At 40.0% G+C, this 1,153,433-nt stretch overlaps 4 protein-coding genes, 1 non-coding gene and 1 pseudogene across 8 annotated transcripts; 2 read left to right on the top strand and 4 right to left on the bottom strand.

The window, feature by feature from the left end:
* Positions 1–39,079: 39,079 nt before the first annotated feature.
* LOC102278198 (proteasome subunit alpha type-7 pseudogene) lies at positions 39,080–39,813 on the bottom strand (annotated as a pseudogene).
* An 8,681-nt stretch (positions 39,814–48,494) lies between these two features.
* On the bottom strand, positions 48,495–107,183 carry RALA (RAS like proto-oncogene A). Of its 3 annotated transcripts, XM_070369340.1 has the most exons (7): positions 106,941–107,183; positions 92,251–92,352; positions 86,496–86,694; positions 60,357–60,509; positions 57,974–58,182; positions 54,129–54,303; positions 48,495–50,474 (listed from the first exon to the last, which is right to left on the bottom strand). In XM_070369340.1, the coding sequence occupies exons 4-7, from the start codon at positions 60,468–60,470 to the stop codon at positions 50,352–50,354; spliced, it is 621 nt and encodes a 206-aa protein (XP_070225441.1). In that variant the 5' UTR covers positions 60,471–60,509; positions 86,496–86,694; positions 92,251–92,352; positions 106,941–107,183; the 3' UTR covers positions 48,495–50,351. The 3 variants fall into 3 exon arrangements, with proteins under 3 accessions (XP_070225441.1, XP_070225440.1, XP_005888211.1); XM_070369339.1 differs by lacking the exon at positions 86,496–86,694; XM_005888149.3 differs by lacking the exons at positions 86,496–86,694; positions 92,251–92,352 and having other exon boundaries at positions 106,941–107,182.
* Positions 107,184–149,814: 42,631 nt separating this feature from the next.
* YAE1 (YAE1 maturation factor of ABCE1) lies at positions 149,815–154,011 on the bottom strand. Its single transcript, XM_005888150.2, has 3 exons — positions 153,843–154,011; positions 152,291–152,412; positions 149,815–150,419 (listed from the first exon to the last, which is right to left on the bottom strand). Exons 1-3 carry the CDS (start codon positions 153,969–153,971, stop codon positions 149,990–149,992), a joined length of 681 nt encoding a protein of 226 aa, XP_005888212.2. The 5' UTR covers positions 153,972–154,011; the 3' UTR covers positions 149,815–149,989.
* Positions 154,012–233,973: 79,962 nt separating this feature from the next.
* POU6F2 (POU class 6 homeobox 2) lies at positions 233,974–738,953 on the bottom strand. Its single transcript, XM_070368781.1, has 10 exons — positions 738,849–738,953; positions 622,072–622,243; positions 500,757–500,845; positions 497,507–497,735; positions 355,672–356,030; positions 286,352–286,498; positions 257,137–257,343; positions 247,541–247,709; positions 237,982–238,150; positions 233,974–234,478 (listed from the first exon to the last, which is right to left on the bottom strand). The coding sequence occupies exons 1-10, from the start codon at positions 738,951–738,953 to the stop codon at positions 233,974–233,976; spliced, it is 2,151 nt and encodes a 716-aa protein (XP_070224882.1).
* A 59,730-nt stretch (positions 738,954–798,683) lies between these two features.
* On the top strand, positions 798,684–798,811 carry LOC138987671 (small nucleolar RNA SNORA44). Its single transcript, XR_011464055.1, has one exon. It is a non-coding gene; the product is annotated as a small nucleolar RNA SNORA44 (small nucleolar RNA).
* A 27,418-nt stretch (positions 798,812–826,229) lies between these two features.
* VPS41 (VPS41 subunit of HOPS complex) lies at positions 826,230–1,019,202 on the top strand. Of its 2 annotated transcripts, XM_005888154.3 has the most exons (29): positions 826,230–826,278; positions 838,419–838,457; positions 867,985–868,092; positions 877,382–877,459; positions 909,557–909,631; positions 920,506–920,568; positions 923,913–923,978; positions 945,195–945,314; positions 946,545–946,691; positions 952,915–952,981; positions 970,726–970,823; positions 974,474–974,603; positions 976,259–976,374; positions 977,792–977,848; positions 980,180–980,241; positions 981,077–981,158; positions 983,500–983,592; positions 989,725–989,852; positions 991,280–991,424; positions 993,526–993,567; positions 993,705–993,755; positions 998,585–998,722; positions 1,004,764–1,004,818; positions 1,005,456–1,005,596; positions 1,006,822–1,006,958; positions 1,013,809–1,013,908; positions 1,014,296–1,014,340; positions 1,016,638–1,016,717; positions 1,017,312–1,019,202. In XM_005888154.3, exons 1-29 carry the CDS (start codon positions 826,258–826,260, stop codon positions 1,017,390–1,017,392), a joined length of 2,565 nt encoding a protein of 854 aa, XP_005888216.1. In that variant the 5' UTR covers positions 826,230–826,257; the 3' UTR covers positions 1,017,393–1,019,202. The 2 variants fall into 2 exon arrangements, with proteins under 2 accessions (XP_005888216.1, XP_070225438.1); XM_070369337.1 differs by lacking the exons at positions 826,230–826,278; positions 838,419–838,457; positions 867,985–868,092; positions 877,382–877,459 and adding an exon at positions 893,344–893,348.
* The last annotated feature ends 134,231 nt before the right edge of the window (positions 1,019,203–1,153,433 follow it).

The following is a 1,153,433-nucleotide window of genomic DNA, read 5'->3' as shown; positions in this document are numbered from 1 at the left end:
TCAATGTGCATCATCTAAAAACAAGAATACCAACCACAATATAGTTATCAAAAAACAATGATTAAAAACAAGATATTAGTTCAGTTCGGTTCAGTCGCTCAGTCATGTCCAACTCTTTGTGACCCCATGAATTGCAGCATGCCAGGCCTCCCTGTCCATCACCAACTCCCGGAGTTTACTCAAACTCACGTCCATCTAGTCAGTGATGCCATCCAGCCATCTTATCCTCTGTTGTCCCCTTTTCCTCCTGCCCCCAATCCCTCCCAGCATCAGAGTCTTTTCCAATGAGTCAACTCTTCTCATGAGGTGGCCAAAGTACTGGAGTTTCAGCTTTAGCATCATTCCTTCCAAAGAACACCCAGGACCAATCTCCTTTAGAATGGACTGGTTAGATCTCCTTGCGGTCCAAGGGACTCTCAAGAGTCTTCTCCAACACCACAGTTCAAAAGCATCAATTCCTCAGCACTCAGCTTTCTTCACAGTCCAACTCTCACATCTATACATGACTACTGGAGAAACCATAGCCTTGACTAGACAGACCTTTGTTGGCAAAGTAACGTCTCTGCTGTTCAATATGCTATCTAGGTTGGTCATAACTTTCCTTCCAAGGAGTAAGCATCTTTTAATTTCATGGCTGCGATCACCTGAAGATATTAAACTTGATATAAAAACTCAAGTTTTCTTGATTTCACTATATATTTCGCTAAAAAAGCTATAGATTTCACTAAAGGTCCCAATAACACCTTTTATAGGGGAAAAAAATCATGGGTTATGAATTGCTTCTATTGTCAGTCTCTTTAGATATTGCTGAATTCTCCATAAGCTTGTAACATTTTGCATTCTCTGCCAGGAACATATTATAGCAGTAGCTGTATTCTTACTCCCACCCAAGGAGAAAAAATAGGTCCAGGTAAGCCACCAATGGGCTCAATTTTTTGGTATTGAATCTTTTATGCCCTGATTGGTCTCATTTGATTCATGTGTTCTTCTCTGAATCAAGAACAGTTGTCAGGGGACATAGGTATGCTGTTCAACTTAGCCTGGATCACATACTTCTTTCCAGGAGCCATGGTGGATTCACTGAAGCATGTGGGCTCAAAGTGTGGGAAAGGGGCAGTTCCCCAAAGCAAAATTCAGGGTACCATCACCACAGAGTAAAACTGTGTAAAAACAATGGCAACTACAACAAATATCCAATACATTCTCCCCTTAAAGGATGTCCAACATCTGTACCAAAACAACAAATGTTTACTGAACCCAGCAAAAGAAGAACAAATATATCAAAACTCGAGTGTAGGTAGTTGTTGGTTAGTCCCTAAGTCGTGTCTGGCTCTTTGCAACCCTATGGACTGTAGCCGCCAGGCTCCTCCATCCATTGGATTTCCCAGCAAGAATACTGGAATGGGTTGCCATTTCCTTCTCTAGGGGATCTTCTTAACCTAGGGATCGAACCCACATCTCCTGTGTCTCCAGCATTGGCAGGCAGATTCTTTACAGCTGAGCTGCTAGGAAAGCCCAGAGCTAGGTAGACTCCAACCTAATTTTTCATTTTCACATATTAAAATTTTAATTTTATTTATTTATTTAGGCCACACCATGGAGCATACAGGATCTTAGATCTCTGACCAGGGATCCAACCCATGTCTTCTGCATTCGGAGTGCAGATTCTTAACTACTGGACCATCAGGGAAATCCCTCATGCAGTAAATATTTTCATCTCTCTTCTTTTATTCATGTTGTTCAGTCACAAAGTTGTGTCCAACTCTTTGTGATTCATAGCACAGAGATATTTTGACCTAGCCACCGCCTCTGTTTTGTTTTATTTTGTTTGTCAATTTAATTGATTCTCACAACAGCTCTAGGTAGCACCAGGAAAGGTCCATGCCCCACCTGACCAGTGCTGCTTGCTTCACCTACACCATATTCACCTGACTGACCTTCCTACATACTTGCCCCAGGCTCTAGCTAGTAATTTTTTTTTTCAAAGGATTGGTGGTTTCCTAGGTAACCCGTGAACCCACGGACAATCTCCTCTTCCCCCAGGAGCAAGGCCTGCTGCTGTGTCCTGCCCGCTGTCGGCTGCACACAGTGAAGACTTGCTACAGGTCCAGGACCCTGCTTCAGATGTGCAAGCTCTCTCATCCATTAAACCACTGACATCTTTGTCACTGAGTTGAGACTCTTACTTTCTCTTTAAAAATTATTTTCGCCATGCTGTGTGGCATGTGAGATCTTTAGTTCCCCGACCAGGAATTGAACCTGAACCCCATCATTGGAAGCTCAGGGTCCCAACCACTGTACCCTGAGAGGCAATTTCCCTCTTTCTTCTGTCTTAAACCTGGCAAGTGCAGTCCCTGCTGGCCCATGGGGTGCAGCCCAACACATATTCTTTCTACTTTTGAAAAGTATGTCTTAGGAAAATAAAAGTATGTGCTTAAAATCACTTTACTAAGTCTTACGCAAGTAAATAAACTTAAACCAGGTTTTTTGTTTGTTTTGCTGTTGGTGCAAGCCACAGCTCTTCTAAGATTGTGACCTTTTTAAAGTAGCTTCGATGCTATTTTCATCCCTGTTTCTCACAAACAGAAAATCTTAAGAATTTTCATCATTAGAATGTTTATTTTTTTCTGCCTTTTCAAATGACAGAGAGTTTTCATCTTTCATAGAAACTGGAGGGCTCACTGTGTAGCATGGTGATTTGTTGCTGTTCCATATTTCTTCTCAAGCTCATTTTTCTTCTGATTGTACAGATTCTAAATGGTCAGTTGCTGTCACAGCAGGTCTTCACATTCTTGTTGTCCTGCTCTCAGCCCCGTCTTCTGGGCAGTTTCTTTAAGGTCAGAAACATTAACCCTCCCAGACATGTCACACAAGGACAAGGTGAATTCTTGTTTTAGATCCAAAGAGTATTTGGCAAAGTGTTTTCTGAACCTAAATGCTTAGTGTAGTTTGAAGTACACACATCTTATTCTCCTAGTCACTAAACCTCAAAAAATATCCTACCATTCCTTAACATAGGAATGAACTCCTTTTTTATTTTGTATAATTAACTTCTAACTTTCTGCCTAACAGAGACCAGAAATACCATAAAAAAAAAAGAAAAAGTCGAATTTAAATGCCTCTCTCCATTCTTAGCCAACAACCAGACTAATAATAACCAGGGGAAATTCAGTGGTGGCCTGCCTGCCTCTTCTTGTATTTAAAGAGAGAAAATACAGGGGTTCCCTGGTAGTCCTGTGGTTAGGACTTTGAGCTTTCAATGCAAGGAGTGTGGGTTTGATCCCTTGTCAGGAGACTAAGATCCCACATGGTGCACAGTGTGGCATAAATAAATAATAATTAATTATGTATTTTTTGTATGAATAAATGTGATCACCCCAAGGAGGCAAGGTGAACCCAACCATCAGGTATCAAGCTGGTGACTACTACCTAGGGTCTCTCTTCTCTTCCTTTGGCTTGTTACCTGGTGAATGAACTATTTGTGGGTATGACTGGCACTTGTTACAGGAGGAGAGAGAAAAGAATAGAGGAGAAAATCAGAGCTATCACATGATAGATGGAAACTATTGTTTTGTGAGACTCTTGCTTCATTTTTACACAGATATACCAGCGGCTCTGTTGCCTGCTGGCGAGCATGCGTTCTGAGCATTACAGGCTGGCTGGCCTGTGTGCTTCTTTGACCTGTTTCTGTCTGTTGGGGCACTAACACCCTGAGCTGTGCTGCTTTGTGCTGCATTTCCTGAGTCCTCCCAAGCCTCCTTCACACTTGTAATCAATGTTTGTTGTAAGTTTTGATCATTGATGTTTAGGGTCTGGAGAATAGCTTTGAGACCCCCTTTCAGGTTAGCCATGGGTCAGATGTCTCATAGCTTTTGCTAGATGCTACCATGCTGGAGGAGGTCACCCCTCTCCAGACCCCTGTGGCTACTTGGGATCCATACAGTGAATAGCAACGGAAGTTTGAATGGTTTACAGACAGCATTGCAGTCGGTACACAAGATGGAGCTTGCTGGAGAGTTGCTGCTTTTTTTCCCATCACAGAGTCATCCCTAACTAAGGATGGACACAAGGATCAGCATAATTAGCTATACTTCAGGCGGTCATCTTAGCCCTGGCCCCAGCTGCACATGTTTACAGACGTGTGAGTCATTCGTTTCCAATGGTCAGCCATCTGGTCCAGCCGATGGCAGCAACAATTCCTGATCCAAGGTTGCATCCTTATAGGTGAAAACTCTAGGAATCTGTACCTTCACTAAATATTATAAACCAAGGTCACACATACCTCTGCACCTACAAAAGCCACAGTGTGAGGGCTCACCAGGATACTTCTTACCTCATTATTGCAGTTTCAACTATTATTGATAATGACCAATGCACACATTTCATTTTGCGAAATATACAACACTGAACTCAAACAGGTATTCAACAGAACTCTCACCTCCTAAACCAATCTCAGGCTGCAGGCTTTGTAGAACACCACAATGGACTATTCATTACAGGTTCAAATTCAATTAAATGAAGCATGGCACATTTCAGTCACTGGTCCAATATCAGGAGTGAATTTTAGTAAGGAGTCTAACTCTGTCGTTGCTATTTGACTGTTGACGTCTTTCAACCTCTGTCCCTTACCTGGCCCTCTTGTCCTACAATTGAAGGCAATAACAAAGCACAATGAGCTGCCTCCCTTTGCACCAACAAAAAGTTCAGACCACAGACAATTTGGCCCAGCTCCACCCCGAACCACCAAAAAATTCCAAATCCGTCACCTCTCTCTGGTTTCGTAAGCTGTGTTTGGACCTTCCTTGAGAGCCTGCCCTGCTCTTCCCAGAAAGCCTCATCATGTGCAGTAATAGAATTCTTTATACCCTCTTGGTGTGTGTGGTATGTCAAATTGTGAGCCAAATTTTTATACATTAATGTATTTATTTTAATTGAAGGCTAATTACTTTACAAGATTGTAGTGTCTTTTGTCATACATTGACTTGAAGCAGCCATGGGTGTACGTGTGTCCCCCATCCTGAAGCCCCCTCCCACCACCCTCCCCATCCCATCCCTCAGGGTTGTCCCAGTGCACCAGCTTTGAGTGCCCCGCTTCATGCATCAAACTTGCACTGGTCATCTATTTCACATATGGTAATATACATGTTTCAGTGCTATTCTCTCAAATCATCCCACCCTCACCTTCTCCCACAGAGTCCAAAAGTCTGTTCTTTATATCTGTGTCTCTTTTGCTGTCTCACATATAGGGTCATTGTTACCATCTTTCTAAATTCCATATATATGCGTTAATATACTGTATTGGTGTTTTTCTTTCTGTTTTATTTCACTCTGTATAAAAGGCTCCAGTATCATCCACCTCATTAGAACTAACTCAAATGTGTTCTTTTTAATAGGTGAGCAATATCCCATTGTGTATATATACCACAGCTTTCTTATCTATTCATCTGTTGATGGACATCTAGGTTGCTTCCATGCCCTAGCTATTGTAAACAGTGCTATGATGAACATTGGGGTACACATGTCTCTTTCAGTTCTGGTTTCCTCGATGTATAGGCCCAGTAGTGGGATTGCTGGGACGTATGGAAGTTCTATTTCCAGTTTTTTAAGGAATCTCCACACTGTTCTCTATAGTGGCGGTACTAGTATGCATTCCCACCAACAGTGTAAAAGGATTCTCTTTTCTCCACACCCTCTCCAGCATTTATTGTTTGTAGACTTTTGGATAGCAGCCACTCTGACCGGCATAAGATGGTGCCTCATTGTGGTTTTGATTTGCATTTCTCTGATAATGAGTGATGTTAACAAACACTTTTCATGTGTTTGTTAGCCATCTGTATGTCTTCTTTGGAGAAATGTCTGTTTAGTTCTTTGCCCCATTTTTTGATTTGGTTTTTTATTTTTCTGGTATTGAGCTTCATGAGCGGCTTGTATATTTTTGAGGTTAATTCTTTGTCAGTTGCTTCATTTGCTATGATTTTCTCCCACTCTGAAGGCTGTCTTTTCACCTTGCTTATAGTTTCCTTCATTGTGCAAAAGCTTTTAAGTTTAATTAGGTCCCATTTGTTTATTTTTGCTTTTATTTCCATTACTCTGGGAGATGGGTCATAGAGGATCCTGCTGTGATTTATGTCAGAGAGTGTTTTACCTATGTTTTCCTCTAGGAGTTTTATAGTTTCTGGTCTTACATTTAGATCCTTAATCCATTTTGAGTTTATTTTTGTGTATGGTGTTAGAAAGTGTTCTAGTTTCATTCTTTTACAGGTAGTTGACTAGTTTTCCCAGGACCACTTGTTAAAGAGGTTGTCTTTTCTCCCTCGTATATTCTTGCCTCCTTTGTCAAAGATAAGGTGTCTATAAGTGCATGTAGTTATCTCTGGGGTTTCTATTTTGTTCCATTGACCTATATTTCTGTCTTTGTGCCAGTACCATATGGTCTTGATGACTGTGGCTTTGTACTATAGTCTGAAGTCAGGCAGGTTGATTCCTCCAGTTCCATTCTTCTTTCTCAAAATTGCTTTGGCTATTCGAGGTCTTTTTGTATTTCCATGCAAATTGTGAACTTATTTGTTCTAGTTCTGTGAAAAATACTGTTGGTAGCTTGGTAGTGACTGCATTGAATCCATAGATTGCTTTGGGTAGTATACTCATTTTCACTATATTGATTCTTCCAATCCATGAACGTGGTATATTTCTCCATCTATTTGTGTCATCTTTGACTTCTTTCATCAGTGTTTTTTAGTTTTCTTTATATATGGGTCTTTTGTTTCTTTAGGTAGATTTATTCGTAAGTATTTTATTCTTTTCATCTCAATGGTGAATGGAATTGTTTCCTTAATTTCTCTGTTTTCTCATTGTTAGTGTATAGGGATGAAAGGGATTTGTGTGTATTAATTTTATATCCTGCAACTTTACTATATTCATTGATTAGCTCTTGTAATTTTCCAGTGGTGTTTTTAGCATTTTCTATGTAGAGGATCATGTCATCTGCAAACAGTGAGAGTTTTACTTCTTCTTTTCCAATCTGGATTCCTTTTATTTCTTTTTCTTCTCTGATTGCTATGGCTAAAACTTCCAAAACTATGTTGAATAGTAGTGGTGAGAGTGGGCACCCTTGTCTTGTCCCTGACTTTAGGGGAAATGCTTTCAGTTTTTCACCATTGAGGATAATGTTTGCTGTGCATTTATCATATATGGCTTTTATTATGTTGAGGTATGTTCCTTCTAGGCCTGCTTTCTATGCCTGTTTTTTTTTTTTTTTTTTTAATCATAAATGGATGTTGAATTTTGTCAAAAGCCTTCTCTGCATCTATTGAGATAATCATATGGTTTTCATCTTTCAGTTTGTTAATGTGGTGTATCACATTGATTGATTTGCAAATATTGAAGAATGCTAGCATCCCTGGGATAAATCCCACTTGGTCATGATGTATGATCTTTTTAATATGTTGTTGGATTCTGTTTGCTAAAATTTTGTTGAGGATTTTTGCATCTATGTTCATCGGTAATATTGGCCTATAGTTTTCTTTTTTTGTGGCATCTTTGTCTGGTTTTGGTATTAGGGTGATGGTGGCCTCATAGAATGAGTTTGGCATTTTACCTTCCTCTTCAATTTCCTGGAAGAGTTTGAGTAGGATAGCTATTAGTTAGCTCTTATCTAAATTTTGTGAGCCAAATTTTAAGTGTGGGGTCCATGTACTTCCATGGGAGAGACCAGAACAATACCAATAATAAACCCATTTCATGTTAGGTAAAACAGTGACACATTTTTTAAAAAAATAGAAAATAAACATCTTCTTCAAAATAGAAAAGCATTTAGTGAGAAGAATGGATTTTTTAAATTAAAAATGTTTTAAGGCCTAACTTAATAGAAGATAGTTGATCTTAATAGAAGATATTTGATTCTCATCTGATTCTTTATTCAGTTCAGTTCAGTTCAGTCACTCCATCATTTCCGACTTTTTGCAGCCCCATGGACTGCAGCATGCCAGGCTTCTGTGTCCATCACCAACTCCCAGGGCTTACTCAAGCTCATGTCCATCAAGTCAGTGATGCCATCCAACCATCTTATCCTCTGTCATCCCCTTCTCCTTCTGCCTTCAATCTTTCCCAGTATCAGGGTCTTTTCAAATGAGTCAGTTCTTTGCATCAGGTGGCCAAAGTATTGAAGTTTCAGTTTCAGAATCAGTCCTTCCAATGAATATTCAGGACTGATTTCCTTTAGGATTAACTGGTTTGATCTCCTTGCAGTCCAAGGGACTCTAAAGAGTCTTCTCCAGCATCACAGTTCTTTATTAGTCTGTTGCTATTTGTTGCTCTGGTTAAAACGTTTGAAGAAAATTCATCCTCACTGTTATGCAGTTTGAAAGGGGAATGATATTTTGTTTTTAGGTGATTTTTATATAATTGTGGCTGTTGTTTCATACTACCCCAACACTACATAAGTGGTAGTTTCCCAAATTGTAATATGTAATCCAAAACTGTATCAATGAACTTTTCATATTCTGCTACATTAAAACCCATTTTGTACTTCAAATAGATCTTTTTACCCATGCGTGGTTTCTTAACATCATGGATTGAAAATGTGGAAAACACTGATTTACTGAGTTCTTAAAATCTCACAAAATTTGACACATTTCATTATGTAATATAAAAAATATCACCTTTGTTAATACGGCTATAGATCTTATCAGAAAAGTTTTTATATATTGCGAAACTGTCAAGTGCATGGTGGTAGGCACAAGTTTCCCAGACTTCTGATTGTTATTTGAAGGATCAGATTTTATCATTGGCAACAAATGCTGTCAGTTGTCTTCATTTATTAATTTTTGTGGAAATACCTGCTAAATACTCAAATGTGAATAACTAGTTTGGCAGGTGTTCTTTTCAAGTAAAAACAATGTTCCATGGAAACGCAATTCAGTTTGCAATTCAAACAATAGCTCAACTGCTCTTCGTGGACAATCACTATATTTCAGTATGCCATAAAAGTGCTTTATACATGTTTATTTCATACACAGGATATTAAGAAGATGTGTAGGCAAGTATCAAGATTTGATAACATTTATGACTTTATGCTGCTTTATGACTGCTTTATGACTTTACTGGCTTTTTTAAAAAGTGTATGGAAGACTTCCTGGCTGTCCATCTGTAACCTGCAAACATAACCTTGTTTGGAAATAGGGACTTTGCAAATGTAGTCAAATTAAGATGAGATCCTGCCAGATTGGGGTAGGGCTTCTGATAAGGAGAGAGACATTTGGAGACAGAGACACAGATACAGAGAGAGGAAGGTTATGAAGCTGTGGGGGCAGAGACTGGGGTCATGAAGCTTCAAGCTGAGGAATCCGAAGGAAAGCCAGTAGCCCAGAAGCTAGAAGAAGCAAGGAGAGGTTCTCCCCTACAGGTTTCAGGGGAAGCCCGGCCCTACCAACACCTTGATTTCAGACTTCCGGGCTCCAGAACTGAGAGAAAATAGTTACTCTAAGCCACCTCACTTATGGTACTTGGTTACAGCAGCACTAGGAAATTAATACAGTATCTTAGAAAGCATCCATTTGAGAAAAGTGAGGGTCACTAATTCTAAATAGTTCTTAGACATCTCTAGGTCTGAAATTTAGGTGGAAACATGGCCTTGTGCATGTGACCTTTACAGATATGAGTTTTTTTTTTTTTTTCTTTTATTGGCTGCACAATGCAGCATGTGGGATCATAGTTCCCCAAACAGGGATCAAACACCCCCAACAGTGAAAGCGTGGAGTCTTAACCACTGAGCAACCAGGGAAGGCCTAAGATACGAGATTTTAAAGATAACAGTGAAAACTTATTGAATTGCCATGTTAAGTCAAGAGGCCTTATAGATATAACCTGTGTTTTTCTGACATTGGCCACTAGCTCCAACTCCCTGGAAAGACCCATTTTTCCTCCACACATTTTTAGGAGTCTCTAGGGCAGGGCCTGGGCTTCTCTGGTGGCTCAGATGGTAAAGAATCCTCCTGCAATGCAGGAGACCTGGACTCGATCCCCGGGTTGGGAAGATCCCCTGGAGGAGGGTAAGGCAACTGACTCCAGTATTCTTGCCTGATAAAGGAGCCTGGTAGGCTACAATCCGTGGGGTTGCAAAGAGTTGGACACAGCTGAGCTAAGCGCACAGCACAGTGCAGGGCCTGGCCTGGGGTGAGACAAGGGGGACAGGGCAAGTGCTTCCCCAAGTGCTATGCCCAGGGCTTGCTCTTACTCTACTTCCAGCCCTGCCCCAGAGTGCTCACAAGTGTGCATGAACAAAAGGACATACGTCCAAGGGTGTCCAAAGACAACCTGGATGAGGCTTTCTGGGTGAGAAGTTAGAATCTGCATTTTCTTGACACTTTCTGGGTAACTCTGAGGCTGACTCAGGTTGGGGACTGGGTCACAGCCAGGCCCAGAAATATGATTTAAAATGTTTCTTTTTGCTTTAAGCTGCCACATTTATATGGGTTTACAGCATAAATTTTCCAAGGAAAGATAACACAGTGTCACATTTGTAGCAAGGAAGCCTGGGGGACCTAGGGAAGAGGAGAGGCTGGAAATGAAGAACAAATGAAATCAAGACTGAATAATAAGGAAAGTACAAAGAATTAATGAGATTCCATTTGTATGAAATATCCAGAATAGGCAAATCCATAGAGACAAAAAGTAGATGAGCATTTGCCATGGGCTGGGAAGACCAGGACTTGCAGAATAAGTGTTTAATGAGTACAAAATTTCCTTTTGGGGAGATGAAAAAGTTCTGGTGAATGGATAAATTATGGTATATCAGACGAAATATAATTCAGCACTGTTAAGCAATGATCTATGAAGCTGTGCAAAGAAATGGAGGAAACTTAAATGCATATTACTAAGTGAAAGAAACCAACCTGACAAGTCTACATACTGTATGATTCCAAGTACAGGACATTCTTGTGGAGATGGTAAAAGATCAGTGGTTGCCACGGGTTAGTGAGTGGGGAGAGATGACTGTGTGGAGCACAGAGGTTTGGAGGGCAGTGAAAACATTCCAGATGATACTGTAATGGTGGATATGTGTCATTACAAACATGTCCAAGCCCATAGAACGTACAGCAGTGAGACCGGACCCTAAGGAAAGCTATGGACTGAGGTGGCACTAATTCCCTGATAGCCTGCATAAACAAACTGAAACCTAGGCCAGGGTTAATGCACTCAATTCCCAGAAAACAAAATTTAAGGACAAACAGCCAAGTAGATTTCCCCCCAAAAGGCAACTGCTCAGGCTATAGCCAATGAAATCATTGCTTTATTTCTGCATCCTCCTATAAAAGCCTTTCCCCAATTCCTGTTGGTTCTGTGCTCCTAACTGCTTTGGGTTTTGTTGTTGTTGTTGTTTATTTCTTCAGTCGTGTCCAACTCTTTGCGACCCCATGGACTGTAGCCCACCAGTCCATGGGATTTCCCAGGCAAGAATACTGGAATGGGTTCCCATTTCCTTTTCCTGACATTGGGATCAAACCAGAATCTATTGCATTTCCTCCATTGGCAGGCAGATTCTTTACCACCGTGCCACCTGGGAAGCCCGCTTTGGTTTGGTACTGCCCAATTCAAACTGATGTTTGCTGAAATAAACATTTCAATGGTGTCATGTGCATTAGCTTATCTTTTAACAATCTTGGTGTGCTCAGTGTGCACAGAGATGGGAAGAAATCACTAGGACACCCTCCAGCTCCAGGATGCTGTGATAAAAGTGATCAGACAATCAACCAGATTCAGAGGAAATCTCAAGTTGTTAATCAGGTTTTCTGAATCCACAGATACTTTCTCCACTAGCTTACTGAGATGCAGCACTTTTTTTTTTTTTGCACCTTGGTTATTTCACTCTACAATTTATTTCAAAGGTATTTTCACATCAGCACATTCTTAATTATGCATTGCAGTCAGCCCTGCTGTAAGAGGCACAAATTTGTGCACACAATTGATATATTAGGGAACAATCTGAGCATAATGGGAATTTTGCATTTGCTTATGTGTGATTTCTTCTGTAGGAAATGCTAAATGCACACAGAAAACAGCACATTGCTGGACTGAAGCCATGGAAGGGAACTGCACACGGGTACCCACCACAAACATCCTTCAGGACTGCAGCTTTCTGCTGCACTTTGAGTCACACCCTGGCAGATGCAGTGCTTCTGAAGAAAGGACTCCACTCAAGGAAGAAGCGATCCACCCAACCTGCATTTCACTTTTACCAAAGAAATGCTTGAACCTGTTTTTCTGGAGAGTTCATTCCAAAACACCAGAAAGGCAAAATCACAAGTAGCTGAGACATTTAAAGAGACACTCAAACTTCTTAAATGCAAGAGAATCTCATTCCCTTCTGACATTAAAAAGATTCTGAACACAGATGTGGGAGGATCAGATTAACACCACTGGAGAAAAAAGGTGACAAAACTATGTGGCCAGGAGGTGGCGCTTGGCGTGCATGTGGCTAGGACTCTGCCAACCCAGAAGCTGCCTTCTGGAAAAGTGAGGCTGGTAAGTCATGACCTTCCAGAGAATTGAGGTTTCTCCAGCACTGCTGGTGGTAAGGAGACTAAATTGAGAGCTTAGTGGTCCAATAGCAAAACAGAACAATGAAGAATGACTTTTTTTTTTTTCATCTTCCACTCACTCCTCAAACTCCTTGGGGTACCCAAGAATCACCCAAGATATATTAAAATGTATAAAAATTATATATTAGAGACACTGATGCTGGGAAAGATTGAGGGCAAGGAGGAGAAGAGAGTGACAGAGGATGAGATGCTTGGATGGCTCAAACTCAATGGATATGAGTTTGAGCAAACTCCAAGAGATAGTGAGGTACAGGGAAGACTAGTGTGTTGCAAACCATGGGATTGCAAAGAGTTGGACATGACTGAGCAACTGAACAACAACCCAAGGTTCAGAACTACTGAAGTCTGCATTAAAAGAAGCATCCCAGGGAGTCCTGGTGTAGGTGAGGTTCTTAGGTCACAGCCATGATAATTCTGGGAAAAATAAACACATTTTACAATGTTAAGTTTGGGCATGATAACTGACATTGAGTCTCACCTCTCGGTTTACACATCACAGGTATTTTTTTTGACTCAGAATGATCCTTGTCTCTCTCTCTCTTTTTTTTTTTTGGCCTCACACCGTGTGGCTTGTGGGATTTTTGTTCCCTGACCAGGGATTGAACCTGGATGGACCTTTGGCAGTGAGAATAAAGTCCTGACCTCTGGACTCCCAGGGAATTTCCCCAGATGACCTTTTTATTGTGATAGAAAATGAGGAGTCACTCAAGTCAGCCCACAAGCACAGTTCCAGCTTCCGAATTCCCCATCCTTCCTCAGCCACAAGGCCCCTGTCAAAGAGAGGCCAGACCTGGGTCACTTCAGTTCTCAAAACATGAGAACCAAGATAAGCAATAAGCTCCAAGGATATATTGTACAATACAGGAAATATAGCCACTATTTTCTGATAACTATAAATGGAATATAACCTTTAAAAATTGTGAATCAGGACTTCCCTGGTGGTGCGGTAGATAAGAATCTGCCTGCCAATGCAGGGGACACAGGTTCAATCCTTGGTCTGGGAAGATTCCACATACCATGGAGCAACTGAGCCCCTGTGCCCCAACTACTGAAGTCCAAGCTTCTAGAGCCTGTGCTCCGCAATAAGAGAAGTCATTGCAACGAGAAACCTGGGCACAGAAACAAAGAGTAGCCCCTGCTTGCTGCAATTAGAGAAAGCCTACATGCACCAATGAAGATCCAGCCTAACTAAAAATAAATAAATACATTAAAAAAAATTGTAAATCATTAGAATTCCCCGATGGAACAGACTGGTTCCAAATAGGAAAAGGAGTATGTCAAGGCTGTCTATTGTCACCCTGCTTATTTAACTTATATGCAGAGTACATCATGAGAAACGCCGGGCTAGAGGAAACACAAGCTGGAATCAAGATTGCCAGGAGAAATATCAATAACCTCAGATATGCAGATGACATCACCCATATGGCAGAAAGTGAAGAGGAACTAAAAAGCCTCTTGATAAAGATGAAAGAAAAGAGTGAAAAAGTTGGCTTAAAGCTCAACATTCAGAAAACTAAGATTATGGCATCCGGTCCCATCACTTCATGGGAAATAGATGGGGAAACAGTGGAAACAGTGTCAGACTTTATTTTTTGGGGCTCCAAAATCACTGCAGATAGTGACTGCAGCCATGAAATTAAAAGATGCTTACTCCTTGGAAGGAAAGTTATGACTAACCTAGACAGCATATTCAAAAGCAGAGACATTACTTTGCCAACAAAGGTCCATCTAGTCCAGGCTATGATTTTTCCAGTAGTCATGTATGGATGTGAGAGTTGGACCATAAAGAAGCTGAGTGCTGAAGAATTGATGCTTTTGAACTATGGTGTTGGAGAAGACTTTTGAGAGTCCCTTGGACTGCAAGGAGATCCAACCAGTCCATCCTAGAGGAGATCAATCCTGAGTGTTCATTGGAAGGACTGATGCTGAAGCTGAAATTCCAAGATTTTGGCCCCCTGATGCGAAGAACTGACTCATTTGAAAAGACCCTCATGCAGGGAAAGATTGAGGGCAGGAGGAGAAGGGGACGACAAAGGATTAGATGGTTGGATGGCATCACTGACTCAATGGACATGAGTTTGGGTAAATGCCAGGAGTCGGTGATGGACAAGGAGGCCTGGTATGCTGCAGTCCATGGGGTCACAAAGAGTCGGACACAACTGAACAATTGAATTGAACTGAACTGAACTGATGGTTCATTGGTTAGGACTTTTGGTTTCCACTGCAGAGGGCACAGGTTCCATCCCACACATCGCATGTGCTGGGTTCAGTCATGTCCGACTCTTTGAGCCGCATGGTGAGAGCAAAAAAAAAAATTGTGAATCACTATGTTGTACACCTGAAATTTTTATAGTATCATGCAGCTAGACCTCAATTAAAAACAAACCAAAAAAACAAAAACAAACCAACCCTGAGAACTGGATCACCTGGGAACTTGTATACAATAGAGTTTAGGGGGCTCTACCCCAGACCCATAGACCCCGGAGGAGTGCCTCAGTAATCTGTGTTTAACATGGCTCCTCAGGTGATGCTGAGGCTTGAAAGCCGCACTTGGTTACATTATCCAGACCCTAAAACTTACCAGCATCCTCAGTGTGCAGATCTCACCACACTGCTGAGCACAACCAGCGGTGGGAGACATTGTGGAGGGTGGAGCGGGTGGGACGGGTAGACTGGAGCCAGCCTGCTTGTTGCTCAACCTTGCTCCCTAGTCAAGCATGAACCAGTGCCTTGGAGCCTGCCTATCTTTTCTGCTTCTTGGAAAGGCCACACTCCAGTCCATATTTTCCACACTTTTCCCCAGGAAGTGTATCTGATAGCAGATCAATTTTTTCAGAGCCTGCCTGATTTGCAGCCCCACCCTTCTCTCCCTCAGGCCATCTGGATGCCCAGACATGCGAACCTAGCCCCAACTTAGGGCCTAGTACAAGCTGTCCCTAAGAAGAAGGTTTGGAAGGAGGACCAGCCCCACCCTCCATGGACTAAGTCATCTGTGTTCTCATCTGCCAGCCTGGGTCCTACTGCTCACACAGACTTTTTTTTTTCAATTGGAGTATAGTTTCTTTACAGTGTTGTATTGGTTTCTGCTGTAGAGCAAAGTGAATCATCTATCAGATCAGATCAGTCGCTCAGTCGTGTCCGACTCTTTGCGACCCCATGAATCGCAGCACACCAGGCCTCCCTGTCCATTACTAACTCCTGGAGTTCACCCAGACCCACGTCCATCGAGTCAGTGATGCCATCCAGCCATTTCATCCTCTGTCATCCCCTTCTCCTCCTGCCCCCAATCCCTCCCAGCATCAGAGTCTTTTCCAATGAGTCAACTCTTCGCATGAGGTGGCCAAAGGACTGGAGTTTCAGCTTTAGCATCATTCCTTCCAAAGAAATCCCAGGGCTGATCTCCTTCAGAATGGACTGGTTGGATCTCCTTGCAGTCCAAGGGACTCTCAAGAGTCTTCTCCAACACCACAGTTCAAAAGCATCAGTTCTTCGGCGCTCAGCCTTCTTCACAGTCCAACTCTCACATCCATACATGACCACAGGAAAAACCAGAGCCTTGACTAGACGAACCTTTGTTGGCAAAGTAATGTCTCTGCTTTTGATGTGCTATCTAGGTTGGTCATAACTTTCCTTCCAAGGAGTAAGCGTCTTTTAATTTCATGGCTGCAGTCACCATCTGTAGTGATTTTGGAGCCCAGAAAAATAAAGTCTGACACTGTTTCCACTGTTTCCCCATCTATTTCCCATGAAGTGATGGGACCGGATGCCATGATCTTAGTTTTCTGAATGTTGAGCTTTAAGCCAACTTTTTCACTGTCTGCTTTCACTTTCATCAAGAGGCTTTTTAGTTCCTCTTCACTTTCTGCCATAAGGGTGGTGTCGTCTGCATATCTGAGGTTATTGATATTTCTCCCGGTATCTTGATTCCAGCTTGTGTTTCTTCCAGTCCAGCGTTTCTCATGATGTACTCTGCATATAAGTTAAATAAACAGGGTGATATATAGGTATATATTATTTTTATTCAGTGGCTTAGTCGTGTCCGACTCTTTGTGACCCCATGGAATGCAGCACGCCAGGCTTGCCTGTCCTTCACCACCTCCCGGAGCTTGCTCAAACTCACATCCATCGGGTCAGTGATGCCATCCAACCATCTTATCCTCTGTCGTTCCCTTCTCCGCCTACCTTCAATCTTTCCCAGCATCAGGGTCTTTTCAAATAAGTCAGTTCTTCGCATCAGGTGGCCAAAGTATTGGAGCTTCAGCTTCAGCATCAGTCCTTCCAATGAATATTGAGGACTGATTTCCTTTAGGATTGACTGGTTGGATCTCCTTGCAGTCCTAGGGACTCTCAAGAGTCTTCTCCAGCACCACAGTTCAAAAGCATCAATTATCGTGGGCTCAGCCTTCTTTATACATATATACATATATGTATATATGTATACATATACCTATATATATTCCCTCTTTTTTAGATTTCCTTCCCATATAGATCACCACAGAGTATGGAGCAGAGTTCCTTGTGCTATACAGTAGGTTCTCATTAGTTATCTATTTTATAGTAGCGTATATATGTCATTCCCAATCTCCAAATTCATCCCACCCTCTCCCTCCTTGGTATCCATACATTTGTTCTCTACATCTGCTCACACAGACTTCTGATCCTGGTTGTTTGGCTCTTCAAAGCTGAGAATCCCCTGCCCCTTACAAGGAGATCTGTGATACCTTGTCTTGCCTACAAAGCCCAACTCCAGCAACGCCTTTGTGACAACTTTCCAGGTACCCATCTCAACCCCTTCCCAGGAAAAGTGAGCCAGCTTGCTTCTTCTGGGCTCCTGGGACCCCTTGGGCTTAATTCAGGATATTTACCTCACTGTATTATGTCATCCCCTCTCCTGAAATCCTTTTCGGATTCCCAGTATCTGTCTACTCCCGGCCCGAAGGAGAATGTCAGTAAATGTTCCTTAGATGAGATGAATGTCTGATTCCCTTTGATTGGTATACTGTGCTTTATGTATCTAGAGTGCTAGTACTCAGGGTAACAGAGCTGGCACTCAAACAAGGATGCCTGGGGCAGGGAGGTGAGCCAGAGCATTACCATTCCTTCTGCCTCTGTCTTATGTTAGGCCGAACAGTTTGGACCCTCTGCTGCTCTCCCTTCTTTTTACCTTTTGGGAACCAGTCCAGTATCCCTGGATCCCTGCTCTTCCAGACCTCAGGCTTCCGTGTCTTGCTAACCATTGAGACCCTAGTTGGGTTTGTCAACTCAAAAATATTTTCACAACCTGAAAGTTGAGAGTTCTGCTTCATTGAAAGTGAGAAAGAAAGTGAAGTTGCTTAGTCATGTCCAACTCTTTGCAACCCCATAGACTGTTGCCTACCAGGCTCCTCTGTCCATGGGATTTTCCAGACAATAGTACTGGAGTGGATTACCATTTCCTTCTCCAGGGGATCTTCCCAACCCAGGGCTCGAACCCAGGTCCCCCGCATTGTAGACAGATACTTTACTGTCTGAGCCACCAGGAAAGTCTTCATTTGGCAGGAATTTTTAGGACTTCAAACCAGTAAGTCAGCATCTCAAGTAACCCTGAGAGAACTGCTCCATGGAGGTGAGTGGGGAGCTAGGATGTATAGCAGTTTTGCAACAAAGGACAGGTAGTCTGAACATCAAAAGATGATTATAAATTAAAAAAACCCAGATATCCCAAATTAAGGAATTTCACACTTTTCTGTGTATAGGAAAGATGCAAGAGTCTGGACTCACTGACATTATTCCTTTGCTATGAAAGTGAATCTGTTAGTTGCTAAGTTGTGTCCCAGTCTTTGCGATCCCTTGGACTGCAGCACACCAGTCTTCCCTGTCCTTCAGTATCTCCTGTCCTTCACTATGTCCTTGCTCAAATTATGTCTAATAGATTTCCATTACTGGAAACTATATCATGTTTTCTTTTTTCAACATATTTTAAATATAATTTTTATTGCAGTATAGTTGCTATACCACATCATATTAGTTTCTGCTGTAGTACAAAATTTTGGCTGTGGACAGACCAGCTTAGGAAAAAAATTGAGTTTTACGGGTCTTCTTTGACTTCCAGCTGCCTCAGTCATCTCCTCAGTTTTGACATTTCCTCCACTTTCTCGGTGGGTTACCTGTTTCCCCAGATGCTCAGGGGCCCCAGAAAGACCCTCAACCTGATTATAACCCCCAGCCTGTCTTGCTCTGCAGTTAGAAAGCATTTCCCCATGCTTTATCTCTTTGGCATCACACAATAACTTTCTGGGAGGGGAGTACTTGGAATGCCTGGGTGTCTGTCAGAGAAACACAAGACACCACAGAGTGTGAATCAGAGGAATTCTATGTGTACAAAAATACCCTCTCCCTCACTGGGCTGCCTCCTCCAAGACAGAGCCATTTACTTGCTTACTGAAACTGTGTAACTCAGATTGGGACTTGAACCCACAGTCTTTTAACTGAGATCACACACCTGATCTCAAGACTTCAAGAAGCTCAGGTTCTTGATGTCTCATGGCAGAAAGAATTCAGTGAGAGATAAGTGATAGGTAAGAAGTGGATTTATTTATAGAGAAACATAGACAGTATGGTCATCTCAGGTGAGAGTGGCACCAGGGTACAGGGTTGTCAGTTTTTACAGGGGTGGGTAAATTCATAGGCTAATGAAGGAGAGTACTCCAGCTCTTTTAGGGAAGGAGTGGGAATTTCCAGGAACTGGGCCATTGCCCACCTTTTGACCCTTTATGGTTGGCTTCAGATCTCTCCTGACACGGGGGCGGGGGCAGTCATTTATTGTGCTGCTGTGTTACAATAATTTTATACTGAGGCTCAAGGTCTAGTGGAAGTCAACTTGTCTACCATCTTGGCCCTATTTGGTTCTAATCAGTTTATGTTGTGTCCTCTGGCTATGTCATTCTTTCAAAAGTTGTGCTCCATATCCTTCCCTCCTGTTTCATTGAAAAAAAGTGAAAGTCAAATTTGCTCAGTCACATCTGACTCTTTGTGACCCCATGGACTATACAATCCTTGGAATTCTCCAGGCCAGAGTACTGGAGTGGGTAGCCGTTCCCTTCTCCAGGGGATCTTCCCAACCCAGGGATCGAACCCAGGTCTCCCGCATTGCAGGCAGATTCTTTACCAACTGAGTCACAAGGGAAGCCCATGAATACTGGAATGGCTAGCCTATCCCTTCTCCAGCGGGTCTTCCTGACCCAGGGATTGAACCTGGGTCTCCTGCATTGCAGGCAGATTGCTTATCAACTGAGCTATCAGGGAAGCCTCATTACTGCATCATATTGGAGGGTGATGTCACTCCCATGACAAAAGGTTTGCCCATATTTCTAAAAGGTCCTTTGAAGAAGCTGCTTCTCATGTACTCACTTACAGATGGTTAAATGCTTAACAGGGAGAGGAACCAAAAGCTGCACTGTTCCAATTTGCTGCTTATTGTAAATGTAATTTAAGAATAAGATAGGACTTCTCTGGTGGCTCAGTGGTAAGAACCCACTGGCCAAAGCAGGAGACATGGGTTTGATCCCTAATCTGGGCTTCCCTGGTGGCTCAGATGGTAAAGAATTTGCCTGCAATGTGGGAGACCTGGGTTCCATACCTGGCTCGGGAAGATCCCCTGGAGAAGGGAATGACAATTCTCCTTCTCTTGCCTGGAGAATTTCATAGACAGAGGAGCCTGGTGGGCTACAGTCCATATATGTATATGTATATATACATAAATATGTATATTCTTTTCCATTATGGTTTATCCCAGAACATTGAATATAGTTCCCTGGTCTATACAGTAGGACCTTGTTGTCTATCCATTCTATATGTAATTTATCACCAGTAATATTTTTTATGGAATCAAATAGGAAGCTACAATGCCAGATGTCCTGTTCAATATGGAGCCCAGGGAGTATTCAGACACTGGGCTGAACTGCCAGTGCAGGAAAAGTAAGAGACCGGGGTTGATCCCTGGGTTGGAAAGATCCCCTGGAGGAGGATCCACTCCAGTATTCTTGTCTGGAGAATCCCATGGACAGAGGAGCCTGGCGGGCTATATAGCCCAGAGTTGGACAGGACTGAAGCAACTTATCAGGCAAGCACACCTCATTCCCACAGCTAGAAGGAGGCAGCCCTGGAGCTAAAGACTCAGTATCTCTGGATCCACACCACCGTTCAGCCAGAGCCGCCCGCTTGCCAGTCCCCAGCTTGTTGCATTCATTTGGGTCTCTTCCAATCAGCTAGAGTGGGAAGAGCATTGTGTCAGCAGATAATCCTACTTACGAGTCCCCATTCATGACTTGTCTCTGGACACACCCTTCTCTCACTACAGCCAGCAGCATTCTTTTCCCTTCTCTGAATGTGCCTCCCACCTCAGGGCCTTTCCCTTTGTGGGTATCCTGCTGGAAATTTCTTGCCGTTACCTGGCTTACTCTTTCTCCATAGGAAACTGAAAGTTCTATAGGTGTCCTATAGGATCAGCTATCTGTCTTCTTCACACTTAGTAATACCCGACACATAAAAAGTACCTGCAAAAGCACCCAGGCTTTAGGTGTTCTTCCCCATCAACGTGAGTGGAAAACTACAGCGACTCCTGAGATGGGAAAGCTTCCAACACCGCCATGCAATTTTAGAGTTCTTCAGAATTCTATGTTATCTTTGTACCACCAGGAATAAAAAGCCAAGGGGACATGTTGCTAAGCAACTAAATGGTTGTTCTAAGTAGTTATTTACAAACAAAGGAGACAAATAGAATTCCTCTCATTTCTTTTTCTTTTTTTGGTCACTCAGCATGTGGGATCTTAGTTCCCGGACCAGGGATTAAACTTATGACCCCCGGCACTGGAAGCACAAAATCACGACGATTGGACTGCCAGGGAGTCCCGAGATGGGTAGAATTTCTGTAAGATACTGAATTTAGGAACTGTATTCATTTACTTCTTTTGTACAATGTCATTGAAAGACCTCCCTGGAAGAAACTTTCATTCACAAAAGTGACGAAAAGTATAAACTACCGAGGAATAAATTTTATTTATAAAAATAAGTGTGTAAAAGTGACATGAAGAAAACTATAAAGCTTTGTTAAGAAACATGGATTTTAATAAACACAGGGGAATTCTGAAAATTAAGATAGTAAATCAACCTGTGTGTCCTGCACTATCCAAATCAAAATGCTAACATTCATTTCCCTAAGATTTTTAGCACATGATACTAAAGTACATCTCTATGAAAATAACATGCAAAGATACACCAAGAATTGGGAAAATGGGAGAAAGTGTCCCTTTCTGGAAAGAAATGACTGATAGAAAGCACAAAGTTTGCTTCTGGTATGATGGCGTCACATGAGAATTCATCTGCAAAAATTCACTATTAGCATGAAAAAACACATCAGTGAAAATAAGTTATTGCTATACTTGACCTCATAAGCTCACAAAGATCATACTGAGTGAGAGAAATCAGACACAAATGTATGTACACTGAATGAAAACGTTTACATAATGTTAAGAGTCAAAATCAATCTGTGATATTAAACTTTAGAAGAGTGGTTACGTCTGGAAAGGTGAGAGTAAGAAAGGTTGAGAGGAAGCATGAAAGGGGTTGGGGGTTCATAGTTTTCTGTTTGTTGTTCTGGGTGATATTTACACAGGTGTGCTCCTTTGTGATGCTGGGTCACGCTGTCCACCTATGATTTGTGAGCTTACTGTATACATGACATGTGCGTGTGCATGGTAACTCGCTTTAGTCGTGTCTGACTCTTTGCGACCCTATGGACTTTAGCCCACCAGGCTCCTCTGTCCTTGGGATTCTCCAGGTAAGAACACCAGAGTGGGTTACCTTGCCCTTCTCCAGGGGGTCTTCCCCACCCAGGGATTGAACCCGTGTCTTTTATGTCTCCTGCATTGGCAGATGGATTCTTTACACTAGTGCCATACTTGAAGCAAAAAGTTTGTTTTGGGGGAATTCCCTGAAAGTCCAGTGTTTGAGACTGTGCACTTCCAATTCAGGGTACAAGGGTTTGATTCCTAGTTGGGGAACTAAGATCCCCCATGTCACACAGTACAGCCAAAAAATTGAAAAAATTAAAGTTTGTTTTTGGAGCCTTTCTGTTTGCCTCCTTGCACTCGAGAAAGCAAAACAGGTCACCAGCAGCTCTACCGGAGCCATCTAAGAAAATTCAGCCAGGGTTCTTGCTCTTGCTGCCTCTGCTCAAACCAGCACAGTCTGATCCATCAGTACATGAAGGATATTGGGTTCATTATGGATACTGGACTAAGTGAACATCCTCGAATGGTTATCCAGAACATCCTCATGGCCAAAACAACATAAAATAAAAATTTTAAAAATCTTTCAAAAATAAAATCAAAAGTTTGTTTTCCAAGAAAGTTCTGTGCATTCCCTTTGACTTTGCAATTTCCAGAAATTTTTCCCCCTAAGAAAGCTATAATAAAAGCACCCAAATATGTACAAAGATATTCATTGAACACCATTTGTAATAAATAAAAATTAGAAACCATATAGATATCTAATGATAGGGAAACTAGATAAATAATTTAGGAGACATGTATATACTGAGATACCACCCAGCCAACTGTAGATGATATAAATCTGTATTTAGACCTAGAAAAATAACCTCACTATAAAGGCTCACATGACAAAAACAGGGAAACATTAATACTTCCAAATATTAATACAACCCCAAAATGTTTTCTGTGGTAACTTGGATGGTCATGGCAAATGATTATTTTTCCCATTGCTCCTATGTATTTTCTGACTTTTCTATAAAACCCTTATCTTTAAAAAGACATTTAGTCATTTTATTCGAGGAGGGCATGGTAACCCACTCCGGTATTCATTCTGGAGAATCCCATGGACCGAGGAGCCTAGCAGGCTACAGTCCATAGGCTTGCACAGAGTCAGACATCACTGAAGCAATGTAGCATGCATGCATTTTATTCAACCTTAGACAGCCTCATTGTCTTGGGTAAACAGATGACTTGCCTCCCCTGAGAACTCAGGGTCTATGGACAGATCTGGAATGATGTTCGGCCCCAACCTTGTGTTAGCCATGCTACTTTGGAGGTGTTACCTCAGTATAAGAGCTTCCTTTTACACACAAATAAAAAATGAGATACCTTTTAAGGGTTAAGAATTAAGAGTATTTTAAATGATTCACATATGTAAAGTGTGTATCCTTGAGCAACACACACAAAAAGACATCAATAATTGTCACTGCCCTGCTTTTGCTAGGTTCCAGGAACTTAATTTCAGAGTGTGGATTTCAGGTACAAGAAATCATTTCAAAAGATGCCTACTTTTCCACGGGATTAGAAAATAGTCTACAGTCTCTCTTTCTCTGATCAAGTTTGTTTTTCCCCTGTGTCAGTAGCTTTTAATCAGAATTGTTGACAGTACTCGGGCCGTTTTTCTTCATGAGAGAAATGGGATTGCCCTTCGAGGGCAGAGTATTCTAGTTTAATTCTGTCAGCAAGTGGAGTGGCCACGCTGTGTTCCCCATTTCATACCTGAAGAGTCAATACCACAAGGGGCGGAGGAGGTGCTCTGGTGATACTTCAGACCCGATTTGTGTAGGTCAGCATCCCTGGAGAACAGCAGGTGGGTGCCTTCACCATTGTATCTCTCTATGGGACAGGTAACCTAGTGACCTCACACAGACAGGACCTGCCATTCCCCACTGACCTGGCCTCAAAATTTCAGCCTCCTTAGTGTCTTTTTTCCAATAAGCTGAACAAGAAGGCCAGGCTGCAGATATAAGCACAACATTTGGTTGCTAGAGAGAAACCTGGGTTCCTTCCAAACCCACTCCATGGATCCAGCATGTTGAGTTGCACTCCCCAACACAGCAAGACTTCGTATAAACCCCAATGCCTTGCTGATGTTCCAAAGAGGAAAATGCAGTGATCAGAAGCTTGCCAGAACAGGAAGCATGTTAGGACATGAAAATTACATGATTTGTGAAGCTGAAGTTCATTTACTCTAAGACGGTACAACATTACAGTTTTTTAAATTATGATAGGAACTAAAAACAATGTAAACTGTGAACCTCTTCATATGAGGAGATTGGTCAGGGAAGAAATATGTGTAAAAAATCTTATTTTATCCACTGAAACACTGTCTTATTTCCTCACTGTTCCAAACCACAGTAGCAGTGAAGACTTATATACCCCTTAGTAAGATTTCATATACATTAAATGGTTTATTCTATGTAACTACTAACAAGGCAGGTAGTATTTATTTTCCATTATGATTTAGTACAGGATATTGAATATAGTTCCCTGTGCTATACAGTAGGACTTGTTGTTTATACTTTGTTTATATATAATCGTTTGCATCTGCTAATCCTAAACTCCCAATCCGTCCCTCTCCCACCCCTCCTTTGGCAACCACAAATCTGTTACCTATATCTGTGATTCTATTGCTGTTTTGTGATTAAGTTCATCTGTGTCGTATTTTAGATTCCGTGTATAAGTGATATCGTATATTTGTCTCTGACTTACTTTGCTTAGTATTGATATCATAATCTTTAGGTCCATCCACATTGCTGCAAAGGGCATTATATCATTCTATTTTATGGCTGAGTAATATTCCACTGTATATATTTATACCATTTCTTCATCCTTTCATCTGTTGGTGGACATTTAGGTTATTTCCATGTCTTGGTTATCGTAAATAGTGCTGGTCTGAACATTGGGCTACATGTATCTTTTTGAATTACAGCTAGGGTTAGAGTTGTATGTATGCCTAGGAATGGGATTGTTGGAACATATGGCAATTCAATTTTTAGTTTTTTGAGGAACCTCCATACTGTTTTCCATAGTGGCTGCACCAATTTACACTCCCACCAACAGCAGAGGAAGGTTATCTTTTCTCCACACCTTCTCCAATATTTATTATTTGCAGACTTTTTGATGATGGCCATTCTGATCATTGTGAGGTCATTGTAGTTTTGATTTACATTTCTCTAATAATTAGTAATGTTGAACATCTTTTCACATGCTTATTGTTCTTCTTTGGAGAAATATCTATTCATATCTTCTGCCCACTTTTTGATTGAATTGCTTGTTTTTCTGTTATTGTGTGAGCTGTTTGCATATTTTAGAAATTAAGCTCTTGTTGGTTGTGTCATTTGTCAATATTTTCTCCCTGTCCATAGGTTGTCTTTTCACTTTGTTTAGGTTTCCCTTGCTATGCAAAAGCTTATAAGTTTAGTTAGGTCCCATTTGTTTGTTTTTGCTTTTATTTCTATTGCCCTGGTAGGCTAACAAAAGTAGACATTGGTACAATTTATGTCAGAGAATGTTTTGCCTATATTCTCTTCTAGGAGTTTTATGGTGTCAGGTCTTACATTTAAGTTTTTAAGCCATTTTGAGATTGTTTTTATGTATGGTGTGAGGCTGTGTTCTAACTTCACTGATTTGCTTGTGACTGTCCAACTTTCCCAGCACCACTTGCTGAAGAGACTGTCTTTTCTCCATTGTATTAATATATTCTTGCTTGCTTTGTCAAAGACTAACTGACACAGATGTGTGGATTTTATTTCTTGGCTCTCTATCCTATTCCATTGGGCCATATGTCTGTTCTTGTTCCAATACCATGCTGTTTTGATTACTGTAGCTTTATAGTATTGTCTGAAGTCTGAAAGAGTTATAAGAGAGGTAGTATTTTTGTTTGTTTGTTTCACTGGGTCTTCATTGATACACAAGGGCTTTCTCAAGTTGTAGTAAGTAGGGGCTACTCTTTCTTTGTGGTGTACGAGCTTCTCATTGAGGTGGCTTCTTTTGTTGTGGAACACAGGCTCTAGGAGCACAGGCTTCAGTAGTTGTAGTTTGCAGGCCCTAGAGTGTGCAGGCTTTAGTAGTTGTGATGCACAGGCTCAGTAGTTGTGACTTGCAGGCTCTTGAGCTCAGGCTCAGTGGCTGTGGTGCGTGGGCTTAATTGCTCCTTGGCTTGCGGAATCTTCCCAGACCAGAGATTGAATCCATGTTCCCTGCACTAGTAGGCAGGTTCTTATCCACTGTACCATCAGAGAAGTTGTGGGTAGTATTTTTATCAACATTTTAAAGCTGAAGAGACTGAGATTGACATTTGCACAAACCTGGGCAGCACAAGCCTCCTTATTCTGCTTTGTCCTTATTCAGCTCTTGCAGCTGCTTTTGTAGTCTGACTAAAGATCAGTCTCCCTTTCTAGGCCTCTTGGTGATGAGACCAGAGCTGGTTTTCTGCCACCAATTGAGGTTGGTGATCCTAGGTTACCTGTAGTTGTCTAGAACTGTTATTGCTGAAATTGCTGGCACTGCTCACTGCCAGTCAGATTGCCAGTGCCAGTAATGTGTCACCCAAATGGAAACCCACTCCATTGTCCCACCAGGGCTGTTGTTACAAGTCTGCCAGGAGGGAACACTGATGATGCTCTGCTTCAATCTGACAGGGATTCTCAACTTTAGCTGCACATTGGAATCACCTGAGGAACTTTCAAGAATCTGTTGCCCAGGCCATGCCCTAGACCAATTGCATAGAATTTCTGGGGATGAGTATTTTTTAAGACTTCCAGGTGAGCTACGGTTGAGAATGACTGTTGGTTGTCACTGGAATAGGGCAGGCCAGATCTCTATGGAAACAGTCTTCAAACTGAACTGTTTGTAAACCCAACACAGGGCTGTGATCTGGCCTCCCTTTTTTTCTAATTTCTTTACAAAAAGTACAAAACTTTGAAATGGGCTGGATTCCCATTTTCTTGTTACAGAGAACATAAAGATAAACATTCTGTAATAAACATGTGGTATGCATTATTCCTTCAAACTAGGAGGGACAAAATAAAAGATAACACTGTCTACCGGATAGTCATTATCAGAAAGAACAGTCACAGATTGACCATTTAATTGTTTTAATTTTTTTTCCTGCACTGCATGGCTTGCAGGATTTTAGTTCCCCAACCAGGGATCAAATCCAGGTTCATAGCAGTGAAAGCGCTGAGTCCTAATCACTGAACTACTAGGGAATTCCTCATTTACAAAAAACAATTATTTATTTGGCTGGACCAGGTCTTAGTTGCAGCCCTCAGGATCTTTGATCTTTGTTGTGGCATGGTAACTCTTAGTTGAACGATGCGGGATCTAGTTTCCTGACCAGGACTGAACTCAGACCCCCTGCATTGGGAGTGAGGAGTCTTAGCTACTCGATCACCAGGGAAGTCCCCCCCACCATTCTTTAAATTTAACAAGTATTTATAGAGCATCTATTCTATGCCAAGTATTATGCTTGATACTGGGGAAGACAGATAAGCAGTTAGTTCAGGAAGCCTTCCTAGAGGAAGTGATGTCTAAGCTGAGATCAGAAGGATGGAGAACAGCAAATAGCCTGGTGAAAATGTAGGTGGCACAGCTGGAACAAGGAGCAGGGTAGAGTCTAGGCAGAGGGAAGAGCTTATACAAAAACTTCAAGGTACATTTTGAGGATCCATGAGATGTGATGAGATCCATGAGAGATGTGATGATGTAAACTGTGGCCCTTTCATGAAAGGTTTTGTGAGCTTTGGGTTCCAGAAGCCATAAATTAACTAGAAGAGTGAGGAAGGTGAACACAGCACAAGGAAAGATTTCTCTGTTCCACATGGACCCCTCTTGGACCAAGGCTTCATTGCTCTGGGGTCTACTTTCAGTTGATGCTGAAGCTCCAATACTTTAGCTACCTGATATGAAGAGCTGACACATTGGAAAAGACTCTGATGCTGGGAAAGATTGAAAGCAAAATGGGAAGGAGGCAGCAGAGGATGAGATGGTTAGCTAGCACCACTGACTCAATGGACATGAATCTGAGAAAACTCTGGGAGAGAGTGAAGGACAGGGGAGCCTGTTGTGCTTCAGTCCATGGGGTGGCTAAGAGTCGGACACAACTTAGCAACTGAATAAAAACAACTGAGGTGGGAAACAGAGTCCAGTGGTTCTCAAAGCATCATCAGAATCAACAAAATCTGTATTTCAGGGGACTTGGATCTCTTACATAGCATCCTTATTCCTGTTGGAAGAGGTAGATTGGTTCCTGCCTAGTTCATCCCTCTCCAGGCTGCTAGATCAGAAGTGGGCACTGGACTTTCACTGGCTTATTCCTTCCAAGACCTACCCAGAGAAGTGGAGAGAGACACATGTTCTTGAGTGAAAGAATGAAGACATTACACAGTACACAGTTGAGGCCACAGGTCAGGAGAGATCTGAGCTGGCTACAGAGATTCAGGAATGACCTGTAGAGATGGCATTTGAGCTGAGAAGTGAGCCTAGGCCAGTACCCAGTGGGATGCCTGGCAGAGGAGTCATGTTTCATCTTGGTATCATTTTCCTGAGCTTTGTAATTGTCCTGATTCCTTTTTTTCTTGTCCCCAACTGTATTCCTATAGTAAATGTTGTTTAGTCACTAAATCATGTCTCTTTTATGACCGAATGGACTGTAGCCCACCATGTTCCTCTGTCCATGGTATGTCCATTTCCCAAGTAAGAATACTGGAGTTGCCATTTCCTTTCCCAAGGGATCTTCCCAACCCAGGTATGGAACTCAGGTCTCCTGCATTGCAGGCAGATTCTTTGGCACTGAGCCAGTAGGAAGCCATTTATAGTTTTTATAAATGTAAATTTATAGTATTTATTTTATAGTATTTATAAATACTATAAAAGCCATTTATAGTATTTATAGTAAATACTACAAAGTCCCTAATGTAGTAAAGTTGTGTGGCCTTGCCTTAAGCATAGTGAAGACAAGAAGAGAGATAGGGTTTAGGGACTTTCCTAGCTGTCCAGTGGTTAAGATTCCATACTGCCAGTGCAGGAGGTGCAGTTTCCATCTCTGGAAGGGAACTAAGATCCCATACGTCTTGCTGTGTGGCCAAATGATTAAAAAAAATAAAATAAGATATAGGGTTTTATTCAGCTCTACAGCAGGCTGGAGTAAAGATCTCAAGGAGGGGGCTGTGAAGTGACCCAGATGAGAGAGAAATAAGCTGAGTTCCTGGGAATTACAGAAATGGGGGAGGGATGGGGGAGAAGAACTGGAGAAGCCAAACTAGACAACGGGAAAAAAGAATTAACAGAATAAGCTTAGGGACACAACACTGAATATACTTAATAAGAATATATTTTCTTTATTAAAAATTAAATACACTATAGTGATTTTTTTTTAATTAAGTGCCGTGTACTTGGCACTTACTCTACACATTTTTTCCTAATTATAGGGACACACCATGGAAGAGGGGTTCACAGTCCTCAGTCTGAGTCTGAGTGACCTTTCAGAGCCTCAGTTTCCTCATTTGTAAACTGAAAGGTCACTCAGTGTCTTGCTCATTAGAAGCACTGGAAATGACCTAGGTTCTGATTCAGTTACTTCCTAAGCAAGTGACCTGAGGTTGGTTCCTTCATCTGAAACCCTCAAAGACAACTGGCCATTGAAAGAGATCCCAGGCTTAGAAGACAGGCTGGAAGGGGCTCTAATCACCCTCCACCCCTTCTCCCATGTTCCAAGTCTCAACACTCATATTTTACAGATGAAGAAACTGAGGTAGGATACAAGGCCAGGTCAGGAATCCAGGCTCCTGGATGAACCGCTCATTCCTGATTCTGAAGCTGAAATTGCTTCTGGATCATCTCCAAATATCTTCTCTGTGATTTGAGGAGAGACTAATCCAAGGCCACGATGTGAAAAACAAAGCTAGTGGCCACAGACTCTAGTGCCGATGGAGGCTGAGTGCCTCCTTTCTGCGCTGGTGCTGCGGATGGACTAGGGAGCAGGGTGGATCCGGTTTCCGGTTTTCAGGCACGACAGACGGAGCAGTCTCTGCCCAAGGAGATCCCATCTCCTAGAGCGGGCTGGGGGAGGCCCACGTGGGCGCCTCGGGTGCAGCCAGCTTACAGTCACCAGGGAAACAGCCTTCGAGATCTCAAGGGACTAGGCTCTCCCTTCTTCCCACGCACGGGCAGAGGAATATCGACCAATGAGATAGCGGGAATCCCAAGACGTCAATGGTATCTAGGCAGGTGTGAAAGAGTTGGCCGCGAGCAGAGGCAGACGCCGGAGCCCCTAGTCAGGAGTTTGGAAAAATAGTACCTGGCAAGGAGTAAGTCTGAGATGCGCAGCTTCCTCTCCTCCTAGATGTTCCACAGGCACGTCCTCTCATGCGGTCCCCAATTTCACTTCTCCCCTCCCCTCAGATGATACTCTTGAATTCAGTTCATACTTATCATACTTATCAGTAATTACCTTAAACGTAAATGGGTTGAATGCCCCAACCAAAAGACAAAGACTGGCTGAATGGATACAAAAACAAGACCCCTACATATGTTGTCTACAAGAGACCCACCTCAAAACAGGGGACACATACAGACTGAAAGTGAAGGGCTGGAAAAAGATTTTCCATGCAAATAGGGACCAAAAGAAAGCAGGAGTAGCAATACTCATATCAGATAAAATAGACTTTAAAACAAAGGCTGTGAAGAGAGACAAAGAAGGTCACTACATAATGATCAAAGGATCAATCCAAGAAGAAGATATAACAATTATAAATATATATGCACCCAACACGGGAGCGCCACAATATGTAAGACAAATGCTAACAAGTATGAAAGGAGAAATTAACAATAACACAATAAAGTGGGAGACTTTAATACCCCACTCACACCTATGGATAGATCAACTAAACAGAAAATTAACAAGGAAACACAAACTTTAAATGATACAATAGACCAGTTAGACCTAATTGATATCTACAGGACATTTCATCCCAAAACAATGAATTTCACCTTTTTCTCAAGCGCACATGGAACCTTCTCCAGGATAGATCACATCCTGGGCCATAAAGCTAGCCTTGGTAAATTCAAAAAAGTAGAAATCATTCCAAGCATCTTTTCTGACCACAATGCAGTAAGATTAGATCTCAATTACAGGAGAAAAACGATTAAAAATTCCAACATATGGAGGCTGAACAACACGCTGCTGAATAACCAACAAATCACAGAAGAAATCAAAAAAGAAATCAAAATTTGCATAGAAACGAATGAAAATGAAAACTCAACAACCCAAAACCTGTGGGACATGGTAAAAGCAGTCCTAAGGGGAAAGTTCATAGCAATACAGGCACACCTCAAGAAACAAGAAAAAAGTCAAATAAATAACAGTTCTCAACGCTGCCCATCCGTTTACGCTAGGAGTGGTGGCCATGGTACCGGAGGGTGGAATCCATCGCTGTGTTTTGATTCTTCCTGGAAAAGCTGAGTGGGGTTCAGGTGGCGATGGGAGAGGGGCCCTTTTCATGAATGTGGATGTCAGAGGAGGGAAGTACCATCCTGGGAAACAACAGACTAAAGTGTACCTGAGGGGAAGGGAGGGCTAGTTAGAGCCAAGTTGTAGGGAGAGGAATGCCAGCTGTATCCACTTTGTCCTGCTAGACATGGCCAGCACACAGTGGAAGATGTGGGTATGTAGCCACAGAGGCCAGGCTGGACATTCCTACATGGCATGCATCTACTTACTATTTGTGTGTCTGTGGGGTAGAGATGGGGGAGAGGTATCTTTTGGACCCAAAAGGCCAACGTACTATTCCTCAAATGACTGCAGAACCTGGTTCAGCCTAATCTGGGGAGGGTTCCTGAAAGGAGGTAAGTCCTCCTCCTTTCCTTTGTTCAGTGTGTATTAAGGGTCATCTTTGCGCCAGGCTTTGTTCCAAGGACTGGGGATACAGTAACGAATAAATCAAGGTTCTAGGCCTTAAGGAGTTTGGATTACCAGAGGCATTAGAACTGCAATTCTAGACTTTATAGCTCAGCTGCTGCTTTGATGTAGCTTAAAAGTCAGAAATCTAGATCAGATTTTTTGTGTCACTTTTGTGTCTTTTGTACTTTTCTGTCACTGTACAACTCGGCCCCACCCCCATTCTCTGGGACTATGAGCCCAGAACGTTGTAGCTGGGACCTGAAGAGGGAAAGGATCACAAGGGACCGGGGATGTCCAGGAATGAAGACATGTTCACTAATTTATCAGCTATGACCGACCCATCTATGTCAGTATTCACCTAGATGGTGTGCCTGAAAATGCCAGCACTAGAAGTCTTAAAGAATTTCCCCCAAAAGAAAAGTTCTAAGTTCAAAAAGTGTGAGAAACAGAACTTTTTTTTTTTTGAGTACAGTTAATTTTCAATGTATTAGTTTCAACTGTATAATAAAATGATCCACCTAAATATACATATATATTCTTTTTAAGTGGAGTAGGAAATGGCAACCCACACAAGTATTCTTTTTAAGGTTTTCTTATTATAGGTCATTACAAGATAATGAGTATAGTTCTCTGTGGTATACAGTAGGTCCTTGTTGTTTATTATATATATAGTATGTGTTAATCTCTTAATTTATTTCCCCCTCCTCTTTCCTCTTTGGTAATCAAAAGTTTGTTTTCTGTGTCTGTGAGTCTGTTTCTGTCCTGTAAGTAAGCTCATTTGTATCATTTTTTTAGATTCCACATATTAGTGATATCACGAGTATTTGCCTTTCTCTGTTTGACTTACTTCACTTAGTATAATAATCTCTAGGCCCACCCTTGTTGCTGCAAGTGGTACTATTTCTGTTTTGTAGCTGAGCAGTATTCCATTGCGTGTGTGTATACCACATCTTCTTTATCCATTCATTGTTGGACATTTGGATTGCTTTCATGTCTTGGCGATTATACTGAATAAATAGTGCTGCTGTGAACACTGGGGTGCAGGTATCATTTCACATTAGAGTTTTCATCTTTTCTGGATATATGCCTAGGAGTAGGTTTGCTGGATCGTACGTCCACTCTATTTTTAGTTTTTTAGGCAACCTCATTCTGTTTTTCATAGTGGCTGCACCAATTTACATTCCCACCAACAGTGTTAGAAGGGTTTCCTTTTCTCCTCAGCCTTTCCAGCATCTGTTTGAGATTTTTTTTGATGATGGCCATTCTGACCAGTGTGAGGTGATACCTCATTGCAGTTTTGATTTCATTAATGATTAGTAATGTTGAGCATCTTTTCATGTGCTTTTTGGCCACCTGTATGTCTTCTTTGGAAAAATGTCTCTATCTTCTGCCCATTTTTTTTATTGGGTGGTTGGGTTTTTTTTTTTTAATATTGAGCTTCATGAGCTGTTTGTATATTTTGGAGATTAATCTCTTGTGGGTTGCTTCATTTGCAAATATTTTCTCCTAGTCTGAGGGTTGTCTTTTCATTTTGTTTATGGTTTCCTTCACTGTGCAAAAGCTTTTAAGTTTAATTAGGTCTCATTTGTTAGTTTTTGTTTTTATTTTCATTACTCTAGGAGGTGGATCAAAAAAGATCTTGCTGCGATTTATGTTGAAGAGTGTTCTGCCTGTGTTTTCCTCTTAAGAGTTTTATAATGTCCAGTCTTACATTTAGCTCTTTAATCCATTTTGAGTTTATTTTTGTGTATGGTATTAGGCAGTGTTCAAATGTTATTCTTTTATATGTAGCTGTCCAGTACCACCTATTGATGGCCATTCTGACTGGTGTGAGGTGGTACTTCATTATAGTTTTGATTTGTGTTTTTCTAATAATTAGTGATACTGAGCATCTTTTCATGTGCCTTTAGGCCATTAATCCCTTCTTGGTCATATCATCTGCAAATACTTTTTCCCATTCTGTGGGAGATCTTTTCGTTTCATTTTGTTTATGGTTTCCTTTGCTCTGCAGAAGCTTTTGTTTGATTAAGTCCAATTTGTTTATTTTGGTTTTCATTCTCATTACTCTAGGAGACAGATCAAAAAAAATATTGCTGTGAACACTCAGAAATTTTAATATGCACTATGCAGTAGATAGGGTGCAGCATGTCCAAATGTTTCTTTCTCCCCAGAAGCTTTTACAAGCACATTAAATCCCACAAGGGTCTGTGTCTTCTAAAATGCATCTCTACATGAGTATATATGTGTGTGTTATTGCAGAGAGTTTTTGGGAGGAAAAATAAGCTGATACAAATGGTGGCCTCAGGACGTTCCTGGCAGTCCAGTGGTTAAGACTCCATGCTTCCACTGCCAGGGGCATGGGTTCAATTCCTGGTTGGAATGAAGATCCCATATGTGATGCAGCATGGCCAAAACAACAACAACAACAACAAAACAAAATACAAAAACCAAATGGTGGCCTTTGGGGAGCTGGGTGGGAATTAGGCTTTCTTTACACTGAACAGCTTTCAAGGCTTTTGGCTTATGATTACTATGTGACTAAGATGGTTAAGAATCCACCTGCAATGCAGGAGACCCAGGTTCAATCCCTGGGTGGGGAAGATCCCCTGGAGAAGGAAATGGCAACCACTCAACTATTCTTGCCTGGAGAATTCCATGGGTGAAGTCCTGATAGGTTTCATGAGATCACAAAGAGTCGAACATAATTGAGCAACTAACACGTACGTTAAAATAGATACAATAAGTTTGTGGAAGCTTAGATGAGTCTCCAAGCTGGATGTCTGGTTGACATCATATTTAACTGAATCCTCCTTAAGAATGACAGCTGTCACCCTCCCCTGAGAACCAGCGTAAGAAATATCCCTCAGAAACTCATCATCCAGCCTGATGTAAGAATGACATTGAGGATGCTATAAAATAGAAAAGCAAAAGTGAAAAAGAACACTCCAAACGGATTTAACTACTTTTAGTATAAAACTGGATCTGCCATATTTCTAAAAGCTCTGATGTGCTGCCAGAGTTGAGACCCACGGGGACTGGGAGTGATATGAAAGACACGCTCCTCTGCTAGCCATTCCCTTGTGTTGGGTGAAGCCCTGGGCATGGGGAATTCTAGAGGGAGTGAGATTCAGTCTCTATCTTCAAATGGCTCCTGGAGCAGGAAGTTGCTTTTTATCTTAGGAAAAGATTTTCCAGACAGAGCCTCAGCTTCACTGGAGCTGGGTTTGCCCAGAGAGAACTGAGTTTGTCAAGTCAGCCTTGGGAGATAAAGAGCTTTGGGTCACCTGGAACCAGAGGGTAGCCTGGCCCATCCAGGCATTTCTGAGAGCCTCCATGTCCCAGACCTCATTCTCAGGCCTAAAACTGTAAGTAGGGACAGGGCTGGCTTGTGTAACAGCTGGATCTGGAATTTGCCATGGAAAAAAGTCTTTTCAATTGCCAGCCCTCTACAGTTTTTAGTATCCCAGATACAGATTCACCCAACCTTTAAAAAATTTATTTATTTTTATCTTATTTTTTATTGAAGCATAGTTGATTTACAATGCTGTGTTAGTTGCTAATGTTCAGCAAAGAATATATTTGTTTCCATTATGGTTTATCATAGGATATTGAATATAGTTTCCTGTGCTCTACAGTGAGACCTTGTTGGTTATCTATTTTATATGTAGGGTAGTCTGTATCTGTGAATCCTAATTTATCCCTCCCCCACCCTCCAAAGAGGGGAAACACTTTTGTAACTTTAAGTTTGTTTTCTATGTCTGTGAGTCTGTTTTTGTTTTATAAATAAGTTCGTGCGTGTATGTATGCTCAGTCGCTTCAGTCGTGTCTGATTCGTTGTGATGCCATGGACTTCAGGCTGCCAGGCTCCTTTGTCAATGGGATTCTCCAGGCAAGAATACTGGAGTGGGTTGCCATGCCCTCCTCCAGGGGATCTTCCTAACCCAGGTCTCCTGCATTGCAGGCAGATTCTTAACCCACTGAGCCACCTGGAAAGCCTGATAAATAAGTTCATTTGTAACTTATTTAAGTTACAAATAATAAGTTCATTTCAATCTAACATTTTAGATTCCACATAAAAGTGATATCATATGGTATTTGTTTTTGTCTGACTTCACATCCTATGATAGTCTCCGTGTCTTGGCTACTATGAATAGTGCTGCTATGAACATTAGGGTGCGTGTATCTTTTTGAATTTAGAGTTTTATCTGGATACATGCCTAGGAGTGGGATTGATGGATCATATGGCAACTCTATTTTTAGTTTCTTAAGGAACCTCCATACCGTTTTCCACAGCGGCTGCACCAGTTTATATTCTTATCAACACTGTAGGAAGTTTCCCTGATATCCACAGCCTCTCCAGTATTTATTATTATTATTATTTAAAATTTTTATTGGAGTATAGTTGGTTTACCATGCTGTTTCAAATATATATATACATATGTACATATATATGTGTACATGCATGCTAAGTCACAACCCCATGGACTGTAGCCCACCATGCTCCTCTCTCCATGGGATTCTTCAGGCAGGATCACTGGAATGTGTTAGCTGGGCCCTCCTCCGAGGGATCTTCCTGACCCAGGGATCAAACTCATGTCTCCTATGTCTCCTGCATCGGCAGGCAGGTTCTTTACCACTAGTGCCATCTGGGAAGCCCACATGTACATATATCCACTTTTTTAAAGATTCTTTTCCCATTTAGGCCATTACAGAGTATTGTGTAGAGTTCCCTATGCTATTCTAGCATTTATTATTTGTAGAATTTTAATGATACCAAGGCTTTTTAAAAACTCTGGCAACAGAGAAATCATTCCATGGGAGAAAATGTTCCAATTTTGGACAACTGTAATTCTATCTTAAGTTTTTATCCTGAAATAGTTATAGGCTTGTAGAAAACTGTAAAATTAATCCAACAAGCTTCCTATACCTCTTACCTATTTCCCCCAGGTAGTGACATCATATGGGTGTAGTACAGTGTCAAAGCCAGGAAATTGGTACATTACTGTTCTAGACTACATGCCTTATTCAGTTTTAACCACTTGGAAAAAAAAAAAAGAAACACTGTATTCATTTGTGTGTATATATATCGACGCAGCTTGATCACCTCTGGAAATTTCTGTCATCACCACCACAATCAAGATACAGAACTGCTCCATTGCTGAAAAAGAACTCCCTCCTGCTGCCTTTTTGTATTTACACCCACCCCTCCCCCTCCTCTTCCTGGAAACCACTAATCTGTTCTCCATCTCTAGATGGAGAATGTTATATAAATGGAATCATACAGTATGCAATCTTTATTTGAAAGATAACAGCTTTATTGACATATAATTCCCATACCATGCATTTCATCCATTTAAAGTGTTCGGTTTGATAGTTTTTTTCACATATTAACATTTGCACAACCATCACCACAGTCAATATAGAACCTTTCATCACCCTCCAAAGAAACCTTATCAGTCACTCCCTATTTTTCCCAAACCCCCAGTCCTAGGCATGCGCTAATCTACTTTCTACCTCTATAGATTCACTTATTTTGGACATTTCATATAAATAGAATCATATAATATGTGTTTTTTTGGTGACTGACTTCTTTTACTTAGCACAAAGTTTTCAAGGTTCATCCACGTTGTTGCAACTGTAGGAAGAGCTGAAACAAGTCGTACTCTGTCAATAATAAGATACTGAGCTGTTTTTCAAAGACAACAGAGCAAAACCATAAATTATGCACAGAAGAGAAAATTTTGACCTTTAATAACACTTGAACTAAAGTTCCCCCCAACCCCCTTGTGTTGGGTGAGGCCCTAGGCATGGGAAATTATAAAGAGAGTGTGATGCCCCCCAAACCCCAGAACTAAACTATGGAGACATGACTGGAACTTGAATGCTAGAACCCTTTCAGAACCCAGAAGATCCACTGCCGAAGCCTCCTCCCATATCTTCCCATAAATGCCAAGTTCCAAAGCCCTCCATTTGAAACCTGTCCCACCAGCATATCTGCATACTAATCCATTCTCCCCCAACTCATAAACGTTTGACTGAATCCCAGATTTGGGAAGCAGATTTGAGCTAGGCCTCCTATCTCCTTACAGGTTCATGTTGCAATAAAGCTTGTTCTTTCCTCAAAAGCCAGTGCCACAGTATTGGCTTCTATGCACGTGGGGCAGCAAGCCTTTTGCTCAGTATCACTATAGCATGTACTTGATTCCTTGTTATTGCCGGGAATATTCCCTGTGTGGATAAACCACTTTGTTTATCTAGCCATCAGTTGATGAACATTGAGTCATTTCCACTTTTTGGCTGTGATGAATAATGCTGCTGTGAACATTTATGTACAAGTTTTTGCATGGACATATGTTTCCAATACTCTTAGGTATACCTGAATGAAATTATTGAATCATATGATCACTCTGTTTAATCTTCTCAAGAATAGCCAAACTGTTTTCCAAAGCAGTTATACTATTTTACATTCTCACCAGCAGTGTATGAAGATTCTGATATCTCCACAACATCACCAATACTATCTTTTTGATTACAGCCATTCTTTTCTAGTGAAGGTGAAGTAGGATCTCATTGTGGCTTTGACTTGAATTTCCCTAATGTGTAAAGACATTGAACATCTTTTTGTTTCACTTGAAAAAAAAAATAGGCAAATTTATTGTAGAATACTTAGACAGTTACAGATAAATGGAATGGAAATACCTATGTATCATTTTGGAAATCAGCCATGATTTGAATTTAAAAATTGTTACAAGCAAAATTTAATCTCATCATGATGCTTTCTTTTGTTTCTTCTTTTCATTTTTTCTTTTTTTTTCCCCCAATCTCAGCAATGTACTTCTCAATTTCTTCAGGATTTAAAATCTTGAGGGGTTGATCTTGCCTCACAACAGCAAGCTCTATGTTTTTGCCACCTGACTGAACCATTTCCAGAAGGACCCTGATAGCCAGCTTAATAGTCAGATGGTTTCAATGGCTTCCTCAGTATAATTCTCTAGGAATTCACGCACTGACTTGGCAACCTGGCCTACAGCATTGGCTTTCCAGGCATGGTATGTGCTGGGAGGTCAGTCTGATAGAGTCGGGGGTGCCATCAAAGTCAAAACCCACAAGGAGGGCAGAGATGCCAAACCCCCAGCGCTCCTTGCTCTGTGTGTAGCGCTGCTTCAGACTGGCGATATAACGGGTGATGTACTCCATGGTGACTAGGTCCTCCACAGTCAGCCGGTGGCTCTGGCATTCCACCCGGGCCCTGTTGGTGACTATCCTTGCGTTAGCGTGAGTCTGCGAATGCCATGCAGACATTATCATCCAGAGCACAGACCTTCCGCACTGTCCTTTCATCCTGCAGTTTGGCCACTGACTTCTCCACACCAAGAACAACAATGTCTTTTCCTCGAACACTGACCATGGTCCAGCCCTTCTTCATGGCCTCCTGCAAGTACTCCACTGGGAAGAGGTGGCCGTTGGGAGAGAAGACGGTGATGGAGCGGTTATAGCTCATGCCTGTGGAACGTCGCTGTTGGGCTGGGAAAAGCGCACACTCACTGCCACGCAGCCAGCGATTTACAACGTTGCTGCGCCAGCACCGCACGCCAGCCCGCGCCCCCGCCTTTGTTTTGCTTTTATCAAGACTTTATTTCCATCAGTAGTGTATCAGACTTCTAGTTTCCATATAACTTTGCCAAGCCTGCATAGTATATATGTGTATGTATTATATATCCAGTATAGTTGATTTACAATGTGTTATTTTTTGGTGTACGGCAAAGTGATCCAGTTATATATATATATATATATATATATATATATAAAGAATATATATATATATGTATATACAAAGAATGTATATATATATATATATATATATATATTATTTTTTCATATTTGCCTTCATTATGGTTTATTACAGGATACTGAATATAGTGCCCTGTGCTATATAATAGGACTTTGTTATTCATTCATACTATATAATCCTGAATGCCCAATCCTTCCTTTCCTTTGCCCTTGACAACCACAAGTTTGTTCTCTAGGTCTGTGAGTCTGCTTCTGTTTCATGGATAAATTCATTTGTGTCATATTTTAGATTCCACATATAAGTGATATCATATGGTATTTGTCTTTCTCTTTCTGACTTCACTTAGTATGATAATCTCTAGATCCAAACATGTTGCTGCAAATGACATTATTTCATTCTTTTTTATGGCCGAGTAGTATTCCATTTATATATTCATACCTACACACACACACACACACACATATTACATATTCTTTATCCATCATCTATCAAGGGACATTTGTGTTGTTTCCATGTCTTGACTATTGTAAATAGTACTGCAATGAACATTGGGGTACATTTTGTTATTTCAAGGGAATTCTCTTGATTTTTAAAAATTTATTTTTGACCGTGCTGGGTCTTTGTCGCTGCACATGGGCTTTCTCTAGTTGCAGAGAGCTGGGGCTACTCTCTAGTTGTGGTGCAAGGGCTTCTCATTGTGGTGGTTTCTCTCGTCGTGGAGCATGGGCTCTAGAGAGCACAGGCTTCAGTAGCTGTGGCTCCCAGGCACTAGAGCCACAGGCTCAATAGTTGTGGCACATGGGCTCAGTTGTTCTGCAGCATGTGGGATATTCCTGGATCAGCCTGCATTGGCAGGCGGATTCTTTACCACCAGGAAGCCCTTCTTTTTATTTTTTTAAGGTTTTTTTTTTTTTTTGGTGTGGATTATTTTAAAAGTCTTTATTGAATTTGTACAATATTACTTCTGTTTTATGTTTTACTTTTTTGGCTGCAAAGCACATGGGATCTTATTTCCCTGACCAGGGATCAAACAAACCTGTACCCCCTGCATTGAAAGGTGAAGTCCTAACCTCTGGACCACCAGGCAAGTCCCAACAATGAGATTTCAGTGGCCGTGTCAAGCCCACTGTGAGCCAAGAACAAGGCTCCAGCCCCTTCCAGCTGTCTCTGTGCAGCCCATCCCAGTCTTCTCCCCGTGTTTGTCCGCTGAAGCCAGAGTTTCAGCATCCAGCATCCAGTGCCCACATGCACTAGCCGATGTGCGTCTCAGTCTGGAGAGTGCGAGGAGGTGGCACAGACCACCTATGCAGGTCTTGCTCTGTTCTGTGTGCTGCAAACTGCCTGTTTCACTGAGCCTCTGAAACTCCTTTTCTGTCCTGACTGATCACCCCACTGGTGAAAGGCCTTCCCAGGCTGCGGGAACTTTTTTTGTCTTTCACAGCCCCCTCCCAGGGGCATAGGTTCTGTCCTGATTCCTTTCTCTACCCTCCTTTCATCCTACCTGGTTATATGGAGATCTTTCTTGCAGTTTTGGGTGTCTGAGTTAGGCCAGCATTGAGTAGGTATTAGATGTATTTTGATGCATTTGTGGGAGGAAGTGACTTCCACATCCTATTGCACCATCTTGATTCTGCCTCTGAGCATCTTTTCATGTGCTTATTGGCGATTTGCATATTTTCTTGGGGGAAAAAATGTTTATTTGGAACTTTTGTGCATTTTTAAATTGGGTTGTATTTTAATTGCTGAGTTGTAGGTTTCTTAATAGTCTAGATGCAAATTCCTTATCAGATATAAGATTTGCAAATATTTTATTTTGGGGGTTGTCTTTATGCTTTCTTGATGGCATTCTGTGAAGCACAAAAGTTTTAAATTTTGATGAAGTTCAATTAATTTTTTTGTTCTGTGTGTGTTATAGCTTAGTAGGCTTTGTTGAATCTAAGGTTACAAAGATTTACTTCTCTTTTCTTCTAAGAGTTTTGTAGTTTTGTCCTCATATTTTAGGTCAGGGATCCATTTTGAGTTAATTTTGTATATGGTATGAAGAAAGAATACGACTTCATTCTTTTGTTTGTGGATATCCAGTCCCAGCATGATTTTGTTGAAAAACTACTCTTTTTCATTGAATTGTCTTGGCACCTTGGTCCAAAACAGATTGGCTCTAAATGTGAAGATTTGTTTTGGGACTCTAAATTCTGTTCCATTGTCTATTTGTCTATTCTTATGCCAATACCACAGTTTTTTTTTTTTAACAGTTACTAAGACCTGCAGGAGGTCTTAGTTGCAGTCCGTGGGCTTACTTGCTTTGAACCATGTGAGATCTTAGTTCTCCCACCAAGGATGGAACCCATGTCCCCTGCATTGCAAGGAGGATTCTTAACCAATGGACCACAAGGCAAGTCCCAAAACTTTATTTATAGTTTTGGAAGAAACCACCAAGCTGTCTTCCAAAGGGTCTATACCATTTTGCATTCCCACCAGCAATGAATGAGAGTACGTACTGCTCCGCTTCCTCACCAGCACTTGGCGTTGTCATTCTAACAGGTGTGTGGTACTATCTCCTTCTTGCTTTAGTTTGCATCTCCTTGATGACCCATGATGTGGAGTGTTTTTTCATGTACTTGTTTGTTATCTGAATATCTTCTTTGGTGCGGTGTCTCTTAGGGTCTTTGGCCTATTTAAAAAAAATTGGGTTATTTTCTTAATGTTAAGATTGAAGAATTCATTGCATATTTTGTACCACAGTCCTTTAACAGATGTGTCTTTTGAAAATATTTTCCCTCAGTCTGTGACTTGTCATCTAACTCTTCTGACAGTGTCTTAAATTTGCATTTCCAAATGGCTAATGATGACGAACATCTTTTCATGTTTATTTGCCACTTAGTGAAATGTTTCTTTTGTCCATTTTCTAATTGTTTTTTCTTTAATGTTGAGTTTTGAGCGTTCTCTATATATTCTAGGTATGAGGACTTTGGCTACATGTAATCATATATTTAAGAAAATTAATTTCAATTATGTGAGTAATACATGAATGCATCTTTCATTTAAAAATGACAGGATAGGACTTCCCTGGTGGCTCAGTGGTAAAGAATCTACCTGCCAATGCAGGAAACACAGGTGTGATCCCTGATCTGAGAAGATCTCACATGCTGAGGAGCAACTAAGCCCGTGCACCACAGCTATTGAGCCTGTGCCCTAGAACCCGGGAACCGCAACTACTGACGCCCGCGCGCTCTAGAGCCTGTGCTCCACAAGAGGAGCCTGTGGACCACGACTAGAGAGTAGCCCCTGCTCACTGCAATTAGAGAAAAGTCCATGTAGCACAAAGACCCAGCACAGCCAAAAATAAATAATTTTTTTAAAAAAGCAGTCAACCTGACAATCCCCCAGGTTGACTTAAAAAAAAATTTTTTTTTAAGGATAAAGTTTAAACCCTCAAATCCGTTCCCTTTTCATTATTCTCTCATGAGTAACCATTATTATGTATTTCAGGTATATTCCTCTAGATTAAAAAAAATGAGCTTTCTCAAGATAAACAAACTTATACAATGTATATGGTGTTGTTTGTATATGGGTTTTACAAAAAAGTTACAATGTTTGTACCATGGTCAAAGATGTATTTTTAAATTTAAAAATTAAAAAAGCTTTTGGCAGCATTGTGTGACATGTGGGATCTTAGTTTCCCGACTAGGGATTGAACTCATGCCCCCTACATTGGAAGCACAGAGTCTTAACCACTGGACTGCCAGGGAAGTCCCAAAGATGCATTTTTGACCCAAGAATATTGTAAAGACTTCTCTATACTGATAAATATCTCTAGTCTGTTCCTTCAAACTGTTGTATAGTATGGATTGTCTATGTTTCTTCAGCCATTCCTGAGTTTCTAGACATTCAGGTAGTTCTCAGAAGTGTTCTTCTAGTAAGCAGTGCTACAGTGAACCACCGTGGGCATGACTCTGGGCACATGTGCAGTTATTTCTTTAGAGATATAGAAAAAGGGAATTTTATGAATGTTAAGGTATGTGGTTTTCATATTTGAAGACTCTGCCATACTGCCCCCTCCCCCACCTGGATGTGTTTCCCCACATCTTGGACAACAATCACTTATCTTTTGACTACAAAGTCCACCCACTATTTTATATCCCAACTATCTATTAAGTGCTGCACTCAATATGCCAGCAAATTTGGAAAACTCAGCAGTGGCCACAGGACTGGAAAAGGTCAGTTTGCATTCCAATCCCAAAGAAAGGCAATGCCAAAGAATGCTCAAACTACTACACAATTGCACTCATCTCACACGCTAGTAAAGTAACGCTCAAAATTCTCCAAGCCAGGATTCAGCAATATGTGAACCGTGAACTTCCTGATGTTCAAGCTGGATTTAGAAAAGGCAGAGGAACCAGAGATCAAATTGCCAACATCTGTTGGATCACTGAAAAAGCAAGAGAGTTCAGAAAAACCTCTATTTCTGCTTTATTGACTAAGCCAAAGACTTTGACTGTGTGGATCATAATAAACTGTGGAAAATTCTGAAAGAGATGGGAATACCAGACCACCTGACCTGCCTCTTGAGAAACCTATACGCAGGTCAGGAGGCAACAGTTAGAACTGGACATGGAACAACAGACAGGTTCCAAATAGGAAAAGGAGTACGTCAAGGCTGTATACTGTCACCCTGCTTATTTAACTTATAATGCAGAGTACATCATGAGAAACACTGGGCTGGAAGAAGCACAAGCTGGAATCAAGATTGCTGGGAGAAATATCAATAACCTCAGATATGCAGATGACACCACCCTTCTGGCAGAAAGTGAAGAGGAACTAAAAAGCCTCTTGATGAAAGTGAAGGAGGAGAGTGAAAAAGTTGGCTTAAAGCTGAACATTCAGAAAACTAAGATCATGGTATCTGGTCCCATCACTTCATGGGAAATTGATGGGGAAACAGTGGAAAAGTGGAAACAGTGAAAGAGTGGAAACAGTGTCAGACTTTATTTTTCTGGGCTCCGAAATCACTGCAGATGGTGATTGCAGCCATGAAATTAGAAGACGCTTACTCCTTGGAAGGAAAGTTATGACCAACCTAGATAGTTATATTGAAAAGCAGAGAGAAATTACTTTGCCAACAAAGGTCCATCTAGTCAAGGCTATGGTTTTTCCTGTGGTCACGTCTGGATGTGAAAGTTGGACTGTGAAGAAAGCTGAGTGCCAAAGAATTGATGCTTTTGAACTATGGTGTTGGAGAAGACTTTTGAGAGTCCCTTGGACTGCAAGGAGATCCAACCAGTCCATCCTAAAGGAGATCCATCCTGGGTGTTCATTGGAAGGAATGATGCTGAAGCTGAAACTCCAATACTTTGGCCACCTGATGCGAAGAGCTGACTCACTGGAAAAGACCCTGATGCTGGGAGGGATTGGGGGCAAGAGGAGAAGGGGACGACAGATGAGATGGCTGGATGGCATCACCGACTCGATGAACTTGAGTTTGGGTAAACTCCAGGAGTTGGTGATGGACAGGGAGGCCTCGCGTGCTGCGATTCATGGGGTCGCAAAGAGTCGGACATGACTGAGCGACTGAACTGAACTGAACTGGAGACTAAGGAGACCTGAAGACTAAGTTCAAAGTGAATTCCAAGCTCCTTCTAAGCCAACTTCCAGGTGTCCAGGAAAATCATCCAAATACTTTTTCACCAAATTGGCACCCTTTGCAAAGATCAGTCTGTAAACAACAGAGTTGGTATCAGTTCAGTTCAGTCGCTCAGTTGTGTCCGACTCTGACCCCACGTACTGCAGCATGCCAGGCTTTCCTGTCCATCACCAGCTCCCAGAGCTTACCCAAACTCATGTCCATTGAGTTGGTGACACCATCCAACCATCTTCTCCTCTGTCATCCCCTTCTCCTACTGCCTTCAACTTTTCCAATGAGTCAGTTCTTTGCATCAGGTGGCCAAAGTATTGGAATTTCAGCTTCAGCATCAATCCTTCCAATGAATATTCAGGACTGATTTCCTTTGGGATGGACTGGTTGGATCTCCTTGCTGTCCAAGGGACTCTCAGGAGTCTTTTCCAACACCACAGTTCAAAAGCATCAATTCTTTGGCACTCAGCTTTCTTCACAGTCCAACTCTCACATCCATACAGGAGTACTGGAAAAACTATAGCTTTGACTAGACGGACCTTTGTTGGCAAAGTAATGCCTCTGCTTTTTAATATGCTGTCTAGGTTGGTCATAAACAATAGAGTTGGCATATAATGGTGCAATGCTGAGGGCGCCAGCATACAATTCCTCGGGCAAAGGCCCAGAAGTTAGCTCTCACACCTGCTCCTTTCCCTTCTAATTCAACAAGTCTTGACTCTTACTTTTGGGTTGTTTCACTTTGCCCTTAGGAGAACTTTCTAGCTGCTAGGAGCTTGGAAGCAGCTGTTTTCGAGAAACTTCAGCTGTTTTCTTTCCTTAGGGCTTTTGATAAAAGTGATCTTGTTCTTCTATCAGATTAGCTGTGTAAGTTATCACAGTTCTCACGGCTTTTTTTTTTTTTTTTTTTCTTTCTTGGCTGCACTGCATGGTTTGGAGGATCTTAGTTCCTTGACTGAGGACTGAACTTGGCCCCAGCAGTGAAAGCTCCGAGTCCTAACCACTGGACCGTCATGGCCTTTCTTAAACAGATGTTAAATGCTCTCTGGGCCCCTCACTCTCCCCAGAAATGGTGCTTCTGTAAGGATTGAGAGTATGGATGGCTGAACGTCCCTCCCCACCTACCTTCATGCGTTTCCAGGCAGCTGTCCACAACAGCTGCAGGCAGTGCTGCTGGAGCAAATGACTAGGAAATTTTTTGCAGTTAAAGAAATGTAGGATACAGGCTTCTTGCCTGCCAAAGAATGCTGCCTCTTGACTGATGTTATGGAAAAAGCACTGTAAGGCTGACTCCACAGCTGAGCTCTGCACAAGGTTTTCCCTCCACACTTGATTTCTCTCTTAGCAACCAGGCTGTATGCCCAGGAGGCCTCTTGGTTCACAGCAACCTCTGCAAGCTCTGAAGGAAATCAGCCTGGGGAAAATCCTGGATGCTTCCCCCCCGTAGTACAGGCCCCTCTATCATTAACTCTATCCTCTCCTCCTTCACCTGCAGGGATTCAGAGCATGGACTTGGGACTGGACTACTTTGTTTCCAATCCGCTAATAATTTTGCCATTTTTTTGGCTCTGGGCAAGTTATTCAACTTAGTTTTTCCATCTGGAAGATAAAGGCTAATGATAGCAAGTACCTCAAAGAGTTAATATTAAAAAATATACAGTATCTTGCATATAGAATGCACTGTTTGCTATTACTCTATGAGTTTACAATCATAAGAAATAGGGTGTCTGGCCCAGGATAAGGAGACCTAGACTTAATCTCTTTTTAAAACTTGCTTTCCTTGTAACACATAGGTACTTTGCTCTGTGTGAATCTCTATACTTGTCCTGAACTCATCATGCCTGTCCTTCCACCTGTTATATTCGCAGCAGTGCCCACAGTAGGTGGTTCATAAGAACCTATCACAAACTAAGGGCATGAATGAAGGCTTCCATTGGTCTGTCCACTCTTGACTTTCAAAGCAATTTGCTAAAGGGGACTTTTAATGATGGATTTTTTTTTTTTAAAGGATTAGTTTGAAAACTGTTAAATTCTGGTAAATGCTTTGATAGTTTTAAATTTTACCTTCCCTTATAAAATTTTGAAAATGACATTCTGATTCACTTTGAGACAACTTAGTCTAACCTTTGTTTAGTATATAATGTTCAACATCATGCCCCTGATTGGTGTTAAGAATGGGTCCACACAGCAAGATTAAAATTATGCCAATTATAAATGTGCTCACTGCTTATGAATTAAGAAATTAAAGTGAATCGGATCTTGAAGGGTTGTGTTCAATGCTGGGGCAGATCATTTCCAGCCCAGGGGCTGTGTGACAGCTAGTAGGCCACTGTTTTCCAGACATCAAATGTGAGTGAATGCCTGAAGTATGATGAGACGGCAGGGGGAGGGGGGATTCCTCCTGCCAGTTTGGAAATGGAGTTGTCTCTGGGGATCAGTCTGATTTACAAAACGAAGATAAAGCTGCCACCTACCCACTCAGGAGTCGAGTAGTATTCGAAAAGTACGTACAATGGAGGACTCTCGTGACAGCAGAAGAGTGCCTTCCATGCAACTGTGCATGTCGGGGCTCTGCCATTTCGGAGCCTTGTTTAAACCTGAGTAATGATGGCCCTGTGACCGAGCACATCTGGCTCAGGACTCTTCTCACACAGAAGTTCCTAAACTGATAGCTCAAAAGACTGAGGTGTTTTCAAGTCTCTGGTAAGGATGCCCAGGTTGAATTTTACATGTTCTACTGTAAACATCAAGTAACACCACAAACATTTAAAAAAAGGAAGTTTATTGGTCTTTAAATGGCTCAAATTGCAAATAAACCAGTCGGGTAGTGGCATCAGCCTAAGACATGTGATGCATCTTTGTCAGTTGGCTTCATAGCACCTCAGTACCCAGGAGAGGAAAGGTCTCAAAGCAAAGTCACGACATTAGTGGTCAGGACCCCTGGTTAAATGAGACTGCAACACGTACACATGGAGACCGCTGGGCCCGCGGGGCAGCGCTTATATGGGGAACTTTAATTCTGCACACGGCACAGCCTATGAAAAGTAGGAAATGAAAGATGTACATCTCAAACCCTTTAGGGACACATATTTAACATGACAAGCTGGATGTAGTATCTAAAGAGTTCAGTTCCTAAATAGCCTATTTGTGTTAACTTTACGGACACATCTGTTACCTGGAATGCCTGAACACATCTTTGACTTGCTGAGATTAAGACTGAGCATAAAGAAAGCAAAACTTTATTGAAACAACTGCCCTAGTCCCATTCCAAAGAAAAGAAAAATCTGATAGTGGTATTTTTCCCATTGAAATTATGTCCCTTCAGTGGGTATGCCGTACAACAGGGACAGAGCCTACTGTTTGGTGGCAAACATGTTTTCTGCACTATCCTCAGGTTTGGCTGTTCGATGTTAACTTTAGGAAAATGTAACTACAGTGTTCTTCATTATGAACACAGACTACAAACACTCCTAGTAACTCCCGCACAGCCAAACTGCAACCTCAGGAAAACAAATTTAGAAGTTAACAGATGGCAAGCACAACTATTTTCCTGAAGTGGTCTAGTGCAAAACGCATTAGCACCGTGGACACTTTTCCTATGCCCTGCTCCAAAGAGATCAAAATCTTAACACATATTCACCACTTGCATAAAAGGATTTCCAGGGATCAGCATCTTAAAGAATAAGGGTTCACTGAGACATACTGAATCCTCATAGTCTAAAATTATCTTACAAGTATATGCTGGTCCTTCATTTTTAAACTACCTTACAGTTAATTAAAAGCAATCAAGGAGCTCTGGAACTTCATTTTCAAGAACCAGAGTATGGCACACATTTTACATTTGGACAGACTCTAGCAGTTATTTCTTGAGCATCTTCTATACAAAAGTTGTCCTCCATCCTGACATATATTCTCTCACCAGGACACGTGGGCAGTGGGCCCACGGCACCATGAGGATGCCAGATACAACCCAGAACGATGTAACCAGGTATCTTTCAGTTTCTAAATTAAGGCATATTAAAAAATTTCCATGTACAAGTTTACACCACTTTTCTAAGTTAATCACCAGGTAATTAATGCAGGTTCACAGATGAATTACTCTCAATTGAACTATATGCAACAATCATGCCAGTCACTTTTTCTTCTATATTTTGCATAACAATGGTTAAAAAAAAAGTGGTACAGTTTAACTATCATGTTCACAATTGTCATTTCTTTTTCAAGGCAGTAGAAGACCAAGCCATTTTAAAATGATTATAAAATTTAAGCTTTATAATAAACCAGAGGAAGTAGCCTTTCCTCCCATTGTCCACCCCCATTCTCACCTCTCGAACAGTTCAAGAAAGACTGCCGGCAAAACACAAGCGCCCACGCTACATTCAGGACCGTGATAAATGTAGGCAATTATGAAATAAGTTGAACTTTGCTTCTTGGTGAAGCCACACTAATTTCTTTTTAAGTGAATTTGACTTTCAGTGCAGTTCCAATTCATGCTTTTAGAGATACATAACAATTTCCAAAATGTTAAAGTAATTTCAGTCAATTGAGCCTTCAATGGCAAAGCTTATAAATTATATTTATTAGTATGGTCAAGATAAGAAAGGAGTTTGGGCTCTGATTATAAAATGCAGCATCTTTCTCTGATTCTCTTGGCTAAACTTTTCCTCTTCTTTTTTCCATTCTTTTCTTTGCTGTCTTCCATCTTTCTGGCCCGAATTTCCCTCATTAAATCAAAAAATACCTACAAAGAAAACAGAATAGAGCAAGTGGATAATTTGTGCCTGGTACATCTCTGAATCACAGCAGTAAACATTGGGAGTACTATATGAATATTAAAGAGCTCTTCTTTGGGGAGTACAGGGACAGGAAAGTATAGAACTAAAGTCTGCTTCTTCCAAGTACGTTAAAAAAATGGGAAAACAGGAAGATTTTCTGAATTACACTTTAGGGTAAAATCTGCTTACATAATATAACCTAATCTTCCATCTGACTTTTCAACATAAAAATAAAGAAGCACTGCAAGTGATAGCTCCGAAGATGTAACCCAATGGATTACATTTGAGTAATTAATAATTAGCACATATATTTTATCAATTACAATTTTAAAGTAATTTAATAAAATTTTCACTTATTAACCTTTCTTCAGCCCTTTTAAAAATGGAATTTAGAAAGATGGTAACAATAACCCGGTGTACGAGACAGCAAAAGAGACACTGATGTATAGAAGTCTTATGGACTCTGTGGGAGAGGGAGAGGGTGGGAAGATTTGGGAGAATGACATTGAAACATGTAAAATATCATATAAGAAACGAGTTGCCAGTCTAGGTTCGATGCACGATACTGGATGCTTGGGGCTAGTGCACTGGGACGACCCAGAGGGATGGTATGGGGAGGGAGGAGGGTTCAGGATGGGGAACACATGTATACCTGTGGTGGATTCATTTTGATATTTGGCAAAACTAATATAATTATGTAAAGTTTAAAAATAAAATAAAATTAAAATAAATAAATAAATAAAAACAGCTGTGGAAAATGACTGCTTCCTTTATTATTTTGATACCAGGCACTAGAAAACAATTGCTTGTTGCACAGTATTTTAGGATTTATCAATTTTTGTCTGTCTAGAAACTGGCAAGTAATGGGAGATATTAGCATAATAATTTAAAAGCTATTAGTGTAATAATTAAAAAGTTCAATATCACTAACAAGTGTCTGTGCATGCATGCATGCTAAGCTGCTTCAGTTGTGTCCGACTCTGTGCAACCCTATGGACTGCAGCCCACCAGGCTCCTCTGTCCATGGGATTCTCCAGGCAAGTGTCTGAGTGCACACTGAGTAGGGCCTGAAGGATGTGGACTCACGCTGTGGCTGAAGAGTTGCTGCACGTTACTTTTCTGCAGCCACTGAGGTGCTTGTGAAAAATGCATCTACCCGGTGGCAGCCACAGGTAGTAGATTCTTGCATATCCCCCTGATACACACAGATGTGTGCTTGTGTGCATGATGTGTTTCAAACACAGATGGCAGCAAACTACAGTTACTGCTACTGTTCTATATTTCATTTCTTAATGCTGAAGATCAGCACATTTAGCTCTACCTTCATTTTTAAAAAAATACTTATTTTTGGCCTCCTGGGTCTTCACTGCTGCTCGAAGTTTTCTCTAGCTGTGGTGAGTGGGGACTACTCTTGGTTGCGTTGCACAGGCTTTTCTCACTGCAGTGGGTTCTCTTGTTGGCGAGCACAGGCTCCAGGTGTGCGGGCTTCAGTAGCTGCAGCTCCCAGGCTCAGCAGTTATAGCACACGGGCTTACTTGCTCCGCGGCACTGTGAGATCTTCATGGACCAGGGTCGACCTGTGTCCCCTGCACTGGGAGGCAGTTTCTTATCAACTGTACCACCAGGGAAGTTCTCCTCATTTTTTTTTAATGGCTGTACAATATTTCATTATATGGATGCACCAGCCTTTAAAATAGTCTGTTATTGGACACTTTGATATTTCCAGTCTTTTGTTTCTACAGATAATGCTTCAGTGACTACTGCTACATGGATGTATGACTTTATATAAATTTTTAGAACTTGAATTGGCGGGGTCATAATTTTGATAATTACCAAATTGCCCTTCTACGAACATATGAGAGTTCCTTTTCCCTCCTCCCCATACTCCTGTCAACAGTATTATTATCAGTCTTGTTGCTTTATTCCCCAATGTAACAGGTAAGAAAAAAGTCCTATTTTTAAACTGTGCTTCCTATTATAAGTTAGACTAAGCCGCTTTTAAACTTTAAAGTAATTTGTAGTTCTCTTCTATTACAAGGGTGTCTATATTTTTTGACTGTCTTCCCATTGGGTTGCTGGTCTTTTTCTCACTGTCCTGTGATAACTCTGACAACGTGCATGACTGTACTTTCCCCGGGCCTCTGATGCCAGCAGGTGACACCACAGGACTGCTGCAAGCCTCAGAGCCGGACAGTTACTGTTCACCTCTCCTCCCCACTCCCCTTAGTTCAAATAGGTTTTAGTGTGTGTTCTACCATCTGCTCCAGATATTAAACAGGAGGAAACAAAGTATATATATGCTATGATACTGTTCTGTGGTGCCTTTCAAAACCCCATACACACTGAATCTTAAACTATATTTCATTAGTATTTTGAAAAACATTTGCTGTAACTAGCGGAAACTGGTTCACTGAGTAGAACTTTTGTAGCATGTTGTAAAGATATCCTGGACTTAGAGGAATCTGACTGTGTGACTGGAAAAAAAAAAAGTGAGCTTAAAATGACAATGCCTTTAAACCTACAGTAAACAGGCAGAAAGAACCTCTAAACTTTTAACATCATGATTTCTGGACCAGGGTTATGGATCTCGACACAGCAGACTAGTCCACAAACACCTGCAGACACCTAGGGCAGCGTTACTTCAAGTGCGGTCCACCACCCCACCTGCACACCCAGGAGCTAACGAGACCTGCAAATTCTTAGGACTGACCCCAGAGCAAATGAATCCAAGTCTCTGGAGAAGACCCAGGAACCTGTGTTTATCAGGCTTTATAGGCAATCCTTCTGCATGTTAGTTTTTCTGAGGCACCTGTAGGGCTGAGATACTCGGGGACTGAAAAGGTCTCCCTGGAAGGGCTCCCCCCCCAGAGCTGCTCCAGCCCCACCAGCAGGCTTCCTGAATGCTGACAGTGGTGTCAGGGGGAGGGGGAGCGGTGGTGGGCAGCTGAACGGCACCTGGGAAGGCTCCAAAGTGTTCCTCACCTGGTCTCTAGGAAGGGCCCAGCTGCACAAAGTGCAAAGATGAGGGAAGAGGGCAGAGGAGCTCTCTTTCCCTTGGGTGGAGAGGGGGGTGAGGGGGTGGAGAACAGAAGTGGAGGGTGGGGAGTGCAGCTGTGGTGACAGAGATTTCTAAACCCTCTCCCTCCGGGCTCCTTCATCTTGGGAGCCACCTTCACTTGGGAGAACTTAAGTGGGGATGGGCAGGTGTCAGCGCAGACATTCTCCAGCCAATCAGGAAAAGAAAAGGAAAGAAAAAAGAAAAGAAAAGATTCTCCAGCCAATCAGGAAAAGAAAAGGAAAGAAGAAAATAAAATATTCTCCAGCCACAGGAAAAGAAAAAGAAAAAAAAAAAAAAGAAAAAAGAGGAGGGATTCAAGTCAGGAATCTGGCCAGTGCTTTGCTGTGGCTGTCTCGTGTTTTTGCACCCTTTGGGAACCTAAGGACAAGGTGAAGTCAAGAAAGTCCTAACAGCGTACTTGAGCATTCAGGGCTGATAAACATCAACGTGTATTAAATTTCTCTCTGAAAGTCTCAACAGAATCTCTAGACACAGATGGAGCCGAGTTAAGCAAATCAACCTGTTTTAACACGATGTTGTGGTGAGGAGGGTCCCCTTTTACCTTGTCGACATTGGCCCGCGTCTTGGCAGATGTTTCCACATAGTTAACGTTCCACTGATCGGCTCTTGTTTTTGCCTCTTCTACGGAAACCTGCCTTTTATCTTCCAAATCTGATTTGTTTCCAACGAGCAGAAATGGAACATTCTCATCTTCTTTTACTCTTAAAATCTGCTCCCTGGATAAGAGGAAATGAGCAAGAAATATCTCTATGTGTTAAAATAACCAATAACGCATGCAGGCATTTATTTATGCTTCTTAGCAATGAACTCATTTATTACATGGGAGGAAACAAGCAGCATGTCTTCCTTTATCTACCCTCAATCATTTGAGCTTCACGTTCACTTCATTGGTGGAGGAAAAATACACCAAGGAAGAGTACAAATATGGCAGTAGAGGCATGAAGTGAAAGTATCAAATGCAACTTCATTCTAAATGCCTTGTTTTTAAAACCTTTTTTACGTTCTGAGAATCTCAGATGGGATCTTAGTTCCCCAATCAGGGGCTGAACCTGCACCCCCTGCAGTGGAAGTACAGAATCTTAACCACTGGACTGTCAGGGAAGTCCCTCTAAAGGCTTTTTCAAAACAAACTCTTTACATTAGAATGATTTCAGATTTACAGAGAAGGTGTGAAGAGAGGACAGAGATCCTGCATGTCCCCACGCCCAGATTCTCCATTGTCAACACACTTGATCACAATTTATGAAGTACTACTGATACAAATATACCTTGTTACACTGCAGTTAGCTTTACTGTGCTCTGCAGATACTGCTTTCTCTTTTGTAACAGACTGAAGGGCTGTAGTCGCCCTGTGTCCAGCTAGTCTATCGGTGCCACTTTCCCAACGGCATTTGTTCACTTTGTGTCACTCTGTCACACTTTGGTAATTCTCACAATATGTTAAACTTTCCCATTATCATTAAATTTGTTAGGGTCATCAGTGACCTTTGTGATGACTATAATCATTACTGGCATTTTTGCTTAAAGTGATGCTCCCTTTGGAGTTGGAGAGACAATTATAGAATTTTAGAATAGAAAAGCACCTTTACAAACTGGTCAAGCTTCATTTTTATCTTGAGGAAAGTGAGAACCACAAAAAGCAACAGGGTTTTCTAACATTTCTATCGAACCCTTATAAGCACTGTAAGTTATATGCTAGCAACTGTGCCAAACGTGGGTATCAGGGATACTGAAATGGGTAAGAAATGGGTTCTGCTCTCAAGTGTTTTTACCTTGTCAGGAAAAACACACAGCATACAGAAATCAATCTCAGTGTCAGAGTGTGGTGAGTGTGCTACTGGGGCTGTGCAGAGTACATCACAAACACCGATGAGGAAACAGTGGATTCTGCCTTCGTGATAGGAGGCCCAGGAAGGCTACATTTAGGAGCTGACAATTATTAGAGAAATGCAAATCAAAACTATACTGATGTACCACCTCACACCAGTCAGAATGGCCATTACTAAAAAGTCTACAAATAGCAAATGCTGGAGAGGGCACGGAGAAACAGGAGTCCTCTTCCACTGCTGGTGGGAACGCAAATCTGTGCAGTCGTTGTGGAAAACAGTACGGAAGGTCCTCAGAAAACTAAGAATTACCATATGATCCAGCAACCCCACTCCCAGACATATATCCAGACAAAACTCTAACTCAAAAAGATACATGTGCCCCAGTGTTCTTAGCAGCACTAGTCGCAATAGCAAAGACACAGAAACAGCCTAAGTGTCCATCAACAGATGAGTGAATGCATAAAGAAGATATGGTGCCTATAAAATGGACTACTACTCAGCCATAAGAAAGAATGAAATGATGCCATTTGCAGCAACGTGGATGCAACTAGAGACGATCATACCACGTGAAGCAAGTCAGAAAGAGAAATCCCACATGGTATCACTTATGTATGGAGTCTAAAATATGACATAAATGAACTTATCTATGAAAAAAGACTCACAGACATAGAAGAGAGGCTTAGGGTTGCCAAGGAGGAATGGGTTGGGGGAGTTTGGGATAAGCAGATGCAAACTATTACATGTAAAATGGATACACAACAAGGTCCCACTGGATAGCACAGAGAACTACACTCAAAGCCTATGATAAACCATAATGGAAAAGAAAAAGAAAAAAAAAAATTAGGTATGTAAAACTGAATCACTTTGCTATATAGCTGAAATTAACATGTCATTGTAAATCAACCATACTTCAATAAAAAATTTTTAAAAATCAACTACAATAAAAAAATTAAGAAGAGGAGCTGACATTGTGCTACACTTTGCAGGTCAGATCATGTGGAGTGCCTACTATTCTATTACCATTCAAACCACCTTAAAAATGGCTTTCCTACTGCTGGTCAGTTACCAGGAACATTTTTTATTTATGGGAAGGGCAACACATTGGAGGTAGGACAGAATGAATGATTCACTTATTTTCTGTAATAGCAACAGCCCAAGACTTTTTCTCTTGGCATAAAAATACCTCATTCCCTTGAGATACCACTTTGGCTTTGGTGACTATGGTGACAAAATGTATTCCATTACTTAGAACAGAATCTGCTACAGAATAAGCACTCAAATATTTTTTGAAAGAATGAATAAGCACTGACACGAAACTTTCAGTATGTCTCCCAGGGTTACAAGTTACCAGAATCTGCCACTCTTTGCACTTTATCACGTACAAAAAACTTTTCCTTACAGAAACCAACAAACTTAATTTTACAAATAACTTTACATTTCCTAGGTTTCTCAGTGACATGCTCTTTTGCAAAGAAGGTTCTCTTAGAATCTTTTGAGTTCCTGGGACTTTCACGTATACATGACGAGGAATGCTTTGTGTAAGCCCTGGTTCAGTTTCCTGCCCAAACACTAGGGATGACGTCTTTCCTCATCTTTGGAAATCCTTGTTGTCCTTCAAGGTTATCTAGCTCTTGAAGGCCTCCAACTCCTCTCCTCTCTTGGATCCCCTATAACAATCGCTGTCCATATCTTCTTTATCACTAACACTGGGTTTCATGCCTTATTCAACTCAGCTGTGTGAACGTTGAAAACAGAGGATATATTATATGCTTCTTTTGTGCCTGCCCCCCACACCAAAGCAGACCACGTGTATGTGGTAATAATAATAATAATAATTTTATTATTATGTGGTAATAAAATAAAAATACATAAAGAATATTTGTTTTTATTCATGCTGTATTTATGACACTACTCAAGAACTTATTTATGCTATATTTGTCTTATGTATAGAGAGAACATCTCTCCCCTTTTTCACTTCCCCAATCCCCTGCCCCAAATCAAGTGGAGGACAGATTTCGATTAAACAAACAGTAAATAAGATATTAAAAAGATTGTATAACAAGACAGTGTGTCAATCTATGGTGGTATTATTTCCACTAAAAGTTCAGTGTGTGTTATCAAAGTGTCTACACTGTGAGGAGGATGGCGACGTGCCTGCTGGGCACGACACAGGTTCCGAGACACCCGTGACTAACACAGAAAGACTCAGAATCTGGGTCATAGATCCGTTATGGGATCCAGGCATCTGCTTTTACGGCAGCAGTAGTACTGTACTCCAAAGGGAAATACTTCAGTAACACATAAGGAGACTCTGCGTATGCAGGCTGTCACACACTCAGGCTGCACTGCAGCTGGCGCTGGCAGAGCTGGCTGTGAGGTTAGGTACAGTGCACTGAATATGTGGGTACAAGCGCACAGAGGACAGAGTCACACTGATGTCAGAGAGGGACTAAACACGGTTAGAGGGAAAGACAACCAGGTTAAGAGCCTCTAGCTGTCCACTCGTTGCTGAGGAGGCAGTTGTTCTGCAGTGTCATGACACGACTCCCTGACATACCTGAAGTCGGCTGTGGCTGCAAAGGATTCCATTTCTGTAATGGAGAAGACACAGAGGAAGCCCTCGCCGCTGCGGAAGTAGTTATCTCTAATGGCAGCGTAGTCTTCTTGCCCAGCTGTGTCCAGGATGTCAATCTGCACTTCCTCCCCGTCCAGCACCACCTTCTTCCGATAGCTGTCGGCTTTGGTCGGCTCGTAGTCCTCCACAAACTGGGAATGAGGAAAAGCACTTCCATTTCTAAATCATCTTCACTTTTCAAAGGTTCTTATTTTGAAATACAGATTCACATGAAGGTGCCAAAATAGTACTGAGAAGCCACATGTAACCTTCATTAAGTTTTCCCTAGTGGTAAAAGCTACATTCGTTTAAATTTCCTTTGTAGACAATTCAGAGGTCTTTTCTTTTACAAAAAGTGGAGGTTGAACAGCTCTAGGTCATTGACAGCTTGAAAACCATGACTCTTTTCTGCCTTAAAATGTTATACCTGCAAAAACTATTACATAGGTATTTTATCAAATGTTTAAGAATCCTTTTTTGTGACTCCAAATATAAATTTTCAAGTCAGAATTGTAGAAAATGACTTCAAAGTAAGTCAATATTTAGGTAAGGATTGAAAGTATGGCTAAATCTTTTCTTTCTCCAAAATGAACCGAGTCAAAAAAGTGCCTTATACCACTCTGTAGAATGTCAAATCTTGAACTTTGAGATTTTCCCCCAGTCTTCCCATTTTTAAAAATAGCACAATTAAACAACTTTACAATTGTACTTCTAACTTTTACTCTCTAAATCTCACCTTGATATTTTTGATCAGTGTATCATTGTTGGTGTGTGTGTATATAGATATACACACATACTTTTGTGGGCTTTTAATTAGTTCCTATAAATATTTATCTGATATCTTATTTATTTGCTCAATGTCTAAATTCCCATACTAGAATTTAACCCCTGGGGGCAGGGACCTTGACCAGTCTATTCATCAATGTCTCCTCAAAGCCTAGAAGAGTGTCTGGTATATGGAGACACTCAACAAATATTTACTGAAAAATCAAACACAGTGTATTTGTAACTGTAAAAGATATAGAACATTCTACCATAATTACATGCTATTATTTCACAAATATAAAATATTTATAAACATTTATGAATATTTAATGGATATATTCAGTTATTGTATCTGATAATATTATGACTATTAAATGAAAGCTTAACCATTCATCAAACATCAGACATATGAACATTCTTACTTTTGACTGCCTTACTGTCAAGAAGGGTACTGACTTCAGGATTAATTTAAAGAAAAGCAGCTATTCAGGTGACTAGTATGAAGAACAGAACTGAATAGATAAATTAGCAATTCCATTTAAAATACCATTTCAATTTTCCCCCTCCAAATTGTTTAAGCAGGACAACTGGAGGATTTAAGTGTTCTGTGTGAGAAGAAATTAATACAATATTGTAAATCAACAATAAAATTTTTTAAAAAATTTCTGTGTGTATGAAAGAAATGCTGATGAGCAGGCAATGAAAAGAGACATTGGGTGATAAAAAATCTGCAGGATATTTTTCTCAGAAGACTAGGTTTAACACTGAGTTACTCATCAGAGGTCACTCTACATGGGCAGGTTGGGTAACTTCTGCTTTCTCATCTGTAAAATGAGGATACCACTACCTACCACACAAGACTGTTGTGAGGACCAGGTAAGAAAGAGTAACCATAAATCCTTACTTCTATTTGGGAGGCAGAAGAATTGAGGATAAATGCTAAAATTTGATTAGCAACTCAAATCATTTAGCCTTAATAACAATGCTCTATGGAAAAAATACATTGCTGTATATACGCTGAGACCTTAACTTTGGGGCCATAAAGTCTAATACAAATACATGCACACAAATCTATAACCTGTTAAGTAATTTTATTTCGGGGACACAGCCTTCACCTGCTTAGTGGTGACTGTAGTACCAGGCCAAATATATAATAAATTACTGATTGTTTTCATTGAGTTATTAAAGGATATATATATGTTATATATATATATTATATATGTTGACCTCAAGTCTCAACTAGGTACTATATCTACCAGTTCTATTAATTCAAGGTGGGTCTCACTATTAAGACACTAAAAATTAAAATTAAAAAAAGGCACATATTGCTCAGAGAAAGGTACTGTTTTCACTTTTGTTCTGTTTTTTAAAAGCATACGTTTTTAAGGACCTTGAATTCTCAACTTGGTAAATCAAGCTGCATACAAATGTTGGCTCTGAATTTAAAACCAGGAAAAAAATGATCAGTAGCTTTCAAAGACTCAAACACAACCAAAGCTAAGCTAGAGAAATACTCTCTGAAAGCCCAAACTTTGACATCCATGATACAATCAGCACTTACCTCATCATACATGAACTGCAGAGTCAGAGCAGACTTGCCCACACCACCACTGCCCACCATGATGACTTTGTGTAAGGCCAAAGAATTCTGACCCTTGGGCTTATTTGCAGCCATCTTGTGTCACAGAGTTTTCACCAAAGGATTAAGAAGAATCTAAAAAGAATGAAAGAACAAGTAATGCTCAATACATTCTTTGTCAGAATTCCAGTGTATGAAAGAGATATGAAGTCCTTAGGCTTCAAGTTACTAGTTCCCATTCTGCTAGGATTTTAAACAGATGGCAAATGAAGTATGCTCATTTGTGGGAAGAACCACTTATCAGAAAACACCATGGCAATAAGACAAGTATATGACTCAAGGGCATTTCTCTTATAATAGTTTTCAGTCATGAGTTTGCTGACCGAAAGTGAAAACTTCCCAGGACAACCACATGCTGACAGTAATGGAGTATTAGCTGTACAAGAATATGGTCACGCAGATTACAAAGCAGGCTGAACGATCACTTTGTTTCCACATTAATCTCTGTTGGCAATAACTAAAGAGACGTTTCTTCTAACTTCAGAAAAGAAACCACATCCTGACAACTTGGAAGTTGAAGTATAAGTAGAATCTAACACTGTGCACTCAATTCCCGAGGATCGTGTTGCTGGAACACCTGCATATACTGTGATGGGATGGGTAACCTAACTTAAATACATGAATCAGCGTGCCCTCACTTTCCTTAGCACATGCATTTGTTTACCACATTTGTGTGCTCAGTGCAGAAAGACCAGGTTCCCCCAGAAGCTGGAGTGGTGATGCACACCAATGGTACCCAGTTACCTTCGGTCATGGTTACCAGTCCTTAGAAAAAGAGGCGGTGACATCAGAGCAAACACTGAGTCTGTGTGGAGGCCCATGCAAAGAGACTTTTTGTTTTTAGAGGTTGGAGGGGGGTTCCTTCTTTAGAGGTACCTTCTCAGCATCTCTGACTTGTTTCGGTCACAGCACACCTTTCACAAGCTGCAACTCGCAGGAACACCCCTCACGCTGCCCACTTCTCCATCTCATGCTCATTCATCTCGCCCAGTCTGGCTGCATCAGACCCACACTGGTCTCCCTTGATTCTTCATGTGCTCTTCTCTGCCTCCTGGCCTTTATCATGCCGTTTCCTCCATTTGGCATATTCTTGGCTAACTCCTCTCAGTTTTGAGGTTTTGGCTTACCCGAAACTCTCAACCTAAACTAGGCTCTTCCCTGCTCTGTGCTCACATGGTACATGATACCTTTCCTTCATGACCATTACCACGAGCTGAAACTGCTCAAGTGTGCTCTTCCTAATAGAGGTCTTCTTCCTAAAATACTGGAAGCAACTTGAGTATGGGCGCTATGTCTGCTGGTTTACTTGGCAACATCAGTACATGTGTGTCAAATGAACAAACAAATGTCGGAGTCTGACTTAACCTGGGGAGTGCTTTGGATGGTACTGGTATAAAGCAGTTACTGCTACTAGAGATTCCATCACAAGTTCAGGTGAGGACAGTCTGCTTTGGGTTTGTGCTCCACACACTGGTTGTGCAGGGCACCCAAGAGCTGGGTGCTGCTCAGGCCGCCCCAGAAATCATGCCCATATTCCTATCTGCCCAATATAGAAAAGTCTTCAGGAAAAAAAAAAAACAAAACCCAAATCTTGCTATCCATATAACAGGAATAAGTTGAGACATATTTGAGTCACAGCATACCTTTCACAAGCTGTAACTTGTGAGCATAACTGAGATCACACTATATACGCAATTTTTGATCCTATTATTATGTCATAAACATTTTTTAGTAGAGGCAACCTGAACTGTGACGCGTATGATAAGGAATCCACATTTGGAGGCTAACAGTTCAATTTAACTCAATAAACAAGGATTGAGTCTCTCTTTTTCCTGGACACCGAGGACAAAATCATTGGATTCTAAATGATTACCACTGCTCAGAAACAGTGAACATTAATAGTGTACTTCAGATAAGTAGAAGTCTAAAAGACACCTCATCTAAGAAAGCTTATGGAGCATGCTGTTGCTGGCATTCCTAATGAAGGCAGGAAATGACTTACTTCTCACTCTTATGATCTTCACTTGCTAGAAGCTGTAATCACTTCATGGCTACGTAACTACCATTTTATTTTTAAAACAGTTATACCACAAGAGCTGAGGGTGTTACTGTATCAATTAATATTCTAAGAGTTGAGTATGTATGCTTTTAAAGCAAAAAATTAGTTAGCAGTTAGACCAACTGGGTTAAAACACTTTCCCTTTCAGAAAAATTTACAATTCAGTCTGTGACTTAAAAAATGCAGAGATTCCCAAAGACATTTTCCCAAAGTGCAAACATTCCTCAGTAACTATGAGGTGCAGATCCCTTACTTTTAAAAGGCTATCCAGGAAAAGATCCCACCAAGGAGACACTCCTCAGCCCCAATGAAACAAACCTGGCTTTCCACAGCTCAGGTCCCAGTCCCTGGTCTAGATGTTGGAGCCGAAGACAACACACACAGAAACAGACTCTCCCACTGGTGGCAAGTGCGCCGGAGAGCACAGGGGCACCGGGCCAGACAGTGGGGACGGGCTGCTTTAACCAGGACGCCCAAGGGTGACTCCTGTGATGAGGCAGCGTTTGAGCTGAGATCTGAATTTTATAAAGACACCAGCCAGCTCTGAGGGAAGAGCACTCTAGACACAGGGAAAGAGGTCCAAGACAGGAGAGGGTGTGCCACGTTCTCGGGGCCAGACGAAGGCCAGAGTAGATGGAGTCTACGAGTATCAGGGAGCGTAAACAGGAGGTGAGACAGAGAGAGAGCAGAGACTAACTCATAAAAAGCCTTGAAGGCCATGGAAAAGTGTTTGAGTTTGATTATAACTATAATGGGAAGCCTCTGGAGAGGGTGTAAGCAAGACTGTGACATAATTTCATCTATTTTTAAAGATTACCATGGCTGGTGTGTAGAGAATGAATGGAAGAGGTGCAAGGGCTGAAAGCACAGGAATCTCTCCCACAGGCCATGACTAAGTTTGGCAGATGGAGGCTGCCAGTGACCTGGGGAAAAGTCATTTCATCAATGAGACAGAAACCACAGCCGAATGGCTTGGGTTGAGGAGAAAACAGAAGGTGCAGAAACAAACTCTGAAGACAAATGGAGAAACTGGGCCATAGATGAACACAGATTTTAGTGTAGGTTGCTTCTTAAATATTCTTAAGGGATATGACAACCATTTAGAAGAGGCAGAAATTAATGATGAAGAAGAGACAGTGCCTCTAGGAGCAAAGTGACCATTAGTTGCAGACCAGAGGAGTAGGGGCCCAGGGCACACAAGAGCAGGGACACTGCCTCCTTCGTACCAGGTGTGGTGGTAAAGCAAGACATACAGACTGCAGGTAGATCTGGCTATTTATTTAACTGCATCTGTATTTCCTCAATGAAATATGACTCACAGAGCAATTTAGTGAGGGAGTTGGAATTTAAAAGTAAGCCTGTCTAGATAAGATCAATGGAACATTGATCAGGATATACAGAAATAGATCCAAGTACAGACTATAGTTTAGTGTGTAATAAAGGTGGCGTTTCAAGTGGAGAGTGGGGGAAGGAAGCATGGAGGATAATTCACATGGTAATGGGACAACTGGTGAGCTCTGGGGGAAAAAAAAAAAACTGTTAAGTGTATCAGAGGTTTAAATGACACAATGAAATCACGAAAGCACCAGAAAAAAAAAAATCCCACAAAATTTCCGTTTTATAATCTTAGAATGGGAAAGGCATAAAGTACTATCTAAAACCCAAGTCATAAAATAACTTTGATAAGTTTTACTACTTAGAACAATTTCTATGTGACAAAAACGTCTATAAGCAGAATAAAAAGATAAACGGAGGCAAATATTTTGTGATCCATTTCAGAGAGGTAATTTCTCGATATAAAAAGTTACTACAAATAAAATCAATAAGATACAAATGGCTCTAGTAGGTTCAACCTTGCTTATAAAAGAAATACAAATAATAATCTTAATAATAATCTAATTGATGGAGACTCAATTGTTTTACCCATCAGATTGCTATTAATATGTTTGCAAGGACCAGTAAACTATTGCCTCCTTGGTCTACTTTCTATATGGTCTGTGGCTAAGAATGGCTTTACGTTTTTAAAGGGTTGTAAACAAAAGAAAACTAAGAAGAATATGCAACAGAGAACGTGGACAGCAAGTCTAAATAATCTTTTCTTTCCTCTCATCTACAGAAAAAGCTTGTTCCTTCCTGGCAGACAAACAGGCACATTCCTTCTCTGCAGTGGAAGTATAAACGGGAAACACGAGCTAATTAGTAACCACAGGAAAAGTTTGTGTTGCTGTTGTTTAGTTGCTAAGTCGTGTCCAACTCTTCTGCGACCTCGTGGACTGCAGCTTGCCAGGTCCTCTGTCCAGGCAAGAGTACTTCAGTGGGCTGCCATTTCTTCCTCCAGGGGAACTTTCTGACCCAGGGATTGAACCTCTGTCTCCTGCGTTGGCAGGCAAGCTGTTTACCACTGAGTCTCCAGGGAAGCCCACACAGAAAAACAGATGCTCTTTACCCACTGATACAGAGAGAGCCAAAATATACTGGTAAAGTGAAAAAAGATAAGATACAGAACAATACACCTTGTAAGCTATGAACTGCATAAAAAGATGAGAAAAAGGGGATTTAGAAGTTCACTTGTTTATCTACCTGAAAGAATATAAAAAATGGTAACCCAGGGTTGCCTGTGAGAATGGAAACTAAGTCACTGGTGAACAGACCTGGGATAAAGGCATTTGGCTAACCACCATTTTGATTTTTGTATAATGTGAACATACAACTTGTTTTTAAAATCAAAATTAGTCATACAATAAACTAATAACGTAAATCTGCTTATTTCCCACGTCCACTTGGTAAAAATATTATTAACTACTTTCCTGGCACATTAAACAAACTAGGAATTAGAGAACTGTACCTGAATTTTAACTTCTTGGAGAAGTTAGACTTCTCATGGAGAAATACGACTTCTCCATGTATGTGTATGCATTTGTGCTTTCCCTCTGCAAGTAAAGAGTTAGGGATCCCTGAACTTCAAATTGCTTCATTTGGTTCCTCAATTACTTTCTACCTCTTACTGTTTAAAAAAAATTATTTTTTAATTACACAACTGCCTCCTCCCTGTCACCTCTGGGGTAACATCTCATCCCCATGACTTACTTTTTTCCTGCAAGTGTGTACCTGTTAATCCCTTCACTGTTTGTTCCCTCACCCCCAGCCTGGCAACCACCAGTCTGTTCTCTGTATCGATAAGCTTCGTTTTGTTTTTTTTTTAGATTCCACATACAAGTGAAATCCTATAGTATTCATCTTTCTCTGACTTATTAGCATAATGCCCTCAAGGTCCAGCCATGTCACAAATGCCAAGATTTCACTTTTTTTAATGGCTGAGTAATAGATTACATTGTACATATATGCCACATTTTCTTCAACCATTAATACACTGATAAACGCTAAGGTTGCTTCCACGTCTTGACTACTGTCAGTAATGCTGCAATGAACGAGGGGGTGCATATATCTTCTAAGTATTTTCATTTCGTTTGGAGAAATACCCAGAAGTGGAATTGCTGGATCATATGGCAGTTTGAGTTGGTCAGATGGCATCACCAGCTTGATTGACATGAGTTTGAGCAAGCTCTGGGAGCTGGTGATGGACAGGGAAGCCTGGCGTGCTGCAGTCCATGGGGTCACAAAGAGCCAGACACGACTGAACAACTGAACTGACAGCAGTTCTATTTTTAAAAAGTGATGTCCCAGAACAATACTGTAAAATCTATGGTTATGGGTGGCCTTCAAGTTCTCAACCTTACTGCATATCTCTGCTTCACCCAGAAGCTAGATACGTACACCATGCTCACAATGTTGATTTAAATGATCAATTACATGATTTTTTCCCTCCCTATCTTCCTCCCATCCTCCATTAACAAATACACTCAGTGCTTGCCTTATTAAAATACATAAGGCACAGTTCTAGGGTCTGAGGATGTGAAGCTGAATTCCACAGGCCTAGGTCCCTGCCCTCCTGTGTTTAGTTAACAGGTACCCATATTGTCTTAAGGGACTTCCCAGGTAGCGTGGTGGTGAAGAATCCACCTTCCACTGAAGGAGACACAAGAGATGTGGGTTTGATCCCTGGGCTGGGAAAATCCCCTGGAGTAGGAGATGGCTACTAACTCTAGTATTCTTGCCTGGGAAATTCCATGGACAGAGGAGCCTGGTGGGCTACAGTCCATGGGGTTGCAAAGAGTTGGAAAGGACTGAGCAATTGAGCGCACACACATTTACCGAATTAAGTTTCCTGTCACTGTAACAAATACCACAAATTTATAGGGGTTTTTTGGGGGGCTCCAAAATCACTGCAGATGATGACTGCAGCCATGAAATTAAGACGCTTGTTCCTTGGAAGAAAAGTTATGACCAACCGAGACAGCATATTAAAAAGCAGAGACATTACTTTGCCAACAAAGGTCTGTCTAGTCAGGGCTATGGTTTTTCCAGTAGTCATATGGATGTGAGAGTTGGACTATAAAGAAAGCTGAGTGCTGAAGAATTGATGCTTTTGAACTGTGGTGCTGGAGAAGACTCTTGAGAATCCCTCGGAGAGCAAGGAGACCCAACCAAACCATTCTAAAGGAAACTGGTCCTGAATATTCATTGGGAGGACTGATGCTGAAGCTGAAACTCCAATACTTTGGCCACCTGATGTGAAGAACCGACTCACTGGAAGACCCTGATGCTGGGAAAGATTGAAGGCAGGAGGTGAAGGGGATGACAGAGGAAGAGATAGTTGGATGGCATCACCGACTCAATGCACATGAGTTTGAGTAAGCCCCAGGAGTTGGTGATGGACAGGGAAGCCTGGCACACTGCAGTCCAAGGGATTGCAAAGAGTCAGACACGACTAAACAACTGAACTGAAAACAACACAAAATATATCGTCTTAAGAGCTCCTGTTGTCAGAAGTCCGAAATGAATTTTCAGAGGCTAAATTCAAGGTGTCAGTAGGGCAGGTTCCTTCTGGAGCCTCCAGAGGCGAATCTGTTCCCTACCGCTTCCACTTCTAGGGACTGGCTTTCCTTGGCTCCTGGCTGTATCACCACCACCTCTGCTTCTGTGGTCATGCAGCCCTCTCCTTCACTGCACTCAAACCTTCCTCTGCCTCCCTCTTACAGGCAGACTCATGAGGAGGAGACTTGTGATTACATTTAAGGCCCACAAGGATAATCCAGAAAATCATCCCCAAATCCTTAACTTCATCACACCTGTACCCTTTGCCACAGGAGTTAATAGTCAAAGGTTATGGGAACCATGGATATCTTGTAGTTGGGTCATGATTCACCTTGCCACACCAGTAGGAAGTTGGTCACAGTGCTTTAGACCACAGATCTCCAACCGAAACTCTAAGGTCTCTATTTTAAACTTTATGAAAATTTCTAAGAAGTGATCAATCTAGTTCTCCAATAAGGAATACTCTACCAAGTAAGGTCTCAAACAATACTCCTTGTCCACTAAAAACAATAAACTCAATGATCTTTTTATTTCCAGAGTTCATTACTACCTTTTTTAGACTTTCAAAATAGAGACACTTATCATTAGACTTTAGTTTAATAAAACCATTAGCTAGTAGAAATTCTTACTGAGAGATTCCTTGTTAAAAAGAGATTAAATGAAACATCTCTTTCCCCTCCAATTTGAATAGCCCATGAAAGGCTATGATCATGGAAGTTCAGTTCTGAGCGAATCATTACAAACCATTACTAAGCACAAGTAGGTAGAGGCCAAGTTAGTGACTCATCCTCCAAGTGAAAACTGGTTCATACAGACAACTCCCAAATGACGATCCCTATCTGCATTAAGAATACCTGCTCAATAAAGAAATTTAGTAGAAAATAAACAATTGAGTTAAAATATACTTGACCAAGAAAGCAAGTTACACAATTCTAATTTGAAAGGGATTTGAATCTATTCAGGTTTATTACCAGGCTCAGATACAGATAGTATCACTGGCGTATTTTTCCAACCATTTAAAGAACATCTCTTATAATACAATTTAATATTTCTCAGCATACAGAAAGCCTCCACATTCTTTTTTGAGAGCTAAACATTGATGTAAAGTTCCTAATAAACAGAGACTAAAGGAAAAGCAGACTGGTGATCTATAATGTAAATATGATGCAAAAATTCCAAATAAAAAATGTTAGAATTCAGCACATTAAAAGAATAAAAGTAACCAGGTGGGATTCAACCACATTCAACCAGATACACAGGATATCTTTACATTTTAGAAAATCAATCTAATTCTTTACATTAATAGAAAAGTCACAGATTATACGATCTGGAATGATATCTGATAAAATTCAAAGTCCACTGCCTATACCAATGATGCTTTCATAGTGAGGCGAAAAGAATCAACTGAAAAATTACTACAAATGAGAGATTTCAAAGGTAAATGGTTATATAATCAATACATTATGTGAAAAATAAATTTCTTTTCAAATAAGCAGTTAGAATATAAATGGAAGGCTCAATTTACAACAAGACTCACAAAAGAACACATAACTAAGAATAAAATGAACAGACTGTAAGATATTCATGAAGACAATTTAATAACAATACTTAGGTAACAGAAAAGGGGACTAAATGAAAATAGATCCTGTTCTTGGGACAAGACTGTATATTGGTAAAGGGACAAAACTCTAATAGGAAAGATGATTAATTTCTAATATATAAAAATTACTTCACAATGAAAAAAAATTTTGACCATTGAGTCAAGACACAAAGGACTTGACTTAGGAGTCATCTGAACTATTTCCTAGCTTTCTTTGCCCTTAAATTGGTGAAGATAATTTCTGATGTTAAAAGCCGACTTTAACATTTTCTTTTAAGGCAAGCTGATTACATACAATAATATTGCCCTTTTTCTGAGCTTTGATAAATGTATACAGTCATGTATCACCACCACAATCTAAGCCACACAACAGTTCTATCACCCCAGAAGGTTTTCTCTTGCCTCTTTGCAGTCAGTTTCCTATGACCACTCCATCCCATGGCAGCCACTGTGGCAGCTACTGACCTTAGTTCCTATTTTCCAGCATGTTATATATAAATGGACCATATTGTGCATAGCCTTTTGTGCCTGTTTCTTTCACCCAGCTAAGGGTTTTGAGATATTCATATTGTTATACGTATCAGCAGGATGTGCCCTATTTTTTTAACTGTTGGACAGTATTCCATTGTCTGGAAGTAGCATAATTTATCTATTCACATTTATTCAGGGCATTTCCATTTTTAAAATTTTATGAATAAAGAAGCTATAAACAGAGGTGTACGGTCTTTGTATACCTATCTGCTTTCATTTCTCTCGGAATACCTTGGAGTGGGATTGCTAAACTGTATGGTACGTAAATGAATGAGACTTCCAGTTGCTCCCCGTCCTGGTACAGTCACAGCCTCAGGCTTTTCATGTTAAGTGGTCTATTGGATGTGTAGTCATAATTACATTGTGGTTTTTAATTTGCATTTTCCTAATGACTAATCATGTTTGGCATCTTTTAATGTGGTTACTTGCCATTTTATGTCCTTGGAGTTAAAATCTTTGGCCCATTTTTTTAAATTGGTCTTTTTTTTTTTAAGTGATTCATAAGAGTTCGTTGGATATTCTGGAATCGAATCTTTTACCAGAAACATTATCTTGAAAGTATTTCTCCCAGCCTGTGGCTTATCTTTACATTTTCTTAATATGTTTTCTGGAGAGTAAGAAGCTTTTAATTTTGATGAAGTCCAATTTATCAATTTTCTGTGTTTCATATTTTGGGAGTCCTAATCTTTGATAATTTTTAAATGGCAAAAAAGCTACTATAATTTGAATATTTATAAATAAAATCTTATTACTTAGTTATTATTAAAAAGAGAAAATGGAAGCACATCCAAGTGAAACATAATATAAGTAGTAACTGATACCCTGAACTCTTAGAAGGTCCTTCTTTATTTTAAGGTATTTGATCAGCTCAAAAGAAGCAACAAAGTCAGCAAGTCCCTGAGGCAATGTTTTACTTCTGAAATGTAATAACTTAGTATTTTCCAACAATCCAAACTGCAATGAATAAGGAGAACACAAAATTATAACAAAGACTGAACTAAAAAAAAAAAATTACATTCTGTTTTAAGGGTTAAGATGACTTAACAATTTGCCTTGTCTGCACAATAAAATTTATTTATCTGACTTGCCAGACACGTTGTCAGACATCAAAGCATAGACTCACATTCAGGGAAGGCTCAAAATTGCTTTATTTCCTTCGATCTCAGTTTGTTTGTAAAACTAAGGTTAAGATGAATGGCACCTGTAAGATGTCTAAATACACATCAATTAAGTATGGGTAATGTGAACATTCAGGCATCTTTTTAGAAGGCCCTACCTTTATATGCCAGGTATATTCAGGCCCCATCAGTATTAAGTTACTACCAGCAGCACAAAGGTAAAGCCCTCACCACAGTTAAGACTAACAAAAAATGTCTAGAGCTCAGGAGAAAGTCATGACTAAGCTGACATTTGAAAGACAAAGCATCAGCAGATGAGGTGAACTTTGGGGATGGTGGTGAGAGATGAAGCTGTAAGTAAAACTGACTAAAAACAGAAGTTTACATGCCAGGAATTTCGTTTTTTTCCTCAGTGATAAAGAATCTGCCTGAAATCCAGGGTTTGATCCCTGGATCGGGAAGATCCCCTGGAGAAGGAAATGGCAACCCACTCCAGTATTCTTGCCTGGAGAATCCCATGGACGAAGGAGCCTGGTGGGCTACAGTCCATATGGTCACAAAGAGTCAGACACGACTGAAGCGACTGAGGACGAACGCGCTCAAAGAGAACCACCAGGAGTTTTTAAGTCTAAGAGTACGACTCAGAAGGCAGGAAGAACAGTTGCAAGGCTCCACAGCAACTGTGACTTGAGTGTGGACTAGGGAGAAGAGGGTGATGGATTTGAGATGTTAAGATAAAAAACATCAATCAAATCTGGGGACAGATTAAATGCGAGGGGTGAAGGGACAATTCAATCCAAAGTACCCAACTTCCCTTTTAAGGCTAGAGTTGATCGGGGTAAGGAAAGGAAGAGAAACAAGCGGCCTTTTTGGGGGAGTGGGGGTGTGTGAAAAGAGCTGGTGCTAGGAAATGATGGAAATCGATACTGATCTTTTACTAGATCAAAATATTTTAAAAGAAGAATATAAGTATAGTATAGTATAAGCAGTTTAGTCTTATACTAAGTATAGTCTAAGTACAAGCAGTTTTCTCACTCCAGTCCCAGAGGTTTCGCTACCATGCTATGACTTGATTTCAGCAACGCTGAGAAATAAATAACAGGGTGGAACCTGAAAGGTGGAAGAGAAACACTGACCAACTACTATTTACAGCTATTTTAACATTTGTCTTTGAACCCCTAAATGTGTTTTAAAAATAAGATTATGTAGAAACATTTAATAATTATTAATTATAAAGAATATATGTTTTGCTTCTGCATTCCTATGCTAACTATGGCAAGATACATAACAATAATCTTGAGTTCTGAACCAGGTTGAGTATTTTACCTATTTGAAAATTCAATACATATTATTTACTGAACTTAACAACTACAAAATTAGATGAATAGTCAAAGCCTAAATTTAATAGAATAAAAAAGTATGATTTATGTAATTTATACCTGCTTTAAATTCTACTGCATCTGAGCTATAAATTAGGTGTATAACTACTGCTATTTTGAATTTCTCTGATATATTTATAAACCTGATATTGGCTATGAAAACTCTAATTAAAAAAGTGGAACCAGATAAAAATAACTGAATTACCCATGTCTTAAGGATCCAACTTAAAAATAGGGCATTTGATTAACTGAATGACATTAAAGTGTAAGTTGCTCAGTCATGTCCGACTCTTTGCAACCCCATGGATGTAGTCTGCCAGGCTGTTTTGTCCATGGAATTCTTCAGACTACAATGCTGGAGTGGGTAGACATTCCCTTCTCCAGGGGATCTTTCCAACCCAGGGATCGAACCGAGGTCTCCTACATTGCAGGCAGACTCTTTACTGTCTGAGCCCCATATCAAACTACATACTAGAAGAAATACTGACAAAAAGTTTTAACCGTAAACAGCTGTTAGCAAATGAAATACTTTAGAAGAATCTAAGTATGGCCTCTGGTTTACATGAAGACATCTGTCAGTGCCCACTTTGCAATTCATGTTTCATTAAGTTATTAGCTCTCTCTTTGTACAGTGGCTTCCCTGATCTTTTGGTTTGCTTTTGGATTTTCTTTCTGTTTCTTCTTCTTATGTCCATTTTCTGAGTCAACATATATTTATTAAGGACCAGATACTGTGCTAGGCATTGGGGGGGGGGCTGGTGGGTGCGTATACAGATGAGCAAGTCAGAATCCCTGACTTTAAGATCTTACAATAAGTGACAGATGTGGGGGGAGGATGTTATTAAGTTGCAACACATAAGTTTGCCCTCTGCATCCCTTTCCACCTGCTTTTTCTATGTTCTTTTGGTTAACTTTATAGCTGCCATTTTTATTTTTGAATTTAATTTAATCCCATCATCCTATAGATACAGAAAGTCTACTTTAAAACTCTTATATAAGACATTATGGCTGTTTAGAGTTCTTCTAAATGGATAACCATCTATTTCTACATTTAAAATACTTTCCATGAGGCATATTTTAAGGAACTGTAATGAGTTAATGGATTGTTTAAGGTTTATTAGATACACTGGCCAATGCTTTTCAAAAGTGCTATACAGTCATTCACAACATTCCTATTAGGAATGAATATTCTTTTAAAAAAATCTGCTAATTATATAATGGGGGAATGATCTCACTGTTTCTAATTACACCTTTGATTACATGATGAGGGTAATCATTTTTTCCATGTTCTTATGAATTCTGTGAATCATATCCTTTACTCATCAGGCAATAGTATCTCATATTACACTTCTTATTCTTTCACGTCTCCCCTGGCTAGGCTTTCTTTCCTCTTATTTCCCAGTTCACTGTAGCAGGTTTCTTCTGTAGCTGGGTAGATCTGCTACCATGACAGATCAGCAGAAGTAATAGACTCTATTATCACTGGCATTTTAGTGGAAATGCCTTACTTCAGGGTTCATGGGCAAGGAACAGGTTGACAGGTAGGATCATTTTCCAGATATCAAAATAAGGAGGGTATTATCTGGGGCACTAGCTCGTGCATCAGAACTCCTAGTCCTCCTCAAGTTGAGAGTTTAAAAACAAGGTTTTTTGAAAGCAGATTTCCAAAATCAGCGTGGTAAACAATGTTGCACAATCTTTGCATGGATTGGATGAGTGGGCAGCATATCCAATTAGCTCTTAATATATCCTCTTTTACTTACTACCATGTCCTAGCATCTCTTCTGCTCTCTGCTGCTACAGACTCAAGTTGGAAGTCTCTTCAGGAGTCTGTGGGGAAAGAGAGACTGCATTGGCAGCTTCCCTCATGGCTATGCTTCACTGGGGCTTTCTCCACTCTGGTTCATCCACCAGTACCATCTGTCTTCTGTCTTCTGGAACCTGGAAAGTGTCTGCTTTGCTGATGGTCACTCCATCTGTTCCCACTCTCAGTTATGGATTTACAAATTTCTGCCTGTAAATTTTTCCCCTCTGTCATTTCATAGGGAGTTAGGGCTACAGTGGAGTAGGACACATTAGTTTAGTCTGCTGGCCTTCCCTGTAAATGACTTAAAACTCAGAGTTGACTTGACTTGGAATCCTCAAATATTCCAAATTTTAAAATTATGAAAAGCTGTATTAAAGACATCTAATTACAAGAATTATAAGAATGTTCATACTACCCTACAATTACGCTCATTTCACACACTAGCAAGCTCATGCTCAAGGTACTTTAAGCTAGGCTTCAAAAGTACATGAACCAAGAACTTTTAGACATACTAGTTGGGTTTAGGAAAGGCAGAGGAATCAGAGATAAAATCGTCAACATCTATTGGATCATAGAAAAAGGGAATTCCAGAAAAATATCTACTTTTGCTTCATTGACTATGCTACAGCCTTTGACTGTGTATAGTAGTCACTCAGTCATGTCCAACTCTTTGCGACACCACAGACTGCAGCCCACCAGGCTCCTGTGTCCATGGGGATTCTCCTGGCAAGAGTAATGGAGTGGGTTGCCATGCCCTCCTCCAGGGGATCTTCCCAACCCAGGGATTGAACTTGGGTCTCCAGCCCTGTAGGTGGATTCTTTACTGACTGAGCCACCAGGGAAACCCCAAAGATACAGGCTGCAGATTGGTGGTGGTGGTTTAGTCATTAAGTTGTCTGCCTCTTTTACCCCATGGACTGTAGCCTGCCAGGCTGCTCTGTGCATGGGATTCTACAGGCAAGACTACTGGAGTGGGTTGCCATTTCCTTCTCCAGGGGAATCTTCCTGACCCAGGAATCGAACCCAGGTCTCCTGCACTGGAGGCAGATTCTTGACTGTGTAGATCACAATAACTGTGGAAAATTCTTAAAGAGATGGGAATACCATACCACCTTATCTGTCTCCTGAGAAACCTGTATGCAAGACAAGAAGTAACAGTTAAATCAGACATGGAACAACAGACTGGTTCAAAATTGGGAAAGGAGTACATCAAAGCTCCACTACATTGTCACCCTGCTTATTTAACTTATATGCAGAGTACCTAATGAGAAATGCCAGGCTGGATGACTCACAAGCTGGAATCAAGATTTCTGGGAGAAACAACAACCTCAGACATGCAGATGATACCACTCTAATGGCAGAAAAGAAAAACTAAGATCATGGCATCTGGTCCCATCGCTTCATGGCAAACAGAAGGGGAAAAAGTCGAAAGTGGCAGACTTTATTTCCTTGAGCTCTGAAATCACCATGGATGGTAACTGTAGCCAGGAAGTTAAAAGATGCTGGATTCTCAGAAGAAAAGCTATAACAAACCTAGGCAGTGTATAAAAAAGCAGAGACATCACTTTGCTAACAAAAGTCCATATAGTCAAAACTATGATTTTTCCACTAGTCACGTATGGATGTGAGAGTCGGACCATAAAGAGGGTGAGTGCCAAAGAACAGATGCTTTTGAGCTGTGGTGCTAGAAAAGATTCCTGAGAGTCCCCTGGACAGCAAGGAGATCAAACCAGTCACTAAAATGTTCACTGGAACTGTTGCTGAAGCTGAAGCTCCAATACTTTGGCCACCTAATGTGAAGAACCCATCCACTGGAAAAAACCCTGACGCTTGGAAAGACTGAGGGCAGGAGAAAAAGGGGGTGACAGACGATGAGATGGTTGGATGGCATCAATGGACAGGAGTTTGAACAAACTCCAGGCGATAGTGAAGGACAGGGAGGTCTGGCGTGCTGCAGTTCAGGGGCTGCCAAGACTTGGACGGGACTTAGCTACTGAAAAACAACAATAGCCCTTTCGGAGACCACCTGCTGAGTTTCTGTTTTTGTGGAATTGTGGGCAATCAGTCGGACACAACTGAAGCGACTTAGCAGCAGCAGCAGCTAATTCTTTCAAAGGAATAACAAGGAGCTGCTGAAAAAACAGAAAGAAAGAAAGAAAGTATAAACTACTCACCTTTGAAATTCTGACTTGCTACGCATGGTACCACCCACCTCTCCAGACAGGTTAACATCTTGGTATGTTCTGTAAGATGCTCACTGTTAAGTGTGGCCTAACAAATATACAGGAAATACCACTTTTTCAAATAAAAACCTCCTTTGACAATGAATATATTATCTGAACTCATTTAATGACAACCTGAATATTAAACTTGTTTACCACAGGTTCACTTCCAAGGGCTATCTATCCTGAATGCTGTTGAATACTCCTCATCTTACCCTTAGTGTTGATCACCTTGCCACGAATGTACGAAGTACACAGGCGTGGATGAATAGACTTAAGCTGCCTCATCAAGTTCTCACGATCATAAAAATAACATGTGGTCATCATATATAATGTGGAGAGAAAAGAGAAGAGGGGAAAGGTCACTTCTGTGCTCCTGTCATCCAGGGTTAGTACTTCTCAATTTTTATCTTACAGGTCTATCTTACAAAAAGCATTCAACCAGTCAAGAAACTAGGAGGAATATTCTAAGAAGAACAGAAAAGAAGAAAAAAAAAGGAGATTAAAAGACTCATAATACCTGGAAATGGTACAATAAACATTGGAGGAGAATGAATAGTTTCACTTAGTGAGACACTTTTTCAATTACCTGATTATCTCATGAACTCTCAAAAGGCTTTATAATCATTATTTCTGTGAGAAAATTCACAGAGTTTCAAACTAACCACACACATAGAGTTTCAAATTAACAAACCCCAAATCTCATTGCTGATATGAAGCCAGGATTTTTTAAAAAATCCAGATCCTAAGTGTTTACCATCTACAGTTTACTACCACTATGGAAGAAAATGTAAGAATGATCTTTGTACAAGATTTGGGGCACAGACAGGTTAAGATGCAATTTCTTTTAAACATAAAAAGATAATTTTCATGGGTGGCACAGAAAAGGTAGCCAAATCATTTTATTTGGGTAATAATAGTAGTAACAAAAGAGCAGCAACTGTACCCAAAAAAGCCATATTACAATTGCATTTATGAACACAGAAATTTTATAAAACATGAACATTTGAATTTTACCTCTTAATAAAAGAATAATTCAGTGGAGTCAAATGTGTTTTATCCTAGGAATACAATAATAGCTTGATACTAAGAAAGCTATAAAATAACAGTCACATGATTAGGCCCAATGAGAAAAGCCATACAATTACCAAAAAAAAAAAAAAAAGAAAAGAAAAAGGCATCAGAAAAATTCAGGACTTGTTGATAAAATATTTATGAGTTCAACACCAGAGGTTACCCACTGTTGGTGCACATATATATTTCTAATGAAATGCTTCATACACAGCTTTAAGAGCCATTTTTATACAGAATTCATTTTTATACAATATACTTCTCTCTTTTTTAATATATAAAGTGTATTTGCCACTAGAGCAAGCTCATCTCATGTGCAGAGAACATGATAGGGGGAGGTAGAAAAATGATTCGTAATTCTCTTTTCTGGGTTTTAATATTCTTGTCTACAGCCACCAAGGAACAAAGTAAAAAATTTTGTTCATTATTTTGGCCTTACCTAGAGCCCACTTACCCAGATTTCAAAACGCTGGTCAATCATAAGAGTACAACACACAAATTACCATCCGTGAACAAAGACAGATACTTTCAAATGAAGCTGCTTCCATTTTTTCTTGGTTACATTAAAATTATGAATCATGTAGGTATGCTACACTGTAAGTCACGTGAGTCAGGATAAGTTACTACTCAACTGTAGCCTGCTTACTGCTGTTCATGCTCTTTTCCATGAAAAGGCAAAAGTGCATTTGAAAAGTACAAAATTCTAAGTTATATGAAAGATAATGTGGTGCTACAAACTAGGAGGAAAAAAAGATTTTGGAATTCCCTGAAAATCATGAAAGTGTCTTGTAGCGCTTAGATTTTTCTTCCCAAGATTGAGTATTGATAAATCTTAACCTGAGGTTTGATCATATCTCAAAGTAAAAAAATGACCATAATTTGTAGAGCCATAAAATTAAAGTTTCAGTTAATGATCAGACAACTGACTATATAAAAAACATACAGGTCTGTATTAAAAAGAAACTTCTACATTAAAAGAAAAATCACCTGAAGGAAACATTCTCTCATAGGTGGTTTTAAGATGGAATATGAATTAGAATCATCTGGGGAGCTTCATAAAAATGTTATTTACCCAGGACTCATGCATGAAGCTTCTCATTCACTGGTCTAAGACGGGGACAGTGTATACATATTTTGTAAAAAGCTGCCTCGGTAATTCCAGTTGCATCCTAGTGATGGCTAAGAATCATTGCTCTCTATGTCTATCGATAAAGTTGAACTGCATGACACTGCCAACATAAGGTTTCCCTTTTTACATACAAAAATAGCAATTTCATATGATTCATCTGATAGAAAGTGGTCAAGTGGCCAAGGATTAAAAACAGCCAACACTGTATGACTTTGTACCAGGCACAAAGTTCTTTATACTTGTTGCTGAAAGTCTGGTAACACCAGTCAACACATGAGCAAAAATAAACCCAAACTTCACATGACAAGGTAAGAGGGACAGAGGGGGAGCTGAGACAGAAGATGAACTGAGTTAGAGATGAGGCCACAGGGCAAATTACTGTTATGATTGGGATAAACAACACTGGAGTGGGAGTTCCCTGGTGGTCCAGTGGTTAGGCTCCTCTGTCCATGGGATTCCCTAGGCAAGAAAAGGCTTCAATTAATACAGAGGACAATGATCCAAGAGATAACATTTGGAAGGTCCATGCTCCAGAGAAAGTGAGATTTTTCCTGGAGATCTCATTCAATACAATATCTTTTGGTATAGTAATCTACTTTTTCCAATTTTACATGTGATATGATTTTAACAAGTTACTTTCATTTTTACCTAAAAGTTTTACCACAAGATATTTTTTAAAGTCAGGTAAATGAAATGTAACTGAACCACAGATGAATTCTTAAAATAATCCCCTCATTTTTTCATATGAGGAAACAGGGCTTGAGAAGAGTTAAGTCACTTGCAAGAAACTCAGCAGAAACCTGCGACAGAGTTAAAAATGGCACTCACCCAGGATGGCATGATCCAGCAGATTCTATGTATCTGTGCCAGTGTAGTTAGATCAGATGTGAAATCACTGTGTTCTCTCAAATGACATTTGAAGCAAATATCCCTTATCCACTCTCACTCTTTTACTCTATCCCCAAATCTGGGGTTCAGTTCAAGGTGTGGGTTGAGCATGTTTGTTCCACTGAGTAACTGGTACCCACTTACAGGTCTCCACGTTCACCAATCCACCATACTGGAGGGTTGAGTTAAAACTAATGGAGAAATTTAACTCACCTGAGGGACTGGCTTCAAAGTGATATAGTGGTTTTATGCTATGCCAGGTGTTCAAAAACATGGTCTTGGTTACACTGTGACAGGTGTTGAATGATGACAAAGAGACTTACTACAATAGACTCTGTAACAACAAAGCATTCTGGTTGCCAAAGTGGCTGCTGCTCATAAATTACCCTTTTTCCTTTTTGGGTTCTTGCTGTAGTTAAGAATCAGTAGTGGCCTCACAGAGAACCATAACTAACCAAATTATTGAACCTTAACTCTAAAGGTTTGAAAGGAGAAACATTTTAAGGCTCTTACATGTTATTTTATAAGATTTCATATTGGGAACCAGCCAGCATGAACAGATGAGACCTGCATTTGTTCCAGTTCTAGCAGACTAAATTCTTAGGCCTAAATATAGTTGTCATTCTCATAAAATCAAGAAGTAGTCAGAAGCGAGAAAATTCAAATAGTTCTGAACTTTGAATTGCTAGTTATGTTTCAGTTGACGGGCTACAACTATAACGTACAAAGCACGGGAACAATTAATTTAAGATATAAGAATAGGGTGATCCTGTCACCCCCAAAAGCTATATACATACTAAAATACCAAAGGGACTGACACAAATACTCTTATTATTAATACTGTCTGCCTTTTATATAAGCACCACCTACCACAATAAAAAGTAAAATTAGTTTGACATGGCTTACTTAAAATTCTCCAGACTCCATGCTGCTTCTGGGTTAAAATTTAAATTTCTTAATACTGTTTTACCTATATTATCTGTCCCTTTTCTACTCTTCTCTACTAAACCTCATATACCTGAATCCTGATGCATTTTTCAATTTCTACGAGTAAAATATGTTTGGACAATTTGGGGAAGTTTGAATTAAGTGATAACGAGTAAAGTGGATTTGTAGGTAGTTGAACAACATGGTACCAAAGAAAGTTAACAGATCCTACAGGGACTGGCATGACATACTACTGTCTTGAATAAAGAAATAAAAAGAATGGTTGAAGTGAGTTTATAATCATCACAACATTTTCTGGATGTTATGTTCAGACTCACATATCTGTTTTTTAAACAGCAGTAATAATCTGGAGTTCCAGTATGAAGAAACGATTGAGGAATAGGGGTAGAAAAATTGTGGCTATCAAAACTTTATCCAACTACTGTGTTAGCCTGTATCATTTTAAGAAGTTTATTTTTAACAGCTTTGAGGTATAACATAATAAACTGTACATATTCAAAAATTTGCCTTATTATAATTCCCTCCTTCCCACTCCCCCACCAATACATCAATCTGCTTTCTGTAACTATAAATAAATTAGCATTTTCTAGAATTTCTAGAATTACGTAATATGTACTCAATCTGGCTTCTTTCGCTCAGTGTAATTTTGAGACGCATCCCTGTGGTTGCTGTATCAATAACTCATTTCTGCACAGTATGCCACCAGTATGGGTACACCACAATTTATTTATCCACTCACCTGTTGATTTACATTTGAATTTAGTTTTTGACACCCCCTGACAAAGGTGAAAAAGGAAGTGTGGTTAAAAAAAAAAAAGCATCAACAATGATAACCACAGAACAAATTAGATATCCATATACCAAAACAAGGACTTAGATCCATATCTTCCGCCACACACAGAAATTAAGTCAAAATGTACCCATTCCCATATATAAAACCTAAAACTAACTACAACACTTCAAGAAGAAAGCATAGGGTTAAACAGGTATGTGGTCTTGAGTTAGGCAAATTTCTTACATATAATACCAAAAGTAAAACCCACAGAAGAACTAGTACTAAACTAAACTATATCAAGTATGAGGTTCTGTTTTTTTCTCTGACTGGGTCATCTGTATCACTACTAGCTTTTGTTCTGTTATTTAAATTCTTTTTCTTGTGTTTAGAAGCAAGGCATGCTTGTAATGACTGTAACAGACTAATTTGGATTCCTGAAGCTGATTCCGCTCGAGAATAGTGGTGTTTTTCCTCCTTTTCTTTTATTTTTGAGAGGAGGGAGGATTTTTGTTATCAGTCCTTTTATTAAAAAATAAAATACTGAACAATCTTTAACAGGAAGGCAGATTGATACTGTATTCCAATTCCTGTATCTAGTTTAGAAAATGCGTTCCCCACCTGGTGCTCCTGGGAAGGAGTGCAGGAGACACGGTATGTAACTCTGTCCTTTGTGAAGCTGCCTCTTTCCCCCACGCCCGAGTGTGTCCAGTATTTGATGAATTTCATGAAAGTAGGTGAAACTTGACTTGCCTCTTTTCTAGGATGTGCTATATATGTGACTTTCAAGGAAATTTGTTTGTCACTGGACGATCTTTTTAAAATTTCTAACTTCTTTCATTGATAAGTGAAGGACAGTACTGCACCTTCTGAAATATATTAAATGGATTAAGCTAATTAAAAAAAAAATTCCCTGTCCAACAACAACAACAAAAAAGGGAAGGTAAGCCACAGACCAGGAGAAAATTTTTAGAATTTAAAACTAAAATTACTGGGTAAAGAGAAAGGCAGACTTTGGCTTACTGGCAGGAACTCAAAAATGAACTGAACTGTATGTAAGCTACCATCAAAGAATTCAAGCAAAGAAAGAAAGGGAAATAGAGGAGACTGAGCTGATTAAATTTAAATTCCTTCTTACTCTATAAATATACATTTTAGCTATTTATAAGATGACCAACTTAATGCATATTTGATATCATATTAAATCAATGGTGAAAGAAGTTCTTGATCCATAAAACCTGATAAAAATGTTTTCAGTTAGAACATTTTTTGCCTAATAGGGTGATGTAAATAAATGTGTAAGTAAAGATAAAGATTCTTTACCATCTGAGCCACCAGGGAATCCCTTAGAGGTTCTATCTAAACGGAACCTCTTAGTGAAGCATTCCTGGCCTTCTCTCCAGGCCTAGGTGGGTAACTCCTCACTGCTCAGTAGTCCAGAGTATTTTGGACAAAACTTCTTCTAGTTCTTCCCACCACATTAATTATTGGGAGTTTTTCGATAGCAAAGAGCACCCCACCTCCAATTTTGTAATCTCAAATTTAGCACAGTATCTAGCAAATAACTAGTATATACATATACAGTTGAAAAAGAAATTAAACTCTTGAAAATGACCTTGGAGAACAGGTAATCAGTACTGGTAAAATTCTGAGACATTCATTCCCCTTGGAAGGCTGGCACTAGTTAAGAACTGACTGAGGTGATGGAGAAACCAGCCACAGAGAAAGGCAGACTGCTCCCATATCTGACAACGCCTTGTCGTATTACCTGGAATTACAATGCATTATGCAGTATGGACAAACTGAACACTTGTCTCAGAGGCTAAGTTAGCTTTTATGAGGCTAATGTTTAAAAAAAACCCTAAAAAAGAGAAAATGGAACTGTCAGAGATAATTCTGCTGAGCTGAGCTGATCTGTCACGCAGTTTTCTTAACAAATACAACCATGTCAATGTTATACAACATTTGATTACAAAGAAATTCAGTCTTCTGACGATAGTGATTTACTAAAATCACTATAGCAAATTGCAAATCTCTACAAAATTTTTGCGCTTCTTACCTTATATATGTATTACAAGGTTATATATGGATTAGACCCGTGTTCTGTTCCTATATCCAATCCAATAGTTTTACTTATGTAAGCTATGTTTACAGTAACTGAATTATTTTCACAAATTAACTTGACATGTAAATATCCCATTCCCCTTTGAGAACCCAATAAAGTTCATGGAACCTCAACACAGAAGACCCACTATGGTTCTAGTTAAAAATTAATCTAAATGCTATAAAGCTTATACCTAGTTACTGCTTTTGCTGAATTTTTAGTGGATTATCAGCAATAACTGCTTTAAAGAAATATGGCTGGCATAGAGAATTGGTAACGAGGATATTTACTGTAATATTATGCGTAACAAAAAATGAAGAATAGCTGTAAAACAGAATTATAAAACAATTATTAAAAAGTGACACTGACACTGAAAAATGTTCACAAAATATGTGAAAGTAGCTTACAAATAGGATCTATGTATAAACTTTTAAAACAGGTATGTACTAGTACAGACAGGAAAAACATTAGATAGCAAAATGAAAATCTGGTACGAGTAATCTGAGGGCTTCCCCAGTGGATCAGCAGCTAAGAATCCGCCTGCAACGCAATCAAGATGAGGGTTCGATCCCTGAGTTGGGAACATCCCTTGCAGGAGGAAATGGCAACTTGCTCCAGTTTTCTTGCCAGGAAAATTCCATGGACAGAGGAGCCTGGTGGATTACAATCCAAGGGATTGTAAAGAGTCAGACATGACTGAGTGACTGAACAAGCATGCAAGAATAATCTAAACAGGGGAACATGAAAAATGTTTAATTTCCAGAGCTTTTCATTTATTTCTATGCCAGTTTTTTTTTTTTTTAATACCATGAATACTGCTTTTACAACCAGGAATAAAAAAGCTTATTAAAAAAACAGAAAAAATATTTAAAACAGTGTCTGACTGGGCTTTAAGAGACTCAAACCATCACAGGCTGCTTTGGGCAACTGTGAGGAGAGGGACACACACAGCAAAGCTGCAAGTACACAATGCACTGAACTCTGTAGACAGTCAAGTGGGTCTGTGGTAGGCAGCCTCCAGGAGGAGGCCCAACAACTCCCACTCCCCGGTATTCACACCCTCATGTAGTCTCTTCCTATACTATACCAGCCTTGATCTGTGTGATCAATGTAATACAGCAGAAATGAAGGCACGTCACTTCCTAGAACTGGTAATAAAAGACTGGAAGCCTCCATCCTGGACTCTCTTGTAATTCTCTACATGGGAAACCATGCTGTGAGCAGTCATATGTGAGAAGCCCAAGTGGCAAGGAACGGAGGTCTCCTGCCAACAACCCTGTGAGCAGGATAGGAAGCCGACCCTCTGGACTTAGACAAGCCTAGGTGCTCGCAGTCCTGGCTGCCACTTTGATTACAGCCTCCTACGAGCCTGAGTCAGAACTACACAGCTAGAGCTACTTCCGATTCTTCCCCCACAGAAACTGTGAGATAGTTAGGAGTTTGTTGTTTTAAGCTGATAAGATTGCAGTCATTTGTAATGCAGGAGAGCTGACTATATACAGTTAGCTTACAGCTTTGGAGACTATAGAGTCCTAAGAACTCATCTCAGGATAAAGAACCTAGGCTATAGCTCATTTTGCTCAAATTCATGGTTCTGATTTTTCTCTTGGTCTGACCCAAATCAGAAAAGATATTTGAATACCTTTGCAAAAGGTTCAGCTCCTTAGATTTGACTTCTACTTCCTTCCTTCCCCCACTCCTATTTCATCCCATCTTCTCCTTTAGTTACTATAAATCTAGGGTCACCAGACTCCTGTAAAGAGCCAGATAGTAAATATTTTAGGCTTCTCTGGAGCAACTACTCAAGCCTGCTGCTGTAGTTGGAAAGTAACCATGGACAATATCTAAATAATTGGGCACGGCCTTGTTCCAATAAAAGTTAAAAGCAGGCAGCAGATGGAATTTGGCTGCAGAATTGTGGCTTGTCAACCCTTGCTATAAATGAAACTGATCAAGATCCTGTAAGACTAATGCTTCTGCTCATGCAGCACATCCCATTTCCTCTGTTGGTTCAACAGATACTGTTCCAGAAATCCCCCACCCTCCCAATTTGCCCCTCTGTACTGGATGCAAACATGTTATTCTCCTATCTTAAAAAATTCTCAACCCTACTTCCATTTCTTAAACTCACTGTATCAAATTCTGCTTCTTTCCTCTCCCTAAGCCTGCTCTTACCCAAGCTTTTGTTAAGATCATCAATGATCTTCAAATCACCAAGTGAAAAGGTCAAAGTGTTAGTCACTCAGTCATGTCTTGACTCTGTGACCACATGGACTATAGCCTGCCAGGCTTCTCCTGTCCACAAATTCTCCAGGCAAGAACACTGGAGTGGATACCATTCCCTTCTCCAGGTGTTCTTCCCAACCCAGGGACTGAACCCAGATATCCCACATTGCAGATTCTTCACTGAGCCACCAGGGAAGCCCAAACGCAACCAGAAATTCTCAGTCTTCAACACACGTTGCTTAGCAGCAGCGGCTGAGATAATCACTCTTTCTTAAAATACATTTTTTCTTTGACTTCCAAGATACCTTAATCACACTGGTTTTTGTCCCCCTCGAATCTCTTCAGCTATTACTCTTCCATTACCATCATTTTAAATTCTGGTCTTATCTTAGGGTTCATCTTGGACCCCTTTTGGCTAGCTATAGTCTTTCCTTTCATGCTCTCACTCAGAATACTTTTTTACATGGAAAGACACACAAATTTATATCTTCAGATTTCATTTCTCCTCTGAACACCTGGCTCATATTCAACTACCAATTCAATATCTTCAACTGGTTGTCTTAACAGGTAGTCCAAACTCAACTGCCCAAACTCCAAACTGTCCAGACTCTACTCCTATCTAATTTACCTACCCCAAACTACCTCTCTTAGTTATCTCTTTATCAGTAAATGGCAATTCATTCTTTCTCAGAGCAAAACTACTGGAATCATTTTTGACTCCTCTTTCTTAGGCCACACCTGATCTGCTGGCAAATTTAGAGGCTCCATCCTGAGAATATATCCACTCCTCAGAAGACCTCCCATGATACTCAGAATAAAATCCTTACTATGGTTCTAACTTTTCTTGCCATTCCTTCTACTAGAAGATAAACATATGGCCCACGTCCTCATATCCTTCAGGATTCTGGTCTGTAGAATGTAAGATCCATGAGCGCAGGGAGTTTTTGTTTATTGTTGCATCTCCATTACCTCAGCAGTACCTGACACATACTAAGTCCTTAAGAAATATTTGTTGAATGAGTTAACTGTGAAGAGACTCCCCCTGCAAAAAATCCCCCAAACCAAAACCCAGATCACTTACAAAGTTGATGGAAAACTTATTAGCAAAATAAATTGTGTATATTAGCTTTGTCCTCAATTTACATTCTCATAGTGTTTGTAAAACATAACCAGAGCCCCTGATAACTTATAGCAAAAAGGATGGAATATGAGTCAACACACTGAGATTTTGCCACACATTAGCCTGCAAAGACTAGTTTTTCCGACACTTACCTAACTTCTGACGACCATGGTTTTCAGATCTGTAAAATGAGGACTAACCCAGGAGCCTTGGACTCCTTTAAAATCTACAAACTTCCAAAAGTTGACATATAACTTTAGGCTTGTGTGATGACAGATGCTTCCAAACCCACAGGGAGCAGACCACAGCTTCTATAAAGGTGTGTTGATAGGGAAGTACAATTCTGACTTCCTGGAAAAAATGACATGGTATATAGGAGAAGTATCATACCAGCTGATATAACCTGGTGACACAGAAGTGAAACAAGTTTCACTTTTACAAGATGAAAAGAGCAGTGGGGATGTATGGTGGTGATGGTTGTACAACAATGAGAATATACTTAATACTTACTTAAGGGCTTAAAATGTCCAAGGTGTTAGGTTAGATATGGAAAAAACTGTCTTCTGGTTTCCAACAATAACAATGGCAAGTTGGTAGAAATTTTCATTTTTTCAGATTTCAGTAGAAAACCATGTAAATGAGTCCCTAAAGTTATGTAAGATGTGTGAGGTCACACAGCTAATAAATGGCTGTGCAAGAATTCAAATATAGGCCTATGAAACCCCAAATCTACACTATTTCCAATGTACTATATACCATAAGATTAAGTTCAAGGACACAGTATATCTGAGATAGTCACACACACTGATGGAATTCTGATTAGACACACAATTAGTTGGATTCTACCTCTAGTATATTTACAAAAATCATTTTTATAGCTGAGTTATAGGTCATTATGAAGATATTTCCAAAATTCATGGGTAAGTCCCATAAGAGCAGAGGCTATGCAGATTTAGTACCAAAAACAACCTGCTTATAAACTAATAGGAATATACTCAGTTATATTTCTGAATATAAACTAATAGCTTATATTAGTTTAAATAATAGAACCTTAAATAAGTTCCTGCTTATTTTTAAAGGAAAAGATGCTAAAATTTATGGATGAATACTTACAATATTCTAACATTTTATGATATTTGTCAAAATGATTCTATAAGATACGCATCAAACAGATGAATAAAAAACAAGACAAGACTGTACAAGGGATTATGCATCTTCAATATTAATTAACGGAGAACTGAAGAGAGTCCATCTGATGCTTCCAACTGCTACTGCTTATAATGACATGGATATTCAGAGAACTCAAGCTGAAAATGATTAAAATAGCCTGTTCTTTCTCCTCTGTTCCTCATTTCAGTGAATGACATCATCACCCACTTGGGCTCAAGAATAACTAACTTCATGGCTATTAGGATGGCTGCTACTACAAACAAAACAAAACAAACACAAAACAGAAAATAACAAGTGCTGGTGAGGATGTGGAAAGACTGGAACCCTTCTGCACTCTTATTGGGAACACAAAATGGTACAGCTACTGTGGAAAACCGTATGGTGGTTCCTCAAAAAGTTAAAAACAGAATTACCATATGATACAGCAATTCTACTTCTTGAGTATATATACCCAAAATAATTGAAACCTTCATAAGAAAAGAGAAGAAAGAAAGAAAAACAAGGTAGGGTCTCAAAGAGATATCTGTACACTCATTCACAGAGCATTCATCATAACAGCTAAAGTATGGAAGAAACTCAAGTTCAATGGATGAAGAGATAAGCAAAATGTGGTATAAACATACAATGGAATAATACTCAACATGAAAAGCAAGGAAATTCTGCAGTCTGCTACAACATGGATGAATCTTGGGACACTGGGCTAAGTGAAATGAACTAATCACAAAAAGACAAATAGTGTATGATGCCATTTAGCTATGGTACTTAGCATAGTCAAAATCATAGACAAAAGGTAGATAGTGGCTACCATGGGCTACAGGGAGGGAAGACTGGAGAGTTATTGTTTAATGAATACAGAGTTTCAGTTTTACAATGAAAAGAGTTATGGGGATAAATGGTGGTGATGGCTGTAGAACAATGTGACTGTATTAATACCATGAAACTGTACACTTAAAAATAGTTAAGATGCTAAATGTTACGTTACTGTATTTTACTACAAAAAAGGTAGAAACAAAAAAATAATTACACAGAATTTAAAAATTAAAAAACAAGTACATTACTAGTTATCTATTGCTCCATAATAAATTAATCTAAAATTTAGTGGCTTAGAATAACAAACACCTATTATCTTAGAGTTTGAGCAGCTTAGCTAGTGTAAAGTTTTTTGTGGTTTAAAGGATAGCAACAACAAAAAACTACACAGAAAACTATAAAACACTGCTAAGAAAATGTAAAGACCATCTAAATACTGCTCTGAGTCATGTTTATGGACTGGAACCCACATTATTGCAAAAGTATCAATCCTCCCCAAATTTATCTACAGACTCAACTCGATCTCAATAAAAATCCTGGCAGGGTTTTTCTTTTTGGTGGAAACCAACAAACTGATTTTAAAATTTGTATGGAAACAGAAACATCAAGAATATCCAAAACAGCACCAAAGTATGTAGAAGGTTGTCAAACTAGACTGTCCTGCCAATAAATCTATTTTACTTTTAATGATATATACATTTAAGATGTCAAAATAATCTCAAATTTATAGAAAAGTTGCAACTATAACCCAAAACGACTTTTTCCCTGTGCTATCTGATAGTAAGTTGCTCACTCTATATCACTTGAACACCTCTGCATTTATTTTCAACAAATGAGGACAAGCATCTACAAATCATAATGCAGCCACCATAACTGGGAAATCAGCATGAACACATTTCTACCAGAGACTCCTCAGACCTTATCCAAGATTCTGCACTGGATTAGAATCATGCACTGCATTTAATAGTCATATCTCTTTGGTCACCTTCAGTTTAGAAGAATTCCTAATATTTTCTCTGACTTTCATTAAGTTGGGAATTTTAAAGATTACTGACCAATTTTTTCACAGAATGTCCCTTAAGTGAATTGTATGATGATCAGATTCAGGTTATGCATCTCTGGCAGGAAGAACAAAAAAGTGATGCTGTTTTTTTTCTGCCTTCATCTCTTTTTAATAGGTTTCATTTTTTTAGAACAGTTCAGGTTCATAGCAAAATGCTTCTTTGTATATAAACTTGCACTGGGACATAGTAATTCCAAATTATTTATGTATTATCTATGGCTGCCTTCTATTTACAGTGGCTAAGGTGTGTACTATAACGGACCATTTGGCCTGCAAAGCCTACAACATTTAACACTTGGCGCCTTATGAAAATATTGCTGACTCTTATTATATTGACTAAGAAGACTTATTAGAAAGCTATAAAGACAGTGTGGTATTAGTGAATGGATACAGGAAGAGTTGATAAGCTTGTAATATGCCCACTTTACATCTCACCTGAATACCAATTTGAAAATTCCTAACCTGTTTAAATCTACAGTTTCACTGGATTTTGAATACACTGATTAAACACACACACACACACACACACACACACACACAAAGGGAAGACATTCTGATGAGTTTGTAAGAACTGACATCAGGGGAAAAGAAAATAAGCAAGACAAACTTCATTAAAAATCTGTCATTAACTGCTGGATGAAACTGAAAACTGAGGCGCATTACCAAGGAAACCCATCCAACAACACAGTTCTCCCATTCTAATCTATATACTTTATAAAGCATTGATTTCAACTATGACAGCCATACAACAAATACAAAACAAACTCAACCCTAAAACCAGGCCTTTGAATCACGAAGTGTTAATAACCTCCACCAGAAAGAAGCCCCATGTGTGTAGGGGTGCTTGTATATATTATGGTCTGGCATCATCTGGAAGAGAGCTGAGCCAATTTATTTCTTACTTAATTTTTCCAGCTTTATTGAAATATAATTGACAGTACACTTATATACAAAGTATACAATATGATCATTTAATACACTGATTACTTTTATGAATGAACCAAGTCTTTTAAAAGCTGTAATGAAGTATTCAATTATACTGCTCTCACTAAACAATATTTTAGTGCAAAGTATTTTTTTAACTACAAAGAATAAAACATTTTCATTTAAAATAGTTAATAAAGTCTGTTATTTTTCAATTTGTATTTACAGTTTATGGCACACATCATATAATTGCACAGTAACACATGTACATGATTTGAAAGTAAATATACACATGAGAGTTTCCAGAACTCTGTACCGATGGAGGTACACGATCAAAAAGAGATTACTCCTCTGCAGGAGAGGTACTCAAAGCATAACTAGTTCAAGAATAGGAAAGAACCAATTTTACAGTATACATTTAGAAACTCAAAGAGGAACTTGACAGTAATTTTATGTTTGTTCAACTTAATTTTTAAAATGGGCTTGTTTTCTGTCTTCTTAAATTTTCATTTTTCTAGTATTTTATTTTTTACTATATTTTACAAAAGTATCAGTCTGCTGTATACAGAAAACTTAAAAAATAGACCTTTATCAGAGATTATTTCAGAAGCACTGCTGCAGAGAACACTCAAAAGGCAAACTTGATCATGATGCTTCCTAAAATTTTCCAATGGCTCCCCAGAGGCCTGAAATGAGGGGCTTTAAGATCTGCCCACAACTCTCCCAGTCCTCTCTGCCCTGGGCCCTTTCTGGAACACCCCTCAGGAATACACCACACTCGCTCTAAAGTACACGGCATGAATTTTATTCCCTAGTTCTGAACACTCGATGTCCAACTCAATGTGATTCATCTCCTTTATCAAAGTCCTGTTCATCCTCCTGTGGTCACTTCTGGGGAGTGCTCCCTGTCGCTTCAGTGGGGGTTAAGTGCCTTCCCTCATGTGTGTCTAGCACAGTGCCTGGCACACAACAGTGCTTTTCACTCAATAAATATTTTATTAAACAAAACTTATGTTCAATATTCAATATACCTGTCTCCCCCAAAATGTTCTATACTTCTATTCCAAACTTTACACTGTAGTGAGAATAAATGGATGTCTATGAGCTTCAAATATTAAAAAAAAAAAAAAAAAAAAACTATAATTTCTAAAGAAAAAAAACTCTCAATTACTGTCTTTCTTCTCTTTTTCACTTCATTTATGAGACCATTTTTGCCATCATGTCCCAGTTTTGGAATGAAGAAAACACACATTAGTAACAAATTTCATCTCAAAATTACTTTCATATGACTGCCTTAAAAGGGAATGTTTCTTTTTGAACCCATCTGCTCGATTGTGACACTGTGACACAGATTTCAAACAGAGGTTTATTGACTAATATAACAAAAATAACCTACAAAAAGGAAATTTATCTTCTATTTATCCTTGGCCTAAGAGCTTTATTGTAACTGATACTACTTTATACTGACATTAAGTTGAAAACGAATTCTGACCCAAATGATGTTACAATTATAATCAAAAAATCACTTCATGTTTTTAAGATTTAAGGAAACCTGGTCATATCATACTTCTTGATTTATCAGTAAAGAAACAGCAAAAGGCAATCCATAAGCAGAAACAGTTTCCTACATTTTGCACAAATCTGTCAGATAATGACATACATTCTACACTGCACAAGATGTTACTAAAATTTCACTAAGAACACAGATAAGCTTACTATCTTACAGTTCTCTACGGCAGTAATGCTCTGATAAGGATTACTCCTGAGTTTTAAACAACCAAAAAAAGACCCTATAAATATTCCGGACTGTACATTTTAACTAGTCTTTTTTGATTGAAGAACACATTGTCGATATTTGTATCAAAGCTTTAAAGATGTAATAAAATTAGATACAGTTTAAACTCATAAGAATAACAAAGAGTAGTTATTTCACTACTTACATTGAAAGAACAACCAAATGGACAGCTGGGATTTGGAGGAAAATGAGATGAAGGCTGAAACTAAAGTATTTCTGGAGTAATACAATCTTCTTCCTTTACTTCCTAATTTAAGAAAAAAGCAAGCAACGGTTAACTAGATAATCTTAAAAGTATTCACATATATTTTTATTTAAAACTTTAAGTTATGTTTCACTTAGTCTAGTAACAGCATTCTCTAAATACTTAGTAACTGACAGCACGGGACGTGGACCAGTCAAGTTGTGATAAACCTTAACACATCCACGATGGGAAAACCCTGGGAATTCAATCAAAGCTATAAAAGATAAAGTTCAGCTCCCCAAATCATCAAAGAGCCATATCTCCTGTTTACCAAGTATACTTAACACTCAATATACACACACCTGGTGCAGTGGTAAAGAACCTGTCTGCCAATGCAGGCGATGCGAGAGACATGGGTTTAGTCCCTAGGTTGGCAAGATCCCCTGGAGTAGGAAAATGGCGACCCACTCCAGTATTCTTGCCTGGAAAATCCCATGGAGAGAGGAGCCTGGTGGGCTACAGTCCACAGGATTGCAAAGAGTCGGACACAACTAAGCACACACACACACATGTATACGCACATCAAAAAATAATAGTAATAACCATGAGAATTTCTCAACAAGCCAGTAATCAAAATAAGCAACTGAGCCATCAGAAGCAGTATTTGGATAGGATGATATTTTAATTTCTGAGTTGTATTTGACAAAAATTGAGTTCAGAATTTCATGTCAAACAAATTCTTCAACTTAACTGAACAGTTAAAATTTTTTTTCTTGATAACCCAGAATCATAATGATCAACTATTACCCTGTTCTCAGAGGTGACTATGAATTTAGGGCAGTTTTCCCTAGATTCAATAGCTCTGGAAGATGGAACTCTAAATTCTAATGCCACGCTGTAGTCTTTCTTTCTGCCTCATCCTTTCACAGTTGTCCCTCACTGATCACTAACTGCCTACGTGCCTTCAGAGCACCTCTCCATCCCCAAAAACTGTCTGGAAGTAAATTACCAGGCTTATTGCACTAGATATAAAACAAGAATAAGTAGGTTCTGAAAGACTTATTACTATGCTCTTGAGCACCGGACACATAATAGCCTTTAGCATTAGGACCTTACCTTTCTACTTTGGATGTTCAAAGGTATCTCCACCCCCCACCCTGTATGTTTTGAAACCTTACTTTCTAATTCTCAATGGGGAGCATCTTCTACCTCATAGGGTTGTGTTTGGAAGATTAAATGGAAATAATGAATCTGAAGTGTTTGGGTGAGGGCCTGGCCATGGAAGGAAAACTACAAATTCCAGTCATTTCCTTCTCCCTAAGTACATTTCATATTTCAAGTTGTAAAGTTTGACCCCAGATAAGTGAATGTTGCTGTATTATTTTTAGAAACGTGTGACCAAGATGGTTAGGGAACTAACTAAATACATGAAGGATGTGTCTGAACAGGCAGATGCTTGGGAAGCTGGCAAGGGAGTTGCATGGCTGCCATCTTCAATTATTTGAAGACAGGTACATGTGAAAATGACTATTCTTGATTCTGTCAACAGATGCACTGTTTAACAGGGGCTCAAAAACATATTTGTGTGCTAAGTGCTTCTCCAGAGAAAAGAGGAATAAAGAGAAGCCATAAGGTAATAGACTACAGTTCAAAACAAGGATGGATTTTTAAATTAAGACATCCAGAAATAACACATATTTCCACAATACCACTACAAGTGGTTAAGCAATGGCTAGTGGCTAAGGAGTTTTTGAGGAGATTTTTGTAAACAGTGGAAGAATGATTAGCTGCCCTTTGAAGACCTGTTCTAACTCTGTAAGAGATGATACATTTTATACAGTCCAAAATCAGAAGCTCTTGTTTCTGCATTTATTTTCACACTAAAATAACTCCTAAAGAATACTGGCAAAGTATAGACGCAACACAAGAGCCACAGTGTCCAAAATTATTTGCTTGACTTCATGATTGTACTTACATATCAGTTGTATGACTACTCAAGAGTTTAGATTAGAAATGCTCCGAGTGATGAAAAGTATTCTTTTTTGAGCAGGGAAATCACAACTGCATCAATAGCATCGTCACCATCACCATACACTCAATGTCATGAAAAGGAACTGGGAACAAGCCTTACTTTAGGAAAAAAAAAAAAAAACCGCTTTGAAGATGAATCATGTAACATATGGACACAGACAGAGCTTGAGAATCCAAGTAAATGAAAGAAGAGAGGAAGGAAACTAATTATAAAAATGCGTTTCAGCAATCTGTAGGAATGCAGGAACTCCAAGAGAGTTGGCTATAACCCCCACTCAGACAGCTAAAGAAAACTACATAAAAAAACACGCAAGAGAAGTACAGAAATATCAGCCACAATTATCAAGTTATCACTGTTAATGTAGGTCCTCCCCTCACTTCCATGGGAGAGATACCTGGAATGTTTTAGCTTAAACCAAATATCACCTGTGTTTGGTTAGGTAAGAAAAAGTGCTACTAGTAAAGGCTACTTTAATCAGCTAACAAATGTGATTTCCCCCTTAAACTTCAGATATTAATATCCTATTCATTACTTTTGGTTTAATTTCATAAAAGTGAGCAAAAAATGACCCGTTGCCCCTAAAGAGGCATTAAACACAGTTTGTCTGCCAGCACGCCCTCTTCTTGTGGGAACCATTCTCTCCTATTACAGTTACAATGGACTATATATACAGGCAGGACTACAAAGCAGGACAAGAGACACAGGCCGGCCAGAGTACTCTACTCCTTAAACAAGTGAGATAGACAGGCTCTTTGATGAATCTGGAGATGAATGTGGCTACCACACAGTCTGCCAGTACGAAAAAAGAAAGAAGCAGAGCTGGGGAAGGAGACAAAGCCTGCACACTTCTGTTGTGCTTAAGGTAGCCTAAACCAGATTTCTGACTCTGACAACTGAATGAATGCTAACGGTTTATAGGGTCTCTATTTGCTTCTTACAGCTTAGAAAGGAAGAGTTTCTCACTGCTTAATGGCAGAATGAAGATAAAGGGGTCTACGCTGTCTTTGATTAGTCTTTAATTAATCTAGTACTTCAGTACTAGACATGTGGAAGAATTATAAACAGAAGATTTAGCTTTTATTCCAACTCTCCAAAAAGCCCCATGGCAAATTAGAAAAATTAAGCAAGGCTTGTGGTTAACTTCATTACACTCTAGGAGAAAATCTTTGAAAATCACAGATCTTAAGGACCTGTATCCAGAACTCACAAAGAACTCTTAAGACACAATGAGAAAAATAATCCAATTTTTAAAAACTGGGCAAAAGATTTCAGTAGACACTTCACTAAAGAAAACAGGTGGAAGACTAATAATAAGCACATGCAAAGATACACTATCATTCACTAGAGAAATGCAAATTAAATTCTCAACAAGATACTTATTTATACCCAACAGAATGGCAATACATTTTTTTAAAACATGATTAACAATTGTTCATGAAGATGCAGAGAAACAAGAATTCTCAAATATTGCTGGTGGGAATGCAAAATGATGCATTAAACATACGGCTACCACACAACCTAGAGGTTTCACTCTACATTACCAATGAGAAATGAAAACGTATGTCCATTAAAGACTTCTACATGAATGTTCATAGCAGGATTATTCACAATAACCAAAAACGGTAAACAATCCAAATGTCCATCAACCAGTAAAAGGATAAGCAAAATGTAGTATATTCATAGAATGGGAATTAACTACAAAGGGGTATAAGAGATTTTATACTAAAGAGATGAATATGTTTTAAAACTGCATTATGGTAATGATTTATACAACTCAGTAAAGTTACTAAAAAATCACTGTAAATCTAAAATGGGTGAATTTATGGTATGTAAACTATGTCTCAAAAGTTACTTAGAAAAAGTGAAAAGAGGCTAGAGAAGTCAAAGTAAGCAAGCAGAAATTATGAACCTTGACTGGGTCCTGGTTCAGAAGGAGAAAAACAGCCATTTAAGATGATAGGAGACAATTAATGAAATCTGAACTTGGACTAGATATTAGATGATGTAACGAAATTATTGCCAATTTTCTTAAATATTACAATAGTATTATGGTAATACAGGAGAATGTCTTCATCTTCAGAAGATGTAAACTCAAGTACATAGAGGTGAAATTTCATGTCTCCAACCTTCTTTCAAACAACTCAGAAAAATAAAACCATCTACACTTAAAAAGGTAAAGCAAATGTAGCAAAACAATAACTGGTGAATATAAAGTGATTAGTAACTACTGGCTTTCAACACTGTACTCTTATTAACTTTTTTGTAAACTTTTCAAGGCAGCAAAGACCTACTGTATAGCCCAGGGAGCTATAGTCATTGTCCTGGGATAAACCATAATGGAAAAGAATATAAAAAAAGAAAGTGTCTGTGTGTGTGTGTATATATATATGAATTATTTTGCTGTACAGCAGAAATTAACACAACATTGAAAATCAACTACACTTCAATTAAAAAAAAGAAATCTTTCAAAGCACAAAGTTGGGGGAAAAGATTACTCATTTTATATTCTCTCTTTAAACATTGTTTTTATTGAGGTAATACTGGTTTACAACATTATATAAATTTCATCTGTACAACATATGTTTCTACTTCTATATCCTACAATGTGCTCACCAAGAATTTACTTTTCATCTGTCGCCATACAGCTTATCCCCTTTATCTATTTTGCCCTCACCCCTGCCCCTTCCCTTCTGATAACTAGTACTCTGTTCTCTGAATTCGCTTTAGTTTGGTTTCTTCACTTTTTTTTTCTTTTTATATTCCACAAGAGTAAAATCAAAAGATATTTATCTTTCTCTGACTTTAATGTTGTTACAGATGGCAAGATTTCATCTTTTTCATGGCTGAGTATTATCTTGTGGTGTATGTGTGTGTGACTGCATGTGTGTGTGTGTGTCTGTGTACACCACATCTTCTTTACCCATTCATCTGCTGATGGGCACTGAAGCTGTTTCTAAATCTTGACAATCATAAATGAGGCTGTGATGAACCTAGCAGTGCATACATGTTTTTGAATTCGTGTTTTCACATTGTTTGGATAAATACCCAGAAGTGGAACACCTAGATTATATGGTAGCTCTATTCTAGACTTTTTGAGGAGTGTCCATACTATTTTTGATAGTGGCTGCACCAAAAGACCGGAGAAGGCAATGGCACCCCACTCCAGTACTCTTGCCTGGAAAATCCCATGGATGGAGGAGCCTGGTAGGCTGCGGTCCATGAGGTGGCTAAGAGTCGGACACGACTGAGCAACTTCGACTTCTCACTTTCATGCACTGGAGAAGAAAATGGCAACCCATTCCAGTATTCTTGCCTGGAGAATCCCAGGGACAGAGGAGCCTAGTGGGCTGCTGTCTATGGGGTCGCAGAGTTGGACCCGACTGAAGCGACTTAGCAGCGGCAGTAGCAGCACCAAAAGACGCTTGTTCCTTGGAAGAAAAGCTATGACAAACCTAGAAAGCATATTAAAAAACGGAGAAATCTGTTGCCAACAAACCTTTGCTAACAAAGGTCCATATAGTCAAAGCTATGGTTTTTCCCGTAGTCAAGTATGGATGTAAGAGTTGGATCATAAAGAAGGCTGAGAGCCAAAGAACTGATGCTTTCGAGCTGTGGTGCTGGAAAAGACTCTTGAGGGTCCCTTGGACAGCAAGGAGATCAAACCAGTCAATCCTAAAGGAAATCAACCTTGAATACTCATTTGGAAAGACTGATGCTGAAGCTCCAATACTTTGGCCACCTCATGCAAAGGGTCAACTCATTGGAAAAGACCCTGATGCTGGTAAAGATTGAAAGCAAGAGGAGAAGGGGATGAAAGAGGATGAGATGGTTGGATGGCCTTACTGACTTGATGGACATGAAGTTTGGCAAACTCTGGGAGATGCTGAAGGACAGAGAAGCCTGGAGTGCTGCAGTCCACAGGTCGCAAAGAGTCAGACTCGACTTAGTGACTAAACAACAACCAACAATGTGTAAGGATCCCCTTTTTTCCCCGAATCCTTGCCAACACTTGTGGTTTCTTGCTTTTTTGATAAAAGTCATTCTAGCAGGTGTGATGGAGAAGGCAATGGCATCCCACTCCAGTACTCTTGCCTGGAAAATCCAACGGACAGAGGAGCCTGGTAGGCTGCAGTCTATGGGGTTGCGAAGAGTTGGACACGACCAAGTGACTTCACTTTCACGCATTGGAGAAGGCAATGGCAACCCACTCCAGTGTTCTTGCCTGGAGAATCCCAGGGATGGCGGAGCCTGGTGGGCTGCCATCTCTGGGGTTGCACAGAGTCGGACACGACTGAAGCAACTTAGCAGCAGGTGTGAGGTGATATCTCACTGTGTTTTGATCTGCATGTCCCTAGTAACTGATGACACTGAACATCTTTTCATGGAGCACTCATTTTAAAATGCAAATGTAATAGGACTCACCAATATAGTTCACTGTGCATTTCAGAAAGAGGCAGAGATGAGTTATACTGTCATCTCTTTGGCTGATACAAAGATCAAATGAAATCACATACACAAAAGTGCTAAGTGTCAATTTTAAAAAATTTAGTCACTTACACTTTGTGCCTTCCTAGAACAGAAACACACAATTAAATCTAGCATCACATTTGATCACTCCTGTCTACAACTAGAGTTCCTCAATTTTGTAGTCAACACTGTACAAACAATTCTTCAAAGCACTGTCAGTGTTCAATATGAATAATTCCCTTTCACCACTCTAATTTGGGTATTTTGTCTTTCTACTCACTATACCACAATCTGTTAACAGTGTACTTTTAAACAATTTAGAGTTTTAATGGCTTAAATTCAGACACAGTAATGTAAGACAGGGATCCTGTTATGAATCAAAAGGACTGTTCACCTGGGAAGTTCAAACAAAAAGCACTGAATTAAACACTTTAAAAGTAAATTTATTGGTATGTGAATTATACCACATAAAATTGACAAATTCATTAAAAAAAAAACAAACCAGCCTCCCCATCCCCACCCCAATAAGCAAAGGACATAAAAAGACAGTTGATAGGATTAAAAAAAATCAATGACTAATGAATGTGCAAAAAGTTCAAACAGTTGTAACCAAATATATGTATATATATAAACTTTAACAAAACATAAGAACAAGGGTGGGTTTGATAATCTGGCCAAAGCAAAGGACAAGAAAAGATAGAGCAAATGGTCAAGCTTTATTTTATTCTGAGGGATCAAGAAAGCTCAGCAAATAAGAATAAATGAAGTAAGAGACATAGAGAATTATTTTAGTTGCAGTGTAGACACATGAAATAGGAGAGCTTAGAGACTGACAGGGTAGTAGTAAAGTTACGGATAGTCCAAGCGCTAAGAGACTAGGGCTGGTGTCCCAGAAACTTAGGATCTCAGAGGACAGGGAGTTTCTGTCACAGGAAAGTGTTTTAGGCAGAAAGATGAAGGAAGACGAAATGTCCTCAGACTAAAAAGATGGGGCAGGGGAAATAAGGCAGAAAACAGAAAAGATCAGCCAACTGCAAGCCCAGATATCAGGGTAGCAGCATGTAGCAGAGGATGAGACCTGAGGATCTTCGGGGCAGGAGAGCCCCCAACCACCACCTGCCCAAGGTAGAACTGTGGATTAGGAGGCAACAAGACCCACAGATAAAAAGGCAACATAGATCCCAGGAAAAAGTGGAGACAGATGACTGGCCACAGACCAAGAGTACTCAGCTGGGGGGCGAGAGCTCCTCAACCTAGAGACCTACCAGCGTTTCTGGGACAACGAAGATGGACTTACAGGCCACAGACTGGGATTTGAGGGGACTTCTAGGGAAGCACAAGGGACAAGAAATTAATAAATATCCCATCACCCTGCACTCCTGGGAAAGGAAATAGAATGACTAAAACAGAAAATGAGATGTGGACTGCAAGTTCACAAAAAGGACCTAGACAATCTTGAAATTATAAGAATCTACAGAAAATATGCTACTTGAACTTTCTGGGTGAAGTAGATAGCAGTGAAATGAACGTGTTCTCCAGAACATGGGAGACTGAGCACTGGTAAGTGTCCATCGCTGCCATGGGAATGCAATGTGCCCAGGATCCCAGCATCTGATTCCACACCAACATATACCTCCAGCCAGAGGCCTAGAGCATTTACAAATGAATTCTGGAGGCCAAATGGACCCAGGCCCTACAAACTTGCCTACAATTACCCCATATCTGTGTACCATGGGCCACCCCATGGATTACTCATCTAATTACAAATCTGACTTGCCTTATTGACTAAGGACTTAAGCCATAATCACATCAATACAAGGTGAGCCTAATTCATCTGCTAGGCACAGAAACCACTTAAAGACCATGAAAGCCTAGAAGGAAGCTCTTAGATTTTCATAGACCTATGGCTGCTTTTAACCTGTGGCACCCATGACTCACTGAGTGAAGATTACAGTGGGGTTTGGAAGAATTATATGGAGAGGCAGGAACAGAACTCAGGAATGGTTGTATGAACTGGGAAACTAAGGATCAGTACCTCATCTCGACTGTCATTACACTTTGCTGCTGCCCACTAGGTAAGTCAAGCTTCCTGCCTCTTGTATCTATCGACATTAGTATCGCAGAAATAGTGAAGGACTGTAGTCATGGCAAGGAATTTCCAGTTAAATTAATATCCAATGTAATGTTTATCTTTGTACATGCACAGGGAAGATAATACAATGAACAATCAGCATCTCTATCAAAGACACTCTTAACACTACTATTTAACATAGTTCTGGAGATAGTAATCAATGCAATTAGATATGACAAACAGAAATATAAACACTGGAAAAGAAAAGGATAAAACCTTTATTTATAGGTGATATAACTATATATTGCAAAGAGTCAGACACAACTGAGTTACTGAACAACAAGTAACTGTATATCTGGGCCAAAGAGAAGCGATGATAAAATACAATGGATAAGAAAATTCTGTTTATAATAGTAACAACAAAAGACAAAATAAAAAATATGTAGGAATAGACATGAAATGTTCAAAACTTATGTAAAGTAAATATAAATCATTCTGCAGAGACAAAATAGTGGATGTAAGAAAATGAAAAGATTTCGCTTATTTAAGATTAAGGTGTTCCAACATCATCAAGAGATCAGTTCTAAGTTAAATAGTAAGTTTAGTGAGATCTCAATAAAAATAGTGAGCTTTTCAATGGACTTAGACAAACTGATGCTAGAGTTCAAATAAAAAAAATAAGACATGCAAGACTAGTAAAGCCCTACCAGATACTGAATCATATACAAAGCCTTTATGATTAAAACAGTGAAGTACTTACTGGTACAGGAATAGTCAGACATACAAAAGAATGAAACACACCCAATTACATATGGAAATCTAGCACATGATAAAGGGAGCAAAGTTTTTTCTTAAAAGTAGCATTAGAACAACTAGAAAGTCATGTGGAAAAGATAAAATTAGATCCATTCCTTACATCAAAACAGAAATATACTCCAAATGGATCACAGAACTGAATGCTCTCTATATTATAAATAAAACTGTTTTAGTACTGAAGAAAGCATGGCTAAATTCCTCTCTAACCTGTGGGTACCAAAAAGGCTCTCTATGACTAAAAATCTAGATGCAATAAATTTAATATATTTTATTACACAGAAACAAATTTTTGCAAGTCAAAAGAAAAAAAAAACAAACACACGTACCACTAGCAATGCCAAAAGATAACTGGGTAAAGTATCTGCAATACGTGGCAAAGCTAAATGACTAATATTCATAAATATAAAGAACTTTTAAACTCTGAGGAGAAAAGACCAAAATTTATTTAGAAAGTGAGCAAATAACGTGAACAACTTTAAACATACAAAGAAATGGCCCTTAAACATATGAAAAAATATTCAATTCACTTGTAATATGAGAAATACAAATTAAAACTACACTGAGATACCATTTCTCATCTTTCAGATTAGCAGAAGCTGCAGTACTCATATACCACAGGTAGGAATTCAAAATACTACAATCCTATAGAAGAAAAATTTGGCAAATCTAACAAATCTTACACATGCATTTACTCTGAAGATATGCTTTCACAGTACAAAGAAACAAAGATTAGCATTATAACATCATCTGTAATTGAAAGATACTAGATATTACTTGGGGTTTCCCTGGTGGCTCAGAGGTTAAAGCGTCTGCCTCCAATACAGGACACCTGGGTTCTATCCCTGGGTTGGGAAGATCCCCTGGAGGAGGAAATGGCAACCCACTCCAGTATTCCTGCTTGGAGAATCCCATGGACGGAGGAGCCTGGTAGGCCACAGTCCACAGGGTCGCAGAGTCGGACACGACTGAGCGACTTCACTTCACTTCAGATATTACTTGTAGTGTAGTGTGTTAGTACTCAGTCCTGTTCACATCTTTGTGACCCAATGGACTGTAGCCCCTCAGGCTCCTCTGTCCTCGGAATTCTCCAGGCAAGAATGGAGTGGGTTGCCATTCCCAACCGCGGGATCAAGCCCTGGTCTCCTGCATTCCAAGTAGATTCTTTACCATCTGAGCCACCAGGAATAAAGATGTCATTAAGAACTGAGGAAATTTGGGAACTTCTGACAAAGTCCTGTGCAGGCTTTTAAGAATGCATGGGTACGTGTAGTTATGAGGTTACTATAGACTGTGGTCAACAAAATTTATAATAGGCTAATGAAGGCACTGTCCATAGTAGTTTAAGGTAGATTTTATGGCAGATCACAAGGGGAGTAACTAGCCCAGTCTTGAAAGCTGTTTTTTTGCGTGTTGTTTTGAGGGATGGAGTTGAGAGAAAAAAAATCGAATCAAGATACAATTTTTGGAGAGGTATAAGTTAAACTTATATATGAAATTAAGGATAAAAGGAATTTGGATTTTTTTAATTAGCAAGAAGGAGGTGTCAAAGGGTTTTAAGCATGGGAATATCAAGACTGCTCTAACCCCCAAACTGTGGCAAAAAGACTGGGCGGGGAGACCCCAATCAGAGGCTGAAAGGCTGCTACAAGAATCCAGAATAGATCCAGATAGGGCAGCAGAACTAAAGCATCTGCAACCACTCAGTAGTGGGGCAGCCTCATTTTCAATGGATTACTATGCTAGCTTCTCAACTGCACAAGAAAGCAGAGATCCTGTGGTTTAAAGACTACAATTATGATCTATTTAGAAACTGGGGATCTTTGCCCCACCTTCACAGTGTATTTGGGGGTAGAAGTCATTTCATAATCTTGCTGTGTTTTATTCTCCAAGATGACATTGACAAACCCCAATATGTAGTTTCAATAAGTGAATTCTGCAATGAAACTGGATCCCAGACTTCAAAGAGATTATGTGTGTCAAGCATTATGTCCGTCTACTCAATCTGATACAGGACTCTAGTTGTGGTGTATTTAAGAATACTCATGTATTTTATGGAAGCCTGCTTTTTGGGTCAGAGAGAATACCCTCTGATGTTGAGAAATTAAGTTTTCACCTGCAGATGTAATAAGTCAAAGATGCAAATTCTTTTCTATAATTTATTCAAACATCTTTAAGAACTCAAAGCTTTAATTTTGTTTTTTCTATATTTTAACCAAATCCTTATGAGTGCAATAAAGTAGTAAGAAAGATGTTTCAGAGCTAAAGAAAACAAAACGAATAACTGTCACTAATGGGGGCTGGAGGATAAGTTCCCGTATCTCCTTCGGTCCAAGAAAGAGCTAAAAAACAAGATTTCAGGAAAGGTCACCACAAACAAGCCTCCAATAGTCTTCTCAAATAGGCACTATTCAGCTACTTGAAAGGTAAAAAGTAATCATCAAACACCAAAGTTGAGTTCCTAATAGTTTACTCTCCCAGGACATTTACATGAACAACACCCAACCATTTTTTCATCATGGCACATGCAGAAGGGGATGACATATGAAATACCATAAACAGATGACTGGCTGCTGTCTGAAGCCACCTGGCCAGGGTCAGTGGTTACCCCAGGCCCCATTTGATGGGCAAGAATACTGAGGAGATCAATATCTCTGCTTTCTTAAAGCTCAGCTAAATCAAAAATTGAATTTTTTCCCCCCAGTCTTTTAGGATTAATTGCAATAGCCAATGCTCTCAGCAATCATTACTTCAAAATCCAGATGATATTACTCACTAGTGGCCCAGCTTCCAGCAATTAACTTCATTTAGCCTTAGTAAACTATGGAAAAGTTACCTCCTGTAGTGTAGAGATTAAAAATAATACAAGTAAAGTTCTTATCACAGTGCTTGGCAGGCAATCAATGTAGGAGGACTGCTAGGGTTGTTAAAATAAGGGAAATCTGACCTCTGTATAGTGGTTATGTCACTGAGATAAGAAACTGCAGGCTTCGGTCTCCTTAGTGTCTAAAATGAAAAATTTCATAAAACAATGAAAACCATGAACCGTCTCCCTAATTCTTCAAAATCACAATCTTTTCCCCATGAATACTCACAGCCTCTTAATTCAATATTTTAAAAGTAACTGTCTTTGCAATCCATGTACATGTGCATATTACACTGGTACACACAGATACAAGAAGTGATACTGATATATTTATTTCTGTTCTGCAGAAGCTAAGCTTGGAAAACCAGTGCAGGACCAGACATGAAGAGAAAAGAAGGTATCAGCGCTTTTTTATCTGAACCTCACTACAGTGAAAATAATCCAACCATCCACAGGCAAAAATTATCTCCCTGCAAAAATAGTAGACAACATTCTTTCCTATAATTAGCCCCCTTTCACTGAAAGCCCCGCAAAGAAAGTGTTGTATGAAGAATTACTTCAAAATAATTGATACAGATGACTGCACACTCAGCAGACACACTGGAGAACAGCATCTGGATCGCTGAAAAATCGTGTGAAAGTGGCTAATCGGTAAGTCATGTCAAGGTCATAACAAGAGAACTTGTTATGTCAGACTTCATGCACCCATGGGGAAAAAAAAAATGAGCCATTATAAGCAATTTTGCAATGTACCACACTATCCCACAGTGGTAACTCCCAATTCTCTCTGTTTGATTAAGATAGGGTATGGTTACAAACTCCAAACACAATTTACTATCACCAGGAAATCCTGATAATCCTGGGCAAAAAAAGCTCAAGTGTAAACATTTCCCACTGAATACAAGTTATTATAATACTCAATCACAACACCCCAAATATAATTTTAATCTTTCATGGTAGGATAGTTTTGGAAGGATGGCAAAGGATTCTTCTTGATTTGTCCTTTGACCATGCTAAAGAACGGAAAGACAAAGCAAAATCTGCATGTGCCCCCAAACTGAAACAAAAACACACAAAAAAACACCTTAGCCCAACAAAATAAATGACTACTAGAAGGCAACTGTGAGATCACCTACACATTCATTCACTCGGTGAAGAATTGTGTGAATAACTTCTATATTCTGGGCACATGCCATGTAAGCACAGGGATGAGAAAGACATGACTCTGACCCTGAAGAAATTCAAAAACTAAAAATAATGTTTTAAGAATCACAAGTCATTTTATAATATTGCATTAATAGAGACAAAAACGTAAGCTAATAAGACACACTGAAATACACTAATAAACATAAGCTAAGAGGAATACCTTTCCTTTAGTGGAAATGAGTTTACTAATGAAATGTGTTATTCAATATGTGGAGCATGATTAAAGTCGGAATTTATTTCCAGGACAAGAATTAACTCATGACACATATTTTATAACGATCCTCCCCCCCGCCTCCCCGCTCCCGACACAATTCGTAAATTAGGTGCTTTTTAGCTTGACAGGTAGGGCGTGGTCCTGGAGTTCTCAAACAACGTCAATGACACTTGGATGAGCTCTCACAAGTCTGGACATTCAGGTTCCCAAGAAAAGGCCAGTCAACTCCCTGATTCTCCCTAAACCTTGAAACAACACTGCCACCTCTCTGCGCCCTCACCTCCGCCCACTTACACACAGATACCCAGCCTGGAGCACACACATCACATCTTTCACTTTTGGAAAACCTTTAGAACGAACCACGGAGGAAACACCCCCTTGCTCAAAACACCCTTATCGCGTCCTCGTTTCAGAGGCTTGATTCCTGACTATTGGCTAAACCTGTGCAAGAGCCCTGGACCAGCTATTTAGTTCAGTGCGGACCATCTAATGACTTCAACCTGTAAAACCCGTTCCTTTAACTGGCACAAAACGCTACCAGAGATGTTTAAAAAGCAACTGCCCGCAAACAGACAAGGAGTGGAAGAAAGGGGAGGGGAGAGGGGCGGAGTGAGGCGCGGGGACTGCGGCGACGGGTCCCCCAGGTCGCGGGCACCGCCCAGGCGGGGACCTCGGCGCGGCGGGCCAGAGATGCAGGGTGACCTTCCGACGAGGCCAACTCAAAGGGGTGCCGGGCTCGGGGGACCCCGCCGCAACCGCCTGCTCTCGAGAGGTGCAATAGTCCGCACAGCGGCGAACACGGCGCCCCGGATTCCAGCTCGGGCTCGTCCCGCAGCTGGTTCCCGGGCAGAACGCGGGAGGTGCAATCTCGGCGTCCGGGCCCTGCGCCTGGGCCTCGGATCGCCGCCGCCCAGACACACCCCCGCCGCCCGGGCGGGCGGCCCCAACCCCTCCCGGGCCGGCCCGGGTGGGCACCGCTCACCTGCACCGCAAGCCGGTCAGCCGCCCCGTGGGCTCCGGAAGCCGCGGCTGAGCTGGCTCCAGCCGGACAATGCTCCGCTCTTGTAGTCTAGGAGGCTCCGCGCCGGGAGCGGCAAAAGGAAGAGTCCGACAGGAGGCGGTGGAGCCTGGGCGGCAGGAGGAGGTGGAGGAGGACTCCGGGCGCTCCGCTCTCGGGAGATCCACCCTCCTCCTGGCCGCTCTGCAGCAGCTGCCGCCGATCACTTCCGGGGCGCTGGGGAGTGGGGCGGAGCCGGCTGGGAAGCAACTTCCTGTCTGCTAGCTGAGAGGAGGGTGGGGGGCCGGGGCTGGAGAACAATGGCCGGAGGGCGCGGGCTCTCCTGTGTCCACTCTCTGAGTGTTGAGGGCGGGCTTCACGGCCTTTAGGGCGACTCCACCCCCGGCTCTCTGCGCCGGCGAGGTGAAGTCACCTCCCGGGGGCCCGGGAGTGGCCGCGGGCCTCGCTGAGTTTCCCGGATCTCGGCGCCACGACGTCCTTGTCTGTCTTCTGGGGACCAGGAGGGGGTTTTTGGAAGGAGGGGGAGAGCGGAGGCCGCCATCTTGCTTCTAGAGGGCAGCCCCTTCTCCCGGGGCGTCCTAGGGTGGAGGCAACTCTAATGTGACCGGGGTTTCCCGAATGGAGCCGGCGACGTGGCTCGTCGCGGGCCGAATCCCGGGAGATGAATCAGTCGCCTGCTCTGCCTGGAGGGTCTGGTGGCCGCCCTGGGCCTCCTTTCTCCTGCTGATCCCTAGAGAACTCTCATCGGCGGATAGCCTGGGATCCTTTCCTGAGGATTCCTGAGCCTCCTACGACACTGCGGCTCTGATGTCTTGGTGTGGCATTGAGATCAACCCGTAGCTTCATCGTGTAATTTGGGAACCTAAATTGGAAGTAGTTCCACTAAATCGTTTGTTTTATTTAATCCATCCACAGGTTCGAAATAAGATCGTTAGACTAACATCCGTTAGCAGCTACAGTCTTGTCTCTTGACACTTAACTCCCTTCTCCAGCCTCCCCACCCTCCAACTGAGTATCAACTCTGCGCTTGACACAGTCCATTCAAAGGATGCCCAGTCTAATGAAAACAAATAATTATGGTTGGAAGTGTAGTATATCAAGATGTAGAGAGAAAAGAATGGGTGAGTTTACTGAAACTGCTTTAAGCTTTTAATGTGGGGATTTTACAGCACCAAAAAGGGGTGGAGTGGCAAATCCAGATCCTGACGTGCAGCAAAGGAACAAATAGTATTGAAAAGTCTGAGAAGTAATTCGATTTCAAGCCTGGGCTGCTGAAAAAGATGAATCTGAAGTAGTAGACAGGAGCCAAACATGAACCGTCTTATGCTGTGCTGAGGCAATGCATAGAGGAATGACCTTGGACAGATTGATAATACAATTTAAGTTGGTGGATAGATTAGCTGAGGGGAGGAGCAGGGCAAGCAGAGAGCTTGTAGACCAGGGGCCATTACAGAAATCAAGAGAAAAGAACCATAATGTGCGTGGCAGTGAAAATCCAAAGATGAATTCCTAAAGTACAGGATGCCAAGTGAACTGGTTATGATAATTGATTCATGGGGGGCAGGTGCTTGCTGGGTAAAAGAATAGAAATGACTATAAGTATGCCCTGTCCTGCTTTTGGGGGGAGGATAAAGGTGTATTTTACAAATAGGGAAGGATTGGGATGGGGTAGGATGCAGAAAATAAGTGCCATTTTGGACCTGGTGGACTTTAAGCATGGATGGTGCTGTCTAATGGCAGTTGGTATATATATCTAGAGCTCTGGGTAGGATGTGGTATGAAGTAACAAACACCACAGGCTTGTATTACCACATTCAAGCCAACTGTGCAGTCTCACTTCATTGAGCACAGATTTAAAACCACTTCTCCTTTCTCCCTACTTTTTCTTGGGAAAAATGGTGAAATATTACATTTAAAAAATCCCCATGTGGTGATATATGCCTAATGGCCTTCTAAGGACAATAAAAGTTAGGCTTGTGCCAGTTGCTAAGTTGCTTCAGTCATGTCTGACTGTGATCCCATGGACTGTAGTCCACCAGGCTCCTCTGTCCATGGGGGTCTCAAGGCAAGACTACTGAAGTGGGTTGACATTTCCTTCTCCAGGGGATCTTTCTGACCTGGGATCGAACCCACATCTCCTGTGTCACTGCATTGCAGGCAGATTCTTTACCACTGAGCTATCTGGGAAGCCTATAAAAGTTAGGTTTACAAAAGCTGAATATGACAATTATAACTAGGATAGCATAGTATTTTTAAGAGTCTTTGATTTTTATTAAAAGCAGATGAGTATTTATTTATTTGGCCTCATGGTACACCATGGGGGATCATAGTGCCCTGACCAGGGATCAAACCTACGTCCTCTGCTTTAGGAGTGCAGAGTCTTAACCACTGAACTGCCAGGGAAATCCCTATCTTACTTTAATTAAATTTTAAAAATTTAATAATTGACAAGGCATTAGTTAAACTGGCCATAGATGGAGGATTGAGGATGGTAGACTGCAGAGATACCTGTTGAATGGAGAACTAGAAGGAGGATGACTTTCAGAAGAGTGAGCAATGGAAACACAATGAAAGACAACTTCAAGTTAGTCAGCCTGTCTCAGCTGCTTCTTGGTTGTTTACAGCTATGCTAACCTAGCTTAAAACAGTCAGAAATAGAATGGATCATTTTTGAGCAGAGGCTTCAGAAAGCCACAAATAGCAAAAGCCCTATAAATAATAGCTACAGCAACAAACCAAAGACTAATTATTAGTTATTCTATATTCCTGTATAACAGCATTTTTTAAATACACAAAAAAATAAACTCTCACCTTTAGTTCTTAGATTATTCAAATACATTATTCTCAATTTTCCTGGAATAGAATTACATTTAGGTGTAGTAAACAACCATGTAATGGATAATATACTTAACTCTAAATGAGAACAATGATCTTGAGGTCCAAAGTTCTTTTCACCATATGACCCCAGCAAAGTCATTTAACCTCTCAGTGCCCTAGCTTCTTTGACTATAAAATAGAGTTAATAATAACTTTCTACCAGTCTGCCTCTCAGAGATATTACAAGAAATAACATATATTGCTTTAAAAGCTCTTTGAGGTACTTGGATGAAAGGGCATAATGGTAAGTATATGTTATTAATAATCAGCACTAATATCCAGTAGAATGCATGAGCATTTCAAAATTTGCTGCCTGAACAACTCAAAGAACAGGAAGGATTCTGTTTTAAAATATACTTGGATTTCTTCTTGACTTGTTCATTTAATTTTTATTGTTTATAAACCTACCTTATTTATGAGGAAAAAAGGTAAGTTTTAGTAACTATAATTCTTACATTTGCTTGTAGCTAATTATGCTTTTGGGAGAAGTATAAGGTATGTATGCTTTTGTCAGAATTACATTTTAGAATTAATGATCAGTTTACTGCAGTCATTTAACTGGAATTTTCTATTAAAGCATTACTCACATCCCCATAGAATAGTAATTTACATGTAGTTACATGTTTGAAGTATGAAGGTAAGTGCATAAATCTGTCATTTTCATCATTGTTTAATCAGAAGGTCTTGTCCAGCGTCTATTTCCAAAGTAGATGAAATTTTGCCCCTTAGATTGCTGCCCTCAGTATTTCTCTTTTGAAAGGTGTATGTGTATATAAACATTCATTTAAATATATTCATGGCTATATAATGTGCATATTTATTTTTATATACCTGCTTATATATCAATTTATAAAAAATATATTAATGTACAATAGCTATACATATTGTAATGACAAAAGCCGCCTAGATGTATTGGGAGTAAGGTGAGAAAGTTGTTCGTTACTAGCAGTTTGTCCCTATTGGTGGAAAAAGAACTCAAAATACACGTTTTATTATTAGTAGAGTTCTAAATATTATCTGTAATACCCGTGGTATATTAACATTTGTATTTCGTTTTGTTTTCATAACAACTTTGTAAGACATGCATTGTTAAAAAAAAAAATAGGCTCAAAGGGTTTGAAGATTTGCCTAAGAGCTGAAAGACTCGCCATAAATTGTCATGTAGCCAAGTCAAACTCAATCTCTTATCCTGAGACTCTCAAATTAGCCTTCTTTCTAGGACTTCATAGATTGCTACCAGCTTGATATGGCAGTTATTTGCATTTCTGGCTTATGATTGATTGCCTGTTAGAATCTCAGAAATCTAGCCAAACTTAAATTTTTAAAACTTCAACTGCTATTCTTATGTTTATAGAAATGCCTTTACCACCTTGAAGACAGACATTTTGTTTTATTCATCTTCATGGTGTCAGGCGTAAGTAATTAAAATATTTTAGGGATAAAAATAAAAAGTATATTGTGATGATTAGTTGAATATGAAAAATATGTGATCACCTTAGAAGCTTTTAGGTGTGTGTGTCCATTTTTAGCACATTTAGGTAAAATTTTGTTTTGATTTGTTTTTTAGCTTAAGTTTATGAGACTCATAAGTTTATGAGACTCTGTTTCCTGCTTCACTTTTGCTGACATTAGGCCTAAAGGGGTAGGTTTATATAGGTACCATGACAGTCACTTGTATAATGTTTCTGCCCTAATGTTGTGGCCACTCTAGTGAGAATGCATGAAGAATGGAGGTCTGACATTTAGACTTTATAATCCTGCCCTTCATTTCCACTTTTGTGGACCACATATTTCCATACTTGTTCTGTTGGAATTAAAGGCTAAGACCACTAGATCAATGGTTCCCAAGTGTGACTGCTAACCTTCAGAACCACCTGTACAGACAGTCCCTGATTTTATGATGGTGTGGAAGCAATACATGTTCAGTGGAAACCATACTTGGAGTTTCGAAGTTTGAGCTTTTCCTGGGCTAGCCATATGGGTACAATACTCTCTCTCATGAGGCAGCTTCCAGTCAGCTGCGTGAACACGAGGGTAAATAACTGCTTTATCTCCAACCATCCTGTGCCCAGACAACCATTCAGTTTTTCATCTTAACTACAGTGGTCAATAAATTACATGAAATTTATAAAATAGATTTATTATAAAATAGGTATTCATGTTAGCTGATTTTTCCCAACTGTAGGCTAATGTAAGTGTTCTGAGCATATTTAAAGTGGACTGAGCTCAGTTATGATGTTCAATAGGTTAGATTTTTGACTTATGTTATTTTCAATTTATGATGGATTTATTGAGATATAACCCCATCATAAGTTGAGGAAGATATGGTTAGCTTTAAAGCAAATTCAGATTCTTGAGTCCCATTCTAAACAAAGTAAGTCTTGGGTAAAACCTTATATGTATATTTATATAAATTTAAATATATAACAAATATAAATAGTTCTGTTTATAGCTATAACACCCTCCTTCAAATTCTAATCAGTTAGGGTTGGGAAGTTCTGGTTTACTAACTTACCCAGTGTCACCCAGAACCCTAAATAGAGCTAGAAATGGACTCAAATTTTATGAATCTGAGTTAAGCACTTTTCACTGGACTTTTTCTGTCCTTTCACTGACTATGTATGATGGGGTGGAATGGAGAAGTGAAGGAAAAAATAGCAATTTCAGTTTAAAATTTTTTCCTACCATATTCTGTTCCATGGTTTTTGGATTAAATGAGTTAATATCTGTAGAGTACTTAGAACAGTATCTGGCACATGTCTAGTACATGTAGGTGAAATGTTAAATGAGTAGGTTAAATGTTAAATGAATGCTGTTGTCTAATTAGAGCATTTACTTTGCTCAGGGTTAATAAGGTAAAATTGAATTAGATATAAACATTTTCTATGTAGAAAAAAATGTGTATAAATAACAGTGGCATCCTCCGCTTTTGTGTATGTATGTTTTGGAAACCCTGAATTTGTATAGCTGAAAATATCTCTATGCTGCTGCTTTTCATCTTTTCTGACACATTAAGAGAAATGTTAGTAATTATTGAATGAACTTTGGGATTTGCAGCTGTGTAGTATTTTTATATTCTTTCATTTAAGATGTAATTACAGTTAAAGTGCATTGGATGATGTATTTTGGGCTTCCCTGGTGGCTCAGACGGTAAAGATTCTACCTGCAATGCGGGAGACCTGGGTTGGAAAGATCCCCTGGAGCAGGGCATGGCAACCCATTTTAGTATTCTTGCCTGGAGAATCCCCAAGGCCAGAGGAACCTGGTGGGATACAGTCCATGGGGTTACAAAGACTCAGACACAACTAAGTGACTAAGCACAGCACAGCAGAGCATGATGTATTTTATACTGTCCTTCTATCACTGAATTAGCTCTAAAATTGATTTTTACTATTGTGAAATCAAGTATTCATTTTTTAGAAGCCATTGTCTGCTTGGATTGATCTTGCAAATGAAATATTTCCCTTGAATTAGGGAATAGATATGCTTAGTGCTATTTAATGTCTGTCCTCTTCAGGTTTCTTTCATAATCTTTCAACCTTGAATAAGTTTTTATACTTTTTAACTATAAATAAAATTGTGCATTTTTCTCACCAGTAAATGAAGAATCTATTTTGATATTTTAAAGAGCTCTTGATTACATTTTGACAGAGTCTGTGAAAATATACCTCTGGTCAGAATCTATCATTGTGAAAATAAATACCCACTTTAGTTTTGTTCAGTTTTATAAGTTGTATTATTTTTCAGAAGAATCACTGCATACCTATTATCAATATCTAGTGAAAGTGAAAGTGTGAGTTGCTCAGTTGTGTCCAACTCTGTGACCCCATGAACTGTAGCCCACCAGGCTCCTCTGTCCATGGAATTCTCCAGGCAAGAATACTGGGATGGGTTGCCATTCCCTTGTCTAGGGGGTCTTCCTGACCTAGGGATCAAACCCGGGTCTCCTGCATTGTAGGCAGATTCTTCATCATCTGAGCCACAATTCTTGGGCTTCAATGGCTTCTATTAATATATTCTTGTGTGTCTGTGTGTGTTTGGGTGTGCGGGTGAGTGTGTGGGTATACAAATACACAGAATACTTTCATATCTTCCTGTAGAACACAAATCTAGTCTTTAATATACTTCATTAAAATGAATTATTGTATTATAAACAAATTGATTTGTCCTGGAAAAGAGTAAAGGTGGGGATAGACTAGAACAAAAAGGTATTTATAAAATCAGGAGGAATCTGGTAGGTAGCAGGGATTACACCAGAAGATACAGATCTAAGAAACCAAAAGAAAGAATTAGATGCCATCCATTGGGAAGCAGTTGACTATCTGAGTCCAGAGTCAGCCAAGGAAAGGGAATTAGATTACCATTTATTGAATATTTACTATATTTGAAACATTGTACCAGGCACCTTACAAAAGAAGGGATGTCTGGCTATGTCCCATGAATCTGGATGGTTTGAGTCTTGGGGAATCAGAAAGAGGCATAAATCTCTTTCCTGGTTTTCCACTGAGAAAGAATTACACTATACAAGTCAGTCCTCCTGTAAAGGTTAGTGGGGTACATATTACGGTCAAGACGCAAATCGCCTGAGTGTTCTTATTTTTGCCACATTATCCTTTCTTTGTTTTCTTTCTCTTTTTCTCCATTTAAAAAATCACCCATTAAACTTCCTCTACTTCCCATTCCTTCTATTCTTCACTTCCTGTCTCTCCATCTTTACCTCTTCTCTCAAGTCATTTGCTCAAGAACTTTGCTACATGTATCAGCCCAATTTTTAACTTACCTAGACTACTGTGCTGGGTATTTTATAGACATTCAAGAGATTATTGGCTATGAAAATATTTTATAAGTATAAGCAAATGGCATTTCACTTATATCCTGGGATCTTAAGTGAAAAACTGCATATCTTTATACTCTTAATAGGCATTTTCGTTGACTTCAGGATTATTCCATAGTTTCATTAATTTTCTGACAGAAAGAAATCAACGGAGGATGAATAGATACTATGATCTTTGGGTTTGGCCTGAAGGTTATTAAGGATTTCAATGAAAATGGAATCCATGCAGAGGAAAGGCCTAAAACAAAACAGATGAATTAGTTTTCTAATGCTGCTGTGACAGTTATCATAAACTTAGTGGCTTAAAACAAAACACACTTATAATCTTACAGTTCTGCAGATCAGAAATCCTACCCAGTGTTCAGTTCAGCTCAGTCGCTCAGTCGTGTCCGACTCTTTTCGACCCCATGAATCGCAGCACGCCAGGCCTCCCTGTCCATCACCAACTCCTGGAGTTCGCTCAAATTCAACATCCATCGAGTCGGTGATGCCATCCAGCCATCTCATCCTCTGTCTTCCCCTTCTCCTCCTGCCCCCAATCCCTCCCAGTATCAGAGTCTTTTCCAATGAGTCAACTCTTCGCATGAGGTGGCCAAAGTATTGGAGTTTCAGCTTTAGCATCATTCCCTCCAAAGAAATCCCAGGGCTGATCTCCTTCAGAATGGACTGGTTGGATCTCCTTGCAGTCCAAGGGACTCTCAAGAGTCTTCTCCGACACCACAGATCAAAAGCATCAATTCTTTGGCGCTCAGCCTTCACAATCCAACTCTCACATCCATACATGACCACTGGAAAAACCATAGCCTTGACTAGATGGACCTTGTTGGCAAAGTAATGTCTCTGCTTTTGAATATGCTATCTAGGTTGGTCATAACTTTTCTTCCAAGGAGTAAGTGTCTTTTAATTTCATGGCTGCAGTCACCCACTGCAGTGATTTTGGAGCCCCCAAAAATAAAGTCTGTCACTGTTTCCACTGTTTCCCCATCTATTTCCCATGAAGTGATGGCACTGGATGCCATGATCTTTGTTTTCTGAATGTTGAGTTTTAAGCCAACTTTTTCACTCTCCACTTTCACTTTCATCAAGAGCCTTTTTAGTTCCTCTTCACTTTCTGCCATAAGGGTGGTGTCATCTGCATATCTGAGGTTATTGATATTTCTCCCACAATCTTGATTCCAGCTTGTGCTTCTTCCAGCCCAGCGTTTCTCATGATGTACTCTGCATATAAGTTAAATAAGCAGGGTGACAATATACAGCCTTGACATACTCCTTTTCCTATTTGGAACCAGTCTGTTGCTCCATGTCTGGTTCTAACTGTTGCTTCTTGATCTGCATACAGATTTCTCAAGAGGCAGGTCAGGTGGTCTGGTATTCCCATCTCTTTCAGAATTTTCCACAGTTTATTGTGATCCACACAGTCAAAGGCTTTGGCATAGTCAATAAAGCAGAAATAGATGTATTTCTGGAACTCTCCTGCTTTTTCGATGATCCAGTGGATGTTGGCAATTTGATCTCTGATTCCTCTGCCTTTTCTAAAACCAGCTTGAACATCTGGAAGTTCACAGTTCATGTATTTCTGAAGCCTGGCTTGGAGAATTTTGAGCATTACTTTACTAGCGTGTGAGATGAGTGCAATTGTGCAGTAGTTTGAGCATTCTTTGGCATTGCCTTTCTTTGGGATTGGAATGAAAACTGACCTTTTCCAGTCCTGTGGCCACTGCTGAGTTTTCCAAATTTGCTGGCATATTGAGTGCAGCACTTTCACAGCATCATCTTTCAGGATTTGAAATAGCTCCACTAGCTTTGTTCGTAGTGATGCTTTCTAAGGCCCACTTGACTTCACATTCTAGGATGTCTGGCTCTAGGTCAGTGATCACACCATCGTGATTATCTGGGTCGTGAAGATCTTTTTTGTACAGTTCTTCTGTGTATTCTTGCCACCTCTTCTTAATATCTTCTGCTTCTGTTAGGTCCATACCATTTCTGTCCTTTATCGAGCCCATTTTTGCATGAAATGTTCCCTTGGTATCTCTAATTTTCTTGAAAAGATCTTTAGTCTTTCCCATTCTGTTGTTTTCCTCTATTTCTTTGCATTGATCACTGAGGAAGGCTTTCTTATCTCTTCTTGCTATTCTTTGGAACTCTGCATTCAGATGCTTATATCTTTCCTTTTCTCCTTTGCTTTTCGCTTCTCTTCTTTTCACAGCTATTTGTAAGGCCTCCCCAGACAGCCTATTTGCTTTTATCCCTGTCTCCTGTACAATGTCACGAACCTCCGTCCATAGTTCATCAGGCACTCTGTCTATCAGATCTAGGCCCTTAAATCTATTTCTCACTTCCACTTCCACCCAGTGTTCACTGGACTACAATCCATCTGTTGGCCAGGTACATTCTAGAGTCTGCTTGTTTCCCTTGTCTCATGGCTTCCTTCACCCTCAAGGCCAGGAGCATCGTGGGCCTGCCATCTCTCTGCTTCTCACAATTCTTTTTTCTACTTCTAAGGACTCTGGTGATTACATTGAGCCCATCTGGATAATCAAGGATAGCTTCCCTACCTTAAAATCAGCTGATTAATTCCATCTGGGACCTTAATGTGCCTTTGCTATGTAACCTAACCTAATCAGAGATTCCAGGGATTAGAATATAGACGTCTTTGGGGAAATGGGTATTATTGTTTTTTATGTATTTACTTATTTTGGTGCCTCAGGCAATAAAGAATCTGCCTGCAATGCAGGAAACCCAGGTTTGATCCTTGGGAAGGGAAGATGCCCTGGAGAAGAAAATGGTGACCCACTCCAGTATTCTTCCGTGGAGAAATCCATGGACAGAACCTGGCAGGCTACATTCCATGGGGGTCCCAAAGAGTCAGACATGACTGAGCAACTAACACTTTCACAGTTGAGTTAGAGAGAGGGGTGTTATTCCATCTACAACAAAGGAGAGGATCCAGGCAGTCCTTAAAAAAGGGACAAATTACGGCTTTAAGTAAACATCATACTTTGGAGGAATAGATGGCAACAAAGAAGTGCTAAAGACAGGACAGTTCATGACACTGGAAATAACATTTTCATAGATTGGAGGAAAGAACTTGGATATGTCATGTAATTGTTACAGAAAATAACATCAAAGTCAATTTGTACTGGCATAAAATATTAAAATTTCAGGAAAGAATTCAAAGTGTACCACTTAGCTCTTGAAAGACTCAAAAATAATGACCTTGGGCAACTATATGCAAGTCACTCAAACAAGAAAGCCTGTTTCTCTGAAGTTTAATAAAAATTACAAAAAGGATTTTACTCCACAATTACACAATTTGATGAATTTTGTATTGTAAAGTGCTAAACAATTTTATACGTCTTCTTATAACTCCTAGATAATGTACTCTTGGAGCTTAATATTTTAGTTCTATTTTGATATTCTGTCTGGGATCTTCTAGTCTGCTTCTAAACCTAGAGAGAAAACCCTGGGCCTGTCTTTGTGTATGCACAAACACAGCAACTGGGGGGTTCTTGTTCCCACCACTTACCCCATTCTTCCTCCATGCTCAGAAAAGGCCATGAGGGTGGAGTAGATTTATGTAGCACAGAATAACAGTTTCACTTTTTCCTCTCATTCTTGCTGGGCCACAAAATTATCATTATCAGACAGAGTGAGATTAAAAGTATCTGTTCCTTTAGTATTTGCCTGAGGTTTTCTAATGTGAAAAACCTAACTACAGGTGGAATGTAATACACTAGCCTTCTTTTAGTTGCTGCCGCTGCTGCTGCTAAGTCGAGTCAGTCGTGTCCGACTCTGAGCGACCCCATAGACGGCAGTCCAATAGGCTCCTCTGTCCCTGGGATTCTCCAGGCAAGAATACTGGAGTGGGTTGCCATTTCCTTCTCCAATGCATGAAAGTGGAAAGTGAAAAGTGAAAGTGAAGTCTCTCAGTTGTGTCTGACTCTTAGCGACCCCATGGACTGCAGCCCACCAGGCTCCTCTGTCCATGGGATTCTCCAGGCAAGAGTACTGGAGTGGGGTGCCATCGCCTTCTCCCTTTTAGTCGCTAAAAACCTATTAAATGAAAAAGTCTAAATCTTTAGTTTCTGTGTATTTTTGAAACGGCCATTTAAAAACTACAATCTATGGCTCTCCTCTCTTCTGTTTCTGACTCACTGTGCTTATATTTTCTTTTTTCTGAGCACAAAAAATCTAGATGTCCCAAAGAAATAAACATGGAAGAAATAAATTAATATAATAATGGAATTTTAAAGTTGTAGAAGACTTCGGAAGTGGTCTAAACTAGAGAATCTCTTTAAAAATGGTTTTACTATAATCCATGGTGTATGTGCTGTGTCATAAGTCACTTCAGTCACATCTGACTCTTTGCGACCCTATGGACTGTAGCCCACCAGGGTTGCTGCCCATGGCAGTCTCCAAGAGTGCAAGAATACTGGGAGTGGGTTGCCATTTCCTCCTCCAGGGAACCATCCTGACCCAGGGATTGAACCCGTGTCTCCTGTGTCTCCTTCACTGCAGGCTGATTCTTTACCACTGAGCCATCAGGGAAGCCCATGATCTGTGGAGGAAGGGCAACGGTCCTGAAGCCCACCAGTTTCCATTTTCTAATGAAAAGAGATCAGGGCTGGTAAATGCATCCATAGAAACTGAAGTAGAACCAGAATTCTAGTCATCCTCAAACCAGCTAGTCAAAAGGATAATCTACAGATAATCTACACTCACCTATGAGAACTGAAGACAGGTGTTGCTTTCTGGGGACCCATGGGAGCCAATGGTGCAGTTCCAGTCAAAGTCCAAAGTACCAAAAGAGCTAATGATGTAAGTTAAGTCTGAAAGCCAGCAGAGCAGAGACTCAAGAAGAGCCAGTGTCTCAGTTTGACTCTGAAGGCAGGAAAAGGGCTGATGTCTCAGCTCAAAGGCAGTCAGGCAGGAGGAGTTCTCTCTGATTTGCAGGAGCATCAGCCTTTTTATTCTATTTAGATCTTCATCTGATTGGATGAGAGCCATCCACATTAGGGAGGGCAATCTGCTTTACTCAGTCTATTGATTGAAAGGTTCATCTCATCCAAAAACACTCTCACAGATACACTCAGAATAATCTTTTACCAAGTATTATGGCACCTCACAGTCCAGTCAAGATGCCATATAAAATTAAGCATCACAACCCAGGAAGCAGGGTGACAGCTCGCAGTAGGCTGCAACTCATGCTTACAGAGTTACTTTCACCTGGTCTGGTTTCCCACCAAAGCAAGAATCTCAACATCGTTGCTGGATGGCCATGTTACATTGACTTGAAGAGTGTCTCACTGTAATTTCAATTTGTCATACTTCTGTGGAACTACTCAGAATAAGTCTGTACTCTGTTCCATAGTATAGGCTATGCTAGCCTTTCAAATAAATTAAGACCCCTGTTATATTCTCCCAAGTGATTTTTTTCTAAGTTAAATATTCCCAGCTTATTCTTCTAATCTGTTATATGATTTCTCTGACACACTGCCATTTTCTCAGTTTTCACAAAATGTGATGCCTTAACCTGAACACATTATTCTAAATGTGTTCTAACTCCTTTATACTGAAAAATAAAACTTTGAGTCCCCACTTAACATTCTTCCCATAAAAGGAATTTTTTGTTGAGAGGATCACTGAAACCATTTTTTTTACTATAATACTAGTAATGAAACTAGCCTTAATACAAGCTGTCCAAGTAGTTTACATAAATGAGCCTCACATACACACACACACATATATATGTGAATCTCTTGACTGAAATATATATACATCACATTTCCTGCAATGTATCACTTTTCTTGAGACTCAGAGTCAGTGGATGTCACACCGAATACCTAATCATCCTGATTTTCTTAGGTGTCTACCCATCTCTTGTGACTCATTCCTAGCACAGGAGTAAATCCTGATGGGTCTAAGCCAATTAGGATGTTTCCAAATGGGAGCAATCCCCCTTCCAAGGAGATTTGTTTAATGGCAGGCATGTGATACAGTTCTGGCCAATTAGACATGTAGGAAAGTTGGCTGGAGTTGCTTCTTAGAAAAATTTTCTCATTTATAAACAGGAGATCCCAAGAAATGGCCTCTTTCCTGCCTCTGGATGTTATAACTGGATGTATTACCAGGAACTGCTATAGCCATTTTACTATCAGCTGAAAATGTCAGAGTGAAGATATCGAAGGAACTGGAGTCCTTGAGACCACCAAAGCCCTCCTCTAAAATTTTCTGCCCTTAATCTGTGAAAAAAGAAAGTGAAAGTTGCTCAGTTGTGTCCAACTCTTTGTGACCCCATGGACTATACAGTCCATGGAGTTCTCTACGCCTGAATACTGGAGTGGGTGGCCTTTCCCTTCTCCAGGGCATCTTCCCAACCTAGGGATCAAACCCAGGTCTCCGACATTACTGGCAGATTCTTTACCACTTGAGCCACAAGAGAAGGCCACCCTTCCTCTGTACTTCCAATCATACGAGACAATGAATTCTCTTATTGTTTAAGTCAAACTAAACCAGGGTTTTTGTTGTTGTTGCTGCTGCTGCTGCTGCTAAGTCGCTTCAGTCGTGTCCGACTCTGTGCGACCCCATAGACGGCAGCCCACCAGGCTCCCCCGTCCCTGGGATTCTCCAGGCAAGAACACTGGAGTGGGTTGCCATTGCCTTCTCCAATGCATGAAAGTGAAAAGTGAAAGTGAAGTCGCTCAGTCGTGTCCGACTCTTCACGACCCCATGGACTGCAGCTACCAGGCTCCTCCGTCCATGGGAGTTTCCAGGCAAGAGTACTGGAGTGGGGTGCATTGCCTTCTCTGAGGGTTTTTTTGTTACTTGCAGCCAAAGTCATCTTAATTTACAAATTCTGTCCCTGAACACTTCAAAAACTGAGTTAACCGTTGACTCACAGTTGGTGGGAAATCCAATATCTTCCCAGTTTCTCTTTGAAATTCTTCAGGCTGACATTCTCCAAGTCCAATGTTTTGATTCTATTGAATGCTTGCTGTCTCATCTCATCTCTTTTTATGTCCTTTGGGAAAGTGTTTTCTTATGCAGCCATGAAACATGACTTTTCTTCAATATTAAAATAAAATCCACTTGCATAAGACACATAAAGTTGTGTGTACGTGTGTGTGCATGTTCCAAACTTTACTGAAGGTTTAGGGTAATGGAATAGAGTTTACATTATTCAAGTAAAACATCTTAACGTGGATTATTAGACATTCTTGTTTTAAACATTCTCAGCAATTCTATTGGAATATTTCACTGGTTGCCTTCCATAGTCACTGGTCTCTGGTTTCATTCTTCAGGCTAATCTCTTCAAGAAGAAGCACTTCATCAAAATTCTCAGAGCTTGTTTTCCGATCAGTTTAGTTTTCCACCTACTTAGGGACTCCAGTTTACTTTTGCATATCAAAATTCAGCACAGTTCAGTTCAGTTCAGTCCCTCAGTCCTGTCCGACTCTTTGCGACCCCATGAATCCCAGCACACCAGGCCTCCTGTCCATCACCAACTCCCGGAGTTCACTCAGACTCACGTCCATCGAGTCAATGATGCCATCCAGCCATCTCATTCTCTGTCGTCCCCTTCTCCTCTTGCCCCCAGTCCCTCCCAGCATCAGAGTCTTTTCCAATGAGTCAACTCTTCACATGAGGTGGCCAAAGTATTGGAGTTTCAGCTTTAGCATCATTCCTTCCAAAGAAATCCCAGGGCTGATCTCCTTCAGAATGGACTGGTTGGATCTCCTTGCAGTCCAAGGGACTCTCAAGAGTCTTCTACAACACCACAGTTCAAAAGCATCAATTCTTTGGCGCTCAGCCTTCACAGTCCAACTCTCACATCCATACATGACCACTGGAAAAACCATAGCCTTGACTAGATGGACCATTATTGGCAAAGTAATGTCTCTGCTTTTGAATATGCTATCTAGGTTGGTCATAACTTTTCTTCCAAGGAGTAAGAGTCTTTTAATTTCATGGCTGCAGTCACCCACTGCAGTGATTTTGGAGCCCCCAAAAATAAAGTCTGACACTGTTTCCACTGTTTCCCCATCTATTTCCCATGAAGTGATGGGACCAGATGCCATGATCTTTGTTTTCTGAATGTTGAGCTTTAAGCCAACTTTTTCACTCTCCACTTTCACCTTCATCAAGAGGCTTTTAAGTTCTTCTTCACTTTCTGCCATAAGGGTGGTGTCATCTGCATATCTGAGGTTATTGATATTTCTCCCGGCAATCTTGATTCCAGCTTGTGCTTCCTCCAGCCCAGTGTTTCTCATGATGTACTCTGCATATGTTAAATAAGCAGGGTGACAATATACAGCCTTGACATACTCCTTTTCCTATTTGGAACCAGTCTGTTGTTCCATGTCCAGTTCTAACCGTTGATTCCTGACCTGCATACAAATTTCTCAAGAGGCAGGTCAGGTGGTCTGGTATTCCCATCTCTTTCAGAATTTTCCACAGTTTATTGTGATCCACACAGTCAAAGGCTTTGGCATAGTCAATAAAGCAGAAATAGATATTTTTCTGGAACTCTTTTGCTTTTTTGATGATCCAGCAGATGTTGGCAATTTGGTCTCTGGTTCCTCTGCCTTTTCTAAAACCAGCTTGAACAACTGGAACTTCACGGTTCATGTATTTCTGAAGCCTGGCTTGGAGAATTTTGAGCATTACTTTACTAGCGTGTGAGATGAGTGCAATTGTGCAGTAGTTTGAGCATTCTTTGGCATTGCCTTTCTTTGGGATTGGAATGAAAACTGACCATTTCCAGTCCTGTGGACACTGCTGAGTTTTCCAAATTTGCTGGCATATTGAGTGCAACACTTTCACAGCATCATCTTTCAGGATTTGAAATAGCTCAACTGGAATTCCATCACCTCCACTCAGCACAGGCACTGCTAAATTAAGAGATATCAGTCTATGTTGGGTCTTATTTTGGGGGGTTATAGAAAAATTGGCATTTTAAAAAGTTTTAGTCTCTCTATTCTTCCTATTCTATTAGAATTTGCAAAAGGAAGGAAGCAATACAGTGAGTAATTTTCCCTCTGATATGGATTCTACAACCCCACCTTAGACAAAAGAAGCAGCTACAGTCACTCTGAGTTTTAAATAACATTATCTTTTCTGTGATACACAAGGATGTGTATCATCTGTAATACAGTAGTTCAGTAAAGTTGCTCAGTATTGTCCAACTCTTTGCGACCCCATGGACTGCAGCACGCCAGGCCTCCCTGTCCATCACCAACTCCTGGAGTTTACCCAAAATCATGTCCATAGTCGGTGATGCCATCCAACCATCTCATCCTCTGTCATCCACTTCTCCTCCTGCCTTCAGTCTTTCCCAGCATCAGGGTCTTTTCAAATGAGTCAGCTCTTCACATCAGGTGGCCAAAGTACTGGAGTTTCAGCTTCAACATCAGTCCTTCCAAAAACACTCAGGATTGATCTCCTTTAGGACGGACTGGCTGGATCTCCTTGCAGTTCAAGGGACTCTCAAGAGTCTTCTCCAACACCACAGTTCAGAAGCATCAATTCTACAGCGCTCAGCTTTCTTTATAGTCCAACTCTCACATCCATATAAGACTACTGGAAAAACCACAGCCTTGACTAGACAAACCTTTGTTGGCAAAGTAATGTCTCTGCTTTTGAATATGCTATCTAGGTTGGTCATAACTTTCCTTCTAAGGAGTAAGCATCTTTTAATTTCATGGCTGCAGTCACGATCTGCAGTGATTACAGAGCCCAGAAAAATAAAGTCAGCCACTGTTTCCACTGTTTCCCCATCTATTTGCCATGAAGTGATGGGATCGGATGCCATGATCTTAGTTTTATGAATGTTGAGCTTTAAGCCAACTTTTTCACTCTCCTCTTTCACTTTCATCAAGAGGTTCTTTAGTTCTTCTTCACTTTCTGCCATAAGGGTGGTGTCATCTGCATATCTGAGGTTATTGATATTCTTCCTGGCAATCTTGATTCCAGCTTCTGTTTCATCCAACCCAGCCTTTCTCATGATGTACTCTGCATATAAGTTAAATAAGCAGGGTGACAATATACAGCCTTGATATATTCCTTTTCCTATTTGGAACCAGTCTGTTGCTCCATGTCCAGTTCTAACTATTGCTTCCTGACCTGCATACAGATTTCTCAAGAGGCAGGTCAGGTGGTCTGGTATTCCCATCTCTTTCAGAAGTTTCCACAGTTTGTGGTGGCCCACACAGTCAAAGGCTTTGGCATAGTCAATAAAGCAGAAATAGATATATTTCTGGAACTCTCTTGCTTTTTCAATGATCTAGCAGATGTTGGCAATTTTATCTCTGGTTCCTCTGCCTTTTCTAAAACCAGCTTGAACATCTGAAAGTTCACGGTTCATGTATTACCGAAGCCTGGCTTGGAGAATTTTGAGCATTACTTTACTGGTGTGAGAGATGTGCAAATTGTGCAATTGTGCAGTAGTTTGAGCATTCTTTGGCATTGCCTTTCTTTGGGATTGGAATGAAAACTGACCATTTCCAGTCCTGTGGACACTGCTGAGTTTTCCAAATTTGCTGACATAGTGAGTGTGGCGCTTTCACAGCATCATCTTTTCGGATTTGAAATAACTCCACTGGAATTCCATCACTTCCACTGGCTTTGTTTGTAGTGATGCTTCCTAAGGCCCACTTGATTTCACATTCCAGAATGTCTGGCTCTAGGTGAGTGATCACACCACTGTGATTATCTGGGTCATGATGATCCTTTTTGTACAGTTCTTCTGTGTATTCTTGCCACCTCTTCTTAATATGTTATGCTTCTGTTAGGTCAATAGCATTTATGCGGTGAGCAGTGGCTGCGGCAAGTGGCGGCTGCATGCCAGGCGCTGGAGCAGCTTAGAGGTGATACCCCACATCCAAGGTCAGTAGTGGTGGCTGTGAGGAGATACTTACATTCAAGGTAAGAGAAACCTCAATAAGACAGTAGGCACTGAGAGAGGGCATCAGAGGGCATACAGAGTGAAACCACAATCACAGAAAACTAACCAATCTAATCACATGGACCACAGCCTTGTCTAACTCAATGAAACTAAGCCATGACGTGTAGGGCCACCCAAGATGGAGGGGTCATGGGTGGAGAGTTCTGACAAAATGTGGTCCACTGGAGAAGGGAATGGCAAACCACTTCAGTATTCTTGCTTTCAGAACCCCATGAACAGTATGAAAAGGCAAAAAGTTAGGACAGTGAAAGATGAACTCCCTAGGTAGGTAGGTCCCCAATATGCTACTGGAAATCAGTGGAGAAATAACTCCAGATAGAATGAAGAGATGGAGCCAAAGCAAAAACAACAGTTGTGGATGTGACTGGTGATAGAAGCAAGGTCTGATGCTGTACACAGCAATATTGCATAGGAACTTGGAATGTTAGGTCCATGAATCAAGGCAAATTGGAAGTGGTCAAACAGGAGATGGCTAGAGTGAATGTTGACATTTTAGGAATCAGTGAACTAAAAATGGACTGGAATGGGTGAATTTAACTCAGATGACCATTATATCTACTATTGTGGGCAAGAATCCCTTAGAAGAAATGGAGTATCCATCATAGTCAACAAAAGAGTCCAAAATGCAGTATTTGGATGCAATCTCAAAAATGACCCAATGATCTCTGTTCATTTCCAAGGCAAACCATTCAATATCATGGTAATCCAAGTCTATGCCCCGACTAGAAGCTGAAGTTGAATGGTTCTATGAAGACCTACAAGATCTTTTATAACTAACACCCAAGAAAGATGTCCTTTTTATCATAGGGGACTGCAATGCAAAAGTAGGAAGTCAAGAAACACCTGGAGTAACAGGCAACTATGGCTTTGGAGTACAGAATGAAGCAGGGTAAAGGCTAATAGAGTTTTGCCAAGAGAACACACTGGTCATAGCAAACAGCCTCTTCCAACAACACAAGATAAGACTCTACACATGGACATCATCAGATGGTCAACACCGAAATCAGATTGATTATATTCTTTGCAGCCAAAGATGGAGAAGCTCTATACAGTCAGCAAAAACAAGACCAGGAGCTGGCTGTGGCTCAGATCATCAAATTCAGACTCAAATTGAAGAAAGTAGGGAAAACCACTAGACCATTCAGGTATGACCTAAATGATTATACAGTGGAAGTGAGAAATAGATTTAAGGGACAAGATCTGATAGACAGAGTGCCGGATGAACTATGTATGGAGGTTCATGACATTGTACAGGAGACAGGGCATCAAGACCATCAAGGGATCAAGACCATCCCCAAGAAAAAGAAATGCAAAAAAGCAAAATGGCTGTCTGAGGAGGCCTTACAAATAGCTGTGAAAAGAAGGGAAGCGAAAAGCAAAAGAGAAAAGGAAAGATATACCCATTTGAATGCAGAGTTCCAAAGAATAGCAAGGAGAGATAAGAGCCTTCCTCAGTGATCAGTGCAAAGAAACAAGAAAACAATAGAATGGAAAAGACTAAAGATCTCTTCAAGAAAATATATTAGTAGTTACTGTAATATTATACCAATTATTTGGGAACTAGTTATTTATTCAGATATTATTCATTCTTAAAATTTTATAGTTTGGTATATAAATTGTATATAAATTGGTGTATAAATTGGTATATAAAGCTGTTAAAGAAAAGACATTTATAGTGTATTCCAATGTCTTTCCCCCCCAGAGACCAGCAGAGTTTGGCACATAACTGTTTCTTGCATTGAGTTCAGCGTGTGGCCTGACTCTGCCCCTTTGCAGTGTCCTTCATCTCCTCTGGAACATGTCCCAGGGTGACATGTTCCTCCTTTCCTGGTTATACCATTGGATGTGAACTTAAATCTCCTTTATTCAGAAATTTCCTGTGCAACCCTCCAGAAACATTCCATATAAATATCCTTGTCAATAAAAAGAGAACAGTTGAATGGAATGCTTGGAAATGTTCCAAGGTACTTCCTCAACATCAGGAAAAAAATCCCCAGTCTATAATGTTTCTACTCACGAACCCAAAGAAACAGAATTGGAAGGGTAAGTCAAGACAAATATAAAAGTCCTACTGGTAGGGAGGTCTGGAGAAAAGTAGTGTGGCAGCTTCTTTACAACAGAGAATTGAGACAGGTACACCAGAAGAGGATAAAGGAGGCAGTCCTTTTTCTAAAAAGGTTTATCTCTAAAAGGTAAAAAAAAATTTAAAGCATGTTTTGATGGGGAATAATAGGGTTGGTATAAATAAATACAATACAGATGTCTAGATATGGAGCAGATTTTTCTTGAGTAAAGAAAAATGAAGTTCTACTTCTGTTAATGGTGAGTAGCTTGTATCACATCAACCATTCCATAGGTAACATTTAATAAAGTCTGGACAGAACAGAAGAAAGCAACTATATGAAGGCACTGAAAAGTGACCAAAGCAGGCAGAAATTGGAGGGGAGTCAACAATTGGAAGAAAGGAAGGACATTGGGTGAATTCTCCCCTTTTCATAACTCTTTACCTCAGGGCAGGCTCCAGGCAGCATCATACAGAGAGCTAAGGCTCAGAAACTTGTAATCTTGAGTATTCAAAGTTAATGCTTGGAGCAACCATAGCTGAAATGTTATGGAGAATATTCCAGAAAGGAGAGAGCCACAGCAAGGCCCCCACTTAGGAGTACAAACTCTGGCTGAAAACCTGGCTCAACTCTGTACAGGACAGAATCCAAGCAGCTTATACAAGGCTAAAAGAACTGACAGTTTTCAGCTGCTGCCCAACATGGAGAGGTAAAGTTTAGAGTTTGAGTTCTGCGAAGCGGTCAGCTAAAACAAAAATCAATATTCTTGAGAAGAACATAACAGAGTTTACAGTCTCTGCAATGTATTATTCACCATGTCTTGGATACAATCCAAAATTACTACACAAAAGAAGAAACAGGAAAATATGACCAGTGCTCAAAGGAAAAGACAATCAAGAGATCAATCCCAGGATGCTTCACATGTTGTAGTTAGCTAACAAGGATTTTAAGGCAATTATTATGACTGCACTTAAGGATGTAAAAGAAAATTTAATTTTAATGGGCAAATATATAGGAAATCTTAGCAGAAATAGAAAGTAAAAAGAAATAACCAAATGAAAATTCTAGAATTAGGTGTTAAAATATCTGATATAAAAAATTGACTGAATGGGTTTAACTGCAGATGGTGATAGCAGAAGAAAGAATTAGTACCCTTAAATACAGGTCAACAGAGATTATCCAATCTGAAAAAAACAGTGGAAAGCTTGGGAAAAAATGTGCAGAGCCCCAGTGAGATTTTGAACAACATCAAGCAGACTCTGTATAACTGGAGTGTTGTAAGGCAAGAGAGAGAGAGAAAGAGAGAATAATTGATCAAAAATTTGAAGAATCAATGGCCAAAGTAAAAATTTGAAATTTCAAAATTTCAAAAAAGTGCATTTCCAAATTTGGTGAAATATCCAAGATTCTTGGCAAACACCAACCAGGGTAATGAGGGCACATCATACTGAAACTACTGAAATTAAAAATGAGACAACATATTTAAAGCAACCAGAGAGTCAGTACATTGTGAACAAGGCAACAATGATATGTAATGCTGCTGCTAAGTTGCTTCAATCATGTCCAACTCTGTGCGACCCCATAGACCGCAGCCCACGAGGCTCCCCCGTCCCTGGGATTCTCCAGGCAAGAACACTGGAGTGGGTTGCCATTTCCTTCTCCAATGCATGAAAGTGAAAAGTGAAAGGGAAGACGCTCAGTTGTATCCGACTCTTAGTGACTCTGTGGACTGCAGCCTACCAGGCTCCTCTGTCCATGGGATTTTCCAGGCAAGAATACTGGAGTGGGGTGCCATTGTCTTCTCCAATCACAGCTGACTTTTAATCAGAAGTCAGAAGGTAACTGAATGGTACATTTAAAGTGCCAAAAGAAAGAAAACACTAGAACTCTATACCTATTATATACCTAGTAGAAGTATCTAGAATTTTACACCTAGAAAAAATACTCTTTAAGAATGAAAGTGAAATAAAGGCATTTTAATATGAAAGAAAACTAAGAGAATTAATGGCCAGTAAGCTAGCACTACCAAGAATGCTAAAGAAATATTTAATACTACATACCAAACAGAAACCTTCATATTTTAAGTAGTAGTTTGTTTGCCAAGAAGTCAAACCTGGAACAAAGTTTCAATTGAAGTAGTTTATTGGGTAATATTATGTGCTGAATTATGTGCCATATCTCCTGCCCCCTGCCAGATTTATATGTTGAAGTCCTAATCCCCAGCACCTCAGAATGTAACCTATTTGGAGGTAAGGGCTTTATAGTGTTGATTAAGTAAAAATTAGGTGTTCAGGGTAGGCTCTAATCCAAAATGATGGATGTCCTTATAAAATGAGGATATCTGGGCATGTGGAAAGACAGCAGGAATGTGTGTGCACAGGAGTGACCACATGAGAACACATAAAGAAGCAGGCCATCTACAAGCCAAGGAGAGAGGCCTTAGAAGGAACTAAACCTGCTGACACCTTCAGCTCAGGTTTCTAGTCTCCAGAACCATGAAAAATACATGTATGTGGTTTAAGCCATCCAGATGGTTGTATTATATTTTATTATGGCAACTTTAGCAAACTAACGTATTAGGGGATACTAGGAAACATGGTAGAGAAGTGGGGATGGAAGAGAAAGGCAGCCAGTAAAAGGTATATTATTAAGCTCTGTGGGTACTCCTTTGTTGAGGTCTGAGGGAATGGTGCTAAAGATCAAAGTAATTAAGGGGACAAGCTTTTGGAGTCTGGCAGATATAGATTCAATCTCACTTCTTTATTTATCTATAAAATAAGGATATCACCACTTAATGAGAATAACACAGTCCACTTAAAACCCTTAGCCAGTATTTGACATATTTTATGTGCTCAATTAGTATCATTATTTTATCATTTGATTCCATGACAACACTGTGAGATTAGTATATGTGATAATTTATTTACAGTAATTAAAAATCATTAAAATTTAAGTTATGTTGGGAATCTGAACAGTATTGTGAGTGATTTATAGTGTTTGGTACAGTGTCTTAGTAAATATTCAGCATATTAAATACTTTATTACATTCAATAATAATTCATTTATATATGCATGATTGTCATGTCAGTGTAACTGAGCCATACTGAAATTATATTTCTCTGTGTTCTGAGTTTCCTGCTGCTACAATCATATTCTGTAAAGTATAATAGATACATATTGTATTAGTGATGCTTTTCAGGTCTTTCTTCCTCTAAGTGCCAAGGTTTGGAAGGGGACTCTTGGTGAGTCATCATCTTGGTGTCTTGTGGTGACAGGTGACCTTATTGTCTGCCTACTGCCTCCAAGCATGGCTTCCTGAAATAAGGCTACAGTTCCCTAAATGCTGACTGGTTGCAGTGGTTTTGTTATTGCTGTAGACGCTGCCACATTCTTGGAATTACCCTTGATAGACCTCCTGGCAAACAGGAAAATATTTTATAACAGATGTCAGGTACTCAAGTAAATTACCTTTAATTATGAAAAACACATAGACTCAGAATTAGTGATCAAAATAGGTTAATTTTTTATTAGCAGTAAAGAGGTATATAATTTTAAGTACAGAAATTTTATCTTCACATTAAAAATACTCAGATCATATAACTGAGACTGAAAAACCCAAATTACTTCAAAATTTTATTAAGGGCCTGTTGAGAGCACATTTTTTAATAGTTTTATTTTTATTAAAGATGATTTTATTGATTTCAAAAAAGATAAAATCAATTTATATATATAACTGGTAGTAGGAATAGGAAGATTAAAAAAGGAAGGACTGGAGGGACTTCCCTGGCAGTCCAATGGTTAAGACTCTGAGCTTCCACGGTAGGAGGCACAGGTTCAATGGGGAACTAAGATCACATGCCATGGCACGGCCGAAAAAAAAGAAAAGCATTTGATTTTATGTTCATTCATTCACTGAACAGATATTTATTAAACAGTAAATACTACCAAGCACTACTCTAAGTATTATAATCACAACTAAAAAACACTAAAAAAGAAAGAAAAAATTACCACCCTTACATTTGAAAATGTCAATAAACAACACATTCAGAAAAAATTATGAAAGAGTAATGACCAAGAAACAATCCCTTATGTTAGCAAATGTCAAAGAAACAATCAGTTAAACCCTCAATGATGAGTCAGTGATAGCTTATTTTCAACTTGGAAAATGATTTACCAAAAAACAAAAAACATAAAAAGAGAAACAACCACATTACAAATCCTAATAAAACCACTAAGGCACTATTCACAGAATAGTGAAAGAATGGTGTCTATTTAAAAACTTTTAAACCACATGCCAACAAGCAATCCCAATTTATTATGTATCTGTTCCAATAAGATAAGATTCCAGGAATAGAACCAAATAAAAGTTAAGAGAAAAATGTAACTGTTACTGAATATTCTCACATGTCCGGTGGGTTCCCTTGGATACTTGTTATACCCCTACTGTGTGTTCAGGAATTCTATTTCTTCATTCAGTCAGAGGAATCAGGCTCTGGCAAATCGAGTCATATAAATTCAAGAGACATAAACAAGCTAGACTGATTGCGTCACTTTATTTGTTAATATCTTTACAGAGGACAAAATCCCCCTAGACATTCAAGACACCCTTCCCAGAACAAAAGGTACTTCAATGAATTTAAGGAAATCTCCTTAAGACTGTGGGAAAATGAAAAGAATTATCCTGTGGAATGTTGTTACATGTCTATTGAGATTGGAGGGCATCATGGACTTAATGGACATGAGTTTGAGTAAACTCTGGGAGTTGGTGATGGACAGGGAGGCCTGGCATACTGCAGTCCATGCGGTTGCAAACAGTCCGACATGACTGAGCGACTGAACTGAACTGATTGAGCATTTACTCAATGTGTGTCCAGCACTTTACTAAATGCTGAGGAGCCAGATTTTGGTAATATCTATTCAACCCTTCAAAGAGCTCACAAGCTAATGAAGCAACACTGAGGAGTACCTGTAACAAGCTCTGTGGTGGGTAAGAGGTACCAGGGAAACACAGTTATTATCTCAGCCTTGGGAGAATGAGTAATGGTTTTCCTAGTGATGATACTTTAGTTGAATTGAAAGGAGGAGACAGTGGAAAACATTCATTCCAGCAACAGCAACAAATTTACAAGCACATGGAGCTTTAGGAAACAGCATTTGTTATTATCACTGATGTGTGAGGTCACCTGGCAGATGATGACATTGGAAATGAAGGCTGGGACCAGTTGTTTCAGTCATGAGGAGACATGCAAGAGAACAGTAAGATCAAACTTGTGTTTTAGAAAGATCTTTCTGGCAATGCTGAGTGTTCAGCTAAAGGAAACTTCCCTGCCCTCCCCAGGACAGTGTTGGCTACACACCAACAAATATATCTGCACTGATTCTTTTTCTCAAAGCCATCCAAACAATAAGCAGACAATTAACTCCACGTTTGTCTCTTATTAGACACTAGATCTCTGTCTCTTCATGGAGTTCAGGAGAAAATCTAAATAAACCAATGACAAGATTTTAAGAGAGTACACACTAATAATACTACCTATTATGTATTTAGGTCTAACAATCGCCTTACTAGGTAGGTATGAAACCGACCTTTCGTGACAACAGGATTCCTCAGGAGTTTGGGGGTCATGAGGATTATTCTGGAGGTGAGGGTGGAGTAGGGGGTATGAGATGGGTGGGGGATTTGAACCAACATGGTTAAACAGAGAAGAAAATAGGATTTCTTATACAGCTAAAAACTGGGTTTGAGCTGTATATGCTGAGGAATGTGAGGGATTTTTTTTTTTTTTACTAACACCCAATAGGATTTAGGGTCCCCAATTATGTAAAAGAAGATAATTTATCTTTAAGTATTTTTAAAGGTTAGGACACTGCGTATTCTAATTAAGCAACCCAGGTACTGCAAAACTGACACCCCAGCTGAAGAACACATTTTAGATTTGGAACACCAACAGTTCTCTATAAACCATTAAATCAACAACTGACAGTTTCAATTTTGGATTTCAGATTCTAAACTACATGTGCTCTTGAGGTCATTAAACTAGCTATACAGAAAACTATGTAGAAAATTTTTGGTGAAAAATAGATTTTATGTTGTCAAATATAGTCATACACATTTTCTCAGCAAAGCTTTTGACTTACATGGGAACTTTTATCTATAGCTATCACTTTTCAACATTCATCAGTTTATAAGGTAAATTAGTTTCCATTTCTTCTAAGATTACAAGTGACGTATTTTTTATTATAAAATTCCTTTATTTTTGGCCACACCTCGTGGCATGTGGAATCTCAGTTTCCTGACCAGGGATTGAACCCATGCCCCTGCATTGGAAGGGCAGAGTCTTAACTACTGGACAACCAGGGAAATCCTTGTTGTTGTTGTTGTTCAGTCACCACGTCATGTCCTAATCTTTTCGACCCCATGGACTGCAGTACGCCAGGCCTTGCTGTCTCTCACTATCTCCCGGAGTTTGCCCAAATTCATGTTCATTGCATCGGTGATGCCATCCAGCCATCTCATCCTCTGATACCCTTTTCTCCTTCAGCCCTCAATCTTTCCCAGCATCAGGGACTTTTCCAATTAGTCATCTTTTCTCATCAGATGACCAAAATACTGGAGCTTCAGCTTCAGCATCAGTCTCTTCCTGTGAATATTCAGGGTTGATCTCCCTTAAGATTGACTGGTTTGATCTCCTTGCTGTCCAAGGGACTTTCAAATCCTTAAAAAGCCTTTTATTTTAAACTAAAACTAAAATTGTATAATGTTTAAATTTCTAAAGTAAATTCTAAAAAAGGAATGTGCCAGCAAGGGAATAAATAGGAAGCTTTGTTTAATCTGTTAATAACACCAAGTAAGTGGATATAATCAGTGAACAAATTCTAACCAAATAGCCACATACTTAATAAAAGTGGGAAAGCCTTCTCCTTTGAGAGGAGACTATTATTATTAGAAAAGAAACACTGTGGAAATTTCTGCCACTGCTGTGCAATAGGTGGGGTAGCTATAATTTTTCCTACTTCCAAGCTTTGTCAAGCTTACAGGCTCCTTACATGTACAAAGGACTAAGTAACACTAACTTTTCAAAACCAAGCAGTCCACAGTAACATAGTAATTAAATCTAGGCTGGAATAAAGAAAGATTGGAGAAATTTTAACACCTCTAAAAGACAAGTATAGTGGTTTGGAGCATTTAAAAAGTCCTGGAAATCAGCAGTGAAGTGTTAGTCACTGAGTCGTGTCTAACTCTCTGCTACCCCATGAACTGCAGCTCCTCTGTCCATGGGATTCTCCAGGCAGAAACCAAGATAAATTGGAACCACTTAGCCAAGAAAACAAACAAACAAAAAAAAAACCCTGAAAGTAAATAGTGATTTTAAAAAGTGAGGGAGATACAGACAGAAGTTTGTGCTTTTAGAATATTTTATTCTAAGTTGTTATCCTTAAAGTAGTGGTTTTTAGACACAACAGCCTTTTCCTATTCACCTATTTAAAAAATTATGATAGGGCCCTAATTATAACCTAAAGGAGAAATGAAAGGAAGAATATTATCATCAAAAGAATCTGTACTTCTACACGTAATGCTTGGGCACAACTCCACTAAGGCATAACAGAGGAGTCTGATGGAGACAAGGGGGCAGTCTGGCAGGTGAGTTGAACTGGTGACTTGATACCAGGAGCAGTGTAGTTATCAGTTCCAAACACAACACAGTACAACATTCTCTATTAATGCAGTAGTCACAGCCCCTGAAAATTCAGTGTGTATTAAATTTTACTCCCACTCAAATAAAAATATCTCATGATTTTAAAGAAACCACGTACAAGGAAGGTTAAAAAAAAAAAAAGGATTGTTGAAAAAAGATAGAACTAAAAGTTAGGACACCTGACTTCAAGTCCTGAATTTTCCCCTCCATAGTGGACATCAGGACTTTTGGGTACTCAGCATCTGAGTGTCCTTTCTTGATCTGGGGGTCCTCTGCAGGGTGAGGCTTGTTGGGAGACAGGACTTTTCCTCCTAGTGTGACATACCAGATATCCCCTCTCTGGCAGAACAAGTAATTGGACAATCTTCCCTGGGACTTAGAATTGGAAGAGGTTCAACAAAATCTTGGAGTCACAGTGGCAGTGGTGTTGCTGAGAGTCCAAGTGGCTAGAAGTGTCTGGGGGAAGCACTGCCCCCTCCTTTAACTTTCTGGGCTTGGTTCTCCCTTGGTTCCCGAAATCCTGCAAGAAGTTATTCTTTTGGCTTCTGCTGTCGAGAGCCAATTTGATGATCCCATCTAAGGGTCACAACAGGTTCTGTTTTCTCGGGGCCTCTGACATGTTTCCTGACATACACAGTAATTAGAAGCCCTGACTTATTAAGGTTCCTTCTAGGCCTGATGTTTATCAGTCAGTAAATCTCTGAAGGCTGCAGTCAGGGGTACATCCTTTATATGTAGCTTAAGCTTCAGAGTTTCCAAAGGCTTTCAAGCCTATCATCTCATTTGGCTTGGAGAGACAGGGGCACTTTAACACACTGTAAGCAAAGTATTTACCCTCAGTGCCTGGAGATTATAAAGCCTTTAATAAATTATGGTTATCATTACTGACACAGATACATTTTTAAGTGAAAAAATAAAGCTGCTTTTTGTATATCTGGTATGATCTCATTTCAGTAGGGATTTGTTTTGCATGCCAATGAAACCTCTCTGAAGCTCTGATGAAACAATGAATTTCTAGAAAATAAAACTGTCCCATTTGCTAACGTGTATAGAAAGATTCTGGAAGAATCTGGAGGGGTGTTTTATTAGTTTGCTATGCTATGCTAAGTCCCTTCAGTCGTGTCCGACTCTGTGCGACCCCATAGATGGCAGCCCACCAGGCTCCCCCGTCCCTGGGATTCTCCAGGCAAGAACACTGGAGTGGGTTGCCGTTTCCTTCTCCAATGCATGAAAGTGAAAAGTGAAAGTGAAGTCGCTCAGTTGTGTCCGACTCTTAGCGACCCCATGGACTGCAGCCCACCAGGCTCCTCCGTCCATGGGATTTTCCAGGCAAGGGTACTGGAGAGGGGTGCCATTGCCTTCTCCATTATTAGTTTGCTAGGGCTGCCATAATAAGACACCACAGACTGGACGATGAACAGCAGAAATTTATTTTCTCATAATTCTGGAGACTAGGTATCTGATGGCAACAGGTGTGATTCCTTCGGAGGCCTCACCCCTCGGATGGAGTGCAGATGGCTGCCTTCTTGTTGTGTATTCACATGGTCTTTCCTCTGTGCACTCATGTCTGATGTCTTTTTGTGTGTCAAAATTTCTTCTTCTTAGAAGGGTACAGGTCAGATTGGATTAGGGCCCATCCTCATAGACTCATTTTAACTTCATCATCCCTTTTTTTAATTTAATTTATTTTTAATTGGAGGATAATTGGTTTACAATACTGTGTTTGTTTCTGGCACATATCAACATTACTTCATCATCTCTTCAAAGGCCCTCTCTCCACATATAGTCACATTCTGAGGTTCTTGGGGCTAAGGTTTTGACATGAATTTTGGGGGAACACAATTCAGTCCATAACTGGTAGCAATATGGAAGATTTACTTTTCCCGATATATTTTTTTTTTACAATGTTTCTGTACAAGGAACCTAATTATTTTATAACTTCAAAAAGTGGTTAGAATAAAGCAAAAATACTTTGTGTTCATAATTAAAATATAGCTGTATTCTAGGCTTAGATAATTACAAACTGCATCTTCATTTACATGAATGTCTCCTGGGCTGTGTGAAATTCGAGGGCTGTTGGACAATTCTTTGTTGCAGGACCAACCTGGCAGGGCACGATGCACAGCATCCTCTTCCCAAAAGTACTGCCAAGGAGCATCCTTCCACCATCACTTTGGCAACCAAAAACTTCACTGATCATCATCACTTTAAGTAATTTTATACTAACGTTTGCAAATGTTTGGAAGTGTTTTCTTCTTTCTCTCCATCTCCCCCTTTCTTTTAAGATAACATAGGGAGAAATCACACTAATTACCTTTAGTTATGTCAGTGGGAAGCCTGGCTGTGTCCCAGTCATGGCAGAGTACCATGATAGCTAAAGGTATCCAAAGACAGTTAAATCTCTTGCTGCATTTTATCTAAATTATAGGCATGATGCTCAGGAGCAAATATAATAATAGCTAATGTGTCGTGCTGAAGCTGCTGCTGTGAAGAGCCAATTCGCTGCAAAGGACCCCGATGCTGGGAAAGATTAAGGAGAAGAGGGCAACAGAGGATGAGATAGTTGGATGGTATCACTGACTCAATGGACGTACGTTTGAACAAACTCAGGGAGATAGTGAAGGACAGGGAAGCTTAGCATGATGCAGTTCACGGGGTCACAGAGTCGGACACAACTTGGCGACTAAACAACAATGTGTTGTGAGCACTGAATATGTGCCAGACACTGTCTTTAATGCTTTATATATAAAATTCATTTTTTTTACAATAAAACTATGATAGGCACTAATATTTGAAAGATGAAGGAAGAGGCACAGTAAGGTGCTGCTGCTGCTGCTGCTGCTAAGTCGACTTCAGTCGTGTCCGACTCTGTGCGACCCCATAGATGGCAGCCCACCAGGCTCCCCCGTCCCTGGGATTCTCCAGGCAAGAACACTGGAGTGGGTTGCCGTTTCCTTCTCCAATGCATGAAAGTGAAAAGTGAAAGTGAAGTCGCTCAGTCACGTCCGACTCTTAGCGACTCCATGGACTGCAGCCCACCAGGCTCCTCCGTCCATGGGATTTTCCAGGCAAGAGTACTGGAGAGGGCTGCAGAAAGGTGCAGTGCCTTGCAAATGATGGTGCTGTGCTTTGAAGCAGACAATCTGGCTTCAGGGCTGCCACGCTGAGCCACCACAGGGTACGTGCCCTCCCTTACTGAGTGCTCACTGGGTGCCTGACACCTAGTAAGCACTGTTCTTATGTTATTTCATAGCATGTGATCTTCACAGAAACAATGAGATTGCTATCATCACCTCCATTTTACAGACTTGGAAACTAAAGAGGCTCAAATCTCTTTGGTGAAGTAGACAGCTTATACACATACAATTCATTAACATATACAAAATAATGGCAAACTTAACCAAAATTATTACCACAATCAAATCAATATCGAGAACCAAATAAATTATGTAAATATGTATTCTCTTTCAAATCTATTTAAGTTAGCAGTCAGTCACTTCTCATTGAGCTTTCTGAGGTTTGAAGTGTCTTATTATTGGATATTATATATTGTGTAGAATTGATTTACATGTGTGATATCAGTTTCCCCCAAGAATGAGTGCAAAATAACTCAGCTGGCTAATAGTAGTCTCAATTTTATGAACTGATTGATCTTTCTCTTTTAACACAGAAGCAATAGTAACAGATTCAATAAAGACTTCATTTTATCTGTTTTATTTTGTTAAGAGAGTAGCAGCCCCACAGATTTTTAAGAAAGCTAGTTTGCTCATGCTACCAAGAATGTACCCACATTCTCGGGGCACCACCTCAGTTACAGTTTGGTGTAATTGTTAGCATCAGCTGAAGTAAAACCTTACAGTGACTCTCAAAAAATGTACTAAGGGCAAATAGGAATGGTTTTTCTTTTTTACATAGTTGGAAAAAAATATAAGCAAAATCTTCTGATTTCTTGTATTCCCCCTCCTTACCAGATAGTTGTCTGGGGATCTTCTTCTGATCTACTGTTTTGAATTAAGTGTATCTACCTTTTCCCCAGATTTTGATTTTCATGATAAAGTACATATTGTTCTTTTTCTTAAAAACCAATGCCTCTACAAATATTTTTCTTTTCTTATTGTAAAACAGCACAGTGACATTAAAGTAAGTTCTGAAAAAGGAAAAAAAAAACCCTCTAATCCTACCGTATTAGTATCTTAGTATATTTGAGACTCATATTCTAGTTTTTATCTGCAAAAACATTTTTTACATAATTTGTACACATACATAAGAAACATTTTACAGTGACTTTTACTTTTGAAATACCATAATTATTTTCCCTGTTTCTATAGATCTCATAGTGATCATCTGTAATGAGTGCATTCACATTTCTGAGTGGATATATCAAAATATCCTTAGCAATTCTTTTACTGTTGGTCATTTAGGTTGTTTTTAATCATTATCTACTTTGCATAGGCAATAAATATCTTTTTGCTGAAGTTTCTTCTACGTGTTTAATTACTTTCTTAGATCAAATTCCTAGATACGGGTGTTTCTGATTTGATTCATACTCTGCTATATCAAACCAGAAGCTATACTGATCTTCAGCACCCATGTCTGTCTCTCTGCTCATTCTTCCCACTAATTGAACAGGATCTATCACGAGTCACTCAGTTGGTTAGTGGCCTGACTTTCTCAAGTTGTCCCTTGGTTACTTCCTTGGTGACAGCAGTATCCTGTGATGAGGTCAGGAGCCTCATGTTTACTAAAGAGGTGGGGCCTGTGAGCAGCTGAGTGAACCTGGCTCACACCCCTGACCCCAGCTCTGCTGCTACCTTCATGAAGGCAGTCCTTTGTTCTAGCACACAGACAGAAAGCAAAACAGTCTCTGAGCTGGGGTCACAATACTATGCCATATTCTAGACATCCAATGAACCTCATACAGGCCTATAAGGTTAAAGTACAGACTAATAATATGTTATTTGGCATCTTGAATAGCAAAACAAAGTGACTTCAAATGAAAGTAGTTTAACTGGCTCCCACCTTGGATTTAAATGTCTAAATGCATTAAATGAGTTTTGGATCATAATCAACTCTATGGCAATGATTTCTAGGATGTGTGTGCTCAGTCACTCAGTCACATCCGGCTCTTTGTGAACCCATGGGCTGAGGCCCGCCAGGCTCCTCTGTCCATGAGTTTTCCCCAGCAAGAATACAGGAGTAGGTTGCCATTCCTCCTCCAGGGGATCTTCCCCAGCCAGGGACTGAACCCATGTCTTCTGTGTCTCCTGCATTGGCAGGTGGATTCTTTACCACTGTGCCATCTGGGAAGGCCCTGATTTTTAATATAGCAGATAGATTAAAAATTGTGGTTAGTTTATACAAAGTAAAGACTTCATCATTGAAGGTTCTCAAAGTATGATTTGATGTTTCACTGTAGTTTATCATCATAAATTAGAATTTCTGGATATTGTAGGATCTGATATTTGAAGGAAGGTGTTTTATAGTATAGTTTCCAAATAAGAAAAAGAAAGATTTTATTCTCAGGTTATTTATGTTATATCCTCATTCCAGTCCAGCTTTACTTTATTGGCAAGGGCTGTCAGTATGATTACTGTCAAATCATTCATATTATTATTACAAGGGACTTGAAAAATCACTTTAGCTTTATGTTAAAAATTCTTTGTAAAACCTTACACTTATTTTATAAATAACAAAGCAGTATGATATTATGGTGACTCTGCAATCCATAAGGAAATAGACTTAAATATTAGCTGGAATGAGTTGTGTTTAATGTGAGGAAAATGTACCTAGTTGTGTATTTGTTGACTTAAAAAAGGAGGGTTGTGACCTATTTGATAGGCTAAAAAAGTAAGCTGCTGTCTCTGTCTTACTATCCCTAAATCCTGAGTTGTTTGTATCTGTGTATGTGAGAGAGATTAATGTTTGAAACAGTTTAGGCACAGTCCTGACAAAGTAGAAATGCTTCATGCATGTAAAATTGTAATCTTATATCACTTCTGATTGAAGGTTATATGCTTTGAGTTCTAGGCATTTATTTTTAGGTCTCAGGGATTTGGAGAATAAATGGTGCTTTTTTCCTGCCACCAGGTTTTCTTATGATTGGTTATTTTGATTGAGAAAAATTCTCAGCCTGAAGTGTGAGTTGTTTAGTCGTGTCTGACTCTTTGTAACCCCATGGACTGTAGCCCACCAGGCTCCTCTCTGTCCATTGGATTCTCCAGGAAAGAATACTGGAGTGGAGTATCCAGAACCAGGGTCTCCCTTTTTTTAAAAAAGCAGGGGGAGTACACCTTACCTTTCTGAGTTTTTTTTTTAACATACTCCAGAAACCTCTCCCTATCCTTCCAGTCTTACAAAAGACTCAATTTGTTTGGCACAGATAGCTTCAGGAATAATCACTGGCTTCCTGTCTTGAGAGCACAATAGGTATCAGGATGCACCAGCACCACCCAGTGGCCTTGAACTAATTCAACAACTCTTGGAAATAAACCAGATCCAGAAGTTCAGGGTCGGCCTCTCAATTGTGAACTGTCTACAAAACAAACAGGATTCAACTTCTGCAGATCTGAATTCGTTGTGCGTAGTTCTTATTATACTTTAATCTTCATGAAAGAGCAGAATATAGGGCAAGAAAACGGAGTTCGGTGTATGGTAAGGACTCTAGGCTCTTTTTGGCAGATCTGTAGCAATACATATTCTTGCCAGTGATGAACTCACACTCTGTATTTGAAAGTTAAGTAGGAAATTTATGAAAGCGAAAGAAACATTATGGCAACAAGTGACACAAATTATCCTCTCCACGAGGACTCTAGAAAGTCTGAGTCCATGGAGACTTTAGTTTCTGTATATGCAGAACACACCTTTCATTAACACTTTCTAGATATTCTCCCAGTAGCAAATGGCATTTAATTTCTTGTTTTAGATGTATAGCAAACAAATTTTTCTCTTCTTGTAAATGCTGATTACTATACATGTTATAGAAATAATACTTGCTGACTAGGTAAGACTGGAAAAATGCAGAAACATAGAAATTAACAGCAAGGGGGAAATACAGTTCATAGTCCCTTCACTAAAAACAGTCACTACTGCCGTGTTATTATTTCATACACATTTACCCAGAGCACCAACTCTGCAGGTACAACTGCTTTGCTTTCAATCTCAACTGGCCCGTTTAATATCTGTGATTGGATAAGCCAGTCTTCTTGGGCTCTGGTTTCTTCATCTTTAGGATGAGGATAATGAATAGTCTTGATGCTTAGGGACATTATGAGGATTAAACAATACAGGCGAAATTTTCAGGACACTGCCTGTATATCCTGTATACCACGTTAGCTCTTAACTTTCCACTCCTCTATTTCCTCCAATTCCTTCCTATTGTCGTTAGACACCATGTACCAGGCAGTCTGCCAGAAACTATTTATATATCCTTCTAGTTTTTTCTTTTGTAGTATCTTTCTGTCCTTAATAACTAAAACTGTTCAAATAAAATTTTTATCACTAAAAATTATACTGTAGTATGCCGGGGTCCTGCCCCGGCTGATCCAGGGTATTCGAAGCGGGGACGGCGTCAGCGACCTATTTATTTAAATATTTTATCAAAGATATACAGAGTAATAGGATGAGGATAGCTCAGTAGGAAAATTCAGTGGAGAAAAGAGGCTGAGTAGCTTGGTTTACGCGGGAGACCAATAAAACTTCAAGACAAGAAGTTTGCACCACTTACGAAGGCCGCAGGCGTCCTTCCGTTCTCTCCCGAAGGAGAGGAGACACTGAGGCCTCCCCCGGTCGGAAATTAGAAGCCCAGGCATAATTAGTAAGCATGGTGGGTTCCGCGCTCCAGATGGAGACTCAACCAGAGTGAGAGAGAGAGCGACATGGGGAGACCAGTATTTCGAGAAACTGATCCCAAGTCTTTATTTTCCATGGTCTACTTTTATACACTGAGATGTTATGCAAAAGTCACGCGGGGTCAGCAGTCCTGACTTTTATCAAAGTCAGGTGCTTCATACAAATGTATACAGAGGTCTTAGGGGTGTTACATCATCTTCTGGCCAGGGGGGCCTGCTGACAATTTACGACCCTCTCCTTGTGACAGCGGTCAGTCAATCAGGACATTTATTTCTCCAGGGCTGATTATTCTCAAAACAGACGCCACCCAAATAAAGTTACATTCCTACAGGGTGAGGGTGTAGTGGGTTTTAGTTAAGGAAAGAATTTACTTAGCCCAAGGTCTAACGTGATTAATATCAAAGGTTAATACTTATTCCTTCTATATATTCATTAATGTGTGTAAGGGCAGGGGAATATGGAGACTTAGCAACAAACATTGGCTCAACAAATGAAAAACCCTTCACCAACACAATTTCTAATTAGCCCACTATACTTATAGTTTTCTAACTTCTCTAAAGAACCTGTTTTTAGAGGGTTTAAAGCATCTCGTGCCTCTCACGGTTGGGAGGCTGTGAGCAATCACATGTGGCCCGACGAGCCTGTCAGGCAGGCTAGAGAACCTTCAGAGGAGTTCGTAGGTTAAAACACTCTTGTCACACCCAAGAGTTTTTATTGACTGGAGCTCTAGGTTAACTCCTTCTCCGAAAGAGGTGGTGGGGGACAGCCCCCCGTAAAGTCAGAGGTGTAGGTAAGAGCACAAAGTAGTAAAGTAGGCAGGCTCTGGTTATGGGGGTAGACGCTCGAGGATTTCCAGGGGGACTCCTGAGGCTCGATCCCGCCTTTGTGTATGTCGAGCCTCCTTCCTCATGACCTTTGCCATGGGCGGAGTACCTCACTCTGGCCCCCGACAGTAGTATTCATTTAGCAATTGGTAAATAACATTGTCTTAGTGCCACTATTTAGCTTAGTACAAGATAAAGACAGAATTTGTATATGTGGATTCTTATTAACATGTAAAATGAAAAAAAAATTTAAAAGGCAAACATAAAGGTTTGTTTTCTCGTCTAAAAATAAAATATGTGATGTATTTTGGAATTCTAAATTCCTGATTACATTTTCATTGTGGCTAGCAGATATAGTTATTTTTTCCTCTCATCAAGCAGCACATATACATCTATAAACAGGGTGTGATGGTTAAGTGCTGGGGATATAATGATGAATACGGTACTTCCCTGTAAATTTGAAGTCAGAGGTACTCCAATTGATACAGAGGGAACACTGGAAAGGGCAACCACCTCTGCCTAAGATAGGTAAAATTTGAGTTAGGACTGACAGATAAATAGGAATTTGTTGGGAGAGAATGATGTGGAAGGAATGTTGGGAAGGAATGATGGTCTTCTACTCTTCCAGGTAGAGGAGTCAAGAGTGAGTAAATTTAGAAGTTGGGAATTGTCCACGTAGAACTGCAGTATATAAAGAAGTGCAGAGTGTCTGTGTGCATAGTGGAGCAGGATGCAGGATGAGAAAGACAGTGCTGCTTGGGTCTGGAAATGAAATTCAAGTTTATAATTTACCCAGTAGAAGCAAGTAGTAATGAGCAGGACAAAGAGGAAAAGTGCTGCTGCAGAAGGCAGGTAGGGGGATGTAGAGGTAGATGCCAGTGATGGAGGAGACAGGGGAGAAGACTAGAAACCAGTCAGTCAGGGCAGCTGTATGACCTAGCAGCCACCAGAGACCTCGGCAACAAGATGAGGAGCGGGTGGGGAAAAAATAATTTGAGACAGTGACAGCAGACTCTTCTTCCAGGTTCGTTGAGAAAAGGCAGTAAATGAGGGCAAAAGAAAGAAAAGTAATTATGGAGGTGAAGTACTGATATATTAATGACAGAGACTTGAGAATTTCTGTACAGCAAGAAATCTGAATGGTAGTTTATTAACATGACATATGATATTCACTTCATCTACTGGTCGGAAATTAAGAATCTCTCTCTAAAATACAAGTGAAAACTCATAGCGGTCAGAAGGACCATCATTAAAAAGTCTACAGATAACAAATGCGGGAGAGAGTGTGGAGAAAAGGGAGTCCTCCCACACTGTTGGTGGGAATGTAAATTAGTGCAGCCACTATGGAGAACAGTATGGAGGTTCCTAAAAATGGAGCTATCGTATGATCCAGCAATCCAGTAAATGCCCTACTCCTGGGCATATATGTACACAGAACTATAATTAAAAAAGATACATGCACCCCTATGTTCATAGCAGCACTGTTCACAATAGACAAAACATGGAAACAACTAAATGTCCCTGGACAGATGAATGGATGAAGAAGATGTGGTACAAATATACAATGGAATACTACTCAGCCATTTAAAAAATGAAATGATGCCACTTGCAGCAACATAGATGGAAATAGAGGTTATCAGACTAAGTGAAGTCAGAAGGAGAAAGAGAAGCATCATATGACATTACTTACGTATGGAATCTTAAATATGACAAAAGGAACTTATCTACAAAACAGAAACAGACTCACAGACAAGAGAATGGACCTGTGGTTGCCGAGGGAGGGGATGTCGGGGAGGGATGGATATGAAGTTTGGGATTAGCAGAGGCAAACTATTATATACAGAATGATAAATAACAAGGCCCTACTATATAGCACAGGGAGCTATACTCAATATCCTGAAATAAACCATAATAGAAAAGAATTTGAAAAAAGAATCTCTCTATATATTTATTTCTCTTTCTCTTAGACTGGAACACAAAGCTTTAATTAGTTTGAAGATAGGTGAAAATCACAGCTTGGACTTGGTTCAAGGCTTTTATTTTGGTGTACCACAAAAGCAGTTAATGAGCAGTGCTAAGGATATAAATGAGGTAAGGATGAGGTAGGTGAATTCAGCTGCCCACTGTCCACTTGTCTGTGTATCACAAAGATTTTGGTGGCTTCAACAGCTCTGTCAGAGAAGAATAGTATTATGGGCTTTAAAAAACCCAACAACAAATAAAAAACTCCAGGTATGTCAGTATCTAGAAATTACTTATTTAAGGTGAAAATTCTGTTTTTAAGGAAACCACATCACCCAAGCCTAATGTCTGGATCCTGGGTCTTGAAACTCTTGGCTATATCTGCTCTGGGGCAATCTTGCTTTATATTTATGTTTATCTAGGGTCTTTTCATGGCGAGAATTGGTAAGCCTACAATATACAAGGCAGGGTAAAAGACACAAGGCAAGGTTTCTTGCTGGTTTTAGTACAGAGGCTCAGGAAACACAGGTATAAAATGAGCATTCCATTACTTTTTCTCTGCATTTCAGGAACTGTTGGGGGCCAGAGTGAGGTACTCCACCCATGGCAAAGGTCATGAGGAAGGAGGCTCGACATACACAAAGGCGGGATCGAGCCTCAGGAGTTCCCCTGGAAATCCTCGAGCATCTACCCCCATAACCAGAGCCTGCCTACTTTACTACTTTGTGCTCTTACCTACACCTCTGACTTTACGGGGGGCTGTCCCCCACGACCTCTTTCGGAGAAGGAGTTAACCTAGAGCTCCAGTTAATAATTCCTGGGCGTGATAAGAGTGTTTTAACCTACAAACTCCTCTGAAGGTTCTCTAGCCTGCCTGACAGGCTTGTCCGGCCACATGTGATTGCTCACAGCCTCCCAACCGTGAGAGGCACGAGATGCTTTAAACCTTCTAAAAACAGGTTCCTTAGAAAAGTTAGAAAACTATTAGTATAAGTATAATGGGCTGGTTAGAAATTGTATTGGTGAAGGGTTTTTCATTTGTTGAGCCAATGTTTGTTGCTAAGTCTCCACATTCCCTGCCCTTACACACATTAATGAATATATAGAAGAAATAAGTATTAACCTTTGATATTAATCACGTCAGACCTTAGGCTAAGTAAATTCTTTCCTTAACTAAAACCCACTACACCCTCACTCTATAGGAATGTAACTTTATTTGGGTGGTGTCTGTTTTAAGAATAATCACCCCTGGAGAAATAAGTGTCCTGGTTGACTGACCGTTGTCACAAGGAGAGGGTCATAAATTATCAGCAGGCCCCCCGGGCCAGAAGATGATGTAACACCCCTAAGACCTCTGTATATATTTGTATGAAGCACCTGACTTTGATAAAAGTCAGGACTGCTGACCCCACGTGACTTTTGCATAACATCTCAGTGTATAAAAGTAGACCATGGAAAACAAAGAATTGGGATCAGTTTCTCGAAATACTGGTCTCCCCATGTCGCTCTCTCTCCCACTCTGGCTGAGTCTCCATCTGGAGCGCGGAACCCACCATGCTTACTAATTATGCCTGGGCTTCTAAGATCCGACCAGGGAGGCCTCAGTGTCTCCTCTCCTTCGGGAGAACGGAAGGACGCCTGCGGCCTACGTAAGTGGTGCCAACTTTTTGTCTTGAAGTTTTATTGGTCTCCCGCGTAAACCAAGCCACTCAGCCTCTTTTCTCCACTGAATTTTCCTACTGAGCTATCCTTATTCTATTACTCTTTATATCCTTAATTAACGTTTAATTAAGCAGTTGTTTCCTGATCTTCGCCTACGCCGTCTCTCCTTCGAATACCCTGGATCAGCCGGGGCTGGACCCCGGCAAGGAACTTCTGTTTTTCAAAAGGCAATGTAAACTTAAAGAGATGTTTTCAATCAAACAGCCTCATTTAACTCACCTAATTCTCTTGGCTCCCTTTTCTGTGAACATCTACACAAAACACCCTATTTTCAATGGCGCCAAAGGTTGTTATCCTCAGGGAATGTCAGGGTGAACCCAGATAAGATCTCTAGATTTGCTGCACTCATGAAATTTTTATTCAGGGTGACTTTCTTGAGATATATTATTAAAGATGGGTATATTTCATATCTAAGAGGCTGCTTATAATATTCCAGGTGGATTTGAGATTTTTGCTGCATTCATACATATGGTAGTAGTATCTGTATAACAAGGCAAATTACTAAATCTCTGAAATAATATTATTTACATCTAGAGAGATGTAATCAAATACTTTTTAAAAACCAGCTATCAAATGTCACTTATCTTCAGTATGTTTTAGTAAATTCTAAACACTTTGTGGTTTTCTAATTTCAAATTTGTTGCCTCAATTTCATAATGTTTGGTGAACTTTAAGGAAGTTCAAAATTGCAGTAGTACATTTTCTTGATCTCCTGAAATACCTCTTTTATCAGATAAGACTGTCTTTTAGAGTAGATGATAGATATAAGTTAAGGCTATCAATGAGGGGCAATCATTTGGGTGTCTCCGAAGTCGGATTTGTTATATAAATTTGTGTTTCAGGCAAAAAAGTGATGAAAAACTTTTTCCTGATCTTACATGCTTAGGTCCTAGAGCAAAAATTTGAATCTAATTTTGTCTATGCTAGACTAAGAATATTGCTACAATAAAGAAGTCAGTGGCTTCAATGTTTTATTACTAAATAAATAAAAGGAAAACTGCAGTTTAGGAGTAATGTGGCGCACTGTCAAGCAATACTACTAACTGGTTACAACTTGGAAAAGCCAGGTAAGTACTTGAGCATGGAATGGATTTTCTGTATTTTCTTGGAATTGTGTCCTTACTTCTAATCATCACAAAACTGAAACAAACTTTAACAAATATCATGATATCACTTATATGCGGAATCTAAAAAAATTATACAAATAGATACAGACTCACAGACATAGAAAACAAACTTAGTTACTAAAAAGAGAAAGGAGGTGGGGATAAATTGGGAGTTTTGAATTAACATGTACATACTACTATATATAAAATAGATAAAAAGAATCTACTGTATAGCACACAAAACTATATTCAATATTTTGTAATACCCTATAATGGAAAAAAATATATAACTGAATCACTTTGCTGTGCACCTGAAACATTATTAAAAAATTACACTTCAACAAAAAATCAGTAATACTTAAAAACTAAAGCAAACTTTAGAATTGTTTTTAATTATCAGTATAAACATGTCTTCAGTTTTATACTTATTAGCCTCTTAATTTCAAATATACTACATATACTATCTATCTATCTATATATATGTATGTGTCTATTTACAACTTTGGCCATTAGGTTATTTTTTGTAACTTTGGTCTGATTAGTTGATGAGGTCCTAATCACAAGACAATGTGACAGGAGCAGAAAGCAGGGCTAAGTCCTTACAAAATAACAGTTGATGCTTGAACACATGGGTTTGAACCCTGAGGGTCCACTTCCACTTGGACCTTTTTCAATAGTAAATATTACAGTACTATATGATCTGAGGCTGGTTGAATCTGAAACTCATAACTGCAGATATGGAGGGCCAGCTATAAGTAGTATGCAGATTTTTTTACTGCATGGTGGATGGGTACCTTTAAAACCTGTGTTGTTCAAGGGTCAACTGTAGTCTGATTCTTGTTAATTTCTGATAGTAATGAGTCCCCAGAAATTTGAAAATGAAGACAACTGGAATTTTTGAGCATATCTTAAACCACATAAAAATTACCATTGACAAAAAAAGAAGGATTATATTACCTTTAATATATTAATTTTGAAGATGTTTCAACATTACATGAAGGGATACCCTTACAAGTGAAGTGTAGAAACCAGTGCAAATTTTGGTTAGCTTGTTCAGAAACAAAATGTTCTAAGAATGTTCTGAACATTGCCTCCATTATTAAAGGGAAGGTAATTTTTACAGTTGTTTGAGGTGTTGTAATATGTCTACTGATACTCCCAGCTGTTTTACCAAACTGGCTGTCTGTTCTAAAATCCAAGTGAGGCTTGGGTTTTCAGGGCATGCATGCTCCTGGGCTCTACAACATTCTAAAGATGAACAATCTACCTGACTACGATTCTTACTACAGTTTTTGTTAAACTCAGCATTATTTTCACAGAATCTTTCATCTTTAACTTCATCAATCTTTTCCTCAGCTGGAGCTACATGACAAAGGTCCATATCCTGAAGGGAGTCCAATAAATCTACAACATGTGGCTGTGAAGTGATTGATTTCAGATGTCTGAGCACATACTCTTCACACTGGCCAACTGCATCCAGAAGATTATTTATTTTACTGATCAAAGCCGAACTATTATCATGAAGGTGACACCAGGAGAGCAAAGCACTGAACGAAAATATAAATAAGAGTTAAAGAGGAAAAAATTAAACAATCAAAGGCTTTTAGAATTTTTGAAGCTAAGGCTTACGTTTCTCTTCTAGATAAAATCATGCAAAAATTAATAATAATAGCAATGTGAGTCAAAATCAGGAAAGTAATGATGGTAAAATAAGATTATAAATATAAGGACATTATCTTTCAACAGAAATTAAACAACTGGAGTTAATCATATAAACTGTTTATAATTCATAACCCCTCCTTCACAGGTCCTCATCTATTTTTCCTCATTTTATTTTCCCCTTATAGCTTCTGTTGAAGATGGATACAACTCAAGAGAAAGAAAAAACCTGAAAAATTAGTTTTTCTTTTAAAGGCAGCAGCCAGCTTCTAAACTAGTGATTCTTAATCTTGGATGCACATCAGAATTACCTGCAAAACTTTTAAACTTTATCAAGGTCCAGGTCACACCCGAGACCAATTAAATCAGAATCTCTGGGGGTGTTATTTTTTAAAAGCTTCCCAGCTGATAACAAGGTGTAACCAAGGTTAAAAATCACTGTTATAACCGTATAGCTGCTTGACATCAAAACTGAAGGTGAGGGGAAAAAAAGTTTTGAGACAACTCACTTTTCCAACTTTGTTAGAGTAGATACTTTACTAACAATTTTATTGAAGAAGGTTAGAATTCTTCCAGTCCTAATAATTATTTTTCTTTACTTTTTTTTTAGTATAGAAAGTACTTTTACTTTCCTACATTCATATTATTCATGTCACGAAATAATGGTTGTTGTGAAAAGCAGTAATGTTAGCAAGAACTGTTTTTTTTTTTTTTTTTTTTGCCAAGTCACACAGCTTGTGGTAACTTAGTTCCAGACCAGGGACTGAACGCAGACCGTGAAAATGAAAACATGAGGTCCAAATCCACTGCATTGCCAGCAGATACCCTGCAATAAGCTTTCTAAGCTTATAAAAAATTAATTTAACTTGATGTGAAGATGAACACATGATCATTTTCTTACTATAGTATACTATAAATGCTGATTCCTGACAGCTGAATTTTATAAAACCTCAAATGTAATGAACTTTTGTATTGATAACTTTTTTCTAATTTTATTTTTAATTTTTATTTTTTTCTTGGCTGTGCCACCTTATGGCATGTGGGATCTTCATCTCCTGACAAGAGATCAAACTTGCATACCCTGCATTGGAAGTGCAGAGTCTTAACTACTAGACTTCCAGGGAAGTCTCGGTCCTGTTTTGATAACTTTTATTTTATACCTTGTAAAAATCAGTGATTCTTTGAAGCATTTATGTTTTTCTCTAGAGAGGACTGTTTAAAAGGTACAAAGCATCAAAGAGGACAAGCCTGTCGTGCTCCTAGCTCCATGTGCCTTTGGACCACTTGGTTCTAATACATGCCATTATTCCTATGAAATCCTGACAGGTGTTCAAAGTTCAGGAATAAAGTAAATGGAATAATTTTTCTGTTACTGGCTATACTCTTCATCAGGTACTTCTAGTCTAGACATCTGTTTTATTGTGTTCTGTCACATGTGCAAGAATAAAAACGTTACCCCAAACCTGAAGATTTTTTCAATTACTTTGAGATACAGATTGGTGGTAGTTCAGGTAGCAAAAAAGAAGACACCTTTGTATCATTTCTTTGCAATAAAAGACAACATCTGGCTTACATATTAAAGTGGATAACTGCTGACTTTTTGAAGGCAATTTTAGTCTATGCTCTGCAGTACCCTTTTGTGGATTTAACACGAGGGGAAACACTTCAGCTTACACTTTATTTTTACATATTACTTTCATCAAAACCCTCCACTAGTACAAAGGTTAAAATAATTCAGCATTTAAGTTTTAAAAATTACCTCAATGTTCCTCTAAGTTGTCCATAGTTTATGAATTCTTCTGCACCTTCCTTATAACCTTGATTGAAGCCTTTTTGAAGAGTAACTGCTTTGCCAGCATCTATTCCATCTCTGTAGCCTTCCTAAAAATAAGTAATGAAGAATTACAGCTGTAACTTAACACCAAGTAAACCAGTGTAGGTTTTTCTAGAAAGTCACAGAACTAATTTAGAAAGTGATGAAACAGGCCTCTATTGTGTTATTTAACATCATGGAGAACCACGATGGCATATTAAACATATGGCATAATCACACAACCAAAGTAGACTATGCTTCTCATAAAAGTTTATTGTTGGTTTATCCCATTTTTGTAGTCTAGATTTATTGGACACATTTTAAAATACTGAATCTACATATTAAAAAAAAAAATCCGTGGTAGCAATAGCTCCACAGAAAGGAAACATGGAGAATTAGGTGTCTGGTCCTTTAGAAACTGGTTTGGTGTGGGTGGGTAAGGCAGGGCAGGGTTACCAAGGTCTTGGAACTGGAGTAGGGAAAGAGGAAATTGGTATAGTAAAATGAAGATGAGAGGTCTGGTTTTAGAAATTTTGCTTGATTTAGAAATTTACCTTAATTTAAGTAAACTGAAAATCCTCTGTGCGCAAGGATTTTGTCCTGCCACAACACTCAAAAGGTGCTCAATATTTACTGGTTTAGCCTCAGCTTCACGTAAGGCATTTCTGAAGTTGACAACATTGTTGTTGTGCTAAGCAAATATTACTTTACTGAGACATTAAACAAGGGCAGATTTAATGGCAATTTAATGGTTGGCAAGGACACTAGCAGGCACAGATCTCACCATTTGGTCCTCACCCTGAACTAAGCTCCGAAAGCTCCACCTGGAGACTGGGTGTGTGGTATTAAGCTGAGACTCAATGAATAGTAAGACAAATTAGAGATGGATAATTCACACCCAACAAATTAAAAAAACACATTAATACTCCCTTACGTAGCCACCACCATACCTTATTTTGTTCAGTCGCTCAGCCTTGTCTGACTCTGTGACTCCATTCCTTATTAGCTTTCTCTTATTGCCCTCTGACAACATTCTTAAGTTCATTTTCCCCATCTGTCCTGATTAACACTACTCCTAACTTTAGGCTCCCCACTCATTCAAGCAACCCATGTCAACTGCCTACATGTCCTTGGACAGACATAATTAGAACAGTGTAAATGTTTCTCGTCCGCCCCTTTCCTTCTGATGCCCATCAAACTGAAATCTCTTCAAAGTCTTTGACAAAGGTTATTTTGTTCGGTCCCCGGTGTCCATCCAACACACTCCACGGGCGCTCGAGGAAAGCATCCTGTGGTGTCGCACGGTTTCAAGTAACCCACTGGGAAACCGTAGCAGAACATGGGCCAGACTGAATGGTAAGGGAGAGGGAGGGCAGCGCCAGGCCAGGCCGCGACCACTCCAGCCTTCATCCAGGGACCCCACCTTATCACAACTCCCAGCTCCAGTGCTAACAACCCGGTACAGCAATGGACCCCCGCCCCCTCCACGCAGATTTACTTTGACTCGTCTCTGCATGTGGCTCCGCCATTCCCGTTGCACCAGGAGCGACTCATCAGCTTCCTCGTCAAACACGTCCCTCTCCTCTTCAGGACCTTGGACCAAAGAAGCAGCTTGAACCCACGACATCACTGAGGCAACCACAGGGCCGCCGGACGCCGGAAGGGCCGGCAACTCCTTCCGGTCCGAGGGGCGGGACGAAGACAGGCAGCCGGGCTCGCGGCACTGCTGCGCGTGCGCGTAGTTGTGCACGGTGTCTGAACGTCGTGACGGGTTCACAGGGTGGTCGCGGGTCCCAGGAAGGTCCTGGTTTCCCCCTGAGGCTTTTGTTCCCTGATATTTGGAAGTACCCATTACTAAGCTGGAAATGTCACCGTGCACTTGTGGGCGAGGCCGGTTCCTCCCACGTGGAACCACTCTGACCTTGACTGCGGAAGGCAGCGCCAGCGTTCAGTGAAACACTGCACTTCTACCGTGGTGTCTGCTGGGGTCTGGGTTTTGAAGACGCGTGCATTGGCAAAACCCTTCGAGGTAGTTCTTTTGAGGCACTCCGTTATTTTAGAATCCCTTTCAGTGCAATTAAAGGTTTGGACTGCCCGACTGTTTCAATTGTTAAGAGCGTGGAACAAAGGACATTAAAGAAGTTAAGATATTGCAGCCCTTTTGAGATCAGTAAATATAGAGAGCGTTTATAAAACGAAATGTATTTCTCATTGATTCACAGCATCCTTCTCTGACTCCTGTTCCTTCTGAAATGCCAGAAAAGACTGGTGAAGATGGAGACTTGTCTTTATATAAGAACTCAGCACCAGCACTGTTCCAAACTGTAGTAGGTGTTGAAACAAAAGTTAATGAATGAATGGATACCATCAGTACTCCTGTTTGGCCCTTTGCGTGCTCATGTGGTAGTGTGTGTTCATAGTTCAGTCCTGTGTGACTCTGCAACCCCACAGACTGTAGCTCTACAGGCTCCTTCCTCTGTGCATTGAATTCTCCAGGAAAGAATTCTGGAGTGGGTAGCCATTCCCTCTTTCAAGGGATCTCCCCTACCCAGGGATGGAACCAGGGTCTCCTGCATTGCAGGCGGATTCTTTACAGTTTGAGCCACCAGGGAAGCCCATGTGGTAATGATGATTTACTTAACCAACAAATTTTCTTGAACATTTGCCTCGTGCCAGGCACCGTTATATGCTTTTGAGATACATCAGTGAACAACACACGGAAGTCCCAGCTCTGACATTCATGAGGAAATATAAGTAAATTATACCGTTTGTTACAAGATTATGATACATGCTATGAAAAAATGTTTAAAAACAAACTAAGTAAAGAGAGCTATGGGTATGTGTGTGAGTGAGGGCAGTTGGGTAGTATATGTTATCATTTTAAATGTTCAGAGAAAACTTTTTGTATATATTTAATATATGAAAAATATACACAATACTTGGTAGGTCCATGGAATATGTATACAATCATTGTATACTTTGTAACAAAAAACCTTAGTAAACTAATCATAATCCAATATAATTGATAATAAATAAAAAGTTACTCCAATAATTTTAATTTAAATATAATATAGGACATAAGCATCTTCCTAAATAACATTTGAATCAAAAAGTAAATAAAAATTAAAACAACATAATAAACAATAAAAATCAGAATAATTCGTACCAAAAAAACTTGAGAACAAATGAAAGCTGTCTTATTAGGCAATTCTGGAGGCTTTAATGTTTTTATTATTAAAGAAGAAAGAAAAACAAGACAGAATTACTATGTATCTTAGTTAGAAACAAACTGATAGTAAGGGAAGCAGTAAAGAAAACAATTGAAATTAATAAAATACGAACACCCAAACTTGCATAAGTAATTCCAAAAACTGGTTGTTTGAAAACACCAATAAAACAGACAATCCTTTTCTGACCCTGATTAAAAAAAAATTACACAAGATAAAAATGAGAAGGAAGGTAATGATATGGAAAAAAATCAAATATTATAAATTACTAACTAAAACTTGTGACACATTTGAAAACAGGTGATATGAATGACTTCCAAATAAAATTTATCAAGCAAGTAGAAAACGTGAAGAAACTAATTATCATAGAAAAATTGTAGATTAACTATCTACTATAAAAATAGCACAGAGATGAGAATTTTACAGTTAAATGCTTTAAATCCTTTTTAATCTTTAAAGAATGATGGATAAATAAATATCATTTTTTCACTCTTGTAGGACACAGAAAAAGAAACTCCCTAAATCATTTCACGAAACCATCTTTACTCTCATCTGCTAAAATTAATATGAAAGAACTCCCAAAGTTCAAGTTGGCTTATGAATATGTATTTAAAAGAGAATCCAGTATCTTATCAAAATAATAATTCAAGAGGTTTTATTTCATGAAAGCAAATTGTTGCAATATTAGGAAACCTATATTTCACTGCATCAACAATTTAAAAGAGAAACCATGTATTGTACTAATAAAAGCAAAAAAGTCAGTTGGGCTTCCCAGGTGGCTCAGTGGTAAAAAATTCTCCTGCCAATGCGGGAGACTCAAGAGACACTGGTTCAGTCCCTGGGTTGGGGAGATTCCCTGAAGTAGGAAATGGCAACCCACCCCAGTATTCTTGCCTGGAAAATTCCATGGACAGAGGAGCCTGGTGGGCTACAGTCCATGGGGCCGAAAAGAGTCAGACATGACTGAGCACACACACACACACACGCACACACACACAAATACACACATACACTTAAAATTTAAAAAAAAGAATCATTCTTAACAAAATAATATAGAAAACACAAACTGATAAGGATTTTATAAGAAAGTCCAATAGCAAGTACTATTCTAAACATTCAGATGTTAAGCTATTTCCCTTAAAGTAGGGAAAAGAGAGAACATCTGGTGATCACCATGATTATTCAGCATTCATTTGGAGATTAATGAATGCAAAAGAGAAGTAAACAAAGTAATCTGTATAAATGTTGGATAATAAGAAATGAAGTTATTTTAATTTTTTGCTGTTTATGTGATAGCATGCCTAAGTGAAGTGAGTGAAAGTTGCTCAGTCATGTCTGACTCTTCGCGACCCTGTGGACTCTACAGTCCATGGGATTCTCCAGGCCAGAATACTGGAGGGGGCACTTGTTCCCTTCTCCAGGGGATCTTCCCAACCCAAGGATCAAACCAAGGTCTCCCACATTGCAGGAACCCAGGTCTCCTGGATTCTTCTCCATCTGAGCCACAAAGGAAGCCCAAGAATACTGGAGTGGGGAGCCTATCCCTTCTCCAGTGGATCTTCCTTGACCCAGGAATCAAACCAGGATCTCATGCATTTCAGGCAGATTCTTTACCAACTGAGCTATTAAGGAAGCCCAAGACTAAGACTTCAGTTAAAAACAAAATGAATAAAGGAATTCGAGAAGTTCTCTGGATATAGGAAAAATAAATTGATCAATAATAGCCTCTTTACTTTTTAGCAATAACCATCTAAAAGCATAGATTAGATAAATATTCCAGTTGCAATACCAATGAATACTATTAGATATAGTGTTTATATATTCAGTATTTGGTGTTTATTAGTATAGTATTTATAAACACTGGGAATACATTTTAAAAAGTCAATTTTATTAAAGTATAATTTACATGCAGTTCTATGCATAGGGTCATGGAGGAGAGTTCTGACAGAATGTGGTCCACTGGAGAAGGGAATGGCAAACCACTTCAGTATTCTTGCCTTGAGAACACCATGAACAGTATGAAAAGGCAAAAAGATAGGACACTGAAAGATGAACTCCCCAGGTTGGTAGGTGCCCAATATGCTATTGGAGATCAGTGGAGAAATAACTCCAGAAGAAATGAAGAGACAGAGCCAAAGCAAAAGCAACACCCAGTTGTGGATGTGAGTGGTGATGGAAGCAAGGTCTGATGCTGTGAAGAGCAATATTGCATAGGAACCTGGAATGTTAGGTCCATGAATCAAGGCAAATTGGAAGTGGTCAAACAGGAGACGGCAAGAGTGAACATCATCATTTTAGGAATCAGTGAACTAAAATGGACTGGAATGGGTGAATTTAACTCAGATGACTGTTATATCTACTACGGTGGGCAAGAATGCCTTAGAAGAAATGAAGTAGCCATCATAGTAAACAAAAGAGTCCAAAATACAGTACTTTGATGCAATCTCAAAAACGACAGAATGATCTCTGTTCATTTCCAAGGGAAACCATTCAATGTCATGATAATCCAAGTCTGTGCCCAAATCAATAATGCTGAAGAAGCTGAAGTTGAATGGTTCTATGAAGCCCTACAAGAGCTTATAGAACTAACACCTAAAACATATGTCCTTTTCATTGTAGGGGACTGGAATGCAAAAGTAGGAAGTCAAGAAACATCTGAAGTAACAGGCAAATTTGGCCTTGGAGTACAGAATGAAGTAGGGCAAAGGCTAATGCCAAGAGAACACACTTGTCATAGCAAACACCCTCTTCCAACAACACAAGAGAAAACTCTACACATGGACATCACCAGATGGTCAACACTGAAATCAGATTGATTACACTCTTTGCAGCCAAAGGTGGAGAAACTCTATATAGTCAGTGAAAACAAGACTAGGAGCTGACTGTGGCTCAGATCATGAACTCCTTATTGCCAAACTCAGACTTAACTTGAAGAAAGTAGGGAAAACTACTAGACCATTCAGTTCAATTCAGTTTCTCAGTCATGTTTGACTCTCTGTGACCCAATGATCCTCAGCATGCTAGGCCTCCCTATCCGTCACCAACTTCTGGAATCTACCCAAACCCACGTCCATTAAGTCTCTGATGCCATTGAATCATCTCATCATCTGTTGTCCCCTTCTCCTTCTGCCCTCAATCTTTCCTAGCATCAAGGTCTTTTCAAATGAGCCAGCTCTTCGCATCAGGTGGCCAAAGTATTGGAGTTTCAGCTTCAACAACAGTCCTTCCAATGAATATTCAGGACTGATTTCCTTTAGGATGGACTGGTTGGACTCCTTGCCAGGCAAGGGACTCTCAAGAGTCTTCTCCAACACCACAGTTCAAAAGCATCAATTCTACAGCTCTCAGCTTTCTTTATAGTCCAACTCTCACATCCATACATGACCACTGGAAAATCAATAGCCTTGACTAGATGGACCTTTGTTCACAAAGTAATGTCTCTGCTTTTCAAAATGCTGTCTAGGTTGGTCATAATTTCCTTCAAAGGAGTAAGCGTCTTTTAATTTCATGGCTGCAATCACCATCTGCAGTGATTTTGGAGCCCAGAAAAATAAAGTCAGCCACTGTTTCCACTGTTTCCCCATCTATCTGCCATGAAGTAATGGAACTGGATGCCATGATCTTAGTTTTCTGAATGTTGAGCTTTAAGCCAACTTTTTCACTCTCTTCTTTCACTTTCATCAAGAGGCTCTTTAGTTCTTCTTCACTTTCTGCCATAAGGGTGGTGTCATCTGCATATCTGAGGTTATTGATATTTCTTCTGACCATTCAGGTATGACCTAAATCCCTTACGATTATACATTGGAAGTGAGAAAGAGAATTAAGGACTAGATCTTATAGACAGAGTATCTGAAGAACTATGGATGGAGGTTCATGACTTTGTATAGGTGACAGGGATCAAGACCATCCCCAAGAAAAAGAAATGCAAAAAAGCAAAGTGGCTGTATGAAGAGGCCTTACAAATAGCTGTGAAAAGAAGAGAAGCAAAAGAGAAAAGGAAAGACATAACCATTTGAATGCAGAGTTCCAAAGAATAGCAAGGAGAGATAAGAAAACCTTCCTCAGTGATCAGTGCAAAGAAATAGAGGAAAACAATAGAATGTGAAAGACTAGAGATCTCTTCAAGAAAATTAGAGATACCAAGGGATCATTTCATGCAAAGATGGGCACAATAAAGGACAGAAATAGTATGGACCTAACAGAAGCAGAAGATATTAAGAAGAGGTGGCAAAAATACACAGGAGTACTGTACAAAAAAGATCTTCACGACACAGATAATCATGATGGTGTGATCACTCACCTAGAGCCAGACATCCTGGAATGTGAAGTCAAGTGGGCCTTAGGGAGCATCACTATGAACAAAGCTAGTGGAGATGATGGAATTCCAGTGGAGCTATTTCAAATCCTAAAAAATAATGCTGTGAAAGTGCTGCACTCAATATGCCAGCAAATTTGGAAAACTCAGCAGTGGCCACAGGACTGGAAAAGGTCAGTTTTCATTCCAATCCCAAAGAAAAGCAATGCCAAAGAATGCTCAAACTACCACACAATTGCACTCATCTCACACGCTACGAAAGTAATGCTCAAAATTCTCCAAGCTAGGCTTTGGCAATACGTGAACCATGAACTTCCAGGTGTTCAAGCTGGATTTAGAAAAGGCAGAGGAACCAGAGATCAAATTGCCATCATTTGGTAAATTGCCAAATTGCTGTTGGCTCATCAAAAAAGCAAGAGATCAAATTGCCAACATTTGGCAAATTGCCAAACTGCCGTTGGATCATTGAAAAAGCAAGAGAGTTCTGGGAAAACATCTATTTCTGCTTTATTGATTATGCCAAAGCCTTTGACTGTGTGGGTCACCACAAACTCGAAAATTCTGAAAGAAATGGGAATACCAGACCACCTGACCTGCCTCTTGAGAAATCTGTATGCAGGTCAAGAAGCAACAGTTTGAACTGAACATGGAACAACAGACTGGTTCCAAATAGGAAAAGGAGTATGTCAAGGCTGTATATTGTCACCCTGTTTATTTAACATACGAAGAGTACCTCATGAGAAATTCTGGGCTGGATGAAGCACAAGCTGGAATCAAGATTGCCAGGAGAAGCATCAGTAATCTCAGGTATTCAGATGAAACCACCCTTATGGAAGAAAGTGAAGAAGAACTAAAGAGCCTCTTGATGGAAGTGAAAGTGGAGAGTGAGAAAGTTGGCTTAAAGCTCAACATTCAGAAAACTAAGATAATGGCATCCAGTTCCATCACTTCATGGCCAATAAATAGGGAAACAATGGAAACAGTGGCAGACTATTTTTTGGTGCTCCAAAATCACTGCAGGTGTGATTGCAGCCATGAAATTAAAAGACGCTTACTCCTTGGAAGGACAGTCATGACCAACGTAGACAGCATATTGAAAAGCAGACACATTACTTTGCCAACAAAGGTCTATCTAGTCAAAGCTATGGTTTTTCCAGTAGTCATGTATGGATGTGAGAGTTGGACTATAAAGAAAGCTGAGAGCTGTAGAATTGATGCTTTTGAACTGTGGTGTTGGAGAAGACTCTTGAGAGTCCCTTGGACTGCAAGGAGATCCAACCAGTCTATCCTAAAGGAAATCAGCCCTGAATATTCATTGGAAGGAGTGATGTTGAACCTGAGACTCTAATACTTTGGCCACCTGATGTGAAGAACTGACTAATTTGAAAGGCCCCTGATGTTAGGAAAGATTGAAGGCAGGAGGAGAAGGGGACGACAGATGATGAGATGGTTGGATCATCACCATTATCACCAACTCAGTGGACTTGAGTTTGAGTAAACTCCAGGAGTTGGGGATGGACAGGGAGGCCTGGCATGCTGTAGTTCATGGGGTTGCAGAGAGTCAAACACGACTGAGTGACTGAACTGAACTTAATTAACTATTTACATTAATTAACATTTTGAGGGTGCAGTTTGATGAGTTTTGACAAATACATATATATCTGTGTAACCATCACTGAATCAAGATATAGAAATTTCCAGGCTTCCTCGGTGGCTCAATGGTAAAGTATCAGACTGCCAATGCAGGTTCAATCCTTGATCTGAGAAGATCCCACACTTCGTGGATCAGCTAAGTCTGTGTGCCACAAGTACTGAGCCTGTGCTCTAGAGCCCTGGAGCCACAGCTACTGAAGCCCATGTGCCCTAGAGCTGGTGCTCAGAAACAAGGGAAGCCACTGCAATGTGAAGACCAAGTACGGCAACTAGAGAGTAGCCCCTGCTCTCTGAAACTAGAGAAAAGCCTGCTAAGCAACAAAGACCCAGCACAGCCAAAAACAAAAATAAAATTATGATATAGAAATTTCCGTCATCCTAGAAAATTCCCTCATACTTCTTTGCAGTCAATCACTAATGCCTCACAGAGGCAACTCCAATCTAATTTATATTACTCAAGAATAGTTTTGCCAGTTTTAAAACTTCACAAAAATGGAATCACATATGACATTTTATGTATTTTGATTTTTTGACTCAATATAATGTTTTTGAGATTCCTTTATTTGGTTGTATGTACCAGTGTGCACACTAAGTCGCTTCAATCATGTCTGACTCTTTGTGACCCCATGGACTGTAGCCCGCCTGGCTCTTCTGTCAATGGGATTCTCCAGGCAAGAATACTGAAGTGGGTTGCCATTCCCTTCTCCACCTACCCAGGATCAAACCCAGGTCTCATGTCTTCTGCATTGGCAGGCAGGTTCTTTATCACTGGCCCCACTTGAAGAGCCCTGCACGCACCAGTAGGTTGTTCTTTGTTATTGCCAAGTTCTCTCTTCATTGTATGGATATAGCATGGTTTGTCCATTTGTTGGACATTTGGATTGTTTGCAGGTTTTGGCTATTGTGAATAAAATTGCTATGGACATTCTTGTAGAGGTCTTTTTGTGTATACATGTTTTCTGTGGGGTAAATATCCAGAAGTGGAATTGTTGAGTCATATGGTAAGTATAAGTTTAACTTTATAAGAAACTGCCAAACTGTTTTCCAAAGTGATTGTACCACTTTATGTTCCCACCAGCATTGTATGCGAGTGTCAGTTGCTCCACATCCTGTTCCTCACATGGAACTGTCAGGCTTCTAAAAACATCTTTTAAAAACTAACTTTAAAAACCTTAAAATTATTTTTAATTGAAGAATTGTTGATTTACAATATTGTATTACTGCTAGGTGTAAAGCAAATAATTCAGTTATACATATGTATATAATCTATTCATTTTTAGATTCTTTTCCATTATAGTTCACTATAAAATACTGAGTAGAGTTCCTAGTGCTATACAGCAGGTACCTGTTGTTCACCTATATTATATATTTGCTGTGGTTGTTTAGTTTCTGAGTCACGTCTGAGTCTTTGCGACCCCATTGGCTGTAGCCTGCTAGGTTCCTCTGTCCATGGGATTTCCCAGGCAAGAACACTGGAGTGAGTTGCCCTTTCCTTCTCCAGGGGACCTTCCTGACCCAAGGATTGAAGCCACATCTCCTGCTTGGCAGGCAGGTTCTTTACCATTAAACCACCTAAGAAGCCCATTTTGTATTTAGTAGAGTGTATACATATATGTTTTAATCCCAAACTCCCAACTTTTCCTTTTCCCTGCTTTCCCTTTTGGTAACCATAGGCTTGTTTTCTATGTCTGTGGGTCTATTCTGTTTTGTATATAAATTTTTTTGTATCATTTTTAAAATCTCCCTTATAAGTGATGTTGTATGATGCTTGTCTTGCCTTGTCTGACTTACTTCATTTAGTATAATGATCTCTAGTCCATCCATGTTGCTGCAGATCACATTATCTCATTCTTTTTTATGCCTGAGGACACGACTGAGCGACTTCACTTTCACTTTTCACTTTCCTGCATTGGAGAAGGAAATGGCAACCCGATCCAGTGTTCTTGCCTGGAGAATCCCAGGGACGGGGGAGCCTGGGACGTGGGCTGCTGTCTATGGGGTCGCACAGATTCGGACACGACTGAAGCAACTTAGCAGCAGCAGCAGCAATATTCCATTATTAAATAGACCACTTCAGTCTTTAATATTGACTCTTCTGATACGTATGTAGTGATCTTACTGTGGTTTTAATGTTCATTTTCCAGATGATTTATGATGTTGAAAATCTTTTCATGTGCCTATATGTCATTTGCATATTGTAAAAATGAAGTCTTTGGCCATTTAAAAAAATTGGTTGTCTTATTATTGTATTTTAAAGTTTTTTTTATATATCCTGGGTGTAGGTCTTTTGTCAGATATGTGAATTGTAATTATGTTCTTTGCATTAGTTGTATCGATCAGATGGTTATAAAGATAGAGTTAGGAGTTCATGAAGTTTTGTGGGGAGAGGAAGCGTCATGCCTGTGAAAGATAAGAAAAGGAGGAAGTCTGATTAGGCAGGAAAAGCCTATGTAAAGGAGTACCTACCTGATCCCTATGATGGGATAGGAAGGGGGGAGGAAGTGGGATTGGGCAGAAAGAACTTCGGATTGTATGTAGATCTGGCAAAGTCTTAGCCAACATGATGGGGCGCTAGAGCAAAGGGCACAGAGCAGTCCTGCACTAGGCACACACGGCCAGGCCTTGGTACTCCTGCCATGCTCGGAATTGGCTGGGGAGTGCCCTGGAAGAGGATGACCTTGGCTTGAAATCTGAGGGGCATCCTGTAGGTGCTAAGAGCTGAAGGCTGACAGCTGTACTTTTTGTCAAGAAACTGATGATCTTTTGGGTCCTTTTAAGTGTGTGCTTCTATTTTTTTCCAAAAGAGTGCTCCCCCCTTTTTAAATGAGCTTGTAAATAACAGTGACATCTCCTGCATAAATTTTGGTGTCACAGTGTGAACTTACTGAAAGTATTTAGTAAACTTATCTTGCAGCTCAATATCTCTTACATAAATACTCTATGATGAGGTCAGCCTTTGGGATTCACTCAGTTGTTTTCCTGTTCTTCTGCTTATCGTTCATCCTTGTCTTTTCTTTCAGAGCTTTCAACATTCTTTTTTATGTCATATTTCCTATCTCCCGCTAAGTTTCATTCTTTATCTCAGTCTTCCACACTTTATTCTCACCTTTTGCAAACTGCTATTTTGTAGTTGCTATAATAAACTCTAAGAGGGCACAGACCTTTTCTCAATTCCACTTCAAAATTTCTAACATACTGGCTTTAATCATTAAGTCTCTGGAAACCAGCCAGGAAAACTCCAGATTTCTGTATGCCAAGGGAGATAGTTGTCCATTTTTCCTTGTCCCTTCAAAACTGTCATATGGTCTATGAACCTCTATGGTATCCAGTGACTAAGTCTTTGAGTGCTATCTTTTAATTGCTTATACCAGGCTGTAAAATGTGTCTTTGAATAATAAAATTGTTGCTTGTGGTGATAATGACAGGAAAGCTTTAAAAATATGGCTTCTAAAGAGAGGAGCTTAGAATAAAGACTGTTTATAATAACAAGATCCTGGACAGTGTTGCCCCTTTTATTTTTAAGTGTTGTATCTGTTGAAGACCCTAGTTATAATATAGCTGTCTAAGCTAAGAGGAAAATTGTTAGTCTGATATAGAATATTGTTGACTATTAGAAAGGATGAGGTAGACATTTCAGACAGGAAGCCTGATTGATCTTTCTAATGGCCTGCCAATGGATGGCTATGTCTAATAGCATTTCAGCATGTTCAAATCTGTCGAATGTTTTAAAAAAAAAAGTCCTTCCTCAATCCCAACCTCTCCTCTAGCTATTGCTCTCTGCTTCTCTTTTCCTTTATAACTGAAATTCTTGAAAAAGTCAGTGTCTCCACTTCTGCACCTCTCGCTTTTCAATCCACTGCAATCTGGCTTCCAACCCCATATTCCATTTGAAGTGGGACTGAAGGAGGAGGGGCAAGTACTACAGTATTTTTGCTGATGACTCTCAAATCTCCTTCCAGCCCAAGTTTTCTCTGCATATCAGACTCATGTATCTTATTGTCTATAGGGTGTCTCCTAATAAACTGTCTATAAATCCAGATTAAATTAAGTAAGAATTGATTAACATTAGGATGTAACAGGGGAAGGTAAAGTAGGTGAGGCAAGACACAGAAAGCTATAATAAAAATCACATTTCATGGATTTTAAAAAACTTTTCAACTTTGTAACTGTGTTTCAATAGTAATTTATCCTAAGGTATAAATATTTAATTGATCTCAGCCTGCACCAGGGTCCCTGGTGGCTCAGGCGGTAAAGAGCCTGCCTGCCATGTGGGAGACCTGGGTTTGATCCCTGGTTTGCGAAGATCCCCTGGAGAAGGAAATGGAAACCCACTCCAGTATTCTTGCCTGGAAAATCCCATGGACAGAGGAGCCTGGCGGGTTACAGTCCATGGGGTTGCAAAGAGGCAGGCACAACTGAGCAACGGACACAAACAGTAGGCATAGTGAATCTTATTCTTCTTAGTCTTTCCCATTTTCCATCCTCTTTGATGTTAGTGGAAATGAGAATTGGAATGAGAGTTGAAGACTACTGCCCATTGGAAGTGTGGTAGACATTGCTGGCACTCACCGTTACCTGTTTCTCCCGTTTCTGGTTACCCACAATACTATGTTTCCAAACCTGTTAGCACTTAGGTCCAAACATGACTTATTTTGGCTAGGGGCTAGTAAACAGCAATGATACTCTTCATTTCCCAGCTTAGACTCTTACGGCTCCTGCCTTCGCTCCAGCTCTCTCTTAGCACTCCCCAGCAATCATAGTGGTCATGAATTAGGATGGTGAGGTCACAAGACGGAGCCAGCCTGGATCTCTGAATTATCACTCAGAGGGAATGTCTCTGGAGAACCAAAGTGTAAGGTAGAAATGAACTCCTAAGGACTTAAACTAAGGACTTCCCTGGTGGTCCAGTGTTTAAGACTTCATCTTTCAATGCAGGAGTTGTGGGTTTGAACCCTGGTTGGGGAGCTAAGATCTCAAAACACCAAAACATAAAGCAGAGTTAATGTTATAACAGATTCAATAAAGACTTTAAAAATGGTTCACAGCAAAAAATTAAAAAAATTTTTTTGTTAAACTAGTAGGAATAAATAATCTACCTAGCTGCTGCTGCTAAGTCGCTTCAGTCGTGTCCAACTTTGTGCGACCCCATAGATGGCAGCCCACTAGGCTACCCCGTCCCTGGGATTCTCCAGGAAAGAACACTGGAGTGGGTTGCCATTTCCTTCTCCAATGCATGAAAGTGAAAAGTGAAAGTGAAGTTGCTCAGTCGTGTCTGACTCTTCTCGACCCCATGGACTGCAGCCTCCCAGGCTCCTCCGTCCATGGGATTTTCCAGGCAAGAGTACTGGAGTGGGGTGCCATTGCCTTCTCCGAAATTGCCTAGCAGAGCCATACAAATGTAAGTACTAAATGTGCTCTCTCTGATCTTTCTGGGTGTTTTCTTACACTCCCATGGTTTCAAATAGCACTCAGTTTATTCAACGCTCTCTCTCCGCATCGATATCTTCACACCAGAAATTGCCTCCGCTTTAGACTTGCATGCTGCTGCTGCTGCTAAGTCGCTTCAGTTGTGTCCAACTCTGTGCGACCCCACAGACGGAAGCCCACCAGGCTCCCCTGTCCCTGGGATTCTCCAGGCCAGAACACTGGAGTGGGTTGCCATTTCCTTCTCCATTGCATGAAAGTGAAAAGTGAAAGTGAAGTCGCTCAGTCGTGTTCGACTCTTCTCGACCCCATGGACTGCAGCCTACCAGGCTCCTCCGTCCATGGGATTTTCCAGGCAAGAGTACTGGAGTGGGGTGCCATTGCCTTCTCCGCATATTTAACTATAAACTGGACATCTGCAGAGAGGTATCTCATACTTAATGTGTCTAAAACTGAACTCATTGTCTTTCTGTCCCAAACCTGGCCTTCTTCCTGTAGTCTCAATATCAGATGGTAGAACGACTGTGCCCTCCGTGTTTTGACAGGAACTGTAGCAGAGAAGTTGAGTATGGGCGATGAATTGATAAACAAAATAGATTATATACATCTATATGATGGAATATCTTTCAGCCATAAAAAGAATGAAGTACTTGTACATGCTATTACATGGGTAAACCTTGAAAACACCATGCTAAATAAAAGAGGCCAGTCACAAAAGGCTACATACTGTGATACTATTATGTGAAAAGTCCAGAATAAGCAAATCCACGGAGTAGAAAATCAATTGTTTGTAAAGGGTCAGGAGGAGGGTGAAGGGGAGAGTGACTACTAATGGGTATGAGGTTTTATTTTGTGGAATAATGAAGATATTCTGGAATTAGATAATGTTGATAGTCACGCAACTTTGTGAATATAATAAAAACTATTGAATCATATACTTTAAAAGATGGATTTTTATGGCATGAGAATTATAGCTCAACTTTTAAGAATTGCCAGAAGAGAAAAATGAAATTTTTAAAAATTAATAGCTTATACTTTTAGAAGACTGAAGGCTAGTTTTGAAGATAGTGTGTTATTTTATTGCACAGACTTCATTGAAAGACCACAATGCACCATCAGTGTTTGAAAACCATGGTGTCTCTAATTATGATATAACATCCATTTTACAGTTTTTTTTTTTTTGCATTTGAACATTGATTTTAACAAATATTTTTTGAATGTCACTGTTCTAGGCATCAGTGATACAGCTCTTCAGAAAGCCAAGGTCCAAGCCTCCTGGAGCTTATATTATAGTGAGACAGACAGAAAATTCAAATAAGTGTTAATAGATAGATGCATACCTCCAAGGAGTAATGAATGTTCACAAGCACTCACTCACGTAAAGCCAACTCAATGGTACAGTTTATACCAGACAATGTTACTTCAACATGGTGAGAGAGTCAGTTCCTAGATAGGTTGATAAGAAGTTCAGGGTTCCCGAGGAGGAGAAAGGGGTCCGGAGCCCTTGCGAAGGAGAAAGGGGTCTGGGGCTCTCAAGGAGAAAAGGACAAATGTTCTTTTCTACATTGCTTTGTCTTAGTCAATATAACAATGTATCTTGCTCGAGGACACGTTTCTCCTTAACAAGAACTTTCTGACTAATCCTGTCATCTTAAAATGTACACTGTGGGAGTGGGTCTGGCAAGATCTTTCTATTGTTCATTCTAATCTTGTTAATTTAAGATGTATGTTGTGGGAGTGGGTCTGAAAAAAGTATGTAAGGCCTTGATAAGGCTAGCTAGCGGGGCACTCTCCGTCCCCCTTCTGTTGTCTATGTCAGAAGCTTTCTCTGTCCCTTTTTCATTTTAATAAATTCTGCTACACAAAAGCTCTTGAGTGATCAAGCCTGGTCCCTGGTCCCGAAGCTAAATCTTCAGAGATCAGGAATCTGACATCGTTCACCATAAGCTATCAATGGCTAGCAGAATGAAAATGGAGAAAGAGGAAACAGTGTTAAAAATGTGTTAAGTTGAAACATATGCAAGTGTAAGGTTAAAAACTATGTGATACACATCAGGAAATAAAAAATATTTTGTAGAATGTCAAAGTTATACTCATTTGTATAGTTATTATAGTTGTAAAGTTATCTTGGGCTTCCCTTGTGGCTCATATGGTAAAGAATCTGTCTGCAGTGTATAAGAAGACCCTGGGTTCGATCCCTGGGTTGGTATGATTCCCTGCAGAAGGAAATGGCAACCCACTCCAGTATTCTTGCCTGGAGAATTTCATGGACAGAGGAGCCTGGCCAACTACCATCCATGAAGCCGTTAAGAATCAGACATGACTGAGCCATGAATATGCACATAGTTATCCAGTTGGTCAAAAACAAAACATAAAAAGTATGAGCTCTATTGTTAGACTGCCTGGGTTCAGTCAAAATTTAGCCCTCCTGGGATTTCCTTGTCGGTCCAGTGGTTAAGACTATGTGCAGGGGGTTCAGGTTTGATCCCTGGTCAGGGAACTAAGATCCTGCTTGCTGTGTGACCCCAAAAAATTCAATAGAGAAAAGTAAATAAAATTGCCCTCCCACTTTCTAGCTATGTGGCCTGGGGCTTAACTTCCCTATACTTCAGTTTTCTCATCTATAAAATGAAGATTACACCATAAATTGTAAGATGTACCATTATATTCTGTAATCTGTGTGTGTGTGCTCAGTCGTGTCTGATTCTTTGCAATCCTATGGAATGTAGCCCACCAGGCTCCTCTGTCCATGGAATTTTCCAGGCAAGAATACTGGAGTGGGTTGCCATTTTCTATTCCAGGGGATCTTCCCAACTCAGGGATCAAACCTGCATCTCTTGCACTTCCTGCATTGGCAGGCGGTTTCTTTACCACAGTGCTATCTGGGAAGCATTACATCATTAATATGTACCACTGAAAACAAAGGCTGCAATCAGTAGGTATACCTACTAGATGGCTTTAATTGAAAAATAACTGAGAGACTGATTTTTGGACTGGCACATAGGAATTCAGAAGTTGCCACTCTATCCTAATAAGAATTAAAACACTGAACAAATGGAAAAATCAACAATTCTTCTCAAATCCATTAGAGAAGTGAGGTTACAGGGCAAACTGCTGTCTCCCAATTTGGAGAGACAGAAAGTGGAAGCAGAGAATAACAACTTACTGGAGCACAAACCCCAAAGCAGAAGCCTCCTTGGACACCAGTGCCAGGGTAGGAAAACCTGAACTGCAACAGAAAAATTCCCAGAGGCCCATGGGGACCCAGTAATAAGAGGACCCTCACTTGGAAGCAACCAAGATGTCCTTCAGTAGGTGAAATGTTAAACTATGGTTCATCCAAACAATGGAATATTTTTTAGCAATAAAAAGAAATGGATTTTCAATCCTTGAAAGGCCATGGAGGGAATTTAAATGTGTATTAAGTGAAGAAGTCAGTCTGAAAATGCTACATTACTCTAGTTATATGACATTTTGGGAAAGACAAAATGATGGAGACAGTAAAGATGAATAATTGAAGCACAGAGGCAGTGAAACCACCCTGTATGATATTTTAGGTATCATGGTGGATACACACCATGATAAATTTGTCCAAACCACAGAATGGCTCAGTGGTAAAGAATCTACCTGCAATGTAGGAGATGCAGGTTAGATTCCTGGGTTGGGAAGATCCCCTGGAGAAAGAAATGGCAACCCACTCCAGTGTTCTTGCCTGGGAAATTTCATGAACAGAGGAGCCTTGTGGGTTACAGTCCATGGGGTCACAGGAATCAGACACGAATAAGGGACTAAAACCTCTACCACCAAACCACAGAACGCACAACGCCAAGAGTGAACCGTAAAGAAAACTATGGACTCTGATAATGATGTATCCATGTAGGTTCATCAGTGTAAGAAACGTGCTACTGTAGTTCATGGAGGCCAGGGGAGGGGCAGGAGTTACATAGTAAATATCTACCTTCTATTCAACTTTGGTGTGAATCTAAGTCTGCTCTAAAAAGTAAACTATTATTTAAAAAATACTGAAAAAACTTCTTGCAGAAAATTTGAATTTTGTTAAGAATGGGAAGAGAGGTTGTAGGGAGAAAAAAGAGGTAAAAAGTTTTTCTCCTGATATGACCCTGTACCTCAACTTTTGAGGCCCTTATAAAAACATGCAGTGCAGAAGGTTAGAACAGACATTTCATCAAAGAAGATACACAGGTGAAAAGAAATTCAACATCATTAGTCCTTAGGGAAATGAAAATCAAAACCACAAGAAAGCAACACTACACACCTATTGCTAAGTCACTTCAGTCGTGTCCGACCCTCAGCGATCCCATGGACTGCAGCCTACCAGGCTCCTCCATCCATGGGGTTTTCCAGGCAAGAGTACTGGAGTGGGGTGCCATTGCCACACCTATTAGGAAGTAGGAAATGGCATTCCACTCCAGTATTCATGCCTGGAAAATCCCACAGACAGAGGAGCCTGGCGGGCTACAGGGGTTGCAAAGAGCCAGACATGATTGAGTGACTGAGCATGCACTCACACACCTATTAGAATGGTCTGTATTAAAAACACTGGCCATAATAATTTCTGGTGAGGATATGAAGGAACTGGAACTCTCAAGTACTCGCCTCATGATATCACATGCTAAAAAGGTTACATGTCATATTATTTTAGGACATGATACTACTAGTAAAACGGTCTGGCAGTTTCTTTCTTTCTTCTTTTGGGGTGTGCTGTGTGGCATGTGGGATCTTAGTTCCCCAACCAGGGATTGAACCTGTGCACCCTGCATTACTGGCATGAAGTCTTAACCACTGGACCACTAGGGAAGTCCTGAGAAGTACCCTTTTACTCACATCCTATCAGGGATAAATGACATCCACCTGACATACTGCAAATGTTAACCGTCATCACTTGGTTAACACAGTGTCTTCCAGGTTTCACAATAGTTAAAGGTATTATTCCCTGTCTTCACTATTGGAACAGAAGATCTCTGACACTAGAGATGCTATAAGTTTTGTTTAATCCTATGTTCTCAGTGTCTAGAACAGTGCATGACCTATAGGCACTCAATAAATATTTGTCTGACTCTTTGTGATCCCATGGACTATACAGTCCATGGAATTCTCCAGGCTGGAATACTGGAGTGGGCATCTGCCAGGATCCAGCCCCAGCTGATCCAGGGTATTCAAAGGAGAGACAGTGTAGGCGACCTATTTATTTAAATATTTATCAAAGATATAAAGAGTAATAGAATGAGGATAGCTCAGTGAGGAAATTCAGTGGAGAAAAGTGGCTGAAATAAGGATAGCTCAGTAGGAAAATTCAGTGAAGAAAAGAGGCTGAATAAAGTTCCAAAGCAGGGAATTTATGTCACCTATGAAGGCCGCAGGCGTCCTCCCATTCTCCCGAAGGAAAGGAGACACTAAGGCCTCCCCGGTCAGAGCTTAGAAGCCCAGGCAAAATTAGTAGGCTTGACGAGCTTCCCCACCTCAGAGGAAAAATTCAGCCAGGTGAAAGAAAGAACGACATGGGGAGACCAAATTTCGGTGAACAAAAAGAGGCGTACTTTATTTTCCAAAGTAGTTTTATACCTTAAGTTGTGCATAGAGGATAATGGGGGAAGGGGTGGAGTCATGCAAGGACAGCAGTTCCTGGTCCTAATCGAAGCCAGGCTTTCAAACTTATCATATGCAAAAGTTCAGGTGATTTACATCATCTTCTGGCCAGGAGGCCTGTTAACATTTTAAGAAACTTATTTTTCTCTAAAGGTGATTATTCTAAAGTCAGGCACCAGCCTCCAAAAAAGCATTGGACAAAGCTGCATTCCTATAGGGCAAAGGTGAGGTGGGCTCAATCAAGAAAAGAATTAACTCAAGGGTCCAAGGTTACAAACATTGAGGCTACTACTTACATTTCTATACACCCATTATATCAATCAATACACTGCCAAGGACACAGTAGGTAAGGGGTGTGGAGACTTAGCAGCAAACATTGGCCCAATAAGTGAAAAACCCTTCACCAATACAATTTCTAATCAATCTTTTAACTACTCAAAGGAATCTGTGTTTAGACAGTTTAGAACATCTCCTGCCTCTCACAGTTGGGAGGCTCTGAACAATCACATGTGGCCGGAAAAACCTATTCAGGCAGGCTAGAGGATTTCCAAAGGAGTTTGTAGGTTGAAACACTGTCACACCCAGGAATTATTAACTGGAGCTGTAAGCTAACTCTTTTTTCAGAGAGAGGTAGTGGGGGACAGCCCCCCGTAAAGTCAGAGGTGTAGGTGAAAGCACAAAGCAGGCAGACTCTGGTTTTGGGGATAGATGCTCGAGAATTTCCAGGGGGACTCCTGAGGCTCGATCCCGCCTTTGCGTATGCCGAGCCTCCTTCCTCATGACCTTTGCCACGGGCGGAGTTCCTCACTCTGGCTCCCAGCAGTGATAGAATTCCAGTTGAGCTATTCCAGATCCTGAAAGATGATGCTGTGGAAAGTGCTGCACTCAGTATGCAATATGCAATATGCAATATGCACTCAATATTCAATATGCCGGCTCCCGGCAGGCATCCATTCCCTTTTCCAGGGGATCTTCTCAACCCAAGGATTGAACCCAAGTCTCCCACACTGCAGGCAGATTCTTTACTGTCTGAGCCACCAGGAAAGCCCAACAATACTGGAGTGAGTAGCCTATCCCTTCTCCAGCAGATCTTCCCAAACTAGGAATCGAACCGGGGTCTCCTGCATTGCAGGCGGATTTTTTTTACCAAGTGAGTGACCAGGGAAGATCCAATAAATATTTGTTGAATGAATAAATGAACAAACGGAAGGATGAATTAGATAACCCTTAGCTTCCCACTCAACTCTTTAAAAAAATTCTTCTAACCATACCTGTGATTATGAACAGCAGTTATATGAGAGCATATAGTCTATATGCATGAATACATGTGGGCATTGGTACAAAACCCAGGGCAGGATTATCTAGGCCACTTTGATCCAAGTTGGCAGTTAGCATACAGCATTTGAAGAAGGTAGGTTTTCATAAGATCTGGATTTTCAATTCTCATTTCTGCCACTTCTGAGCATTGTGTTCCTGGGCAAGTGTTTTAGCCTGTTTGACTGCTTCCTCTCTGATATGGGGGTAGTTGTTCTTTCCTTGTAGATTGATATTAGGATTTAGTGAAATCGCATAGTGAGTGCCTACTCAGTGTCTGGCATTTCCCTCAATAAGTTCTGGTTTTTACTTCACTTTCCACAATCTTCAGAAGCATGTGGTTGAATTAATTCTATTCTGCAACAATCATTTTCTAAAAAACAGCATCTTTTATCTGGAAGATCAGTGTAGACAATTCCATTTCACTAAAAAGCTGGTGATTTAATAATTTACTTAGAAACGGGCTATGGCTTCCATTATAAAACTCATCTGGCATAAGTGCAAAGAACCGCGATTATTTTTCCGACAGGCAAGAAAGCTGGTGGAATAGAAATACTTTACAAATGTGCATGGAACCGCTTACCCTCCTGCAGTGTCGGCGCCTGAAGAAATATCATATGGTGCCCTGCAGTGGATATGGCTCAACATAAAATTTGTCACTTCCCAAGCACTTGAAATATTGCCCCATTTCTTATACCCCTGCACTTCGTGTGCTTATTCGGTAATGCTGACTTGCCTCCTTATTTCAATAGCTGAAGTGACATAGCAATGTTTTATAATTTGCCAAGTGATTGAAGGAGTCAGGCGGATCTGTATTGCCCCAGTAATGTCACTGATTCCTACTTCTTAAGGAAGAAGAAAAGACAGGGAGCATTTAGCTTGAGGGCGATGTGTTCTGTGGGAATGTATATCCTCCGCAAGTGGTTTATGATTTTTTTTCTTCTGTACAGCCAGAGGAGTGGAGGGACATATTTCAAATCCCCATTGGCAAGGCTCCTGGTTCTTTTATAAAGATTTGTAAAATCCCATCCCTTTGAATCTTGTCAGCAGTCTGTGGACATCCTCCAGGCTTTCGTTTCATAAAGCTTTCAACACACAGCACTGGGTGGGCTGGCCAAGGGACGTGTACGTGAGAGTGTGCGCTTGCACATTGTGTGTGTGTCTCTGTGTGTGTCTGTATGAAGCTACCTTGATTGAAATGCTAATATGCTGTCACATTTTGGTCAGAATTTATGATAGCAATAAAACGGAAGCATCCCCCTGCATTGTGAAGTGTAGCAGTTGAGTCTCACTGTTTATTTAGTTGAGTCAGCTTAATGTAGATCAGTATTCTAGTCTTCCTTTTGCTTCTTTTCTTGTTTCTCTTCTCTAGGGTTTCTCACCGGCCACTGAGTTCAGGGGAAAATAATTTTCCCAGAGTTGTTCAGCAGTTCTTCATGTGGAGAGAGGCAGGGATTGTGTTCAATCTCTGGGGATGACAGGTGTGAGTGGAATTTGCCAAGTTTCACGGTTTGAAAATGTCTACATTTTCTGTTTTCAACTCCTCTTAGAAAGCATAAATCACCAAATATTGGCAAAGTTTTCACGTCTTCCCAAATCATTGGATAATGGATAATGGAGATTGCCTAGCCACAGAAGTTGGTTTGTGGTCTACGGGTTTGAGAAAGCACTTTAAAACTGCTCTCAAAATCTTTGCAGGTTTGGGAGCAAAAGACTAAAGCAATAATCATCTTATTAGGAGGAAAATTTGAGCTGTTTCTTTTATTCTTTGTGGGTTGATTCTGATTCAAAAGTTTCTAAACCAGGATTCTAGGCAAAAAATAAATTGAGTGGTCAGTTCAGTTCAGTCGCTCAGTCGTGGCTGACTCTTTGCGACCACATGAATCGCAGCACGCCAGGCCTCCCTGTCCATCACCAACTCCTAGAGTTCACTCAGACTCACGTCCATCGGGTCAGTGATGCCATCCAGCCATCTCATCCTCTGTCGTCCCCTTTTCCTCCTGCCCCCAATCCCTCCCAGCATCAGAGTCTTTTCCAATGAGTCAACTCTTCGCATCAGGTGGCCAAAGTACTGGAGTTTCAGCTTTAGCATCATTCCTTCCAAAGAAATCCCAGGGCTGATCTTCAGAATGGACTGGTTGGATCTCCTTGCAGTCCAAGGGACTCTCAAGAGTCTTCTCCAACACCACAGTTCAAAAGCATCAATTCTTCGGCACTCAGTCTTCTTCACAGTCCAGCTCTCACATCCATACATGACCCCAGGAAAAACCATAGCCTTAACTAGATGGATGTTTGTTGACAAAGTAATGTCTCTGCTTTTGAATATGCTATCTAGCTTGGTCATAACTTTCCGTCCAAGGCATCTTAACACTGCCAAATAGATTTAATATCCCCACGAACCCTGTGATGGTTAACTTTTTGTGTCAACTTGATTAGGCTTAAGGGATGTCCAGATAATTGGTGAAGCATTATTTTGGGTGTGTCTGTGAGAGTATCTCAGGAGAAGACCAGCATTTCAATCAGGGGACTGAGTAAAGAAGTTTACCTTCCTCAATGCAGGTGGGCATCCTTCAATCTGCTGAGGACCAGAATAGAACAAATTGGTGGAGGAATTTGCTCTCTCTGCCTAAGCTGGGCCCTTCATCTTCTCCTGTCCCTGGACATTGGTGCTCCTGGTTCTTAGTCTTTCTGATGTAGATTGGAACTTATCCCATCAGCCTCCTGGTTCTCAGGCCTTCTGACTGGGGCTGAATTACCCCTGCAACTTTCCTAATTTTCTAGCTTCCGGACAGCAGACTGTGGGACTTGTCAACCTCCATAATCACATAAACCAGGTCCTAGAACAAATCTCCTCATACCTCTCTCTATGTATGTATCCTTCTGGTTCTGTTTCTTTGGAGATCCCTGACTAATGCAAGCTCCATATGTAGAAAGGAATACACCTTCTACTTCACTTAGCAATCTTCACATGTTCACTTCAGGTATTAATTGCTCTCTTTAGTCTGGTGGGTTTCACTATAGTGAGATTGACTGATTTTCATTCATGTCTTCATTCTGTGAATACTAAGCGCCAAACACCATACCAGGTTGTGAATACAAAGATAATTCAAAAATGGATCACAATATATCTCTGACTTGAGTGTGAGCTTACCCTTTCATAATAGGGGTAAGCTCCTTGCCAGCAAAGAGCTTATTATCTAGCCAGGAAAATAAGTTATGGACTTCAGAAAACCATAATATAAGATAGAAAGTGAGATGCCATTAAAGCATACAGATAAAGAGAGGGAAAGAGTCCCCCAGTCGTATCCAACTCTTTGGGACCCCGTGGACTTCAGCATGCCAGGCTTCCCTGTCCATCACCAACTCCCGGAGCTTACTCAAATTCAACATCCATTAAGTCGGTGATGCCATCCAAACATCTCATCCTCTGTCACCCCCTTCTCCTCCTGCCTTCAATCTTTCCCAGCATCAGGGGCTTTTCAAATGAATCAGTTGTTTGCATCAGGTGGCCAAAGTATTGGAGTTTCAGCTTCAACATCAGTCCTTCCAGTGAATATTCAGGACTGATTTCCTTTAGGATTGACTGGTTGGATCTCCTTGCAGTCCAAGGGACTCTCAAGAGTCTCCTCCAATACCACAGTTCAAAAGCATCAATTCTTCAGCACTCAGCTTTCTTCACAGTCCAACTCTCACATCCATACATGACCACTGGAAAAACCATAGCCTTGACTAGATGGACCTTTGCTGGCAAAGTAATGTCCCTGCTTTTTAATATGCTGTCTAGGTTGGTCATAGCTTTTCTTCCAAGGAGCAAGTGTCTTTTTAATTTCATGGCTGCAGTCACCATCTGCAGTGATTTTGGAGCCCCCCCAAAATAAAGTCTTTCACTGTTTCCATTGTTTCCCCATCTATTTGCCATGAAGTGATGGGACCGGATGCCATGATCTTAGTCTTCTGGATGTTGAGTTTTAAGCTAACTTTTTCACTCTCCTCTTTCACTTTCATCAAGAGGCTCTTTAGTTCCTCTTCACTTTCTGCCATAAGGGTGGTGTCATCTGCATATCTGAGGTTATTGATATTTCTCCCAGCAATCTTGATTCCAGCTTGTGCTTCATCCAGCCTGGCATTTCACATGATGTACTCTGCATTATAAGTTAAATAAGCAGGGTGACAATATACAGCCTTGACTTACTCCTTTCCTGATTTGGATCCAGTGTGTTGTTCCATGTCTGGTTCTAACTGTTGCTTCTTGACCTGCATACAGATTTCTCAGGAGTCAGGTAAGGTGTCCTGATATTCCCAAATCTTTAAGAATTCTCCACAGTTTGTTGTGATGCACACAAACCACATTCTTAAAGAAATGGAAATACCAGATCACCTTACTGCTCAACTCTCAAAACTTTGTACAGTGAGAGTTTATGCACCAGGCAACTGTTTCCACATGTAGTACAGTAAGATAAAAGGCATAACAAGTGGGATGAATGCAATTAAAGACACATATGGTAAGATAGATTAGGTGTTTCATAAAATCATTTTGGGGTAAGTTGAGTTCATGAGGTTGTGAAAATGAATCACAGTGAGAACAGGGTCCCTCTGGCAGAGGATCACTCCCTGCAGAGTTATTCCACTGTTGTTGTGGGGCTCTGTGACAATAGAATGTGGATTGATGATGATCCCTTCTTTATTGAGATTTTAGGCTCCCATCTTGTTTCTGCTTATGCCAGCCAGATGGGAAGAGCCTTTATTTGTCATTTCATTTCTCAGTCGTTTCTTGATCTCTGAGGCTCTAGTGCATAGATGCTGAAGTAAGTACGTCTGGGAACTGCATCAGTAAACACTAAGAGAGAAGACAGTGAGCAGGAGCTTATGCCACAGGATAATGGAGATGACGTTAAGAAAAGGCAAGATGGATGTTCAATGTCAGGAAAAACACCCTGGCTGTTCAACTTTAAGAATAACTTCCCAAGGGAAGCTCTGAAAATCCCACCACCTGAGGCTTTTGAGAATAGATTGGGTGATATACAGGAGATTATCCTACAGGGAGTCAAATGGACTCTGGTCCAGGGAGTGAACTAAAATAGCTACAAAACCCACAAAATGGTCTTTTGTGGTTAAGAGTTGGGAGTCCAGTCAAGTCTTGCTTTATTGAATCCTTTGCTACAACTAGTATGAGTTTCCTCAGGTTGAATTGAAGAACTGAAGCATTGTAGAATTTGAGCCTTGGCGGGCACGCATGTCCATGGCTTGTCCAGTTAAGACTGTTCTGTGTGGCATTTGTCTTACGTGTTGCACTGATTGGTCGTGCAGTCCCTACCTCCTTTCCTCCCTTCCTTTCCTTCTCAGTTGATTAGAATGTGCAGCAATTTTTCCCACATAGTAGACTCTGGCCATTTATGATTGTAACACTTAAGTTTAAGTCACTTGAGTGTGATCTGGAAGTCCATTCTATACGGCTAAGTGCAAAATATTGCTGAGGCATGAATCTGAGTTACCAAACTGCCAGGTAGTGTGGCTCAGAGCCAGTTACTTCGTGACTGGACTCAGCTTATTGCCCAGTCTTTACTTCTTATAGTAGCCCTTCCTGTCCTTTCTATGTTGTTGTGTGTGAGAAAGCTTGGAGGCATATCCTTGATGAATGCTGTGATCTTTAAATGCCTTGTGACTACAAGCCATCACCCAATCTGGCCCAGCCCAACCTTCCTAAACTTTCACCAGCACAAGAAGACCTAAGGAGCTGTCAGTTGAACAAATTTGAACCTATTAAACTCTATTCATTAATCTTTTATTGTGGGCCAGGCCCTGTGTTAGGTATAATAAGAATTATAATGATAAATATGACCCAGGTTTTACCCTAAAAAAAAATTACAACCAATAGGAGGGAAAAACCAGCACAAATGACTATAATCCAGGGCAGTGCCAAATAACCACTCCGGGGTGTTTTTCACACCAACTGTCAATTCTCTGATTCTTCAGACACTAGCTTGGTGTTCAGTGATTCAATTCAATTCTGATACTACTTGGAGTAAGTGCAGACCCCCTAATTCAAGGACTCTGTCCCATAAGTCTGCACCCTGCTTTAGATGCCAGTCACAAATCCTGGGCCTCCCATACTCCTGACCTACTAGCTCTAAACTGGGAGTTCCCACAACCTCCTCCTTAGGTTTGGTAATTTGCTAGAATGGCTCACAGAACTCAGGAACACACTTATATTTACCAGTTTATTATAAAGGATATTATGAAGGATACAAACGAATACCAGGTGAAGAGGTACTCATGATGAGGTTTGGAAGGGTCTTGAGCATGGGAGCTTCTGTTCTGTGGGGTTGGGGTGTACCACCCTCCCAGCACATGGATATATTCACCAACCCGGAAGAGCTCTGAACCCTGTTGTTCAGGGATTTCATCATACATGAATGGTTAAATCATTGGCCTTTGGTGACTGGACTCAGTCTCCAGCCCCTATTCTCTCTCTGGAGGTTGAAAGGTGGGGCTGATAGTTCCAAGCTTCTAATCCAGGCCTGGTTTTTCTAGAGTCCAGCCCCCATCCAGAAGCTAGCTAGAACCCCTTCCCTCATTGCAACAGCCTACAAAAGACATTCTTATTACTCTGAGAATCCCAAGGGTTTTAGGAGCACAGGAACTGGGGACAAAGACCAAATCTTTATTTTTTATTACATCAAAACTGCCATAAGGAAATTACAAGTAAAGTGTTACATGGCTTCAAAGAAAAGAATGATACGATCTATTTTTTTAAGACCGCATATTGTGATATCAGGATATCATGAAATGTGAAAGCACTTTGATTCTGGAGTCTGCCAACCCTGGTTTTGACTTCGGGGGCAGATCTTATAGCCTCTCTTTTACCCTTTCATCACAAAGCTGAACAATGCCAATTCCCTCAGAAAGAATGTGAGTTACCTCAGATCTCTTACAGAACAGGGACTTCTTGCCTGCAGTGTTATCTTGTTTGCTTGTCTGTTCAGCTCTCTATAGAATTGTGTTGCCTTTTTTTTCCCTTCTTCACAATCAGATGAGGGAGAGTGCTGCTTGAAACTTGCAATCCCATTATCTGTCAGCCTGTGAAAGATAAAAAGTGCCACTAGTATATCCAGAAAGTCATTTTTCAGTAGCCATGGATGACAAGAATTACATTTCTTTACCAGGACATCTTGATGTGGCATATCATAAATATTCAGTTTTTGTAGACTTCTAAAAAAGATATAATATCTCTTTTTGTGTGTGTGTAACACAACTTCAAGGTCAGAATCAGGAAGACTCAAAAATAGGAACTAGGAATTCTTATATAGGAGAAAAAGGGAGTAGTAGGGGAGTAGGCTGAAGGAGATTGAGGAAGTAGAAACTGAAAAGTGAAGTAGAACCTGAAAAGTGAAGTAGAGCTTGGCATGTGGGTTTAGAAATTATAGGGACAAGTGTATTATTATTAGGCCTAGGGAGATGGGCCTCTGATCTGGTCCCATTCTTACAAGGGCCAGGGCTGGCCCTCTTTGAGCTGTACCTTCGCCCTGGGATGAGAAGTCCTGGAAGCCAAGGGAGGTGCCCACATGGAGCCCATGCCACCCTGTTTCTACCAGGGACACTGCCTAAGAATCAAGAGTCACATGAGTTTCTTCTGCAGGTCTGTCCTTTTGAGGGTTAATGGTACCTGCTACCTAAGTACCCAAAGAGTGGCCAAGGAGTGGCTGTTTGGCAGGGGTAGTGGGATATAGAGATTGACTGAGTGAGCTGGGATATCCATATGCACATGGAAAAGGTCTTTCATGATCTGGGCAGAATCAAAGGAGGAACCAGAGAAAGGAGTGAGCTGTGGGCCAGGTGCCTCCATTCATATTGTTACCCTAGGTCTGCAAATGTTAGGGGCAGACCTGCACTGGAGTCCAGGTATGTTATAAACAACTTTCCAAGCAAAAACACTGAACTCGCAATAGTTCCTGGTAGAATTAAACTGGCTGACCCCTCTGTCCTAGATTCAGCCCTAACTGTTTTTATCTCTATCTGCCATGTCACTAATTGGGCAAATGGTAATAGCATTAGGAGGGAGAGTCCTATGGACAGAGGAGCCTGGAGGACTGCAGTCCATGGGGTTGCAAAGAGTCGGACATCATTTAGCAACTAAACAACAACAACAGCAACCCATAGCTTTGGTCCTTGAGATATTAGATAACTTAAAAAGGAGAAGAATGTATGGCCTAGAATTTAAGAGAATGTCATGATGTTCATTCTTTATGAGAGGAGGGAGACAGTGTTCTTTCTGGGCCTGACACAGAGAGGGAAATTTCCATACAGAGTTTGGAATCAAATGCAGACCTATCCTGAGACCTGGGCAAACAGGGTCCCTGGACCAGTGCTGCCCCTTGGGGGTGTCTGGTCTTTGAAGTTCCTACCTTGAACTTTTCTCATTTCTCCCTTGATACTGGAGAGTCAGAGTTGGCAGTGCCATCCAGATGGGACTCCTTGACCCTGTACCAGGCAGGACCCATTCCTCCCTTTAGGGCATCTTCCCATCCTCTACTGTTCTTTGGGGTTGACCAGATGCCCCAGGAGACCTGAGCCTCATGTTTGTGATGTCCTCCTGGAACCAGGGACCTTTTGGGGGTGGGCTGCTTGGAAAGAGGATAGCTCTTGTTGATTGGTGTTTCTTTCACTGGATCACAAGGAACTGAGCCACCAGCTGTGCTAATATACAAGTTTTGGTGACTCAAATTGTTTATACAGACAGAGGCCCCTGGACCCCACAAACCTTAGGAACAATCTTACTTAACTGCTTATGTAAATGTCAATCTAGTCCTCTAGTTTTTCTCCTAATTCTGCTGTCTCCTAAATCCCATAAAAAGATTCAAATTCTATAAAGAGCAGAAACAAAGAGGAGGAGGGGAGTCCTGAGTGTTTAATGCCTCTATCTTCCTTGACTTGGACGGCAAGACTTCTTGCCTTCCTAGCTGCATGTAACCTTGCCTTCAGTTTCCATGTGGATGCTGGCCCAGGTGAATCCTATAGATGGGGGCGGATGGAGAGGGGGAGGCAGCAATGGCATTAGATGGCAGTTGGCAAGGGCTTTAAGGGATTATGTCAGAACCTTGGCAGTGGGTAGGGGAGGAGTGACTTGGAAAGGTTTTCTGTCAATAAAATGGAGTTCCTAGTACCTCCTGCGAGGTCCATAATGAGTCCCGTCACCACCCAAAACCTCTGTTGTGTCAGCCCTAAGAAAGGACACATAGGAAAAAGAGGATAAACACCCATCTGAAGGATGGGGCCATGGCTGCTGCTAATGATGTTGAGAGTAGCAACTCATGTTCACAGATTACATTATATCCAGTATCTGGTTTAATTGTCATATCAAAGTTTGAGATGGGTACTGTTATTATTTGCATCTCACAAACAAGGAGTTAGAGGCCAGAGCAGTGAAATAATTTGCTAGAGATCATAGAGCTAGTTTGTGGTGAAGGCAGGATTGGAACTCAGGTCTGTCTGACTGCTTGGATCTTCAGCAAGACCTGAAGGCCTTGCTGCTGTTGTGGAGTGAGGGAGAGCTATCTTGTACAAGAAAATCTGGGGCATCACTGGGCTCCTTTCAGTGTTTTGAAAAAAGCCCTCATTTACTTTCAGTGACCAATTCCTCATTCAGAGTCAGCAGTTTTGGAGCACAACAAATTTCAGCTGCTCTTAAAAGGTAACTGAAAAGTAGGTGTGAGGTATTGACATTCAAGGGAAAAAGAGAGAGAGAGAGATGTATTATGGTTCTTTTCACCCAAGCACTTCAAAACCTTTCTAAAACACCTCGTGGAAAATCCTGTTATCACATGTTGTACAGTAACAACTGACCAGACTCATTCAGGAAACCTGTGGCAGGTCAAGTCTGATTTGGAGAATGCAGCCAGGCTTAGGCCCCTCTCACAGCCCAAACCTAGATCAATCCTCCACCAATGTCCTTGCCATTGAGCCATCATGGTCCTAGGAGATTTGGAATTTATACTGCTGCATATTTTAAAAATTAGTTGGTTTATACATTTTTTAAGGAGTGTTTTTAAAAAACAGATTCACAGAGACTTTAAAGGATACTTAAAATATGACTGGATAGCATAGGAGTATAGGAAGGAAGTGAAACCAGAGCAGGGAACAAAAGGAGTCTGCAGTGAGGCAAATGCGACACTGCCTTCCTTCAGGGAGCTCTGCGCTCAGGCAATCTCTACGTGTAGCACCCCTGTCCCGGCTCATCCCACACAGATTTCTCAGTTCCATACTCACAACCAGGCAGATTGGGTTCCCATCTGGTTCGGAGCTAACTGGGTGCCTTCGGACAAATGATCTAACATTCCTGAGCCTCTATTTCCTTATCTTCAAAAGAGGATAATAAATCTACCTCCTTAGATTGTTTTTAGAAATAAATGAGAGGACGAATGTAGAACTCAGTGCAGTGGACCGGCTGTTCATGCTCCCCCACAATTCAGAGGCTGAATGTCCAAGCCCCAAGGTGACGGCATTGGGGTTAGGTCTCCAGGGTGGAGGCTGGAGCTCTTACTAATGGGATTAGTTCCCTTATGAAAGGGACCACAGAGAGATCTCTCACTGCTTCCCACTTCCAGAACTGGGAGAAATTAATTTTTGTTAGTTAGAAGCCACCCAATTTGGGATGTTTCTGTTATAGCAGGTTGAATGAATTTGGACTCTTAGCATAGCATGGGCACCTTGCAGGCTCTTAGTGAGGGTTATATATTCCCCGCCCCCGCTCTTCTTCTGTTTCTCCTCCCATCTTTCTTTCCTCAAGTTCTGTTTTAAAAAGTGAGGTAATCAATTAGAATTGGTCAAATCTTAAACTGCTTTCTTGGAGTATATAGGATTAAAAAACAAAACAAAACTTTTTTTGTACTTTTATTAGAATTTCAAGGTTCCCAAGGAAGAGAAAGCCCCAGGAGGATCACTACAGGGCAAAGCACAGGCCACAGATACTAAAAGAGATGAGCTGGGGGTTGCCTAATGGAGAGGTATGAGTGTATGTGTGTGTGTGTGTGTGAGTGTGTGTGTATTTGTGTAAATGAGCACTGGTGTGGGTATATGTGTGTGAGTGTGCAGGTGTGGCTGTGCATACATAATGTTTATGCCTGAGTGTGTGAGAGTGTTTGCGTATATGTATGTGCATATGACCGTGTGTGTGTGTGCGTGTGTGTGTGTGTGTGTGTGTGTACCATCAGAGAAAGAGGTCTGTCTATAGCACAAAACTTGCTATTCACTCTGGAGGTTAAGAAATTAATTAAAAAGAGTCCTTAAACTTTTGGAGTTCATTGAAGACTGGAGGCTTTTCCCCTCTCAGAAATCCCTTTTGGGAAATGAGACTATAAAAGAAAAAAATGTAAAGGCTTCTTTGAGAAAGGCCCTCTTTCTTCCTTGTGAAGGGGCTCCTGGGGAGTCCCGGCAGGAACTCGAGGATGCTCCTCACCCCTCCTTCCCTTGGTCCTTCTCCTCTCTTTACTTCAGTCCCTTGATCTCCGTTCTCCAGCCTCTCTCTCTCCCCTGCCCCCATTCAAATTCCTTCCCAGCATATCCCTTCTCTGGTTTCTTCTTTGAAACCTCCCCTCTCAGTTTTCTTCTTTGCTTTTCATCCAGAATAAGGGATGCTTGGGAGAATGCACCTTTATTTTTCTTTTACTCATATTCCTGCTCAACACCCCTGTGAGCTCTGTCTGAGAAACGTCTGTTTCTTGGTCTCCTTTTCTGGAAACCATTATTTATTTATTTATTTTCTATGGCTTAATGAAGTTCCTATTCTTCTGTGAATATTCCCACTGACAGAGTTCAGAGCCTGCTGTTTAAAAGCACTGCTATTTCCTTTTCTTCCATCACCAAACAATTGACAGCTTCCTTCAGGTTAGCAAAAATGAAGTAAAGTGAAAGTTGCTCAGTCGTGTCTGACTCTTTATGACCCCATGGTCTGTAGCAAAGCTCCTCTGTCCATGGAAATCTCCAGGCTGGAATACTGGAGTGGGTTGCTGTTCCCTTCTCCAGGAATCTTCCCAACCTAGGGAAGTTTCTTCCATTGCAGGTGGATTCTTTACCTTCTGAGCCAATGGGAAAGAAAGAAACACCAGCACAGCAAAACCAACACCAAACCCACAGCCCCATTGTGCTACCAGCAACTCGGGTCTTTCCCAGGAAGCATGCTGGGTCAGCTGTACACAGGCTGCTAGAGGGTTACTCTGTTTCTTTTGATGGAAGTGAGTTCATATCCAGCTTTGCAATTAACTAGCAAAGTCCTGTAACCTCTCTCAACACGGAGTTTCCTCTTCTCTAAATCACTGAAAGAATACACTGCTGCTACTGCTGCTAAGTCACTTCAGTCCTGTCCGACTCTGTGCGACCCCATAGACCGCAGCCCACCGGGCTCCCACGTCCCTGGGATTCTTCAGGCAAGAACACTGGAGTGGGTTGCCATTGCCTTCTCCAGTGCATGAAAGTGAAAAGTGAAAGTGAAGCCGCTCCGTCGTGTCCGACTCTTAGCGACCCCATGGACTGCAGCCCACCAGGCTCCTCCCTCCATGGGATTTTCCAGGCAAGAGTACTGGAGTGGGGTGCCATCGCCGCTGCTGCTGCTAAATCACTTCAGTCGTGTCCGACTCACTTACAGGAAAAGTTCTGAGGAAATACTGAGACATCATACGTAAGAAATGATACAAATGAACTTGTTTACAAAACAGAAACAGACCCACAGACACAGAAAACAGTTTTATGGTCACCAAAGGGCAAAATGGGGGTGGTTAAATTGGGAGTTTGGGATTAACGGATACACACTACTGTGTATAAAATAGATAAACACAGGTCCTACTGTATCACACAGGGAAATATATTCATCATCTTGTAACACCTGTAGTGGAAAAGAATCTGAACAAAGTATACTTATATATCTTAATAATCACTTTGCTGTACACCTGAAACTAACACAACATTGTAAGTTAACTATATTTCCATTAAAAAGAAGAAAGAAAAAAAATTAAGTGTGGAGCTCAGTGTTGGCACCTAGAAAATGTTTAATGAAGAGCAGCTATGCAACAAATAGAATGAATTTGAACCACAACTGACATCCAGCCCTGGGCTGTGATAATATGAGTTAAGGCAAGTATTCCTAAGATTGTAGTCTTTAATCTTCCTTGAAAAATGAGAGAAGTTTCCCTGAGATTCATGCCCAGTGGCTGAAGAGTCTCTGAGTGGCACTGAAGGCAGATGGATCAACATCTCGGTAGTGGAGAGAGGGCAGTGTTTCTGGGATAGCCAGTGACACACAGCCAGACTGAAACTACAGAGCAGGGTGACTAAATGCACAGTCAGTGAAATCTGTGTGGACTCCGCTTTTCCTCTTGGTCTTTCATCTCCTGCGTTAGGTCATTCAGCAAGTTCTGCCTCTTTCTTCTTTCAAACATCGCTTGTGTTTTCTTTTTTGACATTGTTCTTGCTCTGGTACAAGCTCTGTGTCTCATTTGTTACCAAAGCTTTTCCCTACTTTGACCTATTTTTCATTTATAAAGCAAATCAAAAGTAACAATTGCTTTTTATTATAGAAACAAAGAAATTCAGTGTAGAAAAGTAGGAAAATAATAAGTTAAAAGGAGAAAAATACAAATAGTTTCTCCACCTAGAGATAGCAGTATCTATGATTTGTTTTCTACTTATGCCTTGATATATTCTAAGCAAAAAAGGAATCAGAGTGTGCATGTTTAGCCACTTGCTTTACTTATATATTTACTATTGCTATATAATAAGTTATCCCAAAATTTAGCAGCTTAGGGCAACAGACATTTATCATCTCACAGGTCTGAGGGTGAGGAGACTGCAGGAATGGCTTAGCTGGTTGGTCTGGTTCAGGGCATTTCTGAGGTTACAGTCAAGATGGGGCCAGGGTCTTCCTTGGTGGTCCAGTGGTTAAGACTCCACAGTTCCAATGCTGGGGATGGGGACTGGGGGGTGTGAGGGGCTTGGGGCAGGTCTTATCCCTGGTCAGGGAACTAAGATTCCCACATGCAGTATGGTGCTGCCAAATGTTTTTTTTTTTTCTTCTTTTTTTTTTTTTTTTTTTAAAGCAAAACCTGTAGCCAAATTGTGGCTTCCTCCTACAGTTGCTGTGTGATCTTGGAAAGATTGCTTAATTCTTGGTGCCTCAGTTTCTTCAGCTGTGAAATGGGAATGATGATGGTATATCTTTCTGCCTTAATCTCACTTATCATCTACTCATTCCTGAAAGAAAAAAATGTGTTCTGAAAAATCATGTACTAAAAGTCACCTGGGAAAAGTAGGGTTGGGGCAGACAAAATATAACCTATGAAACTGTCATCACAGCTCTAACAAAAATAATAACAATCCTAATAAAATACTAGTGTCGTTCTCTACAGGGATTGGCACCTAGAATTACAGTTAGCCAATACTTTGCAACCTTAACATTCCTCCTTCCAGTTGTGGGTCCTTCAGACCATAGGTTATGGATCCTGGAGGGCATTGTTTCTAACTGTCATTAATGCACAGTTTTAATAAGGAAGATATATTTCACAGCTTTTTCATTAGCACCTGAAGCTTCACCAATTGCATTAACACAATGGAAAGCTAGTGTTTTTTTTTTAAAATTGGAGTGTAGTTGCTTTCCAGCACCAGGGATGCTGGGAAAGACTGAGGGCAGAAGGAGAAGAGGGTGTCAGCGGATGAGATGGCTGGATGGCATCACTGAAGCAATGAACATGAATTTGGGCAAATTTCAGGGGATGATGAGAGACAGGGAGGCCTGGTGTGCTGCAGTCCACGGGGTCACAGAGAGCTGGACATGACTGGGTGACTGAACAACAGCAGAGTTGCTTCACAACGTGTTAGTTTCTGCTGTACAGCAAAGAGAAGCAGCTATACATACACATATATCCTCTCATCCTTGGTGACCTTCCCGTTTAGGTTACCACAGAGCACTAAGTGGAGTTCCTTGAGCTTTACAGGAGGTTCTTATTAGTTATCGATTTTATACATAGATATGTATGTCAGTCCCCATCTCCCAATCAATCCCACCCAACCAGTGGTTTTTGAAAACTCTAAATCAGCCTCCATTTGAATATATGTTTTCTTTTTTCTTGAAGTCTTTATTTATTGCCAAGCCTCCTCTTTCATTGTGAGAAAGCTTGTTTCTGGTCACTTAAAAACCCTAATATGCTGGGAAAAATCAGGTATGAAACAGCATATGTGTTATGCACATCACCCCCATTCACCAGTTGTGTGTGAGCTAATCAGTGACAAGGAATCAGAAGAATCAGGTGTGTAACAGCCTCATGAAGTGCTTGTGAAGATGAAATGAGATGATACATGTTAAACACTAAGAACAGTGCTGGCCAGATACTATTAATAAATGGTCCAAAGTTGATTATATTGCTTTTGTTTAATAAATTCCCTCTTAGTCTCCATACTCTGTTTAGAACAATACATTAGGGACAAACTTATTTTTCAAATGACATGATGCTTGTCATCCTATAGCTCAGAGTTGTCACTAATTTCTTTCAGACCTTGAGCTGTTGGGGCAGGTTATATGTGAGAATTTGCAAATACGTATTCATTTATAAAGTGCGTTCCTGTGTAGCAGAGCCTGGTTTAATTAATAGAGAGGTTTGTGGCATTCAATTTTGGGAAAAAGTATAATAATGAAACATATACATTGGCTTTTGATGTATGCATATACAACACCTTGAGTACTGAGTAGTTTTTGCCTTTTGTAGAAACAGTTTTGTTTTCAGAATGGTAATTTCAAGGTCCCTGAGATAATTCTGAAATCATCACAGCTTCCATTATTTCTTGCAGTTTCCTTTCTCATGGAGAGATGGGCACAAACATTGTATTTATGGGATTATCCTAAAATATAAAAATAAAAAGGAAACATAACTCTTTGTTACGGATAATGAAAAGCTTGCTTTTTATTAAACATTTTAATTACTTGAGTTATTATCTTCTTAACAATGCACACTATACTCATTAGATTTTCTATTAAATATTACTTGTGCCTTAGCAAGTGCAGTTCATTGATAATTTGAAAAAGTTGCCATATCTTAGACACATTCTCTTAAGTCCCCTTCTTTGGAGTTCCATTGGCAACAATGATGACACACACGAAAAATCACACCTGTGATTCAGTGAACGGACGGCCATACTAATGTTGCTATTCAGTCCAAATTTTACCTTCTTCTGTGAGCTTAACAGACTTTTATGTAGTTGGGACTTGAAATACATAATATAAAGGCATTTTTCATTTTATTGGCTAAATGAGTGATTAGAATAGTTAGCACCAGGTGGCGCTAAAGGACTGAACTTGGAAATGGACCATTTGGTGCTCTAACCTGTGGACTGGGACAAGCATAACGATGATGCTCGTTATTTAGTGGGTGGATTACAGGGAAGAAGGGCAAACATTGTCCCTGCTATGCCCTGTTACCCGTCGATGCTAAGGATAGCCGATGTTGAATTGTCTAGATCCCTTCTCTGGAGGGGTGACACTCTCCAGGTATGGATTACATCGTAGCTTTCCTGAGGTGTCAAGTGGCCAAAAAGTACAGTTTTTCTAAAGGAAAAAGAATCTCATGTGAAGTTGCTTTTTGGAGTGGACAGTCTTGGTCGCACCATTGTAGGTAGCCAGGAATGTAGACCTGGGAAGCCCCAGTGGCTCAAGAGGTAAAGAATTACCCTGCAGTGCAGGAGATGCAGGAGATGTGGTTCGATTCCTAGGTCAAGAAGATTCCCTGGAGAAGGAAACGGCAACCCACTCCAGTGTTCTTGCCTGGAGAAATCCATGGATAGAGGAGCCTGGCGGAGCTAGAGTCCATGAGTCAGACACGACTGAGCATGTACATGCAACAACAAGGAATGTAGGCTGGACGAGGGGAGCAGGAGAAGAAAATAACACGCTCTGAAATTCCATCTCCAGGAGTAGTTGTGCAAAAACAGCTTTCATCACTCCAGGCTCAAACACCATAGGGTGATGGGGCCATAGTTCCCGCCAGTTCAGCTTTTATTGTTTAACCCCAACCCCTACCCCTCCCAGAAGTCTCCAGTGTGCTCAGAATTGTTTTTCTCTAGGGTCAGGAGAAATCACATCTCAAAACTAGAGATGGTAGATTAAAAAATTAAAGGAAACGCCTTCCGCTGGGCCTCCAAGAGGACAGAAAGGGGAGGAGCAGAGGTGACATGAAAAGATCTGTTACTGAAATGGAGCAGGACCCTGCGGTCCTTTCCCCACCATGTCTTCAGCCTGCCTTTTGTCTGAGAATAAGATTAATCAGAGAAGTGAGAAAATTCAGAAACACAGGAGAACAGTCAAAGAGACCAAATAATAATAGTGCTCATTAAGCACAGTCAAGTCCTTCTCAAGGGCTGTAGATAGTATTCTGAGCCATATCCTGTGAGCTGTCTTATAGATATTGAAACCCCAGGTGAGGAAGTTAACTACATGATGATCAGACTGTACCCATGACATAAGCTGCCATAATTCCAAGAGTCGGCTTCAAAGAAATGGAAACAAACCGACCCAGAAACTGAAGATTAACCATATCTAAAACAACCAAGATGATGCTGGTCAGACCACCAATGACCAATCTGAAAATGACTGTCAGAGACGACCATGCTATTTCTGCATGTAACCCCCTCCCTCTGTCTATAAAAGCTCTTACCCTCTGCTTATCAGGGCTTCCCTGGTAGCTCAGCTGATAAAGAATCCGCCTGCAATGTGGGAGACCTGGGTTCAATCCCTGGGTTGGGAAGATCCTTTAGAGGAAGCTGTCAACCCACTCCAGTATTCTTGCCTGGCAAATCCCCATGGACAAAGGAGCCTAGCGAGCTACAGACCATGGGGTTGTAAAGAGCTGGACATGACTGAGTGACTAAACACAGCATGGCACACCCTCTGCTTGTCGGTGGGGGTGGGGGGAGAATCAACCTGTGGGCAGATGTCTGCATTCGTCCCCACAGTTGCTGGCATCTGAAATAAAGCAGACTTTCCTTTCCACCAACTTGGCCTGTTCATTGGCTCTTAAGCAGCAAGCAGCCAGACTCTACCTTTTGGTAATACTACAACTACCCTGGAAAACAGGCTACCAAGTTAGAAAATGATGAATATTCCTGCAGGGAGTCAATCACTTGGAAGGAGCTTCCTTAGACAGAGGTCTTGGAGAACATTGAGAGAGAGGGTCTACAGGAAGTTGCTTTTGGGAGTGGGATGGGCAAAGAGGGATAGTTTTAAAATGTCTGAAACTGCCACTGTTAGCTTTTTCTTTTTCTGCAGTCAAGTTCACTAAAAAAGGAGGCCCAGAGTTAGGCATCTTGCAGATTGCTTGATTTACATGCAATTTTTGTGGACTGGTTGTGGGCCCCCCTTTTAGAGGAATAGGAAGCATCATCCCCACATTTGGGGACAAATTTTGAACCAAGTAAATCACTCTGAGTGGATACTTCACCATCTTGTCTAGCCTGATCTGACCCTGGCATCCACACAAAGTGTGTTCTCGTTGTTATTTGTATTATTTTCCTCCTGTTAGAGGGAGGTTGAGAGTGGAGCCTCCTGAGTGGGGTCACCCCCAAATACAGTAGCACCAGGAACTGAGTTGCTGACTTAAACTGAAAAGAGTTAATGCCCTATCCTCAGTCCAACTCCTCCCTGTTTCAAGGTCCTCCCTGAGACAAGGGAGGGGAGGACAGGAGGGTTAAGTGTCCTGGTGTCGTGCTTCTTCCTGCTGCTGCTGTGAAGTTGCTTCAGTCATGTCCGACTCTGTGCGACCCCATAGATGGCAGCCCACCAGGCTCCCCCGTCCCTGGGATTCTCCAGGCAAGAACACCGGAGTGGGTTGCCATTTCCTTCTCCAATGCATGAAAGTGAAAAGTGAAAGTGAAGCCGCTCCGTCGTGTCCGACTCTTAGCGACCCCATGGACTGCAGCCCACCAGGCTCCTCCTTCCATGGGATTTTCCAGGCAAGAGTACTGGAGTGGGGTGCCATTGCCTTCTCTGGTCCCGGTGTCCTTAGCTTGGTTCTAATCTTTTTGCTCAGTGTAACCTGAACAGTCATAGGGGACAACCTTTTCTTGGCTAATAGGGGACAACCTTTTCTCCTGGGCTTCTGTGTTTGCTTCGTTTATTTCAACTTTCTCTTTTTGAACTGGTATTTAGACACTTAGCTGCTAATTGACACTCATTCAACCCATGAGAGCAGTGAAACCAAAGAAGGGATATTATGAGCTTCTTCAGGAATTGAGTCTAAGGTTAGAATGTGACTAAGGTAATCTCTTCCCACAGATAGCCAATGATTCTACAAGAAAACATTCATTACTCCACACTTCTGCAATGTCTTTCTAAAAGCCCCTAAACTGTTCTAGAAAGATGTGTTTATGTTGTCTGAGGCATAAGATAGGGTTCCCCTACTAGGTTTATTGAGATATAATTGACAGATAACATTGTATAAGCTTAAGGCATCCAACATAAATATTTGATATATATATATGCTTGTGTTGCAAATGATGACTGCAATAAGTTTCCTTCATGATGGGTTTTAGATGGGAAGATCATATTGAAAAAATAAACACAGTGTTTGTGGACTAAAGTGTGTCTTGGCATTATCAATAACTTTCTGTGCTACAAATCAAATTCTCTCTCTCTCTCTCTTTTTTTTTTTTTTTGGCTTGTGGAATGTTAGTTCCCCAACCAGGGACTGAAACTGTGGTCCCTACCGTGAAAACACAGAGTCCTAAGAACTGGACACCAAGGAAGTCCCAACTGTGGTGCAAACTCTTTAGGTGTCAACTTCTCATCTGAAAAATGCATGTAATTCAAGAGAGGTGAATTACATGCATTTCAAGAGAGGTGACCCCCTACACTAGTCAGTACCAGGAATGAAGGATGACTCCCTTCTTACTGACAGCTCCTATTTCCCTGTCCTCCATCCAGCTTCAATCCAGGACAGGGAGATGTTCTATTTACTGTCTAGGGTGTGTTACCCCAACTCACTGGTGCTGGTATTGTCAAATTATCCTGCTCCTGATAGTAGACTCCCTGTTTCTCCAACAAGAGTGCCTGGGGCTCTCCACACCTTACAGAGAGGAGCTGGAGGGTCTCCTCTCTGGGTGAATTTTCAAGGACAAATAGTGATTCTCCACACTGGCAGGGGCTGAACCTATAGGGGCATCCTTCCCTGACTATTGTGATAATAGGCAAAACCACTTCTCTCATAGTGGCCCTCAGGTTGTTCTTTTTAGCAGAGTTAGTCTTTTCATGCTTTTGCACCGTGGTTTCTGTTGGTGCAACTTAATATTCAGTGATTTTAAAGGAACACTATTCCACTAGGGGGCAGGGCAGAAAAAGCCCTGAGGGTGTGTTATCTGGAGGTGGTCACAATCAGCTAACTTCTCTTAGTGTACCCGACTTAGTGTACCAAGGTGTGAGGCACAGGCACACCACGCTGTCACCAGGAAAGGCGACTTGATTCCGACTTGTGTGGTGACGGGGTGAAGCCACTGCAGACAGTCTTGAAGGGAATGTCTTTCATTCTTTCAAAGGCAACTTTCTTCATATCAGTAAACTCAGACAGAAACTTGATGCTTTCGGAGACTTCTCCGTGGGTAGATTTTGGTAAAGGTAGGACCTGCCATATGAATTAGTATTGTACCACAACACCACTTTAAAAAAATAACTTGGTTTTCTTTTTTCTTTTTAATTTTATTTTATGAAGGATCTTAGTTCCCTGGCCAGGGATCAAAACCCGTGCCCCCTGCAGTGGAAGCACAGACGCTTAACTACTGGACTGTCAGGGAAATCCTTACAAACCCACTTCTACCCAGAAGGAGATTTGATGCTGGAAACTTGGCAGGGACAAAACAAAGACCTCCAAGAACATAAGCCTCCCTTTTGTCCACTTAGAGTCCAACGGAGCAGAAGCCCCACTGTCCACTGTGGACAGCACCAGGCAGCACTGTGCACTTAGGATCAGAAGTACTTAGGAAACATCTAAAGACATTGAAGGGATCGTTACAATTTAAAGCAGCACTTTGGTAGTTTGTATGTACTATCCAGGTCTATTAATAACTCTGAAGTCTTAAACATAATGTGCTATTAAAAAATTTCCACATTCAAGCTACTCTGTGTATGTGTGTGTGTGTGTGTGTGTGAGTGCTTAATGCCCACTTATTGTCAAGCTGCTTGTAGTTTAATGAATGTATTTGTAATGGCAGAGGGGTATATTACAGTTGCATTTTCCCTTTGGTCACGGGAAGCTTTTAAAGCGTCAGAAAATTTGAACTAATAGAGATAATGTTTTATGTATTCCCTTAGTGCATCTGTTTAACATGTAGTCAAAGGAGTTCATTGAAATAAATGCTGCGGTTGAATTTTTAACACTGGTGGCATAAATACATGGCCATCTATAACCTTTATGCCCATGGGGGCCAGGAAAATGAGCTGTGTAATTAACCCCTTGATTGATCTGGTCTTTCAGCTGCCAGGGAAAGTCTGATTTCTGACGTAGAGTGGAATGTCCCCGTGAGGCTCAAGGTAGCGCAATGCTTTTGTGGGGAAAAGCTTCTTTTGAAAGACTAAGCAAGCATCCGTTCAACAGAATCCTAAAATTATATCATCCCCTTAAATGTCTCAATTTATGCTGGAGAGTGGGGAGGTGTGGGGAAACAGTCTGGGATTTCAGATTATTTACTCTGATTCAACAGGTGTGGTGGCAGATTGTTTACTCTGATTCAACAGGTATGGCGGGTAGAATCCTGAGATGGTTCCCAAGATTCCCACTCCCTTGCAGCATTTCCTACCCTCGAGTGTGGGCAGGGACTGCGGATATGATGCTATGTCATTCCCTTGACTAGTTTTTGTTGCATGGCAAAGGTGATGAGATAATCAATACATTACATTGTGTTATTATGCTGGCTAAAAAGTCCATTCAGGTTCTGCTGTAAGATGGTACAGAAAAACCTGAGTGAACTTTTTGGCCAAATTCCCTGGTGGCTCAGACAGTAAATCGTCTGCCTGCAATGTGGGAGACACAGGTTCAATCCCTGGGTCGGGAAGATCCCCTGGAGAAGGAAATGGCAACCCACTCCAGTACGCTTGCCTGGAAAATCCCATGGACAGAGGTGCCTGGTGGGCTACAGTTCATAGAGTCACAAAGAGTTGGACATGACGACTTCACTTTCACTTTTAAACATTACAATGTTTTCTATGTCTTCGTCTTAGCAGACCGGAGAGATTCAAAGCAAGAGCTATCCTGCTGGCCCCAAAGAAGCAAGCTGTCACAGTGTGGAGAAGACTATGTGGGCAATCTCTAGGAGCTGGAATGTCCCCCTGCTGACAGCCAGCATGAAAGCAACTACAGTCCTTCAACTCTAAGGAACTGAATTTTTCCAACAGCTAGTGAACTTGGAAGAAGACTCCAAGCTTCAGGTGAGATCACAGCCCTGAAAAACACCTTGATTTTCAGCCTAGTGGTGTCCTGAGCAGAGGACCCTACCAACTTGTTCTTGACTCCTGATCCATGAAGACTGTGAGATAAATACATGTGTGTTGTTTTGAGCTGCTGAATTTATGCTAACTTGTTAGGTAGAACTAGAAAATTTTAAACAGTAGTGCTGAGAGAGTGGGAGGCAGCTGAGAATTTGCATTTACAGGGAAGTCTGGCGTGCTACATTTTGTGGGGTTACAGAGAGTTGGACATGACTTAGCGACTGAACAACAATAATGAGTTCTCAGATGATACCCAGTAGCTCCAGGGGCCATTGTTGAAAACCACTGTTATTCAGTTTCCCATGGCAGTTGATTTGATTAATGATGTCGTGAATGGACACTCATGTGTACACTTCTGGACTATAAAAAAGGTGAGCCAAAAGGGATTTAACAGTGTATTTTAAGGCACAAATAAATATGAGAATTATGGATTAAGGCTTTAAAAATAATCTAAATAATCAACAATAATAGATACGAGACACAATATTAGAAAAGCAATTAGGTGTGGTCCAGTGACGAAGATTCCAAGCTTCCAATGCAGGGGGCCCAGGGTTCAATCCCTGGTCAGGGAACTGGGTCCCACAAGCCTCAATTAAAGATTCCTGCATGCTACAGATAACACATGGCACAGCCAACTAAATAAAATAAATAAATAATTAAAAAAAAAGCAATTAGAATCAGGGCTTAGGAAATGAAGTGGAAAAAAACATGTAAAGTGAGTTGTGAAGTTGGCATGCACACTGCATACATCACTTTTAGTTCACACTTATGTGGCAAGAGAGACTTAACTATTAATTCCTGTTTCTCTTTTCAAGAATCAAACCCCATGTATATCGATTATGAATAAACTTCATGTTATGACTCTTATAAACATTGAGTGGAGGTTTTTAACATCTCATAAGCTTTCCAGTTTTCACAACGATAGAGAGGAGTATGAAAGATGGAGCATCTTTTTTTAATTATCAAAAATATTGGTAAATTCACCTGCATGGCACAATACGTGTGGTTAATAAGAGCGCCTCCTTAGTGGGTTGAAAAATAGATTCAGTGTCTCTAAGTCTGCATGTTACTATCTTCAATTGCTTTCCAACTCTTTCCCAACCAAATTCTACCCTCTCCCCATCTCTCTCCTCATCTTCATTTTTTTTTTTGTTGAGTAATTTTTGAAGTTAAGAACATTCAGCTCCACTGAGGTTTTCCTAGTAGAAAACAGCTAGAGCCTTGCTTAATCCTGAGGCATTTTATTTCTCTTTTAGTAATCTCAGTCCCCCCTGGTAGAATATAGGCTTACTGCTGTGACTCCATTAGCTGAACCATCTGTATTGTTGTTGTTGTTTTAATACTGTACCTACCACCCAAATCTGAAGTCTCCACTCTCTCCAGGCATTTCTGTATCATAAGGAGTTTTATAGCCGTGCTAAGGGATTCCAAAGAAAAAAAATATGAAACTTGGTTTTGGTTATTTTGAATGCTGCTTGGTGTAATCACTGCCCTGCCCAGGTCTGGTGGAATAGGAAATAGGAGTATGAGTGTGTGTGAGAGTATGTGTGAATGTGAGTGTGTGGCAGTTGGGGTGGAGGGTAATAGTAGTCCAGTAGGATTGATGGGACACTCAATGTGATGGGACAGAGGGCCTGAGTAGCACTGTGGAGTCGTGTGTACTTCCAGGAGATATATTGCATCCTTTTATTTAGATCCAAGGGCTGGATACCTAGATAGGATCTTTTGTTCAGCCCCCTTGAAATGGTAATGTTATATATATATATATTTGTCTTTTTGGAGATAACACAGACTTTTTTTTTTTTTTCCTGCAGCTCAGATATCAGCCAGAAAGTATGAGTCTCCAAGCCTTCAACCCTGATGTGGCCTCATGGGCTGGATTCTGTTTCATTAAGATATGAGGCTCTCTATGCTCCAGCTGCCTTGTTAGAGCCATGTGCCTTATTCTCTGTGTTAGGCTAGTAATTGAATATATATATATATAATATATATATATATTTTTTCCTGGATAAGCTAGGAGATAGGGAAGAAAGAAACCTTAAGTGTGTTTCTATTTTAACTTTCACTGTCTTCTTCCCCTTAGTAAAACTTTATAAATAAATAAAAATATGTTTGGGACAACTCCTGGGGGCTGGGCAATCATATAGACTTGTCAAACGTGTATTATTTTTTAAAATCCAAAGTAGAGGGCATATATATGTATATATATATTAGCATTCAGAATCCTTTCACCCTTCTTTAGGTAAAATAGTGGTCTAAATTGTGTATAATTCTTATGTGTAGACCCTGTAAGGTAACTGACATGCTTGTGATGCTCTCTGTTCTGTAGATTAGAAAATGGAGGGGTTGTCAGCTTCTCAAGTTAGTGATGGGACTCTGGTCCACATTGCTAGCCTGCAGATAGGCAGGAATACCAGTAAACATATAGGCTGAATGACTTAGCCTGATATTTATGGTTTAAGTAATCTCAAACATGGGAAGCTAAATTATATTTTCATTCTAAAGCAATTATGGATCCTTAATAATCATGTTTTTTTTTTTTTTTTGTCTGTGCTGCGTGAAATGTGGGATCTTAGTTCCCTAACCAGGGATCGAACCCTCACCCCCTGCAGGGAAATATGATGTTTTTACCACTGAACTGCTAGGGAAGTCCCAGTAATCATGCTCTTGGACAGTGAAATTTGTCTAAAAAAATATATATTCAAATTTAAAGATATTTATCATGTTCTAACAGGTTAACAATGGTGATTTGAAGGCAAGTAGTGTTAGAGCCGTCAGCGGTGGTTAATAGAGATTATATTAATAAACTCTATTGAGAAGTTTTGGGTTCTTGTAAATCCAACTCATCTAGCAGAAGTAATCTTTGTAGGAGTAACTTCTCAGACAATGGCTCCTTGTCAGCATTGCTCCAGGTTTGTCAAACTGTTGCCACTGAAAATATATTATCAGCTGGCTAAGAAGGATAATGGGCTTCCCTGGTGGCTCAGATGGTAAAGAATCTGCTTGCAGTTCAGGATACAGAAGAGATATGGGTTTGATCCCTGGATCAGGAAGATCCCCTAGAGGAGGGAATGGCTACTTACTCCAGTATTCTTGCCTGGAGATTTCCATGGACAGAGAAGCCTGGTGGGCTACAGTCCATGAGGTTGCAAAGACTCAGACACGACTGAGTGACCAAGCACACACACAAGAAAGGTAATAGGCTATTTAAAGTGTGAGCTGGCTTTGAGGGATGAATCTCAAGTTTGAATCTATTTGTTAATTAGTCTTACAAATGGTCCATTGATCCATCAGTTCAGTTCAGTCACTCAGTTGAGTCTGACTCTTTGCCACCCCATGGACTGCAGCATGCCAGGCCTCCCTGTCCATCACCAACTCCTGGAGCTTACTCAAACTCATGTCCATTGAGTTGGTGATGCCATCCAAACATCTTATCCTTCTTCTCCTGCCTTCAATCTTTCCTAGCATCAGGGTCTTTTCAAATGAGTCAGTTCTTCACATCAGGTGGCCAAAGGATTGGAGTTTCAGCTTCAGCATCAGTCCTTTCAATGAGTATTCAGGACCAATTTCCTTTAGGATGAACAGGTTGGATCTCCTTGCAGTCCAAGGAACTCTCAAGAGTCTTCTCCAACACCACACAGTTTCAAAGCATCAATTCTTCAGCACTCAGCTTTCTTCATAGTCCAACTCTCACATCCATACATGACTACTGGAAAAACCATAGCTTTGACTAGATGGACCTTTGTTGGCAAAGTAATGTCTCTGCTTTTTAATATGCTGTCTAGGTTGGTCATAAATTTTCTTTCAAGGAGTAAACATCTTTTAATTTCATGGCTGCAGTCACCATATGCAGTGATTTTGGAGCCCCCAAAAATAAAGTCTGACACTATTTCCACTGTTTCCCCATCTATTTCCCATGAAGTGATGGGACCAGATGCCATGATTTTAGTTTTCTGAATGTTGAGCTTTAAGCCAACTTCTTCACTCTCCTCTTTCACTTTCATCAAGAGGCTCTTTAGTTCTTCACTTTCTGCATATCTGAGATTATTGATATTTCTCCTGGCAACCTTGATTCCAGCTTGTGCTTCATCCAGCCCAGCATTTCTCATGATGTACTTTGCACAGAAGTTAAATAAGCAGGGTGACAATATACAGCCTTGACATACTCCTTTCCCTATTTGGAACCAGTCTGTTGTTTCATGTCCAGTTCTAACTGTTGCTTTCTGACCTGCATACAGGTTTCTCAAGAGGCAGGTCAGGTGGTCTGGTATTCCCATCTCTTTCAGAATTTTCCACAGTTTGTTGTGAGTCACACAGTCAAAGGCTTTGGCATAGTCAATAAAGCAGAAATAGATGTTTTTCTGGAACTCTCTTGCTTTTTCAATGATCCAACAGATGTTGGCAATTTGATTTCTGGTCCCTCTGCCTTTTCTAAATCCAGCTTGAACACCTGGAAGTTATTGGTTCATGTAGTGTTGAAGCCTGGCTTGGAGAATTTTGAGCATCACTTTACTAGCATGTGAGATGAGTGCAATTGTGCGATAGTTTGAGCATTCTTTGGCATTGCCTTTCTTTGGGATTGGAATGAAAACTGACCTTTTCCAGTCCTGTGGCTACTGCTGAGTTTTCCAAAAAGGTAAAAAGATAGGACACTGAAAGATGAACTCCCCAGGTCGTTAGCTGCCCAATGTGCTACTGAAGATCAGTGGAGAAATAACTCCAGAAAGAATGAAGAGACAAAGCCAAAGCAAAAATAATACCCAGTTGTGGATGTGACTGGTGATGGAAGCAAGGTCCGATGCCGTGAAGAGCAATATTGCATAGGAACCTGGAATGTTAGGTCCATGAATCAAGGCAAATTGGAAGTGGTCAAACAGGAGACGGCAAGAGCGAACGTCAACATTTTAGGAATCAGTGAACTAAAATGGACTGGAATGGGTGAATTTAACTCAGATGACCATTATATCTACTACTGTGGGCAAGAATCCCTTAGAAGAAATGGAGTAACTATCATAGTCAACAAAAGAGTCCGAAATACAGTACTTGGATGCAATCTCAAAAACGACAGAATGATCTCTGTTCATTTCCAGGGCAAACCATTCAATATCACAGTAATTCAAGTCTATGCCCTGTCCAGTAACTCTAAAGAAGCTGAAGTTGAATGATTCTATGAAGACCTACAAGAGCTTCTAGAACTAACACCCCCCAAAAGATGTCCTTTTCATTATAGGGGACTGGAATGCAAAAGTAGGAAGTCAAGAAACACTTTGAGTAAAAGGGAAATTTGGCTTTGGAGTACAGAATGAAGCAGGGCAAAGGCTAATGGAGTTTTGCTCAAAGAACACGCTTGTCATAGCAAACACCCTTTTCCAACAATGCAAGAGAAGACTCTACACATGGACATCACCAGATGGTCAATACCGAAATCGGATTGATTATATTCTTTGCAACCAAAGATGAAGAAGCTCTATACAGTCAGCAAAAACAATATGGGAGCTGACTGTGGCTCAGATCATGAACTCCTATTGCCAGATTCAGACTTAAATTGAAGAAAGTAGGGAAAACCATTAGACCATTCAGGTATGACCTAAATCAAATCCCTTACGATTATACAGTGGAATTGACAAATAGATTCAAGGGATTAGATCTGATAGACAGAGTGCCTGAAGAACTATGGATGGAGATTCGTGACATTGTACGGGAGACAGGGATCAAGACCATCCCCAAGGAAAAGAAATGCAAAAAAGCAAAATGGCTGTCTGGGGAGGCCTTACAAATAGCTGTGAAAAGAAGACGAGTGAAAAGCAAAGGAGAAAAGGAAAGATATACCCATTTGAATGCAGAGATAAGAAAGCCATTCCAGCACTGCACAGCCCCACTGATAAAGTGAAGTTCCACAGTCATGTCCAGCTCCTTGTGACTCTGTGGACTGTAGCCCACCAGGCTCCTCTGTCCATGGGATTTTCCAGGCAAGAGTACTGGAGTGGGTTGCCATTTCCTTCTCCAGGGGATCTTCTAGACCCAGGGATCAAACCCAGGTCTCCTGCATTGTAGGCAGACACTTTTATGTTCTGGGCCACCAGGGAAAATAGGCACACCTTATTCTTAACCTTAAGCCTTGTGTTAAGTCATCATAGAATATTTACCCAAGAATAGCTTTGAGAATTTTCCTTATGAAGAGACTTCCATCAGCTTGTGTGGAGTTCAGCCTGGAGGCATGCAGTATCTAGAACATGTGAGCTCTTTTGGAATGAGTATTTGATGATGTGGCGTGAAACAGGGCAACTCAGTGCTTCTCTGGTGGAGATGGATATGCTCCAGCCTGGGCCAATCAGCCAGAACTAAGAGGAGAGAGATATTAGTATCCAGGAAGATGACTGCCACTGGGGGCACATTTAACTTCATGAAACCAGTTTGTGGTTTCAGCTCTTGGTGTGCAGTGGTGCTAATGGTGCTGATTAGAGTATGGGGAGAAGACTGTGTGGGAGAACTAATATCTCATTTCAATCTCTCCAGGGCACCATTTCCTGAACTGTATTTTTGCCAAGTATTAGGATTTCTCAAGATGTCAACACATTGCTGAGACCAAGTAAGTTTGATAGACATTTTATATAATATTCCCATTATGAAATCCATAATGCATATTAGATTCCTAATGATTCTTGTCAAAATTCTGCAAAATGCAAACCTAATTATTTTGTCTAATTTACTACACTTCTCTGGCCATGAAAATGCCTTTTATTCCTAGCTGATTGGTACAGCAAGAAGACCTACAGATGTTCAGCAAGTGACCCAGCCTCTCCTGGTTTATGTTTACAATCTCGTGTTTGTCCTCTGATTGTCTCTAGATAATTCTAGGAACCACAGGCATGAGGGATCATTTGCGTAAAATCAGAGCCAAAATATCTAAACAGTGAGAGTCACTCTTTTCTCTTCACCCTTCCAATCTTGTTGCTGTTGTTCAGTTGCAAAGTCAAGTCCGACTGTGGCTTAAATTTTGTTTGCAATCCCCTCAGGCTCCATTGACGAAGAAGAGCGGAAAATTTCAAAATTCTAGAAACTGGGATCTTTGCTATCAAACGCTATTCTAAGATGCTAAACAAGAGCATTGGGAAGAGACTATAAAGACCATTGTATACATCAAGGAAGAGTGCTTTAGTTGGGGGAGAAAGAGGTTTCTCTAACCTGTTACATAAAATATAACCTAAATGTTACCTGTCTATTACAGGATTCTACTGCTCACTCAGATTCACTTCTCTTCTTTCTGGGCACCCATGTGGATATTTTTCTCCTTGAAGTTAGTTGGGTCTACAATTTCCCAGCCAAAGTTTTTAATTGCTGGTGGAAAATTTTCAGGCTTCTTTCTTCTCTGCTCTTTTGAGGCTTTATGTTCCAGACTATGCCTGGGACAGAGTCTCTGTGTGGAGAACAGTGGCCATGGAGAGTCACCTGGACTCACAGCTGACTGTGTGAACAGGAAACACACTGCCGCGTGACACCAGTGAGTTCTGCTGGTTTCTGTTACTGCCTATCCTGAGTTGCTATGAAACTAAATGAGTAATCCAGGCGAACTTTTCCAAGATTTATTTTTCCCTTTGTAAAATGTGGCAAGTATTTCCTAACACACAGGGTTGTGAGGATTAAATGTCAGACAGCATTTAGCACTATGTCTGTCCCTAAAAATTCTCTGTAACTGCTAGGTGTAAAAATATTATCCATTGGCATATTTTCTAGATACAAGTCCTTTTGTAGATATTGAAAGTGAAAGTCACGTAGTTGTGACTGACTCTTTGCGACCCCATGGACTATACAGACCATGGAATTCTCCAGGCCAGAATACTGGAGTGGGTAGCCGTTCCCTTCTCCAGGGGATCTTCCCAACCCAGGGATCGAACTCAGGTCTCCCGCATTGCAGGTGGATTCTTTACCAGCTGAGCCACAAGGGAAGCCCTTTTTATGATTTGCAAATATTTTCTCTCAGTTTGTGGCTTGTCTTTTCATTCTCTTAACAGTGTCTTCCAAAGAGCGGAAGTTTCAAATTTTGATGAAATCCAGTTCAGTTATTCGTTTCTTATGTATTGTGTTTTTGGTTTTGTAATTTAAAAAGCTCTGCCTAACTGAATGTCATAGAGGATTTTCTCATATATTTTCTTTCCAGAGCTTTGTTTTAAAGCATGTATTTAAGTCTATGATCTATTTTGAATTAATCTTTAAATATAATGTGAGATGTGGATTCAGATTCATTTTTTCTTTTTCTCTTGGCATGCTGCTGCTGCTAAGTCGCTTCAGTCGTGTCCGACTCTGTGTGACCCCATAGACGGCAGCCCACCAGGCTCCCCTGTCCCTGGGATTCTCCAGGCAAGAACACCAGAGTGGGTTGCCATTTCCTTCTCCAATGCATGAAAGTGAAAAGTGAAAGTGAAGTCGCTCAGTCGTGTCCGACTTAGCAACCCCATGGACTACAGCCCACCAGACTCCTCCATCCATGGGATTTTCCAGGCAAGACTACTGGAGTGGGGTGCCATTGCCTTCTCCGTCTCTTGGCGTAGGGATGTCCAATTGTTTCAGGATATTTGCTGAAAAGCTATTGTTTCTCCACCAGTTACCTTTGCATGTTTGTAAAACACTCAGTTGTTCTTGTATGTGAGGGTCTATTCCTTTACTCTTTATTCTGATCTATTTATTGATCTTAATACCAATGCCATATTGTCTTTATTGCTATAGCTTTATGCTGTCTTCCTGGAAAAGGGATGGCTACCCACTCCAGTATTCTTGCCTGGAGAATTCTGGACAGAGGAGCCTAGAGAGCTCCTGAGTGACTGAGTGACTAACACTTCACTTTTACAATGTATTAAAATCAGATAGTGTTAGTTTTCCAAACTATTGATCTCTTTCATAGTTTGGTGATTCAAGATAATATTAATATTTTGTACTTCTCTACGAATGTCAGAATTAGTTTTTCTATTTCTAAAAAAAAAAAAACCAACTGTTGAAATTTTATTGGAAATGCATAGAATTATATATCTGGTTCTGGGAGGCCAGTTGGATAACAACTTTTATCTGGAGTTGGAGTCATCTTAGGGTATTGCTCAAGGACTTTGTATCAGTTAGGCTGGGCAAAGTTATGCTGCAATAACAAATAACCCCTAAATGTGGATGTTAAAACAACAGAAGTTTACTTCTTGCTCATGTTGCTTTCATAGTAGGCCAGCTAAGGGCTTTGTTCTGTATCACTGCCTCATTCTAGGACTCAATCTAATAGGGAAGTTGTTTTCTAGAACACCACTGGTGACCTGGCAGAGGGGAAAGAGATGATGTGGGACATCAGGGGACACAGTGATGTGCATTTGACTATAAAGGCTTTTGCCTGGAAGTGATGCAAATCATACATCATTGGCTAAAATAAGTCAGGGGACCACACCTGAGTTTAATGGGGGTGGAGTCCTTTAGGGTGCAGAGAACACTGATAAAGAGTAATAAGATCTACTACATCTGCTGCTTTGGGGACTCTACCTCAGATGCATTTAGGCTTCAGGACATTGCTATGAGGAGGTGATAGGAGGCAGTTCTATGGATTAGTTCCAGGCATTTCTCTCTTCCTCTGCTACAGTAGTATCATTATATTAAACTTATTTTATTTTTAAGCTTATTTAGGCATGCTGTTCTAGCTGTTCCATATTCCTAGAAAGCTTTTCTCTCGGATGTTTGCAAGAATGGCTTTCTCTTGTCATTGCTTTCTTTCTTTCTTTGACTGCACCTGGTCTTAGTTGCAGCACACAGGATCTTTAGTTGTGGCATGTGAACTCAGTTGCAGAATGGGAGATCTTTGGTTGTGGCATGTGAGATCTAGTTCCCTGACCAAGGATTGAACCTGGGAGCCCCCTATTGGGAGTGTGGAATCTTAGCCACTAGACCATCAGGGAAGTTCCTCTCTTATCATTTAGACGTCAGCTTTAAAGTCACTTCCTCAGAAATGTTTATCTTGTGACACTGCCCCACTTCCCCTACCAGCTCTCATAATTTTTTTTTAGCTTTACTACCTTCTACTTTCTTTGCAGTTAAGTACTGTGTCAGCCAGAAAACACACTTTATCTGATAATTTTGGTTTACTGCTTATTCATTTATTGTCTGTATTCCCTCACCAGAACACGAACTTCATATTTATTACGCTCTGCTGTTTCCATCAACCCAGTTCACAAGCTTTTATGATGGGGTAGAAGAGACTGGGCTAGTGGTAGAAGGAAAAGGAAAAAGAAAAGGGAACAAAGGCCAAAGTCTTCATGGCTGGGGGTGGGTGCCAAGGTAACCTGGGGCAGAGTAGAGAGAAGGAGGTCTATAGAGTGAAGAAGGGCTATAGAGTGCTCATGTTCCTTGAGAGAGTCAAGAAAAGCTCAAAGTGCTCTTTTATTATCTTGATTGGTATAATGTGTGTATTTTGTCATGGTTCCGTATATAAAGAGTAGCCTGGATTTCACAGGAGAAGGCACTGGCCACCCACTTCAGTACTCTTGCCTGGGGAATCCCATGGTTGGAGGAGCCGGGTAGGCTGCAGTCCTTGGGGTCGCTAAGAGTCGGACACGACTGAGCGACTTCACTTTCTCTTTTCACTTTCATGCATTGGAGAAGGAAATGGCAACCCACTCCAGTATTCTTGCCTGGAGAATCCCAGGGACGGTGGAGCCTGGTGGGCTGCTGTCTATGGGGTCGCACAGAATCAGACACAACTGAAGCGACTTAGCAGCAGCAGCAGCTGGATTTCACAACCCAAGGGCTAGGCATTGTTAGAACATTGTCCTCTGCTGAAATTCTAATCTCTGTATCTCCATCCATAAAGATAGGATCTAAAATAATTTCTGGGTTTCTATAACTGGGCCATGGTTCGAGGATTCTCGAACAACCCTGCAGTTATGCTGCCCATGGGGCTGGAGCAGTACTGAATGCTTTCATATGATGAACCTTTTCTTCAAATGTCAGCTCCTAGAGAAGCTGTGTGTGAAGCCAGGGAGGGAGAGGGCGAGGGTGGTATTGAGAGATGGTTGATGCTCACCTCTCTTCCTGTGATGAGAGAGAGAGAAAGGAACAGAGAGGAAGAGAGAGAGGGAGGGAGGGAGTGCGTGAGGGAGGGACAGACAGAGAGGGAGGGAGGGAGAGGGGCAGAAATCTATCTTATTTGAGTAATTTAAGTATTATCATTGAACTTATACTTTTGACAGAGTACATTGATTGAGAAGAGCACATTCTAGAAAGCATCTATTTGTTGAAATAGGGACAGAAGACTTGATATACCTTTACCCTTCACCCTTTTAACTTGTAAAGTCATGGGTTAATATGCAGGCCCATGAATTGTGGGTCTACACTGGGCATTTCAGAAGTTAAGTGTTAAGTAAAATGCCTTGATGGCCTGCGTGTGGGATATTTAAGAGAGGGCCTGACTGAGTAGATGGATCTCAGCCCAACAGCCTGCTGATGAGGGAGCACTTATTTTAGCAGATGGCCAGGTGAAAAGGGTTCCAAGTCTAAGTGGCCTTGATGACTGCTGCTGCTGCTGCTAAGTCGCTTCAGTTGTGTCCGACTCTGTGCGACCCCATAGACGGCAGCCCGCCAGTCTCCCCCATCCCTGGGATTCTCCAGGCAAGAACACTGGAGTGGGTTGCCATTTCCTTCTCCAATGCTTGAAAGTGAAAAGTAAAAGTGAAGTCGCTCAGTCGTGTCCGACTCGTAGCAACCCATGGACTGCAGCCTACCAGGCTCCTCCATCCATGGGATTTTCCAGGCAAGAGTACTGGAGTGGGGTGCCATTGCCTTCTCTGGCCTTGATGACAGCATCTCATTATTTGAGATTAAAACTCTAAAAACTGAAACTTTTTGGTGCCCCATTGGTATTCCTGGTTGGGACAGACTTAAGGAAGAGGGGCTTTTTCCAACCCATTCAAGTCCCAGCCCATCTTTCTGACTGGTCTTGACCAGGGGCAGCACCCACACACCATGTACAGACACCAGTAGACCACTTGTGAATAAGGGAATCAGGCTAGAAGAGGACAAAGTCTGGTAGTTTTCATGACCAGATATGAAAATAACATGAAAATGAAAGTCACGTGCTGAAGAGTTGGAGGATAATTTTATTTTAAATTCTTTTTGATAATAGCACATCCTCAAGACATCCCTAGAATTAAGTATTTTAGTCAATTATTTAGTAAGTGCCTAATTTGCTCTTGCTAGAGAAGAAAATTGCATGGCTGTTCCTAAATTATTAAACAATATTTTGATGGCATTGACAGAGCAAGCAGCAAAGTATTGACCAGTCACCTCAGTATAGGAAAACTCTAGTGCAGCTCACTTTTATCTTAACAGGTGAAATTGAAGAGAAAAAAAGTCATTAACTCCTGGGAACTACATTTGCAAACTAATGGAAAGTCACACGTAAAGTTCATTGTCCTTTATCAGACAGAGTAGAAAAGCCCACAAACGAGTTCCTTTCAGAAATGTCTAAATGAACTTCAAAACTGAAACTTCTGCAGGGAGATTTAGTTTGGTGAATACCAGGGGACAAGAGGTGGGAGGCATAAGCTGGGAGACTGGAGTTGATGCATACACACTACTGTATATAAAATAGATAACTAGTAAGAACCTACTGTATATGGCACAGGGAACTTGGCTCAATATTCTGTAATAACCTAAATGGGAAAAGAATTTGAAAAAGAATTGGTACTTTTATGGGTATAACTGAATCACTTTGCTACACACCTGAAACTAACACAATATTGTAAATCAACTATCCTCCAATAAACATTTCTAAAAAAGAATATACACGGGCACTGTTATTTAGACTCTGTTGTTAGACTCTGTTGTTATTTAGTCAACAAACATTATTAGTCAATCAAGAATGTTGGCATTAAGTTGCCTTAGAGTTGACAGAATCAGAGAGAATCAGTGTTTGGGGTCATCATTTGTTAATACCAGTGAAGACTGATCACATTTGGAGAACTAACAGATCTGATCTTTTTTCATATACCTCTTTATGCCTGTTCAAGTATCACATCTTCAATGCATTGTGTGTGGAAACACCTCTTTTTCAACGTGTCTGCAAAAGGGGATACCAGAAGTTCTGAGAACAGGATTTAAAAATCTTTCCAGTTATCTGCAGTTTAGAAAAGTTCTATGCTTTGTAGAAGGCCCTAGAATTCTGGAACTAGTAGACAACTTGGCCAAAGAGTCCACATTTCTAGGTTCCTTATTCAGGGTTCCAGTCCCTGTGTTATACTGTGGTAAGGTTGGATATACTTCTAGTGTTTGGAGGTGATGTTCTAAGGTAGAAATAAAAGACAGATTTTCAGTAACTGAGTCTGAATGTTTAAGATCCTTAAGGGAAGGTGGAAATATTTGGTGTAATCAATTATGACACCAACTTCTTCAATCTTCATCTACTCGGGGAAAGATTTCAGAAGTTATGGTCTTAATTTCAGTTGAAACTGTTCTTTCATGTCTAGTGGGGACTGGATATTCACAGTTCTCTTTCCATTTGCTAAGAAATCTTATTTTCTGATGTCCTAGCATATCTGCAACAATGCAAAAAGGAATAAGCAATGCAAAAAGGATTAGTGTGTGTTACTGGAACATGTGGATGTCTGATGTGCCTTTTCTCTCCCCATTTGCAAGTGAGGGTGAGGAAACGTCATATAACTTTGTTTAGTTTCCTAGTTTTATTTAGTTTTACAATAATCCACACTTTTATTTTTTAAGGAGTGAAGATTCACATTATCATAATTGTGCCCTGGGGTCACTAATTTGGAGGCTTAAGGGGCTAGGGGCTGCTCAAGGAAATTGAACTATGGGAATTAGATGCTTTATGTGGGACTTCAGGCTGGCGTGCTATCCATTGGGTGCTTTCGTCTGTTTTTTTTTCCCCTCTAAGGTCCTTTTTCTCTCTGAACGTTGGATATTGTCAACATGAGCCATAGTCCAGAGGGTGAGCTGTTAAGCTGGGATAACAAGGAGCTCTCAGAGCATTTGGAGCCTTGGCGCCTACATGCCAATTTTGAAGCTTTTCTTTTTTAAATGGGGTTTCAAGACAATCTCCTGCCATCTCCATTTACTCCTGAGTAAGAGGATTCTAATGAAGTCACCGTGGGTGATGAGGCTCAGCCCCGCGGTCCTCTCCTGCAGGGACTGTTTCTGCTGCCTGGTTGTTAGCGGCGCAACTGCTGTCTTTATCTTTGGTATCTGCAGGGAAAGACACTCAGAGAAGGAGGTGAACTTCACCTTGGAGATTCCTCTCCCAGCGAAATGAATACAAACATCCATTGTCGTGACCCCCCCTTCCCGTTTTACACATTCAGCATGTTGGACGCTGTTAGCAGCCATTGTGCGGGCCCAGAGACATCAGCAAGTAGATTAGAATGTCCTTTTGCACTGGGAGATGAGGCCTATGTCTTGGCGGGAAGGGGAAGGGGCAGGGGCAGGGGCAGGGGGCTTCAACAGAGATGGGGCAGGAGCATCCTTCAGGGTGTGTCTGTGGATGCATGGATAATTATTGACATATTCGGTGGGTTTTGTCTTCCTTTGGTTCTCCTCTCCTATTGCCACAAGCTAACCAGGAATGTGTGCGTCTTACCAAGCAGAACGGAAAGCTTGGTTGTTTGAAAACAATCCCCTTTCCTTGCCTTGGTTTTGGCAATGATGAGCTTATCAAGAAGACTCAGGGAGGAGAAGGAGAGAGGTATGTATCTTTTAGGGAAGATGGTAGAAAGCAGAGAAATGAGGGAAGTCTGATTCTTGGCAGCAGAACAACAAGGCTGGCAAAGTTGTCTGTCCCTGAATGAAAAAGAACCACTTTCAATGGACTGTGTGGGCTTGGACTCTGAGGCTGTTGGTGGTGACCAAGAAGGACAGAAGGGTGTCTTTTTTTTATTAAAGATTTTTTATGTGGACCATTTTTAAAGTTTGTATTGAATTCATTATAATATTGCTTCTGTTTTTTTGTGTTCTGGTTTTTTGGCCTCGAGGCATGTGAGATCTTAGTTCCTCTACCAGGGATCAAACCACACCCTCTGCATTGGAAGTTGAAGTCTTAACCACTGGGCCACCAGGGAAGTCCCCCAGAATGGTGTGTTTGAACATGTGGTCGGTCAAAACTCATGGGCCCTTGTCATCACTCTGGGGGGTGGAGAAACAATCCTAATGATGACTGATGCACCTGAGAATCAGACTTCACTTGATAAAAGGAAATAAAGCCAGTGATATTTATGTGTCTGAGGGTCCATGGAATGAACTTTAGCTCTGTTGCGGATCTGACCACGCCAGTTGGGAAAAGTCCTGAAGACTGATGACAATAGCACGTGTGAAGAGCTGGAACTTGCCTCTTGCAAAAGTTTTTAGTTGAAGAAACCTAAGAGACAGAAATGGGAGGAGTGTTACTTTATATATGACAAAGGCATTACATTGTCATTAATATTGCAGGTCATTGCTTTGGGGGCAAAATCCTTGTTTTATTTTAAGATTTTTAGTAGGGTTTATTCTGAGGCTTAGAAAACTCAGGAGAGTCAGGCCTTCCAGACAAATGCACTTGTCTTGACGAAACACATTTGCAATAGCTTTCCAACAATGGCCTGGAGACTACTCCCAATTCACATCGGACTTTAGTAGAATGTATTTTTTTTTATCCTGTTTTGAAAATGGACCAGGTTTGGGGCACTAGTTCACATAGCTACCACACCCGCTCTTTCTGCCCAGAGAGTGAGGAGAATGAATGGGTCAATCAGCTGACATATTTCCATCCAATTTCAAGGATAGAATGTGTTCATTTTCTGACTAATGGCATGTCATTTTGCAGAAGCCTTTGGTCGCGAATTAATCCTGGAATCAAAACAGATTTTCCGGGGAGCAATCTTCCATCAAGTATTGATTTTTTTACACTCATGGAGTCTGTACTCCCTAATTTAACCTGACAATGATTCTGCACAATGGCCTGGGAGCACCTTGGCAGCTCGCTGAAGGAACTTTTACTGTCTTTTCTTTCTGCAAAGTAGAAGGGTAAAAACTTGTACCAGCTCTCCCAGTCAGTCACTGGGGGGTATTTACAACTTGATACTTCACTTCTGGTGATTTGGAATGGGCAGAAGACTGCCTTCTAACTTTTAAAGCAGGGATGGGAGAGAGAGCTCTGACTTGGAGGAGACCGTTCAAAAGAACATTTTATTTTTAAACTGCCAATATTAAACAATCTCTAATATATTGTTCAGTCATGGCTGATGTCTTCAAATGATGCCATCTTGCTGTGCCCGCTAAACAGGAGCAAATGAGGAAGCATGAGATTTTTGTTTTTGAATTTCAATAAACTTTGCTACTCTTTCCCCTCTTTGGTTTCCTCAAAGGTTCTTTCGGATTTCTGCCTTCTCTTGTCTCTAATTCTTGTGAATTTAGCAAGCATTCTTGAGCAATGCTAGATTTTAAAAGGGGTCTTAAAGAGCTGAGTATGTCATAGTCACCTCCTTCAAGGAGCTTAGGGTTTGAAAAGTTTGGGTAAAACAAGCATATTCCATCTATAGCAGAGTATACAACAACTATGGAAAATATGGACAGGGACCAGTGAGTTGTTGGGAATTTGGAGCAAAGATGAGACCACTTTTATTTGGGGGAAGATTGGGGAAAACCTTGTGGAGGAAAAGGTATCTGAGTTGGGCCTTGAAGGATGGTGTGTCACAGACTGTTAGTAAATGTTTACTGAGAGTCTATGTGCTTTCTGACATTTCCCAGCTTCCCTTACAAGTGGGTTGGGACCATGTGACCATTTCTGACCAATGGACTAAAGTGAAAGAGACATGAGTCCTTTTTAGGGGCAGGCAGTGAATTCTCCTCCATCTGTTCTTGACTGGATGGAGGAGAACCTTGCTCACCAAAGCAAGGACTTGTGTGAGCCAAACCTAAAGTTTTATGCTGCATTAAAACCACCAAGAAATCTGGGTTTGTTTGACATCACAGCAGAGGTTAGCTGAAATAATACAGATGGGTAGAATTACTTAATGAGAAGTGATGTCATAATTTAAAGAGATGTAATCAAGAAGGTTCATAGACCAAAATTTTGGTGGACCCAGGAACTCAGAGCTCATAAAAAGTGAGTGCTTTAGTAGCTCATAGAAATCTGTGAGAGGTTTTAAGTGAAGTTGAATTATCTATTTACTGAGATATTGTTTGGAAAGACTGAATGTACATTTATTACAGATGGGAAATAGAATCAATAAACTGGCTGAATAATGCATTAAGCAGTCTTAAGGAGAGTCCCTGAGTCACAGGTATCTTGATTGATTAGTGTGGTTTGGAAGTCATATCCTCTGCATTCAACATCTTTAACCTAAAGGAGAATAAAATTATCATGAGTGCATTAATTTAACAGGCACCTGGAGAGATAGGAGAAGTAGAATTCTGGCCCTTACAGTCTGGTTGTGTAACTTATAGAACTGACAGTCTGGTTAGGTAAGCACGATTCCAAGTTCTGTAGAGTATGATGAAAGAAAAAATGAGGAGTGATCAGCAGATCAGAAAAGGCTTTCTAGAAGCTGAGAGTTGGGTCCAGGGGAAGTGATAGTTATAGATTGCTGAAGAGGAGGTGAGCAGATAGTCCCACTGGAGTGACTGAGGGATTGAATGACTGATGGAAAGAACTAATGGAGAATTTGTGTGAAAGCAATCCCAATTGTCCTCGTCAAAGGAGGAGGGCATTTAAGTAAGGGAGAGTGAGGAACCCTCCCTCCCAATGTTTTCCCAGGATAAGTTGTTTCTCGCTGACCTGGAGATCTTATGAAATGTGACACACGGTTGGCCATGACCATGCTGCACTTTGCAGAGTGACTATCCTGCCAATTAGATTTGGCTTGCTTTCTTTCTCTCCATCAGCTCTGCATCAAATTGTGACTACCTGTGACAGCCATAAAATTACTCCATTAGATCGACTACCTATTTTAAATAAACCAAAACCACGACCTAACCAATATTTTGTGGTGTGTTGGTTGGTTGATTCCTGGTTGGTGCTGTGATACTCATGAGCATTAGTTTCTTTATACATAAAGTGAGAATTAAATGAGATAATTTATGTAATGCATTTAGTATAGAATAGGCATATGGTAGAGTCTTAATTCAGAGAAGGCAATGGACCCCACTCAAGTACTCTTGCCTGGAAAATCCCATGGATGGAGGAGCCTGGTAGGCTGCAGTCCTTGGGGTCGTTAAGAGTCGGACACGACTGAGCAACTTCACTTTCACTTTTCACTTTTATGCATTGGAGAAGGAAATGGCAACCCACTCGAGTGTTCTTGCCTGGAGAATCCCAGGGACGGGGGAGCCTGGTGGGCTGCCGTCTCTGGCGTCGCACAGAGTCGGACACGACTGAAGCAACTTAGCAGCAGCAGCAGCAGAGTCTTAATTATTGGTAACATCATCACCAGTCTACTGTTTTCATCATTAAAGCAGAATGTATTTGTGACCACAGGGAAAGCTCTTTTGGTTGGTGGTAAAAAAATGAAAATGGATTTTGCCTTAAACTATTTTGGGATGTGTTTATTTGCCCTGTTTGAGATAACAAAATTTCAAACTGTTCAGGACAAAGCCACTACTAATATTTATGGCTTTTAACAATTTACTTTCTTTACTTTTTCCTTTCTTCACTATCAAAGCAGGAAAGTTGTTTCCATGTACTCTGAAAATGAGAAATGAATTTACTAATTCAAGTTTTTAATAACTTCTCAAAAATTATGAATTTTAAAAAATGAGCAAAATACATAAAGTACTATTTTGGAAATTCTCAGAGACTCCATCTTCCTATCTTAGTGTCTTCAAGATAGGAGATTGTCCAGCTCTTTTCACCCCTCCTTTGCTGTAGGATAGGGGAAAGCTGTAATTATGCCTGATTCTGTCTTTTTTTTGTGTGCTATGCCACAAGGCTTGTGGGATCTTAAGCTTCCTGACCAGGGTTTGAACCCAGGACCTCGGCAGTGAAAGTATGGAGTCCTAACCACTAGACCACCACGGAATTCCTTCTTTTTCCTTTTAAAATTTCACTTTAGTAATATATGTTATAATGAAAAATAGATCAAAAGTCCTTTGAACAAGTAAACAGTAGGGAATGAGGTTTGAGGAGGTTAAACTACAGGTTGTAACAAATCAGTTCAGTTCAGTCTCTCAGTCACTCAGTCGTGTCCGACTCTTTGCAACCCCATGAATCGCAGCACGCCAGGCCTCCCTGTCCATCACCAACTCCCGGGGCTCACTCAGACTCACGTCCATTGAGTCAGTGATGCCATCCAGCCATCTCATCCTCTGTCATCCCCTTCTCCTCCTGCCCCCAATCCCTCCCAGCATCAGGGTCTTTTCCAATGAGTCAACTCTTCACATGAGGTGGCCAAAGTACTGGAGTTTCAGCCTTAGCATCATTCCTTCCAAAGAAATCCCAGGGCTGATCTCCTTCAGAATGGACTGGTTGGATCTCCTTGTAGTCCAAGGGACTCTCAAGAGTCTTCTCCAACACCACAGTTCAAAAGCATCAATTCTTCGGTGCTCAGCTTTCTTCACAGTCCAACTCTCACATCCATACATGACCACTGGAAAAACCATAGCCCTGACTAGACGGACCTTTGTTGGCAAAGTAATGTCTCTGCTTTTGAATATGGTATCTAGGTTGGTCATAACTTTCCTTCCAAGGAGCAAGCGCCTTTTAATTTCATGGCTGCAATCACCATTTGCAGTGATTTTGGAGCCCCCCAAAATAAAGTCTGACACTGTTTCCCCATCTATTTCCCATAAAGTGATGGGACCGGATGCCATGATCTTTGTTTTCTGAATGTTGAGCTTTAAGCCAACTTTTTCACTCTCCTCTTTCACTTTCATCAAGAGGCTTTTCAGTTCCTCTTCACTTTCTGCCATAAGGGTAGTGTCATCTGCATATCTGAGGTTATTGATATTTCTCCCAGCAATCTTGATTCCAGCTTGTACTTCTTCCAGCCCAGCGTTTCTCATGATGTACTCTGCATATAAGTTAAATAAGCAGGGTGACAATATACAGCCTTGACGTACTCCTTTTCCTATTTGGAACCAGTCTGTTGTTCCATGTCCAGTTCTAACTGTTGCTTCCTGACCTGCATATAGGCTTCTCAAGAGGCAGGTCAGGTGGTCTGGTATTCCCATCTCTTTCAGAATTTTCCACAGTTTATTGTGATCCACAGTCAAAGCCTTTGGCATAGTCAATAAAACAGAAATAGATGTTTTTCTGGAACTCTCTTGCTTTTTTGATGACCCAGTGGATGTTGGCAATTTGATTTCTGGTTCCTCTGCCTTTTCTAAAACCAGCTTGAACATCTGGATGTTCATGGTTCACGTATTTCTGAAGCCTGGCTTGGAGAATTTTGAGCATTACTTTCGTAGCGTGTGAGATGAGTGCAATTGTGTGGTAGTTTGAGCATTCTTTGGCATTGCCTTTCTTTGGGATTGGAATGAAAACTGACCTTTTCCAGTCCTGTGGCCACTGCTGAGTTTTCCAAATTTGCTGGCATATTGAGTGCAGCACTTTCACAGCATCATCTTTCAGGATTTGAAATAGCTCAACTGGAATTCCATCACCTCCACTAACTTTGTTTGTAGTGATGCTTTCTAAGGCCCACTTGACTTCACATTCCAGGATGTCTGGCTCTAGGTGAGTGATCACTCCATCGTGATTATCTGGGTCATGAAGATCTTTTTTGTACAGTTCTTCTGTGTATTCTTGCCACCTCTTCTTAATATCTTCTGCTTCTGTTAGGTCCATACCATTTCTGTCCTTTATCAAGCCCATCTTTGCATGAAATGTTCCCTTGGTAGCTCTAATTTTTTTGAAGAGATCTCTAGTCTTTCCCATTCTGTTGTTTTCCTCTATGTCTTTGCATTGATCTTAGGAAGGCTTTCTTATCTCTTCTTGCTATTCTTTGGAACTCTGCATTCAGATGCTTATATCTTTCCTTTTCTCCTTTGCTTTTTGATTCTCTTCTTTTCACAGCTATTTGTAAGGCCTCCCCAGACAGCCATTTTGCTTTTTTGCATTTCTTTTCCATGGGGATGATCTTGATCCCTATCTCCTGTACAATGTCACGAGCCTCCGTCCATAGTTCACCAGGCACTCTATCTATCAGATCTAGTTCCTTAAATCTATTTCTCCCTTCCACTGTATAATCATAAAGAATTTGATTTAGGTTATACCTGAATGGTCTAGTGGTTTTCCCTACTTTCTTCAATTTAAGTCTGAATTTGGCAATAAGGAGTTCATGATCTGAGCCACAGTCAGCTCCTGGTCTTGTTTTTGTTGACTGTATAGAGCATCTCCATCTTTGGCTGCAAAGAATATAATCAATCTGATTTCAGTGTTGAGCATCTGGTGATGTCCATGTGTAGCGTCTTCTCTTGTGTTGCTGGAAGAGGGTGTTTGCTATGACCAGTGCATTTTCTTGGCAAAACTCTATTAGCCTTTGCCCTGTTTCATTCTGTATTCCAAGGCCAAATTTGCCTGTTACTCCAGGTGTTTCTTGACTTCCTACTTTTGCGTTCCAGTCCCCTATAATGAAAAGGACATCTTTTTTGGGTGTTAGTTCTAAAAGGTCTTATATGTCTTCATAGAACCATTCAACTTCAGGTTCTTCAGCGTTACTGGTTGGGGCATAGACTTGGATTACTGTGATATTGAATGGTTTGCCTTGGAAACGAACAGAGATCATTCTGTCATTTTTGAGATTGCATCCAAGTATTGCATTTCGGACTCTTGTTGACCATGATGGCTACTCCATTTCTTCTAAGGGATTTCTGCCCGCAGTAGTAGATATAATGGTCATCTGAGTTAAATTCACCCATTCCAGTCCATTTTGGTTCGCTGATTCCTAGAATGTCAATGTTCACTCTTGCCATCTTCTGTTTGCCTTCCAATTTGCCTTGATTCATGGACCTGACATTCCAGTTTCCTATGCAATATTGCTCTTTACAGCATCAGACCTTGCTTCTATCACGTCACATCCACAGCTGGGTATTGTTTTTGCTTTGGCTCCATCCCTTCATTCTTTCTGGAGTTATTTCTCCACTGATCTCCAGTAGCATATTGGGCACCTACTGACCTGGGGAGTTCCTCTTTCAGTATCCTATCATTTTGCCTTTTCATACTGTTCATGGGGTTCTCAAGGCAAGAATACTGAAGTGGCTTGCCATTTCCTTCTCCAGTGGACCACATTCTGTCAGACCTCTCCACCATGACCCACCCATCTTGGGTGGCCCCAGGAGCATGGCTTAGTTTCACTGAGTTAGACAAGGCTGTGGTCCTAGTGTGATTAGATTGACTAGTTTTCCGTGATTATGGTTTCAGTGCGTCTGCCCTCTGATGCCCTTTTGCAACACCTACTGTCTTACTTGGGTTTCTCTTAGCTTGGACGTGGGGTATCTCTTCACGGCTGCTCCAGCAAAGCTCAACCACTGCTCCTTACCTTGGACGAGGGGTATCTCCTCACTGCTGCCCCTCATGACCTTGAACGTGGAATAGCTCCTCTATTGCCCCTGTGTAGCCACGGCTCCTTGGACGTGGGGTTGCTCCTCCCGGCCGCCGCCCCTGACCTCGGGCCTGGGGTAGCTCCTCTCCGCCGCATTATGTGCACCAGTCGCAGCCATACAAAATCCTTTGAGCTTGAAACAGATAGTGCATCTCAACAGTGTCACACAGATGTTGTTTTAGAGACGAACTCCCTTTTTCATTCCTACAAATTAAAGAAAACTTCTGCTCAGTTCTCACCTTTTTTGTTCCTTGAAAGTTTTTTTTAAATCAAAGTGGATCTGTACATTAGCAAAGCACTTTAATGACCTTGTGCATGATTGCAAAGTGCTCTATCATATGCAAGTGCCATGGAGGGAAATAGCGCTTTTCAAAACTGTAAATTTCCAACTTTTTCCTTTTTAAAAACATATCAGTGATTTTTACTGCAATAAATACCTTTAGATTTGCATGAAGCCACTTTCTGACTCTCAGAAGATGCTAAAGTTTTATCGTATTTTGTGGTTTGAGTTGTGTTTGGAACCAGGCTTTAAAGTAGCGAAAGGAACTAACTATTCCTCTGAGCCTACAAGAAAGGTTGAAGAGATGTAGACACTGGTTGTTATTATTTCATTTCTTTTCCCCTGACTCCCAGGTATGAGTGATTGTCAGAGAACATATGCGGTGTGTCATCTCCAGTGCCATGTAGACCTCCATGCTGGGGAATTCTAGAAGTGCCTGAAAGCTCCAAAGTTGAAGTTTTGCTTTGGGTTTCCAGTAGAATGGAGACCTTATGCCAATGACTCTGGGGCTGGAGACCCATATTCTTGAGTGAGAAGCACTTGAGAAATAAGGAAGATAAAACAAATACAATATGGGCCTTTGGAGGAGAGATTCAGGGCATCGACTATTAATCAGATAGGCATGGGATTAATTTCTACTTCAGGCATTTTCTTAGATAAGTTACTTAAACTTGGCAAGCTTTATTTTTCTCATGCTTATAATGGAGGTAGTAAGACTCCTTAATGGCATTGTTATGAAAATTAAATACACAGAGGTGCATGTATGTATGAGTTCACCCATGTGCATTGACATGGCAGCCTGAATGTGGTTGGAAAAGAATTTCCAGACACAGAATATTGCAGGAAGGAGTGAGTTTATTAAGAACAAAGAGCAGAGATAACGTGGGCACTCCGAAAGCGGGTGGCTGACACCTCTTGACAGGCTAGGGAGAGTTGACCAAATACTATAAGAACAGTGGGTGGGCTCAAGGGAAAGCCAGTGCTTTCATGGCTTAATAGCCAGTTTTTATAGTCTCAAGGTAAACAAAATTCCTGCTGGAATGGTGGCATTAGGTGACTGGTTAGAGTGCCATAGGCGAGTACTGGGGTAGGCATTTTTTACTAATGTGGGGTCAGGAAGCCTGCTGGTGATGATCAGGGGGCTTTTGGCAGTGATTACAGAGGGGCTCAATCAGTTTCAGAGGTGACCTTGGTTCTGGGCTCTGCTTCTGTAGCCTTGATGCAAGGCCTTGTCCCTGTGGCCTTGGGGCAGGACTCCACATGCATGTACACATGGATGGGCACACACACACACACAGTTTTTGGTGAAGCACTTAGTTCAGTTCCTGGAAGGAAGAGATTAATAAGTAGCAGCTGTTATTTTTGTTACGGTTAAATAGCTTTGTCCACACTGCTATGGTGGCACACAGGAGCATGTGCTATACTCAGATAAAATACAAAAATCCAGAGGTCTAGTCCTCAGCTAAAGTGAAATGGAGAAAAACATTTTAGATTTTCTTGGCCAGGTAACTTCTGTGGGTATGATGGAGAGCATGCTGATTTGTCTTTCCTTTCTGGAAGTTAGGATGAGACAATTTGGGAATAATTTCTCCTCCTACTTCAAGACCTGACTCTAGAATAGTTTTTAAAATATATATATATATATTTTTTTTTCTTTCTTTCTGAACATTTATATTAAGTATTCATCATTGGTCATGACTTCACTGGTCATAACCTCATCGGTCATTGCATTTAGATTGTTGAATAAAATCAAGTAGAAAAAAGTGACATTTTGTATGAAAGCATGGGATCAATTAGAATGTATGTGTTTCAGTGAGTAAAACAAAAGGTTTAAGTTTGAGTTTCAAGAACTTAAAAGCCATTTTAAAAAGTGCATTAACACATACAACTGATTTACATGGTTTCAGTTCAGTTCAGTTCAGTTGCTCAGTCGTGTCCGACTCTTTGTGACCCCATGAATTGCCGGGCCTCCCTATCCATCACCAACTCCCGGAGTTCACTCAGACTCACGTCCATCGAGTCAGTGATGCCATCCAGCCATCTCATCCTCTGTTGTCCCCTTCTTCTCCTGCCCCCAATCCCTCCCAGCATCAGAGTCTTTTCCAATGAGTCAACTCTTCACATGAGGTGGCCAAAGTACTGGAGTTTCAGCCTTAGCATCATTCCTTCCAAAGAGATCCCAGGGCTGATCTCCTTCAGAATGGACTGGTTGGATCTCCTTGTAGTCCAAGGGACTCTCAAGAGTCTTCTCCAACACCACAGTTCAAAAGCATCAATTCTTCACAGTCCAACTCTCACATCCATACATGACCACTGGAAAAACCATAGCCTTGACTAGATGGACCTTAGAAATGGGAAAAAAGGAAGAATAAAAGCCTTTTATTTGTTTCTCGATCTGGTTATTTCTATGGTTTGAAATGGGTTTCCCAAGTGGTTCAGTGGTAGAGAATCCTCCTGCCAATGCAGGAGATGCAAGACACCTGGACTTGATCCCTGGGTTGGAAAGATCCCCTGGAGGAGGAAATGGCAACCCACTTCAGTATTCTTGCCAGGATAAGACAGAGGAGCCTGGAGGACTATAGTTCATGGGGTTGCAAAGAGTCGGATATGATGGAGTGTGAGCGTGCACGCGGACACACACACACACACACACACACACACACACACACAGTCTGAAAGGAACTTTAAAATGTATGTTAAAAAATAGCATAAGGGCCTATAATTTTGTTCACTGTTGCCTAAAAGATTCACCTGTGCTCACTGAGTAGTAGATAATAATCATATGAAATAATGAGATTTAAAAACCTCACGTTAAAAATATGTAGCCACTCAACAGTAAAGGATATCCAAATTTTTTGGTGGAGGTTTATATTGGAATGGGAGCGGTGTGATCCCAGAAAATACATTTTCAGAAAACAAAAACCAGTAGATCTTGGTTGCAGCTTATCAATATGTACAAAGCTGTATAATAATTACATAATAAAACACCTTGCAGTTGTTATGCCCTGAAGCCATTTGCTTTTTAACTTGAGAATTTTGGATCCTGTCTTATCAAAATTTCCCTAACAAAATTTGGTGGACTTGAGCAAATTTCTTATGTGCAGTGGGAAAACAAGAATCTCAAACAGAAAGCAAATCATCTCTGTGGATTTAATTGCCATTGACAGAAAAAGGCCATTGGGCTGGAAAGATAATCATCTTTCAGCCAAAAGGCATTATATAGTTGGAAATCAAGGAAAAAATTCTATTAAGTTAAAACAGCTGGAAAATGAAATCAAATAGAGAAAATATTTAATTTAAATGATCTGCTTTATTTTTTATTTTATTTTTTGATCAGTGAACATTTTTACTGCAAATGTGACACGTATGACTAAATAGCACATGTCTAGGCTAGGCATAAACTGATATTTATTGATAAATGTCAATCTTGAGAGAAAAAATAATGGACCTACTGCTTTTAAGTTTATTGCCTTTCCATACCAAGCCAATTTTTTTTTTTTTTTTTTTGGCCAAAGCTGAAGAAGAACCCTGGTTATCTTATCTACAGGCACCTCCCCAAATGACCTCTGAGGTCATTTTGATCCAATAGTTCACTTGTAGAAGGATTCAGACAAGATCATGGCAGGTGGAACAACCTCTGCCTTCCTGAGTTGGACTCTGCTCTGATGAAGGCATCTGTTCCTCCCAGACTGGTTTGGTTCTGAGTTTATGAAGCCTGCTGCTTCTGCTGTTGTCCCTGCTGCTTCTTTGCACTTCACTAGCTTTGTAAATGTCCTTTCAAAGTCACATCCACTGCCCTTTGCAGGCCACTCCCCCCCAGCCCTCAACCCTCTCAATGGAGGACCACGGGAGGTAAGGGTTTCTCAAGTGGGTCATGCAATTAAGGAATATTGTAAAGTATTGATATAAACATGGTCTGGATTTGAGTGAGTTTTCCTACTTCCCTAGAATCTGAGCCTCTGTACTGACGACAGGCAGCAGCTCCTGTTCCCTTATTCATGCATCTAATAAGGTCCCAGGGCCAATCGTATTTCAACTATTAAACCTCTCTTTCTCAAATCTTTTTTCTAGGAGACATCAAGTCATCATAGTTAGGAGATTTATTCATTCATGTACTCATTCATTCAGTTCTTCATCTTGCTTTTTATTGGGTGCCAGTCACTTGTACTAACACTGAAAATACAAGGGTGATTAAGAAGGAAATATTTGTTTTTTGATTTTGGCTACACTGGGTCTTTGTTTTGGCATGTGGGCTTAGTTGTTCCATGGCATGTGGGATCTTAGTTCCCAGACCAGGGACAGAACCCATGTCCCTTGCATTGGAAGGCAGATTCTTAACCACTGGACCGCCAAGGAAGTCCCCTGATTAGTTCTTTACATTGAGTTGGCATTTAGAAAAACTTACTTACATTGACTTTTTTCTAACTTTATTTGGATCAGTGAGAGACTGTACACCATGAGTTAGTATTTGGGTAGTCTTTTTTTTTTTTTTTAATTGGAGGAAAATTGCCTTACAATGTTGTGTTGTTTTCTGCCATACAATGACACCAATCAGCCATAATTATACATAATATCACCTCCCTCATGAGCCTCCCTCTCCTCCCCCCATCCCATTCCTCTAGGTAATCGCAGAGCGCCAGGCTGGGCTCCCTGTGTTATATAGCAACTTCTCACCAGCTATCTATTTTACACACTGGGTAATCTTAATGGCTCTTCTAAGACTATGATTCTTTGAATTTCTCAAGGCTGGGGAGAAGCAACTTTGTATAGGATTTTCATTGGCACTGTAAACATTTTCCTTTTGATCCCTGAGCAAATCTTGTTTGAAAGACCTCCAGTGCATGGCATAAAGTCTGCCTTTTAATGTGCATTAAAAAGAACCCTTGAATGGCAAGAAGCCCTTGGGACAAGAAACATCCACCTCTTAATGTGACTGTCATAGAGGTGCCCTGAGACCTTGGCAGTGTGTACATTTCTATAAATCTTAAAAATCAATCAACTGATCAATACACAGGGAGGACTGGTAGTGTGCCCACTTAGTTGACTGAATGCCTGGTCCAGCTTGGTCTTTCTCAGAGTTGCAGAGACATTGATAAAGTGGGTATATGCAAAGGATCATAAACATGACCCTTCAAAATCATACATTTTGAAGACAGCTGGGATCGAGGGAGTTGAATATGCACATTTTGAAGGAAAGAAACTACTGATGCATCTATAAATACCGAGGAACAATAATGGAGGGAAAAGGGACAAGTTATTGACTGTGGTTAAAAGTGTAGCACAGAGTAATGGACCTCATCAGGATGAGGGAAACTTTTCAGCTATAAGGATTCAACTTTAACGATGGGGAATGGGCTATTTGAAGACTGAGGCCCTTCTCTGGATGCTCAGAGCCAAGCAGATGAAAAACGAAAGGGTTTTAGTGCAACGGACAGCACAGCTTTCCCCAGAGGCTTTATGTGGCCCTAGTGGTTTGTTTTTTCAGCCCTAAGATCTATAATTCTGCTTTTCTTTGTAGATTTTGTGTTGATTCATTTTGATTCCTCAATTTCTTCCCTCTCCTTGCCCTTCTGTGCCTGTGGTTGTCTCTTTTTAAAATTTTATCTTCTGAGTCTAGTTTGCTTACTTCTTTGCGCCGATCCTTTTGGTTTATTGAATGCATGCCTATGTTATTCATTCTGATGTTGTTTCTTGCAACTTTGTCTTGCTGGCGTGGATGCTAGGCTACTTGAACATGATAACTCCCCTTTAAAGAAGTCTTTCTTTTCCTCACTTTCTTAGCCCAAGTTGCCTATTGCTGCTCTTTGCAAAGCTCATGACTAAGACAGCTGGTTAGTCATATTGACTTTGTGTACACAAGGTGGTATTTTATATGTGGGTACATTTATCCTGGGACTATGAGATGAAAAACTGATTCCTGGGATGTCCCTGGTGGTCCTGTGATTAAGAATCTGCCTTCCAATGCAGGAAACTCAGGTTCAGTCCCTGGTTGGGGAACAAAGATCCCGCACGCCAAGTGGCAACTGAGCCTGCATGCTCCAGAGCCCATGTGTCACAACAAAAGGTCCTGGAAGCTGCAACTAAGACCTGATGTAGCCAAATAAATAAATGTAAATAAATGGATAAATAAGAGAGCAAGTATTTTTTTAAAAAGGAAAAAAAAAAACCACCCGATTCTTAAAGAAATACACCAGCATACAAAATAGATTTTGCTTACAAAATATAAACAGCAAAACCAAAAAATTATCCCTCATTATAGCTTCCTTAATTCAATGTTACTGACAAAGGTTAAACACCTTCTGGACCCCTCTTTCAAATTGCCCTTTGAGCCCATCTGTAAATCACACCAGAAAAGTGATCTTATTGCTTAAGAATCACAGGCCTTCAATCTCAGATGAGGTGGAAGATACGGAGATACAGTAGGAATCTAAGAAATATCCCTTTTCTGCTTTCATCAGCATCTTAAAGCATCTGCGAAAGATCTCTGTGTTACAGTTCACCAAATATGTTGTCACTGAGATGGGCCCCTTGCTTTTTGACTGCAGTCCACTTTTGGGAGCAACACAGTTCTGGATCTGTGTGATTATACTGGCCCTCCCACTATTGCATATGTACACATAGCCCAGCACACTAGGAGCATCCCCACTTACAGAGATAATGCAGCAGTGACCTCAATAATAAAGTCCAGTAACACACACCAGGGCTGCCATGCAGATACCAGACTTGAGTAGTACAAATACAGCCATGGGAAGAGTATGACTTGCTCCTAAGTGACAATCTCAGCAAGTCTGGTTAGGAGCACAATTAAAATCTTAGAAGCGACATTAGAGTATTAAAGAAGGTTCTGGAGTAGACCCACCAGTCTAGGTCCTGGCCCAGCTTCCTGTTTCTATACTCATTGCATGTTATTCACTTGCCTATACTTGTGTATGTGCTAAGTTGCTTCAGTTGTGTCCAACTGTTTGTGACCCCATGGACAGTAGCCCACCAGGCTCCTCTTTCTGGTGAGGGGATTCTCCGGGGCAAGAATACTGGAGTGGGTTGCCATGCCCTTCTCCAGCAGATCTTCCTGACCCAAGGATCGAAGCTAGGTCTCTTAGGTCTCCTGCATTGGCAGGTGGGTTCTTTACAACTAGCGCCACCTGGGAAGCCCATCACTTGCTGATGGAGTTAGTCAAATAACCTGTAGGATTCATTGACTTTCTCCTTCACTTTTCTACTGGCTTCAACTCATTTGCCTTTGGAATGATTAGAACTCTCTGCATTCTTATCTGGAGCCCCTAATATGGAAGCACACAACATGTATAGGCATTTCTAATTTTCCTTTGAATAGTGTTTACTATTTCTGCCAAGTACTCATCATTCAGACTATGTTCACCTAAATCACAGTGGACTTAGTAGTTAGATAATTGGAGTTTATCGTCAACGGCAGTAAGACTCTCCTGAAATATATCATATATCACATACTGTACACAGGGGATTCAAAGACGGGTAGTGGGTGTCAGACACCATTTCACCAGAGTTTAGTGTGTATTCATCTTGGCAAATACTTTAATTACTGGTGTATTCAAATTCCAGCTTTACTCTTGTGCTTTGGAGTATTGGTTAAGTTTATTGAATTTTTAGTCTATAAAATCGGAGAAGGCAATAGCACCCCACTCCAGTACTCTTGCCTGGAAAATCCCATGGGCAGAGGAGCCTGGTAGGCTGCAGTCCATGGGGTCGCGAAAAGTTGGACATGACTGAGCGACTTGACTTTCGCTTTTCACTTTCATGCATTGGAGAAGGAAATGGCAACCCACTCCAATGTTCTTGCCTGGAGAATCCCAGGGACGGGGGAGCCTGGTGGGCTGCCGTCTCTGGCGTCGCACAGAGACGGACACGACTGAAGCGACTTAGCAGCAGCAGCAGTCTATAAAGTAGAAATCATCACTTCCAAGGGCTTATGTTAGGAGCAAATAAAAGAATGTACAAGAAAGACCTCTGAAAACTTATACAAATATGAGATTATTGTTACTCTTATTGGACAGGGAAGATCTGCTGCACACAAATGACAACTTGCTAGAAGAATATGTTTCCATACTACACTTATCTATAAGCTGAGTCTATAGGTCATTCAGCAGTGTCTGGCAGTGATGTTGAAAAACATGAGTGATTACTGATATACATGCAGACTCAGTAGTGCTGTGATGAAGGCAGCACAGGGCCTGACACATAGCACAAGTCTGATAACTATTTGTGGAATTGAACAGAATTGAGTCTTAAAGAATAAGTAGAAGTTGGATAAGTCAATGGTGTAATGGATGATTTTCTGAGCAGAAGGAACAGCACTGAAAGTGCTTTGAGCATTGGAGAAATTTTAGAAAGTTTGGTGAGGCTACGATGAACTGGGAATTGATGAGAGCTGAGGTTTTCGAAGTAAGCAAGGGCCAGATCATAAAAGATACTCTGTGTTAGGCTGGAGTTTGTTTTTCATTCTGAAGGCAAGGGTAAACACTAGAAAGATTTTAAATAAAAGATATGGTCATATTGACCTTTTAGAATGATTTCTCTGGTGGCAAGTACTTGATGGATAGAGAGACTGGGAGGAAACTATCTTGATGGTCCAGGTGAGAGGTGGGTGGGTTTGAACTAAGTATTGGCAGGGCAGCTGGGGGCCAGGGGGCTGCTGGAGGCCAGGAGACAAGTCAAAAGAAATTCATGAGACAGAATTCCCAGACTTCCAGAGAATTGGTGTATGTGTGTGTGTGTGTGTGTGTGTGTGTGTGTGTGTGTATACAGGGATCAGGATGACTTGCAGACTTCTGTTTTGGAGGGCTGACAGAACTATTAATAAGGACAAAGTAAACAGAAGGAGAAAGCCCATCAAGAAGAGGGTAACTTATGTCCATAATCTAACTTAAAGAAAACACATATGTTATACAGAGTTTCATCCAATATCCTGAAAACCTCCTTAGGTGCCATCTTCTTTTCCTAAGCATGGCTTTCTCCATGGTTCAGTAGATCAGTCAAATGGGTCAGAAGAGTTATTTGCTTGGAGGCCTTTCAGAGGGTGGAAGAATGAGTGGATGAGGCGTCTGGACCTGTGTGTGTTAGTAAAGGGCTGCTTTCAACTATTTTATGACAGACTGCTTCTAAATTCTTTCCAACCATGGATTTTTGACAAAATTTATCCACCCACTGGACTGACACTGAATAGATTATGTGTATATGGTTGGTTTAGTGAAAGATTCTTGGTGGAACAGCTTTTAAACTCACTTAAAACAGGTACCAGTGATTGTCCTGTAAGTTGAGGCTATTTCTACCCATTGATTGGCTGTTTCAAAGGCAGCTTCAAAACTGTTTTTTGTAATTTTAATTCTTAAATTTATTTTATTTGTAAAATATTGCAGTATAAAAAGCGTGTGATGATTCTCACTTATGGAGAAATATTACTGTTTTTCACAGAATGAATGTGAGTTTCTTGAAGGCAAGGATTCTGTTTATTTCTCTTATGTGCTATAAGTCCTCAGCACATAGAAGTTTCTGGCACATATGAAGTGCTTAGCAGATATCTGTGGAACATGGAATGATAGAATTTACATGATGGGTAGTTTTTTAAAGAAGACATTTCAGAATTTTCTAAGTCAAACATATTTCATAGTAATAGGTATAATCATAGGCAGGACCTTAGCCTAGAATACTTTTTAGAGTATTTTAGATGGAAACAAAGCTTGAAAATGACTGTTTTGTCTTTCTCCATCCACAAGGGCAGAAGAATCAGCTTTTTTTTTTTTTTTTCTGCTTGTCTTTAAAGTTAGCCTGGGAGTTTCCTGGCACTTTCCTTGTCCGTTTGTAGTTTATGGGCACTTGGGAGTTTTAATTCTGTTGCTTTCCCCAAAGCACTTCTTATCAACCATAATGTAAAGTTGATACATGGAGCTCTATGTAGCATAAGAAATGTTTGCTAAGCATTACTAAAAGTATAGCAATAGTGATTCTAATTTTAAAAAATTCCTGGTATTTTTAGGCAAGATTTTCCGTTTTCCCTTTGAATTAGTAAATTACATAGCAACATTAACTTATCCCTCCTACCCACATAAAACTTCAAGCAAGAGCATCTTCTAAATGCTAACATTTTTCCAGAACATTTAATTACAAGGCATTGCTTAAGAGCAGCAAAACTCCTTTCCAGTAGAATTCACTGTAATACCTGGCAGACAACTGGCTGTTAGTCATAGACTGTGATGTCTCTGGGGTTTGCCTATCTTTTATGGTTTCTCATCTTCTGTCATCTGATTCTTAGGAAGACTTCCTCCTTTACCCTTGTGGTCCTTCAGGGTTGTCATTAGGCCCCATCCCCACTACACAGACAGGTGTGAGGCTGGGACCCTGAGTGGCTGATTCAAGTACATCATCCCCAATACAGTGCCAGCTTTAGAGACAGATGTGTGATTCAACGTCTGGGTGCTCTCACCTGAGAAGGAAGTTTAGGAGGACTGGCTGATGATGTTCTCGGAGCCACTGTGTCCAGCTGTGCTTGATTTCCCTGACCAGACTTCCCAGGCTGTGTTTAAATAAGTTTGAGTTGGATTTCTATAATTTGCAATCAAAGGAATCCTAACCCATATATTGTGAATTATTAATAGTATGTCATTTGAAAACTTTAAATAATCATGATATGAACTAGTATGTCACAAAACCCCTCCATAACATTTGGGATTGTACCACATACTTATTTCCAGGATTGCAATTTAAATTACCTATCTTGAGTTCAAGACACATTTAGCCTAGAAGTTCATGTCAAACAATTCTTTATTTTTTTATGGTACAAATTAAAAGTGACAGATCTGAAGCTGTTAAGAAATACACAAAGTGCAGCTTAACTGACCATACAGATATTGCTCTAGATTAAGTACAGTTTTGTCAGTTTTTTTTTTTTAAACATTAAGCAACCTGTGCAGATAAATCAGCTTTGGTTTCAATGTCAGAGCAAGTAAGGAGCTTTTAAATATCCAGTTTGGTTTCTTGGTCACAAGTCCATCATGTCAATGTCTCATCATGATGCTTTTTTCAAAACAACCCAGTCTGTTTTCCTGCCCTCCTTTCTGCTGCCTGCTCCAGGTGCAGAGAAAGCAGCTTTCTTTGCCATGTCTCATCAGTGACTCTGGTAACCAGTCTGGATCACAGCACGTAGGACAAAAAAAAAGAAATCACTTCCTTAACAACAAATAAACAAATTGTGCCTCACAGAATTTCAAGTTGAAGTCAGGCAAATCACGTGACAAAAAGCCCATTACAAAATGTTATCCAAACAGATATTCCAGTCAAACCTTGAAATGAAAATCAATTTCCTTTTTCTCCTTTTTTTTTTTTAAACTTGATCATTAACTGGGTACAAGTAGAGTGCTGAGGTAAAACATTGATGAACAGTTTGTATTTCTTTTTTTTTTTCTTAAAATAGGAACAGTTTAGTATTGCAAGATTGTCAGCAACGTTTAGCCATATCTATACAATGTGCATATACCTACAAATATTGAGCTTTGGTCCAGCGTAGAGAAGATGAGCAAAGGCATTTTACAATTCTTTTTGGTTATAGCTTGAGTTCTTTGATACACCTCTACTTGTTTTTTTTTTTTTTTTTTTCCCTAGCTCCTTTTGCTTTTTTCTCTCTTTCTGTGGAGTGTGTGTGTGTGTGCATGTGTGTATGTGTGTGTATATTGTGTGACTACAACATAAAGAAACCAAAAACCTTGCAATGCATTTAAAACTCTCAACTGTTCACAATGTTTTTTTTTTTTTGATTGAAAAAAAAACCCCACAAACAAGTGTCAAGTATAACATCAATCATTTTTTCTTTTTCATTAAACAATGAAGAAAATGAAGATGACAGTCATTTTAAAATACGTAAGAAAAATACTGAAGCTTGAAATACAATCACATATGCCTGAAGCGGCTTTTACTTTTGTTAGTGGCAACCTTAACCTTCAGTTCATGGAAACCTAAAAGACACTTAAATGCTACTGGCATATGAAGTTGCTCACAAGTGGAATAAGAAATACAGTAATAAAATTAAGCAGTAGGTGTGGTCCCAAAGACTTACGAGTTACACAGTATAATTTATATTCCTAAGAATCTGTTCAGGCACCTTTTTATGCCTTGTAGCAAAAAAGTTATCTGTAAAAAATTAATATAAGAAGCATTACAACACCTTATAAATAATTTATAAAACAATACAAAATTATAAAACTATAAAAAAAATCACTGCACATGAATGGTTTTACGACTGTGGGATGAATATATTTCTTTTTCATTCCACTCTGGAAGATTATTTTATTTTATATTTTCACTGTCCTAGTTATACCCTCCCAATTATAGATCTCCAAACTGAGCAGGCCTTATGTAAGTGCTGCTGGCATATGTTTAAACATTTAGCATCCATCATATGTTATCTTGTTAACGTCTCTTCTTGGGGAGCTTTTCTTGATGGAATTTGGAGCAGGTCCTAGGAGAATACAAAATCTGTTTAATCGATACATTTTTGGATTTCTGCATTGTTAGTATTTGTGCAGTTTTTGAGGTGGCCAAATGGGTACCAGGATGTCACTGGCACTGAAGATCAAGTTAGCTGTGGTCCAATTAGCATCAGATCAGAGAAAGGGAAACAGCTGTACAAGCTTGTGTTTCATTGAGAGTTTTCTTGCTGGTGGTCCCCTGATTCCTGCATGAATTATGTAGGCAGGGGGGCATAGGGTGGGAACAGTTTTACCATTGAATTGACTCCACCAACACAGAGGTCAAACGGTAGAAGAAACTCAAACTCCTTACAGGGGAGGGGAGTATGTTAGGGGAAGATGGCATTTCTAATCAGTTGGGCAACTTGAGGTTTTTTACTTTCAGAATTTACTTCTAGATAGTATTAATTACTAATTAATTATTCAGGACTGTTTACATCCCAACAGCAGGGAAACTGACACTCTTCTTTGCCCACATCTATAATGGAACACTTTTTGCCTCTCCCTGAGGAAAACATCAACTGCAGGTCCCAAGTGTTCATCTGCACTGCCATCCTCGCATCTTACCTTTCCCCTCTGACTTATTAGGTTATTTTCTCCCACAGATCTTTGGAGTAGGTTATTTTGAAAAGCGGAATAATCCCCTACTGCTAAGGGTGAAGGCTATTCTGATGTACTCGATAACCCACTTCTATATTTTTCCTGTTAGTGGAGGCACTTCCTCGTTAAAACTTCCTATCCCCTCAAGAATCCAGCTGCAATTCCCACTGTTTAATTCATCTGCCAACCCTCTGCTGCCTTTTATATCCCCAAATAATTGCTCTTCCCCAACTCCTGGGAAAAAGTCGACCATCGCTATTGGAACGAAAGTGGTAGCAGAAAAGATGGAATTGACAGGATGCTCGATGGCCTTTAACAGTCCGGTCACTCTCTCTCTCTCTTTTTGGCCTGTTTTCTCTGTGTGTATATGGGTGTGTGCATGCCATGTGTGCATTTTGACTGAAATCTTGAGACATTTCTTTGGCTATCAGACTTCTGAGAGAAATTGCTTTGCACAGAAGCATAACATAGACGTAACTATTGAACCAAATGTGCAGCTTATGTTTATATTACAAAATTAGTTTTGGTCAGCTCTCCATGTACGTGGCCAACAGACTGAGAAAAATCCCAAGCTCTGGTGTGGACAGTGAGCACAATTACAGCTTATGCCAGTGTTGATAGTTCATTGAGCAAAGCCCTAGGTATTCTGGAGTCTCTCCTGCATTTCACGGGGGTCTGGGTGGAAAGACACCGGGCCCACTCTGTGGCCTTCTGGCAGACCCTGGTAGCCACATGTGGGAGAGATGGAGAGATGGAGGAAAGTGAGAAATTTTCTTTTCTCAAACCCACAGGTCATAGTGAAAAGAAAGAAACGGATGCTTTGGCACACGATCCAGGATGCCCACCACCCCCCCCCAAAAAAAAAAACAAAGACAAAAACAAAACAAAACCCTCCCCCCAAATAAAAACCAATAGTGAGCCTTACAGAATGGCTTCAACAATGGCACCCACCCCACAGGTGGTGACAATAGATAAGAAAGATGGGAGAAATCAGGCTTTCTATTTTTCCATTAAGTACAAATGTAAAATCTCAGAACACAACTTGACAGGCAGAGAAGAATAGACTCATGGTCGCGTTTGCAATGCAGTGTTTCTGACTTTGGTTAATAGGTTTCATAGTGAATCAGCACTTAGAACCTGAAAGAATGCCGTCCATAGTTCCTCCTCCAGGTGGCAGGCTTGTATTCGCTTTGAACAGAGAAAAGTTTTCGTTTGTTGTTGGTGTTTTTTTTCTTTTCTTTTTTGGTTTAATTGTTTTTCTTTTTCCTTAAAATGTGTTCACATTTTCATAATGTACAGAAAAAGAGTTTGTGGTTATTTGGTTTGCTTTAAATCCATTAAAAAACTGGCTTTGGGGAGACAGGTTGGGGAGGGACCTATCCTCCTCCCGACACCTGCAATGTGGTGTACTCCTTGTTTAAAAATTTTCAAAAAAATTCTTTTTTTCTTTTTTGGAAAATCCCATGGAGGTGTATAAACCATCCTGTCCACTTGGTAATTTTCTTAGTCTTTTACTTACAAGGGTGATGACTGGGGCTATCTTAAAATTTATTTTTAATGTAATTTTTTTTTCTTTTTGTGGGGAGGGGTTGGTAATGGGATAAAGTCCCAAGGGTGGAGTTTAGTTCCCGTGGATTTTTTTTTTCTGATTTTGAGAGGATGTCTCTTTAGGAATTTTCTTCCAGCGAGTCTGTTAAGGGTTCCAAAGGGACCGCCGTGGTCGGCTCGTGCTGTTTTAAGCGTTTAATCGTGTTCTTCAGGGCTTGCCTCTTATTGCAGAACCAAACTCTAACTACTTCCCGGTCATAGTTCAGCTTCTCGGCAATTTCGGTCATTTCCTGCCCAGAAGGGTGTGTGTTCTTCTCAAAGTGGGCATTGAGGATCTCAAGGGCCTGGGGCGTGAAGGAGGTGCGCCTCTTGCGCTTTTTGGACGGTTCACTCCCGATAAACTCGGTCAGGTTCTGCATACCTGCTCGATGGCGGGCCTCAGCCTCAGCCATCCACCGCTCAAGCACCGGCTTGATCTTCTGGGCACTTTTAGGAGTGATGTCCAGCTTTTCAAACCTGGCAGGATACAAAAGGCCAGGGTTCAGTTTGGCTGTCAGACTGCTAGCTATAGTGTTCTCTTGGGCTTCCTGTGGTAGGAAAAAGTGGCTTCTCAGGATGGTGTGTCTGGGGGGAAAATTGAGAAAGAACAGTCTTACACTGAGTCCTCTGCCAGGGTGGGCCTTCTGCCTGCCTGCCTGCCTGACTGACTGGCAGAGCGAATTCACTCCAGATAAGCAGCCAGCTGCAAGGTAGCCCACCCTGCTCAAGCCAGCGCCCACTACCTGCATGCTTCATGCCCCCCACATGCAGCCCGCACACCCACATGAGGACCAAGTAAGCACGGGTGGACACAGCACAACACAGCAGCCACCATGACAGAAACAAAAAACCACTCGTGGATCTTTTTCCTGCAAATGCTTGAGATCTGAGCTTTGCTTTGAATCCACCCAGCACCAATTCCCCCAAACTTCAGAATCCTTTAGGCAAAAATTAATGCCAGGAAGTGACATCAAAGACAAGAGCTGTCATGTTCTTTTGCTTAAAATGATTCTTTGTATGTTTTCCATTTGGTTTCCTTCAATCCCCGCCATTGACTTGGTGATAAAAAACGTTCTATCCATTGTAATCATCAGTGATGGCAACTGGGACACGTTTCTTTTATGATTCTCTTTTCATCTCTGTTTTGTGTCTCATTTTAATCTCGTTCTCTTCCCCCAAGCCCACCTCCCATCTCTGTCTCTCTCTGGTAACAAACAATTTTCACCATATGTAAGTTAACAACATGCTCCCTTTTCAGGTAAAATATAACCCCTTGTTACTCTACTGTTGGACTCAAACAGCTGGACACATTGTAATTACTATGAACACCCCCACTCCCTGGAAGCGCTAGGGCCACCTCAGGCCTTTCAACACCGTCCAGTGTAATGGTGTACTTTTGCACCAGGGTATCAAGCTGTGTTTAATGTGCTATATCTGCAAACTGTACTTGAATGATATCATTTTCTGTAAATGAGGTCTTCTATATATCAATTGCCATCAGCAATTCTTAGCAACACTGACTTAAAAAATATGAAGCATCTTGGACAAAATTATATACAGTGTTTTAAGAGGTCATTCTGGTATCAAATTCATACACACTCTCAATGGAATACAGTACCCATTCCTTTTGTTTGTTTGTTTATTCTAATACTAAATGCACAGCCCTCCAGGATGACAACTTTGGATCCGTAGCATTCTCCTCTATCTTTTCAAGTGCAATGCTGTTGAAAAACAACCTTCTGACTGCAGAGTACATCTTATTACAATTGACTGTTTTCATAGAGTGAAAATGAACCTGCTCTTGTCACAGCATGTTTTAGGAGGATGCTTGCAAAAGGACACAAAAGGATAGGCTTCCTTTATGTGCCTTAATCTTATTTTTTGGCATCCCATTTTAGATATCCTATGTTGTGATAAGCAGCACCAATAGTATCAAATTTTAATGTGATTCCCATAGCATTCCCTTTCACATAGAGATCAAGAAGTTGTTTATCTAAAAAAAAAAACTCCCAAATTTTGGCTGGTCAAAGAGGAAACAGCTTTTAAAGTGCTTCCACTATAAAATGAACTAATTATTTATTATCATTTAACGAGCTGCTCCCTGGGGCAGGCTCTGTTAAAGCGCTCATTGTTGTGTTCATTTGCCACATACCACACTTGACCATCATTTGCTGCAAAACTTCCAAAGGTAAAGTCTTGATAGTATGACAACAGGCTTTATAGCACTGTGGGATGGGGGTAAAGGTTGTGATAAGGATGTCTGGTTTACTGATGGTGTGTTTTCCTCTGTGTCTCTGATGTGGGGGCATTTGTCAAAGCCTTAGGGAGTCCCTGCAGCTAATAAGGGGAGAGTGACACTAGAGCGTGTGCAGAAGCAGAGTCCTCCCCACACTTATTCACTGGAGTTGTTCCATTGTCAGATCTTGGTCTCTTTCAAGACTTCCATTTTCCCCCTCTTGGTAGTTAGCTCTAAAAACTACCCTGTTGAAACACTAAGAGCTAGAAAAGGGCCCCAAAGTCCCCATCTGCCATTTTCTATTAAACAGTGAATACCCGCCAAGTCACCTTTTCATTTCAGCCATAGTTTTTTTTGGCTTCCAAAAGATATTTTAGAAATCAACATATTTGATTGGCAATGCCCAAGAAATACTACGTGTGTTAGTGAAAACCTTACACAGCACTTCAACCACGAGAAGAAAATTGCATTTTAGGACTAAAAATAAGCCAAAGAGGACTTTAGCAACAATAGTACATGGGCAACAACTTCAAAACCTGTGGCAGCCTTTATCACCAGCCTGTCGAGATGAAACAAAATTAATGTTTCCCAACAGGGAGCAACAGTATTCATATCATTTGATGCTGCTTGTTAGTGTTGATGCTTCGGTACATGTTGTTTGGAATAACATATACAAGCCTGGAAACAAATTTCCCAGCAGTAGTAGCCTTGTATAGACTGAATAAAGGTTATTTTCTACAGGGAGGTATCTTATAAGAAAAAACAGTAGGGGAGACCATAGAAGTGAGAGGATCCTATGGTGCTTTTTGTATTTAACAACAATCAATGGGTTTTATGGAAAATCATTGAGCAAAATGTGAGCTGCAAGCTACTACCCCATACTGATGTTATTTATAACCTTAGTCTTAAACTGCAGGAAAAGTACACTTCCGTCCTTTGGGGAATACATTAAAAGTATAAAGAGCAGATAAAAAGACAGCATTTCATGGATCACCAAGAACAAAATCCACTTAAATGAGTTTAGAGTTGGTTTCTTGGCTTTTCCTGATGGAGGAGGACTCATAAGACATTGCCCAAGAGGAAAAAGCTCTTACTGAAGTGCCTTTGTTACCTCATGCATAAACATGGGATTAGTGCAACACACACATGCATGCGCGGGGTCTGCTTCTGGCGGCTTGACCCAAATCAACTCGAACACAACCAAGGCTGGCTTCTGTCATTAATGTATTTAATTTGGGGAGGGAGTGGGCTAGGTTAGGCCAAATTCACACTATGCTTTTCTGAGCTATGTAAAGCAGCTGCTTCTTTTTTAAAATATGCTTTTAAAGTTGTGTCTGGTGAGATGAGTTAGAAATATCCTTTGTGGTCACAAGATGGTTCTTCTTTTTTTTTTTTTTTTTTTAAGGTGTGTTTTCTTAGAAAATCTAGAAAGCCATTCTGAAGCAGAAATGGTGAGAGTATTAACACCATCTGGGACTGGCAGCTTTACAACATCAGTCCACAGACAGGAAACAGTAAATCTCAGCTATGTAGGGCTGAGGGTCCTGAAGGAAGCCTCTGGCTCTGGCGAGGGGCGTGGAGGGGTGGGGGTCGGCAATGGGAGATATATTTCCAATGAAACCACCTTGGAAGTTCTTTGTGAGTTGATGGGCATTATCAAGCCAGCCCCCCCCAATCTGCTTTAGCAACTTCATTTCCATCAACATCACCAATCCCAACACATAGCTACCCGAAAGTCTGTTCCCACACTCTACCCTTCCAGCTTTGCCCACCCGAAGAAGAAAAGCTGAGCCGAGAGGACAAACGAGGCCCAGGCCGGCTGGGAGAGTGACAGCATGCGAGCACGGGTTACCTGCAGATGGCCGACTGGCTGTACGCGGGGCCCTCTGTGGCACTGAGGGCCTGGCCCACCTGAGTCTGGGTCAGGCCAAGGGACAGGCGCCGGATTTTAAAAGCTTTGGCAAATTCTCGGATCTCCTCCAGATTAACCCCATCCACCTCACCCGCAGCCGTTTGAGGATCTGTGGAGATGTTTTTAAAAATAGGATCAATACATCAACGCACATCCGAGTACTATGTGTTCATGACGGCTGATGAGAAAGTGGCTCGTTTTATAATAGCAGAGCGGTGGGGAAGCCACATGGCAGAATGTTCTTTGTCTCCCTGGCGTGGAGCTCAAGCCCCTATCCGCAACTCATTTCCACCTGCACCAATCATCCTTTGAGATAGCTCTGTCCCAGATGAAAACCACAGTGAACCCATCCAGCCACTTCTACAATGCAAGAGTGAGTTCCTTAGAGCTTAGCAAATGCCACCAGTGCCAGGGGTGGAGGTGGTGGGGGTGGCAGAGGGCGGGGGGGCAGGGTTTACGACACACCAGTCATGGGGGAGTGCAATTCCATTTTGCCCATAAATATGTTTAGATATCATGCAAAAATAGAAAGATGAAAAGATTTCTATTTGGTATGTCTTAACTGGACTGTTCAGTGCTAAAAATTGCCCTAGGAGAAAAATAGTATTTTGTATTTCCCTTTACCTGATCACCACTGCAGCCAGGCTAACAGATGCCTAATTTCTTGTGTTCACATTAGCCCCTAAGAAGAGCATACTTATGAAGCTGTGGGAATAACACTGTCCCTCGCTCCTCCCCCGCCACCCCGTAGCAATTTACTGACACAGATGTCTTTGTCCCCTGAAAGGGCACATAATAAAAAATGCCCACCGCAGGAAGGCTCCTTTGGTGCCAGATAACGCAGTCAATTTAGGACTTATCAAGGGAAATGACACAACAGCTGGAGAATGAAACTCTTCCCCCGACCCCCCCAGCCCCAGCTACTGATCCCTGGATAAATGAAAGCGTACACCAAGCTGGAGACAGCATGAATTGGGGATGGTGGAAGATTTCAAAGTGCAGCTCCATCCTTCCTGGAGTGAAGCCATTCTCCCTGCAAGCTGACTCTATTGTTCTTCACCTCTCCCCTGGACTTAGGTGAAAAGTTTTTCTTTTCCTTTTTCTGCACAATCACCCACCAGTTTCAGTCCATTCCAGGACTTGTCTAAGGAACTGGGGTGGACTCTATCAGTCTGGGTTTAGGGTTATAGAAACTGCTATTATTATGAAAAGAAACAAACATTTGTACCCCCAGGGTCAATTTTTCAAGAACCCTGAAATAAAGATGTTAACATTTGTAGGGGACTTGGAGCTTCCTATATAGATTCTCACATTACAGGGCAAATGGAATCTGTCAGTAAAATCAGTTGTGAATGTGTACACTGTACCCTATCTTCTCATTAAAAACAAAGTCCTGTAGAATTTTCACATGTCACTAAACATAATTTCATGGAAGAAAGATGTGTGAAAAGTGGTATAATCACTGCCTTTAGCCTCTAAATATTTCTACTTCTTTCTTTATGTTTTGTTTGTTTGTTTTGATTTTGGGTGTGCAGCTTGCAAGATCTTAGTTCCCTGACCAGGGATTGAACCCTGGCCCACAGCAGTGAAAGTGTAGATAGAGTCCTAACCATTGAACTGCCATGGAATTCCCTCTAAGTATTTTTTAAGTGACTCCTGGGAATCCTAATAAGTGGAGAGAAGGAGCAAGAGAAAGAGAATAGGTAGGTCCAGCCTCTATGGAGTTTGCTGTCTACAGGGGGTTGGGGCTCAACATTATGAATGAGAAATAGAGGAAAATACCAGGCTGCCTACGGTTAAGAACTAGTAGTGTGGCACCCATATTGAAATTTTAAGAGAAGGGAGAGGTGACACGAGACAGGATTCATCTGGGTCTTACCCAGTGGGCAGCTTTCAGAGAATATTCTGGTCCATAGGAGCAGGGTACAGATAGGCATGGGTGTGGGGAGGAGCTGAGCACTGTGGGGGCCTGCAGGGAGCTTGGTAGCGGGAGGGAGAGCTTGTGTTGTGAGTGGTGAATATTTCAGTTTAGAATAAAGAAAATCTATGTCCGTGGACAGGGCAGAAGATGACTATAAAACTGATTGGCTGTTGAGATTAATTATAATCCCGCTTTTTCTCTCCCAACTAACCCAGAAGCCTGGTATCACTTGGTCAATGAAGACTTTTTAGGCTGTGCCTGGTGAGGGCTGCCCTCTGGATCTTAATTCCCACCTGCAGTGCACCTGGAGCAGCTGGGAGGATTTGCTAAGGATTCTGGGAAGTCCTGTCCATGCACATAGCAGTTTAGAACCTCTGCTGTTTCTTCCTTTAAAAATTCCTAGAGCAGGAGTTGCAAATGAACATCTTGCAAAGAAAACAGCTTTTTGAGTGCGTACAATTTGGGTGAATTACTTGACAACATTAAACACTGGGAGATTTCGAACGAAAAATTTAGATTTGTCATTTTTTTCTTTGAAATGTTAGAAGATTTGGTCCATGAGGTCCACACTTACACTTGGACACAATCAGTCAGCTGGCCCTGCTTCAGTTTGTCCATTCAGCTCCTCTGCATCCTTTCCTCCAGCCCTCCTCAGACCTTCTGCCTTGCTGAGCCTGTCTTGTGACCCTGCCTTTAGAGCATGCATTCCCAAGGGGGTGGAAGTTGGTTCTGAGGTGGCAGTGGGGAAGGTGGAAAAGTCTTAGGTAGCACGATTGTTGCACTCCCGCAAAGGGCTGAGGTACATGAACAGAGCCAGTGTGTGGCACACCTGTGGTGTTAACATTTCACTGAGGAAGGGGGCCAGCTAGGACGGAAAAGTTTAAACGAGTTCCTTGTGGAGGGAGGAGGCAATAGTAAACCAATAGTCGAGAAGCTCTGGTGCAGAACAGAGAGGGACACCTGGTACAGAACAGCACAGGAGCACAGGGAGAGGGGGCTTAGGCTCTCTCTAAGAGGAAAGGAAGAGGAACTGGTGGCTTTGCAAGTATGAGCAGTGGAGGTTCAAAACTGAGGATAAAGAAATGGAAGCTGGACACTTTCCTGTAACAACATGGCTTTAGGACAGTGGTTTTCTTTCTTTTTTAATTTATTTGGCTGGTCTGAGTCTTAGTTGTGGCATGTGGGATCTAGGTCCCCAACCAGGGATCAAACCCGGGGCCTCCTGCATTGGGAGTGCAGAGTCTTAGCCACTGGATCACCGGGAAGACCCAAGGACAGTGGTTTTCTTAATTCAGTAGGTCTAGAAGTCACCTGTTAAGACCTGGGACATGCATTTTTAACAGGTACCATAGGCAACTCTGATGCAGAGGACCTACTGACCCCAAGGTCAGAAGGTTTCTCTGTAGTTGTGGCCAGTCCGAGTTTGGATGTGGCATCCACTGCATGGCTCCATTTGACGCTTAACCATCATCATTCACCAGGTTCCACTCCACAGAGATCGCTACCACCTTGTAAGATGATGGGCCAGAAAGACTACTCAGTAGGCGCCCCATCCTTGCCTCCACTCCCAGCTCCACCGTTCATAGCAACTGACAAATGTCTGGGAGTCAGTGGGCTAGGTGGCCAGTGGAGTCTGGAGTTTAGAGGAGAGTTTTTCTCTGAGCAAAGCTAGGTAGGGAAGTAAATTTGTTGCCTTACATTAGCCCCATCTCTAGACCAACAGGAAGCAAGAGAGTTAATCTGGAAGGATTTCTGGGGTCGACTCTAGTCCCAGGGTCCACCTGAGTTGGCAGTGCAGTACCAGGCAGGTTTATGATTTCAGATGCAATTTTGTGCAAGACGCTTCCAGCTTATGTCTTCCTTGCCTTTATTGTTTATCTCCTTACTAGTTACCTGAGACCAGCCATGAAATCCCTGTGTGTGACTGTGCAGGTTGCTCTTGACCAGATTGCTGAGAATAATCAGGGTTGAAAGGAAAGCTATGACCTCTTACTTGCTTGCACTGACCAGTTGTGTGAATTATCTAAAAAGCTCAGAGAGGTGGGTGCCTGGCCCCCTGAGTCCACAGACTTCTATGAGACACCAAACAAACATTCATCACATCTTCTTCCTCGTCTCACCCATTTCCCACTCTTGTCTTTTTCCTGGTTCTACTTAGAGAGCTGATAAGATAGGAATTATGGTGAACTTGAAACAGGTGATGGTCTATTGGACAAAGGCCCGGGGAGGGAAAATCAGTATTTCATTGTTTGTGCAATTTGTTGATTGCTGGAGATGAGCTGCTTGGCTTTCTTTATATTATTGTTCTCATCCATAAAAATCAGATGGCAGATGTATTATGATGGTTTCATTTCATGAATCCCAAGACTTATGCAAGACAGTGTTTGCATGGATGAATATTAGTTTTCTCTTATTGCAACATGTGGGACTTGTTTTCCCACATTGGGAGAATGCATTAGATGGTGTCCATAACATGTTTTGAATTAATAAAAAAACTAATGCAATTTTTTTTTTTTTTTTTTTGGTTCCAAAGTTTCTGTTTTAAGTGCTTGAGGTTTTCTCTCCACTGTTGGACTGTTGGACAGTTTCCCTTCATTAATGGTTATATGCTTTTCTGTTTGAAGAGAGGAAATGAAGGATGAATGGTGAATGGTAAATGGAGGCTTCCCTAGGGAAGGTCATTATAGCTCTCAATCTGGCCCAGAGGTTGACAGTCCACCCTGGGATCAGGCAGTCTGGCTTCCCTTTCTCCATCGTGTTATACCTTCTCCTGGCTCTGAGGAGGTTGGGTTAATTCTAAGGATGAATCTCAGGCCTCCTTGACGGGGACTTCAGAGGGAACCCTCAGGTCCCCCCGGAAGTGAATCCAGAACCTTGAATCCAGCTCTAGGGAAACCCAATTTGGTATTTCTCTGCATTGGGAAGGAAGTGCAAATGTGTCTCTTATAGAAGTTTGCTCCGGATTAAGTCAGTCCAGTACATTGGATTGGCAAGAAAGTTCAGGTTTTTTGTAACATCTTAATGAAAAAACCTGAACGAACTTTTTGGCCTACTCAGTGTTAAATAGATTCAGAAAGCAAAGACTTCCAGGCTTCACCCTGAATGAGCCTTGCTAAAGGAGCCAGAAGATCAGCCTATGGAGGGCTTGGCTCACCTGGCATTGAATGTTGGCAGCAATGCTTAAGTATAATGATGACATTTCCCAAATCTGGAATGTATGGGCTGAACAATAAAAGATTTTCATGGGAGCTAAATGCAAAGTGTGTGAAAAAGAACCTGTTCTGTAGAATCAGATTGCTTGTTCACTGAGCCCATACTGAACTGAGTGCTCAGGATGGGCCAGGACTGTTATTTTGTTTACTTTTCAAAATTTAGCTCCTTCCAACTGTTCCCCTGGACATCAGTATAAGGGGTTGCTAAAACGGTTCAACAGTTTCATTCCACCCACACGCCCCTTCTACGCTCTCTGCTTGTGGGATTGTTACAGAAGAAACACGTATCTAATATAAAGAAGGTGCCAAATCTGAATCCACTGCCTTCTAAATATCCATCTGCTTTTTAGTGCTACTCTCACAGCAAAAAACGGGCATATTTACCAAACATTTCTGAGACATAGGAAACCATTTGGGAATGTGCAATGTAATTTGGGAGAACAGCCTGCTTACAATGTGGTGACTTTATTGAGCTGTAGAAAATGGCGTGAAATTGATCAAATGAATCGCGGGTCCCACTGTGCCGTAGCTATCACCAGGCATCTTTTTTTTTTTTTTTAAGTTTGTTAGTTGTTTGGGATCCTTAAACATGCAAACTTCAGAGAGTCCACAAAGGAACCAGGGCTGTTTTATGGCATCCAGTACTACCATATTGTTACTTCTGTGTAGCAGGAAAAGTTCATTTTCAAAGCAGATACAATTCAGTCTTCAGGTGTGAATGGTATGAACGACAGTCTTTTTTTGTGTTGTTGTTTTTAAAAAACTTCTTAGCACCAGGCATCTTTAGGTTCACTTTATAGTTTGGGTTTTTTTTTTTTTTTTTTAATATATTAGCTCTCAGTCCTTTTGCTGTCTGAGAATTGAGTTTACAGGCCAAACCAAACCCAGAAAAGCCTGCTTTTTTGTGTGTGTGTCCTGAAAAGCCAAACCAAACCTAGAAAAGAATACAAAAGTCCCACGTCTACTTGTTTTTGAAAAGTACTGTGTAAATCTTAAGTTGGTTTGGGACTTTGTCATTTGTTTGACTCTTCTAGACTTTCCAATAACTCTGCTTATGGAACCAGTAGTTACCCCTGGTGACTGTGGAGACTGAGCAAGGTTTGACACAGGGCAGGCTGTGCAGTGCTGTGAACAAGAATGCCGGTGTTTTAAGGAGTGTGCATCCCTGGGTTGGGAAGATCCTCTGGAGGAGGGCATGGCAACCCACTCCAGTATTCTCGCTTGGAGAATCCCATAGACAGAGGAGCGTGGCGGCCTACAGTCCGTACATTTAGAGAGTTGGACATGACTGAAGTGACTTTCTGTTCAACCTTATTCTGCAGATAATAGATGGAGGGTACGTGTTAAGTTGCTTCAATCATGTCTAACTCTTTGCAACCCTACGGACTGTAGCCTGCCACACTCCTCTGTCCATAGGATTCTCCAGGCAAGAATACTGGAGTGGGTTGCCATGTTCTCCTCTGGGGCATCTTTCCAGCCCAGGGATCGAATCCAAGTTTCCTGTGTCTCCTGCATTGGCATGTGGGTTCTTTACTACTAGGGCAACTTGGGAAGCCCAGCATGCATGCATGCTTGGTATTAACTCTGTATTTTTTCACCTGGAGTAGGGCAGGTTATGGATGCCCTACCCACTCCCATTCATTTGAAGCAATGGCAGGTTGCCCAGCATCATGCCACTTTGACCATGACTTAGGAATGTTCACTCACCAAGGTTTTGACCATAGGTTCAAATCCAGTTTGACCTGGTTCAAACTATAGCCTTGGCTTAGTGGAGGGATTTGTTGATCCATTAACCATCCAAATTAATTGAAGGATTATTTACTTCAGATGTCCTTCTGTTCTGTCTCAGTCTCCAAAATTGAGATCACTGTCTACTGTACTGCCATAGACCTTATTCATATGTTGACCATAGCATTTTATTTCCCTTTGTTGTAACTGTATTTCTTTGCTATCAATTCATGACCTTCCCCCCAGAGCAGGGACCACATCTTGCTTATTTTTTCTTTCTTTGTTTCTATTTCTGTGCTCACTTATATGTGGTGCTCAAAAAGTAAGTTGTTGTTTTTTTTTCCACATTTAAAATTTTTAAGTTGACACCCTCTGACTAAAACACGTTTTCCTTCCTATAATTTAACCTGTATATAACAATTACATCTGAAATATAGGGTTGGGTCTCCCTACATTAGGCTATCTGCAAAGTTGGTAAAGTTTAATCCTAGACAAAAGTAATTTTAAATGCATATTGCATGCTTGAATATACACTTCAAAATACGAACGTTGTCTAGGGTTTCTCTTCATGTTGGTTCAGAGAAAAATCTTGTGCTTTAATTACAAGATATGGGTTCAAGCATTTAACAATTACTTGAAGACTATTTAGGTGATTTGATGTATTTTATCATTCAAATTGCACTGGATAAAATTTATGTGAAAGCGTCCTGTCTTTTTAAGGCAGCACTGGTGTGTAGAAAGTGTATGACCCATTGAATCTGACTGCCTGGGTTATCATCTTGGCCTTGTCACCCAGGAGATTTGTCATACAGTGTCAAGGTCCTTAACTAAGACTGAATCTGGCCTCTCTGACATAAGATAGGTTGTATTTTGCAGGATCTATTTGATGCCAGCATCAGCATCTGAAAATGATAATTTATATTACTTTTTGTGAGTATTCAAATAGGTAAAATATTGAAAGTGCTTTGAAAACTCTACTTTACAAGTGAAGTCTTTTTTGTTGTTGTTTTTGCTGTACCACATAGCAAGTGGGGTCTTAGTTCCCTGACCAGTGGTTAAACCTGTACCCCTTGCAGTGGAAGCATGGAATGTTAATCACTAGACTGCCAGAGAAGGCCACAAATGAGATCTTAAATGGAAGTTTGCTGGGGAATAATCAGTATCAGAAGATGTTCCATGTATTATTTATTCTATATTGGGTTTATGCTCAAAATGCTCAACATGCTCAAAATCTGTAGCAGTCGTAAGCCCAGCACCGGGTTTGTGTAAAGTCCAAACCCTGGTAGGTGTAGTCCTGGACCTTCTCGTATCTCCCAGAGAAGGTACCTCATTCAGGCTCTGCATATGAGTTTGGAGTTTCTTGCCTCGAGTGTCTGTGGTAAAGGAGTCTCTTTTCCCCAGTTTTTAATATTTCCTCTCAAGGACATGGACTCTGGTTCACTCATTATGCTCATAGAATGTCCCACTGGCCTCTGTGTAAATGAAATTTCATTTGGTCCATTAAGTAGCTCTGTAACTGATTTCTGAAAAAGGCTAATCCTTCTCTGCCCAGCTAGAGACAAATGGCAAGACAGAACCAAGTGCCATCCATACATTTATGCATGCATATGTATATATGTACATGTATATTTTTGGGGGGGCTTGCTTGTGTGTGTGAGGGAGACACGGCAAGCCTCCCTTTTTCTAGACTTGGCATCTCTAGACTTGGCCCATGATATGGAGAATCCCTACTATTCCTGTTATAACAGGTCACTCATGACCCTTGACCAAACACAGATACTCACATATATCCTTGTTTTATGCCACAGATGCCTCTGCAGTGCTGTAGCCCTTTAAACCTGTAGTTGTTGGGTTTTTGGTGCCTGGAGAATTATAATTCATGCACTATTCTGTGATTTTATATACAGGTAAAAATTGTACTAAAGGTGAACAACTAACATTAAATTAGATCATTGTCACATTCATCTCAACATTTTCTATTTGCATCTGATACATACGTTGTCTTCTCCTAGGGCCACTTACCATTTCTAAAATACGTCTACATGGCCTGCTCAGGGAGGCAGACCTGCAGGCTCACGTTATTTTATGAATGGTTGTTCAGAGGTTTCTCATCAGATTCCAGCCCATGCAGCTTCCCCCTCGCGCCACTGGGGGCAGCTCACGGTGCACACACCACCCGCCCATAGGCACACTCTCTTTTATTTCTTCTGACACCTACAAATAGAATGGCAGGGACTTCAAACACACAGAAAAGCAGCTTGACCTGCCGGCTGAGTGCCTGTTGTTGGTTATTTCAGTTCTGAGCTATGTGGCTCATGCCCTGAAAGCTGATCAGTTTCTTCCTTCTGAAGTGGCCAGACTGACTCAGCGCCATCAAAAGGCATCTTGGGGTGGAAATGGCCCCTCCATGCATTCACTGATGGGGTGTGGAGGTGTCTGCTTCCCCAGTGAACCACTGGCCCTGGGCATGGACTTCATCCCAATATTGACCTACCAGTGCCAGGAAACTTCTCTTCTGTTTGAAAGATCAGAGGGAGAAAGAGGGAGGAAGGGATAGGAGGGATGAGAGAGAAAGAGGCATTGCAATTAGGCAACAAGAAGGTCACCACGATTTAACCGAGCCAGAAAGGATACTTACTGCTGACTAACTGGCCCACGCTCAAAGCTGAAGAAGAGGAGGATGAGGAGGAAGAGGAGGAAGCCTGCCGGACGGGGCTTTGAGACATGGATGCTTGGCTGTGAGCCAGGTGCAGAAGACTGCTTTGGGAGGCTGCTTGACCCACTGACGTCTGGGAGGGTTGGTGGAGCTATGCAGAGGGATGTAAAAAAATACACAAAGGCATGAAAAATTAGGAGGAAAATGCCAGGGAATAGAAGTGTTATCAGGGCTGAATCATTTTATTTCTAAGAATATATACTTCTCTGGAATAATGCACACCCTGCACAACAGGCAGGGTTTTGTTTTCTTTCTTTCTTTTTTTTGTATATATTATGTGACTGCTTCCTTGACAGGCATTTTATTAGTATTTCTAAATATATTAATTCCCTACTTGGCTTGCTGAAGCATCTAGTTTTCTACATTTCTTGACCGCCACATGTGATTGGACTCTTTCTGCCTGTTCATGCAACTCCAGGGCGCTTGACAGGCTTCTCGAGTACATACAGATAAAATATAACACCTGCCATCAACTTAGACTGCAAGACTCAAGATCAAGGGTGGGTTGTGCCCAATCATTTTGTCTTATGTAACTGGTGTTTTTAGGAAAGTTCCAATTTAGGCTGAGTGTGTATGGGAACTTCCTGCTCTCTCAAACCAGAGTCTGGGTGTATTCCTGTGGAGCTGGGAAAAATAATTCTAAGATCCTATCGAAATTAAGAGAGAAATGGGGGCAGTCAGGACAAATGTATCGATTGATATTTGTCCCTCTTGGTTGTCACTTTCTTACACTGTGCCAGCACTCTGTTCGGCATTGTCATGCCCTCGCATTTAAAACTTTCACATCAGCCTGTGGAGTGGGTGTTATTCTGACCCCTCTTTTACCACCAGGGAAGCTGAGGCATAGAGACTTTAAAGGATTTGGTGTCTTCCTTCGGCAGGTGCAGAGGAACTGGTCTCCAGGCCTATGAAGTCTGATCCCTGGGCTTGAGCTCTTAGTCACAGCGCCACAAGTCAGAATTCACTTTAAGTCTTGTGTGCAGTAAGGAAGGTAGTCATTGTATTCATGACTTCTTTCCAGGTTATCAAAGTGCTACGGTTCTGGGAGGTGAGAACCTCGACTGAAGGGAGGAAGGAGAGAGAAAAGGAGGACAGTCACAGCTTCTGGGTCCACCTGGACACCTGGGAGGGGTCTCTCTCCATCCACGTGTTGACCCTCTGGGAAGCTGGCGAATGACAGCCCTAGGCCTGGCACAAGGGCACCAGTAGCCTCAGCAGTGGCTACCTTTGTTGATTAGACGAGATTAGACAGAGTACTTTCCGGAGTGCTTTCATTTCCATCATCACAGCTTCCAGAGGTGTAGGAATGGTTTCAAAAAAGGTTTTTAACAAAAGGAAGTCAGTCTGGGAGTGGAATCAGGCCAGGCCCTGAACTTTGGTGAAAAGAGAGCCAACTACAAAACAGGCACTGATCTTTGACCACCTCCTCAGGATCTAAGAGTCAGCCTGGAGATTTCAACATCACATTTGTCTGTGCTTTCCCAGTGTGTGTGTGTGTTCAGTTTTTTAAATTCAACTTTTTCAAGATATAATTTACACATAATAAAATACATACATTTTATGCATACAGTTTGATGAATTTTGTCAAATGTATACATCTGTGAAACCACCATATTATCAAGATATAGAACCTTCTTATCATTCTATAAAGTTCCCTAATTGCCTTTGTAATCAATTTTCCAGCTCCTGGCCCCAGACAGGGACTGCGCTGCTTCCTGCCACATGTACTCATTTGGCATAATTCTAAAACTGGAGTTGTATGGTATGTACTTTTTTTGCATTTGACTTCTTTTGCTCAGATACTGTTTTTGAGATTTACCCAGTTTTGTTGGATATATCAGTAAATCATTTTTTTAATTGCTGAGAAATATGTATAGTATTGTTATACATCTGTATGCATATCTGTGTCAAAAATTGTCCGTGCATTCATTTGTTGATGGACATTTGGGTTATTTCTGGTTTGGGGCTATGATGAAGAAAGCTGTTATAAACATTTATGGACAAATTTTTGTGTATCCCTGTGTTTTCATTTCTTATATGTAAATACCTATGAGTGGAACTGTGGAAATGACTGAGTCATACCTTAAGTGCACATTTACCTTTTAAAGAAACTACCAAACTGATTTCTAAAGTGGCTGGAGCCATTGCTATGCTCACCAGCTATGTATAAGAATTCCAGTTGCTGTGCAGCATCACCAACACCTGTGGTCGACAGTCTTTTTAATTCCCTAAAGTGTTTTTAACCATCAATTAACATTCTACTTTCACACAATTGTTAATCATGTGCTACTTTGGAAATGTGTTTAGGGACCTATTTCCCTTCCCATCCCACCCTCCCCCCCTACCCCGTGGTAATGCTTTTGCTCTCCAGATTCACAGGCTAGCTCTCAGATCAGATCAGTCGCTCAGTCGTGTCCGACTCTTTGCGACCCCATGAATCGCAGCACGCCAGGCCTCCCTGTCCATCACCAACTCCCGGAGTTCACTGAGACTCACGTCCATCAAGTCAGTGATGCCATCCAGCCATCTCATGCAGCAGATATAGCTGGCCCAATTATGGGAAGTAAGTGACTCTCCCAAGCCCATGAGTCTGCCTTAGAATCTAGGCTCTCGCCCCATAGTTCAGGGCTCTTTCCAGGATGCCAGGCTGTCCTGTTCCACAATTTCCTGCAATTACATCTCAAGGGAAGATCCTTATTGTTACTCCACTGTGCTACGATTGTGAAGTAAGGTAGTTGTAATTGACATGGAACTCAAATTAATATGCAACAAGCATCTGCCTAAAGTAATTAGCCAATCTGCTGAGCACATAATCAACAATCGAATCCAGTAAATTTTATTCTGTAGGAACACACACTGAAGATTAAATCTATTTTTAATTTGCTTAATAAAATGTGATGGATATTTGCATGTCAGTCTATCCCCTCTAACCTATTGAGTTGTCCTTCTAAATATTGTTACTTGACAAAAGCTTTGCACAGTTTTGAGTTACTGAATCATGAGCTAGTCTTTGGTTTTACCATTTCATCAATATTTTATTGGCCCTGGGTGTGGCAAAGTACCATCAAGGAACTGGATAAGACAATAATCAATTTAAATTTCTTTTTCTCATACACAACTCAGTAAAGAAAAATTACTAGGCTTCAGTCCACACAAGAGAAGGAATTCTAGAGGAAAACAAAGTAGCTTTATTGAGAGTTTGTTCTATGTCTACACAGTCAAAGAAAGAGATGAATGTAAGATAACTAAGAATCTAGGAAAGATGTATTTTGTCCAAAGGAAATGACCACTTTTTTTTTAGAACACTGGGGTCCTGCTTACCTTCCAGCGTTTAACCAAACAGTTCAGAATAACCCATAAAAATTCTAAAAAGTTCTTACTTGGAAAGAATCAAGATTTTAAGGTTATGGCATTTCTAGCAAATTAATACAGGCATAGAAAGTCCACCAAAAAGGAGGAAAAGGAAGGGGCAGTTCGTGTTAGCCTGGGGCTCTGCTTCATCCAGGGACGGAGAGAAGGATGTGAGGATGTTCATCCCACACAGGGGATGAGAGACAGGCAGAAACAGGATTCAGAGTCCCTTAAGCTTTACGCTTCTTACTGCATCTCATAGGCTGGCTTTGTTGGTTTGTTTGTGTTGGTTGGCACTGCTGCTATTTACTGTATTCAACAAAAATAGATATAGGCACACTTTGAAGGCTTTCTGGATTTTCTGTGCCAGTGCTCCTCATCTGTCTTCCTTGTGTAACACAGTATATCCTTAACAATATTATAGTTTCTGGAATAAAGCATCTTCTAATTAAATTCACAATTGATATACAAATAAGTGAAGGTGACAAGCATATTGGAAAATGGGATAAAATGAAGAACCAGAATGTGATAGATGAATTGGAAAAAGTTAATTTATATAAACAGTAAAATTCAAATGGGATTAAATACAGAGAAATTCATTTGGGTAGGGGGGAGAAGAAACTTTCCAAACAGGTAGAGGCAAAGTGGGTGCAGAAGAAATGAAATCGGTGGTTCTCAAGATTTAAGCACTCTCAGAATCACCCGGAGGGCTGGTAGAACACAGATCCCTGGACCCTACCCCACAGTGTCTGGTGCAGTAGGTCCAGGTGGGAGTCAATAATCTGCATTTCTAACAGGTTCCCAAGTGAGGCAAAGGCTGCTGGTTGAGGGACCACTTAAGGTTTTGGAAGGATCTTGTCTTAGAAAAAGGGTAAAGAAAGTAGATTTATTGCGTCTAGACAAGAGAAGCCAGAGCCTAGATTTAGTAAGAACTTTTAATTAGGAGGACATAAAGAATACCTGAATGTTATCAAGGAGTTCATTCTACAGTGGATGTGGCCAACTGTGCAGGTGTTAAATTTGCTGGAAGGTTCAGGGTTGACCTTAGGACAACCTAACTTGAAAACTTTTGAGTACTAAAATTTTGAAAAATTCTGATAGTTAAAAACTCCCTTGGGTATCATATCTAGAACATGATAGAACTCTGCATCTTAGTGCAGAGGAAGGGGTTAACAGAGAAAGAAAGAGAATTAGGGAAGAGAGTGCTGTGTGGAAGTTCTCCCCAAGCTGTTGGCAGGTGCTGGTTTGGAACATACTGGAAAATGGCAAAAGACACAGAATCAGAAAGCCACGGAAGGGCCTGGGCTGGGCTCCTCAGGGAGCATGACTCTGGAATCTGGTGTCCCTGATAGGGAAACACTACCATTTGGTAGCAGTTAAACACGATGGATGGAGCACGCAGCATAGGCTGGGTCCTGAGCAAGGCTGAATCTGTCTGGCCCCTGCCTTTCAGGTGTAGACAGTACAGACTGCTGACAGTGAATGGAGTGAGGGGAGAACCAAGATGAGAGCATGATAAATGGGAGCTTCACAAAGGAGGGATCCTGGGCAGGGGGATGGTGGTGGGAGTTTGCCAGACAGAAGAGGTGGGAAAGGCATTCCAGGCTAGGGTGGGCAGGGAGCACATGCTCTGTCAGCTGAGCTCGACTGGGAGCGACCAGGGGAGACCAGAGAGGTGAGATGCCCGGATGTGTGTCTGGAAGGTCAAAGGTCTGTTTTGTATTGGGGTCACTGACACACATTTCCTTTCTCTAGGAAACACTTATGGCTATTTTAGATCCTGTATGGGTAGAAATACCTTATTTGTGTCTCATTCTGGATGGCTCCAAGAAAAAATTGAAAACTACTGATTTAGGTAACAGCTGGGAAAAAAATGGTGACTATATTTTTTTACTTGAAAAAAAAAATAAAAAAATCAGATGGATTTAGAGAATCATGTAGCATTTTAGGGGCTTCCCTGTGGTGCTAGTGGTAAATAACCCACCTGCCAGTGCAGGTGATGTAAGAGATGTGGGTTTGATCCCTGGGTCAAGACTATCCCCTGGAGGAGGGCATGGCAACCCACTCCAGTGTTCTTGCCTGGAGAATCCCACAGACAGAAGAGCCTGGCGGGCTATAGACCGTAGGGGGGCAAAGAGTTGGTCACGACTGAAGCGACTTAGCATGCACGGCATTTTAGACAGCTAGTTTAAATAAATCATTTTCCTTTGGCTTCCTATTAGCATCAAGATTACATTTTGAAGAACAATTGAGTGCCTTCATGGATGGCAGTCTCCAAGTATTATAGCCATAGTATTTAATTTTTGAAAAATTTCAATGCTTTGATTTTACAAATCACATTTTCCCTTTTCCGTGTCTCTATTTTCTTAATGACATTAAAAATCTCCCATAAACTTGTTGGGATTTAGTCAGAGGAAGAATAAACATACACAACATGATTTCTGTGCTGCTCATGAAGAAATCATGAATTCACAATCACAGAATAATAAGGGCAAACCCTGGCATGTGGGTCACTCTGACTTTTGGAGCTGCAGAATCTTATGCAGGAAAGGAAAGTTTACTTTCAAGCTCTACCAAATATTTTTGTATTAAGTTCTTTGTTCCATGCACAGAAAGATACTTCTCTCTCCCTCATATTTTTTTTTTTTTTTTGTGCAGCATGTGAGATCTTACTTCCCTGACCAGGGATCAAACTCACATCCCCGGCACTGGGAGCAGAGAGTCTCAACCACTGGACCACCAGGGAAGTCCCCCTCTCTTTCTTATCTAGTCATTTTCTGACCTTTATCTCTTTGCATTGCTCACCAAGAATTCCCGATTCGATACTATGGAAGTGATATCTAGGACTATCAGATACTGGTTTATGTTTTTTTAAAAAAAATACTGTTTGTATTTCAGATGATAACTTTGCAGGTTCTCAATCTTTCATCATTGGAACAAAGCATCCTCAAGAGTAGTTGACTCTTCACTCCTCGATTTTATCCAGGTTCTTTTAACTAGTGGTAGGCATGTGTAAAAATTAAGATTTTAAAATTATTTTTATTAAATTAAAATGAATCACCCCAGGTCATCTAGCCCAAGAGGCCTGTACTTCACTCCATAAAAAGTGGACTTCCTTTTGAGTGCGAGTTAGGGATTTCTCTGCTTTTGTAATTTATGACATATTTTACTGCTGGAACTATGCTCTGGTGAGATCAAGCATTTGTCATAAATCATATGAAAAAATAAATTGAGAAACTTCTCTACTGTACAAGAGAAATCCTTTATTTTTTAGTGGTTGTCCATATTATATCTCTTCAATGTAAAGGGTAATATTTAAAGAAAAAATTGAAGACCACTATTCTTATATATATCTCTAGGTCTGAGCTTTTTACTTTTGGACTCTCGGCATTTTATGACCCTCTATACTCAGAATTCCCCCTTTTACATCTGGGACTCAGACTTGAGCATTTCCTGTTGATTCACCCAACTTGTTAACTTTACTACACTTTCCGAGGTGTTTCAATCAGAGCTGATGCCAAGAAACAGTATGGCACTCTTCTCCTGATATTTCTCACCAGGTCTGTCATCAGTTCCCTTGACCTTTCTAGGACTTGAGTAGACCCCTGGCATGTGCCTTGAACAATGGGACAGGCCCATGGGTGCCTGCCGTGACTTGAGGATTCAGGAAGGTTTGAGTGTCACTCTTTTCAGCTGTGCACACATGTGCTCTCAGCATGCACTTTCATGAGAGATGCATGCACATATACTGGCAAGGCAACTCCTGCTCTCTGCGATCGTTGTAAATGGCATGAGTTGGATGGGCAAGGCACATCCCCTAGAGGCTGGCTGTTTCTTCCCAGTTGCTAGATCTCCAGTTCTACCAACAGGGTTGATGGCAGTGGTTAGACTAGCAGAGGACCAGACATTCCCACTGTGATAATGAGGTTTCATTCCAGGGGTCAACAGGTAGGGTGTGAGCAAGATTCTGAGGTGCATCTATGCTCACAAGAGAGACTGTGTAGATGGATTCACACTGTTGATAGTGGGTGAGGGTTTGAGGAGGACCACCGTACCTCCCTCTTACTTGCCGTTTCTTAGTTAGGTCCTTCTGGATCAACACTGTACTACCTCAAATATACAGCTGTCATCTTGTATAATGGCAGTGGTCTATCACCCACACACCCTACGCAGAAATTCAAAGTGAGAGTGAGAGCTACTTGTATTAAATGTTGATGATCTCTAATTAATTCATCACCTTCTTGGCAATTTACAACTTGGGTTTGCTGACAGAAATAGTTTTTTAGCAGATTGTGCAAAAAGATTAATTTTCTCATTTCTGCGCCCAGAGATAATTTTGAACATAGGTTTGAACAGATAGAACTAGAGATTAAAAAGCCAGTGAAACATTTGGGGGAACTACTTATTCATTTTTTTGGCCACCCTGTGTGGCATGTGAGATCTTAGTTCCCTGAACAGGGATGGAACGCGTGCCTCTTGCAGTGGAAGCTCAGAGTCTTAACCACTGGACCAGCAGGGACCAGTCCAGTTCCCTTGGGGGAACTATTTAGAAGGTTAGAGAATACAGTGGAATCCTGTAAATAGTAAAAGAAAGAAAATAGCTGAGAGACAGGGGCAGAGGGAGGGGGTAGAAGTCTTCATGATACATTTGTCAGGGGCTGTCCCACTGCCTGTGAGAAAGCTGGGGAAGAAGAGGGTGGTGGGAACCCTGGCTCACAGGCAGTGGTTTTGATTTAGAGGGAGAACCACGGGAGTAAGAGAGGCCCCCCAGCTGCTATGTGAGGGAGATACTGACATTTCCCCATTTTATAGATGAGAAAACTGAGGCACAAAGATGAGGAATGCCTCAAGATCATACTGGGACAAAGCCACCCTTTTCAGTTTGAATATTAGGCCCCTTCCATGACTGTTCTCAGATTCACTCTGCCTTTCAGTCACATGAACCTTTGCCCTGTGTTTTAGCACTCCAGGCTTCTTTGTGTGTCCCTGCCTCTGTGCCTGCTATGCCCACTGTCTGGAATGTTGTTGACCCATCATTCACCTGGCTGACTCCAACCCATCCATTAAGATTCACTTCCAAACCATGTGAGGACTCAACACTCTCTGGACAAAGTCAGTCACTTCCATCTTTGTGATGATACTAAACTTTGTGCATACCTGTCCTGTTACAGGACATGCTGTCTTATTTATTTATTAAAATTTTTTAATAAAGATCCATGTCACTGGATCTTAGTTCCTCGCCCGCTCCACCCCCCCTCCCCCCACCCCGTCCCCCGCCTCCCCGCAGTGGAAGTGCTCACGTGGTTTGGAAGTGAGTCTTGATGGATGGGTTGGAGTCAGGTGAATGATGGGTCAACAACATTTGTAACCACTGGACCAGCAGGGAAGTCCCAGGACATTCTGTTTTATTGCACAATGGGGCTGTGCTCATACATCTGTGTCCTCTACAAGACTATGAGCTCCTTAAGACAAGAAACTGTCACTCTTTCAACCCTGTTTCTTATCATTAAGCAGGGGCTCAGTGTATAGTGGGTTATCAAGAAAGGTTTATTGAAGAAAACAATTAACCAGAAACTCCATGAGGTCAGGGACCATGTTGTTCTTCTTCAGGGCTGTGTACCCAGCTTCTAGTATAACACACAGAAAGTGCTTGATTGATATTTGAATGGATAAAACATACTGGATTCTCATGGCTTTAATAAAATTCTGCCAATTAGAACCTCCTATTTTTCATTCCCTAATTTCTAGGAAGCACTTTCAACAGCATCAATTTGGGATCTCTTAATGTGTAATACTTTCCCCCCCCCATTTACAGATAAGTCATTAACTGGTCTTAGTTTCTTGTTGACCCCTTTTAAAATTGACTGAAAGTTAAGTATCATAAGCTGTGATAAATAAGAACACAAATTTATTGAACTTTAGGCAATTGTCCCTGTTGTAACTGAATATATTCTTGTTTATAGATTAGCAATTATTTAGTTGTCACTCATATTCACTAAGAATGAAAAATAAAGCTACTTGCTTTTTAAAAAAAAACAAGTATCGATATGTTAGGATTAGTGAGATTAAATATTTTCTAATTTAAAAATTATTTTTCATTGATTGAGCCCAAAGAGAAGAAGGACGGTAAGGAGAGGTGTCCAGCTGTCTGGACAAGAGGCCTTTACCTGCTGGCCGGGCTTGATGGGGGAGAGCGTGATGCCCTGCGTGTTGATCACAGGCAGGATCTGGTTCCCGATGACTGTGGCAATGATCTGGCCCTGGGCATTCGTCAGGAGCTGGGGGGTAATCGGCTGCACTTGAAGGCCCTGCGTGCCACTTGCTGTTTGGCTTGAGGGCCCTGGATTCGGCATCAGAGGAATGGTCCCAATAATCTGCAAGAAACAGGCCCACAGGTGAGGCTCCAGGCTCTGCTCAGAGTTGGCACAGGCACCTGAACCTCTCTCATGCTCTGGTCTCTGTTGGAGGCTCTCTGAGAGCTGATTCAGAATCCTCAGACCCATCTGGAGAAGAAAGAAAGTGGCAAAGGATGAGCATGTAAAGGAGAGAGAAACACATGTAGACCGAGTGCCTGGACGAAAAGGAAAAACATCTTATTTAAAACTAAAATCATGGATTAACAGATATACCCTACTATATACAACCAACAAGGACCTACTGTATAGCAAAGGGAACTCTACTCCATACTCTGTAACAACCTATCTGCAAAAAGAATCTGAAAAAGAATATATATATATATGTTTCTGTATATCTGAGACACTTTGCTGGACATCTGAAACTAACACAACACCTAATACTATACTACACTACAACTATACTCCAATATATATATAAAAAAAGGAAGGAAACTCAGGCATCAGTGAGGGCAGAAACATGTGACTTCTGCCAGTGCAGCAGACACACCTGCTCTGTCTCAGAAGCAGACGGAGCATCAACGACTCATGCACTGAAGGCCCTGATCTGGCTGGGGAGCTGTGCCCCTTCCCCACAGGGCTCCTCACACACAATGTGCTTCCTTATACCCTCTCCTCTGCTTGGGTCTCTCCTGCCCTCTCCAGCCCTCCTTCCCTTCCCCACCCTCCTGCTCCTCTCTCAGGTCGGAGGTTAGCTCCCTGACATCCCAGCATGACTGGATGCCCCAGCAGCACCCTGGTGATCACGGTGGTGGAGAGCCCGGACTCTGAAGTCAGGGACACAGAAGTCCATTCCCAGCTGTGCCGCCTCCTCTACAATATCGTCAAGGAGCCTATGCTTTCTGAGGGAGAACTGGGATCATTAACTGATATTTGAAACTCAAAATAGAGGTGAAATGATGAGTGAGGACTGAACATTTTTCAAAGAGCATTCTGTTTTTAATTTTTTTTTGATGTGGACCATTGTAAAAGTCTTCACTGAATGTGTTACAATATTGCTTCTGTTTTAGGTTTTGGTTTTGGCCACAAGGCATGTGTATCATAGATCCCTGACAAGGGATCAAAACGGCAGCCCCTGCACTGGAAGTCAAATTCCTAACCACTGGACTGCCAGGGAAGTCTCTGAAAGTGCATTTTAAAACATGGATTTTAAACTGGGCCCTAGAGGTGAGAGGATCAAGGCTTCTGTGGCAGGTGGGGGAGGCTTTTCTCTGTATCTGGTAGCCTCTGGTGTCAGTAAAGAGCTCATGCAGGGCATCACAAGAGGGCCTGGCTGGATCCAGTCCCCGTGGTGGGAGAAAGGGAGCATGAACAGAGGTGTTCATAAGATCTGGAAACAGACACATTCATAAGTTGACAGGGACAAATCTAATTGGTGAGAAAAGAAAATACAACTCTCTTTTCCAATGTCGTGGACTCTCCCAGGGAGAGTCATGGAATTCAGGTTGGATGCTGTCCCCTCCAGGTACCCCAGGATGGTTATGCAGCTCTGCTCTGTTGGTTGTCTTCCAGGGACACTTCCCAGACGTGAACTGTGGTAACGTGACCTGAGGGGGGCCACCCCGACATATTAACAATACTATCTCAGGAAGTGCTTTCATGGGTGTGGTTTTCATTCATTCCACATTCTCACAACAGCTCAGTCCTGCGGGCACTAGTCTCACCCTTTTTTAGCAGGTAAGACAGTGGAGGTTCAGGGAGGAGTTTGCAAGTGGCAGAGCTGGGGTCCAGGTCTGCAGGACCCCCAAATGCTCACTTTTCCATGTATCCCCTGGCTTCCACCACAGGGAGGACCCAGGAGGGCACCTGCTCTTAGGAAAAGCCCTGCATTCTGTTTGCAGTTTCCCACCAGACGCTTAGCTGCTTATATACTAAATTTATAAATGATTCCATTTTCTGTGCCCAGAGTGCCCCAGGCAGGGCTTGAGACATAGTTTCTCAATAGCTATCTTGGGAAGGAGTGGTTTCTGGGTTCAGCTGTCTCTTGGATTCCAGATACAGCTGGCATTGCAGAAGACCTGCAAGACCACAGGATTCAGTCCAAAGATCAGGGTTGAGAGACATCCCTCCCCACTCGGCAGGCCATGCTTCCACCACAGAAGCTCCTGTGGGATGGCGCTAATGGAGGAGCTGTGCAAATATCAGGTATCCATGGCAGTTGTCAATGGCAGACAATCAAGGCAAGTCGTTCCCGAGAGAGTGGTCAGTGGTCCTGCAGGGAGTTTGTAGCTCCACAGTCTCACTGAGCAAGACTGTGCTGTCCCTCCAGCAGCACTGGCCATGAGCCTGTCCCATCAGTGCCGGCAAGCTCAGCAGGAGTCCACATCAACAGATCAGGGCGCATAAGTACTTTATTGATGACTGGTCTTGCGTTAACATCCAAAGGGTCCAAAGGCTTTGATTCCACAGGCAACGGGGGGAGCAAGTTCCTTGTCTGATTCTGATGCAGGCTACTCCCACTCTCCTCACCTGCACCATGAAATGTACAACGCCCCTCTCCTCAATGCACTGGGAAAGTCCAGAGGCTCACCCATCCTGTCTGACTTCCCTGGGCCTGGGAAGCCCCACTCCTCCTGATTGGCCCCAGATGAAAGCCTGCAGAAGCTGGATTCACTTAGGTGGCAGGGTTGTGGGTTCTATTTTAGGCAGGATGTCAGCGTGTTTAGCCCGGGAGAAGGCTTCAGAGGAGGCAGGCACCTGACAGCTACAGAACACACTGGGATGTGGAGTGAGGCATTCTGCTTCCAAGAAGATTGACACGAGTCTGTGCTCGCCTGGCGGTAATGAGATGCTCTGCCTGTGTTCTGAGTGCAGAGAAGAAAAGGCACACACAGCGTCTCACCAGCCTCTTCCCCAAGTGCAGTCTTGCTTGCCAACACCTCACGGTGACATTACTAAAACATGGCGTCACTTTTGTCCCCCTTTGCCCCTCCTTCGCTCCTCTCTTCTTTCCTGGGCCTTAGCATCCCTTATTGAGGGGAAGGCAGTGCTAATGTCAGAGCCAGAGGGACCCACAATGGCCTGACGGAGGGAACCCTTTAATGGGAGGCTTTGTCTGAGAGGTGGAAGTGTGGGGTTGGGTGGTTCTAAAGTCAGGATGGCTTCTGTGAAGTTGAGCGTTTTTCATTTTTGTTCTCCTTTCAGCACAGTTGGGAACACCATCTCAGCTTGTCAAACCCTTGGCAGTACTCTATGGGGAATTTTTTAATATTCCCCAGTGCCTTACAACTCGCTCATTTTCATTTGCTCCCATGCATCCAAGTGTGGAGACCATCACATACTGTGTTGTTGAAAATTTGTCAGATGTGCCAATTTTGCTTACATAGATCTCACTGTAACTTCTCTTTAGACTCTAACTTCCAAAAGGTGGTCACAAGGATGTGCGAGGAGCCAAGGCAGCAAGGTGGGAGGTTCACTGACCTGGAATACTTGTGTTTTAAATGAAAAGCTTTTCAATATTCAAAGGAAGTATTTGCATTCACATATCCTTCAACTGAATCAGGAAATCACAGCTGAGGTTTGAAAAGGCAATAAGGGGGCTTCCCTGTGGCTCAGTGGATAGGAGTCCACCGGCCAATGCAGGGAACATGGGTTCGATCCCTGGTCCAGGAAGATTCCATATGCTGGGGAGCAAGTAAGCCCATAAGCTGCAACTGCTGAGCCCACATGCCACATCAACTGAAGCCTGCATGCCTAAAGCCTCTGCCATGAGCCTATGCACTGCAATGAAGAGTAGCCCCTGCACACTGAAACTAGAGAAAGCCTCACAAAGCAACGAAGACCCAGCACAGCCAAAAAGAAATTTTAAAAAAAAGGCAATAATGAAATTGATTTGAGGACAAAGATAGAAAGAAGCCCCTTTCAAAGCATTTGTAGTCCAGGGACTAGCTTTTGGAGTTTGATTTTCTGGTTCCTAGGCCTAAGGATTTACCACAAGGAGATGTCCTGATGGAAGCACATGTCACTGAGCAAACGGCCATTGTGCTGGGACTCTGGATCCAGGCATCAGACACACAAGAGATATTCTTATATTCCAGCTCTCCTGAGATGCTGAGGACTCTGGCAGAGCAGCCTCGTACCACCAGACCCTTCTCTGGTAACACACAGTGTCATGTACCATGGAAGACACCAGGAAGACACAACTGGGGCAGGGGAGTGGGTGATAAAAAATATAGGCTCGTTGCATGCAAAGATTCTAACAACCTGATGGAGAAATGATATGTGTCAAAGTGGCAAGGACTCTCTGATAAAAACCTCTCTACTCATGTGGTCAGTGCTCAGAGGAATATTTGGAATGAATGAATGGTTTCAGAGGAAGAAAGATGAGGATGATGGCTAGGAAGACTTCCTAGAAGAAACAGAGGCAGAAGAGCGTCTTGGAGGTTGGGTGGGATACGGCAAGTCAGAGAATCCATTTCAAATGGGCGGTGAGAAACGTGGCAGTGGTGAGTTACCTCGTTTCATGCAAAATAGAGTGCAGACATTGGGCAGTGACAGGTTGGCCTGGAAGGGTCAAATTCCAGGGGAGAGTACTGAAATGGAGCTATTTCAGATGAGAACGTGACTGCATAGCGAGAATGGACTGGAGTGTCAACAGGTGATTGACCAGGAGATGAGTCACTGGGATATTATTGTAGTCCTCCAGGTGTGAAGCAAAAGGATTCAATGAATCCTTGGCATAGGGGATGCTTGATTCGTTGCCTTCCACTTCAATTCAACAAGCATGGTCTACTTTATGCCTAGGTTGCAACATTAGAAATTTTTGAGTGAAGTTATTGGCCCATCAATCCCACAGTAAATAGCTCAGGCATCATTTGCAATGATCCCCTCTGTCTTTTCCCTGACTCCAACAGTAATGATTCATCTCTGATGAATGCTTTAACCAGGACGAGGCCCATACTGCTATTGCAATGATAATTTGTGACCTAAGAGTTCCAGCTTCTCTGACAGGGGACTTATTTGGTTGTTGCTGTTCATGTTCACTTGTCTCTTTGCTTAAAAGGGTTAAAAGCATAAACCATAAGGGAGAATAAAGTCCATGTTGTAAGAGTAACTAAAAAGAATCACTGAAATGATTACTAGTGTTCATTAGCACATCTCCCTATTTCCATAAGAAAGGGGATGACTTGCACATAAGTGTGCTATTATTATCCAGTAGCCATTATGATTTAAGCCACCATAAAGATTATCTTGTGATTGTAGCAGACCCCAGCAATTCAGAGCCCTGTAATGCCTTGGGTTACCACGTTATCATTGCAATGCCCTTATGGACCTCGGTGTAGTTGAGGTGTTTAGCAGAGATGCATTATGACTGATGGAGGGGAATGGGTGCTGAATTTATTCACTGCCAGCATGTAGGTGTCATCAGCAGCAGTTGAGGGGGTATCACAGAAGCCTAGGGCATCCAGACAAGTCATCTGATGGGCCACATGTCGTAATAGTCTATGACATGCTGTTAAACTCTGCCACAGAGAATGTGATTGCAGATGTCAATGTGACAAGTAATTCTGTTGCACATATCTTTAGGAAAAGGAAACCCATCAGTGCTGGAAATGGGTGATTTTTCAGGGCTTTCAGTCCATCAGCAGAGACAATTCTTGGTCAAATATTTGTGTAACCTCAGCACTTTTTGGTCAAAAGGCTTTTGTTAACACCTGGCATCACTTCGTCCATTCTTGAACATAGAACTCTAGCTTCTGAGAGCTGAGGAGCTGGTAGCTAGTGATCACCTGTCTCCTTCAGTGGCCACAGCCACTGTTCTCTCTTCTTCCAGGGAATTTTTGTCTTCTTTACATAATATGTTGACTTCAGTCTCAGGTCCTCTCAAGTTTAAGGTTAAACTTGGTTGTTTTGGCAGTTCCAATTAGGATGCTGATTTAGGAAGAATAGGGAAATATATCCATTTACCAAACAAAAGTTATTTTTGTGACATGAATCTAGTGCCTTCTTGTACATAGCTGTATCCAAGGAGGGAAACATGAAAAGTATGAATATTTAGAGGTCTTCCTTTGGAAAATCTGAACCAGAGATAGAAAAGGCATGAAGATAAGCAGATCAATGAGTTTAATTAGAGGAAGACATGCAACTAAGGATAAATAGATTTAATCTTCTTGCAGGCAACATCAATCAATCAACCAATTGGCTATGGCTTCCTGGAGCTCTGAAGGTTCCAGTGTTCAGGAAGAAACAGTGCCACGATTGATTAACAATGTCTGGCAAGAGTATGGGCATAGGGAATGGAGGTGTGTCTGAAGGAGGCATAACTAAAGCCCAGGACATGAGACAAATTATCTTAGGTCAAACTGCAAGAAACAGATGACACACAATTTCTTAATGAATGCGAAAAGAGCTTTTTATAGCATACAGTTTAATGCTTACACTACGGGTATCAGTAAGTATTCTGCCTCTGGGAATATCTACCTACTCAGTGTTTCTCACTGTCAATTAGAATGAGGATCCTTGTTGCTGAGTGCTCTACTACTTGGCTTCAACTTTAGAAACACACTCACAGACAAGAGTCAAGAATTGAAAGTGTCATGATCTTTAAAATGTCACTTTGACTCACATTATGAGAAGGATAATTTGCATGAAAACTAATGCTGTAAAAACAGCAATGACAACAATAAGAAATTCCTCTCCCCTTTAATGGCTTCTTAAAAGCCATTAGGGCTTCCCCTGTGGCTCAGCTGGTAAAGAATCCACCTGCGATTTGGGAGACCTGGGTTTGATCCCTGGGTTGGGAAGATCCCCTGGAGAAGGGAACAGCTACCCACTCCAGTATTCTGGCCTGGAGAATTCCATGGACTGTATAGTCTATGGGGTCCCAAAGAGTTGGACACGACTAAGTGACTTTCACACTCACTTAAAAGCCATTAAAGGTAATTTTTCTTAATAGTGTTCATGAGATAAATGTATTGAGAGAGGGAGAGGAAAAAAATTCCCCACTGATTGGGTACAAGTCTAGGTTTTCCCACTAACTAGTGGAAAATCGTTGGTGATTATTTCACCTTTGTGGCACCCCACACCAGTAGTCTTGCCTGGAAAATCCCATGGATGGAGGAGCCTGGTAGGCTGCAGTCCATGGGGTCACGAAGAGTCAGACACGACTGAGCGACTTCACTTTCACTTTTCACTTTCATGCATTGGAGAAAGAAATGGCAACCCACTCCAGTGTTCTTGCCTGGAGAATCCCAGGGACGGGGGAGCCTGGTGGGCTGCCGTCTATGGGGTCGCACAGAGTCGGACACGACTGAAGCGACTCAGCAGCAGCAGCAGCAGAACCTCAGTCTACTCATTCTAGAAAATGAGAATAATCGTGTGCACTTTATAAGATTATTGTGAAGACTCATTAAGTTAACATATGCAGAGCACCCAACAAGGTACTCTAACAACCAAAGAGGTATTCCATAAATGTTTGTTCATAACTTCATTTTTCTTACACGTTTTTGTAATCCCTGGGCCTTTGCACTAAGTTGCAAAAGCTTTTTTGAAGTTTTCTGTGTGTTATCATTTCATTATGAAAAGACTTTACCCTGAAGAACAGAACATGGTATTTTCCCATGAAAAAATAATTAAATCTTCCTTGTCCTGTCACAATGCAAAGTTGGGAGTTTCGGTGGAGGCACCAAGGTTCAATAGATGCTGTGTTCCAAAGGAGGGGCTAGATGTTTATGCTTTTGCAAAAGAGGTTTGTGAAAACCAGTTAGATCACTCCAGAACTCAGGTGCTCATGATAAGGGTTGCCTCTGCTACTACTGCTAAGTTGCTGCCATAAATGGCAGCCCACAAGGCTCCCCTGTCCCTGGGATTCTCCAGGCAAGAACACTGGAGTGGGTTGCTATTTCCTTCTCCAGTGCATGAAAGTGAAAAGTGAAAGTGAAGTTGCTCAGTCTTGTCTGACTCTTAGCGACCCCATGGGCTGCAGCCTACCAGGCTCCTCCGTCCATGGGATTTTCCAGGCAAGAATACTGGAGTGGGTTGCCACTGCCTAGATAAAGAGAATTCTTGAAATTCTGCATGTCTTTCTCACTCTAGGGATGGGGAAGGAAAGCTTTCTCTTCTCTTCAACATGAATGAACGTGGTTGAATAAATATTGTCCCCTCAAACTAGGGAATATACACCCAGAGAATCTAGAGGTCAGACAGTGTGGCTGTAAGAGCTGAGTGGGGAAGAAAAAGGCTGAGAGAGGAAAAAGGTGAAGGAGAGAGAGAAAGAGAGAGAGCCTGGTCCAGCCCCCCGTGCCTAAGCGTCAGTGCATTAACACCAGCAATGCTCCTACTGATAAGTGGAATGAGTGTATTTTCTTGGACTCATTGTCATGGGTCTGAGCTATTTAAAATCCTTGTCCCATATATTAATTAACCTTAAAAATGCATTCCAATATACTTTAGTTGCAGATAAGCACTGTTTGACTCCACTTATACGAGGTATCTGGAAAAGTCAAATTCAGAGTCAGAAAGTACGTTGGTAGAAGCTAGGTGCCAGGGGTTAGGGGGTGAGGTGGGGATGGGGGATGGGGAATTAGTGTTTATTGGGGACAGAACTTCAGTTTAGGAAGGTGAAAAATTTAGGAGATGGATCATGGTGAGAATTCCACAATGATGCGAATGTACTTAATGTCACTGAACAAATAGTATGCTTTATATTATGTGGCTTTACCACAATTTAAAAAAAAATAAAAATAATTAAAAACAATTAAATCCTTGTCCCAGAGGAGCCCTGAGCTATGGGCACTGGGACAGCATCACTGAGAGAGGCTTGAGGAGTGGAAGAGAAAACCAAGAGCTGAGAGGGGAGTGAGGAGATGGAAGAAACCACTTTGCCATAGCAACATCCCCTTGGAATATCCCAGCAGGGCCTGGGAAGACCTCAGGAAAGTGGCCCGCCCGGAGAATAGCTTTTATACAGGGAGAGGGTCAGGATTATGGCCACCTGGAGGATTGAAAGGGACCATGGGAGCCTTTGATGATGATCCTCTGAGTTTCAGTTCTGTCTTCTTTCTCCACTTATATGGCAAGGGGTTTGATAATTGTAAACTACTCCATAAAGAAATTTAAACTTGTAAATCTCTCCAAGTCTCCCACCACTCTGGGCTAACTCACCATTGTACGTGCCAGGGGATCAAAAACAACCTTTTCATATTTAAATTTAATTTTAGCATTTTGGGTCTATAAGTAGCTCATCTAAATTAAACATGACCTTATTCATGAATATTATTGAATATTTTCTAAGGCACTGCTATCTGTTAATTTTAAAAACAGGTAAAAATGGGGACTGTCCTGACCGCAATGATGGAAGGTCCATCAATAACATGAAAAAAGGAGATTTTGTGGATCATACTGTCATGAGTTTGTTAACTAAGGATGCTTGAAAAATAGAGGAGAAAGGTAAACAAGAAGGGGAAGGGAGGAGAAAATTTAACAAGCTAGCAGAGGTAGAAAATTTAAAATTGTGAGCAGGATATACATTTCCCCCCATAAACTATGAATTTGGTTTATTTCTGAGAAGTAGGTGCTGCTGCTATTTATAACACTATTTATAAACTTGTTGAAGTTTCAGGACTTAAAAAATGGATACTATTCAAATGTCTTAGTTGCTGAAGTTCTTCTGAAGCTTTTGAAAACCTGAAAACTCTAACAAGAAAACAGTTTTCTCCACCAAAGGAGAAAACAGTAACAATATCTAGGAAAAGGGAAGGTCAGAAGGTTCAGGACCATTTAGACATGGTCATTTGACAATAATGTTAGCAAGATTATTCTCACTAGTAATCAGCAATATTTCTAAGGTATAGTAATGATGTGCTTTGATGGGTCTCTATTTCCTCTCTCATCTTTAATAAAAGCCAAGATTCACCCTATATTCCCAAACACACTGTAAATAGTCTTTTAATTGTTGAGAAAAAAGAAACCTAATGTGTATGCATTTGTTTCCCACTTACAAATGATGAGGGGGGGTGGCAGTGAAAAGATTCTATTCTCAATGATGTAAGACAGGATGAATAATGTCAATTCCAAAGGTGTTTTACAGGAACGATTTGCTTATGGAGCACAAGCTGAACCCTAGTTATGCAGCCCATTAGCAGTAAACATTGTGGAAGGAAATCCACATCTCAGGGAGCTGACAGGTCTCCCAGGTAAGAGTCAACTCAATTGATACAATGATCATTCTTAGTGGACCTGAATCTTTCTTGAGTCCTTTGGCAAAATGAAGTTAGCAGCTGCAGCCCTGTTCTGAGCAGTTGACAGTTCCTACTACAATAATTCTACAATTGAATCTGGCATACGCTACACTCTAGAGTTGTTTTTTAAATTTATTTGCTTTGTTTACTTTAAAGTTTTAAGATGAGTTATATCTGTTCTTAAATAGTTTACTGTATTTGTGAGATTTGCTATTTTCTCTTTTATTTTGGTTCCCACTCAAGTGTTAATAAAAGCTTTGATCCAGAGTATAATCAAAAGATTAAATTTATATAAGATGGAATTACATGGACATGAGAATGAAGTGAGGAGGCATCGTAACTGCCCTCATGGCTTATTCCTGGAGTCGGTGGTGGGCAGAGATCAGTGCCCAGGAAACAAACCCTTTTCTTGAACACAGTATAGGGACCCACCATGAACCCAAATTTCAAAAGTATATCTGAGTTATATACGTATGGAAAAGCATATTGTCAAGCTCTGGATTATTTAGAGATTCTTGATTTCTCTAAGATGTTGTTTTTCCTTTACTACTCTGCTTGCTTTTTACTCAATTAGAAGGTGGGATGAGGAAGACAGAAGAACGGAGAGTAAATTTTGCAAAATATTAGCTCAAGGTTTGATTGGGCATGATGTTGGAATCTGAAATTGACTGGCTTCATCTGTAACTGGGAAGAAATTCTCACTGATGCAAAGTAGATTCTCTCAGCAAAGGTCATATAAGCAAGATTTTCACCACTGATGCAATTTTCTCTGGGCAAAGGAAGTGGAATTTGGAGAGATTCTTTTGGAAATGGACAGAGAGCTTGTCATTTTGTTCTATGCATGTCTTCTCCTTCGAAATGTATATAGCTAGCACACACCCAAAGGCTTAGAATATATGAGTTTGGTTGTTTATACAAATATTAGTACTTTACACATTAAAAATATGCCTATGTGAATGAATAATACAAATATACTGGCAGAATTTTCAATGTCAAGAATGGAGGATTGATGTAACCATGTAGATAATTCTAGAAGAAGGGAAAGAATAAAAAAGTACCTCCTACTTTGGAAAAGGTAGGCAATTATCTAAACGTATCTGCTTTGTTCTGAATGGTGTAAAATTAAGAATGTTGGTTTATTTGTGCATTTACTCATACAAATTGATCACTCACATGCTCATTCACCCACCCACTCACTCAGCAACTTCCAGTGCCCAGCTGTGGGCCACACCACATTGCTCTCATTCCCACTGTAGAAGACTGGGGATTATCTTGCTATCTGAATCCACGAAAGTCTTTGGGATTAACGGGAGCATTCTGTATATCTTGCCAACTATGGCACCAACAACCTGCCAATGGAAAAGAAAGCCTAGGTTCCCAGTAGTTAGGATGGTCAAGATTGCAGAAATTTACGCAAAACTAGAACTCCTGCTGTTGACAATGGTCTTGCTGGCTCTTCTCTCCTCCAGGGAAACTGCTGTAATTGTCAATGGCTTGAGGGGATCTCCCAAGTTCCTCCTTTCAAGGACTGACTGCCTACTCATTTTTGTCATTGGATGGCTGAATTCACTCATCATTAAAATAGGTTCTTATATTCTCCTGAAAAGTGTTAGTTAAAAAAAATTTTTTTTGAAGAAGAAGTCTAATATATTAAAGATAAAGATTGCCGGGAGAAATATCAATAACCTCAGATATGCAGATGACACCACTCTTATGGCAGAAAGTGAAGAGGAACTAAAAAGCCTCTTGATGAAAGTGAAAGTGGAGAGTGAAAAAGTTGGCTTAAAACTCAACATTCAGAAAACGAAGATCATGGCATCTGGTCCCATCACTTCATGGGAAATAGATGGGGAAACAGTGGAAACAGTGTCAGACTTCATTTTTTTGGGCTCCAAAATCACTGCAGATGGTGATTGCAGCCATGAAATTAAAGGACGCTTACTCCTTGGAAGGAAAGTTATGACCAACCTAGATAGCATATTAAAAAGCAGAGACATTACTTTGCCAACAAAGGTTCGTCTAGTCAAGGCTATGGTTTTTCCTGTGGTCATGTATGGATGTGAGAGTTGGACTATGAAGAAGGCTGAGCGCCAAAGAATTGATGCTTTTGAACTGTGGTGTTGGAGAAGACTCTTGAGAGTCCCTTGGACTGCAAGGAGATCCAACCAGTGCATTCTGAAGGAGATCAGCCTTGGGATTTCTTTGGAAGGAATTATGCTAAGGCTGAAACTCCAGTACTTTGGCCACCTCATGCGAAGAGTTGACTCATTGGAAAAGACTCTGATGCTGGGAGGGATTGAAGGCAGGAGGAGAAGGGGACGACAGAGGATGAGATGGCTGAATGGTATCACCGACTCGATGGATGTGAGTCTGAGTGAACTCCAGGAGTTGGTGATGGACAGGGAGGCCTGGCGTGCTGCGATTCATGGGTCTTGAAGAGTCAGACACGACTGAGTGACTGAACTGAACTGAACCAAATATACTAAAATTTGATTTCTGCATTCTATTTACTAAGTGCCCATTATATGCCAGGCACTGTTCTAGATTTGGGGAGTCTGAGAAATACCTCAGACTAGATTTTATTTGATCCTAGATTTTATTTTTAAATAACTTTGATCATGGAAAAGAAGATGGCTAAAGGGTCTGCCATCTTGAAGTCAGTTATCAGTAAGGGTTGAGTTATTCATGGTGGGTGTTGGGGGGTAGATGGGAAGTAGATCCCTTGGGACATCTGGTTCCCAAGAACATAATTGAAACTGCCCATTTCCCATAGCAGAGTAGAAATGACAGGCACACAGTGGGGAATGCTCCTCAGTTTTCAGAAGACAATGTTTCTCCTCAGTGACCACACCACAGTCATAACCTCTGCCGTCTTGATTCCACCACAAGGATCCATGTGAATTCATTACATGGTTCTACCACGCTCTCAAAGATTTCCACTTCATCTGTGACTATGTTATGATTTTGCTATCTACTGAGTCCTAGTTGGAATAAGAACAAAAGTATATTTCAATATGCAATTATTTATAACAGGGACAAGTGTGACACTTCACACAAAAGCAAATGCCTTCAACCCATCATGGCCTTGGTATCAAACTTGTAGCTTCTCACTTTCATTTTTAGATTTATTTATATTATTTATTTTTGGTTGCACTGGGTCTTGGCTGCTGTGTGCAGGCTTCTCATTGTGGTGGCTTCTTTTATTATGGAGCACAGATTGGAGGTACAGGGACTTCAGTAGTTGTGGCATGTGGGCTCAGCAGTTGTGGCTCCTAGGCTTCAGAGCACAGGCTCAATAGCTGTGGTGCACGGGCTTAGCTGCTCTGAGGCAAGCTGGATCTTCCTGGATCAGGGATTGAACCCTTGTCCTCTGCATTGGCAGGTGGATTCTTTACCACTGAGCCACCAGGGAAGCCCACTCATGTTATTTTCAATGGAAGAAATGAAAATCTTTATAAGTAATATCTAATGCTTCAATTTCCAATTCTCTTTAGAGATGTTAATTGTCACTATAATGTTCATTGTATTTGTCCAGTCAGATGTTCCATGTACCAGAAAACGAACTCTTAAATATGAACTGGAAACATTGTTTTCATCATCCCTTTCATCTTTTCCCCAATGACTACAAATTTTTTTTTTCTTTACAGTTGCCAGCACTGTGGAATTGCTAAAACACCTTTTTTTTTCCTTGCAGAGAGAATCACAACTGTGGTGAAGCCATCATTTTGCAAGAAGACAAACTTTGTAAGCATTTACATGGCTTTGCCTAAGATTTTAAGTTTTGATGCCATCAAAAAAATACCTAGAATGTGAAGAAGTATTTCTGGTTTTGCCTGTTGATACCAGTTTAAGTGACTAAATCAGATTAAAGTTAGCTATTGGTTTTTAGTTTGACTCAGCCTTAGCCCTAAGAAGCTGTAGTAAACATTCCTAAATAAAGCCCTGCACCTACATACTGTTTATTACATACTTCCCTGGTGGCTCAGACGGTAAAGCGTCTGTCTACAATGTGGGAGACCTGGGTTTGATCCCTGGGTCGGGAAGATCCCCTGGAGAAGAAAATGGTGATATTTCTTCCCAAATGAGAGAAGAAAGAGCTACAGCAATGATAGCAAAAAACCTAAATCACGGACCAGTGATCTGCATTATCCCAAATTCTTTGGAGCAGTGGGAGTCAGTGAAGGCACTTGCTCAAGAGTATGCTCATGGAGTTTGGGTTTTTTGAGCACAAGCCACCAGTACTCCTTGCTTGGCCCTGTAACAAACTTTTTCTGCTCTAAAAAAAAAAAGAAAAAGAAAAAAAGAAAGTGCTGCATGCATTTATCATCACCTAGTACTGTGAGTGCATTCAAGCATTCAGGCTGTGAAGTTGAATTTAAATTAGTATAACAAGCCTCTAAAAAAAGAAAAAAGGGGGGATGGGGTGGGGGAATGAAGCCATGCCAAGTGTCATTAAAGAGGCATCTGTTTACTACCACCCACTTTCATGAGTACAGGATGATTCATATGCTTTTTGTGAAGAGAATATCTATTGTTGTGGCAAAATTAAATGTATTTTGATACTTGCATGCAAAATTTATCTATCTGTTCAATCAGAAAAAAGTTGTCTTCATCACTTCACCATATTTTACTTTTTCGATTTCCTCTTAGTAATGTTTTTTCAATGTTCTTTAGAGTGAGACCACTGAATTTCTCATTTCTCACAACAAAGACTATAACTCATTAGAATTATGCTGATGAATTTTTCTCATAAAATTGCATCCTCATTTTCATAGGTGACCAATTTTCACTCACTTACCCCTAACCATTGGGCAGGTTTTGATAACTGTAAGGACAGAGGGCCATTGCACTCTTCTAGCTGTTTCTCATAATTTTCTGGTTCCTATTTTAAATGTCCCTCAAAGTATATACATATAATATATATACAATATAATATGTGTGTCAATATGCATAAAATAAATATGCATAGTATAATATATGATATGGGCTTCCCTTGTGGCTCAGATGGTAAAGAATCCACCTACAGTATAGGAGACAAGAATTCAATCCCTTGGTTAGGAAGGTCTCCTGGAGAAGGAAATGGCTACACACTCTGGTATTCTTGCCTGGAGAATTCCATGGACAGAGGAGCCTGGTGAGCTACAGTCCTTGGGGACGCAAAGAGTTGGACACAACTGAATGACTAACACTTTCACTTCACTTTCAATATATGATATATATACTATATATACATCTGATACTTCAAATTTGGTCATGGGACAATGTTAATTTATTACTAAATTTATTACTAAAAATAAACCAGGACTTCCCTGGCGGTCCAGTGGCTAAGACACCATGATCTGGTGCAGGGGGCCTGGGGTCAACCCCTGGTCAGGGAATTAGATCCCACATGCTGCAATGAAGATCAAAGACCCCATGTTCCACAACTAAGACCTGGTGTAGCCAAATTTAAAAAAAAATTAAAATAAAGTGGCAAAAGATCTCACTAATGTAATGATTTTCCAACTATCCTGTTCTAAGCTAAAGAAATCAAAATTTATGCCAATAATACAAATTTTGGAATTGCTAATTGTGAAGCTATAAGTACAGCCTTGTTAGGAATGTGTTTCTCATCATGCCAGATGAATTCATTCATATATATTGTGTAAGATTATTAAATCATGTAGAAGTTGGCATAGTGATACTTACATTGAAGAACAATGGAGATATTTAGTCACAAAACAATAAATTAATCTACTCAGAACTTAAAAATAACCTGTTTAACTTCTCTAAAAATTTGGGGGGCATTTCTAACAATGTATGTGGTACCAAGATTCGGTTTCTGAGAAGGGCACTTTCTTAGTTCTTTCTAATTCCTCTAGATTAGGATGGCAGGAACAAGTTTAAATGTGTAAAACCATCGACATTATCTCCATTTCTACTATGTTATCCCCATGTGAGCTGAGGGGGAGCAGAAACTCTTGGTAATATTTTAAAATGTATATACTTTGTGATCTCAAAAATTCAGAATAAGTTCTTAGAATTCTGAGTAGCATGCCATCTCACTCCCTTCTGTGTTCATCTAAGCAATTTGTATACCACTTTTTTTTTTTTTAAGTAAGAGACTTTTATTTTATTTTTGGCTGCGTGCATGATTTATGGGATATTATTTGCCCAGCCAGGGATTGAACTGGCACTCCTGGCAATGAAAGTGCGGGTTCCTCACCACTGGACTGACAGAGAATTCTCTGTGCATCACCTTTTAAACATAAATGATTTAAGCATCTTTCTGTTTAAGGATATCACCTTTTATATTACAAAACTTTCATTGTAACCAATGATACTGAGAAGATCCTCACATTAAAATCAGTTTCAACTTGCAATCAAATCCTCAAATTCTCTGAACTTGAAACAGATTTTTATTTCTCTAGCTGTACATACATATCACTACATCTCTTCCTTTTGGTGGTATGGGAGAGCTTGCTAATATCACCTGCAGATTTACTGAAGGTAGACAGAAATGTTTCTATTCTAGAGCATCATAAGAAATGAACGATAGTTTAATGAACTCTGCAGGTAAAACCCTTGTGACTCTGCTTTTTGATTAAACAAAGTACAACATTTTGTTATGAGGAAAAGTGGACACTGTCCTGTCCTCAGCCATGTAGTCATGTTACAGAGGCAAGCTAGACATCACTTAGCCTTCTGTTGCTGATAATATGGAGAAAACAAGGTAGTCAGCTTACTTGGTTATTAGTAGTGTGAGCAGTGGACTGGAAAATCATCAAACTGGCCCTCTCTGCATGCTGGGGTGACCATGAGTTTCAAAACCCTGGTGGTCAAGAGTGAGGGAGGGAAGCAGGGCTTGCTTGGTACTCAGTATGTACCTGGAGCTGTGCCAAGCATTTAATACCCTTTATTGTGTTTACTCCTGACAACAACCCTGAAATGTTAGTACAGTGGTTTAAAAAATTGAAGAAAGCTAAGTAAAATAGACAAATGCCATTTTCATCAGGTACGGTAATACTGGATGGCATTATGCTTAAAAGCATTTAAAAAAAAGCGTTTCCATGTAAAACTTCAATATACTAAATAGACCTTACTTTGGAGCAGTGGATAAAATATATAGAGGTGGGGAGAGCATGATCTGTATGAAATGACAACTATATGGCAGGCGTGGTAGGGGGCACTTAGACATGTGATGCTGCAAGCAGCTTCCATCGGAGGACAGCAATGCCTTCCATTGCCAGGAAGAGAAAACTTAACTGAGTGAGATTAGGGGCCCTGCCTGGCGTTGCAGAGCTGCTTGGGGATGGAGTCTAATTTGGAAGCTTGTGCTCTTTACCACGGACTGCCTTCCAAATGAATACACAGATACTTGCACGTTTTATCTCTATCACTCTGTGACTGGACTATTGTGAATATCTATTGACAAGTGTTAGATCAGGGATGTGTTAGTGTTTTTCCTTATGTGCCTGTGTGCTGCTTGATTGATGCCATTTATTAGTAAGTATAAATTATATCACATCTTGACTTTACTGGCACATTCTTATGTCTGTACCTTATGACAACTTCTTGGCATCTAATGTGTATTGTTATTTTTACAAGGTGGAATGTGTTAGGTGGTGAGATGAATAGCAGTTTGGAGCAATGTTCTATGGCTAATTAGAACTGGATATGGAACAACAGACTGGTTCCAAATAGGAAAAGGAGTACGTCAAGGCTGTATATTGTCACCCTGCTTATTTAACTTATATGCAGAGTACATTATGAGAAATGCTGGGCTAGAGGAAGCACAAGCTGGAATCAAGATTGCCGGGAGAAATCTCAGTAACCTCAGATATGCAGATGACACCACCATTATGGCAGAAAGTGAAGAGGAACTCAAAGCCTCTTGATGAAAGTGAAAGAGGAGAGTGAAAAAGTTGGCTTAAAGCTCAACATTCAGAAAACGAAGATCATGGCATCTGGTCCCATCACTTCATGGGAAATAGATGGGGAAACAGTGTCAGACTTTATTTTTTGGGGCTCCAAAATCACTGCAGATGGTGATTGCAGCCATGAAATTAAAAGGCGCTTACTCCTTGGAAGGAAAGTTATAACCAACCTAGATAGCATATTCAAAAGCAGAGATATTACTTTGCCAACAAAGGTCCGTCTAGTCAAGGCTATGGTTTTTCCAGTAGTCATGTATGGATGTGAGAGTTGGACTGTGAAGAAAGCTGAGCGCTGAAGAATTGATGCTTTTGAACTGTGGTGTTGGAGAAGACTCTTGAGAGTCCCTTGGACTGCAAAGAGATCCAGCCAGTCCATTCTAAAGGAGATCAGTCCTGGGTGTTCATTGGAAGGACTGATGCTAAAGCTGAAACTCCAGTACTTTGGCCACCTCATGTGAAGAGTTGACTCATTGGAAAAGACCCTGATGCTGGAAGGGATTGGGGGCAGGAGGAGAAGGGGACGACAGAGGATGAGATGGCTGGATGGCATCACTGACTCGATGGATGTGAGTTTGAGTGAACTCCGGGAGTTGGTGATGGACAGGGAGGCCTGGCGTGCTGCAATTCATGGGGTCGCAAAGAGTCGGACATGACTGAGCGACTGAACTCTATGGCTAATGCATTGTATTCCACTGGATCATATGAAGGCTTACTTCTGTACAGTTGAACTTGAACCTTGCTCCTCTAACTGTTCTGAGTTGAGACTTTTCCATTGCTGGCTATCTCTCATTGATGATATGATGCTTACATCTCTAAGAAGAATGCATCATGCCAAGAACTTGTGGGCCAACAAGAAAGTTGGGTGCATTATTGGGGCATATGGTGTAGTAAATGGTACAATGAACAAATTGAGAAGTTGACTGAGTCTCCTATGTGAATTTGATATTTTCCCCTCTCTGAGAATGTTCTGCTTAACCGTAAAAATTGCTTGCAGAAAAAGCTGATGTTGCTCTAGGGATGCTAAGTCAAAATTCAGCACTTCCTCTCTTTCATTGCCCATGACCCCAAACAGGTTTACTTTTCACCCTTTATTTGGAAAAACTGAGACATAAATGGCTGCTACTTTCATCTCTGATTTTTCACTAAAAATTACTAAAAGGAGAGCCATCATCAACAGCCTAGTCTTTCTCATGCTGGATTTGGTTGATGATTTACCAAATAAATAACATTTCCTCAATTACACAAGCTCCATAATTTTCACATTTTTTAATATTTGTAAAATTAAGCTGCCCCTAACAACTGATACATTTGTTTAATTTTCTTCCATTACAAAAAGCTGTTATTAAACTGAGGGTGTAACTTAAGATCAGTAGTTTCTCAGACTCACAGTACAGAATTACCTTTTAAATAAATGGTCCTTAATTTTGCATATGGGTTGGGAAGATCCCCTGGAGAAGGGAAAGGCTACCCACTCCAGTATTCTGGCCTGGAGAATTCCATGGACTCTAAAGTCCATGGGGTCACAAAGAGTCTGACACAACTGAGCAACTTTCACTTTCATTTAAGATTTGGGCTTCCGTGATGGCTCAGTAGTAAAGAATCTGCCTGCCAAGCAGAAGACACAGCTTCGATTTCTGGGTTGGGAAGATCCCCTGGAGAAGGAGATAGCAACTCATTCCAGTATTCTTGCCTGGAGAACTTGTTCGACAGAGGAGCCTGGCGTGCTCCAGTCCATGGGGTCGCAAAGAGACTAACATGACTCAGCGACTAAACAGCAGCAGCAGCATAGCTCTTAACAGTTTCCAGTGTGTGAGGGTTTGTGTATCATCAAGAGAAATTTCTGAGGTTGATAGGAAAAGAATTACAGTTCCCCTTTGTAGATGGGGCAATGCAGTTTCTGGATTTGTGACAAATCTATGGAGCATCCAGAAAATGAACCTGGGTCTTTGAACACCAGAAGGTGAAGTAGAAGCTGCAGGATGGATACAGATTTGTGGCTCACATCTGCCACTTACTAAAGGCATCATCCCAGGGAGCTGCCTGAACTCTCCCAAGAGTTCGCTCGTCTGCACGTCTGGGATCATCAAACCTGTGGTGAAGTGCTCCCGTGGGACCTCATATGACACCTGCTCCACGGTGAAGCCGCAGTGCATGGGGAGCTAGAGTTCCATTTTGCTTTTCTAGAAATCACTTAGCCTAAAGGAGCATTCAGCTAAAACCTAGCACCGCTCTAAGACATAAGATGGCTGAAGAGTTTTGCACACTGAAACGAATCCCATGAACATTAGTCAGTGATACTCTTTTGCCATTAAGTTTACACTAATTGGAATGTAAACCATGTTCTTGAAACAAAGATTGGAAAAGTCAGACTAGCTCTGAGGGAACTTGGAGTCTTGTAACTTATTGCCTTTCTAGAATCACAGCTGTTATTTAGGTTGCTCCCTTAGTTAATTGGCTCCTTTCTTATTCTTTAGCCAAAAAGATTGCCCAACTGTCTTACTCTAGGAGTCTACACAAGAAAACATTTCCCTATTTACAGAAAAATGTCATACTCATGAAAGAAGAATTTCTTTTAAAAAATGTAGTGACCTGAGTGGGGGAAAATAGTGTCAGCACTGTAATCCAAATCACTGCTTTAGATGAGAGACACCTTGGTTCTCTCAGGTTTAGTCTTTAGAAGGAATCCCCCAAACTGGATTCTTCCTCCTGTTTCTGTACATCTGTCCATCCCTTTAGTTGTACAGGACACGCTGCCCTGCTGAGTTCTGCTCTGGGAGGAAGGTATAAAGATTTCTGAGGGTGCTTTATTTTCCAGCTCTTTAACTTGGCCAGCTCTTTGGGAATGATGACACTAATGGGATTAACCCTTTCATTTCAGAAATGGTTCAGAAATGGGAGCGTAGGGAGGGAGCCAGAGAGGGAGAGAGGAGCTGACCCTTGGCCAGGCAGCAAGGGCTGGCCTGAACAGTTCACTGTCACAATAAGGGACAGATCGGAGCTTCTGCTGGTGGCACTGACCACCTCTGAGACCTGATTAGGTCCCATGTGTCAGCAGCTGAGCCACTGCAGAAGCAAGGCCTTCATCAAATCCATCTCCCTGGATCACTGCAGGCCATAGGGGCTCGTTAGCGCCGTTTCCCATGAAGGGCACCTCCCTTCTCAGAATGGTGAGGAACGCTTCATCCTACCCCTGCCCAGTCACAGCAGGTGCCAAAGCTCCAGCCGGCGCACTGCAGCGGGAGGCCTGGGGGCCGCCACCTATTTGTCTGTCTGCCCATGGTGCTTGGATTGCAACCCCTGGGAGTTCTTCTCAGCGGTGTGGGATCCCTTCTTTCTGCAAAAATGTGCAATGCAAGTGTATGCACTCAAAACAGCAGCGCAGAAATCACCGCAAAGCCTCACACTCCCAACCCCGTGACAGAGCAGAACGTTCCTGGAGGTAGCTCCTTTTTGATTAAAGTCATTATTCAAAGGGCTTCCTAGGTGTCGCTCCTGGTAAAGAATCCGCCTGCCAATGCAGGAGACGCAAGAGACAGCAGTTCAATCCCTGGGTTGGGAAGATCCCCTGGAGAAGGAAATGGCAACTTACTTCAGTATTCTTACCTGGAAAATTGCATGGATAGAGGAGCCTGGTGGGTTACAGTACATGGGGCCACAAAGAGTCTGAGGCAACTGAGCACTATTATTCAAAAATGTGGATAGGGATGCAAGTAAGTTACTTCCTGCACCATTTTCCAAACTGTAAATTCGAAGGAGATGGCGGGTGGCAGGGAATTTGGGAAAGCAGGGTTAAAGAAATTAAAGGGATTTTTGGCTCATCTGCTGGGTGGGGCAGGTCCCCTGCCGGGCCTCATGTGTATTCATTGACTGCAGCACCTCCCACATTTCCTCAGAGAACCCCCTTTTGTGAGGAGTGTTGAGGGGCACACTTAAGGAAGCACTGCTTTAATGCAATGGCCTCTCCTGAAATGAGGAAATAGAGCTCTTAACTGGGCTCAAAGGGGAAATTTGATATGTTAGTGGAAAGATTGAGGTGGTTTATTGTGGTTATTGTTTTATCTTTATTACTCGGATGAAGCCAGGGTAAAATTCGTATAATGTTACTAACCCCATAAACATAGATTTCCCAGTCCCTAGAATGAGCTGTTATTCTATTAAACAATGCTATTTTATATGTATTTCACTGAATGTGATTGAATTTTTACACCTTAAAAAAACCTTCATATAATGATATTTGCAAATGAGAAGATAAAATCTTCTTTAAATTGACGTATAGTTGCTCACAATACTCTAAGTTCCAGGTGGATTATGTATGAGAAAATAAAATGTTTTTTTTTTTTTTCACATCGTTTTGAGTTTTGATTTAGAAAACATGGCCAAACTCATTGGTTGAATGTATTACATGTGTCTATTGCTCTGTTCATAATATTTGGGGGCAGGGGTATATGCAGATGCTTACTTGGAATTTTTAGATACTGACTGAGTTTTTTTAAAAAACGTGTTTGATTCTTATTTGTGCAAAGTTTCTAAATAATATATTCTATTTGTTGTATTAAATGGTATTCTGTAATGATTTTGCAGCTTTAAAAATCAATATTTTGTAGTAAAAATGCAAAATTTGCATGAAAGGAATCACCGTTTTTATCATAGTAATCACCAGGGGAAGGCAAGGAGAGGAATGGGAGGAGTTTTAAGGCCTTAGCTGTATCAGGAATGTTTTATTTCTTTTAAAAATAAGCAAAAGAACTTAAGCTTGTATGGAAAAAGGTTACTATCTGAGTGGCTTATCAAGAATGTCTTTTATACTATTTTTTATGTAAAAAACTTTTATTTTTTTCTAGAGTTAACGTGTTTCATTATAAAAAATGAAATACAGAAGTTGATGTGAAATTCCTAAATTCCCACTCAACTGGTTTTAGCTGGATACATCGAACACATCTCACTGACTCTAGTCCCATTGTTAATGTAGACTTACCATCGATTTGTTCCTTTGTGTAAAGTTTAAAATTAGTTTTACAACATGGGCAGCTGTGGCTTTGTTATTTGTCCTACACAGACAGTGTATAAGTTCATTATATCTCAATCCTTTGGCTAAGATTTGCATTTATTATAACTATATTCATTCATATTATAGTGATTCTAAAAGATTCTCCTTTCTAATTAAATTATGTGTTGAATTACTTTATTTAATTTAATTTTTTTTTTTTTTTTTGACTGTGTGGATTGAGGGATCTTAATTCCCAGACCAGGGATTGAACCCTGGCCCTGGCAGTGAAAGTGCTGAGTCCTAACCACTGGACAGCCAGGAAATTCCCATAGTATTGAATGATTTTAGCAACTTATAGTTCAGTGTCAATTGCTGCTTTTTCATCCTAAAAACAATAGCTACAGCACTAACTTATGGATCAATGAATACAATTTATTAAATGCTTAAGACCTAGCAGGCACTGCGTTTAGCAGTCTCCCTGCTGTTATCACGTCTAACCCCACCACAAAAGGATGTGAGAAATCTTATCACTTCTACTTTGCAGATGAGGAAACAGAGGCCCAGGAAGGTTCTAGACCTTATCCAAGGCCACAGAGCTAGCAATGTGTTCCCATCAGACCTGTGTCCTTCAAAGTCAATGTTCTTAGCTACCCCTCTTGCCTTCTAGAGATTCTAGGGAGCTTTACTATTATTATAATTCACAGGGCTATCCCAATGTCAGCATCGCGTTTCTTCACTCTAAGACATGTACTTCTCACCACTTTAGAAAGCTATGATATTGAAATGGCCTTCCAGTTGTTACCAGTGGTGGTCCTGCCTCTTCATCCACCCCTCTCCAGCCTAGGCTACTGTTAGGATCAGCAGACTGTTTTTGTTTAATTATGGCCTTGGGGTCACTTAGGAAGCACCCCCTACTACAGCACATCCTTCCTTCTTGCCAAACCAGCTCTGCTCAGCCATTGTTTATTCACAGGATGCTGTGTGTATTCTTAGTTAACCTGAATGGGTAAGTCCTTTAAATTTTTCTTCTTTATATATATAAAAGGGTAATATTGTTTAGCTGATTTTTTTTCCACTTGACTGGCTCTTTAAAGACTGAAGGGAGGGTTTTTGACTTGCCTTGCTGCCACTTAAGAAAATTTCACAGTGGTCGAGAACTAATTTCATCAGGAAACATTCTAAGCTTCAGTTAAAATGTAAAATGCTTTCTTTAGCCCCAGGATAAAATAAAATTTCATTTGCTTTTACTTTTCTGCAATAATGCCAATAAGGAGATATTGCCGGGGGCCTGAGGGAAACCGATTCTATAGCTGAACAAATCGATGGTAAATCTACTTGCCAAATCCTGAACAGACCCACTGAATAAGTGTTAGGAACACACACACACACACACACACCCCTATTGAACTATACAGGGTAGGGATGACATTTCTCTAAAGGAAATTAATGTCCTACTATTAAGATTTTCACATTCTTAAACTCCTCACACACTGCAGAATTATGAACCAGTGCACAGCTATAAACCAAAAACACAGCTCCTTGATTAATCCTAATAGGTTACATTTATTGAATGATGGTATTATTGAATGATCATTATGTGCCTGATCCCGTTCTAAGCACTTTAGTCCTAGAAGCTGGTGCCATAATAATCCCCATTTTTCAGATGCAGAAACTGAGGCACAGAGAGGGTAAATCAATTGCCCAAGGTCTCACAGCTGGTGAACAGCAGTCTAGTTACAGAGCCTGTTCTCTTTGCCTGAGCACTGCACTGCCTCTGCTGCATATCTGAACCAAAGAAACATTCCAGAAAATGGTAGACAAACTCTAAATGATGACGAACATTATAATAATCATTTATTGAGTCTTTAATGTCATACTGAGGTGCTATAGTAGATTTTTTTTTCACACACATCTCATATAACTTCATAATCTAGGGGTTTAGTTTTGATTATTTTTATTTTAAAATAAAACTGAGGCCAGAGAGAGATCAGGTAATTTGCCTAGGGTCACAGAGCTAGTAATTGACTGACTTTGGGCTCAAATGAGCCTATAGCTAGCATTCTTTCTATTGCCTAACTTTCCCACTTGTGTGGAAACAGAAGGAACCAAAATGTTCTTCTCAGCACTGTGACAGCCATTGTCAATTTCATTATCACTAACTATCATCAAGACACTTGGTACCTTCCCACCTCATAGTGAAATTGTGTGTGATATAATTTAAAATAAGTTAACATCCCTGGGTAAGATATGTGCTTTGTGAATTTAGAACATAGTAGTTTTTTTAGGGACCTCTCTGTGGTTCCAATGGCTAAGACTCTGCATTCCTAATGCAGGGGGCCTGGGTTTGATCCCTGGTCAAAGTATTAGATCTCATATGCTCTAACTAAAAATCCTCTGTGCCACAACTAAGAGCTGGAGCAGCCAAATGAATAAACGAATTAATTAATTAAAAAATGCAAAGAAAAGAATGAAGTATTTTGTTAGTATTATTCACTCTTTGGACCAGTGTCTGACTTCTGAATTAACTGCTATTCTGAATGAATGGCAAGGTTAGAAGGGTATGAAACGTCTGAGGTTTTCCCTCCATATTTGCTTCAAAACTACTACTTGGAAAAAAAAAACTGTAAAAAATCCTTAACTATATTGAGATGTCCTTTAAGTTTACTGAGATTTGGTAAATGAAAACAGTCAGATTCCAAGCCTGGGAAGCAAAACTGCAAGTCTCAGGTGGTAGAAGCTTAGAGACTGAAGGAAGATCTGGGAAATGTCTCCCTATGTGGGCATCTGCCAGCCAAGGAGGCAGACCTAGGACCTCCTGCCCTCTGAGTTGGAGCCAGTGACCCAGGATGCCTCACAGGAGTTGTGTTAGAATTCACAGGATGAGGCTCTGGTTGAGGAAAGTTAAATCATTACCTTTACGTTAAAAGACAAAAAAGAGGTGGAGCCTAAACCCACTCTCAGGCAAGTAGGTCTGAATTCAGCCAGGACTCAAAACTACTGTGTAATCCCACATTGGCTTCCAGGGAACCAAGAGAATCTCAGCAGTGGGGATGAAGGATTAGAGCATTTCTGGTAACACAAGGTCCCTGTGTGCCTCAACAGACCTCCTGTAGCAAATTATCAGTGGAGTGAAACATGCTTTTCTAACTTAGTTTAGATTTCAACGTTATGACTTGCACGTGAACTCCCACATTTAAAAAATAGTTGATGTCAAGAACTCAAATGAAGGAATCTCTAAATATATTTAGAGTTTTCTTTTTGTATCTTTTCTGCAAAAGCTCCATAGAGATTTTTAAGGAGCTGAAAATGGGCTGCATGCTATAATCCTAGTTAACATGGCAGTCTGAGTATGGAAATTGCAATCACCCGATTCCAAAGTAGTCTTAACTTCTGTACCAGAGTAACACAAGCCAAAGGAGTATACACACACACAACAAATAATATTTGCCTTTTTGGGAGTATAATTTGACTTCTTCATAAAGCTCAACCAAGTATCTTGATGCCAAGAGATGCAAGGCATGCACCTTTTTCTGGGAAGATGACAGTGTTTAAATTACAAAGATTAAAAAAGGCACAGTGCTGTATCAATGTGGCCAATTCCTCTACTTTGGAAATGAGAGCATCTTGGTCTTTTCTTGCACTGGGAGGAGGACATGACGACCCTGGGACATGTCTAAAACTCTCAGGCAAGACTTCACATGTGGGCATAATTGATTTCTCTGTAAGTTGTTGTTGTTGCTGTTGTTTTTTACTTTAGAAAGTTTGTGTACCACGTCAAATCACCTATCCTAACACAATTTTTAAAATAAAAATATTATTATTAAAATCAACTTTTATTCAATAAATGCAGAGTGCCAATTAAGCTTCAACTTTGAATTCCATTTCCTTAGGAGTACTTATGGGTTGGGAGAGCCATCCCTGAGATGAGAGCTGGCAAAACCTACAAAAAGCAAAAGTCATAACTCGAGTCCCTGAGAAGGAGGCAGGTTTGTAACTGGCAAAAAAGATCAGCCATTACATCATCAGAAGAATCAGCTCCTAATAATTCCTTCTAAACACTAAAGCATTTTCTCTAGCACAAATACTCAAGAGGTGGAGCATAGTAGTATATTTCACTTGGACATGGGGACAAGAGTACAAGTTAGTGGTTATGGTGTCTATCTTAGAATTTTAAAATTTACATTTCAAGAGTTAGTTGCCTTGTAGAAAGGAATCAAGGTGTTCTATTTTGGGCTCAACTGCAGGAAACAGCCTCCAGGATGGACTTGATCTGTGTATGAGTTACAGATATTATAACCAACTTTTCCTCTACATTAATACTCCATCCCTCCAGAAATCTTAATAGGCTTTTTGAGAGCCTCCATTTAGAGCTGGCTGCATAAAATGATTCTTTGATGAAAAGGGATTGGAACAAGGGTTAAAGCCGACATTGAAAGGTGACTGTGGAGGGCACGGTGTTCATACATCCCTCCTTTAATATGTGTGGTGTGCACCTGTGGTAAGATGATTCATTACCTGGGAATGCTCTTTGACAAGCTCCATCGTTCAGGCCTCGGGGTTCTGACGGGACAATCCTGCACCCGCCCAGGAAATATAACAAGGTCAGCTTTCCCCGCGCAGCCCGCCCCCCCACCCCCCCAAGGGATGTGGTTGGAGACGGTTTAGCTTATAATGCATCTCTGTTTACTCTTTATGTAAAATAAAGCAAGGTTCAAGACATCACAATTCCTGTTCCCCCAGAGCAGGCCAAGCAGAGAATAGTAACCTTGCTATTGGGAAAATAACCCTGGGAGAAGAAAATATTAGCAAGGATGCAAAGCTGCTTCTTTCTTGCATTTCATCATCAGACACAGGAATGTTTGAGAACCAGATGCCCTATGCAGCGAGCCCGGGCTCTGTGTCAGGCCTCTGAATGAGAGGGCACCCCTGACACCATCAGCTTCACCCTCTTCTGTTCTACATGAAGCTTTTAGGTTTACTGGGGTCTTGAAGAGGGACGACTTCCATCTGAAGTTCTGTCAGAGTCTTGGTGGCCACAATGCAGGCCCACGTGCAGTGGGAGGGAACAAATGTGCCTGCTGGTGACATGAGGAAGGTTTACTGGCCCTGGCAGGTTGAAGTAAATCGACAAGCACACAAGAAAGCACTAAGCTCTTGGGAGAATCAGCAAGAGGCCGGGCACATGCGTTGACTGACAGCTTTATTCTAATTCACACCTTTTCTTTGTATCCTTTACAGAACATCTTGAATTGTTTCCCATCACCTCCCCATACATTCAGAAATTAACTTTCTTTTCTTTTTTAATTAAAAAAATTTTTATTTTATTTTTTGGCTGCACCATATGGGATCTTAGTTTCCCATCCAAGGATTGAACACTTGCCCCCTGAAGTGGAAGCATGGAGTCTTAACCACTGGACCACCAGTGAGATTCCCCAGAAAATGGCTTTCTCAAGGCTAATTAGAAATCTTAGAGCAATTAAGGAAGGAAACTTGCCAGTTTCCTCCAATACCCAAGTTTCCAAAAAATGAAAAAAAAAATAAAAACAAAACAGAAATCTTACTTGTAAAATGTAACTGATATTTTCTTAGCAAGAGTCTCCCAGTCCTGAAAAGTAATTTCTTTAATTAAGGTCATAGCACAAGTCATTGTACAGAAATAAAACCCACATAAAACTTAGTAGACATTCTAGGGGAAAGAAAAAAAAAAATCTTGTTTCTAAAATAGAGAAACACCTCCCAAGCCTTCTTTTCTTCTTGACATTGCTGGTCAACATTATTTATTTGACATAATGACTGTAGTTACATATCACTGTCATGCAAAAGAAATTCATTTCTTTTCCGAGTTCAAGCTGCCATACAAATTCACTCTTGTTTCCACTCCCACTCACCTGTCCTTGTGCATTAGTAACTAGTTGACCTGTGACCCCCTGCAGACTGGAGAGGGTATTGCCAAAGGCCTGTGAACTTGCTATGGAGCCCATGGCTGCTGCTGCTGCAGCCGCTGCAGCCTGACTTGCTAGTGGATTATTAACCAGCTGCAAAGAGAGAAAAGATCAGGGTGAAACCACCACACACAGGCACAGCACAATGGAAACAACATTCACGTTGGGAGGGAGGTTCTCACTCCAAATGGCTCATGCAAAGGTCCGGGAACCCAGCAAGGGGGCCTGGGGAATGTTGTCTCTGAAGCTGCAGAGTTTGGGAGAGGTTGGAAACGGGCTGGAAGGGAAATATTCTCCATCAACACTGGGCTGCTTAATGGAGCCTGAGTTTGGGAGGAGGCCCAGGAGGGAGAGAGGTGAGCCCCAGGAGGGAGAGAGGTGGGCCCCAGGGGTGAGGTAGGTCCTTAGGATCTCCCCAGGTGGAGAAATAATTTTGGAGAAGTCCCTGGGTTTTGTTTGCTAGGCTAAATAAAACATTGAGAAAATGTCTACTTTGCTTGAGGCAACCAGACCAAAAGTGGGATTAAAATAGGATGGGAGTAGGGGTGGAGGAGGGGAATAGACTTTAGGGATTTCTGCAAAGGAATTTATCATTTTCATTTGTGACTTGCAAATTCACATCCAGTAAAGAAGATGCCTCATTCCACTTCTTTCTCCAAAGGAGAAGGAAACCAAAGTCTGGAGGTACTGACTCCTCTAGCCTCTGTGCTCTCTGAGAGTGAGTCTAGAGTTGGGGCTTTTGGGGGGGCCTCACTCAAACCATGGGATTCAAGGTCAAGGAGGAAGATCCCTTGGTGAATGGTCAGGGTGACATTGGCTTGCTGTTTGAGCTCATATATGGCCTTCCCTTGGCCTCTTTCCTGGGGTAAGAGTGAGCTAGGGAGGAAAATTTGATGGGGCTGGTGGTGGGGGGAGTGGCCCAAGGAGGAGGTTATGGCTGCCAAATTTTGTTTTTCCATGGAGGCCAATTCAATATTCTTTATCCTGCCAATTTTCCACGTCACAGGTTTTCAGGCCTCCTGACCATGAGGCAGAAGTGTAGCTTGAACTAAAATCTGCATTTAGGTTAATGACTAGATATAAATGCAAGAAACATTTAAATTTTTTTCACAGTATTGGTTTTGATACATGAATTTCATTTGTATTTATTCTAGGGTGTTATTTTTCCCATATAGTTCCTCTCAAGTACAACAATTGTTGTGTATAATAATGCATTTTCCATCACCAGTTCCTGCATCCATGAAATTTCTGCATTTAGGGGAAACCTGCCAAGACTAAGACTTGGTGGAAAAAAAATTAATGCCATACTTAATTCTAGTTTAGAAGCTCTTTTAAAGATGATTTTTTTTTTAACTTTCTTCTTTACTTTCTCTTTTTCTCTTTCTTTTCCTTCCCCCCACCTCCTTTCCCTCAAAACATATTTTATGATTTAATTCCTTTGGAAATTTGCTTAGCATTAACATCATCTGATGAGGATGGAAATACTAATTGTCAGAGGAAATGTCAAAAGGGAGAGGAATTTAATAATTCTTCCCCCTCCATTAATGTGATATCCTTATCTTATTGGTTTCCTTATTCTTTTATAACCAAATTTCACAGCACTAGTTCTACAGAAATTCCATTGACCCAGCAGGTTTGGTTAGAAATGAGAATCCATTTTCAGCTCATTACATTATGTGTCTTTCACCTTTATGTCTCTCCTCAAAGATGAAAATGATTTTCTTTTTAAGGAGAAAAAAAAATCTCATTCATCAGCCTAAAAAGAAACCCTGTCTTATCCCAGATTACCACCATGGGATTTAAGATTCAGATTGGCCTTGATCTTGGTTTTCTGAATATATTTGTATAGTGTATATGAGGCAAGTAATGGTATATGTTGAATGGAAATTTTTCTTATTGGCTTGACTCCCTGAAGTCAAAGAGTTTATAGTGTGTTCTTTTTTTCACTTCCAAGGTGAAAAGACCCCTTGAGGAATACCTTCCCTAAATGACCAGGATGCACACTGCCCTGTGGCACACAATTCTCGGGTCATCTACCAGTTGCTATGTTCACATTTATTTTCATGCAATACAAGTTGAAATCATAATGAAATTCCTGAATTTCAAGGAGGTCTCAAAATAAGCTTCTTAATCTTAAAGAAAGATTAAATTATGTACAATTCGGTTTTAATGCTGAATATGCAATTTTGTCCATGAATTTTGAGTGAAACATTTAAATCAGTACCTACAGAATGCTTTCTGAAAAAGATAGTGCTTCCCATTTAATGACAAGAATATATTTTTAAAAATTGTAAGACATTTTCCTAACATCTAGGTCAATCAAAAGTTCACATGAGAAAATTTGGAATCACTCTCTGGATATATTCAGTAGTGTATTGGGAATTCTCAGTGTTTGGGACACTAGTGTGTTTCAGCTATATCCTTGTATTTGCAATAAATTCAGGCATCATATAAAGGGTGAACTGTTCTGAACAAAAAAGCACCTACTTAAAATCAGGCCCTGAACCTTTGTGCTATGGGGTCAGGAATGGGTACACCTCTGTTTTGGAAGATTTCTTCAGCAACCACAGATGTACGGATTTTTTTTTTTTTTTTTTCTCTATATCCTGGTCCTAGATTGAAATCCAATGTGTTCCTCTTTTTGCCGCTTTTCCTTCTTAATGAAGCAAATGGTGACTCGATGACTCTCTTACTTCCTATCCTGCATCCTTAAGTCTTTGTGAAGATGTAGGGGCTCTGGGGAGATGTCTTGCTGGCCCCTGGAAGCAGAGTTAGACGTTACGTGGGGAAGTGAGTGGTATATGCAGACAGTTGGGTACAAGTCAGTCTGTAAGCTGACAGCATTTCTGGTGGACCACTGATGTTGATGGATGCAGCTTCATAAATACCTTTTGGCTTTTCTGTCTGGGCCTGCCAAGGCAGGGATGTTAGTATGCATTAAGATATGTGGCAGGGGTGGGGGAGGGGCTAGTCAGGAAACCATAAGTGTTCTCTTCATCACCTCCGGTCATGTCACTCTGTATTGTCCTCAGTCATGTCATATTAGCAGTATTCCTCTCAATACTTCTTCTTGATTGGGACTCGGGGGAGATTTGGACAGTGGGGAGCCTGGGCACAATAAATGCACATAATGAGCATGTTAACATTCTGGGACCAACTGGGCATTTTGAAGTCGCTGCCAAGTATATGCCTTCAGATCTCTCACTGCCAGTGTACCCAACCAGCAAAGGATGGCCCCAGTGAGGTCTGACTGTGTTACATACTCGTGTTTGCAACAGTCCAATTCAAAAGACAGGCTGCATTCTGGTGTATGCTTGATTATAAATGTGGAAGCTCTCAAAGCGAGAATTTGCAGACAGACAGCATCCTCAAGTCACATTCACATGGATTCTGGGCCTTGAATATATCAAGCTATAGCTCTATACATCTTAGATAGCCTAAAAACCCAATAGGAACACAAATTTCTTAAGATAGCCCCCTCAGTTTTAGAGAATACAATACTAGAATAATAGGAAATAATTCTGTAAGCAAGGACTTCAGACCTCACAGAGCCTGCACATCCATTCATGCAGCTGAGGGCATCAACTCTGAAACCAGATTGCCTTGGCTTGTGACTTTCAGTCAACCCGGCCTCATGTTCTCTTAGGTTAAGTGGGTGTAAACAGGGCACCACTTCTCATAGAGTAACGGTGAAAATTAAATGGATAACAGATGCAAAAATGTTTTAGAACAATACTTGGCATATATCAAGTTCTAAAAATAATGCTAGCTATTATCCTCACAGTTCATGTTGTGCATCAGGATTTTAAACTAATTAGTTGATCAGAATAGAACAGACCTCCACAAATACCCTTTTACTCTGGAAAGAATGTGAACACAAGTGACTGCATTCTCCATTTTTACATTTTTAACTATTTTCTATAACTTTATTTTGTTTATTTTAAAATTTATATTTATTTATTTATTTTTTGGCCCTGATGCACAGCATGCAACAGCTTAGTTCCCAGACCAGCGGTCAAACTGGTACCCTATGCAATGGTAGCAGATTCTTAACCACTGAACCACCAGAGAAGTCCCTATTTTGCTTGTTTGCAAAGAGTAGCCTGAAGAAAGCTATTAGCAAGTAATGTGACTGTTAGATGAGGTGAGTTGCATAATTTAAAAGATAATATGCTGTTTGAAAATATTTCAGACTGGAGAACATCAGGAAGAAATAGTTATAGCATGATGTCACCTGCTTTTCTTGAACTTATATTGGATCATGTACAGAGAAATTTTTAGAGAAAGCAGAGTTTTGATTCTGAGGACAGGCTAGGCAGGTGGCAGGCCAACAGGAGAAGACCTTTTTTGTCTGATCTGTTGTCTCACACTCGGTTTACAACATTTGTTAGCATTCCAGCACATCAATTTTGCAGTCTAATTCCTTCCTCATGTCAAAATATGGTGAATGAGTCTATTTCATAGTTGCTGATTTGATAGTGAAGGCATGCAGGAAGTAGATTTATAAAAAACATTTCCCTTAGGATTTGCAGTGGTTGATTTCTACCTTCACATATCGATGAGGATATTGAGTTCTCATCTCATAAAGAGAATAAATCCATGTTCCCAAATCTCTAGTGCTCTATGCACATCCTTGTTATCTGTGGACCCTAAATGGTGATGGAAAGAAAAGCTTTAATACAGTTTCTTCAAGGAGGACTCTTAGATGACATCATATGTGTGACATCACATAAATGTCACCATAGATAATGTGGTGGGGTGTCCAAGTCTCGCCCCAGCTTCTCTTTCTCTGAAAGACTCACATTCTGCAGCCTGCTAAAGAATTCAGGTTTCTTGAATCTGAGCATCAGCAGCACTCTCTTTTTCATGAAAATTTGCTGACTGCATTATCCTAATAATGTAAATCTTATTTACAAAAATCTGGCAGCACGAGGCGGCAATTTGGCCATAGTGTTATATTCTATGTCTATGTCTTTATACCAAGAGGAAATAATGGGTGCAGCAGGCTCAACCTTTCTTTGCGGCATAAATGCCCATGATCTATAGTTTTATCATTCTCCTCATGAGCTATGTGAATTTTATAGACTATGGATTTTGGAGCAGTTCTTTTTGCTACTAAGTTTACAATTCAAAACACTGAAACTGTGGTGCCATTTGTTTTTAAATGAGGATGTTCATAAATACATTGATCACCATTCATTCCCCATTTAAAGCCAGAAATGACTAGCAGTGGCTGCCTAGAAATAGGGTAAACATGGCTCTTCAAGTTCATTGCTATACCTGAGGTCCTTGACTTTTCTTATCCTGTGAAACATGTTTCTTAATTCATTGGGACTCTTAACCAAATCCGTACTTCCACTTCTTACCCTCAAGTCTCCTCTTAAAGGTCAAGGAAATACCAATAGACAAATTCTGGAAGGGAAGCCATATTCACCTCAACAACCCACTTGTGTGTTTTGTCCAACTATACCTTTCGCTTTGGTCTCATGTTTATTAATGTGTTATGAGAGCCTCATAACTGTTAGAAATCAGTTTTGTGAGTTTTAATATTGAGCCAAGCTTTGCTGCTTGCTCTCTGCTCATCTCCCTGGAGAGACAGTCCTAGAAGCTGACCATCCAATTCTCTGCCTACCAGAAGTTTAAGTCACCATGTCTGAGACCCCCCAGACTGGAGTGTCTGAGATTTTTCGTGATGACTCTAAGGCACTGCAACTTCCTAAAATACTTTTGAATCATTAAGGTAATTCAGTCTAGTTTCAGAACAAATTATATTTTATTTTCATTTTGTGGCTACACTAAGTACACTAACTTTCTATGAATGCACTAGTTTTCCATCAACACCCAGGCATACTATCTCACAGACGAATTTTGAAAATGACCTGAAGTCTGAGATTGAGTTTCCCAGAAACAGGGTGGAGCGGGAAGGGAAGAATCCCAATCTGGTAGGGGTGTGAGTTTCCACCCTGGGGCTTGGAAGCTTGGTGTCCACCCTCCACACCAAACAGTCCCAATTCACAGCCCTGGGATAAAGGAGAGGCTTGGGAATCAAATAGCTGGGTGTTGTTGGCTCTTTGCTCTTGGGGCAAAGTCTAGTCTTTGGAAGAAGGGCTGCTGGTGCTGGTTTTTGAAAGCCCCCAAGGTAGGGGTGGGCTTCCTCTGTGGCTCAGTGGTAAAGAATCTGCCTGGCAATGCAGGAGATACAGACAGGATTGGGAAGATCCCCTGGAGTAGGAAATGGGAACCCACTCCATTATTCTTCCCTTGAGAATCCCATGGACAGAGTAGCCTGGTGGGCTACAGTCTACAGCATTGCAAAGAGTCAGACACGACTGAAGTGACTGAGCATGCAGGCACAAGGCGGGAGCAACTGACAGAAAAGAATTCCAGGGATCTGGGTGGAACACAAACACATTGCTACAGGGCAACTCTCACTCTCTCTTATTCATTAAAGTCTTCACCCTGCATGCAGATGTAGAGAGCAGACTCTGGACACACAGGGTGACGGGGGGTCGGGGAAGGAAAGGGTGGGATGAATTGAGAGAGCAGCATTGATTGCATATGTACTACCACGTGTTAAATAGATAGCTAGTGGGAAGTTGCTGTATAGTACAGGGAGCTCAGCCTGATGCTCTGTGATACCCTAGAGGGGTGGGATGGGGCTGGGGAGGGAGGCTCAGGAGGAAGGGGATATATGTACACATACGGTTGATTCTGCTGTACTTTGTTGTACAGCAGAAATTAACACAACATTGTAAAGCAATTACACTCCAATAAAGAAGTACTATTATGAACTTAAAGGGTTCATAAAAACGTCTTGGCTCTAAGAAAATAATAAATAAATAGTCTTCACCCTGCAAACATTTAATCAGTACCCACTATGTTTTGGGCACAGTGTGAGGGAGACAATGTGAAAGATAGAATGACATGTTCCCTACCCTCTGTGGGCTTATAGTCAAAGAAAGAATGAGATCTGGTGGGAAGAGATGGGAAGTAGGAAAAGATGAGCTGTCCAGGGAGCAGTATCCAGATCTGAGAGAGTGGCAGTCTGGGGTGGGGTCTGTGAGAGAGGAGGTGGTGGGTTCAGAGTCCTGGGAGGGCAGTTCTGAACCTGTCTACCTTGTACTCGCTCAGTTGCACAGAATGTGACTGGTAATGAATGAGCCATTCTATATGAGAAGGGAAAGGGGAGCAGTACAGTGTAAGGATTGTGTGTGTGTGTTAGTCGCTCAGTTGTGTCTGACTCTTTGCGACTCCATGGACGGTACCCACCAGGCTCCTCTGTCCATGGGATTCTCTAGGCAAGAATACTGGAGTGGGTAGCTATTCCCTCTTCCAGGGGATCTTCCCAACTCACGGATCGAACCATGGTCTGCCACATTGCAGGTAGATTCTTTACTGTCTGAACTACCAGGGAAGCCGAGTGTAAGGATTAAGAGCTTGCATTCTGGAACTAGATTGCCTGGGTTCTAATTATGAGGCTGCCAGGAACTCAATTTACCTTTCTGCTAAGGTCTGAATGTTTGTGTAACCCCTCTCTCTAATTCATATGTTGAAATCTTAACCCCTAACGATGGCAGTATTAGGAAGTGGGACCTTTGGAAGGGGCTTATGTCAAGGGGGTGGTGCCCTCATGAATGTGATTTGTGCCCTTATGAAAGAGACCCCATGGAGATCCTTAGCCCCTTCTACCACATAAAGACACAGTGAGAATCAGGAGAATGCTCTCAACACAACTCAACTGTGCTGGTGCCTTGATCTTAGACCTCCCAGCCTCCAGAACTGTGAGAAATAAATTTCTAGTTTATTAAACCACCCAGTCTGTGGTATTTTGTTATAGCAGTCCAAAAGGATACAAACACTTCTGTATCTCTGTTTTCTCCAGTTTTAGGAAAAGGGGAATAATAAAGGAAGTAATGAAGTCACAGGGATGGTGTGAAAAATACATGAGTTAATTAATACATAAAATACTAGAAGAGTTCCTGGCATATGGTAAGCATGATGCAAGTTTTGCTATAATAATTCTGATTTCTTCCAGGAACTTCTGGACATACTGTTGTTTTAGAGTTGAGTCCTCTCTGTCTCCTTACTCCCTCGAGGGGAGTCATGCTGGGCCTTTCAAAGATCCTTAGCTATTCTGGGGTGTTTGCACTTGCTCTTTCTATGTCTGTAACCCTTTGCCATTCACTTCTTTTTTCTCCCGGGTCACCTCCTTAGCAACACCTTCCTTGCTACTTTATCTAGAAAGCACTCCCTTTCTTTTAGAGATTCATACCAAAACTTGTACAAGGAAATGATAGAGGGGTACATTCTGAAATAATCAGAGAGCTGGTGGGGATATAGAAGAGTGTCTGGGTGGGGCTGGGGCTGGGTGGGGGCTTAAGCTCCAGGTTTGATGTTATTTGGGAACTGAAGGACAAGGAGGCAGTGAATGAAGGCTTTTATTGTTTTTATCCTTGGGCCATGTTGGTGGAGATGCAGTTAGGCTATGGGTCTACATCCCCAGCCCAACCTTGCGGACTAGAGTAAAGCTGCTGCAGATGGCATCAGGGGCAGGAGCAGAAGGGGCTGCTTCCCCCCAGATAAGGATGGATCCATGTGTCCCTCAGAGTGTGACTTTGGTGAAGGAGGGGGACATACTCTCCCTTTGTGAGGCATCACTATGGTGGGACTTCAGGGGGTGTCGGCCACTTGGGCATTTAGATGGTTTATGGTTCCCGGAGGTCACTGGAGACAGGATCAAAAGTGAGGTTCTACTCAGATAGCTTTGCAAACCCTGGACATCATTGCTGGTAAACAGAAGGGAGTCTACACACACATGAATGCCCTAGAGTGCTCTAGAAGAACACTGGAGAAAGAGGTGGAGTCTGCAGAGGGCTGGGGTCCAGGTTCTGTAGGATGATTGATGTGTCTGTGCTGAGGAAACAGGGAACACTCAATGGAGGGGAAAGAAATAAACAAGTCTGGCCAGCACACTGTGATTCGGCAGAAAACTAGTAGAAAGCTCTCTGACGGGATGCATTTAAGTTTTATTTTAAAATTTACTGATAAAATTTTCAGGCCCAGAGCTGAGGGGAAAAACTTTTTAACTTACCCCAATACATTTGATTTGGAAGCAGAGAGGTTAGTATTAAGGAAACCCACCACTTCTAAATCAGATTTTATCCAAGTTACATGTAGACCAATACTGTATTACCACAAGCTTACACATCTCATTTCCTCTTCTGTCTAGTCCTCCATTTAATAACCTGAAAATCTATCTTTTTATTGAGTTTCATGCTATTTTCTGACTTACATACAATAGCGCTCTTCTTACCAATTGCCTATTGTCATGGCACATTAGTTAGGTGAATTTGTTGATATTTCAAAATTACTCTTTCTTATTTTTTTATTCTATCATCCAGTTTAAACAAATGATTGGGAGCACTCCTGAGATGAAAGAAAAGAGGCTATTTTTTTAAAAAGAGAATAAATTGCTTCCCTGGTACAGCAGTTGGTATTATTCTAGTTTCTAGCAATTGGAAAGCACAGCACATTCTTGCCACACCCACATTTAACTACTTAAATTGCTCCCTAACACTGGTTGACTCCCTGCAGATAAAATAGGTCTACTGAGGGCAGAAGAAAGACAAGAAGAGAAGATGTGCTCAAAGAAAGACAAGGCATGGTCTGCCTTAGGGAGCCTCAGGACAATTCTGTTCATCAGGTATTTTCCCATAACCCTGGAGCAGACGATGAGTCAGGCCCCAGGGATACAGAGGTGAACAAGGCAAGAGTCTCTTGCCTTGAGGTGTTTCCAGTCTAATGGATGAGTTGCCGATTTCCACCCTGTGTAGCCAGTGCTATACGAAAGGGGTGCCCAGAGCCCAGATAAGGGACCCTCAGTAGACCTCAGGCATGCAAACCACTTAAGATCTTAGAATCAAAAAGGATGATTAGAAGTTGATTGGGGAGGAGTTGGGAGGGGGAGAGAGAAGGCTTCTCAACCACTAGGAATAGCATGGAGACCAGAGACACATTTCGTGGGTGTGGAATCACTGCATTAGTGCTGGGATATTTTGGGAAGATGAAGTGGGGGAGGGGAGTACATGATGGGGTATAAGATTATAAATGGAGTACTTTGTATGACACTTTATGGGGCTTGTCCTTCATTCTGTAGGTGAGAGTGGAGGGACATAATCAGATCTCAGGTTTAGATTGGTCATTTTGGTGACTGAGTTGTTCTGGGGTGGGAGTGGGTCAACTTGGAGGCAGAGAAGATCAGGAGGCTGTTGGAGCAAAGACTATAGGCTGCCCTTTAGTGGGAGAAGGGGTTTAGCTTGGGATAACTTTGTACATAGAATATAGTCTAGCTTGTTCTCCATTGATTCAGCAAACACTGAGCACCAACTACATGTCTCTTCCCCAAAGAGCTTCCAGTGGGTGGGAAAGACAGATCTGTAGACAGATAAATTAAGAGCCAGTGGTGCAAACCCAGATCACAATGAGAGATACCTCATACCTGTTAGAATGGCTATTATCAAATAGACAAGAAATAGTAGGTATTGGTGAGGAGGTGGAGAAAAGGGAACCCTCATGCACTGTTGGTCAGGGGGGATGTAAATTGGTGAAGCCACCACGGAAAACAGTGTGGAGGGTCCTCAAAAGTCAAAAATAGAGCTACCCTATGATCCGGCAATTCTACTTCTGTGTATTTACTTGAAGAAAACAAAAATACTAACTTGAAAATATATCTGTAGCCCCTGTTCGCTGTAGCATCATTTACCATAGACAAGACAAGGAAGCAAGCAAGGATGAATGAATAAGAAAATGTGGTATATATGTATATTTATATATACACACACATATTCACATATACAATGGAATATTATTCAGTCTTAAAAAAGAATAAAAATCTTGACATTTGCATAACATGGATGGACCTCAAGAGCACTATGCTAAGTGATATAAGTCAGAGAGAGAAAGGAAAATACTGTGCGATGTCACATATGTGAATTGTCATCAATAACAACTACCTAAGTTTTTAGATACAGACAGCAGATTGGTGGTCGCCAGAGGTGAGGATAGGCCAAATGGATGAAGGGTGTCAAAAGGTACAAACGTTCAGTAATAAAATAGATAAGTCATGGAGATATAACATGCAGCATGGGGACTCTAGTTAATAACACATGTTGTATAGTTGCAAGTTGCTAAAAGAGTAGATCTTAAAATTTCTCATCATAAGAAAAAATTTTCTAATGCTTTATGGTGATGGATGTTAATTAAACTTATTTTGGTAATCACTCCTCAGTACATACAAATGTCAAATCATTTTGTTGTACACTTGATACTACTATAATGTTATCTGTCAATCATACTTTAGTAAAATACAAAAGGAGCCACAAGTGCGGCAGCAGTGTGATAAGTGACCCAGGGGAACGTTGCGGAACTTGCTAGCTCCCTAGGGGGAGAGATGGATGTGAGGGAAGCTTCAAGAAATAATCGACAGGAGGAAGATGAATTAAGCAGACAGGAGAAGAAGGGAAGTTAGAGCCAAAGAGAGAATAAGTACAAAATTACAGGAACATCAGAATGCCTGGTGTCTTGTGAATGGCCAGAATTAGGGCAGGAGATGGGGCTAGGGAAATTCAGAGAAAGAAAAAATCCAAAGGCAGAGAAAGAAGGTAGAATAGTAGAAATTAGGAAGTAGATGTGTGAATGGCACGCATGTGTTCATATAAGGTATACAGCATCTCCTGAGAGATTCCTTTGCAAGCTGTTGCTTCAAAAGCACCTAATGATTCCTCTCCTTTTGCAGTATAATGGAGATAGCCCTGACAGCTTGTCAGTTCAGGAAGCAATACTAATGGACAGTCATTAAATCACAAAATACTTTCATTTATTTTATGTTTATACAAATGGGAATCTAAACTGGTGACTGACAAACCTCCCCCCACTGCCCCCAAACAACTGAATTTTGAATCATAAAAACAAGTCTTCATCTTTTAAAATACAGGATGTTTTCTGTTATAAAAAAAAATCACAAAGATGGATTATAAGTGATAAATTGTATTTCTGTTGTTGTTGTTCAGTCGCTATGTCGTGTCCAACACTTTGTGACCCCATGGACTACAGCATGCCAGGCTTCCCTATCCTTCACTATTACCCGGAGTTTGCTCTCAAACTCTGTATCCAACCATTGTATCCATGGCTGGGTACACAAGATTGAGCTGTGAGTTTGTAAATTTTAATTTTATAAATTTATTATAAGGGTTGTATTTGTTTACAATAAAATTTCAGGTCTCTGAGAATCTACCCAAAGAAGATGGAAGCCTTTTACTTACTCTGGGCCTATTTTACTCCTAAATATGTATATTTTCTATATATTAATTTTACCATTGAAACTCAAAAACTTCTTATAAGTCCAAACTAGTGCAATCTACTACTTATAACTGAGCTTCCCTGATAGCTCAGTTGATAAAGAATCCATCTGCAAAGCAGGAGACCCTGATTTGATTCCTGGGTTGGGAGATCCCCTGGAGAAGGTATAGGCTACCCACTACAATACTCTTGGGCTTCCCTTGTGGCTCAACTGGTAAAGAATCTGCCCACAATTTGGGAGACCTGGGTTTGATCCCTGGTTTGGGAAGATTCCCTGGAGGGGAAGGCTACCCACTTCAGTATTCTGGCCTGGAGAATTCCATGGATTGTATAGTCCATGGGGTCGCAAAGAGTTGGACACAACTGAGTAATTAAGCACATGTATATTCTCTATAGATATTAATTTTACCATTGAAACTCAGCAACTTCTTATAAGTCCAAACTAGTTCAATCTATCATTTATAAAGAACAAAACATATGCCTCATCCTTCTTCCATCTCAGTAACTACATTGGTTATTAAAATATGCTTGTAACAAATGTTATACATAATAATCTTCATTTTATTCACCCATGGGCAGTGGAGAGCCTTGTCTAAACTGTTACTGAATTTTATTATTATGCATAATGGCTTGCTTGCCTCATAAAATTTATTCACTGAACAGCTGTTGTAGAAGAGGGCTAGTCAAAAGATATTCTTCTTCCCACAAAACAATACTACATTTGGATCAGGCATTAATTTCTCCCAAGGACCAGCAGAAATCAACCTATTTATTGTTGGTGTGTAACCTTTCAAACTTCTATTTTCTTAAATTTATAGTGGGACCAGATTAACCATTCTTATTATAGGGAGAAGGTAAGGAATTTCTGGTCATATCACATCCATCTTTAGATGATGTTCTTAAGCTTTCATGCTGGTTCCTTTACTGTCAAGAGTACAAGGGTACAGAATTCAACTCCACAACCACATCAGATGTGCTGTAGCCTCAGTGCCCGAAAGAAAACTTTGCCATTAGGAAAAACAAACGGTCCAAATTATTAGAGAAAATACGACTCTGTAGAAAGAGATAAGTACAAGAAAGAGAAAGAAAGAAAAAAAAAAAAAACATAACCAGAATGCTCAGAGGTAAATAAAATCCTCTGCGTTCACAAAATATATTGGTTATAGGTTGTTCTAAAAACATTAAGCTAACAGTAGAACCACTACCGGTAGGAGCCGTAAGCCACGAAAATATAAAAAGTTGTTGTAGAGATGGTTTGGGAAGTTTCCATTAATAAAACTGAACATAGGTTAAAAAACATAAAGCTTAATCTCACCAAGAGCAAAAGCAAGGCTGTGTTGGAATTTTCCACATTTCAGGAGAAAAGAGGAAGATATTACCGAGTGAAGAAACCAATCTACCCAATCAGCACAGAGTAAAATATGCTTAAACCATTCTTGCAGTACAGATAGCGACTGAGAAAAGCCTGGCTGTGTCTTTATAGGCAGAAACTAGGTAAACGAGTGATGGAGGGGGGAATGTGGAACTGCTGGAATTCAGGGCAGCAGAATCTCTTCCTGAGTCAGCAGCCACCTGGGCGTGGCCACTTGGCCTGCCCTAGCTCCATTTCCACCCGGGGCCTCCCAGGTGGCCCCAGTGGTAAAGAACCCACCTGCCACTGCAAGAGACATAAGAGACACGGGTTCGACCCCTGGGTTGGGAAGATCCCCTGGAGAAGGAAATGGCAACCCACTCCAGTATTTGCTCTATTTCCTTGTCTGTAAAAGGAGAAGGTTGAACTGGGTTGTGCGTGTGCTAAGCCACTTCAGTCGTGTCTGACTCTGTGCGACCCTATGGGCAGAAGCCTGCCAGGCTCCTCTGTCCATGGGATTCTGCAGGCACAAACACTAGAGTGGGTTGTCACGTGCCCTCCCCCAGGGTATCCTCCTGACCCAGGGATTGAACCCGCATCTCATGTCTCCTGCATTGTGGCAGGTTCTTTACCACTAGCGCCACCCTGGTGATTCCCCAAATATGGCCCCTGATGGGCAGATAAGCCTCAGTAGTTTCAGGGATGTGTGCTATGGAGTTAGCCCCTGATGAACACCCCTGATAAACACCCCTGATAAACACTGAAGTCCACCAAGCCATCACCCCTGGTGCTGCTCCAAGACCTGGAGGAATCACAATTTCCTTCCTCCCCTCTCTGATAGCTCTGCAGGGTTTGGGTTGCAGGCTAGCTCCAGGTAAGTTCAGCATCCCTGGAGCAAGCTGGAAGAAAAGGCTATTACCACAGGGTCTAGGGTCTAGCAACATCAGCATGACCAGGGAACTGAAAATGCAAATTTTCAGCCTTCACCCCAGACCTGCTGAATCAGAAACTGGGGTGGCAGCGGCAATCTGGGTTTTAACAGCTGAATTGCAGGCGATGCTGATGCACACTCAAGCCTGAGAACCCCGAACTGGATGATCTCTAGAGCCCCTTCAAACAGTAAAATTCCATGATGATGCTCAAATGGGAGAAGAAAACTTAACAAGAGTGCTATACTTTTGTGAGTTCTATTTCTGTAAGCGTTACTAAATAAATATGTTAAATGAAAAATGTTTTCTAAATCTGCTCTAGCCAGTGGGGACATAAGGCTTTTGGGGCTTATAGCAAGTTTTTGAAATGACTGTGCTGTTCACTGACTTTGGGGCAGGCTCCCAGCAGCCAGTGAGCTGAGACTGAACATCCTGGGCTGAGACCGGGGTTACATGGCTTTCTCGTCTGATCAGACCTGGCACACTCTTCCACCATAGGAACCAGCAATAGAATATGAAATCAATAAAAGATTGAATAAGTAACTGCAAATCAAGCAGGCAAAGGCTTTCAAGGATGAAAGCAAAGACTCAGAGCTGGCATATCCCAGTTTGTCTAAATACTGAAAAAAAAGAGAGAGAAAAAAAAAGAAAAAAGCCACTGCAGAAGGAATAAAAGGGGGCTAGTCATCACTATGAAACTTGGGCAGAGATACAGCTGCTGGGGGTTTGTACCCCTGTAACTTTGGATAAGGCAATGGCACCCCACTCCAGTACTCTTGCCTGGAAAATCCCATGGACGGAGGAGCCTGGTGGGCTGCAGTCCATGGGGTCGCTGAGAGTTGGACACGACTGAGCGACTTCACTTTCACTTTTCACTTTCTTGCATTGGAGAAGGAAATGGCAGCCCACTCCAGTGTTCTTGCCTGGAGAATCCCAGGGACGGGGGAGCCTGGTGGGCTGCTGTCTATGGGGTCGCACAGAGTCGGACACGACTGAAGCGACTTAGCAGCAGCACCTGTGTAACTTCAGTATGGAACTCCAGAATCATTTGGGCTTTTTGAGGAGTGGCATATATTCTGGTGTCTGGATAGTAGAAAGTTTTATTCATGCTTTATTTGATTTTTCAGATACTCATGTACATTGTTTACTATGTGCTCGGTATATCACTTAAAAAAATAAGAGCACATTTTAAAATTCTCTGTGCTTTTTGCTTCTCTATTGCAGTAATATAAAGAAAAAAAAAGGAAATTTATATAACTTTAGAGATGATTATATAATCACTGTCTGGAAAATATAACTTAAAATATAGAAGTAGAAAATGAAAAAGAATTAAATAAGCAGGTTTACTTTTCCAAAATTTTGGTTTTAAGAACTTGGACACATGGACCAAGACAGTCACATGGATTTTGAAGAAAAAGCCATCAAATAACAAGTTGAAATGTAAATTTCTTGGAATTTATCAAAATATACTGGAAGTTTGGAATGTGTCTATAACAATGAATTTTGGGCTTGTGGCTCTACATGCTAGCAAACAATGATATTCTGGTGGAACACTTGAAAATGACAGCAATTCTGAAGTGTGTTTAGTGGAATCCTGGTTCTTGATTGGAGAAGGCAGTGGTGACCCACTCCAATACTCTTGCCTGGAAAATCCCATGGACGGAGGAGCCTGGTAGGCTGCAGTCCATGGGGTCGCTAAGAGTCGGGTACGACTGAACGACTTCACTTTCACTTTTCACTTTCATGCACTGGAGAAGGAAATGGCAACCCACTCCAGTGTTCTTGCCAAGAGAATCCCAGGGACAGGGGTGCCTAGTGGTCTGCCGTCTATGGGGTCGCACAGAGTCGGACACGACTGAAGCGACTTAGCAGCAGCAGCAGCAGGTCCTTGATTGGCTCTGGAATAAAGGTGTGGGAAACTGCATGAAGCATCTACGTCTTGATGATTACAAAAGAAAGCCTGCTCAGCCTGCTTCACTCTCTGTTTCTCACTAATATTTGATCATGGTTCCCCCTTTGCATGTGATACTGTTCCCTGGAACTTGCATTGCATGCTATGCACTCGGAGAAAATCTGGATGATGTATTACTTTGTTATCCATAAATTTGACAAATAGGCCAATGGAATAAGCCTGTAATCCGCTTTGGCTATTCTCATCAACTATTTTTTTTAAGGTGGCTTTTTAGTGTTTTAAAGTCTTTATTGAATTTGTTACAATATTGCTTCTGTTTTATGTTTTGGCTTTTCAGCTGCAAGGCATGTAGGATCTTAGCTCCCTGACCGGGAATCAAACCCACAACCCCTGCACTGGAAGGCAAAGTGTTAGCCACTTCAGGGAAGTCCCTCTCATCAACTATTTTTACAGGAAGGACTTTATAGTCAAAACCTAGATGCTCTACAAGCCATGTGGGTCTGAATAAAATTCCTTCTGGTGTTTTTGTTAATGTTCATGCAAATTGGCTAAGATAAAATTTATTGATTGCAAAAGACCCTGGAGACTGTACAAACTTTGACTGTTCACAAACACAGCTCCATTACCACTCAGTGAGCAGGATGACAATATTTTTGAGTGACTGTTGGATGAACTATCAGCATTAAATGAGCACAAGGGTGTCTGAAGTTGTCCTCATTGCTACTACCTGACATAGTTCCTTATATATCCCAGAAAGAGTTCAGATTGGAATGGAATCGGAAAGCAAACACATGTGTTAAAAATGAAAGCCTCAAGAGTGGAAAACTTGAAGGTGCTTCCAGTACTGGTATGTGGGGATTTTTATTGAAAGAGAGCCATGCTGTCTATTTTAAAGGCTATATGTTTTGAACTCAACCTGTGGCTGACATGCCTAAGTCTAGCCTGAGAATAATACATATTGTTTTGGCCACCCTGCTTGGTGTGTGGGATCTTAGTTCTCAGACCAGGGATCCAACCTTCATCCTGGGAATTGGAAGGCAGAGTTCTAACCAATGGATAGCCAGGGATGTCCCAAGAATAATACTCTTTAATTTTCTATTGTATGTAGATAATTGCTAATCAGAGAGAAAAAAATGGCCACTAAGGTTTTCATTTTGTCTTTAAATCCTCAATGTTAACAAGACCAAAAAACACATATTTTCAAAGACACAAGATATTGCAGTTAAAAAAATCTTTGTATTAAGAAGCAAATTTACCAAGTTACATTTGATTTTTCATTTTCCATAGTTTCTGCAACCATAGCATTTTTTGTTAACCTTAGAAATGTGCATGCATGCTAAGTCATGTCCAACTCTTTATGACCCCATGGACTGTAGCTTGCCAGGCTCCTCTGTACATGGAACTTTCCAGTCAAGAATACTGAAGTGGGTTGCCATTTCCTAGTCTAACCCCCAAGCTTAGAAATATTGCCAGTTGAATTTATTTGAAGGCTTCCCAAGTAGCTCAGTGGTAAACAATCTGCCTGCCAAGCAAGAGATGCGGCTTTGATCTCTGGGTCAGCAAGATCCCCTGGCGAAGGAAATGGCTACCCACTATTCTTGGGTACTCTTGCCTGGGAAATCTCATGGACAGAAGAGCCTGGTGGGTACAGTCCATGGGGTTGCAAACAGTTGGACACAACTAGTGACTAAACAACTACAACAACAACAAATTTATTTGCACCTGCAGATGGGTTGCTTTGCCTCCCACTTATGACGAAGGCAGGGTATGCACAGATATTGGTCTGGCACTATCCTATCCAAAGTTCCAAAAAGGGAGATCTAGGGGTATCATATGAACTTGGGCAATTTTAGGAGATGATGAGGGACGGGGAGGCCCGGTGTGCTGTGGTCTATGGGGATGCAAACAGTTGTACGTGACTGGGCGACTGAACAACAACAATCAGGGCGCAGCACACCTAGCCTCTCCAAGCCTCAGTTTCCTTCAGTGTACAAGGGAGTAAGAAGAGCGTTCACCTGTGGCATCTGTGAAGTTCAACGCCCAGGCACACAGCAAATGCTAAAAAACACACTGTGTGTGTGCTAAGTCACTTCAGTCATGTCCGGCTCTTTGCAACCTATGGACTGTAGCCTGCCAGGCTCCTCTGTCCATAGGATTCCCCAAGCAAGAATACTGGAGTTGGTTACCATTTCCTCCTCCAAGGGATCTTCCCAACCCAGGGATCGAAACTGAGTCTCCTATGTCTCCTGCTAACCTGGCATTAGCAGCCAGGTTCTTTACCACTTGTGCCACCTGAGAAGCTCCCCAAAACTACATTATTATATGCTTATCACTGGACTCTTAATAGTCCAACCACTCTGAATAACTTGCTGCTTCTAGAACCTAATGTTCTCTCATCCTTCCCAGCTTCTGACTAGACTACTTTTCTCACTGGCGAGGTTCCTCCCAATGCAGAACCAACATGATCTGCCTTCTAAGGCTTACTCCTGGCCAGAATGAATTGCTCCCTCTCTGTTAATCTCATAGCGCCTTTGTATGTGATTCTAATATACTATTTTCAGAGTATAATTAATTGGAGCCATGTCTGATTTTCTCCTCTTCCTTCAGGACCATGAGCAACTCAAGAGCAGAGACACATTTTACTCTTGAGTGCCTTGTGAGGCAAGTGATGTGTGTTTGTTGAATGAATACAGGAAAGAGAGGAGAGGTCATTCGTGACATGGAGCTTCCTATTGCAAGGATTTGAGATTTACAGAATCATTTTCTACATTTACCCAAAGAAAGTCCAGGGTGTTTTTTTTAAATGAGCAATTGTATTTCTTTTTGCAGTGCAGCATTTTGGATCTTAGTTCTTTGACCAGGGATCGAACCTGTGCCCTCTGAAATGGAAGCATGGAGTCCCAGTGAGCAATTGTAGAAGTGATATTGTGTGCACTAAGTCGCTTCAGTCATGTCTGACTCTTTGCGGCCCTATGGGCCATGGCCCATAGGATGGCCCATAGGCTTCTGTGTCCATAGGATTTTCCAGGCAAGAATACTGGAGTGGTTTGCCGTGTCCTTCTCCAGGGTGAAATGATATTAGCCTAGGCATTTGCTGTCTTACTCTCCTTTTACTCTGCACGGATTAACTGTTTGTTTTATTGATTCTGCTTACGAGTATTATACGTTTTTAATCATAAGCCTCTCAGGCCATTTTGGGAGCTGGCAGATTGTGAATTAAATATATGCAAATAACATCTTCTAAAGTTTGGCCTTCAAAAACACTTAGGTATTACTATCTGAGCAGAATTGACCGTGCTACTTAGAAGGATTTATTTATAGAATGCAAAGCTTCCAACTGTATTCTGAATCACCTTAACCCAATATAGTTGGCTCCCATTCTGTGTTTACAGGGATATAGCTAAGATGTGGAAAAGAGCCTTCCTAGATGTGGTCCTTATAGCAGAAATACAGATGCTGGAACAAAGGGGAAAATAAGTGGGATCACTCATTCAGCATACATTTATCGAGTGTGTGTCACATACCTACTACTATTCTAGGTACCATCGGTACAGTAGGGAACAAGATTGACCTGGGGCACAGGGTGCCTGCAGTTTGGTGGGGGGAGACAGAAGTAACTGGGTAAATGATAGACAAGATAATTTTAGGTAGCAGGAAGAACTAGGAAGAAATTAAAATAGGAACTGGTGGGGGAAGAGGAAGAAGATACTTTGGATAATGTGGTCAGGAGAAGAGTTCTCTGAGAAGGCAAGACATGAGGTGAGAATTTAGACAAGAGAAAGCCAGCGTGTAAATAACTGGACACAGGACTGGCCAGAGTGGGGAAAGCACGTGCAAAAGTCCAAGGGCAGAAATAAGCAAGGCTGTTCATAAGCCCAGGTTTGAAAACAATTTGTAATTATTTGAATATTGGTTATTTTAGTTTATACTCAACACACATGGCAGATTTTTTGGTAAATAAAAAAACAGCACAGGGAACTCTGCTCAATATTCTGTAATAACCTAAAGGGAAAAGAATTTGAAAAAAAAAAAAGACACATGTATATATATAACTGAATCACTTTGCTGTACACCTGAAACTAACACAGCATGGTTAATCAACTATGTTCCAATATAAAGTAAAAAAAAAATTAAAAAGAATCACAAAATAAATGCAGACAGCAAGCAACCCTTCAGTGTTTAACTCCTTTGTTACCCTACATTTCTACCAACTACAATCACAATCACCATTGTGAGCACACTTTGAGTTGCAATGTATTTTGCTAAAACTTTACAAGGCTTTTAACATAATGATCTGTCACTGCTATTGCTAAAAGGAAACAGCCCAGCCACGGTGTCTGATCCAAGCCCTGGAGCATTTGATCTGAAAAAATTGTAAGTATTTTTAAGAATGGAGTATCTATTATTTTATGCTGCTGCTGCTGCTAAGTCGCTTCAGTTGTGTCCGACTCTGTGCGACCCCATAGACAGCAGCCCACCAGGCTCCGCCATCCCTGGGATTCTCCAGGCAAGAACACTGGAGTAGGTTGTCATTTCCTTCTCCAATGCATGAAAGTGAAAGGTGAAAGTGAAGCTGCTCAGTTGTGTCCGATTCTTCGCGACCCCATGGACTGCAGCCTACCAGGCTCCTCCATCCATAGGATTTTCTAGGCAAGAGTACTGGAGTGGGGTGCCATTATTTTATGAGCCACAGCCAATAAAGTTCCTTTCTCCAGACATTCAGTGGAACAAATGAGAACCACTGGGGCTAGTTGGGATTCATCCCCCACTCCCTGACCTCTCACTGGGCAGTGTTTTGGATTATTGAATCAGCCTTTGGATTAAAATTTCTTGAGTTCCTTATGTTTGAATGATTTATTTATCACATATATTAAGACCCTCATCTGGGGAGCATATTTGTTAGATTCAAATTTAGCATTTTTGGAGAGGATGACAGAATATAACATTCTTCCTTTGAGGAAATGGATGAGAGAAAACAGCAAAGTTGAAGCTGTGTCTCCATGTGACCTCATGCAACAGGAAAGCAAGAAGAAACTGAAGCTCAAAGAAGTTGCCTGGATTCTTACAGGTGCAGAAACCCCTGACTTTTTAAAACACGTACAGCTTTCCCTGTTCTTAGATAATGGCTATGGTTTCATGTAAACTTTCTGGGATTTGATCAAAAGATAAACATCCCTGAGTGACTTCTATGGACTCTACTGTTTGATACCCCACTGGTAAAGAGAAAAGAGGTCAAAGACAGCTCATAATGCTGAAGTGTTTACACCATTATAATAGTCTAATTAGGGCTCTTTGAGCTCCTGATCAAAGGAAATTTAACATTTTCCTATAATAGCAACCTAAAATATTGCAGGAGATAGTAGTATAGAAAGTTTCTGTGGTTTAGACTGAGGTTCTCATTTCACAGGTAGAGGAAAATCTCAGGTGTGACTGGGGTCTGTTCTATTCACCTGCCTCACCCCATCTCCTCTCTCACGTTGGTTCCTCCTGCTTATCCAGACCTGGGGCTCTGAGTTGCTGTGCCCCCTTGGGTACCAGACCCTTGGCTTTACCCCACAGGGGCCCAGAGTCTGTGCTTTGTGACTTGCATGTTTCTGAACCCTCCCATCCTGATAGCAGGGACACTTTTCTCAGCTGTCTTCCAATTTGCTTCTAAAAGCTCCTCTTTCCCTTGTGACTTATTGCTTATAATCTGCTGTGGATTTTATAATCTTTTTAACTCATTTTTTTGAATTAAAAAATTAAAAATAATAGCCAATCTGGTTGGGTTAGGTGAGGGTTCCAATGTTTTTTTCTCTCCTCTAAATAATATGTATGGGTATTTTGACAAAGGTTTTTGCAATTTGTATATACTTATGGGCGGATGAGCCTGGTAGGCTGCAGTCCATGGGGTCGCTAAGAGTCGGACACGACTGAGCGACATCCCTTTCACTTTTCACTTTCATGCATTGGAGAAGGAAACGGCAACCCACTCCAGTGTTCTTGCTTGGAGGATCCCAGGGACGGTGGAGCCTGGTGGCCTGCCATCTATGGGGTCCCACAGAGTCAGACACGACTGAAGCGACTTAGCAGCAGCAGCAGCATTATTATTAGTTTGGGCTTTCCAGGTAGCACTAGTTGTAAAGAACCTGCCTGCCAATGCAGGAGACGTAAGAGATGCGGGTTCGATTCCTGGGTTGCGAAGATCCCCTGGAGAAGAGCATGGCAACCCACTCCAGTATTCTTGCCTGGAGAATACTATGGACAGAAGAGCCTGGTGGGCTACAGACCATAGGATAGCAAAGAGTCGGACACGACTGAAGTGACTCAGCATGCTTGTACATTATTAGTTTATCTCTTGGTTCTCAACTGTTCTAAGGAGTCAAGTAGCTGGATAGAGGAGTTTCCCATAGGAGATTTATTATCCTGAACAAATCTGTTTTTCTTAGACTGAAATTACGAAGCTGTGAGTTCAGAGATTTCTTAAAAAGGTAAATAGGGTCTAGGTGAGTGTATATAATCTTCCTAAAGACATAAACTGGGTTAATAAAAGGAAATCAGGAATGGAATCAACTGATTATGAGAATCCATTTCATAATTGGGTCATATTTCTGTTTAAATTGGAACAGGGTCCTGGTCCCCTGCAATCATGCAAATATCCCGAGGAAGAGAAACACCTGAATATACAAAATCAGCCTTTTGTAGCCTATAATGAAGACCTTACTGGGGTTCTCTTGAAAGTAGCTTTGGATGGGCTGGTGAGAAGTGACTCAAGGTGAAATGCCACTTGCTTAGTTAGGGAAGGCAAACAGAGAGTCCACCATGTTCGTAAAGACAGGAGAGATGGGAGCACAGTTTGCTGATCATGTTTTTCCTACGTTATTTATGTGCCATGGGCTCCCACATCTGAAGGGTGAGTAACTGGAAGACATATGACTGTCCCCCCTAAATGTTGCACAAAGCTTCTACCAGAAACCCCAGAGTACAGTAGAGGTCTGAAAATGAGTAGAATTTCTGATGGACCTGGCACCATGAAGCAGGATTTGGGGATCTGTTGTGAAATCCATCTTACTCAAGACATTTCTAAATATCTCAGTGAAGGGAGTCCAAGTAGGGAGACTTCTGGAAATCAAACAGTAAGAGTCAGGACTTCAGTAATGTCTAATTGTTTGCCTCTGCACAGACAGTTATCATAGAGGCAGATACATGCAAAACTGATCATCAAAAATATTACGTAAAAGAGGGTTCAATTTAGTAATAATGAAGCAGTTTGTTTTTTAGTGCCAGCATCTAGCACTCTCACACTCACAGTGTTCTTATTTTACTGTAATTTAAAAATCCCCTGCAATGTGCAATACAAGCAGTGCTGAGCTAAGAACAGAGGTGTGAAGCAGAAAGTACCCCTCATTAGATTAGCAGAATCATGTACATCCAGATACCAGAGATGCAAAAAGATTCCTGCTGAAGATGACTTTACACCTCTGAGAATATTTCCCGTATAACATAGTATATGCCAGATGTTTAACTTAATTGCACAGCACACTGAAAAATAGATTCTATTATCCTTGAAGTTAAATAACTTGTCCAAGGGATATGAAAGCAACTGCAATTAGAATGTGGGTCTCACTGACTCCAGGGATGATGCTGCCTTCTTTGAGTATAACAAATAAAAAAAAGAGTTTTGTAGACCAGGTTTATATAGCACAAATTAAATGGAGCTCTGAAAATATTCAGTGGGAGCATCAATGCTCCTCATGTGAATAATATGGCAATTTTTTCTGAGTTATCTATATTTCTTCAATTGGGTTGGGATGAATAGATCATTTCTAAATAAAACAGGAGAGCATAAAAAAATGAAATGAATGGGCTCAATCCCAGTTGAAGCAAGAAGAGTGAAATACATTTCCCTGCTTGAAAGAAAACGATTCATCTATTTGAGGTTCTATAAATGCCCTCTTTTAGAAAGTCATACAGCTCTGTCTAGAAGGGCATTTTCCCTCGAAATGACGGGGGCTTTCATTTTGTGAAGGAATATCCTTTCATGCACTGACCCAAGTGAATAGTTTGCTCTGCAAACCAAAGAAGTTGGTATTGGTGATACAAAGGGGAGGCAAGATGGTAGAATCAGGAGGAGAAACCAGCCTTGCATTTCTGTTGTTGTTTAAACATTTTTTTTTCCCCAAAGATAAAAGGAGAGTAATAGTAACCATTGTGGGAAATAGCAGAGATTGTAAGCTGTCTGGCTCCACTGCAGGATTAAAGTGACTGGGCAGACTTTTACCTGAAGAGCATTTAGTGATGGGTGATGCAAAATAAAGAAGATAATTTATGCATGTTCCTTGACAACTAGGTTAGGAGGGATGGATTTAAGGAACGGAGCTGAAATGATACTGAAAGTAAGTAGGTACAGAGTGATCAGGGATGGTTGTTTAAGGGGCAGAAGGAGAAAGTGGTGACATCACTTTCAAAATGGGACACTGGCTATAAAGCCAAGAGTATTATAAAGCCAAGAGGGGAGTGATTTCTGGAGGAAGAGTAGGGGGTCAAAGGGCATGTTCACCCCAGGAGAGATTTTAGTGACCATGATTCCATATGAAATATGGTTCTAGCTGCAACCGTGGCCTGCCTCCAGAGAAATCCCAACAGGATATCGTGTATTTCCATGAAGTGATGCACAGCTTCAAAAACTCATCTTGTTCAAAACAAAACTCAGTTTCACCTTCTAGAGCCCCTCTTCCTCAGTCCCTGCATGATTCTTCTCTGACTTCTTGCTTTCCTCACCTCTAAGGTTCAGTTCAGTTCAGTCGCTCAGTCGTGTCTGACTCATTGCGACTCCATGAATTGCAGCACCCCAGGCCTCCCTGTCCATCACCAACTCCGGAGTTCACTCAGACTCACGTCCACCGAGTCAGTGATGCCATCCAGCCATCTCATCCTCTGTCGTCCCCTTCTCCTCTTGCCCCCAATCCCTCCAGCATCAGAGTCTTTTCCAATGAGTCAACTCTTTGCATGAGGTGGCCAAAGTACTGCATTTTCAGCTTTAGCATCATTCCTTCCAAAGAAATCCCAGGGCTGATCTCCTTCAGAATGGACTGGTTGGATCTCCTTGCAGTCCAAGGGACTCTCAAGAGTCTTCTCCAACACCACAGTTCAAAAGCATCAATTCTTCGGTGCTCAGCTTTCTTCACAGTCCAACTCTCACATCCATACATGACCACTGGAAAAACCATAACCTTGACTAGACGGACCTTTGTTGGCAAAGTAATGTCTCTGCTTTTGAACATGCTATCTAGGTTGGTCATAACTTTCCTTCCAAGGAGGAAGCGTCTGTTAAATTTCATGGCTGCAGTCACCATCCACAGTGATTTTGGAGCCCCCCAAAATAAAGTCTGAAACTGTTTCCACTGTTTCCTCATCTATTTCCCATGAAGTGATGGGACCAGATGCCATGATCTTCGTTTTCTGAATGTTGAGTTTTAAGCCAACTTTTCACTCTTCTCTTTCACCTTTATCAAGAGGCTTTTTAGTTTCCTCTTCACTTTCTGCCATAAGGGTGGTGTCATCTGCATATCTGAGGTTATTGATATTTCTCCCAGCAATCTTGATTCCAGCTTGTGCTTCTTCCAGCCCAGCGTTTCTCATGATGTACTCTGCATATAAGTTAAATAAGCAGGGTGACAATATACAGCCTTGACATACTCCTTTTCCTATTTGGAACCAGTCTGTTGTTCCATGTCCAGTTCTAACTGTTGCTTCCTGACCTGCATACAGGTTTCTCAAGAGGCAGGTCAGGTGGTCTGGTATTCCCATCTCTTTCAGAATTTTCCACAGTTTATTGTGATCCACACAGTCAAAGTTTTTGGCATGTCAATAAAACAGAGATAGATGCTAAGGTTCAATCTAAGGTTCAATCAATGACTAAATCTTATCATCTAGACTCTGAAGACTGTCCACTTCTCCTCCTCCTTATCACTGCTGTGGCCTAGTTAAGGTCCCCAACTCTTCTCATTTGGATAATGGCATGATCACCCTCCTGGCCCTCTCTTTAGTACTTTCTATGTTTAATTATTCTTCCCCACCAGAGAAAACCTTGAATAACTACATAATTCAGTCACAGTGTGAACATCAGACATTCCTCTGATCACATGTCTTGTCAAGAATGATTTATTTAAGTCTTGATACTTTTGAACTGTGGTGTTGGAGAAGACTCTTGAGAGTCCCTTGGACTACAAGGAGAGCAAACCAGTCCATCGTAAAGGAAATCAGCCCTGAATATTCATTGGAAGGACTGATGCTGAAGCTAAAACTCCAGTACTTTAGCCACCTGATGTGAAGAACTGACTCATTTGAAAAGACCCTGATTCTGGGAAAGATTGAAGGCAGGAGAAGGGGACGACAGAGGATGAGATGGTTGGATGGCATCACCGAGTTAATGGACATGAGTTTGACTAAGCTCTGGGAGTTGGTGATGGACAGGGAAGCCTGGTGTGTCACAGTCCATGGGACTGCAAAGAGTTGGACATAACTGAGCAACTGAACTGAATTATCAGAAATGATCTAATAAGGATCTCATACTGGTCCTCCTAGAATGTGAAGCGTTCCTGCCACATTTCTTTCTTTCTTTCTTTTTTTTGGTCATATTGTATGGCACACAGGATCTTAGTTCCCCAACCAAGGATTGAACCTGTGTCGTCTACACTGGAAGCACAAAGTCTTAGCCATTGGACCACCAGGGAAGTCCTTCTGCCATTTTTTTAAGGACCCAAGTTGAAACAAGGATAACCCATAGTCCATTGGAGAAGTGTCTTAAAGTTGGAGAAACAAGGGATCTTACATGTGAGCAGTGGACAGGCTAATTTTTAAGAAATGGAAAGTGAAGTCCAAGGATGGCAACAGATTTTCAGGACAGACTGTGAAAGGCAGAGTCAAGATGTGCTTACACTGAAGCAGGATCCTCCATGACCCACCTCCCAGAGTAATGGAAATAAAAGAAAAAATAAACAAATGGGACCTAATTGAACTAAAAGCTTTTGCACAAGGAAGGAAACTATAAGCAAGGTGAAAAGACAGCCTTCAGAATGGGAGACAATAACAGCAAACAAAGCAACTGACAAAGAATTAATCTCAAAAATATACAAGCAGCTCCTGCAGCTCAATTCCAGAAAAATAAATGACCCAGTCAAAAAATGGGCCAAAGAACCAAACAGACATTTCTCCAAAGAAGACACAGATGGCTAACAGACACACGGGAAGATGCTCAACATCACTCATTATCAGAGAAATGCAAATCAAAACCACAATGAGGTACCATCTCACGCCAGTCAGAATGGCTGCGATCCAAAAGTCTACAAACAATAAATGCTGGAGAGGGTGCAGAGAAAAAGAAACCCTCTTACACTGTTGGTGGGAATGCAAACTAGTACAGCCACTATGGAGAACAGTGTAGAGATTCCTTAAAAAACTGGAAATAGAACTGCCATATGACCCAGCAATCCCACTGCTGGGCATACACACTGAGGAAACCAGAATGGAAAGAGACATGTGTACCCCAATGTTCATTGTAGCACTGTTTACAATAGCCAGGACATGGAAGCAACCTAGATGTCCATCGATAGATGAATGGACAAGAAAGCTGTGGTACATATGCACAGTGGAATATTACTCAGCTATTAAAAAGAATGCATTTTAATCAGTCACCCTGCTTATTTAATTTATATGCAGAGTACATCGTGAGAAACGCTGGGCTGGAAGAAGCACAAGCTGGAATCAAGATTGCTGGGAGAAATATCAATAACCTCAGATATGCAGATGACACCACCCTTATGGCAGAAAGTGAAGAGGAACTCAAAAGCCTCTTGATAAAGGTGAAAGAGAAGAGTGAAAAGTTGGCTTAAAACTCAACATTCGGAAAACGAAGATCATGGCATCTGGTCCCATCACTTCATGGGAAATAGATGAGGAAACAGTGGAAACAGTTTCAGACTTTATTTTGGGGGGCTCCAAAATCACTGTGGATGGTGACTGCAGCCATGAAATTTAACAGACGCTTCCTCCTTGGAAGGAAAGTTATGACCAACCTAGATAGCATATTTCAATATAGAGACATTACTTTGCCAACAAAGGTCCATCTAGTCAAGGCTATGGTTTTTCCAGTGGTCATGTATGGATGTGAGAGTTGGACTGTGAAGAAAGCTGAGCACCGAAGAATTGATGCTTTTGAACTGTGGTGTTGGAGAAGACTGTTGAGAGTCCCTTGGACTGCAAAGAGATCCAATCAGTCCATTCTAAAGGAGATCAGTCCTGGGTGTTCATTGGAAGGACTGATGCTGAAGCTGAAACTCCAATACTTTGGCCACCTCATGCAAAGAGCTGATTCATTGGAAAAGACCCTGATGCTGGGAGGGGTTGCAGGCAGGAGGAGAAGGGGATGACAGAGGATGAGATGGCTGGATGGCATCACCAACTCGTTGGACATGAGTTTGAGTGAACTCCGGGAGTTGGTGATGGACAGGGAGGCCTGGCGTGCTGTGATTCATGGGGTCACAAAGAGTTGGACACGACTGAGTGTCTGAACTGAACTGACTGAATGAGGTGGATGAAACTGGAACCCATTATACAGAGTGAAGTAAGTCAGAAAGAAAAACACCAATACAGTATACTAACGCATATATATGGAATTTAGAAAGATGGTAACAATGACCCTATATGCGAGATAGCAAAAGAGACACAGATGTAAAGAACAGTCTTTTGGACTCTGTGGGAGAAGGTGAAGGTGGAATGATTTGAGGGCAGCACTGAAACGTGTATTTTATCATATATGAAGCAGATCGCCGGTCCAGGTTCAATGCATGAGACAGGTGCTCAGGGCTGGTGCACTGGGATAACCCTGGGGACGGGATGGGGAGGGAGGTGGGAGGGGGGTTCTGGATGGGGAACACATGTGCATCTGTGGCTGATTCATGTCAATGTTTGGCCAAAACCACTACAATAATTAATTTTAAAAAATGTGCTGTCTTCTGCCTCTCTGGGTTCATGCCCTTCCATGCCACACCATGGCACACCATATCACTTTACAGTATGTATGCCACACCATGGCACATCAGGCCATCAACATGAGCTGATCATTGCTCAAGTTTCAGGAAGGTTGTCTTGATCTGTAGACGGGTTGGGAGGTGCCTGGGGGAAGCACAGGGTCAGGGAGCCTGGGAAAAAGATCCAGAGCTCTTACAGAGAGTAGAAGTAAGCGCTGAAACCTAGAGTGTGGCAGTAAGGAGAGAAAGAAGGGAATGAACTTGAGAAAGAGAACATGACTTTGTACCCATAATACCCTGTTGTTGCTCAAAGATATTTCTGGAACAGAGATTGTCTTGAAACACATTCTCATCATTATGAGAAGTGACTGTCTTCCAAGGTATAATGAGTAAGCCACTCATGAGGTGCCAGCAACCGTGGGTCAGAGGGCTGACTCCACAAACTCACTTGTATCATTGGACCAATGAGTGAAACAAAATATCTTGAGGGACTCAGATTGCTCCAGGAATTGGTGATGGACAGGGAGGCCTGGCGTGCTGCAATTCATGGGGTCGCAGAGAGTCGGACACGACTGAGCGACTGAACTGACTGACTGAACTGACTACATTTCATGTGGGCTTCTTCAGTGGCTCAGTGGTAAAGAATCTGCCTGCAATGCAGGAGATGCAGGTTCGATCCCTGGGTCTGGAAGATGCCGGGGAGGAAAGCATGGCAACCCATTCCAGTATTCTTGCCTGGAAAATCCCATGGACAGAGGAGCCTGGTGGACGACAGTCCATGTGGTCACAGAGAGTTAGACATGACTGAAGTAACTTAGCAAGCATGGATGCACTACATCTCATGTAAGGTTCAGGTACTAGGCGGACTAGAGAAAAATAAAGTTTCAGTCCCAAACCATGTATCTCTTCATCTGCCAAACTAAGGCAGGCATCCAACAGCACCCCGTTTTTTAGAACACACCACTGAATGGATTAATAGTGGAGGGCTGCTATGATGTGTGTGTGTGTGTGTATTAGTTGCTCAGTTGTGCCCGACTCTTTGCAATCCCATGGACTGCAGCCCACCAGGCTTCACTATCCAGGGGATTTTCTAGGCAAGGATACTGAAGTGGTTTGCTATTTCCCTCTCTAGGGGATCTTCCTGACCCAGGGATTGAACCTAGGTCTCCTGCACTGCAGGCAGACTCTTTACTGACTGAGCTACCAGGGAAGCCTGGCTTCTATGATACTATATAGCAAATACATCAATTTACAGTCTATTTAATGAGAGAATTGAGTTAATAACACAAGCTACAGTTTAGTGAGGGCATATAGCAGGAAACATGCTAAGTGGGTTTTTTTTCTCTTTCAAATGAAAAAGCCTTAAGAGAGAGGTATTATTATAGCTTCATTTTACAGATGAGGAAACTGAGGCTCAGAGAGTTTAAGTAGCCTGCTCCAAGGTCACACAACTAGTGAGTGGCAGAGTAGAATCTAAATTTAGAGTAGTCATGATGATGTCCTACTGCCAACCTGAAAAGGAGGTAGACAGAGTCTGAGGTCAGAGAAAAGTAGCTACGAAATATTCCCCCTCCCAATAAATTACTCTCTGTGCCAAAAGGAGCTTTCCTACTCTGTTGGTGGGAATGTCAGTTGGTGTAGCCACTATAGAAAACTGTATGGAGGGTCCTCAAAAACTATAAATAGAGTTACCATTTGAGCCAGCAATCCAAATCCTGGGCATATATCCTGACAAAGAGCCCATTTATCTCACCATCTTGGTAAAGCTCAAGGTGAGGACTAAGCAAGAGGCCAAGCAGAAGAAGCACCATTTGGCTAGCTCATGGGGGAGTCCCATTGGGAGGTCCCAGAGGCTAGAAGGGATGGGGCAGGGCTCCAAGGGCATCAAAGACTTGAGGGGCATGGCCTAGATGAAGGTTGAATTTCCTCACCCTCCTGCTTATCACCTGAGTAAGGGCTGGAGAGTAAATGAAAATAGCCATCCTCTGGAGAAAAATATTTATTCATTTAGTGGCTGAAACAAAATGCCATCTCTGTTGTGATAACAAAAGATTTCAAGTGCCTTACTGTCGTTTCTCAATACACTCGTGGTCTGACTCCTGGGTCATAGGGTGCAACAGTCCATGTAATCCCCTGAATGGAAAAAAATTAGGCTCCAAGTACCAAATGGACACTCACGACATAATATCAGGTAAAACAAGCATATTCTTCCTTCCCCCCACCTTCCCAAACCTCCCCAAATGTTAGAGAAATAGGGAGAAATTCCAGTCATTTCTTATTACTGTGAAGGTCAGCCTGGCTGGGAAAATTGTTTCTGCTTTACAATTCCCCAAACTGTAGAAAGCAGTTAGACTTCTGGACAAAAACTAATGTTGCATTCAAAGGGAAAAGAGGCTGAGACGGCATTGCTGCAGTAATAAGAGAATTTTTTACTCTTTCCACTTCCCCGTGAACCTAATCAACTGTGACATGAGAAAATATACTGGACTCACCCAGCCAGAATCAGAGTGCCACCTGAAAATGTCCTCAATATTCCACTGTTTGGGACTTTACAATGATCCTTCCGACATCAATTTTGTGCATGTACATCAAAATGCCATTAGAAATGCCTACCCGTTGCTCTGTTCACAGGCCTGCCCTGGGCCTCCCATCCCAGTCTCCCAGTCAGGAAGCCCGGGCTGGGCCAATGGTTTCTTTTACTCATCTGAAAGCATTTGCTTAGATGAAAAGTTGTGTTGGGGGAAACAGGAGCTCTAAAGATCTCTATGCTGACCTCTCCCTCGAAGCACTCTCGAGGTTCATTAGGTGGGGACCTGAATTTGAGGGGATTAAGAATCTGCCTTGAGACTTCCCTGGTGGTCTAGTGGTTAGGATTCTGAGATTCCAGTGCAGAGGGCACGGGTTTGATCCCTTGTCAGGGAACTCAGATGCTGCAAGGCTCTCAGCACAGCTAAAAGAAAGTCTCCAGCCACTGACACACACACACACACACACACACACACACACACAAAGGCCTTAAACTGTTAATGAGGATTTGTTGATTTACTGAGTTCTGAGGCTTTCTCCCAGACTTAGATCATTGGTCAGCATCCCCCAGGGGACTGGAGTTCAGAAAAAAAGCGAACCTGAATGAGTGTATGCACAGAAGCCTTTGAATAATCCGAGCAGTTGATTAATCCTAGCATACTGTTCCTGAATAATCCTAGCAGCTGTCACTCACATGGCTGCTATAGAGCCCGTGGAGGTGGAGAGGCACACAGATCACTCTTCACTCTGCTTCCTGTCACATGTGTGTGTGTGTTTTCTGGGTTCATCCACAAACACATCAACATACAAAAATGACGTGCAGCGGTTTTTGACAAGTGCCTGGCATGTGTAATGAAATTCTTGACGACACTTTTATTACTTTTCAGTTTTGTAAAGTTGAACAAATCTGATGTGACTCTTCACAAGTGGCATTATCATCTTTTCCCTTTGCCCTAATATTTACAGGAAATAATACAAGTGTTTGACATATAAATCCAGCATTTGACTGACTTTAATAACCATGTGATCAATAAGAAGTGATATTTTTATAGTCCAAGTTCAATATTTAAAGGGTCACAGGTGGTGAGTCTTCATCAAAGCAATAAGGCTAGATTTTTTTTCAGAATCTCTTACTTCTTTTCTAAAAAAAACTCTTTCGAGTGAGTACAACTAAGAGTTAAGATTAAGAAGTTGGCCACATTACAAAGGATGTGGGCATTACAGGGGTACAGACACTTTTGCTTTCTCAACGACTTGATTTTTGGATACTAAGAAATTCAACATGATGAACATAGATAGAAACTAGATAGAAAATCAATGAATGTAAATCTGGGAGCTTATTTTTTATTCGATACGAACACCAATTCCCTGCCTCTTTGTAAAATTATTGCTTCTCCAGTAAACTCACAGTTAGCTCGGACTGGGTAGTCAGGTCTCCGTCTCCTGTGTGCTGGGTTCTAGAATAATTTCTGAAGGTAAGTACCAAAATTTTCCCCCATTGCCCCATTCTCCCCCGTTGCATACTCTTCCTAAGCTGATGGGTATTCAGAGTGCAATAAACACTAATAATCTTGATGGCTGGGCTACAACACATGACCACGACTCTTGGTGCTTGGAGTACAAGAGCATGTTTGAGTTGTTGGTTGAGACTGGTCAGTCTCAGAGGTCAGCACATCATATTTCTAGTAGCACTCTCAACCTGTAGAAACCACTCAGTCTCCTGGCATCAGAAAGATTTATTTCCCATTTTCTTTGGGCTTCTCTCTCCTTTCCTCTAATCTCATCAGCATCATACTAGCATCACATCTACTAATAATATAACACTCACCACATATATCAGACATTTTTCTAAGAGCTTTGCAGATACCAATTTAATTTCCATGGCAAACTTATGAGGTTTATACTTTTAGTTGCATTTTAAAAGAAGTAAACTGAAGCAAAAAGGGTTAAACAATAGGCCTACAATCACGCAGCTACTAAGTGAGGGAGTCAAAATTCCAACCCAGGCAGGCTGGCTTCAGTTTCCTCTCTCAACTGTATAATATACTGAATCTTATTATCTTTATTTAAGGGGATTACTATCATTATTATCATTAAAGTATTATCCTATAGCCAGGTTTGGCAGACTACTTCTCATGGGCCAAATCTGGTCCACAGCTTGTTTTTTTTTTTTTTTTTTTTTACAGCCCACCAGCTAATACGGTTTTTACAGATGAATATTTGCACTTGCTTTGATGATGACAATGACTAATTTTGAATTTTAATAAACTGAAACATTATCCTCCTTGATGGTTAATTTTATGTGTCAACTTGACTAGGCCAGATATTTGGTCAAACATTATTCTGGATATTTCCAAAACAGTGAATTCTCATGCCTGTAAATCTTTGAATTCAAATTGGATGGAAATCAGCTCTTGCAGACTTCAGACTTCTCAGCCTCCATAACCACGTGAGTCAATTCCTTATAATAAATAATAAATCTCTCATTTTTCTCTTTGCATTGACCCTTGAACAACACAATGTGGAGGTTGGCAGTTGAAAATCCACTTATCAGTCCTCTGTATCCTTGGTTCTGTATCTGTGCATTCAGACAACCATGGATTGTGTAGTACTGTGTTTATGCATTCATGTATTTATTGAAAAAAATCTATGCCTCATTGGGCCTGTGAAATTCAAACCTCTGTTGTTCAAGGGTTAGCTGTACATATGTAATATAGACATATATGCATATCTATGTATGTATCTATCTAATCTCCACATATGTATGTGCATTAAAACTACTGGTTCTGTTTCTCTCCAGAACCCGGGCTAATACACTCCCCCTACCAAGAAAAGAATTCCATTCTCCTCATTAGTAACTGGTATAACAAAAAGTTCTACTCAGTTACTATTAATATATTTCAAACTTCATCAATAAGGAATTCATGGAAATTTGTTCTCTCTTGTTATATAAGTACATAAAGAATATTCTAAATGTGGTCTCAACCCATAAAGCCCTAATTATTCATTATTTGACTCTTTACAAAAAATGTTTCCCAACTCCTGCACTATGGCGATGAGCCTGTGGTTGAATCTGAACTATCTAGTTTGACTGATTGTCCATCTTGATTGAGTGTTTGGCAGAATTATCAGTGGAATCACATGACAGAGTAACCATAGTGTATCCAACACAATTCTGCCTTGGCTGGTGTTGGGCAAGGTCAGAGCTGGCTCAAGAAGAAAATCTATAGGAGATGTGAAAACTGGTGAACTGGCTCTGAGCAGAACAGTGAGGGCTTGTAATGCTCTGGGTTTCTCCCAGAATGAATTTTAAGAACCACTTCTTAGAGTCTGGCTTCTTTTGCCCTGATAAACTCAGGAACATCCTGGATCCTAAAGACTTCATGGGTAGGAAAAGTCTTTTTACCCCTGAACAGGTCCATACTCTGGAGAATTGTACCCCTTTGCCCTTTAGGAAATTCATGTAATTTATGAGAAAGAGACAGCATTGTTCAGGGCTCTTCTGAAAGGAAAAAACAAAAACAAAACTAGAACCAATAGGATAAGGAATTGATTTATGTGAATACAGAGGCTGCTAAGTCCAAAGTTTGCAGGGTGGGCTGGCAGGCTGGCGATCTAGGGTGGGCTTGAACAGCTGATGTGGAAGTTCAAGTCTGAAGGCAGTTTGCTGTAGAATTCTCTCTTGTTCAAGGAAGGTCAGCTTTTTGTTCCATTCGGACCTTCAGCTGATTGAATGTAGCCCACCTACATTATGGAGGGTAAACTGCTTTACTCAAAGTCCACTGATTTAAATGTAAATCTCATCCCAAAACATCCACATAGAAACATGCAGAACAATGTTTGAATACATCCAAGCATCATGGTGCAGTCTAACTGACACATAAAATCATCCATCTCAGGGAATAATTTAGATGGCAGGGGAAGCAGTGGGGAGTGGGCAAAGGGTAATGGTATTCATTTGCAGCAAAACAGAAATCATCTAAGTGAATAACTTCTACTGATGTTCCAATATCCAAGCCACACACTTACTATGTCTTCCTCTGGATCTTCTTACCCTCATAGATTCTATTAGAACTTTAGAGCCCTGTTCAAGTTTTACCACCTCCAGGAAGTCCTCCTGGATATTCCAGTCCTCAGCTGGCTCCTCATTGGGTCTCTGAGAGCACTTGCTGTCCGCCCACACAGTTGGATCCTTCATTGTGTTTTCTTATATTGCATGTAAGTCCTGCCTTCTGGGAACATCCTTATGATTGATACCAACATAATGACCCAAAGTCATCAGGAAGTTGCAGTTATGTTCCCTTTCACACGCGCTGGGCAATTCACACCCCTGTGACTGTCCAACTCAACCATCTGTCAAATCTTTGAGATACTTTACAAGGATCTTGGAGGATAATATGAGATAATGTTTGTAAAAGTACTCTGTCAACCACAAAGTATGAAACAAATAGAAGAATTTTATTATGATGATATTCTGTTTAAGAAGGCAGGAGATGGGAGTAAAAGGCTTTTAAATGATTTACATTTTACAAGTTTTATAGTTCTACTCTAAAAGCTTTAACCCTTCACTCTTCTGGGAAAATTCAGCTATCAAGAGGTACTTATTTCTTTGAGGGTCCAAAGGTTAACAATGGATAGCCAAGATTTCCCTGTGCTAGGGACTTCCCTGGTGGCCCAGTGGCTAAGACTCCATGCTCCCTTTGTAGGGGGCCTTGGTTGGCTCCTGGGTTCCTGGAAGGGAACTAGATCCCACATGCTGCAACTAAGACCTGCCACAGGCACATAAAAAAATAAATGCTAAAAAAAGATTTTCCTGTGTTATCCCGATATACTTCTATTCTGTGTTTTTGAAAGTACATGCTTTCTCAGATTTTAAAATTACATTTATTTGCATGCCATGGGTGGGTATCTATTAGATAAATAGCTTGCCAGCTTCATTATATATTCAAATATTTAAATTTGAAGATTCAAATTTCATTGTATCAGGATCTTCTAATTCATCATCCTTATAAAATAAATTTCTATCAGATAAGAGTTTGGCATGAGTGACTAGAACCTGAAAGCCTCCTTGTGATTCTCAAAATGTTGCCCCTCTCCTGGTCTCCATTTCTATCTTTGGGGGTGAAGATGAGCCCTCAAACTTCTTACTTCTGGAAAAACCCCACCTCTCTGCCCCTGGGTTTTCAAAGCTCCCACCATCATCTGCCTTGGAAGTCACCAGGAGTAAGCCATCATATCCTGTATCCTTATTTGTTTCAGTTACCCAGGAAACCCAAGAATCCCAGCTAGTCCTCATCATCTGGACAATCTCCTCATATAGCGCTGCAGAGCCCATATCTCTCACCTTTTCTGTTTCTGACACCCTTTCTTCCACTGCGGTCCTTCATCAGCCAAACTACCTCCTCAATGTCTTCTTGGAAGGCTCTGTGAGGCTTTTGCACTAGCAGACATCCAGCTTTCCCCTAAGGACACTGCTTCCCTGAAGACCTTGTATGTGCTGGCTGTTATCTTGCCACCTCTGGGCCTGGAGGTGGGTGGTGTCAGGCCACTCTGCCTCCCATCTCCTCAAAAACCCCAGCTTTGAAGCTCATGCCTTGACTGTCCCACTTGCTACTCTTTTAAGTCACCCTACCTCATTCCTTCAAACTATTGTTCCTGGACCTTTGTTACACGTTATGGAATTAAAACTGCATCTCTGTGTGTGTGTGTATAATTTTTATATCTTCTGATACCCTGGCCTCGTAGTGTTTGACTTACTCTCCTCTAATGAGCATGTTCTTTTTCTGAAGGTCATACTCTATGATTGTCAACAACAGCAACTTTTCCATCATCTCAGTTACAAGCATCTCATTTCTAGCTTCTCTCTCATATGATTATTTAATTGATTTATTTAATAATTTATTATTAAAATTATTATAAAATTATAATTTTATAATTATATAAAATTATATAAAATATAAAAATATTATTATAAAATTATTTAATAATTTAAAATGAGATTATTTAATCTCATAAGATTAAAGAGCTATTGCAAACTTTAATAGCTCTTTAATCTTCCTGGAATCCATAATCCATGAATCCTATCACTGTTCTACTACCCCTTACCTCCCCAATTTGAGTCCTTCCTTCTTCACAGAGCTTAGATTTCATAATCAAACTCTCTACCTACTCTGTGCTGGTGCCCACAGAACTGAACCTGGTTGGAGAAAACCTCACAACTGTACTGACTGGCCTTACTTAAATACAAAACTATGAACCTCAGGTAGACAGACCCTAGGTACCACCTAGCGACCGTATGACATTTCCCCATCAGATCACTCTACCACTCCCTAAAAGGACTGCTTTCTATCTTCTTGTTTCTACTCAACCCTCCAGCACCTGCCTTCCCATTCTTATCCTCAGCTGTTGCTCTTGATCTTTCAGTTTAGTCAGTTCCGTTCAGTCACTCAGGCGTGTCCGACTCTTTGCGACTCCATGGACTGCAGCACCCCAGGCTTCCCTATCTATCACTAACTCCCCAAACTTGCTCAAACTCATGTCCATTGAGTCGGCGATACCATCCAACCCTCTTATCCTTTGTTGCCCCCTTCTCCTCCTGCTTTCAATCTTTCCTAGCATCAGGGTCTTTTCCAATGAGTCAATTCTTCACATTAGGTGGCTAAAGTATTGGAGTTTCAGATTCAGCATCAGTCCTTTCAATGAATATTCAGGACTGACTTCCTTTAGGATGGACTGATTAGATCTCCTTGCAGTCCAAGGGACTCTCAAGAGTCTTCTCCAACACCACGGTTCAAAAGCATCAATTCTTTGGCGCTCAGCTTTCTTTATGGTCCAACTCTCACATTCATCCATACATGACCACTGGAAAAACCACAGCTTTGACTAGATACACCTCTGTCAGTAAAGTAATATCTCTGCTCTTTATTATGCTGTCTAGGTTTGTCATAGCTTTTCTTACTTCACTGAGAAAAAAAGAATCAATCAGGAGAGAACTTGTACACCTTCTTCTTCCTGCATATACCCACCCAGAGTATCTATGTCTGTGTTTTACCTACCTGTGTTTTGTCTCTAAGAGTGAGCATGCTAAGCTCCTTTCCAAAGACCCCACGGATGCTTCTGATTTTGCTCTCTAAGCAGTCATGCCCAGAAAGGAGGAGCTTGCCAAAGGTCCTTGTAAACTTGTTCTTCAACCCATATATGCATTGGAATCAATGCTCTCACTTCTTCTTCTCCCCACTCCCCTTTTCCTCAGAAAGTTATTGGCTTTCAATAGAAAATAAAAGGGCATTGTATAAGTGTATGCTCTCTAAATTTTGGTCTAAACTGGAAACTTCAAGATGTATTAGGTTGGCCAAAAAGTTCGTTTGTTTTTTTTCATACTATTTTATGGAAAAACCTGAACAAACTCTTCAGCTAACCCAATATTTTAGTGGAAGGTGTTTTTTGAGCAACTTAAAAGATTTCTTCCTGGAGAAGGAAATGGCAACCCATTCCAGTATTCTTGCCTGGTGAATCCATGGACAGAGGAGCCTGGCAGGCTACAGTTCATGGGGTCACAAAGAATCAGACAAAACTGAGTGACTAAGCATAAAGATAAGATTATAATTTTGTTTGGATTTACTTTAAATAGCAGCTCCATATTGCCAGACAAGGGCCAGCAAAAACTGCTGTAGATTTTTAGGCTGAGTGAACTGAGTTACACTCTCAGACCTTGGGACTGGGCGTTGGCAACAAAAGGGAATCTTGTCACTTGTCCTCTGTGGACAGGTGCTCTGTCCACTGGCAGCATGTCAAGCACACGCTGTCCCCAGGTGACACTTGTTGCGGGCTCTTCCTTATTGTCTGACCCACTTGGTCCTTTTTTTAAAAAATTTTATTGGAATGTAGATGTTTTACAAAGTTGTGTTAGTTTCTATCATATAGCAAAGTGAGTCAGCTATATGTATACATATAATCTCCTCTTTTTCTGGATTTCCTTCCCATTAAGTCACCATAGAGCAGTAAGTCAGAGTTCCTTGTGCTGTATAGCATGTTCTCATTAGTTATCTATTTTATATATAGTAGTGTATAAATGGGCTTCCCAGGTGGCGCTAGTGGTAAAGAACCTGCCTGCCAACGCAGGAGACATAAGAGATGTGGCTTCAGTCCCTGGGTCAGGAAGATCCCATGGAGGAGGGCATGACAACTTACTACGGTATCCTTGCCTGGAGAATCCCGTGGACAGAGGAGCCTGGCCAGCTACAGCCCATTGGGTTGGACACGACTGAAGCGACATAGTATGCAATGTATATATGTCGATCCCAATCTCTCAATTCCTCCCACTCCCCTACCCTTGGTATCCATACATTTGTTCTCTATGTCTGTGTCTCTATTTCTGCTTTGTAAATAAGACTGTCTATAGCATTTTTTTTTTTTAGATTCCAGATATATGCATTAATATACAACACTTGTTTTTCTCTTTCTGACTTATTTCACTTTGTATGACAGTCTCTAGGTCCATCCATGTCTCTACAAATGACCTAATTTTGTTCCTTTTTTATGGCCGAGTAATACTGCATTGTATACATGGACCATATCTGCTTTATCCATTCCTCTGTTGATGGACATTTAGGCTGCTTCCATGTCCTGGCTATTGTAAATAGTGCTGCGATGAACACTGGGATGTATACATCTTTTTGAATTATGATTTTCTCTGGGCATATGCCCAGTAGTGGGCTCACTGGGTCACATGGTAGCACTATTTTTAGTTTTTAAAGGGACTTCCATACTGTTTTCCATAGTGGCCGTAACAATTCACATTCCCACCAACAGTGCAAGGGGGTTAGTGCAGATAACTTCAGGTCTTCCCTAAAACCAGAGCTCAAACAACTGTGGGTGTTCTTTCTTCAGACCCCAGAACTTACAATTTCCCATGGCCTTTTCAAACCACGTGAGTGGGGTGAAAGTGGTAGAGAAACACGTCTTTTCACACTGTTTCCGGGTTCCCAGAATAAGTTACATAAAAAGGGAAAGAATAAGCTTTATAATGTTTTTTGAACTGTCATTGGATGTTTTCCACCATCTTCAGAAAATAGGTACATGTCACCAGGTGGTTCAGAGGTTAAAGTGTCTGCTTCCAACGTGGGAGACCCGGGTTTGGGAAGATCCCCTGGAGAAGGCAATGGCACCCCACTCCAGTACTCTTGCCTGGAGAATCCCATGGATGGAGGAGCCTGGTAGGCTGCAGTCCACGGGGTCGCAAAGAGTCGGACAAGACTGAGCGAATTCACTTTCACTTTCACCACCACATTAGGAAGAAAATAAGTTAAATAAAAATTTTCAGCAGTAAGCCTGGAGGCTATCATCTTGTCACTCAGTAATCTGCTTCTGAAAAATCCCCAAATGCATTGTAGTAGGTCTGCAAGGTTTCAACTTTCTGGATCACATACCATACACAGTACACCCAAAAGAAACAGTCAAACTGACAGACTCTAATTTAGAAACTGAAAAGTGAATCTTCTATTGTTTTTGAAGGTAAAAATGACAATCTTGCCTCTTCTCTTGAAAACTTACCTATAATTATGCTCTGTGAAAACAACCTACTTGCGGCACACAACATTTGAGTTTTGAAAACTACTGTTGATTAATTCGTTCCTATTTTTCATCAGTAGGTCAAGGAGTCTGCTTTTCAGAGCTCACACCCACAGTTATGCAGCAAATTTTGCTTCATAGGACAAATCAGAGCTGAACGTAGGGAAATCAGCACATACAAACAGTAAGTTTTACAGTGAAGGCTTCCTCAGGTTAAAATCTTTGGATTCTTTGTGGGATGTTTGTTCATATTGAATTTCTAAGTTCTCTCTGGTCAAGAGAAAAATCCAGACTCTCTCTACCCCTCAGACTCCTCTTGCATTTCAGAAATACTAATGGGTCAGATTTGGTCAGGCTCTTGTGCTTACGTGGAATGCAGACTTGGATACCTTAGCAGGGTCTCCAAAGGCAATATTGTGGTCATGAGAATGGACCTGTGAGTGGCCACTGAACTCAACCAGCAGAGAGTGAGAAAGGAAAAGAACTGAGATTCACTGGTGATTTTTACCTCCTAGGTGCTGAAAGGTGCTTTATCTGTATTATTTAATCAAATAAGTCTCATACAAGACAAACGGGCACACCACGTAATATTTTATAGTTGCAGAAAGTCTCAGAATGTTTATATGTTGATTTATATGTTTATTTTATGGAGGGACACTTTTACTTTTTATTTTATTATGTATTTTTTGGCCTCACCACAAAGGATCTTAGTTCCAGGATCAGGGATTGAACCTGTGCCCCTTGCAGTGGAAGGGTGGAATCTTAACACTGGGCTGCCCAGGAAATCTCTTTTCTCTTTCTACTTTAAACCATATGCCTTAAATTTACAGAAATTGTTTACATTTGATGCTTCTTTTTTATTTAATAACTGTGTGTGACTGGTACCTCATCTTTCTTTCTCTATAGGAATACATTCAGTATACAGGTATACTTTGTTTCATTGTGCATTGCTGATATTGTTTTTTTTTTTTTTTAACAAACTGAATGTTTGTGGCGACCCAGTGTCAAGCAAATCTATCTGTGCCAATTTTTCCCAGCAGCATCTACTCACTTTGCATCTGTGTATCACATTTTGGTGATTTCCACAGTATTTGAAATTTTTCATTATTATTATATTTCTCATGGTGATCTCTGATCAGTCATGTTACTTCTATGACTCACTGAAGGCTCAGACGATGGTTAGCATTTTTAGTAATATTTAATTAAGGTATGTACATTGACTTTTTAGACATATTCTATTACACACAAGAGACTATAGTATAGTATAAATATAACTTATATATGCACTGGGAAACCAAAAAAATTGTGTGACTTGCTTTATTGAGATATTTGCTTTCTGTGCTGGTCTAGAACCAAACCCACAATATCTCCAAGGTATGTCTGTATTCATTAGAAAATCTTTGCATAATTCTATGGGATTAATATTAAGAAAATCTTAATTAATAGGTAACTACATTGTGTATGGTATCTCAAAAGGGACATTTTCCCTTGGTTAATATTTCACATGTACTTTAACAGTAGGAAGATATTATCTGGAAATGCAATTTTGAGCAAGGATGTTAAGTAACCCCTTGAAAAGTACCTGAACACTTCACTGCAAACAAACGTTGCGTGTAAAATATAAAAACCCTCTGTGTTGCATTTGGAATCTGATAAATATTTATTATCAACGTTGTTTGCTTTTAATCTGTTCAGGATATCATTTCTCCAGCTTCTTAGTAGTTAAACAAAAATGCCATTTACATTACAATATTGCTTGCCAACAATCTCATTTTCTGGTTTAGTCAGCAACCTTCCATGCTTGATTAGTCTTTAATTATACAAATACCTACATATTAAAAAAAGTTTTCTTTTTTCCATACTTTGAGCATGTAATTATTTTCTCTTGCATGCAATAACCTTTAATTTTAGGATTAAGCAACTGATTCTTTTTAGTATGGATGGGCCTTTTCAAGTGTTAAAGCAAATTTAGTTATTGTGTTATGAGAAAAATTAACTTTGGGAAACCTCTCATCAGCGCATTTGACAGCACTCTGATCAGCTGTTACAGAAACTACTGGGAATATGGAAAAACAAAACAAGATTTCATTCCTGTAGTTTTTTTCCTACTTCTCTCTGTCTCTGGTCTAGGAAAGAGCTAATTTAAGCAACTGAAATCTACAATATGCCTATATTCCTATTTCCATAAATTAGGGCTGAGAGCACATGTTATACATAAAAATATTTTAATATAGAAGCTTTTTAAAGTTTTAGTAGGGAAAACCACAAACTGTAAACTTTTATAATCCAGGATTTCTTTTTTTTATAATAAATTCACAAATTTTTTAAAAATATGGGAAAATCTTGTTGGGTTAGATGCTGTTTCTCTCTACTTGCCATGCCTAGTACTTGGGGCCAATGAGAAGGTCAAACATCAATGAGACTTTCTAAAACCAAACAGTATAGATGGGAAAAATCCTTTACATACTGAATGACACATTGCTGGGCCCTTATTCCATATTAGGTTCCCTCTCTCTCCTTTCATACCAAACCCAGGAAAAAAATTATCTCTTTCCTCATGGGAGTCATCTCCAGGAGCAAACCAGTCTGAGAAGTTCACAACATTCAAATGGCCATATTGTTATTGCATTTTTACTACTGGCATATAACTGCTTTATAATGTATTAGTTTCCTCTGTACAACAAAGTGAATCAGTTATATGCATACATTTATCCCCTCCCTCCTACTCCCTCCCCCCATCCCACCTCTCTAGGTCAGCACAGAAGACTGAGTTGAGCTACCTGTGCTATGCAGCAGCTTCCCACTGGCTGTCTCAAATAGCCACATTAAATATGGTCCATTCTCTAGGCTTCATATTAGGTATGAAGGACACAGGCAAATAAGATGCACAGATGCATTAAACCAAGCCTCATGCAGTTAGACTTTCGCCCGTGTTTAAAGCACTGCCAAGAAGATAATTTAACTTTCCTCTGTCATCTATTCCAAAGCTTAAGTCAGCTGGTGATGAAAGCATATTCTTCTCATGCCCAGTTTTTATACAGAAGTACATTTCCTTTTTGTCTTTTTCTCAGTGTTGGCCACAAAAATCTCAGAGTTGGACAGGACCATCAAGTTCACCTACCTAAATGCAATGATATTCTGATTCCCTATTCTCTATATTTAATATATAATTTTTTCTCTTTGGAAAATTTTTATAATGATGTGTTTGAAAAGGATTTTTTCCCCATGTATTAGGTTATGCATTAGGGCTTCCCTGGTAGCTCAACTCTTAAAGAATCTACCTGCAATGCAGAAAACCTGGGTTTGATCCCTGGGTTGGGAAGATCCTCTGGGGGAGGGCATGGCAACCCACTCAAGTATTCTTGCCTGGAGAATTCCATGGACAGAGGAGCCTGTTGGGCTACAGTCCATGGGGTCTCAAAGAGTCAGACAAGACTGAGAGATTAAAACAGGTTATGCCTTCAATGGGACTTTACATGAGGTGACATCCTCCAAATCTGAAAATTTTTCTTGAATTTTTTTGATATTTCATCTCTATTTTTATTTGTTCAGTTGGTTAGAATTTGGATTTCCTATTCTCCCCCTGATATTCCCTCACTGTGTTTACTGATTTGTTCTTTCTTTCTTTTCCCCAATTCTCTGTCCTTTTGTTCTACATTCAGAGCAATTTTCTTGATTTTTGAAACTGTCTATTGAAATTCAAACTTACGCTTTAATTGTTTCAACTGTTATCTACATGATTGTTTTCTAGATGTTACTTGGATGTAGCATCTATTATGTGTTTTGTATTATAGACACATTGTCTTCTCTATGAATATTCTCTAGGATACTAATTTTGAAGTTTTTACAAAGTTTTCCTCCTTTCTGTGTTGTCTCTATTTCCTATGAACTTCTTTTCTCCCACTCTGTTTTGGTTTGGTTTCTGAGTTCAGGCAAAGGCATTTCTGAAATACTGAGTCATTTTGTGGTGTCCTTTCATAAAGAAGAATACGGCAGATACCTAGCTGTATTTTTGGAGATATTTATAACTGAGTCTTTGCTCTCTGATTAGCCATGTAGTTTCTCCCAAGTAGAATCCATGGATTACCTGGGTGGGGTATGAAGTAGGGAGGTGGTGAGATGCCTGCACATTTGAACACCTGTGTATAAATCTGAGTGGCCCAGTAAGGCCAGGTCCCATCATTCAGGATGCAGACTTTCCCTCAGTGACCCGCTCATCAGTAAGGGCTTCACTGCTACATACAATCATGTCTGTGTCTCCATATCTGGACTGGCTCTCAGTCAGTTTCTCATGTATTAAGCTGCTCAAGAGATAGTTGACTGTCTGCCTGAATTGGGGAAGGAGCTAAGGATCTCAAGGTCCATCATATAGTCATTAACCAATCCTCCTGTTTTTCCCAACATTCTCTTCCACCCTCATCTTTCATAGCCACTGCTGTCTCCAACCCCCAAGACTGTTGAGGGCTCCAGAGCTTTCTTGCTTCTCATCATATGTCTCTTTCAGGTCCTTGGTATTTAGATTTTTCTGCTTAATTAACTCCTTCAGCTGCTTTTCCAAAAGTTTATTGACACTACTTGTCCACTGTTGTCTTTTCTCCATTTCTCTTTGCCCTTTAGATTTATAAAATTGCAAACTGTTTTCCTTTGGTGTCATTTTAGTGGGAGAGTATGGAGATAAATGTATTCAGTGTATTCAATCTGCCCCAATTGAAGAGGAGGTCCTCCCTTTTTTTTTTTTCCTTTGTGAGAATTGGAAAGACTTTTTCTATTTTTGGTTCTCTAGTACTTTTCCCAGTCTTTACAGTTCCTTAGATATTCACAACCATCTTCAGTTGTTTAATCTTTCAGCTGAAAAATCTGTTAAGATACTGTGTCTTAACCCATCAGCCATTTTTAGTATACTGCCCCTGAGCCTTAACTAACCTATCTTGATCTAATAAATTCTTCACAATTCTATAGAGCAGGTGCTCTCAAACTTCATTGATCATTGGAATCACTGTCTCCACCACAGAGACTCTGATTTTGTAGTTCTTAGGTCAGGTGAATGTAGTCTATATTACCAAATGATCAAAGCTTTTTTCTTTAATTTTTTCTCATGCAAAAAATTAAACAATATAAAAGAAGACACAATAGTATAACTCCCATGAACGCATCACCCGCTTTAATAATTATCAACTCATGGTCAATCTTCTTCCATTTATACCTCACCCAACAACTCTCAGCCATATATTATTTTCCTTTCCCTATCCTTTTAAAAAATGTTCCAGACATCCTATTATTTCACTTGTAAGTATTTCAGTATCTTCAAAAGACATTCTTAAAAATATAACTACATATCATCATCATACCTAAAAATATTAAAAGTAATTCCTTAACATCATCAGATTTCCAAGTCAGTAGTCATATTTCCATCTGTGTCATAAATGTCATTCTTTTTGCTTTTTTGTAGCTTGCTTGGATCCTAATCTAAACAAAGTTCATGTAATGAAATCAGTTGCTATGTCTTTTGACCTACAGGTCCAATCCTCCAGGTCCTCCTCTCTGTCTCTTTTTCTTACAATTTACTTGTTGAAGGAATCTCTCCATGGAGTTTTGATGTGTGGCCAATCTGGGAATCAGGACTGCTCTGATGCACCCCTAGGAGCCACCCAGAGGGAGAAAGACTGGAGCAATCAGTGCTCTGGAGTCCTCACCTTTGTTTATGAAACTCTGTACTCTTTCTCCTCCATGTTACCTGCAAACCTTTTAATAACGTTGCATTTTTGGCCATTGTTCACCTTGAGATTTTTTTTTTTAAACCCATTATTTCTACATTCATATGTATGTGATTTCTTTTCCTCACCTTATAGTATATGTGTCTATCCTTCTTGAATATCATCTTTCTGGAGCTTGGGGAACCTCCCTGTCCTAAAGTATAAACATGGCAATGGGCATTTCAGCCAGGATCCAAGAACAATCCCATTAGGTTTTTCCAAATCATTTGGAGGAAGAAGGTGTCTCCTATGGCTCTTCATCCATGGATTTTCTTGTCTCAGGTAAGATCACATTTTGAAAACTTTTTAGTTAAGTTGTTAGGTAGTAAGAAGACAATGTATTTATAAGAACTACTCATTCCATCTTCTCAGTAAATTAAGAAGACATCCAAATGTTTTAACTTTCATGGCATATAGAGGAGCGAAATCAGGTGGACGAAGTCTAGATAAAAGTTGGAAGTGGCATGACATGGGATGAGGTGCCCAGATAATTTAAATGTCCCAAACAGGACTGTTCTGAGAATGGAATGGGTGCTACTGGTAACTACACTGGGCAGACAGACACAGAGACCATTCTGGTTAAAATAGCATGTGCGGTTGCCCAGGCTGGAGCCAGACAGACTCAAATCCCAACTCCATCTGTGACAAGTTCCCAGCTTCTCTGAGTCCTGGTGTCTTTATTCCTGTAACTGATCACCAAGCAATGTCAGAATGCACATACAAAACACCTAGCATGCCTTGAATGCTCACTAGTGTTTTTATTTTTTAACGCAGATTGTCATTTTTCTACGAGAGATTCTGGATGTGTTTGTCCACTTTACTAGTGGGGCTTGGGGCAGCCAGAATGTGTCATGTGAGAGTCTCCAGTATCCACTGTTGGGGGCGTGAGGTGCACCCATGGTGGGAGAACCACTTTCCTTATCCTTGGGTTTTTCTATCTGCTTTGTGACACTCTTATGTTTTGAAAAATATAATTTAACTCACAGATCAATCAGACCTATAAAATACTAAGAAAGCCCACTCCTCTATTATATTCTAAATAACAAGACCCATCAGACATTGTTGAGACGGTGGGGCAAAAGAAACAAAAGATTAATTAGAAAATAGTGTTCCTTGCTTTGATTGTAAATTTCATCCCAAATGAAAGGAACTGATTTCAAGCAGTCTAAATGAAGACTGCATTTCCCAAAGCCCATTGATAAGACAGTGCAAAGAAGAATAGGGTGAAAAATATTTCAAAGAAATCATGGTCGTAATAAACTCTATTTATTTATGGCCTTTACTCTATGTGCCAGGCATTTTCCTAAATATAAAAATAAATAGGCAATATTTCTTTCATTAGGAATTGTTATCTTCATCGAGTCATTTTGCAAATAAATTTAAAATAGGTCACAGGCACTTCCAGATTTGTGAAATGAATAGCTGTTAAGTGAGAAATCATCACTCATCACAATTATTGACAGTGCCGGGATGTACAGAGGTGTGAGACTTAGTGTCTGTTCTTAAGGGGCTTATAATTCAAGCAGGATAACAACTTTGTCCATGAAAAAAAAGGAAAAAAACAAACCCAGAATGACTAAAATTGCATACGTTAAGTGTTCATCATGTGAGTTCAGAGAACAGAGCAATTATTGAGCACTGGGCAAGTGTGGGTGCTATGTGGAAGGAGTAGGAGGTAACAGGAGCCAGGAGGGATCCGTGGTGAGAAGAGTGGGAGGTCTTGGCAATGGGTCTGGCACTCACAGAGTCAGGAAGGTGGCTGCAGGGCCCGGGGAGTGGCGGGTGGAGGGCAGTTAGGGCAGTGGAGGGAGGAGGGAGATGGGTGAAGAGTAGGCAGGTTATGAAAGTCAAAAAAGAACCTTGCGAATGAGGGCGAATGCGAACAGAGTGTTCTTTCAGGAAGTTTTGCTTGCCTGTCATTTGCAAAGCAGACAGAATCAGGGAGAAAACAGAATTACAAAAGACCAGAACAGGGAGGAGGAGAGCCAGACCAGGTAGGAGAACTGAGGAAAATTCCAGACGCCTTGGATGTTCCAGCCCACGATTCCTCTGACCAGGCCCCAGGGACCTGGCTTCTGGCCTGCAACTCCTAGAAAGACTTTGTCCCATGGTGAATCCTAACAAACCTAAAACAGTCAGTTCATCAGTGTGGGGCCCTATGCTTTCTCACAGCCATTTTCTCCCCCCTTTCTTGTTCTCTTTTGAATCATCTCCTCATTTCTGGTGGGATAACTTAGCTTTTAATATATTATTTTGTTTCTCAATTAATTTGTTAAACTCTTCATTTTGTGTGAGTTTTCAGTTGCCTGGATAGTGGTATAATGTTGAATCTCGAATTTCCCTGCAGTTCAAATGTGTGGTGGCTGGAAGTGAGGGGTTTGCATTAATGTTTTGGTCTTTTAACCACTGGGGATGATGTTTAGCATTTAGGAGCTCATCAGCACATTCGGTTTGTTGAAAGTGAAAGTGTTAGTCGCTCAGTCACATCTGACTCTTTGTGACCCCATGGACTGTAGCCCACCAGGGTCCTCTGTCCATGGAATGCTCCGGGCAAGAATACTGAAGTGGGTAGTCATTCCCTTCTCTAAATCTGCTTCCTGAGTTGTTAAAGCGTGAAAGTGAAAGTGAAGTCGCTCAGTCGTGTCTGACTCTTTGCGACCCCATGGACTGTAGTCTACCAGGCTCCTCTGTCCATGGTATTCTCCAGGCAAGAATACTGGAGTGGGTTGCCATTTTCTTCTCCAGGGGATCTTCCTGACCCAGGAATCAAACCCGGGTCTGCCATATTGCAGGCAGACGCTCTACCCTCTGAGCCACCAGGGAAGCCCTGAGTTGTTATATGTCTAAGAATTCCCACTTCTGCCTGCTTAAGAGCTAGGTCTTTCAAAGAAGTGTTTTTCAAATTCTTCCGATCTTGCCTTACAGTAAGAAATACATCTTATAACTCAAACCAGTACATACATGCATACAGAAATATACATATACATGTGTGTGCTTAGTCGCTCAGTCGTGTCTGACTCTTGCAACCCCATAGACTGTAGCCTGCCAGGCTCCTCTGTCCATGGATTCTCCAGGCAAGAATACTGGAGTGGGTTGCCATCTCCTTCTCCTGGGGATCTTCCCATATATATACATCAGATCAGAGCAGATCAGATCAGTCGCTCAGTCGTGTCCGACTCTTTGCGACCCCATGAATCGTAGCACGCCAGGCCTCCCTGTCCATCACCAACTCCCGGAGTTCACTCAGACTCACGTCCATCGAGTCAGTGATGCCATCCAGCTATCTCATCCTCTGTCGTCCCCTTCTTCTCCTGCCCCCAATCCCTCCCAGCATCAGAGTCTTTTCCAGTGAGTCAACTCTTCGCATGAGGTGGCCAAAGTACTGGAGTTTCAGCTTTAGTATCATTCCTTCCAAAGAAATCCCGGGGCTGATCTCCTTCAGAACATACATGCATATAAATCTCTCTCTCTTCTCTCTATATCTACATATCTATGCCTGTATGTAACTCTATATATCTACATGTATATAATTTAAACTGAAGCTTTTGTTTTTTTTACAAAATTCTGGTTACAAATTACTAAACCGATAAGATAATCACTCAAAATGTGGTTATTTTAGCCTTCCCCAATCTGGGCATGTGGTCCCACCTGATTCTTCATCAGGCACCATAAAAAGGTCCAAAAAGTGTAGCCTGTTGAGTGCCAAGACCACCTGGTGTTCTATGACTGCCTCTCTCTGTCATTTACCAGATTCATTCTCAATGGGATGGAGAAAGGATGGGGGCCTTTTCAGACTGGAAGTAAAAGGGTATAAGCATCTGGTCCAGGGATGAATGAGTCGGATTTGGACAACCCATCACAGGGTCAGAGAGAAAGGTCTTATAACTACTGATTGGGGAGGAGGCCTCCTTCTCCTGTTCCTACTTGGTCCTACATTGCACTTAAAATCTAACCATGGAATGTCTATACTAGGGTGCACTTTAAGGCCCCTTTCTCTGTATTGCTAATGGAGAGACAGGTTTTGTAAACACTGAATGAATCACAGCTCAGTGTCAGGGCTAGACACTGAAAAGAATCAGGACCCTGATTTGTTTTCTTTAATAAAGAAGTATATTCCACCTCCACCCCAAACACACAGCATGGGGTAAAATGGTGTTTATTTTAAAATTAGAATACCAGGGCCATGCCCTCAAGGGAACAATCAGCTTGTACTGGCTAGGTTTCTTCCTCCTCTGTTGTGACACTTTAGATTATTTCAATCCACACCAGAGTTGTAGAGACAGGTTGGCAAGGAGATTTTTCTAAAGGTTTTTCTTCTGCTGGCTTGGAGCCAGAGGTTTTGTCCTCTGACCTTTTGATTCTCATTCTGCATCTAATCAATGTCAGGTCACTGCAAGGAAAACTAAAAGGAGGTTAAGTAGAAAAACCAAAAGCCTGAATCCCGACAGGCACAAAGGCCCAAGCCTGAGGGCCCAGTTTTAGAAGCTCACCATTCTTGAAAGAGTATGATCACTGGGGTAAGAGAATATTTCTCGTTTACCTCCTCCCATCCCTGCATTTGTTTGGTGCCTGATTTGTTTCTAGTTGCTGCATGGAGGTCAGAGCAAGCCAGGAAAATGAATGGAATCAGCCTCCTGCTGGGCCGCCTGGAGCGGGCGGGTGTTACGGATCAGCATAAAACCAGCTCCCTTTCCTGGGCCGGGGCCGATGTAACTCACTGGACTGGCAAATTACATCAGACCTACAGCTGTAACCCGACATTATGATTAATTTGATCAGTAATTTCTCCTGTTTTTCATTTTAATCGGTGTGACTATTCTGCTGTGGCAGGTCTTTCAGATCTAATTAAGATAAATTTCCGAGTAAAAGACTTGGCAGACTTTCGGAGTCAAATCCAGGCATCAAGTGTGAAGACCTGCCGCCCCAGTCAATCACCTTTGGGGAGGGCTGTGCGGCACCCAGCCATCACCCATTCACACTTAAGCAAACTCATAATCTCCAGCACTGCTTAGTCATTCTCTCAAAACATCCTGGGCAGAAAAGTGAAGAAAAGAAAGCTCCAGACAATGTCATTTCTCCCCATGTGCTCACACTCCACTGATCTGCCCAGACTCCGTGGATAACCTTGTAAGTATGTAAGTGGACACTTGACAGAATCCCTGAATTGGTGTTTATGAAAAAGATTTTAAATATACAAGTGCATACGTATGTATCAAAGAAACACAGAGATGTTCACACACAAATATGGAACACACAGACATATAACTATGAAGATTTCAAGTCTATACACACACATAGAGCCTAACCTTTTAATGCAAGAGTCCAGCCAGCCTCTATGCATTGGATTTGCATTGGCAGGATTTAAGGGTGTACTTCTTCAATTTGTTTTCTTTTAGGTCAACCTGTGCATTCATATATGCTTCCTAAGGTTAGGGGCTGATACTTGCACAAGTCTGGTAGGTGGTCTCTGCCTTCTTTTTTTAAAATATTCATTATTTATTTATTGGACGGCACTGGGTCTTAGTTGTGGATCTAGTTCCCTGACCAGCGATTGAACTCAGGCCCCCTGCATTGGGAGTGCAGAGTCTTAGCCCCTGGACCAACAGGAAATCCCCAGTCTCTGTTCTTTGAAGATGATGTTAACAAGCAAGACCTGCCTGTCTGACCCGGTACAGACAGACATTGGACTGGTGTCAAGGATGTGCCTGGGTTACTGTGTCTACATGGTTGCTTACAGGAAGTACAAAACAACAGGCAAGAACTTCAAAAGAGCAGATGCTTTTGAAGACTTATTTTGCATTTTATGGAGCAGACAACGCCTCACCATGATTGCACAGCTTTCAGTGATCATAAAGCAAATTCTCTATTCTGATAGGAATGGCCTCTTGGAAAACAAATGTGGCTGGAGTGAAGATGCTGCGTTTGAACGTCATTTTGTACCCCTGATTAAGAGGGTTGAGAAGTTTTATAAGCTGCACAATAGGATTCTTCACCATTCTGACTCTGTCTGAATGATTCTGTTACCTGTTTCGCATGTGTGTGTTAGTCATTCAGTCATGTCTGACTCTTTGTGACCCCATGAACTGTAGCCTGACAAGCTCCTCTGTCCTTGGGATTCTCCAGGCAAGAATACTGGAGTGGGTTGCCATTTCCTTCTCCAGAGGATCTTCCTAACCCAGAGATTGAACTCAGGTCTCCTGCATTGCAGGCAGATTCTCTACCATCTGAATCACCAGGAGAGCAGCTTGGCTTTTGCTTTAAAAAAAAAAAAAGTGTATTGAGATGATGATGGAAGAGGACACTCCTTCACCCGCTACCAAAGGAGACAGTCTCAAGTGCACTTTCATGCTGCATGCAAGATGGAGGAAGGAAAGTAGGTCGGCGTGATCTTTGTACCTGGTTCTGTAGCCAGGTGATCTTGGGCCTAACGAGTGGAATGAGACTCTGCCTTCTCACAAAGATCCTGCTGGCTCCCTCAGCTCTAAGGTAGTCAGTGGTCACACACCACTTTCATCTCTTGAGTTTCAATTTGGTGGAAACAGTTTCAACAAAACTAGCGCATTTATTAAATAAAGAGAAGATGTGGTTGAGACCTCAACCCCAACCTCAGAGTTACTGGTTCTCGAGCCATGATGAGATCAAGACTGAGATCAGGAAGAAAGACCAAGACAAGAAAGTAAGAGTCTTTCTGCCAGCAGAGCCTCTACCTCCATCTTCATCTGAAAGGAGACAAATCATTACATGATTTAAGTAAGATCTCTTCTAAAAGATGGACATGCCACAGTGGAAAAAGACACAATGAGGCAGATTCGCCCACTGGACAATGTTTTAGGTCAGGTAGACTTCGGTTTAAACCTTGCCTCTCTTAAGTCTTTCCTCTTAACTTCCTCATCTGTGAAATGAAGCTAGTGGGGCGCTGAAGGTTTATGGTGTAGAGTTGGCTACACCAGAGCATCAGCCTCACTTGAGAGCTAGTTGGAAATGCAGACTCTGGTGTGCACTTTATACCTGAGAGCTGAGTCAGAGTCTACATTTGTCAAGGTCCTAGGGGGATTCATATGTAAACAAAAGCTTGGAAAGCCTTAGTACAGATTAGATGAGTCAATGTTTTATCAGCATTTGGAATATCTAACTAGTTTTCAATCAGTAGCAGTTGCTCTTTTTGGGGAGAAAAGGATTATGCATTTTGTCTGTTATATTTTGAGTATCAGATGTGAATCACCAGGTTTGAGATTCTTCTGCAAATATTGGCTAATAACTCAGCTTCAGAATTAGGGAGACTATTTAGTGGATCAAAAAGTACAGATACGGTTCTTTTCATTCTGTGATGGTTGTGAATCTGGGGATGGCACAGGGTAGAAGTAACATGGGCTCATTCTTTTGAGAAATGTAGAGCTAGTTTTATTGTATCATAGAAGTAAAGTTAGCGCCAACTCATGCAACCAACACAGCCAGTAAAAAGTATTTTGTATAAACAAGAGGTAGGAATTTGCTCTTTTAGAAATGAACAATTGGGTGCCTATTTATAAGACAATAGGTAGTTGTCTGGAACTCTGGCCCCACATTGGAGTCTCCTGGGGAACTTAAAAAATGCTCATATCCATATTTTACACCACTCAGTTTCCATCAGAATCTCTGAGGGGGACCCAGGCATTGGTATTCTTAAAAAACTCCTCAGGTAATCCCAAAGTGTGTCCAATGCAAAGAATCACTGGCATTGACTTTGGAAATTTTTTTTTGGAAAAGAAAGTAAAGATTGAACAAAATATAGTGGGTGGTGTGGGCATGCCTCCAGCTGTTTGGAGATGGTGTGACTTCAGGGAGTCAAAAAGAGGGAGAAAGTTAAGCAAGGCAGTGAGATGATGGGCCCTTGGAGTGTAGAAAATATTCAGGGGTCTTTCTTTCTGGTATGAAGATCTCCACTTTGTCACTTAAGGATACTAACTGCCAATGAAAACCTGGTATGCAGGTTGTGCCTTGAAGATGCTTAAAATGAATCCACTGTGATTGTTACAGGGAGTTTGGAAAATACCCCATCTTTGCTTTGTGCCTTTAGTAACTCCTTGCTGTGTCCAGGTTGCTTCCAAGAACCATTTGGTTTTCATCCTCAATTGTTCAAACTTCTTTCATGGGGTGCAGAATACTGAAGGTAATAACTACTCTAAGAATGTTACTTCTTAGAACCATAGACAAGAGCACAAGGTTATTTTCCCTCTGATTTAAAATATTAGATGTTTACAAGCCAGCCAGACACAGGAGTGCTTTCCTTGGGGGAAGTGAGAGGGTTTCTCTGAAATCTTATCCTCTCTGAAGCCTTTCACATCACTCTGCTTTCTTTAAACGCCACATTGGTAACCTCCCAGTGCCAAGGACAAAGAGTTCAACTCTGGAAAGAGCAGCTAGCCTCTGGGAGGGTATGGAGTCCAGCTGAGAAAAAGAAGGAGATCCCTAACTTTACTTCTTTTCAATGTCAGCTAAATATCTTCTGGTGTAGAAATCTAAGTGGTGGCGCCAGGTGGATCCCTGACAAATGACAGTTCAGACAAAGTGTATCAGGCTGGAAAGGCGGCATTGACTGGAGCCCAACTGGGCCTTCAGACATTAGTTTCCAGAAGAGAGCCGTCAGCATACAAATCCACCACGGTGTTCACCTGTGGCCTCGCAGGCCTCCCCACTGACAAGTGGCTGAAGAGACAGAATTGCCCTTTCCCGTGGACGGCCACTCTGAGGGGCATCTGAGGCTTTGACATGTGGGTTTCTCTTATGCATGAAAGAAGAGGCTCTGGAACTGGTCTTCTCAACATGGTGCGTTTGAAGCCAGAATGCCCAATTTACTTCTCAACAGTGGGGGATAAAAGAGAAGGAAAACACCAGTGCCTTGGAGGGTTTTTTTTTGTTTGTTTTTGTTTTTCTCTTTTAAATAGGAAACAGAAAAAGAGCCAGGACAAGAGTCTTATAACTGTAAGAATGCCCCCAGAGACACAGGGCCTAGTATTCTAGAGGACTTAACTGCTGTAGATTTTAGACTGACTTGACCTGTTGTTTGGAATCTAACCCCTCTTAAAACACAGGGATGGAGACTGAGATTGAGGGTACTAGGGACTCTCTTGATCCCTGGAAATTCCTCAGTCACAAGACAGGATGGTAGAGGTGAGGGGAGGGGAGGGTGTCCCTTCTGGCTGTCCTGTTGGTTCCACGGACTTGCCAGGGGCTCTGGGGTCCAGTGGTCACTGTGTGGCCCTGCTGTGGGGAGGAACGACTCCAGGTGTAGTGTGTGTGAAGAGAAGAAATGATGGCAGTGAAGAAGAGGAGATGGAGGAAGGACCACCTGAAGGAGAAAGAATCCCTAAGACCTCAGCCCCAAGAGGGGGCACTCCAGTCAGACCTTTGTTTTTTCACTTAGTGATTTTGCTTGCTGTCAACTGTGAAGACCACCCTTGGTTTTGGCTTTCTCTGCTCTTGCTTTGGTTTTGAGTTTTTCTTTCTTTCCTTTCCCCATCTTTCTATACTTTCCTTTTCTCCATTGTCCACTGGATTAGATCTGTGGATTTTTCCATGAAGTTCTAGGTAAGCAGATGCAAGGTTATTTTAGTTGTGTAGATACTACAATAGAGAAGGAAGCCTTGAAGTACTGGTTCCTGAAAGATTTTCTATGGGATTTTAATAAGTGTTACATGAAAAAAAAGGTTCAATGATTATATATTTGGGTATTTCTTTCTAAATTATTTCTTAAATAATTTACACTAGACATCTTTACTACAGGATGTCTTTCAACTTTTAGTATTCTAATATTCATCAAGAAATATCGAGGAACAGCATACACTGTACAACAGTGATGTCTATCTGTCTGTCTATCTATGTATCTCCCTCCCTATCTATATGGCTTCCCAGGTGGCTCAGTGGTAAAGAATCCTCCTGCCAACACAGCATGTGCAAGTTTGATCCCTGGGTTGGGAAGATCCCCTGGAGTAGGAAATGGCAACCCATTCCAGTATTCTTGTCTGGAAAATCACATGGACAGAGGAGCATGACGGGCTACAGTCCATGGGGTTACAAAGAGTTGGACACAACTGAGTGACTAGGCACACACACAGACACACACACACACACACATCTATTTACCTACTTACCTACCTACCACAGAATCCATTTTCAATAAACTCCCTTTGGACTAGAGTTTTGTGGAAGACACTTTGAGAAATGCTGCCTTACAAAAATGCTGGCAGCCAAATTAGGAAATAAAAAATTTTGGCCAACACTCCAATGAACATTGCAGAGACAGTAAAATACAAATTGAAGTGCCTTGAAGTCTGACAGTGATGCTGAGGAAGTTGCTTCAACTTTCTAATACTCTTGGATCTGAATAAAGATGATTTTTTTTCTTTTCTGGGTTGTTGTGAGGAGAAAATGAGAAGCTGAAGTCTTTAGAGAGTATAAGATACATTTGAACAATGATAATGATTATTTCAATCAGAACTGTGAACCTGTGAGGCTAAATGCATGAAATAATGTATGTAGAAATGTACTTCAGGGCTTCCCTGGTGGCTCAGTGGTGAAGAATCTGCCTACCAATGCAGGAGACCTGGGTTCGATCCCTGATCTGGAAGATCCCACATGCCAAGGAGCAACTAAGCCTGAGAGTCACAACAATCTAGCCCGCGCTCTAGAGCCTGGGAGCCACAAGTACTGAAGTCAGTGAACCCCAGAGCCGGTGCTCTCCGACAAGAGAAGCCACGGCAGTGAGAAGCCCGAACACAGCAACTGGAGAGGAGCCCCTACTTGCCACAATTAGAGAAAAACCTGCACAGCAACAAAGACCCAGCACAGCCAAAAATAAATAGATAAATTTTTAAAAATGTACTTTGTAAATTTCAAGACACATGGCAAATATTAGCCAAATACTATCAAGAGTATCTCTTGAGTCCTGCATGTGTGTTGTGGGTTATGGTGTTGTACATATATACTTCAAATCACTTTATTTGTGCTATTTCATAAACAGAATGTAAAACTAAAATGAACTTAAAGGTCATCTAATGCAAACTTTTCATGTAGTAAGTGACACATTGAGTCCCACAGACTAGGTGGCTTACCCAAGGTCACAGAGCTAGTTAAGGGCAGAACCAGCATCACCAAGATGCTTCCTATTTACTCATGTGTTAAAAACCACAACATTGGGAATATAGAAGGAAAGAAGAATTTTTACTTTTTAATAATATGGATGGTGAAACCAAGGTTATGGGGGTTGAAGTGAGAATTCTTTAAGATGATACAAGCACAAGGCTCCAATTCTCTCTCTCCCTGCCCTCCGCACATCTCCCAGGTCTAGTCCTGGCCTGTGCTGTGTTCCACCCTCCCTCTGCAATGGTCCCCTTTTCAGAAATCCTCCTAGCCTCTTTCATGTATACAAAAACTACAAAATGCATTATCATTATTAGCTGCATTCTAGCTTATATGGGGTTTTACGTAGTGTGCCGTGCATCATTTTATGGTGTACACATGCATTATAATTCCCATGATTATTTTCTTTTTTTCAACTTCGAGTGGGTCTGTTTGTCTCATAGTCCTCCTTGGATTATAATATCTATTGTCAAGGAAGCAAAAAGGCAGGCAGGACACTGATATTTTTTGAAAGCCAGCTATCAGGAATTGAATTAGATACTCTCATAAAAGTAATCTCATTCAATCCTCACGTCAACCCTCCAACCAATGAGGAAACTGAGACTCAGAAGAATGGGCGGACCTCACATAACCACCCAGCAGAATCAGCATCTGAGCCCAGGTGTGTTCACTTCTAAACACAACTTCTTGTCCTATGGCATCAAGCTGTTCTTCGAACATTCCTTAAGGGCACAGTGCATCACATATGAGCTTAATAAACACAGATAATGGTAAAAGTGCTTTCTTTATGATCTGGAGGATTATTCACTTGCAAACCTGTACTTCAGGAGTCAACTAAAAACCTTGTAGACTTTTAAAAACTATAAGGAAATATCACCTCACACCAGTCAGAATGGCCATCAAAAAATCTACAAACAATAAATGGTACAGAGGGTCTGAAGAAAAAGGAACCCTCCTATACTGTTGGTAGGAAATTTGGTACAGTCATTATGGAGAACAGTTCAGCAGTTCCTTGAAAAACTAAAAATAGAGCTACCATATGACCTGCAATCCCACTCCTGGGTATATATCCAGAGAAAAACATGATCCAAAAGGATACATGCACCCCAGTGTTCACTGTAGTACTGCTGACAATAGCCAATACATGGAAGCAAACGAAGTGTCCATTAACAGAGGAATGGATAAAGAAGATGGGGTACATATATACAATGAAATATTGTGCCGTGCTTAGTCACTCAGTCACGTCTGACACTTTGGGACCCCAGGGACTGTAGCCCACCAGGCTCCTCTGTCCATGGGACTCTCCAGGAAAGAATACTGAAGTGGGCTGTCATGCCTTCCTCACAATGGAATATCACTCAGCCATTAAAAAGAATTAAACAATGCCATTTGCAGCAACATGGATGGATCTGGAGATTATCATCTTAAGTAAGTTAGAGAAAGACAAATATCATATATCCTTTGTATGTGGAATCTAAAAAAACTATACAAATGAATTTATTCACAAAACAGAAACAGACTCATGGACTTAGAGAAGGAACTAATGCTTACCAGGCCGGAAGGGTGGGGAAGAGGGACAGATTGGGGAGTTTGGGATTGACATGTATACACTACTATATTTAAAACAGATATTTTAAATACAGTTTATTTTTAAAATTAAATTTTACTTAATTACATTTTATTTAATTAAAATGAAAAATTAAAGCCAACAAGAACCTACTGTACAACACAGGGAACGCTGCTCAATATTCTAGAATAACCTGAGTAGGAAAAGGACTTGAAACGGAATAGATACATGTAAATGTAAAAAACAAACAAACAAACCACAAAAGACCTGTGGAAGTTTACCACAATATTTACCTTAAACAAATTGAGCCTAAACTATGAGAAATAACACCTGATTATGTCTTGCTAATTGAGAGCAAAATACCAGCCAGCACATTTTGGGCTGCTCCCATTGCCACTCAAACCTGGAACTATGCACATGCAGGCAAAATTGTTTTAGAAGCATTCTGAACTAGACTTTGGGGTCAGCCTATCAGTTACATCCAGCAGACAGTGATGGGACCTGGCGGGGTGTGTGGCTCCAGGGTTACCGCTGAACTCACTGTGGACAAGCCAGGAATCTACCCCACTGTAGTGATCAGAGCAGTTTCCTTGAGAAGACAGAAGCTGCCAAGTTCAAATACTGCAGGAATCTTTCCATGCTCCCCACTTTGAGTCTGGCCCTCTCTCCATCTATTGCTACTTGACATAAGCTTCCACAGTCAGAGCTGTGAACACACCACCTGCTTTGTTAAGCTCCTTTCTACATGATTTGACTAATTTACAGAGCAGTACCTAGGAACGGTACATCTAGACAATGACAAAGAAGCACCCCAGTATATAAGTATATTCTTGCTAAACTAATTTTTTCCCCTGCTACTCTCAAAGCAATATAAACTTTGTTGTTCCTCCTGGATCTCAAATGCTTGTAATAAATTCTTTGAAATGTCAGTAATGTTGAACTGAGGGGTTTTTTTAAAAGGAGGTTTTCTTTCTTTCATAAAAGGAAAAATTGTACCTTGCAGAGAATGTAGCTAAACATGTTTTGTTTATTGTATTCAGGCCTGAATATAATTGGGTAAAGGGACTTCCATTTCTTACCCGACCTCTTGCTGAATGAGGGAATCGTGAATGAAGCCCTCAATTTACTGTACGGTCATATAAACAGAAATAAATTCATACTCTTTCATATCTGTAGTGTTATCAACATTTGCTTAACAAATGCATACCCTACAAAGCATTTTCATTAGTATATCATATTTAATCTTCCTGGAAACTCACCGGGCTTGAATAGATTTTTCTTATCCATTATAATTAAATTTCTTTTGGCTTTTTAGCCCAGGAGGAACCCTTACTCACTCCCTGTGGACAATTCCGGTTTTTAAAAGATCCTCATGGCCTGGATTGCTCTGGAAGAATGCTGTCTACATAATGATACTTTTGTCATTTTTACCAAACCTACTTAATCTTATAAAACTGTAAATTAGTTCAGTGATAAATATGAGCCAAAGAAGTTTTTTGATTGCCATAACACTTTTTTTCAGGAGTCATTAATTGTATTTGTATTGCTAAATTATATTTCTATTGCTAAAGCAACAAAGAAATATATATTATATAATTCAAAGATTTTACTCTGAATTATATATTTTTTTTACTTTGTGGAACTAAAGTAAAAATATATATATATTTTAAACTGTAAGAAATTTTACATGCAGCTCTTAGTAATAATATGCATTTTCTTTTTTTTTTAAATAAAATATTATTAGCTCTAGTCACTATGATGTATATTACATCCCCATGACTTCTTTATTTTATAACTGAAAGTCTGTACCTTTTGGATTGTCATAACATTTCAATTCAATAAAAAATGATTGTTTATTAGACCTGTGCTATTTTACACAGGGAGGATGGGTTTCTACTCCACCTCTCCACCCCAATCCATTATCCAACATACACCTCTTTTTCCATTGTGCAAAAATTTGGTGCACTTTTCAAGTTCAACTAGAAAAAGACATCCAAGACCTAGCTGAAATTTCCAATAGACAGAATGCTATTGACTTTGGAGAGTATTTGCTAAGTAAATCATTTACATAGCTGGTAGCCAATGTGAGACAAGAAAGGTACTCATCTCAGGCACAAAGTTTAAGGGTGTGTCCCAAATACACTAATCAAGATGAGTAACATCTAATGTGATTTTAAACAAAAATCCAAAATGAATGCAAAAAATTCATGACCAACAAAATCAGTGTTAGTGTATTTTTCCTTTTGCCTCAGACTTCAAAATGGTTCATTATTGTTATTGATCTTATCTTTTAAAATGTGATTTTTAGGTCATCATGGATTTTGACATTCATTTTGATTTTTTATAAAATTGTATTAAAATATGATCTGTCTTGATGACTGTATTCTTGGGTGCACCTGAGATGAATTCTGCATCTGAGATGAATGCGTCATTTACCTTAGTCTAGGTGAAGGGAGTTTTATGCCTGATTCAGCCTTGTGTAAAGAGAGTTCTACTAGAACTTACAATGGCCACAAGGGAGTTATATAACTATACCTACAAAAGGTAGCAGAATATGTCACCTCAAAACATGCCCACTTCGGCATGAGGATTATTTTGAGCTGAAGGCAATTAAGTATCAACAGATACAAGAAAAGCTCTCTGCCATCCTCCTATTGTGCCTAAAAGCAGGACATAAACTTGTAAAGGTGTTCCCCCAACTCCTCTTCTACCAGGAAGGACAGAATTTAAGGACTGGAGACAAGTCTAGACCTGTATCAGTCCAGAGATGGCAACAGAAAAATGTGTATAACAAATCTTTCTTATCTACTCTTAGTTTCCCCATATATCATCTTCCCACGATTTGCCACTCTTAGAAGCTTATAGTCCTTTTCCTCAGTCTTGGTATTCCTGGTGTTCTTTTATTAAGATGCTGGTTAAGCCCACGTTCTAACCACCCCTTTGAGTCCCTCATCACTAAGTGCTCCTATGTATATGCAGGAAGCACATGTTATAAAAAAACGTTTTTCTCTTCTTAATCTGTCTTTTCTAGTCTAATTTACAGATCCCCAGTTTGAGAACCCAGAATGAGTAGAGGGAAGAAGAGTGTTTTCCCCTGCACCTGCATAGGTCACCCAAGGTGAGTTTTAGAGGTTTGTAACCTAGAATTCCAAATAGAAGGGAAGGAGTTTCAGGAAGTATTTAAGTTTACCGCCTCCACTGATAGATGAAAAAAACTTAGACCCACCAAGCTTTGACTAAAACTGTGTTAAATTAAGACAGGACATGGAAGCAACCTAGATGTCCATCAGCAGATGAATGGACAAGAAAGCTGTGGTACATATACACAAAGGAGTACTGCTGCTGCTGCTGCTAAGTCGCTTCAGTCGTGTCCGACTCTGTGCGACCCATAGACGGCAGCCCACCAGGCTCCCACGTCCCTGGGATTCTCCAGGCAAGAACACTGGAGTGGGTTGCCATTTCCTTCTCCAGTGCATGAAAGTGAAAAGTGAAAGTGAAGTCGCTCAGTCGTGTCCAACTCTTCACGACCCCATGGACTGCAGCCTACCAGGCTCCTCCATCCATGGGATTTTCCAGGCAACAGTACTGGAGTGGGGTGCCATTGCCTTCTCCAAATGGAGTATTACTCAACCATTAAAAAGAATACATTTGAATCAGTTCTAATGAGGTGGATGAAACTGGAGCCTATTATACAGAGTGAAGTAAGCCAGAAAGAAAAACACCAATACAGTATACTAACGCATATATATGGAATTTAGAAAGATGGTAATGACAACCCTGTATGCGAGACAGCAAAAGAGACACAGATGTATAGAACAGTCTTTTGGACTCTGTGGGAGAGGGAGAGGGGATGATTTGGGAGAATGGCATTAAAACATGTATAATATCATATAAGAAATGAATCGCCAGTCCAGGTTCAATGCAGGATACAGGAAGCTTGGGGCTGGTGCACTGGGATGACCCAGAGGGATGGTATGGGGAGGGAGGTGGGAGGGGGGTTCAGTATGGGGAACACGTGTATACCCATGGCGGATGCATGTTGATGTATGGCAAAACCAATACAGTATTGTAAAGTAAAAAAAAAAAAAAAAAGACTACTGGGGAGAGAGGGGGTCGGCCCCAAGCACTGGGTCTGTTTTATAGGAAGGAGACATGATTGGAGATTATTTGCTTTAAAAGGACAGAAATCATGTGGGTCTAACTCCTTCTCAACGGCTTGGGCTCTTGGTTTTAAAAAGTGATAATACATCATCCTCTCCATCACTCTGGAAAGTAGTACTGAAACTTTGCTAGGGGGAAAACATCCTATATGAGAAGAGCAAGAGGCTGGGCCTGCACTGTAGCAGAGGTGGAATTTGAATGCAGGTTTACCGCTGATGCCTGAGTGGTACCTTTACATGAAGAAATGCACGTGGTAGAGGACAATTTTATGCTATCTCTCGAGCGACTTCACCTCTGAGAGGTGACTGTGCTCCTCATTCCTCCTACAAGCTTAGATAGTTTTCTCTCCCCTAATTGCTTCCACTGATTTCTCTCTCTCTCTCTCTGTGTTTTCTCATTAAAATGTGCAATACAACAAGAGGAAAAGATGATCCTGCTTCCTGCCATGCAAGACGGTATGCAAAAGGCCAAGGTTAAAAGCACCATTTGGTTTCTTAAGCTTCTGTAATGTATAGGTGTGAAAAAGCAATCTGGGACCTAGAGTTTACGGCACTGACTCTCTGAGGATGAAAACTTGACTTTAACTTTGACTCTCAGGCTAAGATACAATCTGCTTCTGCTCTCATTATCCCATTTAGGCTTGTCCTCACTCTCTTTCTACTCTGCCACCCAGCTGAGTGGGAAGAAATTCACCTGACCTTGAAGAATACTCAGAGAATCTTCAGGAACATTGGGTTTTCAGTATCCAGTAAAATTCTAGAGGCTTACCAACATTTGGATTATAGACTCAAAGACCCAAAAAGGATCTGGCAAATGATATACACCACACAACTAACAAAGGAAACAAAGCCCAAAGAACTTGTCCTAAGTTGTGAATTAGTTGGAAGCAGGGTCAGAATTAGAATAAGCTTTCTCTTCCCATGGCACCATGACTAGGCTCCAACCATGCCCAGATCATCTCCAGACCACTCATGTAGGAACACACTAGACTTTTACACAATGTTTGTATTTTCTTTAGTGAAAGTTAAAAACTCCCAAGGAACAGTCTCAATACTGGATGCTTGGGGCTAGTGCACTGGGACGACCCAGAGGGATGGTATGGGGAGGGAGGAGGGAGAAGGGTTCAGGATGGGGAACACATGTATACCTGTGGCCAATTCATTTTGATATTTGGCAAAACTAATACAATTATGTAAAGTTTAAAAATAAAATAAAATTAAAAAATATCGAAAAAAAAATAAAAGTCATCTCAAAGGTCACAGAAAGGAGGTATTTTGTCATTCTTAGGCTTATGGGGTGTTTATTCAGATAAATATCATACACTGAAATTAAAACTGTATATTGTTCTTTCTACCCAGGAATGATTAGACCATATCTTTCCCCCACAAAGATTGCTTCCATCTATGTTCTGATCTGTTTCCACTCAACACATACTACATTTCTAGTTTTAGATTCTGGTGCAGCCTGTGGCAGGTGGGTTAGGACAAAAATAAAGAGCATGGATTGTTATCTATCTGGAGCCTAAGGGTTAACTTCAACTCACATTTGTTTGTCCCACCCACCGTTTCCAAAATTTCACTTGAATTTTATATTCAAGTCTGCTTTACTTGTTTATGTTGACTGCCTGGCCCCTAAATGTTTGCACTTAAAATCCTGTTCAGAACTTCTCCCTCCGGAGAATGAAGTTGTGGGTGAGCAGACCTTAAATCCCATGAAGAGTTTAAAGATAGGCTTCCAGGGGCCAGCTTCTGATATCCATCTTTGTGGATATCTTCTGATATTTTTGTGACCCCACGGACTATACAGTCCATGGAATTCTCCAGGCCAGAATACTGAAGTGGGTAGCCTTTCCCTTCTCCAGAGGATCTTCCCAACCCAGGGATCAAACCCAGGTCTCCCGCATTGCAGGGGGATTCTTTACCAACTGAGCCACAAGGGAAGCCCTTATAGTCAAGTCTGCTTTACTTATTTATACTGACTGCCTGGCCCCTAAATCTTTGCACTTACAATCCTGTTCAGAACTTCTCCCTCCAGAGAATGAAACTGGGTGAGCAGACCTTAAATTCCGTGAAGAATTTAAACACAGGCTTCCAGGGGCCAGCTTCTGATATCCATGCCGGACCACCAGCCCCCCTATAACTCTAAACCATCAAAATTAGTTCTCTGAGGTGACAATACTTTAGACTCTTATCTATCTTAAAATAACAACCTGGTTTTGGATATGCAATTCATTTCATGGAATTGAGTAAAAGAATGAAAAAAAATTTCAGTATTAGACAAAAACCTGACCAGAACTATTTGGAGAACTTTAGTCTAGAGTGTTACTACCTGTCAGCACTTTTATTATTATTTTTTTCATCTCAAGGAAAAACCTCACCAAATATACCTACATAAGCTACTTTCATTTATTATTTTTTTCTGAAGATATGACAGTATCTGTACAGTTTTAGAAATGATTATTATCCTTTCTAACAACCTAGGTTGCATATTTTAAACTAATATCTCTCTGACAGATTTTGAACAATGTAAAAAGGCAAAGCCCACATGAAAATAGATAATTGTAAAATAGAATTTAAGCTGTCATATATGAACTTAGTTGATCATTATTCTCTTAATAACCTTCAAACAAAAATATTTTATTCTAGTTCATAAAGATCATTACCTTTGAGGGTTAAATATCTTTCATATCCTCTTAAATAGCTTTCTTTTTCAAAAGTTCAAACATTACATGTTCAACAAACTCAAAAGCCCTTCAGCTAATGTAGAAAAAAATATACTATTTCAGAACCACAGAATTCTTCATTTCCTTTACACATGCCTATAGTGAAAGGAAAAAATCCTTTTATTCCTACAGTTGTGGACTTTTCAAAATTAGTTCTCTATCTACTCAATAATATCTTAAAATTTCACCAAACCACTCCTTCAGTGGTTATTCATTAGATCCACATAAGAAGATAGAGTATTATCAATGTACTTAGTAAGCTTACAAGTTAAAACTTCAACAGTGAAAAATTAGAATAGTCTCTCAGGGTTATAAAGAAATAAATGTGATTTTGAGCCTTCATTTGTTGCAAAAACACAAAATGAAATACCTCCCAGATTTCCATGGGAAACCTTTAGGAGAATGTCTGGAAATTCTCCTCACAGAATTAGTTTTCAGGAGGCTGAGTGGTCACCTCTTCTAAAGCCCTGTCAACAGCCATTCAAGTGGGTTGTCTACACTTGTTTTTTACTGGCTGATAGAGATCTATACAATGTTGACAGTGTTCTGAGAAGACTGATGTCCACAGAACTCAAAGCTTTCACTCAACTCTATAGAATACTGGATTAAGTTGAACAACAGCAGGCAGGGCTTAATAATCTCATCCTTCAGAGCGGGACACATGGTTTCTTTGGTAATTCATCTACTTTGATGGTTTAGATCAAGGAAGTGTTTAATCACTTGGTGCTGAGGTATATCTAATTTAACTGCTCTTTAAAAATACATTAAACCCATTCTTTGGAATAACCACTGTTTAAATGTTGAAAATACGCTCTAATCACGCATCTGGTAAATCTGATTAGATGTACTTATATATCTATGACATCTCATAGATGTCAAGTCTACAATCAAGACTTTTTTAGCCTGTGTTCATTTCAATCTAACTTATGTCAAAGGTATTATGTTGTTTCATACTTGTAATATTTTAAAAATACACCTTCAAACTCAACTGGGGAAAATGTTCAAATTGCCAGGTAGCCATGACACAAGTGCCAAGGAAGACACAATTACTTATCTCACCCAAATGTTTCCATTTCCAAGAAAACTCTGAGCCACCACTGAGAAACCAAGCTCATAGAAACAGGGCAACAAATTAAACCAGTTCTAAAATACTAAGTCTCTAATCTACTCGCCTTTCTGTCTGCGGGCCAACCTATTTTGATTCTGCGTGTTTAGCTACTTAGGACCTAAGGATAACATCACTTTTGTGGTCCTCCGGAAGGGCTGGGCTAAACTGACTGACTGTGAGTCAAGGACCCTCGAGGAGGGAGGTGAGTTGGTGTTTGAAGTAAGTATAGGCTTTCTACTCTGTGGGAATTTGTCACTACACTACAGATGTACTAAACCATCGGAAATCTCATTGGGGAAAAAAAAAAATCCTTATTTTTTTAAAGTCCCAAACTGAGTTTTTACTTTCTAGGTCTGATGTGTTGGCATTGGAGTCGTTATCTTTTGAAGCTAGTTTATTTAAAAGGCATCTAAGTTAAGAATGAGTTTCTGAACCACTAAAGTTATATATTCCTGAATGCTCCTGTTCATTGCTTTTCAATGATAGTAGATAGAGATGAGCTTTCATGATTAGCCTGAAATTCTATTTTGGATGCCCTCAGCTTCCCTGCAATAAAGTAAATATAGAGAAGCTTTATTATTTTATAAAGATGCATACTTGTTGAGGGTTTTGGTGTGAATTTAGAGCACTTGTTAGTTCATGGAGTAATGGTTGGAATCTGGGACATAAGACTGGGGCTAAATTTCTTTACCCTCCTAACCCCAGAGAATCTTTGGGAAAATAGAAACAAAAGAGCACTGAAGTACTTAAGGTGAGACACTACTGTATTCATAATATAGAGAAATAACCACCATGCCTCATGGACAGGAGATGTAGTTCTCCACGGGGCTACAAAACTCTGCTAGTAATAATTTTAATTGGATGCTATCTTTGCTGCCTTCAAAAAGTATCATAAAGTGGAGTTATTACAGGCTACAAGTGCACTTACAGTGCCGGCCTCTCACCGGAGGAAACAGATAACATTTATCCTTCGGAGGCAACATCAATGGGTTTCTATTTGTTTCGTTTACATGCATCCCCAGTTGCCTGCTATCTGCTCCCTCTTCCCTCCGTCTAAGAGATCAATTTGAATTAGACGCTGCCCAAGTGGATGCTGAGTCCGGCGGGCCCTCTGCCTCCAGGGAGGGCGCGCCACCCGGCGGCCGGGTCCCCTGTGCGTGGGCGGGACGGCGGGGGACGTACCTGCAAAGGATTGGGTGGCGTGAGCGGCGACGGGAGGCCGTGTCCCGGAGACTGGCTGGCTTTCTGAGGGGGGCTGGCGCTCTGCTGAGTCGGAGACGGTTGGTTCTGGCTCTGGGGGTGAGGGTGGGCTGGAGGCTGCGGGGGCTGCGCGGGCGGAGCCGGCAGTGGCTGGGAGGCGGGCTGCGGCTGCTGGGACGGCTGGGCTGGTTGGGGCGGCTGCTGCTGGGGCTGCGGGGGCGCCTGCGGGGCGGGCTGCGGGTGCTGGCTCCCCGGCGGAGCCGGGGGCGGTGGCGGCTGCTGCTGCTGGAGTTGCTGAAGCTGCTGGAGCTGCTGGAGTTGGGAGTTCAGGGATGAGGTAGCTGCATGGAGAGAGAGCGAACGTGGAGTTGAAACGCACACGTGGAATTGGAGTTGAAACAAACACGTGAACCTGAAACATACACGTTGAGTTGAACATACACCACCACACCGCTGGCTGTGGATTTGACAACCGGTCCCCTGCGAGCTGAGAAGGCTCTCCTTTAGAAAGTGTTAACCCTCATGCCCTGCAACTCCTTGATGTCTTAGAGGGTTTGGGGGCACTGGGAGTAGGAGAGTCAGTTCTTGGGGAAATTTTAAAATTTAGGGAGGACCAGAGTGTAACACACCAGGCATTACATTCTAAGGGATAGAGCAGGTGCAAAACCAAGGGGATGGACTAGGAACAGAGGTAATTTTTAAGTAATTTCTCCCTCTCTTCCTTTCCATCCTGCTTGGGAAATACACTTAGACTTTCAAGGTCTGATTTAGATTTTTAAAGGTCAACTCGTTTAAATCTTTTTGGCAAATGCTTGAATGGAGTTAAGCACAGAAAGCTAAAGTGTGTGCAATCTCCTTTTCATCATCAGTGCCACTCATTGTGTAATTTCTACTTGCATCAGACCTCTGCTAACTTTCTTAAATATGTGAGTTTTGTTTCTACAGTGTTTTTTTTTTTTTTTAATTTATAGATAGTACATGCATCTCAGTTTTGCAGAATCAAAAGTCTCAGTCTGAACTTTTTGCCTGCTCGTTAAAAAGACGTGCATGTGTGTTTAGTCACCAAGTCACATCTGACTTTTTGCAACCCCATGTACTGCAGCCTGCCAGGCCCCTCTGTCCATGGGATTTCCCAGGCAAGAATCCTAGAATGGGTTGCCATTTTCTTCTCCAGGGGATCTTCCTGACCCAGGGATTGAAGTCACGTCTACTGTGTCTCCTGCATTGGCAGGCAGATTCTTTACCGTTGAGCCACCTTGGGAGTCCCACAGAGCCCCCCATACCAGAAGGGGTATAGTCAGCTGTGAACTGTGGTGACTAGTCACATTGGGACCTCAAAGACAGGCCAGCAACTGAGAGAAGGAAATCATCTTTCCAGATTTTCTTATTCTGTGAAAAGTAAGAGTTGGTAAGATAAACTGTCTTAACATTGAGCTCATTAACTTTGTTTTCATATGCCCATCTAGCCTTGAACAATTTCTCCAGCAGGAAATCAGTTTGGCTGAAGAATGGTCTAGAGAAAATTATTGCTACAAGTTCACTTTCTTCTTTGCCTGAATATCAGTCTGAAAGCGTTCCCATAGGCCTACAAATAAATGTAAGGAAACCATAGGCCTTGGCTTCTCTGCTAGTCCATTCCTCCCCCACTTAGAATTCACCAAGATTCCCAAAGGTAGTAACTACTGTTTGCAACATTAAACTAGTTCCAATTTTAAAAAATACTTCTTAAAAATATATAGTGGCTCTATAAAGTGACATCATATACCCACCTTCATATGACAATGATGGTCTTGAAAAATATATGTACATGAAACCCTACGTTGAGCACATCTGAAGAAATTTCTCTGTAAAGAAGTCAACTAGTGACTATTTTTGTAAAGTTAAGAATCGTTTTGTAAAATATAAACACCAACTAGGTACCAGTGCTGTTCTGATAATAGGTAGGATTTAACAAGGGGACATAGTCCTGCCTTTAGGCAGTTTATAGTGGATTTGTGGAGGTAAGAGGAACTTATAAGAAATGATCAGGCTTGGGATGCCTATTATAATCTTGCTAATGGTAAGTGCTTGATATACATCAATTGGTTGTCTAAATGGTCAACAGTGTGAAAATTGACCAAAAGGGCCAGGAGAATGAGGAGAGAGGTTCCTTTGTGGGCTAGAGAGGCTAAGGCAGTGTTCATGGGGGATGTGGAATGAGGGAAGAGAGGGCTCAAGAGAGTGAATTCTACACCTGGACGGGAGGATATTCCAGGCAGGAATGCACTCAGATGACAGCATGAGTTAGGTGATGTTTCTGAAGGACAATGTGGAGAATGAACTGCCTGGAACAGAAGCTTTGATGATTTTAGACCTTAGAGTGGTGGAAACCTGACTTTGAACGTGGTGGAAACGTGGATCATTCCCAATTCACCTCTGGTATAAGTCAGATTTTAAATATAATCAGGTTTGTTTAAAGCAAGGCATAGCTATACTGATGAAATGATAGTTTGCTGTTTCCCAGGGGCATCAAATACCTTTTTTTTTTTTTTGCTCTCAGGTACATGGAGAGCTTCCATGTTGGACCGGTGGGGGTGACAAATGTCCCCCTGGGTCAGTGAGTTACTCTAGGTCTGTTCAAACACTCAGACCAGTGTGTGTCCTGCCTGTGATGTAAATGCAGAGTACTCTGGGACTCTACCAGTAGAGACAACATGTGAGAGAGAGGGCTGGAAAATACCCGGTCAAGGGGAACTCTGAATTTTCAGCTCAATTTTGCTTTGAATCTAAAACTGCTCTAAAAACTAAAGTCCATATTAAAAAAAAAAATACCCATTTATAAGAACTTTAAAAGAATGATCTGATTTTGCTGTTTCCCCCTCTCCTTGCTCCTATTGTACAAAGCCACGTTTTATTGAAGACCAGGGAGCCCAGCTCAGTTATGACCCCTGGGATCTTCTGTAATCCGGAGGGGGCTAGATCTCTCCTTTTGTGGAGTTAGAGACTTAGGAAACCTGACTGCATCTGGCCTCCTGCCAGATTCAAATCAAGCCTGTCCTGATTTCTTTCAGGGTAGGGGGCATATATGTCAGTGCTTATTTTCATGGTTGACTTAAATACCATACTGTTTCATTTTGGTTAGAAAATCATTTATCTAAATCAGTGTTTGAAAACAGGAAAGACTGGGAAATATTGGCAGATAGATATTGGCAGACAGGTAGGTGCAGCAGACCCTAACCTACTAATGAGACGTGGGTCCCAAATGTGTCTTTGCTTCTTGATGTTGGTGAGTTCACGTTGCTTGGCTATTTCTTCCCTGTAACCCACACCCTCCCTGGAAAGGCATTAACCTAAACTAAACCTTTGAGTTACATCAACTAATTTGGCATCTGCAAGCCAGGAATGATGGACAGTAAACTATGTTCAGGTACGTACTGGACGCAAAGGAAAGTATGAGGGGGCTGTACAAGAATGTAATTCTGGTCTCAAAAATGCCAAAGGCACATACACAATGATATGAAAAAAATAGGAAAGAAATACTAAAATATGGAGCCTCTAAATGGCTCATTGTGTAAAGCACACAGGTACAGACATAAGTTAGGAAAATAAAGAGAATGTTTGCAGATAAAATGATGATTGTTGGGTGATTCTATACTTTGGTTCTATGCATAGCAATTTAAAGATTTTATTTTCTTCCCTGATATTTATGTCCTTTAATGATTATTTCCTCTATGCCTGGTTACTATACACTCCATGGGCCAAAGTTAAATGTAAAATTTAACTACAGTAACAGTAGATATGGAAGAACTTAAAGAGATGCACAAAAATTTATATTAGGATGTTTTAAATTTTAAGAACTTACAATTTTGAAAACAAAACACACAAAAAAATTCCATCAAGAAATCCCCTGGTGGTCCAGTGGTTAGAACTCTGTCCTCTCACTGCTGAGGGTGTGGGTTCAACCCCTGGTTGAGGAACTAAGATCCTGAAAGCCTGGTGGTGCAGATTTAAAAAAAATTTTTTCTATTAAATTTTGACTTTTCTAGAGAGAAAGCAGTAAGACAAGACCAGTGGGTCAGAACTTCCTAAATAAATAATTTAATAAGACAAAGAAGTCTAGAAGCTTGCACCTCTCCATTTGTTCAGTTACTATGTATCAACTGTAAATTAGAAAAAAAAAAGTCTTCTTTAGGATCTTTGATAAAAATGTTCTCAGGAAACCACGCACATAAAAAAAGCTATTCCACAGAGGCAACAGAACTATCATGGATGGGCTTTACATACAATTACTTCTGAAGCAGGGAAATGGAAAGGAAATTCGGCCCATGAGCATGGCCATGAATGATTCGGGAGAAATACAAATGTCTCTTGTACTTTGCAAGGTACTCAAACACCTTGGGATTCACTGAAAGTGGAATGGGACTCAAACGCTAAAGGTTGTGTGATTCTTAGCAACACGCTCACCTTTGTTAACACAAAGTGCAACTCAAGACTATTATAATCATTCTAGTTGGGGGCTCAGTATCAGCATTTTCTGGGACTATCAAGTTAAGGGATCTTTGGGCATGGTTGGCAAACTGGAGGCTTGGGTTTGAGAATATGCTGGGAAGGATTACAAGCTCCCAGCATGGCTGGGACCTGAGTCACCTCATAGCAATATGTTTTCAGAGGTGAGAGGACCGGTGCTAAGGAGGAAGGAAGCAGGAAGGATTTATCTCCTGCAAGAGACCAGGAATCCTGCAAAGTGTGATGGTAATGGCTGTTCGAAAAAGCAAGAGAGTTCCAGAGAAACATCTATTTCTGCTTTATTGACTATGCCAAAGCCTTTGACTGTGTGGATCACAATACACTGTGGAAAATTCTGAAAGAGATGGGAATACCAGACCACCTGACCTGCCTCTTGAGAAACCTATATGCAGGTCAGGAAGCAACAGTTAGAACTGGACATGGAACAACAGACTGGTTCCAAATAGGAAAAGGAGTACGTCAAGGCTGTATATTGTCACCCTGCTAATTTAATTTATATACAGAGTACATCATGAGAAATGCTGGGCTGGAGGAAGCACAAGCTGGAATCAAGATTGCCAGGAGAAATATCAATAACCTCAGATATGCAGATGACCCTACCCTTATGGCAGAAAGTGAAGAAGGACTAAAGAGCCTCTTGATGAAAGTGAAAGAGGAGAGGGGAAAAGTTGGCTTAAAGCTCAACATTCAGAAAACTAAGATCATGGCATCTGGTCCCATCACTTCATGGCAAATAGATGGGGAAACAGTGCAAACAGTGGCTGACTTTATTTTGTTGGGCTCCAAAATCACTGCAGATGGTGATTGCAGCCATCAAATTAAAAGATGCTTACTCCGTGGAAGGAGAGTTATGACCAACCTAGACAGCATATTAAAAAACAGAGACATTAGTTTGTCAACAAAGGTCCATCTAATCAAGGCTATGGTTTTTCCAGTGGTCATGTATGGATGTGAGAGTTGGACTCTAAAGAGGGCTGAGCGCTGAAGAATTGATGCTTTTGAACTGCGGTGTTGGAGAAGACTCTTGAGAGTCCCTTGGATTGCAAGGAGATCCAACCAGTCCATCCTAAGGGGAATCGGTTCTGGGTGTTCATTGGAAGGACTGATGTTAAAGCTGAAACTCCAATACTTTGGCCACCTGATGCGAAGAGCTGACTCATTTGAAAAGATCCTGATGTTGGGAGAGATTGAAGGCGGGAGGAGAAGGGGATGACAGAGGATGAGATGGTTAGATACCATCACCAACTCAATGGACATGAGTTTGGATAAACTCCGGGAGTTGGTGATGGACAGGGAGGCCTGGCGTGCTGTGATTCATGGGGTTGCAAAGAGTCGGATACGACTGAGCGACTGAACTGAACTGAACTGAATGGCCATTCAGGCCCATTCTGAGTACAGTCCCCTGGTGCAAGCCTAGTCCTACGGAAAGAAAGAGCAAAGGGTAACCTTGAACTTGCTGAGGGCAAGAAGCCAGATGCCAAGGACCGTATACTCTATAGTTGCATTTATATGGAATGTGCAGAATAGGCAAATCCACAGAGGCAGAAAGCAGGTTAGTGGTTGCCAGGGGTGAGAAGGGGGAGGACTGGAGAGTAACTGCTCCTGGGGATGGGGTTCTGGCTGAGGGTGATGAAAAAAGTTCTAGAATGAGATAGCACTGAGGGCTAGACAACATGGTGAATGTGTTTAATGCCACTGAGTTGTACACTTTAAGATGGTTAAAGTGGCAAATTTTATGCTATGTTTATTCTACTACTACTACAACAATAACAACAGTAATAATAAATAGCTGTTTCTCCATATATATACCCTGGAGACCAAGCAAGGGGTTCCCAGATGGTGCTAGTGGTAAAGACCCCGCCTGCCAATGCAGGAGACACAAGAGATGTGGATTCGATCCCTGGGCTGGGAAGATCTCTGGGAGGAGGACATGGCAACCCGCTGCAGTATTCTTGCCCTGGAGAATCCTCGTGGGCAGCGGAGCCTGGTAGGCTACAGTCCATGGGGTCACAAAGACTTGTACACGACTGCAGTGACTGAGCACACGATCAAGCCACATTGCTCTTGGGCCCCACAAGGGAGGAGAACAATCCTTCTCTCCTCTGTGTGGCTGTGCAGTCCCTAGGGCTATGCCTGGCAGAGCAGAGGGAGAGATACGGGCAGGGCTGCAGGATGCCCCGCAGCTTTGGGAGGGAAGTGCTGAGTCCACTGAAGATGGAGAGGCACAGGCTGGCAGTGGGAAAAACGGATTGCTCTCAACATGGACGGTGAGTTCAGTCCTGGGCGCACCCAAGACACCCCTCTAGAAATGTCGAAGCTAGACTCTGAGCTGGCGGAGAACAGTGATGGCTATTTGGGTTCAAAATAAGACAGAGCTTCCTAGCTTGAAAAGCACTTTCATTTAATATGGATAAATTAACTTTTTAGGAACAACTTTATGAATAGATAATATCACTGCCATGTTAAAACTGTAGAACCTGGGCTCAGAAAGTTTAAATGGCCTGCCTGAGTTCAGCTGACAGGTGCTATGGACGATTCAGTCTTAAGTCTGCCACTTCCCAAAGCCTTTTAACATAACAGCGTCAGGGGTAACCTACTGCCCCCTGAGGGCTGGAACAAAGATAACTATTCCCTCATCGAGGGATGCCCTCCATGGCACCACTCTTGAGAAGAGGTGGCACAGGTCCTCAGCTTACAGAGGCTCATTTGAAGGCATTGGTTCAGGGATGAATCATTCAGCTCCTGGGGAAGTGTGTATAGTTGAACCTCTGTCAGGCAAAACATTTTTAAAATGTAAATGTGCATTTTGAAAAGAAAGATGCTAATTTGAGTGTGAGCCATGAGTTATTATAAGAACAGGGACATGGAATAAAAGGAAAGGGGGTGAGGGGTGTATGTGGACAGGAGGTGGGGAAGGCCATAGTACACTTGATTCATGTCGCAAGTTTGCTTTGATGGTGGAAGAATGTTTCCTTTACACTTAGACACTGGGCGGCAGCAGCACTGTGCGGAGCTTAGGGCATCATCTTATGTTGTCCATGGAACTCTGTGATGTGTTGTCTCTAGAGTATTGTCAGGTAGCAGCTAAGAGTTCTCCAAATGGCTTTCTTCCTTAACTGGGGACAGTGACTCCCAGATTGGCTCCAGTCTTACAAATCAGTGGGCTCACGGGCCACTGGAAAGAAAATCTGTGCTGCCTGATGTTTGGAGCCTTTGCTTCCCTAATTCTGCATTTGCTGTTCATTTTTCTTGCCTAGCAAAATCCCTAGAAGAAGAAAAAAAGTGAAATCTAGAACAACCCATCCAGAAGAATTTGCGTTGGTAAAATTGGACATCTTCCCTCCCAGCAACCCCCCAAGTATTAACATCTAAGGTAGCTGAAGCAAGGAGGCAGGTCAGGAACTCTTCCTGGTACTCTCATTAAGAGCATCCCCAGCCTGCACTGGCGGAAAGAAGTTTCTGCAACGTAGATGGAAACAGTGTGTTGGGGACTTGGGATTTTGAAAAAGTGCAGAAGGTGAAGATGTTCTGGAAAATTTGCCTTTATTTTTGGCAACTATGACCCAAACAAGCAAAATCAGTTCTGCCTCAAAGATTATGATGTGTAACTATTTCATATGTGGTCAGTGTCATCAGTTCTTAAGTATTGCCATACCTATCTGTGACCTGTCATTTTCTTCTTTTGCATTTAAGGCAGCAATCTAAGTATCTCTTGAGATATCAGGGAGAAAATAGTGAGAAATTCTTCCAATGAAAATCTCCCCACTAATTTCCACGTATTGGCTGAACCACACAGCTTCTTCCTTAGGTCAGGTGTTTTCCCCTACTCTATCTCAAATTATGGACCAGAACCACCTGGGGAGCTTGTTAGACAAGTGGATTCCAGGGGGTAGGATGAAGTCTGCATTTGAAAGCCCCCACTCAAGGGCATCAGGAGCCACTGGCCTTGGGGCTCCTGGCAGCCTATCCGGGAGGGGAAGTCTCTTCCCTTGGCCTTCAACCTGAGCAGCTTGTTTATACATCTCCATCACTTTGAGAATATTGCTTTGTGAAAAATCAACTTGTTCTTTCTATTAGCAAAAAATATATGGAAACAGAAAGCATTGGTTGGAAAGAAAACAGACACTGGGAATTTTCCAGTGTTCTTTAGCTCCTTATTTAGATAGTAGAGCCATTCACCACTCATTACTGCCTTTGTTGATATTTTGGGGAGCACTCTTGCTGGGATATCTTAAATGTGAGACATATTATTAGCTTTTAGATGCCCCACTGAATAGGGAGGATAGAAAAAAGTGAGGGAAAGCTCCAACTGTAAAGTGAAGGGGTGAAGTGGTGGCATGGGTCATCCCAAGGGGATTGTACCCATCCAACAATGTAGCAGGCAGGGAGGCTAAGGAGTTCCCTAAATCCCCAGAGGGGTTGGCCAAGGCCTTTCTCTGGACCAGCTGACCTCTCAACATCTCTGCCTGCAGGACGGCCCCCATTGAGGCTTAAACTCTCAGGAAAATAACAGAAAGGATCTCCTATTATGAAATAGAAAAAAGTGGGGAGGACTTAGGATTTCTAATGTGGATGTGACACCCCAAGGTACACACTTCTCTTATTTACCTCGAAGAAACCAGAAAGTTCATAGTCTCACCCCAATACACAGAGCTCTTAATGGTTCTTCCAAGTCCTTAGGAAGAGTTCCCACTGAGTGCCAAGCAAGGCGAAAGGAAAAACCCCCCATGATACTGATACTTCCCCCATGGAGTTGCAGAACACTAAAGATAAAGATTTTTTTAAATCCTAAATACAATTTCAGAGAGAGAAATAAAAGGCCACGTACAAAGAGACATAACTCAGGGACTTCCCTGGTGGTTCAGTGGTTAAGAATTCGCCTGCCAATGCAGGGAATGTGGGTTTGATCCCTCGCTGAGGAATTAAGATCCCCCATGACTTGCTCATCTAAAGCTTAGACTTGAGCAACTAAGCCCACGTGTGCCACTAGAGAGAAGCCCACAGACTGCAACGAAGAGCCTACGTGCTGCAACTAATACCTGATACAGCAAAAAATAAATAAACAAATAAGTAAATATTAAAGAGACACAACTCAAATAGACCTCATACTTCTCATTGCACGCATGCTAAGTTGCTTCAGTCGTGTCCAATTCTGTGATGCTATGGACTGTAGCCTGCCAGTTTCCTCTGTCCATAGGATTTACCAGGCGAGAATACTGGAGTGGGTTGCCATTTCCTTCTCTAAGGGATCTTCCCAACCCAGGGATCGAACCTGCGTCTCTTGTGACTCCTGCATTGACAGGCAGGTGCATTACCACTATTACCACCTAAAAATCTAAAATCAGTAGGGTGATACCTTCTAAGTTCTGAAAGAAAATGATCTCTAGCCAAGAATTCTATTGCTGGTTAAACTGTTATCAGCAAGAGTGGAAGAAGGCCCACATCGGAACTTACAAGGATTTACCTTCCCTCGACTTACTTTTTCTTTGGAAGCTGAATAGATACTTCAGTAAAATAAGGGGATGAACCAAGAAAGAGGAAGATTTAGGATGCAGAGAGCGGTGTGTGTCCTCCCTAAAAACAATACAAGGGAGCGCCACTATGATAGATGCCTGGAAGTTCTAATACCCAGTTGAGACTGCAGCATAAAGAAAGGGCTCTAGAGAGATATGTCTAGAAAAAAAAAAAGCACAGTTCCATAGAAGTGATACAATATTTAGAAGAATTTGAGAGTATGATATAAAAGAGAAAGGAAACTATAAATTTCAAGCAAAACAAAAGCTGCTTGGGAAAGCCACAATCTCGAATGACCTTTCTGTTACTAACTAGGACAACCTGGGGCCTAACAGGACGCTCCGTCAGTGGAAAAGCATCAGTGTTGGGGATTTTTAGCTCTGAGGAACCTGGTGTGGATGTTGTTTCTTCAAATGAGCATGTCACATGGGCCAAGAAAATGAAGCTCCGTCAATGGTAAACTTGTAGACATAAGATCTTCCTTCAGGAAAAAAAAACAACAACAACAAACCCCTCCTGCCTGTTGCCATCAGATTTTCAAGTCTTCTTCAGGTAGTAATATCATATAAAATTAGAACTTGTAGGGTTTGAGTGTGCATTTTGAGTATAGATTCTGTTCTTTGATTTTGCTTGATTGATTTTTCCCTAACCTGCAGGGAATCACATTGTATATGGAAAGATTCACTCTTGATATGAAATCAGGTTATTCAACAGAGGAGACCAGATTTATTCATCAGAGAATCCCAACCCTCCCATAAGAACTGGTTTCCTTTTCTCATGGAGTTTGGCAGAGGCTTGGTTGAAACATTAGCGATCTGGTTGAAACATCAGAATCTCCTTGGATGTCAGTTCTCTCTGCTCTGCTCATTCTTCAATACATGGATAATCTAGGGTTTTTTTTTTTTTTTTTAAGAGATTTGAGATTAAGAGTGCATCACTGACTATGCCACCTTTCCTTCTTAATACCATATCTGTTTAATGCAATTGGGTGAAATAGAAGTGCCTGTGTAAAATTCAATCCCATTATTTTTCCTTCTTAGATATGGAAAACAATTATTTACATCTTTGATAACTTCTTCTCAGACCTTTTAGCTGGAGGGCAAATGGTTTAAAATTACAGCTAACATTTACTGAGCATGGTTTTCCTGGGTGTATTTAAAAATTATTAGGGTAGAAGTGAAGCCATATTTACTAAAAATGAAGCCATGGATATGGGGGAAAGGAACACGTGCTCATTTTATATTTCTAGGCTAATAAAATAATATAATTTTTTTAAACTTAGCAGAGCAAGTAAGATGTACCCTGCCTTTCAAAGCATTGACATTTGCCCTTCCCTTCAAATGGGAGTTTGCAGGAGAAGATGTTACAGGCAGTTCAATGGATACTGTGCCAGGCTTAAACACAGGACTGTGTTCACTCAAATTTCTTTTAGGCTATAGACACATGGGCCAGTGCTTATTTTCATGGTTGATTTAATCCATCCCCTCTGCCAGTGTAGGGATTATTCCCTACAGTTATTCTTCAGTGGTCTGTCAGTTCAGATTAAAAAAAGTTAAGTGACAAAGATGCAGTGGCTGATTCCTTTAGAAGCCTATGCTGTACAGAAAGAGATTTCTTTTTAAGAATCTGACTATGTTCTCTTCTTTTTAATTTCCCTCTGATCACCACAAATCTTCCTTATCTAGGCTGAACTTTAAACTCCATAAACAGGCAATTCAGTTTTGTTCCTCTACGACAACTTCTGGTTTGCCAAAAGGCTTTATAGATCTTACCTTATTGGTTCTTGCTTATTTTTTGAAAAGAAGAAATAGCGTATGTCTCCCCTCACTTTACAGATGAAGAAATCTAAACTCAGACATGATTCTGGGATGATATGTATCCTAGCTTTGTGTGGCCTGCATAATAAATGATAAAACTTTCAATAAGCTACATCTATTTTTGTATTTTGAGAAAGATATCAAAGATATGCCCTTGTCAGACTTGCAATTCTAGTCTGGATTCATAGAAAAGAAACCAATAACAGTTGATTTTAATTGTGTACCAAAATGTTTACTATTTAAAAGTCCCTCATGATATATCACTAATGTTATTACTCTTCTCATTCTTTTTTTAATATTTTTTTTATTTATTTACTTATTTGGCTGCCCTGGGTCTTGGTTGTGACAAGCAGGATCTTTTTAGTTGTGGCATGTGGGAACTAGTTCCCTGACCAGGGATTAAACCTGGGCCCCTTGTATTGGGAGCTCGGAGTCTTAGCCACTGACTACCAGGGATGCCCACTCTTCTCATTCTTATTTTCTCTCTCTGTCTCTACAAGTAGAATTCTTTAGCAGGATCATTAATATACTGCATGGGTAATTTGGTTATTTTGTATTGATATGCAAATCAGCCATTCAATTCATATTATTTTATGCTTTCATATGTAACAAACAAGAAGAAAACAAATAGTTTTAGTGAAATAATTAATTACATTAATGATAATCCTACTGGAAGAAAAGAGTCATCAAAAAAAGAATCCTGGGAAATTTCATAGAAAGCAATAGATGCTGGAATATCAATGGAATTAAAATGTAATGAGGTCATATCACCTACATAAGTATAAATGTTTTTGCAATTGTCTCATGGATTTTTACCAGGCTGGTTGATCTTGCTATGGGAAGTAAAGTGATATTCTTTTTACTTCATTAATGCAATGTGGACAAAAGAGGTGAACACAAATGTATCAGTCAGCACAGGTTAGTTATATTGTGGTAACAAGCAGTCCCTAAACTCATTGGCTAGCCCAACAAAGATTTTTTTTTCTTTTAGTGCTATAATAAATTTTGTCAGGAGGGTCTTAGCTTAGTATAGTCACGTAGGTACCCAGCTGATAGATCTGTCACTATCTAGAACACTGCCTATGATGTGAAAAAGACAGAGTTTTTTAGGGTGGGAATTAAATGCTCTGATTCAGAAGTCATCCCATCACTTTCTCTCACAACTCATTGGCCAGCAGTAGTCACAAGTCTACTTGTGGCTAAATGCAAGGGGACCAGGAAGTGTCATACTATCAAGTCCTAGAGGGGGGAGAGTCAGAAAAAATTGGTAAATAGCATTAACAATCTCCACAAAAGCATCACTCTGCCCTCCAGATAGTTTCTGTATATATTACTTTCTTCCCATTTTCATTTTTGTCTGAATCATTGAAAGAGCTTATTAACTGAACTCTTTTTTTTTTTTAGTGGTCTTTTATTTATTTATTTTTAAAATTATTTTAAATTTTATTTTATTTTTAAACTTTACAAATTGTGTTAGTTTTGCCAAATATCAAAATGAATCTGCCACAGGTATACATGTGTTCCCCATCCTGAACCCTCTTCCCTCCTCCCTCCCCATACCATCCCTCTGGGTCATCCCAGTGCACTAGCCCCAAGCATCCAGTATCGTACATCGAACCTGGACTGGCAACTCATTTCATACATGATATTCTACATGTTTCAATGCCTTTCTCCCAAATCTTCCCACCCTCTCCCTCTGCAACAGAGTCTATAAGACTGTTCTATACATCAATGTCTCTTTTGCTGTCTCATACACAGGGTTATTGTTACCATCTTTCTAAATTCCATATATATGTGTTAGTATACTGTATTGGTGTTTTTCTTTCTGGCTTACTTCACTCTGTATAATAGGCTCCAGTTTCATCCACCTCATTAGAACTGATTCAAATGTATTCTTTTGAATGGCTGAGTAATACTCCATTGTGTATATGTACCACAGCTTTCTTATCCATTCATCTGCTGATGGACATCTAGGTTGCTTCCATGTCCTGGCTATTGTAAACAGTGCTGCGATGAACATTGGGGTACAGGTGTCTCTTTCCCTTCTGGTTTCCTCAGTGTGTATGCCCAGCAGTGGGATTGCTGGATCATAAGGCACTTCTATTTCCAGTTTTTTAAGGAATCTCCACACTATTCTCCATAGTGGCTGTACTAGTTTGCATTCCCATGAACAGTGTAAGAGGGTTCCCTTTTCTCCACACCCTCTCCAGCATTTATTGCTTATAGACTTTTGGATCGCAGCCATTCTGACTGGTGTGAAATAGTACCTCATAGTGGTTTTGATTTGCATTTCTCTGATAATGAGTGATGTTGAGCATCTTTTCATGTGTTTGTTAGCCATCTGTATATCTTCTTTGGAGAAATGTCTATTTAGTTCTTTGACCCATTTTTTGATTGGGTCGTTTATTTTTCTGGAGTTGAGCTGTAGGAGTTGCTTGTGTATTTTTGAGATTAGTTGTTTGTCAGTTGCTTCATTTGCTATTATTTTCTCCCATTCTGAAGGCTGCCTTTTCACCTTGCTAATAGTTTCCTTTGATGTGCAGAAGCTTTTAAATTTAATTAGGTCCCATTTGTTTATTTTTGCTTTTATTTCCAATATTCTGGGAGGTGGGTCATAGAGGATCCTGCTGTGATGTATGTCAGAGAGTGTTTTGCCTATGTTCTCCTCTAGGAGTTTTATAGTTTCTGGTCTTACGTTTAGATCTTTAATCCATTTTGAGTTTATTTTTGTGTATGGTGTTAGAAAGTGCTCTAGTTGCATTCTTTTACAAGTGGTTGACCAGTTTTCCCAGCACCACTTGTTAAAGAGATTGTCTTTAATCCATTGTATATTCTTGCCTCCTTTGTCAAAGATAAGGTGTCCATATGTGCGTGGCTTTATCTCTGGGCTTTCTATTTTGTTCCATTGATCTATATTTCTGTCTTTGTGCCAGTACCATACTGTCTTGATGACTGTGGCTTTGTAGTAGAGCCTGAAGTCAGGTAGGTTGATTCCTCCAGTTCCATTCTTCTTTCTCAAGATTGCTTTGGCTATTCGAGGTTTTTCTTAACTGAACTTTTAAACTCTTACCTCCCCTGTTCCTTCTTTCTCTCATTCATTAATTCATTAAATGTTATCAGATCATGTGTCAAGTGCCCCTCTGCCACCAGAGTTAATTTTCTAAAATATAGATGGGATTATACCACTAATTAAAAAATTAAAAAGGATTATTATAGCTCCTACTCATCAGAGAATGAAATCATACAGCTCAGCCCATATTGGAGTATGACTTTGGCTCCAGCCCACCTTTCTAGACTCATTATAACCCATGTTGAGAAGCCTCACTTCTAGTTCAGAGGTAGAAGCTGTTGATACATTGACGTAAAGACCAGGATGCCCCATTCCCACATATACAAAAATAGAACTTTTAAAAAGTTTGAATTAGTTGACAAGATTAAAAAATAAAGAGAGTCAACATAAAATATGCATTGTCCACTATTCTTAAAAATAATCCAGAAAGTCTGGCCACATGACTCTCATTCCTGTATGGGAACCAGAGCTGAGTAGCAGATGCTCTGCCAGGCAGGGCTGGTGCTCACGGTGGCTAGGATGAATTGTTGTCCCCTGTACTCCCATAAGGGGACATTCATGGGGTCTTCTGTACTACAATGAATAATGTGCACTCAGTTGGCTCTTTTACCAAATAGCTTCCAACAGAAGTGAACCAGGTTTTAGTCAGTTCCTTTCCCCTCCTTAATCTTCCTGCCTTCTCTCAGCAACCTGCATATAGTAGATGTTTACTAAATAGTTGAGAAATGACTCAACATCACTAATTGCAAATCAAAGCTATAATGAGGTATCACCTCACACTGGTCAGAATGACCATCATTAAAAAAAATCTACAAATGATAAATGCTGGAGAGGGTATGGAGAAAAAAACCATCCTATGTTGCTGTTGGAAATGTAAATTGGTACATCCACCATGGAGAACAGTATGGAGTTCTTTAAAAAACTAAAAATAGAGTATCATATAAATCAGCAATTCCATTCCTAGGCATATATTTGCAGAAAACCACAATTTGAAAACACACATGCAATCCAATGTTCACTGCAGCACTATTTACAACAGCCAGGATGTGGAAGCAACCTACATGCCCACCAGTATAGGAGTGGATAAAGAAAATGTGGTACATATACATAATGGAATATTACTCAGCTATAAAAAGAAGGAAATAATGCTATTTACAGCAACATGGATGGACCTAGAGATTGTCATACTGAGTGAAGTAAGTCAGAGAAAGACAAATTTATGACATCACTTATATGTGGAATTTGTTTTTAAAGGGTACAAATGAACTTATATACAAAACAGAAATAGAGTTACAGATGTAGAAAACCAACTTATGGTTGCCAGGGGGTAAGACAGGAGAGGGATAAATTGAGAGATTGGGATTGACATATACACACTACCATGTATAAAATAGATAACTAATAAGGACCTACTGTGTAGCACAGGGAATTCTACTCAATACTCTGTAATGGCCTATATAGGAAAAGAATCTAATAAGTGGATATATGTATATGTGTAACTGATAGTCTTTGTTGTATACTTGAAACTAACACAACATTGTAAATTAAATATACTCCAATAAAAGTAATTGAGAAATGATAATTGCAAGGAACTGTAATTTGATTTGCCTCTTGCTAATTTTGTCTTATTCTTTTTCCCCTAACTGTGTCACATGGTCGCTATGAGTTGGCTCACAAAGGAAGATATATGTAATGGTAGGATTCTTGAGTTTAAAAAGATCCACTGCTTGGGTTTCTAGGTGAATACATGAGAGTTATGTGATTTCTGAGCATGTAAGGATTTTCAGTTAACTTTGAAGAAGGTTATATATTTATATAAAAAACTAAGGCAAATTTCTATGATTCCTATGTTCCTTTTTTTATAGTTATACAGACAGAGATAGCCATTCTGACACATCTGAAGCTATGTCCTAAAATTCTGTAGTATAACTTTGTTAATCAACTATTCATAATTTTGCTTATGAACTAGTTCACAAAGTCATAAGCAAAACATAAATTTGCTTATTCATAATTTTATTTATAAACTAGTTCACAAAGTTCATAAAGGAAGCAAATTAATATTTCAGGATTCAGAATTTGAAGGTGTGCTATAGAAATTCAACATGAAATACTTGTATATAAAATGTGGTCAAAGAGGAAATGACAGGCTTAGAGTGCCCTGAAAGGTTATCTGCAAAAACAGAAAAGAGCTTCAGGTGGGTGTGAGATGGGCAGATTAAATCATAATCTTAGAAGAGTGAAAAATGTCATCAGAACCCAGGCTGACCCAAAATCTACCCAATCTGGGGAGAAACATCACAGAGCATATGGATTAAGAGGGTTTGAGTTAAAGGTCAGGTTCTTAGGATGTCTGGGCTAGCAGGATGTGAAAGTCAGTCAGATATAAACAAGTGTTGCCTTGTTAGGGGAATGGGCAAAATCACGATGTAGATCCAGGGGCCCCTGGGTCCTTTTCTATCTCCTTGTTCCACAGCTGTACTCTACTCCTAGTCATCAGTAAATGCATACTCTGTTCATCACAGAAACTGGGCAAAAGCTTAGGATAGATGAGCACAGATTCATTAACAGTATTGGTAAAACAACACATACAGGTCCTTTCTGCTTATACTGAGTCAAATCATTAAATACAAACCTTAAGCAGGTTATAGAAGAGCTGTTCAGACGAAGATGAGAAATCAAATTTTATGGCAACTAAGCATCTCATAAATATGTTACTCTCTCCCTTCATGAATGCTCTCATTGCTTTTGGCCTGCAACAGCCTTGTGTTTTCTCTTCCAGTTCCTCTATTTGTAAAGACCAACTTCCCCTTCCTCCACCTGTCTTTTCTTCTCTCTTTCCCGCTCCCATCTTCCTCCTGTCTTCTTCCCCTACTTTCTTCCCTCCATTCCTCTTTACCCATCTTCTCTCCTTTCTCTAAGAGGTTATTAAGCACCTACCACATGCCAGGGGATATTCAAGAAGTATAAACCTGAACTAAACTCCGATTCAGCTTTCCCAAAGTTCATTCATGTTCTATCTGGGAAAATAGACATGTAGGTGCCCAATCATGATACAACGATTATGTTAATGCTTCTATTTAAAGCTTTTTATCAATTTCTTATGTCTCCAAATTAAGTCCTTAGCATTCATATTAGAGCCATTCACACCATGGCCTCATCCCCACTTTGTGTCTTGGGCTCCGCCATTTACCTACATGTACCCTCTGTGCCCATCACACAACCTGCATGTCATTTCCCCCGACATACTTGGCTTTCCTTTGTCCATGCTTTTGTTCATGGTTATTCTACTTCTTGAAATGGTCTTTCCCCCTATCCCTGTCTGTCATGATCCTTTACTTCTTTCAAAACTCAGCTCATCTTTCTGTGTAACCTCTTCTGCTTCCTCTTAGCACCTAGTAAAGTGAAGTGAAAGTGAGGGTCACTCAGTCGTGTCCGACTCTTTGCAACCCCATGGACTATACAGTCCATGGAATTATCCAGGCCAGAATACTGGAGTGGGTAGCTGTTCCCTTCTCCAGGGGATTTTCCCAACCCAGAGATAGAACCCAGGTCTCTCACTTTGCAGGTGGATTCTTTACCAGCTGAGCTACCGGGGAAACCCAAGAATACTGGAGTGGGTAGCCTATCCCTTCTCCAGCAGATCTTCCTGACTCAGGAATTGAACCAGGGTCTCCTACATTGCAGGTGGATTCTTTACCAACTGAGCTACCAGGGAAGCCCCTAGAAGGTACAAAGAAATACCTGGTTATGCTACACGTGTGTCTCTTTTACACCTGTCAGGAATGCCGTGTTATGACCATGTAGAGATTTGAAGGTTGAGATGAGCTTTTTTTTTTTTTTTTGGATCTTGACCTCCTTGAGAATCTTATAAAAAATACATCATTTCCCCAAGAGACATGTTTATATTTGTAAATTTAACATACTTTTTTGGGGGGTTTCTGGCCCCTCTGATGCCCATCCATAGTTTCTTACAAAGGCTAAGAACTTCTGTTGGGGGATCAGGCTGTGAAATACATAGCCTTTGATGGTATGCCTTGATGGAGAGAGGTAGGTCCTCAGAAAAGAGATCTAGAATTTGAAAGGTAGGCCACAGGTGGTTGAGGGAACTCTGGCCCTTGGGTGGTTTTTATTCTCTGGGGTAAGATCTTGATGATTCCCAATTGGGCTTTGGATGTCCCAGTTGGGCAGAATAAAAGGCTCTCTGCCACATGGAGATTCATTCTGAGTGAGCTCAATTACTCTCTGAGCTTCTACTAAAGTCATGTTTAAATATTTTAGTGCCATCTCATTCTGTTATGGGGACTTAAAGTCATTCTATGGTGCCAGATGTCAGACACTGCAGTACATTGCTGGAGCAAAGTGCAGAGTTTTAAAGAGATTTGGAAATTAAGTGGACACCTCTTAATTCTTCACCTATGTTACAAAGGCATACAATTTTATTTTTTTATTTGTTTCTGTTTTTATTTCTTTGGCTCATCATGAGGCCTGTGGGAACTTAGTTCCCTGACCAGGGATTGAACCAGCATCCCCTGCATTGGAAGTGTGGTCTTAACCTCTGGACCACCAGGGAAGTCCCAGACATAGGATTTTAAATCACATTTTTGGAAAGAGCTATTGGTGTTCTGTGAGTCCCACACCCTCCAGGGAGTAGGGACTCTTTCTCGTTCACCTGACATCGAGAAGGAGGGGTTTCCAAGGAGGACAGCTTATTATGTCCTTGCGTTAGGGGACACACAAGACTTGTGTCAGGCTTTTGCTTGGAAAATGCAAAAGGAGAGACACAGCCTGGTTAGCTGCTCCAATGTGGAAGCTAGTGAGAGATGGAGGCCCTGGTGACTAGTACTTCTGGTGTGAGTGAGAATTTCCTAGGGGCTGGATGAGAGAATCCTGGTGTGGACATCTGAGACCCTGCCTGAGGGCTCTCTGAGGAGGAGTGGACAGATGTCAGCAAAGAGACTGCGGAGGCAGTTCGCTGCTGCCACCAAGGCATCTATATTTGAGTGGCCAGCACTGGAGGTTTCCCAAAAAACCACAAAATCACTCCCCCAAAAGTCTTAAAAGATATAAGTATTTCCCAGTCCTATGAGCATGAAGTCAGCTGGCCGAGTGCCTGTAGGACCGTGCCCACTTTCCTCACTTCTGAAGGGGTCAGAAACTGATGACAGAGGAGAACGAGCCCAAGCTTCAGGTGGAAACAGAGAACGTTTTTGACTCCGTTCCCCAAACACAGGCTCTCTGCTCACCATTTGGCTGAGATGTGGGAGATGAGAAAGATGGAAACTTCAAATCAAGCTGGAGTTTTAACTATTACCTTCATCTGTACTTTGTTTTTATAGAAATGAAGTGTTCTTTTGTTTTTGCAGTGTACCTAGGAAGGGTGGGGCCTCCTTGAATTGTCAGTTGGGAGCAGCCCAAATCAGGGAATTTAAAGTGACAATGAGGTCAAAATAAACTTGAACAAAGTCTCTTCCATTCAGTCTATGGTTCCACTGACCTTAGAGAAGCAGAGCCTGGATTTGCATTTTCCTTAGACTGCAGATAGGTTACTTTACAGCCTATACTTAATCACTACTGGTTTAAGTGCAAGATGTGTGTTGTTTTTTTTTTTCTTCGGTGCCTTTGCTCCTTGGTATTGTCTAAGACCTTTTTTGGGGAAAGGATAAGTTTCCCTTGCTATGGAAATATTTATTCATCATTGAAAACATATTTATGGGTGGTATACTGCAGAGATTGTCAAACTTCAGGGTGCAGAGGAATCCCCATGGATGCTTGTTGAAATGCTGATTCCAAGGCTCCACATTCTGAGATTTTGATAACATAGATCTCCAGCAGGAGCTTTGGTGGGGGCAGGGGGTGGTGGTGAGAAACTGTCAACTTTTCAACAAGATCTTGATGCAGAGGGTGACTAGTCCATACTTGAGTAGCTCTGGTCTCTACTGGATTCTAGACACAGTGCTAGGGGCCTATGATGGCACAAACAACCAAGTGTACATCTTATTCTCAAAAATTCAAAAGTCTGGTGGCATACACAGATAGCCTTCAAATTACTGACATATTAATGAGCATACACTTATTTCGTTGGAGATATATACCAATCATGGGACAGCAACAGGATTAGTTTAAGAAAAGAGAAAGAGAAAACCCACTCTCAGTGCCAAAAAAGAGGGGCATTCATACTGGTATGAGAGTTAGGTTTGCTGAGAAAGGGAAATCGAAGGGTGAAGTCTTTAAGGGGCCACCCACAGTGAAAGCATGACTTCTAATCTGCTAATTCTTCTGCCAAGATTCTGCCAAATGTATAAGAATCAGAGCTGGCAGGGTCCTTGGAACTCATCACACCCAACCTGACCCTTGAGAAATAAGAAAATGAGATCTGGAGACCTTCAGTGATTTGCTCAAGTGAACACAGAGGAAAAGTTAGGATTGCTTATCCATGTATTTTGGATCTATCTTGAACCAATAACCATTTTACCAAAGGGAGTCTTTCATTGGCTTTGAATTCTAGAGGCAGTTCTAATCTAATAGTTAATTTTCTTGTAAATATGTGACTCAATGACTGAAATAATTAGGGATCCAAAACTTTGTTTTAAAAGAACTATTTATCTAGGATAGTACAAGTGAGTGGAAAAAAATCCCTATGGTAATTTATCCTCTCTTTGCTTTTGACCATAAATTATTAAACCTGAAAAATATCATTGGCACAAAAACTGAACTGTGTATACATCTTTATTTGTTGAGGCCACACATATTGAGTGCCTGCTGTATTCCAGGCAGTGCTTCTCCCAGGCAAGATTGGAATATTAAAGAAGGAGAGACTCACATTAGAAAAGACTGCAGCTTTCTCTGGGTGTGCTCTGGCTTTTTACAAACCATCACCAAGTGGCGGCCACATGGGCAGCCAGTTTCTAGATCCTGCCGATGGGTAGTCGCTTTTACATGCTACTGAACTGGGGGTGGGGGTGTCCTCCACGAATGATTGTCCCTGCAATGCATTCAAGGATAGGTAAAGCATTCTGGTGATATCTACTTCCTTCTAGCTTAAAGGATGGCTTAATGTAGAGGCATGCATTCATGCTTAGTCGCTCAGTCGTGTCCGACTCTGCAACCTCATGGACTATAGCCCATCAGGCTCCTCTATCCATGGGATTCTCCCTTAGCCAGGGGATCTGCCTGACCCAGGGATCGAACGTGGGTCTCCTGCATTGCAGGTGGATTATTTACCATCAGGGATTCAAGAAAGAGAAATTCCTGCTCAAGAACAGAGCATCTTCCTTATCCCAAGAAAGAAGATAAGTTCTTAATCTTTCCTTTGGGAGTGTTTCAGAGGCATCCCACTAGGACTGAGACAATCTGAAGTCACCAAGAAGCGTTCATACTCTTGGCCATGCTTAAAAGTGTACCCTCTAGGTTTGCTCCTCCCTTTTCAAGGGAAACAATTTAAACAGACGACGGATATTTTAAAAGACTCAAAGCTACATTAGTTAAATTTTTTCTATTTGATTATTGGACCATTAATAAAATAAATTTCTACTCTGAAGGTCAATTGCAACAATATTTCATCTTCCTTCAGCTTCAGCAAAGATGAGCAGCAGGCTGGAGGAACCTGCTGCTGACTGTCTTAGAAATATGTACTTGGAAAATATGTGGATCCAAACTTGGGAAGGTGATTAAGAAAGTGACAGTTTGGGGGCTTCCCTGGTGGCCCAGTGGCTAAAACTCTGTGCTCCCAATGCAGGGGGCCAGGGTTCAATCCCTGGTCAGGGAACTAGATCCCACAGGCTGCAATTAAGACTTGGCACAGCAAAATAAATAAATATTAAAAACAACAAAGGGAGAGTCTTTCAGATAGTACCTTACACAGGGCACTTGGTGCTAGACTGACTGACTTTCTTCTAAGTCCTAAGTCTTCCTGGAACAGAACACAAAGAACTTTGCAAAGGTGGGGGCTGCTTGCTATCCCCTAACCCCCTTCCTACTTTCACCCCCTGATTCTCCCTACATCCTCATGGTATGACTTACATCACAATCAGCAGGTACTGGCCAGGAGTTCAAAGGAGCCTCGGGGCAGGCTATGTTCTGGGGTATTTCTCAGTCACAGAGATCATAAACTTTTTGTGTCAAATCTTCTTCTTTAAGACCCTGGATCCATGGGGATAAGTGTCAAATGCAGCCCCGAAAAAGATAACAGATGCTCTGTTAATGTTAGAGTTAAAAATGGAAAACAAAACACCGTGTTCCAACTAGTGTCCAAAAAGTCCCTGGAAGCAAGATAAATCCGAATTCATAAACTCAGGGAACTTATTGGTACTGTTTGAACATCTAAAACATGAAAACTCAAAAGACACAAAGCTGAATATTGAAGTCTTATCAGTAGGTCAAGAGACAGATTAGTAGTATTTCTACCACTATCATTACTATGGTTACTACCACCGTTCCACTACTACAATTACTATTCCCACTGCTGTTATTTGCGTTGTTGCCACCATTATTCCTAGAACACAGGGTTAAATAGAACTCGAATTCAAGGAATTCAAACTATGGTTTTTCCAGTAGTAATGTATGGATTACTAATTATATAGAACAATACTGCATAGGAACCTGGAATGTCAGGTCCATGAATCAAGGCAAATTGGAAGTGGTCAAACAGGAGATGGCAAGAGTGAACCTCAACATTCTAGGAATCAGCGAACCAAAATGGACTGGAATGGGTGAATTTAACTCAGATGACCATTATATCTACTACTGCGGGCAGGAATCCCTTAGAAGAAATGGAGTAGCCATCATGGTCAATAAAAGAGTCCGAAATGCAGTACTTGGATGCAGTCTCAAAAACGACAGAATGATCTCTGTTCGTTTCCAAGGCAAACTATTCAATGTCACAGTAATCCAAGTCTATGCCCCAACCAGTAATGCTGAAGAAGCTGAAGTTGAATGGTTCTATGAAGACCTACAAGACCTTTTAGAACTAACACCCAAAAAAGATGTCCTTTTCATTATAGGGGACTGGAATGCAAAAGTAGGAAGTCAAGAAACACCTAGAGTAACAGGCAAATTTGGCCTTGGAATACAGAATGAAGCAGGGCAAAGACTAATAGAGTTTTGCCAAGAAAATGCACTGGTCATAGCAAACACCCTCTTCCAACAACACAAGAGAAGACTCTACACATGGACATCACCAGATGCTCAACACCGAAATCAGATTGATTATATTCTTTGCAGCCAAAGATGGAGAAGCTCTATACAGTCAAACAAACAAGACCAGGAGTTGACTGTGGCTCAGATCATGAACTCCTTATTGCCAAATTCAGATTGAAATTGAAGAAAGTAGGGAAAACCACTAGACCATTCAGGTATGACCTAAATCAAAACCCTTATGATTATACAGTGGAAGTGAGAAATAGATTTAAGGGACTAGATCTTATAGATAGAGTGCCTGATGAACTATGGATGGAGGTTCGTGACATTGTACAGGAGACAGAGATCAAGACCATCCCCATGGAAAAGAAATGAAAAACAGCAAAATGGCTGTCTGAGGAGGCCTTACAAATAGCTGTAAAAAGAAGAGAAGCCAAAGCAAAGGAGAAAAGGAAAGATACAAGCATCTGAATGCAGAGTTCCAAAGAATAGCAAGAAGAGATAAGAAAGCCTTCCTCAGTGATCAATGCAAAGAAATAGAGTAATACAACAGAATGGGAAAGACTAAAGGTCTCTTCAAGAAAATTAGAGATACCAAGAGAACATTTCATGCAAAGATGGGCTCGATACAGGACAGAAATGGTATGGACATAACAGAAGCAGAAGATATTAAGAAGAGGTGGCAAGAATACACAGAAGAACTGTACAAAAAAGATCTTCACGACCCAGATAATCACAATGGTGTGATCACTCACCTAGAGCCAGACATCCTGGAATGTGAAGTCAAGTGGGCCTTAGAAAACATCACTACAAACAAAGCTAGTGGAGGTGATAGAATTCCAGTTGAGCTATTTCAAATCCTGAAAGATGATGCTGTGAAAGTGCTGCACTCATTATGCCAGCAGCTCAGCAGTGGCCACAGGACTGGAAAAGGTCAGTGTTTATTCCAATCCCAAAGAAAGGCAATGCCAAAGAATGCTCAAACTACCGCACAATTGCACTCATCTCACATTCTAGTAAAGTAGCGCTCAAAATTCTCCAAGCCAGGCTTCAACAATACGTAAACCGTGAACTTCCAGATGTTCAAGCTGATTTTAGAAAAGGCAGAGGAACCAGAGATCAAATTGCCAACATCTGCTGGATCATTGAAAAAGCAAGAGAGTTCCAGAAAAACACCTATTTCTGCTTTGTTGACTATACCAAAGCCTTTGACTGTGTGGATCACAATAAACTGTGGAAAATTCTGAAAGAGATGGGAATACCAGACCACCTGACCTGCCTCTTGAGAAACCTGTATGAAGGTCAGGAAGCAGCAGTTAGAACTGGACATGGAACAACAGACTGGTTCCAAATAGGAAAAGGAGTACGTCAAGGCTGTATATTGTCACCCTGCTTGTTTAACTTCTATGCAGAGTACATCATGAGAAACACTGGGCTGGAAGAAGCACAAGCTGGAATCAAGATTGCCGGGAGAAATATCAATAACCTCAGATATGCAGATGACACCACCCTTATGGCAGAAAGTGAAGAGGAACTAAAAAGCCTCTTGATGAAAGTGAAAGAGGAGAGTGAAAAAGTCGGCTTAAAGCTCAACATTCAGAAAACTAAGATCATGGCATCTGGTCCCATCACTTCATGGCAAATAGATGGGGAAACAGTGGAAACAGCATCAGACTTTATTTTGTTGGGCTCCAAAATCACTGCAGATGGTGATTGCAGCCATGAAATTAAAAGACGCTTCCTCCTTGGAAGGAAAGTTATGACCAACCTAGACAGCATATTGAAAAGCAGAGACATTACTTTGCCAACAAAGGTCCGTCTAGTCAAGGCTATGGTTTTTCCAGTGGTCATGTATGGATTCGAGAGTTGGACTGTGAAGAAGGCTGAGCACCGAAGAATGGATGCTTTTGAACTGTGGTGTTGGAGAAGACTCTTGAGAGTTGCTTGGACTGCAAGGAGATCCAACCAGTCCATTCTGAAGGAGATCAGCCCTGGGATTTCTTTGGAAGGAATGATGCTAAGGCTGAAACTCCAGTACTTTGGCCACCTCATGTGAAGAGTTGGCTCATTGGAAAAGACTCTGATGCTAGGAGGGATTGGGGACAGGAGGAGAAGGGGATGAAAAAGGATGAGATGGCTGGGTGGCATCACTGACTCGATGGACCTGAGTCTGTGAACTCCGGGAGTTGGTGATGGACAGGGAGGCTGGCGTGCTGCGATTCATGGGGTCGCAAAGAGTTGGACATGTCTGAGTGACTGAACTGAACTGAACTGAACTGAATGTATGGATGTGAGAGTTGGACTATAAAGAAAGCTGAGTGCCAAAGAATTGAGGCTTTTGAACTGTGGTGGTGGAGAAGACTCTTGAGAGTCCCTTGTACAGCAAAGAGATCCAACCAGTCCATCTGAAAGGAAATCAGTCCTGAATAGTCATTGGAAGGACTGATGCTGAAGCTGAAGCTCCAATACTTTGGCCACCTGATGTGAAGAGCTGACTCATTTGAAAAGACCCTTATGCTGAGAAAGATTGAGGGCAGGAGGAGAAGGGGATGACAGAGGATGAGATGGTTGGATGGCATCATTGACTTGATGGACATGAGTTTGAGTAAACTCTGGGAGTTGTTGATGAACAAGGAGACCTGGCATGCTGCAGTCCATGGTGTTGCAAAGAGTTGGACATGACTGAGCGAGTGAACTGAACTGCTTCTCTCTTACTTAACTGGAAGGATTTCCTCATAGGACAAGTATAGGAAAAGGATGAAATAACTAATTTGGGTTAAATTGTTTAAGCAAATTTAGGTCTATATGGAATACAAAAAAATGGTACAAATGAACTTCTTTACAAAACAGAGAGTCACAGATGTAGGAAAAAAATCTATGGTAACCAGTGGGGAAGGCTTGTTGTTGTTACTTGTTGTTTAGTTGTTGTGTCCAACTCTTTGTGACCCCATGGACTGTAGCCCACCAGGCTCCTCTGTCCACGGGATTTTCCAGGCAGGATTACTGCAGCAGGTTGCCATTTCCTCCTCCAGGGGAGGGATAGAGTGGGAGATTTGGATTGACAAATACACAGTACTATATATAAAGTAGATAACTAATAAGGACATACTATATAGCACAGGAAACCCTATTCAATATTGTGTAATGGCCTATATGGGAAAAGAATCTTAAAAAGAGCAGATGTATATGTAGAACTGATTCACTTTGCTGTATACCTGAAACTAACACGACATTGTAAATCAACTCTACTCCAATAAAAATTTTTAAAAAATAAAAACGAGAGACTCCACAAAGGTGTTAGAAAACTAAAATGATGTAGTGCATGTAAAGCTCCTAGCTTGGTGCCATCCATGAGGCAGGACCATCCAACGCGTTCATTCTTTCCTTCTTTTCTCCCTAACCCTCCACTCTTCCTGCTCTTGAGGCTTCAACCTGGATGGAAGCAAGAGGTACGTGGAGTGGATAGAGGAGTTTGAAGGAGAAAGAGGAATAGAATATAAAGAGAAATAGAAGGAAGATGTTCCTTAAGAAAGCAAGGCTGCATGGCTCCAGGAACTGTGATGCGAGGCCATTGGTTCAGGAAGGCTGCTGGCCAGAGCGGGGGAGGAGAACCGTCCATGAACTAGTGGGCATTTATTTTTCCAAGAGTACAGAGTAATCAGTCTGAAAACACCAACTGACACAAACAGAAAGTTTACTGATCATTCACTGAGTGCTTACTATGTGCCATGCTCAACCTCCTATAACCCTTGTAAAAACCCTGATGGTTAACTGGCTCGAATGGCTTAAGGACCTTTGCCAATGGCCAGCCGTAAGTCACACCAGGGAAGTCCTTCTCACAGTGATCTGAGTCTGTATGTACCTCTGGAAAAATTAACATTGTGTGTCATTATGGAAACATTACCAATGGAAAGAAGATTCTTTCAGACAGCCTCTCAGAACAGAACAGTCAGCCTCTCTCAATAGTCCTAACCTGTACACAGTTCTCCCCGACTCAGCAATGAATGGGAAACATGAAGCTTTCTTTCGGCGGCTGTAAAACAGGATGCTCAAGCTGACAGCACCATAAATCTTAATCACAAAAATGGTGAGAAACACAAGGAAGTATTGTACTTAAGATCACAGAGGTTTGGGGTTTTGTTATGTTTTGATTTTGATCACCCAAAGCATCATCCAGACCGTCTTTTCAAAGGTGATCACTGTCATGGTTCTATGGTCAAAGAGTCTTTTAAAAATTTGCCTGCTCTAAAGCTCAGGAGGCTGATTGTTGGGACTTCACAGTGTATTTCTAAAGAACTATTGTGAATAATTTTTTTTTTTTCAGAGCTTCAAGTCTTTCCAATGCCTTTGTTACAATTTGGTTCATATATCCTATAAAATAAGGTCACAATTAATTTAGCATCCAACTTTCCAATTCAAATAAGTATTTTTTATATAGGAATGAGTTTTAAGTTTTGACTGTTGGGATGTATGTTAATGAAACAGCAGGATCCTATAGTCCTTGTCTCCCATGTCTTCTGCCTGCCTTTTGTCTGTGGAAAAACTTTAGCCAAAAACTAAGTTTAATCAGGGAAGGGAGAATATGCAGAAACAAAGAAAAACAAAGGAGACCAAATATTAATGTGATCATTAAGCAGAGTTAATGAACTTTAGTCCCTTTTCGAGGGGTAAGGTAATATTCTGACCCATACCCTGTGAACTGGCTTAGAGATACTGAAACTCCCACCAGGTGGAAGAAGTTAACTACACCATGACCAGACTGTAGCCTTGACATCAGCTGCCACAATTCCGAGAACTGGCCTCAAACAAATGGGAACAAACTGACCTTGGAACTGCAGATTAACTATACCTAAAACAATCAAGATGACGCTGGTCAGACTAGTCTCAATGACTGTCAGAGCTGACTATGCTGTTTCCGTATGTTGCGTCCTCCTTCCCTCCATCTATAAAAGCTCTTGCCCCAGATTGTCGGAGGTGTAGGGGGAGTCTGCCCTCACCCTCAGTTGCCAGCATCCAAAATAAAGCAAACTTTCCTTTCCATCAATCTGGCCTCTTTATTGGATTTTGAGCAGCGAGCAGCCAGACCCTGCTTTCAGTTACATTAGTATGAATTCCATGTCTTTTCAACTGTATTCAGAAATAGCAGTAGCCACACAAAATATGACTCTTCGGAAGATGATAACAAAATTAGAATGCAAACTCACAGAACTTTTGTCTTGTGCTCTTCCTTCTAATGCCCCAACAAGAATGTGCCCTCTTCCCAGTATGCCTGGAACTAACTCAACTCTCTAGAATCTTTCATTCCTTCTTGTAACGTCTTTTGTCTTTACTGCAGAGAAATGTAGAATCTTGCTTTAACCAAGGCCTATGTCTAGCTTGAAGAAACTGCCCAGAGATCGTATTAATGAAGTCATAATTTTTGAAAGAAATATGATGTGACCTCCTTACTCAATTACAGTAAACAGATTTCTCCTGTTGGTATTACCGCTGAACAATAAATCTCTTTGAGGAAAGCCAGTCAACCTACTCTGCTGAGATCCTGCCTGTTGGCAGTGTTGTGATTCAAAGCACAGCCAGGAGGAGCTGGGGGAAATGGCCAGAGAGACCTGCAGTCAGGAGCAGAACTCCAAATCCCTGAGTGTAAATGTCTTCAAAACATAACCATACAGCTTGGGGACATGGAAGCTGCCTGTAGGTTGGAGAGGAAATTGGGACATCTTTCAAAAGAGCTGGACTAAATTCCCTTACGTGGTGGGAATTTCGTCTGCAGGGTTCTGGCCAGAAAACACCCAATGTTTTCCAATCTCCACTGCCAGGGAATCTCCTCAGCACTCATCAGGAGGCCAGTTCCGTCGTTAATGCTGACTGTCAGGTAATTTTCTTAGAAAGCAGAAGAACTATCTCTCTGTAAGTGTCCAAATTCTATTTCTGTAGTAATGCCAAAGAAGCAATAAGAGATTTCTTTGATATTTAGGGTCCATTAATACATTTAGGCGGAGAAGGCGATGGCACCCTACTCCAGTACTCTTGCCTAAAAAATCCCATGGACGGAGGAGCCTGGTAGGCTGAAGTCCATGGGGTTGCGAAGAGTCGGACATGACTGAGCGACTTCACTTTCACTTTTCACTTTCATGCATTGGAGAAGGAAATGGCAACCCACTCCAGTGTTCTTGTCTGGAGAATCCCAGGGACGGGGGAGCCGTCTATGGGGTCGCACAGAGTCAGACCCGACTGAAGCGACGCAGCAGCAGCAGCAGCAGCAACACATTTAGGATCAATTAACAGAAAGGTTTCCCAGGTGGCACTAATGGTAAAGAACCCACCTGCCAATGCATACATAAGAGATATGGGTTGGATCTCTGGGTCAGGAAGATCCCCTGGAGGAGGGCAGGGAAGCCCACTCCAGTATTCTTGCCTGGAGAATCCCATGGACAGAGGAGCCTGGTGGGCTACAATCCATGGGGTTGAAAAGAATTGGACAAAACTAAAGTGACTTAGCATGCATGCACACAAGTATTAGACTGTCCTGACAAAAAACCTTGCTCATCACCTTCTGGGTTCACTCTGAATCCAACATTTGAAGGGAATGGATGGGAAGAGATGGATTTTTACATCAAGGAATCGATTCATTCATTTAATGAATATCTGAATGCTTCTATGTCCCAGGCACTTTCTGGGGATACAGAAATAGGCAAAACAGATAATGTGTCCTTAGGGAAATTTATATGCTAGTGGGGGAAACAGATAAGAAACAAGAGATAAGAACAAAGTAGATAGAGTATGTTAGATGGTGATGTAATGAAACAGGACCCTGTCAACAAGGCCCCGCCTGCGGTGGGGCAGGGGACTTCTGCCAGGGCCCTCTTCCTGCTGTTTACTCTTTGGGCTTTCTTTCAGCCAGTTCCATGTTTCTAGCTCTGGCTGATCATAAACCTGGCTTCCTCCTGGCGAGGAGAACAAAACTAGTGTGCTACACATAAGTTATTGGGTATTACCATTCAGCACCACCATGTATAAACTGAGTGGTGGTGTTCTCTTAATTTGGAAAAGAATCAGGCCTGTTTAATGGGACTGCACCTTCATTTTGAGAGGTAAGGCACTGATGACATTTTTCATCTGCACTTGAGGATTTGGATTTCTGTCTCAAGACTGATTGTGGGAATGAGGGTCTTTTATGAATAAGTTTGTGCTTATGGATGACAACTGCCTTTTTGTTCCTGAGTCTCATGTGTGCTAAGTTACTTCAGTTGTGTCCAGCTCTTTGGGACCCTATGGACTGTAGCTTGCGAGGCTCCACTGTCCATGGGATTCTCCAGGCAAGAATACTGGAGTGGGGTGCCATTTCCTTCTCTGGGGGATTTTCTCGACCCAGGCATTGAACCCACATCTCTTATATCTCCTGCATTGGGAGGTGGGTTCTTTACCACTAGTGCCACCTGGGAAGCCCCATGAGATGAAAATATAGACATTAGCGTATCGACCAATAAGGACACATTCCTTGCATACCTTGTATTAATATACAAAGCTGTTATTTTCCTAAGCATGTGTAATGTGTTGAAACTTACCTCAAGCTACTTTTCAATCTTGGAACTTACGTTTCAAAAAAAAAAGATTCAACGCATAGATCTGAAAGGCTTCCCGTTTTTTACAAGATTTTTTTTTTCTTTTTCTTTTTCTGCTCATTGTAAAACACTGTGAAGTATTACGCTGTGGGGCTATATACTCTGCATTGCCCTAGATTCAGGGAATTCAGAGTTAAGGCTCCAATGGTAACCTTAACGTTACCTTCTCAAGGGGTTACAGCAGTCTTTTGTTATGTGATCACACCATCCAAAAGAGCTAAATTCTCCAGCGCTTATCTGCTATTCCACCTGCAAACCCCTCTTTGAAGTCCTTGGGGCTCTGGGCATGGGGAGGGGGCAGACATACTACAGGAAAATTAAGCCCTGAGCATTCAAAACTACAAAATGACACATATGTGTGCATTTCTTATCTGTGAGGAAAGGTTTTAAAGGCCACCATTTAGCTACTTGATGGTGCCTTCTGGAGGAGCTATGGGCGAAAAAAGAGTGTGAGCTCTCCCGTTTATGTAAGTCACATTCTGTGTCATGTCACCGACTCGTATATAGTTGTTGGATAAAAGCCTCTATTGTACAGGAAAGGTAACCTTGTAAAAATGACAAGCGTAGGCTTTCTCGGCGTTTTATGCAATTAAAATGTTAACCTTGACATTACACTAGCCCTTCGGTTTTCTTTAAATGTCCTTCAGTTTGTGAACCTGAGGGAAAAAGCTTTTTTAAAAAAACACTCTCTATAGTGAGGTAATCTCCTTCTTACCTGTGTTCTTTATGGATAGCCATGGAGATTGGTGTCTAGCCAGTGGCCATGGCCACTACTGGGGGTTTCCTTCACCATCTCCATTTCTTCCAAGAACTTTCCATCTCACCCCACTCTGCCTCCCCTGTTATTCAGAGACTAGAGTGATGGGGTAAGGGATGGAGATGATAGACAGCAAAGATTGTTCCATCCACCATTCCTCCATAGCATGGACACCATATTCTCACTCACGGAGGGTCCTGGCTACCTCCCTCCTGAGAGGAAACTTCTGGGAATCCCCTTCAAGTCTGATTTTCCAGAAATGGTAGTTGAGTCTGTTTCAATTCTCTCTCTATTTTGTGCCTCTCCCCTTCTTTGTTCTTATCTATAACCATTTCCTTCTCCAGAGGGTCTTCCCTGACCCCAGAGATCGAACTCAGGGCTCCTGCACTGCATGGAGATTCTTTACTGACTGAGCCACCTGGGAAGCCCTGTCTATACCCAGGAGAGCTTTATTTTTTATCTACATAGGGAAAAAACAAACAGGATGTGGGTGACACGGAAGGGGCCTTTTCACAGCTGCCTGCAGGCAGCAAGGTCCTCTTTGAGAGACCTCACAAAGGTAGCATGTGTACAGGTGAGTGTTTGAGCGATAGAACCTGAAGGGAGAAGCTGTGAGACAGCTTCCAAAACAGCTATCAATACCTAGGGCTGAAAATTTGCAACAACATGGATGAACCTAAAGACGCTCATACTAAGTGAAGTAAGCCAGACAGACAAAGACAAATACCATGTGATATCACTTACATACTGAGTCTAGAAAAATGATACAAATGAACTTATTTATAAAACAGAAATAGACTCATAGACATGGAAGACAAACTTTGGTTACCAAAGAGGAAGTGTGGGGGAAGGGAAAATTAGAAGTTTGGGATTAACAGATACACAGGTGCCTCAATGGTACAGTCTCTTCAAAACTCCTGGAGGGAGCCTAACATGGAGTTCACCCGATGACATGCTTTACTTTACTGAGATACTTTAACAGCAGCTAGCTTGTCCGCTGAATTTTTCCATTTTGATACACATCCCTCCCCCTTCACTTTCCCTCGGTCAGGTGGTGCTTGGAGTGGTTGCGGGCATTTGTAGGGAAGTTGAGTTGGGACTGTATTTAGTATTGGTTTAGTGGGATGTCTTTCAGTTCAGTTCAGTCGCTCAGTCATGTCTGACTCTTTGCGACCCCATGAATCTCAGCACGCCAGGCCTCCCTGTCCATCACCAACTCCTGGAGTTCACTCAGACTCATGTCCATCAAGTCGGTGACGCCATCCAGCCATCTCATCCTCTGTCATCCCCTTCTCCTCCTGCCCCCAATCCCTCCCAGCATGAGTCTTTTCCAATCAGTCAACTCTTAGAATCAGGTGGCCAAAGTATTGGAGTTTTAGCCTTAGCATCATTCCTTCCAAAGAAATCCCAGGGCTGATCTCCTTCAGAATGGACTGGTTGGATCTCCTTGCAGTCCAAGGGACTCTCAAGAGTCTTCTTCAACACCACAGTTTAAAAGCATCCACTCTTCGGTGCTCAGCTTTCTTCACAGTCCAACTCTCTCATCCATACATGACCACTGGAAAAACCATAGCCTTGACTAGACGGACCTTTGTTGGCAAAGTAATGTCTCTGCTTTTCAATATGCTGTCTAGGTTGGTCATAACTTTCCTTCCAAGGAGTAAGTGTCTTTTAATTTCATGGCTGCAGTCACCATCTGCAGTGATTTTGGAGCCCCCCAGAATAAAGTCTGATGCTGTTTCCACTGTTTCCCCATCTATTTGCCATGAAGTGATGGGACCAGATGCCATGATCTTAGTTTTCTGAATGTTGAGCTTTAAGCCAACTTTTTCACACTCCTCTTTCACTTTCATCAAGAGGCTTTTTAGTTCCTCTTCATTTTCTTCTGTAAGGGTGGTGTTATCTGCATATCTGACGTTATTGATATTTCTCCCAGCAATCTTGATTCCAGCTTGTGCTTCTTCCAGCCCAGCGTTTCTCATGATGTACTCTGCATATAAGTTAAATAAGCAGGGTGACAATATACAGCCTTGGCATACTTCTTTTCCTATTTTGAACCAGTCTGTTGTTCCATGTCCAGTTCTAACTGTTGCTTCCTGACCTGCATATGTCTTTATGTGGTCTTAAATTACTCCTGTGAATAGTTACATAGTTGCTAGATATCTTGACATAGGAAGAACTTTGAAGCAACATCCTTACCACCTTGTAATATGGATATACATGGACATAGGAAGTTGTTCAATGGCACTCAGCACTTGGAGGTATGCGGATGGCAGAGGCAACAATTACAATGTACAAAGCTAGAAGCTAGTTTGTGAAAAATTCTTCTAAATCTCTTTAAAAAAACTAACTCAGTAAAGGCTTTTCTCAAATTTGACAATAATTCTAAAATTTTACCCGTAACAAATGAAGCTCTAAGAAACTTTTCTAAAGTATCACTTAAAAAACAGAGATTATCCATGACAGAGGAAACACTGCAACATCATTCAATAATTATAGAAACTGACCTTACAAAAGTGCCATGAGAAGAAGCAATAAAAAATATTAACGAAGAATGTCAGAGATATTAGAGAATATGATATTTGGAAATTTGTGATATACATGGTTTTTCCCCAAGTTTTGTATTTGTAATACATTGTGACTTCTTTCCCCATTCTAAAAATATTAACTTATTATATAACTTTATATTCTTAATTTTATGTACTATTTCTTAAAGAGAGCTTTAGGTTCTATAACCTGAGACCTGCCCTTGAAGAGAGATTCTAATTTGTTAAATATTGACCTAATAAAAAGATATTTGCTTTTTAAAGACATGGCTACCTATCAATTATTTTAAATATGTAACAGTAACTGCAGAAATAGTCTTATGAGAGCTTTGTAGAAAATCACCACCATTTGAATCATTAGTTAGTAGGTCTCTTGAACATCTGAACAATCCAGTGACCTCAAACATCTCCTTCATGACTGACTCCTTCTAAACCCCCTCTAAATGATCTTCCAAAATTCTGAACCCAAATCAGAACTGAAAGTTTCTAATGTCAAAGCTGATTAAAAATAGGAGCAAAGAAGTCAAGGGACAATCTAAATCCCAACTCTGATGGAAACACCCAATAAATAGGTCCCTCTGGCACAGAAAATAAAAACCATCAACTCCTATTTTGACAGAAGTCCTTGATATAAGAATTAACATAAAAAACAATCTTTCACACACGTTGAGAATATACCCAAATAGCATGCCTTTCTGTTTGGAATGGAAACCCATAGGCTTTTGGTTCTGCAGAAAAATTTAAATTCCTGACCTGTTTTTCTGAATTTGGTTAAATATTCAGATTAGGTAGTAATCCCTAAGGTAATGCTGGAACTGAAAACCCCAAAGCAATGATTACAATGAATTCCAGAGTATAATAATACTCTGGAATTATTGTATTATGTATAATACAATACAATGTCTGGAATTAATGTATTATTATTATACATTTTAGAAAGTGGAATCATACAGAAGAGCTCAACTGGTACCTCTGTAGTGATATAAGGGGAACATGGACTTTGAAGCCCTGGGTTTAGGTCTCTAATACTTACTAACTGACCCTGATGATGTTACTTAACCTCTCTGAGCCTCAGTTTCCTCATCTATAATGCTAGTTTAATAATACCCACTCACAAGGATGTGCAAGCAAAAACATATAGCTGCAGTGTCTGGTAGATACTCAATGGATAACAGGTATGATTTCCTTTGTGGGTTTAAGCCACTCTTCTGTTTGAAGGTCAAAGTCTTAGTCTCAAATAATAGCTACTTTATAAACAAGTGTGACTATATTTTCAACAATGCTAATTTATTGACCACTGACAAGCTGGCAGTTCTGGTTGATTTAATGGATTGAGCTCTCTTGATTTGTGAACTTGGTTTCTATCTGTTAGAAGCCCAGAAATTTTCAATATTGTTCATGTATCTAGGACTTCATGGACTGAATTTGCAAACGTAACGTTTCTACAGATAATGAGGGTTATTCTTTTTTTAATTAAAAAAATAAAAAAAATTTTTAAAAGTCACATCTGTCATATTTAAAAATGAACCGCAAAAAAGGAAAAAGATAACCTGTAGAAAAACAAAAACCTTCATGATTTTGAAACATGGGGTTATATTCTCTCTGATGCTGGATTTTCAATTTGATAATAATTAGAAACTTTGGGAGAAGGCAATGGCACCCCACTCCAGTACTCTTGCCTGGAAAATCCCATGGACAGAGGAGCCTGGTAGGCTGCAGTCCATGGGGTCGCTAACAGTCGGACTAAGCGACTTCACTTTCACTTTTCACTTTCATGCATTGGAGAAGGAAATGGCAACCCACTCCAGTGTTCTTGCCTCAAGAATCCCAGGGATGAGGGAGCCTGCTGGACTGCCGTCTATGGGGTCGCACAGAGTCGATATGACTGAAGCGACTTAGCAGCAGCAGAAACTTTGGGAAGAATATTTATTCCTTTATTGTTGTTTTTTAGTCACTAAGTCTTGTCCGACTCTTTTTCAACCCCATGACCCCATGGACTCGTGAGGCTTCCCTGTCCATGGGATTTCATACAGGCAAGAATACTGGAGTGGGTTGCTATGCCCTCCTCCGGGGGATGTTCCTTACCCAGGGATCAAACCTGCGAATGAGGTTTATTCTTAAAGGAAAGGAAATTGAGCCATCCTCTGGGTGGTTAAAGAATTTACTATTTCATTCTAACAATGAAAACTATCCATTGAAGCTTTCTGGGAGTAAATTGAGCTCATTTCTTTTCTTTTACAAATATTCAGTGTGAATCATGTACTTGACAATTCAAGGTAGCATGCTTCAGGACATTCTTTGCACGCTGAAGAACATTAGCAAGCCCCTGTTTACCATCTTACATTTTCTGAGATGTGTAATATTGCCAAGTTAAGCCAGCCTTTCCCCTTCAGGTTACACTTGTATATTCTCACTGGAACTGCACAGCAGGGAAAAACCTCTACAAGAGTCCCTACGTGTAAAGATGATGCCTGAAAATCTTCTCAAAATTTCTACCTCAAGGACTTTAACTCCTAATAAAAACCACAAATGCTTCCCGCACATCTGTATAAACCTCTTGATTACAGCGTGAACACTTGTGACCAGTCTGTTTATACTGGTCCCGTGTTAATAAACCCGTAATAAAATCAGAGTGCTGTTCTGATTTTTGTTACTTCTAAGAGTGATGGGGAAGGTACTTTAAGCTGAACCTGTTTTTAGTTGAATCCGTTTTAGAAAACAACTGGATAGGCATTTGTCATTGATTATAGAGTAAGAAGTGCAAGATTAGTGATGTTATTAGTAATTGTATGCCTTTGGGCAAGTTACTTGATTTCCTTAAGCATTAGATTTTTCAAGAGGAAAGGGGAAGAATAACATCTTAATAAAGTTACTGTGAAGATGAAATAAAGTATCTAAAGAGCTTATCTCAGCACTAAATGTTCAAGAATGATAATAATAATAATTATTTTGGCTTTTAAGACTCATACTGACTTTTGGAATCAAACATGCTTGTCCAACTCTTTGCAACCCCACCGACTACACAGTCCATGGAATTCTCCAAGCCAGAATACAAGAATACTGGAGTGGGTAGCCATTTCCTTCTCTAGGGGATCTTCCCAGCTCAGGGATTGAACCCAGGTTTCCTGCACTGCAGGTGGATTCTTTACCAGCTGAGCCACAAGGGAGAGACTTTCAATTAAATGATAGTCTATATGATTCTACTTTCTAGAATTTATTATCACATTCTGGCATTCATAGTATGAAAAAGCAAAAGAGTTCCATAAAAACACCTACTTCTGCTTTACCGGTTATGCCAAAGCCTTTGACTGTGTAGATCAGAACAAACTGTGGAAAATTCTGAAAGAGATGGGAATACCAGACCACCTGACCTGCCTCCTGAGAAATCTGTATACAACAGTTAGAACTGGACATGGAACAACAAACTGGTTCCAAGTTGGGAAAGGAGTATGTCAAGGCTGTATATTGTCACCCTGCTTATTTAACTTAATATGCAGAGTACATCATGCAAAATGCCAGGCTGGATGAAGTACAAGCTTCATCAAGCTTGCTGGGAGAAATATCAATAACCTCAGATATGCAGATGATGCCACCCTTATGGCAGAAAGTGAAGAGGAACAAAAGAGCCTCTTGATGAAAGTGAAAGAGGAGAGTGAAAAAGCTGGCTTAAAACTCAGTCTTCAAAAAACGAAGATCATGGCATCTGGTCCCATCACTTCATGGCAAATAAATGGGGAAACATTGGAAACAGTGACAGAATTTATTTTCTGGGGCTCCAAAATCACTGCAGATGTTGACTGCAGCCATGAAATTAAAAGACGCTTGCTCCTTGGAAGAGAAGCTATGACCAACCTAGACAGCATATTAAAAAGCAGAGACATTACTTTGCCAGCAAATGTCTGTCTAGTCAAAGTTTTGGCTTTTCCAGTAGTCATGTATGGATGTGAGGGTTAGACTATAAAGAAAGCTGAGCACCGAAGAATTGATGCTTTTGAACTGTGGTGTTGGAGAAGACTCTTTTAAGAGTCCCTTGGACTGCAAGGAGAGAAAACCAGTCAATCCTTAAGGAAATCAGTCCTGAATATTCATTGGAAGGACTGATGTTGAAGCTGAAACTCCAGTACTTTGCCCACCTGATACAAAGAACTGACTCATTGGAAAAGACCCTGATGCTGGGAAAGATTGAAGGCAGGAGGAATAAGGGATGACAGAGGATGAGATGGTTGGATGGCATTATCGACTTGATGGACATGAGTTTGAGTAAGCTCTGGGAGTTGGTGATGGACAGGGAAGCCTGGTGTGCTGCAGTCCTTGGGGTTGCAAAGAGTCCGACATGACTGAGCGACTGAACTGAATTGGCAGTCATAGTAATCATTGAGGGATTTCAGCTCAAGGCTTACATTGGTGTGTGTGTGTGCGTGTGTGTGCGTGTGTGCATGTTAGTCGCTCAGTTATGTCCTACTCTTTGCAACCCCATGAACTGTAGACCACCAGGCTCCTCTGTCAATGGGATTCTTCAGGCAAGAATACTGAAATGGGTTTCCATGCCCTTCTGCAGGGGATCTTCTCGACCCAGGGATGGAACCCAGGTCTCCTGCATTGCAGGCAGATTCTTTACTGTCTGATCCACTAGGGGTCACTCCGTAATCTAAGTGGGCTTCCCTGGTGGCACTAGTGGTAAAGAAGCTGCCTGCCAATGCAGGAGACATAAGAGATACAACTTTGATCCCTGGGTCAGGAAGATCCCCTGGAGGAGGGCATGGCAACCCACTCTAGCATTCTGGAGTGGTTTAGTGAAAGGACTGGTTTAATGAAAGTATTGGATATCATATTTGGGAGAGTTTGAAGTAGATTGAAGAGAAAAGAGGGGCAGTGTTGAGTGTAACATTCTTAGTAAGAAATAATAAAGTTTGATGTAAGTCTTCGATGAGTTATATTTCCTAACTACTTTTTTCTCTAAGAGGAATTGATGAGATTACTTCTTAGGACTTATGTGCATTTTGTTCTCTCTCCCTCCTCTGTTTTTCTGTAAACATGGAGACCTTGTGGTCATTCTGAAGGCTGCAGCTTTCTGGGACTTGGCTGTATAGGACAAGGTTGGTACCCACGTTTTGTTTCCATGTTTCCTGAAGGAAGGGAAGTCAGTCCCTGATACTTTCAGAGTATCACTCACCCCATCCAGGCTACAAGATCGATTCCTTTTGCATCTCTCAACAGTCACAGGAACGAGACTATTGTGAAAAGATACAGGATAAAGACCGTTATAAGCTGAGAATGTGAGGTGTTCGTACAAATCCACATAAGATATCCAAATAGAGGAATGAAACCATAAAGCAGGGTCAGTAGAAAGGGCAGTAACTCTTATAACAACTGTTGCCTTTGCAAGCACATTGGCAAGAGCATTGGTTCCCTCAGTGTGGTCCCTCACCAATCGAGCAGCATCAGCATCACTTAGGAACTTAGAAGCAAATTCTCAGGCCACATCCTAGATCACCTGATAAAAAACTCCTAGTGGAGCCCAGCAATCGTTTTTTAACAAGCCCTACTCATTCAAGTTTGAGAACCACTGCACTAGATTAGCCCTCAGGTCTTGATCACTGACAGTCATGCATCACTCACCTAACATTGAATACCTACTATGAGTTCAGTTCTGCAAGCTCTTTATGCTCTGCCTATAACCATCTCTAAGATGGATGCTTAAGTTACAAAGGAAGGAAAGATGCAGGCACACATGTCATGAAAAACATAGTTTGGATTCTACCCTAGTTTCTTGGTTATTAACTGTTTCTTTCAAGTTCAGACAATGATTATGTATTGAAATTCTGTGAGTCTTGGGCTGAGCTGGTCATAGTGGAGGCTCCTAAGGAAAGAACAGACATAATTCTGCCCTCAAGGAACTTGAATTTCATTGGGACCAACTGAACATGTAGGAAAGAGGCATGATCAAGATAAGATGTGGATTAAACACTCATTTCAAACTTGGAACAATTGAGTTTCTCCTTTCCCCTGTACTAATCTTCAAATGATGGTCTTATCTAAGACATTGGCTTTGGAAAAAAAATCCACAAGAGGAAATAAATACCATCTATAAAAGCCCTATTTCTGGTATTGGGCCCATCTATTTTGATTTTTCTTCCTAGGGGGCAGATCTGCCCCTTTTGGTGAGTTCTTAGGTTTCAATAGTTCAAAGCTTATTTGACAAAACTTGCCTCACAACTTTTGAATTTGCATAGGAGAATGGAGTGTGAAATTGAGAAAATGTGGTAATTTTCAAAAGGGGAAAGAGGGTGGTTTTGGAAACTATCGATGGGAATAATTGACGTTATTCTCATGCAAAACTCACAGCTAACGTATTAAATAGGTGATTTGTAACTGCTTAAAAGGAGCTGTGTTGATAACTGAAAGCTAGCACATATTAACCACGAGCAAATTAAATGAAAGAATTCTTTGCTCCCCCTCCAACCCCTGAAAAACTTAGCTTTGTCAATTTGGAGGAAGCTGTATACAAAGTACTATTATTATTTGGATTTAGGCAGAATTAGTCAACAAAGTCACTCATATGTCTATGTGAATAAGTTGGAAAAATGTAGGCTACATGGTTATAATGTTTAGTTGAGTCTAGTAGAAGTCAAACTTTACAAAATCAAATTTATTCATCTTTTTCCTAACAACCTTTTAGTGAAGGATGTTCTTCTTGACACTTGGTTTGAGAGTCTTGTTAGTGACTGAAGAGCATCAGTTTTGGGGAAATGTTCCAGGTCTTCCCTGTTTGACTGGCTTTTGGAGGGGTCCGAGGGCTTTGGCTCTCCAGTCTGAAGTCAGGGAGGCTGCTCTGGGACTGCCAGGAGAGGCAGGGAGGGTGCTAGGATGGAACCCTTGCCTGCTGGCTGGGGAATGAAAGTGCAGTAGCTAACAGCAAAAAGCATGGCCTGAAGGAAGTTGCCTAGGGCAGATGCCTGCATGCTAAGGTAATCATGTCCTGCTCCCCACCTTTTCCCAGCCGTGAACTCTCCAGAGTCCTGCCTGGGGGACCTTGACATCTGCAAAGGCCCTTTGGCATTGAATGAGGACCTACATGCAGAAACAGCACAATGTCAGTGAGATGGGGAGCCTCTGAGCATGGTTTAGGTTTTAAGCAAATGCCCCTTAAATCCATTGTATGTAATTCTCACAATTTCTAGATTTCAACATTCAGTGATGAATGAAGCCTGGACCCAGTCTGAAAACAATTCCAGCTCCTCATTACCTATTTACTAGGAGTTTTCTGCTGGGAGGGTGCTCTTCATGGCCTGCTGTGAAATTGACACACTTCAGGCTGGTTTGGTTTTGTTTACTTTCCCCGTCTTTCAGAAGTACCAGCACTATGGGCACCATTCAGGGAATGGGTTTATTAATTATTTGGGCTCCCTCTCTAAGTGAACCCAAACAGATCTTTATGAGATAGATGAAATACACAGCAGGAGCCAAAAGGGTCGACAGATAAGATTGTCTGTTTATTCAAAAAAGATGAAAAGAAATATGTGAAGTAAGTGATGAAAAATAAAACTGCAAGTATCTGACAGGCCAGGCACAGAAAGTAGGTACGGGGTAGTTTAATTTGACTGTTCTGGATTCCAGCCCACACTGCCACTGACATATCACAAACAGGACTGCTCCAGCCTTGCGGCTATTTTGTAGCAATATCTGCCAGGACACCTACTTTTCTTTAAGAGCAGAATTTAGAGGAGGGTAATGTGTAATCAAAGTGGTTTCACAAACAAATTCAGGCTGTGATCACATAAAGCAATGGGTTTTGGACCCCCAACTTTCTGGTTCTAAGAACAGATAAAAGATTGATCTGAGGCAGAACTATATACTTCATAAACTTTTCCTTTTAGTATAATAATGTGGCCCATGTCATCACTTGTTAAATGTGAGTTGCAAGTGACTTCTGTCTTACAGTGAAGATAAAAAGAACAGGAAACTGATGATGGATATGGTGTCATGGTACAAATTTCCAGACTTTCTACAGGCATGTTTCATTCATTCCAAGGAAAGAATGTGTGTGTATATGTGTGTGTATGTGAGGGAAAGTGTGAAAGTATGTGTGTGTGTGTGTGTAAAAACCCTTATTAAAATAATTAAGCACAGGGACTTCTCTGGCAGTCTAGTGGTTAAGACTCTGTGCTTTCAGTGCTAGGCATGTGGGTTCGATTCCTAGTCAGGGAACCAACTAAGATCCCAAATACCATGTGGTGTGGCCAAATAATAATTTTAATAATAACAATATGATTAACTTGAAATTTATTTTTAAAATAATTAAGCACAAATATTAAAGAATATAATTTAAAGAGAATTTTCATTAGAGATTTTACCTTAATCATTAATTCTGCTTAATTTCTCTTTAATGTAGAAACAGATCTAGGCTCTTAAAAGTATTTGAGTTAAAAACTCTCTAGGCTTTACATATTGTGATACCTTAGAGTTTCAGAGCATGTCACTGTTAAAAACTCTTGTATCTTTTCCTAAAATTATGCTATGCTATGCTATGCTAAGTCACTTCAGGTCGTGTCCGACTTTGTGTGACCCCATAGATGGTAGCCTACCAGGCTCCCCTGTCCCTGGGATTCTCCAGGCAAGAACACTGGAGTGGGTTGCCATTGCCTTCTCCAATGCATGAAAATGAAAAGTGAAAGTGAAGTCGCTCAGTCGTGTCCGACTCTTAGCGACCCCATGGACTTCAGCCTACCAGACTCCTTCATCCATGGGATTTTCCAGGCAAGAGTACTGGAGTGGGGTGTCATTGCCTTCTCCGCTCCTAAAGTTATACTCATCTCTAATTATTAGAGAAATGCAAACCAATGCATTTAATACATTTGGTACCACCTCACATGGGTCAGAATGGTTATCATTAAAAAGTCTACAAATAGTAAATGCTGGAGAGGGTGTAGAAAAAAGGGAACCCTCCTACACTGTTGGTAGTAATGTAAATTGGTGCAGCCACTATGGAAAGCAGTATGGAGGTTTCTCAAAAAACTAAAAATTGAGTTGCCTTATGATCCAGTATCCCAGTCCTGGGCATATATCTGGGGAAAAGTATAATTCAAAAAGATACATGCACTCCAATGTTCATAGCAGTATGATTTACACTAGCCAAAACACAAGCAAGCTAAATGTCCATTGACCAATGAATAAATAAAGATGTGGTACATATATACAATGGAATGTTACTCAGCAATGAAAAAGAATGAAATAATGTCATTTGCAGCAACATGGATGGATCTAGAGATGTTCATACTAAATGCAGTAAGTCAGACAGATAAAGACAGATACTTTATGATATCACTCATATGTGGAATCTAAAATATGACACAATGAAACTACCCTATGAAATAAAAACCGACTCACAGACATAGAGAACATACTTGTGGCTGCCAAAGGGAAGGAGGGTGAGAGAGGGATAGATAGAGAGTTTGGGATGAGCAGATGCAAACCATTATATATAAAATAGATAAGCAATAAGGTCCTACTATTTAGCACAAGGAAGTATAGTCAATATTCTGTAACAAACCATACGGAAAATAAAAATACTCTGGTGTTTTTCAGTGACATTGGTTCAATGAAACTTTATGGAGCAGTAAAACTCATTCATTAATTTGCCTATTCATTGCCAGACACTGGCCAGGTATGGGGAAATGAGAGTGGACCAAACCAGGCACAGAGCCTGTTGTCACAGAGCTTTCTGTGTTACAGACTTTCAAGAGGACAAAACACATACGAGCTCCGTAACCACATATACAAATGCAAAATGACACCTTATTTTCTTCTGGGAGTGGTGCAGGCAGCAAGGCAAGCTGCCCTGAGGTTGAGTCTGGGTCAATGAGATGAGGAGGAAGGAACTTCCAGGTAGAGGGACAGCACATGCAAAGATTCTGAGCAGGACGGAATGGGCATAGCTGAAGGTGAAACTGGAGAAGGAGGCATTGGGACTGTGTTTAGGGACGGGATGGTCATTGCACCAGACCTATAAGGGTGCAATGTGCTCAGAACTGCATCTTAAAAAGATTATTTTAGGTAGGCTTCCCTGGTGGCTCAGATGGTAAAGAATCTGCCTGCACTGCAGGAAAACTGGGTGTGATCCCTGGGTTGGAAAGATTCCCTAGAGAAGGGAATGGAAACCCACTCTAGTATTTTGCCTGGAGAATACCGTGGACAGAGGAGCCTGGCAGACTACAGTCCATCGGGTCACAAAGAGTCAGACATGACCGAGTGACTAACACTTTCAGTCCTTTTTTCACTCTAGGTGTAAAGTACAGACTGGTTTTGGGAAGGAGAGAGGATGGTCACTTATTTAAGTGACGAGACATGGGATCTCGCTCACCAGGGAGCTTCATAGGGTAGGTAAAAATTAAGACTAAAGCTTAGTTACGGAAAATAAAGGGGAAAGTGATTAATTTTAGAGTTCTTACAATTAACAAGCCTCAACTAACTCTTCTACTTTCTTATGTTCTCACAAAAGTTCCCACAAAAATTCCTGAATAATTGACTTAGCCTGTTACTAGTTTTTACAACTAATGGGTTCTATTAGCAAACTCTCTCCTCGTTTGAATACCAAAAATTGTTGGCTTATCTTTTTTCCTTCTTCCCTTTTACCTTTCAAATATTTTGCTCCATTCTTGTTTACCCCAAGCTGTACATCTCCATCGAGTCTTCCCTGATAATTTGGGCAATGATGATTTCTATACCAGGGACAATACAATTCACCTCCACCTCATAGAATTATGACAAGAGGAATATTACCATACATTGGATTTAAATGGATACTGGACTTTAAAAAGAAACTGCAGAACTTATCTACAAAACAAATGGAGTTACAGATGTAGAAAACAAATTTATGGTTATCAGGGGGTAAGGGGAGAAGGGACAGATTGGAAGACTGGGGTTGACATATATACATTATTATATATAAAATAGATAACTAATAAGGACCTACTGTTTAGCACAGGAAACTCTACTCAGTACTCTGTAATGGCCTATATGGGAAAATAATCTATAAAAGAGTGGATATATGTCTAACTGATTCACTTTGCTGAGCATCTGAAACTAATACAACATTGTGAATCAACTATACAGCAATAAACATTTTTTAAAAAGAAATTGCAACAAGTTTTTTCAGATAAAAATTTTAACTTAGGCTTAAGATGCTGTCGATTGGATTCCACATTTAGATTTTACACAAAATTTGACCCAAGGACTGGGTCCATATAATTCTCCCTTGTCACCCTGGTTCACACACAGTGCAGGGAGCAGCCCATCCATCCCTATGAGGAAGGGAGACCATTTACCCCGGCTATGACGTCATCCAAAGTAATCATGATTTCCTGTGGATCAGAAAGGGAGGCCAAGGAAGAGCCAACCCACAGAACAGGAAGGAAGAAAGGACAGCAAATTCAAGGGGAGCAACGACGGGCCCCCAGTGGCCTTATTATATGAATAGACTGCAGATGACTCCATCTTTCTACCGCAGCGCTTCATAAATTCTGTCATCTTGTTAGGACTGTCAGAGCACTGACCTCACTTCCTCCATTAACGAGCTCACCCTGTTTTGAGGGGGGATTCTTTATGAACATACAGCCCAGAAACCTCTCATAAACAGCTTGTCAGCCTTGTGATACTGGAAGGAATGAAGTCCAGTCCAAGGAGAGGGGTGGTCACACCTCGGAGACCAGTTGACTAGCCAGATGGGGCTGCGGGATGCACCTGGCATGGTCATGGCCAGAGAAAGGTGGGCATAGGCCCAGGTTTGGGAAGAGGTTTAGGGCTAAGAGTGATGCCTATTTACTGAGAAAGATGTCAGCGACAGATTGGTGGCTTTTCACATCATATTTGGGCTTCTTTTTATTTTCTAGGATCCTTTGTCTCTTCAGTAAGATGCAAGGCAGTCGGAACCTATGACTCAGGTTTGGAAATGTGCTATCCAAAGGGCCAATTTGTACACCACCCACTCCAATGTTTTGTTTCTGTTTTTGACAACTATTGCAAGTCTCCATTCATCTTCCCACACCCTCCAACCTGGCTCTCTTATTTCAAGCCAGATGCAGAAAACAGCTCTGTGCTCCCAGTGATCCAGGATGGATTAAATGGTCAGAAATTGCATTCTGCTTCTAGGAGACTGTGCTTGTGCTGATAGTCTCCAGCACAGCTATGAAAAAGCATCTCAACTCTATAAAGGCAAGAAGTCCCTGCGGCCAACTTATGCACCGGGCAAGCTCCATAAAGTTGGCTTTTGCTGACGAGCCCGGGTTTGAGAGTTTCGGGACAAACTGCATCAAATTACGTAGAGAAACAAAGCACTTCCAATGCCAAAGAAGACCTTATCTCTTATTCCTAAGGTGTCTCCTCTTCCTCCCCAGTGAGATGTTCCTCACCCCTGCTGATTTACGCAAGGTGGACAGAGCACACTGCTTAGTGCTTGCACTGGTGCTGTTAACACATCCTGAACACAGCTTGCAGCCTGCACGCACCGCCCTTTCTTTCCTATGATAGTGGCACTGAAACCCTGGCCAGCACACACTGTAATCAGAGCCTGTGGACAGGGAATGGATTCATCAAAATTCATTTGATGCCTTTGGGGGTGGGGGTAGGTGGGAAGCAGAGGGGAGGCAGGCTTGGATCTCACCCCCAGTCTTCGGGGTTTCACATCTAGACTGGGTGGATGGGGTCATCCTTTATTTCCAGTTGCTATTTTGGTCAGTCACATAAAAAACATCCCTGACAATTCTGAATTGCATGTATAAACCATTTTATGACTGTTGGTCTGGTTGTTGCTCTCTTCTCTCTTTCTCAGTTTTTTTCCCCCCTTCTAAGTATCCCATATTTCCTCCTCTCTGCTATAGACAACATAAACATTTATCTTCTTGGACCATGTATTCAAAAAAAAAAGGTAAAGGGAATAGTAAAAATCCAGAGTCAAATGTGAGTGGCAGAGCTATAATTCTTTATGAAGTAGCAGGTAAGATTGATTGTCAAGGGTCAAAAGGCTAGGTCAAACTCCGCTCATTCGTCAGCTGAATGTCATTTTTGTTTTCCCTGTCACCAGATAGCTTTAAAAAAATTGCAACTCCTTCCTCATTATCTGGGACTTGGCTCCTTTTCTGCCATCCAGTATTAATGAAACTGTGCTTCAAGCGTGGCCCTCATCTTCTGAGGTTCTCCTGCTTCCTGTCCTTTCTCTAGCGCTCCAGAGAAAGCACTGTTTTAAAGGCCATTTTCTCCCACAGCCACCTGGGGAAATTGCCCCTGGAGTGAGAATAACTTGAAAACACACACGTGGTATCAGTGTTTGAAAATGTAATTAAATCTTAGCAGGTGGAAAGCTTGTGAGCCAATGTAATTGGAGGATGGCAAGATCTTTGCATCTCATAAAGAGAAAAACAAAATGGAATGTAATATCTGGAAGCCATCTAAAATGATGTGTCGTCTATAAGGGAAATTTTTTTTCTCCTTATAATTACAGCTGGTCACAACAACATAATGAGAAAGCTAACATAATACACCAATTTTGCTGGGAATCTCATATGCCATCCACAGTGGGTCAAATGTAGGTTAACACTATCAAATGATTCCACCTCCCAAAGACTCAATTAGCTCATGTTTAATTTTCCTAAAGTGAAAGAAAATGATGACTAGTTATATGGGGATTCATTTGTGAATTTTCAAAGCATTGATCTGCCAAATGCTATGTGTCATCAGCAAAGAGAGGTAATTCATGAACCACAAATTTATATCCATCACTAGATAACAGTTTAAAGTTGAACAATGATGATGATTTTTTCAATTTGTAACCCTTTGGTGTATTGTTTTCCATTCTCTTTGCCTCTAAATATTGTTACAAAGACCAAAATAAATTGATAAAATCTAGGTTAGAATTTGCTTTATGGTAGTGACATTATTTAGACCAATCATCTAATGGTCTCTACAAGATTTGTAATTTCATTAGTCCAGCCCATTCCTATTGGATGGCAACTGGATTGTGTGACTAAAGTCTTAATATGGTCTGGTGAATTTCACTTTGTTTCTATCTCATGCTCACAGATCTGCAGTCTCTATAGAAAGTTCTTCCAAGGATCTCAGGAGGTTGGAAAGAGAGAACAGGGATGGATCTGTATAAGATTAACACACAATCTCCTTCTTAGAGAGGAAAAATAATAACAGTAAATAAAAACCTTTAGTGAAATTCTAGGCTAATTTCTATTTGCCAGAAATTATGATTAACTTCTAATATAGCATATATTGATTTTGTAGCATGGTATGTTTGGTCCTTGAAAAAAATGGCACCTGCAAAGCCATTTGCCAGGTTCAGCTTGAGGATGTGGATTCAATGGAATATAGCACTGCTGTGTTTAGAACCTGGAATATAAGAACAAATAGCTCAAAGAAAAAAATATAGGTGGAGTGGCTTGGTGTAGAGACTTATCCAGGCAGCCTAACGCTGTGAACCTGACTCCAGGCAGATGCTCCAGGTAGAAGCTGAGTGGGCTGCAGCACAGGAATCCTGGAAGTGAAATCTGGATTCTGAAAGGAATTGGAGGGGGATGGGCAAATCCCATGGATGGAGGAGCCTGGTAGGCTGCAGTCCATGGGGTCGCTAAGAGTCAGACACAACTGAGCGACTTACTTTCACTTTCACGCTTTAACAACTCAGGAAGCAGATTTAGAGAAGGGAATGACTACCCACTTCAGTATTCTTGTCTGGAGCATTCCATGGACAGAGGACCCTGGTGGGCTACAGTTCATGGGGTCACAAAGAGTCAGATATGACTGAGCGACTTCACTTTCACTTTCACTTTCACTTTCATGCATTGGAGAAGGAAATGGCAGCCCACTCCAGTGTTCTTGCCTGGAGAATCCCAGGGACGGCGGAGCCTGGTGGGTTGCCGTCTATGGGGTCACACAGAATTGGACACGACTGAAGCGACTTAGTAGCAGGGCAACCCTGGGGGTACTAGTCTTGAAGAACAATTTAGGCAGTTCTCCCATGAGGAAACAGAGCAACGTGAAAGAGGAAGCTGATAACCCAAACTGTGAAATGGATCCAAAAAACCCTGAAAATTCATACATATAAGAAGAGATCTAAAATAAACTTAACATGTTATGCAAAAAGTATATACATTTCCTTATGTTATAGTTTTTCCAACTTTGGATGCTATTTTACTTGATAATTTCTAGTAAAAAGAAATGGCTTTACATTTGTAATTATGAATGCTATTCTTTGTGAGTATTGTTGGGACTTTGTGGTGGTCGTTACAAAGGCCAAAGCCCGTGTCATTGAGCTAAGATGCTTTATAAGGAACAATTTGTTACTGCTGATGGAGAATCTGAGGATGACATATCCAAAGGTGACATAATAAGCTCCCTGAAGATTATCCCAAACTACAAACAACAATGGAAATGCAGTGTCTCTAATTGTAAATGACCTAGCTTCTTGCTTGTGAGTCTAGGGTATTTGTGCTAATCAGCTACTATCAAAAGCAGTAACAACTTTTTTCAACCATAAATTCAGATTATGGAGAAAACTGTTAAAAATTGACTATTTCCATTTTCCTTTGAAGGACCATTTTAATGATGTTGAATGATCAACAGTCATACTAGAATTGCACACAGCCAGAAACCAGATCACTGATAGACATTACCAACGAAAAATGATAGCTAGTATTCTCCACAGTCGAAATGCTGGAAGACCTTGATCGACATTAAAGTGGGCCTCAATAGAAAAAATATGAAGTCCTGCTTTTTTGGTTTTAAAAAAAAGATCTACAAATGTAAGACCAGAAGAACTTAGCTTTATAGTAGTGCATAGGAACCAACCAAAGGGTTTTAGTTGATTATAACCCAACTATTTGACATGGTTAGAAAATGACCATGTGGTGGGTGGTTTAACAGTTGGAGTGGTGTCTAAATCAAGGGTACACCAGCCCTTCTGGGCTTGGTTGTCTAGTTCCCAGGGCTGGGTTAGATGGCCTGGAGAAGCATAGACTGTGTCAGGTGAGGCTAGAATGAGGGGGCCTGTCAACCAGAGCAGCCAGAGGGAGGCACTAAGGTGGAAGAGATTTGGGGGAGAAATGATGAGCAGAAAAGAGAAACATGAGTGCTGTCCTAATGTATGTTAAGATATTCCCCTGAGTAAAGAAATTATATTTGGGTACAGTACTCTTGCCTGGACGGATGAGCCTGGTAGGCTGCAGTCCATGGGGTCGCTAAGAGTCGGACACGACTGAGCGACTTCACTTTCACTTTTCACTTTCATGCACTGGAGAAGGAAATGGCAACCCACTCTAGTGTTCTTGCCTGGAGAATCCCAGGGATGGCGGAGCCTGATGGGCTGCCATCTATGGGGTCGCACAGAGTCGGACACGACTGAAGCAACTTAGCAGCAGTAGTAGCAGCAGCAGTATAGCTCTAGTTTAGGGCAAGATCAGAGTCACAGTTAGGAAGCTGGAGGAAAGTGAAGTTTGGGATCAAAATAAAACCTTGGGACTTGGGAGCTAAGATATTTAGCCTGGATTTATGGCTTGTCTTCCTTACGATTTTCTTCAGACATTTGGAGAGCTGTAGGTGGACAGAAAGGTGGATTTATTTTATGTTTATTCGGATAAATATTTGCAAACACTACTTGCTCGGCTATTAATCTTGAGAAAGGCTCTGTGGAAACAACTGATGCTGGGATCACAGACTTGCCTTGTGCCCACTGCTCAGAGAGATTAACAGCATCTATTAGTCTAGTCAAGGCTCTGAGAAGTCCCTGAGCAAGTAGGATATTTTGATATCTTTGAAGTTAGGATTTCATTCTTTTTTGACCACAACACTCTTTGCTCCCTTTAAAAAATAATACTTCTTCACATACCATGCAAGTCATATCCTCAGGACACTCTCTGGAAAATGCTGATGTCAATAGCTGAGTTAGGGCCAATGAATGAAAGTCGCAGGGAAGCCAATACCAGAGCAAAATAAATGCATGTAATTTCACATTTCTTTCCTCTATGGCTGATTAAGATAGATATATTTTTTCAAAATCTAATTCATATGATTAAAAGAACAGTTTTAGTTCTTTAACAGGGGAGTGTTTTAGTTTTACAAAATGTTAAGATTGATACACTTGACATCCAAATTTTTGGAAACACTGCATAGCAATTCAAGTCCTGCCCAAATAGCATTTCTTAAAACAAGTTGTTTTAGAAACAACTATAGTCCTAAGTTGGAATTCCTGAATCTTTGCTACTGGCATTGGAAACAAATCTCATATTTTAAAGGCCTTTTTGATAGTTTACAGGTAAGAAATCTATCACCCAAAGAACCACCGGTGACTAGTGCACAAGTACAATGGACATAGTAGCTGTGCACCCTAAGTTTCTGGGGCAGTCTTGAAAAAATGCTGTCTCATTGTCAGTCAATGGATCATACACATAACCAGTCATAGCATCAGAGATTTCAGAGGGATATAGGCTATCTGAAGTGAGGGGGTGTATCACAGATGAGTTACGAACACTGCAGGGGGAAAAATCCAACGAATATAGCTGTGACAAAATAGGAAGAATTGTTGATTCAGGATCTGAGAGTAAAAGCCAGACTTTGACATGTTCTGTATGACCACGGCAAACCACTAAAACAGTGGGCTTTCCTTGTCTGTAAGATGGGAGGTTATCTCCTGTGAGGGACCCCCACCAAACACTGTGGGCTCAAACGCTATGTGGAGGTACCCATGCTCTGTGGAGATACTTGATAGAGAGGAAGTGAAGCCTTCAGCCTTCATTTGAAAGGAGTCCCACAAGCCTGGCCAAGAAGCAACAGCTTCTAGGTCCATCCATGTCTCTGTAAATGGTACAGTTTTGTTCCTTTTTATGCCTGGGTGATATTCCATTGCCTATATTTGCCACATCTTCATCCATTCCTCTGTTGATGGACATTCAGGTTGTTTCCATGTCCTGACTATTTTAAATAGTACTGCAATGAACATTGCGGTGCGTGTATCTTTTGAGACTGTCGTATAGTGTGAAGTAAGTCAGAAAAAGAAAAACAAATATTGTATATGCAGGCATATATGTGGAGTCTAGAAAAATGAGGCAGATGACCTATTTTCAAAGCAAAAAGAGAGACACAAATGTAGAGAACGAATGAATGGACACCAAGGAGGGAAAGGGGGAGTGGGATGAATTAGGACAATGGGATTGACATATATACACTTCGATGCGTAAAACAGATAACTAGTGAGAACCTACTGTATAGCACAGGGAACTCTACTCAATGCTCCGTGGTGACAAAGGGGATGTATGTAGATACGTGTATACACATAGTTGACTCACTTTGCTATACAGCAGAAACCAACACAGTGTGAGTCCGTGCTAAGTTGCTTCAGTCGTGTCCAACTCTTTGCAACCCTGTGGACCATAATCTGCTAGGCTCCTCTGTCCATGGGATTCTCCAGGCAAGAATACTGAAGTGGGTTGCCATGCCCTTCTCCAGGGGATCTTCCCGACCCAGGGACTGAATCCCTATCTCTTAGTCTCCTGCATTGGCAGGTGGGTTCTTTACCACTAGCGCCACCTGGGAAGCCCATTAACACAGCATTGTAAAACAACTAAACTCTAACTAAGAAAAAGAAGCAACACCTTCTGAGAAGTCCCCTAATTGAGGACCCAGGTCAGTGTTGAGAGCTACATACACCCAGGGATCTTATATGGTCAGAAGAGGAGGAGACAGCCCCTAAAATGACTTAATATCATATTCTTACCAACCTTGACTGCATTTAACTTAGGGAGGAAAATCCATTTCTTATTCCTTGAGCAGCATGGAGAAAGTCAAACTAGCTATGATTTTAATGTTGAGCAATTCACAAACAAGCAAGTATTTGAAAGCTAGCTCACAAAAAAAGAGATGGGTGTTTCTGCAAAGGATATAGTATCTTACTCCTACTCTGAACGCAGTCTCACTATTTTAAAGAACAAAGATCAAATTAAATGTTCAACGCCACCATGTGCTGTCGCCAAGTATGTCAGTATATTTATGAACAATTTATAATTTGAACTGTTTTCCAGACAGCTGGTCATATGTACGTTAAAGTAGTCATAATAACCTGTCAGGAGAAATTTCCTATAGCACATTCATAGGAGAAAATACAGGAAAGCGTGGCAACCCTTTAAAGCTCTACCAGATCCCTTTATCTTGTGAATAGCTGCCTCCACAGCTGCAAAACCCACGGAAAGCCCAGAGCTCACAAGGCTTGATTGTGTCCCTGGCTTGTAAGTTTGCTTCCTACTGTGAAAGCTTTGGGCTAAATATGCATTTATATATACAGAGCTGTACCAGTCCTGCATGGAATCAAAGAGAGCTCCAACATCCACACTAAGGATTTATTTTAATCATAGGCTTGAAGGCAAAATTGATCTCAGTTACCAAGGCTCTTTTACAAAGGAACTGTCTGGCTTCATGAGACTGTAAGATCTTTTTTTTAAATTACACTTATTTAATTATTTGGCTGTGTTGGGTCTTAGTTGCAGCATGTGGGATCTTCAGTCTTCATTGCTGCATGTGGCGTCTTTAGTTGTAACATACAACTTAGTTGTGGTATGTGGGATCTAGTTACTTGGCCAGAGATTGAAGAGGGAACATGGAGTCTTCAGCACTGGACTACCAGGGAAGTCCCCAAAGCTCTATGATCTTGATGAAATGGGTAGGGCTTGGATGGTGGTGTAGGGAAAAGACTCATACTAGAAGTTACATAGACAGATTTGCATCCTGGTTCCATCAGTTACTAGCAGATGTATGTGGGCAAGTCACTTAAGTCTAAACTTTTGTATCCTCATTTGCAATAATTGCAATAATAATGTATGTCTCACCTTTTGAGAGGGTTAGGTACTAAACTTTTCAGAAGTCAGGTAGGAATATTATTAACTGTTAACTGAAACTGTTTTTAACTGAGCTATTCAGAAACTGTGTTCATTTGCCATGATTAGTGGATAAAATCAGTGGGTTCTGGCAGTGAGTTAAAGTAAGCTTAAAAAGTCATGAATGGCAAAATTGCAATGAGATATCACCTTACATGGGTCAGAATGGCATCATTAAAAAGTCTAAAAATAACAAATGCTGGAAAGAGTATGGAGAAAAGGGAATTCTCTCATACTGCCGATGGGAATGGAAGTTGGTGCAGTCATTATGGAGAACAGTATGAACGTTCCTTAAAAACTAAAATAGAATACCATATGATCCAGCAGTCCCACTTTTGGGCATATGTCCAGTTATAGCTATATTTCAAAAACATGCATGTACCTGTATGTGCATAGCAGCACTGTTTACAACAGCCAAGACATTGAAGCAACCTAAATGTTTATGGACAGGTGAATGGTTAAGAAAAGATGTGATATATATATACACACACACACACATACATGCACAATGAAATATACTAGCCATAAAAAGAATGAAATAATGCCACTTACAGCAACGTGGATGGACCTAGAGATTATCATCCTAAGTGAAGTAAGTCAGAAAGAGAAAGACAAATATCATACATCACTAATGTGTGGAATCTAAAATATGATACAAATGAACTTACTTATGAAACAGAAACAGACTCACAGACATAAAACAAACTTATGGTTAACAAATTTATCAGGGAGGGAAAAATTAGGAGTTTGGGATTAGCAGATATAAACTACTAGATATGAAATACAGAAACAACAAGGTGCTTCTGTATAGCACAGGAAACTATAATCAACATCCTATAAAAAACAACAATGTAAAAGGATATTCAAATAAATAATGCATATGAATATATAGTATATTATAATATATATAACCAAATCATTGTCATATACCTGAAACGAACCCAATATTATGAATCAACTGAACTTCATTGAAAAAAAAGTCATGACTAGCACATGAGCCAAAAGGTAGAAACAAGTGTTCACTGATGAATAAGTGGATAGACAAAACATGGATAGATAAAAACATTAATGGGATATTATTCAACCTTTTAAAAGGAAGGGAATTCTGACACATTATAATATGGATAGAACTTGGACACATTATGCTCAATAAAATAAGCCAGATATAAAAGGACAAACTCTGTATTTATATGAGGTAACCAGAGTAATCAAATTCATAGAGGACAAACTCATAGAGACAGAAAGTAGAATGGTGGTTACTAGGTGCTAGGGGGAGGGGGAGATGGGAAGTTGGTGTTTAATGGGGACAGAGTTTCACATTGGGAACGTGAAAAAGTTCTGGAGATGGATGGTGGTGCTGGTTGCATGCCAGTGTGAATGCACTTAATGCCAATGAATTATATACTTAAAAATGGTTAAACTGGTAAAGTTTATGTTACATACCTGTTACCATGCTTAAAAGAAGAAACTAAAAAAATAATCCATGATTTGTAAGTGAATCTGTTCTCATACGTCTTGCCTTCTCTATTTCCATCGTTTTTTTCCATTAGTAAATGTAACACTAAAACTTTTAGAAGATGCATTTATCTTGCAAAACATCCTTTAGTGCAGCCCTAAGAGATTTTGTATCAGGCTGCTCTGGATTCTAGAAGGATCGTGGCTCTCTGGAACTTCACTGGTGTCTGCCAGCTTGTGAGGATCACTGCGTTGCAGGGCCCTAAGATAGTATTTGATGATCATTAAGTACGCAGACAATGTCTTAACACCCAGATCTTTCCCAGCGCTTCACTTGTGAGATTCTAGCGAAATCTCAAAGCAATCAGCATGTTAACTTATATTTTCTCTTGGATGTATTATCTTATGCTCACTTATGTCATTTTCTTCCTCCATTACGTCGTTCAATTATCTAGTGTCTGCTTTCAGTGAAAGAACTCACCTAGCCCACTTCACTGGCCCCTGAAATTACCTGTGAGAAATATAACAAATACATAATTTCAGTAAGTAGTCATAATTATTTCCATTACCAACACGTGCCAGTAATTGCATTTTCAGCAATTTTCAGGAGCAATTGAAAGTAAAGTTCCAGAGATATGGTCCATGTGAATCTTTATCTTTGGGCTGGTATCATATCTAAGTGGCATAGTTTCTTTCTTTCTTTAAAATATTTATGTATTTATTTGGCTGCCTCAGGTCCTGGTTGCAGCACGTGGGATCTTCGTTGCAGTGCAAGGGCTCACTAGCTGGGGCTGTCTGGCTTGGTTGCTCCATGGCATGTAGGATCTTAGTTTCCCAACCAGGGATCGAACCCCTGTCCCCAGCATTGCAAGGCTGATTGTTAAACACTGGGCCACCAGGGAAGTCCCAGTGGCATAGTTTCAGATTCTGGGGTCCCTAAAGGTCCACTGTAAATGCACACTCGGTGGAGGGAGTGAGACTTCTGAACACACTGTGGGAAAACACAGGCTTAGCACATACTCAAAACTTTGTATTATTTCTCATGGGCTGAATTAATTTCCCCTTAAAAAGACACATGGAAATCCTAACCATCAGTACCTGAGAATGTGAACTTGGAAATAATGTCTTTACAGAAGTAAAGTCAAAATGAAGTCATGAAGGGACACTAATTCAACATGATTGGTGTCCTAATGGATGCAGTCCCTAAGGGGACATTTGGACACACTCAGAGGGAAGATGCCCGGGTGAAGAAGATGGAGCACTGCAGCGATGCATCTATAAGGAAGGGATACCAAAGACTGCTGAAAGTTAGGAAGAGGCAAAGAAGGAAAATGCAAGGAAAATCCCCCCTGCCAGCACCTTGTTTTTGGACTTCTAGACTCTAGAACTGCGAGACAACGAACTTCTGCTGTTTCAAGCTACCCAGTTTGTTCTGCAGGCCAGAAAGGAGTAGCACAATGTATTTAAAGTAATGAAAGGGAAAAACCTACAACCAAGAGTACTCTACCCAGCAAGGCTCTTACTCGGATTTGACAAATCAAAAGCTTTACAGAAAAGCAAAAGGTGAAAGACTTTGGCATCACCACACCAGCATTACAACAAATGCTAAAGGAACTTCTCTAGATGGGAAAGAAAAGGCCACAACTAGAAACAAGAAAATTACAAAATCGGAAAGTTCACTGGTAAAGGCAAACATACAGTGACGGTAGGAAATCATCCACACACAAATAAGGTATTAAAACCAGTCATCGTGAGAGGACAAGAGTATAAATGCAGGATATTTGAAATGCATTTGAAACGAGGAGACCAGCAACATAAAGCAATCATGTGTATATAGAGACTGCTATATCAAGCTATCTGGTTTGTGGTACTTTGTTATGGCAGCCCTAGGAAACCAGCACATTATTTCATCTCGAGACATACAACTATGGAACAGATGTTATATTTTTCTCCCCTACTTTACAGATGTGGAAACTGAAGCTCAGAAACATAGGACTTGAACACAAGTCATATGAGTGTCAAGGGAACTTCTGGTGGCGGTGGGTGGGGGAGCTGCTTGGGGCGTCTGGGAGGTTTGGCTTGTGGCATCTGAGTTGGGTTTATTTTGGGTGATATCAAGAAAGAGGATGCTGGGGATGAAGAAAAGTGCTTGATGACTAGAATACAGGATGTGTGGCACAAAGATGAGGCTAGACGGGGTGGTTGGAGCCCAACTCTGAATGGCTCTGTATGTCATGCCAGGTGGTTTAGAGAGACTAGAGTCAGAAGGGAGGAGCTGGGAGGTTGGGTGGTTCCTAATACCAGGTAGAAGCAATGAGGGTTTGGATTTAGGATATGAGAATGGAATTAGGGAGTAGGAAGTGAATTTAGAGATGGAATCCAGGATATGGGTATTCTTGGGTTGGAAGCAATTCTTCTCAGGAAGGATTCTCAGGAAGAGAATTCTTCTCTTCTTCTCAGGAAGAAGGAGGTTCAAGATCCAGCTTTCCAGCCTGAAGGACCCTGGATGGTGATGCCTTGACTGAGAAAGGGGACACTCAGGAAGCAGTGCACAAAAATGCTTCTCAGCTGAGTCCCATGCTTTACTTGGTGACAGGCACTTAGCACATTGTTCATGCCTGCAGAGCCACCCCTGGATACGGCTGTGAAGAAGGGGTACAGACATGGTGTCCTTCTGTGAAGAAGCTTTCCTATGTCAGTGAAGCTTTCCCTGATCAGTGATGGGAAAGAAGGGCCCCAAAGCAGTGATGGGGATTCTGCCACTTGGAACAGAGAGGACCAAGTGCAAGGTGGGAGCTCAGATTTAGCCACCAGCAACCTAGTCACCCTTATGAAGATGTGGGAACCAGTATCAGAATCCACTGAACAGCCTTGGTTCATTGCATCTCCCTATATACAGAAAGTTTGCAAACAATCTCATCAGAGAATGTGGGCTCAGCCATTCTCCACTAACTTCTTTTTTTTTTTTTACATCATTCTAATTTTATTTTATTTTTAAACTTTACATAATTGTATTAGTTTTGCCAAATATCAAAATGAATCCGCCACAGGTAGGACAGAGCTGAAAAACACTGGAACCTGGGCCATGCAGACCCTGTCTGGCATCTATGGAGAATGAGTAAAACAGGATGAGCAAGCTTCCCTCACCCTCTAATACCACACAGAAGGTGGATGTAAGCAAGCTCAATGTCATTGGCTTGTGCTTCTTGTTGCTATTCAGTCACTAAGTTGTGTCCAACTCTTTGACCCCATGGACTGCAGCACTCCAGGCTTCCCTGTCCTTCACCGTCTCACGGAGTGTGCTCAAACTCATGTTCATTGATTTGGTGATGCCAGCCAACCATCTCATCCTCTGTTGCCTTCTTCTCCTCTTGCCCTCAATCTTTTCCAGCATCAGGGTCTTTTGCAATGAGTCAGCTCTTTGCATCAGGCAGCCAAAGACTTGGAGCTTCAGCTTCAACATCAGTCCTTCCAAGGAATGTTGTGCTTCCTGGACTTATATATACGGAGCTGATTTTCACTGTCTGACTTTTCTAATGCTGAAGTGTCCAGAGGTTCCTATTTCAGGTGCTTTTCTGAAAACTCCTTTTTTGCCGTAGCCAAGAGTCCCTCTTGCATATGACCTAGAGGAACTGTTCCTTACCCATGGTTCCCCTGTCCTACACCATAAGGCAGCTTGATGTCAACAGCTTCCCTACAGAGATTTCACCCTGACCATATTGGTCCCCTTCCCTCCTCCTCACCCCTGAAATCTTATGAAAGGAAATCCAACCAGGGCATAAATATCATAAATATCATAAATATTTTCCTTTTTGCTGAGTCTGTCCTTCTCAACTGATGATGACAAAAATTCTGAGGTCTTAGACACTCCATACTTTTCCAGGCCTAAAGCAGAGCACCAGTGCCTGGAGACTCAATCCTATGTGTTTTTCTGATTGTGTTGATCTGTTAGTTAAGGGGTGCGAAAAACAGAGACTTTCCTATCTACCTTTGTTTACTTGAAATTGTACTGTTTGTTAAATCTTATTGTTTTTCCAATTGAAATACAGTTTCTCCAGAAGTTCAAGGCTGCTAGCTATGTTTTGAAAGATAATTTCATAAAAATTAAATGCCAGTGGGCAACAATAAATATATTGGTAGGTAGTTTGAAGGTGAAGTGAGGGGTTCACCCGATTCTTCTATACAGCTGCTATTTATGTTAAGCAAATTAAATTTGTTGGAAGTAAACCTGCAAAACTGTTATACCTATATGCCTGTTGTTCATATTATTCATTATTTTTCTTTTTACCCTTTGCATCTTATAAATGAATTTCCAAAAAGTGATTTAACTATATCATATTTTAGTCATTTACATTTTTGTCATTGTTTATCACTACAATTGTTGCCAACATAGACTTCTTTTTTTGGTAAACATTGTTAAGAGAATTCTTCCCCTCCAGTTAATTAACACATTCATCATCTTTTCTTTTTTTTGGTGAGATCATTTAAGTTCTACTTTCTTAGCAAATTTCAAATATAATATAATGTCAGCAACTATAGTCCCCTTGTTTCACATTAGATCTTTAAACATTTAAAAATTGTAATTTTCTTTAACTTTTCTGAAACAACAGAAGTGTTATATTGAGAAAGTAGTTGATGAGTTGTAACAGTTTGTATCTATTCTGACACTCCTTCCCGCCCCCCCCCCCCCCTTTTAAAGTAAACTCTAGGCTTTGTGTGGCTTTCACTAGTTTTTCCACTGATGGTCTTTCTTTCTCAGGATCCAATCCAGGGCACCATATTACATTTAGTTGTCATGTCTCCCCAGTCTCCTCTGGTCTGTGACAGTTCCTCATTTTTCCCACATTTTTTATAACCTTAAAGTTCCAAGGGGTTCTGACTAGGTATCCTGTCGACTGTCCCCCAGTACAGATCTGCCTAGTGTTTTTATCTTGATTCAACAGTTATGGGTTTGGGGAGAAAATGCTGCATGGATGATGAGCCCTTTTCACCACATTCTATCAGGAGATTCATGATATCTACAAGGCATTACTGGGGATGCTCACCTTCATCACTTGGTTAAGATAGGGCCTGCCAAAGTTGTTCACTGTAAAGTTCTACTTTTCCCTTTTCATACTCTGTTCTATGGAAGCAAGTCATAATATCCCTGGAGGGTAGGGTGGGGAAAAGGGCAGAATTAAGCTCCACCTCCAGGAAGGTGGGGGAATATGTGTAAGTTATTTTGAATTCTTCTTTAAGGAAGATTTAAGACTTCTTCTTGTCCTATTCTTACCTGTGACTTGCCTGGGTTAGTATTTAAGGATTCTTGGTTAATATCCTGCAAAGTATCATATTCTCTTACTTTCCCCCATCATCTCCCATTCTTTCAATCCCTAAAATGTTTATAATTTGCTTGAAGTCATCTTTCATCTTCATTATCAAGGAATTCCAGAAGGAAGTTAGTGGCTCTAATTGTCTCACTGCTTGCTCTTTAGTGTTAACTGCTTGTTTAGTAAAGTGCTCACTAACTCCTCTGCTACTTATTTTAGAAAGGAATAATTTTGGGAAGGAGAACTATTTTGCCACTAAATAAATCACTTTAGGTAACACTGTCCTTTCTTCTTAAAAATAGATCTTTCTAAAAGCAAATAATTATAAATCCACAACAAATTGACTCTTTTTTTTTTTTTTACTGAGGTGCATTGAACCTCAAACTGAGTTTAAGAAAGTCAGTTCTGAAATTTAAGTTTGAAAAAATGTTTTGTGCTGTAATACTTAGTTTCTTTGTCTTCAGAGAGATCCAAAATGCAACAAGAAGTTCCTCCTCTCCCCACCCTCTTGGTATTTGGCTGTGTTCAGTAAACATTTTATTTGTTGGGTTCTACTATGACTCTGGCCTGCACGGCAGTCCTTGGATTCACTGAAGAATAAAACTCTGGTTTCCAGGGGTTTCTAGGTTGGTAGAGAAGCAAGACCTATCAACAGAAATATTGAATGCAATCTGACAAGTGCTGGCCAGAGTGTGCTCCTTGTGCTGTGGGAGCACGAGAGAAGGTCCCCTGGCCCTGAATGAGGCTGGCTGGGAAGACTCTAGCAGCTGACTGCAATGAAAGTGAAGTAGGAGCCAGCCTGAACTCTGAACCTCTTTGTGGTTACTGAGAGGATCATGAATTGACAAGTTCTTAACAAATTTCTATTTGGAATTTATGGCTCATCTTTATCAATGCCACTACTTAATACAAAATAGATAACCAGCAAGGGCCTACTGTATAGCACAGGGTATATCAAATATCTTGTAATAACCTAATGGAAAAGCATCTAACTGAATCATTTTGCTGTATATACCTGAAAATAACACAACATTGTAAGTCAACTATAATTCAATTTTAAAAAGCATGGAATAGAATAGTAACCCTGTTACCCTGGGTTATCTCTGGACCTTCCCCAAATTGTCTGCATAGTCATCATAATATTTAAATTTATCTCCATCTCTACCACCTGAACTGTCTAGCTTTTTTGGAGTCTAGTCTAATAACCACCACCACCACCACAACCACTACCACCACAACCATCACCACACACACACCACACACACACACACACACACTCACAATTACCAGTTCCTCATTCTCTTCATATGCTTATGGACTAAATCATGCCAGCCTCCTATCTGATCAGAAAAAAAATCATCAGATTTTTTTCTTCCACAGCAAATTGGCTTTCCTGAAAACATTTCCATTTCCAGGATTCTTAGTTGTTGTTGTTGTTTTTTTTTTTTTTAAATAAAATAGAGTGAATGACTGGCTGAACTACTCCTGGATTTCTTACTCCCACATTACAGCAAATTATCCCTCCAGGCAGAGATAATGTTTGGAAATGAGTGTTTAGGCATGTTACTGATGGAAAGCTGTGGCACATCAAGCAGGCTTCCTCGACCACCAGAGGGGCACTTTGACAGTCTCCCACTGCTGAGATAATCTGCAAATCCCTGCCGCTCACACAGCCACCATGGCCACTTGTGTGGGCAGGCTGCCAGCACGGGGCTTTCTGTAATTTCTTGACTCTGGGGACTGCTCCCCAGTCATCAGGGTTATTTGTTTCACTGACTGAACACGGGACACAATCTGGATTTCCTTTGTGAAAGAAAAGCAGAACAAAGCTAAACCTGGAAACATTTTCTCTTGTTGCTCATTGAGATCCAAGGTTGGCAAACTTTTTTGGTTAAGTGCCTGATAGTAAAGGTTTTAGACTTTGTGGCTCTCTCTGTTGCAACCCCTCCGCTCTGTCGTCAGGTACAAAAGCAGCCAGACTTAATATGCAAACAAATGAGAAAGGCTGGCTTCTGATAAAGCCATTTAAGGATGCAAATCCGAATTTCATGTCATTCGTGTGCTATGAAAAGGTGATTCACTTTTTTATTTCTTTTCAATAATTGTGTGTGTGCGTGTGTGTGTGTGTGTGTGTGTTTGTTAGTTGTTCAGTCATGTCACCTCTTTGCAACCGGCCAGGCTTCCCTGTCCATGGAATTCTGCAGGCAAGAATACTGGAGCCGGTAGCCATTTCCTTCTCCAGGGGATCTTCTCCAGGGATTGAACCCAGGTCTCCTGAATTGCAGGCAGATTCTTTACCATCTCAGCCACCGGGGAAGCCCTTTTCAACCATTAAGAAATGTTAAGTGATAAGAAATGTTAAAAACATTCTTAGCTCAGGGGTGTAAAAAGCAGAGTTGGACTGTTCTTGGTGCAGGACTCTAAAAGAGCATCCTTGAACCCTCAAGGGGGAAGGGGTCTCAGAGATCATTGAAATAGAACAAGCTTATTTTACAGGTGAAGAAAGCAAGTCTCAGTGAAGGTAAGTAGCTGACCTGAATGAAGCTGGGTGACTAATTGGGAACAGAACACTAGTGTGTTGACTTTCTGATCTAGAAATATTTTTATTTTCCCACATTTTAGCAGATGTAAGATAACTGATAGGAAAATGAAGTTTGAGTGGCACAGTGACCAAGTCTCTTAGTGGCCTGCATGGATAAATATTGCATCATAGCTTAGCTTGTTACCATGACAAGATTCAGGTCTGGGCAGTGTGGGCTGGGGAAGCAAAAGCCTGCAAAGGCTATGCCTCTCTGCTTCCCTCCACCACATAGGAGAAGGAAAGTGAAAGAAAAGGGCACACAGTAGTATAGCTACCACTCACTATGGGCTTCCCTGGTGGCTCAGATGGTAAAGAATCCACCTGCAAGGCAGGAGACCTGAGTTCAATCCCTGGGTTGGGAAGATCCCCTGGAGAAGAGAATGGCTACCCATTCAGTATTCTTGACTGGAGAATTCCACGGACAGAAGAGCCTGGTGAGCTACAGTCCATAGGGTCGACACCTTTCCTAGAGGCAACAGAGCATAGATGTTGGAAGCAGAATCTCCAAAGTCAAATTGTCTGGGTTCAAGTCCCCTCTCTATCACAAATTCCTACTGGACCTTGACCAGGTCTTTATTCTAATTGTGTGCCTGATGTTGTACCTATAAGGTGCTTAAGATAGTACTTGGTACACTGTAGATGTTTACACTCTCTCATCATTCTCCGAATGACCCTTAAAGGTGGGTACTAATCATGTGTCACATATAAGGACACCAAGACTTGGGCAAATGACTTTCCCAAGGTCACCTCCATTGGAATTTGAAGCGAGGTCTACTCATTTTCTTCACTGTGATGCTGCTTTCTCTCTCCTGAAAGGAAAAACTGGGATAAATGAACAGGGGTTGCCAGGGAATATTCCAAGTACTCTGTCTTGGTTCCTCTCTTAATGATTACTGTTTCAACAATACTGATAAGCCTATTTCCTACTTTTAAAAATACTTTGAGAGCTCGCCTGGACTTTGTCTTGACATTGAGAGTCCAGCTGATCCTGGAATGGGATGCTATGATGTCCTTTTATCTGCTTTCCTTTATCTTTGATGGACTTTACAATGGCAACAAAAACATCATCAATATGGCCCGTGACTATATGACTCTCACCCTTTCTTGCCTCATTTTTCCATGTAAATAATACAGAAAAGAGAGCATCCCAAGCAGTGAGTTTGCACCAAGAACTGAACACAGAGCTTTAGCCCTCACTGCTGTAACAGACTCAGGGCCTTCCCGAGATGTGCCAGGTGACAAAGGCCTGCCTCATTCTCTTGAAGATGAGACATCTTGCAGAGGCAGAGACTGTGGCTGGAGTTAAAAGGAGCTGATGAAGAACCATGTCAATGGGGAGAGGATGTATGATGAATTAGAGAGGACAGCTTGACCCTGGATGACTGACTTGTCTTGCCCAGGCTGGGCCACAGAGGGCTGTGTCATGGGTTCTGGAGTGTCCTGGGAAGAATGTAGGGAATGTCAAGGCCTCCCTCCTGATGCCTGAAGCACCTGCATTCCCACAGTGGGAGGAGTCTTCCAGGGATAATCAATACCATATGAAAATGACATAACCGAGGTGCCCTGCAGTGGCCAGGACCACAGCTTTCACTGTGAAAGCTGCACATCATGAGCTTTATGCCTTCCTTTCCTTGCACTGGGCCATTGCATCAAACCCACACCTTCTTATTCATAAAAATTATTTTTATAGCATTGGCCTTGGCACTATACCTATCTATACACTACATTTCTTAAAAAAAAAAAATCAATATAAACTTTCAACTATACCAGAAAGGAAAAAGAAAAGAAGCTGATTTATAAGAAAAAAAAAACACATGTATTAAAAGACAAAGGGAAGCAGTCGGATTTTCGTACCAATAGGGAGAATCCCATGAAGATTACATTGTAAAGAGAGTGGTCCAGAAACATGAGATAAGCATCATAAATACCACCAGCAGCATTTGAAACTCTTGGTGAATTTGGTGGCAAAGCTGAACAAAACAAAGTTCAGTCCTCATTTGATGTCAGCACCAAGCAGATGCATTCCTGGAAAATTCAATGTGTATTTACTCTGTACCAAAATGTATCTGGATTCAGATGTCAAATGGATTTATCAGCTCAGATCACAATAAACACGACATTTCTCATGAATGTGAATGTCTGGCAGGACAGGTGAGAGCCATGCTGGGTCAGGGGACACTTCACAGTGCAAGGCTGGCCCCTGTGTTGTAAGACATCAGCTTCGCTGTCCCTCATCCATTACTCTATGGAATATGAAGCGACAGAGGAGCTCTTTTTAAACACAGTCGTTTGGAATGCCCTGTAGACACTTTTAGTTCTATCCCTTTGCTTAAAAACATCCACTAAAAGTCATCACACACCTTTTGCCTCAGCGTTTTATGGACTTCCCTTCTGTGATCATCCCGCAAGTACACTCATAAAGATACCATCAGGCAGATCTAAACTGGCACCAATTAGTGCCTCGGCACTGAAATTCCAGCTTGGGTGGGTGCAGAATGAGCCTGTGATTTTATTTTATCTACTTTCCATTATCTTTGATGGACTTTACAGCAGTCACAATACCACAGTCTGTCTGCCACGTGACTCTGTGACTTTCACAGTCTGTTGCCACATCTCCCTATGCAGACAATACATAAAAATGTGGCATATTAGCTCAGAGGCTGAAATGAAGAAAGTCACCAAGAGCTGATGCTTCTCTGGAATTCATATATTTTAAAGAGAAGTCCAGCATTGCCGTAGGATGTACCTGAAGGATCAACCTCAGTAAAGCCGCCTATTCAAACTCTATTCACAAGCAAACTGTGTTATTAGTTACCTTATTGAATGACCTGATGGATGGACAAATGGCTTGGGCAGAGTAAACCTCATCATATGAATAAATTAAGTATTGGAAAAAGTCTGACAAGAACTAGACTGTCAGTTGACTAGCTCTTTATGGTTCATCGTATATGCTCAATGAAACTTTAATAATTTTATGAAAAGTCAAAGCCAGTACTAGTTAGGGATATTACAGAAGCATCTCTTTTCCAAATCATTCAAATTACAGAAAGTCACTGGGATTCTCCCCGTATCAGGCTGAAACAAACTATGTCTTCAGGATATGTGGTGACAGGCAACAGATGTGGGGTCCTTGCTGCCTTCCCAGGGCCTGGCTCATGGCTTGTTTGGAAGAAGCCTTTCAGTAAACATGTGTTGATGATAGAAATGAATTAATTCATAAACAGATCAAAGTAAAGGGTGGCTCAAAGATGTTAAGACTACAGAAAATCCCACTGTACACCTGAAAAACAGAGAACCCAGAGGCCCACCTCCTTTTATTTCTATAATATGATTTTTAAAATAGATTTTATTTTTCAGAATAGTTTTAGCTTCACAGCAGAAGGTATGGGAATTTCCCATATTCCCCTGCTTCCATGCATATATAACCACTCCAATTACCAACATCCCCCACCAGAGAGATACACTGGTTACAACTGATAAATCTATGTAGGTGCTTTATCATCACCCAAACCCCATGGTTTATGTTAGGGTTCACTCTTGACATTGTACATTCTACAGGTTTGGACAAATTTATAATAATATATATCCACCACTATAGTATTGTGGAGTATTTTCATTGCTTTAAAAATCCTCTGTGCTCTGCCTCTTCATCCCTCCCTTCCCCTAACCCCTGATGACTACCCATCTTTTTTACTGTTTTTATAGTTTTGCCTTGTTGTGTGTGTTGGAACCACAGCGTGTAGCCTTTCAGACTGGCGTCTTCTTTCACTTGGTAACATGCATTCAAGTTCCCACCATGTCTTTTCATGGCTTTATAGCTCATTTCTTTACAATACTGAATAATATTCCACTGTACAATGTACCACGCTTTATTTACCCATCAACCTACTGAAGGACGTCTTGTTTGCTTCCAAGCACAAGATAATTTTCATGTGTGTGTTCTCTTTCTTATTCCACATCCTCCTCAAGCACTGTTATTCACCTTTTACTTTCAACCTGCCTCTTTTTTCCTTTTCTATATTGCTGCCATTTCACTCTCTGGTTATGCTATTCAAACAAGCCCTCCAGCCCTGGCACCCACCAATATAATCCTTGGTCACGATAATAATGAAATACAGGAAGCTTGTGTTCAGAATATGGAATCTTCATCTCAAAATCAATTCACAGGGAAATGTAAAGGCCAAAGCCTAGATCTGGGTTGAGGGTGATTCATGAAGGCCTGAAATAGCGTGGATGAACAGGGCCTGAAGGATGCCCCTCTGTCATATCCTGGGGAAATCAGCTCGCTCAGGAATTCTCGGCTGACAAACCTACTGTCCATATATCCTTGCTGTCTGTGCAAAATTATGTCTGATGACCTTGAACTCTTCTTCCTGGTCAGTGCAAGCTTCTCTCTGACCCTGCTCACAAGGCTATCCCCCACCTCCAATTAAAGTTATCTTCGGACACTTTTTAACTGTAAAAACTTCATTAAAGTCTGCCGTGGCTCTTTGCCAAGGGAGCTCAGCTGATGGGTCAAATACAAACCCAGCTGGATACCTGTCCATGAAAAGGCACGGGGATTCTTCTTTCCCAGTGGGGAGAGATGCTTTGATGCATCTGAAAACCCACACTTGGAAAGAGAGGGCAGAGCAGCCTTTCTCTCCCCATTATTACTTGATATTTTAACAATTAGAAGATGTACAGGCTTTGAACATGAAGCTTTAAACAGACTTTAACTGATAAGGGAGCATTCTTCCTGGAAACTCCTTGGAGACACTTGTAATTAATTTGATCTTCTTCAGTCATTAACTCAGGCCCATAGCGAGTCATCCACACACGGCTCTATTAATTCACTGGAGATCACTTCCTGGGATTCATTTAGTTAAGCAGCACTGTTGGATTATATTTTAAAACCCTTAAAACTGGTTGTAATTGATGTCTGTTTATAGAAGCTTATTTTAATGGAGTCAAAGTCAGATGGAAATCTCGCCTGCCAGTCTTATCACATAAAACCCAGCTCTGGGAGGACCAACTTGAATAAAAACACTGCTGATGAAAAAAGTCATTATTAATATTTTAAACCCAATAATAGGTTCTAAACTGGGGAGTATTTCAATTGCAATATGGATAACTTAATTAAAACGGCATGTTCCTCTTAGAACACACATGTAAACATGTGTAAATGCATGGACTTCCCTTTCAAACAAACTAAACTACTAAACATAAGTATTAATAACATGGGGTTAGATGTTACAAAGAAAAGCCTCGGGTCTGAGATTTGTGGAGTCCTGATTTTCTCCCTGAAGGAAGTCAGTGTAGAAGGCCAGTGACACCCCACCAAGCCGTCCCCAGAGTCACCCGGCTCTCAAGCACACTACAGGCCGGGCTGGCTCTGGGCAGACCTGGACTTCCTATGCCAACCCTTCCTATGCCAACCCTTCTCCAGAACCTGAGAAGGGTTTTCACTGGGCAGGGTGGGTGGGGGGCTTTATTTTTTCTATAAAACAGCAAATCAAGAACTACCTGAGGTCCCCATTCTGACATTTTCCATTTATTTCACCAGGCCAGCCTTTCTCTACCTGACCAAACTTGACCTTTCCTTGAAAGCTCACCTTGAGGCCTAGAAACCTCTCGTAATCCTTCTCTGGCCACACCTGATGATAAGAGCAAATGCTTTTTTTTGGAAAGACATTTGCAGCTTATTCAATCAGATTTAGATTCCTTCTTTTATTCTTTAGCACAATTCTTTGTGGTATACATGGAATATGTGTGTGTATATATACACATATACACACGTATATGTGTTTATGTGTGTATATATACACATATATGTGTTTATGTACACACACGTACATATTTATATACACACAAGTACACATATATATAAGCACTCTTAACATCTAGATTATTTATTGAATGTATTATTTATTGATCTATTCATCCACTGAATATTTATTTATTGAACTGCAAGCATCCAACAGGCCCCAAGATAGGTACCAAGGATACAGGTTTATGGGGGAGCCAGATGGGTAAAGACAACTGATGACCTTATCCTTCAATCCCCCAGACATGACCATACTTGGCAGAGTCACAGAGGTTAGCACAGTTTAGGCACAGGTGGGGCCCTCACCGCACCCAAAACAACACACTCAGGGAATAATCTTGTGTTCCACAAGCCCAGTCTTGGGATCAGAATGGTATTATTCCCAGATTTTTCATTATAACAGTGAGACTTAATTTTCTAACCAGGAAATTCACTCTGTTTGAAAAATGACCATTTCCGCATGTCCAGACCTCAGTTCTCTACTTGTTACCTACCCTCTAGGGGACACACACGGCAGCATCCCTCTCTTGTTCAGTGACATTTTTCTGGAAGAGACAGGCTAAAGTGAGTGGAGGCTATGACAAAAACTAGCTGTTTAAGTCCATTGGGAAAATGCACCTGCCTTCCTACTTCCCAGCTCTCTGATTTCCTTTAATAACAACTGACTCTAGTAGAGCATCTCCTATGTGCCAGGCCTTATTCTAAGAGTCTCACGGATATTAAATCATTGACTTCTCACAGCAATTGAGAGACTGAGGAACTGCTCACATCCACACAGGTAGGAAGTGAGCAGAATGGAGTCAGACTCAGAAGTCAGCTCCAGAGCCCATGTTCTGGATAGCACTTTGCATGACCTGAACTTATTGCATAGAGACCATGGGACTGTCCAGAAGTACTTCCCAAAGTCAGTCCTTCCTGCCAGTGAGCAGAAAATCAGCAAGCTGGCCCCAGATGCCAGACCCAGGGGTAGCATGAAGGACAAGAAATGGTCCAGTGCACATCTCTACCCCGTGAGCACTTGTTGAAGACCTACTATGTGCCAGACACTGTTCTAGGTACTGGAGATATCATGGTGAAGTAAACAAAGTTCCTGCCTTTGTAGAGCTTACATGCGGGTATGGGAGGTGGTGATAGTGGTGGGAGGTACAGACAGTAACCAATGGGATGCAATGTCCTGTCCGGTTGTAATGAGGGCAATTAGGAATGTGCAGTGGGCAGGGGACAGTGCATGTGTGTGTAGGGGTCGGGGGGCTACCGTTTTATTTTATTTTGCCAAACAGTCTGTAATTTTTTAGTTTCACCTCTTTCCAAGGAGTGAAGCTTAACCTGAGAAAAGTGAGGAGTGAGCCGTGGGAATATGCACAGGAAGAAACTTACAGGCAGAGGGGATAGCAAGTGCTAAAGCAGCGATCAATGCAAAGAAATACAGGAAAACAACAGAATGGGAAAGACTAGAGATCTCTTCAAGAAAATCAGAGATACCAAAGGAACATTTCATGCAAAGATGGGCTCGATAAAGGACAGAAATGGTATGGACCTAACAGAAGCAAAAGATATTAAGAAGAGATGGCAAGAATACACAGAAGAACTGTACAAAAAAGATCTTCACGACCCAGATAATCACGATGGTGTGATCACTCTCCTAGAGCCAGACATCCTGGAATGTGAAGTCAAGTGGGCCTTAGAAAGCATCACGACGAACAAAGCTAGTGGAGGTGATAGAATTCCAGTTGAGCTATTTCAAGTCCTGAAAGATGATGCTATGAAAGTGCTGCACTCAATATGCCAGCAAATTTGGAAAACTCAGCAGTGGCCACAGGACTGGAAAAGGTCAGTTTTCATTCCAATCCCAAACAAAGGCAATGCCAAAGAATGCTCAAACTACCGCACAATTGCACTCATCTCACACGCTAGTAAAGTAATGCTCAAAATTCTCCAATCCAGGCTTCAGCAATATGTGAACTATGAAATTCCTGATGTTCAAGCTGATTTTAGAAAGGCAGAGGAACCAGAAATCAAATTGCCAACATCTGCTGGATCATGGAAAAAGCAAGAGAGTTCCAGAAAATCATCTATTTCTGCTTTATTGACTATGCCAAAGCCTTTGACTGTGTGGATTACAATAAATTGTGGAAAATTCTGAAAGAGATGGGAATACCAGACCACCTCATCTGCCTCTTGAGAAATTTGTATGCAGGTCAGGAAGCAACAGTTAGAACTGGACATGGAACAACAGACTAGTTCCAAATAGGAAAAGGAGTACGTCAAGGCTGTATATTGTCACCCTGTTTATTTAACTTATATGCAGAGTACATCATGAGAAACGCTGGGCTGGAAGAAACACAAGCTGGAATCAAGATTGCCAGGAGAAATATCAATAACCTCAGATATGCAGATGACACCACCTTTATGGCAGAAAGTGAAGAGGAACTAAAAAGCCTCTTGATGAAAGTGAAAGTGGAGAGTGAAAAAGTTGGCTTAAAGCTCAACATTCAGAAAACGAAGATCATGGCATCCGGTCCCATCACTTCATGGGAAATAGATGGGGAAACAGTGGAAACAGTGTCAGACTTTATTTTGGGGGGCTCCAAAATCACTGCAGATGGTGACTGCAGCCATGAAATTAAAAGACACTTACTCCTTGGAAGGAAAGTTATGACCAACCTAGACAGCATATTCAAAAGCAGAGACATTACTTTGCCAACAAAGGTTCGTCTAGTCAAGGCTATGGTTTTTCCTGTGGTCATGTATGGATGTGAGAGTTGGACTGTGAAGAAGGCTGAGCGCCGAAGAATTGATGCTTTTGAACTGTGGTGTTGAAGAAGACTCTTGAGAGTCCCTTGGACTGCAAGGAGATCCAACCAGTCCATTCTGAAGGAGATCAGCCCTGGGATTTCTTTGGAAGGAATGATGCTAAAGCTGAAACTCCAGTACTTTGGCCACTTCATGCGAAGAGTTGACTCATTGGAAAAGACTCTGATGCTGGGAGGGATTGGGGGCAAGAGGAGAAGGGGACGACAGAGGATGAGATGGCTGGATGGCATCACTGACTCGATGGACGTGAGTCTCAGTGAACTCCGGGAGTTGGTGATGAACAGGGAGGCCTGGTGTGCTGCGATTCATGGGGTCGCAAAGAGTCGGACATGACTGAGTGACTGATCTGATCTGAACACATCAGCACTCATGTGTTTGTGTGTGTGTATGTGTGTGCAAGTGCATGTGTGTAATTCAAAGCATGTTTAATAGGTTTCACGAATCAAAGGCTAATATCAGTTATATCAGAATCTCTTTTGACTCTATTTTTCTTAATTCATATATTGTATCCAAGAGATAGCCACATTCTATAACTGTGTGTACCTTAAGGAAACACATTAATCCCCAATCTACACAGATTAACTTAAATTCAAAGCTGAAGGCACAGCTTGACGAATACATTCAAAACAGGATGCTAAATTAAAAATCCTGACTACTATAGAGAGTGTGCTTTAAATGTTTAAATATACAGACACAATCTATATGAGTAATTAAAACGTAGATAGGAAGAAACACCAGAACATTACCAGTCGTTAACCGGAATTCTAAGATACCGAGTGATTTGAAAATGAATTTTTAGTTTTAATAATACTGAAAATAGAAACAGGGAAACACTTTTTTCCCCTAATCTCATGATGAATTAGAGGAGTATTGTAGTTTTCTTTTTAATACTCTTCTGCAATTCTTTGAATTTTCGAGTTGTGCATGGTACGTCTTTATAATAATGAAAAGCACACAAAAGAAGTCTCTAAAAATGTGATTGAATTTCTGGGGACAGCATGTGGTTTCCCAACAAGAGGAAACAAATTGCCACAATCATCTTTAACGTGATCTCATATCAGATGAGCTGAGCACCCTACCTTAGGAAGCCCATAGAAACTTGGCTGTTTTCAGTCAAATAAAAGTGAGAGGGGAGGGTGATTTTCTGAGCAATAGCACTCTTGTTGTCAGAAAATAAGGGGAAGAGAGCGGGATACTCTTCACAGAAAATGCACTAGGTAATTTTGTTAAGTATATGTTATAGGTTCCAACGCATTTTATATTTTAAAAAAGTCCGACTCTACGATTCATGTAGGCTGGAAAAAAACTACAACTATGCTATAAATAAAATGCATACTATAAGACTTGAAATTAAGGATGCTTATGTTCTGATAGAATTCTACATATTTCTGGGCTGATAACTTGAAAGTTTTCCCAGTATGGTGTTGATCAGTATATTATTATGCTTTTCTTAAGTATTAAAACCTAGTTATTTATTTTTTTAAAAAGTACAAAATTTCTCTATGCAGTTGTATAGCAGCTGGGTTTGGCATGTATAGGATGAAATGAACAAGGATCCAAAGTGAATTCCATCAGTGAAGTTTTACTAATATAGAGGCACAGGGGGAAAGAAGATGGGTCTGAAATCACAGCCAAAAAGCATCTGTTGAGACTTGAGCATGTTGGAGTCTCTGGCCACTGTGACTATGCATGCAAGTCATTGGGACAGTTGATGGGTCACTCATTCCTACCCTGTTAGGCTGTCCTTTCCCCAAAACTGACTGTTGGCAGTTGGGTCTCTTCCTCTTGATGGCTCTCTGAAGCCTAAATACAACCCTCTTTTCCAATCATGAGTGGGAATCTTCTGGGCCACTGTCTTAATCTTAGTTATGTAATGTATGAAGTTCATATTTAGCTATAAACTTATTGAAGGTAAAAGATTTTGAACCTTTAGAGGTGCCCCCAAACTGATACTGTTGAGCGATTTTCTTGTGTCCCAGACCCTCTTTCCAGTGTTACTCCGTTTTTGTAAACTACTTCCAGCGACAGCCAACTCAGAAAACTCACTTTAAGCTCTTTCTCCCCTACTGATTCCCGGAAAGCCTAACATCGAGACGAGAGAAAAAACTGAATGTGTTTTAGATTTACTGGCTCATTTCTTTTGCATCTACTCTGACTTCTTAAAGACATAAATACTAGTGAATTTTCTGGTTAAGCCAATCTGCATAAATATGACAAAATAAAAACTCATTTACCTGAACAGCATAGTCTGAGACAGATCACAAGCTATAGAAATGAAGAGGACCTTTGGGGTAACTAGCTACATTTTGCAGTTGCTTAGATGAGAAGTGACAGCATAGTGTAATGTGGTCTGGGCCAATTTTAATCCTGTCTCTGCCACTTACTTGCTGAGTGGTCTTGAACAAGTTAAAAATGCTGTGCCACAGTTTTCTCATCTGTGAAACAGGGTTAATAACAATACCAACCTCAGGACTGTAGGGAAGATTCAGTGAGACACTTCAAGCAAATTGATGAGTACAACACCTTATAAAAGTCAGATCCAAAAAAGCTAAACCTTAAATGATATGGCTAGTAAGGGGTTAACATCCAAAATCTATACACACTTCTTGATGAAAGTGAAAGAGCAGAGTGAAAAAGTTGGCTTAAAGCCCAACATTCAGAAAACTAAGATCATGGCAACCAGTCCCATCACTTCATGGTGGGTAGATGGGGAAACAGTGGAAACAGTGGCTGGTTTTTTTTTTTGTTTTTTTTTTTTTTGGGCGGGGGAGGCTCCAAAATCACTGCAGATGGTGATTGCAGCCATGAAATTAAAAGACGCTTACTCCTTGGAAGGAAAGTTATGACCGACCTAGACAGCGTATTAAAAAGCAGAGACATTACTTTGTTAACAAAGGTCTGTCTAGTCAAGGCTATGGTTTTCCAGTAGTCATGTGTGGATGTGGGAGTTGGACTATAAAGGAAGCTGAGCAGTGAATAATTGATGCTTTTGAACTGTGGTGTTGGAGAAGACTCTTGAGAGTCCCTTGGACTGCAAGGAGATCCAGCCAGTCCATCCTAAAGGAAATCAGTCCTGGGTGTTCATTGGAAGGACTGATGTTGAAGCTGAAACTCCAATACTTTGGCCACCTGATGCGAAGAGCTGACTCATTTGAAAAGACCCTGATGCTGGGGAAGATTGAGGGCAGGAGGAAAAGGGGATGACAGAGGCTAAGATGGTTGGATGGCATCACCGACACAATGGACATGAGTTTGGGTAGACTCCGGGACTTGGTGATGGACAGGGAGGGCTGGCATGCTGTGGTTCATGGGGTCACAAAGAGTTGGACACGACTAAGCAACTGAACTGAACTGATACACACTTCATACAACATAATATCAGAAAGAACCCAACCAGATTTAAAAATGGGCAGAAGACCTGTCTATACCTTTTTTCTCCAAAGAAGATATACAGATGGCCAACAGGTACATGAACAAATCTAAATGTCATTCATCATCAGTGAAACACAAATCAAAACCATGATGAGGTATCACTTCACACCTGTCAAAATGGCTATCATCAAAAAGTCTACACATAACAAAGGTTGGCGAGGATGTGGAGGAAAGGGAACCCCAGTACACTGTTGGTGGGAATGTAAATTGGTGCAACCACTATGGAAAACAGCATGCAGGTTCCACAAGAAACTAAAAATACAACTACCATATGCTTCAGCAATTCCACTCCTGAAGAAAACAAAAACATTAATCTGAAAAGGTACATGCGTCTTTATGTTCATAACAGTACTATTTATAGTTTCTAAGACGTGAAAGCAACCTAAGTGTCCATCAACGATAAATGGATAAAGAAGATGTCACATACACAGACACAGACACATACACACACACACACGCACACACACTAAAGTACTATTCAGTCATAAAAAAGAATAAAATCCTGCCATTTATAACATGGATCGATCTTGAGGGTATTATGTTTAGTGAAATGTCAGAAGAGAAAGGCAAATCCTGTATGTTATCACTTATATGTGGAATCTAAAAAAAAAAAAAAGAAATTAATGAATATAAGAGAACAGAAACAGACTCACAGATATAGAGAACAAACTAGTGGTTACCAGTGTGAGAGGGAAGTGGGGGTAAGTACAAGATAAGGGTAGAGGATTAAGAGGTACAGACTACTATGTATAAAATAAATAAGCTACAAGCATAAATTGTATAGCACAGGGAAATATAGCCAACCTTTTGCAGTAACCAAAAATGGAGTATAAGCTATAAAAATACTGAATCACTATGTTGTACAGTTGAAACCAACCAATATAATACTGTTATCAACAATTCTTCAACTAAAAAAACAGAAAAGCTAATTCTTCAAGACAGCCAGAAATTTGAAGTTCATTCCAAACAAATTGAGAAATACATATCATGGCTTGGACGAGTGTTAAAAGGTAATCATTTGAAGTATGTACTTTAATAATAAAGTGACAGGAATCACCTGGTGGTCCAGTGGTTAGGACTCCTTGCTCTCATTGCCAAGGGCTTGGGTTCGATCCCTGGTCAGGGAACTAAGATCCCACAAGCCATTCTGGCATGGCCAAAAGAATAAAAGGTGACTAAGGCATTAGGGAGGAATTTGACATTTTGGAGACACCTGTCTGATGGGAGAAGAGCTGGCAGGGCAGGAAGTGTCCCATCACAACAGGATGCCTGTAGGACAGACAACCTGGTTGGGTCTTAATTGGCTGTGGGACTAGTGGCTCAAGCTTTGTCCGGGATTGACTCAATGGCAGCTTTTATTGTTGGCTGAAGGAGGCAGGAGACAGACTGTGTGTGTGTGTGTGTGTGTGTGTGTACTCTTGCACCTGGGCTCCCAGCCCCACTGGCACCCACAGGTCCTGAGGCTGCAGTTATGCTCATAAGTTGGGGAAGTCCAGTTGAGGGTGGGTAAATGGCTGAAAGGAACACTCCCCAAATTTCCCTGAGGATTAGGGGAAGCTGTTGAAGGATTAAAGGAGATACACAGAGCTATAATCTGGAGCAGCCTGGTGAGGGGCTTTGAGACAGAAATTTCCAGTGCATATACAAGTACACCCGTGACAGGAAAAGGCCAGAAGGAATTGGCATTGAAGTGGAGGGATGGGAGGCAGTGGTTGAAGAGAAAGGTGTCATTCAAAGAAACAGCGGCATGGGTAGGAGCTGATTTAGTGCTTGAATGGGCTTCTATAGACCCAACTTCTGCTCTCGAGGCCTGGGAAACTTGGGACCACACAGTCAGACTACTTCTGTGGCCGTGGTCATTACTGGCATCAGAAGAGCTACACTGAACTTGGAAAGTCCTCAAGGAGGAGTCTGGTCCTAAGGGCTTAGACCTGGCTGCACACCCCTGGGACCTCCCTGTCTGCAGTCGGGCTGCCCTCTAGCCTTTGACCTCACCACACCATGGGAACAACACTGTCACCTCCCTGGGGGCCCCAAAGGCCATTTAGTTTTCTCTCTTCTCAAGGGTAAGTAGTGGTTTGTGCACACTTTAGATGGATGGTCTATTTTCAAGGGCCGGGAAGCCCTCAACCCCAAATCAAGCTAAAGCCCTCATCAAGGGTTACTTCTGATAAATTGTGAGTTGGCTTCAAAAGCTGTCCACTGTTGTGGAAACAAAACCAGCCACTCTGAAGTTCAGGGACTGTATTGTTAGGAAGCCAGAGCAGTTGGCTTGTTGGTTTTTATCAAGTTGTGTCTTTACACATCTCTGTTTAACATGGCTGCTAGTTTCATCACCCAACTTTGGATGGAGTGATTACCAGGTAATGTTATCAAATAACAATCATGATTAAACAAGTTACATGAGCCCTCAGGCCCTGAAGCAATTTCTATGAAGAATGAGTTTGTCCTTCAAATGGCATAATAATAAAAAAATTAGGTGCAATTCACCCAGAACAGTATGTTATATCAAGGAGAAGGGTAATATGTTTACCCATTCTTAGCAGTTCTGAATGCCCTACAATTCACTCGCTTTCTTTTCAGCGCCCTTCCTTTCCATTTCTGTTTTACATTCTTTGTCGTGTGGAAGGAACAAGGTGTTTTATAGCCACTGCTGTGATTTTCTGTCCACCTTGATCACTTGACAGGACAAATCCTGGCCTTTCCCCCACTTTTTTTAACCATGTAGAGTAAAAATACACAAAGCAGCAAGAAAAAAACAATTGTGACTTGATTTTTACACTTCCAGATGTCAAAATGCTGTTAAACATGGTTTGAGCCCAGTAAGAAATTAGCAAGTGACAATTGTGTTACCGTATTCCAGTTGCTGCAAAATGAAATGATCAGGAAAAAGATGAGTTGATGAATTTATTATATATGAGGTTTAGGCGTAAGATTGTTCAAATGTAAAGCTTGGGGCTCACGCCAGCTACTAATGAAGGCAGAACATGAAGCACCAGGTAAAACTGACATGTAAATCCGCTGGATGAAACCCAAAGCTCCAGAGTAAAGATATGGTTCATATTCCTTCCTATTTTTCTCACTGACACCCAGAGTTTTCAAAAAGTAAAAGGCAGATCTGCTTCCTTCAAATCTCTCAGAGTACAGTCTAGTGCTCTTGCCTCTAAGTATTTTTTTTCTATTTAATGAGACAAATCAACGAAAAATAAAACTATGGAACTCGTGTACATTACAATCATAACCAAGCCATCTATGCAGTATTATCTGAGAGTTAATTCCCTGACCCAAGGATATGAAAGCTAAAAATATTTGATGTCCTTACCTGTGTTTAGTCTCAATTTACATTAAATTTCTTCTGCCCAGCAAATCCGACATTGGTATGAAACAAGGGGATGCACTGACAGACCTAATAATTTAGTTTCAAAATTGTGGATGTAAATAGTATTAAGTATCAGTATTTTCCTTCTAGAATTTTGTTGCCTTTGCATAAAAGTTATAGGTGTCTGAAAGCTTTTATGTGTGTGAAAGCATCTCTACAGAAAAGAATAAAAATAGAATAAGCAAGGGGGTACAGAGTATGTATAAATCCTCTTTGTGCTGGCTCTGCTTCCAGGCACACAAAGGTTCAATGATGTGTCTTTTCTGAGTGGAATTTTTCACGCTACGTGTGATTTTTATTCAGATGTGTAAATATTATCTTTTTATTTTAGGTATTTGAGGCTTGGAGTTTCAGCTTTAGTCTCTATTTTAGGCCCATTTCCCTTGTCACCTTCGTTTTGATCTTTATTCCCTAGTAAGCTTCTTCTCAAAGCTTGATTCCTATGTACAGAGTCCAAGCTTGCTCATTTCACACCTCCCACAGCTGGTTTGTAGGGGTATAGTCATGTGGAGACACTGTATAGATGGTTTATTTTTTAAATTCATTTATACTGGAGCAGAGTTGATTTACAATGTTGTGTTAGTTTCTGCTGTATAGCAAAGTGAATCAGTTATACATATATTCACTCTTTTCCAAGATTCTTTTCCGATATATGCCATTACAGAGTACTAAGTAGAGTTTCCTCTGCTATATAGGTCCTTATTAGTTATCCATTTTACATATAGCAGTGTGTTTATGTCAATCCCAATCTCTCAATTTATCCCTCCCCTCTCCCTCCTTTCCCCCGTGGGAACCATAAGTTTGTTTTTGTGTAGATGTTTTAAAGAAGGCTGATTATCATTTTCATTACTGGATAACACATAATGATTTTCAGAGGGGCAGCAGAAGAAAAAAACACCCAATACAAATAGGAGTGTAAAATGCTACTGTTTTAGTAAGATTTTCAGAAGTTGAAAATTATATCCAAGCACTTTAAATGATTTGAAATACTAAGTAGGCTTTACGATGTTAAGATTATCTGGGTCTTATAGAACTTAAAACTTACTTCTATTTCCAGGCACATATATTGAATATTTTTCCTAAAGTGTTAGAAAGTATGTTGGTCATCCTTGTATCATCTCGCATCATCATGACATGAGAAAGTAGAGAATCTCCATCTGTTTCTTCCCTACTGTTCTCCTTTGTTATCTAGGCTAAGCTCCCCAACTTGTAAATGTATGTGGTTGATGAGCTTAGCTTTGCTTGTGGAAACAAACAGATGGGAAAACCTTCATCTGACAGGGTCTGATGGGAGTTCCACCTAAGAGAGCTGGTGAACTTGTAGGTACACACGTGCCATTTCCTGATAGACTCCCATGGTAGGTATTAGTTTTCTGTTTGCTGCTGTAACAAATTACCGCAAACTTAGCAGTAGACACAATATGAACTATCCTAAATTACTGGATTAAAATCAAGGTGCTGGCACAGTTGCATTCTTTATTCTGCCTTCTTTCCTTGGGGACAGTCTGTTTTCTAGCCTTTTCCACTTTCTAGGACTCCCACATTCCTTGGCTCATGGCCCTTTCTTCCATCCTCAGAACCAGTCTGTCTTTCTTACATCCTATCACTTTGACCTGTTTCTGTCATCACATCTCCTTCTTTAACTCTGACGCTTTCACCTCCCTCTTCTGCTTAAAGGACCCTATTGATTGGCTGCATCCAATAATCCAGGATAATGTCCCTCTGTTATAGTCAGCAGATTAACAATACCTTAATTCCATCTGCAACTTTACTTGCTCTTTTCCGTATAACACAGTATATTCACAGGTTCCAGAGATTAGGACACAGACATCTTTGGGCAGGCATAATTCTGCCTACCACATGGAGAGTTTAATATGGAGTATGTTCTCTTCTGGTCTTCCTGACTCATCTCCTTCCCCCTAAAGAATAAGTAACCTCTACCACTATATCTATTATTCCTGCCCTGGAAATAGTTTCATCTGCACCATTTTTCTAGATTCCACATATATGCATTAAGATATCATATTTGTTTTTTTCTTTCTGACTTACTTCACTCTGTATGACAGAATCTAGGTTCATCCACATCTCTACAAATGGCCCAATTTTGTCATTGATGCTTTACTACATTGTAAAGCAAATATATTCCAACAAAAAATAAATAAATAAAAGTGGATAGGGTGCCCTGAGAATGAAAAAACAAAAAGAATAAGTAACCCCTCTCTGTTTGCTCTTTGTCCTATGGCATTCTCTTTCACGGATTTCAATATCCAGGTTTTCCTTTGAGCACATTGTTCTTTTGCTCCTTCAGATTCCATCCTTCTTGTACTAAATAATTGTTGAGGGCCTACTATGTGCAAATTCATGTGCTTTATTAAATAGGAGTGCTGCTGCTGCTGCTGTGTTGCTTCAGTCGTGTCCAACTCTGTGCGACCCCATAGATGGCAGCCCACCAGGCTCCACCATCGCTGGGATTCTCCAAGCAAGAATACTGGAGTGGGCTGCCATTTCCTTCTCCAATGCACGCATGCATGCTAAGTCACTTCGGTCGTGTCTGACTCTGTGCGACCCCATGGAGCCCGCCAGGCTCCTCTGTCCACAGGATTCTCCAGGCAAGAATACCGGAGTGGGTTGCCATTGCCTTCTCCAAAACAGGAGTATATAAATGCAAATCATATGCTCAGGGTGATGAAAGCAATGAAAAAGAAAATGACTGGGACCAGAAAAGCAGAGCACGTCAGATGATCTTTATGTGGAATGACCCTGGGAAGGCTAACAACCGTTCCTATAATTGTAGCTCTCACAAGTGCATCAACGCACTGGGACCCTATTTCTATCCTCCTAGGTGATTTTTAATTTTGTCCATGTATGGAAAAATGTATTCATTCAGCAAACAAGTACTAGGCACTGTCCAGAAGATGGAAAAGCAGAGAGATACAGTTGTTCCCCTGAAGGAACTCCTGGTCCCCAAACTGGGAGAGTTGAGTAGGGAAGCTGTTTTTAAGGGGGAAGAAGGGGACACATATACACACGCCAACTTCCTCAAATGAAATCATCTAGAATCTCTCAGAGTGCCCTCAGCTATGGATGGACAGCCTGCCCAAAATATCTTTCCCTGCCCCAAACCATGACTGTCACTTCTGAAGTTAAGACAGGTTACAGGCTAACTATGATTTATCTGGAGACTGCTTCACTCAAGCCAGGCATTTAGCTGGTTTAACTTTTAAGTAATAGGAACTAGAATCTTTTTACTTCTCAAAGTAGTTTACATTCTGCTGCATTTCCCAAAATATTAAGGCCATTTTCATTTATTTTTAATTCCCCAAACATTATTGGCACAAATAGGTGTCAGGTTCTAAGCTTGACACCAGACACACAAAGATGAAAAAAAGGCATGCTTCTTTGTCCTGAAATATAACATGGGAATAACATGTTTTCTTTCTGTTAGGCATACCTCATAATTTAGTGAAGTGCATTCTTATCTACTCTGTGAAGGTATACTGTTATAATTCAGTTTTTTATTTAAACCTTTTAAAGATTTTCTTCTAATCTAGCAGCTGTGACTTATTGATTCCCAAAATCTTATTCTCAGTGAAAATTTTGACAATAGTGAACATTTCTCATTAAGTGAGAATGCCACTTGTACTTCAGTTTAAAGAATCCAAGTTGATTTTCAAAACTTTTCATGAAAACTAAAAAATGAAAACGGAAGTTTCATTTTTAGGAGTATTTCAAACTATCTTTTATATTTATATACTCAACTATTAATCAACTGATACAGTCAGACTCTCAAAACTGTCTACATATTTTACAAATTTTCCATATTATTTATATCTTCTGCAGATTAATCTATGTAGCTGTTCTTGGGCTGCTGAATGACCTGAATGGGTTGAGCAGAATTACAAAATTTTGCAACGTTCTGTGTCTGAACTTTGTGCCCCTTCTGAGGCCTTGAGCTGGGCCCACTTTCAGGAGGAAGCCTCCACAGTATTCTAGCCCACAATTAATTCTATCTACCTGAGAAGGTGCGTGTGTTGTGACCCAAATAAATGATCAGAGCCAATTATACTTCTCTTTGAAATGAGAAATTAGGGTCTGAGAGAGCTGTAGTCATGAGCACTGAAGCTGCATTTACAAAAGGAATCTGCAAAAGAATAGATATATGCATATGTATAACTGAATCACTTTGCTGTTCACCTGGAACCAACAAAACATTGTAAATCAATATACTCCAATATAAAATAAAAATTAAAAAAACCCAACCCCCATAAAATGTTAGCGTGCGTGCTTAGTCGCTTCAGTCATGTCTGGCTCTTTGCGACCCTATGGACTGTAGCCTGCCAGGCTCTTCTGTCCATGGGATTCTCCAGGCAAGAATACACTTGAGGGGGTTGGCATTTCCTCCTCCAGGGGATCTTCCTGACCCAGGGATCAAACCCTTGTCTCTTGTGTCTCCTGAATTGGCAGACGGGTTCTTTATCACTAGCGTCACCTGGTAAGCTCCTAAAATGTTAGGTTAAAAAATAAAAAGAGGATGGTCAAGATGACTGTAAAAAGCCAAAAGTATAGAGAACTGTGAATAATTAGAGTCCTCCAGTTTGTAGAGGCAGTGGAAGAGGCAGATCCATGGAGAGAAGTCGAGATGCTATGAAAAAAAGCCCCTGGCAGGATGACATGGGATCCCAATGGCTTCTCAAAGCTGGTTCCCTGAGCTCCACTTGTTTGGCAGATTCTCAAGAGATCCTCATGGATACTTATAATATTATATTCATAATAGACTCCCTCTGACTTGAAGCAACTCCGTGTGTCTGCTTCTCACACTAAAGGAGCCAAACTAGCATGGAAACTTATTTTATAAACTGTGATTCTCCCATTTGACAACTTCTGGTCATGCAAGAGCTGCACTCTTTTTTGAAGGAAGGGTGCACAGAAGATTATCGTTTGATGGGTATTAGGCTGTTGGAATATTTTAGCAAAAAGTATGAAGTAAATCTCATTGTCATTGACTTTCAAATTATTTAGTCTTCCATCTTTTCTACAAATATTTGGGCAGGGGTCACAAATTCAGAGACAAAGTAGCCAGTGCCTGCCCTGGAGATTCTGGGAAGGGGACTACACAGTGAGAAAACTATGACACCAAGTAGCATATGCCATGACCGAAGAAGGCATAGGCTGATGAACATCTCCTTTCACTAGCTTTCTGATGACCTTAAAGTATGCCCTGGCTTTTTTTCTTTTATGCTAAATAGTTTTATTTCAAAGTTTGAAATATGTTGTGTTATCAGTTACTTACAAAAAAGTATAATATTAACCAAATTCAGAAGAAAACTAAAAACAAATCCTGTCATTGATGCTTTTACCAAAATGTGTTTGGGGAAGTTACTTCACCATTCAATACCTCAGTCTCCTTCTATCTAAGATGTGGGTAATAACAAATGCTATGGCAGATCAATGTCATTCCTGGTCAGGTATGTAACATTCTAGGCAAGATAAATTTTAGAAAAATCAATGGAGATGAATGCATCCATAAACAGGAAGAATTCTGATAATGAGTAAATTCTAAGGGAAAAAAGTAACAGTTTGGTTATCTTCATGCAAATCATAATAGGTACCAAATAGTTAAATAACTTCATTGTAAACTTACAAGAGAAAGGAAATAGAGGTTTCTTGGCAGTGGCCCATTTTTAGTGGTTGCTTTAGGCATCTCTGTGCCCACTTTCCCATGCCTTCCTCTACCTCCTCCTCCACTTTGCATGACACTGGGGTCCCCAACTTCTCAATACTGTGACCTAAATTACATGCTTCTCATTTAGGCAGCAGGCAGTAGTGATCGGCTGTTGTTCTGTGGTTGGTAGAGATTCTGTAATTTCATTCCCTCATTAGAAGGTGTGTGTTTATTTATTAAAGTTTCACTGTGCCCAAAGGCAATGTACAAAACTATAGAAATACCAAAATTAAATAAAGGCTATTATTGCTGTTATTCTATAAAGCTTGTCTATCATAAGCCACTGTGTACCTTTATAGAATCCAAGCTCTGTTAACCAGGTGCTCCCCGGCACCTTGGTCAGCAAACTTTTCACCTACCCTGCTTCCTGCCTCTGTCAGCACACAGGTCCCCTCTATCTGAGGTGAAGAAGGGGACAGACACATTTAGAATCCTGCATCTTTTAGGGAGGCTCCAAACCAAGTGGGTACAAGGGTTCTTCATGGAGTCTTCCTGTTTTGCTCAAACTGGGGACTTTGTCCTGAGCAGCATCCTGGGATCAAAGGGATATCTCTATTTCTAGATGAGGTCTCTCCTCTGTTGGATAGGGAGATGGAGAGAGTCATTTATGCTCGCTTCAGAGTAGGGATGTTGATGTGCCCATGGGGGCAGTGCCTCAGGGGCTTGGAGACCAGCAGAGAGTACACACATCTATTACCTTCTGGGGCTTACATTCCAAAAGGGAGGCAGGAAATGGACAAATACCCAGGAGAATGCATGGTTTGTCACTTGGTATTAAGAGCTGTGGCTAAAATAAAGGAGCAAGTGGGCTTAAGGTGTGCCAAAGGTGTAGGAGTTGGAGGGCGCTATTTTTGCAGGGTGGTTCAAGCAGATCTGGCTAATAAGATGCCAAGAGCAGAGACTTGGAGGCAGTAAGTGAGCCATATGGACACTGGAGGGAAAAGCATTCCAAGGGAAGGGAACAGACATCACAAAGACTCCAAGCACATGTGTCTGTTTCTCCAAACACAAGTGTCCCACCTCTGTACACAGGAATAACCTAATGGAAGAAGCATTTCCACGGCAGAGAAAGCTGTGCAAACACTGAAACATGTTTTGAGTTAATGTTTTTATTTCATACTGGCAATATTGCCTCTACTTCAAGCTGCTAGTCGGTAGATTTATTTTCCTACAATCTGAAATACTTACACTCCAACCAGGGGCAACTTAACCAACTGTGCCCCCAGCTCAGCCTGCGCAGACAAGCCTCTTCCTCCTCATTTTTTGTGCTAAGTTAATACCAATGTTTGTATCATGAGGCATCTGCTAGTGTAAAGAGGGCTTCTCTATGACACAGTGAAAAGAACATGAGTTTTGAAGTTAAAGAAACCAAAATGCAAACCCCGAGTATGTCATTGGTCATTTAACAGCTGAGAGATCTTGCCAAGTCAATTCCTTCCTTCCTCCAAATCTGTTTTTCATAAAACTTAATTTTTAAATAAAGAGAATGCTAAAATGGCAACCCACTCCAGTATTCTTGCCTGGAAAATCCCATGGACGGAGGAACCTGGTAGGCTACAGCCCATGGGGTAGCAAAGAGTTGGACATGACTGAGCAACTTCACTTTTACTGACTCGAAGGATGATTATAAAGATTAAATCATGCAGCCATTATAAATACCTAGCTCCCTGTCTGGCACTTAGTAAACAAGAGTCTCCTCCTGTCCTCCTGTTCAACCTTTCTTTCTCTTTATTGCTTTTTCTTAACACACACACACATACACACACACACATCACCATGACATCTGGCCAGATCTGGGATCAGAAGAGGCTGTTTGGTCAGTATCACATAGTTCTCATTCCTAAATACCCACTGAACCTAGGAAAGTGCTAGGAATGCTCAGAAGTATGTGTGTATCTCTGTATGTATCTGTTTCTGATAACTGTGGACAGTCTATAAGACCTATGGATCTAAACTTCACAACTGATCTATGGATAATCCTAAGCTCCCCAGGGTCCTCTCAGTGGAACCAGGTTCACATTCGGACTGAGGACCAGAGAAAGGGAAGCAAGATAGGGTATTTGCCACATGATGAAAAATCCCCCCAGAGCTCATGGGAAGACTCTTGCCATCAAGTCTTCTGGCCTCCTTTCCCATCATGAGATGGTCTCTCCACAGAGACTTAAGGAGAATGAGAGGAATATACGGACAGCACAGGTCTGGAAGAATGTAGAGCTGGCCACTACATTTCAGACAGGCCACTGAATGGACAGGAATCATTTTTAGACAGGGGGTGGGTTTGAGGCAATGGGCATGGAAATGACCACTGCAAACTCTTTAGCAGCTCTTCCATGTCTCTCAATCTATTTTTTCCACTTGTTGTGTAATCAAAATATGAGGGGACAATGGTGGGGGTGGGCATTTAAAGACAGATAAAACAAAGAAAAGAACAAAGAGAAGGAGCTCTCATCCTCTGCTAATGGTCAGGTAAGCAGATTCTAGTTTCTGGGTGCACCATCCTGGTTCATCTGCCAGGCCCTGTGTCTCTGTGTAACATCTCTCAGGATCCCAGAGCTGAGAACGCATTTCCTAAAGTAAGGGAGGAGCTTCAGCAGTGGGTGCTCAGCTGAAATGAGGAGCCATCTTCTCATTTGTATGGCTTTTAATTTAACATGAAAACATCCCCCCATTTAAAAAAATTATTGACATATAATTACTTTACAATGTTGTGTTGGTTTCTACTATACAACAAAATGAATCACCTATATGTATACATACATCCTTACTTTAACCCGTTGGTATTTGACTCAATTTGAAGGGGAAGAGGCCATTCAATAAAGCATTACCAGGTGGAATTTGCTCTATTTTCTCCACGAAATTTCTGTTTCCTGTAAGAACAAACAAACTAGGCCTTCCCCTCACACTCCAGCTCGGAGAACAAGCTTAGACTCACAAGTGTCATTTTGCTCACTCGCCTTGGCCAGAACTCATTTCAGAGAACACTGCTCGCTATAATAACTTTGGTTTTAAGTAGAAATATCTCCTGTGATGCCATCAACTGGAAATAAAAAGAATAATTTTCAAAACTCTTTTCAAACAACGAGCAGCGTTGATGAAGCCGATCACAGAAAAAAAGCAGTCAGCCGCCTCCGGAAAGGGGAAATATTAAAAGAATTAAAAATGGCAGAGTCCATATCTCCCTATGAGCCATGGGAAGATTCCAGGTGAATGCAAACCTCTTCTGTTTAAAAATAAATCAGATCCTGCTTACACTCACCATAAGCTAATGCTGCCAGTGTGTGAGGTTTATATCCTTCCTAAGACACTCCCAAGTCTGGAGTGGTTTCTACGTGGTTCAGCACTGCTCTTCCTCCAGGTTACCAAGCTTCATGGTGAACGCTGTCACTGTTATTCCTAATGGTTACCTAAAGAGAAAAACTGAATGCATCTGCAATTATTCATTAGTGAAAGTTTTTGTCTGCACCATGATTTTTATTTAGAAGAAAATGGTACTTCCTTCGGGTTGACTCTGTTTGGCTAATGGGAATTTTTAGTTTTAGTAGATAATTTTCCATCCAGGCTAATTCAACTTAGTGATGAGAATTCTTCATGCTGGAATATAAATTAATTACATCAAATGGCCCAAGGGTGTGTGACAGGGCAGGGTAGCTGGATCTGAGTTATGTGAGCAAATATGCCACTTAGGATAAGACACGTGAGGGTAGGATTATATTTGCCCCTTGTTTCCACTAAAAAAAAAAAATCTCCTAATAGAATGATTGTGCTCCATACTGAACATTTTAAATCGTAAAGATGTAAGATAAAGAACTATTAACGAATAAAGAGATCTCCAACAGGGCCAAGGCAGGGTGAATAGAACATGACTATTAGGTTAAGCTGGTGTTTCTTGTTCCTGGGTATCAACGAACCACATCTTTAGATAAGGCTTTTTTTTTCAGGCTGATCCCAGATCTTATCAAATGTCGTTATACACTGTTTATTCTCCAGGGCCAACACAAAAGAAATGCCATTAAGGATGGAATACAACCCAACAACATGGAGAAAACCAGAGGGAGGTGCAGGAAGCGAGGTTAGTCACCATCCCAGTGACTCCCTTCATAAAGTCCGGTCTTACCTGGAGTGAGTAGAGATGGGTCAGATGCTTGTGAATGAGTGTGTATGTGTGTGCGTGTGTGTGTGTGTGTGTGGCAGGGATTTTTAGAAAAGAAGATGTGAAAATACAGGAGGGAAGTAGAAAATACAATTGCACTCAGGCTGCCAAGATGGAGATGATATTTGTTTTCTCTGGCCCTGCGCGCCGAGGCGGCACACTTCCCAACCCAGCTTTTGTCCTTCAGAACTGCAAGAGCCCACGCTTTAATGCCTGCAGGTTGACCATGCATTGTTATTATACAGGCTTCATGTTCACATCATGTGTCATCTGACCAAAGGAGAGTCTACAAAGTGAAAGGCTCATGCAAAATTTATGCTTATATGGCTGTTTCAGTCAGTGGAAAAATCAATACTGCGGGCTTGATGCACAGAAATGACTGAGTGCTCTCTGACTGACACTAAAAGCACAGGGAGATTGAGAGCCGCTTTTGCTGTTCAAGGAATCGAGTGTATTAGAGCTCTTATAATAGTCTGCTCACCTTATATTAGCCTTTCCTTGGGATTATTTTTTGATAACAATTATGATTGTGGGGTTTAAGGCAATTACACTATTACAAAGAAAAAGCTGCTTTTTATGTCCTGTAAAGCTGTCATATATTTCACACCGCAACTGCCTTCCAATTATTTTGCTACAATGCACTTTGGAAGCAAAATGTCCTAACTGATATATATTAGTCCTTTACGTTTTATAAATAAAAATCAAAGCCGTAATGTAATCCTTCAAAAGGAGCTTCTCAGTTTCCCCAGACGTGATTTTAGAAAGCTCAGAAATGGAGTAGGTGCCAGATGTTTTGAAAAAGGCAGAGCACAGCATCTGTGGTTCCACAGGCAGACCATACACGCGCAGGGGTGATGCGGAGGATGGAGAGGGAGACCGGGTCCGAGCCCTGGTTTAAAACGCTACTGGCATCTATCAAGTGGAAGCTCAGGAAGGCTTACAAGTTGGAATTTAATGATGAAGAAAAAACAATCCTTGAAATTAATTCAGTCAGAAAGGAAAGCAAAGACATGTTGTGCAGCAATTAGCAGTCAGCAACAACATGGAGAAGATTTTTCTCTTACTTTCAACCCTGTCGCAACAAAGATTTTACAGCTCCATGGGGGTCCAATGTCAGAAGGGTGGGTGGGTGGAATGCAGAGACTGGGACAGGGGACCAGGTAGAAAAGCGAAGTCATGGACCAAGATGACTCATCCTAACAAGAATCTGGAGGTTAAACCGTGGCAGGAGAGCATGCCTTGTTGGTGAGCCATGAAAAATTGTGCTTATGTGGTCTTGCCCCGAGGGAGAGTGGGAAATGCTATTGTTTCCAACTCTGAAAAGCCTCCAGCGAGGTGGGCAGAACCCCCAGTGGGGATAGAAGAGCTCCTGTGTGGTAAGTGACAAAGCTAGCCTGTCCCTTTCACCATGTGACACACACCGCACTGAGGCAGCCAAGGCAAGTGAGTTAAGCCTCTAAATTAATGGTGTAAAGGTGGCTTTATGTCTGCATACCAAAAACAAAACAACAGAGTACTGAACACTGCCAGGAGCACCACGGTTATTCTGATGATAAGGATTTAAAATGTAGATATGGCATGAACTCTGGATGTATTTCACAAAAATGACCCCCAAAGAATTTTATCCATGCATACATTTAGAAGGACCTTTGCAGCTTAAAACTCAATACAAAAAGGATTTCCATGATCATGGGGCCAGCATGACGCAGCAGAGAGGTAGAGACATCTGGCAATCCTAGAAGCATCCTCATGCTGGAGTTCTGAGGATGTTCTTTCATCCTCTGTGCCTTCCCAGGTGGCGCTGGTAATAAGGAACCTGCCTGCTAATAATGCAGGAGGCATAAGAGACGCAGGTTTGATCCCTGGGTTAGGAAGATCCCCTGGAGAAGGAAATGGCAAACCACTCCAGTATCCTTGCCTGGAAAATCCCATGGACAGAGGAGCCTGGAGAGCTACAGTCCATAGGGTCGCAAAGAGTCAGACACTACTGAAGCGACTTAGCATGCATGCATGCCTTCCTGAACATGCTTAATCATTTTGAAATACCTTTCTGTTAGCTCCCTGGTAAGGATTCTTCCCTAAGTTTTGTTTTTAACTGGGAAGATACTTTTTCCCTTTGCTTATGCTTAGTTTGAAAGTGGGCTCATTGGCCAGGAATACTATTTTAATCCTGTATCCTGTTAAGCATCTTTCTGACACTTGAAGTGTCAAAAATACCTCTTAATAAGTCAATACACCCACTTTTCCCAGAGTGGTAGACAAGACAAAGCTTCTTGTCTCTGAAAAGAGAACATGGACTGTGAGGTCTATTAGAATCAACACACGCAATTCACCTTTAATAACGGGTATATGTACCTTATAATGTACCTTATGATCTCTTGGGAAAGGATTCATCCCAGACTGCCAGGAAAGACCTAACTTCTATTCCAGAAATAGCAGTGGAAAATAAAAATATTCTAGAGTGCTTAGAAAATAGCAGAGGACTTTCAGAATCTCACAGAATTAACTCCTACCAGATGCTTTGGGTTGCTGTATCAAAAATGACCATGGACTTGCAAGTCTGTAGCCTCTTGGTTTTGGCTGAAGCACAAACTAGCTTAGGAGAAGTGGGTGATTTCTGAAATTCCTTCTTGGATTCTTATGGGAATTAGATTGGTCATTAAATAGGTGTTGATAAGTACCTGGTACATCAATGATTAGACTGATGTCTCATTGACTATTTTAGACTAGAAAGGGCATTGGACTTCAGTTTGGATAGCTTTGATCTCAGTCCTGCTCTGCTATTTATTAGCTGTATAACACTAAACAACCTTCTTGAGTCTATTTGAGCCTTCATTTCCTCATATGCACAGCAGAAATAATAATTCTAGACCAACAGTGGTTGTGAATAAATCGTAGCAACTCTAAGAGAAAATACCTAACACAGAGCTTCATCTGCTAGGAGACAGTGAGGTAATGTTAGTTCTTTGGCTTGTTCCCCAGTTAGTGATGACTGGCTGAAAAAAGCCATCCTCGATTTGAGGTGAGCTAGAATGTATCTCAAAACTGAGTAGAAAGATGACTTTTTTATCTCTCTTTTTGGTTAGAAATATCCACAGAACAAACTGTTAAGGAGAAACTGAGTGCAAGAGTGTCTTGATTTCAGGGGTCTCAGTTTACTACTATTATCACTGCTGGCAGCAACCACACCATTGATGATGGTGGTGGCAATGGTGATGATAACTGCTACTTATTAAACCATTTATGGACTTCCCTGGTAGCCCAGCTGGTAAAGAATCTGCCTGCAATGCAGGAGACCCCAGTTCGATTTCTGGGTTGGGAAGATCTCTTGGAGGGTTAGGCTACCCACTCCAGTATTCTTGGACTTCCCTGGTGGCTCAGATGGTAATGAGCCTACAGGGCGGGAGACCTGGGTTTTATCCCTGGGTTGGGAAGATCCCCTGGAGGAGGGTTTTCTTGCCTGTAGAATCCCCACAGACAGAGGAGCTTGGTGGGCTAGGATCCATGGTGTCACAAAGACTCAGACATGACTGAGAGACTAAGCACAGCACAAACCATTTATAGGAATTAGCTCATTCTCAGAGAACCATGCCATCATTTTCATGATACAGGTTATTTTGTCATTCCAATTTTACATGACATAACCACAGTTCAGATTGGTTAAGTAAATTTTCCAAGGTCAAATAACTAGAGCTGGAATTGAGACCCAATACAGGCAGCTTGGCCTAGTCACTCCATCACACTGCCTTCCATGAATGTTCTTTAAATGACACTTTCAGGAGGGGGTCAACCTGAGCTATTTCAATATAATTATATCCCCCTATTTTCTCTATCTGGACACAATATTTTCCTTCTTCACACTATCGGTAAGTACTATGCTGTCCAGTACTCTTACCTGGAAAATTCCATGGATGGAGGAGTCTGGTAGGCTATAGTCCATAGGGTTGCAAAGAGTTGGACACGATTGAACGACTTCACTTTCACATACTGTCTATGGTCTTACATGGCTAAACGACTGTCCTCCAGTAGAATGTCCCTTGGGAAATCAAGCTTTTTGGATCTCCTGTTATAGTCTTAGTGCCTATCTCAATGCCTGGGATGTCAGGAGGACTTAGTGTATATTATACTTGCTGATCAAACAAAAACATGATTTCATTGATAGTGTTTCTAAATGTTGACCAACAATAATCCAATTAGACAATTTTAAAGGGTGGTAGCAGGTGGTAAAAAACCCTGGGTTCAGTTTTTATCACCTTAAAGTCTTCTTTCTTTCTTTCTCTTAGCAGTTCTCCCAAGACTTAGGGATAGGCAGGTTCCTGAAATTATCAATAAAGGAGAAGGGAAGAAGGTGACTTATAGATAATATTTAAGTTCTTCTTCTATAATCCTATTGCTTATCTTCAAATGCTATCTTTGTGCCCTTCACATGTTTGTAGGAAAAGGGCTGGAAGTCTTTAAGGCAGCAATAAAGGCCATCAGAAACAAGATACACTTGGTCAAATGGTTTGAGCTTCTGCTTTCTATTTGTTTGCTTTGTTTTTAATTAATCTTATTGGAGTACAGTTGCTTTACAATGCTGTGTTAGTTTCTACTGTACAGCAAAGTGAATCAGCTATAGTATACATATATACATATATCCTCTCTTTTTCTTCCCACTTAGGTCACCAGAGAACACTGAGTAAGGTTCTCTGAGCTATAGTAAGCTCTTACTATGTTATACATAGTATCAATAGTGTACATATGTCCGTTTCAATCTCCCATTCATCTCACCCTTCCCTTTCCCCCTCTGGTGTCCTTATGTTCATTCTCTGTATCAGTATCTATTTCTCTTTTGCAAATAAGATAATCTATACCATTTTTCTAGATTCCACATACATGCATTAATATACAATATTTATTTTTGTCTTTCTGCCTTACTTCATTCTGTATGATAGTCTCTAGGTTCATCCATATCTCTATACATGACTCAATTTTGTTCCTTTTTATGGCAAAGTAATATTCCACTGCATATATATATATATATATATATATATATATATATATAACATCTTTTTATCCATTCCTCTGTTGATGGACATTTAGGTTGCTTCCATGTCCTGGATATTGTAAATAGGGCTGAAAAGGAGAACACTGGGGTGCATGTGGCTTTTTGAATTATGGTGTTCTCTGAGTATATGCTCACCAGTGGGATTATTGGGTCATCTGGTTGCTTTTAAAGGATAATTTCTTCTCCCATCAGTGTCCTTCACTGAAAATCTAGGTGGAATTATATGCAACCCCTTATGCTATACTTGGGACAACAAAGGTTTTCACTGGGGATGGTAACATAATTTCCTGCAAAAACTAAGATGGAAAGAGACTAGCATTTGTGTTCAATCCTAATCCAACATGTAGAATTAAAAGACTCCCAAACACAGAAGGATAAATCAGGGACAGCTGTATTTTGCTAATAGGTTTAAGGGGAAGGTGAAAAATTCATCAGAAAGCAAATTTTAGGGAACAGTTTTCTTTCAAAGGAGTGGGTATTGTTATTGAGACAATATTTTGGCCTAATGCCTTGACTGATATTCTCCTAATGGGTCTAAATGATAAATAGAATGGACAGGCCCATTGACTTGTATAGAAGTGAATGGGTAAATCATTTTGGGCTTCCCTGGTGGTTCAGTGGTAAAGAATCTGCCTGCCAATGCAGGAGACACGGGTTCAATCCCTAGGTTGGGAAGATGCCCTGGGAAAGCAAATGGTAACCCACTCCAGTATTCTTTCCTGGGAAATCCCACTTGGAGCCTGGTGATCTATAGTCCATGTGGTTGCAAAAGAGTCAGACACAACTTAGTGACTAAACAACAGCAACACAGATAATCGTACATAATTTATACTTTACAGAATTCAGGGCAAAAGGAGAGCTGGGCAGTTCTCAAGAAAATGTGAGTCAAGTTTTAAGTGAATCAAGTTTTATGAAGCTGTCTGCTAGCTTTTAATAAATTAATTTTGACATTATCTTCAACTCAAGATCCTAAAATAGGGCCAGATATTTTCTCCAAGCAAGTCTAACCTTTAAAGATATTTATTTCCATGATTTATAGAACCAAAGCAGACTTATCTTTGCTCAATAGTAATTCACTCAACAAAATTCTTAACTTTGGTGATTCATTATCAAAGCCCCACGTTATTTCTATGAAATACCTACAAGGTTATAGAATTTGGACGTCTTCAGGACACATTCCCCTCTACCCCCCCCCACCATGGGCTTCTATTAAATTCAGAGATTCTTAATATTTCTTTGGCAATATTAAAGGTTATTTGGAGCATTTGTGGCTGCTACTGACTTCTGGCTCATTAAAAGAAAAAATTTTTATAAATCAAATCTTTTTCAATGGAAGAATCACTTCTGGGCTAGGGGCAGCTATAAGGCAATGCTGAAGAAGAACAGCTTTAGGGACCCGAGATGGAGATGGTGGTTCTGTTAATGGTAAGTGTAAATGGGAACCATGACTGTAAACACTTGGCTTGGATTGGGAACTTTACATGGTAGATTTTCTTAGACTAGGATCTCTCCTATATGAACATGATATGGCTTGTTTGAAAAGTGTGTGTGTGTGTGTGTGTGTGTAGGAATGAAAGAGTACATGAAATTCCTTGTGATATTATGATATAATTTTATAAAAAAGAAGCTATCAATGATTTAGCGACTATTCTGTTATAGGTATTTCACAGACATTAATGTACTTAATCCTCATGATAACCCTAGATATTAAATATTTGTATACCCTGTATCGGAGAAGGCAATGGCACCCCACTCCAGTACTCTTGCCTGGAAAATTCCAGGGATGGAGGAGCCTGGTAGGCTGCAGTCCAGGGGGTCGCTGAGTCGGACACGACTGAGCAACTTCACTTTCACTATTCACGTTCATGCATTGGAGAAGGAAATGGCAATCCACTCCAGTGTTCTTGCCTGGAGAATCCCAGGGATGGGGGAGCCTGGTGGGCTGCCATCTATGGGGTCGTACAGAGTCGGACACGACTGAAGTGACTTAGCAGCAGCAGCAGCATACCCTGTATATGGAATCTAGAAAAATGGTACTGATGAACCTATTTTTAGGGTAGGAATAGAGACACAGATAAAGAGAATGGACTTGTGGCCACAGTGGAGGAAGGAAAGGGTGGGATGAATTGAGAGAGGAGCATTGACACGTGTACACTACCGTGTGTAAAATAGACGGCTAGGGGGAAGCTGCTGTCAACACAGGGAGCTGAGCCCAGCGCTCTGTGACAGCCTAGAGGGGTGGGATGGGGGCTGAGTGGGGGGCAAGCTCCAGAGGGAGGGGAGATATATATATATATATATATATATATTTATGGCTGATTTGTGTTGTATAGTAGAAACCAATACAACACTGTAAAACAATTATCCTCCAATTAAAAATAAAAAATGAAGGTAAAAATAAAATAAAATTTGACGAAAAATAATAAATAGTTTTATGCCCACTTTATAGATGAGGAAATTTACTCTCAGAGAAGGAAATTTGTCACGGCCACATAAGCAGTGAGTAGCCTAGTACTTGCCACTTCCCACAGTTAACCAAAAGGTGGAAGTCTGGGATTTTCTGCAATATTAATATGTACTGGGGGATAAAAATGTTGTTTTCTGTCTTTTTAGAAGCAATCTAAAATATGACTATGCCTCAGAAAGACACTGCACAATCTGAAGTTAATAGTTGAGACTTACAATGATATCTCATAACAAAATTGTTTTTTTTTTTAAATCTAATGTTTTAGGGGATTTCAATTTTTCAATCTGTAGTCCTGTTGTTTCTGGAAATATAGTAACCCAAACTTTCCTCACCGAGACAACCTACTTCTGAACTCATAGTAGACATTACTGTGGAAAGACTAAGTCAATTAGTAAGAATTTATCAAATGCTGTTGCCTTTTTTATTAAAAATTTCCTTTAATCTCCTTTCTCAACAAGCATTTCATGTTAAGATGTTGAAGACTGACGTTTTATCAATGGACTGAAAACTGTCTAGCACCAAAAATAGGCCTGATACTTTGCTATAACCTCCCATCCCATCATTGTCCATAGATGAACTTTACTAGAGCCTAGGGTCAAATATGTTTCAAAGAAGGTTCCCAGTTAAAAAAAAAAAAAAAAAAGCAAATTCTCAATTTCCTGATTGACTGAGAAATGAACTAGATGGATCCTGGGGACTTCATATCTGGGGCTTAATGTTCTATCCTGACAAATCTGGGCTTTTTGCACTCTTGCAATATAAAATCTCTAAAAATGTATCTGTTTTGATCTAGTAGCACAATTTGCCATGGTCCCTAGACTAAATTATTGATAGTACAATTAGCACCTCTTATCTCTTCTTGGGGCACTCAATGAAATAACTCCTAGAGCTGAGCCATGAAATGAGAAAGGATTAAAAAGGCTTTCTGTTGTGCTTTTCTGCTTGTTTTCCCTCATCCTTCAAGCTCTGTAGAAGTGGTTTCAAAGGCGGGTGCTGCCACGCCCCTGAGGGGCATAAGTGCTCCCCCAAAGTGATGCTGGTCTTCCACTAGAGCATGATGTGGAGAGGGCATGCATCTTGCCAAGTGAAGAAATGACTTGAATATGCACTGGCTCAGTGAGGTAGGGTGGCAGTGGGGGATAAAGTGGGGTGTCTCTCCTTTCCATCAGCAGGAGGACAGATCTGAGACAGAATCACAGAAAATGGATAAAGAACCTTATAGTGTCTGCTGTTTTGGGACTACCACTCTTGATTCAGGTGGCACTAGTGGTAAAGAACTTGTCTGCCAATGCAGAAGACATAAGAGAAGGGTTAAATCCCTGGGTCAGGAAGATCCCCTGGAGGAGGGCATGGCAACCCACTCCAATACTCTTGCCTGGAAAACCCCATGGACAGAGGAGCCTGGTGGGCTATATAGTCCACAGGGTCGCAAAGAGTCAGATACAACTGAAGCTACTTAATGCACACAGACTCTTGATCCAGTTGGATAAATAAAGAAGAATATTGTTATTATCATTGTCCAAACAATATAGTACATGTGCTGTATATCATTGAGACAAGTTTCATCTCATGTCTTTGTCAATCAGTTTTTATTCTAAATAGGTATGACTGGTGACTATTTACAGTTTATTTATGCACGCTAAGTCACTTCAGTCCTGTCTGACTCAGTGCAACCCTATGGACTGTAGCCTGCCAGGTTCGCCTGCCAGGTTCCTCTGTCCATTGGATTCTCCAGAATACTGGAGTGGACTGCCATGCTGTCCTCCAGAGAATCTTCTTGACCCAGGGATTGAACCAATGTCTCTTAAGTCTCCTGCATTGGCAGGCAGGTTCTTTATCACTAGCACCACCCGGGAAGCCCTTAGTTTATTTATTCAGTTCATTCAACAAACATTAATGGAAGTGCTTCTCAGAGGGCAGTATCATGTGATGGGCACAGAGGCAGACAACCTGGGTTCAAATATCCTTGTAGTCACTTAGTGGCTGTATGATGATCTTAAGTGAGCAATTTTGCTCTTTGTATCTCAGTTTCCTCAGATGTAAAACAAGGGAGAGAACCAGAATTCCATGGTGGTAGGAAGGTGAAAGGGTTCACAGTTGTAAGGTGTATGAGTATGCCTGCACGTGTCTGGGCATTGTAAACGGCAGTGCAAAGTGTTTTCAATGTTTGTTTTCAATGTCTATTGGTGAGGGTTGCCCATTTATAGATACCACTAACTAATACACTGGTTAGAGATACACTTGGAGAAGGCAATGGCACCCCACTCCAGTACTCTTGCCTGGAAAATCCCATGGACGGAGGAGCCTGGTAGGCTGCAGCCCATGGGGTCGCTAGAGTCGGACACGACTGAGCCACTTCACTTTCACTTTTCACTTTCATGCATTGGAGAAGGAAATGGCAACCCACTCCAGTGTTCTTGCCTGGAGAATCCCAGGGATGGGGAAGCCTGGTAGGCTGCCGCCTATGGGGTCACACAGAGTTGGACACGACTGAAGCGACTTAGCAGCAGCAGCAGCGGAGATATACTGTCCCATTCATCACCTCTGATTTGACTTAGTCAATAGAACCCATCCCATTTCTATATTACCAATAGCCTCCTTCCAAATTCAGATTCATCTTTCTAAAGTTTTGCTTTCACCATGTCATGATCCAAAAATAAATAATAATAAAACCTTTCTCATTAGACACTTAACTGAAGTTATATGGAAGGAAGAAGTTATATGGAAGGAAAATAAGCAGATGAAAAGATGTTCAATATCATTATTGTTACAGATGTTATTAGAGAAATGAAAATTAAAGCCACAATAAGATACCACTACACACCTGTAAGTAGAATAAATTAAAAAAAACAGAAAGAAAAGAAAGGAAGAAAATTGTCAATTCAGGTGCTCACAAGGATGTGGAGTAAATAGAATATTCATATGTTGATGGTGGGATTGTAAAGTTGCAAAACAACTTTAAAAAACAATTTGGCAGTTTCTTATAAAGTTGAATGTACACTTACCATACAGTCCACCAACTTCACTCCTAAATATATTACCAAAGAGAAATGTAAATTTATTCACAGAAATACCCATAAGCAAATATTTAGAGTGGCTTTATTTATAACTGCCCCCAAATTAGAAACCATTCAAATATCTTTCAATTGATGAATAAACTGTAGTATATCCATACAATTGGAGTGGGTTGCCATTTCCTCCTCCAATGCATGAAAGTGAAAAGTGAAAGTGAAGTCGCTCAGTCGTGTCCGACTCTTAGCGACCCCATGGACTGCAGCCTACCAGGCTCCTCCGTCCATGTGATTTTCCAGGCAAGAGTACTGGAGTGGGGTGCCATTGCCTTCTCCCATACAATTAAACCCTAATCAAATGAAAAAGGAAACAATTATTGCTACACACAGCATGCAGGAATCTTTGATGTCTGAATACTAAATGAAAGAGACCAGATTCAAAACGCCACAAACAACTTTTAGGAAAAGGCAGAACTATTGAACAGACAACAGAGTGGTGGTTTCCAGGGGCCGGAGGTCAAGGAGAGGTTAATTACAAAGAGACATGCGGGAAAGTTTTTGTAACTATTCTGTCTTGATTGGGGAGGTAGTTATTACTGGCTGCATGTGTCTGTCAAAACTCCCAGAACTATACACTAAAAAGAGTGAATTTTACTTATGTAAAGTTCAATGAACCTGTCTGAGAAAGAAATCCTTCCCATTATCAACTGAATAAAATCTAGAGCCAATTAGCTGAGTGATAACATCTATCCTTCTAAATTGATCCTTAATTACTGTCCCCTATTGACCCTTCCTCTCTTCATTCAACGTCCCCTTGGCTATTAATACATGCTAGACGTATTTCTGTCCCCTCAAATGAAATGACTTCGCCCTGAGCCACACCAAACCATCCAAGTTCAGGCCGTGAGCCTTCATATCAGAGGCCCCTTCTTGCTCACACCAGTTTACAGCCATGTCTCCTAGCATTTAAGCTTTGGATCACTCATTTGGAATTTAAACATTTGGCTTTTTATCTTCACATAATTCACTTCTCCGTTCATTCACTTACTCTTATTGTTGATCAGATACTTACTACACAAATATTTAATACTGGGGTGATCACTACTGGTTGACCACATTAATCTATTCTCATAGTTTCCTTCTGTCTCAGAGAAGCTTAATTTTGTACAGGGTTCAACCATGTGCCCTAAATTATCTCAGACAGCATAAATATTGGCACTCTTGCCAGTGATAGATTAAGGGTGGATATCTGACCTGATTTTGGCCAATGACAAATGAGATGAAGTCTGCTGGGATATTCTGGAAAAGATGACACCTGGAAATGAAACAGCTATTTTGCAACCAGAGGCAAGGCAGTTGCAAGAAAACTAGCATGCCAAAGACAGCAGAGCCTAACATGTAAGAATCCTGGGTCTTTCATGACTTTCTTGAGCCCCGAATATGCCAGTAAAAACCCTGTGTACCTCTTGAATTTTTATTAAGTGAGATAAAACTTTTTCCTTGTAAGTCATTTTGAGTTGTGGTTGTCTGTGTGCCTGAAAATATCCTACCATGATTTGCAAGAATCATGAAAATAATATAACCTTTACTAGTATTTATTTATCAAAGAAACTATTGTTGCCTTAACATCAGACTTATCACTAAAATAATCATTTATTTCAGCAATACATTTTGGGTACCTACTTTGTGCCTGGCAGTATTTCAGATACTGGGGTGCAACAGTAAACAAAGCACTTATTTATTTATTTATTTTTGGCCATGCTGCATGGCTTGTGGGATCATAGTTCCCTGACTTGGGATTGAATTTGAGCCCTTAGCAGTGAAAGCATGGAGTCCTAACCACTGGACTGCCAGGGAGTTCCCAAAAGGCATTTTTAAAGCCAGTTCTTTTATGAATTTTGTCATGTCTAGAGCCTCAGGTCATGTCCTGTGTAAGATTTTGAAATGATTGGTAAGAGCTGGTTTCTAGCCTTCCAAAATTAACAATCAATTCATAGAATTGGGAGGAATGTTAGAAATTAACTTTAAATCTACAATATCCCTTCAATTTATAAATGAGGAAACCGAGGCACATCCAAGGTTGTCAAGCTAATAGTGGCAGAAGCCAGGGCTGGTGTTTGGTATGTCTTTCCACAGAAGCAGGAGCATTTTCTCTGGATGAGTTCCAAGTGCTGAAAATCCTTCTGAAGAATCCATTACACAGTTTGCTTCTTCAGTTAATTTTTCCTTCCCATGTTCTAACTTGAGAGAATTTCCCAGCTCACTGCCACCTTAATCCCAGCAGAATCAGAGAGGTCAGGGACAGTGGAGTCCTTTCAGGGGAGTGCTTCAAATCTGCACGACCCCGCTAGAATGCTATAAATGGTGTAGTTTTTAAACTCAGGTAGAATCAGCACTAGATAAAATCCCTCTCCTAGTCCTTCAGAGAAACCCTCATACCCTCTTGAAGGACACTTAGCAATTTCTGTTTTAGTGGAAGAAGTAGCCACTTGAAGATGTGGTAGAAAACAGCCTCTTTTAAGAGAGTCTCATTTGTGAAGTTCCCCTGGTGATAATTCAGGGCTTTTCCCCTCCGTGAGTTTTTTACCTCTTTGCCATAAAGTTTGCTCAAGGGAAAGTTTATAGACTCTGGTCCTCAGAAATCAGGCTCATGACTGTTTTTTCACAATTGGTGTCAACTGGCCCCAAGGAAAACAACAGTCACAGGCTTTCTTAGAATGTGAACAGAGATCACAGTAAATAATAATATTAATATTTGTTGAGTGTTTCCATGAGATAGGCATTGATTTAAGGGCTCTTTAGGTGTTACTTTATTTAATCAACTCCATGAGGCAGATACAAATCTACAATCTTTTATAAAACATGAAAATTTGGGGGGGCATATTAGAATTTAGAATTTTTTTATATTTTAGAAAGTTAATATGGAAAATATACACCATACATCACAGTACAATCTAGAAAGCGTTCCATAATCAAACACATTACTATTTCTATAGCAAAATCTATAGTGGTATTGATAAAAACGTGAAATATCCCAGTACTGGTTAAGCTCAGTTTTGTTGCTAAATAAATTAGGGACACACTTTCGCTTTTCAGAGATTCTGGATTTGGGAATTATAGATAAGAAAATTTAGACCTATGCAACTATTCTGTCATTGAGGAAATTGATGTACCACAAAGACAGAGGTCTCAAATCCCAAAAGTAGTTGGTGATGGAATCAGAACTGAAAACAGTTCAGAGCATTCTCTTTCTCTGTTTCCTTTTCTCTCTCTCCCTCTGCCTCTCTCTCTCTCCTCTCATTTCATTTCGGATATAACATACCAGGTATGGAAAGTGTGCTGCTTTTAAACATACATCTTTTTTTTTACATATGTAACTATAATCTTGAGTGGTGTGATCAAGGTACAGAATATCCAGCAGCTCAGCAGGCTTCCTTTGTACCCTTTCCCAGTGACCACCCTGTTTTCCACTACTCTGATTTAGCACCATGAATCAGTTTTGCAGATTCCAGAACTTCGTTAGATGTAGCCATATATGTGTGCTCATCTACACCCAGCTTCCTTTGTGAATCCATGTTTCTTCTCACTGATGGGTCCTGTTTTATTGTACAAATGTACCATGATGTATTCATCCATTTTCCTAAAAGTTGAAGTGTAGTTGGTTTACAATGTTGTGTTAATTTCTACTGTTGTAGCAAAGTGATTCAGTTATAAATATAGATACATAGTTTAAAAAATTCTTTTCCATTGTGGTTTATTAAAGGATATTGTGCTATACAGTAGGTAGGACCTTGTTAATCCATTCTGTCTATAATGGTTTGCATCTGATAACTCCAAACTCTCAATCCATCTCTTCCCTACCCTCCCTTCCCCTGGCAACTATAATTCTGTTCTCTGTATCTGTGAATCTGTTTCTGTTTTGTAAATAAATTCATTTGTGTCATATTTTAGATTGCACATATTATGCTATCATATGGGGGCTTCCCAGGTGGTACAGATTCTAGTGGTAAAGAATCTGCCTGCCATTGCAGGAGACCTAAGAGACGTGGGTTTGATCCTTGGGTCAGGAAGATCTCCTGGAGGAGAGATCTCCTGGCAAGGCAACCCACTCCAGTATTCTTGCCTGCAGAATCCCATCGCCAGATTACAGTCCATAGGGTTGCACAGAATCAGGCATGACGGAAGTGACTTAGCATGAAATCACACACGCTATAATATGGTATTTGTCTTTCTCTTTCTGACTTGCTTCACTTATGATAATCTCCAGTTCCATCCATGTTGCTGCAAATGACATTCTTTTTTATGACTGAGTAGTATTCCATTGTATACATGTACCACATCTTTATCCACTCATCTGTTAATGGACACTTAGGTTGTTTCTATGTCTTGATTATTGTGGTTAGTGCTGCTATGAACAATGGCAAGCATGTATCTTTTTTCAGTTTTGTCTGGGTTCATCCATTTTCCTCTTGATGGACATTATAGTTGATTTCAGTTTGGCGTTGGAGTCTTCACTCTCAGATCTTATTGCCACCGACTGTCATCATCTACCCCACATCCTACCTTCAAAGGGCAAAGTCATAATAAGGATAAACAGATTTCTCCAATCAAAATGAAGGGAACCAGCTGCAACTGACCTTGACTTTTATTGGTAGCTCTATAGCAGAGGTTGGAAGACTTTTTTGGTAAAGAACCTGATAGTTAAGTATCTTGGTTGTGAGAGCCACATCATCTCTAGGACAGCTACTTCACTCTGCCATTGTGGTACAAGAGCCATCACAGACAATGTAAACAAACGAATAGGATCATGTCCCAATAACGCTTCATTTAGAAAAGCAGCGTGCCCGGTCAGACTTGGCCCTGCACTGCTTCCCAGTGGACGACTGGTTCCCGTAACTTCATCAAAGAAAGAAAAGAAAACCAACACTGACTAAGCAGCTACACGTGTCTGGCAGAGTTTGTCCTCGTTCACTTATTGTTTTATCTCATCTCCATGATAACCCACACAGGCTTGTTTGTACTCTTTCTGTGCTCATTTTACAGATGCCCAAACTGAGTTCTGAGAGGCTGAATCACGTGCTCCAGTTAACAGCTAGTGATTTGAACCCAGCACTCTTTCTGCCACATTCAGGGATCCACGGGTGAGCCTCAGAGCACTTGTACCCGATGACTGATAAGCAGACCTCTGTATGTCCCAGGGCATGTGCCTTTTTCTGTGGAGAAGATCCTCACTTTCATTGGCATCACATAGACTTTGTGATCCAAGGAGCAGGAAGAACCAAGGCCTAGAGTCTTATCAACATAAGAAATGGAGACAGTCAAATGGTTTGTGACCAATTATCTAGATGAGGTGTTCGTTTGGTGGCAGAAGGGATGTGACATTTAAATTCTGTGTCCTCATTCTAGGTTCTAAAAAGGGAAAGTCTTTATAAAACAATAAGTGAGTTTTAATTTGAAAGGCATCTGCCCTTTTGTAGTAGCATGTCCCGTAACACAGGCCCACCTGGGCTGTGTTGACATGTGGGCAAGTGAGCTTGCTGCTGGAATATGCCATGGCCACCATTTTTGTTTCTTCTTTCTCTCTCTCACTTTTAATTTTATTGGAGTGCAGTTGATGTACATTGTTAAGTTAGTTTCAGGTGTACAGCAAAGTGATTCAGTTATACACACATACATCTTTTTTTTTCAGATTTTTTCCCCTTATACATTATTACAAGATACTGAGTATAGATCCCTGTGCTCTATAGTAGGTCCTTGTTAGTTACCTATTTTGTATATACTAGTGGGCGTATGTTAATCCGAAACTCCTGATTTATCCCTTCCCACCACTGTTGTTTCTGAAGGACAGCAGTCCTATATAAACAAGAACACCTAGGCCTTGATTATATTTATATCTTTATGTGCCTATAATCCTTGCTTGTCCACATGGGTTCTATTCAGCTAAAGTACTTAGACTGTAAAGACTAGGGAGACAGCAACTGCATAATTGTTAGCTGTATTTCATGCGCACAATTCCTTTGAGAAAGGGCCTAATTAGTCTAAGCAGTGTTTAATGTAAATCAAGTTTCACTTTCAAAATTTCAAGGGCCCCATTCTGACAGGATGTAGATTTTTTTATGCTACACATAAAACATGGGTGCTACTAAAGGACTGTAATGACAGGCAGGGGAAGAGCAGAAATCAATACATGAAAAGTTACTGAAATTAAGTAGGTTTGACCTCCTGAAGCAGCCTTGGAAAATAACCCTCAAAAGAAAAAAGACTGTCTAGGGTAAATGCTTGGAGCTTTGTTTTTCTTGCTTTCATTTCACAGATGCCCATCTCCTCTCTTCAGCCTCATTCAAACTTCTCAAAATGTTGGTTCTGATGGATGGCAGTTTTCGCTTAAGGTAACAGAAGGAAATGTTGAAGGGCTTCCCCCAAGGAGAAGGGTGGCACCAGAGAACCGTTAAAACACTGCTGAAATTCCTAACACCCTGATTTATTTCACCATGTAATTCAATTATTGAAAACAGATGGCATTTTTATATCTCCCAATTCTCTTATGCACCAAATTGCCAAAGCCAGATCCTTTCTATTAGTGTTTGATAGCGTGTGGTTAGTAGTGTAATAAAAAAAATAAAAGATACTTCCAGATTTAGTATAAACTATGATTAATTTTTATTAAGAGGATACATTTATATATCATAAATGGGCAATTTATTTGAAGATCTTTGTGTGTGTGTGTGTGTGTGTGTGTGTGTGTGTGTGTGAGTCGGGTAGTTCCCCTCTGTGCAGAATGCAGAATTGTTTATGAGATATTTGAGTGTCTAAAACGATATATGATAAATGAAGTAGCATGCTACTTATACGCTTATCATGTTTCCTGACTAGCAACAGGTTCAGCAAAGGGCACAGCCAGTAAATGAAATTTTCCACCAGGACAATATATCATCACAAGAAATGGATGCGCTGGAAACTTACAAGCTTGCTCAAGATGCGGACAAGGTGTGAAATGGTAAAAAATGAAAAGCAGAAGCATCATATAGTAAATTTCAAATTCAACTGCATATTGGTTGGAGCTGATGCTTTAACTGTTTCGAACCACAAGGATGAGAAAAAAAAATGCAAGCACCTTCCAAAGGAAGGAATAAGTTTCCATGATTACTGAATGTCTAAATGGTTTTTATCATAGGCACCACTGAAGCAGAGAAAAATAAGGGGTGCAGGAATGTATAGAACTGCCATGATATTAATTTGAGAGAGAGAGACACTTTCATTATATACTTGAGGAGACTTCACCACATTTAACCTTGAGCAAGTCCTTTAATATTTGTATACCTCAGTTTCTTTAGTTGCTAAGTAGAAGCTGGGGGACAAATAATTTCTACACATGTATACCTGTGGCAGATTCATTTCGATATTTGGCAAAACTAACACAATATTGTAAAGTTTAAAAATGAAATAAAATAAAAAAAAGAGAAAATTTTGTGATTTCCTGATTCTTATCTTTGAGTACTCAAAAGGAAATGGTCAGTGTCCTGTGTTTTTCAGTACATATTATGTTCATAGCTTTTTTTTTCAGAGAAAATTGCAATTGCATTTTGCTACTAAACACCAGAATTATTAAAAAAAAATCTACTAGAGGGAAATGCAGATGCACTCATCAAATATTTTAGTTCAATAATGATCATATCTTAGGGGCTAATCCTCCCTTATCGTTTTTGCCAATGTCATCAAATGATGCTCTTTTTGGGAAACAGGACATCTATGGATATGGGATATGAGATATGAGAAGGCTCATATCTCCCCACGTATGTTTGCATCAGGTAACAACAAGGCCTCAGTGGCTAGGCACCATGCATATGATTTCTTTTGCTAGCTACTTCTGGTGACAGTGGAAAGCGAGTTTGCAAGGGTGAATTACCTGCAGTGAAGTGTCAATAGGTATAAATTACAATGGGCCCGGGTGACAGTTATTCTAAGGCAAGGATCCCTGGATGTTAAAACACTCTGTGGAGACAATGCAGAGGAAATAAAGGGATAAGTTGAAATCTGACTGAGGTTTTGTCAACACTAAGGACCTCAGAGAGGAGACAGGCTGGAACTTGGACTTCTGGGGGGAAGGCCCAGGGAACAGGAAGAACAGCCAGTGAGGTGCAGTGGTTAAAGCAGAGAGGGACTTAGGTTTTTTATCTGAGCATCATGACCACTAGCTGTGTGACCTTAAGCAAGTGCAGTGGAGTTGATGCTAACAACTTCACGAGATGATTATGTGTATAAGTGGGGCACTAAATGGTAGTTCTGAGCACAGTACTTGATACTTGGGAGCTCTTTCTATGATGATCTGCCCAGATACATATATTCTATTTCGTAGGTTGCTTCTTTCATAAAAATGAGTGGCTACCAATCTGGGTCAGAAGCTGCCAGGAGAAGTAAGCAGGAGAGCAACAGGTATTTATAAAGTGAGGGACAGAAAAAGATGGTGTTAATTACAATTAATTAAGGTAAAAGTGGCAATCATAGAATGTCCAAGGTGGAATCAGAATAGCCGTCTTGGTGGTACAGAGTGTAGCCTCAAAAGGGCATCAGAGTAGGGCTCTACAAGCATTAAGAATGCATGAATTAAAAGTAGGAAGACAGATTTTGTGTTGAATTAGCATGGAAGAATTGGCTTCTGAACACAGTGAGAAAGCCAAGATCAGGGAGTTATGCACAGGACAGCATTTATTCAGTTAGCAGTCTGGCAAAAAATAATAGTTATTTTGTTGGCTGCTGCCCTATCTGGATAGTTTTACTTCTAGAAAAATGTTATGTGTAATAGAAATAGATGGGAACAATGGCACTAATGATGCATGGAAAATTCAATGTGTCGGCAAGAAAATTGACATTAGCAGAGAATGAATTTAAGTCTCGATTAACTAGTAGTTTTGCTCATGTGAAAAAGGAGTGAGCGGTTTCATTGGAACAAAAGATGCTTTTGCATCTGCTGAGAGGTTGCCCATGAGGCAGCCAATAGACAAGCAAAAAGTATGAAGAGAAGTATTTCCAAAATCATAACAGTGTGATCTCATTCCCTTACTGTCAACCTCCTTCCCAGAAATGAACACACAGTGACGTGGTTGCATTTTGTGTTCACCAGAAAATATTAGTAAATCCAATAACTGATAAAAATAAGCCTCTGCACAAAATCCATAAAGACAAAGGCTCAAGAGTCCACAGGCTACATTGCATAATACCATGGGCACCATTTATGCTGTGTTTCCTTTGATGGGAGGCACTCACTAGAATACAGGTCAACGGGGCCATGTTGATAGCACCCATGCCCTAATCAGAGGTGCACCAAGTATTTTTATTCAGACTCCTCAATAATCTAATTTCAATTGCAAGAAATCCTTAGAGTGTCATCCTGTTCAATATTTGAACAGGCCAATTTGTCACTAAATGGGAAACATGCATTTTATCTAACAGAGATGTGACAATACCCTTGAATTACTTTCTACAAGGGGAGGGGGGAATCTCATGGCGCTGTATGCTCGGCATATACTAAAAGATGTAGTCTCCATCAAATTTATACTAAAACAAGTGAGACAGGAAGCCCACATATTTATGGGGAGATGAACATTAAAGATTCAACACTGCCTTTCTCTGTGCTGAATGCCATTTAATGACAAATCTCAGAGGACGTATCCACATGCTCTGATTTCACAACTGGGAGCCTGGAAAACACAAGTGGAGGACAACTAAGCAGATGGATTGATATAATTAAAGTTCTCGGGTTTTATGTTTTTTTAAAGACAGCTATGCAGGAGAAAATGAGTCACCAGGAGTAATGTCACCATATTGTGTACGGTGGCTCTCACTCACTCTCTTTCTTCTGGGGATGGCTGGCTGGTGTTTGCCTAACCCTGGCCATTGGAATGAGCAGTGCGGCCATGATGGAGAGCCTGGGAAAGGATGCTGGGACCCGGGTCCTCATCCTGGCTTTCCAGAACCCACTCATTGCTCAGCCCCTTGGACATGCTTCTTCCTCCAGGTAGTGAGGGATGGGGGGGAAGGTCATCCTTGGGACAGACCCTCCCTACAATCCCAGAGAACGAGAACAAATAGCAGTGCAAGAAGCTTTGCAGTAACAGAGTTCTACAAATATTATTAATTATTGGCCATTGTTGTTGCTGTTTAGTTGCTAAGTCATATCTCTTTTGTGACTCTGTGGACTGTAGCCTGCCAGGCTCCTCTATCCATGAAATTTTCCAGGCCAGAATACTGGAGTGGGTTGTCACCAGGGGTTCTTCCTGACCCAGAGATCGAACCTGCGTCTTGTGAATTGAAGGCAGTTTCCTTACCACTGAGCCACCACAAAACCCCTATAAAGGTATAATTAAACATACATCATAGTATTCTGATGATTGTATGCTTATAAAGCATAAAGTAAATGCCTAACAAACAGTAGGTGGACAAAAGGTGCTCCGTATTATCATTGCTATTTTCCAGGAACCCTTGTGGCTCAGCTGGTAAAGAATCGGCCTGCAAGTGGGAGACCTGGGTTTGATCCTTGGGTTGGGAAGATCCCCTGGAAAAGGGAAAGGCCTCTCACTCCAGTATTCTGGCCTGGAGAATTCCATGGACTCTATAGTCCATGGGGTCACAAAGAGTTGGACATGACTGAGCGACTTTCATTCATTTCACTTTCCAGGAATTCAGCTCCATCTCGATCGAAATTTCTTAGGAGGCTAATCCTGTTAAACTGTGAAAGACACTGAAATACTTTTTCAATCAAACTCCCAATACTGAGACTCGTTTCTTATTGCAATCTCTAGCCAAAACACACTTGCCCTTTGAGATTATAAATTCAATCAGATTTCTTTACTCTTTGTCATTTTTTCCTCTAATATTAATCCTTCAGTGTTTCTTGGTCTTAGCACAACTGATGTTTGGGCCCCAACAATTTGTGTGTGTGTGTGTGTGTGTGTGTGTGTGTGTGTGTGTGGAGGCTGTGCTGTGCCTCATAGGATGTTTAGCAGCATCCCTGGTCTCTACCCTCTAGATGCTAGTAGCAACACCACCCTCAATTGTCACAGCTAAAAATGCTTCCAGATATTGCCAAAGGTCCCTTGGTCTGGCATCTTCTCACCCCATTAGCACATACACCAATTTGGGTGAGGTTTATACACTAAATTAAAATTTTTTTTAAAGTTTTAAAATTTTAACTTAAAAATTTTTAGCAATTATATTCATTGGACACAAAAAGGTCACATTAAGTATATTAAGCAGTACTGATTGACATTTTTCCATTACTTATTTATATTATTTTTTTTTTTTTTTTTCTGTTCAGTAAGCATTGTAATTGTCCTACTATGACATACTACAAGGCTATTTTATTAGCATTATAAAATATCTTTCAAATGTGTGTTTCCTGAACCTCAGTTTACTTTGTGGTTCTTTTTTAGGTCAGAGAGAAAGAAAGTGATTTACATAAGTAACCACTGTAATATCTGATTTTTAAAATTTTTTCATGTGGTAATTTTATTTAAAAACATTAAAAAAAATTGGAGTATAATTGCTTTACAATGTTGTTAGTTTCTTCTGTCAAGCAATGTGAATCAGCTATAAATATACATATATCTCCTCCCTCTTGAGTCTTCCTCCTACCCCCTCATTTCCATCCCAGCCCTCTAGGTCACCACAGAGCATTGAGCTGAGCTCCCTGTGCTATCCAGCAGCTTCCCACTTGCCTTCTGTCTTACACATGGTAGTGTATATATGTCAATGCTATTTATTTTTAAAATGACAGAAAATATTTGAATCAGTACTGATACTACTGTTGGGCCCCAGGTGATTCCCTCCCTGTCTATATTCATTTGCAAATTCTTCCACTGCTATGGGAAGAAGAAATGCTATTATATATTAAGAGGCATGAGGTGGTTCCAGTTAATTTCATCCATCCTTTTATTGAGCATTCTACCATAATAGCAGAATTACCTAATCCAACCATGCTACCTTGGACTAGAGCTTATGGGAACCATTTATAACCTTCTAAACTAATGGCAGGTAACATAGACTCTCCAAATCACTTCAGCCTTATAGTGGAAGGAATAAAGGAGTCCCATCCAGAAAGCTCAAGTTCAAACTCAGACTCTGCGGCTTCCTAGTGGTATTGATACTGTCTTGAGCAAAGCTCTGCATCACACCTGCGTCTCTTTTAACTACTGTGCACGGTGAGAAGGGTCATGCCAGGTTCAGAGTGTGGGTGAGTTTTGAGTGCTCAGCACATGCTCAGTAAATGTGAGCTCAATTTAAGTCAGAACACCACCATCAAGATCCTCAAATTGTTTGAGTTAACATCTCCCCTTCTCTCATGATGTCCAACATCACATGGGTTGTTCAGGGCAAAGATCACAAGGCATATGAGACACATATTGCTATTAAAAAATGCCCACCTGTTTCCCTAACATGTACACTTGGAGAATGTGGATGTGGATACACCTTTTGTGTAAATATATTTGGATCATTGCTGAGAAAACTTTGATCAGCCATGGTTTTTCATACATCATGCACACATCTGCTTATACAATGAGTAAATAAATCAATGACTCTATTAAGAATCGGCTTCTCCATAACTAATATCTCCTCAGTGAAATCAATCAGGCTCCAGGATGAAGCTATAATGTGGAAGGTTTTTTCCTCCCTTTCCAATAATTCCCAAATCCAGTTATCTGAGACCTGACTTATGCCTTTGTTTCCCTATAAATGTTTCTGGAAGCATTATTGGGAATTATACCTCAGAACACGCAAGCTCATGAGAACCTTTTCTGAGACAAGTTTGGACCAGAAAAGGAAGTAGAGGGTCTTAGTGGCTTAGACAGTTGATGGCAAGTGAGGAGGGCAGAGAGTGAGCATCACTAAAGACGGCAAAGGAAACTTGAGGGCTGGTAAACAAGCTTGGCCTTGTTCAGTTTTGCCTAAGCCTGATCGTTCAGACAAGAGTTTATCTTGAAGAGATAGTGAACTTGAAGTACAGCTAGGTGGAGGAGACACAAACAAAAACTATTATATTCTCTCTCTTGGGTTCTTTATCAGAGTCCCAGGCAAATGTCAAGAGGGCTACTGTCTTCCCACCAGAGCTATCAATCCAGTGGAAGTAGCGTACATATAAGGCTCTCTTGGCTAAACAGGAAGTTAAGGCTGAAATGGATCTCTTTGTCCTACTCCACCACCACCACTCAGCACTTTGTGGTCTGTGGAGAGAGCTATCTGATCGCCAGGGATGTTCTTGTGGTTAGAAAAAGACAGGGGTCAGGAGGCTTCTGAGAGTCTGAACCTGGTCCCCTGAGTCTGTTTACCCCACTGACACTTTTTGCAGAGCCCAGAAGATATTCCCAGGACAGCAATTCTGAAATCACCCACATGCCCAGGGAGCAAGGGTGCAGGTTTAGCAGCTATTAATTAGGGTAATGATTCCCAGGGCTGCAATTACAAACCCAGAGATCCACTTAGCATCTCTTCTTGAATCTCTTATTTCTGTAATGGTGATGTCCCTAAAAGATTCATTTGCAACCACTTACTGATTACATTTACTGTAGTATATTGTTTCGGATGGACAGGACGGAAAGCCAATATGGAATATTGACCTCGGCGGCATCCTGTGATTACTCGGGCTGCCCTAGCTATCATTAACCACCCCGTTTTATTTTCTGAGTGCCACAAACACTGCTGGTGACAGATCCATGACCTTACCCCTAGAAATGCTATGAACCAAATGTGCAGCAGAAATGACAGGAGGGATGGATGTCAAATAGTGGTTTAAATGCTACGTCAGCACCCACAGCGACAGTCTTGGTTTCTGACATTCGGAGCTATGGTGGTAGGGGGCTCACTGCTTTCCACTTGAGTGAAACAATGAAAAATCAAGCTTCAACAATGGAAGTAGTAGGCTTCCATCTGCCTATAAGAACAGACCCTTCTAGCTAGATCTCAGGAGTCAGTTTCAAGGTTTTTACAATTTCATTTTGGGGTTAGGGAAATCAGAAGTCTCCATTTAAGTCATCAAAGAACAATAAGCTAACAGATCCAAAGTATCTTTTGAGTATACAGTTGAATATGCAAATTAAATAAGCAACACAGAACTCTCTTATATTCTGTTTTGCATACATTTGGGTTCCATGCTCAAATCCAAATATCATGGGCCAAATAATGATTTCTGGGATGCTAAAAATGGCACACAGGAGAAGGTGGAGTTGTGTCCCTTGAAAAAGCAGGAGTGAATCCAGTTCCACCTCCTCCAATTCTCCCCAACTCTTCGCCCACACCCAGCACAGAGTCACTCCACAGGGAGTATCCTATGGATGTTCCTATGGAACCATAGGCTCAGCTCTGGCTGCACATTTAACTCAACCAGGGAGTTTTAAAAATGTACCAGTGTCAGGAGGTACCCTGGATCCTTTGAATCAGAACTCTGAGATGGAGCCTGCTGCTGCTGCTAAGTCACTTCAGACCTGCCTAGGAGCTGATATTTTCTACAAAGTTCCCAGGTGATTCTAAAGGGCAGCCCTGCTTGAAGACCCTGCTGTAGTTAAGGGGATAGAAAGTTATCATTCTGGCTGAAATAAATATGATATGATTTTAACCTAAAAATAATGAGGTGTTTCCTTATTAGAGCAAATCATAAGAAAAGTACAGTTGAGAAACTTGACAAATGAAAAATATTAATAGTTGATGAAAATAATTTAAAATAAAAGGATATACAAAACTGCCAATTGTAAAAGATTTCTCACATCTAGTTGATTTGTTTAAATATAGTACAAGAAGGATCAAGTCAGCCAAAGACCTTAATCTTTAGAATTTTTTAGAATTTCTACCTATATTCAGCTGTGGATCACAGAGGCAGAGATTAAAGGAGAGAAAAGAAAAGACACAGAAAATGGATTTTGAAATTCTAAGGCCTATAATTTCATGGCTTATGCTTTAGCACAGGGTCAAAGTATTTAAATGATACCAAATGTTTAAGGTACAGTAATTCAGATGCTGCATACTTTTGAAAAATCATGACCATCTGCCAAGCAGAGTAAATGCACAAGGGAACAAGAAAAACATGGAATTAAATCCACTATGCTTTCTGCTTTGTAAGATTCACATCAGTTAATAAATGCTGAACTATGATGGACATTCCTGATCAAAGAGAAGAGTCTTCATCTTTCTTAAACCAAACATACTTCTCTGACCACACAAACAATTGTGATTGCTTTTATAAAATAGGAATAAAAAGGGAGAAAATGGACAAATTTTGAAGGACTCATTTCTAGGAAGATATAAATCTCCATTATGCTAATATATTCTAGTTTTGGTGAGGTGTTAATCATATTTTTAAGACAAAAAAGGGAACAGGTTAAGGTAAAAGCTTTACATTCAGTGCACTTGACACTCTCGTGTACATTTTGAAGGTGCTTTCTTGGACATTACCTAAACAATGCAGAACTAGGGGAAGCTGCAGTGTTGCTTTTAAATGTGAGGTTAGATTGTATTTGTGAGCGTTTGATGTTCTTCTTTAATAACCTCAAGTAAAAGGCTGAATGCATTCAACAACAGTAGCTGAAAAAAGTGCAATGAGTCATATTATAGGAAAATGGAGAAAAGGATACAGGACTCTCCACTGAACACAATCCTATATTGTAGGCAATCTGAGATAACACCCTTTTCATTTCAGTTCAGTCCCATAAAATTACCACTAACATTACAACTCATGCAGAACACAGATAAATGTAAAAATGTCACAGAATTCTTCCAGATGGGACTTTTAGTTCCACTAGATCACCATCTACTTTTTTACTTGTCTAATATTTCATTACAACCTTCCATAAGTTAATTTTCTTTCCACTGACCATGTAAATCACAAATCAATTTTCATTTAAAATGCCTGACTCCAGATTGCTCCTGAAAGCTCAAGGCATATGCTTCAGTGAACTTCTCCCACATCCTTAATGTACATTAGAAAAATGTTGTGTTTTTAAAAACCTTTTTTTAAGGAATTAATTTTACATTAAAATCTGGCATGAGACCCAAGGCATCCTATTTCCCTCTAAAATGTAGATGTAGTTTTAAAGCATGCAATCACACATGGTCAAGCATGTGTCACAATAAAATTAACAAATATGGCAACATTTTATACCAGCAAAAACCAGAGCACATTTGCTAAAGAACACAGACAGGCACATAAAGCTATTCCATACACAGGCATGTGGGTATACTGTCTAGTTTTCAAAAATATAATGATGGATCAAGTATTAGATCAGGACTCTTTATACCCAACAGTTCTGTGAAGGTTTTAGATGTGGAAATTTGCCCTAATGGGAACACACTTTGGGAATGCAGGTTTCTCCTTGATGGAGAAGACAGAATCCAACCTCAGTACACTGAGAGCTTCTTAGAAATATCAGACCAAAAAGGTCATCTTTTGCTTTTGTTTTGAGAATGTAAAATACCCTGATTAAAACAATAATATGGGAGAGAGCTGGGAGATTATGGAACCCCAAATCATCATAAAATAGATCTCTTATTGAATTTTAGCTCCTTAATTAAAAGTTTATTATTTTAATGGTATTCTAAATTGAAAAGGTTTTTACATTGGATAATATTCCTAATGTATTCCAAGAGCCTGTGAAATTCAAAGTGGTCTAACTTTTTTAAAATTCATAAATGGTATTTTTATGTGAACATGATTGAAATATTTTAGGTGAGAAGTGCTTGGAGTTCTCAGTTTTAAAACACAGCTGACAGATGATTGTAATTCCGTACATCACATGGTCACATAATATTCTGGAACATTTAGGAAGCAAGAGACAAGCATGGAAGCCTTTCCCAGGTTTCAAAGGGAAAACTGTGCTTATACTCTCAGTCACATTTACTGAGGGACTCCCAGAATTTCTGAGAAGCTGTGATGGTGATTGGGCATGTCCTTTTCCTGTACTCACTATGGGAGTGAATGTGTAATCATAGAGATTCTCAGGCCTGATCAATTGTTATTTGTTTTTCCAGTAGCAGTGATTTTTTTTTTGTTTGCATTTCATAAGATTATCAGTCTTATAACAGATAAATTATATTTTCAAGTTGTTAGTTGGAATTAAGCGGCTCTAAGATGTGTACTGGAGAACGGCCATGGGAACCCTGTGTACTCTCTAGCATCCTGCCGCAGGTGCCTCATCTTCATCCCCATGAAGCAGGGGGTTTAGCCTAAGGCATAACTGAGCTGAAGACTGGATAGATTAGCCACTTCCATAGCTGCTTTTCCTCTCTGCATTTTTTAAAGTGAGGAAAAGTGACAGCACTCGTGCTTTAAACTGCAAATATTCTCGGAGCAAAGCTTTTCCACTTGGAAAAGCACTACCTGGGAAACACAACTTTGTGCCTGGAATTCAGCCAAAAATTAATGCTATTTTATGACCCATTCATTAATCTCCTGAAAAAAGTGGGCAATATAGTTTTATGAGCACCAATAACTTTGTGGTTTTGAGGGGCTTTTGTACACTGACTCTTTCCTTTGAGGCAACCTGCCCACTTTATCCTGCATGCTGTTCTCTGCCAGAGTATAGAGCAAACTGTATATTAAGAAAATGCAAAAGACAAAAAAACTTTCAGGTAAAGTGTAGCTCTGCTACCTGCAGTCATCACTTAGCTTAAACCATACCATCTATTACATATGAAAATGCAACAGAAATGTCTAAAAAAACCTATTAGGCATATAGGATTGGATAGAAAAGCTAAAGGAGAGAATGAACTTACTTTTTAAAATATACCTTGAAGTTTTGAATGATAAAAATTTAGACTAGAGTAAAACAAGAACTGGAGCATAGCATTTACTCAAAAAGTAAATGCCACACTCCGATTGATTAGAAAATCGTCCTAATCAGACCAAACCACGAGTATGGTAGAAACATTCATGGCATAAAAAGTAGGAAATAAAGCAACACTCTAGCATGGAAGAAATTCTTATGACTCAGGAAGGAGTTTAGACAGCCCTCAAAGGTGGGGAAGATTTTAAGACTAGAAAAACAGAGGGAGGCAAATGAGATCTGAGAGTGTTACAAAGTGTACTTTAACTGTATTTGTAATGTTTTTCTAATAAACAGTATACAGCAAGAGGACTTCCCCAATGGCTCAGCAGGTAAAGAATTTGCCTGCAATACAGGAGACACAGGAGATGCAGGTATGATCCCTGGGTCAGGAAGATCCCCTGGGGTAGGAAATGACAATGCACTCCAGTATTCTTGCATGAAAAAGTCCACAGACAGAGGAGCCTGGCGGGCTATAGTCCATGGGATCACAAAGAGTCAGATACAACTGAGCATGTAGCAAGAAAGGAAAAACGTTAGAATTTTCTAGAACTGTGTGGTAGGTACATAGGTGTTATTTTGTTATTCACTGTACTTCTATGTAATGGTTTAAATATTTCAAAATAAAAATATTAAGAATTTTCTAAAATGGAGGATTAATTCAGAATTAAATTCCACATCTGTAGTAAATTAAAAATTTATTAAATTAATACATTAAAATTGATTTTAATTAAAATTTTAAAATTAAAAATATCATGTATGTTTGGAATTCACAGATTCCTTAACCTATTTCTGATCCATGTTTGTTATTTATTTTCAAAACCAAAGGTTAGCTGAGTAGCTTTGGGCATCCACACAGAGTTTGGTTTGTTTAATAAGAACCTAGGACACACCTTTTACCTAAAAGAATATCCTAGGGGGAATGTTAGAAAACAATATTGGATATATCTGTAATGGGTCTACTACTTTCTTATTGTGCTGGGAAAGTGCTAAACTCAATATGCCAGCAAATTTGGAAAACTCAACATTCACCACAGGACTGGAAAAGGTCAGTTTTCATTCCAATCCCAAAGAAAGGCAATGCCAAAGAATGCTCAAACTATCACACAATTCCACTCATCTCACACGCTAGCAAAATAATGCTCAAAATTCTCTGAGCCACGTTTCAATAGTACGTGAACGGTGAATTTATAGATGTTCAAGCTGGATTTAGAAAACGGAGAGGAATCAGAGATCAAATTGACAACATTTGTTGAATCATCGAAAAAGCAAGAGAGTTCCAGAAAAACATCTATTTCTGCTTTATTGACTATGCCAAAGCCTTTGACTGTGTGGATCACAACAAACTGTGGAAAACTCTTAAAGAGATGGGAATACCACACCACCTGACCTGCCTCCTGAGAAATCTGTACGCAGGTCAGGAAGCAACAGTTAGAACTGGACATGAACAACAGATTGGTTCCAAATCAGGAAAAGAGTATGTCAAGACTGTATACCATCAACCTCCTTATTTAACTTATTTGCAGAGTATATCATGAGAAACACTGGGCTGGATGAAGCACAAGCTAGTATCAAGATTGCCGGGAGAAATATCAATAACCTCAGATATGCAGATGACACACCCTTATGGCAGAAAGTGAAGAAGAACTAAAGAGCCTATTGATGAAAGTGAAAGAGGAGAGTGAAAAAGTTGGCTTAAAGCTCAACATTCAGAAAACTAAGATCATGGCATCTGGTCCCAACACTTCATGGCAAATAGATGGGGAAACTATGGAAACAGTGACAGATTTTATTTTTTTGGGCTCCAAAATCACTGCAGATGGTGACTGCAGTCATGAAATTAAAAGATGCTTGCTCCTTAGAAGAAAAGTTATGACCAACTTAGACAGCATATTAAAAAGCAGAGACATTACTTTGCCAACAAAGTAGTCTAGTCAACAAAGTTTGTCTAGTCAAAGCTATGGTTTTTTGAATAGTCATGGATGGATGTGAGAGTTGGACTATAAAGAAAACTGAGCACTGACAAACACCACTGATGCTTTTGAACTGTGGTGTTGGAGAAGACTCTTGAGAGTCTCTTGGACTGCAAGGAGATCCAACCAGTCCATCCTAAAGGAGATCAGTCTTGGGTGTTCATTGGAAGGACTGATGCTGAAGGTGAAACTGCAATACTTTGGCCACCTCATGCGAAGAACTGACTCATTTGAAAAGACCTTGATGCTGGGAATGATTGAAGAAGGGAGGAGAAAGGGATGACAGAGGATGAGATGGTTGGATGGCATCACCGACTCAATGAATGAGTTTGAGTAAACTCCGGGAGTTGGTGATGGACAGGGAGGACTGGTGTGCTGCTGTCCATGGGGTTGCAAAAAGTTGGACATGACTGAGCAACTGAACTAACTAACTTTCTTACTAAAAATTTTCAGTTATTCCACAAAGGATATTTGTAAATTTTTGAAAATTCCAGAAAAAACTGATTTAAGTCACTACCAAATGCAATTGAATGCTTGAAATTTTTAGGAATTATCTATCTGCTAAGGATTAGTTATCCAGACTTGATATACCTAGAGAAATGGACAAAAGGAAAAAGAAGAGACTTTTCATGGCAAAATATTAGACTGACCCTACACAGACAAACCTCCTACTTCCAATATGTAGAAATTATGGATAAATATACAATGTATATTTAAATATACAAGCAGAAAAGGAAATTCTCAGGCATCAGAATTCAAGAACAGTGAGACCAGGTACAGGCCTGGCCAGCCTGGAGCTGATGATTGATCATGAACACAGGGAGGGGATCTCAGACCCTGGGCCCATGCAAAGAGATCCATTTAGACTGAGTCTCATAAAAATTCAGCACCCTGAAAGGACTACTCCAGCATTGAGAAGAGATGAGACAACCCCCATTCACTTGCCCAGGAAATTAACAAAGATGTTATTCTGTTAAAGGTTCTATCAGTTCAGTTAAGTTCAGTCACTCAGTTGTGTTGACTCTTGGCAACCCCATGAACCAAGGCACAACAGGCCTCCCTGTCCATCACCAACTCCCAGAGTTTACCCAAACTCATGTCCATTGGGTCAGTGATGCCAAACAGCCATCTCATCCTCTGTCATCCCCTTCTCCTCCTGCCTTCAATCATTCCTAGATCAGGGTCTTTTCAAATGGGTCAGTTCTTCGCATCAGGTGGCCAAAGTATTGGAGTTTCAGCTTCAACATCAGTCCTACCAATGAATACCCAGGACTGATCTCCTTTAGGATGGACTGGTTGGATCTCCTTGCAGTCCGAGGGACTCTCAAGAGTCTTCTCCAATACCACAGTTCAAAAGCATCAATTCTTCGGCACTCAGCTTATGACTACAGGAAAAACCATAGCCTTGACTAGCTGGACCTTTGTTGGCAAAGTAATGTCTCTGCTTTTTAACATGATGTCTCAGTTCAGTTCAGTCACGCAGTCGTGTCCAACTCTTTGTGACCCCATGAACTGCTGCACGCTAGGCCTCCCTGTCCATCACCAACTCCTGGAGTCCACCCAAACTCATGTCCATCGAGTCACTGATGGCATCCAACCATCTCATCCTATGTCGTTCCCTTCTCCTCCTGCCCTCAATCTTTCCCAGCATCAGGGTCTTTTCAAATGAGTCAGTGTTTCACATTGGGTGGCCAAAGTTTTAGAGTTTCAGCTTCAAAACCAGTCCTACCAATGAACACCCAGGACTGATCTCCTTTAGGATGAACTAGTTGGATCTCCTTGAAGTCCAAGGGACTCTCAAGAGTCTTCTCCAATACCACACTTCAAAAGCATCAATTCTTCAGCACTCAGGTTACTTTATGGTCCAACTCTCACATCCATACATGACCACTGGAAAAACCATAGCCTTGACTAAACAGACCTTTGTTGGCAAAGTAATGTCTCTGCTTTTTAATATGCTGTCTAGGTTGGTCATAACTTTCCTTCCAAGGAGGAAGTCTTTTAATTTCATGGCTGCAATCACCATCTGCAGTGATTACAGAGCCCAGAAAAATAAAGTCAGCCACTGTTTCCACTGTTTCCCCATCTATTTGCCATGAAGTGATGGGACCAGATGCCATGATCTTAGTTTTCTGAATGTTGAGCTTTAAGCCAACTTTTTCACTCTCCTCTTTCACTTTCATCAATAGGCTCTTTAGTTCTTCTTCACTTTCTGCCATAAGGGTGTGTCATCTGCATATCTGAGGTTATTGATATTTCTCCCGGCAATCTTGATACTAGCTTGTACTTCATCCAGTCCAGCGTTTCTCATGATGTACTCTGCATAGAAGTTAAATAAGCAGGGTGACAGTATATGATCTTGACATACTCTTTTCCTGATTTGGAACCAATCTGTTGTTCATGTCCAGTTCTAACTGTTGCTTCCTGACCTGCGTACAGATTTCTCAGGAGGCAGGTCAGGTGGTGTGATATTCCCATCTCTTTAAGAGTTTTCCACAGTTTGTTGTGATCCACACAGTCAAAGGCTTTGGCATAGTCAGTAAGGCAGAAATAGATGTTTTTCTGGAACTCTCTTGCTTTTTCAATGATCCAACAGATGTTGGCAATTTGATCTCTGGTTACTCTGCCTTTTCTAAAACCAGCTTGTGCATCTGGAAGTTCATGGTTCATGATTTTGAGCGTTACTTTACTAGCGTGTGAGATGAGTGCAATTGTGTGGTAGCTTGAGGATTCTTTGGCATTGCCTTTCTTTGGGATTGGAATGAAAACTGACCTTTTCCAGTCTTGTGACTACAGCTTAGTTTTCCAAATTTGCTGGCATATTGAGTGCAGCACTTTCACAGCATCATCTTCTAGGATTTGAAGTAGCTCAACTGGAATTCCATCACCTCCACTAGCTTTGTTCATAGTGATGCTTCCTAAGGCCCACTTGACTTCACATTCCAGGATGTCTGGCTCTAGATGAGTGATCACACCATTGTGATTATCTGGGTCATGACGATCTTTTTGTACAGTTCTTCTGGGTATTCTTGCCACCTCTTCTTAATATCTTCTGCTATTGTTAGGTCCATACTATTTCTGTCTTTTAGTGAGTCCATCTTTGGATTAATGTTCCATTGGTATCTCTAATTTTCTTGAAGAGATCTCCAGTCTTTCCCATTCTATTGTTTTCCTCTATTTCTTTGCACTGATCACTGAGGAAGGCTTTCTTATATCTCCTTGATGTTGTTTGGAACTCTGCATTCAAATGGGTATATCGTTCCTTTTCTCCTTTGCTTTTTGCTTCTCATCTTTTCATCAGCCATTTGTAATGCCTCCTCAGACAACCCTTTTGTTTTTTTTTTTACATGGTAGGGGGCAATTTCTGTGAGAAATTGAAACCCAGGTCTGATTCTTTCATAGTTTAGAGTCTAAATTTTACCATGTACATGATGCAGATATTTCCTAGCAGGGAGATAATTTGTGAAATCAGTTGGGCATTTTTCAGAAGCAAGTGCAAAGCCTCTTATTAGCAATGCTCACACAACTCAAAGTTTAAAGGATTTCTTAGGTAAAAAGGCTTCTGTTTAAAGTGAGTTCATAATTTTAAAAATTGCTTAAATCATAAGGATGAATTCTATTATGAGGAAAAGAGAGACAGCCATAAATAATAGCTCCTCAGGCACTCAAGCTAAAAGGCAGTCTGAAGAAGATTATAGAATAAGCATATTTAAAGTGATTAAGGAGAATGAAAAAAAGGAAGACATAACGAAAAAAATACAACTTTTAGAGGTGAAAAATGTAGTCTTTAAAATGAAAATTTAAGGTTAAACATAAGATTAAACATACTGCAGAGAGAATTAGTGAACTGGATGACAGATCTGAGGAAATCATACAAGTGCAGTGCAAAATATAAAGAGACAGAAAATATGTGAAGGAAGTTACAAGACATGGGAGACAGTGTTTATGTAATAGGAGTCCCTAGAGGAGAGAACTGAGAGAATCTGGGAGAATAAATAAGGACTCAAATGTGAGGAATCACAAGTCCCAAGGAGGATAAATGAAAATAAATCCATAGTAAGGTCTTTTAGAATAAAACTAGTGAATCCCAAAGACAAAGAGAAAAATCTTAACATCAAGAATTATTTAAAAAGACATTTTCTCTATGAAAGAATGACAATCAAACTGACAGTATATTTATTATCAGTGAAAAATAGAACCCAGAGAATAATTTCTTCATTTACTAAAAATAGTAAGCATTAACTTATAATGCTAAGTCCAACTAAATAATAAGACAAAAGAATCACTAGAAGAATATGAAAGCCCTGTACAGAACGGAATACAAGACATAATGAAGAGTAAAAAAGAAAAAAATCTTGCAAATGGAATGAAAGCTAACTGAGCTTATAACAAAATAATATGAAGAATAATCCTGCTGGGTAATAATAAATAGAAGAAGAAAGGAGGTGATCAAAAGTTTGTGACTGTCATTTAGGAAGAAAGATGAAAATAATGATTTGTTTTTTTAAGGTAAACACATTTACAATATGTGGGTAACAACTAAAAGGATAAAAATAGATGTTTAACTTCTAATCCAGTAGATGGAAGAAAAACCCTATAACAGTGGGAATGTAACGTATAGCACACAGAATTCAACCAATAATATTACATCTTTGTATGATGACAGATGGTAGCTAGACAGAATACTGTGATTATTTTATAATGTATAAAAATATGAAATCACTGTGTTGTTTACCTGAAGCTAATATAACATTGTAAGTCAATTATACATCAATAAGAAAAATAGAAAATGTGACAAATCCGTTAGAATGCAAGAAAGCAGGAAAATATGGTTTTAAAAAACCCATAAGATAAGATGATCAAAATGAGTTCTATTCCCTATCTATGGGTATAAACATGGATAAATCTCAAAGGCAAAATCTGAAAGAAAAAAGCAAGATAAAAAATATATCTAGAATGTGCTAGCATTATGTAGAATTTCAATACTTTCAGAATAATATTATGTATTTCATGTATATGTATATATGTGTTTATACATGTACACACATACACACACATATATATAATGTATATATACTTATAGTAAATTTATACACAAATGCACCAGAAGGGTAGTGGTTACTTCTAAGATGGAGAAAATGCCATGGAGTGACTGTGGAGAGAGAAGAGATCTTAGCACTGTTTATAATGTTTCATTTTTTAAAATAAAAATCTTAAGAAAATGTGGCAAATGTTATCTGCTGTTAATCCTAGGTCATGTATATATGATATATATTTCTTCTTTATTTCAAAGTACAAAGTATAATAATTTTTAAAAGGAAAGAGAATTTTAGATTCTGATCAATAAAAGTTGCTCATAAAAATTGTATCATTTTTCTCTATATATTGATAAAATTCCAAGCAGTTCCTCAACTATAGCCAAGAATCTACAAAGTGTATTCTTTCTAACTTTTGATACTAAAGAGGATCCCATGTGATTTTCTGCCTGGGGTCCAAAGTTTGAATATATGCTTATTATTTCTATTTTGAACCAACATTTCTTTTAACACATGCCACCTGTGTAAGAGTTTATAGCCTTCCAGGTTAGTCAATGCAATCCAAAAGAAATATAATTTGAGCCATAAATATGAGCTACACATATCAATTTAAAATGTTCTAATATCCACATAAAAAAGTAAAAAGGAAAGGGTAAAGTTAATTTTAATAATATATTATATTTGACATAATAAATCCAAAGTATCAGTTTCAACAGGTTATGAAGATAAAAATATTAATGAGATATTTGGCAACTGGGTTGATTTTGCACCTACAGCATATATTAATATGGACTAGGTACTTTGGAAAGGCCCCATATTCACATGTGGCTCATGGCTACCATATAGGACTTTGTGGCTCTAAGTAATAAAAGTGGCTCTCATTCATCTGAGTTTCCCAAATGGTGGCTCAGAAGATAAAGAATCTGCCTGCAATTGAGGAGACCTGGATTTGAGACCTGAGTCAGAAAGATCCCCTGGAGAAGAGAATGGGAACCCACTCCAGTATTCTTGCCTGGGAAATACCATGGACAGAGTAGCCTGGTTGGCTTCAGTACATGGGGTCGTAAAGAGTCGAACATGAGTGAACAACTAACACTCATTCATTTTGCACTGAAGTGTCAGGCACTACACGAGGCATGTTCCAATAAGTATCACATTTATTCCTTTGGTAAAGAATCCATCTACCAATTCAGGAAACGTGGGTTTCATCCTTGTGTTGGGAAGATCCCCTAGAGAAGAAGATGGCAACCCACTCCAGTATTCTTGCCTGGGAAATCCCATGAACAGAGAAGCCTGGCAGGCTGCAGTCCATGAGCTCGCAAAGAGTCAGACATGACTTAGTGACCAAACAACAATAAAGTATCAGTTCAGTTCAGTTCAGTCGCTCAGTCGTGTCTGACTCTTTGCGATCCCAGAATCGCAGCACACCAGGCCTCCCTGTCCATCACCAACTCCCGGAGTTCACTGAGACTCACGTCCATTGAGTCAGTGATGCCATCCAGCCATCTCATCCTCTGTCGTCCCCTTCTCCTCTTGCCCCAATCCCTCCCAGCATCAGAGAGGTAAGCAAATAAAAGAAAAGCTCAGAAGTCAGGTCACAGCTAACAAGTGGTAGAGGTGGAATTAAACCAAGCCAGCGTGACTCATGTTTCACTCTGTGAATCGCTGTGCTCAAGGGTCACCTACAAACAGAGCCTTTCTCCTAATGAATCCTCCCCTGACCATTTAGCTTCTAAATTCACCCAGCACCTCAACTCTGATGCTTGCCAGGCATTTGAATTTTCAGTTGGGTAAGCATCTGTTATCTGGACCCAGAGATGGTGCTAAGCGTACCTGTGTCTTTTGCTCATTTCCTGTCTAGGGGCTGGAAAGTGGGATCTGGTATTTGCCATGACTCAGAATCACTTTCAAATGAGGTAAAAATGCAGGACAACGGCAAACTTGGAGAAGAAAGGGAGCGGCTGCTGTCACTCAGCTCAGCACACGGCTGCCATGTGCTGTCCTTTTGTCTGCATTCATTGTTCAACTACTTGACAAACTTCTATTTCTAGCTCCTCTATAAAAGTCTCTCTAGTTGGAGAAGTCATGCACCTTTCATGGTTTCATAATAAACTGGAGGTGAGTACCAGTTCGGAATCAAAGGAAATAAAGCTCCACTTGTGGCAGCTGCTGCGGTTGCCTTCTGAACGTGGCTTATACAATATTTCATCTGTGCTGACACCTTTCACTCTCAATTATTTGGCTGCTGTCAAAACAAATCAATCAAATTATAGCACTGTGTCTTCGTGTTACCATTCCATTGTAAGTTAGCGACATTAGCTTTGAAATGTATGGAAGTATAAATTTTATCTCTATTATTTATTTAATGCAACTTTCTCCCCTGTGAGTTATTTTCCAAACACAGCAAACTCAAATTATCTTATGTCAAATGTTGAATATATAGATGTTTTGTTAAGGAAACCTAAAATAATAGCACACAGGGGAACAGAGATGCATAAGGGTGTGTTAATGAACCTGCATATTCATGCTAATCCTCATCTAGTGACAAATGGCAACGGTCCTCAGTTCTATTTTTTTTTTCTTTTCTTTTCGAGTTTGGGCTATAAACTTGGTGAGTATAGTTGATTAATATTATTTGGGAGAAGAAGACACTAAAACAAAGAAAAAGATGAATGTGGAACCAAAATGTTTTTGGAGGTTAATTTTGCTTACAATAAGACAACAATTTCCAGGATAAATCATTTCCCAAAATTAATGCTGTATTATTTAAACTACAGTTTTTCCCAAGCTCAGATGTCCTCCAGGACTAAGTACAACCTGCTCCTTCTGCTGTCCAGTGTGGTGGCTACAGTAGGCATGACCCAAAGTGCTTTAACAGGAAGAAAGGAGGGGGAAAAAAGGACTCCAACATTTCACTTTGAGATTTTAAGGTTATAGCTACATTTTTAAATAATAGATTTAAATCAATTGAGTAACTTTTTAGCAAAAGAGCAAACACTGTTGAAGCTTTTATGTACAAGCTCTTAAAATAGCTTATTTCTACATGGAAACTTGGCATGTCTTTAGAAGATAAAAAGCAAACTGACAGATACATTTTTTTTTGCCTCCTGTTCGTGGCACTCTGGCTGTATAAGGGGTAGGCAACAATCAAAAGTGCCAACATGAATGTGTAGATTATGTCCAGTGAAAGAGAATCTGAACACAGAGTATTACAGGAGCCCCAGTCAAACCTGAAGCAGAACATTCACGTTGGGCACTCTTCCTTCTTCCTCTTCTAGTGACTTGAATTGTGTTCCTTCTCTAATCTCTTTCCCCCCAGAAATTTATTGCCTTCCTGGCTTTAGTCACATATTGATGATTTCTTCATCATGACCTCTGGCACCAACCCCATTCTGAGTTTTAGATCCATGTATTTCCAACTGGCTACTTAATTACTTTAAATTCCAACTCCATTTAAATTTCCCACAAGAAACTCGAACCAGTCATATCAAACTCAACCAACCATCTCCCTCTTTCCTCTGATCCCTCCACATTTAATCTATCACCAACAGAACCTTCTTACACTACTGGTGGGAATGTAAATTGGTACAGCCACTATGGAGAACAGTACTGAGGTTCCTTAAAAAGCTAAAAATAAAACAACCATATGCTCCAGCAATCTCACTCCTGGGTATGTATCTGGAGAAAATCATAATTCCAAAGGACACATGTACTCCAGTGTTCACTGCAGCACTATTGATAATAGCCAGGACATGGAAGCAATCTAAATATCCATCAACAGAGGAATGGATAAAGAAGATGTAGTACATGTATACAATGGAATATTACTCATCCATAAAAAGAAATGAAATTGTGTCATTTGCAGAGATGTAGATTGACTAGAGAATGTCATAAAGAGTGAAGACAGAAAGAGAAAAACAAATATTGTATATTAACGCATATATGTGAAACCTAGAAAAATAGAATTGTTGAACTTATTTGCAAAGCAGAAATAGAGACACAGATGTAGAGAACAAATGTATTGATACCAATGGGGAAGGTGGGATGAATTGGAAGACTGGGATTGACATATACACACTTCATATTGTTATTATTTAGTCACAAAGTCATGTCTGACTCTGCAACCCCATGGACTGTAGCCTGCCAGGCTCCTCTGTCCATGAGATTTCAATAATACTGGAGTGGGCTGCCATTTTCTACCCCAGTGGGCTGCCATTTACTACCCCTGACCCAAGGATCAAATTCGCATCTCCTACATTGGCAGGCTGATTCCTTACTGCTGAGTCAGCAGGGAAGCCCATATAAAGATAACTAATGAGAAAATACTGTATAGCACAGGGAACTCTATTCAATTCTCTGTGGTGACCTAGTGAAAGTGAAAGTGAAGTGAAGTCACTCAGTCGTGTCAACTCTTTGCGACCCCATGGACTGTAGCCTATCAGACTCCTCTGTCCATGGGATTCTCCAGGCAAGAGTGCTGGAGTGGATTGCCATTTCCTTCTCCAGGGGATCTTCCCAACCCAGGAATCGAACCCGGGTCCCCTGCATTGCAGGCAGACGCTTTACTGTCTGAGCCACCAGGGAAGCCGCCCTAAATGGGAAGGAAATCCAAAAAGAGGACCTATATGTACATGTGTAGCTGATTCACTTTGCTATACAGAAGAAACTAACACAACATTGTAAAGCAACTATCCTCCAATTAAAAAAAAATATTCCGTCTTCAAGTCGAACCAAACCCATCTTGTCAATGTTGCCTAAATCAGTCCTCTGCTCTTCATCACTGCTACCAGGACCATCTTCTTCCAGATTACTGCCAGAGCCTCCTTTCTAACTGCACTGGGGTGCTTGCCACAGTGCCTGGTAAATTAGTAAATCTTTGTGAAATTGATCAATCAATCTTTGTGCACAGTCATGGCAGAAAATGAGGTTTGGCTTTTCCCTACAGGGAGCTGATAAATAATAGTTATACCCTCTCACTAGGAATCTGTCCTGCAAGTTATTACACACATAAGAGAAGACAGGACTTTTTTGGAGAGCATTAGCTCTCCATTCGGAGAAGGCAATGGCACCCCACTCCAATACTCTTGCCTGGAAAATCCCATGGACGGAGGAGCCTGGTGGGCTGCAGTCCATGGGGTTGCTAAGAGTTGGACACGACTGAGCAACTTCACTTTCACTTTTCACTTTCATGCATTGGAGAAGGAAATGGCAACCCACTCCAGTATTCTTGCCTGGAGAATCCCAGGGACGGGAGAGCCTGGTGGGCTGCTGTCTATGGGGTCACACAGAGTCAGACACGACTGAAGCATCTTAGCAGCAACAGCAGCAGCAGAAGCTCTCCATTATCTAAACAGGCAGAGGAAACTGAAGACCACCTCCTATTTCCCTATTTTCAGTACCTCCCCATTCCTTGCTCTCACACACTTTCCTCAGATACAGAAATCATCTTTATTTTAGTGCCAGAGGAAATTGGAATAAATAATCCCAATTCCCTGTCATCCTTGGTAATGTAGGGAGATTGTGAAGCATTTCAAGCAGTCTTTTCCATTCTAGTCTCCACCATCTTGGAAAAGTGCTCTGATCACCAGCTTGGAATCTAATCCAGTTTGCACACCTTAGTGTAGACACATGGATAGATGCCATCAAGAGCCCAGATGGATTTACAGACTTATTATGTGCAAACTGGAGATCACATTACTTTCCTGCCTTTTGCTTTGAAAATAAATGCTTTGGCTTTGCTTTGACATTTATGTGGCAGGTGGAAACCATTATCCTTTGACAATGCTTTATTCCATTGACAGTATCTCTTAAATACACACTATACTAGTCATACTTCTCATTCATGTGCTTCCAGTTTAATCCATGCCCCACTGCCTCAGTGAAGCCTGCTTCAAGGATAATGTACTCTAGAACGAGCTCTTCAGGTATTTTAAATAAAAAGTCTGAAGCCTCTGAGATATAGAGGTTTGAAAAACTGCCAAAGTAAGACGTTGCAACAAGTTTTCATAACTTCTTTATGGCAGATTTGGTATTATTGTATAACATGTGTCATGTGGGGCTCCTCTGAATAACACAGCAAATATGAATTTATGCTCTAGGTATTTTTAATATTGGACTTTGAGACAGCAAGCCACTTACCAGAGACTGACAAATCACAGCATACTAAAAGCTAGAGACTGCTCTTCTGTGTCTGTGGCAGGTACTGAGTTGCTCTTCCTGGGAGGGGTATTAGATTTCTGTTGTATGTACATCACACTCCTAGGGATGCAACTTTCTTCTGAGTGTGGGCATCACTAGACTAGCACAAAATAACAGGGAAGCCAGTGCACACATGGTCACCTAATTGTTTTATCCTTGGGAAGGATACTCCTCCCCATGCCCCACCCACATGTTTATTCTCCTTGGGCCAATAAAATCTAGTACATTTAAAGGCAACATTATAATGTTGCTCATACATAATAAATCCACAAAGAGTTGCTTTGTGGTTGTATTGTTTTTAGTTTGAAAATTAATTCACTTAGAGTTGAGTGATGCTTTTTAAAAAAGATAGTCAGAAAGTCAAGACCACAGACCCAGAGATTTAACCTTGTCAATGCTGGTAGTGCTTTTTTCGATATGACCTTGTACCTTCATGGATTCAAAGCATTCTGATTTTGCGATAATATTTAACACAGAAACTTTAAGAAAGCAAGCAATCATCCATAATCTCACTGTCTAGAGTAGCACTTTGTTGTATATAGTTTTTTTTCTTCTCCTCTGTCTGTGAGGAGTGTGTGTATGTTTGGGCTTTTAAATGATTTGGATCAAACTGTGTACATGTGAAATCTTTTTATTATTTTAGTGTTATTAGCTTCTGCATCTATGAAACGGAGCCACAAATGTTTTCTTTAATGGCAAAATGAGGGTCTTTTGTTCCCATGAAGCTTTATCTAGCTTTCATTCCATTAACACACACATTTTTTTGTACTCACCCACATTTTTAAATGTTTTAAAATAAATTTGTATTTTATTGGTGTTTCATAAGCATCCACTTACTTCTTTTCTTTTTTGAAAAATGTTGAGGTTTATTTAACTTAAGTACAATTCACCCTTTCTAGTGTGCAGCTGTCCAAGTTTGACAAATGCATATAGTCCCCCAAATTCCCTATACTCCTTTACTATCAACTTCCACCCCCCTGTCTCCAGTCACCACTAATCTCCTTTCTGTTCCTATAATTTTGCCTTTTCCTGAAGGTTGCATCGATAAAGCTGTACTTTTACATGTGCTTATTTGCAATATTAAATAGTCCCCAATTGGTCCATACATTTATTATCCATTTTTATGTTTTTCATTTGAATGGTACTACTTTAACACATTGTTAATATGCTACATTCTAATCTCTACCTGGATAGTCCACATTTCCTAATGAGTTCACCTAATATAGAATCTCAGTGTTTGGAAGGATCCTTAAGGTCACCTAAGTCAAATACTCATGCTATGTATCTTTAAGGCAATGACCTCTGAACACCACAGCCCCTTGTAATGTGGTTTCCATTATGTGCTCTGCCTTCCACACCTTAGAAGCATCTTCATTCCATTGGCAGCAGGTTGACCAGGTGACACTCTGGCTCACAGGATGTGAGTAGAAGTGATGTGCACTGCTTCTGAGTCAAAGCTTTATGAGCCATTGTGGTTCTGCTAGTCTGTCTTCCCATTCTGAGAAGAAAGCCCTGTTCTAGAGAGAGGCTGTTCTTTCAGCCTGTATCCAAGAACAAAGATGTGCTACAGAACTACTGCTTACCTGCAGCCCACATGTGTGATGAAATAAACAGAAAAAAATTAACTTTCCTTGTCCGTCACTGAAATTTGTGCCTGTTTTCTCTTCAAGCACAATTTTGGGAAAGTTAAAAGATAATGTCTTGTCCATCAGGTTGTTTGATATTTCTTCCCTGAGAATCTGTATCATTAACTTTTCTAAGCACCAAGGATTTACTCTGGGACATGCTTTTTCCAGATGTTGTAAAGCTTGGTCCCCCATGTCCTTTAGGGTTCTGTCTAGTGGGGAGACCGACACTAGTGATCTTGTGTAAATACATCACATCCCTGTTCCTGCGACCCTTCATCCTTCCATCCCTTTACTCCCCCACAAGCATAGAAGTGCCTTTAGGGACTCTCTTTGGTTTGTTTACTGGTATATCGCAGGTCAAGATCACAGCCTAGAACATGATGAAAAGTTCAATATGTATTTGTTGAGTAAATTAATAAACTTAGTAAAAAAGAAAAACAAAAATAAATAAGCCCATTTCTTGTTAAGCTGGTATGATTCTTTTTGAGGATGAGATGGTTGGATGGCATCACTGACATGATGGACATGAGTTTGAGCAAGGAGTTGCTCAAAGGACAGGAGTTGCTAATGGACAGGGAAACCTGGTGTTCTGCAGTCCATGGGGTTGCAAAGAGTTGGACACAACTGAGTGACTGAACTGAACTGATTCTTTTTACTGTCAGATAATTACAACTACATCATATGATGTGTCTCCCCTTTGACTTATCCTCTAGTTCTAAATCTCTAAGTTTCTTTTCTAATAAACAGCTTTTATCATTCATGCTTCTTACAAGATGCTTCGAATCCTTAGAATCACACAAGCACAAGCAAGTACACACAAACCTACATGCACGCAAATATCATAGCATAATCGCATTGCTTTAGGTATGTTTGTCTTTAACACATCAGACCTCAGAGCAAAATCTTCTTAAAGACAATGCTATTATGTACTCATTGTGCACAAGAAAGGCATATAAGATTCCCCCAATATCACCCCTTCCTTCCCCTCCAGTCAGATTTCTTGTCATCTCAGACTCCCAATCTTCATTTCAACAACAGCCAGAACCAACAAGAGAACTCTGTAGAATCCATATTCCTCATTCCTCTTCTCTACATTGGATGTTCTCTTTACTATTCTTCACTCAGTTAACTCCTACTATTTTTTTTTATTTAAGTATAGTTGATTTACAGTATTATGCTGGTTTCAGGTATGCGGCATAGTGTTTCAGTTTGCAGATTACACTCCATTTAGGCTAAGAGAGTGGCTATAATCCCCTGTGCTATACAGTATATATTTATTGCTTATCTATTTTATATATAGCAGTTTGTGTCTTTGAATCCCATACCCTTGCTTCCTCTCCCTTTTGATAACCACAAGTTTGTTTTTAATATCTGTGAATTTGTTTCTGCATGTGAATTTGTTTCTATCCTGCATATAAGTGATATCATATGATATTTATCTTTCTCTGTCTTATTTCACTAGGTACAATATTTCATTTTTTATGGCTCAGTAATATTCCATTGTGTGTGTGTGTGTGTGTGTGCGTGTGTGTATCACAACTTCTTCATTCAATCATCTGTTGATTGGGTTGCTTCCATGTCTTGGCTATTGCAAATAATGATGCTATAAACACTGGAGTGCATGTATCTTCACTAATATATCCATCTATCATTTATTATTGTTTACCTAATGAGCCAGCACTGTTCCAGTTCTTGGACCACAACTAACCAAAGATGCCTATCACAGGGCTTACATTCCATGACAGAGCCAAGCACAGACAATACATATTGTAAATACTTTATATGCAATAACACCCTCTAGAGCATGAGGGCCAAGCATCACAATGCTGCCTCCACTGCTCCACATGCTAGAGTAGGCATGACCCAAAGTGCTTAAAAAGGAAGGAAAAACAAGAATCAACCATTTTTTGAGGTTTTTAAGGTTATGTAGAAGGCAATGGCACCCCCCTCCAGTACTCTTTCCTGGAAACTCCCATGGAGGGAGGAGCCTGGTAGGCTGCAGTCCATGGGGTCGTGAAGAGTCGGACACGACTGAGCGACTTCACTTTCACTTTTCATTTTCATGCATTGGAGAAGAAAATGGCAACCCACTCCAGTGTTCTTGCCTGGAGAATCCCAGGGATGGGGGAGCCTGGTGGGCAGCTGTCTATGGGGTTGCACAGAGTTGGGCACGACTGAAGCAACTTAGCAGCAGCAGCAGCAGAAAGTAATAAGTGTTATGGACAAAGGACCTAAGGGAAAGCAGATGAGGGGGAAAGGAGTATTGGGGTGGGGACAAGGAGGTAGGTAGGCTTGATGCTTTCTAAGGATACAGTTTCTGGAGAACAGCCTGTGCAAAGATCCCTGGGTAGGAGTATGTTTAAAGAACACCAAGGATATCAGAGACCCACACAGAGACCGACTGAATTGGAAGAGAACCATGTGGGGCTGAGAAAGCAAAATAAATTAGACTGAAGATGTATGTCTCAGAAAAAACTCTGGTACATGGAACCGACTGGAAGCAAAAAGGTCAGAAATATTCTCAGTTTCATAGGGAACTTGATTCCCAAAGAAGCTACAAATTTTTAATAGTTGGAAACTTCAAACAATCTTCAACCCTCAAAGAAAGGTATATTCCTCAACTTTCTCTTCAAATATAGCCAAGGACCAAGGTGAACAGTGACTAAGGGTGCTTTTTGAGAAATTCCCATTGGAGGAACCTCTTCTCCAACCCCTCAAGGGAGGAGACCGTCTTGATGCTGCCTCCTGGGATGTGGGAATGGCTATGGATAAACAAAATGTGGTGCATTCTCACAATGGAACACTCCTGGAAAATGAAAAGAAACTATCGACATATACAACAACATGTATAAATCTCAAAAACAGACTTGCTGAGATTATGCTGAGCAAGAAAAGCCAGACAACAAAGAATACACTCTCTGTGAATCCATTTATATACAGTTCTAGAACACACAAAACTATGGATAATGACAGAAAGAAGATAGGGAGTTCTCTTCCTCCTTTGGGAGGAAGAAGACTGCAAAGAGACATAAGGGAATATTTGGGGGTAATGAACTGTATTGATTGTGGTGGGTGGGGGTTGCACAGATACAAACAATTATCAGCTCATTGGATTGTGCACTTAAGATCCATGCATTTTGTTACATGTAAATGATACCTCAATGAAATCAACAATAACGGCACAAACAAAAAAGGCAATGTAAGCCACTTGAACATAAAATTCCTAATCCCCAAAATTCTTCCCATATATTTTAGCTTCTATAGATTTTAATTTGTAGAGTTGGAGAAAATCAGGCCAGATTTCCTGCCACTGCTAAGGGCAGGAAAACCATCCTTGGCCTTGATTTTCCAACTTGCCTTGAACTTAATTGCTTTTCCATGTTCAGGGAAAGCAGCACTCTTTAATGTATTCTTAGTCATTAATTTAAATGTTATGCTTGACTTAACTGGAATGTTCACACTTTGATATAAATCTTCTACATAGCACATTTATATTCTCCATTTACATTGCCCACAGTGATGAGTGGGTTATCTTGGCCTGTGTGATGGGAACAAGTCACTAACTTGAATCTTCAACACAACTGCTGCCCCATTAAACCCTCAGCTGTTTTCATCTCTTGTGTGGAGGTTGTTTTTAATCTATATTTTCTACCTACATCTAAGAAAGCCAAAAATCCAACACATTTGCATGAGTTCCCTAATGGGGACTTTGTCACATAATCATAATCCATTTGTCAATAATAATTATTTGGCATATTTTGTTAAATAATAATCTCATTCCCACATGAGGGCAACTGCAAATTATATTTTTAGTATAGCTATCTGTGTTTCCAAATAATAAGAAAGATGGAAGACCCTGACTTAAAGGAGTTCATAAAGTATGTCATGGAGAAACCTTAGGCATTTTCTTTCCTTGAGGTTTATGACCACGATTAATCTTATTTCACAGGTTGTGTTTCCTGACAGGTGCTTGAAACCAAAGTCTTATGAACACACAACAGACAATGTTCACAGGAATGGAGGGACCCAGAATAACAATGGTGGGAGGTACCTGGAAGGGGAAAAGGCGTATAAAGGTAAGAGAAAAGAGAATGCAAAACTGCACCTACTTCATGTAAGGACACATGATGTCGAGGAGTAGGTTATTTCCTGGTCTTATATAAGTATAGAGAATTTCTGGGCTTGCATCCCAGCCAGGACATTCAAAGACTTTCCTTAAAACATTCAGAATCTAGACCCCAGCTTTGGCATCTCCCAATTCAGAACATAGGAGGTCCCAGTGGTTTCTTAAATAAGTTGCCCGTGTATGATACCATGTCATCCTGGCTTCCCTCCTATCCCCACATTACAGCTGACTGGACAGGAGAGGATACTTCCACCTGGGTAGTCAAGCTCCAGAGTGGCCAGGTAGGCAGTCTAGAATGCAAAGGGTCAGACTGACAGAAATATGAGTTTCAGGGAGCTTAAATTTTAGATAGAAGTGGAGACATGGATAAAGATAGAGGTGATGGAAGGAGAGATATCAATGGAGAGTTCCTGAGAGGTATATGAGCTGGGAAGTTGCACCGACTCCAAGAAGACAGAATTGAATATGAATGAACCAAAATTATGGGTTAACTAAAAGTCATCCAGCATGGTAGGGAAGAGTCACAAGGAGGAACAGGGGAAGAGAGCAGACAGGTCTCATTCCATCATTGATGAGACAGGAGTGTATCTCTTTCTCACTTGGAAGCATCTGAAGACAAAGAGAAAATGATCCCTAAGCCAAGCAGATGGGTTTTCTGCAGGGCAATATGGTCTCTTTTTCAGGATGCAAAGCTTTTGCTGGATAAAATCTCAGAGCAAAGGCTTCCATATGTTTTAATTATGCAAGAAAATGCCTCTTGGTCTTGGGGATATGACTGTCTTATGGAAACAAAAATGTTCTCAAATAAGTTATTCCTTTTGGTCATTATCCTCATTTAGAGGCCTGGCACGGTAAGAGAGAGCAGGAGAATTAATGAAGGTGCTTATCATAGTTACATGGCTCCCGGTGATCTTAAAATACTCAGAGTCCTGAAGAGGTTGCTGGAGAGAGCAGAGGAGGGGCCAAATGAGTTTTGAAAATGTTCCTTGAACCAGGTTTTCTTAAACTCGTGTGTGTGTGTGTGTGTGCGCACGTTAGTTGCTCAGTTGTGTCTGACTCTTTGCAAACCCATAGACTGTAGCTCACCAGGCTCTCTGTCCATGGGATTCTCCAGGCAGGAATACTGGAGTGGCTTGCCATTCCTTTCTCCAGGGGATCCCCCCAACCCAGGGATCAAACCCAGGTCTGCATTGCAGGCAGATTCTTCACCATCTGAGACACCAGGAAAGCCCTTAGTGTACATTGGGATCCCCTTTTAAGAATGTAGATTCTGTTCAAGGTGTCTGGGATACAGCCTTGATAAGATGCTGAAGCTGCTGGTCTGGAGACCACACATAGAGACAGACAAAAAGACGGTGATAGGACCCCTGCTGCCTGAGCAGAGAGAAGCCGCTCTCATGTAACGTATCATTAGTACTCATTAAAATACATGCAGGAATCAGGCCTCTGAGGCTCTGAGAGCTATTTCACATCACTTGATAGGGAACTTAAATGAACCAGCTCTTGATCCTTTAGTAAAGAGGAAGATACTTGAAAATTTATCCCTCGGATTCCAAACCATTAAGAAATGGATGTCAGTATTTTTTTTTCTTAGCAAACTTGTGGCTTTTGAACTTGAAGAACAGACAGGCTGAAGGACTAGGCAGGAGAGCTGGAGAATAATCAGAGATAATTCCAGCTGGCAGACTCACTTGATGAATAAGATCTTAATGCTTCACAAGGAGGAAAAGGGGAATCATCCAGAACTAAGTGCCTCCTATGGAAACAGGCCCGACTTCAGACCAGGGGTTGAACACTTGAGCCTCTCCCCCTCAGAGTGATGAATCAAATCTGTCTTGTAAAATTATGGGAGAAAGTGGGCTAGCTATTATAGGTGGGCAGACTTACTGGTTGTTTTAAAAGACTCTTAAAAAGCCCTGGGCTGAAGTTCCATTTTCATTGTCTAGAAGCAGGCCATAAGGAGGAGGCAGAGCATTCTATTCTGTTGGCTATATAAACACGTGTAAGCACTCCTTCTCAAATACTGTCTCCCACTTACAAGACCATTACCCTTGAAAAAGGATGAAACTTTAGGACTTCTAGGACTGGCTCAGTCTCAGAGTCAACCAGGACCACTGCAGATGACTTTCTGGCTGCCAGCCATTCACCCACCATCCTGAGTCCCATAACCTTCCGTGACATAAACTGGGGAGCTATACAAGTCACAGACACAGACAAGGGATTGGCTGTAAGGACCATAGTAGGTTTCCTTAAGGTGGTGAGATCATCTTCAGCTTGGCTGCTGGGCAACAAAGTGACCGACTGGCATTGTCCTTCAGGTGGTGGACACTGATCTTGGATACCTTGCAGAGATGAGACTTTCCCCGACTCCTGTCCTTATTATCCTTGGATGTTTTGTAGGATGATCATCTCTTTTTGGTTTGTCTGGGACAGCAAGAAGATCAAACCAGTCAATCCTAAAGGAAATCAGTCCTGAATATTAATTGGAACGACTGATGCTGAAGCTGAAGCTCTAATACTTTGGCCACCTGATGTGAAGAACTGACTCAGTGGAAAAGACCCTGATGCTGGGAAAGATTGAAGGCAGGAGAAGAAGTGGACGACAGAGGATGAGATGGTTGGATGGCATCACTGACTCAATAGGCATGAGTTTGAGCAAGCTCCAGGAATTGGTGATGGACAGGGAAGGCTGGCGTGCTGCAGTCCATGGGGTAACAAAGAGTCTACACGACTGAGCAACTGAACTGACTTGCTGGTTTCAACAGTGAAAGTCCTATGTCCAAGAAAAATCCCCAGTGCTCTGCAAACAGGTATGGTTGTTTTTTTCTCAGGCTAGTGAATTCTGGGTGGTGAAGAACTTATGTAGGAAGATGTGACAGGAACAAAAAGCCCAAGGAAACTGGGAGAGAACTTTCCCAGGCTCTAACAGTGACTTAGAGTTGGGATTCATTCATAATGATATACAAGAGAAAGGTGTTTGGAGGAAGAGTTTGAGTGTTAAGAATATATAGGAAACTTCCTATAACTGGCTGACTTACAACTGGGAGGTGTTTATTAATGACCTCCTGGTCATTAACATGGAGAAAAAGGGACAAATGTCCCCTTAGAGAAGAACTTGACCATCAGTTTTAATACTCTTCTGAAGAGGAGCGATATGGAAATTGTGTGAGAAGCACCCACCAAGGGATAAGAAGAGCCAGCACTGTTATGGAAACTACTTAAACAGGATACAAATCTTAGGATTCATCTTCTGAAACCAAAGGTGCCAAATTCCAAAGAACCAAATTCCAAACTAAAAGCTAATACTAAATTGAATAATTAAAAAGAGAGACAGGGGGAAATCTTGACGGGAGTCCACACTGGACCAGTCACTCATACTGAACCCTTAAAAATAATCAGGCACTAAAATCCTAAGAACACCAAATCATAATAAAGATACAAAAAGGCTGGCCTTTTTAGACTCTGTCTTTGGCATCCACTTTAACCAAACAAGATTAATTCATGACCTAGGAACTCCGTGAGCTTATGTTTATTTATAATATTCAATATTCCCACAAGCGCAAATGTTCCAAATGGAAGATTGCATTTTGATAATGCCCGTTTCTTCATTAAGTTTTCATCATCCACCTACATTAAAAAGCCTCTCCCTACACTTTGTTGCTTTAGCTTTCACCTTGTTTATTCCTGCCTTATTTGCTTAATCTTGAGATCCTGGCTTCCCAGGCACTCTCAAATTTGAAACAAGCAAAGTTTGTGCATTAGCGTGTCCTGAACATGCATGATTTATGAACGGCAGGTTTCTTGGCACAATTTAATGGTATAAGAGAGACTTTGTTTTAAACATTAAAGTGAAAGTCAAAAAGTGGCCACAATGGGTGGGACACTAAAACATAGAGTGTGTAAAGAAGTTTGGGTCAAGAGTTAACCAGGTCTTACTTGGTCTGTTCCTTAATCTATGGACTGACACTGACTAATTTAATAGGTTTTAAGGGGCCCTGACTTTTGAGCTACAAAAAGTACTTTAAATTTGTTATTCTGATAACTTGCTCAACCAAACTCTCACTCCATAAAAAATTCAATTGCTAACATTTATACCAATGGAGAAAACAGAAGCCCTGACTTTTGACCAACTAAAAAAGTACTTTATATCATTATTCTGATAACTTGCCCAAAGTCTCACTCTGAAAAAAAAAAAAATTTGCCAACATTTATATTAGTGGAGAAAGCAACCTTCTTTGACCGGTCCAAAATAAATTTGTTTTCTCCTTTTTAGGCATCGTCATCATATTCAAGCTATTTTTCATCATAACAGTTCTTCCTCTGACAGTCTTTTGTAAATCAGTCTATCAGTCAGTGTTACCAAATCTTCTAATGAAAAATAAAAACTTTCATGCTATCAAGAGAACTACTCATCCTGAGTAAAGTTGGAGTTCAATTCTTATTATATGCTCGTGATTATATAAGAGTTCTCTATATGTCTGTTTTCCTATTATAAAATATGATATCAAATAACATAATTTTTATTTAATAATTATAACTAAAATATATTAAGAAAAATAAGTTAATTATTCCAAATGATACCTTTTATTTGAGATGTTCTAAATACTTCACACACAAACAAGTAATGTCTAACCTTTCTTTGCAGGTGGCTAAATTGAAGAACTCATGAGATTACATTTCAAGTCCTCAAATAATGACACAATCATCTGACATCTAAGTTTTTGATGTGTCATTCAATGATTGCTCATAAATGCTTCCAGAAGCCCCGAAAAGACTCAAATCAATATTAAAACATAAAGACTGATACAGCCCATGACTTGAGCAAACTCAGGATTCACAGACAACCTGAAACTTTGCTTCCTACATAAACCTTCCATTGCCTTTATGGTGAAAGCAACTTTAAACCACATTCAACATTCAGAGCACTTGTCTACTATAGAGAACAGGGGTCAGTGGATAACACCCTATAGGACACAGAGACACAGTGGGTTACCTTGTAGATTTTGCAATGGCAGAGTCATAATGCCTCCGGCTGCAGCTGCTGCTACCAGCCCTTGGATGTTGGTGAGATTCGCAGTAGGCAGTGTGAGGACCAGTCCTTGCTGCCCCCCTAGCTGTCCGGCCATGTTGAAGGGGATGAGGATAGGCTGGTTGAGGGCCGGCGTGCCTCCGGGCATCACACCAGCAACTGCAGAGGCTAACTGCTGTGCTGTCAGAAGTGGCTGCAAGGGAACAGACAATCCCAGCTCACTTTCCAGTGGAACTAAGATATGGGCTTTTAGAGCATTTTTCTTCCACTTAAGCTCCATCAGAAAGTTCCTGAACAAGTAGCAAAGAAACAAGTCCTATTCCAGAGAAAATGAGTGACTTGTAGAAAAAAAATCGAAATTGTATTTCATTAATTTTTTGGAAACTTTTATTTGGTTTGGAAAGCACAAATATATTTCAAAGTAATACTCTACATTTATATATTATTCTTTAAGTGGATTTTCACTTACATATTTTCTTCCAATGAACCCTACTCTTATATATCTGAAACTCTCTGTTAACTTATTCTGTTGTTTCAAAAAGAACTCATTAGAATCAGTGGAATTTGTTGATTCAAAAAGAGCAATGAAATACTATTTTCATTTATTACATTAGCAAAAAATGCAAAAGATTTACCCAAAGCTGGTAAATCTATAGTGACATCACTGTATGGATTTAGGACATGTGGACTGGCATAAGCCTTTTGGAAAGCAGTTTGAAAATCTGTATCAAGAGCTACAAAAATATTCATCCTCTTTTGACTCAGAAAATATTCCTGGGATATATTTCTGAAGAAATAATTTTTTAAAAAAGATAAATGAAAATACGCATTACATTTAAAAATACATAAATGTTGAAAAAGTTTGTTACAGTACTAAACATGTTAAGATATTACATAGTCTTTAAAATGGGTCATCTGACATCTCTAGAAAAATAGAAAATATTTATGAGAATATATAAACTGGATAATAATTAAGTAAATGATTAATAAATCGCTACTAAAATGGTAAAATTACACATTACACATGTATAATGACAAGATCTAAAAAGGAATATAGGAAAACAAAGACATTTGATGAGGATAAATTTTAAAAGCTTTAAAAAATTTCTTTGGCTATTATGCTAATATTCTTTGTCCAGTTAAAACAACACTAAAAACATATTTATATCCACTACTTATCCAACAGCCATTGTTTGACATGGCAAGGCAGCTGCACAGGTGTGGAATTCTCAGCACCAGATGTATCTGAGCTCAGGTGTGAGCACAGGTGCGGCTCTTCAGGATGACTGACGAGTAGGAAAGACTCCTTGAGCAACCAGACCAGATAACCAGAGGGTGATATATGGGACTTTCATTGCACCCCTGAAGGAGCAATGGACCTAATTCCATGCTCATTTTTCTTCTAGAGGAACCAATAAAAAACTCTCATTGGGGAGTTTCAACTTTTTTGTTTTTAATGCAGTATGATTCTATAAAGTAAAAGGTAAGCATAGTACAAAGCCCAATGCATAATAGCCAGACATGATTCTAACATATATTAACTCTGATGTCCTACCAATGACATATGAGAGTTAGTAACATGCTCAAAGTTACATACTCAGAGAAGTGGGGTCGGGGGTTTCAGATCCAGCCAGGATATTCCAGAGCCCATACCACACTCCCTTCTCCACACACAGAACAGATTTGGAGAAGTGGGGTGGCTTTATCTCAAGCATGGTGGGGAGAGCTGGGCCCACTTTCTGGTTATTCCCTAAAGTCACCCCTCAAGAGCCCTTCCAGAGAGCCCTCTGAAGAAGCACTGGAACCCCATGCACCCTGGTTTTAGAACCACTCCTCTGAACTCCACGGGACTAGTACCTAATACATCTGCTAGACTTCGCTAAATTCTCACAAAGTAGCTGTGCCTCTCTTTAAAAGTTACACTAAAAGACAAAATAAACATTTTTTTAGGAATAAGTACAAAATGATAAGCTGATCTTCAGATTGCTGGTGTCATATCGCTGCCAATAGTAATATCAGGATGACAGGGTAGGCAAACAGGCAGTATCAGACTGTGTACAGGCCACAGATTTGGTTGATGCAGCCTGTAGCATTTTTAAAAATTGAGTTCATGGGATTACAGCAGGGCATGTACTCTTAGCTTGTCCCAGTGTCTCTCGCTTCTCACTGGGTGTGTTGTGCTCTGTTTCTAACCTGAGGCCTTAGAGTTGTTACACTTGGTATGTTCATACACACACACACACAATGTCACAAGCATGAAATTAGAAAGGGCATGACCAAAAGAAGTTAGTTTCTGAGACGCCCAGTAAAATTCTCTCTGGGCTCCATCAGAGTTCAGGCATCTCCCCAGGCTTTCTGTCTGGAGCACAGAGGTATCCATGCTCTGAGATGGATGTTGGAATCTGAGGCCACAGGGAGATGTGATGGCAGCTGGAATAAGAAAATCAAGACCAACTTAAGCTCTAAACGTGGGTTTTCAAGCTTTTCTTGGACTGATGAGCCCCAAAATGCTGAAAGTGACTCATTTTCAGGAAAAACTATCACAGCCAAAGAGGGAGAAAGGCTCAAGGATCAGCTTCTTTTTCCATAAAAGTGGGTGAACTCTAAGAGCTTCACACTAAAGGACAGATTTTTTTTAAAAATGCCCAGCCTTTTATAATTGCGTTCTACATCTTCATATAACCACACCAGGCGGCAAAAAACAAATATTGGACTTTAAAAAATAATGAATGTATTTCTTTATTAATGCAGGAGCTATATGTGATGTACAATATTGTCAAACCCAATAAGCTGAACTTGCATTAAAATTGCATTAACTTTTTTATATTAAATCATGTCTTGTATTTCAAAAAACGGCTATGGTAAGGTTGAAATAACTTAATTTTCTTCACACTCCAGTCATTAAAGTTTTACTTTCCAGAAAACTGAATGGTAACCCACAGCACAACTGTAGTGGGTTTTAAGGAAAAAAAGTTTCCAAATGATTAAAATCAAGATCCCCTTGAAAAAGAGAAGAGTTCTGCTAACACATTCTTTTTTCTTGATGGTATTTCATAAATAATGTAGTCATATAGCTTCCCATACAAAAATTTATCACCATCTTTGCTCTGTTGGAGTTAATTGGTTTTAACTCATTCTTATTTTATTTGTTTGGTTACTTATATGGTTAAACCATCGGAAATGCAGCCAAATGCAGCAGTTGAAAGATACTGACCTGTGGTCCAACTGGGAAAGGGGGGTGGGTCTGACTGGCCTGATGTTCAGGAGTGCCTGGGTCTGACAGTGCTGGGTTTCCTCTGGCCCCTGGAATTCAAAAGAGAAGTGCGCCCTTAATATAAAATCCACCCTGGGAACTTCACATGACCCCATTTTCCTGTGATGTCACATAACATTAAGGCACAGATGATATGCCAGAGTGCTTTATCAATAGCTCCAGAGCTCAAATCACTTGTCAGCTGCATACATTATGCTAACGGACATTCGGGATGGACAAAGTCATTCCAGGAGGGACAAGGCCGGCCGTGACAGCAGAGAAAATGACACCATCATCTGTCGTGCTAATAGGCTTGCATTATACATCAGCTTGCAGGGGGTGTGCCAACGCGGCCCCTGTGTGCGAAACCGCATCCTTTATGCACAGGCGGGCAACACCTAATCTAATTTCCCAAAGCCAGGGAAAGCCTGATCTCAGACATGACCAAGCACATCTATATTATCCCTTAACATGGCTTCATACCCTTAAGCTCTTTCTCCATACATACTTCAGACATTGAATCTCATGGATACATTTTCCAGAAAACAAGAGCTTTTTCTTTTTTAAATTGAATTATAGTTGATTCACAATGTTGTATTAATTTCAGGTGTGCAGAACAGTGATTCAGATATATATATATATATACACACACATGTATATATATGTTCTTTTGCCTTATAGGTTATTACAAGATACTGCTGTACAGAAGGTTCTTGTGGTGGCAGTTAGGTCCTAAAAAGTTCATGTGTCTCCTTAAGCAAATTTCCTCTGTGCTAACTGACCATCACCCTACCCTCAAGGAGCCCCACTGTGGTGAGCCTAGAACATATTTGTTTTGCTAGAATCCTGTTGGATGCTAAAGCATGGGAAACAAAATTCAATCAAAATAGCAGATCTTTCAAATCTTCTTAAATCTTATCTGAGTATATGCTTATATGCTCTTTTTCAGGACCAACCAAAGAATGTGATATAGTGGCTGTAACAATAAATACAGGAATAAATGAACAAGTAAACAAATAAATAAAGCTAGCAGCCATTTTTTAGGGTTCTTAGTTGGAAGCTTTTGTTTTCTTGGTGGTTGAAATCCAATTCCAAGCCATCCTTAACAAGATCCTCTTTTCTGATGTTTGTCATATGAATAGCAAGTGGAAGACAATTCAAGCCCTGTTTACTGGCAGGCCATGGATGACCAAGAAGAAAAGATATGATTCTGTCACACTTATAAATTTTAAAGAAGGTGTTATTGGCTCATTTAAAACGAATTCTTCTATATATTCTCCAAAGGGACAGACTTATAAATAATGGAAATGGGGAAAAAAATACTTCAGCGCATTAAGCTACAAATAAAATTGACTGCTACATATTATTCAATTGACTTCTATCTCCACAGCCATGTGTCAATCATAACAGCATTTTATAATAGGATTAAGCAATAAATGTGCAAATCCATTATGCAGAAATCTGAAAATCTGATTAATTTGTAATATTTTTTTTGTGTGCAGAAAGTCAGGAATGGACATTGCTTGGGGAATACTTACAAGCATTCTATTGAAATTTCTAAATTGATTTGGAACAAACTAATAAAAACACAGACTTGCTGACATTTTATAAAGTGAATTCTGTCAAAATATGTTTGGCATTTTAATGATTGCTGTCATTTAATAACAAGGGTAAGATGACCCATCATAAGATGCCCACAATTTTCCCATAATGTGCAGGAGAACTTTCTTCTAAATTTTTTATATGTGATTTATTTATTATGCTTGGGTAGCAGGGCACTTTAAACTGGGAGGTGCATTATGCAGTGTAAATCTCACAACTTCAGTTCTTATACACTCAAGTCCTATTTTGCCTTCAAATTTTCCGTAGAGCTTTATCTTCTTTTATAGAGCTAACCAGATATCTAGTGATGATCAATTAGGTAAATTCTCAAATGGTTAAAAACCTTTGATGCTTTTTATGAAGATGCTTTTAAAAATTGATTTGTTCTTTATATTTTCCTGACGTGGATTTTTACATCTAACTGTAAGAAGGAAGTTTTACAATGCACAGAAAAAGAGAAAAATCTGTGTACACAATTTAAACATACATATCTTGAGTAAGGAGGGAACAAACCTCAGCCATTGATTCATTCTCCTGTTGGAATGCTCGAACTATCTCATTTTCAGAAAGGAGCAATGATTGCCTGCAGGACTTTTGGATGAAAATAGGAATGATAGCTGATGTTGATCATGTTGATATTGATCATATCATGATCATGATGTAGGTATGTTTCTTTCTTTATATCTTTAGCTCAAGTTATCTGCAAACACATGCCTCGTTTTTATTTTGCAGTAATGACCTCAACATATCTTTATGCTTTCACATTAAACTCTCTTAAACCACATTCCCCAAAATACATATATCTTAATTTAAAATTTTTTCTATACTGTGCCAGGCCCTTCTGTCTCATACTTCTTTCATCAGTACTGGGACCACTTTTTGATTCTGTTTCTAATGCCACATCATGTAATGTTTGAGATCTGTCCCATTCAGGCACAGTGTCACAAGATGGTGTCTTTGTTACCCATAACTTGACACAGATTACATTTGCTTACATTTTATTCTCTGTTGCTGGAGGCTCTCACCAGCGCACAGCAGCTTGTTTTGAGGCTGGTTATTCTCAAAAACCATGTTCAGTGCGGTCCAGGGCAATTCCACACAATTTCATGTGTAAAATGAAGTCTTTCACAGGCTCTAGAGAAGATTATGTATGCTCTTCTGCCTGGATCAAAAAGTAATGTTTCTCCTTAATGCGCATCTTCATTTCCCCCAAACGTATGTATCACGCACAACCTTGCAGGACCATAAACTAATCAGTCCGGGTCGTAAGGCAGCTCCCAAATCAGGGGCCTTCTCAGAAGTTGGAGAGGGGATACAGCAGTCAGATTGAATAAATGACATTGGCTAAGGGTTTCAGAGAGATTTGAAGCAGGGCTCAGCTGTAAGTTAGCAGAGAATTTGAGGTTAGATATGGGCACAGATATGAAAACGTGAACTTAAATGGGTCGGGCAGGTTACTCCTGATCACAGTCCCAGGAAATATGCTACCTCTCTGGAGATCAAAGAAGCGCAGAAAGCTCTCTGTGGCCTGTTCTGAATTTAATAGTCTAGACTTTTCAGGCAGGAACTGTGAGATCTAGAAGGGCAAGGACTGTGTTCGCTGGTTTAATGCTTTATGTCCAGCTCTTAATGTAGGTATCATTCACATTGATTGAATACTCACTCAATGGAAACAGAGGTTTGGCTTTTAATTGGGAACTGGTTTAATTCCTTTAAAATAGGTATGGGCATCCACTTCACTAGTTACTCTTGTTTAGCATCAATTTTGGAAATATCTCTAAATTATTAGCTTCTTGGTAAATTCAATCACAATTCCAATTTTTGTTTTGTTTTTTGCTTGTTTAATTTTATTGGAGTATAGAGTATTGAGTAGAGTTCCCTGTGCTATACAGTAGTTCCATATCAGTTATATATTCTAGTTTAGATATTAAAAGCAGTTTGGTGGACAGGTTAAAAGCAAGGACTCTTAAATTTGAAACTCTACTTGGGTTGAGATTTAGCCTGGCCAGTTAACTATCTGTGTGAACTTGGCCGATTTTCCAGTTTCTTCGTGTGTATACACCAGTTTCTTCTTGCAAAAACCTGGGGAAATAATTCTATGTCTTTTCATAGGGTTGCTATGGTGATAATTAAATGAGCACATATATTTGTAAATATCTTAGAAAAGTGCATGTTTGTCATAAAATTGTTATTTCTCTTGACTAGTTATAAGATTTAATTTATATTCAATACAATATTTAATGTTATTTAATTTGCCCATCATATCTTCTTGCCCCAAGTCAACTCAGTACATACTCCCATGCCTACGTGTGCTGTCCCCATTAACTCACACCCCACCCTACCTGTATGCTCTGTACCACTTGATAAATGTTTGGATCTGAACTAAACGGTCAGGTCTGTAAGAGCCTACGAAGTGAGATGTTCATCAATAATGCTTCCTTTGGTCCACGGTAACATGACCAGGTAATAGGGCACAAAGACATTGGCTATTTGCTCCCAAATTCTCACCAAGACCATAGCTTAGATCAAAAGTTCTTACCGAGGCCCGTGAATCAGAATCCTCTGTGGAGATTCCTGAATACAGCCTTCATAAGCCTACTGCAGACTGTCTAAGAGGCGGCCAGTGTGTACATTTTTATAAAACCCCACTGGTGATAGAAGACCACGGGAACACACAGTGGCTCAATGCTGTCCAGGCAAGTCTGAATCTCTCTGTGCCGAGGATGTCACGTACAATCAGTTTTACAACAGCAGATGGGTCATCAGCCAGCATTACCCGCTTGGCCCTCCAAGTTCCTTCAGCTGAAGCATTCCTCCACTGCAACCCTGGTGGCATTCCAGCTTAGCAAGGGGACAATCCATGTCAGATGCACCTATTTTATAATGTTCATAGGTACCTCAAGGAGTCTAAAACCTGATTTTAAAAGGGATCATAACATAAAATTTAAAATAGCTATATTCTATTTCTTATTTCTTTTGTAGCTTTCTCAGATGCAATTAATGAATGTTGTTGACTGAAAAGCAAATGAATTAGTCTCCTATAACATTTACAGTTTGGGGTCTTCATTCAGTTTTTTTTCCCATTGTCAAAATATATTAATGGGCTTTAATTTTTGAGTACCTAAAGTTAAAAATAATAAGATGATCAGGAAATAAAATAAAATAGCTATATAATAGGAGTCACTTCTCTAAATACAGGGATCCCTGATAGAAGTCTGCCAAGGAAAGGATAAGTCATAAATGTTGGAGACACTGAAAGACTGATCAGGAGTTTGGCTGAAATACCACAATAAAACTTAATCTTAATCATTAGGATGCCTGCTTATCAGAGCATTGGTTCATTTAACACTACCTTTCCAGTATTGGTCTTGTATCTAATATCTGCAAAGCTGCTGGCTGCTCTTTCTGCTCTGGAGGGCCTGGCCATCCACAGAACTGGGGAGGGGGAAGGTGATACCTCTTTAGTACCTTCTGGATTGAAGGAGTCTCAAAAATTGCATGCCTCCCCGCCCCCAAGTCAAGGTCAGAGTTCCTGAATGACCATCACTGCATTCCTTATAGCAAGTTAGCTTTGCTTTTGCAAATTAAAAAAAAAAAAGACTGTTTTGTATAATGATTTTTATTAATTGAGGCAAACAAGACTTAGTACGTCTTAGCAATTCTAAGAGTAAAACAGATGTGCGCTCCAGAATAAAGGAGCAGATGGAGGAGAAAACAGAGTTGCATGTTTGAGTGGCTCATCAGAATATACCAGTTCCACTTTCTCCTCGGCCATCCCTCGAACAGTCAGTTTATGAGATTCCCTGGCTAATGACCAATGCATTTTTAATGAATCGGGTTCTTCAGAGGGAGAGTTTGGGTTTCTGTCTGTGATGCATTAGCATAAACATAATCACACGAAGGTCACAGGGATCCCTTAGCTTTTTCTGGCATTTATACCTTTCCTGCCCATTGTCTGCTGTTTTCACCAGGGAGTGAGGTGATGCAGAGGTTGCTTGTTATAAGATGGGTGGTTGAATGCATTATTATTTCATGTTGGGCATGTGAACTCAGCTAAGCAGGGCAGAAGCCCCCTCAAAATTAAACTTCCCTTTCTTTCAATTTCTTCAAGATTCCTAAATGCCAAAAGGGAGCGGAGGTTGTCTATAAACACCTTTCCAGAGCCATTGCTACTGTCTGCAATTTTTTTTATTGCCTGTCAAGTTTTCTTTAGGATACTGGTCACACATGTATTTATGTCCAGAACACTATACAGATCCCCAGTGGACCTGGAGACTCTAAAGTAATAAGCCGCACTTGAAAAATCTAACATTTATTAATTCACACAGGGTTTGTGCATTTTTGCAAGTTCTGTTGTCAAGTACTTGTAACTTCACCCACTGAGGGAGGCAAGGAGAACAGTAAATGTCCATGACATTAATGGGAAGAATGGATCCCTTTAGTCTGTTAGCAGGTGACTTATCTGGCCTTTGGTGGTAGGAAATTCAGTTATCTTTGAGTGAGGGGTCTAGATCCTTGATGGTTTTAAAAGCTATATTTATGTAAAGGCTGTACAAAAGCATGAAAAGTTAAACAGAGATTCAAGATATCCAGGTAAAGGAGAACAAGAAACCCTACAAATCCCTTATTTGGACTTGACTATCTGAAGATGCTTTTGTAATATCTATCAAAGTTATTCAATAATTGCTTCAGTCCTCCATGTAGACTTACTCCATATGTGCTCTGGAAACCTTTACAGACATTTTTTCCCTCTCAAAATTTCCTAAATCTCCCTTCAGTCTTTGTTCAACAATTTTTACCATTTATTTTCACATCCATCTCATAAAAACAGAGCTGAACTCCTGTGATATCCAGGCCAATAAAGTTCTCAATTTCTGTAAATGCTTCCTCTCAGAAAAGAGATGAAAAAAGAGACAGTCATCAAATATACTTAAGCAAAATTCCACAACACACTGTTGGCATGTGGAGAGCTTTGGGGTACGGATTATCCCTTGAGCACTGCTGTCTCTACAAGAGTATAGATTCTTTCAGGGCAAACACTCTTTCTCACTCACCTTTGTGTCTGCTGCAGGCCAGCTCTGGGCTTGGAATGTATGTATGCTCCTATGTATGTATGTATATAGGTATGTTGGTGTTTAGGTGTGTGGTTCCTAAAATGAAGAAGATGTGTATCAACATGTGCTGAAACAGTTTAAAAACAGATTTTAAGACACCTGAAAATGATCTGTCTCATTTTAAAAATGTCTTTCCTGATCTAAGAAGCTTTACTAACTTCAACACCTTTTTGCCAATAAGTGGCCACTTCCTCTGGCAAGGTCACTACTAGGGGGTCATGCTCAACACTTCACTGGACTCAGGGATGATGGCCTTGCTCTCAACCTACTGAGGGGATCCTGGCACAGCCCCTCGGGACACAAAGGTTGTGTCCATCCTGTGTTTCAGCGTCCATCTAGGGAGTTGTTTCCGTGCTTAGGAGGGCTGCCTACATAATTTACGGTGTTCAATGCCAAATGCAAAGGCAAGTCCCTAGCCTGGGGCTGAGAAGTCAATCTCCCCCTTCCTCAGGATTGCTGCCTTAGTCCATGGCAGATGGGTAAACCCAAGGGATTGCGATCTCCACACTGGGATGCATTGGACACCTGGATTGTGGTGAGTTGCATGTTGATTGTATGACTCTCCCCACACCTGAGCCCAGATCGCCAAAAAGGGCAGAAGTGTGAAGGCAACAGTTACGCTCCAGCTTTCAGGGTTCCCAGGGCACCCAGGCCAGAGAGCAGGTGGCTGAGAACTGCTGTGTCCTGGGGAAGTGGGGACATAGTGGCTGGACCCCCAGAGCTCCAAGCTTCCCGGCGTCCCACCCATGTTCTTGTTGTCCCATTGGACCTGACCACAAAATACAATTTCAAAGATAAATTATTAAGAATTTCAAGATGGTGACCTCAGAGCATTAGGTTCCAAACATGCGGCCCTGCTGGGAGCTGAGATGCGTGTGCCTGCGATGGCTGATGGCCCATGAAGCAGGCCCTGCCCAAGGGACCTTCTTGTCAAAGGTCTTTAAATTTTGAAAATTGCATGTAAACTTACAACTGCTTTGAGGGCCATTTTCCAAATCAGCGCAAATTCTGATAAGAGTGTTTGTGTCCCCAGAGGAACTTAGACATGGCTTTTTTCTCCCCCCAAAAAGACTGAATTCACAAATCAGCATGTTAATATCAATGACCATGTAAATATACCATTTGGTGGAAAATTAAGATAAAATTTTGCTTAGTTTTCTATCAGTTCTTAGTAACTATCCCTAAAATGGGGAGACAGGGCATGAATTGCTTAAAGGAGAAATCATAGAGAAGATGTATTTTCTCAGTTGCGGACCTATCTTACTAACAGTGTTATACTTTCACTAACAAAAAACAGATTTTTCCCCCTCCTGACCAGTTTCCAAGTTTGATGACAAGGGTCTTGGAATGAGATCAAGACACTCTGAGGTGGAATCACTGGCCTAGTTTTAAAGGTCGCCTGGGTTACATACCCATGGTAAAATATGCATGAATTACTGAGAACTAACCTTAAATAGGCTTGAACTGGTCCAAGCTGATAATTTGCTTTAAAATTTTGGTGCAAGCTTATGTGAAGAGTGTGTGTATGTGTGTGTGTGTGTGTTTGTGTGTGCGTGTGCATGCGTGCATGCATGTGCTAGGGTGGAGATGAGGCAGAAGGGAGGGAAACTAGTCTATTTTTCTTGCCATCGTCACAGTACAAGTGGAAGGGTCAGAAGTCGCTATGGTTCTTTTTGCAATAGCCCTTACAGCAACTTTTGTTTGTTTCTAATATCTGCAAGGCTTTCCTTGCAGCTACCCTGACCTACAGACCTGCCCCATCAAAAGTCTCATTGAGTTTTTAAACTGTTTTCAGTATATTAAGGTTCTTAGGTGAGGAGCCCCCCAAGATGGGCAGACCTTAGGAACACTGTGGATCCAGTTCCAGACCACCATAACAAAGCAAATAATGCAATAAAGCAATTCACACAATTTTGGGGGGTTTCCCAGTGCATATAAAAGTTATTCTGACACTATACTGTAGCCCATTAAGTATGAGATAGTATTAAGTCTAAGAAATGTATACATTGTAATTTTAAAATACTTATAAAAATGCTGACCATCATCTGATAACACAGGGTAGCCATAGATCTTCAATTTGTAAAGAAATGCAATGACTGCGAAGCATATTAAAGCACAATAAAACAAGGTGTGCCTGTAGATACTTGGACCCCAAGTATGAGAAGGAGATGAGGGTGAAATAGAGGGAGCTATGTCGTGGTTACACGAGCTCAAACTCCTGGCTCAGACGGAAGTCAGGTGGAAACCACAATGATGTATGGGTTCCCTCTTCTCCAGACCTACATGCCTTCCAGAGGTCTGAACTCTGCACAACCTTTCAGCAGCAAGAAGGCTGCTGAACTGACATTCAGAATATGATTTAACCATGAGCCACAATGGAAGAAATCATTTCTTCAATTGGAAATGATGGCCTCTGGGTGCAGTCGCTTCTGATAACACATGCGGTACAAGATCTCAGAGACCCTCAGTACAGTAAGCGCATGGCCCTAGATCCACAGTGACTGCAAAGAGCAGGTGATTAGATCATCACAGACTGTTGACTTTCCCAGACTGAGATTTCACGGGGCAGTCCAATTAAAGCAGCCAATTAATGATTGTGAGAATAGAAAGATCTCAACATTTCATTTTGCCAAGTACAAATATTTTTTAAATTGCTACATACTCTCATGATCTGATAATACACACATTTTAAAGCCTTTCTCACACCCCAAAGGGTGTATTCTCCGATTAAAGGAAAATCCTTTAAATTGAAGCAATTCAGATTAATGAAAAACTCATTGCATTGGACATTTTTTCCCATTCTCCCTTTGTCTTGTGTCTGCTTTGTTGCAGAGGGACACTGGTCTGTCCCAAAGCATTCAGGAGCTTCTGGGTGACCTGATAGGATTTGAGGAGTCATAGCAGTTCTCTCTTTTCACTCCTCCAGGCATAAGAAATGTCTGACCAACTCCCAAAATGTTTCTTCTTTTGAATAAGTAATTCTTTTGCCTTGATCATTTTATAGAGATATCGGTATAATTTGCTTGACATATAAAGTTCTATGTGCCAAGTAATACATTAATTACACACATATATGTGTATAATTAACCCTTGGGCTTCCCTGGTGGCTCAGATGGTAAAGAATCTACCTGCAATGTGGGAGACCCGGGTTTGATCCCTGGGTCAGGAAGATCCCCTGGAGGAGGGAATGGCAACCTTCTCCAGTATTCTTCCCTGGAGAATCCCATGGACAGAGGAACCTGGTGGGTTACAGTCCATGAGGCCACAAAGAGTCCAACACGACTGAGCGAATAAGCAGCATCATTAACCCTTATGTGTGCATGTGTGTGTGCTCATTCACTTCAGTCATGTCCAACTCTTTGTGACTCTATGGACTGTACCCGGCCAGGCTCCTTTGTCCTCTGGATTCTCTAGGCAAGAATACTGGAATGGGTTGCCATGCCCTCCTCCAGGGGATTTTCCCCACCCAAGGATCAAACCCACACCTCGTGCATTTCCTGCATTGAAGGCGGATTCTTTACCCACTGGGCCACCTGGGAAACCCATTAACCCTTATAATAACCCTATGGGGTGCTTATGATTATTATGTCCATTTGTACAGGATACTAAGGTTTATAGAGGGTAACTCACTGCTATGTACATACCTAATTAGTGACAGTTGTTATTGTTCAGTTACTAAGTCATGTCCAACTCTTTTGCAAGCCCATGGACTGTAGCCCACCAGGTTCCTCTGTCCATGGGATTTCCCAGGCAAGAATACCGGAGTGAGATGCCATTTCTTTCTCCAGGGGGTCTTCCTGGGCCAGGGATTGAATTCTTGCCTCCTGCATTGTTAGGTGGATTCTTTACCTCTGAGCCACCTTGGAAGCCAGTTAGTGACACAGACATGACTATATCCCAGGATATCTGATAGATGGAAAGCCCACATCTGTATCAGCTAGACTACTCCACTGCTCAAATATTTTATAATAGCTAGAATCCATGGAATACTTACTTTAGGCCAGACACTTTGTTTAGTATTTTGTATACATTTTCTCATTAAATCTCCAAAGAAGCCCTGTGTTACAGGATTATCATTCCCCTTTAACAGATCTGGAAACTGAGGTTTAGACAGTTAAGCAACTCACCTGTGGCCACAGTTAGTGAATTTGAAATTGGGATTTGAACCCAATTCCATCTGACTCCAAGACTTACACTACCCTATAAATCACATGAAATGTCCCAGAGAGACAGAACACAATAAATCCCAACATCATGATAGAAACTGTATTCGGGGGATATTTTCTTCTGTACCTAGTGGACCCCGGCTCCAGAGACCTCTAGGTACCCGGTCTGGGAGGGGTGATGGAAAAAAGAGAATGGAACACAGTGAGGGAGAGCGACTTCCACCAGAGAAGTCCAGTGACTTCCATAGGTCTTTCCTGTGTCCCATTTGTTCCCAGATATATCCTGACAAGTTCCTAAGAAGCATCCCAATCTACTTTAAAATAATGTTCATAATCAGCAAAAAGACAGCTGCATTTAGTTTAGGATCTCCGTATTCAAGATGTGATCGCTGGACCAGCAGCATCAGTATCTCCTGGGACCTTGCTAAGAAGGCAGACCTGCAGGTCTCAGTCCATCCAGGGTCTCAGACTCCCTGAATCAGAACCTGCCTTGAAAGAAAATCCCCAGGTGATTCATACTCACAATAAAGTGTGAGAAGCACTGGTTTTGAGTTTATAACTCCTTTCCTGCCTTCTTCCTCCCCTCCCTCCCTCCTACGTTCCTCCCTTCCTTCCTCCCCAACTTCCTTCCTTCATTCCCTTGGGTGGCATTTGAAGTGTAACTGCACGTAAAACGCCCACCTTTTAGCAGACTTCGGCAGTGGACTGTTACATCCTCTCTCACGGAAGCTGGGCGGGGACAGGTGAGAATGCAGGGAAAGCAAACATTCCAGAGACACACTCTCTCACAGTAATAACCTCGGAGCACGTCTCACCCGTGCAACCCGGTGGGAGGACTCCCAGTGAAGAGGTTCACAGCGGGAAGAGTTGCTCCTACATTCTTAAAGGGAAGCGTATTTGTCCTTTTAAAAACACAACAAAACTGATGCCAGATGTAGCCCAATATCCGCGCTCTGTGATTTATGGCAATTTTCCTGACACTTTCTCTTTCCATATCCATATCTTTGCTTTTCCATTTGTGAGGTTCCGTGAAGATAAGAGGCTGCCTCTCCATTTCAGTTATTTACTCTCAGAACAGCACATTCTTTGCAAAAGTAGCCAGAGCACTGCTTTTAAAAAGGGGGAATAAAAATTTTAAACCCCTTAAAGCTGAAATAAAACTGCATTTCCACACAGATACTCCAAAAGGGTAGCAGCATTTGCGATCATTCTTGCGTGCAACTAAAGATTGGTGAAAGTGGGGTCATTTAGAACCCAGCAAAGGACAGGAAGGAAATACCCCGGAGGAATTACATTGCATGAAATTGTAGCATCACACCTAGTTAGCAAGCCCTTACAGTAATGGAGCTTCTATGACAGCATGACAACACAAGATTGGGCAGGAAGAAAAGGAGGTTGCACAACTCACTGTACAGATTGCTAAGTGCTGCCAAAGCTTTGGAGCTGGGGCAACAAAACACTGCCCCTGTAATAAGATGAAGTAGACCCAGAATATGGAAACTCAAATTAATGACCCATCAATAGATTGTTGGTTAGATTTCTGCCCCTTGAGAATTGGTTATAAAAAACCGAACAGTCAAACAACTAGTCCAATTCATGTGTCTCTGACCATTTTTCTCTCACTTAGCCTATTTATTTCTTAGCATTACTGTAATTGAAAAAGTATCTATTGCTAAAAGATGCTATTAACTTGAGTGCATTCATAGAGTGTTCTGTCACTAATAGATTTAGGTCATATTTTTTCATCCTTTTAGCAAAGCATTATTTTGTTGTCCTCTTGTTCTGAAGATTTTGCTCCACTTAAAGTCAAATAGAACAAAAGCTTCACAGAACTTGTTCAGATTGTTTTTTAGCATTATTTTAACTCCATTACATGACAGGATCAAATGCGTAGCGATTTCCATTTGCTATATTAACTTATTTTTGGATCTGTGTCAGAGCTCATATTATACAAATATGTCTACGAAACATGACTTGGACTCAGATGATAATAGCAAAGTTTTAAGTCCAAATACTTTAAAAACTCAACTTCTCGAGCTTACATTTGGCTTTACAATGGTAGTTAGTCTCCGAATTTAAATAGAAAGCAGAGCCAACCATTAACTACAATGGTGAAAAGGTGAAAGAGTGGAAGAAGAGCTGTCCAGTCATTTAAAAATATATACCACATTTCATCAAATCTAGGGTGCTGTGATATAAAATTCATGAATATTATATGTTCTACCAAGAACAAAAAAAAAGCTGCCAGTTAAACCAAGACATGACACTGATTATAAGACACATCCCAATTTTTATCCTAAAATCTTCCCTTTAAGATGTCACATTAAAATATGAGGGAGAATGCTGTGTATCTCAGAATGAATAAAATGCATTAGTATTCATTGGCCTTAATATATCTATAAATTATGGCATAGAGAATTGGTTCAGTTCAGTTCAGTTCAGTCACTCAGTTCTATCCAGCTCTTTGTGACCCCATGGACTGCAGCACGCCAGGCTTCCCTGTCCATCACCAACTCCCAGAGTTTATTCAAACTTATGTCCATTGAGTCGGTGATGCCATCCAACCATCTCATCCTCTGTGGTCCCCTTCTCCTCCTGACTTCAATCATTCCCAGCATCAGGGTCTTTTCAAATGAGTCAGTTCTTCGCATCAGGTGGCCAAAGTATTGGAGTTTCAGCTTCAACATCAGTCCTTCCAATGAATGTTCAGGACTGATTTCATTTAGGATGGGCTAGTTGGATCTCCTTGCAGTCCAAGGGACTCTCAAGAGTCTTCTCTAACACCACAGTTCAAAAGCATCAATTCTTCAGCGCTCAGCTTTCTTTATAGTTCACTCACATCCATACATAACTACTGGAAAAACCAAAGCTTTGACTAGACGGACCTTTGCTGGCAAAGTAATGTCTCTGCTTTTTAATATGCTGTCTAGGTTGGTCATAACTTTTCTTTCAGTGAGCAAGTGTCTTTTAATTTCATGGCTGCAGTCACCATCTGCAGTGATTTTGGAGCCCCAAAATATAATGTCCATCACTGTTTTCACTGTCTCCCCATCTATTTGCCATGAAGTGATGGGTCCGGATGCCATGATCTTAGTTTTCTGAATGTTGAGCCTCAAGCCAACTTTTTCACTCTCCTCTTTCACTTTCATCAAGAGGCTCATTAATTCTTCTTCACTTTTTGCTGTAAGGGTAGTGTCATCTGCATATCTGAGGTTATTGATATTTCTCCCAGCAATCTTGATTCCAGCTTGTGCTTCATCCAGCCCAGCGCTTCTCATGTTGTACACTGCATAGAAGTTAAATAAGCAGGGTGACAATATGCAGCCTTGACGTACTCCTTTTCCTATTTGGAACCAGTCTGCTGTTCCATGTCCAGTTCTAACTATTGCTTCCTGACCTGCATACAGATTTCTCAAGAGGCAGGTCAGGTGGTCTGGTATTTCTATCTCTTGAAGAATTTTCCACAGTTTGTTGTGATCCACACAGTCAAAGGCTTTGGCATAGTCAATAAAGCAGAAGTAGATGTTTTTCTGGAACTCTCTCAGCACAGAGAATAAGTAATAGCATAAACTAGAAATTTTACATTAATCTCTAAATATCCTCAAGATTTGGTGAATCAGACTTCATGACTAGAATATGATAGTTGGATAAAATGCCTTATTTAGAAGAAAAGATTCAATCAAGAAAGGATCAGTGAAAGAAACTAACATTTCTAGAGCATCAGTCTGGCAATAGACTAGAATATTCTACATATGTCACCTCATTTAATCTTCATACCAACCCCACCCCCCAATCATGATATGAGAACTCATGTTCAGAAAATTTCAGCAACAGACATACATCCACAGCTTATTTTTTTTTAGAGGAGGAGGAGAAAGAGAAGATGGGATTCAAACCCACATTTGGTCAAGTCTGGGGCTTCAAGACACACTGTAAGCAAATGTATGCTGCTGCTGCTGCTGCTGCTAAGTCGCCTCAGTCGTGTCCGACTCTGTGTGACCCCACAGACCACCAGGCTCCCCTGTCCTTGGGATTCTCCAGGCAAGAACACTGGAGTGGGTTGCCATTTCCTTCTCCAATGCATGAAAGCGAAAAGTGAAAGGGAAGTTGCTCAGTCATGTCCAACTCTTAGTGACCCCATGGACTACAGCCTACCAGTCTCTTCCATCCATGGGATTTTCCAGGCAAGAGTACTGGAGTGGGGTGCCATTGATCTAAGAATATGTATGATGAGGTGTGTTTAGAAATGTCAACATGCTTCAGCCAAAGACTACCATGTAGTTGAATTTGATTTACAGACTCATTGACAGAAGGGAGACTGCAATGGGGTATCACAGTAAGAAAAGATGACATCCATCTGGGCTTGGGTTGAGTGGTTTTTAGAGAGGGTTTGAGGAAGTGAAGCTTTGCTCTGGACTTGCTATCTGGAAGTCAGAGCAATATTATGATTGAATATTTTAATAATTCTTGTATAGAAGATAGGAAAGGAGGGATTAAAGCTATAATTGGAAAAAGAAAATATTCACTGATTATTAGCCAGGATGGGTGACTAGTTGGTCATTTTGTGGTCTTGACAATGTTCTTGTTTTTGTCTGTCTTTGGACATGATTATGAGGTGATCTTGGTTTTATCCCAGTCCGTCCTGGTCAGAGTGACCTTGTCTGACGTTATTCTGTGAAACTGTGTTCAGGAAGAGGACACCGAGGCCTCCTCTGAGTGCCCAGACATTGTATTCTGCCAATACAGCCTGGAGTTAGAAAGAATTGTGTCTTCATCTTTGCTTCACCTGTGATGTCTGTGTGGCTCTGGATAAGTTACTCAACCTCTCTAATCTTGAGTTTCCTCAACTGTAAAATGGAGGTAGTCATGGCACCTGTATTATAGTTGTGATAGGGAAACAGATTACAGAGTGAAAAGAGCCCAGTGCTGCGCTTGGCAAAAATAAACTCTCAGCAAAGTTGGCTTCACTGTCAGTTATTAGTGGAGCATTATTACAAATGATTATCCACTCACAGGTGATCTTGATGAAGAAGCAATGAGGAAAGCACAAGACCACAGAGAACACCCTTGAGAGGAACCTGTAAAATCAGACATATGCAACCAATATCCAAGAATGAATTCAGGTGTAGGAAAAAATGCAGGAAGACTGGAGAATGAGGATGATGCCTGAATCTAAATTGCCATATCTAAAAACTCCTCTGAAGTATTGCCCAGTGATCTGAACACATTTCCCTCAAGTCTAAAACAAACAAACAAACCAAAAAACTCATCATCTCCCCTCTCAAAAGCTCCAGTTCCTCCCAAATGCACAATTCCCATTCGTGTTCACCCTTCTCATCACACATGCTCCAAAAGCAAATCTCTAAATTCTCTTTGCCTGTTCTTTCTGCTTTTACCCTTCTCCCCGAGAGATAGCCAACCAGCGTATCCCCAAATCTTGCACTCCAGCCTTGCATGCCACTCCCCCTTCTCTGTTTCAGCTGCTCTCTTCGTCACTCAGACCATGGGCACAGTCATCCTGCCTCTGACCTGTCCTGTTTCTCATCCATCCTACACACTGGTGCTGGTGAGCCCTATAAATACTGGAGATACCCCTGCCTTTGGCTTCTACCTCTAGGATCTGCAGATGGGGGTGGTGAGGACTTGGCGTGAGCATGGTGACACTTTTGTCAGGAAACCTGTCACTGGTAAAGGCCAGCTCCAGGGAGAGACGTAAAGGGAACAGGAGTGCCTCATGGTGGGGAGCACAGGCTCTGAAGCCGGATTGCTTGCTGTCTCTATCATGTACCAGAGATGGGAGCTCAAGTGACTTATCTTCCTCTGCTCAATTTCATCATCTGTAAAATTAAAATAAGAATAGTGCCTCCCTCATAAAGTGAGGATTATGTACACTAATCCACATAATCAAAGTTTCTGGTACATAGTGAACAGTCAAGTTGAGCTTTCTTATCATTGTCATTGTTGTTGTTCTTATCATTACTGTTACACTTCAAGGGAGACAGAGCCCTATGCTGCAGTCCACATATCTGAGTGCATCGTCCAGAAGGGCTGTTGTACACAGAGTGGGCAGTGCTCTAGACAGCAGGCCTGGGAACTGTGGCCACAGCTGTTTGATCTGACAAAGATGCTCAACATTAGCTTCAAACATTGTCAATGCCTCAAGGGCAGGGTAGAGCTCGCAGGTGAGTCAGGAGAGAAGCACAGAGACAAGATGGAGCAGGATCCGACAGCAACCTCCCCTAGAGGTTTGCAAGGGCTCTGAGGCACAGGGAAGACAGGCACTGCTCCCAGCTCTGACCCGGGGGAGAGAGAACTCAGGCCAGAAGGACACACAGGCAAGTGTGAGCTAGGGTACAAAAGTAAAAAAGAAATTACACTTCCCAAGTGGAAGGTACAATTTTTAGGGCAATGTCTGGCAGAGATGGCTTTGGCCACAATGGTGCAATTGATGCCTGGGAATCTATACATGGGCTTGGTGGCATACAAACATGAGTCCAGAAAAGAACTCGGCTCCTAAGTGGATTCTAAGCACAGATGTATATATAAGCGGACTCAAAATCTGAATAGACACAGCCACAAAGGAGGTAGTGACTGCCCTCACGAGTGCGTAAACAGCAAGTGACTGCTCAGGGCACAGCCTGGATTCTGTTTGTATTTTGTTTTACTTTATTGTGGTAAGGACACTTAACATGAGCTCTACCCTCAACAAAATTTTAAGTACACAATATAGTATTGTTACGATAGGCACAATGCAGTACCTATATAGAACTTATTCATTTTGAATAACTGAAATGTTAAACCCACTGAGGAGCAAATACCCTTCCCCATCCCATCTCCTGGCAACCACCGTTCAACTCTCTATCAGTTTGAAAATTTAAGATACTTCACATAAGTGGAATCATGAAGTGTTTGTCCTTCTGCGTCTGGCTTATTTCACTTAGCATAATGTACTCCAGGTCTGTTCATGTGGCATACAGAGGATTCTTTCTCTTTGAAGAGTATTCCATTGTATGTTTACATTTTCTTCATCCATCCCTGGATGAACATTTAGGTTGTTTCCATATCTTGGCTATTGTGGACAAAGAGCTATCATCTCACACCTGTTAAAATAGCTCAAAAAAAAAAAAAAAAAAAAAGACAACACACGTTGGCAAAGATGTAGAGAACATGGAAATCTCATGTACTGATGATGGGAATGTAAAATGGTGCAGCTGTCATGGAAAATAGTATGGAGATTCCTCAAAATAAAAACAAAACTACCATGCAATCCAGGAATCTCATTTTAGGGTATATACTCTAAGGAAATGAAGCAAATTCTACACTCCCATGTTCATTGAAGCAGTAGCCAAGATATGTTTGTATTTTCTTATAGCCGCCATTTATCTGCACTTGCATCGGGAGCAATCAGGTTCTTGATCTGTAGGGGAGTTATTCTTGTGGGATTCTGAGTCCTAAAATCTGGGTCTGGGTTCTGAATCCAAAACCAAATGTGAGCTCTAGCCACCTCATTTGAAAGTTGGGATCCTTAACCCTACTCTGATCATTCACTCGTCATGACATTAAGTTCTTGATAAGCAGCAGGTCGGAGAAAGCAATAGCACCCCACTCCAGTACTCTTGCCTGGAAAATCCCATGGACGGAGGAGCCTGGTAGGCTGCAGTCCATGGGGTCGCTAAGAGTCGGACACAACTGGGCGACTTCACTTTCACTTTTCACTGTCATGCGCTGGAGAAGGAAATGGCAACCCACTCCAGTGTTCTTGCCTGGAGAATCCCAGGGATGGGGGAGCCTGGTGGGCTGCCGTCTCTGGGGTCGCACAGAGTCGGACATGACTGAAGCGACTTAGCAGCAGCAGCAGCAAGCAGCAGGTATTTTATAAGATGCTAGGGACTCATAAAATAGTATTGCGTTGTCCTACTTCTCCTGCTCACTCATTCCCAACAAATATTGACTGAATAATGACCGGATATGGTTCCTGGGCTTCTGAGGCTTACAGCCTAGCAGGGAAGCTATGCATTAAACTAATAGTTAAATAAAGACTTGTTTCAGGAGATCCCTTGTACAAGACTTCCTGGACCCTTGGAGGATGAGGGGCAGCCTCAGGATGTCAATCTCCATTTCCATCAGTTGCCCCCCAAGAGAAGATGTTTGGGAGTTCTTGACCCTTTCCATTAGAACTTCCTTTGAAATATATCCTTCATTTTTTTCCCCTAAACCAAGATTTGTAATAGAATCTTAATGGCTTGTATAACAAAATATAAAGGAAAGTTTTAAGACCTTGGTCCTTGAACCCAGCTGTCTCCATTGACAGCTTTCCTGCACTGGCAGGAAGGAGGAGACTCTATCTGGATCTGATGAACCCAGGATTATTTACTATATATTTTAGCTGTGCTGAGACTCTTGTCCTTATTTCCCTCTTGTTCCTTGCCCCCTCCTTTCTTTTCCCCAAGCCTATCACGATGCTGTTCTAATGACTGCACAGAGGTATGTGCATAGCCATCACCACTTCCCTAGGCAACAATGGATAAACATCAGCTTGAGAAATCCCAGCTCTATATTATTTATGAAGCTGCAATTCTCCTGTAAATAACCCAGTTGTTAAAATGATATGTATCTATGTAATTGAGTCTTCTGTATACAAATAAATAAGACTTTATTGCAATGTCAGAAGTTAACAGACCAGTCAATAAAATCAATAACTCACTTTTTCTTGCTTATATATCTAACTTTTCTCCACCTTTCCTATGTCCTCTGTTCTGGTTACATATTACCACTCACACGAAAACACAGCTCTTGTGCTTCTGTTGCTGAAATGGTAGGTGAGAGGCGAGATGGCAAACAAAAGGGAAAAAGAAAACCGAGAAACCTTCCACCCAGGTAATGTTTCAGATTTCACGTGTATTTATTTAATCAAACTAAAGAGGAGGGAAAAATGAATGCAGATATTTTTAATGTGAGTGCCCCACCAAAGTGAAAGTCACTCAGTTGTGTCCGGATCTTTGCGACCCCATGGACTATACAGTCCATGACATTCTCCGGGCCAGAATTCTGGAGTGGGTAGCTTTTCCCTTCTCCAGGGGATCTTCCCAACCCAGGGATCAAACCCAGGTCTCCCACATTGCAGACAGATTCTTTACCACAAGGGAAGCTCTTAGTGCCCCACCAAAGGCACAAACAGATCAGGTCACAGCATGGGAAGCATCTCCAGGCCAGTGTTGCCTTGTTCCTAACCTCTGTCACAACAGCCCTGCTGGATTAAAGCTGCACTCTTTCACCACCATGGCTGAGATCATGTCAGCATTTCCCTTTCAAATCCCCTGCATTGAGAAATGGGTAATTCAACTGGAAAATTTTTCTCTGCATAAACCTTGCCATATACTATCTCTGAAGTAAGGAAGAGGTTTATTTGGAATTGGTAGGTATTTTTGAAAGCAATTTGCTTAATTGATTTGGCTGAGTTCACTATAAGAGCTTAAAAGAACAGCTTGATATTTTTGGTGCTTATTTAAAAAATCCAGTTAAACAAATTGGCATTGACCCAAAGTTTCTGCACCTGAGGGGGGAAAGACAACTGAAATTGAGAAAAAGAAAAATTAATAGATTGAGTGACTCTAATCTTCATGATGGTTCTATTGCTGTGCAAATAAGTCTGTGACTTAATGGTCCATCCACATGGACCAGTTTGTCCTTTCTCATGGACTAAACTGTCCCTCTTTATTGTCTATCAGAGAAGGACTGAGGCTTTTGGCATAGGAGGAGGCTGGCATTTATGACAACTGACAAGGAATGCAAGTGTCATCCTGGACTTGCTATCAGGTCAGTGGAATACTGGATTCTTAGAGGTTTGATGTTGAGAATATGGTAACTCTGGACTTCAGTTTGGAGTGTGTAATAATAATTGAGATTTGTATATCATCTTCTGTATTATAATAATAAGGAATTAGGAGTTTGGGATTAACACATACACACTACTGTACATAAAATAGACAACCAACAAGGACCTATAACACAGGGAACTACAGTCAATATTTTGCAATAATCTGTACACCTGACACTAACATAACATTATAAGTCAACAATACTCCAATAAAAATAAGTTTTAAGAGGAGAAATTATATTCATCATAGTGGATCATGAATAGAAATCCCAACTTTTAAATTCATTCTTTGGCAAATGGAAGCAATGGGACAAGGTAGTCTACAAGAAGTCTCAGCATCATCAAGGCCAAGCAAACATGAGAATTATTGCTCTAACGGACACTGCCAACTGCTCCTGACCCAGGTTACAAAACCCATGATTTTCCTCATTGTATTTTTCCTGGAATAAAATGTTCAGGTTTGGAAATAATACATCCTACGTGCCTCTGGGACTCCAGTGGAGAGGTTGACACTGCCAGATGCTCAAGGAGGAGGATGTAGGGTGGAGACATAGGCCTGGGAACCATCAACAAACAGGCAGTATATAAAACTATAGAGTGGATGGACTCCCAGGAAAAGTGTATTGAAGAGCAATGACTTAAGGTCAGAATTCTGGGGATCAGCAACAGTTTACAGCTGTGGCAGAAAAGAAGAGGCCAGGAATGAACCAAGAATAAAACACTCAATGAATGAGATAAGAACCCAGAGTTCAAGACCATCCAGTGGCCAAGAAAGAGATTTGCAGGAGGACAGTACAACTGGTCATCCCAAATGCTGTGGAAGGAGTCAAGTAAGAGGAGAAGAGAAAAACATCCACTAGACTCGTTAATATGTTAACATATACCAGCTAATTAAAATACTGGAAGAAGAAATGTTAGTATGAGCAGTTTCATTGGAATAATGGACCTTGAGGCTGCACTTCAGTGAGTGGAAAATATATAACAAATGAAGACTATGTGTTTAATCAGGCAGGTTGGGTTAGATCAGTGATTTTCAAATTGTGGGCTGTAGTCTATTAGTGGGATGTGAAATAAGTTTAGTGAGTTGCAATCAGCATTTGAGAAAAACAGAATGTGATAGAAGACAGTAGAATAAGATTGCAATAGAATGCTTGGTGGCTCCCCTGGTGGCTCAGCTGGTAAAGGATCCATCAATGCAGGAGACACAGGTTCGATCCTTGGGTCAGGAAGAACCCCATGGAGAAGGAAATGGAAACCCACTCCAGTATTCTTGCCTGGAAAATTCCATGGACAGAGGAGCCTGGAGGGCTACAGTCCATGGGGTCACAAAGTGTCGGACACAACTGAGCATGTGCACACACACACACACAGAATGCTTGGCACACATTATTATTTCAAGAAATAATAGGGCAAATATTATTTCAAGAAATCTTAGTTTCAGTTACATATTATATTTAAGTGTATTCTAAGTCCCAATATGAAACACCTCTTGTCCTGGAATTTAATGTCAAAAAAGTTTGAAGTCCTCTGGAATAGAAAGAAAAAAAAATTCTATGGCAGCCAGGATGGGAGGAGAATTTGGGGGATAAAGGATACATGTATATGTATGGCTGAATCCCTTTGCTGTCCACCTAAAATGATTACAACATTATTAATCAGGTGTATTCTAATATATAATACAAAGTTTTAATAAAAAGATAATATGGAGTAAGGTTTTTACCTTTCCTTTTATGCTCTTTTTCTCTGTTTTTTGAATTTAACATGTCATCAGTTCCCTGGGATGGAACCCTGACTGATTCGCTGTGGCTCTCAAACAGGTCCACACACAGTGGACTTAGCTGCTTCCATCTTTGTGCTGTTTGCTCCATTAGCAGTTACCTCCATCTAGCCCAAGCTCAGAATTTACTCTTCTGGGGAGCTCTCCGTCACCAACCGGCCCCTCCTTCTGCTGCTATTGATCCCTTTACAACTGGTAGCACTTTTAATTTTTCAAAGAGCTTTTCACGTACATTTTCTCATTTGACCCTTACAACAATCCTGTGAAGTAGCTAAAGCAAGGATTATTATCCCCATTTGGAAGATGGGGAAAATGAAATACAGTGCACTGAAGTGGCAGGCCCTAAGTGACAGGACACGCAGCTGGTCAATGGCAGGCGCAGGGCCAGAACTGAATCCTCCCCAGGCCCTGCCAACTCTGGAACTTTCCAGGACACAAGGAGTGATTCTAATTGGGGTTATGTTAATTCCTCTCTCAGTAATAACTTCTGGTGACTAACAGAAATAAACATGGTGCTTCATACGCTCTAGACCCCTAGTGCTGAAAGTATGGTCTATAGGTCAGCAGCAAACACAGAATCTCAGATCACCCTGGTCCCTCTGGATCCCAATCTATGGTTTAAGATACTCAGGTGGTTTCTATGTGTATCGAAAATTGAGAATTACTGCTATTGGTTGTGTGTGTATGGTCCCTCTGAGTCCCACAGTTAATAATAACAATAGCAAGGACTCACACTGGATTTTCTAGGCACTTTGACTCTTCTAAACTCGTGACACTAACTCCATTGATCCCCATGACAACACTAGCTAGGGTAGGGGAAAGTTTCGCTCTGATCTACATTTTACAAAGAGCCAAAGCAGTGCCCAATCTTGTAAAAGTGGCAGCACTGAGGTTTGAACCCAAGAAGTGTGGCACCACCATGCATATTCTCAATGCATTTTCCCATTCCATTTCACTGATGAAATAAGAGCATCCTTGCTGGTCTTTTGGGATCATCCACACCATCTAGGACAGTCTTGAAAAAGTAGCAGTGACTGAGGTTTTCTTCATTGATCAGTAATGCTATAATAATGTGGAATTTGGAAAACTCAGCAGTGGCCACAGGACTGGAAAAGGTCAGTTTTCATTCCAATCCCAAAGAAAGGCAATGCCAAAGAATGCTCAAACTACCGCACAATTGCACTCATCTCACATGCTAGTAAAGTGATGCCAAAATTCTCCAAGCCAGGTTTCAGCAATATGTGAACTGTGAACTTCCTGATGTTCAAGCTGGTTTTAGAAAAGGCAGAGGAATCAGAGATCAAATTGCCAACATCCGCTGGATCATAGAAAAAGCAAGAGAGTTCCAGAAAAACATCTATTTCTGCTTTATTGACTATGCCAAAGCCTTTGACTGTGTAGATCACAATAAACTGTGGAAAATTCTGAAAGAGATGGGAATACCAGACCACCTGATCTGCCTCTTGAGAAATCTGTATGCAGGTCAGGAAGCAACAGTTAGAACTGGACATGGAACAACAGACTGGTTCCAAATAGGAAAAGGAGTTCATCAAGGCTGTATATTGTCACCCTGTTTATTTAACTTCTATGCAGAGTACATCATGAGAAACGCTGAACTGGAAGAAACACAAGCTGGAATCAAGATTGCCAGGAGAAATATAAATAACCTCAGATATGCAGATGACACCACCCTTATGGCAGAAAGTGAAGAGGAACTCAAAAGCCTCTTGATGAAAGGGAAAGTGGAGAGTGAAAAAGTTGGCTTAAAGCTCAACATTCAGAAAATGAAGATCATGGCATCTGGTCCCACCACTTCATGGGAAAGAGATGGGGAAACAGTGGAAACAGTGTCAGACTTTATTTTTCTGGGCTCTGTAATCACTGCAGATGGTGACTGCAGCCATGAAATTAAAAGACGCTTCCTCCTTGGAAGGAAAGTTATGACCAACCTAGATAGCATATTCAAAAGCAGAGACATTACCTTGCCAACAAAGGTTCGTCTAGTCAAGGCTATGGTTTTTCCTGTGGTCATATATGGATGTGAGAGTTGGACTGTGAAGAAGGCTGAGCACCGACGAATTGATGCTTTTGAACTGTGGTGTTGGAGAAGACTCTTGAGAGTCCCTTGGACTGCAAGGAGATCCAACCAGTCCATTCTGAAGGAGATCAGCCCTGGGATTTCTTTGGAAGGAATGATGCTAAAGCTCAGACTCCAGTACTTTGGCCACCTCATGCAAAGAGCTGACTCATTGGAAAAGACTCTGATGCTGGGAGGGATTGGGGGCAGGAGGAGAAGGGGACGATGGAGGATGAGATGGCTGGATGGCATCACTGACTCGATGGATGTGAGTCTTAGTGAACTCCGGGAGTTGGTGATGGACAGGGAGGCCTGGCATGCCGATTCATTGGGTCGCAAAGAGTCAGACACGACTGAGCGACTGATCTGATCTGATAGTCATATTATCATAATGCCATTGTAATTCCAGCTATTTGGCAGCAGAACCCTAGAAACTCAGGCTTCCAGAAGACCTTCAGAGCAGAAGACCCATAGCTCTTTAATTATGAAAAGACAGCCTTGATTCCCCCTAATAAAACTCAACTGAGAAGGCCATGCCCCAGAAACACACTTGGTCAAAGTACCTTGGATACATGAAGAAATGCTCTTATTGAATAAAAATATCTGGAAAAGGGCCTTTTTCTACCACAGCCATAAAAAGAAGTGAAATGAGCCATAGACGGAGAATACCAATGTGTGTGCTCTGCCCAGAAGGGCCTTTGTTGATGTCAAGCCCCTAGAAAGGTGGGCAGGCTCTCCCTGCCAAGCAGTCCCATTGGTGAGGTCACCACAATGAACTTGAGCTGGCTCAAACTCCAGAAGGAACAGACCTTTTTATCTACTGCCCACTCCATGTCTCTACAGTTGCCCCATTCAATACAGGGAGCCACTAGCTCCCTGTAACTGTTGAACTCTTGAAATGTAGCTAGACTGAACAGAGGTGTGCTGTAAGTATAAAGTACACAGCAGCTGTCTAACAGTTAATATAAAAAATATAAAATATCCCCTTCAATTTTTTTATATTGACTGAAGTGAAAATATGAAAATATTTGGAGTAGACTGGATTAAGTATATTATTTAAAATAATTTCCTGTTTCTTTTTATATTTTTAATGTGGCTACTGAAAATTTCAAATTATATCTGTGCCTTGCATTTGAGGCTCATATCATATCTCCATGAATTATGAAGCCTTTGCTAATTTTTATCTTCAATTCTCTGGAACATGGAGGAGAGTTCTGCAGCAACTGATCCTCAGATATTATTTTAACTATGCTTCATTGGTTCAAATATCTTAAAAATAATAATACCTAGTTAAGAATCATGTTCAGTATATCAAGTTCTATAGAATAATCCAGTACATTCTATGGAGTAAGCTACTTATAGCTATGTGAGCAAGGAATTAAACTGATGTAGAAGTTCAGATCTAACACAGTGTTTCGTGAACAACTGGTAATGGTTTGAATGTCCAACAGTAGAGATGCTTACGTAAATTATAGACTATATCTGAGACTGAATGTTAAGTAAAATATTAAAAATGATGCTTCTACAAAGATTACAGTAATACAGAAAAATGTTTTTGATCTTGATCTAATGTCAGTTGCCAGTATTATCTGAAATATGTGAACACCAAAATGTTAACAATTCCTCCTCTCTTGGAGGAAGTGAGGCTTGGGACCTTTTTTTTGAAAAAGAGACAATCTCTTTTTATCTTTCTGATTTACTGATTATTCTAAAAAAAGCAAACATTTTTTTTGTAAAAATGCAACTTTTGTGAAGTCAACCACCGTTTCTTTTCCAGATTCCTTCTGCTCCCCTTCTCCACTCCCAATAAAAACCAATAAGCAAAAGAAAAAAAAAAAAAGGCAAACATAAAACTTGTTTGATGGTCCTACTCTTTAACAAACCATTGAGCAGGAAGGAAGGAAGGTAAATTCTTCTGACTTTGAAAGTTTCTAACAGTTGAACATGTTAAAAGGCTGAAGTGATTTTCAAAGAGAAGACTGGGTATATGGGTCTGCTGCCTAAGACAGAGCCAAGGACAGGGCACCATCTCTTCCTTTCTAACACTACGTGAAAAGAAACAATAATAGATATCCTAGGGCTAAATACTGTGAAATTTGGATTTCTTGCTGGAGTCTATTACTGCCATTAACCAATTGAAGGATTATTTTTGTTTTATAGTTGAATTTTAAAAACCTAATAGTCTCTTTTTCTTCTTTTTTTAATTTGATTTTTGGGGGGAACAAAAATAATGTTCAAAGATAGATGCTTGCTAAAATGTCTAAGAAAAATCTAAATCTAACTGATAGAAATTTTATAATTTGCAGGCTCTTTCCCAAATTAAAATGTGCTCTGATATTTAAAACTCAGATGTTCTGTCTTTAAATATAACTATGAAAATATCTAAGGGAAATTGTTAAATTTGAAATTAATAATTTAATAGAATTCACAGCAATATTTTATAGTAGAACTTATAGGATAAAATATATTATAAAAACATCTAAGATACACACGAACTCCATTTCAATTCTGATTTTTGTTCCATAATTGCTGAAAAGTCATTTAAAATAGCTAATCATTTTATAGGAGTATGTAGGTTCTTGGATTAGGTAAATGAAGATGAGGAAGGTCTTAATATATCTTCTGTCTCTATGGTTCTTAGTTTATGATTAAATACATATAAAGATATTGCAATATTGAAATTGCATGGCTATGCTGTTCAAATACAGGATATTAGAAAATTCTAGTTCTCCTGGCCATGTCAACTCGTCCATGATACACAGACCTAATTGTTTTAACAAAATTTTTATTACAGTCTATTGTTGCTGTTATTCAGTCACAAAGTCATGTCTAACTCTTTGCGACCCCATGGACTGCAGCATTCCATTACAGTCTATATCCAGGCTATATTTTACAAAAGATTTTGGGCATCTTTTAGGTTTAATATCAGTTTTTCCTTTGCAGAAGATAGACCAAATATAAGAATATGCATTTTTTAATCAATACAACTCTCTAACATGCCAAGTTAAAAGTATAGTAAGTGGGGCTTCCTTGGTGGCTCAGTGGTAAAGAATCCCCTGGCCAATGTAGGAGTCATGGGTTTGATCGCTGGCCTGGGAAGATCCCACATGCTGCAGAGCAGCTAATCTCATGAGCCATTACTACTGAGCCTGTGCCCTAGAGCCCATGCTCCAGAAAAAGAGAAGCCACAGAAATAGGAAGCCTGTGCACCGCAACTAGAGAATAGTCCCCCCGGTTGCCACAACTAGAGAAAGGCTCGCACAGCAATGAAGACTCAGCACAGCCTAAAACAAACAAATAAATAATTTTTAAAAGTATAGTGAGAGGCAGAAATATGCAGACCTGAAAAAAAAAAAAAAAATTTGTAACAACCAACAGGATATTTTATCTTTTAACTCAATTTTACATTCACAACACGTTACATAACATTTTATAAAAAATAATTTCATGGCAAGACAAATACATATTTTGTTCTGAGCATTCACTTTTATTTCATGAATTTATCCAGTCATTTAACAAATAATTGTTGTACCCTGCTGGACACTGTTCTGTGTGCTATTACAGGTCAGATATCGAGTGTGTGGGGTAGAAGGTCTAGGTGTATTTAGTTACAATCTGACTGTATGTCTAGAACAGGTGCACGACAAACACGTGATAAAAAGTTCTGAATGTGGTATAATTTGATGGCACTTTACTCATCAGAGTGGATATGTATTGATACCTATGATATGTCAACTCTATTCTGTTCAGACAAGTTTTGTTGCTCTGTTTTTTTGTCATTTGTTCATTTGGTGTGGGGGGATGACAATTTTTGACCATGTCTGAGCTCATGCTTATGCTTCATAAGCCTAACAATTCTCCCCTCAAAGCATTCTCAAAGCAGCATGTCCTTTTAAAATTAAGTTTAAAAAAGAGAGAAATTAAAGAGGATTTCAGTTCATCCCAGAATTTTCTCTGGGAATAAAAATCAGTGGTCATTAAACTAATGGTGTGAAAACTAGATGCTGGATATAATCAGATCTAAAGAATAATTGATCTAAAAGAACACTGGACCAAAAGAGAACTCTGTCCTACTGTTTAAACTTTTTCTCCCCTAATTTGCATTCTTTTCATGGTTCAGACTTTCTTTGGGGACACTACTGAAAGCTACAACTCAGTTAATTTAATGATACAAGAGTGTTAAACATAAAATAATGTACAGAGATAGAGCATCATACCATCCATCCCAACAGACAACTCAGAAAACAGAAAAGCACTGCATTTTCAGAGTAAAATGCAATATAATGACCATTGCTTTGAAATGGATCAATCTGGCCACACCGGCGCAGCTGCACGGCATTCAAAGCAGCAATCACTGCTGGCTCTGGTGTGGTAGTTTTCTTCCCAATGTCATCTCATTTTATCCCCTCGGAAAATGACAGTGGGGACAAAAAAAGATGCAGGAGAGACACATCAGGTTTTCCTTCAGAGTCCTTTCTATTGTGTTAACAACTCTCAATTGTGCGAGCAATTTTCCACTGTCTTGTATTAGGAATTACACTGGCACAATTTGCACCTCTCCAGTTAAGCCTGCACCCGGCACCCAACCCAGTCTCATTTCTAGAAGGTTGGTAACTCAGTCACAACCATTTATGTCAGGCCAGACATGGGAAGAAAGGGCTAGTGACCAAGGGTTTTAACAAATCTACATTGCTTAACTTCTTTTACTTTTATTATAGTCCAGACATTCTGCCTTGGATTTTTTTTTCTAATGCAGAGTAATGCTTAGTGCACAGATTTTAATTGTTATAATAGTAGAAAGAGTACTGGGAAGTAAAGGGAGCTGGTTTCTAGTATCAATAAAACCATGAATTATCTTGGAGACTTTAGATAAGTCATTCATTAAAAACAAATAATAGCATCTGCTCTATCTCCCTTAAAAGGCTGTAACGATGCTAATAAAGAGAAGACAGACACAAAAATGTTTGGAAACTTTTAAGGCACTACTCAGACATGAAGCATTTTGTCATGTTATAACTCTGGAGAAAATAGACTTACTTTATAATTGGTGCTTGGGCTTCCCAGGTGGCACAGTGATAAAGAATCCACCTGCCAATGCAGGAGATATGGGTTCTGTCCCTGGGTCAGGTAGATCCCCTGGAGAAAGGAACAGCTACCTACTCCAGTATTCTTGCCTGGAAAATTCTATGGACAGAGGAGCCTGACAGGCTACATACAGTCCATGGGGTCACAAAGAGTTGGACACTACTTAGCAACTGAGCACACAGGCATAATTGATGCTTGGCCAAAATATCTAATTTTATTATTACTAAGGTTTTAACAAGTCTTTTATAAAATGTAATTAATAGTTTTACAATTGTAAATATGTGTTCTGTGGTATTCTTCTCAACATGAAAATTCCTACCATAAGCCATCCACAATATAAATTACAAACAGATTAAATAAATTTTAATAAAACATATTAAGATGGAAAAAGTCCTGTATGAAAATATGAGTATGGTTTTATAGGTCTGAGTTAGAAAAAAGCCTTACTGTCATCACACAAAATCTAAAAGCCAAGAGAAAAAGGGTAACATGTGTGGTTACATACAAATATATAACAACTCTGAGGCACAAATACATTTTGAAGACAATGAAGAATTGGTTTAAAATATATCTACAAATGTAATAGACCATTAACATCTATAAAGTATAACACTGCCTATGACTCAACAACAAAAGAGAAATAATTTAATAAAACAAGTAAAAATATGAATAAACAATTCATAAAAGGAATACAAATAGCTGACAACAAATGAAAAGAAGTGCTTAGCATCACTAATAATTGGAGAAGTATGTACCATGGTACAGGATTTTGAAGGGAAAATTTATAGTATCTATTAAAGTGGAAGATATTCATACATAAGACAGCAATTCCATTTCTAGATGTCCTTCCTATTGTAATAGTCACACTAATACAAAGATGTTCAAGCTACTCATGGAGATATCAACTTTATAAGTAAATATTTTACAAATGACCCAAAGATAAATCGATCAGAAAGAGACTGTTTAAATAAATTATGGGTCATCAGAAGATCTCCTGGAGTAGGAAATGGCAACCCACTCCAATATTGACTGAAAAATTCCATGAACAGAGAAGCCTGGTGGGCTACAGTCCATGGGGTCACAAAGAGCTGTACATGACCAAGCATGCATGCACACACACGCATGTAAGAGATACTAGGATACTATGCAGATGTTAAAAAGCAAGCCTTGCCCAGAAAGATGTTTATGGCTTTTGTGGGGTTATGATATTCATAGGATGAGACTATCAGGTAACAAAACAACTGTATTTATATACTATACATTATCTATTTCTTTATTGTCATATGTATCAAGTTTGTTTGAATATGTAGAGAGGTTTGAAGAATTTAAACTAACCTATTCAAAACATTTACTGAGGAACGGATGAGGCAGTGAATAAAGATACATATGATCTGAATATGTTACTAAGCACATCTCTTATTCATATGTCAACAACAAAGCCACAGTGATTTCCCAACATGGTAAGTTTCTTTCTACCTGTAAAACTTACTGTGGGTTTCCCAGGTGTCCCTAGTGGTAAAGAACCCACCTGCCAATGCAGGAGATATAGAGACGCAGGTTTGATTCCTGGGTGGGAAAGATCCCCTGGAGGAGGGCATGGCAACCCACTCCAGTATTCTTGCCAGGAGAATCCCCTAGACAGAGGAACCTGGCAAGCTACATCCATAGGGTGGCAAAGAGTCAGACACGACTGAAGCAACTTGGCACATGCACACACTTAAAACTTGCTGAGCTAATATTAGTCTGTAGGGAAATCCCGCTCATGGTTGGGACACCAGTGGTCACAGAAATGTCTCCTTTATCCTCTAGAAAGTAAACCTACTTGCAGAAAAGGCTTTTGTCTTCCTAGGATGAGTCCAACGTTCCAATTGTATATTCCACTATTGGGTTTACCAGTTTACAGTTACAAACAAGGATCAGTTAGAGTAAACAAGGGTCATGTAGGGAAAAAGCTCCAGAGAGCCCAGCACTGGGAGTAGGTAGGGACAAGGTCCCGGTTCCCTTGGGTATGATTTTTCTAATCCCTGTGAAACTTGGACGACCCAAGTTTCACAGATAATAAGCTGATGGTGGGTTTTGCCAAAAATGAAGCTCACTATACCTCTTGCCAAGCACATTCAACTTCTCTGAAGGCCTGTTTCCCAACCAGTGTCTTACAGAATCTGAATTCCCTGGGAACAATTATTCAGGGGGAAAATAAAGTTTCCATGACCAAATAAGTTTGGGAAATTCTATGTCAAGCCAAGTTTAACTTAGTGAGGCTGTCTAACTACTTTTAATACGTAAAATGTACTGCAAATATTTCTAAGCAGTCATAGTATAGAGCATCTTTAAAGTTCTTTTTAGTTGTGAGAACAACCAAGTTTTCCACACTGTCTGCAGAATACCAGTTTGGAAAATAGGACCTAAATGATAAAATGTCTTAGGTCTTGGCAGCAAGGCTCGTCTATTCTTTTATTTAATCCAACAGCTTTTGATTAAATACCTTGTGTTTGACAATTTGCTGGGTACTGAAAAAAATCAAGAGATATTACAGACTCCTGGATAAGATAGAGACAAGCACGTATTTGTACTGGTGGGTGTGAGGTGCAGTGATGGGGACAGAGACACAGCAGGAGAGCAGAGGGGGGACATAAGGCATCCTGAAGCGAGGCAAGAAATGAATGGGAAGAGGTTCTCTGGAGGATACAACAGTTCATCACAAACCAAGAGTTGTCACCCAGGATCTGCGACATTTTACATGGATTTGGTGAATTGGAATTGAAAAACTGTCAGGACAGCCTACTAAGTCCAAGAGCCAATGTAAATATCAGGAAGAAACCATTGCATTTTGCAACAGGGGGTCATCTCATTTCAACCCAATACAGTAAGTGTTAGTCAAGATTGGTGAGTGTGGGCTTTGGAGCAAGAGGCATCTTTGCTGGGATCTCAGCTCTGTCAGCTGAGTAAACTTGAGCAAGCTACAAAACCTCATTGAACCTGAGAATCCTTGTGTGAAAGTTCTGCATTTATATCTGACTTTCAAGATAATCTGTGGAATGAATAAACCGATGTATGTAAAGTTTTTATTACAGTATATGTGAAACCGTGTTTATAAATCAGATTCTCAATATATGTCAGGTTTCTCTCTCAAAACTGAATCCCAGGACTTCCTTAGCAATCCAGTGGTTAAGACTTCATGCTTCCACTACAGGGGATGCAGGTTCGAACCCTGGTCGGGGAAGTAAGGCCCCACAAGCCCTGAGGCATGGTGCACAGGCACAGAAAAAATACAAACCAGAATCCCTACCAACACCAACGTTTGAAACCTTGAAGCCAGTTTCAAATCATTCCCTTCATCTCATATGTGTAATTAATCATTCAGTTTTTTAAAAATTGAAGTATAGGTGATTTAAAGTGTTTCAGTTGTACAACAAAATGATTCAGTTATATGTGTGCATATATATATATATATACATATGTATTCCTTTTCAGATTCTTTTCCATTATAGGTTATTATAAGATTTTGAATATAGTTCCCTGTGCTATACAGTAGGTCTTTATTGTTTATCTGTTTTATATACAGAAGTATAATCATCCACTTTTGTGTGATCTAACAACTTATCTCACATCCTGTTCCCACAGTCACCAGCTACTCTAGATTCTCACTGCCTTGTGCCTGAAGGAATGTAATAGGCTCCTATCTGCCCTTTCTGCTGACTTTACTCTTCCCTCGCTTCTTTGTCTCCTACCCACTGTCCTCTCACTGATGTCCATCAAGCATCATTGTCATTAAGCTTTGCCTGGGCTCAGAGCTCTTCAGAGCTCCTCACACCCTCAGGACAAAGTATACACATTCTGGGTTGTTTCTGAATCCCCTACAGGCTGGCTCTGGATCCATATTTCAAGGCAATCCTGTCCTCCCAGGACCCCTTAAAATGCAGAGTGAAGTTAACCACAGCCTGTCCAGCCTCTTTTTACTGAGTCGCCTGTACAGGTTTTCTGTGGCTTTGTGCCTTCATTCCTCCCATCTCTAGACCTGAAATGGCCTCTTTCCATTTGTTACCATCTCTCCTACAATTGGAGGGCCCCTCTGAAATACATGGATTTTTTTCTCTTAACAACTATGGGAAGATTTAATATCCATGATGATTATTGTGCACTCAGTCTATTAAATGGTTTCAAGGGAATAGATTTTATTTTATGCTGACTATAAGCTCCTTGAGGGCTTCCCCATGTGTTCTACTTTGCTTCCTTCCATAATGCTTAGAATAATCCTAGAGACATTTCAAGTGCTTGATAAATACTTATTGAAATGAAATAGATCTCTGAAATAGCCAAAAGCAATTTCATAATCATATTATTGATGGCTAGTTCACAAATACTGTTACTAATAAATAAAAGGATTTTCAAAATTAATAGATAATGCAGGAGCATGTTTTTAGTGCTGGAGGTTAAAGAAGAAAAGAATTAATCTTTCTGATACAGGGGAGAAGTAAAACTAGTAAGGCATGAGGATTATATATAACACAAAGTACAGCACAAAAAAATGTACTGGAAAGACTGCTCAGCCAGGGTTCAGGAACTTGGCTTTTAATCTATAACCAGTTCTCACAGGTATGCTGTGGTCTCTGGGTGCCCTGCAAACCCATGTAGGGTTGGCTGCCAAACTTTGATAAATGTGTATCATTTACTTGTCCTGCAACTGAAGAGATATTTACTATGATGTCTATCAGACAGAATTTTGAGCAGAGAAGTTTAGACATTTAAAGTAAAATGGGATAGCTGTGAGTAAGGGACAGCAAATAAAAGGCAAAACCATGATTCCTGTCTAATAGCATGTTCAAGAATAATGCAGTCAGAAGAGAGAGCGCTGTTTGAGCACAGGGCAGCTCAAGTGAGACGCAACACAATTGGCTGGGGAATAGAGTGATCACTGTAGGGCTTTCACGGTAGCTCAGCAGTAAAGAATCTGCCTGCAATGCAGGAGATGTAGGTTTGGTCCCTGGGTCAGGAAGATCCTCTGGAGGAGGGCATGGCAACCCACTCCAGTATTCTTGCCTGGAGAATCCCCATGGACAGAGGAGCCCCGTGAGCTACAGTTCCTGGGCTTGCAAAGAGTTGGACATGACTGAAACGACTGAGCATGCACACAGAGTGATCACCGTAGGAGGACTGTTTTCTTTGCATTTGGGGTTTTTAGTTCTCTTTTACTTATTTTTTTTAAAAATAATTGTATTTGTTTTGGCTGTGCTGGGTCTTCAGTGTTGCATGGGCTTTTCTCTAGCAGTGGAGAGTGGGGGCTACTCTGCAGTTGTGGTCTGCAGGCTTCTCATGGTGGTGGCTTTCCTTGCTGCAAGTTTCAGTAGTTGTAGCACATGGGCCCAGTATTTGTGGCTCCCAGGCTCTAGAGTACAGGCTCAATGGTCGTGGCACATAGGCTTAGTTGCTCCATGGCATGTGGGGTCCTCCCGGATCAGGGATTGAACCCATGTCTCCTGCACTGGCAGGCAGATTCTTCACCACTGAACCACCAGGGAAGCCCCCTCTTATTTTTTAATGGGAATGATGTTTTTCAACTTGGTAAGCCACCAAAAACTCTAGTATACTAAAAGGTGGTAAGAACAGAAAAAACAGAAAGGCTAAGTATGACGGCTACTGGCAATAGCATGGGCTCAGAGTGGTGGTGGGTAGGGCGGTAGGGGAGGAATATGCTCTGAGCCAAACAGAAGGGGTGCAGGCCAACCCAGCCAGTCATAACTGACCGTTCAGACTTACAAACTTGGACAATTTAGCTCTGCAGCTCTCAACTTTCTCATTTGCAAAATATAGGTACTAGTTCCATCCTGGTAGTGCACAGAACCCTGGAGAAGGAAATGGCAACCCACTCCAGTATTCTTGCCTGGAGAATCCCATGGTCAGAGGAGCCTGGAGGGCTACAGTCCATGGGGTCGCAAAGAGTCGGACATGACTGAGGTGATGGAACACAGCACAGCACAGTGCACAGAAATTAAACACCATAATAGATACAGCGCCTAGACTGTGCTTGGCGTGTTGCAAAGGCTTGTAAATGTTTGCATCATCTTTGTTCTCACTTCTAAAGTCACTTCTCTCCATTTTCTCACACGAAATGGGATGGACTCAGATAGATCACATGATCTCGAAGATCTCCTCGGGCCCTCAAGTTCAATGAGTTTTCAGCCCATCAGACACAACCAACACATACCCAAGGCCTGGCTGGAAAGGGTTAACCTGTGAAGGAGGGGTTAATCATATTTGGGGGCTCACTTTCTGAAGGGCTGGGGGGAGTATGGCTGCCTTTTCATCACTTACATTAGGTTACAGTTGGGCTGGAAAAGCACTGAGTGTGCTGCCCGTCAGAGTGGACTATCATCCCCGGGGGAGCACAACATAATGATTGATCCCAGTGAAGTTGCACTCTTAGGAAAGACAACTCCTTGCATAATTTAAATGAATAGGCCAAGGATGACTTAAAGAAATATAAATAAAGGATGGCACTGTGGTTTGTTAATATTAATGAGAAAGGGGAGGGGGCCCGTAACTAAGGCAGAGTTGGAAACTGAGCTCACTGAGGGTGGAGAGCCTCACCTAGCTCACAGTGGGACCAGCATCATTTGTAACTGGCAGACACAAAACCTTGCTAGAAACCCACCTTTGACTTCAGTAGACTCAAGCTTTTCCTTCTCATCCTTGTTTGCCTCTGTTATAAGACTAATACGCACTGTTCCTCCCTTCCCTGACATAGAACTACATTTCCGCATAAGATTATTTGTAAGCTCTGGGCCCACGTCCATGTAAACCTGGCGACTGGCAGCAGCTTCGGACAGTGAGTGCCTCCAAAGTGTTCCTCCCACCTGACACTGCACTTAGCCCTCATCAGGACTTAGCTGGCACAAAGCCTGAGGGATGATACAGGCCTTAGGGAGAAAGGATGCTCCTATCCTGGCCCACAGTCCTACCTGGAGGTTGAGGTGCCCTTGGGAAGTGATAGGGCAGGAGAGTAGTGGAACTCTGAGTCTCACTACAGTTTTAGCACATATGCTTTTTTATTCATTTTATAGAAATGAATTCATTTGAAAAAGCTTGGAGGTGAGAAGGAAAAGATGATGAGAAAAAACATCAATGGTTTAGCCATCATATGTTAAAGAGACAAGTGAGGCCAAGCGAGATTTTAAGGGACTTGTTCATGGTTATCGGGTAAGTAAAGGGTCAAAGCCGGGACTAGATCCTGCATCTGCATCTAGAACTCTTCTCACCACAGACTGGGCTTCGTGTATGATGGCTTGTTCTCTCTGCTCTTGCTTCCAACACCAACTAGAAGTGTCTCTAGAAACTTCTTTGTGACTGCAATTGGCTTCAACAGGCAGCTTCCTACCCCACTCAAACAGGGGAATTAGTGAAGCTCGTTTAAGTCAGTACTGATGGCTTTTAGACCCGATTCTCAGCAGCCTTTCAGAAATCATCTAATTAATTGCCCGGACAATTTCATCAGGCTTGGTACTCACTTCATCTCACTCAGATTCTAGTTGGTGACACTTTCTCTGACACCATGAATTTTCATTTGTCTCTAATGAGAAAATAAAAGTTAAACTCATACTGGCAAAAAGTCATAAGCCAGCTGTCTAAAGGGTAAGGAAGGGATTGGCTCAGTGGTGTATGGATCCTCCAGAGTGAGTGGGCAGCAGTAAAGATACACAATTACTAGGCTCTACTCTGTTCCTGACCCAATCTTCCTTGTAGTGATATGATGAAACGATGTTCCAGATGCCTGGGAAACCCAGGCTTTATAACAGCATTTACCCAGTGTCTTAGTTTTTCAAGACATCTTCATGTATGTCCTAGGGAAAGTATTTTATTTATGAAAAAGTCTGGGAAATCCTGAATACTCTCCCCGTCCACTTAGAAATTTACCAGCAGAAAGGCATAAGGGCTCTGAGAATGTCAAGACCGTTTATCTTTGTTTACATGAAACTTACTTGACCCAAAACTATGGTTTTGTATTATACCACATCCTGCCAGAGTGGTACCCCACGAGACACACTTTGGGAAACATAGTATCTTAGGCGGGATAGTGGCTTGCATCATGGGGATTTATCTGACTTGCTAAATGGACACTATCTGATCTTGGACAAAATGAAGGGTACCAGGAATAAAACCTCAGGTTCTCACAACCAGGCATGCTTAGTGAACATGTCTCAGTCTTTTAAAGAGATTCTAGAAATCAAAATTGAAAAAAAAATTCTAAGTACTTTAAATGCTCTCTACTAAATCTTATTTGCACACTTCTGATCGTCTCCCTTTGCGAGCTTTCCATAAAGTGACACAGTTTTATTTACCAGGTTTCTCTATAGTGACATGCACTTAGTTTCTCCGTGTTTTATGGCCTCAGACTGTACCCCAAACCCCTAACCAGGTGTTTTACAAAAATGCATCCTGGTCACCATGGAAATTTGATGCAAGGGAATAAATGGATCAGCAGAAAGGCATCCCCACAGATAGGAAAAAAACATCCAAAGCCTGTATCATGATGAATGGTGAGTCTTATTTTCTGATCCAAGGACAGCATTATTGCACCATGAGGGTTAAATGAACATTGAAGATGACCAGTAGACCACAGAGGATGACGATTCATAAGACACCAAAATCCTGGGTCTTCAATATCACAGCAAAGTAGACTTAAGCAGAGGCAGGACAGTCTATCTCTTGTGACTCATGATCCATTTATTGTTTCCCATATTCTTCATCCGTTTTTCTCCTGATAGTCCCTGATTTCCATAGTATTGCTTTTGTATCATGAAATTGTGGGGAGATAAGGCACCTGTCACCAACCACCAAGGCCATGAGCCAAGCAACACCCACATGGCTTTGCTCTCAGAACTGGAAAGATACCTCATCAGTTTACACAGGCCATTTTGGAGCTAGCTACCTTGAGCAAACCGCTTGACCTCTCTGGGGTCCTATTTTCTCTTCTATAAAACCAATATGGATCTGTCTGGCAGGGTTAATACCCATACCAACATATCTGTCATACAACTGTCTTTGACAGATTGAAAACTGAGGAAATACTAAATTTTAGTACTACAATTCTACTGACCTTTGCAGAAATGAGACCAACTTGGCACAAAGAAATATACTTAAGGCAGATCAAGATGACTCAAGTAGCATATCAGTTTCAATGAGATGCAGGTGATGTTCTTTTGAAAAGATAAAGTACTACATGAATTGTAAGGTATTAAACTATTTGCCCATCAAAAGATTTGTGAGGGTACATCCCAGTATAGGAAAGAAAAAAGATAAATGAATCTAAAAGATTGCAGTTAGGAATAGATGATGACCAAAATAGGGGAGAAACTAGAACAGATAACTAAGATGTGGTGAATCTTTCCTCTAATATCCCTTAGTATTTGCTTCTCTCAAGATCTAGTAGTTCTGATAGTCTAATTCAGAATTTTCATCAGAGTGTGTTTCTACATTTTTGCACAAGGAGGGGAGACTTAAGGAATAATGAAATATATTAGTGATTGCCATGAAGTCAACTCAGCATCTGTTTTACAAGCAACTATTACATGAGAGATACTGTTTTAGGCACCAGAGGGGACATCAGAAAAGGTTATATTCTTACTCAACAATTCTCTGACAAAAGTTATCCTCTGGGTACTTACAATACTAAAGGGATTTAAATCTAGCAAGAAAGAATTTTACAAGTTTATGGCAATCACCCAAGTTAGAATATTGTCAGTGCTAATAACACTGAGACAAGCAAGAGGAAGAAACCAACTGGGAAGAATTCATCAGCCATGTTTTCAATAATTATGCTGATTTCTAAATAGAGCTTAAAATAGAGGCAGGATTTTGACTAATGAAGATGAAGATGGGCTTGAGAAAAGAAAGACAGAAGGCCCAGTTTTAGATGGATATCAGGTGCATAAAGACACAACATTCCATGAGGAAGAACACAGATTGGCCCTTTTGACTCTTGTAGAACGCTGTTGTTTTTCAGTTGCTAAGTCGTGTCTGACTTTTTGCAACCCCATGGACTGCAGTATGCCAGGCTTCCTTGTCCTTCACTATCTCCTGGAGTTCTCTTCTAGATAGCTGAGAAATTTGCCATAGATTCATGGGAACATGGGAGTTGAGGAAGGTTTTGGAGCAAACCAAGAGACCAGATGGAGATTCTAAGGCATGGAATTCTAAAGAAATGGGAGGGTGTCAGTGAGACAGAAAAGTAAGGGACAAGCTTACTTTTCTCTTATATTGAGTGACTTTTCTCTTAGACTACTCTTATCGAAGCTCTGATAAGACTTCCACCACAAGATTACTGAAATGATAAAATCTGCCTGCCTTTTCTTAGTCTTCATCTAACTGGAAGCTCCATTACAGAATTTATGAGTGATTTTAATAACTGGCATTTATTCAGTGCTTCCCATGTGCTAGGAGCCATGATACATACTTTATTCCAGCCACATCCTCTTTCGGAAACTCTCCTTCTCAACTTTTGGGACATTGTCCTCTCTTGTGTCACCTGATCTTCTGACTCCCGCTTCCTACTGTCCCTTCCTGAGTCCACTTCTGCACACCCCATCAGAGACACTGAATCAGAAGGGCTGTTCTTTCGTGTTATCTCAGATTCTCAGGAGTAGGAGGGGTGGCTTACTTAAATTGCCCACATCATATAAAGATTCTGAGAAGGCATGTCTTTCTGGTGGCCTCTTCTTTTGGACTAGTTTAAGTAAATTCTTGGCTATTCTCTTCCCTCCTCTCCCTGCCCCATCCCTTTCTTCTTCTTCTCCCCTCTTTCTCTCTCTTTTATTTTTACTCATTGCCAAACCCCCAGTTTCAATTCTGTGCCTACAAACAGTACAATTTTGCCTTGTTTTCCTCTTCCTTCCTCCCTTCTCTCTTTCCTCTGGCTGTCTATTTGTCTATTTATCTGTCTATCTCTTACCTCTTCCCCACTACAGTACCTAATATGACAACTATTTTAATATATGTTCTACATATTTATCTCTTGCTGGGTCGTGCACTGAGTAGGTATGCAAAGAATTATCTAGGTTCATCTCAATATGTTTATGTGTTTACAAAATGGAAAGGCACGTACATTTCAACCCTCAAGAAAGACTCTAGATCAATTGAAGATGGCAGCCAAGACTATAAAAGTATAAACCTGTGGACAAAAATTCTGAGTGGGTTAATTCTATTCAGGTGCTCTACAGTGCTTAGATTTTGAGGAGATTTCTGCTCAATACCACTTCTTGGATAAGTTTTGAAGGATGAATTGGGGAAAAACAGAGAAGGAAAAAGTAGTTGTTATATTATGGGATAATTAAAAAGTGTCAATGAAAGATACAAAGATGGCTACAAGAACACTATCCTATAAGAGCCCTGGACAAGAGTATTTAAGCTCCCAGATATTTCTCAGTCAGGTCCAGAAATTTGGCAAAATCCATGAAATTCAAGGACAGCTGTTTATCATTGCACCCTCAATCTTGCCACATGGTCTATTTAATATTTACTTACTGAATGTGTGACTGAATGAAAAGCTCCTTTTTAAAAGTTAACTAACAATTATTGAACTGGATAACCAACATGGTACTTAATGTGTACTATTCCTTGAATCTTCATTACACCCTAGGAGAAATATATTCTTATTACTCCCATTTTACGGATGAAGATAACAAAACTCAGAGCAGTTTTGCAACTTGCTCATGTTGGAAAAATGGAATCCAGATAGGGTGCTTCAACCCCTGCACCACCCCTCCCCCAAAGTAGGTGATAGCTGGCATGCTGAATTTTTATCTATTGCATTAAACATCTTCTTCCAAGGAGATATACTGCCTGCTAGTCATCTAGCATTCATTGTTACTGTTTTATTATACTCCCCAGAAGGAATAACAGGGATTCCTTTAGGGATACGTCAAACTGTTTAGGGATACTTCAAAACTCTGGCAGTTTATTGACGTCACCCTTCTAATAATTAGTTGTCTGTTGAAAAAATGTACATTTAATCCAACTTATTCTCAGGACCTGTACATGATTCTGCTGTAGGACAAAATGACTTGTTGTCATCAAAACCATTCACTGAAGGCATGTATCGTAAACATGCATTAAGTGCAACAAAAGGGTAAAACCTTGAAAAGATTTTATTTGCCAAGTAAATGTAGCTGTAAATTAATTTCTAGTAATCACCGTCCATTAATATTTAACATGTTTATATAAAGGATACCACTTCAAATTCCCTATACATTCAGCATTTAATAATGTAGAAACAGCTTATCTTCTTCAACTCACTGAGATGAGATTTGCAACAACTAGTAATGTTAAACGTATTTTTAAAAAATCAATAATAAATAAATGCATAAGCACTTCCCTCTAGAATGCTTCTGATGTTATTTACAAAATTAAAAAAAAGATGACAGATCCACAAGGGACTTTATAACCATTTCATTACCACCTCCCTAATTGTATATGGTGGAACTGCGTAATCTGTTTATTGAAATTGAAATCTTTGAAACGGATCCTCCCCACAGACATTAGCAATAAGCATCTTGTGCAATAACATCATACTTAATGTAATATTAACATTATATGTAGCAGGCTTTAACTGCTCACTGGTTTCCCCACTGGAGTTTAACATTTTTAACACTCTGTGCTCTGCCACAGTATTCAATTCTATATCTAATCTACAAGCTGTAAAACACAATATTCACAGATTACAATAAATACAAAGAAGTTCTAAAGATATATCTGGTGGTGACAAGGCTGAGAGAGACCACTTTTTCTAAAAGTAGAAACAAAAGAAAATATAAAACAACTTATGGTTACCAAATGGGAAAGGGCTAGGGGAGGGATAAATTAGGAGTTTGGGATTAAATGATACACAGTACTGTATATAAAATAAACAAGGACCAATTGTATGGCACAGGGAACTATACTCAATATTTTGTAATAACCTAAGAGAAAATAATCTGAAAAAGAATATATATTTATATATACATATATATGTGCATAACTGAATCACTTTGCTATAAGCCTGAAATCAACATAACATTGTAAATCAACTATAATTCAATAAAAGAAAATCTAGGACTAAGTCCTTCATATGCAATAACTAATTTGAAAAGCTCTTTCTGAGATTTTTTTCCCATTATCATTTGACTAACACCTCTGAAATTTCTGGCTCCTTTCTTAGGAACAAAGCAATTATAATGACGTTTGTCTCATGCTTTACAATTTCCTAAATCCTTTATATATAATCCCAATTAATCTAAAGCACAGTCCTGGACATAAACTATGTGTTTGTGATGAAGACTAGAGACAAGGCTAAACGGGCAAAATCACATGAAACTGCAAAATAGCTACTGAATAATGGAAAAGCCTCAAAAGTCAATAAACACTAGCCAATTTCTTCATGATCATTCAGCTAACGAAATGGTCTGATGGTGGTGTCAGGTTAAGATGTCCTTTTGTAAAATGCATGTTTGGCTGTCATATCATAACCCAGCAATCTTGGTCACATAGACGCTGCTCTACCATGTATGCTACTGCCTGTACCAGGCAAGACATTCATAAATGGGATTTTACTTGATAGTTTAGAACAAGATATGGACATTTCTTTAGGTCATTGTGTCCCATCAGCCAAAATGCATACTTGATATATAGTCCTGTTAAAAGTGTCTGCTGCTGCTGCTGCTGCTGCTAAGTCGCTTCAGTCGTGTCTGATTCTGTGCGACCCCATAGACAGCAGCCCACCAGGCTCCCCTGTCCCTGGGATTCTCCAGGCAAGAACACTGGAGTGGGTTGCCAGTTCCTTCTCCAATGCATGAAGGTGAAAAGTAAAAGTGAAGTTGCTCAGTCCTGTCCGACTCTGAGCGACCCCATGGACTGCAGCCTACCGGGCTCCTCCGTCCATGGGATTTTCCAGGCAAGAATACTGGAGTGGGGTGCCATCGCCTTCTCCTAAAAGTGTCTAATACCTATTTAATACTAATGATAACGTGACTTGCCAAATGCTGGATCGATCAGTGTTATAATTTGGAAGTAGGGAGAGGACTTTGTTTAAGGAGGGGTACTCAGAGGCTTCAACTACAAATAATGTTCTATTGTTTAAGTGATAAAATAGTGTTTGCCATATTGTTATTTACACATATTATTCTACACATATACATTAAATTTTCATGCTATAAATTAAATAATAGGTTCACCTTCCAAATGGGCTTCTGAAAGCTCAGGGGACAAAGATTAAGACCACAGAATTAGAATGTGAACTATAAAATTGGATGTTTGTCCCTTATTTAGTTCACTCTCTGATACAAAGCGGGGTTACCTCAAATTTAAAATGTAACAGAAAACATTAAACCAGTTTAGACAAGCATAAGAGAATACATTGGATTGAAATTTGCCAACAAAGTTTTTCAAAATTTTTTCAACTTCAGAGCTTACAAACTGCAAATTGAGGTTTTCTACATGGAAATTATAGTCTTTCAGAAAGACCTTCCAAAAGTCACCCTCTTAACCTCTTCCTTCTTTCTCCTCATGTGAAAACCACTTTTTCGCCATTTTCCACAGACCTTTGAAGTAAGGCATCCTGAGTATAATGAAAGAGATACTTAATGTTCTTTCCATCTCACCTCTTCACCCCCTTCCTCTCACAAAAAGTTGCTCTATCTTACAACTAAAAAAAAAAAAAAATCAACACATGAAGAGATATATTGATTTGGAATGATCATTCCTTTCCAAAGTTGCTCACTTCCCTTCAAACTCCAAGTGCTTATCTTCAACCTGATCTTGCTTTCTTGCTTTGAGTATGAGATTGCTTGGTTACTCTCTGCACTGCCTTGGCCAACTAGGAGAATCATTGTTAAACTTTCTGAATTTTGAAGAAGATCCTTCAGGTAGGGTTTGTCATTGTTTTGTGGGCCTATGTACTGGAGTCATTTTGCCCAATGCACCCACCTGCTGGATAAAACTCCAGCTGTCCTACAACCTAGGAGCATGAATTAGCATATTGGGTCAATTGGATGGGGCATGGTGAACTGTTTTCATGTTTCTATGCCCTGAAGTCACTATAGAAACAGAGCCAACTTGTTCACTGTTCTGTTTCTCCCTAGATTCACAGCAAACAGATGGAATGGTTACCGTGCCTTGAAGAAGGACACTCATCAGTGCATCCATTTCAACAGAAATACTCCCTTCCCCAGTCTCTTCATTTCAACTCAGCCTCACCCATAGAACCTCTACACAAAAGGACCCGAATTCATATTTCACTCAGGGTCCATCAACACTTGGAAACGGCTCTGCCTACGGTTGCAATTTCTTTTCTTAACCATTTTTATATTTTAAATTTATTTTTTATTGAAATACGGTTGATTTAAAATGTGTCAGTTTCAGGTATGTGGAACAGTGATTCAGTTATATATATATATATAAAACCGAATATAGATTGTAATGGCACCCCACTCCAGTACCCTTGCCTGGAAAATCCCATGGATGGAGGAGCCTGGTAGGCAGCAGTCCATGGAGTCGCTACGAGTCAGACACGACTGAGTGACTCCACTTTCACTTTTTACTTTCATGCATTGGAGAAGGAAATGGCAACCCACTCCAGTGTTCTTCCCTGGAGAATCCCAGGGATGGGGGAGCCTGGTGGGCTGCCATCTATGGGGTCACACAGAGTCGGACACAACTGAAGTGACTTAGCAATAGCAATTAATATAATTATATATTATGCATAATACATGACAGTTATATATACATTCTTTTTAGATTCCTTTCCTTTATAGGTTACTACGAAATATTGAGTAGTGTTCCCTGCCATATAGTAGGTTCTTGGTTATCTCTTTTATACACTGTTACTGCTGCTACTAAATCGCTTCAGTCGTGTCCGACTCTGTGCGACCCCATAGACGGCAGCCCACCAGGCCAGGCTCTCCCGTACCTGGGATTCTCCAGGCAAGAACACTGGAGTGGGTTGCCATTTCCTTCTCCAATGCATGAACGTGAAAAGTGAAAGTGAAGTCGCTCAGTTGTGTCTGACTCTTCACAACCCCATGGACTGCAGCCTACCAGGCCGCTCCATCCATGGGATTTGCCAAGCAAGAGTACTGGAGTGGGGTGCCACTGCCTTCTCCCTTTTATACACAGTAGTGTATAAAATCCCAGACTCCAAATGTATTCCTTTCTCTCTTTCCCCTTTGGTAATCATAAGTTTGTTCTCTGTGTCTGGGGTCTACTTCTGCAATTTCTAATACAATTAATTTCAATAAAATATATAACAATTAGAAATATGCAAAGTTCTTTAGAGAAGACCTTGACATATATAAGTCTTGCCCTTGTGTATCTTACATGTTAATGAACTTAGACATAAAGATCAGACACATGAAGAGCACATAACAGTAATGTGTTGTTAGGTGAGCAGTTATTGCCCAAGTAACGAAGTAACAAGGTATATGTATCTCACTTAGTTCTACAAAAATTTTCAGAGCCAAGAGACCTTACATAGCAAGGCCAGAAAGGACTGTAGAAGCAGGGAGCAAGCCCAGGATGCAAAACCCATGCTCTATCTAACCTCTGTCTTACAAGCCTTACATGGCTATCATTCAGAAAATAGAGGAATGAGGAGTTTGGGATGAGTGGGAAACACAGGCTTTGTCGTTTGATTTCAAACAACTTTACTGGGTTAATGTTTATACTTTGAAATCTTTGGTTAGAGCAGATACAAACAACGGGCTGTGTTCATTGTGTTCCCAAACATTATTTCTCAAATCTAAATAATCAGTTTTCATTTCTTAAAGCTAATTTTCAGCACAGAATAGCCAAGATTTCTAAGGATACTGCTCATATTCTTGTGTACTTACCACTTACTTGTGAACATTGTATGTGTCAGAGGATATTAAATTAGCTTTCACTTATCTTTCCCAGCAGAATAGCAGGGGTGCCAGTTTGGTCTCTTGCCCTCCCAACAACCTGGCTAAGTGCATTTGTCAAAGTGCAGCAGCCCCTTTGCCTTAGAGGCCAATGGTGGCACTGCAGGCTCTTGCCAGGATGTTCAGGCCCCCAACTGAATGCTATGTTTTCACTCGTCAGTAACACAAGCGCCATACAAAGATGAAGGAATAAAACTGAACAAACGACACCACAATTTTATTAAGGCTATTGAAATTTAAGACCTCTTTCTTGACTCACAGATATAAAGAACAAACTAGTGATTACCAGTGGGGAGAGGAAAGGAGAAGGGCAATATAGGGGCAAGAGATTAAGAGGTACAAACTATTAAGTATAAAATAAGCTATAAGAATATATTGTACAACACGGAGAACATAACCAATATTTTATAATAACTATAAGTGTAATACAACCTTTAAAAATTGTGAATGGTAGCCTTGTAACTTACACAATATTGTCCAGCAACTATACTTCAATTCACAAAAAGTGGAAGGAAACTTACTTCCCTAACAATCCAGTAGTTAAGACTCTATACTTCAAATGCAAAGGGTATGGGTTTGATTTCCGGTCAGCGACCTAAGATCCCACATGTTGCATGGCATAGCCAAAAAAATTTTAATATTTTTAAAATTTAAAAAATGGAAAAGTAAACACTCTGCTTAATCACTATACCTTTATTTAACTTTTTTAATAATTGTGAAACATGGTGGTGATATGAAGACCTACTGATTTCATTTCACTAATTTATCCTGACCTAGAAATGCATTAAAACCCTTTTGTTGAGACCCAGAATCCAGAGTTTCATAAATTTAGAAATTTTTAAATGATTCTTATTTTTTTTCAGACCCTTAGCTCCCTTTTCCCTAACGGATGGAAGCCACCATGTCTGTGAGCCTTGACTAGTGCCAGGACAGTGCTAAGTATATCACATGCATCTCAGCTAGGTCTCATGAGCAGATGTCATATCAGTTCAAGTACAAATAAATCTATTTGTCTATTTGTTAAATGAATAGAAACTGCCATCATTGGTGTTAAATGCTCAGGATAGCTCTTCAACTCTGTAACCTTAAATACATACAAACATATATATATATATAAAATCTTTTGTCCATCCACATTATACTGGCTGCTGGTTTTTGACACTAAGTTTTCCCAAACTACCTTTGTCCAAAGCATATCACTGCAGGGACCATTTCTTATTGGCTAAAAGCAGATAAACCTGCCAAAAGCCAGTGCTTATTTCTTTCCCAAGAGACCACACTTGAGTGAGCGTAAGTGAGCATAACTCTGTGTGTTTTCTTACCCAAAGTGACAGGCAGCCTGAGAACAGAAGATCTCCGTTTCTTAACTCCGCACGCTGGATTTGGATGATTTAACTATATATAAAGGCAGCACTAGGTTGATTTGAAAGATACATTTTATCAAGTTGTCAGCTTTCCAGGGCCAACTGTTTCAGAATCACTTATAAGTAAACTAGAAAATGATTTGGATGGTAGGAAATTTAAACCTTCCTCTCCCAGAATGTTGCAGCAAATAGCTGAAAAATAGACATAGAATCAAACTCTGAAATTAAAGTGTCCTGAGTGTGTCTCACTGGCGGGAGAGGCGGCATGGTCTAATGGATGGAGAGCAGGATACAGAGGCAGAGGACCTAGGAACTGATTTCCCCTCTGGCAGCAAATCACTGAGTGACCTTGGGAACCTCAGCCAGCCTAGCCTCCGACAGACTGGAGTTCGGTGAGCGGGCTCACACCCCTCACTGCTTGCCTACCCATTCCTATTAGGGGACTGCACCAGCAGAAATGGGAAGCCTCTTATTTCAGAGACAAGGGAGACAAGGTTTGGACCAGGAAGAGAGCTGAAGCCTGGGACACCTTCCTCACATCTCTCCCCTGCGGCCAAGATGACAGGCCAGGAGGACCTTTGGGAAGAGAATGGTTGTCCTGCCCTTTCCAGGCCAGTGAAATAAACAATAGTCACGGTCAGTTCCTAACGATCAACTGGGGGCCACTTATCCACCCACAAGCCCAGAAGATAATATTGGCCCTTAGTTGATTTCCCAGGATTCACTGAGGAGGATTAATCAAGTACTGATTGTTTAGGAGTTTTTAAAAGGATGCTGAGCATCTCAATTATGGGAATAATTCCTGATGCTTTTGGGGCTTCCCTTGTAGATATAACTGTACCCCACTAAAGCTCATAGCTTGATGTGTTTTCTAACATTGCAAGCAGAAACATATATAGGTACACAGTGTGAACAATGTCCCTGAGCCTGTGAATCACTTCTTCCCCCATCACGGGCCCTCCTGGCTACAGAGGGAAGATAAGGCACCATGAATGCTACTCTCATCCTGATAACTTCACCAGTCACAAGGCACAGGAGAAAAACCACTTCCAGGAATCTCTGTAGCCACATGACAGGCAGCACCCAGGCAGTGGGATCTTTGCCTCAGCATTTGCAGCACTGCCCTGGAATTACACATGTCAGGACGTGGTAGGCAGCCAGTTTCCTGTCTTTCAAAGGGGTTGTAATGGTCCCATCCTTTTTTAATTCCTGCCTCCAATCCTCTGCTGTCGTTTGGGAACCACCAGATTTGAAATCGTGTTTCTCCTAACTCCTCACATCATCTGTGTGTGAAGGCTGTGAGATTATCGACAAAAGCCCTTATTGTCATGACATTCTCTTTTCAAGAATCAAGTGAATCCAGCCATTTCAGAAGCCACAAATATGCCTTACTTGACAGTTAGATGAAAACAGAATGTACAAGGATAGGAGCAGGCATTGTCTCTCTTTTTTTTTTTTTAAAGGGGGATCATAGACATATATACACTTACGTAAAATAGATAACTAATGAAAAACTACTGTATAGCACAGGGAACTCAACTGTGGTGACCTAAATGGGAAGGAAATCCAAGAAATAAGAGAGGATATGTGTATACACATAGCTGATTCACTTTGCTGTACAACAGAAACTAATACAACACTGTAAACCAAATATACTCCAATAATAGTTGATTTTTAAAAAGGGGGGTCATAGATACTGTACTGCCACTTGGTGGTGGTTGATGCTTCACAAAAATCTCTGTACAACAAATTAGGTGAAGCTCAATTTATCTAGCTCTGAAGAGTCGAGAGCTCCATCAGCTCAACAGAGATTTGAACTTGTGGTCCCAAGAACTTCTGGTCTAAGGAGGCTGATGGCAAGATGACTGAGTCATCACACCAACTAATGGGCCTCCAGAAAGGATCCATGTGATCAGAATGATTTATTGATTAATGCTGACCTCTAAAACTACTTTAGGACAGGCACTGGAAACATAAAACCACTTTTATTGTGCAGTGGTTCAGGCCATCTTTACTTCAGCTTTGTAAATTGCCACATGGGGCTGGATCAATCATGGCTAGACCTTGCAGCTTGCTGACCTCTTCTCAGTGAAGGAAACTTTCTAGAAGAGGCCCAAAAAAGTCCATGTTTAATAGCAAAGAAAACAATGCCATTTAAGCATGTATTTGAAATCATAAGATCTCAGAGGGTAGAGTGCCACTTCCCATAGGACAGAAGATTTCTGGGAACATAAAAGGAGTGGGAAGAGTCAATTTCACATAGTCCCACAAAAGAATAAGCTGTATTATCAGGAAAAACTCTTTTTTCCTGAATGATCTTCCCTCTCCTTCCTTTCCTTCTTCTATAAATGACCTCCTGTATTATTTCAAAGGTATTCTGATGAGATTTGGCCATAAAATCCCCTGTAGTTAAGGAAATGGCTGGATATGGATGCAAATTTTAATGCGCTAATTAATGGACATTGCACCATCACTAATATATGGCAGGCACAAGTGATGACTTGCCAGAGAGACTGAAACAGTGATGGATGCATCAAAGCAAATATATCATGACATACAGAACACCCACTCAAGAATGCCTCCCTGAGAGTCTGAATCCTCCTAGACTCCTTTTCTCCTGCTTTCTCACAGTCTCCCTTCATCAGCAATCCCCCCTCTCTCCTGGATCCTCAACTTTTTCTCTGCTAGTGCTTTCTCCTCCATAAACAAATATACTGAAAGTTCTACTATCAAAAATCAAGCCCTCTGGGACTTCCCTTGTGGTCCAGCGGCTAAGACTTCATGCTCCCAATACAGAGGGCCAGATTCGACCCCTGGTCAGGGAACTAGATTTCACATGCCACAGCTAAGAGTTTGCATGCTGCAATTAAAGAACCCACATGCCACAAGCAAAATCTGCTACAGTCAAATAAATAAATGCTTTTTTAAAAAACAACAACAACAATTCTTCCATCCTTCCAAAGGAATCCCTCCCACTCCTTCAACTCTTTACTACCAGAAGCCCTGGATGTTATCACTCACAGCATCCTCGTCAACCCCATCACTAATCAACCCCACCATTTTTACCAATAACCCTGATAAAGGAGGATTTTTTGGAGTCAGAGGCAGGATTGGAAGCTGAAGCCATATTTCACTAGATATGTCAGTGTAAGAAAGTTACTTAACCTCTTCATCTGTGATTCTTCTGTACGTGAATGGGAGGACAATAGTATTCCCTTACAGAGTTCATGCTTTGCCCACAGAAAGCTCTCAAGAAGATAATTATTATCATCATCATAGTTAACACTATTCTTGGGGAGGGTATCCAAGACCAGGAGTGACTGAAGGAACAGAAGCTGTGACAAGCAAGTGGTCATGCCAGAGACTGAGAAGAAAAATATGAAACTCTGAACCCAATGAGAAGGGAGCAACAGGCAGCCGGGTATGAGAACACAATCAGGAGGTGAGCCAGCTTCTGAATCTAAATGCCCGTTGTCTCATCCTCTCAACTCTTAAGGGATCCAAGCTGAACTTGGAGCCACCTGTCCAGAGGGCAGTGCCCGTGGCAAAGAGACAGACCATACTGTAGTCAAGATGAAGACTCCTTTCTTTTCTGTTGATGGCTGAGGGACCCATCCCAGTTGTAAAAGTTTCTTTATGTCCCTGGGAGAGCTCCTGCCAAGCTCACGGTATGGTGAAACCAATTAAAAAGCATATGGTTGGAGGTGGTACCTGGGGTGGAAAGGAGCAATGTCCCCTTTGGAAAATGTGAAGCATTTAAAAACTGCTTTTGAAGATTTGATGAGTGTGTGTGTGTGTGTGTGTGTGTGTGTGTGTGTGATTTACTGTATAAAGTGACAGCAGGGGTGGATTTCTACCTTTTCTAGGGACCTCCTGTGGTAGGGGGTTTCCTGAAATAAAGTACAGTTCAGTAACTGTACACAAGCTATAGCCTCAAGTTGTCTGTATTCTGGAATGAGAGAAGTTTATTTCCCACTATAATTTCCAGAGCATCCCAAGTTCCCCCAGTAATTCAGCCCTTCTCACCAATACAAGTTACTCTGTGAAGAATGGAGAGGAAAATAGAAAGGCAAATACCCTGGAGCATTTTTCAATGGTAAGAGAAGAAAGAGAAAGAGGGATTGGAGAGAACAGAATGGTGTGGAGACATGGAGAAGCCAACCTGGTGGCTCTTTCCCCTTCACTTCAAGTATGTTTCATAAAAATCAATCTTTACAAATGAAAACTTGTTTCCTTGTTCGGTCTTTATTAGTTTACAAGCAACTTCAGCTCACCCATAGGTTAAACTTGTATTTTTCCAGAATGTTTGTGTTCTATAAACTTAGGTCCAAACAGCTAGCGTTCTCTCCTACAATTAAATATATATACATGTGGGCTGTGGTTTAAGTAGGATATACTTGATTATGCTATGTTTAGTTTCCTTGAAAATTTTATCAGAGAGGATAATATTTACAACCTAAATTATTTTTAATAATTTAAAAATCAATGCTTTCTTATTGTATAAAATTCAGAAAATATAAATAAATATGTATAAAGGAGTTAATAAAACCTGTCCAGTCATCCAGACGCTCAGATAAAATAATGTTTTAATATACATTCTACCATTCATTTCTCTATGTGTATGTGCAAATACACTTAAAATATATATGGAAATATATTTACATAGTTAAATGCTCATTTGTATTTAGTATTTTGCAGCTTATTTTTTCACATAATGTTACCTAGTTTTAGAATATTTAAGCTACTGAATTCTTTATACAAGTACTTTAAATGATGTGAACCAATAATAAGGGGCTGCCTGGTGGAAAGTCCCCTTGCCTGGGAGGGATAATTTGAAAGTGAAAGTTGCTCAGTTGTATCCGACTCTTTGTGACCCCATGGCCTGTAGCCTGCTAGGCTCCTCTGTCCATGGAATTCTCCACGCAAGAATACTGGAAGGGGTAGCTGTTCCCTTCTCCAGGGGATTTTCCCAACCCAGGCTCGAACCCACATCCCCCACATTGCTGGAGGATTCGTCACTGTCTGAGCCACCAGGGAAGTCCAAGAATACTGGAGTGGGTAGCCTATCCCTTCTTGAGGAAATCTTCCTGACCCAGGAATAGAACTGGGGTCTCCTGCATTGCAGGAGGATTCTTTACCAGCTGAGCTACCTTTATTCTGCCACTAACATACAGTGTGACCTCGGAAAAGTCACTGTACTTCTCTGTATATCAGTTTCCTGTGCTTTGATTGAGAGTTAGGGATAAAGTAATTTCAACCAACCCATCACAGCCACTTCCATGGAGAAAGCTCAGGCTTTGAACTTCTAGCTCTCCACAACCCTTGGGGACTGCTGGGGAAAGCTTCCTCCCCCTGACACTGCTGCATCTCCCCCTGTCCTCTGCTAGGAATAATCTTCTTTTGCTCCCTCTAAGTCATGATCCCAGATATCAAATTATGAAACCTTAAAATTTAGATTTGGTGCATTCATTGTACCCTGACATCCTTTTCTCTCTCTTGCATTCACTGTAAAAACAAATCTAACACATCACTCTCTGGATAATACCCACCAATAGCCCAAGATTGCTCTTAAAAAAACTTTTGCTTGTGCTGACCCCAAGTGATCATCCCCATGCTTATTTATTTAGCCTCTGAGGAATGCTGATAATATCCACCCTCCCTCCCTTGAGTTAATAAGAACATAATATCTTGTGCTCCAGTCCTATAACATTTATCATGTGTGTGTATGTACTTTAGACTAGAAGCTCCATGCAAGCAGGACTGTTTGGTTTATCAGTTGTATTCTGAGCACTATTGTAAGCACTTAATACATGTCTGTCTAAAAAATGAATAAATTCCTCTTTGTCAATTTCCTCCTCCCAATAGTTTAAATTGCATTTTGCCTAGAGTGGTCTATGTTTAGTAAGCTTTCTCACGTCCTTTCTGATATCAGGCACAGAAAAGTACATAAATAAAATCATACGCAGGATGAATTATGTTATTCTTTCTCTCTCTACAGAAAACATAAAAAATAAAAAAGAATCATTCACAATCCCACTCCCTTATTAATATATACAGCAGCTCTTGAGGAAGGGGTGGGGAGCAGGGATAATGGCCCTACCATGGGAATTCTTCCTCTTCTGACTCTCCTAAAATTGACCAGTGAGATGAAAATCCCCCAAACCCAACTGCTTAACCTGCAGCAATGAGTATGAATCTCCCAGGGCTAATGAAACACTTGACAAGACATTTTCCAAGTTGGTCCATTTTAGTCATGACCTCTTAAAACCATCGCCAGATAGAAGCAGGAAGGTTGAAATGTTCCCTCTACACATTTGCAAATAAACCCCCCAAATGTGCCAAAGACTGATTTTTCTCTGTTGAGGTAAGTTTTAGTTGACTGCTTAGAATAAATGGCCTATGCCAGTCAAAACTGTCTCTCTCTCTCATATACATCATATACCCACCAATTCCAAGTACAGTCCGCTGCTGCTGCTGCTGAGTCACTTCAGTCGTGTCTGACTATGTGTGACCCCATAGACAGCAGCCCACCAGGATGCCCCGTCCCTGGGATTCTCCAGGCAAGAACACTGGAGTGCGTTGCCATTTCCTTCTCCAATGCATGAAAGTGAAAAGTGAAAGTGAAGTCGCTCAGTCGTGTCCGACCCTCAGTGACCCCATGGACTGCAGCCTTCCAGGCTCCTCCACCCATGGGATTTTCCAGGCAAAAGTACTGGAGTGGGGTGTCATTGCCTTCTCCGAAGTACAGTCTAAAATGACAATATAACTGTTTTCAGAGTCTATTTTTATGTAAGTCTAATTTCTTGTCTTATTGCAGATTTCTCAAAGAATATACTGATCCATCAATTTGCAGAGAGAATAAAACATTTGTTTGATATTTTATAAAATTTTAAAAAGATATTATAGAGTAGGAACAATGGGCTCACTTCCTATTTCTTTTATCCCAAAATATCATATGTAAGTGAAGAGAGAACTCAGAAGAAAGTACAGGTGGCAGACTGTCTGGGAGTGTCCACTGTAAGTTGTCTAACATGTTGCAGTGTGCATTAAGCCTTCATGACAGAAGCCCATCTGTGAGTAAACAATGAAGAACCCTGAGAAAGGAGGCCACGACAGCCAGAGAAACCTCTGGGAGGAGGAGCCAGGAACACTCCAAATCTTCAAAGTTGTGTCCCCTGCAATGTGTCTAACACCCCAGATGAGGAATACAACCTTCAGTCAGTTCAGTTCAGTCGCTCAGTTGTGTCCGATTCTTTGCGACCCCATGAATTGCAGCACGCCAGGCCTCCCTGTCCATCACCAACTCCCGGAGTTCACTCAGACTCACGTCCATCCAGTCGGTGATGCCATCCAGCCATCTCATCCTCTGTTGTCCCCTTCTCCTCCTGCCCCCAGTCCCTCCCAGCATCAGAGTCTTTTCCAATGAGTCAACTCTTCACATGAGGTGGCCAAAGTATTGGGGTTTCAGCTTTAGCATCATTCCTTCCAAAGAACACTCAGGACCCATCTCCTTTAGAATCGACTGGTTGGATCTCCTTGCAGTCTAAGGGACTCTCAAGAGTCTTCTCCAACACCACAGCTCAAAAGCATCAATTCTTCAGCACTCAGCTTTCTTCAGGGTCCAACTCTCACATCCATACATGACCACTGGAAAAACCATAGCCTTGACTAGATGGACCTTTGTTGGCAAAGTAATATCTCTGCTTTTGAATATGCTATCTAGGTTGGTCATAACTTTCCTTCCAAGGAGTAAGCATCTTTTAATTTCATGGCTGCAATCACCATCTGCAGTGATTTTGGAGCCCCAAAAAATAAAGTCTGACACTGTTTCCACTGTTTCCCCATCTATTTCCCATTAAATGATAGCTAATCCTAAAAGAATTTGTCATCACAATTATACCAAATGAGAGTTTTTCCTGAGATCTCCTAAATAAAAAGGAAGCATTTAGAAAGATAGTTGGTAATTTCCATGGGATAGAGAAACAGAGATCATCCAAAACCTGACAGAAACTCACAGAGATGCTGGCTGACCATACAGAAATTACATGGCAATTACTCACACTCTAAAGGCCACTTCATGTTACAAAAAATAATGCTCCAAATAAGCTAGCTATTTACTTATAGTGACAAAAGGGGATGGATAGAGGATGAAATGGTAATAGAACAAACCTAAAAGAAACTGAAGCCATAGCTGCCTCCAATGCCATCAACAATTAAAGTAGAACTCCGAAGAATTTATAATACAAATCAAAGGAAATATACTTTATTTCAAAGTATACTTTATTTTGAATGATTAGATTTGTCCATAGTTTTCTCAGAAATAATCCATGATGTAATATGAGAAACTTTTAAAAAGAGCATACTTTGCTGCCCAATAGTTTTATTTCCCATACACAATAATAAGATCTGGGCACTTCTTACTGAAAATGAGTTTTTCATATATTTATCCTACAACTTCATTCAGAAATGGAGAGTATAGTGGTTTCTTTGTTAACAAGGCAAATTCTTCAAAGGCAGAGGCCAAGTTGTGCTCAATTTCTTGTTCTCAGTAGCACTTAGTAGCAACTTAATAAATGTTTGAACCCACTCCAGTACTCTTGCTTGGAAAATGCCATGGCAGAGGAGCTGGGCAGGCTACAGTCCATGGGATCTCAAAAAGTTGTACATGACTGTGCAACTAACTTTATTTCTTACAAATGTTTGAAGATGGGAAGGAGGGACAGAGGGAGCCAGAGAAATGAGAAGAAAGGACTATTTTGATGTTATGAGCTGTTGGGCTTGTGGTGGTGACCCTTGTATTTAGACTTCTTAAACATGCCCACTGGAGAAGGGAATGGCAATCCACTCCAGTGTTCTTGCTTGGAGAATCCCATGGACAGAGAAGCCTGGCGGGCTACAGTCCATGGGGACGCAGAGTCAGACACAACTGAGCGACTAACGCAACACAACGCAAAACATGTCCACACCTTTTGGCCTGCTTGTCCAAAGCCCTCAATTCAACCTTTTTGAAGATTTCTCAGGATCTCAGCTTCTTCTGTCAGTGAATCTTTAAAAAGTGCTAACTGTAGTAGATCAATAAACCTTACACATAAAATGAATTGACTCAAGTTTCAACTCTTCAGCCTAGCAGTCCTCCCTTCCCCTGACCTCCTCTTCCTGTCTCTATTGCAACAATTCTCACCCTTTCATCGACGCTTATCCCCTAAATGTCCACTTCTGCTTAGCCAAGGCAACTTGCTTACATAAAGCAGATATGGTTTGGGTAAATTTTGTTATTCTTTTGAAAGAACATATAACAGTCTTTCTTTTTACTACTTTTAAAAATTTTCATCTTCTTCAAAGTTTGTAACAGTTTTTAATTAAAAATTTTTATTTTCATTTTTAAAATTTTTATTTCATTTTTTATTGTATTTTTAACTTTATAATATTGTATTAAGGTATAGTTAATTTACAATGATGTGCTAGTTTCAAGTGGGTCAGCAAAGTGATTCAGAGATATATATATATATATATATATATATATATATATGTGCATGCATATTCTTTTTCAGATTTTTTCCATTATAGGTTATTACAAGGTATTGAGTATTGCTCCCTGGACGATATCATAGGTTCTTGTTGTTTACCTGTTTTATATACAGTAGTCTGTATATGTTAATCCCAAACTCCTAATTTATCTCCCCAACTCCAGCTATTCCCTTCCTTCTCTGATGAATCAAATCTGACTGCAGTCAACCTTTTCTGCATGTTCCTTCAGTAGTTCTCAGGAAGCTGTACATAATCATTTCACCTCCTCAGTTAGACCAAATCCTTTGCAGGTGAGCTCAGATCCCTGCCTTACCATGCCTCACATAGAGGACAGTGTAAGCATACTGAGATGGTCATTTCCTTTCATTTATCCATGTTTGGCAGCTCTCTTATGATTCAAAATTTCATCACAATGAAGTCCAAGTTAGAGACTACTGAAAGTAAGGGAGCTCTATAAAATGGTTTCAAAGCATCATACTTCTCTAAACCAAAAGCTATTCCAGATCTTGAGACTTTCCTCAGAAAAAAAAAAATACACAAGAACATAAGTGAGGGCAGGGGATTTTATTTGTTTTGTTCAATGCCATTATATTGCCAGATCCAGAAAAGTGATGGACACATGATACTTCAATAAAAATCTGTTTAATGAGCTATTATTTTAAATAAATGTTTATTAAATAAACGTATACAAGATTTGTAAATCTAAATGTATTTACAAATGCTTTAAAATGTGTACAAAAGCATACGCTATATAGACAAGGGCATGGACAACTGTTAACGTTCATTAATGTTAACAGGCTAACTTAAAGGAAAGAAGGTGTGGTGGGCTATATATTTTTGTCTCCTGTACAAGGAGAAAGAGATTTTGAGGACTTTAACTAAAACTTCAAAGTTCTTTGAGGGCCAAGACTACATGACTCAAGGTATTCCTGATACAAAAAACATCAATAGGGAAACAAAATCAAATGTGTATTAAGTTTCATGGAATATCTAATTTCATCATGTGAACGTCAAGAAGTAATATTTTTATGTGTTTCTTTAAGCTGTCTTTATCTTTTCTTTTTCATTAGTTACATGTGAATTCTTTCTCTTCCTTAGAAACAGACTTGCATTTATCTTTCTGACTTACTTCACTCTGTATGAAAGACATATTAATGCATGCATGTGGAATCTAAAAAATGGTGCAGATGAGTCTATTTGCAGAGCAAGAACAGAGACAAAGATGTAGAGAATAGCTGTGTGGAAACAGGGTTGGGGATGAACTGGGAGTCTGGGACTGACTTATGTGCACTGCCATATGTAAGACAGACAGCTAGTGGGGATGCTGCTGTATAGCCCAGGGCACTCGGATCAGCGCTCTGTGATGGCCTAGAGGGGTGGCATGGGGGGTGGGTGGGGAGGGAGGGCCAAGAAAGAGGGGATATATGTATACATACAACTGATCTGTTTCACTGTACAGCAAAAACCAACACAACCTTGTGAAGCAACTATACCCCAATAATAACAATAATAGAAAAAGTCTTGTAGCTAAATGCAAAGGGACATCTACAAGTTTGTAAAAATGTCCAGCAGTTCATTACCCACCTCTTCTGCTCTACAGAAGGTGTAAACACTAGTATGACAAACGACTTGAACGTTTTCCTCTACTGGCTCATCATACAGGGTCCTGAGACCAATGAGCAGACCACTGCTCCCTGCAAAGGCAGAGATCAAGCTGCCAGCCAACAGGGCAGGCCTTGATGCTTTAATTCACACCATTGAAAGTGAAAGTGAAGTCGCTCAGTCGTGTCCAACTCTTTGCGACCTCATGGACTATAGCCTACCAGGTTTCTCTGTCCATGGGATTTTCCAGGCAAGGATACTGGAGTGGGTTGCCATTTCCTTCTCCAGGAGATCTTCCCAACCCAGGGATCGAACCCGGGTCTCCCACATTGTAGGCAGATGCTTTACCATCTGAGCCACCATTAGCTTTTCACAAAAAAAGGCTAAAGAGTTCAGTTATAGGCTAGAAGATATCTACTTGATATTTTATTAAGACAGCAAAGATTTTATTTCGTTGTGACACTTTAAATATTTTTTCAGTCTTCTTTCATAGCATTCCCCAAACTCCATCTATAAACATAATTTTAAATGATACAAATATTCATTATTATTATTATTGTTTACTGTGAGATTGAGGCAGGGAACTTAAGGTCATAACATTTCATTTTTACTTGCAGTATCTGTGCTCAGGACTGTGAGATAAACTAAGAATAGAATTAAACAACATTAAGGATCTCTGGAATTATGTTTAAGATGTATAAAGAAAATGATAAGATCATAGTCAAATGAGGCCACTGGTAACTTAAAGAATAAAAAAATCACTCAGGTCTCCCTGCCTTTTTATTCCCCACATCTCAAACTGTAAGAGAGTTCTGTATGTCTAGGTGTGAGTTAGAATTTTGAAAAGTCACTTCATGGGAAATAGATGGGGAAACAGTGGAAACAGTGTCAGACTTTATTTTGGGGGGCTCCAAAATCACTGCAGATGGTGATTGTAGCCATGAAATTAAAAGACGCTTACTCCTTGGAAGGAAAGTTATAACCAACCTAGATAGCATATTGAAAAGCAGAGACATTACTTTGTCAACAAAGGTCTGTCTAGTCAAGGCTATGGTTTTTCCAGTGGTCATGTATGGATGTGAGAGTTGGACTGTGAAGAAAGCTGAGGGCCGAAGAATTGATGCTTTTGAGCTATGGTGTTGGTGAAGACTCTTGAGAGTCCCTTGGACTGCAAGGAGATCCAACCAGTCCATTCTAAAGGAGACCAGTCCTGGGTGTTCATTGGAAGGAATGATGCTAAAGCTGAAACTCCAGTACTTTGGCTACCTGATGCGAAGAGCTGACTCATTGGAAAAGACTCTGATGCTGAGAGGGATTGGGGGCAGGAGGAGAAGGGGATGACAGAGGATAAGATGGCTGGATGGCATCACCGACTCGATGGACATGAGTTTGAGTGAACTCCGGGAGTTGGTGATGGACAGGGAGGCCTGGAGTGCTGTAATTCATGGGGTCACAAAGAGTTGGAGACAACTGAGCAACTGAACTGAACTAAACTGAAGAATAAGGTGGACTTTGCCCATAGAGGGAGGGAAAATCCATTCCCCCAATCAACCAAATCCATTCCCCCAAACAACTAAATCCATTCCCCCAAACTCCCACCCCCACTGCTTCCTGACCCCAGAAATCCCAACCGGGTAGCTTCATGAAGATCTGTTGCTCATTAAATTAGAAATGTTTCTGAGAAAGGTGCGATTAGGCAGTAAGGGTCATTTCAGCTTGTGTGTGCTCTCAATCCCTTTCCTGGTGAAACAAAGAACATGTGAGTAGCTGAACCTTTTGGAAGGGAATCAGGTTTAGAAAGCAGTCCATGACATCAAAAGCAGAAGCAACATACTTTCAGCAAAGCATACAAATAAGACAAAAAAGACAGCAGTTAGCTTTCACGGCCAAAGAGCACTGGTCAATCTTACAAATAACTCAGGTAGCAGACAGGACAAGTGGAACAAGAGAAGCTCTAGATGTAGATTCCTAGGATGAGCAGCAAAATGTCAGTACATCAGCATGGAGTAAAAGTGAAAGTCGCTCAGTCATGTACTGATTCTTTACGACCCCTTGGACAGTCCATGGAATTCTCCAGGCCAGAATACTGGAGTGAATAGCCTTTCCCTTCTCCAGGGGATCTTCCTAATCCAGGGATCGAACTGAGGCCTCCCACATTGAAGGATTCTTTACCAGCTGAGCCACAAGGGAAGCCCAAGAATACTGGAGTGGGTACCCTATCCCTTCTCCAGGGGATCTTCCCGACCCAGGAATTGAACCCGGGTCTCCTTCATTGCAGGCAAATTCTTTACTGACTGAGCTATCAGAGAAGCCCCTATCAGCATGGAAGTGATCCCCTAAGACCAGTCTCCCAAGATGCTGCCTCTTTTGGTTAAAGGCTGCTTCTCATATTATATATAAAGGAAGTTAGACAAATCATATATCCTTAAAGCCTCAATATTCTAGGAACTGTGACAGTCCATTGGTGAGCATAACCTTTCAGTGACCACTGTAGGGATCAGTAAGATGGGTGTATGTTCGTCGCTTGGTAGTGTTCGACTCTTTGCAACCCCAAAGCCTGTAGCCCACCAGGCTCCTCTGTCCATGGAACTCTCCATACAAGAATATTGGAATGGGTTGCCATGCCCTTCTCCAGGGGATCTTCCTAACCCAGGGACTGAAACCTGGTCTCCTAAATTGCAGGCAGATTCTTTACCATCTGAGCTACCAGGGAAGCCCACTGTAGATGGGAAAGCCTACTGAATGGGGCTACCTGCAAAATTTGCAGAGCCTGGTGCAAAATGAAAACATGGGGCCTCTTGTTCAAATTATTATAGATTTCAAGATGGTATCAGTGTTAAACGTAGGCTTCTGACCATGAAGCTGATCCCCACAATGAATGATAGCTCCCCCTCCAGACAGGGGGATAAGTTACAGTTTATTGGATTGAAGCACAAGATGGGGAAGAGGGAGATTCTCAAACCCTGACTTTACACAGACAAAGAGAAAGATGCAGGACATTCCAGTCAGACAATTGAAAACATATGAATTCTCCTGATGATGTATTTGCTACATAAAAGATTCATTGCAGGGCCAGGCATTTTGCCCGTAAACATGCATCATCTTATTTTTCATCTCCACCTACCAGTAAATAATATTGTTCTCCAAATTTTATAGATGAAGAAACTGATGTTCAGGAAGGTTAATATTTCCAAAGCTAAAATGTCTTGTTTGTAATTACTACATTACCCTCTTTCCTTACATTCAACAAGTATCTAGAAAAGTGCCAACCACCTAAATCAATAGCACAATATTTCAGATTCCCAATTCCTATAATACACATAAAGATATCCATTTGCTAAGACAGCCAAAACTCTGCACTCCTGTTCCTTGGTCTCTGTGTTAGTTATATGGTTACATGACCACAGGCTGTGGACACCTCTGGGTTTTGGACTATACCCATAGGAAATCTTTAGTCAAGTTGGGCAACCCAGAGGAGCTTAGAATTAAATGGAGGCAGTCAACTAAAATGGAAGGGGTGCAGACATTTAACTCACCCAGGACTGTTATATATAGGATTGTAAAGAGATATGTGGAGTTTTAAGAATTCAGGAGAGGGAAGATTAATTGCAATTAGGAAATCTGAAGAATTTGCAGAGGATGTAATAGTTGAGCTGGGCATGAAATGACATAATGTTGTGCTTATTAGTATTTATTTTATGACAGCTGTAAATCTTGAAAAATTAAAATTTTTATAACTATTAAGAAATCTATAAACTCAACATGTCAAGAATAATCGTTGTTAATAATATATTTTAGGATATTCTGCATGTATACATATTGAATAAAGTTGGGATTGTACAGTGAGTATAGTTTCAACCTTTTTTTCACTTCGTGTATTGAAAATATACATTTGAATCACATTTGCTAATAGTCTCAAAATATTCCAATTTATGGGCATTCCATAATTTATTTAACATTTTCCTTGTTGCTAGTCATTTGAGTTTCAATATTATTATTACCAATGTTTCAAGGAATCATTTTTATACCTAATATGCACCTTTATTATTCACTTCTGGGATTCTATGAGGAAAAATCATTGAGTCAAGACCTTATTCTTGTATGTAAGATTGCATATTTTATAAGAATATGAAAATTACTTTCATAAAAAGTTTGTTTCAACGTGTACTAAGCTTATTTGCACCCCAGCCACATTAGACTTCAGTTCTTCAATATGGCAACCCCCTTCTACCCCAGGACCTCGGAACATGCTGTCCCAGTCACACTGCTGTAACATTCACACATCCTAGGGTCTGTCTCGGAGGTAAGCTCTTCTTTGAGTGGACCTTTAATTCTCAGGACGGTACCTTGCTGTTTCAGCATTTATACCATTATAATGCACTTCAGTATCCAGTAGGGCAAGTTCTCCTCTACTCTCTCCATCATTTACTTTTTAAAAAAAAGTTTGTATTTCATAATTTTTAATTTTTTATACTTAGGTTTTGTCAAATTAGCTGAATAATCTCATACAGATTTTGATTGGCATTATATGAAAACTGTTAATTAGAGGGGGAAGGAAGATCATTTCATTTTATGGTATTTCCATCCAAGAATGCATCTGCACTTCCATTTATTTAAATCTGCTTTTATATTGCTCAATAAAATGTTGTAGTTTTCTTCATATAGGTGTCACACATCCCTTGATAATTCATAGTTCTTGTTGCCACTATATCTTCTAACATGTTTATTGCTGTTATATAGAACTGTCACTGATGCTTCTATATTTATCTTGCAGCCATCTACTGTTGATGAACTTGCTTATTAATTCAAAACATTATTTAGTTGTTGCCCTGGATTTCCTAGATGTGTCTAATCATGCTGCCATCATATAACCATAATTTTATCTCTCTTTTCTATAGCTATTCTTCTTATTTTCATGGTTTATTGTATTTGCCTGTACTTTCAGACAACACTAAATAACCATGGTGACAGTAAGAATTCATCTCTTGTCTCCGGTTAACATGGAAATTCCTCCACTGTCTCAACATGAAGTATGATGTCTTGGCTTCAGATACCCTTTATCAGGTTGAGGGAATATTCTCCTTTCTTAGTGTTCCAAGTGATTTTTATTGGGAATAGACAGTTCATTTCACTGAATACCTTTCTAGCATCTACTGAGATCAACATTCTTAAAACTAGTGGACTTATGGATTTGATACTTTATGTTAATGCACTCGCTATTATTAAACTCTCATTAAAATCCTGGAATGAGTATAAATGAGTACTCTTTTAATGGGCTGTTGAACTTTTAGTGTGCTGGTCTTTTACTTAAATTTATTCATCTTTATTTATATATTTAATTGGTCTATTTCCCTCTATGTGTGGGCTATTGAGTTTGACGTTTGGGTTCATAAAAAGCAAACTTCACAAGGGCTGGGACTTTCATCCCTCTGTCTATGACAGTGCCTGATACAAAGTACTTGATAAATATTTGTTGAGCTAATAGAATACATTTGGTATTTTTTAAAGTTAGTGAGCCATGTTTATAATTGCTTTCTCATAAAGTTGCCTGTCATCTATTTTCCAAATTTCTTGGGGTATATTTATTAATGTATTAATATTTATCAGAGGCTTGAGTATCTTAGTTTCTTCAAGATCTATTTTCTTTTTGGCTGCATCATGCAGCTTGTGAGAGCTTAGTTCCCCCGCTAGGGATTGAAGCCAAGCCCCCTGCATTGGAAGGCGGATTCTTAACTACTGGACTGCCAGGGAAGTTCCTTCTATTTTTTTTTAAGTTTTCTAATTTACTGAATTCTCTTGTCTTTATTTTTATGTCCGTCTATATTTTTTCTTTTATTGTTCTTGATATAATTTATTTCCTTTTTTATTAATTTTTTAATATGAAAGGTCATAAAATTACAAACTGGCCTTTGACGACAACCTTGCTCACATCTTATAAGTTGATAGTTTAGGGCAACTGTGCATCAGGATTATCTGTGAAGTCTTCTCAAAAGTCAGGTCTCAAGCGGGAGCTATGAATCAGAATCTCTGGAACAGGGATTCAGGCATCTCTGTTCTGGGAGAGCTCCATGGATGGTTTTGATAGACAGCCAGAGATGAAATTTATAGTTCTATTGTGCCCAGAGCTCACTCACAGGGTTTGGGTTGCAGTGGAGGAGAAAGGCTGATGACTCAGTGACGGCAGCTGACTTTCAGCATTGTGGGAAAGCACTTGGACTTTGTGCTGTAGATACAAGGAGCCATCAGAAGTTGATAGCAGGGTTAAAGCTTAGATTTGATTGGTTCTTCAGGATAATAGTGCTGAAATTCCAATGTGAAAGGTAGAATGGAGGTGAAAGAGGAATCGTCATTGGTATCATCTCTCATTCCCTTTCAGATCAGATCAGATCAGTCACTCAGTCGTGTCCGACTCTTTGCGACCCCATGAATCGCAGCACGCCAGGCCTCTCTGTCCATCACCAACTCCCGGAGTTCACTGAGACTCACCTCCATCGAGTCAGAGATGCCATCCAGCCAGCACCCTCATAATCTGTGGGTCTCTTAGCAGTGGTTCTGGACCAGCATTAGCTCCACCTGGGAATGTAGTAAAATGCCACTTTTTGTGCCCCACCTCAGATCTGCTAAATCAGGGGCTATGGGAGTGAGGCTCACCAATTTGTGCTTGAGAAAAATTCCCTAATGATTCACATGCATGCTGAAGAACCACTGCTGGATAGTGATGCATTATTTAGCAATAAAGAAATTGGTATTTTCATGCTGGTCAGAATGGCCATCATTAAAAAGTCCACAAATAACAAATGCTGGGGAGCCTGTGGGGAAAAGGGAACCCTCCTACACTGCTGATGGGAATGTAAGTTGGTGCAGCCACTGTGGAAAGCAGTATGGAAGTGCCTCAAAAAACTAAAAATAGTTACCATATGATCCAGTATTGCGTGGGTTTTCCAGGTGGTGCAGTGGTAAAGAATCTGGCTGCCAATGCAAGAGATTGAGGAGACGCAGGTTTGATTCCTGGGTCAGGAAGATCTCCTGGAGTAGGAAATGGCAATCCACTCCAATATTCTTGCCTGGAAAATGCCATGGACAGAGGGGCCTGGAGAGCTACAGTCCATGGGGTCACAAAGAGTTGGACATAACTGAGGACACACACAAACAGTCCTGGGCATAAATCTAGACAAGACTATAATTCAAAAAGGTACATGCAACCCAGTGTTCATAGCAACACTGCTCACAATAGCCAAGACATGGAAACAACTTAAATGTCCATCAACAGATGAATGGAAAAAGAAGATACGGTACATATATGCAATAGAATACTACTTGCCCATAAAAAAGAACAAAATAATATCATTTGCAGCAACATGGATGGAGCTAGAGATTATCATACTAAGTGAAGTAAGCCAGAAAGAAAAGACAAATACCATATGATATCACATATGTAGAATCTAAAATATGATACAAATGAACCTATCTATGAAAGAGAAACAGAATCAGGGACATAGGGAATAGATTGGTGCTTGCCAAGGGAAGAGGTGTAGGAAAGGGTTGGACTGGGCATTCAGGAAGAGCAGAGGCAAATGGTATATGTAGAATGGATAAAGAGCAAGGTCCTCCTGTATAGTACAGGGAACTGTATTCAATATCTTGTGATAAACCATAATGGAAAAGAATATGAAAAATAATGTATTTATATGCATAACTGAGTCACTTTGCTGTACAGCAGTAATTAACACAACATTGTCATTTAACTATACTGCAATAAAAAATTAGCTAGTTAAATAAAAGAAAGTGGTATTTTATAGGTCACATTAACATAAGAAAAAAATTCATTCATTTGTTTCAAAGAGATTGTCCCCTGTGTTCTGGTTTGTCAGGGCTACCACGTAGAGCTTATCCGGCTGCACATTGTAGTCGATGTTAACAGCCCCCACTCCAGACTTAAGCAGTGTTCAGCACAATCTACCAAACAACAGGCTGTTATTCTGACCATGGTTTTGCATTCAGGTGATATTACAGAGAACAAGATAGACAATGTTATCGTATTCATGGAGTCTACCTTCTTTGGGGGAAGACAGTAAATTGCTAAAAAAAAATGCATAATTGTAGATTGTGAGAGTACCTTGAAGAAACTTAAGTGGGCTACCTAAAGGAGAAAAAGATTTCATATTCAAATCCTTGAGTATATTCACCAATGCACCTGCAGTCATTATGAAACACAGTAAGGAGACAGATCTTTCCTCTCAAACATATTCCATCTCTTGACTTTATTCATGGCAGAGACAAGGCACTGACATAGCCCTGCTTCCCCTTTCAAAATACCCCTGGAAACAGCAATTGATGTGGCTACTCTGACTCAAACCACAGACACAGGCTACAGGCAGCAGCTGACTTGCTCTGACTGGGATAGTCTCTTATCAGTCTTACGTGTGCCTGTGGCAGATGGAGCCCAGAAACAGCTGACTCCAGTGCTCAGAGGGACTGTGAGGAATGATAGGGCCTGGCTCTCCTGGCTGCAATTTTTTGCAATACGATTTGATTTCATGTAAAGGATGGAAAACCCTCTTAGAATTTGTATTTGAAAACAAGATTCCTTTTCCTAGGCAGTGATATGGAATAGGGTAGAATGTGATCTTTTAGGAATTAGGTTGATTTGTTTCATTGTCCACACGAATCTCTAGGACATCTGTCCAAGAGGTAGTCTCACACACCACCAAGAAGATATTCCTTGAGCAAAACATCAAATCTGAACTTTAAATGAGCTACCTCTAATTCCCCCTTCCATGTCACCAATGGAAAAAACTGAGATGCTCAATGTGTATTCCATTGTGAAGTATGGTGGCTAGAGAAAACAAAATCACGGTTTAAGCAGATGGCGCTAAATCATTCTCTTTTCTCTTGGCCCTTCCCCATAAACACAGAGTTGAAAGGCTTCAGGCTACTTTTACCCTGAACTCCACTTTTGTCAGATCAATGACAAGTCACGTTAACAGCAGTGTTTAATTCTATCAATATGTGACCAATTGTGTTAGATTGTTTGGCCATTGATTTCACTTAGTGCTACAGTTGAGTCTGAAAGGAACTGCTTTTCCTTGCAATGCCTCATGCAGTGACAAATGCTGAGTGCTGACTCTCTGTCTGGCTTGTACACACCACCAATTCCACTTTCAGGATAGTCAGCTCACATCTCAAAGCCCAGCCTGCATGATACAAATATCTCTGAAATCATAAAGTTAGCTCTTACACCCTTGATGAGCCTTGAAAGAGACCATCGCCTAAAATGAACAGCAAAGAGATAAGAAGTCAAGAGGTAGAAGAATTAGGCAACTGAAAAAAAAAATCCAATATCCCATTTGGCCACAAAATACAGGTTTTTGAACAACACTAAATTCAGATGGTTAGACTTTGGTGCTCTTCTATGGCTAGTCCTACGAAGAGTTTTCCAAAATGGCCGGACCAATTATTTTCAATCTAGAAATATGGTTATTATTGACTTCTAAGCATTCTTCCTGTCACATACTAACATGCACTCATAGATAGATTTAGTAGTACATCTTTTACTTCTGAAATGACCCCACTTGTAAGAGAGGGAAGCGTACCATTTCTTAGCCACCTAAAAAAGCCTCTCCATGCTTCAGTGAAACATCAGAAGATAAAGCAAAATCAAGCTAATATTTTCCTAAATACCAACCCACAATCTCCTGAGCTAGTCTATTTCTCACAATGGGCTGATAGCATTTAAAATATCCATTCCACCGCCAGGACATGGACAATGAGGGTAGTCCTTTAGGAAAGAGGAGCTCCCAGTCATTCAAGGTGACCTTAGATTTAGCGCCCTTGTTCCTCTGATCCAACTGAGTCACGGTCAAGGGCTCTTGTTAAAAGCCGGCATCAGAGGTGGATTTAGGTGGTCAGAAGGCATACTCCCTCCCCAGGATGTTCCCAGGCCCCAGCGGCAGCATGTAACCCCCCGTTCCCAGCCCTCGTGCGCCGTTACAGCACTCAGCTTATCAATTTACTTGCAAATGGCTCCCTGAAGTATTAACCCAGGTTAATTATTCGTCAAATATGATTATGCAATGGTAATGTAAAAAATCGGAAATGTGGGATGGAATTTTTCACTCCAGCGGTTTGGCAATTGTGGCAGCTGGTGGAGGAGCTGGAGTAATTACCAGGCCATTCCAGCCCGTGGATCAGCCCTCTGCTTCAGGAGGGGAAGGGGAAGAAAAAGCAATAAAGAACTAGAGGAGCGGGAATATGAGCCGTGCCAATCGACGTGCGGAAAATTTCACAGCTGCCGGTGGTGATAAATGAGAAACGGTGGCCCTACTTCTAATCAATACATGTAAATGCTACTCATTACAGCCTTTATACACACTTCTCAATTAGCCTTTCCTCCCACTGGTAACAGGGAATGTCATGCTTTCTGGACTGTGAAAGTGGTTCTGTACCAGCTTCACCTGCATCTGCGAGCCCCGGTGACAGCGCTGGCGGCGCGCCGGGCAGCAGGTGGGAGGGTTGACGGCCCGGATGCCTCCCAAATGCCCGGAAAGGATATCCCAAGTGTGCGCTTTTAATTAAACAGCACCTTTTAAGATACCACTTGTTCATTCAGGGTGACGGACAATCCCACCCAAACCGACTTAGCATCTTAAAATTTCAGACGCATTTGAGGACACTGGTCCAGAAGAAATTGTTTTTTACGAACAAATCATTTTCTTCCTATTTGAAAAACACGTATTTTCTGCTTTTCTTCTGAGTAATAAACTTCACTGTGCCCTTTCTATATATATTTGGCAAACTATTTTCTAAAAGACAATCTAGGAAGGATTCCCTCCTTAGTCACGAGTATTGAAACTTTCATTTTACTTTTGTGTAGGGAGAGAAGGAAACACTTTCAGTCGGAAAATTCCAAGCCCTGGCACACTCAGCTCAGCGTGTTGGTTGTACCTACATGACTTCTCCCAAGTGAATTTTTTTTACAGCTCTGATGCAGTATGAAAATACATTGTCAACCAAGTCAAACAGGATAGTCTTTGTGGGTCTAAGTTGGGCATCCTATTTTTAAAGAGTAAAATTCTTAAGGAAAAATGCAAGTCACCTGTTCTAGAGGTACAGTGTTGCTTTGCCTTCCAAGAGTGGGAAGTTACTTGAATTTGATGACCTTCATTTGTTTTTTTCTTATAACAAAATGTAATTTCCCCAGTTAATAAAGCAGATCCTACAGAAAGAAAAAGACATTAAAATGCACACACACTTCTCTTTAGTTTTTTTTTAAATGATATTCTGTTAGTCTATGCTGTGAGAAAAAAATTTATAATAATTATAATAATGCTAAAGTTTGAATTGTTATCTGATGGGGAAAAAATTCTCTAATTATGTTAAAAATAATGAGTAAGGGGCCAGAAGTTTGACTCTATTAAACAACTATCTATCAGGCATCTGGACACATGAAACACATTTTGTTAGTAGTTTGAGGATAACATTCCAACGGAAAAACAGCCATTATGATTAAATGCCAAAGAACATCCATCACTTGCAAACCAAATCACATAAGTCCATTGTCAGTTAAACTGAAGATGGGGGTATGGGGGAGGGGAATCAGTTGTAGTTCTAAAGGTTTTCTTAAAGAATATTTTATACTTAAGTCCATTCAGGTTAAATTTTATGTCACTGATATTTCTAGAGCATCTATTGTAGATTAAGTGCCCTTGTAGACAATAAGAATGCAATGCTGAACAGGATAAGCACAATTTCTGCTCTCATGGAGCTTGGGATTCTAACTGACTTCTTTGGTGTTACTGAATCTTGAGATTCTCAACAAGAGAGCTATTCTCCCAAGAAAGCACTGTTATAATGACCAAGCACAACTTAAAAACAATTTTTCTGACCACACTAAGAAATAACCAATTACCAAGATAAAGACTCTCCTGTTTGAATCCTTCGCCAGCCTTTTTTATTCAGTCTGAACTCCTGAGGGGTATTCATGTCTTTTCAGATATGTTTATTTTCACCATGATATTCTAAAAGCAATATCCACGCTTACCTTGATCCTGGATTTCATCCTAACTGCATTTAGAGAGTCTTTTACTAAATAAGGATGCTGGCAAGAGATTTGTTCTTAGAGTCCAATATACTTCCACAGAATTTCAGTTGAATTCCTTTTCAGAGGTAAATGTACTTTTTTTCACTCTGCAGAAAACTTAAATCAGGGAGCAGGAATAACTTGTGATTCTAATAGGAGATAAGAAATGGCTTATATCCGGCTGCGAGGCTGCTTGAGAACACATGGCAATCATAGATTCAAGCAACTGGATACCTTGGTTTTCTTTCTTATTTCCTAGTGATACACACTTTGAATAAGATGAAAATACTACCAATACCATCCTGTGCACATTCATCACTGTTGATAATCAGAATTTTGTGTAAAGACTGACAGTAGACTAGAATTCTACATGCACACACCAAGAAGCCCAAACCTGCAGTCCTTAGGCAAGTATATTTCCCATTGCTAATCATCAAAATAAGATACACATCTATTACAACCCATTTATATGCAGTAATCTGCACATCCCATTTTTTGCTTATATTCAGACTAACTGCTTGATCTCTGCCCTAACGTGCAATTTATGTCCAGGATTCGGTTCCTCTCTACTGGGGAGGCAGATCTCATCATTAATTCCTTGATGAACAATAGTATTGTTTGACTAGAATTTAGAAATGTCATTTTGCTCCATACTGAATTTAATCTTCGAGTGATGATATGCTTAAAAGTAGATCAACACAAAGAAATACAAATATAAATGCATACACACATAAATATTACTCAGATGTTTAAGCAGAATGCTAAACTGTCTCTTCTCCATGGAAAATCCAGATAGATCTTGTTATATCTTGGCTCAGAACTTTCAATTAAAGCCAGAGTTCTTACAGTGGCCTACAGGAGAATATGAAATTTATTCTTCTGCCTCAGGGCCTTTGCAGTTGCTCCCTGAAGCAGTCTTTCCTCAGAGATCCACAGGACTCAGTGTCTCCCTTCATTTGAGGTCTCTGCTCAAATGTCCCCTTACCAGACACCTTTGTCACCCCATCCAATCCAGCATGGCAACCCCATCACTCTCTAGTTCTCTCCCCTGTTTTATTTTGTCCATCGGAAGGGTTACTCAATTATTTGTCTATCTCTCTCTTCCTGTACCCCTCACTGTAATGTCAGCTTTATGATAGAAGAGACCTTTTTTGTCTTTTTTGTCTTCTTAACAGTTCAGTTCAGTTCAGTTGCTCAGTCGTGTCCAACTCCTTGAGACCCCGTGAATTGCAGCACGCCAGGTCTCCCTGTCCATCACCAACTCCCGGTGTTCACCCAAACTCATGTTCATAGAGTCAGTGTCTTCTTATACACCACCCCTAATCCTACAAGACAGTCCTTTGCATTCCTTACATGCCCAGTACATAACAGGCCCTGGATACTGGTTGAATGAACTACTGATTGAATGCTAGTTGCTTAAACCAAGATACTATCAAGAGCCCTGCTATGGTCTTAATGTTTGTTTCCCTCTGAATGTCATATATTGACATCCTAATGCCCAATATGATGGTATTAAGAGGTAGGGAATTTGGGAGGTACTTAGATCATGGTGTGGGGTCCACATTAATGAGATGAATGTTCTCATAAAAAAAAAGACCCCACAAAGATCTCTCACCCCTTGTACCAGGCCAGGACATACTTGAGAGTTTGTGCAACTCAGAAGAGGGTTTGAATGAGAACCTAATCAGGTTAGCACCCTGATCTGGGACTTCTAAGCACTGTGAGAAATAATATTTCTGAGTGGATAATTTTTTTTTAATTTGCTTAAATTTTACATGATTTTTAAAGGTTACACTCCATTTATGGTTATTACAAAATATTGGCTATATTTCCCTTGTTGTATATGTTGTACAACCTTGAGCCTATCTTACACCCAATGGTTTGTACCTCCCATTTGCCCACCGCAGCCCGGCCCTCTCCTCCCTGGTAACCACTAGTTTGTTCTCTACATCTGTGAGTCTGCTTCTACTTCTTTTTTTTTTTTTTTTTATGAACGATGGACATTATATATATAGTTGTGTAGACTGAAAGTCCAAGATTGGGATATCAGCATGGTCAGGTCTGGTGAAAAATCTCTCCCTGGCTTTCAGGATGCTACGTTTTTGGTGTGTTCGCTATTTTGTTGTACACTGGTGCAGCCACTGTGGAAAGCAGTACGGAGGTTTCTTTAAAAACAGAATTACCATGTGACCCAGCAATTCCATTCTTGGTTATATATCCAAAAAAAAAAAAAACACTAATTCAAAAAGATATATGCACCCCAGTGTTCATAGCAGCACTATTTACAATAGCCAAGACATGAAAGCAATCTAAATGTCCACTGACCAATGAATATATAAAGAAGGTGTGGTATATACATACGATGGGATACTATTCAGCCATAAAAAAAAAGAATGAAATTTTACCATTTGCAGCAACATGGATGGCTTTGGAAGGCATTATGCTAAGTGAAATAAGTCAGAGAGAGAAAGACAAATACTGCATGATATTACTTATATGTGGGATCTGTAGGGTTTTTTTAAGCCACTAATTTGTTATGATACTTTGTTATAGCAGCCAGAACAGACTAAAATAATTCCTCTTCATTATTTTTCAACTGGCCACATTTTGGTAAAGGAATAATAACTTCTCAAGAGTCACTATGTCTGTCTAAATCTCTGCAGCAGTCACAAGCCACGTGTGGATATTTGAGCACTTAAAATCTGCCAAGTCTGGTTGCAATGTGCTGTGAAGTGTAAATGACATATAGGATTTGAAGGACTATAAATACAAACAAGAAGAATATAAAATATCCCAATAATTTTAACTTTAACCCATATACAGTTTTAATGTGCATGTTGAAATGGTAACATTTTATATATATTAGATTAAATAAATTTTTAAACACTTATTTCACCTATTTCTTTTTACTTCTTAAATGTGCTTACTAGAAAATTTAAAATTACATATGGGGTTTCCCAGGTAGCTTAGAATCCATTTGCAATGCAGGAGATGTGGGTTTGATCCCTGGGTAGGGAAAATCTCCTGGAGAAGGACATGGCAACCCACTCTAGTATTCTTGCCTGGAAGATCCCATGGACAGAGGAGCCTGGCGGGCTACAGTCCATAGGGTTGCAAAAGAGTCAGACATGACTGAAGTGACTGAGCATGTGGCTTACATTTAATTTCTACTGAACAGTGGTTGGAAAGTATATCTAAAACATATTTCAAGTACTTTTCAATCTTTTACTTATTTCTCTAGCCCACTGAACAAACTCACTCTCTACACTCAACACCAATAAACATCTTGCAGGTAAGTATACCTTTGTATAGATTATAAATATCTGTGTGTATATATCTCTGTGTAAATTTAAGAAAGATTATACACACAGAGGGTTTCAGCTTTCTCATATGCAGCATTAGAGAGGGTCAGTCTTCAAATGAAGGGGAATAGATTATTAAAATACTGAGAATCTGGACTCTGAATTGTTGGCTGTGGTCTGCTTAGGAGAAGCTAAGGCCAGATTTGATAACTTCAATTTTTAAAGAAAGACTGAAATTGGCAGAAATCCATGAACCATGCCATAGTTCATGAAGACACTCCTAGAAGAAAAAGAAACTCAGGATACATACTTAATTGGCACAGGCTGATCCAATATCTGACAATGACTGCATGGTCATGGCTGAGTGTAACAGTCAAGAGTAGGCAACAGAAAGCCAAGGAGACTTACATCCTTTTCCAGATCTACATCTTAAATTTGCCTTCACCATGTCATAGCTGGACCTTCCTCAGAAGTTTTATTGCCCTTTAAGTGGTGGATTTGAACCAAACTGAAGCTTTCCAGTTTGTGAGTCCTGAAGAATCCATGCCTTGCCTCCACATTCCTTTTCTTTGGCTATGACATGGTTTGCACACAGGCCCACATGACTTTATACTGCATACCTCAGCCAAGCCAAATTCAGTTTTCATAGCGATGCGGGTTAATTCCAATGTGCAGATAAAGATGTATATCCTGGTTGTCTGGTATAAGAGCTGATAATGAGCCAGCCTGAAATGGAAGCTGTCACTTTGCATCGCATCAGAGCGACCTGAACAGTGTAAAGAAATTAAAAGCTCCCGGTGGCAATGGATCCTATTTCAGTCATTAGCTGCGTGGGAGGGACAGGCACCATTCAGGAGACTGGGACCAGTGGGAATCTTGGGTCCTCAGGGAATTTACCACTAATGCTGCTTTCTGCCCCACTTCTTTTTAATGCACACCAAATACAAATGAATTGCTATTCTTTGTTTTTATTATTATTTAGGTCTAGCTACTGTGGATAGAGGGGGGAAAAAAGCAAGACAAGGGAAATAAGAAAGACCCAATGCATTAATCTAGCAATCAAGAGAGAAAAAAAAAAAAAGTAAAAATGTGTATGCAAAAGTATATCTGTGTGCTCATGTGAGAGATATTATAACATAATGAATATAAAAGTGTGACATCTCTATACTTTCTCTCTCTACTCCCCCTCTTTTTTTATCTCTCTTTTTTTAAGCCAGCCTGCTGAAAATGAATGAGACAAGCAAACCCAGTACTGACTCTCATTTCAGGCTCAGAAATATGAAAAAAATGTAATATATTTTTTAACAGAAAGTCTCAGAATATATGCTTCAATCTTGGAATTTCAAAAGAGGCAGCGAATCAGGCAGAAGGACAGAAGGTTACAGATTAGTACTGGTCATTGCTCAAAGAGTACGGGTTATAAATAATAAAGGAGGAAAGGGTGAAGGACACTAAAATATAACTGGGGACCCACAATGGAATAATCAAAGCAGAGAATCTAATTTCAGCTTTTAAAATACCATCTAATGTTGAATTCCAACTGTATAGGAATCTTTCTGCTAACACACTACCACAGATACAGAAATGCTTACCTCATATGGACATGCTGCCTAAGTTTTAAAGTAGGGACTTGATTTCAAGTCTAAAGGCATGGTTTTTTCCATTTTTGAAGTGAATAATGGTATTCTTCTATGGAAGTTAAAGTGCAAATAAAAATAAAGATTGAAAAAATAAAGGGGATTCTGATAAGAATCTTCACAGAAGGGCTCACGATCTATAATGCTATGTAAATTATGATATATAATGTTATTAGATTATATAAGACATTGACATTTTAATAGACATTTAACATTAGTGGCTTCATACACACTTGGATTATTTTGGTAAATCTGTCAGTGTTTTCACAGACAACCTCAACACTGCTTTCTTCTATGAACATACACACACACAAAGAAAATATAAAGAAGGGACAACAAGTAAAAGCCTGACCAGAAACCTAAGGATGTATCTGTACCTCCACCAACTGTCTCAACCAAAATGTAGATAAATTCTACTGCTGAAGATATACTTGGTTTTACAGAGAGAGACAGGAAAATTTATCAGAAGAACCTTGGCCACTAGCGAGTTATTCTATGGAAGTCATGTGATTCATATCCACTGAATGTTTGCTGTGGTATTGCTATAAGACTCAATTGTAACCAATGGGCTTTTGGGTTTTGTGGTGGTTACCAGTTTAATTTGCTTCTATGAAATGAGCCCTTAGTACTGTGCAGGAGAACATTTGAGAATTACACTCTCCAATATGTCTCGTAAGCTACTACTGACACCAGAATGATGACAGTAAGAGTCCTCCCACTGTCTGGGAAGTTATTTATTCCAAGGATGGGCATTTCATTAAAAAGTATGATTGTTGACCATCAAACACTACATTTTCATGGTGCATTTTCATTTCTGAAAATGTGCAAAGATAAATAAAATTTCCGTGTTGGTGAAAATTTACTAGCAAACTAAATTTACTGGCAAACCAGCCAGGAGTGTTTTTTCCCCACTGCCCTTGTTTCCCTAAGCATTCAACTATAATGTTACATAGACATTGACTCATTAATTTGTACCAGATCTGCACAAACATAAGTCAGGAAAAGCCTACTCTATAGACAAGGAAATGAAGGTAGGGTAAGGTTATGTAGGCTTGGAGACCATTTTTGGTTTCCTAGTCATGTATAGTCACGTGGGTGTGCATAGATGCAATGTAATCTATACCATAGGTATGTGTACAAATACTTTAAAAAATTAATCTACAGATTCTAAAGTAAGTTACTTGGTTTTTTCTTCTTGACATGTTGAAGTCATTGAAATGTTAGTATACACACTGTAAATTTTAAAAAAGAATAAAAAATAGAATAAAGATTAAGGAGTGCTAAAACTCCCTCCCCAAGAAACTGAGGAGTCATTGCTCTGAGGCAGTACAACCAAACTAGATGCTTTAAAAATAACCAAGACATTTTGAAAATGAGCGAGAGATAATAGAAATGTTATTGTATTTCAAATCCTGGTCAAGCCAAAAAGGATAATAAGGAAAATCCACAAATTTTTGAAAATGCCCTCAAATTCAAAAGCAATTGATTTTGTAATATATGAGAAATTGTGCTTAACTACAAGGAATTGCATTTTAGAAGTAGATGTTTTAATTTAGGACCAAAGAAAAGAAAGTTGAAGAATTTTTTTTCCCCCTGCAAGTATCTAGTCAAACAAGTGTTCTGCTGCTGCTGCTGCTAAGTCATTTCAGTTGTGTCTGACTCTGTGCGACCCCATGGACTGCAGCCTACCAGGCTTCTCCGTCCATGGGATTCTCCAGGCAACAGTACTGGAGTGGGGTGCCATTTCCTTCTCCAATACATGAAAGTGGAAAGTGAAAGTGAAGTCGCTCAGTCGTCTCCGACTCTTAGTGACCCCATGGACTGCAGCCTACCAGGCTACTCCATCCATGGGATTTTCCAGGCAACAGTACTGGAGTGGGGTGCCATTGTTCTATTTCCTACCAACTCTCTGAACACTTGATTCCTTGGTTATTAACTTACATCTGTGTTTGGGGCTTTCCTATTTCTCTGATGAAGGAACCAATCATCCAGTTGTTGTCCCCAGGGGCTGGGGAATATGTATTCTTGTCACAGGAAAGTAAGCTGACAAAGAAAGAGAAAGTGCATATGACATACAGCAGAACCAAATGGTGGCTTCTATTGTTTAGATTATCCATTTGCAACATTTTAGCACTTATTGAGGACCTACTATTAATACTTTTGTCTGTTTCCATGACAGTTGATTTATGCATGTCAGCTCTCATTGGCACAATAACTGAAAGTGGTTCTGTATTTGAAAAAGCGAAAGAAAGTTAGTTACAGAGTCATGTCCAACTCTTTGCGATCCCATGGACTGTAGCCTGTCAGTCTCCTCTGTCCATGGAATTCTCCAGGCAAGGATACTGGAGTGGGTTGCCATTTCCTCCTCCAAGGGGTCTTCCCCACCCAGGGATCAAACCCAGGTCTCCTAGATTGCAGGCAGATTCTTTACCAGCTGAGCCAGAGGAAACTTAGAGACATTAAGTCTATTACTTGCTCATAACTGGTGGAACATTGAGAGGCATCTGTATCCATGACCTCCCCAGTTTAGGTTTCCAGCTGAACCCCAATCAGCAAGCAAGTTGAGACAGAAGTGGTCAGTTTAAAATAAAGAAAAAAGAAAAGAGCATCAGGGAAAGGCAATATTCCTGCTTCCTCAGACTCCTTCCCCTCTCCCAGGTATATGTACACCTCAAATTCTTTTGTTAAAGGTATTTTTCCTGCTTATTCTGCAGAGGCCCTGTGCTAAATACTTTGCAAACTTTATTTCTCACAGTGGACTATAAACTTGCCATTCAACTGCCAGAGAAATGGAGTCTCTTTAGAGGTTAGCTTGCACCAGGACCCGCTGTACCAGGTGGAGCTTTTGAATGGAGGTCTGCTCATTCCAAGAGTGTGTGCTTTTCCCACTAGGTCCTGTTGCTCCTCGTGCTGTGCCCAAATCCCAGTGCATCAAATTCTGTTGATGGTATAAATTAGCCGTATTCTAAACACACAAGGAAGATTCACGACTAAAGGTAGGTTGCAACACAAATTTCAGGAAGTGCAAACTCTTTCTGCAAAGTATATATACTATACACATTTCATAAAACAGATATTTGCCAAAATCACATTTCAAATGATGGGCTTAAGATTTCATTGCAAATTAGGTAGGAAAATGGAAATGGAATCAGATCACTTACTCTCAGCTTATTACCAATGCTACCTAAATCTAATTATTAAATACTTATCCATATGGCATCAAATAAGCTAAGCTAATGCACATTAAAATTTTCCTTTTTGGTGGACATAAAAATTTTTGAACAAAGATACACTGGCCAAATCACATAAATAAGAAAACAGCAGAAATCTTAGCAAGTAATGAATGAAGAAGAATGAGAAGCACAAGTTTGACAGACAAATACTGACCCATCTTTCCCAACCAGCTGGGCTTCACTAAGCATGCACGCTCAGGTGTGTCCAACTCTTCTTGACCCCATCAACTGTAGGCCACCAGGCTCCTTTGTCCATGGGATTTCCCAGGCGAGAAGACTGGAGCAGGTTGCCATTTCTTCCACCAGGGGATCTTCCCAACTTAGGGATCAAACCCAAGTTTCCTGCATTGACAGGCAGATTTTTTTTACCACTAGTATCACCTGAGAAGTTGGGGAAGTCATTTATAAATTGCCAGGCTTAACTAGGCCACTTGGCAAAAAAATTCTGGTGAGAGACATGTACAGGTGAGAGAAAACCTTTGACAATGAAAGCTAGCCTCTACTGAGGGTTTTCTCTCTGCCAAGAACTGGGAAAAGTGTAACAGGTATCATCACATTTAATCTTGTAAAGAATCATATGAGGAAGTTATTATTAGCAAATGAGGAAATTGAGGTTTTCAAAGGATAAGTAACTTGCCCTAGTTATTGATTGATCTATCTATCTATCCATCCAGGGGTTGCAAACCCTGGGCCATGGACTAGCACTGGTCCTTGGCCTGCATAACAGGAGGTGATAATCCCCATCTCTCACATCACCACGAACTCTCTCCTGTGAGATCAGTGGTGGCATTAGATTCTCAAACTAGATTCTCATATATCACAAGGTAATAATAATAGAAATAAAGTGCACAATGAATGTAATGTGCTTGAATATCTTAAAACCAACCCTTCATCTGTGGTAAATTATATTCCACAAAACAATTTCTGGTGCTAAAAAGGTTGGGGACTCCTGTACCTATCACTGAAATAAAATTTTATAGACCAATGATTGCCCTCACTGAGATTCATTGCATCAGTTCAGTTCAGTTCAGTCACTCAGTTGTGTCCGACAATTGCGACCCCACGAATCGCAGCACGCCAGGCCTCCCTGTCCATCACCATCTCCCGGAGTTCACTCACACTCACGTCCATCAAGTCTGTAATGCCATCCAGCCATCTCATCCTCTGTCGTTCCCTTTTCCTCCTGCCCCTAATCCCTCCCAGCATCAGAGTCTTTTCCAATGAGTCAACTCTTCTCATGAGGTGGCCAAAGTACTGGAGTTTCAGCTTTAAGCATCATTCCTTCCAAAGAACACCCAGGGCTGATCTCCTTTAGAATGGACTGGTTGGATCTCCTTGCAGTCCAAGGGACTCTCGAGTCTTCTCCAACACCACAGTTCAAAAACATCAATTCTTCGGCGCTCAGCCTTCTTCACAGTCCAACTCTTGCATCCTTACATGACCACTGGATAAACCATAGCCTTGACTAGATGGACCTTTGTTGGCAAAGTAATATCTCTGCTTTTCAATATGCTATCTAGGTTGGTCATAACTTTTCTTCCAAGGAGTAAGTGTCTTTTAATTTCATGGCTGCAATCACCATCTGCAGTGATTTTGGAGCCCAAAAAAATATAGTCGGACACTGTTTCCACTGTTTCCCCATCTATTTCCCATGAAGTGGTGGGACCAGATGCCATGATCTTCGTTTTCTGAATGTTGAGCTTTAAGTCAACTTTTTCACTCTCCTCTTTCACTTTCATCAAAGGGCTTTTTAGCTCCTCTTCATTTTCTGCCATAAGGGTGGTGTCATCTGCGTATCTGAGGTTATTGATATTTCTCCCGGCAATCTTGATTCCAGCTTGTGCTTCTTCCAGCCCAGTGTTTCTCATGATGTACTCTGCATATAAGTTAAATAAGCAGGGTGACAATATACAGCCTTGACGTACTCCTTTTCCTATTTGGAACCAGTCTATTGTTCCATGTCCAGTTCTAACTGTTGCTTCTTGACCTGCATATAGGTTTCTCAAGAGGCAGGTCAGGTGGTCTGGTATTCCCATCTCTTTCAGAATTTTCCATAGTTTATTGTGATCCACATGAAAGGTTGTTGTTGAATCATGCGAAGACACCGGGATTCTTGGCCCCTGGAGGAGAAGAATTCAATCCAGGGCCAGAGACGAGGCTTGATTGCTCAGAGCTTTTGTGTAATAAAGTTTTATTAAAGTATAAAGGAGATAGACAAAGCTTCTGACATAGGCATCAGAAGGGGGCAGAAAGAGTACCCGCTTGCTACATTGTTAACAATGAAGTTATATAATCCAAAGAACCTCTGGAGGTTGTAAAGACCTCATCAGACCTACTCCCATAATTTACATTTTAAGATAACAGAATTAGCCAGAACGTTTGATCCAGAGACTGTCCTTAGGCAGGATACATTATTGTTATATAATCCTAAGGAATGTAGAGAAAAAAAAAAGTTTGTCCTTTCTCCCTCCTTGAGAATTCCAGACCCCTCTCTCCTTGGGGACCTCTAGACTCCTTATCAACCTTCCTAGGAAATGACTCTCTCACACACAGTCAAAGGCTTTGGTATAGTCAATAAAATAGAAATAGATGTTTTTCTGGAACTCTCTTGCTTTTTCCATGATCCAGCAGATGTTGGCAATTTGATCTCTGGTTCCTCGGCCTTTTCTAAAACCAGCTTGAACACCTGGAAGTTCATGGTTCACGTATTGCTGAAGCCTGGCTTGGAGAATTTTGAGCATTACTTTACTAGTGTGTGAGATGAGTGCAATTGTGCGGTAGTTTGAGCATTCTTTGGCATTGCCTTTCTTTGGGGTTGGAATGAAAACTGATCTTTTCCAATCCTGTGGCCACTGCTGAATTTTCCAAATTTGCTGGCAAATTGAGTGCAGCACTTTCATAGCACCATCTTTCAGGATCTGAAATAGCTCAACTGGAATTCCATCACCTCCACTAGCTTTGTTCATAGTGATGCTTTCTAAGGCCCACTTGACTTCACATTCCAGGATGTCTGGCTCTAGGTCAGTGACCATACCATCGTGATTATCTGGGTCGTGAAGATCTTTTTTGTACAGTTCTTCTGTGTATTCTTGCCACCTCTTCTTAATATCTTCCGCTTCTGTTAGGTCCATACCATTTCTGTCCTTTATCGAGCCCATCTTTGCATGAAATGTTCCCTTGGTATCTCTAATTTTCTTGAAGAGATCTCTATTGTTTTCCTCTATTTCTTTGATTTGATCGCTGAGGAAGGCTTTCTTATCTCTCCTTGCTATTCTTTGGAACTCTGCATTCAGATGTTTATATCTTTCCTTTTCTCCTTTGCTTTTCGCTTCTTTTCTTTTCACAGCTATTTGTAAGGCCTCCTCAGACAGCCATTTTGCTTTTTTGCATTTCTTTTCCATGGGGATGGTCTTGATCCCTGTCTCCTGTACAATGTCACGAACCTCAGTCCATAGTTCATCAGGTGCTCTATCTATCAGATCTAGTCCCTTAAATCTATTTCTCACTTCCACTGTATAATCATACGGGATTTGATTTAGGCTATATCTGAATGGACTAGTGGTTTTCCCTACTTTCTTCAATTTATTCTTTGCATAGCAACGTTTTTTTTCAGTATGTAAAATGGTTAAAAAAACATTTTCATTAAGGGATTGAAAAATAGCTGAGTAGCCTAGAAGACTTTTGCAAATTGGTTAAAAATTCTGTGGAGAACCAAAACTGCTGGTTTGCCAAATTTCTCTGGTTGATATAATTCTCACTATTCTTGGCACTTCTCTAGCAGATTCTAATGAAAAATATAGTAAAAGGGATAGGGTTTCTATTAAGGAAGCAATATGGAATTGTGTGGTATAAGGAAGCAATATGATTGTGTGTTTTTATTCAAATTATATCACAAATATTCCTTTCCATAATGTTCTGCAACATTCTATTTTATTCTATTTTTTTAAATAAATGCTACCATTATTTCACTTTGATTGATTTCATGACTCTGGAAAGAAATTAACATTTAAAAAACAAAATATAAAAGAATGGGATAGAAAATATTTTGATATAAATGTCACCTTGTTGAGCTGAGCCAATAAATTTGAAAATTTGGGTTTCTCTTCATCTATACCTCTCATGGGATAGCTACAAAAAAGAAGCATACTTTATTGATCAACAAATTAACATAATAGTCAGAAATATATTATGTACAATGTATTGCTTTTTATTAAAACTATGAAGTTTCAGGAAAGATGGAGGTCTGTTTCATTGGTTGGGGTCTTATCCAATTAAGTACACAGGGCATTAAGTACACAGGGCATTATAGAGTCAGATGTATGAAGTTTCATATAGTACTGAATTTGTTTCATAAATATTATCATTTATAAGGAATTAATGGGCTTCTGGTCAGTAAATGGTATAATGCTTGTCAAGCTCTGGTAAAGAAGTATTAGCATAAAATTCCTCCCTACCATGCAGCACCTTAACTTTTATAACACACCATTTCAAACAGCATCATATAAGGGCCTTGTGTGCCCCTTCTCTAAGACCTTCAATTCATCACAGACTCCTTCCTTTTTTATGAATTGCAAACTCTTGGTTTTATCAAACATTACCTTGTACTTGAACCATATATAGCATTTATTTTTACCAACCTGAAGATATGATAGGGCTTCCAAGGTGGTGCTAGTGGTAAAGAGCCTACCTGTCAATTCAGGGGACTGCTTCCCTGGTGGCTCAGAGGTTAAAGAGTCTGCCTGGAATGTGGGAGACCGGAGTTCGATCCCTGGGTTGGGAAGATCCCCTGGAGAAGGAAATGGTAACCCACTCTTGCCTGGAGAATCCCACGGAGGGAATAAGCCTGGCAGGCTACAGTCCACGGGGTCACAAAGAGTCGGACACGACTGAGCGACTTCACTTTCACTTTCAAGAGAGAGATTCAGTTTCAATTTCTGGGCCAGAAAGATCCCCTGGAGGAGGATATGGCAACCCACTTCAGTATTCTTGCCTGGAGAATTCTATGGACAGAGGAGCCTGGTGGGCTACGGTCCATAAGCTAGCAAAGAGTCGGACACAGCTGAAGGGACTTAGCACTCAATCATGGATATATGATATGATAATGAACCAAAGCCACCATTAATTTATTTTAGGTCTGAAATAAAATTACTTTTTCTGTAAATCAGATTTTCAGGTTTGTAAACTCACTTTTAATTTTTACTGAAGCAACACACCAGCAGATTTTAAGTTGTACAAAGCTTAAAGGAGAAACTGCTTATCCTGCCCCTTCTTCTTTACTCCTTAGCTCCCCTCCAGACTCATATTTCTAAATAATATGCTCACCATTCTCTTTCTTGATTTTCCTATTTTAGCCATTATTTATAGCTTTCTCATTTGGAAGATGAGAACTTAGTTCTCTATCTCATTTTCTCTCTCCCTTGCTCCATTCTTCTTTTGGCTCCCTCCCCAAATAATGACATCATTGCTTTTGAATAAGTCAGTCTTTGATGTTTACATTATTATTGTTATGTACTTGTTCCCAACTGATACAGTGAGCAATTATTATATTTACTTATTTCTTAAAAATTTTGGTAATTAATAATTACCTTGTCTATTTATTTCATAATTCTCTATCCACGAATTCTCTATCTCTATCATTATTTCTTCTCCCAAACTCTATAAAATGCCCTCAATGTTGTTGAACACATCAGGCATCTGACAGTGCCCTTTCAAACTTTTGAGACAGCCCTGAATGCCCCAATATTCTCCAGTTTCAAATGGAAATGCCTGTTCTCCAGGCCTTGTTTACCATCCTCCTGGTAATTCACCCCCTCCCTCTGGATTGCAGCTCCTATGGCTCTCAGTCCACCTTTCTTGATTTATCCTCTCATTTTGGTGGAGGACATCCTTCAGGAACTCCCCAAGAAGCAGTTTATGGGAGATATATTTTTTGAAAGCTGAAAATTATCTCTTACCTTGTAGAATTCTAAGCATTGCTCTATTGTCGTCTAAGCTCTTAAGTTACATCAAGAAAATGAACACCATCTCAATTCTTGATATGTGCCCCTTTTGTTGTTTCTGAAAATGTTCAGAATGCTCTAAAATGTCTAAATGCCACAATATTTTGTCATCCATTATATCCAAGGTATGTAGCAGACTTTTTGATCTTTTGATCTGGAAGCTCATGTCCTTCATTTATTGGCAATTGGTTTGTGCTGCTTCTTTGATAGCTTCCTCCCTTCCATTTTCTGCATTCTTCTTCTACTATTCCTGTTAATTAGATGGTGAATTTCCTGGTTCTACCCTCTGATTTCCAAGTATTCTATCTTACGCTTAATCTCTATTTTTCTGAAAATGAACCACAGCTTTCAATTCTCTCTTCCAAACCTTCAACTGAATTTTTATTTAAACTCTCATATACATATTATATATATATTATATTTATATATAATATATATACATATATATTATATATATACATATTATATATATATATATGTATAATTTCAAAGACTTTCTCTTGATCTCTGAATGTCCCTTTCCTGTAGCACTCTTTTCTTGTTTCATAATTGTAGTATCTTAGACTGCTGAGGGGATTATTATTTTCTTCAAATTTTATCTTAGTCTATATTTAGTTCCATTTTTCAGAACTCTTCCTCCAAAGCTGTTTCTTTATCATCTTCCTTTCATATTGAAGGTTTTCCTCTAATATTAGGTAATCCTTAGCTGTCAGTAGTTATATAAAAGTACAGCAATAAAACACTGATTAAGCCAACTATATGTTGGTAGGTTTTATCAGCTTACAATTTATTAGGTAGAGAACCAGGCATTTTGCTGGGGAACACTCAGTGTCATCCCTGTAGGTTTTTTCCACTGGACTACCACCATTTCTCTAGAGAAGATTCCTCTAATCTTCTGTTTAAGGGAGAATGTGGTGGTGGTGGCGATATGAGGGAGTAAGACTAACTACTGGTGTTCTAGAGGCTGAACAGGGAATGAGAATCGAGAGTCCAACTTCTGTAGGTCCGGTTCTCACTCAGTGCCTTTATTTTTGGAACTTTGGGTTCCCCCTTATTAGTCTGGTTGTTCCTGGATGTCTGAGTTGGTCTGAATCTCTTTGTTTCAGTTTCCCTAGAGAATGAGGTTGCTGTCTCCACTGGGTTGGGGAGAAACCACTCACTTTCTAAGAGGGGATGAAAAAAAAGTCTTGGAGCTCCAATTGCCTTTTATAAGATTTCAACCAATCCTCTTGTTTCCCTAACATAAACTGTGCAGAGGGATTAGGCATCTCCAAGTTCCAGAGAGGGCTGGGAGCTCTGGCACATGAATTGGCTGCAGTAAGGTCTCACATTGTCTTTTCTCAGTTACGTCAGTTATTACTCATCCATTTCCCCTCGTTTAAAAGTTGACAAAGCCTATTCAGGACCATCTCTTCTTTCCTCCTCTTTGTCCTTAGAGTTTTATAACTTTAAAAATTCCTTTGTGGTTATTTTTTTTTTAATATTTATTTTTATTTATTTGGCTGCATAGAGTCTTAGTTGTGGCACGTGGGAACTAGTTCCCTGACCAGGGATCGAACACAGCCCCCCTGTATCGGGAGCACAGAGTCTTAGCCACTGGACCACCAGGGAATTCCCCCTTTGTGGTTATTATTGTGTTTTGGTAGCAAGTAGACAGAAATGCATGTGTTTTCAATCTCTCATATTTAACCAAAAGTCTTCTGTCATGCCTTCATTTGGTTTTGTTTGTTTTATCTCTCGCCTGGGGCTATCAATTTGGGACTTGGTTTTCTGGGGAGGATAATTTGGTAACTCAAGTTTTGTCCTTCCTTGTGAGTCATTTCTGTTTACTTTTCTGCTGCTCCACATCCCCAAGCTCAGGCTTTCAGCAACTACACAGATTTATTATCATAGAAATTTATTATACAACAAGTGAAGCAATAATTTATTTGCTATTAAGTAATTTTCTGGGTACACACTGCTGAATTCTCTTGAAATAAGCCTATCTTTCAAAAAGCACAAAATTGATAAGCGACTCTTGGCTGTAATTCACTTTGAAAAGGGAGTTTTCTCAAGTTCCACATACAAATAAGAAGGTAACCACAACATAAGGTCATTTCAGAGAAATCAGGATAGATGCTTAATTCACCCTTGAACCCCTAAAATTTCTCCCTAAAATTCTTTTTTTTTTTTTTTTGGTCAAAGACTTTTTCTCCTTGATGTGCAAATACTCTTAGAAGGTGTTATATAAAAACTTGAGTGTAAATGAAAAATCTGAAGATTTTTTATTTGGAGAGACATTATTAAGGTACCTAACACCAGAGGGAAGAGGGAAAGATGTTCTGGAAAAAGAGAAGGGCATAGGTCTGCAGAGAGTGAAAGCACCAAATATCCTGTTAAAGTGGTTGAAAGTGTTAGCTGCTCAGTCATGTCTGACTCTTTGCGACCCCATGGACTGTAGACTGCCAGACTTCTCTGTCCATGGAATTCTCCAGGCAAGAATACTGGAGTGGGTAACCATTCCCTTCTCCAGGATATCTTTCCTACCCAGGGATCTAACTTGCGTCTCCAACATTGCAGGCAGATTCTTTACTGTCTGAGCCACCATGGCAGGGACGTTAGGGAGCTTAGATCAAAAATTGAGAAGAAAGGAGAAGGGCTTTGGGGATTAGAAAGACCTGGCTTCAAATCCTATTTTCCTCATTGTTTGTTGTTGATGCTGTGGTTTTTTTTTTTTTAAGTTATACTCAGATTTTTATTTTAAAAATCTGATCTGCTTAGTGTTTTCCACCAACTCAAGAAACAGAAACCTTCACAGTCTTCACAATCTTTTGCTTAGGTGCTGCCTTTGTGGGAGCCTTTGCAGCAGCCATTCCTGTCCTTTGAGATGCTTGCATAGCCTTTTTTGCTTCCTTAGCAGCCCTGATAGTTTGTTCTCATTGAACCTTTCTAACTTGGGTTTCTGATTCCTCTTGGCCATTGTATCAGCAAGAGATGCTCCAGTTATGGCACTCTGGAATTCAATTGCACAGCGGGTTCTTTTCTCATTTATGGGTTGTGTAATATTAAACAGTTAACCTATTTCTTCATTTTCTCATCTGCAAAACATAGACGATATCCATGTCAAGGTGTTGTGGGATTAAATGAGATTATATATGTAAAGTGCTTAGTAAAGTGCCTGGCATCACATAAATGCTCAATAAATGATAGTGATAATGATAACAACTGCCTTGCCAAATTGAACTAGAGATGGCTCTGAATGTCTCAGTGCCAAAGATAAAACCCAGGTACAGACCTGCTGAGTAGATGTACCCTACTTTACTGTAAGAAAATGAATGAGCTAGTTAACTAAGAACAATCTCTTACTTTCTCATCTGTAAACTCTGAACAAGTGCTCAGAGTTGAATTTGGCCTATAACCAATAAATGCTTCCATAATTCAGGTAAGAATAGCCACTGCCAGAGCCACAAACCTACATTATACAAAGAGAAGATGGCTTTTTTAAAAGGAGATCTTTCTTCATTTTATTTTTGCCACATCCTCTCATTCTTCCCCCTGTTAAAAAACAGTCGTATCTGAAGGGTGGTACATGTATACAGTGGAATATTACTCAGCCATAAAAAGAATGAAATAATGCCATTTGCATCAGCATGTATGGACCTAGAGATTGTCATACTAAGTGAGGTAAGCCAGACAGAAAAGACAAATCTGCGATATCACATATATGTGGAATCTAAAAATATGGTACAAAAGGAATTTTTTACAAAACAGAAATAGACTCACAGATACAGAAAACAAACTTATGGATACTAAAGGGGAAAGGGGGAGGGATAAATTAGAAGCTTGAGATTAACATAAACACACTGCTATATGTAAAAAAGATAACCAACAAAGACTTATTGTATCGCACAAGGACCCATACTCAATATTTGTAATAAATTATGTATACTATACCCCTGAAACTAAAACAACATTATAAATCAACTAGACTTCAATTTTTGAAAAATGATGGCATGTGGGAAACAAATAAACCTGATACCTGAGTTCAGGGAGCTTCAACTTGATCAACAACTACCTTTCCTCAAAACACAACTTGGCTTTTGTCTCAGTAAATACAGAAAAGTTTTCTGCTCTCACTTCTAAAGAGTTCCAGGCAATCAAAGACACCTCTGTGGATTAGGTAAGCCCTGGTCTGGCTGTTACAGATGTGAAATCTCAGTGGGAGGTAGAAGAGCAGCCTCCAGAGAGGTATAAGGAGGGACTTCTAACTGGAGTTGTCCTTTTGGAGCTCCAAATATTGGAAAACAAGAACAGAGGAGGAATGAAAAGAAACATAAATCGAAGGCATAGTGGAAAAGCTTTGAAGGTTTTGAGGAAAGCTGAGATTTAATAAAGATGAAAAGAAGCTGAAGTTTTCCAAGAAAAAAGACAGGGTGCTCATCACACCTCCTGACACCTCACCAAGTAATAACTGAGAGATTAGTTATTAGTATTAAAAGAGAGAGCTGAAGAATGTTGGACAGAAAGTCAGGAGACCTCAGTTGGGTCTGGCTTCCCCTCAATGGCTGCAGGATCATGGGATCCAATCCGGTCTCATAGTTCTCATTTGTGAATGAAGAGTAAGGCCAATAATCCTAAAGGCTTGCTTTCTATGTTAACCTAATAATGGGGGTATCTCTTCTCTCTTCACAACAGGGAACATAAATTGTTAATTACATGTATTTTAGCTGCTATTATGTATTTTTGCTGCCTAAATCACTATAATTTACACCTGCGTAAATCAAAGGAATACAGGCATGTAACACAAGCACAAACCTGTATCTACTACCTAGCTATCTACATATGAACTCATATAAGTATTTAAGTAATTTGTTACGCATCTTCTATAAAGTTTAAAATTCCTCTTTGGCTAAGATACCTTGGGAATTCCTCTAATTAGCAGCACAGTGCTCACAACACAAAAAATTATTATTAAACATTAAAGGACAATCATCTTCTTTTGCTGTAAGAGTTAATAACTTCATTTTAATAGCATAAAACTATAATTCTGCATCTTGCCAACAACAGTTTTTTAAAATGAAATTCCTTGCCTTTAATACAATCAAAAATCAGAGTTTCATCTTTTTTTTCCCAGAAAAATCACATTTTTACTAACTTGAAGTGATGATTTCCATGTGAATGATACTGTTTATCTGCACTTTCCCCACATTTGACCTCATTTCTTCTAAGAAATATGGAATATTGCTCAGGGCCTTTGAAAGGCAAGGGGCTGGAGGAAGTTTCTATAGAATAATCACCACCTAAAGAGGTTTAAGACTCACCTACCCATTGACCCATGAAGGGTACATGCTAAATTCCTACAGTCAAATATTCATTTTAACCCTTAAAAATAAATGAATGAGCTTACCTCTTATTTAAATTATTCTAAGATGGATAAGATTTTTACTGTCAGGTAAAAGGTGATAATTATGACCACCATCACCATCACTTGGCTGTTCATGATGACAAAAATGACAAAGAAATTTGGCTTTATCCAATCACTTCCTCTGTAATATTTGTGTGCATGTGTGTGAGACAGATCTAAGTACTTTTGTATGCAATTCCATGTCCATATTCAATATACGCTTACCTATTTACAAAAGCATTCATGCATTTTTGTAAACTTTATAGTCTAGCACCCTGGTGGACCTCAGATTAGGGTTTTATTGAACTACTTCTTAGGAGGTACAACTCTGACCACCCCACATATCGTAAGTATGATGTTAGGGGAGTTTTCCTGGAATTTTTTTCCTGGTAAGTGGTACTTATGCACTTTTCACTTGATCACCTTCAGTCAGCCTATAACCACGCGATGCACCATGTTGGAAGCAAATGTAGTTTGGTGAATCTCCATTATAAGCTTGGTTCACAGATTATTTTGATCTAGGGTAGATGTTATTGAACTGAGGCACTTCCCTAGGTTATAGTAAGGAAAGATGAACTGTTTCTGAGGCTCAGTCCCTGAAAAACCAATTTGCAATGAAAATAAACAAATCTAGGATGAGAGATGCAATAATATCACAGCCAATTTGCCCTCAATTTCTACCTCATTTGTGAGTAGACTGGGGAGGTAGCCAGGTCATCAGGAGTCATGATCTTCCTTTGACTCACTTAAGCTCTTATTTCCTTTCTTTAACTTAAAAAAAATCTTCTACTCCCTCAACTCTTCTCTTCTTGAATAATCTTTTTATACTGATTGAGAAGAAAAGATGAGGTATGTTTTCCCTTAATGGGCTGCCTCAAAGAGTAGCCTGGGCTGATGCAGCCAGGAACCTCTGAGACATCAACTCTTACCCCAGGAAAAGATTGTTTGGTGGTATTGTTTTAAAAGTCTACCAAATGTTGCACATTCATTTTACTTATGTTTTTCTTTCCTATTCCTGATGCTTAAAAAATTAGTATCACAGTAATCCAAGTCTATGCCCTGACCAGTAATGCTAAAGAAGCTGAAATTGAGCAGTTCTGTGAAGACCTACAAGACCTAGAACTAACACCCAAAAAAGATGTCCTTTTCATTATAGGGGACTGGAATGCAAAGGTGGGAAGTCAAGAGATACCTGGAGCAACAGACAAATTCGGCCTTGGAGTATAAAATGAAGCAGGTCAAAGGCTAACAAAGTTTTGCCAAGAGAATGCATTGGTCATAGCAAACACCCTCTTCCAATAAAACAAGAGAAGACTCTACACATGGACATCACCAGATGGTCAATATCAAAATCAGATTGATTATATTCTTTGCAGCTAAAGATGGAGAAGCTCTATACAGTCAGCAAAAACAAGACCGGGAGCTGACTGTGGCTCAGATCAAGAACTCCTTATTGCCAAATTCAGACTTAAATTGAAGAAAGTAGGGAAAATCACTAGACCATTCAGGTATGACCTAAATCAAATCCCTTATGATTATACAATGGAAGTGACAAATAGATACAAGGGATTAGCTCTGATAGACAGAGTGCCTAAGACCTATGGACAGAAGTTCATGACATTGTACAGGAGGCAGTGATCAAGACCATCCCCAAGAAAAGGAAATGCAAAAAGGCAAGATGGTTGTCTGAGGAGGCCTTACAAATACCTGTGAAAAGAAGAGAAGTGAAAGGCAAAGGAGAAAAGGAAAAAAAAAATACCCATTTGAATGCAGAGTTCCAAAGAATAGCAAAGAAAGATAAGAAAGCCTTTCTCAGCAATCAATCCAAATAAGAAGAGGAAAATAAAACAATGGGAAAGACTAGAGATCTCTTCAAGAAAATTAGAGATACCAAGGGAACATTTTATGCAAAGATGGGCTCAATAAAGGACAGAAATGGTATGGACCTAAAAGAAGCAGATGACATTAAGAAGAGCTGGCAAGAATACACAGAAGAACTATACAAAAAAGATTTTCACAACCAGGATAACCACAATGGTGTGATAACTCACGTCAAATGGCCTTAGGAAGCATCACTATGAACAAAGGTAGTGGAGGTGATGGAATTCCAGTTGAGCTATTTCAAATCCTAAAAGATGATGTTGTGAAAGTGCTGCACTCAATATGCCAGCAAATTTGGAAAACTCAGCAGTGGCCACAGGACTGGAAAAGGTCAGTTTTCATTCCAACCCCAAAGAAAGGCAATGCCAAAGAATGATCAAACTGCCACACAATTGCACTCATTTCACATGCTAGCAAAGTAATGCTCGAAATTCTCCAAGCCAGGCTTCTTCAATAGTACATGAACTGTGAACTTCCTGATGTTCAAGCTGGATTTAGAAAAGGCAGAGGAACCAAAGTTCAAATTGCCAACATCTGTTGGATCATCGAAGAAGCAAAGTTAAAGAAGATCCAACCAATCCATGGACCACAAGAAGATCCAACCAGACCATCCTAAAGGAAATCAATCCTGAATATTCATTGAAAGGACTGATGCTGAACCTGAAACTCCAATACTTTGGCCACCTGATGCAAAGAACTGACACTTGAAAAGACACCCTGATGCTGGGAAAGATTGAAGGCAGGAAGAGGAGGGGACGACAGAGGATGAGATGGTTGGATGGCATCTCCAACGTGATGGACATGAGTTTGAGTAGGCTCAGGAGTTGGTGATGGACAGGGAAGCCTGGCATGCTGAAGTCCATGGGGTCTCAAAGAGGTGGACATGACTGAGCCACTGAATTGACTAAACCAAGGACACTGTCTCTCTACTTTCATTGCTTTGCAAGCAATGGTGATACACTTTCATAAAATGGGTAGCAAGAGACACTCTTGAGTTTAAATTCAAGACAATGATATATTTCAAAATTTTTCCTTATGTTTCTCTTTATTTCTTTGTTTCTTTGTAATTTATATTCCAAACTGGCTCAAGAATAAAACTAGGATATTCGTGTGAGTTTTCTGATCCCTGGAAATAATTTTTTCCCTGTCTATGAATGAAATTAAAACTTAAACATTGCAACTGTCTTGTAAAAATCAAGAATAGTTAATTAGGGCATTAAAAATATAAACATCTAATCCACAATAGCTTAAGATGGCAGTTATCTTTTCTCTGGGGAAAAGAAACTTTAGAATTCTGATTAGCATTGCTAATCAACACAGATCCTTTCAATACCTAGTTATCATATAGCTACATGCCAAATATAATTAATATTCCAGAGTGCAAGTCAAGATTCATTTCTGTTCATTTGATCTATGAACTTTTTCAAGCAAAACACTGATTTGTGGGGATAATTGGCCCCTGGAGGGTATATGTATTTTTAAAGTAAAACAAAAAATACCCCACTCAATTCTCATGGCCCATGCAATTGTGGATACTTATTGAAATAGCTTACCAGTGGCAACTCAATTTAAACAGTATTTTTGAATGTTTCTTCTCTTCCCTGCCCACTTTTTTAGCTGTAAAATAAGTGTATTGAGAAATGAGTGGGCAAAGACAGAATTCATGATCAAGCATAGCACATCCTAGAAGCATACAATATGTCATCTACTATTAATAGATAACAGGGCTCACATGCTATATGCTATATCCAATATACAGAAACATTTTTGTTATAGAGAATACTTCTTTGTAGAGGGATTTGTTTCAATGTGATTTTACTAGAATTCCCTCATTTAAAGGTAGTATATGATCATGTGTATATTTCACCTGTTCACATCTGAAAGATTAATTTCAATTTTTAACTTTTTGAACTGACAAGGTCAGCCAGTTTTCAAATAAGCCAGCACAGGTACAAGGGCTGGCTCCCGCTTTGGGTTTAATATACAATGAGCAGTCAAGTAATGCACAAAATTATAGAATTGGAAGCATGACCACAAAGATCATCTGAATTCCGACTATAACAATCCTCAGCTCTGCTTGAGGACTTTTAATGACCAAAAAAAAAAAAAATCACCTCTTAGGAGGTACATTTTAATTTTGGATAGTTCTAATTATTAGATAATTCTCCTTACATTGTGCCAAATGCACCTCTCTACAAATCCATTGGGATTTGTTAAACCTTCTGAAACCACCCAGAATAAGGCCCGTCTTTCTCCAACATTTTTTAAAAACCTTCCATATGTACAGATCTCTTCCATGGTGACATAAGAGATGCAGGCTTCTATCCCTGGCTTGGAAAGATCCCCTGGAGAAGGGCATGGCAACCCAGTCCATGATCAGGCAGAGCCTGGCGGGTTACAGTCCATAGGGGTTGCAAACAGTCAGACATAACTGAAGCGACTTAGCACCCATGGGCTTCTAAGTTTTCATTACTGCAGCTTGACTGCTCTGTTTCATGATTCAGTCCTTTGTGACATGACTGTGAATCCTTTTCTCTTTCAGGGCATTCTCATCAGAATGTGCTGTCAACCTTCACTTTCTAAACAGGTGGCATCTAAAACTTTACTTTCAAGAACATATCATAAATGTTCCTCACTTTTAAGAGCATATCATGTCATTTTGGTCTATCTACATATATCTATATAACTATACTTAAATATGTACCCTTATCTAATGTAAGTATGTATATATACACATAACTATAGTTCAGCTAGGGAGTATAATAGGTAACATCCATGACTGTAATATTTCTTAAATTATTATTCAGAGAAACACTAACCAAAAACACTAAATGATTAGGCAGAAAAGCTATGTTGATCTAAATTTGCTACAATTTCACTTAAATTTTACTATCCATAAAAATCTAAATAGTATTAATAATTCATAAACAGCTTCTTCTGTTAAGTAAAAAATAAATAAATAAGTTGGCACTAGAGCCAAATACTACCATGGTAATCCTTTCTAAAAGTCTTCATGATGGTTTTCAGATCAAATTATTCTTTGTAAAACTTCTTAATCTCTTTGTGGACCCCCACAACCCTAAATATGTTGAGACCAAGATGCAGAGTTTCTCAGACTTGTTTTTAGACCAAATAGCATCCAGTCAACTGTGTGCTGATAACAGCTTAATGGCCAGCTCTCAGGGGTAAAAGAGTATGCATATATACATTTGTTATACATACATACATTTGTTATAAACAGATATAAAGAACTGTAACCTGGTTTACAAATAATAACAAAATAGGCAATACCCTTTATTTAAAATTATGTAAAGCTATAACTATGATTTACTATTTCTTACAAAATCTACCGTAAGGTTTTTTTTCCTTTTATTTATTTGTCGTACCACACAGCTTGTGGGATCTAAGTTGCCCAACTGGGGATAAATCCCAGGCCCTCAGCAGTAAGTGGGCAGAGTCTTAACCACTGGGCAACCAGGGTATTACCTATTGTGAGTTTCTATTATCAACAGTGGTGTTACAAAATCAGATGACTGATAGATACTTGATTACTCTCTGATTCATCAAAAAGTCACTCATGCCATTGACAAACATCCTGACTAAATGTTGGTTGATATTTTCATGTATGTTAACAAGTAAGATGAAAGTGAAAATAATAAAAAGATATGCCAAACTTCACTTGTTTGTCAATGGCATAGTGATTTCCCTGTAGACTCATATAATATTTTTTGAATACAGGAAGAGTATTTCTTCATGTCTTCGCACTAATCACAATATACACCCATAGAGATAACATAGTTATAAGTTCAATCTACATTAACCTTAAAATCACTTTCTGAAGTCTAGACAATCAACAAGACAATAAATAAAATCCTGATTTTTAGCATTTCCTGCTTCCATGGTATAAATACTTTCTCCAGTGTCACTGAATGCAGAGTTGGGAAAAGATACACAATACTGTTCTATAGTATTTCCATCATGCATATGGATCTAAATAACTCCAAGAGCATAGATTTAAAATATCCAGACAGATATTCAATTTTTCAAAATCTTCCTTAATCTACTGACTCCACTCTGAGTTTTGAAATCATTGGACTCAAATTGGAAACATTACTCACATTTTAAAGCCAAAATAACTTAATCTAATGTCACTCATGTGATTTACATTTCCTACTGCATAATAGATGTACCAGAACTATATGTCTAATATTCATTCTAATTCATTAGAATAAAATATAAATTACTCTACAAAACTTAACAATTCTTTTTACCAACCAATCCTCTAAAAATATGAATTTTTTTATTCATATAGAATAATTAAAATTGCTTCTGGAAGCTCATATAGAAAAATTAAAATTGCTTCTCAGCAGATGGAGAGAATGTCTGATTATATCCATGGTCACATTTTGTTACTATTCATCAGAAAGAATTTATTCCCTTCTAATACCAACTCAGGTAAGCTATCAATGCCTTGGTTTAAAACAAATAAACACAAATGTGGCAATTTTATACTTCTTACTGAGTATTAAAATGGTAGTAACTGTATATAAAATTATTGTTACTTTACTTAGAAAGTAATAAGAAACAATAAAATTAGGAAACCAAATACACAAAAACTAAAAGCTCCCAGGAAAATAAATAATTTTTGTGTATAATTGTATTCTTGAAATTTTCTTCTAGTTTTGATTGGGAAGTTCTTCTACTAATGTTTTAAAAGAAAACACACTTTGGTTGCAAATTACTGCCTAGGAAATCTGAAGAATATATATATATAACTGGATGTGTTCATGCATATTCAATATACAAAATTCTCCACGTATAGATTTTGTTGGGTTGATGATTTTGTTTTATTTTTATCTAGAAAACAACATTGAAACAAAAGTCTGTGGACAGCTGCTAAAAGCTCATCTCATATGGTTATTTTTTTAACTTTTTATTTTTTATGGAATATAGCTGATTAACAATGCTGTGATAGTTTCAGGTACACAACAAAGCAACTCAGCCATGTATTTACATGCATCCATTCTCCCCCAATGAATATTCAATCAGTAATGAATATTCATTGGAAGGACTGATGCTGAAGCTGAAGCTCCAATACTTTGGCTACCTGATGTGAAAAACTGACTCACTGGAAAAGACCCTGATGCTGGGAAAGATTGAAGGCAAGAGAAAGGGACAACAGAGGACGAGATGGTTGGATAGCGTCACCGACTCGATAGACATGAGTTTGAACAAGCTCTGGGTGTTGGTGATGGACAGGGAAGCCTGGCATGCTGAAGTCCATGGGGTCGCAAAGTGACAGACAGGCAGTGAGTGACTGAACTGAACTGATTCTCCCCAAAACTCCCCTCCCATCCAGGTTGCCATATAACATTGATCAGAGTTCCCTGTGCTATCAGATAGGTCCTTGTTGGTTATCCATTTTAAATACAGCAGTGTGTACATTCATATGGCTATTGTGAGAATAAGAGAAAAATTCCCTTTGGGGGATATATTTATTTTATTTCATAATCTCTCTGAACAAGTGAAAGCATCTCTAGGAAATATTTTCTCAGAGTATATGCCACAGTTGGAAAGTGGTTAGGCTGGAAGAATATGATGAAATATCTGGGGACATGGCATGACATACCCCAGAGCACCCCCTGCATCAGTGGTCAAAGGATCAATAGGGTGATATGCACGTCTGTTTGGATAGCACGTTGCGCATTGCCATGAACCATCTAATTGAGGGCTGAGGAAAGGAAAAGGGTTGGCCCCTGATAATTTACACTCCAGATGCCCAGCCAAATCTCAACCAGCAACCAGGCTAGGATAGAAGTGGGGATTATTAAAGGAGAGGGAGAAAGAGAAAGAGAAAGAAAACATCAACACAAGGAAACAGCTTCCTTAGACCCTCAACTGCCTCTACACTATACACACTATATGCCAAGACTATACCAAATGCTTTATCTTCAACTATCACAACCATCTGAGGTGGGCACTATGGTTATCCTCATGTTACAGATGAGGATCACCGATGTTAAAGAACAGTTAAGTGGCAAAACTGGGGAAGTGAGCCTTCTTGAGACCAATTTCAGAATCATAGTTCTACCCCACTGTGCTAAAACCATTTGTTCCTACAGATTATACTCTACTCTTTTCTATTTTCCTCGGTGCCCTGAGGGGCTGACCTATACACACTATGTCAAAACCTTTCTTTCCCTCTGGCTTCCAGTTGGGTACTGTCAATGGAAGGAGGGAAGAGAATAAAACTGGGACATTCAGTACCTTGCCGCCCTTCCTGTAGGGTCTTGGGATGGCTGCATACCTCAAGAGAGGTGGTCCTTTCCAAATAACACTCTTTCTCAGTTTTTGTATCTGTCCCTTCCTTCACCCCTTTGAGGTAACTTTATCCTTTTAGGAAAGGGAGGGAGTAATTGGTCCAAGGGTCCAAGAGTGATCAGGGCATTGTGTTACTTATCTTGGAGAGGGGGAGACCATTTCTATTATCCCTCGTACTTCCTTACATTCTATCCAAACATTTATAAATAGTACTATTATTATCAGATCAGATCAGATCAGTCACTCAGTCGTGTCCGACTCTTTGCGACCCCATGAATCGCAGTATGCCAGGCCTCCCTGTCCATCACCAACTCCCGGAGTTCACTGAGAGTCAGGTCCATCGAGCCAGTGATGCCATCCAGCCATCTCATCCTCTGTTGTCCCCTTCTCCTCCTGCCCCCAATCCCTCCCAGCATCAGAGTCTTTTCCAATGAGTCAACTCTTCGCATGAGGTGGCCAAAGTACTGGAGTTTCAGCTTTAGCATCATTCCTTCCAAAGAAATCCCAGAGCTGATCTCCTTCAGAATGGACTGGCTGGATCTCCTTGCAGTCCAAGGGACTCTCAAGAGTCTTCTCCAACACCACAGTTCAAAAGCATCAATTCTTCGGTGCTCAGCCTTCTTCACAGTCCAACTCTCACATCCATTTACCTAATCTGACTGTGCCATCTCTTTCCTGCCAGGATCCTGATGAAAATAGCTACTATAATATTTCGCTATGTATAAAACAATTGTTGGCCTTTAGATAAGTAGATGATTCAAAAGAAAACATTTCCCATCACACTTTTGTTACATGTCTTTTTTGCTCTATCTAGCAATGTCTATGAAAGTTTATAAATAAGGGAAATTTAATACTGATGTTTTTCTATATAAAGGGCTCACAAAAAGCAATAAGAAAAAAGATGGATTTCCCAGGAGTAGTCAAGAAGAAGCAATTCTCCAGAGGAATTACCAATAGACAAAAATTATAAAAGATTTAAGCTGGATTAGTAATCAGAAAAATGTAAAGTATAAGAGATATCATATCTTATCTTTCAAATTATCTAAGACTTAAAGATAAAAATCAGTTTTGCGTAAAGAATCAGAAAATGGACAGTCTCAAGTACTGTTTATGATGTAAAAATTTGCATATCCTTTCTGGAGAGCATTAAAATATGCATACCTATTAATCTAATAATTCTACTTAATAAATTAATTACACTAATTAATTCTAAGGACATGATTAAAGATCTAAACAAATTTTTATCTACAAAAAGGTTCAGTTTTAAAAATTGGAAAATATCTAACTGTCCTGTAATGGATGATGACACACCCATACGACAAAATACCTCATAGCCATTTAAGCTGTTGCCATAAAAATATTTTTGCCCAGGAAAATATTTACCATATAGAGCTCCAATACAAAAGCTAAATAAGGAAAAGGCAAACTTCAAAAGTATTTTATTTCAGCATTGCTATAGATTACTTGCAGGTCAACAGGGGGTGTATAGTCTGGAACATGGGAGCCATGTCCTGGTAGTTTGAAATTTATTCTGAGTTCAATAGGAAGCCACCATAAGGCTTCAGGTAGTGGAGAAAAACAATACTCATAATCCTATAAACTCTATGTTACCTGAAGTCTGATAACCAAATCCTGATAAACACATATCTAGAATTTCTGCAAGAAGAAATACTTTGAAGAAGCTAGTCTATACAGCTATCATCATCATCATCGTCGTCATTGTCATTGCTAAAGAAAGCCTGGAAGTAGTAGAGATTTAGCTTGTAGACACACCTGTAAATCTACTTTGTCATTACATTTGTTTTACTGGATTTAAAGGAAGTGTTTTTTGTAAGGAGTTCTGTAGACTGGCATCTCCTACTGCGTTTTTGTGCCACATGCCCTAACCTATAGAGAATGGTTAGGAGCCCAAGCTCCTTTTCCCACAGTTCCCTACTCCCTGTTCCCACCCAGGGACCTCATTGACAGTCCCGTGTGTGAAGGCTGGTGACCAGCAGAGTTCTAGCTTGGCTTCTCATGTATTTCCTGGGGGAAACAAGGGCTGGAAGTTACTGATCCAAGGAAAACAGGATTCTGGGTTGTAACTCTTCTAACACTGAAAAGAATTCAGCTCACGACTTTTCAGTTACTGAAAGCCTCTTGGTCAGGCCACCATCTGAACAACAAATAGGAGTCCAGGACCTTTTAATTTCCTGAGTCCATGCTTAAAATAACCACAGCTAATTCCGAGTTTCCATATTGTTTCTTGCTCTCTCACTTTTCTCAACAGAACCAGAAAAAACCTTCTACTTCATTTATCTATCTAAACCACAGAATACTCATTCTTGCTTCTGGTGACCCTTTTTATAGAAATTATCAGACATTAGAAAGTGTGGAATCAATTTTTTATACAAATTCAAGATACATAAAAAATTTTAAAAGTTAAAAAATATATGTATGAAGAGGATGTATCCTTCATATAACCAGAAAAACGTTGAGGTAAAACTCCTCAAATGTAGAAGGTATTTAATACTTAAATATTTTTTTAAAACTGTAATAAGATGATGTTCTTATAAATGACAATAGTTATATGAAATGCCTTTGAACATACCAACTTTAGAATGTCTGATGGAAGACATAAAAGCTCAGAAATGGTTTATTATAACTGAAATTTCTGTGTGTTATTACCAAAGAGAAATGTATTGGAATTAATATGTTAGGTTTGGGAAATCTATTTTCATTTGCTATAACCAATGGTCTTTCATAGTGGGGACATAGTGGTCTTCCAGATTCTAGCTTCCATCTGCCTCTGACACTCTAAAATAAGACTTCTTTTATTTATTCATGTTTATAGAGTTAAGACTCAGTTTCCAAAATCTAAAGTAAACCTCTTCATCTCTGTGAGAAAAATGAAATTGATAAAAGTAAGGTAAACTTCAGTAGGATAAATACAGAAATATTTAGAAGATATTCAGCTATAACTCATTAAATGATGTAGAAGTTACCCCCATATAGCCTTGCCTCAAACAAGATCTGATTATTCATTTAGAATGTCTGTTCACTAAGTAAGAGGACATTGCCTCCAAAATGCATTTACTTATGTTAATTTATCAGAGAGAAAAGAAATAGATGTGCAGAAGTAATGTATTACCATAGTGATGGCTTTATAACAAGCGGTAGAAGTGATGCTGCTGATTTCCAATGACAAGTTAGAAAACTCTCGTTTAAGAAAGTCATATTCCACCTGGTGTCACTATCTATTATTTATCTATCTATTTTGCTTTCTCTCTCTCTTTCACACTCTCTCTCGCATTGCTTGCCCTGGAATTCAACCACCATATTGTGAGGAAGCCCAGGTCACATGAAGGAACACACAGGTATTCCAGTCAACAACCCTAGATAAAGTCCCAGACAATAGTCAGGACCAAACACCAGGCATGTGAAAAAACAGGCCTTCATATGATTCCAATTCCTAGCCTTTGAACTGACTTAGTTGAAACCATGTGGAAGAGAAATGGCCTCTACCAATCACTTACCAAACTGAAGATTTGGGAGCAAAATACATTTTGTCGTTGTTTAAGCCACCAGGTTTTGATGTGGGTTGTAATGCAGCAATAGATAATGAGACTAAGCAATCATATCATTGTAACTAGAGTATTTGCACTTTAAAAATCAAGTGGTACTTTAAATCCAAATTTAGTAGAAGATCCTTAGGACTGGTGATGGACACTCTGGCTGGGTCTCAGGCTAGACAGGAGGAATGAAGGGAAGCAGCTACACAATTTTAGCCTATGTAGTTTCCCTCGAGATCTCCAGCTTTGCTAATTCCAAAGGCAGATATCAGTATTTATAATGAACACTCACCTGGCCCTACCACTTTGTCTACTAAGACCTAATTCTTTACTCTCATCCTATAAAGTTATAACTGAACACAACTCTCTCCCTCTGTTCCTTTGCCCAAGCTGTTTGCTCAACTTGGAATGCCTTCTCTGTTCTAACTTTGAGAAATCAACCTTAGAAAAATAGCTTATCTAAATACAGCTCTGGAGATAAGAAACATAGCAGTGTAAGAATTCTTTAGTTTTAGGTAACATGAATTTTTTCCCTCCCCTCTTTCCTCTTTGGTAACCATGAGTTTGTTTTCTATGTCTCTGAGTCTACTTCTGTTTTGTAAATATGTTCACTTCTGTCATTTTTTTTGAGTCCACATATAAGTGACATCATACATTTGTCTTTCTCGTCTTACTTCACTTAGTATGATCATCTCTAGGTCCTCACTTAAACAAAAAGAGAAAGGAAGAGAAAAGCCCTTGTCATAAGGGATTGGGGGTAGCTCACAGAGTGAAATGAAAAAGCTAATGATCTAGACCTCAGAAAAGATGATAACAAAGATTCTTCCAGGAATCAAGGTGGTGAAAACTAGTGACAGTCTCTGGGGTCACTACCATCTAGAGGTACTCTAGCTGCTTTTCAGACCTGGGGTCACTCAATTCAAGAGTGATATTCCCAGGAGAGAGCACCTGACCACCTACTTTGAGCACCTGATGGTCACATACAACTCTTTTGTCCAGGAGAAGATAGGACATCTTGTTTGATAGTTCCACCAGGACTATATCCAACTGGAGAGGAGTAATTTGTCAAAGTAGCAACTACATATTGTCCACTCAATGTCCACCATCACATATGAACCTTCAAACTAAGTCACAATCCCTTATTATTCATTCCTATAGGATTCCCACTTCTCTCACAAAGCATTTCTTACAATGGTAAATTACTAAATTTCTAGACAATCATCACTTCATATTTGAGTTCCCTATCATCTGTAAACTCCATGAAAAAAAATTCAATTCTAATTTGTCACTGTATTTTCAACACCTAGGACAATACTAAGCACAAAGGTACTCAATAAATATTTGTTGATTATGTGAACAAACACTTCTTTACCTTTATTTTTGTTTGTTTTGGCCACGTGGCAGGGCTTATGGGATCTTAGTTCCCAGATTAGGGATTGAACCCATGGCACCTGCAATGGAAGGGCAGAGTTTTTACCACTGGACTGCCAGAGAAGTTTCTTTACCTTTGCTTTGTCATTCATTTTTGTTAATACACACACACACACACACACACACATTCTTACTTTAGTTGAATAGTATACTCCTGTGGGTAGAGTCTATTTCCCCTTAATATTCAGTAAGTATTTACCAAGTGTGGATGATGTCCAGAAACATCCAATTCAGAAGCAGTTCGATTCAAAAAACATTTATCTGACACTTAAAATATGCAGGATCTATTATCTGTCCTCTGGAGGCTTGCTACTCAACAAGGGAGGCAGACAAATGCACAAGTCATTGTATTACGAGGCAAGCACTGGAAATGGCTGCAAAAGAGGTTAAAAAATGAGAGAACAGTTGGAAAGCAAGGGAAGGAAAGATTCCATTGTAATCTAGGAAAGCAGGAAACTTGGTCCAAAGATTTTTGACCACAAAAAAGGGTGGGCAGCAGACTGGGACACAATAAAGGATTTTGAATAAATTAACCTCTCAGTGAGTTCATAATGAACAACTTAGAGATCACATCAAGATAGTAAATGGTTATTCACACCTCACCCCTTTAACCTAATTGAAATCAAGTGATATTAGCTAACACGTGCTGCAAAATAGAGTCTATAGATTTTTCTCTAAAAGGCTGATATCTGATAGGAAAAAAGTGCATCTCTGAAGGATAAGAAGACCAAGAACCAAGATGTCCTTTCAAAGGGTAGCATAAAAGCATGGGGCTGTTTGCCTTCAAGAAAGCCTAATAGTTAGCACATCTATTTCAAAGCTTAAATAAAAAGATAAACTATGAATGCTTAGGGGTGTTTAAGACTGTTAGAGTCTTGAGGATTTTGAGAAAGATTTTTAACCACTATGGAACACAAAAGCAGAAAAGTCAGTTAAGCAAACAAACAAATCTTACCTGGAGGAAGCAATTCTTCTTCTAAGCACTGACTTTTAGTTAGGACAGATTAAGAATGCAGCTTAACTTTTATGAAAAAATGAAAAATTGGAAGATTCAGCTATAGGGGGCAGTACTTGATGAAAGTATCTTCTGGGTGGTAGCCAGAAGGGAAAGGCATGAGAGAAGCACATCAGAGCTGGCTGACAGGCTCAGTAAATAAATCTGTACCCAACTCCTGGCATGGCCTGAAGAGGTGGGTTTTCTTCCCTCTGTACAATATAAACCCTGAAATAGACCCAATCTTGTATTAGTTTTCCCACTAGCATCTTTTCCATGCTGCCTTTACCCAGTGGCGCAGCAAAGTGGAGACAGACCTGTTTGTTTACCCAGTAAGAAATTCACTAAGGAAACAGTAACAAAAGCTAGGACATGTAAAGGGAAAAATAATCTATACATTCAGAGAAGAAAGTCAAAACTGTCAAATACACTCATTATATATGAAGGGGATGGTTACTGCCACTGGCTTCAAGAAGAGTTTGTCTCTTCTGCTTAATATGAACACAACCATGTGCATTAATTCAATCTGAAAGCATGATTTAATATTTTTCAATATCACTGCTTATTTATTGACATGAATTGACACATTAATATGTGGTTTAAGAAATGCCAATAATTTCTGATAAATGTGCATAATACATAAATAAATATATAATTAAAAATTATGTGAGGTTACCATGGTAACAACAACAACAGAAAGATTCTCCCTTGGTGATTCTGACCACTTTGGTATCTATAAAAGGAAGTAAGTTTTATTAATCTCAGCCAAAAGTCTCTAAATATCCTTAATAAAGGTAATAACACATTTTCCACAAATATGGCTTCAAATGTAAATTTAACCCATTCAAATATTCACAGCATGTTCAATTCTTAGTGGTATTGCACTGAAAGAGTTTTGAGATTGATATCTTAGTTTTGGTTTATTCTTTAAAAAAAAAATACAAAGAGTTCATTCTTGAATATTAGAAAGTCCTAATTAAACATTGGCTATAAAAATCTCCAAAGGTATGAAGACACCATGGACTTCTATTTGCAGCCAAGTATCTAATACCTCATCAACACACAACTAACATTAGAAGAGAAGTGCTTGACTTTGGAGGCAAAAAGAGCTCCCCAGTGGGGTGGAAAAGACACATAACCTAACTGAATCCACTTTATTTCTAGAGCAGAGATTACAGTCTTCATTTTAAGCTGATGTTTGGCTTTTGTGGATAAAGTTAAATTCAAACACCAGATCTGATCATTCAAAACCCCTGCCTCATCTGATCATTAATATCTGATCCAGAATCTCTACAGGGTCACTTCTAAATATCAGAAAGATACATTTGGTCTAAGAGGTAAGGAAACTAACTCCTGTTTATTAAACACTCCCATGAGCAGGCACCTAACTTGTTTTCCTTTATGTAATCTTTAACACCCTGAGTGTGTGCTAAGTCACTTCAGTCATGTCCAGCTCTTTGCGACCCTTGGGCTATAGCCCACCAGGCTACTCTGTCTATGGGATCCTCCAGGCAAAAATACTGGAGTGGGTTGCCATGCCCTCCTCCAGAGGATCTTCCTGACCCAGGGATCGAATCCACATCTATTATGTCTCCTGCATTGGCAGAAGGGTTCTTTACCTCTAGTGCCACCTGAGAAGTCCCTTAAACACCCTAGAGGAAACAGAGACAAAAGAGGCACAGCTCTGAGAATAGGCCAAGAGCAGTGATTTGAACCCTGGTTACAATCTTTCTGCTGTATCTTCTTCCCCTAGCTTCATGTGACTTCAGTGGGATGTTTAACTCCCTCTGAAACTTTGCATAGTTCACCTTGATAAGGTCATATAGGCATCTTCTAAAACTCTCTTGACCATTTAACTGGAGGCCAATGCTACGTTCCTCATTTGGCAACAATGTGGTCAAGGTGGAAAGAAATAACTGCTTGGCCTGAGAGTGGCGAGTTCCATCAGAGAAAACTGTCCACCTCAGAGGAATACCACCCAGAGTCCACCACCAGGCGATCCAGTTGATCTACAAGTTAGAGAAGCATTTGCTGTCGCCCACAGACATATGGTTTCATATCACTTCCCACTGCCAAAATTATTTTTTAAATTCCTATGATTTGAAAGAATCACATGCTCCAACTTTTCAAATTTAGAAAAGAGGAAGATATGGAACTGTCCCTCCACCCTTGCTAATCACTTGGCCTGCATGCTCTTCAACATGAAGATCATCAAGTACTGTCCCTTCTAGAAACTGCTCATAATCTATTGTAAGTCTGAATCCTTTCCTGAACAGACTTTGGGAGAATGCAGTGACTCACATTCCTAAAGAAGGAAGGGTATTGTCATCAGAAGGAAAGATGCACAGAATCTTTTTTTGACCAAGAAAATGTGGGGGGCTGGAAGAAGCACAAGCTGGAATCAAGATTGCCGGGAGAAATATCAATAACCTCAGATATGCAGATGACACCACCCTTATGGCAGAAAGTGAAGAGGAACTAAAGAGCCTCTTGATGAAAGTGAGAGAGGAGAGTGAAAAAGTTGGCTTAAAGCTCAACATTCAGAAAACTAAGATCATGGCATCTGGTCCCATCACTTCATGGGAAAGAGATGGGGAAACAGTGGAAACAGTGTCAGACTTTACTTTTTTGGGCTCCAAAATCACTGCAGATGGTGATTGTAGTCATGAAATTAAAAGACGCTTCCTCCTTGGAAGGAAAGTTATGACCAACCTAGATAGCATATTCAAAAGCAGAGACATTACTTTGCCAACAAAGGTCCATCTAGTCAACGCTATGGTTTTTCCAGTGGTCATGTATGGATGTGACAGTTCGACTGTGAAGAAAGCTGAGCACTGTAGAATGGATACTTTTGAACTGTGGTGTTGGAGAAGACTCTTGAGAGTCCCTTGGACTGCAAGGAGATCCAACCAGTCCATTCTAAAGGAGATCAGTCCTGGGTGTTCTTTGGAAGGACTGATGCTAAAGCTTAAACTCCAGTACTCCAACTCATGCGAAGAGTTGACTCATTGGAAAAGACTCTGATGCTGGGAGGGATTGGGGGCAGGAGGAGAAGGGGATAACAGAGGATGAGGTGGCTGGATGGTATCACTGACTCAATGGACATGAGTTTGGGTGAACTCTGGGAGTTGGTGATGGACAGGGAGGCCTGGCGTGCTGTGATTCATGAGGTCACAAAGAGTTGTACACAACTGAGCGACTGAACTGAACTGAACTGAAGCTTCCCAGAAGCATGGCTCATTCCAAAGTCCTCACAATTTTGGTTGTTGGTTTTTGGATCTCTGTTGCTAAAAATTAATCAAGTTCTTTCTGAAAATGGCAAGTTCATTTTCAACTCTTAATAAAGTGTGGTAGGCTGGTGTTTGTTGGCTGCACTACAGGCACTCAGTAGGGCTCTACACATATCATCTCATGTTAACTTCAAGACTTTCCTATAAAGTAAGTACCATCAGTAACTCATTTAGAGATGGGGAAGCCAAGGCTTCCCTGGTAGCTCAGAAACTAAAGAATCTGCCCGCAATGCAGGAGAACCAGGTTTGATCCCTGGGTCGGGAAGATGCCTGGAGAAGGGAACAGTGACCCACTCCAGTATTCTTGCCTGGAAAGGTCCATGGGAGAAGAGCCTGGTGGGCTACAGTCCATGGGGTTGCAGAGTCCAGCACCCCTGAGCGACACACAGCTGAGGTTTAAACATTTTAATGTACTGACAGGTAGCAGAGCCGGACTCAAATCTAACCAGCTCACTCCAGAGCCTTGCCCATTATATTACATTGTACAATAAACAAACAAAAATCTTGGAAGGATTGTAAAAGCAGGAGAGGAAAAGATAAACCGACTTCTTGTATCCTTCGGCTATGACTAAGGGACAATTGCTAAAGAATCACATTTGTTTTAAATCATAAGCACCAAACTAATGGAAACACTATGAACATCTTCTGGTCTGAATTACTTCATAATCCTCTCTTCTTTCTCACTTTTTGGAGGTCATATTTTTTCTAAATTCTTAGGTTATGACCAATAAATAACTTCTGGAATGCATAACACTGAAGATTAAGATTTCCTGAAGAGTCTCATGACATGAAGAAGTAAATATAGAATGTCAGTGTATAATGTTGGTTGTGGACTCTTTACCGGTGGGGCCACCCTGTCTTGTTCATTTTTGCATCCTCAGCATCCTGGTAGTGGGAGAACTGGACTAGGTGATTGATTCTCTCTGATGATTCTCCACTGAGTCCTCAGAACACAGCTCCTTTCCACAAAGAGGACACTCACAAATATTTGTTGAATTGATGAATTGACTGTAAAGAAAAGACTTATAGAATAAGGAGGACAGATTATGGTTTAATTCTATGACACCATGCCATAATTACGTTGTATATACGCACGCCTCCTTTGTTTTGATATGTGAAAGTAGCAAAAGGTAAGAAGGTCAGTTTCAAAACACTTACTGCAAAGAAGAAAAATGTAAGAAATGAAGACACATAGAGTTGATGAAAATTCTTAGGAAAAGTAATTTCAAAGATTTAATATAGAAATGATCCCAGGATGTCATGCTTTTGTTTTCATCAACTGTTTTATTTTGAGAGGAAAAACTGGTTCCTCTAACTCCTATAGACTTGCCCCTGCCCCACCACCAAAAATAAAAATAGAATGCTTCTTTGTATGGCTTTGTGAGTGTCAAAGAGCAAAGGAGGAAATGTGATGAATTTTGACAGAAAATAATAATAATAACTTTAAAATTCCTTTATTTATTCTTTAGTACCCTCTCCAGAAAAGGGTATATATACTAAGAATGGCATAAAATGACAAATATAATAGCATTGTAATTTCAAAGAGTACAAAATGTTAAAAATTTGATAACCGTTATAAACTAACCTCATAATTACATTTATATTGAAAATGTCATCTTTTATCTTATATTAAATATATGAAATCAATTTTTGAAGTATTTAAAAATAATTTCACATATATATTTCTCTCCTCTGATAGGCACAATTGTGCTATTTTGCTTTTACATTGCATGAAGTATTTCATTATATAAGCTAATTTCAAATATTGTTATACTAAAAGCATTAAATCATTTTTACGTTCACTTGTTAAATGTTCAAACATGGTTACATTAAAGGAGACAATTTTAGCTTTCAGCCATCTATTTGCAATTTTTAAGTCATCTTTTTTTTTCTAAGCTGCAAAAGTGTATTACCAAATAAACTGACAAAATATCTCAGCAACTAATATAAACGTGCAATTTTAATGCCTTCTAATCACACAAATCAATATGAGATTTTTGTGCTTCTGCATGACCTTTTTCAAATTATCCCCCCATTTTGGCTGAATCAGAACGAGTGTGGGCTATTTGATAAAAAACCCTAAGTGTGTGAAATAAGAGCCCTCGCCTCTTCTGCCAGACTCCTCTTGACAGAAAGATGATAGAAGCATCACATCCCTGAGAGAGTAAATGCAAACTGACAAGAGATGAGCCTTTAGATGTTGAATATAATCTTGAATTGTGCTTGAAGTGTCTTATTATCTTGTCTTTTGATGTCTGAAGGGGTGGCTCATTGTTAGAAAAAGGAAAACCCTCACGCATCTTTGCCATCTTTAAAAATTGTTTGGCCTTTAACAACTGCTCTTCCAGAGAATGTCCATTTCTCCTGACAATAAATATGGCAGGTCGTCGGCAAGTGACAAACAATTTACTTTACATGCCACACTTTTATGGGTTTTGAGAGCTCGTGTGGAAGTGTATTTTAGAAAGCCCAGAGAAATTAGCAGTATTACCAATGTTAAGAAGATTGATATCTGTGGGCATAAACTGATGTGAAGTTACTTGTCCTGGTTATTTCCTGCTGCTTCTGGTTTTATATTTCATGGGTGCCAGATTCAAAATTCAAGTTTTTTATTTATCATTGACTAAAAATTGTCAGGGAAAATAAAAAAGCAATCACGAAGTCCAATAGATCCCAGGAAGGAAATGTACTCACACCGATTTCCAGGGCACATGGCACTACTCAGAACAGTATATGAACAAAAATCCTTTTTCTAAGTAGAATACTCAGATCAACATTGAGCTTGCTGAATTTTGCCTTTTATCTCAGACCCTTCAGCACTTTTTAATTTCTGCCGTCCTTCTGGGTACGCTTTGCCCTTCATATCTACCATTTGTCTTGTGATTTTTGTTTTAACTTAAAAGTTTAATGATGTTCCCAGTCAATAGGATTCCTTAGCAGCTAAATCACAGTCATGCTAGCTTTCTGTCACCTAGCCAGATTTTGTGAAAGCTTTCAAGATCTTTTTTCAGACCTCCGTCACTCTAAGAATCCATAAGAATTCTCAAAAGGACCATAAACTGTTACAGGGTTCAGGTTATTGTATCATTATAAAAACATATTGATACACTACAGCCGACAAGACAGGTACCTACCATCCTAGGCTAATACAACCATGTCAATGCCATCAGCAATCTCCAATCTGACCAGTTTTTTTTTTTTTTTCAAAGCAGGCAGCTGTAGACATTAATTCCTTTTAAAGTAATGCTTAATTTCAACACTTTTCTGATTGCCTGCAGATTCCTATTAAATTGTTGCAGAATTACTATGAGCATGAAATATAATTGGAGAAGTAAAGATTTAAGACTAAAGTGAAGAAATAGGCTTGTATAGCTGAAAATTTGAGCAATTCCTTAGGTAGCTTATAAAATCTGCCTTAATTTTAGAAGTCAGAATAAGATGAGCTAATCTACATCTAAAACAATGGTGCATGTTGCTTTCCAAAACTGTATGAAAGTTTTCCCACAAAAAATCAAGTAATCCCTATCTTGAATATTTACCCCTGCATACATAACAGTGAAGTACATAAATATAATTAAACAGAGCCATTAAAGTGTTAGCTTTATTTGATATTCTTTTCATGGTTCTCATTTTGAAAACTGGATATTTCCTTTTGGACACATTTCTATTCTGCAATATTTTACTAAATGAAATTAGGTATGCTAAAGAAAAAAAAATTCAAGTTTGGAAGAGGGCATTTCACCCTACAAACCACTTCTGCATCTGTATACTTTTTAGTATGGGAAAAAATGTGTTTTCCTATTTAATTTTTTATTCTCTTCTACCCTTGGTTGGTTTTGCAAGAATTCATTGTGCAATAATAATTTTTCATGCTTTTTAAACAGCTTCAAATGTTTGCATTTTTAAATCAAATTAATCCTCAGTCCCTCTTCTACTTTAACCATGATGATTCTCTCATGCAATAAGTAACCCCAAACCATTAATTTATAAAAATAGATCTTGCCATATTGATATGAAAAGACAAATCACCACATATATGGCCATCAAGAACTGCAAAAGGAGATTAATTACACCACACTATTTTAAAAGCAAATGTTTAAGATGTGATTTCTTTTCATGCATCAACCACCTATCATATCTTGCTATGTGTGTATGTAAATATATGTTTAGGCACATGTAATTCTTACAGAAATGTGTAACCAAAATTGTGCTTACTGCCTATTGCACAAATAAATGCCTTTTACTTTAAAAAAGAAAAAGATAAATATTACATTGTAGCATATGTATATCCCACAAGTAGACAAATATTTAAGTTCCCAATATTTAAAGTCTTCTTTAGCATGGGCAAGTTTTGTATGTTTTTAAAATCTGTTCCATATAAATCAAACTGTATAGAAACCCCCAAATCTCTTTACTGAATTAAACTGCACAAATTCTGAGAAATCCTGTTGTCTCCTCTGCTCAGTGAATAGCAGCTTCAAAGAAGACACTGGAACTTGGATTAGAGCCCAACTGTGCCTGAAGCAATGCTATATTATAACTAGTTGTCCTTTATTGGCAAGCTATTAATTTTATCTGGAAACAGTTTTTTAAAATATACATAGGTATGGGAGAAGGACATTTAAGTTATGTATGGATACCATTCTTAATTTTATGATAGAGAAAATACATGCATATTACAAATTTAGCAAGACAATTTGAAGTATCACACAAACACAGGAGAAAGACCAGAGAAGAACACACAGTAGACATTCACAGATGCTTTACATGGGTAGTGTTACATTCATTCACTGTGCATTCATTGTACCTTAGAAAGAAAATGCAGGATAACAAAGATAAAATATAGAAGTGATAAGAGAATGGAAAATGTGCATTGTTAATTTAAAACACTGTATTAATACTGATCTTTAAATATGGATTTCTTGACTTTCACAAACTTTTATCTCACCTGAGTTTTTTTTCCCCTCATTAATAGGATGAAATTAAAATAACACAATATATTTTAAAAGTACATCTACCTGGAAAATACTATTATTTCATAGAAAAAGATAAAGCACTCAGAACACATTCATTAAATTGTCTTATTGTTTCATGTCAGGTGTCATTGGTCCATGATAAATGTCCTAAAAATATCTTAATATTTTACCTCATTTTCAGGCTAGCAGGTTTTAAATTATTCACCATCTTAAGGAATGCAGGTTTCATTATAGAATCCCATTTTCAAATGATCTTCAGTACAACAAAATTCTTATGTAATGTATTTAATTATGTAATGATGTTACTTAGTTTCTTTAATTGTAATATGATCATTTTTTCTATTTTCAAATAGTTTTGATAGCAGTACAGTCCTCTAATAAAAGTGACTCATACTATATTAACTATGTTGTTCCAGGTATGTTGTTGTTTCATTTTAATGAAAATAAAAACCAGTATGTTCTTGCCACTTAAAGACCTTAAAAGCACTTTAAAAGAAAGAATAAGAGAAGTTTGAGCTTAGACTCTCTTTTAAAAACTCAAATGAAAAAACCTAACATCTAGGTTTTTTTTAAGTATCAGTTAACGATTAAAAAGAGGAATTATGTGCCTTGTTTAGGGTGGTTTTTAAAAATGATCTTTGAGCACTTACTCAAAAAGTTAATTTCCACTTCTCTGAGAATGGCAACAACCAAAAGTGACCCGTGCTACTTCTCCTGACCTCTGCATTCACATTAAAAAGGATTGGTCCATTTCTGATAGCTCACAATAGTGTCTCAACATAAAGTAAGAGATGTAACCAAACTAGTGTGCCCTTGTTTCATATTTGTAGGCAATCTGATTTTTTTTTTTAAGGTGGACTATCTTTTCCTTACATCATTTTTTAATTGAAGTATAGTTAATTTAAAATGCTGTGTTTGTTTCAAGTGTACAGAAAAGTGATTCAGTTACAAAAGTTATATGTACTCATTTATATTTTCTTTTTCAGATTATTTTCCATTATAGATTATTACAAGATATTGAGCAGAGTTCCCTGTGTTATACAGTAGGTTTTCATTGTTTATCTGTTTTATATACAATAGTGTGTATATGTTCATCCCAAACTCCTAATATATGTTCCCCTCACCTCCTGCTATTCCCTTTTGTAACCATAAATTTGTTTTCTATTTATGTGAGTCTATTTTTGTTTTGTAAATAAGTTCACTTGTATCTTTTTTTTAAGATACATTTTCTCTTGATTTTGAGAAGCAGAAGGTGGGAGTTTATATTTCAAACACTGAGTCAGGTCAACAGGTTTAATTAACACACCTCATCAGAAGCGCCCAGAATGCCAAAGCCCAAGTAGTTCTTTATGAATGAATTTTAATATAACCATTACTTGAAGCTATTTTGAAAGAAAAGCCCAGTGTTGGCAGATTTAGAACCTCATTCAGGCTCATCGCATAGGGTATATGTGCAACGGTAAAATATCATTTCAAAACAAACTACGCTCACTTATTTCCTTCTCAAAGAAAAGACATTGGAAATTAAAATGGGAAAAACATTTAAAAAGTAAGACTGAAATGGCTTTCATAAAAGGACAGCTGAACAAAAACACCAGCGAAGTACAGAGGCTAGGAAGGCAATAAACAAGAAAATTTCAGAGCCACTTTGGCCGTCCACCCATCCAGTGGAGGATGGCAACTGTCACTCTGAGCTTTCTCTAGCTACCTCTGCCTTTGGATATTTTTAAAAAATTTATTAACCTGACAGCTGGAAACTTTACACAGATTGCCCCCTGACAGGGTGCCAGTTTGGTATAAACACTTTGCTATCTTTTTCTTCAGCATAAGAAAATCAAGAAACATGAGAAGTGGAGCCAGGTGCAAATTTGGGCAAATGCGCTGGCTCCTCCGACGGCCCCCATTCCCAGGGAGGCCCCGGATAATCAGGAGCAGCCCAATAGCAGAGCCGCATCCTTCATCCTTCCTCCTTCACAACTACTTTCTTTTTAATGTGTGAATGTCTGATGTATTATTAATCCCCAAACATAAACCAGCAAGGTCGCCAATCAAAGAAAATACCTGCTCTCTCACAAATTATCTGTTTACTGTCTAATAACCAGTAAAGTCCACTGCCAAAAGTCACTTATATCTCATTTTTGAAGTGGGAGAAATATTTATTTGGTCAGTTCTTGGAAAGAATAATACTCTGTCATTAAATTAGGTAATTAGAAAAGAAAACAACCTACTAAAGGGCTGAGCCTTGGGAGCCTGAATCCAGAATGCCCCTCTATTTATTAATTATGACATAAACCAAGCTGTATGAACTACAAAAATATTAAATGTCATGTAGCCTTTAAATCAAAACCTCCCAGCCATTAAAAATACTAAAAAGGGATCATTTGAAGGGGTGATGGTACAGAGTAATATAATTTCTAATACTTCATCTTCTTTCCAATTGTTTACAGGACCACTTAACCACAAGGACAACAAACTATAAGCATCCTAGGAATCAAAATGAAAGAAAGAGTGTAAATTTGTATCTGCATTTCAATTCATTAATGTATTACAAAGCAGCAACATCCTCAGATACTGCAATATAGAACTTTAGTCTTTATACAGAGGTCTGACCTCCATACCCCAGGCATGGCAAAGAGATGGAAAAAGAAAACACTGAGAAAGTTCCCACCGAATCTATGTCATATATGGTGCACTGTCGTCCATCACAGTGACCCATAGAGATGAACATAGTTCAGTGTAACACAGTGAGAACATGGTGAGAAGTTTGAACAGCAGAGACATTTCATAGTAATTTATTTTTATTTCCAAGCTTACACATTAGTGCTATTCAAAGTGGATTTATTTATCAGTGCAGTATATTAATACTTTTTGGTGGGGGGAGGGACACTAAACTTAATTTGTCTAAACACACACAAGGGATTTTATAAAGAAATACCTTGGTGCAGTAGACTTTCTTAAATGTTAAGAAATGCCCCTAAAGGCACACTCCCCACTCAGTAATCAGAGAACAACACCGCATGGGCTTGTTTGAGTATGAAACCAGAATTGATTTTTGACAAATACCTTATCATGCACCTCACTTACTTATGCAAATTGAGGTTTCTACTGGTTTCTTTTAAATCACTGGTTAACTCTAATCTCTGACTCAGATTAGTTGACTTTAAAATATGTTATTTTAAGGTTTCTCTAGCAAAACACACTTTCCTCAGTGAAAAACTAGTATTTATTTTCAATAGCCATAATATCGAAACTTTTAAAGATCCAAAGCATGGTACATATTTTCAATACATCTATTTCTCTAGGGAATTTTCCTTATCAACTCCCAGCTAAATCCCTCTTGGGCTTAAGCCCCATTACTGATTCCTTGGCCCCAGCCTATTTTATCAGAATATTATAAATATCAAGACATTGAAAGATGTTTAAATAAAGTAACAGAGTGATGCCATGATGAAGGCCTTCACTAATGCACAGGCGAGAGGCAGCTTTACCACAAAGTGCAGTTCTTATAACACCCCATCAATGATCTCCACGCTGACCTGCAGAGACCACTGTCTCAAGGGGTGACAGACAATTTAGTTCTTTATCCTTTTGTCATTGGAAACGACTCCACTGCCATAAATTCTAATCAAGTCAAACTGGATGGCAGTTAAAAAAAAAAAATCTCCTAATGCATGTTTCTATGAGAAAGATAACAGAAAGGAAAGGAAACGAAAAACCCCATAGAGAGTGCATTTTATAGGCTAAGAATCACTGATCCAACTTTCAATCCTTTCACAATTGTTCATAAATAAATGACATTGAAAATACCCACCCTTATAAGTATCATTGGATGCAAGTATCATTGCTTTTAACCTAAAAACACACACTATCATAAGAGAAAACCAACCACCAATTTTTATTTCAGGTACAATGTTTGTAAATGTTTTTGTTTGTTTGCTAAATGTCTCAGCTCAAGGCTTTAGAGCTGTGTGCCCAGTTCCCGTGCAGTGGGTATAAGTAAGCAACTAACCCAGCCACCCAAGGTAGTTGGGACTGCAAGAAAAGCAATCATAAGATTTAACTTGAAACAATAAAAATATTCCCAGGAGGAAGACTGTTAATAAATCATCTTTCAAATTTCAAATATATATGAGAGAAAATATTTAGGGCATGTTTTATATGATCTCACTTCTGCTGCTGTGACTGCATGGGAAAACTTTAGTACAGATTTTTTTCTAGGGATATATATTATTTTTATCCTTTCTGGGGCCATTTTCCTTACCAAGTTGTTGATGCTACCATTTGAATTTTAGCATCCAACTTGACTGAATGTGGAACATTGAATTCTTGATGGGCATAACTAAAAACGAAGCACCACATTGACACAAGTGCTATAAATGTCACTAGAGAAACACAGCAACCTCTTCCCTTCGAGATTGTTTGCCAAAGGCCAGTTTTGAGAGTGGTTTCGAATATGGACATCACTCATCACATATTAAATGACTGGTCCTGTGTGGCATCACTCATCTGATCACAAGGCTGAAACACAGGGAGACACAGAACCAGATTCTCTGATAATACTTCCTGAAGTGCAAGTCTACTCTTCCTCCATACTGCTTCCTACAGCTCAGAGCTTAGCATAACAAAGTCAGAAACTGAAAAGGGAAGACTTCTTCCACAGTCTTTACAAGAACAAATAATGCAGTACTTAATGATATCACAGAGAACGAGCTAAGCACATGCTTCTCAATGAAATGTGAATTCATCTCTCCTAAGTGTACTTTAGTTTCCATGGCTGTTCAAGTTAAGCAAAACATTACCTCTGATGTAATTACTTTATAAAACACAAGGGTCCTTTTCTGAACTTTCTCCTTAGGCTGGCATATGGCTGCTGGTGTCTCCTTCTGGTATGCTGAGCGGCTCAGAGCACTGAAACAGTCTGCCCAGTATGTTTCCCTTTGGATGCTGTTAAGTGCAGAGGTGCAATTTAAGGAGAGGCATAAAAGGCCCAATGGTTCCTGGAATTTCCTTTGTTTATCCATAGAGGGCATCTGTATTAGCCTTTCTCTGTACTTTTGGGCTGAAGGTGTCATACTGTGAGAGAAACAGACTTGTCCTCTGGACTGCTAATTTAACAAGACACAAAACAAGGATGGAGCTCCAAAGAACTCTATTTATACTGAAATTTCGGTTAGAATAAAAAATGGAACTTTGTCTCCTGTCAGTAAATGTCTCTCCACAAAAGTAAACAGATCATACACACAAAAAATTATCTTAATCTTCTCCTCTCATTCCAGAAGCTTGATTTTCAAAAATACAAGGAACATGCTATAAGAAGCATGGTTTGAGAGAATATGTTAGAAAATCATTGTTTAGAGATAAACCTGGACGCTCTCAGTTATTTAGGACAAATGCGATTCTCCATTACCAAGAGAAAAGTATAATCATAACCATTTATTAAAAATGAAAAACTTGAACATACTCAGGTCAAATAATAATCATCCATTTGATTAGTATCAGTTAAGTGTTGCCAAAGTTGCGAAAAATTCTGAGAGAGTTATACTAAAAAGTTTTAGCCAGTTACATAAACTAGAATTCCTAATGCTAAGTCCCAATAATATTTATTAAGGTGAGAGCAGAACAGACCTAGTAGCTAAGGATACCTGCAAGAACATTGAGATAAAAAAATGGCAAGGTTATTGTTAAATGAAATGGACAGGATAAATATTCAATTTAATTTTCCATCTATCAGAAGTTCACAGTAAAATCAGTTTGGAAAAAAACGCATCCCTCTAGGGTGCTTTCTAGTCTGTCTATCTCATATTTTCTTCAGTTATTTTCTTAAGTTTTCAAAACTGCTCATCTGCTGGTTTCTACTTTATCTAATAGAAACTGGAAAATATTCACATTGTGCTCAAAAAGCACTCTAGAGATCAAATAAAATTAAGTAAATAAACAAGATATATTAGATATAAGATGTAGATTTTTCAGGTTTCTCAGCCACAGACTCAGAAGGTGAGCATTCCAAAAAGTAAAGACGAGTATCATCTAAAACCTACTAAGATTTCTAAACTTCTCTATGGTTCTTCAGTTTACTCCGTAAAGATTCCACTTTAAAAATATATTTTCAAAGAAATTTTCATTCAAATTTCTTTGATCCCCCTCCCACCTTGGATTTTTTTTTAAAGTTTATTTCTCTACACACCACGCCAATCAGTAAAAGGTGACATAACAAATCTATGACAATTTTCAACACTGGAAAATCTAAACAAATGTTGAGAAGTCAAAGTAACTGCTTTACTTGGAAAAAAAAACCAATTTGGGGTTTCAAGTCAAAGTCTACAAAGAGCATTTACTTTTAAAAACCGCACACAAAGTTTAAGAACACATAATTCATTTTCTGCAGTTATGTTGAATTCATAATTGATTATATTTTAAAAGTCAAAGTGCTTGGTATTAGTATATTCAACATCAAAGAGCCTGGAGTGCGACTTTGGCCTTCCTGTAATTTACAATTTTATCTGCCTTCTCTCACTAACCCTTTGAAATGAAATGAGTGTTTTAGGACATAACTCTTCCTACACAGCTAAAAACTTGGACTACAACAAAATATTTCTTGAGAGTGAAAATGCTAAAACCTTAATGCCTAGGTTTGGAAATTTTATGTTAGAGATGAAACTGCTGCTTTTCCAAGAAAGGGTCATAGGACCAAATTTCTTGTAACTGGCATCTATTATACTCTTAAGTATAAAACAGCATTTTACCAACAGAAAATTTGATACAGAAAGTTTCTCTGCAACACTCCTCTAATGTTGGATTGAGTGAGTATTTAAAATCAGATGAAAGCTCCTCTGCTGAAGCTGGCCTGAAGCTGCCAAACTATCTATGGTGCTTTCTTTCTATATTTTGCATTTCTCAGCTTATCTTTTTAATTGAATGAATAACTTTCTTAAAAAAGCAGTCTATACTATGATGCTGTGTTTCTTTAAAATTTAGGCACTTGGCTGTTTTTAACTTGTTCTCTTCCTGTATGTATATATATATATATATATATATATATACACACACACACACATATCTCAGGTTAGTATACATAGGTATGAACAGGTTAGTATGTGTTATATATGTGTATGTATAATATATATTTAGTGTCATAAGCATATAAACACTTGGAAATAATTAAAAGCAAGTGTTTTAGGAACAACTGTTCTGAAAACCTAATGTCACTCTATCCCATAAAGTGCTTCTCCAGCAGAGACATCTATCACCATCCATCACTCAGTCACACGCCTCAACACAGCCTGGTCCCCTTTCTGATTAGAGATCACAGTTGCTTGAGTTGGCTTACAGAGTCTCATCTGTTTGAATGACAGATGTCTTTGCTGGAGTGGCACTCTGCTTGTTCTTGTTTTGTTTACGAAACAAAGATTTCTAAAAGGGATCTGGGCTGCCTCCACATTTAGGATGAGGCTGTAAACATCTGTTAAAAGGAAATGGCTGAGGGGAGGGATGCCAAGGACCTATTTTCTTCCCTCATCACGCTTGTAAAAGAAGAGATGTTCATTCTAATTGTGATTACAAAATGTTATGTCTTTGAGCCATACCAGGAGCCACCTTTGTTTACCTGCAGAGAATGACCAGTATTGATATTTTTTCAGTTCCCCTCTTTGGTCTTTTGACTACAGATAATAACTCTTTACTCTCCTTCCCCTTAACAAAAGGCGGCGAAGCAACCCGAAACTGAGTCGATATTTATTCAATAAACGTTAACCAATTCTCACAATGGAACTGATTTCCTGATGATGATTTTCATCTTCTTTTTTTTTTCCCCCCAGTGATTTCTAGCCTGGGGACGCTAGCAATATCTGACCAGTCCAAAGGGGCAGGAGGAAGTTCCTGGTTGGAAAAAGTTTGGAGGACACCCTCCCAGCCAGCCTGGCATCAGCTGGGGTGGCTCAGCCCCCTCCAAGATGCCAAGATCCTCTTTGGTACTTAGAAGAAAATTGAATGAACAACAGGGGGGGAAAAAAAGAGGAGGGGTGGGGGTGTGGATGGCTCTTCCGGACACCATGGTAGGAGTGAAATGAAATACCTAGACAGACTTACCGAAGAGCTTGCTGGGAGTGTCCTCGCTGTCATTTGATTCCACGGGCGCAAGCAGGGGCTCATTCAGCTCGCTGTCTGAAGTAGCAGCCTTGTCCTCACCTCTCAACTCCGCATTCATTTCACTCCGCACTGACAGCAAGGGCTTACTGACTTGTCCAGCTATCATTGGATCCTAGGATGGGGGAAAAGAGTGAAGGGGAGGAAAAAAAGTGGCCGCTTGAGTGTGTGCGTGTCCTTGTCTCCCTCTCCTCTTCTCTCTCTCTTCCACACACACACACTCCCTCTCTCCCCTCTCTCTTATCTCTGACTGCTCCCGCTGTTATTGCTGGCTGCAGTCAAGTGAAGAGCTATTACAGATCCGAGTTCTCCATTCCTCCCCACCCCATTAAAGCTCAACTAGCATGAGAGAGATGCAGGAGGCTTCCGAGAGGGAAAAAAAAAAAAAAGGAAAGAAAAAACTTCTTTGAAAGCAACCTAACCAACACAGCTTTAATTGTGGGATGTGCTTTTGTGCGAATGTTTTTACACCTTGTGCTGTCTTGAATGCAGGAAGGGGTGGGGGGAAAGTGCGGGGTTTGTACTTCGGCAACAGACTCAAAGGAAGGAGCACCCTAGGGAGGACCCATGGGCTATTTTAGGAAGCCCTCTCCCTGGGGGAGAAGCAATTAAACCCTATCCCGAGAGCAGAAAAAGAGACAGGGAGAAAAGAGTCCTCCAAAGGCTTTCAATGGAATGAAAGAGATTTCTTATGTAAATTCTAGCAGTACCTTTAGAAGTTGACTTTGCTGGTCCCAGATTTGGGACTGCAGCTGACCCCAAATCAAATGAACATTTGAAAGCAAACAACAAAAGAGATGAAAATTGGTTTACAGTTTCTGAAAGGAATTGGAAAAAAAAAATACTTACAAACTCTGTTCAACAATTCGGATACCTAGAGCACCCTACGCCCAGAGCATTAAAGAAAAAGAAAACAAAAATCACCTCCGAAAAGGCAAACTTTACCCCCCCAGTATTTTAAATCTGCTTTATCTTCAGTTCATTAGGAGGGCATTTTAGGTTCAGCAATATTTTCCAAGGGAAGCCTTTTATTCCACTTGCTAACCAAGACGCATGATACTGTGGTCGCACCGATATCGGATGCAGAAAAGCCAAAAGTGCCCCTTTTGCGTTATCTGGGAGCTATTTATTGCCAAGTTCATGCCTAAATGGTTCCTGAGCAGGAAACAGGTGACCAGTGCCAGAGCAGGTGGGGCCACAGGCTCCCTGTCCCATCATTACATTGGTTGTGGTTTGCCTGTGGTTATTTTTTTTTAATGTATTCATGCCTGAAAAGTGAATTTGATATGACACATGATAATCTATGAAAATGTTAATCAATACAAATAGTTTAAGCTGTCATCAAATGCACTTCTTTAGTCAATACTCATACCACAGAAAACAATGTCACTGTCACCAGGGCTTAATTTGCACAGCACTTAAATATTGGACTCTGTGCATCAATGCACTTCTTCTTCAAATACTGTAGGTAAACACATTTTCTCCCTATTTAAGGCTGAAGCACTCAGCACGCATTTAGCTGAGCTGAATCCTCCCTTTTGAATACCTTGATAGGTCCACTGGAGGGCAAAATTAATACTTAATTGAATCTCACAGTCATCAAAATAATCAATACTTTTTTATTATTTATTCTTTACAGTCTGTTGACTGTTTCAAACCTCTGAGGGAATGGTGGAAAGGATTCATGGCTTTGAAACACTGTCATTTAACAAGGTAATTTTCAGTGGGGCATTAGGGGTTGTGAAACATATAATAAAACAAAAATGGTGGCTTATAATAGGAAGAAAGAAAAGAATTATATTTCTGCCATCTAACAAAACAGGATAAATAAAAAAGCAAGTGCAGAGAGAGGGAGAAAGGAGGGGGACAAGGGAAGCTAGGAAGACTGGCTTTTGAAGGGTTTTATCATATCAAGAGCAGAGCCGAGCTTTCATAATGCTGACATTTCTCATCCTGACAATCCTAAACAAGTGGAAAGGATGAGATCGCAGATATCATCTTTCATCACATTCCCCAGCTTAAGAACCAACATGACAGCTTCTCTCCCCTTTACACTGTTAATTACTAAATAAAATACTACTCTCTGTCAGCATCAGATTATTGCAGATAGCAACCACAAACATTCCTCCATTGTCTTCCCCCTCGAAAATTGTGAGACCTACCTTGAACTCTTTAGAGAATAAATTAGGCTTGTCTCACTGTATTGTAAATATTTGAAATGTAATCAATGTCATCAATGCAGTCGATGCACAGTATTGTCAGCCTAAATTTGCTGGTGATAGATTAGCATTTCATTTACTGTGTTTGGAGGCAGAGGTTTGGAGCACTTGAAAATTGGTGGTGGGGGCGGGGGGAATGGGACAGGCAGAGGGGAAAGGAGACACAATTTTCTCCAAATTTCCCCCAATTTCTTTCCTGTGTAGCTAAGAAAGAACACGTGTTTGGATTCTTCTGATTTGGTGACTAGGGAAGGGTAAGGCAGGAAAAGGAATATTACCTTACCTCGTAGTTCCACATGGAGAGTGCCCAGGTTTAAATTCTAGGACATTTATTTTACTTTATGCAACACTGAATCCTCAGTCTCTCTGATCCAAAGAAGGGGGTGTGACTCATTTGAGACATTCAGTCTCTGGCCACACTGCTCATTTGAGCATTTTTGAAGATGGTGTTAAAAGAAAACTTGTGTTGAGAATGACGTTCACTACCCTCGTGATAAGGCAAACATGGCTATTTATGTATCTGGGCAGACTTCAGAATCTGGGTAGACTTCAGAAAAGAACATTCTATTCCTGCTTTATTTGTGAATGGTCAAACTGAATCCTGAATGCCATAGAGGAGCTGAAATGCAGCTGCTAAGTTCAAGTGCACTTAAATCTTTAAGATGTTTCAGTCTAGCTGATGTGTGCAAAACATGTACTGGCAGATGGTGTATATTCCTGACCATTAGCTCTTCTTCTTTAAATTACTTTTATGTACCTCATCCATGGCTAGGTTTCCAACTAGTGTCTCAGTGGCTTGAGCTTCGAAAATTCAGGAGTTTGTCATTCATATACTCATTTGATTTTTCATGTTACAAAATCCTCTACCTTTTCCATGATGCAGCTGTAGTCCACATATATATGTGCTTGACATGGTTAAACAGCAAACCCCCAGCGAGGTAGACAGCAGACAGCTTTTAATCACAGCTGTAGCCACTGGGGGGTCCATTTGAAAATGTGTCACAAGCAGTAACCACAGAGTACAGTCTTATAAGGGATTGGGGTGTGGGGGGATGGTTACCTCTTTCAAGTAGCACTTGACTTGGAAGTTGTTTTTTCCCTGCCCAAAGAGATGGCAGTGTGTAAAATACTTTCTGCAAAGTAAGGAAAGGATTTCCAACATGCATCGACCTGGGTACGTGTACAACTTCCACATGTACAAGGATCTCTGAAGCAGCAGATAGGAAGAGAAAGAACTACTGCAAGCCAAAAAAACAGTGGGTGAAGATTTCGTACTTGAAAATTTGAAACTGTCACAACTAGAGTTATAGAAGTTGGGATTTCTCTGCAGTTCGTTCATTGGCCCCAGTTAAAGAAAGGGACTGGTCCAAGATGGATCTCATACTTCTCAAGTATGAGCAAGAACAGGACATGCATGTGCCAATTTAGGGCACTCACAAGGGTCATAAGAGACCCAAGAGCCAGACAGTAAAAAAAAAGAAGAAATGAGAGATTCAGTTTCCATTAACAAAATGTCAACAAAAATTTTCACGTCCTACAATGAAGGAACTGCAGTCAACAACAGAACCACAAATAATTATTTAAATCTCCTTTGGGTATTGTTAAAGAAATAAAAATAGACCACATATATTGACTGCCTTTACCAAATAGGCAACTCAGCTATATTTAATGTCACTCAGAGTATGCAAGGTATTTACCTCATTTCAGGGAGGAAGGACTGAGACGCAGAGAAGTTAGGTGACTTATCCCAAAGCCACACAGCTAGTAAGGCAAACCTGTATTTTGAACCCTAGGAAATTCATTTCCAAAAATCAGCATTTTTTATACAGCACCCTCTACTGGGTGAAAAAAAACGAGGCTCATGGATTAGGTAATCCACAGTGTTTCCCAGAACATCAATTATGGACCAGGAAAGGCTTTAAATCCTGGATGACTAATTCCCACAGCATGCTATGTATACTGTCTTATATGCTTCAGTCTCTAGAAACAAAACACCTCTCTGCCTGATGCTGCCTGAGTACAATCCGTGGGGTGACAGGGTGTGGTATGCGGGACGTCAGACAGCGTCACACCCAACATAAACTCAGCAATCACTTAACTACTTTGCCCTCAGCTTTCTCATCTGGAAAATGAAGGTGTTGAAATAAAACAGTATTTTCCAAAGTGAATTCCACAGAACACTTGTACTAAAAAAGACTCTACAATAAAGGAGTTTTGCAATCATACACACGTGGAAAATACACCAGAAAAGTCTATCAGGAAAGAAACCAATTCAACTCTGATTAAGCTAGCATTTCCCCAAATTATCTGACCGTGGAAGACCTCTTCCTTATAATCTGCATTATATTATCTAACGGACCTAGTGCTTCTTGAAACATTTTAGAATGTGCCTGCTTAGATTACAGCTAACGTAAATTATAGTTCTAATTTTTAACCATCCTATAATAATAAGCTAAAGGCTTCAGCAAGTACATAATTGTTCCAGTGCTTCTCATACTCTTTTACCCAATTAATATTCCTTACAGTTGATTCACATACAATTATCCACAGCTTAGTATATACTAACTGTAAATACTCTCTTCATATGCTAATTTCTGATGCCCTTCAATTTTTAAATAAGGATGTCCCCATGTATTTCTGTCATAAAACCTTTATGTGAAGAGCAGATACAGGGCACTGTGAAAAGGGAAGATTCAACTTGGACTTTCACCAGGCTGTTAAAAACAATACCAAATAAACAAAGATATAATTCAGCTAAGGCTTCAATAACTTAACCAACAGAGTTTTTGTAAGCATAATCATTCTCATTTTATAGTCAGAGAAAACTAAAGATAGCGAGATTATTAACTCAGCAAAGCATCCGTGTCCGGTGGCAGCCACGCGTTGGAAATACCCTCGCCCCTCTAAACTGAGCTTGAACTCAGTCCAGCATATTTTTATGTACACACAAGCCAACTATGAAGCAGGCAATCAGAACAGCTTTGAGGAAAATGTAAATTAGATAGGCAGGCAGGCTTTAAAAATCCAAGGAAACAATTCATTTGGTCACAAAGTGCTAGAGTAGGGCAAAGTTATACTCAACAGAGCTATTTCTAGAACTCAATAGAAAAATTACATCCATTATAAAGAAAAAGAACTATATTGGATTTCTCTTCCCCCACCCCTTAAAATGCCATATTTCAATTTAGGAAACAGTAGAAACAAATTACCTACAGCCAATTTAAGATGCAAAGACAGCATCATATTTTGTATTTAATTTCCCCTACTGCGAAGAAGTAAAAATCAAAATCACAAATGCATGAAGAGGAAGAAACAGACCTTAGTGGGTTTGGGGAGAAGGAAACTTCAAGTGTGGATTTTGTTACCTTAGTCATGAAAAGAATTTTGTTTTTCTCTTTCTTTAACCAATTACCAAGTATTAATGAGGTTAATGAAGTTAGTTATCAATATGAAATTTAATGTACTAAAGAATGTTTTCCCCCCAAAGTTACAGAGTTTCTAACTTAATATTTTACCATTCAATACTTCTTCCTTCTAGCAATACATTTTAAGAAGACATTCTATTTGACTTTTGAATATAAGACCATAGTTCATTTTTGTTTTTTCTTTATATATGTATCTATATATCCATATCTATATACCTATATCTAACATACATACAGTTGAAAATTCTGAAAATTGATGAAGTCCACAAGACAATAAAATTACCATAAATTTACCCACAACTGATTATTTTATTTTAAATATCATTTCCTAGACTTCGAACAAAAACCATTTTTGAGTAAAGCAGGAAATCCCACATTTTCAGCAAATACTGAACAGACAAAATTTGCATTACAGTAAATTTGATTATAAAGCTCAAACATGTATACACCTTCAGTAAAATCACCCCACAGTAGATTCACAGCCACACATCAATCCCAACCCAGGTTGCCTTCTTCAACCTGATACTCCCAACTGTTATTTCTTTCCTGTCTCTTCACTTTTAGTTAATCCTACCCCATAATAAAGAAGACGAATGCTTTATGAAAATTAAGCAGGGCATTCAAAACATAAAACGAACGCTGGACTTTGGGAGTAAAGTACTCAGGAAACTCCAGGACGCTTCATGGATGTCCCCTGATTCAGCGTCTACATGACTGGCATGAATCACTGTCTCTTCCATCTTGCATTCTGGGCCAACATGGCTTTATTTATCTCAAGGAAAAAATATGAGACCTGAGCAAGGTCCTCTATAGATAGTGGCATAGGAATACGTTTTGAAAGGTAGAAAGTGTTACACAGAAAGACCATTTTTCACCACACCTCTTCCCTCGTTAAGGCATCCAGTGAACTGTGGGTTACTTTTCTCTCCATACCTTCAATTGGACCAGGAAGGTAAGCTGTAGTAGATGCTGTGATGTGCTACATAGATCCTTGTTTCAGGACCAAGGCACTCATTTCCCAGCTGCCAGAGATGCTGGCCGAGGATGCTGTTCCCAGGAGCCACCTTGCCTAAATGGAGCTTCTTCCAAGGTCATGTCCCTTCTTTAGGGGCAGCCTAGATTCTGCTTTATGGCCTTCAAAGTCAAGACTTATTCTCTGCCCCTGTAACAGAAAAGGTTTTCAGACCCCTGAGGTCAACTCTGAGTTTGGTCAGTTGCCTTAATCGATATTTATGATCCAGAGCTGGTATTTAATCAGAAAGTCCCCACTCCAGGCATGGCCACCACAATCCCACAGCTATATCAATTCTCTGTCCACCACTCCCTCAACCTACATTTTGCTAATTAGTACAAAGCTAGTGGAGGTGATGGAATTCCAGCTGAGCCATTTCAAATCCTAAATGAGGATGCTGTTAAAGCGCTGCACTCAATATGCCAGCAAATTTGGAAAATTCAGCAGTGGCCACAGGACTGGAAAAGGTCAGTTTTCATTCCAATCCCAAAGAAAGGCAATGCCAAAGAATGTTCAAACTACCACACAATTGCACTCTTCTCACACACTAGCAAAATAATGCTCAAAATTCTCCAAGCTAGGCTTCAACAGTACGTGAACTGAAAACTTCCAGATGTTCAAGGTGGATTGATAAAGGGCAGAGGAACCAGAAATCAAATTGCCAACATCCATTGGATTGCAGAAAAAGCAAAAGAATTCCAGAAAAATATATACTTCTGCTTCATTGATTACACTAAAGCCTTTGACTGTGTGGATCACAACAAACCGTGGAAAATTCTTCAAGAGATGGGAATACCAGACCACCTTACCTGCCTCCTGAGAAATCTGTATGCAGGTCAAGAAGCAACAGTTAGAACCAGACATGGAACAATGGACTGGTTCCAAATTGGGAAAGGAGTACATCAAGGCTGTATATTGTCACCCTGCTTATTTCACTTAGAATCAGAGAAAATCATGTGGAATGCCAGGCTAGATGAAGCACAAGCTGGAATCAAAAATTCTGGGAAAAATATCAGTAACCTCAGATATGCAGATGACACCATACTTAGAGCAGAAAGCAAAGAGGAACTAAAGAGCCGCTTGATGAAGGAGAAAGAGGAGAGTGAAAAAGCTGGCTTAAAATTCAACATTCAAAAAACTAAGATCATGGCATTCGGTCCCATCACTTCATGGAAAATGGATGGGGAGACAGTGGAAACAGTGACAGACTTTATATTTTTGGGCTCCAAAATCACTGCAGATGGTGACTGCAGCCATGAAATTAAAAGACACTTGCTCCTTGGAAGAAAAGCTACGACAAACTTAGACAGCATATCAAAAAGCAGAGACATTACTTTACCAAGAAATGTCTGTTTAGTCAAAGCTATGGTTTTTCCAGTAGTCATGTATGGATGTGAGAGTTGGACTATAAAGAAAGCTGAGCACCAAAGAATTGATGCTTTTGAACTGTGGTGTTGGAGAAGACTCTTGGGAGTCCCTTGGACTGCAAGGAGATCCATCCAGTCCATCCTAAAGGAAATCAGTCCTTAAAATTTATTGGAAGGACTGATGTTGAAGCTGAAGGTCCAGTATTTTGGCCACCTAATCCAAAGAACTGACTCATTGAAAAAGACACTGATGGTGGGAAAGATTGAAGGCAGGAGGATAAGGGGATGACAGAGGATGAGATGGTTGGATGGCATCACCGACTTGATGGATGTGAGTTTGAGTAGGCTCTGGGGAGTTGGTGATGGACAGGGAAGCCTGGCTTGCTGCAGTCCATGGGATCTCAGAGAGTTGGACATGACTGAGCAACTAACTGAACTGATAGTAATTTTGAGTGAAATTGTTTATCAACATGAATGGAGTTTAGAATGGAGTTTCCATTTGGTTAAATTAGTCATATTTGAGATATATGTTTTGGCTATAATATTTTGGAGACGTTTCCCATCCTTGCAGGGAACCAGAGAATATTAAGAATCCAGCAAGTCCTGTCACCTATACTTTTGGGGCTAGTGCCCTAAGGTTTGATACTCAAACTGTCCCATGTCCAGTCTTTGGGTCAGAGAGTTCTAGTTGCCTAATGCCGACCATGAGGGAAACTCATCCTGCTTCTAGAATCTTGCCATATCTGCCTTAAAGAACTTTCCATACCAGGTGTACACTGTTCACCTAAAATGACAAAGAGCTATGACTTTATCAAGCTTACAGAACAAACTATTTGGGGATGATTAACAATTTGGGGACTAATAATAATAATGGGTGATATTTAATAAATATATTATGTATGGCAGCTTTGGACTCAGAACTTGTTTTCATTGTAACCAGGTAACAATGCTTTGGAGATGAAGCAAGGTCTCTCCTATATCAAATCATTACTGACTGCAATCATCCACCAAAAAGAGCCCACTAATCATGCAAATGAAATCTGTCTTAGGCCATTGTAACATAACCCATTACACTGGGTGATGACCCACAGTGTCTTAGAGGGCAAGTAAGGTCATTTATAGAGTGATAAACAGTCCAGAACTCATTTTCAAAAAATGGCCCAGGAAACTTACACTGTTTGTTGCCTCCACCAATCCCCAGTATTTTATCTAGGGGATAGTTAGTTAGGATGAATGTCCAGAATCATTTGGAAGGATAAAATAAAATTGCAAAATATCTGATTTGCTGTGGTGTCAGAGGATGATATTTTATTTCATACATACAGGCAGAGTTTAAGAATCTTGTCTTTTTGTTGAGGTTTGTGGAGCTTCAGCTAGGTGTTCAATCTCCTCCTTCCCTCTCACTTGCTATCAGAGTTTCTATCTTTCTCCATGTTCAACCATGAGTGCCACATCCTCTTAACTATGCTAACTGTCTAGAGACAACTCCAGTTAAAAATCAGAGAATCAGACACAACTGTATTTAAACACAAACAAGCAAAGCATCCCATCAATGTAGGAGGAGATAGCAACATCATAATCAGTTGTCTGCTAGTTCTGGACTTCTGCAAAGCATCTAGTATGCAGATAGACATAGTCCCTCTAGCTCATCACCTTGAACCTCCATACTTCCTTTGCTCCCAAGAGGTTAAAATGACTGTATGGGTGATGCTTCATGTATACTTATCTAGGAAGAAAGGGAGACACTGATATTGACAACCTAATAGCACCATCAATTCAATTTCCTGCTGCCTTTGTGAAAAAACATCAATAAGAGTTCAATCCAGGCTCATCTCGATCTGGTCTTTTGGTAATGGGGTTATATAGCAGTATCGACATTGCATACACATATCCTATATTCATACATTCTTTATAATCTGATGGCTTCAACTAGGTATCAGAACTTAATCAGAAAACAACACAGATTAAAAAGGACTTGCATTTAGAGATTTGAATGTACAGGAGTTACAAAGAAAAAACATGTTATCTCTATGCCACAAAACTTACTTTCTAGCATCTTAAAAATTTTAAGAAGTACTTTATATATTTATAGCAATTTTTGCAAATGTGGATGATATAGTTGATTCACGGAATGGAAAGACTTAGTCTCTAGTTTCAGAGTTCTCAAACTGACCATTGATCTCAGAAACCCTGAAGTTTTTAGGGAGGAGTTTCTAGGACCTCAGAGGAGGCAGGGGAGGACCAGAGTCACTGCTCCCAGTTTTTAACACCATTTGGCTTCTCTCATCTATTCTGTATGGAATCTTCAGCGTACTTGAAGAAAGGATTTCACAAGTTTGCCCATGTTACATATTTGCAATGCATCACAGATGCAATAAAATCATGACAGTTTTTCGGTTGGTTGGTCACTTACTTTTCCTAAAGACTTAAGCGATAGACTATAGCTGAGATGTTTGAATCCTTTGCAGACAGATCTGTCTCAGAATCCCCAGTACCATGTCTAATGCAAAAAAAGCCTCTCAAAAAATGTGTTGTGATTGATTGAGTGATTGTGAGGATGGAGGAAGGAAAGAAGGAAAGAAGGGAGGGAGGAAGGGAGGAAGGAAAGTTAAGAATTGTTCTGGGTTGATATTTTTAATATTTTAAACATACATCTAATCATGTCTGAAATTACACAATATAGAACTAAGGCCTCACTTTGCCAGCAAAGGTCTGTCTAGTCAAAACTATGGTTTTTCCAGTAGTCATATATGGATGTGAGATTTGGACCATAAAGAAGGGTGAGTGCTGAAAAATTCATGCTCTTGAACTGTGGTGTTGGAGAAGACTATTGAGAGTCCCTTGGACTGCAAGGAGATCCAACCAATCCATCCTAAAGAAATCAATTCTGAATATCCATTAGAAGGACTGATGCTGAAGCTGAAGCTCCAATACTTTGGCCACCTGATGCAAAGAGCTGACTCATTAAAAAAGACCCTGATGCTGGAAAAGATTGAAGGCAGAAGGAAAAGGGGACAACAGAGGATGAGATGATTGGATGGCATCACCAACCCAATGGACATGAGTTTGAGCAAGCTCTGGGAGATGGTAAAGGACAGGGAAGCCTGGTGTGCTGCAATCCACGGGTTCACAAAGAGTCAGATTCAACTGAGTGAATGAGCAATGACAAAGGTCTCACTTGACTATCTTATTCGTCTGGCATTGAACACATGTACACACTGATCCATATTCTACCTCCAAAAATGTGAGTTTGGTTTTATGTGATTCTATTTGTTTGTTTACCATAAGACAAGAACGGAGGAATTTAATAGTAATGCTTGAAGAAGAAAAGGAAAGTTCTTTTTTTCTCCTTAGGACTGAGGCTGACTGGAAGCAAAGCTACCTCTAGTCCAGGGGATAAGCTTGACCAAGCAAAGGCGTCAATGCTGGACTCAGGTGGTCCCAGATGAGGGCCTGGCTGGCCTCCCATGGGCCTCAGCCTCATAGCTCTGTCCATGCCTCTCATTAAGCCTAGAAGATTCTCCCTCTGACGCTGCTCCTACACAATTCCCTCTCGTTCCCAGTTACCCCATGGTCGTTCAGGAGCAGTATCATCAAACACACAGCACATTAGAAATATTTTATTACAAATGTTCTAACTCTATCATTTTTATCAGAAGCAAATATTCCAAGAAATGAATGAAATGAATAATCCATTAAATATGTGGACACATCTAATTCTGTCCTTCCATTCTGAGTAGCCAAAGACGGACAGTGGAGGAGAAAACCTTTTTATTCAGAAAGTATCGAGTTCCTTATAGTTTGAAATTTCCATAAATAAATAGAAAAATCCATTCTGCCCCCTGCTGTCAGACTAACATTCCTAAAAATCCAGTTTAAAGCCTGAAGTTTTAGCAGTATCTTCTAAGTTGGGCCCAAATCTTACTTAACATGCCAGACCCTCCCTCTCCGACCGGGTCTAGCTTTTCTCTGGCTGAGTACAGCTAGGCAATGTATGGCCATAGAAAGTGCTGTTCACATTTTTGTAAAGATTTGTAAACATTCTAAGATGATTTTCTGGCAGGTGTCAGTAAAGTGTCCAGGACTGTCTGGTCTAAGTTTTTTTAAATATGTATCTATTTAACTATTTGTTTGGCTACATCAGGTCTTAGTTGAGGCATGTGGGATATCTTTTTACCAGGGATGGATTCTGCGTCCCCTGCACTGGGAGCACATCGTCTTAGCCACTGGACCACCAGGGAAGTCCCTGTCTGGTCTAATTTGCACAGGGATGCCTTCCCTTTGGTCTACGTAGGCCTCCTGTAGCCAGCCTCACCAGGATCTTGTACATCCCCACGTTTCAGTGCTAGGATGAGAACTTGGGCACTGGAGGCAGAGAGCCTGTGCTAGAGTCTGGGGCAAGGACCTTCTACCCTCTCTGAGCCTCAGTTTCCCTGAGAGGAAATGGGAGTAATAACAGTATATGCCTCATGGGAGAGCTTTGCAGGTTAAATAAATAATTCACAAAGAATGCTTACAACAGGTGAAGTGCATACGAATCACAAGAGAGAGAGAGATATATATATATATTGCTCAAGGTCTATGACTCTCCTAACAAAGTATGAATATGTGAGCATTTTATCTTGGAAAAGTTCCTTAACCTTCATCTCATTTTCAAAAGGATTCATGGTCTACCTCCTCATCTCCTCTGCCCCTCCCCCTACCAAAAAAAGTAGTAAGTAATCATTGCTGAGGGGTAAGGGCCTGTCATTGCATCTTCCTACTCCAAATGTTAGGATGGTGTCTGGCATTTCATAAGCCCTCACCAAATATCCATTGATTTTATTTGAAAAACAAAAACAAGAATCGACATCTATAGATAATGGGAGAAAGACCACAAATTTGTTTGATTTTTAAAAACCAAGTTACTTTGATGTATTTTTGAGAAGGAATTTGCTTTATATAAAAATCCTCAGATCTTATTATTTTAAGAATGGTCAGGGGGTTGTAAGTTCTGCAGAACTGTATCCCTGAATTGTAACAGTATCTGGTTTTTAATTTTCCAGGATTCATGTAGTCAGGTTCTCTTGAAGGAGCCATTCTCTCTCTGTTCAAAAGGCCGTTGTCTAATTGATTTCACTAATAGGTATTTTCCTTTCTTCTCCTCTCAGAATGCAATAACCTGGGCAGGACTAATAACATGGTTTTGCTACCTTGCTACTTCCTGTCCTTCCTAGCAATTCAGGCAGCTTTTTCTGAGCCACTCTAGCTCCTGCGGAGTTTGCCTCTCCTTTTCTGCCTTGGGTCGGTACAAGGCTGCGCCTCACCCCAGCTGCTCCCCTTCCCTCTCTCTCCTGTAATCCACTCTCCTTTAATATTCCAAGGGTGACCCTTGACTGTCCTTTGAATGCCGCTCCAATTCAAAAGGTTTCTGAGCTTTTAAGACTAGCAGAGATAACATAATTCCAAGGAGAGGGGGGTGGGGAGGGAGGGAGAATGTGATTGGAAAGATTAGCTAAATCTTCTCATTCCTAGGGATTTGGGCTCTCACAAATACATGAGCTGGGAGTTTTGTTTTGTTTTTTTATGGATTCTCCCCACCCCCTCAGCTATCTTATTAACCTCTATTAAAAATATTTTGTTTCCAACCCAACCATAAAAAGAGACTTAACTGAATATTTCTTTAAATCTCTAGCCTTTGAAATTGAGGGCAATTTTATAGCAAGGCTGGCTTGTATTAATATTTATTTATGTCCTCTTTGGTTTGCATGATTGGGGATGGCTCTGAATCAGGGTCTCCTTAAGGCAAAACTGATGCAATTCAACAAATACTTATTGACAGTTCATCATGTTGGGGAATGAAAGGCTCGAGAAACATTTGCTACCATCAAAAATTTCACCATCTATAGATATCAGTAAAAGAATGGTTTCAGCATCCTCTCTGAGCCATGTATACTTTCTTTCTCATATACAACATTTTCTTGGCATCCTTTATCTCCCTTTTCTGTAAAGTGTCAGTGCAAACTAAGCATTTGGACCATGCCTGCATACACCATACACCTGCATAACACCATTTCTTTGAAGCATTGTTTTAATATCATTACAGATGCTAATGAAATAAGTATGTTGCTTCACTCAGGGCATTTTTAACTGGACTTTTCTAACCTTAACCTGCATCTGATGACCAGCTATCTTTTGACTCAGACACTAAAAAAAGTAGCAACACAGCTATCCACAGAATCACTGGCAATCAAGGGCTGTACTACCAAGTGGAGCAGATGAAAGATCTGAGTTATGAATAATTGCTTCCCTCATGTCCTCAAGCACCTACAGTAACAAAAAAGGGTAATGGGTTGTCAAGAGGAAAACAGACCTGTTTTAACAAATCAGTATGGCACACTCATAGAAACAGAGAAAAATAGATGTGCTGAAGTCTTTATATACACCTGGCTCTTTCAGTGGGTTTAGAAGCCTTCATTCCCATTCCCACCCCTCAATGAATTTGCTTAGAAGATTGTTTCAGATTAAAAATGCACAATTTCAACTCAAGGCCAGCTGACTTATCCTGAATCTATGTAAGTAGGTCCATCCCAATGACATTAAGGTACCAGTAGCCCCAAGAAGGTTCAATCATCATCCACAGCTGGAATGCAGACTCATTATATAATCCTCTTTTATTCTACTCCACTGAGCTTCTGCACAATTTCTCCCCCTGCACATGCATTGTGCCTGAAAAGTGTTCCTGTTTCCCACACAAAATGAATGAGAATTGGACTATTGCTGAGTTCTCCTTTCTCACTACTTAGACTACACTGGCTCATGTCTCTTCTTTTCACCGTGCCCACTAACAGACGGGTCCTGCTGGGCAGCTCTGAGGGATTCACACTCTGCCTGTAAGGCTCACCCTTGGCTTCTGTATCTTGAGGGGGCCACCTGTGGACAGTCATTTCCTTAGCATGTCAAGCAAAACTCTAATCAAATCTGTAGAGTACTCAGTTGAAAAAAATCAGGAGGAAATCATTTTTTGATTGAAAACAAGCAGAAAAGTAAATTCAAATTAGCACTGAAATCAACTAGGAAACACATTCCTGAGCTTTTGATATAAAAATAGAGACAATGGTAATAGATTTTTAAAAATCAAGTTTTTTAAATACAGTGGAAAATAGTTTGATTTGTCATTGAAGAGTTGGACAAAAAGAAAGCTGAGCACTGAAGAATTGATGCTTTTGAACTGTGGTGCTGGAGAAGACTCTTGAGAGTCCCTTGGACTGCAAGGAGATTCAACCAGTCCATCCTAAAGAAAACCAGTCCTGAATATTCATTGGAAGGACTGATGCTGAAGCTGAAACTCCAATACTTTGGCCACGTGATGTGAAGAACTGACTCATTTGAAAAGACCCTGATGCTAGGAAAGATTGAGGGTGGGAGGACAAGGGGACGACAGAGGATGAGATGGTTGGATGGCATCACCGACTCAATGGACTTGAGTTTGAGTAAACTCTGGGAGTTGGTGATGGACAGGGAGGCCTGGCGTGCTGCAGTCCATGGGGTCACAAAGAGTCGGACACGACTGAGCGACTGAACTGAACTGAACTGAAGGATTATCAGAGATTCTTTACTCTTCATTTAACTTGGATATTGGGAGTGGCTTTTTAATGCTATTTATGTATTCAACAAATATGTATTGAGTGAGTACTGTGTGCCATGCCATCACTCTTCATGGTTTTGGGAACACATCATTGAGCAAGACAGGTCAAATGCAGGCCACCCTGCAATTGCAATAGCTTGGGGAGACTGACAATAGCAAATTTAATAAATAAGGAACCATCATGATACTGGGTGGTGATGAGTGCTATGAATAGAAACCATAATTCAAAAAGTGCTATGAATAAAAATCATAATTCACATGCACCCCAATGTTCATTGCAGCACTATTTATAGTAGCCAGGACATGGAAGCAACCTGAATGTCCACTGACAGATGAATGGATAAAGATGTGGAATCTGTATCTATATACACAGTGGAATATTACTCAGCCATAAAAAGGGAAAATGGGTCATTTGTAGAGACGTGGATGGATGTAGAAACTGTCATATAGAGTGAACTAAGTCAGAAAGAGAAAAACATATATCATATATTAACACATAAATATAGAATCTAGAAAAATGGCACAGATGAACCAATTTGCAGGGCAGGAATAGAGATGTAGACGTAGAGAATGGATGTGTGGACACAGGGCGGGGTTGGGGACGGGTGGGCTGAATTGGGAGAATGGGATTGACATACATACACTACCATGTGTAAAACGGATAGCTAGTAGGAACCTGTGGTATAGCACAGGAAGCTCAGCTCAGTGCTCTATGATGACCTAGATGGGTGGGATGCAGGGAGGGGATGCGAAGGAGGTCCAAGAAGGAGAGGATGTATGTATATACATGGCTGATTCACTTCATTGTACTGCAGAAACTAATACAACATTCCAAAGCAACTATTCCCCAATTTAAAAAAAAGAAACTTAAAAGAGAGAGAGAAAACAGAGGGAAGTGTGGGGAAAGTGTGGGTGTGTAACCTATAAGATGACCAGATAGGTGGCACAAATAAGGAACCCTTGAGCAAAGGCCACCATGACAAGGGGAAGGCCATGTGAACATCATAAAGGGACTCTGAGAAAGAGTCTGGCCTGGGAGCTTTTATGGAGTCTTCAAAGACCAGGAGGCTGAGCTGGCTGAGAGGGAATGAGTGGGTGGTGCATGGGAGGCCAGAAAATTGGGTGCCAGAGAAATGGGCATGGCCAATGGGCATGATCAATGGGCATAATCGAGTGGGGTCTTCTGGGCCATTGGGGGATTTGGGATTTAATTCCAAGTATGAGTGGAAACCATTTTGAGCAAGATGCAACAGGATCTCCCTTGTCTTTCAAAAGATTGCTTTGTGGGAGGCAGAGTGAAGCCCAGAAAGAAATGCCTTATAGTTTGGGTACTAGAGTAAAAACATTTTTAACAGCTTTATTGAGCTGTGACTGATACACAAAAACTGTATATATATATATAATGTATACAATTTGGTGAGTTTGGACATATACAAACATGTGCAAAACCATCACGAGAACATATTCCATCACCTCTAAAAGTTTCCTCCTTTTATGATAAAATTTTATTAAAATAAAAGTTTATAAAATGTCTATTGTACCACCTAAAAGGTATTATTTCTATGGAACCAGAAAACATTTCAGTAACTTGAATCTTATAAAACCCCAAATTTTAGCCACATTTTTTTCTTGCTATCTTATTCCCAATAGCCTTCGCATCAACTTAACTTCTTTTAAGAAATTAATTAAATGAATGATCTCTCAGCCTTACCTGCTTTTCCAGAAGCTGCCCTGACTGTTTCCTTCTTGTTTTTGAGGATTGATTAAATTATTACTCAAGTCCAATTGGGCGCATGCAGCCAGGTATGGAAGGAAGGGGGTCCCTAACATCACTGAGGTTCATTCTTATTGACATTTGACTAGCTGGTTTCCCTGATAGCTCAGCTGGTAAAGAATTGGCCCACAATGTGGGAGACATGGGTTCAATCCCTGGCTTGGGAAGATCCCCTGGAGAAGGGAAAGGCTATCCACTCCAGTATTCTGGCCTGGAGAATTCCATGGACTGTATAGTCCATGGGGTCACAAAGAGTTGGACACGACTGAGCCACTTTCACTTTTCACTTTCAATTCAGTTTTATTCTTTTTTTTTAAATTTTATTTTATTTTTAAACTTTACAAAATTGTATTAGTTTTGCCAAATATCGAAATGAATCCGCCACAGGTATACATGTGTTCCCCATCCTGAACCCTCCTCCCTCTCCATACCATCCCTCTGGGTCATCCCAGTGCACCAGCCCCAAGCATCCAGTATCGTGCATCAAACCTGGACTGGCAACTCGTTTCATACATGATATTTTACATGTTTCAATGCCATTCTCCCAAATCTTCCCACCCTCTCCCTCTCCAACAGAGTCCATAAGACTGTTCTACACATCAGTGTCTCTTTTGCTGTCTCATACAAGGGTTATTCATTCAAAGTCTCCTTCACCTAAACCTGTTGGATTCAGGGCAAATGCTTGGTCCTGCTCTACAACTGCTAACTATGATTCTCATATTTCATGGATTAGAACCATTTGAGGGTGATGGGGTGAGGGGTTCAGTACAGATTCCTGGTTCTTTCCTCAAACCTGCCAAATCAGAATCTCAGAGGGCATGGCTCAGAAATATATATTTGGAACAAGTTCCTCAGAAAATTCTTATGAACACTAAAGTAGGGGAAGCCCTACCTTAAAGGTATGTTCTGAGGAATACGAAAGGTTACCAGATTTTCTCAACATTTCAGAAGAAAGCATGCCACAGCAATGCACAGATTCATAACTTTTAAGTGAGAGAACACTTTATAACTCCCTCCTATTCTGTCCTCTGAGTTGTAAAGTTTGGGGTATTGAACCATTTATTGCATATTCTCTACATTTCCAACTTTTATCTTCTATCCTTTCAATATCATCATTCATTTTGAGTCTATTATTTTTTTCATGTCTACCTTGAACTTAGGAAATATGAATCTCATTGTAGAGATCTTTGAAAGCTGTATATCTATATGTGTGCATGCATCTATATATATACACACATACATATAGTATGTCTATATACAATCTTTGTTACCTTTATTGATGTTTATAGATCCATACTGCATATACAAGTTAGTGTCCTGAGCTTTTTGATGGCTATCATTATTTGCCAATAAAGTATTTTTTTCTGCCAAGCATTTTTAAAAATTGAAGTATAGTTGATATACGTTGTTATATCAATGTTGTGTTAGTTACAAGTGTCAGCACAGTGATTCAGTGTTTTTTATATATATATTCATTTTCATACTATTTTCCCTTATAGGTTGTTACAGAATATTGAGTAGAGTCCCTGTGCTACAGAGTAGGTCCTTGTTGGTTATTGATTTTATATGTAGAAGTGTGTACATGTTACTCCCCACCTCATAATTTATCTCTCCTACTAGGATCCTGCTTTTATAATTCATTTTTCATTCAATAAATATTTGTTAGAGCTCTAACAATCTCTATCAACTACTATGTGTTAAGCCAGCTGAGCACTATATCTGCCATCACAGATGTTATTATAGTATAGTGTAACTATGTTCTGCAAATGAATTACTATCCAAAATTGTGATTTCAAGCAACTAAATAATATTTATATGAATAGATGTGCCATGGCTTATTGAAATCTTTCCCAATTACAGAACAGTCTGGGCAGTGATCTTTGAAATGGTGTACATGAACACAAGAAATGGGGTACATGTAATGCTTTGAGGTTCAGGAAGAAAGTATTAGGATTTTTATTTTTATTCCAGTTTTTTCAGTTCTATTTTGTGGATGATTTTTAGCAGTAAAAATGGATAGTATCAAAAAAGCACTAAATAAATTTACATATATTAATAGTACATGGTAAAAATTACTTTCATTGACAAAGCTGAGTTATCACAAAACCCTGCAGTTCTTTGATTTATGATATATTCAATTATTCACACAAAAATAAAATTTTGACAGTTTTAAACACATTCTCAGGAGTGAAATTACAAGTAAAAGAGGATGGATCATTGCCAAATTGCCTTCTAGGTCAGTTGGTGGAAAATTTATGCTCCCAGTGTCTGAGAAAGCTTCTCTTTCATATTATATTTAAAGTTGTTCTTATTTATTACACAGAAATTGGCATTTTATTAATGTTTTAATTTGCATCTCATTAGCAAGACAAAAATTTTTAAGCTTAATAAGAATTAAGTTTCTTCTTTCATAAATTACTCACATCTTTTGTCTGTCTTTCTATTGAGGTCTAAGTTATTTTTATATGGAACTTCATATAGATATATAAAAATAGCACTAATCATAAAAAACAACGGCTGACACACTGTGTTGAACACCGACTATGCTATAAATAGACTAGACTTGGTTTCTAGTCCTTTAAACAACCAAGCATATTATTATCTCATTTCATTGACTATGAAATTGAGATGAATGTAGTTAAATAACATGTAACAGGGCAGAGTCTCCCTGATTCCAAACTGCAAGAGTTTCATTTTTTTTTCTTTAGAATTTGTTATCCTTTTGATTGTTATTAATGTTGGTTAATAAATATATCTTAAAAGTTCTACCCAGTCATATTTATCAATATTTTCCTTTATGTCTTATTCTATTGCTTTTATTATGAGAAATCATCCGTGAAAGGACAAAGTCACCAATTTTTTTCTGATTTTACTTTTAATGTAATTCTAGAATCCATCTAGAATTTATGTAAGTATATGGCATTAACTGGAGAAGGCAATGGCACCCCACTCCAGTACTCTTGCCTGGAGATTCCCACGGACAGAGGAGCCTGGTAGGCTGCAGTCCATGGGGTCGCACAGAGTCGGACACGACTGAAGTGACTGGCGGTAGTAGTAGTTGAACTCAATGAATGTATTATGAACCCAATGATATATTATGCTTTTTTTTTTACTCAAAACCTCATTTCTCATATAACAGAGCAAATATCTTTTTTATATTCTGTTTGTCTTTAAGAAAATTTTTTTACACATTTTCTGCTGTTTTACCAGAAGAACTTTAGAATCATTTTATCTAATTTCAAAATTAAACAGATTGAAGTTTTTAAAATATTTCCATGTCGACATCAGGAAACTTGGTCCTTTTCTTCATTTATTTAAATTTTCTCGTATTGTTATCAGTGACATGAGGTTATTTTTTATGTCTTTTGCAGACGTTTTGCTTTAAAATTTCCAAATATGTTTTGGTTTGTTCCTATTGTAAATAAAATCAATTTCCCTTTCTAGGATCAAGTTCTATATGGTTATTGTTCTTATTTAGAAAAGCTATTCAGTTTCTAGTTGATTTTATTAGGACTGTACATATATATGCATATTTTTCACAAATAAAAATAGATGTATTTGTATTTGTGGTTATTTCATGTTTTACAACACTATAAGAAAAATAGTTCATAACAATAGTGCTTTGAGATCTCAATGTTTCTGGTGTATTTGCAGGATTTTTGGTGTTGGTTTAAAGACCAGCTTTGTCATGGAGGAAACTCGAAAGTCATTTCTGATTTTTTTAATCAGAGTGGTTGCTTCTATAGAATAGAAGCTCTTTTAAAGAACTAAAAATTGAGTAACCATATTATCTAGCAATTCTACTCCTGGGCATATATCCAGAGAAGATGAAAACCAAATTTTAAAAGATACATGTACCCCAATGTTCACAGTTGCACTATTTATAATAGCCAAGACATGGAAACAACCCAAATATTTGTCAGCTGATGAATGGATAAAAGATGTGGTACATATACACAATAGAATATCACTCAGCAATAAAAAAGAATGAAATAATGCCATTTTCAGCAACATAGATGCACCTGGAAATTATCATACTAAGTGAAGTAAGTCAGACAGACAAAGGCAAATATATGATATTGTTTATATGCAGAATCTTAAAAAATGATACAAATGAACTTTTTTACAAAGCAGAAACAGATTCACGGACTTAACAAACTTATGGTTACAGAGGGGACAGGTGTTGGGGGGGTAGTCTGGGAGGTTGGTATTGACATATACAAACTGCTATATTTAAAGCAGATATCCAACAATGACCTACTGTACAGAAGAAACTCTGTTCTATACTCTGTCATAACCTAAATGGGAAAAGAACTTGAAAAGGGATAGATAGAGGCATATTGGAATCACTGCTGCACACTTGAAACTAATACAGCACTGTAAATCTTATACTCCAATATAAAATAAAAATTTAAAAAGAAATTTTCTAATGAATTGTACCTGAATTTCCCGTCTAACAAAAGACAACAAAGATAGCAATCACACAGATGGAGGAACACGGAACCGTCACAAGTTGTTGTAGCGGCTGACCACATGGAGTCCCACACACTTCCCCAACGCAAACAGTCCTCAACATCAGACACACGCCACAACCAAGCGGCAAAAATGCCCAAATAGCACTTCACGCTCAAAAGAGAAGGCTGCGCAGGTGCAAATGGGTGGACTCAGTCTTGGAATTCATCAGCTGTCCAGGTGATGTTTTCCTTACACCAAGGAAAAGCAAACGCTGGCAGTCAGTGTGAAGCAGGGGAGAATCAGGGAGGGTTCCCCAAATAAATGTCTTTGGCTGCAGCTAGGAATGTCTCCCAAGATCTTCCACTTGGGGCCACCTAGCCACAAGCAGCCGGCTGACCGCAAGCATCTTGGCTCGTTAACTGCAGCCATTTGTTGCCATGGCTCTACTCAGAAAACTGCAGGGAGCCAGATGTCGTGAGAACACACACTCACACTGGGTGCCGAAGAGCTGTTACTGAAAGTGGGGAGTCTGGCTGCTTGCTGCTCAAAGCCAATAAAGAGGCAAGGTTGTAGAAAGGAACGTTTGCTTTATTTCCAAGACCAGCAACTGGGGGGTGGGGCAGGAGACGGCTGACTCTTGTTCAGAGGCTGACTCCCTGCACTGACAAAAGTGTTTATAGACGGAAGGAGAGGGCTACATACACAAACAGCAAAGTCAGCTCTGATCTTGAAATTAGGTGTGCATTGCTCTGATAAGCGTCATCTCGACTGTTTTCAACACAGTTAGTCTTTAGGTCCAGCCTCTGCTTGAGGCCTGATGTAGCTCAGGGGTAGAGTGCATGCTTTGTATGTATGAGACCTCTGGTTCGATCCTGGAACATCTCCAAGATGAGAGGTTGTGTTTATTTGGGCTTCCCAGGTAAATAACCTGCCTGCCAATGCAGAAAACAAGAGGTGCAGGTTCAATCCCTGAGTCCAAGATCCCTTGGAGGAGGGCATGGCAATCCACTCTAGTATTCTTGCCTGGAGAATCCCATGGACAGAGGAGCCTGGTGGGCTATATTCCATGGGGTCGCAGAGACTCACACAACTGAAATGACTTTGCATGCATGCACATATCTTGGCTACAATCTGATCATCAGGTAATTAACTTCTTCCACCTGGTGGGGATTTCAGTCTGTACAAGGCAGTTCAAAGGTATGGCTCAGAATATTGTCTATAGCCTTTGAGGAGGAACTAATACTCCTTGACTTTGGTTAATGATTTTTATTATTATTTGGTCTTGTTTGAATGTTTTCCTTTGTTTCTGCATTTCTCACTTCTCTGATTAAACTTAGTCTTTGGCTAAAGTTTTTCTACTGACAAAAGGCAGGCTAAGGGCAAGAACCATGGAGTCCTGCTCCATTTCGAAACCACAGTGAGGTATCACTTCACAGTGGTCAGAATGGCCATCATCAAAAAGTCTACAAATAATAAATGCTGAACAGAATGTGGAAAAAAGGATGTACTTAACAACTAAAAGTTGTTTAATCATATCAGACTCTTTGCAACCCATGGACTATTTATTGCCCTCCAGGTTCCTCTGTCCACAGAATTTTCCAGGCAAGAATACTGGAGTGGGTTGCCATTTCCTACTCCAGGGCATTTTTCTGATCCAGGGTCCAAACCAGGGTCTCCTGCTTGGCAAGCAGATTCTTTATCACTGTGCCACCTGGGAAGCCCTGGAGAAAAGGGTACCTTCCTACATTGTTGGTGGGAATATAAACTGGTACAACCACGGTGGATAACTATATGGAGGTTCCTTCAAAAACTAAAAATAGAGCTACCATATGCCCCAGCAATCCCACTCCTTCACAAAGACACATACACCCCAATGTTCACTGCAGCACTATTTATAATAGCCCAGACAAGGAAGCAACTTAAATGTCCATTGACTGATGAATGGATAAATAAGATGTGGTATACATACACAGTGGAATGTTAGCCATAAAAATAATGAAATAATGTGAAGAAAGCCAGACAGGTGTACTATAGTATAACCCTACTTATTACTTAGTCAATTTGGATAATTAATATTTATTAAGATTTTGAAGCATATTTGAATAGAATTGTACAGGATATCCTTTTATCATTTTTTTTCTGTAGGAAATTTCTATTTTGTTGTTGAGATACAGTTGATTTAAAACATTATATAAATTTTCAGTGTACAACATAATGATTCACAGTTTCTAAAGCTCATACTCCATTTATGGCTACTAGATGGCAAGAATACAAGAAGAACTGTACAAAAAAGATCTTCATGACCCAGATAATCACGATGGTGTGATCACTCACCTAGAGCCAGACATCCTGGAATGTGAAGTCAAGTGGGCCTTAGAAAGCATCACTACGAACAAAGCTAGTGGAGGTGATAGAATTCCAGTTAAGCTATTCCAAATCCTGAAAGATGATGCTGTGAAAGTGCTGCACTCAATATGCCAGCAAATTTGGAAAACTCAGCAGTGGCCACAGGACTGGAAAAAGTCAGTTTTCATTCCAATCCCAAAGAAAGGCAATGCCAAAGAATGCTCAAACTACCACACAATTGCACTCATCTCACACGCTAGTAAAGTAATGCTCAAAATTCTCCAAGCCAGGCTTCAGCAATACGTGAACTGTGAAGTTCCTGATGTTCAAGCTGGTTTTAGAAAAGGCAGAGGAATCAGAGATCAAATTGCCAACATCCGCTGGATCATGGAAAAAGCAAGAGAGTTCCAGAAAAACATCTATTTCTGCTTTATTGACTATGCCAAAGCCTTTAACGGTGTGGATCACAATAAATTGTGGAAAATTCTGAAAGAGATGGGAATACCAGACCACCTGATCTGCCTCTTGAGAAATCTGTATGCAGGTCAGGAAGCAACAGTTAGAACTGGACATGGACCAACAGACTGGTTCCAAATAGGAAAAGGAGTTCATCAAGGCTGTATATTGTCACCCTGTTTATTTAACTTCTATACAGAATACATCATGAGAAACGCTGGACTGGAAGAAACACAAGATGGAATCAAGATTGCTGGGAGAAATATGAATAACCTCAGATATGCAGATGACACCACCCTTATGGCAGAAAGTGAAGAGGAACTACAAAGCCTCTTGATGAAAGTGAAAGAGGAGAGTGAAAAAGTTGGCTTAAAGCTCAACATTCAGAAAACGAAGATCATGGCATCCGGTCCCATCACTTCATGGCAAATAGATGGGGAAACAGCGTCAGACTTTATTTTTCTGGGCTCCAAAATCACTACAAATGGTGACTGCAGCCATGAAATTAAAAGACGCTTCCTCCTTGGAAGGAAAGTTATGACCAACCTAGATAGCATATTCAAAAGCAGAGACATTACTTGGCCAACAAAGGTTCGTCTAGTGAAGGCTATGGTTTTTCCAGTGATCATGTATGGATGTGAGAGTTGGACTGTGAAGAAGGCTGAGGGCCGAAGAATTGATGCTTTTGAACTGTGGTGTTGGAGAAGACTCTTGAGAGTCCCTTGGACTGCAAGGAGATCCAACCAGTCCATTCTGAAGGAGATCAGCCCTGGGATTTCTCTGGAAGGAATGATGCTAAAGCTGAAATTCCAGTACTTTGGCCACCTCATGCAAAGAGTTGACTCATTGGAAAAGAGTCTGATGCTGGGAGGGATTGGGGGCAGGAGGAGAAGGGGACGACAGAGGATGAGATGGCTGGATGACATTACTGACTCGATGGAGGTGATTCTCAGTGAACTCCGGGAGTTGGTGATGGACAGGGAGGCCTGGCATGCTGCGATTCATGGGGTTGCAAAGAGTCAGACACGACTGAACGACTTATCTGATCTGATAAAATACTGGCTATATTCCCTGTGCTGTACACTATATCAGTATTCAATTATTGTAACTCTTAGTCCCTCCCCTCAGCTTGCCCTCCCCACTTCCCTCTCCACATCGGTTCAGTTTTGGTTCAGTCGCTCAGTCCTGTCCAACTCTTTGCCACCCCATGAATCACAGCTCGCCAGGCCTCCTTGTCCATCACCAACTCCCGGAGTTCACTCAGACTCACGTCCATCGAGTCAGTGATGCCATCCAGCCATCTCATCCTCTGTCGTCCCCTTCTCCTCCTGCCCCCAATCCCTCCCAGCATCAGAGTCTTTTCCAATGAGTCAACTCTTCTCTTTACAGCATCAGACCTTGCTTCTATCCCAGTCACATCCACAACTGGGTATTGTTTTTGCTTTGGCTCCGTCCCTTCATTCTTTCTGGAGTTATTTCCCCACTGATCTCCAGTAGCATATTGGGCTCCACATAGATAACCACTAATTTGTTTTCTATATCTGTGATCTGTTTATTTTTTGTTATAATCAGTAGTTTTACTTTTTAAATTCTACATATAAGTGAAAACACACAGTATTTGTTTTTCTGTCTTATTTCACTAAGAATAACACCTTCCAAGTCCATTCATATTGTTACAAATGGCAAAATTTCATTCTTTTTAATGGCTGTGTAGTATAACATTGTGTGTGTGTGTATACACATATATATCTCACATATTCTTTATCCATTCATCTGTTGCTGGACATTTAGGTTGCTTCCATATCTTGACAATTGGAAATAATGCTGCTGTGAACACTGGAGTGCATGTTTCTTTTCAAATTTGTGGGATACTTTTTAAATATAAATCCAGGAGTGGAATTACTGGATCATACGGTTCTAGTTTTAGTTTTTCTAGGAATCTCCTTGATATCCATTTTATAATGTCATTTCATTAATGATGTATTTTTCCTATTTTATGTTGTTTAGATTTATCAAATCCTATTTATTATTAACTCATTTCTTCAAAAAATTCTTGTATTTGTCAACTTTTAAAAAAATTATTTGATCTTTAGTATATCTTTCTGCCCCATATGCTTCTGTTTCTTAATTTTCACATTTAGTTAATTCATGTATCCTTTTAAAAAATAATAAGAGAGTTGAATGTTATGAGTTTGATAAATCTATGAATCCTTGTATTTATCCTTTATATTTTCGTTAATTCATAAGTAGCTCATCTTGTGCTTCTGTTTTGTTTTTCGACCCAACAATTATTTTGAAGGAGTTTTAAATACAGTAAAGGTTTAAAAAATTAGATCTTTATCACTAATTTTTAATTTTAATTTTCTATGGCAGAGAACTTGATTTTTGAGTTTTTTTGGGAGAATTTTATGTGTGTGGTCTAGTTTTTGATCAGCTTTTTAAAATATTCTATAGATACATAAAAACAAAGTATTTTCTCTGTTTGCATGAGAACCTTGAAATTAAACATTTGAAATTAAAATAGAAATTTGTGTCATTATTTACTTTATGAATCCTTGGTCTAGCTAAAGTTTATTGACTCATATTGATATTTCTCAGAATTATGTTTTGTAATCAATTTTGCTTTGAATTTCTAAGAGTTTCTGCTTTATGTATATTTAATTTGATATTTGATGTGTAATGTCTCAATTAATTGTCAACTGCATTTTCCATCATTCTAAATGAACTATTTTTCATTTAGCCTTTTTTATCTTGAATTCTACTTTGGGTTTTTATTTGTTTGAATTTTACCAATAAACAATTGCTTCTTCTTTTATAATATTTTATTTTAGGTTATTCTCTCGTTACTAAGACATCTTGATTTTTTTTCAGGCAAACTGGCAGATTGTATTTTATGGAAAAATTTAAAATATTTATGTTCATTTCCATAATCAGTATATTTTATCTTATTTTGATTACCTAAATAATCAAAGTTTGATATTTGACTTGGAATTTTATACCAAATTTACTATTTGATATACTTAATATTCTGAAAACTTTTATATCAATATTGTATTATATTTGTATTCTGTTAACTAAATATACTGTAATTATTTAGTCCACTTTGTATTTAATTGGCTTCAAAGTTCAACAGCAGTCCATTTACTTGTGATGTCCCTTTTCCTTGGTTCTTAATTTTGATTTATCTCTCATTTGTCTTTTAGAAATTTTTAAAAGATTATGTAAGTAGTATATTGTCTCAATACTTGTTTATCTGATAATGGCCTTCTATTCCTTTTACATATTAAAGTTATCTTGACTAAGTACTTTTCTTATAGTGCTACTTTGAGCTCAAAACTCTACAGAGGTTATTCAAATGTCTGCTAGAACTTGTTTCTGAATGGGAGTGTTTTTAGACTAACCTGATTTTTGTTCCTCTATAAATAACATTTTTCCCCCCTACTTTATGCTTATAATTATTCTGTTTCTCTTTGCTATTAAAAAAAAAAAAAGTCTAGGGCTTCCCTGGTGGCTCTGTGGTAAAGAATCTGCCTGCCAAGGCAGGAAACACAGTTTCCATCCCTGGTCCAAGAAGATCTCACAGGCTGCAGAGCAACTAAACCCTTGAGCCACAACTATTGAGCCTGTGGAAGAGCCCAGGAGCCACTACTAAAGCCCATGTGCATTAGATCCCAAGCTCCACAAGAGAAGCCGCTGCAGTGAGAAACCCTTGCACTGCAACAAAGCGCAGACTCCACTCGCCACAACTAGAGAAAAAAGCCCATGCAGCAAAGAAGACCCAGCACAGCCAAAATAAATAAATTATTTTTAAAAATGTCTAACGTATCTCTGGGGTGGTTCTATTCCATTGGTTTTCTTAAAACTGAAAGAATCCTCTCAATCTTCATTTCTCACTTTTTTTCGCCTCCCACTCAGTTTCCATTGTTTTTAATTGTGGCCTTGATCACTGCTTTACTTTAAATTTTTTCAGCTAGTCTTCAGGAAGTCTTAGATTGCTCTCCATTCTCTTTCCTCTATATCCACTCTATCCCTCATCATTTTAAGCTCCACTGAGTCAATGTTCTGCAAGAGTTTTGCAAGGTGGCTCAGACGGTGAAGAATCTGCCTGCAATGCGGGAGACCTGGGTTTTATCCCTGGGTCGGGAAGATCCCCTGGAGAAGGAAAAGGCTACCCACTCCAGTATTCTGGCCTGGAGAATTCCATGGACTATACAGTCCATGGGGTTGCACAGAGTCGGACACGACTGAGTGACTTTGACTTTGACTTCAGACGGTAAAGCATCTGCCTGCAATGCGGGAGACCCGGGTTTGATCCCTGGGTTGGGAAGATCCCCTGGAGAAGGAAATGGCAACCCACTCTACTAACTCTTGCTTGGAAAATTCCAGGGAGAGAAGAGCCTGGTAGGCTACAGTCCAAGGGGTTGCAAAGAGTCGAACATGACTGAGCAACTTCACTTTCTTTCTCTACACACAGATTTAATCTGCCAGTGGAAAGCCTCAGTTTCAATTCTCCAATGTTAAATTTTGATTTTGTCATTGGAATGCTTTCTCACTGCCAGAGCTCCACTCTGCATCTTATTCAGCTTTTTTCTTTGCTCCTGTGTCTCTCTCATTTTTTTGGATACACTGCGTTGCATGCAGCACCATGGTTCCCTGACCAGAGATGGAACCTGTGTCCCCAGAAGTGGAACTGCAGTCTTAACCACCTGACTGCCAGGGAAGTCATGCTCCTTTTTCTCTTATGATTTTCTGATCCTATGGCAGGAATCCAAAAGATTTTATATACTTTTAATTACCATAAATCATATTTAGAAGCATGCTGTTATATTGTTCATGAGATGCTTTCATTTCCCTTGTTCTGTAGCATCTTTATATAGGTCTACTACTGTCCTTTCTTTTAATCTACCTACGAAAGAAAGCTATCTAGGCTACTATTTACAGAGCTAAAAAGTGACTTTGGCCTCATTTTCAGAAGCCCCCTTAAATGAATCACCAAATCTCTTTCTTAGATCTACACTGACCAGGAGTTGTCTTTACATGTAACTCCTGGTCTCATTTGCAGTCTTATAACTTTTCTTTTGTCCTAGCTATGATTGCTTACTTCTAATGACTGCTGCTGCTGCTGCTAAGTCGCTTCAGTCGTGTCCGACTCTGTGCGACCCCATAGACGGCAGCCCACCAGGCTTCCCGTCCCTGGGATTCTCCAGGCAAGAACACTGGAGTGGGTTGCCATTTCCTTCTCCAATGCATGAAAGTGAAAAGTGAAGTGAAGTCGCTCAGTCGTGTCTGACTCTAGCGACCCCATGGACTGCAGCCTACCAGGCTCCTCCATCCATGGGATTTTCCAGGCAAAAGTACTGGAGTGGGGTGCTATTGCCTTCTCCGCCTTCTAGTGACTATTGCCACATTAAAGATTCAGTTCAGTCACTCAGTCGTGTTTGACTCTTTGCGACCCCATGGACTGCAGCACCCTAGGCCTCCTAGTCCATCACCAACTCCCGGAGTTTACTCAAACTCATGTCCATTGAGTTGGTGATACCATCCAACCATCTAATCCTCTGTTGTCCCCTTCTCCTCCTGTCTTCAATCTTTCCCAGCATCACGGTCTTTTCAAATGAGTCAGTTCTTCCCATCAGATGGCCAAAGTATTGGAGTTTCAGCATCAGTCCTTCCAATAAATATTCAGGACTGATTTCCTTTAGGATGGACTGGTTGGATCTCCTTGTTGTCCAAGGGACATTAAAGATTATGTATCTATTAAAGTTTTATCCAGTATGACTTTGTTGGAAACTGAAGTTGAACCTTCTTCTACCCCCTCTGCCTGACTTTCTGAGACTGAGGTTGTACATGAGAAAGTACAACCTCTAGTAGCAATTCTCATGCTCCACTTGTATCTCTGCTCCCACCCCTCATGCTAACATGAACAAAATTTCTATCTTGAGATGAAATGGGCAATTGCCTCTACTCTCTAGTTTCTATGTCATTGCTTTTGGTAATAATAAAGTCAGACTGTACCTAAAAGGTCAAGAAAAGTGGTGGAAGGTTCACAATTAGATCTGGGTTCAAACTGCTTCAGTATATGATACTCCATGAGAAAGGGGGGCTTTACAAGTGATCTTACTCCATAGTTCTCAAAGCATGATTGCAAAATCCCTGAGACCCTTTAAGGGAGACTGCAGGGTCAAAATTATTTTCACAGTAATGCTGTAATATTATAATGTAAAGTATTTTGTGGTAATATCTCAACATTAGTTGCCTTTTCACTGCGTTGACATTAACACTTATGATGTGAAAGCAATGGTGGGTAAAATTACTAGTGTCTTGGTATAAATCATAATAATGGCACCAAATGAAGTGAGTATCCATGAACTCAGATTAAAATTTTTTAAAAAGTAGAAGACAGTTTCACTTTAAAATGTCCTTGATGAAGTGGCAAAAATGGTCAAATTATCAATTATATTAAACTGGAGTTCTTGAGTACGTTTTTAAAATAATAATCTATGAGATGAACTGGGAAGTACACACAAAGAGCTTTGTCTGCATACCAAAATATGATTTTTTTTCAATAAAAAGTATTGGTTTGATTGTTTAAGTGGCATACTTGAAAAACCAGTGGAAGACAAACTATGATTTTTTTTTTTTTTTTTTGCAGGGGAGACGCAGACATTTTAAAGGGAAATGAATGAAATGAGTGTCACTTTAAAGAAAATACCTGAAAGTATTTGTTGCTAATAATAAAGTTCAAATTCTAAAGAGAAAATTAGGATTTTGGAAAACTTATATTTACCACCAAGAGTTGAGAACTTCCCAAAACTTAAAGACTTTTCTGCTGAAATTAGCGGTGATATTAACAAAGAGTATTATTTCAATATTGTGCGGTGAAATGTGTCAACATTTGAAGGAGCTGCATGACACAATGAATCAGTATTTTTCAAATGACCAAAGCATGATATGGTAAAATTATGCACTGGTAAAAGATTAATTCAAAGTGCAAGGCCCATGAAAGGACTGTGTAAGTGAGTACAAAAAAAAAGTGTTAATATGCTCTTTGGTTCTACATTGCAATAAAGCTTTATGAAACTACCACTTGTCAGACTGTGGTGTAATGTCAAAGAATAATCATAACTACTTGTGATTGTGTTAAAACAACTTAAATACCCCTTCTTGTAACATACCTACTGGACAGTCAATGTCTTTGTAAACTTCGACCACAGGAACATATCACAACAGAATGCATGCTGAAATAGATATTAGACTCAGCTATCTTCTATGAAATTTTTATTAAAGAAATTTGTCAAAATGTAAAACAATATGGCTCTCATAAATAATTTTATTTCTAACAAAAATTTGTTTATTATCGTTATCTTAAAAAGCTTTAGTATATAATAATTCAAGTTTTCCTCAATTTGTATTTCTAATGTGATAATATCGATAGCTATTACCCACATAAATGAAGCTTTTTGTTCTTTGTTGTTGAAGTTCTCAACGATTTTTACGATTGTAATGAAGTTTGGAGTTCAAATGTTTGAGAACTACCGCTTCATTTTGTGCAGATAGAAAGGGACAAATTTCTACTTTCTGTTTTAAAAGTATTGTTGGACCATCAACTGCATTTTTTATTCAAACGTCTTCCATCTTGAAGTTAGCCAAGATTCCTTTCAGATTTGGAAAATAAATAGGTGAAGCGACTCAGCAGCAGCAGCAGCAGTTCTACTTGTGTGAGTGCACGTGTTTAGTGGCTCAGCCGTGTCTGACTCTTTGCAAGTCCGTGGACTGTAGCCTGCCAGGCTCCTCTGTCCACAGGATTTTTCATACAGGAAATTCGGAGTGTGTTGCCATGTCCTTCTCCAGGGGATCTTCCCAACCCAGGGATCGAACCCGTGTCTCCTGTGCCTCCTGCATTGCAGGCAGGTTCTTTACCCACTGAGCCATCAGGGAAGCCCCAGTTCTACTTGGGAATTTTGTACATTTTCATGTTATCCATTTCTTCATCTATTTCAGTGGAAAATTGAGAAATTTTTCTTTTTTTAAAATTTGAGATATAATTCACACCAAAAATTCACCATTCTAAAAGTATACAATTCAGTGATTCTTGGTATAGTCACAGAGTTGTGATATCACCACAGTAAATTTTGGAACATTTCAATAGTTCAAAAACAAAAAAGAAAACTCCTTTAGCTCTGCCTCCTTATCTCCTCACTCACCCAGTCCTAAGAAACCACTAACATTCATTCCATCTCTATCGATGTATGAATGGAGTCATATAACATGTGACTTTTGTGACTGGCTTCTCTCACTGAGCACACTGTTTTGCAAGGTTCTCCATATTCTAGCCTGTATCAGTATTTCATTCTTTTTTACGGCTGAATAATATTCCAATATATACATATATCAATTGATAAGTACCTGGGTTGTTTTCACTTTTTTAGCTATTATGAATGATGCTATTATAGACATTTGTGTGCAAGTTTTTAAAATATACATCCATTTTTAAATTCTAGGAAATGTACTCAGGAGTATAATTACCGGATCATATGGTAATTCCATGTTTAAACTTTTAAAGAGCTTCCACTATTTTTCATAGCAACTGCACCTTTTTATATTCTCACCAGCAATGTATAAGGCTTCCAACTTCACATCTTTTCTGTGGTTGTTGTTGTTTAGTTGCTAAGTCATGTCTGACTCTTTTGCGATACCATGGACTGTAGCCGGTCAGCTTCCTCTGTCCATGGGATTCCCAGGTAAGAATGCTGGAGTGGGTTGCTGTTTCTTCTTTCAGGGGATCTTTCTGACCCAAGGATCGAAACCACATCTCCTGCAAGTCTCCTGCATTGGCAGGCAGATTCTTTACCACTGAGCCACTAAAGAAGACCCAGAGGGAGGGGAGGGGAGGGAGGAGGGTGGAGGGTTCAGGGTGGGGAACGCGGGTATACCTGTGGTGGATTCATTTCTATATTTGGCAAAACTAATACAATATTGTAAAGTTTAAAAATAAAATTTAAAAAATAAATAAATAAAAAAAAAAAATAAAAATCCATTGAAGAAAAAAAAAAAAGAAGTCCCACATCTTCTCTAACACCTGTTATTTTCCACTTATTTTTTATTATTATAGCTATTTTAGTGGGTATAAAGACTTTCCTCAGTGTGATTTCCAAAAACTGAGTATGTTTTAAATGTTATATTTATGAATGAGGTCTGCTCACTCATTTAAAACATTATATGTGAATTTCTGAATATTTTTAATAATCATTTCCCCTGCGTCTTTGTTCTCGCTTGAGTCTCTTAGAAGTACATATGCATTTATCTAAGAACTTAATCTAAAAGATCTCAACAATGCTTTCCTTTCCCAATTAAAATCTTTATATTATCTATAAATATAATATTCTAAAATTCTTGAAGCTCATTACTGAGTCCCTATATGAACATTTAAGGATGATGTGACATTTTCTGAGAAGTCATTATGGAAATAACTATGCTGTTTCACTATTTCCATGCTGTTTTGTTAGCTTACCTGAAGGTACTATTTAAAATCATTCCAGGACTTCCCTGGTGGTCTGGTGGTTAAGACTGTGCTTCTAATGCAGAAGGTGCAGATTCGATCCCTAATCAGGGATCTAAAATCACACATGCCTTGGAGCAACTAAGCTGGAGCACCGAAACTACTGAGCCCATGCGCCACAATTAAGAAGCCGGCACTGCAACTGAGACCCAACACAGCCATAAATAAATAAATAAATTTTTAAAAAAGAGTTCTTATATATGACTCCAAAAACACAGTCTATTTGTAAATAACACATATTGTTCAAATAATAACTCTTACACTTCAAATTACACCATAAAAAATAAAAAGCAAAGCGATAAACTGGGAAAAAATATTTGCAAGCTATATTTCTATCCAAGTACTTGGTAAAGTAATGCTCAAAATGTCTCCAAGCCAGGCTTCAGTAATGCATGAACCATAAACTTCCAGATGTTCAAGCTGGTTTTAGAAAAGGCAGAGGAACCAGAGATCAAATTGCCAACATCCGCTGGATCATGGAAAAAGCAAAATTGTTCCAGAAAAACATCTATTTCTGCTTTATTGACTATGCCAAAGCCTTTGACTGCGTGGATCACAATAAACTGTGGAAAATTCTGAAAGAGATGGGAATACCAGACCACCTGACCTGGCTCTTGAGAAACCTATATGCAGGTCAGGAAGCAACATTTAGAACTGGACATGGAACAACAGACTGGTTCCAAATAGGAAAAGGAGTACGTCAAGGCTGTATATTGTCACCCTGCTTATTTAACTTATATGCAGAGTACATCATGAGAAATGCTGGGCTAGAGGAAGCACAAGCTGGTATCAAGATTGCCAGGAGAAATATCAATAACCTCAGATATGCAGATGACACCACCCTTATGGCAGAAAGTGAAGAAGAACTAAAAAGCCTCTTAATGAAAGTGAAAGAAGAGAGTGAAAAAGCTGGCTTAAAGCTCAACATTCAGAAAACGAAGATCATGGCATCCGGTCCCATCACTTCATGGCAAATAGATGGGGAAACAGTGGAAACACTGACTGACTTTATTTTTCTGTGCCCCAAAATCACTGCAGATGGTGGTTGCAGCCATGAAATTAAAAGACGCCTACTCCTTGGAAGAAAAGCTATGACCAACCTAGACAGCATATTAAAAAGCAGAGACATCACTTTATCAACAAAGGTCCGTCTAGTCAAGACTATGGTTTTTCCGGTGATCATGTATGGATGTGAGAGTTGGACTGTTAAAGAGGGCTGAGTGCCGAAGAATTGATGCTTTTGAACTGTGGTGTTGGAGAAGACTCTTGAGAGTCCCTTAGACTGCAAGGAGATCCAACCAGTCCATCCTAAGGGAAATCGGTCCTGAGGGTTCATTGGAAGGACTGATGTTAAAGCTGAAACTCCAATACTTTGGCCACTTGATGCAAAGTGCTGACTCATTCGAAAAGACCCTGATGTTGGGAAAGATTGAAGGCAGGAGGAGAAGGGGATGACCGGATGAAATGGTTAGATGGCATCACCAACTCAATGGACATGAGTTTGGGTAAACTGCAGGAGTTGGTGATGGACAGGGAGGCCTGGCATGCTGCGGTTCATGGGGTCGCAAAGAGTCAGACACGACTGAGCAACTGAACTGAACTGAACTTGTATCTACACATAATCAACTCTTCATTTTAATAATATGACAAAAACTCAATATTAAAATGGGTAAAAGATTTAAATACACAAATGGTGAATTCCTACTTGTGATTATCCCAGGGACATAGCTTGCCCTGTTCTGAGTTCTCATCAAATGCAAATCTTATCTCATCTACTTCATAACACCTGTATAAAAGCAGGGGATCGAAGGCCTCTGTTAGTGATTTCTCTGTGGACACATGCACCCCATCCCTTGCAATGACTTTTCTTGAAAAGATGTCCAACTTATTTAGTCATTAGGCAAGTTCACAGGACACCACTATGCATCTACTAAATGGTTATAATGAAAAATACAGACAAGATCCATTTTCGGCAAGAATTTAGAAAAACTGGACCCTTCACACATTGCTGATGGCAACATGCAGTGGAACAGCCATTTTGGGAAACTATTTTGCAGTTTCTTTAAAAATGAAACATAGGTATATCATTAATGATCCAGAAATTCCAGTCCTAGGAATCTACCTAGGAAAAGTGAAAACATATGTCCACACAAAAACTTGTATGTGAATGGTCATAGAAACCTTACTCATAATAGCAAAAGACTAGAAACAATCAAACAACGATGAATGGATAAATAAACTATGATAGCAATTAAAATTTGTAAAGATAAACTATGTGGAAAAAGAAAATTTGTAGTGACAGGAAGCAGATAGGGGTTGTCTGAGGTTAGGGGAAGGAGTGGAGATCAGCTGCAAAAGGACATGAGGAAACATTTTGGAATGATGGAAGTGTTCTCAGACTGGTATATGGTGATGGTTACACAACTCTGTAAATTTTCAGAAATTATCAAAGTGCACATTTACAATGAGTGAACATACAGAAGGTAAGTTATGCCTCAGTAAAGATTTTTCTAAATTGAACCTAGTCATCCCTCCAAAGAGCCGAATCCCAATATGAGAACACAGATAATAATGAAAGAGAAGTCAGAAGAGAGTGAGGTTTAAGGCAAATAAATAAATATCAGGAAATGTCATAAAATCTGCAAATTGTGATCTTGGCAAAGAGAGTATCAACAGCTATAACCTTTCCTGGAAACTCCTTCTTTCACCTCCTGGGAAAAATAAGGGCTAGGGTAGCCATTGGTGTATATTTAGGCAGCCCTAGTGCGATTCATGGGGTTGCAAAGAGTCGGACACGACTGAGCGGCTGAACTGAACTGAATGTTCATTTTAAGGTGACAGCGGGAATTCTAGGCCCCCCTCTGGCTTCCACCCACTGGCTCTGAAGTTGACCAAAGTGCTGACAATTTCTCAAATCTGGATGTGACTTCATGATGCTACCTGTGAGGAACTGAAACCAATACAGTGATGTGCCCACATCATAACTCTAAGATTGTCAACCTTCAAAAGTTTCAAGAAAAGTCATTGCAAGGGGTAGGGGTGCATGTGTCCGCAGAGAAGTCACTAACAGAAGGCCTTAGATCCCTTGTACTAGCCTGCTTTTACAGAGGTGTTATAAAGTAGATCTCATAAGATTTGTATTTGATGAAAGCTTAGAAAGGGGCAAACCCATACTCTTGGAATGAACACAAATAGGAATTCACCTTTTGTGTCTTCAGAGAGGGCTAATGATAATTCCTGGCTGATGCTTCCCAGCTAAACCAGTCACAATTGCAAAACTATCACAGTCTTCTTATAAAACATCATATGAGAAGATATCCTTTCTTCTTTTGAATGTTAACTTGAGCACATTTTTTTTCTGCACAAAAATGCTCATATTTATCAACTTATTCATAGTCTTGGTCAGCAATTTTTAGCCTGTGAGAAATGACATCCCTTGTTTGACCACAACAACTTGTAAGAACAGAAATGGCTTTCTAATTTAATCACATCACAGTAGTGGTCAGTCTCAGCAAACATTTATTATTTCACAACTGAGATGGCAATATTTTTAGAATCACTTTATAAACTTGGTTCAGGTTCAGAAAAACTAACATGTTTTAATTTCAAATAAAAATGCTACAGTCTGCTTCTTCACTAGATACAATTTTCTCAAAATATCTTGAAGCATTTCATTGTCAAGAATAGCACAGGTGAACTCCAAGCAAGGTCTTTACATAAAATATATGCTAATTCCTGTATAAGTATAAATATATGGGCAGGTATTACTATCCATAACAAATCTTTGAATATGACATGTTTCAAAGCAATATGAAAATTATTTGTAAAGCTGATATAAACTTGGATTTCTAGATTTCTCTGAATAAAGATATGACACAAATGTAAAACAAAATGAAAACAAAACCCATATACTCTTTAAAAATTTCATATGAGTCATAGTTGATGTACGTATTTCCTCACTGACAGGTTTCCTCTGAAACGGTGCCTAGTAACCCAGTAATTTGATACAAGTAGTCTGAGAATCATCCACTGAGCGATAGATACCACTTCAGATTCCCGTGCTCTGCTTAAAGGGAGCAGTATTTCCCAAAACTTTTGTACAGAAGCTGAGATATGAAAAAGTTCACAATGGAGAATGCTGGTTAGAAGTTCATGAATATCTAGACAACTGGAGACCAAAAGGACAGAACGGCTCTGGACTAAACCAAGGAAGCAACTTGAAAACACTTTCTTTTACATGGTTCAAATACATATTCTAAAACCAAACCCAAGCCACAGAACATCTGTGCCTTCCATGAGCATTCAAGCAGGACAATTGCTAATAATAACTCTCTGATTACTGAACAACCCTAAATGCAAGGCAGCCTGAGGAATCTGTGTGGGTATAACCATGCTCTTTTCTGGCCATAAAATCCAGTTGGTGTGCAATTACTCCAATGTGACACCTTGTATAAGCTAGAAATCATGTCTTCACACTCAGCATTGTAAATCAACAAAATTATATTGTCACTATTGACAACACATACAATTTTGCCTGTTTGATGCCCCATTACTGCAACAGCACTTGCCTAGGTTTGGAAAGGAGTCCTCTTCCCTAAGGGAGTATTACAGAAGTGTTCCCCTCCTTGGTCTTCTTGCATCTAGGACATACTTATAGGCAGCAGAATAATGTCACACAAATTGGTCTCACAAATACTCTTTCCTATTTTGCACTCCTGATGTCCATTCCTAGGCCAGACAGTGAAAAAATTTCCCACTGTATTTTCTTGCTATTTTTACACTTAAAGGCAGTAAAGTTGGGAACTGCATTCCTGAATTAAATGTATCATGTGTAAACATGGGAATGTGAAAAATATAAGTTGTTAAAATTTTGTTTCTGTGGTATAAATATAAATTATCACAAGAATAAAATTAAGGACAATGCTTTGTATGGAATATTAGGAAATCTAACATGCTCCATTACCCACTCTGGAGTTCAACCTACAGAGAACACGTACACACTCTAGAACCACTTGCCCAGTGAAGATTAAAATGCCAGTTTATTCTTGTCCTGGTAGGTTTCCCCAACCCCTGAAAGGACTTCTGATAGGAAGATGCAGCAGGAGAGAGTCTGAGATGAAAAGATTTCTATTTCCTCTGCCCCAATTAAAAACAGGTCAGGGTACATTGACAGCATAACTTAGCCATCCATATGGAAGCAAAAAGCTGAAACAAAGAAAGAGCAGGCATCTACCCTGCAGAGACTCTGGGTCTCCAGTAGGCGCTGATAAGATTTGTTTACCATTTGGAGACAGGAGATGCAAAGCAAGCCTTACTAAAGAGGCTGATTATAAAGGGAATGAGTTAAAGGGTAGGGCCTACAATATTGTTGATGAATATGACAATCAGTATAGGCTAGGTTAGGCTGTAGTAACTAACCACTTCAAAATCTCAGGAACTTTAACGTTTTTTACCTGCTCATGCAATATTGTCAAACAGGTTGTCAATGTGGCTCTGCTCATCATAGTCACTCAGAGTCCCTGCTGACAGAGTGGCCTTCTCAACACACTGTGCTTCCATGACCACTGCAATCAAGGATCTCAAGGCCTCAACTGAATGTTCTGGCTAGACAGTAACACACATCACTTCTCTCCACAATCTACTGGCCAGAACTTGCTAAATGACTCTTCTTAACTTCAAAGAGAGAGCAAACTACAGTTTTCTCCCATGGACCAGAAAATTATAGCACTAAGGATATATACTACAATGGGGACTAGCATTTTAAAATCTACATTCATTTTACTTTCTATGTATCTCACAACTTGACCACTCACATTTTAATTGCCCATTTTCTTCTGCTTCCTAAAATGTCTTAGGAATGAAATGTCTTAAAATGTCTTAGGAATGAAATGTCTTAAAATGAAATGAAAACTAATGTCTTAGTTTCATCATCTAGACAAGTATTAAAACGGCACATCTACAAAAATATATACAGGAAAACCAACTGTTCTCTCATTCATCCCACATCCTCTTCTGCCCTCTCTCTCTCCAAACTTTAACATATATCCTCAAGAAGCCAAAGGCCATGCCATAGGAAACTTTGACTTTTAACACTCAGGCCACACATTTGAAAATTTGACCCAATAAATGCTCATAGTTCTTACCAATCAAATTAGCAATTACTCCTCTCATGGGGACAAGTAAAGAAGAGAACAGGTCATTTCAACATTCTTTGGGTTGAAGTTGATGGACATCACCTAATAATTTCATAGCCTTAGATTAGAAAACAATTTATAATTCTTAAATGAAACCTCAGATCAGATCAAATCAGTCGCTCAGTCGTGTCTCACTCTTTGCGACCCCATGAATCGCAGCATGCTAGGCCTCCCTGTCCACCACCAACTCCCAGAGTTCACTCAGACTCACGTCCATCAAGTCAGTGATGCCATCCAGCCATCTCATCCTCTGTCGTCCCCTTCTCCTCCTGCCCCCAATCCCTCCCAGCATCAGAGTCTTTTCCAGTGAGTCAACTCTTTGCATGAGGTGGCCAAAGTACTGGAGTTGCAGCTTTAGCATCATTCCTTCCAAAGAAATCCCAGGGCTGATATCCTTCAGAATGGACTGGTTGGATCTCCTTGCAGTCCAAGGGACTCTCAAGAGTCTTCTCCAACACCACAGTTCAAAAGCATCAATTCTTCAGTGATCAGCCTTCTTCACAGTCCAACTCTCACATCCATACATGACCACTGGAAAAACCATAGCCTTCACTAGATGAACCTTTGTTGGCCAAGTATTGTCTCTGCTTTTGAACATGCTATCTAGGTTGGTCATAACTTTCCTTCCAAGGAGGAAGCGTCTTTTAATTTCATGGCTGCAGTCACCATCTGTAGTGATTTTGGAGCCCAGAAAAATAAAGTCTGACACTGTTTCCACTGTTTCCCCATCTATTTCCCATGAAGTGATGGGACCGTATGCCATGATCTTCGTTTTCTGAATGTTGAGCTTTAAGCCAACTTTTTCACTCTCCACTTTCACTTTCATCAAGAGGCTTTGTAGTTCCTCTTCACTTTCTGCCATAGGGGTGGTATCATCTGTATATCTGAGGTTATTGATATTTCTCCCAGCAATCTTGATTCCAGCTTGTGCTTCTTCCAGTCCAGCGTTTCTCATGATGTACTCTGCATATAAGTTAAATAAGCAGGGTGACAATATACAGCCTTGACAAACTCCTTTTCCTATTTGGAACCAGTCTGTTGTTCCATGTCCATTTCTAACTGTTGCTTCCTGACCTGCATACGAATTTCTCAAGAGGCAGATCAGGTGGTCTGGTATTCCCATCTCTTGAAGAATTTTCCACAGTGTATTGTGATCCACACAGTGAAAGGCTTTGGCATAGTCAATAAAGCAGAAATAGATGTTTTTCTGGAACTCTCTTGCTTTTTCCATGATCCAGCAGATGTTGGCAATTTGATCTCTGGTTCCTGCCTTTTCTAAAACCAGCTTGAACATCAGGAAGTTCATAGTTCACATATTGCTGAAGCCTGGCTTGGAGAATTTTGAGCATTACTTTACTAGCATGTGAGATGAGTGCAATTGTGTGGTAGTTTGAGCATTCTTTGGCATTGCCTTTCTTTTGGATTGGAATGAAAACTTAAAGCAAGATTTTAATTCCCAGAAGGCAAAATAAGCCTTAAATAAGACAAAGAAAAATAATACATTGGAAGAAACTATTTACTACACATATAACAAAAAGATAGAATTCTTAATATGTAAAGAGCATGTATAAACCAATAACAAAAGACTAAAAAGAAATATATATGGACAATAAACTTTTAAAAATCAGATTAGCTTTACAGATAATTAAACAAAGTACCAATTATTTTGTCTATAAAATTTAAAAAGTTTAAAAGATTGGCTGGTGGTCCAATGGTTAAGACTCCACAATTCCAATGCAGGAGGTACAGGTTTGATCTCTGGTTAGGGAACTAAGATCACACATGTCACAGGGTACAGCCAAAAAAATGTTTTTAATTAAAAGATTAGAGGATTGGTCATCTCAAGTAGTGACTAAAGATAAAGAATTGGTTGATGTGCAAATTAGAATAATGATTTTGGACAGCAATTTGCTGTAGTAGCAGTCAAACTTTAAATTTGTGTTATATGACCAAAAAACACTACTTCTTGGACTCTGTCCTACAGAGTGACTAGCACAAGTACATCAAGAGATATAAGCATGATATTTCTTTTGTGATATTAAAAAAATTTTAAAGCATAAATTTTATCAACAGAAAGATCATGACATCATTGCAACAGAAGATCACACAACCATAAAAGAATTAGATAAGACTTATAAATAAGTCCTGATATGGAACATGGTCTGCATTGCTAAACAAAGAGGAAATTACAGAATGAAATACATAGTATGAGTCCATGGTGCGCTGGGAAACCAGCTCTCATTTTTAAAGGAAGCTTTGATTTTTGGTTGCTGATTTCCATGAGGTAAACTCACTTGCCATAGTTACATTCAAACTACCAAAAGTTTAAAAATCCGCTTACAAAATTCCATGGATCAGTATATGGGACAATTTTCAGTTTTTAAAGACATATGTATGTAATTATGCAAGCATGTATTTGTGTGTGATGGTAGAGGCACAGACAAAATATCAGAAAAGGTAAACAGAAAGTGGAGCAGAGCCCCAGTGGGATAAAAGGAAAAGTAGGACCTCGTACTTCTCATACTTTGGTATTATTGTTTGGATTTGTTCCACTGAACGTGTGTTGCTTTATTAGTTTCCTTAAATTAAGATTTAAGTATTTTCTTACGAAAGTAATACATCATTACCGTAGAAAAACTGCAAAATACAAAAGAGGATAAAGGAGAAAATATAAATTACTCTTAATTCTTCTACTTCAGGAAAACCACAAATTTGGTGTATTTTCTTCCAGTTGTTTTTCCTAGAAAAACCTAGGTTTGGGATTTTTCAAACAAGTTTACATTTTGTGAGCAACTGTTTGCTGTATATAAATTTTAAGTCCATTTCTGATTATTTCTTTAAGAAATAATTTTTATTATTTAAAAGCAGCATTCATTAATGATTAAAGGTAAAACTACAAAATAGATACTAAAGATAGAATGACTAGATTTTATTACATGCAATTCATGCTAATACCAAGTCACCAAATTTTATTTTAAAATATCCTAAAACCCACTCCAGTACTCTTGCCTGGAAAATCCCATGGACGGAGGAGCCTGGAAGGCTGCAGTCCATGGGGTCGCTGAGGGTTGGACACGACTGAGCGACTTCACTTTCACTTTTCACTTTCATGCATTGGAGAAGGGAATGGCAACCCACTCCAGTGTTCTTGCCTGGAGAATCCCAGGGACGGGGGAGCCTGGTGGGCTGCCATCTATGGGGTCGCACAGAGTCAGACACGGCTGAAGTGACTTAGTAGTAGTAGTAGTAAAAACATAGACACATTTTTAAGGTAGTAGAGATAAAAAATGCTATTGATTTGTTATATACATACATACATTGATAAACACATGTACACACACACACATATATATATACTTGTATACATGTTGTGAAAGTGAAAGTGTTAGTTGCTCAGTTGTGTCCAACTCTTTGCAACCCCATAGACTGTAGCCTACCAGGTTCCTCTGTCCATGGAATTCTCCAGACAAGAATACTAGAGTGGGTTGCCATGCCCACCTCCAGAGGATCTTCCCGACCCAGGGATCAAACCCAGATCTCCTGCACTGCAGGCAGATGCTTTACTGTCTGAGCCACCAGGGGAGGTATTACAGCAGCATACATGTTATATATATACAGTTACGTATATATATATAACTTCATATACATTACTTTATAAGAAGAAAATGGTTATGCTTGCTGCACAAACAGAAAACAGTGGAAGATGATTGGGTTAATCCCAGATAATGGAGTTCAAAGGGAAGAAGGATTTCACAGATGTGTCAAGAAGGAAAGAATTATTTGAGAGCAACTAAGACCATTAATGGAGAAGGCAATGGCACCCCACTTGAGTACTCTTGCCTGGAAACTCCCATGGACAGAGGAGCCTGGTGGGCTGCAGTCCATGGGGCCGCTGCCAGATGGACACGACTGAGCAATCTCACTTTCACTTTTCACTGTCATGCATTGGAGAAGGAAAGGAGAGTGTTCTTGCCTGGAGAATTCCAGGGATGGCGGAGCCTGGTGGGTTGCCGTCTATGGGGTTGCACAGAGTCGGACACGACTAAAGCGACTTAGCAGCAGTAGCAAGACCATTAATAAATGGGAAGGATGATGAAATTGGTAGTGACTCACATGGTAGCGACATATACACATATATATTCATATCAAACTTTAACAAGAAAAATAAAACAAACCAGTGCAGACTTTAGGAAGTAGTGAAAATCCTGTCAGTATAGCTGCTGATAAAAAGCAGGTGATGGAATTCAGTACAACAGGCTGAAGCCCAGGATCCCAGACACATGTGTTCACCATGGATTTGAAGTCATCGAATTGAGCTCTGTACTTAATCTGGTACCTTACCAAGTACATCTCCAATCAAACTTCTGGTTTCTACAGCCTCATTTCTAAATTCACCCTTCACCTAACCTTTGCTCATTGTTCAAAAACTAGAAATGCAAATATTTAAGCATGTCAGATGCTTAAAGATGAGAGTCTCAAGTCTCAAGATGAGAGTCTGGGACATTATCCATGCTTTAAGCCATTTGTTTTACTTGGGACTACTGACCCATAGGCTGATGGTTCTTTATCAGCATACACCCCACTCCCTAAGTTATTTAAGTAATTGATAGAGCTCAAATATCCATTGAGCTAATTAGGATTACTTGGGATGGCTATTGTACCTTTCTTTTCTTTTTGCAATTATGGAGAATGTCTACCATGAGTGAGTGAAAAAAAAAAAATAGTCTCTTCTTTTTTACTTTAAGTGAAGCAATTAGTTGATGCATCCATAAAAGGGCTCATCTATACTTCACAAAATTAAAGATGTAGACATCCAAGGACAGAGATGACCAAAAAAAAAGTCAGATTTCAATGGAAATTAACTAACAGGCTTTCTTAACTATCGATTCTTCTTCTAATAAATTACTGAGAACAAAGTGAATGTCCCAGAATCAAGAAAATTAAATGTGGTGCCAATGTTCCATATAAGAGTAACCTCTTGTATCCGCTGTTCCCAAACAGAACTTTTGACCACAGTAAAACAGCAAGGGAAATGTTGAGGAAATCAGATAGAGAGTAATGGAATCGCAGAACCAATAAACTGCAAATCAGTAGAGAAACAGACACCCCAGAGGCCCTAAGCTGGACTTGAGTCAATATTGTGATACAATTGTCCAACAAAAGTTATGTGAATTCAAACTGTCTGGAATCTATGCCCTTAATCCATGTATTTATATATTACTTCCTCCCAAGGACCCAGAAGCATTTTATAAGTACTTCTGTCTACCCTCCTTATTAAGCACCCACATTTTCCCCTCTGATGTCTCCATAGTAACAAAATATTCTCTGTCCACAGAAGGTGAGACTGTGGTAAAAAAAAAATCTCTCATTTGGTCAAAACAAATCAGGAAGGTTTAACTAAAGTCAGCCCAAGAAGTGTTATTTTCATGGGGTCCACTCTATGCCAGTCAAGATTTAAATAGAGAACTGAAAGGTAAGGTAACACGAAAAAACAAAGTGAATATGTGTAGTAAGACAAGGTTCTTAGGAGTTTAGCAGCATTACTAAAGAGATTTTTCAAAGGGATCTACAAGAAAGAATAAACACTGCTCTTAATTCCAAGGTTATCACAAACTCAAGCCGTATTGAAAAAATGGGAAGAGATTATTACAAGATTCAAATTGTCTGAAGACTATGTTTTAGAGATGCAATTTTCTTGTGTGGGACCTTTGTTATTGGCTATCTTCTTTGATAGATAGCCTTCTTTGGGCTTCCCTTGTGGCTCGGCTGGTAAAGAATCCACCCGCAATGCGGGAGACCTGGGTTTGATCCCTGGGTTGGGAAGATCCCCTGGAGAAGGGGCTTCCCACTCCAGTACTCTGACCTGGAAAATTTCATGGACTATATAGCCCATGGGGTCGCAAAGAGTCAGATACGAAGTGACTTTCACTTTCACTTTCACCTTCTTTGAAACTGACTTAAGCCTTTTGTAATTCAAATGCATTTTCCTTGAAAACACCATTTCCTGTGAAAACTAAAGGCTTCACAGAAGTATTCAAATTCCTTAGAAATAGCTTAATTTTCCCCTAAAATGAATGCAAATTTTGCAGTGTCCAGAGGGACCAGATGATCTAAAAGAAGGAAAAGGACAGTATAAGGAGGAGGTGAACATGGCAAAAAAAAAAAAAAAAATGTGAACTGTATGTACATCTTAGTGAAACAGAGTAAGACCTGCACACAGTTCTTACAAGTGTGGAAAGGAAAAATCATGTTACGAAAGAGACAGGTTCCAGAATTGATGTAGATGGGTGAAATTTGCCATGTCAAAAGGTATCTTTGGCATATGAATTATTTCAAACTGAAAACAATCAAGGCACCAAAGACTCAGGAAGAATATTTGATCTACTCCTAACTGCCTCAAAAATTTAGATTCAGGACTTGTTCCAGGAAGGGAGCTATCACCGTTAAGAACAGGGTCTGTAGACAGAGAAGAACCTAAAAAGGCTCTTTGTTAAAATTCCTCTCTGTGTCCCATTGTCTGTGCATGGTTCAGCAAACATTTATTTACCAAACATCTGCTTTTTCATGTCCATACCAATTGCCTTCCTCCCATTTGAGATTCCAAACCACTACCCCTAATATCTTCTTTTGTCTTTAGCTGAAGATGGTATATTTCAGCCATTTTGAAGAGTTGCTCAATTTTCCTGAGTGTCTCCCTTGTATACGTGTTATTAAACTTCTGTTTGATTTTCTCCTGTTAATCTGTCTTGTGTCAATTTAATTCTTAGACCATGCTGAAGAACCTTGAAGGGTAAAGGAAAATTTCTTCCTCACCAACATTGCTGAGCCACTCTCTTCCTTAATTTTTGATTTCTCAGTCAGCTACAGTTTCTATCATCACAGGTCTGTGGACTACACACTTTCAGGTCCCTTCAATGGATTACCCAGCAGAGCAAACAATTCCAACAAGGGCCCGCCTTTTAAGATCATCGACATAAACCTACTATATATTTGAATTATGGGAGATTTACTGGAAGAAACACAAGCTGGAATCAAGATTGCCGGGAGAAATCTCAATAACCTCAGATATGCAGATGACACCACCCTTATGGCAGAAAGTGAAGAGGAACTCAAAAGCCTCTTGATGAAAGTGAAAGAGGAGAGTGAAAAAGTTGGCTTCAAGCTCAACATTCAGAAAACGAAGATCATGGCATACGGTCCCATCACTTCATGGGAAATAGATGGGGAAACAGTGGAAACAGTGTCAGACTTTATTTTTCTGGGCTCCCAAATCACTGCAGATGGTGACTGCAGCCATGAAATTAAAAGACGCTTACTCCTTGGAAGGAAAGTTATGACCAACCTAGATAGCATATTCAAAAGCAGAGACATTACTTTGCCAACAAAGGTCCATCTAGTCAAGGCTATGGTTTTTCCAGTGGTCATGTATGGATGTGAGAGTTGGACTGTGAAGAAAGCTGAGCACCGAAGAATTGATGCTTTTGAACTGTGGTGTTGGAGAAGACTCTTGAGAGTCCCTTGGACTGCAAGGAGATCCAACCAGTCCATTCTGAAGGAGATCAGCCCTGGGATTTCTTTGGGAGGAATGATGCTAAAGCTGCAACTCCAGTACTTTGGCCACCTCATGTGAAGAGTTGACTCATTGGAAAAGACTCTGATGCTGGGAGGGATTGGGAGCAAGAGGAGAAGGGGACGACAGAGGATGAGATGGCTGGATGGCATCACTGACTCGATGGACGCAGGTCTCAGTGAACTCCGGGAGTTGGTGATGGACAGGGAGGTCTGGTGTGCTACGATTCATGGGGTCGCAAAGAGTCGGACACGACTGAGCAACTGATCTGACCTGATCTGATCTATGGGGAACTGTTTACTATACTTTCCTCTTTGCCAAACCTAATTTGGGGGAGATAATGAGTGGAGAGGGATTTTTTTACTCTTGGCCTCCAGAAAACTAGAAAGATATCCTAACCTCTTTGGCTAGAACTTTTAGACAGGGTGATGGGGAAAAGTATCTCTCCAGAGAGCACCATCAGTCAAAACCTTTTGCCAGAATTAGACTCAAAAACTAGATGTTTGAGAAAGCCCAATAAACATGGCCTGCTGGACTGTAATACTGGAAACAGGAATAGAGGTGCCACCAAGTAAAAAAAGAAAAAGAATTCACGTGAGTGCAGGATAAGAGCCTCTACCTCTTTACTCACCTGATCTATTGCTGGAGATACACAAGTAGAAAGCGAACCTAACAGGAAAGTGGGATTTTTCCCAGAAATAGCCACAATAAATGTCTTTTCAAAAAAAATTAAGACAAAAAAGAAGGCAGCCTTTGTCTCTGAAATAAAGCAAAACAAAACAAAAAGGCCTGTTTCGCTGTAAGGCATTGAAAAAAATTCCTCCTGAGCAGTTCATCTGGGTGAAAATATGACCTCTGTGATGTTGTCAAGGTCTCTGTAACCCGGGGTTCTGTTGAGTTAATGCTGGTTGCATAAGTTAGGACAGCGAGAGGGACACTTTAATTTATGTGCTCAATTTTTCTGAGATCTCAAAAAAGAGAAAAAATGAAGGTGGGGGAAGGGGATGAATGAGGTTAATTTTCAGGGTGGCACATTCAGGGATGCTTTTGAGATTAAGGATTTTCTATTATTCCAGTATCCTCATCTGAAGGGAAGTGATTTTGTTGGAAGAAGCATCTCAGTGGCAGTCTTAATTCACCCTCCTCTAAAGAGTTCAAGATCCACAGGATCTTTAAGCAGTGACTGAGTCACTCAAATCCATTTTTCAAAGAAGGACTATTCAAGAAAGATTTAAAAGTCATAATCCATGAGGGGTACACTTTAATTTTCCCGTGGACTCTATAAAATACTAGGACTCTATGAGTTAAATGGAACAATATATATAATATATATAAAAATAAAATAATATATAATATAATGGAAAAATATAAAATGACATATGTTCCAAGTTCATATGAAAAGTATATTTCTTTTTTTCTATTTCTCAAGTTTTCCTGGAATGTAAAGCCTATGATATTTTAAAAATCTATGGCAGAGAAAGGGACTTCCCTGGCAGCCCAGTGGTTAGGACTCTGACCGTTCAACGCCAGGGATGTGGGTTTAATCCCTGGCCGGGAAACTAGGATCCCACATTCTACACATCACAGATGAAAAAATAAAATAAAATAAACCTGTGGCAGAGAAAGTCTAAGCAGCTTATTATTTTCACAAATAAACGTATTGTGGAAAATACGAATCACCACTACAAATCTCAGAGTTCCCCCTCCCTCTCACTTTTAAAGGGCCTCTGTCTTATAGAATCACTAGTAAAACAAAGGGAAAAAAATCACAAGTTAAATTTTGTATTTAATATTATGTAGACTAAATGTTGATGACTCACTTCAGAAAATAACTTAGTGACTAGACTTGAACAGTGCAGCATCATTCATGACAATTGATAATGACTAAATCACTCTTTTCCTAACTTTCAAAGCTTTATAAAGTGCATATTACAAATTCTTAAGATTTAAGGTTCTACTCCATTGAAAACATACTCAAAAATGTTATTTTCAGTAGTATATTTCTGAGTTGTTCTGAGATTATGATAATTAAACACACAAACTCAAAATGGTTTGGCTAAGAACTCTAATCATTCTTTCGGCCTCAAATTCTAGAGATCATTAAAAGAAGATTTTTTTTGAGGGATAAGGATACTAATGCAAACCAAACAACTCTGACTGGACCCTACACATAAAGACCCATAACTGCAGGCATAATGACACCCTGACCCAATCACAGAAGCCCAGCAACAAGATCCCACAGGCAAAACTTTTCACTTGTTATCTGCACACCTCCCCTCCCTTTTTCTCATCACCTGTTATTCCCTGAGCACATTTTTCCAGTTTCAGCAAATAAATTTAGGCCTCTTTGTACTTGGCCCATACTCTTACAAGTATACAAGTATTACAAGTCAACTGTGTGTGTTCAGTTGTGTCTGACTCTCTGTGACCCCATGGATTGTAGCCTGCGAGGCTCTCTGCTGCCCCATGGACTATCGTCCACCAGGCTCCTCTGTCCATGGAGTTCTCCAGGGAAGAACACTGGAGTAGATTGCCATTTCCTACTTCTGAACCCAGGGATGGAGCCTGCATCTCTTGTATTGGCAGGTGGATTTTTTACCACTAGCGCCATTTGGGAAGCAGCCCTTATAGGCTCTTTGTGGTGGGGGCTGGGGAGGTTGGAAGGGGGGAAATATTTATTTGAATGTGAAAAGGAGCCAGGGCCTGTGTGAGAGAGTGTGAACTTGGTTTTCTACCTCAGGTCAACAGAGGTATCAACTATTTCCTCTCTCTCGTCTTCTTTTACTAAATTAAAACCCTGGAAGTTTCAATTAAATTAAGTTTAAATTAAAAGCCAGGCAGCAATGTTGTCTTTTGGAATGGAAGAAAAACATCAAGTGGCCATTCAGTGGCAAAGGTGCTTCAGTGTGACAGAAGGTTAATTTTCCTTAATTCTTCCAGCTTCCTGACCCTTCAGTAACTGGTAGAATGGCATTTCTCTCCGTGGATTAGAGTCCTGATTCACAGGAAGATGCAAAGTTTGGCCCTAAGTAACATGCAGGATCTATCAGTTACGTTTGTCTCAGTCACTGCAGTCCTCCTAGGCGACAGAGCAAAAGAGGTGTCCTTCATAAACTTACTCAGAATATTTTTGTAAATCCCAGTTTTTTCTCATATGGCTTCTCCCCGTTCCCCTGTAATCTGTTTCTCTAAATGACATACAGTGTATCTCAGTGGCAATGTGACATGATGAAGAGAAACCCATAAAAGATCCTTCAGTGGCTCCAGAACTTTCATTTTGGTGGGAAAACTGCGTTTATATTTTGTCCTTTCAAACAGGAAGCCGCTTGCCCCCGCAGAGAATCGGAGAACTTAAAGAACTAATGCAAAATCAGAAGTCTATCTAGATTTTCAGACAATCAAATTCTTCCATTCACATCTGACAGTTTCTGACAAACTTTCAGAAAATTTACTTTAGAAATGGTAGCGATGGAAATACATGAGAGAATTCTTCTAAATACCATCCAGTCAGCAAACATTATGAATGGTAGTGATAGATCTTGATGATGGAAAGATTATGGATGGCTAATATGGCACCCCACTCCAGTACTCTTGCCTGGAAAACCCCATGGACAGAGGAGCCTGTTGGGCTGCAGTCCATGGGGTCGTGAAGAGTCGGACACGACTGAGAGACTTCACTTTCACTTTTCACTTTCATGCATTGGAGAAGGAAATGGCAACCCACTCCAGTGTTCTTGCCTGGAGAATCCCAGGGACAGGGGAGCCTGGTGGGCTGCCGTCTATGGGGTCACATAGAGTCAGACACGACTGAAGCGACTTAGCAGCAGCAGCAGCAATAGATGGGTGGGTGGGTGGATAGAATGTAGAAAAGATTTAGAAATAGTTTGATTTTAGTAACAAATTTTTTTTTCATTTTTATATGATTCCCTTTATTCTTGACTCATTAAAAAAAAATCACAAAATAAACAGAGAACAAGGTATCTCCTAGCAATCAGGTGGCTACTAGTTCGCCTGTGCAAAGAACAAGGACGCCAAACTTGAAAGCAATGTTTGCAGACTGCCTCTCCAGTCCTGCAGTCAGCATCTCATCTCAGTCATGATAATAAACCACCTATTTGCATTGCCATCTACTCATAGTCTAAAAAAAGCTGAGCCAAACCACATCTGAAGCTTGAGGCTCACACCCAGCAGTGTCCACTTTAAACAGAAAAATCGCATCGATTGCATGAAACTCAGGGCTCATTTTGGTCCATTGATTCCCCTAGTGACCTTCTGCAGCATCAAAGCCCAGAGCGAACCCAGTCTGACCCCGACTTTATGTGCATTATTATATCAAGAGACAGGAGCTGCTTATAATCCATGCCATTGTCTCCACAGATATGTAATAAAGTATTCTAGAACTGCGCCTGCCGAGAACACTTCAGGTTCACGTCATTTTCGTCTCTCTTTCTCTCCCATCTCTCTTCTACTTACACGCAAACACATCCACACTAGCCTCCCACTGGTATGAATATTCTTCATTTACTGAGTCTTTCTTACCTCCCAATGCAGAACAACTCAAAAAAGCAACTTCAGACTTTAACTAATACCCATATAACTCCCAGGAAACAACATCCTTCACCCAAATCCATAACTAATAATAATGCTCTTTATTAAGCTCTTCTGTGAAGCAGTATGTCTGATACAAAGCTCCCCACCTTGCTGTTTTAATTATAATAAATCATCTTCATTATGATGCATACTTCAATATACCATGCAGGCTGCCTCACTACCACGGCTGATCCCATAATGAGGGCCAAGCAGATGTGTATGTCACTAAGAAAGTTATTTACACACACACACTGAGAAATTCTACAGCATCCCACGGCCTTGCAGCATGAATTTCAACAACTTTTATCTTACCTTACTGTTCATCACATCACAGCTGAGAAGACAGTGAGAAAAAATAAAAAGCACCGCATCTGAAAAATGCTATTTACACAAATAACAGTACTCTGAATACATCCACGAGCATGGAAAAATAAGTCCTTGCAGTACAATCATTTCTCTATAAATGTATGGAAGTATTTTACTGCCTGGTGCAACAAATCAGTGATGAGACTCTAGGCTGTGGTGTGTAAGTTTCAAGGGACCGAGCGTCAAAGTCAACTTCCCCGGCAGGTCCCCTGAGAACCACGCTGGGTACATTCTCATGAAAGGTGTGAAAATCTGATTTTCTAAAATGGATCAGTAATTCTCTATGAAGGGGGAAGGATCGATAAATCTTTGCTAAGTAGATTGTAAAGGAAAAATTATTCTTTCAGTGACAGTACATTAGGATCCTCCAAACAATCTCAATAAAGTAAAGACATAACATCTCTCCACCAGCTCCTTTGACTTCTAATATATTTTTGTAATCTCAGATCACTCTGCAATGCACATACATTTATACGTGCTAAGCAATGTTCTGTGTCGATGTTGATTTACGGTTTGTGCCATTATAATGTTTGGCTGTGAGTAGAAAAAGAAAATTATAAGCTGCTTGTAACCTGATAGATGTGATACAAGGAAATGTCATTACAGCCATACACACATCTATGTTTCTAACCACATCAGTTTTCTGGGGAGCCACAGGATATGCTTTCTGAATTCCTCAGCCAAATATGTCTGTGTGGTTTTTAGGTACCTGTTCACCAATAGAGAATGTGTATTCTCCCAATGCCTAAAAATAGCAGGGGTGTAATATGCTTCTAATTCTGGGATGCTACTCATTTTTTCAGGAATATCTCTTTCTCTCTCCAGGCAAAGACCAAGGAAACCTCAGACACTGATTTTAATACACGTGTTCTATGACACTGAACTGATGTGGTTACAGCTCTCCCCACTTCCACATTCCCCATTTGTTTCATAAGTGGGTGTCCATGCTTCTTTTCACTCTGGGAGCCAAGAATCCTCACCAAAGAATTTAAACTGAAGATGTGTGTCATGAGAAAACAAGCCGAGGAGTGGATCGACGGCTCCCAGGAGTTTCTCTGCTTATAGCATCCTGAGCTGTGTGTGGCTGAGATTTCCCCTGTACTGTGTAAAAGTGGTTATTAAAAAAGATGGCCTGTGTGGTAGCAAGGTATTTCAGGGGCCTCAGAGCATGCTAAACATCCTGTGTCCTGTGACCAGGATAAAACAAAGCAAAATCTCAGCATGACAGGCTCAAACCTGAATTTCTCTGTTCCTCATGCAAGTGTATGTCAGAATTAACATCAGGATAGCACCTTTGGGGGAAAAAAGGTTTTTTGTGGATGTGCTATGTTCACATACAGCATCCTTGGACAAAGAAAGGAGAGAGAAAATTGGCATACAGGTATAATTAATGCATACGGATCTCATTGGATTGACTGTACACAATGTTATAGGAATTACATGCACTAGTATCTTTTCAGGGGTGGGGGCTGTGCCGAAGTTTTTATTACATGCCTCTTTTCCTTATTTTTTTCTTCATTAACTAATGCTATATTGACACTCATTCGTGTACAACAGAGTGACTATAATTTCTTTTGGAAGAAGGACTCATATGATTGTATTCCTTCCCACAATCTGGCCTTTGTAATGTTTTCTGAGAGAGGGGGTTTGAGTTTCAAGATGCCAGGTCAAAGTTTCTACATAAAGTCATCACCCAATACCCACTAGTTAACCATATATGTTATCTAGGGAAGTCTGTAGGGGTAGCAAGTGAAACAAAAGCTCTTGGTATCTCTAAACATTTGGGGGAAATGCTTCTCCTCTCAAGCATCCAAAATAGAACATGGATCTAGAAACAATGAGTGGCATCCTTTTTGATCCAGATTCAGTGGGATCAATTATTGAAATATAAAAACTCAAATTCCTCTAAGTCAGACTTCCCTGGTGGCTCAGCAGGTAAGAATCCACCTGGCAATGCGGAGGACACGGGTTCCATCCCTGTTCCGGGAAGATTTCACACGCTGTGGAGCAACTAAGCCTGTGCACCACACCCACTAAAGCCCAGAAGCCTAGAGCCTGTGCTCAGCAACAAGAGAAGCCATCACAATGAGAAGCCCGTGCACCTCTATGAAGAGTAGCCCCTGCTCACTGTACTACGCCCGAGTGAAGCAATGAAGACCCAGCACAAACATAAGTCAATAACTTTTAATATTCCTCTAAGTCCACACTTGTGATAGCAAGGAGTCTGGAGTCTTTATCTATTAAATGCCAAGTGCCATTCTAAAGAACACTAAATGATAGGAGGGAGGAAATTCAGACCCCTTTCAAAGAAGAAAGAAGGGCAGCTTAGTAAATAAAATACTCATAGACAGATGTAGAGAGTAGGTGTTTTGTTACACGCTCCTATTCACAGGGGAACCTTAAAATGGAATGTTTCCTCTAATGTTTTTCCAATTTGCATTCTATATTAAAAAAGTATTATTAGTATCACAAGTTTATTTGCTGATCCTAGTAATCGCCCTTTACTAAGCATCTAACAAAATGGCTTATGGATAATTTTCTAAAATCAGTATAACTGGGGGTTCTGGCCAAAGGCATCACCTTTTGGGCAATATGATGAAATGACTGTGGCGCAGACTGGCTGGTGCTCATCAGACAAGAGAAGGTGCCAATCAGGTAAAAGGGACCACATTCTTGGTAAATTGAGTAGTTCTTCCTGACCACTTTGGTTTATGCTATGAAACTGTTTGGTCAAAGCAAACAAGCTCATTGACCCAAATTGGCTAAGCAAAATGGAAATCGTCCCATGGGTCTCTCTGGGCCAACTTACTCAAAGTTTGGGGAGAATCTACTCCTTTTGCTTTCTCACGACAATTGAGAAGAATGAGAAAAGCATCAACTTTCGAGAGCATGAGAAAAGCATCAACGTTCGAGAGCATCCCTTTGCCATTCAGGTACCAAGAGGGAAAAAGGGGAGTGTGGTGAATTGGGAGATTGGGATTGACATACATCCATTCTTGACACTATGTATAAACTAGATAACTAATGAGAACTTACTGTATAGCACAGGGAAGTCTACTCAGTGCTCTGTGGTGACGTAAATGGGGAGGAAATCCAAAGATGAGGGGATATGTACAGCTGATGCACTTTACTGTGCAACAGAAACTAACACAAGATTGTAAGCAACTATACTGCAATAAAAATTAATTTAAAAAAGAAAGTGTCCCTTTGCCCTCTAAATTGCCCTAGATGAACTCCATAGCTCTTGGTAATATCAGTCTTTGGTTTTCTTGTTTCTCTTTTATCTCCAGGTCCTCCTCGTCTTTAGATAATATACACTATTATAGGTATTAATAGTACATTCTTATAACGCATAAGAATGCATATAGGGTAATATGGAAAGAAACAGTGCTCACTGAAGATAATTTTGAAAATATATATATGAATTACAAAATGTACACATTCCACAGTCACACTACTTGGCATATTTTTTTAAATATATCCACACATGAATTTGGTGTTATGTTTACTATTCTATTTCATTCAGCTTAAGATTTTTCAGACTCAGTATTCCTCATCAGTTGTACCATAATGGCTCTGTAATATTTAAGGTAATCACTGTATTATGGCTGGATATTTAAGCTATTCACAATATTTTAACATTTAAGGAGACTATGAGCATCTTTTTCAAAACATTTTTTTCAGATCACTGTTATAATCATACAACAGTTTCTAATATAAAAAATTACCTTGCTGAAAGTTATAATCTTAAGGGTTCTGGTTAAGTTGTTTTGACTAAAAAACATGATGTCAAATTGTTTTTCAAAATGGTCTAAGTATAATACCTTACATTTCAACGATCTTTTCCTTTAACATCTCTACATACTGTCAGTCATTTTTCATTTCTATAAATTTCCCCAATGAAGAACAGCATCTCATAAGTTTAATTACTTCCTTCAATTTTTGTGTACCTAGATGCTACCGCATGTATTTCTTATTTCATATGTTTATTATTTTTGTTGAATATTTTTTTGTTCTGAAGTATCATTTCTCTCATCAAATTGTATGAATTTTTATAGGAATGATGCCAATCCTTTGTCATATTTATGCAAAGTTTTAAGTGAGATCTGGTTGACATATAACATTATATTCATTTCAGATATACAACATAATGTCTCAGTATTTGTACATATTGTGAAATAATCACCATGTGCAAATTCCTTTGAGTTTCTCATTTCCTCTTGTATTTTATTTACAGTGTTTTTTGACCTACAGATGTTTCACATTTATATTTTGCTGAATCTCTTAGTTTGCCATTCTTGCGTCTTCTTCCAGACTTGTTCTTAACTAGGAAAATTTTTTTCAAAACCAGTAACAGATAGCTGCTGCTGCTGCTAAGTCACTTCAGTCGTGTCCGACTCTGTGTGACCCCATAGACGGCAGCCACCAGGCTCCCCTGTCCCTGGGATTCTCCAGGCGAGAACACTATAGTGGGTTGCCATTTCCTTCTCCAATGCATGAAAGTGAAAAGTGAAAGTGAAGTTGCTCAGTCGTGTCTGACTCTTCGCGACCCCATGGACCGCAGCCTACCAGGCTCCTCCATCCATGGGATTCTCCAGGCAAAGTACTGGAATGGGGTGCCATTGCCTTCTCTGTAACAGATAGCTACTCCCATATTTTTCAATTTGACTTTCAAAAACTAATTTTCTCTTCTATTTAACTATTAAATCCATCTGAAACTTCTCCTGGTGTTCAGTGTAAGGTGAAGTTCTAACATTTTAAAAATAGATAATCTATTAAATAACAGGTCTTGGTGAGTGAGCCCTTTGGTCTACAGATTTGGGGTTTCTTTAGCACAGGACAGAGGAGCCTGGTGGGCTGCTGTCCATGGGGTTGCACAGAGTCAGACACGACTGAAGCGACTTAGCATGCATGCATGCACTGGAGAGGGAAATGACAACCCACTCCAGTGTTCTTGCCTGGAGAATCCCAGGGACGGCGGAGCCTGGTGGGCTGCCGTCTATGGGGTCGCATAGACTGAAGCGACTTAGCAGTAGCAGCAGCAGTAGCACAGGAAAGAAATTTTCTGTTAGAACAGAGATCGTGGATACCTGTCAACCTGGATGCTGCCCCTGACAGACTCTCCTACACCACTGGCCACTCCTTCTCAATTTCCTTTTCTATTCCTGAACATTCTAGAACTTCCTCGAGGAATATCAATAATGTATAGATTGGATTCATATCCTCTGCTTCATAGCTTCTACACTGGCATCATCTTCATACTCTGAATGCTTAATCCAGCCTCTGCCCATATCGATTATTGAAAGAGGACAAGGTCAATACCGTTTTTCACTCAATGAAGATTTTTAATTCTGCCACAACAGCACTGGCATCTTCCCCTGCCCCACAGGGCTTTTCAAGTCCTTCTCATCTTATCTTGAGGACCACCTCAAGACAGCCTCAAACTGAATCCCAGAGTCTGGCTGTCATCTGCCTAGAAGGAAAGGAACACCATGTCCTTGGTCCTGGTGGACAGCAGCCCCAGGGCATTAAGTCACTGGGAGAGTCTACAGGCTGGCCTCTGTCTGTTCCTAGAGAAACCCGGGTCTCTGGGACAGCAGCATATGTGTGGGTGGAAAAACCATGTGTTCTTCTTGGCAGCTGTTTCCTACAAAGCAAAGTACAAGCTGCAGCCCAGCAATCAAATGAACAGTGATGGCTAGCACTTGTTACTGGATGCTTCCACTGGCCAAGGCTTGATGTGTCTCTCTTCTCAGAAATTCATGAAGGGAGACCAGTTACAACACATTACTCTACTAAAGGTTACCAGGTCTGCCACACTTCTAAATCCAATAGTCAATTCTCAGTTCTCTATGCCTTGACCTTTTAGCAGCCTTTCACACAATCCATCACTCTCTTTTCCTTCAAACACTCCTGGCTTCCAGGAAATGATGCTTGCTTGTCACGTGTCCCTTCTACCTCTCAGGCCTCCAGAGCCTTTGGGGGTGCCTCTTCATTTCCCACCTCTGAGCCCTGAAGTGCCCTAGAGACTTGGTTCCCTGGCTTTCTCTTCTCTACCTACCTTCTCTCCTTTGGACCCCTGACCCAGGCTCTTGGCTATAAAGTCCAGTGACCAGGTGACATCCCCAAATACTTCATTCCTGCCTAATTCTTAGGTCTGAAACATCCAACCACTCCCTCCATGTATTTCCACTTGAATATCTCATAGCCTCTTAAACTTTCCTTGTCTGTATGTGAATGGCTGCTTTTAAAGCCCACAAGAACCCCTGACAAAGCCTGTTCCTCCTCTAGGAGTCTGCATCTCAGTAAATGACAATTTCATCCTTCTAGTAGCACAGGTCCTTTGGGGGTTGTATTTGATTCTTGTTTTTTCCACATACCACACATAATTTGACAGTAAATCAAAATATATCTGGACTCAACCACTTCACACCAACTCCAGCCCTTCTACCTCAGTCCAGGCCACCACCACTCACCAGGATTATTTCGATAGCTTCCTAACTGGTCTCTTTATTGTCACCCATGCCAGTGATAAAATATTTGATTAACCTGGAAGCTTAAATATACTAAACTTACATGTACTTAGGCAATATAGCTTAAAAAATCTAGAGAGAAGTAATAAGATTACAGAGATATTTTAAAAATCCTCCGCCAGAGTGGGAGATTCTAACATATCTAAATTTTTGCTATGTAGTAAAAATATAGAAAATGTAAACAATAAAATTATGAAACATGAGCTATTGGCCTTTATAGAATTCTGCACCTAGTAATAATAAAGTAAATATTCTTTTCAAAAACTGGAACAGTTATGCAAACTACCTAGGTCATAAAGTAAATCTCAGAAAACTTCAAAGAATCAAATTCAAGCATGTCACATCATCTCACTAAAATGTGATTAATTTAGAAATCAATATTAACATACATATTTTTAAATCTCCATATATTTGGTAATGTTAACAAAATCTAACAACTTAAGAAATAATAATTGAAATTTAAAATTTAAAATACTTAAACCTGAATTATAATGAATATTTAGCTAACCATTAAAATACGATTCCCGATTCCTGGCCCAGGAAGATCCACTGGAGAAGGGATAGGCTACCCACTCCAATATTCTTGGGCTTCCCTTTTGGCCTAGCTGGTAAAGAATTCGCCTGCAATGCGGGAGACCTGGGTTTGATCCCTGGATTGGGAAGATCCCCTGGAGAAGGGGAAGGCTACCCACTCTCCAGTATTCTGGCCTGGGAAATTCCTTTGGACTGTATAGTCCATGGGGTCACAAAGAGTCAGACATGACTGAGCGACTTTCACTTCACTAAACAGAAAGAAATTGAAAGTGAAGTCGCTCAGTCGTGCCCGACTCTTTGCGACCCCATGGATAGTAGCATGCACCAAGCTCCTCCATCCATGGGATTTTCAAGGCAAGAGTCCTGGAGTGGGTTGCCGTTTCCTTCTCCAGGGAATCTTCCCAACCCAGGGATTGAACCCAGGTCTCTCACATTGTAGACAGATGCTTTACCATCTGAGCCACCAGGGAAGTCCTAAACAGAGAAGAACAGCAAAAATTATTTCTTTGAAAAAGCTTATAAATAATCAGATCTCAATCAAGAATGATTGAGGCCAAAAAAAGAGAGAATGCACTAGTAAACCATGTTAGGAATAAAAACGGAAACATAACTGCAAATGAAACAGATATCAGAAAGATAATAGAGAATTCAGTGAAGAATATATCAATGAGTATAAATTCCTAGTCAAAAATGGACAATTTTCTAGAAAATTTCCTAAAAGATTTAGGAAGAGATAAAAAAGCATGAATATCTCCCATCATTTTAAAATAAATTGAATCCATAATTTTACTTTACATACACACATGCACACATATATTGTCTCAGATAATTTTAAAGATGAAAGTATTAAAAAGTCAATCTGATTTTTTAAAAACTCTTTCAAAGGAGAAAAAAGGAAGGAATACTCTGCAACCTATGAGGCAATAAATTTATACCAAAACTAGACTAGAATATAGGAAAAAAATATTTACAGGGTGATCTCATTCATGCAAAGTATATAAAATATCAACAAACAAAATAAAGCAGTGTAGATAAATAATACATCATGATGAAGTCACATTTATCCAAGAAATGCAAGGACTATCTAACATTTTGAAATCTATAAAGGACACTCAATATATTAAATGATTAAAGTGAACAATTATATGATTGTCTTTTAATGTATTGAGAAGAAGCATATCATTAAAATCTCACTATAGATGTAAAATATAAGAAAATTTTTAGCAAACTAGGAACAGAAGAGCATGTCATTATTTTAAAGGACATCTATATGGGAAACATTATCTTGATCATGAAAAATGTCAAATACTCTTTAAAATGCAGAGCAAGTCAAACATTCTCACTAATCACTATTTTTATTAAATACTGGAGTCAAAGAACTTGGCCAGTGTTAATAGGAGATAAAGCCAAAGGTATAAGAGATAGAAAAGTAGTACACAAATTTTTGATTATATAATTGTCTTCATAGAAACCCAAAAGAATATAACAAAATATTGTAAATGGAGCCCAAGAAAATAAAATCTATAACTGTTTCCACTTTTCCCCCATCTATTTGTCATGAAATGATGGGACCGGATGCTGTGATCTTAGTTTTTTGAATGTTAAGATTTAAACCAGCTTTTTCACTCTCCTCTTTCACCTCCAGCAAGAGGCTCTTTAGTTCCTCTTCGCTTTCTGCCATTAGAATGGTAGAGTGGTGTCATCTGCGTATCTGAGGCTGTTGATATTTCTTGTAGCAATCTTGATTTTAGCTTGGATTGATCCAGCCCAGCATTTTGCATGATATACTCTGCATAGAAGTTAAATAAGCAGGGTGACAATATACAACCTTGGCATACTCCCTTCCCAATTTTTAATCAGTCCATTGTTCCATGTCCATTTTTAACTGTTGCTTCATCACCTGCATACAGGTTTCTCAGGAGGCAGGTAAGGTAGTCTGGTATTCTTATCTCTTTCAAAATTTTCCACAGCTTGTTAGGATCCACACAGTCAAAGGCTTTAGCATAGTCAATAAAGCAGAAGTTTTGGAGAATTCCCTTGGTTTTTCTATGATCAAAATGGATGTTGGTAATTTGATCTCTGGTTCCTCTGCCTTTTCTAAATCCAGCTTGTACATCTGGAAGTTCTCGATTCATATCCTTGTAAGCCTACTTTGAAGGATTTTGAGCCTTACCTTGCTAGCATCTGAAACGAGCACAACTGTACAATAGTTTGAACATTGTTTGGCATTGCTTTTCTTTGTAATTGGAATGAAAACTGACATTTTCCAATCCTGTGACCACTGCTGAGTTTTCCAAATTTACTGCTATACTGAGTGCAGCACTTCAACAACATCATCTTTTAGGATTTGACAAAGCTTATCTGTAATTCTATCACCTCCATTAGTTTTGTTTGCAGTAATGCTTGCTAAGGCCCATTTGACTTCACATTCCAGGATATCTGGCTCTACGTGAGTGATCACACGATAGTGGTTATCCAAGTCATTAAGATGTTTTTTGTATAGTTCTTCTGTGTAATCTTGCCACCTCTTCTTAATCTCTTCTGCTTATGTTAGGCCTTTGCCATTTCTGTCCCTTTGTAATGCCTATCTTTGTATGAAATGCTCCCTTGATATAACCAATTTTCTTGAAGAGATTTCTATTCTTTCCCATTCTATTGTTTTCCTCTATTCTTTGCATTGTTCACATAAGACTTTCTTATCTCTCCTTGCTATTCTCTGGAACTCTGCATTCAGTTGGGTATATCTTTCCTTTTCTCTTTCCCTTCCTTTCCATTTTGCTTCTCTTCTAAGCTATTTGTAAGGCCTCCTCAGATAACCACTTTGCCTTCTTGCATTTCTTTTTCTTGGTGATGGTTTTAGTCACCACCTCTTACACAATATTCTAAACCTCCATCCATAGTTCTTCAGGCAGTCTGTCTACCAGATCTAATCCCTTGAATCTATTTGTTACTACTACTGTATAATTATAAGGGATTTGGGTTAGGTCATACCTGAATGGCCTAGTGGTTTTCCCTAATTTCTTCAATTTAAGCCTGAATTTTGCAATAAGGAGCTCATGATCTGAGCCACAGTCAGCTCTGGGCCTTGTTTTTGCTGACTGTATTGAGCTTCTCCATCTTCAGCTGCAAAGAATGTAATTAATCTGATTTTGGTATTGAACATCTGGTGATGTCTATGCATGCAGCCTTGAAATTAAAAGACGCTTGCTCCTTGGAAGGAAAGCTATGACAAATCTAGACAGCATGTTAAAAAAGCAGAGATATCACTTTGGAGACAAAGTTCTGTATAGTCAAAGCTATGGTTTTTCCAGTAATCATGTACGATGTGAGAGCTGGACCATAAAGAAAGCTAAGCACCAAGGAATTGATGCTTTCAAACTGTGGTGCTAGAGAAGATTCTTGAGAATCCCTTGAACAGCAAAGAGATCAAAGCAGTCAACCTAAAGGAAATCAACACTGAATATTCATTGGAAGGACTGATGAATGAATATTCAGCTAAAGCTAAAGCTCCAATACTTTGGTCACCTGATGCAAAGAGACCCCTCACTGGAAAAGACCCTGATGCTGGAAAAGACTGAGGGCAGCAGGAGGAGGGGGTGACAGAGGACGAGATGGTTGGATGGCATCCTCAACCCAATGAACATGAGTCTGAGCAAACTCTAGGAAAGAGTGAAGGACAGGGAAGCCTGGCATGCTGCAGTCCATGGGGTCACAAAGAGTCAGACACAACTTATAATTGTTGTTGAAAAACAACAATTATAAGTGCAGGTAAAAGGGTTAATTTATGACAAGATGACTGTTTTATGATCTTCACATCAGCAACTATAGTTAGAAAATCTAAATGTAAACGTTTTGCAAATAGTTAGCAAAGTTAAGTTAAAAACAAAAGCAACAAAACTACAAGGTAGTTAATAAAAAATCTAAAAGGATATTTAAGACCTGCACAAAGAGAACTTTACAAATTTTCTAAATATATGTATAAAGTTATAGAAAGAAAACCTATATCAACGAGGAGACATACCATGATCATTGATTGGAAACTCTATGGCATAAAAGTGTTAATTCTCCCCAATTTTCTTTTCATAAAAGACATGCAAGTTAAAAATCTTAACAAGGTTTTAGGTTTTATGAGGGAAAGGAAGGAGATGTGCAATGTAGGAAATTAACAATGTAGGAAAGAGGCAACTCATGGTTCACCATTTCTGTAATGTTACCGGTTTGTACTTTGTCTTACAGATCAAAATTTTCCATGCACCTTAGTCACAAAACCCCTTGAAATCAACTTCCAAAATATGAAAAGTCACAATAGTAGAGCTGCTCTAACTGAATTTGGAGCGATTGGGTCCAAGGGCGGGAGAGGAGGGGGACACAGCCCCTCCTTGCTCTCCTTGGTGGTCCCTGTGGATATACCATAATATTCCTAAGTCTTGGGCACAGGTGGGAAAATAAGCCCTTGTGGGCAATGGTGTTTTGAGCTCAGTAGTGCCACTCTTAATTTACATGACAGAAGCAACCAAGAAACTCAGTGCACTTGGGGGGTGGCAGAAAGCCTAAGGAAGAATTGTTTTTAGAGAATACCTGCTCAATCCACAGTAACAGGTAGGATTTCTGTAAAGATATCTAGTACAATATCAAAGGTATCCAATGTGCTTGAAAGGAGCTTCAAAGGTCTCAAGCATATAAATGTATTTCCCATTACTCATTCAAATTGCTCAAAGCACTCTGGAAATACACTATAATCTTCATAAGTACTTTACGTACATTGTTTTCTGTGCTGTCAGGAGAAATTGCTCATGTCTTTTCTTAGATCCTAAGCAAAGCCTGCTCAATACTACTTTCAATCATCAGAAAGTTGGACAGTCAAACGGAAAACAAAAACAGGAGGAGTAGTCAATTGCCAAAATCATTCCAGGGTATCACATGAGGTACTTGGCCTCAGTTTCTTAGTTTTGGCAGTCTCTAAAATGGAAATAAAATTATCTCTATCATTGCTGCCCTACCTTTCAACATGAAATACTGTATCATCACAGCACGATACAGCACATCTATTTTTGAATATCAGCACTATTTTAATAGGCTTCCCAGGTGCCTCAGTGGTAAAGAATCTGCCTGCAGTGCAGGAGACCAAGTTCGATCCCTGGGTCAGGAAGATCCTCCAGGGTAGGAAATTGCAACCCACTCTAATATTCTTGCTGGGAGAATCCCATGGATAGAGGAGCCTGGTGGGCTGCGGTCCACGGGCTCATCAAGAGTCAGACACGACTGAAGCGACTAAGCACCACAAAGTAAAACAAGCAACTTAAGTGCTCATTTGTTTTATATGAAAATAAACACAAAAGAATGTTTAGAGTCTTAGAGTCAACTCTCACACTATCTAAATAGAAATCTTGGCTCTTTGACTACTGGGCCTTTTTCCTTTCTGGTTTCAGATTCTCCATCTGTAAAGTGGGAAGAACACCTACCTGTCATACTTCAGTGAGATAATACATACAGTACATAGAATGGAGCCTGCATCATAGTAAGTACTCAGTACGTGGTAGCCATAGTAAGATACAGGAGAATGTTCAGTTCAGTTGCTCAGTTGTGTCCAACTCTTTGCGACCCCATGAATCACAGCACGCCAGGCCTCCCTGTCCATCACCAACTCCCAGAGTTCACTCAAACTCACATCCATCAAGTCGGTGATGCCATCCGGCCATCTCATCCTCTGTCGTCCCCTTCTCCTCCTGCCCCCAATCCCTCCCAGCATCACAGTCTTTTCCAATGAGTCAACTCTTCACGTGAGGTGGCCAAAGTATTAGAGTTTCAGCTTCAGCATCAGTCCTTCCAATGAACACCCAGGACTGATCTCCTTTAGGATGGACTGGTTGGATCTCCTTGCAGTCCAAGGGACTCTCAAGAGTCTTCTCCAACACCACAGTTCAAAAGCATCAATTCTTCGGTGCTCAGCTTTCTTCACAGTCCAACTCTCACATCCATACATGACCAGTGGAAAAACCATAGCCTTGACTAGATGGACCTTTGTTGGCAAAGTAATATCTCTGCTTTTCAATATACTATCTAGGTTGGTCACAACTTTCCTTCCAAGGAGGAAGTGTCCTTTAATTTCATGGCTGCAATCACCATCTGCAGTGATTTTGGAGCCCAAAAAGACAAAGTCTGACACTGTTTCCACTGTTTCCCCATCTATTTGCCATGAAGTGATGGGACCAGATGCCATGATCTCCATTTTCTGAATGTTGAGCTTTAAGTCAACATTTTCACTCTTCTCTTTCACTTTCATCAAGAGGCTTTTTAATGGCTGAGTAATACTCCATTGTGTACCACAGCTCATCAAGAAATTTCCTTTTCACTTTCTGCCAGAAGGGTGGTGGCATCTGCATATCTGAGGTTATTGATATTTCTCCTGGCAGTCTTGATTCCAGATTGTGTTTCTTCCAGCCCAGTGTTTCTCATGATGTACTCTGCATAGAAGTTAAATAAGCAGGGTGACCACCTCCCAGAATATTGGAAATAAAAGCAAAAATAAAGAAATGAGACCTAACTAAAAAGCTTCTGCACAACAAAGGAAACTACAAGCAAGGTGAAAAGACAGCCTTCAGAATGGGAGAAAATAATAGCAAATGAAGCAACTGACAACTAATCTCAAAAACATACAAGCAACTCCTACAGCTCAATTCCAGAAAAATAAATGACCCAATCAAAAAATGGGCCAAAGAACTAAATAGACATTTCTCCAAAGAAGACATACAGATGGCTAACAAACACATGAAAAGATGCTCAACATCACTCATTATCAGAGAAATGCAAATCAAAACCACAGTGAGGTACCATTTCACGTCAGTCAGAATGGCTGTGATCCAAAAGTCTACAAATAATAAATGCTGGAGAGGGTGTGGAGAAAAGGGAACCCTCTTACACTGTTGGTGGGAATGCAAACTAGTACAGCCACTATGGAGACAGTGTGGAGATTCCTTAAAAAACTGGAAATAGAACTGCCATATGACCCAGCAATCCCACTGCTGGGCATACACACTGAGGAAACCAGAAGGGAAAGAGACACGTGTATCCCAATGTTCATCGCAGCACTGTTTATAATAGCCAGGGCATGGAAGCAACCTAGATGTCCATCAGCAGATGAATGGATAAGAAAGCTGTGGTACATATACACAATGGAGAATTACTCAGCCATTATAAAGCATACATTTGAATCAGTTCTAATGAGGTGGATGAAACTGGAGCCTATTATAAAGAGTGAAGTAGGCCAGAAAGAAAAACATCAATACAGTATACTAATGCATATATATGGAATTTAGAAAGATGGTAACGATAACCCTGTATGTGAGACAGCAAAAGAGACACAGATGTATAGAACAGTCTTTCGGACTCTGTGGGAGAGGGAGGAGGGGATGATTTGGGAGAATGGCATTGAAACATGTATAATATCATATATGAAATGAATCGCCAGTCCAGCTTCGATGCATGATACAGGATGCTTGGGGCTGTTGCACTAGGATGACCCAGAGGGATGGTACGGGGAGGGAGGTGGGAGGGGGTTCAGGATGGGGAGCACGTGTACACGTGTGGTGGATTCATTTTGATGTACGGCAAAACCAATACAGTGTTGTAAAGTAATTAACCTCCAATTAAAATAAATAAATTTAAATTAAAAAAAAATAAGCAGGCTGACAATATACAACCTTGACGTACTCCTTTCCCTATTTGGAACCAGTTTGTTGTTCCATGTCCAGTTCTAACTGTTGCTTCCTGACCTGCATATAGGTTTCCCAAGAGGCCGGTCAGGTGGTCTGGTATTCCCATCTCTTTCAGAATTTTCCACAGTTTATTGTGATCCACACAGTCAAAGGCTTTGGCATAGTCAATAAAGCAGAAATACAGGAGAATGTAAGACCTTATAAATTTATAAATTAGATAGGAAAACCTTCCTAGTAAAACTCTCCAGTAAGAAAATAGAAAAACTCATTGGGAGTTTGTGTGTCCCTTTAAACAGGAGTTCTCAACCTCGACACTACTGATATTTGGGGCTGAATATCTGTGCTGTTAGAGGGCTGTCCTGTACACTGTAGGAGGCTTAGGAGTATCCTTGGTCTCTGAGCACTAGATGCTAGCAACCCCTCACCCACCCAAATTGTGACAGACAAGAACGGCTCCAGATATTGAAGCAGTTGCCAATGTCCACTAGGGACAAAGAATCTTAGACAAGATACAAAAAAGCACCAACCTACAAAGAAAAATGGGCCAAGTTGGAATTCATCAAATTTTAAATTTATGTTCTTAAAAGTCTTTGTTTAGAAATAAAAGAGCAAGCTAGAGACTGAAAAAAATCACAGTATAAGGATCCAGTAAAGGCTAGCATATATCATACATTTTAAAACACCTTCAAAACAATTAACTTTTAAAAAAACTAATCTTAGAAACTAAGCAAAAGACTTGAACAAATACTTCTCAAAAGCAGATATACAAATGATCAATAGGCATATGAAAAGATGCCCAACACATACTTACCCTAAGAGTTAGCAATTCTACTCCTAAGTATTTACCCAAAAGAAATGAAAACATACATCTGAGCAAAGATTTGTACAAAAATGTTCATAGCAGCTCATTCATGGTTGCTCAGACCTGGAAACAACCCAAATGTCTAAAAGATGTACTGATGAACCTATTTGCAGGGCAGGAATACAGACACAGATATAGGGAACTGACCTGTGGACCCAGGGTTGGGGGACGAGAGGGTGAGACAAACTGAGAGAGTAGCACTGACATATGTACACTGCCATGTGTAAAAAAGATAGCTGGTGGGAAGCTGCTGTACAGCACAGGGAGCTCAGCTCAGTGCTCTGTGATGACCTGGAAGGGTGGGATGAGGGGGTGGGAGGGAGGTTCAAAAGGGAGGGGATGGATGTATACATACAGCTGAGTCACAGTTATACAGCAAAAACTAACACAACCTTGTAAGGCAGTTGTACTCCTTTCTTAAAAAATAAAAAATAAAAATGAATTGATGAACAGGTTGGTTTATCATCCAGTGGAATACTTCTTCAAGGAAAAAAAGAAAGAGAGGAGTGATGGGGGAGGAAAGAAATGAAAGAAAGAGTGAGAGAGAGGGATGGAGGAAGGGAGAAAGGAAGGCAGAAAGAAGGAAAGAAAGACGGATACAGTCACAAATGTGAATGAATCTCGTAGACATTATGAGGGAAAGAAAGGACATAAAAGGGTACACACTGTTTGATTCTATTTATAAGAAGATCTCAGTTCAGTTCAGTTCAGTCGCTCAGTCATATCCGACTCTTTGCCACCCCATGGACTGAAGCATGCCAGTCCTCCCTGTCCATCACTAACTCCCGGAGTTTACTCAAACTCATGTCCATTGAGCCAGTAATGCCATCCAACCATCTCATCTTCTGTTGTCCCCTTCTCCTCCTGCCTTCAATCTTTCCCAGCATCAGGGTCTTTTCAAATGAGTCACTTCTTCGCATCAGGTGGCCAAAGTATTGGAGTTTCAGCTTCAGCAACAGTCCTTCCAATGAATATTCAGGACTGATTTCCTTTAGGATGGACTGGTTGGATCTCCTTGCAGTCCAAGGGACTCTCAAGAGTCTTCTCCAACACCACACTTCAAAAGCATCAATTCTTCAGTGCTCAGCTTTCTTTATAGTCCAACTCTCACATTCATACAGGTCTACTGGAAAAAAAGCATAGCTTTGACTAGATGGACCTTTGTTGGCAAAGTAATGTCTCTGCTTTTTAATATGCTAAGTTGGTCATAATTTTTCTTTCAAGGGGCAAGCGTCTTTTAATTTCATAGCTGCAGTCACCATCTGCAGTGATTTTGGAGCCCCCCAAAATAAAGTCTCTCACTGTTTCCATTGTTTCCCCATCTATTTGCCATGAAGTGATGGGACCGGATGCCATGATCTTAGTTTTCTGAACGTTGAGTTTAAAGCCAGCTTTTTCATTCTCCTCTTTCACTTTCATCAAGTGGCTCTTTAGTTCTTGTAGAAGAGGCAAAAATAAATGATGATGGGAAAATCAAAATAGCGACTGCCTCTGGGGAGCTAGGGAGCTTTCCATGTCCATGACAGTACTCTATGTCATGGCTGTGTAATGGTTACACGTTTATACACATGTATCAAAACTGACTGAAAAGTACATCCGAGTGTTTTATTTTATTTATTGTAAAAATAATGAGGATTGAGGAGGTAACCAGATGAGCAATCAAAATAATAACACAGAAAAAATAAAACCACAAAAAAGTGAAGTGAAGTTGCTCAGTCGTGTCCGACTCTTTGCGATCCCATGGACTGTATCCTACCAGGCTCCTCCATCCATGAAATTTTTCAGGCAAGAGTACTGGAGTGGGTTGCCATTTCCTTCTCCAGGGGATCTTCCCAACCAGGGATCGAACCCAGATCTTCCACATTGCAGGGAGACACTTTACCGTCTGAGCTACCGGAGAAGCCCACAAAACAGAGTGAATGTTAAGTAGACATATATATTCAAGTCATTTCAGTGAATTTGAGAAAATATCTTATCCAAAAAAAAGAGCAACCAAGCATGAAAAATGAGCAACTGACAAATGAGAAAAAAAAGACTTTGGGTAAACTGGAAAGCCAGAGAAAAGAACACAGAAAAGAAGCAAATAGAGCATATCACAAATGAAAAGAGAAAATTGATCAGAAATATAATCAAAGAAATTTTCCCCAAGTTGAAGAAAGTCACAAGTCTTATATCCAACGGTTTCCTTGAAAGCAAGGCAAATGGAAACAAAAAGAAAGCAGGTGGCAATATTACTATTGAAGCATAGCTCAAGCAAAATGCATTAAATTATACATACGAAAGGTATATTCTGCCAAACAGATATGTCAAGAAACTTTATACATTGAAAAAAAAACTCTAAACTCAAAATACATCAGATGAAGAACTTTTAGAAATACAATAAGAAATTGGCAAAAATTGCAATCTTAAAGGAGATAATATACAGATAGTTCTTTCAGAAAATGACAGAACAAGTAGATAAAAAACAGAGAAAGTCCTTGAATAACACAGTTAAAGAGTTTTATTTATTGAGGAGAAAGAGTAAAAGAGGAACACTGTATCTTACAGATATAAAATACATACTCTTTTCAAATTTTCATGGGACAGTAATGAAAAGGAGTCATAGATGAGACTACCAAGACCATCTCAACAAATTCCTCAAAGCAGAAATTGCAGTTAGTCTGCACTTTATCCTCAAAGCCATAATTGTGAAAATTAAGACATCAGCACAGACACTGGAAAGGAAATAAACTACATCAAGAGTAGACTAAGAAAATAATATGGCTATGCTGCTGCTGCTAAGTCACTTCAGTCATGTCCGACTCTGTGCGACCCCAGAGATGGCAGCCCACCAGGCTCCCCCGTCCCTGGGATTCTCCAGGCAAGAACACTGGAGTGGGTTGCCATTTCCTTCTCCAATGCATGAAAGTGAAAAGTGAAAGTGAAGCCACTCATTCATGTCCAACTCGCAGCGACCTCAGGGACTGCAGCCCAAGGGGCTCCTCTGTCCATGGGATTTTCTAGGCAAGAGTACTGGAGTGGGTTGCCATTGCCTTCTCCAATATGGCTATATCTTACGGTTATATAATAATAATCTAAGTAGAAAATTGAGTATCTTGACTAGATTAAAATCTTTTATCCCTTTCTCTTACCTTTCTAAATATTTCATCTCACAGCCTTATTAAAAAGACATAATTTTGTTTAACCAGGGCCTGAATGAGGAAGTCCCCTCTTATCCTTGCCAACACTTTTCAAAATGGAGGCATTGGCTTCTAGAATGAGAGACTGGACCTCAGAGTAGAATCCAGCATTCACTTTGCTCACCTGCTCCTAGTTCCACTTGTCACACAGCAAAGTCTGACAGAGATAAACTACAAGGGAAAGTTGCAGAGCAACAGGTTATCATTATCTTATTCCTTTATTCATAAATACAAATGGACAATCAGTTATTGTCAGATGCATGAGATATATCACAGCAAATAACCAAAAAAGCTTAAAAAGAACAATCTACTGATACTGGATGAAATAAATAATTCAAGGAAGAAGAGGGAATCTTAATTTAATTGGTTTTATGAAAGAGATTGGAAAATTATTTTATCCGTAAAACAAGAAGAGGTTGCAATGATAAAAGAAATAAGGGTTTGTGAAAATTCAGAATGTAATTGTTGACATTTGAAAGCTTGATAGAATACCAGATGAGACAGTCAAGGGAACTTTCTAGAATCTAGAAAGAATTGACAAACAGAAAATGTTAAATATTTCAACATAAACAATCAATCTATGAAGACAAACATCTGTCATTGTTCCAAAAAGAGGCATCTTAAAAAAGAGACACGATCAATTTACCAAAGGCATAAAAAAATAAATAAATAAACTACCTAAGGCTTAAACAAACCAACAAAAATAATATAACTTCATTTCAAAATATTCCATCTGGTGCTGAGCAGAAAGAATGGTGGGGGAAAAGTCTAAGGACAATATACAGTAAAATTTCAGAACGCCAAGATTCTAAAGATCCTAAAAGATTCCAAAGAGATTATAAATAACATTTATCTTCACAGGAAGAAGGACCAAATTGGTTTCAGACTAATCTTAAGCAATGCTGGATGCCAAAAAACATCCAAGTAATGCCTTCAAAGGTTCTGAGTGAAAATTATTTTGAACCTAGAATTCTAGCTATCAATCAAAAGTAAAGACAAAATAGTCATTTTCAGACATGCAAGAACTCACAAATTTTACCATCTACAGATTCAAAAACATATTCCAGAAATAACTACAACAAAACGTGGAATCCAAAAGGGAAGAAAATAAGAGGTTTAAGAAACTACAGACCAAATAAGGCAGCAAAAGAAAGGGAAATTTCCAAGATGGACATGCAGTGGATCTGGAAATCCAGGCTGCAGTAGAACTTGAAGTCATACTCTGAAAGGAGTGATTCCAAGAAGCAAATGAATTCTAAGTAATAAATTTCTTGGTGGAGGGAGTGAATCTTCTCAATGAAAAGACAAAGGCGTAATTAAACATTTATAAGTAAAAATATCCTGCTCCATTTCCCCTCCAACTTCCAACTTTTATTCATTGTGTCCCATCACTTCATGGCAAATAGATGGGGAAACAGTGGAAACAGTGGCTGACTTTATTTTTCTGGGCTCCAAAATCACTGCAGATGGTGACTGCAGCCATGAAATTAAAAGACGCTTACTCCTTGGAAGGAAAGTTATGACCAACCTAGACAGCAGAGACATTACTTTGTCAATTAAGGTCCGTCTTGGAGAAGGAAATGGCAACCCACTCCAGTGTTCTTGCCTGGAAAATCCCAGGGACAGAGGAGCCTGGTGGGCTGCCATCTATGGGGTCGCACAGAGTCGGAACATGACTGACGCAACTTAGCAGCAGCAGCAGCTTTCAAAACATAATTCTATATATTTTAACCTAGGAGACACTCTATTTCATTTTATAATGTATATTTCAAATACTGGAATTATTCCCCATTTTAAGATTCAACTTACAGATAAATATAGAAAAGTTAATTATACTGGGTCATATTCACTGTATGATTTCACTGGAACAAGATAAAACTCAGAACCTAGAATTTTAGAGATTTTATAAGGATGATACAATACTTAAGACTATATATTAAGTAACACTCCTAGCACATTCCAGAACATCACACATTTATGCAGGGGAAATATCTGACATGTCAGTTCAGATCAGATTTTGTAATCAAGAGAATTCACACCATTGCCTTAAGCAAGGGTGCTAGTGGTAAAGAATTCGTCTGCCAATGCAGGAGACATAAGAGTCTCAGGTTTGAACCCTGGGTCACGAAGATCCTCTGGAGGAGGGCATAGCAACCCACTCCAGTATTCTTGACTGGAGAATCCCATGGACAGAGGAGCCTGGCAGGCTACTGTCCATGGGGTCACAAAGAGTTGGATATAACTGAAGCTACATAGCACACATGTAAACACACATATGCACACACATGGTTAACCCTGCCATCTCACACAGGAGTTTAACAGAAAGGTGGGCTTGTAACCTCAGAAAGACCCAGCAGAAGCATTCCATATCTCCTACTACAGAGAGAAAGTATTTCTAATTATTCAGCTCAGTTCAGTCACTCAGTCATGTCCAACTCTTTGCGACCCCATGGACTATAGCACTCTAGACTTCCCTGTCCATCACCAACTCCCAGAGCTTGCTCAAACTCAAGTCCATCGAGTCGGTGATGCCATCCAACCATCTCATCCCCTGTCGTCCCCTTCTCCTCCTGCCTTCAATCTTTCCCAGAAACAGGGTCCTTTCTAATGAGTCAGTTCTTCACATCAGGTGGCCAAAGTATAAACTGATACAAAAGAAAATAATGATGAGAGATAGAGACAGAGATGTAGTCCTGATAAAACTATTTGAACTTCAAAAGTCTGCCTCTGCCTGAAGACAGTCCTATCCCTGGGCTTCTGAACGAGTTAGGTGAGCCAGCTTGCTTACCAGCTTGGTTTAAGTTTCTGTCATTTGCAACTGAAAGACTTCAGACTGGTTTTATATTTATACAAATCACAAAGACTTGGAGTAGGCAGGACCAAACAAAGATGCTTGCTTTTACCAAGAGTTTCTTATGTTAACATTCAAGTAATAGACAATGCAGTAAGATATGAAAAAGGAACAAGAGGTTTAACTATCATAAAAAGAATATAAATTAACATAATTTACAATAATATAAAAATCCAGGATAATTATTTAATAAATTAAGAGAATAATTCTTTAAAAAAAAAACCCATTCAACTCTTACACACACAATATGTAGGAATAAGCTTAAAGTAACTTTTGAATGTCTTATAACAAGAAGGAGCCATGCCTCTATTTGGGGGCAGGTCATACTGAACAGGGAGTTCTCGGAGCTGAGAGCATACTTGGCACTGGGAACTCCAAGAATGCCTAGTGTGGCTACACTGGGGATGATGAGGGCCATGTGGCAGGAGATGTGGTCTACTGGACTACGAGAAGACGAGAACCTATTCGTATCCCAATTCCTAGGACTGTGCTTGTCTCGCAGTAGGGATTCAATAAGAATTTGTTAGCTGGATGGATGAAAGCAATTATCATTACCTTATGATTATTTGCTGACTTTTTTTTACAATAAACCATAAACTCCTTGAGAGCAGAAATCATGTATATTTGTACTTTATCTTCAGCATTCAACAAAATGCATACCATTTACTAAAGCCAAACACATATCTCGTGTTTGATTGGTGAATAATGAAATGAATAAATAAAATGAATGCATAAATGAATAAGCAAATAAATCTTTTTCCTAAAACCAACTTCCAACTCTGAAAGACATCTCTTTCCACTTTATGTCGTGAGAAAAGAGATGTAATCAGACCTACAGGTATGATTATGAGTCATCATAATTTTTTTTTAAAAGGAGGAAATAGATTTGAAGAACAAAATTTATATTAGGTATCTAAATATCTTTAAAAGTCTGTTTGTTGACAAAATAGAATATTGTGACCCCCTTACTAATAAGATTTTTAAAATCAGTGTGGTTTTTTTATCCCAAGGTAAATAGTTAAATATTCTCAGTGGTCATTTGAACGGAAACGATGAGGAGGAAAACAATACTTTATTCTCATATACCATCCTTTTGCCAAAAGGCTTTTGAACCTCACTAACAGCAAAGAAGAGTCAATAGCACTAGAAAGGAAAAAGCAACATCTTTGTGGAAATAATTCAGCATTTGCCAAAAGGAAACTAAGAACTGGGAAAGGCCTGTCATTTATTAAACCAGGGATATATTTTTATTGCCTACCGTGAAAAAGATCTTTCCAACGTTTGTGAGAGAATGTTGCACATGACCCTCGAAGTTCAGAGAAGACCAGGAAAAGAACCAAAAAAATAAATAAATAAAACAGAAACCTGCAGTTTCCTTTCCAGGACTAAGCACTAGTGACAAGTAGAAGGTTACAACAGAATAAAAACAAATTGGTAAAGTACAGATACTCTGTAGTTCAATTTTGTCTGAACCCATAAGACTGAACATGATATTTTAATGGGACTCATAAAGGGAATTAAGACTTGCCACAATCCCTTGGTTGGAAAGATCCCCTGGAGAAGGAAATGGCAAGCCACTCCAGTAATCTTATGTGAGAAATCACATGGGCAGAGGACTGGCAGGCTACAGTCCGTGTCCTAAAAGATGTCACAAATGAGTCAACATAGCAACTAAACACACACACACAATATCTCCCCTAGAGAATGGGTACATGCATATGCATCGCTCAGTCGCTCTGCTGGGCACCTGAAACTATCTCATTGTTAATTGGCTATACTCAAATAGAAAATAAAATGCAGTCTTTAAAAAAGTTCCCTAAAATTAATGGATAATGTTGCTTTCACATTACCTAAGGCAAAGAAAGGGGAAAGTTCAGCGTTGGAGTACAAAATGAAGCAGAGCAAACGCTAACAGAGTTGCACCAAAGGAACATACTGGTCATAGCAAACACCGTCTTCCAACAACACAAGAGACAGCTCTACACACGGACATCACTAGATGCTCAGTTCCAAAATCAGACTGATTATATTCTTGCAGCCAAAGATGGAGACGCTGTATAGAGTTAGCAAAAACAAGACCTGGAGCTGACTGTGGCTCTGATCATCATAACTCCTTATTGCAAAATTCAGGCTTAATTTGAAGAAACTAGGGAAAACCACAAGGCCATTCAAATATGACCTAAATCAAATCCCTTATGATTATACAATGGAAGTGATGAATAGATTTAAGGGACTAGATCTGGTAGACAGAGTACCTAAAGAACTATGGACAGAGGTTCACAACATTGTACAAAACTGCCCCAAGAAAAAGAAAAGCAGGAAGGCAAAGTGGTTGTCTGAGGAGGCCTTACAAATAGCTGAGAAAAGATGAGACATGAAAGGCAAAGGAGAAAGGGAAAGATATATCCAAATGAATGCAGAGTTCTGGAGAATAGCAAGGAGAGATAAGAAAGCCTTCTTAAGTGAACAATGGAAACAAATAAAGGAAAACAATGGAATGAGAAAGACTAGAGATCTCCTTAAGAATATTGGAGATACCAAGGGAACATTTCATGCAAAGATAGGTACAAGAAAGGACAGAAACAGCAAGGACCTAACAGAAGCAGATGAGATTAAGAAGAGGTGGCAAGAATACACAGAACTGTACAAAAAAGGCTTTAATGACTTGGATTACGATGATGGTGTGATCACTCACCTACAGCCAGATATCCTGGAGTGTGAAGTCAAGTGGACCTTAGGAAGCATTACCATGAACAAAGCTAGTGGAGATGATGGAATTCCAGCTGAGCTGTTTAGAAGACTTCAGGATGATGCTGTTAAAGTACTGCACTCAATATGTCAGCAAATTTGAAAAAACTCAGAAGTGGCCACAGGACTGGAAAACATCAGTTTTCATTCCAAAGAATGTTCAAACAACCATATAATTATGCTCATTTCCATGCTAGCAAGGTAATACTCAAAATCCTTCAAGCTACGCTTCAGCTGGATGTGAACTAAGAACTTTCAGATGTACAAGCTGGATTTAGAAAAGGCAAAGGAACAAGGGATCAAATTGCCAATATTCACTGGATCACAGAGAAAGCAAGGGAATTCCAGAAAAACATCAAGCCTTTGACTTTGTGGATCACGACAAACTGTGAGAAATTCTTAAAGAGATGGGAATACCAGACCACCTTACCTGTCTTCTGAGAAACCTGTATTCAGGACAAGAAGCCACAGAACCAGACATGGGAAAATGGGCTGGTTCAAAATTGGAAAGGGAGTATAACAGGCTGTATATTGTCACCCTGCTGATTTAACTTATATGCAAAGTACATCATGTGAAATGCTGGGCTAGATGACTACTCACAAGCTAAAGTCAAGATTGTTGAGAAACACATCAATAACCTCAGATATGCAGATGATGCCACTTTAATGGCAGAAAGTGAAGAGGAGCTAAAGAAACCTTGATGAAGGTGAATGAGGAGAGTGAAAAAGCTGGCTTAAAACTGAACATTCAAAAAAGTAAGATCATGGCATCTGGTCTCATCACATCATGGCAAATAGATGGGGAAATAGTGGAAACAGTTACAGGTTTTCTTTTTTTGGGCTCCAAAAATCACTGCAGATGGTGACTAGAGCCATGAAATTAAAAGACGCTTGCTCCTTGGAAGAAAAGCTATGGCAAACCTAGACAGTGTGTTAAAAAGCAGAGATATCACCTTGCAGACTAAAGTCCTTTTAGTCAAAGCTATGGTTTTTCCCGGAGAAGGCAATGGCACCCCACTCCAGTACTCTTGCCTGGAAAATCCCATGGACGGAGGAGCCTGGTAGGCTCCAGTCCATGGGGTCGCTAAGAGTCGGGCACGACTGAGTAACTTCACTTTCACTTTTCACTTTCATGCATTGGAGAAGGAAATGGCAACCCACTCCAGTATTCTTGCGTGGAGAATCCCAGGGACAGAGGAGCCTAGTGGGCTGCCGTCTTTGGGGTCGCACAGAGCTGGACACAACTAAAGTGACTTAGCAGCAGCAGCATGGTTTTTCCAGTAGTCATGTACGGATGTGAGAGTTGGACCATAAAGAAGGCTGAGCACCAAAGAACTGATGCTTTCAAACTGTGGTATTAAAGAAGACTCTTAAGAGTCCCTTGGACAGCAAAGAGATCAAAGCAGTCAATCCTAAAGGAAATCAACACTGAATATTCATTGGAAGGACTGATCCTGAAGATGAAACTCCAATACTTTGGCCACCTGATGTGACGAGCCTACTCATTGGAAAAGACCCTGATGCAGCGTAAGATTGAAGGCAGGAGAAGGGGCGACAGAGAATGAGATGGTTGGATAGCATCACCGACCCAATGGACATGAGTTTGAGTAAACTTCCGGAGATAGTGAAGAACAGGCAAGCTCTGTGTGCTGCAGTCCATGGGGTCGCAAAGAGTCAGACAGGACTTACCTACTGAACAACAACAAAAGAGGAAAGATTTCCTAAGATTAAAAGTTGCTAAACAATGTCTACAATTTTATAATTTCCTTAAAACAAATTTTTTTTCATTTTTTCTGTATATTCACCTTCATTTTTATATTGGGTTGGCCAAAAAGTTCGTTTGGGTTTTTCTATAAGATGTTATCAAAAATAGTTCGATAGATATAGAATCTACTCTCTTGAAAACATGCTTTTCCAATTAGCTAAAAGAGAACTCCATGTCACCTGCCATTTCCACAAGCCCATCTGAAATAATCTCCTGTGGGGAAATTTCTTTTAAAGCAGCTTTACCAAACTGCCAGCACTAGGTTTTGCTTCTCTGAAAGTTCTCCTGATAAACATTGGCTTTCAAATAATCACTTAAAGACACCCTCAAGAGATACCCTGTTAACAGTCCCCTAATGAGTCACTTCTCTGGCAAGAGAAGATATTTCTGCCACATCCATATTTGATTTTCTGGAAAATCTATATAGTCTGAGCTCCATGCATGAGCCAGTATAAGCTTATTATAAGCCTATAGTTTTTCTTTCTGCAACTCATGTAGACTCTCCCCATGCTCTGGGGTTGGTGGGGGGCAATTCTAGAAACAAAGTAACTTAGCAAGCTGAGCACATAAATTAAGTGCATAAATTCTTTACAAATAGGGCTCTTGATAGTACATTGAAAGCACAAATAGTAGTTCTACAGCACACCCACAGAGTGTATTTTTAAAATGAATGGAATGATGCTGGAATGATGACATTTTAGAATTATTTCCCCACTTGTTGACTTGCAGCAGCTCCACTCCCTCCATGTTTTCAAACAAATGCTACTATTAGCAAGAAAAGGGACATGGTTTTACATAAATGCTCCCTTTTTAAAGTTTTGTAACACTGTGAAACGGAGAAGGCAATGGCACCCCACTCCAGTACTTCTGCCTGGAAAATCCCCTGGATGGAGGAGCCTGGTGGGCTGCAGTCCATGGGGTCGGTAGAGTCAGACACGACTGAGCGACTTCACTTTCACTTTTCACTTTCATGCATTGGAGAAGGAAATGGTAACCCACTCCAGTGTTCTTGCCTGGAGAATTCCAGGGACGGGGAAGCCTGGTGGGCTGCCGCCTCTGGGGTCGCACAGAATCGGACACGACTGAAGCGACTTAGCAGCAGCAGCAGCAACACTGTGAAAATCATTGTCATGGTTAAATCAGTTGAGTATATTATCCCCAAGCTTTTAAAACTCTATAGAATGAGACATTTGGAAGACTTGTCCCATTTTAGAGAAGCGAATATCTGATAGAGAAGAAAATTAGAAAGCTGGAGACAAATTCTGTTCCCAGATCCACTAGCACTGAACCAGGTTCCCCTTGGACACAAAGTCCTTGGAGCCTTCAAGAGGAAGGAAGTACATTCAGTTTGAAATGTCCTTCCCAACTTCTTCATAAGGAAGCCCTAAGTATCACTGACTTAATACCCTGGAAACACTTTGGGCTTCCCAGATAAACAGATTGATCAAAATACAAGAGTAAGGTAATATACCAAGACTCATAGTATCTTTCCTTCTAAAAGCCACATACTCTGTATCTTATTTTTAATGATATATAAAAATAATAAAAATTCCATAAGTGGTGATCCATAAGCAGTTTGTATTTGGAATATAAGCTCCATAGTTAAGTATGCAAAACAACACGTATTCAATGTAGATGTTCAGCAAAATAAACCATAAGACAGATACAGAACTAACCACAGGTGGGAAACAGGTACACTAAGTCCCCTACACACAAACCTTCAAGTTGCCAACTTTCAAAGATGCAAACACGCATTCACATGTCCAATCACGTAAGTTAGTTCACATGTCTGAGACAGTACATTGTTCACGTGCGTGCATCCTCTACAAGTGGCTGTGTTTGTCTGTACTTGACTGGATAGTGCTGTACAGAGTACAGTAGTACAGTACCTTTATTTCAAGCCCAGGATGTCCAGAAGCAAGCATAAAAGCAGTATATAGCCAACTGTGTTTGCCGGGTGCTTAGGCTAATGTTGTTGGACTTACGAACTAATTGGATTTGCAAATATGCTCTCAGAATGGAACTCTTTTGAAGGTAGGGGACTTCCTGTAAAGCATTAAGGACAACTCTGACACAAAGTAAACCTAACTTTTAGTTAGCAACAGATCAGAGCACAGGGGTTCTAGTTCATTTGGCAATTCTTTCCCTTGGATTTCATACAACAAACTCACAGATTTTAGTTTTGTGGAAACTTTCCTATCAGTAGGCATTTTGAGAAATCAACAAAATAACAAAATCAACAAAATGAGGAGCAGTCATTTGCCACTTCCTCCTGGATCTTTGGGCTTCCCTGGTGGCTCAGATGGTAAAGAATCTGCCTGCAATGCAGGAGACTTGGGTTCAATCCCTGGATTGGGAAGATCCCTTGAAGAAGGGCATGGCAACCCACTCAAATATTCTTGCCTGGAGAATCCCCATGGACAGAGGAGCCTGGCGGGCTACAATCCATGGGGTCTCAAAGAGTCGGACGTGACTGAGCGACTAAGCACACACACATGAACACTTGGATCTTTATAAGAACATTCTCTCAGCATCTTGACAGTAAACAGTAAACAGGGTAACACAACCCCAGAGAGTCCATGCCTAGAAGAAAACCCCAACATTTGATTTAAATGATGGTGTTGCAAAGAAAACTCAGCTAAACTGACACAGTTTTTCTAGGACTTGGCAGATGAAATGCTACCCAACTGAGTTCTAATTCTGACTCAGCCATAGACCCCCCTCCTCAAGGCACAATATGGAAAAAACAAAACACCCTAATGTCAGTCCTCTGACTTCATTTCCAAATAAAGGAAAAGTCATTTTGAAGGTCTGGCTTGTAGACTGCTTTTGTTTTGATTTTATTAATAACTACCCTGGGCTCTAATATTAATAATCAGGATGAGGAGCCTAGAAATGTGATCAAGTATAATAAGTTTCCAAATGCCTTTGACTCCCATTTCTAAAAACAAGACCCGCACCCCATATCATACCCCCAACACCACATAAATACTGGTGTAGCATTCCCTTCCTGTAGGGATTATTTTTCACGGGGAAATCTGTGACTGTACATTCTACAATTATAATGCACGTGTGCCTGCATGCGCCTGTGCATGTGTGCTCAGTCGTTCAGTCATGTCCGACTCTTTGTGACCCCATGAACAATACCCCACCACGCTCCTCTGTCCATGGGGTTTTCCAAGCAAGAATACTGGAGTGGGTTGCCACTTCCTATTTCAGAGGAACTTCTCAACCCAGGGATCGAACACCTGGCTTCAGTGTCTCCTGCACTGCAGGCAGATTCTTTACCACTGAGCCACCTGGGAAGCCCCCAAATTATAATATCTTTATATTAATAAATTTAGTAGATTATATTGTTGGTTTAATTCATAAATACTGTCCTGGTGACAGAGGTTAAGTAACTATCAACTGGGGTGAGGATAGCTCCTTTCTACAATGCCTATTTTGCCACTTGATGCCAATATGCAATGAAGGGTTCCAATGGCTTCTGAGTACAAGCCTGCACTGGCAGCGATCTGATGTATCTTTTAGAAGAAGAGACACTCTTGGTATTATACAAGATTGGCCTTAGGAAAGCCTGTCCCCGAACAAAGAAAATCTCAATATTCAAAACCAGAGGATTGCCCATTCTCTCTTCTCTCGACTTAATCAATGTTGGATCATATTCACTTCTGGAGTGAAACAAACAAAAACAGAACCCTATCGCTGTAGGTCAAGCTAACATGTAACCATCAACCAAACTTGCACACATGTTCCTCCCTTTTTTCCAAAAAGCCCTCGTGGTAAATACCCACGCAGACAAAAGCCTTGATTTCTGTCTCGCTTTTGTATGCAGTGGCAGGAAGCAGTTGTCAGCTGCGTCCGTGAAAAATAACAGCGGCAGACACTCAGACACATGCCACAATGTTCCCGTGGAAATCAAACTCTGAGAAATTTTTAAAATGTTTTCAACACATCAGCATGAAGCATCGACCTAGTTGGAATCACTTAGATCTAAAGCAAATGCACTGATTGTTTTCACAGCAGGCTTTTCTTCTTGGAGCTGAAACAGGCACACCGGCGGGGCTGGCGAGGAAAGGTTTTCAAGCCCCCTGCCTCCGTTGGCTATAGCCTGTGACACGATCAATACCGGGGTGAGCGGTGGAGGAAGCTCGGGGAAGATTATGAAGATGAGGTGAGTGACAGGATTACCTTACAGGATTTGTTCTTTCTCTCACCTTGAATGCCATCCGCTTCAGACAGAGATGGAACACCATCAGAACGCAGACCAAGATCCAGGGGTGGACAGGGGATGAGGACTATCAGACACCCTATGAACTGAGAGCCTGGTCATTGTGTCTTTGTACAGTTATAAGCATCAGTGAAGGCCAAGTCCCAGAGCGTACTGGGGTGGGCATCAGTGATTAAGGAGCAGAAACACGCCAGTAGCACTTGCAGGGCCTGGCACACTGCAGGGACACAATAATTGGCAGCCATAATTTTCAGCACCTTTTTATTACTATTTACAGTTACTCCTCTTGTTTGGACTTTTTTTTTACCCCAGACAGTTACCCTTTGTGTAACTATCATATATGAAGAATTTGCTTTCTGGTTAAAACTGTGGAGGGGGATATAGACAGGATCAAATGTGTGTTAGTTGTGCTCTGATCATTCGTTTACAGAGAGTCTCTTCTGCACAGGGCATTGCAAATCTACAGACTTTCTTTCCCTGAGCCAGAGGTTCAGGGACCCCTAAGCAATTAGGTAGGTTCCTAGACCAGGTTTGTCGTGTAGCTTAAAGGGGACTCTGAGGTTAATACAGTCCATTCTTAGCCCATAAGTCCAATATGCAAGAAAATCTTTAGAAAGCCCTTCTGTTGCTTCTTAATCTGACTGAAGTCTCCTAATCAATTGACAAGAGTTGATGGTGTCTCTAATAATCATGTTAGCAATAACATGTCCAAACTTACAACCACTTAGACAATCCAATAATCCAATCCTAAAACTTGGTATTTCTTTGCATTTCTCTAGACTTTAGACAGTCTATACGACATGTCCAAGAAATTCAAGGATATCATTTGCTATTGTTTACTTTAGCTACTGAAGGGATGAACATTTTCTAAGCCTAATTATTTTCACCCAAACATCTAAATAAACTCTTATCTGTCATCTTGTTCTGATCTTTTTAATTATAATAAGGTTTATGTATCTCATTTTAAAGGAAATTCCCATTCATCAAAAAATTAAGAAACATGATTCCTCAGTAGAAATTACTACTGACAAAAATTTGGTCTTTTTTTTCTTACATACATAATTAGTATCTTACTACATAAACTAAATTTTTTCACTTAACATTACGCACTATATGGTAGTGTTACTCACCTGTGTTACTCAACTTCTTTGAAAACACAACTTTAATGTCACATGATCCATGGATTTAACTTCATATATTCAGCCACTCCCCTCTTTTTAGACATCAGATCTTTCCTTTATACATGTGAGAGCTAATATAAGTGACAAAAGGGACACAATTTGTTCGCCCAGATCTCTGGTTATTTTCTAAATTACTAGAATTACCAGGTCAAAAGCTAAGACAAACTATTGTTTTATTTGTGGTTTATTTCAAAGTATACCTTTCACTGATGAAATTTTAGAACTTAGGGAAGAAAGAAACATAATGTTTTCTCAAAATATCCCACTAGTAACAGACAGATGTCTTAATATATCTTTGATGACTTTTATAGGTATATATAACAGTGTCAGACTTTATTTTGGGGGGCTCCAAAATCACTCCAGATGGTAACTGCAGCCATGAAATTAAGAGATGCTTACTCCTTGGAAGGAAAGTTATGACCAACCTAGATAGCATATTCAAAAGCAGAGACATTACTTTGCCAACAAAGGTTCGTCTAGTCAAGGCTATGGTTTTTCCTGTGGTCATGTATGGATTTGAGAGTTGGACTGTGAAGAAGGCTGAGCGCCGAAGAATTGATGCTTTTGAACTGTGGTGTTGGAGAAGACTCTTGAGAGTCGATTGGACTGCAAGGAGATCCAACCAGTCCATTCTGAAGGAGATCAGCCCTGGGATTTCTGAAACTCAAGTACTTTGGCCACCTCATGCAAAGAGTTGACTCATTGGAAAAGACTCTGATGCTGGGAGGGATTGGGGGCAAGAGGAGAAGAGGACGACAGAGGATGAGATGGCTGGATGGCATCACTGACTCGATGGACGTGAGTCTCAGTGAACTCCGGGAGTTGGTGATGGACAGGGAGGCCTGGCATGCTGTGATTCATGGGGTTGCAAAGAGTCAGACACGACTGAGCAACTGAACTGAACTGAACTGATACATATTTACATATGCATTTCATATTTTTGTATTATTTATAAAATTGAAGCATGTAGTACATAATGTATTATAACTTGTTTTTTCTGGTTTATGAAATAACTGAGATTCTATGTCATTAAATCTTTCAAATTCAAAAGCAAAACAGTAACCAAATTGTGTTTGCCACATGTGTTTCTCCATAGATAATGAACAACATGGACTATAATGAATAGCAACTCAGAAACTTTGAAAACACTATCTCTTTCATTGCTTAACATTAATACCTGATCCTTAATGATATCCTTATATTTCTATGCTGGGCAGGAGATGAGAGGTTACTTTGGCAGGTGAGAGAGAAAAAGGAAGGAAAAAAGATGGCAGGAATGGAGGACATAACCATCGGAAAATATTTAGAAACTCCTCCTGAAGAGAAAAACAAGCTTAGGGGGGTTGAAGAAATTGATCAAATCAATAAATTACCAAAACAGCAGGTTAGTAATCAGTTTATTGCTCTTAAATGTTATTTTTCTCCTTGGTACCTGTAAATCATTGACCTCAAGGCAAAACCAGTACTATATTAAAAAACTGGTTTCAAAACTCCTGAATTTTGCCTAAAGAAGAATAAAGTAATAGCAGTCAAGTTTGTTTTTTCCTAGAATTCATGATCTACAAAAGGAACCACATAAACTATAGAAGTATAGTTTACTTCTTTGGTACTAAATGTACTTTTAAGGATAAATTGTTCACAGATAAGATTAAACAAGTTATTTAATATTATCCTAATTATTTCCAGATCTCCTTAGATAAAATATCAAGGACTAACATTTGATGTAGCTGTTATTTTTACCAGAGAGTTGTTTTAAATCTCATTGTGCTTAATGATCACCATCATCATCACCATCACCACCATTAATACTACCACTTCATCCATCATTTTTACCACTGCCATTACCACCACCATCATCACCACCACCACCTTCTGCATCACCAGCTATACCATCACGTGACATCATCTCTCCCATCCTATCACCAGCCCCATTCTCCACAAGCTGACCATTCAACCTTCAAGACTTAGCTTAAACATGGCCTTCTCCTGTATCCTCCATCAGAAGTAGGTTTCCAACCCTCAATCACAATTCACCATCTTAGCAATATTTTTTATGTCTTTCCTGCTGCTGCTGCTGCTGCTAAGTCGCTTCAGTCATGTCTGACTCTGTGCGACCCCACAGACGGCAGCCCACCAGGCTCTCCCGTCCCTGGGATTCTCCCGGCAAGAACACTGGAGTGGGTTGCCATTTCCTTCTCCAATGCATGAAAGTGAAAAGTGAAAGTGAAGTCGCTCAGTCGTGTCCAACTCTTCACGACTCCATGGACTGCAGCCCACCAGGCTCTTCCATCCATGGGATTTTCCAGGCGAGGGTACTGGAGTGGGGTGCCATTGCCTTCTCCTGCTGCTGCTGCTAAGTCACTTCGGTCGTGTCCAACTCTGTGCGACCCCATAAACGGCAGCCCACCAGGCTCCCCCTGTCCCTGGGATTCTCCAGGCAAGAACACTGGAGTGGGTTTCCATTTCCTTCTCCATGCATTCTCCTAGTACTTATCAAAAATTAGTATTTTTCTTTGTATTATTTTTTACTTATTTCTCATCTTTTTCCTTATCCATCCTGCAATCTAGATTCAGACAATTGCCACAATTTTCTTGGTCACCATTCTAGCCTCATGATATTATACAGTGCCTGGCCTATGGCAGGTACTCAGTACAAAGCATATGATTTAAATAATCAATTATAAACAACTGTCCTTAACTCTAACCTAACACACATACACAAATTGACTGTGATGCAACATGACCTTTCTAGTTATTTTGTCTCAATATGGTGGTGGTGGTTTAGTCGCTAAGTCATGTCTGAATCTTGCAACCCCATGGACTATAGCCTGCCAGGCTCCTCTGTCCATGGGATTCTCTAGACATGAATATTGGAGTAGGTTGCCATTTCCTTCTGCAGGGGATCTTCCTGATCCAGGAATCAAACCTAAGTCTCCTGCATTGCAGGCAGACTCTTTACTGACTAAGCTATAAGGGAAGCCCATCACTATGGACTTTAGTGCTATTATACCCATAATAAGTCATTGAGAGGCTGAGTAAGTGATCCACTTAGAAATATCTCTCTCACCTGCCCAATGAGAAGTCCTCCAAATTATATTAATCCTTATTAAAGGTTAATATCCTGTAATGCCAAGAAACTCCTTTGAAAATATGAATACTACACAGTACTTCACATATTTACACTTAGGTATGAAATCATTTATCAGATTGTTTGAACAAAGAACACTCAACAGGTGGCTTTTGACTTTCCAAGGACAGGGAAAGGTGTTGGAAGATTTAGCAAAAAAAGAGGTTACATTTTTGATAAAGAGGGACCAGACACTGGGCCAGGTGTCCCTGTGCTCAGAGGCCAAGAAGACACCAACAGAGAAGAGTGGGTAAAATGCCTTATTTAACTCCAGTCTTTCCCAGATATTCTATAAGTAAAATTTTTATTCCCTTTCAACAAATGTGTTTGAGTGAACCCACTTGTGAAGGAGAAACAAAGATCTTAAATATTTTCAGTCTTGAGGCCAGGGGTCCAAATGTAAAAGATATAGAATCTACTGTTGTAAGTTGAGGAGGGAAGGGTGTGTGTGTGTGTGTGTGTGTGTGTGTGTGGTGTGTGTTTGTGTGCCTGTGTGTGTGTAGAGAGAATGGAAAGGTGAGAGATTAAAAGGGATTAAAAGAACATTTAGCAGAAGAAATACAGTGAAGAGGAATCTGAGGCTAGTTACCAAAGTGTGATAAATGTTGGAGAAACATCACCCTTGCTTCACTAATGGTTTAAGTGATCACTAGAAAGGTAAAATCTTTATAAGTAAACAAGTCTTAACAATAAGATGCTCTCAATTTAGAAAGACACAGATAGGCTCTGGTTTTCCCTGAGACAGTACAATACACAGATCTCTAAGCCTCGAGTAACACAAACAGAAATATCTGCTGGCTAAGGGCTAATTGGCTTAAACAGTGTGGCCCAGGATCCTCCCAAATGAGCTACTGGGACCTGGGGAAGAGAGCACTGTACTCCACTGGACTTGCCCCAACTGCCCCCTCACAGGAGCCTGCCCCTTTCCTTTGCTTTCTATCCACAGGTGAATTACAAGAAGAACTAAGATAAGGCTTAGTTATTCCTCCAAGTTTCAAGCAAGACTTCTTATAAATCAGTAGATGTGCCTCAGTTCAGTTCAGTTCAGTTCAGTTGCTCAGTCGTGTCTGACTCTTTGTGACCCCATGAATCACAGCACACCAGGCCTCCCTGTCCACCACCAACTCCCAGAGTTCACTCAGACTCACGTCCATCGAGTCAGTGATGCCATCCAGCCATCTCATCCTCTGTTGTCCTCTTCTCCTCTGCCCCCAATCCCTCCCAGAATCAGAGTCTTTTTCAATGAGTCAACTCTTTGCATGAGGTGGCCAAAGTACTGAAGTTTCAGCTTTAACATCATTCCTTCCAAAGAACACCCAGGATTGATCTCCTTCAGAATGGACTGGTTGGATCTCCTTGCAGTCCAAGCGACTCTCAAGAGTCTTCTCCAATGCCACAGTTCAAAAGCATCAATTCTTCGGCACTCAGCTTTCTTCACAGTCCAACTCTCACATCCATACATGACTACTGGAAAAACCATAGCCTTGACTAGACGGACCTTTGTTGGCAAAGTAATGTCTCTATTTAAATGAGACTATCATATTAAATGAAGTATATCAGACAGCTCAATACTTTGGCCACCTGGTGTGAAGAGGTGATTAACTGGAAAAGACCCTGAGGCTGGGAAAGACTGAAGGCAGGAGAAGAAGAGGAGGACAGAGGACGAGATGGTTGGATGGCATCATCAACTCAGTGGACATGAGTTTGAGCAAACTCTAGGAGACGGTGAAGAACAGGGAAGCCTGGCATGCTGCAGTCCATGGGGGTCACAAAGAGTCAGACACAAATGAGCAAATGAACAACAACAAATGTCAAACAGAGAAAGACAAATATTATGTGATATCACTTACACGTGGAAACTAAAATTGAAAGATGCAGATGAACTTATTTACAAAGCAGAAATAAACCCACAGACACAGAAAACAAACTTATGGTTACCATAGTGGATGGGGGAGGTAAATTAGGAATTCTGGATTAACATATACACACTACTATATATACTATATATAAAATAGGTAAACAACAAGGACCTACTGTATAACTCAGGGAACTATACTCAGTATCTTGTAATAGCCTACAATGAAAACGATCTGAAAAGTATCAGATCAGATCAGATCAGATCAGTCGCTCAGTCGTGTCTGACTCTTTGTGACCCCATGAATCACAGCACGCCAGGCCTCCCTGTCCATCACCAACTCCCAGAGTTCACTCAGACTCACGTCCATCGAGTCAGTGATGTCATCCAGCCATCTCATCCTCTGTCGTCCCCCTTCTCCTCCTGCCCCCAATCCTCCCAGCATCAGAGTCTTTTCCAATGAGTCAACTCTTCACATGAGGTGGCCAAAGTACTGGAGTTTCAGCTTTAGCATCAGTCCTTCCAAAGAAATCCAGGGCTGATCTCCTTCAGAATGCACTGGTTGGATCTCCTTGCAGTCCAAGGGACTCTTAAGAGTCTTCTCCAACACCACAGTTCAAAAGCATCAATTCTTCGGCGCTCAGCCTTCTTCACAGTCCAACTCTCACATCCATACATGACCACAGGAAAAACCATAGCCGTGACTAGATGAATCTTTGTTGGCAAAGTAATGTCTCTGCTTTTGAATATGCTATCTAGGTTGGTCATAACTTTCCTTCCAAGGAGTAAGTGTCTTTTAATTTCATGGCTGCAGTCACCATCTGGAGTGATTTTGGAGCCCAGAAAAATAAAGTCTGACACTGTTTCCACTGTTTCCCCATCTATTTCCCATGAAGTGGTGGGACCGGATGCCATGATCTTCGTTCTCTGAATGTTGAGCTTTAAGCCAATTTTTTCATTCTCCATTTTCACTTTCATCAAGAGGCTTTTGAGTTCCTCTTCACTTTCTGCCATAAGGGTGGTATCATCTGCATATCTGAGGTTATTAATATTTCTCCCAGCAATCTTGATTCCAGCTTGTGTTTCTTCCAGTCCAGTGTTTCTCATGATGTACTCTGTATGTATACATATATATACACATATATATAATACATATGTGTGTAACTGAATCATTTTGCTGTACATCTGAAATTAACAGAACATTGTAAATTCACTACTTCAATTTTTGAAAATCTGTAATTATGAGCAAAATAGTAAAACTCACAGGATCTACTTTAGGAAAACAAAGTCATTACATTTCCTCTTGGGCTCTAGGAGGAAGGATGAGGAATGTGTGTGTTCTATGTCACTGTCTCTAGAAAAATCTCAAACACCCAGACGAACTCTTGAAACAATCCCCTTTTTCAAAGTATAGCTATAATATAAAGTACCTCTGATAATACAATAGCAATTATAAAAGTGGCCTTTGGAAATATTAATGTTATGATGTTAACTAGCAAAAAGACTATTGAATACGGAATTGTCTTTATAATCAGCAATTAAGCTTATGACTAGATGTGTCTGCCAAATTGGGGATGAGGAGGAGGGATGCAGGCAGGAGACAGATCAGATCAGATCAGTCGCTCAGTCGTGTCCGACTCTTTGCGACCCCATGAATCGCAGCACGCCAGGCCTCCCTGTCCATCACCAACTCCCGGAGTTCACTAAGACTCACATCCATCGAGTCAGTGATGCCATCCAGCTATCTCATCCTCTGTCGTCCCCTTCTCCTCTTGCCCCCAATCCCTCCCAGCATCAGAGTCTTTTCCAATGCAGGAGACAGTCATACAGCAAATGTTACCTCTGTGTAGACTAGGATGGCTAGCAAGAGCTTATTTTAGACAGAAAAAAGCCTGTGGTTCCCTACACAACTGTAACTTAACCAGTTACATATATAGTATATTATGACATGAAAGTTGACACCACATACAGAAATATTAAATACTATATATGCTCGAGGGGTACAAGTTATTGTTGCTATGGGAGCAGTAAGTTCTGAATGGCAATAAAAATGGAGTACGAACCACCTGAACAGCTTTGTAACCACATACTTACTGAAACCCTACGCATTCATACACTTGACAAATCCTTATTGAGAGCCTACTATGTGTAAAGCATTTTGTTAGAGGCTGCGGAGAAATATGGCCCCTGTCTCAAGTAGCTGATGAGGAGATACGGCCACTGAGACCTTTATGGTTCTGCAAGGAATGGGGAATTCCTTCCTCTGTGGCCAAAAGGCAGAAATTTTCCATAATACTCCTCAAATGACATGAAGAGGAGTCTATACAAAGTAGGGATGTTATTAGAATCTACCCCCAATCCTGTACCTCAGTCAGTCAGTTCAGTCACTCAGTTGTCTCCGACTCTTTTCAACCCCATGAACCACAGCACACCAGGCCTCCCTGTCCATCACCAACTCCCGGAGTTCACTCAAACTCATGTCCATCGAGTCGGTGATGCCATCCAGCCATTTCATCCTTTGTCGTCCCCTTTTCCTCCTGCTCCCAATCCCTCCCAGCATCAGGGTCTTTTCCAATGAGTCAACTCTTCACATCAGGTGGCCAAAGTATTGGAGTTTCAGCTTCAGCATCAGTCCTTCCAATGAAAACCCAGGACTGATCTCCTTTAGGATGGACTGGTTGGATCTCCTTGCAGTCCAAGGGACTCTCAAGAGCCTTCTCCAACACCACAGTTCAGAAGCATCAATTCTTCGGCGCTCAGCCTTCTTCACAGTCCAACTCTCACATCCATACATGACCACAGGAAAAACCATAGCCTTGACTAGACAAACCTTTGTTGGCAAAGTAATGTCTCTGCTTTTGAATATGCTATCTAGGTTGGTCATAACTTTCCTTCCAAAGAGGGAGTGCCTTTTAACTGCATGGCTGCAATCACCATCGGCAGTGATTTTGGAGCCCAAAACAATAAAGTCTGACACTGTTTCCACTGTTTCCCCATCTATTTCCCATGAAGTGGTGGGACCGGATGCCATGATCTTCATTTTCTGAATGTTGAGCTTTAAGTCAACTTTTTCACTCTCCATTTTCACTTTCATCAAGAGGCTTTTTAGTTCCTCTTCACCTTCTGCCATAAGGGTGGTGTCATCTGCATATCTGAGGTTATTCATATTTCTCCTGGAAATATTGATTCCAGCTTGTGCTTCTTCCAGTCCAGCGTTTCTCATGATGTACTCTGCATATAAGTTAAATAAGCAGGGTGACAATATACAGCCTTGACGTACTCCTTTTCCTATTTGGACCAGTTTGTTGTTCCATGTCCAGTTCTAACTGTTGCTTCCTGACCTGCATACAGGTTTCTCAAGAGGCAGGTCAGGTGGTCTGGTATTTCCATCTCTTTCAGAATTTTCCACAGTTTACTGTGATCCACACAGTCAAAGGCTTTGACATAGTCAATAAAGCAGAAATAGATGTTTTTCTGGAACTCTCATGCTTTTTCAATGATCCAGCGGATGTTGGCAATTTGAACTCTGGTTCCTCTGCCTTTTCTAAAACCAGCTTGAACATCTGGAAGTTTGCGGTTCACATAGTTAAACTTAAAAGCTTCTGCACAGCAAAGGAAGCCATAAGCAGCAAGGTGATAATGCTGAGTCACAAGTAGGGGGTAGAGCCATCACCATAGCCTCTCTCTCCCCACACACCAGCATCAAACGCCTGACGCACTGAACTACAGAGCAGGACCCCACCCAGGGTTCTCCTTTGAGTGACTGATGTGCCAACTACAAAGTAGGACCCCATCCAGAGTGCCCCTTTAAGTGCCTGACATGCCAACCCACAGAGTAGGACCCCAGCCAGGGGAGCCCCTCTATGTGCCTGATGCACTCAACAATAGAGAATGACCCCAGGCAAGGGAGCCCTCTAAGTGCCTGAATGCGAAGAGCTACGGAGAAAGACTGGCCAAAGAGCCCTTCTGATCACCAGCTACAAGAGGCTCCAATAAAGACTCTGATAGGGCCATATTCCTGCAGCAGAGGCAGTCCGTGTCCCTGCACACTTGGTGCTGCGAGAGTCCCCACAAGCCAAGCAGCTGTGCCACTTTCACGCTCAACTCTCACTGGGACAGAGCTGGCACAGGCAAAAAAAAGTCTTGCGTCTATGCAAGCAGGGTTGCTTTGGTAGTGTCCAACTCTGCGACCCTGTAGACTGTGGCCTGCCAGGCTTCTCTGTCTCTAGGCAAGAATACTGGAGCATATTGGCCAATATTGGTTGCCATACCCTTTTAGAGCACTATATTACCTGCTGCCCTAGCCGCCAACTCCCCTGAGTACCTGGTGCTGCCAGAACCCCTGTGACCCAGGCAGCTGCACCACCTCCACACCTGGCCCTCACAGGGGCAAACCCAAACCCTCCAGGGCAGCCTCAGGAGCAAACCCCAGTGGATGACACACATGTAGAGGTGGAAATAAAACTACAGTTGAAACCCAGGGGCAGTGTGGCTAAGGAAGAAGACCCAAAACCTTCCCACCAGCTGTACAAGCTGCAGATTAAATCCAATCAACTAGGCAGACTCTGTGTCTATGGAATACATAAAAGATCATTAAGAACTCCCTCAAAAGAAAACACACTAGTTCTGACAGCTGTGGACACTGGAGGCAAGAATACACAGGAGTAGGAGCAGGTTAGAATCTGAGCTGTGCCCACAGTAGGTCCAGAGATCAGCGAGGCGTTGGAGGGCATCCTAGGGAGGTAAGGTGGGCTGTGACTCCCAGCGAGGGAAAGGACTCTGACAGCAGTGACTCAAGGAAAACATTTATTATTCTTATGTTTTGACTTGTTCTGTAGATTCTTTAGTATTTTTTTTCTTTTTTCCTTTTTTCCCGCCTCTGTTGAAGTTGTCAATTTTATTGGCACTATGAAATCCAATTAAGCTTTTGATCTTTTTTTTTCCTCCATCACATTTTTATTATTATTATTATAAACCTCTGCCTCTACGTTGAGCTTTTGTAGTTCTGTGGTGTTTTCTTTTTTTCTCTCTCTCTTTTTTAATTTTTAATTTTTTAAACCTATTATTCGGAGAAGGCAATGGCACCCCACTCCAGTACTCTTGCCTGGAAAATCCCATGGATGGAGGAGCCTGGTAGGCTGCAGTCCATGGGGTCGCTAAGGGTTGGAGCTGACTGAGCGACTTCACTTTCACTTTTCACTTTCATGCATTGGAGAAGGAAATGGCAACCCACTCCAGTGTTCTTGACTGGAGAATCCCAGGGACTGGGGAGCCTGGTGGGCTGCCCCCACTATGGGTTCGCACGGAGTCGGACATGACTGAAGTGACTTAGCAGCAGCAGCAGCAGCAAACCTATTATTATTTTTTCTACATTTATTCATTTGTTTGCTTTTCCTATTGTTGTTTCCCCTTGCAGTTAATCTTTAATGTACATAAATCTTCTTTATCTACCTTGATTTAACTTGGCATATCTATTCTTTCTTTCCTTTCCTCTCAACATATTTGTTAGTTTTGTTTTCATTGCTTTATTCTCCAATTGGCAACTTGCTTTACTTTTGTTTTCCAGTTTGTGCTTTAGTTAGTTTTCTTCTTAACTGGTAAATATAATTTTTGATTTTTTTGCTTGCCAGGCCAATCTATGGTACCTTATTTTTGTTGAACTACTCTGACTTTGCTCATGGGTGTATACATATATGTGTATATTCCAGTATTTTAATTATTATTTGCCTGACCTTGTAACTGCCATTTGTCTGGGGTTCATCTTTGATTTCTCATTTTTGGATATTTGTTTTAATCTCACTTAATGCCATAACAAACCACTTGTGAAATCTTCGTTCCTGACCAGAGATCAAGCCCTGAACCTTTGAAGTGGGACTACTGACTCCAAGACCCTAAACTAGCAGAAATTAAGCCTAGGGAGTTTCAAATTAGCGAGAACTCACACAAACGAAACCACTTGAATACAAGACCCCTCATCACCCAACCACCAGTAGCACCCTGTGCAGGATGCATCATCTAAACAACAAACAAAACAAAAATACAAACCAAATCATCAGCAGACAGGATTACCACCTAACTCAGCCTTGCCCATCAGAGGAAAAATAAACAAACAAACGAACAAAAACTCAGCATAAATCTGACTCTATGCAAAGGTTACACAAACCACTGGACCAACCTTGCTAAGTCACTTCAGTCGTGTCCGACTCTATGCGACCCCTTAGACGGCAGCCCACCAGGCTCCTCCGTCCCTGGGATTCTCCAGGCAAGAACACTGGAGTGGGTTGCCATTTCCTTCTCCAATGCATGAAAGTGAAAAGTCAAAGTGAAGTCACTCAGTCATGTCTGACTCTTAGCAACCCCATGGACTGCAGCCCACCAGGCTTCTCCATCCATGGGATTTTCCAGGCAAGAGTACTGGAGTGGGGTGCCATTGCCTTCTCCAGGACCAACCTTAGGAGGGCAAAAACAAAAAGGAAGAAAGAATTCAACTTTCTTCAAGGAAAAAATTCAACTTTTCTTGAAGCCTGGGAAAAGGAGACCTCAAACACAATAAGTTAAAAAAAAAAAAATGAAAAGGCAGAGAAATACTACACAAATGAAGGAACAAACTACAAACACAGAAGTCCAAATAAATGAAGAGGAAATAGGCAAACTACCTGAAAAAGAATTCAGAACAATGATAATAAAGATGGTCAAAAACCTTGAAAACAAAATGGAGAAAATGCAAGAATCAATTAACAAAGACCTAGAAGAATTAAAGAATAAACATACAGAGACAAACAATACAATTACTGAAATTAGAAATATTCTAGAAGGAATCAATAGCGGAAAATCTGAAGCAGAAGAATGAATTAGTGAGCTGGAAGATAAAATAACTTCTGAAGAGCAGAATAAAGTAAAAAGAATGAAAAGAACTGAGGATAGTCTCAGAGACCTCTGGGACAATATCAAATGCACCAACACTGGAATTATAGGGGTCCCAGAAGAAGAAAAGAGAAAGAAAGGGTATGAGAAATTTTTTGAAGAGATTATAGTTGCAGAAAAAACCTTTGACAAAATTCAGCACCCGTTTATGGTCAAAACTCTTCAAAAAATGGGCATAGAAGGAACCTACCTCAACATAGTAAAGGTCATATATGATAAGGCTACAGCAAACATTATTCTCAATGGTGAAAACTGAAAGCATTCCCCCTAAGATCAGGAACAAGACAAGGGTGTCCACCTTCACCATTATTATTCAACATAGTTCTGGAAGTTGTAGCTATAGCAGTCAGAGAAAAAAAAGAGTAAAAGGAATCCAGATCAGAAAAGAAGTAAAGTTCTCACTGTTTGCAGATGATGTGATACTGTACATAGAAAACCCTAAAGATAGTATCAGAAAATTGCCAGAGCTAATCAGTGAATTTAGCAAAGTTGCAGGATACAAAGTCAATACACAGAAATCACTTACATTTCTATATACTAATAATGAAAATCAGAAAGAGCAGTTAAGGAATCAAGCCCATTCACCATTGCAACAAAAATAATTAAATACCTAGGAATAACTTAACCTAAGGAGACAAAATAACTGTACACAGAAAATTATAAGACACTAATGAAAGAAATCAAAGATGACATAAACAGATGAAGAGATATTCCATATTCCTGGATAGGAAGAATCAATATTGTGAAAATGACTATACTACCAAATGCAATCTACAGGTTCAATGTGATCCCTATCAAATTACAAATGGCATTTTTCACAGAATTAGAACAAAAAATTTCACAGTTCATATGGAAACACAAAAGATCCTGAATAGTCAAAGCAGTCTTGAGAAAGAAGAATGGAGCTGGAGGAATCAACCTTCCTGAGTTCAGATTATACTACAAAGCTACAGTCATCAAGGCATCATGGTACTGGCACAAAAACAGAACTATAGACCAATGGAACAAGATAGAAAGCCCAGAAACAAACATGGGTACCTTATTTTTTACAAAGGAGGCAAGAATATACAATGGGGCAAAGACAGCCTCTTCAATAAATGGTGGTGGGAAAACTGGCCAGCTACATGTAAAAGAATGACATTAGAACACTTCCTAACACCATACACAAATATAAACTCAAAATGGATAAAAGACCTAAATGTAAGACCAGAAACTATAAAACGCTTAGAGGAAAACATGGGCATAACACTCAAAGACATAAATCAAAGCAAGATCCTCTATGACCCACCTCCTAGAGTAACGGAAATAAAAACAAAAGTAAACAGTTGGGACCTAATTAAATTTAAAAGCTTTTGCAAAGCAAAGGAAACTATAAGCAATGTGAAAAAAGACAGCCCTCAGAATGGGAGAAAATAATAGCAAAAGAAACAATGGACAGATGGTCAATCTCCGAAATACACAAGCAGCTCATACAACTCAATACCAGAAAAACAAACAATCCAAACAAAAAATGGGAAAAAGACCTAAACAGACATTTCTCCAAAGAAGACATACAGATGGCTAACAAACACATGAAAAGATGCCCAACATTGCTCAATTTTAGAGAAATACAAATCAAAACTACAATGAGATATCACCTCACACCAGTCAAAATGGCCATCATCAAAAAGTCTACAAATAATAAATCCTGGAGATGATGGAGAAAAGGGAATGCTCTTGCAGTGTTGGTGGGAATGTAAATTGATACAGCCACTATGGAAGATGGTATGGAGATTCCTTTTAAAAGTAGGAATAAAACCACCATATGACCCAGAAATCCCACTTCTAGGCATATACTCTGAGGAAACCAAAATTGAAAGAGACACATGTGTATCCCACTGTTCACTGCAGCATTATTTACAATAGCTAGAACATGGAAGCAACCTAGATGTCCATCAACAGATGAATGGATAAAGAAGTTGTACATATACAGAATGGAATATGACTCAGCCATAAAAAGGAATGCATTTGAGTCCGTTCTAATAAGGTAGATGAACCTAGAACCTAGATACAGAGTGAAGTGAGTCAGAAAGAGAAAGATAAATATCATATTTTAATGCATATATACAGAATCTAGAAATATGGTATTGAAGAATTTATTTACAGGGCAACAATGGAGAAACAGATATAGAGAATAGATTTATGGACATGGGGAGATGGGAGGAGAGGGTGAGATGTATGGAAAGAGTAACATGGAAACTTACATTACCATATGTAAACTAGATAGCCAATGGGAACTTGATGTATGTCTCAGGAAACTCAAACAGGAGCTCTGTATCAACCTAGAGGGGTGGGATGGGGAGGGAAACAGGAGGGAGGTTCAAAAGGGGAGGGATATATGTATCAGATCAGATCAGATCAGTCGTTCAGTCGTGTCCGACTCTTTGTGACCCCCATGAATCGCAGCACGCCAGGCCTCCCTGTCCACCACCAACTCCCGGAGTTCACTCAGACTCATGTCTATCGAGTCAGTGATGCCATCCAGCCATCTCATCCTCTGTTGTCCCCTTCTCTTCCTGCCCCCAATCCCTCCCAGCATCAGAGTCTTTTCCAATGAGTCAACTCTTCGCATGAGGTAGCCAAAGTACTGGAGTTTCAGCTTGAGCATCATTCCTTCCAAAGAAATCCAGGGCTGATCTCCTTCAGAATGCACTGGTTGGATCTCCTTGCAGTCCAAGGGACTCTCAAGAGCCTTCTCCAACACCACAGTTCAAAAGCATCAATTCTTCAGCACTCAGCCTTCTTCACAGTCCAACTCTCACATCCATACATGACCACAGGAAAAACCATAGCCTTGACTAGACGAACCTTTACTGGCAAAGTAATGTCTCTGCTTTTCAATATGCTATCTAGGTTGGTCATAACTTTCCTTCCAAGGAGTAAGCGTCTTTTAATTTCATGGCTGCAGTCACCATCTGTAGTGATTTTGGAGCCCAAAACAATAAAGTCTGACACTGTTTCCACTGTTTCCCCATCTATTTTCCATGAAGTGATGGGACCGGATGCCATGATCTTCGTTTTCTGAATGTTGAGCTTTAAGCCAACTTTTTCACTCTCCTCTTTCACTTTCATCAAGAGGCTTTGTAGTTCCTCTTCACTTTCTGCCATAAGGGTGGTATCATCTGCATATCTGAGGTTATTGATATTTCTCCTGGCAATCTTGATTCCAGCTTGTGTTTCTTCCAGTCCAGCGTTTCTCATGATGTACTCTGCATATAAGTTAAATAAACAGGGTGACAATATACAGCCTTGATGAACTCCTTTTCCTATTTGGAACCAGTCTGTTGTTCCATGTCCAGTTCTAACTGTTGTTTCCTGACCTGCATACAAATTTCTTAAGAGGCAGATCAGGTGGTCTGGTATTCCCATCTGTTGAAGAATTTTCCACAGTTTATTGTGATCCACACAGTCAAAGGCTTTGGCATAGTCAATAAAGCAGAAATAGATGTTTTCTGGAACTGTCTTGCTTTTTCGATGATCCAGCGGATGTTGGCAATTTGATCTCTGGTTCCTCTGCCTTTTCTAAAACCAGCTTGAACATCAGGAAATTCACTGTTCACATATTGCTGAAGCCTGGCTTGGAGAATTTTGAGCACTACTTTACCTATGGCTGACTCATGTTGAGGTTTAACAGCAAACAACAAAATTCTGTAAAGAAATTATCCTTCAATGATAAATAAATAATGAAAAATTTAAAAAATACAATGAGATATCAGCTCACATACTCAGAATGCCATTATCAAAAGTCTACAGACTATAATTGCTGGAGATGATGTGGAGCAAAGGGACCCCTCCTACAGTTGGTGGGAATGTAAATTGGTACAGCCATTATGGAGAACACTATGGAGGTTCCTCAAAAAATTAAAAATAGAACTACCACCTGTTCCAGCAATTCCACTCCTGGGCATATACACAGGGAAAACCATAATTTGTAAAGATACATGTATCCCAATGTTCAGTTCAGCACTATTTACAATAGCCAAGACATGGAAACAGTGTAAATGTCCATCAACAGATGAATGTATAAAGACGTGGTACTATATACAGTGGAATATTACTCAGTCTTAAAAAAAAAAAAGTGAAATAAAGGCAATATGTTGCAACATGGCTGGACCTAAGGACTATCATACTAAGTGAAATAAGTCAGAGAAAGACAAATACCATATGATATCACTCATAGGTGGAATCTCATTTTTTAAAAATAATACAAATAAATGTTTACAGAACAGAAACAGTTACAGGCATTGAAAGCGAACTTATGGTTACCAAAGCAGAAACGGGCCCTAGCAGTAAAGCATCTGCCTGCAGTGCAGGACACTCTGATTCAATCCCTGGGTCAGGAAGAGCCCCTGGAGAAGGAAATGGCAACCCAGTATTCCCAAGCAACTCCAGTATTCTTGCTTGGGAAATCCTATGGACAGTGGAGCCTGGTAGGCTACATACAGTCCATGGAGTCTCAAAAGAATTGGACATGACTTAGCATCTAAACAACAACAAACCAACAAGGACCTATTGTATAGCACACAGAACTCTACTCAATATTCTATGAGAAAAGAATTGGAAATAGAATTAATATATATTAATTAATATACATGTTAATTAATATATTAATATACATATATAACTGAATCACTTTGCTATACATCTGAAATACAACATTGTAAATCAACTCTAATCCAAGAAAATAAAAAAATTTTTTAAAAATCAACCCCCAATTCACACTACTTCAATTCTACTATCTGTCTCTTAAACTAACCCCCTAATGTCCATCCCTGGGCTTTCCATTGTTGAGTCTTTAAGCTTAACACAGTGAGCCACCCTTTCTTCTCTTGCCTCCTTCCAATTCAGCCTTAAAACAACAATGAACACCAAACAATGTTCACTGCTTAATTTTTCCTAACATTGCTGCTGCTGCTGCTAAGTCACTTCAGTCATGTCTGACTCTGTGTGATCCCACAGACAGCAGCCCACCAGGCTCCACCGTCCCTGGAATTCTCCAGGCAAGAACACTGGAGTGGGTTGCCATTTCCTTCTCCAATGCGTGAAAGTGAAGTCGCTCAGTCCTGTCCGACTCTTAGCGACCCCATGGACTGCAGCCTACCAGGCTCCTCCATCCATGGGATTTTCCAGGCAAGAGTACTGGAGTGGGGTGCCATTGTTCCTAACATTCCTCTTGCATTAAAAGTATTTTTATAGCACCTGCTTCTACTTATTTACAAATGTTAAGATCTCCTAATGGCTTTCTAGGTATCCCATGAAATCTCAATAAATATCAAATAAATATCAAAATATACCTAAGTCTAGATATAGGTATGCTTTTTAAACATGAGACATATTGTAAACCGTATAAACTTCCTCTCTTATTGGGAGCTAGCTGCAAAGCCCTCTTCCTGAGTTGTTAAAATTCACTCTAGTACACCTTAATCACCTAAAACAGCTTAAGCCAGAGTGTAGCTGATAAAGAATATGAGAGAAGATTCCTTTCCCCCACTTCTGACCTCAGAAAGTTTCAAGGTCTAGAGCAAAGTTACAGGTAACTTACTAACTGGAATGAGTAGTAAAGTGATGCATAAGTACTGCGTACATTGTTCATGTGATCATTGTTGGGGCTGGGAGAGGGGTGAGGGGGGCAGAGTGCTGGTAGGAGTTGGGAGGGAGAGGGAACAAGGGAAAGAGAAAAGAATTACGATAAAACTGGTCAGAGAAAATAGAGTAGAAAGATAATTTTGCAAAGATCAGTCTTGGGATTTCTCTGGTGATATAGTGGTTAAGACTTCACCCTTCCACTTCAGAGACCACAGGTTTGATGCCTCATTAGGGATGCCTTGTAAGGCTGGAGGAAGCACAAGCTGGAATCAAGATGGCTGGGAAAAATATCATAACCTCAGATATGCAGATGACATCACCCTTATGGCAGAAAGTGAAGAACTAAAGAGCTTCTTAAGGAAAGTGAAAGAGGAGAGTGAAAAAGTTGGCTTAAAGCTCAACATTCAGAAAACGAAGATCATGGCATCCGGTCCCATCACTTCATGGCAAATAAATGGGGAAACAGTGGAAACAGTGGCTGACTTTATTTTTCTGGGCTCCAAGATCACTGCAGATGGTGACTGCAGCCATGAAATTAAAAGACGCTTGCTCCTTGGAAGGAGAGTTATGATCAACCTAGACAGCATATTAAAAAGCAGAGACATTACTTTGTCAACAAAGGTCTGTCTAGTCAAGGCTATGGTTTTTCCAGTGGTCATGTATGGATGTGAGAGTTGGACCATAAAGAAAGGTGAGTGCCAAAGAATTGATGCTTTTGAGCTATGGTGTTGGAGAAGACTCTTGAGAGTCCCTTGGGCTACAAGGAGATCCAACCAGTCCATCCTAAAGGAGATCAGTCCAGGGTGTTCATTGGTAGGACTGATGTTGAAGCTGAAACTCCAATACTTTGGCCACCTGATGCGAAGAACTGACTCATTGGAAAAGACCCTGATGCTGGGAAAGATTGAGGGCAGGAGGAGAAGGGGACGACAGAGGATGAGATGGTTGGATGGCATCATCGACTCAATGGACATGGGTTTGGGTGGATTCCGGGTGTTTGATGGACAGGGAGGCCTGGTGTGCTGCACAGTTCATGGGGTCACAAAGAGTCAGACATGACTGAGCGACTGAACTGAACTGAACTGAACTAGAGAACTAAGATACCCTATGTTGCCCAGAATAACCAAATAAATAAAACAAAATATCGTTGTTGTTTTTTTTTTTTAAAGAATGGTCTCTGTTTGGCACATTTTTATGAACCAACAAGACAGCTGCTTAGGGACCAATCAGAGGCGGTCTAAGAGTAATGACATAATGCCCCGAGCGGAGTTTCTCTCACCGAGGTTTGGCCACTGACTTTAATCTAACCATTTCACTTTTTTGAATAAAACAAGGGACTTGGGTCAGTTAGGCCTGATGATCTCTTTTCTCTAAAACATCTATACTGTCTGCTCACGTGTATCCATACCTGCTGGTGGTGTCATAACAGCTGGGACCTTGTATTCCCAGGGCAAAGAAATTTATTGTATCCCTTCTCATACTTTCAGATTCTACATTAAGATGTGCTAAAAATAAGGATCCACTGTGTCTTGTGGAGCATTGCTCCTACCTCTTATTCCCAGTGGTCATTGAGACGAGGGATGTAGGTGGGGAAGAGGTGGCAAGCCAAGACAGAATATGTATTATACTACAGTGGGTTGCAAGCTCCAAGCAAAAAACACTGTCTCTACCAAGTGCTATGTTCACCTCTGATGTTCCAAAGCAGTAAGTACTTTGTGGAAGATCATGGTGATTCATTTTTCTAAATCATCCTATTGTTTGCTAACCACCTGTCTATGAGTTCTGACATAACTGAATTATGTGTAAAAGTTAAAGGAGATATTTAAGAGTAAACTCTACTTGATTCTATACCCATAACACACAAATGTAAACAAAATGGATGTTTTGTAAAAATTTCAAATTACTATCTAGGGAGAGATTTCTCTTTTTCAGCCCTACCAAGGCCTACCAAGACCTACCAATTATTTCTGCAATAAAATATGCCTTTATCAAGAGATGATGCTAAAGGGATTGCCCTGGCAGGCCAGTGGTTAAGACTTCACCTTCCAATGCAGGAGATGCAAGTCTGATCCCTGGTTGCGAAGCTAAGATCTCACATGCTTCATGGCTAAAAAACCAAAACATAAAACAGAAGCAACATTGTAACAAACTCAATAGACTTTAAAAATGGTCCACATAAAAAACATCTTTAAATAAAAAGAGAGATGATACTAAGAATCATTACCTCCCACAGGTAATATTTAGTGCCATGGTTCAACTCTGTGATTTTTGTGCATGATTAAATATCTATACCTTGGCATCCAACATCCTTAGGTCAAATTCCAGCTTTACCACTTACTGTCCACACGAACTTGTGCCACCTCTTCTGTCACCTACTTAATGAAGTGGGGACAGTAACAACCTCACAGAGATACTGCAAGGATCAAACAATGTCTATAAATTTCCTGGCACCAAGGAAGCACTCACTAATTGGTAGGTTAGTAGTAGTGACGTAACTTTTGAAATGACTGACTGGCTCTTTTCTGGATGAAAAGTGTTATCAAACATTTTCTTGACTATTCAATAAACTTACAAGCTTTCCACTGAAGCACACACACACACAAAAAAGTGAACACCAAACTAAATTCCCTCCTTTCTTCTCCTATGCATTTATGATTGAGTGTGTATGTGTGTGGGGTGGGGGTAGGGTGGGTCAACACTTTAATCTTCATTATCTCATTTTATTTAAAAAAACATTCATACAACTTAAGAGGCACTGTGATACAGTGCATTTGAATCACTGTAGCATGTAGCATGTGTAGTGTGTGTGTGCTCAGACGTGTCCAACTCTTTGCAACCCTTTACACTGTAGCCAGCCCGGCTCCTCTGTCCATGGGATTCTCCAGGCAAGAACACTGGAGTGGGTTGACATGCCCTCCTCCAGAGGATCTTTGCAACCCATGGATCGAACCCTTGTCTCCTGTGTCTCCTGCAAGGCAGGGGGAAAATTTACTGCTGAGCCATCGGGAAAGCCCAGAATCACTGTAAAGCTTCTTATAAATTCTCAATATTCAGGCCCTACCACGGTAAAGTGAATCAGAATTTCTAGGGATTGGTTCTGTGTATCAGTAGATTTTTCCCCAGTTGCCCAAGGTGATTCTAAAAGGCAGCCACAGTTGAGAACTGGTGTAGGAAAAAACAGTGAACCCTTAAAAAGAATATCTGGGTCCAAACCTCCTTTCTAAGCACAGCAATATGACTATAAATAAGACCTATAACCTCTTTGACCATATTTTCACTTCCATAAAATGGGAATGACGACTTGGACCTACTTCTCAGAGTTGTGGGTTTCAAATCAAAGTATTAATTTCAGAGAGTTCCTCTGCAGTTTGTTCTTAAAAATCTGCTTTGAACTTCACGTGAGGGAGTCAGCCACTTTTAAGGCTATAAATGAAGCGTGATCATTTCTTATCCAGGTTACTTGTCCCAGCATCTGAGAGAAGAACAGAGAAGGAGGAAGCATATACCCACCCAACTAGGAGCTCCCTAGGATCAGTTCAGAGAACCTTGACTGTTCTTGTCACAATCAGCCTACACTTCCATCTCTTACACAAATACGATTTCCTGACTTCCACTTCTCATCTTAGTATACGTGAAATGATGTGATTAAAATGAATGAGAAATATATCGTAAAAAAGAAACATAAAACATAACTCTTAACTACTAAATATTTAAGTAGCACATATTTTGTCTACTTTATCAAAACCTTAAATTAGTTGATTTCAGGCACTATGTCTGGTTAATTTTGATTCAGCCCTCCTCCTGACTGTATTATTTAACCTACAAATCACAGTTGAAGGATTGGTCTGGTAATGTGAAATATAGAAAACAGGAATTTAACTGACATTAATTACCATCAATATCTTCTGGTCTCCTTTTCACTAATCTAGGTATACTAACTGAATCAGGCATTGGAAGCATAGATCTCTGTCAATTAGCTTAATAAATAGCACTGAGGCCCATGAAAGAAAATAAGTTACGCATTTTGTTCAGCTTGGAACAAACAGGAGATTTTTTTTAGGTCATATCTTAATGAGAACAGTTTCTTTATGTTATTATCTCCTATTTTCCCTTCTTTGTCACTAAATACAGTACTGTGATCTTTAGTGTTAATTTTAACTGGTTTGAATATTCAATATATAAGTGATAAATATCTATTCTTGTGGCATAAGCTATCCTTCACTTTTAATACTACACCTCACCTTCTTTTAGGAGTCACTATTTAAAGTTCTTTTGATACAGCAAAACCCCTTTTAGAAGATTCTAGAATTTTTTATGCTAAGAGAAATGAAACATCTCTGCCAGCTAGTCTCGTTACAGAGAAGTTATATTTGAAAAACCAGGTGCTCATCAAGAGATAACTGGTTATTTATTGTGGTGATCATGTCACAATGTGTACAAATATTGAATCCTTATGTTATACCCTGAAAGTAATGTTAAATGTCAATTATAGATCAATATTTTTAAAAAAAAAACAGATTAAAATTAGGAGGTTTAGATTAAAATACACACACTACTATATATAAAATAGATAACCAACAAGGACTTGCTGTATAGCACAGGGAACTATATTCAATATCTTGTAATAACGTGTAATGGAGGAGAATGTAAAAAAAAAAGTGTGTATACACACACACACACACACATATATAAATGTGTGTATATACTCTTCTCTATAGAGAAGAGTGCAGATCCCCTGGTAGCAATATGGTATGTTAAAAATACAATTTTAAAATGCAAAAGTAATTTGCAAAACTCTGTACAATATGGATCTACTTAGCTTATATAAAGATTTTCTATGCTTATACATGAAGAGAAAATTTCTGGAGGAAGATATAAGAAATTACTGATGATGATTATTTCTGAGGAGTTAAATGATGGGGTACTTTATGTTTCACTCTATACTTTCCTGTGCTGAAATTATTTGTCATAAGCATGCATGACTTTTATAATTTGTTCAATAAAAATTTTTAAAAGACTTGTAGGCTTCCATTATATAACTTTCCTCAATAATACGCATATAAGAATTGTGTTCATGGAATTCAGATTTCTTTTGAGCATAAGCCACCTGTTTTGCTTGCTTAGTTCTGCAATAAACCTTTATCTAGTCCCCCAAGAAAGAATTTCTCTGCAGGAGTTACTCAGATGCTTCACTCTCTGCCTGAACTAGTTGCTTAATTTCTATATGATGAATCATGGTAGAAAGAGAGAAAACAATTCCAGTTGATATATTTTAGTACTTGTAGAAAGCTGATATAAAATAGAACTACACTGCCCAACAAAGAACCCCTGTTTGGGGAAGGAAATAACCACAATAATCATTCTTCTGCAGCATATTGATCAACTATGTATTCAGATTTCTAAGATGATCTTGATCTCTAGAAATTGCAAAATATTTATCTATTGTCTTGAACAATTTAGTTGAGAGGAGGAGTATTTTAAGTAAACGTGATGGTCCATAATTTTTTCATATATTAAAACCGAAAACATAGAGTTAACATATTTTTAGATTTGTTGTTATTTAGTTGCTAAATTATAGCCAACTCTTTTCTAATCCTATGGACTGTAGCCCACCAGGTTCCTCAGTCCCCGCGATTTCCCAGGCAATACTAGACTGAGTTGCCATTTCCTTCTCCGGGGAATCTTCCTGATCCAGGGATCAAACCTGCATCTCCTGCATTGGCAGGCAGATTCTTTACAACTGAGCCACCTGGAAAGCCCATTTTTAGATTATTAGAGGTTAAATCATCAGGTACCCCTATAATGATTAAGAGGTATGTGTATGTGTTTTCAATAATTAGATTGCCTCATTTTCAGTTTTATTCTAAATCCCTTTCAGTGAGTTAAAGTCACTTGGTCATGTCTGACTCTTTCGACCCCATGGACTATATAGTCCATGGAATTTTCCAGGCCGGAATACTGGAGTGGATAGCCATTCCCTTCTCCAGGGGTTCTTCCCAACCCAGGGATCGAACCCAGGTCTCCTGCACTGCAGGCAGATTCTTTACCATCTGAGCCACCAGGGACACCCCTAAATCCCTTAGTCTCTAGAAATACATACATAGTTTTGTTTTAGGGTTCCCTGGTGGTTCAGTCCACAAAGAAGCCACATGCAATGCAGGAGACCTCCTGCAATGCAGGGTTTGATCCCTGGGTTGGGAAGAACCCTTGGAGAAGGAAATGGCAACCCACTCCAGTATTCTTGCCTGAGAAGTCCCATGGACAGAGAAGCCTGGTAGGCTACAGTCCATGAGGTCACAAGAGTTGGACATGACTTACTAACTAAAACCACCACCACCACCAAATGTTTACAAATGGAAAACGTTTTCTAAAAAGAAACTTTAGTTACTGAACTAAGTATTAACCTTTTGTCAGGAACAAAGTATGACTGTCTTAGATTTGAGCCATAATGTTATTCATTGTTCCCAGAAACCTTTTGACTGTTACTACAAACACCTTTTATATTAGCAACATTAGAAATACACTATGAAATGCACCTAAGAATGTGTAAAAACTCCCTCTGTTAAAGAAAGACTTGAAGCAGAGAAAATTAATACAGCAGTGATCTACTTTTCAGATCCTTGAACACCATCTGCTAATGAGTACTGAGAAAATTTCAAATGGGGGGTTCTTATATCATAGCCAAATTTCCACAAAATATCTTATTTTCCCAAATTCTGACCTGGGGCATTTCATCCCACAATCATCACTTCTGCCTCCCATTCAACCAGCATCTTGTCAAATCTGGCTGCAAGATTAAGTTTCCTGATTCAGAATTCAATATCGGAACCCTAAGGATATAAGATCCAAGCTGGAACATTCTGTTTTAAAAAAAAATGGATAAAATTGTTTCAACCCAGAGACCACAGTTTGCCCTGACCATCACGATGAATCATCAGGGCTGACACAGAGTGAAATGAGCCTGATGTTCTTGGCTTTATTCGCGCACACTAAGCAGCATTTTACATTTGTCCCAACTCTCAACCTTTTCTCCAAAAGGTTGAAAGAGCCTTGTTTTCAAGTGTTATTTAAGGCTTATAGAATTAACTGGGTCTGTCTGAAGCAAGTTTGCCCTGCCATAGCCTAATAGTAGGTGCCTGGCTTCATTCTCGTCCATGCTGCTCTTCAATTTTGGAGGAATATAACTGGAGATCTAAGAAATATCTACCTTTCTTGACACATATCTTCAATATCCATTAGGGCTTCTGGTACCCATGCCTCTGCATTGGTGCAATATTTGCCTCTCACTCTTAACAATGAAGTCTTTCATTAAAAAGTAATAATAATCTGTGTACAAATTCTGCAATGAAAACAAAGTTTTCTCTAAAGATGCAGTTTGTTCTTTTAAAGACAAGTCTACTTGTTCTTCTGATCAAGGCTAAAAGCACCATTAATAGATATTTCATTTTTTTAAGTATATATGTTTAAGTTTTTAGGTGTTAGAAATAATGTTTTCTTCTTAAAATAGCTTCTGATTAATCATGAAAAGTCAAAGTTGTAAAATATGCAGAGTTCACATCATATAAATCACCAGAAACTGTTGTATACTGTTAATAAGGTTGCTATTTCACAGCATCCAGGCAGTCATAAAAAAAATCTTGTAAAAAGCTCCAGAAAAAAGTGTTTCTTAATTTTAAAATTCTTTTTCCAGAACTGTGAAGCTAATTCTTTTCCTTTCGGTTTTGTTTTTAAATTTTACAGGTCTTGTTCTAAAATACTGCTTTACTATGTATTTACATGATCTTCTATTGCAACATGAAATGAAGGAAGCTCATGAAATACCTCACCAAAAAATTAAATACAGAAGCAAGTGTGTTGGTGAGTTTTCTGCTAGCATTCTGCTTTGTTTTGCTTCAGGTCTTGTCTCTCTTTCCAGTGCCCTTTGCTGCCTGGACAGCCCACAAGGATTCACTTTTCACTTATTACTCATCTGACTGACTCTGGGTTACAGTGGAAAAGAGAAGAAAAGCTGATGGAAAAATGACACTGAAGGAAGAGAGCAAAATAACAGAGCAATGCATTTAAGTAACTATGTCCTTTTCATTCAAGATGTCCAGACATTGATTTGCATCTCTGACCTTTAGGAGGTAGGAGCTGGAAATTGTAGGAGTATCTCTTCCCACTGGAATAATCCACCCCTTGCAGGTGTACTGAAATCAGGTGAAATTTAGAATATTCTGTTGATTCTCAGTTTTCTTTCTTATTCTCTAGTTTAAAAAAATGCTGCCAAGGGAATAAGGTTACAGTTCATCTAGAATCAGTACCAAGTATCAACAGCTAACCTCTCTCTTTGGAAGAAAGAGTCCTTCGTATCATGGGGGTTTTAAAGCTAGCGATAAGACAAAAAGCTATTTTCCAAAACCAGCCATCTTGAAAAAGAAAGTGCTTTTAAAATTTTAGACAGTTGTCTTTAATATAAGTAATCAGAAATGTTTTCAATCATTTTTCTACTACTTACATATAATGGTTTTATATTTAAAAGAAGTGAAAACCTTGAAATAACAATAATATGGCCATTTAAAGATGTGCTAAAGAAAATAATACAAGCATAGGGTAAACCAGGAAAGAATTTATCAAATAATAGTCAATTTCCACCGTAATCGGCTCACATTGTATAACTAGGAAGAACAAGAAAATAATAGCTAGAAAGGAAAATGAATCTTACCAAAATGTAATGACAATTTCTCACAACCTCTTCTATAAATTTGATTACAATTTTGGACCAGCTCAAGATATGATGGATCAACATAATAAATGACATGTGATCCCAGAACCAAGCTTCACTTAGTAATTTACTTTATTAGAAACACACGTCACTTACCAAAAAAAAAAAAAAAAAACCAGGAAGGAAGGGAAAAAAGAAGAATATAAAAGCAAGCTTGAAAATATATTTAGAGCAACTATTATTTCCCAAGTAAAACTTTGGTTACAAAATACAAATTTATTTAAAAGTTTTATAAGCTGGATTTTCTTTCAGTGTTCAAATTCAGATCATTACTCACCTTTTTGCACACTGTTTCTTCAGGTCTGATCCTTTTATATTTGCATTTTATTTCCCAACTTAATTTTCTACTCAATCAAGCATTTAAAAAAGTAACAGTTTATATGAAATCATAATGCAACTGAAAAGTGGAGTTTTTCAATATTTATAAACATGTTAGTTAACCTGTAATTTTAGTAAACAATGAAGGTGAAAAAAGAAAGATGCTTCAAACTGTTGGACTAAATGCAGTTTACATAGCAAAAATGGTCAAGGAAAGAATACCTTTTTCAATGACCTACAGAACAAGTGCTATAGATTTTATATACAGGAAATATATTGTATTCAAATTTTCTTTCATAAGTGTTCATATTTGACATGTCTCAACAACCTCTCTCCTATTCTTGAGATATGAATCCAAAAGCTTTCAATTCTTAAGCACTAAAATAAATAAATAATACCTGAATAGTATATAGAGAAAGTTTCACTAAATCTTCTTAAAAATAGAAAAGAAAATTTAGTTTCAAAACCAGATTTCATGTGTTTCTTGTTCAGTATTATTGTGAACATTATTATATAGTATTATTACTATACTGACAAGTTTTACTTTAAAGGACAAAATCGGCTTTGCGATTTAAACTACTGCTCAAGCAACACAGTGAACTTCAATTTTAAAATATTTTAAATATAATAAAAATTGAGTACATCTGATAAAATATATAAAGCTAACATCAACTTTAGTCTAAGTGGAATACTGCATGAAGCATTTAAGGCTAGTTAGAAATACACAGTACAAATTCAGTTTTGTTGAGCTCCCCACTTATAAAAAGCATCCAGCACGACTCTGTATTCAGAAAGAACAATCCTTAATTAATTTTCATTTTTTCTAATAGACTATTTTCCTGGAGGAGGAAATGGCAACCCACTTCAGCATTCTTGCCGGGAGAACCCCATGGACAGAGGAGCCTGGCGAGCTACAGTCCACGGGGTTGCAAAGAGTTGACACGACTGAAGCAACTTAGTGACAAACTATTACCTATAACAGTACTCTGAAAAAGTATTATTAATTAAATCCAAATGATAATAATTACATATCTTCAAAATATGTAAATTTGTTTAAGTGAATATATCAGTTTCCCAAAAAATAGGCATTCATACCTACAAAAAATGACTTTTTAAATGTATATGAGGGTTATGCTTGGCACCCATAAGACAGGGTTAGGTTAGCCTCAAAGTTTAATTTTTACAGAAGGGGCAATGGAAAGCAGTCTCCATGGACTAAGAACAATCTGCAAGCATGTTATTTACAGGGTCCTCTCTCCCTAGGCCACCTCCATTTCACATCAGCTTGAGTATGTTCTAGGTAAGCATACTGTTCTTTAAGCATCATTAACATACTTCTGGGAACAAGGGAGGGTATAAACAAACCCACTACAAAATTGTTTTGATACTATAATATCAAAATATTTGTGTGTCTGGAAACTTCATAAGAAAAAAACACACACTGAAATACCATTAAGCCAAAAGCATCTAGTTAGCCACACTCACTCCCCTTCTAAGCTCTTAGCACACTCACTGGCCGTGGTCTCAGACAACTGCATTCACTTTCTAACGTGCCACTTCCAAACACTTTAAATTGTCCAAATCTACCATGGGGGGAAAAAAGACCCATTTTACTGGTAAGGAAAACTACAAAAGCTTTTGATACGCTGTTAAATATGGCTTTCCCACTCTTCGCGTACTTTTTCCATGTCCACTGGGAGTGCACACAGGAGCCCCTTCATCCTGCTGTCTCTGCTTCCCAGCAAACTCTTAGATCTGCCTGATACATATTTTTATCAAATTCGCCTCATCTGTTGTTTCTTTTTTTTTTTCTTTTTAATTTTATTTTATTTTTAAACTTTACATAATTGCATTAGTTTTGCCAAATATCAAAATGAATCCGCCACAGGTATACATGTGTTCCCCATCCTGAACCCTCCTCCCTCCTCCCTCCCCATACCATCCCTCTGGGTGTCCCAGTGCACTAGCCCCAAGCATCCAGTATCGTGTATCGAACCTGGACTGGCTATTAACAACAAATTTAATAGCCTCAGTCCTGTAATATTTGCAGAAGTCAACACAGCCAAGCCTGGACTTTCAGGCCTACACATCAAGATGGCAAGCTAGCCAAGGGTCCTCTGGGGACAGTGGTGCCAGAAGTGGGTTGGACACCATGACCCGTCTGCATGAGATGAGGAAAAAAAAGAAAGAAAAAAAACCAAGAGGTGTGTAATACTGATAAACTAATCTGTCACTCAGAAGCTCAGGTCTGCAAAAAAGATGCAGTAAACACTGAATGGCCATGAGAGGTAGGAATGTGTCTTCATTTTTAAATGGTATTCAAACTCATGGTTCAGAACCTGCTTAACTGTTTAGTCTGAATTGATTTGAAAATCGTCTAAAGGTAAAATCCATCCTGTGCTTCCAAGGTTTAGTAAGCTTGCTAGAGATAACTATCAAAAATCCCGCTTGATTTCCCCAAAACTTTATGAATGAACCAAGTTTCTTGATCTCGAGATACTAGGCAGAGAGTCTGTTCATAAGTACTACACTGCTTAATTGCTGGCTTGGGAAGGTAAGGCCCTGGGGGGAAGGCACGTAGGAACAATATCTCTTCCAGGTAGCCCTTGGCACTCCCCAGAGCTGGATCTTGACCAGCAACACAGAGAAGTCTCCTTGTCCCCTCCAGTGGAAGCATCTAGATATGTGATCCCAGAGATGAATGAAAAAACCTGAAGAACTGTTTCATGGAATCTTTCTGAAAGGAAAATATCATTGAAAACGAGTGATCTGCTTTTCCAACTCAAAGCCATGTAGGAACAGAACTCAGACCAGAAGGAAAAATAAAAGGACAAAAATAATTATTATTTCAGTATGTATTTGAGAAGGAACACTCACAAACATTTGTATCATCAACTGAAACTGATTCACACCTGGTGAGTAGGGAAAAGATGAAATTGAAATCAAAAGCAGAAAAATAAACCATCTCTTTCTGATTATGAGTCACTGAAAAGCAAGGAAAATTGTTTTCACATTCTTGTCCTTATTGTTAGAAGTAGTGGTTTGAGTCAGTATTATTATCTGTGCTATAACAATTAAAAGGAAATAATTTCAAATCTGGATATCATCTTTCTTTTTATAGCTATAGATATGAGTTCGATTAGGTTTTCTGATTTTTGTGATATGCATATGGGACAGGATGCTATCTTTCTTTTCTTTTGAATATTACTGTTTCAGTTTCCAAAAAATAGTGTTTCAGTTTCTGAACTAAAAATGTACAAACCATTTTTAGTACAGAAAATTTTACAACCTTCAGAATAATTGCTTTTATAATTTACTAATTGGACATAAGTATCTGAGTTTTTATAAAATAATTTATGAGAAATGAAATCCTCAGAAAAAAATTGCCTACTTTGATGCAACTGTTTAGTAGGTATCCATAACAAATAATTAACATATATAGTTTCTGGACACACGTAAAAGCCTTTAAAAATCATTTGAAGTACACACAAAATCCAGAGTGCTGTAGTAATAACAACCAATATGAAATCCTGACAAATTAGAAGTTTAAGTCTGATATCTGTAAAGTATATGCCATTTCCTATTTTTCAGTATGTTCTTGAACCTTTTAAAAATATACACATCAACAATTAATTCCAATAAACAATATCAAATAACAAATTAGAAGTATCTCTTCTGTTTGTTTTAACCAAGCTTTCTTTTCCCAACTAAGGGAAATATATACAAAAGGAAATGTTTCATATTGGGTACTGAAACACAGTAATTTTGCACAGTATTAAGATCATACTATGATCTACAGAAGTGAGAACATGCTTGCCAACCAACAAGTTTTATTTAGCAGGACAAGACAGTTATCAGAGCTTAAGTTTTATTTCTACGTGAAATGGTTATCTATTTTAACAAGTATGTATTTATTTCCACATGGCACCATCACTTTAGGTATATTTCACATACCTGCTTGCTCATCAGTGAACACTGAAATGGGTATTAACAGTATATAAAATCAGTCTTTACATATTTTTTTCTGACAAATATATGCCCAGAGACTTCACTCTATTTATGTCTGTATAACAAAAACCACCTGGAAAGTTTTTAAAAATACTGTTCTGTTCAAGTAGTTATCTACCGCTTTTAAAATAGTGTGAACCTGTGGAAACATGGTATTATATATCTGACATTTTCCTTGTAAAATGCATTATGAAGCATGCTGGTATTAATAAACCATGTGCCTTCAGACCTCTAAAGTGCTTTGCTATAATTCTGTTGAAAACACAGTAAGATGGTATATTTCCTTCCATGCTATTAACATACAGCAAACAAATTTTAGGTCATCACCTCACCAGCCTGTCTTGATTGGAAAGTGTGCAAAAATATGAAAAGGAAAAAAGAAAAAAACTTTTAGGAGTTCATAAATATTCGTAACCATATTCTGATTTATGAGTTAACAGCTCGTAAGTAAGCAGAGATGAAACTCGGAAAAATTTTAGTCAAAAATACGTTACAAAAAAACCCAGAAAGCAACCACATATATTCCCTTTTTCCTCACCCCACCCCCATCACAGTCAGAAAAATCACCCTTCTTTTGCAGCAGGGCACTCTCATCCCTCTCGTCCCTTCCGTTATTGGAAGGCAAATGAAAATACAACGACCCTTTCCTCTTCTGATTTACCTCAGGACGCAAACATTTACACACAAACAGAAACTACCGATTTCACAGAAAGCACCAAAACAGAAAAGAGCAAGACTCACTGACCCATTTGGAAGACAAAGACGACAGAACGGGAAAGCTCTAAAAATCAGCTTGTGAGGCCTCTGAGAGATATTCTTCTGGCATTTCATCACAGCAGCCCCAGACCAGTTCACCTCCCTGGATACAGGGAGGAGGCACTAAATAGAGCTGTTTATTAAAGCTGTTGTGTGGATTGCATTAGGAGGCGCGGGCAGACCACCTGGACCTTTCAGACTGTGGCAGTGTTTAATTTGCAGCTTGCCCCTCTGCAGCGGCCAAGACCACTACATACATCTCCCAGGCTCGATCACACACTATCTGGGTTGGGAGTAAAGGCACGTGCATTTATGTATTTATATTTTCCATACAGCAAGGGAGAGAGAGCAAGAAAGAGCGACAGAAGACAGTCCAAATCAAGATATTTAACAGAAAATTGTTAACTACTACCGAGAAAACATACTACTTTATTCTCTTCTCACACTTTCTTTCAGAGATTATTATCTCTCAACAGAAAATAAATTCTAAAATATATATATTTTTAAACAGGCCAAAGGATAAATTCAATTTGTTCTCTGCTTTTTTTTTTTTTTTTTTGGTGGTTGTATTAGTTTGGGTTTGTAAGCATCACATTGAAGTTTGAAGCTGAGCTCTCCTGGCTAGATTTTAATGGGTGCCTTTTCCCTTTCGCACTTTCAGCGCTACGCTAGCAGGTAGCTGAAGATACAGATAGAAAGATGGTACTGTAAATATGAATTATGTGAATCATATGGTGAGATCCTTGTGGAAAAAAGGGGAGTTGAGAAATGGCTGACTCCATACCTGACCAATTACAGCTTGCATGGTCCCCGTGTCCTGCTGGGCTGAGAGATCGCAATCCATCATATGTTGTCTTTGAAAAGGAGAATGGGGGTTTCTGGCATGCATCTGTCAATCAACTTCTGTACTCACAACCATCACCAAAAGCAAGGGGGGTGGGGGGAGTCAAGCTGCTCCACCAAATAGGATGAAACTGTCATGTGACCTCCGGCAGACACACACACACATTCACTACCTCCATAGAGCGTAAGAATTTTCTGTAGATATGAAATGACATTGACAAATATCCAATACCAAGTAAATAAAGTGAGACAAACAGCTATTCACCAAACACAAAACATTGGCTGTAATCTTCTACTAAAGGTTTAACAAACCTAAGAGGATTTTTTTAATGCTCTGGAAACCTATGTTTTAAAACAAAAACAAAATTAACTATTTCATGTGCTAATTGAGACTTTGATATCTGTGCTACCATATGATTTTTTTTCAATAATTCCTTACCCTATATCTCTTAACTTATCCCTAATGATTTTATCTTCAGATGCTCAAAGCAGTCTTTTGATACTATTCAGTAATCTCTACAGTTTTATATAATGTCACCTTTATGGAAAAGGGTGGGTTGTTAACCATCGAATAACACAGATACCTTGCTATTTGTTGACTGAAAATGCATATACACTATCACCAGTGTAAACTGTGATGACCAGGCCTATAAAATATTCAAAGTGTGTATAAAGTAGCTGTTCATCCTTAAAAGGTTAGGAAATTATTTACTTGCAAGTCATCTAAACTGGTAAAACATACAAGTAGTGACAAATATTTTAAGTAGTGACAAAAAATTAAATGAAAACTTATTTTCATTTAATTTAAGCTATTTGATTCCACACACCCTAGGATAAGATTATTGATGTGTTATGAGTCAGCTGTTGTAAGAGCGACCTAGAAGTTATTTAACCCTTTCAGGATTAAGATCAGAACCTGATTTTCAAGACAATCTGACAGATACTGCAAAATTGCTCTTTGAATATCCAAAAGCATAAATAGTATCCATTGATTTGGTGGCTTTGTGGAGTTAACATTTGCATTTGGCTACTTTTTAAACTTAAGTTCATTAGTTGGTGTATTCTAACTTTTCAAAAAATTTTACAGAAATACTTTGTATTATTAAAATGGGTATATTTTTTCAAGGTTCAAATCTAACGTTAAGTTTGAAAGGTAGAGGAGTATTGAGAATTGCTTAACAACAGAATACATATTATTATGTATATTATAACATTGTATTGTATCATTGCTTGAAAATTAAATAAAATGAACTTCAAGTAAGAAAAGAGAAAAAAAAAAACAACTTGCGACATATTTAAAGAAAGCTTTAGGAGGGAAGAACTAAGGATTGAAATCTCATGGACTTCTAATTAAGAGTTGCCCCACAATATAAAGATTTACACACACACACACCCTTAAATGTGCATCCCCAAAGGAAAAAGAAATTGCACCAGCTGGGTAGCCCTCCTAGGAACTGATGACAAGGAAGGTCCTCCTAGACAAGATTAAAATGCACAGACCGCCCCTGACACCCTTCTCTGCCCGCGGAGACCCGGACACACCCGGGTATTTGTGCAGCCACCCCAGATCAGACGCCGCTCGCGCGCGGGTCGCCACCTCCGCCTGCGCAGGGGAGGCGGGGACAGCGCCCCCCACCCCCGCGCCCGGAAATCAGGGCCGGGGGCGCCGTGAGACCCGCGAGGGCTGCGCCAAACTTGCCCAAAACCTGCGGGCTCGCAGAAGCCAGGTGGGGTGCGGCCGCTCCTGGCGTCGCCTTCATGGGACAGGAGAACAGAGACACACCGACAGGCAAACAGGGAGCGCGGCGGGACCTGGAAAGTTGCAGAGAACCGTCTGAGCCAAGTGGGGGATGGGCTGCCGCCCCCACCTCTGCAGCGCAGCCGGTGTCCTCTCGTTGCCACCTCCTGAAGGCTCAACCTTCCCCTAGGATGGAAACTTCCTGGACAGTTTGGCTGGATTTGGGGTGGGGGACAGGCTACTGAGGCCAAAGACTCCCTTTGAAGCTCCAGGTTGTCGTAGAGACAATTGTTTGCTTAACGCTCCGGACCTTCTGACCTGTGTTAATTACCGTAATTACTCTCCACCGCGGAGGGAGCTCTGAGCCAGGCAGACACTTGACGTTGTGTTCACTAGGGCCTCAACAACTTAGTGAGGCAGGGACAGTCATTCCCATTTTACAGATGAGCACAAAAAGACATAGCTCCTCAAGATTAACAGCGACATGATTTAAACCTGCGCCAAATCCAAAGATGGAGCTTTTCATATGAAACCAGAGGGTGGGGTTACCTTCAAAATGAAGGTTACCATATGTACAGTACAGACTCATTCAACAAATATTTATGGAACCTGTGCTATCTGCCACGTGCTGTGTTTAGTGCTGGCGATATGGCAAAACGTAGTTCCTCAGGGGTCTTACATTCTAGTGTTAGTACAGAAACTTGTCAGATAATCACAGGAATTTTAAATTATTCTGAGAGTGATGGAAGAAAGCAAAACCGTACTAGCAAAACCTGTATCAAAAACATTGACCGAGTCGTGGGTGTATAGGTTGAGCAAAGGGGAATTAAGCAATTAACTTGAAATAAAGTAAATTGAAAAAAATTTCAGGGAAAGGGAGAAAGGGCATGATGGAGTAAACATTCTCTGCAGAAGAAATGTGCAAAAGGTGTTGGAGGATTGTGGCTTATTGGAGGAGCTTTAAGCAGACTTTCTACCTTGATTGGATCGCAGACTGGAAAGGAAAGGAAAACTGGAAGCAAAGAACAGAAGCACTTAGGGTCTCTTAGGTATGGAAGATTCTTTACCCGAGCCAGGAGCACTGTGAAGGCACTGAGACTATTTTAGCAACGTCTCACACTTTAATTTTGAAAGATGTCTCTGGCAATAGTGTGGAAAGTTAGGGCTGGGGCTGGGATAATAAAAGTGGATTTGGTGAGACTAGTTAGATGTAGGGCCGCGGTGTTGGTGTTGCAGGGAACTACATGATTTCAAGATGAGAGGTAAAATTCACAGAACTTGATGACTGACTGATGGTGGAAATTGAAGGAACAAGAGATGTCTTTCTGGATGGCACAAAATGTACAGTGGGTGGTGCCATTTGCTGAGCTAGGGAATCAGAAGGAAAAGCAGGTTGGAGAAGGATGGTAAGGATTATACTTCTAGTTTTAAGGGTTTTTTTGTTTTTGTTTTTTTTTCTGGCTTTGCCATGAAGCATGTAGGTCTTAGTTCTCGGAGTAGGGGTTGAACCTGTGCCCCCTGCGTTGGGAGCATGGAGTCCTAACCATTTGACCACAAGGGAAGGTCCCTGAATCATAATTTTAGTTTGAGATTTATTTTCACTGCAATCTTCAGGTTAAGAATGATTATCCCCTTTTTCTGATGAAAAGTCTAGGGATTTGAGAGATGACACTACTTGACCATGGTCAGGCAGCAGAAGGGAAGGTTCATCTGGGGGAAATCCAGGTTCTTGACATCTGCATTAGACTGCTTTGGAATGAGTTGGTGGGTCTGGGTTGCCCAGCAGATTAAAATTTTCCTACCAGGAAACCAAGGTAAAATTGATAACTAGAACTGTTCTTAAGAGTTCCCACAATGACAAGTCTCCAGATGACATGAAAGGCATCTTTGGTGTAAAAGATTGGTTGAGATGCTAGACCTTGATCAAATGAAAACTGGAGGATGGAGCTTCAGGCCTAGCATGGCAAGGAAAGAAGAATGTAAAAATAAAAAAGCCAGTTTTGAGTTATTCAATTAAAATCTTCTGTTAATGTTTAGTCACCAAGTCCTGTCGAACTCTTTTTCAACCCCATGGACTATAGTTGGCCAGGCTCCTCTGTACATGGGATATCCCAGGGAAAAATACTGGAGTGTGTTTTCATTTCCTTCTCCAAGGACCCTCCTAACCCAGGAATCAAACCTGTGTCCCCTGCATTGCAGGCAGATTCTTTGCCACTGAGCCACCTGGGAAGCCCCAACAGCTTCTATTTAGCATCACCAGTAAGATTTACTGTTAGGTCCTTGAAAAGGTCAGTTTTCATTCCAATCCCTAAGAAAGGTAACACCAAGAATGTTCAAACTACTGCACAATTGCACTCATCTAACACACTAACAAAGTAATGCTCAAAATTCTCCAAGCTAGGCTTTAACATTATATGAACCAAGAACTTCCAGATATTCAAGCTGGATTTAGAAAAGGTGGAGGAACCAGAGATCAAATTGTCAACATCCACTGGATCATAGAAAAAGCAAGATAATTCCAGAAAAACATCCACTTCTGCTTCATTGACTACGCTAAAGCCTTTGACTGTGTGGATCACAACAAACTGGAAAATTCTTAAAGAGATGAGAATACCAGACCAGCTTACCTGTCTCCCGAGAAATCTGTATGCAAGTCAAGAAGTAATGGTTAGAACCAGACATGGAACAACAGACTGGTTCTGTTGGAAAAGGAGTACATCAAGGCTATATATTGTCACCCTGCTTATTTAACTTATATGCAGAGTATGAAATGCCAGCCTGGATGAAGCACAAGCTAGAATCAAGACTGCTGGGAGAAATATAAATAACCTCAGATAGGGCTTCCCTCATAGCTCAGTAGGTAAAGAATCTACCTGTAATGCAGGAGATCTGGGTTCGATTCCTGGGTTGGGAAGATCCCCTGGAGAAGTAAATGGCAACCCACTCCAGTATTCTTGCCTGGAGAATCCCATGGACAAGAAGGCCTGGCAGGCTACAGTCCATGGGGTTGCAATAGTCAGACACGACTTAGCGACTAAACCACCACCACCACCACATGCAGGTGACACCACCCTTATGGCAGAAAGCAAAAAGAAACTGGGGAAACTCTTGATGAAAGTGAAAGAGGAGAGTGAAAAGCTGGCTTAAAACTCAACATTCAGAAAACTAAGATCATGGCATCCAGTCCTATCACTTTATGGCAAATAGACGGGGAAACAATGGAAACAGTGACAGACTTTATTTTCTTGGGCTCCAAAATCACTACAAATGGTGACTGCAGCCATGAAATTATAAGACGCTTGCTCCTTGGAAGAAAAGCCATGACCAACCTAAACAACATATTAAAAAGCACAGACATTACTTTGCCAACAAAGGTCCGACTAGTCATAGCTATGGTTTTTCCAGTAGTCATGTATGGATGTGAGGGCTGGACCATAAAGAAGGTTGAGCGCCAAAGAATTGATGCTTTTGAACTGCGGTGTTGGAGAAGACTCTTGAGAGTCCCTTGACTGCAAAGAGATCAAACCAGTCAATCTTACAGGAAATCAGTCCTGAATATTCATTGGAAGGACTAATGCTGAAGCTGAAGCTCCAATACTTTGGCTATCTGATGCAAAGAACTGACTCCTTGGAAAAGATCCTGATGCTGGGAAAGACTGAAGGCAGGAGGAGAAGGGGATGTCAGAGGATAAGATAATTGGATGGCATCACTGACTCGAAGGACATGAGTTTGAACAAGCTCTGGGAATTGGTGATGGACAGGGAAGCCTGGTGTCCTGCAGTCCACGGGGTCACAAAGAGTCAGACATGACTAAGCTACTGAAGTGAACTGAACTGAACTGGGAGGTACTCTGGGTAATATAGAGATTTGAATAATATCTGCTTCTTGACATTCAAAGATTCTTAATTTAGCACGTAACACACATATATATAAATGACTTAAATACAGCACAAATTGCTATTTAAAAAATAAACTAAATGTATAAGGAAGTTTATCTCTGGGGATTGTTTGATTCTATTTGGTGGAAGATTCTTACAGTTTTAGCTACCATAACATAAAGGTTTGGGTCAGAATCTCCTCCAGCCATTACCTCTGACTGGTCTTCAGAAAGTGGCCACTCCTCTGTGTTTTGAGTTTCTCATCTCGTAACTCCTTAAGGTCACTGTAAGAATGTGGGGAGATAATGTCCTGTGAGAGCTTATTGAGTTATATTCTGTTGGTACCCAGCCAATGTTAGTGATTTTCCCATATGGAAGGAATATAGGAAGGCAGGAAAGATGAATTCTTCACCACCATGAAGATGGTGGAAGGATTTTGATTATGATATAAACAGAGGGTATCTTCTATTTGGGGCAAAGGGAAGAGCATGAGAAAAACCATCTGTTCCTGTCAGTGTGGGTGTCAGATGCTTTTAAGGTTAAAACAATGGAAAACAAATGGAGAGGGGCAGAAAGTATTTCAGTTAATTTTTACTCCCAGGTTCACAAACAAATTTAGGAAAGAAAATTCCTGAAGTGGAATGTTCATCATTACCATCACCTCTTCTGCTTTCCCCTCTCCCCACCAAATTTTCATAAAATGATACTTTTCCAATCCTGTAAGACCCCTTCTTGCATCACAGATCATCTAGACATGACAATTTCCCAATAGCCCCAACACCTGATACCATCTGGTATATAAGACAACAACAGGTCACCAAAAATCAGACTCAATCTCCAACTTCTCAGGAAATGAAATAGACATGTCCAAATTTCTTTTTTTTTAATTGAAGTATAGTTGATGTACAATATTATATAACTTTCGGGTGTACAATATAGTGATTCACAATTTTTAAGGTTATAGATAGTTATTATAAAAATTTATAGTTACTATAAAATATTGTTTATATTTCCCAATATGTCCTAAATTTCTTAATGACTAAAATCCTATGGATACTGAGAGATAAATACCATATAGGGAATCAACATAAAATAGAGGTTTTGGTTATCTGTTTTTCAGTAAATCTTCGGCAGTGTTTAAAAGGAGAAGAGATAATATAGCTGAGGTCTGCAAGAATCAAGAGAAGAAAACATTCAAAAAGTCACCAGCAAGAATCCACTCCTGCTCAGTCTATTTCCATTGATGCCATCACAACATGCTGGTTTACTTCAATTCTGTACTACCTTCCTTTTCTCTCTGTTAAGACTTGTTCTTTCTCTGGCTAATTGTTTCTTCATTTGTTACAGTTTTAATTTTGTTTGTTTGTTTGTTTCTCTCCTACTCTTTGCTTTTTATTCTTCCGCTTTCTGGTCTAAATGTTTCTCCACTATTAATAGTTTATTTTTTTCACCAGATCTCCCAACTCTTATTCTTGTTACATGTCCACGTGACTTCAATCTTCTTCCTAGAGTATGAATCATGACAGAGCATCCTCTGGAGTATGCCTCACCATACAGCTGTTTTAGGATTTTCAGGGCTGATGTAGGAACCAGGATAACAGGTAGACAAGAGATAGTACGGTGGAGTTAGATATACATAGTCAAGGCATCTCATGGACCTTCTTTGTAGTCTTTAGTTCACTCTCTTTTGATTCATCTTGTACCTCTTTTTCAAGATTAGGTTTTCCTGAAATTTCATTTGGAACCATCAGTCTTTGAAATGAGCCATTCCCTTCTCTCTTTGCACTTATCCCCCTAATATCACATTTTTGCCTCCACTTTTAAGTTTTGTAGATCATTTCTCTGGAATAGTGTTTTCAATCATTTTCCCTAAGCATTCTCAACATTAGATGAATTTTACTTCCACAGTTCCTTGAGCAGTACAGCGACTCTGTATACCCTGGGATCTTTTGTTGTTATTTTCATATTTCTGAGGAAACTGAAGACGGGAAAAATACCAAAAGCAGAATGAGTATTTTTAAAAGAGAACAGGGGGAAGAGGAAAACCTACACAACAAGACCTAGAGAATATAGGATCCAGAGTGGTTTGGCTTGCTGAGCCAAACACCATCAGTCATGAGGACCTGTGAATTTTTTTTTTTTTTTACAACATAGCTTGGAATCATTATTTTTCCCTGAGAGACAATGACAAGACTTTGCCTTTAAACTGAATAGCTAAGAAGTTCAACACCTTGTTGTCTGGGCAAGAATGGCCCATGAATATACTGATGTACAATCAGAACTTCAGCCTTGTTACCTTTTCTACCAAGTGACCATCCTCGATAAAAACAGAAAAATCCAGGCAAGGGAGCCAAGATCCTTTAGTTTCCATTTTCCCCTTTCATGAAATGCTTTGGTTACAGTTATGCATTTTGGTCTTCCAGAATATATTTCTTCTGCCTGAACATCCTTGAAAAAAGAGCATTAGAATGCTCTTGGGTTTCACTGTACTATCTGCAGTTCTGCTGTCTAAGCCCAATGCTAACACAAAGTTTCTCATGAAAATTTTCCATGGTGGTGCAAATACACACTTTGTTTCCTTATAGAAGGCAATGGCACCCCACTCCAGTACTCTTGCCTGGAGAATCCCAGGAATGGGGGAGCCTGGTGGGCTGCCATCTGTGGGGTCTCACAGAGTCAAACACGACTGGAGTGACTTAGCAGCAGAAGCAGCAACAATGCACTAAGGGGACTTTTTCCTCTACTTCATGGCTATAGCTCCACATGTATGTAAAAGCTAAATACAACTGTCCATTTATTCTGAATATCAGTAGGTTCACAGAATTTCTTCACCTGACTTTTATTGATTGATTGATTTTACTTTTTGGCAACACCACACAGTATGTGAGATCTTAGTTCCCTGACCAGGGATGAAAGCCACGCCCCCTGCAGTAGACATGTAGAAGAATCTTAACTGCTGGAGCTCCAGGGAAGTCCTGGTTCACAGCATTTTAACCCAAACCTGGTTCCACTTTTTCAAAGACAAGCACTTTTTAAAGGATATCTGCAAAGAACTAGTTTTATTAAAAGAACTTCACACACAGCTCTAACTTTTCTATCCTGGCTTTCTCCATCAACATCAATAACCATAACCATAGTAAAAATAGGAAACATGGAGAGGGAGTCTCAAGTTATAATTCAGTCTGAGGACTCTAGAGGGTCCCTGAGACCCTTCTTGGGGGTCCGCAAGGTCAAAACTTTTTCACATAATAATAAAATGAGATTTGCCTTTTTCACTCTCGTTTTCTGAAGAGAGCACGTGGAATTTTTCCAAGGCTTCCTGCTGTGTGATTTATAGCAGGTTGGATGCAGAAGCAGGTATGGTTCCAAGTCTCTTATAGAAAGCCAGATGCGTCCCAGGTGAACAAAAATGTAAAGTAATGCCACTCTTCTCACTAATTTTGGGGGGAAAATGAAGTTATTTTCTCATTTAAAAATTATGTTATCATGTAGTTACTTTAAATGACCTCGTAAATAAACCTTTTTAAGGTTTCTTGGCTTTAATTTCTAATGTAGTAAATATTGATAAATATAACCCATAAACACAAAAGCTGGGGCGGGGGGATGGGTGCTAAACAATTTTATAATAGTGTCAAGAGGTCCTAAGATTAAAAAGTTTGTGAATGGCAGACATAATACAGTGTTTAATATATGCCATGTACTGCCCTAAAGCACTTTATATACATTAACACATTTAATCCTCACATTGACCCTAGAAGGTAAATATTTTTATCTTGACTTTACAAATAAGGACACTGATTGCAATATTTTATTGGCTATTATATCTTCTTTGGGAAAATGTCTATTCAGGTCCTTTGTCCATTTTTAAATTGATTTAGTTTTTTGTCAAAATTCTTTATGTGTTCTGGATATCAATCTCTTATTAGATCTACCACTTGCAAATATTTTTCTCATTCTGCAGGCTGTCTTTTGAGAATCTTTGCATTTATACTAGTCAATTAAATTCTACAACTCAATAGCAAAATAAAAAATCCAATTTAAAATGAGCAAAGGACCTGAATAGACATTTTTTCCCCCAAGGAATATATATGAATGGCCGACAAGTACATGATAAGGTGCTCAGGATCACTAATCATAAGGGAAATGCAAATGAAAACCACAATAACATATCACTTCAGGTCCATTAGAATGGTTTTCATTAAAAAGACAAGAGGTAAATGCTGGTGGGGATGAGGAGAAGAGGGAAACTTTGTGCTCTGTTGGTGCAGCCACTGTGGAAAACAGTATGGAGAGTCATCAAAAATTAAAAATAGAACTACCACATGATGGAGCAATTCTACTTCTGGGAATGTATCTGGAGGAAATTAAATCATGATATTGAAGAAATATTTGTATCCCCATGTTCATTATTTACAGTAACCAAGATATTAAAGCAATCTAAGTGTCTATCAGTGGATGAACAAATATCTGGGTTTTACTCTAGAATACTGTAGCCAAGAAAGCAGAAAGGATTTAACAAAACAAGTCTGGTAGGGAGGATGTTTGTTGAAATTGGACAGTAACTTACTCAGAAGTTACTTGTATTCTTTGATTTTGTATATTTCTGCAATTTTTCCTAATAAAAAGTAACAAAAGCAAAGTCTCTTAGCAAAGCACTAAATTTAAATAAAGACTAAAACTTTTCAAATAGACATATGAAAATGGTCACCTACAAAAGAGTTTTATTCTGAAATTTTAAATGGCAAGAAATCATGGGGAAATAAATGTCTATAATGTTGAAGAAAATCTAATGCAACTTACCCAGTAGAGAGATAAAAGCCAATAGAATACAATCCATTTAATAGGAAACAGGAAAGAAATAAAATATGAAAGAAACACAATGTAAGTATAAAGCAAAATATTCAAGTGTGAAATAAATGTATATTGAAAAGTTTAAAACACAAACCAGGCAACGTGGAAGGAAATTGGAACTATCTGCATTATGATGAGAATATAATTTGGAGAAAATTAATACTTTGTCAAATTGAAGAACTGAAGATGTGTATTGACCTTCAAATTGACCCTCTTGTAGAAGTCTACTCTGGAGAAAATCTCACATCCATATGTGCTTAAGGAAACATATAAACAGATATTTACTCCATAACCACTTACAATTGTAAAAGACATAGAAAATCTCCAGTAGGAGAATAGACAAACTGAGGTATATGTATACTATAGAATGCTATGCAACAGTTTAATTGACCAAAATAGATCATCATGGAAAAACCTTTTAAAAGGAAGTATTTGGTTGAAAAAAAAAAAAAGTTGCAATTTTAATGCATGTAACAGAAGCCGGGAAGACCCCATGCCCGAAGGGCGGCGGCCAAGAGGAGTTACCCCATGTCCGAGGTCAGGGGGGGCGGCCGAGAGGAGATACCCAGCGTCCGAGGTCAGGGGCAGCGACGAGAGGAGATACCCTGCGTCCGAGGTTGGGGGCGGCGGACGGGAGGAGATACCCCACGCCCCTAAGCCCGAGGCCAGGGGTGACGGGCGGGAGGAGCTACCTAACGCCCCCATGCCCGAGGCCAGGGGCAACGGCCAGGAGGAGCAACCCCATGCCTGAGGCCAGGGGTGGTGGCCGGGAAGACCAACCCCATGTCCAAGGAGCCGTGGCTGCGCCAGCGCAGGAGGGCCTAGAGGAACTATCCCACGTTGAAGGTCAGGAAGGGCGGCGGTGAGGAGATACCCCTCATCCAAGGTAAGGAGCAATGTCTGCGCTTTGCTGGAGCAGCCGTGAAGAGATACCCCACGCCCAAGGTAAGAGAAACCCAAGTAAGACGGTAGGTGTTGCAAGAGGGCATCAGAGGGCAGACACACTGAAACCATACTCACAGAAAACTAGTCAATCTAATCACACTAGGACCACAGCCTTGTCTAACTCAATGAAATTAAGCCATGCCCTGTGGGGCCACCCAAGATGGGAGGGTCATGGTGGAGAGGTCTGACAGAATGTGGTCCACTGGAGAAGGGAATGGCAAACCACTTCAGTATTCTTGCCTTGAGAACCCCATGAACAGTATGAAAAGGCAAAATGATAGGATACTGAAAGAGGAACTCCCCAGGTCAGTAGGTGCCCAATATGCTACTGGAGATCAGTGGAGAAATAACTCCAGAAAGAATGAAGGGATGGTGCCAAAGCAAAAAAAAACTTACATTACCATATGTAAAATAGATAGCCAACGGGAATTTGCTGTATGACTCAGGAAACTCAAACAGGGGCTCAGTATCAAACTAGAGGAATGGGATGGGACAGAAGTTGGGAGGGAGGTTCAAAAAGGAGAGGATATGTGTATACCTATGGCTGATTCATGTTGAAGTTTGACAGGAAACAACAAAATTCTGTAAAGCAATTATCCTTCAGTAAAAAATAAATTAAAAAATAATAATGAATAATAATAATGTTTATTAGTGGGAGTTTGAAAATAGGGGACAGAAGATGAATGATGAGAGGACAGGAGAGAGAGAGGAGAGGACAGGTGCATTACTTGATGCACGTGGGTAAGAGGTGCTTCTCTGTTGGGTCAGTGGTAAAGAATCAGCCTGTCATGCAGGAGATGTGAGTTTGATTCCTGGGTCATGAAGATCCCTTGGGAAAAGGAAACAGTAACCCACTCCAGTATTCTTGCCTGGGAAGTCCCACGGACAGAGTAGCCTGGTGGGTTACAGTCCATGAGGTCACAAAAGAGTCGGACATGACAGCCACTAAACAACAACAACAAGATTAGTAAGACACTGGCATTGAATTGAAAAAATTGAGGCATCGTAAGAAGGTACATTCAGCCTTATGCTTTCCATTTTTTACTATGTGAGGCTGAAATGAACTCATCACTACCCCCACCTTCCTGCACAGCTTTTCCCTTTTACACACCCAAAACTTCAGGAAACAAACACATACTCCTCATTTGCTGAATAGCATTTTGAAGGATGGAAGAGTTAAGGAGAAGACTGTCTGTTTTAAGAACTCAGAGTCATAGGTAACACGTGTGTGTGTTAGTCCCTCTGCCATGTCCAACTCAAGTGACCTGATGGACTGTAGCCCACCAGGCTCTTCTGTCCATGGAATCTTCTGTCCAAGTAAGAATACTGAAGTGGGTAGCCATTCCCTTCTTCAGGGAATCTTCCCTACCCAGGGATCAAACCTGGGTCCTCTGTATTGCAGGCAGATTCTCTCCCACCTGAAACACCATAGGTAACTTGGATGAATGCAAAGTTCTGAAAAGTTTTACAGATCTTAGTAAAACCATACAGTGTCCACACACCAGTCTGATGAGACCTTGTAATAGGAAAGAAACTTATATTCTATTACAAAATAATCACTAAAGAAATGTTGCCTATCAACTTAAGTGTGTAATGACCCACCCCTGGGAACCCTGCCGCCCAAGTGATGAGCATTAAGCTAAAATACCTTTATTTAACTCACAGGAATCATCCTGACTGGGCCATGTGAATGACTCATGGCTGGGAGAATTAACACATCCCCTCTGAAGGCTGACCTGAACCCAGAAGTGTTTGACTTTTCTCCCTCCTCTTTTAGTATAAAGGAAGCCTGAATTCTAACTCGAGGAAGATGGTTCCTTAGGGCATTAGTCTGCCATTTTCTTGGTCTGCCAGCATTCCAATAAAGTCACTATTTTTTCCTCCAAGGTCATGTGGTGAGTAATATGAATCAGTAACAAATTTTGGTGAAGTCAGCGAGGAGGCTTGCTACTCATGGCTAGCTGGCCCCCAATTGAGGGATTTTCAGGTAGAAGCTGCCAGGAACACTTGTTCTGAGTATCTTCCCTTCAAAATTCACAAAAGCTTAAATTATTCATAATGGCCCACATCTGAGAACCCTGCCACCCAATGAGCTTTAAGGTGAAATACATTTGTGTAGCCTACGGGAAACATTCTGACCAGACCCACCTGTGAAACGCTGTAGGAATGAAGAAATTAACATATTCCTTCTGGAGTCTGAACAGAGCCATGACTTCACTCCCTCTCCTTTTAGTATAAAAGAAGTTTAAATTCTGACTTGGAAGATGGCTCTTTAGGGCACTAGTCCACCATCTTCTTGATCTGCTGGCTTTTTAAATAAAGTGGCCCAACGATTTGTCTCTCAATTTATTGGCCTGTCATGTGGCCAGCTGTATGAGTTTGGACAACAGTCCTAACAAGATCTTAAGGGACTGTGTTAGCTCTACTGACATCTAGTTTTGCAACTTGCTTTTAGCTTTTAATAAGATGACAAAAACAACTACTTAAGAGAGATGGTACATAAGAAATAAGTATAATATGGATCTAAAAGCTTTTACTATTCCAGCAAAACCTGAAGACTTTGAATAAGAGAAATAAAATCATGCTAAAGATATCCTACACAGTCAACAGGTGCAATCTCATGGTTCATGTTAATAGAAAAATACAAGTTTAATCCTACAAGACATTAGACTGCTCCACTATCTTAATGATATCTTACCAAAAGGGTCTAGAGACCTAGAAGGATCAGGGACCCTAGATGCCTGATGACCCACGGGGTGCCTGATACAGTCATACAACTAACACCTTGAAGACAGGCTAAACCAGAAATTATGGTTTGCCATGACTTTAAGAAAAAAGAAATGCCGGCTATATAGAAAAAGGGAAAACTAAGAGCTTGAAACCTGTTGCTTTTGAAGAGTAAGATGGAAAGGGACAACTGCTTTTCATTATAAGCCTTTATTACTATTTGACTTTTTAACTATGAGCCTATACATATTGTGATGGAAACAAAAATTAATTTGAAAAGTAATTGTTTTTATAGTATATTAACAAAATTAAAAATTAATCTCATCTTTGTAAAACATTCAATAGAAAAATTTTGAGAGCAGAAATTAAAATTTCTTTTTAAAATCTTTTTCATTTTATGCAGCCTCTCTAGACGTATGACAAACACATCATTGGGTAATTCTTGCTTTGCATGCCATTTGTTTCTTCACAGATTTCAGACAAGAGGGTGTTCGCTAAATTATATTTATGATCCTGTAAAACACAAGTGCAGCCTCTGTTGAAACCTAGGTGATATGCACAATGTGGATGATGGATTCATTGTTGCTATTTAGAGGGACAACATTGTTTAGGACTTAAAAACATTTGGTACTTTATTGCTTATTTAGGTTTTGCAAAAAGTGTGGAATTGCTATGGGCTCCCCAGGTTGCACTAGTGGTAAAGAACCTGCCTTGCCAATGCAGGAGACATAAGAGACATGGGTTCTATCCTGGGTCGTGAAGATACCCTGGAGGAGGGCATGGCAATCCACTCCAGCGTTCTTGCCTGGAGAATCCCATAGGCAGAGGAGCCTGGTGGGCTATAGTTAATAGGGTGGCAAAGCATTGGACACAACTAAAGCATCTTAGCACTTTTGTAACAAAAACTAATAGTTTGGCAGGTTTCTTAAAAAGTTAAAAATCTATCCTTTCTATAGCACAATCTCTATAATCAATGTTGGCATCATTACCACTACCAGTCAGCTGACTGATGGGCAGCTAATGACACAATAAGTACATGCTCAGACAAGTCTGACTCTTGTGACCCCATGGGCTGTAGCCTACCAGGCTACTCTGTCCACGGCATTTCCCAGGCAAGAATACTGGAGTGGGTAGCCATTTCCTTCTCCAGGTGATCTTCCCCACCCAGGGATCGAACTTGTGTCTCCTGCAATGGTAGGCAGATTCTTTACCACTGAGCCAACTGGGAAGCCCACTTTCCAACATCAGTCAGTTCAGTTCAGTCTCTCAGTCATGTCCAACTCTTTGCGACCCCATGAATCGCAGCACGCCAGGCCTCCCTGTCCATCACCAACTCCCGGAGTTGACTCAAACTCATATCCATTGAGTCGGTGATGCCATTCAGCCATCTCATCCTCTGTTGTCCCCTTCTCCTCCTGCCCCCAATCCCTCCCAGCATCAGAGTCTTTTCCAATGAGTCAACTCTTCACGTGAGGTGGCCAAAGTATTGAGTTTCATCTTCAGCATCATTCCTTCCAAAGAACACCCAGGACTGATCTCCTTTAGAATGGACTGGTCGGATCTCCTTGCAGTCCAAGGGACTCTCAAGAGTCTTCTCCAACACCACAGTTTAAAAGCATCAATTCTTCAACACTAAGCCTTCTTCACAGTCCAACTCTCACATCCATACATGACTACTGGAAAAACCATAGCCTTGACTAGACGGACCTTTGTTGGCAAAGTAATGTCTCTGCTTCTGAATATGCTATCTAGGTTGGTCATAACTTTCCTTCCAAGGAGTAAGCGTCTTTTAATTTCATGACTGCAATCACCATCTGCAGTGATTTTGGAGCCCAGAAAAATAAAGTCTGACACTGTTTCCACTGTTTCCCCATCTATTTCCCATAAAGTGATGATACCAGATGCCATGATCTTCGTTTTCTGAATGTTGAGCTTTAAGCCAACTTTTTCACTCTCCTCTTTCACTGTTATCAAGAGGCTTTTTAGTTCCTCTTCACTTTCTGCCATAAGGGTGGTGTCATCTGCATATCTGAGGTTATTGATATTTCTCCTGGCAATCTTGATTCCAACATACCAATGCTTAACTCCCTGTTTAGATGAAGAGTTCTTGCTAGGGTTCAGAAACTTCTTGATGAGGTGTGTTGCTTTTTCATTACAATAGTACAGAGCTTTTAAATACCTTTAAGAGCTTTGTGACCATCCTGTTTTCAGTCTGGTGATGTCTCAGCCACTTGGTGATATGACCTTTCAGATATGCTTTATAAAGATGTGAACTCTCCGTTAAGGTAAATTACCTCTTATCAACCTTAAAAACAAAATAGCCAGTTACTTGACTAGCAAAATCAGTCTACTAGGGACTAGAAGAGGAATGGTAATTTGGGATATGCAAACCATGGAATATCACAGGCAAATCCGGCGTACAAAGAATGTTGTCTTATAACGGAAAGGAGGAAGTTGGGAGGAGCTATTTTGAATGAGAATTCATTAGAGAGTGGGAGTTCAGAGTAGCAGCTTCGCATACATGAAGGTGAAGTGAAAGTCGCCCAGTCTTGTCTGACTCTTTGTGACCCCATGGACTATATAGTCCATGGACCTCTCTAGGTCAAAATACTAGAGTGGGTACCCTTTCCTTCTCCAAGGGATCTTCCCAACCCAGGGAACAAACCCAGGTCTCCCGCATCGCAGGCAGATTCTTTACCAGCTGAGCTACAAGGAAAGCCCAGAGGCTTCTCATAGGGCTTAGCTAAGAGAAAATCTTTCTTCATGCTGGGGTGTGAAAAGCAAGCTTCTTCCTGTTGTGGAATACAAGTGGAATGTGGCAGGGCTTAAGATTGCCCCCTGTGGGGTTCCCAACTCCATTTAAATGAGGCCTCCTTCTTTTCACACCATAAAAAATATATGTGTGTGTGTATATATATGTAATGTATATATATATATATATACACACACACACACACACACTTTTTAAAAGAAAAAGGATAGACTTTCCTTGGAGTTAGGGAGAAAGCAAGAACAAAATATCTCTCAATGTGAAGGGTCAGGTTTTATATATATATATATATACATAATGTATGTAGTGTGTGTGTGTGTATGTATATATATATATATATATATATAGGTATACATTTATATATATATATATAAGCATTACTTTGCCAACACAGGTCCATCTAGTCAAGGCTATGGTTTTTCCAGTGGTCATGTATGGATGTGAGAGTTGGACTGTGAAGAAAGCTGAGCGCCGAAGAATTGATACTTTTGAACTGTGGTGTTGGAGAAGACTCTTGAGAGTCCCTTGGACTGCAAGGAGATCCGACCAGTGCATTCTGAAGGAGATCAGCCCTGGGATTTCTTTGGAAGGAATGATGCTAAAGCTGAAACTCCAGTACTTTGGCCACCTCATGCGAAGAGTTGACTCATTGGAAAAGACTCTGACGCTGGGAGGGATTGGGGGCAGGAGGAGAAGGGGACGACAGAGGATGAGATGGCTGGATGGCATCACCGACTCGATGGATGTGAGTTTGAGTGAACTCCGGGAGTTGGTGATGGACAGGGAGGCCTGGTGTGTTGTGATTCATGGGGTCGCAAAGAGTCGGACACGACTGAGTGACTGAACTGAACTGAACTGAATGTAGTATATATACATTTATACAAATGTAGATATTTTATACAAATGTAGTATATATACATTTATACAAATGTAGTATATACATTTGTATATATATAATGTAGTATATATGTATAATGTAGTATCTTTTAAAAAGAAAAGGAATAGGAGCCTTTCCATAGAGTCAGGGGAAAAGCAAGAACAAAATCTCTCAATGTGAAGTGTCAGGTTGCCCTGTACAGCAGCTTAAGTTGTACACTGCACAACTCCAGAGTATAATGAGATTAGTGCTCCCAGATATTTACAATGCATGTCCCTGCAATGTCAAGCAAAGACAATAAACCCACAGATTACCAATGATATGCTTTCACTTAGCATACAAAGGTATTTTCAATAGTAAAAACCACATAAAGTTTTTATAACTTTTTTTGATTAAAAATGTGTATTGGCTGCTTTTATAAATTTAGTTTAATATCTCCAGAAAAGTACAATGAAAGGAATAGAAATCATCAGAAATATATCACTCACTAATCATAGTCTAATACTGTCTATTAGAGCTATATGTATAACGATGTGTTAGTTGCTTGGCTGTGTCCGACTCTTTGCAGCCCCATGAACTGTAGCCCACCAGGCTCCTCTGTCCATGGGTTTCTCGAGGCAAGAATACTGGAGTGCATAGCCATTCCCCTTCCAGGGGATCTTCCTGACCCAGGAATCAAACCTGGATCTCCCACATTGCAGGCAGATTCTTTACCATCTGAGTGACCAGGGAAGCCAAATAATTCACAACTTTAATATGTTTAGTCACGCATCTAAGATTCTCACTTTTCCACTTTTTTAAAGTTTCAATAAAATGCTGATATTTTCTTATAACTTCACAATTTCTGCTAAGGTTCTTACTGAATAGGTTTTGGTTTTGGTTTTTATCATGAGTAGAATTTTTTTTTAGAGATATGTAAATCTTTACCTTCTGGCTACATTGTACTCTTCTTCCAAATCTATTTTTCTGAATTTTGAAAAACTAAGCTGTTTACCTTTTCTTAACTTCATCCTTTGATTCTCTACTCCTGAACCCTGAATATCTATTGCTTCTCAGTAACTAGCAGAGAAACCATATGTCAAAATAAAACCTTTGATATTTTGTTATTTCTTGTATTTCAGCCAGAGCAAATGATTAACATTGTTTTGAAGTTGCTGACGCTATTCTGAAAAACTCTGATCCAAGACATCTCTCACTATCTATTTCACTTGATTACTGATATAAAAAGTCATACTTCATGATAAATGGCAAGTCATTATCATGTCCTTCCAAATGAGACATCTAACTTGTTAAGAGATCTTGTAACAAATTTCTCACTGAGTTTTTCAGTTTGAATAATGTAATTCCATTCAACTTGAGTTACTTTAAGTGTATCCTGCTATGAGTGTTTCCAACATATCTTCCTCTACGGGCATAATTATGTCTTACTGAACAACAGTCTGGGAGAATACATCAAAGAGAACTATTTTAAGAGCCCAGTCCTCTGAACTGGCTGTCAAGAAATCATAGTTTGCAAGAGCTAAACACAGATAATAGTTATTGTCTATAACTGTGTGGGAGTATCTGAAGGTTACTATTTCCAACATGAGAAAATATTTGCAATTTCAAGCATGCTGTAGTCTTAATGTTGAACAGGCTAAGCAGAGTAGATTATAAAGCAGGTAAGTCCTCTAATATTAAACTTGAAAGAAATCTGAAATTTGATAGACTGTCAAGCCCACCTATTCCAAAACAGTTTGGATAGATGTGATCCACGGGTATCTTTTAAAACAGGAGAGCAAACCAATATAGCAGACCAAATCCAGCCCACAGATGCTCACTAGATAATTAGACTGAGCTTCCCAGAAAACACCTGGTCCTGTGACTTTAGCAGCTACTGAAAGCTTTGTGAAATATACTTTAAATAGACAGCTTAGGCCATGAGAGGTAAATGCCATAGAGGATGTCTTTTTCTTACCAATCTCACAGATGATCCAGGACAGAGGGAAATATTCTCATTTGGTTTGTATCTAGTGTATGAGGACTAGATAGCCACCTTTGGATTATTTACCAGTAGTTTTTCCAAACAATAACTCCCTAAAGTTTTGTTTGACACATACTTGAATGTTGGCATGATTACCAGAAGGTAATCAAAATCAAAATTAAATGTCTTAAAGTAAATCATAGTGTCAATCTCTGTATGAATTTGTTCAGTCAGTTCAGTTCGTCACTCAGTCGGGTCGGACTCTTTGCGACCCCATGAATTGCAGCACGCCAGGCCTCCCTGTCCATCACCAACTCCCAGAGTTCACTCAAACTCATGTCCATCGAGTCGGTGATGCCATCCAGCCATCTCATCCTCTGTCGTCCCCTTCTCCTCCTGCCCCCAATCCCTCCCAGCATCAGAGTCTTCTCCAATGAGTCAACTTTTTGCATGAGGTGGCCAAAGTACTGGAGTTTCATCTTTAAGCATCATTCCTTCCAAAGGACACCCAGGACTGATTCTCATTTGTTAGGACTGCCATAAGCAAGTACACATGCTGGGCGGCTTAAACAAGAGAAATTTATTTTCTCACAGTTCTGGAGGCCAGAAGTCCAAAATCAGTGTCAGCAGGGTTGATTTCTCCTGAGACCTTCTCCATTTGTAGAAGGCCACCTTCTGCTGGTGTCTTTTTATGGTCTTCCCTGTGTGTGTGTGTCCTAATAAACTCTTCCTATAAGGACACCAGTCCTATTGGATTATAACCTCATTTTGCCTTCGTTATCCTTTAAAAGCTCTATTTCCAAATATAATCACATTCTGAAGTGGAGGGGGTTAAGACTTCAAAATATGAATTGGAGTTCAAGGGGGCACAATTCTGTCCATAATACTTCTCCGCTCAAACATTTCCTGTCTAGTTTTTAAAATTCCGCCCTATGCTTCTCCCTCTTGGTCACTAATCTCCAGTCCTTTTGGTCTCCTCTCAATTACTAAAAAGTGTTGATATTTTCCACAAGAGCCCTTGGATTTCTCAGTCCCCCAGCGTTGCCTCCCTAACACTTTGCCAATGTCAAGGTCTCAGCTTAAGTGTCTCTTTCCCAGACAGTCAGAGATCAGGCTCTTCTCTTCTTTCCTAGTATACTGTACTTTTATTTCAGAGTGTGTGTCGTACTTTGCACACGTACATTTATTTGCATGGGCATTTAAGTCATTAAATTATATACTTAACAGGTGTCACATAAAATAAAACAAATATGCTCCTTGCCTTAATCTTACAGAGATTAACAATAACAACCAAAAAAGTCTTCTTATTTTATTTACCCACATATTTACCATTTACCTCTTTGTACCACTTTGGACTGTAGCCCACAAGGCTCCTCTGTCCATGGGATTTTTCAGGCAAGAATACTAGAGTGGGTTGCCATTTCCTTCTATGTGGGATCTTCCCAATCCAGGGATCAAACCCATGTTTCCTATGTATCCTGCATTGCAGGTGGATTCTTTATCATCTAAGCCACCAGGGAAGCCCTGTTTTCTTTTAAGTGGATCAAAATTTCTATCTGGTATCATTTTCCTTTTGCCTAAAAGCCTTCCTTTAGTAATTTTTTTTGGTATACTTAATTTACGATGGTGTGTTAGTTTCAGGTATACAGCTAAGTGTTTAAGTTATATGTACACACACATATTACACAAAGTACACATATATATTCTTTTTTAGATTCTTTTCCATCCTCTAGCATTTCTTATGGTCCTGCTCTACTAGATTCTCTTAGCTTTCATATGTCTGCAAAAGTCTTTACTTTTTGAAAAACATTTTTACTGGGGATAGAATTCTAAGTTTATAGCATTTATTTTCAGTATTCTAAAGATATTCCTCCACTGTTCTCTATTTTGTATTGTTGTTTCCATTTAGAAATCTACTATTCATTCTCATCTTTGTTCTTCTGTGCATAATCTGACCTTTTCCTCCAGCTGCTTTTAAGAATTTTTCCTTACTAGTGTTCAATAGGTTGATTATGACACACACTGGTATATTTTTCTTCACATTTCTTCTGCTTGAAGATAACTTCTTTAAAAATATATTTAAAAATATTTCCTTCTCTCGTTTCACCTTTTGAGACTTCAATTTCATGTGTGTCAAGGCACTGTGTGGTCACACAGCTCACTAATGCACTGTTCACTTGTTTTTCTATTCTTGTTAATATATATGTTTTACTTTAGATATTTCTATTGGTATGTTTTCAAGTTCAATCTTTTTCAGAGTTTAACCTGTTGCTTATTTCATTTATTAGTTCCAAATTTCAGATATTATGCTTTTAAATCTCCCAAACTTTGGGTGTTTTTGCTTATCTTTCGTTTTCCTCTACCCTCTTGAACATGTAATGTTCAAAGTTGTCTTCAAATCCTTATCAATTGAATCTATTATCTGTGTTAATTATGAGAATGTTTCTATTAAATATATATGTTTTATAGACATACAGCTATATTGTATGTATATATTGTATATATTTATCATATATATATTTAAGTTATGGAGTGTATTTCCTGTATCTTTGCTTTCCTGTCAATTTCTCATTGGTTACCAGACCTTGTGGATTTTACTTTGTTGAGTGATTTTTTTTTATTTTAAAATTTTATTAAATTTGTTACAATATGGTTTTGGATTTCTGGTGGCCAATCATGTAGGAACTTAGCTCCCCAACCAGGAATCAAACCTGTACCCCCTGCATTGAAAGGCAAAGTCTTAACCACTGTACTACTAGGAAAGTCCCCTGTGAGTGATTTTTATTACTCTTCCTTTAAAAAATATTGGCCCTTGTTCTGAAATGCAGTTAAGTTATTGAGAATCAGTTTGATCCTCATGAACATCATTTTTACATTTTGTGTGGAAAACAGCCTTTTGTTGTTGTTCAGTCACTGGCTCTTTGCCATCCCATGGAATTGGGCACACCAAGCTTCCCTGTCCTTCACTATCTCTCTGAGTTTGCTCAAACTCATGTCTACTGAGTCGGTGATGCCATCCAACCATCTCACCCTCTGTTTCCCCCTTCTACTCCTGCCTTCAATCTTTCCCAGCATCAGGATCTTTTCCAATGAGTTGCTCTTCACATCAGGTGGCCAAAGTATTGGAGCTTCAGCTTCAGCATCAGTCCTTCCAATGAATATTCAGGGTTGATTTCATTTAGGATTGACTGGTTTGCTCTACTTGCTGTCCAAGAGACTCTCAAGAGTCTTCTCTAGCACTGCAATTTCAAAGCATCAGTTCTTCCGCTCTCAGTTTTCTTTATGGTCCAACTTTCACATCCATACATGACTACTGGAAAAACAGAGATTTGACTTTACAGATTAGATCTAGTTTGATCCCATCACAGACAAATACACTTTTGAGAATTTTAATTGATACCTTGTATTAGGAGGTCTCCTCATTCTGGCTAATGAAAACAAATTCTCCCTGACTTTCTATGAGTTCTCAAGACTATTCTTCCTATTCCTTTTCAGGGATCCTTTCCCCAAGGTCAGTAGTTTCCTCAGACATGGTCACAGGTTGGTACGTACCCAAAAACTGCCTCCAAACATCTTTCTTTGTGTCCACAAATTTCTATTGCCTTTCTTCTCCAAACTGTTTCTTTAACTTAACAAGATTACTGGATTTTCTTGGATTACCCCCTTCCCATCTGTGACCTGCAAACTCCCCCTAAATGTGAGCTGGTGCATTCATAGGGCACAACTCATGTGTTTTCCTTCTCTTGGAGATAATTATTGTTTGCTCTCTATTGCCCTGTGTCTTTTTTTTAAAACATTTTTATTGAAATATAGTTGATACATAATATTGTGTTAGTTTCAAGTATACAACAAAAGATTCATTTATGCATATATAAATATACATGCATATTTTTTTACATTCTCTTCCATTATATGCTATCACAAGATATTGATTATAGTTTTCTGTGCTATACAGGAGGTGCTTGTTGGTTATCTATTTTATGTATAGTGAAGTCGCTCAGTCATGTCTGACTCTTTGCTACCCCAAGGACAGTAGCCTGCATCAGGCTCCTCCATCCGTGGGATTTTCTAGGCAAGAGTACTGGGGTGGGTTGCCATTTCCTTTTCCAGGGAGTCTTCCCAACCAAGGGATCGAACCCAGGTCTCCCACATTGTATACAGATGCTTTACCATCTGAGCCACCAGGGAAGTCCATTTTATGTATAGTAGTATGTATATTTTAATCCCAGACTCCTAATTTATTCCTCCCCACTTTCCCCTTTGGGAGGGATTGGGGGCAGGAGAAAAAGAGGACGGGAGGATGAGATGGCTGGATGGCATCACCGACTCAATGGACATGAGTTTGAGTGAACTCCAGGAGTTGGTGATGGACAGGGAGACCTGGCATGCTGCAATTCATGGGGTCGCAAAGAGTCAGACACGACTGATCGACTGAACTGAACTGAATGAACTGAACTGAACTGTAAGTTTGTTTTCTACATCTATGAGTCTATTTCTGTTTTATAAATTCATTTGTATCATTTTTTAATGTTCCATATATGAAAAATATCATATGATATTTGTCTTTTTCCTTCTGGCTTCACTTAGTATGATAATCTCTAGGTCCATTGATGTTGTTACTCATGGCGGCATTTCGTTACTTTTTATGTCTGAGTAATATTCCATTGTGTATATATATCACATCTTTATCCATTCTTCTGTTGGTTACTTCCATGTCTACATTATTGTAAATAGTGCTGCCATGAACATTGGGGTGCATATATCTTTTCAAATTATAGTTTTCTCTGGATATATTCCCAGGAGTGGGATTGCAGGATCATATAGTAGCTCTACTGTTAGCTTTTTTTAAGGAACATCCCTCTGTTCTCCACAGGGGCTCTACCTATGTAAATTCCCACCAACAGTATAGAAGAATTTCCTTTATTTGTAGAATTTCTGATGATGGTCATTCTGACCACTGTGAGGTGATATCTCATTGTAGTTTTGATTTGCATTTCTCTAATAATTAGTGATGCTGAGTATTTTTTCATGTGGTTGTTGTATATCTATATGTCTTTTTTGGAAAAAATATCTATTTAGATCCTCTCTCCATTTTTTATTGGGTATTTTTAAATATTGAGTAGTATGAACTGTTTGTATATTTTGAGGATTAATCCCTGATCTATTGCATTGTTTCCAAATATTTTCTCCCATTCTAAGGGTTGTTTTAAATTTTGCTTATGATTTTCTTTGCTGTGCAAAAGCTTTTAAGTTTAATTAGGTCCTGTTTGTTTATTTTTGTTTTTATTTCCATTATTATAGGAGATTGTCCAAAAAATAATGCTGTGATTTATGTCAAAAATTGTTCTGACTTGTTTTCCTCTAGTGGTTTTATAATGTCTGGTTTTACATTTAGATTCCTTTTCTGATGCAGATCCCTTTCATTTCGATTTCATTTCTGATTGTTGTGGCTGCTGCTGCTGCTGCTAAGTCGCTTCAGTCGTGTCCAACTCTGTGCGACCCCATAGACGGCAGCCCACTAGGCTCCTCTGTCCCTGGGATTCTCCAGGCAAGAATACTGGAGTGGGTTGCCATTTCCTTCTCCAATGCATGAAAGTGAAAAGTGAAAGTGAAGTCACTCAGTCGTGCCTGACTCTTAGCGACCCCATGGACTGGAGCCTACCAGGCTCCTCTGTCCATGGGATTTTCCAGGCAAGAGTACTGGAGTGGGGTGCCATTGCTTTCTCCAGATTGTCATGGCTAGGACTTCCAAAACTATGTTGAAAAAAAGTACAACATTGGACATCCTTGTATTGTTCCTGATCTTAGAGGAAATGCTGTCAGCTTTTCACTGAGAATATGGTGTTAGCTATCGGTTCAGTTCGGTTGCTCAGTCATGTCTGACTCTTTGCAACCCCTAGGACTGCAGCATGCCAGGCTTCCCTGTCCATCACCAACTCCTGGACCTTTTTTCAAATTCATGTCCATCAAGTAGGTGATGCCATCCAACCATTTCATCCTCTGTCATCCCCTTCTCCTCCTGTCTTCAACCTTTCCCAGCATCAGGGTCTTTTTCAATGAGTCAGTTCTTCACATCAGGTGGCCAAAGTATTACAGCTTCAGCTTCAGCATCAGTCCTTACAGTGTTAGGTATAGGTTTGACATATATGGCCTTCATTGCACTGAGGTAAGTTCCCTCTATGCATACTTTCTGGATAGTTTTTATCATAACTGGGTGTTAGATTTTATCAAAGGCTTTTTCTGCATCTATTGAGATGATAGTATGGTTTTCATTCTTCAGTTTGTTAATGTGGTGTATTACAATGATTTGCAAATACTGAAAAAATCCTTACTTCTCTGGGATAAATCCCACTTGATCGTGGTGTATGAATTTTTTAATGTATTGTTAGACTGGGTTTGCTGGTATTTTGTTGAGGATTTTTGTGTCTATGTTCATCCATGATATTGACCTGGAATATCCTTTTTTGTGATATCTTTGTCTGGTTTTGGTATCAGAGTGATGGTTGTCTCATAGAATAAGTTTGGGAATGTTCTTTCTTCTGCAATTTTTTGAAATTGCTTCAGAAGAATAGGTGTTATTTCTTCTCTAAATGTTTGATAGGATTTGCCTGTGAAGCCATCTTTTCTTTGTGGAGAGTTTTTAAATCACAGTTTCAATTTCAGTGCTTATGATTGGTCTGTTCATATCTTCCATTTCTTCCTGGTTCAGTTTTGGGGGATGATACATTTCTAAGAATTTGTCTATTTCTTCTAGGTTCTCCTTTTCATTGGCATATATTTGCTGTGGTACTCTCTTAGAGCCTTCCCAGTGGCTCAGCAGTAAAGAATCTGTCTGCAATGAAAGAGACACAGGAGATGCAGATTGGATCCTTGGGTCAGGAAGATCCCCTGGAGGAGGAAATGGCAACCCACTCCAGTGTTCTTGCCTGGAAAATCCCATGGACAGAGAAACCTGATGGGCTACAGTCCATAGAATAGCAAAGAGTCAGACATGACTAAGCACATGATGATGAGTACTCTCTTAAGACAGAATAGAGTATAAATAGATATTTTATTCTTGTTGATACATTGGTAAATGGAATTGTTTCCTCAGTTTCTCTTTCTGATCTCTCATTGTTAGTGCATAGATAAGCAACAGATTTCTGTGTATTAATTTTGTATCCTGCAACTTTACCAAATCAATTGAGCTATTATAATTTTCTGTAGTGTCCATTGTAACCTGTCCTTTTTCATTTTTATTTTTATTGATTTGAGCCCTTGCCCCCTTTTTGAAATGGGTCTGGATAAGTTTTTAAATTTTATTTCTTTTCAAAGAACCAGATTTTAGTTTCATTAAACTTTTCTACTGTTATCTTCGTCTGTATTTCATTTGTCTCTTCCTCTAATCTTTAATTTCTTCTTTCTGTTAACTTTAAGTTTTATTTTTTGTTCTTGTTTCTCTTGTTGCCTTTGTCTAGGTATAAGATTAGATTGGTTATTTGGAATTTTTCTTGTATCCTGAGGTAAGATTGTATTGCTATAAATTTTCCTCTTAGAACTGCTTTTGCTGCATTGCATAGGTTCTGGATCATCATATTTTTTGCTTTCATTTGTCTCCAGGTATTTTTTATTTTCTCTTTTATTTCTTCAGTGAGCCATCTGTTGTTCAGTAGCATTTTATTTAACCTCCATGTGTTTATGTTTTTTATAGTTCCACCCCCCAGCCCTTTGGTTTATTTCTGACCACAACACTATGAGAATAGACAAGATACTTGATATGATTTCAATTTTCTTAAATTTACTGAGGCTTGCTTTATGGCCCAGCATGTGATCTATTCTGGAGAATGTTCCATGTGCAATTGACGAATGTGTATTTTGCTGCTTTCAGATGGAATACTCTATAAAAATCAATTAAATTCATCTGGTCAAATGTGTAATTTAAGGCCTGTGTTTATTGATTTTCTGCCTGGATGCTCTGTCCATTGATGTAAGTGGGGTGTTAAAATCTCCTACTATTGTTATGTTACTGTTTATTTCTCCTTTTATGGCTGTTAGCATTTGTCTTAAATATTGAGGTGCTCCTATATTGGGTGCATATATACTTATAATTGCTGTATCTTCTTCTTGGATTGATCCTTTGATCATTATATAGTGTCCTTCTTTGTCTCTTGTAACTATCTTATTTTAAAGTCCATTTTTTCTGATATGAGTATTGCTACTCCAGTTTTCTTTTGATTTCCATTTGCATGGAATATCTTTTTCCACCCCCTCACTTTCAGTCTGTATGTGTCCCTAGATTTGAACTGAATCTCTTGTAGACAGCATATGTTCAGATTTTATTTTTGTGTCCATTCAGCCAGTCTGTGTCTTTTGGTTGGAGCGTTTAATCCATTTACACTTAAGGTAATTTCTGATATGTACACTCTCTTATGGCCATTTTGTTAATTGTATTGGGCTTGTTTTTATAGGCCTTTTTGCTTCTTTTTCTCTTTTGTTCTCTTCTGTGATTTGAATGACTCTATCTTTATTGTTGTGTTTGGATTGCATTTTCTTTTTCTGTGTATTTATTGTAGATTTTTGGTTTGCAGTTACTGTGAGGTTTTGCTATAGCAACCTCTATATATACAAGATTGTTTTCAGTTGCTGGTATCTTAATTTCAAATGCATTTCCAACACCCTGCATTTGTACTCTCCTCATGATTTCTAGTTTTGACAAATTTGTATATGGATGATTTCCTACCTTTATGTTTGCCTTTACAGACGAGTGTTCTGATTCATAATTTTCTTGATTCTAGTTGTGGCATTTGCTTTTCTGCTTAAAGAAAGTTCCTTTAGCATTTGTTGTAGAGCTGGTTTGGTGGTACTGAATTCTCCTAGCTTTTGCTTGTCTGTCAACCTTTTGATTTCTCCATTGAGTCTGAATGAGAATCTTTCTGGTAGAGTGTTCTTGGTTCTATTAATAGATTTTTCACTTTAATTACTATAGTGTGCCAGTCCCTTCTGGCCTGCAGTTTCTGCTGAAAAAAACAGCTGATAACCATGTGGGGATTCCCTTGTATGTTATTTGTTGCTTTTCTCTTGTTGCTTTGAATATTTTCTCTTTGTCTTTAATTTTTGTCAATTTGATATGTGTCCTGGCATGTTCTTCCTTGGCTTTATCCTGTATAGGACTCTCTGCACTTCCTGGACTTGGGTGACTATTTCCCATGTTAGAGAAGTTTTCAGATATTATTTCTTCAAATATTTTCTTAGGCCATATCTCTCTCTTCCCATTCTGGGATACCTATAATGCAAATGTTAGTGCATTTAATGTAATCTGAGAAGTCTCCTAAACTGTCCCCATTCCTTTTCATTCTCTTTTCTTAATTCTGTTAGGCAGCAGTGATTTCTACCACTCTGTTTTCCAGCTCACTTGTACATTCTTTGCCTCATTGATCCTGCTATTGATGATTCTTTGTAGGATACCTTTTCATTTTAATTATTTTACTGTTCAACTCTGTTATATCTTCTAGCTCTTTGTTAAACATTTCTTGTATCATCTCAATCTGTGCCTCCATTCTTGGATCTTCTTTACTATCATTACTCTGAATTCATTTTCAGATAAATTGTCCATCTCTAGTTCACTTGGTGGTTGTTCTAGAGTTTTATCTGTTCCTTCATCTGGGAAATATTCTTCTATTGTCTTGTTTTTGTCTAACCTTCTGTATTTGTGGTCTCTTTTCTGCAGGCTACAGGATCATGGTTCTTGCTTCTGGTGTTTGCTCCTTGGTGGGTGAGTTTGGTCCAGGGGCTTGTTCAGACTTCTTGGTAGAAGGGTCTGGGCCTGCTCACTGTTAAGTGGAGCTGCATCTTGTCCCTCTATGGGTAGGACTGTGTCAAGGGAGATTTTCAAAGGCAACTGTGGACTCACAAAGACTTTAAACTGCCTGCCTGCTGATGGATGAGGCTGTGTTCCTGCCCTGTTGGTTGTTTGGCTTGAGGAGTCCCTGTATGGAGCCTTTGAGCTATTGAGGGGAGCCAGCTTGTGGTGTCAAAATGGTGGCCTCTAGGACAGCTTACAACAATGAGTACTCCCCACTATCTCAGCTACCAGTGTCCTTGTCCCATCAGTGAGTCACAGACTCTCCCCATCTCCTGGGAGATCCTCCAGGATCAGCAGTTAGGTCTGGCCCAGGCTCCTATGAAGTCCCTTCTTTTCCCTCTAGTCCCAATGTGCACAAGACTTTGTGTGTGCCCTCCAAGACTGGTGTTTGTTTCCCCCAATCCTGCAATCAAGCCTTGCTGGCTTTCAAAGCCATACTCTGAAGGCTCCTCCTTCTGATATCAGAGCCCCAGACTGGACAGCCTGACGTGGGGTTCAGACCTCTCATTCCTATAGGAAAACCTTGGCAAAATAATGATTTTCCAGTTTGTGCGTTACCTACTGGGTGGGAATGGGGTTTGACTGTACTGCAAATGTGCCCCTTCTATCATTTCCTTGTAGCTTCTTCTTTGTCTTTGAAAGTAGATGATCTTTTTTGATAGGTTCCAGTCCTTTTTTGGCAATGGCTATATGGAAGTCAGTTGTGACTTTGGTCTTTCTGTGAGAGACGTTGAGCTTTCTACTCTGCCATCTTGTCATTCTAAGATTTTCTAATCAAACAAACAGCCTAATTTTTTTTAGACACGTTAAAACTCAAATAAGATCAATGGAGAGTCCAAAATGATCATTTACCTAGAGAACAATCATAACACCTTGTATAGTGGTGGGGAGTGATGCATAGAGATGGTTTGTTTATGAATTAACTTTAATCTCAAAGGCAAACTTAGCCTCCTCAGAATCAGAATCTGGCATTGGGTATTCCCTGAATATCCACAGCACAAAAAGTCTCACATACATTTTTAGAAGAATGTATATTTAATTTTTATCTCAAAGTCAACATATTAAGTTTTGAAAGGTTGCTCTGATTTAATAATCAGATTTCCTTAAGTTCAATAGCAGTATGACTTCTCTGGTGGTCTAGTGGTTATGGGTTATGGGTCCACCTTCCATTGCAGTGGATGTGGGTTCAATCCCTGGTTGGGGAAATAAGATTTCAAACGCCATGTGGCACAGCCAAAAAAAAAAATCAGTAGTATTTATTTCTGCAGGAGCTCGAAGACAGCAGTAACCATCATTTCCTCTGTGTATCTCAACCCTTAGTACCATGCCAAATCCCCAGTACTGGGCAGGGTGTAGAGGCATAACAGCTATGATTTATGTCACAGTCTTACTTTAAACACCAAGTCATTCTGGCTTTAAAAACATTTTAATGAAGGTATATTTTAATCACAAAGAATATTCCTTCCTTAAAAATTTTTCCAGTGTAATAAAACAATTTATTTTCTCATTTAAACAGGCAAAACTTCCTCAAATAAACTCCCTGCATTTGGGGACAGTCAATACTAGATGAAGTTTTTCTTATTATTCTAATGTTAAGTTCAACCTGTTCAGTTATCAATGACAAAATGTAACAAACAGATCAAATAAATGTCAAATGATACATTCTAAACTTGAATATGCTTTTATTTAATATCAGCTTCTAAGTCTACTTGTCTTTCAGTCTCCGGGGCTATCTTTCCTTTAATATCTGAAGTTGGATGACACCAACTGATGCCATATATAGTAGGAAGTTCAAGCCTTCCCCCAAGATTTTAGAGTTCATGGTTACCTCCCACTCTAAATGTATGTGCTTTCTGAATTCTTAATTGGTCAACTGAGTTCAGAGAAAGACCTATATTCATTGGTCAATGAGTGGGCTGCTGTCCTCTCTCTGAACTCCTTTAATCCATACTGTACCCCATCTCCTGTCTTGCATTTCCTCAAAGGACTACTAACCACAGCCATTCTGTGTAGCAGACCTTTTATTGAGGGCTTAGACTAACAGAAGTGAATTACGTACAGACAGGTTAGAATTGGCAACCACATAAAATTGAGTATTAGACATCCCTGTGCTAAGATCCAGAGGTCATCTCTTCTGCAGATAATTTTTTGTGAGTCTTTCCTCCCATCCAGACTCCACTTGCCTCTATTCCCCTGGGTCCCTACTCTCAACTATATCACATCTTCTCCATCTCTCCCTCAGTGCCCCCAACTCCCACTCAAGCTGGGAGCCTCCTAATGACTGCTTTTATCCAATGGGGAAAATTTCCCATTACTTTGTAATACCTCCACCTTAACTTTCCACTATGCCTTACAGATTTTTACTATCAAGGAAGCTATTTTATTCTAGAAAACAGAAGTTGTTTTTACCCTAAGAGGAATTCTACCTTTCTCCAAGGCCTGCAAGCTTAAGCTGAAAAATAGATAAGTAAATAAACTTAAAATAGCATTTTTCCTATCTTAATAGAGTTGTAATTAAGGAGTATATTTAATATAGTTTCAGGGAAGGAGCCAAAATTTCATTCTTAAAGTCTTCCTGGAAAAAAACTGTAATGATATTAAAACTGTACATCTTAAAACCCTGTGCTATAATGTCTATAATTTGCTTAAAAATACTTCAGCACAGACAGCATGCTGTAAATAGATGTGTGTTAATTTTAATACATACCCTAGGGGCTGTCACTTATCCTAATCAAGAATTTACACTGAAAAGGGGTCAGCTAGCATTTAATCAGAAAGGCCACAGCTATCCAGAGGCTATAGCTATCTTTATCTTCAGTCAAAAGTAGTTTGACTATTTTACATACTGAGTTTGCTAATTTACATACTGAGTATTGAAATGGATTTGTGTTGGTAAAATTACTGGGCTTGATTATCAGGACAAAGAATGTTAGAAATGGTTAAATTAGTTGAACAAGTGACATTTGCAACTTATGGACTGGGTAAATTACTTTAGGTAGATGCTATCCTTGCATGAACTGGCAAGACCTCAAGATGGCAGCTGGGTATGATTCCAGTGTCAATTTTAAAGGCTAATGGTTTTCTGTGGCCACTTATCAGGTCAACTAACACCTCTATTTGTACTGTGGCTACATTTGCTTCAAATGAACCTTCATTCAAGGTGTTCACTGATTACTTAAATAACAGGACTAAGTGCCCACGGAACTTGCAGACTGAATTGCATGATGATTTATGTGTCTGCTTGTTAAAAATGTTTATCTAATATTTGTACGTATGGCAGAATTTGTTCTGAGCTGTTGCTTTCATTAAAACCAGACTGTGGAGAATTAGTTACCTATCAGAGTTAGTTGATAGAGTTAATCAAATTTTAATTTTAGTGGCTACCAATATCTTCAAAAAGAACCTAACAGTTGTGCATGACCAAACTGACTCAGATGGGTTCAAAACCCTCTGATAGATAGAGCTTCACTGTGTCAGGGTCAATGTGGACTTGGGCAGCACATTGCATAGACCTGGACAAGTAGCTCATCCCTAATAAATATTGAATGAATGAGTAATGGATGCTGGGGAGATAAGAATAAAGAAGAAAATTGATTCTATTTGTTCACTTTGTCGCTTTGTGTCGTGTGAAAATTTGAATATGGACAAGGTAGAGCTGAGATGAAACAAGCTAACTAGATTAGGATAGAATCTTTCAAGAAGTACTGAATTAGACAATCCTGTCAGTGATAAAGCCCTGCAGTGTTTGACTAAGGGAACTGTTTGGCAAAACCGAAGTGTTTGCAAACTTAGTTCTGACACCGGATCTACCAGTTTGTTAATTTATAATGAGAAACAGAGGTCATATGGGCCAAAATTTGGCTCAACATGACCAAGGAAAGTCCTATAAAAGAACCTAAATGAGGAAATATGTAAAAATAAGAAAGTTATCTGATAAACATGGATGTTAAGTAGATGAATCAGCGAATCAAATATTTAACACCATTTAACAATATTTATGTTGTTTCATCTCATCTGTTTCTATCTTGGGGAAGATATTGACAATGGAGCACAAAGTGGATAGCCAAGGCTTATTCTCCATGGATAGGTTCTGATTGTCTTGCAATAATACCTTTCTCTAGAAAAGTTATACCTTAAACTTGGTCAACATTGAATCTTGCAAGTCTGGGTCCACATGTCACTTCAAAGAAGTTTTTGCATTACTGTTTATGTGGACCTTAGTGATATGCTTCAAGTTAGGATATATTTGGCATTTCTTAGCTTTGGTGGTAAATATGACCTTCATCAAGGAAGCAAAGCACATAAATACTAAAATACATTACAAGACCCTTCACAAATAACCTCTTACTTTGTCCACATGCTTATGATAAACATGGTGAGCTGAACCACAAAGCTTGAAAAAGATATCTAAAGGTAGTATGTTCTAAGCTATATTTTTTCTCAGATATATACATCCAAGTTATGCTTTTACTGCATTTTTTCAGTGCCCATTATCATGAAAATACTGAGCTTTATGTCTATTCAAAATAAACACAAAACTTGTATGCTTTCTCATGAGAAATCTTCAGTTTAGTTGGGAAAACTTGACCTCTGTTTCTCATTATAAATCAACAAACTGGTAGATCTGGTGTCAGAACTAAGTGTGCAAACACTTCGGTTTTGCAAAACACTAAGGTTGCAAACACATCCACAGGAGTGACCCAGAAATATTCAGCCTTGGATATAGGAGGAAGCCAGTGTCTTTAATAAATGTAGGCCTTTTCCAGCCACATTTGTCTTAAGTTGCTTGTTATTGAAATCAAGATTCGTCCGATCGACTTCTGCGAAGACAGTGTAAAGGAGTTTTCATGTACCTAACAGGCACTTAAAAAAATAGAGCTTTACTAATCCTAAATTTTCCAGATTTGCTATATGCATAGGTACACCCGTGCAAGGAGGCAGGGAAATGCATCCACCAATACAAAGCAACTGGGGCAAACTCACACTTAGGCCATGAAAACAGGAAAACAGTGGTTACGATGGTTGGCATGTCTGTAATTCTACAGCTGTTTTAATGCCATTATCAGCCTTGGAACAGAAAAAGTTTGTGATTTTTATTTTGAGATGATACAAAGTTGCTCCAATGATCTTAAAATTGACCTCAAAAGACATGAGACACTACATTTTATTCCTAATGCAACTGGTAGTAAATGTATAAATTGTGATATACAAGAGTTTTCTAAAAGTTTTGAGTACATGCTATAGTCAAAAAGGTGTGTATTTCTGTGAGTAGAGTCATTGCTTTTATTTTCATGACTATAAAGTCTATTTTCAGTTCAGTTCAGTTCAGTCTCTCAGTCGTGTCTGACTCTATATGACCCCATGAATCGCAGCACACCAGGCCTCCCTGTCCATTACCAACTCCCGGAGTTCACTCAGACTCACGTCCATCGAGTCAGTGATGCCATCCAGCCATCTCATCCTCTGTCATCCCCTTCTCCTCCTGCCCCCAATCCCTCCTAGCATCAGAGTCTTTTCCAATGAGTCAGCTCTTCGCATGAGGTGGCCAAAGTACTGGAGTTTCAGCTTTAGCATCAGTCCTTCCAAAGAAATCCCAGGGCTGATCTCCTTCAGAATGGACTGGTTGGATCTCCTTGCAGTCCAAGGGACTCTCAAGAGTCTTCTCCAACACCACAGTTCAAAAGCATCAATTCTTCGGCGCTCAGCTTTCTTCACAGTCCAACTCTCACATCCATACATGACCACTGGAAAAACCATAGCCTTGACTAGACGGACCTTTGTTGGCAAAATAATGTCTCTGCTTTTCAATATGCTATCTAGATTGGTCATAACTTTTCTTCCAAGCATCTGATTAAACCTAGTATTGTGCAGGACACTTGACAAAGAGAATTGCCTCTATTGGGGAACAATAACAGAAAAAATAATCCCTTGTGACCTCATCCAGGAGGAAAAAATGATCACTTTTTTTTAGTACCTCCAGACATTTTTCATATGGACAGGGTTTATATATAATTATAGTGTAGGACAAGAATTTATTGACTGACTCACATGTCTGCGATAAAGAAATGTGTTTTATAACACAGACCTAGTCATCCTCAGTGTCAAGACTCTGACAGACAGGAGCATCTGGCCTGTCAATGTTCTTGGCTACCACCCTGTACCTTGCTGTGACATCACACTCACTGACTGCAAAACCTTTGCACTCCCTCACTCCTTCACCTGAAATGCACTTCAGGGCCTTTCTCCTGCAGGTAGGGACAAAGTCTGTGCAATATTTTATGCTCATTCCCATTTCCAAGACAGTTTCCCTAGATTCTTTTTAGCATTGGACATTAACATGTTAAAAATCAGCCTTACTACTTGTCAAGCAAAATATGTCTTCTATTTTTACTTTGCTCCAAAATTTCTTTGAATACAAAATATGTCGCACTTCTTCATATATTTATTGGCAATTTCAGCTTCACTTTTGTAAACTGTCTTTTCCCCCTTTCTCTTGGATATGGTTTGCTACGAATTTATGTGATCTTTAAAGATGAACACTTTAACTAATAAGGACCTACTGAATAACACAGGGAAAACTGTGTAAAAGAGAGTGGATATAAGTGTATGTATAACTGATTCACTGTGCACTATAGCAGAAAGTAATACAATATTGTAAGTCAATGTACTCCAATAAAATATGTGTGTATATGTATATATATATATATGAAGATGAGCATCTTATGATTTGTTTCTTTTTAAAGGCTTTTAAAAAATATTTATTGCTCTCATTTTATTTTTTTATTTTGCAGTATAGTTGATTTACAATGTTGTGTTAGTTTCAGAGGTACAGCAAAGGGATTCAGTTATACATATACATATATATATATATTTTCACATTCTTGCCCCTTATAGGTTATTAGAGAGTACTGAGTAGACGTCCTTGTGCTATACAGTAGGTCCTTGATGGTTATTTGTTTCATTTATAGTGGTGTAACCTTTTAAAGGATTTTTGATGCACACAATTTCTATCAAAGTTTTCATTTCTCTTCATTTTTTCTTTGCATTAAAATCAGAAAGTCTTTCTCCATACTAAGCATTGTTATACATATTCACCTGTACTATATTTTGTATTTTCAAACATTTAAAGACTTAATTCCATTTGCAGTTTATTTCAGTGTGTCAGATATGAGGTAACGAATCTTTGTTTTTTTTTTTTTTTCAAACATCTAACATTCTGAACACCATTTGTTGGATAATTAATCTTTCACCTTGCAGATGTGTTTTTGTTTCCTTTTTGTTTTGGGCAAATAGCAAGTAGAACTTATTTTAGGCTCTTTATTCCATTAATCTGTATTTGCATACTGTTTCAGTTATTGTAGCTTTGTTAAACATTGTAATATTTGTTAGGAGAATGCTTCAACAGTGCTCCTTTATTCAAAATTCTTTTTGCTAGTATTGTCATTTTATTCCTCAAGAATAACTAGAAATATTTTTCAGATTCACAGGAAACTCTGCCTTGTATTTTGATTACATTAAATCTATAAATTCTTTTGAGTAAAACTGATACATTTATAACAACAATGGGTATGATTCTTTGAAATATTATATTTGGAAAATGTTGCAGAATTAATGTAGCTACCTTTTATGGAACACTTGCTAAACCATAACTCTGCTGAATAATATATCAGTTCGGTTCAGTTCAGTCACTCAGTCATGTCCGACTCTTTGCAACCCCATGAATTGCAGCACGCCAGGCCTCCCTGTCCATCACCAACTCCCAGAGTTCACTCAAACTCACGCCCATTGAGTCGGTGATGCCATCCAGCCATCTTATCCTCTGTCGTCTCCTTCTCCTCCTGGCCTCAATCCCTTCCAGCATTAGAGTCTTTTCCAATGAGTCAATTCTCTGCACGAGGTGGCCAAAGTACTGGAATTTCAGCTTTAGCATCATTCCTTCCAAAGAAATCCCAGGGCTGATCTCCTTCAGAATGGACTGGTTGGATCTCCTTGCAGTCCAAGGGACTCTCAGGAGGCTTCTCCAAAACCACAGTTCAAAAGCATCAATTCTTCGGCACTCAGCTTTCTTCACAGTCCAACTCTCACATCCATACATGACCACAGGAAAAACCATAGCCTTGACTAGACGGACCTTTGTTGGCAAAGTAATGTCTCTGCTTTTGAATATGCTATCTAGGTTGGTCATAACTTTCCTTCCAAGGAGTAAGCGTCTTTTAATTTCATGGCTACAGTCACCATCTGCAGTGATTTTGGAGCCCAGAAAAATAAAGTCTGACACTGTTTCCACTGTTTCCCCATCTATTTCCCATGAAGTGATGGGACCAGATGCCATGATCTTCATTTTCTGAATACTGAGCTTTAAGCCAACTTTTTCACTCTCCTCTTTCACTTTCATCAAGAGGCTTTTGAGTTCCTCTTCACTTTCTGCCATAAGGGTGGTGTCATCTGCATATCTGAGGTTATTGATATTTCTCCCAGCAATCTTGATTCCAGCTTGTGCTTCTTCCAGCCCAGCGTTTCTCATGATGTATTCTGCATGTAAGTTAAATAAGCAGGGTGACAATATACAGCCTTGATGTACTCCTTAATATTATATATAGATTATCTTTTGTAATCCTCATGACTATTATGTTGATAGTATCACTATCCCCACATTAGGCAATTAAATAATTAAAATCCGTTTCCAAAAGTCCATACTGTGTTCATCAGAACATAATTTATGAAAGAGAATGTACCCAACATTACTGGCCCCATTTACAAAGGACTATTATGACTGACCTAGATAGCATATTCAAAAGCAGAGACATTACTTTGCCAACAAAGGTCCATCTAGTCAAGGCTATGGTTTTTCCAGTGGTCATGTATAGATGTGAGAGTTGGACTGTGAAGGCTGAGCACTGAAGAATTGATGCTTTTGAACTGTGGTTTTGGAGAAGCCTCCTGAGAGTCCCTTGGACTGCAAGGAGATCCAACCAGTCCATTCTAAAGGAGATCAGCCCTGGGTGTTCTTTGGAAGGAATGATGCTAAAGCTGAAACTCCAGTACTCTGGCCACCTCATGCGAAGAATTGACTCATTGGAAAAGACTCTGATGCTGGGAGGGATTGGGGGCAGGAGGAGAAGGGGACGACAGAGGATGAGATGGCTGGATGGCATAACCGACTCAATGGACATGAGTTTGAGTGAACTCTGGGAGCTGGTGATGGACAAGGAGGCCTGACGTGCTGATTCATGGGGTTGCAAAGAGTCGGACATGACTGAGCGACTGAACTGAACTGAGCTGAATGTACCCAATACATACTACTTTGAAAGTTGGTTAAGATGGTTTATTTTATATTATACATATTTTGCCACAATTTTAAAAATTTAATTGTGTACATGGAGAACAAATGAGGCAAAGACAATGGGAGGGACAGGGGAGTATTACCTGAATTCTCTTACCAAAATCATCATAGCCTCTGTGTCTGCCAAGACACTAGCCATTCCTTGAGTCTATGCAATTGCAATGTTACTTCTTTTATTTTTTGGCTTGATCCTATGGGTACTTCAGTGGGCAAACATGATGGAATGAGTCAGTAGTTGTTACCTAGCCATCATGTTAAGATCCTCCCCCTTTAAAAATATACATACAACATTTTACAAAAATATATCCAATACCATGTTGGACCACACAGTGATGTCATGGAAAGAATGGGAAGGGATACACCTTTTTTAAAGTTAATGATATGCCAGGAAGTTTTTGATGCTATTTGTTTTCATCTTAGATCTTTGGATTGCAAACCTGGGTATCCACATATTCCTCTTTCTAATTCTTTCCTTCTCATTTTAAAGTGCAAACCCTAGTTTAGAACAATAGCCCAGGGACAGGACTATAATTGAAGGCATTGTCCTAAGAAATTCTGCTTGGAGTAAACTTCTTCCTTCTCAGTTCTGTATGGGTGCGTACGTGTACACGGGGTTTGTGTATGTTTTGATTTCCTCCTATTCACCTCATTGGTGAAGGAGGGATCCCCAATCTTAGGATTGGGAGGTTGGGTGAGCCCATGATACCAACGCTGGACAGATGAGATCAGTTTGTTACATAAACTCACAATCAGACAACATCACACTCCACACAGGGTCACTTGGGATTTGTGCTCAGGGACGTGTGGACAACCTAGAAGGTGAACTAGGGCATGAACAGAGGTGCACTGGGATAATTAGCAAATAAATCTCACTTTGTACTGAAAACAAAACAAAACAGCTGTGAAAGGTGATCTTACTAGTATCCAGAGGATGAGGTGCCCCTGGTTCCCATGGGAGCATGTGATTGGCTTGTTTGAATAATTCCGTGCACAGTGTGAGAAGTAGGACACAAAAGAATAAGCAGGAACAGAGCTTGTCCTTTGACACAGAGAGTTTTTTAGGAGGTGACTGTATCCATGGAAGCAGGGCTGGGGAGCCTGTGGTGAAGCCATCTAAGGTGCTTCCAGTGTGCCAGGTGTCAAGGCAACACATAATATTAGCCTTAATTTTAGAGTTTGAACCACTTGTTTGTGTCTGCGTGTGTGCGCATGTGCACATGTTGGGGTGTGAAGCGGGTGGAGACGGTCAGCCATTGAGTGTTTGGTAGAACAAAGAGCAACGGAGGTTAGAAGGGGGCCGACAATATCAAAGGGAGGGCAAGTCCCATTTCCCTTCTCAGTCCAGTGCTCTCAAAGTGTGGAGCGCAGACCAGCGCTGGTCCCCAAACCACTGTCACCAGTCTGCAATGGGACAAGGACAGAAATCCAGAGTAAGCATCTAGATACTTTTTTAGCAGTTTGACACAGATCTGATAGTACATGATTCTAGGCACATGGACAAAGCAAGCGCATCACCCTGAAAATGGCTTCAAAACCCAGGAACCTTCAGGCATTTTTACCAACCAACTTGGAAACGTGAATGTTGGTTGAGAAGAGTCTTATTTCATTAATGGTTAATTCTGCTCCTGCCCTCCTATCCCCATTCCAATTAAATATAAAATACACATTTCAGGATTTGATGCCAAACCATAAAGGCTAGAGACAAGCCGTGTCACCCAGCAGTAAATATTAAGGGAAAGATTTAATGTAAACGGCAGCATATGGCAGGGCTGATGATTTCTCATAAACTACATGGGCTAATTTAGAAAGAAAAAAAGGTAGAGAAGCCTTCAAGGAAGTAATAACCCAGAGGTAAGAAATATTGATTAGGGAAAAATATTATCTTAATCAAAATATGTCTTTTAGCTGGAAGTTGTTTGGGCTCCAGAAAGAGAAAACAAAGTACATTTCTAAGATGTACATTTTTACTTGTGGTTTTTGTTGAATAATGAACAAGGCCATCACTCTTTCTGAAGTCTTGGTAAATCAAAATAAAGCTTTACTAATTCTAAAGAAAACATTATTTACCAGTCTGATAAAAAGTCAGCAATAACAATTATGTAAGTATCTCAGTAAGTCCCTGTGACTTTTGATATTTCTTGATGATATATCCTATAATTTTTAGAGGGCTTGTACTTATTTATTCTAATGAGAACTGCTTACTTCTGACCTTCTCCATCTGTCTTCAGAGGCAAATGATTCTAAATAACTTGTTTCTCTCAGCATTTGTCTGGTGTTCAAGCAACTTCTTTGTAATCTGCTTCCAAGTTTAAGCTTTATCATTGAAACATTCCAATCATACAGTAGTTGGATATGCCATGTGTATTTTTATTTTTAGGAATTTTTATACATTTAAAGTGAATCTGAATCTCAACAGATAAGAACTACTTCAAATCCTAATACTGCTCCAGTTTTTTTCTTTCATTTTACAATGTACAGTTGCCCTCAAATTTTGTGTGCCAAAATGTCTTTATTTTCATATGCCATTCAGACACCAAGAAGTTTGTTCATATGAGAAACTATCTGTGGGAACCCACCATCCCTTTCTGCTATTCTTTACGAGGGAAGGCTAAGACCAAGTGATGTGCTAGGAGCAATGGGGGAAAAGCAAAATTAGAACATGTTTTCTCACTACTCACTCTGTTTCAGTGAACACAAAGTAAGAAGATGATGAATTATCCAATAAATGTAGTCATTATAGCCAAGAAAATTCAAGTGTTATTGATCAATGACCCGAAATCCTTCAGGGACCCAAATCCTTTGGTATCTCGATCCCCACTTCATGTGTAAATACTGGCTCTCCTAATGCCCCTTCACTGATCAGTGATTTGTCTCACTTTGTTTCTGAAAATATTTGCAAAACCTTTGTGTGTGAGAACAGTAGTCTTTACTTTTGCACTGAAAGTATAAAAAAATAAAACTGAAGATCATTTTGAATCAAATCTTTTTTACCTTCATCCACATATGCAGTGAGCACCCCCTGTCGGGTGCCCAAGCAGCAGGCAGTCATAAACACAGCCTTGTCAGTCCTCAGCACGCAAAGAAGGGAACAGACCAGAAGGGCCATCCATGGTCATTTGGCCTCTTGTATTAAAAGCGGGGGAGGGGAAATCAATATTTTCTTAATAGAAAAGAAAAACATGGATAGGGAAAGAGTTTTATTCTCAAGCTTTTAATAGGCTGTTTCAACTCTAGGGAGTAGAACATTCTTTTCTTTTTTTTTAGCTTAAAGCTATATTCACTTTCAATGTTAGATGGATAATATTTTCTAAAAAGAAGAGTAAACAGAAAACTTATCAAATACATTTGCTTTTTCCAAGGCCACATTTGACTTTTTTAGGTTTTGCCTTTATTCTATTCATGTCAAAGGCTAAGAAATCTGTAAATGCTAGAATCTGTCCTGTTCCCCCAAATATTTTCAAATAGGATGACCTGAGCTTTGAAGGGAAGAAATGGTTAGGAAAATAAGACATAACCACACACATATTACTTTCCTTCTGATATCCTAAGGATTGAGTCAATAAAAATAGATTTCCTTTCTATTTATCATAAATATGCTTCCATCACCACTAAGTCTACCTGCTAAAATCTGGTTTTACTCACCTACAGGGAAGCATAGATTTTACTTTAAAATTCTGATTTAGAAGTACAATCATGGGTTACTTTTAAAATGATAGCTGTTTTGTCAATCCTACCAGTGAAGGAATAAGGTGAAAATTCCTCCAAGAACCTCTTCTCTTAGAAATCTTAAATATTTATTCTTTTATTTTCAGTTATACATCTACCTAACTCTAAATTTTAAATATAGGATTAGCAAGTGGCACAGAAAGAACACCAGAATAAGAGTCAAAGAACTTGGATTCTAATCCTGACTTTGCCACTTTCTCCTCCTAGAACTCTGAAGGCCATTTAGTGTCCCTGAGTTTCAATTTCCTCATCTGAGAAGTGGAAATCATTAAATTTAATTATCAACTCAAGATGTATGAGATACTAATCACCAGAGGTGTTGCCAGCTCTGTGGCCATGTGGGTGGACTTATAATCAATGAATCGTACTGAGCTTTCACTTCGGCCCTTTCACTGGAAGCATCAGTGACCAGACCCATGCAAACTCATAGGAGCTCAGCTCTGGAACCAGACTGGGTTCCCACCCCATCTCTACCATTTCCATCCAGTTAATGCTTCTGAAACCCAGTTTCCTGCACAGAAACATTGAGTTGTTTCTCTGAGTCCCAAGGATGGAAAACAGCAGAAACAGGATTAGAACGCAATCGTGCATTTGAAAAAGACTACAATCTAGAAGAGAACTGGCCATGAATTGCATGGAGGTCCACTGGTTAGGACTGTGCACTTCCAGTGCAGGGGCATGGATCTATCCCTGGATGGGGGAACTAAGATCCTGCCTGCCATGCGGCTTGTCCTGTGTGCATGCTCAGTTGTGTCTGACTCTTTGGGACCCCGTGGACTGTAGCCTGCCAGGCTTCTCTGTCCATGGAATTTTCTAGGTAAGAATACTGGAGTAGAATGCCATTTCCTACTCCACGGGATCTTCCAGACCCAGGGATTGGCCAAACCTAGAAGAGAATTGGCCACAAATGAAACATTGGAGGGCTGTTCAACTTTCTTTGTTTCTCATTCTACTTCTTGAAGCATGCTGAATGTCAAACTAAAGACTTTATCTTGTAGTTTAAGGGGAGTTACTAGAATATGTTGAGTAGGGAAGGGGCATGAGCATGATTAACTGGCCAGTATGTTGAGAGAATTTAATAAGCAACTATATGTGAATGGAATACACTTGTGTGAATTATAATTCTATTTCTTATAGGTGATCAATTACAGGTGATAATGTAAGGAAAAGACCACACACTCTATCTTGCCTGATATCAGATTGTGGTGTTCTAATATGATACCTTATGGAGATAAAGTAAGACCATGTCCTACTGTTCAGAGATATGTTTCCTCTAGAGGACGAAAATTTCCTATGTGCCCATCATACTGGTAAAAATATTCCAGAACAAGGAATTAGAAACTGAGCCTTAGTCAGAGATAAACCTTTCTTGCTGGAAGTCATCTAAAAAAAAAAAAGTCATAAACTACCTACATTAATGTGGAAAAATCCTCAGCCAAGGGGACACAGCCAGGGTCCGGCAGCCAGTCCTTCCCATCTGAAATTTCTCTCTGTTGTCAACCTTGGAACATATCAAAGTGACGAAGTTCCTGCCGTATATGTGAAGAGCATGAATATAATTTTACTTTTATTGTCTTAAGCACACATTGAGTGTTTCTATAAATTAATCAACAATGGCACTTCAGTTGAATATCTAATCCCTAATCCAGCAAGATAATCCTTGCCAAAATGTGGCAGGGTTATGTTAAACTTTGGTCATAATTTTTAGTACATGTAGTTCCTGATTTTGGGTTTGTACTCTTTGGAGTTCATCTGGGGCCTGGGAGCCTAGAGGGGTGAGATGTGCTTATTATGAAATGTCAGCATGCAGTGATTACAGTTTTTCTAAATCTGGGTTAGAGGTTCATAAAAGGCTTCTGATCCATCAAAATACCTTTTATAAGTCTCCAGAATGAAGGAAATGTAGAAAAAACACTGTTCAAGGAAGTGCTTTGCCTATTCTTAAGATGTGGTTAGTTCAGTTGTTGACTTATTCTGTATTACAGCCACCCCATTAGAACATTCTGCTTCAAGTGTGTGTCTCTGGAATGCCACATCTTTTAAAAAAACATATGCCTACCATTTCTGGAAAATTCTTCTCTCCTGGTTTATTTCCTTACCAGAGGCAGCCTCCTCTTCCATGAGAGCTGCTTGGCTTCATTTTAACTCTCCTGATGGATGGGGTGGGGGGGGGTGGTGGCCTGGTTTTTAATTCCTTGAAACCTACAGATATACTCTCTACCCTGGAAGAGGCTCTTAGCTCAAAATGTATTTCTTTAGAAAGGCTCATGAGAAGAAGTAGTGGGGGCGGGGGGAACCCACCACAAAGCCAGGTACTTAAGCCGTCTCTTTCAAGCACCACTCAACAGCGTGGAGCTGACCTGCAGAGACCACGATCTGACATGGGATGAGGCCACTCAGTGGCCTCTTAATCAATGGCTGCCCAAGGGTGCCAGGCTCTGGGTGAGCCTCAATTACTAAAGGGGTTTGGGGAGGAAGAGAGGAAATAGGAAGGGCAGACTATTTCTATGAAAAGGAAAAAATTGATACAGCACTGGAGTGGAAATTGTACTGAAGAAGGCCATCCTGTTCGCAAGGTGGTGATTAGCAGCCAGACCCCGTGGAAAGCGTGGGGATGGAAGTGGATGGAAAATGCCCCCCTCACTACCATCAGAATTTATCAATACAAGTGCAGAATGTGATCTATCAGAGGTTCTTTTGTGCATCATTTACTCTGGGTGTTTTAAACTGTAATTAATGCCAGATTTTACCCCTCAGGAAATATAGGGAAACTCCTTTGTTGAATTACACAGGCTGAATGTTTATGGCTAAACTGAAATGAAAATTGTGACAATGCCAGGTAGTTTTTGACCAAAAAATTAAGAATTGTCAAGTGAAAGAAGGGAAGAGGTCTTGGGAGGCCACTCAGACAGACCCCTCATTCCATCAGTTCTTTGAATGGGATCAGATACATACATTTCTGTACCCACCACTCCCTACACTATAAGCAACATCAGGGTTGGGATCATGTAGTAGTCAGCCCTGTGTTACCAATACCTAGCACTGTTACCATCTGTTGAAAACCCATGAAAGAAAAATATATGAAATATTAACTGCAGATTGCTTGAATCCCTCTTCAACACTATATATACATATATACACACACACTATAGATTTAAGTGTGTGGTGGTCATGGTAATGATTTTAACATAATTTTTATTTTATATTGAAGTATATATCAATTTACAATGTGTTAGTGTCAGTTGTTATTCAGTTATGCATATATCCGTTCCTTTTCAGATTCTTTTCCTATATAGGTTATCACAGAATATTGTATTGAATTCTCTGTGCTATATAGTAGGTCCTCGTTAACTATATAGTAGTGTATATATGTTACTCCCAAACTCCTAATTTATTCTTCTGCTTATTTTTCCCTTTTGGTAACCATAAGTTTGTTTTCTACATCTGTGAGTCTATTTCTATTTTGTAAATAAGTTCAATTATATCATTTTTTTTTAGATTCCACATGGAAGTGATATTATGATATTCATCTTTCTCTGTCTTACTTAATATGATAATCTCTGGGTCCTTCCATGTTGCTGCAAATGGCATTATTTCATTATTTTTATGGCTGAGTAATATTCCCTTGGGTTTCCCTTGTGGCTCAGCTGGTAAAGAATCTGCCTGCAATGTAGGAGACCTGGGTTCGATCCTTGGGTTGGGAAGATCCCTTGGAGAAGGGAAAGGCTACCCACTCCAGTATTCTGGCCTAGAGAATTCCATGGACTGTGTAGTCCATGAGGTCACAAAGAGTCAGACATGACTGAGTGATTTACACTCACACTCACAACATTCCCTTATATACATATGTACCACATCTTTATCCTTTCATCTGTTGATGGGCATTTAGGTTGCTTCCATGTCCTAGCTATCGTAAATAGTACTGCAGTAGATATTGGGGAGCATATATCTTTTCAAATTAGTTTTCTCTGGATAAATGAAAGAAATGGGATAGCTAGATCATTGGTATGGTATTTCTATTTTTTGTTTTTAGGAATCTCCTTATGACCAACCTAGATAGCATATTCAAAAGCAGAGACATTACTTTGCCAACAAAGGTCTGTCTAGTCAAGGCTATGGTTTTTCCAGTGGTCATGTATGGATGTGAGAGTTGGATTGTGAAGAAAGCTGAGTGCCGAAGAATTGATGCTTTTGAACTGTGGTGTTAGAGAAGACTCTTGAGAGTCCCTTGGACTGCAAGGAGATCCAACCAGCCCATTCTGAAGATCAGCCCTGGGATTTCTTTGGAAGGAATGATGCTAAAGCTGAAACTCCAGTACTTTGACCACCTCATGCGAAGAGTTGACTCATTGGAAAAGACTCTGATGCTGGGAGGGACTGGGGGCAGGAGGAGAAGGGGACGACAGAGGATGAGATGACTCGATGGCATCACCGACTCGATGGATGTGAGTTTGAGTGAACTCCAGGAGTTGGTGATGGACAGGAAGGCCTGGCGTGCTGCAATTCATGGGGTCACAAAGAGTCGGACACGACTGAGCGACTGAACTGAACTAAACTACTGTTCTCTATAGTGGTTGTACCAAGCTACTTTCCCACTAACAGTATAGGAGGGTTCCCTCTTCTCCACACCCCATCTCCAGCATTGGTTACACTCTGTATTTCTGATGATGACCATTCTGAAAAGTGTGAGGTGATACATCATTGTAGTTTTGATCTACATTTCTCTAATAACTAGTGATGTTCAGCATCTTTTCGTGTGCTTTTTGGTGATCTGGATTTGTTTTTATTACTGCCTAACTCTGGAGAGATTTCAGGCTAGCAGTAATTTGCTTTATCTAAGTTCAGATACAGTGAGTTTCTCTTTCTTCTCTGATAGCTCTCTATGCATCCAAGGCCCTCACACTCCACTTCAAGGGGGTTTTGTGTGTCTAGTTGGGGTTGTCTACCCATGATTAATGAGATGGATACATGGGAACCTAAAGAGACAGTCTTTCTATCAGATACTCAGCAGACCATGTGGTGATAGCAGGGGAAGGAAGATGCTCACAGAGCCTCTGTTTTGTTAGTCAAGAATGACTAACACAACTCCTCAGCACAGGGAACACATCAGCCTCACCAAAATGGAGCCAGGAAGTCTTCCAGGGGAACCCTGCTTGTGGGACCAGATGCTGGAGCAGAACTGGGTGAATTTGCCTAGGGTCTCTCCCAAATTTCTCCCACTCATGCCCTCTTCATTTCTCGTTACCCTCAGCCTGGGTATTCCTTACTGGTCTTACAGTTAGTAAGCTTTTTATTTTATTCATCACACTTCCTTCATGCTCTCCTGAAGCCTAGGAAACTGGAAATTAAAAGCTAAAACTTTATATTTCTGCTGTGCCATGCCTTTTCTGAGGAAATGAATAAGGAGGGCCAAGCTAACTGACTGGGAGAAAAGATAGGGGTAAAGAACCGGTGGCAGGAAAGGACATATGAATTAATACTTAAAATACTCTTAAAATAGATTATCCTGCCACATAAGCCACTGAACAACCCATTTCTCCAAGGATGTAAGAAGGGAGGTAGAAAATAGCCTCTATTAATAGTTTCCATGTACACACAGCATTCACAAAATCTTTACACTCACACTACAAATATCAAGTCCTTTGTGCCCATCTGGTTTACCTTTTGTCAGAACTCTTCCACTTGATGGGTAAGAAAACTCAATCCAAAATAGCTTAACAATAAAGAAAATTGTACTATCTTCTTCCTCATGGCTCAGATGGTAAACTGTCTGCCTGCAGTATGGGAGACCCGGGTTTGATCCCTGGGTCAGGAAAATCCCCTGGAGAAGGAAATGGCAACCCACTCCAGTACTCTTGCATGGAAAATTCCATGGACAGAGGAGCCTTGTAAACTACAGTCCATGGGGTTGCAAAGAGTCACACGACTGAGCCACTTCACTTCACTTCACCTATACCTGAGAAATACAAGATAAAACTACAATTCCTTACATCTTGATCCAGGGGTTCAGACACTGCTCCCAGGGCTCTCTCTGCCTCTTTCCCTCTGTTGGTAGAGCTTGGCTTCATTATTCATTCAGGTTTTCTCCAGCAAGATGAAGAGTGTGGCCAACTGCCCACACCCGCATCCTTACAACTTGGCAAATCTAACAGAAAGAGGACATTCTCTGCACTCATTCCAGCAGAAAAGTTTTGATCAGTGTGCCTTGGGTTAATCATCCTTGTTCACCTGGAGGGATTACTGTGCCCAGGAGGAAATGTATTATAATAGGCCCAACTTCAGTTGCTTACCTCGAAGGCTGGAAATGGTGAGGAAGCCAGTGGGATTGAACTCACCAGGATCACCTAGAAATCAAAGGAAAAAGGATGGAAAAATGTTCTAGAAAGTAAAAAACTAGAGTTAATCCAATCTTCTTGCCTTGTTTTCTTATTGCCAAAAACTATAATCCAGTGCTTTTCAAATTGCAGTGTTGTACTTCAAATGCAGATAATGGAATCAACTTAATGGCAAATGACCAGAATATTGTAGAATAGCATAGCATAGGGCTGGACAGAAAGACACATTTCATGATGTCAATGTGAACCACATAAACTAAGGGTATTATTTCATGGAAGTTTTGAGTGTGTTTGTGAGCGTGTATGTGTGTGTGGTCTATCTGCCTGTCTTCTATCTATCACCCATCTAACTAACCATATCATAACATAGAATGCATTTCTTCCTGTGGAATGCAGTAGGTAGGAAACAAAACAAAACCCGAAACAAAAACCTTTAAGATACAGTGAGACTTTCAAGCATACTCTTAATTTTTTAGAAGATGAAAATTAATTCTACTTAGCACTTGGAAAGATTAAATAGTCCTACTAAGAAATCAAATTTGCTTTCCACATTTAATGATTGTATGCCAATATGTTTCTAAAGCCTTTGATCATGAAAGCAAATAAATAAAAATATTTACAGCCCTAACAATAAGTGCCCAAGATTTGAATATTCTTAATCAAGTACTGTAAACTCAGAGCCTCAGAGGCAGTCCACATAGCTGGCTGTGGAACAATACAAATAGCACATTTTATCAAATATATTAACCAAATTTATCTTATATGAGCTGGAGGGGAAGCAATACCAGAATTGAATGTCATTCAGAAAGCAGGACAACAATCTGCAAAGATTCAGAAAAACTAAGCTAAGATTCCAAGAGTCAAAGGTTTACTTGGAGGGCTAAGTTATTATATAACTTACTGGGTAGAAGACACATAGTAATGTATTAAGTCATTTTTGTCATCAAATGATAGCCTGGAAGAGGGAGGAATGTTGTTATAGGCAATATTAGACAAAGCTGAATTTGAAGTAAATAGTCATCTGTTTATGGAATAATACCCTAGTGACTTATAAGAGCTCTGGTTTCCACGATCCCCAACTCACTTGCCTAGAGTGGAAGAACCATTCTATGACTGCAAAGAAATGTTACAGCTTTGTGATCACCAGGCATAGAAAATGGTATGTTGCACCTGCCTAAAATTCTAGGAAACTTTATATAAGTACAAATCACGATATGTGTCCTTGAGAAAAGATTAATAGATGTTTTTATTGCTATTGTGATAAGAAGTGATGGTTCTGAAGCCTGAGACTTTAGCAATCAAGTATGGACATGGGTTAGAGCAACAGGGGACAGGAAGATTATTGTAGATAAAAAGGTCAGCATGTGCAAATGCCCAGAAATTAGGAAGAGTGAGGCACATAAGGCACTTCAAGAGAGTCTATATGGCTGAAGAAGGAAGAGCTAGAGACTGGTGGCAGGTGAGCCTAGAGAGGTGATACACATAAGCCGTCTAGATTTTACCCCAAGCACAAGAGAGAACTAATGAAGGGTATACAGCAGAGGAGTTTTGCAATCATGTATCACTTCTAAAATATCACTCTAGCTGCAATGTGAATAAAGAAGTTGAGAGAGACAGGAATGGAGGCACAGACCTTTCAGGAAGCTATTACAATGGACGAAGGAGCCTGGTAGGCTGCAGTCCATGGGGTCACTAGGAGTCGGACACGACTGAGCAACTTCACTTTCACTTTTCACTTTTTTTTTTTTTTTTTAAACTTTACATTTTCACTTTCATGCATTGGAGAAGGAAATGGCAACCCGCTCCAGTGTTCTTGCCTGGAGAATCCCAGGGACGGTGGAGCCTGATGGGCTGCCGTCTATGGGGTCACACAGAGTCGGACACGACTGAAGCCACTTAGCAGCAGCAGCAGCAGCAGGGGAGGATTGGTGGTGAGCTGAACTAGGAAAGACATTTGGATGGACAGAGGAATACAGAGAGAGATGTTAACAGGTTGAATTAGCAGAACTCGGTGACCTAGTGAGATCTAGAAGTATAAGTAAACAAGATGAGTCAGGGATGACATCCAGCTTCCTTTTTTTTCCCAAACTAAAGTATAATTGTTTTACAATGTTGTTAGTTGCAGGTATATGGTACATGTGTGTATACACACACACACACACACACATACTTGGGTCTTCCCTGGTACCTCATATGGTAAAGAATCTACCTGCAATGCAGGAGACCCTGGTTTGATCCCTGTGTCAGGAAGATCCCCTGGAGAAGGGAATGGCTAACCACTTCAGTATTCTGGGATTTCCCTGGTGGCTCAGACAGTAAAGAATCCACCTGCAATGTAGGAGACCTGGGTTTGATCCCTGGGTTGGGAAGATTCCCTGGAGAAGAGACTGGAATACCCACTCCAATATTCTTGCCTGAAGAATTCCATGGACAGAGCAGCCTGGCAGGCCACAGTCCGTGGAATCATAGAGTTGAACATGACTGAGTGAACAACACTTTCACTTTCACACACACACATATATACATCTTTTGTTTAGTTGCTAAGTCGTGTCTGACTTTGCAACTCCATGGGCTGTATAATACATACACACATACATATACATATGTATGTATGCTTTTCAGATTCTTTTCCCTTATAAGTTATTACAAAACATTGAGTGTAGTTCCGTGTGCTATACAGTAGGTCTTTGTTGGTTATCCATTTTGTACATAGTATTGTGTATATGTTAATCCCAAACTTCTAAGTTATCCTTCTCCCCACCACTTCCCCTTTGGTAAACGTAATTTTGTTTTCCATGTCTATGGGTCTATTTCTGTTTTGTAAATAATTTCATTTGTATTTTTTTTCAAATTCCACATATAAATGATATCATGTGGTATTTGTCTTTCTCTGTCTGACTTAACTTCACTTAGTATGATAATTGCTAGGTCTATCCATGTTGCTGCAAATGGCATTATTTCATCTTTCGTGGTTGAGCCATATTCCATTGTATGTGTTTGTGTGTGTGTGTGTGTGTGTGTATTCACATACCACGTCTTTGTTCATTCATCTGTCAATGGACATTGAGGTTATTTCCAGCCTTCTTACTGGGGCAATTACATTATAAAGTGGTGTCAATCATAGGGAAAAGAAACTCAGGAGGAGGAGATTTTGGATGAGAGGCAATGCATTCAGTTTGGGATGTTTCTGAAAGGTTGTTCCTGAGCTATGAAAGACACCTGGATTCTTTGCCTCTGGAAGAGAGAAATTCAATCCTGGGCCAGTGATGAGGCTTGCTTGCTCAGAGCTTTTGTGTAATAAAGTTTCATTAAGATATAAAAGAGATGGAGAAATCTTCTGACATAGACATCAGAAGGGGGCAGAAAGAATGCCCCCTTGCTAGTTTTTAGCAAGAAGCTATATACCTAATGGCAGGCTGCTAAAAGAAAATGTCTAAAAACTCAGAGAGTGGCACCAGGCCCCTCACCCACAACATGCATTTTGAGATAACATTGGCACAAGCTGAGTCATCCCAGGCCATAAAATCATTGACATGAATCTTGAAGAAAGGCAAATTTCCAACCAAATATGAAGTCTCATTAACATAGCTTAAGAGAACATTTCCATGAGTAAAACATACTGGATTTTTGAGCCATTATAGGTTCTGAGTCTTAGGTGAACCAAAGACAGAGTCTAGGGTAAGTACATAGTTCATTAACATATCTTAAGAAAAACATTTCCATAAGAAAAATGCATTAGTTAGCTCAAGGTTTGAGAAAAGTTAAATTCAGGTGGAATCTGAATTGTTGTTGGCAGGGCAACACAGAATTTTAAAAGGAACCTCCTTTTAATTTCGTATATAGAAGGGGGACAAAATCTGACACTTGTAGTTTGTTTCCTCCTGCTGCTTAAGAGAAAGAAAAAAAAAACATCTGACACTTGCAGCCTATTTCCTCTGTTTGGAGACCCCTAGCCTTCCTGCCTGTTACCCTCTCATTTCCTCATAAAAGGGAGAAGAGAAGGAAAAGGCTTAGCAATATCTTATGACGGCAATGTATTTGAGTCTCTGTAAATTTAGTTGAATGTTCTCATATTCTGTGATATCTACCCTTAGGTAGAACTGTCCCTTAATCTTTGGGTTCATGTATCCACTCTTGCTACAAGCCAGTTGTTAAATGAATGAATGCTATCTGGGTAAAATAAGTAATAACAACAATGCCTTTTGAACAATATTCAAAACAAATTACATATGATATGTTGTTAATATTTCTGAGAGGGAACCAGGGATATTAGATACATTTCATGGATGAAAGAATCTAGTAAATGGCCCAAGAACAAACTCACGGAAACACTAGGACAAGCTGCTATCCCATGTAGTCCTTTGGATAGACTGAATAAAAATTCTCCCAGGGCCCTTCCTTCAGTAAACGGTGAAAGAAAGCATTGAAGTACACTGTACTCTCACAATATTAACTACTTGTCACCAGGTTTAGTGTACTATAAATACCAGTATCTCATGCATGGAGTGAAAGATAACTTCCTGACATTGTAGGTAGGGGTGGTGCCACATGAGGAGCCAAAAGCCCTTGACTTTGCAAGAACCCACCTCTTGTTAAAGTCGGGAGAGAGCTTTCAGGTTGTAACTCACGTTACCCACAAGGTAGCACAGATCTTGTGTGGACAATGGACCTGGAGTCACTATGGCATGATATCTAAGAGTTTCAACCAGGCTATCCCAATTCATGGAATACAGGACGAGCAAATACAGAAAAGAGCCATTACTATAGGATGAAATGACTTTTGGGTTTGTAGATGCAGTCAAGGCATTGATCCTCCAGCGTTTCACAGCAACGTGCCACTTGGAGCCTAGGATATAACTGTTACCAGGGAATCCTTTCCCAGTTATGAAATTACACTGAAACTATACCAGGTCTGCAAACACTATCACTATGAAACCCTGACTATTTTCTTCAATCTTTCAGTATGCTTCTTCAAGCTTAGAAGAAGCCTGTTAGATAATATTTACATATTTTAGACCAAAATGCAAACTTAGCAATACTTTGCATCATTAGAAAGAGAAAAACCTGTCATTCATTTCAGTCTGTTTGTGGAAGAGGAAAGACCTCCAGGAATTATGAGAATTAACTGTCCATTTAGAGTTGACATTGCACTCATCTCACATGTTAGTAAAGTAATGCTCAAAATTCTCCAAGCCAGGCTTCAGCAATACATGAACCGTGAACTTCCAGATGTTCAAACTGGTTTTAGAAAAGGCACAGGAACCAGAGATCAAATTGCCAACATCCGCTGGATCATTGAAAAAGCAAGAGAGTTCCAGAAAAACATCTATTTCTGCTTTACTGACTATGCCAAAGCTTTTGAATGTGTGGATCGCAATAAACTATGGAAAATTCTGAAAGAAATGGGAATACCAGGCCACCTGATATGCCTCTTGAGAAACCTATATGCAGGTCAGGAAGCAACAGTTAGAACTGGACATGGAACAACAGACTGGTTCCAAATAGGAAAAGGAGTATGTCAAGACTGTATATTGTCACCCTGCTTATTTAACCTATATGCAGAGTACATCATGAGAAACTCTGGGCTGGAAGAAGCACAAGCTGGAATCAAGATCACTGAAAGAAATATCAATAACCTCAGATATGCAGATGACACCACCCTTATGGCAGAAAGTGAAGAGGAACTGAAAAGCCTCTTGATGAAACTGAAAGAGGAGAGTGAAAAAGTTGACTTAAAGCTCAACATTCAGAAAACGAAGATCATGGCATCCAGTCCCATCACTTCATGGGAAATAGATGGGGAAACAGTGGAAACAGTGTCAGACTTTATTTTTCTGGGCTCCAAAATCACTGCAGATGGTGACTGCAGCCATGAAATTAAAAGATGCTTCCTCCTTGGAAGGAAAGTTATGACCAACCTAGATAGCATATTGAAAAGCAGAGACATTACTTTGCCAATAAAGGTCCGTCTAGTCAAGGCTATGGTTTTTCCTGTGGTCATGTATGGATGTGAGAGTTGGACTGTGAAGAAGGCTGAGCACTGAAGAATTGATGCTTTTGAACTGTGGTGTTGGAGAAGACTCTTGAGAGTCTCTTGGACTTAAAGGAGATCCAATCAGTCCATTCTAAAAGAGATAGGCCCTGGGTGTTCTTTGGAAGGACTGATGCTAAAGCTGAAACTCCAGTACTTTGGCCACCTCATGCGAAGAGTTGACTCATTGGAAAAGACTCTGATGCTGGGAGGGATTGGGGGCAGGAGGAGAAGGGGATGACAGAGGACGACAGAGGATGAGATGGCTGGATGGCATCAATGACTCGATGGACGTGAGTCTGAGTGAACTCCGGGAGTTGGTGATGGACAGGGAGGCCTGGCATGCTGCGATTCATGGGGTTGCAAAGAGTTGGACATGACTGAGTGACTGACCTGAACTGTACCTTCTTTAAGAAGGGTTGAATTGCAAAAAGTCATGTCTAATCTTGGTTCTTCAGAGCTTTATTCCTTCTAACTATATGCCACTTAAATAAGGAATGTGTTTATCTGAACTCTAAATATAGTTATTACAGTAGGAATGCTCAGGTATGTTGCTGAGCAATTACAGGTAGGTTTTCAGCTGGCTGCCTGGTTGGAGTTAGGATTTTCTTGAACGCTCTCTTCTTCACAGTCCTCTTACCTCCAGATCAATGAGGACTGGGAAACCAAGGCTAGCCCACTACTGATCTAGTACCAGAACCAGGTAATTGAACCAGTATCTTTGAGGGTGTTAGTATCATAGTTTCTCCTGAACTTGAAACTGCCTATCAAATGGCTCCTAACTCTGTATCTAGCTCATCTATAATGATTTATCTGAAATCTAGCAAAGAAAGCATGGTCAAATCAGTTTCTGGCTGAAATTCAACTAATATCAGAAAGGAAGTGTTGGTCACTCAGTCTGGTCCAACTCTGTGACCCCATGGACTGTAGCCCATCAGGATCCTCTGTTCATGGAATTTTTCCAGGCAAAAATACTGAAGTGGGTTGCTGTTCCCTTCTCCAGGGGATCTTCCCAACCCTGGGATCCAACCCGGTTCTCCTGCATTGCACACAAATTCTTTACCCTCTGAGCTACCAGGGAAGCTCCAACATCAGAAGGATGGCAAAGTCCTGCAGGCAAAAGAGGAAACATATAAAGGAGAGGTGAGAGTGGTGACTGTATGCTCATCCAAAGAGCAAGGCATTGAGTCCTGTCTTTACTGGAGACATTTCCTTACCCCAAGGGCTGAGAATCAAGACCATTTCCCTGGTTACCAAAATCCATTTACTAGAGCCAAGGGCAGGGAGGATATGATATAAGATAGCTTAGAGGAGAAAGCCAACTGTGTATGCATGCATGATTGTGTGTGTATGTGTGTGTGTATTTGTGTGTATGTACATATCAGTTAAAAGTTAGGACTTTTTTGACTGAAAGCATCAGAAAACTAATTTAAACTTATTTCAGCAACAAAAAATATTCCTGGATATCTCACTGAATCAACAAATCTTTTTATCTCTTTCAGTCTCATTTCCAAAAATACCAGGGAAAAATGCAGATCAATAAACTATTGATATATCCAGCAAGCAAAAGGGCTTTGTAGGTACCACTTGGTGGTAGGCCAGAAGCACGGAGTGGTAGGGAGGGAAACCCTGGGAAAGGGTGCTGGATGGCCAATCTAATCAATGTCTACCACAATATTTCATAAAAACTTATTGTAGAGGAAGGTAAACTTCCAAACTCATTCTATGAGACCACCGTCACTCTAATAGCAAAACCTGACAAAGATGTGACAAAAAAAAGAAAACTACAGGCCAATATCACTGATGAATATAGATGCAAAAATCCTTAACAAAATTCTACCAATCAGAATCCAACAACACATTAAAAAGATCATACACCATGACCAAGTGGGCTTTATCCCAGGGATGCAAGGATTCTTCAATATCCACAAATCAATCAATGTAATACACCACATTAACAAATTGAAAAATAAAAACCATATGATTATCTCAATAGATGCAGAGAAAGCCTTTGACAAAATTCAACATCCATTTATGATAAAAAAAAAAAAACCCTGCAGAAAGCAGGAATAGAAGGAACATACCTCAACATAATACAAGCTGTATACGACAAACCCACAGCAAACATTATCCTCAGTGGTGAAAAATTGAAAGCATTTCCCCTAAAGTCAGGAACAAGACAAGGGTGCCCACTTTCACCATTACTATTCAACATAGTTTTGGAAGTTTTGGCCACAGCAATCAGAGCAGAAAAAGAAATAAAAGGAATCCAAATTGGAAAAGAAGAAGTAAAACTCTCACTGTTTGCAGATGACATGATCCTCTACATAGAAAACCCTAAAGACTCCACCAGAAAATTACTAGAGCTAATCAATGAATATAGTAAATTTGCAGGATATAAAATCAACACGCAGAAATCCCTTGCATTCCTATACACTAATAATGAGAAAATAGAAAGAGAAATTAAGGAAACAATTCCATTCACCATTGCAACAAAAAGAATAAAATACTTAGGAATATATCTACCTAAAGAAACTAAAGACCTATATACAGAAAACTATAAAGCACTGGTGAAAGAAATCAAAGAGGACACTAATAGATGGAAAAATATACCATGTTCATGGATTGGAAGAATCAATATAGTGAAAATGAGTATACTACCCAAAGCAATTTATAGATTCAATGCAATCCCTATCAAGCTACCAACGGTATTCTTCACAGAGCTAGAACAAATAATTTCACAATTTGTATGGAAATACAAAAAACCTCGAATAGCCAAAGCAATCTTGAGAAAGAAGAATGGAACTGGAAGAATCAACCTGCCTGACTTCAGGCTCTACTACAAAGCCACAGTCATCAAGACAGTATGGTACTGGCACAAAGACAGAAATATAGATGAATGGAACAAAATAGAAAGCCCAGAGATAAATCCACGCACATATGGACACCTTATCTTTGACAAAGGAGGCAAGAATATACAATGGATTAAAGACAATCTCTTTAACAAGTGGTGCTGGGAAAACTGGTCAACCAATTGTAAAAGAATGAAACTAGACCACTTTCTAACACCATACGCAAAAATAAACTCAAAATGGATTAAAGATCTAAACGTAAGACCAGAAACTATAAAACTCCTAGAGGAGAACATAGGCAAAACACTCTCCGACATACATCACAGCAGGATCCCCTATGACCCACCTCCCAGAATATTGGAAATAAAAGCAAAAATAAACAAATGGGACCTAATTAAACTTGAAAGCTTCTGCACAACAAAAGAAACTATTAGCAAGGCGAAAAGACAGCCTTCAGAATGGGAGAAAATAATAGCAAATGAAGCAACTGATAAACAACTAATCTCAAAAATATACAAGCAACTCCTGCAGCTCAATTCCAGAAAAATAAATGACCCAATCAAAAAATGGGCCAAAGAACTAAATAAACTTTTCTCCAAAGAAGACATACAGATGGCTAATAAACACATGAAAAGATGCTCAACATCATTCATTATCAGAGAAATGCAAATCAAAACCACTATGAGGTACCATTTCACACCAGTCAGAATGGCTGCAATCCAAAAGTCTACAAGCAATAAATGCTGGAGAGGGTGTGGAGAAAAGGGAACCCTCTTACACTGTTGATGGGAATGCAGACTAGTACAGCCACTATGGAGAACAGTGTGGAGATTCCTTAAAAAACTGGAAATAGAACTGCCTTATGACCCAGCAATCCCACTGCTGTGCAGACACACTGAGGAAACCAGAATTGAAAGAGACACGTGTACCCCGATGTTCATTGCAGCACTGTTTATAATAGCCAGGACATGGAAGCAACCTAGATGTCCATCAGCAGATGAATGGATAAGTAAGCCGTGGTGCATATACACAATGGAGTATTACTCAGCCATTAAAAAGAATACATTTGAATCAGCTCTAATGAGGTGGATGAAACTGGAGCCTATTATAGAGTGAAGCAAGCCAGAAAGAAAAACACCAATATAGTATACTAATGCATATATATGGAATTTAGAAAGATGGTAACAATAACCCTGTATACGAGACAGCAAAAGAGACACTGATGTATAGAACAGTCTTTTGGACTCTGTGGGAGAGGGAGAGGGTGGGATGATTTGGGAGAATAGCATTAAAACATGTATAATATCATATATGAAATGAGTTGCCAGTCCAGATTCAATGCACGATACTGGTGCATTGGGGACGGTGCACTGGGACGACCCAGAGGGATGGTACGGAGAAGGAGGAGTGAGGAGGGTTCAGGATGGGGAACATGTGTATACCTGTGGCAGATTCAAGTTGATATATGGCAAAACCAATACAATATTGTAAAGTTAAAAAATTAAAAAAAAAAAAAACCAGGCTTTCTGTACCATTGGGCCTTCTCAACTGCAATGAAGAGTCCAGGGATAGAAAAAATCAGGATCAGCCTTGATAGAGAAGCCCATCATTTATACCAACTTAAGGGCTTCCCTGGTAGCTTAGTCATAAAGAACACACCTGCCAATGCAGGAGACATAAGAGACGTGGGTTTGATCTTTGGGTCAGGAAGATTCCCTGGAGGAGGGCGTGGCAACCCACTTCAGTATTCTTACCTGGAGAATCCCATGGTCAGAGGAGTCTGGTGGGCTACAATCCATGAGGTCACAAAGAGTTGGACACGATCGAAGTGACCTAGTGCATGTACTACATATAGGAAGACATGGTTTTCTTCTCCATGGCCAGTCCTATCATAGAGACCTTTCCATTCCAAGGGCTGTGGCTTGTTGTGGCCATGGGATCTCCCACTGCATGCAAGAACTTGGAAAGACATTGACAGCACAGGTCAGCATAATACCTGAAGCTGCCACTCACCTTTCCTATAATATATTAAAAAAAAAACAACTTTTCAACTCACTTGCACCAATGTCAGGCACTGAAACAGTAAAAACAAGGGGGTAGTGACTCTAGAATGAAATAAAGGAAAGGGGGTATTATCTGGCCTTTGGGAACAGCAAGTCTAGAACATCCCAGTTAGAAGTAGGATCAAGAGGACCCTGAGCTTTCCTGGTGGCTCAACTGGTAAAGAATCCACCTGTAGTGCGGGAGATCTGAGTTTGATCCCAGGGTTGGGAAGATCCCCTGGAGAAGGGAAAGGCCACCCACTCCAGTATTCTGGCCTGGAGAATTCCATGGACTGTACAGGTCATGGGGTTGCAAAGAATCAGACATGACTGAGCGGCTTTCACTTTCACTACAGGAACGAGAGTGAGGAGCATTCTAAATGGCCTTGGGAGTGGTTGGTGGGCATTTGGGACAGGGGAGTTTCCTTCAGAACTTTCTAGACATGTATACCTGAAAGGAGAAGTTGGGTTTCATTTTGTTGTTTTTTGGCTGCACTCTGTGGCTTGCAGGATCTTAGTTCCCCATCCAGGGATTGAACCTATGCCCTAGGCAGTCAAAGCAGAGTCTTAACAACTGCACCGCCAGGGAAATCGCAGGAAAAGTTAATGATACATCAATTAGAGATGTCAGGCCTTGGGTTCTTGTGCTGCTACATGTGTATGGTGGATGTAGAGTTAACAATTTTTCTCCAATAGCTGTCAAACCAGCTAGAAATGTAACATGGGACTCCAACAAGGATTATCTAAAGATGCAGGTAAAGGCTTTGCTTTAGGACGCAATGTTATATTACATGTTCATTTTATGAACCTCTTTCTCATTTTCTCCTTGGTATGCTTTCTGTTTTAGGGGATAAATCTTCTCTAGAGATGGTTAAAGTAATTTCTCTCCTTAATGCTACAATCAAAAGGCTCTAATTTCTGGGCCAGGGAACTGTAATTAAAGTGGTACTGTCTTATGATAAAGTGAAAGTGAAGTCGCTTAGTTGTGTTCGATTCTTTGCAACCCCATGGACTGTAGCCTATCAGGCTCCTCAGTTCATGGAATTTTCCAGGCAAGAGTACTGGAGAGGGTTGCCATTTCCTTCTCCATGGGATCTTCCCAACCCAGGGATCGAACCCAGGTCTCCCACATTGCAGGCAGACACTTTACTGTCTGAGCCACCATGATTCCTTAAATAATAGAAAAGCTCCATGATTGTCATATTCCAATAAATTATTGAATCTTGGAGAAACACAATCAAGTCAAAAAAATAAAACCATGTGATGATAAGGTTTGGCTTTTTTCATTAACCAATATCCAATGTAAGCACAAAATAATTCAAACAACATCATAGTATTTTTATGTTATTTAATTATTGCAATAGTAATTTTCTATTTTTCAAAACATGTACAGATTCCACAGTGTTATGGATTAAACAGTCTTCTGTCTAAAAAGCATTTATATTACTGTTTATAAAAAAGAGTTACTAATAAGTTTAAACAATTAACATACTGGTTACATTAAATTTTGAAATACAACTGAGAATTGTCATTGCTTTTACCTAGTGAAGCGGACCCTTCCTCCTTATCATCTTTTCTCTTCTCTTCCTCTTCTTTTTTCAATTTGTTGTGTCTTTGTGTTTGAAGGCCTCCGATATATAGGAGAGAAAGTCTCTTGCTCCACAAACATACCTTGAAATTGGATTCTTGCTGAAAAATGGACCTTGTTTCACAAATGATATTTGGATCCAATGGCAGGATGTGTTTAAGTATTTTGTTTCAAAATTTTGATTGAAAATGAAAGATTCTCTATAAAATAATACATTTTCTTGGCACAGCTAAACACCTGGATTCTCAACAGATTGAATCCATGCCTTAAGTTAAAAAAATTAGTTTTGTGCTTTTCTGTCAAAAATATGAAAGAAGTTCAGTAAGTGGATTGCACATAAGCAGTCTCTGTCTGGGGAAAACCCAAACAGATGGTATTTGAAGTATTTGTTAGTAAGACATACAATAGCAATCCAAAGATGAATAAAAGATTTCCTAAAATTATTCAAAACAACCACAATAGAGTATTCAAAAGATGGTTTTTTTAGACACTTTTTGTTATTTCCAAAGAACTTTTATGACAACCTCAAAGGTCTCTGACCAAGTCATCCAATTTCTGAATATTTTTCTAAGGATATATAAATTGTCAAGTACACAAAGTTACAATGTACCACACAATATGGTTTAATAGAAAAAATTGAAAAGCAGTTTAAATATTTAAAAGTAGAGGATTACTACATAAATTATGATAATTCAGTAGAAGCATAGACAATTACGTAGCTACATAGTTGAAATTATTAATGTGAAATCAACATTTTATATATTAATAAATGAAATTACATTTTACTTATTAATAATTAAAATAAAAATGTGCCATAGAACTGTAGTGTATTATCCAAATTGTATTTGAAACTCACATATAAGGAGTCCCCTGTATATACACAAGTGGAAAAACACCTGGGAAAATAAACCCTGAAATAAATATAACAAAAAATATCCTTCTTGATCTCCTTTTCTCTTTTTTATTACTGAGTAATATTTGACAGGTCACTTACATATTACCTTTTTCTTTTTACAAAGAGATTGCATGCATGTGTGCTTCGTAGCTTCAGTTGTGTCCAACTGTTTGTGACCCTGTGGACTGTAGCCCACCAGGCTCCTCTGTCCATGTGATTCTCCAGGCAAGAATGCTGGAATAGGTTGTCATGTCCTCTGCCAAGGAATCTGCCTGGCCCAGGGATTGAACCCACATTTCCTGCATTACAAGCAGATTTTTTTTTTTACCACTGAATCACCGGATAAGCCCACAAAGAGATTAAACTTCATCATTCTTTTTACAAACCCACAGATATAAAGCATTAACATACGTAAAGCAATGATCACTTATGGGAAAAGCATGACCAGTAGGATTTTCTACTCTCATTACTGGTAAGATACAACTGTGTACATTCTGTAATTAAACAGAAAATGTATATTTAAGAAATACACTATTTTTAAGAGCAGTTTTAGGTTCACAACAAAATAGGAGGAAGGTGGAGCTTTGTCATATGCCCACTCTCCTCACACATGATAGCCTCCTGAAACTATCAATACCAATCAGGAAGTGGTACATCTGTTATAGCTAATGAATCTGCATTGACACATCATAACCACCCAAAAGTCTGAGTGAATTTCGGGAGTTGGTAGTGGACAGGGAGGCCTGGCGTGCTGCGATTCATGGGGTTGCAAAGAGTCAGACACAACTGAGCGACTGAACTGAACTGAACTGAACTGAACTGAACCACCCAAAATCCATAGCTTACCTCAGAGTTAACTCTTGGTGGTGTATGTTCTACGGGTTTGGACAAATGTATAATGACACATATTAATCATAACAACATGCAAAATATTTTCACTGACTTAAAAATCCTCTGTGTTCTGCCTGTTCATCCTACCTCCACTCCATCCCCAGCAAACTCTATTATTTTTTTATCATCTCTGTAGCTTTCCCCTTTCTAGAATGCCATATAGTTGGACTCAGATACAATACCATTATGCAAAGAGGTTCTAGAATATCATATAACTAGAATCAAGCAGTATGTAGCCTTTTCAGATTGGCTTCTGGCACTTAGTAACATGCATTTAAGCTTTCTATCTTATCAGATCAGATCAGATCAGATCAGTCGCTCAGTCGTGTCTGACTCTTTGCGACCCCATGAATCACAGCATGCCAGGCCTCCCGGAGTTCACGGAGACTCACATCCATCGAGTCAGTGACGCCATCCAGCCATCTCATCCTCTGTCGTCCCCTTCTCCTCTTGCCCCCAATCCCTCCCAGCATCAGAGTCTTTTCCAATGAGTCAACTCTTCGCATGAGGCAGCCAAAGTACTAGAGTTTCAGCTTTAGCATCTTTCCTTCCAAAGAAATCCCAGGGCTGATCTCCTTCAGAATGGACTGGTTGGATCTCCTTGCAGTCCAAGGGACTCTCAAGAGTCTTCTCCAACACCACAGTTCAAAAACATCAATTCTTCGGCGCTCAGCATTCTTCACAGTCCAACTCTCACATCCATACATGACCACAGGAAAAACCATAGCCTTGACTAGACAGACCTTTATTGGCAAAGTAATGTCTCTGCTTTTCAATATGCTATCTAGGTTGGTCATAACTTTCCTTCCAAGGAGGAAGCGTCTTTTAATTTCATGGCTGCAGTCACCATCTGCAGTGATTTTGGAGCCCCAAAAAATAAAGTCTGACACTGTTTCCACTGTTTCCCCATCTATTTCCCATGAAGTGATGGGACCGGATGCCATGATCTTCGTTTTCTGAATGTTGAGCTTTAAGCCAACTTCTTCACTCTCCACTTTCACTTTCATAAAGAGGCTTTTGAGTTCCTCTTCACTTTCTGCCATAAGGGTGCTGTCATCTGCATATCTGAGGTTATTGATATTTCTCCCGGCAATCTTGATTCCAGCTTGTGTTTCTTCCAGTCCAGCATTTCTCATGATGTACTCTGCATATAAGTTAAATAAACAGGGTGACAATATACAGCCTTGACGAACTCCTTTTCCTATTTGGAAAATTCCTTTTCCTATTTGGAACCAGTCTGTTGTTCCATGTCCAGTTCTAATTATTGCTTCCTGACCTGCATATAGGTTTCTCAAGAGGCAGGTCAGGTGGTCTGGTACTCCCATCTCTTGAAGAATTTTCCACAGTTTATTGTGATCCACACAGTCAAAGGCTTTGGCATAGTCAATAAAGCAGAAATAGATGTTTTTCTGGAATTCTCTTGCTTTTACCATGATCCAGCGGATGTTGGCAATTTGATCTCTGGTTCCTCTGCTTTTTCTAAAACCAGCTTGAACATCAGGAAGTTCACGGTTCATATATTGCTGAAGCCTGGCTTAGAGAATTTTGAGCATTACTTTACTAGCATGTGAGATGAGTGCAATTGTGCGGTAGTTTGAGCATTCTTTGGCATTGCCTTTCTTTGGGATTGGAATGAAAACTGACCTTTTGCAGTCCTGTGGCCACTGCTGAGTTTTCCAAATTTGCTGGCATATTGAGTGCAGCACTTTCACAGCATCATCTTTCAGGATTTGGAATAGCTCAACTGGAATTCTATCACCTCCACTAGCTTTGTTCGTAGTGATGCTTTCTAAGGCCCACTTGACTTCACATTCCAGGATGTCTGGCTCTAGGTCAGTGATCACACCATCGTGATTATCTGGGTTGTGAAGATCTTTTTTGTACAGTTCTTCTGTGTATTCTTGCCATCTATCTTATCAATTGGGCTCATTTCCTTTCAGTGCTGAATGATATTCCATTGTATGTACCATGGTTTATTTATCCATTCATCTACTGAGGGACATCTTGGTTACTTCCAAACTTTGGCAATTGTGAATCAAGCTACCATAAACACCCATATGCAGGTTTTTGTGTGAACCTAAGTTTTCATCTCCTTCAGGTAAATACCAAGGAGCAAGATTTCTGGATAGTATAAGAGTATGTTTAGTTTTGGGAAACCTTCAGACTGACTTTGAAAGTAGCTTTATCATTTTGCATTCCTACCAACAAAATATAAGTTCCTATTGATTCACATCCTTGTCAGCATTCAGTATTGTTAATGTTCCACTTTTGGCCATTTTAATAGGTGTGTAGTGGTATCTCATTATTACTTTAATTTCACCTTATCCCTGGTGTTATATGATGCAGAACATATTTTTTCATATGCTGATGTGCCATCTGTAGATCTTCTTTGGTGAGGGATTTGTTAAGGCCTTTGTCCCAGTTTTTAATCAGATTGCTGCTTTTTTGTGTGTCAAGTTTCCAGGGTTCTTTGTGTATTTGGGTAAATCCTTTATCAAACGTATTTTTTACAAACATTTTCTCCCAGAGTGTGGCTTGTCTTCTAATTCTCTTCACATGGTCTTTTATAGAGCTGAAGTTTTTAATATTAATGAAATCCAGATTAGTATTTATTTCATAGATCATGTCTAACTCTATTCCAGTGATCTATTTGTCTGACTTTTCCCCAGGACCACACTGTCTTGATAACTATGTGAAAGCCACTCAGTATACTGTTTCCAACTCTGCGACCCCATGGACTATACAGTCCATGGAATTCACTAGGCCAGAATGCTGGAGTGGGTAGCCTTTCCATTCTCCGGGATCTTTGCAACCCAGGGATTGAACCCAGGTCTCCCACATTGCATTGTTAACTGTAGCATTATAATAAGTCTTGAAGTTTGGTAGTTTCAGTTCCCTCACTTTGTTCTTTTGCTTCAATATCGTGTTGGCTATTCTGGGTCTTTTGCCTCTCCTTTAGAATCAATTTGTCAATATTCATATAATAACTCACTAGGATTTTGACTGGAATTGCATGGAGTCTTCAACCTGAAGAACTGACTGCTTGACGATATTGAGTCTTCTATCCAAGAACATGGACTATCTTTCCACTTATTTAGTCATTCTTTGATTTTGTTCATCAGAGTTGTATAGTTTTCCTCAATAGATCATGTACATATTTTTTTGGAGTTGTATCTAAGAATTTCACCTTTTTGAGATCCTCATATAAATGGTATTGTGGTTTTAATTTCAAATTCTTAATAATGATTAATTACTTAATTCATTGCTGTTATATAGAAATGCAGTTGGCGTTGTGTATTAACCTTGTATCTTACAACCATGCTTTAATCACTTATTTATTAGTTTCAGAAGTTCTTGGTGATCCCCCCCACCCTAGATTTTCTAAATAAACAATCATGTAATACCCAGCAGGGACAGTTTTATGTCTTTCTTCCCAATCTGCATACTTTTTATTTCCTCTTTTTTCCCCCTTATTGCATTAACAAGGGTTCTAGTACACTGTTTAAAAGGACTGATGAAAGGGAACATCTTTGCCTTGTACTTGAACTTAGTGAGAAAGCTTTGAATTTCTGACCATTGAGCATGACGTTAACTGTAGGTTTTTGTAGATGGGCTTTATCAAGTTGAGGATATTGCTCTCTGATTCTAGTGTACTGAGAATTTTTTTACCTTGAGTAACTATTATGCATCTGTTGGAATAATCATGTGATTTCCCTTTTTTAATCTGTTGATTAGATACATTACTTAGAAGAAATGGAGTAGCCCTCATAGTCAACAAAAGAGTTCAAAATGCAATACTTGGATGCAATGTCAAAAATGACAGAATGATCTCTGTTCGTTTCCAAGGCAAATCATTCAATATCACAGTAATCCAAGTCTATGCCCCAACCAGTAATGCTGAAGAAGCTGAAGTGGAACAGTTCTATGAAGAGCTACAAGACCTTCTAGAACTAATTCCCCCCAAGAAATGTCCTTTTCATTATATGGGACTGGAATGCAAAAGTAGGAAGTTAAAAGATACCTGGAGTAACAGACAAATTTGGCCATGGAGTACAAAACGAAGCAGGTAAAAGTCTAACAGAGTTTTGCCAAGAGAATGTACTGGTCATAGCAAACACTCTTCCAACAACAGAAGAGAAAACTCTACACATGGACATCACCAGATGGTCAATACTGAAATCAGATTGATTATATTCTTTGCAGCCAAAGATGGAGAAGCTCTATACAGTCAGCAAAAACAAGACCGGAAGCTGAATGTGGCTCAGATGATGAACTCCTTATTGCTAAATTCAGACTTAAATTGAAGAAAGCAGGGAAAACCACTAGACCATTCAGGTATGACCTAAATCAAATCCTTTACAATTATACAGTGGAAGTGACAAATAGATTCAATGGATTAGATCTGATAGACAAAGTGCCTGAAGAACTACGGATGGAGGTTTGTGACATTGTACAGAAGGCAGGGATCAAAGCCAAAATGGTTGTCTGAGGAGGCCTTACAAATTGCTGAGAAAAGAAGAGAAGCTAAAGGCAAAGGAGAAAAGGAAAGCTATACCCATTTGAATGCAGAGTTCCAAAGAATAGCAAGGAGAGACAAGAAAGCCTTCCTCAGTGATCAGTGCAAAGAAATAGAGGCAAACAATAGAATGGGAAAGACTAGAGAGCTCTTCAAGAAAATCAGAGATACCAAAGGAACATTTCATTCAAAGACGGGCACATTAAAGGACAGAAATTGTATGGACCTAACAAAAGCAGAAGATATTAAGAAGAGGTGACAACAATACACAGGAGAACTATATGAAAAAAATCTTCATGATACAGATGACCACAATGGTGTGATTACTCACCTAGAGCCAGACATCCTGGAATGCAAAGTCAAGTGGGCCTTAGGAAGCATTACTATAAACAATGCTAGTGGAGGTGATGGAATTCCATTTGAGCTATCTCAAATCCTAAAAGACGATGCTGTGAAAGCACTGCACTCAATATGCTGGCAAATTTGGAAAACTCGGCAGTTGTCACAGGACTGGAAACCATCAGTTTTCATTCCAATCCCAAATAAAGGCAATGCCCAAAAATGTTTAAACTCCCACATAGTTGCACTCATCCCACATGCTAGCAAAGTAATACTCAAAATCCTCCAAGCCAGGCTTCCACAGAACGTGAACTGTGAACTTCCAGATGTTCAAGCTGGATTTAGAAAAAGCAGAGGAACCAGAGGTCAAATTGCCAACATCTGTTGGATCATAGAAAAAGCAAGACAATTCCAGAAAAACATCTACTTCTGCTTTATTGACTATGCCAAAGCCTTTGACTGTGTGGATTACAATAAACTGTGGAATATTCTGAAAGAGATGGGAATACCAGATCAGCTTACCTATCTCCTGAAAAATCTGTATGCAGGTCAAGAAGCAACAGTTAAAACTGGGCATGAAACAACAAACTGGTTCCAAATTGGGAAAGGAGTACATCAAGGCTGCATATTGCCACCCTGCTTATTTAACTTATATGCAGAGTTCATCATGCGAAATGCTGGACTGGATGAAGCACAAGCTGGAATCAAGATGGCCGGGAGATATATCAGTTATCTCAGATATGCAGAAGATACCACCCTTTTGGTGGAAAGAAAAGAGGAACTAAAGAGCCTCTTGATAAAAGTGAAAAAGTTGGCTTAAAACTCAACATTCAGAAAACTAAGATCATGGCGTTTGGTCCCATCACTTCATGGGAAATAGATGGGGAAACAGTGGAAATAGTGAGAGACTATTTTGGGGGGCTGCCAAATCACTGCAGATGGTGACTGCAGCCATGAAGTTAAAAGACGCTTGCTCCTTGGAAGAAAAGATATGACCAACCTAGACAACATATTAAAAAGCAGAGACATTACTTTGCCAAGAAAGGCCCATCTAATCAAAGCTATGGTTTTTCCGGTAGTCGTGTATGATTGTGAGGTCGGACTGTAAAGAAAGCTGAGCACCAGAGAATTGATGCTTTTGAACTGTGGTGTTGGAGACTCTTGAGAGTCCCTTGGACTGCAAGGAGATCCAACCAGACCATCCTAAAGGAGATCAGTCCTGAGTGTTCTTTTAAATGACTGAGGTTGAAGCTGAAACTCCAGTACTTTGGCCACCTGATGGGAAGAACTGACTCCTTGGAAAAGATCCTGATGCTGGGAAAAATTGAAGGCAAGAGGAGAAGGGGATGACAGAGGATGAGATGGTTGGATGACATCACTGACACGATGGACATGAGTTTGAGTAAGCGCTGGGAGTTGGTGATGGACAGGAAAGCCTGGCGTGCTTCAGTCTATGGGTCACAAAGAGTCCGACACGACTGAGTGATTTAACTGAACTAGATGCATTACTATTAATTGATTTTGAAATATCGAATACCAGACATAAATCCCACTTGGTCGTGGTCTATAATTATTTTTTATACTTTCTGGGATTTGTTTTGATCATATTTTGTGTAGGATTTTTGAATCCTTGTTCGTGAGAGACATTGGTCTAATTTTGTTTTTGTTTTTCTCAAGATATCTTTGGTTTTTGTTTTAGGATAGTGCTGACCTCTTAAAATGAAATAGGAAGTATTCCTTCTGCTTCTGGATTCCTTGGTGGCTCAGCAGCAAAGAATCCACCTGCAAATGCAGTTTCAATCCCTGGCTTCAGAAGATACCCTGGAGAAGGGAATGACAGCCCACTCCAGTATTCTTGCCTGGGAAATCCCATGGACAGAGGAGCCTGGTAGGCTACAGTCCATGGGGTGACAAAGAATCAGACATGACTTAGTGACTAAACAACAACATCTTCTGTTTCTATCCTCTATAAGATTGTAGAGAATTAAGGCAATGGCACCCCACTCCTGTACTTTTGCCTAGAAAATCCCATGGACGGAGGAGCCTGGTAGGCTGCAGTCTATGGGGTCGCTAGAATAGGACACGACTGAGCAACTTCACTTTCACTCTTCACTTTCCTGCATTGGAGAAGGAAATGGCAACCCACTCCAGTGTTCTTGCCTGGACAATCCCAGGGACGGGAAGCCTGGTGGGCTGCCGTCTATGGGTCGCACAGAGTCGAACATGACTGAAGTGACTTAGCAGCAGCAGCAGCAGTGTAATTTCTTCCTCAGTCTTTGGTAGAATTCACCAGTTGGGCCCATCTTGCCCTGGTGCTTTCTGATTTGAAAGATTATTTATTATTGATCAGTTCAATTTCTGTAATAGATTCAGGCCTAGTCAGGTTGTCTATTTCTTCTTCTGTGAGTTTTGGCAGATTGAGTCTTTCAAGGAATTGGTCCATTTCATGTAGCTTATCAAATTTGTGCACATAGGATTGGTCATAGTACTCCTTTATTATATCTTTCATGTTCCTGGGGTCTTCAATGATGTGCCCTCTTTATTTCTGATATGATTAATTTGTGTTGTCTTTTTTTTTCAGTTTGCCTGGCTTGAGACTTACCAATTTTACTGATCTTTTCAAAGACCCTGCTTTTGCTTTCTTGTTTTTTTCCTATTACTTTCCTGTCTTCAATTTCATGGGGTTCTCTAATTCTTATTTCTTTCCTACTGATTACTTTGGATTAAATTTGCTCATCTTTGTCTATTTATCTAAATTGGAAACTTTAGATTATCACATTTAGATCTATCTCTTTCTCTAATATTTACATATAATGCTATACATTTCCCTCCATGCATTGCTTTCACTGCTTCCTATGAATTTTAATAATTATGTTTTTATTTTCATCTAGTTCAAAATATTTTAAAAATCTCTTTAGATTTCTTCTTTGACTCTTGTGTTATTAAGAAGTATTTTTTTTTGTTTGTTTGTTTAATCTTGTGCATCTTAGGGGTTTTTCAGTTATCTTTTCATTATTGATTTCTGGTTTAATTCCATGGTGATCTGTGAGGAGACATTGTATAATTTCTATTCTTTTATATTTGTTAAGGTTTGTTTTATGGCCCAGAACATGGTCTATCTTGGTGCATGTTCCATGTGATCCTGAGAAGAATGTGTAATCTCTTGTTAGATGAAATAGTCTATAGATGTCCATTATATCCAACTGACTGAAGGTGTGGTTCAGTCCAGCTATGTCCCTACTGATTTTCTGTCTGTTCAATTTGTCCATTTCTGACAGAGGCATGTTGAAGTCTCCAGTTATAATAGTGTATTCATCTATGCATTCATTCTCCTTGAAATTCTATCAGGTTTTTGCCTCACATTGTTAACACCGGTGTTAGGCACCTACATATTAAGAATTGTTAGGTATTTTGGGAGAATTGACCCTTTTTAATTTCAAACAGTGTTAGTTTTAGAGTGACTAACACCAACACTGTTTGAAATTAATACAGTTACTCCTGCTTCCTTTTGATTAGTGTTGCTGCTGCTGCTGCTGCTGCTGCTAAGTCGCTTCAGTTGTGTCAGACTCTGTGCGACCCCATAGACGGCAGCCCACCAGGCTCCCCCATCCCTGGGATTAGTGTTAGCATGCTATATTTGTCTCCATCCATTTACTTTTAATCTATTTGTGTTTGTATATTTCAAATGAGTTTCTTATAATCAACATATAGTTGAGCACTGTTTTTTACCTACTCTGATAAACTTTGTCTTTTATTAATAATTGGTGGATTTAAGCCATTGACATTCCAAGTGATTTTTTAATATATTTGAATTCATATTTACTATATTTGTTACTACTTCCTATTTTTTGCCCTTGGTTTGTTTCTTGGACTTTTTGTTTTATTTGTTTTTTATTGGGTTTGCCTTTTAGCTTTTTCTGCCTTTTGTGGTTAATTTAATATTTTATATAATTCCATTTTCTCTCCTTTCTTAGCATATCAGTTATACTTCTTTAAAAAAATTTTTTAATGGTTGCCCTAGAGTTTACCATACATGTTTACAAACAATCCAAGTTCACTTTCAAATAATGCTATACCATTTCACAGGTAGTATAATTATTATCTTATGATGACCAAATAATCCTAATTTCTTCTTCTCATTCTTTGTATCATTGCTGTTACTCCTTTCACTTATATAAAAACATACATAAGCTATATTCTTAAGTATACATTGCATGTTGAACATGTGGTTGAAAACACTGTTACTGTTCTTGAACAATATTTTATCTTTTAGATTAAGAAGAAAAATAAATTTAAAAATTTTACTTTCACTAATTCCTTGTTTTCCCTTCTTTATGTAGATCTGAGTTTCTGACATTTTCTTTTTTTCTAAGAATTTCTTTTAACATTTCTTGCAAGGCAGGTATAGTAGCAAGAAAGTCTTCAAATTTTTGCTTGTTGATAAAGTCTATTTCTCCTTCACTATTGGAGGATCATTTCATAGGACTAGCAAATTTTAAGTTAGTTTTTTCTCCTCTCAACATTTTCACTATTTCACTCCACTTTCTTTTTTGCTCGCATGGAAGCAAAAGAGAAAAGTTAGATACGATTGTCTTTGTTCCTTTATAGGAAAGGTGTTTTCTCCCTCCAGTTCTTTTGGAATTTTTTTTCCTTATCTTTGAAAATGATATGCCTAGATATAGTGGGTTTTTTAGTTTTTATTTTCTTTGCACATATCCTGTTTAGTGTTCTGAGTTTTCTGATCTGTGGTTTAGTGTCTCACATTAATTTGGGGGAAATTCTCACACATTGTTTCAAATATTTCTTCTCTTCCTTTCTCTCTTCTGTTGTTCCCATCTCACATATATTACATCTTTTATAGTTGTCCCATAGTCCTTGGATATTCTGATCTCTTTTTTCCCATTTTTGTTCTCTTTGCTTTTTTGAGGGTTCTTTTTATATATTTTCTGGTTCCGAGAGTCTTTCATTAGCTATGTCTATTTATAATCCCATCAAAGGCATTTTTCATTGCACTGTTTTTTATTGCTAGCATTTCTTCTGGTTCTTAGGATTTCCATTTCTCAGCTCACGTTCCATACTATCTTGCATATTGTCTACGTTATCCACCAGCATGTTGGATAAATATGATTAGCATGTTAATCATGTTTAAATTCCTAATCTAATAATTCCAACATTTCTGCTATGTCTGGTTTTGGCACTTGCTCTATCTCTTTAAATTGTGTTTTTGCTTTTTGGTATGCTTGTATTTTTTCTTAATAGCTGGGCATGATATGCCAAGTAAAAGGAACTGCTTAAATGGGCCTAATGGCAACCTACTCCAGTATTCTTACCTGGAGAATCCCATGGACAGAGGAGTCTGGCAAGCTACAGTCCAGAGGGTGGCAAACAGCTGGACACAACTGACCGACAGACACTTTCACGTTCACGTTCAAGGTGGTGGTGAGGTGTGGGGAGAAGAAAAGTGCTCCTGTGATTAAGTGTCAGTCTTTTAGTGAGCATGTGTCTGTGGACTATAAATTTCAAAAGTACTTCTCTTTTTTTTTTTATTTTCTCCCTCTTTAGGTGGAGCAATGGCATCCCACTCCAGTATTCTTGCCTGGAGAATCCCATGGACAGAGGAGCTTGGTGGGCTACAGTCCACCGGGTCACAAGCAGTTGGACATGACTGAGCGACTTCATTTTCACTTTCACTTAGGTGGAGCAGGGTGGCTAGAGGGGGCTGGAGTTGGTTATTCCCCTTCTCCCAGGTCAGTTAGGTTCTGTTTAATGACTTTACCCTGAGGGCAGAGTGCAAGACACATAATAGCTACATGTAGGTACTTAAAATAATTGTGTCCCTGTTTTCTGCTTTTCTCATTTATTTTTCACAATAATCCTTGAGAAAGTTACTATTAGCTCATTTTTTGTACTTTTTTTTTTAAGTAACTTGTACTTTTGTGAGATTGTATTATAGATAGCATAGGTAGGATTTGAGTCCTGGTCTCTGCGGTTCTCAAGCTCTTAGACATCACAATGAACTAGACAGAGTCAAAGGCAAATTTGCACCTGGGGACACTGTTCTAGCATTTTTCTAGTTCCAAGATCCAAAAACTATACATAAAGGAAGTTGTTCTCACACACATGCATGCATGATCTCTTCTCCTTTTCTTATTTCTCACATGTGCAAATAAAAAAGAATAATTCACTCATGTGCAATAGGTGACGTCCTTATGGCCATGTCATTTCTAGTCTCAAAAATCCTGAGTGTATATCACTGTATCAGTTAGGATGAAACATGGGTGCCTGTGATAGACAACCCACAATAACACCAGGATTTATTCTTTCATTAAAAATAAAATTGGAGGCAGGCAGTTTGGTGGGGGATAGGAAGTGGGGCAGGGCTTCCCAGCTGGTGCTAGTGGTAAAGAACCTTCCTGCCAATGCAGAACACTTAAGAGACAAGGGTTCTACCCCTGGATCAGGAAGATTCCTGGGGAGAAGGAAATGGCAAGCCACTCCAGTATTCTTGCCTGGAGAATCCCCATGGACAGAGGATCCTGGTGGGCTGCCATCCATAGGGTCGCAAAGTCAGACACAACTGAAGTGACTTTGCACACAATTTTGGAGGAGGGCATGTTGGCTCCAAAAAGTCATCAGGAACCCTGGTTTCGTCTATTTTTCTACTTCATCCTTAGCATTTGGTTTCCAACCTCAGGATCACTTCATGGACCCAGATGGTTGCTATAGGATCTAGTAGCAGAAATGGAAAAAGGAAGTATCTCCAGCTGTCTGTCTCCATTGAAGAGTCTTTCCGGGAAAGAACATAACACTTTCATTTGTATGTCATTGACTGGAACGTAATCATACAGACACACCTATCTATGATATAAAGGTCAAGAAATGTAGTATTTTTATCTAATGGAATTGCTGTCCCCAATGTTATAGGAGTTCTTTTGTTATCTGAAAACTGAGTTTGCCTCTCGGTAGGTGTCAAGTCAATAGATGCAACCAAGCCAAAGATTGGGAGAAGGAAGGATTTATTATTACTTGCAGTAAGGACTCAATGGACATGAATTTGAGCAAACTCCAGGAGATAGTGAAGGATAGGGGAGCCTGGCATGCTGCAATCCATTGGGTTACAAAGAGCTGGACACAACATGAAACAACAGACTGGTTCCAAATAGGAAAAGGAGTCCGTCAAGGCTGTATATTGTCACCCTGTTTATATAACTTATATGCAGAGTACATCATGAGAAACGCTTGACTGAAAGAAACACAAGCTGGAATCAAGATTGCAGGGAGAAATATCAATAACCTCAGATATGCAGATGACACCACCCTTATGGCAGAAAGTGCAGAGGAATTCAAAAGCCTCTTGATGAAAGTGAAAGAGGAAAGTGAAAAAGTTGGCTTAAAGCTCAACATTCAGAAAACGAAGATCATGCATCCGGTCCCATCACTTCATGGGAAATAGATGGGGAAACAGTGGAAACAGTGTCAGACTTTATTTTTCTGGGCTCCAAAATCACTCCAGATGGTGACTGCAGCCATGAAATTAAAAGACGCTTACTCCTTGGAAGGAAAGTTATGACCAACCTAGATAGCATATTGAAAAGCAGAGACATTACTTTGCCAACAAAGGTCAGTCTAGTCTAGGCTATGGTTTTTCCTGTGGTCATGTATGGATGTGAGAGTTGGACTGTGAAGAAGGCTGAGCGCCGAAGAATTGATGCTTTTGAACTGTGGTGTTGGAGAAGACTCTTGAGAGTCCCTTGGACTGCAAGGAGATCCAACCAGTCCATTCTGAAGGAGATCAGCCCTGGGATTTCTTTGGAAGGAATGATGCTAAAGCTGAAACTCCAGTACTTTGGCCACCTCATGCGAAGAGTTGACTTATTGGAAAAGACTCTGATGCTGGGAGGGATTGGGGGCAGGAGGAGAAGGGGAGGACAGAGGATGAGATGGCTGGATGGCATCACTGACTCGATGGACGTGAGTCTGAGTGAACTCCGGGAGTTGGTGATGGACAGGGAGGCCTGGTGTGCTGTGATTCATGGAGTCGCAAAGAGTCGGACACGACTGAGCGACTGATCTGATCTGATCTGACCTAGTAACTGAACAACAACAGAGTAAGGAGAAACCAGGGTGGCTCTTTCCCAAAGCAGTGTCAGCAAAATTGGGGAAGTTTTAAGCTAAGCGTACTCACGTATTCATGCGTGAGCAGAGGAGTATTCAGCATAGACATGGGGCAAAGGTCAACAGAGTTTAAATCTTAGTTGATTGAAGCCTGGAGGGTCAACATCACCCTTCCATCCTCCACTTGGGTGGGAGTCTTAACTCCTACAGAACTCAAAGATCTATAATTATGTGTATCTCTTGAGGAGGAACCAGGACTATTGCTTTTCAGTGTACTATTGTTTGATTTTTCTTTGTTCCTGCATTCTTTCCTTCCCTTAAGATCATTAAATACAAGACTTGTTCAAGAGTGAGGTTTGTGGTTAGGTTTAGATTACAAAATGGCTAAGGTCAAAATGGATTCTCGGAGCCTGGTAGGCTGCAGTCCATGGGGTCACGGAGAGTTGGACACGATTGAGTGACTTCACTTTCACTTTTCACTTTCATGCATTGGAAAAGGAAATGGCAACCCACTCGTGTTCCTGCCTGGAGAATTCCAGGGACTGTGGAGCCTGATGGGCTGCCGTCTATGGAGTCGCACATAGTCAGACACGACTGAAGCCACTTAGCAGCAGGAGCAGCAGCATGTCAAGAAAGCCATTCCTGGTTCTCTTTCTCTGGGGACCCCTAAGCTATCCGCTAATGCTCTTACTAAGGAAATAGAAGTGAAAGGATATCAGGAAGGCAATTAGCAATCTCTGCTACAACTGCCTGTGAAACTATGCAAAATTATGCCTGGTGTTGACAGACTCTAGCATTGTCCTACGTAATATTATGTCTGACTCTTGTGATGTATTTCACATCTTTATATATCTTCTCCTAATTGCTCTCTGTATGTGGGATATTGTTCCTTTCCTTTGCTTTCTACCATCAGTCTCTTACCCATTCTTTAAGGACCACTTGGTATGATGCTTCCTCCATGAAGTCTTGAGGCTTCCCACGGCTTCTGACTTAAACTTCCCAAACACCACTCTCATCAGGTCAGCTCTGCTTCAGCCTTCAATGCCTCCTTATTTTCTCACAAAATAGATGGCCGCAGGATGCCAAGAAAGTCTATCTCCTGGGAAAACATAATGAAATAGAGATACGCTGCTGCTGCTGCTAAGTCACTTCAGTCGTGTCCGACTCTTTTTGACCCCATAGACAGCAGCCCACCAGGCTCCCCCATCCTTGGGATTCTCCAGGCAAGAACACTGGAGTGGGTTGCCATTTCCTTCTCCAATGCATGAAAGTAAAAAGTGAAAGGAAAGTTGCTCAGTCGTGTCCGACTCTTAGCAACCCCATGGACTGCAGCCTACCAGACTCCTCCGTCCATGGGATTTTCCAGGCAAGAGTACTGGAGTGGGGTGCCATTGCCTTCTCTGGAAATAGAGATATATTCAATTATAATTGACTGATTGAATATAACTGATTAATTCATTAATTCAATCAGCAAACAATTATGGTGACTGCAGCCATGAAATTAAAAGATGCTTGCTCCTTGGAAGAAGAGCTATGACCAACTGAGATAGCACATTAAAAAGCATTTGCCGACAAAGGTCCATCTAAGTGAAAGCTATGGTTTTCCAGTAGTCATGTATGGATGTGTGAGCTGAACTATAAAGAAAGCTGAGCCCCAAAGAATTGATCTTTTAAACTGTGGTGTTGGAGAAGACTCTTGAGAGTCCCTTGGACTGCAAGGAGATCCAACCAGTCCATTCTGAAGGAGATCAGTCCTGGGATTTCTTTGGAAGGAATGATGCTAAAGCTGAAACTCCAGTACTTTGGCCACCTCATGAGAAGAGTTGACTCATTGGAAAAGACCCTGATGCTGGGAGGGATTGGGGGCAGGAGGAAAAGGGGATGACAGAGGATGAGATGGCTGGATGGCATCACTGACTTGATGGACATGAGTTTGAGTGAACTCCGTGAGTTGGTGATGGACAGGGAGGCCTGGTGTGCTGTGATTCATGGGGTCGCAAAGAGTCAGACACGACTGAGTGACTGAACTGAACTGAATTATGTGGAACTGAGTAGGTGCTCAGGCACTGAGCTAGGTGCTGGGCACATGTTTATTGAAAAAGAGAGAGCTGTCACACAGACACAGAGAACAGACTTGTGTTTGCCAAAGGGGAGGAGGGGTGAGGAAGAGAAGGATTGTGAGTTCAGGGTTAAGAAGATGCAAACTATTAAATACAGAATGGATAAATAACAAGGTCCTATTCTATAGCACATGCAACTATATTCAATATCATATAATACACAATGATGGAAAAGGACATTTTTAAAAAGGAATATTTATGTATAACTGTATCACTTCGCTGTATAGCAGAAATTAGCAAATATTGTAAATCAACTACATTTCAATAAAAAATTAAAAACATAGGGAGCTGTTAAAACAAATATGATAGTTTCTTTCTGATTCTTTTGTTGGGATTAATTTACTATTTTTAGTGGCTTTTTTGGAGGGAGCTTAGTACTTGTTTATAGCTGCTGTTGGTGCTGCTAAGTCACTTCAGTCGTGTCTGACTCTGTGTAACCCCATAGACGGCAGCCCATCAGGCTCCTCTGTCCCTTGGATTTTCCAGGCAAGAACACTGGAGTGGGTTGCCATTTCCTTCTCCAATGCATGAAAGTGAAAAGTGAAAGTGAAATCGCTCAGTCGTGTCTGACTCTTTGTGACCCCATGGACTGTAGCCTACCAGGCTCCTCCGTCCATGGGATTTTCCAGGCAAGAGTACTGGAGTGGGGTGCCATTGCCTTCTCCATGTTTATAGCTGAGCAATAGCAAAGTCAAAGATTCTAGGAAAACATGGAAGAGAAAAGTTTTAAATGTTATATGTTCTCCATTATTCAATTTTTTTTCTTGTGAATTGGGAAAATTCTGTGACTACTTAATTTGAGCAGTGAAACCCCCTGATCCTCAAATCCGGGCTCACTACTTTCATAGCCAGGAAACGGCCACATTGAATCTAAACTACATCTCTTCAATGTCCTTCAAATCTGCATATTCCCAAAGGTTCTATTTTAAGTTATATTTTCCCTTGATTGCTTAGTCCCCCTGAACTTCAAATACCTACTGTATGCTGAAGATCTCAGACTATTTCTCCCTAGCATCGGAATTCTCTTAGCTTCAAAATCAACTAAGCAACCATTTCCTTAAAGAGATGGGAATACCAGACCACCTTACCTACCTCCTGAGAAATCTGCATGCAGGTCAAGAAGCAATAGTTAAAACTGGACATGGAACAACATACTGGCTCTGAATTGGGAAAGGAATACATCAGGCTGTATATTGTCACCCTGCTTATTTAACTTATATGCAGAGTACATTATGCGAAACACCGGGCTGGATGAAGCACAAGCTGGAATCAAGATTGCGGGGAGAAATATCAATAACCTCAGATATGCAGATGCTGCTGCTGTTAAGTCGCTTCCAGTCATGTCCGACTCTGTGCGACCTCATAGACGGCAGCCCACCAGGCTCCCCCATCCCTGGGATTCTCCAGGCAAGAACACTGACACCATCCTTATGGCAGAAAGTGAAGAGGAACTAAAGAGTCTCTTGATGAAAGTGAAAGAGGAGAGTGAAAAAGCTGGCTTAAAACTCAACATTCAAAAAACAGAGATCATGACATCCGGTCCCATTACTTCATGGCAAGTAGATGGGGAAACAATAGAAACAATTGAGAGAATTTATTTTTGGGGGCTCCAAAATCACTGCAGATTGTTACTGCAGCCATGAAATTAAAAGATGCTTGCTCCTTGGGAGAAAAACTATGACCAATCGAGACAGAATATTCAAAAGCAGAGATATTACTTTGCTGACAAAGGTCCATCTAGTCTAAGCTATAGTTTTTCCAATAGTCATGCATGGATGTGAAAGTTGGACTATAAAGAAAGCTGAACGCTCAAGAATTGATGGTTTTGAACTGTGGTGTTGGAGAAGACTCTTCAGCATCCCCCAAACTGCAAGAAAATCGAACTGGTCAATCCTAATGGAAATCAACCCTGAACATTCTTTGGAAGGACTGATGCTGAAGCTGAAGCTTCAATACTTTGGCAACCTGATGCAAAGAACTGACTCATTGGCAAAGACCCTGATGCTGGGAAAGACTGAAGGCAGAAGGAGAAGGGACCACGGAGGATGAGATTGTTAGATAACATCACTGACTTGATGGACGAGTTTTAGCAAGTTCTTCGAGGTGGCGATGGACAGGGAAGCCTAGCGTGCTGCAGTCCATGAGATCTCAGAGTCAGACAGGTCTGAGTGACTGAACTGAACTGAACCAGTTCCTGTATGTTATCATTTAAGTCAATAAGAAAAAGATCTATTTGCCAATGGAAAATGAGTGAAGAACAAGAGTAGAAAATGCAGAAAACAAAAGAAAATACCGATTCATCAGAAATCAAAGAAATATAAGTTAAAACAAAAAGTGAAATACTATTTTTCTTCCAACCCAGTTGATGATATTTTTAAGAAAATGATAATCTTGAATGTTTGGTTGCAAAGTATAAAGATTTCATACATAGGTTTTATGAATATAATTATGAGAGATGGGATGTACAAATAGACAGTGGCCAGACCTATACAAAAATAGAATTTTAACCGATAGCCTGCCCATGAAATCAACCCCTTTTCTAGCAGTCTTGGAAGCCAGGCTGCTGTAAATCAGACTTGTAGGCAGTCACATTGCCATCTCTAGTAATAGTCAGGAAGCTAAACAATAACTTCTGTAATAATTGGTCCAAAGTGTCCAAGCCTTGATTAGTAACTAACAGCTTCCTGAAGTTTTGTCTTTACTTTCAACTTAGAACCTGAAATACTATATACGCATCCCTAGCTGATCACACAGAATGCCCTACTTCTCATAGCCTGCTTATGGCTTCCCTTGCCATCAGCCTCTAATCAGGGCAGACCTGACGCCTTCCATTTTTTACACCATAAAGCTTTCTCACACCTCTGCCCACCACTGCTGCTAAGTTACTTCAGTTGTGTCGGACTCTGTGTGACCCCATAGACGGCAGCCCACCAGGCTCCCCGTCCCTGGGATTTTCCAGGCAAGAACACTGTAATGGGTTGCCAGTTCCTTCTCCAATGCATGAAAGTGAAAAGTGAAAGTGATATCGCTCAGTCATGTCCAACCTTCAGGGACCCCATGGACTGCAGCCTACCAGACTCCTCCGTCCATGGGATTTTCCAGGCAAGAGTACTGCAGTGGGGTGCCATTGCCTTCTCTGACCACTGAGTCTCTGCCAAAACACAGATGAGGGTCGCTGATGTCCATGCTGGAGAAGGTTCTTTGGTTGTCTCTATTTATGTCTGTATTGATACCACCTTTTATTATAGCACCTACCAACATTATGCATAGGAATGTTAATTAGATATACACAAAATATGCAATAAAAAAGAGTTGATTAGGGAATTCTCTGGTGGTCCAGTGGTTAGGACTTAGGGCTCTCAGTGTCGGGGCCCAGCTTCAATCCCTGGTTCCCCGGTTAGGGAATTAAGATCCTGCAAGTCACACAGCAAGCCCCACCCCACCCTCCAAAAAAGAAGAGAGTTGATTATATAAACTATGGCATTTTCACAGAATATAATCTTAATGTGCAGCAGTAAATCACATTTTAGAATAATAATTTATAATGTTATTGGAAAATGATCTTGAAGTTTGACTGAGGAAAGCAGATGACAAATCTTGATAGAATTTTTGTTTTATAGAGAAAGAAAGGAAGAGAAGGGGAGAGAGAGAGAATAAATATTTACAAGAAGGGAGAAATTGAGTGACTTCTGAATTTATTTAAAAATTTCTTTGGTATTTTCCCAACTATCTGTCATGATTATGCATTCTTTTTGTAATTAGACATGTTTCTTTAAAAAAAATCTAGTGTGGGGTCTCAGGGAAAATTACAATAAGCTATATCTTAAGATGACTTCTGAAATATTAGAAGGGAACAGGTTTCAGTGGGTACAGGTTTTGAAAAATTAAGCTGCAAAATAAGTGGAGGATTACCAAAATTGATAAGAATAAAAATTACTTTATCTATTTGGGAGAGAAAGTTAAAGCAAGATTAATATCATAGCTCAGAAGTCAATAGCATAAGGTGGTGCAACTTGGCTTGTCACTGCTTGTCAAGAAAGACCTTTAGACTGAAAAAGGCAGCAATCTAAGAAGGAATGGAAGCTAATGTTTGGGAAAAGATTATTTAAAGCATCATCTAATTAGAAAGGATAAAGGGGATGATTTTTTTTTTTTTTTTGCTTTATCTTTCCACTTTGATTTTTTAAGTTTCTGAAAATTAAAAATACTATATTTTAATTAATTAATTATTTATTTATTTGGCTGTGCTGGGTCTTGGGATCTTTTCAGCTGGGGCATTCAAAGTCTTAGTTGTGAGATATGGGATCTCGTTCCCTGACGAGGGATTGAATCTAGGCCCTCTGCAATTGGGAGCATGGAGTCTTAGCCAGTGGGCCACCAGGGAAGTCTCTAGAAATACTATCTTATAATGGAAAATATTAAAGCCCCTCATAGTGTTTAACAATAAAATAGGTTATTACGAATCAAATGACTAAATTTATCAAGTTGGTCAACTCTTTCAGGCCTATACAACAAACATGTGAAACAGAGCCTTCAAGCCAGTGAACTATTTACAGTACTAGGTCCTATAGACTGAGAATGAGATGCTGAGGCTTACTCTTACCTCCATAACTTGAAGCTGGAGAGAGTGACCTTATCATGGGAAAGAAAAAGTCACTTCTCCATAAAATGAAAGACTGTTAGTCTGAACATTTCTCAGACTTTAATGTACATACCTATCACATGGGGAATTACTAAAGTTCAGATTCTTGTTCAGTATGTCTCTTGAGGGGCCCTAAGCTCTTCATTTCTTTTCCTTTTTAAAAAAAAATAATTGTAATATATAGTGAAGCATATGTAACTGTCCTGTAATTTCCAAGTCTCCTGTAATTGTGTTACCTTACTTTCAATATTTAAAAAATGAAAAAGCGAAAGTTTAAATTTATTTATTTTGGGCTGTGCTGGGTCTTTGTTGCTGTGTGCAGGTTTTCTCTAGTTGCAGGGAGCCAGAGTTATTCTTCTCTGTGGTGCACGGGCTTCTCATTGCGGTGACTTCTCTTGTTGCATAGCACAGGCTCGAGCTGTGCTGGCTTCAGTAGTTGTAGCACATGAGCTCAGTCGTTGTGGCTCACAGGCTTAGTGAAATCTTCTCAGGCTAGGCATTGAACCTGTGTCTCCTGCATTGACAGGTGGATTCCTATTCACTGCACCACCAGGGAAGTCCCTAAGCTCTTTATTTCTAACAAGCTCCAAGCTCCAGTGTGATATGGATACTGCTGGTCTGTGGACTACACTCTGAGTCTCAGGGGATAGAGAACATTCTAGATAAGAGAAACCCCAAACTTTCATTTCACAGGAGAAAACTTGAGGCACAGAGGTCACATATGAATTTCATCTTGTTCACAGGCACAATGTGAACCTGTCAGCCTGAAGGGGCTTTCTTCCTCTAATTCATCTTGCCATATCTTTGTCATTTCACTTTCCAGTCTACTCCAAAGGAAACAGTATTATATATAATACTCATCATATTTTATCATAGTTAAGCCAGTACACCTAATGGGGAATAGTCTTGGGGCAGCCATTGTCTCTGAGGTTGAATGAGCAGAGAATTCTGCTGTACATTTTGACTACATCTTCAATCAAGCACATAACACCCTTTTTGAGGAAGAGAAGGAGGCTGAACATCCTGCATTCCAGAAAAGTAGTAAGACCAGGAAGGCCCAGAGCTGATGACCTGCCTCCAACTTTGCTTTCTTGGGCTGCCATTGGATGTTCTCCACCAAGAGGGTCCCCAGAGCAGAACCTGTGTGGCAAATGAGAGAAATGTGTCCCTTGGAGAGTTTGTGGAGAAGACTCATCCATCACACAGACCTAGGGATCTCCAGCCTTCAAGAAAAGAAAAGGTAGCATATATTCAGAATGAAATCAAAGAGCAGCAGCCCTGGGCAAGGAGCTGATTGTGACTCTCAGAAGATCTTTTCAATAATGGCTTTCCACTGATCCCCACCTCTAATTCTACCATCAACGTGGGGCCAAGTGACAGGGATATGGGAGAAGACTCAGCACAGCTGGCATCAGAGGCCAAGAGGGATTAGGAGGAAGACTGCTGGCCTAGAAGGAGAGAGAGAATCTAGCACCTCCCCAGAATTTTGAGGGTGCACATACTGTTGGAAAAGAAAAACAATTTTTTTTTACTTCTTTCTCTCTTTTTAAAGTATAATTAATTTACAATGATGTGTTAGCTTCAGATGTACAGAATAGTGATTCAGTTATTATATAATCATTCTTTTTCAGGTCCTTTCCCCTTACAGGTGGTTATTATAAGATATTGAGTTTGTTCCCTGTGCTGTACAGTAGGTGCTTGTTATTTATCTATTTTATATATAGTAGTGTGTATATGTTAATCCCAAACTCCTAATTTAAAGAGAAAAACAACTTTAGGAGAACAAGACTTTGTTCTGAATTTCAGTGGGGGTTTTCTCACTTATCTCCAGTATTTAGCCTCTCTTTTTCTGGAAGTGTTACTTGACCTTTCACCACAATAAAACTGAACAATACAACAAGAACACCCTAGGGGCAAGATAGTGGTTATAATCTTCTATTTTCCTTCCTAATCCTGAGCCTATGTTTCATCAAAGCAGAAGAGTTCAAGTACATGTATGGCTGAGATGCTTTGCAGTGCACCTGACACTATGACAACATTGTTAATTGGAGATACTCCAATATATAATCGGAGAAGGCAATGGCACCCCACTCCAGTCCTCTTGCCTGCAAAATCCCATGGATGGAGGAGCCTGGTAGGCTGCAGTCCATGGGGTCGCTAAGAGTTGGACACGACTGAGTGACTTCACTTTCACTTTTCACTTTCATGCATTGGAGAAGGAAATGGCAACCCACTCCAGTGTTCTTGCCTGGAGAATCCCAGGGACAGAGGAGCCTAGTGGGCTGCCATCTGTGGGGTCGCACAGAGTCGGACACGACTGAAGCGATTTAGCAGCCGCAGCAGCCAATATATAATAAAAAGTTTTTTTTTTTTTTTAAAGCAGAAGAGATTGCCAATTTGGAGAGGGTGTAGCCCTAGAAGTTTATGGGTGGGTCTATGTCCTAATGGAGAAGGAACAATTACAGTGTGTGAGGAAAGTCAGAATGGTAGCGGTCTAGGCTTATTTCTTTTTTCTGTGATGACTCTAATGGGGGCTTCCACAGCCTCTTCAGTTGGTATAAGGATCCTTGTGGGACTGAAAGTCCATCGTGAGTAATGAATGTTTAGTCCTGGGAAGTTTTGTGACAGATTTTAGAAACTTACCAAACTGGAAATGTTGATACTTAGGGTATGGAGTGCTTGGCTACATACACCTAGATACCATGGTGTTGGTGTGTTTTTATTCCCTGTGACTAAGTTATCAGCAAAATAGAAGAGGGACCCCCACAAAACTTGGAGGAAGAAGGTGGAACTAAGGCTCTTTTGGCACAGGGGAGAAGGTAAGTGTCTCAGATGATGTCACCTGGGGGTTGAGGAATCATGGGTTGAGCAGGTTACAGGGAGAGGTCTGGGAGGCAACAGAGTTCTGAGTCCATGATTTCCTACTAGGTCAGAGTTCATGCAGCACAAGAGTCAATAAGTACCGGGCACCCACCAGGTGCTGTCATTTGTAACATTGCTGTCATTTGTGACTACTGTAGATGCCCTCTAGTAGTTCCTACCTCCTGGAGAAGAGAGGAAAGAAGGAAATGCCCATCTTTGGACAGGATACTGCAGATTTTGAGGATTAGGAAGGAGCCTTCATAATGTCCAGAAAAATGGAGAGGGGATCATTCATTCTAAAGGATGGAATTAATACAGTGGTTTTACAGATTTTACCAAGGACAGATTTATATTCTATCTTGAATATTTACCCATGGAATATACTCAGTGAAAACTTAAATAATTAAACAATGGACATTGTTTAAAAGTTAGCATGTCCAGGTGCCAGAAGAGAACAACTTAAAAGTAGCAGCAAAGAGTAGGAGCTAAATATTTTTGGAGGATAAATTGTTTCTGGTTCTTTATTTCAAAAACTGCTTTGTATTCATATAATATACTTTTTTTTTTTTTAAGCAAGGACACTTTTAGATGAAGCAGGATTTGGTAATCACAGAGTCTTTAGCATCAGACAAAGCCAAATCCGAACTCTAGTTCTTTCCTTGACTGTGTGACCTTCGAGCCAAGGTGTTCCCCTCTATAAAATGGGAATAACAGTAAAGATTGCTGGGAGGATTAAATGAGACACTGCGCAAAACTCTAAGCTCAGGATCTGATATACAGCAAATATAAAATACTGTTATAGGGTAAGGGAGTTAGAGAAGGCAAGGTTCAAAAAAAGAAAGAGACCAGCACTTTACAGGAACAGATCACCTTTAATGAGACGAGAAGGGGCAGCAGTCAGATTAACGAGCTTCTGCACTAACCTAAGAAATGATTAAGTATATATAGGCATGTATGTGGAAAGTTACTGTCTTAAAGGGGCCTGTTCTTCTCCAAGGTTGTTCAGAGTAGTTATCTCTTAAATGGCTGGGCAAGGAATTCTGGAGATTGGCCAGAGACTGGACCGGCTGGGAGCTGGGCGTAATCAGCCTAATGTCCATTTTTTCTTCAAGTGAGAGAGTTCTTTGTTTTGCATAGAATGGTGGGGAGGACCTGGAAGGGAGTTTTAACTCCAGGCTACCTAGAGCCTTGCAACTTTTCTTCAACTATAGTAATGACGGAAACGATAAGATCGACGATGAAATAAATCGTAGCATTAACAATGGTTATGTTTGGATTCCCCAAAGCACAATTCCATTTAACCTGGAGAATCGGAAGCCGGAATGAAGTCCAGCAGGTTCATCAGCTAAAATAAATTTCTAGGCGCAGATGACGCTAAAACTACATTTCCCAGCATGCCCTGGGTTCCAGGGTCTTGTTTTCTCTCATTTCCGGGTGGATCAGGTGACTCCCCGGCTGCGCCATGGCGGAAGCAGAGGAGCAGGTAAGGGCTGCAGTTCCTAGGCAGGGGAATGGGAGGCGAGGGTGGGGCGATGGGGGCGTGAAGTGGTGTTGCTACGGAGGAGTGGGGCTGCTGCGGGGCCAGGCAGGCTCACGTGGGGCTGGGGTATGGCCAAAGTTCATTTCGGGGAGCGGAGAGGCAAGTGGGATGCAATCTTTTGGACCGCAGGCGGAGACAGCGCCTCGACACACCCCCAGCATTTGTGGGGCGACCCTCCCTTTGGCTCTAGCCTTATGGCCTGTGTTCTGAGAAATTTTGGCTTGAAGGCAGCTTAGGCTCTCTCAGGGACTGGCTGCTTCTGGGAGGCATCACACCTGATTTGAGTTTTGAGGTCAGGTGACTGAGATTTAAGTTCCTTTCCACTCGAAGTAGGACTGAAAGAGCTGATTTGCAGGTGGGCTAGGAAGGCGAAGTAGATGTGCTTAGGTTTGTTTCAGGTCTATTTCATTTGGGTACCAAGCTAGGTCAGTGTTGCATCTGATGAGTTTTACTTCGGGTCAATTTCATTTCCCTACAGAGCTAAGTCAATGTTGTATCTGTTGAGTTTTATTTTGGATCAGTTTCATTTAGTTACAAATCTGTTTTATCTGGCAGTGGTTAAGTGCATCAGTCAGGGAGCAAACAAATCTCAGGCTCTAGTGCTCGTTCCTTTTCTTAAAATGTGACTTTGGGCTAATTGTTTATAGAGATGGAGATAATTATAGTAGTCCTCATAGGGTGATTTAAGAAGGACTGGGTCTAACGCAAATTTAAAGTGCTTAGAAGAAGTTTGGCTCAGTAAAAGTTATGTGGGATAGTTGCTGATTATCAGCTGGCGGTGTTCAGCCTACACCTAGCAGTGTGACACTGGAGTTTAGGGAAAGATTAGTAATGGCAGTTGTTATTTTCATACAGGCAATAGTGGTAGCCAGACATTAGATGAAATGACAAAGTAACATCGAGTACCTCTCATCCCCCACATCCCCCACCCCCCAAAGGCAGGTCGGAATTTGGGAAAGTACCTTAAATTTCCGTTTCCAGTGTTATTTTATCTTGGCATTGTTTTTCCTTATGAATTAACAGGGCCATCAGTTTGCATAATTGCTTGTAAGCAGTGACTTGATGCACTGTCTAGTATCATATAGGAAGTTTATTTACTTTAAAAATTTACTTTGTACCATTTGCTGCTGCTGCTGCTAAGTCGCCCCAGTCGTGTCCGACTCTGTGCGACCCAATGGACGGCAGCCCATGAGGCTCCCCCGTCCCTGGGATTCTCCAGGCAAGAACACTGGGGTGGGTTGCCATTTCCTTCTCCAATGCATGAAAGTGAAAAGTGAAAGTGAAGTCGCTCAGTTGTGTCCAACCCTCAGCGACCCCATTGACTGCAGCCTTCCAGGCTCCTCCGTCCATGGCATTTTTCCAGGCAAGAGTACTGGAGTGGGGTGCCATTGCCTTCAACATACTTCAATTACATAATGAAAATTGTCCTGTGTAATTTTCGCACATGCCAATAAATAATAAATTCGCCAAGGTAGAAATTAAGTTTTTGGGTCTTCATTATGTTAACAGATAAGTCTCCTCTGTACCCCTGGAGCCCCCTTTTCCATTTCAAGCAGTTTAGTAGGATATGCTTATTAAGCTCATGTAATTGCATGACTCACAGCTGGATTTGATGATTGTGAGATTGGTTTTCACACTATTCATCTCTCCTGTTAAAAAAAAAAATTCTGTGGCTGCTCTAGGTCTTAACTGTGGCACTCCGGATCTTTGGTTGCAGCCTGTGAACTCTTAGTTTCGGTATGTGGGATCTAGTTCCCTGACCACGGCTCAAACCTGGGCTTCCTGCATTGGAAGCGCAGAGTCTTAGCCACTGGACCACCAGGGAAGTCCCTAAAATAAAAATTTTTGGTAGTTTCATTTAAAAGCGAAAAGCCAAGCTCCTACATTCTTAGATACAGTGTCAAGACCAGGGAGAGTTGTTCTTAGTGTTTACAAGCTAGTATTTACTAACTAGTGTCTGCTATGGTTTTGTGTAGGAGTTTAGCCAAGCTGTTTGATTAAGAAGACACTTAGAAAGTTCATAGTATAGTAAGAATGGTTTGCGTTTTTATAGGACCTTCCAGTTTAAAGAACCGTCTCATGTTTCATTTGGTCCTTACAAAAGAATTCTGTTGGTAAATTTTACTCTGATATGTAAGTCAGATCAGTCACCTCTTATGTTCCAAACCTTCAGGTGGCTGCCTATGCACTCTGGAAAAAAAAAAAAGAGTCCTTAGGATAGTCTAGTTGCCCTATAGCACCTTATCACAATTGCTCCCCATTCTTGTTCTCAGACCTCATTTTCCACTATTCTCTTCCCTTTTTGTCACTCTGCATCAGCTACCCTGGCTTTCTTACTCTGCCTTCAACAAACTAGGCGTGTACCTGCCTCAGGACCTTTGCTCACGCTGCTCACTTTTTTGGACCCCAGATATTAACAGGACTTTCTCTCACTTCCTTTTTGTTTCTGGTGTTATTTTGTTTCTAGTGTTTGTTCTAGGTGCTATCTTTCTGTGTGAGACCTTCCCTGACCATTCTTCAAAACCGCCTTCTGTGTAATTTTCTCCTTAGTGCTCATGACCATCTGACATACTGTGTTTTTAAATCTCCTTTCTCCCCTCCCTATATTCTGTATATTTTTATATTCATTTTTATATATACTTTCTATGGAATGTAAGCTCCATGATGGCAAGGATTTGTTCATTGATGTATGCCTGACACCTGGAAAAGTGCTTGGTTCTCAATATGTGTTAAATGATTGAATTTTACAAATAAGCACATTGAAATTCATATGCCTTAAGTAACTTGCCCAGGCTTGTGTCTATAATAAATCTCCAGTATTCTGTCTCCAACGCTCATGATTTTTTTACCAGAATACTCTGCCTTTTAAAAAGTTACTTAAGGGGCTTCCCTGGCAGTTCAGTAGTTAAGACTCCGAGCTTCCAATGCATGGGGCTCAGGTTTGATCCTTGGTTGGAGAACTAAGAACCCACATGCTGCTTGGCCAAAAAACAGAAAATAGAACTTATTCTAAATCAACCTCTCCTCTTAACTTTTCTGAGTGTTGTATTTTTGGTGATGGCTCTTTTATCCCTCTTAATTTTAGGAAGAACCAAGAGAGTGGGATATATACTGAGTTAATATAACACAGTTCACAGACTTGCAAACTCAAGATCTCTCTTGGGGGAATATCCTGGCGATCCAGTGGTTAGGATTCTGTGCTTCCAGTGGGAGGCAGGGGTTCTATCTCTAGTCTGGGAACTAAGATTTGCAAGCTGTGTCATGCAGCCAAAAAAAAAAAAGATTAAAAAACGATCACTTTTTGGATATGAATGAACTTTTTTAAAAAAGTCATTGGGAAATCTTTGTTTATTCTGAGAATGGTTGAAGTGGTTAGTAAAAATAACTACATATATATTAGTTCACAGAAAGAGCTAATACCTTGCATTGTGCCTGGAAATCCTCTAACCAGCCATTTTACCTCTTGCCAAAATGATTTATAGTTGACCTTCGTAATCACAGATGCCTGACACTATTTGCCCATACTGTGCTTATGAGTGACATTCTGCCCGAAGTCTGGCTGTTTGTAGTTTGTGTATTTGTCTTAGCTCTACTGCAGATTGCTGAGTCCTTAAGAACGAGCACAGAGTTTACTCATGTCTGTATCTCTGACAGAGCCAGTGCCTTACACAGGTACTAGGTACTTAATAAAATGTTTACATGGATTTATTAGGGGGAGAATAGCCTTCTGAATTGAAAACATCAAATTGTTAAGCTAGGTTCAAAGAATTTGTGCTGTTGTTTTACCTGAAAGTTTTGAAAGCTTTTCGGTCACGTGGATTGTAGGTTACATTTCCTACGTTCATTACTCTGTCAGCTCCCTGGGTACTCTCTTTTCCTCCCAACCAGGAGGGAACCTGGTCCATTAAAATACTTGGTCACTCAGATCATCTATTCTTTGACCAGATCAGAGAGCTTCTACACTGAGTTTCCCTCTGCCTTTTAGAAATTAGGGACATTCTCTCTGTACTGTAGAGCATTTTAGGATTATGAGATAGTACATTGGTGAGCAGGTTTACCCTCATGTGATTGTGCCCTGTGTAAAAGTCAAAATCAAGGTGACAGATATTTGAGTGTCACAGGCTTCTTGCTTCCAGCCTGTAGCTTGGGGATTTTACTCCCCAGGATTCTTGTGAATGTGAAATGAGATAAAGTATGTTACAGTACCAGATTGAAACAATTGGCTTGTAAATAGGACAATGATTTATAACCCAAACTTGGATTGGCTAAGGTGCAGACAATCTTCATATAGTTTGGTCAAGATAGATCTTTTAAAAGCAGCTTTACTAATAAGTGGGCTTCTCTGGTGGCTTAGACCATAAAGAATTTGCCTGCAATGCAGGAGGCCAGGGTTTTATCCCTGAGTTGGGAAGATCCCTTGGAGAAGGGAATGGCTACCCACTCTAGTATTCTTGCCTGGAAACCCCCATAGACAGGAGCCTGGCAGGCTACAGTCCATGGGGTTGCAAAGAGTTGGACACAACTGAGCAACTAACACTTTTCACTTTCACTTACTAATAAATAACTAAAGGAAAAGCAAAGCCCTGAACAAGAAGTTGCAAAAGCATAGGATCGGAGAAGTCTTTAGGCAACCCATTCTTTACCATTATGTAACAAGTATAGTCATGAATTAGCTCAGCCAATGACCTTGGTACCTTGTGAGTTTTTCCTCCCATCTTCCTCTGGCTTGGTTGGCTGGAGGCTGATGGCATCAGCTGATCATTAGTAGCCTCACTGGCTCCCAGATTACCACCTTTCGGAGAGACCACTCATCAGATCCGGGTGGGCTTCTGTGTTTCATGCAGCTCCCTGCTCATGGCTACTCAGTCACAGTCGCCTTTGTTTCTTCTAGAAACTTGATCTTCCTTAGTGGGTTTTTTTTGTTTGTTTGCTTTATCAAATCCTTGTGAGTCTGGACTCTGATTTATACCTACAGCATCAGAATCTGTGAAGATGGAGTGGATACTAAATGAAGTCAGTCAGAAAGAGACAAATACCATATGATACCACTTATATATGGAATCTGAAACATGACACAAGTGAACTTACCTATGAAACAGAAACAAACTCAAAGACATAGAGGACAGGTTTGTGGTTGCCACGATGGAAGAAGTAGGGGAGGGATGGACTGGGAGATGCACACTATTATATAGAGAAAGGATGAACAACAATATCCTACTGTATATCACAGGGAACTATCTTCACTATCTATAATGGAAAAGAAAAATCTGTCACTTCAGTTCAGTCACTCACTCGTGTCCGACTCCTTGTGACTCCATGAACTGCAGCATGCCAGGCCTCCTTGTCCATCAACTCCTGGAGCCTACTCAGACTCATGTCCATCATGTTGACGATGCCATCCAACCATCTCATCCTCTGTCGTCCCCTTCTCCCTCCTTCAGTCTTTCCCAACATCAGGGTCTTTTTCAGTGAGTTAGTTCTTCACATCAGGTGGCCAAAGTATTGGAGTTTTGGCTTCAGCATCAGTCCTTCCAATGAATATTCAGGACTGATTTCCTTTAGGATGCACTGGTTGGATCTCCTTGAAGTCCAAGGGACTCTCAAGAGTCTTCTCCAACACCACAGTTCAAAAAATCCATAACTATATTCAATAAAACATAATGGAAAAGAAAAAAAAAACAAACAAACCATGGAGTGGATTAGCAAATATTAGCCAGTTCCCCAAACTGAGTTTAGATGGCTCTGATGCAAAGTCAGGTTTGGGATGGGGCCAGTAGGCACCAGGCGGGGGCAGTCCTCGAGGCTTTCCTTCATTTGCAGAGTGAAATGAGTGCAGCCGCTGAGCCTGGTGGGTTGAACAAGGTTGGTAACCTGCGTCTTCGGCTTCTGTCAGCTCCCAGGGTATCCTTTCATCTTACTCAGACAGCCTAGTCCTTGCGGGACCCAAAGCTTTCTGTAATGAAGCTCTGTGCACAAGGATATCAAATACAATTCACACAAAATATTCCTCTTTCCGGGCCTTTGTCAGCTGTCGGAACCTGTCGCACTCTGTCGTCAGGCTCAGCCATGGCACACGGTGTGTTGGGACGGGAGAGAAGGTGGCAGGAAGTGTTGTGTGTTTCACGTCCATCTCCAGCCCTGTCTGGTTCTCTGGGGCCTGGTGTCTCCTCTGTTTCTTCATCCTGCAGAGTTTGGAGCTGGCCTTCTTCAGGCTCCAATCTCCCATTTCTCCCCCAAATTCTCTTCACGGTGCTTAGCAAACTATTCCCTCCAAATTGTGAGGATTTCACAACCTCGGAAGTCCTGGCTTATCTTTCTCTTCCTGGGCTGACCGTCTGCTGAACCCCTCCTGGCCTCTGAGGCTGGTGTGCTGTATCTTCTTCCAGGCTGCTGTCACGGGGCCCTGATGGTGGGCTCAGGGTCGAGGTGCATGGAAAGACCTTGTTGTGGGGCTCTTCCGAGCACCCAGTTAGCTCCTTCCCGGGGCTGCTGCTAGGTGGTTAACACTCTGTGTGCATCACTCTGTCCTTGTTTGTGCTGTCACCCCTCTGTCCCCCTTCTGTCACTGTCCTGTAGCCATGAGCTAATGAGCTGGAGCAAATGCACTTACTCTTATTCACAAGTGGGAAAGGAACATACAGAGGAGGTACAGTGTTACTGCCTTGGATTAGCAGCTTATTTATTTATTTATTTTTTTAAGATTTATTTTATTGAAGTATAGCTGATTTACGGGCTTCCCAGGTGGCGCTAGTTGTAAAGAATCCGCCTGCCAGTGCAGGAAATGCAAGAAACATGGGTTCAGTCCCCGGGTCTGGAAGATACCCTGGAGGAGGAAATGGCAACCCAGGGCAGTATTCTTACCTGGACAATTTCATGGACGGAGAAGTTTGGTGGTCCCTGGAGTTTCAAAAAGTTGGACACCACTGAATGACTGAACACCATAGTTGATTTACAGTATTTTACTTTCTGCTGTACAGCAGAGTGGTTCAGTTTTATATATATATATATATATATTTACATATATTCTTTTTCATATTCTTTAACATTATGATTAAACATTTAACATTAAGGTACTATAGTTCCCTGTGCTATATAGTAGGAACTTGTTGTTTATCTCTTCTATATATAACAGTTTGCATCTGCTAATCCCAAATTCCTAGTCCATTCTTCCTCACCCCACCCATACCCCAGCAACCACAAATCTCTTTTCTCTGTGATTCTGTTTTGTAGGTTAGTGCATTTGTGCCATTTTTTAGACTCCACATGTAAGTGATTTCATATGGTATTTGTTTTTCTCTTTCTGACTCATTTCACTTAGTATGATGATCTCTAGGTCCATCCATGTTGCTTCAAGTGGCATTGTTTCATTCTTTTCTATGGCAAAGTAGTATTCCATTGTATACTGGTAGCATAATAGTAGAAGGCAGTGGCACCCCTCTCCAGTACTCTTGCCTGGAAAATCCCATGGACGGAGGAGCCTGGTAGGCTGCAGTCCATGGGGTCGCAAAGAGTCGGACACGACTGAGTGACTTCACTTTCACTTTTCACTTTCATGCATTGGAGAAGGAAATGGGAACCCACTCCAGTGTTCTTGCCTGGAGAATCCCAGGGACCGGGGAACCTGGTAGGCTGCCATCTATGGGGTCGCACAGAGTCAGACACGACTGAAGCGACTTAGCAGCAGCAGCAGCAGCAGCAGCATAATAGTATTCCATCTCCTTTCATCCATTCATCTGTTGATGGACATTTAGATTGCTTCCTGTTTTGGCTATGGAAAATGGTACTGCTATGAACATTGGGATGCATGTATCTTTTCAAATTAGGCTTTTCATCTTTTCTGGATATATGCCCAGAAGTGCGGTTGCTGGATCATATGGCAGCTCTTAATTTTTTGAGGAACCTCCATACTGTTTTCCATAGTGGCTGCACCAATTTACATTCCTACCAGCAGTGTAAGAGGGTCCCCTATTCTCCACATTCTCTCTACAGAACCTTATTTCTTCTCATTGTAATCATCAGCAACCAGCTGTTGAATCCTATCCTTTGGGTAGGATAGTTGGAGACAGACAAAAGCCTTTGGGTTTATCCACAGGGAATTTAAAAGGATAACTACTAGGATCAGACAATTAATACTAGGAGAAACAGAGGCCATAGGAGGACAGATCTGGACCTTGTGGCCTGGACTCACTGGCCACAGTTCTGTGAGTGAGGTGAGGGCTAGGTTAGGCTGTGAGGAAAGTTTAGGATTTAGAAACAGCCAGTGAGTTTCTAACTCTTTTTTTAGCCTCGCATTGGCAACATGGAAATGGAAGACATACAGTCCAGGCTGTGTTGTTAAAGCAAGATTGAAGGCCCTCAGCCCGACTGTACCTACCTCCTGGAGGTGCTTCCTGAGAATTGTCCTGTGGAGCATGCTGAGAGTTGGAGGAGCACTAGAAAGTGTGCAGAGTTGGGCCAAGGGCCTTCTAAGCAAGGAAGTGCTTCAGGAGGCTCGGCACCGGCATCACAAGCTCAAGGCGGGCGTGTGAAGTGGCCACGAATGGGACTGCCTGGTGTCAGGACTTTTGGGGTGTTGGTGGTGAAGTGCATTCTGTCTCCAGGACCATAGCTGCTCAGCCCCAACCGATGTTCTGTGGAAATGTGGATTTCAGGTTTATCTGAGTTTATGAAGTCAGAAATACAGATTTTTATGTGAAGGTCTTAAAAACACTACCTAGACCAAACAAAACACCTACAGTCGACATCCAGACTGCAAGTCACTCTTGCTCCCAATGACGTAGAGACTTGAGCATGTGATCTCTGGGTGAGAAGTCACCCAGTGTGCCTGGAGGGCCATGGGTCTGTACAGAGAGTGGGGAGTGAGGCTGAAAGTGCACTGGGGGCCAGATTGGGGTGGGCTTCAATGATCTTGCTGGAGAGCAGTGACCAGTCTACTGTGTGTTTTGGGAAGATGATTCTGTCAGTGGTTGAGTAGATTCAAGAGGTCACCTGTCAAGGCAGTGAGATTTTTAGTTAATGCTGTTTGGACACATGATTAAGTTTAAGGGATTGATGTTCAAAAGAAAGGTAAAATGAAACAGTTGTTGACTTAGTTAGATTTCAGTCTGTTGCCCAGAACTTGTCCAACTATACATTTGTGTCACTAGATGCTTTCCAGCCCTTCGTTTTGGCTTCAAGCAGAGCAGCACATTTTTTTATTATGATAAGATACATACAATGTATACCATTTTAACCATTTTTAAGTGTAAGGAATCAGTGGCATTAAGTACATTCACCTTTGTGCAGTCATTACCACCATCTATCTCTAGAACTTTCTGTCATCACAAAACTGGAACTGTACCCATTAAACAATAACTCTCATTCCCCCGACATCAGCTCTAGGTAACCTCTGTTCAGCTTTCTGTCTTATAAGTGGAATACTGCGATGTTTGTCTTGTTGTGTCTGACATATTTATCTTAGAAGCTAGCACAGTTTTATAACTTACACTTTGATGATTTGAAGGTTGTTTGTTTAGTCTCTAAGTCGTGTCTGATATTTTGTGACCCCATGGACAGTAGCCCACCAGGCTTCTCTGTCCATGGGATTTCCCAGGCAAGAATACTGGAGTGGGTTGTCATTTCCTTCATTGGGGATCTTCCCGACCCAGGGATCAAACCCACATCGCCTTCACTGGCAGGCAGATTCTTTACCGCTGAGCCACCAGGAGTATGTGAAGTTAAAAAAAGAAAATGTTTGGAAGTCACTATTTCTCTATGTTCAGCCTTCTTCTGGGTCACTGGGTACATTCACTTTAGATCTTCTCTAGCCTCTTTCTCTGGAGCATTGAGCAGTGGGGCTTGATGAAAGAAGGATGCTAAGAAATAACAAACCAGGCCAGTTCCTGAAGGCACTGCAGGGCTTTGATAGCATCGTGGGTAGAAGTGTCATTTTTTGAGGCCACAGCTCCGTTTGGGAGGTTCATGCTGGTGCTGATGCTAAGTCTCTGAGTGTCCTGAAATAAATGTTCTTTGTTGATACCAGCAGCCACAGGAGGGCTGGAAGACTCAGACGTCTGATATTTGCATGCCTTAAGGTATTAGATTCTGCTTCTGCGTGGTTTCTGGTGGGAACAAATGTGTAATTTGATTTTGAGTTTTTGGATTGAAATTGCTGGTTGGGGACTTATGTTTTTGTTTTAATGACACATGTAAGTGGGATGTTTGTCCTTATACACCATGTTTATATTTGAATGGATCGCAAATTAGGAAAAAAATGTTTCCTTCGATTTAGTGTCAGTTTTGGAAAAGAGTAGTCAAGTGTTCCCTGAAAGTTCTAGAGGTGGGAGATAGGAATCTTGCCATGGCTTATTGGCACAACTGTCAAAGCCTGGTTTTGCTCATGCTAATAACTTAATGTGCAGAAACTGTCAGGGATGTTAGAAGTCATTTAAGTTCAAACTCTAAGTCTTTGCATTTTACTTTGGAGGGCATTAGGAAATTTCAAGATACTATGTGTGAAACATTTAGCATCATGAGTGATATATTATAGATGTTGAGTAAAGACATTAGAACAGTGACTATTAATATTAAGTGGAGTGTGTCTGTGTCCAAAATAGAAGGACCAGGAGGTCAGGTACACTAACCAGGGGATGAATAGTGTAGGGGAGAAGTAATTTAGAAGAGTCAGCTTGATCTATTTCATTAACTGTCTGGAGAACTGGCAAGCAATAGAATTAGATTTTTTATGTGTCATAGTTAGAGCTAAGAACAAAACATTGCTGTGGAAAGATCATAGCTCCAAGTTAATGAGGACTTTCTAATATTTAGATTATTTTGAAAACAAACAGGCTATATTAGGATATAGAGATGTTCACATTCATTATAGTTAATGTTATAACTACAATCAGATTCTTAATTACAACTACTATTCATCCCCATTTTACAGATGAACTTGTGAGCAGGGACTGTTCTGTCCACAAGGCTCTTCTGGAGGGAGCCTGCCACCTGCCAGGCTCTTAATGATTTTAGACACGTGAAATTAAAATATTTCATACACCCGGTGTCTGTTTATCCTACAGTCCAATTTGCATTGAGTGATACGTGCATCCACCTTTCTTTAAAATGTTCATTTGTTTGGTCTTGAAAAATTTATTCTTTGTATCCAAAATGTCCTACGCCCTGTTTTTTTTTTTTTTTTTGTCTTGTGAATGTCCTTGGCCCCCCACCCCACCCTTTTATGTCTCATGGATGGTTGAGAAATGCTTATGTTCACTGTCAGCATGTTAGTTGTAACCTTTTATTGCTATTGATATCTATAAGCACGTTAAGTAAATCTTCGTTTTGCTGACCTCTTTGAAGACGCATGGCATCAGCAGATTCTCTCTTTCAGTGGACAGGTGAGAGATTAGCGGGACCAAGTCCATTTTTTCCCCCCTTTTGCTTTGTTTTCTCCAGAGCAGCAAGATTCATTGTTTAGCAAGAGGGAAACTGTTAAATGGCAGAATTTGTCTTCTGGTTAATGGTTTAAAGAGTGGATGTAAATTATACAGCTTGTTTGCGCAGTGCCTGATAAGGTACCACACTAGGGGAATTCTTTTGTAAAAGCTGTTTAAGCAAGACAGTAATTTTGACTCAGCCAGATTAATAACATAATAATTAATAGAAAAAGAGCTTTGAGCTTTGCTGTATAAAAATTGGCTTATGGACAATTTGAAGTGGCAGTTGCCTCTTCCCTTCTGAGATCAGTAAAGACTGCTTTGCCAGACCGAGTTCCATCTTTAGTGAAGGAAGAGCTTTCTGGGTCCTCCCATAAGAAGTTCCTGGAGTCATTTGTTAAGCTGCTGACCTGTTGAGGGAGGTCACTGGGAGTGACAGATCCATGTGGACCCAGGATGACCATCTTAGCCCTGCAGGGTGTGGAGATGTCGTAGGAGTCTTGTGAAGAGTCAGACCATGTGGAGTTCTTCAAACTGGGGTTGAAGATTACTGCCAAAGAAGGGCAAATAGGTGTTGGTGGTGGGGACGTGGGGACTCTTACTCCTTGAAAATATTTTTTCTTCTTTTGTTATGTGTTCTAACCATTTTCCCCACTCTATGATTTGTAGGAAACTGGATCTCTGGAAGAATCTACAGATGAGTCTGAGGTAAGGTGGTGATTCAAGAGCATGGAAATTTCTAGCTGAGCCAACATCTTGAGCTGGTCATGCCTTGCTAAATGGAACATTCCCCAGGTTTGGGAAGGTAAGGTAGGTCATAGGTGATTAAACCTCAAAAAGGAATACGTTGGTCATCTTTTAAAGTATTAGATAGATTCATTTAAAAAATAAATGAGAAAAGGAGCAAAAAGTGTTTTCCTTATTTTGAACAATATTTTAATCCTAAGCGTGTTGGCAGTGAGGAAATTCATGCCAAATTTTACAAACTAATCTTGACAGTTAAAAACCTATTTTTAAAAATAACCATTGTAGGGTCTGCAGTATTTATTCTTTGTTCTTTTAATGAATATGATGTGCTTTTTAGTATAATTTCTGAATCACAGAAATGATATTTCATAAAAAGGGAAGTAGCTACTTAAAAACTGTTAGGGAGCTCAGTTGTAGTAAAGATTGTATTTTAAGGAGAAAAAGTAATATATAAAGGAAGCCTTTAAAAAATTTCTTCTCAAGGCTATGCATAAAAAAATAAGTTTAAGCATGCTGCTGCTGCTACTGCTGCTAAGTCACTTCAGTCGTGTCCGACTCTGTGTGACCCCATAGACGGCAGCCCACCAGGCTCCCCCGTCCCTGGGATTCTCCAGGCAATAACACTGGAGTGGGTTGCCATTTCTTTATCGAATGCATGAAAGTGAAAAGTGAAAGGGAAGTCGCTCAGTCATGTCTGACCCTTAGCGACCCCATGGACTGCAGCCTACCAGGCTCCTCCATCCATGGGATTTTCCAGGCAAGAGTACTGGAGTGGGATGCCATTGCCTTCTCCATGTTTAAGCATAACACTGATCAATTAGCTTATTAGTTTTATGAATGGACTAATAATAATAGTTACATTTTTTTTTTCTTATAGTATTTCCTTTGGCTCAGAGGACTATAAAAGTATCTATGATAACTTTTGGAAATCCACACCAATATGCTATTTAATATAATCTATTAAATTTGGACTGATATTACAGATAGTCTCTTTTATGCTTTGGGGAGAAAAGGTGGTCTTATACATATTCCTCTAGAGAACATCTTGCATATTATGCCATCATACATTTGTAGTTTTTCTGTAGAGTTGTAGTTCCTAACATTTTCACTACTAAAGATCTGTGATGCTGTTTTAATCCTGGTAAAGTGTAACTGAAATTACTTATAGATAGGATATAATAATTGTTGATTTTCAATAATGCATTGAAAGCATTTCAGAGCACCGTTTTTACTTTTGGAGAATTCTACTTAACTGAGAACCCTGTGTTCTGAGGATCACTAGTTCAGAATCCTACAGTGTTGGAGCCCTGTCCAGGAATTTCATTTCCAGGGTGAGCAGGATGTTGGCAGCTGCGTCCATCTAAATCTTTCCACCCATATTTCAGATATGAAATGATCCAGAAAGAGAGCAAACAAAAGAATCCGTAAGCCATGCCTCTAGCATAATTAGGCAGCAGGGAGCACTGTAAACTTCAAAATAAGTAGGGAAATAAATATTTGAAACCAATAGAGCCAGCTTTAGATTGACTGGAGCTGAGGATCAGATGGATGGAAATGAAGGGAGTGTGGCCAAGCCCCAGTGGTGGCACAAAACAAGGGGAAGTCATGCCCAGTCCCAAGTGGGGAAGTTGTGAGTACAGGTCTGAGCTTGGTGGATCTGAGAACTGATTGTTGAGAATCTAAAGGAAAGAGTTTGAAAATTCGTGAAACACCAAAAGTACAGTATTGGGACGGGGCCACTTCTGCAGACAAGGGGGAGGCATTCCCTGGAGGTCTGGTGGTACAGGGAAAAGGAAAAAGCAAGAGATATCCAGGTGTCAGAAACAGACAATATTGTACAATCAGGAGATTCACCTCTTCTCTCCACACCACCAGAAAAAGGATGCCACTTACTAAAGAAAATGTGGGACTTCCTTGGTGGTCCAGTGGTTAAGACTCAGCACTTCCTGTGCAGAGGGCACAGGTTTGATCCCTGGTCGAGGCACTGAGATCTCACGTGCCCCACACATCATGGACCATGCCCAAAATTTAACAACAAACAAAATGCCCTTCCCTTACCAGTGTAACTAAGAAACCTAGTAAACCACCCAAACACCTCACCTCTCCCTGGGAGCAGGAATTATGCTGTCCAGGAACATCTGTCATTTAAAGATGATCTGAAATGGTAGCATCCATACAAAACTGCTTACAGGATAAAAAAAGTAGTGAGAACCAAAAATTTTCCAAGAGAACACTGGCGTAACACTCCATCATAAGCTGAATATCTTGAAACAAACAAGCACACAAAAAAACTATCTTAAACCAGAAATTTAAAAATCTCAGAATAGAAATGAACCAAAAACTAGGAAGTTAGGGAATAAAGTTAATGACATTTCAAGAATGAAATGGAAATGAAAGGTGTTTTATTGTCGAGAAAACTGAAGCCCAAAAAGTAACCTGACAGTCTAATGTCATAGCTGCTTTGTGGGAGAAATGGGTTCAGATTCTGGTCCCCAGACTCTGGGTTCTTTTGGTCCTCTTGCCTTCCAGCCATGGTGCCTTCTCAGGATGGTACCTCGGATTCATCTCTCAGCTGTGCTTCATACTTGCTACGTTACTTTGGGCATCGTGCCAATTCTTCCATTCTTCGGCTTCTTGATGTGAAAAATGGGAGTGGCTGCTAACCTCGTATGGTTGTTGTGAGGATTAGAGAAGATTGATGTTTGCAAAGCATCATGTTTGGCGTTTAGCACGTGGGAAGCACTCTGGGAATATTAGTGATCTCCAGCTTCTATTTTAGCTATGGTGCTGGTGGCTGATTTTACAGCCTGGTGCTTCAACCTGAGGGCCTCAGAGAGTCTTCCCACACTGGCTCTAGGAAAGTGGTTACCATCCCAGATATTACCAATTCTAGTGAGTTTATGCACCAGCAGAATAGTTAGGCTGGTGGTAGAGCTGAATGAAGTCCTTGTAGCTATAGTGAGTTGGCTTGCAGTCCAGTCTTTGGAGAAGATTTTCTTAGACTTCTCACTCAGTTTGAACCACTTTCCACTTTTAAGATTGATATTAGTATTGACATACCACTTGATTCCCAGAGAATCTTTATTCTTCCTTTTCTGCCTCTGTCCCTTCTTCCCATTAGGGTTTTTTTTTTTTTTTGTAAAGATGTTTTTTATGAGTCTTTATTGAATCTGTTACAATATTGCTTGTTTTATGTTATTGTTTTTTCTGCCGGAAGGCATGTGGGATCTTAGCTCCCCGACCAGGGATCGAACCTGCATCCCCTGCATTGGAAAGCAAAGTCTTAACCACTGGACCACCAGCGAAGTCCCCCCTATTTGGTTTTGTAACTGTTAATTAAGCTTTCTCTTTTTGTACGTATAGGCTTTCCTTTATGAATAAGCATGTTTAAGTGCTAAGGTGATTTCCATTTTTGTGAACAACACTTAGTGTTTTCAACTATGTAGTGTAGTAATTTATTTTTCTACCACTTTATGAAATGCTGCATTTCATATAAACTGGACTTTCACATTATAAGAAAACTACAGTGTTAGGTTATTCTGAAGTTCTTTTATTAACTTTTAATTTTTAAATTTTTAGTTGTAAAATATACATAAGACAAAATATACCATCTTAACCATTTTTAAGTATACAGTTCAGTATCATTGGGAGAAGGCAATGGCACCCCACTCCAGTACTCTTGCCTAGAAAATCCCATGGATGGAGGAGCCTGGGAGGCTGCAGTCCATGGGGTCGCTAAGAGTCTGACACGACTGAGCGACTTCCCTTTCACTTTTCACTTTCATGCATTGGAGAAGGAAATGGCAACCCACTCCAGTGTTCTTGCCTGGAGAATCCCAGGGACGGGGGAGCCTGGTGGGCTGCCGTCTATGGGGTCGCACAGAGTCGGACACGACTGAAGTGACTTAGTAGTAGTAGTAGTAGTCAGTATCATTAAGTTTATTCACATTGTTGGGCAGCCTATTTCTGGAACTTTTCTCCACCAATACTTATTTTCCTTTTTGTTTTTGATAGTAGCTATCCTGACAGGTGTGAGGAGATATCTTATTGTTGTTTGATTTGCATTTCCCCCAAAATCAGTGGTGTTAAGCATCTTTTCATATGCTTGTGGACCATTTGTGTATCTTTGGAGATATATCCAGGTTCTTTGGCCATTTTCTGATAGAGTTGTTTGGTTTTTTTGGTTGAGTTGAATCCTTTATATATTCTGAATATTAACCCTTTTCAGGTATAGATATGGATATCAGATGGATACCTGGATATTAATGCCTTATTCAGTAGCTATAAATATAACTCAGCAACCTGTGGATAGCATGGATGGATAGATGGATAGCTAGCTAGGTAGGCAGGTATAGATTTGTGGGATTTACCTGTATTTGTGTGTGTGTGTGTCTGCGCGCTCAGTCACACCTGACTCTGCAGCCCCATGGATGGTAGCCTGCCAGGTTCCTCTGTCCATGGGATTTTCCAGGCAAGAATATTAGAGTGGATTGCCATTTCATACTCCAGGTGATCTTCCTGACCCAGGGATCGAAGCTTGGTCTCTTGTGTCTCCTGCATTCTATACCACAGCACCACCTGGAAAGCCCTACTTACATCCATATCTCTGTATATAAAAGATATTGGTAATACATAAAGAATATATATTAATATATGTATCCCTTTTTAATTATACGATATACAGATATTTAAATATTTTCTCCCATTCCATAGGTTGGTTGCTATTTCATTCTCGAGTCTATCTTTGATATATAGGCATTTTTAATTTGGATGTAATCCAGTTATCACTTTTTACTTTTGTTTCTTGTGCTCTTGGTGTCATATCTGAGAAATCTTTGCCAAATCCAATGTAATGAAGCTTCCTCCTGGGTTTTCTTCAAAGTTCTTATTTTAAAGAGTTTGAGAAAATAACACTGAATACTCAGAACTATCAGTATATTTTTCACTAATCTTGAAAACTGCAGCCAAATGAAATGAATTTGAGTTATGAAGTATAATTAAAATAATTGAAAGTGATATATATGTCAAGATGTCAATCTTTAAGAATTTTAACTTGTTCTTTACACTTAAAGTAGAAATGCAAAGCTAGGTTACAACCAAGATAGGAAGTAATGTTTATTTAATAAGCTACATAGTTAGGGGTCTTGCGATCATGTTAATAATTAATGGAAAATTTGGAAGATAAACTGATCCTCATATCTAGGATTTTTTTTGTTTTTAATATACAGTCATCTGTTTTTTCCATGTTGATATGATGAGCCAGACTATTTTTTGACAGTGTTTCTCTTGTAAAGTTTAACAGAAAAGTATATTATCTTCAAAAAGATTTCATTCTCATCTTGAAGCTCAAAGACCTTTTCAGTTTTTAGGGATGGATGGCTACTGTCGTATAGGTATGATATTTTGGATGATGTTACAGATTTTGGTTTATTCAACTAGTAGGGTAAGATACTGATTTCAAAATCTTTGAACTTATTTTTTATTCTGGAGATGAGAGGATTGTCTAGCTAATGTATGTATGACATTAATAATTTTGATAAAATTCCTGTTTTGTCATAAAATATATATTATTTTAGAATAATAAACGTATATAAAATAATGTTAATTATGAGTTACATCCGTTTTGAAAAGTATATCAATTTCTGTGTGCAGAAATTTAGCTTCAAGCATGTTCATTACAACTTTGAATTATAAAAATTTGGAAACAGGCTAAATATCTAGAAATAAGGAATTGTATTATCTTTATAATTTAGAAAAGCTTTTTACAAAAATACCATGCGGGATAGTTGGCAAGCTCTTTTGGTCAGTGTTTAGATAGTAAATACTTAAAGCTTTGTAATCCGAGAGACAATATTGAAGATATTATGTAGGTATGTAACCATATAAAAATGTAAAAGCCCTTCTTAGTTTGTAGATTGTACAAAACCAGGCATCTGGCTGGATTTGGCCATGGACTGTAGTTTGCTAATTCCTGATTAGCGTATCACCCAGTTTCTCTTCAACTTCCAAAGTGCACATATGATCATAGGGAAAAATACTACAAGGCCATGTTATCGCTGGGTCATGTGACTCTCATTTACTATTATAATCTGTCTTCATTTTTCTAAATTTTTTATAACAAATATGCATTACCTATGGGGCTTCCCTGATGACTCAGATGGTAAAGAATCTGGCTGCAGTGCAGAAGACCTAGGTTTGATCCTTGGGTCAGGAAGATCCCCTGGGAGAGAAGGGGAGCGAAGGGAATGGCTATCCACTCCAGTATTCTTGCCTGGAGAATTCCATGGACAGAAGAGCCTGGCAGGCTACAGTCAGTCCATGGGGTTCTAAAGAGTCACACATGACTGAGTGACTAACACTTATGTGCTTATGTATTACTTTATATACTTAACAAACCAATACAAGTATTCCTTTTTAACAAAACATATTAATGTCTATGCTGCTGCTAAGTTGCTTCAGTCGTGTCCGACTCTGTGTGAGCCCATAGACGGCAGCCCACCAGACCCCGCCGTCCCTGGGATTCTTCAGGCAAGAACACTGGAGCGGGTTGCCATTTCCTCCTCCAATGCATGAAAGTGAAAAGTGAAAGTGAAGTCTCTCAGTCGTGTCTGACTCTTAGCGACCCCATGGACTGCAGCCTACCAGGCTCCGCCGTCCACGGGATTTTCCAGGCAAGAGTACTGGAGTGGGGTGCATTGCCTTCTCCCATTAATGTCTATACATGTTAGAAAAGTCCATAGCAGTTGCTGTTATAGAACTTTTGGGTTGCAAAGGTATGGAACCTGACATAAAACTGTGTCCTTTCCTCCCTACCTCAAACTCAGACAGGGGAATTAGAGGAAAACTTTGGTTTATTTCTTGGCCTCTGTTATTTCAAGATTTTATGTAAGGCCAGAATAGTTTATACTCTAATAAACATTTTTTTTTCCTGAGATTTTTTTTTTAAGTGTTAAATTCTGAGATAATTGTAGATTCACTTGCCAAAATAAGAAGTAATACAGAGAGATTCTTTATACCACCTACCTAGTTCCAAAATGCTAACATCTTGGGTAACTAATATTGCACAATCAGATGTGATATGCTATGAGACTGATATTGGTGCAGTCTTGCAAACCTTAATCAGATTTTACCAGTTTTTTGTGCATTCGTGTGTGTAAGTGTATATTTGATTGTGTGCACTTTTATCACATGTGAAGATGCTGTCATGATATAGAACCATTCATTACAGGGAGAAAAACAAGTTCCCTTGTAAGTCACAGCCACTCCCTCCCCTGCCCCCATGCCTGGCAGCGACTGTTCTATTCTCCATCTCTGTATGTTTGTCATTGCAAGTGTATTATACGGATGGAACCATGCAGTGTGTTTATCTTTTGAGATTGACTTTCTCCTACTCTGCCAGTCTTGTCTTTTCCCTGGCATGATGAGAACATTTACATTGAAGGCAATTATTGACACATCAGGGCTTAAGACTGCAATTTTTTGTTTTCTGTTTGTTCCTGTTTTTCACTTCCTCTTGTTTCTCTTTTCTTCCCTGTCAGTGAGTTGCTTGAACATTTTCCTGAAATTCTGCATTGATTTATTTATAACAGTATTTTTGAGTACATTACTTCGTGTGATTTTCTTAATGGTTGCTCTTTGTGTTAAAATATGCATATGTAACTGCTCACAGTCTGTCCTCAACATTGTGATATTTCTAGTCATGTGTGGAAACCTTACTTCCCATTTTTTTAAGTACAGTTGTCTTAAATATGTTTCATGTTCATTGAGCTTATCAGTTGGTATTAGACATTTTAATTCAAATATCAAATACGCTTTAAGAAGCTTATGAAAATAGGGATAATCTGCTGTGTTTACCCCTACTCCCACCCATTTTTATGTTTTCTTTTTAAAGTTCTAAACTTTTTTCTGTTAACTTCTATCTTCTATTCCTTCCTGTTTAGAAAACTTTCTATAGCCCATTCTTTAGGGATAGATTTGCAAGACACAAGTTCTTTTAGTCTTTCTTCATCTGAGAATGTCTTTATTTCCCTTTCATTTTGGGGGGATATTTTCATCAGATATAGCATTTGTGGTTGATAGTTGTTTACTTTTAGAACTTGAGAAATTATGTGCCATTGCCGTCTGGCCTCTGTCATTTCAAATGAGAAATCTGTTGTTTGAATTGGTGCTCCCCCATAAGTCATGTGTCATGTTTCCCCTGCTGCTTGCAAGACTTTTTTTTAACGTTAGTATTTAGAAATTTAATTAGGATGTCTCTTAGAGTGGATTTCTTTGACTTCTCTTCTTTGAAGTTGGTTTAGCTAATTGAATCTGTAGGTTTATGTCCTTTACCAAATTTGGAAAAAGTTCAGTCATTATTTCTTCAAATACTTTTTCAGTTTTATTCTCTTCTCCTTCTGGGCCTTTGGTAATATGAATGTTAGTCCTTTTGTTATTGTTCACAGAGCCCTGAGACCATTCATTTTCTTCAGTCTGTTTTCTCTGTTTTGTTCAGATTGGATAAGTTCTGTTGATTGATCCCTAAGTTCATTAGTTTTATCCTGTCATCTCTGCTGTTGAACCCAAACATTGAGTTATTTGTTTTGGGTATTATATTTTCCAGTTCTAAAATTCTCATTTTTAAAAATAGCTTGTTTCTTTGCTGAAAGAGTCTGTCATTCCATTTGTTTTAAGAGAATTTATAATTGCTTGTTGAAGCACTTTTATGGGAGAAGGCAATGGCACCCCACTCCAGTACTCTTGCCTGGAAAATCCCATGGACGGAGAAGCCTGGTAGGCTGCAGTTCATGGGGTCGCAAAGAGTGGGACACGACTGCGTGACTTCACTTTCACTTTTCACTTTCATGCATTGGAGAAGGAAATGGCAACCCACTCCAGTGTTCTTGCCTGGAGAATCCCAGGGACGAGGGAGCCTGGTGGGCTGCCGTCTCTGGGGTCACACACAGTCAGACACGACTGAAGTGACTTAGCAGCAGCAGCAGCACTTTTATGATGGCTGCTTTAAAAATCTTTGCCAGATAATTCCAACACCTGATTCATTTTGTTCTTAGACATTTTAATGGAAGGCAGTATTTAAATTATGAAGAATCATCAGTCACTTCCATTTTTTTTTCAAGTTCACTTGTGACTTCCATGTGTCGTGCTCCTTGCTTTACACAGATTATTTAATTTTGACTGCAGTCCTATATTAGGCAGGATGCTGCAGTAACAAACAGTTCCAAAATTATAGTGGCTTAACACACCATAGCTTTATTTCTGGGTAAAATCAGTGGTGTAGGAAAAGGAAATTGAGGTATTAACAATACAGAAAAAAGGTTTTTCATATTTGTGGACCAGGTATAATGTGCTGTGGAAAACTTTGTTTATAAAGCTGGAAAAAAGCTGTTCTGCTTCATGGAGATACATATTTTTTAAACCCTGCTTTGAATAGGTTCTTGGTATATTGTTTATTTGGAAGTTTATTCCACCTTTTTGTAGGAGTTTATTGGGTTGTACAAAAAACTTTGCAATAGAAGCATCAAATTGTTAGCCTAATCTTTCAAGATTAAACTTGCACAGCAAGAAGAGAATAACAAGAGGGAAAACATCAGGCTAAATGGGGATAGCAAGGAAAGAGAAGAGCACCAAATGGAAATTGAAATGTAGTGAGGTCTGCTTTCTACTAAGTAAAGGGTTCCAGTGACCTTTTGTTATTCATGAATGCAACTGAATAGTGAAACTAAGACTGATTCTGCCTATAGTGTGTTTCTTTAAATTGCCTGTAAATTACATGAGCTGTGCCTGGGCCATGACATGTGATAACTAATTGTTAATTAGCGTCACTTCTGTCCTTATGATTTTGTTACCATTGTTAGTAAACCTGCCTTCTAAGTGATGTCCATTTAGATCTGGCTCAGGTCTTCCAGATGTCACAATTAGGAGGCCTTGAATGTGTTAGCTGAATTAATTTTAACAAACCAGAAAGACTCACAGATAGCTGAGCCTATTTAAAATAAACCTATACATAGTTTATGTTGAATGAGGAATTAATTTTAAATGCACCTTCTGGGACATCTACCACAAGGAGAATTTTTTTTCAGCTTTGTTGACATGAAAACCAGTCATTGGGAGAAATCAGCAGATAGGTTTTTTAAATCAAAATGCATCACACAAAAAGTATTTAACCTGGTGGGTAGAACACTGTGAATCATTTATTGAAACTTAAATTGGTTCTTTACATCTATTAATTTTAATAAACAAATTGTCACAACTAGTAACTGAAATGGTAATGTACCTTGTTATGAGATTGATTGGTGTGAGAAATGGAGCATGGGATTATAATATATCCTTCCAAATAGCCCTTGGATTAAAATTTTGCTTTTTCATTTAATGAGCTATTAATATTAACAGGTTCTGCTGATTATTGCATCATTCAGGCAAGGATAAACATTCTTTATGAAGCATATATTATAAAAATTACACATTTGGAAACTTAGTAGAAACTTTCCAGATGCAAGATTTGTGAATCTGTATTTCTGACACTTGTTAGCGATTGAGAAGATGAACATGACTTTTTCTGGTATGATACATATTTGAACAGAATTTATAATTTTACTACCTAAGGAGAAGAAGTTATTTTAGACAGCCAAGATGGATTGATTATTTTCTTTATTCAATGAATGTTTGAGTAGTAGTATGTTTTGGATGCTAGGATATACCAGCACTTGATAAAGAAGGCAGGCAACAAAAACATATATACCAAGTAATAATTAATGTGGTGGATAAAAATTAAATAACATTGGGTAAGGGGGCTGTGAAGTGGCCTGAGGGCTGTTGTTTTATCCTGAGCAGTCGGGGAGGCCTCCCTGATAAGGTGGCATTTAAGTAAATATTCAAGGGAAAGGTCTCCTCGATAAAAGGAAGAACAAATACGGTACCTACAAGTTGGGTCATGATAGAGGTCTTAGAGGATATGAGCTGGGCTGAAGCAGGATGGTAGGAAGTCTTGACTGAGAAACGCATGACCAAGAGCTAGAGTCTGAAGTCAGCTTATGGACTTTGGTTTTTACTGTAAAATGGGAAACCATTGGAGGGTCATTGTTTTAGTAAGATCACTTTGGATGATGTTTGAAAAAAGTCAGGGAGTGGTGGCAAGTAGGAAGCAGCAAGACCAGTTAGGAGGTTTTGGCAAAACTCTTGCTAGAGGTGATGTAGATTAGGGTAGTTTTAAAAAACATTCAGTGGTTCTTTATTTTATTAATACTTATTTATTTAATTCTTTATTTGACTGTGCCAGGTCTTAGTTGTGGCATACAGGGTCTTCAGTTGTGGCACTTGAGATCTTCGGTTGTGGCATGCGAACTCTTGGGGCTTCTCTGGTGGCTCAGACGGTAAAGAATCTGCCTGTAGTGCAGGAGATCCAGGTTCGATCCCTGGGTCGGGCAGATCCCCTGGAGAAGGAAATGATTACCCACTCCAGTATTCTTGCCTGGAGAATTCCATGGACAGAGGAGCCTGGTGGGCTACAGTCCATGGAGTCACAGAGAGTCAGACATGACGGGGCGACCATCACTTTTTCTTTCATGTGAACTCTTAGTTGCATGTGGGATCTAGTTCCCTGATCAGGGATCGAACCTGGGCCCCCTGTGTTAGGAGTGCAGGGTCTTAGCCACTGGACCACCAGGGAAATCCCTCGTATATTTTTTGAAGTAGAGCCAATGGATTTCTTAACCGGGACATGGAAGTGTAAGTGAGAGAGGAATGAGGATGAATAGCTGGAACAATGGAGCTCTTGTTAATGGAGATAGGGGAAGTCCCTAGATAGCACTGGTTTTGTTGCTCAGGGTGAGTTGGTGGTGATGGTGGTAGTTGGGCAGGGTGGACAAATCAGAAATTCCATTTGAGGTGTTTTAAGTTGGAGATATCAATTAGACATCCAAGTGCAAATGTCAAGTAGGCAGTTGGATAAAAAAAGACTAGTGCAGGTCTGGGCTGAAGATAAGAATCTCTGAATCAACATCTGGATGGTATTTGAAAGTGAAAGTGAAGTCGCTCAGTCGTGTCCGACTCTTTGTGACCCCATGGACTGTAGCCTATCAGGTTCCTCCATCCATGGGATTTTCCAGGCAAGAGTACTTGAGTGGATTGCCATTTCCTTTTCCAGGAAGGAATTGAACCCAGGTTCTCCTGCATTGCAGGCAGATGCTTTACCGTCTGAGCCACCAGGGCAACCTTGAAATTGAGTGAGATCTCTTAGGGCATGAGGACAGATACATAAGAGACCTGATGTCTGGACTTAGGGGTACTCTAACTTTTTAGAGATCTGGTATATGAAGAGAAATCTTCAAAGGGGAGTGAGAAGGAGTAAGCAATAAAGTAGGAATAGAGCACTAGAAAGCAGTGTCCCAGAGGCCAAGGGAGGAATGCATCTCGGCAGAAAGAACATGGTCAGTTATACCAGATACTGCTTGGAAGAGGAATAAGATGAGGTCTATGGCTTCACCCTTGGGTCTGTAAAGGTGAGCCCTTTGGTGTGATCCTTATAAGAGCAGTCATGGTGGCTCGTAGTGGGGAGGTGGTGTTAGAACCTATCTGGAATGGGTCCAAGAGAGAGTAGTTGGCAAAATGTCTCTGCTCAGAGAAATTTTTAGCTTATGTATTACAAAGTGTTGATATTTAGAATGCTCATAAAGGACACATTTGTTTAGCGACTGTTTTTGCCTGTCATTAAAAGGTGTTCAGTAAGCATGCTGCTGCTGTTTTGCTATTTTTGTCCAGTTGTATACCAGCTACTTTCCAAAAGCAGGGACCCTGTCACCAAGTTTTCACTAGCGAGGTGCTTGTAAATGAACAAATGAATTTATCTTCACAACAATTACATGAAACTGGCACTGTATCGTTATTTAGAAGATGGTAAAACTAGGGATTTGAGAAGTCCCTTTGCAAAAAACAAGTAGCAGTGACCACCTCTGACTTCCAGACTCAAGCTTAGATCTGTTTTATCCCACCCTATGTCTTCAAGAGGATTGTGATTTTAATTTAGGGGCACGTAACAATAACTCTTTTAGTTTGGGGTTTGGCTTTGGGGATCTAGCACCATAGCCCATCATCATTTTTATTACCTCTGATCCTTTTATTATTCTCAGTAATAGGCAGAATAATGGTAGCTAGAATAATGAAAATCTTCATCCTAATTCCTGGAAGCTGTGAACATGTTACATATGGCAAAGGGAATTAGGTTGCTAATCAGCTGACTTTAAGATAGGGATATTATCCAGGTGGGGATGAGTGTAGTCACAAGGTCCTTACAGGTGGAAGAGAGAGGTAGAGAAGGTCGGAGTAATGTTATGTTAGAAGGACTCAACCTACTCTTGCTGGCTTTGAAGGTGGAGGAGAGAGGGGGGAACCCATTGCCAAGGAATGCAGGTGGCCTCCAGAAGATGGGAAGACGAGGGACCAGACTCTCGCCTAGAGCCTCCAGAGAAAGGTTTCCTGCTAGCATCTTGATGTTAGCCCCATGGGATCTGTATTGAGGTCTGTTTTGGGTTGTAAGACAACAAATTAGTGTTGTTTTAAGCCGCTGAGTTTATGGTAATTTGTTACAGTAGCAATGGCAAACTAACACAGTAGATAATGTAATTGTATGATCTTATTCCCTTAGCACTTTTCATTAGTCTTTATTCTCAGAATTTGGGCAGTAAAATACATGCAGCAAGGGAGAACATACAGAAAACAGTTGTATTGAAATTGCTATTACTGTCGGAGCTGTATTTATAAAGACTTATCTTTTCTGATAATTGCTCGAAAATGTTGTTTAAATGATAATTCTACTTGACAGTTAGGGCCCAATATTACCCTGTCAGGGCTTTAAGGTATTCTTTTCTGTGCAGGCTCAAGAAATGCTATAACAAATCTAAGTAACATGTAGATTTCTTATCATCCGTGAGCTATTTCACTTTGAGTACAACCATTTTTAAATATAGTGATTTACAGACATCCATGTTGTCATATTTCTTTACTTTAGAAAATGACTTTCTTCTCCAAAGACCTCAGTGGAGTAAATAAATCTCTCGAAATAGTATCAGAAGGTTGGGAGTGAGGAAACCCTGTATAAAGCTTAAAATTTTAGTCTGTTGTCATCATTTCCATCAGTGGTTGGGCATTTTTGAGATATTTGACCTGGGATGAGTTACTTTTGATCTTTATAAGCATTCAGGAGTGACTGTTGGCTTAATAAGGAGGGGACTGTAGCATTCCCTTTTACTTTCCTAATAACAGGATTCACATTTAGATATGACTGAAAATATGTTCGAAATGATGTGACCAACTCAACAGTAATCAGATCAGATCAGATCAGATCAGTCACTCAGTCGTGTCCGACTCTTTGCGACCCCAAGAATCACAGCACGCCAGGCCTCCCTGTCCCTCACCAACTCCCGGAGTTCACTCAGACTCACGTCCATCGAGTCGGTGATGCCATCCAGCCATCTCATCCTCTGTCGTCCCCTTCTCCTCCTGCCCCCAATCCCTCCCGGCATCAGAGTCCTTTCCAATGAGTCAACTCTTCGCATGAGGTGGCCAAAGTACTGGAGTTTCAGCTTTAGCATCATTCCTCCCAAAGAAATCCCAGGGCTGATCTCCTTCAGAATGGACTGGTTGGATCTCCTTGCAGTCCAAGGGACTCTCAAGAGTCTTCTCCAACACCACAGTTCAAAAGCATCAATTCTTCGGTGCTCAGCCTTCTTCACAGTCCAACTCTCACATCCATACATGACCACAGGAAAAACCGTAGCCTTGACTAGACGAACCTTTGTTGGCAAAGTAATGTCTCTGCTTTTGAATATGCTATCTAGGTTGGTCATAACTTTCCTTCCAAGGAGGAAGCGTCTTTTAATTTCATGGCTGCAGTCACCATCTGTAGTGATTTTGGAGCCCCCCAAAATAAAGTCTGACACTGTTTCCAGTGTTTCCCCATCTATTTCCCATGAAGTGGTGGGACCGGATGCCATGATCTTCGTTTTCTGAATGTTGAGCTTTAAGCCAACTTTTTCACTCTCCACTTTCACGTTCATCAAGAGGCTTTTGAGTTCCTCTTCACTTTCTGCCATAAGGGTGGTGTCATCTGCATATCTGAGGTTACATCTTCATTTTTTGTAAATAGTGTAAAGCAAAGAGGTAAATTAGAAATGTTATGTTTATTCAATTTTATGTCTGGAAATAAACTCAAAAGGGAGGATATGAATTATACAGTTTAAATTTGGAAACTGTAATACAAATAATAACGTTTTTAGTAACTGGTATTCACTGGATACATACCTGATACTGTGCTTTAACTCCGTACACAAAAATGAGCTCAAAATGGGTTAAAGACCTATATGTGAGACCAGACACTATAAAACTCCTAAAGCAAAACATAGGCAGAACACTCTCTGACATAAATCTCTGCAAAATTTTTTCAACCCATCTCCCTGAATAATTGAAACAAAAACAAAAATAAACAAATGGGACCTACTTAAAAGCTTTTGCACAGCAAAGGAAACAATAAACAAATGAAAAGACAGCCCACAGATTGGGAGAAAACACTTGCAAATGATGTGATTGATAAGGGATTAGTGTTCAAAATTTATAAACAGTTTCTGACTGGTAACAGTATCAAAACAAACAACCCACTCAAAAAATGGGCAGAAGACCTGAATAGACATCTCTTCAAAGAGGACATGCAGATGGCCAATAGGTACATGAAAAGATGTTCAGCACTGCTAGATATCAGAGAAATGCAAATCAAAACTACAATGAGATATAACCTCATGCCTGTCAGAATGACTGTCGTCAAAAATTCCACAAACAACAAATGCTGGAGAAGGGACTCTGTTGGTGGGAATATAAATTGGTACAGCCACTATGGAGAACAGTATGGAGGTTCCTGGAGAAGGCAATGGCACCCCACTCCAGTACTCTTGCCTGGAAAATCCCATGGACAGAGGAGCCTGGTAGGCTGTAGTCCATGGGGTCGCTAAGAGTCGGCACGACTGAGCAGCTTCACTTTCACTTTTCACTTTCATGCATTGGAGAAGGAAATGGCAACCCACTCCAGTGTTCTTGCCTGGAGAATCCCAGGGACGGCAGAGCCTGGTGGGCTGCCGTCTATGGGGTTGCAGAGTCGGACGCGATTGAAGCGACTTAGAAGCAGCAGCAGCAACATGGAGGTTCCTTAAAAAACTAAAAATAGAGCTACCATATGACACTGCAATCCCATCCCTGGACATATACCTAGAGAAAAACATGATTCAAAAAGATACATGCACCACAGTGTTCACTGCAGCACTACTTACAATAGCCAAGATATGGAAAGAACCTGAATCTCCATCAACAAAGAAATGGTTAAAGAAGATGTGGTGTATATATATGTGTGTGTGTGTGTGTGTGTGTGTGTGTATAAAATGGAAGTTTACTCAGCCATTAAAAAAGAATGAAATAATGCCATTTGCAGCAACATGGATGAACCTAGAGAGCGTTACATTGCCTAAAGTCAGACAGAGGAGGAGAAATATGTGACATTCTTTAAATGTGGAAAGAAATGATACAAATGTGGAATCTAAAAGAAATGATACAAATGAAGTTACAAAAAAGAAAGAGACAGACTTAGAAAACAAAATAATGGTTGTCAGGGGGAAGGGGTAGTTAGGGACTTTGGCAAGGTCATGTACACACTGCTGTATTTAAAATTGATAACCAACAAGGATCTATTGTATAGCACATAGAGCTCTGCTCAGTGGTATGTGCCAGCCTGGATGGGAGGGGGATTTGGGGAAGAATGGAGACATGTATATGTGTGACTGAGTCCCTTCACCATTCATCTGCAACTGCCACTACATTGTTAATCAACTATACCCTAATACAAAATAAAAAGTTTAAAGTTAAAAAAAAAAAGACATGTTTGTTCAGTTTTATATCTGGAAATAAACTCAAAAGAGAGGATATGAATTATATAGTTTAAATTTGGGGGCTGTACTACAAATATTGGTAATATAACTGACATTCACTGGATACATACCTGATACTGTACTTTGCATACATTTAATACGTTTGATTCTTACAGCAATTCTATAAGGTACATATTCTCCTCCTGTCATGAAAGATGAAGTAACTGAGGTTTTAACTAAGTTGCCCAGTACTCTAGGACTGTGCATGGTGGATTTGGCATAAGAAAACTGTATTTTGACTTATTTTGTGATTGGTCACTTGATTATGAAGTCCAGTAGGTTTTTAAATGATTTCTTTCCTTTCTTCCCCTGTCCTTTGTTAAAAAGTAACATTAGTGATGTATGGATGTGAGAGTTGGACTGTAAAGAAAGCTGAGTGCCAAAGAATTGATGCTTCTGAACTGTGTGTTGGAGAAGACTGTTGAGAGTCCCTTGGACTGCAAGGAGATCCAACCAGTCCATCCTAAAGGAGATCAGTCTGGGGTGTCCAATGGAAGGACTGATATTGAAGCTGCAACTCCAATACTTTGGTCACCTGATGTGAAGAGCTGACTCATTGGAAAAGACCCTGATGCTGGGAAAGATTGAAGGCAGGAGGAGAAGGGGACGACAGAGGATGAGATGGCTGGATGGCATCACCGACTCAATGGACATGAGTTTGGGTGGACTCCAGGAGTTGGTGATGGACAGGGAGGTCTGGTGTGCTGCGGTTCATGGGGTCTCAAAGAGTCAGACATGACTGAGCGACTGAACTGAAACTGAACTGAACATTAGTGAACTTTACCAAGATTTTTTTTTTCCCCTTGGCTGCACTACAGAGCATGTGGGATCTTAGCTTCCTGATCAGGGATTGAACCCATACCCCCTGCATTGGAAATGCAGGATCTTACTAACTGGACCTCCAGGGAAATCTCTACCAAGATTTTTTTGATCATCCTTCTTTTTCATCTCTTACATCTCCTAGATTTTTTGCTTTCTATTTGAATACCTCCTTGAAAAATATGTGTCATAGTGGGAGTTTGTGCCATGAGTCTTCTGAGCCTTTGTAAAGTGCCCTTGAGGCATATCTACAGGCCAGGCCAGCTCTCTCTGTCTTGGCAAGACAGGGTTCTCTAAAGAAACAGAACCAATGGGCTATGTTTAGGACCAACAGGAACTGGGGAGGGTATGGGAGAAAAGAGGGAGAAATTTGAGAGAATTCAGGAGGATCTGAGAGAGACCAATAGGATCAGAAAGAGAGAGAGAAAAAGATTTATTGTAAGGAACTGACATGTGTGATTATGGATCTGGCAAGTCCCAAGACCTTCAGGGTGAGTCAGCAAGTGGGACACTCAGAAAGAGCCAATGTTTCAGTTCAGATCCTAAGACAAGAAAAAAGTCACTCACTTGGAAGGCAATTAGGAAGAATGTTTTTACTCAGTGGGAGGGTTTATTTATGCCTTCAACTGATTTGGTGAGGCCCACCCACCACCAAGTTTTCTATTAATATATATAGAGTTTGCTTTAAGAAAAAACATTGGAGTATAATTGCTTTACAATGTTGTGTTGGTTTCTGCTGTGCAGCAAAGTGAATCAGCCACACATATACATATATCCTTTTTCTTTAATTTCCTTCCCGTTTAGGTTACCACAGAGCATTGAATTGAGTTCCCTGGGTAGGTACATTAGGGTCTCATTAGTTATCTATTTTACGTGGAGAAGTGTGTGTATTAATATGTCCACCCCAGTCTCCCGAGCCATCCCACTTCCGTCTCCCCCTTGGTATCAATATGTTTGTTCTCTATGTCTGTGTCTCTATTTCTGTTTTGCAAATAAGTTCATCTATACCATTTTTCTAGGTTGCACATATTTCCACTAATACACAGTATTTTTCTCTTTTTGACTTCACTCTGTATGACATTCTCTAGGTCCATCCAAATCTGTGTAAATGGTACAATTTTGTTCCTTTTTTAGGGCCAAGTAATAGTCCATTGTGTATATGTACCATATCCTCTCTATCCATTCCTCAGTTGATGGACATTTAGGTTGCTTCCATGGCTGGCTATTGTAAACAGTGCTGAAGTGAACATTGGGGTGTGTGTATCTTTCTGAATTATGGTTTTCTCCAGATGTATGGACAGCTATGAGTTTGCTGGATCATATGATAGTTCTATACTTAGTATTTTAAGGAACCTTCATACTTTTCTCCATAGCGGTTGTATCAGTTTACATTCCCACCAACAGTGTAGCCGAGTTCCCTTTTCTCCATACATTTATTGTCTGTAGAATTTTTGATGATAGCCATTCTCATGGGTATGAGGTGGTACCTTATTGTAGTCTTCATTTGCATTTTTCTCTAATAATTAGCCATGCTGAACATCTTTTCATGTGTTTGTTGGCCACCTGTATGTCTTCTTTAGGTTACGTCTATTTTTTAATTGGGTTGTTTCCTTTTTTATATTGAGCTGCACGAGCTTTTTGTATTTTATGGAAATTAATCCCCTGTCATTTGCTTCATTTGTAAATATTTCTCCCATTTTGAAGGTTATCTGTTTTGTTTATGGTTTCCTTTGCTGTGCAAAAGCTTTAAAGTTTCATTAGGTCCCTTTTGTTTATTTTTGTTTTTATTTTCATAGGGTTTGCTTTATGATATTCTGCTTTAAATTTTTACATTTACATCCATGCCTCAGATAACTGAACTATTTTCTTTTTTTTCCTTTTTTTTCCCTTCAAAACTTTTCTTCAAGAGTTTTGATATTACAGTTATGCTTCCCTGCTGGCTTAGCAATAAAGAATCCACCTGCAGTGCAGGAGAGGTGGGTTTGATCCCTGAGTCGGGAAGATCCCCTGGAGGAGGAAATGGCAACCCACTTTAGTATTCTTAACTGGGAGATCCCATGGACAGAGTTACCTGGTGGGCTACAGACCACAGAGTCTCAGAGTCAGACATGACTTAGTGACTAAGCATGCACACGCAGACTTTGGACTTATTAATTATTCAGTTTTCTGTTTTTTTAATGCATCTTTGCTTTTACCTTTATTTGTGTTCTCTGGTTGCCTGAAATTCTCACCTCCCTGCTACCAGTGTTTTTTCGGTCCTGTAGTGCTTAAAGCTGGGACTCTCAAACCGCCAGGAATGCGCTGTTCAGGTGTCAGCGTCTTACAGTCTCTGCCTGTAGGAGGGTGGTGGAAATCGATGGTAGCCAGGGTTGAAGGTGCAGATGTGGAGAAACAGTGGGCAAAAACTGCAGTCACAGTCTAGAAAAAAACAGCCCCTAATGGGGGAGGCAGGTATCTGCTCTGTCGAGTGGGATAGGCTCTGAGTCACGAGCATGAAGCTTTGGTGGTTGTTCAGTCGCTCAGTCATGTCCAACTTTTTATGACCCCACGGACTGCAGCATGTCAGGCTTCCCTGTCCTTCACTATCTCCCTGAGTTGGCTCAAACTCATGTCCACTGAGCTTTGGTGGGAGAGCCTAAAGCATCTTTGTGCATTTTGTTCAGGTTAAGTTTTCATGAAAACAAGCCAAGATGTGTCATTAGTTCAAATTCATACTCACCATATATATCAGCTTTTCCTTAATTTTGGTAATGGCTTATCTTAATTTTTTATTGCTATTTGGGGAGTTTATCTGTATCTGTTTCTTCATGGAAATTTTTGAAAAGCTGTCAGGCTTGTGTGGGAGTAGCTAGCCAGGTGTTTCTTTGCACCTGGGATAAGGAAAGATGCTTGAGAGGTATTTAATCTCCTTGCCAACAAACATAATCTCAAAACTTGTGGCACTTTTTAATGTAACAGTAAACCTGTAAATTATAAATCAATGTTAAGTTTTTCATGAAAACTGAATTTGTGGGACCTCTGTGGCTGCTGCTCCTATTTGCTACTGTTTCCCTCTCTTTGGTACCTTCCCCTGCCTACCCCCTCCCCCAGCTGTGTTTGTAAATATTTTACATAATATTGTACATAATTTAGGTAATCTCTCCTATTCCCTGCTGTGGTACGATTTGGATTTTCTTGTGTGGAAATTTAAATGAGAATGTCTCTGAAAAGCTTCTCACTAAACTCTGTCTGCTGTTACGATGTACTTGTGTTTTCACTGGTCTTTGTTAGGTACCCACAGTTTTGTTAGGTGAAGTTCAGAACAACGAATAGGCCTAAACCCTGCTTCTAAGGATCTTGTGATCACCAAGGGATATCGGGAAGGAAGAAAAAGAGGGTTATGTTGGATTTAGTGGCGGAAATTGTCCACCTGAATGGCATATCTTGAAGATTGGTCAGGTTATTCCATATGGCTGGAAGGAAATGAAAAGCTTATTTGCTTTTCTCATTCCCCAGCCCCCCCACTCTCTATATTCTTATCGCTTTCCCAATATAAAATAAATGATGGGAGTCGATCCTGTTTATGGTATGTGGCTTAGGGCATGGAAACCTTCACCTTATTTTTTTTTTTCTCCTTGAATTGAACATGAAATTCTGATACTACAGGGCAAAGGAGAGACCAGGGTTTATGAAGACTGCATATCTTGTGAATCTTAAGTAGACCTCTTCAATTATTAGAGGCTCAACTTTTTCTCACTTCCGTAGGCAAAGTATTGACAGGGGAAGGAGAGTGGTTTTGAGAGAGAAGTCTTAGTTTAGTAGATGTAAAGTTTTTGAAAGAATGTTGAATAATGGCTTGAAAATGTATCAAATACAGTAATTCTATAATGAAATAATTATTTATTTTAGAAAATTTAAAAAAATTGGCAGTAGCCATGGTAATTTTTTTTTTTTTTTTAACTTTTTGGCTGCCCGATGCAGTATGCTGGATCTTAGTTCCCCAACCAGAGATCGAACTCACACTCCTTGCATTGAACGTGCAGAGTCTTAACCACTGGACTGCCAGGGAAGTCCCATCTCAGTAGTGATTTTTAATTGCTGCCTTCTGTAATGGTCACAGCAACGCTGCGATGGAAGTCCTGTTATCACTCCCAGTCTGTATGTGAAGAAAAAGCTTAGGAGGATGACCATGATGTTTGTTTTTCTCATCTACCTCCCACGTGTGTATATGCATTTCTTTAGTAACATTTGGATCGTGCAAAGCAGGTTTTTATGACCTACTTATTCACCTAGTAAGACATTTTGAGAACCTTCCCCTTTGTTATCAAATCGTCTTTGAAAACAGATTTTAAGGTCGGTGTAATATTTAATCTTGTGAAATTTGTTTAACCTGGGGTTTCTTGACCTTGGCACTATTGGCATTTGGGGAGGGAAAATTTTTTGTTTTGGAAAATTGTCTCATCCATTATATAATGTTTAGCTTCGTCCCTGCCCTCTACCCACTAGATATCAATAGCATCTTCTCCGCCAACTCAGTTGTGACAACAAAAATGTCCGCAGACATTGCCAAGTGAGTGAACTGGGGGAACAACATTACCTCCGGTTGAGAACCACTTATTTAACCATATGTATTTTAAGCTTTTAAATATAGTATATACCTATGAGTAGGCTCATTGAAATTTTCTATCTATATGAAAAAGTAGACCTATATCATCTAGAATACATTTATGAGCTCCTAATTTTAGCTACTTGTTTTTGATTAATGTTTTCAGTAATAGCAGTATTGCTTGAAAGTAAAAAACTTTAACAGCATTATTTGCATTCATATAAGAGTGTAATTGCTTGTCTGTCACCAGTCTGATGGAAAGGCATCGTGGGAGCTTTGACCACAGTTGTTTTATTGTAGATGAATTCCATTATCTCCATGTCACTTTCTTAAAAAGTTTGGTCATTGAGGCAGCTGTAATACCTTGTGTTATAAATGGAAACTAGAAGTTACTCTCTTGGCTTGTTTATGTAGTTTTCTTGATATGTTTTGACATTTTAGAAGGATATATGAAACCAGCTTTCCTACCAGACAGTCATCTTTTTGTGTAAATAAAATCGTCCTTTTGTAATGGCGCTATAACCTATAATAGTTAATAGTTGCACTTGCCCTTTTAAGGAGGTGGCATTCATTTGGGAAGGGCACAAATACAAAATCAATAAAAGTCCTTATTTCTTGATAAGTTTTGAATCTTAGTTATTCTTTTTTTGTACAGTTTTTCTCATCATAAATCTCTTTTTTGTAGAAAAGTTTAAGACGATATGACATAGGTGGAGATGTTCTTTATTGGTGACATTACAGTTTCAAATAAATGTATATGCATGATAACATATATATTTCTTGACTCTATATTAACTGTTGGTAAAAAGTTGATACAACTCCTGTTGTAGTGCAGAGTTCTATTTCTTAAAAATTTGTTAGTTGTATTTTTTGAGACCTCAAATTATGTGTTTTGATTGACTTACAGTATAATTTCAATTATGGTGATTATAATTCTCGAGAAAATGTTCTAGAGGAGGAAAGCCTTTATACCTTCAGACCAATAGCTGATGATTGATTTGCTTTTTATTAACACTTGGTTTTTTCCTGTGGAAGTTCAAGCTGCTCTTTTTTTTAGACAATGAGAATTTTGTTTTGTTTTTGAGGATGTTAGTGTTCCCTATTTTATCTAGCTTTAAAACATTGGATATTTATTAAAAGGAATTTGCCCCTGGTCAGATGTAGTCGATGACAAGAGATCAACGCACCCATTCATCTTATTAAAAATCCTAGAGGTTCAGCTGAGGTCTTTCTCATTGGTGAGTCTAGCTGAGATGAAGGGATCTCCATAGAGTGAGATTATAAATTGTCTAGGAGCACTCCACTGGTGATATTTGTCACTGGCTTAACTTGGATTTTGTAAACATAACATCTCACCCTTCTTGTATATCTACTATTGTTTTGTGGGAAAAGGAAAAAAAATAAAAACCGGAACAAGACAAAACTGTATTTTATCAAAAAACTGATAACCAGAAATAAAATTTTGAGTTCTAGATTCATAAAAGCTGTAGAAAATATAATGATCTTTCTGATAACCGCTGAATTCATATGACACATTTTTTTTTTTTAAGTAAAATTCGGGTCTTCATTTAGACTGTCACATTGTACATAAAATATACTGATGTGTGAAAGATGTGGTTAGTGTTAAAGCAGGATGAAAAATTGGTTATAAATGCCAGTTTTTTCTTGTACAGAAAATTTAAATTATCAGATGAAAAGTATGATATTCTTGTTGGTTATATAATTCTAAGTTAGGTGATGGGATTTTCTCTATGTACATTGACTCTGTGGTGTTAGTAACAAACTGTTAAATAGTTTTTGAGACAGAAATCTGTAATTACCTTAGTCTGTTGTCCCAAAAGCGACTTTTTCACTTTCAGTTCAAAACTCAGTAAAAATGACCATGATAAGAAATTTATTTTCAGATGTTTTAGAATCCTACAGGATGATCTAAAGGACTTGTCTTTAATTAAAAGTGTTATCCACTTAGTGAAAGTCCATGTTATTTGAGAATTGATTCTTTTTAAAGAAAAGCTTCAGATTTTCTTGTGTGAGTAAATGTCACTCTGTTCATACCTTCACTTAACTGCAAGTCAGGACTTGTACTGTGCCTCTGGGTTGTCATAGAAACGCAGTTAACTGTCATCTCAACTCAGACTATTGATGGTTTTATTTGTAGGCTTGCAAGATTATTAAAATTTAACAAAAATTATTGATTTGATTTTTATTAACACTGAGTTGTTTTCTGTGGAAGTTCAAATTGCATGAAAGTCTTTTTTTTCTGTTTAATTTTTTTTTTTACAGTGAAACTCTATATTAAATCTACCTGATTTTTAAAATGTTTTTTATTTAAAATGTGATATAAAGTCTGCAGCAGTAGAATAACCTCTGCGAATTGTATTTTTGAATCACTTTCCATTTTCTTTGTTTACAGCAGGCAGAAAACACCTTAAAAAATTCACCTTTAGCCTGCTTTTAACTTAACATAAAAGATACCTGTCAGAAAAGCGTGAAATGCTACATCAAGTGCCTAATATTGGAGTTTTCATTTTATTTATGGTTTTTGAAGCCTAGCACGAATGCTTCAGTGAGCTGTGCTGTGAAAGTATTTATTTTTGTATACTTATGTGAGAGAAATTATTTAGTTTCCACTTATGAATAAGACAGGCAAACCTTATTTACAGTAACGTTATCTAATGGTCCGTGGTTGAGTGCTTTTATGCAAAATAGTCCAGAGGCTAGAATTAACTTTTCACATTGGATGCACATTTGATGTCCAGACTTGAACAACATGTGGCATCTTATTATAAAGACTAACATTCAGGATTCAATTTGTATTTAACACATTTACTTCAGAATGCACACATCATGCCTTGGCTACATTTAGTGTTAACTTTGTAATGATTTCTCTTTCTCGCTTGTATTAGATATATAAGTAGAAGTGTTTATTAGTTGCTTTTTGTAATTTTCCTATTTCTAGATTTTTTTTAAGACTGGGTTAATTAGCTATTTGATATTTTAACAACAGATCCTATTTGGACATGCAACAACTCATTGGGTTGAGGTGATTATTGTTAGTTCGTTTTTAAAGAAAGGTAGGGCTTTTAAGGAACCATGCACATACTACTTCCTTCTGTGGCTTTTAGTTCTTGGAGTTATTCTTAAAAAGTTAGTAGGTAGACCATCTCTGGTTTTACCACCCTTTTACTAAATAAACAACTAGTAGTTTGTGTATACTTGGAGAAGAAAATTTAAGACAGTTCATCAGTAGACATGGAATATTGATTTTTTTATTAAACTAGGTTTATTGCTCTTAAAATTTTATTACTCCTCTTGTAGCTAGTCTGCATGATGCCCCCCGGTGATTCTCACCTCTTATTATTCCTGCCTTCGTGTCCTCCCCTCCCATTGAATCATGGCTGGTCTGTATGATCAACATACAGAAATACTGTGGCAGCGACAGCATGTGACCTCTGAAGCTAGGTCGTATATAACCTTAGGGCTTCCACTGTGCATTCTCTTGCACCACTCACTGTGGGGGAAGTCTCCTTTGCCATATCCTAAGGACATTGATGCAGCCCTTTGGAGAAGTCCAGAAGAACAGCGACTGAAGCCTCTTGTCAACACCCAGCGCCAACTTGCCACCCATTTGAGTGAGCCATCTGGGAAATCATTACTCTAACCCCAGTCAGGTCTTCAGATGCCCAGCTCACACCTTGCCTTCAACCCCAGAAGAGATCTTGAATCTCAGGCACCCAGTGAAGCCACTTGTATATTGTTTACCCACCGGAACTCCATTAAATAGCACAGATTTACTGTTGTTTTAGGGCTTCCCAAGTGGTTCAGTGGTAAAGAACCTGCCAGTGCAGGAGACAGAGGTTTGATCCCTGGGTCAGGAAGATCCCCTGGAGAAGGAAATGGTAACCCACTCTAGTATTCTTGCCTAGGAAAGCCCACAGACAGAGGAGCCTGGCAGACCTATAGTCTATGGGGTCACAAAAGAGTCAGACCATGACTTAGTGACTAAACAGCAGTATTGTTGTATTAAGTCAGTAAATGTTGGAATAATATCCATCTATCTGTAACTAATGTACCTGCTAAATAAAGACATCTGACACGTTTCCTGTTGATCACAGTTGTAGTTTTTTGTAGGCATAAAAATCTTGGAGGTGTCTATTGTGATTTGTAGTATAATTTTCCTAGGAGTTTGGGGTAGTATATTAAATGAGGCATTGATGTTAGAGCATTCATAACTGAATTTGAATTTTAGCTTTGCTTTCTATCCACTGTGTATCTTAATGACATTACCTAAAATTTCTGATCATCAGTTTTTACTGAAATATCTGTAAAATGGGATAATGATATTTAACTCACCATAATCTTTTTTTTTTTTTTAAGTCAGGATGAAATGGGATATCTAGTGTTAAGTCTATAGCATAATGGTTGACATATCTCATTCTTTCAGTTTATCTAGAAATGAGCGCCTTTCCATGTGAAGTAGGTCTTTGCCCCAAGGATAAAGATTTCTGTAGGCATCTGAGTTCATAGTCTGTGTGTGATTGTTGATCAGTATTATAGTCTTTAAGAAGTCCAGTACTTAACAGTCTACAAGTCATTTTTCTTTTATGTAATTTTCTTTTTACTGTGATGTGCCTAGATGTGATTTTCTTCATACTTATGTTGCTTCAGTTTGCAAAGTTTCTTGATCTTATGGGTTGATGTCTTATGAGTTTTGGAAAATTCTCAGTTGTTACCTCTGTAAGTAGTCTTCCTATCCCTCCTCCTTCCCATTTTTCTATTTTCCTTATCCTTGTGGGACTATATTGAAAAATGTTAGACCCTTTTCACTGTGTCCGAGAAATCGCACATAATTTTTCTGTATTTTCCGTCCATTTTCCTTCCCTGAGCTTCCCTTTGGATATCTTTTGACCTGTTTTCCATTTTACTAATCCTGTCTTCTGCTTTGCTAATCTTCTGTTGAACTATAATATTGAGTTCTTAATTTCAGTTATATTTTTCAGTTCTAAAACTATCTTTTGATTTTTTTTTTTTACAGATTGAAGTTTTGTGTTGAAATCTTTTTATGTATTTCATTCATCTTTTTAAAAAAACATACTTTATAATAATTAACATAATTACATTAAGGTCCTTTTCTGCTAAATCCAGTATCTAGGTCATCCAGGGGTCTGTGTTTTTGTTTTGTTTAACACAGTTTTTTTCTCCTTGATGTTTAGTCATTTGGTCCTGTCTTGTGGCACACCTGGTAGTTTTTTTTAATTGAATTCTTAGTACTGTAGGTGAAGAATTGTAGAAGCCCAATAGTATTCTTTCTCTAAGGAGCCACCCTTTCCCTTACTGGACAGATAGGTTGGGGTTGTGTACCTTACTCCAGGCAGGGAGTAAACTGAGGCAAAGCTATAGACAGAAGTTTTGGGAAGCTCTTTGTGTTTGTGTCCTGGGGACCAGGAGTCCCAGATGAGAGGCTTTGGTGTTCACCAGGACCTCATCTAATTTTCTTCCTAACATGTCAAGGCAGTGAGTTTGCATTTTTGAGGCAAGCGTTTTTGTCTCCTGCTTTATGTAGTTTTGGAAATTAGCAGTTTTCTTTTGGGGAAAAGTGGCTGTGTAACAAACTCCCTTCTTTGCCTCTCTCTTCCACCCATCAAGCCTCTAGTCCCCATAAGTACCAGAAAGTGAAAGTGTTAGTCACTCGATCTTATCAGACTCTTTACAACCCCATGGACTGCAGCCCGCCAGGCTCTTCTATCCATGGAATTCTGAAGGCAAGAATACTGGAGTGGGATCTTCCTGACCCAGGGCTTGAACCTAGTCTCCTGCATTGCAGGCAGATTCTTTACTATCTGAGCCACCAAGAAAGCCCAGAAGGTTTGCTGTTTTCCACACTTCCAAGCGTGGCCATCTATCCAGGCAGAGTCTCAGCCTCCTGTTGATAAATGTCTCCAGGAAGAAAATGACTATAGAATGCCAGCTGGCCTCTCCGTAGTTTCTCCACCACCTTGGAATCACACTTCTAGTTCACACTCCCTCAGTAGCGCTTTAATTGATGCCTTAGACTGATATTGCTCTATATTTCATTAGCATTCCTAGGTATTCTGGGTGGGACCGTTGATGTACCTCAAACTACCCAAATGTTAGCTGGAAGGTGAGGACCACACAATTATTTTTGAAGGAAATGATGAGTAAACTGTTTTTGTGGACTACTCTTTTGGCCAGTTTTATTCTACCACAGTTATCACTATATGCATATTTCCTTCTCATTGTATATTGATGCAGTAAAATAAATATTTTTCTGAATCATTGTCATAATTTTTATAAGTAATCTTGATTTATTAATTCCTGGCCTTTATAGACAATCTAGATTCCGAACTTTGTAACTCTGAAGATTAAGCATGTCTTATGATGCTATATCAACAGTAAAATTGAACATCTAAAGTTAGTAATAACATGTATAGAAGATTAAGAACATTTTAATGTATAAGTAGGTTTATTCAGATGAGAGTCAACAGTGCATATTGTAACATAAACTAAGTAATAATATCCACTCATGGTTTCTCAGTTACTTAAAATTAATATTAAAATATTTTTATCTGAAGAGTAAGTATATACTTGGCTTTATATAAAATTTCTGATTTTCTTTCATTTTAATTTTTATAATTTTTCTAAGTAAAATGGGATATTCTCAAATCTGACAAAAATGCTTGCAATCTTGAAATACAGAATTCTAGTCTTTTGGAAGTTTATTGTATTCCTGTCTCATTGCTGTGTTTTATGTCCATGAGGGCACATTGACAAGTATTTTGTCTATGCACCTTTTATTGGCTTTTGTCCGAATAGTGGGACAGACAGTTTTGTATTTTTTTGATATGCTGAAGTTGATTACTGTCAACAGAAGGTACATGTAGTCCTCTTTCCAGCTTTCAGATTTATTCTGCCATTGAAGTTGTAGCAGTTGATAGGCCAGTTGGAAAAATGAAACATGAGAATCTTAACCCTTAGCACTGTAGTTGTGGTTGTTGACAGTCATTGAGGGAACCACCTCTGGTTCCACCTTACAGAGTGTGTTTTGAGTCTTTGACTCTTTCAAATATGTCCTTGAGGGCTGCCATCTCTGTTTTCCGTGCAGGAAGAAGAGAGTGAAGAGGAGCCCAAACTGAAGTACGAAAGGCTCTCCAATGGGGTAACTGAAATCCTTCAGAAGGATGCTGCTAGCTGCATGACGGTCCATGACAAGGTACGGTGGCCTGTAGAGGATGCTTCTGTAACTCGTTTCTGTTGTATGTTTGCTGATACTTTGAGGTCTGGTGCTTTGGGTGGTGGTTTTTCACAGTAATTGTGTCTCCCTGCCACTCTTCCTCTCTTCTTTCTCACCAGTGAAAAACTGAAACAACAACCAGAGATATTATATCGATGTATTTGTACACACACACCATCCATGTATCAAATAGTGTATCACCACACTGTAACAAATAGTTGATACACCATAGTGTATCAAATAGAAGAGGATGATGGTTGTGAAAGATCTGTAGCAAGTGATTCTCAGAAACTCTGGTACTTAATTCCTCAGATCTTACATGGTAGAGCAGGAAAATGTTGAGATGAGAAATATTCTGGAGCTCATTGCTTTTGTAAGAGTAGAAGAGATTACATTGGAGGCCTTAGGAATCAATAGAAAGGCCCCAGATGATTTTTTATGTATTATATGAATGAATAAATATATTCCACATCTCAGTCTTCATTATAGAAAAGCCCCCCACCAACTTTTTAAGTCCAGACTAAGTACTATACAGGACCCTTATCCCATTATAGACCAGAACAATCCAGGACATAATTGGAATATTAGAAGCAAGGCATTCTCATCATTGCTCCCTTTTCCCCATGAGCTGTACGAGTGAGCCTTGGTACCTCCACTGAAGGCGGGCACCGGGCTCTGATCCACCTCCTGGTTTATCCCCTTCTTTCTAGCAGTATTGCCTCATCTATCTCCTTGCCTCTACCCAGTTCCCCTTTATTACAGATTTCATTCTCTTGTAAATAGATTCCTGCTTTCAGCATGCCAACAGGACCTGTGTTTTCTGTCTCGTTTTTCCAGAACCCTCTCCTTCAGCCCTTTTCATTTCTCTACCCTTAAGGCCACATTCTGGAGGCTTTATGTCTGTCCCTGGAACTTGAAGATATTTTGGGCAACATTCTTAATCTTTTTATCCTTCAAGCTTTTGTGTTCATCTTCCCACTAACCCTGTTTTGTGACTTGATGGAGCCCTGATCTCTAATCCATTCTTCTTCTTTTCTGTCTCTGTCAAGTGGTCAGCCATTCTAACTTAAGTTTACCAGCAGATTCAATTCTCTAATGGCCCTGCTCTCAAGGACGCACCCCCACCACCCGCCTCAGCCCCACCGCCCCAGCTAAGCTCTCAGCTTAAAGTCAGTGCTTTAAGAACAAGGTCACCCGCCATGTGCTGGTACACCTTGCGTGTGAGGTGTACATGCCACTTAAAGGGCTGGTATTTATTTGTCCATCTTCAGCTCCTTCATCCCCAATCCGCCTTTTCGGCCACCATCCCTTCACTCAGACGATGATGTCATTTCTATTTCTTTAAGAGAATGGAAGCTATCCAGCATGATCAGCCTCAGTTTCTGGCTGTTTGCCCAGCTCATCCTTCCCCTCCCGCTTATGGTCCTTTTTGGCCACATCTGTCATTCACTTCATTTCATCCCTTCTCTCCTAGTGATCCATGCTGAATCATGGAACAGACAACTCTAGCCCCATGTAACCACTGATCTACTTTCTGATTCTGTAAATGAGCCCATTTTTGATATTTCATGCTTTTGTTGTACAGTCACTGAGTCATGTATGACTTTTTGCGACCCCATGGACTGTAGCAAGCCAGGCTCCTCTGTCCTTTACTGTCTCCCAGAGTTTGCTCAAATTCAGGTCCATTGAGTCAGTGATGCTCTCTAACCATCTCATCCTCTGACACCCCCTTTTCCTTTTGTCTTCAGTCTTTCCCAGCATCAGGATCTTTTTCCCAAAGAGTGTGCTCTTCACATCAGATGGCCAAAGTATTGGTGCTTCAGATTCAGCATCCCAGTTCTTCCAGTGAAGGACTTTCAGTAAAGAGTATTCACTATACAGTGAAGAATATTCAGGGTTGATTTCCTTTAGTATTGACTGGTTTGATCTCCTTGTTGTTCAAAAGACTCTGAAGAGTCTTCTTCAGCACCACAGTTCAAAAGCATCAATTCTTGGGAGCTGGTAGCTCAGTCAATAAAGAATCCACCTCTTTAGAATCACCAATAAAGATCCTGTGGAGAAGGAAATGGCAACCTACTCCAGTATTCTTGCCTGGAAAATTCCATGGACAGAGAGCCTGGTGGGCTACAGTCCATTGATTTGCAAGGGTTGGACACGAATTAGTGATTAGGCCACATCCTTCTTTATGGTCCAGCTCTCATATCCATACATGACTACTGGCAAAACCGTAACTTTGATTATACAGACCTTTTTCATCAAAGTGATGTCTGCTTTTTAATATGCTGTCTAGGTTTGTCATAACTTCCCTTCAAAAGAACAAGTGTCTTTTAATTTCATGGCTGCAGTCACCATCTGCAGTTACTTTGGGGCCTAGGAAAGTAAAATACGTCACCGCTTCCACTTTTTCCCCTTCTGTTTGCCATGAAGTGATGGGATTGGATGCTGTGATCTTAGATTTTTGAATGTTGAGTTTTAAGCCTGCTTTTCAATCTGGTCTTTTCACCCTCATCAAGAGGCTCCTTAGTTCCTCTTCACTTTCTGTCATTAGAGTGGTATCATATGCATATCTGAGGTTACTGATATTTCTCCCAGCAATCTTGATTGCAGCTTGTGATTCTTCAGCCCGGCATTTTGCATGGTGTACCTTGCATATGAGTTAAATAAGCAGGGTGACAATATAGAACCTTGACATACTCCTTTCTGAGTTTGAACCAGTCCATTGTTCCATGTCCATTCTAACTGTTGCTTCTTGATCCACATACAGGTTTCTCAGGCAGGTGTGATGGTCTGGTATTCCCATCTCTTGAAGAATTTTCCACAATTTGTTGTGATCCACACAAAGGCTGGGGGGCTCATCTTCCATTGCCATATCTTTTTGCTTTTTCATGCTGTTCATGGGGTTCTTGCAGCAAGAATACTGGGGTGGGTTGTGATTTCCTCTTCCAGTGGAGCACGCTCTGTCAGAACTCTTCCCTATGACCCATCCATCTTCTGTGGCCCTGCATAGTGTGGTTCATAGCTTCATTAAGTTACTCAAGTCCCTTCACCATGATAAGGCTGTGATTGATGAACTGGGGATCAGTTCAGCTGAGTTCAGTCGCTCTTTCGTGTCTGATTCTTTGCGACCTCATGGACTGCAGCACACCAGGCTTCCCTGTCCATCAGAGCTCCCAGAGCTTGGTCAAACTCACCTTCATCGAGTCAGTGACACTATCCAACCATCTCATCCTCTGTCGTCCCCTTCTCCTGCCTTCAGTCTTGCTCAGCATCAGGGTCTTTTCCAATGAGTCAGCTCTTCACGTCAGGGGGCCAAAGTATTGGAGCTTCAGCTTCAACATCAGTCCTTCCAGTGAATATTCAGGACTGATTGCCTTTAGGATTGACTGGTTGGATATCCTTTCAGTCCAAGGGACCCACAAGATTCTTCTCCAACACCACAGTTCAAAAGCATCAATTCTTTGGCGCTCAGCTTTCTTTATGGTCGAACTCTCACATCCGTACATGACTACTGGAAAAGCCATAGCTTTGACTAGATGGACCTTTGTCAGCAAAGTAATGTCTCTGCTTTTTAATACACTGTTGAGGTTTGTCATAGCTTTTCTTCCAGGAAGCCAGCGCCTTTTAATTTAATGGCTACAGTTACCATCTGCAGTGATTTTGGAGCCTAAGAAAATAAAGTCTGTCACTGTTTCCATTGTTTCCCCATCTATTTGCCATGGACTGATGAGACAATATGCCATGATCTTCATATTTTGAATGCTGAGTTTCAAGACAGCTTTTTCACTCTCCTCTTTCACTTTCATCAAGAGACCCTTTAGTTCCTCTTCACTTTCTGCTATTAGGGTGGTATCATCTGCATATCTTAGCTTATTGATATTTCTCCCTGCAGTCTTGATTTCATCTTGTGCTTCATCCAGCCCAGCATTTCTCATGATGTACTCTGCGTATAAGTTAAATAAACAGGGTGACAGTATATAGGCTTGACATACTCCTTTTCCTATTTGGAACCAGTCCGTCATTCCAAGTCTGGATTCTAACTGTTGTTTCTTAGTTCAGTTCAGTTGCTCAGTCATGTCCGACTCTTTTCGACCCCGTGGATTGCAGGACTCCAGGCCTCCGTGTCCGTCACCAATTCCCAGAGTTTACTCAAATTCATGTCCATTGAGTCAGTGATGCCATCCAACCATCTCATCCTCTGTCATCCCCTTCTACTCCTGCCTTCAATCTTTCCCAGCATCAGGGTCTTTTCCAATGAATCAGTTCTTTGCATCAGGTGGCCAAAGTATTGGAGTTTCAGCTTCAACATCAGTCCTTCCAATGAACATTCAGGACTGATCTCCTTTAGGATGGACTGGTTGGATCTCCTTGCAGTCCAAGGGACTCTCAAAGGTCTTTTCCAACACCACAGTTTAAAAGAATCAATTCTTCAGCACTCAGCTTTCTTTATAGTCCAGCTCTCCCATGGCTGGACTGGAAAAACCATAGCTTTGACTAGACAGACCTTTGTTGGCAAATAACGTCTTTGCTTTTTAATATGCTGTCTAGGTTGGTTGTATCTTTCCTTCTAAGAAACAAGTGTCTTTTAATTTCATGGCTGCAGTCACCATCTGCAGTGATTTTGGAGCCCCCCAAAATAAAGTCTGTCACTGTTTCCACTCCCAAGATTTGGTCCATTGGTCACTTGTTTTCTAAATATTTACTTTTCTTGGTTTAATTTCATGATATCTGTGGCCACTTCCCCCCTGACCCTCCCTAGATTAGTGTGCTTGTTTATTTAATGGCCGCTTACACAGCTGTACCTTCGGTTCTATTTTTGCATGTAACTCACCATGTCCATAGTGAACTCATTTTTTTTTTTTTCCTCTTCCTTCCCTTGCGTTTGTTCTTTTAGTTTCTCTGCCCCATTTGGTGGCAGCACCTAAGGCAAAGCTGACTCTCCATTTCCACCCAGTCATTCCCTAAGTCCTGTTGGTTTTCTCACCATCCCTGCCCTTGCTGAGGTCTTCCACTTCTCCTCCCTATACTCGTGTACCTCTTATTCATTATTATTATTATTTTATTTGCTTTTAACTCTTTTGCCACCTAGTTGCCAGAATGCTCTGTGGAAAATATCAGTTCTGCAACTCAGGTCTGGTTTTCCTCATCTGCTAAGGTCTGAGCTCCTTCATGTGGTATTGATGGCCCTCTGAGATCTTGCCTCCTTGTGTAATTGGCCTGAAGTCTGAACACTTTCCTGCCACAAGTGTCATGCTCTGGCAGCAACCACAGGCTCTTCGTACAACATCTCTTCTGCCTGAATTCTAGTCCGAAGTCACCTGCTTGAATCCACGCCCGTCCTGAGCCAAGGAGCTTTTAGTTCAGGCATTCGTCATTTCTCCTCTGAACTAATGAAAGTGCCGTGAATCAATCTGTTTTCCTTCAGATTTGATTTCATCCTAATCCATTTATAACATTTTCTACTGAAATAATCTTCCAGGAATTCAGATGTGATTGTCTATTCCTCCATCCTGGAATTCTGTATTGGCTTCCTCATGTCTTCATGATTTGGACATCCCCGCCTACCCCCCCCCCCAACTTTGCTACCTTTCATCCTTCTATAATTATTCAGAAGCCTTCTATTAACCAACCTTGTCAGTCTCAGTACCTGCCTCCTCCCCTGGATGCTTCTACCATATAAAACTACTTGTAATTTTTTGACTTGGTCTTGCTTTTTCTGTGACCACATGCCTTTGTGCAAATTGTATCCTTGCTGCCGCAAATGGTCTTTACCACAGGCCTTCCCTCTCTGCCTTGGTGTCTGCTGTCTAGCTTCTCCTTCAGAGTTGACCCTTGAACAACATGGGTTTAGACTGGTTCAGGTCCACTTATACACAGATATTTTTTTCCACATAGTAAATACTGAAGTACTACACAGTCCCTGGTTGGTTGAGTCTGAGGTTGTGGAACCCTTGATCTGAAGGAACCCTGGATATCCAGGACCGACTGTAAGTTATATGCGGATTCTCAACTGCAGGAAGGGTTGGTGCCCCGACACCTGCTCCCGTCTACCACTGTCTAAAGACCAACTATCTACTGTTGAAAAAAATCTGTGTATAAGTGGATCCTCCCTGTTCAAACCATATTGTTCAAGAGTCAGTTGTACTTGCATTTTAAGGATGCTCTTTAATTTTAATTAATCAATTTTTTATGTCTGTTATTGAACCTTCATCATTTTAAGTCATACTTGCTTATTGTCTAAGCATATTGTAGGTGTTTTGTGTATGTGTGCTGAATAAACCACAAAATGGATGAAAAGGAAAACAAAGTTCCTCTCCAGAGATCATGTTTCATTGACACCGTACTTAATCCAACTTGCCAAGGAGCCTGACAGTGGGAACTGTAATCAGACTAAGTTTGAGAATATGCACCCTATTTTTTTTTTAATATGGACCATTCTTTAAAGTGTTTATGGAATTTGTTACAGTACTGCTTCTGTTTTATGTTTCGGTTTTTTGACCCCAAGGCATGTGCGATCTTAACTCCCTGACCAGGTGTCAAACCCACACCTCCAGCATTGAAAGGTTCAGTCTTAACTACTGGACCGCTAGGGAAGTCCTGAGTACATGCACTCTTGATCTGAGGCCCATGTCTCTACTTACCAGGTTTCTGATCCAGTTGAGGGTAATTCCTATTCTAGCTCTGCTGTTCATTGACTGTCTCTGGGGAAGTCACATCGACTCTCAGAACTTATTTCCTCATGTGTAATTGTAGGGACTCCCTGCTCTAGTACTCTGAATACCGAGAAACACTAAGCGAAACATAAATATTATTATACAACTGACCACACTTGAAACGTGCTGCTGCTTGTTTGTTTTGTAGTGTCTGAAAGACTGCTTATTTCTTCTATTTGTTTACTTAACAAAAAGTCTAATTATTCAAAGTGAAAGCAGTTATGTTAGTGGATGCTTCAGAAGGATCGGATGCCCAAATGATAGTTTCTGAGTCAGGTTTCTGTGTTTAAATCTGAAAGGAGCTAATTAAGTTTATTCTTTGTCCATGCTGGATTTTAAGTTCTCTTAGGTTAAAAGGAAAAAACATTTTTCAATAGTTACAAAAGTGCAAAGCTTTTCATGTCTGGAAGGAGGATCATATTTAAAAGATTTATATTGTTTGTGATTTGTGGCCATTTATGCATTTTTTTAACCTGTATTTCAAATAGTCAAAATCACTAGCAAATGAAAGTATGACTCATTAATAGCTTTTAAGGTTTAAATTTTTAGAGAACTATACAATTACCATATCAAATTTGATTGTTTTAAGAGCCCATAGTTATTTCTTTCTAAAAGAAAGCAACAGTAGTTTGTCTAATCCAAAGGATGAGATGTTTTTCTAAGCAAAAAGTAGCTTGTCATAAAAACCGGTCCATTTTTCCCCCAGAGATCTGCTAAAGTAATTATAGTTTTAGGTTGAAACTGTAACATTAAAATAATTCTTTTATATTTCCTATCTTAAACATTAAACGAAAGAAATTAGTGATTTTGAGAAAAAAGACGGGGGAAAGAATTCCTATTTGGATAAAGTACTCTGCATGGAACCTTTAAAATTTTGATAAAATATAATTGGAAGTTCAAGAATAGCCTTCAAAGAGGTATCAGAGAGTGACCCAGTATTAAAATATTTTAAGGATCCAAGCCCCTTAGTTTTTAGCAAACTATCAATAAATACAGTATTTATGAAGATAGTCAAATACCATCGAGCGCTTGGGTGTAGTGTGCTTTAAAACCCATTCTTGGACCACAGATGCCCCAGAATGAAGTATTGTTTGTTCGTAGCTAGTATTACGTGGTGTTTTTCTCTTCAGATATTGCTGGAGTGTCGCTACAGAGAAAAAAATCACACTCCTCTGAGCCCTCTATTTCTGATTAGAATGTTCTTTTGCTTGGGAGGAAACAGCCCTGTTTGGTTTAAATATTCAGGCTGCTCTCCCCACAGAGTTCCCTCTTTCCCCTTCTCTTTGCAGGGCCCCGGCATCCTGTTTTCACCAGGCCTGCTGTCTGCCCTGGATGAGTAATCGGCCTGGCACCTGGTGCATTCAGGCAGGCCTGTGCAGCGGAATCGTCACACCTAGTTATGTCTGCACACCTGATGTTTTATTAACCAGTATTGATTTTTTACCCGGGGGACTTTTTTTTTTTTCTTTCTGAAAAAAGGAAACCTTGCAGGAGTGAAAGGCATTGCAGGGGCTGAATTTCTAATGAACCCCTTCTTTTCCTTTTTGTGACTCTTTAATGTGGCTTCATAGTTTAAGCACCTGATCTGAAATTTCTTTTTCAGCAATTCCATTTCAAGAAATCCTTTTAAATCTTGACTTTCCGTAAGGTTATTTTTTCAAGATGGTGCTGCTTGACTGAAAATGCTCAGTAGTGCCTGTAAATCTGAGCATTTTGTTCTAGGTTGCGATGAGGCAGGTTCACATGCAATGAAATACAGAGAATTTGGAACTCTTTGAGGACCTCTTAGAGAAATAAAAGGCAAGAGAAGCCTCATGTCTTATTTCAGGTAGTTCCTAAAGTTTCTTCTCGTTTCTTTAGGGTTAGTTCAAAGAATTAAGTAGCCCTGGGAGTTATGCTCTAGTGTTTTGTGTCATACTATGAATATGTATCTCAGCAGTTATTTGTGTGACAGAAAAGGATTTTTTTCTTTTTTGCATTCGAAAATGAACATTGACAATATCTTACTTTGAGTGAGGTGTTCTAATGATGATAGTATAAATGCATCAGAGTTTTTGCGTCTCTCAATGTGGCATGGATTTTCCTTTCTACACAAGAATACTTTGTTGTGTGTGCATGTCTGTGTGTGTGTTTGTTGAACTTAAGTGATAGCACAGATTTACACATTTGCCGTAAATGAAGGGGAGTTTCTTAATCATTCTCTTCAGACGCTGAGTTAACCATAGGTTGAGCATGCTTTCACAAATACCTTTTAATTTGCTGCCTCAGTCCATCAGGCACTGTGTACAGACTGCATGCGCACCATGCAGTCAGTTGTCAGCAGACGTGGGTCCTCATGAGTCATTCTGACAGCTAGCTTGCACGATCACAATAAAGTAGGCCCTGTTCTGCGGTTTCCCTGAAGCTGGAAACAAGCCTTCTCGAAGGAATGTGTATCTTCCACGGCATTGCAGATCACTTACGCATTAAGTGTCTTGACTTTGCAGATGGTTTAATTGCTAATTGTATGGATGGTCCATTAAGAAAATGACCCCTCTACCCCTCTGTTCTTCTTACAGTTCTTGGCACTGGGCACACATTATGGCAAGGTTTATTTACTTGATGTCCAGGGGAACATCACTCAGAAGTTTGATGTAGTAAGTATCCAGTATAAAATAATGTGTGAACTGAATTTCATGCTAAAATTTGTGCTTTGGAATATTTGTTTTAGCCATTTGTTTTAAGAGCATAAAGAAAGGGTCATTATCAGTTAAATCTGAGTGCTAAGAGTTCTACTCTAAACTTTATAGCCCATGCTAAAAATTTTAAAGGTGAACTAAAAAAGAGAGAGGTCTATTTATAGGTATATACATACACACATTGTGTATTTTCATTGGTATCCTCTATATAAATCCTTTTAAAAATGTATTTTTTATGAATCTGTTTAATTGCAGATCTTTAGGTAATTGTAGCCATCTATTTGGCTTTAAATGGAGCATTTAAAATACCCCTATGTGTGTTCATTTTAAATTGTAACAATGTGGGATATCTAGGTGGATTGCTATTAAAAGAAAAAATATTACTTTTATTGGTGATACATGGTGCTGATTTACATAGCCAGGGGTGGGGTGGGGTGGGGGCGTTGTGGAATCCTTGCGGTGTGAAGCCCCTCATTTGATGACTAATGTCAGTTGTAAGAACATGCACCATCATCTTCTCCAGATGCCAAATGTAATTGAAAATTGATTGATCACCTTGATGATTCAGTTTATCTCTTCTAAATATATAAAGCTAATATTTTATGTGAATGTTTTGAGGGTTGAACTCTTAGGGAATTATATTGATTGAAAGAGAAGAGCCAGGCTTTTTATTTAACTGTGATTTGGAATCACCGAGGATGAAAGCAGTGTTGAATTTGAAGCTTCATTTTCGTGTTTAAGATGGGCCTTGAAAGTATCAAGTATCCAAGGCTGTGAGAATGTGAACCTTTGGGATTAAAAAGGTGATGATTTTAGGGAGCAGATATTTCTTTTGTGGAGAAAGACTCAGCACTTGTTGAAAGATTCATCATGAGGAACTGGTATAGTTTACGAAGGAGACCACAGTTTCTAAAGCTGACACACTGTATATGAAAGGTTTCAGGGTGCTTTGTTTTGCTTTAAGAGAACCACAAATAATGAAGGGATCCTTGGAATTTTTGGAATAGTCCAGGGAGAGAAATTGGAGAAGGCAATGGCACCCCACTCCAGTACTCTTGCCTGGAAAATCCCATGGATGGAGGAGCCTGGAAGACTGCAGTCCATGGGGTCGCTGAGAGTCGGACATGACTGAGCAACTTCACTTTCACTATTCAATTTCATGCATTGGAGAAGGAAATGGCAACCCACTCCAGAGTTCTTGCCTGGAGAATCCCAGGGACAGGGGAGCCTGGTGGGCTGCTGTCTATGGGGTTGCACAGAGTCGGACATAACTGAAGGGACAGCAGTTAGGGAGAGAAATATGCACTTTCAGATTGATGTCCATGCTGTCCAAGGGACTCTCAGGAGTCTTCTCCAGCACCACAGTTCGAAGGCATCAGTTCTTTAGTGCTTTGCCTTCTTCATGGTCCAGCTCTCAAAATCATATGTGACCACTGGGAACACCACAGCCTTTACTATACAGACCTTTGTCAGCAGAGTAATGTCTCTGCTTTTCAACACACTGTCTAGGTTTGTCCTAGCTTTCCTGCCAAGAATCAAACGTCTTCTGATTTCATGGCTACAGTCACCATCTGCAGTGATTTTAAAGCCCAAGAAGAGGAACTCTGTCTCTACTTCCATGATTTCCCCTTCTATTTGCCATGCAGTAATGGGGCCATGTGCCATGATCTTAGGTTTTTTTTAACATTTAGTCTTAAGCCAGCTCTTTAATTCTCCTCCTTCACCTTCATCCAGAGGCTCTTTAGTTTCTCTTCACTTTCTGCCATTAGAGTGGTACCATCTACATATCTGAGGTTGTTGATGTTTCTCCCGCATATTTTGATCCCAGCTTGTAACTCATCCAGCCTGGCATTTCTCATGACATGCTTAGCATATAGGTTAAACAAACTGGGTAACAGCAGATAGCCCTGTGGTACTCCTTTTTCAATCCTAAACCAATCAGTTGTTCCATACAGGGTTCTAACTGTTGCTTCTTGACCCACATACAGGTTTCTCATCCATTAAAACATGAGCTGGTGCTGGGCAGAGCTCTCTTCACTTTGAAGAAAAAGCTTGCTTGGGTGCTGTCTTAAATTTCCAGCTCCAGTTTAATGATTCTGTTAACACTCTGCTTCTAAGTAAGTCTTTTTAATATTGTATAGAAATGACTTGACTCCTAAGGTTCACAAGACAGACACCGCTGGTTTCATGGCCAAAAGAGAAACCAGGAGAGACGCTGTAGGAGTTTATTCATGTTTCCTTCCTTCCTTCCTTTGTGTAGGCTTCTTGTCTGCTCCCTATAAGCCTTCAGCTTTATCTTCTCTGGTGTTAGTTTTATGTCAGGTATATTCTACATCCTTTTCCAGGTAATTCCTGGTTCTCTGTATTCAGTCCTGCCCATATGACATCTTTGAAATTTAAGTTCTTTATAGCTTGCACTTATTTTTTGGTAGGAGAGGAAGATGGTTTGGTGTTCTTGCTGTAGAGAAGTTTTTCATGAGCCCCTGAGTCTGCATGAACCATTACCATATTAGGTATATGACTTTGAGGTGACAAATTTCAGAATGTCATATTTTGAAAGGAGCCTTAATCTTCACCTTCTCATCTAAGATGAGTTTTCTGCTTTGTTATTTTATTTTCCCATTTCTGATGATGTGGTTGCTTGGGGTGGGTGGGGCTCTGTATCAGTGCTGTTGAAAAAGCATTCAATTCTAAAAACACCATTATGGCTTTAATTTGTAGATTTTATTTGCAATGATTGCCATATTCAATCAAGAATGTTTTCTTCATTTGAAATGCAACAAGAGTGAAGCAAGTATTAAAAAAATTAGTGAATTACTTCTGGTGAAAGTAATTTAAACAAATTAAAATTAGATAAAATAATACCTTACACTTGCATAACACTTTTTTTATTTTCTCAAGAACTGTCTCTTTAACCCATTCATTGTATTTATAGTTTTTGATTGAAGTAATGAAGCAGTATTCACAATTCTCATCTATTGATAGGGTTTTGTTTGGGAGAGGATGGGGACATAAAAGAATCTTTATTTTTAAAAGATTTCCCAAATGATTCTGCTATTTGTATTGGAATAGAGTCATTGCATTAGGTGCTGTATAACTTTACTTTAAATGTATATGATATAAAAGAAGAAATAACTAAACAAATCATTCTGCATGTTGAAAGTGATTTGCTTTCCCATTAATATTTCAGGAGAAATACTGATTAGTAGGTTAACTCTACAAAAGCCAAGCAAATGGCTTACTAATGACTTAGCAGTTCCACTCCTAAGTACACATTCAAGAAAACTGAATCCAGTGCCTATGTCCCCCCAGATATATATGTGTAGAAGAATGTTAATAGGTTAATTTGTAATAACTCCAAACTAGAAACAACCCAAATGTTTGTCCATAGTAGAATGGATAAACCAATGATGGTATATTCTCAGTGATTAAAAAGAAGAAACTATTGCAACACGCAGAAACATGAATGAATTTTACTGTCTTACTGTTCAACCAAAGAAGCCAGACACAAATGTGCACATGTTGCATGATTCCATTTATGATGATCAAGAGAAGGCAAAAATCACACTATGGTGATAGAAGTCAGATTATGATTTGACCTGGGAGAGAGCACAGGTAGAATCTTCTGAAGTATTAATAGTTGTCTCTATCTTGGTGGTTTCCCAGGTGTGTACATGTGTAAAAATCACTGAACCACATATCTGAGATTTGTGCACTTTATTCTGTGTGAGTTATATACCTCAGTAACATGCACACGCACTGGAGGTACTCCACACGTGTGTGTCTCTCTGACCTTGAGCGGTGCTCAAATTATCCTTTGCCTGTTGAAGCAAGCTTTTCCTCTGCTTGTTTCTAAATACCAGCACATTTTCCAAGTTGGTAGCTTGTTCAGAGATCTTTATATAAATGAATCACACCACTGAGATTTTTCTTACACTGTATATTCTTCTATCATTACATGAAAAGGTTGATAGAGAGGAGCCTGTGCTACCCACCCATCTGTGACTCTTTGTTGATCAAAAGTGAAAACCACCAGGGTGATGGTTTATTTTGCATGTTGATGTTGAGATTTCAATACATCTGAAAGGATACTCATTAAAATGCTTTAGTCACATGTGTGTTTTTAAAAGATTTTATCCCTAGGTATAACTTTATATTAATTCAGATTGAATTGATAAAGTTCATTTTTACTTAACTCACAGATTAAAAATTAAAATAGGCCTAGCTTATCAGGTAAAGGGCTCAAGTTGCTTACAAAATTGCCTGCTTGAATATGGATCAGATCATATTCTCCTGAGTAAAAGTTGTCTTAATTGCTTACACAGTGTATGACATATGACTTCAAAATCCTTAGAGAATCTCAAATTCCTTTTAAGTTCCCACATGGTGTCCATACCCATATGATGTCATTAATCATAGTAGTTACTTTCTCTTTAATAGCCTTCTTAACTGTATTAATTTGTTGTTGTTGTTGTTCAGTCTCTTGGTCATATCCAATTGTTTTCGACCCCATGGACTGCAGCACGCCACGCTTTCCTGTCCTTCACTATCTACCAGAGTTTGCTCAAACTCATATCCATCGAGTCAGTGATGCCATCCAACCATCTTGTCCTTTTCTCCTGCCTTCAGTCTTTCGCAGCATCAGAGTCTTTTCTGAGTCGACCCTTTGTGTCAGCTGGTCACAGTATTGGAGCTTCAGTTTCAGTATCAGTCCTTCTAATGAATATTCAGGGTTGATTTCCTTTATGATTGACTGGTTTGATCTCCTTGCAGTCCAAGGGACTCTCGAGAGTCTTCTCCAACACCACAGTTCAATTAGGAATACTATGAAACAGCGAGCAAATTATTAAGTAGGAATACTTACTTTGCAGCAATGAGCAAATTATTTTTGGAGCCTTAATTCACGCATTTTAAATCTTTATTCTTCTAAGTGTGCCAGATGGAGAGCAAAGAACTCTACTGACCAAGCAAATCTCTGCTCTTTAGGTGAAGGCTCTTTTCTTTGTTAAAAATAGAAAATGCAGAGGTTTGCCTCTCATGGCGCCATGGTAGGAAACATTAGTTAAGGACCTTTAAAGTGGATGGTTACAAAAAGAAAGGGATCGGAAAGCAAAGTAAAATTGAACAGCCTTACTGGGAAATTTATAAATATAAAGTTTATCTCTTGAAGAAATGGGCTCAGGGTTCTCTTTGAACTCCATGTAGCAGAGTCTATTGGTATTTCTATTCCTGTTTTTTGTTGTTGTTTAAAATTTTTTTTAATAGAGTTGATTTACAATGTTGTTTTTCAGGCGTACAGCAAAGCAACTCAGTTACACACACACTCACATATATATGTATATATATTTCTTTTTTGCATTCTTCCCCATCATAGGATGTTACAAGATATTGAGTATAATTTCCAGAGCTATATAGCTATAGAGTAGGTCTTTTTTTGTTATCTATTATATGTATATACACACGTATATATAGTAGTGTGTATATTTAAATCCCAAACTCCTAATTTATCACTCCTTGCCCCTTTGGTGCCTGTGTTTCTTGTCTGTGTCTGTGAGTCTATTTCTCTTTCTTAAGTAAGTTCATTTGTGTCTTTTTTTTTAGATTCCTACATACAAGTGGTGTATTATTTGTCTTTCTCTGGTTTACATCAATTAGTATGATAATCTATAGGTCTATGTATGTTGCTGCAAATGGCATTATTCTGCTCCTTACTGCTAATATTGGTACTTTCTTTTGATCACATGAAATTAAAAACCTAGATTTCTGTGAAAACTAGCTCACACTGCAGTAACTTAACACCCCCCTAATCGAAAAAGCAAGAGAGTTCCAGAAAAACATTTATTTCTGCTTTAGTGACTATGCCAAAGCCTTTGACTGTGTGAATCACAATAAACTGTGGAAAATTCTGAAAGAGATGGGAATATCAGACCACCTGACCTGCCTCTTGAGAAACCTATATGCAGGTCAGGAAGCAACAGTTAGAACTGGACATGGAACAACAGACTGGTTCCAAATAGAAAAAGGAGTATGTCAAGGCTGTATGTTGTCACCCTGCTTATTTAACTTATATGCAGAGTACATCATGAGAAACACAGGGCTGGAAGAAGCACAAGCTGGAATCAAGATTGCGGGGAGAAATATCAATAACCTCAGATATGCAAATGATACCATCCTTATGGCAGAAAGTGAAGAGGAACTAAAAAGCCTTTTGATGAAAGTGAAAGAGGAGAGTGAAAAAGTTGGCTTAAAGCTCAACATTCAGAAAACGAAGATCATGGCATCCGGTCCCATCACTTCATGGGAAATAGATGGGGAAACAGTGTGAGATTTTATTTTTGGGGGCTCCAAAATCACTGCAGATGGTGATTGCAGCCATGAAATTAAAAGACATTTACTCCTTGGAAGGAAAGTTATGACCAACCTAGATAGCATATTCAAAAGCAGAGATATTACTTTGCCAACAAAGGTTCATCTAGTCAAGGCTATGGTTTTTCCTGTGGTCATGTATAGATGTGAAAGTTGGACTGTGAAGAAAGCTGAGTGCCGAAGAATTGATGCTTTTGAACTGTGGTGTTGGAGAAGACTCTTGAGAGTCCGTTGGACTGCAAGGAGATCCAACCAATCCATCCTAAAGGAGATCAGTCCTGGGTATTCTTTGGAAGGAATGATGCTAAAGCTGCAACTCCAGTACTTTGGCCACCTCATGCGAAGAGTTGACTCATCGGGAAAGACCCTGATGCTGGGAGGGATTGGGGGCAGGAGGAAAAGGGGAGGACAGAGGATGAGATGGCTGGATGGCATCACTGACTCGATGAACATGAGTTTGGGTGAACCCCGGATTTGGTGATGAACAGGGAGGCCTGGCGTGCTGCAGTTCATGGGGTCGAAAAGAGTCGGACAGGACTGAGTGACTGAACTGAACTGAACTGATAGTCATTGTTTAGATTCTTTTCCCATGTAGGTCATTACAGAGTATTGAGTAAGAGTTTCCTGTGCTATATATAGCTTGAACATTTTTAAGGTTTGTGGAATATTTCGTGCACTTAGGTTGTACCAAATTATATTCCCACCAGCACTGGGTGAGAATGTGTCGGTATGTCTCATCAAGTTGCATTGACTGTCATCATTCAAACTTTCTTTGCCACTTAAATTTCTAGAAAATGGGAATTAATTGATCTCAGGTATACTTTTTTTTTTTGGTTACTAATGAGGCCATGTACTTTTGAGAATTGTTAGTTCCTAAGTGAAGAGGAACTCAAAAGCCTCTTGATGAAAGTAAAAGTGGAGAGTGAAAAAGTTGGCTTAAAGTGCAACATTCAGAAAACGAAGATCATGGCATCCGGTCCCACCACTTCATGGGAAATAGATGGGGAAACAGTGGAAACAGTGTCAGACTTTATTTTTCTGGGCTCCAAAATCACTACAGATGGTGACTGCAGCCATGAAATTAAAAGATGCTTCCTCCTTGGGAGGAAAGTTATGACCAACCTAGATAGCATATTGAAAAGCAGAGACATTACTTTGCCAAGAAAGGTTCGTCTAGTCAAGGCTATGGTTTTTCCTGTGGTCATGTATGGATGTGAGAGTTGGACTGTGAAGAAGGCTGAGCACCGAAGAATTGATGCTTTTGAACTGTGGTGTTGGAGAAGACTCTTGAGAGTCCCTTGGACTGCAAGGAGATCCAACCAGTCCATTCTGAAGGAGATCAGCCCTGAGGTTTCTTTGGAAGGAATGACGCTAAAGCTGCAACTCCAGTACTTTGGCCACCTCATTCGAAGAGTTGACTCATTGGAAAAGACTCTGATGCTGCGAGGGATTGGGGGCAGGAGGAGAAGGGGACGACAGAGGATGAGATGGCTGGATGGCATCACTGACTCGATGGATGTGAGTCTCAGTGAACTCCGGGTGTTGGTGATGGACAGGGAGGCCTGGCATGCTGCGATTCATGGGGTCGCAGAGTCGGACACGACTGAGCGACTGATCTGATCTGATCTGATCTGATACTTTGTCAGTATGTATGTAAACTTCTAAATTGATTCATAATTTAAAAGTTCATTGTTGTCAAGCAGAAATAACAGCATTGATCTGGGCAACTCATGTGATGTCTCAAAATCAGAAGTCACCAACAAGTCAAATTTAGTAACTTGCAAATAAATCTTTCATTAGCTTGAGTGGGTTATTTTACCTTTCCTTCACTTTCTTTATAAAATGTAGAGTATAGTCACTCCCCTGATTTATGTGACTATTTTAAAGATTCTTTGTAAAATAATGTATTGTAAAATATGTAGTGTAAGGATCAGTCACTGAGAGCCCTTAAGAGGAGTGGGGTCAAGTCAAGAGACTGATTGCATGACATTTATGACACTTACTGAAGGAGAGCTGTTACTTTTGAATTCATTTGTATGGTTGGCTTTCACCCTGTTCTGTAGAACAGGCAAACATGCGAGAGAGGGAGGAAGCGAAGGAGTGGGGGAGGCACGAAGGAAAAAAAAAGAGAAGGAAGGGAAGATGCTCTTGCTCTTATCCACTAATTTGCTTCTTGCTCTGTCAGATCCCTTTTTATTTGGGGAGCAGACATCTTTTATCATTGGGCTCAAGTAGGCGTACTTCCTTGAAGTTTTAAGAACATGTTTACTTATGTAACTTGGTTCTGCAAATGGATCCCAGTGCAGCTCTAGTGAGTTGACTTCAGGAGTTTCTTTTCAGTGTAAAGACATTGCAGTGTGGTCTCCAAGATACTTCTTTCAAGAACTGTTGAGAGATGACAGTCTACTTGGGAGATGACTTAATGGAGATTTGATAAAGTAGTGATTGTACACCAGAGAGCATTAGAACAATAATTTCTGTGGTAAAAGTAGAGGTGAATTTGTGAAGTTTTAAATGGTCTTTCTTCATCTTATGCCTGAAAAGGAACTTGGGCATTTTCTATTTGGTTAATAACTTGGTCTCAGTCATTTAAACTATTTGTACTGCCCTTTTGGGATAAGTGATTTTTTTTTCCCCCAACCTGTGAAAACACAAAGGCTTTATTTTCTCAGAGATTGGTTTTAGATAAAGAGAATGCATCAGCATCCCTGTGCTATTATTAAGTCGCAAATAAAAGTGAGAAGAATAAGAACATTTGTACTCCTGACAGGCTTTTCCTTTATCATTGATGGTTTCGTTGACTTGATATTGAGAAATCAAGTAAAGATACCTGGTGAGATAGATGTTCAGATAGCTCTGTAGTCATCATGAGTTTGCATTGTGTTCACCTTTCTTGAGCAGGTTTTGTTAATGAAGTTTCTGCTCATAGGTGGACTAGCAGTGACATAGCAGACTCTTAGGACCTGGACAATCTTAAGGGATAAGCCTTTCAGACTTAATTTTAAAGACTGGTGATATGCTTATTATTCCTTTTCTAGTTACAGTAAGTCCACTACACACGAATGAGTTCTGTTTCAAGAGTGCATGCGTAAGTCCAACAAAATTAGCTTAGGTTCCCAACTGACACAATTGTCTACATAGTGCTGGACTGTAATAAGTTTATAATACTTTTCACACAAATAATACATCGAAAACAAACACAAAAAAGGTTTTAACTCTTGCAGCAGAGTACCTTGAGAAGTGCAGTGGTACAGCACAACAGCTGGCATACAGGGGCACGTCCACATCTTTGAAAGTGCGCATCTTGAAGTTTTGTGTGTAGGGGGCTTACTGTATATGGACTTAGAGTTGACAGCCCCATTTTTGTGGCCTTAACTCTTACAGAAAAATGGGATTATATGCTCTGGGGCAGTGTTCTCTGGGAAAAAATGGAATTTTGTATTTTGAAATCGTAGTGTTGAACCCTGTAGGCTGGGATTCCCAGAGGGGATCTTCCTGACCCAAGGATTGAACCCACGTCTTTTGTGTCTCCTGCATTGGCAGGCAGGTTCTTTACCACTGGCACCACCTGGGAAGCCCTCTAGTGGGCCAGACAATGTTAAGTTTCTCTTTGAATCTAAATATTATTGCCAGTTTCCCTGGTGGCTCAGACAGTAAACTACTTGCAATGGAGGAGACCTGGGTTTGATCCCTGGGTTGGGAAGATCCCCTGGAGAAGGCAATGGCTACCCACTCCTGTATTTTTGCCTGGGGAATTCCATGGACAGAGGAGCCTGGTGGGACCCATTCCATGGGGTTGCAGAGAGTTGGACATGACTAAGTGACTGAGGCACACACGGTTTCTGACACAAAGCCAGTTTTCAACTACCTTCAAAGACTGAGCTTTTGCTGGCCCCTGATGAAGAGCATCCCTTCAGAAGGCTTCATCTCTGCTCCTCTTTGCTGTTTACTTCTGTCTCTGTGACATTTATCTTCCATCATCTGCGTCCCATCTTTCCCCATATAGCCCCTGGATGCTGCTCATAGCTCGTACTCTTGCTGGTTCTTTGTATCACCACCACTGTTGTTTAAGTCTTCACTGAATCTCACTTGAGTAATTTGCAGTGAAATTCCATTAATCTACTCTAGAAACCCCACGTCTCCCCTAATCCCTCCTTTGCACAGTGGCCCAAGTAATCGTCTCAGAGGAGAGCTGGGAGTTTGTCATTCCCCTCCCTGAAAATACTCCTGTGGCTCGTCGATGCCTGGGAATAAAACAGAGCTCTCCCTGAGGCCGCCAGGCCTTCTGCTGACTGAGCTACATTGTTCTCCCACATCATGGCCTGCACTGTATCCACACTGCCCTTTGGCTCTCGCTGGAATGTGCTTTCCTGTCTTTGTGGAAATGCTGTGTCCTTCCCCCTCTGTGATACTTTCCTGATGACCCCACTCAGAAGAGTCCATCCTTCATATTCATTCAATGATGTCTTCTTATTCCTAGCCAGCATTCTGTAAGGATGTGCAAGGGGTATAAAGAATAATAAAACACAGCCCCTGTTCTCAGGTTGAATCAGTTGTGGAACTAGTTACATAAACAACCATCTGTAATCTAAGGTGTTAGATTGTGAATTAGAGGTGTGTGTGAAGCGCTGTGGTCCCAGACTTCGTACACAAACACCTTGAAGGCAGGCCTTGTTTGTTGTTTGACTCTATGTATCATGTGAAGGTTTTGCTGATAAGCCAGTTGCTCTTTTGCGAAGTGCATTTATTAGTGAGTTGTTGTTTTGCATTTTACCCTTACACTAAACTGATGACTTTGCACTTCTCTCATGACCCTGCTTTCCTTTTTTCTTTTCTTTTTTTGGCTGTACAGTGCGGCTTGTGAAATGTCAGTTCCCCAACCAGAGATTGAACCTGGGACACAGCAGTGAAAGCCTGGAATCCTAACCATTAGGCTACCAGGGAATTCTCTCTGCTTTCCTTTTTTTTTTAAATTTTTATTTAATTTTTTTGGCAACGTCATGCGACATGTGGGATCTTCCTTTCCCTGACCAGTATTGAACTTGCGCGCACTTCAATGGAAGCAGAGTCTTAACCATTGGATCACCAGAGAAGTCCCTGCTTTCCTTTTTCTATCACTCCTTCCTTTGTATCTTTATTGGGAACATATATAAACAAGAAAACTATTGACTCAGGTTAAGACAGACTTCACACATTATATTTCACTATTCGAAAGCTATCAGTTGTATTTCTTTTCAGGTCATTTATATACATAACAGATGTTAATTCCTTCAATAGTGGCTTTCCAGTAAAACAGATTGTTTTTATGGTGGCATCACAGCTCAGCATAGTGTCTGGTACAGATACCAGCAAAAGAAACTGCTGGCTCCTTCGGCTGTTGCTCAGACCGATTTACCTAGAAGCTTCTGCTAAAGTTTTCCTCCCTCAACGTGTGACATTTAGTGTTGTAGACAGCCAGGCAAGTCATCACAGGAAGACTGCTCCAAGGTGTCTTCTCTCAAGTGTTAAGCACAGGGGCATCACACGCTCTGGGGAAGACAGGCTCCGGCTCCAATGTGCTACTCGTCCCTCTCACTGTTGGGGTCCACTGCAGCTTTGTTGTATCCCCAGAAGGTCCCTGTAAAAACATGAACAGTGTTCCAGTGATTTGCCAGCTTCCTAAGGGCAAGGATCCCATTTAGCCTGTTCACGACATGCCCCTGACATCTAGGACAGTTCCTTGCAGGTGAATTAAGGGAAATGTGGACCAAAAGGCTGTTTTTGCCTTTTATTGAAGTTATGTTTTAATTGGTGCCAAGATCGTGACTCTCTGTCTTGGTTACATGTTGTGTGCAAGCCAGCCTCCTCGTACTCTTGTGGCAGGGAATGTGGCTGGCACGGGCAGAAGATGAAGTTTAACAAAAGGAAAGCAGCTCTAGGAATCAGCAGTGTGCCCGCTTCTTAGGAGGCAATCCCTTCCAAATCCTCCCTGTGCTTTTAAAGGTTGTTAGGATTTAGAAAACGAACATGTATCTAGTAAGTCTTCTGCAGTGGCAAGGCCATTCGTGCCCCCACTGTGCTGAGGCTGTGCATCCAGCAGGTGAACCCTGAGCCTGTCGGGAGCCAGCCACATGCATCCGTCGCCACAAGGTGGGGACAGCAGTGGGCCTTGAGGTGTCAGAGGAGGTTGCAAATGGTCCTTGTAAATTGCCAGCATCCGAGGCACACCCAGTGTGCTCTTATGGGGGCAGTGGTTAAGAATTCTTTTTGGAGAATATTTTTCAAAGGTCAGAAAAAATATATTTAGGAATGTTTTGTGAACAGCAGGACTGACTTATCAACAGTCTTATAAATGCAGAGAATTTAACCTTAAGTGTTCACGTAAAACAGTGGTAACAGTGGATGGACAAAATTCTTTTCAAGCAAGGTAACTCTTGCTCAAAACTATTTCTCATTCCCAGATGATTTTTATTTCTTTTGGATGATGTTCAGGATATCAGAGTTAAAATTAAAGAGTTCATTATCTAAAAGGATAATTTGGTTATTTGATCATTAGAATCGAAGTTACATTTAAGTGGAGAACTAGAGATAATATATATTTTTTCCTATCAAACAGTATTCTTCTTGTGGAGGTTATGAAGGCTATCCAGTGATAAGTGTAGACAGTGGACTTTGCATATGTTAATCATTTCCCATTATTTACATAAATTCTGTAGCATCAAGGGAAAGCTGTGATGAACCCTAAAGTTACTTGAAGCACTACAGCAAGTTCAAAGTCACTGTGAGAGGGAAATCATCTGTAGTTCAATAAATGGTGATATTTGGGGACTCTTTTTGTGCTCTTGTATTAGAAGTATAGCAGACCTCACCTAACATAACAGACATGTAATTGTTTCATATTATTAAAATAAAGTATTGGTACTCTCAATATTGACTAAAATGTAAGTTATTCAGGTAGTTTTCACTGCGAAATGCTTGTATGAATAGGCTGTACTTTAAAAAAAAAAAGGAAATTGAGGTATAGTTGATTTACAGTGTTGTGTTTCAGGTATACAGCAAAGTGATTCAGTTTTACATATATATATCTATCCTTTTCCAGATTTTTTTCCCTTATAGATTATTAGAAAATATTGAGTATAATTCCCTGTGTACAGTAGGATCTTGTGTGTGTGTTTTTTAACTTATTTTATATATGGTAGTATGTGTATGTTAATCCAAAACTCCTAATTTACCCTACCCTCCTTTCCCCTTTGGTGACCCTAAGTTTGTTTCATATGTCTGTAAGTCTGTTTCTGTTTTCTGAATAAGTTCATTTGTATGTGTGTATGCATCAGTCAGTTCAGTCGGTCAGTTGTGTCTGACTCTTTGTGACCCCATGGACTGCAGCACGCCAAGCTTCCCTGTCCATCACCAACTCCTGGAGCTTGCTCAAACTCAGGTCCATCTAGTCTGTGATGCCATCCAACCATCTCATCCTCTGTCATCCCCTTCTCCTCCTGCCTTCAAACTTGCCCAGCATTAGGGTCTTTTCCAGTGAGTGAGTTCTTCGCATCAGGTGGCCAAAGCACTGGAGTTTCAGCTTCAGCATCCGTCCTTCCTATAAATATTTAGGACTGATTTCCTTTAGGATGGACTGGTTGGATCTCCTTGCAGTCCAAGGGACTCTCAAGAGTCTTCTTCAACACCACAGTTCAAAAGCATCAATTCTTCAGTGCTCAACTTTCTTTATAGTCCAACTCTCACATCCATACATAACTACTGGAAAAACCATAGCTTTGATTAGACGGACCTTTGTTGTCTCTGCCTTTTAATATGCTATCTAGGTTGGTCATAGCTTTTCTTCCAAGGAGTAATCATCTTTTAGTTTCATGGCTGCAGTCACCATCTGCAGTGATTTTGGAGCCCCCCCAAATAAAGTCTTTCACTGTTTCCATTGTTTCCCTATGTATTTGCCATGAAGTGATGGGACCAGATGCCATGATCTTAGTTTTCTGAGTGTTGATTTGTAAACCAACCTTTTCACTCTCCTCTTTCATTTTCATTAAGAGCCTCTTTAGTTCCTCTTCACTTTCTGCCCTAAGGGCAGTGTCCTCTGCATATCTGAGGTTATTGATATTTCTCCCGGCAATGTTGATTCCAGCTTGTGCTTCATCCAGCCCAGTGTTTCTCATGATGTACTCTGCCTGAAAGTTAAATAAGCAGGGTGACAATATATATCAATATATATGTTTTATTAATATATAATAATATATAAATATATAATATCTATGTATATTTATATATATTAATATTTATATATATTAATACATATATATTTAAATCCCACATGTGATATCATATGATATAGCTTTACTTCATTCCCTCTGCTTCATTGAGATATAATTGACTTAATACCTAAATTTAAAGTGTACCATGTTATGCTTTGATGTATGACTTGATACCTATATATGTTGTGAAGTGTTAGCACAGTAAGATTAGTTAACACATCCTTCACCTCACTTCATTGCTGTTTTGTTGTCCTTGTCATGATGAGAACATTAAAGCACTACTCTCACAGCAGTTTTCAAGTGTATAATGCAATATTGTCACCTGCAGTCACCATGCTGTACATGAGATCCCTGGAACTAACTTATCTTGTAACTAAAAGTTTATACCCTTGACTAACATTTCCACATTTTCCTACCCACTGGCTTCTGCAACCACTGTTTTATTCTATTTCTATGAGTTCATTGTTTTTAGATTCCGTGTATGAGTTTTTATCTTTGTCTTTCTGACTTATTTCACTAAGCATAATAACCAGAAAATCCTTCCATGTTGCTGCAAATGGCTTTTTTTTTTATGGTTAAGTCATATTATATATAGGTACACATCACATTTTCTTCATTCATTTATTTGTTGGCAGTCATCTAGGTTGTTGCCATGTCTTGGCTATTGTAAATAATGCTGAAATGAACGTGCAGGTGCAAAGATTTTTTCTCTTTGAGATCCTTATTTCATTTCCTTTGAATATATATATAGAAGTGATATTGCTGAATTTTATGGTAGTTCTATTTTTAATTTTTTGAGGAATCGCCACAGTTTTCCTGACTGGATGTACAAATTTGCATTCCCACCAGCTGTGTGCCAGGGTTCTCTTTGCTCCACATCCTCATTAACATTTGTTATTTGTCATCTTTTTGTTAATAGTCCTTTGAACAGCTGTGAAGTGTTACCTCATTGTGGTTTTTATTTGCATTTCCCTGATGACTAGAATTGTTGAGCACCTTTTCTAGTACCGTTAGTTATTTGTATGTCTTTGGAGAAATGTCTATTCAAGGCCTCTGCCCATTTTTGAATCAACTTTTTTTTTTTCCCCAGAGTTATTGTATGAATTCTGTATATATTTTAGATATGAACTCCTTATCAGATATTTAGTTTGCAAACATTTTATTCCATTCTTTAGGCCATCTTTCATTTTGTTTATTTTCTCTTTTGCTGCACAGGAGCTTTTTAGTTTGATGTAGTCCCACTTGTTGACTTTTGACTTTATTCTTGTGCCTTTGGTGTCTTATCCAAAAAAATCATTGCAAAGACCAATGTCAAGGAGCTTTTCTGTGTTATTTTCTTCTAAGAGTTTTACAGTTTCAGATATTATCCTTAAGTTCTTAATCCACTTTTGGGTTAATTTTTGTTAGTGGTATGTAAGAGTCCAGTTTCATTCTTTTACATGTGAATGTCCAGTTTTCCTACCATTTACTGAGGGTAGTGAGTGTCCTTTCCCCATTGAATATTTTTGGCTTCCTTATCAAATATTAGGTAACCTTATGGATGTGGATTTATTGCATCTTTTCCATTGGTCTATGTGTTTGTTTTTATGCCAGTAATTCTACTGTCCTGATTACTATGGGTTTGTAATACAGTTTGAAGTGAGCTTCCCTGGTGGCTCAGCTGGTAAAGAATCCACCTGCAACGTGGGAGATCTGGGTGTGATCCCTGGGTTGAGAAGATTCCCCCAGAGAATGAAATGTTTACCCACTCCAGTATTCTTGCCTGGAGAATCCATGGACTGTATAGTCCATGGGGTCACAAAGAGTCGGACATGATTGAGCGACTTTCACTTTGAAGTCAGGAAGTGTGATGTCTCCATTTCTTTCTCCAGATTGTTTTGACTATTCAGGGTCTCTTGTGATTTCATTTGAATTTTAGGAATGTTTTTTTCTATTTCTATGGAAAGGGATGTACTTCTGAAGGTATAAATTTATAAAAGATGATCAGTAGCTGTGGAATAAGGGGTATTCCAGCCATGTTATTATGCAAAATTTTCAATGTAACTTATATGCAGCTATGCTACAGTTCATCATCGTCCCTTCTGTTTATTCAGAGTAGAAAATAAATGACTTTTTCTCAAATTGGAATGAATTGCTAGTGATAATTAAAGCATTGTCCCACATCTGCAGAAAGAGCAGTTTCTATAAAGACTGAAATACCACTTCAAGAATCTCAAACTAATGTAGATATTAAATCTTAGAGAGGTAGGGCTATTGTTAAGACTTAATAAGAAGACACAGTTCTTGTATAGTCATTTCAACTATGAAATATAGTAGGTACCACGAGGAAGTGACTGCTATATGTAAGCCATCAGCTTCTCTTCAGCTTTTAAAGTCTGATGTTGAATATTGAAAACCTCAGGTCTTGAAAGAGCAGGGGTGCGTTAGAACTTGACTTCCCGTTGAACTTTGAGGCTTTACCATTCTTTAAAACTTCTCTTATCCTTAGAAAAATAACATTATAGCAAAATTGTTTTGAGTTTTTATCTGTCCTGTTCTTAATTAGTTTTCTTCCTACAGAGCATTTGTTTATTTAACCTGTTTTCTGGTTCAGAGCCTCACACTTGGAAAGACTGGGGTTCTTATTCTTTTGGCAGCGTCATCAAGTTCTTCTGTGCCAGCTGCTGGGCTTAAAGTAGATTTCTGTGGGAATTCCCTGGCAGTCCAATGGTTAGGACTCTGTATGAGGTTCTGGGTTCAAATTCTGGTTGGGGAACTAAGATCCCACAAGCCATGTGCTGTGGCCAAAAATAAATAAGTGAATTTCTGCTCTCTGGGAGCTCAAGTTAAGTGCTGGAGGCAGACAACAAAGTGAGTTATTGTTGTGAAGTAGGCATGCTCTGATCGAGAGAGGTAGAAGGAGAGGACTTATTTTCAGTTGCTCCTGTGGGGTGTGAGGGGGAAGGATGGGTCTTGGATGACCAGTAGGCTCAGGGTCATTTGCTGAAAGTGAGATACAGAAGGCGGCCATGGTTCTGCAGATGCTTGGTTGGCATGGAGCTGAGTGTAGTTGTTGAGTTTGAGTCTATCACTCTAAAGGGAGACTGGAGAGAGGTGAAGACAGACACTAAAGAAGAACTATAGCCAGGGAGCATGACTGAAAGTTGTGATCAGAAAGGCAAAACAGAAACGAGAAGTGGGTATATATGGAAGCCAATGGAGGTGAGTTGCAGATGCCAGAAAGTCATGAGGACCGAAGGACAGCCACTGACTTTGAAAGCTGGGTCTATGTTGGTGACCTTTCCATAAGCAGCTTTGGTGGCAGCATTCAGGCAAAAAACCCTTTACTGTGTTAGTGAATGAATCAACTGAAGGAGTTGAAGGGAGTAGACAGTCACTTTTTTCATATACCTTACATGATTGGTTTCTTTTGAGGGTCTTCCTTTGCTCATCAGCTGGCATAAATGGCAGCCCAGCATGTGGTATTTCCCACATCCATGCCTGTGAGAAATGGAAAAGAGGTACAAATAAGGCAGTGAGCCAAGCCTTTTCATTGGTGAATGATTGTGATCAAATTTAAATATATAATTAAAAAAGCAAAACAGTAACACTGTTACTCTTGTATTTTGTAGATAAGTTCTGGACTCTTCTTAGGTGGTTATCATAATTCAATTCTAAGCGTACTTATCGAACAATCTATATGCCTCCAACTTTAAATATCTTTCCTTGCTTCCGAAGGGAAACGGGACAGGAAGAGAAGTCACTGACAACACAGTGGTGACGCTCAGCTGTTCAGTGACAGGAGAGGAGAGTCACCTAGGGAACTGATGTGCACCTTTGACGTATAGGCTGGTGAACTGGACCAGAGAGTGTGTAGGTGCCGTCCTGTTCATTATCTGCCCCTGGTGTGAAAAACATTAAATAACTCTACCATTTAAATGAAGGTCATCATCTAGCTTTCTGGCAATTAATTTGATAATTTAAATTCTGATGGTAACTGAAATTTCTCATCTCCTAATTTTTATCTCTGTTATTTTAGTGTTTATTTTTGCATTATTTTGTTTCAGTCCTGAACCAGTGTTTTATTGTATGTTTATTCATTATTGTTACTCTTTTGTTTTTGTTGTTAAAGATTTTTAAGATCTTCATTTATTTCATTTAAATTTTATTACTTGGATACGAAGTCACTTCAGTTATGTCTGACTCTAACAACCCTTGCATTGTAGCCCACCAGGCTTCTCTGTCCATGGGATTCTCCAGGCAGGAATACTGGAGTGATTTGCCATGCTCTCATCCAGGGGATCTTCCTCACCCAGGGATCAAACCCACATCTCTCAAATCTCATGCATTGGCAGGCTTGTTCTTTGCCACTAGCATCACCTGGGAAGCCCGTTTGTTACATACCCAGAATTTATTTTTGCTTCAAAGTCAAACTTCGTCATTTTTTCTAGGATTTTTTTCAGTCTCTTGCCCTAGCCTTTGTCATATGTGTGCACTTAGGATTTAAAGTTTTTTGATGGTTTCTCTTCCTCCCTCATTTTCTTAAAGGAAAACATACTATATTTGTATCTCCTAAACAACATACAGTGGGTTCATGATTATTTAGCCTTTTATTTTTGTAATGTGATAGATAAGAATGATGTATTTTGGTTTTGTCCCAAGATTATAAGTAACATGGAGTCCTTATCTTTTGGTTTGTTTACTGTGTTATTCAACAGTGCTTTATAGCCCATGGTGGTAGGTTGAACAATGGAGAAGGTGTGGTCCTCATGCTGAGGGAAGAGAAAGTTGGAAGGAAGCAGTGGGCAGCAGGGTCATTTGTCACAGAGTGATCAAGCAAACTGAAGCTGAAAGGCCTCCAAGTGCTTCAACCCCAGGAAGTTCTTGGTGGCCTCAGGAGACCTCTTGGCAGTAATGATGGGCCGGGCCAGTTGCCATGGCGTTTAGGAGTGACAGGGACATTGAGAGGATCTCCCAAGGAACGGGCTGGAGCCTTTAAGCCTTCTCTTTTACTTTTTCTGAAGCTGTATGCTGAGATTTTCGAGAAAGCTCCACACAGGTTCTCCAGCTTCAGTGTTGCCTCTCTTTGATTATTCCCCATCTTGATAGGAAGGATTTAAAGCGAACCTAGAGATGAAATCTAAGAGCAGCTAAGAAGATCTGAGAGTTTTTAGTTAAGGTTAGGCCCTTCTGCATTTGCAGCAACATGGATGAACCTAGAGAGATCATACTAACTGAAATAAGTCAGAAAGACAAAAAACAAATACCACAGGATATGACTTATATTCCGCAATGTAAAATACAATACAAGTGAATTTACCTGTGAGAGAGAAGCATAGAGAATATGCTGGTGGTTACCAAGGGGAAGGAAGTGGGAGAGAGATGTATTGGGGAGTTTGGAATTAGCAGATGCAAGCTATTATATATAAAATGGATAAAAAAGATCCTGCTCTATAATATAGGGAGCTGTATATTCAATATCTTGTGATACAAACATAATGCTTGTTCTTTGAAAAGAACATGAAAAATATATGTATACACACATATATGAGTGTGTGTGTCTAACTGAATCACTTTGCTGTACAGCAGAAATTAACACAGCATTGTAAATCAACTATTCTTCAATAAATTTCTTTTTTAAGTTAGGCCATCTAGCCATAGAATAAGTCCACCAGAAAATAAATGTTTCTCTTGCTTCCTTTTGTTGTGTAGATGTGTAGAAAGCCCACAATTAGGTGTATTTTGCAGAGACTTCTTAAATCCAACTGGAGGTCTGGCTTATCACAGGGTGTGTCCTCAGGGGAGAGGAAAATCAGCAGTAAACTGAGCTCTTCCCAAGTCTGAAAGGACACATGTGCTTTTCACACGTGTGATGGAGGGCAGCTTGCTTGCTCACGGTGACTGAAGAGCATGGAGCTGCGTGGGCAACCCTGTGGATGTTGCCATTGCTGAATAGTGGGTCTCCGGGAGAACGTAAACGAAACCCCATCTTCTGTTTCTTATTCTTTCCAGTCGGTGTCCATGCGGATGCAGCATTTGTGAAGGAATCAATTATCCATTTGTTAGTCAGAGGAGCCTTACCAATTATACATTAGCAGATTGATTTCTGAGGTTCACGTTGGGGGACCAATAGCTTAAGGTGGGATGATGAGGAGCATCGGGGGAAAAGAAGTGGCCACAAAGAACACCATTAAAAGCAGCTTTTGAAACAACCGTGAATTTATTCCTAATTGAAGAGCTGACATAATCCATACTAAGTGTATTTATTTCAAGCCTCGTACATTAGGTAATTGATTATCACATGAGGCGGACATGCGGGTGATTTTGCCTTTTCTTTAAATTTAAGACCTTGGGACCACCTGTCGTGGACTTGGCTTTAGAAGGTATGTGCTGGTCCTGGGCCCCTCCTGTTTCCTTGGGCTTCTTTTTTTTTGTTCCATTAAGGAAACATTTTCGTATGTTCTATGGTGTCAGCTTGACGTTATTGATTTTTGAACCAACTCACTTATATTGTCCAGAATTCCAAACATGTCTCCATTAGGAATAAAATTGTAGCTAATGGAAAATACAGCTGAGCCCATTTTTCTTTGGTCTGTTTTCCCTCTGGTTCTGTAACCTTGTCCACATCTATTCCAGTAGTCTATCTTTCTGCAGCATACTCCCTCCATTATATGTATAAAGCAGGCAGATGGAAAAAATCAGCATTGAAGGAAAGCTGAATCTTGCACTCCTGGTTTCCTCCCATATCCTTTCTTATTCCTGTTGTGTTGCTGCTGCTTATTCCTAGTGTTTAGAAAAGACAGATATACATGAGGCATTTGTTCCTGAGTGGAATGATTATGTACCGTTGACAGCTGTACTATTGAAATCTTGTTGTTTATTCTTTATTAAATGTTATGAAACTGTTATAAAAACTAACATGCACAGTTTACTGCTCCAGATAAAAATATATGCTGCAGGTCCCCCAAAGGATGGCTTTAACAAGTAAGATTAATTGTGATTTCTTTTTGTTTTTAGATTCATGGATTTACTATATAATAATTTAAAAATATTTATCTTTTAATTACAAACAAAATAAATATTTGTTGTAAAAAATCAGCAGGGACTTCCCTGGTAGTCCAATGGTTAAGACTCCGCACTCCCAATGCAGGGGACACGGGTTTGATCTCTGGTTGAGGAACTGAAATCTCGCATGCACGTCCACCGCCCCCCCCCCCAAAATCAGCAAAACCTAGAAAGGAACAGTATGTCAGCATTCAGATAGAAGTAATGCTAATATTTTGGGAAATCTACTTCTAGACACACACACACACACACACACACACAAACACACACATATATATATATGTCTATATATCTATATATACACCTGTAAATATAGTAGTGATTTGATCCCTGGGTTAGGATCCCTTGGAGTAGGAAATGGCAACTCACTCCAATATTCTTGCCTGGGAAATTCCATGGAGAGAGGAGCCAGTGGGTTGCAAAGAGTTGACTACAACTGAGCATGCATGCATTTATAAACATTAGATCACATAGCTGAATTATAAGCTTTGAATGCATAGTCCTCTAGGCTCCCAAGTCTGCTGAAGACTTCTGAAACCAACTGCAAGTTCTGGGGGTTCCTAAATCCATCCTCATGTTTCATAATTAGTTAAAGGCCTCCCAGAACTCACTGAACTCTCTTTATAGTGGGGGCTACTCTCTCTGAGTAGCCCCCACTGTAAGACATAACTGTTAGCTATGTAGGTGTGGCATAGATGACTTCCTAGAAGCCAAAGGGAAAGAACAGACCTCTCTTTGATCAAAGCCAATTTTTTTTTTCTATGTAATATTTCTTTTTAGACCCTGATGCTGGGAAAGATTGAGGGCAGGAGGAGAAAGGAGCAACAGAGGATGAGGTTGGATGGCATCACCAGCTCAATAGATATGAAAGTGAAAGTGAAAGTTGCTCCAACTCTTTGCAGCCCCATGGAATATGCAGTCCATGGAATTCTCCAGGCCAGAATACTGGAGTGGGTAGCCTTTCCCTTCTCCAGGGGATCTTCCCAACCCAGGAATTGAACTGAGGTCTTCTGCATTGCAGGTGGATTCTTTACCGGCTGAGTCACCAGGGAAGCCCCAGTGGACATGAGTTTGAGGAAACTCCAGGAGACGGTGAAGGACAGAGAAGCCTGGCTTCCTGTTCTGCAGTCCATGGAGTCGCAAAGAGTCGGACATGACTTAGTGACTGAACAACAACAAACTTACTTAAAAAAAAATGATCATTTAGATGTCTCACTTTTAGAACTATAGGTAATTTCCATTTCTCAGTGTCTTAAAAGAGAGATCTGCTATGGAAAGCATATTTTTGCAAAATAATCTTCATTCTTCTTCTTGGTTGTAATAGGCAGTGCATATTTTAAAGAATATTGATACACATTGCTAAATGATCTTCCAGAGTTTCTCCAAATTTGAATTACTACTTCCAGTGTAGGAGGAGTGTCTATTCTTGTGCTTCCTTTCTAAAACTAAATATTTGGAAAAAATCTTTGTTGATTCCCTGGTGGCTCAGAGGTTAAAGCGTCTCCGGGCAATGCGGGAGACCTGGGTTCGATCCCTGGGTCGGGAAGATTCCCCTGGAGAAGGAAATGGCAACCCACTCCAGTATTCTTGCCTGGAGAATCCCATGAACGGAGGAGCCTGGTGGGCTATAGTTCACGGGGTCGCAAATAGTCGGACACGACAGAGTGACTTCACTTCACAGGTGAAATACTTCACTGCATTACTTTGCATCTGTTGATTATTACTGAGGTTGCCTATTGTTCTGTTTATTTATAGTTTTTCTGTTTCTTTTGTGAGTTGTCTATTTACTTGGTTTGATTTATGTGAGGAAAGAGAATCCAGATTTCTTCAAAAACTATAGAGTATTTTAAAATGTACATAAGCTGCAGAATTGTTTGCAGTGTTCATGCTAAGGGATAAATGTCCCTAATCTATAATAACCTGTTGTGAATCAATTTTAAAATTATGGACACCCTGATAACAAAACAGTTTCTTCCTCTGGCTTCATGCTTAGAGCATATAGTTTAAGACTGCAGTTTTTATGGATATGTTAACTGGCTTCTCTTTTCAATTCTATTTGAAATGACCTAAGAAATAGAAAATATTTGTATTCTTGTTTTAAAATAAGGAAGGAAGAAGGGAGTAAATAAACATGTGCTAAATACCTCATCTTCTAAATGAGTCAGTTAATACAGTTGCATTTATTTGAGGCAGGAGGAGGAGACATAATTCAGGTATTATAGTAATTTTGAAGATAATCACTAATAAGATGAAAATAGAGTAAACACATCTAAATTCTTTGATAGACCAAGAGAAATGAATTTGAGTAATATAACAAAAGAATAATAATAAACTAGAGAAACATAATTTTTAAAAATATAAAATAATGTAGCAACTGCTGCTGCTGCTACTGCTGCTAAGTCACTTCAGTCCTGTCCAACTCTGTGCGACCCCAGAGACGGCAGCCCACCAGGCTCCCCTGTCCCTGGGATTCTCCAGGCAAGAACACTGGAGTGGGTTGCCATTTCCTTCTCCAATGCATGAAAGCGAAAAGTGAAAGTGAAGTCGCTCAGTTGTGTCCCACTCTTAACTAAGACAGCACTAAATGGGCCAGGTATTCTATTAATAAAAGAAAAATAGGTTTATCTTTGAAGAACAAATATCCTATAAGCTGATGGGAGTAAAACATAAAAATTTGATCAAAAATATAAAAAGTCAAGCAAAAATTAAGCATCCTGTCAGTAAAAATGTGAGAAAAAAACGAGTTTAAGGCAAAAGATCATTAACCAGCAGAAGGCATACTGTATTGATGGCATATACAAGTTAAAAGGAAAATATAACAATTATACTCTTATTTTGCCAAATTTTAGGTCATCTAATATCTAGACGAAGATGTATTTGCAAATCAAAGAGGAATGGACAAAAGTACAATTGTAGTGGGAAGTTTTTGAAACATTTCCGTCAGTCTTCTCTAGATAAAGGAGAAAAACATAAATAAGAATGTATAGAAATTAAACAATATATGCAACATGATTGAAAATATATGTATTTTGAGCTCCAAGATAGAGGATATGAATTACTTCAAAATGATGATATCTTAGGTTTCAAAGAACAACCAATTAATTTAACAAAGACACAGATGCAAACTACATATCTGACCATAATTTTAGTCACAGTAGAGTTTTTTAAATAATTTGATAGTCACATAACACCATCACTATCCTTAGAAATGAAATAAAACAAAATACTTTTCTCAAAGGGGGTTATACTTATTATAATTGCACAGTATTTTCTGGTCTCTGATTTGTAGCCATTGCTATACCCAAAGGCAAATACAAAGCATTTGCTTATTTTATGATTAACTAATGAGCAGTTACAACTAATGGGCAATATATTAACTCCAGGAAATTAGAGTAAGGTCAACAAAATTGTTCTAAGGCAAAAAGGGAAAATTAGTATGGAATAAGAGTAGAAATTCATAAAATAGAAAACATTAAAAAATAAAGCAAATTAATGGTAATATTGCATATATTAAAAGGTCAATACAACTGATATATACCTGATAAGGGAAATCAAAGAAAAAAGGAAATAAAATATTAATATGCATGATATCACTATGTATATATTGTCATATTTCCAAATAGTAAAAAGAATAGTACCTATCTCATAGGTATGGGGTATTTGATCTATGAAGATCAAATGATGTAATATTTAATACAACTGTTAGACTAGAGACTGATGCATAAGAAGCAGATAGTAAAGATTTACTTAGTAGTAGTGCTAGTTCCATTACTACTTACTAGAAGTAGTATTAATATCATTGGTATTATTAAAATATTGTAAGAATACAAAATAAAAATATTTTATCATTAAGAATCTGAAATACACAGTTTTCTGGGAAAATATAAATGACCAGAATAGAATTAGTGCATTTGAGTAGCTTGACAGTTATGGGGGGAAAATGTAAACCAAGAAATAACCCATTAAAGGCATAGATCCCAGACATTTTCATGAGCAAATTCTTTTAAATTTTATTTAGAAATCTTGGATGTTTGCTTTTATTTTGAAATATAACTCTTTAAAGTACACTTTAAAATGCTCAGTAGAACAAATAGTAATAAAGCAAGCAATCTTATCACTACTGTTCTGTCAAGAATAGACTGTGTGATCCCTTCTCCCACTTCCATGCACAGTACTCTTGGAAGGATCTGCTGTATTGACCTTTTTGGTAATAAATGCTTAGCTTTTCTTTTTTGTTTTATGTCCTCTGTGTACACTCCCTGGACACTATCCTCTGTGTACACTCCCTGGACACTATGGTGCTGGTGCTGGTGCTGCTGCTGCTGCTAAGTCGCTTCAGTTGTGTCCGACTCTGTGAGACCCCATAGATGGCAGCCCACCAGGCTCCCCCGTCCCTGGGATTCTCCAGGCAAGAACACTGGAGTGGGTTGCCATTTCCTTCTCCAATGCGTGAAAGTAAAAAGTGAAAGTGAAGTCACTCAGTCGTGTCCGACTCTTAGCGACCCCATGGACTGCAGCCCGCCAGGCTCCTCTGTCCATGGGTTTTTCCAGGCAAGAGTACTGGAGTGGGGTGCCATTGCCTTCTCCAGGACACTGTGGTGTAATTTTGCCTATTATTGTAGGTTATGTAAATGGAGTCATATAGTACATATCAGGAATGAGAAAATCCTGCTGACTGTCATTGCTACTCCCAGAATAAAACAAAGCATGATGAGACCTCCAAGGGGAGACATAGGAAACTTTATTTAGAGATGTTAAAGAAGCCTAATAAATGGAGAACTGCTCCATGTTTATGGATTAGAAGAGTCAATATTGTAAAGACAGCAAAAGGAGAGTGCTAAACATTTCACCTTAAGTGAAATTGAGAAAGTTTTATCCTAACATGCTAAGAATTTTTACCATGAATGAGTGTTGAGTTTCATCAAACACTTTTTGCATCATTGCAATGATCTTATAAATTTCTTCTTGAGATGATCTTATGATATTCCTCTTTTTATTTTATCAATGCAAAAATATGTTAATTTTCATATGTTACATCAGCCTGGTATTTCTGGAATAAAATTGTCTATTCTATATATGCTGCCTTTATTAATATTTTCTTTAGGATTTTTCCATTTTTTTTCATGAGTGAGATTTACTTGTATTTTTTTCTTTCTTCTAACATCCTTTGTTGAGCTTTGTTGTTGTAAGGTTATGCTGTCCTGGTAAAATGAGTCAAGGAGGATTTTCTTTTTATTCTGTTCTCTGAAAGAACTTGTGTATGATTGAAAGTTTGTATTCTTTGAACTGTAAAATACATAGTAAAATAGTGGTAAGTTCTAAGGAGAAAAAATACATATAACAGCGAAGGAGCTATGAAATGTTTGGGCAGAGTGTTGAAACTTCAGCTCCAGTGGCCAGAGAGTATCACCAACAAGATGATTACCAGTGAATAGTTGGCAGAAAGCATTAGCAAACAAATTCAGAGGTTCTAGGGCTGGTGAAACAGCAAGAAGATCATTGTGGCTGGAGGAGAGAGAACACGGCCGAGAGAGGATAAGGCCGGGCTCTAGCCATAACATTTCAGACTGTTGGGTCATAGTGAACACTTTGGACCTTATCCTGAGATGGGAGGCCATCGGAGAGTTTAGAACAAAATAATCACATTGTCTGATCCACCTATTAACAGCATATACTCTGCTAGTTTGTTGCATTTCTAGGATTTCTAGGACAATTAGGGCAGAAGTGGGTCTTCTAGCTAGGAGACCATTACAGTAATTCAAACAAGGATGATGGTAGCTTGGACCATGATGGCAGCTATTGGGGTGGTGAAAGTGAGGAAATTTTGTTTGAAGAGGTAGGAATTGCTGACAGATAATAAGGTAAAGTCTGGAAGAAAAGAGTCAAGAATGGATCCAAAGTTTTTTGTCTTGAGCAACTAGAAGAATATATCAGTCATTACTACAGATTAGGAAGACATCAGGAAGAGCCCTTTCAGACAGGAAGCCCTTTCAGAAAGGAAGATCAGACTCATGATTTGGGATGTTTTAATTGTGAAGATCAGCTCACAAGTAAACTGTTGAGGCCTCATTTTCCTTATCATGAGATGGAAATAACCATTTTAAACTGACCGCTTTCCTCAAAAGTTGTGAGAATCAACTAACATGTATGTCAGGTTTTTTTTAAAATACAGTACAATTCTGAGAATCTTAGCACAGGCTATGAGCACAGAGTACAGAAGAAGTGAAAGAAAACAATTTGACAGATACATGGGGAGAAAATATACTTCTGACTGTATGGCACCCCACTCCAGTACTCTTGTCTAGAAAATCCCATGGATGGAGGAGCCTAGTAGGCTGCAGTCCATGGGGTCGCTAACAGTCAGACACGACTGAGCGACTTCACTTTCACTTTTCACTTTCATGCATTGGAGAAGGAAATGGCAACCCACTCCAGTGTTCTTGCCTGGAGAGTCCCAGGGACAGGGGAGCCTGGTGGGCTGCCGTCTATGGGGTCGCACAGAGTTGGACACGACTGAAGTGACTTAGCAGTAGCAGCAGTAAGTTGTACAGAGAGCCTTGTGAAGAAGCACTGCGTCTCAGTCTTGTGGACCTGGAATAACGCTAGAACTCTCTGAAATGATGAAAACATCCCATGATCTCTGTGCTTTCTCATACATTATCTGGTAGTCACATGTGGCTTAAGTGCTTGGCATGTGCAGGCACAAGTGGGGAAATGAATTTTTAACTGTGATTGACTTTAACTGATTAAACTTTCTGTATAGTCACATGTGGATAGCGTCCACCACATTGGTCAGGACAGGAAAGCTTGGCAGTGATCGTGTTCTGGGCACCTATTAAATTACAGTCTGAGGTAGGTTATAATCAAATGTCAATTAAGTTACAGTCAGAGGTAGGTGGGGTTTATATTTGCCAAGAGTAAAATGGGTATTAAATTGTTTGATGAACAAAAGGTCAGAATCAGAAAATTAACAGGAGGTACCCAGGAAACAACATATCCAAAGGAGACTGTCAAAGCCAGTCATTCAGACTCATTGACCAGAAAGAAGTCTAGACATACCAGCCTCAATGCTTTCTCAGTTCAGCTTTTGTTTTGCATCTTCTTTGCTGCCCATCACAAAGTTCTCTTCACTGCTCTCAAGGTCAGAAACTCTGGCTCTGTTATTCTGTTGTGAATCTCATCTGGGATTGGTTTATTCTCTTGTAAATGGATCAAAGATCTGTCTTCAAAGTCTTTTCCTCTTCTAACATTTTAGGAACTTTTAAGGAGATAGCTTAGCTTTCATGAGCTGCATTTCAGGAGTGATTTCGAGATCAAAGGGTTCTATAGCCAGCTGTCTCCACCTGTAATGTGGGAATTTCTCCTAGCATCATCAGTCCCTGAGTGGCCTTTCGAGGTCTGGGAATCTTGGTCTGGCCATTACTTTCTAGCTCAGAGATATTTTCCAGTAAGCATGGAACAGTCAATTTGGTGTATTTCCATTTTATTTGTATGCACTAACCAGATTATTTTAAGGTTAGGTATTTTGGGAAACTAATTTGGAGGCTTATATTGTAATGATGAAGGCTTATTTCTCTTTTCATGGTTAATTTGTTCTATCATGTTTTGTGAAAGGTGGTTGGATACTGTCACCGTTTAAGAAGAAAAAGGACTTTCCTGGTGGTCCAGTGGTTAAGACTCCATGCTTCCAATGCAGGTGGCACAGGGTTGACCTCTCGTCAGGGAACTAAGATTGCACATACCACTTGTTGCATTCAAAAAGAAAGAAATTGCAAAAAAATTAAAAAGGAAAAGAAGTGCTTGACATTTTTTTTAACTGTTTTCATCATTTACTGATTTTGACTTCCAGTTAGAAAATCACCTTTGTGAATATTATAGTGAATAAACAGCTGGCTAAATAGAGAACTGGAAATCTGTGTAAAATATTAAATGTACAGTGTGTTTCCTATTGGGAAAATACATCTAAAGTAGAATGCCTAATTCCTGTCTTCACAGATTTTTAAATTTGAGATTACTCCAAAGATTGGAGGATGACAGAGTTAGGATATGACAAACTTAATATCAGTTAGACCCTGTGGATTTCCCCCAGAAAGTAATAAGCATGAAGTATAAATAAAAAGTTGATTTTGTAATTTATAAGAGAAGAACAAATGAATTGGCTGGTAAGCCAGATTAAAACAACTGATTTTAGAGTTGCTAATTCAAAAAGACACCTGCATCCCAGCATTCATTGTAGCACCCTTTACAGTAGCCAAGACATGGAAGCAACCATGACATCTATCAACCAATGAATGGATACAGAATATGTGTATATACATACAAAAGAATGTTACTCATGGAGTAGGAAATGGCAACCCACTCCAATATTCTTGCCTGGAAAATCCCACGGACAGAGAAGCCTGGTAGGCTACAGTCCATGTGGTCACAAAGGGGATGCAACTGAGCACACACACAGCCATCATCTAGCTCACTTTAACAGGCATTTCTGGGGACTTCCCTGGCAGTCCAGTGGTTGGGACTCCATGCTTCCAGTGCAGGGGACATGGGTTCGATCCCTGATGGGGGAAATAGCATGGCCAAAAAAATAGAAGGAATTTCCAAGACCTAAAGGTGTCACCCGCCTCCCCCAGCTTTTTTTGGATAATATATCACTATTCTGCAACATTTTTATTTATGGCCATTTGAGTACTTCAACCTTTGCTCCTTATTGTGAATAATAGAAGCATATACTTTTGCAGAATCTAACACAGTAGCCTTCAAATTAGACTTGGACAACCATCAATGTGATAAATAGGATCTGGAATAAACAAAGCTTGTCCAGCCTATTGAAATCTGCACTCTGCTCTTCACTGATTCCTTGATAAGTAGGAGATACACCAGGACCAGTATTTCCCTGGTGGTGGTATGAAAACCTGATTGCCCTTTGCACCATCTACTGAAAATCTGTGGCAGCTAGTGGTGTTATCAACCATATGTTCTAATGTCTTTTTGCAGATTTAAAGATTTTATTGTAGTGTCAATTTAATATCCGCATGTGTGTTAACTCTTTGAATACTGTAATTGATTTCTTTGTGATGGTGGTGGTGATTAGCGCTCACTTAAAATCCAGCTTAGCACTTATTTCCCTCTTCTCAACTGGAAATTATATTTGTGAGGTATGGTACCCATGATCCACAGTGTATTCATGAGTCAACTTCACATTTCGTGTATCTGGTTATACATTTTACATGGCATTTAATTTGATACTCTGAATCCATCTGATTTTAATATAGTGGTGTGTGCGTGTGCCTATGTGGCGTGTGCTCACTTTAGTTTCATGAGCTTGGGAAACTGATTCTACAAATATCATAAATAAGCATAAATGTATAAGGCTTATTTTTTTGGCAAAGCAATCCGTACATTTCTCTTATTTATTAAATCACTGGCTTTGGTGTTATGTAGAGATATTTGTAGACCAATTTCAAAACAGAATTAAAATATTGTGAAAATTACATCTTAATAAATGTTTATTGTAATTTTGGTGTACAGACTTCTTAAACATATTTCATTACTTCCAAAAAAAGAAAAAGAATGTTACTCAGACATAAAAAAGAATGGAATAATGCCATTTGAAGCAACTTGGATGGACCTAGAGATTGTCATAACAAGTAAAGAAAGTCAGAAAGAGAAAGACCAATACCATATGATATCACTTATATATGGAATCTAAAATATGATACAACAGAAACAGACTCATGGACATAGAAAACAAATGTGTGATTACCAGATGGGAAAGCAGCTGAGGGAATGGTACATTAGGAGTTTGGGATTAGAAGCTACACACTCTTTATTATACATAAAATAGGTAAAGAACAAGGTCCTATTGTATAGCACAAGGAACTATGTTCAATATCCTGTAATAAACCATAATGGAAAAGGATATGAAAAAGTGTGTGTGCATGTGTGTATAAAACTGAATGAATCACTTTGCTATTCACCAGAAACAAGCTATACTTCAATTCTTTAAAAAGCTAACAGTTTTCATTACATCATGATTTTTATTTGGGATTTTTGTTCTTTGAATGAATTTGGCTAGGGAAGAATTATAGTAAATAATATTTACTGGAGTAAATAGAACAGAATAAATAAAAAGGCACATAGCAAGTAAGAAAAATACCATTTTAGCTGGACTTCAGAATGCGAAATAGGTAATTTGGGGAAATCTGAGGTTTCTCCCCTTATATGTCTGGGAACAAAGCTATACTTTACCATTTTCATTTGCAAAAGCAAACTATGTCTTGGACTCATACATCTAAACTAATAGCTTGTATCATTTACATTTTACAAAGAGGTGAAACATTTGGCTTCTGATACATAAAAATGTTTTTCATGTTTGTTTGTTCTTTTTTTTTTTAAATAGAGTCCTGTGAAGATAAATCAGGTTAGCCTGGATGAAAGTGGAGAACACATGGGCGTGTGTGCAGAGGATGGCAAGGTATGGGGATTGCCTGATCACATGGATAGCGCTGCTCCAACCCCAGGGGCTGTGATGTAACCACTTCCAGGGTCTCAGAACAGCACTGCACTTACTGGGTATCTGCATTCGGAGAACCTTGATTATTCTTTTTGGGTATCGGACTTACTCCTGATCGCTCATAATTAAAGTAAAATATATTTTGCGCTAATGTGCCTTAAGGAAAAGTAATTACAAGAATGTCAATAATGTAACTAGTATTAAGCTGATTAACAACTGTGGCAGGGGGACATGTCACCTTAATCATTACTGGCGTGCCACTTAGACTTCAGCGACTGGTCTGCAGTTCCTGCAAGACAGTGGTTTAATGCCTTTCTGCCATAAATCCACAAAATTGGATTTTGTGGGCATGATTTCTGTGGGCCGGTGGTTTTCATTTTCACACAGCAGTTATGAATGTTTCTCTTGAATTATAGAATCTTTTGATAAGCAGTCATAGTTTATCAGAAGAATAAAGTGTCTTGGAATAGCAGCATTAAATAAATGTAAAATCAATATATGTACAGTTTTCTAAAAACCTGGCCCCCACTTCCTCAACCAAGGACATGCATCATTTGTGTGGTATATAACTAACAATTATCAGTGCTTCTTGCTGATGTTGAGCTGTGACATTTAGTGGTTGTGGTGATTGATTTTCCACTTACAAGAATGTCTTTTTTGTTTTTCAGTCAATGGAAGGCTTTTCTAATGTTGGTTTGCAATGATAAAATTCAAATGCACAGTGTATTTAAGCTACTCTTCTAAAATAACAGTTTAAGAAGAGAATGCATTAAGAATCATTACAGAACCTTACATATTCTTGTCTGCATACAGCAGATTTCCTAATCTAATTTTATGTTTCTTTATGTGATCTAAATTCAATGGTCCATTAGGATGAGTAAATTAAAAACAATGTACTCAGTGTAAAAGATTTATACCCATTTAATCTGTTAACAGAAGAAAAACGAAGTCTTCTTGACATACATGAATGCATTTTGATGTATCTAAGCCTAATGTTGCCCAAAGAGTCTTTTGAAAGTCATTGGAACACTTGTGCTTTTCAAAAAGCACTATCAAATTTTACAGTACTTGCTGAAATTCTGACATGAACCAGACTGTCAAAAGAGCGATAAGGGAAGAGTTGGTTTGTGCAGAAATTGAGAATTATCCAAACCGTTGAAACATTTTGTATTGATAATGAAAGATTATCTCCATTTTTGTTTTCTGAAAGGTAAGGGGGAATTCCTTCTGGGTTAATACCAATTTAATTGTTGAAGGAGAATATTGTTTTTGAATTGTAAGAGAACTTTTAGTAAGCTACTTCATCTAAGAATTTTCAGAGTTCAAATTTTGAAGAATTATTATTTGATAGGATGAAGTGGGATATTTTAACTACTGTGTCTGGTGAATAATGAGATAACCCTCAGATATCTCCTGGTGCACTTCTTGGCAAACACCTCTGTTTTCCTATTTTAGTCAGATTTGTAACTGTCGTATTTTGCTGTAGACCCATGGTGCATTTTTTTTTAATAACTTTCTTTTTGGCTGGGCTGGGTCTTCGTTGCTGCATGGGCCTTTCTCTAATTGTGGCCAGCAGGGGCTGCTCTCTAGTTGCGTGAAGCAGCCATTGTGGTGGCTTCTCTCGTGGTGTCAGGGCTCGGTAGTGCATTTCCCAGGCTCTGGAGCACAGACTCAGTAGCTGTGGTACACAGGCTCAGTTGCTCTGTGGCATGTGGGGTCTTCCCAGATCAGGGATTGAACCCGCATTGAACCCGATTGTCTCCTGCATTGGCAGACAAATTCTTTACCATTGAGCCACCAGGGAAGCCCCCATGATGCATTTTAAAAAATAGTTTTTTCATATATTTTACCAGCATTGATAGACTTGAAAAGAAATATTTCAGTGCACATAGTTAATGAAACCTAGCCCTCACCATGGGTTAGTCAGTATTGTGAAAACTGAGGCGCTAATAATATAGCATGATCTGGTAAACTGGTTAGTAATGATAGCAATGTAAAGATTATTAAAAGAATCAACTCCAGACATCTAGATCTCGTGCATCTTTAAATGGCTGTTGTGGTTTTTCTTTCTTTAGTGTGTTAGGATTTCTAGAAAAATCATTACCTTCTATTTCAGAGATGACTCTTCATATTTGTATTCAGTTTTAAAGTCCTAATTCTAACAGTTCTTTAAAATTTATTCTGTTTATTCAGCTGGTGCTCATTTCTAATCTTTTACTTCAGGACTTTTTTTACCTTTGAGTTCCAAATTTTGAAATACAGTCACACATAGAATATGGGTGTCACTGGTGTACCTTTTTAGGTAACTTTCAAGATAAATACATACAAGGTTTATTTTCTGATCTCTTGCCTGTGTTGTCTTCATATATAAACTAGAATTAATTTAATATAGAATTCTGGGTTGAACTATTTTCTCTCAAAGCTTTGGAGACCCTGCTCTCTTTTGTCTAACCTTTATTTTCATAGATATGTCAGAGGCCAGCCTACTTTGTTCTTTCACAAAACCTGTTTAAATTTTTTTTGTCCTGCCTTGGAGCTCAGACTCATCATAATAACAACAACAATACCAACAACAACGAACAGCCCTTGTAATTCAGTTTGCTAAGTTAATGTCTTGTTCAGGTCTATTTTCATTCATTTTGTCTGAAAGAGAGTTAGTCCTTTTGATCTATATACTGAAGTATTGTTTTCATTTCAGGAAAGTTGACTTCAGTCCTGATTTTGATTATTGCTGCAATTCCACGTGTTTTCATTTCTTCAAAGAAACTCAATAATACTGAGGCTGGAGGCGGTATCGCACAGAGGCTAAGAGATTCACTTTGCACTGCACCTGCCCAGGCTCCATTCCCGCTCTTGCTCTGTTAGGTCAGGGATGTTCCCTGACCCCCAGCCCCCTCCACGGACTCAGCTGGGCAGTGGGCGCAGTGCAAGGCCTGGATGGGGATGTGGCAGAGCCGATTTGGGGTGTGTGGGAAATTCTCAGATCTTTCTGCTTTATTTTGATAACCCTTTTCTTAAACATTGTAGTCTGGCCTCTTCCCCTCCCACGCTGTAGTCACCCTTCTCTTTCGACAATATATTGTGAGAAACCTTGGCCATGTTTTGTCACACAGACACGCAGACACACACATGTGCTTTGCTTTCTCATGGTTTTTATCATCTCATTTCTCCGAAGTCAGGGAGAGTTTCTCTTCTTGTTTGGTCCCTTGGCTGATGTGCTTTGCTTCCAATGTCCATGTTGCTTTCTGGAGTAGAGTTTTATTCTGTTGGGCCTTCTTAATTTTCCTGAACTCTTTCGATCTCTCCCAGCTCTTTTCATGTCAGCCTGATCTATGTTTAATTTTCAAAACCAAAATGATGACTTCTTGTGTCATGAGAAGTCTTAGCTCTTAGCGTATTAGAGGTCTTAGGAGTATTAGAGATCAAATGGCTGGGAGTGGAATTATCTTGCCACGCTTGAGCTGTGTGTTGTCAGCTAAGTGATTCAGCCCTCTCTGGGCTTCAACCTGTTTTCCTCCTCTGTAAAAGGGGGTAGTAATGATTATTGCTGTGTTAATCATTAGGGGAAATTAGTTAGTTGATATGTGTCAGTAGTTTGGAATAGTATCTGAAATAGAAGGTACAGGTGGTGATTGTCAGTAGTTATCATCATCACCATCCTTTTCTTCTGCTCCAGATTCATAGAGGTCTCTTGTTATTGAAGTCAACAGTCTTGTAGTTTTTGTTGTTGTTGCTGTTACTGTTAACACTAGCCCCCTCCCCACCCTATACCACTTGGCATATGGGATCTTAGTTCCCTGCCGAGGGATTGAACCCACATGCCCTGAGTAGAAGAACAGTGTCTTAACCACTGGACCACCAGGAAAGTCTCTATTAAAACTTTTTTTTTAAAGCATGGTTTTTCTCCCTTGGAGACCTTGAAATTGTGTTCTGCCTCATTCTTTTTATAGATCCTGTGTATGTTTTTGTTACTCTTGTATCCATTCCAAAACAAGGAGACAAGCTCTTTCTGAACCTCAGTTAGCAAACAGATCCAGTGTCCGCTTGCTCTGAGCCCTGCTTGTTATCCTTCTTGGTGTCATCCTGCTGGGTGTTGCAGAATCACACATCAGTTCCACACAGGGTCCAGTTAACAAGCCCCATTTCCTCTGCCTGGAAGTATCCAGTGCAGGCAGCTCCTCCAGTGAACTGGGAGCCTTGCCTATCTTCTCTCCTGGGTCTCTAACACCCTCCATGGGTGGAGAATACGAAAACCTGCCGTCTCACCTGTGAGGGTTCCTCCAGCCAGACAGAATTACAGCTTATGTGTTTACTCCTGTTTTAATGCTTGACCAGTTGCTATTGGGAAGCTTGGGTTGGGGGTCTGTTATAATGAAGTACCAGCTGAGAGAGTTTCCTGGCCCTCCGGCCGCCCTCCTCATAGTTTCTCTGTGTCAGATGGCCTGCCACCCAGTGTTCTGGTTGGCAGATACAGAGAAGTCTGTGCTAGAGTAGAGACATAGACACCTTCCTGATTGTTTCATGAGGGTAGTAGGGTTTCTGTGTTTCTGCCGGTAAATGCATAGCACATACCTTCTGTGGTCCTCATGTCACTCTATGGGTTTGTAGTTAATGAGAAATACTCTAGGACTTGGCAGTAGATTGACTATAAGACAGATTGTTCTGAAGTTTCTTTTTCTCATTAGGTATTTTTATGACAAGTTGGGAGAAGTTGTCAGAGCTGCTTTAGGAAATACCCTTATCAAAAGGATCCTTTCAATTTTAACCTTTAAATAAGATTCTTTTCTCCGGCAAGATCTTCCTAAAAGCCAGATCTCTCCAGGCAATCATTCAGTGGATTTCTTTTCACAGTGTGATACTCACTGAGAAAATTTAAAAAAAGAGGAAATGAATGAGAATCATTTTGGGTTTTGTTAGCTTTAGTAGTATAAGTTGTGACTTACTAGTTTGGGTGTCACATTAGTGAAATTAACCAAAATAGCAAAGGTTTTACAATTCACCCTGTTTATACTGATATCAAGTTTATTTTGAGACATTTCAGTGTTTTCCATCCTGAAAGACAAAATAAGGACAATTGAGGAAAATGTTTCTCAGTTAAGCATAGAAATAGAGACTAACCTAAGAGGGATTTCCTTGGTTGTCCAGTAGTTAAGACTTTGCCTTCCACTGCAAGGGGTGTGGTTTTGATCCTTGGTCAGGCAGCTAGGATCCCGCATGCCTCGTGGTCAAAAAAACAAAACATGGAAGTGAGGCAGTGTTATAACAGATTCAATAAAGACTTAAAAATGATCCACATAAAAAATCTTAAAAAAAAAAAAGACAGTGAGAAACACTAACCTAAGAGTTGTAGTCTTGCTTGCTGCCTTCAGCAAACACCCCTCAGGTCTCTATAGTGGGTACTGTAGTGACATTTTGCTTCTGACTAGTTCTCAGGGGCAGTTCTGAGTGTCAGCCTGTTTGCTAAGAACTTGATGACTTGTTCTCTTATTCTACTTATTCCTTCTTCAGTCAGTCAGTCAGTTCAGTTGCTTAGTTGTGTCCAGCTCTTTGCGACCCCATGGACTGCAGCATGCCGGGTTCATCACCAACTCCCGGAGTTTACCCAAACTCATGTCCATTGAGTTGGTGATGCCATCCAACCATCTCATCCCCTGAAGTCCCCTTCTCCTCCTGCCTTCTTACTCTACTATTCCTTCTTACTCGACTATTATATCTTCATACGAATTCATGATTGTTTTGTTGTTGGATTCACAATTTTTACCCCTGGAAATTTGTATTTTAGTTTTCCCCATAAGGTTCACAATATTTCTAATATTTTCTCACTTAACTGATACCTCAGTCTTTTTTCAGCAGTCCCATATTCGTTTGTTTACAGCTCGTGTACTTTTTCCCACAATAAAAGTCACTTAACTTTTGTTCTTCAAATCTATCCTATTATAAGTAGAAGGAAGTTTGTCCATTTGAACTGAATAGTCTGCTGCATTTAATTTCAACTTCTGTGGTAGAGTTGTCTAATTCATAGCCTGATATTCCCTTTCACTTTATTTTGGCGAATATTTGAGGCATTTGAATTTTTTTTCAGTCTTCCTTTTCTTACACTTCATATGCAAAGGTATCTTCTTTATTTACAAATTTTGGACTAGCTCCCATAATGACGGTGTATAGAAGAATAGAGCATGGAATAGTCTTCCTGATTTTTAACGACTTTAGACGAGTTGTTTATTTTGGTGGCTCAGTGATAAACAATCTGCCTGCCAATGCAGGAGACATGGCTTCATTCCCTGGAGGAGGAATGGGAACCCACTCCAGTATTCTTGCCTGGAAAACCCCATGAACAGAGAGCGGAGCCTGGCAATCTACTGTCCATGAGGTCACAAAAGAGTCAGACGTGACTCAGTGACTGAACGTCAACAAAGGTGTTTGCTTTCATCCCCAGCAGTCTTGCTATAAGGGTCAAATGAGGGGGTGCAAGATTTTCAGTCCTAGTTACATACCATGAATTACGAACCTTTAAAAATACAGTTTTAAAGCTATTTCTTCTCATTTTGAAGTCCATAAGGATGGTTTAATTCAGAATAAAATTTCTTAAAGAACCAGAATGATACTGACCATTTCAATAGAGACCTTTTTCAGAAGATTATTTCCCTGCATAGCTTGAGAAAACTGAGAAATGGCATCACTTCTTTGAGGAGATATTATCAAAATACACTTTCCCATTGGAGTCTGAGTCTCACACAGTTGTAACCAAGACTTCCCCATAGGTTAAAATTGAATCAAATTACAGCTAAAAAAATAATAATAAATTTAGAGCTCAGGGGAACATTTAGACATTTCTAGATAGAAATTGACCACTATGAGTGAAATAAATACGTCCACTTGAAAAAAATATATATTTTATCCCACCAAAAAATTTAATTTGTCGAGGATGGGGTCTGGCTATTAGTATCCAAGGATCTTAACCATGTAGTCCAATCAGAATACTGAGGTAAGGTGTGTGGAAGCATTTTGAGGTCCAAGTTATTAGTCGGAGTATAAGATGTGACACAGGACCATGTTGTGATATAGTTGGAGTGAAGAGAAGTAGCTTTATGTTAGAAGAATATAAACTTCCTGGAGTACCATGAATTTCTACTGATGTAATTTTAGTAAGTTGACCCCCTTGTTCATTTAGTCTGTTAAGATCCAGGTGACATAGTACCTGTCTTACTTTGAGCCTGTTTTCTTGGATTCTTTGGGCTCATTCACATTCAGCTTCCTTGGGCAGAGTAAAACTTTGCATATAATATTATTCTTTTGAGCTTCTCAACCACCATTTTATAAGAAGTTCAGTGTACCCTGTGCTTAACTGCTGAGTCGCATGTGACTCTTCACAACTTCATGGACTGTAGCCCGCCAGGGTGCTGTGCCATAGAATTTCCCAGGCAAGAATACTGGAGTGGTTGCCATGCCCTCCTCCAGGGGATCTTCCCGACCCAGGAGTAGAACCCATGTCTCTTGCGTCTCCTGAGTTTCTAGCTGGATTCTTCAGCAGTGAGCCACCTGGGAAGCCCCCTGGTGCCTGCACATTTCTGTAAAACATGAGCAGTGCCCTCTGAGCAATGAGCAGCATGGTGGTAGTGGGGCCTTCATGTATTTGCTATGTCAAGAACACATTTTATCAGACTACCTCAGAGTAGATAATATCCCCTTGACATTACGTTCTACGATGTGCTATTCTTGGAACCCAAACAGCATTCTTGGCCTAAGAGTATAAACACACACACACACAAAAAAAGTATAAACACAGGAGTCACAAAATGAGTGGGATATTCTAAAGATTTTATATTTTAGTGAAAGAACATATATCCCCAGAATGATAATATGAGTACATTTTCCTCTTGGAACTTGCACAGATGAACCACTCACAGCTTACTAAGATGAAAACAAGATATTGAAAGTCTGAAAGGTTTTATGTCTATTTAAAAAATGAATTTGTAACGAAATACTTTCTCATATAGAGCCATTGGACCCAGATAGCTTCACTGGTGAATTCTTACAAAGTTAAAAGAAAAAAATAACACCACTTTTTTCTAGAGACTAGAAAAAGAGTGAACACATCCCAAGTGTTGGGAAACAGTTCTGAGTGCCCCTAATAGCTGGTTCCAAGTGTTTGAGAGCTCCTGGAATTCTTACGCTTTGCTGGTGAGAGTGTAAATTGATCAGAACAACTTTGTGAAAATGTTCAGCTGTCTATTAGATGTCAACAAAGATATAACCTGCAGCTCAACAATCCCATTCTTCATAAATGGATATGTAAGTGGACCAAAAGATTTGGAAAGAGTGTTCATTATAGCATTATTCATTCAGTTCAGTTCAGTCGCTCAGTCATGTCCAACTCTTTGCGACCCCATGGACTGCAGCACTCCAGGCCTCCCTGTCCATCACCAACTCCCGGAGTTTACTCAAACTCATATCCATTGAGTCAGTGATGCCATCCAACCATCTCATCCTCTGTTGTCCCCTTCTCCTCCTACCTTCAATCTATCTGAGCATCAGGGTCTTTTCAAATGAGTCAGTTCTTCGCATCAGGTGGCCAAAGTATTGGAATTTCAGCTTAAGCATCAGTCCTTCCAGTGAATATTCAGGACTGCTCTCCTTTAGGATGGACTGGTTGGATCTCCTTGCAATCCAAGGGACTCTCAAGAGTCTTCTCCAACACCAACTTTCAAAAGCATCAATTCTTCAGCACTCAGCTTTTTTAATAGTCCAACTCTCACATCCATAACATGACTACTGGAAAAACCATAGCCTTGACTAGATGGACTTTTGTTGGCAAAGTAAAGTCTCTGCTTTTTAATATGCTGTCTAGGTTGGTCATAACTTTTCCTGCAAGGAGTGAGTGTCTTTTAATTTCATGGCTGCAGTCACCATCTGCAGTGATTTTTGGAGCCCCCCAAAATAAAGTCTGCCACTGTTTCCCCATCTATTTGCCATGAAGTGATGGAACCGGATACCATGATCTTAGTTTTCTGAATGTTGAGCTTTAAGTCAACTTTTTCACTCTTCTCTTTCACTTTCATCAAGAGACTCTTTAGTTTTTCTTCACTTTCTGCCATAAGGGTGGTGTCATCTGCATATCTGAGGTTATTGATATTTCTCCCGGCAGTCTTGATTCCAGCTTGTGCTTCTTCCAGCCCTGTGTTTCTCATCATGTACTCTGCATATAAGTTAAATAAGCAGGGTGACAGTATACAGCCTTGACGGGCTCCTTTTCCTATTTGGAACCAGTCTGTTGTTCCATGTCCAGTTCTAACTGTTGCTTCCTGACCTGCATACAGATTTCTCAAGAGGCAGGTCAGGTGGTCTGGTATTCCCATCTCTTTCAGAATTTTCTGGAGTTTATTGTGATCCACACAGTCAAAGGCTTTGGCATAGTCAATAAAGCAGAAATAGATATTTTTCTGGAACTCTCTTGCTTTTTTGATGGCAATTTGATCTCTGGTTCCTCTGCCTTTTCTAAATCCAGCTTGAACATCTGGAAGTTCATGGTTCACGTATTGTTGAAGCCTGGCTTTGAAGAATTTAAGCATTACTTTACTAGTGTGTGAGATGAGAGCAGTTGTGCGATAGTTTGAGCATTCTTTGGCATTGCCTTTCTTTGGCATTATTCATAATAGCCTCTATTTGGAAACAACTGAAGTGATCAATGGAAGGTGGATACACAAGTGGCAATGTACTCATACACTGAAATTTTATACGGCAGTGACAAAGAACCAGCTCCTGCCATATGTACATAGCAGTGTGGATAAATATCAGAAGGAACATATCCATTGAAAGAAGCCAGTGAAATAGTTTATGATTCTATTTATATAAAATTCAAACATCAGCACAGCTTACCAAACGTGATAGATTTTGGAGGAACAGTTAGTTTGTGAGGGTGTAAATGAATGGAAAGGAACACAGGGGAGCTTCTTGGGTTTTGCTTCTTGACATGGGTGGTGGCTGCAGGGGTATGTTCATATCATAAACATTTGTCAAGCTCTGAATCTATGATCTGTACCCTTTATGTTAAAGTATTAGTTGCTCAGTTGTGTCCGACTCTTTGTGACCCCATGGATTGTAGCCCGACAGACTCCTCTATCCATGGGATTTCCCAGGCAAGGATACTGGAGTGGGTTGCCATTTCCTTCTCTAGGGGATCTTCATGTGCAAGGGATAGAACCTGGGTCTCCTGGATCACAGGCAGGTTCTTTACCATCTGAGCCACCAGGGAAGCCCCTTTATGTACATTATACAATTGAATATTAAAGTCAGCTGCTCAGAGGAAAGATTAAGATGAAACAATTTTAAGGGAGACACTGATAAGTAGAAAATTAAATCTTACATGTATACGTTCTCAATAGATTTAGGATAAGATGGTAAAAGAAGTGCAGTTCTGATCTCTTGCGACTTTGATCTGCTCAGCTGATTTATATATCTGTGACTCAAAGAAGAAGCTCCTTTTTCCTTCAAGGAAAGGAACAATAATTCCTTTAGAAGTAGCCTATGGAAAATTCATTAAAAAGTATTAATAACCTATTCATCTCTGTTTCATTTTTTAAAGCTGACATCTATTTAACAAAATAAATTTGTGATGGGCAAAGGGAACTCTGTCCATGAGATGCTGGTAAAAAAACTTAATTGCAGTGGTATAGTCTCACACTGATGGAATTGTTTTCACTGGATATTTAGTAGAGATTACAAAGACCTTAGATTACTAAGTACTTGACTTTTCGTTGATAGTACGTGTTGTCACTGGCTCAGCAGCTTTCTTTGTTACTGTCACGGTGAACTGACAGGATCCGCTTACTTTTTAGGTTCAGGTGTTTGGACTGTATTCTGGAGAAGAATTTCATGAGACTTTTGACTGTCCCATTAAAGTAAGTATTCAGTAAGTTTTTACTTTTTCAGAGGATTTTTCTCAACAAAGGCAGTAAGAAAACTAATACTTTGAGCACTACCAATCTTGCATTAATTTTGTCAGTAAGCATCCATCAGTCAATGTACTGGATACTATTTGATGCCTTGGAGGTGCACAGAATGTATATTATGTGACTGTGACCTCAGTGTATCCTCCAACTTTTGTTGTAGTGGGTGAGATGATAAACACACACTGTGTGATTAAAGACTCAAATCACACAATCTGTGATTAAAGACTCAGAGGTAAAAACAGTGTTGAGTCTAAAACTGAGAGGAGTTACTTCTAGCTGTTCTTGTTAGTGATGGTTCCCATAGATGGATTAATGTTTGACTGGGCTTTAATAAATGGACAGGACAGAGGGAGAAAGCTGACTTCCCATGCAGAAGAACAGTATAATATAAATGAAGAGGCTAGAAAGTTCAAATTGTGTTCAGGAAGTGGCAAATAGTTGAGTATAGATGGTACATAAAATACTGACTTGGCAGGAAAGCTGCATGGGCAGATTGAGGTGGCTTTATATTTAGGCTAAGAAATTTGTCTGGTAGATAAGGAGAAATTATGGAATGCCGAAGAGCAAAGAAGTGGCATAAAACTGAGCTAAGCCAAAAGCAAAGTAATACAGCAACTGTATTCAGTATAGATGAGAAGGCTGACAGGCATGAGGCAGAAGGCCAGTTTTAGGTGATAGTTACTGTAATTACAGTGGCTGTTAGAGTTGTCAAGGAAGAGGTTGTTCCGTTTTCTCACGTGTTTATTCAAACGTTTATTGATCAACAGGTAAAAGAGAGATGGGATCTGATAGAGGTTTTAGAAAGCCAGCCCTGCCAGAATGCAGGGGTATGCAAGCAAGAGAGTGGTTGGGGGCAGGAGACGATTTAGAAGGCTAAGCCATATCCTAGACATGGTGTTACAGGAGCTCAATGAAAAGAAAGTGAGTATTCAAGATGGAGTAGCAGTAAGGAATTGGAAAAGCCTGGAGGAGGTAGGTTTAATAAGCTTTGGTGATGACTGCAGGAAATGAAAAATGGGAGAGCTGAGGGTAAATCCAGGTTCTTGCTTTGGTAATGGTGTGTGGAAAGGCTGTCAGGTGAAATAAGACATGGTTTGAGGCAGGGTGTTGCTAGTCTGGTCTGGAGTCTAGATAACAGTTAGAGACATAGCATCCAGTGGAAATGTTATGGAGGTTTTGGAAGTATGAATGTAGAGCTCACAATGGAGATTGGCCCTAAAAATCACAAACTGGGTGGGTAGCCAGCTGTACTTAAGCTGAGTAAGATGAAACCATTTTGAAAGTTATCATCCAGTTAAAGATTAAGAAGAAAAAGACTGAAGGTCAAATTCGGAGCACTAACTTATTTTGTTTTTTAATTTTTTAAAATTATTTCTTTTAGTATCACTGTGGTGGTTTATCTTATTTATTTATTTCTTTGGCCCCACAGCATGGGGGATCTTAGTTCCTCAACCAGGGATCAAACCCACGCCTCCTGCATTGGAAGCATGGAGACTTAACCACTGGACCTCCCTTGTGGCACTGATTTAAAGATTCAGGCAGTGGGAAGAAAAGATACCAATGAGGGATCTTAGAAGAATTAGGAGGATTGGAGGAGAAGCCAAAAGAGAGAGGGTTTCCGGAAGGAAGGAGCGAGCAGCACAGAAAAGGCAGTGTGGAGCTACCACGAGGTAGGGACAGGAGCAGGGCACTTTATTTGATAATTACGAGCTCCTGGCGACCTTAATGAGGCGGGTCTCGGAGGAGGCTCACTATGTATGAGGGAGTAAATTGGAGATAAAGAAGTAGAAACAAGCAAGGTAGACTCTTCTTTCAAGAAACTGTGTGATGTAGAAGGGAGTTCATTTGATAGATGAAGAAAGAACCAAAGTCCAGGAGGATTTCTCCTGGTCATGTTTAGGTTGTTGGTATTAAAAAAAAAAAAAAATCATAGGGAGAAAGATCCAAAATAAGCAAAAGGGAATACTTAGTGGGGCGGCTCTAAGGGATGGGATCCATCATGTAGGGATGAGGGAGGGAAACCTTGGATGTGAGTCCTACAGCCTCTGCTGGTGAGACCAAGCCAAGTGTCACTAAGTTGGGCAGTGAAGGCTCCGCAGTCAGGGGCAGTGACGTGATGGCCTTGGTTTCTTCTTGGTGGGGAAGAATGAAGGGTAAGGTTATGTGGTTGAGGGCACAGACATGACTGCACTCGCAGTTGTGATCTAGGACCATGCATTATAAGAAAGCTAAGAGGACCCTCAAGAAAGATTTTAAGAAAATGTAACGACAGAATGTGTAAATGATTCCATTGGTATCCAGGATGGATTAGACAAGCGTGGAAAGAAAGAAGGGCTAACCTGGAAGTGAGAAATGGTTAGAGAAATGAGGAGTCACATACTAATAAATGCCCTCAAAATGACAGGGTAGGAAATGGAATCTATCCCACTGGCAGATGGAGATGTGTTCATTAACTAATAAGAATAGAAAATGTCTTTAGTTGAAGGTTTGTGGTATAGTTGTGTCAGTTTTTTTAATGTGTAGAAATAATTCTGTATGTTGGGCTGGAAAAATAACACAGTGTGTTAGTTGGTGATAACGTGGGTTTGGGGATAAGAAAGTGAGGAGGCAGGGTCTTTGCAGGCTGGCAGCCATGTAAGGGAGCCCCGAAGATGAGCTTATGCTGAGCGCAGCTATCAGACTCTGAGAAAGCCACTGACAAATGAAACGATGATGACAATGATGGGGCAGCCTTGGGAGAAACCTTTGTGAGGGGTTGTAGGAGATTGTGGAGAGCAGGTGATAACCAGGGGCCCAGGAACTGACGGTGGAGGTAAAAGGGAACTCAGCTCAGTTCTGCAGTGCGTTGTCTTTGCCACTGATGGAGTTCCACTCCAGACTGTGAGGCTGCATTGCAGCCCTCGTTCCACTTGGGAGGCATCCTGACAAGGAAATAATCTAGATTTCCTCTATGAAATGTCTTCAGTTACAAACGCTTGTGACATCTCGCTCCTTGATTACCTTCATTGGCTGCCTCTAAAGGGGAGAGCCCACTCAGAGGGTCCCACTCAGCCAGAACCTACAGCTGTTCACTCTCATCTTTTAGCTTTGACCTGACTTCATAGAAGAGAAGCTCTCACACCAGAGCAAAACTCGCTCTCCCTTGGTGCAAAATGTTCCCTGAATAGATTACTTCCTACCTAGACACCAGGTTGATTTTTCGATCATGTTGCCTGTCATGTACAAGGGGCTTTCATTCTGCTCTGCAGCCGTGACTCCTAACCAGTGACGTGTTGGCTCCCTCTTCCTTGCAGATCATTGCTGTGCACCCGCATTTTGTGAGATCCAGCTGCAAGCAGTTTGTGACGGGAGGGAAGAAGGTAAATGCTGCATGTTGATGTCACAGGCAGTCTTTGAGGGGTTCTGTTTGCTCTTTAATTTATCTTTAATATTTTTAATGTCTGACTCTTCATTTGGAGAAAGTTTGAGAAAGCCCAGTGTAGTGAAATAGCAAGACCATTACCTCTTGGAGGAGGTGTGGCCTCAGTGCTTGTCGGTGGCATCCCTTTGGAATAGGTGCAGGCAAAAACAGATGTTACTCAAACTGTTTGCTAGCCTATTGAAATATAGCCCCTTCCATACACAAAAAAAGAGGTAGCATTTAAAAAGTAAGAGCAAGTAACTAGGCATTTTTTTCCGCTTGTCGATAATCTCTTGCAAGTCTTGAGAAAGTTTTAGAACAATCATGGCTCTTTTTTAAATTTTATATTTTAATTTATTTTTGTTGGAATATAATGTGTTAGTTTCTGCTGTACAAGGAAGCGAATCAGCTATTTTGTTGTTTAGTCACTAAGGCATGTCTGACTCTTTTGCAACTGCTTAGACTTTGTGTTTACATATATCCCCTCCCTCTCAAGCCTCCCTCTCCCCCACCCGCATCCCGCCCCTCTAAGTCAACACAGAGCACCGAGCTGAGCTTGCCATGGCTCTTTTTTAGTGACATGTTCCTAGCATATTTTATTATCTTAGTGCTATTTAAAACATGAGAAAGTAAAAGAATTGTTTTATACATTGACATGTTTGTGGATATAGCAGATTCTAAAATGAAAGAATCTTTCTGCTTATGCTGCTGCTGCTAAGTCGCTTCAGTCGTGTCCGACTCTATGCGACCCCAGAGACGGCAGCCCAACAGGCTCCCCCACCCCTGGGATTCTCCAGGCAAGAACACTGGAGTGGGTTGCCATTTCCTTCTCCAATGCATAAAAGTGAAAAGTGAAAGGGAAGTCGCTCAATCGTGTCCGACTCTAGCGACCCCATGGACTGCAGCCTTCCAGGCTCCTCCATCCATGGGATTTTCCAGGCAAAAGTACTGGAGTGGGGTGCCATTGCCTTCTCCATCTTTCTGCTTATAGAATAAATTTTTTTTCTATTTTTATTCACCAGTGATTTTTTTTTTTAATGATAAAATGTTCCCACTGTCCTAGAACTCTGAACGTTGTTTCCTATCCAGTTTAGGGCTCAGTGGAGAGCAGGCTGTATGTGTTTATTTCTATACCAAGGTATAGCTATGGAATAGATACTTCGAGGCTTAGCTACCAAATGGTTTTGAGTGTTTTGTGGTAGTTATCTGTCCTTTTCACTTGGACTGTTGCTTCATAGAATGATAGAACTGCATACTAGTTGTTAGCATTTTTCAAGCACTGGTTTTAGCTCCACGTAATGGTTAAGTAGCAGGTCCTTTAGATTCCAACAGCATCTCAAGGCACAAAACCAAGATTGCATCAGCTCTGATTTCTGTTTGAGAACCAGCTCTTTTCATCCCCTCCCCAGCACTTACTGTCATCCTTAGGCACTAGCAGCACTAACCTCACACAGAAATGTCTATGGGATTGTGCTCAGTTGCTCAGTCATGTCTGACACTTTGTGACCCCATGCATTGTAGTCCCCCAGGCTCCTCTGTCCATGGAATTTTCCAGGTAAGAATACTGGAGCAGGTTGTGATTTCCAACTCTGGGGAATCTTTTCAACCCAGGGATCCAATCCATGTCTCTTGTGTCTCCTGAATTGGCAAGTGGATTCTTTACCACTGTGCCACCTGGGAAGCATGTATGGAATTAATCAGTAGGAATTGCAGATTGAGGCTAACATTTTCTATTTTAGATCTGCAGCTGACTTACTGCTAGGAAAAAATAACTACCTTACTTGTCTTTGTTGATTTCAGGAAAGAGTAGCTTCAAATTCTTCTTGATAAAGTATTGATATTTCTTTAGTAAACACTTTTCTAGTTAGAAAATTTTATGGGATACAGAGCATGAATTCACGTAGCTATAATTTAAACCCATGCGTTTTTATTTAAAACTCATTAGGGATGAAAAATGCCAAGTCACTAGGTTTTTTGTTTGTTTTTTTTAAGTGGCCTAAACCAACACACTTTCATTATCTCACAGGTCAGAAATTTAAGAGTGGCTTTCATGTACGGTCTGTTTTAGGGCCTGTCATGAGATTTCTGTTCAGATTTTGGCCAGGGTTGCACTCATCTGAAGGCTTGACTGGGGTTGGAGATTCTGCTTCTAAACTGTCTGCTGCCTTCTTAATAGCAATCCCTCATAAAATGTTGATAACTTAAAATATTGATAAATCATTTTGGTTTAAGTATTTTCCGAGTGAGGATGCAGTTTTGAGTTCTAGCTTTCCAATTCCAGAAGTTAGAGACTTTAGAGTTGTCCCATATATTTTCAAGGTATTGGTATGAAAGAACATATTAGAGATAATATGAATGATGTCCACATGGACTCAAACTTTGATGGTGGGAGTTTCTGTATAGATTTGAGTTCTTAATAGTTACCTTGTTGGTATAGTTTAATAATTGGTTTTATACTGTGAAGGGTACCTATCATCTGATATAATTTGCCAGAGTAGTTTTTTCTACATGAATGTCTTGTCAACTTGCAAGATGCCTAAGTTAACTGTGTCAATAACGTGTTCATCCTTCTACGTAGCATTTGACATAGCTTACAGACATCTGTAGAAAGGACCAAGTGAATGTAACTCTTTGGGCTGAAACTTCTAGAGTAGTTGTAACTCTTTGGGCCAAAACTTGTTGAGCAATTGTATGGATAAGGAAGTAGTCCAGGATCCAAGTGCAGGTGAGGTCACATGGGAAAAAGTTGGAATTGATACCAAGATTACACTGTGATAAGTACTAAATAAGTAGAATTCACTGAATGCTGAACAGGCAAGAACATCAAAGATTTGGGTCATCTCTTTGGTTATCACTCTCTGCTTGACAGGTTTTTCTGTGTTCAGTGTTCTAAGAGGAAGCTTTCTCTTTTCTCCTATTTTCCTGTTCATGTCTCCAAAAATGCATGTAGACATTTCTTCCCAAGCACAAAAGATGCTTAATTATGTACAGATAAAATAAAAACAGTTCAAGTTATCTGGTGAAAAACTTGATATTGTTGAGTTAGAATTTCTGGCTTAAAATAGTTTAAAAGAAACACACACCAAAGGGTTAGTATGTTGTATAAAGGACTTAGGTTATTGAGCTTGATGAAAGTATATATGTGATATTCTGACGTGAAGAATCATAGGATTTCACATGTCAGTGTAAGTGATATTGTCATGTCTTCTTATTTTAATAGCTTTATTGATATATAATTTGCATATCATAAAGTTCACCAGTTTAAAGAGTACAATTCAAGGACTTTCCTGGCAGTCCAGTGGATAAGACTGTGTGCTTCCACTACAGGGGTTGCAGGTTCCATCCCTGGTTGGGGAACTAAGATCCCATATGCTGTGTGACACAGCCAAAAAAAAAAAAAATGTACAATTCATTGGTTTTAATATGTTTACAGAATTGTGCAACCATCACCATAATCCAGTTTTAGAGCATTTTCATCATCCCAGTAATGAAACCTTGTCCCCATTAGCAGTCGCTCCCTAACCCCTTTTCCCTGCTTCCTAGCCCCAAGGAACGGCTAACCTGTTTCAATTCTTTATAAATTTGCCTACTCTGGATGTTTCATGTAAATTCTGGATGGTTTCCCTGGAGGCTCATGTGGTAAAGAGTCTTCCTGCAATGCAATCGACCTGAGTTTGATCCCTGGATTGGGAAGATCCCCTGGAAAAGGAAATGGTGACCCACTCCAGTATTCTTGCCTGGAGGATTCCATGGACAGAGAGCCTGGCAGGATAGAGTCCATGGGGTCACAAATTCTGGATATTTCATGTAAATTCTGAATAGTTCATGTAAATGGAATCATGAGTACATGACCTTGTGTCTGATTTTTTTCATTAGTTTTCTAGGTACATCCATGGTGTAGCATGTATCAGTATTTCATTCCTTTTTATGGCCAAATTATCTTTCATCGTATGGGTATATCATATTTTATTTAGCTGTTTATCAGTTGATGAACATTTGGGTTGTTTCTATGTTTTGACTGTTACGAGTAGTGGTACTGTGAACATTCACGTACGACTTTTTTATGGGGTCATGTGTTTTAATGCCTCTTGGGTGTAGAATTGTTGGATCATATAGTAACTCTGTGTCGAACACTTTGAAGAACTGTCCAGTCATTTTCCAAAGTAATTGCACCATTTACATTCTCGTTAGCAATATGTAAAGATTTCACTTTCTCCACATTCTCACCCTCATTCATTTGTAGCTGTCTTTTTGATTATAGGCATCTGGTGTGTGGAAAGTGGTGATGTCTCAATGTTTTGATTTATATTTCCCTAATGACTACGGAGAAGGCAATGGCACCCCACTCCAGTACTCTTGCCTGGAAAATCCCGTGGACAGAGGAGCCTGGTAGGCTGCAGTCCATGGGGTCTCGAAGAGTCCGACACGACTGAAGCGACTTAGCAGCAGCAATGACTAAGTTTGTTGAGCAAACTTAGACACGACTGAGTGACTTCACTTTCACTTTTTACTTTCATGCATTGGAGAAGGAAATGGCAACCCACTCCAGTGTTCTTGCCTGGAGAATCCCAGGGACGGGGAAGCCTGGTGGGCTGCCGTCTATGGGGTCGCACAGAGTCGGACACGACTGAAGCGACTTAGCAGCAGCAATGACTAAGTTTGTTGAGCATCTTTGAGTGCTTGTTGGCCATTTGTCTATCTTCTTTGCAGAAATGCCTATTCAGATTGTTTGTCCGTTTTTCCATTGGGCTATTTGTCTTTTTTCTTTACACATTGTAAATTTTTTTTATATATATTCTGGATTCACTTCTCTTGCCAGTATGTGATTTGCAAATATTTGCAAATATTTTCTCCCAGCCTTTGAGTTGTCTTTTCACTTTATTGCTCGTGTCATTTGAGGTGCAAAAGCTTTTAATCTTGCTGAAGTGCCATTTATCTGTTTTTGTGTGGCATCTTTGTTTTGTGTGTGTGTGTGTGTGTATGTGTGTGTTTTGATGCTTGTGCTTTTGGTATTGTATCTATGAAATCATTGCCAAATCTAAGGTTATTAAGATTTATGCTTGTGTTTTCTTCAAAGAGTTTTATAGTATGAACTTTTAAATTTAGCTCTAGAATCTATCTTGAGTTAATTTTTGTGTATGGTGTAAGGTAGGGGTCTGAATTCATTCTTTTGCATATGGATATCCAGTTGTCCCAGCCCTCTTTGTTGCAAAGACTGTTCCTTTGCCATTGTCTTGGACCCTCTGTCAAAAATCAGTTAGCCATAAATGTTAGAGTTTATTTGTGGACTTTCAATTCTGTTGATTTGTCTATCTATCCTTGTGCCAGTACCCTTTTTAGTTTTTAGAACCACTGATTACTTATGGGATGACAAATTAACTCCTTTTAAAACATTTTGATTTTGAGTTCTTTACCTTTAAAAGCCATTTTTATACCATCATTCAAAATTCTGAAAATAACAAAGGCTGTGGGAAAAAGTTGAACCCTCCTACACTAATGGTGGCAATGTAAATTGGTGCAGCCACTATGGAGATAATATGTCTGTTCCTTAAAAAACAAAATAGAGTTACCATATGATCCAAGATCCACTCCTGGGCATATATCTGGAGAGAACTATAATTTGAAAAGATATATGTACCCCAGTGTTCATTGCAGCACTATTTATTCTACAGTAGCCAAGATATGGAAGCAATCTAAATGTCCATCAACAGGTGAATGGATAAAGAAGATGTGGTGTACACAAACACACACACACACACACACTGGAATATTATTCAGCCATAAAAATAATGAAATAATGCATTTGTAGCAGCAAGGAGCTACCAGAGATTATCATACTAAGTGAAGTAAGCCAGACAAATATAATATTGCTTATATGTGGAATCTAAGAATATAATATGACTGAACTTATTTACAAAACATAAATAGACCCACATTCGTAGAAAACAAACTTATGATTACCAAAGGGGGAAAGAAGGGATAGATTAGGAGTTTGAGATTAACAGATACACACTACTATATATAAAATAAACAACAAGGACCTACCATATAGCACAGGGAATTCTACTCAACATTTTGGAGTAACCTGTAAGGGAAAAGAATATGAAAAAGAATAGATAAATATATATGTATAACTGAATCACTTTGCTGTACATCTACTTCAATAAAAAATAATTAAAGGGCATTACAATTTTTCCTATTTATGTTAGAGGTTTAAGAAACATTACTATGTAAATATGCCCTCTATTCGAGCTTTCCAAGTGGTGCTAGTGGTAAAGAACCTCCCTGCCAATGCAGGAGATGTAAGAGAACCAGATTCAATCCCTGGGTTGAGAAGATCTCCTGGAGAAGGGAATGGCAACCCATTCTAGTATTCTTGCCTGGAGAATCGCATGGACAGAGGAGCCTGGAGGGCTACAGTTCATAGGGTCCCAACGAGTCGGACATGACTGAAAGAACTTTGCACACACGTGCCCTTTATTCAGGAACTTTTAACATACAAGCTGTTGACTGATTTCTCTGGATTCATTAAAGTTTATTGTGTAAATATGTATTTAGTGAATAGTAAAAACTAGTGTTTATTTAGTAAGTTATAGTGACTTCTTTGTATAGAGTTAAATAACTAGAGATTGCCAAAACGTGCAGAAGCTTGGTGTGCTTCACAGAAATCTCTGGAAGGATTTCTTCCTTCTGTATGTGTATGGTGTGCACTTTGGAAGATCACCTACACTACATGGTTTTGGAATTAATGTGTTTTGTCTGTTTTAAAATAGATTTATTTAGTTGCGATTATTTCAGGGAATATTTCTGATTTCATTAAGGAATGCACCTTTGATTTTAAAAACTAAGAGAAAGGCTTTTGGAAGGTGACATTAATAAAGAGATAATATTGTGAAAAAATTTTCTTTTTAAGGTGTTAGCAAATTTTTAGGGGAAATTGATTTTTTACTTATAACCGAGTTATGGCATTTTACACCCCACTCCAGTACTCTTGCCTGGCAAATCCCATGGATGGAGGAGCCTGGTAGGCTGCAGTCCGTGGGGACGCGAAGAGTCAGACATGACTGAGTGACTTCACTTTCACTTTTCACTTTCCTGCATTGGAGAAGGAAATGGCAACCCACTCCAGTGTTCTTGCCTGGAGAATCCCAGGGACGGGGAGCCTGGTGGGCTGCCGTATTTGGGGTTGCACAGAGTCGGACACGACTGAAGCGACTTAGCAGCAGCAGCAGCAGCAGCATGGCATTTTATACCTTTGTAATTGAGAAAAAAGTCAAAATCTTCATTGGCCCAATCACAACTCTGATGATTCCAGCCGCAGTTTGCAACCAGTGCCACAAACTAAGCAGAACAAGTTTGAAGAGTCCAGCATTTAGCAAATGGTGATAACCTTGCACTAGACCTCCCTGTTTAGAGTAGATGGCAGATCATATGACGGAAAAAGAGCAAAGACAAGTATCATGTAACTGAGAGGTTAATTTGATCTTTAAAAAACAGTGAAACAGTGACTAGCCAAATGAAGGTGTAATGTGGAATAAAGGCATTCTTAACCCTTAAGAATACTGATCTTCTCTGGACTGACAGCTAATTGCATCTAGGAATTATATGTCAACTTCTGTAAACAATGATGAAAGCTACACAACTATCACAGAAGCAAAATAGGAACGATGGATGTCCTACAGAGAGAGAATCTTGATGTCATTTCATAAGAAAATTTGATGGAGATTTTTAATTGAAGATTTTAGTTGATTTGATGGGAAAACTTAGTTACTGGGCAAGGGGTAAACATTTTTTAAAAAGTAATCAGAACATGCATTTCAGAATAGTTCCACAGACTAGTCACGAAGGGAAAAAACCAAAAAACCTGAAACTGCAGTTTGACACAGTTGTTGATATTTCCTTTTTAAGGTTCTAGCTTCTTAGGTCTTTGGAGATAGCTCCTTATCCACCTGGGACTGGAAAGAGGAGGCAGTAGTTCTGTCTGGCATAAACTTTTATTTTAGATTTTCAAGGTAACTTCTTAGTAGTTGAATGCCATAGCTGGATTTATGGACTCCAGTGCTTGACACATGAGCATAAAAAGCTTATTCTAAATTCTGTTTTGTTTCCATGTTGAAAAAAGAAAAGAAAAAGCACATCTCGTAAGAGTGCCATTGGAGAGAACTTTCAAACATGTGAATCGATGGATTTTTTTTAAGTGTAAACCTCCTTGTGTAGCAAGAATTTTAATGCATGAGCATAGAAATGAGGTATGTCTTCTAGAAATACGTCTGCCAAGCAGATCTTGTCTGGTTTGTTTGCTGTTTTTTTAATTGTTCAACTTTCTCTGTCAGCAGATAAACTTGAGCTCCCTATGACCTTTACCTTTGAACTCTGAAATACACTTCATAATAACTGATTCTCCTCCTTTGACAAATTATTAAATTGTCGCTCTGCTGTTTGCAGTGGAGTTCATTTTTAGAAACGAGGTAGTCAGCTGTTTGGCATTGCAGTGAACTAGAATGAGGGGACCTGGCCGCAGGGACAGCTTGCTTTGTAAGCTGGGAAGTGTCAGTCAGCAAACAAGGCAAGGACCTGCATGCATGAAATGAGAAAAAGCGCTTCACTATTCAGGGCTAAAGGCTCCTGGCAGATTTTACCTGAAGGACAGAGGTAGAAGCATCAGCTAGCTTCTCAGTGTCCAAAATGATCAGCAAACAACAAATTGCATGTTGGATTCTTTTTGGAAGAAGATACAGTGGAGCAGTTTTTTGTAGTAATGCGAATCTTTTTAAAATTCCCATAGCCCAGTACATTCCTATGACCATTAAATGTGAAATGTAGTGTTAGGTGTTAGTCGCTCAGTCATGTCTGACTCTTCACAACTCCTTGGACTATAGCCCACCAGGCTCCTCTGTCCATGGACTTCTCCAGGCAAGAATACTGGAGTGGTTGCCATGCCCTTCTCTAGGGGATCTTCCCAACCCAGGGATTGAGCCCAGGTCTCCTGCATTGCAGATGGATTCTTTACCAGCTGAGCCACAAGGGAAGCCCAAGAACACTGAAGTGGGTAGCCTATCCCTTCTCTAGGGGATCTTCCTGACCCAGGGACTGAACCCAGGTCTCCCACATTGCAGGCAGATTCTTTACCATCTGAGCCACAAGGGAAGAGTCCTTCCTTATGTATTTGCTTATCTCCTGGTCAGATGGAAGCTGGAGTTCTTGGGGTCATAAAAGATCTTTTTTAATTTTTAAAAAGTTTATTGAAGTATTGAAGTTGATTTGCAATGTAGTATTAATTTCTGCTCTACAACAAAGTGATTCTGTTATATGTATTCTTTTTCATTATGGTTTATCAACAGGATATTGAGTATAGTTTCCTGTACTGTACAGTAAGACCTTGTTTATCCTGAAAAAGTCTTTGACGTCAATTACACCACCCAGTCTGCTGACCAGTGGATCTAGAGAACGATACTTCTGCAGGCATTTTGATGCTTGATCTTAGGCAGTTTTCTACATGCAGACTTTTCTCACACATCAGTTTTCAGGCAACCACCAAATTTATGTCCCAAGTGGTTGCACATAGAACCATTGTAAATAAACACCTTCATCTCTTCTAGGCATGGTGTTATAAATTGTGGTTCCATTCCTAGAATTCATCTCATGCTGTAAGCATACCAAAATTGATTAAAAACTACTGACTAATAGGAAGTAAAACACAGTGTAACCTTTACAAATATTTCTTAGGTATGTAAAACCCAAGTTGTAAACAGCTATATTGTAAAAGTATATTTTAGTGGGTTTTCCACTGTGTACTGAACTGGTTGAAGCTAAAATTTTAAATCCAGGGCTTAAAAATAAAAATCACTTTCAATATCAGTGACAGATGTTTTTCCTTGCTTTCAAAATTAAGTTTATCCATCTCAAACATTAGTTGCTTTTTTGATGTCAGTATGTAGAGCTCCCAACATCCGGGAAGATGGATCCATGGCAACCGCATTGTCTTAGTCGTCCTCGTTTCATAGCCATCAAAAACCTGGTGAGAACAGAAGCCTTTTTTTCTTTAATGAGTTCAGCTAACTTTTCCGTTTGTAATATTTCCATATTGTTTGCAGCCCTTCCTGGATTCGGATGTTAAGCTTACCATCTGTCTTCCTAGAGTAATCAAACCATCCTTTGCTCCTTGCTCAAAATACCTTCCTTTGCATGTTGAATCCTGTTGTTGTTCTTTAATATTTGGAGTAGTTATTGCCTGTGCAATATTACTGTTGGAGTAATTTTTCAGGCCTTTGTCATTAAGCATTTGGGGATTCCCGCCCCTCCATTATAAGTTAGTTTGTTTCCTGTTAGTTTTCTAATTCGTTTTCAGCCAGTATTCCTCTTTGATGTTTGTAACAGTGCAGATTTGAACCCACTCAAATTCTAATGGTAGTGTATGTGGTAGCGAATAGCCGTGTCAGTGCCGTGCAACCCTAGATCTCCAGGAACACACTTGCAGGGTGTGAGGAAGAGGGTGTGTTAGAAGGAGGGTGTTACAGGATTTGGGCTGTTGATGAGAGGCGGTGTGGCGAGGCTTTAAAGAAGTAGGACTTTGCGCTGGGTCAGGTGCTGTCCGGAAGCAAGAGTTTTTCCACCACTGGGTGTCTTAATACATCATATTCAGAAGGAGGAAAGATAAAATCAAGGCTAAAGACATTGGCAAAGAAGCAGTCTTTCCTTTTAGCCAGGATAGGGAGGTGTTTGGTCATTTATGTGGCTTGGAAAATGTTGATATTTTGTCCATGCTCAGATGTGATTATGGAGTGGTCCTGTTTTCCTCCTCATCTTATGGTCACAGGGCCTTGTCTTATGTTGGCGTTCTGTGAAATTGTTTATATTTACCCGGAGAACACCAAGGCCCTGCTCTGAATGGCAGACCAGCTCCTGCATGCCAGCTTTTTTCTCTTTCTTCATTGTGACAAATGAAATGCCCAACATTTGCTAAATGGTTTATTGAGGTACTTTATGAAAATAATACACTATTTGATTCCCCTTTCTGGTAGAAATATAAATGTATGATGTAGCAATTTCATGGAAAGCTGTATACCAGATTATTAACAATATTAATATTATTAACATGTTATTAATAATATCTGAGCAAGATTATTTGTGTTTTTTCTGGCCTTCATTGGCGTTTATTTTCTGCCTTTTTTTTTTTGTAGAAAACATGCCTTTTATAATAATAAAAAGCAATAATAAAAGAATGTATAAAGTAATCTCAACTATTTTGGCTCTCTTTTCAACTTAGCATTCTAAATCATATGAAATTCCCTACATTATTGAAGTCTAATCTTAGCTCAGATGTTCTTTAATGATTATGTAATTTTCCATCCTGCAGGTCAATTTAATTTTCTTAATCGGTCTCATATTATTGGACCATTAGATTGTATCCCGTTTGGGGTTATCATAAATCATGCTGTATTGAAGTTAGAAATCTTTGGGTATGAACTTTTGTTTGTGCTTCTGAATGTTTTTCTAGCTCTCATTCTTAGGATTAGAATTACTGGGTCAAAGATTCCGAGTATCTTTTAGGCTCTTGATACATATTGCCAAGTAAAGGTACATTCTAGAAAACATACTGATTTATACCAGCTGTGTGTTTTAGAGGAGCTGTTTTACCATATCAACTTGCCAATTTGCTATACGTAGAAAGAGACTCCATTATTCTATTTTGTAACTTCCTTGAATGATTAGTGATTTTGAGCATTTTTATTTACTAGTCACTTATATCCCTTCCTTTGTGATTTCTCTGGTTGTATTCTTTGCTCGGGGCAGCTTTTAATATTACCATAGAAGCCAGGACAATGACGACTGTCCATTTGATATTTATTGTCAGTTTGAGCGCAAATTATTGCTGCTTACTGAATAGCCTGCAGTCTTTTGTCCAATTTTAGCTAAACCTGGAATAATTATTCTTGTTCTAGGGAGGCATTATATAGGAGTCATAATGAGACTTTTGAGTAGATGCTGAACTGTGTACAAAGAAGATGGGCATATTCTACTCCACAGATGTATCTGCCCCTAGATCGTCTGTCCTGCTGCTTCCTTAAAGGCTCTTAAAAACAAGCCACCGTGTCCAGTTAAAGGCAGGTTCATTTGATTTCGTTTCTTCTGTAGGCAGTGTTCTGATCTTTACTTTTTCCCATTTTGCTTCATTTTTTTTTTCCATTGAAGTATATAGTTGATTTGTTGTTGTTTAGTTGCTAAGTTGTGTCAGCGTTTTTGCCACGGACTGTGTAGCCCACCAGGCTCCTCTGTGCATGGGATTTCCAGGCAAGAATACTGGAGTGGGTTGCCATTTCCTTCTCCAGGGGATCTTCCCAGGAGGAGCCACAGGAGCTCAGGTTTGATCCCTGGGTCAGGAAGATCCCCTGGAGGAGGACATGGCAACCCACTCCAGTATTCTTGCCTGGAGAATCTCATGGACAGAGGAGCCTGAGAGGCTACAGTCCATGGGGTCACAAAGAGTCAGATATGACTGAGCAGCTGAGCACACATAGCTTGCATAGTTGATTTACAGTATCATGTTAGTTTCAGATGTACAGCACAGTGATTCCATTAAATATCTATGTGTTTATATATGTGTGTTTGTGTGTGTGTGTGTGTGTATATATATGTGTGTGTGTATATATATATATATTCCATTTCAAACTTTTCCATTATAGATTATTACAAAATATTGAGTATAATTTGCTGTGCTATATGGTAGGTCCTTGTTGGTTCGTTTTTGCTTTAATTTGAATTGAGTGAAGCGCTTGTTCACATCCATAAACCTGTGTGTTCTTGTGACTTTTCCTGTTATTCAAGACTTAGAAGTTTTGTATTTCTTTTTCATAATCTCACTGTGCAAAGATCTCTTCCTGAGTCATCTGTGATTGAGATTATGTGTAGTTAAAATTAGAGATATTTATTCATCACACAGAACGTTCCTTCAAGTTGCATCACCCAGTGGATGTCTATTCTACTGGGGAAGGGGTTCAACCTTGAACCCAGTACCGGGGAATAGATCCTCAGACAGCTGCAAACTGAAAAACAGACTCAAGATTTTTGATTTGAACAACCAGCTCTGTTAAGTCTTCAGGATCCATATGGAAGGCTGTTTGTTACTTTTTAAATGCCTCATTCTTTTCTGGAATCCCGTTTGCAGTTGTGAGTTGCGTGTGCAGAAATTGCAGGTTGCTAGTTGGAACAGGAATCTTCCTCACATGCTGGCTACAATTGATTGCTAAACCCATATAGGTGGGTGGGTAGACATAGATCTATCTCTCTGTCATCGCTAGGTTTTTGCTCTGTTTTTAATATAAAGGAAATGCTCCTAAGTGGCACCTCTTATGTTTAACTTCTTTAGTTCACACTGAATTCATAGCTTGGATTTCTTGGCTACTAAATTGACTGTTACTTTATGTTGATATGATGTTTTTTTTAAATTTCAAAGCATATTTCTGGTACATAATTTACACAGGATTAACTAACTTCAAGAATTTGTGAAAAACCTGTGTTGCTTTTCAGTTGTGTTTATTCAGATACTGCCTGGAAGCAAATGGCCTGTCACATGGGCTCTGGAAATCCACCTGTGTACAAAGACTTTCTCTGCTAGCAACATCTGGCCTGTGTTGAACTGCTTTTAATCAGGCTAACCCACTTTTCAGGAAAGGAGACGGATGGACTAGAACTTGTGCAGAAAATAACCACCGAATTTAAAAGCAGTCATATATTTAGGAAATCCCCATTCTCTTCTTACATGATGTGAGTTTTTTCTCAGTTATGGTCAGGAAGGCTGTGTGTTTTAAACTTCAGTACTGAGCCAAAGCAGGAGGCAATATAAAGGTGTTCTCTGCTCTGCAGGCTGATGCTTTTTGGTCATTTCTGTCTCCATCTAGATTCAAGACTCCTGTCTGCTGCCAGCCACCACCCCATGCTCACCAATTTTTTTTTTTTCTCACTTGCCTTCTTGACTTCAGTTTGATCCCCAATCTCTTCCGATCTTGGATTTAAAAATCCTTCTGTGACAAGCCCTTCTTATCAATTATTGGCCCTTTGTTTTTATTGGGACAGTAAAATATTTGGCATGTTCTAATTTGCTGGATTTCATTTTGCTCTCTCTATTTCTCTGTCATCTTGAGCTCCAGTATCTTCTCTGATTAAGCATTTATCTCTTAGTCTGTTTTCTCCAAGGCTGTCTGTCCTTTCTGGAGGAAACACCTTCATCCATGGACTCAAACCCCAGCCTCAGCAAGCAGTGTTGCTGGTATTAGGGAGCCCAAATGACTCAAATGATTTATATACTTGGAAGAGCACAAGATGATTAAAAAAGGTCCAATCATACTCCTTTCCCTCCACCAGGGAAGAATGGGTGATGGGTAATGATGGGTGTTAGGCTACCAGAATTGGCAGCTTTATTACAGCCCCATAGGAATCCCAGCCTGTGTGTGGGAGATTCTGGGATGTGGTATAAGAAAGTACTAGATAGATTTATCAGCACAAAACATAGGAGAATAAAGTATATTGCTGAGGATGTGAGGGCTCCTACTGAAATATAAGTACCAAGAGTGCTGACTGCCAGCATGTGGATTTATGGGAGATAAAGCCCTAAAATACTTTCTCCAACAAAAAAGCAGACCTCTTGGAAACAGTTTTTCCTCTCTCTGTACTTAGCTCCCATTGAGCTTAAATTGCTCTCAGTATTGTGATAATGACAATTCAATATTACAGGATGTGGAAGATGAACCAAATAAATTAACCAGCTGCTTTTAAGGGTAGTTCCCTCAATGGCTTCCCCTCTAAAATGCTTTGTAGAAGATTCGTGCTCAGTAGGTCTCTAGGCAGTTTTATGGCTGGAAGAAAGAAATGGATTTTATTAAATGTCAGTGAAATACAAGCAGGTAGTTTTGTGGTAGTTAAATTAGCATAGAGTGTGTGTAAGAAAAGCAGCTTATCATGCCTTAAATCGCAGAAACAGAACTTTCCTTGGCCTTCCTGCCAGATGATGCATTTCTGCCTGAAATTCCCATAGATTAGGATGGAAAAATCCTAACCTCTCCTATCTGAAACTGCAAAATGTTATCCATCAAATGCTGCATGTAAAGCGTAATTTTATTTGGAGAGTTTCAAAGGACAGTAATGGCAATAATTTTTTAATTTCTAGCTGACATTTAAGATTTTATACTATGTATGGACTAGCAGATAGGACTCATGAGTAAAGGGTTGAGTGAATTGGGAATTTGGGATTGACATGCACATACTGCTCTATTGATAGATAAATATATAACCAATAAAATAGATAACCAACCAGGACCTACTGTGTAGCACAGGGAATGGTGCTCTCTATTCTGTAATAACCTAAATGGGAAAAGAATCTGAAAAAGAATAATAGATGCATATCTATAGTTGAATTACTTTGCTGAAACTAATGCAGCATTGTTAATCAACTGTGCTTTAATATAAAATACAAGCTTTTTAAAAGAATTGAGTGGAGTGCAGAGGGAAGACAGAAAGAAACACTTCATGGGATCAAGCCGATAACATAGAGGAGAAGGGCAGGCTGAGTATGGGGAGGACAGGAGAACGTACTGTGACGTTCCAGAGAGCTTTGTGCAAGCAGACAAATCCATTCCAGGGCATCACTGCTCAGACCAAAGGGGAGACCAGTGGACATCCCTGAAACCAAGGAGCCGCAGTAACCTAAACCAGAGAAGGTCCCGCCTTACAGTCCATAGTGTCTCAAAGAGTCAGACATGGCTGAAGTGACTGAGCACGGCACAGCACCTTCAAAGGACTTTTCAAATTTATGACAAGTTGTGCACAAGTTGTATCCTCTGACACTGAGCAAAAGGAAAGAGACCAACATTTTAGGAGTAGAACATGGCATCAGTGTACATGAGCCCTTTCTCAGAGTGTGCGGATGTATTCCTTGGATGAATCAGTCCCAGGGCCCTTTCGTTTAGATGTGTGAATGAGGGCAGATGCCTCTGTGTCTGAGATAGGGTACTGCTGCTGCTGCTAAGTCGATTCAGTCGTGTCCGACTCTGTGCGACCCCATAGACGGGAGCCCACCAGGCTCCGCTGTCCCTGGGATTCTCCAGGCAAGAACAATGGAGTGGGTTGCTATTTCCTTCTCCAGTGCATGAAAGTGAAAAGTGAAAGTGAAGTTGCTCAGTCGTGTCTGACTCTTCACGACCCCATGGACTGCAGCCTCCCAGGCTCCTCCGTCCATGGGATTCTCCAGGGAAGAGACATTGCCAGCTAAAGACGGACCAAATGACTAGAGGATTTGGGAATTACACAGCTCCTCCCATAGCAAATACATTGTATTTTTGGACAAGGAAAGAAGGAATGACTTTTAGACCCAGGAAAAGCTTACTCAGTATCTAATAATTGTTATTCCTTGTGTGTCTAGCAAAGCATCTATAAGATTTGGTTTCTTTCCCCGATACATTTGCGGAGATGAGGAGTAAGCACAATGTTCTCAGTGAACTAGATCTAATGTGGCACCCAGGATCCCATGACTCAGAACCAGTATTTGACTTAACGAAAGAATTCTCCAAAATAATGATCTTTTCTAACATATTTAAGGCTATTTGTTTAGAGATCTTCTCTTAATTTTCAAATATAAAGGTAAGGTGATGAAACTACCACTATTTGAAAGACATGAGAAAAATAATATGAATCGTGTCTAAAAGTGTAGTGGAAATGAGTTAAAACAACTGGTTTGCAGAAGCTAGGACATTAGCTACCCACCCGCCCCCCTCTGCTGTTTTTGAGCACCCATCAGTGAGTCAGTGACATCAGATAGGTACTCCTGATGCCGTATTATAAAAATAACATTAAGGGACCAGCCTCTTTGCTCCTATGATTCGTGTCAGGGCAGGATACACAAGGTTTGTTGTAATAGGACTCTGGAAATTCAGACTGAATTCAACATTCTCTCCTTTCCTTCCTGCCCTCTGCTGGAAGTTTTCCTTGGAGCCAGAGCAGGAGACAAAGGGAGGCCGGGGCCCAGCAGCCTCAGATTCCTCCCATTGCAGAAATCACACTGACCACAGCAGAAAGGATAAAGTGGAGTGACCTTGGCTTGGGTGGGAATTGCAACAAGATTTTATTAAGAGTCTTCTAAAAGAAGTTAGTGTTTTATTTAAAAATTAGATACCATATATGTGAATTCTCACCCAAAGATAGGTGACCACAAATAGTCTTTTCACTCAGTTCCAGTGAATTTTTTATTTTGTTTTATTTCAGATTTTCCCCTAAATTATCTTGACTGTTAAAAATAGAGGATTGACTTTCATCCCCATATCTATTAATGAAGAATAATTCACGTGTGCTATGTAGAATAATTATTAAAGAGGAATAATACAAAATCACTTGTCCTCTTTCTGGAGTGATCTCTTTGTCTTTCAGGTTTTATATATGGATACACATTCATATTTTATTTAAAAGTCATTGTATTTAATCTGTTTTGCAATCTGCTTAATATGCTCTGAACATCTTTTCCTGTAAATAAGTGTCCATATTTAACACACACACACATATACACACTCCCCCCCATGTATACACAGACATGTCCCTCCCCCCAATGTCTGACCTTATCATTTTGGTTCATCTTTGTCAATTTTTCTTTCCTTTTTCCTTCACCTGTCAGTTCTGAGACCACTGCTCTACTGTTGGGGGTGTTAATTAAAAAGAAAAAGTTTTAGTATCTAGCAGGGCAGATCACCCCCCACCCCCAAATTGCTTAATTAAAAAAAAATTTTGTTGTTATCACGCATTTTCAAATGAGTCCATTGCATTTTAGAAGCTCTAGAAATAATTCCTTTGGGATTTTCTTGGGGTGTGCATGAAAACCGTATGTTAACTTCACAAGACTTAAGCTCTTCAGTGAGAATTCTGAGTCTTGTCATCCAGGTACACGCTGTATCTTTCCATTTATTTTGCTCTCCTCCTCTGTCCCTCAGTAAAGTATTTTTGTTTTCCGTGTAGCTCGTACACACACATCTGTTTTCGTTCATTATGAACTTTGAGAGCTATGGACTCACCCTTGTTTACAACTTTGATTGCATCTCCTAAAGTTTAGGTTTGTACTATCTGTATTTTCATTTTCCAAGTGCTCTGGCCGCAGTTTGATTTCCTCTTTTACCCAAGGATAGAGAATATTTTATTTTTTTATTTCCATTTTTTTCCTCTTGTTTTGCTCTTATCCTTTGTTATTAATTTCTTGCTTTATTTTCTTGTCACCTGAGAATAAAGAGAATTATTCCCGAAGTTCTTTTCTGCTTTACGTTATATCTCATTCAGGTGGTGGTAGGAGTAGGAGATTTTTTCTTATTCCCTAGATAAGTTTTATTGTTTTCAAATCCTGAATTTTTCCAGTGTTTTCTTCTTTTTTTTTTAATTTTATTTTATTTTTAAACTTTACAATATTGTATTAGTTTTGCCACAGTGTTTTCTTCTTGTGAGCTCATATTTACGAGACGTGGCTATGAAGTTGTCCATAGATTTTGTGAGAACTTGTCCAAATCTTTTACTCTGGACAGTGGTGGGAGAGCTTTTATGTTTTCCATTTTGCTGAATTGGAACATAATTGTCTGTTGGGAAAATGGATACAAAAGAATGCATTGGGTTGGCCAAAAAGTTCATTCGGGCTTCCTGTATGATGTCACAGAAAAATCCAAATGAACTTTTTTGGCCAACCTAGTAATTACCGGCGCAGCAGAGAAGTGCTGCATTTTAAAAAATAAGAGAACAAAAACAAAACTTGTTCTCTGTACTTATTAAGGCAGGTACTGCCCACCTCAGTAATGGGCATAGTTGCCCTCAGGAGGCCCTCTCCAGTCCCAGCCTGCCTGCTTTTTCCTTCCAAGCTGTTTCTCTGAGCAGCGGCCAGCGTGGCAGTTCAGGTGTGCTGTTGCCAGTGCTGATCAAGGACCCTGTGTCCCTGCCTGAGATTTCCCCTGTGGCCCCCTCAGCCCCAGCCCCCACTGCACTGTGGCATCCTGCCGTATACCTGACCGAGGTGGGCTCTTTCTTGTAATGAGTCAGCTTACAGCCTTCACCAGGATCCTCCTTCTGTTATGTTTTACAGAACTTCTAATTTGAAATTGAGGGCTTATTTAATTTTCCTGATCCAGGTGCAGACTTTTGCCCTTTTAATATTCAATTGGCCATTTCTTGGTGGGTATTGGTGAGGGAGACGCCTCGCCCTGCATCTCCATGCCTCTCCCACTGGCCCTCCAGCAGAGCCGCCCTTCCAACAGGTGCTGGTGGAGCTCTCCCTGGCCCTGCCCAGTTTTTTTTTTTTACAGTCCCTGTCACCTGACTGAGGCCACTGACGTGGGGGACGACAGACCTTGTGGTCTTACCAGTTCCTCATGTTGAATACAATTGTCAGTAGCTACCTGTCTTTAGTGGAGCGTGACCTGATGTGTGGTAGGAGCCATACTCTCAAGCTTTCACCTCTGATCCCCAGTTTCAGACCTGTCCCATCACAAAACCCCGCACACACTCAGTGACCGCCTTAGCGCTGTTCTCTGCGGCGTCATGACCCAGGGGAGAGGCTGAGTCACAGCTGGAGGCCGTACCTAAGGGTCGCTAACTGGAAGCAGGCAGTCTTGATGATGGTGAGAATTTCTTAGAACCTGGGCCAGTCAAGATGGCTTTGAAGATCACTGAGCATGTAGAAGAGATCTATCCTGTGTGTATCCGATGGGAACACAGGACCACATGTCTTTAGTAAAGTTCTGCCTCCAGTCTCCAGTAAGGATGTTGTAAGGCTGCCTGCACTTGCATGGATGACAGAGAACTTTAAACATTTCTGGTATTTTTATGAGACTAAACTCAGCTTATTTATGATGATGGCCACTTATTTAATTATAACTCCCCCTCACCTTTTGTGTGTGTGTGTGTGCCCCTCTGGCTACTGAGAAAGATATATAAAAATATTAATAATGTGAATTTACTTTCTGTTACCTTTTTTTCTTCCTTTTTTGGAAGTGGGGTATTATCATTGAAATTGACACTTATAATAGGACTTTTAAAAAGTCCATTAAGGAATGCTTTTAAAAAGATAACTGTGTTTCAGAATTCTATGTCTAACTTACATATTTTAAGTTGTACATTGTATAAATTATATATGTTGTATGTATTGTTATATATTGTATAAAGGTCTTTTCTTACAGGATTTAAATTGGATATAGCAAGAAAAAATTTTTGATTCCTTAATAATGTGTGGTTTCTAAAAGAACTACATCTCTGTGTAGAGGGTTTGACCAGTTATTTTTGGTCATAAAATTTATTCAACATATTTTTTTGATAGGTAGCTACTCTGAAATTCCTGTAGAAGTTAAATTCTAAAGCACATTTCTCTTGTGACATGAATAATTACTCCTCAAGTCATTGTTATTTTTCTTGAGTTAAATGAAAGACAGACCCTTTCTAATCATTGCAGCTGAACCTGTGGCTAATCTTATTTTCAGAGAAAAGTTCTAAAGTCTTGATTTCCCAAATTACTAAATAAATTAATTCTGGTCAATTACTTGAAGAACTTTCTGTGGTAAAAATCTTTTGGCTAAATACTGTACATGCATTCTTTTTTCTCTGACTTTTGGTATTTTGGTGCCATCTTGTGGCTGGACTGTGTAATAACTTCAATACTGAAACATCTTAAACAGTGTCCTCCTGGACAGGATCAGATAGACTGGGAATACTTTCCAAAATGCGAATCATGTACCACTATAAGTCTGTATTTAAAGTATTGAGAGTCATTTGTTTGTTACTTGGATTTGTGGACACAGCGGGAGGAGAGGATGGGACGGATTGAGAAGGTGGTGTCGACATACAGACACTATTACATGTATGATAGCTAGCCAGTGGGGACTTGCTGTGTAGCACAGGAGTCTCAGCCTGGTGCTCTGTGATGAGCTAGAGGGGTGGGGTCGCGGCTGGGCGATGGGAGGCGCATTCAGGAGACAGGGAATATACGTATACGTATGGCTAATTCATGATGTACAGAAGAAAATAGCGCAGCACCGTAAAGCAATTATCCTCCAATTAATTATTTTTTAAATTTGTTTGTTACTTGTTGAATGTCCAGGCAAAAATAATAAGGAATTTACCATATTGCTGTTGGTTTTTAAAATTCTGTTTTTATGATATTTGCCCCTAGTTGCTGCTGTTTGAACGATCTTGGATGAGCAGATGGAAGTCTTCAATTCTGCATGAAGGGGAAGGGAACATAAGGAGTGTGAAGTGGAGGGGCCATCTGATTGCCTGGGCCAATAATATGGTAAAAGTGCATTTCTGTCTCTCTAAGGCTTGTTCAGCGCCAGAAGGATGGCCAGAACCAGAGGGCTGTGACAAAGGGTGGGGATGCCACGCCTCCCACCACCATTTCTGAAAGGTGCTCATGGCTATTGATATCATACCCGGAAGGGTGAAGAAATTAGATTGCTTTTGGCTTTCATCAGAGAGTAATTTCCAACATATCCTGGACTCTATTTTAGAGGAAGAAACCCGAGGCATGGAGAATAGCCAAGAAAATGAAAAGGCATCTTAATAATGGAAGGGCTGCAATGGGAACATGGTTTTGAAAATACCATTTGCCTATTAGCCAAGGGCAAGTGCCAGTCGATATGAAACAAGGGCAGGATATTGCTGATTTCTTTTACTCCCAGAATAATCACTGACCCAAAATAGGCCTGCCTTTGAAAAAGTGGGTCCTAATTTTTGATGCTTCGCTTACCTCAAGTTTAGTCGATATGAGTTAGGGCGAATACAAAGTTTAAAATTACCTTTAGGACATCTAGCATAACTATAGCTTTTGGAATTTTGACGTACAATTTAGCAAGTCTCTGCCATTCCTTTTTTTATTTTGTCATGCTGCAACGTCATATGAGCTCTGTTCCCTGACCAGGTATCGAACCCAAGCCCCTTGCATTTGGAAGTCCCCAGCTATTCCATTTTGCATGGTAGAAACTTCCCGGAAGCTGCTGTACTAGTTGGGACTTTTCCTACGTCTTCTGGGTCACAGTCATGGTCAACAGATGTATGGCCTCTTGGTTTATTTTCATTTAGCTGCTTGCTCAATGTTTCTTGATTTCAGTACTTTAAAATGTCAGGTGTAGTTTTCTTTACTTAGTGGGTTTTCAGATTCAAAGCTTTTCTGAAAAGCAAATCCCATCCTTGAGGTGTAACAATACATATGTAAATGTTTCTTGTCTGTCATTTTGGAAATGTAGTTGCTGATTCCTGTGCATTTACCATTTGTGTTGCTTGTGCCATCTGCTCATAAAATCTCCTTTGCCTGAAAAGAAGGATGGAGGTTTCCTTTTGTTCTGGGTTTTCACGGGATTCGTGTGGAGTCGGAACGTTTCTGTGGTTCCCAGTGGGACCCAATAAACACTGTCAATACTTGGCAGTGCTCGTTATCACTGGTGTATAGCAGTGGCCATTATTAAATTTCCTTTCACTTTCCTTCTCTCGAGTGCAGGATGCTTAATGCTACTTTATTTTCCAGGGCGTGAAGATTTTTGACATCACCTCAAAGCAGAGAATCACGAACGTGCCCCGGGATGATATAAGTCTTCGCCCAGATATGTATCCCTGTAGCCTCTGCTGGAAGGACAATGTGACGCTGATCATTGGCTGGGGGACGTCTGTCAAGGTGAGTTTACTTGTCTTTCTCATCAGTCCATGTTATAGAGCTACTGATGATGGTCCAAAGGAATGAGTTCCTTTGTGTGTGTGTGTGTACCATTTCTGAAGTCCTTATTAAATCTGTTATGGCATTGCCTGTGTTCTCTGTTCTGGTCCCTTGGCCCTGAGGCATGTGGGATCTTAGTTCCCTGACCAGAGATCAGACCCGCACCCCTTGCATTGGAAGGCCAAGTCCCAACCACTGGACCTCCATGGAAGTCCAAGAATATGAGTTCTTGAATGGCTTCTCAGAGCCAAAATATTTTCACCTGCATATTATGGTCATGGGATAAGTGTGAGTTTTCAGATCTGTCCTTTCTCATGACCTTATCCATGTTCAGAACGGTGTAACCTTTCTGATCTTTTTTTAATTTCCTGTAACCCAGTAGGCCTTAGCTGTTTATGGAATATGCATTGTGTTACTGGTTCACTTGGGTCCCTTTCTTTGTTTCCTTCCATTTCCCTTAGCTTTGATCCTGAGCTGCTTCAGTAGAACTGATGGTGGGAAAAGAAGGTTGAAATGAAATCATCCTGCTTGCTTGCTAGTAGTTTGGTGGAGTAAAGGCCCAGGCTTATTATGGACGATACAACTTGGGGCTGTTTTGTCACATATATAGCCTGCCTTTTATATGCCTAGGTAGATGAAGCTGTTCTGCAGAACGAGGCCCAAAGTCCATTCACCCTTATTTCGTACCTAGTAGCACTTGTCTCATATTAGGTATTTCAGAGCAAAAGTTGTTTGTTTCCCTTTAAAAATATATACCTTCATCTAAATAAAGTAAAACTTAGCTGAGATAAAGGTGTTGTAAGAAGATATCCCAGCAGTAGTCTAATGGAAGGGCTCAGGCTGTAGAGTCACACGGACCTGAAATCCATTCCAGTTTTCCCACTGAACTTCCTGTGTGACCCTCTCTAAGCCTCACTCTCCTCATCTGCAAAATGGGAGTGCTGATAGTTCTCACATCACACATTTTGGGGCAGTTTAATGAAGAACTTAGTGTAGGATCTGGCATACCATGTGCAGGAAATATAAGCTGTCATAGTTACGTCAGAAAATTCCAGAAAGGTCATGAAAGAGACATGGCTGTTGAAAATCCCTCTGTGAAAAAGAAAACATAAAAATTATTAATGTGGCGATTGTTACCATCAAAATAAGCATTATTAGTTTAAGGTAGATCTAGTTATGATTCAGGTTCTCTTTTTTAGTAGAACATGTGGTAATTGTTTCCATGTGTTAAATGAACACAACAGTCACGTTTAAGGTAATAGGAAGGAGGTTGTACCTCAAAGTCAAGGACAAAAGAGGGCTTCTCAGTCTCCCTATCCCAGTACTGATCCAGTAAACTGATGTTCTGGATAGTTTTTAAGTATCTTAAATAGACCAAGTGGCTTTTCCCCTTGTTTTAAAGTTGGGACTTCCTTTTCTTTTCTTTTTTGGTGAAAGGAAAGGGAAACTAGCCTATTGGGACATGAAAGAAATTCAATGATTGCTTCTGGAAATGCTTCCTCCACTAGGTGAATTATGGTCCCCAAGATAGCAATCTTGATTCCCACCACCTATAAATGTTTCTTTATGCGGTAAAGAGCCGAGCAAAAAGATACGACTAACTAAGCCTCTATAGATGGGGAGATTATCCTGCATTGTCTGTTGTTGTTATTCAGTCACCGAGTTGTGTCTGACTTTTTGCATCTGCATGAACTGCAGCACCCTAAGCTCCTCTGTCCTTCACTCTCTCCCGGAGTTTGCTGAAATCATGTCCATTGAGTCAGTGATGCCATCCAACCATCTCATCCTCTGTCACTCCCTTCTCCTTTTGCCTTCAATCTTTTCCGGCATGAAAGATTTTTCCAATGTTTTTCCAATTTTTCCAAGATTTTTCAGCTCTTCGCATCAGGTGGCCAAAGTGTTGCAGTTTCACCTTCAGCATCAGTCCTTCCAAGGAATATTCAGGACTGATTTCCTTTAGGAATGACTGGTTTGATCTCCATGCAGTCCAAGGGACTCTCAAGAGTCTTCTCCAACACCAAAGTTCAAAAGCATCAATTGTTCAGTGCTCAGCTTTCTTTATGGTCCAACTCTCACATCCATACATGACTACTAAAAAAGCCAGAGCTTTGACTACACGGACCTTTGTTGGCAAAGTAATGTCTCTGCTTTTTAATATGCTGTCTGGGTTGTTCATAGCTTTTCTTCCAAGGAGCAAGCATCTTTTAATTTCATGGCTGCAGTCACCATCTGCTGTGATTTTGGAGCCCAAGAAAATAAAGTCTGTCACTGTTTCCATTGTTTCCCCATCTGTTTGCTATGAAGTGATGGGACTGGATGCCATGGATCTTTGTTTAATGAATGATGAGTTTTAAGCCATCTTTTTCACTCTCCTCTTTCACTTTCATCAAGAGGCTCTTTCTTCACTTTCTGCCGTTAGAGTGGTACCATGTATATCTGAAGTTGTTGTTATATCTTCTGGCAGTCTTGATTCCAATTTGTGATTCATCCAGCCCAGCATTTTGCATGATGTACTGTGCATATAAGTTAAATAAGCAAGGTGACAGTATACAGCTTTAACCTATTCCTTTCCCAATTTTGAAACAGTCTGTTGTTCCATGCCTGGTTCTAACTGTTGCTTCTTGACCTGCATTCAGGTTTTTCAGGAGACAGGTATGGTGGTTTGATATTCCCATTTCTTTAAGAATTTTCTGCAGTTTGTTGTGATCCACATAGTGGATCACAAAAAGACTTCAACATAGTCAATGAAGCAGAAGTAGATGTGTTTCTTTTTGGAGAGAGGGGAGTTCCATTTGCTTTTTCTGTGATTTAGTGAATGTTGGCAATTCGATCTCTCGTTCCTCTGCCTTTTCTAAATCCAGCTTGTGCATCTGAAAGTTCTTGGTTTATGTACTGTTGAAGCCTAGCATGTGAATAATGCAATTGGGTGGTGGTTTGAACATTTTTTGGCGTTGCCCTTCTTTGGGATTCGGATGAAAACTAACCTTTTCCAGTCCTGTGGCCATTGCTGAGTTTTGCAAATTTGCTGACATATTGAGTGCAGCACTTTAACAGCATCATCTTTCAGGATTTGAAATAGCTCAGCTGAAGCTATCTTTGTTTATAGTAATGCTTCCTAAGGCCTGGTTGACTTCACACTCCAGGATATATGGTTTTAGTTGAGTGGCCACACCATTGTGGTTATCTGGGTCATTAAGACCTTTTTTGCATAGTTCTTCTGTATATTCTTGCCACCTGTTCTTAAAATCTTCTGCTTCTATCATGTCCATACTGTTTCTGTCCTTTATTGTGCCCATCTTTGCATGAAACGGTCTCTTGGTATCTCTTATTTTCTTGAAGAGGTCTCTAGTCTTTCCCATTCTATTGTTTTTCTCTATTTTTTTGTATTGTTCACTTAACAAGGCTTTCTTATCTCTCCCTGCTATTCTCTAGAACTCTGTATTCAGTTGGATATATCTTTGCCTTTTCTTCTTTTCTTTTCTCTTCTTTTCTCGGCTATGTGTAAGGCCTCCTCAGACAACCACTTTGCCTTCTTGCATTTCTTTTTCTTGGGGATGGTTTTGGTCACCACCACAAGCCTCCATCTATAGTTCTTCAGGCACTTTGTGTACTAGAGCTAATCCCTTGAATCTATTTATCACATCCACTATATAATCATAAGGGGTTTGATTTAGGTCATACCTGAATGGTCTACTTTCTTCAATTTAAGTCTGAATTTTGCAGTAAGAGGTCATGATCTGAACCAGTCAGATCCAGGTCTTGTTTTTTTTTTGACTGCAGAAATGTACATTGATCTATCAATTCTACCTCTAGGAATTTATCCTAATGAAACAGAAGTCCAAAAGTTGTATATAGGAGCATGTTGATGCATTATTGCTGGCATCAGAAAGCGATAGGAAGCAAAAAACTACTGTCTAAAATAGGATTGACTAAATTACAGTTCATTCATGTAATGAAATACTATAAAGATATTGAAGAATCATGTAAGGATATTTAAATAGCACATTAAACTATTTGCAGTAATTTTAGATTAAGAAAAGTAGCTTCTCCAAAAGTGTGAATTGTTAATCGTGTTCAGTTTGTTCTGGGACAATGTATGATTTGTTTTTTCCCCTTTGGATTTTCTATATTTTAGAAATTTTCATGTTGTAGGTACACTTAGGGATACAGCTATAAAATAATGCAATAAATGTTGTCTAAAAGAAGTTTGTATAGGATCAGTACTTATGACTCAGTCTTTTTTTTTTAATTGAACTGTACTTGATTTACAATGTTGTGTTAATTTCTGCTGTACAGTAGAGTGAGTTAGTTACACACATGTATATATCTACACATATTCTTTTTCATATTCTTTTCTACTATCATTTATCGTAGGTCATTGAGCATAGTTCCCTGTGCTATACAGTAGGTCCTTGTTGTTTATTCATTCTATATGTAATAGTTCGCATCTCCTAACCCCAGACTTCCTATCCTTCCTTCTACTTGTCCCCTCCCCTTTGGCACCAAGTATGATGATCTCTAGGTCCATCCATGTTGTTGCAAGTGGCATTGTTTCATGCTTTTTTAGGGCTGAGTAATATTCTATTGTTTATATGTACCACATCTTCTGTATCCATTCATCTGTTGATGGACGTTTGAGGCTCAGTCTTAAACTGGATGGCTGAACTATGTAAATTTTTCTCAGTTCTTATTACAAAATAGAGTACATCTCCTTTAGAAAACACAGCAAAAAATAATCATAAAATATCCATAGTCTTATTATTATCCTAAAACATCCACAGTTAACACACATATGTGTTATGGTCTGTGTGTGTGTGTGTAGATATATATACACACACACACACATACATATATATATATATATATATAAAATAAATATATAAAATTTCTATTCAAACTGTATACATATAATTTAAGATATGAGTTGGAAGACTTTCTGTAAAAGGCTGGTGGTAAAGATTTTAAACTTTAAGTGAAGTAAGTGAAAGTTACTGAGTCATGTCTGACTCTCTGCAACCTCAGAATTCTTCAGGCCAGAATACTGGAGTGGGTAGCCTTTCTCTTCTCCAGGGGATCTTCCTGACCCAGGGATTGAACCCAGGTCTCCCACATTGCAGGCGGATTCTTTACCAGCTGAACCATAAGGGAAGCCCAAGAATACTGGAGTGGGTAGCCTATCCCTTCTCCAGCAGATCTTCCAGACCTAGGGTTTCCTGCATTGCAGGCAAATTCTTTACCAGCTGAGCTACCAGGGAAGCCCTTTGCCTGCTACATATTGTTTCTGCCAAGCAATTTCCTTTTTATTTGTTTTTCCTTCCCAGTCTCCCTCCTCTCCTTTTCACTTTTTCAAACCTTCAAAAATGTAAAGATTATTTTCAGCTTACAAGTTGTAAAAAAAATAGACCAGAGGCTAGGCTGTAGTTACCATCTCTGATTTAAATTATGTAATACATTTATTTTAATGAGCTTGAGACAAAAAGAAGAGCATGTGACACTTTTGCAAAGTAGTATTTAGCAACAGTGAAATAAATTACTAAAATGTAATCAGAAGTACTAGACCTATGTGGGCATTGCCCAGACTAGCTAGCCATTGGGCATTTGGGGCTCTATGCTTTTGCTGGAGTTTTATTTGGATGATGATTGAAGGAGTCTGTCAATAGAGTTGCAGAAAATGGGTCATTGGAAACGTCTTAAAACTATATTCACTTCCTTCTTTTCTTTGTTCCTGAATAAAACTTTATTGGAGAATAATATGTCTGGGACCTGGCAGCATGAGAGTAGGGCTCCTCAGGTGACTCAGTAGTAAAGAATCTGCTTGCCAGTGCAGAAGAAATGTGAGTTCGATCCCTGGGCTTGGAAGATCCCCTGGAGTAGGAAATGGGAACCTGGTCTAGTATTCTTGCCTGGAGAATTCCATGGACAATGGAGCCTGGGGGCTACAGTCCATGAGGTCACAAAGAGTAGGACATACCTGAGCAACTGAGCACACCATGTTGGAGGATATAAGTAAAGGTTGCTGTATGTCACTGAAATTAATTTCTATCACTTAAGTCATAGGGTAGGATGTGTGCATCCTGTCTTCAGTGCTACATGGCTAGTTTAGGAAAGTACTATATAGTGAATGAGATGTGATGAAGAGTTTTCTATCACATGAATAAAAATGACCTTTGGCTTTCCTTTCTAGATATGCTCCGTGAAGGAACGGCACGCCAATGAAATGAGGGACTTGCCAAGTCGATATGTTGAAATAGGTATGCCTTCTGTGGTGTAAACCTTCAAAAGAGAATCCATGTTATGAGGGGAGTACCTAAGGCCATGTTCTTCAGGACTCACCATTGGCACCTTGATGAAATAAATCAAGAAGCTTTTGAGTTTCGAAACTTGGCTGTAGAGACCTTTTGTCCTAACTCTATTTCAAGTTTTTAACAATAATTTTGTAGTTGGCTTTGACGTTAAATAAACATGGGTTTGGGGTTCTGGTTCTATTATTTAAACTACCTACACTTTGGACAGATGTCCACGTGCCTCAATAGTCTCATCTATGAAATGCGGAAAAGAATATGCATCCCATAGGTTGTTTGTGAAGATTCCAAGAGTCCGTGCACAGCTCATAACACAGGACTGACACTTGGTCCTGATTCCTTATGCCTTCTAAATATTTACTTTCTTCATCACTGGTCTGGTCCAAGCTGCCATGGTCTTTTGTCTGGATCACTGCAGCAGACCCTTAACTGGTTCATCTCTTTCCACCATGAATTACTGTGCGCTAGTCCCCCCACTGCAGTCAAAATACAGATCAGACAGTGTCACCACTCTTCAGTACCCTCCCAGTGTTCTTAGATAAAGGTGAGACTCCTTAAGTCGACCATGGGGATCTGCACTGGCACTCACTTGCCTTCCTAACTTCAGCTCACAACAAGCGTCTCTTTGGTCTCTGTGTTCCAGCCACACTGGCTTTCTTCCACCCACCCATGCTGCTTCTGTGCTTCTTCCCATCTCTCTAGAATGTTTGTCTTGCCTCCTTTTGCTTATGGATCCCTTATCACCTTTAATTAAACCTCAGCTCAAATGTTGCTTTCCTGGGCAAGCCCACTGGCCATCCCTCAGCAGGTCACATCCCCCTGGGATGGACATGTAGCATTTCCCTTTCTGGATGTTGTTTGAGTTGCAGTGATCATGTGATTATGTGGTGCATTTCTGTCTCTTCCATCAGACTGTAACCTCCTGTTTTTGCTTAGTGTTTGTTTCTCAGGGATCTGGCACCATGCATGACACATGGTAGGTAGAAAGCAATATTAGGTTGGATAAATCAGACTCTGGGAAACAAGTATTCAGGAAAAGTATGCCAAGGGGGCTATGCTGCTACTTATATAAGTTTTATGACCTAGTGCCAAAGTTATTCATACAGAAAAAGTGAAAACTGACTGATATTTGTCAATTAAACAAATAGAATAAAAACTCTTATTGTATTATTTAGTACAGAACAACAGAAGACAGTTTTGTGGCAAAAAAAAAAAAGGTTTGCCATGTTATGTGTCAAGTAAATAGTTTGTTTACCCATTTGGATGGGAGAGGAGGAATATACATTTGATGGGTTGTCATAAACAGGGAGAAGCTGAGCTAAATCATTTGCACAAGACTGTATTTCTACAAACAAAGATATTCCCACCTGGCTAATATGTAACATTTAAATATTTTATACTTGAAGTCATAGATTGATGGTAGGGTTTTGATCATTGTAGTTGTTGTTTGCCTTAGAAGGATAAATGAATATATAAATTCACAGTTTGGATTGCTTGGGGTATGGACAGTATAGGTGTATGCAGAATATAATGGTACTGAGAAAAACTGAGTAACCTGATAAAAAGGCAGAACTAGAAGATAAAGATAGTTATTTCAGTCTTTCTCCTGTTCTGTCTCTCCTGTGCCCACCAGTGAAAAACCTGAAAGTCTCAATGCTGTGTCCCGAGAGATAAGTATTAGAATATTTTAAATGCAGGTAGATAGAAAAGGGCAATAACTGTGGGAATTTTAGGATGTAAAGATTGCCTGGAAGGCATGAAAATGTAGCAGTGCCATCTTTTCTCCTTACTTGGTGTTATTGCTCAAGCACTAGGTATGGGGTATTGTGCTATGTACTATCTGCTTTAGTCCACTTTACCACCACAGCAGCCCTTTGAAGGTCAGGTAGTAGTCGTCTTATTCTATAGATGAAAAAAACTGAGGCTCATGGTGGTAAATAACTCATCCAAGATCTTATTGCCGTGCCATTAAAATGGATAGACTCTAACCCCATAGAATGACCAAGCAAGGAGGCCAGGCAGTTTGCCGAATTCCTGTCTGATCTTGATAAGTACTTTAATGTCCCTGAGCTAGACTTCCTTCACTTGCAAAATGGAGATTAGGGACTTCGTAGTGGCCCAGACTTCCACTGCAGGGGGCACAGGTTCTGTCCATGGTCTGGAAAATAGATCCCATGTGCCTCATGGTGTGGCCAAAAGAAATTTTTTTTTAGTAAAAAAAAATAAAAAGAAATAAAATGGAGATGATGAGACCTACCATTCCAGATGGCTGGGAGAATTAGGTGTGATGTAAGGAAAGTCTGCAACACACTCCGTGGCATACAGTAGATGCTCACTGAACCACAGTGGTTATCATCACTGTGCAGACTTTCATCCCAGCTCCTCAACTGCTAATAGCTACAGCCCTGGGATCACATTATTAAAGTGTAGTTCATCTGTACTACAATTTCCGTGAAATAGACCGTCTGCGTGGGTACCAACAATATCACATTACAGACATTTTACTACTATGGTTAGTGGTTAAGTACCATTTTTTTCCCCTCTTGAGAGCAGACCTTTAAGAATATAAACCATTTCCACAGCAGGAGGCAAAGTGGTTTGGATAAGAGTCCTTGACTAGGATAAAGGAAAAGAGAAATATTAGTGGGTTTGGATTACAATTTGCTTTAGCCCTAGACATTATAAGCCACTGTTCTTTACTAAATGAGGTGAAAATGGCATTGAGATGGAAGAAATGTCTGTGGCTGTACATTCCTTAGAAGCCAGATGTTTATAGCGCTTCCTTACAAGGCAGAATCTCAAAAACAATGTAGAAGTTATTCCTCTCAATAAGATATTAATGTATTCTTGTAAGCGAAAGACAATATTGATAGTAAATATGAAGCTTACTGGCCAGTCTTGAACCCATGAAGACATAAGATTACTTAAGACTTTTTAGATGTCATTTATTCTTCCATATTACATTGTTAAAAATAAAATATGTTGTGGTCCATGACTGCTTTACTTATTTTAACTTAACTTGGTTGTCTTGTCATGGGACTCCCTAACCCTCTGGTACTTTTCATAATAAAATGTTGGGGGAAAATATTCAGTACAGAAGAATTAGTAGATTATAATCAAACTGAATTCTAACAGAGCAGAAAACCATACTGGGCTAGATACTTAAGCACAAACACCCTGAACTGTCCTGATTCTCATTGAGATTTAGACACAGAGATGAAACTTTTCACCAAAGTCATCCTTGGTCCTAATGGAATGATAATTTGGAGCTGATGTTATGTTTTTGGGAAATGGATCCAATATTGATGTGTCATTTGAGGGGCATCTCCTGTCAGGGGCAGATAATTTACATGCAAGGAATTAACGATTAACTCCCTAGTCTTGATCTCGTGTGGAAATTTGTTTCAAAAAAATAATAAGGGAAAATCTATATGGGAAGCTATGTAGAATGAGAGGAGCCAGGAAGATAGGGAGGAGAAAAGCAAGGGACATCTTTTTCACTTTAATTAAACAGAGTCCATATCTTTAGTTGACTATATGCTGTGGCTCTGTTTAGTACATTGTTCTATTTGCAGCCTCTTGATTGGGAAAACGGTGATTTGGAAATTGAAGGGCTTTTTGCATGAAATAAGAGAGCTGTGAAATTAATACCCTTCTTAGATCTAACTGTCTCTGTCTCCAGCCACCTGTTAGTGTTCTGACCCAGACACACAGGTTCCAGCAGTGGGACAGTTCCGAGCATGAGAGTAACAAGGGTTATCTCCATGTCACAGTCTCAGCAGGAATCAGGATAGTTCAGGGTGATTTGCTTACGGGTTTAACTCTGTGTGGTTTTCTGTTCTCTTAGAATTTAGTTCGATTCTGTCTATTAATTCTTCTCTTCTGCTTTAATTTTTTCCCAACAGTTTATTATGACAATTATTAAACATACAAAAAGTAAAGAATTTGACTGTGGGTTCCTATTTACTCACCTCCTCGATTCTGCAATTAAGGTTTTATTGTGCTTGTTTTATTACTTGTCTGTTCCTCTATCCATTCCCCCTCTTCTTCTCTCTCAGTGCTGGAGGCTCAAATGTTTGTTGCAAGTAGAATGAATAAATTTTCTTTACAGTAAGAGTGGTAAGAAATCTGAAGCACCTGAAGTAAGAAGCGTATTTTGTTCATTTTATAATCCCCACCACCAGGCACATGCTGCATGCATTACAAACAGAATTTCATTTAATCTTCATGATGATTCCAGTGGAGGGGTTATTACACCATTGTACAGGTAAAGAGGCTGAGGTTCAGAGGGATCAAGTAACCTGCTTAAGATGATGACTTCAAAAGCAGAGAAGGCAGCATCTGAACCCAGATAAGCCTAGTTTCAAAGCTGTTGCCTCTAACTACTGTGCCGTGCTTTCTTCCCTGCATGCCTTCCGCCTAACCCCTGCCCTCATTTGCAGCCAGAGTAACTGATGAAAAGCAGTTTGCTCTGGGCACTCAGATACAAACCATGGGGTAGAAATTCTATGAAGACTCTTTAAATATGCCAGTGAGGATGTCTGCTTACCTGTTCTTCAAATAGCCTGATAAAATGGAAATGCAGTACATTTGTTTTTGTTTTATTTGGCTTCAGTGAAGTGTCTCATTTAGAAAGCAGAAATGTTATATCCCCTTATTGCATTCTGGGACTGACAGCCCTTCATTATTTTCTCAGAGAACTCTAGAACCTAGCTGCCTTGCATGGCTGTCAAAATTGTTTCTGAGGAAGGGAATCACATCCAGACTGGGATGTGATTCTTGCAGCCCTTTGAAAAAGAGGAAAAGCTCTTATGTGCGCTTTCCTAGTGTTCGACATAAGTTTAGTTGGTGCATCAAGGTAGTTTTGGAAACTTTTGTGGGGGTGCAGGTGGTTAGGTCTCTGAATTTTTTTATTTTGTTATGGTAAAAACACTTTGCATGAGATCTACTGTCTTAACAAATTTTTTAAGGGTATGATGCATTGTCATTGCTGATGCGTATAATGTTGTACAGCAGATCTCAAACTTAATTCATCTTGCTTAACTGCAACTTTATGTCTGTTGATCAGCAACTCCCCATTTCCTCTCCCTAGCCCTTGCAACCACCACTTTCCTCTTTGATTCTGTGATTTTGACTATTTTAGGTACCTCATACAAGTGGAATCATGTAATATTTGTCTTTCTGTGACTGGCTTATATCACTTAGCATAATATCCTCAGAGTTCATCCACGGTGTTGCATGTTGTTGCAAAATTCTCTCTTTTTTTGAGGCTGAATGGTATTCCATCTTTAAGCATTGCTCTGTGGATAGACATTGGGTTGATTCCATATCTTGACTGTTGTAAATAGTGCTGCTATGATCATGGGAGTGCTAATGTCTCTTCAAGATCCTGATTTCAGTTCTTTGGGATTGATACCCAGAAGGACGATGCTGGAACATATGGTGGTTCTATCTGAAACTTTTTTTGAGGAAACTCCATACTCTTTTTCATAATGGTTTTACACTTTGCATCTCAACCAACTTTCTCCACATCTGTACCAACACTTATTTTTGTTTGTTTTGAAAATAGCCCTTTTACAACTTAAAGTATAACTATTTGGTTTGAACCTTTTGACCCAAGTTCTTCGAACATCCCCTGGTCTATGGTGTAAGTAGTGTGTGGTCAGCTTCTCATTAAATCACTCAGCATTGGTGTTTCTTTGTGAGTTCTGGAGTTTAGTATATGAGATAATCACATCTGCTTAGCTTTGATCACAGTGATCACAGTGTGTACTGAATATTGATTCGAAAATATGAAATTAAATTGAAGGCTTAACTTGTCTTAAATGGCTTTGACCTATGTGTAATATTGGTTCCTGATTTGGATGTTTTAGTAATTTTGTCCTTTAGCCATTTCCTTCTGTTTCACTCCCCTATATTATACCTTGTCTGTAACTTGCTGACATAAAGCATAGTAAAGTCACTTTTGCTTTAGTGCATCAGCTTCATATCAATCCTGAGGATGTTGAAATGTGATTTCCAAATATATTTTCTTGGATCAGTGGTCACGTTGACAGACTGTCCAAATTTCTCAGAGTCTGTGGACATTATATCCAGTTATGAATATCTGGTGACTAAAGAGTCAGAGTCTCTTGGGAATAAGGAACTATCATAAAGGGACCTTGATGCTTTTCATATGTGAATATAAGACAATGGAAGATAATTGTTCTTATTGATAAATTGCTTAAAATTTTCTTTCTTTTTTGAAGAATCATAGAAACCAAAATTTATAGAAAGGTATGTCCCCAGTGGTCCAGTGGTTAAGACTTCACCTTCCAATGCAGGGGCTGTGGGTTCAATCCCTGGTCAGGGAGCTAAGATCTCACATGCCTTGCGGCCAAAAAACCAAAGTGTAGAACAGAAGCAATATTGTAACAAAGTCAATAAAGACTGTAGAGTCCACATTAAAAAAAAAAAAAGCTTTAAATAAAATTATAGGATATCACTTTATTTAGTTTCAGTGAAGATCTCGAATCCTTCTAGGTCACATCTAGCTAATGGGCATTTTGCACCAGCAAAGGGAAAACAAGAACCCAAAATAAAAGTCAGCACATGTTCTCTGTGCTTCAGTGCACGGAAAATGCCAAAGAAGGGCTCGGCACCCTTGCCGCATGCAGCAGAAGTGGCAGCAAGTTGTCAGACCCCTCACTTTTCCCGTTCCAGCTAACATGGTGGAACCTTGGCACCTCTGTGGGCTTGTTTATGTTTTCTAGTGTGACTTATATCTGGGGAAAGTAAGAGTTCAAATTCCTGCTTTTATTGCCTTCTACTTAAGTGACTTTAGTCAAGTTACTTATCATCCCTGAGCTTCAAGTCCCTTTTAAGATAAGTATAAAGTTATCATGGTGAAAAAAGATCATGTTTGTAATATATTCAGCATCCTGCTTGTCAGCAATGTTCATTAAATGGAAGCTATTATTAATATGACTGTTATATTTTGTTAGTGAGAGAGAACAACAGTAGTTTCTTTTAACAGTCAGAAGAGTAAAACATTCGTGTTTCATAAAGTCAATTGAAAGAGAATAGGGGAAAGATATAAATAAGGATTTACTAAATTATTCTGAAAAGGTTAATACATCTCATAAGACAGCTCATAGGTACACATAATAAGACTATTTATTATTCTTTAGGGTTGAAGACAATGATATTATTGAGATAAACTAGTTGTGAATTATTTGGAGGATGATCTTTTTATCCAGACCCAAATAAAATCTTGATTTTTATTTTTGACAATCTAATACACATTAGTTTTTAATATTTTTTTGCTGTTATTTTTATTGTTTTATTTTTTTTTTTTTTACATTTTTTTTCTTTTTTCTTTTTTAATTTTATTTTTAAACTTTACATAATTGTATTAGTTTTGCCAAATATCAAAATGAATCCACCACAGTTATACATGTGTTCCCCATCCTGAACCCTCCTCCCTCCTCCCTCCCCATACCATCCCTCTGGGTCGTCCCAGTGCACTAGCCCCAAGCATCCAGTATCGTGCATCGAACCTGGACTGGCATCTCGTTTCATACATGATATTTTACATGTTTCAATGCTATTCTCCCAAATCTTCCCACCCTCTCCCTCTCCCTCAGAGTCCATAAGACTGTTCTATACATCAGTGTCTCTTTTGCTGTCTCGTACACAGGGTTATTGTTACCATCTTTCTAAATTCCATATATATGCGTTAGTATACTGTATTGGTGTTTTTCCTTCTGGCTTACTTCACTGTGTATAATAGGCTCCAGTTTCATCCACCTCATTAGAACTGATTCAAATGTATTCTTTTTAATGGCTGAGTAATACTCCATTGTGTATATGTACCACAGCTTTCTTATCCATTCATCTGCTGATGGGCATCTAGGTTGCTTCCATGTCCTGGCTATTATAAACAGTACTGCGATGAACATTGGGGTACACGTGTCTCTTTCCCTTCTCAGTGTGTATGCCCAGCAGTGGGATTGCTGGATCATAAGGCAGTTCTATTTCCAGTTTTTTAAGGAATCTCCACACTGTTCTCCATAGTGGCTGTACTAGTTTGCATTCCCACCAACAGTGTAAGAGGGTTCCCTTTTCTCCACACCCTCTCCAGCATTTATTGTTTGTAGACTTTTGGATCACAGCCATTCTGACTGGTGTGAGATGGTACCTCATAGTGGTTTTGATTTGCATTTCTCTGATAATGAATGATGTTGAGCATCTTTTCATGTGTTTGTTAGCCATCTGTATGTCTTCTTTGGACAAATGTCTAGTTCTTTGGCCCATTTTTTGATTGGGTCATTTATTTTTCTGGAGTTGAGCTGTAGGAGTTGCTTGTATATTTTTGAGATTAGTTGTTTGTCAGTTGCTTCATTTGCTATTATTTTCTCCCATTCTGAAGGCTGTCTTTTCGCCTTGCTAATAGTTTCCTTTGATGTGCAGAAGCTTTTAAGGTTAATTAGGTCCCATTTGTTTATTTTTGCTTTTATTTCCAATATTCTGGGAGGTGGGTCATAGAGGATCCTGCTGTGATGTATGTCAGAGAGTGTTTTGCCTATGTTCTCCTCTAGGAGTTTTATAGTTTCTGGTCTTACGTTTAGATCTTTAATCCATTTTGAGTTTATTTTTGTGTATGGTGTTAGAAAGTGTTCTAGTTTCATTCTTTTACAAGTGGTTGACCAGATTTCCCAGCACCGATTGTTAAAGAGATTGTCTTTAATCCATTGTATATTCTTGCCTGCTTTGTCAAAGATAAGGTGTCCATAGGTGCATGGATTTATCTCTGGGCTTTCTATTTTGTTCCATTGATCTATATTTCTGTCTTTGTGCCAGTACCATACTGTTTTGATAACTGTGGCTTTGTAGTAGAGCCTGAAGTCAGGTAGGTTGATTCCTCCAGTTCCATTCTTCTTTCTCAGGATCGCTTTGGCTATTCGAGGTTTTTTGTATTTCCATACAAATTGTGAAATTATTTGTTCTAGCTCTGTGAAGAATACTGTTGGTAGCTTGATGGGGATTGCATTGAATCTATAAATTGCTTTGGGTAGTATACTCTTTTTCACTATATTGATTCTTCCAATCCATGAACATGGTATATTCCTCCATCTATTAGTGTCCTCTTTGATTTCTTTCACCAGTGTTTTATAGTTTTCTATATATAGGTCTTTAGTTTCTTTAGGTAGATATATTCCTAAGTATTTTATTCTTTCCGTTGCAATGGTGAATGGAATTGTTTCCTTAATTTCTCTTTCTGTTTTCTCATTATTAGTGTATAGGAATGCAAGGGATTTCTGTGTGTTGATTTTATATCCTGCGACTTTACTATAGTCATTGATTAGTTCTAGTAATTTTCTGGTGGAGTCTTTAGGGTTTTCTATGTAGAGGATCATGTCATCTGCAAATAGTGAGAGTTTTACTTCTTCTTTTCCAATTTGGATTCCTAATATTTTTTTAAATGAAGTTTTTTTCATGAAAATTTTTTGAATGAACATTTAATGAAATGTTGTTCTCTCACGTATAACCACTATTTCTGCCCTAAACAGGCATATATAGTCATGATAATTGCTATTGTTTCCATGCCCATCTCCTCCCCTCTGGGAATAAATTGTCCTGCTCTGTACTCTTTGTTGCTTTACACCTATTTCCATTCTTGCATAGCACATGGAATTTTAATTATTTCTTCAGCTGCTAGACTCACAGTCTCTCTTAAGTCAGAGGCAAACTCATCTTCCTGATGTTTCTAGAAGAGTATCTTCTTGTGCTCAGTAATTCCTTATTCAATTAAGTTATTGATAACCCTCAGAGATATAAAACTCAAGATACAAGAAGTCTCTGTCTTATTCATTTTTATTTCAATCAGACGCAGTCATTCAGAAACTTACAGCATGTGCACTGTTGATGGCCTAATGATAGTATGTGTTTGTGACTATAATCCTGGCCCTGGCTTATATCAAGTTGATATCTAACCCTGATACATTAACATTTTGTGCTTGGAGGATTCTAGGAAGATGTAGTTGTGGCTGCATAATTTTTCCATCCTCCTGAGTTCTCCCAGAAAAATGGAACAACTTGATCATACAACCAAAAACCCATAGACAATATTTACAGCAAGGTAGCCCTAGGAATGCCAACATGCATGCAAATGACAAAACCCACCAACAGCCACAGGAACCACTGCGGTTCCAGAATTGGTGTGAGAGATGGCAGAGGGAGCAAGGGGGCTTCTAAAGAGAACCCCAAGAGAATGCCAAAACAGCCAGTGGGTGTTTTCTAGAAGAGACCCCAGGCCATCTGAGAGGTCTGGGTGAAGTCCTGCAGTTAGGCTGAAGAGTTCAGACAGCTGGGCAGCCCACAGAGTTCTCACAGTTGAGCGGCCAGTGCTTCCTGCCAGGGCTGGCTTTATGCAGGAGGATAAATCCCAAGCAATATGAGCAAGAAGAAATGAAAGAGAGATTATGCCATTGTGCTTAGTCATGTCTGACTCTTTTGACCCCATGGACTGGAGCCTGCCAGGCTCCTCTGTCCATGGAATTCTCCAGGCAAGAAAACAGGAGTGGGTTGACATTCGTCCTCCAGGGGATCTTCCCAATCCTGGGATCGAACCCTCATCTCTTGCATCTCCTGCATTGGCAGGCAGATTCTTTACCTTTGGGCCATCTGGGAAGCCCTAAAAGAAAGAGAAAGTCCAGATGAAAGCCGGGAGGGGACAGAGCCAGAAAGCAAGGAACCACTTTTAAAACTACATGAAAACTCTGAATGAGGGAACTCTTCAAGGTTAGAAGAGTTACCCCAGTTCCTGCCTTCTCCCAAGAGATCAGTGACTGATTTTATCTAAAAACAAGCACTGAAAAAGTACAAAGCTCAAATCCTCTGCTAAGGTTTAAGAAAAAAATTAATAAGAAACAGAATAACATCCTTAGCAATGAAAGCATACCAGACAGAAACACCCACAAAATAGATCACAACTGTAATTTACTGTTTCATAACAAGCTACAAGATAGTTGAAAGAAGTTACAGAAGACATGGAAGAACACCAAAAATCAGAATTAAATTTCAAATGAGATGACAGAATTCAGAAAATACTTATAAATTAAAAAATTATTTCAGAAATAAAGGTTAAACTGGAAGGAACATGGGAGCAAATAGATGCAAAGATAGTACTGTAAGAGAAACGGAAGAGGAGAAAGATTTTAATCACAAATAAGGAGTGTGTATAAAATAACTAATGAGAACCTACTGTATAGTTCAGGGAACTCTACTCAGTACTCTGTGGTGACTTAAGTGGGAAGGAAATCCAAAAAAGAGGGTGTGTGTGTATATGTGTAGCTGACTCACCTGTACAGCAGAAACTGACACAACAGTGCAAAGCAACTGTTGTTCAGTTGCTCAGTTGTGTCTTACTCTTTGCGACCCCGTGGACTGCAACATGCCAGGGTTTCCTGTCTTTCACTATCTCCCAGAGTTTGCTCAGATTCACAGCCATTGAGTTAGTGATGCCATCCAACCATCTCATCCTCTGTCATCCCCTTCTCCTCCTGCCTTCAATCTTTCCCAGCATCAGGGTCTTTTCCAGTGAGTTGGCTCTTTGCATCAGGTGGCCAAAGTATTGGAGCTTCAGCCTCAGCATCAATCCTTCCAATGAATATTCAGGGTTGATTTACTTTAGGATTGACTGGTTTGATCTTCTTGCAGTCCAAGGGACTCTAAAGAGTCTTCTCCAGCACCATAATGAGAAAGCATCAATTCTTGGGCGCTCAGCCTTCTTTATGGTCTAACTCTCACGTCAGTACATGACTACTGGAAAAACCATAGCTTTGACTATGCAGACCTTTGTTGGCAAAATGATGTCTCTGCTCCTTTAATGTGCTGTCTAGGTTTGTCATAGCTTTTTTTCCAAGGAGTATATTAATATTTAGGGCTTCCCTGGTGGCTCAGACAGTAAAGAATCTGCCTACAGTGTAGGGGACCCAGGTTCATGCCCTTGGTTGGAAAGATCCTTTGGGGAAGTAAATGGCAACCCACTCTAGTATTCTTGCCTGGAAAATCCCATGGGCAGAGGAGCCTGTCAGGCTACAATGCATAGGGTCACAAAGAGTCAGAGACGACTGAGTGACTAACACACAGACAGGTTCGTCATAGCTTTTATTCTAGGGAACAAGGATCTTTTAATTTCATGACTACAGTCACTGACTGCAGTGATTTTGAAGTCCAAGAAAATGAAGTCTCTCACTGTTTTCATTGTTTCCCTATCTATTTGCCATGAAGTGATGGGACTGGATGCCATGATCTTAGTTTTTTAAATGTTGAGGTTTAAGCCAGCTTTTTCACTCTCCTCTTTCACCTTCATCAAGAGGCTCTTTAGTTCCTCTTCACTTTCTGCTATTAGGTTAGTGTCATGTTCATATCTGAAGTTATTGATATTTCTCCTGACAATCTTGATTCCAGCTTGTGCTTCATTCATTCTAGCATTGCGCATGATATACTCTGCATAAAAGTTAAATAATCAGAGTGACAATACACAGCCTTGATGTACTCCTTTCCCAGTTTTGAACCAGTCTCTTGTTCCATGTCTGATTCTAACTGTTACTTCTTGACCTTCATACAAAACTGTACTCCAATAAAAATTGAAGAATTGAAAGGGAAAAAATATTTTTGATTAAATGATAAATACTGAAGATGGGCAAAGGTAGTTTAGCCTGCAAATAAGAGTCCTGGGAGACAAAACAAGGAAATGGAGTAAATACCAGAAACAGTAATTCAAGAGAAATTTCCTGAAACTAGTTTTAAAACAGATACAAAATAGATATAAAACCTAGAAACTGTAAATTAAAATAGTACAGTGTGTATATGAAAAGTATAACCCAAATGCATATCATCAAGATATACCTGAGTAAAATTACTTGATTTTTAAAGACAAAAAATTATAGGGTATCTGGACCCTATAATTGGACCCTGTGCTGTCCAATAAGGTAATTACTTGCCACTTTTAACTATTAAGTGCTTGAAATGTGGCAGATGTGGGCTGAGATGTGCTGTGTCTAGGATTCCAAAGACTTGTGTGAAAATAAAAAGTAAATTATCTCAGTATTTTTTTATGTTTTCGCTTGAAATAGTTGTATGTTGATATATTACATTAAATAAAATATTTTTTAAAATTTCATCTCTTTTTACTCTTAAATATGGCTACTAGAAAAACTTACATGTATAATTATGTTTTTGTCTTAAGTTAATACTCTGTTGAATAGCACCGATCAAGATCTGAAGCTTCTCTTCTAGATTGGGTCTGTATAGAATTGCCCTCTTTCTGGATCCAATTAACTCCTTGAATACAGTTTTTATGTAAATAATCCTTCTGAATCTTTCTTTCTCCTTCTCTCTTATTCTGCTTAGAATCTCTTCTTTTCTTGAATAATTTCTTACAATACGTGTAGGAATGCTTTATCCTCCTGAATAAAGTAGAGCACAGTGACTCTGTCTCCATCAGGGTGAAAGCTGTGCAGCAGCTGTCATGTTGTTTTCGCTTGAAAGTGGAAGTCTCAGTCGCTCAGTCGTGTCTGATTCTTTGCGATCCCATGGACTGTAGCCCACCAGGCTCCTCTGTCCATGGGATTCTCCAGGCAAGAATACTGGAGTAGGTTGCCATTTCCTTCTCCAGGGGATCTTCCCAACTCAAGGATGGAACCTGGGTATCTTGGCTTACTTCCACCATAATTCAGGGACCCCAGAGCAGTTCCTGCAGGGCCCTAGAACCATCAACTCACTTTCTACACCTCCTTGATCTGCAGTATAGCTACTGTCTTTTGTGGCTTTCTCTAGAAATTCTGCATTTTTCTCTTCTTCCCCCTTGCTCCCCAGCTTTTGCTTTCTATTTTGTCTTAGTGCTTTCCAACAGAAGTTGTCTTTTTTTTCTTTATGATTTATCTTTTTCAGATAATGGAAAGATTCTGTGGTATGAGAACCATAAACCACCTATGTTCAAACTATTTTCCTTTAATGAGTTTTTTTTTTTTTTTCATTGAAATTATGACAACTCTTGGAAAATATATTTCAGGGAAAATAAGTGAAACTTTGATCAGTCTATAGAAATTTTGAAATAGAAAGGCAGTAATGACATGAAGACATTTATAAATTTGGTCGATAAACAGTACATAATTTACATATGTTCTTTAGAAGAATAAATGTTACCATCCAGTGTTTCTTTCTCTAACTCTCTTCATTGTTATCTGTTCATTTAGAATATTTCTTGTACTTCTCTATTCGTTCTGACACCACTGTTTCTAACCAGCCCTTCAAGGATTTAGCATTAGTATAAAGAATACACTGAATCGTGATGGATCCTAAAACAGTCCTGTTCTGTTACCTTAGTAAGTAGTAAAACAGAACCCCATGGTTCATCCTAAAAGTTTTTTTTTTTTTTTTTTTGCTGTTTTTATTTTTCTTGGCCACATTATGAGATGTGGAATCTTAGTTCACTGACCAGGGATCAAACTGGTCAATCCCCTGCATTGGAAGCACAAGAGTCTTAACCTCTGACCTTCAGGAAAGTCCCTGAAGTGTCTTTTTTTAGTGTAGAATAACTAGACCTTTCCCTAAACTAGGACCTCAAACTAGGATGTGAATCCTTTTTTTACATGATACCATTACTAATGGGTATTCATGGAGATGAATTTCTAAGTGGTAGAATATTCAAAGCTAAGAAAAGCAGCCACTATTTAAGAATTCTTAAATTATAACTCATAGTGGGTGTGACTGTAATTGCAGTTTTGTTTTCCATAAGATTTCTGTTGATTTGAAATCATTTTAATAAAATGAAAAGAATTACTTGAATTACAACTTTTTCTGAATGGTGGTAACTTGCTTAACTGTGCCTCTGGAAATCTTAACAATGCTGTTTTTATATACCACATCTTTTCTTCATAAATAACATTTCTTTTTGTTTTTTGTTTGTCATTTAGACACTGCATGTCATTTCTACCTAGATTATTACTAATTTTCTGTTAGTAAGTATAGACAGCTTTAGCTCTTAACAAATAAGCATTTGCGACAGTATCTGGAATTGAGGGAAATAGATATCTGCTTCTTCACATTATTGCCTTGTTTAAGAACATCTTAGATATTCTATTTTGTTCTTAATTAAATAATAGGAAACTTTATGCATTATTAACTCAATTCAGTCTTAACCCAAGCTCTTGACAGAAATCAGGATGTAGAATTATTTTCTAACTTTTCTGTTCTGTGTCTTATGAGTCATGCATATATATCAAGGCCTTGATGTGCATTTGGTTACCTTTAGGATGGGTACTGTCTGATACTTCTTGGCAGTGAGGCTAACAGCCCATTTGGCATCTCAAGTGGGGAGAATACCTCATTCACCCACAATTTCTTAGATGATGCTTTCCTGTGGGTTCCTGTTTCAGAGAGGCACCCCAAAGGCTCCATGTGAGTCCCGTGAAGCAGTCTCTGTGGCACCTCTGACTGACTGATCTTCACCCAAATTGCTGGTAAGGGAACTGGATATGGAGCATTTCAGTAATGGAATGTGATTTAGTAAAGAAGAACACAAGTCCCACTCTACTAAACAGAGTTTAAGCAACCTCAGGAGTACTGGCATCCAAAACCTCCTGTTAATAGGCCTGTATGTCTGCAAGAATATGAAACTCACACCTGTCTGGTCATTAGGTCATGTGTGGCCCCACACTGATCAGTAGCATCTGCACATTCCAACCCTACTCTGTCCCTGCTCACACGCTACATTCACACATAGCACTGGGGAAACTTCTTCACAACCTTCAGTGTCTGGCTACACAATGGACATGCTCATCTCTGAGCATGCTTCATGTGAATATTTATCACATTAGCACTTTAGCAAAACTCTTTTTAAGTGGCTGGGTAAGAATATTCAATTCCAGTTCAGAGGTTGAGAAGAAAAAGTGTCCATGGCAGAGCTGCACAATTTGGACTTACACCATCTGGTTCTGTTCAGGGCACCCTGACTACCTATGTGATCCAACCAAGGACAGAGCTTAAAAATGTTATCCTTTTCATATTTATGTTGTTAACTGTTTGTGTGCATGCTAAGTTGCTTCAGTTGTGTCCGACTCTTTGTGGCCCTGTGGACTGTATCCTGCCAGGTTCCGCTGTCCATGGGGTTATGCTGGCAAGAGTACTAGAGTGGGTTGCCATTTCCTTCTTCAGGGGATTGTCCCAACCCAGGGATCAAGCCTGTGTCTCTTAAATCTCATGCACTGGCAGACAAATTCTTTACCATTAGCGCCACCTGGAAAGAGACATTAACTATTTTTGTTTATTATCCTGTTTCATTTTGGTATGAAAATTAAATTTTGAAAACAGTCGTATAAGGAGTAGGCATTAAAGATAAGCAGAGACAAGTAACACTAAGTGATTTATGAGGAGAATGGAGAGGAGGAAGAAGAAAAATTCACTAACCCCTCATTTTATTTGTATTATGGGTTTATTTCTACTCTGATATCTTTATTTTATACATGAGAAAAGTTATATCAGCAGAAATCAAAATGAATTGTCCATGTTTAATTTAACTGCAGTTACAACTCCGATTTCCTGACTCCATGTTCAATATTGTTTCCAGTATGCTACACTGAGTTCTCCTGGTTTGGAAAAGATGGCCATTTTATCATAAAAGTTAACTAAATTTGAAGCAGATACCACAGAACTGTGGATAAGAACTGAATCAAGAAATTCTTAGAAAATGTGATGTGTTCAAATGAGAGTTTACTCCCAAATAAATCTTATCAGTGCAATGTATAATTCATGGAAGAGTCTTTTCCTGGTACTAATACTGTATCAGTTAGCTTTGCTGTGTAACAAACCATCCCCTAAATTAGTTGCTTAAACAGTCATTTGTTATAAATAGTACAACAGCTAGTCATTAGAATCATCTATAGAAGTATTTGTACTTCTACAATTGAGCTGTCTGTAAGATCTTTGCGGTTTATTGTAATTAAATCTATATTCTTAGGTGATGCAATAGAAGAAATAGAACTAAGTTTTAATGACTGTTTTTTAAAAGAAAAGAGGAATTTCTTATTTTCTCTGACCTTTATTTAATACTGCAGAATTAGCATCAGTTTCATCATCATGTTATCTGTATCTACACTTTTTTATTTTAGAGTTTAGATAAAATGATTATTAAATGTTAAGAGTATTAATAGTTTCACAATTACAAAGAGCTTTTCTCATGACCATAATGCCATGGTAATGCCCTAATTGTGAAAGACTTAAATTGGTGTTTAAATTATTTTAGAAGTATTTTTGTCATTAATAGTATTTTTTATTTAAAATATTTAATTTTTTAAATTTAAAATTGTTACTGAATAATTTAGATTGGATTTTATGGATTTCAAAGTGTCTTCATGGGGCTTAACGCTGTCATTTTTAAACTAACAAGGTAATGTCACTTTTCACCATTCATGCTTACTACTGTTGTCGAGTTTGCTTATTGTTTGTAAAAGAATTTTTCAAGTGTAAGTTCCCAGATATCTTTTTCTGATACTGATTATCATCAAGAAAGTATGTTTATCTCTGTCACCTTTATGTTAAATTTCTAAAATGAGTCTATTCTGCATTCATAGTAGATGTGTTTTTTTCCTTTGTGTGCTGCTTTTTGCTGCTATTAATGATGAATCTTCTCTCCCTTTTGTTTGCAGTGTCTCAGTTTGAAACTGAATTCTACATCAGTGGACTGGCACCTCTCTGTGATCAGCTTGTTGTACTTTCCTACGTAAAGGAGGTTTCTGAAAAAACGGTAATTATTTTTACCTAAAATACAATGGGAAGTGCAGGTTCATCTGTAGCATTTTCCCCCAGATCTTGTTGCCATGGAAGAACTCAGATCCAGCCTTAGCAGAACTTCCTGACCTATAAAACAAGGACAGAGATTACCCTGCAGACTTAATGTATTTACCTTTCAGAAGCTCCACTCCTTGGTTGCCTTTGTTCCTTTTGCCAAGCAAAAGGGAGTCTCTTTTTTTTCTTTTTAATTTTTCTTTATTTTTTTCCATCTCTCCTGGTATTTCAGTCGAAAGGAATGAAGGATTTCCTCTTGCTGAAAGGCGAAGAAACTAAGCTGACACTGTGCATTAACTGAAATGACAGCGATGAAGTTGATCTGCAGCATCAGCAGAGGTCCCTGTGGTTAGAGTGAATTACCGAGAGGGCAGTCCATTATTTCCTGTGGTCCAGACATACTTGTTTACTTCCCAATGGCCTAGTGATTCTGAGTAGCTTGATTCTTGCTTGGAAATTAGATTCTTGCTAAGTCTCAGTTATCAGTGCAAATGATGGTATGAAACGCATAGCTAATAGGAAGCAGCAGAGAATCAGCATTTCATTATACATGACTTTGGAATGAAGCCTGTTATAGGGTCCAGTGGAGGGCCCTGCATACTGAGTCTTTCTTTGAAGCCTAGGTCGGCTGCATTCCTAGTTTGTCTTTATTGTCAGAGTCCAGAGGTCCTGCTAGGAAGGGGCTAGGGGTGGCTTCAGGGTATAAACAAGGAGAGTTTATTGTAAAGGATTTTCTTTTGGATGCTGTGTATAAAAGAAACACAATTGATCATCTAGCCCTCTACAGTGAGTGGGTTCCCCTTGTCTGTGTTCTCTCCCCTTTTTCAAACAGCAGAGAATAAAATGGAGAGAAAAACCCTGGGAGTCCCAGTTTTGAAGTGGTAGCTGCTCTCCAGCATTCCTCTGAGCAAGCTCTTATATCAGGAAGCCATCGCTATAGTAACCTGGAGCTCTGGGTGCCGATGTTGCTAGGCAATGGGATGCTGCAGACTTAAGTGAACACTCAAACCTGCTAAAATCAATAGGACTGGCTTCTAGCCCTGTGCAGGACATCAGTTTATTATTATTTTATTTATTTATTTTTTTGAAAAGAAAGAAAAGCAGTGGCTCCTGAGGGAGTAAATACAGTGCTTTTTGATGAGGAGTGTGGGGAGGATTGAGAATGTGGTTGAAAGACATAAGGAAAGAGGCAGTAAAATGAAAAAGGGAAAGCCTAATAAACCACTGACCAAAAAAAGAAGGAAAGGAAGGAAACCTTTGCTAATAAAAGAGAATATTGGAAAGGAGTAAAACCCAAGAAAGGCCAACCTCAAAGAGCAAATTAGAAAATGGAATTTTTTTCAGAGGAAGAAGTGAACGTCTTAGAGATGTTTTAAAAATGTGTGTGTTGGTGTACATACCTCTTCGTATTCTGTACCACCAAAGGACACCTGAAATCCTTCAGCACAAAATGAACTGATAAAATTAAGGCAGAAATAGTAAAGAAGCATGCTTGGGGCCAACTATGCCCTCCCCACTTTTCATATCAAATAGACAGGTTAAATGCAACAGTAAACAAATTTTTTTCTACCAGGCTTAATGTTACTCCAGCATATTTTTCCCATCATATCTTTGACCTTCATGCCTGTCCCCACATGGTTGTAGTGATAGTTACAAGCTCCTCTGTGTTGCTGTATTTTGAGGAGCATCATTCCATTCTCTGTGCATATGGCTGTGCAGTCTCCCATCATTATTTATGGTGCTTGTGACCTATTTCATTTCGTTGATATAACCTAATCTATGAAGCTTAATGTTTTTTTTTTTTTCATTCATTAATAAAGCGCATGTGTGTTAAGAATGGTGCTGCACATGGAGTATCAAAGATCAGCCAGACCAGGGACTTGCCTGGTGGGCCAGTAAGATTAAGACTTCACCTTCCAGTACAGGGGGTGTGGGTTTGATCCCTGGTCAGGGAAGTAAGATTCCACAGCCAAAAACCAAACATAAAACAAAAGCAGTGTTATAACAAATGCAATAAAGACTTAAAAAAAAAAAAAGTCAACAGGACCAAATTCCTGCTCCCTGGAAGTTCACACATAAGCAGGGCTGTTTGACCAGTGAACAAAAGTTGTAAAATAGTGAGAATATGGATTTCTCACCCATCACTTTGCTGATGGATTTCTTACATATGAAGGAACTGTTTATATGGTCTAGCCAGGTGGTTTTCTTTTAACATTGTTTGGTTCAATCTTTTTTTCTGTTTTTGATTCTGATTTTGATTTTTTTTTGGTCATTGTTAACAGCTGTTAATGTTTTTAAAAATACTCAAATCTTTTTTTCCTTTTTTGTTGTTTTCAAATTAAGATATTTGTCATTTCTCCACAGATCTGATCAATTATCCTGTATATTCACTGGGGTTTTTTCTTCCACCAGTTGACCTTTTGCAGTTGTTCGTTAAAGTTTTGAATGCTTTAAACGTATGAAATGCAGTACTAACCTAATGGTTTCTCAGTTAACCTAACAAAATTGATCAAAGGGATCTGTGAGGCTTACTGCTTTATTGAGGGACCTTGGAGATTCAGGGGTCGTTCTGGACTTCTTTCACGCTGCTTCTTTCATCTGCATTCTCTGTACAGTGCCACACTGCCTTAGCTCTTGTTGCTTTGGAAGATAGTCCAAGTACATGTTTCATGCCCCTGTGCTGAATACCCAGAGAGCATGAGCTTTACGGTAAAACAAACTTGATTGCAAGTATAGTCCCAGTTTTTCCACAAATCCCAGTCTTACCATTTACTTACATAACTTTAACCTCAGTAAATTTTTTGATCCTCAGTTCGTTCCTCTGCAAAATGAGGAACAATATTTCCCAAGGGTGATTTAAGGACTCAGGAGAGTAATCTGTAGATAGTCACCTACTAAGCTAGTGGAATTGTCATAGGCCCTCATTAAAGCATATTTTCCCCTTCTGTCTTGGTCCAGAACTGCAGAATTGTAGTCACCAACCTCATGGGGTTATCTAAATTGAAATTAATGAAAATTAAATAAAATTCAAAACTCAGTTTCTCGGTCATAGTTGTCACCTTTCAGGTGTTCAGTAGCCAGCCGTGACTGCTGACATGGTACAGTGCTGTCTATTCTGTATATCTCATTACAATATAATACATACATACAATACATACAAAAGGTCAGAATAAACCACTGCTGAAGCTATCCACAGCTGCTGGTGAGAAGAGCTAATATCTGCCAAATTTATCAAAGCAAGGCATTTAATAATGGCTACCTAGAATTAATTTCGGAGAAGGCAGTGGCACCCCATTCCAGTAGTCTTGCCTGGAAAATCCCATGGATGGAGGACCCTGGTAGGCTGCAGTCCATGGTGTCACTAAGAGTCGGACACGACTGAGTGATTTCACTTTAACTTTTCACTTTTCATGCATTGGAGAAGGAAATGGCAACCCACTCCAGTGTTCTTGCCTGGAGAATCCCAGGGACAGGGGAGCCTGGTGGGCTGCCGTCTATGGGGTCACACAGAATCAGACACTACTGAAGCGACTTAGCAGCAGTAGCAGCAGAATTAATTTGTATCATTTATAGAAATGTAATTCCAGTGAGCCTTTCTTCCTTCCCCAGGAAAGAGAATACTGCGCCAGACCCAGATTGGATATCATCCAGCCACTTTCGGAGACTTGTGAAGAGATTTCTTCTGATGCTCTCACCGTGAGGGGCTTTCAGGAAAATGAATGTAGAGATTATCACTTAGGTGAGAGAGATCAAGGATCTGACTCATGTGATTTCTTATATTTGTTTTTTCCCCTTCACCTGAGTAGCATAACCAGAAGTTTAAATCAAGGTGTTGAAAGGCTCTTAGAGCTAATCTGGACATGTTGAAAATTAAGACGCCAAGGCCCAGAGATGCTGGAGAACTTGCTTGAGTTCCCAGAGCAGAAGGAAGGGGTAGAGATGGGGCCAAGACCAAGGTAAGGAAGCTTTGTGGTCTTCATTCTTACATTTGGTCTCCTGTCCTAACTAATGTGACACCTGACTTACAGTGATGTCAAGCAGCATGGTTCTGTGGTTGCCATATCACTCGGGTGTACTCTGGGTTGGCAGAGAAATTGTCCTTCTGTGGCTGAATGCTCAGAGCTTGAAAGAGTGTATGGTACATACTAGACTTTTGCTATTATTTGTCGAGTAGATGAATGAATACATTTAGTCACCGCTTGGAAATAAAAGGAGAACCATTACTCTGTAGTCATACCAGGGGCATCTGTATTTGCAGTTCATTTCAGTTGCTCAGTGGTGTCTGACTCTTTGCGACCCCATAGACTGCAGCACACCAGGCTTCCCTGTCCATCACCAACTCCCAGAGCCTGCTCAAACTCATGTCTATTGAGTTGGTGATGCCATCCAACCATCTCATCCTCTATCTTCAGTCTTTCCCAGCACCAGGGTCTTTTGGTGTTACTCTTTTCTTGAAAAATACATTGATGAAAAAATAGAACAGCTTTGGCTGTTGAGACAATCTTTCCTTCTTTAAAAACAATTAACATATTTTGAGAGTATTGTCATTTATTTTGGTCAAGAGAAATGAAGAAATATCCTATATCTGAGTTTTCTTATATGAAGCCCTTGATCAACTGGGAAATGGGAGTGTCTGTTCTGGACTTAGAAAAAAGCAAATATGACTCACAAGAGAATGCATCCAGTCGAGGTATTTCTCCTTAAAGCAAACTTGGCTGCACACTTAGAAACCCTTCCGAATAGATTTTATAATTGAATTCTGCAGGAAACCCTTACCATCGGCATTGTGCACAACATGCTGCAGTGATAGATGATGTCCCCAGGCCTTGGGGCATCTGTCATTTATGCTTTAGATGGCCTTGACCTTGATGAGGAGGAAACATTTATCGCCAACTGTAGGGCGTAATTGTTCTGTAAAAATAGAACAGTGCCGTAAATGCCCATCAATAAAGTTTATATACAGTAGATAAATTATATATAATAGACACCAAGAATTTTCAACACTTTCAACTGAGGTCAGAATGTTAATTATGAAACATAATTTTTAAGCCCTCCTTACTTCTTTAAAGATTTTTTGGTATTTCCTCCCACCCTCCTTCCTTCCTTCTCTTCTTTCCTTCCTCCCTTCTCTTCTTTCCTTCCTCCTTCTCTTCCTTCTTTTTTGTTTCAAATTTTTTTACATGTAAATATTTTTTAAAACACTGAAATAGATTCTGACATTCTCACCTCTAGTCTCCCACCCTCTTCAAACACAGCCAAACACATGTATTTCAAAGGTAGGAGAGTTTCCCACTCAGTCTTAAAGTTGGGTAGTCTAACCAAGTCCTCCCAAACCACTGCCAAGGTTTCTCCTATTGAGTCACCCAAGTTGTTCCTCTCTTCTCTTATCTCTAGAGTACTCAGAAGGCGAGTCACTCTTTTACATCGTGAGTCCAAGGGATGTTGTTGTAGCGAAGGAACGAGACCAAGATGACCACATCGACTGGCTTCTTGAAAAGAAGAAATATGAAGTAGTTTTGCTTTTACTTTTTTCAAAGTATTGACAGATCAGTAACATAAAGAGGATAAAAGCATTTTTTATAATAAATCTTTCATGCTGGTCAACTAGAATGCTCTAAGCTAATAATATGTCGGAGGCTAATAACTTTCCACTATGGTTTTCAGAAATTAGAGGGAATAAAGATGGCAGGGAGGTTGACTGGCTTTACTGGTCAGTGGAGGAAGAGTTGGCGATGGAGGGAGGGAGTAGGTTAAATCCAGCCTACTGATGTGTTTATTTGGTGGTTTTTTAAGGAAAATAAAATTGAGCTAGTATTTCAGGATCAACTATTTGAATATTTTAGTGAAATAATTTATCTTGTGCTTAGTTCATTTATACTGTGCTTAGTTCATATGTGAAAGTAAAGCTATCAAATTATACTCATTTAGGATGGTTTGAACTGTCTTTTTAGATAAAATGATGTTGTCCACTTCATTGAGTATTGGGTCAGACTAGTTTGAGTATAATGTCCCATCATGACTTTTTTTTAAAAAAAGGAAAACATTTTAATTGCTGCAAAAGCACCATTGTGGTGGTTTAGTTAGGGAAGCTCTCTGGAGAGGCTTATCTGCTAGTTAGCTAAAAAACAAAAAATAGTCCATTTATTTGGTGCTTTAAGTTTGTAACCACCTGACATGATTTGAAAAGAAATGTTTTTATTGAATAATATATAAACTCTTTGGAATCCAAGTATTGAAAGCAGTTGATAATATATAAACTCTTTGGAGTCCAAGTATTGATTCTCCAAATATTGGAGTTCAAGTATTGATACTTTATTGTTATTGATATTTAAAGGTTTAAATATCAACCTTTGTTACCTTGATAGCTTTGAATCCAGTAGCTTCTTAAAGAAATAAATTAGGGTTTCAAACAGTTGTGGTAAACTAATCATTGTAAACTTAATAAAATAAAAATAGAATCAGAGATTTTCAAAATCTTATTGTAGTTATACCTACATGTATGTATATAGGTTACATTTTATGTTTCATAAAGGAAAAGTGCCCCTCGGTTAAACATGTCAAACAGATTTAGAATGACAGATGGATTTTTTTGTTGTTGTTCTTTGAACCTAGGAGATTTTGTTGTATTTTAATTTGTGTCTGAAATGTGATTCCAGTATCCTAATGTGGAAATGAATTCACATGGAAATAAGAGAAGTCTTCATTTTGGTTGACTGCTTTTGTTTCAGTTTGAATTCAGTGAGGTTCACTCAACCATAACATTAAAAATTCCTGTGCTTGAAGCAAAAGCCATGGGAAAGCGGGGCTTATTTATGTAGCCCATAACTTTAAAACATAATAAATATAGTGTTTATAACCTCAATATCTTTCTTTCCTACCCGCTCCCTTTTTTCCCCCTCCTCCTTTGTCATGCTTTTGTAAACATAGGAAGCTTTGATGGCAGCTGAAATTAGCCAAAAGAACATTAAAAGACATAAGATTCTGGTAAGTATATAATTTTACTATTTGAAATATAACTTTACCTTTCAATAAGTTATGAGACTGCAAGTAATTTGAGAACAGATTCTTCCTACATTTTGAGAAGTTATTTCCCATGAATTCTCTAGCCTGTGAGGTCAGAATATTTCATTTTATTAGATCAGTTTCTGCTTGTAAACAAGAAATTTGAACACCTGCTAGGAGGCAGTCTCAGGTAATTTGGAAACTGGATTTATAAATACCCTTTAAATACAAAGCTTTCCAGTTATGTGTGGGGAAGTTTCTTTAAATTGTAGGTAAAATCACATTATTATGAAATTGATCAAGAGAATAGTTTCGTAAAGCTAGATTGCTTCCATGTCTCCATTAAGAACAGACCCAATTTATTTTGTTATGGTGACTAATCTAGGACATCAGATACATTTTTATTACATTTTGGACTCTGGAAAAATATTGTGAATAAAAGACCATTTCTTTGCTAACTGTGACAATGAATGTGCGGATGAAAAGCCAGAAAAGAAATGGTATTCTCTGAGTGTGAAAGATCTCTAGAGATCATCTAGCCCAGGACCCTGGCTGACAAATGCAGATTAGAAGATTAGTCTTTTGTGGCTATTTGGGTTCCAATGCAGATTCCTTTTCCCTGCACTTTCCCACCTTAAACTTCTGTTTAAAATTCTTCAAAATAGCCTAATTCTCAAAGAGTATACAAAGAAAATAACTCAGGAACTTATTCATTGACAATTGTAGAGAATAAGGAAGAATCTAGAAATGGAGTAGTCCTGCCAGTACAAGTGTATAATTGAAGTAAGCAGGTCAAAAGTAAGACAAGCTTAGCTAGTCAGTTGTGCATTGGATTTGGTAACATGAAAGTGACAAGTACATTTTCCGTACATGTATTATTTATTCTTGACATGCTTTGCAGAGTGAAAGTGAATAGGAGATGATGAAGTTGAGTAGAATAGAGACTATTAGGCTTGCTGCAAAGTGGAAAAGATTCAAGACTGCAGGTGGGGACTGTGACATCATGGACAGGTTTTGGTAGTCCTGGGTATTTTGTGTAAGAGAGACATTTAACATGCTTATAAGGGGAAAGAGAGAAAATCAGGTTAAGGTTAAAGGAACACAGGGAACAAAGGTTGGACAAGTTGACTCTGCAAAGGAGGCATCTCTTCTCTGAACCTGTAGACTCACTATAGACAGTGTGATCTGTGATTTTCAGAGAAATAAAGTTAGTCACCCTTTCTTCATCCTGTAGTTCCAACAGATTTGGAATATGATTTCCTACGTAGTCGTCCTTAAAGTAAAATTGAATCAACTAAGAACTTTGGGTATTTCCCTTTACTCTTGAAATGGGCATGTCCTCTACATTGATCATGCCTGGATATTTCCTTCCTGGGACAAGGCAAACAGAGAGAAATGGGCTTCTACCATTTCTGCCATCTAGGAAGAAGTTCCACAAAAGATTTTTTTGTACATAAAGTAGAACTTAAAAATCTAAGTTTTTTTTTTTCTTCTTTTTTTTTTTTACATATATTGAGTTAAGCTTCTAATGCAGATGCTTTTGCATGGAACTAATCTTTCTTAAGAGTCAGTTCAGTTCAGTTGCTCAGTCGTGTCTGACTCTTTGCGACCCCATGAACCGCAGTACGCCAGACTTCCCTGTCCATCACCAACTCCCAGAGTCCACCCAAACCCATGTGCATTGAGTCGGTGATGCCATCCAACCATCTCATCCTCTGTCGTCCCCTTCTGTTCCTGCCTTCAAATCTTTCCCAGCATCAGGGTCTTTTCAAATGAGTCAGTTATTCGCGTCAGGTAGCCAAAGTGTTGGAGTTTCAATATCAGTCTTTCCAATGAACACCCAGGACTGATCTCCTTTAGGATGGACTGGTTGGATCTCCTTGCAGTCCAAGGGACTCTCAAGAGTCTTCTTCAAAACCACAATTCAAAAGCATCAATTCTTCGGCATTCAGCTTTCTTTATAGTCCAACTCTCATATCCATACATGACCACTGGAAAAACTGTAGCCTTGACTAGACGGACCTTTGTTGGCAAAGTAATGTCTCTGCTTTTTAATATGCTATCTAGGTTGGTCATAACTTTCCTTCCAAGGAGTAGTGTCATTTAATTTCATGGCTGCAATCACCATCTGCAGTGATTTTGGAGCCCAGAAAAATAGTCAGCCACTGTTTCTACTGTTTCCCCATCTTTTTGCCATGATGATGGGACTGGATGCCATGATCTTAGTTTTCTGAATGTTGAGCTTTAAGCCAACTTTTTCAGTCTCCACGCATTCCAGTTAACTAGGAAATTCCTTCATTTCATTTTCCCTAGGACATCGGCTTGGCGTATATAAACCACCTGGTGGCAAGAGGAGAGTATGATATAGCAGCACGGTAATCAAGATGTTTTCACAACTATTTGTTAATATAAATAGAATTGAGCCATATTAGCAATACAAAGAAGTCATTCTTTACAACTGACTTTTTTTTTTTTTTACATTTTTCTAACAGGTAGTTTTGAATAGTAGTAGTTTTAACCACAGAATGAATTGATATATGTTATTTACCCACCTAATGTCTCATTTTTACCAAATGAAAAATATTTTTCTCAATGAAAGAGGTCTCAAAATACATGAACAGTCTGAGATTTTACCCATTTTATAAGACAGCCTGGAAAAATAGTCTTCAGGCCTACATTTTTGTTCCCTGATTTAGGGAAATGTGTTTCTTTGATGTGTAAATCAAAGTTTTATTCATACATAAACATTTTTTTCCGTATTATGCACTGAGGTAGAATTCTAATGTTCTAAAGACTGATTTTGTAGTACATTATTTAAAGCCAGTGAAGAATTAGTTTAAATGGATACTTGTAAGTATGATGGTATTTTTTCAAGGCATAAAAGGTCCCCAAACTAGCAGCATTCATCTGGTTAAGTAGGAAACGCAGAACAGGAAAATCATTGGGAAAACCCTTATCAAAGTCTTCTGAAAGGGATTCATCTTTATGTATAAGTATTTTGTATTTTCATGATTTCCATCAACTCACATGCAGTCAAGTGAGTACCAGTAATAAATACCTTTATGTTCATTGGCACTTGAGATGGAAATTTGTCAAAACTCTGGGATAAGAGATTTATCTAAACCACTGGGGGAAATGACTGCTTATTCTGTCTCTGTTTATTTTCTTTATTTATACTTTCTTTCTCCCTGGGATGTTTTTTACAACCAGCAAATGCCAGAAAATTCTTGGGAAAAATGCAGCACTCTGGGAATACGAAGTTTATAAATTTAAAGAAATTGGACAGCTTAAGGTAAGCAAACTTTATTTTTAACTCTTAATTTTTCTATGTAGTATATTGAGGGCTTCCCAGACAGCTCAGCAGTAAAGAATCTACCTGCCAGTGCAGGAGACTGTGGTTCGATCTCTGGATTGGAAAGATTCCATGCAGAAGGAAATGGCAACCCACTGCAGTATTCTTGCCTGGCAAATTCTGTGGACAGAGGAGATTGGCAGGCTACAGTCCATGGGGTCGCAAAAGAGTCAGACATGACTTAGTGACTAAACAACAATGACAACAATATTAATGTTAAATTAAGACAGTAGTAATCAGCTCTTTATTGGGAAGCGAGTACCATTTCAACTAGAAAGAAAAACTTTTAGAAATTAGTTACAAAACAGGAGCCTGGTTCATATTTTATGTGCATAAAATATATACATATATATTACATGTACGATATGTTCATGTTTTTATGTCCCTCCAATTCCCTCAGTGTTTAGATGAAGTTTTAATGTTCTTTTTAATGAGTATGGAGAACAGGTATGGTCTCATCATAGTAGATTATAAACAGAAGGCTTTTTTCACATGTTCTGAATAATTAATGCATTTTCCAGTATTTTACTTACTGGAAGATAGACGAAACATTTTGACCAGGTAGCTCCAACAAATAATTTTGACATTTCATTTCTTTAATCTTTCAATTTAGTGTGTAACATCCAAACTAATCAGTAAAGTGTTCCTGTGCCTGTAGGTATGTGTGAAACATTTTCACTTCTCAGTTTTTGTGAGCCTTTTCAGTGCTGTCCTAGAATTATGAATATGCTTTTAAAAACTGCAGTTATTCAGCTGGCCAGCCCTGTGCCTCATCCTGTCCTTGCCCCATAAATATAAGTCTTCTCTGGGAGACCCTCCAGGACACTTATGGTCATGTTTATTGGGTCAATCCTAGAGGGTCTTTTCCAGTCCTGTGGCCATTTTTACCATGATGGCTCCATCACTCAGAACTCCGTATGAATTCCATATCTGTGTTGGAACTTTGTGGTGGCCATTTTACCTTGTGTGTACATACTGCTGATAATGGTCACTCAAATTAATGTGAATCCATTCCCACCTAAGCATGGTCTTTCTCCTTTCAATCTGTGTGTATGACATCACAATATACCTATTTCTCCATGTTTAATAGCCACTGTCCTGATGAGAACATGTAGCTTACCTCCTCCTTCTGTTTAATTGCCAATCCTGGTCAGTTTCACATCATCAGTATTGATTGGGCCTTTTCTCCCCCTCCAGTACCACTGCCTTAACTCCCACCTGAGCTCTTGCAAGGGCCTTCTGGTAGATCTGTGGACAACCCTAACCCAGAGTGAACATGTTAGTTGCTCAGACATGTCCGATCCTTTGTGAGACCTCATGGTCTCACAAGCCTACAAGACTCCTCTGTCCAGGCGAGAATACTGGGGTGGGTAGCCATTTTCTTCTCCAAGGGAGCGACCCAGGGATCAAACCCAAGTCTTCTGCTTTGCAGGCATATTTTTCACCGCTGAGCCATAGGGGAAGCCCAACCAGGAATTAGCTATTAGAAAAAATAAGCATGTTCCTCTCATCCCCACCTGCTGAAAGTATCAAATCCAGATTCCTTTCATGACCCCCCTCAGCTTTCTCTCGAGCCTCATCTCCAAACCGTGTTGACCTCCCTGCATGCATAGTGGGTACGCATGGTGCCATGCCTTTACCCATGCTGTTCCCTCTGGCATCTGTCACTTCTGCTTCAGTCTCCAAGATCCACCTCTCCACAGCTTCCTGTTCATCCTTATTTCAAGACATTTAGCACACAATTGGCTGTTTAGATATCAGCATACTTCCCTCTGAGGCTGTGAGCTCCTGGGACAGTGCCCCAAGCTCTGGGTCCCCAGGACAGAGCATGGTGAGTGGTAAGGTAGTGCACTGCAGAGCTATTTTCAAGTGTTTGGAAATTGGAAACTTTTAATACATCACTGAGAAAGCTAAAAACGCAAGATATATTTCCCCTTAATTTCAAAACATGAATAGATGTCATGTAACTTCTGTGACATTCTCTCTTATAACTTAGATTTTCATTAATTCATCAAGAAGAAGAGAGAAAGTTTACTTAACAGAGTTAATTTTTTTGCTTCAAATTTATTCATACATGTAGACACCCCATATGTACTTTAAAAAATATATTGTATTATAAAAAGAGCTTATTTGAATCTTTTATCTTCATAATATTTTTCCAAAGTACTCTATTGCCTTAAAATTTAAAGTAAATGTATACTTTTATATTTGCTGCCTATTGCAGTACAGTTTTACTTTGCTACTTTTTAAAGTTTTTTTTTCTTTCTTTTTCTTTTCTTAGGCGATTAGTCCTTATTTGCCAAGAGGGGATCCAGTTCTGAAACCACTCATCTATGAAATGATCTTACATGAATTTTTGGAAAGTGATTATGAGGTATGACATTCCAACATGGTCGTCTTGTTTTCAGTGGAAAATGTTAAGAAATCTAGAAAAATAGCACAGTGGAGCAGCTGATTTAAAGGCAGCAGGTTTGCAGCTTCTGTGGTCGATGAAACTGGGGGTACATACACTCTGATGACAATTAAAAATACGTACACCTTGTTAGAGAAAATGTCTAATCTGTGGACATTCTGAAGATTTATTAAAGCTAGCTTCTTGATAGAGCTAAAGGAAAAGGATCAAGTACCATTTGGGGGTTTTCAGAGATAGAATAGCATCTGCTAACCATGCTTCTAACTACCCTGAAGAATGTAGAACTTTCTGAAATGCAGAACTTTGCCAAAGGAGTATCAGAGAAGTTGGGAGGCAGGAAGGAAATTGGAAGTGATCTGTTTGCTTATTGATTAAGGAGGAAACTAGTGCTTAAATTGCTTATCTGCTGTATACTCTGCACTTTCAGTTGCCTGTTGTGATGTTATACTCCCAACATTATATTAGTAATATCCAATTTTACAGAGAACTAAAGATTAAAGAGAGAACTTGCCCATGGCCATATATAATAGGCATGCCTAGGTTTGAATTTAAATTTGGTGTTTGCATGCACCCAAAATGGACTTTTTTTTTCCCCGGCCATGCCATATGGCTTGTGAGATCTTAATTTCCTAACCAGGAATCAGGCCATCAGACCTGGGCTCTCGGCAGTAAAAGTGCAAAGTCGTAACCACTAGACCGTCATGGAAGTCTCCCAAAATGGATTATAATTTTTAAAGTTGTTCCTTTAACACACATTTATTCGGAAAATCTGTTTCATGCCTGCTGTATTCCAGGAATGTGCTAGGCATTAGGCATGCAGGTGTGAATGAAATGATGTGCATTTAGCAGTAGCTCATAGTCTTAGTCACACCCAAGCACGTAAACCAGCAGTTCTCAACAGGGGCAGACACCCCCCCACCCCCTCACTCACCCAGAAATACTTGGTGATGGAGACATTTTTAGTTGTCATGACTGGGAGATTGGTAACACTGTCATTTAGTAGGTAGAGGCCAGCAGGATGCTGCTAAACATCCTTCAATGCACAGGACAGCTCCCTATGACAAAGAATTCTGTCCTTAAATGTCAGCAGGCCTGAGGTTGACAAACCTCTAAGGTAAACAGATAAATTATTACATCATATGCCAGGTGCTCTCATAAGGCTGTCCACGAACTGCTGTGGAAAGACTCAGCCTTCTCCTACTTCTGACCAGAGGGAAAGATGAGATTTCTGGTGGGCAGGTTCCAGGCAAGGCTGGTAAGTTCTGCTGCTGGGACAGTCCATTCCCTGGTAGATTGCAGACCATGGGCTCCTCTTCTCCAGCTTCTGTCCAACCTTCACAGTCTTTCATGAAAGTGGTGCCATCTTCAGCTCCTACTAATGTTCAGGAGCCTAACCCAGTGATCTGTTTTCATTTTTGGTACCTCATAGCATGTTACAAGTTGTCCTTGCCTTCACACATTCTGATGTTACGTTTTGAAAATAAGGAAGACTTTATTTACAACTTTCCTCCTTCCCACAAGAATGTGTGGTGACTTGCAGAAAGGTTAATAGAAATAGAAAGAGGCAATCGGAGAGGGCATGAGAAAAAGAACTGTGTTTTGAGTGCCTACTCGGGCACTTTTTTAACCAATTACTGAGTCCATTTAAAGAAGCGTAATAATGCAAATACTACATTCTCACTCTGAGATTATTTTAGAGCTTAAGATCTAAAGGGACTTTCAAGATTGTAATCCTTTAATGACACAAGGACTTGTTCAGTTACTGTCAGCCAAGTGTTCCTGGATATGTTCAATTCAAGCATTCCGATGCCTGCATCACCAATGTAATTCTTTTACTGTTATAAGCCTGTATTTTTATCATAGGGAGGGATTAAGTGCTTCAGTATGAATTAAAACTGAACAAAATATTTATTAATTGTGCATACTAATGGGACAATTTATTCATGTTCTTTTCTTATTAGCATGTGTTCTAGTGTCATGATCCAATCTTCCCTCCCGGCCTGGATCTATTCCTTTCTAGATCTGTACAGAAGAGTTTATGGTAATGGTGTATGCCATTTATTCTAGGTTCTAACTCATGCAGTCTAGGAGCATGGTTCCTATTTATTTCCTATTCAGTTCAATTCAACACATCTTTAGAACCTACCATGGTCGAGGACTGGGCTGAGTACTCATTTGGATCCAAGAGGAAAACACAGTCCCAGCCTTCAGTGGATTTACAGACTGGTTGCTAAGTTGCTAAGTCACTTCAGTCGTGTCTGACTCTGTGTGACCCCATAGACGGCAGCCCACCAGGCTCCCCCATCCCTGGGATTCTCCAGGCAAGAACACTGGAGTGGGTCCCTGGTGGCTCAGACAGTAAAGCGTCTGCCACAATGCGGGAGACCCGGGTTCGATTCCTGGGTTGGGAAGATCCCCTGGAGAAGGAAATGGCAATCCACTCCAGCACTCTTGCCTGGAAAATCCCATGGATGGAGGAGCCTGATAGGCTACAGTCCATGGGGTCGCAAAGAGTCGGACACGACTGAGCGACTTTACTTTCTTTCTCCAATGCATGAAAGTGAAAAGTGAAAGGGAGGTTGCTCAGTCGTGTCCAACTCCGCGACCCCATGAACTGCAGTTTATCAGGCTCCTCCATCCATGGGATTTTCCAGGCAAGAGTACTGTAGTAGGGTGCCATCGCCTTCTCCTACTGGAGACACTGTATAAATAAGCTTCAAGTAACTAGAAAATATGTAAAACAGGCAGAGTAATGTGTTATATAAAAAAATGAGAGATAATTATTGGTTGTAGTTATTGGAAAAGGTTTCTTCAGTGAAAAAAGACTTGTAATGGACTGTTCCTGTTTCTTTCCAGTATGTTCTGAGTACCTAGAATAATTGTCATAAATATTCCATCTTTGTACACCTTCCCAAAAAAAAAGAATTGTGAGTGTTCTGTGAAAATATGGAAAGAATATGAACTTTATTTCAAAATACGAGGGATGGTACAGGGAGGGAGGTGGGAGGGGGGTTCAAGATGGAGAACACGTGTACACCCGTGGTGGATTTATGTTGATGTATGGCAAAACCAATACAATATTGTAATTAGCCTCCAATTAAAATAAATAAGTTTAAATTAAAAAAACAAAAAACAAAATACCAAAGCTTAGTATACTTGTCCTCTTTTTAAAGTAATGTAATTTAACAATAAAAAAAGAAATTTTATTATTTGTGTGATTCTCTTACAATTCATTATTCAACCCTTATTTTTTTCCAGAAACTTTTAAATCCTATATCATTAAAGGTATCTTGTTGATTCATATCTGGAAAACTTTTGACTGTGAGTGGAATAAATAAGCAAAACTTAAAGCTTATAGATTTTTTTTGCTGTATGTTTTAGGGTGTCTTCCTAGTCATTTTATTAAGAAGTTTATGAGTAATTTGATTTTGTCATAAGCTCTTGTAAGTAATTCATATTTTAGCTCCCATCATTCTTTCATGTTTAGTTTTGAATTAAACTGTCATGGAGTTGATCAGATAGCAGTGTTGTGTAGCAACACTTGATCACACATAATGTGGATGAAAAATAGTACTAAAGGTCAGATTAAAAATATAAGAGGCTTCCCTGGTGGCTCAGTGGTAAAGAATCTGCCTGCCAATGTAGCAGACACAGGTTCAATCCCTGGTTCAGGAAGATCCCACATGCCACAAAGCATGAGCCACAGCTATAGAGCCTGTGCTCTAAGCCCGGGAGCTGCAACTGCTGAAGCCCGAACACGCTAGAGCCCATGCTCTGCAACAAGAGAAGCCAGTGCAAGGAGAAGCCTGTGAACCGCCACTGGAGAGTAGCCCCCACTCTCTGCAACTGGTGAAAAGCCTGCAGCAAAGACTCAGCACAGCCAAAAATAAAATTATTTTTTAAACACTGATAAAAAATATAATAAAAAAATATATGAAATTAAAAGTATTTTCTTGAAGGTACTGGTGCTTCATGATTTCTTTGTATGGAGTTTCTACTGAAACTTTTTAATTTTTAATTTATAGCCTACCAGAATTAAATAGTTAAGCATTGCTTCATAATATTAATAACAGATATATAAGCATGTTAAAAATGGGGTGATTTTTGTGGCATTTCGTTTAATGAGTAGTCCTTAACCTTTTACTTCCTATGATGGGCACCAAGGGATTCTCTTACTTTGCCACTGAATCCTGATAGCTCCCTGATAACTGTGTCTTCTAATTATTAATAAAGGCTTCAGGGTAATTTCATCAGTATTTTTCGTCATATTTAATCAGAGATACATAAAATCAGTTAAGCAGAGAATAGCCTAATGTGAAATGTGATTAGTGTTTATTTCAGTTTATGTTGGAGTCGTCTCATTTTCACTCATGCAGTGTGACCGGTCATTTTGTCTTATTTTCATTAGAAGTTGGGAGTGCTGCAAGGCTATTAACTGAATCAGGAAAATAAAAAAGGAGCCAAGCTTTCATCTTTCCCCAAATAGTATTATTCCTGGTCTCAGGGCTACTGAGAATTGCTAGTATTGGGGTGGAAATCTTGTCAGGACATTTTTCTTTTAATCTTATAAATTACAGAGTCTTAAGAAAACAGAAACTTGATCCTTTGTACTTGATCCAAAGTATCATTTTGATTCAGAGAATATTTTAATGTTGTGATTCAATGGTTTTATAAAATATATCCTCTTTATTGAGTGAATCTCCTTCCCAAATCTCACAGATCAAACTGTAGTCATGGTCACATGAAGGAAAGTTGCAGTTTGAATAGAAAATACACAGACTGTTGTTTTGATATCTTGCCATCCTTCCCAGGGGATACTTGAGTAGAAACTGGACTTCAAACTATATTCCTGATTCTCTTATGATTTTTCTTCTTACCAAATCCTAGTACTTGACAGAAGCAAATTCCACCATGCTGTTTCATTTCTAAGTATCATTTAAACCAATTAAAAGTATTTCTAAGTATCATTTAAACCAATTAAAAGTTCATTAAGGCACTGAAGTAAAGTGCTAGTCACTCTGCTGTGTCTGACTCTGTCCTGTCTGACTAGCCCACCAGGCTCCTCTGTCCATAGAATTCTCCAGCAAGAATACTGGAGTGGGTTGCCATTCCCTTCTCTAATAGATCTTCCTGATCCAGGGATTGAACCCTGATCTCCTGCATTGCAGGCAGATTTTTTACCATCTGAACCACCAGAGAAGCCTCATTAAGGCATTCATTGAGTTATTTAATATTAATAATTTTTTCAATGTGAATATTTTTATTTCTTCTGCTATCTATAGAAACATTTAAGGTTTTTGGTTTTTTTTCCCCCCTAAAAGTTGCCATAGATCAGTAAGTAAACTGCTCCCTAGTACTTTGAGTTACAAGGGCTAAAATTAGGGATCAGCACTGCAGAGGCTGTCCAGGACACTGGCTCACAGCACTGGAAAGCTCTGGAGACAGGATCCATAGCACTGGAGACAGGATTCAATCAGGGGATCTGGAATTTTCTATGAGAACCACAAATTTTGAAATCCAGAAAGAGTCAGGGTAAAAGCAGGGGATAAAACTTGAACCAAAGTCCCAAATCCCTAAACAAAACTAGAATTAGAGGCACCCAGTGGAAGGAAGATGATAACTTGCTGAACGTGGGATGCTGGGTGATTCCACCATGGGAGCAAAGCCACCACCTGCACAGTGCTGGCTGCGCAGCTGACTTGGACAGTATCTGTAAGATGTCAGAGAATGCCTTCCAGGTGTTACCGTTAGTCCACAATGAGGAGAGAGCAAGTAGACCTAAACTCTGTGCAGTGGTGCCTAATGGAAGGACCCCGGGGCCTCGCTTCCTCATGCATTTCCTCCAATAATAAGAGCAGGGATGGTTCTGCCCACTTCACTTTTCAGGAATGGCCAATGGAAATGGATATGTGGTCATTCTCTGCCTCCCTTGCCACCACCAAACCCATAGTCTGAAAATTGATGATATGTTTATGGACCAATGTTTTCATCATAAATGGTTTTGTGTGTTTTCCATGAAACTTTCAGGCATTGTTTGAACTCATGGGATTGCTTTCCTTTTTAAAGAGTGTTCTGTTTTTCCCCCTCGGTTAGGGTTTTGCCACGTTGATCCGAGAATGGCCGGGAGATCTGTACAACAATTCAGTAATAGTTCAAGCGGTTCGGGATCACCTGAAGAAAGATAGTCAGAACAGGACCTTACTTAAAACCCTGGCAGAATTGTGAGTATATTTTAATGCTTTTTTTTCCCCCCCAAATCAATCGTCATGAAAAGTTTTCATATTTTAGCTCTGGCAAACTGAATTGGGAGAATGCAAGTTTGTATGTACCATTTTCCTATATTCACTCTTAGTAAAAAAAACTTTTCGTAAGCCTCCAGTGTACAGCTAGAAGGTAAGGTAAGGGAAATGTGTGAGACTGTACAGTTGTAATTTATTTCCCAGAGGAGAGGAGCTTTGGTCAGCACCACTTGGTGGAGGCAGTGGTTTGGGGAGGGAAGGACGCCAGGTCTTAGACTACTGCAGCGAGTCATTTTCCCAGTGAGGCTCTGGTTTCTGTCATTCTTGGGTCTGCAAGTTAGTAAACTTTTCAAACTGTAGACTCTTTATAAGATTACTGGGGGCAATTCCGTATGGGTTGGTTTTCATGAAATTTCTTAATCAAGAACTGAGTGCAGTGCCTGGCACTGAGTCAGGTCTCAGAATATGGAAGCTTGATCAATGCTTTTTGTATTTTTGGGCACTTTAAGTGACTCGGGCTTTGTGCTAAATGCCTGAGATACAGACAGATAAGGTACCCCTGTGCCCTAGGACCTTTGATTAGTGAAACAAGAAGCACGCTGTAGTTAATCTCAGAAGACCACCTTGCTTCAGTCCCTCCTCACACTCCCGCCATCTCAGACAAACCCTTCTGTCACTCTTACCTCTTTTGCCCGCGACCAGGAAAAGTAAACCCAATGACCTAGTATCAGGGCTGTTAAGACTTTCCACCAAAGGAGTTTTGTCTGTGGCACTGAGTTGGAACACTAATGGTTTTCTTCTGGAAACATTGTTCTAGATTTCCTTGGATTCTTTCGTTACTAACACTAATAGTACTGATAATTCTCTAGTACTAATAATGGACCCAGTGCGGCTTAGCATCAGTTGGCCTTTAGGAGCTGACTTGTGAAATTAAGCAATGTGAAAAACATTGTTTCAACACAAAAACACATTTGAATTTTATACAACCTCCTTACAGATAAGCTTTTGGAATATCACCCATCTGTCAGCTGACTACTGTTTGTAAGAATTGTAACTTTCTATTACTAGAATAAGAATTTCCTTCATTTGGGGGTCATAATTTCTTTGTATATGGATTTCTCTAAAACATTTTGAGAGTTTTCTGTAGGAAATTAGTTTTTGTCAATATTGACAGACTATTGACAATAGAATATTTTCAATTTCCTAAAATTTTCTCAAGGTTCTGAGAAAGAAATACTTACTGGTCACATATAGTTCAATCCCAAGGAACACTTTTCTAAATAAAGTTAATTTTTCTCTCTAAACAAGTGTTTCAGTTTTCATTAAAGTAAAACATGATTTATTGAATATGTCTTCATGTTTTATTAGAAGTGTTGATGAACATTAATGTAAAACCTTTGTCTTACCAGGTACACCTACGACAAAAACTATGGCAATGCTTTGGAAATATACCTAACATTAAGACACAAGGATGTTTTCCAGTTGATCCACAAACATAATCTTTTCAGTTCTATCAAGGATAAAATTGTTTTATTAATGGATTTTGATTCTGAGGTAATGTTTTTCTTTTTTTAAGATTTATTTTTTAAAAAATTTTATTGGAGTATAGTTGATTTATAGTGTATGTTAGTTTCAAGTGTACACAAAGTGAATCAGTTATAATGTGTTTCTTATTTTACTACTGATAAATTATTTGTGCTGTCCCAAGTTTTTATAGACATTTGTCCACATGCTGGAGTAGTTAATAAATCACATAACCTGTTGTATGCTAACTGTTCAGAACACTCTGACCCTCGCCAGATGTTCCTTTAGTAGTTGGCATTCAGGACTCCTTTAGCTGATGCAGTTTTTCTGTAAAAGCAATCATAACTTGATGTAGAACTTTTAAAGTTGTGTGTATGTGAAGTAATTTTTTGTTTTTTAGTAAAACAGGTCATTGTAATTCATAGGAACAGAGAAACTAGCCATATGCTTTAGCTCATTCAATCCTCTTAATTGTATGTCCCAGAATTCAAGCTGTAAGTAAACTGTTCTGGTCTGTTTGTGGCACTTTTATTCTTTGGCATTCACAGCTTTAGCATGTGGAGTTTCCATTGGTCTCAGATGACAAAAAGATAAAAAAGAAGATAATAAAGTGCATTTGAATAGTGGGATGTTTGTCTAATGACTTCCCTGGTGGTAAAGACTTCAGATGGTAAAGAATCTGCCTGCAATGCTGGAGACTTGGGTTTGATTCCTTGATCAGGAAGATCCCCTGGAGAATGGAATGGCCACCCACTCCATTATTCTTACCTGGAGAATTCCACGGACAAAGGACCCTGGAGGGCTATAGTCCTTGGGGTCACAAAGAATCAGACACGACTAAGCAACTAACACTTTCACTTCTGTCTGATGAGGGCACCCAGCCTCCACATCTCACAGTGGGTCTTGTAAAGTGATAGAAATTGTATGTATTTTAAAAAAGAAAGTTAATGCGAAGTGCTAGTGATGAAAAGAAAGAGTTTCATAAAATACAGTAGCTGTTACTCGAAAAGTTGAAATTTTAGATAAATCAAAGAGTAGAACACTTAAGGTTCCAAAAAGGTTACTTGAACTTTTTAAAATTTTATTTTACTGTATCTAGGGGTATTATGTGCTATATTATATATCTATTACGTGCTGTGTATTAGACTTCACACACTTAAACATAATTTAAATAGAAGCTAAATCTACTTTTTCTGAAAGATGCTTTTAGCCCATTTTTCATTCTTAAGTCCTTAGGGAGTACAAATTTAAAAATAGTGCAGTTCCTAGGAAGTTCAGGTGCAGAGATTCTGCTTCTCTGGCAGAAGATGATTAAGGGGATGAGCAACTTATATAGAAATTAATTTTCCCATAGCCAGTCTCCCCTTATGACTGACCCACCCTTCATATATCTCAAGAGCTTATTTTGCATATGAAGCTGTAGACAAAAGATGAATGAGTTCAAATTCATTGCTATTCAAGAGCATGAACTCAAGGAATCACGTAACTTTCTAATTAGAAAATAACTTAAGGGTAATCTCTTCCAACATCCTAATGTTTCAGAAAAAAAATTCAGCAGACAGGTAGGCAATGTAACAGAGTCAAGAACAAGACCCAGGGACTCTGTATGAGGCTTAGTCTGGTGGGTTGTCTTCCCACCGCCTCTTGTTACAAACACTAACTTGTGTTTCATGAATGATAAAGGTGGCTAAACTCAATTCTGTAAATCCATAAGCTTTATACTGTTATGAAGTTTCAGGTGTCTTTTTTTTTTCCCCCTTCTGTGTCTTATCCTCTTCTCCACATAAGACCAGCTCCTTTTATCTGTGGAATCTGTAAAGGGACTCCATCAATATTCACGTGGCCAGAAAGAAAGCTCTTTTTTGTAATACTGGGAATATAAATGCTTTGTATTGTGAGTTGTAGCACAGCATCATTTTATGTTGTATGCAAAACACGGAGACCGCAGAGTGAAACAAATTTTAAAATACATTTAGAAATATCTCAAGAACCGTTCTAAAGCTAAGAACCCTCTAATCCATGTAAAACAGGCCCTCTGCCTTTCATGGTGATACCATATATAACACATTATGTTCTGTGTTCTCTTTTTCGGTGGCAAATTTCAGTGACTGGGTATTTTTTCATATTGCAGAAAGCTGTTGACATGCTTCTGGACAATGAAGATAAAATTTCAGTGAGTGCCTTTCTATGTATTGAAACAGATGAGTGTCTGAGACCACTATCACCATAAAGAAGAGAGATGTTTATGAGATAATTTCACAGCTGTATTTGTATCCTCATAACTCTACATTTAATTTTTTTTTCCTATAGATTAAAAAAGTAGTGGAAGAATTAGAAGACAGACCAGAGTTGCAGCATGTGGTGAGCATGACAGTCCTTCTCTTTTGCCCTTTGATTGAATAGAGCAGCAAGTCACCTTCCAGTGTTGGCTTGAGAAGACTGGAGTGAACACAATATTCTGTAATTGTTATTATGCAGCAGATGATCAGAATCCAGACTAGGAATTAATAACAGATCAGGAACTTTAACTTTGACTCAAAATTGAATTGTGATTAAAAAAAAAAGTTATCACATTTTTGTATTATCAAACTATGCCTAGGAGTAAACAACTTCCTTCTGTCAATTGAAGAAAAAAAAACACACACCCTGAAAGTTGAGAATTATGTGTTATTGAGCACATACAAAGAACTATAGCCTGGGAGAGCAGCCTCTTAGATAGCGCTAAGGGACTGTTCCAAACAGATCAGGGGAGCCAGGATGTACAGCAGTTTTTGCTGGGGGAAAAAACACAAAAATATAGTGAAGTATCATAAGAGTATTGCTAACCACAGACACAGAAAACAAACATCTCAAGTTAATGATTTTAGTGCCTTCCTTTGTATAGGAAGATGGTAGACTCTGGGCTCATTGAAATCATTCCTTAGATACGCATCTTAACTGTCCAGGGCCAGAGTGTGTTTTTGTCCAAGCTGACTTCCCCTCAGGGGGCACTGTTGGGATGGCTGCAGTGGCTTTATGGGCTTGATGGTGGGCAACATTGATTATTTACAAATGGCAGGTAGTGTTCTTCATCCACACTTCTCTAGTTACCATTCAATATAATTATGGCATCAATTACAGCCAAGCCAGTTCCCTGACTCTACACCAAAGATACCAAGTTTTCCTGCTAAGGAAACACCACACAGCTGTTCCATGTCCAGGACCACACAGAACACTCACAGATCAGAGCCTCATTTTTTGACAGAGCCTGTGCCTTCTTCTCTTATGTGGTCGTGTGGTGGTGCCACTGGGCGCATTACTCTAGATTTCTTTTGTTGGGGGGCTCCTTTGATTCTCTGCATTGCTGTCATCATGGGAGCAAAACAGGAAGAGATGTTTTTCTATGTCCTTTCAAAATGATGCCAGAGAAGTCTTCAGTGAAAATAGGGGTTGTTCCCAGTAGGCCTGTGAGCATCATATAAGACTGTTGTGTCTGTGCGCACCTCTTTGCACCCCGGGAGGAGCGTTAGGAAATAGAGCATTTATAAGTCAGTTTCATGCACTGAAGCTTTTGAAGACTCCAGTATAGGAAAGTGAAGTGACTTGGGGGGAAGTTGTCCCTTTGTTTGCTCAGTGGTTTTCTGAATGCTTTTTGCTCTGTTGTTCATGACTGAAAATCGCCAGATTATCTGTTTACCCAAGCAAGGTACCTCTGTGTGGGTCATCATGGAATTTGTTTGCAAAGCAGTGATTTCTGGCTTCCTTCAGCCGTGAGACAGGACTACAGGCGGCAGGTACCAAGTGACAGTGTCAGTGGGGCAGTCGTAGAACGGTGGCGGCGCTCACACGGAAGGGGCTCACATCGTCTCTGTCAGGCAAAGTGATGTCTCTATACGTTTGCCCCAAAGATGTGACAGAACCTTCTTAATCCATTTGCACCTCTGGGAAACCGCAGTGTGTCAATTCTTACACTGACGCCATGCCAGTGGAGTGGCCAGAGTCTTCATCAGAGCAGGGACTTCTCTTGGCCTCCCCCAGTTCTTGCCTGAGAGAGAGGGAGCGGTTAACCCAAGGAGGGGGTTCTCAGTGTGCTTGTGTCCTGGTTAGGCTTATTTAGTGACCATATACGACAGCAAGTGTCAGGCTCCGGCAACTTCATTCCCGGTCACAACTTCAGGGCAGGCTCATGCTCTGTGTTGAGGAATCAATCCAATCAAGGGGGCAGATGCACTGATGCACTTGGTGTGATGAAGTCGTCCCACCTCAGGTGGGTTCTAGGGTGTTTGTGTCCATTTAACATGAACTAAACATTGAAGAAAGTAGGGAAAACCACTAGACCATTCAGGTATGACCTAAATCAAATCCCTTATGATTATACAGTGGAAGTGAGAAATAGATTTAAGGGCCTAGATCTGATAGATAGAGTGCCTGATGAACTACGGAATGAGGTTCGTGACATTGTACAGGAGACAGGGATCAAGACCATTCCCATAGAAAAGAAATGCAAAAAAGCAAAATGGCTGTCTGGGGAGGCCTTACAAATAGCTGTGAAAAGAAGAGAAGCGAAAAGCAAAGGAGAAAAGGAAAGATATAAGCATCTGAATGCAGAGTTCCAAAGAATAGCAAGAAGAGATAAGAAAGCCTTCTTCAGTGATCAATGCAAAGAAATAGAGGAAAACAACAGAATGGGAAAGACTAGGGATCTCTTCAAGAAAATCAGAGATACCAAAGGAACATCTCATGCAAAGATGAGCTTGATAAAAGACAGAAATGGTATGGACCTAACAGAAGCAGAAGATATTAAGAAGAGATGACAAGAATACACAGAAGAACTGTACAAAAAAGATCTTCACGACCCAGATAATCACGATGGTGTGATCACTCATCTAGAGCCAGACATCCTGGAATGTGAAGTCAAGTGGGGCTTAGAAAGCATCACTACGAACAAAGCTAGTGGAGGTGATGGAATTCCAGTTGAACTATTCCAAATCCTGAAAGCTGATGCTGTGAAAGTGCTGCACTCAATATGCCAGCAAATTTGGAAAACTCAGCAGTGGCCACAGGACTGGAAAAGGTCAGTTTTCATTCCAATCCCAAAGAAAGGCAATGCCAAAGAATGCTCAAACTACCGCACAATTGCACTCATCTCACACGCTAGTAAAGTAATGCTCAAAATTCTCCAAGCCAGGCTTCAGCAATATGTGAACCATGAATTCCTGATGTTCAGGCTGGTTTTAGAAAAGGCAGAGGAACCAGAGATCAAATTGCCAATATCCACTGGATCATAGAAAAAGCAAGAGAGTTCCAGAAAAACATCTATTTCTGCTTTATTGACTATGCCAAAGCCTTTGACTGTGTGGATCACAATAAACTGTGGAAAATTCTGAAAGAGATGGGAATACCAGACCACCTGATCTGCCTCTTGAGAAATTTGTATGCAGGTCAGGAAGCAACAGTTAAAACTGGACATGGAACAACAGACTGGTTCCAAATAGGAAAAGGAGTTCATCAAGGCTGTATATTGTCACCCTGTTTATTTAACTTATATGCAGAGTACATCATGAGAAACGCTGGACTGGAAGAAACACAAGCTGGAATCAAGATTGCCGGGAGAAATATCAATAACCTCAGATATGCAGATGACACCACCCTCATGGCAGAAAGTGAAGAGGAACTCAAAAGCCTCTTGATGAAAGTGAAAGTGGAGAGTGAAAAAGTTGGCTTAAAGCTCAACATTCAGAAAACGAAGATCGTGGCATCCAGTCCCACCACTTCATGGGAAATAGATGGGCAAACAGTGGAAACAGTGTCAGACTTTATTTTTCTGGGCTCCAAAATCACTACAGATGGTGACTGCAGCCATGAAATTAAAAGACACTTACTCCTTGGAGGGAAAGTTATGACCAACCTAGATAGCATATTGAAAAGCAGAGACATTACTTTGCCAAGAAAGGTTCGTCTAGTCAAGGCTATGGTTTTTCCTGTGGTCATGTATGGATGTGAGAGTTGGACTGTGAAGAAGGCTGAGCACCGACGAATTGATGCTTTTGAACTGTAGTGTTAGAGAAGACTCTTGAGAGTCCCTTGGACTGCAAAGAGATCCAACCAGTGCATTCTGAAGGAGATCAGCCCTGGGATGTCTTTGGAGGGAATGATGCTAAAGCTGCAACTCCAGTACTTTGGCCACCTCATGCGAAGAGTTGATGCATTGGAAAAGACTCTGATGCTGGGAGGGATTGAGGGAAGGAGGAGAAGGGAACGACAGAGGATGAGATGGCTGGATGGCATCACTGACTGGATGGACGTGAGTCTGAGTGAACTCCGGGAGTTGGGATGGACAGGGAGGCCTGGCGTGCTGTGATTCATGGGGTCGCAAATAGTCGGACACGACTGAGCGACTGATCTGATCTCTGAAACATTGAATATCGATTTCTGACTTCTGTGCAATATATTGATAACTTTGCTACTACTCCTAGTTGAAAGTGAATCACTCACTCCCTTGAAGGTTCATTAACTTTTTCAGACAGTCAGAAAAAGAAATCAGCTATGAAAATGGGTTCAAAACACCTGACTCTTCTTGATTTTTTTCACTTTTTGAGGTCCCCAGTGGAGGCAGCGTTTCATGGCAAACACAGATCTCAGTAAAACTTCAGGAGAGGAGATTTAGAAAATATGAGAATTAATTTAGCACTTTCTACTGGAGTCATTTTTGAGAACATGTTCTTGCTCCATGATTCTACCCCCTTTTATATAAAGGATGAGAATTTTTACAATCTAGAAACACTCATCAAGCTTTTTACTTCTGAGGTGAAGCAGATGATGGTGAGAATATTAACAGATCCTGTCATTAATATTTCTGCAGTGCCTATTACAAGCCAGGTATGGTTCTGAGTGATTTACAAATGGTAACTCATTCAGTCCTCACAACTGAAGATTTTTGCCGATAAAGAAACTCAGTCACAGAGAGGTTAGTGACCTGCCCAGGGCCACGTGGTTGGTAAGAGGCAGAAACAGGTCACTCGGGGCCATCCTAGGAAGGACCAGCACCTCCTTACTCTTGCCAAGGTGTCTCCTTTCCACTTCTCCTTCACCTAGAGATTTTTCCCAAAAACTGCTTTTCCACCAGCCTGTCTGTGGCTGAAAATAGCAATGTTGAACAGGTATCACTTCCCTATTTTAATACCCCTCATTTGTTCCTTTGATCTTTTTAGTATCTGCATAAGCTTTTCAAAAGAGACCACCATAAGGGACAGCGCTACCATGAGAAGCAGATCAGCCTTTATGCTGAATTCGACCGACCCAACTTGCTTCCATTTCTCCGAGACAGTATCCATTGCCCCCTTGAAAAGGTGAGTCCCAGATGCCCTGGCTCAAAAGCTGCGAGGTGAGAGTTGTCATTGTTGATAAGCTCTGGGTTCTTCTAGTCTTCTGTCTCTGCTCGTCCATCCTCATTCAAGGGAAAGACTGGCTCTTCAGGCACGAGGTTTTGCCGGGCATTCTATCACAATGGGTGGTCCTATCAGATCAGATTTTGGTAAGGACCTCAAGTATCTCTAAGCCAGGTTTAACTGGGATAAAGGTCTCATCTAGGGTCTAGGACTCTATCAACCATAAAACACTGTCCAGAGTCTGATGCATTTACCAGCAAAGTCAGCCTGGGAGGGGGACATGGACCACTCACAGCCAGAGGCAGCTGCCCCAGTCAGGACTCCAAGTTGATACATAACTTCAGTCCTGCACCCTGTGTGCTTTAAATACCCACATGATGTACTTTTCTATTTCTCTGTCACACTCAATTCCATTTTAGTTATAATGTAGTTAACTGTAGTTATAACTACAGTTTCTAGTCTCTCCCACCATCCTATAAGTTCTTCAAGGAAAAGGAGTTTGTTTCACTGATTCTCATAAACTCAGTAGCCAGCCACACATTAGACACTTAATGTTATTGCATGCCAGTTGAATGAATGAATAAATTGATATCTACGAGGTTCTCGTTAGGTGAATGAATGAACTAGTAAGTATTATGAGCTTGCTGTTTCAAAATAAACTACAATACTCACCATGTGTGTACTAGAAACTGGGTGACTGAAGACCCTCAGTTTTGTTTCCATGGTTCTTCACACCATCTGCAATGCTCTCTACCATCTACACATATCTTCCTAAATTCAGATGGCCAGAGAGCAAGTACTTTCTACCATCAGCCATATGTAGCAACAAAACAAAGTATTTGACCCGTAAGAGACACTTACTAAGAAGTTGACTTGACAACACGCAATTTTTGTGCAATCACAGCTTTTCTAGTTGCTTCTTCAGCCCATGATGATTAACTTCAAATGTGTTGAATTTACTGTGAACCAGTTTCAGCTCAATGGATTTTCTGAATCTACAATTAAAAAAAAAAATCTTGCCTGCATATTAATTTATGAAAAACATTAACAGTTTATGTTTGGGCCCTAAGGCTTTTTCTCAAGAATAAATTTGGAAACACATCATCTTAGAAAAGCAAACGTTCCTCTCTTTTCTCACTTCTGAATCTATAATCTAGAAAAAGAGGGAGAATCTTAATCTTTGAACTGTGCCCCTGTGTTTGTGCCTCACTTTGAAGGAAACGTGTTTCCAGGCAGACCTGGCCTTGTCCTGTTGACTCCTCAGCCAGAGCCCCACACACGAGGGTGATTAGCACCCACCCAGGCATCCTTCTTCCCCTTCACTGAACACTGTACAGAGGTTCCACGTGGATTCCAGTATGTCCGTGTCTGGAACATGCTTTCAACCCATTTGGTTTACAGTTTCCAGTCCAGTAGTGTTCAATGGAAAGCACACTGCTCTGACCACAAAGGCAGCATCAGAAATTCTCATCTCCACACATGATATTTCTAATACAAAGAACTCACCTGGAGCATTGTGTGGGCCCTTTGGAATTTTTCTCTCTGAGCTACTGGGAAAAATCAATTGCATATAAGAGAATTCAACACAAACCTGAGAATAATTATGTTTGAAGTAGTTTTTTTTTTTTTTTTTTTTTAAGATAACTTTCAGTGGAAAGAGAATTTGGAACAAAATGGATTTGAGATAGTAATGGTTGAAACATGTCACTATAATCAAGTCATTAGGCTTTCATGTTAAAGATCTTTGAGACATCTTTATTAGAGATTATCTCTGCTTGAGACTCCATTGGGGAAGTCTGTATATTTGCAAAAAATATACAGTCCTTGCTCAGGTACCTCAAGCCATCTTAAAGGAGATTTTCTTGACTTTAATTCATGTAGCATCTCATTCCTTTCTCCCTAGAAATAATAACTGTGCACACTGTGTTTCATCTTAGAAACAAATTCCTTTTATGTTTACCTGTAACATAGAAAAACTACTGACTCATAAAAACCTAAGTAGATTTCCCCCCAATCTAGAGCTATAAGACAGCATGCTGAGCCTTAGAACCTGAGTCTCTTAACTTTGGGTCCCATATATTTTCCGCTGTGGTAAGGAATCACTTTTTTCAGGTTTAAAAAGTTAATTAAAATAACAGCAACAGCAATAGTAATAAAGATATTCCTCAATATTGCAAGAATTGTGAGAGACATCAGTTTTTAAACTGTTCATTCTTCTGTCATTTCCAGGTGTGGTCATCAGGTCCTAGTTTTCATGTTTGCAAATCTGATTTGCTTGTGCCGAGAATAGTTAAAAGCAAAATATTAGCTTTATCATTAATACCTGAATTTATGGTCAGTCTCATATCTAATTGCATTCACAAGGTGGCAGTATATATGAATCTGGAGGAATAAAGTAGGAGATGCATAGTTTATTAATTTTCCTTAAAGAAAAATAAGACTGTATAAAAGATGATGGGGTCAAGACTATGTAGAAATCATTGTAAAACTGATACAGTAGATAGGGCTGATAAAGTTTCCATTAGTTAACCCCTACATTTTTAACTGTTACTTTACATTAAATAAGGAAAGGAAAAATTTGAATATTATTTTTACATCATTTTTTACTCAATTTTTGTTGTTATTCTGTCTTGTCACTTGTTTTCTGTTATTCTCCTTTTTTGCACACGTGCATGTATATATGTCCTGTTGGCTTTAAAAATCTTAGTTTAGCTACTTTTTCCTCTAGATGGAGCACTATTGTTCGGGAACATTCAAGAATCTAAAATAAGCAAACATGCTTTTATGCTTTGTGTATGTGCTCAGTTGTGTCCAACTCTTTGCGACTCCATGGACTGTAGGCTGCCAGGCTCTTCTGTCCATGGAATTTTCCAGGCAAGAATACTGGAGTGGGTTGCCATTTCCTACTCCAGAGGATCTTGACCCAGGAATCAAACCCAGGTCTCCTGCGTCTCCTGTATCATCCATGTTTCCAAGAGCAGTTTGGACGAAAGGATTAAAAATAAGAGAGCAGGGTGTTCTCAGACCCAGAAGCTGCCCTCCCACATTTCTGGTTCATCCCCATGGTGGATACTGGTCACATAGCTCTCCTACCACCGGAGAGGCCTTGAGGTTTTCGTTCTGGGCAGTCACTCAACCACCTATAATCTTACTACTATAGAAGAAATGGACAACGGATACTAGGGAGCATCTCGCCACATCACTTTTTAAATTTTTGTTAGAGAATTGTTGCTTTACAATGTTGTGTCGATTTAAGCTATGCAGCAAAGTGAATCAGTTATACATATATCCCCTCTTTTTGGATTTCCTTCCCATTTAGGTCACCACAGAGTACTGAGTAGAGGTCCCTGTGCTATAAAGTAGGTTCTCATTGGTTATCTATTTGATACATAGTGTAAGTTGTATAGAAATGTCAATCCCAGTCTCCCAATTCATCCCACCTCCTTCCCCCATTGGTGTCCATACATTTGTTCTCTACCTCTGTGTGTCTATTTCTGCTTTGCAAATAAGTTCATATGTATCATTTTTGAGATCCCACACATAAGTGTTAATACGACATTTTTTCTTTTTGACTTCATTCTGTATGACACTCCCTAGGTCCGTCTATATCTCTGCAAATGGCACAGTGTCCTTCATTTTTATGACTGAGTAATATTTCATTGTATATATGTAATATCTTTATCCAGCCCTCTGTTGATGGACATTTGTTTCTGTGTCCTGGCTGTTGTGAATAGCTGCAATGAACATTAGGGTGCATGTATCTTTCTGAGTTATGGTTTTCTCCAGGTATATGCCCAAGAGTGGGACTGGTGGGTCATATGGTAGCTCTATTTTTAGTTTTTGAGGAACAGCCGTACTGTTCTCCACAGTGATGGTATCAATTTACATTCCCACCAGCAGTGCAAGAGGGTTCCCTTTTCTCCACACACTTTCCAGCATTTATTGTTTGTAGATTTTTTGATGATGGCCATTTGACCAGTGTGAGATGATACCTCATTGTAGTTTGATTTGCATTCCTCTAATATGAATGATGTTGAGCATCTTTCATGTGGTTGTTGGCCATCTGTATATCTTTTTTGGTGAAATGTCTGTTTCTAGCTCCCCCTCATTTTTTTGAATGGGTTGTTTTCTGATGTTGAGCTACATGAGCTGTTCGTGTATTTTGGAGATTAATACCTTGTGGGTTGCTTCATTTGCAAATATTTTCTCCCATTCTGAGGGTTGTCTTTTTGTTTTGTTTATGGTTCCCTTTGCTGTGCAAAGATTTAAGTTTAACTAGGTCCTATTTGTTTTGTTTTAATTTTCATTATTACTGTTAGAGGTAGATCAGAAAAGATCTTGCTGCAATTTATATCAAAGAGTATCCTATCTTTTCCTCTAAGAGTTTTATAATGTCCAGCCTTACAGTTAGGTCTTTGATCCATTTTGAGTTTATTTTTGTGTATGGTATTGGGAGGTGTTTTAATTGCATTCTTTTACATGTAACAGTCCAGTTTCCCCAGCACCACGTATTGAAGAGACTGTCTTTTCTTCATTGTATATTCTTGCCTTCTTTGTGATAGATTAGGTGACCATAGGTACATGGATTTGTTTCTGGGCTTTCTATCCTATTCCTCTGATCAATATTTCCATTTTTGTCTGCTACATAATTTTTAAAGGAATTGTGTGAATAATCAAATTAGTGGTGTTTCTTGCTCATTGTGGCCTTCAGGTTTTCTCATTTAAATGATTGTGTACCGGGTGGCTCAATGGTAAACAATCCACGCCAGCAAGAACCCCTGGAGAAGGGAATGGCAGCCCACTCCAGTATTCCTGCCTGGGAAATCCCATGAACAGAGGAGCCTGGTGGGCTACAGCCCATGGGGTCCCGAAAGAGTTGGACATGACTTAGTTACTAAACAACTCTAAAACATTGTCTTAGTTTCATTCCAATTCTAAAGTGTTTTTTTTTTAAATGGAGTACAATTACAGTGTTTCTGCTGTACAGTAATATGAGTCAGCTATATGTATACCCGCTCCCTCTTGAGCCTCCTTCCCACCCCATCATCACCATCCCACTCCAGGTCATCACAGAGCGCCAAGCTGAGATCCCTGTGCTCTGCAGCAGCCTCCTGCTAGCTCATTTACACGATTGTGTATATACGTCAGTGCTGCTGTCCCAGTTCTTCCCACCCTCCCTTTCCCTCCTCACCCCCATGTCCACCAGTCCATTCTCTACATCTGCATCTCTGTACCTGCCCTGCAAATAGGTTAGTGTGTACAGTTTTTCTAGATTCTATATATATGCATTAATAAGATATTTTTCTCTGACTTCACTCTGTATGACAGACTCTTGGTTCATCCAGATCACTACAAATAACCAGTTTCGTTCCTTTTATGGCTGAGTAGTGTTCAATTGTATATACGTGCCACATCTTCCTTATCCATTCATCTGGTGATGGACATTCAGGTTGTTTCCATGTCTTCACTATTGTAAATAGTGCTGCATGGACATTAGGGTGCACATATCTTTTCAGTTTTCCTCCCACTTTTGACAGATCCTTGAACAGAGTTTTCTTCTAGACCCAGTAAAGCCAGCAATAGAAATATTCCCACCCCAGTGTTTAATTCTTTATGCAGCAAGTATTTACTGCTCTTTACAGGGAACATACAGCTGTGAACAGTAGTCCTTTCCTGGAGCTTAGACCAGTGCCATGAAGAAACCTCAAGTAGCAGAAAGAAAGAAAGCTTTGTGGGGAAGAACCTTTGTTTCAGCATCTTGCTTTCTGCCTTCGCTCTGGAATGTTCTGCCTCAAATATGTTATCAGTTAAATTGTGTGGAGTCCAGCACCTCTCAGGGAAATCTGGACAGCTACAAACAAAACTTAAAGAGGCTTATTTACTTCTGCTTTGTTTTTAAAGGGAGGCATTGGAAAATTCTTTCAAACTTGTATGTTTAAGTGACTGTAGATGTTTGTTTTTATATGATAACACATAACATTTTTACCTTGCTTTATTTGAAGGCTCTTGAGATCTGTCAACAGAGAAACTTTGTAGAAGAGACGGTTTATCTTCTCAGTAAGTAGCTTTGATTCATTTTGGTCCCCATAAGCTAGAGTGGGGTGACAACGTGATATAAATTTTCCAAGAATGGACATAGGTTTCAGACCAAAGTAACAGAGGTTAAAGCCTGTTTTATATAAGAATTTAATATTTGGAGAAGGAGACTTCATAGCTCAATAAAGAAGGTAGCATTATTTAATAAATGCTACTGAGATAATAATTAGTATTGTGTAAATCAAAATAAATTGTGGATGGGTTGACAAATTTGTTTTTTTTTTCTTTTTCTGCTTTTCATCAGAAGGAAGTCAGAATCTGAGAGACCTGGTTTCAGATTCCAGATTTGCCATTTAGTAGCTATATGATCTTGGCAAGTGACTAACATGTCTGTCCTTTTTTATAAAATTGAAATATTAATAGAACTACTTCCTCAGATTATAGTGATTACAGGAAGTAATTCATGTGAAGCACTTAAGTGAATATTCAGTACAAAGTAAATACCTAGTAATTAGGATTTATTTTACTAAGTTACAGTTGTCATATAAGGAAATACACTTTTTGTCATGGCTATCAAACTGTGTAAACAAAGTGAGATGTGGTTTCTCTTAAAACGTTTAATTAAATTATCCTAAACGTGTTTCTCACATTGTTCTAGGCCGAATGGGTAACAGCCGAAGTGCCCTGAAGATGATCATGGAGGAATTGCATGATGTTGATAAAGCGATTGAATTTGCCAAGGAGCAGGATGATGCAGAACTCTGGGAAGATCTGATTTTATATTCCATCGACAAACCACGTAAGTAGAAAACCCATCTGCCTTCATAACTTCTTTCTCTCCATTTAGCCAGTTGTGTCTAGAGTAAGAATCATCTCAAGATGCACTGAGTTAAAAATATGGTGAAGTATCTATAATAAAAATAGGTCATGTATATAGTAAAGATTTCCCAAACTCTCCCTATACAGGAAGTCTAGAGCCTTAATAATTCATGTTAGCTAGCTGAACTTGATAAAGAACAAGTGATTGACATGATATCAACTCTGCTCCCATGAAGCATAGTTTTACCTACTGCACCCAAATGAAATAAAAGATTCTGGTTTTGTTTGTACACAGTGGGCATTTATTTTGAAAGTGTATAGTCTAGCCCTTATCAGTTCTCTTTATGGAAACCCATAACCATTACTGGACATGGACTATATTTGGAGGTTTGCTACGTAGCATCGAGCCTCTCTCTCCTGCCTTGTTTTATCAGTACAGCACTAGGAGTGTCTGTTTGCTGCCTCTCCTTGACCATCTGCTCAGGTCTCCCATTTTGGAAGGAAACAAATGAAAGTCCTCTTTTAAAGATATAGATATGATTCAGAAACTAGCAGTCATGGTTTAAAATCTCTCCCTTCCCCCTTTTTATTTTTTGGTCAGAAGGCTTATCTATTTCAAGATTTTCAAGTTCTAGAAACCACTGTTACAGTTTTTTTTTTTTCTGAGATACAAGAGGGTGTTATTCAGGTTCATTACAGATTAAGGTACTTCGAGAATCTAGTTTAGCATAATAGAGTAGCAGTTCAAGGATCCTACAGGAGGTAGAGTGGTAATGAAGCACGCTTAGAACCTGGGCCTACCCTGGCTTTGATTTGGGGTTCAAAAATTGCTAGTTGTGTGATCCTGGACGAATTCATTAACCATCCTGTTTTTTCCTTTTCCATAAAATGGGAACAAAAAACATTGCCACCTTGCAGAATATTGGAGAAAAGTATATGATAACTGCACCATAGTATATTCTCAATAAATATTAGTCACTTCTCTTTGACATCACAAACTGTGTTCTGAAGTAATCATTTGTTCTCCAATTCATTTTCTTTTTAAATCTCTTCTCATTTAGCTGCTTCTTTGAGAAAAGTAAAGAAAATTAGTTCTTGGGAAGAGTTAGAAGTTCAGATGGTTTTGACACTTACTAAAAGGAAATAACTTTTTGCCTAAAATTACATCCATTCCATTGCTTATATGTTTTCTGTGGTATCCATAGCATTTATCACCGGCTTGTTAAACAACATTGGCACTCATGTTGACCCGATTCTACTAATTCACCGTATTAAGGAAGGAATGGAGATTCCTAATTTGAGAGACTCCTTAGTTAAAATTCTACAAGACTACAATTTACAAGTAAGTATCCTTTCTTGAATAAGTGGACATTGCTGAGTAAATTGACTGACTACATTTCTAGGGTTTATTGTGGACATCCATTCAATTTGATAGTCACATTGTACTTAGGCCCAGATATTTGGAATATTTTTCAAATAAAGAAGCTACAAATAGCACCCTTTAAGGAAGCATACATATTTTTTATCCATCCCCCGATTTTCTCTCCTTGTGAGCAGGCATTCTCACATTTATAGAGTAAACTTAGCATGGCCTTGGAGCGTGTGGGGGAGTGTTACAGTGGCTTTTAGATCAGACCACCTGAACCATTTTGAAGTAGAATGAGCATGTGTCCATTTGGAGAAATGAAAAAAAAAAAAAAACCAACTTTTTGTTTTCCTTAAAGCCACTCAGTATCGTATTGCCTGAAAGATTTTAAAATACAGAATTTTGTTTTACCTTTTGTCTGTTTTTCTAGAGTATTACAAGTTTAGTACCCTCAATAATTCAGAATTTGTGATAAGAGCCGTAGAACTCATTATCTTATATAAATAATTAACATGCCAATCACAGAGCATCCTGATCTTTTCCTTAAAATAGCCTCTAGCAGTGACTGTATTTCGGAATGCTAGTAGCGTCCAGAGAACTTGAAACTATTTAAAGCACATTTCTTGAAAAATTCAGACTGTTCTTTCTCTAGCTCGTTTGGAAATGAGTTTTTGGTTAAATGGGGATGAAATTGCTTTCCTGGAGACAGAGATTTTGCAGGTGGAGCCAAAAGACAGGGTTTTTTGGGAGAGAAGTGGTCTCCAGGGTAGGAAAGGGGGAGCGCATGATGAGGATTTGCGCAGCACCCGCTGAACTTGGAGTTCAGGTCAGAGACTGGGTGAAAAGCAGAAGAAAATGAGGAAGATCAGTGGTATCAAAAGAAAAATAAGAAATGCCAAGGACTGACAGGGCTGGAGGGCCAGGAGCCTGTGGCCAGGGAGGAAGATATTGTTAAACATTTCCAAAGGAGTCTTTGTGACCGCGTTCAGAAAGTACAGTAATGGGAGAGGTCATGGGAGTGGAATTAGTCAAGAAACTGTGAGGGTAGGAGTTGTCTGGTGGGCCCTGAGCTGTGAGCCAGGGTCCAACTTTCTCCTCAAACTAGGAGTTAACATCCAATTAAGCTGACTGGCCTTACTGGATAACTCAGCTTTAAGGAGAAGAGGTTTTCCTGAGGGCGGATGTGACAAAACTAAAATCCTTGGCTTAGAAGGCTTGTGGGAAGTTGGCATCATGGGAGAGAAACGAGTACTTGGTTTAGGCAAGTAGGAAAACAATCTCTTCTGCAGAAACCTTCCAGAGAAATAAGCATTTGTTTCCAGTGGAATTTGGAGGTTTGTGGGTGACCCAGAGAAAGGTTGCTGGAGGAAGGAGAAAGGCCAGGAAGGAAAGGGAAATGTAGGAAGGGGTTACTAGGTGAGGAGAGGTGACAAGGAGGGGTTTGTGCTTTGTGCAGCTCTCAAGGGATGCAGAAGAACCGTCCAGACCGGAAATGAGTCACTTCATCCTGAAGCATGAATTTGGCGTTAGGGAGAGCAGTTCCAGTGTTAGACCCTGTAAAGCCCTGGATGTGAGTGAGCTTGACAATGATCTGTAGCTCCTCGGCTCTCAACACCCCGGGTCTGCCTGGAAGTTGCAAATTCCAGCTTGTCAAGAAGTCATTTAAGTGTCTCTACACCTCTGCCCCAAGAAAGGTGACCAAATAATTGCCCCTTTTGTCCTCCAGCTCTCCTGCATGAAGCCTAGCCTCTCAGTTGAAAATTATGCATTACTTTTTTCTCAGCCTCTACAGTACCTCCAAAAACACGTAATAGATCCCTCTTCCTAGGCTCTTTCCAGAGAACCAAGCTCAGGGGCACTGCTAGGTCTCACTGCTCATTAATGTTTTATGAATATATTTGCATAGTTCTGAATCAGCCAGGAATAAAAATTATTAGGTGCAAAGTGAATTCCGTCTAAAAAATTAGCCACTAATCAGCTGCTAAGTCAATATTTTATCCTTTTCATTTTTAAGTGAGAGCTTTTCCTTAAGATGTGTAAGTGTGCAGCCCCTGGTGTATTAAAGAGGCTGGGAGTTACTTTGCCCGGGGGTCCAAGGTAGCCTGTAATACCCAACCATGGGGAGGGGCTTCTGGGACAGAATGGGAGGGACTCATGGAGAAAGGGGCAGGGTCTGTGGAAACGGCTGCATCTGTAGTCTTCTCTGGACCTCAGACATCTCCTTGGAGGATGCAGAGAGAAAATGCTTTACTGGGACAGGTTGTTCAGAGTTCCAGGAGGTACTTCCTGCTTATATATGAAAAGTTTAGAATTATTTTCTATGAAAAAGGCTGCTAAGTCACTTTGGTCGTGTCCGACTCTGTGCGACCCTGTAGACTGCAGCCCACCAGGCTCCCCCATCCCTGGAGTTCTCCAGGCAAGAACACTGGAGTGGGTTGCCATTTCCTTCTCCAATGAAAAAGGCTACTTCTTTTCATTAATGACTTTTTATTTTCTTTCCCTGACAACCTACTGGGGATCACTATAAAAAAATTTTGAATCTATTTATAGAGCAGTCTGAATTTTCTAGAAAGGTTTCACATACTTTTAAAATTCTGTCTAGTCTTTTTTGTTGTTGTTTCATAAAACTATGGTTGATTTTTACATGTTTTAACAGGCTAAAAGATTTCAACTCTGACAATGACGTCCACAAAATTTAGGGGAAATTTTGCAGGTCCATGAATCAGCAAGAATCTGGACCCTGTTATGCCTGGGGGCAGGGAGTTGGGTGACCTTGGGAGACACTAAGAACCATTCAGTAAAATGTAGGAAACTGTGGTCAAGTGTTAGACACAGGTTATCACAGGGCTTCTCAGCACCTTTTTTGCTGATTTGCATTGGTAATCTAAGGCTCAGATTTATAATTCAGTGGACAGAATTTTACAACTTACTTGGTACTGAAAGTGCTTTAGGGAAGGACTCCTCAAGTGAATTACTGTTTGGAAAGAGGAAAGTTAGAAAGTTGGGGGGAAAAAACTGAACATCACTTTTGGTTTTAAAATTTCATGTTTTCTAAGATGCAACAACTTTTCTCAGTATCATGTCTAATTCCATCTAAATGGAATTAGAAGCTGACAGATAAGCTTCAACTGTCTATGACATCATTAATGTTAAAGAAATAATTAACCACATTATCGATGTTTAACTTTTTTTTTTACACATTTGTATACTTTGTTATATTGTTAGCATGTCAGTTCAATAGAATTTCAAAGCTTCCTGAAGTAAGATAAAAGTAGCCCTTATCATACTTGGTAAACTTAAAATGTTTCTAGGTCTGATTTCAAGGACAAATAGCATTTGTTTTGATATTAGTTACTTACAAAACAATATATAATGATATTTCCATTTTTACAAGAAACTGCAATTTCCAAATTTTTATGCTGTGTTTTATATTTGTAAAAAATTTTATTTCTTGTATTTAGTGGGTTGGCCAAAAAGTTTGTTCAGTTCTTCTGTAAGATGTTATGGAAAAATCTCAACAACTTTTTTGGCCAACCCAATATTTAGCATTTATATCCACTTCTCTTGCCCTTCTTTTTTTTTTTAGAGCTTATTTAGAATTCTTAAGCGTCCTAGCACCTTTGCTTTTAAACACTTGACAGTCATTTATCTTTACAATGGTCCTTAAGGAACTCTCATCTCTATTTTATTTATAAGAAGACTTGCATTTCAGAAAGTTTTGACTTACCAGTCTGGGAAGGTGATGAACTGGATTTGGACCCAGACCTTCTGACTAAATCTTCTGTAGTCCTCACTGGTTGTCCCATTGGTCCCTGGAGATGCAGTCATTATACGGGCAGGTCGCAGCAGGAATATATAGGATTGGCCTAGAAGATGAACCCGTAGCCTATTGTCTTTAAAGAGCTGTGCGCATGATGTTTGCAGACCCAGACTCTAGTCCCAGCTTTGCCATTAAGTCTGTTGACCTTTGGGAGGGGCCCGTAAACTTTCTGGATGTCAATTTTCCCATTAGGTTAAATCAATACTTGTTAAGCCTGGCTGTACACCAGAATATTCTGAATTTTTTAAAGAAAATTACTTAGTTTCTGGTACCACCCCAGATCTGTGGGAGAAGAACAGAGAGCAGATCCTTAGACCACCCTGGTGTTTCTTAAACACTCAGCATTGTACTGGATTCTGCATTGACATTTAAGAGCCTAGAGATTAGATGGGCTCTAAAGAATTTCTATCAAATTTTCAAGAGGGTCCTTTCATAAACATGTGTTTCTATAGCAAATGCAGCTGCATAGCATTGATGTAACATTTCTGTGGAAATCATCCATAATACTTATTTTGGAGTCTGTAATAAAGTAGCTTAGATTTTTTTCCATATAACTTTTTTACACTTGATCTTAGCCAAAATGCCAAGAAGCGATCAGTATATGTTTTTTAATGCTGTATGTTTGATTGCTTATAGACATATTGATTTAAATATTTTGAGTGCCTACTGTGTTAGATCCCACCTGGATAGGTACTCACAGAGCCTCCACATATTATCTCACGGACCAGGAAGTGAGCAGAATGCAGCCCTTTGCTCGAGCAGCTCTTGAGCTGAATGAATATTCCTAGGAGAAGCAAAAAGCTTTAACACTTCCATTTAAATTTCACACATGTACACACACAGTTAAATAAATAAATGACTCCAGACATCTGTTTATCCAAGTTCTTTCCCCATATTTACTTTTTCTGTAATCTCCTGTAGAGGCCTCCCAGGTTGGTAAAGAATCCACCTGCCAATACAGGAGACACAGGTTTGATCCTGGGTCAGGAAGATCCCTTGGAGGAGGAAATGGCAACCCACTCCAGTATTCTTGCCTGCAAAATTCCATGGACTGATGGGCTACAGACCACAGGGTCACCGAGTCAAACACCACTGAGCACACATGTACACAGTCCCCTTTGCCTTTATCATTTCCTCATAGGTCTCTACTTTGAAATCCAGAGACAAATGAAGAGGAAACAGTGGCTGCTTTCTTACTTTTTCTTGGTCTCACATGGGTTTCAACTCACCGTATATAAGCTCGTAATTTCTTCTAAGAGATAGTTTTTAATATTCTTGAAAATAAAAGTTATATAAACATTTAAGATAAAATCTATTTTTTCCTTTAAAATTATTTCTGTTTGGCCTCATCACATAGGTGCTTATGACAACCAACTATAGCTTCTCTAATCACTTAGTTACATGGATACTTTATATCATTTTTTCAACTCCAACCTGAGAACTTGAGTCTTTCTGTCTTATTTCTCTGCAGTTCATCTTTGATAATAAACCTGACAAAAGGCAAAGCTTTTTTCAAATAGAATTTAAATGCCATTGCGTTGTGATTTAAATGGTGGGTTAGACAGTGGGTAAAATGGTTTCCCAGCCTAGCTCTGGTCTCATATCAGGGGTTTATGAAGCCAGGTGACTATCTCATGTGCCGTGCTGACGATAAGCACTACAGTACAAACAAGACAGTGTCAGCAAAAAGTCCAACATTCAAAGAGTCTTTTAAAATAGAAATTTCAGAAACTTGGCAGCCTCGTATGACGTTTTTTTCCCATGGCAGCTCTTTCTAATGAACCATAATAACCTTGCTGATGTACACTCTTCATTCTCCTGTATAAAAGGTGAGCCTGGTGCTTTGCTTTTGGTTGGGATCGTTATCAATGATGATTAACTGCAGAGAAATAAGGAAAAATAGGGAGAATCTAAAGTTTGTTGTTAGTTTTCAACACTTCATAAATACATTCTTAATTAATCTTACAGTAGAACAAAGTATGCTTGTAACAATTATAGAAACTGCAACTGACTTTGAAACATTTTACTTTTGATTGACACTATTTGTGTTAAGCTTTTATTTTAGTATTAGAGCAGCTAGATATGTTTGGTAATAAGTTATTTTTCAAAAAGTTTACCAACATCAGTATTTTTTAGATCTTTTCTACTATATTTTTCTCTTCTTTCTGTATGCTTTCGTGACATCTGTTAAAGTTTGTTTTCTTAAATGAATCTGAAAAATTCAATTTCCAGCAGCATTTTGAAGAATAAAACTGCATAGGCAATTTCTCAACGTAGAAACAGTAAAGTCATGTAGTTTCCTCTTCATCAACTCTCGAAATGGTGGGTGCAGAACTTTGGGCATCACTTCTGTTTCCATGGCTCTTTGCCCTCATATAATGAGGGGGAAGCCCTCGGGCTGCATGCACCCAGCACCGGTGCTCCTTGGGATTGAGAGGAAGACGTGTTATCACAGCCGATCCGGGATGGAGGACCACAGTTGGCCGCTTCCAGTTTCCTTCCCTGATGGCACGAATTGAAACTGTGTGAAAGGAGAACAGCCACAGCGGTTTCAGAATCGAGAGTGACTTTGATGTGAAGAAGGGCAGGATGCTGCTGTGTCATGACCCAGAGCTGGGCAGCAGGGAGGCGGCGATGTCTCCATCGTGTGAATTTGCATGGAGCCCCACGGAACCATGTGTGCTCAGACCCATTGGGCCAGAAGAAGACGACATGGATGCTGCACCAGAGCCTCCCAGAAGGCCTTGAATGTTTTCCTCTTTGAAAAGCAGCGAGTTCTAGTGAAAAACAACATCTGGCTTAAGCATACCTCACACAGCTTCTCCCAATTTCCAACACAATACCTACCCTCCAAACCCAAAATGGAAGCTCACAGTGTGGCCAGAAGAACTGGTTTACAAGGGAAAGGAACCATCTGTCCCTGACCCCACATGAGAACAGTAAGAGGATTCTTCCCCATATTTGAATCTTTTTAAGGTGGTTTTTCTTTTATGTTGTGTGCATTAGATTCTGCTTCGTGAAGGCTGTAAGAAGATTCTCGTAGCCGACTCACTGTCCTTACTCAAGAAGATGCACCGAACTCAAATGAAAGGCATTCTGGTTGATGGTGAGTAAAATGGAAAGAATCATATTGGAACTACATGCCTCGCTTTCAGACAGGACAAAGAGAAACACTGTATAATCCCAAGTGTAGAGTAAGTCCCCTACATATGTTCCAAGAGCACATTCGTAAATCCAACAAAGTTAGCTGAGGTATCAACTAACATAATCGGCTGTGTAGTACTGTACTATAATAGGTTTATAATGCTTTTTCACACAAATCATACATAACCACCAAACCCAAAAGTAGACATTTTAAATCTTACAGTAAATTACCTTGAAAAGTACAGTAGTGTGGTACAACAGCTGGCATCCAGGGGCATGTTTGCATCTCTGAAAGTTCGAAACTTGAAGGTTCGTACGTAGGGGACTTACTGTGTGCGTTTCCTTGCAGAGGAGAACATCTGTGAGTCCTGCCTTTCCCCTATTCTTCCATCAGGTAAGATGGTTGGGTGGAGGAAAAAAACCCAGTTATGTGTTAATGATGAGCAGAGTTAAAGTTTTGAAGTTAGCAAATTACATTTTATAAAACTTTTGGGGTAATTCAGCCTAGAGAAGAATTTCAGCCATATCCCTACTCAGTTGCATGCTGATGTTGCCAATTCCTTAGGGGTAAGGTTCCCAAGTTTTAGAGTGAGTCTGCATCTGTGGGTAGGCTTGTTAAAACTGAGATTGCTGGTCCCACCCCCTGTAGGGGGTGATTCAATAGTTCAGGGTGGAACCCAAAAATCTGTATTTCTAACAAGTTCCCATGTGATGTGGATGCTACTGGTTCAGGGGCCAGTCTTTAAGAACCACTGCCTTAATATAAAACAAAACAAAATGAAAACTTACCATCTACTTGTTTAGATTCCACGGTAGAAGAACCATATGTATACTTGGGGAAAAAAATTACAGGTAGCTTTCACTTTTCTTTAAACTTTTCATTGCTGTGTGGCTTTAGGCACCCGAGTTATCTCATATGTATTTCAACGGAAACGGATACTCACCTTTTAATTGGAAACTGTGGTTCCTTAAAAGATGTGCACGTTTGTTTATTTGTATGTAGATATATATATCTATCACCAACTACAATCAAAGCATTTTAGGGACTTCACTGGCGGTCCAGTGGCTGAGACTGTGCTCCCAATGCAGGGGGCCCAGGTTCAAACCCTGATATGCCACAGCTAAGACCTGGCACAGCCAAATAAATTTTTTTTTTTTTTAAAGCATTTTACATACGACTCATTTAGGATGTGTTGGGCCTCCCTGGTGGCTCAGATAGTAAGGAATCCGCAATCTGCCTGCAGTGCAAGAAACCCAAGTTTGATTCCTGGGTCAGGAAGATCCCATGGAGAAGGAAATGGCAACCCACTCCAGTATTCTTGCCTGGAGGATTCCATGGACAGAGAAGGCTGACGGGCTACAAAATATGGAGTTCCAAAGAGTTGGACATGACTGAGCAAATAACACACAGGATGTGAAAAGAGAGGTTTCCATATTTTGAAGTAGAAATTAAAGCAGTTTTTGACATGCTAAGAAAATGCTTCATATGTGTAAATTCAACATGGAGAAGCACTACAAGACCTAGTTTGTGTAGCATTTACTTTGCTTTGAGGGATTATTTAATAGGGCAGGAGCACGGGAAGTCATTCCACTTGGGGTCTTCTGGAGAGGTTTGGATTTTAAGTGCTTATGTTAAAAATTGCAGTGGGTTATACACAGATCCAGGGCTTCCCAGGTGGGGCTAGTGGTAAAGAATCCACTTGCTGATGAACAAACATAATGAGACGTGGGTTCAATCCCGGGGTTGGGAAAATGCCCTGGACCAGGGCATGGCAGTCCACTCCAGTATTCTTGCCTGGAGAATCCCATGGACAGAGGAGCCTGGCGGGCTACAGTCCATAGTGTTGCACAGAGTCAGACACCACTGAAGCGACTTGGCACGCATGCATACACATACCCATTCTTTTTCATGTTCTTTTCCATTGTGGATTACCCTGGGATAGTGACTGTAGTTCCCTGTGCTACACAGTATGATCTTGTTTGCTGTAGAGCAGAAATTAATACAACACTGTAAATCCATTATAATAAAAAATAGAAAAAAAAACTGTAGTGGGTGTAGGAAAAGCAGAGAGCTTTTGTAGTGTTTTAGTCCATGTTTTAACGGAAGGAAGCCACGTGCACCTGCACAGTATAGTCAGATTTCTAATTTAATCTGTTAAAGGTTAAATCTTACTGGAACTCAGCTGGCTACACGGAGCAGGAGCAGATGAGGTGCAGTGCCCAAGCGGACTTACAGCACAGGGCAAGGTCACACCAAGGATGTTAGCCCAGCTCTGCCCTGAAGTCAGTGAAGGGTCTCGGCAAACGCAGACACTTTCAGGCAGAAAGCATCCGTACAAACCACAGAATCCACTTCAGTATGTGGTGTGTCACGATTGTGTACACAGGACTGGGGGAGGGAGAACCTTGTACAGTCACATACACATGCTGATTTTTTTTTTTTTTTAAACAACAAATGCTGTTGCCTTGCCATGAAATCATCCCCAGTGTGTAGCTGCAGTAACTGATTGGGAAGCCAGGCAGCTAACCGGGGACCCCAGAGCAACAGGACTCATGCCTGCCCTGTGTTCAGCCACGCCGCCTGGCTGGGATGCGATTGTAAATTAGCAATCCTCCCAGGGCAGCTTCTGGCTGGAAAATGAAACTGCTGTTGCCCTGAGCTCTTCTCTCTTCCCTGCCCTCTCCCCCTAGACGCAGCAAAGCCCTTCAGCATGGTGGTCTTCCACTGCCGGCATATGTTCCACAAGGAGTGCCTGCCCGTGCCCAGCATGGTGAGTGGGTGGCTTGGCCACCACCAACTTGAAAGCAATTGGTGCAGCCAGAGGGGTGTGCTCAAAATGATAACCATCCTCTTATGACATCCTCTGGTTCAAAGTTATAACCTTCATCTGTGTCTCACAGTTTGTCACATGAGAAAAAGTGATGAGCCTGTTTCTCAAACGTAAAACTGCTTAGTACACAATACTAAACATTATAAAAGCATACTCATGTATGTAAATTTGTTCAGATAAAATCGATGACTGTTGGGCTCCAGAGATGTGAACTACAGAGAGAACCATATTTTACTGTGTCTGACCTTCTCACCCTGATTTCTGTATCACAACACTACTGTTTTTTCAGTGTCAAGGCAGGTTCCCCGGGGTGCCCCTCGGTAACATTAGGCTCGTCTTTCTGTGGGGCGTCCTTTGAGTCCCAGAACAACAGCTGGTCTATACAGAATCCCGTGTGAACCAGCTCTACCCTCTGGGGAAAGGAGCTACATCGCATGGCCTCCTCCCCATCCTCCACCAGTGCATCCCATCTGGATATGATAGTAGAAGGAGATGATCTTTTTAAAATTCTGCATTTTTACTTGCGTTTTTTAGACCTCTCCTGCGCAGTTCTGTAACATCTGCAGTGCGAAGCACCGGGGACCAGGAAGTGCCATTTTGGAGATGAAAAAATAGCTTGGTTCTGTTTGTCAGCCTCTTCCTCGCCACTCTTTGAGGACTGCTTTTGCAGCAACAGAAGCTTTTGTTGACACCAGTGCTGTTACGAGATTCGTACATGTTTAGATTATGCTTAAGAAGTGCTTCTGCATCTTCTTCTACTAGATGTTTCTCTTTGCAGTTGATAAAGAAGTTAGGGCTTTCCCCAGCCATACCTTGAAAGATGTGCGTTCACGGTCAGTATTTTATCGTTTATTTGTTTGACCCATTATTTAGGAAGAGAAACTGAAGTCTTGGAGTTGGAAGTGACATTTCAGTAAAACTGTCCAGCCATAACATGGACTGCTGAGAGTTGTCCCAGATGGCTAAGTGCCGTACCACTGAGGCTGTCAGGCAGCACCTTGGACCTTGTTTTCATATCCTCTGCCAGCAGCCAGTCTCAGATTCTGGGTTTGGCTTTTTTTTTTTTTTTTTCAGTATGTCATCAACTGTGCTTACCTTCCTAATTGGCATTGAATGAAACATTGTGCGTATTGTCATTGACTATGTGATGTCTGGGAATAACAAGAGCAGCCTGATGCCATGCAGTTTCATGTTGACTGATGACATGTTCTCTGTGTCCTAAGGACCAGCAGTGTCTGCCCTGGCAGGCACTCAGCGTTTGCTGATTGAATAAATGTCAGCTCTTCCCACTGTGAAAGACTCACTTTTACTGGGTTGTACAACTTTAATCAAGCACTCTGGCACCCTCATTAGGAATGGAAGAGAGTTTCAGCACCTAGAGTGTGAGGGAGTGTGGGTGGGTGTCGCTAGCAGGGAGGATAGGAGTGATGCTGTGGAATCAGAGAGACATGCTCAGGAGAAAGGCGGCTGTTACTGGAGGATGGGCATGACAATGTTTCCTGTAGCCTCCTTTGCCCTTGTAGAACATAGCATAAAACAAAGGGAGAGAATTCAAACTTGTGCCTATGTCTCATAGTTACTGGTTTCGTTTCCTTGGGCTACATTGCCATCCTCTAACCAGTGAAAAACACATATTCACTGTCCCTGCTCTCTTTGTCCCAAAAAAGGGAATAAATGCAGCTTTCTGTGTCTGCCTTTTTGGGGAGAGGATGGGATGCTAATGCCTACCAAGCACATACCAACTACTGAACCTGGTACAGTCGTTCCCATGAGCAGCATCTCATTTCATTCTTATAGGACTCCCCAGACTACCTCCTGACCCCAAGAAGAAGATATTATATCCCCAGGTTTACCAGCAGAGAAATCAAAGTGCAGAGATGTTATCACAAAGGTGACTCTCTCACTTCAGAGCTGGGCTCTGCTTTAAGAAATCACATGGCCAAGTTCAGAGGAAATGCACAGTACATCTTTTTGCACTAGAATTAAAAAGAATATTAAGTAGAAGACAACAGACTTCTCTGGTTAGTCATAAATATTTAGAACTAGAAAGTGTTAGAGGTTACTGTCAACCCTCTCAGTATTTCCGTATTCCAAGACTAGGGATATCTCTGCTACAGTGCTAGGTTTTACTTTTAACCAGAGAAACTCTGCCTTGACAAAAAAAAACCTTACAAGTGATCCCAATTTGAAACATAGCTGAAAAGCAAAGCTACTCCACTTATATTTGAGAAGAATATAGTTGCTGACTTCAAATTTCATGTCCTTTCCTTAAAAGGTTTCCTTAGTGTGAAACCACTAAGTTCAAAGTTATTTTGTGGTAACAGTTTTATTTTTCTTTTGTCTTTAGCCAAAAAGACTTTATACTAGTTTAATTATGTCCATCTTTGAAAATTTTTGAGGCGTTCTTAATAAAAATGTAATTGGTTGTTCTAGTGCTAAATGATCTGTATTTAATATTATGAAAACAAAAAATTGAGCAATCATGTTTATACTAGTTTAAATATGTCTGAGAATTTCTGAAACAGTCTCAATAGCTTTTAATTTGGTGGTTCTATTGCTATAATACATGTATTTAATATATGAAAACAAACATCGAGCATCCATATCATGTCAGCAACTGATAAAAGCACTTTGCATGTATTATATTCATATGAACCATATGAGATAGGCATTTATCATTATCATCAGTTTACAAATGGGGAAGCTGGGCACATTTTAAAGTTTAAACTTTAAAGTTTAAACAATTTGTCTTAAGGTCAAGGAGCAGGCAGGGGGTAGAGCTGGAAGTCAAACCCATGCAGTCACCCTTCAGAGCCCCATGATCTTCACCAGTACCTATTTGATCTTTTAAAAAAAAAAAAAAAAAAAAGTATTTGACCTGTTTTAGTCAGTGTATAGAAAACAAAATCTGCTATAGGAGCAGAAACAGATTTATCATGAAGTATGGAATAGCTTCCAGAACCACCGAGAAGCTGAAGAAACAGACAGGAGGCAGACCTTCCAGGAATGCCTCACCCGGCCCCCCAGAACTGGCTGCCAGGGCCCTCACACCCAATCCACCTCCGTAAGGGGATGAGCTGCACAGAGCAGTGCAGATCGTTCTTTTCAAGTAAATTTTCTATAAGTAAAAGTATACACATTTCTCAGTGTCTTTTCAAGTTCACTCTGAGTAGCACTAAATAAGGAATGTTATGTATGTACCTATTTGTGCAAAGAGACATTTCTGTGTGCTAAATATCATACCACTTGAGCCTGATTATCAGGACTTGGGCTCGATAAATTTTAATCAAGACTAATTTTGATACAAAACAGTAACTTTGACTTCACAAACACTCCTGAGTGTCCTTTTATAAAATCTAGAAAGAAATGCCCATCTCCTGCAATGCAGGTTTAGGGCTGATGAGAAGCAGTGTGATGTTAGTAGTGAAGGTAATGCAGGAGAGAGAAAGAAACACTCAACCTCCAGAAGCAGGAACCCCAGAGGGAGCCAGTCCCCAGGCCGTTCTGTACATTCACCCAGAACAATGGTGCTGAAATAAAAACATGGTCACGTCATTTCTCTAAAGCATCTAATGCCTCATCTGGGCCTTGGCTGACCTCTGTCCACACTGGCATTGGTGGAGATGCCATCATTCCCATAGCCTTCTATCACCTGCATCTGTTGCCAGCATCTCTTGTGATGTGTGCAGAGCCAGCTGATCTCTGGTCCTTGGACCTTGAATTGACCCTGCTCTCCTGACCACCACAGCTCTCCCAGCCCCCAACACATCTGTCTACCTTGTGACTCTGGAAAACTCATTCAACTTAGCCACTGAGGTAGTCTTTCTTTGTTGTTTCCGCACCACACCCAAGAGAGGGGGTAGGTGGCAGGAGGGTGAGAAGATTGGGCATTCAGTTTGCAAGACTCACTCCCTCTAAAAGAAAACAGTGAATAAATGCAAAAGAAACAAAAGAGACCATAGCAAAAATCAAGAAAGCCAAAAGTTGGTTCTTTGAGAGGATAAATAAAATTGACAAACCATTAGCCAGACTCATCAAGAACCAAAGGGAGAAAACTCAAATCAATAAAATTAGAAATGAAATGGAGATATCACAACAGGCAACACAGAAATACAAAGGATCATAAGAGACTACTATCAGCAACTATATGCCAATAAAATGGACAACTTGGAAGAAATGGACAAATTCTTAGAAAAGTACAACTTTCCAAAACTGAACCAGGAAGAAATAGAAAATCTTAACAGATCCATAACAAGCACAGAAATTGAAACTGTAATCAGAAATCTTCCAGCAGACAAAAGCCCAGGTCCAGACGGCTTCACAGCTGAATTCTACCAAGAATTTAGAGAAGAGCTAATACCTATCCTACTCAAACTCTTCCAAAAATTGCAGAGGAAAGTAAACTTCCAAACTCATTCTATGAGGCCACCATCACCCTAATACCAAAACCTGACAAAGATGCCACAAAAAAAGAAAACTACAGGCCAATATCACTGATGAACATAGATGCAAAAATCCTTAACAAAATTCTAGCAATCAGAATCCAACAACACAGTAAAAAGATCATACATCTTGACCAATTGGGCTTTATCCCAGGGATGCAAGGATTCTTCAATATCCACAAATCAATGTAGTATACCACATTAACAAATTGAAAAATAAAAGTCATATGATTATCTCAATAGATGCAGAGAAAGCCTTTGACAAAGTTCAACATCCATTTATGATAAAAACCCTCCAGAAAGCAGGAATAGAAGGAACATACCTCAACATAATACAAGCTATATATGACAAACCCACAGCAAACATTATCCTCAATGGTGAAAAATTGAAAGCATTTCCCCTAAAGTCAGGAACAAGACAAGGGTGCCCACTCTCATCACTACTATTCAACATAGTTTTGGAAGTTTTGGCCACAGCAATCAGAGCAGACAAAGAAATAAAAGGAATCCAAATTGGAAAAGAAGAAGTAAAACTCTCACTGTTTGCAGATGACATGATCCTCTACATAGAAAACCCTAAAGACTCCACCAGAAAATTACTAGAGCTAATCAATGAATATAGCAAAGTTGCAGGATATAACATTAACACACAGAAATCCCTTGCATTCCTATACACTAATAATGAGAAAATAGAAAGAAATTAAGGAAACAATTCCATTCACCATTGCAATGAAAAGAATAAAATACTTAGGAATATATCTACCTAAACACTGGGACAACCCAGAGGGATGGTATGGGGAGGGAGGAAGGAGGAGGGTTCAGGATGGGGAACACATGTATACCTGTGGCAGATTCATTTTGATATTTGGCAAAACTAATACAATTTGTAAAGTTTAAAAATTAAAAAAAAAAGAAACAAAAGACCTATATATAGAAAACCACAAAACACTGGTGAAAGAAATCAAAGAGGACACTAATAGATGGAGAAATATACCATGTACATGTATCAGAAGAATCAATATAGTGAAAATGAGTATACTACCCAAAGCAATCTATAGATTCAATGCAATCCCTATCAAGCTACCAACGGTGTTTTTCACAGAGCTAGAACAAATAATTTCACAATTTGTATGGAAATTCAAAAAACCTCGAATAGCCAAAGCAATCTTGAGAAAGAAGAATGGAACTGGAGGAATCAACCTGCCTGACTTCAGGCTCTACTACAAAGCCACAGTCATCAAGATAGTAATGGTACTGGCACAAAGACAGAAACATAGATCAATGGAACAAAATAAAAAGCCCAGAGATAAATCCACACACCTATGGACACCTTATCTTTGACAAAGGAGGCAAAAATATACAATGGAGAAAAGACAATCTCTTTAACAAGTGGTGCTGGGAAAACTGGTCAACCACTTGTAAAAGAATGAAACTAGAACACTTTCTAACACCATACACAAAAATAAACTCAAAATGGATTAAAGATCTAAATGTAAGACCAGAAACTATAAAACTAGAGGAGAACGTAGGCAAAACACTCTCCGACATAAATCACAGCAGGATCCTCTATGACCCACCTCCCAGAATATTGGAAATAAAAGCAAAAATAAATAGGACCTAACTAAAATTAAAAGCTTCTGCACAACAAAGGAAACTATAAGCAAGGTGAAAATACAGCCTTCAGAATGGGAGAAAATAATAGCAAATGAAGCAACTGACAAAGAATTAATCAAAAATATACAAGCAACTACTGCAACTCAATTCCAGAAAAATAAACGACCCAATCAAAAAAATGGGACAAAGAACTAAATAGACATTTCTCCAAAGAAGACATACAGATGGCTAACAAACAGATGAAAAGATGCTCAACATCACTCATTATCAGAGAAATGCAAATCAAAACCATAATAAGGTACCATTTCACACAGGTCAGAATGGTTGCTCTCCAAAAGTCTACAAGCAATAAATGCTGGAGAGGGTGTGGAGAAAAGGGAACCCTCTTACACGGTTGGTGTGAATGCAAACTAGTACAGCCACTATGGAGAACAGTGTGGAGATTCCTTAAAAAACTGGAAATAGAACTGCCATATGACCCAGCAGTCCCACTGCTGGGCAAACACACTGAGGAAACCAGAATTGAAAGAGACACGTGTATCCCAGTGTTCATCGCAGCACTGTTTATAATAGCCAGGACATGGAAGCAACCTAGATGTCCATCAGCAGATGAATGGATAAGAAAGCTGTGGTACATATACACAATGGATACTCAGCCATTAAAAAGAATATATTTGAATCAGTTCTAATGAAGTGGATGAAACGAGCCTATTATACAGAGTGAAGTAAGCCAGAAAGAAAGACACCAATACAGTATAATAACACATATATATGGAATTTAGAAAGATGGTAAAGATAACCCTGTATGTGAGACAGCAAAAGAGACACAGATGTATAGAACAGTCTTTTGGACTCTGTGGGAGAGGGTGAGGGTGGGATGATTTGGGAGAATGGCATTGAAACGTATGTTATCATATGTGAAACGAATCGCCAGTCCATGTTCGATGCATGATACTGGGTTCTCGGGACTGGTGCACTGGGATGACCCAGAGGGATGGGATGGGGAGGGAGGTGGAAGGAGGGTTCAGGATGGGGAACACATGTACCCCCATGGCTGATTCATGTCAATGTATGGCAAAACCAATACAATATTGTAAAGTAAAAAAATATATATATTAAAAAAGGAAAATAGAAAGTGAGGTCCTTCTGGTTTCAGAGCTTCTGCCCTCTCTGTAGGGTCCATATGTGTCTCATCCCCACCTGAGAACCCAGTCCTGAGACACAAAGCAAGGCACCCTCTCAGCTCTCCTCTCCCTGAGCCTGTCTCCTCCTCCTGCTTTACCTCGGTCCAGCAGAATACTTCCTTACTAGGGCAGTGAAACTGCTTCTCACAAGATCAAGTCTGGTTTTTGCTGTAAAACTTTGAGTTTGGGTACTCAAAAGGCTGAGGCTGCTACAAACTCTTGACTCTAAATTTTTAAGAATTTATTTTGGAACTCCTCCTACTTTGCTGTATCAACTCTGCCTTTCTGTGAACACGGAAACAATATTAGAAGGCCCAAGGGGGAGAACAACCCATAGTGGTTCCTATATCAAAGTATCATGCACCAATTCCACTTTGTGTCTGACCTGGAGTATGGACTATGAACTCAGTAAAGAAAAAGGAACGTATTGCCACATCTTTCCTGTGGCAGAGTGACACAAAAGAGGCACTTGAAAATGTGTGTTCAATGAGTGAAAGTGAGCTTAGTCTTCCTCCCCTGTTCAAGATAGAGAGATATATATATATAGCATTCTATGACATGGGTGGCATGGCTTGTAAATGTGAACCTCTCCTGATGGATGTTCTCATTGTGGACATGCTGTCATTTCACCTTATATTCCTCCCTTGAGAGCCTTCCCACCAGCATAAAAAAAAAAAGCTTTGCCTCCTTCTCAAAGTTCATGCCACCTGAAACCTCACCTTTGAGTATCCCCCCTCCTCTGTGTCCACATCCAGTCCACCATCTTTTCTCACCCTCACACCATCTTTTGCATTCTCATTGCCACTCTTTCACTCCCAGATCCTGACTAGCATCTGGATGAGTGACCCCCTCAAATAAGTTGTTCCTGAAAGGGAATAAATCTCTTATAATCTCAAAAATCATGCTGCAGAAGGGACACTTACTAAATGTCCCTTGATAGACTGAGCAAGATATCGTTCTCCCTCTGGGTGTGGAGTTCTTTCCTTAGGAAGGAGTACTGGAAATATGACAGAGAGTGGAGAGAGCCTTGCTAGCATGGGTAACTCCTGTGACTCATCTTTCTTGAAACTTGTTGGTTCCATGGATGCACCACTATCTATAGTTCTCTATTCATACTATGGCTTTCTAAAAATGAACCTTCACTGATTTAAAAAAAAAAAACAGTTCATACAACTCAGTAACAACAACAACAAAACTCAATTGAAAAATACTCAGAAAACTTAAATCAATATTTTGCCAAAGAAGACATAGAGATGGCCATTAGGCACATAAGATGCTCAACATCACTATAATAGAGAATAACACAAGTCAAAACTATAATAGTTACTATCTCACTCCAGTAAGAATTGCCTTCATGAAAAACTACAAATAACAAATGGTGGAGATGGTGTGGAGAAAAGAAAACCCTCCTACACTTTTGGTGAGACTATAAATTGGCACAGACACTATGGAAAACATAGGTGGGTTCCTCAGAAAGCTAAAAATACAATAACCATATGATCCAGTAATCTCACTTCTGGGGATCAGTCAGTCAGTCAGTCACTCAGTTGTGTCAGACTCTTCATAACCCCATGGACTGCAGCACGCCAGGCTTCCCTGTTCATCACCAACTCCCACAGCCTACTCAAACTCATGTCCATCATGTTGGTGATTCCATCCAACCATTTCTTCTGTCGTCCCCTTCTCCTCCCACCTTCAGTCTTTCCCAGCATCAGGGTCTTTTCAAATGAGTCCGTTCTTTGCATCAGGTGGCCAAAGTATTGGAGTTTCAGCTTCAACATCAGTCCTTCCAATGAATATTTAGTATTATGAAAACAAACACTGACCATTCACTGTGTCAGGCACTGTTGAAGCACTTTGCATGTATTATCATATCAACCATATGAGACAGGCATTATTATCATCAGCCTCATCATTTTACAAAGGAAAATCTGGGGCACTTAAAGTTTAAACAATGTGTCTAAGGTTAAGGAGCAAGCAGGGAGTACAGCTGGAATTCAAACACATGCAGTCAGCCTTCAGAGCCCCGTGATCATAACCAGTGCATATTTGATCCTTTAAAAAAAAAAAAAAAGCTCTTTTTGAACCTGTTTTTGGTCAGTGTATTGAAAACAAAATCCATTCTAGTAGCAGAAAGTGATTTATCATAAATATCAAAGAGCTTCCAGAATCACTGAGAAGGCTGAAGAAACAGGAGGCAAAGCTTCCAGGAATGCCTCATCCAGGCCCCCAGAACTGGGCTGCCAGGACCCTCCACCCCAACTCCATCAGGGGACAGGCTGCACAGAGAAGTGTGAATCATTTTCAAGTAAACTTTATATAATGAAAGTATACATAGTTTCTCAGTTTCTTTTCAAATTCATTCTCAATAGCAATAAATATTCTATGTGTAGGTATTTGTGTAAGGAGACATTTCTGTGTACTAAATATCACACCAGTTGATCCCAGTTTCTCTTGTCAAGAGTAGGCTATTGAAACGGCACCAGTTTTTATAAGAAACTCTAATTTTCATTCCTGAACACTTATTCCTAGATGTGAAACTGTCACTTTATAAAATCTAGAAAGAAATACCTTCTGCTTTTCTCCCACAATGCAGGTTTGGGTTTGATGAGAAGCAGTATGATGTTAGTAGTAAAGGTAAGGCAGGAGAAGGAAAAAGCTTCCAGAACCAGGAATCCAGGAGGGAGCCAACTCCCAGGCCTTTCTTAACATTCACCCAGAACAGTGGTTCTGGAATGAAAACACCATCACATCATTTCTCTAAACTCTCAGGAACCCCTCGCCTTGCATGTGAAAGGACTTTTGGTTTTTGGCTTGACCTATGCCACCCACTGCATTTCACTTTGCAGCCTCTCTGGCCGTCATGACATTAACTTCAGGTGCCCCTCACTTTCTGTCTATGTCCTTCATCCTACAACACTGCTCAATGTGACTCCTCGCTCACTCTGACCTCTGCAGATGGAGGGTAGGACACCTCTCACTCGTCCTCATGGAACACCTAGGGCTCCATCTTTGTCACACTACGCTGGTCTCTAGCAAGCAGCATCTGCGTCCACAAACTCAAGTCTGAAAAGTAAGAACCCTTAAGTCTTCTCTTGAGTCCATATTCTACCTGGTAGCATACATTTTATGTTAGTTCATTGTTAACTCAGATTAATCACGCTTTTCTGAATTTTTTAGGGAGCTCTTCTCTGCTGGTTGTCTCTGAGTTTAGGGCTGGTGGTGGGGATGGTCTCCATCTGTCCAGTAGCAGTGAGGAGGCATCCAGGCATCACTGTCTCCTGTCCACACTGGCACTGGTGGAGATGCCATCATCCCCACAGCCTTCCATCACCTGCATCTGCTGCCAGCATCTCTGCTGTCTGCAGAGCCAGCTCGTCTCTGGTCCTTGGTCCTCATCCTGAGTCTCTTCTTCTGACCACTAAGCCTCTTCCAGCACCCCCACACCTTGTAGCTCTGGAAAATTCAGATTTGCCCAATGAAGTCATTCTCTGTGGCTTCCTCACCACATCCAAGAGGGTGATTAGTGGGGGTGGGGAGAAGGGTTGGAGAAGGTGGGCATTTGGTTTGCAAGACTCACTATCTCTCAAAGGAAACAGAAAGTGAGGTCCTTCTGTTCTGAGTTTTAGGCCTCTCTCCAGCATCCATCTGTGCCACACCCTGACCCAAGAACTCACTCCCGGGGCACAGAGCAAAGCACCCCTTCCTTTTCAGCTCTCTTCTCCCAGAGCCTGTCTCACCCTCCTGCTTTACGTCAGTGCAGTGGAACACTGCCTTATTGGCGCAGTGAAACTAACTCTTATATAATCACATCTTATTTTTACTGTAAACTTGGGTTTGGGTACTCAAAAGGCTGTTGTTATTGTTCAGTTGCTCAGTAATGTCAGGCTCTGCAACCCCATGGACTGCAGCAGGCCAGGCTTCCCTGTCCTACACTATCTCCCGGAGTTTACTCAGACTCATGTTCATTAAATCAATGATACCATCCAACCATCTCACCCTCTGTCGCCCCTTTCTCCTCTTGCCCTTAATCTTTCCCAGCATCAGGGTCTTTTCCAATGAGTTGGCTCATCTCATCAAGTGGCCAAAGTATAGGAGCTTCAGCATCAGTCCTTCCAATGCATATTCAGGGTTGACTTCCTTTAGGATTGACTGGTTTGATCTCCTTGCAATCCAAGGGACTCCCCAAGAGTCTTCTCCAACATCACAGTTCAAAAGCATCAGTTCTTTGGTGCTCAGCCTTTTTTATGCTCCAACTCTCATATCCATACATGACTACTAGAAAATCATAACTTTGACTCTACAGACCTTTGTGAGCCAAGTGATGTCTCTGCTTTTTAATATCCTGTCTAGGTTTGTCAAAGCTTTTCTTCCAAGAAGTAATCATCTTTGCAAACTATTGATTCTGTAAATTTTTAAGAATCTCTTTTAGAACTTTTGCTTCTCTGCTATATCAGCCCTGCCTTTCTATGAACAAGGGAACAATAGCAGAAATTACAAAGGGGAAAACAACCCACCATGGTTACTACCTCAAAATATCATCCTGCCAATTCCACTTATGTGTCTGTCCTGGAGTGTGGACTATAAATTCAGTAAAGAAGAAGGAACATCTCTTGTTCGTCTTTCCCATGATAGAGTGTCACAAATGAGGCACTTCAAAATGTCTATTGGATGAATGAAAGAATTGCCAGTCTTCCTCTCTTGTTCAGACACACACAGAGATATCCTTTTTTTATATATAACGTTCTGTGACATGAGTGACATATCTTGTAAATGTGACCCTCTCCTGATGGATGTTCACATCACAGACATGCTGTCATTTCACCTCCTTGTATTCCTCCCTTGAGAGTCTCCCCACCACCATGAAAAAAGCCTCTTTTGCCTCCTTTCTACCATCTCAAGTTCATCCTAGCTTCATAAATGAATACCCCTCTTCCTCTGTGTCCCCATCCAGTCTTCCATCTTTTCTTGCCATCACTCTGTGTTTTGCATTCTCATTGCCACAGTTTTGAACCCAGATTCCTAATATCTAGCATCTGGATGGGTTATAAGTGATTTCTTCCCAATTTTCATGCCTCCAATATCCACAGTTCTCTGATTTACTCTGTACCCAGCTACTACATTAATCTTTTTTCTAGTCTGATCCAATCATGTTCCCAGATAGTCTACTACTCACAATGCTTGAAATTTCTTCTGATACATCTTTATCCAAGTCTTCACATCCGCTCTTCCACCTCCTCATCAATTCCAGGTCCACCCAGCCTTCAAAGTCCAACTTAATGTCTTATCTCCATGTCTTCTTCCCCAACATACTCTGTCCCCAACCTAAAGCAGTTTTCACTCCAACCTCCAATACTGTGGCCCAAACATAACAAAGCTATTTATTGATACATTATCCTGTATATATGTCTTATCTCATCAAATGTTTCTCATAGGAAATTAATATCTTAGAACCTCCAAAGGTATATTACAGAAGGGACACTCACTAAATGTCCCTTGATAGACTAAGCAAGACCTCATTCTCCCTCTGGGTGTGAAGTTCTTTCCTTAGGAAGCAGTATTGGAAATATTATGACAGGGTGAGAGTATAGAGAGCCTTGGTAGCTTGGGTAGCTCCTGTGACTCATCTTTCTTGAAACCTGATAGCTCCATGGATGCATCACTTTCTATAATTCCCTGTTTGTGCTGTAGCTTTCTAAAAACAAACCTTCCTATTCACTGACTAAACCCAGATAGTTTGGATAAACAACACATACAACTCAATAGTGAAAAAACAAATTGAAAAATGAGTAGAAGATCTAAATAGATGTTTCTCCAAAGAAGACATACATATTGCCAGCAGGTACATGAAAAGATGCTCAACAGCACTAATTACTAGGGAAACGCAAATCAGAACGATAATGAGGTACCACCTCACAGCAGTCAGAATGGCCATCATCAAAAAGTCTGCAATAGTATTAACGTCCCTCACAAAGTTAAAAATAGTTACATAATCCAGCAACCCCACTCCTGTGCATATATCCAAATATAACTGTAGTTCACAAAAATACATACACCTCTATATTCATAGCAGCATTATCTACAGTAACCAAGACATGAAAAAAACCAAAATGTCCATTGATAGATGAATGGATAAAGATTTGTTGTGTGTGGTTTGGTGTGTACACACACATATATATGAAGTGGAATATTACTCAGCCATAAAAAAGAATGAAATAATGCTATTTGCAGCTCCATGAATGGACCAGCGATTACCATAGTAAGTGAAGTCAGAAAAAGACAAATACCAGGTAATATCACTTATATGTGGACTCTAAAATATGATACAGATGAACATATTTTGACACAGACTCACAGACATAGAGAACAGACTTGTCACCAAGATAGAGAGGGTGTGAGGGAAGGAAGGATTGGGAGTTTGGGATTATCAGTTGCAAACTAGTGTATATAGGTTGAATAAACAACAAAAGTCCTACTGTATAGCACAGGGAACTACATTATCCTATGATAAACCATATGGAAAAGAATATGAAAAAATATATATGTATAACCGAATCACTTTGCTATAGAACAGAAATTAATACAACACTGTAAGTCAACCATACTTCAGTAAAATATTATTAAAAAAACACACTGGTAAGGTCTTTAGCTCCAGACCCTATAAATGCCTGAATAGGTCAGATCACCACAGGTTACTATATTCAAATTAATTAAAAGTAAAATAAAGTACCACTTCCCTGGTGGTACTGTGGATAAGAATCTGTCTGCTAATGCAGGAACACGGGTTCAATCCTTGGTCCAGGAAGATGCCACATACTGTGGGACAGCTAAGCCCGTGTGCCACAACTACTGATCCCATGTGCCACAGCTATTGAAACCTGTGCACTCTAGGGCCATGAACTGCAACTCCTGACACCTAGAGCCTGTACTCTGCCACAAGACAAGCCACCACAATGAGAAGCCTGCACAGCACAACAGAGTAGCCCCAGTCACTGCAGCTAGACAAAGCCCGTGCAAAGCAATGAAGACCCAGCCCAGCTGAAAATAAATCTAAATGAAATTTAAAACTTTTTAAAGTAAAATATACTTTTCTAAAATGAATCTAGCTTTTGGTCCCAATTGTTCTCAATAGCCTCTGTCTTCCCTTTTGCTTTGGTGTTGGCACATCAATGATACATTTTCAAGATTCTGTCAACTTCTCTTGAACTAGACTGTAGTCAGATAATTTGTGCTTCACAACCAGAGAATTCTGAAAATGAGATGGGCACTATTAGAAACTACTCCCAGCCAACAGGACCCTGCCTGGCGACCTCAGAATTATGTCATCTTCTCAATGACTCACAGCACTACTGGTTCAATCCTACATGTAACAGAGGATGAAAATAATGTTTAACTTAAAACTGACACTAGGTTCTGCCCCCCTAGGGAAATTGTGTAAGTCATATCAGTTTTAAAAAGAAATATTCTGCTCACTTCCATGTGTAAAGACTTGGGGGGGTGATAGAAAGCTTCAACACCTCTTCCAATTCCTCGCCACAAAGCAGAGCAAATCATTGACTTGTTAGATAGTGAAATTAGCCCAGAGCTCTATTGAGGATGCAGATCTGAGTGGTTCTGTTTTCTGAAGTGAATGCAGTTGAAAGGGGAGGGTTTTAGGGAACAAGGTGACCAAGCAACCTGGATGCTCAAAGCACTTTGAAGCAAAGGAAACTTTAATATTCAATTTTAGGAAAATCGATACTGGATCATTTCATCTCCCTGAAATATTCAGTAAAGTCTAGTACATAAACAATGCATCTGTGAACAGTTTTTAGGGAACAGAGAGGAGCTGTGTTCTACATCTAAGACTATGAAGAACAGAAGTAAACAGTGGCCAGAGGCAAGAGCTTGACTTACCTGGGAACAGGAGTTCAGACCCACAAGTGACAAGAATTTAAGAACACTGAAATGTGCTGAAATGATGGCAGAAGACTGGCCTTCCTAAAGGAAATGGATAAAGGCCTTGAGACAATTTATATAAATGTCACAGGACAGACTGGGTGACCACAGCTGTGCTGAAGTCCATATTCACATCTATATGGACAAAACTTGCCTATGGGGAAAAGAGAACCCTCCTACACTGTTGATGGGAATGTAAATTGGTACAGTCACTTTGGAGAATAATATAGAGGTTCCTTAAAAAACTAAAAATAGAACTAATAGATTCAGCATTCCCACTCATGGGCGTATGTCCAGAGAAAACCATAATTTGAAAAGATATATGCATTCCAATGTTCATAGCAGCACTAAATAGCAAAGCAATGGAAGCAACCTAAATATGTCCATCAACAGAGGAATCCATAAAGACGTTATACATACATACACATACACACACAATGGGATATTAGTCATAAAAAAGAACAAAATACTGCCATTTGCAGTGGCATGGGTTGACCTAGAGCTTATCATACTAAGTGAAGGAAGTCAGACAGAAAAAGACCATTACCATATGATATCACTCATATGTGGAATCTAACTTTTTAAAGTGATACAAATGAACTTATTTACAAAACAGAAATAGATTCACAGATTTCTAAGACAAATTTATGGCTACCAAAGGGTAGACATGGGTGTGGAGGGCAGGTAAATTAGGAGTCTGAGATTAACAGATATTTATATTTAAGTGGATAACTATTCAATAATAACCTATAAGGGAAAAGAATCTGAAAAAGAATGATATATATGTGTAACTGAATCACCTTGCTGTACACCTGAAACTAACTCAACATTGTAAATCAACTATACTGCAGAAATTTTCTTTTAAAATTTAGCTATGGAGTAAGTACAACTTTAATAATCTGCTTATTTTATTTCAAAAACTATGTACATTTTGTCACTAGGCTTTTATTTTAATCCTGACAATGTATCATATTTTGTAGGCACATCTGTGCATTCTGGTCTCTTCAAGATTGTTTTCCATCATGTTCTGTGTGCAAGGAAGAGGATTTGTAGATGGTGAAAGGAATTCACAAATGATAGAAGAAAGTTGCCTTGTAATATTTAAGAAGTATGCCAACATGATGTAGACTGCAAAAATTTTAAATAAAAGAAATATGCCAAATTTTAATGGAAATGAAATGCAAAGTTCTTCAGTTATGTGCAGAAAAGTCATTTGTACCAGGATATATCAGGAGAGACCTAGTTAGTCATCCAAATGAAAAGAAACCTCAAGTTAAAAACAGATGCATTTTGGTACTTCCCTGGCATCCCGGGGGTTGGGACTTCACCTTCCAATGCAGGGGGTACAGGTTCAACCCCTGGTAGGGAAGCTGAGATCCCACATACCTTGCAGCCAAAAAACAAAGACATGAAACAGAAACAGTATTATAACAAATTCAAAAAAAGACTTTTAAAATGATCGACATTAAAAAAAAAAAAAAAAGGTATATTTTGCTCTAAAGTTAGACCTAGGTTTTAATCCATGGTCTGTTGCTAAGAAACAATTTGGGAAAGTTACTTAACATTTCTATGCCTCAGTTGCATCTACATCGGAGGATGTTGAGAGCATTAAGTGAAGTGATGCATAATACAGTTTCAGCTAATACAAGCACAAGGAAAGCAACTAGTATGTTGCAAATGCTTCAGAAATGTTCGCCTCCAAGATGGCCCCTGCGATTCCCACCTTTGCCAGGACCGGCATGTGTTCAACAGAATATGGCAGAGTTGATGGCACCTCACTCAAGGTTAGGTCATAAAAGACACTGGTTTGACACCACTTGCCTTGGGGAAGCCAGGTTTTGAATGGAGAGGAACACCTGGTGAGAAACAAAAGCTCACAACCAGCAGCATGTGAGGGAGCCTGAAGTGATTCTTCAGCACCAGTCAGATCTTCAGAGTCTGCAGTTCCAGTCAACAACTTGATTGCAAACTCTTAAAAGACCCTGAGCTAGAACCAGCCACCTGACCCACTTCTGGATTCCTGATCTCAGAACTGTATGAGATCATAAATGCTTCTTGTTGAACATTGCTAAATTTGGGGATAATTTGTTATGCAGCAGTACCTAACTAACACCTAGTCCGCTTGCTGTTGCTTTCCCACAGATAAAGGACCATCAGTGACTGCTAAAAAGAAATCTAATGTGATATTTTCATGGACTATTTGTTCTATTCACAGAAAGCAGCATTCTCTGTTCTCCATGTAAGAGTATTCTATTTAGGACATTAAAAAATTATTTATTTATTATAATTGAAGGCTAATTACTTTACAATATTGTGGTAGTTTTTGCCATACATCGACATGAATCAACCACAGGTGTACATGTGACCCACCATCCCAAACCTCTCTCCCACCTCCCTCCCCATTCCATCCCTCTGGGTTGTCCCAGTGCACCAGCTTTGAGTGCCCTGTTTCATGCATCGAACCTGGACTAGTCATCTGTCTCACATATGGTCATATACATGTTTCAATGCTATTCTCTCAAATCAGAACATTTTAAACAGATTTTGACAAAGTAGCGAGGAGTAGCTGGAAGTGTGATAGACTTTGAAGTCATATTATTTAAGGTACAAGTGAAGGAATTGTTCCAAAGATGTGAAAATTGAGGAGTGTGCTGATTTGCAAGATTCACAAGGATGTCACATGCAAAGAAGATACATTCATGTTGCTACAGAAGTCCAACTGCTGAAGTTAGTTGAGTGAATGAGTTAGTTAGTTAGTGAGCAATGTAAACTCAACCTAAGATAACAGTCCAGTGCTCACAATGGAAGAACAGATGCCTATGCCCCTCTCAGTGGGGTCCTGCTCTGGTAGAGAAGGGCTGGTTCTGACCAGGGCCACAGCTGGCTGGCTGCCAGGATGCCTGTTAGAAGAGTTGGTCTATAAAGCCCCTTTCCAATCTAAGCATATCTAAATCCCTCTAGAAACAGAACATTTAATCAGTTTCTCTCACGCTCTGTTATTTTTATGCTCAGATCCCATGCCCATCTGTCGTGTGTCTAAATACCCACATCTATGGCTGGCTTATTAATTCAGTGTCACTACAGGGTCCTTACTCCCATCCTCCCTCTCAAAATTCACTTGTCTCTCCCATCTGACCATTTTGCTGCTTCCTTTTATTTTTTGCCAGTTTAATGTATACTCTTTGCTTATAATAATGTACAGGAGGCAATGAACAAAACCATCCCAAAGAAAAAGAAAAGCAAGGAGGCACAGTGGTTATTTGTGGAGGCTTTACAAATAGCTAAGGAAAGAAGAAACATGAAAAGCAAGGGAGAAAGGGAAAGATATATCCAACTAAATGTAGAGTTCCAAAGAACAGCACGGAGACAAGAAGGCCTTCTTCAATGAACAGTGCATAAAACTAGAAGAAAACAACAGAAGGGGAAAGACTAGAGACCTCTTCATGAAAATTGAAGATATCAAGGGAACATTTCACCTGAAGAAGGGCACAATAAAGGACAGAAATGGTAGAGACCTCGTAGATGCTAAAGAGATCAAGAAGAGATGGAAAGAATACACAGAAGAACTGTATAAAAAAGATCTTAATGAACTGGATTACTATGAGTAATCCACTCATACAGCTGGACTGGATGAGTTACAAGCTGGAATCAAGAAAGGCGGGAGAAAAATCAACAACCTCAGATATGCGGATGATACCACTCTAATGGTTGTACTATGATGGTGTTGTCAGTCACCGAGAGCCAGATATTCCAGAGAGCAAAGTCAAGTGGGCCTTAGGAAGCACTACTGTTAATAAAGCTAGTGGATGTGATGGAATTCCAGTAGAACTATTTAAAATCCTAAAGGATAATGCCATCAAGGTGTTGCATTCAATATGTCAGCAAATCTGGAAGACCCAGCAGTGGCCAAAAGACTGGAAAAGGTCAATCCTCATCCCAATTCCGAAGAAAGATAGTACTAAAGGATGTGCTAACCATTGAACAATTGCATTCATCTCCCATGCTAGTAAGGGCATGCTTAAAATCTTGCATACTAGGCTTCAGCATTATGTGAACCAAGAACTTCCAAATGTCAAAGCTGGTTTAGAAAAGAAAGAGGAACCAGAGATCAAATTGCCAACATTCACTGGATCATCAGTTCAGTTCAGTTCAGTTCATTCGCTCAGTCATGTCCGACTCTTTGCAACCCCATGAATCGCAGCACGCCAGGCCTCCCTGTCCATCACCAACTCCTGGAGTTCACTCAGACTCACGTCCATTGAGTCAGTGATGTCATCCAGCCGTCTCATCCTCTGTCGTCCCCTTCTCCTCCTGCCCCCAATCCCTCCCAGCATCAGAGTCTTTTCCAATGAGTCAATTCTTCGCATGAGGTGGCCAAAGTACTGGAGTTTCAGCTTTAGCATCATTCCCTCCAAAGAAATCCCAGGGCTGATCTCCTTCAGAACGGACTGGTTGGATCTCCTTGCAGTCCAAGGGACTCTCAAGAGTCTTCTCCAACACCACAGTTCAAAAGCATCAATTCTTCGGCACTCAGCCTTCTTCACAGTCCAACTCTCACATCCATACATGACCACAGAAAAAACAATAGCCTTGACTAGATGAACCTTTGTTGGCCAAGTAATGTCTCTGCTTTTGAATATGCTATCTAGGTTGGTCATAACTTTCCTTCCAAGGAGTAAGCGTCTTTTAATTTCATGGCTGCAGTCACCATCTGTAGTGATTTTGGAGCCCCCCAAAATAAAGTCTGTCACTGTTTCCCCATCTATTTCCCATGAAGTGATGGGACCAGATGCCATGATCTTCGTTTTCTGAATGTTGAGCTTTAAGCCAACTTTTTCACTCTCCACTTTCACTTTCATCAAGAGGCTTTTGAGTTCCTCTTCCCTTTCTGCCATAAGGGTGGTGTCATCTGCATATCTGAGGTTATTGATATTTCTCCCGGCAATCTTGATTCCAGCTTGTGTTTCTTCCAGTCCAGCGTTTCTCATTATGTACTCTGTATATAAATTAAATAAGCAAGGTGATAATATACAGCCTTGATGAACTCCTTTTCCTATTTGGAACCAGTCTGTTGTTCCATGTGCAGTTCTAACTGTTGCTTCCTGACCTGCATACAGATTTCTCAAGAGGCAGGTCAGGTGGTCTGGCATTCCCATCTCTTGAAGAATTTTCCACAGTTTATTATGATCCACACAGTCAAAGGCTTTGGCATAGTCAATAAAGCAGAAATAGATGTTTTTCTGGAACTCTCTTGCTTTTTCCATGATCCAGCAGATGTTGGCAATTTGATCTCTGGTTCCTCTGCCTTTTCTAAAATCAGCTTGAACATCAGGAAGTTCACAGTTCACGTATTGCTGAAGCCTGGCTTGGAGAATTTTAAGCATTACTTTACTAGCATGTGAGATGAGTGCAATTGTGTGGTAGTTTGAGCATTCTTTGGCATTGCCTTTCTTTGGGACTGGAATGAAAACTGACCTTTTGCAGTCCTGTGGCCACGGCTGAGTTTTCCAAATTTGCTGGCATATTGAGTGCAACACTTTCACAGCATCATCTTTCAGGATTTGAAATAGCTCAACTGGAATCCCATCACCTCCACTAGCTTTATTCGTAGTGATTCTTTCTAAGGCCCACTTGACTTCACATTCCAGGATGTCTGGCTCTAGATGAGTGATCACACCATCGTGATTATCTGGGTCATGAAGATCTTTTTTGTACAGTTCTTCTGTGTATTCTTGCCACCTCTTCTTAATATCTTCTGCTTCTTTTAGGTCCATACCATTTCTGTCCTTTATCGAGCCCATCTTTGAATGAAATGTCCCCTTGGTATCTCTAATTTTCTTGAAGAGATCTGTAGTCTTTCCCATTCTGTTGCTTTCCTCTATTTCTTTGCATTGATCACGAGGAAGGCTTTCTTATCTCTTCTTGCTATTCTTTGGAATCACTGGATCATAAAGTTAGGGAATTCCAGAAAACCATCTACCTCTGTTTCATTGACTGTGCTAGCCCTTTGACTGTGTGGATCGTAATAAACTGTGGAAAACTCTTAAAGAGATGGGAATACCAGACCATCTTACCTGTTCCCTGAGAAACCTGTATGCAGGTCAAAAAGCAACAGTTAGAACCCTGTAGGAAACAACTGATTGGTTCAAGATTGAGAAAGGAGTACAACAGGGCTGTCTGCCGTCACCCCGTTTGTTTAACCTGTATGCTGAGCACATCATGAGAAATGCTGGACTGGATAAGTTACAAGCTGGAATCAAGAAAGGTGGGAGAAAAATCAACAACCTCAGATATGTGGATGATACCACTCTAATGGTTGAAACTGAAGAGGAACTAAAGAGCCTCTTGATGAGGATGAAGGAAGAGAGTGAAAGAGACGGCTTAAAACTAAATATTAAAAAAAAAAAAAAAAACCTAACATCATGGCATCCGGCCCCATTACTTCATGGCAAATAGAAGGGGAAAATGTGGAAGTAGTGACAGATATATTCCTCTTGGGCTCTAAAATCACCATGGATGGTGACTGAAGCCATGAAATCAGAAGATGATCAGAAGTCATGAAATTAGAAGATAGTTTCTTGACAGGAAAGCTACGAAAAACCTAGACAGTGTGTTGAAAAGCAGAGACATTACTTTGCTGACAAAGGTCTGTACAGTCAATGCTATGGTCTTCCCAGTGGTCACGTATGGCTGTGAGAGCAGGACCATAAAGAAGGCAGAACGCCAAAGAATTATGCCTTCGAACTGTGGTGCTGGAGGGGACTCCTTAAAGTCCCCTGGACAGCAAGGAGATCAAACCTGTCAATCTTAAAGGAAATCAACCCTGAATACTCGGAATGACTGATGCTGAAGCTCCAGTATTTTGGTCATCTTATGCAAATGGCCAACACATTGGAAAAGTCCCTGATGCTGGGAAACATTGAAGGCAGAAAGAGAAGAAGTTGTCAAAGAATGAGACAGCTGGATGGCATCACCGATGCAATGGACATGAACTTGGGCAAACTTCGGGAGATGGTGAGGGACAGGAAGGCCTGGCGTGCAGTCCATGGGGTCACAAAAAGCTGGACATGACTAGGTGACTGAACAACAACAAAGGCAAAGATTTAGGTTCAAAATATGAACTGTCATCCATGTGAACATTCAGGAACATGACTGCCTTAGTCAAGTTTCTGGACTGCAAGTGAGGGAGGTGTGCCTGAGCCACTGTGACTCTGGTGAGGCCAGTGCTCTATGAGAAAAGGAAACCTCACACAGCCCGAGGAGACCAGGCTGACTTCCTGGAGCTGGTGGCACCCACAGTCCACTTCCCCAGTGCAATCCAGAGAAACACACCGGGGAGCTTAGGAGAACCCCTGAGTGCCTGGAACAACTTTACCATGAGCATCGGCAAGTCCCAGTATTTGAGCTGGTGCTTTAAGCTACATTTTCACACATTGCTTCTCAGCTGTAAATAGTGTCAGCCAGAGTGGGGGGTCACTCCCCTCAGTGAGTGATACTGGGGAGAAAGTGATGGCAGATAGGAATGGGGGTACCCCCGAATCCTCCTGGCTATTTCCTACCCATCCTTCTGCTTAAACATCACTTCCCCAGAGTTGCCTTCTCTGCCTTTCCAAGTAAGCCTGGCTTCCCTGATAAGTGACTCTGTAGCAACCTGGACCTTCCCAGAGACTTCTGAACTCCTGAAATTATTTAATTATTCATTTGATTCCCATTAGACTATTAATTCCTAGACACTAAGGAGTGTCATTAACTCAGTGTCTATCCCCAGTGCCTAGTTGAGTGCCTGAGATTTATATGAAAGACACTCAAATTCACTGACTAGTGGAACAACAGTAGAGTTAACTCTGCATCAGCTACCATCTGCTCACCCCAGATCTAGCAGCTGCAGGCAGCCCTGCAGAACCTGATCTGGCACAATCTTCATTCAGTCTCTCCTTCTCTCTGTTCAAGTGGTCAAGTGTAGCACCATCCACAGTGTGATTTTGAGAGTCCAAAGGATCAGGCATGAACCTCTCTGAGCTGTAGGGAGGTTAAAGGAGGGGCAGGAGGTGGATGGTGTGGTCACTCACCTAGAGCAAGACATCCTGTAGTGTAAAGTCATGTAGGCTGTAGGAAGTATTACAAGCTACTGGAGGTGATGGAATTGCATCTGAGCTATTTAAAATCCTAAAAGATGATGGTGTTAAAGTGCTGCACTCAGCGTGTCAGCAAATCTGGAAAACTCAGCAATGGCCACAGGACTGGCAAAGTCAGTTTTCATCTCAATTCCAAAGGAGGGCAGGGCTAAAGAATGTTCACACTACCAGACAATTGCACTCACTTCCCATGCTAGTAAGGTTATGCTCAGAATTCTTCAAGCTAAGCTTCAGCAGACTTGAATGGAGAACTCCCAGATATACAAGCTGGGTTCCGAAAAGGCAGAAGAATCAGAGATCAAATTGCCAACATTCGCCCGATCATAGAGAAAGCAAGTGAATTCCAGAAAAACGTCTACTTCTGTTTCATTGACTACATGAAAGCCTTTGACTGTGTGGATCACAACAAACTGTGGAAAATTCTTAAAGAGATGGGAATACCAGACCATCTTACCTGTCTCCCGAGAAACCTGTATGTGGGTCAAGAAGCAATACTTAGAACGTTAGAGGGAACAACTGACAAATTCCAAATTGGGAAAGAGTATGTCAGGGCTGTATATTGTCACCCTGTTTAACTTCTATGGAGAGTACATCATACGAAATGCCAGGCTGGATGAGTTACAAGCTGGGATCAAGATTGCTTGGGAGAAATATCAACAACCTCAGATATGCAGATGAAACCACTCTAAAGGCAGAAAGTGAAGGGGAATTCAAGAGCCTCTTGATGAGGGTGAAAGAGGAGAGTGGAAAAAGCTGGATTAAAATTTAGCATTCAAAAAACTAAGATCATGGCATCTGGTCCCATCACTTCATGGCAAATATAAGGGGGAAAAGTGGAAGTAGTGACAGATTTTCTCTTATTTGGCTCCAAAATCACTGCAGATGGTGGCTGCAGCCATGAAATTAGAAGACCCTTGCTTCTCGGAAGGAAGGCTATGATGAAGCTAGGCAGCATATTAAAAACCAGAGATATCACTTTGCTGCCAAGGGTCCAGTCAAAGCTGTAGTCTTTCCAATAGTCATGTACTGATGTGAGAGTTGGACTATAAAGAAGGCTGAGTGCTGAAGAAGTGATGCTTTTGAACTGTGGTGCTGGAGAAGACTCTTGACAGTCCCTTGGACTGCAAGGAGAGCAAACCAGTCAATCCTAAAGGAAACAAACCCTGAATATTCATTGGACTGATGCTGAAGCTGAAGCTCCAATACTTTGCCCACCTGATGTGAAGAGCCGACTCATTGGAAAAGACCCTGATCCTGGGAAAGACTGAAGGCAAAAGAAGAGGTAAGCAGAGGATGAGATGGTTGGATGGCATCACTGCTTCAATGGACATAAACTTGGACAATCTTCAGGAGATCGTGAAGGACAGGGAGGCCTGGTATGCTGCATCCATGGGGTCACAAAGAGTCGGGCCTGACTTGGTGACTGAACAACAGGAGGTAGAAGAGGCAGAAAAGGAGGAGGAGGAAAGGAGAGGACGATGGGTAAGGTGAAGAAGGAAGACAGAGGAAAACAATATTGGCCTTTCAACTGGGAAATCCAGATCTATAGAGTGTCGTGAAGAGATCAGTATCTGGTGAGCTGTGATACTCTAATGATAGAGCAGTTCCATTAAAGGTTCGCTTTCCTTAAAATTGCCATTTTCCAGAACCCCTGGCTTTTCTAGGCCCAGAATATGTTAGAATTTATCTCTCCTCTTTCCGTGCCCACCTAGTATCTAGTACACATCTTTGGCATAGCACATCATCGTTACTGAAGTGTCCATCAGCTCCAGTGGAATGGGAACTCTGGAAGCCAAAACTATGTGACACACATATGACTGTCCACCGGGAATGGACAAGAACTCTCTGGAGATGACGACAGTACCAAAGATAGCTGGGTGTGTTCTGACTTTAGATGACCCTTTACTCAAGGCATCAAAGCACAATTAGGATGTTCTGCCACATTCACGTCTTTCTTCCAGGCACATATACTATCTCATGTAATTATCATCATAATCCCATGAGATAAGTGCTTTTACCCTCATTTTACAAAGATGTTGGCTGAGACCCAAAGGGGTCAGAATGACTTGCCCAAGTCAGACAACATCAGAGTCAGAAGTCAGAAGCAAGCTCCCCATTTTCATACTGTATTTTTAATTTCAATTCACATGCCTCCCTGTCACAGGAATAAAATGAAGAATGAAAGATGAAGAATGTTCTGTGCTTCACTTCCAACAAAGGATTTTAAACACAGTGCTTCTCAATATATGTTTGGGTTTTTTTTTCAATTCAAAGTATTCCAAAGGGAGCTGATACAGCTTTGCTAAGGGCTGTCACTGTCTAGTCCTCTCATCTTGCTAAAAGATCGAGAAGCAGAGCCAGACAGAAGAATGATTTGACCTCATGGTCATCCAAAAATTATTCATGAAATGGGCACTTTCCCAAGGGGCACCATTTTGACTGAGGCACGGTATGGAAAACCCACAGAGGAACCAAGCTGCTTGGTTTTAGCTTGGTTTCTTCTCTGCACCTCCATCCTGGATGAAATATCTTTGATTTCATGCCATATAACCTTTAGATAACCCTGTTTTTAAGGCTACACCCTTAATACATGATTAGCATACTTTTTCAAAATTGCTGGAAACATATTGGATTACAGTTTTCTTCCCAAAGTACCTGAAGTCTCTTAAATTCATTTAATAGAGAAAAATGACTTTAATAACCTTAGCAGCTGGTCACTGGCAGTAGCCACAGCTCAGATTTTATGAATATAATTTTTATCTGTGGCCTCAAAAACCATGGAAACTTCATTTTTCTCCAGTAGCAAATGGCAAAGTTTCTGAATGGAAAAGACATCTCAGCCTCAGGAGAACTGAGCTAAGGTTTTGCCAGAAAGTCTGTTAGAGTCCATTGGAGGCACAGCTAAGAGGAAAGAGAGACCCTCTTCCAACAGTTTCAGAAAACTCTTTGTATTGACTCTGATTGGCCCAAAGTGGTTCATGGGCACTCATATGGAGCCACCAGATGGGAGTCAGTCCCATCCAAACCACAATGATTAAGAGTGGGGAGAAGTCTGGCTCAGGAGGAAGCATTAAAGTGAATACATTTAAGTAAACTGCATAACCCCCATTTACCAAAACAAAACAAACTCCAAGAATTTTCCACAATCTACATCTCACATTTATAAAACTACTGCTTCTGTGGGGCATACAAGGCCAAGGTTAAAAGAAAAGATGAATAAGACAGTCCCTGACCTTAAGAAACTATAACTAATCAGTGTCTGAACCAATCAGGTGAAGACAAACCTCCATACAGTCCCTAAAGCAGAGGAAATCTAACACAGGGAAGTAGTGACAAAGATGATCTAAAGATTAAAACAAAAGAAAGAATGAGGGAGACTGGAGAGGCAAACAGGCAGCAGGGGAGAGACCCACAGAGGAGAAGCTCCTAAGGGCACAGCACTGCAGTCCCCGAGGCAGGTGAGACAAACTGGTTTGCAGTGAGAAAATTACAGTCAGTTCTGCGTGTGCTGAAGCAGTGCTGCACTGGCCACAGTGGGACTGCTGACAGCAGCTGCTAGTCGGAAAGCACCCCAGCACTGCGCCGTGTCACTATTAGCACTGGACTCTCCATCACCCTATCTATATCTATGGCTAGGTCACTATCGCACTGCTCTGAATATCACTGTATGTCAATAACCAGATCTCTATCTGTATCACACAGCACTACATCACTATAGCAGCACTTGCAACCACAAGCAAAAGCAAGCTGTCACCAGCACGCCCACACTGTTGGAGCCAGAAGTTGGACATTTTTTCTCTTACTCCTGCCTTCTGATCTCTTCATGATGTTTTCTACTGGCAGGACATATAAGAATCTGGCCAACAGTAGGGCTGGGTGTGGCATCGCTTGGGTCCCAACGGCCCAGCCAGGTACATGCAGACACCAGTTCTTCCCCTTGGGGCTCTGACCTGGCAGGACTCCCTTGAGCTGTGCCCTGAGCCAGCTCTGGAAATCTCACCCGCCTTTGTGCCTTGATCCATCAGAATGCAGATGCTCACCATTATAAGAAGACTTTCTGCAGGGCCCAGCCTGCCAGCACCTTTGACTGTTGCTTTGGCACCTTTACTATATTCTCAGCCCTGTTGCCTCTGCTAAAGGAACTTGCCCAGCAACACCGGGTCCTTTCTTGGACTGTGGCCCAGACATATACTTTCTATTTTTTATTTTTCTAATTTTATTTTTTTATTCTGTCATTTTCCTGCTGTTTTCTGCTTATTGTCTGTTTGTCTTGTTTTTATTTTTAAGTTTTTTTTTTTTTTTCTTTTTTGCCATGCTGTGTGATTTGTGGGCTCTTGGTTCTCAGGCCAGGGGTCTAGCCTGAACCCCTGTGGTGGGAGCACTGAGTCCAAGATGCTGGAATAATAGAGATCTTCAGGTCCCAAGGAATATTAATTGGTATGTGTGCCCCCAGAGGTCCTCATCTCAGTACCAAGACCTGGCTCTGCCCAACTGCCTACAGACTCCAGGGCTAGATGCCTCAGGCTGAACAACCAGCAAGACAGGAACACAGCCCTACCCATCAGCAAAAATGAGATTACAGAGAAATATGTTTTAGATGAAGGAGCAAGGTAAAAACAAATAAAGATAAATAAATTAAGGGGAAATAGGCAAACTACCTGAAAAAGAATTCAGAGTAATGACAGTAAAGATGATTCAAAATCTCAGAAATAGAATGGAGACAAAGATCAAGGAAATGCAGGAAATGTTTAATAAGGACCTAGAAGAGCTATTGTTTAGCTCATCAACAACAACAACAAAAAAAAACCAGTGATGAACAACACAGTAACTGAAATACACTAGAAGGAATCAATAGAATAACTGAGGCATAAGAACAAAATGTAAGTTGGAAGATAGAATGATGGAAATAACTGCTGAGGAGCAGAATAAAGAAAAGAGAATGGAAAGAAATGAGAACAGACTGAGAGACCTATGGGACAATATTAATGCACCAACATTCAAATTATGGTGTCCCAGAAGAAGATAAAAAGAGAAAGGGTCTGAAAAACTATTTTAAAAGATTTTGGTTGAAAACTTCAATAACATGGCAAATGAAATAGCCACCCAAGTATAAGAAGCCCAGAGTTCTACACAAGATAAACCCAAGGAGAAACATGCTGAGACATATAGTACTCTAACGAAAATTAAATTCAAAGAAAAAATATTAAAAGCAGCAAAGGAAAAACAACAAAAAACACACATGGGAAATCCCATAAGGTTATCAGCTGATTTTTCAGCGGAAACTCTGTAGGCTAAAAGAGACTAGCAGGATATATTTAAAGTGATGAAAGGGAAAAACCTACAACAAATTCTACCCAGCATGGATATTATTCAGATTCAACAGGGAAATCAAAAGCTTTACAAAGAAGCAAAAGCTAAAAGAATTCAGCACCACCAAAACAGCTTTACAACAAATACTAAAGGAACTTCCCTAGGCATGAAACATAGAGAAGAAAAAGACCTACAAAAACAAATGCAAAACAATTAAGAAAATGCCAATGGAAACAGACTATTGATAATTACCTTACATGTTAATGGAGTAAATGCTCCAACCAAAAGAGACAGACTGGCTAAATGGATACAAAAACAAGATCTATATATGCTGTCTCTAAGAGCCACACTTCAAACCTAGGGACACATACAGACTGAAAGTGAGGGGGTGGCTAAAGGTATTCCATGCAAATGGAAACTGAAAGAGAGCCGGAGTAGCAATACTCATATCAGACAAAATAGACTTTAAAATAAAGACTGTTACAAGAGACAAGGACATTTCATAATAATCAAGAAATCAATCCAAGAAGAAGATAGAACAATTATATTTATGCACTAAACATAGGAGCACCTCAATACACAAGGCAAATGCTAACAGCCATAAAAAGGGAAATCAACAGTAACACAATAATGGTGGGGGGGGGGCTTTAACACCCCACTTACACCAATGGACAGATCATCTAGACAATAAGAAAACACAAACTTTAAATGATACATTAGACTAGATAGACTTATGGGTCATTCCATCTGAAGGCAGTAGAATACACTTCTCAAGTGCACATGGAATAGTCTCCAGGATCAATTGTATCTTGAGTCATAGATCAAGCCTGGGTTAATCTCAGCAAATTGAAACTGTATCAAGCATCTTTTTCAACCACACTGCTATGATATTAGAAATCAATCACGGGGGTGGGGGGAACTATAAAAAACACAAACACATGGAGGCTGAAAAATATGCTACTAAATAAAAGACCACTGAAGATATCAAAGAGGACATCAAAAATATGTGGAAATAAATGAAAACAAAAACACAATGACTCAAAACCTATGGGATGCAGCAATGCAGTTCTAAAAGGGAAGTTTATAGCAATCCAATACTACCTAGAGAAATAAGAGAACTCTCAAATAAACAACCTTACCTTACACCTAAAGTAACTAGGCAAAGAAGAACAAACAGAACCCAAAGTTAGTAGAAGGAAAGAGATCATAAAAATCAGAGCAGAAAAAAATGAAATAGAAATGAAGAAAATAGCAAAGATCAATAAAATCAAAAGCTTGTTCTTTGAAAACATAAACCAAAATTGATAACATTTAGCCAGACTCATCAAGGAAAAAGGGAAAAGACTCAAACTGATAAAATTAGAAACAAAAAAGGAGAAATTACAACTAACACCTCAGGAATAAGGATCATAAGAGACTCTTACAAGAAACTATATGCCAATAAAATGGATACCCAGAAGAAATGGATGAATTCTAGAAAGGTACAACCTTCCAAATGAACCAGGAAGAAATAGAAAATATGAAGTGATCACTAACAAGTACTGAAATTGAAACTGTGATTAAAAATCTCCCAACAAATAAAAGTCCAGGACCATGTGGCTTCACAGTGGAATTCTACCTAACATTCAGAGACGAGCTAACACAATCTTAGCTAACACAAACCTTAGGAAGGAATACACCCAAGCTCATTCTACAAGGTCACTTCACCTTGACACCAAAACTAAAGGTATCACAAAAAAATGAATATTATAGACCAATATCACTGATGAACATACATGCAAAATTTTTAAATAAAATACTAGCAAACAAAATCCAACAACACATCAAAATGATCACACACCATGATCATGTGGGATTTATCCCAGGTATGCAAGAATTTTTCCATATATACAAGTCAATCAATATAATACAATATATCAACAAATGGAGATCATAACATACATGGTGATCATAACAAACATTATGATCACCTCAATAGATGCAAAAAAGCTTTTGACAAAACTCAATATCCAATTATGATTAAAAAAAACTTCTTCAGAAAGTGGGCATTGAGGGAAAGTGAAAGTGAAGTTGCTCGGTTGTATCCAACTCTCTGGAACCCAAAGACTGTAGCCTACCAGGTTCCTTCGTCCATAGTATTTTCCAGGCAATAGTACTGGGTTGGGTTGCCATTTCCTTCTCCAGGGGATTTTTCTGACCCAGGGATTGAACCCGGGTCTCCCGCATTGTAAGCAGACACTTTTACCATTTGAGCCACCAGGGCCATATATGACAAATTCAAAGGAAACATCACTCTCAATGGTGAAAAACTGAAAGCATTTCCTCTAAGATCAGAAACAAGACGAGCATGTCCAGTCTTACTACTATCACTCAACATGGTTTTGGAACTCCTAGCTACAAAAATAAGAGAAGAAAATGAATTAAGAGGAATCCAAATAGGAAAAGAAGAAGCAAAACTGTCACTGTTTGCAGATGACATGATACTATACATAGAAAATCCTAAAGATGCCACCAGAAAACTACTAGACAATGAATTTGGTCAATTTGCAGGCTACAAAATTAATACACAGAAATCTTTTGCATTCCTATAACCCTAGCAATGAAAGATCAGAAAGAGAAATTAAGGAAACAATCCCATTTACCATTGCAACAAAAACAATAAAATACCTAAGAATAAACCTACCTAAGGAGGCAAAAGACCTATACTCAGAAAACTGTAACAGATACTGATGATGGAAATCAAAGATGACACAAATAGATGGAGAAATATACCATGTTCTTGGAATGGAAGAATCAATCTTGTGGAAATGACTATTCTACCTAAAGTAATCTCCAGACTCAATGCAATCTCTATCAAATTTTTCACAGAATTAGAACAAAATATTTTACAATTTGTATGGAAACACAAAAGACCCTGAATAGCCAAATCAACCTTGAGAAAGAAAAATGGAGCTAGAAGAATCAAGCTTCCTGACTTTAGACTACACTACAACGCTATAGTACTCAAGACAGTAATGGTATCAACCCCAAACAGAAATATAGATCAATGGAACAGGATAGAAAGTCTAGACATAAACCCACACACCTCTGGTCACCTAATCTATGACAAACGAAGAATATACAAGAGAGAAAAGACAGTTTCTTCAGTAGGTGGTGCTGGGAAAATTGGGTAGCTACATGTAAATGAATTAAATTGGAATACTTCCTAACACCATACACCAAAATAAGCTCAAAATGGATCAAAGACTTTAATGCCAGGCCAGAAACTATGAAACTCTTAGAGGAAAACATTGGCAGAACACTCTTTGACGTAATCTCAGCAAGATCTTTTTTGACCCACCTCCTAGAGGAATGAAAATAAAAATAAACAATTGGGACCTAATTAAAGGTAAAAGCTTTTTCACAGCAAAGGAAACCATAAACAAGAGGAAAGGACAACCCTCTGAATGGGAGGAAATATTTGCAAATGAAGCAACTGACAATTTGTATTAGTTTTGGATTAATCTTCAAAATATACAAATAGCTCATGTAGCTCAATACTAAAAAAAAAAAAAAAGACAAGACCCAATCAAAAAATGGACAGAAGACATAAACATTTCTCCAAAGAAAACATACAGATGACCAACAGACACATAGAAAGAGGCTTGACCTCACTAATTATTAGAGAAATACAAATCAAAACTATGGTGAGGAATCATCTCACACTGCTCAGAATGGTCATCATCAAAAAATCTACAAACAATAAATGATGGAGAGGGTGTGTAGAAAAGGGAACCCTCTACACTGTTGGTGAGAATGGAAATTGATACAGCCACTATGGAGAACCACATGGAGGTTCTTGAAAAATACTAAAAATGGAACTACCACCTGACCTTGCAATCCCACTCCTGGGCATATAGCTGGAGAAAACCATAATTTCAAAAGATACATGTTCACCAATGTTCATTGCAGCACTATTTATAATAGCCAGGAAGCAACCTAAATGTCCAACAACAGAGGAATGGATAAAGAAAATGTGGTGTGTGTGTATATATATATATAATGGAATATTACTCAGCCTTTAAAAGTAATGAAATCATGCCATGTGCAGAGACATGGGTGGACCTAGAGACTATTAAACAGAGTGAAGTAAGACAGAAAGAGAAAAACAGTATCATATATTAAAGCATATATGTTGAATATAGAAAAATAGTACAAATGAACTTATTTGCAAAACAGAAAAAGAGACACAGATGTAGAGAACAAACATATGGACACCAAGGGGTGAAGAGGGGAGTGGGGTAAATTGGGAAATTGGGATTGACATATATACACTGCTATGTATAAAAGAGATAACTAATGAGAACCTACTGTATAACATGAGGGGAGGTACAATTTATATAACATATAGTAAGTTAACCTTAAAAATGCATTCTGATATACATTAGGTGCAGACAAATACTGTTTGACTCCACTTATATGAGGTACATAGAAGAATCAAATTCATAGAGTCAGAAAAACATTGGTAAATACCAGCGAACGGAGTGTCATGATGGGGAATGGAGAGATAGCATTTAATGGGGTCAGAGTTTCAGTTTTGGAAGGTGAAAATTTTGGTGGATAGATGATGGTGAGAGTTGCACAATGTGAATGTACTCAGTGCCACTGAACTGTACAGTTGAGTATAGTTAAAATAGTATGTTTTATATTATGTGATTTTCACCATAATAAAAAAATTAAAAAAAGAAAAATCCTTAAAGAAAAAGAACCTGTCCAATAAGAGAGCTTAGGAAATGTAGATTGTAGACATCCAACCCAAAGTATATGAGCTTCCCAGGTGGTTCAGTGGTAAAGAATCCGCCTGATAATGCAGGAGCAGCAGGAGATGCACGTTCAATCCCTGGGTCAGGGAGACCCCATGAACAGAAAATGGCAACCAACTCCAGTATTCTTGCCTGAAAAATGCCAGAGTCGTCTGGCAGACTACAGTTCATAGGGTCACAAAGAGTCGGACATGACTAAGCACATGTGCACACAACCCAAGTTATAGAGGGCAGATGTGGGGCTGAGAGATAACACTGAGATCATTTAGGATGGATGATGGAACAGCATATACCCACAATATTGGTCTTCAAAGAACTATTGCTCACCTTTAAAAGACTGACATTCTTTGGATGGTAATCAGTTCAGTTGCTCAGTCGTGTCCAACCCCATGGACGGGAGCATGCCAGGTTTCCCTGTCCATCACAACTCCCAGAGCCTGCTCAAACTCATGTCCATCAAGTCAGTGATGCCATCCAGCCATCTCATCTTCTGTCATCCCCTTCTCCTCCCACCTTCAATCTTTCCCAGCATCAGGGTCTTTTCAAATGAGTCAGTTCTTCTCATCAGGTGGCCAAAGTATTGGAGCTTCAGCATCAGTCCTTCCAATGAATATTCAGGACTGATTTCCTTTAGGATTGACTGGTTTGATCTCTTTGCAGTCCAAGGGACTCTCAAGAGTCTTCTCCAACACCACAGTTCAAAAGCTGTGGTAACTGGATGATTGTAAATACAAACACTCATTAACAGTAACATCAACAAAACAAGAGAATGGAGAAGATGACCAGAACAACTCTACTACTAGGATTCCTGAACAAGACATGTTGATTTCACCCTAAAGGCATAAATCCTGTGGGCATGGTCTCTGCCCAGTCAGGGTGATCTTTGAGGTTGGAGAAGGAGATGAAGACAGAGGTCCCAAGGCTCTGCCGAAGGAAATCAGTTTCAGTGTTAGCAGGTCAATAGACTTGGCCAAGACAGAGAAATCATTCTTAAGCCCATCATATGCCTGTTTTTAAGATTTTTGAAACATATTGTCAAATTGCCCTCTGGAAAGACTCTCTTCAGCAGTGTTTGAGAACATGAATGTAATCTTTAGTGATTAGTGAAGCTGAGATAGAAAACTGATTGTTTTGGAAAAGCCAAGGGAAGCCTTTTGAATCTAGAGGTGTCAGAGTGGCAGGAAGGGAGTTCTGGGGAAGAGGGAAAGGCTGTCCTTGGGATTGGAGTCACATCACTTGCCTCTTAACCCAACAGCCATGTAACAACATGGTTTATTAAGGAGACTTTTAACAGTCAAACAGAGAACTTTGTAAGCTGAAGGAAGGTCAAGATTGTTGAAGAAATCCTCTGACACAGTCTGTTGTCCTGACAACTGAGAATTAAAGCCATTTCAGGCAGCTCCTGTCCATTCATCCAGGAGCCCTCCTGATGGTGAAAATCAGACTGCAAGCCTGTCCTTGGACACAGCTTTCTTTTTTCCCCTTGTTCCTGCTTCAATTTCTAATAAAAAAAAGATGTGCCAATTTCCTCATAAAAATGTGTTCTAATCTTTTTCATTTCCCGAGCAGATTTTTCTACACAGAGCCGGTTGTTAGGATATCAACTTTTAGTCTTGTTAATGTTATGTTTATTTTTTGGTGTGACTTTGTCATGTTACATGAAGCTGTTAACCCAAAAGAGACTTTAAATTTTATAAGCGCCACAAAAATAGTTGAGCACAGCAGTAGGTCCAAAGAATACAAAAAGGATTAGGACATGAATCCTGCTTTCCAGAAGGTTAGGCATTCCTCTAAATTTTTAGAGCATATAATCAACTAAGGTCAAGTTTAAGAAAAAAAGAGTCAAACAACCCAAGTAAGAAACAGATAAAAAAATACAAAGAAGCAATTCACTGAAAAGCAAAGATAAATGGCAAAAAGTGAGATAGAAAAAGTACAACCTCACTAATGCTAAAGAAATGAATGAAGTATGCCAAGGCTGTTGGCAAGCGGACAGGGAACAGATACATTTTATAAACTGTAGGTTGGCGGTGTAAATTGATCACAGTTTTTTAGAAGGTAATTTAGCAATATTAATTAAAATTAAAAATACATACAACCTCATGCAGACATTCAACTTGTAGATATCCATCCTAGAAAAATTCTCACACCTGTGAACCAAAAGCATGGCCAATGATGCTCATTGTAAATGTCAATCAGTAAAGGCCTACATAAGCCATGGTTTATGCCATGGAATTCCAGAGCACAGCCTAAAGGTTATGGTGGACCAATCTCTATGACATATTTTAAACTGTAAATGGGAAAGTTGCAAAACTGTACAAACAATATGGTTCCACTTACGTACAAGAAAACAAAGCAATCATGTTCTTCAGGTACATACATTAGCAGGTAAATGCTGAGAAATAATGGCAGTTAAGTTACCTCTGGGGTGGGGAGAGGCCCTGGGGAAAGAACTAGAAAAGGGATTGTTTTTTGGCTGTCTGAGTTGTTTTCATAGGAATGTATATATTCATTACTTGGGTGACTAAAAAATAACATATACCAAATTTTAAAACGATCAGCAGCAGGATATGATTCTTACAGTATTGAATTTCCTTCTATCAGTACAGAGGTTCTATTTCTTTGAATGTCTCCTTCTTGAAAGTAAATATTCCTATGGTTCTGCATCTTCTAATGCATAGTATGTCCCTCAGTGTCTTACCTGACTAAGAAAGAAAACACTCTTGCTAGTTCTTCCAACAACAGTTCAATTCCAAGTTCACCCTGACCTGGAAAGACTCTGTTGAGTGCCACTGGTAAGTAAGTGTGTTTCTTAATGACTCCAAAGGAGAATATCAGCTACCATTTTGAGGTGTTTAGGTACTTCTGTGACTTTGTAGTCTTGCTTAATAAGGTCAAGATACTTTTGGAATGAATCTTCCAAGGCATTTTCTCAGAGCCAACTCAAGCTGTGGATTTGCTGTATCATCAGGCTTGTGGGTGATGTACTGTTTTTAAGAAGGCGGTAAAACTTGGCTTGCCTTCTTTTCAAAGGCGTGATTTTATTTTCTCAGTCTGTGTATTTTGTGACCAGTAGCTGGGAAAATTACTAGGATCAATGCTTTAAAAAAATAGTTTAATTTTAAGCTAAACTAAGAAAGAAAATAAAATCATGTTTCTGTAGTCTTTTCAAGAAGATAACCTAGAAAATGTTACACAGGCAAGATCACAATATGAACAATGTGGTCTTTCCTGAAAAAATCTACAGAAGATCTACTAAGGGGGAGGAGAGGATATCCATTCCAATAGGTTGATCACAGATACGTATATGTGATCGTTGGATGTAAAAGCATTTTGCAGTGGTTTTGGGGAAAATATTCACGGCGGCTCCTCTGATCTCAGCATCCGGGTATCTAAAGTCTTCTGTTCGCTCCAAACAAATTCTAAGTTACTTTGTCTGCTTGCTGTCTTTTACTCTTAGGTACCTATCACTTTCATTGACAACTATTTAAATAAATTACAGGAACACTGAAATACATGCAAAACAGGAAGGGCCACCAATGTTATACTTGGGACAATTTATGGTCTGGGAAAGTCCTTAATTCTCTGCCTTCTTTAAGCACTTCATGGATAAAGGGACTTAAAGAAAATAAAGAAAGAGAAAAGAATTATTAGCAAATATTATTAAGTGACTAGTACAGTATATCTTGCATACTTTTTTACAGTATGACCACCTGGGTCTCTAGGGTATGGCAGAGGTGATCAAGATTAGGTCATAAAAATGCCTTGCACTTACATGTTGTTCTTTTAAAACTTACCCAGGGTGCCGAGAAGGTCCTGACCACACACACAACAAAACACCTCTGCCTAAGGTGGCGGTCCAGACAGCAGCTCCACCTATGGTCCCAGCAGAGAGCCAGCATCAAGCACTATAAACATGAATGGGGAAGGCTTCAAGGTGACTCCAGCCCCAGCTACCATGTGAGTGCAATATCAAATGAGAATGACCTTGCTAAGCCCTGTCAAACCCAAGCACTTTATTGTAAAAAACAAAAACAAAACAAAACAAAACAATAAACTGATTGCTATTGTTCTGAGCTACTAGGGTGTTTCTTTTAAGCAGTAATAATTACACTTAAGCAATTATTATGTGGCAGACACCGTTCTGCATTATACACACATTTGTCATTTAAACTTCACAACCATCCTATTATTAAAGGTGAGACCAGTGAGGCAGACAGGTAAAGGAATGCTGCCTAGGTCACCCAGCTGGCATGAATCTAGGTGAGTCTAGCACCTAGACTCACCTTGAAAAGGTACAAGATGAGCCTGCAAGGACCTGGGAGGTTGTCTGGTCCCTTCCCCTTGTTTCAGAGTGGGCAATGGCTTGTCCAGCCTGCACGGCCAGCTCAGGGCACTTTGCCCTGTAGCAGCCCAAGGGAAAGGCACACTGGGAACAGAAGCCACGGTTCTAAATCTCTCTTCATCACTGAAGACTGATGGAGCCTCAAGTTATGGCTCATTGCTGGGTCCTGGCCCTGGTCGATAAAAAGAGCTTGCTCTAGTTCTTTTTTTTGTGTAAGGGTGGTCAAATAGATACAACATCTCTAGATTGCAAAAGACTTGCCTGACCTTTCCAAACCAATCGATTTGACTTGGCACTGACTTTACAATAGCGAAGACATGGAAACAACATAAATGTCCATCAACAAATGAGTGCACAAGGAAGATGTGGTCCATATATACAGTGAAATACTACTTAACCATAAAGAAAATGAAATAATGCCATCTGCAGCAACGTGGATGGACCTAGAGATTATCATCAACTGGATAAGTCAGAGAAAGACAAATACCATATGCTATCACTTGTATGTGGAATCCAAAATGTGACACAAATGAATTTATCTATTAAACAGAAACAGAGTCACAGAGAGCAGACTTGTGGTTGCTAAGGGGGAGGGGAGGCGGGAGAGGGACAGAGTGGGAGTTTGGAATTAGCAAATGCAAACTGTTATATATAGAATGGATAAACAACAAGGTCCTTCTGTATAGCACAGGGATATTAAATATTCTGTGGTAAATCATACCAGAAAATATTTTAAAATAATGTATACATATGTACAACAATCACTTTACAGCAGGAATTAACACAGCACTGTAAATCAACTATAACAAAAAACTTTTTAATTAAAAAATAAAACACTGCCAGCAAGAGTACATTTTAACCCTTTTTAAAGTGTGCTATTCTGTGACATTAAGTATATTCTCATTGTTATACAATCATCACCCACCACTCCTCCTCAGAAATTTTTCATCTTCCCATTTGAAACTCTGTACCCATTAAACCTAACTCCCTAGTTCCCCTTCCCCCAGGCCCTGGCAACCACTGTATTACTTTCTGTCTCTATGAATTTGACTCTTCTACTCTTGCCTGGACAATCCCATGGATGGAGGAGCCTGGTAGGCTGCAGTCCATGGGGTCGCTAAGAGTCAGACATGACTGAGCGACTTCACTTTCACTTTTCACTTTCACGCATTGGAGAAGGAAATGGCAACCCACTCCAGTGTTCTTGCCTGGAGAATCCCAGGGACGGGGGAGCCTGGTGGGCTGCCATCTCTGAGGTCGCACAGAGTTGGACATGACTGAAGCAACTTAGCAGCAGCAGCAGGGACCTCATATAAGTAAAATCATAGTTTTTGTCCTTCTGTGACTAGCTTGTTTCACTTGGCATAAAGTCATCAAAGTTCATCCATATTGCCAGAGTTTTACCCTTTTTAAGAATGGATAATACTCCATTGTGTGATATACCACATTTTGTTTACCCGTTCATCTGTCAGTGGACGTGTGTGCTGTTTCCACCTTTTGGTTATTATGGGCTTCCCAGGTGGTTCAAATGGTAAAGAATCTGCCTGCAATGCAGAAGACCCAAATTTGATCCCTGGGTCAGGAACATCCCCTGGAAAAGGGCATGGCAACCCACTCCAGTATTCCTTGCCTGGAGAATTCCATGGACAGTCTGGCAGGTTACAGCTCATGGGACTGCACAGAGTCAGACACGACTGAGCAATTAATACTTTGGTTATTATGTGTGATGCTGCTATGAACACCAGCATACAAATATCTAGTCAAGTCCCTACTTTAAACCTTTTAGGTATATATCTAGAAGTGGAATTTCTGGATCATAGGTGAAGTCAATGTTTAGTTTTTTGAGGAAGTGCCATAATATTATCCTCAGTGGCTGCACCATTTTACATTTCCACCAACAATGCCCAAGTGTTCCAATTTCTCCACATCCTTGACAACAGTTGTTGTTTTATATTTTTGTTTTCATAAAAGCCACCCTCATGAATGCGAAGTGGTATCTCATTGTGGTTTTGATTTGCATTTCCCTAATGAGAGCTGCCGGAGAAGGTGATGGCACCCCACTCCAGTACTCTTGCCTGGAAAATCCCATGGACAGAGGAGCCTGGTAGGTTGCAGTCCATGGGATCGTGAAGAGTTGGACACGACTGAGCGACTTCACTTTCACTTTTCACTTTCCTGCATTGGAGAAGGAAATGGCAACCCACTCCAGTGTTCTTGCCTGGAGAATCCTAGGGACGGGGGAGCCTGGTGGGCTGCCGTCTATGGGGTCTCACAGAGTCAGACACGACTGAAGTGACTTAGCAGCAGCAGCACCAGCAATGAGAGCTGCTAACTTCTAGGATGATTAGTTACACAGAAATATATAATCAGAATATTAATTAATCACATTTCTCTTAAGCACTCTCTAGGATAGAGAGCCCTGCCTGTATAGAAATTATTATTCTGATCATTCTAGAATAGTCTCTCACTTATTCTTCATATGTCTGTTGTTGTTTAGTTGCTAAGTTGTGCCTGACTCTTTTGCAACCTATAAGTCTAGATTTCCAGGTTCCTCTGTGCAAGGAATTTCCCAGGCAAGAATACTGGATTGGGTTGCCATTTCCTTCTCCAGGGGATCTTCCCAACCCAGGGATCAAATCTGTGTCTCCTTCATTGGTTCAGCAGATGCTGAATGTTTTTGTCTCTATTTGCAAAAGAATGCTTGAATCCAGCCTACTTTCCAACCTACTATGGCTGTTGGATTTAGTGTTTCCATGCAGGAATTCCTCCTTAGTATTTTCTTTATGATTTTGCAAATCTTAAGAAAAATAAGGCATAAATTGGGAAAATGGAAAAAGTATTATAATCCTGTGATGGTTAAAGCTTAATAGTCAACACAAAGATGTATTGTTTCAAGGAACTCCAGTGGCATCAAAGACAGGAAGCCTTGATCTGAGAATCAAAGGTTAAGGGCAGCATTTTCAGGAACCAGGACTGGAGACTGGAGGAGACAATTTACCATCTGATGAGACAGTCTTACTTGTAGCTGTTGCCATATTTACAAACAAGTGTTTGTGGTCCTGTCTTCTGCTAATGAGTCATTCTTGCAAACAAATATTTATACACATGGTATACTCCATATAAATCCTATGAGTCAGATTCCAAGAAATAACAAATTTTACAAGCAAAATAAATTCTTTTTTTTTTTTTTCAAAATAAATTCTTAAATCAGCAGTTTTGACACATGATTCTGTCTAGTGTGTTAATCTCTCTAGGAGATCCAAACATTTATTCAAATACTACTGCTGCTGCTGCTAAGTCGCTTCAGTCGCGTCCCACTCTGTGTGACCCCATAGATGGCAGCCCACCAGGCTCCCCCATGCCTGGGATTCTCCAGGCAAGAACACTGGAATGGGTTGCCACTACCTTCTCTATGGATGAAAGTGAAAAGTGAAAGTGAAGTCGCTCAGTCGTGTCTGACTCTTAGCGACCCCATGGACTGCAGCCTACCAGGCTCCTCTGTCCATGGGATTTTCCAGGCAAGACCCAACCATATTCACTGTTTTCCAGTGAACAAATAGCTTACAGCTCTCTATAAATGTTTTAACAGAAGAAACACAAAGAGAAGAAGATATTAATGTTGCCAATAGGAAATTAGAAACATAGATATCTGAATCAGCAAAGCAACACAGATTATAAATTTTGACGGCAAAGCTGAAATGAAGACAAGTAGACAAAATTGTTTCATTGATAAAGGAGAATAAGTTCATGTGAAGCAGCAGCTACCTTAATGCCCAACCTCAGGATGCTTTTGGGTGCACTTACAGCAGTTCAGCCCAGTGTCAAGGGGAAAAGAAAGAATCTTCTCTATGTCTGGGATATCTGTCATGAAAGAAAGCTCAAAGCCATAGGATAGGGCAATGGTACTTTGTACTGATATGTTTACAATTTTCATTTTAAGAATGGATAACTGTTAGAAATTAAATATGATGTTTCAAGTTGTGTAAGTGATTTCAGCTGGCATTTATTTTATATTAATAGCTCCATCTTATAATGCTTTTATTATCAGGTGTCTATATCAGGTAGGGATCATTTTTACATGTTATTGAAATATATCTTGTCATAATAGATTAGTTGGCAGTGGAAAAAAATGGTTCATTTACTACCATATCTTTTTTTAGCATAATAGGGAAACTTTAAATATACAACATGACAGAAAAATGAGTTATCATTTATTATCATGGACACTCATTATTACTTTAAAACATAAATAGAGTTTGGATGGACTTAGAGACTGTCATACAGAATGAAGTGAGTCAGAAAGAGAAAACCAATTATATATATTAATGCATATATGTGGAATCTAGAAAAATGATATAATAATCTTATCTGAAAAACAAAAATAGAGACACAGACATACAGAACAAACATATGAATACCAAGGGGAGAAGGAAGGGTGAGGGGATGAATTGGGAGACTAGGACTGACATGTATACATTACTACGTATAAAATAGGTAACTATTGAGAATCTACTGTTTAGCACAGGGAACTCTACTCATTGTTCTGTGGTGACCTAAATGGGAAGGAAACCCAAAAAAGAGGGAATATATGTATATGTACAGCTGATTCACTTTGTTGTGCAGTAGAAACTAAGAGAACGTTGTCAAACAACTATGAAAGTGAAAGTCGCTGTTGTGTCTGACTCTTCCCAGACTGTATAGTCCACAGAATTCTCCAGGCCAGAATACTGGAGTGGGTAGCCTTTCCCTTCTCCAAGGGATCTTCCCAACCCAGGGATCGAACCCAGGTATCCTGCATTGCAGGCAGATTCTTTACCAGCTGAGCCACAAGGGGAGCCCCAAGCAACTATACACCAATAAAAATCAATTTAAAAATTAAAAAATAGGGCTTTTTGGAAAATACTGAATAACTTATGATTTGGAGAATTCATGAAAATTTCCAGGAATTCCACCTTCTTGTTCACAAATGCCAAAGATTAACCTGTTGGGAATTTGGAAACACCACTTGGACTACAGCAACTCCTCTTAACTGGTCTTGCCTTAATTTTTGCTGCATTTTATCTGTTGCTGTTGTTTTTTAGTCACTCAGTCCTGTCTGACTCTCAGTGACCCCAAGTATGGTAGCCCATCAGGCTCCTCTGTCCATGAAATTTTCCAGGCAAAAATATTGAAGTAGGTTGCTATTTCCTTCTCTAGAGGATCTTCCCCACCCACAGATTGAACCGTGTCTCCTGCTTGGCATGCAAATTCTTTACCACTGAGCCAACTTTATCTGTGCACCTGCTATAATCAGAAAAGCCCATCAGATATCCAGAGATATGCACATCCATTTCCTGCTTAGGATCCTCAGTAGCTTCCCACAACATTTTTGCTCACATATCCATATCTGCATAAAATTGTTTAGAACTCAGCCCAATATGGGCTTCCCTGGTAGGTCAGCAGGCAAAGAACCTTTTTACACAACAGGAACACACAACAAATGTAAAAGGTAACTTTTTACATCCCACCAAAAGTGCACTCAGATGGTAATGAATCCCGGGTAGCTCAGACAGTAAAGAATCCGCCTGAGGGAGACTTGGGTTCAATCCTTGGGTTGGGAAGATCCCCTGGAGGAGGGCATGGCACCCCACTCCAGTGTTCTTACCTGGAGAAATCCATGGACAGAGGAGCCTGGTGGGCTACCGTCCATGGGGTTGCAAAGAGTTGGACACAACTGAGCATGCCACTCACTAAAGCATGCCCCGTTGCTAATAAACTTTTCCAGCTGCATCCTGCACAAAGCAGTGAGCCTCTGGAAATCTGGGGCTATATTTCATCCACATTTGCAGCCCTGTTATCAGACATGAGGTCTGATATAAGAAAAAAACTCAATAATTTGAATACATGTCTAAGCAATTTAAAGAATAGTTTTGTGATCTTTAGTATAGATTGACAAGGTTGTTAGGCAAATAAATCCTTATAAACAACCATATGATAAGTTTTTTTCTGCTTAACTCTGTCTATATATACACAAAAAAATGTCATCACACAAAATACAAACTCTCCCAACCCTTCATATCATCTCTCTGCTCACTGTTGAGAAGAAGTGATATGGTTAAGCAATCAGATTTTAGAATGTCCTGCCATGGTCTTGTTATTTGCTTAGCTGCAACTTTTCCAAAGTTATACAACTTCTATGAACCAGTTTCTTCCTCTGTAAAACAGAGGTGTTGATAATATCTGCCTCTTAGTTGCCATGAGGGTTATGAAGCATTTAGAGTGATCATGGGCATATAATTACTGCTCAGTATATGTTAATTCTTCTCATTTTTAGAAACTACTCCTGGCAGGAGTGGCTCTCAAGCTGCATAAAAATTGTGGCATCTGAGTGGTTCCTCTACCTTGGAGCCCTTTCTGTCTCTAAACCCCATCTCTGAGCAATCACTTCCACTCTTGTAGCTTCAATGATCATCTTTTGTTTGCCAGTTGCTCTAAATTCCATGGGGCTTCCCAGGTGGCTCAGTGCTAAAGAATCTGCATGCAGTGCAGGAGATACGGGTTCAATCCCTGGGTTGGGAAGATCCTCTGGAGAAGGGAATGGCAACCCACCCCAGTATTCTTGCCTGGAAATCCTATGAACAGAGGTGCCTGGTGGGCTACAGTCCATGGGATCACACAAGAGAAGGACATGACTTAGTGACTAAAACAGTAACAACTAAATCCCATGGCTTAATTCATGCTTTCAGCAGCTAGCTCTCTGAAATTTCAGACACACATATTTGAATAGCTATTTGAGTAGATAGATCTACTTTGCTCAATCACTTCAAACTCACCATGTCTAAAACACAAAGAACTGAACAAGGACAGAAAAAAGTGATAACCAGAAGGAGACATGGACTGGAAAAAGAACTTGTTTCAGATGGGAAAGGCTAGAGCATTTTTAATGCTTGCAAAAAAGAGTCAAATTGAAGCAGTGGCTAGAGGAATTTTCCTGCTGTTCCAGTGGTTAAGATTCTACTTTCCAATACAGGGGATATGCATTCGATTCCTGGTAGGGAAACTAAGAACCCATATGCCGTGCAACATGGCCAAAGGATAAAAAAAAAAAAGTAAAATTAAATTTTAAAAAAGAAGTGGCTAGAGACATAAGAGACAAACAGATGCAATATGATGAAGGAGGAGGCATGAGTCAGTCTGGAGGACAAGCAGAGGAGGTGGCTGTGTGAGGAGAGGGGATATAGATCAACCAATATAGGGAGATGCAGGAAGGTGACTGAGTTGTGCCCAGAGACCACTAGTTTCTTTGAGGGGGTTGACAAAAAAGACATTGTTTGCTATTTACAGAGTAGGGGAAAGGAGAGCTTGAGGCTATATTCAAACTCTGAAGATTTTACATCACTGCCAAAGAATGGAAGACGAGCTGCCAGGCAAGGCTGGGTGAGGATCCCCTTGAGGTCAGAAAACACAAGTCTCTACCTACTGCTCTGCGAGGCTGTGTGACTTTCTCTGTAGTCAGGCTGGAGATCAGGACAGTGAAATAGAGAGGTGGGTCATTAACAGAAAGGTCCATCTCATCAAGGTTATGGTTTTTCCCATAGTCATGTATGGATGTGAGAGTTGGACTATAAAGAAAGCTGAGCACCGAAAAATTGAAGCTTTTGAACTGTGGTGTTGGAGAAGACTCTTGGGAGTCCCTTGGACTGCAAGAAGATCCAACCAGTCCATCCTAAAGGAAATCAGTCCTGAGTGTTCATTGGAAGGACTGATGTTGAAGCTGAAACTCCAATACTTTGGCCACCTAATGAAAAGAGCTGACTCGTTGGAAAAGATCCTGGTGCTGGGAAAGATTAAAGGTGGGAGGAGAAGGGGATGACAGGATGAGATGGTTGGATGGTATCACCAACTCAATGGAGATGAGTTTGAGTAAACTCCAGGAGTTGGTGATAGATAGGGAGGCCTGGCATGCTGTGGTCCATGGGTTCGCAAAGAGTCGGACACGACTGAGGAACTGAACTGAACTGATAGGCTCTTAAAGAACTACACACAGAAGAACTCTACAAAAAAGATCTTCATGACTCAGATAACCACAATGGTGTGATCATTCACCTAGAGTCAGACATCTTGGAATGTGAAGCCAAGTGGGCCTTAGGAAGCATCACTATGAACAAAGCTAGTGGAGGTGATGGAATTCCAGTTGAGCTATTTCAAATCCTCAAAGATGATGCTGTGAAAGTGCTGCACTCAATATGCCAGCAAATTTGAAAACTCTGCAGTGGCCAGAGGACTGGAAAAGGTCAGTTTTCATTCCAATCCCAAAGAAAGGCAATGCCAAAGAATGCTCAAACTACCTCACAATTGCACTCATCTCACACGCTAGTAAAGTAATGCTCAAAATTCTCCAAGCCAGGCTTCAACAATACATGAACCGTGAACTACCAGATGTTCAAGTTGGATTTAGAAAAGGTAGAGGAACCAGAGATCAAATTGCCAACATCTGTTGGATCATGGAAAAAGCAAGAGAGTTCCAGAAAAACATCTATTTCTGCTTTATTGACTATGCCAAAGCCTTTGACTGTGTGGATCACAACAACCTGTATAAAATTCTTCAAGAGATGGGAACACCAGACCACCTGACCTGCCTTTTGAGAAATTTGTATGCAGGTCAGGAAGCAACAGTTAGAACTGGACATGGAACAACACACTGGTTCTGAATCGGGAAAGGAGTACACCAAGGCTGTATATTGTCTCCTGCTTATTTAACTTCTATGCAGAATACATCATGAGAAATGCTAGACTGGATGAAGGACAACCTGGAATCAAGATTGCCAGAAGAAATGTCAATAACCTCAGATATGCAGAGGACACCACCCTTATGGCAGAAAGTGAAGAGGAACTCAAAAGCCTCTTGATGAAAGTGAAAGAGGAGAGTGAAAATGTTGGCTTAAAACTCAACATTCAGAAAACTAAGATCATGGCATCTGGTCCCATCACTTCATGGCAAATAGATGGGGAAACAATAGAAATGGTGACAGAATTTCTTTTTGGGGGCTCCAAAATCACTGCAGATGGTGACTGCAGCCGTGAAATTAAAAGACGTTTAAAAAAAAAAAAAAAAGACGTTTGCTCCTTGGAAGAAAAGTTATGACTAACCTAGACAGCATATTAACAAGCAGAGACATTACTTTCCCAACAAATGCCTGTCTAGTCAAAGCTATGGTTTTTCCAGTAGTCATGTATGGATGTGAGAGTTGGACTATAAATAAATCTGAGTGCAGAAGAATTGATGCTTTTGAACTGTGGTGTTGGAGAAGACTCTTGAGAGTCCCTTGGACTGCAAGGAGATCCAACCAGTCCATCCTAAAGGAGATCAGTCCTGAATATTCATTGGAAGGACTGATGCTGAAGCTGAAACTCCAATACTCTGGTCACCTGATGCAAAGTGGTAACTCATTTGAAAAGACCCTGATGCTGGGAAAGATTGAAGACAGGAGAAGAGGATGACAGAGGATGAGATGGTTGGATGGCATCTCCGACTCAATGGACATGAGTTTGAGTAAACTTCAGGAGTTGGTGATGGACAGGGAGGCCTGGCGTGCTGCAGTCCATGGAGTCACAAGGGTCAGACACGACTGAGCAACTGAACTGAACTGATAGGCTCTTGGAGCCAAAGTGAGGGATAAGATAGTTTTGACTGGAGCATAGTTGACAATGGGTAAGACCAAACATATGGACACTGTGATGAAGACAAAGAGAAGAGAAAGAAGAGTGCTGGGCTGGGAGGATAGGAGATTTTGGTTGGAGAATGGGGTGCTTGAGTCACAGTGTTCTAAGATGAGTAATTACAGGTAAACGCAAGGTTTACAGTGTGGCCTTGGCAGCAGGTAGCTGAAGGGATCTCATTGGAGATGGGTATGTGTGTTGTAGCCATTCACCAAGATGTTGAAGAAAGATGAGTAGGCATCACTGGGGGTGTGATACAGAGTCATGGAATCTTCCTCCTGGTATGGAGGCTGAGGCAGCCGTTTGCATTGGAGAGAACCCCTAGGAACATGGATGGGGAGAGGATGAACCAGAATATGGAGGGAACATGGAAGAGCTGATTCTTGGGTGTAGAGGTGTGTATTTGTCAGGGAATTGGGGTGGTTAAAGAGTGCACAGAAGGAAGATTCAGGAGAGTAGAAGAGAAGGGTTAAGGAGAGAGAAGAACAAGGCAGGTTTGGGTTTCTATGAGGTTGATGGCTGTGGGAAGCAGGTTAAAGGGCTCCCCCATCCTTCTTGTGAAATATTTAGGTTGGTGTGCTTGTATGCATGCTTAAGATGACAAGAGTGTCATAGGTTCTATTGGTGAAAGCCAGTAGGAAGAACATATTTCCTAGGAACACAGAGAGTCAAAAAATCAGAACATTTTTGGCTGAAAAAAAAAGGCATTGTTTATCCAAGTAAAAGAAAGAGGCAGAAAAAGAAACAAAACCCGTAACAGTGAGTGGTGTGGCTCGTGAGTGTGACTCACTGACTTAATATGTTTTCAGCTATCAACTGAAGTAAACCACACAGAAAGATCAAAAACTGAAAAAAACGTAGTAAAGAATTATCTAGTGTATATTTGTCTGTGCATATTTGTAAGCACATATGTCCCTTTATGGGATTTACTCAGTGTAGGGGAGAAAGCCTATATTAAATTGCTATCATGGCAGCCTAATTTTGAAGTCACCATTAATAAACATTTCTACAGGATTTAAGGAGAGAGTGCCAAATAGTTTATTTCCCTGATTTTTTCTCACTGCTTAAAAATGATATGTCAAATCATTTATCCATCTCTTAACACCACTTTCTCTGGAAACTTCATTATTCTGAAATGGATTTGTTGCTTAAATCAATGACCTAGCCATAATTTTTAAAACATTAGATATAGCTGTTTTTGTGATGGCTCAGTGGGTAAAGAATATGCCTGCAATGCAAGAGACACAGGGGATGCAGGTCCAATCCCTGGGTTGGGAAGATCCCCTGGAGGAGGACAACCCACTCCAGTATTCTTCCCTGGAGAATCCCATGGACAGAGGAGCCTGGCGGGCTGTAGTCCATAGGGTTGCAAAGAGCAGGACATGACTGAGCAACTAAACACACATGCATTCTTCTCTTACTACAAAATGTATACATGTTCATTTTTTAAAAAATAATTTAAAAAATAAAATCACAAAAACTGCCCATAATTATAACACCTAGTGGTAACCATTATTCACAACTTGGAGTCAATTTTGCTAGTTCTCCCTGAGTAGGTAATTGGTTTTCCAATTAGCTTTATTTAGTGATTCTGGTGCCTGCAGTGCAGGAGACCTGGGTTCAATCCCTGGGTTGGGAAGGTCCCCTGGAGAAGGGAAAGGCTACCCACTCCAGTATTCTGGCCTGGAGAATTCCACAGACTGTATAGTCCATGGGATCGCAAAGAGTCGGACATGACTGAGTGACTTTCACTTTCACTTTCAGTGATTCTGGCTGCCCTCTGTTTTTCCTTTTTAAATTGGAGTAAGAAAGAGATGGGAATACAGACCACCTGATCTGCCTCTTGAGAAATTGGTATGCAGGTCAGGAAGCAACAGTTAGAACTGGACATGGAACAACAGACTGGTTCCAAATAGGAAAAGGAGTATGTCAAGGCTGTATATTGTTACCCTGCTTATTTAACTTACATGTAGAGTACATCATGAGAAACGCTGGGCTGGAAGAAGCACAAGCTGGAATCAAGATTGCCAGGAGAAATATCAATAACCTCAGATATGCAGATGACACCACCCTTATGGGAGAAAGTGAAGAGGAACTCAAAAGCCTCTTGATGAAAGTGAAAGTGGAGAGTGAAAAAGTTGGCTTAAAGCTCAACATTCAGAAAACGAAGATCATGGCATCCGGTCCCATCACTTCATGGGAAATAGATGGGGAAACAGTGGAAACAGTGTCAGACTTTATTTTTCTGGGCTCCAAAATCACTGCAGATGGTGACTGCAGTATTATACAGAGTGAAGTAAGCCAGAAAGAAAAACACCAATACAGTATACTAACGCATATATATGGAATTTAGAAAGATGGTAACAATAACCCTGTGTACGAGACAGCAAAAGAGACACTGATGTATAGATCAGTCTTATGGACTCTGTCGGAGAGGGAGAGGGTGGGGAGATTTGGGAGAATGGCATTGAAACATGTATAATATCATGTATGAAACGAGTCGCCAGTCCAGGTTCGATGCACAATACTGGATGCTTGGGGCTGGTGCACTGGGACGACCCAGAAGGAGGGTATGGGGAGGGAGGAGGGAGGAGGGTTCAGGATGGGGAACACAGGTATACCTGTGGTGGATTCATTTTGATATTTGGCAAAACTAATACAATATTGTAAAGTTTAAAAATAAAATAAAATTTAAAATAAATAAATAGCTCAGCTGGAAAAAAATAAATAAATAAAAGATGCTTACTCTTTGGAAGGAAAGTTATGACCAACCTAGATAGCATATTCAAAAGCAGAGACATTACTTTGCCAACAAACGTCCGTCTAGTCAAGGCTATGGTTTTTCCAGTGGTCATGTATGGATGTGAGAGTTGGACTGTGAAGAAGGCTGAACACCAAAGAATTGATGGTTTTGAACTGTGGTGTTGGAGAAGATTCTTGAGAGTCCCTTGGACTGCAAGGAGATCCAACCAGTCCATTCTGAAGGAGATCAGCCCTGGGATTTCTTTGGAGGGAATGATGCTAAAGCTGAAACTCCAGTACTTTGGCCACCTCATGGGAAGAGTTGACTCATTGGGAAAGACTCTGATGCTGGGAGGGATTGAGGGCAGGAGGAGAAGGGGACGACAGAGGATGAGATGGCTGGATGGCATCACTGACTCGATGGACATGAGTCTGAGTGAACTCCAGGAGTTGGTGATGGACAGGGAGGCCTGGCGTGCTGCAATTCATGGGGTCGCAAAGAGTCGGACACAACTGAGTGACTGATCTGATCTGATGATTGTTTTACAATGTTGTGTTAGTTTCTGTTGTACAACAGTGTGACTCTACTATATGTATACATATGTCCCCTCCCTCTTGAGCCCCTGGCTGTCCTGTCTTATTGTGACACTATTGTCATAGCACTCTATTTAACCTAGTATAATGAATCCAAGGCCTCAAACACGGGGCACTTAGGACCCTCTGGAAATCACAGATGGCGGACAACTACTGTAGCCCCATGTACTGTGTCTCATGTCTCTATGATCTAATACCAAGAGTGGGCACAATACGTAGCTCTAAGTGGACACTCCCTGCTTGTTCAGTAAATGAGTAAACTTTTTCCTTTGCTTCGTGTTCTACTTTTCTTAACTAAGTTGACCTAGCATGTTGCAATACAGGATGAATGTTTCTGAATACAAAAAAGAGAGGATCATTATCACTTTGAGAACAAATGGAGAAGATTAGAATGAAGTCTTTAGAACTCTCAGCAGCCCCATTTCCCAAAAGTGTTTCATGGAATATCAAGCTGAGAGAACAAGGGCCTTTGTGGTTTGGTAAGTTTGAGAAATATTACAAGCTCTCCCCCATTCCTTTGGTATTTTGAAAATCATATTAGTATATTAAAAGTCCATGAAAGTGAAAGTGTTAGTCACTCAGTTGTGTCTGACTCCTTGCAACCACATGGACTGTAGCCTGCCAGGCTCCTCTGTCCATGGAATTCTCCAGGCAAGAATACTGGAGTGAGTTCCCATTTCCTTCTCCAGGATAACTTTCCAACCCAGGGATCAAACCCGGATCTCCTGCCTTATAGGCAGAGTCTTTACAGCCACGGAGGCCCTTCAAAGTCCCTACAACTGAGCAAAAAAAGACATCTGTGTCACATTTAAAAAAGAGAGAGAGAAAAGATTTTTTATGTGGGCCATTTTTAAAAGTCTTTATTGAATTTTTTATAATATTGCTTCTACTTTATGTTTTGCTCTTTTGATCATGAGGCACATGGGATCTTAGTTCCCCAACCAGGGAAAGAACCTGAATCCCTTGCATTGGATTGCAGTCACTGGACCTCCAAGAAGCTCCAACTTTTCTTTAATAGTGGAGGCAAACAAGCTAGAAAAGAGTCTGATAGCCACACAACTGGGGACAGAAAAGCCATGGGGCTAATGAGCGCCAGACACCTGCTCGGTTGTGTGCCCCTCTACTTGTGGGTCAGAGAAAGCTCCCTATAGCTCCCTCTTCCCACCCTAAGTGCTCTAGTACATTGTAAGACTCAGAGGGAAAGGTCTAAAATTGGACCAGCCTGAGAAAGTTCATACAGTTCATGTGCCATCTTAAGATCCCAGGCTTCTTGCCAGCTGGTTCTCATGCTGGTCGTTCCTTAACTGTGTTCCATGGAGAATGAAATTTTGTACAGGGAACAGCATCTGAGGTCAAATATAAAGGTCTTTCTATTTTCCATGGACATTTGTAAACGGTCACCTCCTCCCCCGCAATATTTGTGAGAGTCTCGGCTGCAATATAATTTATATAAGATGCCACAACTCATGAGGATTCATAGAACAATTGTGGAACATTCTATCATTTGTCACAGAAGTTATCCACACCCATGGATTTTTTAAATAAATTTAGATTTTCTCTAGAAAGTGCAAAAATTAAAAAAAAAAGTTTTCCACATTTAGTGAAAATCTTTCTATCCATGGTACATCTACTGGCCTTTTTAGTCAGAGTCACTAGACATCATTTAACTTTGTCATAATTATATATACCAGGACTGACTGGTGAAAGCCTCCAGCCACTGAGGTCCCCAAAAAGGAGAGACAGTCTGTCGTGCTGGTGAGGAGCCCAGGTTTCAGAAGGGGACACCTGCATGTCATCCTAGTTCTGCCACACATAACCAGTGGGTCTTGGGATGGTCTACTTCACCTCTCAGTGCCTCAGCTTGTTCCTCTATGAAGCAAGGATGGGAATGCCTACCTCCAAAGGTGGTGATAGGGCTTGAAGATGCTGGCATGGAATAATCCTTCAACAGATGATAAGTACCATGGCCTGTGTGCTTCTGGATGTTTTTAAGATTTATTTTGTTTCCCTTCCTTTTTCTTTTAAGATCAGAAGCAGTCAGTTTGCTGCTTTCTGTCCCTGAGGCCTCCATCTGTAGCAGGATCTATCATTCACAAGGGTTCCAAACGACCTGAACATTCTCTCCATGTTTGGATAGTTTGCCACATGGGAAAGGAAAGCCTGCCTTCCCAAGGTAGACCCTTAAAAATGCTATAGTCTGCCAATCAGATGCATCCATGACATGGCCTGGTTAGAACCCAGGATGGGCCTGTCTGAAGCCCATGATCACTAAAGTCAACTAGGTACATAGCGAATAGGAAAGATGCTCAGTCCTTGACTTAGAACAGGTGGCTTATTCCAGCCATGCAGAGTCTGCTAAGATGTAGATGCACTTCTCCAATTTGTTTTCCTAGTTCCTACAATTAGATTATAATAGTTCAATCTCCAGCAAACTTGTTCATGCTAATCCCTCCAGGGTCACATATGGCCACCCATCACACTCAGCAGGGAAATCCCTCCAACCTCTCTCTTCCCAGGCCCTAGAGAAGCTCATTTTAACAGGTTCCCTACCACTCACACCCTTGGTGTGAGCACAGGGCCTGAGCACAGTTTCTGACTCTAAGATTCAGCTCCACTAGATTCAGCCAGAAAGGAGAGGAATCCCTCCAGATTGAGAGAATTGGAGAGACACGTGCTTGGTGATGGCAGAGTGGCTGATAGCTGGTCTGCTCAACAATAAAAGCTTGAAAACAACAATAAACCCATCAAAACGAAACAAACCTGTGTAAAGGTATCAGAGAGCAACTAAGGTAGTCAGGACCTTGGAGAGAGAAAGGCAACACTCAGAGGTGAGCTGGACCTCTTCCAGAGTTTTAATCTGCAGAGCATTTACTCATTCACAGTTCAGGGCAAAGAGATCCAACAGAGATCAAGGAGCTGACACCATCTCACCTGAATGCGGAGACCTAAATTGGAGCTCAGGTCAACCAAGGCAGCTAGGAATTGAGGAGCCAAGATCCTGGAGAAAAGGGAACTGCAGAGAAAAGGACTTCCACAACTGCATGGAAATCACCACTGAGGCATCTGATAACTCCTTAAGGTGTGCACTGCAAAGTGTGATACCACGAAGACCAACACAGCCATTCTAGAAAGCACAGTCTAGTCTAATGAAATATACACACACCCAATGGTAGAGCAACTGGTAACTAATGAATAACTAAAGCAACAACAAAAAAATACAAGTGAGCATGAAGCCTTCTGCAGACTGATGAGCATGATTAAACGCAAACTTCTGCAACTGAACTGTACAGAAGAGACAAACTATAATAGGAACTTAAATTATAAGGTATTTACCAAATGGAAAAAAGGAAATATAAAAGATCAGTATGAAGAAAACCAATGTACAGAGATACATGAATAATTGAATAAATGGAGAGACAACTCTGATTTGTGAACGTGCTGTGGTTAGTTGCTCAGTCATGTCCAACTCTTTGCAACCCCATGGACTTTAGCCTGCCAGGTTCTTCTGTCCATGGGGATTCTCCATGCAAGAATACTGGAGTGGGTTGCCATGCTCTCCTCTAGGGCATCTTCCCAACCCAGGGATCAAACCCAGGTCTCCTGCATTGTGGGCGGATTCTTTACCATCTGAGCCACCAGGGAAGTCCACAGAAAGGTTTAAAATGATAAAGATATCAATTCTTGCATGGAGGGAGGAATTAAGATGGTAGAAGGGTAGGATGTAGAGCTCTCCTCCTACTACAAGCATACCAAAAACACATATACAAGTGGAATTAGTACAGAGTATCTACTGAACATTGTCAGAAGACTTCCAACTTCCATAAGGGCAAGAAAACCTCCATGTAACTGGGCAGGGCAAAAGAAAAAAAAAGTTTTAAAAAAAGAGAGAGAGGGAAAAAAATAACCCAGGATGGCACCTGTGCCACAGGGAGGGGACTGTGAAGAAAGAAAAGTTCCTTAACCCTAAGATGTCCCCTCATTGGCAAGGAGATCAGCCTGGACAGAGGGAGAGCTTTGGAGTCTCAAAGAAGTGTTCAGCAACCAGTTTTTGGAAACAAAATGGATAATGACATGCACAGTCAGTACCACCACCCTGAGCTCCACAGCCTGAGATCACCTCTACCAGTGTCAGCAGGGCTGGGTATGAAGCTCAGGCTTTAGAGGTCAGATCCAGGGAGAGGAGCAGCGTTGGCTGCATGGAGACAGCTTGAAGAAGCTGGACTGTGGTTAACTGAGAGTGCACTTGGAGGAAGCCTGGGCCTGCCAGACAAGCACTGTTGTGGGGTGCATGAGGAGAGGGGAAGGACTGCTCTAAGAGCTTTTTCCTCCCTGTGCATGCTCTCAGGCAACAGGACACCATATACATGAGCTCTGGGAGTGGGTGCAAGCTTAATCCATCATCGTGAGCTCCAGAAGTCAGCACTGGTACTGGTACAGAGTCAGCACTCATAGCCAATGCTATGAGAAAGAAAGAAAATGAAGTTTCTCAGCCATGTATGACTTGTTGTGACCCCATACTGTAGCCTGCCAGGCTCCTCCGTCCATGGGATTTTCTAGGCAAGAATACTGAAGTGGGTGGCCATTTCCTTCTCCAAGGGATCTTCCTGACCCAGGGATCAAACCCAAGTCTCCTGCATTGCAGACAAATTCTTTACTATCTGAGCCTTCAGAGAAGCCCTGCATTTAAAGCAAGTAGAGAAGCAAGAACAAACAAAACCTGGGTTAGCAGAAGGAAAGAAATCACAAAGATCAGAACATAAATAAATGAAATAGAGACAAAGAAAACAATAGAAAACATCAATGAATCTAAAAGCTGATTCTTTGAAAAAATAAACGAAATAGATAAACCTTTAGCCAGACTCAAGGGAAAAAAAAGATGGCTCAAATGAATAAAATTAGAAATTCAAAAGGTGAAGTTACAGTGGACACCACAAAAATACAAAGGATCATAAGAGACTACTACAAGCAACCATATGCAGATACAATGGACAACCTAGAAGAAATGGACGAATTCTTAGAAAGGTATAATCTTCGAAGACTAAACCAGGATAGAAATAGAAAACATGAACAGACCGATCAAAAGCACTGAAATTGAAACTGTGGTTTAAAAACACTCAACAAACAAAAGCCCAGGAACAGATGGAGTCACAAGCAAATTCTATCAAACACTTAGAGGAGAGTTAACACCTATCCTTCTGAAAATTTCCCAAAAAATCTCAGAAGAAGAAACACTCCCAAACTCATTCCACATGGCCACCATCACCCTGATACCAAAATCAGACAAAGATACCACAAAAAAGAAAATTAGAGGCCAATATCACTGATGAACATACAGACATCCTCAACAAAATACCAGCAGACTAAATTCAATAATACATGAAAAAGATCATACATTGTGATAAAGTAGGATTTATCTCAGTGCAAGGATTTTTCAATACCCACAAGTTAATCAGTGTGATTCACATTAACAAACTGAAGAATAGAAATCATAGGATCATCTCAATAGATGCAGAACAAGCATTTAACAAAATCCAACACCTGTTTGTGATTAAAAACTCTCTAGGAAGTGGGCAAAAAGAATCTACCTAAACATAATAAAGACCATATATGATTAAACCATGGATGATATCATTCTCAATGGTGAAAAACTTGAAGTATTCCTTTAAGATCAGGAATGTGACTAGGATGTCCACTCACGCCACTTTTATTCAATATAGCTTTGGAAATCCTAGTCATGGCAATCAGAGAAGAAAAAGAAATGAAAAGAATCCAAATTGGAAATGAAGAAGTAAAATTGTCAATGTTTGCAGATGTTATATACTATATATAGAAAAGCCTAAAGATTTCACCAAAAAACTAGTGCTCAGCAATGAATTCAGTAAATTTTCAGGATACAAAATTAATACATAGAAGTCTCTTGCACTCCTATACACTAACAATGGACTTGTATAAAGAGAAATTAAGGAGGCAATCTCATTTACCATCACATCAAAAATAATAAAATACCTAGGAATAAGCCCAGCTAAGGAATCAAAAGACATGTTCTCTGAAAACCATGTCACTGATGAAAGAAACTGAAGATGACACAAATAGAAATATATACCGTGTTCTTGGATTGGAAGAATCAATTTTGTCAAAATGACTATACTACTCAAGGCAATCTACAGATTCAATGCAATCCCTATCAAAATACCAATGCCATTTTCACAGAACTTGAACAAAATCTTTTAAATTTGTATGGAAACACAAAAGACCCTAAATAGCCACAGCAATCATGGCGGGTGGTGGGGAACGAAGCTGGAGGAATCAGACTCCCTGATGTCAGACTATACTACAAAGCTACAGTCATCAAAACAGTATAATACTGGACAAAAACAGACATATAGGTCAGTTGAATTGGATAGAAATCCCAGAAACAAACCCATGCACCTATGGTCAATCTATGACAAAGGGGGCCAAGAGTATACAAGGGAAAACAGTCTCTTCAATAAGCGGTATTGAGAAAACTGGACAGCTACATATAAAAGAATTAAATCATTCTCTAACACTATATAAAAAAACAAATGCAAAGCTGATTAAAGATATACATGTAATATCATATACTATAAAACCCCTACAGGAAAACAGGCAGAACATTTTTTGACATAAATTGCAGCAATATCTTTTTAGAGCAAGCTCCTAGGATGATAAAAATAAAAGCAAAAATAAACAAATGGTACCTAATTAAATGCAAAAGTTTTTGCACAGCAAAGGAAACCATGGACAAAGTGAAAAGACAACCTCAGAATGGGAGAAAATATTTGCAAGTAAAGTCACCAACAAGGGCCTAATCTCCAAAATATACAAACAGCTCATGCAGCTCTATATTAAAAAAAAAAAAAAAAAACCCAGCCAAAAAATGAGAAGTTCTAAATAGACCTTTCTCCAAAGAAGACATACAGATGACCAAAAGCACATGAAGAGATGCTCAGCATCAATAATTATTAGAGAAATGCAAATCAAAACTACAATGAGGTACCACCTCACACCAATAAGAATGGTCATCATCAAAAGTCTACAAACAATGTTGGAGAAAAGGGAACCCTCCTACACTGTTGGTGGGAATGTCAATTGGTACAACAACTATGCAGAATACTATGGAGATTCCTTAAAAAACTAAATAGAATTACCAGATGATCCGGCAGTCTCACTCTTGGGCATACCCAGAGAAAATCATAATTCAAGAATATACTTGTACCTCAATGTTTATTGCAGCACTATTTATTAATAGCCAAGACATGGATGCAAGCTAAATGTCCATTGACAGATGAAGGGATATAGATGTGCTACATGTACACAGTGGAATATTACTCAGCCATAAAGAGAATGAAATGCCATTTGCGGCAACATAAAAGGACCTAGAGATTTATCATACTAAGTGAAGTAAGTCAGAGAAAGACAAATACCATATGATATCACTTACAAGTAGAATCTTAAAAAAAAAATGATACAAATGAGTTTATTTACAGGACAGAAACATACTCACAGACTTAGAAAACAAATTTATGGTTACCAAAAGTGAAAGGAGATGGGGAGGGATAAATTAGGGGGTTGGGATTAACATACACACACTAGTATATATAAAACAGATAATCAACAAGGATCTTATAGCACAGGTTTCCATGGTGGCTCGGTGGTAAAGAATATGCCTGCAATGCAGGAGATGTGGGTTCAATCCCTGGGTTGGGAAGATCCCCTAGAGAAGGAAAAGGCAACCGACTACAGTACTCTTGCCTGGACAATGCCATGGACAGAAGAGCCTAACAGGCTACTGTCCATGGAGGTAGCAAAAGAGTCAGACACGACTTTGTGACTAAACAACAAACAACTGTATAGCACAGGGAACTCTACTCAATATTTTATAATAAACTACATGGGAAAAGAATCTGAAAAAGAATTGATATATATGTATATATAACTGAATCACTTTGCTGTTCACCTGAAATTTACACAATACTGTAAACCAACTGTGCTCCAATATAAAATAAAAAGTTAAAAATGATACCAGTTCTTTCCACAACAATCTGTATAACAATTCCAACTGAAATCTTTAAAAAAGATTATAAATCTTGATAAAAATAATTCTAAATATAGAAGAATAAATCTGTGAGAATATTTAGATAATGTTTGAAAAAGAAAGTAGTGAAGGTGAACTGTCCCTAGGAGATATTAAAATGCACAATAAAGCTATAATAACAGGAGTAGATAGTTATATCACTAGAACAGACTAGATGCAAAAAGGTTTAAAGATACAAGTGTAAACAAAACTTTAAACACAAACCCTAAAGGTAGTATAATGTAGATCATTATTTACATATATTATGGTTTCATATTTTGTAACATAAATTTTGATCCATTTTTGGATTTTTGTGTGCTTTAAGGAGTGAGCTAGGAATTAAGCTTTACTTTCCCCAACAGTTAGCCACTGACTGTATATCCACACCCATTACTGATGATCCTTATCATATACCGATTTCCTGTGATTCATTCATTTCCTGGTCCTTTCCCTTTACTATTTTAACTGCTATAATGTCACACATTTTTATGTGCAAAGGTCAAACTCATCTCATTATTTTTTATTTTTATAATTTCTCCCTTCTATTCTACCACTATTCTTTTTTATGACCTTTTAAATTCTTTGATCAAGTCACAGAGTTTTTTGTTCACAACTACATTCATTGATATATTTGAGAAGATGTGATCTCTCTACCATGTTGAATCTTTGCATCCAATTAGAAGATATACCTATAGTTTTCTTAAAGCAGATATATTCTCAAAATTAGGGACCAAATATATATTTATTAATTGTATTATTCAGCTATAATTTTTATCTGTATAAGCTGTTAATGTCAAGAAAATATTTAAGTCTTAGTTTCTATGATTATATTTATGTCACATTCTCTTTACATTTTCAGCAGCTTTTGCCTTAAAGGTAATCTTTGACTTTTTACATTTGATTTTCATAAAAGTTGAACTTATATAAATTTTTAAATGACTGATTCCTCTCTATCAGCTCTGAGGTACTGAATTCAGACTTGCTTACATGACGTGACCCAAAAGCTCTCTGAGTTATTTATTTCCCAGTGGTGGGACCTGTCGGTGCATCAATAGACCACTTTTAATATTGTTACTATTTTGTTGTATGAGGCTTGGTGTGCCTGCACAAATCTCAAAGTCCTCAAAGACAGGCCTGCTGCTCTCTTTCAATACCACTTCACCCTTTCTTAGTTCTTCTGAGTCATCATTTGGTGGGCTGAAGTAAGACTTTGTATTAATTGCATTTTATTCTTATAATTTTATGAAAATAGCTGAAACACGGAAACATAAATGGATTGGTGCTAGTGATAAGAATAAATTCATTCTATTACAAATGTAGAAAACAAACTTATGGTTATGAAAAGGTATAGTAGGGGGGTTGATAAATTAGCAGTTTGGGATTATCAATACAAACTACTATATATAAAATAAACAACAAGGACCTACTATATAGCACAGGAAACTATATCAATATCTTATAAAAACCTATAATGGAAAGGAATCTGAAAAAGAACAGATGCATGTATAACTGAATGACTTTGTTGTACACTTGAAATTAACACAACATTGTAAATTAACTATACTTCAATTTTATATCATGGAGAGTTTTTATAAATAGGTGTAGCATCTCCATACTATATTATGAATACAATTATTCTATGTTTAAAAAATTTAATGTTTCAGTCAGCTGGCTACATAATTTGTAGTGTACAATGCAAGTAAAAATGGAGGTTCTTTGTTCAAAATTATCAAGCATTTTAGGATGGCAACAGCAGAATATAAACCACATGTGGCTCTTTTAAGCATGAGGCTTGGTATATACATCTATACAAATCTTAAAGTCCTAAAAGACAGGCATGCCACTTTTTTAATACCACTTCATACCACATACACTTTTTTCATACCACTTCACCCTTTGTTAGTTCTCCTGATTTATCAATCGGTGGGCTGAATTAAGACTTTGCACCCAACCTGGGCAAAGTCCTGTGGACCCTCAGATTCCTTCCTCACTCTTCTCCTACTTGCTCTGAGCTATTAGAGGAACTCTCTCCTGCAAGATATTTTTTCCAGGTTCTTGAGTCAGCTGGTTTTCATCAAGGTTTTGCTAATGGCAGATAGAGAAAAAATTGGAAGGATGAAGGAAAGTAGAAGTAGATCTCTCTTTCTCTGTCCATTTCGACAGCATCCAAGGCACCAGCTCCCCAGGAGTCTCAGGAATACAGCAGTCCTCCCACATCTACACGGGGTACATTCTAATACCTCCAGCAGATGTCTGAAATTGTGGATAGTGTGTGTGTACAGGCTCAGTTGTGTCCGACTCCTTGTGACCCCATAAACGTGTAGCCTGCCCAGGCTCCTCTGTCCATAGGATTCTCTAGGCAAGAATACTGGAGTGGGTTGCCATTTCCTCCTCCAGGGCATCTTCCCGACCCAGGGATAGAACCTGCACCTCTTATGTCTCCTGCATTGGTTAAGCAGAGATTATTATAATCTCTGGATTATATAGTATATACTATATATATTATATACTATATATATATATATATATATATACACACACACACACACACATATACTACGGAAAAGGCAATGGCACCCACTCCAGTACTCTTGCCTGGAAAATCCCATGGACGGAGGAGCCTGGAAGGCTGCAGTCCATGGGGTCGCTGAGGGTCGCAGGGACACTACTGAGCGACTTCACTTTCACTTTTCACTTTCATACATTGGAGAAGGAAATTGCAACCCACTCCAGTGTTCTTGCCTGGAGAATCCCAGGGATGGGGAAGCCTGGTGGGCTGCCGTCTATGGGGTTGCACAGAGTTGTACACAACTGAAGTGAAGTGACTTAGCACATATATATACTATATACATAATATATACTATATATATTATATATATATAGATGTATATACTATGGATGTATGGATGTATATACCATGTTTTTCCCTATATGTGTGATAAATTTTAATTTGCAAATTACACATAGTAAGAGACTAACAATAATGAATAATAAAGCAATTATAATAATATACTGTAATAAAAGTTGGACTTCCCAGGTGGCGCTAGTGGCAAAGAATCTGCCTGCCAACACTGGAGACATAAGAGATGCGGATTTGATCCCTGGATCCTGAAGATTCCCTGGAGGAGAGCATAGCAACCTACTCCAGTATTCTTGCCTGGACAATTCCCATGGACAGAGGAACCTGGAGGGCTACAGTCCATAGGGTCACAAAGAGTGGGACACGACTGAAGCAACTTAGCACACACACATAGTAAATTATGTGAATGTTGTTTCTCTCTCTCAGAATATCTTATTGTACAAATCCAGTGCCTTTTCCAATTTAACTAAGCACTTACCATACACTGTGTCCATAACTTTTGAAGTTTGAGCTGTGATAGCAAAAATAGCACAGATTTCTTTCTCCTTCACAATTTCATGAATAGAAGATGCATCCTCAACATAGATCTTAGCAACCTCAGTGTACAATTTTTTTCTTTCCTTATTAAGTCAAGAACTTTCAACTATTCACTTAAAGGAAGCACTTTAGGACTTCTCTTTGGCATTTACCAATTGTCAGGACCCCTACTCTTGCTCTTTGGTGCCATTTTAAAGTAAAATAAGGGTCACGTGAACACAAGCAGTACCGTCCTGTGATAGTAGATCTGGTAACCCAGACAACTACTAATAACTATCAGGCGGGATATCCTGCACAAAGAAATGTTTCAGGTCCTGGGTGGGACTGGGAAAAATGGTTTGAAATTTCATCATGCTACTCAGAACAGCGAGCAACTTAAAACTTAAGAACTGTTAATATACTAAGAACTCATACGATTCAATATATAAAAAATTCCAAGCAATCCACTCAAAAAATGGGCAGAAGTAGACATTTCTCCACAAAAGACATACAGATGGCCAACAGAAACATGAAAAGATGCTCAACATCACTAATTATTAGAGAAGTGCAAATCAAAATGTCAACTAAAATTAGCACTTGCCATTTACCTCTATAAGGATTAAATCACGTGCTGCTGTAGCTGCTGATTTTCAACACCCCCTGAAAGGAGTGCAGGGTAGAGAGCAGAAATGAGGCACTCTGTGCTCTGGAAAAAACTGGCAGGACAGGTCTTCAGAGAGTTAGATATTTTCAGGAGCAAATTTTATGAGCCAAATTCTTCTATCTCCTCATATCTAAAATCCTTCATGGTGACATCTGCTCCTCATGACTAGCAGTAACCTTCTGCAAAAGTATGTGCTTGACTGCATGTATTCCCCCTTCACCAAAGTCACATATATACTGACCTTCCCCCCACTACCTCTTTGGAGCAGTTTGTCAGAGCTGTCTGAAATGCTGTCTCTCAAGCTATGGTCCTCATTTGGCCCCAAATAAAGCTTAACCGGCAACTCTGGCAAGTGAATTTTTAAAAACTGACAAAACCTACAATGACACATCACCTCACACTGGTCAGAAGGACCATCACCAAAAGGTCTACAAATAATAAATTCTGGGGGGTGGAGGGGAAAAGAGTCAAGATGGTGGCTAGGGCAGACTCAGAGTCCACGTCTCCCCTTGCCTAAGACACTCACCATGCTGGTGGGGGACCTTCCATAGCCAGGCTGACAGAAGGGGTGACTAGGTACCAGGTAGGGAGGAGGTGGGGGAGGTTACGGGCAGGAGACTGCAACTGAAGGGCTGCTGGGGGTTGGGAGGCAGATCTGGTGCCAGGAAAGACATATTTGCTTGGCAGGGAGGGGAGGGATCCTCAGCCATCAGAGGATCAATTATAGGAAGCCCCTGAGGTTTCCCATACACCTGGCCCTGGGGAGCCTCCTTGGGTGCCGGGCCTGGTCCTCCACCCTTGGGGGACCCTCTGTCCTTCTGGCCAAGCTCTCTGCCCTCCTGGGCACCCTCTGTCTGGGTGGGTCCTATGGGCATGAGGAGGTGGGGGAAGGAGAAAAAGCCAGTCCAATGGGGAAGACTCCTTTGGGGTTTGAAGGGTTGGGGAACCACCTGAGGTTCCCCCACCCACTCAGCCCCAAGGAGCCCCCTAAGACTCCTGAGAGCCCTCCATCCTTCAAGACCCCTCTCCACCTTCTGGGACCACCTCTGTCTTTCAGGACCCTCTCTGCATTCCAGGTTCCCCTGGTCCTCTAGGGCCCTCTCTTCAGCAGGGACCACTCAGCCAGGATGGGTCCTCTAGATGTGAGAGGGAGGGAGGAGGAAGAAAAAGGCAGACCAGCTTGGGGAGGCTCCCATCGGACTCGAGGAGCAGGGAACTGCCCTGTGTTCTCCTGCCCACCCGGCCCTGAGGAGCCTCCTGTGGGCCCAGGCCTAGCCCTCCACCCCCTGTGGCCCCGCCTCCCACTTAAGCCCCACCCTTCACATGCAAAGTTTTTTTTTTTTTTTTTTTTTTCCTGCCCTTTCTTGTTGCTGTTGTTACTTTGTTTTTTAGGGGGATTTTGTTTTGTTTTTTTTTTTTACTATTTTCCAGTGGAGTTCAGTTTTATCTTCCAGGGGTTGTTAAACACATAAGCTTATTTTCCCTACTATTTCTATAAATTTTCTAAACTTATTTTTTACGCTTCGTTATTATTCTACTCCCTCTTATTTTTATTTTTATTTTATATATATATATTTTTTTTTTTTTCTCTCTCTTTGCTATTGGGGTGTGGGTTTACCATCTAGGGGTTGTTTCAAATATACTCTTAATTCTAATTTGGGGCTTCCCTCCTAGCTCAGTAGGTAAAGAATCTGCCTGCAATTCAGGAGACATGGGTTCGATTCCTGGATCAGGAAGATCCCCTGGAGAAGGAAATGGTAACCCACTCCAGTATTCTTGCCTGGAGAATCCCATGGACAGAGGAATCTCTCGGGCTACAGTCCATGGGGTCGCAAAAGTCGGACATGACTGAGTGACTTTCACTATTCTAGATTTACCATACTTTTAATTTTTGTTATTTTTCTGCACCTTTCTTTTCTTTTTATTTCTGGGCCCATGGCTTGTGGGATCATGGTTCGTAGGCCAGAAATCAGCCTCTGTGGTAGAAGCGCTGAGTCTGAACTGCTAGAGTAACAAAGAACATCAAGTACCAGGGAGTATTAATCCATGTGGGGTATCCAGAGGTCCCCATCTCAACACCAAGACTGAGCTATACCCAACTCCCTACAAACTCCACTCCAAACCTGAGGCCAAACTAGTAAGACAGGAACACAGTGCCACACATCAAAAAAAAAAAAAAGATAAAAAATGTTACAGATGAAGGAGCAAGGTAAACATCTACAAGACCAAATAAATGAAGAGGAAATAGGCAACCTATCTGAAAATGAGTATTAAGTTATGAAAATAAAGATGTTTTCAAAATATTAAAAATAGAATGGAGAAAATGCAAGAAACATTTAACATATTTAACAAAGTCCCAGAAGAAATAAAGAATAACAAACAGCAAGGAACTACACCATTACTGAAAATAGTCTAGAAGGAATCAATAGCAACTACTATGAGCAACTACATGCCAATAAAATGGACATCTTGGAAGAAATGGAAAAATTTTTGGGAAAATACAACCTTCCAAAACTGAACCAGGAAGAATTAAAAATCATGAACAGACCAATCAAAAGCACAGAAATCAAAACTGTGATTAAAAAAAAAATCTTCAAATAAACAAAAGCCCAGGGGCAGATGGCTTCACAGGCAAATTCTATCAAACGTTTAGAGAAGAATTAATACCTATCCTTCTCAAACTCTTCCAAAAAATTGCAGAGGAAGGGATACACCCATGCACATTCTAAAAGGTCACCATCACCCTGATACCAAAATGAGACAATTTTACATAAAAGAAAATTACAGACCAGTATCACTGATGAACATGGATGCAAAAACTTCAACTAGCAAACAGAATGCAATAATACTTTAAACGAATCATACACCAAGATCAAGTGGGCTTTATCCCAAGAGTGCAAGGATTCTTCAATATATACAAATCAATGTAATACATCACATAAACAAATTAAAAGACCAAAACTGTACAATAATCTCAATAGATACTGAAAAAGCCCTTGACAAAATTCAACACCCATTTATGATAAAAAAGAAACTCTTCAAAAAATGGGCACAGAAGGAACCTACTTCAACATAATAAAGGCCATATGTGACAAACCCGCAGCAAACATTCTCAAAGGCAAAAAATGGAGAGCATTTCCTCTAAAATCGGGAACGAGGCAAGGGTGCTTACTCTTGCCACTATTATTCAATATCATTTGGGAAGTCCAAGCCACAGCAATCAGAGAAGAAAAAGAAATAAAAGGAATCCAGACTGGAAAAGAAGTAAAACTCTGTTTGTAGATGACATGATACTATACATAGAAAACCATAAAGATTCCACCAGAAAATTAGAGCTCATCAATGAATTTAGTAAAGTTGTAGGATACAAAACTAATACACAGAAATCCCTTGCATTCCTACACACTTATAATGAAAAATCAGAAAGTGAAATTAAACAATTCCATTCACCATTGCAACTAAACGAATAAAATACCTAGGAATAAACCTACATAAGAAGACAAAATGACTGTATACAGAAAACTATAAGACACTGATGAAGAAATCAAAGACAACACAAAAGATGGAGAGATATATTATGTTCCTGGACTGGAAGAATCAATGTTGTGAAAATGACTATAGTACCCAAAGCAATTCAGTGCAATCCCTATGAAATTACCAATAGCAGTTCTCACAGAACAAAAAATTTCTTAATTTGTATGGAAACAGAGAAAACTCTAAAACAATCTTGAGAAGAAGAATGAAACTGGAGGAATCAACTTACTGACTTGAGACTGTACTATAAAGCAATAAAAATAAAGAGTATGGTAGTGGCACAAAATCAGAAATATAGACTGGTGGAACAAGATAGAAAGCCCAGAGATAAACCCACACACCTATGGGCACCTTATCTTTGAGAAAGAGACAAGAATATACAATGGAAAAAGCACAGCCTCTTCAATAAGTGGTGCTGGAAAACTGGATACCTACATGTAAAAGAATGAAATTATTTAGAACACTTCCTAATACCATACACAAAAATAAATTTGAAATGGATTAAAGACCTAAATATAAGGCCAGAAACTATAAAACTCTTAGAGGAAAACATAGGCAGAACACTCTGACATAAATCACAGCAATAGCCTCTGCGACCTATATCTCAGAGTAATGGATATAAAAAGTAAAAACAAACAGGTAGGGCCTAATTAAACTGAAAAGCTTTTGCACAACAAAGGAAACTATAAACGTGTCAAAAGACAACACTTGGAATGGGTGAAAATATTTGCAAATGAAACTGACAAAGAATTAATCTCAAAATTATACAAGTAGCTCATGCAGCTCAATACCAGAAAAACAAACAACCCAATCAAAAAATGGGCAGAAGATCTAAGCAGACATTTCTCCAAAGAAGACACACAGATGGCTAACAAACACATGAAAAGATGCTCAACATCTCTCATTGTCAGAGAAATGTAAATCAAAACTACAGTGAAGAATCACCTTACATTGCTCATAACGGTCATCATCAAAAAATGTACAAACAATAAATACTGAGAGAAAAGTAATCCTCTTGCACTGTTGGTGAGAATGTAAATTGATACAGCCACTATGGAGAACAATATGAAAAAACTAAAAATAGAACTACCATCTGACCCAGCAATATCACTCCAGGGCATATACCCAGGAAACCATAATTCCAAAAAACACATGCACACCAGTGTTCATTGCAGCACTATTTATAGTAGCCAGGACAAGGAAGCAATCTAGACGTCCATCGATAGATGAATGGTTACAGAAGTTGTGGTACCTATATACAACGGCATATTCCTCAGCCCTAAAAGGAATGCATTTGAGTCAGTTCTAGTGAGGTGGATGAACCTACAGCCTGTTATACAGAGTGAAATAAGTCAGAAAGAGAAAAATAAATATTGTATGTTTGTTTGGAAAACAATATTATAAACAAATTAATGTTTATGTATGGGATCTAGAAAAATGGTACTGATGAATCTATTTGCAGGGCAGAAACAGAGATGTAGACATAGAGAATGGACTTGTAGACACAATAGGGGATGGAGGGGTGGGATGAATTGAGAGAGTGGCATTCAAACATATGCATTACCATGTGTAAAATAGAAACTAATGCAACTTTGGAAACCAATTATACTCCAATAAAAAATAATAAATGAAAAAAAGCAGTCACTAAAATCACTTAAAAAATGAATCACCTGAAGGACAGATTTCTGGGCCCCACCTGCAAAAAACTGAAATCAAAGTGTCTTTGGTAGAGCTCTTGAACTTGATGTTCTCACAAGATCCCAGGGAATGCTGAAGCTGCCAGTCTACAGACCACACTTGAGCAGCATTGTTCTGAGAGTTCAAAATTTCCTTCAAGAATTCCTATGCTTCCGTTCCCTTCATTGCCTGCCACATGCTCTTAAAGAGTAGAACTGTATTTTGACTTCTCCTATAAGCAGATCTTTGGCGAAAATCACCCTTTGCAGGAAGCCCCTTTTCTTGTCACTTCTGCAAAGCTATATTGTACCTAACTTTTAAACCAGCACCACTATGCTCTGCTCATCTCTAGCCCAAGCACATCTTTCAAATCTTTTGATCACACAACACTTTGCCTAACTTGTTGTTTCTCTCTGTAGATTCAAAGATGTAGAAATGAAAAATAAGTAATAGATGACCAGATCTCTTCCCTAGCTTCCCCTTCAATAATCTCATGAACAAAGTGTGTGATCAAATTGTATGAACAAGATCACAAGGACTTTCCCAGCAGTCCAGTGGTTGGGACTCTGTGCTTCCAACTACAGGGTGCTCAGTTTCAATCTCTGATCGGGAACTAAGATTACTGCATGCTGGTTGTGGCTTGGTGGAAATTTTTATAAAGTTACAATGCTATAGAGGAAGATCACAAGAAGTCAATGAGCCTTCAGTTACTGGGGGTCAGTGACAACTCTGACCCTGATCTTAATGACTGAGATTACTCCCATTGTTCCCTTTAAAACTTGCATCCCAAGCAGAATCTTCAGAGATGGTTTTAGGGGGGACACTGAGTCCACCATTTCCCCCGATTGCTGGCATTCTGATTAAAGGCAGCTTTCCTTTCTATCAACGTTTCTGAGTTTTGATTTTGTAAGCAGTGAGCAGCAGGTCCCAATAACACTCCTTTAAAATGGTCAGAAATAAATGATCTATTAGCTATTAAAAAAAAATTTTTTTTTTAATTTGGCTGATTCAAGTCTTAGTTACAGCATGTGAGAGCTACTTCCCTGACCAGGGCTCAGACCCAGGCCCCCTGAAATGGGAGTGCAGAGTCTTAGTCACTGGACCACCAGCAAAATCCTATCTATTAGCTATTTTTCATAATTTTGAGACATTTAGAGAAAACATGTGGTGTCTGAATAGACAAAGTTCCCTGGACAATGAGTTAAAACTTTTGTTCATTTATGTGGGTTATAAGGAAGTACTTTTCAAAATTTTCAGCAGCTTTTATTTCCTTGTTTAAAAACAGTTAAGTCATACTCTCTGGAGAAAATTAGGAGAACACAGAAAACAGAGAAACAGGAAATAAAAAATGTCCATTATATAACCATCTGGAAATAACCAATCCTAACATTTTTTGCCCACTTCCTTTCTATATTTTTCTATGTATTTTAACTTATTGAGAGAAAAACTATATAACTCAATTTTGACCTTACATTTTCCATAGAAAATTTCAAGTATATTTTCCAAGTCAAGTGGAGAGATCTGGCAGAAATATAACTATTTAAATGGCATGAACTAAAGTTTATTTGATTACACTTACTGTTCCAGTGTAATTATTAATGCTGCATTTTTTTAACACTCAAAAATGTTTTACTGGAAAGAAAGGGAAATAAAGTTGGAGGGAAGATTAGATATTAATGGGGAGGGGTATTATGGGAAGTTTAAATTTGATTGAAGCAATGAAAGTAAAGCTTTATATTACTTAAGGTTTTAGGATACTATAAGAAAAATTAAACGTAACTTAATTACAAAATTTTGGAGGGGATAGGGGAGAGGAGAGAGAAGTAGTAAAGTCAGTTAAATCCTTATGTTGGATGTTACTCCACATGGAACAATAGCATCAAATGAATAATGCCCAGCTATTCCCTAGGTCACTCACCTTGACATCCTGGACAGTGAAGTCATTAGTGGACATGATGGAATTCCAGCTGAGCTATTTCAAATCCTAAAAGATGATGCTGTTAAAGTGTTGTGCTCAATATGCTAGCAAATTCAGAAAGCTCAGCAGTGGCTACAGGACTAGAAAAGGTCCGTTTTCATTCCAATCCCAAAGAAGGGCAATGCCAAAGAATCTTCAAACTACCAGACAATTGTGCTCATTTCCCATTCTAGCAAGAGAATGCTCAAAATCCTTCAAGCTAGGCTTCAGCAGTATGTATACCAAGAGCTTGCAGATGGGTTTATAAAAGGTACAATAACGGAGATCAAATTGCCAACATTCATTGGATCATAGAGAAAGCAAGGGAATTCCAGAAAAACATCTACCTCTGCTTCATTGGCTATGAGAAAGCTTTTGACTGTGTGGATCACAACAAACTGTGGGAAATTCTTAACAAGACAGGAATACCAGAACACCTTACCTGTTTCCTGAGAAACCTGTTTGCAGGTCAAGAAGTAACATTTAGAACTGGACACAGAACAACTGACTGGTTCAAAATTGGGAAAGGAGTATGACAAGGCTGTATATTGTCACCTAGTTTATTTAATTTATATGCAGAGTACATCATGTGAAATTCTGGGCTGGATGAGGCACAAACTAGACTCAAGACTGCTGGGAGAAATAGCAATAACCTCAGAAATGCAGGTGATACCACTCTAATGGCAGAAAGCAAAGAGATGCTAAAGAGCCTCTTCAGGGTAAAAGAGAAGACTAAAAAGTAGGCTTAAAACTCATCATTCAAAAAACTAAGATCATGACATCCAGTCCCATCACTTCATGGCAAATAGATGGGGGAAAAGTAGAAGCAGTGACAGATTTTATTTTATTTTCTTGAGCTCCAAAATCACTGCAGATGATGACTGCAGCCATGAAATTAGAAGACACTTTCTCCTTGAAAGGAAATCTATGACACACCTAGACAGTGTATTAAAAAGCAGAGACATTACTTTGCTGACAAAAATCTGTATAGTCAAAGCTATGGTTTCTCCAGTAGTCAGGTACGGATATAGGAGTTGGACAAAAAAAAAGGTTTAGTGCCGAAGAATTGATGCTTTTGAATTGTGTTGCTGGTAAAGGCTCTTCAGGGTCCCTCGTACAGCAAGGAGATCAAACCAGTCAATCCTAAAGGAAATCAGTCCTGAATATTCATTTAGTGATGCTGAAGCTCCAATAATTTGGCCACCTGATGCAAAGAGCTGACTCACTGGAAAAGACGCTGATGTTGGGAAAGACTGAGGGCAGGAGAAGAAGGGGACAGAGTGAGATGGTTGGATGGCATCACCAACTCAATGGACATGAGTTGGAGCAAACTCCAGGAGATAGTGAAGGACAGGGAAGCCTGGCATGCTGCAGTGCATGGGGTCACAAAGACTTGGACACGACTGAGTGACTGAACAACAACAACAAATTCTATAAAACTTTTTTCAAAAGCTCCATGGCAACCCCACCCTCTCACTGGTACTTTTGGACTATTGTCTAATCTGCTTCTAGACAATAGACTCTCTGCCACAGTTACTGCAGAATAATCAGCAGTTCTACCCACAAATTTGCCAGAAATTACCACCATCTCACATTGTGAATTTCTTTCTTCTCCGTTTTACAAGTAGTATGTGTACTTGGTGAAAGCTAGGTTACACATTTGTCCCCCACTACAAAGAGTCTGGAAAATGTAGGTGTGCTTTTATCAATTTCTAGCTTCTATAATATGGGAAGGCAATAGAAGAGTTGATGTTGAGTGAGCCAATCTGCAGTTTGCCATAATCTACCTTCTTAAATAATACCCGTTGACAGTATTTTTAAAAGTTTTCTGTACTCTGATATTTCACCAAAGAGCCGAATAATAAACTCCCATCATTGAAACAGACAACCCGCACCCAAAGTACAAATAATGCATATATACAAATAGAAAATTCATAGCATAGAAGGCATAAAAAAGGTAAATGCTGCTTATTATAGCTCTTTTCCATCCCCTCTTCCTGGATGAGTTATCTGTTGCCAAGAAACAAATTTACGCCCACCTCCGCCCCAAAACAGCAACTTAACAAAACACTTATTATCTCAGTTACTGTAGGTCAGAAATCCAGGTGCTGCTTAGCTGGTTGTCTCTGGTTCTAGATCTTTTGGGCTGTGGTCAAGCTGTTGACAGGACTTCAGTCTCATCTAAACACTCAGCTAGGGGGAGATCTTCTTCCAACTCAGTCACATGGTTGCTGGCAGCATTTAGCCCCTTACAGGCAATGGACTGAGGGCCTCAGTTCTCATGGGCTGTTGGCTGCAGGCTGCCCTCAGTTGCTTACCATGTGGGCTATGCATAGGGCAGCCCACAACACGGCCACCAGCTTCCCTTCTGGTGAGCAAACAAGAGAAAGCAACAGAAAACAGCCAAGATGGAAGCCACTGTCTTTCTATAACTTCATCGGGGAAGCGATATCCATCACTTCTGCTGAGTTGTACTTACCAGAGGTAAGCAAATACATTCAGTCTACATTCAAGAGGAGGGGATAACAGGGGACTTCCCTGGTGGTCCAGTGGCTAAGACTTCACTTTCCAGTGCAGGAGGTACGTATTCGATTCCTGGTTGGAGCTAAGATCCCACATGCCTCTTGGCCAAAAAACCAAAATATAAAACAGAAGCAATATTGTTTAAAAAATTTCAATAAGGACTTAAAAAGAGATAGGAGGGGAATAACACAAGGGTTTGAATCCCAGGAGGTAGCTTGTCTCAGAGGATGTCCATCACAGCTCATTTGCCCCTCACAAACTTCTCATCCAAAAAGTAATCACTGTTAATAGTTTCTTATGAGTCTTTACAGAGGAAAAAAATTGGATTTCAATCAATTTTCCAAAATTAATTTGGAAGTGTTCCAACAGTCACTGCTAAGATTTAAATGTCAACCATTCCTAAGTGGCATAGAAGTCATCCTCTTAGCCAAGGAGACCAGATGAGCATGGAAACACGCAGCTTGTGTTCAAGCAAAAAAGATAAACAATATGGTAATTGTAATATGGTCAAAGTGCCTGAATGTGTGTTTACATTTTCACAAATGAAGAAAAAATTCAAGCGTAGAACATATGGACAATGCCTCAAAAGAAGGTTTTGAAAAATAAATTTGCTCAGAAAATGCCTCCAGCTCTGTGTCCATAGAGCTGACGGCGAAGTGGTGTGATGCTCCCATGATACAGGTTAACCTGACATACAAATGAAATGAATGTGTCTGCTTCTCAGTGGTACCCCCTCTGGCCTCACTCAGAACTTATGGCTAGCCCAGCAAAAGGAATGTTATTAATTCCCCTTAGAAATGAAGAAACTGTAGCTCTGAAATGTAACTGACACACTGAAGTTCCAACCCAAGGGTCTCTGCTCTTCCCACTTCATTCCTGAGGTCTGTTTCAGCCTCTCCCCACCTTTACTGATGCCCACACTACTCCACAGCTTAACTAAGCAGACGCAGCTACAGGCTGCCTAGGGGAGAGGTTCCTCCTACAAGAAGGACATCTTTCTGTTGCTGCCTACCAAAACTTTTCCTATGTAAAGAAGGATTCTGGAAATTAGAATTATATAATTCCCACTTGGTCCCAATCAACCTATATCAGTGATGCCTCACAAGGTCTCTTTTGCTTACAGAAGCCGGCAAATATTTAGAAATCATTCTCAAGCTGTGTACACTGCAGCAGGACACTGGATTCTGGCTTTTGTCCTATTTGAATTTAAATGAAGAGAGCAACTAAAAATAGATACATGTCTCAGCTATTTGGGGAAGAAAATTAGGCAAAAAATAACACTTGTAGACAATGTCTAAATATGATGAAAATGCATGTAATTATGTTGAGAGACTGCTGGGAATTAGAAAGTACTAGAAGCTCTGTGATCTAGAAATTTGAGGTACAAGTACTAGTAAAATCTAAGGTCTTAATTTCAACTTCAGGATTAAGCATTCATCAAGCAATTATTTATTGAACACTGTACCAGGCACAGGAAATGCAAAAATAAATAAAATTATCTTTGGGATTCTAGGAGTCTACAGAAGCAGAATGAGAAATGATCATATAAAATAATTATAGTACTGTTAGTTTAGTCGCTAAGTCATGGCTGACTCTTTTGCGACCCCATGGACTGTAGCCCACCAGGCTTCTCTGTCCATGGGATTTCCCAAGAAAGAATAGTGGAGTGGGTTGCCATTTCCTTCTCCAGGGGATCTTCCCAACCAAGGAATCAAACCTGGGTCTTCTAGACTGGAAGGCAGATTCTTTACCACTGAGCCACTAGGCAAGCCCACAGTACTGTAGAGGGGGAATTTATTTCCAAATCTGTACATTTTCATATGAAACTTCCATTACATATCATCAGGCCTTTCTCCACCTCTCTCCTTTTCCCTTCACTGGTACCCAGGCTAAGGGTGAATTATTTGATGGAGAATTTTGAAGAGGAAAATGGACTTGGCTTCTTTGCTTCTTTCTCTCTCTCCTCACCCTACTTCTACTCTTAAGCTCTCTGACACTCTGCTTAAAGGTAGGTCCCACCCCAAATGAAACAGTTTTACTCAGACAGCAAAGTACAGTCATAAGCCAATATGATCACACACTTAGCGTCGTCTTCCAAGATACAGTCTATCAGTGATAGCTTATAGTAAACAATGTTGGATTCATGATCTCCAAAGATTTAGCTTCTGGACCAGGGACCAGGCTTGATCACTCAAGAGCTTTTGTGTAGAAGAGTTTTATTAAAGTAAGAAAAGGTGAAGAGAAAATTTCTGACACAGACATCAGAAGGGGGATGGAGAGTGCCCTCCTCACTAGATTATTACAATAAATCAAAAGAATGTCTCAAGTTTCTGAAAATTTTACCAGACCCATGGCCACATTTACTTTCAGGTAAAACTTAACAATAGAAAGATTCTACCAGACCCACTCCCATAATATACATTTTAAGATATCAGGATTAGTCAGAAGGTTTTCAGGAAGGAGACACTCTCAAGAAGGGTACAGATCAGATCAGATCAGATCAGTAGCTCAGTCATGTCCGACTCTTTGCGACCCTATGAATTGCAGCACACCAGGCCTCCCTGTCCATCACCAACTCCTGGAGTTCACCCAGACTCAAGTCCATCGAGTCAGTGATGCCATCCACCCATCTCATCCTCTGTCGTCCCCTTCTCCTCCTGCCCCCAATCCCTCCCAGCATCAGAGTCTTTTCCAACGAGTCAACTCTTCGCATGAGGTGGCCAAAGTACTGGAGTTTCAGCTTTAGCATCATTCCTTCCAAAGAAATCCCAGGGCTGATCTCCTTCAGAATGCACTGGTTGGATCTCCTTGCAGTCCAAGGGACTCTCAGGAGTCTTCTCCAACACCATAGTTCAAAAGCATCAATTCTTCGGCGCTCAGCCTTCTTCACAGTCCAACTCTCACATCCATACATGACCACAGGAAAAACAATAGCCTTGACTAGATGAACCTTTGTTGGCAAAGCAATGTCTCTGCTTTTGAATATGCTATCTAGGTTGGTCATAACTTTCCTTCCAAGGAATAAGTGTCTTTTAATTTCATGGCTGCAGTCACCATCTGCAGTGATTTTGGAGCCCAGAAAAATAAAGTCTGACACTGTCTCCACTGTTTCCCAATCTATTTCCCATGAAGTTATGGGACCAGATGCCATGATCTTCATTTTCTGAATGTCGAGCTTTAAGCCAACTTTTTCACTCTCCACTTTCACTTTCATCAACAGGCTTTTGAGTTCCTCTTCACTTTCTGCCATAAGGGTGGTGTCATCTGCATATCTGAGGTTATTGATATTTCTCCCGGCAATCTTGATTTCAGCTTGTGTTTCTTCTAGTCCAGCGTTTCTCATGATGTACTCTGCATAGAAGTTAAATAAACAGGGTGACAATATACAGCCTTGATGAACTCCTTTTCCTATTTGGAACCAGTCTGTTGTTCCATGTCCAGTTCTAACTGTTGCTTCCTGACCTGCATACAGATTTCTCAAAAGGCAGGTCAGGTGGTCTGGTATTCCCATCTCTTTCAGAATTTTCCACAGTTTGTTGTGATCCACACAGTCAAAGGCTTTGGCATAGTCAATAAAGCAGAAATAGATGTTTTTCTGGAACTCTTTTGCTTTTTCCATGATCCAGCGGATGTTGGCAATTTGATCTCTCGTTCCTCTGCCTTTTCTGAAACCAGTTTGAACATCAGGAAGTTCATGGTTCACATATTGCTGAAGCCTGGCTTGGAGAATTTTGAGCATTACTTTACTAGCGTGTGAGATGAGTGCAATTGTGCGGTAGTTTGAGCATTCTTTGGCATTGCCTTTCTTTGGGATTGGAATGAAAACTGACCTTTTCCAGTCCTGTGGCCACTGCTGAGTTTTCCAAATTTGCTGGCATATTGAGTGCAGCACTTTCACAGCATCATCTTTCAGGATTTGGAACAGGTCAACTGGAATTCCATCACCTCCACTAGCTTTGTTCGTAGCGATGATTTCTAAGGCCCACTTGACTTCACATTCCAGGATGTCTGGCTCTAGGTCAGTGATCACACCATCGTGATTATCTGGGTCGTGAAGATCTGTTGTTATATAATCCCTCAGTTCAGTTCAGTCACTCAGTCATGTCTGACTCTTTGCTACCCCATGAATTGCAGCACACCAGGCCTCCCTGTCCAGCACAAACTCCCAGAATTCACTCAAACTCATGTCCATTGAGTCGGTGATGTAATCCGGCCATCTCATCCTCTGTCATCCCTTTCTCCTCCTGTCCCCAATCCCTCCCAGCATTAAGGTCTTTTCCAATGAGCCAACTCTTCACATGAGGTGGCCAAAGTATTGGAGTTTCAGCTTTAGCATCATTCCTTACAATGAACACCCAGGACTGATCTCCTTTAGAATGGACTGGTTGGATCTCCTTGCAGTCCAATGGACTCTCAAAAGTCTTCTCCAGCACCACAGTTCAAAAGCATCAATTCTTTGGCACTCAGCCTTCTTCACAGTCCAACTCTCACATCCATACATGACCACTGGAAAAACCATAGCCTTGACTAGACGGACATTTGTTGGCCAAGTAATGTCTCTGCTTTTGAATATGCTATCTAGGTTGGTCATAACTTTCCTTCCAAGGAGTGTCTTTTAATTTCATGGCTGCAATCACCATCTGCAGTGATTTTGGAGCCCCCAAAATAAAGTCTGACACTGTTTCCACTGTTTCCCCATCTATTTCCCTTGAAGCGATGGGACCAGATGCCATGATCTTAGTTTTCTGAATGTTGAGCTTTAAGCCAACTTTTCACTCTCCTCTTTCACTTTCATTAAGAGGCTTTTTAGTTCCTCTTCATTTTCTGCCATAAGGATTGAAAGTGAGTTCAAAGTTAAACTGAGTGGTTTGTTGTGTAATCATCAGTTCTGGGTTTAAAGAAAAAAATGTTTCATGTGATTAAGACTAAGGAATGTAGAGGGGAAAAAAAAAAGCATTTGTCCTTTCATCCTCCTTGAGAATTCCAGACCCCCATCTCCTCCTAAAAGGAGATCAGTCCTGAGTGTTCATTGGAAGGACTGATGTTGAAGTTGAAACTCCAATACTTTGGCCACCTGATGTGAAGAGCTAACTCATTTGGAAAGACCCTGATGCTGGGAAAGATTGAAGGTGGGAGGAGAAGGGAATGACAGAGGATGAGATGATTGGATGGCATCACCAACTCAATGGACATGAGTTTGGGTAAACTCTGGGAGTTGGTGATGGACAGGGAGGCCTGGCGTGCTGCACTCAATGGGGTCACAAAGAGTTGGACACAACTGAGTGACTGAACTGAACTGATCTTTTCCTTAGGAACCCCAGATCCCTTTCTCCCAAACAAGGACCCCAGACTTCTTATCAACCTGCCTAGGAATTGACTCATCAATAAATGGGACTGAGATTATATATAATACATATTATATATATTTGTAAATTGGAAGTAGAGGGTCTTAACCACTGAACCACCAGGGAAGTCCCCCTTGCCTAGTTCTAAGAAAGACACATAGGAAATGAAGATCAAAGTATCAGCTCCATGATGGACATATCTATATTTTTTACAGTTTCATGAAATTTCATTATTGCATACCATCATGTAACAAGTCATGTAACATCACATTTCCATCATGGAGCTGATATTTTGATCTTCATCTTGTTTCCTATGTGTCTCTCTCAGAACTAGAAAAGGGAAAAAAAAAAAAAGAACAAGAAAAGGGGGACTTCCATAGTGAACCAGTGGTTAAGACCCTGTACTTCCAATGCAGGGGCCCAGGTTCCAATCCTTGGTTGGGGAAATATGATTACACACACCATGTGATGCAGCCAAAAAAATAAACTAAAATTTAAAAAATAAAATCGAGATATTAAAAATGCTCTAGACAGAGAGATGAAGAACTGAGGAAGAGAAATGTTACTGTAACACATCAAATTTAAAAAAAATCTTGGATCATCTTGATATTATCTTGATATCTTGAGTTTAGATATCAGATATTATTTCCTATAGGCTTCCCTGATGTCTCAGCAGGTCAAGAATCTGCCTTAATGCAGGAGGATATGAGTTAGATTAGGAAGAAATGGCAATCTATTCCTTCCCATTCAAGCAACCCAGGATTCTTGCCTGAAAAATCCCATGGACAGAGGAGTCTGGTGGGCCACAGTTCAGTGGGTTATAGAGAGTCAGACACGATGAAGCAACTAAGCACAGCATGAATAAGTACACAGTAAGTATAATGGAGGGAGAAGGCAATGGCACCCCACTCCAGTACTGTTGCCCAGAAAATCCCATGGATGGAGGAGCCTGGTAGGCTGCAGCCCATGGGGTCGCTAAGAGTCAGACACAACTGAGTGACTTCACTTTCACTTTGCACTTTCATGTATTGGAGAAGGAAATGGCAATCCACTCCAGTGTTCTTGCCTGGAGAATCCCATGAACGAAGAAGCCTGGTAGGCTGCAGTCCATGGGATTGCACAGAGTCAGACACGACTGAAGCAACTTAGCAGCAGCAGCAGCAAGTATAATGGAGAAGACTCTTGAGAGTCCCTTGGACTGCCAAGAGATCCAACCAGTCCATCCTAAAGGAGATCAGTCCTGGGTGTTCATTGGAAGGACTGATGCTGAAGCTGAAATTCCAATACTTTGGCCACGTCATGCAAAGAGTTGACTCATTGGAAAAGACCCCGTTGCTGGGAGGGATTGGGGGCAGGAGGAGAAGGGGACGACAGAGGATGAGATGGCTGGATGGCATCACTGACTCGATGGACATGAGTCTGAGTGAACTCCGGAGTTGGTGATGGACAGGGAGGCCTGGTGTGCTGTGATTCATGGGGTTGCAGAGTCAGACATGACTGAGTGACCTAAATGAACTGAAGTATAATAAGATCGTGGCATCTGGTCCCATCACTTCATGGCAAATACATGGGGAAACAGTGAGAGACTTTATTTTGGGGGGCTTCAAAATCACTGCAGATGGTGACTGCAGCCATGAAATTAAAAGATGCTTGCTCTTGGAAGATAAGTTATGACCAATCTAAACAGCATATTAAAAAGTAGAGACATTACTTTGCCAACAAAGGTCCCTCTAATCAAAGCTATGGTTTTTCCAGTAGTCATGTATGGATGTGAGAGTTGGACTGTGAAGAAAGCTGAGTGCTGAAGAATTGATGCTTTTGATTTGTGGTGTTGGAGAAGACTCTTGAGAGTCCCTTGGACTGCAAGGAGATCCAACCAGTCCATCCTAAAGGAAATTAGTCCTGAATATTCATTGGAGGGACTGATGCTGAAGCTGAAACTCCAATACTTTGGCCACCTGATACGAAGAACTCATTTGAAAAGATCCTGATGCTGGGAAAGATTGAAGGTGGGAGGAGAAGGGGACAACAGAGGGTGAGATGGTTGGATGGCATCACCAACTCAAGTGGACATGAGTTTGAGTAAACTCCGGAGTTGGTGATGGACAGGGATGCCTAGCTTGCTGCAGTCCATAGGGTCACAAAGAGTCGGACTGACTGAGTGACCGAACTGACTGATGAAGTATAATATGTGTGGTAGGACACTAAGATGACACTATCTCTTCCCATTGGATATCTAAGGATCTCACAGTACAGTCCCTGGGGCAAGATGTTTAAATAATGTGGACTTATTAAGGCAAGAAAAACAGGAACAAATATGCTAAAAAGATAAGTAAAATTACTCTGCATGGAAGTGTGTGTCATGGTAAGAAAATGAAAAAGTCTCTGTGGCCTCAGGTTATGAAGGGTTGTGAGGAGGGGGAGAATGGAGTTGAGGTTGCACTATACAGATGCAGAGCTCTCTACAGATTTCTGTACCTACCCCAGGATGCAAGCCTTTGAGAGGGAGACCACTAATTGCTATGGTTTTTTGTTTGGTTGGTTTTTGGTTTGTTTGTTTTGGTGTCATGTAGCTTGCAGGATCTTTAATCCTCAACCGTGGATTCAACCTGGACCATGGCCATGAAAGCCCCAAATCCTAACCACTAGGCCACCAGATAACTCCCTATTTGCTGTTTAAAGAACTGCTTCAGATACCTTGCATGCACAGTCAGCTTCAGGAAGCACTGTCTTTCAAGCTAAGAAGTTTGAACTCCATCCTACTTGTAAAAAGACACTAGAGGATGCAGACTTCAAACATGTCTGGAAAGATAACTCTAGTGGGCAGTGTGGAGAGACAAAAGATGGGGTAGATTCTTGGTATATTTTGGAGGAAGGGGAGACAGGGCTGAGTGACTGGATATGAAAGTGAAAGTTGCTCAGTTGTGTCTGATTCTCTGTGACCCCATGGACTATTACAGTCCATGGAATTCTTCAGGCCAGAATACTGAAGTGGGTAGTCTTTCCCTTCTCTAGGGGATCTTCCCAACCCAGGGATTCAACCCAGCTTTCCCACATTGCAGGCGGATTCTTTACCAGCTGAGCCATCAGGGAAGCCCAACTGGATATGAGGGTAAAAAATTTGCTTGCTGGAGAAGAGGCAGAAGTGACTGGAGGGCTCTAATTTGGTCAGTAGAGGTGGAGGGGTGCCTGAAGCAAGTATTTTGTCTCATATTTCTTGTGTCTCTTTCCATCCCTGTACTCATTTATCCACATGAAAGGAAGAGTGGCTGATATCATTGGTCAGAGTCTGATACTCTTTGAACTACGCTTCCTTCTTGGGTGAGGTCACTGCATGGAACAATGCTGCATGTCCCCTGTTCTCTCGGTTCCACCATGCCTGGGTGACGAAAGCAGACCCATTTCTCAGTGGGCTGTTTAGAGAAAAGAGCCTTTTAGATTCCAGAGAGAACAGCAGTTGGAAGAAGTCCTGCTTGATTTTCCTGGCCTAAGCCACAGTTTCCAATTAAATTTTAAGGATTTGACATGTGGAATCCATAGGGTAACTAATCCCCATTCATTTCAGAAAGACCAAAGTCATGTTATATCCTATCTGGTTTAGCCTTTGTCCTAAATATTTCTGTTTTAAAAGTAGTGGTAGTAACATTAAAGTAAGCTGGGATGAGTTTGGCAGACTATCCTTTGTACATCTGTTGGCTACTGTGGTTTCATCTAGGAATGAGTGATTTACCTGAGCAGTGAGCATAGCTTTCAAATTAATGTAACAGGGCAAAGCAAATCTGACTCCATATTGGATCTGTTTCTTCCCTGGTAGCTCAGCCACTAAAGAATCTGCCTGCAATTCAGGAGACCCAGGTTTGATCCCTGGGTTGGGAAGATCCCCTGGAAAAGGGAATGTCTATCTCACACCAGTATCCTTGCCTGGAGAATTCCATGGACAGAGGAGCCTTGGGGCTACAGTCCATGGCATCACAAAGAGTCAGACACTATTGAGCAACTAACAAATTTTGTATTCTATTGGTTTTGCTACAAATTTATCACTAAAGGGATGTTGCCTATAGCTTAAAGTATACATAATGGCCCATCTCTGATAACTCTGCCTCCCTTGCCTAAGTTTAAGCTAAAATACCTTTGTTTAGTTCACAGGAGACATTCTGACCAGGCCTACCTGTAAATGGCTGTAGAAATTAAAATAGCTCCTCCAGGGTCTGGCTGGAACCAGGAAACATGCACAATGACTTATCACCCTTATTCACTTAAACTCCTTACCTCCCTCCCTTTGCTCTATGAAAGAAATTAGCATTCAAACCCAGGCAAGATGATTCCTTGGAACACTAGTCCATCATCATCTCCATCTGCTAGCTTTCCGAATAAAGCCACTATTTGCTGCCCCATCCACTTGTCTCTTGATTTATTGGCTTGTCATGTGATGAGCAGTATGAGTTTGGACTCAGTAACAATCACCTTGGAGAGACTGCAGGAGGAAGAGTTTTCCTTCCTGGTTCCAGTGTGGCTCTCTCACTCCTGGAAAGTGGACTTTATCCCCCTCACTTTCTTCATGCTAGATGCCTACACCATGCTACTTTCTCTAGAGTGTATTTGCCATATGCTTTCTGACTCTCTAAACTCAAACACGGCAGTTTAGCCAAAGACATTGTAGACCTGTGTCCTAGCCAAGGTTGCAACCCCTGCCCCCTCCTCTCAGCTCCAACTATAGCCACACATGTGGTCCTAAGGAGTTGGTCATCTAATGAGCAACTGCTTGATCTTTATCCCATCCATGGATAACCCCAGCCCAATATGGTTACACTGGACTCCTGCAGAGGGTAGCTGCTTCAGTCGTCTTCAGCATCAGGGTCTTCTCCAATGAGTCAGTTCTTCCCATCAGGTGGCCAAAGTAATGGAGCTTTGCTTCAGCATCAGTCCTTCCAATGAATATTCAGGATTGATTTCCTTTAGGATTGACTGATTTGATCTTCTTGCTGGCCAGGGGGCTCTTAAGCATCTTCTCTAGTTTCCTGAGCCTCCAAATAGAAGATGTGCACTCAATGCTAGCCTCTGTGTCTGCTTCTGGGGGAATCCAACTAAGAGATAATTTTTTTACTGGATTAATGTAAATACAACTCCTGTTTTTATGTAGATTGTTTTCAAAGTCTTTATTAAATTTGTTACAACATTGCTTGCTTTATGTTTTGGGTTTTTGATTGTAAGGCAGATGCGATCTTAGCTTCCTCACCAGGGTTAGAACCTGCATCTGCTGCAATGGAAGCATGGAGTCTTAACCACTGGACTGGCAAGGAAGTTTTGAATACAACTCTTGATGCAGCACAGAGTCATGGCAAAAAAGCAATGTTCTTACTAAATTAAGAAGCCTGTGCAGCACATAATTCACAGTTGCATTCAAACACCTTGCAATTAAAATAGCAGCTGTACCTGTCAAATTTTTAAAATACTTTATACACACACACACACATATAATATGTAAATCTGAACTGCATTTTTTTGGTAGAAACTCAAAGTCAAAACTAAGAACACTGATGAAGGGCAATACAAATTTTTTCTCTACTGCTTATCATCAACTGAGTTTAGAGATGTTTGCTGCTGCTGTTGCTGCTGTTTAGTTGCTAAGTCTTGTCTGACTTATTGCAACCCCATGGACTACATACAGCCTGCCAGGCTCCTCTGTCCCTGGGATTGCCTAGGCAAGAATACTGGAGTGAGTTGCCATTCCCTTCTTCAGGGGATTTTCCTGACCGAGGGATCGAACCTGTGTCTCCTGCACTGGCGCGTGGATTTATTACCACAGAGCCACCTGAGTAGCCCAGAGATGTTTGAGTCATTGAAAAATTACTTTGTGAATCAAATTCAGTGTCCTGCAAATGGTATTAAACTTTTGTGTGAGTAATCTATAACTTGTTTGCACTGTATTCAAAATGTTAAACAACTGTAGTCTTTAAAATCTCAATATTCAACTTCTTTTTTTCTAATTGCAGTTTGAAAACAATACTTGCAGACAGGAAGTTGTTGACACTCACATCTACTAAAGCTACAGAGGAACTGAAGAAATTGACAATGATAGGCCAAAGGGGATATAAGATTTAATTTTGAGGTTCTGCAAATATACTTTGGAATAGCTTAGTTTGTAGATAGAATGTATTAATTTTGCAGCATCTAAATTTGATTATCACTGTAAAGAATCATAGATACAAATTAGTTTTTCCAGTGAAAATCAGTTCTGATAGGTAGCAAAAGAAAAAACAGATAAACTATACCAAAATTAAGAACTTCAGTCCATCAAAGGACACAACCAATAAAGTAAAAAGGCAACTCAAGGAATGGGAGGAAATATTTGTAAATCATCTGACAAGAGGTTAATATCTAGACTATACAAAACACTCCTACAATTTAACAACAATAGAAATAAACAAACCAATTTTAAAATGGGCAAAGGACTCAAACAGACAGCTCTTAAGAGAATATATAAAAATGGTCAAAAAGCACATGAAAAGCTGCTCAGTATAGACCTAAGCAGACATTTCTCCAAAGAAGACATACAGATGGCTAAGAGGCACATGAAAAGATGCTCAACATCACTAATTACTAGAGAAATTAAAATCAAAACAGAACGGCCATCATCAAAAACTCCACAAACAGTAAGTGCTGGAAAAGGTGTAGAGAAAAGGGAACCCTCTTACACTGTTGGTGGGAGTGTAAAGTGATATAGCCATTAAGTCCCCATAGTGGAGGTTTGTTATAAAACTAGAAATAGATCTATCCTATGATCCAGCAATCCCACTCCTGGGCATATACTCAGAGAAAACCATAATTACAAATGATACATGCACTCCAAAGCTCATTGCAGCACTATTTACAAGAGCTAAGACAGGGAAGCAACCTAAAAGTTCATCAATAGAAAAATGGATAAAGAAGATGTGGCACACATCAACAATGGAATATTACTCAGTCATAAGAAAGAATGAAACTGCCATTTGCAGAGATCATGGATGGACCTAGAGACTGTCATCCAGAGTAAAGTAAGTCAGAAAAAGAAAATCAAATATTGTATATTAACATGTGTATGTGGGATCTAGAAAACTGGTACAAATGCACTTATTTGCAAAGCAGAAATAGAGACACAGACATAGAGAACAAACATATGAACAGCAAGTAGGGAAAGGGGCTGGGATGAACTGAGAGACTGGGATGGACATATATACACTACTATGTATAAAGGAGATAACTAATGAGAACCAACTGTATAACCCAGGAACTCTACTCAATGTTCTGCGCTGACAAAGGGGATGTATGTATACATGTGGCTGATTCAGCTTGCTGTACAAGCAGAAACTAACCCAACACTGTAAAGCAACTAAAAAAAAAAAAGATGCTCAGCGTAACTAATCAACAGGGAAATGCAAACACAAATCACAGTGAGATACCACCCCATACCTATTAGGACAGCTACTATCAAAAACAAAACAACAGGTATTGGTGGGGATACCGGAAGACTGGAACACTTATGTACTGTTTGTGGCTGTATAAAATGCTACAGCCTCTATGGAGAACAAAGTGGCAGTTTCTCAAAAAACTGAAAATGGAACCACTATATAATCAGCAATTCCAGTTCAGGATAATACTCAAAGGAATTTAAAGTAGCGACTTCAAGACATATTTGCACTATGTTCATAGCAGTAATATTTACAATAATCAAAATGTGGAAGCAAACCAAGTATCCATTGGTGGATGAATGGGCAAACAAAACGTGGTATATATGGCAGGATAATAGTTCCATATATATATAAATGGAATATTATATGTATAATATATATAAAACAGAATATTATCCTGCCTTATATATAAAACAGAATATTATCCTGCCCTAAAAAAGCAGAAAATTCTGATACATAGTACAACATAGATGAACCTTGAGGGCATTATGCTAAGTGAAATAAGCCAGTCATAAAAGGATAAATATTGTATGGTCCCACTTGTGTAACTTATCTAGAGTAGTCAAATTTAGAGCCAGAAAGTAGGATGGGGTTACCAAAGTCTGGAGGGATGGGAGAATGAGGAGCTATAATTTCATTGGTACAGAATTTCAGTTTTGCAAGATGAAATGAGTTCTGCAAGGTAGATAGTGCTGATGGTTACACCACAATGTGAATGTACTTAATGCTACTGAACTCTACTCAAATAAAATTAAAGAGTATTTTTCTTTTTATTATAGCTTTAAATATATATTAAGCACAAACAATTATACATATATTTTAGTTTTAGCTAAAAGTAAATCTGGAAACATTTCAAATTTCAAATATAGCTTCTTCTAGCAGGCAAAATATAAAGGAAGTATATGTAATAAGTCTATCCTGTATCCTAAAAGTCTGTGTTCTATCCTATTTTAAAAAATAAAAATACTTGTGGGTTGTGTTATCCTTTAAAGTACAAGAAAGAAAAAAAAGTTTGGTTATTCATTCAGTAACTTTTTGAATTCCTATAGATGCTAGGTTTAACACCTAAAAATCAACTACAGATAGTTTCTTCTTTGAAAGAACGCACTTATGCCCAGAAAAAGTTAAAATACATTTTTTAAATGTCTATAAAAAATGGTTAAGAAGGTAAATTTTATGTATGTTTACTCACAATTTAAAAATGTCCAAAAAACTCTTAAAGAAACTTTGAATGGAAGCAAGAGATAAAAATTCTGAGAATATTTGAGTTGAAATATTTACAAATATCAATATAAAGGAAATTAGAATTTAACGTTTTCTCCATTGAGCAGAATTTCTTCTACATTTACTTGCATGTTATATATGTAAAAATAGTATTTTTTAAAATTAAAATATAGACAGCAGTATGTAGAGAAGAGCAAAGTGAAGGTGTGAGCAATTTTAAATTTACTAACTATAAAATGTACATTTGAAGATGATTACTGGCAAGTTTTTTGAAAAAAATATTTAAATCATTTAAAATAGTAAGTTTTTCTCACAGTCTCTTCAGCACGTGGTGCTGGGAAAGTTAGACAGCTGCATATAAATCAATGAAGTTAGAACACTCCCTCACACTACATACAAAAATAAACTCAAAATGGTTTAAGCACTTAAATACAAGACATGAAACCATAAAACTCATAGAAGGGAACACAGGCAAAACATTCTGTAACATAAATCATGCTAGTGTTTCCTTAGGTCAATCTCCCAAGGCAACAGAAATGAAAACAAAAATCAAAATGGGACCTAAACAAATTCACCAGCTTTTCCACAGCAAAAGACACCATAAATAAAATGAAAAAACAAGCAACAAAATGGGGAAAAAACTTGCAAACTATGCAACCAAGTGCTTAATTTCCAAAATATACAAATAGTTCGCACAACTCATTATCAAAAAAAAAAACAACCCAATTGAAAAGTGGGCAGAAGACCTAAATAGATATTTCCCCCAAAGAAGCCATACAGATGACAGGCACACGAAAAGATGTCCAACATCATTAATTCTTACAGAAATGCAAATCAAAACTGCCACCTCCCACTGCTCAGAATGGCCATTAAAAAGTCTGAAAATAATAAATTCTGGGGATGGTGTAGAAAAAAGGGAACCCTCCTACACTGTTGGTAGGAATGTAAATTGGTACAGCCACTACGAAAAACAGTAAAAAAGCTAAAAAGAGAATTGTCATATGACCCAGCAATCCCACTCTTGGATATACAACTAGAGAAAATCATATTTCAAACAAATACATGCACCCTTAAGACTTCCCTGGTGGCTCAGATGGTAAAGCATCTGCCTACAATGCAGGAGACCAGGGTTCAATCCCTGGGTCAGGAAGATCCCCTGGAGAAGGATATGGCAACTCACTCCAGTACTCTTGCCTGGAAAATCCCATGGATGGAGGAGCGTGGTAGGCTACAGTTCATGGGGTCACAAAGATTTGGCCATGACTGAGCAACTTGACTTTTATGTTCATAGCAGCACTAATTACAATAACCAAGACAGAAACAACCAAAATGTCCTTCAACAAATGAATGGGCATAGTACATATAGAAGATGTAGTACATATATACAATGGAATATTACTCAGCCATTAAAAGAATGAAATAATGCCAGCTGCAGCAACATGGATGGTCCTAGAGACCATCATATTGTAACAGGGCCACGAGGCTAATACTGTTTGATGAATGATTTCTAAGCAAAACTGTTTTTCTCTTCTCCCTGAGTTGCTGGGAACTAAACTCAGCATTCTTTGTTACTGATTAATGTGGGCAGGCCTTCATGCTGTTTTGCTTGTTCCTCTTATCTTAACCCCAGTTGCAAGACTTTTCTTTACACTTGCTTCTTCCAAGAATGGTTGATTTCAAGACGCTGGTTGGCTACCCATTTAATTATTGGCAAATCAATAGATTTCTTTTTCCTTTACTCTCAATACTGTGTTCTCATTCTCATCAGCATCAGGGACAAGGACAGAATTTTCAGTAACAATGCTAAGTGAAGTAAGTCAGAAAGAGAAAGAAAAACACCATATGATATCACTTATATGTGGAATCTAAAATACGATACAAATGAACTTATCTATAAAACAGAACCAGACTCACAGACATACAGAACAGACTTGTGGTTGTCAAGGCAGAGGAGGGCGGGGAAGGAATGAATTGGGTGTTTGGGATTAGCAGATTCAAATTATTATATAAGAATGGATAAACAATAAGGTCCTACTGATAGCCCAGGGAACTACATACAATATCCTGTGATTAAACCAAAATGAAAAAGAATGTATATATAACTGACTCACTGCTGTACAACAGAAATTAACACAATATTGTAAATTAACTATACTTCAATAAACCAAATGTTTTTCTTAAAGTAAGTTTTTCTTTAAAAATAGAGTTATCATATCACCCAGAAATCCCACTCCTGGGCATATATCAAGAAAAGATGAAAATTCTAATTCAAAAAGATACATGCATCCCTAAGTTCACAGCAGCACTATTATAATAGCCAAGACATGGGAGCAACCTAAGTGTCCACTGACAGGAATGGATAAAGATATGGTACATATATACAGTGAAAAAGTACTCAGCCATAAAAAAGAATGAAATGAATGTGTATATGTATGCATAACTGAATCACTTTGCTTTACACCTGAACTATATTTCAATTTTAAAAATTAAAAGTAAATGAAAAACCCTTTCAGAAAACTATCAGTGACAGAGAAGGAGATATGACTGAGTAGCAGATTAAAGTAAGTAAATAGGTATTAAAAATAATTATTTTGCTTACATTATTTCAAATGCTTAATAAAGAAGGTGTTGTAAAATTTGCTTTAATGGACATGGAAATGTTACTACATTTTGTAGAGAAAATTTTACTTTTTCTTATTTTATTTTTTAGTGATTTTTATAAACTCTTCTAAAAAAAAAAAAAAGAAAAACGTATGTATTTTTTTGGCTGTGCTGGGTCTTAGTTGCTGTGTGGGCTTCTCCCTGGTTGTGGTAATCCGGGGCTACTCTCCAGTGTGGTACTTGGGCTTCTCACTGAATGGCTTTTCTTGCAGAGCACAGGTTCCAGACGCGTGGGCTTCAGTAATTGCAGCTCCCAGGCTCTAGAGACCAGACTCAGTTGCTATGGAACAGGGTCTTAACTGTTCCACAACATGTGGAATCCTCCCCCATCAGGCATGAAACTCATGTCTTCTGCATTGGCAGGTGGATTCTTTATCACTGAGCCCATCAAGGAAGCTCAAGAATTTTGTTTAAAAAAATAGTTTTTATAGGACTATTTTAGAAGGCTATCAGCATCATAAAATCTGTTGAGGGCCAATAAATAAATATTTATTTCAAATTATATAATTCATTCCTAGTAGACTTTCTCAGTCTCGAAAATATTCAAGCTTAGATGATAAATGGTACACTTAGCTGTTGATAAAGATCGAATTAATATTTGGTATTTCCCAGCAGTCCAGTGGTTAAGATTCCACATTTGCAAAGCAGGAGGTGGGGTAGGGGATTCAATCCCTGGTTGGAGAACTAAGATCCTCCAAGGCATGAAGCCAAAAACAAAGAAACGAACAGAAACAGAGAGCTCTGTATGCTTTCTGTAAGGGGAATGACCTCATTTGAAAGAGTGTGGCTGGGTTTACTTGATAATTTCAGAGGTCCCATTTTACAGGGATGTATTGCTTGAGTTAACTTTCACTGCAAAATCTTAAATAAATAGAAACATAGATAAACAAACTTGGTATTTCCCTATCTGGTTGTTAATCCTCAGTCCCTCCACAGAAGTCACTGTAGAAAAGGAGGAGAAGCAGTGGTCGTAAATGTGATGCATGGGTGCCCAGCCACATGAGGACACTGATGAAGCAGTGTTCAGAGACCAGTGTTCTTTCTGGAAAGGCCACATCTCCTTGTGACTCTGTGCATGTCGATGGCTTGGCTCAGGCTAGCGTGCGATGACTGGGAATTCTTTCAGTTCCACTTATGGCTGACTTCAGAACAGTCGAAGCCTCCAACTCTGGGGGGAGTGTTAGCTGCCTATCACTTGTAGGCAGCTGTGGGAAGAATGCTGTTTTGCTCTCACAGCTTGTTTTCCCCTTTCATCTGATTCTTAGCGAGGACAGCAAACAGGGACTGTAAACTGCAGAAAGCATCCACGTTCCGCACATCCCTCGGGGGCCTCTGGTTCATGAGCTCTGGGCACAGGCAAGTGATTCCGGATCCATATTCCCAGACTGTGTATCCAGAGCCACAGAGGCAACCATGGCGTGACTAAATTCTTGGATTCATGCAGCTTGTGAAGTTCCTTGGATTCCCTACCTCTCCCTTACCGTGTATCAGCTTCACTTTGGGTTGCTAATTATATACCTTTGATTCAGTTTCAGGATTTCATGACCCAAACTGTGGTTTCAACTACAGCAGGTAATAGAATTTATTTTACCAATAAATAAATAAAGATACCTGAGGACCTTATGCAAGACTGCATTACCTGAGTTAAGGCAGATTCTGATAGATTCTATTATTGTAGGCCAGATAGTCTAGCTTTCTTCCTTAGATGCTTCTGCAAGAGTGTTATACATTCTTACACAGGAGTGGCCATGTGACTCGCACTGACCAATGAAATAAGGACAGAAGTAATGTGTCTACATACTAAGCAGGAGCTTTAAGGGCCAGTATGTGGGTTCTCCATGTCTCTTCTCTCTGCCACAGCAATTGCCAATATTTCAGGTAGAGGCTGCTCTGCTAGCCTGGGTCCAGAATGAAGATGACATGGAACAAAAACCATAATAATGTGTCACAATAAATAGATAATGTGAGTGAAAAATTAACCTTTATCACTGTGAGTCACTAAGATTTGGAGTTGTTACTATTGCATAACTTAACCTATCCTGAGTCACACATAAATATTATAAAAATCAAAGGCTAGAAATAAATCTAGGTGCACATGGATATTTTGCTTATGGGAATCTCAAAGAAAAACAGGATGAAAAATGGAATACAAGACAGGCAGAACCACAATAATGTAGTCCATCTAACCCAGGCTTAGATAGGTTAAATGTTGGAGTCATGCCATTCTGGGTAAAATTGCCTTGTTTAGATAGATAGGAGAGCAAAGTTGTGCATGATTTGTTTGGGAAATAGATGTTTAATAGACTCAGAACTTGGCACATTTATATTTCTTATTGTAGAGAACCCCATAAGATAAATTATAGGTGACTGTGTTAGGAAAAGAAGTGTTTAAGCCCAAAAACAAAGAAAAGGAATAAAAAGCTCCCCAGTATGGTGCAGTTTTCAACCTACATGTGCTAGAGGGGAAACAGGACTACTGTACAAGCCAGTTAGATTTTAAACTCTGCCCAGTCGGTTTGAAAAGGGTAGAAAACTGTTTAAGGAATAGGGGCTCTAGAGGTTTATTCCAATATTATAATAAAAGAAGCATCAGAAAGAAAGCTTTTTACTGCTACAGAAGGCACACAAGTTACTCTAAAACTAGAATTTAAAAATTTGATACAAACAGCTCATACAATTCAGTGTTACAAAACCAAACAATTCAATCAAAAAATATATTTATATATGGGCAGGTGTCTCAGGCAAATGATTCAACATCACAGTAATCCAAGTCTATGCCTCAATAACTGACACTGAAGAAGCTGAAGTTGAACAGTTCTGTGAAGATCTACAACACCTTCTAGAATTAATACCGAATTGGAGTGCAAAAGTAGGAAGTCAAGATATACTTGGGATAACAGGCAAATTTGGCCTCAGGGTACAAAATGAAGCAAGGCAGAGAACATTCTGGTCATAGTAAACACCCTTTTCCAACAATCCAAGTGATGACCCCACACATGAACATTACCACATAGTCAATGCCAAAATCAGATTGATTATGTTCTTTGCAACTAAAGATGGAGAAACTCTATACAGTCAGGAAAAACATGACCTGGAGCTCTCTGTGGCTAAGATCATGAGCTCCTTTTTGCAAAATCCAGGCTTAAATTGAAGAAAATAGGGAAAACCATTAGGCCATTCAGGTATGATCTATATCAAACCCTTATGATTACACAATGGAGGTGATGAATAGATTCAAAAATTAGATCTGGTAGACAGAGTGCCAGAAGAACTACGGACGGAAGTTCATAACATTAAACAGGAGTCAGTGACAAAACCATCCCACAGAAAAAGAAATGGGAGAAGGCAAAGTGGTTCTCTGAAGAGATTTCACAAATAGCTAAGGAAAGAAGAGAAGCAAAAGGCAAGAGAGAAAGGGAAAAATGTACCTAACTGAATACAGAGTCCCAGAGAATAGCAAGGAGAGATAAGAAAACCTTCCTAAGTATAAAGGACAATGTAAAGAAATGGAGGAAAACAGTAGAATGGGAAAGATGAGAGATCTCTTCAAGAAAACTGGAGATATCAAGGGAACATTTCATGCAAGATGGGCACAATAAAGGACAGAAACAGTAAAAACCCAACAGAAGCAGATGAGATTAAGAAGAAGCAGCAAGAATACACTGAAGAACTATTCAAAAAAGATCATAATGACCTGGATAACTCCAACGGTGTGGTCACTCACCTATAGTCAGACATCCTGGAGTGTGATGTCAAGTGGGCCTTATGAAGCATTACTACAAACAAAGCAAGTGGAGGTGATGGAATTCCAGCTGAACTATTTCAAATCCTAAAAGATGATGCTGTGAAAGTGCTGCATTCAATACACCAGCAAATTTGGAAAACTCAGCAGTGGCCACAGGACTGGAAAAGCCAGTTTTCATTCCAATCCCAAAGAAGGGCAATACCAAACAATATTCAACCTACTGTAGAATGGCCTTCATTTCACATGCTATTAAGGTTATGTTCAAAATTCTTCAAGTTAGGTTTCAGCAGTATGTGAACTGAGAACTTCCAGATGTACAAGCTGGGTTTCAAAGAGGCAGAAGAACCAGAGATCAAATTGCCAACATTCCTTGGATCATGGAGAAAGCAAAGGAATTTCAGAAAAACATCTACTTCTGCTTCAATGATATACTAAACCCTTTGACTCTATTCAGTTCAGTTCAGTCGCTCAGTCATGTCCGACTCTGCGACCCCATGAATTGCAGCACGCCAGACCTCTCTGTCCATCACCAACTCCCGGAGTTCACTCAGACTCATATCCATCGAGTCAGTGATGCCATCTAGCCATCTCATCCTCTGTCGTCCCCTTCTCCTCCTGCCCCCAATCCCTCCCAGCATCAGAGTCTTTTCCAATGAGTCAACTCTTCGCATGACTCTATAGATCACAACAAACTGTGGAAAATTCTTCAAGAGATGGGAATACCAGACAACATCTCCTGCCTCCTGAGAAACCTGTATGTGAGTCAAGAAGCAGTAGTTAGAACCAGACATGGAGCAATGGACTTGTTCCAAATTGGTAAGGAGACCGTCAAGGCCATATATTGTCACCCTGCTTATTTAACTTATATTCAGAGTACATCATGCAAAATGCTGAGCTGGATGAAGCACAAGATGGAATCAAGATTGCCAGGAGAAATATCAACAACCTCAGAAATGCAGATGATAATACTCTAATGGCAGGAACTAAAGAGCCTCTTGATGAAGGTGAAAAGAGGAGAGTGAAAAAGTTGGCTTGAAACTCAGTATTAAAAAAACTGGTCGAAACACTTCATGACAAATCGAAGAGGGAAAAATGGAAGCAATGATAGATTTTATTTTCTTGGGCTCCAAAATCACTTCATATGGTGACTGCAGCCATGAAATTAAAAGACACTTGCTCTTTGGAAGGAAAGCTATGACAAACTTAGACAGCATATTAAAAAGCAGATACATCACTTTGGGCAATGAAGGTCTGTATAGTCAGAGCTATGGTTTTTCCAGTAGTCATGTATGGATGTAAGAGTTGGACCATAAAGAAGGCTGAGCGCCAAAGAATCGATGCTTTTGAACTGTGGTGTTGGAGAAGACTCTTGAGAGTCCCTTGGACTGCAAGGAGATCAAATCAGTCCATCCTAAAGGATCCTGAATATTCACCGGACAGACTGATGCTGAAGCTGAAATTCCAATACTTTGGCCACCTGATGTGAAGAGCTGACTCACTGGAAAAAACCCTGATGCTGGGAGGGGTTGGGGGCAGGAGGAGAAGGGGACGACAGAGGATGAGATGGATGGATGGCATCACCAACTCGATGGACATGAGTTTGGGTGAACTCCAGGAGTTGGTGATGGAGAGGGAGGCCTGGCGTGCTGTGGTTTCTGGGGTCATAGAGTCGGACACTACTGAGCGACTGAACTGAAGGGAATGATATTCAATATCATATTAATAATAACCTGTAATGAAAAAGAATACACGTGTGTGTGTGTATATATATATATACACACACACATAACTAAATCACTTCACCTGAAACTAACATTATTTGTTTTGTTTTTACTGAAATATAGCTGATTTTACAAAATGTTAATTACTACTGTATAGCAAAGTGATTCAGTCATACATATACATTCTTTTTCTGTATTATTTTCCACTATGGTTTTTCATAGAATATTAAATACAGTTTTCTGTGCTATACAGTAGGACCTAGTTGTTTATGCATTCTAGATATAAAAGCTTACATCTGCTAACCCAAACCTCCCACTCTATCCCTCCCCCAATCACCTCCCCCTTGGCAACCACCAGTCTGTTCTTTGTGTCCAAGATTCTATTTCTATTTCATAGATAGGTTCATGTGTAACACAGTATTGTATATTGAGTCTATTTACATAAAAATGTTGATGCCTTGCTTTGCTGTTTCTGCAGTGGTAACTCCTCCTGGACAACTGGGAGGGGGGGAGGGGGGCCCATCTGGTGCCCTGACAAGGATCAGGGATGAGAGTACAGGGAGGTGGAGAAAACACCTTGTCTAATGCTTTGTAATACATCTCCTCCCACGTCTATCAGCACAGCGGCTCTTGCATCATCCTGCTCTTCTACCTTGTGGGTACAGTTTCAGCATGTAGGGGGAGGAGGGGATGTGATTGTATGGCACATTTGGGGAATCCTATGCCTGGTCATTTAACTCACAACATGCACAGAATTGAATGACTAGAGGGGTGAGCAGGAGTGACTGATATTTCTACAGGCAGTTTTCTAAGAAATGAGCACAGAACGAGGGAGACCCAGTGTGTGACCAGAAGGCATAGGGAGCTGGCAGGGGCCATCTGTAACAGGGAGAACAGGACGCATGGACAACAAAAGAGGAGGTCCAACAGCCTAAGGGGAAGGTACCAGCCCCACCTAGATTCTGCCCAGCAGTCAGAGCTAAACTGGGCTGACACTGGATGCAGGAAGGGGTGACTGGATAGGCTTCAACAGGGCAACCCTCCTACTTTAAGGTAAGATGTGAATAACTGAAAATTTGAGACCAAACTGGTGAGTTCTCCTTTCTTTTCCCTGTGACTCATGCAGACACATGTGGACACAGAGACACATAAAACCAAGGACTGATTGAAAAAATGACAGGAATGGCAGTCACCAAATGGCCACTTGTGAGATGAAAGAGTTGCGAGGGGAGGTATACAGACCCAAAGAACAGCCCACCCAGCTCTACTGGAGTAAAGATACAGGGCTGCTAGAGCTGGAAGAGAGGGGACAGATCTGTGAGGCAGGGAGGAACACGTATTGCCACCTGCCCTCTGTAGATAACCTAGAAGGAACTAAAGAAATTCTTCCCTGAAGTTTGAAAGTGATTCTAAATATAGATTTGGCTACCATCATCTGAGCTCTGCACAGTCCCCCAGGATAGTTTTCTGCACCCTTCTCCCCTGCTTCCCTTTGCTTTTGCCTCCAGAGCTCTGTACCTGTGATTCCTCCAGACTTCCTCAGCTTCCTGGAGACTTTGTCTGCAGGAGCACAGAGCTCCAGGTGTTTCCAGCCCTGTGGCTCTTAACCAATGATCAAGCGTGCACGTGTGTGTGTCTGTGTGTGTCTGTGTTGGGGGTGGGAAATGACTTCCTGGCCTCAACTGCTCAGGTCCAAACAGCTCTGAGGCTCATTTTATACTCCAGAGTTCTAAGGAATCAGGGTGCGGCCACCCTCCCCTAAGAATCCATCTGAAAACTCATCCTCACTTGCCTTCTCTACCTTCTCCTTCTCCTCCTACCAACACCCCTGCTCCCTTTGTGGTCTTTTTCTGGATGCAGTTCCTTAACAAATCATTTGCACCCAAATCCTTATCTCAGAGGCTTTTCCTGAGCAATCTTTTTTTTTTTTTACTTTGAGGTATAATTGACATACAACATTATATTAGTTTCAGGTGTATAGCAGGTATATAATTTGTATATATTGTGAAATGATCACCATAATCAGTCTAGTTTCCAGGGAATTTGACTCGACAATAGAGGACTAGTGTTTTTTTGCTGAAGCTTGCTGAGAGGCAGAATCTACAGGTCATCCTTGCTGCTAAGATAAAGTGATCTCAAGGCTGTTGGGTGGACCAGGCACCAGAGTGTGGGAGGAAGCAGTTAGGTCTCCATAGGATCTTCCAGTGACAAAGCTGCAGAAGATTCATCTAGGTACCTGAAGAGCATTGCAAACATTAGTGACATCCAGGATGATGGAGTGACAGCAGCCATCAGCTGGAATTGGGCACAAGGGACAAGCAAATGTGATGAAAATAAAGACATACATGGCTCCTCACATTCCCACCCAAGTGCGTTACCCATAGAAACACACTCTTCTTTCTTCTTCCTGATGCTGTCCAGAGATGAGAACACTAAGAGCCATGGAAAGTGAAAGAGAATCAATAGGACATAAGAGGAAGAGCTTAGGATAGGAAAGAGCTGGGAGAGGGAGCTATATATAAGCTTTGAAGTAATACTTCACTTCAGCTGAGCATTTAGCTGAATGAGACAAAGTATTAAAACAGGAGTGACTAGAAGGTTGTCCAAAGATGTCAGCTTTGTGGTAAATATCTTTGAAAAACATAACCTAAAATATCTCAAGTTTGGCAGCAGGAAAGAGTTTATCCCATCAAATGACCAAGATCTTGTTTGAGGATTACATTTAAAATGTGTTTAACCTTGGCAGAGACAGGCCAAGACAGAAGAGTAGAAAGACGCTGAGCTCACCTCTTCTCATAAGCACGCCAAATCACAACTATCTGCAGAACAACCATCACTGAAAAAGACCAGAACTACCAGAAAAAAAAAAATATTCTACAACTAATGACATAAAGGAACCACAGGGACTTCCCTGGTAGCCCAGTGGTTGGGACTCCATGCTTCCAGTGCAGGGGGTGTGGGTTTGATCCCTGCTCAGGGGAACTAGCATCCTGCATGCTGTGTGGCACAGCCAAATAACTAAATAAAAGAAGGAACCACAATGAGAAGGATGGGAGGGGTAGACTCACGATATAATCAAGTCTCATATCCCTGGGTGGGCAACCCAGAAACTGGAGAATAATTGTATTATGTTGCAGAGGTTCTCCTACAGGAGCAAGAGTTCTGAGCTCCATGTTAGACCCAGGGGTCCTGCACCAGGAGCATAAGGCTTTGGGGTCAGTGGGGCTTAATTTTGGGAGCCAGCCCCACAGGACTGGGGAAAAGAGAGACTTCACTCTTAAAGGGTGCTCACAAAATTTCATGTGCACTGGGACCCAGGGCAAAAGCAGTAACTTGATAGGAGCCTGGGCCAAAGCTACCTGCTGGCCTTGGGGAGTTTCCTGGAGAGGAAGGGGCAGCTGAGGCTCACTCTGTATAGAGACTGGCAACAGCCACATTTGGGAACCTTCTACTGCACAAACACTGCTGCTGGTGCCAACATCTTGCTTATTAATGCCAAGAACCAGCCCCACCTCATAGCCTGTAGGAACCAATGTCGGGATGCCTCAGGTCACACAACTCACTGGTTGGAGACCCAGCCCCACCCACCAGCAGAAAGTGAAAGTGAAAGTTAAGTTGCTCAGTTGTGTCCAACTCTTTGTGACCCCTTGGACTGTAGTCCACCAGGCTCCTCCATCCATGGGATTTTTCAGGCAAGAATACTGGAGTGGGTTGCCATTTCCTTCTCCAGGGGATCTTCCCGACCCAGGGATAGAACCCAGGTCTCCCGCATTGCAGGCAGGCGCTTTAACCTCTGAGCCACCAGGGAAGCCCACCAGCAGACATCCTGTCTAAAGAATTCCAAGCCCAAAGTCACTTCTAAACATGCTTCTAGACAGGGCCCTGCTCACCAGAGGGTCAAGACCCAGCTCCACCCGCTAGTAGGAAGGATAATAGGCCCTGCCCTAAAGAAAACCTACATTAGCTTCTTAAACAGCCTCATCCAGGCAGCAGACATCAGATGCAAGAAAACCGCAATCTCAAAGCCCATGGATCCACCCTGCCCACAGGAGGCCAGATCCTACCCAGGGACCAGCTGGGACCTGGCCCTGCCAGCCAGCAGGCCAACACAAGTTTCAAAACACTCCAGATGACATACCCAGCTGTGTCAGGAACTGGTTCCCCCACAGTGATCTGACACCAGCTCTTGGACCCCTTAACTTTGCAACCAGACCCCAGGGCCTGGTTCTGCCTTCCAATAGTCTAGCACTAACCCCAGGATCTGGCTTCAGCCGCCAGTGGGTGGGTGGACAATAGCCCTGGAGTCTTCTGGACCCTGACTCTGATCACCAGTGAGCCAGCATCTCTCCGGGCCCCCGAAGATTCTTCAGCTAGCCACCTCATGACCAGGCCCCACTAAACAGTAGCCAACAGCATGCACACAAGGCAGAACCTGGTAACCAACAGGGCTGTGGGCAACCAAGCTTACCAGAAAGCCCACATAGCCCACTATGACAGAAGGACCTACAAAGCCCTCTTAGGGGGACCCCTAGAGCACATAACTTAAGTGATAGGAAGCAAATGTGCAGCTGAGACTCATAGGACATCTCCTATAGACAGCAACTTCTCCCAGGTTGAGAAATGTAACTAACCTACCACATGCTGCTGCTGCTAAGTCGCTTCAGTCATGTCTGACTCTGTGCGATCTCATAGATAGCAGCTCACCAGGCTCCCCTGCCCCTGGGATTCTCCAGGCAAGATCACTGGAGTGGGTTGCCATTTCCTTCTCCAACACATGAAAGTGAAAAGTGAAAGTGAAGTCACTCAGTCGTGTCCGACTCTTCGAGACCCCATGGACTGCAGCCTACCACGGTCCTACCTTCCATCCATGGGATTTTCCAGGCAAGAGTACTGGAGTGGGGTGCCATTGCCTTCTCCATATATAGAGACAAATAGCAACTTAGCCAAAATGAGGCAGCAGCGCAACATGTTCCAGATAAAGGAACAAAATAAAACCCCAGAAGAAGACTCAAGGGAAGTGGAGATAGGCTATCAACCCAAGACAGTGTTCAGAGGAATGATTGCAAAGATGAGCCAAGAGCCTGGAAGAAGAATTGGTGCACAGAGTGAGAAGTTAGAAGTTTTTAACAAAGGAGTAGTAAACATACAGAACAACCAAACTGAGAGGAACAATAAAATAAATGAAATGAAAAATACAGACATAGTCAACTGTAAAGTAACTGATACAAAGAAATGGAGCAGTGAGCTGGAAGACAGTAGTGGAAATCACTGCTGCTGAACAGGAAAAAAAGGAGAAAAAAAATGGAAAAGAAATGAGGATAGTTTAAGAGACCTCTGGGACAAGATTGAATGCACTAACAATCATATTATAGAGGTTCCAAAAGGAGAGGAAAAAGAAAGGGCCTGAGAAATTATTTGAAGAGATAACAGCTGAAGACCTTTCAGGATCTGGAATAGCTCAGCTGGAATTCTATCACTGCTGGGAGCCAGTGAGGAACTCCGCCCATGACAAAGGTCATGAGGAAGGAGGCTCGGCATACATAAAAGCGGGATCTACCCCCAAAACCAGAGTCTGCTTACTTTCTGCTTTGTGCTTTCACCTACACCTTTGACTTTACGGGGGCTGTCCCCACTACCTCTCTCTGAAAAAAAAGATACAGCTCCAGTTAATAATTCCTGGGTGTGACAGTGTTTAACCTACAAACTCCTTTGAAATCCCTAGCCTGCCTGAATAGGTTTTTCCGGCCACACGTGATTGTTCAGAGCCTCCCAACTGTCAGTATAAACACAGATTCCCCCTGGAAATTCTCGAGCATATACCCCCAAAACCAGAGTCTGCCTCCTTTGCTTGTGCTCTTGTGCTTTCACCTAAACTTTTGAGTAGTTAAAAGATTGATTAGAAATTGTTGAAGGGATTTTCACTTGTTGGGCCAATGTTTGCTGCAAAGTTTCCATATCCCTTACCTGCTGTGTCCCTGGCAGTGTATTGATTAATAGAATTGGTGTAAGTAGTAGCTTTAATGTTTGTAACCTGGGACCCTTGAGTTAATTTTTTTTCTTGTTATAGCCCACCACACCTTTGCCTTATAGGAATGCAACTTTAGCTTGACTTATCACCTTTAGAGAAAAATAAGTTTTCTGAAGAAAGGGTCTTAAATGTTAACAGGCCTCCGGCCAGAAGATGATGCAAATCACCTAAGCTTTTGCATATGATAAGTTTGCAGGAAGAAAGCCTTGCTTGCTGCATGACTCTACCCCTTCCCCATTATCCTCTATGCATAACTTAAGGTATAAAAACTACTTTGAAAAATAAAAAAAAAGTGGGGCCTTGTTCACAAACTTGGTCTCACCATGTCGTTCTTTCTCTTAACTTCTGGCTGAATTATTCAGCCTCTTTTCTCCACTGAATTTCCTCACTGAGCTATCCTCATTCTATTACTCTTTATATCCTTAATTAACATTTAATTAAGCAATTGTCTCCTGATCTTCGCCTACGCCGTCTCTCCTTCGAATACCCTGGATCAGCTGGGGCTGGTCCCCGGCACACCCCCAACATAGCAGTGTTATTTACAATTGCGGAAGCAACCTAAGTGTCCATCAACAGATGAATGGATAAAGAAGACATGAGGTTATATACATACACACACAAACACACACACAATGGAATACTACTATGCAGCCATAAAAAGAATGAAATTTTGCCATTTGCAGCAACACAGATGGACTTGGAGGGCATTATGTTCAGTGAAGTCAGAGAAAGTAAAATATTGTATAATATCACTAACGTGGAATCTAAAAGATAGAAAATAGTGAATATAACAAAAAAGAAGCAGACTCAATGATAATGGAGAACAAATTAGTGGTTACTAGTGGGAAGAAGAGAGGGAGGAGGGGCAGTATAGAGGGAGGGAAGGGAAGTAAGAGGTACAAGCAATTAGGTATAAAATAAATTAAAAGGATATACTGTACAACACAGGGAATAGAGCCAATATTTTATAATAACCATCAATGGAGTATAACCTTTAAAAATAATTAATCACTATAGTGTACATCTGTAACTTATAGTGTTGAAAACAACTATACTTCAATAAAAATTTTTTTAAGTAAAACAGGAGTGACTAAAATAGCTGGGAGAGACAAGATCAATAACCAGTTATGTACTGCTGAAAAGCCCATATGGGAGCTCATAAATGGAAAAAGGATCTGTTAGGAAAATAATTTCATCTTTGCACACATCCCCTTTGTCACATACCTGGCACCGTTGTCACTCCCCATTTAAAGGTAGAAGATACTAAAGTTCCAATGGGCTTGCCTTCCTCAGCTCCTTTACAACTTTGGGAGAAACCCTTATGAGAGGAAACCCATCCTATTAGGCAGGATAGCCTTATCTAAGAGCCATCCAAAACCACACTTATGCCACGATTGATAAGTATATACAAAATAGATAACAAACGAGGACTTACTGTTTAGCACAGGGAACTCTACTCAATGTTCTGTGGTAACCTAAATGGGAAAGAAATCCAAAAAAAGGAGATATACATATAAAAGATTCATTTTGCTGTACATAGGAACTAACACAACATTGTAAAGCAATTACACTTCAGTAAAAAATTAAAAAACTAAACAACATTTATGATGGGTAAGTCTTCTCAGATCTCTTTCGGTTTTTTTCTTAATAAAAGACAGAACCACCTGGAGAAATTCCCTTTCAGCTGAGGTGTGTGTGTACAGAAGTGAGTACAGCTGCTGGGCCGGGGAGGGGCTCAGGACAGAGAGGTCACGAGGGGATGAATACATCCTGCTTGTGAACTTTCAGCCGCAGGGTGCCCCCTGCTAGGCTGAAGGACCACCTTCCTAGATCACAAATATTGGGCCTAAAACCTTTGAGGCCAACTCTGAGTGACTGCAAAGCCTGTGAAGTTCTGAATTGTTCACCCACCTGGTCCATAGAGGCGGGGACTGCAATTGCTGAGAATGTATCCTTTCATCTTCTCATTCTAGGCTGAGGGAGCTAAACTCATGACTGATTAGAGGAACTGCTTAGTCCAAATCAACCCTGAAATCTCTGCTTTTGTCCTTTAGTGCCAAAATATAAGCTCTCCTGGATGTCCACCTTTCTCTATAGCACATCTCTTGATGATTTCAAGTGATTTTACTGTTAATCCATTTATGGCTTATGGAGATGGTTTCCTCTTTGCTCCCACAGCCATTTTCAAATAAGAGGACCATCTCTCAAAATGAAACCAAACTTGGCTCCTTGGCAACTCACACCATTGGAGTTATCACACCTGACCTGTCAGGCACTCAGCAAACTCCTCATGGTCTCTCCTCTCATTTACTAAAGATGTTGAAATCTGATTGATAATCTTTAGCTCCATGCAAAGTTCTGCATCCTGGATGACCTCAAAATCTGTTGGGAAAACTTATCTAATAAATCTATTCCTTAGATCTTTGATCTCTTAATCTCTAATGACCATCTCTTCCATTCTTCTCCAGCTACCATCTCCCAAAGTCATGGTATTAGATTGAAGAGGGCAATCAACAGACCCACTCCTCTCTTCTAATTAAGTTCTATACCAACTAAAATACAGAGAGGAAATGACAGATAGAAATGAATTTATCTTTACTGCAGATAATAAGAGAGATTTTGACTTAGCTATGTGGCCATTGTGGGACCTAGACTAGAAAAGATATACCCATTTGAATGCAGAGTGCCAAAGAATAGCAAGGAGAGATAAGAAAGCCTTCCTTAGTGATCAGTGCAAAGAAATAGAGGAAAATAGTGGAATGAGAAAGACTGGAGATCACTTCAAGAAAATGAGAGATATCAAGGGAATATTTCATGCAAAGATAGACACAATAAAGGTGAGAAATGGTATGGACCTAACAGAAGCAGAAGATATTAAGAAGAGGTGGCAAGAATGCATGAAGAACTGAACAAATAAGATCTTCACGACCCAGATAATCATGATGGTGTGATCACTCACTTAGAGGAATGTGAAGTCAAGTGGGCCTTAGGAAGCATCACTATGAACAAAGCTAGTGGACGTGATGGAATTCCAGTTGAGCTATTCCAAATCCTGAAAGATGATGCTGTGAAAGTGCTGCACTTAATATGCCAGCAAATTTGGAAAACTCAGCAGTGGCCACAGGACTGCAAAAGGTCAGTTTTCATTCCAATCCCAAAGAAAGGCAATGCCAAAGAATGCTCAAACTACTGCACAATTGCACTCATCCCACACACTAGCAAAGTAATGCTCAAAATTCAAGCCAGGCTTCAACAGTATGTGAACTGTGAACTTCCAGATGTTCAAGCTGGTTTTAGAAAACGCAGAGGAACCAGAGATCAAATTGCCAACATCCATTGGATCATCAAAAAAGCAAGAGAGTTCCAGAAAAACATCTGTTTCTGCTTTATTGACTAAGCCAAAGCCTTTGACTGTGTGGATCACAACAATCTGTGGAAAATTCTTAAAGAGATGGGAATACCAGACCACCTGATCTGCCTCTTGAGAAATCTGTATGCAGGTCAGGAAGCAACAGTTAGAACTGGACGTGGAACAACAGACTGGTTCCAAATCGGGAAAGGAGTACATGAAGTCTGTACATTGTCACCCTGTTTATTTAACTTATATGCAGAGTACATCATGAGAAACGCTGGGCTGGAGGAAGCACAAGCTGGAATCAAGATTGCCAGGTGAAATATCAATAACCTCAGATATGCAGATGACACCACCCTTATGGCAGAAAGTGAAGAAGAACTAAAGAGCCTCTTGATGAAGGTGGAAAAGTTGGCTTAAAGCTCAACATTCAGAAAACTAAGATCACGGCATCTGGTCCCATCACTTCATAGCAAATAGATGCGGAAACAATGGAAACAGTGACAGACTTTATTGTTTGGACTCCAAAATTACTGCAGATGGTGACTGCAGCCATGGAATTAAGACACTTGCTCCTTGGAAGAAAAGTTATGACCAAACTAGACAGCATATTAAAATGCAGAGGCATTACTTTGCTGACAAAGGTCCATCTAGTCAAAGCTATGGTTTTTCCAGTCGTCATGTATGGATGTGAGAGTCAGACCATAAAGAAAGCTGAGCAGTGAAGAATTGATGCTTTTGAACTGTGGTGTTGGAGAAGACTCTTGAGAGTCCCTTGGACTGCAAGGAGATCCAACCAGACCACCCTAAAGGAAATCAGTCCTGAATATTCATTAGAAGAACTGATGCTGAAGCTGAAGCTCCAATACATTGGCCAACTGATGGGAAGAACTGACTCATTTGAAAAGACCCTGATGCTGGGAAAGAATGAAGACAACAGGAGAAGGGGATGATAAGAGGATGAAATGGTTGGATGGCATCATCAACTCAATGGACAGAGTTTGAGAAGACTCTGGGAGCTGGTGATGGAGATGGAAGCCTGGTATGCTCCAGTCCATGGGGTCACAGAGAGTCGGACACGACTGAGTGAGTGAACTGAATTGAACTCAGCTGAGTACGCACAAGTTCTTAATAAGGAAGTCAGAGAAGCAGATCAGGATGTATACCTACTGAGCAGCAAAGGAGATACGGGAGAAGGAGTTGGGTACTTATGTTTAATTTCTACTTCCCAGCTCCTCCAGAGTTGAAAGAAAGCCCAAGAGAGATCTACTTTATATGAAAGGAAATGACAAATGTGGAGGGTAAGTATCCCTCCCACCTGCAGCTTGGACCACATCATCATCCAAAATTGCTTCATCCCCCAAATCACTAATTTGAGCCTCCTACTCCCTAGCCAACTACAGTGTACCCTCTTTGGAACTTACAGTGTTACAACGTTCTTGTTCATTTTCCTTCTATTACAATGTATATTTCTTTCTAAGCTCTTACTAATATTCCCTGCTACCTCGCCCCTCTGTATTTTCTTCATATGTCTAGCAAAAGTTTAACCCTGTAAGATTCTGGGTTGTTTTGCACCTATATTCAAATTGCCAAATCCTCCCGGAGAAAAGCAACACAGAACTTGGTATCATTTAAAAATGGCAACTCACTCCAGTATTCTTGCCTGGAAAATCCCATTGTCAGAGGAGCCTGGAGGGTGACAGTCCATGGGGCTGCAAAGAGTCAGACACAACTGAGCACACGTGCCCAAAATACATGGCCATCAGTCTCAAGACTCATATGCCCTCAAGACTGACCGGCAGTACTGACACTTTTCTCAGATCAAATCATTCCCCTGCTCTCAACATGCCTATTTAACTCACTATTGACCCGGGGACTTGTACAGAAACTAATCCCTATGGCCAGGGATTTTTATTTTGGTCAGCCAAAACCTAATTGTGTTATTTCATTATCATTTTGCAGCTTATTACATTCAATAGTTACATGCAACACACCTGTAAAGTCTTCTCTGGCACTGGGAGTTTCATTTGCACTTTCTGTATCAGAATCAATCACTAAGGTTTTTTGTGTTTTTTTTTTTTTTTTTGGTCTAATAGTAACATCATCTGAATCAGAACTATATTCTGAAGAACTATCATCTTCTGAAACACTAGTGCATTTGTCGCTTGGACAATCTAAAAAATATCTGCATAAAATTCACCACGAAATTCTTCATTCAAAATTTCATGAGGCGGCATTTTAAAAAATTTTATGGTAATAAACTTGCATTTATAATACACATAATTTTGGGAGAAAACCTAATGGAGCAAAATGTGAATGATAACGACAATCATAAGTTGTATAATGAATCCTTTGTCAATTTTAAGCTCTGACAGCTTTGCTTGGTGATGTTAATGGTATCGCTCTCTAAAAACTTACTAATATGTCTCCACTCAGTAACATTCAAGTAACATGTCTCCAGACAATAATATGCTTTAAAATCATGCCTCACTCTATACTTTGGTTATAGCCTTTTGGTTTTCAGCAGATGAGACCATTTCCTATGTTACTGAGAACTGTGAACCCAGACAGGTCCTCCTCCAACTTCCTGATATGAAATCAACATAATCTACCCACATCTATACTCATCATCAGAACAGTCCCTCCTCCTGTATAGAGCATACACCTTCTCCTGTGCCTTGGCCCCTATTTGTTCCTGATATCACCATCAGTCCCCACTAGCAAATATTCCTTTTCCCTCTGCATATTCAACCAGTCCTTACAAACTGGACCCTTATCAACACCATTCTGCTGCTGCTGCTGCTGCTAAGTCGCTTCAGTCATGTCCAACTCTGTGCGACCCCATAGACGGCAGCCCACCAGGCTCCCCCATCCCTAGGATTCTCCAGGCAAGAACACTGGAGTGGGTTACCATTTCCTTCTCCAAGGCATGAAAGTGAAAAGTGAAAGTCAAGTTGCTCAGTCGTGTCCAACTCCCAGCGACCCCATGGACTGCAGCCTATCAGGCTCCTCCGTCCATGGGATTTGCCAGGCAAGAGTATTGGAGTGGGTTGCCATTGCCTTCTCCCAACACCACTCAGATGTGCTTAAGTCTCCTTTCTCTGAAAAATAACTTCCCTTCAGCAGGATGTGATTGGGGGAGAAACACAGGGACTTTTAAAATTCTTATAATATCCTTCACCTGAAGTTAGTTGTGAGTCCATGGCTGTTTATTTTATTCTTTATACATAGGCACTTTTGTATGTATGAATTTTTCACAATTACAAAAGGAAAAGCAAACCAAACCTTCTCAATATCATTTTTGTATCCCATCATATTGTTATGCCATAAATTGCTCTTTTCTTTCACAAGCAGACTTCTTGAAAAAGACACCTATGTCTTCTGACTCTGCATTCTTAATTTCCAATCTTTCCTGAACCTATTCCAGGTTGGATGCTTTGTCCCACACTCTTCTTCCCACCCTCTGCCCCAATCACTCCTCTGAACCAGCTCTGATAAGGTCAACAAGGACTTCCTGTCTTCAAACACTGGATGCTGTTTAGACCTTATCTTAAAGCACAATTCAGCAGTCTTCCTAACTGCTACTAACCACTTCCAATTTCTTTCAATTCTTCTTCCCCTCGCCTGCATTGCTGCCATGCTCTTGTTTCCCTTTCTGTTCCTTCTCAGCCTCCTTTGTGGACTCATAGTCTACTGATACTCAGCCATTAGATTCAAAGCTTGCCAAGGCCTAGGTGTTTTTTGTTTTTTAATACATGCTATCTTTCTAGGCAACTCTATCCAAGACCATTAGTTTTAACTGTTCTATCTAAGCTATTTATATCTTAGACTCAGATACTTCCCTGAGGGCCACATGGATATATCCAACAGCGTATTTATACCATCCTTTGGTTTGTCTCAAAGGCATCTTACGTCCAAGACCAAATCCAGACTCTTCCCGCAGACATCTGATCTCTGCCAGTGAACCCTGTCTCATCGATGCCTCATGCAACTTTTACTGGCCATTTTCCACCATTGGACTTTTGCACATTTCAATCTCGCTGCCTGCAATGCTCTCCCTTTTTCTCTTTCCGTAGGTAATGCCAGACATTCTTTATATGTCAAATATCTCTTCCTCAGAAAACTTGTCCATGTCCCACAAGTGTAGGTCAGCTTTCTAGGTGACATTCCTTTTCCTTGGAGCACTTATATAAATGTAAATATTTGCATCTATTAACTAGTGTGATTAGTCAGTCAATCTCTAGGGCTTCTACTGAACTCTTAACAGCCTCCCCAACAGGACTACCCTTGTTGCTACTCCAGGGTCACTGGTTTCCAGCACAGTGAGTGGACACTCTTATAGCAGGCACTCAATAACATTTGTTTAGACTCACAGATGTAGAGAATAGACTCACGGTTGCCAAGAGGGAGGGATGTTGGGAGGGATAGACTGAGAGTTTGAGATGAGAAGATGCAAACTATTACACAGAAGATGGATAAACAACAAGGTCTTAATGTATAGCACAGGGAACTATATTCAGTATCCTGTGATAAACCATATGGAAAAGAATATGAAAAAAATACGTGTGTGCACATATATATAACTGAATCACTTTGCTGTACATCAGTAATGAACACAACACTGTAAATCAACTATACTTCAATTAAGAAATAACATTTGTTTAAATTATGTGTGTGTAATCATAAGTAAATGAATGATTCGTATGTAGTGTGATATGATTTATTCTAAGTGTTAAGTAATTTAGATGCTGGTTTTACTTTGTGGTCTGGATTGTTTTATTTTGTGCCTCTTTTATTATGTTGTGTGAGCAATATCCAGAGAGTTGTGGATTTCAGTGGCCTGCCGGACACTCTGATACACCTGGAATTGTCACAGCACTGCAGACACTGAAGGATAAGATGTCAGGGGCCCACGGAAGAATATTAAGAAAGTTGTTCCTGACAATGAACATCAAAAGTCTCCACTGGCTTCCATTCTTGCTTAAAAGCCTCTCTTGCTAGAAGCTAAAAATTATATTATTGGATATGGATTCTTGTGGTAACAAGGAGGCAGGGAGCTATTTGAGAAGACATTACAATGCAGATAGGGGCTTAGTCTATATAACTTTGGGTTAAAGTCCCTTCCTTTGAGATAGGCTTTAAATGTAATGTCTGCTTTTCTGAATATGGAGGACTTCATAAAGAACACAAGAATATTTGAAGTTTTTTTTTTTAAACAAGCAGACTGATCTTTTTTTCTATCCATTCTCAGAGGATCCTAGAAAGACCATAAAAGAGGCCTCCTGGCAATGGTAACAAAGGGGGATTAAAGTCAAGGTTAGGAGGCTGCCAAAGTAAAGAATTCTATTTTGAGTAGAAAGAATAGAGAGTGAAATTCAGTGACAATGCAGATGAGGATAAGAAACATTTTCAAGGCGCTGACCATGATCCTGGCACTTTTCCAAGGGTTTACTATATATTATTTTAATCAACATAATTTTATGAAAGCGGTACTATTTTTATCCTAATTTTAGAGATGAGGAAGTGGGAGCATAATGGGCTGAGTAACTTGCCCATGATAATCAATGTCATGCCACGGTTATACATTTTTTCAACAGAAAATGCATTTAGGCGTGATTAAAGAGCATCCTATAGTCCATGCAATGAACAAATGATACTGGGAGGAAACATGCCACTAGATCCAGAATGAGGATTGACTCTTAATGGGATGGTTGTTGACTGGGCCCACAGTTGTTTGTAAATCTCCCTTCTTTAAAAGTTGCTTACTTGTTGAATGAGTATATTCATCTGTCTATGTCTTAACAATCGACAGATTTTTCTGAACATGTTGAAGACTTAAACCAAATCCTTGCTGGGCTTGATAATGAGACTAATGGACACTTGTGGGAGTGAACATTTTTCATTTCCAAAAATTGGGGTCGAGTGGAATCTGGGAGCATGGAAGATTGTGGTCTTAGGTCCTTGATGCATTTGCATATAGATCCTAACCATGCTGCTTGGATTCAAGGACCAGGTGTGTCATCAACTATATGTGTCTCAGAAAATATACTACAGAAGGCCATTCTCCTCTTTGTAAAGAAAGAGTATGCAGAGTAAGGATGTTTTTAGTTTAATTGGAGTCACTTAGCAAGTGATGGAGGGATCCAAAATTGAAGCTGCTTAACAAGAGGCCAAAGTTCTTTGCATTAGTAAAAGCACATATATATTCAGAAAATAATGCATTAGGGTCTGAATAAGTTGGAGGACAAATGTTCCAGCCCTTGGAATCAGTGAATATAAGGGTCCTACAGTGGCTCAGTAAACAAGATCCCAGAGATCCAGGTAAGAACTTCCCATGAGAACATTAGGAGACAACAGCAGGAATAATGTGCAAGTGAGGAGGTCTCTCTGGAGGTCTGCAAGATTACAGCCATTCGACTGTTGAAGTTTCCTGGGAATCTGGGTCAGGGGTCATTGGGAGCAGCTCACTAGGGATTCAATCGCTGGGAGTGTTGGATGTCTGACCTCCTGCAGGTGTTCCAACACACACTAGAGGGCGCTGTGGAAGAGTGGAGGGTGGTGACTGTGACAAGGAGAAATCTGAATGAGGCATAAGGATTAAAACATGCCAGAAAGGGGGACATCCCAAATCTACTAGGATAAAAATGTCCTAGAAGAGGCAAGAGACTGTGGGATGAGATCAGCTCAAGTCACCGTTAGGGACATCATGTGGCAGATGCAAAAATTACATGCATTCCTCCTATTTTAGGGTTAACCGAGGTGGAAGAATTCTCTCAAGTCTTTCTGGCTTCAAATGAGAGCATGCAAAGGTCAGTTCCATATGAAGACAGAAAATAAAACATGAATAAACAGAAAGCTGTACCACATTACTGAGTAAATTTAAAATCATGAATATGTGAATTGTCCCATTAATATAGAAATGAGTGCAATCCAAATTAGAACCCTGGTATGTGGGTTTTTTCTTTTGGATTAAATGAATTTAAAATTCATATGGAAATATAAATATTCAAGAATAGTCAAGAAAATTTTGAAAAGGAACTCTTATAAGATATTAAATTAGGTGAAACCTCTGTAAAAAAGCAGTATAATGTTAGCATAGGAACAGACAAAGATATAAGTGGAACTATGAAAAGTGGGATCCCCTAAAATAGATTCTACCGCCTTTAGGAATTTAATATAGGAAAGTATTTTATAATTCATCAGGGAATAGTATTTTATTTAATACATAATACTAGCAAACTTGGTTATGCATTGGGAAAGAAGAAATTTGATTCTGTCTCTCACATAAGAATAAATTCCACACAGAATAAAAGCTGAAAGGTAAAGAATAACATAATACATTTTAAAAGAAAGTGTAGGAGGCCATATATGCAAACTAGTGGTTGGGGAGGCAGGAAAACAAGCTATTAAAAATTAGTCATATTTAATTGGGCATAGATGGAACTCTACCTCATCATCATAAAGGCTATACATGACAAACCCACAGCAAATATCATTCAAAACACCATTCTTGATGGTAAAAAACTCAAAGCCTTTCCTCTAAGATCAGGAACAAGAAAAGGATGAACACTCTCACCACTTTTATTCAACATAATTTTGGAAGTCTTAGCCACTGTAACCTGAGGAAAAAAAAGAAATACAAAGAATTCAAATTGGAAAAGAAGTAAAACAGGTCACTGTTTGCAGATGACATGATACTATACATTGAAAATCCTAAAGATGCTATGTGAAAACCACTAGAGCTAATCAGTGAATTTGGTAAAGTTGCAGAATACAAAATTAATGCACAGTAATCTTTGGCATTCCTATACACTAGCAAAGAAAGAGCAGAAAGAGAAATTGAGGAAACAATTCCACTTATCACTGCAACAAGAAGAATAAAATACCTAGGAATAAGCCTAAGCAGAGACATTACTTTGCCAACAAAGTTCTGTCTAGTCAAGGCTATGGTTTTTCCAATGGTCATGTATGAATGTGAGAGTTGGACTGTGAAGAAAGCTGAGTGCTGAAGAATTGATGCTTTTGAACTGTGGTGGTGGAGAAGACTCTTGAGAGTCCCTTGGACTGCAAGGAGATCCAACCAGTCCATCCTAAAGGAGATCAGTCCTGGGTGTTCTTTGGAAGGAATGATGCTAAAGCTGAAACTCCAATACTTTGGCCACCTCATGTGAAGAGTTGACTCATTGGAAAAGACTCTGATGCTGGGAGGGATTGGGGGCAGGAGGAGAAGGGGACGACAGAGGATGAGATGGGTGGATGGCATCACTGACTCGATGGACGTGAGTATGAGTGAACTCTGGGAGCTGGTGATGGACAGGGAGGCCTGGTGTGTTGTGATTCATGGGGTCACAAAGAGTCGGACACGACTGAGTGACTGAACTGAACTCAAGGAGGCAAAAGGTCTATTCAAAAAACTGTAAGGTACTGATGAAAGAAATCAACAATGATACAAACAGATGGAGAGATATACAATGTTCTTGGATTAGAAGAATCAATATTTTCAAAATGACTATATTACCCAAAGCAATCTCTAGATTCAATGCAATCCTTATCAAATTATAAATGGCATTTTTCACAGAATTACAACAAAAAATAAAATTTGATTTGTATGGAAACAAAAAGACCCTGAATAGTCAAAGCAATCTTGAGAAAGAAAAATAGAGCTGGGAGGAACAGGCTTCCTGACTTCAGACTATACTACAAAGTGCTGGTCATTAAAACAGTATGATACTGGCATAAGAAAAGAAAAATAAAGTGGAACAGGATAGAAAACCTAAAGATAAACCCACATACCTGTCACCTAAACTATAACAAAGGAGGCAAGGATATACAATGGAGAAATAAAAAGTCTCTTCAATAAGTGGTGCTGGGAAAACTGGACAGTTACATGTAAAAGAATGAAATTAGAACACTCCCTAACCCCATGCACAAAAAAATAAACTCAAGATGGATCAAAGACCTAAATGTAAGGTTGGACACTATAAAATTCTTAGAGGAAAACAGGCAGAAAATCTTTAATGTAAATCACAGCAAAATTTTTTCTTTTTCTTACCTCCTAGAGTAGTGAAAATAAAAATAAAGAAATGGGACCTAAACTTAAATGCTTTTGCCCAGCACAGCAAAAGAAACTGTAAACAGGATGAAAAGACAACCTTCAGGCTGGGAGAAAATATTTGCAAATGAAGCAACTGATAAAGGATTAATCTCCAAAATATAGAAACAGCTCATGCACCTCAATACCAAAAAACCAAACAACCCAATCAAAAAATAGGCAGAAGACCTAAGTAGACATTTCTCCAAATACAGATGGCCGAGAAGTACATGAAAAGATGCTCACATCACTTATTATTAGAGAAATGCAAATCAAAACTACAATGAGATATCATACCTGTCAAAATGGCCATCATCAAAAAATCTACAAACAATAAATGCTGAAAAGGCTGTGGAGAAAAGGGGACCTTCTTACACTGTTGGTGAGAATGTAAATTGATACAGCCACTATGGAAGACAGTAAGGAGATTCCTCAAAAAACTAAAAATGGAACTACAATATGACCAAGAATCCTACTCCTGGGCATATACCCAGTTCAGTCCAGTTGCTCAGTCATGTCCATCTCTTTGCAACCCCATGAACCGCAGCACACCAGGCCTCCCTGTCTATCACCAGCTCCCAGAGTTCACCCAAACTCATGTCCACTGAGTCAATGATGCCATCCAACCATCTCATCCTCTGTCGTCCCCTTCTCCTCCTGCCCTCAATCTTTCCCAGCATCAGGGTCTTTTCAAATGAGTCAGCTCTTCGCATCAAGTGGCCAAAGTATTGGAGTTTCAGCTTCAGCATCAGTCCTTCCAATGAACACCCAGGACTGATCTCCTTTAGGATGGACTGGTTGGGTCTCCTTGCAGTCCAAGGGACTCTCAAGAGTCTTCTCCAACACCACAGTTCAAAAGCATCAATTCTTCAGCACTCAGCTTTCTTTACCTAGAGAAAGCCATAATTCCAACAGACACATGCACCCTAATGTTCACTGCAGCACTATTTACAATATCCAGGACATGAAAGCAATCTAAGTGTCCATCAACAGGGGAATGGATACATATACATATATACAATGGAATATTACTCAGCGATAAAAAGGAATAAAATCGTGTTATCTGAAGAAATGTGGACCTAGAGACTGCCATACAGAATGAAGTAGGTCAGAAAGAGAAAAACAAATATTGTCTATTAAGGCATATATGTGTAACACAGAAAAACAGTACAGATGAACCTATTTGCAAAGCATAAAGAGAGACACAGACTTAAAATATGGACACTACGGGGGAAAAGGTGGGGGGTGGGATAAAGTGAGGGATTGAGATTAACATATATACATTACCACATATAAAAGAGATAACTAATGAGAACCTACTATATAGCATAGGGGGAAAAAAGAAGGTAAAATATGTTTGTAGGACATATATTAAGTTAATCTTAAAAATGCATTCCAGGGGCTTCCCTACTGGTCCAGTGGTTAAGAATCCGCCTGCCAACGGAGGAGACACAGGTTCAATCCCTGGTCCGGGAAAATTCCATGTGCCATGAGGTAACTAAACCTGAGTGCCATAACTACTGAGCAACACAACCTAGAGCCTGTGCTCCCCAACAAAAGAAGCCACTGCAATGAGAAACTCACTCAACATAACCAGAAAAAGCCATAGCACAGCAATGAAGACACAAAGCAAAAAAAAAAAAAAAAAATTTAAATGCATTTCAAAATACATTAGGTGCAGACAAGTTCTGTTTGAATTCCATTTCGGCAAGATATCCAGAACAGTCAAATTCATAGAGTCAGAAGGTACATTGGTAGATGCTAGGGGCCAGGAGGGTGGGGGCTTGGGAAAGGGGAATGGGACTTCGTGTTTAACAGAGACAGTTTCAGTTTAGGATGGTAACACATTCAGGAGATGGGTGATGTTGAGAGGAGATGGGTGATGTTGAGAGGAGATGGGTGATGTTGAGAGGAGATGGGTGATGCTGAGAGGAGATGGGTGATGCTGAGAGATGGGTGGTGTTGAGAGGAGATGGGTGGTGTTGAGAGGAGATGGGTGATGCTGAGAGGAGATGAGTGGTGTTGAGAGGAGACGGGTGATGCTGAGAGGAGATGGGTGGTGTTGAGAGGAGATGGGTGGTGTTGAGAGGAGATGGGTGGTGTTGAGAGGAGATGGGTGATGCTGAGAGGAGATGGGTGGTGTTGAGAGAAGATGGGTGGTGTTGAGAGGAGATGGGTGGTGTTGAGAGGAGATGGGTGATGCTGAGAGGAGATGGGTGGTGTTGAGAGGAGATGGGTGGTGTTGAGAGGAGATGGGTGCTGCTGAGAGGAGATGGGTGGTGTTGAGAGGAGATGGGTGGTGTTGAGCGTCGTACGACGACGTGAATGTACTTATGCCACTATGTCTATATTATGTGACTTTTACCACAATAGCAAAAATACATCAACAAAGCAAAACCCTTGTTGCAAAAATAAACAAACAAAAATTCATCTCGACTATCTAGTCCTCTAAAAAAATTAGTTCTATTTGATCTTACAAATGTTAAGATTTTAAAAAGTGAAATATAACAAATATTGTATAAAGCGTTTATATCGTTTGTAGCAGAAAAAGCATCTGCAATATAATAGCTAAAGAGTCAGTAACATATGAACAACTATAACAAATTACAATCACACCAAAAAAGACAATGCAATAGAAAAAGGGACTTAGGTTAGAAACAGGCAGATCACAGAACAACTCCAAATGGGTTGCTATCAGCAACAAAAGGCCTTTAAGCTTGCTACTACCCAGAGGAAAACCAATAATGGTAACTATGAAGTATTAGTGTACATCAATGATATTGGCAAAAATTAAAAGAAAATTTCACCTACCTACTGTTGGCACTTAATCATCAGGAAAACAGGGTGCTCATGTGCTGCGGATCCACGCATGAACTGCTCAGAGTTCTCTGAAAACAATCTCGCAAAATCTGTCAAAAAAAGAGAAAAATCTATGAAACACCTGGAAATCTAATCTTTAAGGATAAAAACAAACATACTCGGATGTCTGTTGCAGCAGTCTTTGTGTACTAAAACTCCTGCAAACAAGTAAATACTTATCAAGAAGGGATTGGTTATATAGATGGAGGCATAGCTGACTAAGGCATATCTTGCAGTTATAAAAGAATCACCTAGAGCTACACAATCTGACTTGGAGGAATTCCTGAAGCTGTTAAACTAGGCGTGCAAGATGCAGACAGAGAGGGAGGGAGGGATGGAGAGAGAGAGGGAGGGATGGAGAGAGGGAGGGAGGGAGAGAGGGATATGTAAAACACAGTCCTAGTTTTATGAAAGCTAATGACAAAAAAGCCACTTGTTTTTATACATGAGTATATTGTATATTTGTGTGGTTTACTTATATAGAAATATGTACATGTTCATAACTATATGCACAGAAATATCATGAAAGAATGGTCACTGAAAGTCACTGTGGACACTGCATGATATGAGGTTTCTAAGAGACCCTGAGACAGGCTGGGATCTGAGATTCTTAATTGTAGTCCTTATATCTGGACAAATGTCTCCTTAATCAAAAGAATGGATGCTTTTCAACTGTGGTGTTGAAGAAGACTCTTGAGAGTTCACCTTGGGCTTTAAGGAGATCAAACCAGTCAATCCTAAAGGAAATCAGTCCTGAATATTCATTGGAAGGACTGATGCTGAACCTCCAATACTTTGACCACCTGATGCAAAGAACTGACTCATTTGAAAAGACCCTGATGCTGGGAAAGACCGAAGGCGGTAGGAGAAGGGGACGACAGAGGATGAGATGGTTGGATGGCATCACCGACTCGATGGACATGAGTTTGAGCACGCTCTGGGAGTTGGTGGTGGACAGGGAAGCCTGGCGTGCTACAGTCCATGGGGTCGCTCAGTCGTGTTTGAGGAGCAAAAGCAGAGTACCGTGCATGGTCCCTGCACACCACACCACCAAAGGGGTGGGCAGACAAGCTAAGCCACTCTCCAGGTCCAACCCACCTATTCACCCCAACTTTCACCACAATTAAGGAACCAGCTCACCCCCTGCCTCAGGGTGAAAGTAAGGGCATCTGTAATTTGTTCTCACTCCCTCATGCTACAGCATGAATCCCAATAAAGCCTTGCTTGAATTCATATGGCCTCTTATCAGTTTCTATTGATTAAAAGAGTCCAAAGACCCTAGTCAGTAACAACCGCAGTGTCTTTTGACTCTGAGGATGGACCTCAGAACACGGCAGCTGAGAAGACAGACTTCAGGGCCAGAGGGAGCGGATCAGAAGTCCACCTCCACTGCCTTTTATCTATGCTATTTATCGAGTTTCCTGTGCCTCAGTTTCCCTTATTGGTAAAACAGGTTTATAATACCTAACTCACAGACTGTTCAGAGAATTTAATGAGAAATTAACATACTTGAAGTACCTAGAACAGAGTTTGGCACACAGTAAGTGGGAGAAGGCAATGGCACCCCACTCCAGTACTTTTGCCTGGAAAATCCCATGGACAGAGGAGCCTGGTAGGCTGCAGTCCATGGGGTCGCTAAGAGTCGGACATGACTGAGTGACTTCACTTTCACTTTTCACTTTCATGCATTGGGGAAGGAAATGGCAACCCATTCCAGTGTTCTTGCCTGGAGAATCCCAGACACGGGGGAGCCTGGTGGGCTGCCGTCTATGGGGTCGCACAGAGTCGGACATGACTGAAGCGACTTAGCAGCAGCAGCAAGCAGTGTATAAGTCCTTGCTAATGAAACATTCCCACATTGCTTTATATTGTGGCAATTAAAAGGTATTATTTCAGAAATAATATTAAATGACATTAAAGGAACAAACCCAGGTATAGTGGAGTTTTCTGACTAAAAAAAAATGTATGGTTTTATAATTTCTTCCCGTCAGTTTCTGTAAAAGTAGGAGCAAAAAAACAAACAAACAAACAAACAAACACCAGAACCTCTCTTTTTGAGTGGGAAGAAAGAAAGAAGAGGAAAGAGTGGTAGAAAGGCAAGAAGCAAAGGTGGAAAGAATGAAGAAAGATGTATACATGTCTGTATGGAAGGGTCTCTGCAGCATAGTGGAGAGTGCCTGGTGCAGTGTGTACAGCGGTGATAACTGTCAGTCAAAATTAAGATATGCAGGGACTGATGCAGAGACAGGCTGGGACCTAGGACCCTTGCACATGGACAAACATCTCCTAAAGCAAAAGAATACAAAGAAACTATAAGGGACTAGAATAACTGCACATAAGTGTATGTGTGTGCTAAGTTGCTTCAGTCATGTCCAACTCTTTGCAACCTATGGACTGTATGTAGCCTCGCCAGGCTCCTCTGTCCATAGGATTCTCCAATCAAGAATACTGGGTTACCATGCCCTTCTCCAGGGGATCTTCCCAACCCAGGGATCAAACCCATGTTTCTTATGTCTCTTGTATTGGCAGGTGGGTTCTTTACTACTAGTGCCACCTGGGAAGCCCTGTAGGTGGGGTCAATTATGAACAATAAGATACAAAAAGGCCACAAACCACCTGCCACTTCTAGGGTGCCGGGAGCAAAATTAGGATACTTAGCATGATCCCTGCACACAGCACCATCGAGGCAGACCACCTAAACCACCCTTCTGGCCTGATCCACCCCGTCCCTCACCCACCCCAGGTACAGGGAGCAAGCAAGAGCACCTGTTATTTATTTCCACTCCCTCCTGCTGCAGCTTGAGTCCCATTAAAGCCTTGCCTGAATTTCTCACCTGGTCTCTTATCAATTTCTATTGATTAAAGAGTCCTAGGGCCCAGGTTAGAAACAATGACTGCAAGGTGGGGAAGATAGAAAGTCCCAGAATGTGTCTTTCTATAATAGGGAAGAAGTAGTCTGTCTCCACGGAGAAGGCGATGGCACCCCACTCCAGTACTTTTGCCTGGAAAATCCCACGGATGGAGGAGCCTGGTAGGCTGCAGTCCATGGGGTCGCTAAGAGTCGGACACAATTGAGCTACTTCACTTTCCCTTTTCACTTTATGCATTGGAGAAGGAAATGGCAACTCACTCCAGTGTTCTTGCCTGGAGAATCCCAGGAACAGGGGAGCCTGGTGGGCTGCCGTCTATGGGGTCGCACAGAGTCGGACACGACTGAAGCGACTTAGCAGCAGCAGCAGTCTGTCTCCATATTAGATCTGCTTGTTTTGTTTTAATCTTTGTATTCTACTTTTGCTTTGAGTTAAGAAAGTTGCCTATAGCCTGAAAATATACAGGATGACCCATTCTCAAGGCTCTGACATTTAAGGGTATAACACGTTTCCACTCATATGGAGGCAAAAACTTGTAGAAAAGAGAAAAACATTTGTTTTGTTGGAGGTTTACAGGAACATTGAGACCTGACTTCTGTGGACAAAGGATTGTTGCATTAAGAAGTCTGCAAAATCCAGCCTGGCCCCTCCCTCACCTAGCCTTTAAAAATACTTTGGTGAAAACCTTGAGGGAGTTTGGAGTTTTGGGGGCTACAAATCACTCGTCTTCTTGCTTGAGCCTGCAATAAACCTTTCTCTGCTCCCAAATCCCAGGTTTTGGTATTGTTTGGTCTCACTGTGTGTTGTTGGGCATATGAAATTCCATCCACTAACATTCCCATATAAACAATGATTTAACAATTATCCACAGACTAAAATAGCTCTGGGAAAGCTCTGAAATACAATTAAGAAGCTGCAACAACCTAGTGGAACCGCAAAACAAAGAATGGCCACATAAGAAAAGGAAGGAAGAATCTTACCTGAGTCACTCCATCCCTCAGCTCAGCAACTCCTCTCGGACCTGAGCTCAGTCTGTGGAAGAGGAGCAAGAGAACCCTAGCAGCTTTCACCATGAGGACCCCACAAAGGCCTCCCTGCTCCTGTGGACTCCTACAGCCTCTACCACTGAGAATCTCCCAAGCCTTCACCAATGTGGACCATAGCTATGGAGCTTCTGAGAGCCCACACCACTCAGCCTCTCTGGAACCAATATTATAATGAAATAACCTCTCCCCTCCAGTCCCTGTATGAGTGCTACTGTGGATGCGCATCCTATATTTAGTGCACCTGAAGCCCGTATCCCCACATGACCTTGGACCCAGAACCAAACTTGCCACAACAGTTCTTCCCACTGAACCAGTGAAACCGTCACTAGAAGCTGATAACTAGTAGAAACACTTGAACTTGTCTTATAAAACAACAGATAAAGGAACAACATGTTAAAACTCCTTTTGCTTGTAGACTGTCTTCACTGATTAAGTTCGCTTTTTAAATTTTTTTTTTCTTTTTAGGCTGTGCTGGGTCTCAGTTGCCACAAGCAGGATCTTTAGTTGAGACATGAGGGATCTAGTTCCCTGACCAGGGATTAAATCTGCGTGCTCTGCATTTGGACTGCAGTCCTAACAACTGGACCACCAGGGAAGTCTTTTTCCTGAGAGATAGGAAAAAAATATCTTTAATTACATACCTGTTCCGTTTCACACAGTCCAGCTGGTTTATAGGAATGTGGAGTCAGCTCCTACCTAGTGTGAACTGACTAGAGCTAGTTAGGGCCACTGACCTTAAAACTGGATTTGTGTATGTTCAGTGGATGACTTTTGATGTCAGAGAGCCAGAAAACTCTACTCTCAGATCAGGCTGAGCGCCTCTGTTTTGAATATGCAGATGAATGACTGTAACCTGGACGCACTTGCGCAGAGCACCAATTGCCGCCCTTTTCCCCTGCCACCAATCACCTTTCCCCCAGCCTAAGACCATTCTACTGGCTCCAATCCCCTTGCCTTCGGGGGATGAATCTGAGACTTGTTCTCCTGTCTCTTCACTTCATTGCTTTGTGAATAAGTGTTTTCTTGGCTGTAAACCTCAGCGTATCAGCATTTGGCTTGCTGTGTGCTGGGTAAACGGACTTGGTTTGGTAACATTAATGCTGTGACATCTACTCACAAGTGAAGATCTTTCCCTGCAGAAGCCAGTCAATAAAGTTTGGAAGAAGTGACTGTTAATAATACTTCCGATGTGAGGATCCCAGTGCAAGACTGCAGGGAAAACATAAAATCAGGTAAACATGACACCATGAAAGGAAGACAATACATTTCCAGCAACTGACACAAAACAAATGGAAATCCGTGACATCTTTGATAAAAAATTAAAGGAAATTGTTTTAAAGAAGTTCAGAGAGCTACAAGAGAACACAGATAATAATTCAATGAAATCAGAAACAAAATTCATGAACAGGAAACAAATAACCTAAATAAAAATGGACTAGGGACCTAAATAAACTTTTGCCTACAGAAGACATACAAATGATGAACAGGTATACAAAAAGGCACTCGACATCACTAATCATCAGGGAAATGCAAATCAAAACCACCAAGAGATATTATTTCATATCTATTAGGGATATTATTAAGAAAATCAAGAGATAGCAAGTGTTGGCAAAAATGTGAAGAAAAGGGAACCTTTGTGTACTGTTGGTGGCAAATTGGTATAGCCACGATGGAAAGCGATACAAGATTCCTCAAAAAAGTTTAAAATAGAACAATCAGACTATAAAAGCAATCCCACTTTGGGGTTATAATCCAAAGGAAACAAAATCAGGATCTTAAAGTACTATCTCCACTCCCATTTTTATTACAGCATCATTCACAAGAACTAAGGTAGGGAAATAACCTAAATGTTCATTGATGAATCGATAAAGAAAACATGACACACACACGCACTGAAACATTATTTGACCAGAAAACAGAAGGGAATTCTGCCATTTGTGACAATATGGATGAACTCTAAGGATATTATGCTGAGTGAAATTAACTATACACATAAAGACAAATACTACATGCTGCTTTTTTATTTTTTCTGGTCAGGCCACAGGGCTTGCAGGATCTTAGTTCCCTGATCAAGGATGAAACCCTGGCCTATTGCAGTGAAAGTACAAAGTCCTAACCACTGGACCACCAGGGAACTCCCTACATGTGTTTTTTATTGCAAAACAAGTTACTAAAAATATAAACTCAATAAAACCAGAGGTTGGAGTTGTGTTGTTGACAATGATGAACTGTTTTCTAGTAGACCAACCTCCTGAGAATGCATAGAAAAGCTGAGTAGAATTACACATGTACACTCACACAAACTATTTGAAGGCATCAGAGAACTACCCAGCCAGTGAGGACTCGAGGAAGGTAAGAGTACATTAATTAGGGAAGCGAGGTAGTTGGAACATTTGAACATTTTTCATTCCCAGCTGTCAGCTGGGAGCTTTTGCTGGTTAAAAAGCAGTCTCAAGGCCAAGAGGTTGAGGAGAAAACCAAGGCTTACAGAGAGAGAGAATGAGTAGAAGTTCTGGAAGTCTCTGGGGAGTTAGATATTAAAAATTGGAATACAAGCCCACAAAGGAGGAAGAGATGTGGTAAACACCCTAAGCAATCAGTTGGGATCACAAAAGGATAGATACTCAAAATTAAATGAATCATAAATTGCCCAACCTTCACACACAAAAAATGGTTTGAATGAATTTAATCTCTATTGGGGTCAAGATGATCTTCATTCCTCTAATTGCTCACCAAAAGCAAAAATATGTTTCACTTGGGGGAAGATATCACTAACAGCCTCAATTTATCTTGATAATATGTAACATAAATGTCTTATATTCAATCAAAAATGACTTGGTATGCAAAATGGAAGGAAAGAAAGAGAGGGAGAAGAAAATTATTTGACTGAAAATAAAAAGGCAAAAAACATTTAGATGAAAAATTCAAATATTAGAGTTATCAAATAAGAACATAATTGTGACTCAGAAGCTCAAGGAATTTAATGACAAGATGGTGAATTTCACCATATAACAGATGTTATAGAGAAGAATCAAATAGGAATTCTAGAATTGAGAGAAAACTGAAATTAAGAATTCAACGTTGGAGAATTTTGACTACTGATCAGGCTGTTGACATAAAACATCATTGTTCCTGCCCAAACAACAATGTATCAGTTAAACTAAAAAAAAAGTCTTATTTTTAAAATGATATTAAAATTACATTGAAGACCTGTTGGAACCATAAAGTCTAAATGATCTATATTACAGAACAAGGCAAGCCCTTTCCAAGTGAGGAATGAATGGCAGTCTGTTTTACATGTAGGCATAATTATCCTCTCTGGTAGCATGAATGTGCCACTCAAAATATGTCAAGAAAAAACTTGTTGGCTCAGGTGCTGGGAATATGCTAGAAGACAACCTTTCCTTAAACTATTCAAAGATTGCCTCAACTACAGAAAGCCAACCCATCCCAAGTCACACCTTTTGGGTGTGGCCTATACCTAAGGACTGATTGAAGCATTTTGGCTTAATACAGGAAAGCTGTGACTGGCCATATTCTCCCAGGACTCCTTGGAGTGTGCCTGAGACTACTGTGTTTGTATTACAGCTTGACTTACCTATTTGCTTCTTTCCTTTCTCTCCTATAGATATTGATTCCTAAAAAACATACTGTGCTTCAGACTTTGTCTCAGAAACTACTGACTAGAGAACTCCATCTGTAGACAGTTACTGCCATGAATGGCCCAAAACATGAACATTAAAGTGGGAATTTTGGAGCTATATTACTCTCTAACCAGCTGCCACTGAAGGCCTCATCACTGGTGATAAGTGGAGCACAGACATTGTTAAAAATTTCAGCAGTGATGAATGCACATGCATGTAAAGAGAATGTACTAGCTGGTGAAATGTATCAGCCGATATTTTAAAAGTATGGGAGAGGAGAGACTTCCCTGGCAGTCCAGTGGCTAAGACTTCACCTTCTAGTGCAGGGTGTGTAGATTCAATCCCTGGGTGAGCTAAGATCCCACACGCCTCATGACCCAAAAATCAAAACATAAAAGAAAGCAAACCCCCAAAACTAGAAGCAATATTGTAACAAATTCAATAAATAAGACTTTAAAAATGGTCCACATTAAAAAATTTTAAAAAGAAAGTATGAGGGAGGAAAGTACTTCAACATATTAAAGACCAAATCTGAAGATCCTATAGCTGGGATCATTCTCAATGGTGAAAAACAAAGCTTTTCCTCTAAAATCAGGAGCAAGTCAAAAACGTCAACTTTTACCACTTCTATACAACATAGTACTGGAAATCCTAGGCAAAATAATTAGACAAGAAACAGAAATAAAGACATCAAAATCTAAAAGGAAGTAAAATTGTCTCTGTTTGCAAATACGATCTTATGTATAGAAAATCCAAAATACTCCGTGAAAAATAGTATGATACTGGCAAAATACTGTTAGAACTGATAAATGAATTCAGTAAAATTGTATGACATAAGCTCAACATATATAAATCAATTGCATTTCTATGTACTAACAATGAACTATCTGAAAAGGAAATAAGCGTAATAATTCCATTAATAATAGCACTGAAATGAATAAAACACTTAGGAGTAAACTTAACCAAGGAAGAAAGACTTGGGTACTAAAAACTATGACATTGATTAACTTATTAAAGAGATCAAAAATGAAAAGACAGCCTATGTTCATGGATTAGAAGGCATATGTTATTAAAATGTCCATGCTGCTACTGCAGCTAAATCGCTTCAGTCGTGTCCGACTCTGTGCGACCCCATAGACGGCAGCCCACCAGGCTCCCCCGTCCCTGGGATTCTCCAGGCAAGAACACTGGAGTGGGTTGCCATTGCCTTCTCCAATGCATGAAAGTGAAAAGTGAAAGTGAAGTCACTCAGTTGTGTCCGACTCCTAGCAACCCCATGGACTGAAGCCCACCAGGCCCCTCCGTCCATGGGATTTTCCAGGCAAGGGTACTGGAGTGGGTTGCCATTGCCTTCTCTGGTAAAATGTCCATACTACCTCTAAATGATCTATAGTTTTCAGTAATCCCTATCAAAATCCCAAAGGCATTTTTAACAGAAAGAGAAAGAATTATTCTATACCTTCTATGCCTTGAAAAATCAGAGGCATCATACATCCTGATTTTGAAACATTTTACAAAGCTACAGTAATCAAAACAGTATAGACCAAGGAATCTATGGAATAGAACAGACAGTCCAGAAATAAATCCATGCATATACACTCAACTGATCTCAGGGTGGCAAAGAGTACACAGTATGGAAATAATATTTCTTTCAACAAATGATATTAAGAAAATTGATAGCCATATGCAAAAGAAAAAAACTGGGCTCTTATATTTTACACAAAAATCAACTCAAATGGATTAATGAGCTGATTTCAATTTCAGTTAAAGACTTGAAATTGTAAAAACCCTAGCAGAAAAATACAGAGAAAAGTTCTTGATATTGATCTTAACAATGATTTCAAAGACACAACAACAAAAGCACAGACAACAAAAATAAATAAGTAGGACACATTAAACTAAAAAATTCTGTGCATAAAATAAAACCATCAGCAGAGTCAAAAGGCAACTTAGGAAATGGGAGAAAATATTTGCAAACCATACATTTGATAAGGGGTAAATCTCCAAAACTTATAATGAACCCCTACAATTCAACAGCCATAAAACTAATAAACTGATTTTTAAATTAACTAAAGACTTGAAAGGGTATTTCCCCAAAGAATACATACAAATGGTCAATACACATATGAAAAAAATGTTTAACATCATTAATCACTGGGAAATGCAAACCAAAATCATAACATCACTTCACACATCAAGACAGTTATCATGGGAAAAAAAATAAACAACTATACACTGTTGGTGGAGATACAAAAGAGTACAGCCATTCTGGAAGGTGGTATGGTGGTTACTTAGAAAATTAAAAATAGAACTACCATATGATCCAGGAATCTCACTTCCGGGTACTTATCCAAAATAATTGAAATCAGGATCTCAAATACATATAAGCACTCCTATGTTCCCTGCAGCACTGTTTACAACAGCCAAGATGTGGGAACACCCTAAATGTCCATTAACATAGAAATCAATAAATTAAATGTGGTACATACAAACAATGAAATACCAGGCAGATTTTTTTTTTTTAAAATAAGGAAATCTGGCAATATGCATGGCATAGTGAAATCTTGAGAATATTATGCTAAGGGAAACAAGTAAGATACAGAAAGACAAATCTGCATGTTTCTGCTTATATCAAGTATTTAAAATAGTCACAGTCATAGAATCAAAGAGTGAAATGGTGGTTACCAGGAGCCAGTGGGAGTGGGAAACAAGACATTACTAATCAGTGGCTGAAAAGTTTCAGTTAATCGAGATCTGCTGTACGATGTGATTCAGTCCACAATACTGTATTGCACACTGAAAAATTTGTTCAACAGGTAGATCTCATATGAATTATTCTTATTACAATAAACTGAAATTTAAAAAAAAATCAAATTTCATTGGTGTATAGGTGCTTTACAATGCTGTGTGTTTCTACTGTACAGCAGAATGAATCAGCCATAAATATACATATATCTGAAACGTTAAAAAAGGAAAATATGCAGGAATCAGTAACCAAAAATATTATGGAGTTAGATGCCTAATGCAAAATTCATTGACAATCTAGAAAAAGATAACAAAAGATTAAAAGCAACTAACTGGTAGTTGAAAGGCCAACATGAGTACCTTGATGGAGACTGCTTCCCTGGTGCTGTGCTGTGCTTAGTAGCTCAGCTGTGTCTGACTCTGTGACCCCATGGACTGTAGCCCACCAGGTTCCACTGTCTATAGGGATTCTCCAGGCAAGAATAATGGAGTGGGTTGCCATGAGCTCCTCCAGGGGATCTTCCCAAACCAGTAATTAAACCCAGGTCTCCCGAATTGCAGGTGGATGTTTACCCTCTGAGCCACCAGGGAAGCCCAAGAATAGTGGAGTGGGTAGCCTATCTCTTCAGGGAATCTTCCTGACCCAGGAATCAAACTGGGGTCTCCTGCACTGCAGGCGGATTCTTTCCCAGCTGAGCTACCAGGGGATTCAGACAGTAATGCAATGCGGGCGACCTAGGTTCGATCTCTGGATTGGGAATGGAGAAGGGAATGGCTACCCATTCCAGTATTCTTGCCTGGAGAATTCCATGGACAGAGGAAACTGAGGGCTACAGTCCAGGGGAACACAAAGAGTTGGGCACAACTGAGTGACTAACAGTTTCACTTACACTTTCACTTCTGGAGACTGCAAAGAGGCTCTGAAAAGTATCTGCAGGAATTGGCAGTCCATTGGTTAAGACTCTGAGCTTCCACTGCAGGAGGAGTGGATTCGATCCCTGGTCAAGAAACTAAGATCTGGCATGCTGTGGTGCAGCGCGGGGGAAAAAAATTATCTGTGGTGGGGGTGCAGGGAAATCTAACCTTGAGTCTTAGGACTCAATCACTAGGGTAGCAGGGTTCCAGAGGTTAAACTCTCAGCCTTGGTAGATGTTCAACACCAAAATTAGATTCTTGTTTGGGAAACAACATACACTAACATATGGGATGAAAACACCTGGGTTGAAAACCCTAAAACCCTTAAATCCACAAATTTTCCTAACACTTCTGAGACATCAGAGTGGCGCATCCCTCTCCATCAAAAGCAGCACTCTAGGGTCTTCCTTGGTGGTCCAGTGGTTTAGACTCCGCCTTCCAATACAAGTGGGGTGGGTTTGATCCCTGATCGGGGAGCTAAGATCCAACATGCCTCCCGGCCAAAAAACCCAAACATAAAACAGAAGCAATATTGTAACAAATTCAAGACTTTAAAATGGGCCACATTAAAAAAAAAAAAGAGTGAGTACTCTAGGGAGTGAGGGAGGGAAGAATTGGGAGTTTGGAATTAGCAGATGCAAAGTATTACATACAGAATGGATAAACAACAAAGTCCTTCTGGATAGCACGGGGAAATATATTCAACATTTTATAATAAAACATAATAGAAAATAATGTAAAAAAGAATGCATGCATGCTCAGTCATGTCCGACTCTTTGTAACCCAAGTCTCTTATGTCTTCTGCATTGGCAGGTGGGTTCTTTACCACTAGCATCACTTGAGAAGCCAAAACGATGAGGCCATGTTAAAAAAAAAAATGAAGGGGGTTTTACAGGCCAACTCTGGAATAATTTGGGCATTGATAAGAATGAATAACAAAAGAATCATGAGTCCATATTGACAATAGATAATAAATCTGTAACATTATGGGAAGAAACGGAAAGCTCTTTCATACAGTAGAGTACCAGTTGACAAATATAGTAGCACTGTTAGAAGTAGAAAATTGCCATTTAAAATTATCTTAGAGGGACTTCCCTGGTGGTCCTGTTCTTAAGACTTTGCCTTTCAATGCAGGGAGAGTGGGTTCTATCCCTGATTAGGGAACTAAGATCCTACATGCCTTGAAGGAAAAAAAAAAAAAAAAAGCATAAAGCAGAAGCAGTATTGTAACAAATTCAATAAAGACTTTAAAAATGGTCCACATCAAAAAAAAAAAAAAAAACCCCCAAAACCAAAAAGCCATCTTAGTAAATATGATTTTAGGCAAAAACCATTATGCACACCAAACTGAGGGAGGGAGATTTTGATCCCCAAAATGAGGCATTTACATAGTCTCAGAATGTCTACCTTCAACTTTCTTGTTTATTACAGATGAAAAAACAGTAGCTATAGAACAGAGAGCCCTGACAACACAGATGACCACTAATGTCATCAGTTATGGTCAAAAGGTCCATGTTTAAAGGTAAAAGTCTGGGCCTTATGGAGGATGATCAGCTTCAGAAATATCTGAAGGTGGGAGGCAGGAAATGATGGGAGGGTGAAGAAACTGCAGATGATGTCTGGAAGGGACCAAAGCACACGTGTCTACCATGTTCAAGATGCTCTTCTTGTGAACCACAGAGTAGGGGATGGCCTGGGACTACTGTCCAGATCTCCCTCCAGGAAGTGTCTGCTGCCCAAGTAGGGCCTACCAAGTGGGCTTCCCTGGCAGAGAGCTGCCTGGCCCCAGTTCACACCCCTCCTAGGGCCACTGGCCTCCAGTGACGGGTGTAATGGCCCAGGCCCTGTGAGCAGCATGGGGACAGTCTAGGGGCAGTGCTTGCTACACAGCCCCAGGCTTGCCTGGGTGTCCAACTTTCTCCTCTGCTAATTCTGCTCACTCCCTGTGCCTTTCACAAATGCAGTGATCTCTAATTTGCACCCCAAAGTCCCCCCCTGCTTCCTTAGAACCCAACCTGTAACAGGTTCACTCAAAAGCGACTGCTTTTCACTAAATTAAGAAGGAAAATAAGGACAAATCAGCACTTACAAAAATACATTGTTCCAGAAGAAAGCGGCAGATGAGCAGGAGCCGTTCCATCTAATGAAAATCTTGTTTTTGGAAATCTCTTTGTCAGTGATTTGGATTGGGGAATACTTTTTTTGGAGATGCATGCTGTTTTGAAGAAGGAGGTTGGATTCTATATGAGTTTCCTAGATCTGCTATAACAAAGTAACAGGAACTGGGTAGCTAAAAACAACAGAAATTACAACCTCAGTTCTGGAGGCTGGAAGTCTGCAATCCAGGTGTCAGTGGGGCCATGCTCAGCCTCCCAGCTTCTGGAGTTGCTGGCAAACCTTGGTGCTTCTTGGAATGTAGCTGTGTAAGGCCCACCCCTGTCTCCATCATCACATGGCCCTTGGCCCTCTGCGTCTTGTCTTCACCTGGCATTCTCCTCAGTGTAGGTCTGATTTCTAGTCTCTTCTCCATTTTTTAAAAATAAAGACTGCAGTCCTATTGAATCAAAGGCCCACCCTCTTCAGTGTGACCTCATCTTAATTTGCATCTTAATTACAGGAAGTCCCCTACATATGAACCTTCCAGTTGTGAACTTTTAAAGATGAACGTGGGTACTAACCCCTGTGTGCCAACTGTTATACTTTACTACTGTACTTTTCAAGGTACTGTACTTTAAGATTAAAATTGTTTATTTTATTTTTCTGTACATATTATTTGCGTGAAAAGTATTATAAACCTATTACAGTACAGTACTATATAGCCAGTTGTGTTAGCTGGGAACCTAGGCTAACTTTTGTGGACTTGCAAACAAATTAGACTTATGAACACACTCTTGGAATGAAACTCATTTCCAAATAAGGTTAAATTAACAGGTACCAGGGGCTAAGACTTCAATCATCTCTGTAAAGAAAAAACTCCTTTAGTGTGTTTCTTTTCTATCTCAATACTACTGTCCACCAAATGCTGGGGGCAGGGGGTAGGTTTCAACATGCCAAGTAATTCTGAAGCCCCAGCTGGGTGTCCTACAGGTCATCTTGGTCCTGACACTGTCCACCCAGAGTCAGCACCAGATCCCATAGTTTAAGGGCTCAGTCCCACCCTCCACTTCAGATGCCCATGGCAAAGTCTGGGTTGTTACCTGTGCTTCCTACCAACTGGCTGTAAATTGGAGGTTCCCATGATGCCCCTACTGGGATTTAATTAATTTGCTAGAGCAGTACACAAAACTCAGAAACATTTCACCTACTAGATTCCCGGTTTATTATAGGGGTATAACTCGGGGATTGCCAGATGGAAGAGATGCATAGGACGAGACATGTGGGCAAGGGTGTGGGGCTTCTGAGCCCCCTGCAGGCCCTACTCTCTCTGTCCCACCATGCGTTTACCAAGCTGGAAGCTTTCTGAATCTCATCCTTTTGGTTTTTGTGGGGGCTTCATTACATAGGCAACGGAGAAGGCAATGGCGCCCCACTCCAGTACTCTTGCCTGGAAAATCCCATGGACGGAGGAGCCTGGTGGGCTGCAGTCCATGGGGTCGCTGAGGGTCGGACACGACTGAGAGACTTCACTTTCACTTTTCACTTTCCTGCATTGGAGAAGGAAATGGCAACCCACTCCAGTGTTCTTGCCTGGAGAATCCCAGGGATGGGGGAGCCTGGTTGGCTGCCGTCCATGGGGTCACACACAGTCGGACACGACTGAAGTGACTTAGCATAGCATAGCATAGCATTACATAGGCATGGTAGAGTTAATCATGGGCCATCTGTGATTGAACTCAATCTCCAGCCTGATTCTCCTCTTCCCAGAGTCTGAGGGTGGGAGAGGTAGCGGGGTAGGGGGTGAAATGATCACCAGGTTGACTCTCCTGGCAACAAGTCCCCATTCTTAGGACTATTCCAAAAGTCACCTCACTAACATCCATTCAGGTGTGATTGAAAGAAGCTTTCTTAAGAATAGCAAAAAAATACCTTCATTGTTCTAGTTACTTGAGAAATTTCAAGGCTTGGTGAACACTGCAAAAACAGAGACAAACACCAAACATAATATTTCTTATCATAAATCACAATATCACAGGGACAAAATTCAATCCATGACAGGTTCTGTCCTAGACTAGCTTTACAGAAGCCTATCTAAGCCCAATAATGCTGACCTACAGCAGTAACATGGAAAGCAATACTAATAGGAACTACTACTATCATCACTACCCAACTTGTCTGACTCCTTGGACACTACTCTAGTCTTCCCAGGTGGCGCTAGTGGTAAAGAACCCAGCTGCCAATGCAGGAGACATAAGAGACACAGGCTCAATCCCTGAGTCAGAAAGATCCCTTGGAGGAGGAAAGGGCAACTCACTCCAGTATTCTTGCCTGGAAAATCCCAAGGACAGAGGAGCCTGGTGGGCTACAGTTCATGGAGTCACGAAGAGTCAGATGCAACTGAGCATACACGCACACATATTGCCTGTAGCTTAAAGTATACATCATGGCCCATCTTTGAGAACCCTGCCTCCCATACCTTAGTGTTAAGCTAAAATATCTTTGTTAAACTCACAGGGCTTCCCAAATGGCACTAGTGGTAAAGAGCCTGGCTGCCAATGCAGGAAACATAAGACTCGGGTTCAATCCCTGGGTCAGGAAGATCCCTTGGAGGAGGGCATAGCAACCCACTTCAGTATTCTTGCCTGGGTCCCATGGACAGAGAAGCCTGGAAGGCTATTTTCCATTGAGTTGCAAAGAGTTGGACATGACTGAAGTGACTAAGCATGCATGCAAACTCACAGGAAACATCCTGACCAGACTCCCTATAAATGAAAGCAGGAAAGAAGAAATTAACACATCCCCTCTAAAGTATGTCAGAACCAGGAAGTATCTGCACCAACTTACCGTCTTTTTTTTTTTTTTTTTACTTTACCTCATCACCTTCCCCTCTTTGTTCTGTAAAAGAAACTACCATCCAAATTTGGGCAAGATGTTTCTTTGGGGCACTAGTCCATCATCTTATCTGTCTGCTGGCTTTCCAAATGAAGTTGCTATTGCTTGCCCCAGTGACTTGTCTCTCCATTTAGTGGTCTGTTGTTTGGTGAGCAGTCCAAGCTCAGGCTAGGTAACGGGACAGAAGGTTGTGTGGTCTCTGCAGAGGAAACATGCTGTACTCTAGAGGAAGAGGCAGATGTTGGGAGGACACGTTGCTTAGTCCTGGCTACTAGCACATAAAATCAGACCATGACCATGGACTGGCTTCATTAGCCAGGGGTGGAGAAGGAAATGGCAACCCATTCCAGTACTCTTAACTGGAAAAACCCATGGACGGAGGATCTTGGTAGGCTACAGTCCATGGGGTCACAACGAGTCAAACAAGACTGAGCAATTTCACTTTTTTTGATTGAAGTGTGGGCTTGGAGTGGAGGGTCACTGTAGTGAGGAATCTTATGACCCAAGATAATACCTCTACTATGTCAGCAGCCACAGCTCCAGGAGTAGTTTGGAGAAAGGTATGTGTGTGTGGGGGGTGCTGGCAAAAGATGGGCTGAGTTGGGGGAGCAGCCATGCAACCAAAGACAGGCATATGTGAATAGCTATACTCATGTAACATAAATATGGACGAATTTAATAAAAAATGAATTCCTTGAACCAATTAATAAGTCTCCAGCCAATATATGATAAAAATTAAGCATTTGTTAAAGAGGTTTTAAAGTAGATCACTGTTACAAAGCTGGGGTTTGTCCAAGCTGGAAACTTCCCAATAAAACAGTCCAGCTACATATGCAATTAAGAGGATGTTCTTGGTAGCCCAGACAAATGTGCCATTTCCCAGAGTGCACAGGGAATTTTTATAGCTTATATGTGGATAGAAAATAGCTTAAAATATTTGCAGGGACTTGTTCCTTTCTTCAGAACGAGTCACAGCTAATTAGAATTTCTATTCTATTTTGCTCCTTGACCTCTCAGTTAGCTTGTAAGCCATTAAGTGATGTTCAAGCAATTTGTTTTGGTGTATAGAAGCGGTTTTTCATATATTTTGCATAAAAGCATCAAACATGGTGTGGAATACTTTAAAGTTACTAGACAGTTTAATACAACGTTATTGTTTTCTTTGGTGCCCAGTGGTTCACCTATTAAAACCAAGCTCTTGCCTCTTATGTGGTATTTTGGGATACATTAGTGATGCATTATTTATAGAGTTAGGAAGTTTTTATTTTTAGACTTGTTTAAATTAGGAAAGGAAAGGACAGTCATTAAGGCAAAATTTAGTACAAAAATATATGTGGAACTTAAAATGTAAATAACTGGCATAATTTGAAGAGTTGAATATTTTCACCTCACATGTACAAAACAATCAGTCAAAAAAAACAGAGTACATCCTCCTTTCACTGCTCTTTTAACATTTGTGAGAGGAAAATAGTCTTAGTCTTTAGTCTTAGTCTTTAAACAAAGAGGTAAGAGTAAGCACTAGTCAATAAATTGGGTATGACAAAAGTCCAGTCAGGTTCAATCAAATGTTTAAATGGAATGGCTTCTTAATTATCTATAAAATGACACAGAATAGTTGTATTAGAATTATTAGAATTAGAATATATAGCATATATTTTCACTCTTATAAGTGTTAATAAATAGCTAAACACATTAAGCACTTGATCTAGAAAGCTCCTTCTCTAAGGGTCTAAAGTGAACTACCTGATATACAGATAGGTTAGGATATCTGTACCACTAAAACATCTGGAAACTGACTTTTGTGATAATACATTAGTAATTCTTGGCCTATTCCAAATTATCCAGTTCATTTCAATTCAGTTCAGTTGCTCAGTCATGTCCGACTCTTTGCGACCCATGAATCGCAGCACGCCAGGCCTCCTTGTCCATCACCAACTCCCGGAGTTCACCCAAACTCATGTCCATCGAGTCAGTGATGCCATCTAGCCATCTCATCCTCTGTCGTCCCCTTCTCCTCCTGCCCCCAATCCCTCCCAGCATCAGAGTCTTTTCCAATGAGTCAACTCTTCACATGAAACTCCAAAGTACTGGAGTTTCAGCCTCAGCATCAGTCCTTCCAATGAACACCCAGGACTGATCTCCTTCAGAATGGACTGGTTGGATCTCCTTGCAGTCCAAGGGACTCTCAAGAGTTGTCTCCAACACCGCAGTTCAAAAGCATCAATTCTTTGGTGCTCAGCCTTCTTCACAGTCCAACTCTCACATCCATACATGACCACAGGAAAAACCATAGTCTTGACTAGACGAACCTTTGTTGGCAAAGTAATGTCTCTGCTTTTGAATATGCTATGTAGGTTGGTCATAACTTTTCTTCCAAGGAGTAAGCGTCTTTTAATTTCATGGCTGCAGTCACCATCTGGAGTGATTTTGGAGCCCAAAAAAATAAAGTCTGACACTGTTTCCACTGTTTCCCCATCTATTTCCCATGAAGTGATGGGACCAGATGCCATGATCTTAGTTTCTGAATGTTGAGCTTTAAGCCAACTTTTTCACTCTCCACTTTCACTTTCATCAAGAGGCTTTTGAGTTCCTCTTCACTTTCTGCCATAAGGGTGGTGTCATCTGCATATCTGAGGTTACTGATATTTCTCCCGGCAATCTTGATTCCAGCTTGTTCTTTTTCCAGCCCAGCGTTTCTCATGATGTACTCTGCATATAAGTTAAATAAGCAGGGTGACAATATACAGCCTTGACGTACTCCTTTTCCTATTTGGAACCAGTCTGTTGTCCAAATTACCCAAATCTGTCATAATTGTCTTTTTAACTTATCAAACAAGTTGAAATGCAATTTAGAAGAAAGGAAGGTGGATTGGAAGTTAGAATTAATTCAGGAATTCTGCCTTGTTCACATGAAGATCTGGGGTTGTAGCTGTGATGCTGTTTATGAACCTGAATAATCATTAAGCATATTATAATTTAACATCCTGTAAGTAGCTGAGTAGATCAGTGGTAAAGAATCCGCCTGCCAATCCAGGAGATGCAGAACACTGGAGTTCAATTCCTGGCTTGGGAAGACCCTCTGGAGGAGGAAGTGGCAACCAGCTCCAGTATTCTTGCCTGGGAAATCCCATGGACAGAGGAGGCTGTCAGGCTACAGTCCAGGGGGTGGCGCAGGGTGGGACACAACTTAGCACAGCACATGGCAGGAAGCAGCTTTTGGCAGGAAAGAGCTCTCTGCAGGGGGCCTGTTTTGTCTCGACACTAACCATATACCAGGCACCCCCATGCTCTACTCACCTCTAGCCCAAGCACACTTTTCAAAAGCACGCTTTTTTTTTTTTAAATTTTATTTTATTTTTAAACTTTACATAATTGTATTAGTTTTGCCAAATATCAAAATGAATCCATCACAGGTATACATGTGTTCCCCATCCTGAACCCTCCTCCCTCCTCCCTCCCCATACCATCCCTCTGGGTCGTCCCAGTGTACCAGCCCCAAGCATCCAGTATCGTGCATCGAACCTGGACTGGCGTCTCATTTCATACATGATATTTTACATGTTTCAATGCCATTCTCCCAAATCTTCCCACCCTCTCCCTCTCCCACAGAGTCCATAAGACTGTTCTATACATCAGTGTCTCTTTTGCTGTCTCATACACAGGGTTATTGTTATCATCTTTCTAAATTCCATATATATGCGTTAGTATACTGTATTGGTGTTTTTCCTTCTGGCTTACTTCACTCTGTATAATAGGCTCCAGTTTCATCCACCTCATTAGAACTGATTCAAATGAATTCTTTTTAATGGCTGAGTAATACTCCATTGTGTATATGTACCATGGCTTTCTTATCCATTCATCTGCTGATGGACTTTGCCTGTTGTGTTGGCTCTTTTCATAGATCAAAGAAGTAGAAATGAAGAATAAGTAGTTAACAGATGACTAGATCTCTTCCCTAGCTCTCCCTTCAGTAATCTTGTGAACAAACTATGTGAACAAGATAGCATCTGGAGAAATATGGTATCATAAGAAGTCGACAAGCCTGTACATAAGCCTGCACATAGTGGGGAGTGCAAGAAACGTTTTTTCCTTGACTGACCAAGGAGAAAAATGTCTGTCACTATGAGGAACAGGCACAAGCAGGCAAGGAATATGGCTGGGAAGCCCCATTGGTGTTGGAGATGAAGGAAGCATACACAAAAGTATGGATCCTGCAATTTTAGAGATGGAAGGTGCTGCTAAGACTGCTCATCTCATGAACTTCCGCTGTGTACTGGGAATTACATAACTCTAGGTTGTGTTATTGTGTTCAGTTGCTCAGTCATGTCTAACTCTTTGCAGC

This window comes from Bos mutus, chromosome 4 (assembly GCF_027580195.1).
Source record: "Bos mutus isolate GX-2022 chromosome 4, NWIPB_WYAK_1.1, whole genome shotgun sequence".
In the NCBI taxonomy this organism is placed as follows: domain Eukaryota; kingdom Metazoa; phylum Chordata; class Mammalia; order Artiodactyla; family Bovidae; genus Bos; species Bos mutus.
The sequence above is the reverse complement of the archived record's forward strand: the minus strand, read 5'-3'. Positions and strand labels throughout refer to the sequence as shown.

Excerpts from the sequence above, each read along its gene's own strand:
- VPS41 (XM_005888154.3), top strand. The coding sequence starts at position 826,258 with ATGGCGGAAGCAGAGGAGCAG. Across the intron at positions 1,005,597-1,006,821 it reads ATATTCCATCGACAAACCAC|CATTTATCACCGGCTTGTTA; the intron begins GTAAGTAGAAAA and ends TGGTATCCATAG. Across the intron at positions 1,006,959-1,013,808 it reads TACAAGACTACAATTTACAA|ATTCTGCTTCGTGAAGGCTG; the intron begins GTAAGTATCCTT and ends TGTGTGCATTAG.
- RALA (XM_070369340.1), bottom strand. The coding sequence starts at position 60,470 with ATGGCTGCAAATAAGCCCAAGGGTCAGAATTCTTTGGCCTTACACAAA. Across the intron at positions 58,183-60,356 it reads TGCAGTTCATGTATGATGAG|TTTGTGGAGGACTACGAGCC; the intron begins GTAAGTGCTGAT and ends CCTCATTCCCAG. Across the intron at positions 54,304-57,973 it reads GCAGCCACAGCCGACTTCAG|GGAGCAGATTTTAAGAGTAA; the intron begins GTATGTCAGGGA and ends CCTCTTATCCAG.
- YAE1 (XM_005888150.2), bottom strand. The coding sequence starts at position 153,971 with ATGTCGTGGGTTCAAGCTGCTTCTTTGGTCCAAGGTCCTGAAGAGGAG. Across the intron at positions 152,413-153,842 it reads ACATGCAGAGACGAGTCAAA|GAAGGCTACAGAGATGGAAT; the intron begins GTAAATCTGCGT and ends ACTTATTTTTAG. Across the intron at positions 150,420-152,290 it reads CAACTTAGAGGAACATTGAG|TGCTTTGCTCTCCTGGTGTC; the intron begins GTAATTTTTAAA and ends ATTTTCGTTCAG.
- POU6F2 (XM_070368781.1), bottom strand. The coding sequence starts at position 738,953 with ATGCATGCCAGAAACCCCCATTCTCCTTTTCAAAGACAACATATGATG. Across the intron at positions 356,031-497,506 it reads GCCATTGCAAAATCTACAAG|CTACCTCATCCCTGAACTCC; the intron begins GTAACCCACTGT and ends CTCTCCATGCAG. Across the intron at positions 286,499-355,671 it reads CGCCACCCAATCCTTTGCAG|CTGGTTAATAATCCACTAGC; the intron begins GTACGTCCCCCG and ends CTCTCTTTGCAG.